At 40.3% G+C, this 1,153,433-nt stretch overlaps 11 protein-coding genes and 1 non-coding gene across 24 annotated transcripts; 6 read left to right on the forward strand and 6 right to left on the reverse strand.

Annotated features, from left to right (window-relative positions):
• Positions 1–945: 945 nt before the first annotated feature.
• On the reverse strand, positions 946–14,819 carry hoatz (HOATZ cilia and flagella associated protein). The gene is made up of 2 exons (XM_057860910.1): positions 14,191–14,819; positions 946–1,675 (listed from the first exon to the last, which is right to left on the reverse strand). Exon 1 carries the CDS (start codon positions 14,651–14,653, stop codon positions 14,201–14,203), a length of 453 nt encoding a protein of 150 aa, XP_057716893.1. The 5' UTR covers positions 14,654–14,819; the 3' UTR covers positions 946–1,675; positions 14,191–14,200.
• On the forward strand, positions 14,660–39,748 carry LOC130931809 (myosin-11-like). 3 transcript variants are annotated; one of them, XM_057860904.1, is made up of 44 exons: positions 14,660–14,806; positions 17,306–17,423; positions 18,587–18,827; positions 18,892–19,062; positions 21,743–21,899; positions 22,002–22,029; positions 24,455–24,554; positions 24,660–24,707; positions 24,793–24,885; positions 24,985–25,048; positions 25,162–25,260; positions 25,374–25,517; positions 26,203–26,298; positions 26,396–26,514; positions 26,605–26,757; positions 26,905–27,078; positions 27,159–27,332; positions 27,437–27,551; positions 27,647–27,840; positions 27,919–28,040; positions 28,134–28,203; positions 28,435–28,595; positions 28,678–28,786; positions 28,885–29,016; positions 29,089–29,295; positions 29,374–29,511; positions 29,569–29,692; positions 29,763–29,934; positions 30,029–30,241; positions 30,311–30,455; positions 30,535–30,741; positions 30,842–30,946; positions 31,246–31,398; positions 31,486–31,734; positions 31,887–32,099; positions 32,170–32,382; positions 32,459–32,620; positions 32,703–32,831; positions 32,902–32,990; positions 33,193–33,316; positions 34,355–34,563; positions 36,133–36,241; positions 36,309–36,481; positions 38,132–39,748. In XM_057860904.1, exons 3-44 carry the CDS (start codon positions 18,663–18,665, stop codon positions 38,385–38,387), a joined length of 6,078 nt encoding a protein of 2,025 aa, XP_057716887.1. In that variant the 5' UTR covers positions 14,660–14,806; positions 17,306–17,423; positions 18,587–18,662; the 3' UTR covers positions 38,388–39,748. The 3 variants fall into 3 exon arrangements, with proteins under 3 accessions (XP_057716887.1, XP_057716886.1, XP_057716888.1); XM_057860903.1 differs by lacking the exons at positions 14,660–14,806; positions 17,306–17,423 and adding an exon at positions 17,800–17,923; XM_057860905.1 differs by lacking the exons at positions 14,660–14,806; positions 17,306–17,423; positions 18,587–18,827; ... (3 more) ...; positions 24,455–24,554; positions 24,660–24,707 and having other exon boundaries at positions 24,819–24,904.
• Positions 39,749–39,758: 10 nt separating this feature from the next.
• Positions 39,759–60,156, reverse strand: LOC130931810 (nuclear distribution protein nudE homolog 1-A-like). Of its 4 annotated transcripts, none has more exons than XM_057860909.1 (8): positions 59,784–59,900; positions 57,214–57,346; positions 52,730–52,883; positions 45,477–45,625; positions 41,651–41,787; positions 41,369–41,572; positions 40,574–40,665; positions 39,759–40,466 (listed from the first exon to the last, which is right to left on the reverse strand). In XM_057860909.1, the coding sequence occupies exons 2-8, from the start codon at positions 57,297–57,299 to the stop codon at positions 40,356–40,358; spliced, it is 933 nt and encodes a 310-aa protein (XP_057716892.1). In that variant the 5' UTR covers positions 57,300–57,346; positions 59,784–59,900; the 3' UTR covers positions 39,759–40,355. The 4 variants fall into 4 exon arrangements, with proteins under 4 accessions (XP_057716892.1, XP_057716891.1, XP_057716890.1 ...); XM_057860908.1 differs by having other exon boundaries at positions 39,760–40,466; positions 57,214–57,370; positions 59,784–59,893; XM_057860907.1 differs by lacking the exon at positions 59,784–59,900 and adding an exon at positions 59,991–60,155 and having other exon boundaries at positions 39,762–40,466; positions 57,214–57,370.
• A 1,628-nt stretch (positions 60,157–61,784) lies between these two features.
• On the reverse strand, positions 61,785–74,445 carry LOC130931691 (mpv17-like protein). Its single transcript, XM_057860656.1, has 4 exons — positions 73,990–74,445; positions 63,951–64,021; positions 63,848–63,877; positions 61,785–63,523 (listed from the first exon to the last, which is right to left on the reverse strand). The coding sequence occupies exons 1-4, from the start codon at positions 74,294–74,296 to the stop codon at positions 63,305–63,307; spliced, it is 627 nt and encodes a 208-aa protein (XP_057716639.1). The 5' UTR covers positions 74,297–74,445; the 3' UTR covers positions 61,785–63,304.
• A 9,945-nt stretch (positions 74,446–84,390) lies between these two features.
• On the forward strand, positions 84,391–101,721 carry crlf3 (cytokine receptor-like factor 3). The gene is made up of 9 exons (XM_057817176.1): positions 84,391–84,512; positions 88,223–88,348; positions 91,292–91,499; positions 93,361–93,448; positions 93,591–93,768; positions 93,835–94,063; positions 97,025–97,163; positions 97,230–97,342; positions 100,247–101,721. Exons 2-9 carry the CDS (start codon positions 88,232–88,234, stop codon positions 100,522–100,524), a joined length of 1,350 nt encoding a protein of 449 aa, XP_057673159.1. The 5' UTR covers positions 84,391–84,512; positions 88,223–88,231; the 3' UTR covers positions 100,525–101,721.
• Positions 101,721–116,764, reverse strand: LOC130904427 (polycomb protein suz12-B-like). The gene is made up of 15 exons (XM_057817175.1): positions 115,928–116,764; positions 115,370–115,416; positions 115,224–115,288; positions 114,577–114,645; positions 114,439–114,488; positions 114,280–114,365; positions 113,069–113,385; positions 110,739–110,847; positions 110,492–110,666; positions 110,327–110,421; positions 106,946–107,089; positions 106,707–106,864; positions 103,828–104,026; positions 103,668–103,747; positions 101,721–103,582 (listed from the first exon to the last, which is right to left on the reverse strand). The coding sequence occupies exons 1-15, from the start codon at positions 116,097–116,099 to the stop codon at positions 103,258–103,260; spliced, it is 2,091 nt and encodes a 696-aa protein (XP_057673158.1). The 5' UTR covers positions 116,100–116,764; the 3' UTR covers positions 101,721–103,257.
• Positions 116,765–118,614: 1,850 nt separating this feature from the next.
• tsen54 (TSEN54 tRNA splicing endonuclease subunit) lies at positions 118,615–127,247 on the forward strand. Of its 3 annotated transcripts, none has more exons than XM_057860496.1 (12): positions 118,615–118,889; positions 120,437–120,595; positions 120,666–120,729; positions 120,811–120,894; positions 120,962–121,060; positions 121,132–121,184; positions 121,257–121,358; positions 121,440–121,857; positions 121,925–122,060; positions 124,095–124,155; positions 124,225–124,338; positions 126,470–127,247. In XM_057860496.1, exons 1-12 carry the CDS (start codon positions 118,630–118,632, stop codon positions 126,618–126,620), a joined length of 1,701 nt encoding a protein of 566 aa, XP_057716479.1. In that variant the 5' UTR covers positions 118,615–118,629; the 3' UTR covers positions 126,621–127,247. The 3 variants fall into 3 exon arrangements, with proteins under 3 accessions (XP_057716479.1, XP_057716481.1, XP_057716480.1); XM_057860498.1 differs by lacking the exon at positions 118,615–118,889 and adding an exon at positions 118,896–119,913 and having other exon boundaries at positions 120,457–120,595; positions 126,470–127,234; XM_057860497.1 differs by lacking the exon at positions 118,615–118,889 and adding an exon at positions 118,896–119,913 and having other exon boundaries at positions 126,470–127,231.
• On the forward strand, positions 119,147–119,218 carry trnat-cgu (transfer RNA threonine (anticodon CGU)). Its single transcript has one exon. It is a non-coding gene; the product is annotated as a tRNA-Thr (tRNA).
• A 257-nt stretch (positions 127,248–127,504) lies between the features above and the next one.
• Positions 127,505–132,234, forward strand: LOC130904673 (5-hydroxytryptamine receptor 3A-like). Its single transcript, XM_057817595.1, has 9 exons — positions 127,505–127,658; positions 127,723–127,883; positions 129,339–129,383; positions 129,467–129,576; positions 130,234–130,406; positions 130,477–130,637; positions 130,735–130,945; positions 131,204–131,356; positions 131,412–132,234. Exons 1-9 carry the CDS (start codon positions 127,610–127,612, stop codon positions 131,669–131,671), a joined length of 1,323 nt encoding a protein of 440 aa, XP_057673578.1. The 5' UTR covers positions 127,505–127,609; the 3' UTR covers positions 131,672–132,234.
• Positions 132,235–132,320: 86 nt separating this feature from the next.
• Positions 132,321–176,522, forward strand: tmem104 (transmembrane protein 104). 2 transcript variants are annotated; one of them, XM_057817518.1, is made up of 10 exons: positions 132,321–132,571; positions 133,179–133,235; positions 138,557–138,678; positions 140,844–140,925; positions 140,994–141,087; positions 141,200–141,283; positions 147,619–147,718; positions 150,110–150,206; positions 168,303–168,396; positions 175,114–176,522. In XM_057817518.1, exons 2-10 carry the CDS (start codon positions 133,191–133,193, stop codon positions 175,875–175,877), a joined length of 1,482 nt encoding a protein of 493 aa, XP_057673501.1. In that variant the 5' UTR covers positions 132,321–132,571; positions 133,179–133,190; the 3' UTR covers positions 175,878–176,522. The 2 variants fall into 2 exon arrangements, with proteins under 2 accessions (XP_057673501.1, XP_057673502.1); XM_057817519.1 differs by lacking the exon at positions 132,321–132,571 and adding an exon at positions 132,656–132,930.
• A 28,702-nt stretch (positions 176,523–205,224) lies between these two features.
• Positions 205,225–346,369, reverse strand: grin2ca (glutamate receptor, ionotropic, N-methyl D-aspartate 2Ca). 2 transcript variants are annotated; one of them, XM_057861547.1, is made up of 13 exons: positions 346,269–346,369; positions 298,394–298,823; positions 269,739–270,340; positions 259,609–259,723; positions 239,675–239,886; positions 229,591–229,759; positions 226,037–226,190; positions 223,529–223,654; positions 220,868–221,097; positions 214,754–214,914; positions 214,499–214,686; positions 212,119–212,351; positions 205,225–207,621 (listed from the first exon to the last, which is right to left on the reverse strand). In XM_057861547.1, exons 2-13 carry the CDS (start codon positions 298,805–298,807, stop codon positions 206,041–206,043), a joined length of 4,185 nt encoding a protein of 1,394 aa, XP_057717530.1. In that variant the 5' UTR covers positions 298,808–298,823; positions 346,269–346,369; the 3' UTR covers positions 205,225–206,040. The 2 variants fall into 2 exon arrangements, with proteins under 2 accessions (XP_057717530.1, XP_057717531.1); XM_057861548.1 differs by lacking the exon at positions 346,269–346,369 and adding an exon at positions 316,445–316,708.
• Positions 346,370–402,105: 55,736 nt separating this feature from the next.
• Positions 402,106–908,289, reverse strand: LOC130932009 (RNA binding protein fox-1 homolog 3-like). 4 transcript variants are annotated; one of them, XM_057861342.1, is made up of 14 exons: positions 907,987–908,280; positions 788,857–788,959; positions 685,724–685,833; positions 499,961–500,266; positions 471,398–471,526; positions 451,169–451,222; positions 442,925–443,017; positions 440,483–440,543; positions 438,407–438,460; positions 421,875–422,007; positions 421,661–421,700; positions 416,263–416,321; positions 407,544–407,622; positions 402,106–402,566 (listed from the first exon to the last, which is right to left on the reverse strand). In XM_057861342.1, the coding sequence occupies exons 1-14, from the start codon at positions 908,125–908,127 to the stop codon at positions 402,522–402,524; spliced, it is 1,407 nt and encodes a 468-aa protein (XP_057717325.1). In that variant the 5' UTR covers positions 908,128–908,280; the 3' UTR covers positions 402,106–402,521. The 4 variants fall into 4 exon arrangements, with proteins under 4 accessions (XP_057717325.1, XP_057717326.1, XP_057717327.1 ...); XM_057861343.1 differs by having other exon boundaries at positions 500,012–500,266; positions 907,987–908,278; XM_057861344.1 differs by lacking the exon at positions 442,925–443,017 and having other exon boundaries at positions 907,987–908,289.
• Between the last annotated feature and the right edge of the window lie 245,144 nt (positions 908,290–1,153,433).

Here is a 1,153,433-nt window from a genome sequence, read left to right on the forward strand (position 1 = left end):
GCTGTGAATGGCCACAGCCAGACTTTTTGGGGATTTTATGGCTGAAACATGGTAATACAATAAGGGTCGCAATGCAGAAATTGCAGACATCAAGGAATGGTCGAGATTTCTTTTTCAAATATGTATCCTTTTAAATGTTTTTTTTTTTCAGTTTTTCTCCAATTTTTCTTTGTTTGGATCCATTACCATCTAAAATGTCAGGGAAAATGCGACAGTAACAACAACAAAAAATAACATAAGCGATAGTTGTGAGGTAGCTATCCGTGACCTATTTACAAACATTATTTTTTTCACTGTGACGTAATTTGTTTAGAAGTTTAATAAAATTATTCACTCACATATTTTTTTTTTTTAACTAAATATTAGACATTAATTAATGATTCTAAACTAAAAATGATAGACATTTTGAATACTATAAATAATTACTTACCTTCTTTTTATGACTGGGTTAAAACAAAAGCGGTTGCCCGATGTCTGTAAACGGGCTGTCCGGGGTAAAACAGACAAATTAAAAATATTTTGGGGGCTCAATGCGCCATGAAACTGCTATGGCAGCATATAGACATATTGTTCTATCAAACACAACAGTTCTTTTGGCTTAAAATACGGCAGTTTAATTTAAAGATAGGCGCAAGAGCAGAAACTGCTTTTTCAGCCTTGTCTGTGTTTTTCGCCATATATATAAACCTTTTAAATTTTAAAATGAAATCACCATGTTCAAGTTGATGTTCAAAAAAGCGTATGTTGACATTTATGATTTATGATTTTTTAGAGCGTCACAATTCTTGGGCTCAAAGATGACATGGACGCTGCAAACAGAGTGGAAAAGCACACTAAAAGGATGAATAACACTCCCCTCACACCTTTAAAATGAACTGACTCAAAGTCAACACCAATCAATGAGAAGGAAGAGAAAAAAGTGAACAACGTGTGTGTGAGAGTGTGTGAGTTTTAGTGGGTTACATAACGCTGGCAGATTGTAAACAGGCGGGATTAAATTGGCTCAGAGATTTCGGCAGGCTTTATTAATCTCCAAACAACTTTGAAAGCCTGCATGTTGTCACTTTTTTTGAATGGCAATCCTCTACAAACATTAGAAAATTATTTTATTTGACATAATATAGACATGAAATGTTCTCTTTTAAACCATATGCTGCCATTAACAGCGATAGACATTCAATCATTTGGACTGGGAAAGATAATTTTGCCTTGTTTTTATTTTTAATAAATAAATAAACTTTTATTTTTTCTTAATTGGATATTTTGTGCAGATTTTTTGAGGCCATTGAGCAATCCATTTTGGAAGAATAAGGCAACACAAGGGAAGGATTTCTGATGCACCGTTGGTAGTTTAGCCCCTCACAGTTGAGATGGATTAGACGTCTATCGTTGTTAATGGCACTGAAGCCCTCCCAGGAGCGAGCGAGTTAAAAAGCACTTCCATTCTGTCAATCAGTTTTGCTGTGTGTGGAGGTCTCCCATGAAAAGTAGTCATCAGTTAAGTCTTTCAAGTGAAGTGACACATCATCTCTAAAACAAATTTTGAGTGGACTCAACTTTTTCTTCTTCCTCCTTTTTTTTTTTGGTTGCGTTTCCCGCGGGCTCTCAGCTCTGTCCCGGTGCTCCCATGGCGATGATGCAAGTGGCGGCAAGCGCTTTACCACTCCAATCAAGACTGCAACAAACGAAACAGAGAAAACTCTCAGCTCGAAAGTAGCACACCATCACACCAATTGCGTCCACTTCTATTATGGAAAGTTAGCAAAAATGGCACCTGACATTCGACCCACGGATTCACACCAATTTGGATGGACATGAAAAATTGATTCAGTTGTAGTCCTAGAAACTTAGGCCTTGACAACATGTAGCAGGGTATCATGGTATAATGATGAAATGAATATTTTTCCACGATTTGGCCTGTCATCAACACGCAAACACCAAATTAAGAATGATGCTTTTTAATTCAGTAGAGGGCAATGAAAGACCATTTTATATGAAAAAAAAAAACAGTTTGATAAAATTATCTAAAAAACAAACCAAAAAAAAAAACATTCAAAAATCACTTTTTCAATTCTGTATTCTATTATCGATATATATATAATGACACCCAACTATTAAAAACAGATACAAGTCATAATTAACTCATTGGCTAACATTGATGGCAATGAATGATGTTTTATTTAATGCAGTGCTTCTCAATTATTTTCTGTTTCTCTGCGGCCATTGTAAATTGGATATATCATAGACTTCATGATGTATTGACATGGCATATTCCCCATTGACTGCGTCACACCTTCCCGAAGGGAGCCGTCCCACACTCTGCTTCATTTATTAGCAGTCGGTCACATGCAGTGATGTAACGCCTGATTTAGGTTGAAAACGTACGAAAGCTGTACTGCATACCAACAGGAAGGATTGTCTCAGGAGTGATTTGTTTGAGGATTCAAGGTAATTATTATACTTTTCGTGGCATGCATGCATTTTGAAATGTTGTGAAAAAATCAATGGGAGAAATTAGCCGCTACAGCACTGGCATTATACTTTGTAATATTGACGTAAAATATATGATACCTACACTTTTTTTTTTTTTTGCTTTTAACCAAGAATCGAGACTGTTTTACGTCCATATCTATAAAGAATTCAGGGATTTAAGCATTTATTCACATGAATTTTCAACGGAAAAAGCTCTTTGTTTACATATGGCGGCCGCTAGTTTCCTTACTGACTTGCCTCATAGTTCGCAATATTTATGTAAAATAAATGCTACCTGCACGTTTTTTTTTTTCTTCTTTTAACCAAGAATCCAGACTGTTTTACGTCCATATCTATGAAGAATTCGGGGATTTAAGCATTTATTCACAAGAATTTTCACCGGAAAAGCTCTGTTTACATATGGCGGCCGCCACATTGACTGACAGACTAGCATCGTACTTTGATATATTTACGTGAAATAAATGCTACCTGCACATTTTTTTTCTTGCTTTTTAACCAAGAATCGAGACTGTTTTACGTCCATATCTGTAAAGAATTCAGGGATCATAAGAATTTTCAACGGAATATGAATCGGGTGTTGCGCAAGCATATTTATTTTTTATTTTTTTAAATTATTAAAAGTAAAGAAATTATAAAATTATTATAATTACACCTCTGCATAGCATTGTCCTTGTTCACATAAAAAAGTAATACATATCAACTTACAATAAAGGTACTCTTAAACATGTGTGTAACACCACATACGCTTCATCATATTTCCTTGTCTTAGCTCTTCAAATTAGCTCCTGCTGTTTGCTGTGTGCTCTTGTTTGGTTCAAAAATACTGCGCACACGCTGAAAATGAGAGCGCCACAGCCATCCACTGAGTGGATGTGCAATTTCACTTTATTCTAGTACGGGAAAAAATATGTTCCCCGAGGTCACATGCGCCCCCCCTGGAGTGGCCCACCCCACTACTTGGGAAGGACTGGTTTAATGACACCCAACAAATAAAAACAGATACAAGTCATAATTAACTCATTGGCTTCCATTGACGGCAGAAGACACCAATGAATGATGTTTATTTATTAGATGCTGTATTGTACGTATAAAAAAAACAAAATTATAGATAAAAAACCCATTTTAACTTTCACAAATCACTTTCAAATCTGTAGTATTCTATTAATTAATGTTTTAATTAGACCCAACAATAACACCATATATGAGTCATTATTAATACACTGGTTGCCATTGACAGCAGTAGACGGCAATGACTGAACATGTTTATATTAGGGCTGTCAAACGATTAGAATTTTTTTTTAATGGAGTTAATCACAGCTTAAAAATTAATTAATCGTAATTAATCGCAATTCAAACCATCTATAAAATATGCCATAGTTTTCTGAAAATTATTGTTGTAATGGAAAGATAAGACACAAGACGGATATATACATTCAACATGCTGTGCATAAGTACTGTATTTGTTTATTATAACAATAAATCAACAAGATGGCATTAACATTACTAACATTCTGTTAAAGCGATCCATGGATAGAAAGACTTGTAGTTCTTAAAAGATAAATGTTAGTACAAGTTATAGAAATTTTGTATTAAAACCCCTCTTAATGTTTTTGTTTTAATAAAATTTGTAAAATTTTCAATCAAAAAATAAACTATTAGCTCGCCATTGTTGATGTCAATAATAACACAATGCTCAGGCGCTGAAATCCATAAAATCAGTCGCACCCAAGCGCCAGCAGAGGGAGACAAAAAGCACAAGTAACAAGTGGACATTACACTGCTGTCATTTTAATCTGTTTGAGCGGGGCATGTGCGTTAATTGCATCAAATATTTTAACGTGATTAATTTAAAAAATTAATTACCGCCCGATAACGCGATCATTTTGACAGTCCTAGTTTATATAGTATATTTAATACATAAAAATCTTTTTTTTTTTTAAATAACCTCAAAAAGTCACTTTGTCAATTCTGTAGCATTCTTTTATCTATTAAAAAATATATTATACATATCTAATAAACTGAAAACAATTAAAAAATGATAAAACCTATCACTGTCATTGACAGTGATAGGTTTCCAATCAATTTCAACTGTGATCGCTGGAATTGAATGATCATGTTTCACTGCCAGTGACGACGATAGACGTCCAATCCAATTTGACTGGGCGGCTGGCAGCGATCAAACGATCTCTTTATCAGGGTCAATGGCAGCCAATGAGTTAAAAACATCCAAACAAAGTTATGATTTGCAAATTCTCTATTGATTTCAAGCAGACATCGTTTTTCGATCATCGAAATTTGCTCTCATTACATCGGAATCGATACATCCATTGGTGAAGCAACCAGTTTCCCCCAATCCCCTTGAAATTTGTTGAACATGCCAATCATAACAGGACACAGGAAAAAAGTCTTATAAACATGTGCCAGAAATTAAAATCAGCCATTTTGGGGGCACATTTTTCAAACTCTGTCATGATGGAAAGCGATTGTTGACTATTTTGGATACAAAGGTGGGTTCAAAGTCGCTAACATCATTTTCCAAGGCCGCCGCCACAAGCAGCATGCTGTAAAACTACTCAGCGTGTTACTTTTACTGCGGTTGCTCGGGTATTTTCTGTCTAGAGTCCCGCTGATTTGTGGAGACACGTTTTACGACCGCTCCGTGCCGTTTTTCACGCAAGACCAATGCATTCACACCAGCTGACCAGGCCCATCGGCACGTGTGTTGAGATGGAGCAGTGCCCTAGAGTCCAAAACCTAAAGCAAACCCAAATCTGCAACACTTACCCTCAGAACCGTCTGCATGTCTTAACAAAGTTCAGAAAATCATGAGCTACTAAAAGTGTCATCACATTTGGAGCCCTCCAGAACTTTTTTGGGCTATTTTACTATTGCTGACATGTTGCATCATCATTTCTACTAATTAGCCTCACATGAGCATTTGCAATGATTGAAATGTTCAGCAATCAAACTCAAGACAGATGAAAATGTTAAATATCATATGACCATCAAATTGTCAGGGTATAGAATTTATTTAAACAAGAGTGAATACCTTCCTCTTAATTTACTAGCCGAGAATCTTCCTCAGTCTCTCTTTCCCTTAAAGAACACGAACAGTGAGCAGAAGTATCTTGGTATAGTTATGACAAAATCTTTGTCTAACTTTTCTCCAAAAACTTTCAACCTCTTTTTGACCGTTTTAAATTAGATTTAATTAAGTGGTCCACATTCCGTTTGTCATTACTGAGTCGGGTTAACCTCATTAAAATGACGATACTACCTCGCTTTCTTTACATATTCGAACATGTTCCTTGAGTAGTCCGCAAATCTTTTTTCACTACACATGATCAGATGATTAACTCTTTCCTTTTTTTTTTTTTTTTTTTTTTGGGGGGGGGGGGGGGGGGGTAAACAAGCTCGCATGAAAAAAGATCCACTCTTCAGCTCCCTAAATCTCTCGGAGGTCTGGCTCTGCCCGACTTCCGAAGGTACTACTGGGCTAGTAATATACCAAACAGTCGAGCTCTCTGGGCGAGTTTTCTCACTGTGGTCGGTGGTTTGTGCCAAGGGCGTAGGTTTGGTCTCATCATTGGTGCGGACGATATAACAGCGCGTAGACTCCATAATGTATTGACAGGACACGGGGCGCGGGGCCGATAAATAGGGGGCCTGCATTGTTGGCGAGGCCGTCAAAGCTGTCCGAGTGGAATCACAGACAGTTTTTTTCTTTGAAAATTCTTGTGAATAAATGCTTAAATCCCCGAATTCTTTATAGATATGGACATAAAACAGTCTCAACTCTTGGTTAAAAGAAAAAAAAAAACAACAAAAAAAAAACAATGCAGTTAGAATTTATTTTACGTAACTATGTCGAAGTACAATACTAGTCTGTTGGTGAATGTAGTTAGCTGCCGCCTTATGTAAACAGAGGTTTTCTGGTGAAAATTCCTGTGGAAAAAATGCTTAAATCCCTGAATTCTTTATAGACATGGACATAAAACAGTCTCGATTCTGGTTCAAAGCAAAAAAAAAAACGCCAATTCAGTTAGCATTTATTTTTAGTAACTATCTCGAAGTACAATGCTAGTCTGTTAGTGAATGTAGCTAGTTGCCGCCTTATGTAAACAGATTGCCTAGCACGGCCAGACTGTTCTCCCTGTATTTTTCAAACACTGTGAAAATAGTCTGGGACCCAGCCCATTAACGGCCTCTCGAGCAAGCACAAAATCAACCGTCCAATCAGATTCTTTTATTTGCGTGACGTGTTCTTAATGAGTAACGTCACTCTTCCGCGTCGGAAGTCGTCTCAACAACACAGATGGCGAACAGGAGCGCCGAGAATATGTTCCAATCCACGGTAAAATCAGTTTTAAATTACCAAAAACACATCGACACAAGTCACTGACAACAGTCTGTCTCACACTAGCCATGTTGAATAAACTCCGCTCTCCTCGTATGTTCAATTCCGCTTGCAAGTCCCTCGTCGCTTTACTAACGTCACGTTCGCCCGTCGCTGATTGGTCCACTCCGCTGTCTGTTTGCTGTGGCTTGCTACGCCCTGGAAATTTTATCCGCTGAATGGTGGCCAGACTCAATAGCTGCAACAGCGGTGAGTCTGGTGTACCAGGCTAGTAAACAGAGCTTTTCCAGTAAAATTGATTGTGAATAAATGCTTAAATCCCCGAATTCTTTAACGATATGGACGTAACACAATCTTGATTATTGGTTAAAAGCAAAAAAAAAAACAGAAAACAATGCAGTTGGCATTCATTTTACATAACTATGTCGAAGTACAATGCTAGTCTGTTGGTGAATGTAGCTAGTTGCCGCCTAATGTAAACAGAGCTTTTCCAGTGAAAATTATTGTGAATAAATGCTTAAATCCCCGAATTCTTTATAGATATGGACAAAAAACAATCTTGATTCTTGGTTAAAAGCAAAAAAAACAAACAAACAAAAAAAACCTGCAGTTAGCATTTATTTTACATAAAATGTCGAAGTACAACGCTAGTCTGTTAATGAATGTAACTAGCGGCCGCCTTATGTAAACAGAGCTTTTCCGGAAAAAAATATTGTGAAGAAATGCTTAAATCCCCAAATTCTTTATAGATATGGACTTAAAACTGTCTCGATTGTTGGTTAAAAACATAAAAAGAAACAATGCAGTTAGCATTTATTTTACATAACTATCTCGAAGTACAATGCTAGTCTGTTAGTGAATGTAGCTAGTTGCCGCCTTACGTAAACAGAGCTTTTCCAGTGAAAATAATTGTCAATAAATGCTTAAATCCCCAAATTCTTTATAGATATGGACGTAAAACAGTCTCGATTCTTGGTTAAAAGCAAAAAACAACAACAATGCAGTTAGCATTTATTTTACGTAAGTATGTCGAAGTGCGAGTCTGTTGGTGAATGTAGCTAGCTGCCACCTTACGTAAACAGAGCTTTTCCTGTGAAAATTCCTGTGAATAAACGCTTAAATCCCCGAATTCTTTATCGATATGGACGTAAAACAGTCTTGATTCTTAGTTAAAAGCAAAAAAAAAACAAAAAAAATGCAGTTAGCATTTATTTAACGTAAACATGTCAAAGTACAACTCTAGTCTGTTAGTGAATGTAGTTAGCAGGCGACTTATGTAAAAAGAGCTTTTACAGTGAAAATTCTTGTGAATAAATGCTTAAGCCCCCAAATTCTTTATAGATAAGGACCTAAAACAGTCTCGATTTTTGGTTAAAAGCAAAAAAACGTGCAGTTAGCATTTATTTTACGTAAATATGTCGAAGTACAATGCTCGTCTGTTAGTGAATGTAGCTAGCAGCCGCATTATCAAAACAGAGCTTTTCAGAGAGAAGGTTACTTTGTGTCTCAAAACTTTATTATTCACTTGTCTCTATGGCTGCTGTGTTTGCCTGTACCCATCCCATTAATGTGTGAAAATTCAATTTAAAAAAGTTGAGAAAAAAAATATTATATGAACATCAAAAAGAACATTTTCTAGTTGTCATGTGCTTTTTTTTTTTTTTTAAACCCATATAAGAAGTAATGTACATTGATAAATGCTGTTGATCCTGCTGTGTGTAGAAGTACTACCACCTGATGGTAAACATGCAACATTACAACAGCTTCAATTATGACCTCCGCTCCTGGCTTTAAACTGCCAACTGGAGTCTAATAGATTCATTTATTTTAAATCTAATTATTTTGATCGTCAATGACTTCTTTAGAGACATTTTGGACCAAAAAAAGGTCCAAATCCACTTTTTTTTAGCCTCCTAAAATGTAAATCTCTTTTTTTCATTGGTTGAAGGCCTGTCAAGACACCACTCAAGTAGTTGTTGTTCTTCTTCTTGTGGACACTAACTTGGAAGTCCTACTCCTGTGTCATTTATGAACCAATAGCCTTGAAACTCGGTAATCATGTAGCATGGGTCAGCATCTATCGATCTGTGGAGTTCGATTTACTTTTTTTTTTTTAATTTTTTTTATCAGGGCTGATTAATTAATTGCGGACTTACTGGTGTCTGTGTTGGCTGGCTGTAGGTTACGAGTTAACCACTAGAGCAGTGGTTCTTAACCTGGGTTCGCTCGAACCCCAGAGGTTTGGTGAGTAAGTTTAATGGGTTCGGCGAAGGTTCAGAAACGCAGAGCCCTATTTTCATACGCAGATTAAATCTACAAAAAGTGGCTTTTTAGACCAGGTTTTGGACTGGTTTGCTACTAATTTACAGCCTTAATCCATTTCTTTTAACTGCTAGTCCTCGATCTGATGGGAGGAGGAACTGGTTTGCTCAGTGGAAGGTTGATCCACACTTTTTATGAGGGAATACAGCAGACCAATGGGCTGCGTGGTCTCAAATTTTGACCTGTTTATAAAACATGCTGTCAAAGTGAGAAGAATTTTGAACGGGAATTTGCAAAAATATTAGCTTGCTAGCTTAGATATATCAGTTTTGAATTTGAAAAAAAAAAATGCTTTATTATCTAATTCCGAGGGGTTCGGTGAATCCACATGTGAAACTTGTGGGGTTCAGTACCTTTGGCAAGGTAAAGAACCACTGCACTAGAGGGCATGCAAGCACAGCTTTCAACCTGTAGTGTGTTGTGGCACACTAGTGCTTGTTCATTTTACTTTTTTAAAGGAAAATTATTAATTTTTTGAAAAATTAAACAAACAAACAAAAAAAAAAACGACATACTTTATTTTGAAAAAATATATTATATATGTATATATTTTAAATACCAAAAAACTAAATATTCCAATTTTGTCTTTATATTTAGTTTTGAATTTAAAAAAATAAATAATAATTATTATTATTCTGATTTCTGTATTCCACAATGAAAGCAGGTAATTAACCATACACATGCTCCATGATATTGCTACTCCATCATTTTTTAGCACATCGGTTTTGATACCAATATGTTTTCATCTAAAACGTAAGGCCTAAAGTCAGATGATAAATAACACGTATGATCCGCTCATTCCGCTGATATGAGCCAACATGAACCTAATGAGAATACAAGTCGACTCATCAAAAAAAAGAAAAAATCGATGATTAATCGACTTGCAAAATATAGTACCGTAATTTCCGCAATATAAGGCTCACCTGACTATAAGCCGCCACCCACCAAATTTGACACCAAAACCACATTTGTTCATATATAAGCCGTACTGGACTATAAGCCGCAGCTGTCCTCACTGTATTGTGGGATATTTACACCAAAATATATTAAACAGCAACACTTTATTTGACAGCAGCGTCATAAGACTGTCATAAGACCAAATGAACCACCATAAAGCTTTAAACCAATTGGCTGCAAACACTGTTGTTGTCCAACATGCCTCTTAGCATGCATTGCAGCGCTACAGATGTAAATAACAATCAAAATTCATGTTCTGTGCCAGTCAGTTACTGTTCCAGATGTTTCCTTAATTGCTAGTTATGGTATTTGATAACACTTTGACAGTGGCGTCATTAGACAATCATAGTTATGACACGACACTGTCATGAGCATTAATGAATGCTTATAACAGATGTCATTTTGTGTCATCCAGCAAATTATCACACTTTAGAATGGATGTAATAGATCCAAGCTGGACATAAATGGAGTTAGCGACATAATTTGCCAGATGACGCTGGATGACATCTGTCATAAGCATTCAGTAATGCCTATAATAGGGTCATGTCATATTTTTGACCGTCTTTTGACAGTCTTATGATGCCACTGTCAAATAAAGTGTTACCGATTAACCCAGAAAAAAATCAACTGCCACACTGGACTATAAGCCGCAGGATTCAAAATTAAGGAAAAAAGTAGCGGTTTATAGTCCGAAAATTACGGTAATCATTTCTGACAGCCCTAACTGCCATTGAAGCCAAAAGGCATCCAATCCAATTTGACTGGGAGGGTTGGCAACGATCAAAATGGATTGGACGCCTATTTCCGTTAAGGGCACTGAAGCATGATGATTCCCTGCTTTTGAAACTAAAAAAGGAGAAGTGGCAAGTGGACATTGTATATGAAGTCAAATGAGCACTCTGGAGGAATTCAGGGCATATTTGGACTTTTTCCACCCTGCACGGGTCTCCTTATCCGCAGAATCCGGCCGGACTAGGAAAAAGGCTCAAGAGCTTTGTGTCGGAACTTTCGCCTGGCCAACTTTGGGCGGAGGATGAATGAGGAAAGGAGAGTTCAAGTAGGTCGGGAAGTCAACAGTCAATTTGCTCACGCCTTAGCCTAATATGGCAACAAGTTCAAATCGTACAAAACTGGGCCAGTAAGATACAATTACTAAGGTGTTATCCAGGAGTGGAACTAAAATGAGAGGGAACACAATTTTACAATATGAACATTGTGAAGCATTTAAATTATAGGTCTGGACGGGGCATAAATTCAACATGTTGAAGAAAGGGTCAATAATGTTTTTATTAATGACTTTAAAATCTTGGAATCATTCATATATATTTTTTTCAAACCCACTGAAGTAATTTGAAAGGACATTTTTTTATTCGATGATATGACCATGATTAGTTGTTGGCTAGTAAAATGTTTGTACTTCGTAGGACTTACATGATTTTGTCTACACTGTTGGCCAAAAGTATTGGCACCCCTGCAGTTCTGTCAGATAATGCTCAATTTCTCCAAGAAAATGATTGCAATTACAAATGCTTTGGTAGTAATATCTTCAGTTATTTTGCTTGCAATGAAAAAACACAAAAGAGAATGAAAAAAAAAATCATTATCATTTTACACACACAAAAAAATGGGCCGGACAAAAGTATTGGCACCCTCAGCCTAATACCTTGTAGCACAACCTTTAGACAAAATAACTGCGAACAACCGCTTCCGGTATCCATCAATGAGTTTCTTACAATGCTCTGCTGGAACTTTAGACCATTCTTCTTCGGCCAACTGCTCCAGGAGATTTGAAGGGTGCCTTCTCCAAACTGCCATTTTCAGATCCTTCCACAGGTGTTCTATGGGATCCAGGTCTGGACTCATTGCTAGCCACTTTAGAAGTCTCCAGAGCTCTCTCTCAAACCATTTTCTAGTGCTTTTGAAGTATGTTTTTGGGTCATTGTCCTGCTGAAAGACCCATGACCTCTGAGAGAGACCCAGCTTTCTCACACTAGGCCCTGCAAAATTTGTTGGTAGTCTTCAGACTTCATAATACCATGCACACGGTCAAGCAGTCCAGTGCCAGAGGTAGCAAAGCAACCCCAAAACGTCAGGGAACCCCCACTATGTTTTACTGTGCTGATGTTTTTTTTCTTGAAGGCCTCGTTTTTTTCCCCGTAAACTACGTTGATGCCTTTTCCCAAAAAGCTCTACTTTTGTCTCATTTGACAAGAGAATATTCTTCTATAAAGTTTTTGGCTTTCTCAGGTAAGCTTTGGCAAACTCCAGCCTGGCTTTTTTATGTCTCTGGGTCAGAAGTGGGGTTTTCCTGGGTATCCTACCATAGAGTCCCTTTTCATTCAGACGTCGACGGGTAGTACAAGTTGACACTGTTGTCCCCTCGGACTGCAGAACAGCTTGAACTTGTTTGGATGTTAGCCGAAGTTCTGTGTCCACCATCCACAAAATCTTTCGTTGAAATCTCTCATCAATTTTTATTTCCACATCTGGGGAGCTTAGCCACAGTGCCACGGGCTTTACACTTATTGATGAAACTGCGCACGGTAGACACCGTGTGCTTTGGTCAGATGAGACCAAGATTGAGCTTTTTGGCAACAAACACTCTAAGTGGGTCTGGCGTGCCACGAAAGATGCGCATGCTGAAAAGCACCTCATACCCACTGTGAAGTATGGGGGTGGGTCAGTGACGCTGTGGGGCTGTTTCGCTTTCAAAGGCCCCGGGAACCTTGTTAGGGTGCATGGCATCATGAATGCTTTGAAATACCAGGACATTTTAAATCAAATTCTGTTGCCCTCTGTTAGGTTTTGTGTTTGGTTTCTCCTTGTGTGACTTGTCCCTGTGATTACCCATTGCTCTCACCTGTGTGTGTTTTCCCAGTGTATCCTGCAATCTGCATCCACCTGTGTTACCCAGCTGTTCCTCGTCTCGTTACCCCTTGTCTGCGTATATAATGACCCAGTTTCTTGTCACTCCTTGTTGCGTCATTGTCTATGTCAATGTCTGTCTATGCGAACGTCAATTTCAAGTCCGGTCAACGCCCTCGTGTACCAGTCCCTCTGTTTAAGTAAGTTTTGGTTTGAACCTTGCCTTTTGATCCATTGTCTTTTTGTTTGTACTTTGTGATTTTTGTTAGTTATTATTAAAACGTTTTTTAAGTTCACTGCCACCTGCCTCGCTGCCTTTTTCGTTTTCCCTGCATTTGGGTCCACACAACCTGCCTGCCTGCCCGCGTCCCTGACACCCTCTGCCCAAAAGCTGAAGATGGGTCGTCAATAGGTCTTTCAGCAAGAAAATGACCCTAAACATATGGCCAAATCTACACAGAAATTGTTCACCACACACAAAATTAAGCTCCTCCCACAGCCATCTCAGTCCCCAGACCTTGTTTTGTTGGCAAAAGGGGGTTGTACAAAGTATTAACACCAGGGGTGCTAATAATTGTGACACATACTATTTGATGTCAAATAATTATTTCTTTATGTGGGATTTTTTTCCCCACTGAATAAATGCACTTGTATTGAAGGTTGGATTTTTCTCTTTTTTTCCATTAAGGTCACATATTATTTGAATAAAAAAAATTATTAGAAGCTAAAAAACACATCTTAACCAGGGGTGCCAACAATTATGGAGGGCACTGTAGCTAATACCTTAGGACCGGTATGACTGAAAATGTTTGCTGTTTTGAAACCGTGCCGTTTTCATACCGCGGTATACCTTGAAACTGGTTATCGGCACATGCCTAACCTTAATTTTGAATATGAACTCTGTGACGTGTAGGGCTGCCACTGTTAATCGGCGATTAGATTGTCAAATAATTCGTCAACTATTTTGATAGTCGATGATTTCGTCAGAGACATTGTTGATTTAAAAATGGTCCAAAATCTCTTTTGGAGTCCCTCGAAAGTAGTTATTGTTTACATTAATTAAAACAATGAAAACGGGGGAAAAAGTTGTAAAAATAATCTCTGAATAGTTGATTTTTAAAAGGATCTTTTGTGGCTGCCCTAGTGACATGCAGGGGTCGACTGTAGTTTCATTGCGGTGCGTTCAGGGCCTTCACCTTTCGTGGTTCAGTCCAGCTGTCTGACCATCTCCTCCTCCACACTCAACTCGCTCGACTTCTTTTTAGGGATTTTGTTCTCTTTGGGTGCTTTGGGTTTGAAGGCCGCAGAGAGCAACTCCTTTTGGATTCTCTGCTCCCTCTGCCGCCGCAGCAGGGCCAGCGTCTCCTTCCTCTGGGCGGCCATGCCCATGTACTTTTGCCGCTCCTCCTGCCTCTGCTGTGCGGCGAAAAGGTTATGCACGTCGGTGCGAGGTGGTTCCGGTTGAATGATTCGCTCCGGCCGGGAAACCGGCAATCTCTGCGGGATGTCGGCCGACACCAGGCGAGATTCGAGCGGGCTCGGCATGCACAGTGAGCTCCACAGCCGCCGGGCGTGGGACACGTCCTCCGGGGAGGAACCGCTAAACACTGTCAAGGCTTTGTTGGAAGGGTCGTGGTTGTGCTCCGGAGTGGCCGACATGACCACGCCAATTTGAGGAGAACTTGACCGGAAGAGAAGTTGTTTGGAATGGTCGCCATAGATACGACAAAGAGCCCGGAAGAAGACCAAACAAACAACAACAAGCAACTTCCGGGTTGACGAGCGGAAGTCAATTAAAATGTGCAGGCACAGGTGACGTTAAATTCAACAAAGATACACTTTATGTTATACTTTAAATATAAAATCAGCAGGAGCAACAATGCTGTAGAGATTTGTCGCCAATCAATGCAAATAACGTGAAAAAACTACAAACTCGCCTTTTTTGACGTCGCAAGGTAACTTCCGGGTTCACTTGTTTGGGCGGGAATTGGATGACGATAAATGTTTTTTTTTTTTTAAAGCGATTTTTTTTGTTAATTAATTCTTTATTTTAATTTATTTGTAAACAAAAATAAAACAAAATGCAATATTGCAAATCAGATAAAAATATATATGCTAAAATAATTTGTTATTTATATTATATATATATATATATATATATATATATATATATATATATATACATATATACATATATATATATGGCGAAAATCACTCAGGTGACTTGAAGTAGCCCCAACTTGGCCAAATTTCAAAATTGTCCTATATGCATGTGTGATACATCATTGGAAAGCTTAAAAACTCAATTTTCTGGGGGAAGAAAATTTTTGAAAGGGAGGTCTTTTAAAAATAAATAAATAAATAAAAAACCCTTAAACCCTAACTCCAGGTGAGCGCATGACAGAGCATAATTAAAGACAATGGTTTTAACGAGATATTATCACGTACGTACCTTCTATAGATCCAAAAACTCCGTGTTGCATGTTTCAGCGAGTGTCAAGACACAGCTGTGAATGGCCAAAGCCGTATTTTGGGGGGATTTTATGGGTGAAACATGGTAATATAACAAGGTTCGCAATACAGAAATCGCAGACATCAAGGAATGATAGAGATTTTCTTTTTCATATATTTACCCTTTTAAACGTTGTTTTTTTTTCTTCTTCAATTATTCTTTGTTTGGATCGATTATTTATCATTTAAAATATCGGGGAAAATGCAACAGTAACAGAAAAAAATACAATTAAGAAATATTTATGAATAGAGGTGTGCAAAATTTCCGATTCTTAGATTATTCGCGATTCGGCCGTGGAAGATTTGAGAACGATTCACAAACACCCAAATTCCGATTACTGAAATATGCGAAGTAAAGCGGAAGTACACAACACTCAGCGGTCTTCGGGACGGAACGGAGCGAGAGTAGCTAAACATCATGCTTCCCATTACCCGGCCCCTCGGGTAATGCCAATGCTCAACTCACGGCTCTAGCTCAACTCATGCAACGAGATAAAAAAACCACAACAACATACCTGACTGCTGCCGAAAAGCTGCTACAAAAGTACATCCGCAAAATGTTACGGTAGATATCATTTATATAGGACTAGATGCATTATAGATTCGATAACGTTAGCAGCACATCTACAAAAAGCTAGATGCGGGCGTTATAAACGGCCGCCATCTTAAAGCAGTACACTTCCCTGCAAGGCTGTTGTAGCGAACCTTCCAAGCAAACCTAATTAACTTTTTATCTATAATACTCCTAAATCGGTAAAATATTGACTTGAATCTATCTTTAAAATAGTTTTAAAACTTTCACATGTCGAAAGTAGACAAAAGGGAAATTATGGAATAACGGGAGCAATTTTAACAAATTTAATGGTTGATTCACAACATTAAATTAATTGAATGTAGTTTAAAGCTGCTGATACAGAATGGGGACTGGAGTTTTTTATTTAATGTTATTTTTGTATATTTGTTTACTGCTATATGTTAACTTGATACTGAAAAAGTAGTGTGGTGTAGCCTGAGAGTATTTTTGAACAATTTTGGAACTAATGTACAAAACATTAAAAAAAAAAAAAAAGAGAGAAAAAAAAGGAGGGGGGTGCATCAATAATCGTTTTATAATCGAATCGGAGCCTCTGAATCGTAATCGTAATCGAATCGTTAGGTGCCCAAAGATTCCCAGCTCTAGTTATGAAGTAGATATCCGTTACTTATTTACAGACACCATTTTTTTACTGTAAGGTAATTTGTTTAAAAGTTTAAAATATGCAAGTGAATGATTTTTTTGAGTCTTTTAAAAATGAAAAAATAAAAAATAGACACCAATTAATGATTCTAAGCTAAAAATGACAGACATTTCGAATACAAAATGTAATTACTTACCTTCTTTTTATGGCTGGGTTGAAACAAAAGCAGTTGCGTCGTGTCTGAAAACGGGGGTCTCCAGGGTAAAACGAACAAATTAAAAATAGTTTGGGGGCTCAATGCGCCATGAAACTGCCATGGCAGCATATAGACATATTGTTCTATCAAACACAACAGTTCTTTTGGCTTAAAATACAGCAGTTTATTTTTAAAGAGGGGTGCAAGAGCAGAAATGCCTTTTTCAGCCTTGTCTGTGTTTTTCGGTTTTAATCTTACCAATATGTGTTATTTTACATCTTTAAGTTATTATATTCATTTTTAATGATGATTATGTTATTATAGATAATCATTACAGATGAAATGTGGCCCCAATGTTTGCCCACTTGCTTATTGGTTGAAGGACTTTTGTGTTTTTTGCGTTGTTGCCAAATTTGGACAAAATAGGCCGGTCTAGTGGTCCTGTTCTATGCCCGAGTGTCCTCCTCCTCCTCATCAGTGGCATCTACCTGCTGCGAGAGTTTGGTCTTGCTTCATCCTGCACCAAGGAGCCAACCCGAGCACAGTAAGTCTCTTCTTAAAACTACTTAATTTTACAACGAACTCACTCAAAAGGGCTTGAAGCTATATGTTGACATTTAAAATGCAAACTTAGTCTTATGAGTTACTTGTGGATCCATTCATAGAGCGTTATCCATTTGTATTCCTTATGATTCAAATCTTTTAATGAATGAATCGTTTTTCCTGGTATAATGCCACAAAAATGTCAGTGGTATGAGTTGTGAGTCATCCTTGGGTGCACTTTCGTGTCATGTCGGCGTTTTGGTGTAAACGCCAAGCTTGGCTGGACACAAAGGCCACTACCAACCGCGCCTTATAAGGTAGTGCGGTGCCCGTGAGGGGCCCATCGGCCCTTGGCGGGTGACCAGGAGCAAATTGAGGCAGGCCAAACATGGGCTTCCTACCTTGGCAGCTCTGCGTGATTGTCGGCGCCGTCATTGTGGTGGCTTTTTGGCAAATTTGCAACAGGAAGTCAAAACATGGACTGCCTAACAACACAAGGCAGTAAGTAACTTCCTGTGAATGAGCAACTGGACAAAATTCTTTTTTATTGTTATGGTTTTGTTTTGTTTTTAAACTGAAAAATCCTGAAAAAAAAAAAAGACTTGAGATCATTACGTTTTTTTCTTTTCAAAAAGTCAACTAGTTTTGTCAGGAAAATAACTAGCAATTTTCTTTAAAAAAAAAAAAAAAATACTTTTTTTACCACATTTTTTCCAGTAAAAACTGACTTTATTCTCGTAAGATTGGTACTCTTTTATTCACTCAATTTGATCTATGAAAAAATCCTTTTTTTTTTTCTTGGAAAATACTAATCTAAAAAAGATGCACACAGCCCTACCACAAAAAAAATCGAATACATTTTTACAAGATTCCTTATTTTTTCTTTTGAAAAATTATTTTCACCGATAATTTAGACTTTATTCTCATAAGAATATTACTTGTTTTCTGTTATTTTTAAAAATATTTTTTTCAAAAGTTGAATATTCTCTCACTTAAAAATATGACCTTCAAAAAAAATCTTTAAAAACAATTTTTTTAAACTAGATCCCTTTTTTTTCCACGTCAGCACTTTTAATGCAAGGCACTGTAGTCAACATTACGTTTGTAGAATAGGAACTTTGGGAAAAATTTAACCTGAAAAGCAAATTGCTGTCTGTTCCTCAGGCCCAACGAGAAGTCAACTTCACTCCAAGCAGAGCAATCCAATCCATCCTCTAGCGACCAATCGCATCTTTCTGTCATGGCGGATCAGGCGACGGACGATAGCAAGTTCCTATTCTTGCAGAACGACTTCCGAAACAGCGGTGTGGCGCAGGCCGACTGGGCAGCCAAAAAGATGGTGTGGGTGCCGTCAGAGAAGGAAGGCTTCGAGGCCGCCAGCATCAAGGAGGAGAAGGGCGACGAGGTCACCAGCCTAGAAATCCGGCGTCGCAAGATGAGAAATTTGACCCGCGGTGCCCTTTGCGCAGGTGCTGGTGGAGTTGTCCAACGGCCGTAAGGCGACGGTCAACAAGGACGACATCCAAAAGATGAACCCGCCTAAGTTCAGCAAAGTGGAGGACATGGCCGCCCTCACCTTCCTCAACGAGGCCTCCGTCCTGCAGAACCTGAGAGAGAGATACTTCTCCAGCCTCATCTATGTATGTGAGACCCCACAACAAGCATCATTTCAAAATATAAGCAGTTGTCATTTAAACACTTTTGCCAACTTCAAAAAGTTTTGTTCTCAAAAATGTTACTTTAGTTTTGTAAAATGTTCCCTTTTTAAACTTAAAATAACTCAAATTCAGTTGGCAAATACTCAGACTTTTCTCAAAACATTTTAATTTCTTATGGAGTTAATTTTGAGAGAAATAATTTCATACTTTGACAGAATAATCTTTTTTCTTTAATATTCAGTATAATATTTTTATTGTAAATAGTACACGTGTTGTCTCAAACAGGGGTCGCGTTAACCGAATATTTTCCGTCGTTGACCGGTTTTTTAAAACGGTGACGGAAAAAACTGAAGTCCATCCGTCATTTTGACAGGTTGCAATTCACACCCCAGACCACAGGGTGGCGAGTGAGCATATTAATTAGCTATTGTCTCTCTTGATGCATGACGTCGTTGGCCTTACTCGGAAAAATGTCAAGGCAACTGAGTGTTTGCCTGGCACGGCCAGACTGTTCTCCCTGTATTTTTCAAACACTGAGAGAAAAGTCTGGGACACAGCCTCTCGAGTAGGTACAAAATCAATCGACAAATCAGATTTGTTTATTTGCGTGACGTGTTCTTCACGAGCAACGTCACTCTTGCACGCCGAAAGTCGTCTCTACAACAACACGGATGGCGGGAGAGCCGAGAATATGTTCCAATCCGCGGTAAATTCAGTTTTAAATGAGCTAAAACACATCGACACGAGACATTGACAACAGTCTGTCTCGCGCTAGCCATGTTGAATAAACTCCGTTCTCCTCGTATGTTTACTTCCGCGCGCAAGTCCCTCGTCCTGCCCTCGTCGCTTTGCTAACGGCACGTCTGCCCGTCGCTGATTGGTGCACTCCGCTGTCTGTTTGCCTCTTGTTAAGCTTGTTCGGACAGAATATTAATTAAAAATGAATGAAAACTAAATACTATTGAATATGTCATTATTATCATTTTAAAAATGTAAGTGACGGGTAAAAATAGATTATGACCGGATTTTTATGACACTGTCAGTCAAAATGACAGACAACGAAAAAGTCTAGCGCAACCTCTGGTCTCAAAATATAAAATATTTGGACTATTTGAAAACATTTTTTTTTTCACTATTCATAGACTTCATAATGATATTGACAGGACACGGGGCGCGGAGCAGATTAATGAGGGGCCTGCATTCTTGGCGTGGCCGATAAAGCTGACCGAGTGGAGTCACAGACAAAGAGCTTTTTTCGTTGGAAAATTTTTGTGAACAAATGCTTAAATCCCTGAATTCTTTAAAGATATGGACGTAAAAGAGTCTCAATTCTTGGTTAAAAGCAAAAAAAACATGCAGGTAACATTTATTTTACGTAAATATTGTGAACTATGAGGTTAGTCAGTAAGGAAATTAGCAGCCGCCATGTGTAAACAAAGAGCTTTTTCCGGTGAAAATTCTTGTGAATAAATGCTTAAATCCCTGAATTCTTTATAGATAGACACCGAGTCACCGCAGTGACCGCACTAAATGCTAATGCTAACATGCTATGCTCGCGCGAGCGCTTTGCTGACGCCACAACTTAGTTTAGTGTGTGATGATCACTCAGCACAGACCTTTAAAGGCTAAAGCAACTTTGCATAGCCAAGATAAGAAAACAAAACTTACCAAGCAACACCTGACACGTTTCACAAAAGGAGCCTGGAATGGGCATATGCTTAAGCCTGTGTGTGGGGCGACGGGGTGGGGAGCGCGGTGCATGTCACATGACTGACACGACCAAACGCTGCCAAATGCGTTCTAACTACACACACAATAAGAAGATATCACACATTGTGAATTTATGACGGAAACTATGGCGAATTTTCATCTCGTATTCATGTCATCAGACGACAACTGGCACCCATCTCGTTATGTTTTAGTCTTCCAAGACACGTTTTCGGTGCGTCATCGTGATGTCATCATCATTAAAAAAATTGTTCGTTGACGAAATATTTTCGTTATTGTCATTGTTGACGAAAACAACACTGCTCTGATGCAGGTCAGACTTTCAATAGCAAAATCAGTGGTGTTTCCCCCACCTCCACAATGTTGATGTCTTTTTACATTACTTACAGTGGCTGCTGATGGCGGAAAGAAACTTCTAATATCCCTCCTCTTCGATGGGGGCGTTCAAATCATCAAATCAAACGTGCATTTGAGGGAGAAAAAATAAATAAATAAATAAATAAAATAATTAAAAGAAAATGAAATAAAACGATAAAAACAAAATTTAATATAATTAAAAGTGATTAAAAATTGATATATACTCTGGTTATGGCTCCCAATCACACATTTTAAAAAGAAATTTAATTTCCTACTATTTAATTGAGTTCCTTATAAAGGGTTGAATTCTGACCCCTTTTTTCCCCTCAAACTTAATCCATTTCTTTCTTTTTTTATTAAATTTAGTAATGTTATCTTCCGTGAAACCCCAATCCCTTAAGATTGATGGTGTTCCAAAAGGAACAGGCTTATATTTGACCTTTTTCCACTCAATTGCACCAAGTCTAATCAGTAAAATGTCTGAAGATCACACGACACCCCCCACGAGTCCTTATATGAACACTTTGGTGTGTTTACTGGCTTTGAATGGACTCAGTTAGTCTCTTTTGCCCCGCAGACATACTCGGGCCTTTTCTGTGTGGTGGTGAACCCGTACAAGATGTTGCCCATCTACTCGGAGAAGATCATAGAGATGTACAAGGGCAAAAAGCGGCACGAGGTGCCACCTCACATCTACTCTATCACCGACAATGCCTACAGGAACATGATGCAAGGTGAGGTGCCCCCTTTCCACCATCACCTTACATGGAGCCACGTTCATATTTTTAGAGCACTAAGCTCATCTTTGCTCCGTTCTGCTTGATTTCCCTCCACAGACCGCGAGGATCAGTCCATTCTCTGCACGTGAGTCCCACAGAAGAAGCAGATTTGCAATAACACCAAAAAGTCTAATTAAACCTTTGGGAAGAATTAAAACAGTTTTGCAGCCACTGTAGTTCCATGAGTTATATATGCCAATTTAATTTTGATAAAGCAAAACATAGCAGGAAATCAGGGGCGCTGGAAGTCACTCACAGCAGGGGGTGCTGTGGATCTTATTTTGTTTTTCCCATCTAAAAACATCATTCCAAATTTGTCATGCTCAAGCTTTTTCTCCATACGAGGCGTGCAAAATGGCAGTACACACACATGCTGGATAGATTACGTACTACTACTAGGCTACTACAAAGACAGCATTCTATTTCACCTACAGTGTATGTTGGACTTTTCGTATTGGAAATAAAAGCGCCTGTGTATTATAATGCAAATCCCCGCAGCTAGACGGCGCAATGACACACAAACACATTTGAAACCTAAAAATTCCAATTAGCTTCAGTTTAACACCAACTTTTCACCACACTCAAATAAATTTCACACAAATATCCAAGAGCGCTCTGCAAGGCGGCAGCTCAACAGCAACAACAAACAATAATATGGTTACAATGTAAACTATTTGAAGTTCTCCAAGGTCTAAATCAGACCGGTCCTCAAGGACCCCTGTGGGTCCTGGTTTTTGTTCCTCCCGATCAAGCACAGACCGTTTAACCAATGAGGTTTCTGCTAAAACAAGCGGCACCTGACTACAATCAACTGATTACACTTGTAAAACACCAGATTGGTACACATGTGTCGTCCTGTTATGTTGGAAAGAAATCCAGCTCCCACAGCGGCTTGATGTTAAATAGTTTGGGAACCCCTGGTCTAAATCTTTAGCTAACTTTTCCTTGCTGGGCACAATTATAAACTATCATAGTCGTCTTCATTTTCGACCTCGAACTGAATTTTAGAAGAAAAAAAAAAAAAGAAAAAAATCAGTAATTCGTTTTTGGGCCATGTAAATGCCTCCTCTTTCAACAGTTAACTTTTATAGTGCCAATAGTGCATTATCTAACGTGACCTGGTAGCAAGCAAGGTGTCAGATGGTGACCATGTTATTCACAAGAAAAAAAAAAGGAAAAAAAAACCTTTTTCATCATATATACAGTGCCCTCCATAATTATTGGCACCCCTGGTTAAGATGTGTTTTTTAGCTTCTAATATTTTCTTATTCAAATAATATAGGACATTATTGGGAAAAAAAGAGAAAAATCCAACCTTCAATACAAGTGCATTTATTCAGTGGGGAAAAAATCCCACATAAAGAAATAATTATTTGACATCAAATAATGTGTGTCACAATTATTAGCACCCCTGGTGTTAATACTTTGTACAACCCCCTTTTGCCAACAAAACAAGGTCTGGGGACTGAGATGGCCATGGGAGGAGCTTGATTTTGTGTCTGGTGAACCATTTCTGTGTAGATTTGGCCATATGTTTAGGGTTATTGTCTTGCTGAAAGACCCAGTGACGACCCATCTTCAGCTTTCGGGCAGAGGGCAACAGATTTTGATTTAAAATGTCCTGGTATTTCAAAGCATTCATGATGCCATGCACCCTAACAAGGTTCCCAGGGCCTTTGGAAGCGAAACAGCCCCACAGCATCACTGACCCACCCCCATAATTCACAGTGGGTATGAGGTGCTTTTCAGCATGCGCATCTTTCGTGGCACACCAGACCCACTTAGAGTGTTTGGTTCCAAAAAACTCAATCTTGGTCTCATCTGACCAAAGCACACGGTCCCAGTTTAAGCCTGGGACCGTGTGCTTTGGTCAGATGAGACATATGGCCAAATAATGGCATATAAACATATGGCCAAATCTACACAGAAATGGTTCACCAGACACAAAATCAAGTTCCTCCCATGGCCATCTAAGTCCCCAGACCTTGTTTTGTTGGCAAAGGGGGGTTGTACAAAGTATTAACACCAGGGGTGCTAATAATTGTGACACACATTATTTGATGTCAAATAATTATTTCTTTATGTGGGATTTTTCCCCCACTGACTAAATGCACTTGTACTGAAGGATGGATTTTCCTCTTTTTTTCCATTAAGGTCCCATATTATTTGAATAAAAAAATATACATATTAGAAGCTAAAAAACACATCTTAACCAGGGGTGCCAATAATTAGGGAGGGCACTGTATTTAATCCCCAAAGTGTAATACGCTATTGTTTCAATATATTTTTTTATTTATTTAAAAAAAGAGAAAAAAAAAAATCTCCCCAATGCCATGGGGTGCTCCAGCACCCTCAGCACCCCACTTCCTGCGCCACTGTTCACCACCCAGCAACTTTGGCATATTCCAAATTACAACACCCAAATTAAGGAAACACACTATACCTTCGTAGCCATGTTGGACACACACTAACGGCCATTTTAAAACACATATCTCTCTGGTAACACCTAGCGGAGAATCCGGAGCGGGCAAGACAGAAAACACCAAGAAGGTGATCCAGTACCTGGCCCTGGTCGCGTCATCGCACAAAGGCAAAAAGGAAGCAAACCCTGTGAGTTGGACGAATTTTATGGGATCAAGAAGCCAGCCCTGAGGGGCTCCACTTTCTTTTCTTACATGTGACGTGACTGTTTTTTTTTTGTTTGTTTTTTCGCAGCCGGCGCAACAGCAGACACAGCAACAACAAGCCGGATCGTTGGCCTACGTGAGTATAATATTGCTTTTTTTATGATAGTGCTCGGTTTTCTTTTCTGCGGCAACACTAACTATTTTTTTTCATGGACCCGCAGGGGGAGCTGGAGAAGCAGCTGCTGCAGGCGAACCCCATTCTGGAGGCATTCGGCAACGCCAAGACCATCAAGAACGACAACTCGTCACGATTTGTAAATTGTCAATCAGTTCGTAAGTTGACACTCGCCACCATTTTGACCGGGGGTTCCCTCAGTAATTAAAGGTGTCGTGTGACCCACCTGTGTCTGCAGGGAAAGTTCATCAAGCTCAACTTCGATGTCACCGGATACCTAGTCGGCGCAAACATTGACACGTGTATCCTTGTCAAATCGACACAAACAATCAAATTTTAGGCTAAAAAAAAAAACATTCTCTTGCGGCCGTAATATTCCTTCCTACGTTACTAAACTTCTTAGTGAACTAATCAGACCTTCTGGAAAAATCTCGCTGTATTCGTCAGGCTAACACCGAACGAGCTTTCCATATCTTCTACTACATGGTGGCCGGAGCTAAAGACAAAATGAAAGGTGAGCCGGGATCAAGTCAAACAGAGTCTTTTTCTGTCTCTAGAAGGTCAGCAAACAACGGGTTGAACCTCAGAATTGAAGGTGGATTTTATCGGTATTTGGTGGTGTTTCAGAGGAGCTTCTTCTGGAGGACTTTAGCAGCTATCGTTTCCTGATGGCGGGACACGTGGAGGTTTCCGGGGTCGAGGATGATGAGCTGTTTGTGGAGACCCTGGAAGCTATGGAGATTATGGGCTTCTCTGAGGAAGAGAGAATAGGTGCGCCCGCTCACAATCCAGATGCTCCATGTAGACATCTATCGCTACATTTTTTGCTGTCCAGTTCTAGATATTCATGAGTTCAGTAGTTATTTTCCAATGAATGATCCCAGTATTGAGAATTGCCAGTCAAACTACAGTATATAATTGGTGGAAAGTTTTGTAAGACCTGGGTATGCCTATATTTTTAGTTTTACCAAGGTCCCATTGAGCAAAACAAAGACCCCTAACTCTGAGTAAAAATACAGTACTCAAGGGTTCTTCTCTAAAATCAGCATGTTAATATTTTGGTTGGTCCTTGGTGATTTAGAAACACAAGCATAAGTGGATTTTAAGGGGGGGGTACTGCCCCTGGTGGCCGAAAAGTGTCATTGCATAAAATTGACTTTTGCCCCAAGAGTCAAACTCCGCCTATGAACACAAGCCTTGGTTCTGACACCCGATGGTTTAAAATGTTTTCAGGAAAAGTCAATGTAAGATTGGTATCTTTGTTGTTCTGGACCAAGAATATTTTCAAGACAATAATAAGGAAGGAAGTGATGCACCAAAACCTAAAGCCAATTGAATTTTTCGGTCAGTCCTTTGTGACTTAGAAGTCTTGGTTCCGACGTCGCGATGGTGTTAAATATTCTCTGTGATATATTCAATTCACTATTGTGTGTGTGTTTTTTGGCTGCTTCCTCAGGGATGTTAAAGGTAGTCTCCACGGTTCTCCAACTGGGAAACATCAAGTTTGAGAAGGAACGAAACACCGAGCAAGCCACCATGCCGGATAACACAGGTACTCCAAAAGCACCTCAGGCTCTTCGTCAGATTCTCATGATGACAAGGGTTAGTGCTTTGGTTAATGCTTTCTTGTCTTTTCTTTTTGGTGCTAGCTGCCCAGAAAGTGTGCCACCTGCAGGGTATCAACGTGACTGACTTCACCAGGGCCTTCCTGACACCTAGGATCAAAGTGGGCCGGGAAGTGGTTCAGAAGGCTCAGACCAAGCAGCAGGTGCGGTAGTCCAGCAAAAACAGATCCTCATTTACGGTATTTGTCCTCTTAATTTTAAGAATTCACCTGCCACCTTTTCTGTCCCACCAGGCGGACTTTGCGGTTGAGGCTTTGGCCAAAGCCATGTACGAGCGTCTCTTCCGCTGGATCCTGGCCCGTGTAAACAAGACTCTCGATAAGAGCAAGAGGCAGTCTTCGTCCTTCCTTGGGATCTTGGACATCGCTGGATTTGAGATTTTCGAGGTGATTAATCATCACTAAATATAATGTTCCAAGTAACAATAAGCAATTAGATATTTTATGATTACGAGGTGGGTAAACGTTCTGTAGTTATGATAGCAGTTGACCTCCTCCCAAACGGTTTATTTCTTTGTGACATTCCTGCGGCAGGACAACTCATTCGAGCAGCTGTGCATTAACTACACCAACGAGCGTCTGCAGCAGCTCTTCAACCACACCATGTTCATCCTGGAGCAGGAGGAGTACAAGCGTGAGGGCATCGAGTGGAACTTCATCGACTTCGGCTTGGACCTACAGCCCTGCATCGAGCTCATCGAGAGAGGGGTCGGAACCAGCATTCGTTTTGTTTTTTTGTGAGCATTAATGTGAGATTCTCTACTTGATAGTGTACATTGCTGTTCTAGAACAATCCACCGGGCATCCTGGCACTGTTGGATGAAGAGTGCTGGTTCCCCAAAGCCACAGATAATTCCTTTGTGGAGAAACTGTTAAGCACGCATGCCAGTCACGTCAAATTCTCCAAACCCAAACAGCACAAAGAGAAGCTGATGTTCACCGTTGCACACTATGCCGGAAAGGTGAGCATCATCTAGATGACTTTTGGACAAAAAAACAAGTATCATCTATTAACCAATAATCTTCCAAACATATCAGTTGACACATGTTGTCTTTTGTCTCCCAGGTGGACTACAATGCCACCAGCTGGCTGACCAAGAACATGGACCCTCTGAATGATAATGTGACCTCCCTACTTAGCAACTCATCCAGCAACTTCATCCAAGACTTGTGGAAAGACGGTCGGTCTTGCTTGAATCTTCCCCCATCTGAGCTTTTGGATTACCAATTTCATTGTACCTTGTGTCTGCCCCCCCCCCCCCCCCCTACACATCAGTGGATCGAGTGGTGGGCCTGGAGACCATGACCAAGATGTCTGAAAGCTCCATGCCCACCTCCACCAAGTCCAAGAAGGGGATGTTTCGTACCGTGGGCCAGCTGTATAAGGAATCCCTGGGGAAGCTGATGACAACATTGCACAATACACAACCTAACTTTGTGCGCTGCATCATCCCCAACCATGAGAAGAGGGTAAAGCTATATGCCCTTACGTTTAACTGTAAAGCTATAAACTGAGTGCTGATTGTTTGTTTGTGTTGTCTGCCACAGGCGGGTAAAATGGACGCCAACCTGGTTCTTGAGCAGTTAAGGTGCAATGGTGTATTGGAGGGTATCCGGATCTGCAGGCAGGGATTCCCAAACCGTATTGTATTTCAGGAGTTCAGGCAGAGGTACAAACAACTTTTTGTGTTCGGTCTGTGCTCTTTTCTTAATCATCAAGATATTGTACATTCAAGTATGAGATTTTTCCCGCATATATGCAGGTACGAGATCCTGGCCGCCAATGCCATTCCCAAGGGCTTCATGGACGGGAAGCAGGCGTGCTGCTTGATGGTAAGATGAAGAATCAACCAAAAACAGCTTTTACACTTAACATCAAGAACATCAGGAATTCCTGGAATCCGCTCACTCTGGTACTTCATTTGAAGCTAACAAATTTTCAGGGCAATTTATTCCATATTGATATATCTCATGCTGGACAGAAAGCTAGGAAAAGTCCAGTAGTGCAAAAGGGGTTCTTGGTGTACCAAGTGTTTTATGTGCTCCTTAATTTATGATGACCAGGTGAAACATTTGGACCTGGATCCCAACCTTTATCGCATTGGACAGAGTAAGATGTTCTTCAGGACTGGTGTGTTGGCTCAACTGGAGGAAGAGAGAGACCTCAAGCTCACTGTGATCATCATTTCCTTTCAGGCGCAGGGTCGAGGCTTCCTGGCACGCAAGTACGACACACACGAGTACTAGTAGGTTTTCTCAAAGGCTTTTTGGCATACCAAACGAAGCGTGTCTATTTTTGTCTCTTAGGGCCTTTAGCAAACGCCAGCAACAGCTTAGTGCCATGAAAGTGATCCAGAGGAACTGCGCTTGTTACCTCAAACTCAAGAATTGGCAGTGGTGGAGGCTCTTCACCAAGGTATGAGGATGTCAAACAAGGAAATAATTCTAAATCAAGATGCTAAGCTAAAATAGCTAACACGTTACATCTGGCTTAACTATGGTGGTCTTTTTCAGGTGAAACCCCTGCTGCAGGTGACCCGCCAAGAGGAGGAAATGGGTCAGAAGGATGAGGAACTCAAGGCAGCCAAGGAAGTGGCAGCCAAGAAAGAGGCGGAACTAAAGGACATCACCCAGAAACACACACAGGTATGATCCTTTGTAGAAGTTCTTTAAAAAAAAAAGTGTTGGTGTGAGCACGTGCGCTTTTTTTGTGCGTAGCTGGTGGAAGAACGTGCCCAGCTGGAGAGCAAACTTCAAGCTGAGACGGAGCTCTACGCCGAGGCCGAGGAGATGAGGGTTCGGCTGGAGGCCAAGAAGCAGGAACTGGAGGAGGTCCTACACGAGATGGAGGCCCGGCTGGAGGAGGAGGAAGAGCGCAGCGCCCAAGTACAGCAGGAGAGGAAGGAGATGGAACAGCAGCTACAGGTTGTTAATTGCACACGTGCTGAAATAGCACACCAGCCTTTGAGGCAGTTAAAATTGAAACTTTTTGAAACATTTCAGAACATGGAAGCCCACTTGTTGGAAGAAGAAGACGCTCGTCAAAAGCTCCAACTGGAAAAGGTTGCCGTGGAGGGAAAAGTGAAGAAACTTGAGGAGGATGTTCTGCTCATGGAGGACCAGAACAACAAAATGCAAAAGGTATTATTATTCATTATTCTTTAAACTGTCGTGTTTTTAAAAACTGAGTCTTTCTAGGAGCGTAAGCTTCTGGAGGAGAGGATGGCAGATTTAAACTCCAACCTGGCCGAGGAGGAGGAAAAGTCCAAGAACTTAACCAAGCTGAAGGCGAAGCACGAGTCCATGATCTCTGACTTGGAGGGTCAGTCAACAGAGCTGAAGTTTCTTCTCCATCGCCTGTGTGGCAACACGTCATTTCCTCTTATGTCTAGTGCGTTACAAGAAAGAGGAGAAGGGTCGCCTGGACATGGAGAAGGCCAAGAGGAAATTGGAGGCTGAGCTGGCAGAACTCCACGAGCAGCTGGCTGACCTTCAGGCCCAACTGGCTGAGCTTCGAGCTCAGCTGGCCGCCAAGGAAGATGAGCTACAGGCCACGCAGGCACGGTAAGTTGCTGCTTCTCAAACGGGGATATGCCAACCATAGTTTGAAGTTTGGACTCAAAATATTCCGATCCGAACCAAATGTGGTCGTTGACAGTTTGGACGAGGAGAGCAACCAGCGTGGCCTGGCGGTGAAGAAAGTTCGAGAGCTGGAGACCATGCTGTCAGAGTTGCGGGAGGACATGGAGGCTGAGAGGGGTGCCAGGGCCAAAGTGGAGGCGGCGAGCAGGGCCCTTGGGGAAGAACTCAATGCCCTGCGCTCAGAACTGGAGGACAGTTTGGATACCACCGCGGCGCAACAGGAGCTACGGTTAGTCTCTGGCCCATTGTGTAAAATTGCTGGCGAGATTGCGTGACTTCCATTTGTGTTTAATAATAGTGCAAAGCGTGAGCAGGAGGTGGCCATGCTAAAGAAAGCAATGGAGGAAGAGGGCCGCAGTCACGAGGCCCAAGTCCAAGACCTGAGGCAAAAGCACAGCCAGGCGGTTGAGGAACTCTCCGAACAGCTGGAGCAGGCCAAGAGAGTAAACACTTGCAACCATAGTTCAGACCAAAATGAATCTTTTAACACATTTTTAACTATATGAGATGATTTGACTTCAGGTCCGGGCAGGTCTGGAGAAAACTAAGCAAGCTCTGGAGAAGGAGTCTTCTGACCTGACTGCCGACTTGCGCTCCATGGCCGCTGCCAAGCAGGACGTTGAGCACAAGAAGAAGAAAGTTGACGCTCAACTCAACGATGTCAATAATCGCCTCAACGAGAGTGAGAGACAGAGGAACGAACTCGGAGAGAAAGTCTCCAAGATGACTGTACGTTGTGGGGTTAGGGGACAAGTCCCACATAAAAAGTTTAGAAATGCCTATACCAATGATTTAAAGTCTTGACTCTTCTTATGTTTTTTTCTTTAAGGTGGAGCTGGACAACTTGGCCAGTCTTCTGAATGAAGCTGAAGGAAAGAACATCAAGCTGAGTAAAGATGTTTCCGGGCTGTCCTCGCAACTCCAAGACACTCAGGTGAACAATGTTTCAGAACACAACAGTTAGAATACCCTCTAACTTTTTTAGAGAGGATGGCGGTGGAAATTGACATATTTATTGAATCTCTAAAACTGACTATAAATGCTCAATAATGTTGAGGTCTGGGGATTATGCTCAACTTCATCAGAATATTCCTCATGCCATTCTCTAACAGTGATGTTCAATGATTATGATGGCAAAATGTTAGGTGTTTCCATTATTTTGTCCAACCCCTTTAGTTTATACTTGGTCCAGGGAAACAGCTTTTTTGTCTAACATGGTCGCGATCCCAACAGGAACTTCTTTCTGAAGAGACCCGACAGAAGCTGAACGTGTCCGGGCGTCTGCGGCAGATGGAGGAAGATCGGATTTGTTTGACAGAGCAGCTAGAGGAGGAAAACGAGGCTAAGCGGGTCTTGGAGAGGCAGGTCTCCAGTCTCAACATGCAGGTGGGGTACCTTACTCGTAAAAGGGAGTTGGGACTTTCTTGAAACTCGAGCATTAAGGCTTGAAGCTCATCTGCCATCTACTGTCAGCTGTCCGACTGCAAGAAGAAGCTGGACGAGTCCTTGGGCTCGGTAGAACTGCTGGAGGAAGGCAAGAAGCGTCTCTTGCGGGACCTGGAGGCAGCCAACAATGACTATGAGGAGAAGGCGGCAGCCTACGACAAGCTGGATAAGAGCCGCAGCCGAATGCAGCAGGAGCTGGAGGACGTCCTCATGGATTTGGATGGCCAGAGGCAGCTTGTTGTCAACCTGGAAAAGAAGCAGAAGAAGTTTGACCAGGTAAACATTGTAGGTTTGAGGATCAAGCAGAGCCTTCTAAACTAAAAGTTCAACACTCCAAGAGTCATCCTGACGATCCCCCATACCTTTACCCTCATTCGTGGCTATGTTCCATCCTGTATTATTTATCTCCTCTTGCCAATGTTCTTCAGATGCTGGCTGAGGAGAGAGCCGTATCAAGCAAGATTGCTGAGGAGCGAGATCGTGCCGAGGCAGAAGCAAGGGAGAAGGAGACCAGAGTCTTGGCTCTGTCCAGAGCTCTGGAAGAGAACCGCGAGGCTCTGGAGGAGGCAGACAAGACCAACAAAAGCCTCCGAATTGAGATGGAGGACCTTGTCAGCTCCAAGGACGATGTGGGACGCAGCGTAAGTCACCGCAGGGTCTTAATATTCCAGAGCGACAATTTTTTTAGTGATGCTATAAATCTGTCTTTAGGTCCACGACTTGGAGAAGGCCAAGCGTGCTCTGGAGGCCTTGGTGGAGGAGATGAAGGCCCACACGGAGGAGCTGGAGGATGAGCTCCAAGTGGCCGAGGACACAAAGTTGCGTATGGAGGTCAATGGTCAGGCCCTTAAATCCCAGCACGAGAGAGAACTGCAGGCCCGCGAAGAAGCCGGCGAGGAGAAGAGGAAGCAGCTTCTCAAGCAGGTAAATCTTTTCATTTCGGTCTTCTGGTAAGGATATTTATCGGGATAAAAGGTCATGAGTCCCTCTTGTGTGTCAGGTTCGTGAGCTGGAGTCCGAATTGGATGAGGAGAAGAAGCAGCGTGCTCAAGCATCAGCCGGCAAGAAGAAGCTGGAAGGTGAACTCAAGGACATGGAAGAGCAGCTGGAGACCACCAACAGGGCACGCGATGAGGCGCTCAAGCAGCTGCGCAAGATCCAGGCCAGTCCACCCGACATTCCTGTCAGCTTCCTCGCATTGATCCCCCTTCTGCTGACCGTCTCTATCTTCGGTCCACCTTTAGGGCCAGGTGAAGGATCTCCAACGGGAGGTGGAGGACTCTCGCGCCGCCCAAAAGGAAGTCCTGAGCTCAGCCAGGGAGGCCGAGCGTAAATCCAAAGTCGCGGAGGCCGATGTGGTGCAGCTTCATGAGGTACGGCAGATGCAACCTTACATCTGCATAAATCTACTCGCGATTTCTGACTTAAGTCAATGTTTTTTAGATGCTGGCGGCAGCCGAACGAGCTCGAAAGCAGGCGGAAGCTGAGAGAGATGAGCTGGCCGAGGAGCTTGCCAGTAACTCCTCTGGGAAGTGAGCACACTTATTTGTCTTGACAAGTAATTTTTAGTGGATATTGGCTAAATATTTTGAGGTACACTGATCACAAAACCTTTAGGGGTACAATTTTTGGGTGGGCTTGAAGTGTTCATGGCAGGTTGCGACATTGAAATTGGAACTTTTGGTGAGAGGTTTATGTTCATGAAAGCACTGTCTCTGCCGACGCCCATTCCAGGACCATGCTGTCTGATGAGAAGCGCCGTCTGGATGCTAAGATCAGCCATCTGGAGGAGGAACTGGAGGAGGAACAGACTAACATTATGAATCTCAACGAGCGTCTGAGGAAGAGCCAGCAGCAGGTATTTTCGAGTGAAGGGTTTTGCTCAGTTTTGTCTGTATCTCTGCATTATTCAGAAAAAGGGTGTCCCACAGGGTTCAATTTGAAGTCCACCTTTCTTCTTTTTTATTAGTTGTTCCAACACCATTTTTTGGCCTCCGATTCCAATATACGACTGTGCGATATCGGCTGATACTGTACAGACATGAAAAAATGTTAGGGCTCGGCAATAGTTACCCATTTTAATCTTGTGTGATAATCACATTCTGTACAAAAATGAATAGCAGCAATTTTAGATGTACTGTCATATTAACTAATTCATTACCATTGACAGCGATAGACATAACATCCATTTGATATGGGATGACTGGCATTGAGCGATCATGTTTTATTGCCATTGACGGCAATGGACGTCCAATCCAATTTGACTGGCGGGCCAGCAGCAATGTTCGATCGCTGCTTGTCTTCTCAGTCAAAATTGATTCGTATTAGTACAACACTTGTTATACAGTATATACTGTATATAACATTTGTCTTCCATTAAATCACTCCCAGTATCATTTGTAAACAGTAATTTTGTAGATACTACAGACCCTACTCACCAGCGTCACAGAATGACGTGCCGCTGCATCCGGCCGCCATATTGTCCGTCTATGTTTACCCGTATTCTCAATGGTTTCAATTTGTCGTGCAATTTATAGTGCAATTCATGGAAGCCCCGGTGCTTTCAGACGCTGTAAACTCATTGGATGCGTTGCATAAAAGGCGTTATGTGGAAAAGCTTCAGTCTATCCATTCGCCAGATCCATATTTGATGCCTAAATCGATATTTTTTGACCCGCTGTCTTCGCCCTCTCTGCCTGACAGGGTTTTCAGTGTATTGTACTCCTTTGGTCCAGCCTCTCTCTCCTGAAGCAACTGTTTCAATTTTATTTTAGCGAATGGGTACTTCTCGTTTTTTGTTCCAATGGCTCAATAGAGCTGGTTTTGACCCAACTTTTCTGTGGACAAAATTCAGGAAAACAAAAGTCTTCCCTCAGTGTACCTGGCGTGTTTGCAGGTGGAGCAGCTCAGTGGCGAACTGACATCGGAGAGAGCGTCATCGCAGGCCAAGGAGGCGGCCAGGCAGCAGCTGGACAAGCAGAACCGAGAGCTGAAGGCCAAAGTTCAGGAGATGGAAGGCCAGGGACGCTCCAAGCTGAAATCCTCCGTCGGTGCTATGGAGAACAAACTGAGAGAGTTAGAGGAACAGTTGGAGGTGGAGAGCAGGTAAAAAAAAAAAGTTACATGCCCTATAATTACGATATATTTTGTAGTGCTGCAATGATTAATCGATTAATTTGAGTAATTCAATTAGAAAAAAAGCTTTGAAACAAATTTTGCTTCTTCGAGTATTCGTATAACTAGAGTGGCGTTGTAATTAGAGATGTCCCGATCGATCGGGATGATCATGTCATTTTCAAAGTATCGGAATCGGCAAAAAAATATCGCCCATGTCTTTTTTTAATATATATATTTTAACTTAAGGTAGGGTTATCAAATTTATCCCGATATCGGCGGTAAATAATTTTAAAAAAAATGTATCACGATAAAATATTTAACGCAATTAATGCATGCGCTGCACGACCCGCTCACGCATTGTCGCGCTCAATTTGTAATGGCGTCGTTTTACCTATATAGAGAGATAAAAGGCAGCGTAAAATGAGTAGAGTGAATTTTGGCAGCCTTTGGAACCTTTTTTTAATTGGCTAAAGCCTTACAATCCCTCTCCCTACTATTAGAAATACCATGGGAAGCAATGTGGGGAAGCAAGGTAGCAATTGATCTTTTTCTTAACCCCTTATGTTATTTCCCAACGCAGAGAAGATATATCAATTGGTAGCACTACGCACAGTCATGGTTCCACTTCCCATCATGCAGTTGGGCATGGCTACAGTATCATTTACTGAAAGCTCAACAAATACACTACATGGCAATATTTAGTCCCAATATACAAAGTCACAAGTCTTTCTATCCGTGGATCCCTCTCACAGAAAGAATGTTAATAATATAAATGCCATCTTGAGGATTTATTGTCATAATAAACAAATACAGTACCTATGTACTGTATGTTGAATGTATATATATTCGTCCGAGTTTTATTCATTTTTTTCTTAATGCATTGCCAAAATGTATATGATCGGGAATGATTGGAATTGAATCGGGAGCAAAAAAAAGCAATCAGATCGGGAAATATCGGGATCGGCAGATACTCAAACTAAAACGATCGGGATCGGATCGGGAGAAAAAAAAACATGATCGGAACAACCCTAGTTGTAATGGTTTGTTTTGGAAGTGTTTGCATTCAGTTTTGATTTGGGTGGATACAGTGGCCACTGGTGGCAACAGTGAATGAGATAACTAATTTATCTTGGCTGAATCCAGCTGCTTCCTGTTAACACCAACATACATTTTTGTTTGAGCTAATGTTTTTTTATGCATTCGTAATTTAGTTTATAGGTGTCTAGAGTTGATCTTTGTGTTAATATGTGTTTTAGCGATTTGTTAAGACTAAGAGCATTGTTAGAAAAAAAATATATATATAAATAAATAAAAGTTTTATAGCATTTAAGCTAGCAGCTAAGATTGTGTATTTAAATTTATTTTTGAATGAAAGTGCAGTTCTGCATAGTTTGAAAAGATGCTCAGGAATTTTATTTTGTAGTTGCATTTAATGCTCTTTTGAAAGTGCAATCTTAGCAAGCCTTTGTTTTTCATCTCCTAAAATTTATTCTGCAACACATTAAATGTTCTTAATCCAATTACTAATATTTTGACATCATTTGATGACAATCGTAGGGAGCGTCAGGCCGCCACCAAGAACCTGCGCCAGAAGGAGAAAAAGCTGAAGGACTTAAGTGTGCAGATGGAGGATGAGAGGAAGAAGGCGCAGCAGTACAAGGATCAGGTGACACCTTGATGCGAATCTAGTTGAGGCCCTCCACTTCTTGATGGCAAAATGTTTGTCGAGCCAGGCCGAGAAGAGCAACGTGCGCGTGAAGCAGCTGAAGCATCAGCTGGAGGAGGCGGAGGAGGAAGCGCAGCGCGTGGCCGCTGCCCGAAGGAAGCTGCAGAGGGAGCTGGATGAGGCCACTGAGGCCAACGACGGCCTAAGCAGGGAGGTTGCTGCTCTGAAGAGCAAACTCAGGTGGGGGAAACTTGCATTATTATACTCTCCTGGCCAAAAGTATTGGCACCCCTGCAATTCTGTCAGATAATGCTCAATTTCTCCCAGAAAATGATTGCAATTACAAATGCTTTGGTAGTAATATCTTCATTTATTTTGCTTGCAATGAAAAAATCCCAAAAGAGAATTAAAAAAAAAAAAAGATCATGACCATTTTACACAAAAATTAGCACCCTTAGCCTAATACTTGGTAGCCCAACCTTTAGACAAAATAACTGCAAAGAACCATTTCCGGTATCCATCAGTGAGTTTCTTACAATGCTCTGCTGGAGTTTTAAACCATTCTTCTTTGGCCAACTGCTCCAGGTGTCTGAGATTTGAAGGGTTCCTTCTCCAAACTGCCATTTTAAGATCTCTCCACAGGTGTTCTGTGGGATTCAGGTCTGGACACATTGCTGGCCATCCTAGAAGTCTCCAGTGCTTTCTCTCAAACTATTTTCTAGTGCTTTTTGAAGTGTGTTTTGGGTCATTGTCCTGCTGGAAGACCCATGACCTCTGAGGGAGACACAACTTTCTTACACTGGGCCCTACATTATGCTGCAAGATTTGTTTTGCATTTTCAGACTTTATAATGCCATGCACACCGTCAAGCAGTCCAGTGCCAGAAGAAGCAAAGCAACCCCAAAACGTCAGGGAACCTCCGCCATGTTTGACTGTGGGGACAGTATTCTTTGAAAGCCTCGTTTTTTTCCTGTAAACTCTATGCTGATGACTTTTCCTAAAAAGCTCTACTTTTGTGTCATCTGACCAGAGAACATTCATCCAAAACGTTTTTGGCTTTCTCAAATAAGTTTTGGTAAACGCCAGCCTTGCTTTTTTTATGTCTGTGGGTCAGAAGTTTGGTCTTCCTGGTTATCGTACCATAGATTCCCTTTTCATTCAGATGCCGACGGATAGAAGGAGTTGACACTGTTGTACCCTCAGACAGCAGGACAGCTTGAACTTGTTTGGATGTTAGTGGAGGTTCTTTATCCACCATTGGCACAATCTTTTGTTGAAAACGCTAATTAATTTTCCTTTTCAGTCCACGTCTACGGAGGTTAGCCACAGTGCCATGGGCTTTACAGTTATTGATGACACTGCGCACGGTAGACACAGGAACATTCATGTCTTTGGAGATGGACTTGTAGCTTTAGATTGCCCGTGCTTCCTCACAATTTTGCTTCTCAAGTCCTCAGACAGTTCTTTGGTCTTCTTCCTTTCTCCATGCTCAATGTGGTACACACAAGGACCAGGACAGAGGTTGAGTCAATTTTAATCCATTTTAACTGGCTGCAAGTGATTGTTATTGCCACCACCTGTTGTGTGCCACAGGCAAGTACAGGTGCTATTAATTACACAAATTAGAGAAGCATCACATGATTTTTGGCCCAATTTTTGGAGTTCTGTGTAAAATGATGATTCATTTTTTTTCCTATTCTCTTTTTTCATTGCAGGCAAAATAAATGAAGATATTACTACCAAAGCATTTGTAATTGCAATCATGTTCTGGGAGAAATTGAGCATTATCTGACAGAATTCCTGGGGTACCAATACTTCTGGCCAGCAGCATATCTCAAAAGTCATTGATTTTGACTCAACTTTGAAACTTTTTTTTTTTGTCTGTTGCAGGCGTGGCGGCGAGCCAGGTTTCAGTGGCTCCAGCCCTCGTAGCGGCAGCATCCTCAGCCTTGGCGGAGGTTCGGCGAGGAGCTCGGCTGGTCTGACAGGAGGGAGCACAGCCCGGAGCAGGAGCACCATCCTGGAGAGCTCAGCTGGAATTCCTGAGGAAGACGAAGGGGTGGAGGAAAAAGCTCACTCGCCTTCTCCACCTACACGAAGCCCCCTGCCTGAGGAGGAGCTCCATGAGACCCCGCCGGATGAATAAACACCAAAATCTACAGTTCCACCTGCTGTTTTGGCCTGCACTTAATAGAACAAAATGTCATTACTATATATTGTAGGTTCTCATAGATTTAGCAACAAAATTGCAATATAATACAATAATTCTAGACCTTGCTCTAAAAATATACATTGTCACCCCCCAAAAAATGCTACAAAATTAGATTTTGGCTACTACAGTGCCATATAAACGCTAAAGTTCACCCTAAATGTTGGCATTCAAGTGAATTACTTGATACTAAAAACTGAAGGTACTGACAAAATGTGTATATTGTCGTACCCTTGACCATAAAAAGTTGAGAATGAGCACCAAAACTCAATACTTTTCAACACTTCATGTTGTTTAAAAAAGTATATATATAAAAAATAACAATTTGGATGCTTAAATTCAGGAACAAAAGTGCATTTTTATGTGCACAAAAAAAAGCCCACAAAAAGTTGGGAATATTAATGATATCACTAGCACTGCAACTCACATTTCAATTTTCAATTAATTAGTTTTTAAGACATTTAGAAATTTTCAGAACAGGACATTATTTCAACTTGACAATGCATAAAATGCAAAAATATACTGAATTACACATGCCAACATTTTTTCCATTTCCCTTTCATGTTCTTTAACTAATTCAATGTAATTGTTGGTCACAGATTTCAAATCTGTCATCTGTGTGCAATCAGGATTTTTGATATATAATTGCTGTTTAATGGCTTATACACATTTATTTTCACCCACTAACTTTCCAGTCCTTTGCATAGTTAAATATATACATTTTCTGAAACATTGTTAACATTAGCTTGTCATAGTTGACGGATTTCCACATATTGGAGCCCTTTACAGCAAGTCACATTCTCCCGATTGTTGGTTTCCTGTGTCTGCACTTGTCATGGCATCACAGGTATCATTGTTTTTGGGCTTTGCAATTTTGCATTTTACACAAAATTTAAATCTTGATTAGCAAAAAACCTCGAGCCTACAGAAAAGTCAGATTTGCATTCAGCACCCCAAAATTATTTAAAATCGAGTGTTTGCATGATTCTTTTTGTTAACCAGTGTTATGATTCATTTACTGGTTTGGTCTGTGAATGTCAGAAATGCTCAATTGATGAACTGATGATCATAAATAGCTTTTGATGAATTAATCCACCTATATCACATTCATATTTAGACACAAAGGTGCAATGTTTGTGCTAGAAAGTGTCCCAAAAAACACAAGTTTTGTCACGAACAAAAAATTTCTGGTTGAAGACCACGTTTGTTGTATGTGTTTCCATGTTGAGAATTGTGCACTTGAACACCTACTTGTTGGGAAAAAAATATATATTTAACACCATTAAAGTATATTTGATCAGTTCTCTACTTGCATCTTGCCTCCTTACTCTTATTTTTTAACCGCTCGAAAACTGACAACTTAGAAAGCAAAGTAGAAAAAACAAAGAATTCTTTATTGCAAATACATCAAGGCCCAGCTGGTAAAGCAAAGCGACACATTTAAAAGGGGCTCAACATTTCAGTCACGCTTCCGTGAAAACATTTTGTCGGCAAGCTTGTACGAGAGGCGGTTCAAAGTGCAGTACCGCAAATGGCCACACGGTGTTAGTAGGCAATCGGACTGGGAAAAAAGTGCTATATTTTCAAGTTTTTAACGTTCAAAGAAGAAGTAACATTAGCGCCACAAGATGATCAAATTGCAACATTAGTGCCACAAGATGATCAAATTTTTCTGTCGGGGAAAGAAAGTTGTAAATTGTTCTTCCATTCAGTGGCTCTAATCCTCATTTACAAAGCGATTTGAAACATGACGTCAACAAAATTTGACTTTTCTTATGGAAACTTGTTCTGCTACAGCAGAACAAACAGTGTCGCACTCAAAACAAAAAACAATAACAAAAAAAATCAGTGAGTATTCAAGTGCAAGCACAGACGGACATTTTGATCTGGTTTCAAATCGACAGTTTAGCTCCACCTCTTGACGAGTCCGTTGGCGGGCGAGGCGTTTGGCGGTCTGCGTCCGGCGGGGTGCTCGTTGACATACTCGCGGCAGGACGCCAGCTTGGATTCCAAATTCTGGCAGTGAATGATTGTTTTAGTCCCATTGATGGACATAGACGTCCAATCTATTTGAAGGGGCAAGCAGTGACTGATCGCTAGCAAAAAAGTGCTAAAATTCTCACCCCAACTTTCCTGAGCAGCTCGCCGACGATATTGAGCGCCGAAATCCTGGCCGAAGTCGTCAGAGGAATCGCCGCCGCGCCGCCATTTGCATCTTCAAGGAATTGAAACTGAGTTTCAGTTAAATGTAAAAATGAAGTGTGTTATAATTATATATATAGTTATATCATTTATCGCAGCTTGAAATCGTACCAATTCCTTTAGTAAACGGCTGAAATTATTAGAAAACATTTTAAAATTGTTTAATTCATGTTTTCATGATGTTTAGGCCCTGAAAATATTTCAGTATTGGTTCAAAAAAAATGTATGAAATTTGAAATTATCCATTTATCATCAGAGTTAAAATAAGATTTCATTAGATTCAATACAGATTTTAACTATTGTCAGTCAACAATTAGGGTGTCATTAACTTCAATTATAACAAACTGAAAATGTTTTAAGTAACATTTAACAATCAACATTATATATTTTTTTTAAAATAACATTTCATATTTACATTTTAATTACTAATGGTGTCAGTAATTCAAGTTTTAAAATGTTTTCATGTATAAAACGCATGAACATATTCAAATGAATGTACATTTTTAGTTAAATTCAAATCAAAACTAATTTATGTTTTTATTGAACTGTTAAAAGTCATTCTTTTATATTTAAGTTTTTAAATCTTTTTGTATATGAAGCATAACATTTAAAGTATTGTCAGATTTGAATTGAAAGTTTTGTTGATTTTAATTTTATCATTACACTAATTTTATTTAACATTTTGTTAACGTGTAATCAACAAATTTTGGGCAGACCTTTGTTAACGGCAGGCGTTCGGGGTGTCCTGGCGGACATTTTGTCTTGCGTCCGTTTATCTGGAGGTGTCAGGGGCGGCGTGGGGAGGGGTGCCGTGGTCGATGATGATGATGACGACAATGGCGGTGGTGGTGAAGGCTCGGCGATGTTAGTGCTAGCGTGTGTTTGCTGCTTCTGCTGCACGGCCAGTTCTTGCCGCAGATCTGGAAAAAAAAAAAACTGAAAATCACCAACCTAGAAGGAAGTAGGCACGCACGCAGCACGAGTTGGTGAACTCAGACCTCTGGCCTCGTCCTTGAGCCTCTGCACAGACTCCAGAAGGTTCTCCTTGTCGTCCAGCTCGCTTTCCAGGAAGGCGTTCCTCTCGATGGCCTGGTTCATCCGCAGCTCAAAGTCTTCCAGGGACATGATGGTCGCCCTGGACACCACAAAAACAAACTTGCATACCTGCTGCAACAAGTTCATGCTCCCTAAATGTCTCATCAGCCCAGAGACATAAGCACACCCAAAGAGCGCGCATGCTCTCTACTGGCCAACTCGGAACCTACAGAACAATAAAAAGACCTCAATTATATCCATTTAATCAGCCCTGAGACAAAAAAATTAAAAATCGGGCTCCGAGGATCGATGCATATACATTCCTAGAAAATACCTGAAAAACGGAGTATTAGTCATTTTCGCTAGTGTCCTCACCAAGAATAACACAGATCTGGAGCCCTCGCTCCTGGTGGTCTGAAATACTAGGACTATCTAATACATTCTAGGCCTGAACGATATTGGAAAAAACTATTGTTGCGATTTTTTTGAGGTGTGCAATACATTGCGATATTATATTGCGATAGTAAAAAAAAAAAAATATATATATATATATATATATGTATATACAATTTTTTTTTTTTTTAAAGAAATTTTCACTAGATGACTTGAATAGCTGTTTGGAAATACTTTGCATGACACACCGTGACCACAGTGTATTCATATAATACCGTTTCATTTGTGAATGATTAAGATTGCTGTATTATTATGAAGGGATCCAGGAAGCAATGTCTGCACAAAATAGATAATTTATTGAACACAATATTTGACACTTCAACAGCAGCAAATACATTAAATGACAAATAAAAGAGCAGGTGCATTCGTCCCCTAAGTTTTTGACAAAATATAACAATAAATAAAAACTTCTGTAAAATAACAACAAAGTTGTAAACATAGTTGAACAAAAATATTAAATATGACAAATAAGAGTTGTTCACAAACTATAACAATAAATAAAAACCTCAGTAAAACAATAAAGTTGTCAACATATTTGAACTTAAATATTAAATCTGTCAAATAAAAGTGCAAGTGCATTAGTCCCCTGAGTTGTTTACACAAAATATAACAATATAAAACTGCAAAACTGCAACAAAGTTGTAAAAATATTTAAAAAATATTAAGTATCAAAACTTTATGTGCAGCTGTACTATAGTTATTTGAAAAATACGATTTACAATTAATTTAAATATAAAAGAAACAGAAACTCAATTGAACTTGTAAATAATTGAACTGAATAACAGCAAATAACTGATGAATAACAGAACCATTTTAACTCCCAAATTTCCTGCCTTCCTGATAGCTGTCACATGAATAAAAAGAAAAGACATTCCTGCAGCTGTGTTATGTATTTGTCTGCATATCGTCCACCTTCCTTGCTCAGCAATTCTCAACTGGGTCTCATAGGTTTTTGGCCAAGACTACTAGTTTATCCACCATTGCAGGCTTGAGACAACAACGTTGGCACGTAACAATGTTCCCACCTGTACTAAAAAGCCTCTGATGGGAAGCTCGTAGCAGGAATGCATAGATACCTGCGTTTTAAATGGTCCCACATGTTCGACGGATTACTTCTTGTTGAGGCAACCATGGCGAGGCACTGTCAACAGGGCTGTTTTTTGTTCCTTATATTCTTGTCGATAGCCAAAATACTTCCAAAACTCCTTTTGGAGACAGTCTTCCCTAGTCAACGTGTTGCTTGCTTTCACTTTGAAAACGGCCCCTCCTCCCTCCGCTCTGCTGTTCGGCCCCTCCTCCCTCCACTCCGCTGTAGCAGGGGAGGGGGAGGAGCCGATGACTGCGAGTTGGAGGGAATGAGATGAGAGGCTGTGCGCTCTCCTTCGCGCTCCTTCCTCAAAACAAACGTTTGTGGATTTTAAAAAATGAAATTAAAAAACTATCGCACGTCCTTGCGATGGGACTATTGCGCATGCGCACATCGCGATGGCGATGTTTAAACGATATATCGTTCAGGCCTAATACATTCCCACCATTGCTTAGGCGAAAACAACTCTGTCTTTAATGTGCCTGTGACACGAAAAAGCATGTTTATTTCACAATACACGCTGTATTTTATGCTCTTGAATGAAATGGACCACTTGGATGTGTAAAGAAGCGATCGATTTATTTATTAAAATTTTTTTAATCCCGCGCTACGAAAATGACAGACTTCCGGCTTCGGTCTCGCATTGAGGAAGAGGGCGCTGTGACGTGTACGGGAGAAGGAGTCCTCTTCACTATACAGCCGTACTGTTGTATGAGAAGGACTAAGGATTCAGCTGATTTTGCGGATTAATTCGTTTATTCTTTGCATCACGCCAGTCAAACGGCTGCAGAAAAATCTTGCTGTATGAGGGAGAGGCGTGTGCGCATTTTTGGGGTTTTAAAAAGTTCCCATTCACTGGTGGGTATTGGCCAAAACAAGCCCTACGACTGTAGGACCATGGGACTTACGAGGAAGTGAGTAAACATCGTGTTTTGTATTATGTCAAATACTGGGATCATTTTAATATGTAGGTGGCTTGCATTTTGTGGCTGACATGCTCCTTGTCCCCTCGGCCGACGACCGGCGGCTTGTCGCGCATCCCCCCGCCGGGAGAGCACTATATCTGCTTATTGCCCTCTTCATGTGCCTGGTGTTCTGTCAAATTTTCCAACCGATCAGAAATTGCAACTTTTAAAATAGCCACGAATAAAGCGATTACAAAGTAAACACTACAAGCTTTCTTTAAATAAAGGACTACTTACGTTTGATTATGGATGGGCATATAAAAAGCTCTCCTCATACACATACTGTCATGTTAGCTGCATAACAACTGCAGCCGCCTTCCTATGAGTTTCTCGCTGTTTACGACTTTGCTGTGTAGTAAAGCATTATTTTGCCATATTTGTGTTAACCATTTGGCAGCTACACGCTCCTCCAATGTCGGCCGGTTTGTCCAACGATCATTGTCCAGCTGCTTCCCCGCAAACGAGCCCTCTGCCCTCAGCAGGGGAACGGCGAGCTCAAAGTCGTTCGCCACCGGGCGGGTTGCCAATCGGCGAAGACAATCGACAACCCAGTCATCAAGTAAAATGATCCGGGCTAGTTATGTGTGATTTTCTGCTTCGAAGACTTTGAAACTTAGGGTTAGAATGTTGGCTAGCTGTCACGCCTCTTGGTTTGTTTACATTCTCCTACGCCTGGGAAGGGAAATGACATAAGCCCGACTTAGGTGGCATAAAATATCGTTCGGGAGGTGCGACAGGAAAAGTGAAGTCAACAGTTTTGACCATTATTGAGTAATTTTGCCATGTCGTCCTGAATAAATGCATTTTTATTATTTCATATTCCATTTAGCACAAGACTGTTATTTGTCATGACCATGCCATTTATTTAGCTATTGGGGAAAAATACTTTGATAAAAAGAATATCCCGTAAAAATATTGGGGTAGAGAGACTGAAACAATTACATTTTGCGGTTCTCTTAGTCGCGTTTTCTTGGTTCTGAATAATTCCCCCTCAATGGGCTGCATACTAAATCAGATGAAATCATTACTCTGCTGACGTCATCCACCTGTTGGGAATGCTAGAGCCCTATAATAGTAGGCGTGGCTAACCGGCAGATTAAAAGACTAATTTCTCGTCATCTGTGCTTTGCTAAATTGTTGTATATAGTCGAATAGTCTCAAAATATGATTCTAAGTCACATAACAATGCTATTGAGGACTTTTTTTCTCCTGTCGTACGCACTTTAAAGTAACACAATTCTCAGATTCATTCCGCGCCGACAACTGTAACGCCAGCTCGCTTACCTTTTGGCTCTCTCCAGGTCGTCGTTAGCCTGCTCCAACTCCCTGATGTACTTTTGCAGGTGGTCCCGAATGGACGTGGCCTCTGCTAGCTCGTCCTCCAATACGGACATTTGACGACACGCCTCAGAGTGCTGCGTGCCGTACTTCTCCTGCCGGAAAGACAGCATGAAATGCCAAACGAGTTCTACACTTTTGATGTCAACGGCAGGGAATGAGTTAAGTGCGTAATTGTGTGAGTGTAAACAGCCATGAAAGCCAATTTGGATCAGCTGATGATCGGGGAAGAATCTGTTCTTTCCACGTGTTTTCAGAGGGTCCTTTTAATATCCCCTTAATGGTCCAGAACCACAAACTCTTTAGACAAGTCAATCTTATGAAAATATTTCCCGCCTGAAGCGTAAAAAGATAAGACACTCCAAGTTACGTAACATTATATGTGGTTCCTCAGGGCAGCGAATGAAGGATTCTGGTCGTTTTAAAAGATGATTGGCAACGTGGTGTGAGCATGAGTGACCCGATTCTGAAGGGCCGTTTGTCATTTTTTCCGGCAATATTTACAAAATGTATTTAAAAAAAAAAAAAAAAAAAAAAAAAACGATAATGATACAGAACCCGACAAAAATACCCTGTGGGAAATTCCAAGCAATTATTACACACATCTAAAATTACTTGACTTAAAAAAATAAACAAATAAATATTTTTAATTGACATTAATTGCCATCCGTCTGGTTTGGGGATTTTTCTTTCGGTAATACAAAATGTTATACCGTACTTTTTGGACTATAAGCCGCTACTTTTTTCCCTCATTTTGAATCCTGTGGCTTATAGTCCAGTGCGGCTTATTTGTTGATTTATTTGTGTTAATAGGTAACACTTGCTTTGACAGCAGACCATCATAATTATGACATGACACAATCATGGACATTATTGATATTATGAGTTCTATCACTAACTCCATTTATGTCCAGCTCAGATATTTACATCCCATTCAGAAGGGAGATAATTTGCCAGATGACACAAAATGACATCTGTCATAAGCTCATGGCAGTGTCATTTCATAATTTTGATGGTCTTATGACTTGGTCTTATGGCACCACTGTCAAATAAAGTGTTCCCAAACATCATAACTAGCAATTATTGAAACAAATGGAACAGTAACTGAAGATATAATTAGCACAGAACATGATTTTTGATTGTTATTTACATTAGTAGCGCTGCAATTCATGTTAGGAGGCATGTTAGACGACAACAGTCTTGACAGCATGTGCCAGCAGAGGTTGACCGTCTCCCCCAAGAGAGCAGTGATGGCCAAATAAAGCTTCTTGAAGCAATAAATCTTTGCAGCTAATTGGTTCAAAGCTTCATGGTGGTTCATTTGATCTTATGACAGTCTTATGATGCCGCTGTCAAATATAGTGTTCCCGGTTAATATCTTTTGGTGTAAATATCCCATTATATAGTGAGGACAGCTGCGGCTTATGGTCCAGAGCTGCTTATCTATGATCAAATGTCGTTTTCGTGTCAAATTTGGTGGGTTGCGGCTTATAGTCAGGTGCGCCTTATAGTCCGAAAATTACAGTAACTAAAATAAATACATAAAAGTGTCTTTAAGCAAATTCCACATTATTTCCTCTAGAATGACGTAAAACAAATGCATAAAGTTAAAAGAGATTTATAAATATATATATATATTTATTTTGTTAATGTCTTAAAAATTGATCTGTTTTGGGTCTATTTTTTACAAAATGTTGTTTAATTTTTAGTTAGTCAATTTAAGATGACGTTTAACACTTCCTTCTCTTACCCTGCCACACCTGTGCACATCATCTCACCGTTGCCACCAACGTCGTGGGCTGTGTGTGGGCATAAAACCTTAGGTTATGAAGTCTATGCGTCTCGCCTGTGCACGTTATCACATTGCGAAGCCCCAAATTAGAACATCAGCAATAGGCCAATAAGAGTTACTGAGCATCATGGGAAAAATTCTGACCAAAAAGGAAATATAATCATTATACTAATACAGTGGTACTTCGACATACGATCACTGCGAATCACGATCTTGCGTAAAATTTGACCTGCCATTTGTTTCTACATCCGGCGACATGCTCGAAATACGTTGATTTATGACAGCACCGTAGTTTCTTTGATGTCCCGAAAGACGGACGTACAGCTTATTTTCTTGTGAGACAAATTAACATGGGTTCTAAGAAGGTTAGTGCAGGTGGTGAAAAAAGGAAAAAGGTGACGCTTACCATTGAAATGAAGATGGAAAAATATGAGCGCGGAGTGCGCGTCTGTGAATTGGCTCGACAATACAGCCGTAGAATGTCTACGATCTAGACCAGGAGCCGGAAACCCAAAATGTTGAAAGAGCCATATTAAGCCAAAATAACAAAAAAACAAATATGTCTGGAGCCGCAAAAAGTTAAAAGCCTTATGTAAGCATTATAATGAAGGCAACACATGTTGTATGTATCTATATTGGCTATAATGTATTAACCTACTATCAAAATAACTAAGTTGGCTATAAATTAAGGGAGTTCCAAAAAAATCGCTTATTAGATGCATGCGATTCGACACGTGACGATTCATTAAGGTTCAAAAACCATGATTTTCCCTAATAACTTTATGACAGCCGCCGGCAGGACACCTTTAACAGACGCACGCACAACGTTATGATGGATGCTGCCAGTTACTGAGCGAGAGATTTACTCCTTTTCAAAAGACTGGAAAATAAATTTGTGTATGAGACAAGCAGGGATCCAGCTGCTGCGCTTCTGTGTACAAGTTATTTTTTAGAGCAAAAGGGGAAGAGATAGAGTTCTTTGCTCCTTGTCTTTCGGTTGTCCAACAGTAGTTTCTAGTCATGTCAATTGAAAAATGTCCTGAGTGTGTTGCTAAGACCTGTGAGCGTCCATAAGAGGTGAGTACACGAACCCTCTTGTACTGTTTAGCCTTTATTGTTGTTGTTTTTAAGCTGTGTATTTTATATGTAGAACTTGTAAAACCATGATTAAGTACAGCGGTAAAACTATAAAAATGCGTAATAGTACAGAAATCTGTGAAAACAAAGTGTATTGGTTAAAAGAAGTCTTATTTCTATAGACACTTTGTTCCCAGAAAATTTGGTATTCATTCCACCTGTGTAAATGTTATCGTATTGAGAGAAATAAGTACAGCCTTTAAAATGGTTAATGTTTTTGCACTTTTTTGTATAAAAAAAAACAACAACAAAAAAAACAAAAAACAAAAAAAACAACAACAAAAAACCCAACAGTTTAAGGGCAGCTTTTTGTTGTATCAGCATGTTTCCATTGTTCCTATTGGATTATTAGGATATTTTAAATAAATAATGGACATAAATTTTGGTAAAGTTTGGCTACTTTATTAATTAGTAATAAATAATTAATTAGTAATTAATAAAGTAGCTCAGTGGTAGAGTAGTTGTCACCCAACCCAGAGGTTGTGGATTCAATTCTCTGCCCTGATGAACTCGCCTAAGTATCCTTGAGCAACATACTGAACCCCACATTGCTCCTGGTGCTGCGTCACCAGTAAGTAGGTAGATGGCGATGTAGTGTAAAGCGCTTTGAGCGCCTTGAAAGGTGGAAAAGCGCTATATAAGTATAACACCATTTAATGTATGATCGATAATCGTGATAACAGTGATCATCGTCAATACCGTGATCATTGTTCAATAATCGAATCGTAGCACCCTGAATTGTAATCAAATCGAATCGTGGGGTGCCTAAGATCGCACACCCCTACCATATATACATAATGAGCCTTCATGATTAAATGTTTATTTTCCTTGCTGTGCATTCTATAGAGAATGACGCACCACGTGACTACTTGTTGTTGTCCGATAGTGCCTCAAGTTTAACTTCATTACAATACTCTATTAACGAATTAAGTTTAATTGCTTTGATAAAATTAAAGAAATGCAATAAAGAAATCAAAATTTTGATGTCATTTGTATTATGAAGATTCGAAAAAAAACAACAAAATAGAATGTGCATAACGTGCTCCTTATCTGGGCAACAGACATTGTGCAACAAAACACAGCCTGCATTTTTTTTAAAAATAAAAGAGCACCCTTTTGAAAAGGTCAAGTATATAATCGGAGTTGACGTACCTGCATAAAAGCGATGGGTGTTCGATATCGATCACATCCCATGACTCATCACAGAGTATGCCGCAGCTGAATTAATGTCCTTGTTTTTCTGATCTGTGAAGTTGCCTACCATTTTTATGGCCCTTACCGTCTTTGTGCGAGAGGCATGTATTTGATTTTCTGTATCATTTCTATTTTGTTTTTGAAGTCTGCAAATAGGTGTTCTGATATGTTGATAAAGGACTTCTTCCTTTACCAGTCACCATCTGAACGATTTTCCACGCTTTATTTATCCTGTGTTGCAACAAACTCGCAGCAGGAGTGGAGTTTGGAGATAAAATCCACTTTTCAAATCCATTTTTGCACTCCTCTTATTTTGTCCGGAAGTAATGCAATTGCACCTACTGGGTACTCGACATTTACAAGGAAGGCATTTTACTTTTGCAGCCTTTTTTATCGTTTTACAAAAGGCTTTTAAATGAACCAAGCGATTAACTCAAACTAATTACATGATGAGGTTAACACGCTCAAAATCTCCCTACACAAATCTGTGTGCCTAATGTTTTGGCCAATGACTGCTTCATAAATGACTTTTATTTTCTCCTCGAGTTGAAGAGATGACCAACAAAAGAGTTATTCAGGCCCAGTTTCTCTTCTTTGCATAATGCCACAAGTCACAGAATGTTCCGTTTGGGTCTCGTGGCATTCCCGCCTGGAGGACGTGTGTAAAAAACATGTTCAGTAAATAAATATATTGCTTCTCCTTGTGAAAGCTTAGCACCTATGCTAATTTCTGCAGCGTGTTGATGGGATTTCACAATATCAGTTAGCATTAGGCTAGCTGAGTTATGTTCTGAGATGGATTGGAAGACATTTTTTTGTTCAAATCGTTTTTTTTCTCTTCAGTTTTAGTAACAATTTTACTATAAGTGAAAAGAGGCGCTTAAAGAGAATTATAATACTAAGGGGCTGTGAGATATCAATAGAAACGTTATGTGGCAAGATAACAAATATTAATAAAGTTAACAAAAAAATAAATCACATTCATGAGCAATTATCGAAAATAGATAGGAAATTACGAACATTTCCGAAAGTATTCCGGAAACAGCCGAATGGGGCTTTGACGTCACAGCCAGGAAACAAAAGATCGTGGCATGTGCCATCGTTGTTTATCGACGAGAGAGTTGCGTTCGTGTTTTATCCCAAAAAAAACAAAAAAAATCGCTAAAATGGTTCAAACCTGTCATGCTATGTGGTGTACAAATAGCCATTTGTCACAATGTAGTACCCGTGAGTTCCCGAACGCGAGAAAAAGAGCTGGACTACGCAGACAATGAGTAAATTTGGTCCGTGCAAAGAGGGCTAATTATGCAGACCCAGCCTCCGGCACGGTTTTGTGTGGTGCGCATTTTACACCTGAAAGCTATTCGAACTATGGACAAATGAAATGAGGTTTTCTAATTGCTGCTGAAAGCAGATGCGGTGCCCACCATACACGCGCAGCCCCCTATATGTCCCGAGATATCAAGAAAGAGGACGATGACTGGCACTGATGAGACCACCCCACCACCCCAGGCCAAGCAAAGGAGGGGAGCAGCCAAGCTCGAAATGGCCAGAGTGAGTACTCTTTTATAATAAAAAACATACCACGCATTGGATATACAGGGTGACCCAAAAAAACAGTTTACACTCAGTTGACTGCTTGTTTAAAAGCCATTGAAACATATCTAAATAGGTTGTCATGCTTAAGTGATTCATTAAGGTCACTCAATGCAGCTGGTAATCTCTCGTCTCTACAATTCCTGTGCTTCTGCTGAAAATGAAGAAAACTTTAGCTGGACCTGAATTGCTGCGTGCAGGTCTGACACCTACTGAGATTGCAGCAAATCTGAGAATATCCAGATGTGCAGTCTACAAAATTAAAAAGAAGCTGAAAGATAATGGAACAGCCTCACGAAAACCTGGGTCTGGAAGTGCCGATCTGTGCGGACCAAAAAGTTGATTGACAAGGTGATATGTGGCCACCCCAGAGTCCAGATCTCAATCCCCTGGATTATAGCATATGGGCAACTGTGGAGGACAGTGCCTGTAAGAAACCACAAACTTCTGTGGCAGCCTTGGAGAGGTCCATTGTTAGATCTTGGGAAAAGATGACAGCATCCTACATAAAGAAGACCTGTCAAGCGTTCCGCAGGCGCCTGGAGGCTGTTGTGACACTTAAGGGAGGACACATTGAAAAATAGAGTGTACTGTACATGTTCTTTACAATAATGTATAATTTGTGATTAAATTCTAATTCTAAGCTGAATAAACATGGCATTTAAGTTGTATTATGGCAGTGTAAACTTTTTTTGGGGTCACCCTGTAGGACTGGACACATGTATAAATTATCGCTCGTAAAATATATACAACAAATCCTCTAATCCCATTCATATTTGTGTCTGTTGGCATAGCAAAAACCTATGATAGCACAATAAATGATAATTATTCTATACATTATTTTGCGGTCACGGTGTATCAGCTTCACAAAAAGAAATGCAAAACAAACCATTCGGTGTCTCCCACATGATCTGTTGCCGGTGTTTCATCAGTGTGATTGCTCCCCTCAATGATTCTTTCATTAGGCTGCATTGGCTTTCGTTTGGGCTAAAATTGATAACCCAAAACACCAAAGAAAAGGTTTGTAACTCTCCTCGTCACCATTAGAAGAACCTTCGTTATGTCGGATTCGTCGCTGCAACTAGAAACAAAATTGTCCGCCATCATCGCCGCCATTCAGTACGAAGCACTGGGTGTTTCCTAGTTGTGACGTCACGCACACAATATGCGAGATTTCCGGGATCTCGGGCGCCGGTCGTTTTAGCTTGACAATCAATCCAAATTTGTATCATTTTCTTGGTGTTGCGATGTGTGTAATTACACGAAGTGGTATGATATGAATCCAAAAGGCATGCGTTTATGGATAAATGATGGAATATTAGAATTTCCCCAGGTGTTGTAATACTCTTTAAGGCATTGGGTGCCATTGATGGTGATAGACGTACAATACATTTGGATTGAGAGAGGCTGGCAGGGATTGAATTATCATTCCAAATGGATTGGACGTAAATATTTTAGCAATAAAAAAAATCCTGATTACCTTGTAGTTTTCCAGATCCGTTCTTAGGCGGTTGTTAGCAGCTAGCAGCTCGCGATTGCGCATTTCGTACGCTTTGAGTTCAGCTTCCAACTCGGCTTCATAGTCACGACTCATTTGCTGGAACTCCTGCAGCTCCTCGCGGGCCTCATTTTCACTGAAAACACATAAACACAAAAGATATTACTCATTAAAATGAGCGCAAGCTTAAGAAACACAATCATTGAGGAATCCAAAATTGATGTCCATCTGAGTAATGCTTATTTTCTGTGAATTCCACAGATTCTCTATCAATCTTGTGGCAACAAGCAAGTGACATTGCACAAGAGATCTTTTTTTTCCATCTGGTGTGACAAGCAAAAACAAGTAAACGTCCTATATCTGGTCTGATCATTTGGATAAAAGCCAAAGAATTTGGAGGGGACCATGTGAGAATGCTTTCATTGTCCTAAAATCAATTCATATTTGGAATTTAAGATAACACTGCGAGATATTTCTTTCCACAGTGTCAACAACTTCAAATTTTTTAATGTAACCTTGGACTTCAAGACTTGTAGGCTCTAATAAGCCGCACTTCTCTTTTACTAAAATTTTATTAGAAACACATAAAATACTGCAATTGATTTAAAAATCTATAATATTAAGTACATGTTTTGACCTACGTAGGGCGCCATGTTTTAAGCGCGCAATGGACGCTCGGGGTTATGACAGATTGTCACTGTCAACGAACACTACTCCAATTCCTTCTACGCGGCGAGACGTCCAACACATCCGTTAAAAGCGGCGAGTACTTACTATTTGTGTTTTTATTGAGTCTTATTAACTTTTCATTGCCTCAAAATACTTTCTGCAGGTGTTTCCCTCTCATACTTTTAACTATTGTGTTTACTTGTGGTAGCTTTAATGCAGATTGTTGATCTGTTGACCACATTAGTCACGTAGCGTATATAAACCACCCTTATTTCATATTACTACGTTTAAGTATTTTCTTAAGGCATCTTTACCAGTGTTGTCACAGATTACTTGAAAAAGTAATTTAATTACTGATTACGCCTCAAAAAAGTAATCTAGTTACTTTACTGATTACTTCATTAACAAAGTAACTAGGTTACTTTAAAAGTAATCTCTCAGTTACTTTTTACCCATTTTTCTCCCTTTGCCGCCTAAACATAAGAATGACAACAGAAAAATGTCATCACATGTAATTGACTTTCCGATGACTGAATTTAAAGGGGAATATCAGAATTTCGCGCTAGCTTAATAGCCACTCCGGAGCCCTGAAACTAACAAATATCTGACAAACTGCTTGGAATTTGTTGAAATCAACTCCACCGACCAATTAAACCCCGCTAACTTTAAGATTAAGCCTAATGTCAAAACTTCTGAATTTCGGGTTATGGTTAACAGCATATCAGTGCCAATGTAAAACAATGCAAACTGACGGCACAATAATCAACAACACACAAGTGGAATGTACAGTACAATAAACACAAAGGTGGTGGCGAGCGCGGATGCGCGTGCAGCCGTGCACATTAACCACCCGGAAGTACTCCTCTCAACATAAAACGCGGTCAATTTGGCCACAAAACGTGACGGCAACTAAGCACTTTACACTCAATCGGACTTACAACATATCCCGCAGATGCTAAACGAACACATCACCTCACGGCATAAATGTGCAACACGCATATGATGTAAACAAAGCTTGCCAAGTTGGAGCGATGACTGCCCGTCGTTGCTACGGCAAAGCTACGAAACGGCCGCGCATGTAGGGGGTCCAACCTTTTGCTGATACCCTCCAGAATGAAGGAAAAATACTCACCTTCATTCATGGACATCCACAGATCAACATTCTCTCGCAACGTCTCAACACTTGCCGCGAATGTTCACCCGCCTCAGTCCCACAACACGTGACGCGAGTCCAAAACAGGAAATAGCTAAGAGGTTGTCATGGAAACACATACCGGGAACCTTTTATTTTAGCATTTTCTATTCAAAATGCTCTTCGTACATGACTACAATATTCTTCATTCTACATACGTTATGAGGCAATGAAAAAATAGTAACGCAGAGACACTTAGGAAACTAACTTTAATCAGATTACTGGTGTAGAAAAATGAACGCGTTAGATTACTCGTTACTGAAAAAAGTAATCAGATTACAGTAACGCGTTACTAACTAACGCGTTACTGACAACACTGATCTTTACTATGTTTTGTCTGTATGCATCTAAACAAAACAAGCTGAAAGCGCACGATAGTACTTTGGGTGTCAAATTCGCCTCTTGTATGACATTTCGTCGGTGTAGCACATTTTGGCAGAACACCGTTTTTTTCCCCCTTAATCTCGTGTCGTCTCATCCCGTCTTTCCTGTTCATTTTGTTTTTGCTGCTCGTTCTATGAAATATCGACAGTGCTGTGTCATGTTCATTAATGTTCCTCTCAGGTTCACATTGAAAGAGTTGAACAGATGACATGTTTATGTCGCTAGAGTCATACTCTGGAAGCCCAGCAGTGTAACCATGTGACGTCACCACGCTGCAACGTCAACAACAATGGTGACCTACAAGTTCAACTAATTTTACAAATTGTATAAAAGCGAAAACATCAAGATGGGTTTCAATATCAAATTATTTTAACTCATAATAACGTTTATCTTTTAAAGCGGATGTTCAGGATTTTTTACATTAGGCTTAATCTTCGTGTTAACGGGGGTTTTGTTAGTTGGTGGAGTTGATTTTAGTGCTGCAACGATTAAACGATTAACTCGAGTATTCGATTAGAAAAAATATTCGAATTCAATTTTGTTGCTTCGAGTATTCGTTTAATTAAAGTGGCATTGTACTGGTTTATTTTGAAAGTGTTTGCATTTTGTTTGATTGATTAGGGTGGATACACTGCCCTCTGGTCTGCCTCTTTTCACATGGCTGAATCCAACTGCTCCCTGTTAAGACCAACGTAAGTTTTTGTTTGAGCTAATGTTTTTAATGTGGTCATAATTTAATTCATAGGTATATTTAGCCATTTTTTGTGAGAATATGTGTCTGAACCATTTGTTAATAGCATTGTAAAAAAAAAAAAAAAACTGTAGCATGTTATAGCATCTAAGCTAGGGGACTTTTTCTATGTAAGTTAGCCAATTGTTCTTATGTTGTACATAGATCCTCATTAAAAAAAAAAAAATTAATACCGTTTGAGGCTCAGCTCAGGTATTTTAATTTTTCATGTACCTTATCCGATTACTCGATTATTCGAACTAACTAGTCCATCGATTAATCGACTACTAAAATATTCATTAGCTGCAGCCCTATTTGATTTCAACGAATTCCACTTCGTTTGAAAGTTATTTGTTAGTTTCAGGGGTCCGGAACGGCTAACCTAGCGCGAGTCAATGGCACTAGTATAGCATGCCAATAAAAAACAACATATACACACATGAAAATCTTCGATAACCCATGCAATCAATGGTGTTGGCTATGTTTTCAGGATAAAGTTATTAAAACTTACCATTGCATGTCAATAATTGCAGTATGAACAGCAACATTTGTTATCCAGAAGCTCTGCAGAGGAGCAGGGCGGAGTGATATCACATCGGGGGGTTTTTTCACCGCTGATTTTTTTATGTCGGAGCCAGCAGCAAGTGACCAGTTTATATTTTTCCTCATTCTTCATAGCGAATTTGTGGAAACTTTCCTTTGCCCGTTTCTCCTATATGTTTCCACAGCCTCTAAATGCACATTTTGCCATGTTGCCGGCTATCAGTTAACTCAGCAGACTAATGCTGCATTCGAGGAAGGGTGAGAAGTCAGATTTTCCAACCTCTGATCTGGAAAAATATCATTAGTTCGCCTCCACTATTTGATTGCTTATGAGATGTCAGGTTTGCTGAAGGTCGAACTGTATTTTGAAGGCCAAAATAAAAAAAAACTGGTGGCGAACAGCCATCTTTGCTGTTTACATTCGCTTGGAATGCTTTAGTTCGCAACTGGTACCCTCCGAGCGGGATAAGTCCGACTTCCCTCCTTCCTCGAATGCAGCGCGAGAATGAGTGACCAAAGCACTCCTCTTTATTGGGGTCGTATTACGCATTTAAAAAAAAAAATATATAGTCCTACAGAATGAAATCAATAACAGCAGTTTGGTGTGACATTGTTTTGGCCGCATGGGTGTTTTGAAACAATGATCTGTGTTTTGAATTTATTTGACTATGTTGGATCTGTTCGTAGATCTGTATCGTTTTTTTTTTGTTTTTTTTTAATTAGCATGCTATAATGGTGGCATTGACTCACGCTAGCTTAGCCACTCCGGAGCCCTGAAACTAAAAAATAACTTGCAAACGAAACAGAATTTGTTGAAATCAACTCCACCAACTAACTAAACCCCTGCTAAATCAAGGTTTAGGCCGAATGTCAAAAATCCTTAACTTCCGCTTCTTTTAAGAACTACAAGTCTTTCTATCCTTGGATCCCTTTAAGATGGAAACAAACCTCTGTTGGTGCTTGGCAGCTTGCTCCTTCCAGTAGTGAACTTCCTCCTTCAAGGATCCAAACTCAGGAGTGTCCGGATCCTCCATCTCCAGCACCAGCCTGGCTGAGAACAGCCTCAGTTGCTCAGATGGGCCTGGTGCAAACAAACAGTTTAGACCTGAAGAAAAGCCCAATTGGAAGCAGTGAATTTGAGTGTTCAAAATCAACTTGTGACATGTATGAATGTATCAGTTTGGAAAATGGCCAAATTTTAGTTTCATCTACATTTTAAATCAAAAGTGGTGTATTTTGTTTGGAAAGGGAAAAGAGTAAAGGCCATTTATGATTTTCTATCATATTCAGTCAAATATTTTTCATTCTGATTGTGCGCATTATCCCTTTCATGCACAACTTATGATTTATTTTTCTTAAATGTTTTTATTACGTTCAAATAAGACTGAGGTCTCAAAACTGCGACCCACAAAACAATATTCTGTGCCCCCCATTTGACATCCAATTTTAGTATTGGTGTTGCCTGCATGTATTTTGTGACGGGCATTGAAAAAAATATATACAGTGCTGGCCAAAAGTATTGGCCACCCCACAATTCTGTCAAATAATGCTCAATTTCTCCCAGAAAATGATTGCAATTACAAATGCTTTCGTAGTAATATCTTCAGTGATTTTGCTTGCAATGAAAAAACACAAACGAGAATGAAAAAAAACAAAAAAAAAACATTTTACACAAAACTCCAAAAATGTGCCAGACAAAAGTACTGGCACCCTTTGAAAAATCATGTGATGCTTCTCTAATTTGACGCACCTGTTACTTACCTGTGGCACATAACAGGTGGTGGCAATAACTAAATCACACTTGCAGCCAGTTAAAATGGATTAAAGTTGACTCCACCTCTGTCCTGTGTCCTTGTGTGTACCACATTGAGAAAGGGAAAAAAGAACTGTGAGGACTTGAGAAGCAAAATTGTGAGGAAGCATGGGCAATCTCAAGGCTACAAGTCCATCTCCAAAGACCTAAATGTTCCTTTGTCTGCCGTGCGCATTGTCATCAATAAGTGTAAAGCCCATGGCACCGTTGCCAACCTCCCTAGATGTGGGTTGAAAATTAAAATTGACAAGATTTCAACGAAAGATTGTGCGGATGGTGGATAAAGAACCTCGACTAACATCCAAACAAGTTCAAGCCGTCCTGCAGTCCGAGGGTACAACAGTGTTAACCCGTACTATCCGTCAACGTCTGAATGAAAAGGGACTCTAAGGTAGGATACCCAGGAAGACCCAACTTCTGACCCAGAGACATAAAAAAAAAAAACAGGCTGGAGTTTGCCAAAACTTACCTGAAAAGCCAAAAACGTTTTGGAAGAATGTTCTCTGGTCAGATGAGACAAAAGTATAGCTTTTTGGGAAAAGGCATCAACATAGAGTTTACAAGGGAAAAAACGAGGCCTTCAAAGAAAAGAATACAGTCCCCACAGTAAACATGGCGGAGGTTCCCTGATGTTTTGGGGTTGCTTTGCTTCCTCTGGCACTGGACTGCTTGACCGTGTGCATGGCATTATGAAGTCTGAAGACTACCAACAAATTCTGCCGCATAATGTAGGGCCCAGTGTGAGAAAGCTGTGTGCATCAGAAGTCATGGGTCGTCGAGCAGGACAATGACCCAAAACACACTTCAAAAAGCACTGGAAAATGGTTTGAGAAAAAGCCCTGGAGACTTTTAAAGTGGCCAGCAATGAGTCCAGACCTGAACCCCATAGAACACCTGTGGAGAAATCTGAAAATGGCAGTTTGGAGAAGGCACCCTTCAAATATCAGAGACCTGGAGCAGTTGGCCAAAGAAGAATGGTCTAAAATTCCAGCAGAGCATTTTAAGAATCTCATTGATGGTTACCGGAAGCGGTTGTTCGCAGTTATTTTCTCTAAAGGTTGTGCTACCAAGTGTTAGAATGAGGGTGCCAATACTTTTGTCCGGTCCATTTTTGGAGTTTTGTTTGAAATGATAATGACCCCCCCCCCCCCCCCCAAATTCTCTTTTGTGTTTTTTTTCCATTGCAAGCAAAATAAATGAAGATATTACTACCAAAGCATTTGTAATTGCAGTCATTTTCTGGAATGTTTTTGTTGTTGTTCGTTTTGAGACCTCACACATCTTAAATCTTTGGCTGGCATTGACGGCAACAGACGTCCAATCAATTTAAACTGGGAAAGGTTGGAAGTCCTCAAAACTTTTAAGAAAATCCCTGGTCTCGTGTACAAAATAGCCAATTCCACACTCTTTTGAACCTTTAAATATACAAGTCTATTTTGCAAGTATAAAACAGACAAATTACTCTTCAGGATTCGCTCTAACATTTGTTCAACTTTTACACTCAATTTACCGATGTTTATTATTGTAGAGATAACTGCAAACGTTATTCGACACCAAAATAAAAAAATTCTACCGTCAAATAACAATTAAAAAATTTTAATTCAATGTTTGAACATGTTAAACCATGTCTAATCCTGCTCGGAAAAAAAACATGCTCCAAAATCATGTAATTATTTCGAAAAAAATATATATCATAATTACTTACTTCTCAAGGTTTTATGCAGCTCCAATTTAGCAAGCCAATGAACAAGAGAGTGAATGGAATCTCCTCACGGCTTTTTAAATGCAAATAAGTTAGCTGGTCGTGCTAAGGGGAGTTAACCATTTAAACCCCAGCTGACATAAACACACTGCAGCTCTCCAGGGAGAAAGTATCGTCAAAAACTGACAAAACACCGAAAATTTCACTCACCGTCGATTGAATTTCTCTAAGACGACCAGTCTTTCTGGGTAGATGTTATTTCCAGAAATTTAGAAAACACTTTGCCCGGAGTTGGGAGTCACAAAGTTACAGCCGCTCCGGGACGAGGACGTCGAACAATAAACGCTACCATTCATATTGTCCGGAACCGTCCACCAATCACAAGTTACGTGTCCGGTCACTTCTGCCACTCCTATTGGTCGTTAAAGCAGCCAGTGAAACTAGCTAGCCAATCAGAGAAGCTATTCCGAAATGGGGCGTATATGCGAATCTCCCCAAATCCAGACGTTTTAATGGATTAGTTGGGGACCGTGATGCCTTCGATTACTGTCGGAAATCTAAAACATCACCCAATCATCGATTAATATGATTGATTTTGGGTTGCAAATTAATCAAAATGGCGTCTCTTGTTGCAAAGAGTATGTACATAAAATAAGTAAAGTTATTATTAGCTCAGTTTAAAGTGGGGACCGAGATGCCATGCCCGTTTGAAGCACCTGATGGCTTCCTGGCCTCTGATTGGGCAATTCCGCTCCCGGTTAGCGGGGGTCACAGGTCACCACGGGTCAAATGTGTCTTTTTCAGAGGGATTAAGGCGACCCATGTGATCCTGGTTAATCCACACGCATGCACCATCGCCACACATAAAGCTACTTCAAACACCGTCTCTGTCCTTTCTAAATTCATTCATTCAGTTACTCATCCTCTCAATGTTTATTTCACTTCCTGGGTGGCATCCTATAACAGTCTGTTGGGCATTTGAGTGAAGATGTTGGAGAAATAAAAACAAAACACAAAGTTAACATTGTTTTGATCCCTGCTGTATTTTATTTAAGTTTCTTTTTTGAACATAGAAACAAACAAAAATGTCTTAGTCTTCTGTAATTCTGAGCCAACCTTGACATTTCACTGAAAAAAAGACTGGTCTTTATCATTTACTTGCCGATATGTTACCTTAATAACCATATTAAAAAACAGACATAAGTGTGTATTGAGTTCCAAAACAATACATAAGGGTCCCTTGTTTGATGCAGCAACTAATTATATCCATTTAAGATTTAAGGATTTCAAGTAGGATAGGATGAACATGTGATTTCAATAGTTTTGTACCAAGAATCCCTGTTTTGTTATTGCCAAAACAAAAGCCGCAAACCTGTCTCGTCCACACGCATCAGCCAAGCTGACGGGCATGCGTTTGTGTTTCGAGGTAGTAAAGACAAACTGAATGACATGATAACAAACACAGCAATGTGGCGACATGCAAAGGCACAAAACGGTGTCAAGTAAAATGAGCGACGAGCGCTTAAGATGAGTTTCAGGAGCTGCTGTTGGGCTCAAGTGGACCGTCAAATCTGCATCTGATAATGAAACTAAACAAAAAGGTATTATAATAAATAAATAAATAAATAAGTACATAAATAGATAAATAATAACGGTTTAATCTTTTCTTGTACTATGTTAATAACAACACAGAGGTGTGTAAACTTTTTATGTTTTGGGCCTCATTTGGTTTTGAAAAGGACAGTTAGAAAAATGTAATGTAATGTAAATATTTTAAAAAATGAAATGTATTCAAATTTTTCACTTGATTTTTTTGGAATTATAATTAGCAAAATATCTAATACAAACATATATTTTATATATATATATATATATATATATATATATATATATATATATATATATATATATATATATATATATATATATATATATAAATTGGTTATATAAACTTTATAACCTTAATAAATTTTATAAATAGCTATTAGTATTTAGTGAGATTAAATCATTAGAAAAATACAACTGAAAAAAAGTTATCTAATCACTTACTGGGAAAATCTGCCAATATTAATGCAACAATTATTGATATATGCCTGAACTAATTTTACAGGTTGGTTCATTAATTTTTTTTTTGCTTCCATTCATCACAATAAATATTTAGAAAATATATAGCAAACTACACAAATGTCACTAAAATACATTTAAATACATATTTAAAGTGTTAATCAATCAATTATACTTGAAACGTTACTCTCCATTTTTGTCACATTACCTAAAAATAAATTGGGCCATCTTTCCATTTTAGAATTAATATCCTAGCAAACCCCCTAAAGGTGTTCACGTCTCCTCGAATGTTATACAATAATAATAAATTTCCGGTTTGATAATTCACGGACGTACAGATATAGTTATAGACAGGGGTGCACATAAGTGGTCCGCATGCGCGCATGCGTACTGGACGTAGACAAACGCGCTGGCCCTCAACGGTTTCCATACGCTTTTGCGTACCGATGGCTGACCACTGTATTTGCGGCGGACACGAGAAAATAACTTCTCAAAATGTCGAAGAGGCAGGCCACACTGAGTAATTACTTCCGTGTTCCCCCACCCCCGTCAAAGACAGACAGACGACAGACGTCACCGGAGCTACCGGAAAAAAGGACTTTTGCTGAAAAGTGGCTACAGGAGGTACCATGGCTAGAAGCAAATGATGCTCGCACGGAAATGCGGTACAAAATGTGCCGTGAGAATCCCAATGTCGCCGATAAGAGCAGCGCATTTTATGTAGGGTCAAAGAATTTCAGCCATCCAAACTTTGAAAAGCACGAAAAAAACAGAGAGCATGACGCAATTAAACAAACTATCGATGTCAAACAGGACCCCACTCGTCCTATGGACAAGTGGCTGAATAGGGCGGAATAAAGGTAATGAACAGCGACATGCACTGACAAACGTGTTTTTGCTCGCATTTTACAAAGCTAAACATGCACGTTCAATGAGGTCTTATGAGGAGGACATCCCACTTTTAAAAAGGCTTGTAGTTAATGTGGGAGCCACATAATGCCCTTTATTTTGAATTGGTGCTTTTTATTTCTTTACATTTCACTTCAAAGTAATGGCAATTTTGTTGTGCCAGTTGATGTTAATCAAGCATTAATTGTTAATATAATTAATTAAAGTTAATTGGCTCTAAGTAAAGCTTGTCATAAATTTATCGCATCAGGCGGGTCGTCTCTCAAGCTCAATGAGGACCAAGTCACATCTCCAGGTCCTCCTCTGAGAACCTGGGCAAAAAAATTATGTGCACCCCTGGTTATAGAAGTTAAATACATTCAATTTATAGGCACATATATGCATGCTAACCTCTTAGCATGTTAGCAGGAGGCCTTTTCTGCAACTTTTTCTGATTGGCTACAGCACCACCTGTTGCTATGGGATGCATTTCTAAAAATACACGTCTGGCGACGCTGTACTTGGCCATGATCTCGGACCGAGCCGGCACTTTTGATGGTTCTGGAACGAGACTATTTGTCCTTATGGGTCCCTCGGTCACGTTTCCTGGCCAGGCGGGCCTGTCGCATCTCCTCTAGAGTCTTGCGGGGGTCCATGACGAAGGCCAGTGCCACACCAGCTGTGCCGTCGCCATCTTGCCGGGAGAAACAGAGAAAAGTGGCCCAAAGGAAAGCGCAGCAGCCCATGAAGGCCGTGCGCATGTGCAGAGGCAGCAAGGCGAAATTCAGCAGCTGTGAATGCGCACATATAGTATTTTTCGTTATCACTAGGGCTACCACAAACATTGGTCAACGATTATTTTTGTCATTAATCGACTAATTGAAATGGATCGGGTGTCTAACGCCGTCAATGGTACTGAAACATGACCGTTCAATTCTCGTCACGTTTCAATGCACGTGATGAGCAAGTCAGACGTGGATGTGACCGCTGCTGAGGTCATTTATAAATAAATATGCACACATTCTTTGCGGGCACCTTCTTGCTGTTACAAACAGAAAATGGGAAGTGAGTTGTGCAAATAGACAGAATGGAATATGAAAAATGAAAAAGCCTACCTGCATGAAAGGCCAGTACATGAGTCCAGTCTGCAAAAGGGGAAACAGCAAGACTATCATACTCAAGGCAAATACTTCTCTAATATCAAGGACATTCGCTGACCTTCCATGTGTTGAAGAACTTTTCCCGCCAGTCTTCAAAAATGTCCTCTTTGCCCTCTAGGAAGCTCACACCTGAAAAGACAAAAACAGAAACTCACGTTGACAGCACACAAGACGACTTTTGGAGCTGGGAATAGTTTCTTGAGAGTTTTTGTGTATTTAATGTTGCTTAATTAAACTGGCTAATTATGCTGGATTTTCAAGAAGTTTCGTGTTTTTCTGGCAGGTCATCAAATGTTTAGTAACAATGTCAGATTTCCTTTGCCTTATAGGAAATGGCTTCTTGAGACTTTTTTGTGCGTCTATTCTTGAAAGACATGTCTATCAAATTTCGTTTTGCTGGGTTAACCTAGCTATAGGGGCTTAATTTTCACAAATTTATGGTTTACGTTATTTGGAGATTTCTGTTCTACAGCGAGTCATCAAACTTGAAAGCTAAAGGTCAAATTTCTTATGCCTTTCCAAACAGCCTCTTGAGTTTTCTGGTTCTTCAACTTATAATAGATGTGATCATCAAATTTCATGTAGCTAAGTAAAACTAGCAAATGGGGCTGGATTTTCTAAACATCATAAATAAGGTTAGTTGAAGCTTTTATATATATATATATATATATATATATATATACTGTATATATATATACACAGGGGTGCACATAAGTGGTCCGCATGCGCGCATGTGTACTGGACGTAGACAAACGCGCGGGCACTCAACGGATTCCATACGCTTTTGCGTACCAATGGCTGACCACTGTATTTGCGGCGGACACGAGAAAATCACTTCTCAAAATGTCAAAGAGGCAGGCCCCACTGAGTACCGGTAATTATTTCCGTGTTCCCCCACCCCCGTCAAAAGACAGACAGACGAGAGAGACGTCACCGGAGCTACCGAAAAAAAGGACATTTGCTGAAAAGTGGCTGCAGGAGGTAGGTACCATGGCTAGAAGCAAATGATGCTTGCACGGAAATGTGGTACAAAATTTGCTGTGAGAATTCCAATGTCGCTAATAAAAGCAGCGCATTTTATGTAGTAGGGTCAAAGAATTTCAGCCATCCAAACGTTGAAAAGCACGAAAAAAACAGAGCATGTGGCACTTAAGCAAACTATCGATGTCAGACAGCACCCCACTCGCCCTGCACAGCGCTATGCACTGACAAACGTGTTTTTGCTCGCATTTCACAAAGCTAAACATGTACGTTCAATGAGCTCTTATGAGGAGGAGGGCATCCCACTTTTACAAAGGCTTGGAGTTAATGTGGGAGCCGCATAATGCCCTTTATTTTGAATTGGTGCTTTTATGTTTATTTCTTTACATTTCACTTCGAAGTAATGGCAATTTTGTTGTGCCAGTTGATGTTAATCGAGCATTAATTGTTAATATAATTAATTAAAGGTAATTGGCTCTAAGTAAAGCTTGTCATAATTTTATCGCATCAGGCGGGTCGGCTTTCAAGCTCAATGAGGACCAAGTCACATCTCCAGGTCCTCCTCTGAGAACCTGGGTAAAAAAATTATGTGCACGCCTGTATATATATATATAAATATATATATAAATATATATATATATATATATATATATATATATATATATATATATATTTTTTTTTTTTTAATTTATTTATTTATTTATACACACACACACAGTGGGGCAAATAAGTATTTAGTCAACCACCAATTGTGCAAGTTCTCCTACTTGAAAAGATTAGAGAGGCCTGTAATTGTCAACATGGGTAAACCTCAACCATGAGACAGAATGTGGAAAAAAAACTGAAAATCACATTGTTTGATTTTTAAAGAATTTATTTCCAAATTACAGTGGAAAATAAGTATTTGGTCACCTACAAACAAGCAAGATTTCTGGTTGTCAAAGAGGTCTAACTTCTTCTAACGAGGATGCAGTCGTTACCTGTATTAATGGCACCTGTTTTAACTCATTATTGGTAGAAAAGACACCTGTCCACACTGTCAGTCACACTCCAAACTCCACTATGGCCAAGACCAAAGAGCTGTCAAAGGACACCAGAGACAAAATTGTAGACCTGCACCAGGCTGGGAAGACTGAATCTGCAATAGGTAAAACGCTTGGTGTAGAGAAATCAACTGTGAGAGCAATTATTAGACAATGGAAGACATACAAGACCACTGATAATCTCCCTCGATCTGGGGCTCCATGCAAGATCTCACCCCGTGGCGTCAAAATGACAACAAGAACAGTGAGCAAAAATCCCAGAACCACACGGGGGGACCTAGTGAATGACCTACAGAGAGCTGGGACCACAGTAACAAAGGCTACTATCAGTAACACAATGCCCCACCAGGGACTCTAATCCTGCACTGCCAGACGTGTCCCCCTGCTGAAGAAAGTACACGTCCAGGCCCATCTGCGGTTCGCTAGAGAGCATTTGGATGATCCAGAAGAGGACTGAGAGAATTTGTTATGGTCAGATGAAACCAAAATAGATTTTTTTGGTAGAAACACAGGTTCTAATGTTTGGAGGAGAAAGAATATTAAAATTCCATCCGAAGAACACCATACCCACTGTGAAGCATGGGGGTGGAGACATCATGCTTTGGGGCTGTTTTTCTGCAAAGGGACCAGGACGACTGATCTGTGAAAAGGAAAGAATGATTGGGACCATATATCGAGAGATTTTGAGTGAAAATCTCTTTCCATCTGCAAGGGCATTGAAGATGAGATGTGGCTGGGTCTTTCAGCATGACAATGATCCCAAACACACAGCCAGGGCAACAAAGGAGTGGCTTCGTAAGAAGCATTTCAAGGTCCTGGAGTGGCCTAGCCAGTCTCCAGATCTCAACCCCATAGAAAATCTGTGGAGGGAGTTGAAAGTCCATGTTGCCCAACAACAGCCCCAAAACATCACTGCTCTAGAGGAGATCTGCATGGAGAAATGGGCCAAAATTTCAGCAACAGTGTGTGAAAAGCTTGTGAAGAGTTACAGACAACGTTTGGCCTCCGTTATTGCCAAAAAAAGGGTACATAACAAAGTATTGAGATGAACTTTTGGTATTGACCAAATACTTATTTTCCACCATGATTTGCAAATAAATTCTTTAAAAATCAAACAATGTGATTTTCTGTTTTTTTTTCCCCCCACATTTTTTCTCTCATGGTTGAGGTTTACCCATGTTGACAATTACAGGCCTCTCTAATAGTTTCAAGTGGGAGAACTTGCACAATTAGTGGTTGACTATATGCCCCAATATATTTGCCCCACTGTATACATGGCAGAAAACACTCAGATGACTTGAAGTTCTGCTCTGAGACCCCCCAATGTATGTATGTGTATATATATATATATATATATATATATATATATATATATATATATATATATATATATATATATATATATATACATACATGTTCTTGGGTAGCATAGGCGTTTAATCATCTATTTTTGTTTTTTGTTGTTGTTGTTTGTTCTTTTCCTCTTCTGTCTACTTCCTTTCTTTCTGTCCCCCCTAAACCCCTTCCTGTTCGCTGCTTTCTAATTATAAATGAAACATAATGAAGAACCACAATCGGAGTACAATGATCCCTCATTACTTTGCACTTCAAACATCGTGCCCTCAGTCCGTGGATATTTTTCAATTAAAAAAAAAAATCCAGGATTTGAGATCTCCCATCCAATCACGTACAGCCTCTCACTCACCCTCCTGAAGCATTTCTTTCTCACCAGGCAGCTGCAGTTTGTTAAAGTAAACCATGAGTGACAAGGGAGCTCCTTTGAAGTGGCCAGATAACATTCATAACATTTCAAAGGCCGCCGCCTCGTTAACTTTTTAAACATTGGCGGAGTCGCTATGTCAACTCATGTGTTGTGTCGTGCGCTGTTCTAATCAGCATGAGTTGATTTGTGAGGACTCAGTTCATAAAGAATTTAATAAAGAATTATACTTTGGGGAAAAATCATGTCTTAAACTGCTGGCCAAAAATATTGGCACTTCTGCAATTCTGTCAGAAAATGCTCTATTTCTCCCAGAAAATGATTCCAATTAAAAATGTTTTGGTAGTAATATCTTCATTTATTTTGCTTGCAATGAAAAACAACACAAAAGAGAATGAATTTTTTTTTAATCATTTTCATTTTACACAACACTCCAAAAATGGGCCGGACAAAAGTATTGTCACCCTCAGCCTAATACTTGGTAGCACAACCTTTAGACAAAATAACTGAACAACTGCTTCCGGTATCCATCAATGAGTTTCTTACAATGCTCTGCTGGAATTTTAAACCATTCTTCTTTGGCCGATTGCTCCTGGTCTCTGAGATTTGAAGGGTGCCTTCTCCAAACTGCCAATTTCAGATCTCTCCAAAGGTGTTCTATGGGATTGAGGTCTGTACTCATTACTGGCCACTTTAGAAGTTCCCAGTGCTTTCTCTCAAACCATTTTCTGGTGCTTTTTGAAGTGTGTTTTGGGTCATTGTCCTGCTCGAAGACCCATGACCTCTGAGGGAGACCCAGCTTTGACACTGGGCCCTACATTAAATTTGTTGGTAGTCTTCAGACTTTATAATTCCATGCACACAGTCAAGCAGTCCAGTGCCAGAGGAAGCAACCCCAAAACTTTAGGGAACCTCCGCCATGTTTGACTGTGGGGACCGTGTTTTCTTTCAAGGCCTTGTTTTTTTCCCTGTAAACTCTATGTTGATGCCTTTTCCCAAAAAGCTCTACTTTTGTCTCATCTGACCAGAGAGCATTCTTCCAAAACGTTTCTGGCTTTCTCAGGTAAGTTTTGGCAAACTCCAGCCTGGCTTTTTTATGTCTCTGGGTCAGAAGTAGGTATCCTACCATAGAGGCCCTTTTCATTCAGACGCCGACCGATAGTACGGGTTGACACTGTTGTACGCTCGGACTGCAGGACAGTTTGAACTTGTTTGGATGTTAGTCGAAGTTCTTTATCCACCGTCCACACAATCTTTCGATTAAATCTCTTGTCAATTTTTCTTTTCCGTCCACATCTAGGGAGGTTAGCCACAGTGCCATGTAGGAGTGGGAACCTCTTGGTACCTCACGATACGATACGATTTGCGATACAAAGCTCACGATAACGATGATCTGACGATATGGCGATACAACGTTAGATACATTAGTCAGGAAATCATTGTAGGATATTCTACAAACAAATAATAAACAGAAAAAAAACAAGCTTCTAGTTTATCACTAGTAGACGTCCAATCCATTTGAACTGGGAGGGTGGCAGCGAATGAACATTCGTTCATTCGCTGCCATCCCTCCCACTTCAAACGGATTGAACGTCTATGGCCGTCAGTGGCAGCCAGTGCAAGGCAATGAGGTAACTTTGGGTTATTTAAGGTCATTTACCTGTTGATTTTCAGTTACTTCCTGTTGATTTTGGGGTATTTTATGGGTCTCTTCCTAATTATTTTGAGGTACAGAACAGGAGATGACCTGAACACCCCAAATGAATAGGCAGTCACTCAAACTCAGCAGAAAATGACCTGTAAATGCCCTGAAAATCGGACAGAAGGACTGTGAATGCTCTGGTTTCGAATGAACCAACGTTCCCCGTCTAAATGGATTCGGCGTCGTGCACCGTCAATGCAGCCTTAGAGTGAACTGAGACACTATTATGGTGGAAGATTTTGGTAGCAACTTTTTGGTTCCTTTTTATTTTTTATTTTTAGACATTGACAGCTTTTTAAAACGATATCTTGATTCTTGACAGGAGCATATCGATAATCTTTTGGGATACAAAGTATCACAATATATCACCATTTCAATATTTTGTCAAACCCCTAGTGTCACTTTACACTTATTGATGACATTGTGCACAGTAGACACATGAACATCCAGGTCTTTGGAGATGGACTTGTAGCCTTGAGATTGCCCATGCTTCCTCAGAATTTTGCTTCTCAAGTCTTCAGTTTTTTGGTCTTCTTTTCTCCATGCTCAATGTGGTACACACAAGGACACAAGACAGAGGTTGAGTCAACTTTAATCCATTTCAACTGGCTGCAAATGCGATTTAGTTATTGCCACCACCTGTTATGTGCCACGGGTAAGTATCAGGTGCTGTTAATTACACAAATTAGAGAAGCATTACATGATTTTACAAAGGCTGCCAATACTTTTGTCCTGCCCATTTTTTTGTGTTTTGTGTAAAACGATACTGACTTAATTTCTTTTCCCATTGTCTTTTGTGTTTTTTTTTTTTTTTCATTTCAAGCACAATAAATGAAGACACTATTACCAAACCATTTGTAATTACAATCATTTTCTGGGAGAAATTGAACATTATCTGACAGAATTGCAGGGGTGTCAATACTTCCAAAATTTGAATACTGTAAATACATTGAACACCACCACCCCCCCCGAAAAAATGTTTTTAAAAAAAAAATGTATATAAGCTCCATCTCTACTTCGCGGATTTTGATTATCGGGCGGGGGGTTTGTGTCTCATTAACCGCAAAAAATGAGGGATCACTGTATCCAGAGGTCACGGAACTGCGGATCTCGGTCTGTTTCCGGATCCCCAAGCCGTCTGGACCGGATCTCAAGCTGTCTGGACTAATACTCGTTGCAACAACAAAAATAATTGTTTTTCTGCGGGTTTGCAGAGCGGAAGGAGGCAAATAACAAAAACCCTAGCGGTGACGCGCGTGAGCCAGCCAATGGGAGTGAAGCATTTGAAAGTTATTTTTACAACAGCCTGTCTCACACTCGCTTTCCAGACTCCGCGGGGTGACAGCCAAAAACTGAGCCGAATGAAGTTGGAGGAAGATGCGAAAAGGTACGGCAAATGGCGTGCTCAAAACTACGCAAGATTGATGCAGAAAACAGAGTGTTTAAGGAGAAGTAGACCAACACATTTTTGTTCATTTTACCTGGCGGCAGCACAAGACCGCTAAGCCTCATCTGTTCAGAGACGGTGTTCTGCCAAAATCTGCTACATCGGCAAAACGTCTCACATTAGTCGAATTTGACACCCAAAGTACTACCGTGCGTACTAAACTTGTTTTGTTTGGATGCATACAGGCAGAACGTACTAAAAATGCCTTAAGAAAATACTTAAATGCAGTTATACCAAATAAGGACGGTTTAAATACGCTACATGACTAATGTGGTCAACTGCTTCAAAGCTAAGACAAAAAAACACAATGCTTAAAAGTATGAGAGGGTAATACATGCAAAACGTATTTTTGAGGCAATGAAAAGGTTCTAAAAAAACTAAATAAAAACAAAAATAGTGAGCACTCGCCGCTTCTGACCGATGTGCGCATGCGTGCGGATGCTTGCGCAAGCGCGCTGAGCGTTGTGTAGACGTTTCGCCGCGTAGTAAGGAATGGCCGAACAACGTTAGCGCTTGTAAAAAGCAGCAATTTGAAAAGGCACTATGAGACGAAGCACGCAGCTTTTTTGCAAAGTTTCCCCATGAACTCAGCCATCCGTTCTCAAAAAATAGCAGAATTAAGGGCTCAATATGATCGCTTTATTATCTATTACTAATTAATTATTATTAAATATCATTTATTACTTAGTATAAATTTATTTTTTATGTTTTATTTACATTTTTTATTGTTGTAATTATCAGCATGGCCACGTAAAGATACGTTTGTAATTTTTTTTTTTTTTTTTTTTAAACCTGTCCTGTTCAGCTGTTTGACACAGAGAATGGAAGTCTAAGTGCCCGGATTCTGAACAGTTTTAATGTTTCACATGGAGAGTCTGACATACTCCCATTGTGATCATTCAAAATACCTTTTTATTATGACAAAGCAGCGAACAGGAAGGGATTATGGGGGGACAGAAGAAAAGAAATACAAGAGAAGAAAGAAAAGAAACACATACACAAACAACAACAAGAAATACATTGAACATCTAAACTAGTTACTAATATGCTGGTGCTATCGTCAGCGAGATGTATTTCCGGTTTACACCATGTGGGGGCCAATTGGCCAGTGAAAGAGGAGAATGGGGGTGGGGGTGTCTATAAGACTATAAGCTAAGTGATTGAAAGGGGTAGAGTGTACACAAATCAGTTCTGTGATCTAGAACCCAGTAATCGTGTGAATCTCTTATGAGTGTAAGCCCGTTGGCGACCAACCCTACGCCGCCGCATCGCCAATCCCGGCACCGGAACCCCCAACCCGAGCATGCCCTACCACATCCAGCAGCACGCAAGCCCCACCGGGCGCGCGACAGCCATGCAGACGGGCGGAGAGACCGCGCGGGCGCCAACCCAGGGCCACGGCCCCCACCCAGCCAGCCCGGGGAGGGAGGGCGGGCCGGGGGGTGGGGGGGCCATGCGCAGCCCATCCCTCCTCCCGCCGCCCAGCAAAGGAGCCACCGTCCCCCCCCCCGGGACCCAGGGTGGTCCCCCGGGCCACCCGCGCGCCCATCAACCGGCCTTCAGGGATGGCAGGAGGGGACGCATCACCAACCCCACGCCTACACCCACCCCCGCCCGCCCACCCGGGCCACGAGCCACAGCCACAGCCCCCCAACCGGCACGGCACGCCACGGGACCCCCAGCGGCCCACCAAGCCCCAGGCAAGGCAGGGTCCCCCGCCGGTGCAGGCGACAGCCCGCTGATACACCGGCGCCCAGCCAGCGACCCGCGACGGAGCACAGGGCGGATGCCCAGCCAGAGAAGAGAGGGGAACGCGGAGGCAGGAGAACGCCCAGGAACTCCCACGGGGCGATGCAAGATTGGAGACCCGACCCCCCAACCCACTCCCGCGGCCGGCAGCCGAGGCAGAGGGGAGGCCACACCCCAGGATCCACGCCATATAGAAAAAGTGTGGGACTCACCTACCACCCTATTACTGTGGCTGCCAGGTTCCCGACTGGCAGCCATCACCCAGCACCGTGATGGGGGTGTGAGGGGAGGGTAGTGCAATGTATGCATTAAAATAGGAGAGCTTGGCTTGGGGCAGTGGGACCGCAGCATGGAGTTTCTGTCCAGCCGCCCGTCCCACCGCCCTTTGCCGGAGCTCTCCTGTGGAGTATGATGTGTGTGGTGCATTTAAAAAAGGTGCAGGGATGGCGGGGCCTGTGGTGAGGAGGCAGCCGTGAGGCCCCCCCCCCCCCCCCAACAGGTCCCAACCATCCCACAGCCTTGGTGTGTGGTGCATTAAAAACAGGGGGGAGTGACTGTAAAGCCCCGTCCCAACTCTCCCCGGAGAAATGTATGAGCATGTAAGTGCCAGGGTGAAAAATATTTACAGTGCCGAAGTGAGAAGTGCGTGAGTTAAGAGGCAGGCTCCCGCGGGCGTGGCCCCGTCCACCAGAACCACCGGCCCCAGGGCGGAAGAAGCGTCAGGGCCCCGATCAATCCCCGCCCCAGACCACCCACGGCGCCTCCGCGACCGTCCACCCCCCTCCCACCCACCGAGCACCCACCCCGCACCCCGAGCAGGCGCCACACCAAGCGCCGGCGACCAGGGGGCGTTCACCCCACCGGCAAGGGACAGCGAGCCTCACCCTAGGCCCCGCGGGCCCCAAGAGGCCCCGCCAATGACCCCACTGGCAATAATTTTTTTTTTAAAAAAAGAAGCATTAAAAATATTTCCGGACCCGAGATTGTTGTAATTTTTTAATTTCGGACCCAGAGGATTTTTAATTCATGACCCCTGCTGTATACCAAAATCCATTTGATACAAAAGCAGCAGTACGGGATAGGTTAGTAGTAAGTACCTTCCTTCCTTTTGTCTTTCATGAACCATGTTTGTCTTTGTTGTAAAGCACTTTGAGGGCAGGTCGGGTTTTTGTAAAGGGCTAATTGAATTGATTGAAAATATCAGAATATTTTCAGGCATGGTCTCTTGAGACTTATTCGTGCGTCTGCTCGTGATAAACATGCCCTCCAAATTTCATATTGCAGAGTGAAGCTGGCCAAAGGGGCTGAACTTTAAACGTTTTGTAAATTAAGTTATTTGGAGTTGCAAGTTAATTGGAGTTGCGATTAAACCATTTGGTTTAATTGCCTTAGATATTTGAGAAAAACAACTTATTATGCTCCCTGATTTTGACAGGATTCTTGTTTTTCACTCACCCGTGTAAAAGACACTGGTTGCCAACGGCGAGGCGAAGCTCTGGTCCAGAAGCAGCTTTCGGAAGAGCATCCCAGCCGACTTCCCGGGAAAGCGTCGCTCCAGCGCCCTCATCCAGAAGTAGTTGAAGTTACCGTGGAAGGTGACCGCCACCACGGCCACGTTGCGCGTATGCGTCCAGTCTAGGCGCTCCTTGTGCGCCAGCAGCTGGTGCACCAGGTCGCCTCCGGCGAACAGGCCGCCGTAAAGCGTCACGTTAGCCAGCCAGGGGAAGCGCTTGGCGGCTTCCCGCAGCACGAACCCCCGCATGGCAATGCTGGAAGTTGTTTCTCAAACGCATGGGGATTACGCCACACGTAGTAGTTTCTTGCGCATCCTGGAAATCATGCTGCTAGAAGTGTGACGTCACTCATCAGCTGAGAGGAATACCGAGCTGTCAAAGTGGAAGAGTCCGACAGAGTCTGCGCACAATGGACGTCCTCAGTCAAGTGGCCAATCCTGCTATAATCCCCTGCGTGCGTGCGTGCGTGCATGTGTGTGTTACTTGAGTGCAACAGCTGTGCCCTTTTTGCACGAGACACACACAAAGGAGTTTCCAAAAGCATCAAGGTCAACGTCACTACACCAGTCCCGTCGTCAGACGTCTTACGGGGGGCACATAAAAATAAATTGGGTTTGGAATCACAATAATTATTGCCCTCCCTATATTTTGAATAATCCAACACTAAACTGCCTTCACTCATTTTGTAATCCTCATGTTAAAAATAACCAAACGAAACCACCGAAAATTTAAAAGAATAATATTTAATAATATTGAATATTTTTTAGCAATACACAGAACATAAAAACTGTTATATCCATACAACATTTGCTCAGCCATGGGTAAAATCATGCTTAATCACCAAAAATATGCTTAATCACCAAAAATATGCCAGCTCAATTTCAGATTTGCTTCATATTTTGATGGCTCTTGTTGTTACTGATAAATAAATAAATGAATAAAACTTATTTATTTATTTATTTGTTGAGATACTATGCTTACAAAAGTGGGACTCATCCCATATTTTAAGTATTACAATAAAGCATCCATAATTTGAAGACGAATAACTGATTATATAAAGAGAAGGAGAGATTTGCATGGTACAGTATTTGCAGGTTCATGCCTTGCCACACCTGACTTTTTGGGAAGCGCATTTGTCCACAGTAGCCCTTTTGGTTCTGTGAAGATTTAATTACTCTAAATGCCTGATTCTTTTTAATATATAACAAGTTTAAAACTGAGTAAAACGTGTCTGTAATGGGCCTATATTTTCTCACCTACATGCCTGTGAAACAAGCAGTGTTGTTAATTTTACTTTAAAAAAGTAATTAATTAGTTACAAATTACTTCTCCCAAAAAGCAATTGCGTTAGTAACTCAGTTACCTGAATGTAAGAGTAATTAGTTACTTGGCAGAGTAACTAGTGATAATTTTCATGTTTCCCCCCCCCCCAAAAAACCCCCAACAACAACAACAAAAAAACCACAATGTGAAGTTTAAAGGGTTTTGGGGACAACTGCCCCTAGCCCAATTCTTTACCCTCCACTTAACTAGACACAAGGGTATTGCGATAACTATGGAGGTAGAATTTTGATTGAAGCAACTTTTTTTTTGATTGAATAATAAAGACACAAATCTACCTCCATAGATAACTAGATAGTAACCTTTGCTATGTGTGGAAGTCATTTAAAGTTTTGAATCAACCGTTAAAGTTGTTAAAATTACTCTCATTATTGCATTAGTTCCCATCTGTCTACTTTCAACATGTGTAAGTTTTAAAACGGTTTCATCATTTAAAGATAGATTTAAGTCAAGATTTTGCCGATTTAGGAGCATTTTAGATTAAAAAAAAAAAAAAAAAAAAAGTTACTTAGGTTCGCTAGGAAGGATCTCTGCATCAGAGCCTTCCTGAGAGGTCTACTGCTTTAAGATGGCGGCTGTTTACTAACGCATGTCGTCCTTAAAACATGTTGCCAATGCAGCCGTGTCTGTCATTTGCATCTAGTTCTATAATATGATATACCTACCGTATCATGTGGGCGTAGTTTGTAGGCCATGGCATTACAGTCAGGTATTATTGGAGCCACCTAGCATCGCGTTTGCAACGGCGTCTTCCCCACTCCTGCTCTGCTCTTTCGTCTCCGTGAGTCAGTCTCTCTCAGACTTTTTTTATTCAACCAACTTAGTAACGCATAGTAACGCACGCCTTTCCCGCCTCAGTAACGGTAACGGCGTTGCCAAGATGAGAAAATTAATTAATTAGATTACTCATTACTGAAAAAAATAACGCCATTAGTAATGCCGTTATATTCCAACGCCGTTATTAACAACACTGGAAACAAGGGCGTAGATTTGCATAGGGACGGTACGGACGTAACACTTGTTAACATTTCAGGATGCTGAAATTGTCCCACCAACTTTTAAACAACCTTATTTGCATTATATAATGAGTTCAGTTATATAGGAAATGTAGATTGTCTTCCCATGTTGTAAGGATAGAAATGACCCTTTACCATTATTAAGTGAATTATTTTCAGACTTTCATTTACCCCTTCTCACTTGCTGAATGTGCCGGTCCATTTTTTCCCCCTCAAACGCACATTTGATTGGCTGAGAACTTGCTGTTAGGGCAGGCTAGGCGAAGGCGATGCGGACCAAAGTGCGACCCGGAAGCTGAAGTAGAGTGAAATGGTATTTATTAAAGACATGCAAGGTGTGGAGTGGCTGGAAGGGTTGATGATCCAGGTTGTGACTGTGGCAGGCGGCGTTGTTCTGTCAGGAGGCCTGGCTGGGTGAGTGTCCTGAAGGCAAAAGATAAAATCAATGAAGCTTTCAAAAACAAGAGTCAAAAGACCACAGACTTGAGTTGGCCGATGTACCAATGGTGACTGGCAGAATCATCTGGCACCTGCTTGCTGCCCGGGCCGCTCCTTATAAGCAGTGTTGATTAATGATGAGCTGCAGGTGCACTCCGAGGTGAGCCAGGTTAAAGCTGATACCATTATTCAAAACAGGAAGTGTCATAACAATAAAAGCCAGCAGAGGGGAGTGTGGGCAAGGACCACCACAGTACCCCCCTCTCAACGGACGCCACCGGGCGGCCTGCCCGGTTTCCCAGGGTTGGCAGCGTAGAAATCCCGCAAGAGGGACGGGTCCAGAATTAGAGTACGGGAGATCCACGACCTCTCCTCAGGGCCATAGCCCACCCAGTCCACCAGAAACTGGAACCCACGACCCCGAGGACGGACATCCAGAATCTTTGAGACTGCAAACGCGGGGTGGCCATCAATGAGAAGGGGCGGGGGAGGTGCAACGGCAGGAGGACACAGGTCACTGGAGCTAACAGGCTTGAGAAGGGAAACGTGAAAGGTGGGGTGTACATTCATGGATGCCGGGAGGTCCAACCGAACGGCAGATGGGTTGATGATCTTGGTTATTTTGTAGGGGCCCACGAAGCGGGGGGGCAAGTTTGCGTGACTCCACCTGCAGGGGGAGGTCCCGGGCGGACAACCAGACCTCCTGTCCCACCTTGTATTCTGGAGCTGGCGAACGATGGAGATCAGCCAGTCTCTTGTTTTTCTCGGCAGTGCGACCGAGGGCAGCCCTCACAGACTTCCAGATGTCCCTAATTCTGCCGACATGGTCCTTCACAGCAGGAACAGCTATTTCCTTTTCCTGCTCCGGCAACAATGGAGGCTCAAAACCATTACACGCCATGAAAGGGGACATACCAGTGGCCGAGCAGATGAGCGAATTATGTGCATACTCAACCCATGGGAGGAAAGTGCTCCAGGAGACAGGATGGTGGGCGGTGACACAACGCAGAGCAGCCTCTAGGTCCTGGTTGGCCCTTTCCGTCTGGCCGTTGGTCTGGGGATGGTATCCCGAAGAGAGACTAGCTGTCGCTCCCACTGCCTTGCAGAACTCTTTCCATACCACCGAGGAGAACTGGGGACCACGGTCGGAAACGATGTCTAAAGGGAGGCCATGAAGCCTGAAAACATGCTTGACCAAGAGATTGGCGGTTTCAAGAGCAGAGGGTAGTTTGGGAAGGGGAATATAGTGAACAGACTTGGAAAAACGATCGATAATGGTAAGGATAACTGTATTACCTTCAGAAGGAGGCAGACCGGTTACAAAATCCACAGCAATGTGGGACCAAGGTCTACTGGGAACAGGGAGGGGGCATAACAGACCAGCAGGCGGCTGATGAGAGGCCTTCCCTCGAGCACAGATCGCGCAGGCTTTGACAAAGTCACGAGCATCTTTGGCCATGCCTGGCCACCAGAATGATCGGCGAAGGAAACTGAGGGTCCTATGAACACCAGGGTGGCAGGTTAGCTTGGACGAGTGGCCCCATTCTAGGACTTGAGATCGTGCAACAGAAGGGACATATAAGCGATTCGGGGGACCGTTTCCTGGATCTGGATCAGCCTTCTGAGCTTCCCTGACCAATGATGTAATTTCCCATCTTGCAGCGCCAACCATGCAGGACGAGGGAAGAATGGGTTCAGGGTCACCTGAGCTTTGACATGGTGAATGCAGCCGTGAAAGTGCATCAGCCTTTCCATTACGTGAACCGGGGCGGTATGACAATGAAAAATTAAACCTGGCAAGGAACAGTGACCAGCGTGCTTGTCGGGGGTTGAGTCGTTGTGCGGATTGGATGTAGGAGAGGTTTTTGTGATCTGTCCAGATAAGGAATGGGATCTTACCACCTTCCAGCCAGTGACGCCATTCCTGCAGGGCCAGAACAATCGCCAGCAGTTCCCGGTTTCCAACATCATAGTTCCTCTCAGCAGGGCTGAGCCGCCGGGAGAAAAAGGCACATGGATGCAGCTTCTGGGTGGTGGGATCTCGCTGGGACAAGATGGCCCCAACACCGGTGTCAGACGCATCCACCTCCACCACAAATTGGCGTGAGGTGTCTGGGTGTTTGAGGATAGGGGCAGAGGTGAAGAGTGACTTTAGCTGGGAAAACGCCTTACCAGCAGCTTCAGGCCAGGCAAAGGGGTGTTTGGTGGAGGTGAGCTGAGTCAGCGGGAGAGCCACTTTGCTGTAGTCCCGGATGAAGCGACGATAGAAATTTGCGAAGCCCAAGAATCTCTGAAGGTCCTTACGGGTATTGGGAGTAGGCCAATCAACGACTGCCTTTATCTTTATTGGGTCTGGTTTGAGTTGCCCCTGGGCGATTATGTAACCCAAAAAGCTAACCGAGGACACATGGAATTCACACTTTACCGGTTTAACAAAAAGCCTGTTCTCCAGGAGCCTCTGCAAGACCATCCTGACATGATGCCGATGTTCCTCTAACGATCGTGAAAACACAAGTATGTCATCTAGGTAGATAAACACAAAACGGTTAAGAATATCACGAAAGATATCATTCATGAGTCGTTGGAAAACAGCAGGAGCATTTGTGAGACCAAAGGGCATTACTAAATATTCAAAATGACCAAGGGGAGTGTTGAATGCCGTCTTCCACTCATCCCCCTCACGGATTCGGACGAGATGATATGCAGTTCGGAGATCCAGCTTTGTGAACAACCTGGCGTGACTGAAGGGCTCAAAAGAAGGGTCAATTAGAGGCAAAGGGTACTTATCTTTTATTGTTATCTGGTTTAGGCTGTGGTAATCAATGCATGGCCGCAGGCCGCCATCCTTCTTGCCCACGAAGAAGAAACCTGCGCCGACAGGGGAGGAAGAGGGACGGATGATACCAGAAGCCAAGGAGTCTGATGTAGTCTTCCATAGCAGTCCTCTCGGGACCGGATATGTTGTAAAGTCTGCTTGTCGGAAGGGGAGCCCCCGGTAGGAGATTAATGGCACAATCATAGGGGCGATGGGGAGGCAGAGTGTGGGCGAGGTCCTCACTGAACACTGTTGCCAAGTCATGGTACTCAGGGGGCACATTGGAGAGGTCAGGAGGCTCTGGAGGATGGGCCGGCTCTTTGGCCGCTCCGCCAAATGCGTTTGCTGAGCCAAGGCATTCCTGGTGGCAGCGATTGCTCCACCCCACAATCTTCCCTGCTGTCCAGTTAATGTTAGGGTTGTGAAGTTTGAGCCAGGGGAGACCAAGGATGACATGTGCTACTGGAGAGGAGATAATAAACAATTGTATTGACTCATGATGATTTCCCGAAACCTTGAGCATGAGAGGAATGGTGCGATGAGTTACAGAAAACAGTTTTCTACCATCCACTGCTTCTACTACTTTGGGGGTCTTGAGGGGTTCGAGAGGGATTTTAGCTTGATTTGCAAAACCTTCATCCATAAAACTGTCATCAGCACCAGAATCAATAAATACCTGAAGTGGCCTAGAGTCCAGACCATGAGAGATACTAGCAGGGAGTATGAGTCGCGACTGCGGGCAGGATTCGGAGGAGGTTTGGCTCACCAGGGTACTCCGTTTTATCCGGTGAGCCCGGTCTTTTGGCTGTGCAGGGCAGGTGATTGTAGGGTGTCCGATTTGCCCAAGTTCCATGGGTTCTTCCAACTGAAGAGGGGTTGTTGGTTGCCGAGTGTCACTGGGGGATGGTTTGATGTTATCGGCAGAGGGTGACAGGAGTGGTGGAAACAGACGTGACTTGACAGCTTTCTCCCTCTTACGTTCTCTGATGCGATTATCTATCTTTATTGCTAAGGAAATTAGCTCCTCCAGAGTGGAAGGCTCATCCCGTGTGGCCAGTTCATCCTTTATTTCATCTGCTAAATTACGCAAAAAGACAGATATCAAAGCCAGCTCACCCCAGCCACTTTCTGCAGCGAGAATACGAAAAGCAATAGAGAAATCCGCCACTGATTTGGAACCCTGCTGGAGGGAAAACAGGCGGTTTCTGGCTTCTCTCCCACGGACAGGGTGATCAAATACCTTGCGTAGTTCTCCAGAAAATGCGTCGAAAGAGCTCAGCACCGGAGAATTCCTCTCCCAAAGTGCGGTTGCCCATTGACCAGCCTTCCCTCTCAGCAGGTTAATACAAAAAGCAACCTTAGCAGCATCAGAGGCATAACTAGAAGGCTGTAAATCAAACACGAGGTTGCAATTAAGCAAAAAACGACCACATGAACCCAACTCCCCAGTATAACACTCAGGAGTCGGTATAAATACGTCTGGCTGAAGTGGGGGTGATGGCCCACCATTAAATTTACTCACGGGCACGTTAGGTCCGGCCCTGGGAGGCTGCGAGAGTTGCGTCTTGACCTGCTGCAGGTCCATAGAAATTGTCCGCAGCGTCTCTGCAAAGCTATGTAGCATCTGTTCATGATTACCCAGCATGTGCCCTTGGTGTCCAAGGGCCTCCTGAAAGCCATTGGCGGTCGCTTGGTCCATTTTGTATGGCCAGATGATTATGTTAGGGCAGGCTAGGCGAAGGCGATGCGGACCAAAGTGCGACCCGGAAGCTGAAGTAGAGTGAAATGGTATTTATTAAAGACATGCAAGGTGTGGAGTGGCTGGAAGGGTTGATGATCCAGGTTGTGACTGTGGCAGGCGGCGTTGTTCTGTCAGGAGGCCTGGCTGGGTGAGTGTCCTGAAGGCAAAAGATAAAATCAATGAAGCTTTCAAAAACAAGAGTCAAAAGACCACAGACTTGAGTTGGCCGATGTACCAATGGTGACTGGCAGAATCATCTGGCACCTGCTTGCTGCCCGGGCCGCTCCTTATAAGCAGTGTTGATTAATGATGAGCTGCAGGTGCACTCCGAGGTGAGCCAGGTTAAAGCTGATACCATTATTCAAAACAGGAAGTGTCATAACAATAAAAGCCAGCAGAGGGGAGTGTGGGCAAGGACCACCACACTTGCATTTATTGAAAAATTAGGAATATTTTTGCACCCTAGTCCGAGTCACCTGATTTAGAGAATCTGCCGATAACGAGTCGTGATCCGATACCGGAAAAAAAAAAAAAAGACATTTTTTTTCTTTAACAAAAGTTCCATACATGTTACAGTACTGTACTGTTTACAGTACTTCCTCTCCCATTTTTTCCGGGAGTATAAAACATATATTTTTGTTTCTTTTGACAATGCCATAGTATTTCTGGATTATTTTGTTACATTTTAGCCCATTAAAAAAAAAAACATATATATACACATATATATATATATATATACATATATATATATATATATATAACCTGATCCTTTTCACTTATTCCGACCCTCTGAAAAATGGCCCGATTTCTGATTACGTGACCGGATTGGGGACATCCCTATTAATAATATTTTTATTTGCAGCCTATGCAGACATTTTTTTCAGATAATCATTCATTAATCATAAATAATTCAAGTCATAAATTGTCATTTTTTTGTTGAGTTTGGCTGTGCTTGTGGACAAAAGCAGTCGTGTTTTACCTGAAGGAAGGCTCCATTTTTATTTATTTTTGTTGTACACTCACACGTTTTTTCAGTTATATCTAATTTATTTATTTAGACAATGTTGAGTGGTCTTAAAACAAATGTTTGTTTTTTTATTTAGAGATTATTAACAAGTTTGCATTTATTGTGTATGTTAATATGATTTATGTTCAAATATTGCAATTGCAAGTTTTCATAAATGTGTCTTTAGTAGTTGTTGAAAACAAAGATTTGACTCAAACAGTGTATCGCCAGAACCAATAGACATGAAAGTTAGTATAAGTCAATACAGATTTTTTTTGCATTGATCATTTAGCCTATCAATTAATTAGGTTGATATTCGAGAGAAATGTAGCCCTGACCCCCATTAAATAATCTGTTTGGTCTTTTTAATGTCCCGTCCCCAGCAAAAAGTGTACATGCAAGTTATGCTGTTATATCGTCCCTACCAATGTTGACCAAACCTAAGCCCTTGCTGTGAAATAAAGATAATTCAAAACAATGTTGAGTCTGTACTTTGACTGTTTATAGCAAATATTGACATGTCCACCGGAAAACAAATTATATCAGTGAAAAGAACTATAGGTCGAATTGATTTATAAACTAATTATGAAGTCCATGCTGTGAAGAAAACAATTTTATTCCAGCTGTCGAAAAAAAGAAGCTTTGGAATGACTGATTCATCTGCGGTGAGCGTAGAAGTGCAGCTGTTGGTAGAGGTTCTCCATCATGTTCTTGAGTCGACCATTAATAATAAAAAGAAACAATAAATTAAATGGCAATTTTTTTCATAGTTAATTTAATGCTAGACCTAGGACAAGGTTTTTGGGACAATGGGGGGCGGGCATGGCCCCCTATGTTCCACCCATAAAGACGGGTATACTAACCACCTTCTAGACCGGTGGTCAGCAACCCACGGCTGTAGAACCGCATGTGGCTCTTTAGTGCTTCCCCAGTGGCTCCCTGGAGCGTTTAAAATGTCAAATATATATTGTTTTAATGTTTTAATATGCTTTCTGGATAGGAGGACAAATATCACACAAACATTTGTAATTCATTAATATTGTAATGAAGTTAAACTTGAGGCGACAACAGAGTAGTCACGTGGTGAGTCATTCTCTATATCTATTGGATGCACTGCAGGGAAAATAAACAATAAATGATGAAGACTCATTATTTTGTAGCCAACTTAGTCATTTTGATAGTAGGCGAATAAAGCTAATATAGATACATAAAGTATGTGTTGCCTTCCTAATAAGGCCTGTATAAGGCCGGCTACAGACATTTCATTTTTTTTTTTTTTTTTTTAGTCCAATATGGCTCTTTCAACATTTTGGGGTGCCGACCCGTCCTAGGCGAAACTTTCCAGCGTGGGATATACAATTGCTCCTCACAGACTGACGTCACTGAATAATAATAAAAATAAAAAGGGTTATAAATAAAATAAAATAAAAGCATAAAAGTTCTCTCTTTAAAAGCAGGTTTTCGCAATTCAGTAAGTGCAATAATTATTGATAACCGCTAGATGGCGTTAAACGTCCACATTGCTGTTCATCTTCGCCAACCAAAAAGTAAAACGGCTCGATTAAAAAAAAAAGATATCAAGGTAAAATGTTTATAACCAAATCATATGCACTATTTCAACATCTGTATTAAATATTTTATAAAACCCCGCTACAAATCGAATTTGGAGGAAGTCTGGTCTCGTTATATGACGTAAATTCGCAAGCGTTTACACGTACGGATACGAATTCATTAATCAACTTACAAGTGTTGCGATTTCGTTCGTTTGCTCAGCCACGCTGAATGTAGGTCATTTTATTGAAGGGCTGTGAAAGTCTCAAAGCATATATTACGCTATCATTGGACACGCTGACTGACTCATACTCGTACATAAACAGCGTCAAATGAGCAGGGCCTAGTACTTCTTCCCATTGGTTGAGTAACCTGTCAATCACCGGGAGACAGTCACCGATTGGCCCGCTCTGCTTAAAGCCACACACAAGTGTCATTCGTGTACTTGCGTTCAAGTTGAAGTCCGAACTAAGCGAGAGTCTCGCTGTGGGCAACCGACGTTGCTCTCAATCTGGACATTGTCGACGAAATGAAGGCGAGAAAACATTGATTAAAGGTACATTTGACGTATGAGGAATAAGTTTGACGATGTTTTATCTGCTGCCCCTTCCGTGTGACGGATGTCGAGTGTTATTTGTCGCTAATGACCCGAGTTTCATTGTCTTTTTGGCCACTAGCTAACATAGCTGCAACTTTCTTGCCGTCTAGTTGGTGTTTCTCAATGAGAATCTCAGCTAAAATGTAATTTATGTACTGTAGTAATTTCTCAATAACAACTACGATTATTCCCGAGCCGTTAAAAACTCTCCATTGTTTCCATACGGTAACTTTTTTCTGGCTACTCTCTTGTTATTGACTTAGAGAGAAAAAACTGTAGGTTATTTAGAAACGATTACTTTTCTTTTGTGTAACTTATTTTGGTGTTTTTACACAGGGACAAAGTTTAAAAATGTGTAATAGTGCAGTAGAATCAGGCTTTTGGGTGTCATAGCTGTTTATTTCTTGCGATAACGTATAACCGATATAAACCGACAGTCTATAATCATGCAATTCTATATACATATATTTAGACATATCTTAATGTTTGCCTAATAGTGCACGTTTTGAATATGTTAGATTTTGCAGTCGAGTCTCGCTTCTCCTGTCTATAAATGAAATATTAACTCACTGCCTACACTTGATTGACAATGATAGACGTCCAATTCATTTGAATTGGGAGGACTGGCTGTGACTGCTCTTATTTCCAATCCCTTTTGACAGGGAGGGCTGGCAGGTACAGCCCTCTCAGTCAAAATGGATTGGACGTCTAGCGCTGCCAATGGCAGCCAATGGGTTAATCTTTGATATTTTTGTCTTGCATTCTATGGTATCCAATGATGACAAAACCTGATTTATATTTAGAAAAGTATAACTTCACATCTGTATGATGAATCTTTTTTTTTTTTTTTTTTTGCCAATGCAGCATCTTGTATAAAATATGATTCATGCAACTAAGTCGGGCTACTTGTCATCAAAAGTGATAGGAAGTAGCTATAAATATGTATCGTGTGCATGGTGGAAGCCTTGTAATTGGATGACAAGTACAAAAAATACGGAAGATGTTGCAACAAGTGGCGACATGTCTTCTGGTTGATGATAATTATGTGGTTTTGCTGCTGGAGTGCCTACCATAACTTTGCTCTTTGTCAGAGCATGTTAACGCTGAAATGCAAAACCATCCCATCTCCAAATATAATATCTATTTTAATGCTCTCACATTTTAGCGTCCCGATGGTGAAACTGTCTTATGACACTGCACAGTCATATTCTCATGCACGCTGACCTAAATACTACCCCATGAAAAGAGGCACTTTAACCTCAAATTAAATCTGACATGGAGTTTTGTTGCAACTGCACACGTGTAGTAAGACCAAGCTTTTTTCCCCCCTTTTTTTTTAATCTTCCAGCTGCGCGTTTTCTTCCCCAAAAAGAAAGATGACACACATGAGAATTAATAACTCCAGGCCTCTTATTTGCTGGGCGAAACCAAAAGAAAAAAATCATAATAAAAGGCTGGATAGTCATGGAACATGAGAGGCGTGAGACAGTGCGGAACTATTGTCCCTCCCTTGCATGCCTGCATAATTAAAATGCACATTAATGGGCAGCCCATGAGCACCATTGTTTAGGTCGTCCATGTTTATTCGTTTTCTTTATAATCATTGGATATTTTTTGTGACTGAAAGTGTATTTCACTTGCAGTTCTGTGTAAAGCACCAAAGCCTTTTTGAGAGACTTCCTCTTTCAGTATGGCCGAGGAAACGCGCTCGACCGCAATTTAGCGAAGACACAAAGACATCTCACAAAAACACACCGGAAATAAACCATAACAATCAGGTTTTAACATTTGAATATCACAAACTGGCTGGCAAGCGGAAGACATTATCAATCGGGACATGTAAAACATTCAATGCCGTGGAGGTTTCTACTCGTAAACTGGAATCAACTATTAATTTGCCAATGACCGATGTACGTAGTTTTTGACCGAGGGTTTCGTCACATCGCTTTGGATTTGAAATCAGCACAGCTTTTGAGTAGAAGATACACACAAGATGGTGAATCTCAGATTCTCACATTTATAGCAAGGGAGAAAATGCCAACACGTCAGAAGTAGGGACTCCCAAAAATGATGTTTAGTTGTGAAAAAGGGACTTTGTGAAGTTTGTGCAAGCTGATGTGGTCTAGGCATGTGCCCGTATGATTTTCTGACGGTATGATAACCTTAAGCCAAAATATCAATGTATCACGGTATTGCAATTAGAGCTCTAAAATTTGTTACTTTCAGATATCTGGGTTAAAACTGCCTACTGCCCATAGGTGGCTGGGATAGGCTCCAGCACCTCCGCGACCCTCGTGAGGAAAAAGCGGCATGGAAAATGAATGAATGAATGAAAAAAAATCAATTGAACAGGATATTTTTTTTTCAAAACATATTAGCAAATTGGAACATAAGTATAATGTTTAAAGAAAAAAAAAAATCTAAAATAAATGCAGTCCTTTAGGTTAGCCTAAACCAACAGCCACAGCTCAATATTATTACCATCAGAACAAAAATAATTATTTTCCATATAAAGCACATGCGTATGACTCGTATCACGTTTACGTTATACACACACTCGCTTTCTCAACACAGACAGTTGCCAGAGAGAAAAATACCGTATTGGCCCTAATATAAGACTGCCCTGATTATGAGATGACCCCCTCTTTTTCAAGACTCAAGTTTGAAAAAAGACTTTGAACACCAAATTAATTTTTATGCAGAAAAAAATGACATGATTGTAACAATGTATTTGAGAGAAAAAACATGTTATTTTGCCTCATTCAAATCTTAATATCTGAACATTTAAATATGTAAACTAAAGTGCAATCACATTCATAAATGAATGGCTTCTGGTTTTTGAAATGTAAATTACCAATCTATTGTGATAAAACAACAAAATTGCAATAATTGCAATAACCATCAAAGTGAGGTCTAACTATAACTGTAGTCTTGAAACAAATCTTAATAAGGAAAAACCTTGCAATAAAAAATGCAAACTGGCTAAACTTGCGAGTAGCTGAGATCTGTCATGACAGAACATCGCTTCAATGATACCTGGCGCCACCTAGCGTCGTGAATGGGTATAATGTCTAGACCGCGAATATAAGACAACCCCCACTTTTTCAGTCTTATTTCAATGCAAAAAACACCGTCTTATATTCGGGCCAATACGGTAACACCACATGTTTTATCACCGCTAGACACATTAAACACGCTAGAGTTAACTCTCGTAGCTTATGGGAAACGTTTATGACGGTGTTTACTAACTTTTAATTTTGTATAAATGTGAAATCATATTGGAGGTACTGCCTCCTCGGTAGCCACCCTCCGCAAACATGTGTTACATGTCGGTTGTCCGTCCTCCTCTAAGCCATGGCCAACTGTAACTTTTCTGCAGCCGAAGTATTTTTTTTCGATGGGGGGGGGGGGGGAGTTCAGGAGTTTCACCTTCTCCAGCCAATGTGTAGAAAAGCTGACTCCTGACACTGAGCAACAACCAGTGGGGGAGGATTGAGCCTTACAGCTGCAAGCAAGGGATTTCTGCATGCATTTTTGGGACATAAAAAAAATAGCTAGTACCTTGGGGACGGTATGACGGAAAATTTTTGCAGTTTTGAAATCTTGACGTTTTCATACCACGCACATGTCTAATGTGGTCTAACTTCTGATTTGTTTGCACACTACAGCGAGCCAGGATGTCGTCGGAGGTTGATGTGCTGCTGCAGGAGGCCAAGGAGAACATCGAGGCGGCGCAGAACTTTCGCAGCGAGCTGCAGCAGAGACTCAACGGTCTCAACCAGGCGCGTAAACAGGTGCGCTGCAGGCACTTGGTGACATCATCTCTTGTTGTACAAGACAAGATGAAAACACGTAACTCTGAAATTCTACAAAAATCATCAGAATTCAAAAAGAAATGCTATACACCACAGCACCCAAATTACCACCAAAGTTACCGAGAAAAAAAAAATCAACCACCCTTGACTAGTTAACTTGCAGTTGACGGAGTCTTTTTGAAATCCTTGAAGTAATTTGGAGCTAACGGCTGTCAGCGCTAGCCCTAGCATGAAGCTTGTTCAGAGCGAACAGTGGATGTAGATGCTTTTGAAGTCTGCTTTGTGTTCTTCGGTAATGGGACCAAGCATCGAACAAAGCCTTCCAGTGATTGAATCCCGATAGTGTTTTAGGAACTGGCTATGGGCATGCTAGCATAGCAGCCTTGTAGTCGCAGATTGTCAAAGAGCCCATGGAGGAAGCCGGCGTGATGTCACGATGACGTCACCTCGCTTAGCAATGTGTCGCCATTTTGTGGAGGGGGTACGCACAGCTAAACATTCCATAGACAAATGTCTGAAATTCATATATTTCAGGTGTGTTTTGCGTCTTTTTTCATAAAAACGTCTTAGACATGGCTTACTATTATCACGAGTCACTGCCGACAGACGTGAGGAGACGATACGATTTAAAATGATCGTTTATTGGCTTACAAAGCTGCCCATACAAAGTCGCAGCTGATAGCTGGATAAACAAAGGAATGGCCTGCAGTGGAGTTCGGAAACATCTACAACTACCTCATAAAGTCACCCAGTAAGTTGACCTTTATCAATTAAGTGGAATATGTACTGTGTGGAACTGAGAAAATTGGTAGTAATATATGAAAGTGATTATTTCTGCCGTAACCGGTAATTCGCCTCCAAGCGTTATTTAGCTGTGAACACGTCACGGCAAAATAACCAATTCCCACCAGGCCAATAATATACCGATTGACTGATCAGAGCAGTTCACGGCAAAAGAAAAATAACGCTTTGCGAGTTGCTGGTTCCGGTAATAATAACCACTGCCTAGTCTATTGAATCCTAGCAGCTAATTGGGGCAAAAATTAAAGTTTACTCTCCAATAATAAAATGTCGACTGCAAAACGTAAATGTGCTTGGATTTAGGTTCCCATAGGCGAGAATAGTCCACGGAACCGTCTTCTTTTACTGTTCCTCGATTAATTGCTTTCAGCCATTTGTTTCTCTTCCTCTCACGAGGAAGAATAAAGAACTTCAAATGCGGCTCCGAACTCTTCCTTGTGTGACAACCCTGTCCCAAAATTTGTATGGGACAGAGATCGTGAGTTTTTAACCCTGAAAAATAACCCACTACAATGGCACGACATGCTGGAGATGTTGTTTCCACGAAACACAGTCCACTTAAACATGAACATGTGGATCAGTTGATCTTCCACAAGAAAAATCTGCCCTTCAAAAAAGATATGGACAGTGATGAGGAATAAAAATGTGGAAGCACAGGCATAAGTGAATGACTTTGCTGTGTATAAGGTTAGAATAATGATTATTGACCTGTCTGGCTGAAATGCCATGTTTTTATTCCCCTAATTATACCAGCATATAATTTTAGTTTGTAAGATCTTTACGATGAAAGGTTACACTTAAATTACCTATCTCTTGTGTTCAAAACACCAGGAAATACAGAGATTGAATTACTGCACTTTATTGTTGTCTGTCACTGGAGTTTTATTTTGTTATCAGTCCCATCCAACAAAATGATGGGCATCTACTGTAGTTGGCTTTATTTTTTTTTTCATGTCTCAAAAATAAACATACATTGGTATGAACTTTTGTTGTCTAATTTTGCTTGTACAAATTTGGTCTTTTTATCCGTTTAAAATACTGAAAGAACAAACAACAAATGTTTACTATCCTATCGTTTTCACACTGTATCGAACCGTATCGTTCTTAAACGATATCGAATCGCTCTGTCTTAAAAATGTATCATTTTTTAATCGAATCGTAACCTGTGTATCTAGATACATATCGAATCGGCTTCATGCCAGAGATGCCCAACCCTATCAGATACTCAGTGTTGTTGCATAATGGAAGACTAGTAATGCAGCTAATGTGGACAGGGGTACCATGACGCTCCAGGCCGCTAAGCAAAATGAGTGAAACAAATAAGCATAATGCTTGTTGGTTCATGAAAATTTCTAATTCTAATTATTAGTCTGAAAAATCTTATACTTGGAAGCCTCAACCCTGATTTCAAATTCAGAAGAACCCTACTTTGTTAGTGCAATACTGTTGAAACTCTGCCAGAGGAACTCCCAGAGGAATGTTTTCGTTTCTCTCCCTAGCGGTGGCATCTCTTCCTTCCTGTTATGGTTTTCAGTGATGCAAGCAGCAGCAGCATTTAGTAAACAATGTCTCTACTTCCTTTCTCTGCTTGCTCAAAAATATTCTTGCTGTCGGCAAACACTTTTTATCACTGTTCATTTTAATTGGCCAACCACTTCAACGCATCGCCGACAGCAGGCTCGTCGGATATTGTTGGGGAGCTCGTCATCCGTCCGCGTGGCGCCGGTCGTCGTCAGGAAGCGGCAGCGACATTGTCTCCGCTCGTCTATTGTGTCGCTGGGGCTTTATCGTGGCGTGCCGCTCACTTCCTGGTGTCTCCGTCACTTTCCCCGCACACACACACACGCTATCAACGTGTGGAGGTGTTGCAAAGAGGAACAAGAACTTGAATTCAAGCCAGTTAGCTGTAGCATCTAGTGAGTAATGAAAGTGGGAGAAAACAGAAGTGGTCAAAGGACGAAACCCTGAGGGACCCCTGACATGGAATGAGTGCTGATTGACATCCAATCTAAATGGTTTGGACTTCTATCGTCATCAGTTGCAGCCAGTGAGCTAAATACCTCACTGATAACATGACAACACTGATAGCTGTAATGTGTTCTGTTTCTTGGTGTCTGTCAGGTGCGAGGCAGCTCCGGCCAGGCTCGCGAGGCCCTCCGCAAGCACTTTGGTGAACTGCAGGCAGCCGCCACCCGGTTCCTTTCAGAGCGCCTGAACGCCCTTCTCACAGAAGTGGACGTCATCGAGGCTGACAGCGTGAGGCCTCTGGACGACTGTCAGAGTCTGGTGGAGTTCAGCATGGGTCAGGCCGACGAGCTCCTCAGAGAAGGTAAGTGGGAACGAAATGGCGGCCCACCAGCATAGGCGGATCTACTATTAAGGCGAAGTAGGAAATTGCCTTAGGCCCCCAACCAGTAGGGGGCCCCCAACCAGCTGCCCTTGCCCCAACGAGCAAGGGCTTGGGCCACCGAGCCAGCAGCACCCCCAACTATTCGTCATGTATAACTATGTCAGCATACCAAACAAACAAATAATAAAACAAAAAAGAAAGCCATTTGAATGCTGCATTTATATTCTCTCCCCCCCACACACGCCCTACAATGGACTGTTCCACGACGACGGACTGAGTATCAGTCGCTTAGCTTCATTTAGCGCTGTTTAGCTTCGTTTAGCTCCGTTTAGCATCGCTTAGCTCCGCTTAGCTGTTCGTTAGCTTCCCTTAGCTCTCCCGCGTTTTTCACACCACTAAGCTCGCTATTTATACAGCTCACGGGCTACTTTGCACGTCAGCTATCGTTTATTTCGAACACACGAGCCAACGTGCTCTCCATGAGAGCCAAAGTGCAGTGAGGGAGAAGTTGAGAACAGGTCGCTAATGCCTCTTTTAACTTTCTTCTTTTTCTTCTTCACACCGAACATAAAATATATGACAGCACACCCTGTGGCGAAACAATGCAGTACAGTTCCAACATACAATAACACTCAACAGCTGGTTAAACCTTTCTTGCCAAATGTATCACATTTGATACACTTAGAATTTCATGATTTTGAGACTAATTCAGAATTTTGAAATATCTTTCCTCAATTAAAAAAAAATGGATGCAAGTCCAATCATGCATCTGCAGGTTCCATGAGAAAAAAAACAGGATTTAGCAAGGGTTATAGATATTAAAGCGCTTATTACACCATTTTAATTTTTTTTTTTTTTTTTTTACAAATTTGAAAAAAAAGGTTTCATTAAGACCTTATTTTTCTAATTTTTTTGATTCTCTGACAATTGCTTCATATTGCAGGCATTAAGGGGTTAACAGCATTTGCTAACAAAAAAATTAAATCTATTAGTGACACCACAAGCAATGATGAAGAGTGTTTTTTTTTTTACAGAGTGTAAAGTTTTCGGTTAGCGGTTTAGCGAACGTACCTCTGGTGAACATTTCAAAATAAAAGCACGCCATGTTCGTCATATAAATAACGATTTCTGGAGTTAATCCCACATACTTCAGAATTAATATTATAATATGTTGAGTAAATACTACAGAATACACATTCTACATTAAGAATAGCTTTCAAATGACACTCTTAATGACAAATATGATTGGCAATGAATAATTATTATAATTATTATACTACTATTTTTTATAGTAGTGTACTATTATATATAATACTATTATATATAGTAGTATACTATATGAATAGTTTTTCTAAGTATTGTTTTGAATAATGTCGGAAAGGCAAAGTCAGTGTTCTGAATCTGTTTACTTTCCATTCTTTTGCACTAGTAAATGCTATCAGCATTTAACCTCATTGTTTATTTGTGATTAATTATTGTTATCTACATGATTATTTGTACTTTAATAAAGAATTTAAGTCTTCCAAAATTGTTTTGTGAATTAATAAACGTCAACAAAAATTTAATTGCTAAATTAGTAAAAAAAAAAATTTAAAAAAAAAGAAAGAAAGAAAATTGTTAGATTAGTCGACTAATCATAAAACTAGTCGGCTGACTAATCAGGAGAAAATTTGTCATTTAGGACAGCACTAGTGTACCGGAACATATTTCCTCCACACCCTTCTCACCTTTTTAACCCCTGACCCATGAAGAGGGCCCCTGGATATGTTCGCCTTAGGCCCCAAAATTGCCAAGTCCGCCAATGCCCACCAGGCACCACTTAACACTGATGTCCCGCCAGGTGAAGCGGCGCTGCGGTGCGGTCTCGGTGAGAAAGAAGACAAACTGGGAAGCTTCACCAAGAAGGCAATGCACATCCACTTGGACAGGTAAACAGTCACCAGTTCCCTATTTGAGATTTCTGACAAAACTCTGTCGCTCGTTGCCATCACCGCAATAACGTGCTGTACCCTGGTCCCCCATTTTTAGAAGGTGACTGTTTCCTTGCTTTTTACTTTTGCGATCGCGCAGCCTGCCGGAGGTCCCGGCACTGGCGGATGTCCCATGCGTATCGGCCCAATTGGACGACTCGCTGGCGGTTCTGCTTCGTGATCGCGTGTGCTGTCATGGCTCGGTAGCGTCGCACCCGCCCGTGCTGATTGAGGAGCTGCAGGAGCGACCCGGCAGCATCCTGGTGCGCTGGGGAAAGGTTAGCTACTTTAAAATATTAGCGAAATATCCAAATCTCCGTCTGAATTGCGGGTTGTGTCGGAAGGTGGACGAAGACTTTGTGGCCGCCGATTACCGCCTGCAGTACAGGCGCTCGGGCGGCAGCGGGGGACAGTATGAGGACGCCTACGTGGGACGCGACACCGACTTCCTGGCGCTGGGCCTGGAGCCCAACATTGACTATGTCTTCAGGGTGTGCGCCCGTGGTGAGGGCCGCACCGAGTGGAGCCCCTGGAGCGTAGCGCAGACCGCCTACACCACCATGGAGCCGCACGGTGTGTTTTTAGTCATACGCCCAGGTCGGAGTGGTCTTTTGCATGGATAAGTCTGTGCTTGTTGTTGGTTATGATTGCTGTTAGCTGTGTTTGTGTTAGTGTTTTTAGGGTACGGTTGTGTGTTCGTTGTATGTTGGCATATTTGTGTTTTGTGTAGGGCTGTCAAACGATTAAAATTTTTAATCGAGTTAATCACAGCTTAAAAATTAATTAATCGTAATTAATCACAATTCAAACCATCTCTAAAATATGCCATATTTTTCTGTAAATTATTGTTGGAATGGAAAGACAAGACGGATATATACATTCAACATACTGTACATAAGTACTGTATTTGTTTGTTTAAACGATAAAACCACAAGATGGCATTAACATTATTAACATTCTGTTAAACGGATCCATGGATAGAAAGACTTGTAGTTCTTAAAAGATAAATGTGAGTAAAAGTTATAGTAATTTTATATTAAAACCCATCTTAATGTTTTCTTTTTAATAACATTTGTAAAATTTTCAATCAAAAAATACATAGCTCGCCATTGTTGACATCGGCGAGCGGTGACGTCACATGGGCTCCCTGCCGTTCTTCCACAGTGTCTTTAACTATGTAAGGTAGTGAGTGAAATAAATCACAAGGTGTCAATGGCGAGTTTTGAATTAATTAGAGATCTAGCCAAGGCAAAGTTTGAGTAAGTTTATGTGTATTTTGCATAGCTATTTTGATTGGGAATGCCAGTTCTCTTTGCATTGAGCGCTTTTCTTTTTGTGAACATTTTTTTTTGGAGCGATAGGAATATTATTTTTGTTGTGCTTTCACTAAATGATACTGTAGCGACTTAACTGTTACACCCAAATGCATGATGGGAAGTTGGGCAACCATGACTGTCAGCGGTGGCTGGAAATGGTATATGTTCTGCGTTGTGTTCCATAAATCGTATTAAGAAAAAGATCATTTCCTGTTATTCTTCCCCACGTTGTTCGCCACAATAATTATGTATTTTGTGAAAGAGTTGCCAAAGCTTATGCCAAAAAACGCCGTGGTCCAATGCACGTGTGTGTCCACTCACATTTCTCTGCCTCTTAGCTCTCAATGGGCAAAAAAACGGTGTCATTGTAATCTGTTTGAGGCAATGCATGGGCGGGCCATTCCGCGGATGCGTTAAATGCGTCAAATATTTTAACGTGATTAATTTAAAAAAAATTAATTACTGTCCGTTAACGCGATAAATTGGACAGCACTAGTTTAGTGTGTACACATGTCCAGATATTGTGGGTGTAGGTCAGACATGTCCAAAGTCCGGCCCGGGGGCCGCATTTGGCCCCCGGGCCAATATGCGGCAGCAGTACTGCAACCAGCATATGAAGTAGTTTCCACACGAAATGCTGCTCCTCATTTACCCACTAAAAGTCAGCAGCACTTTAACCCTTTATTGCTAAATGTATCACATTTGATACACTTAAAATTTCATGATTTTCAGACTAATTTAGAATTTTGACAGCAGTACTGCAACCAGTACAGTGTGGAAGTAGTTTCCACACGAAATGCTGCTCCTCATTTACCCACTAAAAGTCAGCAGCACTTTAACCCTTTATTGCTAAATGTATCACATTTGATACACTTAAAATTTCATGATTTTCAGACTAATTTAGAATTTTGACATTTCTTTTTGGAAAAAAAAAATGATGGATGCAAGTCAACACATGCATCTGCAGCTTCCATGAGAAAAAAAAAAACATGATTTAGCATGGGTTATAGATATTAGAGCGCTTGTTACACATATTCATTTTGACTTTTCTTTTCACAAATTTGAAAAAAAGTTTTCATTAGGACCTTATTTTTCAAATCTTGGGATTCTCTGATAATTGCTCCATGTTGCAGTTATTTAAGGGCTAAGCAACATTACTCCGTGTGACCCTCTACTTCCAATTTTCTAAAATGGTGACAATCAACAACAAAAAAAAGTTGACTGTGACGGCCGACGCTTCAAGGATAGGTGGAAATTGGACTATTTCTTCACTAAAATACGCAACAACTGAGTCTTGCCTCATTTGCAAAGAGACAGTCACTGTTTTTAAAGATTTCAATGTGAGGCGATATTACCAAACAACATGTACGACAAGATTACAGAGAAGATATGCAGCGAGAAATTGAAGCAACTTGAAGCTAGTTTAATTTCACAGAAGTTGTATTTCGCAAGAGCCCGAGAGTCGAAAGAGAATGCCGCAAAGGCTAGTTGCGAGATTGTTGAAATTATTCATTAAAAAAAAATAATAAAGCAAATGTGACACACTGAATGGCTTGCTAAATTTTGCTTAAATATATTATTCTACGTAAAGGACGTCAGCCAAGGTCGGCCCCCCACATTTTTACCACGCCAAATCTGGCCCCCTTTGCAAAAAGTTTAGACACCCCAGGTGTAGGTGGTTGTGTGTATTTTTGTCAATAGTAGTTTTTTAGTTGTGTGTATTTTTGTGTTTTTATTTCTGCTATTATTCGGTACCATGTGTGTGAGGTTATGTGTACACCCGTGGTCATACATTGAGACTTTTCATCATTCAGTTGAATGAGAAAAGTCTCAAAACTTTTGACCATGGGTGTATTTTTGTCAATATTTTTTTGTTGCATTTTTTTGTATTCTATGTGTTGTGTATGTGTTAATTGTAATTTTCATATTTATGGTTATTTTTTTTGCATGTTTTTATGTTCACTGTGCAGTTGTTGTGTTTCGTGTTTGTATTGGTGCATTTTTTGTGTCTTCACTATGTGTGTTGGTTGCGTGTCTATTTTTTTTAAGTGTTTTGGTGTATCATTATGTGTAGTAGTGTTTGAGTTGTAGCACTGTGTGCGCTGCATGTTTTGTTTTTTTGTATTGTATGTGTGTCTATTTCTGTGTTAGAATGACCGGACTGTGTATTGCGTTAGTTGTTTGTTCAATATGTGTGAATGGTATTTGTTCTGTTTAGAGTGGCGGGGGGGAATGGAGGGTTACGTTGTGAGCAGCCGACGCAACATCGCCCTGCGGAACGACTCGTCGCCGTCTGGCTGCCCCGTCCTCTACTCCAGCTCTCCGTCCTACTTCTGCGGCCTCACGCTTAACTTCAAGTAAGCACTCACTGATGCAAATTGCACATGGGCGCACGCTGGCGTCTGAGAGTTTCTCTGTACAAGGATTACGGCCAGCGGGCAGCCAGATCGCCGGGACAGTCTGGGAATTTGCGTGGATGCGGAAAATGGACAGCGTTCACTGCAACGAGATCAGGCTGTCTGCATCTCTACCAACGGTACAATAAACTTCACCTTCAGTTTGTGGCTGCTGAGATTATAGAGGCCTACCAGTGTCCAAGTAAAATCAATATTGAAATATACACTGCAGGCCAAAAAGTATTGGCACCCCTCCAATTCTGTCAGATAATGCTCAATTTCTCCCAGAAAATTATTGCAAATGCTTTGGTAGTAATATCTAAATTTATTATGCTTGCAATGAAAATGGGAGAAAAAAAAAAAAATTTACGCAAAACTCCACGAATGGGCCGGACTAAAGTATTGGCACTAGGGTTGTTCCGATGTTTTTTTGCTCCCGATCCGATCCCGATCGTTTTAGTTTGAGTATCTGCCGAACCCGATATTTCCCGATCCGATTGCTTTTTTTTGCTCCCGATTCAATTCCAATCATTCCTGATAATTTTTCCCGATCATATACATTTTGGCAATGCATTAAGAAAAAAAATGGATAAAACTCGGACGAATATATACATTCAACATACAGTACATAAGATTTACTGTATTTGTTTATTATGACAATAAATCCTCAAGATGGCATTTACGTTAATAACATTCTTTCTGTGAGAGGGATCCACGGATAGAAAGACTTGTGATTTTGTATATTGTGACTAAATATTGCCATCTAGTGTATTTGTTGAGCTTTCAGTAAATGATACCGTAGCCATGGCCAAATGCATGATGGGAAGTGGAACCATGACTGTGCGTAGTGCTACCAATTCATATATCTTCTCTGCGTTGGCGAATAACATATGGTGTTAAGAAAAAGATCAAGTGCTACCTTGCTTCCCCACATTGCTTCCCATGATATTTCTAATCGTAGGGAGAGGGATTGTAAGGCTTTAGCCAATTAAAAAAATGGCTCCAAAGGCTTCCAAATTTCACTCTACTCATTTTATGCTGCCTTTTATCTGTCTGTATAGGTAAAACGGCGCCATTACAGATTGAGAGCGACAATGCGTGAGTGGGTCGTGCAGCGCATGCATTAATTGCGTTAAATATTTTGACGTAATACATTTTTTAAAAAATTAATTACTGCCGTTATTGGGATAAAATTGATAACCCTACCTTAAGCCTAAACTAAAGGCTCTGGGTGAGTGTAACATATTATGTCTGTAACGTTAAATACAATTAGAAAACGGTTTAATAAAAAAAAAAATATATATATATATATATATATATTTAAAAAGACATGGCCGATATTTTTTTGCCGACTCCGATACTTTGAAAATGACATGATCGGACCCTATCCCGATCGATCGGGACATCTCTAATTGGCACCCTTTGAAAAATCATGTGATGGTTCTTTAATTTGTGTAATTAACAGCACCTGTTACTTACCTGTGGCACATGTGGTGGCAATAATTAAATCACACTTGCGGCCAGTTAAAATGGATTAAAGTCGACTCAACCTCTGTCCTGTGTCATTGTGTGTACCACATTGAGCATGGAGGAAAGAAAGAAGACCAAAGAACTGTCTGAGGACTTGAGAAGCAAAATTGTGAGGAAGCATGGGCAAGCTCAAGGCTACAAGTCCATCTCCAAAGACCGGAATGTTCCTGTGTCTATCGTGTGCAGTGTCATCAATAAGTGTAAAGCCCATGGCATTGTGGCTAACCTCCCTAGATGTGGACGGAAAAGAAAAATTGATGAGATTTCAACGAAAGATCGTGCGGATGGTGGATAAAGAACCTCGACTAACATTCAAACAAGTTCAAGCTGTCCTGTAGTCCGAGGGTACGACAGTGTCAACCCGTACTATCTGTCGGCGTCTGAATGAAAAGGGACTCAATGGTAGGATACCCAGGAAGACCCCACTTCTGAGCCAGAGACATAAAAAAAGCCAGGCTGGAGTTCGCCAAAATGTACCTGAGAAAGCCAAAAACGTTCTGGAAGAATGTTCTCTTGTCAGATGAGACAAAAGTAGAATTTTTGGGGGAAAGGCATCAACAGAGTTTACAGGGGGAAAAAAATGAGGCCTTCAAAGAAAAGAACACTGTCCCCGCAGTCAAACATGGCGCAGGTTCCCTGATGTTTTGGGGTTGCTTTGCCGCCTCTGGCACTGGACTGCTTGACTGTGTGCATGGCATTATGAACACTGAAGACTACCAACAATTTTTGCAGCATGAGTTAGGGCCCAGTGTGAGAAAGCTGGGTCTCCCTCAGAGGTGATGGGTCTTCCAGCAGGACAATGACCCAAAGCACACTTCAAAAAGCACGACAAAATGGTTTGAGAGAAAGCACTGGAGACTTCTAAAGTGGCCAGCAATAAGTCCAGACCTGAATCCCATAGAACACCTGTGGAGAGATCTGAAAATGGCAGTTTGGAGAAGGCACCCTTCAAATCTCAGAGACCTGGAGCAGTTGGACAAAGAAGAATGGTTTAAAATTCCAGCAGAGCATTGTAAGAAACTCATTGATGGATACCGGAAGCGGTTGTTCGCAGTTATTTTGTGTAAAGGTTGTGCTACCAAGTATTAGGCTGAGGGTGTCAATACTTTTGTTCGGCCTATTTGTGGAGTTTTGTGTAAAATGATAATGATTTAATTTTTCATTGCAAGCAAAAAAAAGAAGAAGCAAAGCATTTGTAATGGCAGTCCTTTTCTGTGGGAAATTGAGCATTATCTGACAGAATTGCAGGTGTTCCAATACTTTTGGCCAGCAGTGTATAAGAAATGTAATATGTAAAGCAATATTGAAAAACAAATTAAATGCTGAGTTTTACACTACTTAAATGTAGAGTTTATATTGGCACCAATATTGTTCCATAACTGACAGTGATGGACGTGCAATCCATGTGAATAATCGCTGCCAACCCTCCTAGTTGAAATGTATAAGACATCTGTCGCCATCAATGGCAGCCAATAAATTAGAATATTCTTCGAGGTACCCTTTTGTGTTTCCAGGGGCCGTGTATGTGAATGGCAAGGAAATGACCAATCAGCTCCCACCGATCACGGTGGGTTCGGCAGTAACATTTGACGCAGAGGTGGTGGGCACCCTGCCGGTTCACACTGATAACCGGGTGGGCCGCAACGGCGACGCTGGCGGCCTGAAGCTGCGCGTCACCATCGGCTCGGGCAGTCGTGAGGTGGTTTTCGATTGGTTGCTGGAAACTGCGCCAGACGGCCTCTTCTTCGGATGCGCCTTCGCTCACGCTGGCTGGAAAGTGCTCGTCTTTTGAAAGGACAAAAGCTGCACATTTCAGACTTGGACACAACTTTGTTCCTTCCTGTTACTCACATTGCGGACCTCACCCCACAGTTCCTGGATCTTCCAGAAATACCATCGCAAAAGTCCAGGAACGTTTGGCAATTTGTGCTTTTAATTTTGAGAATTAAAAGCTTTAATTTTAGATAAATTCAGCGCTGCAGTCCTTTAAAGGTTCTTGGAGCTCTAAAATAGACTAACAGGATCTTGTTGTGAACCTTAAAAAGTTAGCCCTAGAAATCACAATTCCAGTAAGGTTCTTAGATGTCATCACCTAATGTTTGTAGATGCTAAAAATGTACTAGCACCCTGAGAATTCTTGGATAGTGAGCCTGTTTTGACCTCAACAGCCTTCAAAAGCCATATTGTGTTGGTGAAAAGTTTTTGTTTACAATCACATCTATTCAAATGGCATCTTCATTATGACCCTCCTTCACCCCACAAATGACAATCACTTCTCTTTTAGGATTTTTTTTTTCATGAAAATATGAAATTTGGGGGGCAACTTTGGTCACACAGCCGATCATCTATTGCAGTGTTCACTAAATCCTGACCTCGGTGCCACTTTTCCTGTCATGTTTTCCATGTCTCCCTCCTCCAACACACCTGAATCAAAATAATCAGGATCATTATCAGGCTTCTGGAGAGGTTGCTGATGACATAATCATTTGGTTCAGGTGTGTTAGGGGAGAGAGACGTGGAAAACACGACAGGAAAAGTGGCACTGAGGTCCAGATTTAGTGAACCCTGATCTATTGTGACCTGAATGTGGAAGGTGCCAATTGATGGAGAGAACTAAATTCATGCTGGGACTCACATTGTAGATGGAAAACCGTGCCGTAACCATGGAGAGCAACATCCGTTTTTCTGAGTCATTCCTGCGTTCTGCTCGTGAGAAGAAAATGTGACGTTTAGCTAACTTGCGTGTGTTCAGACTTCAGGTACAAAGTTCTACAGAAGCTCACCTTGTGTGTTGTAATGTGGATTTAATTAATCATGATTTTGGATGACTGGAGTTTGTTACCAAAAGGAGTTAATGTGTCCTTTTTTTACACATGTGAATAACCATATGAGTGTTTTTGGTGTTGTTTGATGTGGAGCCGGTCTTTTTTTTGTTTTGTTTTACATACATGCTTTAGGTCTGCATCGCTAAATAAATACTTCACAATGACTTCCTGATTATTTTATTAACTCACTCAAGCTGTTTCTTTTACTAAAATTTTTGTTCCAAAAAGTCAACTGTACAAATGTGCCCCTTTTAATAGAAAACAAAGTTCATATCAGGCCACTTGTACATTTTTGTGCAAAAAACACTGGTGCTGCTGGGGTGTCGGGGAAAAAAAAAAAAAAACAACTCAAATTAGCCAATGCTAAGCTAACAAGCACACTGTGAAAGGAGCTTTTGGTTTAATCAAAGCACACCTGTTTTTTTTCCTTCATGAAAACAGATTGCTAATTTCAAAACTTTTCCTGCTGGGTTAAGGAAGAAAGCAAAGTAAAGGCACTTGCGCTCTGCTGGCTTCATATTTGATTTTTGACCCTTATTTTTCCAAGCGACGGCAACCGGTGTCCGATCCTGCAAGCCCTCCAAAGGGATGGACGTCCATTGTCTTCACTGGGAGCCAACGGGTTCATTTTTGGCAAAAAGGCAATGTCGACTCTGAGGTAACAAAGATTCTGGATCATATATTGAAAGGAGGAGGTTAGCACTGATGAGGGAAATAAGCAAAAATGCATGTGATATATTTAAAATCGCATAGGCCTCTTCAGTGCATCCAAGTGTTGAGGTGTCAGGAACATTTGATAGAATTCGTTAACACCCAAAAGTCCATTTGAACCGAGTCCTCATGAGTTAAGCATCCAGAAAAAGCTTTGTGGAACTGAAAGGTTACCTGGTAATATGCACAAAATAACCGAGATTTCTTATTTAAAAAAACAAAAAAAAAAACCTGGTGATCTTGATCCAGATTCAGCCAAACAATCCAGTAAAGGTTTCTGGGCAATCTACTGTCATTGTTCAGTCAGGAAGCTGGATAAAGTCCATGTTTTCAGACAAAAAAAATGATTTTTTTGGTTATTGCCATGATCCAGAATTTTTCAGCTTTGAAATTTGTAAAGTTTAAAAAATATCCTGACTCCAAAATAATTGTGGAATTTCTATGAACACACAAGAGGTTTGCAGAGAAAACGGAGAGTAAATGTAATATAACGTTCCGATCTCCATTCAGAATCTTTGAGTGCTAAACGTTGGCTTATACCTCCAAACAAATAACCTGGTTTAGAGTATCTGGTAAACCCAAGTCATTGGTCAGTTATACTGTCACCCAACAACTGGAGCATGGGAAATGTCATCAAATTTTTGGATATTGGAAAAAAACAACTGCTTTATCCAGATGTCTGTGTGATCCAGAGTTTTTCAGTCTTCAAGACCTCAAAGTCCCAACAAATGGTTAAAGGTTCCAAACGAATAAGTTCAGCTTTTGGGGTCTACAAACAAAGTTCTGTGGAAAACCTGAGGTTCTGGCGTTTCCATGATCCTTCAGTCTTGATCAACTCAAAGACACAGATGTTCACTTCTACTGACTTCCAAAATGTCTCATGTGTCACGATCGTAAAGAAGTTAGTGTGTCTGCGCACTAGAATTCAAAAGCTTTAACTTTCAAAATCACTGTTGAAGTTTCCAACCTAAAGTTCTGTTCAGTTCCAGTCAGTTAAAAACAGTGGTCTGACTCTGCTGCCCAATGCTGGTGTCCTGATGCTGTAGCAGGTCGAGTTCCGTCTCGGTTAGAGACTCCACAGCCGTCTCCCATTCGTCGTCGTCGTCTTCTTGTTGCGGTTGTTCATCCCCGTGGGCGGCGGCCTGTAGTCTAGCCATCGCCAGGTCAATGGTTCTGGTGGTGACCAGGTTGAAATCGTGCATGCTGACCAGGTGCAGCAGGAAGTTGCGGCGCAGATTCTTGCGGACAAGGTGATCACAGTGCAGCTCAGTGAAGAGCAGGCACGCTTCGTTCATTTGGTGATCGGCGATGAAGCTGCAAGGAGAATAAAAAAAAAACCTGACAAATTGTTGCTAGCGCTTGAGTGATATAACAAGGTAATGCTAAATTGGAGACAAACCCGTGCTTCATGACGTGTAGGTTCCAGAGCTTCATGATCTCCTTCTCGCCCTCGTTCACGTCGGTGAAATCTTCAATTTGCTGAGGAAGACAAAAAAATCGTAAATACAACATCGCCGGAGAATTTACTAGACTCAGTAAATGTGTGTTTAGTTGTCAACCTTGACAGTCTTCTCCTTCAGCCAATCGGGGTCCCTCTCGTCCTCGCTGTCTACATCCATCTCCTGCGGCGGACGGGGCACGCAGCTGTCGCTGCGGAAGTATAGTCTGTTGTGTCCGCTCACGTACGAGTTGGGACGCTCGCGCTCGCCGTCCTCGCACTCCAGGAATTCGGACAAGCTCGGCTTGCTGCGCTTGGGCCTGCACGTTCGGGAGAAGAACATTTAGTCGTCGAATGACGAGTCTTAAAGCGGAAGTTCTGGATTTTTTACATTAGGCTTAAACTTCGAGTTATAATGGATTTAGTTAGTTGGTGGAGTTGAATTCAACAAATATAGTTCCGTTTGGAAGTTATTTGTTATATTCAGGGCTCCGGAGTGGCTAAGCTAGCGTGAGTCAATGGCACCATTATAGCATGCCAATAAAAAACGATACAAATGTACGTACTGATCCAACATAGTCAGATAAATTTAAAACACAGATCACCGTCTCAAAACACCCTGGCGGCCAAAACAATATCACACCAAACTGCCGTAATATGACCCCATCAAAGAGGAGCGCTTCGGTCACTCGTTCTCACGCTGCATTCGAGGAACGTGGGAAGTCGGACTTATTCTGGTCGGAGGGTACCAGTTGAGACTTTGAAGCATTCCAAGCGAATGTAAACAAGTTGATTTTTATTTTGGACTTCAAAAGACATTGACCTCCAGCAAACCTGACTTCTCATAAGCGATCAAATAGTGGAGGCGTACTAATGATATTTTTCCAGATCAGAGGTTGTAGACTGACTTCCCACCTTCCTTGAATGCAGCATCAGTCTGCTGAGTTAACTGACGGCCTGCAACATGGCAAAATGTGCATTTTACATTACACCAGACTCACCGATGTTCCAGTTACTGAGTCTGGCCACCATTCAGTGGATACAATTTCCAGGGCGGAGCAAGCCACAGAAAACAGACAGCGGAGTGGACCAATCAGCGACGGGCAGACATGACGTTAGTAAAACGACGAGGGCAGGACGAGGGACTTGCGCGCGAAAGGAAACATACGAAGAGAGCGGAGTTTATTTAACAGGGCTAGCGCGAGACAGACTGTTATCAATGACTCGTGTCGATGTGTTTTTGGTAATTTAAAACTGATTTTACCGTGGATTGGAACATATTCTCGGCTCTCCTGTTCACCATCTGTGTTGTTGTGGAGACGACTTCCAACGCGCAAGAGTGACATTGCTCTTTAAGAACACATCACGCAAATAAACGAATCTGATTTGTCGATTGATTTTGTACCTGCTCGAGAGGCCGTTAATGGGCTGGGTCCCAGACTTTTCTCTCAGTGTTTGAAAAATACAGGGAGAACAGTCTGGCCGTGCCAGGCAACATTTAGACGAGAGGATGTGGAAAAATACAGAAGAAACGGGCAAATGAAAGTTTCCACAAATTCCCTATGAAGAACGAGGAAAAATATAAACCGGTCACTTGCTGCTGGTTACGACTAGGGCTGTCCCAAACGACTAATTTTCTCCCGATTAGTCAGCCGACTATTTTTACGATTAGTCGACTAATCTAATACTTTTTTATTTTTTTTTTACTAATTTAGCAATGAAATTTTTGTTGACGCTTATCAATTCACAAAAAATATATTGGAACACTCAAATAATTTATTAAAGTACAAATAAACACGTAAATAACAATAATAAATCACAAATAAACAATGAGTCCGAATGCTGATAGAATTAACTAGTGTAGCATCCCGATTGAAAAGATGGTCTCTTAAACTGATGGTTTACAACTTTTATTCCATCCTTGATGTAAACACGCTGTAAGAGCTACGGTGCACACAAATAAAGCAACACAATTAGAAATTAACTGAAACTTTTCACCTTTTTCCTTTAAAACCTTATTTATATATCAATGAATTGCCTATATGAATTGCCTTTACCTTATTACCTTATCATTGACAATCTCTCCCTTGAGTGCAATCACTGTATATACTGTATATATTTATGACCTTTTAACCTTATATAATTTTCTATACCATAACATGAAATAAACCTTTCAATTAGCATTAACAACAATACTAATAGCACTTATAGGCCCATTGTCAATGAAACATTATTATTTAGTAAGGCGACAGCACCCTCTGGTGTACAAAAAATGAAAAAAAAAAAAAAAAAAAATTACAAACTGCGTGATGGCGCTTAAGGTGTTTATTCACGGCCGACGTGCAGCCAAGCTTGGCACTGAAGAGACAGGACAGAAGAGTGTACTCTCCTTTGTTTCTTTGAAATAGGTCAATGTTTTGGACACTCTGGTGCGCTTTTTTTGGCTTTGTGGCGCTTTCCCCGCTTGCAAACAGAGCATCCGACATTCTAACTTTCCACGCATATATTTTTTTAACCCTTCATTAACCGTCGACGGGATGTTGTGCTCGTCGACGGATTTACGTCATCGATCATCGATGACGTCGACTAGTCGGGACAGCTCTAGTTACGACATAAAAAAAATCGGTGAAAAAAAAAAAACAACGATGTGATATCACTCCGCCCAGCTCCTCTGCAGAGCTTCTTGATTACAAATGTCGCTGTTCATACTGCAATTATTGACATGCAATTGTAAGTTTTAATAGCCAAAACTATTGATTGCATGGCTCATGGATGATTTTAACGTGTGCATATGTTTTTTTATTGGCTATAATAGTGCCATTGAATCGCGCTAGCTTAGCCACTCCGGAACCCTGAAACTAACAAATAACTTGCAAACGAAACGGAATTTGTTGTAATCAACTCCACCAACTAACTAAACCTCCGCTTACTCGAAGATTAAGCCTAATGTCAAAAATCCTGACCTTCCGCTTTAAGAGAGCGAGGCGCCTAGAGTAGTACCTGCAGACCAGGATGTGCGTGACGGCGGCCCTCTTGACAGGCCCGTTGCGGCTGAAGGCGAAGCCTGGCTGGCCGTGGACGTCCTGAGGGTTCCCCGTGTACGAGCCGTCGTAGCTCTTGTTGATGGACACCTGGATAGTGGCTCCTTTGGGGTGAGGCTGTGCAACAACGCCATGGGCTACCAGTTAACCACTTGCACCTTTGTTATAAACAGCGGTAGGCGTGTGGTGTCCACTGACCATGTAGTTGAAGACGAAACGCGAGTGCGACAGTTTGAGATGCTTGAGCAGACTGTATAGCTTCCTACAGTTCAGAGTGCACCAAGGACAGTGAAGGTCATCTCGAGCCTCCGTCTGCTGACGACTGTTGTTGTTGTACTGGAACTATGCGCAACGCACACCAGGTAGATATAGGATACTTATTGTTTACGCAGTTATGAGCAGGGTAGGGGTGTCCAAACTACAGCCCTTTGACCAGTTTTTATTGCCCCGCAGCATTCATTCATTCATTCATTTTCCATGCCGCTTTTTCCTCACGAGGGTCGCGGAGGTGCTGGAGCCTATCCCAGCTAACTATGGGCAGTAGGCAGGGGACACCCTGAACTGGTTGCCAGCCAATCACAGGGCACAAGGAGACATACAACCATTCACGCACACACTCATACCCACGGACAATTTAGAGTGTTCAATCAGCCTACCATGCATGTTTTTGGGATGTGGGAGGAAACCGGAGTCCCCGGAGGAAACCCACGCAGGCACGGGGAGAACATGCAAACTCCACACAGGATGGCCGAAGCCCGGGATTGAACCCTTGATCTCAGAACTGTGAGGCAGACGTGCCTTGCCCCGCAGCAAATTACGAAAATATTGAATATGGCCCGCACAAGAAGCTTGAATATAGGAAGGATAGGACCTTCTCGGTAATGATTGGGGAATTTTCCTCGCAAAATTCTCCGTCTTGGCGGGGTGCCACAAGGCTCTATTTTAGGGCCTGTTCTATTTGCACTTTATCTCCTACCTTTAGGATCAATTACAAAAAAACATAATATCTCTTTTCATTTTTATGCTGACGACCTACAGCCGTATCTGTCCTTGAGACCCTACGAACAAACTGCTCTCACTAAATTGATGGAGTGCATATCCAATGTGAAGCAGTGGCTAGCACGAAACTTCTTACATCTTAGCGAGAGCAAAACTGAATATATTACTTTCGGCACACCTTCCATGATGAAGGCCTTTGAGCCAAACAGCACCGCCCTGGCTCCCTTTTTTAAGACACACGTTAAAAATCTCGGAGTAATATTCGATAACAGGCTCAACTTTGGAAAAACAAATTAGTTCTGTTGTAAGAGCAATTTTTTTCCAGCTCCATCTCTTGGCCAAAGTGAAGCCTTTTCTTAGTCGCCATGACCTTGAAAAAGGATTCACGGTTTTACAAACTCAAGGCTCTTCGTTCTACCGGCCAGCTTTTTTTTTTTTTTTTTGCAAGTTCCGAGGTCAAGACTAAAACAATGGGGGGACCGATCTTTGGCGGTTGCCGCCCCCAGGTTGTGGACTAGCCTACCCTCTGAAATCTGCACTATTACCAATCTAGGCCTTTTTAAATCTGTTAAAGACGCACTTTTTTAGACTCGCTTTTTTCCCATGACTAGGGTAGCCTGGTTTTATTTCTTAAGGGTTTTAACGTTTTCGGATTTTATCGGTTCTATTTGCTGTTTTGACTTTTATCGTGATGTGCTGTTGTGTTTTTCTTAATGTCACAGTATAGTACCGTATTGGCCCGAATATAAGACTGTGTTTTTTTGCATTGAAATAAGACTGAAAAACAGGTGGTCGTCTTATATTCGCGGTCTAGACATTATACACATTCACGACGCTAGATGGCGCCAGATATCATTGAAGCGATGTTCTGTCATGACAGATCTCAGGTACTCTCAAGTTTAACCAGTTTGCATTATTTTATTGCAATGTTTTTCCTTATTCAGATTTGTTTCAAGACTACAGTTAGTTAGACTTCACTTTGATGGTTAATGCAGTTATTGCAATTTTGTTGTTTTATCACAATAGATTGGTTTATTTACATTTCAAAAACCTGAAGCCATTAACGAATGTGATTGCACTTTAGTTTACATATTTAAATGTTCAGATATTAGGAATTGAATGAGGCAAAAATAACATGCTTTTTCTCTCAAATATATTGTTATAATCATTTGTTTCAAATGTACTGTAATTATTTTCTGGATAAAAAATTAATTTGGTGTTCTAAAAGTCTTTTTTTCAAACTTGAGTCTTGAAAAAGAGGGGGTCGTCTTATAATCAGGGCTGTCTTATATTCTGGCCAATACGGTACTTTCCTTCCTTTTATCTATCATGAACCATGTTTGTCTTTGTTGTAAAGCACTTTGTGGGCCTTTCAGGTTTTTGTAAAGGGCTAGAGACAGGGCCGGCCCAGGCCATTTGGGGGCCCTAAGCAAAATAATGCAAAGGGGCCCATATTTTTGGCCCACCACTTTGTCACAGTGTACTGTGAAACCCATACATGCAATCCAACCCATACGTCCATATTTTGTATATTAATCAGATTTTGTTGTACTGCATACTTCAAACTTCTCACCCCAAATGATTGTCAGTACTTACAGTAGATAGCGCCAAACCTTTTTCTAAAAGAGGAAAGAAAGAAGTTAAGGAAGAACTTTTATTTTTTTAAGCTTGTAATCAAGTCTCAAAACTCACAAAATTAAAGCAAACTGTAGTATACAAAATAGAATACAAATTAAACAATTGCCAGATTGGGGGCCCCCTAGTGGTCAGGGGCCCTAAGCAGCTGCATAGTCTGCGTATAGGCTGGGCCGGCCCTGGCTAGAGAAATAAATTTGCTTGATTGGCCTACTGCCCGTAGTTAGCTGGGTTGGCTCCAGCACCTCCGCGACCCTCGTGAGGAAAAGTGGCACGGAAAATGAATGAATGAATGAATGATCGATACAGCCTACATTCTGTTGCAACGCTCAGCTTTGACACTAGATGGAGCAAGCCACTTGAACTGTGCTTCTCCATTGCCTTAGGTATCAAAACCTTACTTGCCGAATTCAATGGAGGAAACTGTAGAATTTCAGTATTTTGTTTTACATAATGAAAATGATAGAAAAAACTAATCCAATTTGATAAATTGAGATATCTTATTTTTTTACTTTTTCTTTTGTTGCTGGACATGAATTATTATTATTATCATCACCCTTTTTATTTTTTTGCTGTTCACCCTTAACTCGTTCACTGCCATTGACAGTTATAGACATATCCATTCCAAATTGGAAGGATGGCATTGACTAGTCATGTTTCATTGCTGCTAAGGGTGATAGGCGTCCAGTCCAATTTAACTGGGGGGTTAGTCATAATGGATTGGATGTCTGTCATGTCAACAACAGCCGATGAGTTAAAGCTTAGAAATAAATACATTGTGAACATTGCTAACTTTTTTTTGTCTGATTCTGAACCTACGTTTAATATATAACAGTGGAAAGATTTCAAATTGGCCCTTGAATCCTTTGATTTTTCTAAAAGCGGCCCTCGGGGAAAAAGGTTTGGACACCCCAGATTTAGTGATAATGATTAATAGCATTTTACTTGGTAGAAGATGCGTAGTTTGGGTCGAGGTTCCGCCGGGACGTGTTCTCTGGTTCTTGTGTGGACTTTGTCAGCGTTGATGCTATCTTTTACAGCTGTATACAAACAAATGCCGTCAGTAGGTTCGTAAGCTTCTCAAAGTTTCTCTCGTCTCGGTCATCTAACCTTGCGCTGGGTTTTTTGGCGCGTTGGCACCTTTGCTCTCTTGGTTGGTGTCCGAGTTGCGTGTAGCCAGAGGTTTGGCCACGGGCGCCGTAGAACCGTCCCGCGTGTTGTCGGTCCAACGGAGAGCGAAGTGAAGAGTCGGGCCGTCGCTAAAGGTCTCTAAAGGAGGTAAGTGCTACACGTACAAACACAACAAAAATGTTAGTGGAATCCAATCTACACATGTCTGTCACACACCTGCTTTCACCTTAGTGTCCAGTATGGTTTCCCACGTGGCAGTCACGTTGTTGAGAAGGCTTTGCTGTGTCGCGTCTTGCATCGAAACTTCGTAGTCGCCATCAAGCAGCTGCAGGCGTCTGCAAATGCGCAACAAACATCACATTCTTTGAACCCTGTTGCTTTAAGAACAAAGTCCTTGTTTCCATCAGTCATTTTGCTTAATTTCCCTCAGCATCTTTCCCACTTTGGGTGTGTTTAATCTCTAGGAACACTCGCCTGTGATCCATTATCCAAGAACACAGATTCTGAGGTTAGCAGCGTGCACTCTGTGTGCATCGTTCTAGGCACCTTTAGTGATAGTATTGCTGAGGCCGTGTTTGTAAGAAGGCGCATTATTTCCATGTATATGTAAAGGTGGACAAGTTAAGGCTAGCCGTAAATGATATGATCGATTTCAAAAGAACGGGCATCCACAGTGTGTTAGCACCAAGCTGCTATGCTAGGGCTAGCGTTTGACAGCTTTTAACAGTATGGGGATTTGAAGAGGACTTGATTTCAAGCTAAAAAGTTAACGCCAAGTGGATTTCATTTTTCTTCTTTGTATTTGTAGCAAGTTTTTTTTCTTAATTCAAGTGGTTTTGCATAGACTTCATAATATATTGACAGGACATGGGGCCGATTAATAGGGGGCCTATCTCCGCCAAAGCTGACCGAGTGGAAACGCAGACAAAGACCTTTTTACGTTGAAAATCCTTCAGAATAAATGCTTAAATCCCTGAATTCTTTATAGATATGAATGTAAAACAGTCTCGATTCTTGGTTAAAGGCAAAAAAAAAAAAAGGGCAGCCAGGTAGCATTCATTTTACGTAAATATATCGAATGTGCTGCTAGTCTTTAAGCCACTGTGGCGCCACCTTATCACCACAAAGAGCTTTTTACGTTGAAAATTCTTGTGAATACTTAAATCCCTGAATTCTTTATAGATATGAACGTAAAACAGTCTCGATTCTTGGTTAAAAGCAAAAAACGGGCAGTCAGCATTCATTTTACGTAAGTATGTTGAAGTGTAATGCTAGCCTGTCAGTCAATGTGCCGGCCGCCATATGTTAACAGAGCTTTTCCAGTGAAATTTCTTGTGAATAAATGCTTAAATCCCTGAATTCTTTATACATATGGACGTAAAACAGTCTGGATTCTTGGTTAAAAGCAAAAAAAAAAAAAAAAAAAAAAAAAAAAAAAAAAAAGAAAAGAAAAAAATAACTGCAGTTAGCATTTATTTTACGTAAATATGTCAAAGTACGATGCTAGTCTGTCAGTCAATGTGGCCCTGCCATTTGTAAACACAGCTTTTCTGGTGAAAATTCCTGTGAATGAATGCTTAAATCCCTGAATTCTTAATAGATATGGACGTAAAACAGTCTCAAATCTTGGTTGAAAGCAAAAAAAAGTGCAGGTAGCATTTATTTTGCGAAGTATAATGCCAATGCCGTAGCGGTTAACTTCTCCCATTGATTTATTTTACAATGTTTCAAAATGCAGGCATGGTACGAAAAATATAATAATTACCTTGAATCCTCGAACAAATCACTCCTGAGACAAGCCTTCCTGTTTGTATGCAATACAGCTTTCGTCCTTTTCCACCCTAAATCCGGTGTTGGATCGCTGCATGTGTGTGCGAATAACTGCGACTGACTTCGACTGACTGAAGCGGAGCGTGGGACAAAGGCACCCTATTTGAAGGTGTGGTGCAGTGTCTAGCGATTGTGTCCCGTCAACACCATTACAAAGTCTATGGGTTTTGTGTAGGGATGCCCCCAATTCGATCACATAATTTAAAAGAAGATAGGAATTGGGTGGAATTTTTTTTTTTTTTAATGGCTACAAAGCAACAAAATAAATCAAGATGAGCAAGTATATGGTTAAAAGAAACAAATGTTTTGTAACAAATTATTAATTAAACTGATAAATTGCAGATGTATCGGATCGGCACAGCCTCAAAATCAGGTGACTCGGACTCTGGTGCAAAAAATATGTGATCGGGACAACTCTAGTTTTGTGGTTTCAGACTGTCTGTTAACACACCAGTGTGGCTTGTGAAAATATTTGGCTGCATATGATGAGGACAAAACTGGGCATCTCGAAGTTTATATTGTTAATAGAGATTTCTGATCCATCCAAACGTCTGTTTAACATCTTCTTAAGTAGATAACCCATATTAAAACATGGAGACCTACAGCTTATAGTCAAGTGCGGCTCGTCTTCTTTTCCCTTTAGATTTGATTTCATTTCATTTGGGTAGTGTGGCTCAATCATTCTGAATTGACGGTACAGAAACTTGTAGAGTGTTATCACATTACCTGTTTTTATCAAAGACTGTCATCTGAGCCACCAGTGTGTTTTGTCCGTCCTCCTTGAGGGGGGAGCTCCGCCTCTTCCTGTCCAGCACTTCGCCGTTAAACGTCGGCACGTGTTCGTATCCTGGTCGGGACACTCGGAAAAGCAGCGAGTAGGACTTGACCATGTGCGAGTTGCTGGCTTGGAATTCGCTGCTCGGCAGCAGCAGACTTGGAAAGCTTCCAGAATGCACCGAACTGCCGGCGGTGGAATTCAAGTCTGGGTTGAGAGGAACCTGTTTCTTCCCTGCCGGAACCTGCTTCACCGGACAGCTTACATCCTGCAGGGAAGGGACCACCCTTGTGTCAGTTTGGCTGCCATGGATGGCGACAGACATCCAATCCATTTGAACTGAAAGGACGTTTATAGGGAACCTCTGACTTATGACTTATAGGCTCTAATAAGCCACAGTTGCTCTTTTTTAATAAAATATGTTATCAGAAACACATAAAATATTGCCATCGATTTAAAAATATGCAATATTTAGCATGTTTTGACCTTTCATTACCTTTCCATTGCCTCAAAATACATTTTGCATGCGTTTCCCTGTCATACTTCTAAGCATTGTTTTTTTTTTTTGTGGTAGCGTTAAAGCAGATTGTTGATCTGTTGACCACATTACTCACGTAACATATTTAAACCACTCTTATTTGATATTACTACGTGTAAGTATTTTCTTAAGGGATCTGTAGTATGTTCTGTCTGTCTGTATGTATCTAAACAAAACAAGCTGAAAGCGCACGGTAGTACTTTGGGCCTCATTCGCTGCTTGTAAGACATTTCGCCAGTGAAGCACATTTTGGCAGAACACCGTTTTTTTCCACTCTACTAGTCTTTCCTGTTCATTTAGCTTTTTCTGCTCGTTTTGTGAAATATTGACCATGCTGTCATACTCATTAATTTTCCTCTCCGGTTCAAATTGAAAGGGTTGAACAAATGACATGTTTATGTCGCTAGTGTCATACTCTGGAAGCCTGATAGCGTAACCATGTGACAACACCGCCCTGGGACGTCAACAACAATGGCGACCTACTAGTTAAACTAATTTTACAAATTGTATAAAAAGAAGAAACAGCAAGATGGGTTTCAATATCAAATTATTTTAACTCATAACAATGTTTATCTTTTAAGAACTACACGTCTTTCTATTTGTGGATCCCTTTAAGACTCTCACCTTCCTCTTCTTGTGACAAACTTTGACTAGGAGTACTTCCAAACACACAGTCGCCTGCTCGTTCTCAGAGTCTTGAGAGGGTTGCCCTGCCGACATGGCAAATAGAAAGTCGACCGATGAATTTGCGGGAAACGGGATCAGGCGGGGGAAAAAACTCACCCGATTTGTGGAAGAAGCCAGTGAAGGTGAGCTGAAGATTGGATGCCAAGCTAGTGAGAGAATGGCATTGAGTTGCTCATACTTGCATTAAATCCAAAAATGAACAAAAAACAAGTCTTATCGGAGGTCTCTCCTTACCCACATGTCTCCCTTTCATCTCGCATCTTTTCCACTTGGAAGAGCAAGTTATCCACTTTGGAGCTTTTCCTGGTCAAACGCATTTAAGACATTCACTTTGGTTTTCTTTCCGGCAATGACACGTGTGTTTACTAAGGCCGAGTTTGAAAAATATGTGTTTTATGTGTGCAGCTGTCTCCAGGGGCTATTGTTGGGATTATTTTTAAAATGCTTTCAAGCTCTTGATTTGTGTGCTAGGAAAAGGCGGCCTGCAGAGTTAAGTGAAAACACCTGTGAGAACATTAAGAGAACTTCTTTGGCAACTTGTAGAGTTCAACGTATCTGAAAAAAATTTTTTGATTGACTTTTCTTCTTTAGTGTTTTGAAATATATTTTCTTAATAAAAAAAAAAAAAAAAAAAAAAAAAAAAAAAAAAACAGAGCTATACTTTATGTGCCTTTTGTTCAAGCATTCATCGGCATCTAAAAGCATGCGGCAGGAAGTGAAAGTGAACCGCTGCAGTCTCACTAATATGAAAAAACTACAAACGTGAACACTCATTTTTTAGCTCATTTCTCAGAAGATGAAAACTATGTGTGCTTGATGATGAAGTCAAATAATAAGAACAACAGTCACAAAAAAACAAAAGTTATTATTCCCATCATTACCTCTTTGTGTTCTTCCTTGAGTTCCTGTGCGACATATAGGTGAGACTCCTGTGTAAGAATATGGGCTAAAATTGGAAGGGAAAAAGTATCGTTATTGTAATAATATGTCAATATGTTTTGAAAAAAGTAATGTGAGGAGAACTCACGGCTATCAAGTTTCTGGTGCGCAGAAAGCGGTAGATTTGGGTAGGTTCTGAAACAAGGAAAATTGCATTCTTATGGTCCATAATAAACAGTTTTTGTATTTTTCTTTTATTTTTTTTTTTAAGGAATGTCCCCGATCCGATCACGAGATCGTAAATTGGAACCAACCACGTCATTTTCAGAGGCTCAGAATCGGGCAAAAAAACAAAACAAAAAAACATCAGCTTTTTAAAATGAATTTTTTCATGGAAAATATAAACTTATTGGCGGCCAATGCATTTTGACTAGCAGGGCTGGCAGCGATCATTACATAATCGTGAAAAACATTAAAGCTTATCTGAAAGTTGCATAAAATGAGAGGACACACAATGTTTTTTCCCCCCCAGAAGATATCATGGTGGAAGTAGTGAAAAACTGTTTTCTCTCCCATAAAAAGTGGGTGACTAAAATAATTTTTAATAAAGCGTTCAGTGATGTAATCAACACCACAAAACCAATACCAAAACTGTTTAATGAATTGATTAACTAAATGAGATGGAATTTGAGCAATAGGAACTCACTCTCGAAGGCCTGAAGGAACAACTCGTGGTCGGCTTGGATGAGCTGCATGTTGGGCTTCTTGGCTTCGGATGAAGACGAAGAAGCAGGGTGCAGTCCGTTTGCCCTCGTCCCGCCGCCAGAAGAGGTCACCGGGTGGCCTCCGGCCGAGGAGCTGTGCTTGTGTGGAGCCATCCGTCGGAACTGTGAGAGCTTTTTGCCTATTGCGTCTCGAGAAAGAAACTCAACACTGCTTTCTTTGTCAAAAATTAGAAGAAGGAGCAGAATCTCGTCAAGGAAGTGGACACAGCTGGGGAAGAATTCTAATTTTTTGCATTTCCAAGCGGAGCTCCAAAAATGAGTTTCGGCGTAGTAGAGTTAGACAGGGCGGCGGAAAGGCTGAGAATGCGGGAGATGAGAGCAAGCTGACGCCGCCGCTCGGCGGCTAACTGTTTGGCTAACTTCCTTAGCACGAATTTAACGAGCGCGGTGCGACTATCCGCCTTCGTCAATAGGAAAATACAAAAAAAGACAATAAATTAAAAAGCATACACATATCTAACATAAAAACAAGGGGGTTCAAGTCCACGATTTCCAACAAATAAGCCGAAATTGTAAATGAGCGCCTTTTGCCATCCTAAATTAGCGGCATCAACAATATAAGGCAAAACATCCCTTATCCGGTTAATAGTTTCAAAACAAATGTAACGAGTAGTATCAAAACCCTATATTGTGTGATTTTATGCAATACATATTTATATGTGTGTGATTACATAATTACTGATACAGACATACAACCTGAAATGTAGGTACAAATATGAAATTACGCCGTTATATGACAACTTGTTGGTGCTATTTTGTTGACTAAAATGTCAGTCCCCACATATCCGGCTGAATGACAAAAACTTGACCGAAGTAGGTTGGGACGCGATTACTTTTTATATTCATTGAAAGATCCCGCCTTTCGAGAGCTTCGGCCAATGGCCGCGCTTGTTTGTGGTAGGCGGCTGTGTGATTGGCTGGCGGATTTGCCTTTTCACTGGATGAAACCAGTTTCACACGAAATTTTCTTTTAAACACGCAGTAATTGTAATCTAATCATTTTCTATAGACCTCAGAGGCGTCGCGGGGGTGCTGGAGCCTATCAAAACTAACTATGAACACCGTAAATGAAGAATTTTAAATCAGCGTTCCATGAATGTTTTGGGACGTTGGTGGAAGCCAGAGTACCCATAGAAAATCCACGCAGACACTGACGCAAACTGCCAAATTCTACACAACGTTCAGCTATTAATAGCAATTAGTCAATGTATTTTTTGAAGTTGTATTCATTTCAAATGCGTTGAAAAGAGTTTAAAAGTGTCAGTTTTTTATGTTAAAAAAATTATGATTCTTTTCGTATTAGCTTTTATTATTCGAACACATTCCCTTTCAAAGTGGCCATACATGTTAGTAGTTTGTCAGAGAAACAATACACTTATGCACAATACACAGATCAATTGAACAGTAAAACAAACAGACAAACAAACAAAAAAACAACAGGGAAAAAAACTAGGCAATAGGTTGCAGTTTGACATGTTAGTCATACGTGTGGCAAATTGCATTTCTGAAGCATGATAAAATCTTCAAAATGACTCAACATTTCTCTTATCTTGTCTGGAAGATGGTCAGATATGACAACATAGCAGCATGTAAATTAGCTCCTTCCAGTCTCAGGCAGCAAGTGGTGAGTAACAGGTGCAGAAAAACAACATTTAACACCCAAAATAACAACTTTGGTCCATTTTGGAAGTGGTCAGTGGCCATCCTCTTCAGCGCTTCCTCCACAGGATGTACGTCATGAGCAGGATTAGTCCGGCCGACAGGCCCGCGATGACAAACTGGTGTATGGACAGCACGTTTTCTAGCGTGTGGATCCTCTTCTCCATGGCACTGGTGTGGAAGTAGTCGTAGATCCCCGCCGTTATGCTCCAGAGCGCCCAAACGGCGTCCAGCACCAGCGGCATCGCGGACAGATTCGGCAGTTAGGCGGCTCCTCTGGACCAAAACAAATAGTTACATTTCAACCTCAGTTGCGAGCAACAGAACAGTAGTTTTTGAAAAAATTTAAAAGGTTTTGAGCCATCATTTTTTACCATTGATTGAATGTGACCAGGGTTATTATCTTTTGCAAATTTTTTTAGAGTTCATTTTTCAATTTGTTTTTACTTTACTTAGTTTCCAAATTTGGATAGTTCTAACTCATTGGCTGTGACATTGACAGCAACCTATCATAATGTCAGATAATTAGTTTTAGAGTAGGCTTTCTAGTTTTTATACATTTTTCTTTTAAATGTGGTTATCAATAATTCAATTCTTTTGTTTTAGTTATTTGTCGAACGCAAAACTGAAAAGATCCAGACAGCTACACGTCACTTCTCGGCGACACAAACTACAATTCCCAAACAACTATTCCTCCATTTTGCTAGATGTTGCGTTATTTACAAGCTAATTTAAGGATTAAAAAAGATATTATATGTTGCATTTTACTTACCCTCTCTACTCTACAGCTAGAAGGTTATGAATCCATTAATAAGGCTTCTAACACGTAGATGAGCCATCACGTTCTCTTCTACAAAGCTAGCACGTCTCAAAACAAACAAATGTTGCTCACTGCATCCGCCGACTCGAATTGTGATCTTCCCAGAGGTGAGCCGCAGCTTCTCCGCCAGCCGATAGGACGAACATGCGGTGTTCAAGACATCACAACCGACCCGGCGAGGAGGACATTTTTCCTCTCCATTTTTCTGGAGGAGGCGGACATCGCTTCCTGGTCCCGAGCCGCTCCTACCTCGCGCCACTTCCGGTTGCGTCAGATGACGTCACGTTCTCCTCCTCCAATAGTGAGGCGCTAGCTAGAGAGCTCGTTTACATGCTAACAACGATCGAGGCGTCATCCTTTTTCGCACAAAGAACCAGAAAAAGTCATTTCTTATCTGTCGGCTGGTGAGACTTTATAGAAGTAATTTATCGACTTATATTCTTCAGTGGCACTTAGTTTGAGGCATTTTTTTGGTAGTCGCCTGCATAAAATCCATGGAGGAGTTAACGACACAAGTCCAAGTACCTGAATTGTCAACATTGCGTTTTCAATTAATTAGGTCACAAATGGTAATTTTGCGCAAACTTGTAGAAATATCTAATTTTGCCGAGGTGTCAAGTTCACCTCTAAAAATCGTAAAACGAGCGGAACTGCAATCCCAGGCGCGGTGGCCAAGTGGTAAGGCGTCGGTCTCGTAAACCGAAGATCGCGGGTTCGAACCCCGTCCGTGCCTTGGACGAATCGGAACGTCGAAGGCGTTTTTTTAAATGGTAGGTGCTATTTCGTTGCTAAGTGACAGAATGTTTTCAGAATCTATTCATAGAGTTAAACGCATTATGTTTAAATGTAAATCTTTTGCTTCAAGATTAAAGAACTAGTGGTTGTTCTGTTGCATTGTTTGAAAAGCAGTGACTCATAAACAGGCAACATGTTTTTCAAATAACGTCAATCATGAGCCCCAAATTTTGTCAAAAAGCCCAAATTTGATCAACCCGCCCATTGCACGTTTCTCCCAACCCGCGTTTGGAATTGGCATTCGTGTTGTGGCAATTTACATTTGTGTTTTTTTTTCAAAGCGTTTATTTAGACTTTGAATTTCGCCTGAAACTTCTCGGCCACCGTACCGAGTTTAACTAAAATTATTGGGCACAAGGACCCAGAAAGGGAAGCTCACAAATGTAATACCGTGTACCTTGAAGGGGTAACATTTTTCAAAGGTTGTAAGGTATTATATAGTTAATTTTGAGACGTTAAAAATCGTTTAGAAACTATTTCATTTACTCGAAATTGGGCTGTGTGTTAGTCGAAAAAGATTCGGCGAATTGAGTGAATCTAGGACCCTGAGCAGAAGGAAACCAAAGACTTTACCAAGATGGCGGACCAAAACATGGACGTTGTCAAGCCAAAGTTTTGCAGCGAATTATTAAGGTACACTTTCGTTTACACTGGCAAGTGAATGATAGTGGTAATTATCGATACTTTAATTGTTTATAGGTCATTTAATATTAATGAATTTAGGCTAATTCATTTACGCTTGCGATACAAGTAGAAAACATTAAATGTAAAACCACCAAATACACCAATAATTAACCTTGTTATTCCTGTATTTAATAAGAAATAACACGCTTTCCCATTCAAGTGGCGAAGCATCACTATCGCTCCTTTTGGTTTTGCTTTTGAATCCACAGAAACGAAACTTAACTTGCCAAATGAAAAGTAAAGGCTTTTTGTCGCCCTCCACTGTTTGCACTGATGAAAACATCAAGGCACCTGCTGTTTCATATTGTAAAACTAAGAATAGGCGATTGATTTCGAGTTTATTGCTCAGTCCCATTAAATATTTTGTTTCAGGATCTAATGTAATCCCAAACATGGCTGCATCGTAGGCGCACGTGTTTGAAACGTTGAAGGATTTTCTTCAAATGTAGTCATGTTGTTATTTGTCTTTCAGCCCTTCTGACCTGTTTTCAGCTCGAACTCGGAGTCACAAGATCCCGGCTGTTGGTCAGAAAGACTTCTACCCGGATGACTCCGAAGAGCAGCGCCAACGTCTGGAGCAAAGTCTGAGCGAGCACTGGAGCCTTGTGTCAGAGGAGCGAGTTGAGAGGCTGTGAGCGGGCGACCAGTCGTGGTGATGCTTTGAGGTGTAGATCAACTGTAACGCTTCCTTTCCTTGGCAGAGGTAACCTGGTGAAAGCTGTGTGGATTCCCGATGAGAAGGTTGTGGAGCTTGAGTCTCCAGCGGTGAGTGCCCATCCTTTGTCTTTTTGTTCTGTAATGATAGCATTAGTTTAGAATTTAGTTTTCATCTGTCTGGTTTCTCAGGGCAAGTTCTGGCAGACGATGGGATTCTCTGCCAATGGCAAGCAGTACCTTCTTCTAGAAGAGGCGCTCTACCTCATGGAGTGTGTGAGTGACAGCTGAATTTCCGTGCACCCCTTTTCCGCCGTCTGCTGACATTGCTGTTCTGGGCCAGGGCAACGTGCAGGTCTTCTACCAGGACCTTCCTCTCTCCATTCAAGACGGCTTTGAATGGTTTCTGTCTTCCAATACAATCAGCCTGCAGCAGTATCAGGTAAAGATGACCACTTGCGGCTAATAGTCAGTTGCGTATCATACTGTAACTTTTCTTGTTTGCTTTCCAAGGTGTTTGGGCATCTGAAGAGGCTCGGCTACGTGGTACATAGGTTCGACGCCAGGTAACGAGGACCCAACGGATGTTTCAGGTGTGACACGTCGCCAAATCAGCGTGATCTTGTTTTCTTTCTCAGTTCGGAGACGTCACCGTACGCCAGGCAGCTTAACCTGCCGTTGTCAAAAGGCCAGAATACGCTGAAGAGGAAGCGCAGCGACAGCCCTGTCGCAACTTGCAGGTGGCACAAATTACAAACTTTCACAAATTATTTCCGCTGTGGGAAATTTGGTCTGATTTTTATTTTTTTGTCCTAATAAAGTAAATCGCAGCAGGAGTGTTCTGTGAAGAAAAAACAACTAGAACAAGGTCCATCGCTTCCTGAGTCGAAGCCGACGGCTGAGCCCCCAGCCGAGCCCCCTGCTGGTATGAGTGTAGGCCGGCCGTGGTGGATAACCAACCCGCTGGCTGCTAACGAGACCAAGAAACCTACCCGTGGCCGCACTTCCCGCTGGGACGGCTCCATCGTTTTTCCCGATGTGGCTTTGGCACGCAATTCCCCTGGCAGCTTTCCATCTCCGGACCCCTCCTTGCTGCCTGACGCACTGACGGTGGGCTCTTGCAACATCAAGCTGTGGACGAGGAAGCTCAACCAGAGGAAGGTGCAGATGTCTGCTAAGGATAGAGAGAGAGAGCGAAGGAATAAAAAATGGAACTGGAATGTCAAAGCAAACAAACAGGTCTGGAAGTGACTCAAAATCATACTTTTAAATTTTGTAAAACCCTAATTAATCCTTTAATTTTAAGGTGCAACAGTGCCGAACCTGGGCCGAGTATGATCAAGTAATGTCGAAGCGGCAAGAGAAATGCGGCAGGCGACCGCAACACTTATGGAAGAAGAAAGTCACTCCTTTACACGACCACACCCAACCTATATCTACCGGTATCAGGAGATGGCATTGACGGCAATTAGGGCCGCTACAATGAATCGACTAATCAATGAATTATCAAATTACTTAGCAATTATTTGGATAGACGATACATTATTTAGACACGTTGTTGGCCTGAAAATGTTCCAAATCCTCTTTTTTGAGTGTATTAAATGTAAGGTAAATAATATTATCTCTTTTTTTGTTTTATTTTTGTATATTTTTTAGACATAACACAAAATGTAAAAAACGCCTATTTTTATTTTCATATTTTAAATAAAACCAGTAGATATATTTTTTAATTGTTTATTATATTTTTTTTTTATTAAAAAAAAAAAGAAAAGAAAGGAAAAAACATTTTAATTTGTTTAGTCCTCGATGAAAGCAGATGATTCACTTTGTAACGGATTAAATATTTGGAAATATCTGAATATCTGACATTTTAATTTTATATTAAAACCCCTCTTAATGTTTTCGTTTTAATAAAATTTGTAAAATTTTCAATAAAAAAATTAACTAGTAGCCCGCCATTGTTAATGTCAATAATGGCGTACCGCACGCAGGCTATTTTTAGACCGTGACGTCGCATCGTAAAGCGGAAGTAAAGCCGAAGTGGGACATTATAGACCCGCCCTCGCATAGACCCAACGCAAAAAGTGCTACTTTTCTCCGGTAATCTTTCAAAAACGAACATGCCGATCACGCATTGCTTTTTTTGGAACTTGTAGAAACGACTCTTGACATTACGACACATGAAGGATGTTTTCTTCATACGTTTCCGGAACCAAAAACTCGGGAGGAAAAAATGTGAAGACCGAATCAACTTGCGCGGACTGTAACACCAGCTCGGCGAATCCATTCGCGTTTCATATGCAGTAAACATTATGTTGGGTCATGGTCTTTCAGAGGACAAAGAGGTAAGCCATTTTTATATTTTTAACTTTTTGTTTTAGCGTAACGTTGTGCCGTTCTGCTTCTGTCTGACAATGAATGACCTGAAAAGAATTACAATGGTATCTAACTGCCACTGTTACCGTTTCTGTTATATATATATAAAAAAACAACTTTAGTAAGGGGGGAGTGTAAATAAATTATAGGATTAAGATGTGTTATATCAATGAAAAAATTTAAAGTGTTCGTTGGCTGTCACTGAGTAGCATTTGCGATCGCTACACAAAGCTAACTAAATTACCCCCAAGAACGGTAAGAGACGTAGGACAACCAGAGGATATTTAAGAAAGACAGGGCTGATGGTAAAGGATAGCTTGTTGAAACAGGAGAATGTCATTGTCAGTCGCGTCGATAAAAAAGCTAAAGCTATGCTTAGGTCGGCTCGTTTTTTTCGTCTTTTTCAGCCTTCGACACTAAAGCCATCTCTTTAACTGAACATTTTTATGTTCTTCCACATCTTTGCCAGTCAATTTGGCACCAGGCACATCATTTTCGGAGAGAATTGGTAGGTTTAGTGCTGTAAACATCTCCTTCGTAAACGATTTCCATTCATTTCCTATTAGGGACAAACGGTGGCTTGTCCCTACTTAGCAACAGTAGCTAATGTCATGAATATTAATGAGCGGAAGTGACGTGTTGCTTGCGGTACGCCATTACTTACACAATGCTCATGGCTGCTGAAGCCTATAAAATCAGTCGCACCCAAGCGCCAGCAGAGGGCGGCAAAACTCCATAAAACACAATTAACAAGTGGGCATTTCACTGTACTGTCATTTAAATCTGTCTGAGCGGGGCATGTGCGTTAATTGCGTCAAATATTTTAACGTGATTAATTAAAAAAATAAATTGACGCCCGTTAACGCGATAATTTTGACAGCCCTAATTCATAGTCCAACTTTTCTAATCACATAATTTGTGGTTTCAATGCACATTTTCAGCCAAAATACTGCGCGCAGAGTAAAATAACAGTAAACAACTTGATCTTTATAGGAGCTGATTAGTCGAGTCATGCAAAAATAATTATTTGTGAATGGATTGGATGTCTATTGCTGCCAGTGGTAAACCATGATTTAAACACCACAATTATTTTCTTTCAGGTGAACTACTAAACAAAATCAGCGTAACCAAATCCACAAATTTGCTTGAGGGAGCGTCAAGGTATAATCAGCACTTTTGACCATTTTGTTTATCTGCTAAAACAAAATGGACGCCACCTGCCTCTTTCAGCTTGGAACCATCACAGGAGTGGAAGATTTGTTTTAATGTTTACCAGCCTGACACGGTGGCCACTTTTAAAAAGAGCAAACCGGGGAAGCCCTATGCCCGCATGTGCGTGTGCAGGTGAGTTGACTTTAGGGTGCTCGTATGTTTGCCAACCTTTGTCCTTGTGAATAGACTCAATTGGTGTGCAGCAATCAGCGTGTTTGTGCTCATGTTACAGACAAAAGTCATGAAACAAACCTCTTTGACAAATATGTCTACCAAAATCGATCTTCTTGTGTAGGTGCCCCATCACTTTGTGATTAAAAAAAAACAACAACATAATTTGGTGGCTTTTTAGTTATTTAACATCTAAATTCTAAGATCGATAAGTCAACGAAAAGCAAATATAATAGAGGGAAAACTACAAATGTGTTGGAAAAATTCTAGAATGCTACAATAACTAAACAACTAAAATCAATTAATGGACAATGAAAATACACTCCTGGCCAAAAGTATTGGCACCCCTGCAATTCTGTCATATAATGCCCAATTTCTCCCAGAAAATGATTGCAATTACAAATGTGTTGGTAGTAATATCTTCATTTATTTTGCTTGCAGTGAAAAAACACAAACGAGAATGAAAAAAAAAAAAAAAAAAAAAAAAAAGATCATTTTACACAGAACTCAAAAAATGGGCCGGACAAAAGTATTGGCACCCTCAGCCTAATACTTGGTAGCACAACCTTTAGACAAAATAACTGCGAACAACCGCTTCCGGTACCAATCATTGAGTTTCTTACAATGCTGTGCTGGAATTTTAGACCATTTTTCTTTGGCCAAGATTTCTCCACAGGTGTTCTATGGGATTCAGGTCTGGACTCATTGCTGGCCACTTTAGAAGTCTCTAGTGCTTTCTCTCAAACCATTTCCTAGTGCTTTTTGAAATGTGCTTTGAGTCATTGTCTTGCTGGAAGACCCATGACCTCTGAGGGAGACCCAGCTTTCTCTCACTGGGCCCGACATTACGCTGCAAAATTTGTTGATAGTCTTCAGACTTCATAATACCATGCACACGGTCAATTAGTCCAGTGCCAGTGGGAGCAAAGCAACACAAAACATCAGGGAACCTCCGCCATGTTTGACTGTGGGGACAGTGTTCTTTTCTTTGAAGGCCTCGTTTTTTCCCTGTAAACTCTATGTTGATGCCTTTTCCCAAAAAGCTCTACTTTTGTCTCATCTGACAAGAGAACATTCTTTCTCAGGTAAGTTTTGGCAATGTCCAGCCTGGCTTTTGTATGTCTGTGGTTCAGAAGTGGGGTGTTCTTGGGTATCCTTCCATAGAGTCCCTTTTTCATTCAGAAACCGACGGATAGTACGGGTTGACACTGTTGTACCCTCGGATTGCAGGACAGCTTGAACTTGTTTGGATGTTAGTCAAGGTTATTTATCCAACATCCGCACAATCTTTCATTGAAATCTCTCGTCAATTTTTCCTTTCCGTCCACATCTAGGGAGGTTAGCCACAGTGCCATGGGCTTTACACTTATTGATGAGACTGCGCAAAGTAGACACAGGAGCATTCAGGTCTTTGGAGATTGACATGGAGCCTTGAGATTGCCCATGCTTCCTCAAAATTTTGCTTCTCAAGTCCTCAGACAGTTCTTTGGTCTTCTCTCTTTTCTCCATGCTCAATGTGGTACACACAAGGACACAGGACAGGGGTTGAGTCAACTTTAATCCATTTTAACTGGCTGCAAGTGTGATTTACTTATTGCCACCACCTGTAATGTGCCACAGGTAAGTAACAGGTGCTGTTGATTACACAAATTCGAAAAGCATCACATTTTTCAAAGGGCACTTAGACTTTTGTCCGGACCATTTTTGGAGTTTTGCGCGAAATGAATAACGATAGATTTTTTTTCCCATTCTCTTTTGTGTTTTTTCATTGCAAGCAAAATAAATGAAGATATTACTATCAAAGCATTTGTAATTGCTATCATTTTCTGGGAGAAATTGAGCACTATCTGACAGAATTGCAGAGATGCCAATACTTTTGGCCAGCAGTGTAGACAATACGATAAATGGGATTCAATTTTGGATATTTTCGCATTCTTTTTTTCTTCACTTTTTCCCATATGCCACGAAACTTAAAAAATGCCCACATATTATGAAAAATGATAAGCAAAAATAAAATACAGAGATTATGAAGAAAAATAAATTCAAAATATTAAATATAATACATTTGACCGGCACTGCTTCTTGGTTGCAGCTTCAGCGGGCCCGTTCCTGACTTGGCGGCCATTAAACAGCTGAACTTCCAGAGCGGCGATGTCCAGGTGGTCTTTGCTGTTGTGGATGCCGGCGACATCTCCTTTTACACCTTCAAAGACTTCCAACTGCCCACTGACGTGTACCCATGATACCTCCCTGTATGTCTCGCAACCAATTTCCATTTTGAACTCTTTGGCTGCCATCGTTGGCGATGGACACCCAATCAGTTTGGACTAGGAGGGCTGTCACCGATCCCCTCCAAGTCCAAATAGATTGGATGTCTATCGGCATCAAAAGGAGTTTATTTAAAAAGTGGTACAGAAAAATAAAAAGAAATGGGTGAAAAAAACAGTGAATCATTTTGGGAAGCAAAGGTGTCAATTACGTAAGTTCTAACGTTAGGCAAAAATTTTAATGGGGTATTTTGTATATTGACTTAGTATATTTTATAGTTAACTTGCTTTTAACTCATTCACTAATAAAGACATAAACATATTTGTTTCTGATGTTCCGTTGTCAGCTTCTAATAACGAAAAATAAAGATTTTATGACAAAAGTTCGGAATCTAATCTTTGTTTTGTAAATTCTGTGTTCATGCAGCCATAGAAAACAATATTGTGTGGCGCATCAAAGAAGTAGATGTCTTGTGACATAATGTTTGGTAGTGAATGAGTTCATTATTTTTAGCGATAAATAAGCACATAAATTGCAGTGAAGAATCGCAGTAATCAAGGCTAGCACTGTTGTACGTGGAAAAAAAGTTGAGATAAAATCAATTTTTTTTACATGATTTTCAATTATTACAAGTTTCAGATTTTCTTTTTGGTTTTATAGATCTAATTTATTGGTAGCTTCTTAGTAGTAGCGTTTAAATGATTTTTGTTGGGTTTTGTAGTTTTTAATTTATGTTTTTATACAACAGAACTGCACTTAACAAATGTTTGATCGGTGTGTGACAACATTTGAGATCAATTTCAAATGTTTTCTGCAGCTGTTGTTTTGTTGACTTAATTAATCACGTTGGATACAACAAACGCACGAGCGATGCGGTGCGTTCACTGTCTATTGTCCAGACGTTGACGCAAGCACCCAGCTGCCTTTTTATAAATCCTGCTTGGAGTGGCTGAGGCAAACAACAATGTGGACCTGGCCGACTCTGGTTCTCCTGCTTTTCCTGACTTTGACCGGTGAGTTGTTGTGAGTTACTTAGCTCTTGTTATTGATAGAAATAAAAATCTTACATTTTGTTAGTTTCGCGTAGCAGGGCGTCTAACTGCTCCTATTCGGCACTGCTGGGCCACTTGAAGCTTAACTCGTCCAATGACTTCTTGGCCACTGTCAGGCCTGTTAAGGATTGGAAACAGGTCACAGTCGTAGAGCTGGACATGCTGCTTTATGGCATCTTACAGGTGGTAAGTAACAAGCTGGTTGCCGAGATACTGTCTTGCAGCATCTGCCGTACCAAGTGTTTTCGGGGTGTATTTTCATGGTACTACATAAAAGTCTGTCTTTTTGTGTGTGTGTGTATATAAAGTGAGGAGCAGAAGTATTTGCACCCCTTCAGATTTTGCAAGTTAACGCACTTAAAAAATAGGTTGAGGTCTGAAATTTCAATCATAGATGCATTTCCACTTATAGAGACATAATCTAAAAAAAAAAATAGAAAAAATACGGAACTCACATTGTATGATTTTTCAGTAATTATTTTGTAATTTATTCGGGTTCATAAGTATTTGTAACCCTGAGAAAATCAGTCTAATATTTAGTGCAGAAGCCTTTGTTTTCAATTACAGAAGTCAGACGCGTTCTGTTGTTCTTCACCAGGTTTTCACAGCTGGAAACAGGGATTTTGGCCCATTCCACCACACAAATCTTCTCCAGATTTGTCAGGTTTCAGGGCTGTTGTTGAGAAACACGAAGTTTCAGCTCCATCCAAAGATTTTCTATTGGATTGAGGTTTGGAGACTGGCTAGGCCACTCCAGAACCTTGATATGCTTTTTACGCTGTCACTCCTTGGTCAGCTTGGCTGTGTGCTTCGGATCATTGTCATGTTGGAAGATCCAGCACAGACTCATCTTCACGTCTCTGACTGAGAGAAGGAGGTTGCGGCTCAAAATCTGACGATACATTTCACCATTCATCCTCTGCTTTATACAGTACAGTCGTCCTGTCCGCTTTACTGAAAAAACAGCCCCAAAGCATGAGGTTTCCACCCCCATACTTCACAGTAGGGATGGTGTTCTTGGGATTGTACTCATCCTTCTTTTTCCTCCACGCATGACGAGTAAAGTTTGCACCAAAAAGTTCTACTTTGGTCTCATCTGACCACTTGACTTTCTGAAAATACTTCTGCTCCTCACTGTATATACAGAATATATACTGTATGGATGTGTGTATATGTCTATGTGTATGTGGTATAAGTAGATGTATTTAAAAAGATACTTTTTTCCTACTTTTGTGGTTTATATAAAATATTTTTCTCTATATATTTTTCAGTCTTCGAGAAAAAATCTAGTTATGATATGTGTGTGTGCGCGTGTATTTGTGTCATATATTCTATTTTCTAATAGTTTTCTTTTTCTGTTTTCTGGCAAATATTTGCATTTTTTTGGTCATTTTTAAAATGTTTCTTCTGTTTATGTATTTTGGAATTTAAATATTTGTCTTTTCCTAATTTAATTGTGTGAAACGTGTTAGTATTTATGAGTGTTTACCTAGAGCTCAGTTGAGAATGGCGTATTTGTAAATCAATATTTTAGTATTATTGATTAATATTGACTGACCGATAACTTTAATTAAAGAGTTTTCTATCACAGTTTATCTGAGTAATTCTAATTTGTGTACTTTTTTTGTCCTTAATGTAAAGGATGAGAAACTTCAAACATTCACCAGCCACATATGGATCCAAACAGTAAGAAGGCGCGCCACTGTAGCTGAAAACGTCATTGTCATGCATGTTCCTATAGTGTTTTCTTATCTTTTCTGTGTTGACAGGTGTGGAAAAATGATTTCCTCATATGGAAGCCGTCAAATTTTTGCGGCATCAACCAGTTCTCCGTTCCCAGGTCAAAGTTATGGATACCGGACATAAACATCCAAGAGGAGTAAGTTGAGTGAGAGATTACTGATAACACATGGGCAGGTGGTGGTACGCATTCACCTCAACATAAGACTATTATGTCATCATTTGGTGTTGCATGTCATAATCATGTGTAATCAGAGAGCACAATGAGGGATATAAATTGCCACTCGTGTGTGTTTGCACAGTTAATGGACACACAGAAGCTTTGTACCTCATTATTTAGCCGCATGAGTTGAATTAAAGATGATAAAGTGATACATTTCACATTTTTGAACAAGCTAATCTAGTCACAGATAAAGCCCCATTAATAATTGAATCACAATACAAAATAAGAAACCTAATTTAAAAAAGAAAACAAACACATAACTACTTTGGTGTCCAGCCCATTTTTAAAAAATAGAAATAGTATTTCAGCCCCTCAAGCCAGTTTCGATCAGCAACAATAAATCAGGCACGTCCGTCATGAGTGGACTCACAAAAACAATCTCAAAAAGCTTAGCCTTGAAAGATTAATCAATTCTGCCATTTTGGGTTAAATAACGGCCATTTTCACTTCCAAGATCCCTCGTTTTTTTTTCTTTTTCTTTTTTTATCAACTCCTTAATTCGTCTACTAGAATACAACACATTGTTTTACCATATTATCCTTTAGTAAACTGAATGTTTTGTTGTTGTCACAGCACTTCCGATAGTGGCAGCATCAAGAAGAGTTCCTTTGTGACGGTTTACTCCAACGGGAATCTACAGATAACGGCGCGTCAGCGGCTGACTTCCACGTGCACCCTGAACCTGTTCAATTTCCCCTTTGACCGACAGAACTGCGTCATCACCTTCAGCCCCATGAACACTGACGGTAAGAGCGAACGCCAGGCAAACAGAAAAATGAATATTTCTTCAACTGGTGTGATACGATCCCCAATCAGTCCAGTCGATGCAACTCCAGACCCTCAGTGGCGATGAATTTATCAGCAACATCTCAGAGCAGGCCATGGTGACTCGTGGGGAGTGGAGTCTCAAAAGATTGGAAATCATCACAAATGAGACCGGCCATGGTAGCCCCAGAATGAGTAAACTCATTTACCAGGTGAGCCTGGAGCCAAATCATGTTCTCAGATACTTTTCACTCATACCCTATAATGTTGTCATTGTCTATGGCGTTGTTCGGCTTTTTGGTGTCTTAGGTGAAGCTGGAGCGCAAACCCATGTTGTATGTAATCAACTTCATCATTCCGCTTTTGTACCTGCTGGTGCTGGACGTGGCGTCCTTCTTCATCGGTGAAGGACGCGGGGAGAAATTGAGCTTCAAGATCACTATCCTACTCGCCATCTCAGTCCTGTTACTCATTCTCCAGGACATGCTGCCATCCACCGAGGACAGCCTGCCCCTCATTGGTGAGCGGTGACCAAACAGCTGCAAAATCCCAAAAAAAGCTAAATGCACCATAGAAGAAGAAAAATACCAATGACACGAACATGTCAAAAACAAAATCCTTTTTTTTTTTTAAAGAAGAAGAAAATGATAGAAAAAAATAGGAAACAAAAGATAGTACACATTTTTCTTTAAGTAGTTCAAAATATTTCACAATAATACTTCATATATACAGTGTACCAAAAAAGAAATGTCCCAAAAAGCGCTCTCTTGATTTTTAGCCAACTTCTGTGTGGGTGTGTTCGCCCTGGTGGGCATCAGTGTGCTTGAGGCCATGGTGGTGAGCTTCATCATTGACCTCGATGATAAATTTGTTGGGAAGCCGCATCCGAAGACCGACCGGGATGTTTGCTCAGACAAACAAGAGATGAAAGGTCGGTGAAAAGTATAATTTCTTCTTGCTTGAGATAACCAAAGATGTTCCTTCAGATGTGGCGAAGGAGAACGCGGAAGGAGTACCTGTTCAAAACACAGCTCCGTCGGAGCATGAGCAGCTGAAAGTGTTCCTGCAGGAGGTTCGCGCAGCTCAGCAGGAAGCTGCAAGTGCCGGCGACTTTCCCCGGCGTAAACGCTTCCGCCGGATCGCTGAAATCCTCGACCTGGTCTTCTTCATTGTTTATACTATAACTGTTTTGGTTTTCATGGCGGTTATGTATCACAAATGGATTCCGGCTGACTTTTTCACCTAAAATCTTTCCAAATAATTGATTTGTTTTGAAAGCTGATTTGTTCCATAAACCATTTAGTCCAACAATTGACATTTTTGTGATTTTCTGTAATAACCAGACACTGATCGCAACAATACCAAGAAAACTAGATTGTAATTAACTCATTGGCTGCCACTGACGGTGATATATGAACAAGCTCTGCTTAAAAAATCTTTTTTGCTATTTTTACATTGGCTACACAGTAACGTTGGTATTATTACCACTTACAACATAGAAACTAGGGAAAAATATCTTCTACTTTACTATTCCTTCCAGTCAAAATGGATTGGATGTCTATCGCCGTCAATGGAACCCACTCCACTTCAATTAGATTTGACGTCTATCACTGTCATTTGTTGTCAACGAGTTAAACTTGGTATTCTGTAATTCATTAAAATGTTACAATTCATTTTTAAATTGTATTTAATGTATTTAATGTGCATATTTAATCACTCCTATGTGCAAAGTCCACGTGTCATATGACATACTCGTGGCACGATATGACAGCAGATGATATGTTGGTTTTGCAAGAACAACAAACACAATGTCGCTTACTCTTAACAATAAACGTAACGCCGTTGAAAGCATGGTGCGCTCGTCTTATTTTGAAAACCCAAAGCGGAAAAGCTCTTCATGACCCATTTGTCACTTCACTGGCGGCTTCCGTACTACGGGCATAGGAAAAATGTCACGGTTTGCGACTATTCCTTTTACATGAAGTGAATAAACAGCTCATGTTGCAACTCGGGAGCCAAGTTACGCTTTCGCGTGGAGCTCGCGGGCCGCTTGGTGTGGCTTTTATCTGGCTGACGACTCGCAGGGTCCTGTTAGCCTGTTAGCAGCTACCCGTCACTAGCAAAAGATACACGGCAGGGACGACAGGTGAGTTCAGGTGTTTACTTTTGACATTAGGCACAAACTGCGTTTTTGCCATTTGACATCGTTTTGGGAATATAGATATTGGGTGTGCCAAGTCGGGTGTGTCCTTTTTTCCCCTTTACAGACTACAGGACATGATAGGACAGGACAGGTACCTTAAATGAAAATGACTCATTTGAGGAATGGAGATGACGAGGAAGGAAGGAAGGAAGGGAGAGAGGAAGGTGAAGAAACAGTATGGGGACATGTAGGAATAAAGAGAATGTAAGCAAGATTATTAGTTATGAAGAAAAGGAGAAAAAAAGTATTGGGTACCAGTACCGGGTGGACCGATGCTACAGATAACATGGAACTAAGAAACGGTGAGTGAATGAAGGACAATAGGTGAAAAAGTGGGTCTGATGGAAGACATGCACTTTCTTAAAAATTGTGATCCTGATCATATATTTGTTTTACAATCAGGTGAACTGTTTTACTTTACACGAATTATGTATTTGAATCTGCATTGGTAGTGCTTTACTTGGAAGATGATGCTTTTACTGCCAAATATTAGCGGCCTCAACTAAACGTCGTCTTCCTATGTTGTTTTCTTATGCTTGTTTTTCTCCAGCGAGGTGAGGCTATGGCGGGTGGAATCACAGACACGGGGGAGCCCTACTCTGCTTTTGTGAGTACACCTCCATGGAGCATTTATTCCATTTTTATTGTTCTCTCAAAGTGTTTTTATGATATTGAACCGCACGCTTCTTGTGAGTCGAGATTACTCAATGAGACAATGAAGAGGAAGCTAAAGTGCTGAGGTGGATTGTCTCGCTTTCCATTTGCTCATTGCACCGGAGTTTTGAGTGATTGAAAAGATCGCTCATAGCTGATAGGATCCTTCCTTAGTGCTTGCTTACTCTCAGGTTGAGTGTATGTCTCTAAAAAAACCCAAATACAATAAACAAAATATATGGCTTACTGTGGCGTAGACTTCATAATACAGTGTATCACCAAAGTGAGTACACCCCTCGCATTTCTGCAGATATTTAAGTATTTCTTTTCATGGGACAACACTGACAAAATGACACTTTGACACAATGAAAGGTAGTCTGTGTGCAGCTTATATACTAAAGTTAATTTATTTTCCCCTCAAAATAACTCAATATAGCCATTAATATCCAAACGCCTGGCAGCAATAGTGAGTACACCGCATGGGAACCACATACATCCCTTAATGTCCAAATTGAGTACTGCTTGTCATTTTCCTTCCAAAATGTCATGTGACTAGTTACAGGAATGCTGTCAGCATTGCTGCAGAGATTGAAGAGGTGGGGGGTCAGCCTGTTAGTGCTCAGACCATACGCCAGGGGTGGGCAAACCGGTCCTCGAGGGCCGCAGTGGGTCCTGGTCTTTGTTCCAGCTGACCCAGCACAGATCGTTCAACCAATGCGGTTTCAGCAGAAATGATAAGCACCTGACTGCAATCGACTGATTGCACTTGTAAAACAGCAGATTGGTGAAAAGGTGTCTTCTTAATGGGTTGCAACAAAAATCCGCACCCACTGCGGCCCTTTGTGGAATAGTTTGCCCACCCCTGCCATACGCCGTACTCTACATCAAATTGGTGTGCATGGCTGTCACCCAAGGAGGAAGCCTCTTCTGAAGACTGTACACAAAAAAGCCCGCAAACAGTTTGCTGAAGACATGTCAACAAAGCACATGGATTACGGGAACCAAGTCCTATGGTCTGATGAGACGAAGATTAATTTAGTTGGTTCCGATGGTCTCAAGCATGTGTGGCGGCGACCAGGTAAGGAGTACAAAGATGAGTGTGTCAAGCCTACAGTCAAGCATGGTGGTGGGAATGCCCCCCCCCCCCTCCAAACACACCTCTTCAATCTCTGCAGCAATGCTGACAGCACTCCTGTAAAGAGTCACATGATATTTTAGAGGGAAAATGACGAGCAGTACTCAATTTGGACATTAAGGATGTACGTAGTTCCCATGTGGTGTACTCACTTTTGTTGCCAGGGGTTTAGATATTAATGGCTATATTTTGAGTTATTTTGAGGGGAAAATAAATGAACTCTATTATATAAGCTGCACACAGACTAGTTTTCATTGTGTTAAAGTGTCATTTTGTCAGTGTTGTCCCATGAAAAGATATACTTAAATATCTGCAGAAATGCGAGGGGTGTACTCACTTTTGTGATACATTGTATATTGACATGACACAGGACGCAGGGCCGAGCTGTCGGGGGCCTATTTTAGAAAAACTTCAAATTCAAATATTTTCAAAACCAAAGCCGCTAACGACCAAAAACCAAAACAGGCACCGACCATAGGGATATATGCATCTCCATGAGCAGCAGCATAAAAAAATTCAAAGTCGTTCCCTAATAAAATTCAGATTATTATTATTTTTTTTATATTAGTATAGCAAAACTTAAAATGGCTATAAAATTCTCAGATTTTACACTAGATGCATAAAAATCACCAAATGCAGAGATAATCATCTATATTTTCAGGATCAATAGCAATATTTAACATATAATATAAGTTTTTGCCCAAAATAGCAACTTAACATTTTTTTATATTAACTGCTATTAAGTACTGTTTTCAACAGCTAATAAATCACTCAGTTTTCACATCATAAATTTAATACTTGAGGAAAACTTGCAGAATCAATTCTAGATAATATATAGAGTATTAATAAATTCTATATACAATCACAACTTATTATAGAATAGAGTAGAAGAGAATAGCCCTTTATTGTGGTTATATAGTTGTTAGGGGTGTAACGGTACACAAAAATCTCGGTTCGGTACGTACCTCGGTTGTGAGGTCACGGTTCGGTTCATTTTCGGTACAGTAAAAAAACAAAATGCAAAATATAAATGTTCTAGTTGTTTATTACACACTTTTGCGCTTTCAGCAATAGGAACATTAGCCTATACAAAGCTAGAATTCTGCTCAAAAAGTAGCGGGTATTTAAAGATAATCCAACAACAATTTGCCTTTCAGACCCTGCGTATTGGTCACCTTTCTTTCTGAAAGAAAGAAAGGAGAATAAAGAAGTCCTGTGCTAAAGAGAAAAGCAATCCCAATGACAAAGATTTTAACATGTATTTTACAAATGAAATGCCTCAATGAAACTTTTTTTTTTTCTTATGAACAGTTTTCAAAAGCTTTATTGGTGGATTTTCTCAAGTTAAGCGCCACACAGAAATTAATAAATTTTATTGTGTAAGCAGGATCTGTGTATTATTCTGATTATTTAATTACAGGTGTTTTATCTCATTTCAATTTATTTTATTTAAATGGGCCATTATTCCTTTTATTATGTGTTTATATTTTACAAATGTGATTAATATTGTATATTTTATGTTGTATAACTTCAGTTCCTATGTGAATATTAGTTCCTACTTGTTTTGTTGTGGTAGGAGGGCTTTGTATTGAACACTGGGCCGTGTTGGTTATTATTATAGCAGAGAAGACAGCCGTAAATCAACAAAGACAAGTCAACTGTGCCCCGATATACCACTCAAGAGATCTGATGGACTCAAAAAGTAGGTTACGATTGCATATTAGTTTGAAAATCGACCGGATCCACCGTATTATTACACGAGTGACTTCCGGCCCGATCCTAGCTAGTAGTATTGACGCAGGAGGGCCGCGTCTCGCATCAAATAATAAACTCTGCTGTTCTTTTCGCGTGCGTCGGGTTGAGCCGCTTCTGGGACGCATCTAACACACGGCTGCACTGCGACTGGTGTGCACTGGCTGATTGACGCCCGCGTTTCACAGAGTTCTCGCGGCGGCCACGTTGCCGCGCCGCTGACGTTTCTGGACTGTCCTACCGTGTTGGTCCTCATTATAATAGAGAAGATGCAGTAAATATAATCTACACAAAGAAACTGTAACCCGATCGACTCACAGCCTCGAAAAGTAAGGGCTATATTACGTCAGAAACTCGTTCGGTACGCATCCGTTCCGAACCGACTACCACGTACCGAAACGGTTCAATACTATTACATGTACCGTTACACCCTTAATAGTTGTACAATGAAATTGTGGAGCAGCTCCCTTTACAGTGCAGGATAAGATGAATTAAAATCTCAAAAGTGACTTGCAAGTATAAAGTATGAAATCTAAATAAACATAAATATAAAATGCACATGAGATAGTTCTATAATTCAGGCAGTGCAAATAATCGATATGGTGTTACCAGGATGTGAGCCTCGTCTTTCAACAATCACATAGCCTCTTTCTATGTCTTGCGTTTTCTGGTCAGCTTCCTCGACTTCCTCCCCGTCTCCTTTCTGACATCCTCGACTCTGCTACTCTTCCTGCCGGTCCGCCACTCCAAGACCTTGTTCTTCCTTGCTTCTGAAGTCTCATCCTTGGAAAGTTCGCACCAAAACAGTTGAAGAAGGACCGCCAGAAGCCATCACTGTTGTGCATGGCAAGGGAGAGGAACCTATCCTTCTTGCGCTTGCTGCACATCAGGGAGTCCCACAGCGACATTCCGAAGGACACCATGTGGGCCATGGGGAGAGATGGCCTTTTGAGGACCGCCTGGCCCGTCTCCAGCTCTCCCTTGTCCTCTGGAACATCTCCAGGATGTCGGCCATGTCCCTGTGTTCCTGCTTGCCCATGGACATTGCGAGAAGCCTTAGCCCGGCGACTGTGTTAGGGTTGACGACCGCCATGATGAGCCCGACGCTCTGCTTCTCGATCGAAGAGCGTGCCAGCACCTTCTGGATCAACTTGTAGCCGGCCTTGACAGACTTGTAGTTCTCCCACCTGGCCAGCACCTTAAGGCTCGAGAATCGGGCTGTCTTCTTCCTCTCAGGCTCCTAAAAAAAACAAGTTTTTTTCAGAAAAATAGGTGTTTTGATTAATCTTTTTTATAAAGTGAATAATTAGCGGCCGCCATATGTCAACAAAGAGCTTTTTCCGTTGAAATTTCTCGTGAATAAATGCTTAAATCCCTGGATTCTTTATAGATATGGACTTAAAACCGTCTCTATTCTTGGTGAAAAGCAAAAAAAAACCCCCAAAAAACAGGAGGTTAGAATTCATTTTACGTAAATATGTCTTTTTAAGTCTCGGCTAAAAACACACCTTTTTAGACTCGCCTTTTACACAGATTAGGATAGCCTGGTTTTATTTGCTTAAGGTTTTTTTTTTTTTTTTTTATTGCTGGACTTTTATCGCGATGCGCTGTCTTTGTTTTATTTTTTGTTTTATTTTTTAATGTCATTGTATAATATTTTCCTGCCTTTTATTTATCTTGAGCCATGTTTTGTTGTAAAACACTTTGAGGGCCTTTAGGGTTTTGTAAAGGGCTATATAAATAAATTTAATTGATTGATTGATGTAGAATGTGCTGCTAGTTACCGGTAAGTCACTGTTGGGCCCTCCTTAGTACAACAAAGAGATTTTTGCGTTGAAAATTCTTGTGAATAAATGCTTAAATCCCTGAATTCTTTGTAGATATGGACGTAAAACAGTCTCGATTCTTGATTAAAAGCAAAAAACCGGACAATTAGCAGTTATTTATGTAAAAATTGCGAAGTATAATGCCAATGCTGTAGCGGCTAGTTTCTTCCATTGATTTTTTTCACAACGTTTCGAAATGCATGCATGGTACGAAAAATATAATAATTACCTTGAATCCTTGAACAAATCACTCCTGAGACAATCCTTCCTTTTTGTATGCAGTACAGCTTTCGTACTTTTTCCAATGTACAGTGGGGAGAACAAGTATTTGATACACTGCCAATTATTTGATACACTGCCAATGGGTTTTCCCATTGACAGTGTATCAAATACTTGTTCTCCCCACTGTAAATCCGGCGTTACATTGCTGCATGTTACTGACTGCTATCAAATGAAGCGGAGTCTTCAGGGCGGCCCCCTTCGGGAAGGCGTGATGCATTGAATGGCAAAAGTGTCAGGTCAATCATTAGGAAGTCTATGACTGTGGTTTCATGTTTGCAGGTGGGGCTGGTGTACATGTTCAACCTGATAGTGGGTACGGGAGCGCTCACTATGCCCAGAGCCTTTGCCAACGCCGGCTGGGTGGTCAGCTTGACACTCATCTGCTTCCTGGCGTTTATGAGGTGAGTCTCGCACCCTCGCTTTTGTCCAAACTCCACATTTTTCTGCTATCCCAAAATTTGAGCCAACACTCCACTTTTTTTTGGCTTTAGTTGTTAGAAATTCTTTTTTTAGGTGTCCTCAAACATTTTTTCAAATGTCACTTTTTTTTTTTTTTTTTAGGTATCTCAAATTTCTTTGTCAAAACTTTTTCTAGTTGTTCCAAATTTTTTAGCAAGGCTCCACATTTTTTAGGTGTCACAACTTATTGAGTAAAGCTTTTTTTTTTTTTTTTTTGTATAAAATCTTTGTCCGAACACATTTCGTGGGTCTCCCAAAATTTTGAGCAAAAACCTATTTGTCAACGTCTCAGAACATACAGTGCCTTGCAAAAGTATTCGGCCCCCTTGAATCTTGCAACCTTTCGCCACATTTCAGGCTTCAAACATAAAGATATGAAATTTAATTTTTTTGTCAAGAATCAACAACAAGTGGGACACAATCGTGAAGTGGAACAACATTTATTGGATAATTTAAACTTTTTTACCAAATATAAAACTGAAAAGTGGGGCGTGCAATATTATTCGGCCCCTTTACTTTCAGTGCAGCAAACTCACTCCAGAAGTTCAGTGAGGATCTCTGAATGATCCAATGTTGTCCTAAATGACCGATGATGATAAATAGAATCCACCTGTGTGTAATCAAGTCTCCGTATAAATGCACCTGCTCTGTGATAGTCTCAGGGTTCTGTTTAAAGTGCAGGGAGCATTATGAAAACCAAGGAACACACCAGGCAGGTCCGAGATACTGTTGTGGAGAAGTTTTGAAGCCGGATTTGGATACAAAAAGATTTCCCAAGCTTTAAACATCTCAAGGAGCACTGTGCAAGCCATCATATTGAAATGGAAGGAGCATCAGACCACTGCAAATCTACCAAGACCCGGCCGTCCTTCCAAACTTTCTTCTCAAACAAGGAGAAAACTGATCAGAGATGCAGCCAAGAGGCCCATGATCACTCTGGATGAACTGCAGAGATCTACAGCTGAGGTGGGAGAGTCTGTCCATAGGACAACAATCAGTCGTACACTGCACAAATCTGGCCTTTATGGAAGAGTGGCAAGAAGAAAGCCATTTCTCAAAGATATCCATAAAAAGTCTTGTTTAAAGTTTGCCACAAGCCACCTGGGAGACACACCAAACATGTGGAAGAAGGTGCTCTGGTCAGATGAAACCAAAATTGAACTTTTTGGCCACAATGCAAAACGATATGTTTGGCGTAAAAGCAACACAGCTCATCACCCTGAACACACCATCCCCACTGTCAAACATGGTGGTGGCAGCATCATGGTTTGGGCCTGCTTTTCTTCAGCAGGGACAGGGAAGATGGTTAAAATTGACGGGAAGATGGATGCAGCCAAATATAGGAACATTCTGGAAGAAAACCTGTTGGTATCTGCACGAGACATGAGACTGGGACGGAGATTTATCTTCCAACAGGACAATGATCCAAAACATAAAGCCAAATCTACAATGGAATGGTTAAAAAATAAACGTATCCAGGCGTTAGAATGGCCAAGTCAAAGTCCAGACCTGAATCCAATCGAGAATCTGTGGAAAGAGCTGAAGACTGCTGTTCACAAACCCTCTCCATCCAACCTCACTGAGCTCAAGCTGTTTTGCAAGGAAGAATGGGCAAGAATGTCAGTCTCTCGATGTGCAAAACTGATAGAAACATACCCCAAGCAACTTGCAGCTGTAATTGGAGCAAAAGGTGGCGCTACAAAGTATTAACGCAAGGGGGCCGAATAATATTGCACGCCCCACTTTTCAGTTTTTTATTTGTTAAAAAAGTTTAAATTATCCAATAAATTTTGTTCCACTTCACGATTGTGTCCCACTTGTTGTTGATTCTTGACAAAAAATTTAAATTTTATATCTTTATGTTTGAAGCCTGAAATGTGGCGAAAGGTTGCAAGGTTCAAGGGGGCCGAATACTTTTGCAAGGCACTGTATGTCCACATCCACATTTTTCGCTTAATATCCTCATATGTTTTTCCAGAAGTCCACATTTCCGCCACTTTTCACTTCCTGTATGTGTCGTGCAACATTTGTTACATGTAAATGCACAGTTTGAGTATTGGTTGTAGTGAGATGGCGTACCTAATGAAGTTTCCCGGCCTGTCTGCAGTTACATGACGACCACTTTCGTGATCGAGGCGATGGCAGCAGCCAATGCTCAGCTGCGATGGAAGAGGAGAGAGCAGGACGAGGTAATATTTTTCTATATAATATTTGATTATTAATATCTCATTATTCATATTTTTTATAATGAATGAAGATCAATGACAACAACTCCAACTCCGACTACTCAGACGATGACAGCCCCGTGAGAGGGCGGGCTGAACCCGAGACCAAGCCCATTTTGTCAATCCGTAAGTCAATTCGGATTTGTCCATTCACCATTGGACTCATTGGGTGCCAATGACGGTGTGAAACAGCATATTCAATTTCTTAATAAATACTGAAGATTTGCCCCTTCCTCAGAGCGTTCTGCAGGTCCTGTGGACCACTTTGAAATCGCCGAGCGAGTGGAGATGGGCCAGATGGCGTCTATGTTCTTCAACAAAGGTAAACGATGTCCCTGCTGGTCGTGCGACCGTCCCATCATTACAAAGGTGATGGGGAAATTCCATGAAAAGGTCGTCTTGTTTTCACATTCAGCAAGACGAGCGGTGTCATTCGGAAAGCCGGCTCGCCTCAGGTGGTAATTACCATTGTCGGGCAGTCTGGCCTTATAATACCTGCGCGGGCAATATTTGCATGAGAGAGGGAGAAAGAGAGCGATACGCTCAGTAGCCAGCAGGTGGAGCTCTCATTACACTTGCATGGCTATAGGTGTCTTGTGTGGTGTTGAGAAATTATTGAATAGTTACAGTGGGGCAAATAAGTATTTACCATGGTCAACCACTAATTGTGCAAGTTCTACCAATTGAAAGTATTAGAGAGGCCTGTAATTGTCAACATGGGTAAACCTCAACCATGAGAGACAGAATGTGAAAAAAGAAAACAGAAAATCACATGGTTTGATTTTTAAAGAATTTATTTGCAAATCATGGTGGAAAATAAGTATTTGGTCAATACCAAAAGTCTATCTCAATACTTTGTTATGTACCCTTTGTTGGCAATAACGGAGGCCAAACGTTTTCTGTAACTCTTCACAAGCTTTTCCACACACTGTTGCTGGTATTTTGACCCATTCCTCTATGCAGATCTCCTCTAGAGCAGTGATGTTTTGGGGTGTCGTTGGGCAACACAGACATTTTCAACTCCCTCCACAGATTTTCTATGGGGTTGAGATCTGGAGACTGGCTAGGCCACTGCATGACCTTGAAATGCTTTTTACGAAGCCACTCCTTTGTTGCCCTGGCTGTGTGTTTGGGATCATTGTCATGCTGAAAGACCCAGCCACGTCTCATCTTCAATGCCCTTGCTGCTGGAAGGAGATTTTCACTCAAAATCTCTCGATACATGGCCCCATACATTCTTTCCTTTACACAGATCAGTCGTCCTGGTCCCTTTGCAGAAAAACAGCCCCAAAGCATGATGTTTCCACCCCCATGCTTCATAGTGGGTATGGTGTAATTCAGTATTCTTTTTCCTCCAAACACGAGAACTTGTGTTTCTCCCAAAAAGTTTTATTTTGGTTTCATCTGACCATAACACATTATCCCAGTCCTCTTCTGGATCATCCAAATGCTCTCTAGCGAACCGCAGACGGGCCTGGACGTGTACTTTCTTCAGCAGGGGGACACGTCTGGCAGTGCAGGCTTTGAGTCCCTGGCGGCGCATTGTGTTACTGATAGTAAGTAGCCTTTGTTACTGTGGTCCCAGCTCTCTTTAGGTCATTCACTAGTTGCCCCCGTGTCGTTCTGGGAGTTTTGCTCACCGTTCATGTTATCATTTTGACGCCACGGGGTGAGGAGGGAGTTGAAAGTCCGTGTTGCCCAACGACAACCCCAAAACATCACTGCTCTAGAGGAGATCTGCATGGGGGAATGGGTCAAAATACCAGCAACAGTGTGTGAAAAGCTTGTGAAGAGTTACAGAAAACGTTTGGCCTCCGTTAGTGCCAACAAAGGATACATAACAAAGTATTGAGATGAACTTTGGTATTGACCGAATACTTATTTTCCACCATGATTTGCAAATAAATTCTTTACAAATCAAACAATGTGATTTTCTGCCCCCCCCCCCCCCCCCCCCACACACACACACACATTCTGTCTCTCATGGTTGAGGTTTACCCATGTTGACAATTACAGGCCTCTCTAATATTTTCAAGTGGGAGAACTTGCACAGTTTGTGGTTGACTAAATACTTATTTACCCCACTGTATATTTTATATATATACAGTGGGAGAACAAGTATTTGATACACTGCCAATGGGTTTTTCCATTGGCAGTGTATCAAATACTTGTTCTCCCCACTGTGTATATATATATATAATATATATGAACTTCATTTCATTAACAAGTTATTCAATAAAATAAAAAAGTAAACGTTTAATGTCAGGATTCTTGATTTTCATTGTTTCATTGATGTGTTACTGGTTTTCTGGATAAAAATAGTCATTGATATTTGTGGAAAAAAACTTGCATTTAAATATATGTAATATTTCTATTACTTTTTAATTTCATTATTTCCAATCAAGCAATGCCCAATTTAATTAGGTTAGTTTTTTTTTAATGAATGAATATTTTTGATTAACAAATCTTAGGGGGGCAAAATTAAGTAAATATAACAAATATGGCAGGACTCGATATAATTGTGTTCGATAGTGCTGTTGATAAAGGCGTATAACAGGCAACTTTCAAGTTGTAATAAAGCGATATATGGGTCATTTTGGAGCACGTGGCTTTCAAGAGAAGCGTGTTAGTCAAGTGACGCTTTAATCCACAAGGAGTTCTACAAAAATCCAAATTGCAACGGATTATGGGAGTGTGGGCACAGATGTTAGCTCTGATGAGCGACTGCTTCTTGGGAAGAGAGTCAGAAAGAGGCAAAAGCTTGTTTCATTTTGCATCACGAAGCAAGTGGGGCAGTGCCCCACTGGATCCACTAGATGGAGCTCAAGGAAAAAGAAGTCAGGAAAATAAATGCCATTCGGACACTTACAGTAAGTGAAAAGCATAGGACAACTCAACTTTCTGGACGAAAGTAGACATGTACTGGAAGTGAAAAGGATGAAAAATGCAGATTTTTATTAAAAGTATTTGGAAAACAAGAAATGTAGCATTTCCACTAACATATTGGGACATCTACAGGTGGTTAATGATGAAGAAAAAAACAATCCTTGGGGACAAAATGTGTTGGTGTGCCTACAGGAAGAAAAAGGAGGGAAAATGAACATGTTGTGACATTGACTTCCTTGTATCATTTTGTGTTGACAAGGTCAACCACCATCATGTTTCCGTGCTGCAGCGTTCTATTTGTGGGTATTTAGGGACAAAGAGTGGCCGCTGCCTCAGGGCCGGAACCCATTTAGATTTCATTTTGAGAATCTTCATCAAACTTTCCCTCGGATCTTTTCCCAGCAGACGCGTCACACTCTGAGAATGAAGATGAAGGTTAATGAGGGCAAACACTTAACACCGGTCAAATGTGGCCATGCATTTCAACTCATTGGCTGCCACTGACGGCCCTGGGTGACTAGGTGCCCTACGCGGAAGTGTAGCCAGTAGCCCCCTCCTTCCAAAAAAGACAATACTATACGTATATATATTTTTAAATGTTGTATAACTTGTATTTGGATTGTATTTGTAAATGATCCTTATAGCACTTGTTGAATTTTGTTCATATAGTAACACAAGCACATTCATCTATTTTTTTTAACAACTAGCCATAGAATTCTCAACACTCTTGGGCTTCAAGACAACTTGAGACAATATGATCCATAGACTTCATAACATATTGTCATGACACTGGGCGCACTGCAGATCCGTAGGGGGAATATTCTCAAAAATTTCAAATTCAAATATTTTCAAAACCAAAGCTGCTACCGACCAAAAACCAAAACAGGCACCTACCTTAGGCATATATGAGTCTCCATGAGCAGCAGCATAAAAAAAATTCAAAGCTGTTCCCTTATAAAATTCCGATTAATTATTTTTGCATAACAAAACTTAAAATTGCTATAAAATTCTCAAATTTTACACTGCATGCCAAAGATCTGCTTGTTGGGGTCAGCGTAGGACCAAGTGTCCTCGGGGATCTTAAGGCTGGCATAGTAGTCAGCACTGTTGGCGTGGCCGTCAAAGCTGAACAAGTGGAAACCCAAACAAAGAGGTTTTTCTGCTGAAAATTCTTGTGAAAAAATGCTTAAATCCCTGAATTCCTTATAGATATTGACGTAAAACAGTCTCGATTCTTGGTTAAAAGCAAACAAAACCGGGCAGTGTTTTTACGTAAATATGTCGAAGTAGGTCTCCAATGCTGTAGCCCCGGTTTTCTCCAATTCATTTTTTTCACAATGTTTCAAAATGCATGCATGGCACGAAAAATATAATAATTACCTTGAATCCTCGAACAAATCACTCCATAGACAATCCTTCCGGTTTGTATGCGTTACAGATTTCATACTTTTTAAAAAATTCAAGCTTGGGCTCGCAGGGTGTTGTCTTCGACTATTACTAAATAAAGCGGACTTTAGTACAGCTCCCTATGGTAAGGCATGACGCAAAGAATGACGAAGTGTCAGGTCAATAGATTTTTGAAGTCTATGTATGACCCATCATGAAGCCTTGGGGGGAAAAAATGGCTGCAAAGCTTTATTGCTTCATTTGGACATCACTGCTCATTGTAATCGCTCACGTCCCTTTGGAAAGACAGACAAGCTCTGCTGTCATCACTGATGTCGCACAACATATTGCCCCTTCTGCCTTATGCCTCCCGGCGTACAATGCGGCGCTGTGAATATCGTTCAAAATTCATGTTCTGTGCAAATTATTTCTTCAATTATTGTTCCAGTTGTTTCATTAATTGCCAGTTATCCTATTTGGTTTGTTATGTGATCATTTTATTTCGTTCTGAAACCATGAGTTTGAACGACCTTGGATTTAAACACTTTCCATTATTTGCCATTGTATATGAAGTAGATCTGCTTATATACTGTAAGCATGTTGTGTTCACCCCTGCCTCGTAAGTGCCACACAAAAGCAGGTGGCTAATCCAAACCAGTTCGGAAACTGTAAATTATTTTCGTAGTAAAATGTTCGGTAAGCATACCTTTAGAATTACATCCTCCCCCAAACAATGTGGCTCCCCCTCCACTAGATGGTGCCCTAGGTAACCGCCTAGCTCGCCTATGCCCAGGGCCGGCCCTGCTGACGGCCATAGGCATCAAATTAATTCGATTGCTGCCAGCCCCTCTCGATCCAAATGGATCGGATGTCTATCGTTGTGAATGAGCTCATTTGATTACTTTGGTGTCTGTGGCTGGGCGAAATGGAGCGCCCCCCCGTGTTGGGAACTTAATTAAAAAACAGCTTTTGTCGCTGTGAGATTCTCTCAGCGGCTGTCAGTCAATTGGGTCACCACTCACGACAACGCGGGGTGTTATGCGTCAACATGTGCGGCGCATGCTAATTGTGAAATGTTAGTGACATTGAGAGAAAGGGGCCAGAAAATTGCACAACATGCCCACTATTGCACATGAGTGCTTTTCGGACACAGTGAAAGGATTTTTTTCAACAAAGTCCTGGTTGGTGTCTTTCACACACAACAGTAAACCAGGAGAAAGACTGGACATTTCTTTTGGAAATCAACTTGAGCTTGACTGAGAAGGTTTTGGATTATAGGGAAAAAAATATATTGATAATAAACATTTTTGAGCCTTTTAAGATTGAATATTTTTTTTACCTTTAAAACTATTACTTTTTATTTTTTGGTATTTTTTGTTATTTAATACTCAAAAGGAAAAAAGTAAATATTGCCTGATTTCTGTAGTCCTTGAAAGCATGCAAGTCAAAAAGAGATCTTGGCAAACATCTACTTTTGCTTTGGAAAACGAGTTACATAGTTGTATAGTGTACATAGTATTCATATTTCCAGCCAAAATATTTTGCCTGGGTAAGATAACAGTAAAATACCATGTGATTTCCATATGAGCTGATGATTCAACACATCACAAAAATAATCAATGATTAATCAACTATCCATATAATAATTTGTGGCAGCGGTATATTGTAGATTTCACTCCATCTTGCAACATCAATACCTTCCACGCAAGTCATCAAGTTTGCGCCCAAAAAAAAGTCAAATTCCCACCTTTGTAGGCAGCACGAAAAGGCTTATTGACTGAATTTCCAGCCCGTTAACTTGACGAATGTTTGTTTACTCGGTCGTTTCATTTTTACTGTTCGATTCCTCGACGCAGTTTTTTGATGGAAGAACGCGTTCGGGGTTTGATGCTGTAAACCTGCCATTTTTTACTCCCTCTCACAGGACCCGGCTTGATTTTCGTCGGCTCTAATCAATTAGCTGCCCATTGACATCGACGGTGATGAATGAAGGGGTCATGCCGATTATCATCGCGGCGTGATGATAACTAGGAAGCGGGGGGTAACAAGAGGGGCAGATGGCGAGGAATAAAAGTTTGCCTGTGCCTTTATTTAATTTCATATTTGAACCGATGAGACTGAGGACTGAGTGCGCATATTAAAAAGGAGCGACGCTGTTTGTCCGCTAACAAATTTCTCGATGAGCTGTTTGCTCCGATGATGGAGACGACAACGCTTTATTAATAATGTCCACAAACTCTGCCTATTGTACACAACTAGTGTTGATGTGATTTATGCACGTGCGGTTGTCAATATTGCTGTTTTCCTGATTAACTTTGCTGCTGTCAAATGGGAATTTCTTGCTCATAAGACAAATAAGATTATTTCGCCTCTGTTGTTTTGTAGTCGGTGTCAACATGTTCTACATCTGCATCATCGTGTACCTGTACGGCGACCTGGCCATCTACGCAGCAGCTGTGCCCATTTCCCTCATGGAGGTGGCCTGGTGAGTCTTTTACTATTAGACATCGCTGCCAACCCATTCCAGTTCAAATGGATTGGACAGCCATCACCGTCAATGGCACTGAAACACGTTCATTCACTGTGTATTGGCGTCAATGAGTTAATTTGATAGAGACAATAAGAATGGGCTGACTGCGTCTGCCCCTGCCACCGCTGCTGGTGTCCATTGGCTTCCAGACACATTTTTATTGCCAGCATGCCTTATTGTGAAGGCAAGGCACATTGTGTTGTTTCAGAGGTGTGGTGGGAGCGAGTGACAATGCTGCTTTCTTGTTTTTATCATTCGAAAAACAGACCATATTAAAAAAAAACATAAAAGTCAACATGTTAAATTTGTAATGATCATTTAATAAACTGAGACACTTGATTGAGTACATATACACATGTCTATTAACTCAAAATGAAACAAATGAGCCTTTTGCAATAGCAGAGATTATTAACGCACTGGTGGCCATTGACGATGAATAATGTAAATGTTATTGGAAATATAAAAAGGAATGTAAAATATACGTAAAAACTGTTAAAATCTTTACCTCATTCATTCCCAGCTATTTTCACCGGAGCAAGGCCCTTCGCTCCTGGCCGTTTTACTGGATTTTGACTGATTTTGAAAGGCCCACAGAAAATTCTGTTCTATTGCTATATAAACATAGAACCCACCAAAAGAAAGATTAGACTCTCTTCTTTCAGCAGAAAAAAAACTTAGTTCATATTTTTTTCCATTCTTTAGAAATCAGCATTAGAAAATAGCTTAGTTTGAGCAATTTTCCAATTTCTGATGAAAAAAACTGGGAAATTGAGCTTTTTGTAAAAGCATACATTTCAAACAAAACTTTGATTTATACACAGCTATTTTTTGCTTTAGTTACATCCCAAACATCTGAATAATGTTTTCCTTTTACAAAATAAGATAAACAACAAGACAAATATAGCTTTTGATAGCAAAATAACAATTTATTAACACATAACTAACTGAAAGTTGACGCTGTTCTGGCCGCGATAGCCGGTTAAACTTTTCCCTCATCGCTGTCTGTCTCATAAAGATGAATTTTTTTGAGTCTCTGCGGGCTCTGGTCGCGAGCAGCATGGACTCAAAGGCATATCCGCTGCACTAGGGGTCCCGGTCGTTCTGCTCGGTCGTCCAGCGCCTGGCATCCCGGGCGTCCTACTGGTTGTCCTGCTCGGTCGTCCCCCGCCTGGCATCCATTCGGTCATCTTCCGCCGGCGCCCGGCTGTGCGGCTTGGCCTTTCGTTGCCGTTGAATCGGGTTGCGGGTCTTACCAAATGCGCTACTGCCCTCCAGTGGCCAGTTTTAATGCTTTAAAATGGATTTTCAGCTTTGTGCTTTGGAGCTAAATTGAATCATGACCCAAAAATGTCTTTTTTGGGGGCAAAAAAATGTAAAAGACTTATAGATACGTCTTTGGGACAATGAAACAATTAAAAATAGAAGGTATTTATACGTTTTTGGGAGCAAATGAGTTAAATAGTTAAAATATTTTTTTTTATTTAGTAAAATTTGGTTTTATTTCATTCTTTTATAATTTTATTTTATATTTTTGTATTTTTATTATTATTATTAGTTTTTAAACCTGTCCTGTTCAGCTATTTAGACACGGAGAATAGGAATCTGAGTGTCCATATGGTCTGAACAGTTTTAATGTCTCATATGGGAGTTTAATATACTCCCATTGTGGTTGTTCATTATGTTTTATTTATTAGCAGCGAATAGATAAGGGATATGGGGGGACAGAAAGTAAAAAAAACAAGCAGACAGAAGAGGAGAAAAACAACTAAAAGAAATGCATTATTACACTCCTATGCTACACATGAACACAGTAGTTCTATCGTTAGCTATTTTCATTTACCTGTGGACATTGTGGGGGCTACATTTTTTAAATTTCAATACTACTAATAAATTGTAAAATGCTATATTTCATTTTTAATTTCTTGTTTAATAATTTTAAATATTTGATTTTTCTTAATTATTTTGTTTTACTTTTTGTTTGGAATACGATTTTTCAATTGTGAAATCCTTTATTTCATTTTCTACTGTATTTTTTACCTTTTAACATTTTGAATGTTGCCTTTTTTATTGTTAATATAAATTATTCATTCATTTTCCGTATTGCTTATCTTCACAAAGGTGGCTGGGATGCTGGAGCCTCTCCCAGCTAACTCTGGGCAGGAGAATTTGTATTGTATTTTTGACACTTGACTTTTTAAAATTTCATTCAATAATTTTAACCACAGAGCGCAACAAACCGACTCATTTATATCAATGTGGTTATAATGAAAGCTGTGGCTAATGCAGACCAGGTCTTGAATCGAGTTATTGGCGCACGCTGAAACATGATTGTGTTGATTTGTTCAGTGGAAACCATTCATGCAGCGCGGGAGCCGTAAAGTACAATGACACGGACGCATGCTGGGGCTCGGTGACCAGGAAAGATGCCTACAGAGTCTTTCTGGTGAGTGGTCACTGCTACCTAACCTAAAATGTGTTGTGAATCCTGGAATGCGGAGCAGTGTAGATGTTTTTTCCCCCTGAATACTCCAGAAATTGCATTCATTTTTCATAGTTTCGTTCCTAGTGGTGGTCAGTTCTCATCCATTAAATCTGGGTTTTTATCCAACTTGACCTTTAAATTCAATAATGAATCACACTGAGCTTTGTTGAAACATCCTGTTAGCGAGGCAAATACTGACTTTCTTGTCTACCTTGCCGTCAAAAGATCCTAGCCCGAAGAGACTCACCAGACTGTCCAATGACCAGTTTAAATAATTGACTACTCATTTTCGGTGAGGAGACAAGTGGGGAGGGGGAAATCCAGGCGCCCCATTCGAGCAGACTCTTCGGAATCCCCGCTGCGTTCTACAAGGTCGCGATGAACTCCATTCTTCAAAGGGGGCCAAAAGTTGGAAAGTCAGTGGTCAAGCTATGGTTTTACTTAGTCATTGGTGTCGCAGACTGACTAACTGAAGCCTTTCTGATGAAAGAAAAAATAAAGCTGCAAATCTGTCTTCGAAGGATCCCTGGAAATCTCCCTAAAAACGGCCACTTCAAAGCCAAATAGCATGCTTGCTTTGTTTTTTTCAGTCATGGCTTTTTGAGAAGGTTTATGCTACTAAATAAGACTGAATTCAGGGGCTGAATTTTTAAAGACAAATCAGGTTTGGTATTATTGAGCCAACTAAGTAACAGGTAGAATGTGCATTTGAAAACTTTGGCTTGGTTCAGACCCTTCAGACAGTCTTAAAGTGGAAGTTCTGGATTTTTGACATTAGGCTTAATCTTCAAGTTAGCGGGGGTTTATAATTTTAAAAAAACGAGGCACTCAAGATGTACAAAAATAATTCAGTCATGGCTTTGTTCAAATTAAAAAATGACATGTTTCGGCCATGTAGGCCTTCATCAGTGGGGGTTTAGTTAGTTGGTGGAGTTGATTTCAACAAATTCTGTTTTGTTTGCAAATTATTTGTTAGTTTCAGGGCTCCGGATTGGCTAAGGTAGCGCGAGTCAATGGCACTATTATAGCATGCCAATAAAAAAACAACACATGCACACATGAAAAATCATCGATTACCCATGCAATCCATAGTGTTGGCTATGTTTTCAGGATAAAGTTATTAAAATTGCATGTTAATAATTGCAATATAAACAGCAACATTTGTAATCCAGAACCTCTGCAGAGGAGCAGGGCAGAGTGATATCGCATCGTTTTTTTTTTTCTCCATCATTGATTTTTTTTATGTCGTAGCCAGCAGCAAGTGACCAGTTTATATTTTTCCTCGTTTTTCATAGGGAATTTGTGGGAAACTTTCCTTTGCCCATTTCTTTGCTATGTTTCCAAGGCCTCTAAATGCACATTTTGCTATGTTGCTGGCCGTCAGTTAAATTCACCAGACTGATGCTACATTCAAGGAAGTTGGGAAGTAAGAATTTCCAACCTCTGATTTGGAAATATATCATTAGTATGCCTCAAGTATTTGATTGCTTATGTGATGTCAGATTTGCTGAATGTCGAACTGTCTTTTTAAAGGCCAAAATAAAAAAACAACTTGCTGTTTGCATTCCCTTGGAATGCTTTAAGGTCGCAACTGGTACCCTCCAAACTTCCCACCTTCCTCGAATGCAGCGTGAGAACGAGTGACCGAAGCAGTACTCTTTATTGGGGTCGTATTGCGCATCTAAAAAAATAGTCCTGCAGAATGACTACGGCAGTTTGGTGTGACATGGTTTTGGCCGCATGGTTGTTTTGAAACAATGATCTGTGTTTTGAATTTATTTGACTATGTTGGATCTGTTCGTAGATCTGTATCGTTTTTTTTTTTATTTGCATTCTATAATGGTGCCATTGACTCGCGCTAGCTTAGCCACTCCGGAGCCCTAAAACTTACAAATAACTTGTAAACTGCACGGAATTTGTTGACATCAACTCCACCAACTAACTAAACCCCTGCTAAATCGAAAATATTAAGCATAATGTCAAAAATCCTGAACTTCCGCTTTAATGCACGAATCCGATATTTTGGTGATTTTTGGACTTGAGTGAGACATTAACTTCATGGTCTGAATGGGACAAGTCACATAGAATTGGACCATTTCAAATCCGATCTGGGTCACTTTCCTATGTGGTTTAAGTCCGATCTGGACCACAATTTCCCAGAATCTGGCTGGCGGTCTGAACTGTCAAGTCTCCCAAATCGAAATTCAGGCAGCAATTACGTCAGCAAAGAGCCAGAGCGGCAGGCAGGACGCAGCGATGTCGCTGTGCATTAGCGTTAGTGCCTAGCTCAAACTCTGCTTGTACGCAGCAAGCGGGCTTGAGCACACTCATAAAGAAATAAAATGAAGAAAAGGATAAGCCTGATAATGCTCGGTTTTCTTTCTGTGCACCGAATTAGCAATAATCAGTATTGCTTAATGCTTACATGACCGAGTTGGGGCAAACCGACACACATGGCTTGCATGGGATCAATCCATATAAACTTTGAATTTAAGATTAATTGGGGATTATTTATGTCTATTATTTGTGTCCTCTTTTTGGAAGTCAAAATATGATCACCCTGGAATGACGTACAGCCAGCATTTTTATGCTAATGCTTCCGGTCTAGGTCACTTTCACATGTGGTTTTAAATCTGATCTGGGCCACATTATTCCAGAATGTGGCTGTGACTCTCAAGTCTCCCAAATCGGAACTCAAGCGACCTCTGGATTACATTACTTTGTTAGCAATGGGTGAATTCATGTGATGAAGTAGCGGTTTAAAGAAAAACAAACATGGAGGGCGAAATGGATGGTGGTGTGCAGTCCATTGTTCAAGAGTTTCAACATACAGTGGGGAGAAAAAGTATTTGATACACTGCCAATGGGTTTTCCCATTGGCAGTGTATCAAATACTTGTTCTCCCCACTGTAGATCTATGGACGGCGACATTACAGACCTCCATGTCAATTATGCTACCATATGTTGGCGCTTCTTTCTTGTAAAGCATTACTCTACAATTTTATGCCCCGCAATTTTGTGACGTGTATTGATCTTTTACACATGCAAAATGCTCTTTTTGGTCCGCGATTGAAAATGGTAGTCTGAACGGGCATGAAAAGTAGACTATGTTGAACTGAATTCAGGAGCTGACAATTTTTAATAAATGTATTGAATTGGGCACAGCTGAACTAAGCTACCTTAGAATGTCCGCTTCGAAACAAGATAACCAGACTTACTGGTTTTTGAGGCATGACTTCTTGACTCTTTTATGAGTCTTCTCAGATAGACATGTCCACCAAATTTATTGTTACTAAGTTGAATGTGCTGTTTTTTACCCGAATTGCAGAGGGCGCCAACACGCGAGATATTTCAGTATCTGTGCGACCCGTAAAAGTGGTTGTAATTCCTGCTAATCTCTTATGCCCCCTCCGAATGAGTCCGTGGCTGATTTATGGTTTATTAGATGAGAAATATGGCGGTGGCGTTGAAGGGGATACAAAACGGCGGGAATAAATCATAAGTCAAACGACAGTCGTTGGTGGAATGTAAATGAGCCTTCTGCTGCTGCTGCCGTTAATGTTTAACAATCAGAGCGTGAACGCGGGCCGTCGACGAATGCGGGGAACATAAAAGCATCCTGCTTTATTAAGGAGTAGAATCAAACGACATGTCGGGGCCATAAATCTTGGTCTTCTTAAAGGATGCTTAATGTTGTCAGTCGTCATCTTGCCGCTTTGTTTAACCCAGGTTTGATTTTGTTCAACAAGTGTGCGCTTTGTTCCCCAACAGCGGTGAGTTATCTTCTCGCCGTTCATAAAAAGTCACTTTGCCAAAGGTTTAGACAACCAATCGGTGCTCGTTATTCATCCAAATTGCTCATTTTTTAAATAAGTTAATAGACACTTTGATGTCTTTGGGCTTATTTTAGTACTGTACCACCTTTTACTGTACATAGATGGCGTCAATACTAGAGCTGGGAATCTTTGGGCACCTAACGATTCGATTACGATTACGATTCAGAGGCTCCGATTCGATTATAAAACGATTATTGATGCACCCCCCTCCTTTTTTTAAAATTTATTTATTTATTTATTTTTTTAAATGTTTTGTTCAAAAATACTTTCAGGCTAAACAAAACTACTATTTCAGTATCAAGTTAACATATAGCAGTAAACAAATATACAAAAATAACAGTAAATAAAAAACTCCAGTCCCCATTCTGTATCAGCAGCTTTAAACTACATTCAATGAATTTAATGTTGTGAATCAACCGTTAAAGTTGTTAAAATTGCTCCCGTTATTTCATAAATTCCCTTTTGTCTACTTTCGACATGTGAAAGTTTTAAAACTATTTTAAAGATAGATTCAAGTCAATATTTTACCGATTTAGGAGTATTTTAGATAAAAAGTTAATTAGGTTTGCTTGGAAGGTTCGCTACAACAGCCTTGCAGGGACGTCTACTGCTTTAAGATGGTGGCCATTTACTAACGCCAACATCTAGCTTTTTGTAGGTGTGCTGCTAACGCTACCGAATCAATAATGCATCTAGTCTTATATAAATGATATCTACCATAACATTATGCTACTTTGTAGCAGCTTTTCGGCAGCAGTCAGGTATGTTGTTGTGTTTTTTTATCTCGTGGCATGAGTTGAGCTAGAGCCGTGAGTTGAGCATTGGCATTACCCGAGGGGCCGGGTAATGAGAAGCATGATGTTTAGCTACTCTCGCTCCGTTCCTCATTGACCGCGCGGCGCACTGAGTGTGTTGTACTTCCGCTTTACTTGGCATATTTCAATAATCGGAATTTGGATGTTTGTGAATCGTTCTCGAATCTTCCACAGCCGAATCGTGAATAATCTAAGAATCGGAAATTTTGCACACCTCTAGTCAATACAGTTCCACGGATATGATATATTGCGATATTTGGTCAGCAGATTTCCATTGACATGTTACTGTTGGTATTTTCTTTTGCCAATACTTTGCTGTTCTCTGGCTTCTTTGTAACAATTTTCAGATGATTGGATTTTTCTCGCATCTTGTTAAATTTCCATTTCATACAGATTTGTGACGCAAAGGGACATGCGGACTAATTAGCGTAGCGCCATCAGCTAGCAGTTTCTATTTCACGCGGCACAACAGATATCGGCCGAGCTGCGCCAAAGCTGCTAAGAGGATCAATTGGCTGTGATTTTTCTGTGCTGATTGATTCCACGGAGGCGGCGGGTGGCGGTTGCGTAACTCCGCCGTTGATCTAGGCCTCTTTAGTGCCACTATGATTGAAAAGATTAAGACGCGTATTTTGGGGGGTTCGCCCTAAGACTCCAATTAAACCCTGGCACGTCCTTGATTGTCCCCTGCTTCGGCCGCGTTAAGCTCGCCAAACGGCGGGCGGCGTGCTCCGCTTCGCCCCATTTTACCGTCTGATTTATGGCCCCCCGTGCGGAAAAAAAAATCAATGCGCTATATGCACTTTATGCTTACGCCGCATTGTTGGCAGCTTATCACCATGTAGATGTTTCCATTCCGTTGTGTGGCGTGTTAGAGTGAAGTTAATTTAAAGCACCCCAACCTGTGCACACGGCACTGCTGATTGATGAAGTCGCTGCTAAATGTTTAATTCCGAGGAGCCTCATTGACCTTCATTTTTTATGGGAGACGCCATTTTGGGTCTTCGACACACATTTGCAGCATTTGTCCTGTTGATGGTTTATGTCTGTGCGTATGTTAATCATTGGACAAGGATGTATAAATATGCTATCCTCAACTGCCTTTTTAAGGATTTCATCTTCCTGCACTGTTAAAATTCTGTTCAGTCTTCTTTGTTAATGAAGCGGCAGAATTATTCATCGTTGTGGTCTGACGGAACTGTGCCGACCTTGCAACCCTGAACCGGCTCGTCTTTCGACTGCATTTCTGTCATGCGGTTTAAATGGCTCGACAAGTGGGATTCCCCCCCCCCCCCCCCCCCCACTAAATTAAGGAAAATGATGTGATATTTGGATAATGTTTTGATAATGGGATCATTTGGGAGACATCACATGTAAAGCACATCTTGATGAATAAAACTGTGATTAAATGCTACTTAGGTATTAAAATTGAATATATTAAATATAATATATATATAATATAATATACTGCATAATATATATATATTAAAAATCATTTTTTTTGTTTTAATGAAGAACTTTCTGGTGATTAAAACATTTTTTAATGCTGAAGCACTATTTGAACTCTTTAGCTTTAAAATTGCAACCTATTCTTCATAATATTGTAGCATATACATTACATACAGTGTAATACACAATTAGCAATAATATTATGACTTTCCTTCCTGATATGCATTTATTTTTTAAACTTGTCAAGAATTCCAATCATCCCAAATAATAAATTATTATCAAAAATGAAACGCATGCATATTAAACCCCTTCACTGGCTGCTCATATGCACAGAACTGTACGTACAGTATTTCATAACTGGAGTTTTTATGATTGTTTATGCAGCTAAATGAGGGATGAAAAATCCTCTTTGTTTTTTGTAACCTTCATCCGGTTGACAAGGTGTGATCAGCGATGAAGGTGACATCATCAGCATCAGTGTGCTAAATGAGATGTTTCTCCTCTGTGATCAACAACACCTGCTCACATACGCGGAGCTCGGCTAGTTAGCGTACATAATAGACGTGGAGCCATGTGTGACAGACAGACCATGGCTTCCATTTTCTTTTGTCCACTGCATAAACAGGACAAAAAACAGACGGGTGAAAACATCTGAGTGGCAGCTCCATTAACTCCACTTTCCAGACAGTCCACAAAAGTATTGTGACGACTTGCAGGACAGGAAAGAAAATGTGCAGCTGTGACATTTCGCATCTTTCTTGAAAATAATCATCGATGCTACATACTGTGCATCAGGGCTGTTATGATGTCAATTGACGAATCGATAATCAAGATGTGCGTTGTTTTTTTTTGTTTTTTTTCTTCAGTACTAAGATGAGTCATTCAAGGACATTATTGACCAAAAAAATGGTCATAATACTCTCCTTGAGTAGTAAATATTCTCTTTAAAAAAAAAAAAAAATTTTTTTTTGAATTTTAATTATTTTTAAATTCTTTTTTTTTAAAAAGGAATAAAAATACTTAACATTATAAAGTTTTAATTTTTTTATTTTTTGCAATCAAAAAAGGGGGAAAGAGAATATAAAATTTGTGTAGTCCTGGATGAAAGCAGACTAATGTGGTAACCAATCAAAATTATATACTATATATATATATGTATGTATGTATGGACAGTGGGGCAAATAAGTATTTAGTCAACCACCAATTGTGCAAGTTCTCCTACTTGAAAAGATATAATTGTCAACATGGGTAAACCTCAACCATGAGAGACAGAATGTGGAAAAAAAAACATATAATCACATTGTTTGATTTTTAAAGAATTTATTTCCAAATTAGAGTGGAAAATAAGTATTTGGTCACCTACAAACGAGCAAGATTTCTGGCTGTCAAAGAGGTCTAACTTCTTCTAACGAGAATCCACTCGTTACCTGTATTAATGGCACCTGTTTTAACTCATTATTGGTATAAAAGACACCGTTCCACAATCTCAGTCAGTCATACTCCAAACTCCACTATGGCCAAGACCAAAGAGCTGTCGAAGGACACCAGAGACAAAATTGTAGCCCTGCACCAGGCTGGGAAGACTGAGTCTGCAATAGGTAAAACGCTTGGTGTAAAGAAATCAACTGTGGGAGCAATTATTAGAAAATGGAAGACATACAAGACCACTGATAATCTCCCTCGTTCTGGCGCTCCATGGAAGATCTCACCCCGTTGCGTCAAAATGATAACAAGAACGGTGAGCAAAAATCCCAGAACCTCATGGGGGGACCTAGTGAATGACCTACAGAAAGCTGGGACCGCAGTAACAAAGCCTATTATCAGTAACACAATGTGCCGCCAGGGACTCAAATCCTGCACTACCAGCCGTGTCCCCTTGCTGAAGAAAGTACACATCCAGGCCCGTCTGCAGTTCGCTAGAGAGCATGTGGATGATCCAGAAGAGGACTGGGAGAATGTGTTATGGTCAGATGAAACCAAAATAGAAATTTTTGGTAGAAACACAGGTTCTTGTGTTTGGAGGAGAAAGAATAGTGAATTGCATCCGAAGAACACCATACCCACAGTAAAGCATGGGGGTGGAAACATCATACTTTGGGGCTGTTTTTCTGCAAAGTGACCAGGACGACTGATCTGTGTAAAGGAAAGAATGAATAGGGCCATGTATCGAGAGATTTGAGTGAAACTCTCCTTCCATCAGCAAGGGCATTGAAGATGAGACGTGGCTGGGTCTTTCAGCATGACAATGATCCCAAACACACAGCCAGGGCAACAAAGGAATGGCTTCTTAAGAAGCATTTCAAGGTCCTGGAGTGGCCTAGCCAGTCTCCAGATCTCAACCCCATAGAAAATCTGTGGAGGTAGTTGAAAATCCGTGTTGCCCAACTATAGCCCCAAAACATCACTGCTCTGGAGGAGATCTGCATGGAGGAATGGGCCAAAAGACCAGCAACAGTGTGTGAAAAGCTTGTGAAGAGTTACAGAAAACCTTTGGCCTCCGTTATTGCTAACAAAGGGTACATAACAAAGTATTGAGATGAACTTTTGGTATTGACCAAATACTTATTTTCCACCATGATTTGCAAATTCTTTAAAAATCAAACTGTGATTTTCTGTTTTTTTTCCACATTCTGTCTCTCATGGTTGAGGTTTACCCATGTTGACAATTACAGGCCTCTCTAATATTTTCAAGTGGGAGAACTTGCACAATTAGTGGTTGACTAAATACTTACAGTATTTGCCCCACTGTATGTATGTACACTGCTGGCCAAAAGTATTGGCACCCCTGCAATTCTGTCAGATAATGCTCGATTTCTCCCCGAAAATGATTGCAAATACAAATGCTTTGGTAATAATCTCTTCATTTATCTGGCTTGCAATGAAGAAACACAAAGTAGAATGAAAATAATTAAATCATTATCATTTTACGCAAAACTCCAAAAATGGGCCGGACAAAGGTATTGGCACCCTCAGCCCAATACTTGGTAGCACAGCCTTCGACAAAATAATTGCAAACAACCGTTTCCGGTATCCATCAATGAGTTTCTTACAATGCTCTGCTGGAATTTTAGACATTTCTCTTTTGGCCAACTGCCCCAGGTCTGTGAGATTTGAAGAGTGCCTTCCTTCTCCAAACTGCCATTTTCAGATCTCTCCGCAGGTGTGTTATGGGATTCAGGTGTGGACTCATTGCTGTCCACTTTAGAAGTCTCCAGTGCTTTCTCTCAAACCATTTTATAGTACTTTTTGAAGTGTATTTTGGGTCATTGTCCTGCTGGAAGACCCATGACCTCTGAGGGAGACCCAGCTCTCTCACACTGGGCCCTACATTATGCTGCAAAATTTGTTGGTAGTCTTCAGACTTCATAATGCCATGCACATGGTTAAGCAATCCAGTGCCAGAGGAAGCAAAGCAACCTCAAAATATCAGGGAACCTCCGCCATGTTTGACTGTGGGGACCATGTTGTTTTCTTTGAAGGCCTCGTTTTTTCCCTGTAAACTCTATGTTGATGCCTTTTGCCAAAAAGCTCTACTTTTGTCTCATCTGACCAGAGAACATTCTTCCAAAACATTTTTGGCTTTCTCAGGTAAGTTTTGGCAATGTCCAGCCTGGCTTTTTTATGTCTGTCAGAAGTGGGGTTTTCCTGGGTATCCTACCATAGAGTCCCTTTTCATCCAGACGCCGACTGATAGTACGGGTTGACACTGTTGTACCGTCGTACTGCAGGACAGCTTGAACTTGTTTGGATGTTAGTCGAGGTCCTTTATCCACCATCCACACAATCTTTCGTTAAAATCTCTAGTCAATTTTTATTTTCCGTCCACATCTATGGAGGTTAGCCACAGTGCCATGAGCTTTACACTTATTAATGGCACTGCGCACGGTAGACACAGCAAACTAAAATGTAAAGCTCACAGTCATCTAACAATAATATGTGATATACATGAGCCGATAAGTCGACTCATGGTAAAAATAGTCGGTGATTAATTGACTCTGGCAGCTCTGTTTTCTAATTATGAATTTGATTAGAAACCTATTTGAAAAATATAACCCCAAATCCTTTGAAGCAAAGAATTTAATTTTCATATTTGGTCGTGCTCGGCCGCAAAGGTTTGGGTCCATGACGGACTGGCCCTCCTCATCTTCCTCCTCCACTTACTCGTTCTCCTCTTCAGCGCTGTCTCGGTCTCACTCGGCTCGTTTTGCCCATTAAGATGGCGGTGGGCCCGCCTGCCGGCCGTTTATGACCCACTTTACACTCTCGCTCTCTTCTTTGTCTTCTTTTCTCTCTCTTAGTTTGCTTCTTTTGTCTGCTTTACTCACCACGTTTCCTTCATCCAGTACAATAACCCACGCTTATTGTGTTTGCTGTCATTTTAAACAAGTACTCAACTCCTCGGCTGGATGTCTATCGCCGTTACTGTCCAATCCAGCCCACTGGATTGGATATCAATCAATCAGTTTCTATCAATCAATAATCAATAATATCAACAATATATAATCAATCAATTTCAAAATTTCTATAGTGCTTTACAAAAGCACAAAAGGCCCTCAAAGTGCTTTAAAAAAAAAAAAAAACATGGTTCATGATAAATAAAAGGAAGGAAAGTACTATACTATAACATTAAGAAAAAAACAAAAACAACGCATCACAATAAAAGACAAAACTGCAAACAAAACAACAAAACAGATAAAATCAAAACATCAAAACCCTCAAGAAATAAAACCAGGCTACACTCGTCAGGGGAAAAAGCGAGTCTAAAAAAGTGTGCCTTTAACCGAGATTTAAAAAGGCCTAGATTGGTAATGGTGCAGATTTCTGGGGGTAGGCTATTCTTTCCTGGTACACCAGACTCACCGCTGTTCCAGCTATTGAGTCTGGCCACCATTCAGCGGATGCAATTTCCAGGGCGGAGCAAGCCCAAGCAAACAGACAGCGGAGTGGACCAATCAGCGACGGGCAGACGTGACGTTAATAAAACGACGAGGGCAGGACGAGGGACTTGCGCGCGGAAGTAAACATACGAGGAGAGCGGAGTTTATTCAACATGGCTAGTGCGAGACAAACTGTTGTCAATGACTCGTGTCGATGTGTTTTTGGTAATTTAAAACTGATTTTAGCGTGGATTGGAACGTATTCTCAGCTCTCCTGTTCACCATCTGTGTTGTTGTGGAGACGACTTCCGACGTGCAAGAGCGACGTTGCTCGTTAAAGAACACGTCACGCAAATACACGAATCTGATTTGTTGATTGATTTTGTACCTGCTCGAGAAGCCGTTAATGGGCTGGTTCCCAGACTTTTCTCTCAGTGTTTGAAAAATACAGGGAGAACAGTCTGGCCGTGCCAGGCAAAGGCTATTCCACAACCTGGGGGCAGCAATTGCAAAACATCTGTTGCCCCACTGTTTAAGTCTCGACCTCGGAACTTGCAAAAGAAGCTGGCCGGTAGAACGGAGAGCCCTGCCAGTAGGCTTGCCACCCGTCCCTTGAAATACGGAACCGTTCCGTAATTGGGAATTAAAAGTTGTGTTCCGTATTGAACCAATACCAAATGCAGTTTATTCCGTATTTCACAATTGTCCCATGGGGCGACCCCCCCGCGGCCCACGGCTCCGGCGGCAGCGAGGGGCGGGCGGCAGTGCGACCAGCCATGCACGTCTGTAACACACTAACACACACCTGGCTGTGCTCATGAGTGACCACTGAGCCAACAATAATGAACAAAAAGGGCAGGAGATATTAAAGACACCAAGATAAGTTATCTGCCTGCCCGATGCTGTCTGCCCTGCACTGCGCTCCACTTCCGGGTTCGTTGATTAGTTACCTCGCTCGCTCGGACACCCTACCTCATCCTCAAAAGGGGAAACATCTTCAAAAAATAGACTGGAGCGGAAAGAGGGTAACTCGTGGCTCGATAGAGTCACTGATGATGATTATAAAGTGAACTGCAAGGCAGGCAGGAAAGTTTTTGCAGTGTCTCACGGAGGTGTAAAACGGCATGCAGGGGACCTACACAAACTGAATATAAGATCCCAGAAGAGTCGTCACAATTCTTTGTACCTGAAACATCCCCTGAGCTTGATTTGGTATGTTATTATGCTCTTGTATATGGATAACATATAGGCTATATTTATATTTACCTTCATACATCTTGCAGTAATAGGAGCATGGCTAGGCTATTTCAGTTGCTACTATGGTTGATTAGTTTCAGGAATGTTGATTTTTTGTTTTGTTTTTTGAAACGTGCATTTATTCTCAATCAATATGGAATGAATTTATGTACCCATAAAGAACATCTTATTTTGTAATGCTAACTAATGCTCCTCATTTGGAATTATTCCTAATAGATTAACAGCAAATAAACACTAAATAAATAGTCCTTCTGCGAATATATACTTTGATTGGTTAATAGTGATACCAAAATTAAAGCAATAATTTGACATCATCCCACTCCTACCCATTAAATTACTGCAGCTGAGGTGACACAGGTATACCACACAGTAAAACGTGGCCAGCCAGAGCTACAATAGTGCTGACTGTGGATAAAGGCTCAATCAGAAGATTTTTATGTGATTCCAAAACAGTGAAGAAAATGACTTTGGGGAGAACAAAGCAAGAGGCACTGTTGAAACAAGTCTTGGGTCCAAAGGCAGTGGGTGATGTGCTCAAGATCTTAACGTCACCTATCCCATTCTCCATACAGACCGATGCCTCGAATAAATTGAGCAGGAAGATGTTTTCCCTTGCTGTCCAGTACTTCAGTCCAGAGTCTGGGCTCACCAACAAAATGCTTGACTTTATAGAGAATGCAAACGAGTCAGCTGCTGGAATTGTAGCTCTCCTGGAACATTCCCTTAAGAAATTTGGCTTGTCAATGGATCACATGACCGGATTCAGTGTCGACAACACAAATGTTAAATACAATATTGACAACTTTGTTTTCACTAACCTGCAGAAAAAAACAAAACAATCTGCTGCAAGGAAACTGCCTTGCCCACATAGTGAACAATACAGTTTTCTCATCTAAAAAGATACATTTCTATGCAATTTAGGAGTTTTGGGGATGCCCCTTTTTTTCGCCAGTAAGGCTTTGGGCGCCAGTGGGGCATCCCTTATTTCTATTTCTGAAAGGTGGCAACCCTACCTGCCAGAGTTACGGAGGGTTAAAATTTCTGATAAATAAGAAGGCGTCTGGCCGTTAATAGAATTAAAAACAAACAGTAAAAGTAGGAAATAAATTCTAAAATGGACTGGAAGCCAGTGGAGCGATGATAGCTCAGGGGTAATATGTTCATGTCTAGGTGTCCCATTTATCTATTGCTGTCAATGGGCATGAATTACTTAATTGTATTCTGGTTTCTTTTGGTGTGACTTTAGCTCGTTTTCCTTTGATTTGCTGTGTGGCCTGGGGCGAGCGACCTTTTTACGGGAAGCTAATAGGACAAATCCCTGAGCTTGTATCCATCAGCGCCTTGGTCACCTTTGCAGTTTCTCATGCCTGACTCAGCGCATATCGCTTCTCGTCCGGTGACGTGGGAGGCTTCACATGCTAATAGAAATATCTGAGTTTTTGAAAATTCAACCTCCAATGTCTTTATTGTGTAGGCTAGAGGTGCCCTAGTCCGGTCCTCGAGACCTCCTATCTAGCTTGTTTTCCATGTCTTTTTCTTTCAACACACCTGAATCAAATAATAAGGATCGTTATCAGGCTCCTGCAGAGCTTGCCGATGAGCTGATCATTTGATTCAGTTGTTTTAAAGGAGGTATACGTGGAAAACAAGCTGGATAGGGGCTCTCGAGGAGCGGACTTGGGCACCCCTGTTGTAGGTCAACAGAAAGTCTCAAAAAGACATGTCTCAAAATAATGTGAATTCCACACTATAGAGTAGGCCTGGGCGATTTGGCTGCCCGCCCTAATCATAATTTTTTTTCCAAAATGTCCTTTTTAATATTATTTATTTTTTTAAGTTTTTCTGTTTTTTTTAACAGGTACTTTTAATATGTAATAAAAAATATGACACTACAGAATAATTATTTGATTTACATATTAAGGAAATAATTTCATTGCATATTAGCATTAAGCTAATGAGCGAAAAACGGATTTTATATATTAGTGCACAATATTTGTAATTATTTTTATGTGCGTTTAGATTTACAGTTGACCTCACCTGGACTGAAAGAATCCACTTGAAAACATTGCAGCATAATTCTAGTTGGTCTTTAAAAATCCAAAATTTAGCCACTTTTGGCTTGCCCGTTCAGACTGCCTTGCAGACTGCCTTGCTTCTGCATGCGCTGACGCATCCTAACAAATGACTACACATGCTGGCTGGACGTCATTCCAGGGTGATCATATTTTGATTTCCAGAAAGACACACAAATAACAGACATTAATAATCCCAGTTTAGTCTTATATTTAAAGTTAATATGGATTGATAGAACATATGCACACACTGTGCGTGCATGATGCGCACACATAAACCTTCTGTGTGTGCTTCACTTTGCCCTGACTGGGCCATGTAAGGAAACTGAAATAATGCTCATTTTCTGCACTGAAAGAAAACATAGCATCATCAGGTTTATCATTTTCTTCATTTTATTTTTTTTTTTATGATTGTGGTCAAGCCCGCCTCCTGTGTAAAAGCTAAGTTTCAGCTAGGCGCTAACTCTAATGCACAGCTACATCACTGCCGTCATGCCTGCCGCTCTCGCTCTTTGCTGACGTAATTGCTGCATGAATTCCGATTCGGGAGACTTGACAGTTCGGACTGCCGCTACATTCGGGAAAAATGTGGCTCGGATTTTACCCACCAACAAAAATGACCCAGATCGGATTTGAAATGGTCCACTTATACAGTGCTGGCCAAAAGTTTTGGCACCCCTGCAATTCTTTCAGATAATGCTCAATTTCTCTCAGAAAATAATTGGAATTACAAATGCTTTGGTAGTAGTAGCTTCATTTATTTAGCTTGCAATGAAAAAACACAAAAGAGAATGGGGAAAAAAATTAAATCATTATCATTTTACACAAAACTCCAAAAATGGGCCGGACAAAAGTATTGGAATCCTTTGAAAAATCATGTGATGCTATTCTAATTTGTGTTATTAACAGCACCTGTTTCTTACCTGTGGCACATAACAGGCAGTGGCAATAACTAAATCCCACTTCCCGCCAGATAAAATGGATTAAAGTTGACTCAACCTCTGTCCTGTGTACTTTTGTGTACCACATTGAGCATGGAGAAAAGAAAGAAGACCAAAGAACTGTCTGAGGACTTGAGAAGCAAAATTGTGAGGAAGGATGGGCAATCTCAAGGCTACAAGTCCTTCTCCAAAGAACTGAATGTTCGTGTGTCTAACGTGCGCATTGTCATCAATAAGTGTAAAGCCATGGCACTGTGGCTAACCTCCCTAGATGTGGACGGAAAAGAAAAATTGACAAGAGATTTCAACGAAAGATTGTGCGGATGATCGATAAAGAACCCCGACTAACGTCCAAACAAGTTCAAGCTGTGCCGCAGTCCGAGGGTATGACAGTGTCAACCTGTACTCTCTGTCCTATTTTAAAGGGACTCTATGATAGGATACCCAGGAAGACCCCACTTCTGACCCAGAGACATAAAAAGCCAGGCTGGGCATTGCCAAAACTTACTTGAGAAAGCCAAAAACATTTTGGAAGAATGTTCTCTGGTCGGATGCGACAAAAGTAGAGCTTCTTGGGAAAATGCATCAACATAGAGTTGGCCTTCAAAAACGAGGCCTTCAAAGAAAAGAACACGGTCCCCACAGTCAAACATGGCGGAGGTTCCCTAATGTTTTGGGGTTGCTTTGCTGCCTCTGGCACTGGACTGCTTGACTGTGTTCATGGCATTATGAAGTCCGAAGACTACCAACAAATTTTGCAGCATAATCTAGGGCCCAGTTGTGCGAAAGCTGTGTGTCACTCAAGAGTTCATGGGCCTTCCAGCAGGACAAGACCCAAAACACACCTCAAAACGCACTACAAAAGGGTTTGAGAGAAAGCACTGGGGACTTCTAAAGTGGCCAACAGTGAGTCCAGACCTGAATCCCATAGAACACCCGTGGAGAGATTTGAAAATGGCAGTTTGGAGAAGGCATCCTTCAAATCTCAGAAACCTGGAGCTTTTGGCCAAAGACGAATAGTCTAAAATTCCAGCAGAGCATTGTAAGAAACTCACTGATGGATACCGGAAGCAGTTGTTCGCGTTCATTTTGTCTAAAGGTCGTGCTACCAAGTATTAGGCTGAGTGTGCCAATACTTTGTCCGGCCCATTTTTGGAATTTTGTGTAAAATGATAATGATTTATTTTTTTCCATTCTCTTTGGTGTTTTTTCATTGCAAGCAAAATAAATATAGATATTACCGTAATTTCCCAAATATAAGGCGAACCCGTGTATAATGCACACCCCAAATTTACTTGTAAAATCTAGGGGAAATTATTGTACCTGTTTATAACGCGCACCTTAATTTTAGCACCAATAAATAGAAGAATACAAGAAAACAGCTCGTGTACAGATACAGAAATGTCATTTTACTGAATGAGAATGAAACACAGCACAAGCATAGCACATTGGTAATTCAAAACATTACCATAAACTGACAATATTTACGGTAATAATATGATTTGACAACTTCTCCAACTTACCAGAATCTAGGAGAAAACAAAACATGTGACTTTTCTTTTAAAGGCTGCTGTATAACTTGCTCGTTTCATCATGATGAATAAATGTTTCTTCCAAGGATTGATACGGTCAAATCAAAGTGAGAACCTAAGTCGGAAATCCGTGAGAGCTCATCGCTGTCAACGCGACAGTAACAATAGGAACTATTGTTATTTGGGTTTGAGTTTCCCGAGGGACAGATATAGTTGACGGACACAGGAAGTCTGTGTGCTTACGTTTGTTATGGTCCGAGTTGCGGAGCTGCAATAAACGTTGACTCAAATGAGTTCAAGAAACTAAATTCTGTGCTTTATGAAGAGTGAAAAAAAGCAGAATTTAACGCAGACGAAATCATTCGGCCGATTAGAGTGAAGTATTACCGAAACAAAATGGTGACGTCACGTACCATAATGGTCGGCAACGGGTCGACGTATACGTTTCTTCAACACAACGTGGCCGTGTCAATTAAAAAAAAAATTGGTTTATATGTATATATATATATATATTTCTGTCTCCATCCATGCACCTGTTTATAATGCGCACCATGATTTTACAAGTTGTTTTTGGGGAAGAAAAGTGCGTGTTATATTCGGGAAATTACGGTAATACTAAAGCATTTGTAATTGCAATCATTTTCTGGGAGAAATTGAGCATTATCTGACCAAATTGCAGAGGTGCCAGTACTTTTGGCCAGCACTGTATATGACTTGTCCCGTTCAGACCGTCAAGTTTCAGATTTGTGCATTAAGACCTGCGATCTGAACCTAGCCTTAGCTATTAAAGCCGCAATCTCAAAGGGAGAGGAAAAAATGAGTGTATTACAGTCCGAAAATGTTTCACTGAGCATTTTCTCTTTCCTGTTCTCTAAGCTTTTTCCTGCTTTTTTTTCCCATACTGTGACATGTACTTTGCGAGCCGTGAATCCAGTAAAGGATCCCCTTTGACGGTTTTACAAGTTGTAACCTATTAGTCTCACGCATGGTTGTAGACCTAACATGAGTTCTGGCCGTGTTCCCAGGTACAGAGTCGTTTAGCTGTCATTTTGCGTGGCCACTTAATGTTGTTTTTTAGCCGTCTTGGATGGTTAGGTAGTCAGCCGCTGTGAATCTTAGTCATCATCATAATCATCATCATGGTTCTTAATGATGCCAACAGGTAATCGTCTGTTTGGCAAAATGGAAGCTTAGAACGCAAAATGACATTTTCTATAACTCATTGGCTGCCATTGATGGCTTCATGTCTTTTTGTTTTTTTTTGTGTGTGTCTTGCAGAGCGTTTTCACTGTTCTTTTGGGACCGTTCACCTTTTTCAATGCCCAGAAGACGAAATACCTTCAAATCCTCACGTCACTCATGCGCTGGATTGGTAAAAATTTCTCACTTCATTTCTGTTCTTTTTAAAATATTAATTTTTAGAATCTCCAAAAAGTATTAGCATGAAAACATGCAGGAAGTCTGTCATTTTGGATTGAAATGACCAAGTGTCAAACCGCCTCCACAGAATAAAATATTTTAAAAAGCAGTTTGTGTTTAGCGAAATTTAAGAATTCGTGAAAATTTACTTACCTGAAATAGATCCTTGAAAAAGTCACAAGTGTCATGACAAAAATAGACATAGGAAATCTGTTGCTAAGGTTTAAAGTCACTGTTTTAGGTTCAGACTACAGAGTTTAAAAAAAACAAAACAAAACAAAGAACTTCCCATAAAACTGATTATATAACATAATAACTTGAAACTCAGTGGATGTATTTATCACAGGTAGGTCCACAAAAAGTCTCAAAGAGAAATATTGTTAGTTCACCTTAAAGCATCCATGTTCATGGAGCTTAGCCAGGTTTGTTCCGGTGAAAAAGGAGAAGAAATAAATAAACAGTGAGGTATTGTGAGACCATTGACTTTATTAAATCCTGCAGTGGCACTCTTGGCCACTTCAATGCTACCTCTTTCCGGGAATCGTTCCTTGCCCTCCACATCCCATATCTCCCTCCCCCTGGTGTCGAGGTGCGTCCATCAAAGGTCCGGTCCCCTGCCGCGTCTTGGCTTCCCATCTCGCCGCTCATTCGTCACTCTGACAAGCTTGACGGGCCGTCCCACCCTTGATTGGACTGTCACTCAAGGAAAATAAAGTGCCCGTCCATGGGGGCTGCGCGGGAACCCCCGACTAGCTCGAAAACACTCCATGGCGTCGGCACACCAACTAAAGTGAACAGGAGTGTGTTGTTTGCTGGATCTTTCACTCTTTGTCCGCCTTGATCCACACCTACCTTCCTTCCTTCTTTTCTTCCTTCTTTTCTTTCTTTCTTCCTTCCTTCGGACTGCTTAATACCGACAACTAATGTTGTCCCAATTAATGTTGGTAATCTTACTTTTAAAAAGTAATTACAGTTACAGTAACGTCTCCTAAAAAGTAATGAATTTAGTAACTCCGTTACCTCATTGTAAGAGTAATTAGTTGCTCAGCAAAGTAACTGATGTTACTTTTCATTTTCTACACATTATTACATCAAGAGCGTAGGTTTGGTCTCAACATTGGTAGGGACAATATAACAGCATAACCTGCATGTACACTTTTTGCTGGGTACGGGAATTTTATAAGACCAAATAGATTATTGAACAGGGGTCAGGGCTACATTTCTCATGAATATGAACCTAATTATTTGATAGGCTAAATGATCAATGAAAAAGAAATCTGTATTGACTTATAATAACTTTAAATTGTATTGGTTCAGGTCATACACCATGCGATTCAAACCTTTGATTTCAAAAATTACTAAAGAAATATTTTGAAAAGTTCCAGAATATATGTCTGGACTTTATTAACAAATTTAAATTGCAATATTTGAACATAAATTATATTAACACCTACAATGAATTCAAACTTGTCAACTCATTCACTCTCAGCCATTTTCACCAGAGCAAGGCCCTTCGCTCCCGGCCGTTTTTCTGGATTTTGACTGATTTTGCAAGGCCCACAGAAAATTCTGTTCTATTGCGATATAAATTTGGAACCCACCAAAAGAAAGATTAGACTCTCTTCTTTCAGCAGAAAAAAGAAAGTTCATATCTTTTTTTCATTCTTTGAAATCAGCATTAGAAAATAGCTTAGTTTGAGCAAGTTTCCATTTTCTGATGAAAAAACGGAGAAAATTAGCTTTTTGTAAACGCATACATTTCAAACATAACTTTGACTTTAACACAGCTATTTTTTGCATTAGTTACATCCCAAACATCTGAATGTTTTCCTTTTACAAAATATCATAATGAACAAGACAAATCGAGCTTTTGATAGCAAAGTAACAATTTGTTTACACATGACTAATGAGAGATGACGCCGTTGTCGCCACGTCTGCCGTGTAAACAAAGATGGATTATTTTTTAATCTCCGCGGGGTCTGCTTGGCGAGCCCGCTGCACGGTGGTCTCAGACGTTATGTTCCGTCGTCCAGCGCCTGGCATTCCAGGTGTCCTCTCGGTTGTTTTGTTCGGTCGTCCGCCACCTGGCATACTGCCGCCAGCACTTCGACCGTGCTGCCCGGCTTTTCATTGCTGTTGAATCGGGTTGCTGGTCTTTACAAAATGCGCTACTTCCCTCTAGTGGCCAGTTTTATTGCTTTAAAATTGGTTTGCAGCCTTGTTTTTTGTTTCTCAGATCGCAAGCTATAGATTCTTCTTGTAAAAAAAAAAAATGCAAAAGACGTATAAATACGTTTTTGGGACATTGAAGCATTTAAAAATAGAACGTATTTATACGTTTCTGGGAGAAAATGAGTTAATTAGCGCTTAACTATCCAGGAATACAAAAAACTAAATGTTTGTTTTAAGACCACTCAACATTGTCTGAATAAATAAATATAACTGAAAAACCTTCTTAGTCAAGGAATAACAAAAATAAATAAAAATCGAGCCTTCCTTCAGATAGACGACTACTGCTTTTGTCCACAAGCACAGACAAACTTAACAAAAAATGAAAGCTCTTTTGGGCTACTTTAAGACCACATAAATAAAAAATAAAAAATGAAAATTGTCGAGAAGGGGGTAAATCTCGGTTTACTATATTTGTCACAGTTTAATTAACCTTAGCAGTAGAGAACACATAAAGCGGACACTTCTCTCCAAGCAGCTTCCTACTCGAGTTTTGCCGGTTAGCAAGTTCTCAGTTTAATGTTAAGCTAACGCTGATGCAGGTCGGACTTTCAGTAGCAAAATTAGTGGTGTGTTTGCCACCTCCACAACACTGACGTCTTTTTATATTGCTTACAGTAGTCGCTGCTGCTGACTGAAACAAACATCTAATATCCCTTCTCTTTGAAGGGGGCAGAGGAGGCGGCATGGTGTGTGCGTGTGGTGGTGGTGGTGGTGGGGGGGGGGGGGGGGTCAAGTATTCAGCCAATCAAACGTGCATTTAAGGGGTGGGGAAATGGACCGCTACATTCAGCAAGTGAAAAGGGGTAAATGTAAGTCTGAACATAATGAAAATAATTCACTTAATAATGATAGGGTCAATCTATCCTTACAACATATGGGAAGACAATCTAACAGTCTAAATTACCTATATAACTGAACTCATTATATAATGCAAATGAGGTTGCTTAAAAGTTGGTGGGGACAATTTGAGCATCCTGAAAAGTTGCTAGTGTTGTGTCCGTACCGTCCCAATGGAAACCTACGCCCTTGTATTCCATTAGACATTCTATAACATCTTTACATCAAAGATGTTTGGATCAAATATATTTGTCTGTTAAGAAAACACAAATGTAAACTTACAATTGACCAGTGCAAATCTCCGAAACTGTATGTTAGGCCATAGACTTCATAATGGTATTGGCTCCGTTAAAGCTGAGACAACGGCATTTTTATGTTGAAAATTCTTGTGAATAAATGCGTAAATTCCTCAATTCTTTATAGATATGGACGTAAAACAGTCTCGATTCTTGGTTAAAAGCAAAAAAAAACTGCAGGTAGAATTTAAGTAAATATGTCAAATGTGATGCTCGTCTTCAAGTCACACTATGGTGCCGCCTTACCACAACAAAGAGCTTTTTACTGTTAAATTCTTGTGAATAAATGCTTAAATCCCTCAATTCTTTATAGATATGGACATAAAACAGTCTCAATTCTTGGTTAAAACAAAAAAAAAAAAAAAGTGCGTCCTGTTGGTATGCGGTAGAGCTTTCTTACTTTTTCATCTAAATCCGACGTTACATTTGCTGCGTGCGTGTGTTTGTGAATAGCTCCTCTTGATATGGGCGGCCCCCTGCATGAAGGTGAGGCGCAGTATGTGCCCGATGTGACCTGCCAATACCATTATCAAGTCTACAGTATGGTTAGGCCTACTGCACATTATGCCCGTCGCAATTATTGCTGTTTTGTCGTGTCTGCCAGAGCGTGCAGTGAAGCACCTAGCCAATCATCGTCACGTTTGCAACGGCGTCACCACCCTGTATTTTGCCGATACCGATAGCTAATCTTGAACAATATCAGATCGGAAGATCTCTACTGAAAATTTACTTTTGGCCATTCTCTTGTGCTTCTTCTCCTCCTCCGGCCAATGACATCGTCTCCAGCATGTGCATCACATGTGTTTGTTTGTCGGGCAGACGGTCCTCAGAGGGTCGTTAGGTTGAAGCGTCAAGGTCGTTGGTGGGCCTGAGCCGCAAAGATAAATCGCGCTGGCTGCTGCTGGCATCCCAAGCATGCTCAATTGACACAATTGTCCCAGCTGGTGTGCGTGTGCGAGTGATGGCTTCATCCTGACAGACGTCCGACCGCTGCTGTCTGAATGAGAGCTCTTGATGGAAGAGCCAGTCGCGATCATTCACTGCCAGCCTCGCCGGTTCAATTGGGTACAAAACAATGTTAGTTGTCATTATCGTCGTCGAATTTGGCGGTACGGCACCAGATTGAGTTTTTACGTTTTCTATCTAATAATTTGTTCCCTGCAAGTGGCGTCGTGGTTTCAAATTGGCATATAAAACGTTGTAAATGAAGATTGTTTTTTCCTCAATCAGGCTGCTGCAGTTCATGCTGTATTTAACGTGTTGTATTTTTTTGGGTGGTTAAAAACCATTTACTGCATTTCCAATGCGAGCACACCTCTTTATGGAGCCCAGTCAAATAAAAGCTCAAGTAGCACAATACAGTAATAACGCCACATGAATGGCCAATAATACTTCAGTATGGCGCTGCCAGTCGAGTGGAAGTCGTCATCTGCTCAGCAGTTGGTTGCTTTATTGGCTTTCAGGAAAGCAAATTGAATATTCCCAAGACCTTTTTTCAACTTATCACTTATCCCACATCTATTTTTCTTTTGTGTAACATCTATTGAAAAGTCACAACATCAAAACTTGGCTCAAAATACAAAGTCTTGGTGAGTGCTTTTCATAAGTTTTTTCAATGTGGTATGATATGATGACATAATTACTAAAACATACACTGTTGGCCAAAAGTATTGGCACCCCTGCAATTCTGTCAGATAATGCTCAATTTCTCCCAAAAATGATTGCAATTACAAATGTTTTGGTAGTAATATCCACATTTATTTTGCTTGCAATGGAAAAAACACAAAAGAGAATGGGGAAAAAAAAATCATTATCATGTTACACAAAACTTCAAAAATGGGCCGGACAAAAATATTGGCACCATCAGCCTAATTCTTGGTAGCACAACCCTTAGATGAAATGACTACAAACAACCACTTCCGGTATCCATCAATGAGTTTCTTGCAATGCTCTGCTGGAATTCAAGACCATTCTTCTTTGGCCAACTGCTCCAGGTCTCTGAGATTTGAAGGGTGCCTTCTCCAAACTGCCATTTTCAGATCTCACCACAGGTGTTCTATGGGATTCAGGTCTGGACTCATTACTGGCCACTTTAGGAGTCTCCAGTGCTTTTCCTTCAAACTGTTTTCTAGTGCTTTTTGAAGTGCGTTTTGGGTCATTGTCCTGCTGGAAGACCCAGCTTTCTCACACTGGGCCCTACATTATGCTGCAAAATTTGTTGGTAGTCTTCAGACTCCATAATGCCATGCACACGGCCATAGGTAGCAAAGCAACCCCAAAACATCAGGGAACCTCCGCCATGTTTGACTGTGGGAAACATGTTATTTTCTTTGAAGGTCCCATTTTTGAAGGCCAGCTATGTTGATGCCTTTTCCCAAAAAGCTTTACTTTTGTCTCATCTGACCAGAGAACATTCTTCCAAAACGTTTTTGGCTTTCTCATGTAAGTTCTGGCAAATTCCAGCCTTGCTTTTCTATTTCTCTGGGTCAGAATTGGGGTCTTCCTGGGTATCCTACCATAGAATCCCTTTTCATTCAGACGCTGACGGATAGTACGGGTTGACACTGTTGTACCCTCGGACTGCAGGACAGCTTGAACTTGTTTGGATGTTAGTCGAGGTTCTTTATCCACCAGCCGCACAATCTTTTGTTTAAAATCTCTCGTTAATTTTTCTTTTCAGTCCACATCTAGGGAGATTAGGCACAGTTCCACGGGCTTTACACTTATTGATGACACTGCGCACGGTAGACATAGGAACATTCAGGTCTTTGGAGATGGACTTGTAGCCTTGAGATTGCCCATGCTTCCTCTTCCTTACAATTTTGCTTCTCAAGTCCTCAGAGAGTTCTTTGGTCTTCTTTCTTTTCTCCATGCTCAATGTGGTACACACAAGGACACATGACAAAGGTGGAGTCAACTTTAATCCATTTCAGCTGGCTGCACGTGTGATTTAGTTAGGGTGCCAATACTTTTGTTCTACTCTATTTTTGTACTTTTGTGTAAAATGAGAATGATTTTTTTTTTTCCCCATTCTCTTTTGTGTTTTTTCATTGCAAGCAAAATAAATGAACATATTACTACCAAAGAATTTGTAATTGCAATCATTTTTTGGGAGAAATTGATTATTATCTGACAGAAATGCAGAGGTGCCAATACTTCTGGCCAGCAGTGTAACTATTGATGAATCCATTTAATCTAAAATTTTTTGTACCTGCGAAGTGTCCAAATAGATTGGGAGTCCATTGCTGTCAATGGCAGCCAATAAACTAATATATTGTGTGTGTGTGTGTTTTGTTGTGGGTCAGCGTTCACCATGATGATCATCCTGGCGCTGATGCGCATCGGGTCGGGCGCAGGTGAGGGCCGCCCCCCGGCCGCCTCGCTAGCTGGCGTCCCCAACCTGTTTGGCGTGTGCGTCTACTCCTTCATGTGCCAGCACTCTCTGCCGTCGCTGGTGACACCCATTTCGGACAAGAAGCGAGTGGGCTGCTTCGTCCTGGCCGACTACGTGCTGATCCTTGGCTTCTATGTGCTGCTGTCTTTTACCGCCATCTTCTGCTTCGATAGCGCGCTCATCCACGACATGTACACGCTCAACTTCACGGACAACTGCCGCGTTCTGGATGTGCCCGTGCTGCGGTATTTCCTGGGCCTCTTCCCAGTCTTCACCATTAGCACCAATTTTCCCATCATTGCCGTCACGCTTCGCAACAACTGGAAGACATTGTTCCACCGGGATGGAGGCACGTACCCATGGGTGGTGGACAGAGTGGTGTTCCCGCTGATCACGCTGGTGCCGCCCGTGCTGGTGGCCTTCTGCACACACAATCTGGAGTCGCTGGTGGGCATCACAGGGGCCTATGCCGGCACGGGCATCCAGTACGTGGTGCCCGCCCTGCTGGTCCACCACGCTCGGCGCCATGTGGAGCCGGTCACAGCGCGCCATGCCGTCAACCAACACCGCTCGCCCTTTCGCCACGCCGCCTGGGTCTGGTTCGTGGTACTGTGGGCCGTTTTCTGCCTCATGTTTGTTACCGCCAACATCATCCTGACCGATGTCAAAAAGTGATGTGGGAACTGTGCCTTTTTTGGGATGGAATTCTGCCTCATTTATTAAGAAAGGACCAAATAAACGTCTAATTTTCGTAACAGTTTATCCTCATTAGGGTCGAGGGTGAACTGGGTGCTTTCGCAGCTGATATGAGGCAGGGTATACTCTGGAGTGGTCGCCAGCCAATGGCAAGCACCATGATATGAAAAGAGAATTGGAATGTGGACATAAATGTTTCTAAGTTCTAATTCTGTAAACAAAATAAGTATTACTGGTGGAAATTACTCATTTACGGCCACAACATACTAATTTAGCCACAAACTACCATTTAATACTTGTCTGGCATATCATGGGGTGGGGATGACAACACCACCGTGTAATAACAATAACCATTTAATCGTCATATTCTTTTTTTTAAATAATCGGCTGACATTGACAGCGATTGATATCCAATCCATTTTGGACTTTAGCTGTCAGTGGCAGTGAAACATCATGGGTGTGTGGCCATGGCTAAAGTGGTGCCTTTGGATCGGATCCTCATTCCGTTTTCATGACCTGACAATCTACCGAAGCGTGTTTGTGTCACGTTAGTGGAAGTGAACATTTTTTTTATATACATTGTAATTTGAATGAATCACAAAATAAAGTTATTAGTCCTTTTCATTCTCGCACCATCTTCTCATCAATAATTCAGTGAACTCAATGAAATTACAAGTGCCAACACAGTGTGACAATAAATATGATGGATTTGACCTTTATTCAACAAATTGCATACAATTTTTTTACTGTTATATTTATAAGGGTAACCAAATCTATATTGCAGTCAATGGAAGCCACAAGTTAAATTATTTTAACTTGTTACAATGTTATAAAATAGTTATTACACCAGTTTTGGGCAAATTCTCTTGGTGTCTGCCACTGTTATAAGCAAACTAACACAACCAATTAGAATCCTGGAGTCAACTGAGGTAAAGGACCGGCACGTTTGTTATTGTCGTTCAGCGTGATGGATACAAAGGTAATCTGCTGTCGTCAATGTCAATGTGCTGCTTAACTACGAGATGTTTGGTCGCCATCAAGCCATAAGCAATAGCCATAGTTTTTAAAAAATGAATAGTTTCCTCTCACAGCTTCTGTGTGTTGGGAGGTTACACTCTGCCGATATTTGAAGACCGAAGTCGACTGAGGTTTTCTGGTGCCCAGTCCGTCAAATCGTGTGAATTTTGACCCTGGCCGACCTTTTAGTGTCGTATCACAGCGTGGATTGATGAGCAATGAAGGTGGAAAGCCTTGACGAGTCCTTGCTTGGTGGCTCAGCCAAGGTTGAGCGTGTAGGTGGCACATCAATCAGTGTTGGTGATGTGCACACCACATGTGGATGCAAACTTCATCATGCAAATAACCTCATCTAACGTCAACGTTGTGACCTGCCAGGGACATATTCAATAAATGTGTGCATGTTCATTGTGATCATGTTGTAAAAAAGTTCTTCTATACAATGCCTGCGATAGACATCCAATGGCAACAACAGAGTGTAATAATTGTTTTGTATAACTAAGGGATAAATGTGATGATAGTTTAATGGTGAAATAACTGTTATAACATGTTGTAACATTGTAATAACAGTTGAAATACATTATTGGCTCCCATTGATTTGGTCCAATCTTTTTTTCACTCGGAGAGCTGGCAGTGAATAACCTGACCATGATTAGTGAGGCATTAAAAATGACCATGGGTAGTCAAGTGTTTAAAAAAATGTCTATGTATAGTAAAACATAAAAAAATATATATGGCGGAAAACACGGACAAAACTGAAAAAGCAGTTTCTGCTCTTGCACTCCTCTTTAAAAGAAACTGCTGTATTTGAAGCCAAAACAACTGTTGTGTTTGATAGAACAATATGTCTATATGCTGCCATAGCAGTCCGTTTTACCCCGAGAACCCCCATTTACAGATGTCGCGCAACCGCTTGTTTCAACCCAGCCATAAAACGAAGGTAATTAATTATACTTATTATTCCAAATGTCTGTCGCTTTTTTGCTTGGAATCATTAATTGATGTCTAATCTTTCGTTTAAAAAAAAAAAAAAAACTTTAAAGAAAAATTGGGAAAAATATGTTTAAAAAGGTAAATATTAGGGCTGTCAAAATTAACGCGTTAACGGGCGGTAATTAATTTTTTAAATTAATCACGTTAAAATATTTAAGGCAATTAACACATGCGCTGAACGACCCACTCAAGCATTACCGCGAACCGACTACAATGGCGCCGTTTGAAGTATATTGAGAGCTAAGGGCAGAGACAAGCAGGTGGAGTGGACGCAGGTGTTACCGGCACCCGCCAAGGGGGCCGCTGTTATTTCCAGTGTGACCGGCGTAATCAGATTGAGCAGTGAGGAAGAAAGTGGTCGAGCGAGAGAGGGAGCGAGAGAGTAGAGACAGTGCGCAGTAAGCACAAGCTCAAGTGCTGCGTCCCCCACATGCTTTTGTTTTGTTCATAAAAGTACCCACAAAAAGTCATCCAACGCCTCTCGGTGTTTGTATGTACGCCACCGTCTTCCTCAGGAGGAAATCGGATGAACCAAGCCAACCGACGACAACGAGCCAAAATGAATCGCCGGTCCATAGTACCGCCAATTACCAAGAAGGGCGAAGTGGTAACGCAGGCATTTATTGGAGCCGCGCTATTTAATGGAATAAGCGGTGGCATTTCTTCCACAACTGTTATAACCATTGTTGCAAGTGACATGGACAAGCAAGAACAACTAGAGATGATCTTTTCTTAACACCATGTATTGTACTCAACGCGGAGAAGATATACCATTTGCAGCAACCTCTGTCACTCATGGTTGCTCAAATTCCCATCATGCATTTGGGCAGTTAAGAACATTTAAGTCGCTACAGTATGATTTCGTGAAAGCACAGCAAAAATAATATTCCTATCTCTGTAAAATAATGTTAACAAAAAAGCGCTCAATGCAAAGAGATCTGGCATTCCCAATCAAAATAGCTATGCAAAATAATCAAATATTAAGTTTAGCTCAACAAATACACTAGATGGCAATATTTAGTCACAATAAACAAACTATCAAAATTACTATAACTTGTACTCACATTTATCTTTTAAGAATTACAAGTCTTTCTATCCGTGGACCCCTTTCGCAGAAAGAATGTTAATGTTAATGCCGTCTTGTGGATTTATTGTTATAATAAACAAATACAGTACTTATGTACAGTATGTTGAATGTATATACCCGTCTTATCTTTTCATTCAAACAATAATTTACAGAAAAATATGGCATATTTTAGAGATGGTTTGAATTGCCATTAATTGTGATTCATTACGATTAATTAATTTTTAAGCTGTGATTAACTCGATTAAAAATTTTAATCGTTTAACAGCCCTAGTAAATATATGGAAAAAAAAAAATCTCGACCACTCCTTGATGTCTGCAATTTCTGCATCGCGACCCTTGTTATATTACTATGTTTCACCCATAAAATCCCCAAAGAATCCAGCTGTGGCCATTCACAGCTGTGTCTTGACACAGTGATACATGTTACATGTAGGTTTTGGGTCAAAACAAGGTAAGTACGCGATAATATCTCGTTAAAGTCATGGCGTCTGTAATTCGGCTCTCGCGTGCTGTCGCCTCCAGATAGGGTTTTGCTGTTTTAAAAAAAAAAAATTTTTTTAAATGCCCTCCTGTTCAAAATTTTTCTTCCCCCAGGAAATTGAGATTTTATGCTCTCCAATGATGTATCACACGTGCATATCGGACAATTTTGAAAGTTGGCTAAATTCGGGGTCTCAGAGCGGAACTTCAATTCACCTGAGTGTTTTCCGCCATATGTATAGTGAGTATATTTGCACGAGCGTGCTCCAGCACACAATAGGCTGAAGGCTGTGTGTGCATGCACTCCACTGGCTAAGACGTAACACACAGGTAACAGGCACCTATGTGTACGCAATTAATCAGCCTTGATACAAAAAAATTGAGCTCTGGAGTTCGATAGATACTGGCCCAAATTTCAAGACGATCGCTTCATGAATGACTACTTCAAAATTAGATTCCACAAGGAGGAAAAGAGGATGAAGAACAACTATTTGAGTGGTGCCTTGACATGCCCTGAGCCTATGAATAGTACCTTGTATAGTAGGTACAGGTGGGACTTTTAACGCATTCATTACGAATAAATAATTACAACAAATTTTACGGGTTAAAAAGTTGACACATTTTTTGGAAATGACCAAAAAACGGACCCTTTGTCTGTGCACAATTTTCTGTTACACACAATAAATTCATATACACATCAGCTCAGCTAACTGCTACCAAAATGGAGGAATCCATTTGACATAACCACTTTTTTTTTCTCTTTTTTTTTTTTTAAAGATGTAGGTTTGTTCAAAAATACAGTATAATTATATATTTTTTTGACTCTTCTACCAGAAGAAGAAAGATGTGCAGTTTTTTCATCTTCTTTTGAACATTCGAAGAAACACTTGGTATCTTTTCAGTTTTGATCAATTTTAGTGACGCTGGTGGTCAAAAGAGGTTATATTTTGCCTTAAAGTACGTACGACAGGATAAAAAAAAGTCATAAATAGCATTATTATGAGAATTAGAATTATATTTTGAGAGGATTCGACTATATACAACAATTTGGCAAAGCGCAGATGACGAGAAATTAGTTTTTTAATCTGCCGTTTAGCCACGCCTGCCATTATAGGGCTCTAGCGTCCCCAACCGGAGGATGACAATGGCAGTGGCATGGTTTCATCATATTTAGAATTCAGCCCATTGAGGGAATTATTCAGAACGAGGAAAATGCGACGAAGAGAGACGCAAAATATCATTGTTTTAGTCTCTGTATTACAATATTTTTCCAGGATATTTTTTAATCAAAGTATTTTTTCCCCACTTGCTAAATAAATGGTATGGTCGTGACAAATAACTGTCTTGTGCTAAATGGAATATGAAATAATAAAAATGCATTTATTCAGTACGACAAGACAAAATTACTCTATAATGGTCAAAACTGTCGACTTCACCTTTACTGTCGCACCTCCCGAACGATATATTATGGCACCGTAGTTAGTCCGGCTTTTGTCATTTCCCTGGCCAGGGCTTCAGAGCTAGCTGACATGCTAACCCAAACTGAGTGACGTCACAAGTCTTATTTTCGCTTTTCGAAGAGAAAAATCACACAAAACTAGCCCGGATCATGTCACATGGCAGCGGGGTTGTCGATTGTCTTCGCTGATCGGCAACCTGCCTGGCGGCGAGCAAGTTACAGCTCATTCCCCTGCTGCGGACAGGAGTGCTCGCTGGGGAAGCAGCTGGAGAGTACCGCCGGACAAACCGTCCGACGTCGGAGGAGCACGTAGCTGCCACATGAATATGGCGTAAAATAATGCTTTACTACACGGCGAAGATGTAAACAGTGAGAGAGCGGCGTGCAGTTGTTGTGCAGCTAACATGGCAGGATGTGTCTGAGGAGAACTTAAGTAATGTAAATAGTCCTTTATTTAAAGAAAGTTTGTAGTGTTTACTTTGTAATCGCTGTACTCGCGGCCATTTTTAATACAAAGTTTCAATTTCAAATGGGGATGAAAATCTGACAGAACACCGGGCACACGAAGAGGTAATAAGCCGAGTATAGAGTGGGGTGTGCAAACAAGTCGTCGATGTCGACAATCAGCCACAAAATGCAAGCCACCTCTGTATTAAAACGTGTGCCATGATCCTAATATTTGATATAATACAAAATACGATGTTTACTCACTTCCTTGTAAGTCAGATGGTCCCACACTAGTAGGGCTTGTTTTGGCTAATATCCACAGTGAACGGGAACCTTTTGAAACCCAAAAAGGCTCACACGCCTCTCCCTGGTGCAGCAACAATTTTCTGCAGCTGTTTGGCTGGCGTGATGCGAAAAATAAACAAATTAATCTGCAAAAGGGTTTTCTAACCACAGTCCGTCTGCATGCTATAAAGCAATGCTGTATTGTGAGATGCTGACCCGGGTGACGTCACATTCATATTCGTCCTAAACCCAAGACTGAAGCCGAAAGTCACTCATTTTCATGGCGCGGGATTCAAAAATTGAATATATAAAACGATCGCTTCCACACACATCCAAGCGGTCCATTCAGGAGCATAAAACACTGCGTGAAATATGAAATAAACACGCTTTTTGGTGTTATATGCACTTTAAGGAAGACTGCGTTTCCCATGAGGACCAGCGCACCCCCGCAGTGTCGTAAAATCATCAATCAAAAATCAATCTCGCTGTTGCTTGCAGATGGATTAAACATTTCTGTTTCCAGCGGCTGTGTGAAAGATGAATAGTAATAAGGTAATGAATGCAATTGTGCGTAAACAATAGCATATGACAGTTCCAACCGTGTAGCTTAATGTAGCTAATCCCCCACCCCACCCGAACTCGTCAGCGCTGATGCCAGCAAGTGAAAGCCGGGCTGTTTATTCTGTATATCCTGGCAGCCTGGCTTTTTCTTCCTCCTCAGATCAAACATTTTGACTCTTGTTGCTCTGCCATCTTTGCAGAATTTGTGAGAAAGTGTTGTATGCAGTAAAATTTGTAGATTTTTTTGTGGCAGGGTTCCTGCCACCCTCCTTGAAGTTAATTAGTGCCGGTGAAAGCGATACAGACACTCTCAAGATATAAAAGAGGTGTCATTCAACTAGTTTTCAGTCGACATATTACCACAAATGTTATGAAAATATTTTATAAAGGTTGAAAAGTTCCCAAATGTTGCTTTGATTGTTAAATTGTTCATTAAGATAACTGTTTTTCCACAGTTTTGATTAAAAAATGACAGTTACTTGCATTTTCCCAGAATATATTTAATTCATTCAGTAACTACAATTCTTCCATTTAAAAAATGCGGCGAAGATATCTGACTAAAATGAGATTAATCAAGATGAATTCATTACAAAGCCTCAAATTTTTAAAGTTTATTAATCTAGTCCCACCCCTAATAGTTAGACCATGTATAGTAAGGCATTAAATAAAAGAAGAGCAATGTATAGTAAGGCGTTTTAAAAAATGAGCATTGCGTCGTATAAAAACTTTTCCTATTAAACGTCATGTCCGAATAACATCTTCAAAAATTTCCATCTTCTGCTGCTGGACTTTCTCACACACACACGCATTGTATATAATAAAATCTTACTAAAACATACGCTTGGGAATCTGATGCAAACACGCTGACGGCGATGATGAAACTCAGAGTAAAAGTTGTCTACGTAGGGAAAGCGAGTGCGTGTGTGTGTGTGTGTGAGTGCATGCAGACATGCATGCCGGACGCGCCAATCAAAATGTGCAAAAGTCAATTCTCGTTTCCGTTTGGACGCCAGCGAGTTAATTAGCCAGCCGACTTCTCATGGATTCAGAAGGATGCGATTGGTTGACTGCGTGCGTGAAAGGGAAGAAGATGAAGACGAAACCTTCACCTTTTCTTCTAGACAGACAGTGAGCTCACACATCATTAAGAAAGTTGGACTTGTTGTCAGGTGACATCATTAAGCAATAATTTGGACTATTATAACAAAGTCATAACATGGTTGTTACACCACTGTGACCGCTATAGTGTTATACAGCTAGTTACTTTAAACAACTGGACGTCTGTCGTCTACAATGATTAACATCAGCTAAGCTTTTTTCACATTATCTAGAACATCATTGTGCTGACCGACATCATTGCGGTCATCATGATTGTCGTCATGGAAAAGATCAATAATCATCTGCAAACTTTCTAGCCACCTGTTACTCTATTATAAATTGTATGTGTGGCGTGTTTTCTCCCCGAAGGTATTCATTTGGCAAAGGCAGATGCTCGGCAGGGTGCAAACCTACAGCACTTTGCAGCAGCTGGCCTGTGTGTGGGTGTGCGTGTGTGTTTGTGTGCGAGCGACCATCTTTTTGTAGTTCGCGAGTACCATAATTTTCGGACTATAAGCCGCTTTTTTTCCCCTCATTTTGAATCCATATAGTCCAGCGCGGCTTATTTGTCGATTTATTGTGGTTAATAGGTAATACTTTATTTGACAGCGGCGTCATAAGACTGCCATAAGACAGTCATAATTATGACATGACATTATCATGGACATTAATGAATGCTTTTGACAGGTGTTATTAAGTGTCATCCGGCAAATTATGTGACTCCATTTATATCCAGCTTGGATCTTTTACATCCATTCAAAAGGGAGATAATTTGCCAGATGACACAAAATGACATCTGTCATAAACATTTATTAACGCTCAGGGCATTGTCATGTCATAATTATGATGGTCCTATGCAGTGCTTAATTTGTAAATCATAAGGTGCCGGAACACAAAGTACATATGACAGCGCAGGGATTACGAGACGGGCACATGTCCCGGAACATACACAGAAAATGGTGCTGAAAACAAATTGCAAATGACCACTAGCCATGCTGTGAGACTTACAAGCCTCAATTTCACATAATATCATGGTATATATGTTATGACAACAATTTACAATTAGTTAGGCTATCCTCTGCACAGCACGGGCAATTGCCCACATGACCACAGGTGGGACTTACAGTACACAGTCAGCAATTAGTTTCTCAACAGGTCTAACTTGTAAAACATTAAAAAACCCATTCTTTTACGAGTTTCATCCCCCCCGTCTTCTCTGGCCCCAAAGTTCCCACAGTCTTATAAATTGTGCAGCCCAAACCCGAATTTCCCATAAAGGTACTGGCCTGTTGCTCCGACTGTTGATGGTCCACCTGGCTGACGCTGCTGGGTGGTGCTGAACCTGACCAGCTGCTGCCACGGTAGCAGCCTCCTGCCCCTGCTTGGCTGGCTGTCCGTGAACCTGGCTAGCTGCTGCGGCACTAGCCTCCGGCTGCACCCGTTAGCATGATTGCTGCAGCTTCGCTCATCGCCGGAAGAACCAGACGTAGGAGTGATGACAAACGAGCCACGGAAATCGCCGGCCCACATATTATTATTATTTTCTATGGGTCTGCTCAAATAAGTCCCGAAACACAGGGAGGCAAAAATCAAGAGGTGCCGGATCTTGTTCCGGCAGAATCCGGCACAAATTAACCCCATAACTAGGAATTAATGAAACAACTAGAGCAGTAACTGAAGAAATAATTAGCACAGAACATGACTTTGATTGTTATTTACATCTATAGTGTTGCAATGCATGCTAGTACCATGTTGGAGGACAACAGTGTTGACAGCAGGTGGCAGCAGAGGTTGACTGTCCCCCCCAAGAGAACAGTGTTGGTCAAATGAAGCTTCTTGAAGCAATTGTGGTTGGTGTGGTTTAGTCTTATGCAGGGGTGAAAGTGGCTAGAATTTCTTGCCGATACTCCCAGATGTGAAGGTCGCCAGAAATTTTATTTTACTTTTATTTACTGTATCTATTTTTTTTTTCCATCAAACCTCTTAAACTACCAAAATGCAAAGAAAACTTTTTAGCACAGTTATTTCTATAACACATACAAAAACAGATTTTCATTCAAAATTGTATTTTTTCAATGATTTGCAAAATAAAAGTTTACAAAAACAGCAACTACCCCAACCTCCATCTCCTATTTTTTTTAAATTTTCCCTCATTTCCTCACATACTAAACGCCAAATCTCACTTTTTACTACTTAAGAACATAGGATATATATTAAAATTGAAGTTAATGTAAACATTTACTTTTTTAATAATAAATATATGAGTAACATACATTCAGAAAAATTTAAGTACAAATTACTTATATTATGCAGAGTGAAATGGAATATATTTTTGAAGATTGCGCAAACATTGACCTTTTTAAATCATAAACATAAATGAACAAATATAAGTCCAAAGTGCACATTGACAGCTAAGATGTTCTGAACCTCCCCATCAGAGTAAATAAAACTAAATATGATAAATAAGCCTCCTCAACTCTTTGGTTGCTCTTAAAGATTTGATTCAATTTATGTTACTTTGCCCTTTTTTTGTGGCATCAATTCAACAAGCTCTTTTTTTTTTTTTTTTTTTTTTGCGGTTCCAGAAAACATGCACATTTGAACCAATCAGACCTAACCATCTCTGCTGATCACATGTCTGTCACATGTATGTCAGCCAATTGAACGGCTAAATGAGTCCAGGCGTTTTGCTTTGCATTCGCACATTGACGTGACTCATAATCGTCAGACTCAGATAACAGCAGCAGCTGGGGAAACCTCCATGCCGTCCGTGGAATAAAATCAATAATAAATATTGGTGGAAACGGATTACGCTACACAAGCACTTTATTATGCTTGTTGTTAACACTTGTCTATGTAAACCTGATGTTGGTAGATTGTTTTCTTCTTGGAACTGAAATGCATGTGTGGCAGCTTAGCTTTTGACAGTTGCTGTCATATTTTCGGAATCAAAGAACCGTGTACCGTAACAGCATTACAGCCCTGAATCTTATACCGGAACTGCGTTCTGGCCCTGAATCTTATACCGGAACTGCGTTCCTGACCGTTCTGGCCCACTTTCACCCCTGGTCTTATGACAGTCTTGTGACGCCGCTGTCAAATAAAGTGTTACTGGTTAATATCTTTTGTTGTTAATATCCCATAATACAGTGAGGACAGCTGCGGCTTATAGTCCAGTGTGGCTTATCTATGAAGAAATGCCGTTTTCGTGTCAAATTTGGTGGGTGGCGGCTTATAGTCAGGTGGGCCTTATAGTGCGAAAATTACGGTACATACAGTATGTTTAGTGTGTTCATGGGTTTACATGTGTGTGTTGTGTGCATGCATGTGAGTGTGTGTCTGTAGGCATAAGTGTGTATATGTGTCTGTTTTTATGTCAGTACAGAGTGCAAGTACAAGTATGTAGCCAGTGTTTATGTGTTTTTGATGCCTGATTGAAATTATGTTACTTTCCTATTTCTACACAATAGCTAAAATTTTCCAAATGGATCGTTTTTGCCAATGAGCCAAGCGCGGACGCCACCTGACAGATGGCCGCCACCTTGGCAGACGTTCAACAAAAGACTTGATGAAGAGTAATGGGCGAAAAAGAACAAGTTCATCATCCAAGAGTCAAACGGGAACAAAAAGGGAGGCCATTAGACGCCTTTAATGTTGGACAAGCGCGCTGAACATCCATCAACGCAAAGCGCTAACATCAATATCAAATCTGCTTAATGTTAGGAGAAACATTACAGACTCGTTCATTGGATTCAGGGATAATGGACAAACTCTTTAGGAGTTAATTTTAGGTATAGCTTCTTGAGGCTTTTTTGGTCGTTTACTCATTTTAGATATGTCCACCAAATTGTATGTTAGGTTAACCCTTTGTAGGGAAAGTAACTATTTTTGCTGATTTAAAAAATAAAACGTAAGCTTATGAAGACCAGGCATCCCCATGGAGATCACCTTTTGTCCATTTGCTGTGGTTTAGTACAATAATTTTATAGCACGACCACTTCCTTTTTTTGTCACATTTTTTCCCGCGACTTCCACACCCCCTCTGCCAGTTGCCGTTTAATCCGGCCGGGAGTGGCTTCGCTCAGCTTTGTCGCCTCTAGGACTCGGCCCACTCGCCTGGCTCTCGATGGATTCCACTTGTTACACAAGGAAACAGTGAATCTTGTTTTAAGGAGTGTGAGAGATTGTAATAGTCTTGTAAAGAGACTTTAATAGTTTCGGCGGGAACGGAATAGTTTTTGTTGTTGTTGTGAACTACAATTCTACACAAATGTACATCGAGATTTCGTTTAGTTTAGCAACTGGAGCGTGAGACCCATTTTTCAAGTGTCCCAAACTTCCGAGAAAGCGCATTTGTCAAGGTTTCTTGAGCTGTGACGTCCTCCGAACAGAATGCTACAACAACGCCGGCACCTCTGCAATAGGACGCGTTCAGAGTTTGCCACAAAATGCTCACTGTCGCCGGGAACTCACCCGCCCAAGAGTTTTCAGAATTTGCACCTTTTTAACAAAATTTCTCGAGCCTCTGTGCGACCCCAGAGGCTCGAGAAACGTTTTGGAAGATGTTTGCGTACTTGTGAGAAAGGACCATATTTTATTTATGCCTGATGGTTAAAAAAAGGCCATGGCAGAGGGCATTAATCCGTAAATAATGAAATTAAATGATAATTAAAAAAAAGAAAAAATGATTTGTATACATGTGTATTTTTCACCTTTCGGTTTTTTGGCTGTTATGTTTGTGTGCGTTCTCAGTTCCTTTTTTTCATTCAGCACCTTGTCAGCATCAGTCTTGCTCTGTAAATTGCTTCCGTAATAAGAAGGCGTCATGTATCTCTTATGCCCGATATTCTGCTTGTTTTCCTTAAAGTGCGTATGACACCAAAAAGCATGTTTATTTCATATTTCACGTTGTGTTTTATGCTCCTGAATGAAATGGACCGCTTGGATGTGTGTGGGAGCGATCGTTTAATATATTCCATTTTTTAATCCAGCGCCATGAAAATGAGTGACTTCTGGCTTCAGTGGTTTAGGACAAATGCGAATGTGACGTCACCTGAGTGAGCATCTCACAATACATCATTGCTTTATAGCATGCAGATGGATTGTGAATTCAGCTGATTTTGCGGATTAATTCATTTATTTTTCGCATCACGCCAGCCAAACGGCTGCAGAAAATTGTTGCTGCACCAGGGAGAGTTGTGTGAGCCTTTTTGGTTTTCAAAAGGTTCCCGTTCACTGTGGATATTGGCCAAAACAACCCCTACTACTGTGGGAACATTGGACTTACGAGGAAGTGAGTAAACATCGTATTTTGTACAATGTCAAATACTGGAATCATGGCACATGTTTTATTACAAAGGTGGCTTAGATTTTGTAGCTGACTGTCCACCGAAAATGCCACTCGGCCGACGACCAACGGCTTGTCGCACCACCCCGCCCGCGGGGAGAGCGCTATACTCGGCTTAATGCTCTCTCCGTGTGCCCGGTGTTCTGTCAAATTTTCAACCCCCATCAGAAATTGCAATTTTGTGTTAAAAATTGCTGTGAATACAGCGTTTACAAAGTAAACACCACAAACTTTCTATAAATAAAGCACTATTTACTTACGTTTGATCGTGGACTGACATGTAGAGAAGTTCTGTTCAGACATATCCTGCCATGTTAGCTGCAAAGCAACTGCAAGCCGCTCTCTGTTTACGTCTTCGCCGTGTAGTAAAGCATTATTTTACGCCATATTCGTGTTGACCATGTGGCAGCCACTCACTCCTCCGATGTCGGCCGATTTGTCCGGCGGTACTCTCCAGCTGCTTCCCTGGCGAGCTCTCATGTCCGTATCAGGGGAACGAGCTGTAACTCGCTCGTCGCCGGGCGGGTTGCTAATCAGCAAAGACAATAGACAACCCAGCCGCCGTGTGATATGATCCGGGGTTGTTTTGTGTGATTTTTCGCTTCGAAAAGCGAAAATAAGACTTTGTGACGTCACTCTATTCGGGTTAGCATGTCGGCTAGCTGTCACGCCTTTTGGTTTGTTTACATTCTCCGAAGCCGGGGCAGGGACATGTAAAAAGCCTGACTAACTGCGGTGGCATAAAATATCCTTCGGAAGGTGTGACAGTAAAGGTGAAGTCGACAGTTTTGACCATCATGGAGTAAATTTGCCATGTCGTATTAAATAAATGCATTTTTATTATTTCATATTCCATTTAGCACAAGACTGTTATTAGTCATGACCGTACCATTTATTTAGCAATTGATAAAAAGAATATCCTGTAAAAATATTGGAGTAGAGAGACTGAAAAAAATGACATTTTGCGGCTCTCTTCGTCGCATTTTCCTTGTTTTGAAAAATCCCCCCACAATGGGTTGAATTGTAAATCAGATGAAACCATTGCCCTGCCAACGTCATCCTCCTGTTGGGGACGCTAGAGCCCTATAATGGTATGTGTGGCTAAACGGCAGATTAAAAGACTAATTTCTCATCATCTGCGCTTTGCTAAATTGTTTTATATAGTCGAATCCTCTCGAAATATGATTGTAATTCAAATAATAATGCTATTTAAGACTTTTTTATCCTGTTGTAAGCACTTTAAATGGTGCCTACGAGAAAAGGTACTATCTCCTTCAGCTTCCATGAACTGGCTCAACAATACAGTCGTAGAATGACAACAATCTTGACGGTCCTCCTCCGACCTTCGTTCGCCAGTCTTTATAAGTTAAGTTGGCAATTATTAACGTGGTAACATCACCAAAAAATCGCCAGCTCCGTCAGGTTTTTAATCATTTATTTCAGAACTTGTGCAACACCACATGCCTACGGTCCACCGCAGCTTAACAAAGTCAAGTAAAATGTCCTTTCTTACTCTGTCAAGTCAGCCACGCCGTGTGTTCAGGTACACCATACAAAACATGTCCGCGACATTAGAACCTGATTCATTACATTACTACAGGTTTTATTATTAGCATTATATTATTCGGATTTTTATTTATAATTCATTTGTTTTGCTCTGTGTAATTGCTATTTGCAATAGTACCAACAGCATTTATGAAGGATTTAGTGTAAGTTTTCGGGCTGTGGAACGAATTAATGTAATTATAATGTATTCTTATGGGAAAATCCTGCTCAACATAGGACCATTTCAACTTACAAACAAGGTCCTGGAACGAATTGACTTCGTATGTAGAGGTACCGCGGTATTCTTTGCAGAGATATGTAAAAATCCATTTCGCAACTGCTTAGAGAAGCAGCTGACAGGCTGGATGGGTCACCTCACCCAACTATCCCACCACTAAGACAGTCAAATTTGATGCCGTCGATAACTAACCCTTTTCTGTTCCACTCCTTTCGGTAAAAGCAAAGGCAAAATCAAAGGCAAAGACAATGAAAACCTAAATAGAAACAGCAAAGGCAAGAAAAAAATTGCCATTGTTTTTTCTGTTTGTGTTGGTCAGTGACAAAAAGTAAAAGTCGACGACAAAAATTGCCATTGTTTTCTTCGTTTGTGTTTTTCAATGGAAAAAAGTAAAAGTGAATGACAAAAATTGCCGGTTTTTTTCCATTTGTGATTTTCAATGACAAAAAGTAAAAGTCAATGACAAAAGATACCTTTATAATTTCATTTAATGATTTATTCATTCATTTACTTCTGTTTATTTTAATTTATTTATTAATTCATATGTTTTTAAAATAAAGATTTTTGGCACTCCTGTGATTCCATAGAAAACGACAAAAATTACACAAAAATGGACAATTTTAACCAAAATGCCAGATTTCTTTTCAGTATGGCTTTTTGAGACTTATTTTGTACGTCTACTCTTGATAGACTTGCCTACCAAAGAGTCTTCAGGGGTTGAATTTTTCAAAGCGGCAATTCATTTGGCCTCCGATTAATGACGCAAAAATGAAGCAATTTCCCAAAAGGAGGAGCGGTTGCGTTTTCCTTAACCTTGGCTTGTCCAGTGTCTCATTAGCGGGAGAGCGGGACTATCGGCGCGTAATGACGGGGGCGTCCTCCTCCGGTGGCGCGGAGGGTGATGAGATGGAGGAGGAAGGGGCGAGCCCATTAAAACTCTCGCTGCCCTTGTGGACGCTCGCAAGGAAAAGGGAGATTAAGGACATGATGACAGGAAGTGCGTAGATGGGAGAAGAAGAAGATGACAAACTAGTGATGAAGGTCAACAAAAACCGACATTTCAGCGTTATTGTATTATTTAATCAAACTGAATATGATTTGCTATTGAAGAAATCAACTTGGACATCTTAACTCAATGAAAACATCAGATGAACCGGAGTTTTTTTTTTTTTGTTTGTTTTTAACATTGACCACAAAGTAACTTTGTCAAATTACCACTTAGGATGCTCAAAGTAAGGAAACAGAACAACAACCTTCCTACTTTTCTAAAACTACTTGGCTGAGTTCAAATAGATTTAATGTCTTTTGCTGTTAATGGCAGTGAATGAGTTTAAATTGGACATTCAAAATTTTCACATCAATTTTGACTATAGAAAAACATTTGTTTACTAACAGTTAAAAGTTGAAAGAAAATTTAAACATTTAAAAAGTTGTCATTTAAAGAATTTAAAGTTATTTGAGCAGAATTTAAATATATGTTTTTAAATCAGAAGTTGTTATTTAAGGATTAATGAGTACAAATGTACTTTTTTAAGTCACAACTTAAAGGGAATGAACCGAATTCGTCACTTTTTTTTCTTGCGACTACCACCTCTGACCTAAAACGTAACTGCAGCCTGTGTTAAACTCGTGCTTGGCGTGCATGGTTGTACAAGCACGAAGATAAGGCAACGAGCGTTTGGCCCATCAGATTAGCATCAGAAACAAAAAAACAACAACAAATGTGATTGTTTAGTAGCAAGTCTTTGGCTACGTCTACACTAAGACGGATATTTTTTTGCCTTGTAATTCGTACAATATTTTATAATTGTCCGCACTACGTTTAAGGTGGGTTTATGAACACCCCTGCGTGGGATACCAGCATCATCCACGCAGGACACCTCTGAACCGGAAGGTTATCATTTTACGGTGTTGTTCGATGTCTTATCATACATATACAGTGGGGAGAACAAGTATTTGATACACTGCCAATGGGTTTTCCCACTCAAGCGTAAGATTTACAAGCAATTTCAGTTGTAAAAAGTGTAGCAGGAAAGCGGCGTCTGTACCATTCACCTCCATTGTTTACGACGCCATAATGCCACACAAAAATGGTGATGGCACACTCCATGACGTCACTTCTTTTGTATCCGATGATTATACAGTTACCACGGCTATACTAGGAGGTGGGTCTGTAGTTTATGAGGTTACACAGGTCCTTACCCCGTGTGATAAAATCTCCAGACAAGAAGTAAATTAGTGTAGCCGACTTGCCGCATCGTCTAATTGTACGTTTAAGGCCATTATCCGTCCTAGTGTAGACGTACAGTGGTATGAAAAAGTATCGGAACCTTTTGTAATTTCTCACATTATTAAATAAAACCAGCATCAAATGTGATCTGATCTTTGTCAAAATCACACTGATGAAAAAACAGTGTCTGCTTTAACTAAAACCACCCAAACATTTGTAGATTTTCATATTTTAATGGGGATAGTATGCAAACAATGATAGAAAGGGGAAAAATAAGTAAGTGAACCATCACATTTAATATTTTGTGGCACCCTCTTTGGCAGCAATAACTTCAACAAGACGCTTCCTGTAGCTGTAGATCAGTCTGGCACATGGATCAGGACTAATCTTGGCCCATTCTTCTCTACAAAACTGCTGTAGTTCAGTCGGATTCCTGGGATGTATGGCATGAATCACTGACTTTAGGTCATGCCACAGCAACCGCTGACTTTAGGTCATGCTACAGCATCTCAATGGGGTTCAAGTCTGGACTTTGACTCCACTCCAGAACGTTTATTTTGTTCTTCTGAAACCATTCTGAAGTTGATTTACTTCTGCGTTTTAGATCATTGTCTTGTTGCAGCATCCATCCTCTTTTTAGCTTCAACTGTCTGACAGACGGCCTCAGGTTTTCCTGCAAATTCATTCTTCCATTAATGATTGCAAGTTGTACAGGCCCTGAAGCAGTAAAACAGCCCCAAATCACGATGCTCCCCCCACCATGCTTCACGGTGGAGATGAGGTGTTGATGTTGGTGAGCTGTTCCATTTTTCCTCCACACATTACGTTGTGTGTTACTCCCAAACAATTTAACTTTGGTTTCATCAGTCCACAAAGTATTTTGCCAAAACATCTGTGGAGTGTCCAAGTGCCTTTTTTTGCGAACATTAAACGTGCAACAATTTTTTTTAAGACAGCAGTGGCTTCTTCCGTGGAGTCCTCCCATGAACTTGGCCATAGTTTTACGTATGGTTGATGTGTGCACAGAGATATTGGACTTTAGCAGACAGACTAGGATTCTTTTTTACCTCTCTGAGTATTCTGCGCTGAACTCTTTGCATCATCTTTGGTGGACGGCCACTCCTTGGGAGAGAAGCAACAGTGCCAAACCTTCTCCATTTGTAGACAACTTCTCTGACTGTTGATTGATGACTTTTAGAGATGGTTTTGTATCCTTTCCCAGCTTTATACATATTAACAACCCCTGATCGGAGGTCTTCAGACAGCTCTTTTGACCGAGCCATGATACACATCAGACAATGCTTCTTATTAAGACAATTCGTACCAGGTGTGTGTTTTAAAGTGGGCAGGGCAGCTTTAAACCACTCATCAGTGATTGGGCACAAACCTGACCGAAATTGTTTTGTAAAAATTGGTTTCAATTGCTCCTCAGGCAGAGGTTTCACATACTTATTTTTCCCCCTTCTGTCATTGTTTGCATGCTTCCCTAATTGAAATATGAAAACCTATAAATGTTTGGGGGGTTTTAGTTAAAGCAGACACTGTTTTTACATCTGTGTTATTTTGACAAAGATCAAATCACATTTGATGGTGATTTTATGCAGAAATGTGAGAAATTCCGAAAGGTTCAGATACTTTTTCATATCACTGTTGCCTTAAGTGGGTTAGAAAAGTCTTTTTCCCAGGCAGAGACTCGGCGGAGGCTCAGTGACGTGTGTGCATGCACTTTGAAACGTGAAAAAAATACATGGTAAAAATTAGCGTAACTTTCGCTTAAAATATTTATGTAAAATGAATGATAACTGCCTGGTTTTTTGCTTTTGACGAAGAATCTAGACAAGGGGTGTCCAAACGTTTTGCAAAGGGGGCCAGATTTGATGTGGTAAAAATGTGGGGGGCTGACCTTGGCTGACGTCCTTTACGTAGAATGATATATTAAAGCAAATTTTAGCAAGACATTCTGTGTGTCACATTTGCTTTATTTTTTTTTTTTTTTAATCAATCATTTCAACAATCTAGCAACTAGCCTTTGTGGCGTTCTCTTTTGACTCTCGGGCTCTTGCAAAATACTGCTGCTGTGAAGTTAAACTACCTTCAAGTTGCTTCAATTTCTCGCTACGTATATTCCCTGTAATCTTGTCGTACATTTCAGCGTGTCTTGTTTGTTAATATCGCCTCACATTGAACTCTTTAAAAACAGCGACTGTCTCTTTGCAAATAAGGCAGACATAGTTGTTGCGTATTTTAGTGAAGAACTAGTCCAATTTCTACCTATCCTTGAAGCGTCGGCCGTCGCTGTCAACTTTCTTTTTTTTTGTTGATTGTCGCCATTTTAGAAAATTGGGAGTAAAGGGCCACACGGGGTAATGTTGCTTAGAGTGCTGCTGCTGCCTTTTAGTGGGTAAATGAGGAGCAGCATTTAGTGTGCATTTATTAAGTCTGTATGCGGGCCAGATGTTATTGATTTTATGACAGAAGCTGGGGGCCGGATGAAATTTGACCACGGGCCGCATTTGGCCCCCGGGCCAGACTTTGGACATGCATGATTTAGACTGTTCTATGTTCATATCTATAAAAAAATCCGGTGATGTATGCATTTATTTACAAGAATTTTCAACTTATAAAGCTCTTTGTTTTGTGATGGCTGCCACGTTGGATTTACATAATGGCGTCATTTTAGCTTGAAATATTTACGTAAAATGAATGATAACTGCCCGTTTTTGTGCTTTTAACCAAGAACCTAGACTGTTCTATGTTCACATCTATAAAAAAAAAAAGAATTTACTTAAAAAGATCTTTGTTTTTTGATGGCCGCCAAGTTGTATCCATACACATTAGCGTAAGTTTACATTCAAATGATCAGGTAATTTTCGGCCAACTGCCCGTTTTTTGGCAAAAAAAGTAGTAAATTAGACATTTCTGCGTCCATTTACAAAAATATTTGCCTTTTACGTGTTTTATTTTATGTCATAGACTTTATAATGATATTGATGGGGCACGGGGCGCTGGGCCGATTAATAGGGGGCCTGCATTGTTGACGTAGCCTTCAAAGCTGACCAAGTGGAATCACAGACAAAGAGCTTTTTTTGTTGAAAATTCTTATAAATAAATCTTAAATCCTCCCTGAATTCTTTATAGAATGGACATAAAAAAGTCTCGATTCTTGCTTAAAAGCAACAAAAAAAAAAACCCAGTGCAGTTAGCATTTATATTACGTAAATATGTCGAAGTGCGATGCTAATCTGTCATTTTGGCGGCCGCCATACGTAAACATAGCGTTTCCAGTGAAAATTCTTGTGAATAAATGCTTAAATCCCTGAATGCTTTATAGATATGGGCGTAAAACAGTCTCGATTCTTAGTTAAAAGCAAAAAAACGTGCAGTTGGCATTCATTTTGCCTAAATATGTTAAAGTACGATGCTAGTCTGTCAGTCAATGTTGCGGCCGCCATATATAAACAGAGCTTTTCCGGTAAAAATTCTTGTGACTAAATGCTTAAATCCCTGAATTCTTTATAGATATGGACGTGTTCATCTAGCATAAAATTTGAGAATTTTACAGCCATTTTAATTAGGGTTGTTCCAATCATGTTTTTTTTGCTCCCGATCCAATCCTGATCGTTTTAGTTTGAGTATCTGCCGATCCCGATATTTCCCGATCTGATTGCTTTTTTTTTTGCTCCCGATTCAATTCCAATCATTCCCGATAATTTTTCCCGATCATATACATTTTGGCAATGCATTAAGAAAAAAATGAATAAAGCTCGGACGAGTATATACATTCAACATACAGTACATACTGTAAGTACTGTATTTGTTTATTATGACAATAAATCCTCAAGATGGCATTTACATTATTAACATTCTTTCTGTGAGAGGGATCCACGGATAGAAAGACTTGTGACTTTGTATATTGTGACTAAATATTGCCATCTAGTGTATTTGTTGAGCTTTCAGTAAATGATACTGAAGGCCATGCCCAATGCATGATGGGAAGTGGAACCATGACAAGTGAAACCACGACTGTGCGTAGTTCTACCAATTCATATATCTTCTCTGCAATGGGACATAATTCGAGGTGTTAAGTAATAGATCAATTGCTACCTTGCTTCCCCACATTGCTTCCCATGATATTTCTAATTGTAGGGAGAGGGATTGTAAGGCGTTAGCCAATTGGAAAAGGGATCCAAAGGCTGCCAAAATTCACTCTACTCATTTTATGCTGCCTTTTAGCTCTATATATAGTTAAAACGGCACCATTACAGATTGCATGCAGCAATGCGTGAGTGGGTCGTGCAGCGCATACGTTAATTGCGTTAAATATTTTAACGTGATACATTTTTTAAAAAATTAATTACCGAAGTTATTGGGATAAATTTGAAAACCCTACCTTATGCCTAAACTAAAGACTCTGGATAAGTGTAACATATTATGTCTGTAACGTTAAATACAATTAGAAAACGATTTAATTTAAAAAAAAAAAAATATATATATATATATATATATTAAAAAAAGTCATGGCCGATATTTTTTTGCCAATCCTGATACTTTGAAAATGACGTGATCGGACCCGATCTTTAAGTTTTATTGTACTAAAAAAAAAAATTGGCATTATTTTAGGGAACGACTTTGAATTTTTTTATGTGCCTATGGGAGGTGCCTGTTTTGGTTTTAGGTCGCTAGCGGCTTTGGTTTTGAAAATATTTGAATTGTAAGTTTTTGAAAATAGGCCCCCTACGTATCGGCCCCGAGTCCCGTCAACTGATATTTATGTCTGTGATAGTACTTTATGCAGTATCAGCACAAGTAGCACTCTCTGAGTGAGCCTAAAAAAAGCAAAACGTTTTCTTGTTCTGTGTTAATAAATATGGGAATTAACTCCGAGTAAGGTAGTTAACTTGGTCAGCCTTATTAAAAAAAAAAAAAAAAAAAATCAAAATCTCACAAAGAAAAAATTACCATACTATTATTATTATAATGAAAAAAAAAAAAGCAAATATGACCAGAAAAAGTAATCATTATATCAGATAGTTTGGGTAGGGCAAAAATATTGTCCATGAAAACTTATTTGTGGTGGTCAAGATGGGAAAAAAGCAGACCTAAAATGCGGACATTTTCAGAAAAGTTCAAGGATCAGTCAAATCGACTCAGTAGGGGTCCACACATCACCACTGCACAGCTAATAAGGGGTCACACTCAGTGTGTGTGTGTGTACGTACGTGGAAATGTGGAAGTGAGCCAACATGGAGCCAAGCAGGTGTTTTGATTAAACACATGACTAACACCTTGTCTGCGGGAAAGCACACACGGGAGACAAAGTTCAGGAAAACTTTTCATTCTTAAAAGTCCATCCATCCTTGCTTTTTTTCTATTCCTCATTACAGGTGTGCTGGCGCCAAGCCCAGCTGACTCTGGGTGAGAAGGAAAATTGCAGAGCCTGTTAAAAAGGCCAACTCGAGAGAAAAATTGCAACTTTTCTGTGTCTTCATAGGCCTTTGAGACTTCTTAGTGGGTCAACGCATAATAGACATGTCCACTAGATTGTATAGTATATTGCCACGTGAAATTGGCTTTGGAGGCTGAGTTTCTGAAAACTTTCAAGGACACTCGGAAAAGGACGAAAATCATACCTTACACTACTACTAAAATGGCTACTACAAACCAGAGTGAAAGTGTATTTTTGAGCACTGATTCTTGAGACTTTACATGAGTCTACTCATGATAGATATGCCTACCATTGTTGGACATTGTTTAACACTAGAAAACCCAGCAGAGGCCGACTTGGACTTTCCCAAGACAAACACTCCTAATATTCCCTAGCAATGGCCGATTTGGCCTCTCCTCCGTGACTCGTGATAGTTTGTGTCAGTTCAAGCCAAGCTACATTTATTTATGAAGTTTGACACGTTTTACACATTTTTGACTTAACTTCTCCTATACTCCACACATAACGACAGAAAGAATGGCCCAAATGTGTACATTGTTTTGAAGAAGAAAAAAAAGATTTTTAGAACTGCAATTTGAGTGTAAAGTAGGAATTGTGTCTATAGTTTAGAAGGACTGAATCGGGGCCATGGAGTATGGATTGTGGTCATTGTGTCTGAAGTTAATGTATGTCTAGTGGTTGCATTTCCATATGAACGGCTGTTGTCTGTCCGTCAAGGACTTGCCAATTCAAAAGCACTTGGGTCATTTTTTGCCACCTCTGGGTTTTCCGGGGGAGAGGCCATATCGGCCATTATTTGGGACTAGTAGGAGTACCAGAATTCTCTGGGACTTCTAGTGTTAAGAATCACTGCACTAGAGCAGTTTATAGTATGTATGTTTCTACGTGTATAATAGACCTATGGAGGTAGATAGGGCCCAAAAAATGAACTTTGGAAATTTGCTGCTCCACAAGGTTTCTTTCCTAGACAATAATAATTACACGAAATTTCACGTTCGTAGTCCTTTATTAAGTGTCTGCGTCCAAGTCCTCAAGTTGTCCACTAGTGACCGCTCTCTATGTGTTGCCCCCAGGGTGAGGGATAACTTATAAACTCCCAACTAAATAACGCAAAATGAAAACAGAAATACGCTGCTGGATGACCTACAAACACACAAAGAAATGTGAAGTTTATTCATTTCGGATCACTTTGTCGATTCATTGTGGGAAACCAATTAGGAAAAACCATGGCGCGGACAGTAATTGCATACCGAATGGCACCAAACTTCACACAGATGTCTTGTACCTAAAGATGGACAAAAATAGCCTTGTGGAGGTGAAATTCAAAACCTTTGAAAAATAACCATTATGCGAAGGACCGGTCTAGTGTACATGAGTGTACTTGTACTTCAGTGGTATGAAAAAGTAAGTGAACCTTTTGAAATTTCTCACATTTCTGCATAAAATCACCATCAAATGTAATCTGATCTTTGTCGAAATCACACAGATGTAAACACAGTGTCTGCGTTAACTAAAGCCATCCAAACATTTATAGGTTTTCACATTTTAATTAGGGTAGCATGCAAACAATGACAGAAGGGGGAAAAATAAGTATGTGAACCCTCTGCCTAAGGAGACTTAAAGAGCAATTGAAACCAATTTTTGCCAAACAATTTAAGTAAAATATGTGCCCAATCACTGATGAGTGGTTAAAAGCTGCCCAGCCCACTATAAACCACACACCTGTTAAGAATTGACTTGATGAGAAGCATTGTCTGATGTGCATCATGGCTTGGTCAAAAGAGCTGTCTGAAGACTTGCGATCAAGGATTGTTGATTTGTATAAAGCTGGCAAAGGATACAAAACCATCCCTAAAAGGCTGGATGTTCATCAATCGACAGTCAGAGAAGTTGTCTACAAATGGAGACAGTTTGGCACTGTTGCTTCTCTACCAAGGAGTGGCCGTCCACCAAAGATGATGCCAAGAGTTCAGCGCAGAATACTCAGAGAGGTAAGAAAGAACCCTAGAGTGTCTGCTAAAGACTTACAGGAATCACTGGCACAGTCCAATTATCTCTGTGCACACATAAACTATATGTAAAACTATGGCCAAGAATGGTGTTCATGGGAGGACTCCATGGAGGAAGCCACTGCTGTCTAAAAAAACCCTTGTTGTTTGTTTAATGTTTGCAAATAGGCACTTGGACAGTCCACAGAAGTTTTGGCAAAATATTTTGTGGACTGATGAAACCAAAGTTGAATTGTTTGGGGGTAACACACAACGTCATGTGTGGAGGAAAAATGGAACAGCTCTCCAAAATCAACACCTCATCCCCACCGTGAAGCATGGTAGAGGGGCATGATTTGGCGGCTGTTTTGCCGCCTCAGGGCCTGGACATCTTACAATCATTAATGGAAGAATGATTTCAAAACTTTATCAGGATGTTTTTCAGGAAAGCCTGAGGCTTCCCGTCAGACAATTGAAGCTAAAAAGAGGATGGATGCTGCAACAAGAATGATTCAAAACACAGAAGTAAATAGACTTCAGAATGGTTTCAGAAGAACAAAATACACGTTCTGGAGTGGCCAAGTCAAAGTCCAGGCTTGAACCCCATTTAGATGCTGTGGCATGACCTAAAGACAGCGATTCATGCTAGACATCCCAGGAATCTGACTGAACTACAGCAGTTTTGAAGAGAAGAATGGGCCAAGATTAGTCCGGATTAGGGTTGCCACCTTTCAGAAAAAGAAAAAAGGGAGGCCCCCCCCCCGCGCCCAAAGCCTTACGGGCGAAAAAAAGGGGCATCCCCAAAACTCCTAAAATGCATAGAAATGTATGTATTTTTAGATGAGAAAACTGTATTGTGCACTTTGCTGGCATGGCAGTTTCCTTGCAGCAGATTGTTTTGTTTTTTTTCTGCAGGTTAGTGAAAACGAAGTTGTGAATATCGTAATTAACATTTGGGTTGTCGGCACTGAATCTGGTCACGTGATGCATTGATAAGCCAAATTTCTTAAGGGAATGTTCCAGGATAGCTACAATTCCAGCAGCTGACTCGTCTGCATTCTCTATGCCAAGTCCAGCATTTTGTTGGTGAGCCCAGACTCTGGACTGAAGTACTGGACAGCAAGGGGAACATCTTCCTGCTCAATTTATTCGAGGCATCGGTCTGTATGGAGAATGGGATGGGTGACGTTAAGATCTTAAGCACATCACCCACTGCCTTTGGACCCAGGACTTGTTTCAACAGTGCCTCTTGCTTGTTCTCCCCAAAGTCATTTTCTTCACCATTTTGGAATCACATAAAGATCTTCTGATTGAGCCTGTGTCCACAGTCAGCACTATTGTAGCTCTGGCTGGCTACGTTTTACTGTGTGGTTTACCTGTGTCACCTCAGCTGCAGTAATTTAGAGCAGGTCCGTGGCGCATTTGCGACCGGGCCGCAAAGAAAAAAAAAAAAAAATAACGACCGCATTCTGGCCGAATTAACCCTGTGCCCCTGCTTAACAAACCAATATCCGTCTACTCTAGATATAATACTACGGGATAGATTACAATGTTGTCATAGAAGTCCATTGATTGGACTGCTAGCAGTACATCTTTTTGTGTATATAATATATCTATGTGCGCTTGTCCTCGATAATAGCGTATTACTAGGCCGCGGCGCAGCACATTTGTTCCCGGAAATAATTAGCCCCCACACGAGCGAAGATAACAGGAAAACAGACGTCTTTGGAAATGTTTTTACGGCGAAAAGGATATTTTTACGGCGAAAAGGGTACCTGACGAGCCTACAACCTCGAAGACCCACAAACTGCGAAGGAGTGGATTCGTGACCCGTTTGTGAATAAACAGAGAGATCGCAAATGACGGCGACCTTATTAAACGTACATTTGAGACAACAACTCTACCGAGGTTCTGGATTAAAGTCATCCTGGAATATCCTGACATCGCGACAAGAGCGTTGAAAACCTTGCTACAATTTCCAACATCGTATCTTTGTGAAGCGGGCTTCTTAAGTAATGTTTAACGACAAGGCGAAGTCGCTAATGGTGAGCGCGGTGTGCAGCTGTTGTGTGAAGCTTACATGGGAGGATGAATCTGAGGAGAACTTTTCTACAAGTCCTTCCATGATCAAACGTAAGTTAATATTCCTTTCTTTCAAGAAAGTTTGTAGTGTTTACTTTGGAATCGCTGCATTTGCGCATTTTGCGGCTATGTTTAACGTTACGCGCATGTGCAGAACCGCATCATTGCAATTTTTGATGGGTTGCAAAATTTGTCAGAACACCGGTCCGTGAAAAAAAAGACACAAATAACACCGGTCCGTGGTGCAAAAAAGGTTGGGGACCCCTGATTTAGAGGGTAGGAGTGGGATGATGTCAAATTCACTATTAATCAATCAATAGATAGCATATATTTGCAGTAGGACTATTTATTCAGTGTCTATTTGCTGTTAATCTATTAGGAATAATTCCAAATGAGTAGCATTAGTTAGCGTAACAAAATAACATGTTCTTTATGGGGACATAAATTCATTCCATATTGATTGATAATAAATGCATGTTTCAAAAAAAAAAAAAAAAAAAAATCAACATTCCTAAAAATAATCAACCATAGTAGCAACTGGAACAGCCTAGCTATGCTCCTATCAATGCAAGATGTATGAAGGTAAATATAAATATAGCCTACATGTTATACAGTGCTGCTCATAAGTTTGTGAACCCCCTCAACATTTTGGAATTTTCTATTATTTCAACCTGATTTCCTAATCAATCAATTCAGTAGTTTTTTTTTGTTTTTTTAACAGTTGTGTTGTCGAGACTAAATTAAAAAGAGTTTTCATCAACTGATGTAGGTGCAAAATTGAACTGTTTGGTCACAACCAAAACCGCCATGTCTGGCGAAAAGTCAACACTGCATACCACCAAAAGAACCTTCTCCCAACAGTGAAGCATGGAGGTGGGAATGTCAAGATCTGGGCTTGCTTTTCATCCTCAGGACCTGGACAACTCCACATAGTCCAGGGAATCATGAATTCTGAGGAATATTGTCAAATCCTAGAACATAACCTGACGCCATCTGTTTTGAAGTTAAAGCTTGGCAGAAGGTGGATCATGCAACATGATAATGATCCAAAGCATTCCAGCAATACAACCAAGGAATGGCTGAAAAAGAAGAAGATTCGTGTTCTGGACTGGCCCAGTCAAAGTCCTGACCTAAATCCCATTGAAATGCTGTGGCGGGACCTGAAGCGAGCAGTTCATGCCAGACGCCCATCAAACCTCTCTCAACTGACTGCGTTCTGCAAGGAAGAATGGGCAAAAATCCCCCAAAGTAGATGTGAGAGGCTGATTAGTCACTACAGAAACCGTTTGGTTGAGGTAATCTCTGCAAAAGGAGGCGCAATATCCTATTAACTGAAGGGGTTCACATACTTTTGCACACATGATATCTGAGTTTTTCTTAAATCAACCACTTTTGTTAAATAAAGAATGACAATATAACTATTTCTTTTGTTTCAGTCCATTATTTGGAATGTCAGTATTGTGGATTTGGGTATAACTTAACATTTAATAAGGTTATTTTAGTTTTTTTTACAAAAAATCTGACCATCGCTGTGGGGTTCACAAACTTTCGAGCAGCACTGTACATACACAAGAGCATAATAACATACCAAATCAAGCTCAGGAGATGTTTCCAGTACAAAGAATTGTTACGAAGGCTCTTCTGGGATCTTCTATTTTGTTTGTGGAGGTCCGCTGCAGCATGCTGTTTTACACTTCCATGAGACACTGCAAAAACTTTCCTGCCTGCCTTGCAGTTCGCGTTATAATCATCATCAGTGACTCTATCGAGCCACTCCAATCTATTTTTTGGAGACGTTTCCCCTTTTGAGGATGACGTGGGGTGTCCTGAACTTCTAATTTTGAAGAGACATGTTAGTTTTGAAAACGCGCGGGGCGGTGCACTGAGCAGAGAGAGCGAGGTAACTAGGCAATGAACCCGGAAGTGGAGCGCAGTGCAGGGCAGACAGCAGCGGGCAGGCAGATAACTATCTTGCCGTCTTTAATATCTCCTGCCCTTTTTGTCCATTATTGTTGGCTCAGTGGTCACTCATGAGCGCAGGTGTGTGTTTGTGTGTGACAGACGTGCATGGGCTGGGCGCACCGCCGCCCGCCACGCAGGAGCCGCGGGTCGCGCGGGCTCGACCCATGGGACAATTGTAAAATATGGAGTAAACCGCGTTCCGTATTGGTTCAATACAGAACGGAACTTTTAATTCCCAATTACGGAACGATTCCGTATTTCAAGGGACGGGTGGCAAGCCTAGTCCTGATCAATTTGCCAGACTGATCTGCAGCTACAGGAAGCATCTGGTTGAAGTTATTGCAGCCAAAGGGTGGGGTGGGGGGCTCAGGGGCACAAAATGTTAAATGTGATGGTTCACTTACTTATTTTTTCCCTTTTTTCATTTTTTGCTTACTACTCTCATTAAAATATAAAAACCTATAAATGTTTGGGTGCTTTTAGTTAAAGCAGACACTATTTTTTTTCATCTGTGTGATTTTGACAAAGATCAGATCACATTTGATGGTGATTTTATGCAGAAATGTGAGAAATTCCAAAAGGTTCAGGTAGTTTTTCATACCACTGTACATGTGTGTACTTGCACTACATGTACTTCCACTTCTGTTGTTACTTCTAATACATTTACTTATATTTATTGCTTGTCTGTATCTACACTACTTCTACTAGTAGTACTTATATTTCAACTAAAAGTACTTGTACATGTACCTAGGTGTACTTCTACTCATATTTCTACTTCTAGTACAAGTACTTCTCCTTGTCCTACTCCAAGAACTACAAGAACTGTAATCGTGCAGTGTTCGTATACTTCTATGACACACACTTGAGTTTCTACTTATGTACGTGTACGTCTACCATAAGTGTTGTGCTACAAGTGCTTATAATACTTTATGTGCCCCACAGCTGTCAGCCCATCACCTTCCCCACTGGGCTGTCAAATTTTAACGCATCATACGGCAGTGCCAACCCACAGTTTCAGGATAGTGGTTGCGGTTGCCAATCTGGAATGGACATAGCAGCCATAATAATACGGTGGATGGTGGGTCCCAAAGGTTATATGGCTCAGCTCTAGCAGCAGGGGATCTCTCTCCCCTGATGGAGGGACACTTTTTTGAAATAATCCAGAAAATCATTGGCAAAAATTAAATTTTTAGGCTGTAATATGACAGAAAACACTCAGCTAAATTTAAACAAAAGAAGAAAAAAGCTTACATGATGTAAAGTCATCATTTGGACACTGAGGCAGAGCCATGACCTTGTTGTTTATTAAAGGGTAGTGTAACATTGGAAATACACATTACACATTTTGATATACGTTCGCCATGTGAGCGGAAGACTGATCGCTATAATAGTGATGGCAAAAAAAAAAAAAGAAACGTCAAATCATTTTAGAAAAGTAAAAGATAAACAAATGTTAAGTTATATATTTATATCTATATACCAATATATGTACTGTATATACAGAGGTACCCTGACTTATGAGTCTAACTGAAGTCATTACATAATTTACCCATACATTAAATAACTTTTCCCCACTGATTAAAAGAATCTGTTTTAGACCCCACCGACAATTTTGTTTTTAAAAAAACAGTTGTGGTTTGCAGCAGGTCTTCACAAAAAAAAAAAAAAAACAAGTGATGGCTCATAACCTCGTAAGTCAAGGTACAACTGCAATAGCATTTAAAAAAGACAGAGAGGTTAACTTGTTAAATGCTTTATAAGAGTTTCTTCCTGGTTTGTCCCAGTAGTTAGTCAGTGTCTTGTGTTTTTATTGCACTGAGAACTGAGAGGCGACCTCTCAAAATACACTGTCGGTGGTCACTTTTTTTTTTGCTTCTTCACACCTCCGACTCCAGGCTGGAGACCCTTCCCCAAGGTTTTGGCACAAACGGACTGTTCACCCGGCGCGCCACCAACACCTGCCGGCGTTCCCTGCCCCCCGAAATGGGCTCATCACGCTCGGCCCCAAACATGCTGTTCTGGTAGGCCACGGGCCTGGCAGCAGGATGGTCTGGGCAGTGGGTGGCGCACGGGAACAGGTGGCACATGTTTTTGGGACTGTCGTAGAACTGGGATGGGGGCGGTGCCACGTAGACCGGCATGTCCGAGTAGGAGTTCAGGTAGGTGGAGTAGTGTCTGTGCACCAACGTGGACGAAGACCGGCGTAGGGCGGCGGGGTTCTGCAGGATGGCCTCCCGGTACGACGGTAGCCGGGTGGGGTCGGTATACTTGAGTTTCTGCTTGTAAGGGTACGAACCCATGTGGGCCGGGTCCAAGTAGGCAGGCTCAGCAGCCAGAGAGTGGCAGGTAAGATTGTGGCCCAGGCTGCCATAAAGCTTGTGAGACTTGGCGTTAGCCGGCACCACTACTCGCGGGAACAGGTCAGGCATATCGGCCCGGGGCGAGGTGGAGGTGGACGGTTTGGTCTCGTCTACCTGCCGGATGCGCTCGTTGCCCCAAGTAGCTTTGAGGAAAGAGGCTCTGCGGTTGAGTTTATCCTTTCCCAGTAGGGGTACGTCGTCCATCTCGGGTTCAAGGTAAGACTTCATGCAAGAGTTGCAGCTGGCTGCAGCACTCGGGTAGTGTCCCGGTGTGGTGCAAGGGTAGTGTCCTGGGACAGTGTCCGGGGAGTGGTTTTTCATTAGCTGGTTGGCCCTGAGTTCAGCCAGGCAGGATCGCGGCTCATCATAGTCAGCTCTTGATCTTGGGTCGGGGACGTCAAACACATAGCTGCGCCTCCTGCGCCCCCCACAGTCAGGGGGGTAGCTCAGCTTCCTTCTCAGGGGGGCTTTATGCTCCACGTAGACATTGGGCACGTGGATTTCCCGGTAGGTGATGAACGGGGATGCCGGATGCCGCACTGGGTTCTCCACATAGAGCCGGCCAGAATGGTGAGGCTGGGTGGTGGCGGTGGGCGACACATCTGGCATGGCGAGGTGGGGGCTGCTAAGGCTGGAAATGGGTAGCGTCCTCTCCAAGAGGTTGTTGCGGGCCGGCAGTGTGTAACGCATGGGTGTGGGCCGGGTGACCACTCGCGGTTTGTCTAGGAGCGGTTGAGCGGCACCGTCCCCGTAGTGGATGGGAAAAGTAGGTGTTCGGCTCCTAACCGGGTACGGCGAGTGGTTGTCAGTGATGCTGGCGATGTAAGGGAGGCGGCAGTGTGCCACATCTGCACCAGTGGACACACGTGCCGGAAGGCCGGCGCGGGCGTTGTCGGCTGCCCCTCGCCGGCTCCAGCTCTCCAGGGTCTTGGTGGCGCTGTCCAAGGAGTTCTCCACCCGGGCGGAGGACACCATGTCCTTGGCGGTTTTAAGCATCTTTAGCATGTTAGCCTGCGAGTAGTTGGTGGTGACGTCGGGACTCTGGATGCTGCCATTACGATCTGTCTGCTCCACCCCGTTGAAGCAGCTGTATATACCCTGCGGACATGCAAAATCATAGTTTTAACAACATTTTAGTTTGACAACCGAAACTGGACAGTGCAGGGTAAGACTGCTTTCGGAAATAGATGCAACACAGATGTCTTCTCCCGTCAAGTCCCCTCATCGATCCTGTTCCCTAGTCCTTTCCTTTTTTAATCCAGTCATTTCCAGTTTTGTCCTGTCCTCTCCAACGTCCTCATGCAGGGTCCCCCCAGGATTGATAAATCTAAATTTAAGACTTCTAAGACCTTTTTTAATGCCATTTCAACTGAAAATTAATACTTTTCTCACACCCATTATTTAGATCATATTGAATCATATTAAATAAAGCACTGAACATCAAATTTAACCTCAATTACTAAGTGTGTTTGACAAAAGAATGCACATATATTGAAGATACAATTAAAACAAATTTAAAGTAACATTATAAAGTCTGTCAGAATTTTTTAAAACACACACACGCACACAATAATTATGGACAAAAAGAGGAGGAGGACAGGACTCAGACCAGCCATCTTCTGTAACAGGCTAGCCGCTAGTGCACCTGCCAAGACCCCAGTGAACATGGCTAACTCTCGAGTTAAAACGGCGAAATTCACATTCATTCGAAAGGCAAACCGAAATGTTTAAGCAGGTCCACTGCCTTCGCATGACCCATAAACTGCAACCTAAAGTATCTGGATGTAACTTGAGCCCCTATCACATACTCCAAAACAACGGGAATATCGCGGGACTTAACCGTGCAGCAGTTGTGTGTGAAAACAATTTCCCGTGTCGACTGACATGGGAAGCAGTGTGCGTGAAAGCAGTCGTTAAATTCCCGGGTCACAGCAGATGTCTGATGCCTTAAATATTATAGCGGCGGCCGATGTAACTTCCTCCCTCTTCGCAGTAATAGGAAAAGCGGTAAACAAACATCGCAATTATAAACAAAGCAAGATGGAAACGGCTAAATTAAACTGATAACATGACCAAAATTAAAATGTCAATTATTACGTCGGGCTGGGCCAGGGTTCTTTCTCGCTAACTTTTTGAAATAACTACATATTAACGATGTATGAATGATAAACTAAGGAATACTTGTTATAAAATAAATAATTTGGATTAAAAAAGAAGGCACTGTATGGTCATTGCAGAGCCAGACCGTGCCTATGCGCCCTTTCTAATCTTCCCCTCTGCGAGTCCGCAAAACCGCATATTTATATTTAACAAACTTTTCCAGCGTTATTTCATTGTGTAAATAAATTTATAATGATCATAAAAATATGTAGTCTATTTAAACATTAAGAAAATGTGTGTTTTTTTTTCTGCCAACTGAGAATTCGTTATAAAAGACAGGCTTTTATGCAGACATCGTCACAAATGTTATCACACAAAACGCGGGTCGGGCTTTAATACCCGCGGACCAGTTCGGGTCGGGCTGGACTTTTTAGGCCCGATTTTACCTCTATCTTAAAGTCTTGATGAGCTTAAATTGGCTGCAGTTACTAAGTCGGGAATGCTCCCTCCGGAAAAAAACACGATTTGAGCAACATTATGTTTAACAAACTTTTCCAGCGTTATTTCATTGTGTAAATGCATTTATAATGGTCATAAAAATATGTAAACTATTTAAACAGTAAGAAAATGTGCGTTTTTTTTCTGCCAACTGAAAATTCGTTACAAAAGACAGTTAAGACATCGGGAACGCTCCCTCTGGAACAAAACGCAATACGACCAACATTGTGACAGCCGATGCCGACCAAAAATGACGTGATATCCAAAACAGATCACCAATGGACTCATTTGAAGTATATGAATGGTGGTCTGTTTTGGTGTTCAGAATCTACAATACTTCTGCCTGCAGGGTTTTCGTTCCACCGACAAACGGATGCATTCCCGATGCAGAGGTGGCTGGATTCTCCGTTTTGCCGGTTGTGGTGGTTTGTCACGCACGAGTTGCATTTCGATTTGTTGTGCAGTGCATCGTAAAAATTCTATGCGTCACCTTCGTTATGGATTTAAAAAAACAAAACAAACTTCGTCACGGATATAATTTAGGTTGCACTGTGATGTTCTTGAAAATTAAGACCACGGTGAAAAAATTCCAGACTTACAACAGCTAATTTAATACTTTTAATACCTTTAATAATGGAAAATTAAATTCAATGCTCTTTTAAATACTTTTAATAACCCGCGGGTACCCTGTCATGCAGGGGCGGACTGGTAATCTGTGGGTTCTGGAGGATCACAGAACGGCCGGTGCCGTGGACGGCCGGCGGCCGCCATTCATTATACATCACTGTTTTTATCCCCTCTATCCTCTGATTATCTACAGTTCACATCCAATCCGACAGGTGGCAGCAATGCGCCTGGCTGTTGACTGCCAATCTGATAGACTAGGAACGAAGAAAGCACAGAGTAGCCTTCATTGGTTCCTTCCTTGTGGAAGCAAAATAGCGACGAGCGTTAATGCACAATATGGATGGTGGTGGCAAAAAACAGAAAAGAGCAGGATGGCGCGGAGAAGGTTAGGGAGAAAAAAATTAAACTGGAGAGTGAAGCATTAAAATGTCATAAGTCGACAAATATTTTCGCAAGCAGCAGTCTGGCTGCAACGGCCACGTCGGATAACAACAGCCCAGCTCCCGGCAATGGTGAGAGGGAGCGGCAGCCGCTCTGACGTGCAGCCGGTGCAGGGAGAGAGAAAAGAAGAAGGAAGTAAGCTGGAGGAAGTTCCCCAGACAAGCGCAGAGCAAGTAAATTGGGATGAAGAGGGTTACTTGCTCGGTATACTGGCAATTGTTATCCACCAGGTAGCTACATTTTAAATGAAATAAATGACAATTAAAGGGTTAGTGCCAGCTAATCGATGTACCCGTTTGCAATCGTGTCAAGTTACAGTATGCTCGTCCTACTATCCCACTCTTAAGAAAAAATATTTTAGCCGTAAAACAATGTATGCACACGCAGCATAGCAATATTAATTCAGAAGAAATATAACACAATATTAATAAAATGAATAGTTTTACTTTAAAGTTTAGGTAGTTAAACTGATATGATATACAATATATTTTTAATCATTTATATATCGTTTTGTTGTCTGGTTAATACTTTCCAATGAAGGTTATGTATACAGGATTTGTCTTGAAATGTTTATTGTATTTTCATTGAAATTGATTATTTGTATGGCAGGTGTCTCCAAACCGGTCCTCAATGGCCGCTGTGGGGCCTGGGTTTTGTTTCAACCGATCGAGTACCGACAGTTTAACCAATGACGTTTCTGCTAAAACAAGCAGCACCTGACTGCAATCAACTGATTCCACTTGTAAGACACCAGATCGGTGCAGAGGTGTTGTCTTGTTTTGTTAGAATGAAATAGAATGAAATCCTGTGCCCGCCGCAGCCCTATGTGGAATAGTTTGGAGACCACTGAATTATGGCATAAACAATGAAGTCATTTTATAGACAGAGATATATAGAGATATATTATAATCAATTGGATACCTAAAACTTGCTTTGAAAAATAAATTCTTTGTTTATTCAGGTTGATCATAGAGCTAGTACAGAAAATGAATCCAACTCCAGTTCAGACTTGCAGTACTTTGAGCGCCCCAAGTCAGACAGTCACAGTCTAGACACATTTTCTTAATTTTTCTCTGAAAGTGCACGAAATTGATGCATTTTACAATAAAATGTAAAAAAAAAAAAAAAAAAATTCTCCCCGGGGGGACATGCTCCCGGACCCCCCTAGGGGTTCTGTGTTTCCTTTCGTAAAGCGATTCTTGTGGGCTGGGCTGAGTCAAAGTCCAGGGCTGCTTTTTAGTCCCAGTCCGCCCCTGCTGTCATGTCTAGTCCTTCCTTAGTCCATTTCACTTCAGTTTTGTCCTACGTATGCCGTTATGCCCTTTCTTTTCCTGGCTGACCAGTACATTGAATTGCTCACATCCTAGCGTGACTTGACTGCCACTTGTGTGAGTTTAACTATGAAACAATTCCAGTATCCGACACAGCGAGACATTTGACATCTCCGACGTGGTGTAAAAAGTAGCCGTACTGAGCCATGAAAACAAGCCAAACGCTTCCGTGAAAGTGACACAGAAAATGACAAAACCGTCGCCGTCAAATGCTGATGGTTGCACTTCCTCATATGAGCTCCTCGCCGCCTCGCGCATAAACTCATTCACGTACACAAGCGTATGTCTGTTAATAGGGCAATTTAAATGCAGGTGCTGCCGGATCACAAGCACCCGCAATATTTCAGTTCAAGTTATTTTATTGCTTTCATCTGGCTTTATTCCACCTTGTTTTGTTTTTTTGTAGCTTGTTTGGCCTGCTATCAACTGCACTGCGACGCTTCCAAAGCTCATCTGCGTTCATCACACATTTCATTTTGCACAGTAAAGGGGACAGACCAAGAGATTTTTTAGTGCCTCTTATACAAATAGATGCATATCTTGAATGCTTTTCTACACTTCTTAGTATTACACCATGGAGACGGTGGGTAAAACGTACCCTGCTGATGGCCAGGAGGAAGTCGAGGCGGTCCGACTTTCGCACTGAATGTCGCAGCTTCCAGTAGAGCAGATGCTCCCAGGCAAACACCAGCAGACTGAGGCCCATGGCCACCAACAGCATGTAGAAGACACCTGCCATGTTGTCGATGTCCAGCTTACTGCTCATCACCTCCTTCTTTTCGTTTCGGCAGATGCCCGTTAGCCACACCGTCTGCAGCTTCTGAGTGTCGCCTGACACAAAAGACAAAATCATGAATGTCAAAATTGGTTGAGTATGGAGTAAATTTTGCAGGATCTCCATTTGAATGAAGGCACGGCGACGAGAGGTGTGCATCGGCACTGCCCTCACGATTCGATTCGATTACGATTCGGAGGGCCACGATTCGATTCGATTCAGAGGGTCACGATTCGATTCGGTTCGATTCGGCAATGCACCGCGATGCATTAAAGCCTGGGATGCCTTAAAATTCTAAAGCAAAGCATATTTTTCGTGAATCATGAGGCAACACAAGCGGTCAGATATTAAACAACTTTTTATTGGCTCTTGTGTCACTCATGGTTGAAGTCAAATGAAAATACTTTCATATATATATATATATATATATATATATATATGTATATATATATATATAAAAACATCACAGCATTTAATTAGTGCTTTGAATGAGACCAGGGCTTTCTTTTTTTTACACACAGTAGCAGCCTTTCACACAGTGCAACATCTGAACTCCTGTGCAAAATCAGTAATAACAGTCACTGTATTTTAGTCACAACGACCCATCAATAAGAGTAAATATTAAAGAAAACGACAAAGAAAATATTGTAGTGCAGCAGCATCTTTATCGCAATATCAATCCAGGGATTAGTTCAGTTGCAAACAAAACATCAACTTAAATTGCGATGTAGAACAAAAGTAAATGTAGGCCTAGCCCACTATATATGTACAATAGAGGTTAGATCGGGCCTAAAAAATACAGCGTGACCCGACACGGCCCGCTGGTATTGAAGCCCGACCCGGCCCGAGCCCAATCAATCAACTAGATTTGCAGGCCCAGCCCGAAAAACCCGAAAAAAAATTTTTTTTGTTTGTTTTTTTTTTGTTGTTGTTGGAGTGACGCGAAAGAAGAGAAAAAAACGCAGCAGCAGCAATTTATTTTAATTTCTCCGAGTTGGCAGAAAAAACGCACGTTTTCTTAATGTTTAAATAGTCTACATATTTTTATGATCATTATAAAAGCATTTACACAACGAAATAACGCTGGGAAAGTTTAATATAAAAAAAAAAAAAAAAAAAACCTTGGGTTTTGCAGACACACAGAGGAGAAGATTCAAAAGGATCCCATTTCTGTTGCCTTTGTGTGCATAAATAAAAGTGTCCTTCGTAACGAATTCTCAGTTGGCAGAAAAAAAACGCAAGTTTTCTTAATGTTTAAATAGTCTACATATTTTTATGATCATTATAAAAGCATTTACACAACGAAATAACGCCGGGAAAGTTTAATATTAAAAAAACAACAACAAAAAACATGCGGTTTTGCAGACACACAGAGGAGAAGATTCAAAAGGATCACATTTGTGTTGCCTTTGTGTGCATAAATAAAAGTGTCTTTCATAACGAATTCTCAGTTGGCAGAAAAAAAACGCAAGTTTTCTTAATGTTTAAATAGTCTACATATTTTTATGATCATTATAAAAACATTTACACAACGAAATAACGCTGGGAAAGTTTAATACTAAAAAAAAAAAAAAAACATGCACGCCACGGCGTTCATGTGCGTGCACAAGCAAATGCACAATACAAAGAGCCTGCTCTCGGTTTTATCCCTTTTTTTTTTTTTTTTTTTTTTTTTAAATTTATTAGTCCGGTGCGGCGGCCCAACCCGACCCGACCCGAACGTGAATGCTTAACATTTTGGGCCCGACCCGAAATTCTGGTTGGGTCGGGCCCAAAATGTTAATCGGGTTCGGGCACAAGATCTAACCTCTAAGAGACATAAAATAGGGACATAAAATAACAATGGCTGAAGCGGAGAAAGAGGGAGCAAGAAAGATTATTGATGCACCTTAAACATTGAAAGCAGACATCTGGAGACATTTTGGCTTCTACGAGGTTGGTGGGAAACCAGAGTTATGTGGTGTGTAAAAAATGAAACACGAGAATAATAATACAAATGGGGAAACCAAATCCGTTACATCACCGGAATTGCGCAGGGAAGATTTTTGAACGTACTTATATATTTTAAAATGCGCTAAATCGATTCGGCTTGTTGCTCGTATCGAATTGAATCGTCCATGCCCTGCTTCGGGATGCATCGCCGCATCAATTATTGTTGACACCACTAACGGTGACCATCCTTTCTTCAGTTACTCCATCTTACCATCAGCCAGGAACTGAAGCAGGGCGAGGTCAATGGGTCTTTTCCATCGGGAGTCCTTCTGCAGTGCGATGCCGTATCCGGTAGTTGCGAAGACTTTGCCGCTGCCAATGGTCACCAGTTTACAGCCCTCGTCCTTTCCCGCCATATAGTTGAGCACGGCAGCATCATAGATGAAGGCGTCCAGCTTTCTGAAATGAAAAAAACAGACACGCATTGACAGCGGTGTTCAGGTTCCGTGGAGGTTCTGAAACCTACCCGGTCTTGAGGCTGTTGAGGGCGTCCTCGACCCCTTTTTGGTTGTACTTGACCATATGCGAGTGCATCTCCGGGTAGTTGCTGCGGATGTTTCGTTCCGTGCTGCCGTTGGGCACTGTACCGAAGCGGAATGGCGGGTACTGCTCCTGAGGCTTCTGGAACTACAAGGCAGAATAAGTTGGAAACACCAGTTCTTAACAAGATTGGGGTTTTAACTAGGGCTGTCAAACGATTAAAATTTTTAATCGAGTTAATCACAGCTTGAAAATTATTTAATCGTAATTAGTAATCGCAATTAATCGCAATTCAAACCATCTCTAAAATATGCCATATTTTTCTGTAAATTATTCTTGGAATGGAAAGATAAGACAAGACGGATATATACATTAAACATACTGTACTAAGTACTGTATTTGTTTATTATAACAATAAATCCACAAGGCGGCATTAACATTAACATTCTGTGAAAGGGATGCACGGATAGAAAGACTTGTAATTCTTAAATGTGAATACAAGTTATAGTAATTTTGATAGTTTGTATATTGTGACTAAATATTGCCATCTAGTGTATTTGTTGAGCTAAACTTAATATTTGAATAGAGTATTATTTTGCATAGCTATTTTAATTGGGAATGCCAGATCTCTTTGCATTGAGCGCTTTTCTTTTTGTGAACATTATTTTATTTTTGAGGGATAGGAATATTATTTTTGTTGTGCTTTCACTAAATGATACTGTAGCGACTTAAATGTTCTTAACTGCCCAAATGCATGATGGGAATTTGAGCAACCATGAGTCACAGTGGTTGCTGCAAATGGTATATCTTCTCTGCGTTAAGTACAATACATGGTGTTAAGAAAAGATCATCAGTTATTCTTCCCCATATCGCTTGCCACAATAATGATAACAGTTGTGGAAGACATGCCACCGCTTATTCCGTTAAATAGCGCGGCTCCAATAAATGCCTGCGTTACCTGTTCGCCCTTCTTGGTAATTGGCGGTGCTATGAACAGGCGATTTATGTTGACTCATTGTCGTCGGTTGGCTCGGTTCGTCCGATTTCCTCCTGAGGAAGACGGCGGCGTACATATACACACCGAGAGACGTTGGATGGCTTTTTGTGGGTACTTTTATTAACAAAACAAAAGCACGTGGGGGACGCAGCACTAAACCTGCGCTAACTGCGCACTTTCTCTACTCTCTCGCTCGACCACTTTCTTCCTCACTGCTCAATCTGACAAAGCCGGTCACATTGAAAATAACAGCGGCCCCCTTGGCGGGTGCCGATAACACCTGCGTCCACTCCACTTGCTTGTCTCTGCCCTTGGCTCTCAATATAATTCAAACGGCGCCATTTTAGTCTGTTCGCGGCAATGCTTGAGTGGGTCGTTCCGTGCATGCGTTAATTGCGTTAAATATTTTAACGTGATTAATTTAAAATATAAATCTTTTAAAAAAATTAATCACGTTAAAATATTTGACGCAATTAACGCATGCACAGAATGATCCGCTCACCCATTGCCTCAAACAGATTACAAGGACGCCATTTAGGCACATTGAAGAGAATTCCACTGGCCGCTTGGGGGCAGCGCCGTTCCATACTAATGTTATTCCTCCTACTAGTGGGAGAATTAGTAGTTGTGAGACGTTTATGCTGTTGCATTATGCTATTTGTGCTCCACACATATTTATGTAAGTTTACTTTCTTTTAGTGGCAATTATGTGTCTCTTGTTGTATTTTGGGTAAGATATGTACAGAGATATGTATGTTATAAAGGCGAGTGGACACCGGCGTTCATTGGACCGCGCCGTTTATTGGCATAAACTTTGGCAACTCCTTCACAACAGACATAAGTATCATTTAGTGAAAGCGCAACAAAAATAATATTCCTATCTTTCTCAAAAAAAAAAAAAAAATGTTCACAAAAAGAAAAGCACTTCAATCTGTATTAATGAGGCCCTATTCTCACACAGTTAACTCTTTCACTCCCAGCTATTTTCACCAGAGCAAGGCCCTTCGCTCCCAGCCGTTTTTTCTGGATTTTGACTGGTTTACAAGGCCCACAGAAAATTGTGTTCTTTTGCTATATAAACTTTGAACCCACCAAAAGAAAAATTAGACTCTCTTTTTTCAGCAGAAAAAAAGTAAATTCGTTATCTTTTTCCATTCTTTAGAAATCAGCATTAGAAAATAGCTTAGTTTGAGCAATTTTCCAATTTCTGATGAAAAAACGGAGGAAATTAGCTTTTTGTAAACGCATACATTTCAAACATAACTTTGACTTTAACAAAGCTATTTTTTGCATTAGTTACATCCCAAACATCTGAATAATGTTTTCCTTTTACAAAATATCATAATGAACAAGACAAATAGAGCTTTTGATAGCAAAGTAACAATTTGTTTACACATGACTAATAAGAGATGACGCCGTTGTCGCTGCGTCTGCCGTGTAAACAAAGATGGATTATTTTTTAATCTCTGCGGGATCTGCTTGGCGAGCCCGCTGCACGGTGGTCTCAGTCGTTATGCTCTGTCGTCCAGCACCTGGCATCCCACGCGTCCTCTCGTTGTTTTGTCCGGTCGGAGCGCCGCCTGGGCTCAATCCGCCAGCGCTCTGACAATGCTGGTCGGCCGTTCACTGCTGTTGAATCGGCTTGCCTGGTCTTCCAAAATGCGCTACTGCCCTCCAGTGGCCAGTTTTACTGCTTTAAAATTGGTTTGGAGCGTTGTTCTTTGTTTCTCAGATACAGCGGAAGCTATATATGCTTCTTATTAAAAAAAAAAAAAAAACGCAAAAAACATATAAATACGTTTGTGGGACAGTTGAGCATTTAAAAATAGAACGTATTTATACGGTTCTGGGAGCAAATGAGTTAAACAACTATGCAAAGAGAACTGGAATCGCAATCAAAATAGCTATGCAAAATACACATAAAACTTACTCAGACTCATTCTATTCTTATTATTGTTATTTTTATTCTTATTATTATATTAACTCTACTTTTGATTGAAAATTTTACAAATTTTATTAAAATGAAAAAATTAAGAGGGGTATTAATATAGAATTACTATAACTTGTTACTATAACATTTATCTTTTAAGAACTACAAGTCTTTCTATCAGTGGATCCCTTTAACAGAAAGAACGCTAATAGTGTTAATGCCATCTTGTGGATTTAGTGTTATAATAATTCATTCACTGCTTAGCCTTCAACGCGTACTGACGCACTCTCTTATCTTAACCGATAAGCGCTCAGGGCCAGCAAGCTCGACTCCCAGTATGGCTCCAAAGAATCTGAAACCTGGAGACTTGGATGAAATAAAATCCTCCATACAGAAGTTGGAGGTCTCCTTGACTGGCTTGATTCAAAACCAGAATCAAGAAATCATCAGAGAGCTCCAGTTACTTCGCGCTGAAAACGAGAAACTCAAGCAGGCGGTCGAGGAGAGAGATGTTCGCATCAAGAGGCTGGAAATTTTGGCTGACGATCTCGACCAGTGCCGACGCGCAGATGAGCTCATCATTTCTGGATTACAACTGACGCCTAGCCCAGGGGACACAGTGGCGCAACTGGCAATTGCTAAACTGAAAGAGTATGGAATAAACATGGAACCGCTGGACATCGTCGCTGTCGTCTGCTCCCATGTGGGGGGAGAGGACCGGCGACGGTGCTCATGAAGCTGGCAGACCACAAGACCAGCACCGCCATCTGAAATGGTCGAAGATTTTTTTGAATGACAACTTGACTCGCCGAAATGCCGAAATTGCAAGAAAAGCACGTCAACTCAAGAAAGCTGGGAAAATAGCCAACACCTAGGTCTCGGATTGCAGGATCCTTGTCAAGACGCAAGATACGAAGATAAAAGCTATCACGAGTCTTGACCAGCTAACTATAATAGCTAGATAACTGTAAACACCACACAGTGGACCAGTATAACAACTCGTGGATGTGGACGGTAAGATGAAACCTATCAACGGCAGGAGTCTCTACAAGAATCTCGAACACACTAAGGATTATCTACTAAAGATAACAAAGGCTGACTTTAATTTGCACGGACATAACATGACACGAATGGGTCGGGCATTTATGGGGAAAGGGAGTGTTGCAATTATGATTGACAATCTCCTTGAATGTATTGCAAATGAGCTCCTAATCCCAAATTGTAAAAACATAATTATCTGCTGTGTCTACCGAGCTCCTGATTCAAATGTCTAGTATATGGAAAAGATACTGTATAAAACGAATAATAAGCATGTTTTCATTGTGGAGACATTAATCTTGGGATAAAATATGTACAGCATGTTTGATTTTATACATACATATCTGATGAAACTGTTACAGGGACCTTTGTGTGCTCCAATTGTTGCCGCTACTCACACCAGCTGTGATAACACATAATCACTTTTGCCACACACATAGCCACAACAAAATGTTCCACAGCAAACAGATGCAAAAATGTGACATAACTAAGCCATAACCTTGTACGCCCTGAAATTAATTGAACTGCTTAACTGGACGCTAGGTTACTAAACTCAGATTGTTGATTGTGTTATTGTACAGTTTTGATGTATGTTCCATGCCTGAATGTGCGTCTTTAGTTGTATGGGGGACGGGAAACTGATAAGCATATGCTTCATCTCGTCCGCCTTTGTCTTCTTCTTCGGTTCCTTCGGGCAAATCATATCACATTTTGTAATTGTCAATGATTGTCAATGATACCGATGATGATGACAATAAAATTCCATTCCATTCCATTCCATAAACAAATACAGTACTTATGTACAGTATGTTGTATGTATATATCCGTCTTGTGTCTTATCTTTCCATTCCAACAATAATTTGCAGAAAAATATGGCATATTTTAGAGATGGTTTGAATTGCGATTAACTACGATTAATTAATTTTTAAGCTGTGATTAACTCGATTAAAAATTTTAATCGTTTGACAGCCCTAGTTTTAACGCAGGGTTTCAAAGTAGGGTTCTAAGACTAGACTAAGATTTTAAGCAAGAGGTGGTTTGAAACCCATGGATTAGTGTTTTAGGTCAGGGTTATGGATTACAGTTAAGGTAGTTTTTTGGGTAGTCAAAAATTTTTTAGCATTTTACGAAATGGTTTTGGGAAGTTAGGGCTGAATGTCAGGGCTGAATGTCAGGGTTAGAGTATAAATTAGGGTTTAAAAATCTCCATTATGGTTTATAAACAGGTTATCCAGGGTTTGGGTCTCAAATCAGTTTTTCAAAGTCATCAGTACTGGTGCATCAATAGCATGTCTGTCCTGGGAGTGGATCTCTCCTGATTGTGGTTCTCCCCAAGGTTTCTCTTTTTTTCCCATGTTTTTTTTTTTTTTTTTTTTTTAGTTTTTCCTTGCTGCCATGGAGGGTCTAAGGATGGGGGATGCCCAGGACATGGACTCATCTCAGTCATCTACTGTATCTGACTGTGTATCAAAATGACTCTGTAAAGCACTCTGAGACAAACCTGTTGTGATATAGGGCTATACAAATAAAATTGAATTGAATTGAATTCAAAGTCCTGGGTCAAGATGATGTTAAGGTTTCAAATTAGGCTTTTAGTAAACGTTTGGGTTCAAAATAAAGGGTTTAAAGCCTGGAGTAGCATTTTAATCAAGGGTTAGGGTTAAAAAATTAGGTTTTAAAACCAGAATGATCATGTCAAGGTAGTGTTTTCAAGCCTGGGGTACGGGTTAGTCTTCTTAGATAATGAAAGTCACCAGAATGAGGATTTTTTTCTTGGCCAATACAGTAAAAAAGGCCTTATGACAAAGCAGTTTGATATAAAATGACCCGAAAAAGTCAGTGTTTGTTATTCCCCCGAGGGGTTCTTTCTTTCTATTGTCACACAAAGTGACTCTATGAATATTTCTATGATAGTTTATGTATTACTGTGTCTTTGCTCCTTAGGGAGCAACTCATCATGAGCACAATCCGATACAAGGTCACATTTGCATAGTTTACACCTGCACATGCAGAGTTAAGGGGGAGAGCGCAGTGCCGGAGGGGGAGTTACATCTGGACAAACAGACGCTCATCTCATATCCAGACGTCGAAGATAACTTTTTGGGAATGCTAATGAGCGGCGGTGTAACGGCTACCTTCTTGTCGCTCAGTCCAGAAACGGTGTCGATGTACTGCTCCTGGATCATGAAAGCGGCCAAGTTGGCCGTGTAGGATGCCAGAAAGATGACGGCGAAGAAAGCCCACACCAGCACCATGATCTTACTGGTGGTTCCTTTGGGGTTCTCGATGGGCACCGAGTTGTTGAACACGATTCCCCATAGGAGCCACACCGACTTGCCGATGGTGAATGTTGGACCCCCGGGGTCTGCGGACGAGACGGTTGCATTTTAACAACAGACAAATAACCTGAAAAAAGGTTAAGGCAGCGTGATAGGTGCACTCCCTGTAGTCAATATCAAATATTAGAAGAATGACAATAATACATTATCAACCGAAGACAAAAATATGATGGGAGAAAAAATTATGGTCTTAACAAGTTTGCGAGTACAATTCAGTTGTATTTGACTACAATCCTATGTTTTGATTGTAAAAAATATATATATGTATATGGTGGAAAACACTTAGGTGACTTGGAAGTTCGCTCTGAGACCCCCAATTTGGCCAACTTTCAAAATTGTCCAATATGCATGTGTGATACATCATCGGAAAGCTTAAAATCTCAGTTTTCTGGAGGAACAAAAATTTTGAACAGGAGGGCATTTAAAAAAAATTAAACAGCAAAACCCAATCTGGAGGTGAGAGCACGTGAGAGCAGAATTACAGGACGCCATGACTTTAATGAGATATTATCGCATACTTACCTTGTTTCGATCCAAAAACTCAATGCAGCATGCATCACTGAGTGTCGAGACACAGCTGTGAATGGCCACAGCTGGATTTTTTGAGGATTTTATGGGTGAAACATGGTAATATAACAAGGGTCGCAATGCAGAAATCGCAGACATCAAGGATTGGTCGACTTTTTCTTTTTCATATGGCGGAAAACACTCAGGTGACTTGAAGTTCTGCTCTGAGACCACCAATTTGGCCAAACTCAAAATTGTCCTGTATACATGTGTGATACATCATTGGAAAGCTTAAAATCTCAATTTTCTGGGGGTATAAAACTTTTGAACAGGAGGGCATATTAAAAAAAAAAAAAAAAAAACAGCAAAACCCTATCTGGAGGTAAGAGCATGCGAGAGCAGAATTACAGGCGCCATGACTTTAACGAGATGTTATCGCGTACTTACCTTGTTTCAATCCAAAAACTCCATGTAGCATGTATCACTGAGTGTCAAGACAAGCTGTGAATGGCCACAGCTGGATTTATTTGGGATTTTATGGGTTAAACATGGTAATATAACAAGGGTCGCGATGCAGAAATCGCAGACATCAAGGAGTGATCAAGGTTTTCTTTTTCATATATTTGTCCTTTAAAATTTTTTTTTTTTTTTTTTTTTGGACCCATTATTTATCATCTAACATATCAGAGAAAATGCGACAGTAACAAAAAAATACAATTGAGCAATAGTTATGAGATAGATATCGTGACTTTTTTACAGACACCATTTTTTTTATTGTGAAGTAATTTGTTTAAAAGTTTAAAATATGCGAGTGAATAGTCTTTTAAAGTCCTTTTTTTTTTTTAATATGAAATATTAGACATCAATTAATTATTCTAAGCTAAAAATGACAGACATTTTGTATAATAAATATAAGTAATTACCTTCGTTTTATGGCTGGGTTGAAACAAAAGTGGTTGTGCGACATCTGTAAACTGGGGTTTCCAGGGTAAAACAGACAAATTAAAAATAGTTCCGGGGCTTAATGCGCCATGAATCTGCTATGGCAGCATATAGACCAACAAAAAAATACAATTAAGCGATAGTTATGAGGTACATATCAGTGACTTTTTTACGGACACCATTTTTTTTTTTTTATACGACATAATTTGTTTAAAAGTTTAAAATATGCGAGTGAATGATTTTTTAAAGTCGTTTTTTTTTTGTTTTGTTTTTTTAATACGAAATATTAGACATCAATTAATGATTCTAAGCTAAAAATGACAGACATTTTGAATAATAAATATAATTAATTACCTTCGTTTTTTGGCTGGGTTGAAACAAAAGCGGTTGCGCGACGTCTGCAAACTAGGGTTTCCAGGGTAAAATGGACCAATTAAAAATCGTTCGGGGGCTTAATGCGCCATCAATCTGCTATGGCAGCATATAGACAAATTGTTCTATCAAACACAAGAGTTTTTTTGGCTTAAAATACAGCAGTTTCTTTTAAAGAGGAGTGAAAGAGCAGAAACTGCTTTTTCAGTCTTGTCTGTGTTTTTCGCCATATGTATTTATGCATCCAGAGATTTAGAGTTACAGTTGTATTTAACTCATTTTGTACCATTAATGGCAATGTACATCCAATCCATTCCATTTCCAAATGTTCATTCAAACGCCACTAACCCCTTAAAGTGTATTGGACGTCCATCGCTGTCACAGGTAGCAAATTAGTTAATAATATCAAACAAAATCTTTAGAAATAAAACTTTTGCCTCCATTTTGATGAACACATAAATCCATTATCCTACAGTATTTCAAATTGGGTCATTCCACTTGCAGCGAAGCCATTTTTGAGGTGATGGGAAACACTGTTTGAGGACATTCAGCACTGACATGAAAGTCCATTTCTTATCTATTGATTTCTTACGTGAGCTTGATGACTTGAGGAGGAAGATGAGAAGGACGCCTCACCTTTCGCCGTCACCAGGCTGCGGTTGTAGCCCACCGGACTGCAGTATTCGAAGACAAACACGGTAATGGCGACCACGGTCAGACACATGACGAACATCATCACCCACACAGCGGGACTGTACGGCTCTGTAAGCATGAATAAAAAGCATTGTAGCGATGCTGTTATTGCACGTTAGCTTGGGCAAAGATTTGTGGATAATGTAATATTTATCATACCAAACGCATTTGATGGGGGGACCGTTAACTCATTGCATGACACTGACAACGATAGACATCAAATTCATTTAAACTGGTTGTGAATTCGCATTTTACAGTGCCACTGAGGCCGCTAGGCATCCAATCCATTTTGACGGGGAGGGTTGGCAGCGATGTGATGCCATCATGCCAATATCAAAATGTGTTATCATATTTTATAATATGTAAATTGAGAATTTTCACTGTTAGTATTACTCAAATACAGTGACCCCTTCAAACTTTGCGCCCTCAGTCCATCGAGGATATTTTTTTCAATTAAAAATATATTCATACTAGGGCTGTCAAACGATTACAAATTTTAATCATGTTAATCACAGCTTAAAAATTAAATAATCGTAATTAAGCGCAATTCAAACCATCTATAAAATATGCCATATTTTTCTGTTAATTATTGTTGGAATGGAAATATAAGACATAAGACAGATATATACATTCAACATACTGTACATAAGTATTGTTTATTTTATTAATAAATCAACAAGATGGCATTTCCATTATTAACATTCTGTTAAAGCGATCCATGGATAGAAAGACTTGTAGTTCTTACAAGATAAATGTTAGTACAAGTTATAGAAATTTTATATTAAAACCCCTCTTAATGTTTTTGTTTTAATGAAATTTGTAAAATTTTCAAACAAAAAATAAACTAGTAGCTCGCCATTGTTGATGTCAATAATTACACAATGCTCATGGATGGTGCTGAAACCCATAAAATCAGTCGCACCCAAGCGCCAGCAGAGGGTGACAAAACACAAAAAAACACAAGTAACAAATGGACATAACACTGTCATTTTAATCTGTTTGAGCGGGGCATGTGCGTTAATTGCGTCAAATATTTTAACGTGATTAATTTAAAAAAATTAATTACCGCCCGTTAACGCGATAATTTTGCCCTAATTCATACAGATGGGCCGTCCCGAGCTGATCACATAGTTTCACTTTCCCTCCTGCTGCTCTTTGTTGGTCAGCACTGGAGTTGCTTATTAATGTTAACAATGTTTGACAGACGTTTAATATTTGATCTTGTCACAGATGCTTGGAAGCCGAAGATTCAAAGAACCGCATGTGTCAATCATCGTTTAACTTATTTAACAGTTGCTGTGGCAACTCATTGTAAGTGAGCAGCTTGAGCGAATTTCAGTGGACTCACTCAGTGAAGCATTTATTAAAGACAAACATTTTCTACTTTATTCTTGTTTAAAAATAATTCGGTGGGACAGTAATGTTTAAAATTTATCATAATTATTACATTGGAAGTGGTTATAACCATTAAAATATACACATTAGGGCTGTCAAAGTTATCGCGTTAACGGGCGGTAATTAATTTTTTAAATTAATCACGTTAAAATATTTGACGCAATTAACACACATGCCCCGCTCAAACAAATTAAGATGACAGCACAGTGACATGTGCACTTGTTACGTGTTTTTTTTGTGTTTTGTCGCCCTCTGCTGGCACTTGGGTGTGACTGATTTTGTAATTTTTGACATCAACAATGGCGAGCTACAAGTTTATTTTTTGATTGAAAATTTTACAAATTTTATTAAAATGAAAACATAAGGGGGGCTTTAATATAAAATTTCTATAACTTGTACTAACATTTATCTTTTAAGAACTACAAGTATTTCTATCCATGGATCACTTTAACAGAATGTTAATGTTAATGCCATCTTGTTGATTTATTGTTATAATAAACAAATACAGTACTTATGTACAGTATGTTGAATGTATATATCAGTCTTGTGTCTTTCCATTCCAACAATAATTTACAGAAAAATATGGCATTTTTATAGATGGTTTGAATTGCGATTAATTACGATTAATTAATTTTTAAGCTGTGATTTGTGATTAACTCGATTAAAAATTTTAATCGTTTGACAGCCCTAATATACACATATAAAAGTTTTTTTTTTTTTTTTTTTAATTATACTTTGGGGAAAAAAATGAAAAAACATGTCTTATATGTATCCCTTTCCAATGCTAAATCTGAATAAATGCATTGAATACACACACACACACAAAATATTTTGGGAGCGGCGGTATTTCGTGGTTTTCACTCGTTGGGTTGTGGTCCGCATTAACCGCGGAAAAAACGAGTGATCACTGTATATTCTTTAAAACAACTCCAAAGATTTAAATTTCAATCGAAAAAAGTGAAAAAACATAAATATATGGAACTGACGCATCATGTGAAAATACTAAATTATGCAGGAACACAACTCAAAATATCCAAACACGGGATATTTCCTGACCTAAGAAGGCAGACGGTGAGACTGTGCCGTTACTCCTGGCCACCATGACGCTGATGCCCGTCTCCACAAATGGCACCGAGAAGTCGATAATCTCAGAACGTTCTTCGTTTATGGTCAGTGAGCCGATGGCCATGTCTGCACGCTTGTAGAACACCTGGGGGGAATAAACCCACAAGACCATCCTGTTGACATGAATTATGTCATTTCATGGCCCTGACTGTCCCTGAGGTCCTGTCCGTCCTCTCAGTTTTACCTTTTAACCTCTGCATTGTAAAGCAGCACTTAATCCTTAATCCATGCAGAGGTTTTACAGGATATAGCATAAGGTCCCTTTGTCTCGCTTATGTAAAGTGTCTGCCTGGCAAAAGTTATGCACAGTAGAGAGTAATCATCGCTCATGTACGATGGCAATGACGCTGTGAAAATAAATACAACCCCTTTGTCAAAGAATGTGTACCAAACACAAATCTTAACTCATTGGCTGTCATTGATGGTAAAAGGCATCCAACCCGGTAGTTCTGTTTTTGGCAGCCTTTTTAATTTTCGTCTTAGTCTTCTGGACAAAATTACTTATTAGTCTTAGTCATATTTTAGCCATTTCAAAATGTGTTTGTCTTCGTCTAGTTTTAGTCAATGAAAACTCAAATTTCGTCAAGTTTTGGTCGACAATTCTCAAAATGTTTTCGTTCCTAAACTAAAAAATAAATGAATAAGAGGTTTACAACAATTTCGAATGAACATTGACAGATGAACACATAATTGTAGAGTCTACAAGGACATCACCATCTTCATGATGATAATACACACTCCGCAGGAAAACAGCACATTATTTGCAATTAAATAAACTCACCTGGATGCCATGAACTGTATGTAAAGTTTTCCAAGTGCCTATGACACCAAAATGCATGTTTATTTCATATTTCACGTGGTATTTTATGCTCCTGAATGAAATAGACGGCTTGGATGTGTGTGGAAGCGATCGTTTTATTCATTCAATTTTTGAATCCCGCGCTATGAAAATGAGGCTACGTTCATACTACAGGTCTTAATGCACAAATCCGATTTTTTGTCATATCTGTTTTTTTTTTGAGTGCCCGTTCAGACTGCCTTTGTCCATTAAGACCATTCAAGTATTACGCATGCGCACTAATTCGCAGTCCGACCCGCATGCGCAGAAGCATCAAAACAAATGACCACACATGCTGGCTGTCATCCGTCATTCCAGGGATATCATATTTTGCTTTTTAAAAAGAGGAAGAAATAACAGACATAAACAATCCCAGTTTAGGTTTATATTCAAAGTATATGGATCGATAGCATGCACGCCCTGTCCGTGCATGTCACACACACATACGGGCATTTTGCCCCGACTCTCGGCCGTGTGAGCGTTGTTGAAATATTGCTTATATGGAGCAGACAGAAAACCGATCATTCTCAGGTTTATCCTCAACCCACTTTTATTTTTTATGACTGTTTTCAAGTCCGACCCTTCCTAAAAAGCCGCGTTCAAGGCAAGCTAGGCGCTAATAACGCACAGCTGCACCGCTACCGTAGCGTCTCTCTCGCTTTTTAAAGACGTAATTGCTGCATGAATTCCGATTTGAGAGACTGGACAGTACAGACCGCCGCGACAGTCTGGAAAAATGTGGCCCAGATCGGATTTGAACAACATACGAAAGGCTACGTTCATACTACAGGTCTTAATGCATGAATCTGATTTTTAGTCATATCTGTTTTTTTTTTGGCGTGCCCGTTTAGACTGCCTTTGTCCATTGAGACCATTCAAGTATTACGCATGCACACTAATTCGCAGTCCGACAAGCGCTGAGCAAGACGACCCGCATGCGCAGAAGCATCAAAACAAATGACCACACATGCTGGCTGTCATCCGTCATTCCAGGGATATCATATTTTGCTTTTTAAAAAGCACAGCTGCACCGCTACCGTGGCGACTCTCTCGCTTTTTGATGACGTAATTGCTGCATGAATTCCGATTTGCGAGACTGGACAGTACAAACCGCCGCGACAGTCTGGAAAAATGTGGCCCAGATCGGATTTGAAACACATACGAAAGTGACCCAGATCGGATTTGAAATGGTCCAGTTCTATGCGACTTGTCACGTTCGGACCGTCAAGTTAATGTCTCACTCGAGTCGGAAAAACACGAAAAAATCGGATTCGTGCATTAAGACCTGTAGTATGAACGTAGCCAAAGTGACCCAGATCGGATTTGAAATGGTCCAGTTCTATGCGATTTGTCACGTTCAGACCGTCAAGTTAATGCCTCACTCGAGTCGAAAAAACACGAAAAAATCGGATTCGTGCATTAAGACCTGTAGTATGAACGTAGCCTGAGTGACTTCCGGCTCCAGTCTCAGGTTGAGGACGAATGCGAATGTGACGTCACCAGGGTCAGCATCTCACAATACAGCATTGCATTATAGCATTCAGATGGACTGCGGATTCAGCTGATTAATATTTTTATTTTTGGCATCACGCCATTCAAATGAGCTACAGGGATTTATTGCTGCACCATTGAGAGGCGTGTGAGTCTTTTAGGGATTCAAAAAGTTCCCGTTCACCCTCGGAGAATGGCCAAAACAAGTCCGACAGCTGTGGGACCATTGGACTTACGAGGAAGTGAGTAAACATCGTATTTTGTATTATGTCAAATACTGGGATCATGGCACACGTTTTAATACAGAGGTGGCTTGCATATTGTGGCTGACAATGCTCCTTGTCCACCGAGAATGCCACTCGGCCGACGACCGGCGGCTTGTCGCACACCCCCCTCGGTCCTTTGCGTGCCTGCCCGGAGGGCGCTATACTCGGCTTATTGCCCTCTTCGTGTGCCCGGTGTTCTGTCAAATTTTCCTTAATATGTCAGAATCCTGAACTCAGGGGTGTGCAGACTTTTTATACTGAGGGCATTTTTAAGATTTTTTTTTTGTGTGGAAACTACTGTAATTTTCGGACTATATGACGCACATAACCATAAAACGCACCCTCAAATTTGACAAGAAACCATATTTGTTCATATATAACCCACAGGTGTCCATATTGTATTATGTGATATTTATAAAATAAGACATGAAGTTCATCAGCGTGTAAAATGGCACAAATAAGATGACGGGTTCAAAATGGGAGAAAAAACAGAGGCTTAGTAGTCCGAAAATTACTGTCTGAAAAATGTTCTTGCGTTTTTATGCTTAGGCCAAAGCAAGAAAAGTGCAAAATTACTGCCATTTTTGGTATCTTTGTACTTTGTATGTTCAAGAGAATTGAGGAGCTTCAATTTGCTAAAAAAGTGCTTCAATGGCATCTTGGCAACTGAGGAGCATCATTCAATAACTGTAGTTCTTAGCTTCCATTTTGTTGCAGCTACTGGAAATGGCAAAATTCATGATTTTTTATTACTGTACAGTATTTCATTTTCTGCCCCAAAAACTAATTGTCAACATTTAACTTTGACAGCTTTAACTTGAAAACTTTTGCAGTACTACCATACTGCCAAATATGGCGGGAAAGTCAAAACAAGTTGACGAGTGTCTTACCTCGCCGATCATGCCGTTCCAGATGCCGCGTACCAGCTTGCCATGCTTGCCGTTGGTGACGAGGTAGAGGTCGTAGGAGAACTTGATGTTGCGTGACAGCTTCTTGAGGATGTCAATGCAGAAGCCCTTGCAGCACAGTTTGGTGTACGGCTCCGTGTGGCCCACAATGCTGCGGCATAACGGAATCAAAGCTGCGTCAGTCCCGATGAATGACACTCGTCCCCAACGGCGCAAATTGTTACTCTCCGATCAATTGATCGCGGCACGTGTGACTGCTTTGCATTATCGACCTCTGCTGGTCCTGCATCTGTCTTTTATCACATTCAAGACAACGCGATTAACCGATGCAGCTGACAAATACACATGTTGAGATTCGGGCCATGTGTACACGTAGCAGGATAGATGGCAAAAACAAGAACTTTTTCTACGGTTTGGCCTATCATCCACACACACATTTAAACAAAGGTATTGATTTAGGGTTGGGAATCTCTGGCATGAAGCCGATTCGATATGTATCTAGATACACAGGTTACAATTCGATTAAAAAAACGATACATTTTTAAGGCAGAGCGATTTGATACGATTCGATACAGTTTAAGAACGACACGGTTCGATACAGAGTGAAAACGATACGATAGTAAACATTTGTTGTGTGTGTTCATACAGTATTTTAACATATAAAAAAAGATTAGATTAAACAACAAAATTTCATACCAATGTTATGTTTTATTTTTTTTAATTACAAAAAAAAAATAAAGCTTACTATATGACCATCATTTTGTTGGTATAACTGGGGGGGGGGCATGGCATTTTAAACAGAGAGGTCTATAATCATTACTTTAACCTTATACACAGCAAAGTCATTCACTTATGCCTGTGATTCCACTTTTTTTTTTTTTATTCCTCATCACTGTCTATATCTTTTTTGAAGGGCAGATTTTTGTTGAGGAAGATCAACTGAGACACATGTTCATGTTTAAGTAGACTGTGTTTCGTGGAAACAATATGCCACCAATATGCTTTCCACCATTGTAGTGGGTTATTTTTCAAGGTTAAGAACTCACAATCTCTGTACCACCTAACACTTCACACTAGCTCTGTCCCATGCGAACAGATCTGGCTGCCTTTGTCACTTCAAAGTCCGACTTTTGTTTTCCGGGGTGCGTTGAAAATCAATTGCTCCACGTCGCTGGCGTGGTGCGCAAACTTTCCATTGTTTTAGCATGTTGCTTCGTTGCCACTGCTTGTTTCGTTTTGGGCTCTGAAGAAAACGCTACGGAGCGTGCGTTACAGTGGTTTTGTTAACTCTCGCGTTGTTATGACACGCCCATGACGATCGGGTAATGACGGCGACTACTAGCGGTTCTGCCGAAATTCATGGGAAGTTGAGGCAACCACGACGGCGGTCACAATCTAAGTGCGCTGTGTGGTGAATGACACAAGCGCAGCATGTGAGGTAAAAGCTATATTATTATCATATTAAGCAATGCATTAAACTAGGCATTAGAAGCTGATTCTTGTGCTCGTGATAGCCGAATTCTATCTCTACTATCGGTTCATTGTATATTTAATGGCTAATTACTGTCGAATGGTAACTTTACTATCGATACAGCTGTATCTCTCACCTGTAAAACCGAATGTCCAGTCGTATTGGTTTATCGTTCGCAAGCTTAATTGAAATCTGCGCCCAGAGTGAAGGTGCGTGAATTTTGCATTTGTGGCGCCATCATGTGGACACTGACTGCAACAAACTTTGTCCATACGTCACACATGAGACCAATGTTTACATTCGGAGTAAATAAGACATGTGTATTCTTGCTTCCACTTATATATTTACAAACTCTTGCAGTGCTTCATAATGAAGAACACATGTGAAGGATCGGGGTATTATGAACAATAATTTTTCGCCCATTGTGATGACTATTTAAAAATGAATGAATGCGGTTGGCTGTGCAAGCTTTTTTCCCTCCTACAAACGTGCTGGTGTGGACGTAATTACCGACGTTTTAGGGCAGGATCCTCGGTTTAAAAAAAAAAAAAAAAAACGTGCTTAAAAAAAAAAAACCTACATGGCTTCAGTGCTTTATCACTTACAAACCTTTGATTTTACAGTCCTCGACAAATATGATTTTACTTAGTAACATGGTATTCATAGTTCAACTTTTCTCAACACTTTTTGGATTCTAATGCACATTTAAAGCTATAATAAGTGCTAAAACAATAAATATAATTTACGCTGATCCCTCGCTACTTCGCGCTTCGAACTTTGTGCCCTCAGTCCATCACAGATTTTTTTTTTCAATTTAAAAAAAATAAAAATACAGATGAGCTGTCCCCAGCCAATCGCCCAGTCTCACTTTCCCTTGCTCTACATGCTCTTTGTTCGTCAGGCAATGCACTCGAGTTCCTTCTTAAATTTAACGATGATTGACAGACTTTTAATGTTTGATCTTGCCACAGATGCCTGGAACCCGAAGCTTCAAAGCGCCACATGCGTCACTCATCCTTTAACTTGTTAAATAGTTGCTGTATCAACTTATTGTGTGTAAGTCAGCAGCTTGAGTGGATTTGAGTGGACTCACTCAATAAGCATTTAAATAAGACAGGCACTTTTCTACTTAATTCTTGTTAAAAAATAATTTGGTGGGACAGTAACATGTTTAAAACTTATGATTATTATATTTGAAGTGCTTAAAAACCATTTACCGTAAATTCCCGAATATAAGGCGCACCCGTGTATAATGCGCACCCCAAATTTACTTGTAAAATACAGGGGAAATTATTGTACCCGTTTATAACGCGCACCCTAATTTTAGCACCAATAAATAGAAGAATACAAGAAAACAGAGCTTGTGTACAGGTACACAAATGTCATTTTACTGACTGGTGAAACACAGCACAAGCATAGCACATTGGTAGTTCAAAACATTACCGTAAACTGACAATATTTACGGTAATAATATGATTTGACAACTTCTCCAACTTACCAGAATCTAGGAGAAAACAAAACAAATGTGACTTTTCTTTTAAAGGCTGCTGTATAACTTGCTCGTTTCATCATGATGAATAAATGTTTCTTCCATGGATTGATACGGTAAAATGAAAGTGAGAACGTAAGTTGGAAATCCGTGAGAGCTCATCGCTGTCAACACGACAGTAACAATAAGAACTATTGTTATTTGGGTTTGAGTTTCCCGAGGGATAGATATAGTTGACGGACACAGGAAGTCTGTGTGCTTACGTTTGTTATGGTCCGAGTTGTGGAGCTGCAATAAACGTAGACTCAAATGAGTTCAAGAAACTAAATTCTGTGCTTTATGAAGAGTGAAAAAAGCTGAATTTAACACGGACAAAATCATTCAGCCGATTAGAGTGAAGTGTTACCGAAACAAAATGGTGACATCACGTACCGTAATGGTCGGCAACGGGTCGCCGCATACGTTTCTTCAACACAACGTGGTCGTGTCAAAAAAAAAAACAAAACAAAAAAAAAAAACGGTTTTTATATATATGTAATATATATATATATATATATATATATATTTCTGTCTCCATCCATGTACCCGTTTATAATACGCACCATGATTTTATAAGTTGATTTTGGGGAAAAAAAGTGCACGTTATATTCGGGAGATTACGGTATTAGAAAAATATATATTTATTTATTTGATTTTTTTTCAAATTATACTGTGGGAAAAAAGTGAAAGAACATGCCTTATACAGTGGTGCAAATAAGTATTAGTAATAGTTAACCACTAATTGTGCAAGTTCTCCTACTTGAAAAGCTTAGAGAGGCTTGTAATTGTCATGGGTAAACCTCAACCATGAGAGACAGAATGTGGAAACAAAAACAGAAAATCACATTGTTTGATTTTTAAAGAATTTATTTCCAAATTAGAGTGGAAAATAAGTATTTGGTCACCTACAAACAAGCAAGATTTCTGGCTGTCAAATAGATCTAACTTCTTCTAACGAGGTGTAACGAGGCTCCACTCATTACCTGTATTAATGGCACCTGTTTTAACTCATTGTAGGAATAAAAGACACTTGTCCACAATTTCAGTCAGTCACACTACAAATTCCACTATGGCCAAGACCAAATAGCTGTCGAAGGACAACAGAGACAAAATTGTAGACCTGAACCAGGCTGGGGAGACTGAATCTACAATAGGTAAAACGCTTGGTGTAAAGAAATCAAATGTGGGAGCAATTATTTGAAAATGCCATACAAGACCACTGATAATCTCCCTCGATCTGGGGCTCCATGCAAGATCTCACCCTGTGGCGTCAAAATGATAACAAGAACGGTGAGCAAATATCCCAGAACCACACGGGGGGACTTGGGGAATGACCTACAGAGAGCTGCGACCACAGTAACAAAGGCTACTATCAGTAACGCAATGCGCCGCCAGGGACTCAAATCCTGCACTACCAGACGTGTCCCCCTGCTGAAGCCAGTACATGTCCAGGCCCGTCTGCGGTTCGCTAGAGAGCATTTGGATAATCCAGAAGAGGACTGGGAGAATGTGTTATGGTCATACGAAACCAAAATAGAACTTTTTGGTAGAAACACAGGTTCTCGTGTTTGGAGGAGAAAGAATACTGAATTGCATCTGAAGAACACCATACCTACTGTGAAGCACGGGGGTGGAAACATCATGCTTTGGGGCTGTTTTTCTGCAAAGGGACCCGGACGATTGATCTGTGTTAAGGAAAGAATGAATGGGGCTATGTATCGAGAGATTTTGAGTGAAAATCTCCCTCCACCAGCAAGGGCATTGAAGATGAGACGTGGCTGGGTCATTCAGCATGACAATGATCCCAAACACACAGCCAGGGCAACATAGGAGTGGCTTTCGTAAGAAGCATTTCAAAGTCCTGGAGTGGCCAAGCCAGTCTCCAGATCTCAACCCCACAGAAAATCTGCGGAGGGAGTTGAAAGTCCGTGTTGCCCAACGACAGCCCCAACAACATCACTGCTCTAGAGGAGATCTGCATGGAGTAATGGGTCAAAATACCAGCAACAGAGTGTGAAAAGCTTGTGAAGAGTTACATAAAATGTTTGGCCTCTGTTCTTGCCAACAAAGGGTACATAACAAAGTACTGAGATGAACTTTGACTATGAACCTTTGGTATTGACCAAATACTTATTTTCCATCATGATTTGCAAATAAATTCTTTAAAAAATCAAACAATGTGATTTTCTGTTTCTTTTTCCACATTCTGTCTCCCATGGTTGAGGTTTACCCATGTTGACAATTACAGGCCTCTCTAATATTTTCAAGTGGGAGAACTTGCACAATTAGTGGTTGACTAAATACTTATTTGAAAAAGAAAAAAAAAGAAAATTCTACTTCGATGTTTTTCACTTATCGGGGAGGTTCTGGTCCACATTAACCCCCCAAAAAAACACTATCACTGTATATACTGTAGAACATAAGCCGATGAGTCGATTCACCACAAAAATAATCTTATAATTAGTCAACTATCAAAATCATTGTTTGTGGCAGCCTTGAACCTAACAAGTTCCTTTAAAAAACCTGTGTCTGAATCCCTTCAAAACTCTTTTCCAAAATCCTTAACCCAGGTTTGAAACCATAATCTAGATATGAAACTTAAACCACTTATGTAAGGTGCTAGAAAAGCTAGAATTTCATAGGGCTCTTGAATCCTTTTTTCTGGGGTGTTTGTATGAGCCCGACGTCTTGGCCCCAAAAACTGCGGGCGCCCTCCCGCTTGGCGCCAGTCCCTCCGGAAAGCCATTTCAGCGCTCAGACCTTCTCCTTTTCAAACGCAAACAAGTACCTCGCTCCACTGACTCGTTTCCACCCCGCGGGCTTGTCAGACACCGTGTCAGTATTTCGACCTGACGAGCGCCTTCCGTAACAGTCAAGGAACGCGATCCTGTTAACGGATAACACGCTAACGTTAATGAACGTTCGATCCAGGATGCTCCGCTCTCGGCCGGCACGTGAGTAATATGACGCCAACTGCAGGGGAAGATGCTCTTCATCTCCCACCTAATGACACCTTCACGTATGATAAGAAATCCATTAAGACGGACATTTTAAACGCGCCGAGTGCTTGCGGGGACCAGACGGTGATGGCAAGCGCTGGTCTCATTTGGACTCTTAATTAGCTGACTGCGAATCTCCAAAGGCTGTTCGTCATCATGGCGTTCCCTGTTGGGGTTTTTGTCATCCGTTCGAGGATGTTTATCAGCAAGTTGTTCTGTAATTATTAAGAAATGTATTCCCCAGTGATTCGGTTTCTTTGAGCGGGGGTATTATGCGGATGAACTCTGGGACTGCGTCAGGAAGAGCATCCGGCATGAAAACAGGCTCTTTTTGTGAACTAGGATTATTATTATTATAAGAAATTAGATTCAAATCAAACGCTAAGTATGTACCGTAATTTACGGACTATCCGTTGCACTTTTTTTCAAAGTTTGGCTGGACCTGCGACTTATACTCAAGTGCTACTTATTTATGTTTTTTTGTGTTTTTTTCTTATAAGTGGGTATCCCGCTGTAGGTGTGCCCTCTCCTTCTGCAGTTGGAAAAATTGATTAGAAGTGAAACTGAAGATTTTTTTCAGATTTGGTAGTAATTTGGAGCGAGATCGAGGCTTTGGTTAACAAGTTATGTTGTGTATAGGCGATAGCAGAAAATTGCACGAGTAATTGTGATCAGAGTCACAAGTAAGTCCCGAGTCTTACCTGTTGTGGGCAAATCGAGTTGAGTCTCGAGGACATGTCGAGTTGAGCCGAGTCACAAGGTTCTAAAGACGAGTAGGCAGGGGTGAAAGTGGCTAGAATTTCTTGCCGGAACTCCCTGACGCGAAGGTTGACACGGACCCAGAAATTTTATGTATTTATTTATTTATTTTCTTTCATTTTTGTGTGTGTGTGTGTGTGTGTGGGGGGGGGGGGGGGGTCAAACCTCTTAAACTACTGAAATGCAAAGAAAACTGTTTAGCACAGTTATTTCTATAACACATACAGAAAATGATTTTCTCTGTTGTATTTTTTCAATGATTTGCAAAATAAAAGTTAACAAAAACGATAATAACCCCAAACTCCACCTCCTAATTTTTATTTTCCCTCTTTTCCTCACATACTAAATGCCAAATCTAAATTTTAACTACTTGAGAACATAGGATGTATATTAAAATTGAAGTTAATGTAAACATTTACTTTTTTTTTTTTAATATTAAAGAAATAAGTAACATATATTCAGAAAAATAAGTACAAATGACTTATATTATGCAGAGTGAAATGGAATATATTTTGAAGATGGCGCAAACATAGCCTTTTTTTTAAAAAAAATCATAAGGAAATGAATAAGTAGCCTAACATAAATGAACAAATATAAGTCCAAAGTGCACATTGACAGCTAAGATGTTCTGAACCTCCCCATCAGAGGAAATAAAACTAAATATGATAAATAAGCCTCCTTACCTCTTTCTTTGCTCTTAAAGATTTGATCGATTTAATGTTGCATTGCCCTTTTTTTGGCCGCATTAATTCAACGAGTCCAGGCGTTTTGCTTTGCTGCGTGCATTCGCACATTGACGTGACTCATATCGACAGACTCAGATAACTGCAGCAGCTGGGGAAACCTCCATGCCGTCCGTGGAATAAAATAAATAATAAATATCGGTGGAAACGGATTACGCTACACAAGCACTTTATTATGCTTGTTGTTAACACTTGTGTATGTAAATCTGATGTTGGTAGATTGTTTTCTTCCTAGAGATGAAATGCGTGAGTGGCAGCTTAGCATTAAAAAAAAAAAGTTTTTTACATAGCATTTTGACATTTGCCGTCATATTTTCGGAATCAAATCACCGTATACCGGAACAGCATTTCAGCCCTGAATCTTATACCGGAACTGCGTTCTGGCCCTGAATCTTATACTGGAACTGCGTTCCTGACCGTTCTGGCCCACTTTCACCCCTGTGAGTAGGCAAGTCAAAGGTTGTGAAGACGAGTTGTATCAAGTCAAAAGGTTGTTGAGTTGAGTCACGTCGAGTCGAGTCACAGGTTAGTCAAGGCCTTTACCATTATTTCCCAACCCACCCATAAGACACTCAGGTTTATCTTTGAGGGAAACCTTATCGTCAATGTAAGTCAATGTAAAAAACAAACAAACTACACAGTGTCTTCTTCAGGGAATTTGATTGAGTTTTGATTGCCATGACGTTCCGTGAGGGCGTGGCAAGAGTTGCCAAGGCGACCAAGCGGATCATTAGCAGGTGCGAACCAATGTACGATTGTTTTTTGAGTCAGCTTGTTGAGTCTTGAGTTATGGTCTCACGATTCGAGACGAATCTTGAGTTATTGCCTCACAAGTCGAGTCCAGTCTAGAGTCTCGGGCCCTCCTGGCTCAAGCGAGTGAAGTCCGAGTCTTCATTTTTTTTCCAAGTCGAGTTGCGAGTCATCAAATTTCGAGTCCAAGTCCCTGTGACTAGAGTCCAATTTTCTGGGCTATAGTTATCAGAATAACTGTTAATGTGTTAAGTTAACAGAATTCTATTTAGCCTGTTTTTCTCCACGTTTGTTCTTGGTCTTTGATGAAAATAAAATCCTCCCGCAAAATACGAATAATACTCCTGTGCGATTTAAATATATGCACATCACATTTTTTTTCCTAGTACGACTTGCATATCCGAACAATATGTTACTCAAAGATCAAGGGTTCAATCCTGGGCTCTGGCCTTCCTGTGTAGAGTTTGCAAGTTCTCCCTGTGCCTGCGTGGGTTTTCTCCGGGTACTCTGGTTTCTCCCCACATCTCAAAAACATGCATGGTAGGCTGATCGAACACTCTACAATGTCCCTAGATATAAGTGCGTGCGCAGCCCCCCAACCGGCATGGCACGCTGCAGGACCCCTAACGCCCCACCAAGCCCAGGACAGGACACGGTCCCTCAACAAAAACTGTTCCTGATTTTATACTGTACCGGCTGCTAATCTGGACTGGGTTTTACAAGTTGTTTTTTTGTTTGTTTGTTTGTTTGTTTGATATTCTGCACAAGGTTATCCCATTAGTGGGAGCTCAATAACATGTAAAAATGTCTGCAGCATAAGACACTCTAAAACATAGGCAAAAGAATATGTGTAAATGTTTTCTCCGTGAGCTTTTGAAAAATAAACATCTTTGTGGAAGTGCACTCCTGTGGAAAGAAACTTCAGCATATTCAAATTCAAAGACTGACATTTATATACAAGTTAAAAAATAGCCCTGTGAGAAATTCATAGTTAACTGCAAGTTCATATAAATTTAAAAAAATAATTGAGAAGTTAAGAAATTAATACAAAAGAAATGAATATAAACTACGACGTGGAATCGGAACCATTCAAATTCAAAAGATGCCCAACCCTAATCAGGAAAAGGAGGCGGGAGTTATGCTACAGACGTGACCAGGAAGCATCTAGTTGAACACAATGTCGCAATGCAAAGAGGTTCTAATACAACGGTCAATTTCTGAAGTTTTGCCAGAAATATCCTTAATTTCCTCATTAAAAGAAATGCAAAGAACGTCACGAAAAGCTGTTTTTGAGAGGAAACGAGCTTTTTTTCCCCCCTTCCACTAACCAATAGATAACACTGTGGCTTAATGTGGATTGGCGGCCTTCTGGTGGCGAGCCAATTGTGGGAAAGATGTGGGAGCTTCAGACGTGACCAGGAAAAAACTATCTGCTTAAATGCTGTGGTTCTTGTAGATAGGTCAGTTTCCCAGGTTTTTTCCCCCTGAAATACACTTAATTTCCTCATTAAACAAAGAGCAAAAAGAAGAACATCACTAAAAGCTTTTTTGACAAGAAACCACGTTTTGGTGAGTGTGACGAGAACAGCCATCGGAAAATCAGCAGCTGGCATCAAGAGCCATCGTCTAATCAGCAGCCGTGTATTTTTTTTTTTTTCAAGGTTCCTCCCATGAAACGGGCCTCGATTGGATCGTTCCCAGATTGATATGTGCAATATATTCGTAGCGGATATATGGAAAAATCAATCTGCCTTGCCAGGATACGGTTGAGCAAATAAAAATCCCAGGTGACAATATTGCAGGTCGGTCAACTCACGCCTCAGTCTTGTTGGACTGTCGTCGGCACGGCACAGTGTTGCTGACGCAGGTTCCAGTTTCAGGGTCCACGGCCTCCACGATAACAAAAGGACGCTCCTCCAGCGTGGCCACCGTCAGGTGCCGATAGTCGGACACGGGCTCCAGGTAAGAGCCGTAGCGAGGCCACACCGGGTACCTCATCTGCAGGATGCTCATCTCGTACGTCCCCACCTGAGGCGACACATGTGCAGAAACCTCAAAGTGATGTCTCTTTGGAGCCGGGCCACATTTAAACATCCTTTCTACGCCACCTTTTAAAGCACTAATAAAAATCGAGACACATGTGAGCAATGAGGCTTTTTTTCAGCCAGAATGCTTGAGATGAAAGTGCTGAGGATGCGCCTTTCCCGCATAACGCTATTTTATCACAATCTCCCATCTTAATACCCCCGTTCCCAATTTTGCCGCTCTCACCGCCGTTATCGCTCATCCTCGCAAGGTCTGCGCGTTAGGACTCGGCCTCCGTTTGCGGACACTTGAGAGGAAATTGATTTTCGGGTCGAGCTGGAGAGAGACTTGCAATTTTATGCGCCGCGCGACAACCGGTTAGCTAATTCTAATTGCTAGCAGTGGGGGAATTGAGCTGAATACGTAATTAAGGAGCAGAATTGACAGCTGTGCCGAGCCGGGGAGACATTTTTCCAGGGTCCCTCCTATAATGTTCATGCTAGTAAAACATAACAACTACTATATACTGACCCTCTTCCAAAAATAAATCCAAAATGATATTTATTTCCATGAAAAATATACTGTACATTTAACCATTTCAAAGACCGTGGACACAACAGTGGACAACTATTCAAATGCTGAAATGAAATGAGTTTAAATGAAAAATGAATAAAAAAAAAAAACACAAAAAACTATCGTGTTTCGCCAGGGATAAATTCATTAAGTCACTACCGTTTTTAAATTGTCAGCTTTTTCACCCTCGCACACACTCATCTGTATTTGTGAGTATTGGTAGACGACCGGCTTTCATGTGCTTATTAGCTTGATTCTTTAAGCTTTAAACTCATGAAGAGTACCAAGTCAATGCATGTCAACCTGTATCCTTTACACCAAAATGCCTCACATTATTATATTTTAGAGATCAGTATGGATTGAAAAGTGATGTCAACAAATAATAGTTTTTTATTATGAATTTGCGTCTAATTTAATTTATATATTTTTTTAGGTTACATTTTCATGATCCAAATCATGTGCTGCTGGTGGTGCCTGCTGATGGTGACTGCTGGCTGTGGGCACTAAGCCCATTTTTAAATAGTAACAAACAAACATAAAAGCCTTTTACTTCATGTTTTGACGACTGACCATTGCCATCCAATTTTTCTGCTGCTCTTGGTCCTTGAGGAAACCATGCTGCACAACCAACCATCACAAACCACTGATCTATAAAATGTTAGGTGTAAACAATGAACTATGACACCAATTTCACCAATTGTTCAATAAATAATGTTGGCAATAACGGAGGCCAAACGTTTTCTGTAACTCTTCGCAAGATTTTCACACACTGTTGCTGGTATTTTGGCCCATTTCCCCATGCAGATCCCCTCTAGAGCAGTGATGTTTTGGGGCTGTCGTTGGGCAACACGGACTTTCAACTCCCTCCTCACCCCGTGGCGTCAAAATGATAAGAACGGTGAGCAAAAATCCCAGAACCACACGGGGGGACCTAGTGAATGACCTGCAGAGAGCTGGGACCACAGTAACAAAGGCTACTATCAGTAACACAATGCGCCGCCAGGGACTCAAATCCTACACTGCCAGACGTGTCCCCCTGCTGAAGAAAGTACATGTCCAGGCCCGTCTGCGGTTCGCGAGAGAGCATTTGGATGATCCAGAAGAGGACTGGGAGAATGTGTTATGGTCAGATGAAACCAAAATAGAACTTTTTGGTAGAAACACAGGTTCTCGTGTTTGGAGGAAAAAGAATACTGAATTTCACCACACCCACTGTGAAGCATGGGGGTGGAAACATCATGCTTTGGGGCTGTTTTTCTGCATAGGGACCAGGACGCCTGATCTGTGTAAAGGAAAGAATGAATGGGGCCATGTATCGAGAGATTTTGAGTGAAAATCTCCTTCCATCAGCAAGGGCATTGAAGATGAGACGTGGCTGGGTCTTTCAGCATGACAATGATCCCAAACACACAGCCAGGGCAACAAAGGAGTGGCTTTGTAAGAAGCATTTCAAGGTCCTGGAGTGGCCTAGCCAGTCTCCAGATCTCAACCCCATCGAAAATCTGTGGAGGGAGTTGAAAGTCCGCGTTGCCCAACGACAGCCCCAAAACATCACTGCTCTAGAGGAGATCTGCATGGAGGAATGGGTCAACATACCAGCAACAGTGTGTAAAAAGTTTGTGAAGAGTTACAAAAAACGTTTGGCCTCCGTTATTGCCAACAAAGGGTACATAACAAAGTATTGAGATGAACTTTTGGTATTGACCAAATACTTATTTTCCACCATGATTTGTAAATAAATTCTTTAAAAATCAAACAATGTGATTATCAGTTTTTTTTTCTCCACATTCTGTCTCTCATAGTTGAGGTTTACCCATGTTGACAATTACAGGCCTCTCTAATATTTTCAAGTGGGAGAACTTGCACAATTAGTGGTTGACTAAATACTTATTTTCCCCACTGTATATATAAGCAACAGTAAAGAAAAGTGGAAAATAGAATTTAAAAGTCTTGACCACGAACCCAAACTTTTTGGGAAACAGAAGTGTTTTTATATGTCAATGCGACAAAACAAACTTGGAACTACCACTTAGAACTTGGGAACAAAATATGTTATACATGGCGTTATGTTAAATATATTACCACAGGTAGGTGAATCAAGGAAAGCTAGACATTCTCTGGAAAAACAGTATTCTAGTTGTGAAAAAAGAAAGACCTAAATCATCTTGCATTTCAATGTAAAAGTCGATTTCCCATGCTCATGCAAATAAAAACATGATACGTTCACTCCACAACATGGGAAAGTTCCCTTCTGAGTTTATTCAGTTTTCAGTTGTCGCCTGACCACTCCAAATGTAAAACTAGCACTTACATATATGTCATAATGTAATGACATAATCAAACAAGTACTTAGATACGTGATTTTATCAATTTTTCCATAAATGTCACAGTTATCGCTGTCAGTTCCATTGCAAACCACTATAGCGCTGCTTGTGCTTGGAACTACTGGTGCCCTACATGAACCACGTGACCACCCACGGTGAGAACATAGAGTGTCGTAACCCTCTTTCCATGGCCCTTCCCCCAGTCAAAGAGGCGCACGATCAGTTATTTTCCATGACATTTCTGCCTGTCAAAACTGTCACCACTTCCAGGATCGCCAGTGTTATGCACAAGCACTCCTGGTTGCGGCTTCCAGGAAATATATGTGGCGCCACACCACATGCTTGTATTTGTTATTTTCCAAGTGGTGAGAGCTGAGCATCGATTGTAACATCCAAAGTAACGATGTCAGGCTTATTTCAATCATAACTCGGTGACTGTTTATAAAAGCTGAGCGAGCTCTCCCTTCACTCTCGCTCCTACGTGATGCGTTCAATTGCGTTCACGAAAAAAAACAGTGATGACAAAATAATGACAGTGTAGATTAGAGATGTCCTGATCCGATATTTGGATCGGATGCCGATATGGGCAAAAAAATACGCATCAGTATGGGATCGGCCGACACGGAAAAATTCCGATCCAGACTTCCGATCCAGTTTCTTTTTAAACTCCGGTCTGGGTTTTCCAGCGCACCGATTTACATAATCCATTCCAGTTTTTGCTTCGGTTTCCCTAAAATCCGGTCCGTATTTTTAACACACTACATTACCGTCTCCCAATTTACCGAGAGACTTTATCAAGAGTCATTGCCGAAGAATTCATTCTGGATGACGAGCCATTATCTCTCGTGAGTAAAGACGCACCATCCAACACTTAGAACCACGGTACAACATGCCCAGCCGTCATTACATCCTTGAGCGATTCGGCCGTGGAAGATTCGAGAACGATTCACAAACATCCATATTCCGATTTTAAAGCGGAACAAATACACAGCGCAGTCTTCGGGACGCAATGAGAAACGGACCGCATTGCGTCCCGAGAGTAAACATCATGCTTGTCATAGACCCGGGTAATGCCAATGCTCAACACACGGCTTGAGCTCAACTCATGCCGTTGGATAAAAAAACACAAGAATACCTGACTGCTGCTGACAGCCGCTACAAACTACGTCAACATCATTTTACTGTAGATAATAGATATCATATGTATATAGAACTAGATGCAAAATGACAGACTCGATGGCATTAGCAACATTGAAGTATGGAAAACTAGATGCGTTAGTAAACGCCCGCCATCTTAAAGCAGGAGACTTCCCTAGTAGGCTGTTGTGAACCTCCAAAGCGAACCTAATTAACTTTTTATCTAAAATACTCCTAAATCGGCGAAATCTTGACTTGAATCTATATTCAAAACAGTTTTAAAACTTTCACATGTCGAAAGCAGACAGAAGGGAAATTATGGAAGAACGGGAGCAATTTTAACAACTTTAACAGTTGATTCGCAAAATTAAATGAATGTAGTTTAAAGCTGCTGCTACAGAATTGGGACTTGAGTATTTTATTTACTGTTTTAAAATGTTAACTTGATACTGAAATAGTCGTTTATATAGTCGTAACTAATGTACGAAACATTAAAAGTATCTAAAAGCTTGGGGGGGTTTGTGGGATTTTCCACTGAGTTTGTTTGTGTGTTTTGCTTTTTTAAGACAGTTTTCAATATTATTTGCACATTTACTGACTGACTATGTCATTTCTGTTAGTTATTTATAATGTTTTGTGTTTGTCATTGAATAAACAGGTCAGTTTCTTGTTACCAACCGTTGTGTGTTATTCAAACTCACCTAATTCAGCGGGCTAGTTGTTATCAAGTGTACTAAAACTCTTTTCAACATGAGTCTGACAACTAAATAAGGAGGCTAAATAACTTTAAACTTTAACACATGCTCAGATAGGCCGGTATCGGTATCGGCCGGTATCGGTATCGGAAGTGCAAAACAATATCAGTATCGGATCGGAAGTGCAAAAACCTGGATCGGGACATCCCTAGTCTAGAGGGTGTAGTAATATGCGAAATTTGTGGCGAGTAATGAGTTTTCGGTTCAGCGGTAAGCCGCATGGGCGATGATGTAACATATGAGGTTGCTCTTTTCTGCGCATGGGTAGTATGCGCAAATGCAGTCGTGCCTTGCAGAAGCGGGGGCTTAAACGCACCTTAAACGTAAGTGTGGACAGGTATAAAAATAGTCAGCATAATACCCTGGAGAGAATTATCTGTCCTAGGACGGATAATAGTCTTAAACGGATCCTCGATCTCAAAGACAAGTAATTCTTAAAAGATAAATGCTAGTATGAGTTATTATAATTTGATATTGAAAACCCTCTTCATGTTTTCATTTTATTAAAATTTGTAAAATTATTTTAACTGATAGGTCGCCATTCTTGTTGACTCAATGACAATGGAGCAAGAGAGTGTATGCTGTTGAGAACTCCGGTTTTTGTTAGCAGATCTTCAAGGTGAGCTACTGCGTGATCAAACTTATTCCAACATAATTATGTAGACTGTTAGCATCCAGAGCTGGTGTGTGCTTTACATAAAGTACAGGCCAAAAGTTTGAACACACCTCGTCATTCGTGCATTTTTATTTTCATGACTATTGACATTATAAACTCACTGAAGGTAATAAAACTATGAATGCACACGTGTGATAGTCAAGATCGGAGTCGTGTCGCGGCTGACTGTCCTCGTTAAATTTGTCATCTGACGGGAAAAAATCCTGGGATCGACCGGATGAACTGACAGTACAGGTGAATTATTGGCTTCCTCTGTGACTAGCGATACGCCCGAAGGTTCGCCTACCTAACGACAGGAGCGGCTTGCCTGCTTAAGAGAGCGGCCAGGAGTTTCTTGTCTTTGGTGGTGTTGAGGCTTCTTGTGAGGGAAAATAGTTGCAACATCATTTGATTTTAGTCTCCATTTATATCCAGCCGCTACGGTTAGCTCTTTCATAAGCTGTCGTCAACTAAAAGCCTCGAACGCGGTAGGAGAAAAATGGCGAGAACAAAGCCTTTGGTCTTTGGGAAGTTTTGTCAGTCTACAGGCATTTTCCCAAACCTTTCTCCTCTTCTTGTCAGTAGGAAATCTGTGAAGACTGACATCACTCCCCTTGTTTCCATTTGACTGGAAATTGCATCCAAAAGCAGCACAACGTGGCTGGCATTTTACTTAGCGAATTTAAGCAGCAATACACAATTGTTTTACACTGGAAACATCCCAATTACGTCATCACTCCGAGTCGGCAAAACATGGCGCCAACAATCGGTCAAAATATGTACTAACTATTATAAAACATTGCCATTGATTTAACATTTTATGTGTTTCTAACAACATATTTTAGTACAAGGGAACACTTGTGGTTTATTAGAGCCGACATGTCTTTAAGATCGAGGATCCCTTTAAACGTGGAATTAGTTAGACCATACGGCTAGTGTCGGCTTCACAAATATACCTCTTGTCCGGATTAGTTGTTACATGAATAATGTAGGAGTAATATTACCCACCGCTTAGTATGGACTGCTGTCTCCGTACAACAATCGAGTACTAAGGAAGTGAGGTCATGAAGCGTGCAATCGCCATTTTTAGTGCGGTACGCCGGCATTGTAAACAATGGAGGCGGACGATCAAGACGCGGCATGAGCTGATCATGCATAAACACAGTTATATTGAACCTTCAAACGTGCGTCGCAATAATATGCTTCAATTCAGTTGTTGGTCCTCCCATCACGGATTACACGGAGATGAGCGTTTTATTACAGTTCATTTCGAAATTTCTCGCCGGCGAGTAATGAGAGTCCGGTTCAGAGGTAAACCGCGCTGGCGATGACGTAACACATGAGGTTGCGCCTTTCTAAGCATGCGTAGTTTGCGCAAATACAGGGGTACCTTGCAGAAGCGGGGAGCCCTTAAACGCATCTTAAACGTAAGTGTGGACAGGTATAAAAATAGTCGGCAAAATACCCTGGAGAAAATTATCTGTCCGAGTGTAGACGTAGCCTAAGGGGCCTGGTTTGCGTGCGGAAAGGTGGCGTGGTTGGGCAAGGGCAGTGTTGTCAGTTACGCATATCTGATTACTTTCTTTCAGTAACGAGCAATCTAACGCGCTCATTTTTCCAAGCCAGTAATCTGATTAGTTTCCTCGGTGCCTGTGCGTTACTATTTTGTTGTTGCTGCCTCATACTGTATGTAGAATAAAGAATATTGTAGTCATGTATGAAAAGCATTTGAAAATACTGCGCTTGAGTTTGGGAGTGACATCACATCTCACGTTTTCTCATCGGGGGGAAAAAAACGGGTCACGTGTATTACCATCCTGCCTGTGGGCGCGCCGTCTCCCACGGCGGTCAACAACATAGCCTGGCTAGTGGCTACCTATCAGGATGCTAACAGTAAAAGAGCCGGAGAGATACAACAAACGGCTGCATTTGTTCACTGGAGATACAGCCATTACTTCACATATCCGTCCAGTAAAGAGGACAAAAATATCTCCGTGCGTTGCAAACTCTGCGCAGGCTCAGAAAGACTGTCAGCCGCTAAAAACTCGACATCCAATTTAACAAGGAAGCACTTGGAATTACAGCACAATGCGAAAAAACTCGATTCAAAGCCGACAGGTAACGAGACAGCCGGCACTTCTACAGTTTGTAACCAGCCTTTATAATATGTGTAATCATGTACATTTTATACTTAAAGATTGTAATCATAGGCGAAGTTTTACATTTGTGGGACTGAGGGAAAACCATGTGGAAGACTGAAACAAAAGTCAAAAGTTTGGACACACTTCATGATTTTTGCGTTTTATATATTTTCACTACTATTGTAAATTCTCACTGAAGACATCAAAACTATGAACGAACATGTGGAATGGCAAAAAAAGTGAAATAACTAAACAGGTTTTGTGTTCTACATTCTTCAAAGTATCCACCTTTGAGGTGTCTCCAAACTTTTGGCCAATACTGTACATATATGTATATACTAGAGCTGGGAATCTTTGGGCACCTAACGATTCGATTATGATTACGATTCAGAGGCTCCGATTCGATTATAAAACGATTATTGATGCACCCCCTCCTTTTTTTTTTTTTTTTTTTTTGGTACATTAGTCCCAAAATTGTTCAAAAATACTCTCAGGCTAAACCAAACTACTATTTCAGTATCAAGTTAACATATAGCAGTAAACAAATATACAAAAATAACATTAAATAAAAAAACTCCAGTCCCCATTCTGTATCAGCAGCTTTAAACTACATTCAATTAATTTAATGTTGTGAATCAACCGTTAAAGTTGTTAAAATTGCTCCCGTTATTCCATAATTTCCCAATAGTTTTAAAACTATTTTAAAGATAGATTCAAGTCAATATTTTACTGATTTAGGAGTATTTTAGATAAAAAGTCAATTAGGTTTGCTTGGAAGGTTCACTACAACAGCCTTGCAGGGAAGTGTACTGCTTTAAGATGGCGGCCGTTTACTAACGCCCGCATCTAGCTTTTTGTAGATGTGCTGTTAACACTACCCAATCTATAACGCATCTAGTCTTATATAAATGATATCTACCGTAACATTATGTGGCTGTACTTTGTAGCAGCTTTTCGGCAGCAGTCAGGTATGTTGTTGTGTTTTTTTTATCTCGTGGCATGAGTTGAGCTAGAGCCGTGAGTTGAGCATTGGCATTACCCGAGGGGCCGGGTAATGAGAAGCATGATGTTTAGCTACTCTCGCTCCATTTCGTCCTGAAGACCGCGCGGCGCGCTGAGTGTGTTGTACTTCCGCTTTACTTGGCATATTTCAATAATCGGAATTTGGATGTTTGTGAATCGTTCTCGAATCTTCCACGGCCGAATCGCGAATAATCTAAGAATCGGAAATTTTGCACACCTTTAGTATATACACATCTTGATACTGTTCGAGTTAAATCAACTGTTCAAGTTGTTGTTGGCAGCGTTTGAAAGCTTAGGTTTAAAGAAATTCTAAATATCCATCTTGCCTCCTCTGGCAACTTTACGTTGTAGGATTTTTGTTCATTTCATTAATTTTTATTGTTTGTTTTATTGCTTTACAACTTTTGGAGACATTTTAACGGTTAGGTCTTTATTTCAAAGGGGAAGTTCAGAATTTTTTACATTAGGCTTAATCTTGGAGTTAGCGGGGGTTTAATTAGTCGTTGGAGTTGATTTAAACAAATTTTGTGCAATTTGTCAGTTATTTGTTAGTTTTAGGGCTCCGGAATGGCTAAGCTAGGGCGAGTCAATGGCTGGTCGACTAATTAAACCCCCGCTAACTCAAAGATTAAGCCTTATGTGAAAAACTCAATTACACGCGATGACATTTTTCAGTTATATTTATGTTGAGGCAGCAAAAGGAAAAAAAAATTGGTAAAAAGTAACTGATAAGTTACTTTTAAAGTAACTTAGTTACTTTGATAATAAAGTAATCAGTAAAGTAACTAGATTACTTTTTAAGGTGTGATCAGTAATTAGATTACTTTTTAAAGTAATCCGTGACAACACTGGGCAAGGGGAAGGTCAAACAGAAAGGTAATATGATGCGCGGAGCTGTAATATAGTGTTTAAGTGTTAAAATATACACCCATACACTCACATACACCAGGACTCCTAGGGGGCTCGGTTTGCGGGCTAAAATGGGGCGTAGTTGGGCAAGTGGAGGGTCAAACAGAAAGGTAAACTGGAGCTGGAATATAATGTTTAAGTGTTAAAATATCTATTAATCCACTAAAACCCCCATCCTCTGGACTTACACCTCAGGGGGCCCGTTTATTCTCAACGCACCCGTGCCCTGTTCACATTTGTTCCGCCACTGGTTTACCATCTTATTTGTGGTTAAATTATAATACATAATTCATTCCATATCATTTCATCGGCCTGCTGGCTCAAGTTTGAGAACCACTGCACCGGAGCAGTCCTTGCCAGGCACCAAACTCCGTCACGTTTGTTTCGTGCTGAATAAGATGTCAGCATGATGAATGTCGTCATCTTAACTTGACCGTCTAATTACTTTTTTTTTCTCAACAAAGAATGTACCGTACTACAACGACAACTCTCAATGAAGATAAATCATTTGCAGGAAAAGGGCAAGCAAACACACAATTCTCTCTGGATGTTTGAGGCCGGTCAGCACCGCTGTTTACCTCGGAGCCTCTAAATCGAGTCCAGCTGAATTTCAAAGGCTGCAAAATACACTGAGATGAAAATGGTGTCGTCCCTGCGGTTTTGCTCGCGGTAAATGCATCCTTGAAAGACAAACCAACTGATGCGATAAGCTTGAGTGACAGTGAGACCACAAAGTCATTAGGTTTCTCCACTTTTATGAAATTGCTTTACACATTTAGACAATTAGATGCATTGTGACAACAACATCTGCTTTCCCTTTTCCTGCTTTGATTCTGATCCTGGATGGGAAGCAGACAGCTTTTCAGGTAGTTTTCGGAATTAAGGAAAACCTGGCTTGAGGACCTAATTTGAAAACTTCACATTTTTTAGACTTGAAAATTTAATTTGAAACACGAAATCATGGTTACTAAAACTCCTGGTCAGATATAATTACCCTAAGATCCTAAAAATACAATGCATTTGTTTTTATCAGTCATTCAAAGACAGGGTACCCATTGAACTCAAAGGTTCATTGTTAAAGGACCTCCAATTATTTTAAACCAGGAGAACAGGCTGTGAATACTCATGTTTTAGTGCCATTGAAGGCGCAAAATGTCCAATACATTTTAACTGGAAGGAGGCGAATGGACTAACGTTGATGCTCAAAGTTTGTCCTCCTGTGAGTGCTTTATGACGGAGGGGCAGCTAAGTGGCACCCGCTGTTCGGTAGGGAAAGAAACTAGAGTTCCAAGAGCAAGATTGACGCACCAACTCTCGCAATCAGTTCTCCCGGACGGTCAAAAACAAATGGCGGGACGCTCTGACCCAACACAAGTAGCACCAGAGAACGCCCGATATCCAACTGATAACACGACTGACAAGACTCCGAGAGCCCTTTTGACGCTGAGGTGACAAAATCCAAACCCTCGTTGCCCAGACAACAGTAACTCCCGAATCCTCTTGTCCAATCCACAAACAGACAATAATTCCAAACACACCCTTCTTCCTGCCCATGGCCAACCCCGCGAGAGCCTTCAAAAGACTGAATTTTTATCCCTTTAACACCTAAGCCTATTTTGGCTGAATTTGCATGCCTTTGAGGTTGCCTTTATATTTCAAAGAAAAAATTGTTCACACTGGCCAGGTTGGGTCCCTTTTTTTTCAGGACACCATAACCTCCATGTCCAATCTGTTCTTTTCTTCACTGACCAATTATAATCAACATTTTGGACCCAAAAAGACAAAAAAATCCCAAAATCTTTTTTCAAAATTTGTCATGTTGATGTCCCACTGACAACCAAACATGCTCGACCAACCGTTTTGAAGCTTGATAATATTTATTCAACTTGTTAGCATAAACATTCAATAGAGAAAGATAAGACTGAATAATTTTGTTTGACAATTCAACACAAACAGCAGGTATGGTCATAGGCGTTTTTGGCCTTTACACAAACTGGTCAAAACAGGTTATATAGTATATACGGTGCAAAATAGTGAGAATTAAAAAAAAAAAAAAAATCTATATAAATATATATATATATATACATTTTATATATATATAAATATATATATATATATATATATATTAGGGCTGTCAAAATTATAGCTTTAACGGGCGTTAATTAATTTTTTAAATTAATCACGTTAAATATTTGACGCAATTAACGCATGCACTAAATGACCTGCTCGCCGATTGCCTTAAACAGATTACACTGAGGCCGTTTATGGACATTAAGAGTGAAGAGAATGCCACCGGCCGCTTGGGGGCATCGCGTTCCATACTCATACTGTTATTTCTTCTAAACGTGGGAGAATTAGTAGTTGTGAGACGTTTATGCTGTATTCACAATGCAATGCAAATTGCTATTTGTGCTCCACACATATTTCGGTAAGTTTTCTTTCTTTTAGTGGCAATTATTTGTCTCTTGTTGTATTTTGGGTAAGATATGTACAGATATATGTTATACAGTAAAGGCGAGTGGACACAGGCGTTCTTTGGACCGCGCCGTTTATTGGCATAAGCTTCTCCTTCACAACAAACATAAGTATCGTCTAGTGAAAGCACAACAAAAATAATATTCCTATCTCTCCCCCCCAAAAAAAATAATAATAATAATTTAATTTAATTTAAATTTTGTGAGTTCACAAAAAGAAAAGCACTTCAGTCTATAGTAATGAGGCCCTATTCTGACACACAGTTAAACAACAATGCAAAATGAACTGGCATTCCATATCAAAATAGCTATGCAAAATACACGTAAAAATTATTATTATATTAACTCTACTTTTGATTGAAAATTTTACAAATTTTATTAAAACAAAAAAAATGAACAGGGGTTTTAATATAAAATTACTATAACTTGTAACTATAACAATTATCTTTTAAGAACTACAAGTCTTTCTATCCGTGGATCACTTTAACAGAAAGAATGTTAACAATGGCATTTGTGGATTTATTGTTACAATAAACAAATACAGTACTTATGTGCAGTATGTTGTATGTATATATCCGTCGTGTGTCTCATCTTTCCATTCCAACAATAATTGACAGAAAAATATGGCATTTTGCGATTAATTGCGATTAATTACGATTAATTAATTTTTAAGCTGTAATTAACTCAATTAAAAATCTTAATTGTTTGACAGCCCTAATATATATATATATACATATACACACAGTGGGGAGAACAAGTATTTGATACACTGCCAATGGGAAAACCCATTGACAGTGTATCAAATACTTGTTCTCCCCACTGTACATACATCATCTAACACAAAAAGGGTTTAGAGGATATCTCTTTGTGAGGTTAGGTATTGTACCCATCACCTTATCAAAAGTATATACATGCAATCAAGCTTCTCGAACACAAACATCTATATACAAATTGAAAAGATTGATAATGAAGAAAAAAAATCAAATATAACCTTGAAAAAAAGTATTTAAAAAAATAATGACAAGTATTTCAGTTCAATTTTTTCAGGCAAGCGACTCAATAAAAAAATATTATTTTTTTTTTCCAACTCAATAGTTTCCTCTTGAACACACATCGCACAGCCCACTCTTCCGCTGTTTGTGCGCTGTCACTTCTACTCGCCGAGACGCCTACTGATCCGAGGAAAACAACGACAAAAACGTCTCATCCTCTTCCTTGAGTTAATGAAATAATGCATTAGCTTGTGCTGAATTTAGTTTTCGATACATTCCGCATGTTTCAAAGTCGCTCGCTCAGTCCAACCGGCCGGTGATCGCTTTGCATGTCTCCCTTTCCTTAGGTGGCGCCTCGCTCGGCAATTCATTAAAAATGTTCACATTAGGTTTGTCCTACTTGACCTCACAAGGGCTCTTGGGATATGTAGTCTTTCGTGCTGCTTTCGGTTTTGAAAAAGGACAAGAAATGATGGAAATATGGAGATAAACACATGGGCCATGCAGCGTTTTAATGCTTATTAATGAATGCAATAAAACTATAAAACTCAAATGACATTATCTCCCGTTTTACTTGGTCGACTCCAAATAAAAACTGGTGTGGACATCAACTTCTGCACTTTCAAATGAGAACCACCAGCGGCACGTGGGTGACGTAATTACAGTGTGACGAGGCTTCAAAGATGATATGCGTAAACACGTCGCCGCCAACACGTTCGGTGTTAAAGTGTTAACTAAGCGTTGTCATTTTCTCTTGGGAACCTTTTGTTGACTTCTGACATGGTGACATTGGAACGAGTTTGCCTCCTCGCCTGAGTCTGTTTCTCCCTTTCTGAGCCTTCTTCAAACCTTTCAAAACGGAGTCAGTACAAAGGGTTAGGACTAAGGTGAACGCACGGAGTTTGGCCTTCTGGCCGGATTGCTGGGTTCCCGCCGGTCTGGGCCATTGGAGCTGCGCCAGCGCGGGTCCGGCGGTTCGGCTGGTGCGATTCCGGCGTTCTGGCTACAACGGGGTGGGCAAACTATTCCACAAAGGGCCGCAGTGGGTTTTTGTTGCAACCCATTAAGGGGATACCTTTTCACCAATCTGCTGTTTTACAAGTGCAATCAGTCAATTGCAGTCAGGTGTTTCTCATTTCTGCTGAAACCGCATTGGTTAAACTATCTGTGCTTGGTCTGTTGGAACAAAGACCAGGACCCACTGCGGCCCTCGAGGTCCGGTTTGCCCACCCCTGGGCTAGAAGATCAGATTCCTTCAATCTATGTATATAATACTATAATGATAAACAATTTATAAACAATGTAATAATAATAATTGCTAATATCTAAGTTTATTTAAATGACCAAAAATAGTCACTTGCTTTATCAAGGGTCAAAAGGTCTTAAGCGTCAACTGGCTGTCCACATAGTGACCACTGTCCCTGTACGGGTTAAAATAGTCATAAACGCCATACTAAGGACAAAATGGAAGAAGGAGGACTCCAACTTGTCCTGGTCTTCCTCCTGCGGGGCTTCTAGATCCCCTCTTGTGCTTTCTCGTCCATCTTCGAGACTTTCTTCGACACCTGCTGAACGATGAGCACTCTAACGAGGACATTCCGCTGATTTAAGGTTCATTAAAAGACGCTGAAGTGTCCAACTCGAGGTGCATCACTTTAAATTGTCTCAGCACCAGAGGGGGAACTCGACAACACCACCAAGCCTTGAGTGTAATCGCTCACATCATTCAAGGAAAGGTGATCAGTAGGCACCATCATGAAAATAAGTTCTGATCAGGAGGTGAAATCCGATGTGAGGATAAAGAATGTTGTTGAACAAAGAACGCCTGAAGCGTGACAGATAAGCTTAGCGGCACCGTTGCTTGTACGAGTGCCAAATGTCGGTGAATGTGGCACTGAGTTTTGTTAAGAATCTGCTTGAAATCTTTTGCTGAGGTTGATGTAAAGTTCATCATTGTGCGGCGCGGGGTTGAGCTTTTGCAACCCGGCTTGCGAAAATGCTAGCTTGATGCAGCACTGCTGCTGACAGCGTTTGATTTTAGGTGGCCCTAAACTTGCTCGTAAACGTCGGGTAATTAATGCTGCAATCAACACGCAAATGTTGACTGTTGCTCAAGCGTTAAGGAGCAGAATGAGCCGTAGATGGATTGATACTTGATTCATCCGCAGCTAATGTGTGGTAAGTTTGTTTAGAGTAATAAACTCTGATTCATTGTGATTCATTATTGCTGTCGTGTACTCATTGTATCTGAAACTCTTGCTTGAAAACTTGAAACTAGGGATGTCTCTGATCCGAACATGTGAGCGGATTCCAGCCGGACTATGTCATTTTTAGAAGATTAAATCGGGTGAAAAAAGTAAAGTTTTTAAAATGTATTTAGTGTATTTTTTAAGTATGAAATCATTGGCTGCCATTGACGTCCAATCAATTTTGACTGTTGAAGGAAAAGTCGATTTTTTTCTTTTTACATGTTCTGTTATTCTCTTAAGTATCAGGAGATGACGACACACAATTCAGGAACAAAAAGAAAGCAATAATCACTTAAAATATATACATTTATTAAGGAAAGATTAATAAAAAGCCGGCCGGCCGGGATGAATCCCCCGGAAGCACCACATGGTGCTGCTGAGTCGATCTGCCCAGACCTTAAAGTTCAAAAGGTTTATACAGTATTTGCTGTCTACACAAACAGTGGAAAAAAAGCCCGCAGTCTAGTGCCGGTCCCTACCTAGATAAAACAATGGAAGAAAAAAATCCTTGTACGCAAGCAGTACTGTTACCAGATGCTCATAGATAAACACACAATTACACTGCTGGCCAAAAGTATTGGCACCCCTGCAATTCTGTCAGATATGCTCAATTTCCCCCCCAAAAATGATTGCATTTGTTTTGATAGGAATATCTTCATTTATTTTGCTTCCAAGGAAAAAACACAAAAGAGAATGGAAAAAAAAATCAAAACATTATCATTTTACACAAAACTCCAAAAATGGACCGGACAAAAGTATTGGCACCCTTTGAAAAATCATATGATGCTTCTCTAATTTGTGTAATTAACAGCACCTTTTACTTACCTGTGGCAATAATTAAATCACACTTGCAGCAGGTTAAAATGGATTAAAGTTGACTCAACCTCTGTCCTGTGTCCTTATGTGTATCACATTGAGCATGGAGAAAAGAAAGAAGACAAAAGAACTGTCTGAGGACTTTTAAGAAGGAAAAATGTAAGGGAGCATGTGCAATCTCAAGGCTACAAGTCGATCTCCAAAGACCTGAATGTTCCTGTGTGTACCGTGCGCAGTGTCATCGACAAGTGTAAAGCCCATGGCACTGTGGCTAACATTCCCTAGATGTGGACGGAAAAGAAAAAATGACGAGAGATTTCAACGAAAGATTGTGCGGATGGTGGCTGAAGATCCTCGACTAACATCCAAACAAGTTCAAGCTGTCCTGCAGTCCGAGGGTACAACAGTGTCAACCCGTACTATCCGTAGGCGTCTGAATGAAAAGGGACTCTACAGTAGGATACCCAGGAAGGCCCCACTTCTGACCCGGACATATAAAAAAGCCAGACTGGAGTTTTCCAAAATTTACCTGAGAAAGCCAAAAACGTTTTGGAAGAATATTCTCTGGTCAGATGAGACAAAAGTAGAGCTTTTGGGAAAAGGCATCAACATAGAGTTTACAGGAAAAAAAATTAGCCCTTCAAAGAAAAGAGCACGGTCCCCACAGTCAAACATGGTGGCGGTTCCCTGATGTTTTTGGGTTGCTTTGCTACCTCTGGCACTGGACTGCTTGACCGTGTGCATGGCATCATAAAGTCTGAAGACTACCAACAAATTTTGCAGCATAATGTAGGGTCCAGTGTGAGAAAGCTGGGTCTCCCTCAGAGGTCATGAGTCTTCTAGCAGGACAATGACCCAAAACACACTTAAAAAAGAATATGAGAAAATGATTTGAGAGAAAGCACTGGAGACTACTAAAGTGGCCAGCAATGAGTCCACACCAGAATCCTATAGAACACCTGTAGAGAGATCTGACAGTTTGGAGAAGGCACCCTTTAAATCTCAGAGCTTTCATGCTTTCTCAAAATTTTCATTCTCAAGTCCTCAGACAGTTCTTTGGTCTTCTTTCTTTTCTCCATGCTCAATGTGGTACACACAAGAACGTAGGACAGAGGTTGAGTCAACTTTAATCCATTTTAACTGATTGCAAGTGTGATTTCGTTATTGCCAACACCTGTTATGTGCCACAGGTAAGTAACAAGTGCTTTTAATTACACAAATAAGAGAAACATCACATGATTTTATAAAGGGTGCTAATACTTTTGTCCAGCCCGTTTTTGGAGTTTTGTGTAAAATGATAATAATTTAATTTTTTCCCCCCATTGTCTTTTGTGTATTTTCATTGCTAGCAAAATAAATGAAGATATTACTACCAAAGCATTTGTAATTGCTATTATTTTCTGGGAAAAAAGGAGCATTATCTGACAGAACTGCAGTGGTGCCAATACTTTTGGCCAGCACTGCATACTAGACGATTTGGTGCGAGTTCAGTACAACAGGAGAAACTTTTTTTCTCACAGAATTTGAACGTTAAAATTTGTATACCATTACACTCTTATATTCGTAGGTGAAATTAAACAAAAAATGTAAAAGGGGTTGACTGTTTTTTTTAATGAAAAAATCAATTCAGTCAGCTATTATACACATATTTGATGTAAAAGACGTTATAAAATGGATCATGTATTACGGTGTAGAACATGGTCAGTTACTTTGCCGAGTAACTAATTACTCTTACGTTGAGGCAACTGTGTTACTAACTTGGAGAAGTAATTTGTAGCTGTAACTACCGTCATTTTCGGACTATAAGCGCTACTTTTTTTTTTTACTCTTTTTGAATCCTGCGGCTTATAGTCCAGTGCGGCTTATTTGTTGATTAATTGGATTAATAGGTTACATTTTATTTGACAGAGGTGTCATAAAACTGTCATAAGACCGTCATAGTTATGACATGGCACTATCATGGGCATTAATGGATGCATATGACAGATGTCATTAAGTGTCACCTGGCAAATTATGTCATTAACTCCATTTTAGAGCTGCAACGATTAATCGATTAACTCGAGTATTCGATTAGAAAAAAATATTCGAATTAAATTTTGCTGCTTCGAGTAATCGTTTAATTAAAGTGACGTTGTAATGGTTTATTTTGAAAGTGTTTGCATTTAGTTTTATTGATTTGGGTGGATACACTGCCTTCTATTCAGCCTCAATTCACATGGCTGAATTCAGGTGCTCCCTGTTAAGACCAACATAAGCTAAATTTTGTTTGAGCTAATTTTTTTTTTAATGCATTCGTAATTTAGTTTATAGGTATATTTAGCCTATTTTTGTGGGAATATGTGTCTGAACCTTTTGTTAAAAGCATTATAAAAAAAGTTAGCATTTTATAGCATTTAAACTAGCGGACTTTTGCAATGTAAGTTAGCCAATTGTTCTTTTGTTGTACATAGATCCTCATTTATTTATTTTTTTATACCGTTTGAGGCTCAGCTCAGGTAATTTAATTTTTCATGTTCCTTATCCGATTACTCGATCATTCGAACTAATGGTTTATCGATTAATCGACTACTAAAATAATCGATAGTTGCAGCCCTACTCCATTTATGTCCAGCTCAGATCTTTTACATCAATTCAAAAGTGAGATTATTTTGCCAGATGACATAAAATGATACCTGCCATAAGCATTGATTAATGCTCATGACAGTATCATGTCATAATTATGATGGTCTTATGATAGTCTTATGGTCCACTGTCAAATAAAGTGTTACCAAATGCTATAAATAGAAATTAATGAAACAACTAGAACAGTATCTGGAAAAATAATGAGGTCAGAACATGAATTTTGATTGTTATTTACATCTGAAATGATGCAATGCATACTAGGAGGCATGTTGGACAACAACAGTGTTGACAGCAGGTGGTAGCAAAGGTTGAATGTCTCCCTTGCTGTCAACAGCAGCATATCAACTTGTATTAAGAGTCAATCCCTAAAGGGATCAGCGATGGCTAAATGAAGCTTCTTAAAGCAATGAAGCTTTGCAGCCAATTGGTTCAAAGCTTCATGGTGGTTTATTTGGTCTTATGACAGTCTTATTATCCCGCTATCAAATTAAATGTTTCCGGTTAATATATTTTGGTGTAAATATCCCATAATACAGTAAGGACAGCTGCAGCTTATTGTCAAGTGCGTTTTATCTATGAACAAATGCCGTTTTTGTGTCAAATTTGGTGGGTGTGCCTTATAGTACGAAAATTACGGCAATTACTTTTTTATAGTGAGATTATCAACACTGCCTATACAGTAAGTGCTTTCAAAGACCACTGAATGATATAAATTTGGATTTAGGGAATGCCCCCCCAAAAAAGAGAAAAACAATAACCGACTCAACAAATACTGTATGTAATCTGACTTCATCTATAGTATTAGCAAGAAACCTAAAATGACTGCTAAGCTGCGTGATTTATGCACACCTCTAAAAATCAACTCGCTCAAGTGTGTGGACTGGACAGACAGAGTTGAATAGTGCCAGAGACGATCCTTCATTAATTGCTTCAATGGTGTGAGCGCAGCCTCTAACTGGCCTCAATAACGAGTTCACTGACGGAGGAAATTAGCCGCCGCCGCTCAAACACCAAGTCTACTTGTTCTGAACTTTTGGGCTGCAGGCGTTCATTACCTTGTCCCACTGCCTCTCTCGATCCAAAGTGATGATGTTCATCGCCGGCTTCACCAGATAGCCGTTAGCGTTGAAGGAAAAGTCGTTGTGCTCCCAGGTTACATTCAGCATGTGCCTGCCAAAAGACAGAAGAAAGCCCACAGGGGGAAGACAAGTCAGTGAACCAATAACAAAAAAGTGATGTTAGCTGCTTCCTGTTTAGTATGTGGGAGGTAGACCAGGTGCGCGTCTTTATTAAAAAAATTCTTTTAAATGGTATCTGACTGCCACTGTTGTTACCTTTTTTGTTGTAAAAAAACATAAAACAACTTTAGTAAGGAGGAGGTGTAAATAAATTATAGAAATAAAATTTCTTATTAATGAAAGAATTAAAAGTGTTTGTTGGCTGAGTAGCATTTGCGATCGCTACACAAAAATAGCAATATAAATGACCCCCAAGAATGGTCAGAGATGTACGACAACCAGAGGATATAATATATAAAGAAGACAGGGCATATGGTGGTAAAGGATAGCTTGTTGAAACAAGAGAATGTCATTGTCCGTGGCGTAAGGCAATACTGGTGTCAACAATAATCGATGCGGCGATGCATCCCGATGCAGGCCATGGACGATGCGATTCGATGCGGGCAACAAGCCGAATCGATTCAGCACATATTAAAATATATAAGTCCGTTCAAAAATCTTCCAGTGATGCAATGGATTTGGTTTTCCCATTTGTATTATTATTCTCATGTTTACCTGTAGAGGGAGCTACTGTACAAGAAATGCAGGGGGGACGAGGAACCCAAATCTGCTTCCTCACGGGAGTAACGTCACAGACATGCGCAATTGCGCAGTGCCAATTGAGAAAGCAGAGAGATAAGACATAACAACAATGGCTGAAGCGGAGAAAGAGGGAGCGCGAAAGATTATTGACGCACCAAAGACATTGAAAGCAGGCATATGGAGACATTTTGGCTTCTATGAGGTTGGTGGGAAACTTGACCAAACTTATGCGGTGTGTAAAAAATGAAAGGATGCTACTGTGTGTAAAAAAAAAAAAAAAAAAGCCCTGGTCTCATTCAAAGCACTAATTAAATGCTGTGATGTTTTTATTTTTATTTTTATATATATTACTATTTTCATTTGACTACAACCAGGAATGACACAAGAGCCTACAAAAAGTTGTTTAATGTCTGACCGCTTGTGTTGCCTCATGATTCACAAAAAATATGCTTTGCTTTAGCATTTTAATGCATCCCAGGCTTTAATGCATCGTGATGCATTGCCGAATCGAACCGAATCATAGCCCTCTGAATCGAATCGTGAGGGCAGTGCCGATGCACACCTCTATAAGGCAATGCACATAAGAAAAAGGTGTCGATAAAAAAGCTACCTCTGGATCAGGTCGGCTCTTTTTCCCGTCTTTTTCAGCCAAGCCATCTCTTTAACTGAACATTTGTATGTTGCTCCACATCTTTACCAGTGAATTTGGCACCAGGACATAATTTTCTGACCGAATTGGTAGGTTTAGCTCAGTAAACATCTCGTTCGTACACTATTTACATGCATCTAGCATGAGGGACAAACGCAAGCTTGACCCCCCCTAGCAACAGTTGCTAACGTCATGAATATTAATGAGCAAAGGTGACGTGTTACGTGCGGTACGCTATTGTGCGTACCGCACGTAATATATTTATTAACTCTTTGAGTATCAATTTAAAAAAAAAATAGAATCTACAACTACAATCCAAACGCTGACCTCCAATACTGCCACAATCAATTTGTGGTTATTGTTGTGAATTTTAATGATTTCTATGGTCAAACATGGTCATTGAGTTTTTCCAAATTCGAATGCTAAAATTTTAAATTTGGGAAATTTTAAGTACTGAGATTTAAATGTGTGAGCTCACTGTCAGGGCATTACTTACATTACTGACATTCCAGAGATGATCTTTTGCAGTGTACTACCATGAACAGGCTAAAAGTCAACCTAGATTAGCCATATAATCAAAAATATGCTCAATTATATTGTCTATGCTTTTGGGAACATACTGAAGGACTAATAGTATCAAATAATGTGCTGTCAATGTCAATATCACCAATGTAAGCACCTTTCACATACAGCCAGGGGTGAAAGTGGGCAGGAACGGTCAGGAACGCAGTTCCGGTATAAGATTCAGGGCCGGAACTGCGTTCCGGTATACGGTGCTTTGATTCCGAAAATATGATGGCAACTGTCAAAACGCTATGTAAAAAAAACAAAACAACGAAAAGTACAAAGCTGCCACCAGTGTTGTTATTCTTACTTTGAAAAAGTAATTCATTACAGTTACAAATTACTTATCCCAAAACGTAATTGCGTTAGTAACAAAGTTACCTGAATGTAAGACTAATTAGTCATTTGGCAAAGTAACTGGTGATAATTTTCATGTTTTGTTTTGTTTTTTTTCCTAAAAAAAAAAAAAAAAAAAAAACAGCTCACACTATGTGAAGTTTAAAAGGTTTTTGGATAAAGGGATAATTGGCTCTAGCCCAATTCTCTACCCTAATTTACCCTTTACCCTGAATCAACCGTTAAAAGTTGTTAAAATTGCTCCATTTATTGCATTAGTTCCCTTTTGTCTACTTTTGACATGTGGGGGTTTTAAAACTGTTTCATTATTTAAAGATAGATTCAAATCAAGATTTTGACGATTTAGGAGTATTTTAGATAAAAAGTTACTTAGGTTCGCAAGGAAGGTTCTCTGCAACAGAGTCTTCCTAAGAAGTCTACTGCTTTAAGATGGTGGCTGTTTACTAACGCATCTAGTTCCTATACTGTACACGTTGTTAATGCCAATGTCCTTTCGCATCTAGTTCTCTATCTATGTGACGTCTAACATATCTACCATATCATGTGGGTGTAGTTTGTAGGCTATCGTCTACAGTCAGGTATTATTGGAGCCACCTCGCATCGCGTTTGCTCGGCGTCACAACTTTTTTGCCTCCTCCCCACTCCTGCTCTGCATGTCGTCTCTGTGAGAGAACTTTCTCACGTCATTCACCCAATATAGTAAAGCACGCCTATCCATTCTCAGTAACGGTAACGGCGTTGCCAAGATGAGAAAAGTAATTAATTAGATTACTCACTACCAGGGGTCGCGTTAACCGGATATTTTCCGTCGTTGACCGGTTTTTTAAAACGGTGACGGAAAAAACTGACGTCCGTCCGTCATTTTGACAGGTTGCAATTCACACCCCAGACCACAGGGTGGCGAGTTAGCATATTAATTAGCTATTGTCTCCCTTAATGCATGACGTCGTTGGCTCTTCTGTCAGAATATTGTAGCGTCACCGGGGTCTGGCGGTGGCACCGTGATTGACACATCAACGCAAGGTTCTTATTGGTGCACCCGGTGTGCCAGCGCGTCATCCAATTGATGGACAAGATTGCCGCCCAATCACATGACGCCACAACTCTGCCCCCCTGACTGGAGCCGCCATATTGTGTGTCAGCTGTTCATGTTTACACATGACCGTGACGTACATGCCTCCTATTACGGCGTGTTTTTCTGCTCCTTAATATTAATAATCAAAATGGTGAAGGCGTGTGTGGCGGTTGGTTGCTGTAACAGAAAAGATAGACGGAGAAACTTGAAGTTCTACCGTATTCTGAGAGACCCGGGAGGATGAGAGCGAGATGGAATGCTGTAATTCGACAAGAAATCTGGGCACCAAACGATCATCACAGACTATGTAGTAGTCATTTTATATCTGGTAAGATGCATTTAATATATATTTAGAAGATTTTGAGCTGACAACCACAATTAAGATCATTGTGTGACGTTGGTGATTGGGGTCTATATTGTTGCCTCTTTTTCTTTGGGGGCGGAGTTGTTGGCGGTAAGCAGAGTAAAAAGGGAGAAAAATACCACGACTCCCGTGTCTAATTTTTCGCCGCCAAGCAAGCGTTACAATATTAATTAAAAATGAATGAAAACTAAATACTATTGAATATGTCATCATTATCATTTTAAAAATTTAAGTGACCGGTAAAAATAGACTATGACCGGATTTTTATGACCCTGTCAGTCAAAATGACAGACAACGAAAATGTCTAGCGCAACCTCTGCTCACTACTGAAAAAAATAACGCCGTTAGTAACGCCGTTATATTGTAACGCCGTTATTAACAACACTGGCTGCCACACATGTATTTCATCTCCAAGAAGAAAACAATCTACCAACATCAGATTTACATACACAAGTGTGAACAACAAGCATAATAAAGTGCTCGTGTAGCGTAATCCTTTCCACCAATTTTTATTATTTTTTTTATTCCACGGATGGCATGGAGGTTTCCCCAGCTGCTGCAGTTATCCAAGTCTGACGATGATGAGTCATGTCAATGTGCGAATGCATGCAGCAAAGCAAAAGGCCTGGACTCATTTATACGTTCAATTGGCTGAAATACTGACATGTGATCACCAGAAATAGTTTACTCTGATTGGTTCAAATGTGCATGTTTTCTGAAACAGCAACAAAAAATAAGGGCAATGCAACAGAAAATGGATCAAATCTTCAAGAGCAAGGAAAGAGTTAAGGAGGCTTATTTATCATATTTAGTTTCATTTGCTCTGATGGGGAGGTTCAGAACATCTTAGCTGTCAATGTGAACTTTGGACTTATGTTAGGCTACTTACTTATTTCCTTATGATTTAAAAAAAAAGTCAATGTTTGCACGATCTTCAAAATATATTCCATTTCACTCTGCATAATATAAGTCTTTTGTACTTATTTTTCTGAATGTATGTTATTTATATCTTTGTTATTAAAAAACAACAAAAAGTAACTGTTTACATACATTATCTTCAATTTTAATATACATCCTATGTTCTTAAGTAGTTAAAATTGAGATTTGGCATTTAGTATGTGAGGAAATGAGGGAAAATAAAAATTAGGAGATGGATAGCTTTTTTTGTTAACTTTTATTTTGCAAATCATTGAAAAATACAATTTTGAATGAAAATCAGTTTTTGTATGTTATAGAAATAACTGACCAAAAGTTTTCTTTGCACTTCAGTAGTTTTGACCGCCCCCCCCCCACACAAAAAAAAAGAAAAACAAAGAAAAAGAAAACAAAATAAAAATTTCTGGCTCCCTGGCGACCTTCACGTCGGGGAGTTCTGGCAAGAAATTCTAACCACTTTCACCCCTGCATACACCTGAACACCGTTTAAATCCTGGGATTTAAATGGGCAGTCCTTATATGTGAAAGCAATTTCTCTGATCGACTGACACAGAGATTTCGTGTAAGACATTTACTGAGTCGCGTCTTGATATAATGTCCGGGACTTTCCCGGGAAGTGGTGTGTGTGAAAGCAGCCGTTAAATTCACGGGTCACAGCACGATGGCTGATGATGTAACTATCATGGCGGGCCGATCGTCACTTCCTCTTTCTTCGCAGTACGACGAAAAGCGGTAAACAAACATCGCAATCATCAACATACAGTATCTCTCCATGCGTGAAAGCAATGACACGAGTAAATCCCGCGTCACCTTACACGGGAATTTACTGGGATATATGTGTTAAAGGGGCTTGAGTAACTTCAATAAGTGCTAGCTACCATGTACTGAACAAAGTAAGACGTTCAGAATTGGTAGAATTTGGAAGAAAGTGGTGGACCAAGGTCAGATGACAAATAATTCTTCACCATTCAATTTCTGATGCAAGGCTGTCAAAGTTATTTCCGTCTGGAATTTGAAACAATGTTGTATTTAGAACAAGAGTCCCTCTCTTTCATATGATACTTTGATCGCTAGTTTTCATCACTTCCACACCCGTTTAATCAGACCCGCGGTGCCGCTCTCGCACCTCCGCTGGAGTGATGGCGGAGGTGATGAAAGTGCTCGTTTTCCGCTGAAAAGCCCCTTCTGTTGGGTAATCTATGATAATCCAATTGACAGGTTAACAGATTCATTATCCAGACAGGAATGAAGCGAGACACCTTAGGGGTTGTTAATGTTTGATGTGCAAGAATGTAAGACAGTAAAGCCAATCGGAAAAGCTTTGTTCTGTATGCTTGACCTTCAATACGCAGCTGCTCAAATCGTGCCCGCTGGGTTATTTCGAGAGGGATCGGCACGGAATCAAAGCGCGGGATAATGTGCCGTCGTTTCCACTTTTTTTTTTCATCAATGGTTTGGCCTCACACAAAGCCAAGTTGTCTCCCCTACGGAGATGACACCAGACAAGTGTCCCATTAGCAACGTCACCACTGCCGGTGTCCCTGAATAACCTTGTTTTGAATACAAAATCATCTTTTCTGACAATCATTTTGTTCAAGCTGAAGAGAAACCATTCCCACGTCAAAACATTTGAATCATTGAGGACAGATTTAGGCAAGATAACAAAATAAAAGCTCAATCGATTTTAAATCCTTCTAGTCTTTTTTATTTTTTAAAGATTTCTTAGGACAGGCCACACCTGTCTGTCACCACCGACTCCCCCTACACTCTATTCCCCCTCCGTCTCAGAGGTATAAAGGCGTGATGAGATCGATGGCAGCGGGTGAGGACACAGTTTAGGGGACTGACAGTGACTATAAATCAACAGCCGCACCAAACACGCGAGAAAACGTCCCGGATGAATAAATGACCGTTGCGTCTTGAGATGCGAAATGCTCTTTCAGGAAGTGTAAGATGTATTTATGTTTTCACCATGTCAAGCACAGTTGACTGATCCTTAAAATTCCCAAATCAGATTTTGGTGCAGTGTTGTCTGTTTCTAAGTAGTAATCAATTAGTTGCTTTCTTGTAAAAAAAAAATAGTCACTTGAGGGGGATAAAAACAACTTTTGTTGTTCCCTGGCGTCACGACAGCTGAGCAGATAAATGATAGACCAGCAAAATCAACTTAAGTAGGTTTATCTCCCGAAATGTATTAACAGCATGTCTGGGCAAATATCATTTCAGACGAGAAAGTCATGTTTTCCTGGTGGAGTCGATCAATTCACTCAGTCCCTTCGTGACCCTTTCTCGGCCCCGCTCGCTTTCCCATAAACCAATTGGATGCGACTCCATCTCTCGCTCGCTGTGTGTGTGTGTGCATGCAGACTGATTCAATCCAAACATGCATATGAATGAGCCCTTCCCTGAGAGCATTCCTGAACAGAACCTCACTCTCAAATTCATGAATGAGTCGCCACATAAATAAACATTTCACTGCAAATTTATGATTCGGAGTTTGAAGCCATTCACATTAGGGGTTTACCTCAGTCTAGCAGTTTGTATGCAGCTGCACACTGACAGTCAAAAGAACAGACGAGAGTGGTTCAGATTGTTTCCCTAAACGGATCTTCATTGCCGAAGCTGTTGATTTTATCAAGGCCTTTGCCGGAGAGTTAAGTGCGATAGCGGAATCTGAATTACGGTGTCAGGCAGTCGGGAGAGACGAAGCTGCGCAGCCAGCGGGGAGCAGATGTCTTCGGGGGGAACCTGAACAGCTAATACTTTATCCCAGGGAGTGCTAGCGATATCCTTCCAAGGAACTGTTTTTACAACAAACTGTTAGGTGAAGACTAAGGGTGCCATTGCAGCAAACCACACGATAAATTACTGTGATTGTGAGGTTGTTTATCTGGATTCTTCCTTGAAGTCTCCGTTTGTGTTGTTAGATTGTAAATTTTTCCTCACTAGCATTTTTTAAAAACCCAAACAAGGCAAAGAGGACCAAATGAAGTATGTTCTAGTAGGCTGTTTTTCTTCATCTCCAATTTTCAAATAGTAATCAGTGCAACTGTAACAGGTTTCATCCGTGCTGTCAACGCGATCCGCCACCTTCGACTGGGTCAAGACTTGAAACAGTGCAGCCAGCGCGACAGACTTCACTATCAGTTGACAGGACATGGTGCTTGGGAACGATCGGGAGGAGGGCTATTTTCAAAACCAAAGCCGCTAGTGATCTAAAACCAAAACAGGCACATCCCTTAGGCATATATGAGTCTCCATGAGCAGCGACATAAAAAAATTCAAAGTATTTCCCCAATAAAATCCCGATTAATTATTTTTAATAAAAGTATAACAAAACTTAAAATGGCGATAAAATTATCAAATTTTACGCTAGATGCACAAAAATCACCAAATGCAGAGATAATCACCTATATTTTCAGGATCAATAGCAATATTTAACATATCATATAAGTTTTCGCCCAAAATAGCAACTTATTATTATTATTTTTTTAGTTTTCAACAGCTAATAAATCACTCAATTTTCACATCAGAAACATAATACTTGAGGAAAGCATGCAGAATCATCTTATTATTACTCAACTATACAAAATTAGCATTTTTCTACATACAATCACAACTTATTTAGGTTAAATTCTGCTATTGTGTAGAGATACAAAATCCAACACGGCGGCCGACACAAAACGAAGACCTTTTTAAGTTGAAAATTCCTGTAAATAAAAATGCTTAAATCACGGAATTTCTATAGATATGAACATAAAACAGTCTAGAGTATTGGTTAACTCATTCACTCCCAGCCATTTTCACCAGAGCAAGGCCCTTAGCTCCCGGCCGTTTTTCTGGATTTTGACTGATTTTGCAAGGCCCAAAGAAAATTCTGTTCTATTGCTATATAAACATGGAACCCACCAAAAGAAAGATTAGACTCTCTTCTTTCAGCAGACAAAAAAAGTAAGTTCATATCTTTTCCCATTCTTTAGAAATAAGCAATAGAAAATAGCTTATTTTGAGCAATTTTAAAATGAACCTTTTGTAAACGCATGCATTTCAAACATAACTTTGACTTTAACATAGCTATTTTTTGCATTAGTTACATCCCAAACATCTGAATAATGTTTTCCTTTTACAAAATACCATAATGAACAAGACAAATAGAGCTTTTGATAGCAAAGTAACAATTTGTTTACACATGACTACTGAGGGATGACGCCTGTTGTTGCCGAGATGACGTCGTTGTCACCGCGTCTGCCGTGTAAACTTTTCACTCATCGTTGTCTCTCTCACAAAGATGGATTATTTTTGAATCCCTGCGGGGTCTGCTTGGCGAGCACGCTGCAAGGTGGTCTCAGTCGTTTTGCTCAGTCGTCCAGCGGCTGGCATTCCAGGCGTCCTCTCGGTTGTTTTGTTCGGTCGTCCGCCGCCTGGCATACTGCCACCAGCGCTCCGACCGTAACAAAATGCGCTACTGCCCTCCAGTGGCCAGTTTAATTGCTTTAAAATGGGTTTGGAGCCTTGTTTTTTGTTTCTCAGATAGATTGCAAGCTATAGATTCTTCGTGTAAAAAAAAAAAAAAAAAAAAACTGCAAAAGACGTATAAATATGTTTTTGGGACAAAGAAGCATTTAAAAATAGAACATATTTATACGTTTCTGGGAGCAAATGAGTTAAAAGCAAAAATTGGGCAGTTATCGTTCATTTTGCCTAAAATTTTCAAGCCAAAGTTACGGTGTTGTGGAATCCAACATGGTGGCCGTCACAAAACAAAGAGCTTTTTAAGTTGAATACTGTTGTAAATAAATGATTAAATCGCGGAATTTCTATAGATATGAATGTAAAACAGTCTTGATTTTTGGTTAAAAGCAAAAAACGGGCAGTTATCGTTCATTTTCCGTGAATATTTCAGGCCAAAGTTACACTAATTTTATCCATTGATTTTTTTTCACAATGTTTCAAAGTGCATGCACTGTGCTATTTATTATAATAATTACCTTGAATCCTCGACCAAATCACTCTTGAAACATTCCTGCCTGCTTGTATGCAGTAAAACCTCCGTCCTATTTCCACCTAAATCCAGCGTTAAGAACGCAGCGTGTGTTTGGGTTTATCACAGTAAAAGCCAACTCAACGTTCCACCTGTGTCGGCCCCCTACGAGAAGGCGTGGCGCAATGTCTGTGGGAGCTGTCTTGTCAACTGATGGTGGAGTCTATGCATTAAGCTAAAAGCCCAAGCTAGCAGCTCTAGTCGCTAGTGCGCTCTCTTGAAGGCATCAGGAGAGAGGTTTCCTCAACATACGATGCAACTGCATGCACCCGTTACACAACCACAAAAACTGAAAATTGAGTTCTCTTGGGTTTGGCTGCATCTCCCGGCATATGGCAACGTTTTCTGGTAAATCCGGACATTTAAAAGACGTACTTACCTGAACAGCGTGTCGTTGGTAGCCACGGTCTTGACGGGGTTGTGGCAGTCATTGTGACCCTCCGGCAAGAAGCCCCTCTGCTTGCGGTAGCTCTGCACACCCTTCACCACAATGGCCACACCATCTCGCACCCTCTTTCTCAAGCTCATCCTCCAGCGGTCGGTGATGATGCTGATGAGCCCTACGGGGAAGCTGTCGGGCGGCGGCATGTCCGGGTTACCCACCGCCAGGCTGGGGATAATCCAGATGTAGCCGGGCCCCACCAATCCGGCCTCGGCGGCCATGGTGAAGAGATACTGGGCCTCCTCGTGGGAGCAATAAATCAGGAGCACCTGGGCGTCGATCTGCTGTAGGAGCCGTCGCGCCCGGAGGTCATTGGTGCTGTCCGCGGACATGTCAAACGTCAGCACGTCCTGGAGCTCCCACATGAAATAGCTGGTATCGATGTAGGCCTTGACGTAATCCACGTAGGCCTCGTAGCCCGGGTAGAGGCTGGTGATGACCACGAAATTGTCCCAGTTGTACTCTTCCATCACCTTGAACATGCCATTGATTTGCTGCTCGATGGACGAGCCCAGCTGCAGGAAGTTGGAGCCCTCGCCCTGTGGGAAGAGGCAAAAGTACATTATAAGGATGTTGCTATTTACCGACGACTTTGGAAGATATTGTGAAGAAAGGATGAAGTTGTTTGAGGGGAGTAGGTAAGGTTAGTTAGTCATGAAAGATGGATAAATGCTCAAAGACAAAAAAGTACCTGAAAATTCACTTAAGTACGTCAGGATGTACTGAATATCTACTTTGTAGTTAATGTAGTTGGCGTTCATCAACAAGCCAAATAAACACTTAATTTCTTCTCTAATGTTTAGCGAGAACCTCTCTGTCATCTTGTAAGTGACTCTTGGCCATCCAGACGTGCCTAAGTGCTCCTGGAGCTCCAGACTCATTCATCACCTAAAGCATGTGTCTCACTTTCCCCAGCCAAACAAGGCAGCGTCCATATATTTGCAAATATGAGAGATGCCACAATCTGCGTGGCAGGCCTCACTTTTTCATCTGTAACCCTGGGCAGGATTATTATATTACATTTTATCTGACAGTGGTATGACAAAAAAACTTTAGGACTGAATCAAAACCTTTGGAGGAGGCAGAGTTTTTGTCTTCCCATGCTGAAATTATTGAAAACTTGCATGTTGTTGTTTTTAAAAACAATCCTTGAAAAGTAATACTCTGTGGACCTCACTTCATGATTCTTCCCCAATGAGTTTTCCTGTGCACTGCGCTTCTTTGCATTTTGGTAGTTTGCCAGTTTTTTTTCTGCACAGATGGTGCATTACCTTGAAAAAGTTAAATTCTAGCCTTCAGTAGATCATGAATACCAGGTCAAAGCCAAGTAAGTCTCAAGTCTAAGAACTACTCTAGCAACTACAAACAAATCCAGAACAACTTCATGAAGAAAGAACATGAAGTTGGCGACACACCGCATCTCCTGTCCTAAATGAAGTTGACGGGTGTGATTAATTTACTACGAAGTCAAACAGCCCGACGTGCAAATTCTAGGGGACTGGAGTTGAGGAACTCAGCATCATCCCTGTTTAAATATAGATTGTGTATTTCTTAATTCACAAGCACATTTAGGAAAAAGATTTCAGGGCAAAGGAATAACCTTAACAATACAACTAAGTATAAGGCATTTTCATTTCATTTTAATACAATGCAGACCACAAAAAGTATGAAAATAACTTTTAATCTTCATGCTTGCATTTAGGGATGGGAATTGATATGATTTTTCCGATTCCAATATTGATATTGCTTAACGATTCGATTCTTTATCGATTCTCTTATCGATTCTAATTTGGGGAAAAAGAAGAACAAACGTTTTGATTGGCATCGAGTTTGTTTAATCAGAAGTCACAACCTTTCAAACTCCCAACGAGGTCAAAAGAGGCCTAAAGCCTCAATGTTAACTGTGGTAATAAGTGACAAATGCACAAGAATGTGTAACATTTTACTGAAACATTTTTCTAATAGAAATAAAAAATATTGGTATATATTGGCATATAGACCCTACCCACCTACGTCACAAAACCACGTGCTCGCTGTATGGTTCCGCCCACTTGTCCGTCATTTTGACTCTGTATTAGCATTGTTTTCAATTGATGGCGGAATTTAAAATGCATTTCAAGGAAGACCCGGTGCTTTCTGATGCCGCAAACTCACTGGATCTGTTGCATAAAAGGCGTTATGAGGAAAAGCTTCGTTCTATACAGTCGCCAGATCCATATTTGATGCCCAAATCGATGTTTTTCGACCCACTGTCTTCGCCCTGTCTGCCTGACATCTGCTACGCAGATATTTACAATTATCTTGTCCACACTAAATCAGCCTATTCTCACGAAAATATGAAAAACTTCAAGAGCTTGGAGGCTTATAAATACTTCGTTGCTGGTTGGGTGAAACAGGTCCTCGTACACGAAAATTCAGCAGGAATCTATCTTGTGCTTGGAAAGGTGAGTTACGAAATTTTCAATTCAAAATCTTTTGTTATTGCTAACATCCACTGTCAAGTCTAATGTATTTCATGTCGTTTGTCAATGGAGTTAAGGCTTTTAATGTTTATATGGTTTAGCGATAGCACTCTCACTACATACATACGTGTATGTTGTCGGGGATTAGCCTAGCAATGATCTTAATTGTGGTTATTTGTCAGCCCCGTAGACGAGGCCAGTTTCTTTCACTTGGTACCAGCTAAATATTATTCAAAAAATAACGATGGTGGAAGAAAGGGAAGTCACAAACATCTTGAATTTGAAACTATGTCGTACTACGTCGTATGTTGTCGGCGATTAGCCTCGCAATGATGTTAATTGTGGTTATTTGTCAGCCCCGTAGACGAGGCCAGTTTCTTTCACTTGGTACCAGCTAAATATTATTCAAAAAATAACGATGGTGGAAGAAAGGGAAGTCACAAACATCTTGAATTTGAAACTATGTCGTACTACGTCGTATGTTGTCGGCGATTAGCCTCGCAATGATCTTAATTGTGGTTATTTGTCAGCCCAAAACCCTCTAAGTATATCTTAAATGCATCTTACCGGATATAAAATGACTACTACATAGTCTGTGGTGATTTTTTGGTGCCCAGTTTTCACGTCGAATTGCAGCCGTCCATTTCGCTCTCTTTGGATCCCTCGGAATACGGTAAAACTTCAAGTCTCTCCTTCCATCTTCTCTGTTAGTGCAACCAACAGCCACACACGCCTTCACCATTTTGATTATTAATGTTAAGGAGCAGAAAAACACGCCGTAAATAGGAGAAATGTACGTAGCCGTAACAGGTTAACACTATGTTTTGACGGACAAGTGGGCGGTACCATTCAGGAGAGCGGAGTTGTGACGTCACGTGGGTAGGGTCTATAGGTCGTTGTTCTGCCTTTGGCAATATGTGTTAAAGCAGGGGTCCCCATGCCTTTTCCTGTGAGGGCCACATAACTTTTCCCTTCTCTGATGAGGGGCCGGGGTCAGTTTGTAACAGAAAAAGTGTGACGATTGCAGGAGTGCCTAAATGTAAAAAAATATTGTTTTTCAGAAAACCACAATCAAATAACCCTCTCTGGATTCTTCACGGAACAATAGTAAATAAAAAGAAATTTTAAAAAATTCAAAATGCTCTCTAGTATTGTTCAGGGGGCCGGACCAAATGTGGAGGCGGGCCTTAGTTTGGGGACCCCTTTAACAGTTAAAGTGAATTATCTGAAACTGTCAATGATTTTGATGATGATGACAATGACAATAAATTCATTCATTTATTTACCATTATACTGAAATGCATGCCTTTTAGGTTTTATGGTGCTTTCACGCTCAGGTGGGGGCGCCCCTGCGCTTCCTCATGTGAAGAAGAGGGCGCTTATATGCGAAGAAGTGCCGCATCGAAGCGAGTGATATCTACAGAGGCAACGCCTGTATGTATCATCTTTTGTGTTGTTGTTTCCACTCGCGATCGGACACCTAAATCCAGTTGTGTAGTGGTTCGAACGATATGCTAATGCTAGCGAACGCATGCTAACCATTTGTGTTATTACTGTATTAGCAGCTAATCGTCACGGATTTACGTTGATGCAAACCCGTTTGTTATTGGGAACGAAATTGATTTGTTTCATTTCTATTTTTAGTTTCACTCGTCAAGTGATGGTTGAATAAAGTCAGCAAAGTATACCAATGTCTTCTGCATCGTCATCAGGGAGTTTAGCTAGCTGTACAGCCATGACTGAGCTTAGCGTCTCGGTGAGGACAGCGCAGTCGTATTCCCTCTCGATGCAGTTATCTCCACGTTGCAATGACTGCCAGTCGCTTTGTTGTAATTTTTCCTCGTGAAGTGAAGACACACTTTCGAGCGTTTGAACCTACGTGCTGTCATTGTTATGTTTATGGCTGCAATGCTCGTGCTAAACCATCGTAACCTTTCATTTTCACCCTCTTTCCTAGTGAAGTGTAGCCAAACTTTGGAGCGAGTGGTTCTTGGCGCCATGCGAGTTTGATGCATCTGGACAACAAGACACGTCACGACTAGTGGTGCAACGGTTTGCGGTTCAAAGCTGAACCGTACGGTTCGCCCTGTACAGTTGAATACACCTTTATGAACCGCGCCTTTTCGGTTTTGCAGTTAACGTATTCCGAATGCTTGTGGAATGAATTGATCGAGCTTTGTGTGCCTGTGTGTGACGAGAAGCACCGCTGTGGAGAAATTCCCGCCCCGCAAGTAAATGTCGGATCGCTGTCAAGCACCTGTGTAATAGAAGCCGAGTAACGCCCTCTCTCGCTTATGAGCGAAGTGAAAGTGAAACAAGAAAGAAAACTAATAGCTATGGCGAGCGGAGGAGTGGAGAGACCGAATTTTGAGGAAGCACCGGCTTCTTTCAAATCAACATTTTGGTTTCCCCGTGGACTACAATGCGGAGGGAGAGAAAATATTGGAAAAAAAAATTGCAAGCAGTGCTCAGCGCTTGTTCCCCATGCTAATGGCAACACTTTTATAACATGACTCCGGCACCTCAGCCGGCATCACCAACAGATATCACTTTCTCAGGGCAGGACAACCTCAAAGATGACACCAGTGAAAACACACGGCGGGCTTTGTTAATTTATTTGCAACGCTTGACCCGCGTTACATTGTTCCTTCGTGGACATATTTCCCCAACAACTTAATCCAGACATTTATGAAATGGCACGCAAAGCCATCGAAGATGATTTCGTTAAAGCAGATAGTTTCGCCCTGACCACTGATAGTTGGACGTCCCGTGCTACAGAGTGCTACTACCTAACTGTGACGGTCCACTATAATTCATACCTGTCAAGTTGTACGGTCTCGTCGTAATTTGTACAAGTGAGCACTGATTTTTAAATGTGTACGCCGTACGTTACGTTCAAAATCTGCACGTTTTTCGTGCATTACGTTTTTTTTTTCCTTCCGTTCGGATTTGGTCACCGCTTCTGCAACGAGACAATGTTCGTTAATACGTTGATTGAATGACGCGAGAAAAGTCAGACACGGAGAGGGAAGAGTGTTTGTAAAGACGCTGTAGCAAACGCGATGCTAGGCTAGGTGGCTCCTATATTTCCTGACTGTAGCCGACAGCCTACAATCTACGCCTAGATATCTCATGCATATAGAACTACGTGCGAAATGACAGACTCGGTAGCGTTAGTAAACAACCGCCATTTTAGAGCAGTAAACTTCTCAGAAAGGCTCTATTGTAGTAAACCTTCCGAGCGAACCTAAGCAACTTTTTATCTAAAATACTCCTAAATCGGCAAAATCTTGACTTGAGTCTGTCTTTAAACGATGAAACAGTTTTAAAATTTTCACATGTTGAAAGTAGAAGGGAACTAATGCAAAAACGGGAGCAATTTTATCAACTTTAATGGTTGATTCACACCACTAAATGACCTCCAAACATAGCAAAGGTTACTATGTTTTTGGGTTTGTTTTATTTTTTTTTAATGAAAAAAAAACAAGAAAGGTATTACCAGTTACTTTGCCAAGTAACTTTTTTACTACTACACTAGCCAAAGAGGTAAGAGGCATTTTAACAGTCGAAAATGTTTACATTTTAAGTGTTTATTTCATTTTTTAAAAAGCAAAATAAAGGCAGTTTAAAAAAAAAACAAAAAACAAAAAAAAAACGCAAACCGAAACTGAACAGAAACTGTGATCCCAAAACCAAGGTTCAAACCGAACCGTGGGCTAACGGAACCGTTGCACCCCTAGTCACGATGCAATATGCGTCTTTAGGAATCGTTAAAGGGATCGTTAAGGCTTTTTCATTGTGATGTCGAGGGCTCGAAACACTAGGAACCGGTTCGGAATTGGAATCGGATTTCGATTCCCATCCCGAACTGCTTGGAAAGCTGTACAAATCCAACCGGACTGCTAAGTGCTACAGACAACTTACTGAATGTATGTATTAATGCATGAATAAACTCTCACCTCAGAAACTTTCACTGTGAATTTCTATCACTAGTAGACATCCAGTTTATTTGAACATCAAATGTATTGGACATTCATGGCAGTCAATGGCAGTCAAAGAGGTTAATAACCCAACTATTAACAGATTTGAAAAGACAATTACTGTGAGTAATAACCATAATAGCAATGGCTCCTTTTTCACTAATTAGAGTAAATGCAACTTGTTTTTTCTGTGGTTTAGACCAGTGTTTTTCAAATGGTGTGCCACGGCACACTAGTGTGCAATGAGAGATCGTGAGGTGTGCCGCAAGGAATTATCCAATATCTTACATACCGTATTGGCTCGAATATAAGACTGTGTTTTTTGCATTGAGATAAGACTGAAAAAGTGGGGGTCGTCTTATATTCGCGGTCTAGACGTTATACCCATTCATGACGCTAGATGGCACCAGACATCATTGAAGCGATGTTCCGTCATGACAGATCTCAGCTACTCTCAAGTTTAACCAGTTTGCATTATTTTATTGCAGTGTTTTTCCTTATTCAGATTTGTTTCAAGACTACAGTTTGTTTCAGATGTACTGTAATTATTTTCTGGATAAAAATTAATTTGGTGTTCAAAAAGTCTTTTTTCAAACTTGAGTCTTGAAAAAGAGGGGGTCGTCTTATAATCAGGGCCGTCTTATATTCGGGCCAATACGGTATATAATAGGAACGAAGTAGTAGTTAGAAAGTTTTTCAGTCATGTGCAAATGAGCGAGGTATTGCTCGTGTTTTTTCCAATGTAAAAATGTGCCGTGACTCAGAAAAGCTTGAAAAACACTGGTTTAGACTTTCACCAAAGCGCAAATGTTGGTTTTAGTTCTCAACTCATTAACTTTGTCAATGTTTCCATTCGTTTATTAGGACCAATTCCTTTACTGCCACTGACAAGTACAAGGATGGACTCCAAGCACATTCTTTCAACTTTGGTCCGGGACTTCCCTCGCGCCTCTTGAACGGTTGTGTTATAAAAGCTGCCGGCTGGTCTTGACCTTCTCCTCTCCAGAGGCATAAAAGTATTCTAGCAAGCGGGGGTCCTCACAACTCGGGCAAGAGTGGGGTCAAGTACCCCGAGACTGCGATCGGGTCTGTGATCTTGTTCCGCATGGCTCCTCAGTGTCCTTGAGAGGCCGCGCGGTGATGTATGAGCATCTTATGAGTCCCGACGTCACAGTTAAATCCACCCACTTTCTCTACTCTGCTCGACCCCAGGAAAAGCCATCTTATTTTTCCCTCTTGCTCCCTTTCAAGCACCGTGAGAGAGATTTGCACAGATGAATCTCTTCCAAGTCTATAGAGTGCTACCTTGACTTGCAAGTTTGATTTGATCTGTTACCGAGCTTGAGTTTTCTTGTATTTTAAATGAAGTTTCCAGATTGGAATGACTTTAAATGCCGTCTATCCATTCTTTTTCACAACCGGTCCCTGTAATTTGATTCCTTGGAAGGACGATTCGGCTTAAAATGACCGCAGTTTGGAAAGCAGGAATATTATCTCTGCTTTAATTCATCTTCTCTTAATTAAAACTGCTGTATTTATATCTTTCAGGCGTGCCAGTACAGTAAATTAATTTAACTTATCAGTTAAACGGTTGAGTGTAAGGGAGTTGCCACCAGAGGCTGACTGGTGTACATCCGTGCGTATCTGCCAGAAAGCACAATGCACTTTATTACCCTCGCGGGTCAGAACACGACTCTTTGTCAGAGCCCAGCTTTTCACACAGCCAGTCAGAGTCGGTTAACAGTCATTTGACTGATAGCACGCTACAAGACAGCCCCGGGGCATCGCTGCAGGCCACCAAATATGCTTTGAATGTGAGCAGGGATCTGCCACTGGGCCATTTTATTCATTAGAGTCTACTTTATTGTCAGGACATGACATGTTTCAACATGATTGTTTTCTTTTTGCGTGGAGGCTGGAAGGTGTTAACTAGAAGGGTTGGCTGGCAAAAATCATATTTCAGTGCCACTGACACTGATAGATAATCAATCCATTTTTAATCCGAGTTAAAATGGATTTGCTGTCTATCTGATTTAACGATTAATCGAGAAAATAATGGAAAGATGAATTGATTGTCAAAATAATCTTTAGTTGCGGTTCAAGTATGAAGTTGCGTGTTCTGCTCGAGACTACACCAAAGACCAAGGCCAGGACTTTGCAAGACCATGAAAAGTTCTACACTTTTGGGTGTTGCAAGACTAAGGCTAGGTTCAAACCGCAGGTCTTAATGCACAAATCTAAAGTATTTTTTTCCAACTTGAGTGAGGCATTAACTTGACGGTCTGAACGGGACAAGTTTCATAGAAGTGGACCATTTCAAATCCGATCTAGGTCACTTTCTTATGTGGTTTTAAATCTGATTTGGGCTGCATTTTTCAAAATGTGGCGGTGGTTTGACCTCTCAAGTCTCCACAATCTGAATTCATGCTGCAATTAGCTCAGCAAAGCACGAGAAAGTCAGGAAGGATGGCAGCGATGGATCTGTGCATTACCGTTAGTGCCTAGCTTGAGATCAGTATCTTGGCAGGAGGTGGGCTTGACCGCAGTCATTAAAAAAAAAAAAAAAAAAAAAAAAAAAAAAAAAAAAAAAGCCTGGCAATGCTCTGTTTTCTTTCAGTGTGCCAAACTAGCAATACAGTGATCCTTCAAACTTCGCACTCTCAGTCCATCGCGGATTTTTTTTCAATTAAAAAAAACACAAAAAAAAAACAGATGAGCTGTCCCGATCTGATCATGTAGTCTCACTATCCCTCACGCTGCTTTTCTTGCTCAGGCAGTGCACTGGAGTTGCTTATTAAAGTTAACAATGATTGACGTTAAGGTTTGATTTAGTCAGAATTGCTTGAAAGTCAAAACTTCAAAGCGCCATATGCGTCAATCATCGCTTAACTTGTGAACACTGGAAGTCTCTGGGGGTTTTTTTGCTATAAAAAAAGACTAGAAAGGCGTCAAATGACCCCGATACCAAACTGACTACTTGGCTTTGTCAAACAATAGACCACTCAAACAAGCAATCAATCAGACAACCCCCCTACACACTCCTGTTGAGTCGCTGCCTAGGTGTGAAGGGGTAGGGGGGGTTCACCCTGGATAGCTGCGATTAGCATCTTGAATATTTGCAAATCCAGGGCTCCCTTGGCTTTGTCAAACACGGAGGAACGCGGAGATGGCCAGTCGCCGTGTTCTACAATATGATTGACATGGCAGCATATGTGTTGTATCAGGAATGCACCTGAAGGCAAGAGAGAAGGGTGGACTTCTTGGTGGGTCTTGCAAAGGAATTGCCTCACTGTCATGTGGGCGCAAAGATGGCGCAGAAGGAAAAATTGCTTCGGCAACAACCTCCAACACCTAGCCCCGGAAAAAGGGTGAAGTGACATATGTCACTACATAAAAAAAGAATTTGTTTTTTATTACACCGTCACTTGTGGTATATAGTTTCTTTTGTTGTCTTTACATACACATTAAAAAAAGATTGGGTGGGGCACGCTACTTTGCAGTTTTTCACTTATTGCAGTGGGCTGTGGTCCCCACTAACCGCAAAAAAAGAGGGATCGCTGTATTTCAATATTGCTTACATGGCCGAGGGTCGGGGCAAACTGACAGTTTGTGTGTGCGTCATACACACAGTGCATGCATGAGCTCTATCAATATATACAAACTTTGACTATAAGAGTATTATTTATGTCTGTTATTTGTGTGCTCTTTTTGGAGTTCAAAATATGGTCACCCTAGATAAAACATGACAGCATGTGTAGTCATTTGTCTTGATGCTTCTGTGCATGCACGTCAGTTTGCTCAGCACGTGTTGGTTGCGAGTTAGTGCATATGAGTAACACTTGAACAGGCTCAATGAACAAGGGCAGTCTGAATGGGCACGCCAAAAAAAAACAGATATGGCAAAAATCGGAATTGCGCAAAATGGGGTCTTCAAAGACCAGTCTTGAAAGTTACAACACTTGTGACCATGGGCAGAGTTTGACTTTTGGGGCGGGGGGGGCACAACATATATATATATATTTTTTTGTTTCCCACCATTCTTGAGGGGAATTCTAAATCAGGCTGCTTAGGACAGCATTACTTTTCGCCAAGATCGTCATCCATTGAATAGGGTACGCCCGCCGGTGTAGTGCCAATGTAGTTACCCCCGTCAATCGTATCCCCTGGGTGGAGTCACTGCGCTGCTTGCTTGATTTCTGTGTTTTGGTGATGTATTTTTCTATGGGGATTTTAAAACATGGCCCATCCATTAAAAAAAAAAAAAAAAAAAAAAAATTGACGTATAAAATAACATACATACTGAACGTATAAAAAGGCAATGTTTTACTGTTTTATTAGTAGGATATCCTATAACATATATTTAATAATAGTAGTAATAACAGTTTTAACTAACTTATAAATAACCTTTTAGGCTTTAATTGTTTAAGTCGACATAAGTAATAACTAATGTGTGTGTGCGCTCCATGGCCAGGGGATACCATTTTTGATGGGGGGTAACTACATTGGCAAGACACTGTCTTTTGTGAGGCAAATTGAAACCCGCTAACCATTTTGGTGGTGCTGTCTGCCGTTTCATGGTCCACATGTTCAATCCTTGGTTCTTGCTCAGTAGTTGCTTTTGAAATCTTAGGTTTGAAAAAAATTAAGTATAACCAACTTGCCTCTTCGGTCCTTGGATGGTTTTGGCTAAGCAAAGCAAATGAACGTCTAAGGTGCTAGTCACACGATCTGTTCGAAAAATAATTTTGACCCATTATAAAAATATCTTTTTTTGTTGATTTCATTCATTTTTGTTTTTTGTTTGATTGCTTTAAAACTTTTATAGACAATATTTCACCGGAAAACTCAATTTTAAAATCATGTATAGAAAAGTCAATTACATACAATGACACTTTTCGGCCACCAGGCCCTTAAACTCCGCTTATGCTTGTGACCTGCTCACGTCTCAATATCTGGATGCATGTACCTGCAATAGCTGCAAGAAACACACACTATTGACCCAGTTCGGTGTAAAAGTAAACAAACTCTTCCTCCTCTGAGGCAGTGAGAAAGGGGCTACCAATGAGAGTCAAATTTGACTATAATCAAAGATACTAGTATCCCCCTCATAGTCTGCGTAGAATATGATAGATTATGAGTATAATTCCATAGTCCTGTTCAGCGAGATGCATTTCCACAGAAGCTCACAGTAACAGTGGACAGTTCTAAAGAAGATTAAAGCCATTGAGTGGAGAGATTTTCTTCCCCCCATTCAGATTACATTCACAGTGGCAAAAATGTTCACAAGAACTCGTCTCACCCTGCAAATAAACGCTTTCCTATGCTATGCTATGTTTAGCAAAACGACTACGTTTGGAAAACATTGGTTCGCTGAACGCAGTGAAGCGGCGATTTTCTGCAAACAGCTGTTTGCGGGACAACGCGCTTCAAAGTTTTAACAGGGGCCATATGGAGTCCCTACCTGCACTGAAACACTTTAATTTGGCTGAAGGTGACTGGAATGACTCAGGTTGCTCTATTAATAGACTCGGGACTGCTTCCAAAAAAGCACAAGGAAAGCGGAGATTGATATCAGTTGGCTTGGAGAGCCTTCCAAGCATAATGAAAAAAAAAAAAAAGGAATCCAGCTATAAAAAAACAGACGTGTAACATGACTGAAGCGCCGCCATCTCTGCCTTGTGTTGTGTGACTTGTGGCGCCGCGACATATGGACCGACACTAGCGCCCTGCCTGGCCGACGTCACCCAGATCCCGCCCGGCAACCGGGGGCAGACACACCACTCCCTGATAGCTTGCCATGGCTGGAGCCGACCCAGATGACCAGAGCGCAGAATGAAATGGACTACGACCAGATCCGACATAGTAACATAAAATTTGAGCTTCAATAAGTATTTGAATGTATTCACAAAAAAAATCTACCCCGCGGTCATTTTCTTGAACACACACTTCCCTGTCTAATAATGTCATTAAAATTGATGTATTATTCACTGATAAATTAAGAAAAAAAGGGTGCAGAATTGCCCGTTTTGCAAGGTTAATAAAAGCCTTAAAAAACTTGGATCTGCATCAAAATTTAATGGCTTTTCCTTGGCCCGTGCCCCACCCAGCACAACCTTCTTGGAGAATCTAAAGTGAGTAAAAACATGGCCTACGTGCTGGAAGTAACAATGTTACAAAGTGTGACAATAAAGAAAGGAGACTGGCAGACACGCTGGTGACTCGATGCCAGTTCTGCGACATCTCATCACCATTCTGCTGTAAACGCTGCTTCCTTTTTTCAGATTTCTGCATGGGGTAATTTGAATTGATCAGAATATAGAGAAAGGCGTAAAAGTCTTTCAAACTTGATGCCAGGCACAGTTTTAAGTGGAAAAAAAGGTTTCAATGATGTAGAAAATGAGCTGGAGATGTTATATTTAATTTACATTACTTTGGCTTAACCAGTGTTGTTAATTTTACTTTAAAAAAGTAATTAATTACAGTTACAAATTACTTCTCCCAAAAAGTAATTGCGTTAGTAACTCAGTTACCTGAATGTAAGAGTAATTAGTTACTTGGCAAAGTAACTAGTGATATATATATTTTTTTTTTTCTCAAAAAAAAAAACAAAAAAAAAAACACAGGTCATACAATGTGAAGCTTAAAGGGTTTGGGGGACAATTGGCCCTAACCCAATTCTTTACCCTCCGCTTAACTAGACACAAGGGTATTGCGATAACTAGCTAGTAACTTTTGCTATGTGTGGAAGTCATTTAAAGTTGTGAATCAATCGTTAAAGTTGTTAAAATTTCTCCCATTATTGCAGTAGTTCCCTTCTGTCTACTTTAAACATGTGTAAGTTTTAAAACTGTTTCATCATTTAAAGATAGATTTAAGTTAAGATTTTGCCGATTTAGGAGCATTTTAGATTAAAAAAAATTACTTAGGTTCGCTAGGAAGGATCTCTACATCAGGGCCTTCCTGAGAGGTCTACTGCTTTAAGATGGCGGCTGTTTACAAACGCATGTAGTCTTTAAAACATGTTGGCAATGCAGCAGTGTCTGTCATTTGCATCTAGTTCTATAATATGATATCTACCGTGTCATGTGGGCGTAGTTTGTCGGCTATGGCTGCAGTCAGGTATTATTGGAGCCATCTAGCATCGCGGTTGCAACGGCGTCTTCCCCACTCCTGCTCAGCTCTCGTCCCCGTGAGTCCGTTTCTCTCAGACTTTTTTTTTATTCAACAAACTTAGTAACGCGTAGTAACGCACGCCTTTCCCGCCTCAGTAACGGTAACGGCGTTGCCAAGATGAGAAAAGTAATTAATTAAATTACTCATTACTGAAAAAAATAACGCCGTTAGTAACGCCGTTATATTGTAACGCCGTTATTAACAACACTGGGCTTAACCCTTTACCCTTTATTTACCCTTTACTCATTTAACTCATTGGCTGCCATTGATGGTGCTAGATGTTTAATCCATTTTTATTGGGAGGAGGCAAATGAGTTCATTTGCGCACTATTACATATTAATGGCACTGAAAGACGAGCATTCACAGTCAGTTCTTCCAGTTTAAATTAATTGGACCTCTATAATTGTCCATGGCATGCAATGAGTTAAATGCTACTAAAAAAAAAAAAAAAAACATATATCAATTTTCGAGTGTAAACAGTAGGTGTGTGACATAATATCGAAATGGTGATATATTGTGATACTTTGTATCCCAAAAGGTTATCGATATGCTCCTGCCAAGAATCGAGATATCGTTTTGAAAAGGTGTCAATGTCTTAAAAAAAAAAAAAAAAAATAAATAAATAAAAATGAACCAACAAGTTGCTACCAAAAATTTCCACCATAATAGTCTCTCAGTTAAGTCTCAGGCTGCATTGATGGTGCTCGACGCCCAATTAGACTGGGAACATTCGTTCATTCGAAACCAGAGCATTCACAGTCATTCTGTCAGATTTTCAGGGCATTTACAGGTCGCTCGCTGTTCATATTAGGGCATTTACAGGTCATTTTCTGTTGTGTTTGAGTCACTGCCTATTCATTTGGGTCATTCCTAGGTCATTTCCTGTTCTGTAACTCAAAATAAACATGAAGAGACCCATAAAATACCCCAAAATCAACAGGAAGTAACTGAAAATGAACAGGTAAATGACCGTAAATGGCTCTAAATTACCTCATTGCCTGGCTTTGGCTGCCATTACTGGCCATAGACGTTCAATCCATTTGAAGTGGGAGGGATGGCGGCGAATGAACAAATGTTCATTCGCTGCCACCCTCCCAGTTCAAATGGATTGGACGTCTACTAATGATAAACTCATTCAAATTCACAGCAGAAGCTTGCTTTTCTGTTTATTAGCTGTTTGTAGAATATCCTAGAATGATTTCCTGACCAATGTATGGATAATCGTTGCATCGTCAGATAATCGTTATCGTAAGCTTTGTATCGCAAATCGTATCATATCTTGAGGTACCAAGAGGTTTCCACTCCTAGTAACCAGAGTATATTTCGGTTTTTCTTAATTTTAATTAAATTAATAATCATTATCATCACTGTATTGATTTTTAGAAGTATTTATATTTTGATAAAAATGATATAAAATGTTCAATCATGATTAATGATCAAAATATAAAAAACAACATAGCTTAATAATATAATTTCTTTCAGTGTCCATGCTAGGCTATTAATTAGTATTAAATATCCTCTTATCTACTGTATTTACTGTATAAAATGTTTAAACTTTTTCACATTTAAACATAAAAAACAACATTAAATACAGTGGTATGAAAAAGTATCTGATTTTTTTGGAATCTCTCACATATCTGCATAAAATCACCTTCAAATGTGATCTGATCTTTGTTGAAATCCCCACAGGTGAAAAAACAGTGTCTGCTTTAACTAAAACCACCCAAACATTTATAGGTATTTAAATGAGAACAGTGTCAGGAATACGCGGACAGGCAGCTGGTTGTGAAAAAATGTTTTGATAATAACTAACAAAAACAAAAAGTACAACCAAAAGTACTGGGTATCAAAAAGGCAAGGTTCAAACAAAACTTACTTTATCGGAGGGTTTAGTACACGAGGGCTTGGACAGGACCTTGACTTTGACACAGACAATGACGCAACAAGGAGTGAAAAGAAACTGTGAGCTTATATACACACAGAGACGAGGGGTAATGAGACACAGAAGGATGCAGGGTGGTGATACACTAGGAGCAGGCAGAACAGGTGAAATCAATGAGCAATCACATGAACACACTAGGAGGGAACCAACACAAAACCTAACAAACAGTATGCAAACGATGACAGAAGGGGGAAAAATTATTAAGTGAAGCATTGGTCCATTCTTTTCTACAAAACTGCTGTAGTTCAGTCCTGGCCTGTCTGGCATGAATCGCCATCTTTAGGTCATGCCACAGCATCTCAATGGCGTTCAAGTCTGGACTTCGACTTGGCCATTCCAGAACGTGTATTTTATTATTCTGAAACCTTTCTGAAGTTGATTTACTTCTGTGTTTTGGATCATTGTCTTGTTGCAGCAACCATCCTCTTTTTAGCTTCAACTGTCTCAGACGGCCTCAGGTTTTCCTGCAAAACATCCTGATAAACTTTTGAATTCTTTCTTCCATAAGGATCGCAAGTTGTCCAGACTCTGAGGCAGCAAAACATCTCCAAATCATGATGCTCCCTCCACCATGCTTCACGGTGGGGATGAGGTGTTGATGTTGGTGACCTGTTTCATTTTTGCTCCACAATTGACGCTGTGTGTTACTCCCAAACAATTCAACTTTGGTTTCATCAGTCCACAAAATATTTTGCCAAAACTTCTGTGGAGTCACCAAGTGCCTTTTTGCGAACATTAAACAAGCAACAATGTTTTTTTTTTTTTAGACAGCAGTGGCTTCCTCCGTAGATTCATCCCATGAACACCATTCTTGGCCATAGTTTTACATATAGTTGATGTGTGCACAGAGATATTGGACTGTTCCAGTGATTTCTGTAAGTCTAGCAGACACACTAGGGTCCTTTTTTTTTTTTTTACCTCTCTGAGAATTCTGCGCTGAACTCCTGGCGTCATCTTTGGTGGACGGCCACTCCTTGAAAGAGAAGCAACAGTGCCAAAATCTCTCCATTTGTAGAGAACTTCTCTGACTGTCAATTAATGAGCATCAAGACTTTTAGAGATGGTTTTGTATCCTTTCCCAGATTCATAGAAATCAACAATCCTTGATCGGAAGTCTTCAGACAGCTCTTTTGACCGAGCCATTATGCACATCAGACAATGCTTCTCATCAAGATAATTCTTACCAGGTGTGTGTTTTGTAGTGGGCAGGGCAGCTTTAAACCACTCATCAGTGAGTAGGCACACACCTGACTTAAATTGTTTGGTAAAAATTGGTTTCAATTGCTCTTTAAGTCTCCTCAGGCAGAGGGTTCACTTATTTTCCCCCCTTCTGTCATTGTTTGCATGCTATCCTCATTAGAATATGAAAACCTATAAATGTTTGGGTGGTTTTAGTTAAAGCAGACACTGTATTTTCATCACATCACATATCACAGATCACATTTGATGATGATTTAATACCTGTCAACCCGAGGCCGTTGGCAATCTTACAAAGAGTGACGTACGCTCTTACAAAATGGTGACTAATCTTACGTTTTATATAGCGTGCAATATAAAACAAAAATAAAACTAAATTTGAAAAATAATATGAATTTATTTGTAATATTGTCACATAGAACGTGGTGCAATCAAAGAACAATATCTTCAGCTACATCATGATTACTAAAATTTAACAGTGACTTTTGTTATAATTGTATGTAGCACTTTTGGCAATTTCTCTCATGTCTTTTGATGGCTGCACTTCAGCTCGCAATTCAGTTTGACTTGAAAGTAGTTTGTTAGTGTGTCCAATTAGAGATTAAAAAGGTCAGTTGATAAAATTAACTTACCGATGCAATCTTTGAGTCAGGGAACATTTCTTTTGCTAATTCTGAGAAGTGATCAGCAATAGTTGCAGGCAAATTGTGTTCGGCAGAATAAAATCTCCACTTTCGTCACTTTTCATTCTGCAGACTGCGTCTTTATGACCAGTGTTGTTAAGCTTACTTAAAAAAAGTAATTAATTACAGTTACAAATTACTTCTCCCAAAAAGATATTGAGTTAGTAACTCGGTTACCTGAATGTAAGAGTAATTAGTTACTTGGCAAAGTAACTGGTGTTACATTTCATGTTTTTTTTTTTTTTTTTTTTTTTCTCCATTTAAAAAAAAAAAGAAAAAGAAAAAAAACATAGTAACCTTTGCTATTTTTGGAAGTCATTTAATGTTGTGAATCAACCATTAAAGTTGTCAAAATTGCTCCCATTTTTGCATTAGTTCCCTTCTGTCTACTTTCGACTGTTTCATCATTTAAAGATAGATTCAAGTCAAGATTTTGCCGATTTAGGAGTATTTTAAATAAAAGGTTATTTAGGTTCGCTAGGAAGGTTCACTACAACAGAGCCTTTCTGAGAAGTCTACTGCTTTAAGATGGTTAAGTGTGCTTTAAGTGTATCATTTCGCATCTAGTTCATATAAATGTGATATCTAGCGTAGCATCATGTGGGCGTAGTTTGTAGGCTGTCGGCTACAGTAAGGTATTATTGGAGCCACCTAGCCTAGCATTGGGTTTACAACGGCATCACAACTCCCTCTTTCCCTCTCCAGCGCTTCTCTCTCCGTGTCTCTGACTTTTCTCGCGTCATTCAACCAACGTAGTAACGCATAGTAAAGCACATTGTCTCGTTGCCTAAACGGTGGCAAAATCCGAACGGAGAAAAAAAACGTAATGCACGAAAAACGTACAGATTTTGAACGTACGGCGTACACATTTAAAAATCAGTGCTCACTTGTACAAATTACGCTGAAACCGTACAACTTGACAGGTATATCATTTAATGTAGAAATGTGAGAAATTCCAAAAGGTTCAGATACTTTTTCATACCACTGTATTTTCCTATTTATATATTTCCGTAATGGGCGAATTTAAAACTTTGTATGTAGAGGTACCACTGTATAATTCATTCCTATGGGGAAATCCGTCTTGACATATGACCATTTCAACAGACAAAACAGGTCCTGGAATGAATGAAATTCGTATGTCGAGGTACCACTGTCTAGTGAAAATGAAAGGAAATAAATACTTTGGTAAGATTTCTAGCATATGCCCATAGGCGGATTGACTATTCAGGCGAAGTAGACGATCGCCTTAGGCCCCCAACCAGTAGGGGGCCCCCAACCAGCTGCCTTTGCCCCAACGAGCAACGGCTTGGGCCACAGGAGCCAGCAGCACCCCCAACTATTCGTCATGTATAATTATGTCAGCATCCCAAACAAACAAATAACAAATCAAAAAAGAAATCAGTCATACAATAACACGCAACAGCTGGTGAACAGCAAAAGCACGTCAAGTTCGTCATATAAATAATGATTTCTGGAGTTAATCCCACATACTTCACAATTAATATAATAATATGTTGAGTAAATACTACATAATACAGATTCTACACTAAGAATAGCTTTCAAAAGACACTCTTCATGACAAATATGATTGGCAATGAATAATTATTATAATTATTATACTACTATTATATATAGTAGTATACCTTGAAAAATGGAAAAGTGCTATATAAGTATAACACCAACACCAACTATAATAATATTGCTAGAATTTTTTTAAAGAATTTTTTTGAATAATGTTGGAAAGGCAAAGTCAGTGTTCTGAATCTGTTTACTTTCCATTCTTTTGCACTAGTAAATGCTATCAGCATTTAACCTCATTGTTTATTTGTGATTAATTATAGTTATTTACATGATTATGTGTACTTTAATAAAGAATTTAAGTGTTCCAAAATAGTTTTGTGAATTAATAAGCGTCAATAAAAATTTCATTGCTAAATTAGTAAAAAAAAAAGAAAATTATTAGATTAGTCGATTAATCGTAAAACTAGTCGGCTGACTAATCAGGAGAAAATATGTCATTTAGGACAGCCCTAGTGTACCGGAACATATTTCCTCCACACCCTTCTCACCTTTTTAACCCCTGACCCATGAAGAGGGCCCCTGGATATGTTCGCCTTAGGCCCCAAAATTGCCAAGTCCGCCACTGCATATGCCCCCAAAACCTCAAGCTAGGGGCCAAAAAGTCTGCCTCTGTAAAAGGAGCCCGGACCCCAAAAAGTTTTTCAGTGGTTTATCAATTCATTATAGAGTTGAGCAACAGAAATAAATAGGGTTTTTCTATTGGCCAGTATTTGAATTTATTGAGCTGCACCTGTACAACGGCGAGATGTCGCACATGACCGGCTGCCGCAGTCTCGTCTCATTATTGTCGCACCTGCTTCAGGATTAGCCGGGACAAAGATGACACCTGCGCTCGCACTCTGTTAGGAGCTTTTAACATCTCACCACATGATGTATACGCCCGCAGTCGGCGTCGCTCTCTGGCTAATTACTGCCGAGCGCTCCTATATCATCTTTACGGTTGCCTTTGTCGCAGCGCGCCGATTTCTTAATACGCCAGTTTGTACGCTAATGTATTCCGACCGGGTCACACCTAGAGGAGAGGCGTTAAGAACGGAGGTGAGGGATGGGAGGCATTAGAGGCTGAGAGGCATCACACCCCATGAGGCCAGCGCCAGGACAAGGTCAAAGCAATGTCAAATGGATTCAGCGTTCCATTCCATGCAAAATAGAGCAGCCAAGTGCTAATAGTATTTTTCTAGTGAGGGTCTCAATCGCCCTCACTGTGAAAATGAGGTATTCTTGTTGAACGGCGGTATCCAAATGTGCATGTCGGGGTCCAGCAGGGGTGAAGCAAATGTGAGCGAATCCAATCAGGACAATTGGATTCCTGCAAAATGAGCAGACGCCGAGGTCTCCAGCCGTGTTTCGCTCTTCATTATTCACGAGATCGTTTGCTGCTCGAGTGGTAAACATGACGTGCCTCGATAACGTGACAAATAATGACTCGCCAGAAGCTCACTTCAGTTAAACGAAAGCGTTTATAAAGCACGCTCGGAAAATGAAGAATGGAAAAAAAACGACAATGCGACTGCTCGTGTTTTGAAAAACTTCAGGTAAGTTGCGGCACATTGGAAATGTCGGCCACGCGGAAGCCATTTTGAAAGGATTACATGTGGAGTCTGGAGTTGAGCCGCCTTACTTTTTCTAGTTTAACTTCTATGATTGCCGGACTACTCTTGCAATCAACTTTACAGATGCCACCTCAGCTTATGTTTGTTGGTCAAAAAGCTGAGGTTCTCAAACTTTTTGGGTCCAGGGACATTTTATCCATCATAAATGTCATAGGAATAGGCATGTGGCGGTACGATATTCTGACGGTATGATAACCTTAAGCCAAATTATCACAGTATTACGGTTTCAAGGCATGGTGGTATTGCAATTACAGCTTAAATTGTTGTTACTTTGAGATACCTGGGTTAAAAAAAAACTTATTTTCCATTGAACATGATTTTTAATGTTCAAAACACATGAGCAAATTGGAACATAAGTATAATGTTAAGTTAAAAGGCTGGAGTTAACTCTCGTAGTTGGTGGGAAACGTTCATGACAGTGTTTACTAACCTTTAATTTTGTGTAAATGCGCAATCATATTGGAGGTATTGCCTCCTCGGCAGCCACCCTCCGCAATCATGTTTTACATGTCGGTTGGCCCACTCAGTGTAAGCCGCAGCCGTCTGTAAATTTTGTGTTGCCGAAAAATTCCCATACCAGCAATTTTGTTTTCTTCGATGGGGGAAAAAGTTTCACCGCCTCCAGCCATCGTGTAGCACAGCTGACCCACTGACACTGAGCAACAACTGGTGGGGGATGGTTGAGCCATACAGTTGCAAGCGAGGGATTCTCCATGAATTTTTGGGACAAAAAATAGCTAATACCTTAGGGACGGTATGATGGAAAATTTTTGCGGTTTTGAAACCTTGACGTCATACCACGGTATACCTTGAAACCGGTATTCGGCATATGTCTAGTTAGGAATTAAAAATGTTGCTTTTGAAGGAAACTGACCTTTTAGCCATATTGCCGGAATCACGCCAGCCAAACCGTCGGACTGGCGCAGCTCCAACGATCCGGGCTGGTGAAACCCGACAATTCGACCAAAAGGCCAAACTCCGCGCATTCACTCACTTCATTTTGAAAGCTGGAAGAAGGCTTCGAAACACAAGTTGACAATTTATTCCAAGTCGGCAGCAATCATACAGCACAGAGAGACCCAGGCGAGGAGGCAAACTGGATCCAGAGTCAACATATCACAAGTCAACAAAAGGTTCCCGAGAAAAAATGACAACGATTAGTTAAACATTCAGTGTTTTTGAAGGTTCTCGCGGGCGGGCCGTGGGGAAGGAACAGGGGTGTGTTTGGGTTTTCTTCTGTTGCGGATTTGGGCGGTCAAGTTTGTGTGTCACAGTTGCTGGGTCATGGTTAATGAGGCAACTTAGGTGGGAGCTTCGGCGCGCATCACCGTCTGAGAGGCGCCAAACTATCAAAATTAGAGTTGCTTTTGTTATGGGGTGTTGTGGTAGTACATGATGTTCCACCATTTGTTGGACTGTCCTGAAGAGCTGATTGCGGGATTTGGTGTTGCAGATGTGGGCTTGTACATATCTTGCCCATCACCTGGTAGTCAGCATCAATCTTACTCAGTCAGCTGCATGACGCACGCGTTGGGCTTCCGTGGTCAGAAGGCGTGATGTATCACTTATGCCATATGTCAAACACACGGGCGGTAATTAATTTTTTAAATTAATCACGTTAAAATATTTAATGCATTTAACACATGCACGGAACGATCCACTCATGCATTGCTGCAAACAGACTACAATGGCGCTGTTTTATGTACAGTATATTGACAGCTAAGAGGCAGAGTGGACAAAAGGCATTCATTGGGGCCTCGCTATTTATTGGCATAAGTTTTGGCATCTCTTTCAAAATTATAACTATTGCGACGTGGAGAAGAATGACAGGAGACAATCTTTTTCTTAACACCCTGTATTGAACACAACACAGAATACCATTTGCAGCCACCACTGACAGTCATGGTTGCCAAACTTCCCATCATGCATTTGGGCGGAACAGCTAAATTGCTACAGAATCATTTACTGAAAGCACAACAAAAATAATATTCCTATCGCTCAAAAAAATTAATGTTCACAAAAAGAAAGTGCTCAATGCAAAAAGAACTGGCATTCCCAATCAAAATAGCTATTTAAAATATTACTCAGACTTTGGTCAAACTCTATTAAAACATTTCGATTAGCTCAACAAATACACTAGATGGCAATATTTAGTCACAATATACAAACTATCAGAGGTCTCGTATGTTGTGAGGTCAACACTCAAATGAACGTAAGGTACAATGAACCCGGAAACTACGGCGTCAGTCGAGGGGCAAAACGCACTAGAAAAACTTTGCTAGATCTCTAATCAATTTAAAACTCGCCCTTGACACCTTGTGTATTTCAATCCACAATGGCAAGCTATTTTTTGATTAAAAATTTTACAAATTTTATTAAAGCAAAAACATACAAAGGGGTTTTAATATAAAATTACTATAACTTGTACTCACATTTATCTTTTAAGTATGACAAGTCTTTCTATCCGTGGATCCCTTTCACAGAAAGAATGTTAATAATGTTAATGCCATCTTGGGGATTTTTTGTTATAATAAACAAATACAGTACTTATTTACAGTATGTTGAATGTATATATCCTTGTCTTATCTTTCCATTCCAACAATAATTTATAGAAAAATATGGCATATTTTAGAGATGGTTTGAATTGCGATTAATTACAATTAGGGCTGTCAAACGATTAAAATTTTTAATCGAGTTAATTACAGCTTAAAAATTAATTAATCATAATTAATCGCAATTAATCGCAATTCAAACCATCTATAAAATATGCCATATTTTTCTGTAACTTATATATATTCTGTAAAATAAATTGTTGGAATGGAAAGATAAGACACAAGATGGATATATACAGTGGGGAGAACAAGTATTTGATACACTGCCAATGGGAAAATCCATTGGCTGTGTATCAAATACTTGTTCTCCCCACTGTACATTCAACATACGGTACATAAGGACTGTAGTGGGCATTTCACTCTACTGTCATTTAAATCTGTTTATGCTGTCCTCACTCCGAAGCGTCTACTTTTTCCAAAGCTAGACAGCTAGTGAACGACGCCTTAATAATCAGACTTCTTCCTTTTTCATCTGATTTATTAATAAAATAGCCTCAAACCGTTGTCCTCTTTAGACTGTCATAAAACTACAAAAAAAAAAGTACACAAGCATTGCATTAGCAACAACGTTAGCTTAGCACGCTATACAGGTTCACTAAACATAAACAAAAAGCGTCTCACACAAAAAATAGAACATTTCGCTTACTAACATAATATGTACATTCTTTACAACAACCATACTTACGGACAAATCTTGTCCAAGGATCATATAAGCACAACATTACAACGCAGGCTTCAGCCCGAGACGTCGTGCAGCCATATGAACTGGCAAGAAGAAAAAAAAAACATGTTGCAAAGCGACCACAAGAGTTCGCTGTTGTGCTGCAGCACAAAAAGCCTTGCTGTAAAACTTACCAAAAGGCAGAATACTGTCTGAGCGGGACATGTGCGTTAATTGCGTCAAATATTTTAACGTGATTAATTTAAAAAATTAATTACCGCGCGTTAACGCGGTAATTTTGACAGCCCTAATTACAATTAATTAATTTTTAAGCTGTGATTAACTCAATTAAAAATTGTAATCGTTTCACAGCCCTAATATATATATATATATATATATATATATATATAGGGATGGGAATCGAAATCCGATTCCAATTCGGAACCGGTTCCGAGTGTTTCGAGGCCTCGACATCACAATGAAAAAGCCTTAACGATCCCTTTAACGATTCCAAAAGACGCGTATTGCGTCGTGACGTGTCTTGTTGTCCAGACGCATCAAACTAGCATGGCGCCAAGAACCACTCGCTCCAAAGTTTGACTACACTTCACCAGGAAAGAGTGTGAAAATGAAAGGTTACGAAGGGTAAGCACGAGCATTGCAGCCATAAACATAACAATGACAGCACGTAGGTTCAAACGCTCGAAAGAGTGTCTTCACTTCACGAGGAAAAATTGCAACAAAGCGACTTGCAGTCATTGCAAGGTGGAGATTTGCTGACTTTATTCAACCATCACTTGAAGAGTGAAACTAAGAATAGAAATGAAACAAATCAATTTCGTCCCCAATAACAAACAGGTTTGCATCAACGTAAATCAGCGATGATGAGCTGCTAATAACAGTATGGTTAGCATTCGTTCGCTAGCATTAGCACATCGTTCAAACCACTACACAACTGGATTTAAGTGTACGATCGCGAGTGGAAACACAACAACAACAACACAAAAGATGATACATACAGGCGTTGCCTCTGTAGATATTAACATTAACAAAGAACGTTGGCTGTAGAAGTGTTTCCCTCTCTCACTAAGTCTCGCCCACTCACTTGGATGCGGCATTTCTTCTTTGGGTGTAAGCGCGCTCTTCTTCACGTGAGCGTGTTCTTCTTCAAGTGAGGAAGCGCAAGGGCGCCCCCACTTGAGCGTGTAAGCGCCACAAAAACTAAAAGGCATGCAATTCAATGTAATGGTAAAATAATACACGTTAACCCAGCAGTCCCCAAACTGCGGCCCGCGGCCCAAATACGGCCCGCCTCCACATTTGGTCCGGCCATTTTGAATTTTTTTTTCTCAATCGTATTATTTATTTTCTGGCCTTTTCCTTGAAGAATTCAGAGAGGGTTATTTGGTTATTATCTATTTAATTAATAGTGTTTTTATTATTAATTATTATTATTATTATTATAAAGAGTCCAGAAAGGGTTATTTGATTGTGGCTTTCTGAAAAACAATAATTTTTTACATTTATGCACTTCTGCAATCGTCACACTTTTTCAGTTACAAACTGACCCCGGCCCCTCATCAAAGAAGGGAAAAGTTATGTGGCCCTCACAGGAAAACGTTTGGGGACCCCTGCTTTAACACATATTGCCAAAGGCAGAACAAAAACCTGTCTGCCAAAATATACCAATATTTTTTATTTCTATTAGATAAATGTTTCAGTAAAATGTTACACATTCTTGTGTATTTGCCACTTATTGCCACAGTTAACATTGAGGCTTTGGGCCTCTTTTGATCTCGTTGTGAGTTTGTAAGGTTGTGACTTCTGATTAAACAAACTCGATGCCAATCAAAACGTTTGTTCTTCTTTTTCCCCAAATTAGAACCGATAAGAGAATCGATAAAGAATCGAATCGTTAAGCAATATCGATAATGGAATCGGAATCGTAAAAATCCTATCAATTCCCATCCCTATATATATATATATATATATATATATATATATATATATATATATGCTTGTTTTCCTTAAACTATGATCTATGACTAATCTATGTTATATTGGGTACGTTAGAGTAATACAAACAGTCAAACATTAAATACGAGAAGAGACTACTACATGATTGATTATATTAAGTGTGTTAGAGTAATACAAACGGCAAATGGTAAATACGAGAAAATATATTATTCCTTATACTTTGAATTAAAATGATAATACATTGAGACACTTGGGACCCCAGTTCTCGAATCACTGTCATGAAGCAGTTGTTAAATCTGAGAAAATGACAAAATGGTGATTTATTTGGAGCATTTTGACCCCGGGAAGTTCTCGGATTGGACCCAAAGTCATGCAAAGATGACTGATTGTTTCTGTCTAATGTCCATTTTGACTGAGCTAATTAACACTCAAAGCGCTGGACTTGAGATAATGAGCTGTTATTTTAAAGTTGTAATTATCCTTGACTGAGTTGAAGGAATTCGAAAGTTTTTTTTTTTTTTTTTGCGGTAAAAATATCTACTTGAGACCCGTAACTTTGCCGTATAAACAAATGTCACCGATTGAACCATGTCGAAGTAATCTAACTTGACCGAAAGATTAATAGAAGTCAGGTCTCTACTGACAAAACAAAGGTCAGAAGAACCTCAGCAAGCTCTTTCAGAGAAAATAAACAGATCAACGATCCGCTGTTGTGTGTCATAATGCGTCAGTCAAGTTGAGGTCTGCTTGGCTTTTGGACAGAAAGGTCATTAAATGACAGCATCAGTATTTGGGTTGAATTTGAGCCTTGGACCTAACGTGACATAATCATTGAGCTTCTACATGGACTAGTGTTAATTTGATATCCCTAAAACCATACTTCATATTGGCATTTTCAGTTAAAGTTCTCAGAGGACAGCATTTGGATTTGGCTTCAATTCTGGGAGTGGACTGAACTGGATGCAGTCAGAAGTTTTTTCCTAGTGTTAGTTTCCCCTGGTCATCTCCTGAGATGAACTTTCTATGTTTCTACTTTCTTAGCAAACACTGGGTTCAAAATGTGCCCCGGAACCAACAAGACACAATCAAACATCTTTTGCTAGTGTTAGTCATCCCCAAACTTCCTTTGAGATGGACTGTCTTTTTACCCTTGGCAATTTGGTGACAGCGATCAAGAGCAGCATTAGGTTTTTGGACCAAATCAGCCTCAGGCATTTTCCTCTGGAGCTCGTGTTAGCTTGACCCTTCCTGTGTATACTTTGTACTTGTTAACTTTGTTGCATTTTATGCCATCGTGGTTTACTCGGTTTGAGTGTTGGACCCAACTTTGTGGTAACCCATAGCAAAGCAAAATTGAACGTGCAGATCTTGTTCATGTCTAATTTATATCTCTTAGAAGTGAATCAGCAACAGTCGAGACCAGAATGTTTTTGTCAGTTTTCTCAAATTTGTCTCGTGAGAAGTCTCACAGTGAGCATTGAATGACAAGGTCTTGAGAAATAGTTGTACTTGCACTATTTCTTAATAAAGTCTCAGAGTTGTCTCCTTTTAAGATCTCACCATGAAACAACTACTGTATAAGATCTTGTGTTGATCTCAGATGCGTCTCTATTTAATCCCCTTACTTGGACTCACTATCTCAGTCAGGTCTCAGTGAAAGATATAGATGAGCAAAGTATTCTTTCGCAAAGCGGCCTCTTTTCCTGATCTCGCCAAGCAACCCAATATTGTGCCAGTTAGAAATATTTCTCAATTTGATCTCCTTCCAGTCATTTTGGGTTATCAAGATTCTTTCATTGTAAGAAAGAGCAGTGGCTGTGCTGACATGTCCAATCACATCTTTAATGTATCTTTTGTTAAAATCTGAGAAAATAAAATAATCGGACAACTAATTCAACAGCATATCTGGTTGATTTGGTTCATCTGGTTCAATGTAAAAATTAGAGATGTGGCCGAAAACTATCGGCCGAAAATAGCTACAAATGCATTATCGGTTTTCGGTTTTGAAGACTGAAAGTTTACCACCAAATAGTGTGAAGAACCTTAGTCTTCTTGTGATGACGTAATCAAAACACGGCAAGAAGCAACACGCTAGCTGACGGTGTCTTGCTAAAACTACTGGCTCACAGCCAACATGTCTGCTATTTTGAAGTAGCAAAGAAATATACACAAAAATAAATGTAGGAAAATGAAATGAATTCATTCATTGCTTTATAGCTGCTACACGCTCGTTCTGAAGTGGCTTTCTATTGATGAACTGTGTCACATCGAGTACAGTGCATCTAAGTCGTGCGTGGCTCAGTGGTAGAGTAGTCGTCCCCCAACCCACTGGTTGGGAGTTTGATTCTCTGTCCTGATGAACTCATCTAAGCATCCTTGAACAAGACACTGAACCCCATGTTGTTGTGTCAACAGTAGGAAGATGAGGATATAGTGTCAAAGTGCTTTGAGTGCCGGAAAGGTGCTATATAAGTATAACTCCATTTTCATTAATGAGAATTTCTCTTTCTCAAAGATTGCGCAAACCAGGTTTTCTCAAATTAATCTCCTTTGTCTCAATGATGTCTTCGCTCATTTTGACTCATCCCTTGCTCCTGAGGGTACGCTTAGGAGCACAAACTCAGAAACAAATAAGCAGACAATGAGATAATCAAATTCTTCTCACGAGACGAGAAATTTTTGCAATGGGTAGTAGCTGGGTAGTACTGACCTTGTACGGCAAAACAACGGCTGATCCTCCACTGATCCCCACGATGGGCACGCCGGTCTGAGTGGAAATGAAATCCAAGATCTGTGCCACGGCCTCGGAACCCACGTTGTCCTCGAACACCACGCCGTGGACGCGGTTGGTGGAGAGTGTGTCGCAGATGCGAGTGAGCAGCGCTCTAGGGTTGGTGTTGTTCACCAGCACAGTGATGGGGTTGACTTCTAGAGGCAGGTCCATGAAGTTCTCACGACTCAACCTCCCCTTGATTTCGGCTTGGTAGGCTGAGCCGCTGAAGACCACCGCCACGTTGACGGCGGGCGCCGGGATCCCGAAAGGCCGGGCCGAGCAGCCGGAGGCGGCGCTGTAGAGTAGCAGCAGCAGCAGCCACCATGAGGAGGCGCTCAAACCAACGCCCATCTCACTCAGCTACTGCCTGTGGAAAGACCATAGCGGTGGAGATCGACATTAGCAACCAGTCAGAAGTTTCTTTCACTCCATTATTGTTTTAAATCAACAAGATGATGGTCCGCCCCCCCCCCCCCCCCCCCACTGGATATTGACCTGTGAACTCTGAAGTCAGCTGAACAGTAAAGCAGTGCTTTTTCTGTTGTGTTGTGTAAATACGCAGTAATCCACAGCACTTGCCCGTTGTCTTATTTTAGCGTCCCGTCACTGCTCGTTGCGCCATAGCCGAGAGGCCATTAACGGGAGCTCAGAGCGTATTTTTAGAGCCTCGGTCGGCGTGCGGCCCGAGGCCGATGACCGGGGCTCTTAGGGCGGCATCTGCCGCCTCGCTGCTGTTGCGTTACGCGCTCCAACACAACAGATGGCGGCCAGTGTTTAATGCAACAAATGGAGAACAAGAGGATTTGTCAACCACCCCCATGCCACCCCCCGACTCTCTCTCGTGACATTACGCTGGAGGCTGTTGCTTAATTTTTCAGACTTAATCTGCCAACGGTCTACTTGGCGCTTGTCATGAAATGACATCATTATTAGCGGTTCTCAAAGTTTTTGGGATCAAGGTGACATTTTTCCATTTAGTCCGAATAAACTAAACCAAATTTAAATCCCTTGTGTACTGCTAAAAATTCTTGTATTCTTTTATTTTTAAAGAAATTTTGGTCTGGATTAATAATCTCAATTTTTTCCAATGAACATAGGAATTAAAGTTCTCAATTTTTTTATTACAAATTTTTAATTTGGTAATTTGTTTGAAAACACACTTTTCTTGGTGTGCAAATCAGTGTTGTTTTCGTCACTGATGACAATACCGAAAATGTTTAGTCAACGAACACTTTTTTCCTATGACGATGACGAGACCATAACGAGCTAAAACGTGTTTTGGGAGACTAAAACATAACAAGACTAATGCTAGTTTTCATCTGACGAGACGAGACGAAAATGCGCGATAGTTTCCGTCATATGTTCACAAGTATGACATTTATGTGTAGTTAACCTGCATCGTAGCAGTGTCCGGTTGTGTCACACGTGACGTGCTGCACCCCCTCCTTCCCGACTCAGCAGTGTGTCATCGCCAGTCTCTATGCATGCTTGCCCACACGGTAAGATTTGTTTTCTTGGCCATAGAGAATATGCAATGTTGCTCTAGCCTTTAAAGGTTTGTGCTAAGTGCTCATCACACACTAAATGTAACTCGTAGTGTTAGTGTAGCATTCGTGTTCGGGTTAGCCTTAGGCTAATGCTAACGGCGAACATAAACTCTTCGGGCAACTTTTTTTACTTAGTCCGTGGCGTCCATGTGAGTATAATTAATTGAAAATAATGTACCGTTTTCATGCTGCATGTGTATTATCACCAAGTAAGCGCTGCCCTTGTAAATAGACGCTACAATATGTGGTAGTCTGTCAATGTTCATTCGAAATAGTTGGAAAGCTTTATTTATTTATTTTTCGAGTACAATTGTTTAAATTTTACAGACGAAAAACTTTTTGGTAAACGTTGACTAAATTAGACGAAATTAGTCTTAAGTTTTCGTTCACAAAACTAGACGGAGACAAACACATTTTATGATGACTAAAATATGACTAAGACCAGTAAGTATTATCGTCCAAAAGACTATGACTAAGACGAAAATTAAAAGGTCTGCTAAAAACAACACTGGTGCAAATTTATGTAAATACTGTACCATAGACTTAATAATGATACTGACGGGTCAGATTTAACCTTCAGTGCGCCACGCCTTCAAGTAGGGGGTCATCCCACAATCCGCTTCAGTTATTCGCAGTCAAGTCGCAGCAACACATGCAGCAATCCAACGCCGGATTTATGTTGAAAAAGTACAAAAACTGTACCGTATAGAAACAGGAAGGATAGTCTCAGGAGTGATGTGTTCGAGGATTCAAGGTAATTATTATATTTTTCGTTTTTTCACAAGAATTTTCAAGGTAAAAAGCTCTTTGTTGTAAGGCTGCCACCACTTTGTCAGACTAGTATCAATCTTCGACATTTTTACGTAAAATAAATGCTAACTGCACGTTTTTTTTTCTGCTTTTCACCAAGAATCGAGACTTTTCTACGTCCATATCTATAAAGAATTCAAGGATTTAAGCATTTATTCACAAGAATTTTTTACCGGAAAAGCTCTGTTTACATATGGTGGCTGCCACATTGACTAACAGACTAGCATCGTACTTCGACATATTTACGTAAAATAAATGCTAACTGCACTTTTTTTGTGTGCTTTTAATCAAGAATCGAGACTAAGTCCATATCTATAAAGAATTCAGGTATTTAAGCATTTATTCACAAGAATTTTCACCAGAAAAGCTCTGTTTACAGATGGCGGCCGCCAAATTGACTGACAGACGAGCATCGTACTTCGACATATTTACGTAAAATAAATGCTAACTGCACGTTTTTGTTTTTTTTTTGCTTTTAACCTAGAATCGAGACTGATTTACTTCCATATCTATAAAAATTCAGGGATTTAAGCATTTATTCACAAGAATATTCACCGGAAAAGCTCTGTTTACATATGGCGGCTGCCACATTGATTGAAAGGCTAGCATCGTACTCCGACATATTAACGTAAAATAAATGCTAACTGCACGTTTTTGGTTTTTTTTTTGCTTTTAACCAAGAATCAAGACTGTTTTACGTCCATATCTATAAAGAATTCAGTGATTTAAGCATTTATTCACAAGAATTTTCACCGGAAAATCTCTGTTTACATATGGCGGCTGCCACATTGACTGACAGACTAGCATCGCACTTCGTCATTCATTCATTCATTTTCCATGCCGCTTTTCCTCATATTAATGTAAAATAAATGGTATCTGCACTTTTTTTTTTTGCTTTTAACCAAGAATCGACACGGTTTTAGTCCATATCTATAAACAATTCAGGGATTTAAGCATTTAATCACAAGAACTTTCAATGAAAAAAGCTATTTGTCTCTGATTCCACTCAGTCAGCTTTGAGGGCCACGCCAACAATGCAGGCCCCCTATTAATTTGCCCCGTGCCCTGTGTCCCGTCAATATCATTATGAAGTCTATGACTGTACATTTTTTTACGAGTAAATTAATGTAAAAATGAAAAGTCTCGATGAGAGGCACATGTATAGGAAAAGAAATAATATTTTTTGCTTGCATTTGCTTTTTTTGTGCAAATATTTCCCCCCCCCCAGTACAAATCTTATGAAGATCAAATTAATACATTAGGGAGATTCATGGGTAACAAAAGAGGAAAGCCTAACTTTAAGATGAGATTTTTCCATAATTGAAATCTTACTTTTTATCCTAGAAACATAGCTTTATCATCCTTCAAAATAGGATTATCATTCTTTAAAAAAGTATTACTTTTATTCCAGGAAAAAAAGTACTGAAAAACTTGAGAAGCACTGAATCACTGCCATCAAGCGTTTGTTTCTTTCCACGCTGGTGGCTTTAATTTTTAATTACTACCCCGAAACGGCCAAGTTGGCCTCACAGCTAATCCGAGCTCTTTGTGCGACCTCGCTAATGGACTGGATTTTCTAGCGCTAACTCAATTCACTGCTTCCAAAACTCTGATTGCTTTGCTCTCCGACCTCTGGAAGGTACCAGAGACGACCATGAAAAAGTTTAATTCCGACATCATTGCTTTGTCGGGTGTGTCAAAATGGCATCGGGCGCACACGGGGAGCGTTGCGCGCCAGTTCTCCTGTCAGAAAGATCTGATCCAGCACGTGATGGAGTCCCAGAGGGGCGAATATATTGTAATCCTTCGTTAATCCCCGGCAGGCGTCACATTCCCTATGGCTTGATTGTAGAGTATAAACTTATCAGGAGATTTGGCGAGCGCACTAGGCCGCATGGAGGACGTGTGGTGGAGCACCGCGTCGCACCATGAAGCGTTTCCCTTGCGCTAGAAGAACTACATTCCTCACCATCACACCCGCAGAAAAATGTCCGTCAAAGTCAAGTGTAATTATTTGTCAGTGCGTGCGTGGCGACGATGAGCTCTTGTCACCGGGTTATTGATGACTCATTGCCTGTTTGGTTTAATTCCGCATCCTCAGTCGTGTTCGACCTTCACGCATCTGCCTCAGCTGTTTGGCCGTCTTGATTGAGCGCGTGCAAGGTCGGGAGCCTTTTAAGCATTTGGACCACGTACTACGCTCGCCCGTCAAAGGCATTAACCCCCAAACTATTCTGGTGCTGTCGCAGCTGAAACATGGATAATGTCATTGCATGGAGATTTCTTGTTTCCTCACGTGTCCGTCACATCAAAACTCTGCTTTGCAAATGAAGCTGAAAGTATCAAGATATCATGTTTCAAAACAGTGCTCCATTCATCTAATAATTTTTATACGCATCACCTATGAAAATCGCTCAAAGACAGGTGACTTTGCAACAAATTGATAGGCATGCCCATCATGAGTAGACCAATTAAAAAATCTGCAGTTTTACATTGAAATCTTAAATTTAGTAGGAGTATTTATTAGGGTTGTTCCGATCATGTTTTTTTGCTCCCGATCCGATCGTTTTAGTTTGAGTATCTGCCGATCCCGATATTTCCCGATCCGATTGCTTTTTTTTGCTCCCGATTAAATTCCAATCATTCCCGATAATTTTTCCCGATCATATACATTTTGGCAATGCATTAAGAAAAAAATGAATAAAACTCGGACGAATATATACATTCAACATACAGTACATAAGTACTGTATTTGTTTATTATGACAATAAATCCTCAAGATGGCATTTACATTATTAACATTCTTTTTATGAGAGGGATCCACGGATAGAAAGACTTGTGACTTTGTATATTGTGACTAAATATTGCCATCTAGTGTATTTGTTGAGCTTTCAGTAAATGATACTGAAGGCCATGCCCAAATGCATGATGGGTGGATGTAACACACCTTTAGCAACCATGACTGTGCGTAGTGCTACCAATTTATATATCTTCTCTGCGTTGGGAAATAACATAAGGTGTTAAGAAAAAGATCAATTGCTACCTTGCTTCCCCACATTGCTTCCCATGATATTTCTAATCGTAGGGAGGGGGATTGTAAGGCTTTAGCCAATTAAAAAAAGGCTCAAAAGGCTGCCAAAATTCACTCTACTCATTTTACGCTGCCTTTTATCTCTCTATATAGGTAAAACAGCGCCATTACAGATTGAGCGCGACATTGCGTATGTGGGTCGTGCAGCGCATGCATTAATTGCGTTAAATATTTTATCGTGATACATTTTTTAAAAAATTAATTACCCCCGTTATTTGGATAAATTTGATAACCCTACCTTAAGCCTAAACTAAAGACTCTGGATAAGTGTAACATATTATGTCTGTAACTTTAAATACAATTAGAAAATGATTTAATTAAAAAAAAACATATATTAAAAAAAGGCATGGCCGATATTTTTTTGCCGATTCCGATACTTTGAAAATGACGTGATCGGAACCGATCGATCGGCATCACAATCGATCGGGACATCTTTAGTATTTATCATTATCACACCAAGCAAAAACAGATCATATCATTGGTCTTAAAACTCTGACCAACTCGTGAATCTATGACAATAACTAAGTATCTACTTTTCATGATTATGTTCTAGTGTCTTCCCAAGCCATTTCACACCAGGCAAGGTTATGTCTATTTGAGTATTTTGACCACGTAGGTGGGCTTTTTTCTCAGCTCCTACCAAAGGCATTAACACCAAACTGTTCCAGCTCTGTCGCAGCTGAAACAAGGGCTAATGTCTTTGTGCTCGCTCCCTCACGGTGACGACTAATCAGGTTAGCGGATGAGATATGAGGCTACCTAGAGAATCACGTGCAAAACGTCCGTGGTGTGGACACTATCACACTCTATGCGGATTTGAGCATGGACATGACTGCAAAGGTAAAGATAGGAATTCTTGACACAGCATGTGTCCCACTAGTAAATTTTGGTCAATGTCCTGTGTTCTCAAAAATAATTCCCGATTTAATGATGATACAGTGGTACCTCTACATTAGGGTTGGGCATCGAGCATCGATGGGAACCGGTTCTAACACTCCAATGCTCCCGGAATCGTTCGAATTTTAAAATTTCGATTCCATGTTTAGATGCCCTGACCGCCGAGCGGGAAAAAAATGCTCGAATTCAAAGACTGATATTTATATACAAGTTAAAATTAGCCCTGTGAGAAGTTTACGTATATAATTTAAAAAATCATCCAGAAATGAAGACTTGACTATAAACCATGCTATTTTTTTGCCCCTACGTTTTTTCTTTTTTGACCCTGCCTCTTAAAAGAATCGGAACCGAGAATCGTTTGGAACCGGAATTGAAACGTGGAATCAGAATCGTTTAATTTTAAACGATGCCCAACCCTACTCTACATACGAAGTTATTTTGTTCCAGGACCTTGTTTGTAAGTCAAAATGGTCGTATGTCTTGCAGTATTTTCCCATAAGAATACATTATACAATTCCATTAATTCGTTCCACAGCCCAAAAACCTACACTAAATCCTTAATAAATACTACTGGTACTATTTCATATAGAAATTACACAGATCAAAACAAATAAATTATGAATAAAAATAGGAATAATAATTAGGGATGTCAAACGATGAAAATTTTTAATCGCGTTAAACACAGCTTAAAAATTAATTAATCGTAATTAATCGCAATTCAAACCATCTATAAAATATGCCATATTTTTCTGTAAATTTCTGTTGGAATGGAAAGATAAGACACATGACGGATATATACATTCAACATACTGTACATAAGTACTGTATTTCTTTATTATAACAATAAATCAGCAAGATGGCATTAACATTAACATTTTGTTAAAGCGATCCATGGATAGAAAGACTTGTACCGTAGTTCTTAAAAGATAAATGTTAGTACAAGTTATAGAAATTTTATATTAAACCCCTCTTAATGTTTTCGTTTTATTAAAATTTGTAAAATTTTCAATCAAAAAATAAACTAGTAGCCAGTAGTAGTAGTATGTCAAAAATTACACAGTGCTCATTGTGCTGAAACCCATAAAATCAGTCGCACCCAAGCGCCGGCAGAGGGCGACAAAACACAAAAAAACTCAAGTAACAAGTAGACATGACACTGCTGTCATTTTAATCTGTTTGAGCGGGGCATGTGCGTTAATTGCGTCAAATATTTTAACGTGATTAATTAAAAAAATTAATTACCGCCCGTTAACGCAATAATTTTGACAGCCCTAATAATAATATAATAATAGTAGTAATAATTAGAGGTGGGAATCTTTGGGCACCTAACGATTCGATTACGATTCAGAGGCTCCGATTCGATTATAACTTGATTATTGATGCACCCCCCTCCCTCACCCCACTTTTAATGTTTTGTACATTAGTTCCAAAATTGTTCAAAAATCCTCTCAGGCTAAAGCAAACTACTATTTTAGTATTGAGTTAACAGTTAAAAACCGTAAATAAAATACTGAATAAAGCGCAAGTTGTCTAACTTGTCTGATTTTGTCCCACATCCACCTGCCTGCGTGGAGGGGGGAGGAGGGATGGGGGTGATATCACCGTTGCAAACGCAAGGATTTACTAGGTCAGGGTTCACTAAATCCGGACCTCGGTGCCACTTTTCCTGTCGTGTTTTCCACGTCTCTCTCCCCTAACACACCTGAATCAAATGATTATGTCATAAGCAACCTCTCCAGAAGCCTGATAATGATCCTGATCATTTTGATTTAGGTGTGTTGGAGGAGGGAGACATGGAAAACACCACAGGAAAAGTGGCACCGAGGTCCGGATTTAGTGAACCCTGTACTAGGTGGTTCGGCGCGTTAGCATAGCATTCGCGTTTATGTTAGCATTAGCAATTAGCGTGGCAACCGTCATCTTAAACTTGTTTTTTTTTTTACATTCAGTTCGTGGCATCCAGGGTACAATTAATTGAAAATAATGTACTGTTTTCCTGTTGAGTGTGCATTATCATCATCAAGTTGGCGTTGTCCTTGTAGATGCGACAATAGAATAACCTATTTTTTTTTTTTTTTTATAATTTCCAAAAATAGTCACTTGCCCTAAACTTATCTTGAGTCACGTATCCATGAACCTTTTTTCTGTAGTGAGTAATCTAATTCATTATTTTTCCCATCTTTGCAACGCAGTTACCGTTACTGAGGATGTGAAGGGACACGCGACTACAATTTGGTTGAATAAAGCGCAAGTTGTCTGATTTTGTCACACATTCACTTGCCTGTGTGGAGGGGGGAGGCGGGTCGGGGGTGATGACACTGTTGCAAACGCAAGGATTTACTAGGTGGCTCGGAGCGTTAGCATAGCATTCACGTTTATGTTAGCATTAGCAATTAGCGTGGCGACCGTCATCTTAAACCTGTTTTTTTTTTTTTTACATTCAGTTCATGGCATCCAGGGTACAATTAATTGAAAATAATGTACTGTTTTCCTGTTGAGTGTGCATTATCATCATCAAGTTGGCGTTGTCCTTGTAGACGCTACAATAGAATAACCTTTTTTTTTTTTTTAATTTCCAAAAATAGTCACTTGCCCTAAACTTGTCTTGAGTCACGAATCCATGAACCTTTTTTCTGTAGTGAGTAATCTAATTCATTATTTTTCCCATCTTTGCAAGGCAGTTACCGTTACTGAGTGAAGGGGCACGTGAATACAATTTGGTTGAATAAAGCGCAAGTTGTCTGATTTTCTCACACATCCACTTGCCTGCGTGGAGGGGTGATGAGGGTCAGGGGTGATGACATCGTTGCAAACGCAAGGATTTACTAGGTGGCTCGGCGCGTTAGTATAGCATTCACGTTTATGTTAGCATTAGCGATTAGCGTGGCAACCATCATCTAAAACTTTTTTTTTTTTTTTTGACATTCAGTTCGTAGCATCCGGGGTACAATTAATTGAAAATAATGTACTGTTGTCCTGTTGAGTGTGCATTATCATCATCAAGTTGACGTCCTTGTAGACACTACAATATAATAATCTATTTTTTTGAAATTTCCAAAAATAGTCACTTGTCCTAAACTTATCTTGAGTTACGTATCCATGAACCCTGTGTGATTTTTTTTTTTTCAATTAAAACAACTAGATGAAAGACAGGAAAGGCAGGAGATTAAGAGCCTTACCTGATTATTGAAAATTTATCCATATATATATTTGGAGTGTGACTATACATGCTTTTTTCACATTATTAGCCCAAAGAAAAAAGATTGCTATTTTTTTTGGCTGAACTGAAGACCAATTACAATGGAAACGAAGCTTAACATCATAAACAGAACTGGAAAAAAAAGAGAGACAATCACGCACATCGGTAAAGATATGCTGCGTTCAGACCATCCCGCCAAAACACCTTGCAGTTTTTTGTTCACACAGACCTTATGTCGCAAACATTCGAAGTCAAGCAACTTGAAAATTTAGGACATATAAGGTTGCATGTATGCTTCAGGTTGGAATGTTGATTTGTTGAGCTCTGTGTTTTCTGAGCTGTCCCTAAATGCACCATGTGTCTGACTGGAGGGAGAGTAGGAGAGGCGGATGAGTTGGCTGTTTTGGTTTCATTTTCAATAGACAAGTTTCCGAGGTACTTCTGCTTTACTTCCTTATGTTTGCCTACCATTTTCATTTCCAATTTTCTTACCATTGACTTCAATGGCGCTGGAGTGGCATCACTCACTAAAAACCCTGAAAAACCACAGATTGGAAATACTGCATCCTTCTGCCATCTCGAAATGGGAAGACAACATAAAGAAGTGGCCAAGGGTGACCACAAGTAAAATATCATATTTTATTGACTCTCTCGATACATGGCACCATTCATTCTTTCCTTTACACAGATCAGTCGTCCTGGTCCCTTTGCAGAAAAACAGCCCCAAAGCATGATGTGTCCACGCCCATGCTTCACAGTGGGTATGGTTTTCTTTGAATGCAATTCAGTATTCTTTCTCCTCCAAACACGAGAACCTGTGTTTCTACCAAAAAGTTCTATTTTTGTTTCATCTGACCATAACACATTCTCCCAGTCCTCTTCTGAATCATCCAAATGCTCTCTAGCGAACCGCAGACGGGCCTGGACGTGTACTTTCTTCAGCAGGGGGACACGTCTGACAGTGCAGGATTTGCGTCCCTGGCGGCGCATTGTGTTACTGATAGTAGCCTTTGTTACTGCGGTCCCAGCTCTCTGTAGGTCATTCACTAGGTCCTCCCGTGTGGTTCTGGGATTTTTGCCACCGTTCTTGTTATCATTTTGACGCCACTGGGTGTGATCTTGCATGGAGACCCAGATTGAGGGAGATTATCAGTGGTCTTGTATCTCTTCCATTTTCTAATAATTGCACAATTGGTGATTGACTAAATATTTATTTGTCCCACTGTATGTGATTGGAGTTGGAATTACTGAAGACAGTGGGATATAGTCCGTCTGGATGCCGCCGAGGGTCTCCGTGATGTTGCGTGAAAGTTTGGAGAAGCTCCCTTAAGCTTTGCTGTCTGATAACACATTCCTCGTATGCTCAACCTTCGTTAATATTTTTCTAATAATTTTATAAATTGAGATTTATTGACCTGTTTTGCACATGCACCTATTGTTTTGAATAAAACAAGAAATGGAATCATGTCCAAATGTTTTATTGCGATCAATGTCTGCAATAAAAAAGAATGACATACTATTTTTGTTTATATGATATGTACATACCTTGTAGTATTTCCTTGTAACAACAAAATCCGTGTCAGCTCTTATGCATTCGGCAAATGTAATATAATTTGTAATTTCACCTCATTTTGGTCACTCAAGTGGCCGGCGTATCAATCTGTACCTCACGTCAACACAGGCTGACAGGTTGTTATAATTCTGTCCAGAAATGATCAACAAAGTGATAAGAACAATCATCCAATCTCATCTATGTCTCATCTAGGTTGTGCTGAATCAGTTTTTGACGATTCCGTGGGTTCCTCTGGCTGTATTTCGCAGTTTTAACGTCGTCAACACACTAACTTCTACCGCAACGCATAATGTTTTTTCGAGGCAGACATTGTCCAAGATGGCGCCACCCATATTTCACTCAGGAAACTTGTCTATAGTCGTGTTCGGTGTTTTCAGTTGCAAATAAATCATTGAAAATCCTAACTCTCCATCCATCTCTCAGCAGTGTGTAAGTATGTACACAATCTTATTTTACTGTATATTTTTTTTTTTTTAGTATTTTGACTCAACTTTTGACTTTAACAGGGAAATCCGATCCACATGGAAATTCGGGTTATGTTGCCAGCGCAGGAACATAACTCGGTAATAACCCGCAGACTGCCTGTAATCCCTTTATTCATTCTTGAGTTATCTTGAACACAAACATACAGTCAAACATATAGACAGACTAATAGACATACAGAACTGAATACATAAGCTCTCTGTTTCATAGGTTTCAGCTACTGGCGGAGGTAGGGATTTTACTGACCCTCAAGAAATGTCTCTCAGCAGCCCAACTTTGAGAACCACTGCCCTAAAAAACATTCACGAAGCCTGACAACGGGATCAAAAGACAGCCGGGACATCCCTTTTGAAAAGCGGAGATGCCTGACGACTGGCGGGCTGGCGCGCCGCGGACTCGCTATTTTGTCGAGCGTGAACTCGGGACGGAAATAGATGGAAGCGGTCGCTCCATCGTGCTTTCATCTCGCTGACCCGCCGCGCAAATTTCATGCTTTGACAGCGAGCGACACTTGATGAAAGTCAGCGTCGTTAAACTTACAAATTGAAAAAAAGAGATTGAGGGTGTGCTGTTAGGGTGAGGAAACATATTTCCTATTTATTTGTGTATTAAAGAGATATTGGCATGGACGCCGAGTTCTGAAAACCAACAGGCTTGTATCGCTTTAATATTGACAAAAATAGAAAGGGCAAAAGTTGATTTCCGTGAAGAAATGGAATCACTTGGAAGTTTCCTGTCACTTTCTTGACACAAATGCAAATTTTTGTTCTATTTTTTTTTTTTTTTTTTTTACACTGATCTAATCCTTCTTGCTTGTAATTATATTTGGCTTATTTGATGATGATCCAATCTGTCCTAGAGGCAAAGTTAAATTAAGCGACAAGGGGACAAAGCAGACTTTTAGAAAAACAGCATTTCAAGTTGTTTATATTTGGATGTCTTTTTACAGCTCATCCTTTTCCATTTTGGCCAAGTCCAACTCAATGTCAAAATGGTGTCCATTCTCCATGTTCAATACACAAAGTTTTTCAGGTGTAGAGGCGTGTCAATATATCGATATGGTGATGTATGGCAATATTTATCGATATTCCCGCCGAGAATCGATATACACTGCTGGCCAAAAGTATTGGCACCCCTGCAATTCTGTCAGATCATGCTTAATTTCTCCCAGATAATTATTGCAATTCAAATGCTTTGGTACTATTATCTTTATTTATTTTGCTTGCAATGAAAAAAACACAAAAGAGAATGAAAAAAAAAAAAGATGATCATTTTACACAAAACTCAAAAAAACGGGCCGGACAAAAGTATTGGCACCCTCAGCCTAATACTTGGTAGCATAACCTCTAGACAAAATAATTGCGAACAACCGCGTCTGGTATCCATCAATGAGTTTCTTACAATGCTCTGCAGGAATTTTAGACCATTCTTCTTTGGCCAACTGCTCCAGGTCTCTGAGGTTTGAAGGGTGTCTTCTCCAAACTGCCATTTTCAGGTGTTCAATGGGATTCAGGTCTGGACTCATTGCTGGCCACTTTAGAAGTCTCCAGCAATTTCTCTCAAAACATTTTGTAGTGCTTTTTGAAGTGTGTTTTAGGTCATTGTCCTGCTGAAAGACCCATGAACTCTGAGGGAGACCCAGCTTTCTCACACTGGGCCCTACATTATGCTGTAAAATTTGTTGGTAGTCTTCAGACTTCATAATGCGATGCACACGGTCAAGCAGTCTAGTGCCAGAGGCAGCAAAGCAACCCCAAAACATCGGGGAACCTCCGCCATTTTTGACTGTGGGGACCGTGTTCTTCCTTTGAAAGCCTCGTTTTTTTCCTTCCTGTAAACTCTATGTTGATGCCTTTTCCCAAAACGCTCCACTTTTGTCTCATCTGACCAGAGAACATTCTTCCAAAAATGTTTTTGGCTTTCTCAGGTAAGTTTTGGCAAACTCCAGACTGGCTTTTTTATGTCTCTGGGTAAGAAGTGGGGTCTTCCTGGGTATTGTGCCATAGAGTCCCTTTTCATTCAGACACCGACAGATAGTACTGGTTGACATTGTTGTACCATCGGACTGCAGGACAGCTTGAACTTGTTTGGATGTTAGTCGAGGTTCTTTATCCACCATCTGCACAATCTTTCGTTGAAATCTCTCGTCAATTTTTCTATTCTGTCCAAATCAAGGTAGGTTAGCCACATGCCACAGGGTTTACACTTATTGATGACATTGTGCACATTTGACACAGGAACATTCAGGTCTTTGGAGATGGACTTGTAGCCTTGAGATTGCACATTATGCCTCACAGTTTTGCTTCTCAGGTCCTCATATAGTTCTCTGGTCTTCTTTCTTTTCCCCAATGCTCAATGTGGTACACACAAGGACACAGGACAGAGGTTGAGTCAACTTTAATCCATTTTAATTGGCTGCAAGTGTGATCTAGTTATTGCCACCACCTATTATGTGCCACAGGCAAGTAACAAGTGCTGTTAATTACACAAATTAGAGAAGCATCACATGATTTTTCAAAGGGTGCCAATACTTTTGTCTGGCCCATTTTTGGAGTTTTGTGTAAAATCATAATGATTTTTTTCCCCATTCTCTTTTGTGTTTTTCCATTGCAAGCAGAATAAATGAAGATATTACTACCAAAGCATTTGTAATTGCAATCTGGGAGAAATTGAGCATTATCCGACAGAATTGCAAGGGTTACTTATTTTTTAGCAGGGCGTTTTGCCGTGCTGCTTCTGTCTGACAATGAATGACCTGAAAAAATTAAAATGAGATCTGACCGCCACTTTTACCTTTTCTGTTGTAAAAACAAAACAACTTTAATAAGGGGGAAGAGTAAATAAATTATAGAATTAAGATTTGTTATTTATGAAAAAATTAAAAGTGTTCGTTGGCTGTCACTGAGTAGCATTTGCAATCGCTACACAAAAATAGCAATTTGCAAATTGCCCCCAAGAACGGTCAGAGATGTAAGACAACCAGAGGATATGATACGTATCTAAGAGAGACAAAGCATATGGTGGTAAAGGATATATAGCTGCCATTACGGCAGAATAAAGAAATAAATAATTGACTCTTTGATCTGGTGGTGTAATGTTAAGCATTTAGTTTCTTTGATATGGGGTGGGAACTAAAGTTCACTGTCGCGAGTTGGCAGGGGCACTATTAAGCGTTACATCGGCTTATTATCTGATGAAAACTATTAGAGTACAGACAACTTTTCAGTACCTATGATTAAGATCAACAAGGAAACATCTCAAGTGCATAGCACATCGAAGAATTGAAGCTGAACTAATTTCCTCTGGAGTAAAGCGGCCAATGAGGTAATTTAGTTTGTGTTATTTGTTAGTTTGCGTTAATTGACTTGGTTTCTGTTAGTGTAGTTATAGTTATGTATTCATGTTGTTTTATGTTTCTGTGTGAATATAATTTGACTTCATGTATATATTTATCTGTACTGTATGAAAATGATCTGACTTAATGTATATATTTGTCTGAACTGACTTTATGTATATTTTTATCTGTATTGTTCAGTTCTCACGGCATTGTTAAGGCAAATCAAGGCATTGTCAAGGAAAATCAAGGCATTGTCAAGGAAAATCAAGATCTGTGATTAAAACCCGTAAAAGAGGAACAGCTTGGTTCGTGATTTCGACTCGAGAGGGAATTACAGGATAGATTGTTGAAACAGGAGAGAATGTCATTAGCCACGTTTACATGCCGACTTTTATTCATACCGATTCAAATCATTCCGATTGGAAATTTCAGATCAGCTGTTTACATGTCACTTCATCTATTCCGATCCAGCGTTTACATGTGACTGCCTTTATTCCGAAAGGACGTTTGACAACTGCCGTCTGACATGCGCAGATTAATCAAAACAAAGCGTCACGTTGCAAAACATGGAGATCGATCGTCGGAGTGCTGCTGTTTTAACTTTAACCCACTTATTGTGTTTGTGGGGTCGTATCCGCTTCTGCTGTTTTGCTCTTTTGCCTTGTAGTAGCCGGTTTTCCACCGGTTTCTAATCTGGCCAACGCTCCGGTCTATTCCGGCTTCGTGTAACCTCTCGTGAACTTTTTAAAATAGTTCACTGTTCCTCGTTTTACGCCCGTCTAAGTGAGCAATTATATTCAATTCTTTTAAAGTTTGAATTAAATACAATCTTTCCGCCGGACTCCAATTAGGTGCGCTGTGCTTGGAAGCCATGTTGCAAGTGATGTTACTTACGTCACAAAGTGACGTCACCACGTCAGTACGGAGCATGTGCAGAAAGAACGCAACCAGACACCATTCCGCCTCCCTGTTTACATGATATAATTTTACTTCTAATCGGTTTGGGAAAAGGAATATTCCACCCCTGTGAATCGGAATGAAATTCCATTCTGTTTGGGCCTGTTCATTCTGAATGAGGTGTTTATATGGAACACATTTATTCGGTTTGAACAAATATTCCGATTGTAATTGGAATATTTGGCTCCATGTAAACGTGGCAACTGTCAGTGGCGTAAGGCAATGCACACAAGAAAAAAGTGTCGATAAAAAGCTAACTCTGGATCAATTTGGCTCTCTTTCCAGTCTTTTTCAGAACCTCGACACACAAGCCATCTCTTTAACTGAACATTTGTATGTTCTTCCACATCTTTACCAGTGAATTTGGCACCAGGGACATCATTTTCGGACAGAATTGGTAGGTTTAGCTCAGTAAACATCTTGTTTGTACACTATTTTAACGCATTTACAATTAGGGAGATTGACCCGCCTAGCAACAATTGCTGACCTCATGAATATTAATGAGCAAAAGTGATGTGTTGCTTACGGTACGCCATTCGACGTCTATCCGTGTCAATAGCAGGTAATGAGTTAAGAAAGACACTCATTTGTTTACAGTTTATATTGTTGCTCTACTCATTTACAGAAATTTTGCACTGAAATATTCTTAGAGTGTCCACGACAGTGCAAAAAAAATAACACTGTTTATTTCTCCATTCAGGAATTGTATTGATCATTGTTGTATCACCATTTTGTGAGAGAATCGATATCAAAAATAGTCTTGTAAAGGCAGGTACACACAGTGTATTGCATGAATACGTTTGTTCATATTTTGGGTGAATGTGAATTGAACTCATCATATTTCTTTTTCATGACCGTTACTGTGAACGCAGTCATTCTAGCGGTTGTGAGCGGCGTTCATAAACTTGTTCATGAGTTCAGAATTAGAGCCTTTCTGACAAGACCGCAGATAAAACCATAGACTAAAAACACTATTTAAAAAAAATAAAAAAACAATAAAAATAAAAAAGCCTTAATGGCAGAAAACCATCCAACCTGGTAACCCAAGCTGCTTGTCACGTCTGTGTTGTTGTTGCAAATACGGCAGCATGGACACAGGAGACGTAACCCTGTGTTCTGTCAGATTTTCCTACCGAAGCGAATAAGCATTGTTTTACATTCAGTTGGACTCTCCATGTTATCCAAAGGTGCTAAATAAGAAAAAAATTACACCATAAACATACATGTCCAACATAATTATGGCGTGAATAAATGCTCAACGGCACGGAGAAGATGTTATAGGTGAGAGCGGTGTGCAGTTGAGTTTAGCATAGCCACATGGTGTGTGAGTAGCATTGCTTCGTGTGTGTCCATGACCAAGCGTGAGTATATATTCCTTGCTTTATAGGTTTTTGGTGTTTAAGTTGGCTACAAATATAGTGCTGCAATGATTGATCAATTAAGTTAAGTAATTTGATTAGAAAAAAAGCTTTGAATCAAGTTTTGTTGGTTCGAGGATTCGTTTAATTAGAGTGGCATTGTAAAGGTTTGTTTTGAAAGTGTTTTGCATGTAGTTTTATTGATTTGGGTGGATAAACTGCCCTCTAGTGGCAACAGTTAATATGACAACGGTGTTAGACTATAACAGCATTACTAGCGGCGTTATTTTCTTCAGTAGTGAGTAATCTAATTAATTACTTTTCTCATCTTGGCAACGCCGTTACCGTTACTGAGGCGGGAAAGGCGTGCGTTTCTATGCACTACGATGGTGGTTGACTGACGTGAGAAAAGTCTGAAAAAGACGGAGTCACAGAGATGAGAGAGCAGAGCAGGAGTGGGGAGGAGGCAAGGGAGTGTGACGCCGTTGCAAACGCGATGGTACTTGGCTTGGTGGCTCCAATAATACCTGACTATAGCCGATAGCCTACAAACTACGCCTACATGTGTCAAGGAACGCGGGCAGGCAGGTTGTCTGGACCCAAATGCAGGGAAACAAAAAATGCAGCGAGGCAGGTGGCAGTGAACTCAAAAAAACCTTTTAATGATAACTAACAAAATCACAAAGTACAAACAAAAGGGCTAGGGCTCAAAAGGCAATGTTCAAACAAAACTTACTTAAGCGAAGGGACGGGTACACGAGGACTTGGACGGGGCTTGACTTGAACGTTGATGTAGACACGGACATTGACATAGACAATGACGCAACAAGGAGTGACAAGAAACTGGGTCATTATATACGCAGACAAGGGGTAACGAGACGAGGAACAGCTGGGTAACACAGGTGGATGCAGATTGCAGGATACACTGGGAAAACACACACAGGTGAGAGCAATGGGTAATCACAGGGACAAGTCACACTAGGAGAAACCAACACAAAACCTAACAACATGATGCTTTGGTAGATATCACAAATATACAGAATTAGATGCAAATGACAGACACGGCGGCATTAGCAACATGTACAATAAAGAACTAGATGCGTTAGTAAACAGCCGCCATCTTAAAGCAGTAGAGTTCTCAGGAAGGCTCTGTTGTAGAGAACCTTTCTAGTGAACCTAAGTAACTTTTTATCTAAAATGCTCCTAAATCGGCAAAACTTAATTTAAATCTACCTTTAAATGATGAAACAGTTTTAAAACTTACACATGTCGAAAATAGAAGGGAACTAATGCAATAACGGGAGCAATTTATCAACTTTAACGGTTGATTCACAACATTAAATGACTTCCACATATAGCAAAGGTTTCTATCTAGTTATCGCAATATCCGCAATATCCCTGTGTCCAGTTAAGTTTAGGGTAAAGAATTGGCCAATTGTCCCAAAAACCCTTTAAACTTCATACTGTGTCACCTGTTTTTTTTTTTTTTTTTGAGGAAAAAAAACATGAAAATTATCACCAGTTACTTTGTCAAGTAACTAATTACTCTTACATTCAGGTAACTGAGTTACTAACTCAATTACTTTTTGGGAGAAGTAATTTGTAACTGTAATTAATTACTTTTTTAAAGTAAGATTAACAACACTGGACAAAACTCATCTAACATGGCTGGATCCGGCTTTTCCCCGTTAAGACCAACATAAGGTTGTAAGTTTTTGTTTGAGCTAATATGATTGTTTATGCATTCATAATTTAGTTCAGAAGTATATTTCACAGTTTTTTTGTGGAAATATGTGTTTGAACAATTTGTTAAGAGCATAGTTAAAAAAAAAATAGCATTTTGTAGTTTTAAGCTAGCGGACCTTTGCAGCAAGCCAACTGTTCTTTTGTTGTACTTCGATTCTCATTACTTTTTAATGTTTGCGGCTAAGGTATTTTATTTTATTATTTTTTTAATGCATTTATTGGTCTTGTGAAATGAACATGCAATTCTGCACAGTTTGAAAAAAAAAAAACACTCGGGAATTTTATTTTGTATGAAAGAGCAAATTTTAGCTGGCCTTTATTTTACAATTCTTAAAATTGATTCTGCAACGCATCAAATGTCCCCAATCCGATTACTCGAACTAACTGATAGATTAATCCATTACATAAATAATTGATAACTGCAGCTCTATAAAAATACATAATGAGCCTCCATGATTAAATGTTTATTTTCCCTGCAGTACATCCTACAGAGAATGACACACCACGTGATTACTTAATTACATTACTAATTAATTAGAAGAACGGTTGTGCCATGTTTGTCATTCAACAGAAACCATTTAAAACAAAAAATATATTTCCCTCCCTCATATTTTTCCATTTTCATACATTTTTGAAAAAGCTCCAGAGAGCCACTTGGGCAGCACTAAAGAGCCGCATGCTAGTTCCAGCATCATCACCTTGTCAAGAGTCAAGAATCTGCATTGGACAAGGTGTCAATAATCAAGAATCTGCATTGGACAGGGTGATGATGCTGGAACTTTTGTTTGGTGGTGTTCCAGTGACATTTACAAGGATGACTCCCTGAAGAAGACATCAAAATTCCCTCAGTCCTTGATGATATGCGGCTGCATGTCAGGCAAAGACACGGGGTTAAAGCTTCAATAAATGCATAAGTTTACATTGACATTTTAGACAGCTTTCTTATCCTTTCAATTGAAAATATGTTTTTCATTTTCCAAGATGACAATGCATCATGCCATAGAGCTAAAACTGTTTAAGCAATTCTTGGAGAAATACTCATTCAATCAATGTCATGACCTGCAAATAGCCCAGATCTTAACCCTATTGATAACCTGTGGTGGAAATTGAAAAAAATGGTCCACAGCAGGCACCGACCTGCAAGGGTGATCTGGCAACTACAATCAAAGAGAGTTGGCACCAAATTGATGAAGAATACTCATCGAGCCCATGTCACAGACTGCAAGCTATCATAAAAGCCAAAGGTGGTGCTACTAAATACTAGAGATGTGTTTTGATTGTTATTTCTTTGTTTGTTTCTCATGATTCCATATTTTTTCCCTCAGAATGGAGTGATTCCATATATTTTTTTCCTGCACTTGCTCTATAAAATTAACATTTACTGGCCTACAATATGTTTTTTATTCATTTCTTTTAGAGTTTCTGAATTCTAAAGAGTTGCACTTTTGAACTAATTAATAATTTTTTTTCAAGCTGAGTTTGTTCTACATGATATAATGTCTGCGTGAGTGCTCGTCCGAGACAGGTGATTCCATACTTTTTGCTAGGAGTTTGTTTTACAAAGTACAACATTGTGCCTCCTGGAATGTCAACCATTTAGTTTGAAGCATCTATTATGGGCAGATTATTTGAGTCGTACTTCATGCAAAGTTAGAAAAGTAAAAATCATCAATTCCAGTGATGGACGAAAACTGAGTGGACATTTCTATTACAACCTGACACACGGAAACTTCTTCTGCCTAAAAATGGACAAGAATTCTGCAATTTTGGTTGAATTCCTTCTGACTAGTTAAGAAAAAAAAAGCCCCAGGCAATGGTTTCACAAACATCTTAAGGTCTTGTGTAGGAAATTGAATGGGAAGCCAGCAATCTGGTTTTGAAGTAGCGTTTTCCTTCTTGGTATTTTACTGAGATGAATAGCATTCTCCTCGACAGATGGGTGATGCTAAATTGCAAAGCCAATTTGACTACAATTTCAAAGATCGGCCAAGAACAAGAGTATCTGAAGGGCCGTTGATCGCTTGTCTTTTGTTTGGCAGCGTGGTACATCAGTACTACTTGATATTCCGCTGTTTCCCCACAAAGCTGAGCCATCTATTATTGTGACCCACTCCATTCAGCTTGTCTATTTCTTTATCTGATGGCGGCTACAAAACACAAGTGCCGCCAGTCGATGAGTCGCGGCTACGATGTCAAGTCCCGATCCAGATTGTTAATGTGACGCTGCGGCGGAAAGAAGGCTTTCTCGCCGAGAGCCCATGTGTCATCGGCGCGTTGCGCGTTTAATGGCGTCTTTTATATTCCGGGCATCAGGCCCATGCCGCAGTTGTTTTAACAATGCGCACCTGTCGGCCCTTCTGCTACTTGATCAATACGCCCAAGCGTAGATCGGCAGCTGGCGGGGTCGCGCGTCATCGATATCTCATTGCACTTTAATGAAAACAACAACAACAAAAAAACATCCTTACAAGAATTACACAAAAGTGCCACTGTTACTTTCTCATCCATTTGGAAGTATAGCGAAAGGCTGTTTGGTTCAGAATAGGTAGAAGCGTAAATTAATAATGTTTGACGGAAATCAGTAGTTGTGGTATAGATTTCTACCCATTTTTTGTTTAAGGCAAAAAACATTTGCTCCTATGCCCCTTTTGAAATCTGAAATTTAATAGCTACTAGCGGTATGGCCAATAATGAAGTAATAGTAAAAGGCAACGTTGTTAATAACGGCGTTAGAGTATAACGGCATTTCTAATTTTTCTTCAGTTGTGAGCAGTGTTGTTAATCTTACTTTGTAAAAGTAATTAATTATGGTTACAAATTACTTCTCCCAAAAACTAATTGCGTTAGTAACTCAATTACCAAAATGTAAGAGTAATTAGTTACTCGGCAAAGTAACGTGATAATTTTCATGTTTTGTTTTTTCCTCAAAAAAGAAAAAAAAAAAAAAAAAAAAAACATAGGTCACACTATGTGAAGTTTAAAAGGTTTTTGGGACAATTGGCCCTAGCCCAATCCTTTACCCTAATTTACCCTTTACCCTGAATCAAACGTTAAAAGTTGTTAAAATTGCTCCCATTATTGCTTTAGTTCCCTTCTGTCTACTTTTGACGTGGAAGTTTTAAAACTGTTTCATCATTTAATTATAGATTCAAGTCTAGATTTTGCGGATTTAGGAGTATTTTCGATAAAAAGTTACTTAGGTTCGCTAGGAAGGTTCTCTACAACAGAGCCTTCCTAAGAAGTCTACTGCTTTAAGATGGCAGCTGTTTACTAACACATCTAGTTCCTATACTGTACATGTTGCTAACGCTGCCATGTCATTCACATCTAATTCTATATACTGTATATATACATATACAGTATATGTGATATCTCCCATGTCTACCATATCATGTGGGTGTAGTTTGTAGGCTGTCGGCTACAGTCAGGTATTATTGGATCCACCTAGCATCGCGTTTGCTCGGCGTCACAACTTTTTTGCCTCCTCCCCACTCCTGCTCTGCTCTGTTGTCTCGGTGAGTCTGTCTCCCCAAGACTTTTCTCGCGACATTCAAGTAAGTAACGCATAGTAACGCATGCCTTTCCATCCTCAGTAACAGTAACGGCATTGCCAAGATGAGAAAAGTAATTTATTAGATTACTCACTACTGAAAAAAATAACGCTGTTAGTCAGCCCGTTATATTCTAACGCCGTTATTAACAACACTGGTTGTGAGTAATCTAATTCATTACTTTTCCCATCTTTGCAACGCTGTTACCGTTACTGAGGATGTGAAGGGGCGTGTTACTACAGTTTGGTTAAATGAAGCGCAAGTTGTCGGATTTTGTCACACATATGCCTGCCTGCCTGCCCTGGAGACTGCAGAGTGGGAGGGAGGAGGATGGATGGGGGCGGTGGTGACGCTGTTTTAAATGCGATGATGATGATGGGCTAAGTGGCTCGGAGCGTTAGCAGAGTATTCGCATTCTCGTTAGCATTAGCAATTAGCTTGGCATATTAAACTCTCGGGCAACTTTTTTTTTTTTTTTTACATACAGTTCGTGGCGTCCAGGTGGGTACAATTAATTGAAAATAATGCACTGTTTTCCTGCTGAGTGTGTATTATCGTCACTAAGTTGGGGTTGTCCTTGTAGATGCTATAATATAACAATAATTTTATTTTATTTTTTATATTACCCAAATAACTATAGCAAAGACAGGAGAGGCTGAAGATTCAGAGCCTCACCTGAAAATTGCAAAATATATCTATTTATATTACGGGTGTGATGATACACACAAGTCACGGTTGAGTACGTACCCCGGTACGGGGGTCACGGTTTGGTGCGGGTTCAGTACAAAAGAAAAAAACAAAAAGGCTTTTATTTTCATAGCATTTGAAAGTTCAAGTTTGTATAGCGTTAAGAAGAGTGTTCTACGTTTTTTTTTTTTTTTTATGAAAAAAATTCAGTTCAATTCAATCAGTTAATATAAACATCTTTTATGTGAAAGATGTTATAGAATGTATGATGCAATAACGTAAAAGATGAAAAAAAGTTACTTTGCTGAGTAACCAATTACTCTTACAATGAGGTAACTGAGTAACTGCTTTTCCATCACTGTGTACATTATAATTATCCAGCTGAAATAAATCCCTGAGTAATATTCCGGAAAATTGTTGTGGAGTACTCGCAGCACATTTAAATTTGTTTATGAAACTGTAAAGTTTGAAAGTCAACTGTGACACTGCAATCGCAAGAGGCGCATCTTTTGGCCAGAAGACGGCACTTTCACCTCCACAGCCAGGGATTTTTTAATGCTAATGATTGGTGTTTCAAATTAATTTCCCGCACTAAATGGAGGCCTAAAGAGATTAAACCCATCTAAGAACACTCCCAGAAACATGAAATACAACTGTGTAAAATTTCGTTAAAATCCACCCAGCTATTTCGGAGTCGATAGGCAACGAACACAAACACAAAGTTCCAGTCCATCGTTGGTTTCAACCTCCGGCTAAGGAGTAACGCAACGTGTGCTCTGCAGAACGCGTGTGGAACCTGACGCTGTTGTGGACATAACCGTCTATCTCATCAAGATAGATTTTTTTGAATCCTTTGACGATGGTTTCGTTTTCTTTTCAAAACACTCCTCCAGTGTCGTTTGCCTTTTTTTCCCCGATCGTTCTCCACTTTTTTCTCAAATTCTCACGCGTCTTCACAAGTTCCCTCAAACTTCCGTTTCCTGACTATTTTTCTTCACTTCCTTTCTTGGTCTGAGATGAGTTCTTACCAAATGCGCTACTGACCTCCAGTGGCCAGTTTTATTGCTTTAAAATGGGTTTTGAGCTTTGTCCATTATATTTTAGATAGATCGGAACCTATAGATGCCTCTTGTAAAAAAAAAAAAAAAAAAAGCAATAGACGTATAAACACGTTTTTGGGACACTGAAACAATTAAAAATAGAACGTATTCATACGTTTTTGGGTGCAAATGAGCTCACCTCCTTGAGTGGTGTTCCTCATAACATCCACCATGCGGTAGCGCTGCTTTGTTTACATTGAATATATTCTTCTTCTGTTGCTGCTTACTTTTAAGTTGGAGTTCGTCTGGGAACGCGTCTGTGCGTACCGCTGAGCTCCCAAGTGACGAGTGGTCAAAGTAGATTTATTTATTTTTATTAATAAATGTGCATAAGTGGCAGCTTGTCCCCTTTTTGTTACTTTTATGCACGCATCCTACTTACCACGAATCAGCCCTGCGCCCTGTGTCCCTTCAATATCATTATGAAGTCATTCTTGTTCCAGCCTTCACCGTGTACAGACGCACTCTCTGAGCTCCTGAAGCACTCTCTCATCTTAACCGAAAAGCGCTCAGGGCCAGCAAGCTCGACTCCCAGTACCGCTCCAAAGAATTTGAAACCTGGAGACTTGGATGAAATAAAATCCTCCATACAGAAGTTGGAGGTCTCCTTGACTGGCTTGATTCAAAACCAGAATCAAGAAATCATCAGAGAGCTCCAGTTAATTCGCGCTGAAAACGAGAAACTCCAGCATGTGGTCGAGGAGAGAGATGTTTGCATCAAGAGGCTGGAAATTTTGGCTGACGATCTCGACCAGTGCCGATGCGCAAATGAGCTCATCATTTCTGGATTACAACTGACGCCTACCCCAGGTGACACAGTGGCGCAACTGGCAATTGCTAAGCTGAAAGAGTATGGAATAAACATGGAACCGCTGGACATCCATCGCTGCTTTCTGCTCCCATCTGGGGGGAGAGGACCGGCGACGGTGCTCATGAAGCTGGCAGACCACAAGACCAAGACTGCACTGCTTAACCAGCGCCGCCACCTGAAAGGGTCGAAGATTTTTTTTTAATGACAACTTGACTCGCCGAAACGCCGAAATTGCAAGAAAAGCACGTCAACTCAAGAAAGCTGGGAAAATAGCCAACACCTGGGTCTCGGATTGCAGGATCCTTGTCAAGATGCAAGATATGAAGATTAAAGCTATTATGAGTCTTGACCAGCTGACGAACATTAATGATGACATCTGAAACCACACTTCTGGACCACAACTTCTACAACAGCTGGATAACTGTAAATACTACACAGCGGACCAGTATAACAACTGTGGATGTGGGCGGTTAGCTAAAACTTATCAACGGCAGGAGTCTCTACAAGAATCTTGAACACATTAAGGATTATCTACTAAAGATAACAAAGGCTCTGACTTTAATTTGCACGTATAAAACACGACACGTAAAAACATAATTATCTGCTGTGTCTACTGAGCTCCTAATTCAAATGTCTAGTTTACTGAGTATATGGAAAAGATACTGTATAAAACAAATAATAGGCATGTTTTTCGCTGTGGAGACGTTAATCCTCAAACATTCATGTCTGATGAAATTGTTACAGTGATCTTTGTGTGCGCCAATTGTTGCCACCACGTACACCTTAGCAAAGTTTCCTTTTAAGAGACTTATAAGAAAAGCATTTTGAGTCGCTACTCACACCAGCTGTGATAACACATAATCACTTTTGCCACACACATAGCCACAACAAAATGTTCCCACAGCAAACAGATGCAAAAATGTCAGGGACATGACAAAGCCATAACCTTGTACGCCCTGAAATTAATCGAGCTGCTTGACTGGACACTGTGTTACTAAACCCAGATTGTCGATTGTGTTATTGTACAGTTTTGTGGCCATCTGATGTATGTACCATGTCTGAATATGCGTCTTTAGTTGTATGGGGGACTAGAAACTGATGAGCATATGCTTCCTCCCGTCTGCCTTTGTCTTCTTCTTCGGTTCCTTCGGGCAAATCATATCACATTTTGTAATTGTCAATGATTGTCAATTATACCAATGATAATGACAATAAAATTATTCAAAAAAAAAAAAGTCTTTGCGAAAAAGCTAGGAACAAATGTTTTGTCAAATTTCTGGCAAAAGAGTGTTAAGTCCATTGGTAGTATCTGCATTCATATTGTCACAGAACCTAATATTTTGTGGCTCTTGGAAGATCAGTCAAAGTGCGCTAGAACAGATGGCATATGGCAGAATGAGTTAATTGCTCTTTTTCTTCCTACTTTACTGCCGAGTCGTTGTACCACTGTAGTTCCAACCGGGTCATTAAGCAGCTCCTACAAACTCCACTTACGCATGATGGCAATCAAGTGTCCTTCAACCAGTCTGTGTTTACATGTTTAACTTTGCTCCTAATCTGCCTCAATACGGAGATAATTAACTCATCTGCGCAGCGTCTTGACAACACGAGTGTGCGTTGGTGCAGCTGTATCTTTTCTGCCAGTGGAAAAGTAGTGGTGCAGACTTCCCGCCATGTTGCCATTAACCGGGAGGGTCAACCCACTTTACAATCTGAAGAACACAAAAGTCCTGTTTGGTTCACCCCCACATATTTCTCACTATGCTAATCATGGCCATCTTATCTTATGTGTTCTTAATTCATTACAACACAGCCTAACAGCAGCGAGGGGCCACTTGGCGCTTTTAATCAAACACATTAAGACGTCAGCAGGGGTGCTTCTGCCGTGACACGGAAACGAGGACGTTTATTCGCCGTGCCTCTTCATTAACGAGACAAGACGCGATTTAGTGTTATTGGATGAAAGCCTGCCCTGGCGGAAATATCGCAAAATATGATCTTTACGAGCGCCACTAAAGGCTCATGATGTGTGCACGTGCGACAGTGGGGGTTTGCTCCTGTAAATACTCATTTCGGCCCTTTTGCGGGGCTCTGCAGTGTGTGGATTTTTCTTTCATTAGTTACTGAAAGTAACCACTTGAAAAATAGGTTTCATAGTATTCTTTGGCTATTTTCTAAAAGTGGTTTTAACACCTCTTCAGCCAGCCATTCCTGTAAAACACGATTGTTTGGAGTATTTTATCTTGCGTAAACTGTAAACATTGATTTCATAGCTTTAAGAAACAAGCAGTTAGTCGTGAGGCAACGAGTCGAGTGCTTAAACATACAAATGTGTTTTCTAAAGTTAGCAAGGTGTGCAGGTGACTTTGGAAAAAAAAAATCAAACAAGGGTACTGAGGTGCGAGATAAAAATAATCACAAATATCAAGTGTAAAGAAACCTGAGAAACTAAGAGAACAAAGAACACTAGGGACACATCCACCGGTACAGACAACAATCAACATGACACAAGATGGGAAAAAGGACAATGACCAGAGACAGTTCCACACAAGAGGAAAGCAAATCTAACAGGACACGGGGGCACATCTGGACAAGACGCAAGTGGATGGGGAGATGTTCAGGAGACCAGGTGGAGACAATAATAATAATAAACAGGCAGAACACTGATTGGGACGGACCAGGACATTTCAAATTTCACGCTGTCAACTGAACTTCTTGGTTTATTGACATTTATTCTATTCACACATACAAATTCTCTCAGCTATGTTCATCCAGCAATCACTTGCAACACCCACCATATCTTAAAGGGAAACTTGGACTTAAAGACTTGTAGGCTATAATAAGCCACAATTGTTCTCCTATACTAATATATGTTATTAGAAACACATAAAATATTGCCATTGATGTAGATTGTCACTGTCACTCGACGAATACTACTGGGTCACTGCTATCCCTTCTACATGGTGAGACGTCCAACACATGCGCACATCGGTTAAAAGCAGCGAGTACTTACTATTTGTGCTTTTATTGGTCTTTTATTACCTTTTCATTGCCTCTAAATACTTTTTACATGTGTTTCCCTCTCATTGTGTTTTCTTGTGGTAGCTTTAAAGCACATTGTTGATCTGTTGACCACATTAGTCATGTAGCATATTTAAACCACCCATATTTGATATTACTACGTTTAAGTATTTTTTAAAGGCATCTTTTGTATGTTTTGTCTGTATGCATCTAAGCAAACTATAACTAAACAAGCTGAAAGCACACGGTGTTCGGCATTTCCTTGGTACGCGGCGAGACGTCCTACACAAAGCTCAGTACGCTTACGCAAGCATCCGCACGCATACGCACATCGATTAAAAGCGGCAAGTACTCACTATTTGTTTTTATTGAGTTTTTTTTTTTTCCTTTTACCTTTACATTGCCTCAAAAGTGCATTTTGCATGTATTTCCCTCTCATACTTTTAACCATGTGTTTTCTTGTCAGCATTGTTTATCTATTGACTAAATTAGTCACGTAGCGTATTTAAACCGGCCTTATTTGTTATAACTACATTTAAGTATTTTCATAAGGCCTTTTTTAGTACGTTCTGCCTGTCGTCTAAACAAAACAAGTTGAAAGCGCACGGTAGTACCGTATTGGCCCGAATATTAGACGGCCCTGATTATAAGACGACCCCCTCTTTTTCAAGACTCAAGTTTGAAAAAAAGACTTTTTGAACACCAAATTAATTTTTATACAGAAAATAATTACAGTACGTCTGAGACAAATGATTATAACAACACATTTGAGAGAAAAAGCATGTTATTTTGCCTCATTCAAATCTTAATATCTGAACATTAACTGCATTAACCATCAAAGTGAAGTCTAACTGTAAGTGTAGTCTTGACACGAATCTGAACAAGGAAAAACATTGCAAAAGAATAATGCAAACTGGTTAAACTTGAGAGTTGCAGAGATCTATCATGAAAGAACATCGCATCAATGATATCTGGCGCCACCTAGCGTTGCGAATGGGTATAATGTCTAGACTGCGAATATAAGACGACCCCCACTTTTTCAGTCTTATTTCAATGCAAAAAACGAATCTTATATTCAGGCCAATACGGTACTTTGGGTGTCAAATTCGCCTCGTGTAGGACATTTTGCCAGTGTAGCCCATTTTGGCAGAACACCGTTTTATTCCTACTCTCGTCTTGTCCCGTCTTTCCTGTTCATTTTGCTTTTGCTGCTTTTTTATTTTTATGGTTTTTCATGCTCATTAATGTTCCTCCCGGGTTCAAATTGAAAGGGTGACATATTTATGTCGCTAGAGTGATACTCTGGTAGCCCAGCAGCGTAACCATGTGACGGCACAACCCTGCGACGTCAACAACAATGGAGACTTACTAGTTAAACTAATTTTACAAATTGTATAAAAAGAAAAACATCAAGAGGGGTTTCGATATCAAATTATTTTAACTCAGAATAACGTTTATCTTTTAAGAACTACAAGTCTTTCTATCCGTGGATCCCTTTAACTCTGCTTATTGTGCATATACCCCAACCAGCACTCAGTTCAGTTCAGTTATTAGCTCACAGTTTTTAAAGATTTTTAATGTTCACATGGATCTATGTACGTTGTATGCCAACCCAAATTTTGATCAATATAAAAAAATTCCTGAATTCTGATCATAAATATCGATTTAACAGTGTATAACAGACATAAAATGCCTCCACTATCCAGGAGGTGAAGTGAACTGTGGGAATTCATCAAGATTTTTAACTACACCTAATAGATACTCGGTTGTTTGTCAACAGTTCGGCATCACAAATAATAATCTGTGAGTAGCTTTACCTGGATAAAGAAAGGAAAAGGCTTTGAACATGTATAAGGGTAGTAGGAGATGTTAAGCAACGATTCGGAGCTGCAGACTAGACAGAATCAGCATGGCAGTTAGAGGACTGTCCTTCTGCTTTTATTGCCATTCTGTCTCTGGAATGCCATACCATCACATTACACGTCTCAGTGCCGTTGGCTTGGTCACCAGTTGAAGAGATTTCTGACGTGTTTGTCGGCTGGGGCGGATTACCACAGTCAGTGTAATCCATTTTTCCCACAGCGCATCGGTTGGATGTTTACCTGAAGCTCAGATCGCCTGACATGAATATTCCCACTTTGACCTGCCCGCCGGACCAGACAGGCAGGTGATTGGCGGGCAGGCGGCCTCGGACCGTTCCGCTGTCAGGCATATTCTGTATGTGGAGCAGGGATAAGTGTAAAGGCTGTGGTTAATCTGATGTGGTGGCTGCCTGTGCGGAACCAGACCGCCAGAGCGACCCGCCATCCCTCCACCCCCCGTTGCCAGTCCAGCTGTCACCGTGGACTGGACGGTTGCCCACACACATGCGGCTGACCCCTGACACGCACACATGCATACACGGCCTGTAATCCACATATGAGCAGACCACTTTGGTCCTAATCTGTCTTGGAAGTGGGGGTGTAGTATTTTTTTTTTTTTAACAACATTTCCCTACAGCTTGCGGTCAAACAGCAGCCAGTGAAAATTGAGTTTAATACGTAGCTCCCGTCTGAGGGATTTCCTCTCAAAATTTCAAAGCCGATTTCAACCTAACTTGGTGCAGTTGAATTTATTTTGGGACGGATCTGGTTGACGTCACACCTCTTAAATACATGCGCTTCTCAACAATGAGCTATAATTTATTTTAAAGGACTTGTAAGGACATTTATTTGGTGACTGATGTGTTTCTCATCAAAAAAAGGAGGTAAAAAAATCCCTTCTCAAATTTGGCACGTAAAACCCAGATTGACCCTAAAACGTCCGCTTCAAACCAACATGACAAACTTTTGTTTTTAGTAGGGTTCAGTGTAACCTGATTAGTTTCTTTCAGTAACGAGTAATCTAACACGTTCATTTTTCCAAACCACTACTCTGATTAAAGTTCCTTAGTTTCTGTGCGTTACTATTTTGTTTTTGCCTTATAATGTATGCAGAATGAAGAATATTGTAGTCATGAACGAAGAGCATTTCGAATAGAAAATGCTAGAAAGTAGGGTTGTTCCGATCATGTTTTTTTGCTCCCGATCCGATCCCGATCGTTTAAGTTTGAGTATCTGCCGATTTCGATATTTCCCGATCCGATTGTTTTTTTTTTCTTCTCCCGATTCAATTCCAATCATTCCCGGTAATTTTTCCCGATCATATACATTTTGGCAATGCATTAAGAAAAAAATGAATAAAACTCGGACGAATATATACATTCAACATACAGTGCATAAGTACTGCATTTGTTTATTTTGACAATAAATCCTCAAGATGGCATTTACATTATTAACATTCTTTCTGTGAGAGGGATCCACGGATAGAAAGACTTGTGACTTTGTATATTGTGACTAAATATTGACATCTAGTGTATTTGTTGAGCTTTCAGTAAATGATACTGCAGCCATGCCCAAATGCATGATTGGTGGATGTAACACGCCTTTAGCAACCATGACTGTGCGTAGTGCTACCAATTGATATATCTTCTCTGCGTTGAGAAATAACATAGGGTGTTAAGAAAAAGATTAATTGCTACTTTGCTTCCCCACATTGCTTCCCACGATTCTTCTAATTGTCGGGAGAGGGATTGTAAGGCTTTAACCAATTAAAAAAAGGCTCCTAAGGCTGGCAAAATTCACTCTACTCATTTTACGCTGCCTTTTAGCTCTCTCTATAGGTAAAACAGCGCCATAAGAGATTGAGCGCGACAATGCGTGAGTGGGTCGTGCAGCGCATGCTTTAATTGCATTAAATATTTTAACGTGATACATTTAAAAAAAAATTAATAACCGCCATTATCGGGATAAATTTGATAACCCTACCTGAAGCCTAAACTAAAGACTCTGGATGAGTGTAACATATTATGTCTGTAACGTTAAATACAATTAGAAAACTATTGAATTAAAAAAAAAAAAAAAAAAAAAAAATATATATATATATATATATATATATATATATATATATATATTAAAAAAAGGCATGTCCGATATTTTTTTGCCGATTCCGATACTTTGAAAATGACGTGATCGGACCCAATCGATCGGGGGACATCTCTACTAGAAAGGTTCCCGTATGTCTTCGTTTCCATGGTAACCGCTCACAGCTACTTCCTGTTTATGTCTTGAGTCACACTCGCTGAGTGTTTTGGGAAAGGCGTGAGCCAGGCTGCCAGCGCGGGTGCACATTCGAGCCGAGTGTTGTGATGTGCGAGGGAATTTCGATGTGTGTGCATCCATGAATGAACGTGAGTATTTTTCCTTCATTCTGGAGGGTATCAGCGATAGCTTGGACCCCCTACATGCGCGACTTTGCCATTAGAACGACGGGCAGTCATATGTTCAAGTTGGCAAGCATTGTTTACATCATATTCGTGTTGCACATTTATGCCGTGAGGTGACGTGTTCGTTTAGCATCTTTGGGAAGTGATCTAAGTCCGACTGAGTGTAAAGTGCTTAGTTGCCACCACGTTTTGTGGCCAAATTGACTGCGTGTGTGTACTTCTGGGTTGTGCGCGCGCATCCGCACCCGCCCTCACCTTTGTGTTTATTTCACTGTGCAATTCGTGTGTTGTTGATTATTGTGCAATCAATTTGCATTGTTTTACATTGTCACTGATATGCTGTTAACCCTAACCCGAAATTCAGAATTTTTGACATTAGGTTTAATCTTCAAGTTACCGGGGTTTTTATTAGTCGGTACAGTGGATTTCAACAAATTCAATGCAGTTTGTCAGTTATTTGTTAGTCTCAGGGCTAAGCTAGCACGAGTCAATGGTGGTTGAAATCAACTCAATCGACTAATTAAATCTCTGCTAACTCGAAGATTAAGCCTTACGTGAAAAATCCTGAACCTCCCCTATAAATTAAATTATCGCAAAATCAATTAGGTGCGATGACATTTTTCTGTTGTCATTCTTATGTTGAGGCAGCAAAGGGAGAAAAATTGGTAAAAAGTAACTGATAAATTACTTTTAAAGTAACTTAGTTACTTTGAAAATAAAGTAATCAGTAAAGTAACTAGATTACTTTTTTGAGTCAAAATCAATAATCATACATTAAATTAGTTTTCCCAAGTAATCTGTGACAACACTGGGAGTGTTGCACTGACACTGATACTTAGTACTGATGCGCTGGGAGGAAAAGTGGCTGGAATTTTATGCCGGAACTCCCTGACATATAAATCGCTACGGAGGCAGAATTGTTTTTTTTTCTCTGGGCCTCAAACCTCCGAAAACCACAGAAATGCAAAAAAATCTGTGTTTGGCAGTTAGACATATAAGACGAAATAAAACACAACAGGTTTTGCACATGCATTAGGCTACTGCATTATACTTACTGTAACAAGGCATACTGTACGTGAAAAACTGATTTTCATTCAAAATTGTATTTTTTTCAATGATGTGCAAAAAAAAAAAAAAAAAAAAAAAAAAAAAACCCATCCATGAACAAAAATAAATACAAATGACTAACGTTATGCACAGTGAAATGGAATATATTTTGAAGAAAACACAATCATTTGCTTTTTTATTGATAAGGGAATAAATAAGTAGCCTAACACAGGTTAATGAACAAAGAAAAAAAAACTGAGGTCTACATCAACTGTATTGCCAAATGTATCAAATTTGAGACAAGCATTGCTGGACTTCATTGAATTAAGAAAAAAAAAAGTAAAACCTTATTATGTTTAATCTCACTTTAGTTATATTTGTTTTTACCATGAGAACTGAATGTAATGCTTAATGTATCATTTATGATACAAATGAGAGAACATATATATATATGGCGGAAAACAGAGACAAGACAGAAAAAGCAGTTTCTGCTCTTGCACCCCTCTTTAAAATAAACTGCTATATTTTAAGCCAAAAGAACTGCTGTGTTTGATAGAACAATATGTCTATATGCTGCCATAGCAGATTCATGGCGCACTAAGCCCCCGAACTATTTTTAATGTGTCCGTTTTGCCCTGGAAACCCCCGTTTACAGACGTCACGCAACTGCTTTTGTTTCAACCCAGCCATAAAAACAAGTAATTATATTAATTATTCAAAATGTCTGTCATTTTTAGCTTTGAATCATTAATAGATGTCTAATATTTCGTTTAAAAAAATAAAAAAACGATTGACAAAAAATCACTCAAATATTTTAAACTTTTAAACAAATTATGTCACAATGAAAAAAAAATGGCGTCTGTAAAAAAAGACAGACCTCATAACTATCGCTTAATTGTATTTTTTTCGTTGCTGTCTCATTATCCTCAATATTTTAGATGATAATAATCGATCTAAACAAAGACAATTTGGAAAAAAAAAAAAAAAAAAAAAACGTTTAAAAGGGTAAATAATGAAAAAGAACATCTCGACCACTCCTTGATTTCTGCGAATTCGGCATCGCGTCCCTTGTTATATTACTATGTTTCACCCATAAAATCCACCCAAAATCTAGCTATGGCCATTCAAATTTGTGTCGTGACACTCGTTGATACATGCTACATGGAGTTTTTGGATCGAAACAATGTAAGTACGCGATAATATCTCGTTAAAATCGTGGCGTCTTTTGCTCTCACGTGTTCTCATCTCCAGTTAGGGTTTTGCTGTTTATTTTTTTTTTTTAAGTGCTCTCTTGTTAAAAATGTTTCTTCCCCCAGAAAAATTGAGATTTTAAGCTTTTCAATGATGTATCACACATGCATATCGGACAATTTTGAAATTAGGCCACATTGGGGGTCTCAGAGCAGAACTTCAAGTCACCTGAGTGTTTTCAACCATATACAAATTAATTTTAAAAATATTCAAAATGTTTTATTATGTTTGAGGACCACATAAATCTTTTAAATTGAAAAATTTTGAATATCTGTTCATTTTTTCTGGGGTCGGGCATTATAGGGTTAACATGGTCTGAACCTTCTTGAGAAAATAAGTCTCTTCAACTCTTTCCTTTCTTTTAAACAACTGATCAATTTTCCGTTACATTGCCCTTTTTTTATTGCATTAAATTAACAAGTTTGTTCTTTTTTCTTTTTAGCTGTCCCAGAAAACATGTGTATTTGAACCAATCAGATCTAACTATTCATGCAGATCACATGTCAGTATGTAATGCTGAGGCAGTGCAATATGTAATATCCGAGATCTGGTTTCCAACATTTGGTCTCCCTACCCAAGATGGCCGCCACCTACACACACCACCATAAATAAGCACTTGTTACCAGTGTTGTTAATCTTACTGAAAAAAAGTAATTAATTATAGTTACAAATTACTTCTCCCAAAAAGTAATTGCGTTAGTAACTCAATTACCTGAATGTAAGAGTAATTAGTTACTTGGCAAAGTAATTGGTGATAATTACTTTTTTTTTTTTTCCCCTCAAAAAAAAAAAAAAAAAAAAAACATTGGCCACACTATGTGAAGTTTTTTGTGAAGGTTTTTGGTACAATTGGCCCGAGCCCAATTCTTTACCCTAATTTACCCTTTACCCTGGATCAACTGTTAAAAGTTGTTAAAATTGCTCCCATTATTGCATTTCTTCCCTTCTCTCGACTTTCGACATATGAAAGTTTTAAAACTGTTTCATCATTTAAAGATAGATTCAAGTCAAGATTTTGCCGATTTAGAAGTATTTTAGATAAAAAGTTACTTAGGTTCGCTAGGAAGGTTCTCTACAACAGAGCCGTCCTAAAAAGTCTACTGCTTTAAGATGGCGGCTGTCTACTAACGCATTTAGTGCCATGAAGTGTTGTTAATTTTACTTAAAAAAAGTAATTAATTACAGTTACAAATTACTTCTCCCAAAAAGTAATTGCGTTAGTAACTCAGTTACCTGAATGTAAGAGTAATTAGTTACTTGGCAAAGTAACTAGTGATATTTTTTTTTTCCTCAAAAACAAACAAACAAAAAAAACACAGGTCACACAATGTGAAGCTTAAAGTGTTTGGGGGACAATTGGCCCTAGCCCAATTCTTTACCCTCCACTTAACTAGACACAAGGGTATGGCGATAACTAGCTAGTAACCTTTGCTATGTGTGGAAGTCATTTAAAGTTGTGAATCAATCGTTAAAGTTGTTAAAATTTCTCCCGTTATTGCATTAGTTGCCTTCTGTCTACTTTAAACATGTGTAAGTTTTAAAACTGTTTCATCATTTAAAGATAGATTTAAGTTAAGATTTTGCCGATTTAGGAGCATTTTAGATTTTAAAAAATTACTTAGGTTCGCTAGGAAGGATCTCTACATCAGGGCCTTCCTGAGAGGTCTACTGCTTTAAGATGGCGGCTGTTTACAAACGCATGTAGTCCTTAAAACATGTTGGCAGTGCAGCAGTGTCTGTCATATGCATCTAGTTCTATAATATGATATCTACCGTGTCATGTGGGCGTAGTTTGTCGGCTATGGCTGCAGTCAGGTATTATTGGAGCCACCTAGCATCGCGGTTGGAACGGCGTCTTCCCCACTCCTGCTCTGCTCTCGTCCCCGTGAGTCCGTTTCTCTCAGACTTTTTTTTATTCAACCAACTTAGTAACGCATAGTAACGCACGCCTTTCCCGCCTCAGTAACGGTAACGGCGTTGCCAAGATGAGAAAAGTAATTAATTAGATTACTCATTACTGAAAAAAATAACGCCGTTATATTGTAACGCCGTTATTAACAACACTGCTTGTTACCCTTCCCAAGATGATGATAGATGTCCAATTCATTTAAATTGGGAGGGCTTGCAGGAATGATACTCAATTCCAACCTTCTGCTTCAAAGCGTGGTCAATGGCATCCACCAAGGTAAAAAAAATACCATTTTGGACGAACGTTGGTTTCTCCAAGTATTCCAAGGGGTGCCCGCTTCTGAGTGTTAATGGTTCGATGAACCTTTAATTCCAATTTGAAGTCAAACTGTCAGACTAAGTCAAACTGGCTTCTTACATTAAGATAATAGCCATTTACAGGTGAGGAAACAAACTCAAGCTTTAATTAATCCAAACTATAGTGGTATGAAAAAGTATCTGAACCTTTTGGAATTTCTCACATTTCTGCATAAAATCACCATCAAATGTGATCTGATCTGTCAAAATAACCCAGATGAAAAAACAGTGTCTGCATGAACGAAAACCACCCAAACATTTATAGGTTTTCATATTTTAATGAGGATAGTATGCAAACAATGACAGGAGGGGGGAAAATAAATAAGTGAACCATCACATTTAATATTTTGTGGTTCCCTCTTTAGCAGCAATAACTTCAACCAGACGCTTACTGTAGCTTTCCTGCAAAATATCCTGATACACTTTTGAATTCATTCTTCCACTATTGATTGCAAGTTGTCCAGGCCTTGAGTTTGCAAAACAGCCCCAAATCATTATGCTCCCTCCACCATGCTACAAGGTGGGGATGAGGTGTTGATGTTGGTGAGCTGTTTCATTTTTTCTCCACACATGATGTTGTGTGTTACCCCCCAACAATTCAACTTTGGTTTCATCAGCCAACAAAATATTTTGCCAAAACTTCTGTGAAGTGTCCAAGTACCTTTTTGCAAACATTAACCGAGCAACAAGGTGTTTACTTCGTGGAGTCCTCCCATGAACACCATTCTTGGCCATAGTTCTACATATAGTTGATGCGTGCACAGAGATGTTGGAATGTGACAATGATTTCTGTAAATCTTTAGCAGACATTCTAGGGTTCTTTTTTGCCTCTCTGAGTATTCTGCGCTGAAATCTTGGCATCTTTTTTGGTGTACGGCCACTCCTTGGGAGAGAAGTAACAGTGCCAAATTATCTCCATTTGTAAACAACTTCTCTGACTGTCAATTGATGAACATCCAGACTTTTTGAGATGGTTTTGCATCGAGCTTTATACAAATCAATAATCCTTGATTGCAGGTCTTCAGACAGCTCGTTTGACCGAGACATGATGCATATCAGACAATACTTCTCATCAAGACAATTGTTACCAGGTGTGTTTTTTATAGTGGGCAGGGCAGCTTTAAACCACTCATCAGTGATTGTGCACACACCTGACTTAAATTGTTGGGTAAAAATTGATTTCAATTGCTCTTTAAGTCTCCTTAAGCAGAGGATTCACCTACTTATTTTCCCCTTTCTGTCACTGTTTGCATGCTATCCTCATTAAAATATGAAAACCTATAAATGTCTGGTTTTAGTTAAAACACTGTTTTTACATCTGTGTGATTTTGACAAAGATCAGATCACATTTGATGGGGATTTTATGCATTAATGTGAGAAATTCCAAAAGGTTCAGATACTTTTTCGTACCACCGTACATTGCCATTTCACTTTCCGTTTCTCAAAGAACTTCTCTTAACCACAAAATGTTCCTGCGGGTTCTTGTTCCAAGTGGCTTTAGGGCTACATGTGAAACATCCAAGCTCTACACGTTTCACAGCAATTAAGCTTGTCCGTTCTCCCCAATTCCAAACCTCACAGGGATCGAGGCGCGCCACACGTGCACACATGCTTGGCGTCCAGAACAATGACAAGGATGGAGATGCCTGCTACCCCTCTCCTCCCACGTCCTCCTTAGCCTGCAGCATGTCAGTTTTCCTTCTCAGCGGGGACGTTTCGTTAGCGGGGTGGTGGGGGAGAGCGATGGCGCGCTATGAATTTAAATGGGTTGGGAACTCTGGCGTGCCCGTGAGCGCAGCCATAAACTCTGGAGAGGGAGGTGCGAGAATGCTCGGCCCGACACCTCACAACGCGACTTCTAGTGCCCCCCGATTGGTGATCCCATCAGCCTCCTCAACCTGCTACACTATAGCGGAATCCCAAAATGGCCGTGTAATCTTATGCTGTCAGGTGTCCATAAATTGTGAGAATACCCTTCACGTGGCCATGTTTGGTGATTTAGCATCCCCGTGCCCCTCTGACCTTGGAGAGATTGCGTCGATATTCTGGCTTCCGTCCTCCTACGCTGCCGTAAATGTTTACTGTCCCGCTTATTTGTGACTGGCTGTCGGTTGTCCTAGTGTCCAATTGAAACGGCGTATTCAGGCGCGCCTACGTTTTTTTATGTCTTCCCTCCTATGTTTTTCTCTCTGGTCTGCAGTTTGCCGTGTTATCGTGAATGTTTGATGGAGCACATGCACTCAAGGTGTCATCTGGACAGAAGTGATACAAACCCAAACACACGATGTACGCTACACTGAATGATTTGCATGCAACAGTGCATACCTGTTAAGTTTTACGGTTTCGGCGTAATTTGTACAAGTCAGCACTGATTTTTAAATGTGTACGCCGTACGTTCAAAATCCGTACGTTGTTCGCGCATTACGTTTTTTTTTTTCTCCGTTCGGATTTTGTCACCGTTTCGGCAACGAGACAATGTGCTTTACGATACTACGTTGGCTGAATGGCGCGAGAAAAGTCAGACACTGAGAGAGAACAGTGTTGTGACGCAGTAGCAAACGCGATGCTAGGCTAGGTGGCTCCAATATTTCCTGACTGTAGCCGACAGCCTACAATCTACGCAAAGATATCAAATGCTTATAGAACTACATGCGAAATGACTGATGGGGGCGTTAATAAACAGCCGCCATTTTGAAGCAGTAGACTTCTCAGAAAGGCTCTGTTGTTGTGAACCTTCCTAGCGAACATAAGTAACTTTTTATCTAAAATACACCTAAATCGGCAATATCCTGACTTGAATCTATCTTTAAATGATGAAACGGTTTTAAAACTTTAACATGTCGAAAGTAGACAGAAGGGAACTAATTCTGATTGAACAGTTGATTCACAACATTAAACGATTTCCAAACATAGCAAAGGTTACCATGTTTGTTTGTTTTTTTGTTTGATTTTTTTAAAATGAAAAAACAAAAACATGAACGGTAACACCAGTTACTTTGCCAAGTAACTAATTACTCTTTCCTTCAGGTAACTCAGTTACCAACTCAATTACTTTTTGGGAGAAGTAGTTTGTAACTAATTAATTACTTAATGAAAAGTGACGAAAGCGAAGATTTCATTCTGCCAATTTGTTGCCGAACACAATTTGCCTGCAACTATTGCTGATCACTTCTCAGAATTAGCAAAAGAAATGTTCCCTGACTAAAAAATTGCATCAGTAAGTTAATTTTATCAATTGACCTTTTTAATTTATAACTGGACACACTAACAAACTACCTTCAAGTCAAACTGAATTGTGAGCTGAAGTGCCATGAATTGCAGCCATCAAGACATAATAGAAATTGCCAAAAGTGCTACATACAATTATAACAAAAGTCACTGTTAAATTTTATTAATCATGATGTAGCTGAAGATAGTGATTGTTCTTTGATTGCACCAGGTAATTTGTTACAATATTACCAATAAATTCATATTATTTTAAAAATGGAGTTTTTCATTTTTGTTTCATGTTGCACGCTATATAGAACATTGTAAGATTAGAACAATATATATATATATATATATATATATATATTTATAGAACAATTTGTGAGGGCATATGTCACTATTTGTACGATTGCCAACGGCCTCGGGTTGACAGGTATGCAACAGAGAGTCAGAACTCACGTTTGATAACAAAATCCACAATTATTTCTGCTCCACTACCGGGATTTCAGATTTAGTCTAGAAAACAGATTTAGTTGTTGATCATGAAACTCTAATTTACCCATGTCCAAAAGGAAAATCTTGTTAATCATTTTAAAATTCTCTCTAAAGCAACATCATCGCCATTAGTCTTTCTATAAAACTGACACCCTAACCACTCCCACCAAGTTCAGCGACTGCAGCAAAAATTTGTTGATTGCTAAACTTCTCTACACTCGCGGAAATGCTACCTGATACAGGCAACTACGCAACATAAAGCTGATCGGGAAAGTTGCCTGTTAACAAAAGACAAAAACGAAATGCAGAGAAACAAAAAAAAATCTTTATGAACACGACATTGTCCTTTGACTTTCTATTTTGTTTCAAAAACTTTTTATTTCTGCAGGTAATGGGCGCAACTGCTGATCGTTGAATACCAGAGGGTTTCCAATAGCGACAACTTTATAAGATAAATGTGTCATGATTTGTCATTTCCTTCTTTTGACAAGATCCGAGTTTATTACGATATGAAAATATGTACGCATACATTGGTTGCAATATGTGTATGGTGTTCATAAAATTGTCCATCAACACTGTTGGTATGGCCTTGTAAAAAATGTGTTTGTTTGTGTTTGCACATCCACATTGTACTACATCTAATTACTCAAACGGCGACATGGTTGAAGTAGCGTAATGAAGAGCCATTCGTCACCTGCCGGACCGCCGTGCCACTGTTTACACGCCCCCTTCATACTCAGGTGAAACAAGTCATATTTTATACCCGTTTCATTATGGTGGTGTCATTTGAGAGTTAGTGTTTTAGCAGCGTCCTTCTCGCTCCCGATGTTCTGCTTTTATTTTCACTTTCGCCCCTTTTCCACAGAGGCCAGGGCAAATTCAGCTCATAATCCATGCGGATTCCGACAGGTCAGTGATGTCAGGATTGAATAAAGGACGGCAAATTATTTCATGAAGAGAAAATAGGAAGGAAAAGGCTGCTGGCATGATTTATTTTCCTCCTCACGTTTCTCAAAGCTTTGGGGGCATTGACCCCATTGCCGTCCTTTAAAAATGTGTCTGTATTGAATTATGTGATTAAAGTGTCTGGTGTCATACTTGCAAACTACATTAAAAATTCCACAATGATGACTCAAATCCTATAATAACCGAAACACCTGGAAGAGGTTTGCTGTGGGAGGTGTTTGCATAGGCGGACTTTGACTTTTGGGGCAGGGGGGGCACAACTTTTTGATGACCCCAAAACGCATGGTCAGCAATAAGATTAACAAGAATATTTAAAATAATAAGTTGACAATGAGCGTTTTTTGTTTCCCATCATTCTTGAGGGGAATTCTAAATCAGGCAGCTTAGGCAACACTTTTCGCCAAGATCGTCATCCATTGAATTTGGTACGCCCGCCGGTGTCGTGCCAATGTAGTTACCCCAGTCAAAAATTGTATCCCCTGGGCGGAGCCATTTGAAGGTAGATTTGGGTCTTTATTATTCAATTTTAAAAAAAGTTGCTCAATCAAAATATATATTTTCAACCAAAAAAAAGTCGCTTCAATCAAAAAAAAATGTGTTTTGAATGCTAAAATAAATTTGAAACTTAAAAAAACAAAAAGAAAAATGCACGTAAAAGCTATTTTTCTTTGATTAATTTTATTTATTTATTTTTTTTTTTATGGAAGCAACTTTTTGATTGAAGTAATGTTGATTTGTGTTTGGGCCACATTTTGGCTAGAACATTTTCTCTTTATTATTCAATCAAAAAATAACTTGCTTCAAAACAAATATAGATTTTCAACAAGAAAATCACTTCAATCAAAAAAAGAAAATTCAATCATAGAAAAAAGTTTTTGAATGGGAAAAATATTTGAGATTGAAAAATTTGCATTTGAGCACTTAATTTTTCATTGAAAAAGTTTTCTTTGTTTCAAGCAATCCTTTTTGTCTTTGGGACATTTGTGTCTAAATCATTCAATCCCCAAAAAGTTGCTTCAGTCAAAAAAACAAAACAAAACAAACAAACAAACAAACAAAAAAAAATATATATATATATATATATTTTTTCAATCAAAGAAAAAAATCATTTTTAAAATTGTGTTTTCTATATAAATGTATATTTTAAATTATATGCAAAGCAAATGACTGTCTAAGGTGCTCGAAAAATAATTTCGACCCGTTATAAAAATGTTTTTTTGTTCATTTCATTCATTTTTGTTGCAGTTTTATTGCTTTACAACTTATATTTATATATATATGTATGTATGTACAGTGTTTCCCCTAGAATTTTTTGAAGCTGTGGTGGTGGGCTGCATCGGAGTCGGACAGCCTCACCATGTCGTGCCACTGCGAAATTTTTTTTTTCATTATTTTTTTCCCCCAATAAGAACCATAACAAAGATATATTTGAAATATTTCATTATCTAGGCTAATGTCGTAGCTCTCAGCTACGGTACATGTACGTAAAATGCGTAGCTGATTACAGCTACGTTACCTTTCGTAATAATACGACTTTTTTTCCACGTAGCAATAGTACGACTTACATCTCGTAGTGACTCAGGGGTCGGCAACACAAAATGTTGAAAGAGCCATATTTGACCAAAAAATAAAAAACTGATACAGTATGTCTGGAGCCGCAAAAACATTAAAAGCTTTGTATAAGCCTTATAATGATAGCAACACTGGCTGTATGTATCGAATCTAGCTATATTAGCCTACTATCGAAATGACTAAGCTGGCTAGAAATACATAATTAGCCTTCATGAGTAAATGTTTATTTTCCCTGCAGTGGATCCTATAGAGAATGACGCACCACGTGACTACTCTGTTGTATGATGCCACTTCAAGTTTTTCATTACAATATTAATGAATTGAAAGAATGTTTGTGTCATGTTTGTCCTCCTAGAAATCCTATTAAAACAATAAGTATATTTCCCTCTCCCATCTTTCCATTTTCGGAAAAAAAAAAAAAAAAGCAGAGCAGCGCTAAAGAGCCGCACGTGTCCCTAGAGCCACGGGTTGCAGACCACCGTCGTAGTCCTTCTTTTTCCTTTTATTTGGCCCTTATAAGTACTACATTACCACAACAATAACAGTCCTTCTGCCAACGGAACCATTTCAAGGGGTTGGGGGATTCTAATAGTCGTGTAAAGTTTTACTAGATTCGGTGAGAAGGTGAGTAGTTTTTTTTCGTTGTTCGTGAACTAAATTTCCACACAAACGCACATCGAGGTACCATTAACTTAGCAAGGAGAGGTATGAGAGTCATTTTTCGAGTGTCCCAGAGCTCGCGAAACTTGGATAAAAAGCGCATTTATCAAAGTTTCGTCAACTGCAATTGCTTATATCCGTCAGCCGAAACAGGACAGATAAAGTACAGCTGCCCCTCATTGTCGAAGTTGGCGCGCCGGTGTTGTGCCGAAAAATAACCACTCCGCGTGAAATGTCCCCCCTGACGGGAGCGCCCACATGTCACTCGTACAAACAGCTTTTTCTTACCAATCGATGGACACAGAAACGACTTTCTTGTACCGTGAATATGTATCAATTTACTCTGCTTAAACTAATAAATATTGTACTGTGACCGGCGTTTTGAAAATACAGCAAGGCTTTATTTTGGGCCCCGCCTCTCCGCGCAAATTCAGTCAAACTTTGCTTTCCGTCCAAGACGGCCGTCCGACGCTCACTTTCGCCGAAAAGTCCGATCCAAACTATTGTAATGACCCGGATATGGGGAAGAAGGAGAGAAGTCTGTATTGGCTTACCCACTTTATTGTGGTAACAATAATAAAGAAAAACAATAACAAAATAACAGCGGGCTGCCACCACATGCGACCGCTATCTCGCTCGTTCTCCCATTCTTCCGACTCGTTCCCCTTGCGTCACAGCTCCCCAGTCCGATCGTCTCTTAAGGTGGCCCCGCATAGGTACGAACATTACAATACACAATGAATAGGTTTCTGCAAAGCATCTCATTTGCAAGGCGTGGCGGCTTTTATTTTGGTGTGGCGGTGCGCCACAATCTGTTGAATGTACGGGAATCCCTGATGTATAGGAAAGGCAATTACATATAATGACACTTTTCGGCCACCGGGGGGGGGGCTGACCTCCCCTTAAAATCCACCTATGGGTGTTTGAGTCCTTGAGTTGTGCTTTCTGGTTGCAAAATTTACTAATTTTTAGGATATGGCTTGCTTTTGATTGATTAGCACAGGAGGTAATCAGTTCTTGTAATTAGCAACTATTTTATTTTTTACAAGCTATTTGACTCTTTTACAGGAATTTCTTAGAAACCATTGCTTCTACTTTCTTTGTTGCGTCGAACGACACATTTTACAAATTTTTTTCAAAATTAAGCAGGTCATGTATTAAGGTTTGGAGTCTGATGTCAGGGGTTGTGTGTTACAGTATGTACATACTTAGTGTGTTCAATGGAGTCTGATGACAGGGGTTGTGTGTTATGTACATACTTAGTGTGTTCAATGGAAAAGAGTTATTTACCCAATACTATCAAAATAATACATTTTAGAGTTATAATTTCAATCCCAGAGAGCAGTGGTAAATTTGTGCATGGTTGTCATACAGTATGTCAGCTTGCTTATCGCAAAGCTGTCACACGACTGTCTGATTTAGTCACTAAGACAGTTGTCCTAACTTTATCTTTTAATGTGAGCTGTTTCCATGTGTTATGTTTCGTACCTCAATGCAAGAAGCACTTTCCTTTATTGGCACTGCTTTTAGCCAAGGGGTTAGGTTTCCATAGGGATGGTAGGGACATAACACAACTTTTCAGGATGCTCAAATTGTCACCAACAACTTTCAAGCACCCATATATGCCTCATATAATAAGTTCAGTTATATATTAGTCAATTAGATTGTCTTCCCATATGTTGTAAGGATAAGAATTGACCCTCCCATTATTAAGTGAACTATTTCAATGTTCAAACTTACTTTTACCCCTTTTCACGTGCTGAATGTGCTGGTCCATTTTCCCCCACAAACGTACGTTTCGTTGGCTGATGACTTGACCCACCCCCGACACACACACGCACGCTTCCACTCTCACAGCCCCAACAGAAATACATGTCAAAAAACATGCTGCCTCCTCTACCCCCTTCGAAAACGAGGGAAATTAGGGCGTTCAGCCAATGTTGTCAATGCATATGGCCGTTGGCCGTCACCAACGAGTACTGTGGCTGAAGCGGCCAATGGCGGCCTTGCATTGGGATGGGAGGCGGACTTTGAGGATGAGGAGGGATATTTTTTTTCGACCAGCAGCAGCCACTGTAAGTCATTTAAAAAGATGCCAATGTTGTGGAGGTGGGGAACACACCACTAATTTTGCTACTGAAAGTCCACCTGCATTAGAGTTACTATAACATTAAAATAGTAACTCTGATGCAGGTGTGAAATGTGTGAACTTGCTAACCTGCAAGACTCGAGTACGAAGCTGCTTAGAGAGAAGTGCCCTTCTCAATGCATTTTCTACTGTTAGTGTTAATTAAACTGTGAGAAATGTGAACTCTGCTGGAAACTATATAGAACTACAAAAACATATCAGCTGCTCAGAGAGAGAGAGGGGTACTGCATAACTTCATATGTTGCTCACACGACACATACATAATCATAATTAACTATGTACATGAGCTACCCACACTAGCGTTGCGATTAGTGATGCACGATAACACATTTTTCAACCGATATCGATAACGGATAATTTTCTGCCCCTTCCAGCCGATAACCGATAATGTCACGCCGATAATTCTATTCAAATATGTATGTAAAATTTTAAAGTATACAAAGATCAATTGTTACTGAGCAAAAATGTAATCTAGTGCTATTTTTTTCCACATCAAATGTGAACAAGTAGTAAATTCCAACATCTAAACAATGGCAATGACATTGTGTAATGGTAAGCTTTTGGCAACAATTACTTAGAGAGTAAACACCCGAGTTGCACAAAAATGCCTTTAAAAGTAAGCCATTCAGAACATATATCACATTACTACACTGCAAAAACACCTCCTTAAAACTAACAGAATTGGACAAAACTGTTGACTGAGCACATTTGGAGGCTAAATCAAGTATATAACTATTGGATTGCATTATCGGTTGAATTTCGTTTTATCTGGAATATCTGTGTGACGTCATAATTGCCATTGTCGGCCGATAATTATCGGTGACCGATATTATCGTGCATCTCTAGTTGTGATTGACTGGTCGATCGTGATCGGCGTAATGAGTACCCCTGATTTAGCATATCAATTAATTAGGTTTATATTCGTGAGAAATGTACCCCTGACACCAGTTCACCCAATCAGTTTGGTCTTATTATTGTCCCATACCGAGCAAAAAGTGTGCTGCTATATCGAGCCTACCAATGTTGAGACCAAACCTACGCCCTTGCTTTTAGCCATATTATTCCCAGTCCAACAACTACAGAAATGTTGTTTATTTTGTCGGCAACAGTCTTCTATACGCACTACTGACTAAAATGCAATGTAAACAGTCAACTTTTCTCTTTGAGTTCTCTTGTGGAATGTGAAACCTCGTTACTCGGGTGATTTACTTGTAAAATCTTAAGAGTATGTGCCCAGCTTTAGGAAGTCACCAATTTAGGTCAGTCAATGCAACTTTTTTTCCACCTCAACCAAGCCCTCTGTGCTCACATCGATCAGTCTGGTGAGCAGCAGCGCCACTTTGATATAGATTGCTGCTGCTGTGTGCTTGTCAGCAGCTACAAGTGCTGGAGCGGACCCTTCAGGGTCCACGGGAAGCTATCGCATCCTGACAAAGTGCCTCCTGGCGGCAGGTGTGTGGCCATCGACGTGTTGCTCTGACTGTTTACAATGACTCATTGATCTACTGACCCTCTGGCATTTCCACAACTGGCCCCGCCGCCGACCCCCTGTTGGGTTTAAGCAACACTTGGCGCACACCTATCGACACACTCAGCTGGATGTCTGATTCTCTGCTGGGGACCTGAATTCCATTGCCAAGTGTTCGACGCAGAAAACTCGACATTTTCCACGTGGTTACACTGCTACTTTGTAAAGTGCGGAGTACAAAACAAATCACAAAATTCTTACCTGTGTCGGCGATCCACACCCAGCCCGGAACTGTCAGCGCTCATTCCTGTCCTTGATCCTCCTCTTACCCCCCTCTCTTCTTCCCAGTTTCTGTCTCCCCCCTTTCTCTTCCCTTTCCTCCCCCTGCACTTGTTTGAGTCTATTTCAGTAGCAGCAACAGAGGAGCCCACTGTGTCGGCAGCATGGTTTCCAGCACTTTGGCAGAAGGTCACATTATCACTAGCTGGCGAGGAGGAGAGAAGGAGGTGGTAGAGCAGGAGGTGGGGGGGTTGACTATGCGGCGTGATGGAGCGATATTACAGCGGGCAAATTAACACATGGTGGCTTTTCACACTCACTTTTGGCTAAATGTTCCAGTTGGGAAGTTGAGACGTTTGGCTCAGGGAAGGGATTTCAGGTACAACGTCCCAGGGTGCTTTGAGAGCCTTTTTTTTTTTTTTTTTTTCAAAGATGTTTGGCCACCTCTGGGAGAATAATAATTCCAATCTTGGCTCGGTATCGATGCTTGGAAGGGAAATAAACCTCCAAAGAGCTGCCAGAAACTTAGCAAAACAAATCCCCCTCCAAGTGGTACTCCATCTTTCAATGGGGACACCTGTCTCTCTGAGGCTGATCCTTCAGGGTGACCCTAGTCTTCTTCGTCCCCCAGCCTCCCCTCCTCACCCTCGCCTGGCGCTCCTGCTCCATCAAAGCAAGAGAGAGCCGGACAGATGGCGACGGCGCGGGGGACAGATGTGAGCAAGACTGCCGTCGGAGTTGGGAAAATTCCTCTCGGTCTTGATGTTTCACTTGATGTCCCGTGTTTGCTCTCTGCCCCCCCGTCCCACCTGTGCCCCGCCGTCCAACATCAGCGGGGCTCTCGCTAGCCGCTCGTAATCCCGACTGCAACACGGTGTGTCACAGAAAGAGCTTGTGAGCTCTAATGATTATGTAGTAAGGATTTATTCTTTGCCCTCCCTCCTCTACGCTTGCCTCCCTCTTCCGCGTGCATCAAACCGCCCTCCCTCTCGGACGCTCTGCAACTCAACAGACACTTCTTTTCTCCCCCCAAATCACCCTCCCGTCGCCGTCTAATGCGTCATCACAATCTCTTAGTGGCGTTCTGCTACAGGTCTCGCTGTAGCTCACTTCAACAGGTTTGCCCTTGACTTGCTCTCCCTGGGACTCTCTGGGAATTGTTCTCTCGGTGTGTGATCCATCAAGGTTGAACAGAAGGTAACTGGACTTATTCTGTCTGGTCGATTCCACCCGCCTGGCTAAGAATCCCAGATTTTGACCCTCAAGGTGGGTGTGGTGCTTATATAGTATCTGATGATTGGCTATGCAGTCGTTGATTGGCTAGGACTAATGACTGGAAACAAAAGGCTCGCGACAGATCATGTAAATCAAAAATAGAATCCCTTTAACGGAGAGGTTTAGAGGCATGAGAATAGACGGGTGCCCTTAGATATTATTTGATGTAAAAGGGAACAGGGGTGTTAAAACGTCACGCTGGTGACACAGCCTACCTCTATCAGCTTGCACACAGGTGGTGTCCTTCCTGTCAGGCCTCTAACACCAGAAAAAAATGACTGACGGACAGCGAGAAGGGGGATGTAAACCAGTCATCCTCAGTATTGCTAGCCTGTAAGGACTTTGCTTAAGCATTTAGTTTCAAATGAATGAAAGGGAAGACCCGGAAGAGCAGACAACTCACTATGGCTCGAAATCTGGACAATTGGGACCAAAAGTGAACTGGTCGATTTTAGTTCTAAACAATTCCCATAGCAAAAACGAGACGAGTTTGATCAACTCAAATTTATCTCATTCTCTGCTTATTTGTTTATGAGTTTGTGCTCCTAAGGGTGCCCTTAGGAGCAAGTGATGAGACAAAATGAGCAAAGACATCATTGAGACAAAGGAGATTGATTTGAGAAATATTTGAGAAGAGAAATTCTCTTCATTAAAAATGGAGTTCCACTTGTACAGCAGCTTTCAGGCACTCAAAGCACTTTGACACTATATCCTCATCTACAGTACCTGCTTGTGACACAACAACGTGGGGTTCAGTGTCTTGCTCAAGGATACTTAGATGAATTCATCAGGACAGAGAGTTGAACTCACACCGTCTGAGTTGGGGAACGACTTCTCTACCACTGAGCCACGCACTGGCTCACATGCACTTTGCTCGATGTGACGCGGCATATCATTGGAAAGCAACTTCAGAAGGTGCGTGTAGCAGCGATGGAGAAAATGTATTATATTTTGGTTCATTTAATAGTATAAACTAGTACATATTTCTTTGATATTAAAAAAAAAAAAAAAAAAAAAAAAAAACCTTCCAAATCGCAGACATGTTGCCTGTGAGCTAGTAGTTTTAGCGAGACATCGTCAGCTAGCGTGTTGCCCGTTTTACGTCATCAAACAAGAGGACTAAGGTTCATCACACTATTTTGTGGTAAACTTTCGGTCTTCGAAATCAAAAACCGATAATGCATTTGTAGCGGCCGATAGTTTTCGGCGCCAAATTTTCGGTCACATCTCTCATTTTTACATTGAACAAGATGAACCAAATGAACCAGATGTTATTTAATTGACCAATTATAATATTTTCTTGGATTTTGGCATGAGATAAATTAAGATGTGATTGAACATGTCAGAGCAGACACTACTATTTCTTACAATGAAAGATTCTTGAAAACCCAAAATGAGCAATTGCAAACTGGAAGGAGGTCAAATTGAGAAATATTTGTGGCGGGCAAAATATAAGGTTTCTCCACGAGATCAGTAAAAGAGGCAGCTTTGAGGCAAGTTGAAGAAATAAAATACTTTGCTCATCCATATCTTTTACCGAGACATTACTGAGATCGTGACTCCAAGTAAGGAGATAAAATTGAGACACATTTGAGATCGACACAAGTACTCATAGTTGTTTCTTGGTGAGATCTTGAAAGGAGACAACTGTGAGACTTTATTGAAAAATTGTGCCAGCAGAACTATTCTCAAGACCTTCTCATGTAATGCTCACTATGAGACTTACTTCTCATGAGACAAATTTGAGAAAATTGAGAAAACCACTCTGGTCTCGATTATTGCTGATTCATTTCTCAGAGATGTAAATGAGACATGATCAAGATCTCATCTTCAATTTTGCTTTGCTATGGGTTCTGACCCATACTTTACCCAAACTTAAATTGACAGGAACGATTCATTCTGACTGTAAAACTTAAAAAAAAAAAAAAAAAAAAGTAACGTACATATCACTCCGAAATACTTGTACAGTATATGTAATTTCAAATAAAATTTTCCTTTACACTCTAATTTCAACAGATGGCTTTCTTCACTCCTCTCGCAAACAATCTTACTTCTCAAAATTCAAAGACTACAGAGGCATGACTGACACAAATAACTTTTGTTCTCGTCTGTCGCTTACCTTTTTTTAGCGTTTCAGTCCAAGGCTTTGCGACATTTTTCATCAAAGTCTCGACTGGTCAATTGACTTGCTTAACAACATTGAACCCTCAGGCTATTTTTTGATTTCTCGTTAGAAGCTGCAGTCTTCCGGCTTGAATACTCTAAACCAGTTTATCAATTTTTGTTCCACCGAACAAAGTGAATGGAACAGCTGCCTATTGAGTTTCGGTCATCAAGTTAAGAGTCAAGTCCTTGAGGAAAGTTGTTTGATAGGAAGATCTGAGGTTGGTTTTAGATTTCACTTGTTCTGACAACTCTGTCTTTGTCCTAGCAAATGAAATCCAAAACCAAGAAATATCAGAATTCTGATTGTAAAAGTACTGTAGGTCAATGCTTATGATAGCTTCCACTCAATGTACCTCACGTGATGCGAGACACATCTTTCTTCTCTCTGCCAAGGTGCCAATCTGGGGTTTTCCATTTAAGAATAAAAACAAACAGCAACTAAGTGATTCTCTCCTCGTTTCCACAAGGACTCGTTCAGTCTCCAAATGTCGTTAAGCCGCTTGTCTTCATAAGTGCAGGCGTTGGCAGCGTTCCAGCCATTGGCCATCTTTGACAAAAATGATGACTAAAGGGAATTTCATCATCATCAAAACAGAAGAGGACACTTACAGTAGTCCTGTTTTAAACTCTCCTTATCCTCTTTTACATGTATTGAGATTGAAAATTGTGCCGATTACCGGTTTCAAGGTATACCGTGGTATGAAAACGTCAAGGTTTCAAATCCGCAAACATTTTCCTTCCTTAAGGTGTTAGTTATTTTTTATGTCCCAAAAATGCATGGAAAATCCCTTGCTTGTAGCTGCAAGCCTCAACCCTCCCACACCGGTTGTTACTCAGTTTCAGTGAGTCAGCTGTGCTACACGATGGCTGGAGGAGGTGGAACTCCTGAACCTTTTCCCCCATCGAAGAAAAAGAAATTGCTAGTATGGGAATACTTCAGCTAGAGAAGAGTTAGACGTCCGCGGCTTAGAGGAAGAGGGCCAACCGACATGTTAAACATGTTTGAAGAGGGTGGCTGCCGAGGAGGCAATACCGCCAATATGATTTCGCATTTATACAAAATTAAAGGTTAGTAAACACTGTCATGAACGTTTCCAACCAGCTACGAGAGTTAACTCCAGTGTTTATCGCGTGTCTAGCAGTGGTAAACCTGGTGTTTTTTCTCTCTGGCAACTGTCTGTGTTGAGAAAGAGAGTGTGTGTATAATGTAAACATGATACGAGTCATACACATATGCTTTTTATGGAAAATCAATTATTTTTGTTCTGATGGTAATGTTGAGCTGTGGCTGTGGATTTAAGCTCACCTAATGGACTGCATTTACTTTAAATATATATATATATATTAGTTTTTTTGTTTTTTTTAACTTAACATTGTTTTTGTTTTGAAAAATTAAAATCCTGTTCATTGGAAAAAAGTTTATTTATTTATTCATTCATTCATTCATTATGTATTTTAACCCAGATATCTCAAAGTAACACATTTTAGAGCTGTAATTGCAATACCGTGATACTGTAAAACCATTATATTTTTGCTTAAGGTTATCATACAGTAAGAATCTCATAGCGGCACATGTCTAATTCAGATGGTAAGTTAAGAAACAGGTGCAAACGAATTGAGGGGTAGTTAACAAATTTACTGACAATGACAACAATTGACGTCCAGTTCATTTGAACAATGATAGCTTGCATTGAATGATCGTGTTTTAGTACCATTGATGGCTTTAGACGTCCAGTCCTTTAGGCCCTCCCAGTCCAATAGGATTAGACGTTTATCGCCGTCAATGGTAGTTAGTGACTGTCATGAAATAACAGTGACAGGGTGTTGATGTATTTGTTTTGTTTGAGTGTTGAAAGTGGTAATATACCAAAGTGTTGTCAATTCAAAAACAGTTCATTTTTAAAGCAACTCCGGTTCGTTTATCACTGTCAATGGCAGGAAATTAATCAGAAAATCTATTTGAGTTCAATCTGTTAGACCATGACGGTGAAAGACTTCTTTCGGCTCTCCATTTCTTGACGAGAAGAACCCTAACCCTAAGGAATACTTTAAAAGTTTGTATATGAGTCTATAGCATGTAGAAATCTTATGACAATAAAAAAATGATACATGGTCTTTATTGTAGATTTTCACTTACAGTAGCTTACCCGTATGGTTAATGGGAGTTGACTGTAATCCTTCTCCATGCTTGCAATTCCTTACCTCCCTTGGACGGGATCAACAAAAACAGCAAAGAGCTGACTGGGAAATGTGATGGTAATCCCTCTGACATTTTCTACCTGGTAATTGTCATTGTGCCATTCTTTCCTGTGCACCCAGAGCATCAATCCTCATTTCTGGACTCACCTTCAGCGACCTTGCGGCACTTGTAGTTTGGACTCAGCAAAATGTTTCAAGCAGAAGCGTAGCGAAAGGTCGCACAGGTATTTTCAGGCAATCTGCCGGTGACTCTTCTTAGATTTCTTTTCCTCAGAGGACCAATCCATTGGCCAGGTAGGTCATAGCTTCAGCCCCCTCTACAGTTTGTCAGTAGAAATACATCTGCTACTCTGAACATTCAAGTATTCTCAGTAGGGTACGTACAGGGGTTGGGAATCTTTTTGGCTGAAAGAGGCATGAACACCACATATTTTTAAATGTAATTCTCTGAGAGCCATACAATATGTTTAAAACTAAAAGTACAAGTAATGTGTGCATTTTATGTAATTTCAACACTTATAAAGTACAGTAAATCTGAATTATTTTTAATAAAATTGTCATGCTGTTACTAATCAATGATGAGTATTTCTTACCATTAATGTGAGTTCTGGTGCTGCTTGGTTTTGCTGATGGCTTTGTAGTCTGGTTGATACTTGGTGGGGTTAAGCTTCATGCAGGCGTTGAGAAACGTAGGATGCGTCTCTTTTCATGTTCACGAAGCGTCACGAATCCTGTTTTTCCCCACCATGCAAAGAGCACCATCAGTGCACAAGTTTATCCATGGGTAAATTTTTTTCTTTAGCAAACTCAGTGAAGGACTTGAATAAATACTCCCCTCTTGTTGTACCTTTAATAGTCAAAACCTTGCAATCACGCTGAATTGGGATAAATTTCTTATGTCTGTTGACTCATCCAAAGCGAGAGAAAAAAACAGCGGCATTTATGTGCTTCACTTGCGCTGCCTCAATTTGATTTGACATCGTGATGGCACGATCGTCAACAGTTCATGCCGACCGAGGTGTGTCTTTTATCCGTTTAATTATCTTGTCTTCATCTGAAAAGTCGTCAGACAGTTCATTGGCAACATGAAGTGTGAATGCTTTGGTATACTCGCCATCTGTGAATGGCTTTCCATTTCTCACAATTGCTAAAGCGCCATCAAAGCAAGCCGAATTCCAGTCACTTTGTTGGGTCCCAGCACGGAGTTGCTGCTGACTAGCTTGCACTCTTCATAGTAGCTCTTGACATGCTTTCTTCCTGTTGTCCCCCGCAGGATATTTTGATGCAAATGTAGTATGGCGGGTGTCGAAGTGCTGCTTTATATTTGACCTTTTCGGAGATGCAATTTTATCATTGCATATTAGACACACCGCAGAACCTGCTCTCTCCACAAAGGCAAATTCTTCTGTACATTCCTGCTGAAAAGTACGATACTCCTCGTCTTTTTTTCTTTTTGCCATCTTCTCAAAAGGTTTTCTAAAATTAGCTGACAAACTCGGAAAACGAAACTAAAAACGAGGGAAGTTTATTTCATGCACATGCGCACATCGGCCGCTATTTTCGACCTACTTGAACAGTGTCTCTGCCTCATTTGCGTTGCTAGATAGATAAATAGATAGACACAACGACATGTATGTTTGCCACTTTCCCACTAAAATTACTGCGAACCGGCTTCCTAGTCGCCGGTGACCGTCGCCGTTTCGCGCAATGTGCAAAGTAGTATAACAAAACTTTTTTTTCCCTTTTTAATAATTAAAGATTTGTCTGCGAGCCAGATGCAGCCGTCAAAAGAGCCAGATGTGGCTCACGAGCCATAGGTTCCCGACCCCTACTTTAGTAGAAGCACAGATACCGGTGGGGAAAAATATAGACTCATTTGAGGTAAATAGAAGGGAAAATTCAACCTGGTTTCAGAAACTGAGGGTGTCTTTTACCATTTTGTAATTTCTCTGACTTGTGACGCACAAAATGAGCTAGCGGGTCGGTTTCTGCACGTCCTTCTTACGTTGATGCATGCCATAATGTCAAAACCGAAAGACAATTTCAAACTGTAGCAGAGCACGAAAAGCCATTAATCTTGATTTTGGCTCTGCAGATGAATCTTGGGGTGGGGTTGGAGAGAGTGAGGCCCTTGTGGAAAAGGCGGGAGGACATTGGGGTCCTCTGTGGACGTACCATGTGACCCACATTGATCGTGTGGCGTAATAAATGCCCACAAAAGCCCAGCGTCTGATCAACGTCTTGCTGAGCTCCTCGGTCTGAGAGCTGATCAATGAAGCAAACAAATGGAGATTTGAAAAGGGAAGATTGTGTATCGGCTTGCGGTTACGAAGGACGTCTGCCTCTTCTGGCTTCTTAATGTAATTCTTGTTCGGTTTTGTAAGAAAAAAAGGCTATACATCATATTGACTCTTTTTGGGGTTTGTGGATTAGTTAATCCATAGAATCTTGACTCCGTAACATATCGCTCACAATTCAAGAATTGACGTTTGCATTCCTACATAGAAGTTGGGGGATGCAATGGATGAGTGTGAAGGTAAACGAAGCAGATTTATTGCATCTATAAATTTCTGCCAGTAGGAGGAACCAATGATTCTTTTTAGGACAGGACCTTCATCACACACCAGACTCTTGGTCAAGATCATTCTGAGCTAGGGGTGCTGACGTATTAGACTTTCATGGTTTTTAAGGAGTCATCAGACTTTACTGCCACGCTCCACCCACACACACAACATGAAAAATATTTGTCTCACCCGTTTTATAATTTCAGAAGGACCAGTGGTCTTTTTTCCTACCTGCCCTTGACTAATCTATGCACTTTTTTCACGGACCGGTGTTCTGTCAAAATTTTTCACCCTTATAAAATTTTGCTCCCAAAGCTTTTGTGGCGGTGAAAAAAGCCCTCTTTTATATTCAGTTGGACTCTCAATGTTATCCAACGGTGCTAAAAAACTATCTATATCATAAACATACATGTGCAACACGAAAATGGCGTAAATTAATGCTTAACGACATGGCGAAGTTGTGAAGTAAGAGAGCTGCGTGCAGTTGTTGTGTGCAGCTAACATGGCAAACGTAAGTGAATATTCCTTTCTTGAAGAAAGTAGTTGTAGTGTGTACATTGGAATCGCTGCATTTGCGGTCATTTTTAACATTACGCGCATGCCAAATTTGTCAGAACACCGGCAATGTGTGGCAGATAAATACTGCAAATATAAAATAACATTTGTTTTTAGCCCCGCCGTGTTAAGTGCAGGGAAAATACAACACACCCGCTGAATCAGTGGGAGGCCTGAGCTTGTTTCGTTTGTTTCAGTGCTCTCCTAGCGATATCAGGATATTCCGAAATGACTAATCAAGAACTTCGGTAGAGTTGTTGTCTCAAATGTACGTTTAAGGTCGCCATGATTTGCGATCTCTACAAGCTGATATTCCTGTTGCACAGACATGCTCGAATCACTCGGTTTATTCACATATGGGTCACGAATCCACTCCTTTGCAGTTTGTGGGTCTTTAGTGATTGGGAAGTAGCATAGATTTTGTTTTCTCATCTTCTGGCTCGTGAGGTTCCCTTTTCCCCGTAAAAAATCTGTCCAAAGACATCTGTCTTTCAGTCATTCTAGTGTGGGGGCTAGTTATTTCCGGGAACAAATGTGATGACCTACGTCATACGTTATTATCGAGGCCAAGCGCACATAGATGTACAAAACAAGATGTACTGTTAACAGTCCAATCAATGCATTTCTATGACGACCTCCCATTCTGTAGTTGTATATCTAGGGTAGACAGGGATATTATTGGTGTTAAGCCTGTCGCAATATGCAATTATTCCATTTATCGCACGATAAATAAAAATGAAGGAGGTAATTTTTCCGCTGCGATTTATCGCCTCGCGTGCAGCTGCGTGCATGCGTGCGGCACACATGCTGTTATAAGTTCAGATTCCTTCTAACCAACTGCGCAAAATGCATCTTCGTTCCAGGTCCGGCAAAAAATAGCGCCGTTGTTCAACGTATACCGGCCGCGTTAGTGCTCTGGATTGACTGCGGACCATCTCCGGCGTGCCGGTGTTGTTGACGTGTGGGCGCTCCCGTCAGGGGTGACATTTCACGCGGGGCGGCTATTTTTCGGCACAACACCGGATATTTGAGTGGCAAATTAAGAGCGCTGTGCTTCAAACTCATCCTGTTTATGAAAGTCGATTGTCATATGCTGGTGTTGTGCAGTAATGAGCAGACGTGACTTCTGTGGCGTTTGCTAACTTTTTTAATGCGCGCACACACTAGACATCATGAAACTAGATGTGCTACGTCCCATGCCATTGGCTATGTGAGCCCAGAATGATTATGGGACACGTAGTCCATATACTACATCGATGAATTATAAACCGCCATGACTGAATGGAAGTTCAGAAGGCCAAATCAATCCATACCAGTGACTATGGATAATGCTGCAAATATTGTTAATTCAGTACGTGACACAGATGGATTGTGACCACAAATAGGATGTCTTGCTCATGTAGTAAACCTAGCTGCTGAGAGAGCTGTAGCAATCAAGTGTGTCCCCGCCTCACTTTACAAACAGTAAAGATTGTTCACAGCACTTTTATACTAAATTTCTTCAGATCAGTAAGAAGTAAGCACAGAGATATTATGCACTAAAATGCATGTTTATATGATGGCAATTTAATTTTTGCTTGTTTGCAAAAAAAAAAAAAAAAACGAAACAAAAAATAGTTTTTTTTTTTTTCAGAGCATTAAATGTATTGAATCAGATCGAAAATCGTGTCCCCTGTATCGAAAATCGAACCGAACTGTGACTTAACTGTATCGTTGCATCCCTATGGAACACCATTGCTGAAGCTATGAGAGGGAAAGTTTTCATTTGCCTAAGTGCTTAAGTTATTAACTGCAATTGTATTTTTTTTCTTGAAAAACCCATTTTATTTATTCTGTGTTTCTGTGCGGTATTAATATTATTGTCTTTTACTTAAGAGGCATTGTCTATTGTTTTTATTTGTGATTTCTTATCGCGTTTAAATGGGTGTACTTGATCTATTAAAATATACTGTATTCTCACTATTATTGTAAATTGGTTTTAAAATTGGGGGGGGGGGGGGGGGGTGGTGCAATAATATCGCATATAGGCATGTGCCGGTATGAGATTTTCACGGTACGATAACCGTGAGCAAAAATACCGCGGTTTCACGGTATCACGGTATTGCAATTATAGCTCCAAAATTTTGAGATGTATGGGTTAAAAAAAAAAAAAAAATCCATTGAACAGGATTTTTTCAAAACATATTTGCAAATTGGAACATGAATATAATGTGAAAATCAATAAATTAACAAAAAATAACAAATATTATATAAAATTAAAATAAATAGAACCTAGACTATACCCACAGCCACAGCTCAAGTTGCTCAATATTAGAGTAAGAACAAAATAATTGCTATAAAAAGTAAAAACACTTCTAAATAAAATTAAAAATATATACTCTGTGACTTTTTTTTGAGGGGGGAAGCTCAAGTGAAGTTTCTCCATTTTCAGCCACTGTGTCAACTCTAGTCTACATGATGCCATGCCTTTGTTAAAAAGAACAAAGAATTCATAAGTTAATAAGTTAGTTAAAAATGTATAAGTTAGTTTTATAAATTAGTTAAAATGTAAATATTGTTGAGGAAAGGTTTCATCTAAAAAAAAAAATAAAAAAATAAAAAAATAAATAAATAAAAAAAAGTGAGGACTGAGACCTCCTCTCTCAATTAGCGATCTTTGACGCGATTCTTTTTCTTTCCCCCCTTCATTCAAGCTTTTCTCTCACTCAGCGGCTGTGAGACATAAAAGAAGCTGCTCTCCCAGTTTAGCCTAGGCTAACATTCGTCTTTGTAAGTTTTAGTTAGTTTGATTGAATTTGAAAGGAAAATGTGTGTTTTGTTTTTGGCGAACTTTTTAATGGTGCTACTGCTATCCTGTTGAACCTAATCACACGTGGAAAAATACAATTGTACAACGTTTTAAATGTATTTATTTGTATATTTCACCACGATTTGAGAGCTCAATAAATTGAAGAAAAGTACGCCTTGTGTTTGGAGGATTTGTTTTTGGGTTTGCTGGCTGTTTAGTGACACTCACGGCAACAAACGGGAAGGGGTGAGCGGTGCCGCACCAAGCCACTTCGGCTGCATTTTGGCACATGAAAAATAGCGAATACCGTACTAAGGTATGACGGAAAATTTTAGTGGTTTTGAAACCGCGACGTTTTCACACCACGGTAAACCGTGAAACCGGTAACCGGCACATGTCTAATCGCATATCGTAATAATTTATTAGATAAATTATCGCACACTAAAATTTGTTATCGTGACAGGCCTAATTGGTGTGTTAAGCGGCACAGGCCAAAGTCAATCGGCTAGAATGCAGTCATTAAAGAATTTCTGCGCGGCCCGGTACCAAATGCGCCGCGGAACGGTACCGGTCCACAGCCCGGTCGTTAGAGACCCCTGCATTACAAAATCCAAGCAATTCTGCTCCCAATCTACAGTATCAAACACTGGTAATATGCAAGACATATATCACGTCTGCTGCGCAGTTGGCATTGATCATAATCTGCAAGAGTTGAGTCTGCACAGGTGGGCTGATGGGGGAGGAAGTAACACATGTGAGTAGCGGTGGCAGAAGGAAAGGCAAAAGATGGGCATATGCTCTCCCCTCTGTGGCGTGGCCTTCCTGTTGCCTCACAGGACAATATGGCAGAGGTGGGAAAAAGGGAAAAAAACAGACCCGGAATGAAACCTTCTGCGTCGTGGTGGCCTTTACCAATACCATCGCTCCTTTTTATCTGGGTTTGCCTCGAGCTATTTTAAGAGGCGGTCTTATGACTGAAAGGAAAAAAAATGTAAAAGGACAAAATTGGCCGTCATACGTGCCTTGAGGGAGGATGAATGTATCCAGGTTGTCGAGCTATCACAGTGCTACTGGAAAACGTGCTGCTTGTTGAGATTTTCAGGTGCACAGACATTGAATTTAGTGCAATGCAATCTGATTGAAAAAATATTTTATATCAGGATCAAAACTCTTCGTTGGCATTGCTTTTAGCCAAGGGCGTAGGTTTGCATAGGGATGGTAGGGACATAACACTACCAACTTTTCAGGATGCTCAAATTGTCTCCACCAACTTTTAAGCAACCTTAATTGCATTATAAAATGACTTCAGTTATATAGGTCATTTAGATTGTCTTCCCATATGTTGTAAGTAAAGATGTCCTGATCAATTGTGCCGATCGATCAGGACATCTTTATCATCTTTATATCATCATCTTTATCATTTTCAAGGTATCGGAAAATATCGGACATGCCTTTTTTTAATATATATATATATATTTTTTAATTAAATCGTTTTCTAATTGTATTTCACGTTACAGACAAAATGTCTTACACTCATCCAGAGTCTTTAGTTTTGGCTTAAAGTAGAACTGTCAAATTTATCGCGTTAATGGCGGTAATTAATTTTTTAAAAAATTAATCACGTTAAAATATTTAATGCAATTAACGCATGCGCTGCACGACCCACTCACGCATTGTCGCGTTCAATCTATAAAGGCGCCGTTTTACCTATATATAGAGCTAAAAGGCAGTGTAAAATGAGTACAGTGAATTTAGGCAGTCTTTGGAGCCTTAGTTAATTGGCTAAAGCCTTAAAATCCCCCTCTCAACAATTAAAATTATTGTGGGAAGCAATGTGGGGAAGAAAGGTGTTATTTCTCAACGCAGAGAAGATATATCAATTGGTGTCACCACGCACAGTCATGGTTGCACTTCCCATCATGCATTTGGGCAGAACAGTTAAATGGCTACAGTATCATTTACTGAAAGCTCAACAAATACACTAGATGGCAATATTTAGTCACATTATACAAAGTCACATTTATCCTTTAAGAATTACAAGTCTCTATCTGTGGATCCCTCTCACAGAAAGAAAGTTAATAATGTAAATGCCATCTTGAGGATTTATTGTCATAATAAACAAATACAGTACTTATGTACTGTATGTTGAATGTATATATTCGTCCGAGTTTTATTCATTTTTTTCTTAATGCATTGCCAAAATGTATATAATCGGGAAAAATTATTGGGAATGATTGGAATTGAATCGGGAGCAAAAAAAATGCAAATGGATCGGGAAATATCGGGATCGGCGAGTTACTCAAAGTAAAACGATCGGGATCGGATCGGGAGCAAAAAAACATGATCGGAACAACCCTAGTTGTACGGATAGAAACGACCCGACCTTTATTAAGTGAATAACAGTACTGTACTTTCATTATGGTCAAATTTACATTGACCCCTTTTCACTTGCTGAATGTGCTAGGCCACTTAATTTTTTTCTCCTCAAACGCACGTTTGATTGGCTAATGACTTGGGGACCCCCCCCCCCTCCCCCCACAAACACACACACAGTTAGCGTAACATTAATCTGCGTGAATTTCTCGAACTCAAGAAGAGAGCCGCATTGAGAGAAATATCCTCCTGTATGTTTTCTACTGTTAACGTGAATTAAACTGTAAGAAATGTAGTGAAGTAAGGATTACCCCCATATACTTGTAGATACTAAATTGATGATTCACAAGTTTGTATTTCTTGTGTATGTTAAAATAATTTGTGTTCAAATATTGCAATTTAAACTTGCTAATAAAATTCAGACATTCATTCTGGAAAATGTTTCTTTAGTAGTTTTTTAAAACAAAGGTTTGAATCGAACAGTGTATCACCTGAACAAATACACCTGAAAGTTAGTATAAGTCAATACAGATTTATTTTGCATTGATCATTTAGCCTATCAATTAATTAGGTTCATGTTGGTGAGAAAGCCCTGACCTCCGTTCACCTAGTCTGTTTGGTCTTCTGAATGTCCTGTCACTAGCAAAAATTGTACATGCAGGTTATGCCGTAATATCGTCCCTACCAATGCTGAGACCAAACCTTCGCCCTTGGGTCAGCCTTTTCATATTTTTTTTTTTCTGGATAAAATTGTGAACACAAGACATGAATAGAGGAGAACAAAAACACAATGAGATAGAACTCTTAGCTAGTCATCAACCATCACTCCAGATTGGGTTTTAAAATCAAAATGACACAATACAGCAAGGGCATAGATCTGCATAGGGACGGTAGGGACATGACACTACCAACTTTTCAGGATGCTCAAATTACCCCACCAACTTTTAAGCAACCATATTTGCATTATATAATTACTTCAGTTAAATAGGTAATTTAGATTGTCTTTCCATATGTTGTAAGGATAGAATTGACCCTACCATTATTAAGTGAATTACTTTCATTACGTTCAGGCTGACATTACCCCTTTTGACTTGCTGAATGTGCCAGTCCATTTTTTCCCCTCAAACACACGTTTGATTGGCTGATGACATAACACCCCCCCACACACACACCTACAGCCCAGACAAAAATACAACATGTCGACAACATGCCGCCTCCTCCGCCCCTTCGAAGACGAGGGATATTAGTACTTTTTTTTGGGCCAGCAGCAGAAGCAACCACTGTAAGTAATGTGAAAAGATGTCAATGTTGTGGAGGTGGGGAACACACCACTAATTATGTTACTTAAAGTCCGACCTGCATAACAATAAACTGTATGAATTTCCTAACCTGTAAAACTTGAGTAGGAAGCTGCTTAGAGACAAGCGGCCTTCAGTATGTTTTCTACTGTTAACGTTAATTAAACTATGAGAAATGTAGTGAAGTGAGGCTTACCCCCTTCTCCCCAATTTTCATTTTTATTTTATTGATGTGGTCTTAAAGCAGCCCAAAGGAGCTTTAATTTTTTTTATTTGTTGAGTATGGTTGTGTTTGTGGACAAAAGCAGTTGTGTTTTACCTGAAGGAAGGTTCCATTTTTATTTATTTTTGGTATTCCCGAAGACGTTTTTTTTTTCAGTTGTATTTAATTTCTTTATTTAGACAGACAATGTTTAGCGGTCTTAAGACAATTGTTTATTTTTTGCATTTTTTTCCTGGATAGTAATGAGATTATTGTGTATGTTAATATAATTTAAATTCTGTTCAAATGTTGCAATTTAAATTTGCTAAACAAAACAAACAAAAAAATCCAGACATTTATTCTTGAAGTTTTCAAAAGGTTTCGTTAGTAGTTTTTGAAAACAAAGGGTTGAATCGAATGATGTATCACTTGAACTAATATTATATGAAAGTTAGTAAAAGTCAATACAGATTTATTTTGCACTGATCATTTAGCCTATCAATTAATTAGGTTCATATTTGTGAGAAATTTAGCCCTGACCCCCGTTCACATAATTTCTTTGGCCTTATTAATGTCCCGGTCCCAGCAAAAAGTGTAGATTCAGGTTATGCTGTTATCGTATCTACCAAGAGCGTAGGTTTGCATAGGGACGGTAGGGACATAACACTAGCAACTTTTCGGGATGCTCAAATTGTCCCCACCAATTTTTAAGCAACTTTATATGCAATATTTAATGAGTTTAGTTATATATACAGTAGCTCATGTAGATTGTCTTCCCATATGTTGTAAGGATAGAACTGACTACCATTATTAAGGGATTTTTTTCCCATTATGTTCAAACTTACATTTACCCCATTTCACTTGCTGAATGTGCCGGTCCATCCCCCCCAAACGCGTGTTTGATTGGCTGATGACTTGACCCACCCCCAAAATACACACACGCACACAGCCCCGACAGAAATACATGTCGACAACTTACTGCCGCCTCCGCCCCTTTCGAAGAAAGGGATGTTAGAAGTTTTTTTTCGGCCAGCAGTAGCCACTGTTAGTAATTTAAAAAATCTGCCAATGTTGTGGCGGTGAGAAAAACACCACTGATTTTGCTACTGAAAGGTCGACCAGCATTAGTTAGCATAACATTAAACTGTGAACTTGCTAACCTGCAAAACCTGAGTAGTAAGCTGCTTAGAGAGAAGTGTCCTTCTGTTTGCGTTTTCAACTGTTAACGTGAATTAAACTATGAGAAATGTAGTGAACTCTCCTGGAAACTATAGAACTAGAAAAACGTGTGCAAGAAGCTGTTTAGAGAGAGGGGGGTGCTGCATAACCTAACTTGTTGCTCAAACAACATTATCATAATTAGCTATAGACATAAAAAATGTTTTTTTTTTTTTGGATGTCGCGAGCTACCTACACTAGCGTTGTGATCGACTGGTCGATCGTGATCGATGTAATGAGCACCTCTGATTCATTGTATTAATTAATCAGGTTCATGTTTGTGAGAAATGTAGCCCTGACCCTCGTTCATCCAATCTGTTGAGTCTTATTAATGTCCCATCCCCAGCAAAAAGTGTACATGCAGGTTATGCTGTTACATTGTCCCTACCAATTTTGAGACCAAACCTACGCCCTTAGTCAGCTACAGCTACTCAAATGGCCAAAGGAGGAAGCTCACCACAAGCATGTAGAGGGCGTCCTCTACAGGCCACACGCTGCCAAAGCTTGGGCCTTTTGGCCGACAAAAGACAAGTGCAGATTGAAAGCCTGCCTAGGTATCACCAATGATGCACTCTCACATTCAGTCATTTATTTTGGCTTTTATCCCAATGCGGCAGCCCGGACGGCTTTATAATCCTCAGGGTGAACAAAAAATGGATTTGGTTGGCATAAACAACACTTGGTAAGCTGCCTTAAACCAACATGCGGGATTGTCCACCGCACAGTCTCTCGGGCCAGCATACAAGCATGCAAACATACAGTTTAAATCTCTCGTCATGCAAACAAAAGGCAGCAGAAGCTCTTGGTCGACAGTGAGGTCGGCACTTAAAACTCAGTGGCATCATCTGGCTCGAAAAGCTCACGTTCTTTTGGCAAGTACGCATTACTCTATTGTGGTGCAAATCAGACAAAATCTTGAGGACAGGTTCACTTTTAGGGTAAACCTGGAAATGACCCTGAAATGGTCGCTGACAAATTTTTTGGTGTCTTTACAAGTAAGAATTAATTACTTTTTTGTGTGTTGAGTCATGAGACATGCCAAGCAAATTTTATGCTACTATGTGAAACTTGCCTCAAGAACTGAATTTTGAGGGTGAAAAAAAAAACTATCTGTGTAGTTAATGCTTCTTATTTAATTAATGGCAAATCATCAAACTTTGCCGCCATTTTCCACCCACACGCATTGATAAAAAAACTCAATTCTGGGCTGTCTGTCAGGTTCCAATTTAAGATGCTGTTGGGCTAAATCTTTAGGACAGGTTGGCTAAAATTGTCTAAAATGAGAGTAAAATGACCATTTCAAACTGCAATGGTTAACTTTAATTATTCTTGATGGACATATCCACCAAATTTCACATTACTAAGTGAAACGGGCATCAGGAGCAAATCTTTGCTATTTGTGCAAACAAAGGCAGCAGAAGCTCGTGGTCAGCATCGCTAACATCATTTAGCCGTGTCACCCGGCTCAAAAGGGTCACATTTTCCTCACCCGCAAATTTTCATAGGCTGCCGGAATGTTTCCTGGCATGAGCCGGTCCTGTCCCAACCCCTGTTGCGTCTCCAGAGGCTCCGGACAACAGACGGGTCGCAGCGAAGCCACATTTCAAATCCGGTGTGCAGATGGACACCAGCGGCGGTGCTGCTAAATCCTGCGCCACTTGGCAACGTGGCAGCAGCAGGCCGAGGGCAGCTATGTGTCATCATCATCATCCCTATGGTGGGCCTTTATGATTCCCATATCGGAGGGTTAGCTTGACTGGCTGACCGCATACATGGTGGTTTAGTCTACTTAACAAAAGTGCTTAAAAATTTTAACGTTAGTAAGTGGTAAGTCAAAAGATTGGTTGAATACGGGCCAAGGGTTATTTTAGGATGAGTGCTTAAAAGTTGCAAAGGGGTTTTTGGAGTTGGGGATCGGTAAAGAGACTGTCTCAATATAACCAGGTTGCTGGATACCAGAATACACCAAAGTCATACATATAAATACTGTAGATGCACTTGGTGCTTTCCAAATACAGCATGTTTGGTCTTGTATGCGATACTAGAATATGACAGGACAGAGAAATGAGACCGGAGCACCATGATCATTTTGTCTTCACATGACGTTGTAATGAACGGAATACATTTTATAAGTGCAGAGTACCGTAATTTTCGGACTATGCGCCGCTACTCTTTTCCCTCATTTTGAACTGAGTCCAGTGCGGCTTATATGTTGATTTATTTGGGTTAATAGCTAACACTTTATTTGACAGCGACTTCATAAGACTGCCAGAAGACAGCCATAATTATGACAGGACACTATTATGAGCATCAATGAATGCTTATGACAGATGTCACTAAATGTCATCCAGCAAATTATATCACCACCTCTATGTCCAGCTCGGATCTTTTACATGCAGTCAAAAAGGAGATAATTTGACATCTCTCATAAGCATTCATTAATGCTCATGGCAGTGTCATGTCATAATTATGATGGTCTTATGACAGTCTTATAGCGCCACAGTCAAATAAAGTAGCTAACTAGCAATTAATGAAACAACTGGAACAGTAACTGAAGAAATTATTAGCACAGAACATGAATTTTGAATGTTATTTACATCTGTAGAGCTGCAATGCATGCTAGGAGGCATGTTGGATGACAACAGTGTTGACAGCAGGTGGCAGCAGAGGTTCACTGTCTCCCCCATGCGGGAAGGGATGGCAAAATGACGCTTCTTGAATTAATGAAGCTTTGCAGCCAATTTGTTCAAGCTTTGCAGCCAATTGGTTCAAAGCTTCATAATGATTCATTTGGTTTTATGACAGTCTTATGATGCCGCTGTCAAAAAAACTGTTACCGGTTAATATCTTTTGATGTAAATATCCCATAATACAGTGAGCACAGCTGTGGCTTATATTCCAGTGCAGCTTATCTATGAACAAATGCCTTTTTTGTGTCAAATTTGGTGGGTGGCGGCTTATAGTCAGGTGCGCCTTATAGTCCAGAAAGTATGGGGAATAATTTTCCAATAGTTGTGATGTTCTGTCTTATGGGTTAATGTAAAATTTATGCTTGGGGCTAGGGTTTTGGATTTAATGTAGGGTCAAGGTTGGGAAAGAATTGAGTGTCATGGGTTACGATTCAAACATTAAAGTGTGTTTTTTAATTTTGGGGCGTAGAGTGGGATTTCATTAGAGGGTTTGTTTTTGGATAAGGGTGGAGTTAAATTAAGATTAAAAAATAGTACCAGCAAAGGATGCTGACAGTGGCATGGGGATAGGTTTAAGGCTTAAAATGGGGTTAATGCTGTGTTTAAAGGTTAATGCATCAGGTTGAGGGTTGGGTTAGTGAGTGAATACCCTATTTTTTTCCTTCTCCATGCATGAGCGCTTTCTCCCCCTTCCAATGCCACGGGAGGCCCCTTGCGTGCTTTCCTCACCTCACGCTGCCCTTGCGTTCGCCTCAGAGTGACGCCCGTAAATGGGAGCTCACCTCATTGGGTAAATGGCGATTCGACCATTCTGCCCGCTCAGCACTTTAGCTTCTATTCTTAGCTCCTCTCTCGGCTCCTTATCATTATTTTACCCGATGGCCTGGTGACAGCGGGGAGGTGAGCGTGGGGCCGGCCGGCTTCGAACTCCATTCACATCGCGCCTACACGTGACATGCTTTGGCCTTGGGGTAGGTCTTGCTAGAAGACAATAATTGGAAGGTGTTTTAGTCAAGACCCTTATAACACATGAAATACAGTGGCATGAAAAAGTATCTGAACCTTTTGGAATTTCTCACATTTCTGCATAAAATCCCCATCAAATATGATCTGGTCTTTGTCAAAATCACACAGATGTAAAAACAGTGTCTGTTTTAACTAATCACACCCAAACATTTATAGGTTTTCATATTTTTAATGAGGACAGAATGCAAACAATGACAGAAGGGGGAAAAATAAGTAAGTGAACCGTCTGCATAAGAAGACTTAAAAAGCAATCGAAACCAATTTTTACCAAACAACAATTCAAGTCATGTGTGTGCCCAAGAATTGTTTTGATGAGAAGCATTGTCTGATGTGCATCATGGCTCGGTCAAAAGAGCTGTCTGACGACCTGCGATGAAGGATTGTTGATTTGTGTAAAGCTGGTAAGGATAAAAAAAAACATGTCTAAAAGTGTTCATCAATCGGCAGTCAGAGAAGTTGTCTACAAATGGAGAGTTTGGCACTGTTGCTTCTCCCCCAAGGAGTGGCGGTCCACCAAAGATGATGCTGAGAGTTCAGCGTGGAATAATCAGAGAGGTCAAAAAGGATCCTAGATTGTCTGCTAAAGACACATCACATTAACTATATCTAAAACTATGGCCAAGAATGGTGTTCATAGGAGGACTCCACGGAGCAAGCCACTGCTGTCTAAAAAAACATTGTTGCTCGTTTAATGTTTGCAAAAAGGCACTTCGACACTCCACAGAGGTTTTCGCAAAATATTTTTTGGACAGATGAAACCAAAGTTTAATTGTTTGGGAGTAACACACAACGTCATGTGTGGACGAAAAATGGAACAGATTACCAACATCAACACCAGCATCATGATTTGGGGCTGTTTTGTTGCTTAAGGGCCTGGACAACTTGCAATCATTATTGAAAGAATGAATTCAAACGTTTATCAGGATGTTTTGCAGGAAAACCTGAGGCTGTCTGTCAGACAGTTGAAGCTAAAAAGAGGACGGATGCTGCAACAAGACAATGATCTAAAACACATAAGTAAATCAGCTTTAGAATAATTTCAGAAGAAAAAAATACAAGTTCTGGAGTGGCCAGAACAAAGTCCGCACTTGAACCCCATTGAGATGCTGTGGCATGACCTAAAGACAGCGATTCATGCCAGACATTCCATGAATTTGACTGAACTACAGCAGTTTCGTAGAGAAGAATGGACCAAGATTAGTTCTGATCGATGTACCAGACTGATCTGGTTCACTTACTAATTTTTCTCCCCTCTGTCATTGTTTGCATACTATACTCATTAAAATATGAAAAGTTATGAATGTTTGGGTGGTTTTAGTTAAAGCAGACACTGTTTTTTTTAACTGTGTAATTTTGACAAAGATCAGATCACATTTGATGGTGATTTTACGCAGAAATGTGAGAAATTCCAAAAGGTTCAGATTCTTTTTCATACCACTGTACAACGATTTACACAGTGCTAGCCTCGGTTTTGCATTGATAACGTGATTAGCAGATGGTTCTGGGTTTTAAATCTGGGGTCATCATTGTCTGTTTGTCTAAAGAGGTAGTCCCTGGGTTCAGTGGCGGACTTGGCAATTTTGGGGCCTAAGGCGAAAATATCCAGGGGCCGTCTTCATGGGTCAGGGGTTAAAAAGGTGGGAAGGGTGTGGAGGACATATGTTCCGGTACACTAGGGCTGTCCTAAACGACAAATTTTCACCTGATTAGTCAGCCTTTTTTTTTTTTTTTAAACTAATTAAGCAATGAAACTTTTGTTGACGCTTATTAATTCACTAAACCATTTTGGAACACTTAAATTCTTTTTTAAAGTACAAATAATCATGTAAATAACAATAATTAATCATAAATAAACAATGAGGTTAAATGCAGATAGCGTTTACTAGGGCAAAAGCATGGAAAGTAAACAGATTCAGAACACTGACTTTGCCTTTCCAACATTATTCAAAACAGTTGTTTAAAAAATTCTAGCATTATATTATAGTATACTACTATATTTAATAGTAGTATTATACAGTAATTATAATAATTAGTCATTGCCAATCACATTTGTCATAAAGAGTGTCATTTAAAAGCTATTCTTAGTGTAGAATCTGTATTCTGCAGTATTTACTCAACATATTCTAACATTAATTCTGAAGTATGTGGGATTAACTCCAAAAATTGTTATTTATATGACGAACATGATGTGCTTTTATTTTGAAATGTTCACCGGAGGTACGTTCGCTAAACCGCTAACCGAAAGCTTTACACTCCGTAAAAAAACATTCTTCGTCATTGCTTGTGGTGTCACTAATAGATTTAATTGTTTTTTCGTTAGCAAATGCTGTTAACCAGCTGTTGAGTGTTATTGTATGACTGATTGGAACTGTACTGCATTATTTTGCCACAGGGTGTGCTGTGGTGTATTTTATGTTCGGTGTGAAGAAGAAGAAGAAAGTTAAAAGAGGCATTAGCGGCCTGTTTTCAACTTCTCCCTCACTGCACTTTGGCTCTCATGGAGAGCACGATCGCTCATGTGTATGAAATAAACGATAGCCGACGTGCAATGTAGCAAGAGAGCTGTAAAAATAGCGAGCTTAGTGGTGTGAAAAACGCGGGAGAGTAAGTGAAGCTAACGAACAGCTAAGCGGAGCTAAGCGATGCTAAACGGAGCTAAGCGAAGCTAAACGGTGCTGAATGAAGCTAAGCGACTGATACTTAGTCCGTCGTGGAACAGTCCATTGTAGTGCATGTGTGGGGGGGAGAGCTAATATAAATGCAGCATTCAAATGGCTTTCTTTTTAGGGCCCGAGCACTGAGCGTGCGAAGGCCCTATTGTTTTGCAAAGGATTATTATTATTATTATTATTATTATTATTATTATTATTATTATTATTATTATTCTTCTTTTTTCAGGGCAAATGAAAATGGCCAATTTGGAGGCCTGAACATGCACGAAAAGTCACCAAAATTTGCACATACGTGCGGCTTTGCGTAAATTTCGATAATCTTGTGTCGTTTTGAAAAAATGTCAAAAAATGGCTCAGTGGCGCCCCCTTGACCCTTAAAATTTTCAAAAAGGCCTCTCCTCTCAGGTTTTCAACGTAGAGCAATGAAATTTGGGGAGTAGATACCTTATGCCTAACTGTTCAAAAAAGCCTCTTGCACCCATATTCCAAATCCAACAGGAAATCGGATATTTTGGATCAAATGTGAAATTTTTATCGGTTCACAGTTGGAGTTTACATTTGGAGGCCTGAACATGCACGAAAACTCACCAAAATTTGCACATACATGCAACTTTGCGTAAATTTTGATAATCTACAAAAAAATTTAACAAAATGGCTCAGTGGCGCCCCCTTGAAATTTTCAAAAAGGCCTTTCCTATTTGGTTTTTTCAACGTAGAACGATGAAATTTGGCGAGTCGATACATTGTGCAAAACTGCTCCAAAAAGTCTCTTGCACCCATATTCCAAACCCAACAGGAAGCCGGAAATTTTGGATCAAATGTGAAATTTTATCGATTTACATTTGAGACCTTGTCGCTGAAGAAAATAGTTGGATCGTCTTCAAAATTGGTCAGACTATTCAGGAGACATATGAGATCTTAAGTTTTCAAAATGGGGAGTTTTCACTCAAGGGTCTGACCTGGGCGTGGTCCCAAAGTCGGCCATTTTTGGGCAAAATACCAAATTCAGAAAATGATTAAAAACTCCGTGATACAACGTTCAATCTTTTTCATTTCTAGCATGTATATGAGATATCCCAGCCTGAACACGACTGCATTGAAATATTACCCATTAGACCTGGCGCCCCCTAGTGGGAACAGGAAATGGCCTTCTTTACGAGACAGGCTGCTCCTCCAAGGGAAAAAAATCTATTGACCTCAAACCTGTTTCAGGGGAGCCTCAAGACATGTGTTCAGGTCCCTGATGAAAAATATTGAGGTTTCGTTGAAGCGGAGAGGTCCAAACTGGAAGTGAAAATGACCGTCAACAATTTGTCTCGCCAAAAATTTTGAACAGTCATAACTCGGCAGATATGCAACATATCTGCGCCAAACTTTCCGTGTTTGTTGAGAGTCATACCCTGAAGGTTCTTGTAGGGGTCATTTGCATCAACTCTACAGTGCCAACTAGTGGCGACAGAAAGAAGTTTTAAAAAAGGCCTTTCCTATTGGGTTTTTTCAACATAGAGCAAGGAAATTTGGGGAGTAGATACCTTATGCAAAACTGCTCCAAAAAGTCTCTTGCACCCATATTCCAAATCCAACAGGAAATCGGGTATTTTGGATCGAATGTGAAATTTTCATGGGTTCACAGTAAGAGTTTACATTTGGAGGCTTGAATATGCATAAAAACTCACCAAAATTTGCACATACATGCGGCTTTGGATAACGTTCGATAATCTTGCAACGTTACGAAACAATTTAACAAAATGGCTCAGTGGCGCCCCCTTGAAATTTTCAAAAAGGCCTCTCCATTTAGGTTTTTCTAACATAGAGTGATGAAATTTGGAGAGTCAAAACTTTGTGCAAAACTGCTCCAAAAAGTCTCTTGCACACACATTCCAAATCCTACAGGAAATCGGGTATTTTGGATTGAATGTGAACTTTTTATCGATTTACAGTGTGCACATTTTACACCTTGGCACCTAGGGAATTAGTTTGATCATTCTCAAAATTGGTGAGACTGTTCATGAGGCATATGAAATCTTAAGTTATAAAAATGGTGTGTTTTCATTCACGGGCCTGACCTGGGCGGGGCGCCAAATTCTTCCATTTTTTCGCCAAAACACCGAATTCGGAAAATGACTGATAACTCCCTCATACAATGTTCAATCTATTTTAAATCTGCCATGTGTGTGAGGTATACCAGCCTGAGCAGGACTGGATAGAAAATTTACCATTTGTGCCTGGCGCCTCCTAGTGGGAACAGGAAATGCCCTTTTTTACGGGACACACTCCTCCTCTAAATGGAAAAAATCAATCTACCTCAAACCTGCATAAGGGAAACCTTAAGACCTGTCTTCAGGTGCCTGATGACAAAAATTGAAGTTTTGTTGAAGCGGAGGGGTCCAAACAGTAAAGTGAAAATGACTGTCAACAATTTTTCTCTCCAAAAACTTTGAACAGTCATAACTCGGCAGATATACAAGATATCTGCGCCAAACTTCCCGTGCTTGTTGAGAGTCATACCCTGAAGGGCCTTGTAGGGGTCATTTGCATCAACCCTACAGCGCCAACTAGTGGCGATAGAAAGTCACTCGTTTTTCCAAAACATGTCCAGTTCTTTTCATGTTGGTCATTGTAGTTTCAAGACCTATTAAAATACTTTTTTACGGCCCATGTCCACGTGTCTCTGTCTGTTGCCGTGACGACCCTTTGTTCGCCATTTAAAGGAAATTTTTTTTTTCAGAGACTCAGGGAGCTTATAGAGCCACAATAGTTGGCACACTTGGTCGAATTGGCCCAGTTAGAAGATTAATTTTGGTTTTGAATAAGGGCTTGGCTGCACAGCTCAGTAGTGGCTCCTTTTTTGTAGTACTCTCTCCAATAGGGGTTTTTATCTCTTGGGTGTGGGAATGTAAATAGGCGACTTTCGAGCATGTTAGGTTCTAATGAGATGATTAGAGAGGAGGATCTCCCACCACCCTGACCTGCACACAGTCCGAGTTGCGTGACGTCCGAGTTGCGCTAGATTGCGAGGGCCCGTTCAGTCCTGCTTGCAGGCCTAGTTTTGTTTTGTTATTTGTTTGGTATGCTGACATAATTATACATGACGAATAGTTGGGGGTGCTGCTGGCTCCGGTGGCCCAAGCTCTTGCTCGTTGGGGCAAGGGCAACTGGTTGGGGGCCTAAGGCGATCGCCTACTTCGCCTGAATAGTAGATCCGCCTATGCCTGGGTTACGACGTACTCGACTAACGCAATTTCGACTTTACGATGCCGGAGTCTCATCCGCCATTTTGTCTCCAGTGTATTTTTTATTTAGTCACACAAACAGTACCTAATTGTACCTGTATTGTTTTGGAAGGTGCACTTCTTTCCTGGACTTGGTGGGCTTGGACTTGGTGCTGATGTGGATAGGTTCGCTGTAAAAGATGGTCCAGGAATTACAGAGGTAGAAGGAAAATATTTCAGAAGAGCATCTACAAAGAGAAAAAAGTAGAATGTTACATTATATTAGTCAAATAGCTGTGGACTGTGAAACCAGCATGACATAACTGTCATAGCGCCTAAATTCTTGCAGCCTACTGTACCTGTCTATTGCCACTATCTTTGATTTTGATGGGCGTATTTAAAAGAAAATAAATTCTTGAAGCACGGCAACTACACAGGACTATCCAATAATAATGAATTCAATAATATATGATAGCAAAAAAAAAAAAAAGTAAATAAATTGAACACGTTTTTACATGAACGTGATCGCCATTTTAATGAATTAATGACACATTTAATCACAAATGTTTGCATTTAAATCCGTCGCACTTTTAGTCCCCCATACCACAGAACTTTGAAATTATTAATTCCATATCTAATGGTGTATTTATTTAATTAACCTTGGCACTTTTAGGCAAGGCAAGCAGTGGCGGACCGTGCATTTCACAACTAGGCCTTCAGTAGTGCTCCGTCTGAATCAATCCAACCCTCAATATCTATTTTACGGCTTCTACTTCTACTGCAGGTACAGCCACGACACACATAAAACGCATAAAAAATAACCAGATAAAACTGCATATTATTTAAGAAAAGAGCAACATTTTACTCACCAAAAATCCAGATTATTTGTACACAAAGTCCATCCTCCTTTCTTTTCCTTAAGAAGATCATCAATAGCAGCAATCAGGTCATTTTGTATTTTGCCCGACGTCCCACTAAAGACTATTAGTGGACTGGTGGTAGTGTTGATCCGTGTTGCTCTCAGCAATGAGAGACATAAGCTCCACATTATTTCCTCTGTTTTTTTTATCCAGCGCTTTCATCGTGCCCCCGAAATGAAAGTTCCTGCTTGCCCAAAAAAAAAATGACAGTCTATCTGTCTTTTCAAAATTTCCCTATTTTTCTTCAACTTTTTGTTGTGGTACTCCGTTTCCATATGCACCTGCTCGCTCAGCTGTAGATCCCCTGTAGTTTCCAGAAAAGTTTTGGAAAGCACCGTTGCTCGCAAGTGTCCCGGTGTTCTGTCAAAATTTGCTCCACCTGTCCTCGGAGTCTGTGAGCCAGGAGTACCACTCGTAATTAGTGGACTGGAAGTGGCGGACAAATCGTTTTCCCGGTTGTGACAGGCTTGCTAGCTTCGGAGTTGCCCGACCTTGCTTAACAATGTCCCGCTTTTCTTGAAAAGTCCGTCTTGAAAATGCCTTTCACAGTAAATCTGCGACTAAATCCATTTGTTCTCCTCCTTCAGCCATTGCGGGTTGACAAAACAGCTATTAAATGATTAAATTTATCGTGCAGCTCGCTACAGATGCAGTTTGCTAGCTCTGGCTAGTACAGTCTCTGACTAGCCAATCAAAGCGTGGGAATACGCTGACGTTTCCGTACGCCCGCTAGGAGGCCTTGGTGTCGCCAACTCAAAATCTGATTGGTTAAAGCAACAGTTTGATCGCATTTTATTTTATGCTGCATGGGCCGCAGAACTGATTGCAACCCCCCCAGGCATATTACTATGACCCTGCCTGGTAACAAATAGTGGCTGAATTTGATTGGTTAAATGCTTAAATATGAAAATACAAGTCTGGATGCAATGCAACCAGGGGGATAGCAATGAAAGGAATCAGGCAGACCATTTGGAATGATTGAATACATATTCATGGACAAAAATATATAAATAACATCAGTCAGTGATTCAGATTTTTTTAGGCCAGCAGAGAAGGCTTTGCAGGCTTTGACGTCCCACCACTGAATTTAACACAAGGTAAAAGTGGTTCACATCACATGAAAATAAGCAAGACAATTTTAGTCTCCCATATACTTTGTCCAAATTTCTCTAAAACTGGAGGGGGAGTAAATTTAACTGAAACTAATCCACAGTTGGCTGAATACTGAAAATATCTCTATAACAACAGCCTGGCTAATGATACAGTATAATTTTGCTTTAGCACTAAGTCATATAAGCTCTATGTAAATAACCGCTAGCTTGCAGTTGTGCTAAGTCTACGTGCTTATGCTGTTGAAAAAAAATCATCACAACAAACCTCATTTTCTTCACGTCTTTGCTCTCTTCTTTCTTTTTCTTCTGATCCGGAGGGCTTTTGTTTTTTTTCATAAAGTTGACTTGTCACCGTAACATCGCTCAATTGCGGAGGCTAAAAATAGCACCTGCAGGTAGCTCGCTGGTCTGCTGGGTGGTGAGTGAGACTAGGGTCTGTAGTGAAATTATCGCATCACAGGAAAAAGTGAAACCGGCAGAAGGCACTGTAGAAAAATGATTTCACTATTATTTAAAGACTCATTACGAACGGTTTTGTTGTTCTTTTGTTTTATTGTTTTGTATAATTTTTTGAATACTGCTATCATCAAATATTATTTGAATATTTTTCTTGACGCCTTTTTGGACGCTGGTGCGCCCTTAGGCGGTTGCTTAAATTGCCATATGGGCTGCACGGGTCTGCTTCCTAGCTACTTTTTATCTATAATACTCCTAAATCGGCAAAATCTTGACTTGAATCTATCTTTAAATGATGAAACAGTTTTAAAACTTTCATGTGTTCAAAAGTAGACAGAAGGGTATTAATGCAAAAACGGGAGCAATTTTAACATCTTTAACAGCTGATTCACAGCATTAAATGACTTCCAAACATAGCAAAGGTTACTATGTTGTTGTTTTTTTAAATGAGAAGAAAAAAAAAAGGTTACTTTACTTTGTCAAGTAACTGATTACTATTACATTAAGGTAACTGAGTTACTAACTCTGTTACTTTTTGGGAGAAGTAATTTGTAACTGTAATTAATCACTTTTTTAAAGCCAGATTGACAACACTGGTCATAAAGATGAAGTCTTTATAATTGGACACACTAACGAACTACCTTCAAGTCAAACTGAATTGCGAGCTGAAGTGCAGTCATCAAAAGACATGATAGAAATTGCCAAAAGTGCTACGTACAATTATAACAAAAGTCACTGTTAAATTTTAGTAATCATGATGGAGCTGAAGATATTAATTGTTCTTTGATTGCACCAGGTTATATGTTACAATATTACCAATATATTCATATTATTTTAAAAATTGAGTTTTATTTTTGTTTCCTATTGCACGCTACAGTATATAAAACGTAAGATTAGTCAAGAGGATTAGTCACCAATTTGTAAGGGCATACGTCACTATTTGTAAGATTGCCAATGGCCTCAGGTTGACAGGTATGTAGTTTACCTATATAAAGTATGTGACAATATTAGAAATAATTTTTTTTTTTTTTTTTTTTAATTGACTTTTATTTTTGTTTCATGTTGTACGCTAAATAAAACGTAAGATTAGTCGAGTGGATTAGTCAACAATTTCTAAAGGCATACGTCACTATTTGTAAGACTGCCAACGGCTGCAGGTTGACAGGTATGTAGTTTACCTATAAAACTGAACTCATTATATAATGTAAATAAGGTTGCTTAAAAGTTGGTGGGGACAGTTTGAGCATCCTGAAAAGTTGGTAGTCTTTTTCTCTACAGTCCCTATGCAAACCTACGCTCTTGGTATCAGCGCAATACCTGTTATCCTGCCAAAGAAAATCGATTGCTAATTCTTTGTTTTTTGTTGGTGTTTGTCACCCTCTGTTGGTCAATCAGGGTAATAAAGCCTCTAAAATTGAACCAGCAGTGTATCATGTCCAGTATAAATGCCAACGCAGTCATTAATCCGCACAGTCTGAGGCCATTGATTAACATATCAAATACCTACCTTGAGAAGTTTTTATTCTCATTGCATTGAGTTTTTTTCCTAAACAAGCGATAAAATCAGGAGCGTGTTAACAAGTGTTGTACACAGTAAAAGAGAAAAATCCTTATTTCAAGTAAAAGTTCTCCGTGTTGTGATGTCGGGAGGAAAGTGGGCTGCAGATGGCGCTGAGAGGGGCTGAGCCGGCCGGCCGGGCGGGCCGCTGCCGCAGTGGAGCTGGCAGATGGTGGAGCGGCTCACTGATGGATGTTCTGTCGAAAGCAGTCGACGAGGAACCTGCTGCTCACGAACGCACACACACGCGCTATGATGGATACCATGTAGGATGATTTATCAGGCATGTATTTTTCTTCTCCATATTTTTCAGTTTGTACTGAGGGGGAGAAGAAAAAATCTAATCATCGTTTCATCAATCAAGAGAACGTTCATCAATTAAAGAGTCGGCTTAATCAAACTATAACTTGCTGACTCCCGCACTTACGTCCTGGCTAATTAATCAAGTTTCATCCAAAACTCGAGCAGAGTTATAGTGCAGATAAAAAAGTGCTAGAAAGTGGTGCTTCAGATGAAAAAAAAGAAAAGAACCAGACTTCAGGGGTGTCTGGGTCAACATGTGTCCGATTTAGGCTCTTGACGGGTGGGCAACTCTCCCAGCAGCAAGGCCGGCCCAGCCTATACGCAGACTATGCAGCTGCTTAGGGCCCCTAACCACTAGGGGGCCCCCAATCTGGCAACCTCATTTTATACATTGTTAATAGAGCATCGTGAATAATGTAGCGCGCATTGCCGTTTGTCTATGCAAAGATCCATTTTCTTGTCATTACAATCTGGCAACCTGGGTAGTGACGTTGAACTTGCTTTGCAATGATTGGTGCTCAAACTTGCTTGGAAAATAGATGCACAAATTTATCGAAGAGAATTTGTCGTTCTGGAGCAGAGAAAAGAAAGAAGAAGAAAATCGGAGAAGAAAAGAAACAACAGGATTAGAGTAATAGAGCATGTTGTTGATGTTGTTCTTGTTGCGCAAGACACTCCGACTTGAATGTTGTTGTCAGCTGAGCTTGTCAATATGTCGTACTGGTTATTGCCATTAGCTGCAGGGCGAAGGTCCGGAGCGAATCAAGTAAAGCCGGGCAAGTTGTCACCTGTCGGCAACGGCAAATGTACGGCTTCCGCTGATTGTAGTAAAACGAAATATTGTCATAATATGCATTTGGACTGGAGAGCGTAGATATAGTCATTTCATTTCTATCGGACATTAGTATGCCAATCAGAAAAAGGTTTGGCGCCATCTGCTGTAAGTACTGACAATCATTTGCATTTGGGGTGAGAAGTTTGAAGTATGCAGTCAATAAAATCTGATTAATATATAAAATATGGACGTATGGGTTGGATTACATGTATGGGTTTCACAGTAAACTGTGACATAATGGTGGGCCAAAAATATGGGCCCCTTGGCATTATTTTGCTTAGGGCCCCCAAATGGCCTGGGCCAATCCTGCCCAGCAGGCCTGGGCTCATCCTCTGGAGATTCCTCCCGTCATGCAGGATTTGAGCGTTTGACCCTCACCTTCTGTTTCTATAAAAAAAAAGGGGGAAAAAAACGATGATACGATGAATGAAAACAACCCATCAAGTCATGAAAATATCAATTCAGCGTTGCGCAGTGGCACTGATGAAGTGCAGCCTGTTATGTAAGCGAGATTGTTATACACATTTTTGCCACCAGAGGCCACTGTCTCTCGCTCCTAAACTGGAAATCAATCAACACTCATCTAATTTTTTTCGTGGCTTTTTACAGGCTCTCATTTTGTGACAATTAATCCAATTAGTACAATTCTTACCAGTTGTCAATAGAGACAGAAAGATAATAAGCATTAGCCATTTTCCTCCCTTCTGTTTCTATTCCTTCTTCTTCTCATGACTGGTAAGCCTGGCCTTTTGATAACGCCCGCTAAGCATTTTTTTCCTCGGCAGTGGCGGCTGAGATTAATTACGCTCGTATAAATACTTGAGTGAACTGACAAGCAAACTGGGTTGTAACCGGGTCGGATCTGCTCGTAATTTGCCTCATGAATCATCCGCCGTCGTTTTATCCGCTGCCAAAAAAAGACCGAAGGGATGCTGCAATATTTGTGTCGCCGTGGTTGCCTGTCGTGGCAAATTTTGTAGGATTGTGATGTCATCATGTCTGGTTGGTAGTACAGTGATTCCCATACCAAGTCACCGATGGCTTTTATTCAGTTGCAAACCAGATAAGTAAATAGAATGATTCGTTCTGTTAATGCAAAAAGAAATTGTCTGTTTTGACCACATAAGCCCGAGGATGACACATTGACATTTGTATGCTATGTTCTGTCGTCTTGTTTTGTTTGCAGAGGCAGTGAGTCAACACGTGGGATCATCATTTTCTTTCTTTTCTCATTATTTACTTTGTGATTTTGTCTTTTGCTTTCCATCTGCCACTTTATACAGATAGCAGCTGACGCAAAAGACAAGACAGCCGCCTTTCGTCCCAACAGCCAAGAGGCCGTCTGGCTTTTTAAAACACTAGGGGGCACTACTGATGCAAATACTTGTGGTACTACTACCCGAGGGAACTTTCCCAATTGTATTTCATCCCACTTCAGTCTAATATTTACTGATATATTCATACCAATGTTTTCAATTTGGGACAAGAGGCCAGTTTGTTCGAGCACCCCCCGCCCCCCAACTCACTGGTGGCACTGTGAAGTGAAATCATCCTACATTAAATGGGCACTTCAGCTCAAAATGGCCAACTTCCTGTTCAATTTAGATCGTTTTGTTGTTGTTACACATCCTTTAGTCCAGTGTTTTCCCTCCTTTTTTTATTTTATTTTTTTAAAAAATAAAAATAAAAAAATCCCAAGGCTCACCACCAGCAAAAAAGGTGAAAATGTATTCCTGTAGACTACATTAATAATATGTAGTCATGTATCTAATAGGAATCAAATAAACACAAGAAAAGCACATTTTAAAATAATATTTTCACCTACTCAATGTGACACCTGGGCTTCAGTATTGGAATAAGTATCACTGCATCCCCATTGTAAATTAATCCCGCTATGCTCAGTTCTTCTTTACAGTCTAGTGTAAATCCCAATGAAGGATAGTTTTTGCTTATTGCCTGAGACCAGAGAGGAAACAGTCTTTGATACCTTTTGACCGTCATTCAATGAATTTGTCCAGTTCTGAGTTAGCATCTCTCCTTTTAAAAAAACAACAACAACAAAAAAACCTTTTCCATCGATGTTGCCGTTATAGTTTTGCTAGCTAGCTGCTATTGCTAGCTCCAATCAGTGTTGCCAACTCTCCAGTAAGGAAAGTAGCTATTGGCTGTCCTTGAAGTCGCTAAAAGTCACAAGATGACATAATGACCTGATTTGCAGAATTGGCCATTTGCATCTAATTGTAATAGATGCTGTAGGAGAGAGGAATAACGTTGTATGAGAAGCAAAAAGTGAGTTAAAAAAAACGCCAGAAAAAATCGCTAGATTTGTCTCTAGTCGCTTTTGACAAAAAAAGTCACCAAGAGGCGTTGGAAACTCACCAGATTTAGCGAGAAAGTCGGCAACACTGGTTTCAATGCCACCTCTTCCCAATCACTTAACAGAGTAATTAGCTACCTATTGACACGTACCTATATGATACATACCTGTCAAGTTGTTCGGTTTCGGCGTAATTTGTACAAGTGAGCACTGATTTTTAAATGTGTACGCCGTACGTTCAAAATCTGTACATTTTTCGTGCATTACGTTTTTTTTTTTTCTCCGTTCGGATAAGAGTGTTTGTTGTGCCGCTGTAGCAAACGTGATGCTAGGCCAGGTGGCTCCAATATTTCCTGACTGTAGCCGACAGCCTACACTCGTCGCCTAGATATCACATGCATAACATGTGATACGACAACCTCGGCGGCGTTTGTAAACAGCCGCCATTTTAAAGCAGTAGACGTCTCAGAAAGGCTCTGTTGTAGTGAACCTAAGTAACTTTTTATCTAAAATACTCCTAAATCGGCAAAATCTTGACTTGAATCTATCTTTAAATGATGAAAGTTTTAAAAATTTCACATGTTGAAAGTAGACAGAAGGGAACTAATGCAAAAACGGGAGCAATTTTAACAACTTTAACAGTTGATTCACAACATTAATTGACTTCCAAACAAAGCAAAGGTCACTATGTTTTTTTTTTTTTTTTTTTTTTTTTGGTAACACTAGTTACTTTGCCAAGTAACTAATTACTCTTACATTCAGGTAACTCTAGTTAGTAACTCAATTCCTTTTTGGAGAAGTAATTTGAAAATGTGATTAATTACTTTTTTAAAGTCAGATTAGCAACACTGGTCATAAAGATGAAGTCTGCAGAATAAAGTGACGAAAGTGGAGATTTTATTCTGCCAATTTGTTGCCGAACACAATTTGCCTGCAACTATTGCTGATCACTTCTCAGAATTAGCAAAAGAAGTATTCCCTGACTCGAAGATTGCATCGGTAAGTTAATTTTATCAATTGACCTTTTTAATTTATAATCGGACACACTAACGAACTAGCTTCAAGTCAAACTGAATTGCGAGCTGAAGTCCCATGAAGTGCAGCCATCAAAAGACATGATAGAAATTGCCAAAAGTGCTAAATAGTATTATAACAAAAATCACTGTTAAATTTTGTAATCATGATGTAGCTGATTGTTCTTTGATTGCTCCAGGTTATATCTTACAATATTACCAATAAATTCATATTATTTTAAAAATTGAGTTTTATTTTTGTTTCATATTGCACGCTATATACAACGTTGTAAGGGCATAGTCACCAATTTGTAAGGGCATACGTCACTGTTTGTATGATTGCCAACGTTCTTGGGTTGACAGGTATGATGATATGCATGATTACCAACCATTGGAAAGCACAGTCACCAGATTTTGTGCATATAAGGATTTCATTTTCAAAAAACATTTTTACATCAATTAGGTGAAAGTGGATGGTTTCCCACAGCACACCATATATTACACCACCAAGCGGCGGGTAGCTACTCCTTCAAATTACTTTCTGCATGTGTTTCCCTCTCATACTTTTAAAAATTGTGTTGTGGTAGCTTTAAAACAGATTGTTGATCTGTTGACCACATTATTCACGTAGCATATTTAAACCACCTTTATTTGATAGTACTACATTTAAGTATTTTCATGAGGCATCTTTGTATGTTCTGTCTGTATGCATCTAAACAAAACAAGCTGAAAGCTCACAGTAATACAATGGGTGTCAAATTCACCAGTGTAGCACAATTTGGCAGAACACCGTTTTTTTTTTCTCCTTTACTTGTGTCACGTCTCATCCCGTCTTTCCTGTTCATTTTGCTTTTGCTGCTTGTTTTGCGAAATATCGACCGTGCTTCTTATTCATTAATGTTCCTCTCTGGTTCAAGTTGAAACCGTTGAACAGATGACATGTTTATGTCGCTAGGGTCATACTCTGGAAGTCCTGCAGCATAACCATGTGGCAGTGACGTCAACAACAATGGCGACTACTAATTTTACAAATTGTATAAAAACGAAAACTTCAAGAGGGATTTGAATATCAAATCATTTTAACTCATTGTAAGGTTTATCTTTTAAGAACTACAAGTCTTTCTATCCGTGGATCCCTTGAAAAACACTGCTTTAGTCAGAGACTTTCCAAAGAAAATTCATGTCAATTGGTAAAACTGGTTTTCTAACTTGCCGTTGTCACTAAATTTTAACAAAAATGGCTGCTTCAAACAAAAGAATAGCTGTCTTCGTGTCCCGTTTTTGGTGCGTCCAATCATGTTGGACATGTCCACCAAATTTCAAAAATTTTTTCCAAAATTTCTACCAATTTATGAAATTGGTGTCAGGGTGTTATTTCTTATTTCTTCACAATTTTAAAAGAATTTATTGGGTTTGGTGTTAGCTCATTTTTGAACTCCATCAACTTACTTCATTTTCAGCAGAACATGCCTGAACATGTGAATGTAGAGTTAGCAATCTTTGCTTTCGCTAAAGCGCTACATGACAGACAGCAGCAGACGCCGCCTTGAAGTAGACAAGTTTATTCATGGTCATAATGAATGATGATGATATTAATAATTGGTCATAATTATAATTGTAACGTTAATGTCATAATAAATAGAACTCTTCATCTGAAGCACGGAAAGAGAAGCATACAGAAAGAGAAAGAAACATAAACACAAGAAGAATTTACGAGGGCAAGAAGGGGAGACATTTTTTTTTCAACCTTTCAATATAACCATTTAACATTTTTAAAACGTCATTTTTTTACCTTGAACATTTACAAAACGCAGAAAGAGATAAAGTCTTTAAAAAATCCTTATAAATAAATTTGCTGTTTTTTGAACAAAATACACATTTTTTTGGGGGGGGGGAAGTCTTTTTTTTCGTGATGGGATGAAGTAGGGAGGGAAGGAGTCTAATGTACAGAACAGAAGGAGTACAAAAAGGGGAGGGACACACATACTGGGCGGTGGCTCGGGAGCGGAGGGGCTGGATGTTGGTCACTTTGGAAGGGGCCCCCAATTGGCACAGAGATGAACAAGCGCCCGCTTGGTCGTTGCGCGTGGAAAATGTTGCAAGCTCGCTCACGTGGCTACAAAAGGAGTGGAAGACCAGTCTGTATTATTTACAAGCGTCACCATGGAAACAAATGGCGGGGTTGCTTTAAAGCATCAAGAAAAGTTAAGTCCTACCCTCTTAAGCCCTGGAACGGGATCTTCCATTCTGTACCGGTCAAAAGCTAACCAACGAAAACACACCAATCGATCGTAATAATGGTGATTAGTGAGTGATAAACATGAATGATACTTCACTGCAGATTAGCTATGCTAATGAATAACAGTTGAATTTTGCTACGAAATTGTAAAAAAAACAAAAAACAATTAAAGCTGCTTTACCACCTTAAAATATGTACAACAGTATGAAAGCCAGCACATCTTCTATATGTGTAATAAAAAAGATTATATTATGAAAACAAACTGATATTTACAGATTTTTAGATACTATTAGTTTTAATGCTCATGGTTAAGATGTGATATTCAGGGCTCAAGGGGGTGATGGAAGTGATGAAAAAAAAAATTAAAGCTGCTTTACCGCATTCAATTATATATATATACAGTCGTCAAAGGCTAACTCATGAAAGCAGAAGAATAGATGTTTTTTTTCCATAAAAGTGCACCTATAAACTCTTAATACTCGACAGTAATAGTCATTTACATCTATGTAAAAACACTCGAATTTACAAAGTAAACATCTGAACTAGAGCTTCAACAATGAAACGATTAGTCAAAAACTGCTCAATCATTAAAGTTAAACGATTAAAGCTGTTTTACCGCCTCAACCCAAAAGCAATATAACACTTGAAGCCATGCATCGGCTTTAATCTTCCCGTCTATGCCAGTCAAAGGCTAACCAATGAAAACACTCAGATTTTCTGCTAGGAAACGTTTCAACGCTAAAACAGTACGATACTAATAATCATCTGTAAAAACACCAACATTTACACACTGAAATAGACACTTTTTTGTATTTAATAAATCTGCTACGTAAACAACTGGCCTAGCCTTACAAACGCCAATTTTCTTATGATTTCACCAAACGTCAATCGTTTTTATTTTTTCTTAAAAATCAACAACTAAGTTCGATTTTGTATGGTTGCTAACAGTCTTGCTGAAATGTGCGCATGAGTGACATCATGTGGTGGTTGAGGGTACTGCATAGTTCATCAGCGGCGGAGGACCCGCGCAACGACGACGAGGACGTGGCGGTTGTTCGTCTCTGCCCTCCGTCACACCGTCGGACGGCGCACAGGAAGTCTTTTTACTGTACAGGAAGCGTCAAAGGGGGAGGAGCCCTGATTTGTTTGGCCAAAGGAAATCAATCAGGAAGAATGGCGGGAAGTTGAGCACTCGGCCTCTGGAAGAAATCATAACTATGACATACTCACACCAGGGCATTCTGTTTATTCACTCAGTGGATTATTTTTCGGGCACAATTTTTTTTCCCGCCAGATTAGCACTTGCATTAATTGTGATGTACTGTATACATTGCACAGATTGGATTATTTCTAGTACTTGTGATTTTAGAAGCAGGCGCTTAAATGTAATTAGTTTTGATAAGTTCCAGCACTTTCTGCTGACGTAATCATATGTCGGCGCAAGCTCATTGCGAATAGAGAGAGCTAAATGGCTGAGCTAACGTCTCCAGCCAGTGCACCATAGCAGTTCTTGCCATCTCACCATGTTGTTTTGTGCCTTGTAGCTTGTAAGTTATATTCATGAGCGTTGCGTAGTATATTGGAGATGGGTTTATTTCATTTTGTTCGCATTTGTGGTAAAATGCGATTACATTATTTCATTGCTTGCAAGTTGTACTACCAGTTGCTATTCAAATTGACACTTCGTGTGTATACTTTATTTTGAGACTATTTCATATTATTGACAGAATTTTTTTTTCATTTTTATAAAAACTTATCAGTGCCCTTTTCAAGAAAAAGTAAAGCCAATTCAGTTTTACTCAAGCTGACTTTTCTTTAGAGCCTGATTAGTTCACCATCTATCGATTTGTGTACCCACACACACATTGAGGACTGAATAAATGCCACTTTTGCACTTGATCCAACTGATCTTTGGACTATTTTGATTTGAACAACAAATATACAGGTGTAATTGAGGCATTTTTTCACAACTTCAGTTGAAGTTATTTTCCCAGAAGGTTTATTTGGAAAACCCTGAGGTTGTTACATTTATCATTAGTAAAGCATCCAGTGGAGTATCAAAATACAACTAGGCCTGCAAGCAGGACTGAACGGGCCCTCGCAATCTAGCGCAACTCGGACGTCACGCAACTCGGACTGTGTGCAGGTCAGGCTGGTGGCAGATCCTCCTCTTTAATCATCTCATTAGAACCTAACATGCTCGAAAGTCGCCTATTTACATTCCCACACCCAAGAGATAAAAACCCCTATTGGAGAGAGTACTACAAAAAAGGAGCCACTACTGAGCTGTGCAGCCAAGCCCTTATTCAAAACCCAAAATTAATCTTCTAACTCGGCCAATTCGACCAAGTGTGCCAAATACTGTGGCTCTGTAAGCTGCCTGAGTCTCTGAAAAAAAATATTTCCTTTAAATGGCGAACAAAGGGTCGTCACGGCAACAGACAGAGACACGTGGACATGGGCCGTAAAAAAGTATTTTAATAGGTCTTGAAACTACAATGACCAACCTGAAAAGAACTGAACATGTATTGGAAAAACGAGTGACTTTCTATTGCCACTAGTTGGCGCTGTAGGTTTGATGCAAATGACCCCTACAAGGCCCTTCAGGGTATGACTCTCAACAAGCACGGGAAGTTTGCCGCAGATATGTTGTATATCTGCCGAGTTATGACTGTTCAAAATTTTTGGAGAGAAAAATTATTGACAGTCATTTTCACTTTCCTGTTTGGACCCCTCCGCTTCAACGAAACTTCAATATTTTTCATCAGGCACCTGAAGACAGGTCTTAAGGCTTCCCTTATGCAGGTTTGAGGTCGATTAATTTTTTCCCTTGGAGGAGGAGTGTGTCACCGTAAAAAAGGGCATTTCCTGTTCCCACTAGGGGGCGCCAGGCACAAATGGTAAATTTTCAATCCAGTCGTGCTCAGGCTGGTATACCTCACACACATGGCAGATTTAAAATAGATTGAACGTTGTATGAGGGAGTTATCAGTCATTTTCCGAATTCGGTGTTTTGGCGAAAAAATGGCCGACTTTGGCACCCCGCCCAGGTCAGGCCCGTGAATGAAAACACACCATTTTGATAACTTAAGATTTCATATGCCTCATGAACAGTCTCGCCAATTTTGAGAATGATCAAACTAATTCCCTAGGTGCCAAGGTGTAAAATGTGCACACTGTAAATCGATAAAAAATTCACATTCAATCCAAAATACCCGATTTCCTGTTGGGTTTGGAATACGCATGCAAGAGACTTTTTGGAGCAGTTTTGTACAAGGTATTGACTCTCCGAATTTCATCCATCTACGTTGAAAAAACCTAAATGGAGAGGCCTTTTTGAAAATTTCAAGGGGGCGCCACTGAGCCATTTTGTTACATTTTTTCGTAACGTTGCAAGATTATTGAACGTTATGCAAAGCCGCATGTATGTCGAAATTTTTGTGAGTTTTCGTGCATGTTCAAGCCTCCAAATGTAAACTCCTACTGTTAACCGATAAAAATTTCACATTTGATCCAAAATACCCGATTTCCTGTTGGATTTGGAAAATGGGTGCAAGAGACTTTTTGGAGCAGTTTTGCACAAGGTATCAACTCCCCAAATTTCCTCACTCTATGTTGGAAAACCCAATAGGAAAGGCCTTTTTTAAAACTTCTTTCTGTCGCCACTAGTTGGCACTGTAGAGTTGATGCAAATGACCCCTACACGAACCTTCAGGGTATGACTCTCAACAAACACGGGAAGTTTGGCGCAGATATGTTGTATATCTGCCGAGTTATGACTGTTCAAAGTTTTTGGCGAGACAAATTGTTGACGGTCATTTTCACTTCCAGTTTGTACCTCTCCGCTTCTACAAAACCTCAATATTTTTCATTAGGCACCTGAACACATGTCTTGAGGCTCCCCTGAAACAGGTTTGAGGTCAATAGATTTTTTTCCCTTGGAGGAGGAGCCTGTCTCGTAAAGAAGGCCATTTCCTGTTTCCACTAGGGGCGCCAGGCCTAATGGGTAATATTTCAATGCAGTCGTGTTCAGGCTGGGATATCTCATAAACATGCTAAAAATGAAAAAGATTGAACGTTGGATCACGGAGTTTTTAATCATTTTCTGAATTTGGTATTTTGCCTAAAAATGGCCGACTTTGGGACCACGCCCAGGCCAGACCCTTGAATGAAAACACACCATTTTGAAAACTTAAGATCTCATAGGTCTCCTGAATAGTCTGACCAATTTTGAAGACGATCCAACTTTATCCTTCAGCGACAAGGTCTCAAATGTAAATCGATAAAATTTCGCATTTGACCCAAAATTTCCAGCTTCCTGTTGGGTTTGGAATATGGGTGCAAGAGACTTTTTGGAGCAGTTTTGTACAATGTATCGACTCACTAAATTTCATTGTTCTACGTTGAAAAAACCTAATAGGAGAGGCCTTTTTGAAAATTTCAAGGGGGCGCCACTGAGCCATTTTGTTAAATTTTTTTGTAGATTATCAAAATTTACGCAAAGTTGAATGTATGTGCAAATTTTGGTGAGTTTTCGTGCATGTTCAAGCCTCCAAACGTAAACTCCAACTGTGAACCGAAAAAATTTCACATTCGATCCAAAATACCCGATTTCCTGTTGGATTTGGAATATGGGTGCAAGAGGCTTTTTTGAACAGTTAGGCATAAGGTATCTACTCCCCAAATTTCATTGCTCTACGTTGAAAACCTGAGAGGAGAGGCCTTTTTGAAAATTTTAAGGGTCAAGGGGGCGCCACTGAGCCATTTTTTGACATTTTTTCAAAACGACGCAAGATTATCGAAATTTACGCGAATCTGCACGTATGTGCAAATTTTGGTGACTTTTCGTGCATGTTCAGGCCTCCAAATTGGCCATTTTCATTTGCCATGAAGAAAGAAGAATAATAATAATAACTAGCGCAACTCGGACGTCACGCAACTCGGACTGTGTGCAGGTCATGGTGGTGGCAGATCCTCCTCTCTAATCATCTCATTAGAACCTAACATGCTCGAAAGTCGCCTATTTACATTCCCACACCCAAGAGATAAAAACCCCTATTGGAGAGAGTACTACAAAAAAGGAGCCATTACTGAGCTGTGCAGCCAAGCCCTTATTCAAAACCAAAATTAATCTTCGAACTGGGCCAATTCGACCAAGTGTGCCAACTATTGTGGCTCTATAAGCTCCCTGAGTCTCTGAAAAAAAATATTTCCTTTAAATGGCGAACAAAGGGTCGTCACGGCAACAGACAGAGACACGTGGACATGGGCCGTAAAAAAGTATTTTAATAGGTCTTGAAACTACAATGACCAACATGAAAAGAACTGGACATGTTTTGGAAAAACGAGTGACTTTCTATCGCCACTAGTTGGCGCTGTAGGGTTGATGCAAATGACCCCTACAAGGCCCTTCAGGGTATGACTCTCAACAAGCACGGGAAGTTTGGCGCAGATATCTTGTATATCTGCCGAGTTATGACTGTTCAAAGTTTTTGGAGAGAAAAATTGTTGACAGTCATTTTCACTTTCCTGTTTGGACCCCTCCGCTTCAACGAAACTTCAGTATTTTTCATCAGGCACCTGAAGACAGGTCTTAAGGTTTCCCTTATGCAGGTTTGAGGTAGATTGATTTTTTCCCTTTAGAGGAGGAGTGTGTCCCGTAAAAAAGGGCATTTCCTGTTCCCACTAGGAGGCGCCAGGCACAAATGGTAAATTTTCAATCCAGTCCTGCTCAGGCTGGTATACCTCACACACATGCCAGATTTAAAATAGATTGAACGTTGTATGAGGGAGTTATCAGTCATTTTCCGAATTCGGTGTTTTGGCGAAAAAATGGAAGAATTTGGCGCCCCGCCCAGGTCAGGCCCGTGAATGAAAACACACCATTTTTATAACTTAAGATTTCATATGTCTCATGAACAGTCTCACCAATTTTGAGAATGATCAAACTAATTCCCTAGGTGCCAAGGTGTAAAATGTGCACACTGTAAATCGATAAAAAGTTCACATTCAATCCAAAATACCCGATTTCCTGTAGGATTTGGAATGTGTGTGCAAGAGACTTTTTGGAGCAGTTTTGCACAAAGTTTTGACTCTCCAAATTTCATCACTCTATGTTAGAAAAACCTAAATGGAGAGGCCTTTTTGAAAATTTCAAGGGGGCGCCACTGAGCCATTTTGTTACATGTTTTCATAACGTTGCAAGATTATCGAACGTTATCCAAAGCCGCATGTATGTGCAAATTTTGGTGAGTTTTTATGCATATTCAAGCCTCCAAATGTAAACTCTTACTGTGAACCCATGAAAATTTCACATTCGATCCAAAATACCCGATTTCCTGTTGGATTTGGAATATGGGTGCAAGAGACTTTTTGGAGCAGTTTTGCATAAGGTATCTACTCCCCAAATTGCCTTGCTCTATGTTGAAAAAACCCAATAGGAAAGGCCTTTTTTAAAACTTCTTTCTGTCGCCACTAGTTGGCACTGTAGAGTTGATGCAAATGACCCCTACAAGAACCTTCAGGGTATGACTCTCAACAAACACGGAAAGTTTGGCGCAGATATGTTGCATATCTGCCGAGTTATGACTGTTCAAAATTTTTGGCGAGACAAATTGTTGACGGTCATTTTCACTTGCAGTTTGGACCTCTCCGCTTCAACGAAACCTCAATATTTTTCATCAGGGACCTGAACACATGTCTTGAGGCTCCCCTGAAACAGGTTTGAGGTCAATAGATTTTTTTCCCTTGGAGGAGGAGCCTGTCTCGTAAAGAAGGCCATTTCCTGTTCCCACTAGGGGGCGCCAGGCCTAATAGGTAATATTTCAATGCAGTCGTGTTCAGGCTGGGATATCTCATATACATGCTAGAAATGAAAAAGATTGAACGTTGTATCACGGAGTTTTTAATCATTTTCTGAATTTGGTATTTTGCCCAAAAATGGCCGACTTTGGGACCACGCCCAGGCCAGACCCTTGAATGAAAACACACCATTTTGAAAACTTAAGATCTCATAGGTCTCCTGAATAGTCTGACCAATTTTGAAGACGATCCAACTTTATCCTTCAGCGACAAGGTCTCAAATGTAAATCGATAAAATTTCGCATTTGACCCAAAATTTCCGGCTTCCTGTTGGGTTTGGAATATGGGTGCAAGAGACTTTTTGGAGCAGTTTTGCACAATGTATCGACTCGCCAAATTTCATCGTTCTACGTTGAAAAAACCTAATAGGAAAGGCCTTTTTGAAAATTTCAAGGGGGCGCCACTGAGCCATTTTGTTAAATTTTTTTGTAGATTATCAAAATTTACGCAAAGTTGCATGTATGTGCAAATTTTTGTGAGTTTTCGTGCATGTTCAGGCCTCCAAATGTAAACTCCAACTGTGAACCGATAAAAATTTCACATTTGATCCAAAATATCCGATTTCCTGTTGGATTTGGAATATGGGTGCAAGAGGCTTTTTTGAACAGTTAGGCATAAGGTATCTACTCCCCAAATTTCATTGCTCTACGTTGAAAACCTGAGAGGAGAGGCCTTTTTGAAAATTTTAAGGGTCAAGGGGGCGCCACTGAGCCATTTTTTGACATTTTTTCAAAACGACACAAGATTATCGAATTTTACGCAAAGCCGCACGTATGTGCAAATTTTGGTGACTTTTCGTGCATGTTCAGGCCTCCAAATTGGCCATTTTCATTTGCCCTGAAAAAAGAAGAATAATAATAATAATAATAATAATAATAATAATAATAATAATAATAATAATAATCCTTTGCAAAACAATAGGGCCTTCGCACGTCTAGTGCTCGGGCCCTAATTAGTCATTATATGTTAAGTCCACAACCGCATATATCGGTATCGGTTTGATACTGGTATTGGATTTTTGGAGTTGGACAATATTGGGATATCGGTTATTGGTTAAAAAGTCATTATCGGACAACTCTAGTTGATTTCCATTGTGCAAGATGGCAGCGTGTATGTTATGACGTATTGATGATAAGACTGTGGTTTCATTAACTGATTGACGGTGCTAGAAATCGAAACAATTTTGACTGGGAGGGTGCGAATGAATGAATGTCTAGTGCCGTCAATGACACTGAAATGTAAGGATTCCTAAGCAGTCCTCCCAGTCTAAATGAATTGGACATCTATAGTTTTCTATGGCAGGCAATGAGTTAAAAAAATGAGGGGATTAAAGCTGGGTAGTGCATTAGTCACTACCAGGCAAACAGATCTGTCCTTTTCGATAAATTCTATTGTGCAAGGTTATTATCATGAAAAACGTTATAGATATGTATACTTTTTACACACGGTTTTAAATATTTCTATAATTTCTATTTCTTTTACGCAAGGTGATGATTCTCATGTGCATTTCTGTTGCTGAAAGAGGCGGTTAACATTAACAACCATGAAATGGACTTGTTGCATTAGTCATGAGGGCCTGTGATGATTTACTGTATTTGTGGTCAATTCCGTTGAATTGTATGAATTGTGCAAGCTACAGTGAATAATTATCAAGGAAGGCTGTGCGTTTTGGTCCTCAATTAGCTTGAAGCACATTTGGAAGCGTCTGGTGCTAGTCTGCCCTCCAGCCCCTATCTGTAAAAAGCCCGTGGACTAGCATTAGCATTAGCGAGCGCTTCCTCCCGCCGGCTGCTGATCAAAGCGCTCGGAGGCCGCGTGTTCAAAATCCCACAAAGGCCGGAAGCCGCAAATTGGATGTCATTAATTCCAAAAGGAAGCCAAGTCGAGGATGGGGGAAGGAGATGGAAAGGAGGTTCAGTAAGGGCGGCGGGGGGAATCACACAATCACCATCACACGTTCAATCATATAACACATGATCACATGTTACAGTTAATATCAGGGGCATATTCAGTGGAGGGGGCTTGGGAAGGGGAGGGACTGAAATCTAAAGGGGGGCTCGTGTGGCCGCCCCCTCTACTCCCTGACATCAGCACAGCCCATAGAATAGATATGTCTATATATTTATGTACAGCAACAAAAAAAAACAACCCAAAAAGGAATACACGCAGAGAAGAGTACATTCAAAGAACGCAACCGACATTCTCCTCTTTCTTTCCACAAAGCTGAGCCTCTGACCAAAAGTCCCAGGTTTCCTCCCCTAAAAACTCAGCTGAGACCCCCCGAAAAACACAAAAACTAGCACGCTCAACGGCGGACAGGCCGAGTCCACACGTACGCCCATGAGGTTTGTAGGAAAAAAATTAAAAATTGAGGAAAAATTGTATATCTTACAGTAGTTTTAAAAAAAATACTATTTTAATCGTACATTTAAAATTATTGTTATATCTTTTTTGAAATTGCAGTATTTTGTAGAGTAGATACTGGTGAAAACGTGTCACCAGTTAACATTTTCTGTGTATTAGGTCGACATTTTTTGTTTGTGTTCATATTTTATTTCCAGAAAATTTTTGAGAAAAAAAAAAAATCATTTTTATAGGTTGCAATGAAAAACAATGTTAAGGGAAAATATTTTAAAAAATTGGGGGAAAAAAGCAAAAGAAACCTATCTATATTCTTGTAAGACCCATTTTTTTTTGCAAACCAAATCAATGAATTGAAATGAGAAAAAAAACTAAGTAAACCCCCGCTAACTCGAAGATTAAGCCTAATGTCAAAAATCAAAAGCGGGGACAAGTTCATGAAAAAAAAAAATCCTCTCCCGTCATAATTTTCTCAAACAAATGCATATTGTAAGATTGCGACTGAAGTGGCACTTTTCTAGAAAGTTCCATTTTTCCGGCTAAGAAAAGAACGTTGCATTTTGGTTTTGCGTACGTGTGGACGCAGCGCGAGACCGCGCCAGAGTCGAAGCCGTCGACATTAGCCGACGGCCGACTTTGCGCCCCTCGGCCGTGGGTGGGGCGCTGTAAACCAGAGGGGAGGGCTGCTGCCAGCAGGAAGTGACATCACGACAGCGTCCGTGGGGAGGAAGGAAGTAGAGCAGAAGGAGGAGGAAGAGGAGGCGCGGGCTCTACCTCCTCCGCTGCATCCGGCCGCCCACCTGTTCGGAATTCCCCCGAAAACATAAAAAGACAAATTTGTACATATATATATTTATACGCCTTTATACACACACGTGACAAAAGTATAGAAAAATAAAATGTTTTCTAATAACGGGACGCCTTTCATCCTTTTTCTTTTCTTTCTGTCCTTTTTACTGGCCGCCCCCAAAATGACGGTCGGTCCCTGGCGGGGGCGGGGCGGGGGGGGCGGCTGTCCACGGCGCCGTTTTGTACGGCCTCCACCCGTCTCGCGCTAAAGTTGCTCCGCCTCCTCTCGTCCGTGCCGAGCGCTGCTTCCTCTCGCCGACATTTGGTATTTACTGCAAACCACACAAAACCACAAGAGATCAATTATCATTATCTTGCAAAATGGTTAATATTTATTTTCTGATTTCATAAATATAGTGGACATCTGCACAATTACCGTATTTTTCGGACTATAAGTCGCAGTTTTTTTCATAGTTTGGCTGAGGGTGCAACTTATACTCAGGAGCGACTTATGTGTGAAATTATTAACACATTATGATATCATTTCACATGTTATTTTGGTGTTTTGGAGTGACATTAATGGTTTGGTAAACTTGCATGTTCTTTATGCTATAGTTACCTGAATAACTCTTAATAGCTATGGCCACGTTCGCGTTCTGCCTTTGGCAATGTGTGTATTATTGACTTTTTCATATTGAAATGCATGCTTTTAGTTTGTGGCGCTTTCACGCCCAAGTGGGGGCGCACTCTCACTTGTTAACGCGAAGAAGCGCGCTCACACGCCAGAAGAAGACGGACAGCTACGCAGCTCGCCCACTCGCTCGAGAGAGAGACACGGTTGCAAACCTACGTGCATTGTTTCTCTACAGGGGCAACGCCTGTGTGTCATCTTTTCTGTTGTTGTTGTGTGTTTTCCACCCGCGATCGGACACTTAGAGCCAGTTGTGTGGTTGTTTGAACGATGTGCTAATGCTAGCGAACGCATGCTAACCATTTGTGTCATTGCTGTAATAGCAGCTAATTATCAATTATTTACGTTGATGCGACCCTGTTTGGTATCGAGGACGAAATTCATTCAGCAAATTATACGGATGTCTAGCATCGACATTTGGGAGTTTAGCTCGCTGTATAGCCAGGACCGAGCCGTAGCGTCCTGGTTAGGACACTATATTTGCATTTCGTTGTTCATGCATCATGTAACATCATACTGTACACTTATTCAGCATGTTGTTCTCTATTGTATTTTTATATTAAATTGCCTTTCAAGATTACATATTTGTTCTATGTGTTGGAGTTTATTAAACTTCCCCCGAAAATGCGACTTATACTCCGGTGCGACTTATACATGTTTTGTTCCTCTTCGTTGGGCATTTTATGGCTGGTGCGACTTATACTCCGGTGCGACTTATAGTCCAAAAATACGGTAATCGTTATTTTATTTTATTTTTTTTAAATATTTCCTTATCCTTTTGCCTTTTTGGGTTAACCCATTTACTAATAATTCTAATATGTATACACAAAAATATTTCAAAATACATTCCTTTTTTTTTTCTTTTTTAAAAGAATACTTTAAAAAAAAAATACAAAATTTTGAAGAAAACAAGCAGTTTTTCAAAAATATTTTTTGTTGCTTGTAGAAAGAAAAAATATTGTGTTAATACAGGTAGTCCCCGGTTGTGACGGATAATACATGTTTTTGGATAGTTATTTTGAGATTTGGGTTTTTTTTAGGGGTACTTAAATGGTTAATTCAGATTAATGTGGAAACGGGTTACGTCGGCAGCGTAGGAAGGGAACTCGTTCGTAACCTGGGGACTGCCTGATATTTAGAATCTTAAAAATAGTACATGTGTTATACAGTTTGTATCAATGAAAATGTCGGGGTTTTTTTTGTATTTTTTCCCCCATTTGGATCATTTAAATATTAATGATTTTTGTATGAAGAAATGTTTGAAAAATGTCTTATTAAAATGTTTAATTTTTTTAAATTAAAAAAATACTATTTTAGGAGAAAAATCAACAATTTCAGTGCCAGTGAAAGACATCCAACCCTTATATTTCTCTTTCATCCTTAGTTTATCACTCAATAGACGTTATCTGAACTGGGAAGGGTAGCAACTCAGTTCAAATGGATTGGACGTCTATTGCCGTCAAAGGCTTGCAAAATGCTTTTTGTAGTTTTTTTTTTTTTAACGCTCCATGTAAGCTTTCCACCCCCACCCGCGAGAGTTCCCATCAGCTTTTTACGCATGTCGTCAGGCCGGCCCACTTTGCAAGTTTTTGTGCGCGCAAAGTGAAAAGTCTGGCACGCGGTATCCCGGGACCGTCGTCACGGCAGACGCCGGTTAATCGGCAGCGACGGCGAGCCATCCCGGTGCGCCTCCGTCTGTAAATAAATCAAGCCCGCCAGTTCGCCGCCGCTTTGTAGTGCCGACATTCCGCCCCCCCAAACTCTCGACCCGGAGACGATGTGACGCCTTCAATCAACGTCGGGTGCCGTGCGCATCTGCCTCCCGACGGCTGAACCCACTTAAACGTGGAAAATCATGTTAGATGTATTCTATTTTTCAGGGAAATATTCTGTACTTATGAGATTTTTTTGGTTAAAATTTTTTTTGGGGGGTGGGAGTGGGGGATTGGTTCTTACATTTGTTAGAGGTTTTCTTGTATTTTTTGAGTATCGTAAGTTTTCATATTCATATTCCAATGTTTTAATTAAAAATAAAATATGTTATATATATGAAACACATAAAATATAACCATAGAATTAAAAATCAATAATATTTATTACATGTTTTGACCTATGGAGGGCGCCATGTTTTAAGCGTACAATGGAAGCTCAGGGTGATAAGGTAGATTGTCACTGTCACTCGACAAATACTGCAATTCCTTCTACACGACAAGACGTCAAACACATGCGCTCATCGGCTAAAAGTGGCGAGTACTTACTATTTGTGTTTTTAGTGAGTCTTTTATTACCTTTTCATTGCCTTAAAATACTTTTTGCATGTGTTTCCCTCTTATACTTTTAAGCATTGTGTTTTCTTGCTGTAGCTTTAAAGCAGTTTGTTGATCTGTTGAACACATTAGTCACGTAACAGATTTAAACCACCCTTATTTGATATTACTACGTTTAAGTATTTTCTAAAGGCATCTTTCAGTATGTTCTTTTTGTATGGATTTAAACAAAATAAGCTGAAAGCGCGCGGTAGTCCTTTCGGTGTCAAATTCGCCTCTTGTAGGACTTTTCGCCGTTGAAGCACATTTTGACAGAACACCGTTTTTTTCCCCCCTGCTCTCTTTCCTGGTCATTTTGCTTTTGCTGCTCGTTTTGTGAAATATCGACAGTGCTGTCATGCTCATTAATGTTCCTCTGGGGTTCAAATTGAAAGGGTTGAACAGATGACATGCTTATGTCGCTAGAGTCATACTCTGGAAGCCCGGCAGCGTAACCATGTGACGTCACCAACAATGGCGACCTACTAGTTTAACTAATTTAACAAATTTTTGTATAAAAACGAAAACATCAAGAGGGGTTTAAATATCAAGTTGTTTTAACTCATAATAACGTTTATCTTTTAAGAACTACAAGTCTTTCTGTCTGTGGATCCCTTTAAGTAGAAGTCTTTTAATTAAAAGTTGCATTTGGGTTTATTTTTTTGATTTGTAAATATTCAAAACTATTTTTGGAAAAAAATGACATTTAAAAAAAATATTTCTGCGGAGAAAAATTAGATTTTCAATTTAAAAAAAAAAAAAGATTTTGAAATTTTCTTTGTTTTTGTGCATTATAAGGTTTAAATCAAATTCAAAATCAATTATTATTAACAGTTAAGTACAGTATTTAAGAAGCAAGTCGTAATTTTCCTGAGATAAGTTGTTTTGTTCAACCGACTTTTGCCTTCTAAGTTAACTTCTCATTGAAAACAATGCCATTTATTTAGGTAATTTATGAAATTCATTAAACCTTGAAGTTTAACAATTTTTTGTCGAGACAGAGCGAAATTTGTGGAAAAAATTCACAGCAAAAGTACAACATTGACACGTTGACATTCCCGTTAGCCATTATCATCAATTTACAACAAGTCATTTTGAAAAACAACAATGAAAATGTAAAAAAAAAAAAAAAAGAACATGTTTTAACACCCCCAAAATGAAGCTCTTATAAGTTCTTTATTCTAACGCACATTAAGTCACTTTGTCAAATATCCACCACAAAATATGAACAAGTCAACACAAAACACTCGTCCGTTTTTTTAACCTCCAAAATAAAAGACGAACAATATCTTTTTCTTGATGTACTGTATATACATTATACTATAAACACACATCATATAGGAATACATATAGAAAACACGTGTGTATATGTGTATACATTGAAATGTTTTTCTGTACAATTCTAGCTACATTGTAGTATATTGCAGCTTTTTTGCATGTTATATTTTGAATAAATAGAAATATTTAAGGTGGCTTTGTACATGTTACCAGCTTATCAGGGCTGTGGAATACTGCTCAGAAAAAAAAGCGCAACTGAGAGCGACAGTGGGCTAAATCCGATTTTGTCATTTCTATAAATACTGGTATCAAAAATACCAAAGTTGACAAATCGCCCCACATTACCCTCGGCACCGTTCATGACTGGGTGCAATGCTGGACTAATTTCTGTTTACAAGATGCCCGTAAAACGAGGTTTGTAGTCAAAAATCAGTAGAGAAAGAAATTACACGGGTATGTAGGACGGAAGTTTGTACTTGGACCACCACTATTGCATCAAGAATTTTTTTCTCCATTTTCATGTCAGGCAACCCAGGCAGTATTGTTTTTCATTTGTAGGTTTAATAAAATCCAAATAAAGTAAAGTAATCAAAAAAGGGATTTTTATTTTCGAAAATTAATGCCATTCTGTTTCATTAGGTTTTGAAAAATTAAATCAGTCAAATGGGATTCGTTATTATCCACACACTGTCGAAGGCGTTCACGAAAGTCGTCTATAACTCGGTGGGTCATCTCATGTGGAATTGCAGTAATTCCTTGATGAGTTGTTGTTTGACTTGTTCAATAGATCGAGGGCGATCACTATTCCTTTGACTTGAGGTATCCCCAGAGAAAAAAATAGCACTGATTTAAATCAGGTGAACAGGCGGGCCAACCGAAGTCACCACGCAATGAGATCAAATGGCCAGGGAACATCTCCCTCAAAATCCTAATCGCACATCGAGAAATTTGGGCATCCTGTTGAAACCAAACACTGTCCATATCGTGGCGCATATTCACTTTTGGTCTGAGAAAAGTCTCTAACCACAGACTTCATAATGATAGTGACGGGTCAGATTTGACCTTTACTGCGCCACGCCTTCAAGTAGGGGGCCATCCCACAATCCGCTTCAGTTATTTGCAGTCGGTCGCAGCAACACATGCAGCGATCCAACGCCGGATTTATGTTGAAAAAGTATGAAAGCTGTACCGCACACAAACAGGAAGGATTTGTTCGAGGATTCAAGGTAATTATTATATTTTTCATTTTTTCACAAGAATTTTCAACGTAAAAAGCTCTTTGTTGTAAGAATGCCAGAGTAGCATCATTCTTTGACATATTTACGTAAAATGAATGCTGACTGCACTTTTTTTGTTGTTGCTTTTAACCACGAATCGAGACTGTTTTACTTCCATACCTATAAAAAAAAATCAACGATTTAAGCATTGAGTCACAAGAATTTTCACCGGAAAAGCTCGGTTTACATATGGCGGCTGCAAAATTGTCTGACAGACTAGCATCGTACTTCGACATATTTACGTATAATAAATGCTACCTTCACAGTTTTTTGCCTTTAACCAAGAGTCGAGGCTGTTTTACATCCATATCTATAAACAATTCAGGGATTTAAGCATTCATTCAAAAGAATTTTCACCGGAAAAACTCTGTTTACATATGGCGGCCGCCACAATGACTGACAGACTAACATTGTGCTTCGACATATTTACGTAAAATAAATGCTAACCGCATTTTTTTTTTTTTTTGCCTTTCACAGAGAATCGAGACCGCGACGGAACACTGTAGCGCCCTGTCTTTCTCGCACGAATGCCGATTTGGGAGACTTGTCAGTCCAGATCGTCGCGAAATTTGGAAAAATGTGGCCCAGATCGGATTTAAACCACATCCGGAAGTGACCCAGATCGGATTTGAAATGGTCCACTTCTATGTGAGTTGTCCCGTTCAGACCGTCATGTTAATGCCTCACTCGAGTCGGGAAAAACACAAAAAAATTGGTTTTGTGCATTAAGACTTGCAGTATGAACCTTGCCTTAGTGCGGTACTTAATACGGTAATATTTGAACGGGCTACTCAAAAAAAAAACAAACAAAAAAAAACAAAAAAACAGATATGACAAAAAATCGGAATTGTGAATTAAGACCTGTGGTATGAACCTAGACTTTTTTTTTTTTTTAACGTACAGTTCATGGCTTGTAGTCTGGGTTTAATTGAAGATAATGTACTGCTTTTCCTGCTAAGTGTGTATTATCATCACGAATTTGGCGTTGTGATGAAGAAGGAGCTGAGTCAATACCAGCCAATCTACGTTCCTACTCTCACCTATGGTCACGAGCTATGGGTTGTGACTGAAAGAACAAGATACCGGATACAAGTCTCCTCCCCAGGGTGTCAGGGCTCTCTGTTCGGTGATCCAGGAGGGACTCAGGGTTGAGAGGAGCCAGCTAACGTGGCTCGGGCATCTGTTTTAGATGCCTCCTGGAGAAGTGTTCCGGTCATGTCCCACCAGCAGAAAGCCCCGGGGACGACCCAGGACCCCCTGGAGAGACTATTTTCGTGGCCGGCCTGGGAACGCCTTGGGATCCCGCCGGAGGAGGAGGTTGAAGTGGCTGGGGAGAGGGAAGTCTGGGCTTTTCTTCTAAAGCTGCTGCCCCCGCGACCCGACCCCGGATTAAGCGGTAGATAATGCATGGATGTTGGCATTGTCCTTGGAGACTCTACAATATGTGTTCGTCTGCCAGTGCTCACTTGAAATGGTTGGAAACCTTTAGTTTTGGACTAAAACTTTTGAATTTTACAGGCGAAAACATTTTGAGTAACTGTCGACTAAAAACTAGACGAAGACATTTTGAAATGACTAAAATATGACGAAGACCAGTAAGTATTTTCGTTCAAAAGACTAAGACAAATATTAAAAGGCCTGCCAAAAACAACACTGAACCCAGGTAATATTAATGGGGATCCAACATGAAATTTTCTTCAGTGTAAACACAACATAACAAGATATAAAACCCACATACAGTGGGGCAAATAAGTATTTAGTCAACCACCAATTGTGCAAGTTCTCCTACTTGAAAAGATTAGAGAGGCCAGTAATTGTCAACATTAGTAAACCTCAACCATGAGAGACAGAATGTGGAAAAAAACAGAAAATCACACTGTTTGATTTTTAAAGAATTTATTTTCAAATTACAGTGGAAAATAAGTATTTGGTCACCTACAAACAAGCAAGATTTCAGGCTGTCAAAGAGGTCTAACTTCTTCAAACGAGGTTTAACGAGGTTCCACTCGTTACCTGTATTAATGGCACCTGTTTTAACTCATTATCGGAGTAGTCACACTCCAAACTCCACTATGGCCAAGACCAAAGAGCTGTCGAAGGACACCAGACACAAAATTGTAGACCTGCACCAGGCTGGGAAGACGGAATCTGCAATAGGTAAAACGCTTGGTGTAAAGAAATTAACTGTGGGAGCAATTATTAGAAAATGGAAGACCTACAAGACCACTGATATTCTCCCTCGATCTGGGGCTCCATGCAAGATCTCACCCCGTGGTGTCAAAATGAAAACAAGAATGGTGAGCAAAAATCCCAGAACCACACGGGGGGACCTAGTGAATGACCTACAGAGAGCTGGGACCACAGTAACAAAGGTTACTATCAGTAACACAATGCGCCACAATGCCATACGTGTCCCCCTGCTGAAGTCAGTGCACGTCCAGGCCCGTCTGCGGTTCGCTAGAGAGCATTTGGATGATCCAGAAGAGGACTGGGAGAATGTGTTATAGTCAAATGAAACCAAAATAGAACTTTTTGGTAGAAACACAGGTTCTCGTGTTTGGAGAAGAAAGAATACTCAATTGCATCCGAAGAACACCATACCCACTGTGAAGCATGGGGGTGGAAACATCATGCCTTGGGGCTGTTTTTCTGCAAAGGGACCAGGACGACTGATCTGTGTAAAGGAAAGAATGAATGGGGCCATGTATCGAGAGATTTTTAGTGAAAATCTCCTTCCATCAGCAAGGGCATTGAAGATGAGACGTGGCTGGGTCTTTCAGCATGACAATGATCCCAAACACACAGCCAGGGCAACAAAGGAGTGGCTTCGTAAGAAGCATTCAAGGTCCTGGAGTGGCCTAGCCAGTCTCCAGATCTCAACCCCATAGAATATCTGTGGAGGGAGTTGAAAGTCCGTGTTGCCCAACGACAGCCCCAAAACATCACTGCTCTAGAGGAGATCCGCATGGTGGAATGGGCCAAAACACCAGCAACAGTGTGTGAAAAGCTTGTGAAGAGTTACAGAAAATGTTTGTTCTCTGTTCTTGCCAACAAAGGGTACATAACGAAGTATTGAGATGAACTTTTGGTTTTGACCAAATGCTTATTTTCCACCATGATTTGCAAATAAATTCTTTAAAAATCAAACAATGTGATTTTCTGTTTTTTTTTTCCACATTCTGTCTCTCATGGTTGAGGTTTACCCATGTTGACAATTACAGGCCTCTCTAATATTTTCAAGTGGGAGAACTTGCAGAATTAGTGGTTGACTAAATACTTATTTACCCCACTGTATTTTGTTGCGATCGCATAGTGACCCAACTGGACTTAGCCCACTCTTGTTCTCAGTGGCTCAAGTTTGCATATTATTGATTAACTGTAAATTAAGACAAAACATATTGGTTTCATCATATTTTTTTTCATATAGCATAGTAAAAATGTCCAACATTTATGTACAAGCTTAACATGACAATAAAAGCATTGAAAAACAACAACCAAAAGAGACAAACAAGAAAAACGGACAAAAAGGAAAATGGGGCTTAAAAAGGCGGTGCTAGAAAAGTCATCTGGAGGCGGCGCTGCTTGTTAAGGTTTGTCTCTTCAAAGAGGGGATGGGGCTTCTTGGTTTTTTGGGGGGGTTATTTTTTGTAAAGAGGTCTTTGTGTGTGTTCTTTGGTTGTTTTAGTAGGGCGTGAAGCGAGCGTAGCCTCCTCTGTAAAGGCTAGCCTGCAACATCAAAGATGAAAAAGGACCAATCAGCATTCACGGCAGCACTATGTCAATTTGGACGCCGGGCTGACGACAGACGGGCCGACGGCTCTCTTTGTCCTCAAATTTCCTTCCAGTCAGTCAAGATGGCGAGTGCGCGCCCAAAATCTTTGGTACATCCAATTCAGGCCCCTCAAAATTTGCCGGGAAAAGCATAACCCGTTGCTTAATTTTCTATTAAATCGCGCCATTGAAGCCTGTTTTGTCCTCTCCAGTCTTTTTATTTTCTCTTCATTCCTATTCTGTGTTTTGACGTTTCCTCTCCTTCTTATTGTTTCTTTGTCATTTCCTATTTTACCTTTTTTACTTTTCTTTTTTTTTTTTGCTTCTTTTCTTTTACATCCCTTTGTCGATCTCTCTCACTTCTCTTGTCCTTTCCCATTTTATTTCTTTTTCATCATTCTCCCATCTATTAATCCATCTCTTTTGTTGTTTCTTTGTGTCGTTTAATTCATTTAATATTTTTACTTCTTTTCATATCTTCCCTTCTGTTTCATTGTTTCAATCACTTTCTCTCTTACGGTCTCTCATTTCTTTTTGTTTCTTCCCTAAAAGCTCTTTTTCTTGTCTACTTTTCACATCCCACCTTTTTCCTGTCTGTCTTCTACTTTGTTTCACTTGGTTTCTTTCTTTGTCTTTTCCCCCCTCTCTTTCTTTCTGTCATTGTTTCCTTCTTTTTTCCGGGACAGGAAGAAGCAAGACGTCTGCGGAGTTTTAACGGCAGACGCCTTTCATGTGGAAAGGAAGCGGCGGAATCTTCCAGGAGCGCCGCGGGACCTCAGCCCCGAGTCAGGCTCACATTATCTAGGACACACGCGCACACGCACCAAGTAGTCCTGCTGCAATTAGGAATCCAAAGCCAATGTCTTCAAAGGCTCATTTTAAAAAGTCCGACTTGCGCGCAAAACCTTTTTCCAACTTCAGATCAACTTATTATTTTTATTGTATTTTCATCCCAAAAACAGTCGGCATTTATCTCGTGTGATTAAAGATCAAGGCCCCTTTATTGCAACCACGCGCGCACACACAATCGGCTAACATGCACACGCGCACACACACTGGCGCCGATATTTTTAGTGGGGATTAAAGCGTCATGGAAGGAAATTTGAGGAAAAAGGGGAAAAAAAAGCAGCATATAAGCAGCACATCTTTAATGAAGTCAAAGAAGAGAAAAAAAATTATAATTAATGAAAGCTTTTAGCTAGCAGCTGCACCGGGGGAACCCGGCGCTTTTTCACGTTGGGGTAAAGCATGTGCGCATGCCGCCGAAAAAAAAAGCTCCTCCCCCTTTCCCTCCCTGGCCGGCTTTTTTTCCGTCCCTGGGCGCACTGGGTTTGAAGAGCTCGCCATCCAAAAACTGAAAGTTGTTCGAATGAAAGGAAGAATTTGGTTTTATTTTTTTGGGGGGACTTTTCATCTTTGATGTTTGAGGTTGGCTGCAAACGCTAGCTAAAAACAGACATTAACGCTACAACTTTGCTTCACACGCCTTCAAAATAAAAACAAAAAAGTTGCCCACACACAGCCCCCATAAACACCAACACGGTCTTTATTGGCGACTGTGTGTGTGTGTCTGTGTGCACATGTGTGTTTATTTGACTGTTGTGTGTTGATACCAGTGTTGTTTTCGTCAATGATGACGATAACGAAGATATTTTGTTAACCAACACTTTTTTCATGACCATGACGAGACGATAACGAGCTAAAAATGTGTTCTGGGAGACTAAAACATAACGAGATGAATGCCAGTTTCCGTCACAAGTTCACAATGTGTGACATTTTATGTGTAGTTAGCCTGCATTGTAGCAGTGTCTGTTTGTGTCACTCGAGTCATGTGACATACTGCACCCTCACGACTCACCAGTGTAACGTTTCCAGTTCGCGTTAGCATTAGACGCATGCTAAGGCCGCGCGTCCTCTTAAGCTCTCAGACTACTTTTTTTTTTTTTTTTTTTTACAAACAGTTCGTGGTGTCTAGGTGGGTACAATTAATTAAAAATAATGTACTGTTTTACTGCTGAGTGTGTTTTATCACCAAGTTGGCATGGTCTACATAGACGCTACAATACAGCATGTGCTCGCCTGTCAATGTTCATTCTAAGTACAGTGGTACCTCTGCATACAACGTTAATTCGTTCCAGAACCTTGTTTGTAAATCGAAACAGTCGTATGTCGAGCAGGATTTTCCCGAAAGAATACATTATAATTCCATTAATTCGTTCCCCAGCCCGAAAACCTACTCTTAATCCTTAATAAATACTGCTGGTATTATTGCAAATAGCAATTACACAGAGCAAAACAAATTATTACTAAAAATCGGAATAGTAATATAGTAATACCACTACTACTACTACTACTAATAATACCTGTAATAATGTAACGAATCAGATTCTAATGTGGCGGATGTGTTTTGCGTGGTGTACCTGAACGCACCGTGTGTCTGACGTACCAGAGTGAGAGATGATTTTTTTAAATTATCACTTTATTCAGCTGCGGCAGACAGTAGGTATGTTGCGTTGCACAAGTTCTGAAATAAAGGATTAAAAACCTGACGAACCTGCGATTTTTTTGGGCGATGTTACAATTATAGTAATTGTCACCTTATAAAGGCTGGCGAACGGAGGTCGGAGGGGAACCGTCGAGTTCTACGGCCATATTGTCAAGCAGTTCACGGACGGGCAAACCATGCTCATATTTTTCTATCATTTCCATCTTCATTTTAATGGTAAGCTTCACCTTTTTTTTCCCACCTGCTTTAACATTCTTGTTGATTTCATGTTGATTTCTCTCACAAGAAAATCTGCCATGCATCCTTCTTGCAGGAAAACAATGAAATTGCGACGCTGTCACGAATTGTCGTATTCCGATAATTTCGTCGGATGTAGAAACAAATGGCGAGTCAAATTTTACGTCGGATGTCGAATGGATCAATTGTCGATGCAATTGTATGTTGAGGTACCACTGTAGCTGGAAACTTTTATGTAGTTATTTTTGGAGTTTCTTCTTTATTCTACATATTATATCCATTTATTTATCATTTTTTGCTAGCGATGCTATTGCCAAGAGAAGGACTACTAATTTCACCAATAAGACATCGCAACAATAATCACATGACTCCATTACACCAATCAGACGCATGCTTGCCATTCTATGATCGCGCCAGCCTGTTCAATCACATAACATTCTTGGAACCCCTGTTGATTTTATCTCACAAGAAAATCCGCCATGTGTCCTTCTTACAGGAAAACAATGAAATTGCGACGCTGTCACAAATTGTCGTATTTCGAGAATTTCGCCGGATGTAAAAACAAATGGCGAGTCAAATTTTACGTCGGATGTTGAATGGATCAATTGTCGATTCGATCGTATGTTGAGGTACCACTGTAGTTGGAAACTTTTATGTGGTTATTTTTGGAGTTTTTGTCTTTATATTAGATCCATTTATTTATTTATTTATTTATTTTTTGCTAGCGATGCTATTGCTAAGAGAAACACTATTGATTTCACTAATAAGACGTCGCAACAATAATCACATGACTCCATTACACCAATCAGACGCATGCTTGCCATTCTACGATCACGCCAGCCTGTTTAATCACATGGCGTCTTTAAAGTACCGTGACAAATGAAGTATTTGACATTGAGCGCTGCCCTCAACATGAATCGAAAGCGCGGATTTAAAACTATCTCCCAGTTTTTATATGGCAACGACTGAGCGCGGGAAACCGAATATATGATCCTTTTAATTTCATAATAGTAACTATGGAGGAACTACAGTATTCACTAATAGAACTAGGAACTATTTTCTCCACTAGAGGGCAGGGCACTCATGCTCTTTGGACGAATAATGCTTCATTACCGTTTTTTTTCTCTCTTAAATTTAATGATTTTCTTTTTTTTTCTTTTTTTTTTTTTTGGGCTTAATGTGGTTATGTAATGGGTTTTTGTAAAGTATCATTATAACAACATTTCATATAGATAAGTTTATGCTGACAGAAAAAAATACCATTGGTTAAAAAAAAAAAACCAAACAAAAATAAGCAGTTACTCAAAATGTACTCATTACTTGAATATTATTTTCAATGGATACTTTTTTACTTCTACATGAGTACATTTTTTGGATGACTACTTTTACTTGAGTAATATTGTTTTGAAGTAACGCTACTCTTACTTGAGTAAAATTTTTGGTTCCTCTACCCACCTCTGCTAAAATATGACTAAGACGAATAAGTATTAACGTCCAAAAGACTAAGACCAAGACGAAAATTAAAAGGTCTGCCAAAAACAACACTGGTCGATACACATTTGTGTGTCTAAATGACTTATGTGTGTCTATATATCATGTGACTCTGTATGTTTAAAACTTGCATATGTACTCTATGTGTGTGTGTGTGTGTGTGTGACTACTTGTGAGTATGTTTATATCTGTTTTATGAGATTGTATGTATGTGCTTGTATAGGTGTGCATTTTTGTTTGTCGTTCTGTACATGTCGATTTTGTAATTTTGTGTGTCCCTGTGTGTACGTGCATGAGTGTGTCGATATTGAATGTTTGTGTGTAAAAGTAAAACAAACAAATACTTTAAAGGTAGAAGGAAAAAAAACAGTTTTGATTGTGTGTTTCTGGGGAAAATGAACAAAAATAGAGAGTATAAAGAAGTGGATGAAACTTTCAAGGGTCATACAATGACTATCCTCATTGATTGTCATTTGGGCACATATTTAATTTAGTTAACGCATTGGCTGCCATTGACAGTACTAAATAACCTATTCATTTTGATATGGGGCTTATGTTTCAATACCATTGACGCCAAAATACGTCAATCCATTTGAACGGTGAGGGCTGGAAGTGATCTTTCTTTGGCAGCCAATTTTCTTTCATCCACTTCTTCAACGTGTTTTCCAAAGCTAAAGAAGTGAAGGCAAAGGACTCACCATAGTTCCCACGCTGTAGGTGGCGGCGGGGCCGATCGTGTGGTGGTAGGGGTCGGCCGTTGCATAGACTCTGCCGTAGCTGTAATGAGCACAAAGTCAACAACTGGATATCTATCGTTCAGCACACTTACAAAGACAGCGCAAGACAAAAGATGGCGGTGGACAAAACACGGTCACGCCTGGAGAGCCTCGTCGTTCGAACATACGCCCCGCCTCCCATGGCTTTTCATCGTCGTCGGTTCGGAACTAATCCGTACGTTTTTTCCTGCAGGCGGGACAAGGCGCGTTTTTATTTATTTACTTCACGTGTTTCCTCTTCCCGGTCTGTGGCCAGAAGATAAGGCGGCAAATCAAGCACAACAAAATGGAGGGAGTCATCCTCAAGGAGACGACTTCAACGTGCCTTTTAGAGCCCCGCGGGTGAAGGTCGGCGAGGCTATCGCCAGGTCCGCTATGCACTCTTATCTCCAGATTGAACCCGAAGCTACTAAAGTGTATCTAGCAGAGAAGCGGGTGACACCCGGCAGGGAGTCCCTCGCAATGTCACCTGACCCTTAAACTCGAAAGTCTCCATACTCATGCATTCTGATAGATTGTGTTTCCCAATTCTGGCGATTCAATCGCTACGAACAAAAAATTTTTCGATTTAATATTTTTAGGTTTGAATCACTCAAATACCGTATTGGCCCGAATATAAGACGGCCATGATTATAAGACGACTCCCTCTTTTTCAAGACTCAAGTTTGAAAAAAAGACTTTGAATAACAAATTAATTTTTATACAGAAAATAATTACAGTACATCCGAAACAAATGATTTTAACAATATATTTGCGACAAAAAGCATGTTATTTTGCCTCATTCAAATCTTAATATCTGAACATTTAAATATGTAAACTAAAGTGCAATCACATTCGTAAATGAATGGCTTCTGGTTTTTGAAATGTGAATAAACCAATAAATAAAGACAAATAATAAACCAATAAAACAACAAAATTGCAATAACTGCATTAACCAACAAAGTGACGTCTAACTGTAACTGTAGTCTTGAAACAAATCTGAATAAGGAAAACCATTGCAATAAAATAATTCAAACTGGTTAAACGAGAGTAGCTGTGATCTGTCATGACAGAACATCGCTTCAATGATATCTGGCGCCATCTAGCGTCGTGAATGGGTATAACATCTAGACCGCAAATATAAGACGACCCCCTCTTTTTCAGTCTTATTTCAATGTAAAAAACACCGTCTTATATTCTGGCCAATACGGTAATTTACATGAAGGAAGTAAGCGTGTAAATATAAAAAATTAACGTGAAATATAATTAATTTTGCGATGAAAATTTTGGGGAATTTCTGGATGTTCAATTTACTTATCTTGTTTATTTGTCTTAAAAATATTGAAAAATTTAGAAAATTTAAAATTGTGTGGCAATGGAAACACGTTAAAAAACTTTTTCGCAGGATTCCGCATTCGGTTCTAGGTGGTCTATAAAGGTCTTTAAAAGTTTTAAATTTCACAAGTTGAAACCTGAAGGAACCCTGTTGTTACACTGCCCAGAAGGAGGTCTCAAGTTGTTGCTTACTTTGTTCTTGTTGCTGTTCTTTCGGCGAGGAATAGGAAATGAAATTTGATGGAGATATAGGCTGTATATGCATCGATCTTCAGAGTCACATTTTTTGTGATTAACTCATTGCTCCCAAAAACGTATAAATACGTTCTATTTTTAATTGTTTCAGTGTCCCAAAGACGTCTTTTCCTTTTTTTTTTTTTTCTTCTCTAAAAAAGACATCTCTGGGTTCCGATTCAATTTAGCTCCAAAGCACAAAGCTGAAAATCCATTTTAAAGCAATAAAACTGGCCACTGGAGGGCAGTAGCCCATTTGGTAAGACCCGCAACCCGATTCAATGGCAACGAACGGACAAGCCGCACAGCCGGGCGCCGGCGGAAGACGACCGAATGGATGCCAGGCGCTGGACGACCGAGCAGAACGACCGGGACCTCTAGTGCAGCGGACGATGCCTTTGAGTCTGTACTGCTCGCGAGCAGAGCCCGCAGAGACTCAAGAAAATTGATATTTATGAGACAGACGGTGATGAAGTTAAAGTTCAACCGGCTATTGCGGCCGGAACAGCGTCATCTTTCAGTTAGTTATGTGTAAATAAATTGTTACTTTACTATCAAAAGCTCTATTTGTCTTGTAGTTTATCTTATTTTGTAAAAGGAAAAATTATTCAGTCTTGTTGTTTATCTTATTTTGTAAAAGGAAAACATTCAGATGTTTGGGATGTAACTAAAGCAAAAAATAGCTGTGTATAAGTCGATGTTTGAAATGTATGCTTTCACAAAAAGCTCAATTTCTCCGTTTTTTCATCAGAAATTGGAAAATTGCTCAAACTAAGCTATTTTCTAATGCTGATTTCTAAAGAATGGAAAAAGATATGAACTAACTTTTTTTCTGCTGAAAGAAAAGAGTCTAACCTTTCTTTTGGTGGGTTCCATGTTTAATATAGCAATGGAACAGAATTCTCTGTGGGTCTTGCAAAATCAGTCAAAATCCAGTAAAACGGCCGGGAGCCAATGGCCTTGCTCCTTGGAAAACGGCTGAGAGTGAATGAGTTAATAACATTAATTAATTGCAGCCTTATTGTTTCCTGTAAGTTCCGAGTTAACCAAAAAACGGCGTGTTCTCTCCTTGGTTGTGCTTTTTATGTTTCTGGGCTGATGTTTAAAGGGCAAGCCCGGTGGTTGTAGTTCATTTCTAACTTGTGTTTCACATTTCAGGTGTTTGAATAACCCCGCACACAAATATTTTCAAGATGAAAATCTCGGGAAAAAAATGTACATGGAGAATGTAAATGTGTAAATATGGTAAATCGGAGAATGTTTAGGATTTGACGAAAAGTCACGAAAATGTCCTTTACGTAGCAAACTTTTTCAAGTTAGAATGCTTTGAATCTGTCAAGAAAGATGGAACAATGGCACAAATGTGTCAAATTACATCTAAATTTGAGAGAATAAGAAAATTTAAGAGTTGTTGGTTGATAAAAACATTTTTAAAATGATATCGGAAAATATCGACACTGCTTTTTCATAATCGATTTTGGGCCAATATGCATGTTGCCTTCAAAGTAAATGTAGAAGACTTCTGCCTTTGCCTTTGTACAAGGGGTGGTCACAGTTTAGATGCCTGGGATTTGTTATGTGAGCAGACAATTTGCCTTCATGGTGCAAAAATTAAATAACCATTAAAATGATTGAAAAATAATGAATATAAACTCATGAATTAGCCAAAATGTTAACATATGTTCTTTTGGTGAGGAATGTCTAAAACCACATATATCAATATTGGATTTTGGGACTCGGACAATATCGGGATATCGGTTAAAAAGTAATTATCAGAAAACATTTCGAAAATCAAGTCAAAGTGAATCTCTTTTATGGTGTGAATCTGTTTTATGGTGTGTTTGTGCACTGTCATTTCTCTTCTCAACCTAAAAATGCAGGAGACTAATTATGATTATATTTCGGTCTATTTAACGCACTCCCTTTGTGGTCATTTCCATTTCTCTGCCGATTTCCCATCGGACGCAAGTCAAACAGAATATGACAAACAAACCAAGTTGAGAGAAACAATTACAAGAAATCTGCAGGAAAAGTCGTGGAGAAAAAAAAGCAGCAGTTTGTGATTTGAGCTTCCCCGCCTGATAAATGTTGACATTGTGGATATGATCTTCATCCTCTCAGGTGCAAACACGCGCGCGCACCTTATCAGCAAACACGCTCAATCCTTCGGCGGGCGGGCGCATTCCTAACTTCAGCCTCCATCAACATCGGCTCTAGTCCAACAAGGTTACTTTTTATTCCCTAACTCCAATGTCAGAAAAGTGTAGAGACCAAGTTGACATCATCGCCATCATCACGTTCATCCACCGCTATCTCCTGCCAACTCCCACGCGGGCCAACGCGCATTGGCAATTTTTTCCGCCGCAAGGCGAATTGAGTGGTTTTTTGCAAGCGACCAAAAAAAAAAAAAAAAAAAAAAAAAAAAGTCCAAACAAACTGTGGTTCTTACTTGCAACGTGCAATAAGTTTCACGTTTTGACTCGATTTTAAAAACAGTTTGGGATTACCTCAGACTGCGGAAGGTTGTGTCAAATGACGTGTTAGGGGTTCAAAATATGGTTTAAAAAGCGAGTTTTTGGTTGCATCAAAATTTCGGATTAAAAAGACGATGATAGACATCTGATTATTTTCTTTTCATCCTTCTGTTGTAATTTTTAAATGGGTTTATCACTAGAAGACGGCCAATCCATTTGACCTGGGAGGGTGGCAGCGAATGGTTATGAGGGTTAAAAGAAAGACAACACCCAGTATTTAATGCAACACAAGATAACCTTTCAGTTTTGGTCGATTTAAGCGATGCAGGTGAACAAAAGCTATGTTTTGCCTTAAGGAAGACTGCATTTTCCATGAGGACCAGCGCACAGTGTAGTAATATCCTGATCTGCCGCGCGCCTGCAGATGGATTAAACGACATTTCTGTTTCCATCGGCTGTGTGAAGAATGAATAGTAATGAGGTAATGAATCCAGTTGTGGCTAAATCATAGACTTCATAATGATATTAACGGGACACAGTCCCCAGACGCTGCACCACGCCTTCAAGTAGGGGGCAGTCCCACACTCCGATTCAGTCCTTCGAAGTCGGTCGCAGTTATTCTCAAACACGTGCAGCGATCCAACGCCGGATTTAGGTTGAAAACGTACAAAAACTGTACCGCATACAAACAGGAAAGATTGTCTCCAGAGTCATTTGTTCAAGAATTTAAGGTAATTATTCTATTTTTCATACCATGCATGCATTTTGAAACGTAAAAAAAAATCAATGGGAGAAATTGACTGCTACGGCATTGGCGTCATAATTCGCAATATTTACGTAAAATAAATGCTAACTGCTCAGTTCTCTGCTTTTATACAAAGACTTGAGAATGTTTTACGTCCATATCTATAAAGAATTCAGGGATTTAAGCATTTATCTACAAGAATTTGTAACGTAAAAAGCTCTTTGCGGTGATAAGGCGGCGCCACAGTGGCTTAAAGACTAGCAGCACATTTGACATATTTACGTAAATAAATGCTAACTGCTCAGTTTTTTGCTTTTAACCAGGAATTGAGACTGTTTCACGTGCTTATCAATAAAGAATTCAGGGATTTAAGCATTTATTCACAAGAATTTTCAACGTAAAAAGCTCTTTGTGGTGATAAGGCAGCATCACAGTGGCTTAAAGACTAGCAGCACATTCGACATATTTACGTAAAATAAAAGCTAACTGCTCGTTTTTTTGCTTTTAACCAAGAATCGAGACTGCTTTACATCCATATCTATTAAAAAAATCAAGGATTTAAGCATTTATCCACAAGAATTTTCAATGTAAAAAGCTCTTTGTGGTGATAAGGCAGCGCCACAGTGGCTTAAAGACTAGCAGCACATTCGACATATTTATGTAAATAAATGCTACCTGCTCGGCTTTCTGCTTTTAACCAAGAATCGAGACTGTTTTACGTCCATATCTATAAAGAATTCAGGAATTAAAGCATTTATTCACAAGAATTTTCAACGGAAAAAGCTCTTTGTGGTGATAAGGCGGTGCCACAGTGGCTTAAAGACTAGCAGCACATTCGACATATTTATGTATAATAAATGCTAACTGCCCGTTTTTTGCTTTTAACCAAAAATCAAGACTGTTTTACGTCCATATTTATAAAGAATTCAGGGATTTTAGCATTTATTCACAAGGAATTTCAACGTAAAAAGCTCTTTGTCTGTGTTTCCACTCGGTCAGCTTCGACAGAGATAGACCCCCTGTTAATCAGCTCCGCGTCCTGTCATATAATGAAGTCTGTTGCTAAACAATACCATATGACGATGTTGAAAATAGAAAAGTTTGATTTTGTACCGTATTCCCCCACCGGCCCTCCGACTCCCCCACCCGAACTCATCAGTCGGTGGATTAGGGGCAGAGGTGTGTAGTAACGCCTTACATGTACTCCGTTACATTTACTTGAGTAACTTTTTGAGAAAAACGTACTTTTTACTTTTACTTGAGTAGATTAGTTATGAAAAACATGCTACTCTTACTCCACTACTTTGGGCTACACAAGAGATTTTTCCTCCATGTTCTACATATTAGATTTATTATTTCGGCATCTTTAAAGAACCGTAACAAATGAAGTATTTGACATAGAGCGCTGCCCTCAACATGAATCAAAAGCACATATTTAAAACTCTGTCCCAGTTTTTATTTGACACCGAATGACAACGGAAACCGGAGATTTGATGCTTTTAATTTTATAATAGGAACTATTCACTATTCAACCTAGGGACTATTTTGTCCACCAGAGGGCACTCAGGCTCTTCGGACGAATAATGCTTCATTTCTGTCTTTTTGTTTCCTCTCCCGGAATTCAATGTTTTTTTTTTTTTTTTTTTAATATATGTATATATTTCTTTGGCTTAATGTGGGTATGTAATGGGTTATTGTAAAGTATTATTATTATAACAGTTCATAAAGATAAGTTTGTGCTGAGAGAAAAAAAAAAACATTGTTTAAAAAAAAAAAAAATCCAACAAAAATAAGCAGTTACTCAAAACGTTACTCATTTCTTGAGTATTCTTTTCAATGGATACTTTATCACTTGTACTTGAGTAAATATTTTGGATGACTACTTTTACTCTTACTGGAGCAATATTATTTTGAAGTAACGCAACTCTTACTTGAGTAAAATTTTTGGCTACTCTACCAACCTCTGTTTGGGGGTCACACCAGCGAGTGTAAGCCAGGCCAATGTTTATTCTTGAGTGTTTTTTTTTTTTTTTTTAAATCTTGGTAGCCTCCCTTTTTCTTTTTGTCTCCTCGGACAAAACTTTTTGTCACTTTTGTTGCTCTGCAATCTTTGCAGAATTCACGCGAAAGTGAAACGAATGGGGAAAAGGGGAAAGTGACGTATGCTGTAAAGCAGACAACACATTTGCACTTTTTTAGTGTGGCAGAGTTCCTGCCACCTTCCTCAAAGTTAATTAGTGCCGCTGGAAGCGATACAGACCCCCTCAACATATGAAAGAGGTGTCATTCAACTAGTTGTCAGTGGACATACACTATCATCACAAATGTTATGAAAATATTTTATAAAGGTTGAAAAGTTACCTAGTGTTGCTTTATGTGTGCAAATTGTGAATTCCTTTCATTTCTGATCATAGGAAAAATAATGTTTGAATACAAATAATGACATCGCTTATGGCTGTAACTAGAGATGTCCCGATCGATGCGATCGGGTCCGATCACATCATTTTCAAAGTATCGGAATTGGCAAAAAAATATCGGCCATGCCTTTTTTTAATATGTATATATTTTTTAATTAAATCGTTTTCTAATTGTATTTAACGTTACAGACATAATATGTTACACTTATCCAGAGTCTTTAGTTTAGGCTTAAGGTAGGGTTATCAAATTTATCCCAATAACGGCGGAAATTAATTTTTAAAAACATGTATCACGTTAAAATATTTAACGCAATTAATGCATGCGCTGCACGACCCGCTCACGCATTGTCGCGCTCCATCTGTCATGGCGCCGTGTTTTCTATATAGAAAGCTAAAAGGCAGCGTAAAATGAGAATAATGAATTTTGGCAGCCTTTGGATCCTTATTTTCATTGGCTAAAGCCTTACAATCCCTCTCCCTTCGATTAGAAATATCATGGGAAGCAATGTGGGGAAGCAAGGTAGCAATTGATCTTTTTCTTAACACCTTATGTTATTTCCCAACGCAGAGAAGATATATAAATTGGTAGCACTACGCACAGTCTTGGTTCCACTTCCCATCATGCATTTGGGCATGGCCTTCAGTATCATTTACTGAAAGCTCAACAAATACACTAGATGGCAATATTTAGTCACAATATACAAAGTCACAAGTCTTTCTATCCGTGGATCCCTCTCACAGAATTAATGTTAATAATGTAAATGCCATCTTGAGGATTTATTGTCATAATTAACAAATACAGTACTTATGTACTGTATGTTGAATGTATATATTCGTCTGAGTTTTATTCATTTTTTTCTTCAGCATTGCCAAAATGTATATGATCGGGAAAAATTATAGGGAATGATTGGAATTGAATTGGGAGCAAAAAAAAAGCAATCGGATCGGCAAATACTCAAACTAAGACGATCGGGATCGGATCGGGAGCAAAAAAACATGATCGGAACAACCCTAGCTGTAACCATTTTGTGATGTCAGCTATGCCCGCACATATACACACGGATAGACTTGAGCCCATGGTACATGTTATAATGGCCATTAATGATGTAATAATTTAAAATATCTGATTGGCTAAAACAGTACCAGCAATTTTAAAAATGTCTGCTCCCATGTTGGGCGGAAACTTCCTGAAAATGCTGGCTATCATTTACGTTTTTCTCCACTATTACATATCAGAAAAACGAAATTCCCATTTTTTTTCAAAGTACTAAGATTTTTTCATTTGTGAAGAACATGATACAAATGTTGTCTTTCCCTTTAAAGTTGGTTTTAAGCAGGAATTAAGATTTGAAAGTAGGAATACAAGCCATGTTTTTATTTCAAATGAAGGTTAGCTGTCAGCATAAAGCTGTCAAGGCAAATTATTTGCTGATGCCGATGAAGACGGAGGCACTCACCTGTCGCTGTAGGCGGCGGTGGTGGCGGGCTGCGCGAATCTGTATGCTGCGTATCCTCCCTGAAACAGACCAACACATTCATCATTTCTGACACTAGAGGGCGCTGTTCAACATCAGCTTCATGACCAAGACGGAGTCATCAATCACCAGTGGGTGAAGATGATATCGGGGCTGAAGTCATGACAACATACACCGAACACCGCCAATGCATAACTGTGATTGAACCCAAATTGAGTGCAATTTGAGAGCTAAAAGGCACATGCTGCATTACTTATCGGCTGCCATATGCTGTGATTTTTGTCCAATCCATTTGGACTGGGAAGCTGGCAGCAACGTCCATAACTGTAAAGGCAGTCAATGGATTCTACTGACTTTTTCTAACATCGAAATGCTGCTGGCCAACTGGCCAATGAAGTCAGAAGGAGGCGTGGCTGCAGTGGCGGAACAGTCTTCAATTTGCCAAAGTGCACAAGGAATTAAGGAGCTCATTGTTGGGATGCCGCTTTAACGCCGCACATGAAAAATGGAGCTGCCCAACTTGTTTTCCTATTAGCGGCTGCGCATCTGAGCCGTTTCATAATGCGGCCGGAGGGAGAATTCAGGTCACAGGGCCACACAGACCCGTCCCCGCCATCGCTTTAGGTTGGTTTGTTTTTCCGCAGGGGACAGGAAGTGGCGGGCGCAAGACTTCCTGCGGGACGGCCACGCCTCGGGACTGATTACAACTGCGACGGCCACAAACGCGGGGGCCATAAATCAGCGCCGCCTGCGTTGTCAAATCCTGCTCGCGACAGCGCGGCACATTTGTTATTGTGTCTCGGCGGGCGTGCGCGAGCTGCGCACACATTAGCATACGGCACACATGTGGCGGATGTTTGGGCTAATTTGTTAGCGGGTCAGCAAAGGGAGACGGTGAGTGGAGATGATGCAACACTGCAACGGGTCGGTGTTGTCGGTCAAAGTGATACCGATTTTAACTCATTCGCTACTGTAGAATTTTCATTTAGTGGAGTGGAATCGATGCTGTTTGCTGTGTACAACGACCACTAAATCTGTCAATTACAGTTACGGAAGAGGGTCTCATTGAGCTCATGTGTGAACATTATCTTTGTTAAAACAAAGCGAGTAGAGAGCAACATAGCATCGATTCGGATTTGAGATCAGCATGGTTTTTGAGTGGAAGACAAACATTAGGTGGTGAATATCAAATTGCCCGTCAATTTTGAGGTAGAAAACATGTTTAAAAAAAAACAAACATATTTTTTAGGTAAAGAACAATGGTGTACCGCACGCAGGCTATTTTTAGACCGTGACGTCGCATCGTAAAGCGGAAGTAAAGCCGAAGTGGGACATTATAGACCCGCCCTCGCATAGACCCAACGTAAAAAGTGCTACTTTTCTCCGGTAATCTTTCAAAAACGAACATGCCGATCACGCATTGCTTTTTTGGAACTTGTAGAGACGACTCTAGACATTACGACACATGAAGATGTTTTCTTCATACATTTCCGGAAACCAAAAACTAGAGAGGAAAAAATGTGAAGACCGAATCAACTTGCGCAGACTTTAACACCAGCTCGGTGAATCCATTCACGTTTCATATGCAGTAAACATTATGTTGGGTTGGCATGGTCTTTCAGAGGACAAAGAGGTAAGCCATTTTTATATTTTTAACTCATTTTTTTAGCGAAACGTTGTGCCGTACTACTTCTGTCGGACAATTAAAGACCTGAGAAGAATTACAATGGTATCTGACTGCCACTGTTACCGTTTCTGTTTTATATATATATATATATATAAAAACAACATTAGTAAGGGGGAAGTGTAAATGAATCATAGGATTAGGATCTGTTATCATGAAAAAATTAAAAGTGTTCGTTAGCTGTCACTGAGTAGCATTTGCGATCGCTACACAAAGCTAACTAAATTACCCCCAAGAACGGTAAGAGACGTAGGACAACCAGAGGATATATAAGAAAGACAGGGCTGATGGTAAATGATAGCTTGTTGAAACAGGAGAATGTCATTGTCAGTCGCGTCGATAAAAAAGCTAAAGCTATGCTTAGGTCGGCTCGTTTTTTTCCGTCTTTTTCAGCCTTCGACACTAAAGCCATCTCTTTAAATGAACATTTTTATGTTCTTCCACATCTTTGCCAGTGAATTTGGCACCAGGCACATCATTTTCGGGAGAATTGGTGGATTTAGCTCTGTAAACATCTCCTTCGTACACGATTTCCATTCATTTCCTATTGGGGACAAACGGTGGCCTGTCCTTATTTAGCAACAGTAGCTAATGTCATGAATATTAATGAGCGTAAGTGACGCGTTGCTTGCGGTACGCCATTATAAATATACATGACAAAACAAGACATTTCATCTAATATTGAACCATTTTCAGTCAATCAATGTCTTTATTTTCGATGTACATTGTTGAAAACAGCCAACAATTGCCTCAGATGGGACTAGAATAAAAAAAAAGACCAATTCACTGCTTTCACTCCAAAAACTTTTAGATCTTATTAAAAAAAAAAAATTCTTACCTAAAAATGCCATTACCGCTTGATAACACACATCACTTAAAAGTTAGGTGTTTTTCCCACGTGTTTCAATTGAATTTCCATTTGTGTCAAGCCATTTTTAAGTTCTAGTTAAGTTTTAAGTTAGTCTAAACTGTAAGTCCTGATAGGATTTTGAGTTTTTGCAGTGTTCAAAATAAATGTATTGTAACATATCAGGTTATAATATGGCGGGGATATTTGCATGCGTTCCTGAATGCACCGCGTGACGTGCGGGGGTGCGGCAGAGCGAGAGACGTACCTTCCTGTTGTTGTTGTCTTCCACAAAAATAAATAATTGCAACCTAACAAAGCGGGTGACTCTTTGTCAACGTTACAGTATGATACCTGCTGTATTGGAGCACATTAGGGACCAGTGCTACTTGGTGTTTTATCCAGCAATGACTACTGAGCTAAAATTGACAGTTAGCTTTATCATATTTTCATTTTACAACCTCATCACTCTACAGCGCTATGTTTTCACAGATTAAATAAAGCCTGTATGTAAGACACGTTAGCCACGCATCGACAGTGGTCATAACTAATAGAAACCTAGCCCTCCACAGGGCTAATGTTACGTGAGCGAGTGACAGTAACGTTAATCTTACTTATTAGCGCTGAGAAGTGTACTGCTTTAAGATGGCGGCTGTTTACTAACACCGCTGACTCTCTCATTTCACATCTAGTTCAACATACATGTGATATCTACGAGACGCATCAGATGCTACCTGCTACCACCGTAGCATCATGCGGGCTAGTTTTTAGCAACGTCGGCGTAGATTGCAGCGGCTGTCGGCTGCAGAAAGGTTTTTAAAATATTTTTTTATTGCTTCTTCCTCTACGCACGTGACATCAGTGCGTTGTCCCGCATTAAAAGTAGTCCGGGCAAAACGTGATGCTTAGAGCTGGTAAAATTAAACGATTCCTCGAGGTGAATAAAATTACTCGGATCAGATTTTAAACTCGAGTTGCTCGAGTATTCCTTTCAGCTCTAATTGATTTATTAGTTTTTAATGGCAAATTTCCTTAAATTCAGTACTAATGTGCCGTTGTAGTTAAATCTTCATTTTTGGGGTCATCCTTTCTACAATTCATTCTAAAATGTCACATTTGAGTACAAAATGATTTTAGCTGATAAATTTCTGAAAATTAAGCACGAAATTCAAGTACGGTCTCATTATTAAAACTTCTTTGAACCAACACATTTCTCAAATTTTATGTCAAAATCTGAGCATTTAAAATTTATCACTTTACTATTCATTTTTTAACCAATAGGGTTTTTAAATTAACGATGAAATATGAGTTTAAACCTGAATTTTTACACAATTTTAACTCATTTCTGAAATTCAGTGTAATACCTTAACCATTTAAAAAAAAATCAATACTGAGGGGCAGTTTACATGGCGACTCTGCGACACGAAGACGCATCGACTGTGTTGCGGAGTGGCCTCTTGTGCATAAGGTGTCGGCGAAGACGGAAGGCAAAGATGAAAAATTTTGAATCCTACCTCCAAAGTGGAAGAATTCGATTGTGGGGGATTGAAGGGGGCTTGCTCCAAATGCATTTCAAAGGCTCCCGTAGTGCTAGACCGCGCCGATAACGTCAGCACTCGTACACGTCACATTGGGCGTGCGCAACAGTGCTACTAAACATTTAAAAATAGCAAATATGGCGGAATGTCGGCTTTAATTTACTGTTTTAATAATATTTTTAAATTAAATATGTTGAATGTTTCCATTTTTGTGCCTTTTTGAACAAAAAAAAATGCCATTGCTTCGAATGGGCGGGCATATTTTTTTCCGGGCTGAGGAGCTTTGGTGGGGTCAAAGTGCATCATTCGCTGTCACCTTGTAAATATGCACTGCCCCCTAGGGCCTGGCATGAATACTACATTGTTTTCATGCGGAATTGCGACATTGCTCGAATGGAGACGGGCCCATATAAATGCAAATTTGAAATTTTTCGTATTCTCGGAGAGTCACCATGTAAACGGCCCCCGACATTCAACATCAATTAGGAAGCTTAAAACCCTTTTTCTATCTCGTGCGCCATTTGTTTTCGAATGCAATATGTTGAAGACATTTATATGCTGAATAAAAAGTTTGCGTAAAAGAGTTTAATAATGTCCGGTTTGCAATCGTTGCGTGTCAGAGGCCGAAAGAAGTTGGACAAACAAAAAGCGTCACGCGCGGTGGGCATCCACAATAAACAGCAGTGACATCTCAGCTGTGGGTGGCGTATGCGGGCAGGGGAATAGGGGTCATCATATCTTTGGCTCTTTTCTATCAGACGCTTCCAGCATGAAAGCAAGAGTCGACTGTGCCATCTCACTATCTTGGCGGTGGCGCTGGGGGGTGCACCTCAGCCCCCTCCCTTTAAACTGGGGCATGGCACTCATTTGAATATCACCCCCTCCGCCCCCATCAAGGGCAGTGTGCACCCCTGAAGCCACCCCGCCCGTGGGGACAGCTAATCCCCTTATCTGCCGCCTCCCCTCTTATCTCCGGCACCGTGTCGGCTGGGCTCCACTTGGGCCTGCACGAGACCCCCCCCGCCCAATCCCCAACTTGCCAATCGCATAGATTGGACTAGGATACCCCACCCAGGACATAAGGAATACCCAAAATGGGAGAAGGCGGGACAGGAAGTCTGGGCGTTTGGAGCTGAGGGGGTCTTAAGTGTTCTTGTCAGGTTTCTTGGCAGAAGCCACGTCGGGCTAATCGACGCCGACTTGGCAGTCAGAGTGGGATGCTGCCAAACACTGTGGGGGGATCACGTTGTTCCCTCAGGCCCCCCCCCCCACTATCCCTCCCAACCCACACCACCCTCTGAGTGTACTCACATAGATCTCAGCACCATAGAAGCCATCTTGGTACACCACCCTGCCAGGGACAAAACAAGATTAAAAGCAATTTCCAAAATTTTAATTTGAACTCATTGACTGCCATCGACAGCCATGGCCGTCCATTCCATTTGAAGTGGAAGGGTATGCCATCGTTGTCGATGGCAGTTCGAAACAAGAGCAGGTCAAGAAAAGAGTAAGAAGAGACACTCACGCTCCGTAAGCAGGGATAGGCGGCGGCGGAGGGGCCGTGCGGAACGTATTGTAGACTGCCCGCCCCCGACCTCGCAAGTGGGCGCCCCTGTAAGCCACGGCGGTGCCCGTGGCGGGGTATGGGAAGCCCGTTACTACGGAGACATATACAAAGAAAAATACAGTGAGAGTATTGCTTTGCTTACCTACCAGCAGATTGTGTAAAAGGTATGCTGGGGCGCAACAATACATATACTGTTTGACCTTCAGTTTCCCACTTTGAAAGCTAAGGTACAATTTGCACTCCATGGCCATCTGCTAGCAGACAACAGCAGTTTGTTTTTTTATTGAGTTTTTGAGTTTGGTTTGTACTTTGTAGTTTGGTTTTGTTACATTTTCGGTCATTTTAACTGTATTCTATAGCAAGTTACTGTATTATCTCGGGTTTTATATTATATTTTATTGAATTTGAGTTGGTTTGGTTGTTTTTCATCTCTTTGGGTTATATTCTAACTCATTGCATTATGTTAATTGAAAAAAAATATATTTTATTGTATTTTTAGTTTTACTGAGCTTGATTGTATTTTTTTTTGGTATTCATACCTGTCAACCCGAGGCCGTTGGCAATCTTACAAATAGTGACGTATGCCCTTGTATATAGCATGGAATATGAAACAAAAATAAAACTCAATTTTTAAAATAAAATGAATTTATTGGTAATATTGTAACATATAATCTGGTGCAATCAAAAAACAATCAATATCTTCGCCTACATCATGATTACTAAAATTTAATTATTATTATTATTTCATTAAAAAAACAAAAAAACAAACAAACAAAAAAAAACATAGTAACCTTTGCTATGTTTGGAAATCATTTAATGTGAATCAACTGTTAAAGTTGTTAAAATTGTTACCGTTTTTGCATTAGTTCTAGAGGTGAGAATCTTTGGGCACCTAACGATTCGATTACGATTACGATTCAGAGACTCCGATTCGAGTATAAATCGATTATTGATGCCCCCCTCCCCCATTTAAAAAAAAAAAAAAGTTTTGTATATTTGTTCCAAAATTGTTCAAAAATCCTCTCAGGCTAAATAAACCAAACTACTATTTTAGTAAAAACAGTAAATAAAATACTCAAGTCCCCATTCTGTATCAGCAGCTTTAAACTACATTCAATTAATTTAATTTTGTGAATCAACCGTTAAAGTTGTTAAAATTGCGCCCGTTATTCCATAATTTCCCTGATGTCTAGTTTCGACATGTGAAAGTTTTAAAACTGTTTCATCATTTAAAGATAAATTCAAGTCAAGATTTTGCCGATTTGGGAGTATTTTAGATAAAAAGTAATTAGGTTCTCTACAACAGAGCCTTCTAGAGAAGTCTACTGCTTTAATATGGCGCCTGTTTACTAGCGCAGGAAAGTCTATCATTTCACATCTAGTCTAGATATATGTGATATCTACCATAGCCGTATGTTGCCGTATGTTTGTAGCAACTACCAACTGGGCGCTGTTTGTAGCGGCTGACGGCCGCAGTCAGGTATTATTGTTTTTTTTTTTACCTAGCGGCATTAGCTGCACATGATATTTACTCTCGGTCCATTCCTCATTGCGTCCCAAAGACCGCGCTGACTGCGCTATACCTGGTATAATTCAATAATTGGAATTTGGATGTTTGTGAATCGTTCTCGAATCTTCCACGGCCGAATTGCGAATAACCTAAGAATCGGAAATTTTGCACGCCTCTAATTAGTTCCCTTCTGTCTACTTTCGACAAGTTAAACTTTTAAAACTGTTTCATTATTTAAAGATAGGTTAAAGTCAAGATTTTGCCAATCTAGGAGTATTTTAGATAAAAAGTTCCTTAAATTCGCTAGGAAGGTTCACTACAACAGAGCCTTTCTGAGAAATCTACTGCTTCAAAATGGTGGCTGTTTATTAATGCCGCCGTCTTGTCATTTCGCATGTAGTTCTATAAGCATGTGATATCTAGGCATAGAATGTAGGCTGTCGGCTACAGTCAGGAAATATTGGAGCCGCCTAGCCTAGCATCGCGTTTGGTACAGCGTCACAACAGACACTTTTCTCTCTCAGTGTCTCTGACTTTTCTCGCGTGATTCAACCAACGTAGTAACGCACATTGTCTCTTTGCCGAAACAGTGACAAAATCCGAACAGAGAAAAAAAAACGTAATGCACGAAAAACATAGATTTGGAACGTACGGCGTACACATTTAAAAATCAGTGCTCACTTGTAAAAATTACGCCGAAATCGTACAACTTGACAGGTATTTGTATTGTTAAGTTGTTAGGGTCTATTTTATTGCTATTTCTGGACTGTTTGTAAGGTGAAAGGCAGAGGTTATGTAGTCGGTTCCGTTTTTCTGTCTCATATTTCTATTCAAGATAACTCAAGAATGAATGAAGAGATTATCATCAAACTTGCAAAGGTCGTTGAAATGATGAGCAGGGTCAAAGGTCACAGAGGGCTGAAATATGCTTTGAATTTGGGTGCTTAGGCATTCTTAGAGTCTTGCTGTAGTTTTTCAATGATATTCATTGCAAACGATTGTATTTTGGTGTTTGTGAACAAAATATAATGGAAGACAATAAGGTAGAATACTACCTTATTGTCTTCCATTATATTTTGTTCTTGCTAAAATGATTGGCTTTATTGTGTTTGTTGTTGATGATGATGAAGCTTTTCTTATTTTGAGCATATTTCACTGTATTCCTGATGGGGCTGTCTTGTATTCATTTTCTCTTGTTTTACTGAGTCTTTTTGACTCTTTCATTATTTTGATGTGTCTTTTAACTCTGTGCTCGACAAATTTTTTGTGACCGAACACGTGGCGCATTGGTGGAGGTCGGCATCTTCTCAGGTAAAGGATGCGACAACGCCACCGAGCTGGAAAAAGGGTGAAGGTGACGAGATGTTCACAAGCTCCCCGCGGGAAAATGAAACAGATGGGCCGGGACGGCCGAGGCCCCCCCCCGACCTCGCCGTGACCCCCGTATCTGGGCCATCTGGGAGCGCTCGGACCAATGGCGAGCGGCTGGCGCTTGGGGTGAAGGACGAGGGAGGGTTACGCTTCATGTTTGGCTTTAACCCTTCGAGCGGGGAGCACTTCAATTGCTACAAAAATGGGATTGCAGTTTGTCTCTGTACTTCATCTTTATCAAATATTAGCATGTTTTCTCTTTTTAAAAGAAAATTGAACTTAAACTTGATTCCATTATTTTAGTCAGGTTTATTTCTAAAGCCCTAAATCATCCGAAGATCCTTTCATAGACACACGATTAATATGCAAATATTACATTATTATATTTATATTTATTCTTATTAATACTATATATGTCATAAATACCAGTACATGAGTAATATATATATATTATTATTATACAGTGGTACCTCTATATACAAATTTAATTCGTTCCAGGACCTGGTTTGTAAGTCGACATGGTCGTATGTCGAGCGGGATTTTCCCATTAAAATACATGATAATTTTATTAATTCGTTCCAAAGCCCAAAAACCTAAGCTAAATCCTTGATAAATACTGCTGGAACAATTACCAATAGCAATTACACATAGCAAAACAAATAAATTATAAATACAAATCAGAATAATAATGATAAATAATAATGTAACAAATCGGGTTCTAATGTGGCGGTTTTCTTTTGCATGCTGTTCCTCAGGCATGTGCGGGGGGGTGTAGGGTTTTATGTCGGATGTAACTATGTTCGTATGTTGAGGTGCCACTGTATAATTACAGTGTATCAAATCAGTGAGTACACCCCTCCCATTTCTGCAGATATATATCTAAACTCCTGGCAACAAAAGTGAGTACACCTCTTTGAAAAAAACGTACATTCCTAAATGTCCAAATTGAGTATTGCTTGTCATTTTCCCTCCAAAATATCATGTGACTCGTTATAGGAGTGCTGTCAGCATTGCTGCTTAGATTGAAGAGGTGGGGGTCAGCCTGTTTGTGCTCAGACCATACGCCGCACTCTCCATCCAAATTGGTGTGCATGGCTGTCACCCCAGGAGGAAGCCTCTTCTTTTTTTGACACGGAGAATGGAAGTCTAAGTGTCCGGTTAGTCTGAACAGTTTTAATGTTTCACATTGAGAGTATGACATACTCCCATTGTGATCATTCAACATACCTCGTTTATTATGACAAAGCAGCGAACAGGAAGGTGTTAACAGGCGGGAACGGAAGAAAAGAAACACAAGAGAAGAGAGAAAAGAAACACAAACAACAACAAGAAATACATTGAACGCCTACACTATTAATATGTTGGTGCTACCGTCAGCTAGATGCATTCCCGGTTGACACCATGTGGGGTGCCTGTTGACCAGGGAAAGAAGGGGACGGGGGTGGGGGAGTCTATAAGCTAAGTGATTGAAAAGGGTAGAATGCACACAAATCAGCTTTGTGATCTACAACCCAGTAATCGTGTTAATCCCTTGTGAGTGTAAGCTTGTTGGCGACCGACCCTACGCTGCCCCATCGGCAATCCCGGCACCTGGACCCCCCCAACCTAGGGCGCCCAATCATATCCAGTCGCACGCGAGCCCCACCAGGCACGCGACAGCCATGCAGACGAGTGGGCGCCAACCCGGGGGGTTGTCAGCGCAGCCCATCCCTCCTCCCGCAGCCCAGCAAAGGAGCCATCGTCCCCCCCCGGGATCCAGGGTGGTCCCCCTGGCCACCCGCACACACATCAACCGGCTTTCAGGGATGGCAAGAGGGGACGCACCACCAACCCCACGCCCACCCCCAGGAGGAAACCTTTTCAGAAGAAGGTACACAAGAAAGCCCGCCCGTCTCATCAGACCATAGGACATGGTTCCAGTAATCCATGTGCTTTGTTGACATGTCTTCAGCATAGGCTTCCTCCTGGGGTGACAGCCATGCACACCAAGTGATGTAGAGTGCGTCGTATGGTCTGATTACTAATGGGCTGACCCCCCACCTCTTCAATCTCTGCAGCAATGCTGACAGCACTCCTGTAACGAGTCACATGACATTTTGGAGGGAAAATGACAAGCAGTACTCAATTTGGACATTTAGAGATGTATTTATTTCCTAATGGGTGTACTCACTTTTGTTGCCAGGGGTTTAGATATTCATGGCTAAATTTTGAGTTATTTTGAGGGGAAAATAAATGAACTCTATTATATAAGCTGCACACAGACTACTTTTCATTGTGTCAAAGTGTCATTTTGTCAGTGTTGTCCCATGAAACAATTTACTTAAATATCTGCAGAAAATGTGAGGGGTGTACTCATTTTAGTTATACACTGTATGACATCTCTTGATCTAGATCCCATCATTAAGCAGGGAAAAAACAAGCGATTGAAAATTTTTGTATAATTTCTCAAATTAAATATTACATTTTTATTTCACAGTAAAAAAAACATGGCATGTATATTTGACTTTTTTGACCCAATTACATTTCACATCCTGTGTTACCATGTTCATCTAAACTGCCTTCAGCTGCCGGTTCATCGTACAGTTCGGATCAGCGCTACTTTTAACTCACTGGCTGCCACTGACGGCGATAGATGGATTGGACGGTTATGACCGTCAAGTTGAAAAGCAAAAGGGCATTGTGAGTCCTCCCTCGATGATTTATTCCGACACTGCATCGGCCTAGTTAGCATTTGTAAGCACGGCCCAAACAGTCTGTTGTTCTTTTATGTATTTGTTGACATCGGTATGCGACGCGTGCGTACTGATGTATGCCGAGGTAAACTCATAACGAGGCGGCGATAGGCTACGCCGCCTCAATAATAAGCCATAAATCACGCCGCTGTCGCACCTCGCTAGGCAACAACGGCCAGCGTGGACGCCAAAGCCAAACAAAAAGAAAAAAGCCAGGAGGAAAATATGTAACGGGTAAAACTTTGCAATTGTTACCTCTTCACAACATTTTTTCCATACTCTACTGGAATTTTATACAGGCAGCAAAGTCATTATTATTATAGTTTACATTTAATTATCATTACGCCATGAATATGATTTAAATGACCCTTTAACAGAAATGTCTAATTTTGTTCATGACAAAAATTCACAATTTTAAGAGATTAAAAAAATAAAAGATTTGTTTCACGTTTATAATTTTTACATTCTCGCATTTCTACTTTGACGTAGATTAAATCAGATCATTATTATTTTTACAGCATTTGTATTGTAACATAAAAAGCTTTGTTTTGAGTCTTTAAAAAAAAAAAAAATTCTAACACTTTATCAATTAAACATACATGGCTCACTGATTTATGTATTTGAAAAATTCCTTAATATTTTCAAACAATTGTTTTAAATATTTGCAAAAAATCCAAATGTATTGATCCTTACCTATTTCTGAACATTTTAAACATAATTTATATATTTTTTGCATTGTAGCCTCTGATAAACATTTTCCTCCTTTATTTTTCCAATTCCTTACCTGATTCGCTGAGGCTAATCACATAGTTGCACTGCCTAGTAATGCACAGCCTGTGGTTCCTATTTTCATATCAGTTTCAATTCATGGCTGTCTATTAGTGTAAAATCAGCAAAACCTGGTTATTTGGGGGTGTGAACTTACCCCATATACAAGTACGAGTCTGTGAAAGTTGACTATGTGTTTTATTGGGCCATAAGCGGCGGCTGGCGATGTTTCAGCGGCTAACACGAGCGTTTAATCCGCGCCGGGGACCCCAAACAGCTTTATCTCATCAAGAGTTTGACGCTTAATTAGCCCCCAAACGTACACGCCGACAAAGAGAGGATCTGTCCGCATTTATTAAGTCGGCAATTAGCCTTCCCTTTTCTCCATTTCACCAGTCCTCCGGATTAAAAAAAAAAGGAGCTCCCCTCGCCACCTCTTTTGTTCGCCAGCCCTGAGGGAAAGGCGGCGGCGGTTCATTGCAACAGTTCTGCACGGTAGCTGTCCATGGTTCTGAAACAACAGGACCATGGATAGAGTTCCTTTTGCAAACACTGAAATACTTTCAATGCTCCGTGTAAAGTGGACGCTAACATAAAGCGTTCTGGTACAAGTGAGGCAGATTTGTCTCACTGAAGCGGAACAATTTGTTGTAAAGTTGGCGTTGGTTATACACACGACATGGCACAAAAGCCGTCTAAGTTGTCATTTTTTTGACATGCCAAAATGGCTGACCTGCTGCTCAGTTTGGGGCATGGCATCCTTGGCGTTTGAGGTTAGCGCACACCACGCTAATATTTCTCTATCATTTTCATCTTCATTTCAATGGTAATCCTGACCTTTTATCACCACCTGCACTAACAATGTTGGAACCCATGTTGATTTCTCTCACAGGAAAATCCGCCGTGCGGGAAAAGAAAGAAACTGCGGCACCGTCATAAATCGTGGTATTTCGAGCATGTCGTCGGATGTAACAAAGGAAAGGTGACAAAGTAACATGGACACACGGCATGCGCGGAAAAGTGCATTTCATAGGGCAACCAGAGACATCTCGAATTAAACACGGTACATAATAATTTAACATATACAAGTCTAAATCTCTCATCCTGAAATCAGAACATATAAGACGCATTAAGTAGCAAATTATACAAAATCTAAATTATAAAATATACAGTATGTCGCCATTTGCATTAAGGAGAGAACAGCTGTACAGCATAAAATCTGAATTTACAGGTACAGTATAAATTCCATTCACTTAACTATTATGTGATATAGATAGATAGATAGATAGATAGATAGATAGATAGATAGATAGATAGATAGATAGATAGATAGATAGATAGATAGATAGATAGAATAAAAAAATTACAAGTCTTCAAAAGCATTAACTGTAGTGATCATAACTTTATTTACATTCAACCAAAGCAATTAGTCCCATGGTCCTCAACTCCGATTGATAGGGCATCATACTGGATAAACAGTACGAACAGCGCGGGAATGGGGGTACTTTAAAATGCGACATGTAGCGGAGCTCTCCGGTTTGATAAACTCTCGGTGGCTAAACAAATGAAACGACCTCCACAACAAGGCAAAACTCTTCCTGTAATTATCGGAGAGTATAGAGGGGCCTTAAACAACTTGTTTTCAAAAATAACTGGTGACCATTCAGAACTTTACTAACGAAGCCCTGAACATGACTAGTTCATCACTCTAGTTATCTCATTGCTCATGATTTATTTATTTATTTATTTTTTTAAATTGTTAACAAGCGCTTTACAAAGGGGCCTTAAATAACTTGTCACAAGGCCAACTGGCGACAGTTCAGATCCCAACTGACGTTTGCTAACTTTACTAGCAAAGCCCTGTGTGAAAGGTGCTAGTTAGCCCCTCCGCAGTTAGCGCTACCTCGAGTAACTGCGTTCTACGAGGCGGTGAAATATCGAGGACTATATGAAGTCAGTTATCAAGAAATTAAGCGAATACTTGTGTTATAGACACCATTACAAGCGTAGGAATTGATCGAACGACACGATTGAATGATTTATGAAGAATATTATACAGTAGGACATCACTCAAACTTTTAGCTTTAAGAAGTTAACAATTTTTGACGTTAATCCCTTACCTTGCCGCAATTTCCAACGGGTCCGGGCGAGAAACTGGGATGGAGAGGGGTTCAGCCTCCTCATTGCTGATTGGTGATAATTGTGCTCCCGTCTCTCACTATTGTCAGTCATTTGTTGTCACGAGAAGAGAGTGGCGGTGATAGGTCTAGGTAATCGGACTAGAGTGTAGTTTTGAGGATGGACTACGGTTTTGAAGTTAACGGTTTCACTCGCTCGTTGACAGCCATTTTTTCCTCCTCGGATCTACGTGATTCAGAAGAATGACCCATTTTGATTTCAAAACGGCGAAATTTGGAATGTCGAAAAGATTATGTGTCGAAGCGATCATATGTCGACTATTTTTTTCTATGAATGAATAAAATTATAAACTGACAAAATGTTAACAAAATAGAAACATCAAATTAAAATGCACTCTCGTGGTGGTCCCCAACAACTCTTTTAAATTTCATAGAATTTAAAGTGCCTGTGACACGAAAAAGCATGTTTATTTCATAATACACGCGGTATTTTATGCTCCCGAATGAAATGGACCACTTGGATGTGTGAAGAAGCGATTGATTATATTTATTCCATTTTTGAAATCCCGCGCTACGAAAATGACAGACTTACTTACGGCTTCGGTCTTGCATTGAGGAAGAGGGCGCTGTGACGTGTATGGGAGAAGGAGTCCTCTTCACGATAGACCCCAATCACGTGACGTCACAAATCCGCCCCCCTGACTGGTGCCGCCATATTGTCCGTCAGCTCATCGTGTTTACATATTACCGCTACGTACATTCCTCCTATTACTGCGTGTTTTTCTGCTTGTCTAAGGAATCACCACCTAGTAAACGAACCCAAAAACCTTCCTGACAATCGTTAACATTGATTAATCAAAATGGTGAAGGCATGTGTGGTGCTTGGTTGCAGTAACAGAGAAAATAAACGGTCATTATAGTAGTTGCTGTGTGCCCATTGTTAAAAATGCAAATCTCTAAAGCAGCACGGTTTGTTTATCTCGGTCTATGATGCGTTTGTGTCGACAGCCGTCAGACAGCGGCGAAAACATCAATATGATGCCAACACGATCGCAGACATCATCAGACGGAGACTACGAAGCTCGTCGCCACGGTCGCGCAGCAAGAAGGTGAGAGCAACAACAGGTGTTGTGCCGAAAAATAGCTGCCCTGCGTGAAATGTCCCCCCTGACGGGAGCGCCCACACGGAAACGGCTTTCTTGTACCGTGAATATGTATTATTTTACTCTGCTTGAACTAATAAATGTCATACCTGTGTGATTGTCATTGGGATATGGTCGTGAAAACCTGTAGACTAATACATTTCTGTTCAAAGATGGTTATGTGGCCTAGTCCACGATTTGTTACTAAAATACAGTACTAATATTTTGTGTAATTTACTTATTTAAAACTGATCTTACAGTCGTAAATCCATTACTGTAATGTATCCATGAAAACATTTGATGTTTTCACGTCAATAAAGCGTTATAAATAAGCGCTCCCGTCAGGGGGGACGTTTCACGCGTGGCAGCTATTTTTCAGCACACACATGCCCGTTGTCGATCAAGTTTCATTTTACAATCGTGACAACGGTGACGGTCAGCTGACCAAATGTCGGTTTATATTCGGCCGGTGCCGATTTTGGGTACCCGACTCCTCATCGTGACATAAACTGGAGTATGATTGGAAATTTTGTGGTCTCAGGACGAGCTCTGACGGACGGGACGGGACCGGACGGGAGGAAACATCGGTTTGGGCATCAAATATGGATCTGGCGACTGGATCGACCGAAGCTTTTCCAAATAAGGGCTTTTATGCAACTCATCCAATGAGTTTACAGCGTCTGAAAACACCGGGGCTTCCATGATTTGCAAGTGAATCCACCTTTAGAAACTACGATCTTTGAAAATACGGACACACAATGACGGACAGTATGGCGGCACATTACAGCGATCACGTGATTGTGTGACGTTGGTGTTTGGGGTCTATACAACTGTACTGTTGTGTGAGAAGGACTAAGGATTCAGCTGATTTTGCGGATTAAATTGTTTATTTTTCGCATCACGCCAGCCAAACGGCTGCAGAAAAATCTTGCTTTACGAGGGAGAGGCGTGTGCGCCTTTTTGGGGTTTCAAAAGGTTCCCATTCAACAGTGGATATTGGCTAAAACAAGCCCTACTACTGTGGGACCATGGGACTTACGAGGAAGTGAGGAAACATCGTGTTTTGTATTATGTCAAATACTGGGATCATTTTAATACAGTATGTAGGTGGCTTGCATTTTGTGGCTGACATGCTCCTTGTCCCCTCGGCCAACGACCGGCGGCTTGTCGCACATCCCCCCGCCGGGAGAGCACCATACTCGGCTTATTGCCCTCTTCATGTGCCTGGTGTTCTGTCAAATTTTCCAAACGATCAGAAATTGCAACTTCGTGTTAAAAATAGCTGCAAATACAGCGATTACAGAGTAAACACTACAAACTTTCTTTAAATAAAGCACTACTTACGTTTGATCATGAATGGTCATGTAAAAAGCTCTCTTCATACACATTCTGTAATGTTAGCTGCAAAACAACTGCTGCCGCACTTCTATATGAGTTTCTCGCCGTTTACGACTTCGCCGTGTAGTAAAGCATTATTTTGCCATATTCGTGTTAACCATTTGGCAGCTACACGCTCCTCCGACATCGGCCGGTTTGTCCGGCAGTCATTGTCCAGCTGCTTCCCCGCAAACGAGCCCTCTGCCCTCAGCAGGGGAACGACAACCTCAAACTTGTTCGCTGCCGGGCCGGTTGCTGATCGGCGAAGACAATCGACAACCCAGTCGTCATGTGAAATGATCCGGGCTAGTTTTGTGTGATTTTCCGCTTCGTAGACTTTGGAACATCACTCGGTTCAGGTTAGCATGTCGGCAAACTGTCAGGCCTCTTGTTTTGTTTACATTTTCCGAAGCCGGGGAGGGTGAATGACATAAGCCTGACTTAGGTGGCATAAAATATCGTTTGGGAGGTGCGACAGTAAAGGTGAAGTCGACAGTTTTGACCATTATGGAGTAATTTTGCCATGTCGTCGTGAATAAATGGATTTTTATTATTTCATATTCTATTTAGCACATGACCATGCCATTTATTTCACTATTAGGGAAAAATACTCGGATATAAAGAATATCCTGTGAAAATATTGGAGTAGAGAGACTGAAACAATGACATTTTGCGGCTCTCTTCGTCGCGTTTTCCTCGGTCTTAATAATTCCCCCCATGGGCTAAAGAGTAAAACCGATGAGCCCATTCTCCCGCTGACGTCATCCACCTGTTGGGGATGCTAGAGCCCTATAATGGTGGGCGTGGCTAACCGGCAGATTAAAAGACTAATTTCTCGTCATCTGTGCTTTGCTAAATTGTTGTATATAGTCGAATCGTCTTAAAATATGATTCTAATTCACATAATATTGCTATTTTAGACTTTTCTTCTCCTGTCCTACGCACTTTAACTCATTGCCTGCTATTGACGATAAACGCATAATTCATGCAAACTGGGAGGGTTGGCTGTGAATGCTTATTTGTCAGTGCCATTGATGCTGCGAGAAGTCCAATCCAATTTGACTGGGAGTCAAAATTGATTAAATGGCAGCTTATTAGTAAAATGAGTGCCCTATGAACATTTAAACAAAATGGCTGACTCTTCTATTTCAGACACGGTTACTCGAAAAAAATTTTCACGTGTCTAGTCATGATAGACAGGTCTTTCAAATCCTGAGTCCATTGAGAACTGGTGTGGCGGGGCAAATTTTTAAAAACTTTCCAGGGGGCTCAAGTGAAGACTATTTGTGGCGAGCGTGAGCGGTCGCCACGCTCTCATCTGTCATTCTCCAGAATGGCTTTTGAGGACAATAAACCTGTAGCTCCGGCGTGGCCACGGAATGGAGACGAAGTGCGCTGTCAGCCAACCGCGATTTATGGTCCCCAATTTGGGTGATCTCCCGCACGGAAATGAGCGCTGATAAAGCGTGATTAATCGCCATCGCCGCCCCCGCAGACGCGGCCCAAAACTGCATCCGACGCGCGTTTATTTTTATTTTTGGGGGGGGGGGGGGCGGATTCCAACGGCGGTGCTTTCACTTGCTCCTCGTAAAAAGCGGCTTCTTCTTTTTACGCCGAGACCACTTGAAAAATGAGCTGCCGATAAATCAGATGGCCCCGCCCGGAAGGGGTGGGGAGCGCACTCTCGCTGATTTATAACATCGTTTGTACGTGTGCGCATGTGTGTGGAACTGGGAGGAGTGGCAGAGAGTGATCATGTTGCAGCGCAGTTGACGGCGATAGACGTCCAATCTATTTGAACTGGGAAGGGCAATCGAATGATCAGTTCAAATGGATTGGAGGTCTATCGTTATCAATAGCAGATAGTATAAAAGGCATATCTATTGCTGTCATTGGCAGTGAATAAGTTGTGTTTTTGTTTTCAAGCAGATATTAATAAATCATGAAAAAGAAAATGTTAATAAGATTAATTTGATGTATGGTGAAAATTAGCAGCAGGTATCAATGGGGAAAAAACATTGAGACTGCTTTGATCTGGACTGTCACTAATTCACGGCAATAGGCATCAAGGGGTTAATATTGTATCAGAACGTTTGAAGATATTTTGCAATAAAAAAAGTCCATGATTTTTTTTTTCATAGCACAAGGAAATATTTGCAGATCATTTTTGGATTCTGCAACCATAAACAATATTTATGAATTCTTTTTTAAAATAATTTTTTAATCTGAAGAAAATAAACATTTTGAAAAAGAAGTACTTATATGGTGGAAAACACAGACAAGACAGAAAAAGCAGTTTCTGTTCTTGCAGTCCTCTTTTAAATAAACTGCTGTATTTTAGGCCAAAAGAACTGTTGTGTTTGATAGAACAATATGTCTATATGCTGCAATAGCAGAATCATGGCGCATTAAGCCTCCGAACTATTTTTAATTTGTCTGTTTTACCCTGGAAACCCCGTTTACAGACATCGCGCAACCACTTTTGTTTCAACCCAGCCATAAAAAGAAGGTAAGTAACTAGATTTATTATTCAAAATGTCTGTCATTTTTAGCTAAGAATCATTAATTGATGTCTAATATTTAGTTTAAAAAAAAGGAAAAAAACTTTTAAAAATTATTCACTTGCATTGAAACCTTTAAACAAATGACGCAACAATGAAAAAAAAGGCGTCTGTAAAAAAGTCACACATATCTACCTCATAACTATCGCTTAATTGTATTTTTTTCATTATTGTCGCATTTTCTCCGATATGTTAGATGATAAATAATCGATCCAAACAAATAAAAATTGGAAAAAAAAAAAAAAAAATCGTTTAAAAGGGTAAATATATGAAAAAGAAAATCTCAACCACTCCTTGATGTCTGCGACTTCTGCATCGCGACCCTTGTTATATAATATCGTTTCACCCATAAAATCCCCCCAAAATCCAGCTGTGGCTATTCACAGCTGTGTCTTGACACTCAGTGATACATGCTACATGGAGTTTTTTGGATCGAAACAAGGTAAGTAGGCGATAATATCTCGTTAAAGTCATGGCGTCTCTAATTCTGCTCTCGCGCGCTCTCACCTCCTGATAGGGTTTTGCTGTTTAAAAAACATTTTTTTAAAAAATGCCCTCCTGTTCCAAATTTTTCTTCCCCCACAAAATTGAGATTTTAAGATTTCCAATGATGTATCACACATGCATATCAGAGAATTTTGAAATTTGGCCAAATTGGAAGACCCAGAGCGGAACTTCAAGTCATCTGAGTGTTTTCCGCCATATTTATTTTCCTCTGTTTTTTTGTAATGTATGTATGTAATGTAACAAAATTAAAATAAATACTTTAAAATAATATGGTATTTACGGTTTTTCCGCACTGTTTTTCAGTGCTAAAATGTCAATATATTTTTTACAGGGCCAATCCATTCACTGCTTTAGTCACGACTGCCACTTCCGGCCTTAAGTGTAACATAGACTTCATAATGATATTGACGTGTCAGATTCGACCTTCACTGCGCCACTTCAAGTATGGGGCGATCCCACAATCTGCTTCAGTTATTCGCAGTCAGTTGCAGCGACACATGCAGCGATCCAACGCTGGATTTATGTTGAAAAAGTATGAAAGCTGTACCGCATACAAACAGGAAGGATTGTCTCAGGAGTGATTTGTTCGAGGATTTAAGGTAATTATTATATTTTTCGTTTTTCACAAGAATTATTAACGTAAAAAGCTTTGCCGCCACATCATTCTTCCACATATTTACGTAAAATAAATGCTAACTGCACGTTTTTTTTTTTTTTTCTGCTTTTAACCAAGAATCGAGACTGTTTTACATTCATATCTATAAAGGGATTTAAGCATTTATTCACAAGAATTTTAACCGGAAAAGCTCTGTTTACATATGGCGGCCGTCACATTGACTGACAGACTAGCATCAGTCTTCGACATATTTACGTAAAATAAATGCTAACTGCACGTTTTTTTTTTTTTTTTTTTTTTGCTTCTTACTAAGGATCTAGACTGTTTTACGTCAACAAAGAATTCAATGATTTAAGCATTTACTCACAAGAATTTTCACCGGAAAAGCTCTGTTAACATATGGCGGCCGCCACATTGACCAACAGACTAGCACCGTACTTTGACATACTGTATTTATGTAAAATAAATGCTAACTGCACGTTTTGTGTTTTTGTTTTTAACCAATAATCAAAACTGTTTTACGTCGATATCTATGAAGAATTCAGGTATTTAAGCATTAATTCACAAGAATTTTCAACCGAAAAGCTGTTTGTCTGTGAATCCACTTGGTCAGCTTTGACGACCACACCAACAATGCAGGCCCCCTATTAATCGGTCCCGCGTCCCGTCAATACCATTATGAATTCTATGAGTGTAACTACAACCCGTATTAAGCTGTGTGTATGGCGCGCATGTTTGTACAAGTAAAACATAAAGCAATGAACGGTTGGCCCATCAAATTTGCACCAGAAACGTAAAAACAGCAAATGTGATTGTTTTCTACTAATTCCAAGTCCTAAGTGGTTTAGAAAAGTGGGTTGGAAACGTGTTTTTGCCAAGTGGAAACAGCGCTGCTGCCGCGGGGTTTCACGTGGATGTGCACAGGCGCATGTTCGCATAGAGTGTTTAACTCGAAGTCTCTCTAAGGTAAGAAAAAGGGCTTTTTGGGGCAGTCTCAGTAAAAATGTCAAGGCTCTGTAGTACATAGGGCATTGATGGAGCATGCATGAAGGAGAAAAGTATTTTAATAACTTTGAAAAAAAAAAAAAAACTTGTATAGTCCCTTTATTGAAAAAAAAGACAACCCGCCTCCAACAAAAAATTAAGATACCGTACTTACTATCAAGAGGCTAAAGAAGAGCTCTCCAACAATTTTGTGGTCAACAATGTATCTATATGAAGAAGAGACTATAAAAAATATTTGTCAATTCGTTAACAAAAATGAACCCAACTATCATGCGACACAGTACCTACTAAAGCGACCAGCGTTTGTGTGCAGGGGCGGGGTCAGGTGTACTCCACGGGGATGTTAAAGTTTTGTATAAAAGCACATGTAAAGTTATGTACGTACTTAGTGCCCGTGCATAAAACGGCAGCGTGAACGAACGATTGCCATAGATTGAGCAAAAAAAGGAAGAAAAGTGCCGCCGTGTGCTCAGCATGTCCTCTGAATCAAACGGCGGCAGTCGGTACTCATTAAAGTGCAAAGGCGTCTTATAACACACGCTCATAAAGATGGTGGCGGGGCTAGACGGGGAAACCCCACTGAGCGCTTCTTCGGTAAATGCGGCGATGACGACTTTTACCAACACGGCGCTCGCTATGTTGAAAAGCTACGTTTAATCTGTTGTCTTGGCCTGACCATGTCAAATTGTCATCGGGGATTGTCAGAGTGCCACTTATCATCCATTTCCAATGTTAAGCTAGCCGTCCGTGCCGACGGACTTACCGGCGTACAGCTCGGGACCGTAGACAGCGCCCACCACTGGGTTTAACTTCCAGCCTGAAGGAACAAATTCAACATAAAAGACACTTACATTCCAACAATGATTTCTGTTCACAGTCACAATGTCAAAATTAATGGATTTGGATTTAAAAAAAGAGGAAGGCAGAGTGAAGGCACATCTCATTCCAATCAGATTTTTAGGGCTGACTGTTCACACTATTTTTATCAAGTGTCCAAATCAGATCTGGGCCTGTTCAGAAGCCACATTATTAAAATACCTGACAGGTTGCTGTGGCAACCAGTGTTGTTTTTGGCAGCCATTTTACTTTTCGTCTTAGTCTTCGTCTTTTGGACGAAAATACTTATTAGTCTTAGTCATATTTTAGTGTTAATCTTCGTCTAGTTTTAGTCAACGAAAAATCAGACATACTTCGTCTATTTTTAGTCGACAATTCTCAAAATGTTTTCGTATATAAACTTCAAAAGTTTTAGTCCATAAATAAATAAAGGTTTCCAACAATTTCGAATGAACAAGTCAGACGAGCACATTACTGTAGCGTCTACAAGGACATCACCGTTTTCACAATGATAATACATTGGACGCTATGAACTGAATGTAAAACGTTTTCCAAGAGTTTAAGAAGACACCGAGTACAGGAGTTCCAAAAAAATCAATTATTACATGCATCGCAAGTCAACACGTGACGATTCGATTACGATTCATAAAGGTTAAAAAACGATGACTTTCCCACATAACTTTATGACAGCCGCTCGTAGCTGAACGAAATTCAAGACATGTCTGCCGCCCGGACAACTTTAACGGACGCATGCATGTTATAATTGATGCTGCCTGTAACTGAGTGAGATTTACTCCTTTTCAAAAGATTGGAAAATAAATTTGTGTATGAGACAGTTAGGGAAAAAAGCAGAAACCAGCGGTTGCGCTTCTGTGCGACCGCACAGTAATTTTTTAGAGCTGTAGTTTCAAGTCATGTCAATTGAAAAATGTCCTGAGTGTGTTGCTAAGACCCGTGTGCGTCTATAAGAGGTGAGTACACGAACCCTCTTATACTGTTTAGCCTTTACTGTTGTTGTTTTTGAGGTGTTAATAGTTAACGCCGAGCGCAAAGCTAATTAGCTAATTCGCTAACGTGTATTTCATAGGCAGAACGTGTAAAAATCATGATTAAGTACAGTGGTAACACGTAGTACAGAAATATGTGAAAACAAAGTATATTGGTTAAAAGAAGTCTTATTTTTAATGACACTTTGTTTCCGGAAAATGTGGAATTCATTCCACCAGTGTAAATTTTATTGTACTCTTGAGAGAAATAAGTACTCCCTTTAAAATGGTTAATGTTTTTGCACTTTCTTGTAAAAATAAATAAATAAATAAGCAGCTTAAGGGCAGCTTTTTGTTATATGGGCATGTTTCCATCGTTCCTGTTGAATCATTAGGATATTTTAAATAAATAATGGACAAAAAATTGTTTGTCTACTTTATTAATTAGTAATGTACGATGCATCGACACACGTGATAATCGTGATAACCTTGATCATCGTCAATATCGTGAATCGTGAATCTTGAATCGTAATCGAATCGAATCGTGGTGTGTCTAAGATGGCACACCCCTAACACTGAGTCACCGCGCTAAATGCTAATGCGAACGCTAAGCTAACGCTACAACAGACTGAGTTACAGTTACAAACTGAGAAGCATCTTGTCCAAACCTGATATGAAACTACCTACAGTATGTGGTTTAAATCCATCTCGCAAAAATCAGATAACAAAAGAGCCATCCGGTTTGAATCAGGATTGGTTGAAAATCAGAATTTGCCTGCCAGTCTGAACAAGGCCTAAAACTTGGATACAGCTTCACATCAGATTTTTAGGAATTGCACGACGAGAAGAAAAGTGGCTGGTCTGAACGCAGCATGATGTTTCTTGATAATGGTTTTAAGACTGTCAGGCCTTTAAGAAGAAAAAGCTAAGTTTGAAAGTGGGGGTGGGGCATGGTGGGGTTAAGGCGTAGATGTTATGTTTGAAGCATGTGTTGAGGTGCTGGGGTTGCGACTCACCATTGGTGTAGGGGTTGGCCACTTTCTTGTTTGTCATGACTCGTGCTGTGGCGTTGTTCACCTGAATGACATCAACAAGCTTCAGCACACATGGAAAAACCCTAAAACGTGCCGAAAAGTCTGCTGGGATGCACAAACCACGGCAAGAGACGCTTGCATGCAGCAAGCAGCGAGAAGGAACAAAAAAAACCCAACGCAAGCAAAAACTGGATCAGGGTTGAGAAAAACAAAGAAAATACGCATCATATAACTGATTATAGGTAGTCCCCGGATTACGACGGACCCGACTTACGCGATTTCGACATTACGACGCTTGCGTCTCATCGTTTTTATTTATTTTTTATTTTTAATGTGACATTTGTGTTGTGATGCATGCTTTTTGTTTTGGCGCATGAAGCGTAGAACAGGAAACAAGCGCTTGTACAGATGCCCCCGCCCACCCTACACATACACAGACAGAGCAGCCGTGACAGAGGCGACAGCCTGCGCGCACATTTGTTGCTTGTGAAGCATCCAGAAGTGACTGCTGTATATAACCCCATTTTGTACTGTATTGTGCGTTTTCAATTGTGGTCTAATACTTGGGGCAAATTTGTGTGATTGTTTTTGATCATGTGCGGACGCTAACTGATACATGCTAATCGTTTGTTATTGCTGTATGCAAATTTGAATTGCTGTTATAAAAGATGAGACTGATTTAGTTTCATTTTATTTTAGTTTCCTTCTGCAAGTGTTGATGTCATGAGCGGCTGAATAAAGTCAGTAAACCACACGGACGTCTGACATCGTCATTTCGGAGCTTAGCTCAGTTTCTAGCTAGGACTTAGCTCCGATGTTTTGACGAGGACAGTACAACGACGTATAATACATGTTTTTGGATATATATTTTTTTAATTTAGAGGGTTTTTTGAGGGATTTAAGGGGTTAATTCTGATTTACGTGGAAATCCGGGTTAGATTGCAAGCTCAGGAACGGAAGTCGTTCGTAAAACGGGGACTACCTGTAATATAATTTAAAAAAAGAGTTGGAAATATTTTCATATCAAAAGAAAATGTAATCGTAATTAATAAATAAATCTGTTGGTTAAAATTACTAATCACATTTAAAAATGTTTTGTTAAATAATGGGTCAAATTGAGTCAATATTATGTCATGAGAAATTCATATGGAATACTAGTATAATAGTATACCCAGAGGTGTAGCAATGGTCCCCGGGGGCCCCAGGCAATAAGCAACACGGAGCCCTTCGCGCGTGTGCAAGTAAGGGGGACAGTTGGACTTGGAGCAAGAGCATATTTAATAAAACTATAATAAAACCTCGGTCTCATAGAGCACTTTTTAGGACACTCAAAGTGCCCGGCTTCTACTACATTAGGACATAAAACTACAGTAACATAATACACTTACCGCTGTCTTGCTTCCTTTTCTCCTCTTCGTTTTTTTTTTTCTTTTGTAGCTTCCAGAAGGATAACTTATCTTCATTTTGGATATACACCAATTAAAAAAAGCCAAATCGCCGCTCACTCTCACGCTGAGTCACATGGGGGGGGGTTGTAGAGCAGGTGAAGGCTTTCACTGCACCGATAAGTGCGACAGTGCAGTAAAGCTGCGTGTGCTAAATCTATTGGCCCCCTGGGGGCCCCTGCTGGCTGGGGGCCCTAGGCAATTGCCTGGTTTGCCTAATGGGACGCGACGCCTCTGAGTATACCGTATAAAAAAGGGAAATAAAAAAAACTGATGCATTTACTTTTTTTTTTTTTTCTTTTTAAATTAAATCATAGTAAAATAAAAATACAATAAAATATATTTGCAAATTAATGTGTTCATATTGACAATATTTTCTAAAATTATTCGGTCAAAATCATTTTATTTTACTGTAGACAATGAAATTATACATATTTGGTGACACCAATATGAATTTAGTTTTTAATTGAATGCATTATAATAAATACAATGCATGTCATTTTTTTAATCAATAGACACTTATTTTTTTTAAAATAAAATATAATTTCATTAGTTGTAATGTTGTACCGTGAAATTACTTATCACATCAGTCTCATTTACTCATTGGCTGTCATTGACTGCGATCGACGTCCAATCCATTTGATTTGGGACCCTCTCAGTTCAAATGGATGGACGTCCACCAGTGATAATCTAACGTAAAGAGCCACACGATTGGACGTCTATCACAATCACCAGCAGCCGATGAGTTCGAAAAAGTTTTCCCAACCCTGAGTCGGATGCACAAAAAACAGAACAAGTCAAAACGTGCTTCGATCGACGACGGCTTTTCCCGCTCGAACCGAAGACGCCAACAGACTGGCGTCTGACGGCCGAACGCATGCACTCATGCACCGCCGTCATCATCATCCTCATCCTCCTCATCATCATTGGGATGCCGTCGTGCTGCGGGAAACAAGACGTGAAGAAAAAGAGAAAGCACCTCGATCTTGCGTCCCTCTACGATTGTACCGTTTAGTTTCTCCCGTGCGCGGTCGGCGTCTGTGCTCGTTTCAAAAGTTACAAAGCCAAAGCCCTGACGGCAGCGACGGCGGCGGCGGAGGCAAAGAAGAAGAAGAAGAAGAAAAGACACACAAAAAAAGAGAAGGTGAGCAGCGAAGGACGGAGGCCAGTCGCCCGATTAATTAGCAAAGCGCAAAATGCGGGCAAAAGACCACCCGGCTGACAAAGCGGGTCCGGCTCGGCCCAATTAAAAAGGCGGAATGTCAGGAAAACAAGCGCTGAGCTCGGGTAATTAACGACAGCGAGTAGAACGCAAAGAAGATGTCTGGCGGCGTTTAGGTGTAAACATTGTGCTCGTGGAGGTGTTGCGCTAATTAACGTCGCTTTCAAGTCAGCGAGGTGATGTTTGCGTCGCGTGTTCCCCAATCGGTTTGACGCTCGGACTTTGGGGGAACGCCAACAAACTTTGAGAAGGATAACTGGAAACGCTCACAGTTTTGTGTCGAAAACATCTCTCGAATGTGCTAACAAGGTTAAAAAAAAAAGAAAAACTCCATTGAGCACAGGCATTGCCGGAAAAACCTCATTTTTGCCAATTTACGCTTGTCCGGTTCACAAGTTTACGTGCTTCAGAGTTGCTAGAGATCCGAAAAAAACTCAAAGACAACTTCATCTTTGAAAGGAATACCCCGTGACTTTTTTGTTGGTATACTCTTGATAAACATATCGACTAAATTTGATGTTGGTGATTGAAACTGGCTTTGGAGGCTCAAATTTTTAAAAAATATTTCAGTGTGTCTTTGAAGGAGCCTTGCAAATGGACTTTTTAGACTAAAATAGGTGATTTGTAAGCATGGCTTCCTACACTAAGACGTCATGGTTTAAAATCATGCAAAGTTTGCCAATGACCATTTGGTTGATCCAGATTTGTCATGGGAGAAAGTCATGTGGTCACATGAGATCAAAATGGAACTTTTTGCTTTTTGCTTTCCACTCATAGTGTTTGCAGGAAGAAAAATGATGAGTACCATCTCAAGAACACCGTCTCTACTCTGAAGCATGGGGGTAGTAGCATCATACTTTGTGGGTGTTTTTCTGCATATAGGACTAGATGACTGCATTTTATTAACGAGAAGATGACTGCACTGTATTAACGAGAAGATGACCAGGGCCACGTATTGTGAGATTTTGGGGAATAACCTTCCCTCAGTTAGAGCATTAAAAATGGGTCGTGACTGGGTCTTCCAACATGACAATGGCCTGACACAGACAGCCAGAATAACCAAGGATCGGCACCGTAAAAAGCATATCAAGGTTCTGGAATGGCCTAGCCAGTCTCTAGACCTCAGTCCAATGGAAAATCTTTGGATGGAGCTGAAACTTCGTGTTTCTCAACGAAAGCCCCTAAATCTGACAGACCTGGAGAAGATTTGTATGGAGGATTGGGCCAAAGTCCCTGTTTCCATATGTGGAAACATGTGGAAACATGGTGAAGAACTACTGAAGCGTCTGACCTATGGAATTGCAAATAAAGTCTTCTGCACTAAATATTAGCACAGATTTTCTCAGGGGTACAAATACTTATGAACCCCAATAAATTAAAAAAAATATTGTTTAAAAATCATACAATGTGAGTTCTGGATTTCTTGTTTAGATTGTGTCTCAATAAGTGAAAATGCATCTATGATTGAAATTTCAGACTTCTGACGATGTTCAAAGTGGGTGAACTTGCAAAATCACAAGGGGTGCAAATACGTCCGCTCCTCACTGTAGATTCAATTTTATAAAATTCGAAATGAAAAAGAAGAAAACAGGGATTATGATCTTTTTTTTTAATTATTATTCTTTTATTTTATTTTTTAGAAAAAATACTGTATTGGCCCGAATATAAGACAGTGTTTTTCGCATTGAAATAAGACTGAAAAAGAGGGGGTCGTATTATATTCGCGGTCTAGACGTTATACCCATTCACGACGGTAGATGGCACCAGATATCGTTGAAGCGATGTTCTATCATGACACATCTCAGCTACTCTCCCCATTCACGACGCTAGATGGCGCCAGATATCACTGAAGCGATGTTCCGTCATGACAGATCTCAGCTCCTAGTTTAACCAGTTTGCATTATTTCATTGCAATGTTTTTCCTTATTCAGATTTGTTTCAAGACCACAGTTACAGTAAGACTTCACTTTGACTTCCCTCTGGTTAACGCAGTTATTGCAATTTTGTTGTTTTGTTGGTTTATTTACATTTCAAAAACCAGGAGCCATTCATCTACGAATGTGATTGCACTTTAGTATACATATTTAAATGTTCAGATATTAAGATTTGAATGAGGCAAAATAACATGCTTTTTCTCTCAAATATATTGCTATAATCATTTGTTTCGGATGTACTGTAATTATTTTCTGTATAAAAATTAGTTTGGTGTTCAAAAAGTCTTTTTTCAAACTTGAGTCTTGAAAAAGAGGGGGTCGTCTTATAATCAGGGCCGTCTTAAATTCGGGCCAATACGGTACTTAAAAAATAGGAAACAATCAGTAAGTATCCTGTTTCTGTCATCCTGGCTCAAAGCAAATGATTATCTTTGTAATGAATCCAAGGGAGACTTGCATATCTGCTTTTGCAATGCAAAACAATCATACACTTCCATAACATCCAACTTTTCTAAGCACATCGTTGAGAGTTCCAATGCATATTTCTAGCTAAATTTTTAAGCCCAGAATAATGGAACATTAAATGACGTTTTACATATGAACCAATGAGTCGACTCATCATAAACATAATTGTCCATGGTTAATTGATTACCAAAATAATCGTTTGTGGCAGCCCTACAGTGAACCTTCTAACATTCAAAGTATATACCCTCTATATAGTACCCCAACATATGCTGTACTGTCAGATCTCCACTTTTGTGTTGCCTGAGAAATTCTGGCCAACGTAATACATGTGAGAAACGGTGTGATAGCAGTTGGCCAGATCTATCATCAGCCCCATCGTGCATTTATAACGCGGGCTTCTCTACTTGTGGGGGGATAGAGATAAAGAAATAAATTCAAAAAAGGAATTGAGGGCAGAATTAATCCTTTGGACATCCACCCGACCGCTGTTATCCCCTCCATCTTTTTTCCCCCCTCGCACACACACAAAGGAATAATTAGCTTACAAGAGGCCCGAGCCTGGCGTCCATTTTTCAAGGCAGACAAACATATTGAATGCAAATGGCTTCATAGGAAATAGATTGTTTATTAATGTCCCGCTCGCTGGGTTATATAAGTCCGCGAGCGAGGCATGCTGGGTAATGCGCTTTGTAGGGCAGCGCTCATAAAAAAAAAGGGGGGGGGGGGGGGATAAAGTGCGTGATGACAGGTTGATGCTTGCGTTCTGTCTTTCCAACAGGACTGGATTGAGGAAACCAGATTTGAAAGATAGACATTCCATTTGAACTGGGAGGGCTAGATGTTTCCGTGCCACTGACGGCGACTGGATGTCTAGCGCCGTGAATGGAAGTGAAGGAGTTAAATATTGTGTGAAACTCCATTGGTCCCTCGTTTTTCGCAGTTAATAGGGATCAGAACCCGCCGCGATAAGTGAAAAACCGCAAAGCCGCTAAAAAAAATATATATATATATATATATATATATATATATATATACCAACCACCAATTGTGCAAGTTCTCCTACTTGAAAAGATTAGAGAGGCCTGTAATTGTCAACATGGGTAAACCTGAACCATGAGAGACAGAATGTGAAAAAAAACCAGAAAATCACATTGTTTGATTTTTAAAGAATTTATTTCCAAATTAGAGTGGAAAATAATTATTTGATCACCGACAAACAAGCAAGATTTCTGGCTGTCAAAGAGGTCTAACTTCTTCTAACAAGGTCTAACGAGGCTCCACGCACTACCTGTATTAATGGCACCTGTTTTAACTCATTATTGGTATAAAAGACACCTGTACACAACCTCAGTCAGTCACACTCCAAAACTCCACTATGGCCAAGACCAAAGAGCTGTCGAAGGACACCAGAGACAAAATTGTAGACCTGGACCAGGCTGGGAAGACTGAATCTGCAATAGGTAAAACGCTTGGTGTAAAGCGCTTTGGGCATGGTAACCATGCAGATAAATGCGCTATAAAGTACAGTCCATTTACCATTAAAAAAAACAACTGTGGGAGCAATTATTAGAAAATGGAAGATATACAAGACCACTGATAATCTCCCTCGATCTGGGGCTCCATGCAAGATCTCATCCTGTGGCGTCAAAATGATAACAAGAACGGTGAGCAAAAATCCCAGAACCACACGGGGGGACCTAGAGAATGACCTACAGAGAGCTGGGACCACAGTAACAAAGGCTACTATCAGTAACACAATGCGCCGCCAGGGACTCAAATCCTGCACTGCCAGACGTGTCCCGCTGCTGAAGAAAGTACACGTCCAGGCCCGTCTGCGGTTCGCTAGAGAGCATTTGGATGATCCAGAAGAGGACTGGGAGAATGTGTTATGGTCAGATGAAACCAAAATAGAACTTTTTGGTGGAAACGCTGGTTCTCGTGTTTGGAGGAGAAAGAATACTGAATTGCATCCGAAGAACACCATACCCACTGTGAAGCATGGGGGTGGAAACATCATGCTTTGGGCCGTTTTTCTGCAAAGAGACCAGGACGACTGATCTGTGTAAACGAAACAATGAATGGGGCCATGTATTGAGAGATTTTGAGTGAAAATCTCCTTCCATCAACAAGGGCATTGAAGATGAGACATGGCTGGGTCTTTCAGCATGACAATGATTCCAAACACACAGCGAGGGCAACAAAGGAGTGGCTTAGTAAGAAACATTTCAAGGTCCTGGAGTGGGCTAGCCAGTCTCCAGATCTCAACCCCATAGAAAATCTGTGGAGGGAGTTGAAAGTCCACGTTGCCCAACGACAGCCCCAAAACATCACTGCTCTAGAGGAGATCTGCATGGAGGAATGGGCCAAAATACCAGCAACAGTGTGTGAACAGCTTGTGAAGAGTTACAGAAAACGTTTGGCCTCCGTTATTTCCAACAAAGGGTACATAGCAAAGTATTGAGATGAACTTTTGGTATTGACCAAATACTTATTTTCCACCATGATTTGCAAATAAACTCTTTAAAAATTAAACAATGTGATTTTCTGTTTTTTTTTTCCACATTCTGTCTCTCATGGTTGAGATAGACCCATGTTGACAATTACAGGCCTCTGTAATATTTTCAAGTGGGAAAACTTGCACAATTAGTGGTTGACTAAATACTTATTTGCCCCACTGTATGTGTATGTATATACAGTATATATATACTGTATATATATATTATTTTCGTGTTCAATGTATTTATTCATATTTAGCATTGGAAAGAGATACATGTTTCACTTTACCCCCAAAAGTACAATTAAAAAAATAACAAAAAACATGTTACTGTCCCACCGAATTATTTCTAAACAAGAATAAAGTAGAAAAATGCTTGTCTTTATTAAATGCTTCATTAAGTGAGTCCACTGAAATCCACTCAAGCTGCTCATTTACACACAATGAGTTGCCACAGCAAATGTTTAACAAGCTAAACGATGATTGACGCATGCAGTACTTTTAAATTTAAATTTAACAAGCAACTCCAGCGCACTGCTTGACCAAGAAAAGCAGCAGGAGGGTGAGTGAGACCAGATGATCGTATTGTGACTAGGGGTGTAACGGTACACAATAATCTCGGTTCGGTACGTACCTCGGTTATGAGGTCACGGTTCGGTTCATTTTCGGTACAGTAAGAAAACAAAATGCAAAATATAAATGTGCTAGTTGTTTATTACACACTTTGTGCTTTCAACAATAGGAACAGTAGCCGATACAAAGCTAGAATTCTGCTCAAAAAGTAGCAGGTATTTAAAGATAATAATCCAGCAACAATTTGCCTTTTAGACCCCGCGTATTGGTCAGCTTTCTTTCTGAAAGAAAGAAGAAAAAAAAGTCCTGTGCTAAAGAGAAAAACAATCCCAAAGACAAAGATTTTAACATGTATTTTACAAATGAAATGCCTCAATGAATTTATTTTTTCTTATGAACGGTTTTCAAAAGCTTTATTGGTGGATTTTCTCAAGTTAAAGTGCCACACAGAAATGAAAAATTTTTAATTGTGTAAGCAGGATCTGTGTATTATCCTTATTATTTAATTACAGGTGTTTTAGCTCATTTCAATTTATTTTATTTAAATGGGCTATTATTTATTTTATAATGTGTTTGTATTTTACAAATGTGAGGTAGTATTCATTTATATTGTATATTTTAAGTTGTATAACTTTAGTTCCTATGAGAATATTAGTTCCTACTTGTTTTGTTGTGGTAGGAGGGTTTTGTATTGAACACGGGGCCGTGTTGGTTATTATTATAGCAGAGAAGACAGCTGTAATTCAACAAAGACAAGTCAACTGTGCCCCGATCTACCACTCAAGAGATCTGATGGACTCAAAAAGTGGGTTACGATTGCATATTAGTTTGAAAATCGACTGGATTACACGAGTGACTTCCGGCCCGATCCTAGCTACCGGTAGTAGTATTGACACAGGAGGGCCGCGTCTCGCGTCAAATAATAAACTCTGCCGTTCTTTTCACGTGCATCGCGTTGAGCCACTTCTGGGACACGTCTAACATGCGGCCGCAGTGCGACTGGTGTGCATTGGCTGATTGACTTTAATGGCCCCGTTTCACTGCGTTCTCGCGTCGGCCACGTTGTAGTGCCGTTGAAGTTTCTTTATATCCTACCGTGTTGGTCCTCATTATAGTAGAGAAGACGGAGTAAATGTGATCTACGCAAAGAATCTGTAACCCGATCGACTCACAGCCTCGAAAAGTAAGAGTTACATTACGTCAGAAACTCGTTCGGTACGCCTCCATTCCGAACCGAGCACCAAGTACCGAAACGGTTCAATACGAATACATCTACCGTTACACCCTTAATTGTGACAGCTTATCTTTATTTATTTTAATTTTTAATTGAAAAAAAAAATCCTTGATGGACTGAGCGATCACTGTATTGCATTTGGAAATCACATGACATAACTACATTTTGACAGCATAATGTAACCTTGTTGTAAGCAAATATACTGCTGTATAATTTCAGGAGAAAATTAGCACTTAATTCTTGTAACAAAATCCAATTTATGAAGCCTTTTTGTGATGGCATTCACAATCATCTGGCCTTTTTGTCAGTTTTTAACCACACAATAAATTATTGTGTTCAACCATGAACTATTTCTGAACTTATATACAGTAATCAGTTGCTACTTCGCACGGCAACTTTCAGGCCATCAGTGCATTAAATTAAATTAAAAATTTAGAAAATATGGTGCGAAATTTGCCCGTGCGCTAGCAGAAGGCAGGGAGACAGGGTCCGAGAATATTCAATGTGATGGTTCACTTGCTTATATTTTCCTCTTCTGTCATTGTTTGCATAATAACCTCATTAAAATATGAAAACTTATAAATGTTTGGGCGGTTATAGTTATAGCAGACAGTTTTTTCATCTGTGATTTTGACAAAAATCAGATCACATTTGATGGGGATTTTATGCAGAAATGTGAGAAAATAGAGATACTTTTTCATACCACTGTATATAGACACAAAAAATGTATGTTAAAAATGGGGAAAGTGACACTACTTCGCAGTTTTTCACTTTACACAGTCGGTTTCTTGTAGGAGGTAATGTATACGGAACAAATGTTTGTCTTCAAGATAACATAAGAACGAATAACAGGATTATTATCTAACTTGCATGATATATTTTTAATACAAACGGGAAGAGGTGATTAAAATTTGGGGTAATGAGGTCAAAGGTCTGCATGCTAGGTGGCTTTGTTTCATACTTAAAGGGAATTCCACTCTACCGTATATGGTATTTGGTTTAATATGTCAGTCTGTCTGTATGTTTGTGTTCCAGATAACCTAAGAACGAATGAAGGGATTTATATTAAGCTTCCAGGAACAAGTTTACAATGTGTTGACAATCATGGGCAATGTATAGCATTTTGTGTCATTTGTCATTTAGCACTATACCCTCAGAATTTTGCCTTTAGAACAGAAAATGTAGGTTTTCCAAGCCATAAATGTGATATTTTTTCGGACGACTCTATTGCCTTTTTTTTTCTTCGGTGAAGTAGTTGGCTGAGTGGGTAGAGATGCAACAGCGGCGTTAGGTGGATTTACCTTGGATCCTCGCTCGTTAAAGATAATCTCCACGTCTAGGATCTTTCCAAATTGCTGCGGAAGAGAAAAAGGAAAGGCGTGAGGAGGGAAATTGTCAATGGTCCACTTAGCAGCCAGTCAAAACCTTCAGGTTTCTACACGAAAGAAAGAAAAAATGTCAGGAAAAGCCTATTAGAACAGCTGAACTTGAAGTGCGCACGTGGGAGCTCTTGTAAGCTTTGTGCAGCCACACCAGGAAGATACCAGATGGTTCATTTGTCGTTTGCTGTGCTGCATTTTGGATGTTTTGTGCTCCTTTGCTTTTCCTGGTTTGCTCTGAAATGTGTTTTTGTGTTTATTTTGCAGCGTATAATACAGTATAAAGAAGCAATGAGTGCAAATGTAAATGAAGGTTTTAACATTGCAAATTCCCCTTGTTATTTGGACTCGATTCCTATTGTGTGTGTGGAGTGTTTAGCCTGCACTGCAGCATTTTCACTTGTTGACTGAAGACCAAGAAGAGAAGAGGATGCAAGTGTTCTTTTTATTCTGGCGAGCCTGCGGGCCACCCCTGACTTGTGAAGCGGCCGCTAGCTTTGCTCTGCTATCATGTCACTCCCCCACAGCTTTACATCCTCTTTGTTTGGGCACTGGCACAGTCAACAGGACCCAGGGCGGCCCCCTCGGGAGGGCTCGTTCGGTTCTCAGATGCTTGGAGAGGGGGCAGCTCAAAGCCAAAGCCAGAGTTGTGCTAATGAGCCCAATGAAAGGGACTTTTAATCGCTGTCAAAGATTTATGTGCTTAATTACACACCTCAGATGACTGTCATTACACAGGTTACAACTCGTGGACATTTCAGATCAGAGGTTTAAAAAGGATTCATGTACTGATAAAAAGGCAGATGTCATAAGACACTATTCATACGTTTGAATTTAATTCGAGAACTTTTTCACTGTCTTCAAAAACAGCAAAATATAATGAGATTAAATTTATTTTAGGCGACATAACAACAACACTAACAACATAAAATTACCGTAATTTTCAGATTATAAATCGCTCTTTTTTGCTCTCTGAACACAGCGGTTTTTATCATGAAGCAGTTATTTATGGATTTATTTAGAATTTAGAAAAAAAATAAAAATTTCCTTTCCTTTTCTATTTCGCTGTGAGGCCCAGCGCATCAAAAGCCCCTTTCATACATACCTGAACACTATTAAAATCCCGGAATTTAAACGGGTAGCCCTTGTGTGTGAAAGGAATTTCCAAGCTCAACTGGCACAAAGATCATGCGGACATTTAACAGGTCGTGGTGTCTTATGTCCGGGACTTTCCCGGGACGAGGCATGTGTGAAAGCACGCGTTTGATTCCCGGTTTACAGCACGAAGACTGTTGAAGTAAATATCATGGCGGGCCGATCGTCATTTCCTCTTTCTTCGCAGTAAAACGAAAAGCGGGAAACAAACATAACAATTATCAACATGGCAAACAAACATAACGAAATTAAACTGCTACTGAATCGTATAGCCAAAGAAGAGAGTCCATCGTCCATCTTTGGAAATGTGTGGTTTATTCTGTTGCCTATGTTACGGTCCGCAAATGCGGAAACAAGGTTGGGACGGACGGACGCGTTCAAGGGTTTATTAAATACAGTGCCTTGCAAAAGTATTCGGCCCCCTTGAACCTTGCAACCTTTCGCCACATTTCAGGCTTCCAACATAAAGATATAAAATTTTAATTTTTTGTCAAGAATCAACAACAAGTGGGACACAATCGTGAAGTGGAACAAAATTTATTGGATAATTTAAACTTTTTTAACAAATAAAAAACTGAAAAGTGGGGCGTGCAATATTATTCGGCCCCCTTGCGTTAATACTTTGTAGCGCCACCTTTTGCTCCAATTACAGCTGCAAGTCGCATGGGGTATGTTTCTATCAGTTTTGCACATCGAGAGATTGACATTCTTGCCCATTCTTCCTTGCAAAACAGCTCGAGCTCAGTGAGGTTGGATGGAGAGTGTTTGTGAACAGCAGTCTTCAGCTCTTTCCACAGATTCTCGATTGGATTCAGGTCTGGACTTTGACTTGGCCATTCTAACACCTGGATAAATTTATTTTTGAACCATTCCATTGTAGATTTGGCTTTATGTTTTGGATCATTGTCCTGTTGGAAGATAAATCTCCGTCCCAGTCTCAGGTCTTGTGCAGATACCAACAGGTTTTCTTCCAGAATGTTCCCGTATTTGGTTGCATCCATCTTCCCGTCAATTTTAACCATCTTCCCTGTCCCTGCTGAAGAAAAGCAGGCCCAAACCATGATGCTGCCACCACCATGTTTGACAGTGGGGATGGTGTGTTCAGGGTGATGAGCTGTGTTGCTTTTACGCCAAACATATCGTTTTGCATTGTGGCCAAAAAGTTCAATTTTGGTTTCATCTGACCAGAGCACCTTCATCCACATGTTTGGTGTGTCTCCCAGGTGGCTTGTGGCAAACTTTAAACGAGACTTTTTATGGATATCTTTGAGAAATGGCTTTCTTCTTGCCACTCTTCCATAAAGGCCAGATTTGTGCAGTGTACGACTGATTGTTGTCCTATGGACAGACTCTCCCACCTCAGCTGTAGATCTCTGCAGTTCATCCAGAGTGATCATGGGCCTCTTGGCTGCATCTCTGATCAGTTTTCTCCTTGTTTGAGAAGAAAGTTTGGAAGGACGGCCGGGTCTTGGTAGATTTGCAGTGGTCTGATGCTCCTTCCATTTCAATATGATGGCTTGCACAGTGCTCCTTGAGATGTTTAAGGCTTGGGAAATCTTTTTGTATCCAAATCCGGCTTTAAACTTCTCCACAACAGTATCTCGGACCTGCCTGGTGTGTTCCTTGGTTTTCATAATGCTCTCTGCACTTTAAACAGAACCCTGAGACTATCACAGAGCAGGTGCATTTATACGGAGACTTGATTACACACAGGTGGATTCTATTTATCATCATCGGTCATTTAGGACAACATTGGATCATTCAGAGATCCTCACTGAACTTCTGGAGTAAGTTTGCTGCACTGAAAGTAAAGGGGCCGAATAATATTGCACGCCCCACTTTTCAGTTTTTTATTTGTTAAAAAAGTTTAAATTATCCAATAAATGTTGTTCCACTTCACGATTGTGTCCCACTTGTTGTTGATTCTTGACAAAAAAAATAAATTTCATATCTTTATGTTTGAAGCCTGAAATGTGGCGAAAGGTTGCAAGATTCAAGGGGGCCGAATACTTTTGCAAGGCACTGTACAAACAAAAATACACGCGATCGTGGAAAAGGGAGAATAACACTATGGGTCCGTGACAGTTGGTCTACAGCAGGGGTCCCCAACCTTTTTTGCACCACGGACCAGTGTGATTTGGGTCTTTTTTTCACGGACCGGTGTTCTGTCAAATTTTGCACCCTTATAAAATTTTGCTCCCATCGCTTTTGGCGGTGGAAAAAAGCCCTCTTTTATATTCAGTTGGACTCTCAATGTTATCCAACGGTGCTAAAAAAAATATTTACATCATAAACATACATGTGCAACACGAAAATGGCGTAAATTAATGCTGAACGACATGGCGAGGTCGTTAAGTGAGAGAGCTGCAAGCAGTTGTGTGCAGTTAACATGGCAAATGTAAGTTAATATTCCTTTCTTTAAAGTTTGTAGCGTGCACTTTGGAATTGCTGCAGTCGCGGTCATTTTGAACGTTACGCGCATGTCAAATTTGTCAGAACACCGGCAATGTGCGGCAGAAAAATACAGCAAATATAAAATAACATTTGTTTTTAGCCCCGTTGTATTAAGTGCAGGGAAGATACAACTCACCCGCTGAATCAGTGGGAGGCCTGAGCTTGTTTCGTTGTGACGAGATGGTCCCGGGATGGGAGAGTGAGAGAAGCTAGCTTCACAAAGATACGATGTTGGAAATTGTAGCACAGTTTTTAGTGCGCTCCTAGCGATGTCAGAATATTCTGAAATGACTTTAATCCAGAACGTCGGTAGAGTTGTTGTCTCAAATGTACGTTTAAGGTCGCCGTGATTTGCGATCTCTACAAGCTGATATTCCTGTTGCACAGATATGCTTGAATCTAGAGCTGTCCCGAGTAGTCGACATAGTCGACGTCATCGATGACGTAAATCCGTCGACGAGCACAACATCCCGTCGACGGTTAATGAAGGGTTAAAAAAATATATGCGTGGAAAGTTATAATGTCGGATGCTCTGTTTGCAAGCGGGGAAAGCGGCACAAAGCCAAAAAAAAGCGCACCAGAGTGTCCAAAACATTGCCTTATTTCAAAGAAACAAAGGAGAGTACACTCTTCTGTCCTGTCTCTTCAATGCCAAGCTTGGCTGCACGTCGGCCGTGAATAAACACCTCAAGCGCCTTCACGCAGTTTAAAATTTTTTTTTCATTTTTTGTACACCAGAGGGTGCTGTCGCCTTACTAAATAATAATGTTTCATTGACAATGGGCCTATTAGTATTGTTCTTAATGCTAATTGAAAGGTTTATTTCATGTTATGGTTTATTTTATGGTATAGAAAATTATATAAGGTTAAAAGGTCATAAATATATACAGTATACACAGTGATTGCACTCAAGGGAGAGATTGTCAATGATAAGGTAATAAATTAAGGTAAAGGCAATTCATATAGGCAATTCATTGATATATAAATAAGGTTTAAAAGGAAAAAGGTGAAAAGTTCTTGTTAATTTCTAATTGTGTTGCTTTATTTGTGTGCACCGTAGCTCTTACAGTGTGTTTACATCAAGGATGGAATAAAAGTTGTAAACCATCAGTTTAAGAGACCATCTTTTCAATCGGGATGCTACCCTAACTAATTCTATCAGCATTTGAACTCATTGTTTATTTGTGATTTATTATTGTTATTTACGTGTTTATTTGTACTTTAATAAATAATTTGAGTGTTCCAATATGTTTTTTGTGAATTGATAAGTGTCAACAAAAATTTCATTGCTAAATTAATAATAATAAAATTTAAAAAATTATTATTAGATTAGTCGACTAATCGTAAAAATAGTCGGCTGACTAATCGGGAGAAAATTAGTCGTTTGGGACAGCCCTACTTGAATCACTCGGTTTATTCAAATACGGGTCACAAATCCACTCCTTCACAGTTCGTGGGTTTTTAGCGATTGGGAAGTAGCATGGATTTTGTTTTCTCCGAGGTTGCAGGCTCATCTTCTGGCCCGTCAGGTTCCCCTTTCCCCGTAAAAATTATGTCCAAAGACTTCTGTTTTTCAGTCATTCTAGTGCGGGGGCTAATTATTTGTGCCCGCCCTACGTCATACGTTATTATCGAGGCCAAGCGCACATAGATATACGTAACAAGATGTACTGCTAAAAGTCCAATCAATGTATTTCTATGACTCCTATCCTGTAGTTGTATATCTAGAGTAGACAGGGATATTGGTGTGTTAAGTGGCACAGGCCAAAGTCAATCCGCCAGAATACAGTCGTTAATAAATTATTTATTATTTCTGCGCAGCCCGGTAACAAATGCGCCACGGACCGATAACGGTCCGCGGCCCGGTCGTTGGGGACCCCTGGTCTACAGGGATTAATAATACTGACCTATGCGGTAGGCATAGAGCAGATAAGACAACAAAATAAATACACCCAAATACCAGCACAATGTAGAGGATTTCAAAACAACGGCCGCAGACGAACAAGCTAGCAAATGCACGAAAGATGAGAGTACAAGGTGCCGAATGGCGCCCACCAAGTTAATACAGTATCTTGGCACCGTTCTCTATGATCGCCTGGGCTTAAATACAGTCTTGATGAGCTTGAATTGGCTGCATATACAACGTCGCGAACGCTCCCACAACCGGCTCTGTAACAAAACACAATCTGACCAACAGAATGCGACAGCCGATGTTGAACAAAAATCACGTACAGTGGGGAGAACAAGTATTTGATACACTGCCGATTTTGCTGGTTTTCCCACTTGCAAAGCATGTAGAGGTCTGTAATTTGTATCATAAGTTCTCTTCAACTGTGAGGGACGGAATCTAATACAAAAAAAAAAAAACAAAATCACGTTGTATGATTTTTAAATAATAAATTTGCATTTAATTGCATGAAATAAGTATTTGATACATCACAAAAATCGAACTTAATATTTGGTACAGAAACCTTTGTTTGCTATTACAGATACCAAACGTTTCCTGTAGTCCTTGACAAGGTTTGCACACACTGCAGCAGGGACTTTGGCCCACTCCTCCATGCAGATCTTCTCCAGAGCCTTCAGGTTTCGGGGCTGCTTCTGGGCAACACGGACTTTCAGCTCCCTCCATAGATTTTCTATCGGGTTCAGAGCTGGTGACTGGATAGTCCAGGACCTTAAGATGCTTCTTACGGAGCCACTCTTTAGTTGCCTTGGCTGTGTGCTTTGGGTCGTTGTCATGCTGGAAGACCCAGCCACGACCCATCTTCAGGGCTCTCACTGAAGAGAGGGGGTTGTTAGCCAAGATCTGGCGATACATAGCCCCATCCATCCTCCCCTCAACACGGTGCAGTCGTCCTGTACCCTTGGCAGAGAAGCAGCCCCAAAAAATGATGTTTCCTCCTCCATGTTTCACGGTTGGGATGGTGTTCGATGAGCCGAGTTTAGACCAAAAAGTTCAATTTTGGTCTCATCTGACCACATGACCTTCTCCCATTGCTCCTCTGGATCATCCAGATGGTCAGTGGCAAACTTCAGACGTGTCTGGACATGCACTGGCTTCAGCAGCGCGACCTTGCGTGCGCTGTAGGATTTTAATCCATGACGGCGTAATGTGTTTTCGATGGTTTTCTTCGAGACTGTGGTTCCAGCTCTCTTCAGGTCATTGACCAGGTCCTGCCGTGTAGTTCTGGGCTGATCCCTCACCTTCCTCATGATCAGTGATGCTCCAACAGTTGTTACCTTCTCACCAAGCTGCTTGCTTATTTTCCTGTAGCCCATCCCAGCCTTGTGCAGGTCTGTTATTTTATCCCTGATGTCCTTACACAGCTCTTTGGTCTTGGCCATTGTGGAGAGGTTGGAGTTTGTTTGTTTGAGCATGTGAACAGGTGTCTTTTATACAGGTAAGAAGTTCAAACAGGTGCAGTTACTTCCGGTAATGAGTCGAGAACAGGAGGGGTTCTTAAAAAAGAACTAAGAGCCGAAGTATTTACTAGTTGGTAATGTATCAAATACTTATTTCATGCAGTTAAATACAAATTTATTATTTAAAAATTATACAATGTGATTTTCTGGATTTTTGTATTAGATTCCGTCCTTGACAGTTGAGGAGAATTTATGATACAAATTACAGACCTCTACATGGCTTGCAAGTGGGAAAACCAGCAAAATCGGCAGTGTATCAAATACTTGTTCTCCCCACTGTAATGTCCAGTTACAAAATCACGCCAGCCGCCCTCCCCGCACAGAAACTGCCGAAACGCCAACCCGGGATAAATCAAGCCACCTTCACACATACAACTCGGTTTATTCCCAGGACACATTCACATGTGTGAAAGCCATGACACAGCTAAAACCCACGTACCCTTACGCGGGAATTTAATTTACCACCCCGGTAAATACACAGGAATTTACCACCCCGGTACATTCCCGTGTAAACCCGATGTAAAAACAATGTCAATCCGAAAGGGGCTATAGTGACGTAGTCACTTGGGACACATTCAAAGTCTCCAACGACAGGCGCAAGTGTTCCATGACAACAAGACTCTTGAGTTCCTGTGTGTGTCTGCGCACGCTCAGTCTCTAACGCACCCCCAGAATTGATTTTCCTAGTCTCGTGCTTAATTTACGGCAGCATTCGGAAAACTCTGTTTGTGAGAGACGATTTTTTTCCATGTAAAAGGTGGCTATTTGTCAAGAAGGGGGAAAAAACAAGACTTCATTCATTTCATTCATGTGATTCTGAATTCCCCGGCTCTCACAACCCCGCCCCGCTGGCCGGCCATGGGGCGGAGGGGTCGCGGCCCTTAACGAGGCATTGAACGAAGGCCTCGTTAGGAGGCCCTTCATTAGTGACGAAAGTGAGAAGTCTTCATGTTAACGAGTGAGCGTCTCACTGGAGGCTTTTTTGTTCTCCTTACCTCCTGCCGTGACCTATGCAAGCCTGCAATTAAGTCATTATTGCACACTTTAGGGTGTTAACATTGTGCAGTGAGAGCATATGCTGCTTTGACAAGAGGAAACCCTGATCCTCTTCATCTTCTTTTGAACATTCTTCTCAAATAATAATGAACAAGATAAGATCTGACCAAAAAAAGCACACCAAGAGTCTAAAATAGAACATTACTTTTAACCATCATTCTTCAGGAAAAGGTTCTGTTTAACGTAAGAGAAACAGTGTATTTTGCCAGACAAAAAATTGGTCACAAAAACACATTTGACAACAAAGCGTAAGGTTCGATGTGATAGGTCTGACCAGAAAAAGTTAATATTGTTATAAAAACAGAATACAATGGTACTTTCATTATTTTAGGACAGTGGTTGCTCTACTTACGAACATCTCTACATATGGAATTTTCAGGTTATAACTAGAGATGTCTCAATCGATCGGCATCCCGATCGATCGGGTCCGATCAAGTCATTTTCAAAGTATCGGAATCGGCAAAAAAATATCAGCCATGCATTTTTTAAATATATATATATATATATATATATATATATATATATATATATATATATATTTTTTTTTTTAAATTAAATTGTTTTCTAATTGTATTTAACGTTACAGACATAATAAGTTACACGCATCCAGAGTCTTTAGGCTTAAGGTAGGGTTATCAAATTTATCCCGATAACGGCGGTAATTAATTTTTAAAAAAATGTATCACGTTATAATATTTAACGCAATTAATGCCTGCGCTGCACGACCCACTCACGCATTGTCGCGCTAATTCTGTAATGGCGCCGTTTTACCTATATAGAGAGATAAAAGGCAGCGTAAAATGAGTAGAGTGAATTTTGGCAGCCTTTGGAGCCTTTTTTTTTTTTTTTTTTTTTAATAGGCTAAAGCCTTACAATCCCTCTCCCTACGATTAGAAATATCATGGGACGTAATGTGGGGAAGCAAGGTGGCAATTGATCTTTTTCTTAACACCTTTAGTTATTTCCCAACGCAGAGAAGATATATCAATTGGTAGCACTACGCACAGTCATGGTTCCACTTCCCATGATGCATTTGGGCATGGCTACAGTATCATTTACTGAAAGCTCAACAAATACTCTAGATGGGAATATTTAGTCACAATATATAAAGTCACAAGTCTTTCTATCCGTGGATCCCTCTCACAGAAAGTGTCATATCTGTATGCCTTCTCAGTTCTTTTTTCATTCCAGCATCTGATTGAGCTGGATGGGCGGGGCCGTTGCAACACACCTGTGGCGCATTTGGAGCGCTCATTATTTAAGGACTCCGGCCACAGTCTGCGAGTGTCGGACTATTGCTTGTTTGCTTGCTACTTGCCTTGCTTACCGCCTGTGTGTTCATCGTCAGCCTTCGAGTTTCCCGACGTTCTACGGTCGTATTTTGGTTTGGTCATCTTTACACTAGTGCTCTTTTGGGCTTGGTAGTTAGATTCTTGTACTGTTATATTCATGCATTTTTCGCGTGCTCCCTTTGTTGTACTGTATTATTATACTCGCGTTTATTGGCGTGCTCTCTCAGTTTGTTATATCCGCATTTTTCGCGTGCTCCCTTTGTTGTACTTTATTATTACACTCGCGTTTATTGGCGTGCTCTCTCAGTTTGTTAAACCCGCATTTTTGGCGTGCTCCTTTTGTTGTACTTATTAAATACAAACGTTCTCTATTTCTGTTTCTTGGTCTGTGATTTGGATCCGCCTCAACGGCTTGCCGTTCACAACAGAATAGTCCGACCATATGGATCCCGCAGACTCGGAAAGTATTCGACATGTGCTCGCGGAACACGGGCATATGATCAGCAGGAATGATCAGTCATTGCGTGCATTAGTGAATGTGATCGGCTCGCTAACTACAAGAATTGAGAATATGACGTCACCTGTACAGCCCGTTGACGCTGCCGCGGCGCCCGATCTATCCACCCCGTCTCCAGTGGGCTCGCCGGCGGCTTTTCGGGAGCCGTTGTTGCCACACCCCCATCGTTATGAGGGAGAGGCAGGTGCTTGCCAACTATTTTTGCACCAGTGCTCCCTTGTGTTCGACCAACAACCTCAAACGTTTGCGAGTGATAGACCCCGTGTAGCGTATGCAATGAGCCTCCTTGCCGGTAAAGCTGCAACATGGGCCATGGCGGTAAGCAACTCAAGACCCGCGATCCGTCATTCATTTGAAACTTTTAAGACTGAGCTCGTGAGAGTTTTCGATCATCCGGTTAAAGGCAAGGAGGCAGCCAGCCGCCTGCTGGATTTTTCCCAAGGCGATCTGACCGTAGCGGATTACTCTATTCAGTTTCGCATTTTGGCCGCGGAGTGCGGTTTTGAGGAAGCAGCGCTGTGTGGTATTTTTCGGCGCGGGCTGTCTTCGGCGGTTAAAGACGAGTTGGCGGCCCGGGATGACTCATCGAATCTGCAGGAGCTGATTGAGTTGTCCGTAAATTTGGGTCATCGTCTAAAAGAGCGTGAGAGAGAGAGAGCTGCGGAGCATCGGGAACGTCGCGGGTCAACGCCGCATAGCAGCCCGACGGCGGCCGGTCCGGACGGCTTCATCAAACCACCGTTGGTCTCTACGTCGACACGTAGGCCGGTACCGACGGGGAAGGAGCCAATGCAACTCGGCGGCGGACATCTTTCTGCGGCGGAGCGACGAAGACGGATGATGGCAGGCTTGTGTCTGTTTTGTGGCTTGCCGGGGCACCGTGTCGCCGCTTGTGACGCCGCCCCTTCGCATCGACTGGAATCTTCGTTGCCTGGGGCTCCCCTCGCCCGAGGGGGTACTGGTACGAGGTTCGTACAAGACAGCAATCCCTCAAGTGAGTTGCCTTTGGACGAGTTGAAGGAACAAAGAGACTCCCAAGGTGTGGTGAGACTGCAATTGCCGGGAGAAGTGTCGCACGGTGGGGTTCACTTTAGTTTTACTGCTCTAATTGATTCAGGGGCAGATGACTGTTTTATAGACCAGAGTGTTGTTGACGCGCTTAAATGTCCTTTAATAAGACTCGCTAGGCCCAAAAGGGTTTTAGACCTCAATGGGCGCCCTCTGGCGGACGTGAAGTTTATTACGCCCCCGCTCAAATTAAAGTTGTCTGGGAATCATTTTGAGGCCCGTAGCTTCTGGGTTATGCCATGCAAATCGGCTCCGGTCGTGCTGGGACTCTCCTGGTTGAAAGTGCATAATCCTAATATTGACTGGGCGAAGACTCAAATAGTTGCTTGGAGTACGTTCTGTTATGCGCACTGTTTACGTTCGGCGTGTCTACTTCCCGGTCAAGAAAAAACGGCTACCGAGCCTGCTAATTTGAAAAATGTTCCCGCCGAGTATCATGATCTCCAGCGTGTATTCAGTAAAGAGCAGGCTGGTACCCTGCCCCCGCACCGTCCTTACGACTGTGCCATTGATCTGCTGCCCAATGCACCGTTGCCCAGTTCGCGATTATACAAGGTCTCTAGACCGGAGCAGGAAGCTATGAGGGAATACATCTCCTCTTCCTTGGCTTCGGGCCTTATTCGCCCTTCGTCCTCTCCTTTGGGGGCGGGGTTTTTCTTCATTGGCAAAAAAGATGGGGGACTTAGACCGTGCATCGACTACCGGGGTCTCAACGAGATTACTGTTAAAAATAAATACCCGTTACCGTTGTTGGATTCGGCTTTCGCGCCGCTAAAATCTGCCACCATTTTCACCAAATTAGACTTGCGCAGCGCTTACCACTTAGTCAGGATTCGTGAAGGAGACGAGTGGAAAACCGCATTTAAAACCCCGCTTGGGCATTTTGAATACTTGGTCATGCCTTTCGGTCTGACAAATGCGCCCGCAGTGTTTCAGAGCCTCATTAATGACGTATTGCGGGACATGCTAAATGTGTTCTGTTTTGTTTATTTGGATGACATCTTAATTTTCTCCAGAAGCTTGCAAGAACATCGCCAACATGTCCGGATAGTTCTGCGAAGACTGTTGGAAAACCGGTTGTTTGTTAAGGCCGAGAAGTGTGAGTTTCACCGTGAGTCAATGCAGTTTCTCGGTTTTGTTGTGGAAAAAGGGCAGCTAAGGCCTGATCCAGCAAAAATTCAGGCGGTGGCAGAGTGGCCCACCCCCACCTCACGTAAACAATTACAACGTTTCCTCGGGTTTGCTAACTTTTACAGGCGTTTTATCCGCAATTATAGTATGAGGGCCGAGCCCCTTACCAGGTTGACCTCTAACAAGCGACCATTTGTGTGGTCCTCTGTGGCAGAGGCCGCATTTGTAAGCCTTAAACGAGCGTTCACAAACTCACCTGTCCTTGTTCATGCTGACTCAGATCTCCCTTTTGTGGTCGAGGTTGACGCATCGAGTTCCGGAGTGGGGGCCATCCTTTCCCAGAGGTCTGCAGTCGACCAGAGGCTGCACCCCTGTGCATTCTACTCCCGCCGCCTCAGCCCGGCCGAGGCGAATTATGATGTTGGCAACAGGGAGCTGCTCGCTATAGTCCAGGCATTGCAGGAATGGAGACACTGGTTGGAGGGCACTGAGGTACCGTTCCAGATATACACAGACCATAAGAACTTGGAATACCTTCGTGCAGCCAAGCGCCTCAACTCTCGCCAGGCCCGCTGGGCATTGTTCCTGACCCGTTTCAACTTCCAGATTACCTACCGTCCAGGGTCAAGGAACGGGAAGCCCGATGCGCTGTCAAGGCTCCATGAGGCAGCGGAGGAGGGGTCTTCAGAGGAGTCTATTGTTCCCGAGAATCTGATCGTTGGCGCCCTACGTTGGGAAGTAGAGCGTCTTGTGGAAGAAGCCTTACGAGGGGTTAGGGTACCTGGGGGCTGCCCTGCCGGCAAGTTGTTCGTCCCAGTTGCTCAGCGCGCAGGAGTGCTGAAGTGGGGCCACTCCTCGAAGTTTGCCTGCCACCCGGGTGTGTCCCGCACATTCTTCCTCGTTTCCCAGCGGTTTTGGTGGCCAGGCATGCGCAAGGACGTCACTGACTATGTCTCTGCTTGTTCCGTCTGTGCTCGGGGCAAGCCAGTCCATCGTGCTCCAGCGGGCTTACTCCATCCGTTACCTGTTCCAACTCGCCCCTGGTCACATGTTGCGCTCGATTTCGTCACTGGTCTTCCACGATCCAGGGGTTGTTCGGTCATCTTGACGGTGGTGGACCGGTTTTCCAAGATGGCGCATTTCGTCGCACTTCCCAAGTTGCCTTCAGCCCTGGAGACCGCTGACCTGCTGGTGACACATGTTTTTCGGGCTCATGGCATCCCGTGCGACCTAGTCTCTGATAGAGGGCCCCAGTTTGTCTCACAGGTCTGGGGAGCGTTCTGCAAGGCTTTGGGGGCCACCTCAAGCAAATCTTCGGGTTACCACCCACAATCCAATGGGCAGACGGAACGGGTCAACCAGGAGCTAGAGGCCGCCCTCCGTTGTGTTTGTGAACTGCATCCGGCCTCCTGGTCATCGCACCTCCCATGGGTGGAGTATGCGCGCAACACCCTTGTTTCCTCTGCTACTGGGAGGTCACCTTTCATGACCGCATATGGGTACCAGCCTCCACTGTTTCCTTCCCAAGAAGCCGAAGTCATCGTGCCATCTGTCCAGGTGCACCTGCGGAGGGCCCATAGGGTCTGGAGGGACGCAAGGGCTGCACTAGTCCGCACGGCGGCCCGCAACCGGCAGATAGCTGATCGCCACCGACGGCCCGCTCCAGTCTATCGCCCAGGCCAGATGGTCTGGCTGTCAACGCGGGATTTACACCTGGCTGGGACTTCTAAGAAACTGGGCCCTCGGTTCGTGGGTCCTTTTGCTGTTGATGCTGTGGTGAACCCTGTGACTGTAAGGCTGAAGCTTCCCAGCTCGATGAAGGTTCACCCAGTTTTCCACGTCTCTCTGCTCAAGCCAGTCTCCACCTGTCCCCTGAACCCTCCGCCAGTGCCTCCTCCTGCTCCTCGCGTAATCGACGGTGGGCCGGTGTACACGGTACGTGCCATTCTCGACTCAAGGAGGAGGGGTAGGGGGGTGCAGTACCTGGTCGACTGGGAAGGTTATGGCCCTGAGGAACGCCAATGGGTCCCCCGCTCCTGGATCCTCGATCCGTCGCTGCTGCGGGATTTCCACTCTCGTCATCCCACGAAACCAGGTGGTCCGCCAGGGGGCGTCCGTTGAGGGGGGGGTTCTGTCATATCTGTATGCCTTCTCAGTTCTTTTTTCATTCCAGCATCTGATTGAGCTGGATGGGCGGGGCCGTTGCAACACACCTGTGGCGCATTTGGAGCGCTCATTATTTAAGGACTCCGGCCACAGTCTGCGAGTGTCGGACTATTGCTTGTTTGCTTGCTACTTGCCTTGCTTACCGCCTGTGTGTTCATCGTCAGCCTTCGAGTTTCCCGACGTTCTACGGTCGTATTTTGGTTTGGTCATCTTTACACTAGTGCTCTTTTGGGCTTGGTAGTTAGATTCTTGTACTGTTATATTCATGCATTTTTTGCGTGCTCCCTTTGTTGTACTGTATTATTATACTCGCGTTTATTGGCGTGCTCTCTCAGTTTGTTATATCCGCATTTTTCGCGTGCTCCCTTTGTTGTACTTTATTATTACACTCGCGTTTATTGGCGTGCTCTCTCAGTTTGTTAAACCCGCATTTTTGGCGTGCTCCTTTTGTTGTACTTATTAAATACAAACGTTCTCTATTTCTGTTTCTTGGTCTGTGATTTGGATCCGCCTCAACGGCTTGCCGTTCACAACAGAAAGAATGTTAATAATGTAAATACCATTTTGAGGATTTATTGTCATAATAAACAAATACAGTACTTATGTACTGTATATTGAATGTATATATTCGTCTGAGTTTTATTCATTTTTTTCTTAATGCATTGCCAAAATGTATATGATCGGGAAAAATTCTCGGGAATGGTTGGAATTGAATCGGGAGCAAAAAAAAAAGCAATCGGATCGGGAAATATCGGGATTGGCAGATACTCAAACTAAAACGATCGGGATCTGATCGGGAGCAAAAAAACATGATCGGAACAACCCTAGTTATAACACAGCTCAATGGGAAAGTATTGCCTCTTTAGACGAAAGAAATTTGAGGATACGAAAGGCAAAAATTCAGTTTGGGCTGCTCCTCGCAGCTCCCAGAGTTGACCGAATGTAACATACTTATAGCCACTCAGCCATTGGCTATTGCCTTGCATCTGCCTGGCATCCAACTGGCTAAGAGGGACTTCTACTGTACAGTATGTGTATTTTTGTATCTTAGTGTCCCGTTCATTCGCCCATCGGGCCATGAGGTGTTCTGACAGCTTTACGCGACTGTACTGACTTCTATTCTTTACTGTATTCTTAGTTTTTTTTTTTTACATTATTCACAACTCTCATTTTATGTTTATTGTGCAAAAATCTTAATTGTAACTTGTATTTGTTACATGTTTTGATGCATTTTTTTTTATATAAAAGATTTATGTGTCGGGATTTAAATTTGGGCTTCTTAGAATCAGAGGCGTCGCGTCCCATTAGGCAAACCAGGCAATTGCCTAGGGCCCCCAGCCAGCAGGGGCCCCCAGAGTGCCAACAGATTTAGCACACGCAGCTTTACTGCACTGTCGCAGCGACAAGTGCAGGGAGTGTTTCAACACCATGGAATCCTTTAGCAGTAGGTCTGTCGCAATAAAAAATTTTAGTGTGCGATAATTTATCTCATAAATTATTGCGATATGCGATATTATTGCACCCCCAAATTTTGTTTTTTAAACCAATTTACAATAACACAGTGAGAATACAGTATATATTAATAGATCAAGCACACCCATTTAAACGCGATATTTACTCTTAAATTCAAAAATACTTTTTAAGAAATCACAACTAAAAACAATAGACCATGCCTCTTAAGTAAAAGACAACTATATTAATACCGCACAGGAACACAGAATAAATGTGTTTTTCAAGCAAAAAAAAATAAAATTGCACTTAATAATAAACATTTAGGCAAATGAAAACTTTTCCCCTCATAGCTTCTGCTATGGCATTCCATAGGGATACAACGATACAACGAATACTCTATAAGAAAAATATAACATAAATGCATCTAAAATAATCCTACACAATTTTATTAGCAATTTCAATACTCCTTTTAGCAAGGTTCCTTGGGTATGCGTACGTTCCCATAGCAACCAGTCCTGTTATACTTCACAAGCGCTGCGTATTCTGGGAGCGAGAATAGGCGTAAGGTACGCATTTCGAGCAGAGGACGGCCACCTGTTAAAATGTCATGTACGAGTTTAAGTACATCCATATGAGTCAGTGTAAACAGCTTAGTTTTCGCCACTTCTATGGCAAAGATGACCGCACGTCCACGCAGCGCGCACTCGCACCCCCCCACCCTTGTGTTCATTATGTGCGAGTATGTATCTGTGCCACGTGATTCAGGGTGAGAGTGGGCGTCGATTTGGCCTTTTATTAATTGGCAAAATGAAGAGAAGTTATCCTTCTGGAAGCGAAAAAAAAAGAAAAAAAAAGCAGAAGAGAAGAAAAGGAAGCAAGACAGCAGTGAGTGTACTATGTAACTGTAGTTTTATGTCGTAATGTAGTAGAAGCACTGCAGACTAATAGTAGTAGTAGTATTTTATGTCCTAAACCAATTAACTGCCTTGACTTGTTGTAACTGGCTTGTTAGCGTTTGCTAACAGCATTGCAGCATGCTAGCGTTAGTAGACTTTTATTAAATATGCTATTGCTTTAAGTCCAACTCTCCCCCTTACTTGCACATGCTCGAAGGGCCCCATGTTGCTTGTTGCCTGGAGCCCCCGGGGGACCCTTGCTCCGCCTCTGCTTAGAATAAATTAGGGCATTTACATGGAAAACTCGTCTCTACCTACAGAATTTTCAGTTTACGAAAATTATTCCAGAACCAAATTAATTGGTAAGTAGATGTACCACTGTACAGTATTTTTATATCAAAAGGTGGGTTTGGTGCAAAAAAAAAAAAAAAATGTTGAGAACGTCCTAATTTATTGTTGTTTTGCCAATCTGGTAACGAGGGAGAGACTTCACATAAAAGCCTTTTGTGGTCATGAGGCGTGCCTCACTGGGGACTATCAATCTGGGGACCGAGAGGAAGTGGGGCCACATGTGGTTGGCCAGGTGGGCAGGCAGCCATCAATTGTGCTACAAAAAGTCTCCCAGCTAATTACGGGGGCTGTTTGGATTTGAGAGATGACAAGCAAGAGAGCTGTTGTGTCCTCGACTAATTAGATCAACAAATACTTTTCAAGACAAAATATGTTTTTGAAACCATATAAACATCAAACTTTCAAGGCAAAATAAGTGATTTTTTTCGTGTCCGTGCCTTTTGAGGTGAATTGTGTTTTTGGTAATTTAACACTTTCACTGCCATTAGCCACGTTTACATGCTGACTTTTATTCATACCGATTCAAATCATTCCGAATGGAAATTTCACATCAGCTGTTTACATGTCACTTCATCTATTCCGATCCAGCGTTTACATGTGACTGCCTTTATTCCGAAAGGACGTTTGACAACTGCCGTCTGACATGCGCAGATTGATCAAAACAAAGCGTCACGTTGCAAAACATGGAGATCGATCGTCAGATCAGCTGCTGTTTTAACTTTTCAAGTGGAAACAAAATTCAGAATGATACGCCGTTCATTTAAAAAGTTGTGTGGGTGCGCTGTGCGTGTGCTTGGAAGCCATGTTGCAAGTGACGTTACTTACGTCATCAAGTGACGTCACCACGTCAGTACGGAGCATGCGCAGAAAGAAGGCAACCAGACACCATTCCACTTCCCTGTTTACATGATATAATTTTACTTCTAATCGGTTTGGGAAAAGGAATATTCCATCCCTGTGAATCGGAATGAAATTCCGTTCAGTTTGGGCCTGTTCATTCCGAATGAGGTGTTTATATGGAACACATTTATTCGGTTTGAACAAATATTCCGCGTGTAATTGGAATATTTGGCTCCATGTAAACGTGGCAACTGACAGCGAAATACCAAGTCCGTTTCATGTTTTAATGACCAAGCATTTGTGCCTTTCAAGGTGAAATGTGTGTGGGGTGAAAACAAAACAAAAACATAACCTTAGGATGCACAACAGAGCTTTTTTGGTGTGAAAATGCACCATTCATGGGCGGAACATAGCAGGGGACTGGCAGTGCGGCTGTACTCGGGCCCAGGCCTCTAGAGGGCCTTGTTTTCAAATGAACAGAGGGCACGAGTAGACAAGCGCAGGTTTTCAAAATAATGTATGATGATGCGTGATGCTATAATGAAGCGTATAGAGTGCCCATTTGGACGATCATCTTGGGGGCCCCACAAAAGTGTGGAGGAGCCCGGGGAATATTTTCTACTAGCACCCCACCACCACCGTCGGATGGTCCACTAGAGAGACTCGTTGATAATCACTGCAAAGTGACTAGTAGTCAGTAGCTCACTGGTAAAATTCCTTTCTTTTTTTAGTGGCGTGTCTTCGGAACGCCACACAGCCCAAACCGTTTGACCGACCAGCAACGTTCGGATATCAAAATGACCGGAATTTTCATGTGACGCAGGGAATTTTTCACCCCCCCCCCCCCCCCCCCCCAAATTTTCCATTCGCCAGTCAAAAAAATTCAAACTATATCTAGTCCTACAATTTTGACCCAATCGCATCATTTAAACATAAAAAATTCCAGGACGGTAAGGAGCATTAAAGTTGTATAGAGAATTTGCCCAAAACTTGCCAGAAACTTTCCCATTCATTTCTAATGGGATGCCCTTGACAGGCATGCACGTCTGAATTTCCCATTCATTTCCAATGGCAGGAAGACATAGGTCCTTGTGATTTATGACCGTTTACCATGACAGTCCATTGATATTCAACTGGCGCCCAAGTAAGTCGATGCCACTGACAGCCATGCACGTCCATGCCATTGACGGCCATGTTCGTCCAAATTTTCCATTCATTTTCAATGGCAGAAAAAACTGTGTGGTTCTGATTTATGACCAAAAACTTACCATTACAGCCCATTAACATTCAACTGACACCCAAGTAAGTGGATGCCACTGATTGCCATTAAATCGGACATGTCTCAGAAATGTCCCCAAATAAACAGGAAATTATCTGATATCAACAGGAAGTGTCCCCGTAATGTCCCCAAATCAACCGGAAGTGACCTGATAACTGGTAACTCCCACATCAAAGCCCCATTGTAATTTCTCCAGAAATGTCAGTTTCTAGTTTATTTTTTTATTGTTTAGTTGATGAAGTAAAACAGGATCTACTTCTTTGGGTGGCATATTGAAGTATAGACTTTTAACAGAGAATATTTTTAGGTAGGTTCAGGTAACCTATTGGTGACCAAATTTAGCAATTTTGGATTATTTGTACCCATCCCACCCCCTAAAAAAACAACTGAACATTAAATCTGGCTTTTATTTTTTTCTTTGAATGTAACTTTTTAGTGATCAAAAACCTTTTTAAGGCAAACCTTTTTAGTGGACTAACTTTCTGGCCTTTTAACTCTTTGACGTCAATAGACATTTAATCTACTGTAACTGACAGCCATCATTCAGTTTTTGTACATACGTAAAATGCCCAAATCATTTGTGTAAGAACATCTTTAAAGCTGAATGCAGCATTTTGAGAGTTGGACAGTGCTGCATTGAGCAGCAAAAACCTAATTACAGAGCCCATTCCTCAATTGGGAAACAATAATGGCGAAAGAGCGGCCAGGTTGTCGACCATTTACGGCCCGACCAGCGGACGGATCCTCAGCCTGCGTCTGGCAGCTAAAAGTCCAATTAATTCTCGGCGCTTAAATGTCCATTTTTGGCTGAGTTTGGAGCAGTCAGATGTTGCCCTTTCTATTCTTACCATGGCGTTTATCCAAGCGTGAGACGCTTTGCCTCATTACCGGTCGGACGGGCGGGCGTGGAGCTACTTGGATGTGAAACCCAAACTGTTCCATGAATGAACATCTTTCAGTGCCATTGACGGCAATAGATGTCACATTCAATTTTTACTTTGAGGTGTGTCAGGTGTAATCCGATCATTGGCAGTCAATACGTTCAATAAATTTGGGTGCGGTACTCACCCCAAACATTTGCCTCAGGTCAGGGTCTCGGAAGCGGAAGGGAATGTTGGACACGTGTAACCGTTTGGGCTGCTGCTTCTCCGACGAGTCCGAGTGCTGCGAGGCGTCCGTTTGCGTCACGTCATCCGTCTGCAGGTGGAAATCAAACACAGTAAAATACGCTCTTTAGAGTTTGTGAGCCACTTTGCAAACCCAGGTTATTTTCAAGGACTATCTCATATATTCCTAATGCCATTAAAACTAATGCCAAATGTAATGACAGATTTAAATGACAGAGAAATGCAAAAAAATGAATGACTGAAAAAACGTAACATTGCTGTAAATGAATTCTTATTTATTCATTTACCATAGTTTTTACCTACGGTATACAGTAATAAAATTTAGTTGTATCAATTCAAGGAAAAAGTCATAATCTTGAAAAAAACGGATGGATGGAATTTAATTTTTGCTAAAAAGTAATTTTACAAATTCTTTTTTTTTTTCTAAAGAGAAAAAAAAAACTTTGTATCATATGCCATATATAAATACAATCCTTGCAAATAAAACATTTTTGCAGTATGAAACAAAAATGAAAATGACTTTACAATCACAAATTTATGATTAAAAAAAAATATGTAATGTTATGTGAATATTCATATTTTTTGAGAAACAAAAAGCAATAATCTTAACAACAAAGATATTCTTAGAGAAAAAGATGGTAAAGTTGTGATACACAATAAAGTCCGATTTGATTAAGGGAATGTCAAAGCGAAAAATGAGCATAAAGTCAAATTAAAAAAAACAAAAAACAAAACGTAATGTAAATCTGTAATGTTAGGTGAATATTCGTATTTTTTGAGAAACAAAAAGCAATAATCTTAACAACAAAGATATTCTTAGAGAAAAAGATCGTGAAGTTGTGATACACAATAAAGTCCGATTTGATTAAGGGAATGTCAAAGTGAAAAATGAGCATAAAGTCAAATTAAAAAAAAAGAAGAAAAAAACGTAATGTAAATATGTAATGTTAGGTGAATATTCATATTTTTTTTGAGAAACAAAAAGCAATAATCTTAACAACAAAGATATTCTTAGAAAAAAAGATCGTAAAGTTGTGATACACAATAAAGTCCGATTTGATTAAGGGAATGTCAAAGCGAAAAATGAGCATAAAGTCAAATTAAAAAAAAAAAAGAAAAAAAAAAAGAAAAGAAAAAAAAAACATTTAAAATAATTATTCTGGAAAAAAATACATTTTATTAAAAAAAAAAAAAAAAAAAATTCAATGAGCGGAAATAACCGTCTTTGAGTTTGGCAATGAACGAAAACACACAATTGACACCCTTTCTACTATTTCTGTCTATTTAATTGTTCGTAGCTTAAATATAGCACCAGTCACGATGGCAAAACCATTGAATACCAAGACAAGACACGTGTCACAGACCTCAAGGGGACTGCGCACCCCAGTTTGAGAAGCAGCGCTTTCCAGTGTCAGTCATTTTTCAATTCAACGAGAAAGCCGTGCCGATAAACAGCCGATGAGTTATAATGTCACTGCTGTGCTCGTGCGTCACAAATCCGCGTATTAATCTCTCGCACTTAGCTCTTGAGATTGAAGGCGCTGACAAAAAGGCACGCGTATAGATCCCACGGCACGGCGAGACCGGAGACGCATTAGTTGGCACGCGAGGGGACCCCGAGCCCCGAGCGTTGTTGTTTCCATCATTATGCGAATGCCGCACTGACATTTTGATATAAACGAGGTGTCGGCCGGGGCTGACAAATCCACTCGTTCCCTGCCGTGACACCGCTGATGGATGGCGGCCAGCGTTCAGGTGGTCCCGCTTTAACGGGATTTTACGCTTGGGTTTTTCTGGGACGAAATTCACTGGTCAAAAGCTTTGCAAATGTACAGTGTTGCAATGAAGGACCGATTGGCATCTTTAAAAAACATTGACACCTTTTTGTGAACAAATTTGCAGAAAAGCTGAACGCACCCTATCATGTGTTCAATGTGTTCAAGTCTGGAGTTTGACTTGGCCACTCCAGAACGTGTATTTTGTTCTTCTGAAACCATTCTGAAGTTGATTTACTTCTGTGTTTTGGATCATTGTCTTGTTGCAGCATCCATCCTCTTTTTAGCTTCAACTGTCTGACAGACTGCCTCAGGTTTTCCTGCAAAACATCCTTATAAACGTTTGAATTCATTTTTTGTATAATGATTGCAAGTTGTCCAGGCCCCGAGGTAGCAAAACAGCCCCAAATCATGATGCTCCCTCCACCATGCTTCACGGTGGGGATGATGTGTTGATGTTGGTGAGCTGTCCCATTTTTCCTCCACACATGACGTTGTGTGTTACTCCCAAACAATTGAACTTTAGTTTCATCAGTCCACAAAATATTTTGCCAAAACATCCGTGGAGTGTCCAAGAGCTTTTTTGCGGACATTAAACGAGCAACAATGTTTTTTTAGACATCAGTGGCTTCCTCTGTGGAGTCCTCCCATGAACACCATTCTTGGCTACAGTTTTACATACAGTTGATGTGTGCACAGAGATATTGGACTGTGCCAGTGATTTCTGTAAGACTTTAGAAGACACTTTAAAGTTCTTTTTTGTATTCTGCGCTGAACTCATGGCGTCATCATGGGTGGACGGCCACTCCTTGGGAGAGAAGCAACAGTGCCAAATTCTCCAGTTGTAGACAACTTCTCTGACTGTCGATTGATGTCAGAGACATCCAGACTTTTAGAGATCTTTGTATACGGGGCTGATCCGTAGGAGGCCTATTTTAAAAAACTTCAGATATTTTCAAAACCAAAGCTGCTAGCGGCCTAAAACCAAAACAGGCACCTCCCTTAGGCATATATGAGTCTCCATGAGCTGCGACATCAAAAAATTCAAAGTCGTTCCCTGATAAAATCCCGATTAAAAAAAAAATTTTTTTTATACAAATATACCAAAACTTGGCTATAAAATGGCTATAAAATTCTCAAATTTTGTACTAGATGCACAAAAATCACCAAATGCAAAGATAATCACCTATATTTTCAGGATCAATAGCAATATTTAAAATATCATATAAGTTTTTCCTGAAAATAGCAACTTAATTTTTTAATTTAGTGCACATTTCCAGCAGCTAATAAATGACTCAATTTTCACTTAATACTTAATACTTGAGGAAAGCATCCAGAATCATCTTAATTTAACTCAACAAAAGCTAAATTTGCATTTTTCTATATCCAATCACACCTTTTTCAGGTTGAATTCTGCTATTGTGTAGAGCTACAAAATCCAACATGGCGGTCGTCACAAAACAAAGAGTTTTTAAGGGTGAAAATTCTTGTAATTAAATATTTAAATCGTGGAATTTCTATAGATATGAATGTAAAACGGTCTAAATTATTGGTTAAAAGCAAAAAACTGGCAGTTATCTTACATTTTAGGTATATATTTCAAGCCAAAGTAACACTAATTTTATCCATTGTTTTTTTTTTTTCACATTACAAAGTGCATGCATGGTGCCACTTAATATAATAATTACCTTTAATCCTCGACCAAATCACTCTTGAGACACTCCTGCCTGCTTGTATGCAATAAAACCTTCATCTTATTTCCACTTAATCTGGCGCTAGAACGCAGCATGTGTTTGAGTTTATCACAACGAAAGCCAACTCAACGTTCTGCCTGGGTCGGCCCCCTACGGGAAGGCGCGCCGCAATGTCTGTGGGATTTGTCATGTCAACTGATAGTGGAGTCTATGGGTCCTGTTTCTTCTAAAACAGGTATTAGTAACAAAAAATTCTTGTCACATCTGACGTTTTTAGAAGTGACAAAACTGACTCGTCTACAAGTTGATGAACCACGAACTGCAAAAACAAAACAAAACAAAACAAACAAACAAAAAAAAACTAGTGACAAATTTGGGGGAACAAAAATAAATGTGCCCTTCCATCAAACCAAGACATTGCAGCTCCCTTTTGACAACTTTTGTCAACTAACCTCTTTTGTACCCTTCAACATGTCCTAAATACCCCACTAAGAGAGTAATTTGCCCCCTGTCGGCAACTTACGTTGCGTCCTTTTGACTTTCCGCTTCTAGCTTTGCATACTAAAGTTTCAGTGTGTCAAACTAAGTTACACTGAAATTATGTTACAGTCTTCCATAACTACATCTGCCCTCATGACTCGTTTTAACTTCACGTCAAGATCTTCCTCTATTGTGGGCGGTGTGAGGAGGGCAAAGGTGCACACCTAATGAGCTTGTGAAGCTCCCCTTTGGAAAAAAAAAAACAAAAGAAAAACAACAACACAGTCTGATAATGAGCAGAGTGTCGGTAATTATAGCGTTTAGGTGACTAAATGAGGCTGCGAGCACTGACTCACTTTTCACACTCGCTCGTTGGTACACAATCAACATCCTGGCTGGCTCTTTGTTCTCCGGAGGTGTCTTGTGGGGCAGCAAACTGGCAACTTTAAGATGGCCACTCAAGCGCCAGCTAGGCTTCCAGAGAGGCGGCAATTACTGATGTGTAGACCCAAGCTGTTGATGTTGTTGAAATAGGGCCCGCAAGCCCTTCACTTGGGGCTAGGCATATGCCGGTATGAGATTCTGACGGTATGATAACCTTAAGCCAAAATATAACTGTTTCACAGTATTGCAATTACAGCTCTAAAATGTATTACTTTGAGATAACTGGGTTAAAAAACAACTTTTTTTTCCATTGAACACAATTTTTATTTTTCCAACACATTAGCAAATTGGAACATAAGTATAATATTAAATTAAAATGTAAAAAAATGAAATAAATTAAATATTCTAAATAAAATAAAAAATAAATGCAGTCCTTCAAGTGAGACTAAACCCACAGCCACAGCTCAACAATATTACCATCAGAGCAAAAATATTTTGAATTATTTTCCATAAAAAGCACGTGTGTATGACTCGTATAATGCTTACATTATACATACACTCTCTTTCACAGACAAAACATTACGTATTACCACCGCTAGACACACTAAACACGCTGGAGTAACTGGTGGGAAACATTCATGAAAGTTTTACTAACCTTTAATTTGTATAAATGCAAAATCATATTGGCGGTATGGCCTCCTCGGCAGCCACTCTCCGCATGTTTTACATGTCGGTTGGCCCTCCTCCTCTAAGCCACGGCCGTCTGTAACTTTTCTGTAGCCGAAGTACTCCCATATCAGCAACTTAGTTTTCTTCCAACAACTCCAACAACTTCAATTCCAGCCATCGTGTAGCACAGCTGACTCACTGACACTGAGCAACAACCGGTGGGGGAGGGTTGAGCCTTGCAGCTGCAAGCGAGATATTGTCCCTGCATTTTTGGGACATAAAAAATAGCTAATACCATAGGGACGGTATGACGAAAAATTTTTGCGGTTTTGAAACCGTGACGTTTTCATACCATGGAATACCTTGAAACTGGTAATCGGCACAAGTCTACTTGGGGGTACTCAAAGGACTACCTTGCCTGACATAAATCGAAATTCAAAACAATATCTTATATCTGCTGCGCTGTATCATTGTGAAACGCCTACAAAATACATACTGGTTTGAAAAATTTTAAAAAAAATCATTTTCCATTTAAACAATATCCATTTTTTTTATCGTCATGTTAATTATTTCCCAAAAAATATTTTTAATTCATTTCCCATTCAGTGATACACATGGTACATTTATTTGTCGATATTATTATGCGAAGTCTATTGAAAACTTCAAATTTTTAATCACCCTTTTGGGTGTTAATCAGGAACAATCTGGAGCTAGCTGTGTCATATACTGATGCCCAACAGAAAAGCCCGCCCCCCCGCATGAAATGTAAGTGACACACTGCGGCCCTGTCAGTGATCTATTTCTGAGCATCGCGGAAATGTGCATAGCGATGTATTCATTCAAATTCATCTAAGTAGTGTCATCATTATCACGCTGATGATCTCCTTTATTATTCTCATTATCATAATCACAATCTCCACACCGATGGCTGTCATTTATTTGCCGTTTATAGCCTATTTCCAGTCCAGGCCGACATCCGTTGTGAACATTGACAGCGCTTTGATTCAAGGTCCCACTCTGTTACACCCCATCTCCCCCCACCCCACCGACGAGAAGGTAGGACGCCCGGCGGGCTGGCGTGAGCATGCCGAACAAAGGATACCGCCGGGGCCAGAGTGGATTTGTGAGCCAGAGATCCGGCCGGTGGGGGTCTTAACTCTGCCGTGGAGGTTAATAGCCCGCGTGGCCGTGTTGGGCTCGAGGGTGACACATTGCAGACAGATGTCGGCGAGAAACCGGAGCGGCCCCCGTTCCCCTAACACCGGCGCGCCGCAGGTCAATCTGCTTCATCGCTCACACGAGACACCGCCGACCTTTAGCGGAGCGCCGCGTGAACGGCGCTCTACCGGGTCTGTTTGATCACGCCGTGGCAGTGTGTTTGCAAACATCCAGATTAACTTACAGGCTCTGTCGCAACTTGTCAGGCAGATCGCCAACAATGAGGATACGTAGAGAACAACGACTGCATTAAAGACTACAGAATTTTCAGGTCCCTTCCTGAATAGTCCTTAATTATATTTACTTTCCTTTCATGCAATTGAACTAGTCGCCATCCTCTACCTACCCAATCTGTCTTACTTTACTGTTGATATGATGTTCATAATAACTCACCAACTTACCAGCTTCTCTCCTAGTTGCACGATCCCTGTCTGATGGCCTCCCTCACGATGCATTTAGCTTCCAGGTTACCTATCAATTCATCGATTGATTTCCTGGTCGCCAAGCTCCCTGACTCCTCCACCTGTTTGCTCGAAATCTTCTATGCTAAGTTGCTAGCTGGAAACTTATCGGGCTGCTGACTTACAAATGTACCCTCCTTGTGGGTTGTCCTGCTTTCTAAACACTTACCATCCCGATTTTCTACTCATCTGACTTCCTTGGCCATGTGGTTTTGCAGTGGTCGTTCCTGAGCTTACCTCCTCCCTGAGTTCCTTACCGGTTTGGTTGCTATTTTCCTAACTTACCTACCCTAAAGGTTAGCAACTCTCCCAAATCCCTTGCCCGTTTAGTTATCATTCTCACCGATATTGCCATTACATGATCGTTTATCGGCCAACCTCCCTACTTGCTTACGAATTGACTTGCTCATCATCCTCCCTGCTTACCTACCAGATGGCCTTCCTGATTTCCTACCTTCCTGACTTCCTTACCTGTTTGGTCACCATCCTTCCCACTCGCCCGCCCGTTGACCGGACATCCATCGGCCCGCCTACCTCATCATTTTCTTACCTCTCTTCCTTCCCTACCTGTTTGTTCGCAATCCTCCCTACCCGCCTTGCGTACCTTCACGCTTAGCCATCCACATCCCCGCCGTTGCTGACTGACTACATACCTACTTGCCTCCCTGCCATCCTGCTTGAGAAATGGTGTCGTCGCAGAGGAAACTAATGACCTGCGTAGCTCCGCCATGGGAGGCCACCATCAGCGCCACTTTGCTGTCCCGACAGCTGCTGTCAGAGGGAAGCGGTAGGAAGAGGAGGAGGCGGCGGGATGCGGAACGCGGCGTCCGTGCCAACGCGAGCTGTCATCTCCGGCGGCTCGCTGGCTTCCTGTTCCGCCACTTCTCTCAAAAGACTCCCTTCGCTGTTATTTGCAAATCGCCTGCAAAGTGCAGGCCTCAGCACTTTTGCTTACTCCGCGCAGAGTGGCATTACAAGAGCATAATTGAAACTATCTGATTGGAACGCAGCCAGGCAGGTACAGTAGATTACATCTGATTAAAGAGTGTCCGCGCAGAGAGGGAGCTTTAATTTATTCTTTGGGGCTTACTGCTGCTTTGCTTGTTTGTTTGCTCTTTCTAAAGAAGTCGTCGCTCCCGAGTGAATGTGTCAGGTGCGAATGGCAAAAGGGGAAGAGCATCATGGAAACTCACATGCGCTGTAACTAGAGATGTCATCCCGATCGATCGGGTCCGATCACGTCATTTTCAAAGTATCGTAATCGGCAAAAAAATATCGGCCATGCCTTTAAAAAAAAATATATATATATACATAAATTAAATCATTTTCTAATTGTATTTAATGTTATAGACATAATATGTTACACTCATCCAGAGTCTTTAGTTTAGGCTTAAGATAGGGTTATCAAATTTATCCCGAAAACGGTGGTAATTAATTTTTTCAAAAATGTATCACATTAAAATGTTTAACACAATTAATGCATGCGCTGCATGACCCACTCATGCATTGTTGCGCTCGATCTGTAATGGCGCCGTTTTACCTATATAGAGAGATAAAAGGCAGCGTAAAATGAGTAGAGCGAATTTTGGCAGCCTTTGGAGCCTATTTTTAATTGGCTAAAGCCTTACAATCCCTCTCCCTACGATTAGAAATATCATGGGAAGCAATGTGGGAAAGCAAGGTAGCAATTGATGTTTTTCTTAACACCTTATGTTGTTTCCCAATGCAGAGAAGATATATCAATTGGTAGCACTACGCACAGTCATGGTTCCACTTCCCATCATGCATTTGGGTTGAATGGCTACAGTATCATTTACTGAAAGCTCAACAAATACACTAGATGGCAATATTTAGTCACAATATACAAAGTCACAAGTCTTTCTATCCGTGGATCCCTCTCACAGAAAGAATGTTAATAATGTAAATGCCATCTTGAGGATTTATTGTCATAATAAACAAATACAGTACTTATGTACTGTATGTTGAATGTATATATTCATCCGAGTTTTATTCATTTTTTTCTTAATGCATTGCCAAAATGTATATGATCGGGAAAAATTATTGGGAATGATTGGAATTGAATCGGGAGCAAAAAAAAAGCAATGGGATCGGGAAATATAGGGATCGGCAGATACTCAAACTAAAACGATCGGGATCGGATCGGGAGCAAAAAAACATGATCGGAACAACCCTAGCTATAACCTCTGAGATTCAACGATAAAGACTAACTAGGATATGGAAGAACACTTTCAAATGTAAAAGTTACTTTTCAATGAACAGCCATACAATTTCTTTACTTCTTGAGCCTATGTTAGCATACTTTTTGTTCGAAGGGCAGCGCACAACTGGCCACCCACCATTCTCAGGGCATATAAAACTCACATTCACACCTCTTTAAAGGGAACGACGGACTTGATGACTTTTAGGCTCTAATAAGCCACAATTGTTCTCTTTTACAAAAAAATATGTTACCATTGATTTAAAAATCTATAATATTTAGTGAATGTTTTGACCTACGGAGGGCGCCATGTTTTATGCGTGCAATGGACGCTCGGGGTAATGATGTAGTTTGTCACTGTAACTAGACAAACACTACTGTTCTGCAATTCCTTCTACGCAGCGAGACGTCCAACATATGCGTACATCGGTTAAAAGCGACAAGTACTGACTATTTGTGTTTTTATTTAGTCTTTTATTACCTTTTCATTGCCTCAAATACTTTTTGCATGTGTTTCCCTATCATACTTTTAAGCATTGTGTTCTCTTGCGGTAGTTTTAAAGCCGATTATTGATCTATTGACCACATTAGTCAGCGAATTGAAACCACCCTTATTTGATATTACTACGTTTAGGTATTTTCTTAAGGCATCTTTAGTATGTTCTGTCTGTGTGCATCTAAACAAAACAAGCTCAAAGCGCACGGTAGTACTTTGGGTGTCAAATTCGCCTCTTGTAGGACGTTTCGCATATTTTGCAGAACACCGGTTTTGTCCCACTTTCGTCTAATCTCATCCCGTCTTTCCCATTAATTTTGCTTTTGCTGCTCGTTTTGTGAAATATCGACGGTGCTGTCATGCTCATTAATGTTCCTCTCAGGTTCAAATTTAAAGGGCTCAACAGATGAAGATAATGCTTATGTCGCTACAGTCATACTCTGGAAGCCCGGCAGCATAACCCAGTGACGTTGCAGCCCTGCGACGCCATGGCGACCTACTAGTTGAAGTAATTTTAAAAATTGTATGAAAACGACAACAACAAGAGGGGGTTTTAATATCAAATTATTTTAACTCTTAATAACGTTTATCTTTTAAGCACTATAATAATAATAATAATAATACATTTTATTTGTAGAGCGCTTTTACCAATGCTCAAAGACGCTTTACAGTAGGAACAGAAACAGCAAACAACGTGAACAGAACAAAACAAAGAAAATAATTAAAAGTTAAAAGCTAGTTTAAAAAGTTTGAGTTTTTAACAGTTTTTTTGAATGTGGGAAGGTCTGAACAGGTACGAATGGGTTTTGGGAGTGAGTTCCAAAGGGAGGGGGCAGCAGCGGAGAAGGCTCTGTCCCCCCTAGTTCGGTGTGTTCTTTGTTTGGGCGGTGCGAGGATGTTTCCATTAGAAGAGCGGAGGTGACGGGAAGGGGTGTGGGGACAGAGAAGGTCTGTGAGGTAGGGCGGGGCCAAGTTATTGAGTGCTTTGTAAGTCAGAAGGATGATTTTGAACTGAATTAAACCTTTAAGTATATCGGTGGATCCCATTAACAAAGTAAAGATGGGTTTAACATGAAGGAGATGCAACCTTGGCGATACATGCTAAATATTTGGCTACTGTGCAGCCACTTTTTTAACAAAAGGTTGTACAGGCCAATATCCTACACTGCTGGCCAAAAGTATTGGCACCCCTGCAATTCTGTCAGATAATGCTCAATTTCTCCCAGAAAATTATTGCAATTATAAATGCTTTGGTACTAATCTCTTCATTTATTTTTCTTGCAATTAAAAAACAAAAAAAGAGAATGGGGTAAAAAAAAAAAAAAAAAAAAAAATTATCATTTTACACAAAACTCCCAAAATGGGCCGGGCAAAAGTATTGGCACCCTTTTAAAAATCATGTGATGTTTCTTAATTTGTGTAATTAACAGAACCTGTTACTTACCTGTGGCAAATAACAGGTGGTGGCAAAAACTAAATCACACTTGCAGCCAGTTAAAATGGATTAAAGTTGACGCGACCTCTGTCCTGTGTCCTTGTGTGTACCACATTTAGCATGGAGAAAAAGAAGACCAGAGAGCTGTCTGAGGACTTGAGAAGCAAAATTGTGAGGAAGCATGCATCTTAAGGCTACAAGTCCATATCCAAAGACCTGAATGTTCCTACCGTGTGCAGTGTCATCAATAAGTGTAAAGCCCATGGCACTGTGGCTAACCTCCCTAGATGTGGACGAAAAAGGAAAATTGACGAGGGATTTCATCGAAATATTGTACAGATGGCAGTCCGAGGGTACAAAAGTGTCAACCCGTACTATCAGTCAGCGTCTGAATGAAAAGGGACTCTATTGTAGGATACCCAGGAAGACCCCATTTCTGACCCAGAGGCATAAAAAAGCCTGGCTGGAGTTTGTCAAAACTTACCTGAGAAAGCCAAAAACGTTTTGGAAGAATGTTCTCTGGTCAGAGGAGACAAAAGTAGAGCTTTTTGGGAAAAGGCATCAACATAGAGTTTACAGGGGGAAAAAAACGAGGCCTTCAAAGAAAAGAACATGGTTCTCACAGTCAAACATGGCGGAGGTTCCCTGATGTTTTGGGGTTGCTTTGCTACCTCTGGCACTGGACTGCTTGGCTGTGTGCATGGCATTATGAAGTCTGAAGACGACCAACAAATTTTGCTGCATAATGTTGTGCCCAGTGTGAGAAAGCTGGGTCTCCATCTTTCGTGGCACGCCAGACCCACTTAGAGTGTTTGTTGCCAAAAAGCTCAATCTTGGTCTCATCTGACCAAAGCACACGGTCCCAGTTGAAGCCTGGGACCGTGTGTATTTTTGTGTGAGACCAAGATTGAGCTTTTTGGCAACAAACACTCTAAGTGGGTCTGGCGTGACACGAAAGATGCACATGCTGAAAAGCACCTCACTGTGAAGTTTGGGGGTGGGTCAGTGATGCTGTGGGGCCAGTTTCGCTTCCAAAGGCCCTGGGAACCTTGTTAAGGTGCATGGCATCATGAATGCTTTGAAATACCAGGACATTTTAAATCAAAAGCTGTTGCCCTCTGCCTGAAAGCTGAAGATGGGTCGTCACTGGGTCTTTCAGCAAGACAATGACCCTAAACATATGGCCAAATCTACACAGAATGGTTCACCAGACACAAAATAAAGCTCCTCCCATGGCCATCTCAGTCCCCAGACCTTGTTTTGTTGGCAAAAGGGGGTTGTACAAAGTATTAACACCAGGGGTGCTAATATTTGTGACACACATTATTTGATGTCAAATATTTTTTTTCTTTATGTGGGATTTTTTCCCCACTGAATGAATGCACTTGTATTGAAGGTTGGATTTTTCTCTTTTTTCCCATTAAGGTCCCATATTATTTGAATTAAAAAATACATATATTAGAAGCTAAAAAACACATATTTTTCAGGGGTGCCAATAATTATGGAGGGCACTGTATTAGGTAAGCAGAAAAGCAGAGCTTGACCAGTGCTGCTTCCACAAATGAAAGTCTAACAAACCACCAAAAGTCAGTGGAATTCTTCCTATTCAATCTTTCCCCTGAGAAAATAGTCAAATGTCATACAAGATGCAAAACACAGCGACAGAGACTTTGAGTTGAGCATAGCTTGCATATATGTAATTTATTCCTTAATGTGTGGTGGGGGTCGATGTCACAATAACAATCTTATGTATTTTATGAAAAATATAGTCTGATTATTTGCGGGGTAAAAAGATTCTGCTTAAACGATGACTAAAATTGTATTTTCCGTCGCAATAGTTTATGTTTTTGCATTATTTGAAACCTGAGTGGTTCAAAACAGTGTGACAAGTGTGCTGTCTTTTTTTTTAAGGAAGAGTGTCAGAGAAAGTCAAAATCTTTTTAAAAAAATGAGGACTATGTCTCCTTGAAGATAACTCCTCTCTCGATTTCTAAAGTTAATACTCATCTCTCCTTTTCACCCAAGAATCCATCTCCTTTATCACATCCTTCGTATCATCGGCTCATTATTTTTGTAGTCCGGTGACTCGTCCCCGGTCGTTCTCTTTCAAGCATTCTGGGCCCGTTGTTCCGTCATGTCACAACAAGAAGGTCAGATCAGAGGCTAAATGGTCCTTTTCAGTCGCTCTTCTTCAGACTTTCAAGGATTTCTCCGTTCGTTTCATAAAGAAATTAGAATCGATGAACTATCAGCGCATTCTTTACAAATGTCCACATCGAGCGTCCTTGGCGGTGCAGACGGCGAGATTGACTTTGCGCGACACGGGAGCCTGCGTTCGCAACGGAAAGCGGCGAATGACACAAACAAAGAGGCGAGGGAGTGCGTCGGCTGGGATGTCGCTGCATTTTTTCTTCTTTTTTTTTGTGTTATCGCAGTCACCCAGAATCCCCTTTGGAGAGTCTTCTCGCAGCGGAAAAATGTGGAATTGAGTGCTGCCCTCACGCCGGCCGCCTTAATTTGTTATCTGAACGCTGAGTGATTACTCATGAAATTCACGCCGACCTCGGACTATTTGAAGCTGGCCAGATAACGAGGCCGCCGCCGCTCCCCTGGCAGTCCCCCCTCTTGTCGCGAGCCCCCTCCGTCCCTTCATCGGTGCAGTACTTCCTGACCTTTATTGAGCCGAGGCAGACGTTTAACCTTAGAAAAACAAAAAGTGGCACAAAAGTACAGTGCTACCTTGACTCACAAGTTGCAGTCGCACGTTGACCTGTTCAATTTGCAACTGCAATACACTTCATTGAATGTTTTGTTTTACGGCTTTAAAGCATAGGCGGAGTTTGACTTTTGGGGCGGGGGGGGGGGGGGCACAACATATTGATGACCTCGGAACGCAGTGTCAGCCATAATATTAACTTACAAGAATATTTATAATAATAAGTTGACAATGAGTTTTTTTTTTTGTGTTTCCCATCATTCTTGAGGGGAATTCTAAATCAGGCTGCTTAGGACAGCTATACTTTCGCCAAGATCGTCATCCATTGAATATGGTACGCCCGACGGTGTCGTTCCAATGTAGTTACCCCAGTCAAAAATTGTATCCCCTGGGCAGAGCCATATGGAGGTAGTTTTGTGTCTTTATTATTTAATCAAAAAAAAAAAAAAGTTGCTTCAATAAAAAGAAAAGTTGCTTCAATCAAAATACAGTATATATTTTCAATAAAAAAAAGTCACTTCAATTTAAAAAAAAATGTTTAAATTGAATTGTTTTTTTTTATTTAAGCAACTTTTTTGATTGAAGTAATGTTGATTTGTGTTTGGGCCACATTTTGGCTAAGACGTTTTTGTCTTTGTTATTCAATCAAAAAATAAGTTGCTTCATACAAAAAATATATATTTTCAAAAGAAAAATCACTTCAATCAAAAAAAGAAAAAAAAATCAATCATAGAAAACGTTGTTCAAGGAGAAAAAAATATTTGAGATTGAAAGAGTTGCAGTTCAACACTTAATTTTTCATTGAAAACGTTTTCTTTGATTGAAGCAATCCTTTTTTGTGTTTGGGCCATATTATGGGTAGGACATTTGGGTATAAATCATTCAATCCCCCCAAAAAGTTGCTTCAATCAAAAAAAACAACAACAACAACAACAACAAAAAAAAACATTTTCAATCAAAGAAAACACTCATTTGAAAAATAAAATTGCCTTCCCCTATTGTATTTTTAAAAAAAAATTTTTATGCAAAGCAAATGACCGTCTAAAGTCACATTATCTGTTCGAAAAATAATTTGGACCCATTATAAGAATATATTTTTTTGTTCATTTCATTCTTTTTTGTTGCAGTTTTATTGCTTTACAACTTTTATGTATATAGGAAAGTCAATTTCATGTATTGACACTTTTCAGCCACCAGGGGAAGCCCGCCCCCCCTTAAAATCTGCTTATGCTTTAAATTAGCTTTTTTTTTTTTTTTTAATTCTATTTTTAAGATTTACACACACAAAAACAACAATAAAAATCCTTGGAATCTGAGCGGAATAAGACCTTTTACATAATCACACAAAAAAAGATGCTCGCTGCACCTGCTGCCATTGTCTAATCCATTTAGAGTGGTAGAGGAGGATCATTCAATTGCTGGAAGCTGAATGCAAAATGTGTGGACGTCTATCAACGTCAATGACAGCCAACAAGTTAAGAGCTTGCGAATATTATCTGTCTACATGAGTTGCTGCATGTCTGTGTTCAAGTATCGGTTAGTTTGTCTCACAAAAAGAGTCTTAAACTGGGTCACACAATGTACACTGTCTGCAGCAAACTAGTGTTGTATTAAAGACCAAGACTCGCTCTAGACCAGAACTCATCGAGAACGAGAGAAAAACAAGACTTTTGGGAGGCAGAATGAGAATGTTAGTAACCCCAAAATTAAATGTATTTGGGTGTTTTTGTACCAAATTTCCTTCAAATCACATGAGTCATAGACTTCACTATCAGTTGATAAAACAGCTTCCACAAACGTTGCGCCACGTTTTCTTGTTGGGGGCCGACCCAGGCGGAGCTGAGTTGGGTTTCACTGTGATAAACTCAAATACACGCTGCGTTCAAACGCCGGATTTAGGTGGAAACAGGACAAATGTTTTACTGCGTTAAAGCAGGCAGGATTGTCTCTTGTGTGATTTGGTCAAGAATTCAAAGTAATTATTATATAAAAGAGCCCCATGCATGCACAATAGCGTAATTTTAGCTCAAAATATTTACAGAAAATGAATACTAACTGCCCGTTTTTTTGCTTTTAACTAAGAATCTAGACTGTTCTATGTTCATATCTATAGAAATTCTGGTGATGAACGCATTTATTTACAAGAATTTTCAACTTAAAAAGCTCTTTGTTTTGTGATGCCCGCCATGTTGTATCCATACATAGTAGCGTACGTTTACATTCAGATGATTAGGTATTTTTTCGGCCAAATGCCCGTTTTTTGCAAAAAAGTAGTAATTTAGACATTTCTGCGTCCATACACACACAAAAAAATCGCCTTTTATGTGTTTTATTTTATGTAACATTTCAATCAAAAAACAACAAGGGCCAGATAGCTGGCAAGAGGTGCCTCCGTCCTGAGGCAATAGTAACATCGGAATTCAACCTAAATAAAGTTTGATTCTATATAGAAAAATGCAAATTTTGCTTTTGTTGAGTAAAATTAAGATGACTATGCATGCTTTCTTCAAGTATTACGTTTCTACTATGAAAACTGAGTGATTTACTAGCTGTTGAAAACAGCACTAAAAAAAAAAAAAAAAAAAATGAAGTTGCTATTTTGGGCAAAAACTTATGATATATTAAATATTGCTGTTGATCCTGAAACTATAGGTTATTATCTCTGCATTGGGTGATTTTTGAGCATGTAGCATAAAATTTGAGAATTTTAAAGCCATTTTAAGTTTTGTTATACAGTGGTACCTCTACATACGAAGTTAATTCGTTCAAAGACCTTGTTTGTAAGTCAAAATGTTCATATATCGAGCAGGATTTTTCCCATAAGAATACATTATAATTCCATTAATTCGTTCCACAGCCCAAAAACCTACACTAAATCTGTTAAAAAAGCCAGGTTGTTTGCATGTTACGTGTTTTCTATCCCACCGGTGGCGAGTTGCAATTTGTTGTTTTTATCCTCAGGCATATTTTGGCCACCTAAAGAAAGCTAAGACCTACGTTCTCATAGAAAGAAAATAAAAAGGCAACGCGTTGAGAGCAAGAGCAAAACAAATACATCATGTATTTTGCGTAGTGCACCTGAACGCATCGTGGGGCTGACGGCAGAGTGAGAGAGTGCAGTTGACTTTCTCTTTGCACGTCCTGTTGTTGCTATCAGTTGGCGACGCGTGTTTTGTTGCACAAGTTCTGAATTAAATGATTAAAAACCTGACGAAGCTGGTGATGTCTTGGGCGATGGTACCAGAATAATAATTGTCACATTAACGTATAAAGAGTGGAGAACAGAGGTCGTCGGAGTATTGTCAGGCAGTTCATGGACATGCACCCCACGCTCACATTTTTCAATCATTCCATCTTCATTTCAATGGTAAGCCTCACTTTTTTTTTCTTTTTTCATCACCTGCTTTAACATTCTTGGAACCCATGTTGATTTCTCTCACAAGAAAATCCGCCCTGCGTCAGTCTTGCGGGAAAACAATGAAATTTCGACGCTGTCATGAATCGTCGTATTTCGAGCATTTTGTCGGATGTAGAAACAAATTTCTTTTTTCATCACTTGCTTTAACATTCTTGGAACCCATGTTGATTTCTCTCACAAGAAAATCCGCCGTGCGTCAGTCTTGCAGGAAAACAATGAAATTTCGACTCTGTCCTGAATCGTCGTATTTCGAGCATTTCGTCGGATGTAGAAACAAATGGCGAGTCAAATTTTATGTTGGATGTCGAAAAGATAGTGTGTTGAAGCGATCGTATGTCAAGGTACTACTGTACTTGTATAAAAAAAAAATAATCGGGATTTTATTCGGGAACGACTTTGGAATTTTTTTTTTTTTTTTATATACATCTTTTTATTTGAATTTTTTAATGCAGTACATCTCAGCCAGAACAAAAATAACAGATCTATTAATCTTAGCATGGTCATTTGGTATACGAACAAAAAGTGAGCGTTTAGACTGACACAATTCCAGAGTTGTGATTGGCTGTTTTGTGAGCAGGTTCTTCATCTATTTTACACAGACCATGCATACATCACTAACAAAACAAAATACGGCGGAATTTTTTTTTAATGTCGCTGCTCATGGAGACTCATATATGCCAAAGGGAGGTGCCTGTTTTGGTTTTAGGTCACTAGTGGCTTTGGTTTTGAAAATATTTAAATTTTAGGTTTTTTGAAAATAGGCAACCTACGGATCGGCCCCAGTCCCCGTGCTCGTCAACTGATAGTGAAGTCTATGCAAGAGTCAAGCAAAAAATCTGGTCTTGACGGAAAATAGAGTCTGCCACACCTAGAAGTACCAGACTGAAACAAGACAAAAACAGGACCAAGACACTCACAGCAATGAATAAAGATACTAGAGCTGAAACGAATACTCGAGCAACTCGAGGAACTCGAGTTTAAAAATTGATCCGAGTAATTCTATTCACCTCGAGTAATTGTTTAATTGGCGGCATAATGGCTGAGTGGTTACACGTCTGCCTCACAGTTCTGAAATCAAGGGTCCCGGGCTTCGGCCTTCCTGTGTGGAGTTTGCATGTTCTTCCCGTGCCTGCGTGGGTTTCCTCCGGGAACTCCGGTTTCCTCCCACATCCCAAAAACATGCATGGTAGGCTGATTGAACACGCTAAACTGTCCGTAGGTATGAGTGTGTGCGTGAATGGTTGTATGTCTGCTTGTGCCCTGCGATTGGCTGGCAACCAGTTCAGGGTGTCCCCTGCCTACTGCCCGTAGTTAGCTGGGATAGGCTCCAGCACCTCCGCGACCCTCGTGAGGAAAAGCGGCATGGAAATTGAATGAATGAATAATTGCTTAATTTTGACAGCTCCAAGCATCACGTTTTGCTTGGACTACTTTTAATGCGGGACAACGCGTTGATGTCACGTGCGTAGTGGAAGAAGCAAAAAAACAAAAAACAAAAAAAACAAAAAACAAACAAACAAAAAACACTTACTGCAGCCGACAGCCGCTACAAACGACGCCGACATTGCTAAAAACTACCCTGCATGATGCTACGGTAGTAGCAGGTAGCGTCTGATGCGTCTCATGGAGATCACATGTATGTTGAATTAGATGCGAAATGGCAGAGTCAGCGGCGTTAATAAACAGCCGCCATCTTAAAGCAGTAGACTTCTAAGCGCAATAAATAAGTTTAATGTTACTGTCACTCGCTCATGTAACGTTAGCCCTGTGGAGGGCTAGGGCACTGTCGATGCGTGGCTAACGTGTCTTACAGACAGGCTTTATTTACCGGTAATCTTTGAAAACATAGCGCTGTAGAGTGATGAGGGTGTAAAATACAAACTTAATAATGCTAACTGTCAATTTTAGCCCAGTAGTCATTGCTGGATAAAACACCAGGTAACACTGGTCCTTAATGTGCTCCAATACAGCAGGTATCATACATTTATTTTGAACACTGCAAAAACTCAAAATCCTATCAGGACTTACAGTTTAGACTAACTTAAAACTGAACTAGAACTTAAAAATTGCTTGACACAAGTAGAAATTCAATTGAAAGACGTGGGAAAAACACCTAACTTTTAAGTGATGTGTGTTATCTAGCGTAATGGCATTTTTAGGTAAGAAATATATATATATTTTTATAAGATCTAAAAGTTTTTGGAGTGAAAGCAGTGAATTAGTCTTTTTTTAAAATTCTAGTTACATCTGAGATGCAATTGTTGGCTGTTGTTCAACAATGTAAATCGAAAATAAAGACATTGACTGAAAATGGTTAAATATTAGATTAAATGTCTTGTTTTCTCATGTATATTTATTATTGCTCTTCACCTAAGAATATATATGTTTTATCTGATTACTCGATTAATCGATAGAATTTTCAGTCGATTACTCAATTACTAAAATATTCAATAGCTGCAGCCCTAATAGATACAATTTCCTGCTGGAAACAAGTGCCCTAGTGGTCCGTTTTTAAATTACGGCACTTCCTGGGGCCAGATAAGGACACGCTGGTGGCCGGTGAGCCAGCCAGGGAGGGACAGAGGACTCGTTAAAACAAACGTCACAGAACCTTCTCCCTTCTTTTTAAGTCTTTAAGTCAGAGAACTGTGCAGAGTAAAGTGGCGTCAAGGGAGCAGCGAAGAGGGGAGAGGGTCGGGGGGCGTTTGTGAGGTGCGGAGCTCCGTTGAGAATCTGCCCCTTCAATCTGTGCTTCGGCAATCAAAAGACACTTGGGCTGGTGCGGTGGAGGCACCAGAAGCAAACGGGCTGCTTGTGCCATTAAAGCTGGTGCAACTCAGCGGTGGGCAACACCACGCCACTGGGCCCTGAGGATTAGACTCTCTGTTTACACCCCGATAATCTCACCCCCCACCACCTCTTATGTGGGTGGATGTGTGAAGGCTAGAAGAGGAAGGCCACCACCTCCAGGCTCTTTTCCCGGCAGGGGCGCACATGAATCGCTTCGAGATGGCGAAGGCAAGGAATGGGAGCGGCGGCTGGGGTAGGGGGTTGGGGGTAGCTGCTGCTGGCTTTCAACTCGCTGCTGTAAATCAAACCGCGCAGACATCGTTAGCCTTAAAGTGCATGCAAAGATAGTTGACGAATCGGTCTGTCAGTCTTGTTTCTGGCTGCCATTGACGGCGATAGATGTTCAATTCATTTTGACTGGGAGAGCCTAGCTGTGAATGATCGTTGCATTCTGCATTTGTTGAAAGAAAATAAAACAGAATACTGTGTTGCACTTTCTTAAAAAGAAAGTATTTTTAACTGTTTTTAGAGTGTCAAGGCGTGTTATAGTATTACCGTATTGGCCCAAATATAAGACGGTGTTTTTTGCATTGAAATAAGACTGAAAAAGTGGGGGCCGTCTTATATTCGCGGTCTAGACATTATACCCATTCACGACGCTAGATGGCGCCAGATATCATTGAAGCGATGTATTGTCATGACAGATCTCAGCTACTCTCAAGTTTTAACCAGTTTGCATTATTTTATTGCAATGTTTTTCCTTATTCAGATTTGTTTCAAGACTGCAGTTAGTTAGACTTCACTTTGATGGTTAATGCAGTTATTGCAATTTTGTTGTTTTATCACAATAGATTGGTTTATTTACATTTCAAAAACCAGAAGCCATTCATTTACGAATGTGATTGCACTTTAGTTTATATATTTAAATGTTCAGATATTTTGAATGAGGTAAAATAACATGCTTTTCCTCTCAAATATATTGTTATAATCAGGGGTGCACATAAGTGGTCCGCATGCGTGCATGCGTACTGGACGTATACAAACGCGCTGGTCCTCAACGGCTTCCATACGCTTTTGCGTACCGATGGCTGACCACTGTATTTGCGGTGGACACGAGATAATCACTTCTCAAAATGCCGGAGGCAGGCCCCACAGAGTAATTATTTCCGTGTTCCCCCACCCCCGTCAAAGGACAGACAGACGACAGAGACGTCACCGGAGCTAACGAAAAAAGAACTTTTGCTGAAAAGTGGCTGCAGGAGGTACCATGGCTAGAAGCAAATGATGCTCGCACGGATATGTGGTACAAAATTTGCCATGAGAATCCCAATGTCGCTGATAAGAGCAGCGCATTTTAAGTAGGGTCAAAGAATTTCAGCCATCCAAACTTTGAAAAGCACAAAAAAAACAGAGCATGTGGCAATTAAGCAAACTATCGATGTCAGGCAGCACCCCACTCGCCCTATGGACAAGTGGCGGAATAAAGTTAATGAAGAGCAGCGCCATGCACTGACAAACGTGTTTTTGCTCGCATTTCACAAAGCTAAACATGCACGTTCAATGAGCTCTTATGAGGAGGAGGACATCCCACTTTTACAAAGGCTTGGAGTTAATTTGGGAGCCGCATAATGCCCTTTATTTTGAATTAGTACTGCTTTTATGTTTATTTCTTTACATTTCACTTCAAAGTAATGGCATTTTTGTTGTGCCAGTTGATGTTAATCAGGCATTAATTGTTAATATAATTAATTAAAGGTATTTGGCTCTAACTAAAGCTTGTCATAATTTTATTGCATCAGGCGGGTCGGCTCTCAAGCTCAATGAGGACCAAGTCACATCTCCAGGTCCTCCTCTGAGAACCTGGGCAAGAAAAATATGTGCACCCCTGGTTATAATCATTTGTTCCAGATAGGGTTGTTCCGATCATGTTTTTTTTGCTCCCGATCCGATCCTGATCGTTTTAGTATCTGCCGATCCCGATATTTCCCGATCCGATTGCTTTTTTTTTTTTTGCTCCCGATTCAATTCCAATCATTCCCAATAATTTTTCCCGATCATATACATTTTGGCAATGCATTAAGAAAAAAATGAATAAAACTCGGACGAATATATACATTCAACATACAGTACATAAGTACTGTATTTGTTTATTATGACAGTAAATCCTCAAGATGGCATTTACATTATTAACATTCTTTCTGTGAGAGGGATCCACAGATAGAAAGACTTGTAATTCTTAAAGGATAAATGTGACTTTGTAAATTGTGACTAAATATTGCCATCTAGTGTATTTGTTGAGCTTTCAGTAAATGATACTGTAGCCATTTAACTGTTCTGCCCAAATGCATGATGGGAAGTGCAACCATGACTGTGCGTAGTGGCACCAATTGATATATCTTCTCTGCGTTGGGAAATAACATAGGGTGTTAAGAAGATAAAGATCAACTACTACCTTTTTTCCCCAAGTTGCTTCTCACGATATTTCTAATAGTTGAGAGAGGGATTGTAAGGCCTTTTAGTTCTAAATATAGGTAAAACGGTGCCATTATAGATTGAACGCGATAATGTGTGAGTGGGTCGTGCAGCGCATGCGTTAATTGCGTTAAATATTTTAATGTGATTAATTTTTTAAAAAATTAATTACCGCCGTTAACGCGATAAATTTGATAGCCCTACTTTAAGCCAAAACTAAAGACTCTGGTTGAGTGTATGACATTTTGTCTGAAACGTTAAATACAACTAGAAAACGATTTAATTAAAAAATATATATATATATAGATATATATATTTAAAAAAGGCTTGTCCGACATTTTTTTGCAGATTCCGATACTTTGAAAATGACATGATCGGACCCGATCGATCAGCATCCCGATCGATCGGGACATCTTTAGTTTCAGATGTACTGTAATTATTTTCTGTATAAAAATTAATTTGGTGTTCAAAAAGTCTTTTTTCAAACTTGAGTCTTGAAAAAGAGGGGGTCGTCTTATAATCAGGGCCGTCTTATATTCGGGCCAATACGGTAATAATGTTTTGGAAGGTTTTTTTTTTTTTTTCCTTCAAAGAAGAAACTATTTTGGTGTTGAAAGTATAGAATCAGCTTTAGCGCCCCACACATCTTGATGTTAATTGCAATTTTGAGAGAGGGCAGCTAATAGCTAACAGTTCGTAGCTCGTGTGTATGTTTTTGTGAGCCAGATGAGGCAGCAGCCGGGCGCTGACCTCTCCCGGCAGGTGTTTTCCTGCCGTCAGAGAGACGAGAGAGGCCCGGAGGTCTTAAGAAGGTCTTAAGGTTCTCATCTTTATCGGCGTGACTCGTCTTTGCGGACGCGTTGCTGAGATTTAGCCGCACCAAACCTCTCTGCTTTTATCTCCATCTTCTCCATCTCGTTGCCGTCGAGGGTGAGCTCAGGGTCAAAAATATTTCCAGTGGCGAGAATGGAAGCGGAGAATTGAAACCAAGAAAGGCTGCTTCGTGGAAAGCCCGGGGTTCGGTCAGATGCGTGCTTTAATCCAGCCCGCCCGGCGTTTATGTTAAATAACTACATTTTACATACACATATTTTTCATGCTCAACGTGTAAATTTTGCAGCGCCAATGAGTCGGATATTCCGATAACGTCAGCTCTCAGGATGTTTGATGAATGTTTGCATCCACTCGCAGAAGGAGACCCCCGCTTCCCCCTTGTGACTAGAGAGATCAGGACGCCCCTAAATCATTGATGCGGACTGCAACACCCCCGATAACAGCGCTCAGCTCTCTGGCGTAACTTATATTAATGCACATTTCTGCTTCTCATGCAAAAATAAGCAGAAAATTACACACTTTGAGTCATGTGACCGTTGCAAGTACTCAAGTATGAATGCATAAAAGCGTGTTTGTCTTGCATATATTCAGCACTATGAGGGTTCACGTCCAATGCAATGATATATATATATATATATAAATCTTTAGTTTATTTATGAGTGTTTTCAATTGAAATTTTAATGAGCCAAAGGTTATAGTCTATATTTCATAAGATGGCTATATCAAAGAGTCAGAGTTTAAAGAAAAAGGGCTTGCAATAACAGTAGTACCTCGACGTACGATAGCTTCGATACACGATCTTTTAGACATCTGACGTAAAATTTGACTCGTCATTTGTTTCTACGTCCGACGACATGCTCGAAATACGACGATTTATAACAGCGCCGCAGTTTCATTGTTTTCCCGCAAGACGGACGCACGGCCGATTTTCTTGTGAGACAAATCAACATGGGTTCCAAGAATGTTAGTGCATGTGGTGAAAAACAGGACAAAGGTGGGGCTTACCATTGAAATGAAGATGGAAACGTAGTGTGTGCGTCCGTGAACTGGCTCGACAATATGGCCGTAGAATGTCTACGATCTCGACAGTCCTCCTCCGAAATGGTTATGTAAATTTATCAATATTTATTATTTATTTATGGCCGGGATTGTGGGGGTACTGGGGACACTTTATCTTTATCTTGCTCTGCACCAAGCACTTATAATGGGACTAACTTGTAGTATTGTTGGAACTCCAATCTGAATTTCGTTGTTATCTTGACAATGACAAATAACCTCTGAATCTGACTTCTGTTCGGCAGTATTTATAACTTATGGTGACAATTATTATGCTTGTAACACTACCAAAAATATCGCCAGCTTTGTCAGGTTTTTAATCATTCATTCCAGAACTTGTGCAACACAACATGCCAACCGTCCAACGCAGCTGAACATGAAAAGTGAAAGTAAAAAGTCCTCATTCACATCCGCCACATTAAAACCTGATTCGTTACATTATTATAGGTATTATTAGTATTATTTCGGGGTGTCAAACAATTAAATTTTTTAATCGAGTTAATTAAAACTTCAGATTTAATCAATCGCAATTAATCGCAATTCAAACCATCTATAAAATATGCCATATTTTTCTGTAAATTAATGTTGGAATAGAAAGATAAGACACAAGATGGATATATACATTCAACATACGGTACATAAGTAATGTATTTGTTTATTATAAAAATAAATCAACAAGATGGCATTACCATTATTAACATTCTGTTAAAGCGATCCATGAATAGAAAGACTTGTAGTTCTTAAAAGGTAAATGTTAGTACAAATTATAGAAATTTTATATTAAAACCCCTCTTAATGTTTTCATTTTAATAAAAATTGTAAAATTTTCAATCAAAAAATAAACTAGTAGCCCGCCATTGTTGACGTCAATAATTACTTACACAATGCTCATGGGTGCTGAAGCCTATAAAATCAGTCACACCCAAGCGCCAGCAGAGGGCGACAAAACTCCGTAAAACACAACAAGTACACATTTCACTGTCCTGTCATTTTAATCTGTTTGAGAGGGGCATTTGTGCGTTAATTGTGTCAAATATTTTAACGTGATTAATTACAAAAAATTAATTACCGCCCGTTAACGCGATAATTTTGACAGCCCTAGTATTATTATATTATTATTCCGATTTGTATTCATAATTTATTTGTATTTATAATTTTTTTTTTTTCTCTGTTTAATTGCTATTTGCAATCGTAACAGCAGTATTTATTAAGGATTTAGTTGATTTAGGTTTTCGGGCTGTGCAACGAATTAATGGAATTATAATGTATTCTTATGGGAAAATCCTGCTCGACATATGATCTTTTCGACTTACAAACAATGTCCTGGAACGAATTAACTTCGTATGTAGAGGTACCCCTGTACAGTGATAATATTTAAACAATATTGAAAGAGGCGGGATCTAGCGATTCATGGAAAACAAATCAACGAGCCCATAGTTGTCAAATTGATGGTACAGGGGCCAGATCTGGCCCTCTACATTATTTTGTTTGGCTTCCGAAAACAAATCATTCGCAGAAAATTCATGTTCCACACAATTTTTGTAACTCTTGTGATTATTTTCAGTTTTTTTCCTTTTTTGAACATTTAAAATGAATAAAAACACATAAAAAACGACAATATGAACTGTTTTATCCTTTTTGTTAAAAAAAAAAAGAAAGTAACAAGTTTACTATTTTGCCCTTTTTGTTTTGTATTAAAAATAGATATCAATACAAATAAAACATGAAAAATAAGATATTTACAATTGGAAGCTCAAAAAAAAAGTTCGGACAATTGTGAGGTAAACAATGGATCTAAATTATTCATTGACCAGTTGGCGATTCATTTGAGAACCAATTAGTTGTCGATTAGTCAATTAATCGTGGCAGCACTAATTTCACTGTAATGACGCTGCTCACGCCACCCAGTCAAAATGGGTTGGACGTCTAATCAGTGGCAGCTTTGAGGTAAATGTTTCTTATGCTTTGGCTGACATAATAATTCGAGGAAACCATAGCGACACTGTGGCCTGCAACAAGGATAAGTTTGACACCCCTGATCTAGCCTATGAATCATAAAGTTATCATTTAAAAATGAAGAAGTAAAGCAGTTCTCAGAAATGATGCCTATAACCTGTAAAGATCTTGAAGATTTTGCTTTCTTGTCTATCATTGAACTATGTAGCAAATTAATGTTTCAAGTCGGAGTGGGAACCTCTTGGTACCTCACGATACGATACGATTTGCGATACAAAGCTCACGATAACGATGATCTGACAATATGGCGATACAACGATTATCGATACATTGGTCAGGAAATAATTCTACGATTTTCTACAAACAACTGACAAACAGAAAAACAAGTTTCTGCTATGAATTGGAATGACTTTATCACTAGTAGACGTCCAATCCGTTTGAACTGGGAGGGTGGCAGCGAATGAACATTCGTTCATTCGCTGCCATCCCTCCCACTTCAAACGGATTGAACGTCTATGGCCGTCAGTGGCAGCCAATGCCAGGCAATGAGGTCATTTTGGGCCATTTAAGATCATTTACCTGTTGATTTTCAGTTACTTCCTGTTGATTTTGGGGTATTTTATGGGTCACTTCCTGTTTATTTTGAGTTACAGAACAGGACGTGACTTGGGAATCACCCAAATGAATAGACCCTACTCACGTGACGTCACAGCCACGCCCCTGCGCCATGTTGTCCGTATACTCGTCATGTTAATGCATTAGCGCTTCGTAAATTCCTCCTATTATGGCATGTTTTTCTGCTCGTTAACATTAATAATCAAAATGGTGAAGTCGTGTGTGGCGGTCGGTTGCAAAAACAGAGAAGATAGACGGAGAGACTTGAAGTTTTCCGTATTCCGAGAGACCCGGAGAGGAGACTGAGATTGACTGCTGCAATTTAACGAGAAAACTGGGCTCCAAACGACTACCACAGATTATGTAGTAGTCATTTTATATCTGGTCAGATGCATTTAATATATATTTAGAGGGTTTTGGGCTGACAACCACAATTAAGATCATTGCTAGGCTAATCGCCGACAACATACACTCAGACGTTGTGAATGAACTACCTGAAAATATATAATTATAAGGGGATAATCAGACAGTTGTCATACAGTTAATTTACAATTTCACTATTGAGGTCAAAAGCCAAAAAATAAATTCAACTAGGGACAATCTGGAGTAGTGCTATCGCACTTCGTATTTATTACGTATTATATATGTATGTAGTGAGAGTGCTATCGCTAAACCATATAAACATTAAAAGCCCTAGCTCCATTGACAAATGACATGAAATACATTAGACTTGACAGTGGATGTTAGCAAGAACAAAAGACTTTGAATTGAAAATTTCGTAACTCACCTTCCCGAGCACACGATAGATTCCTGCCGAATTTTCGTGGACGAGGACCTGTTTCACCCAACCAGCAACGAAGTATTTATAAGCCTCCAAGCTCTTAAAGTTTTTCAAACTTTCGTGACAATAGGCTGATTTTGTGTGGACAAGATAGTTGTAAATATCAGGATAGCTAGCAGATGTCAGGCAAAGACGGCGAAGACAGCGGGTCGAAAAACATCGATTTAGGCATCAAATATGGATCTGGCGAATGGATAAACTGAAGCTTTTCCACATACCGCCTTTTATGCAACGCATCCAATGAGTGTACAGCGTCAGATAACACCGGGGCTTCCATGAATTGCTCTATAACTTGCACGACTAATTGAAAACAATGAGAATAAGTCTAAAAAATACGGACAATATGGCGGCCGGATACAGCGACACGTCATTTTGTGACGTGGGTGAGTAGGGTCTATAGGCAGTGACTAAACTCAACAGGAAATGACCTGTAAATGCACTAAAATGAACAGCAAGTGACCTGTAAATGCCCCGAAAATCGGACCGAATGACTGTGAATGCTCTAGCTTTCAATGAACGAACGTTCCCAGTCTAAATGGATTGGGAGTCGAGCAGCGTCAATAGCAGCCTTAGAGTTAACTGAGACACTATTATGGTGGAAGATTTTGGTAGCAGCTTGATGGTTTCATTGACAACTTCTTAAAACGATATCTCATTTCTTGACAGGAGCATATCGATAACCTTTTGGGATACAAAGTATCATGATAAATCACCATTTCGATATTTTGTCACACCCCTACTTTCAAGTGTGTCAAGTGTCAGTGGTAAAGTAGCTAGATTTTTTTCAAAACTCAAACAACTCGTAATTCAAATTCTGCCTCACAACTTTCAGCAAAAAACCCCCAATAAAGAACCAAATTAAGGCATAATTCTTTGAATTACCACCACCTTTAAGTAAAACAAACTGTAAGGAAATAAGCAAGTGTTAAGAAGGATGTGGTTTTGAGGTTGAGAAAGAAGAGTGAAAGTTGTTTACTTGCTGGCGGCCTGTGGAGAAGAGTGTTTGCAGGTGCTGAGCGACACTGACCGGTGCGGACGCGGGGGCGGCGATGGCGGGCGTGCTGCTATCGGTGACCGGCGCCGGTTCGCCGTGCGTGGGCGTCGGCGTGTAGAGCGTCATGGCGTGCTCGGCCACACGGCTCTGCCCGCTGTAGTCGGGCGTGGGTAGCGGGTGCGGTGCCGCAAACTCGGCGGGGATGCCGTTCTGTGGGGGCGGGGGGTACTGGGCCGCGGTGTAGGGCTGGGTCATGGCGTCCGGGGGGTTGGGGGCCTCTTGGTTACCCTAGTGGAATAAAAACACAAAAACATTGAAGCGGTCTTTCAATCAATCTCACTGAGAACAAAGATGCATTATTTGGAGAAAATAAATAATAATTTTCCAAGCAATTAGGTGATATTGGATCATTCCACACAGTGATTTTGAATCACTGAGTTAAAGGAGATCAAAGTGGTCGCCATTAGAGACATGCCAACACGACCATGGGGCATCACGGGGGCGCCGCCCCGCTCACTGACGCAGCGGCAGCCGTCATGGTGCATGAGTCCCGCCGTTAGCGAGCTCCTTGATCAGCGCTAATGAACACGGAGGATGTTGTAGATCACACAGTCCCCAAAGGACCCCCCCACACTCCTTTCCAAAGGGATCGTTACAATGCGCCAGAAAAAGAAGATCAATTCATTGATCGGCGTCTGATAATTACAAACTTTGACCTCAAAGCCACGGCTGATTCTTCTCTCGGTGACGCTTTACTACCTGGAAAATGTCACTTACTGATTGAAAGTCGACAAACCGATTGCAGACTTAGTTTATACACAGAAAGTGGAAGATTATCAAGTAGAGACATCCCTCGCCCTATCGCGGCTCACTTTTCATGGTCGGAGAGCATGGACACTTTTGAAATGATTCATTTTCATAGACCATAAGATATTCCAGTGATGATTTTTCTATGCGACAGAAAATTTGCAGTAGGTTATACTCTGAACGGCAATTTCAGCTCAGAAGCATTAAATTACATTAGCTTGGCGTCAACTCTAGGGTGACCAAACGTCCTCTTTTGCCTCGACATGTCTACTTTTTACATCCTGTCCGTGGCGTCTGGCGGGGTTTTATAAATGATTGAAAATGTCCGTTTTTTTGAATGACGATTTGCACAGAACAGTCGGTACTTTCGGGCCTATGACGTGTTCCCAAAGAGCCTGCTCAGGTGTTAAGACTTGTGTTCAATACATATATAATCAAATGCTCATGTACATAAAACTCTAATTTAGTCAAAATGACCTTTATTCTACTTTGAATACAAATTTGTGCATGCGTGCACAGTCACAGACTGGCTTTTCCATGGCGTCAACTGTCAATTCTCATTTACAAACCTTCATGAGTCGTGACTACAAGAGCTCACGGGCTATCGGTATGTACACCTGCTAAACTTACCTTTCGGCAACTGCTTACTTCTGTCGGAGCTTTGTACTGGTGTCATTTGTAAAATTCGGTTTGGTGTCGCATCATTACACTGCTGATAATTGTAAACTTTTATAGCAATGTTTGATTTTTGCCTCAGGCTACTGGTGCTAGCTGTCAGTGAGGTGCGCCGCGCTAGGCATTATGGGATATGTAGTTTTAAAGTGCTGCGTTTGGAAACATGCTGGTTGAATTGTTCGTCAGTTTATTCTGTTTATTTGGTTGCGTGCAATCTAGAACATTGAATGAGAATCATAATTGAGTGGGAATAACAATTTGTGACCGACAATTGTAGTGATGGTCTTGAGGCTATGGTTTAATTTATATTATTTCAGTGGAATGAGAAATGTTTTTTCATTTTTTCAGATTATTTATTTGTACAGAAAGAATTGAAAAGACGGCTATTATTTTGTTCAAAGATTCAAGTATTCGCCAATACATACGAGGTTTTTTTTTTTTTTTTTTAAATCACTAATTAAGCCAGTGTTTTTTAGTCGTTATTATTTTAGGAATAACAAAGCCTCTAATGGGCAGTTTACATGGCGACTGCGACACGAAGACGCAATGACTGAGTAGCGGAATTGCCTCGCTTGCATATGGAGTCGGCGAATGGTAAATGGTGTTATACTTATATAAAGCGAACAATTCTGAATCCTGCCTCCAAAGTGGAAGAATTCGATTGCGGGGGCTTGAGGGGGGCTGGCTCCGCATGAATATCAAAAGCCCCTCCTCCTGCCGGACCCGCGCCGATTACGTGAGCACTCGTACACGTGACATTGGGCGTGCGCAGCGGTGCTATTAAACATTAAAAACAGCTAATGTCAGAACGCCAGCTTTAATATACTGTAATAATTAGGGCTGTCAAAATTATTGCGTTAACGGGTGGTAATTAATCTTTTAAATTAATCACGTTAAAATATTTGACGCAATTAACGCACATGCCCCGCTCAGATTAAAATGACAGCAGTGTAATGTCCGCTTGTTACTTGTTTTTTGTTGTTTGGCGCCCTCTGCTGGCGCTTGGGTCCAAATGATTTTTTGGGGGAGTGAGCATGGTGTAATGACATGAACAATGGTGAGCTACTAGTTCATTTTTTTGATTGAAAATTTTACAAATTTTAATAAAACGAAGACATTAAGAGGGGTTTTAATATAAAATTTCTATAACTTGTACTAACATTTATATTTTAAGAACTACAAGTTTTTCTACCCATGGATCGCTTTAAGAGAATATTAATAATGCTAATGCCATCTTGTTGATTTATTGTTATAATAAACAAATACAGTACTTATGTACCGTATGTTGAATGTATATATCCGTCTCGTGTGCTATCTTTTCATTCCAACAATAATTTACAGAAAAATATGGCATATTTTATAGATGGTTTGAACTGCGATTAATTACGATTGATTAATTTTTAAGCTGTAATTAACTCGATTAAAAATTTTAATCGTTTGACAGCCCTAGTAATAATATTTTTAAATTAAAATATGTTGAATGTTTCCATTTTTGTGCTTTTTTGAACAAAAGAAAATGCCATTGCTTGGAGAGAGCGGGCATGTTGTCTTCCGGGCTGAGGAGGTCAAAGTGCATCATTCGCTGTCGCCTTGTAAATCTGCACTGCCCTCTAGGGCTTGGCATGAATACTACATCGTTTTCATGCGGAATTGCGACATTGTTCGAATGGAGATGGAACCATATAAACGCAAATTCGAAATTTTACGGCTTCTCGATGAGTCACCATGTAAACTGCCCCTTAGCTAACCTCTGCGAATTTGAGTTTTTGACTATATAGCTATAAAAAATTTTTTTTCATTTTGGATAAAACTGATTTTTTTCTATCCAGATGCTTTAGATATATTAAAGTGGCCCGCTTTTAAATATATTAAAGTGATAAGGCATCTTTGAATGAACTTCAAGTAAAATTTACGTATCTCGAGGCCGGGCTAAGTGTACTCTTTTTTGGGAATTAGTTTTAGTTTAGTTTATTCACACATCATATCATGGTACACACAGGAACATGGTCATATGTGCAAGCAGTTCATCTGATCAGATGCATGAAGGGGACACTCCGAATAAGCTATTTAAAGCTTTTAGTAGGGGCCCAGTCAAACAGCACACACATACACACACCCATACACATACATACAATTGACAATGGAAAATTTTAACATTCTGATTACATCGGATTTGACATGTGATACCGTAGTAGTGTTAGTCAAAGACTCAGCATATTAAGTATACATTGCAAGGAGGTGAGCTTTCAGTTTTTTCTTAAAAATGGAGATGGAGTGTAACATTTTCAGTGTTTCGTCCAGTTCATTCCAGATCTGTGGTCCTCTGCATACAATGCCAAAGCTTGTAGACTTTAGACTTCTGCTTTTTCCAGTGATGTGATTTTTTCTTCTGGTAGTATATGTGTGCTGAGGAGTACTGATTGGGATGAGATCACTTAAAAAAATCAAATCAAAATATGGTAACCCTATTTAACTCCACGCAACAGAATTTTCCCAGAAAAATGTTCATAAGATGACAAATGCCCGTGTATCAATAACTACAATTTAGTTTCAGAAGCACTACGTCACATCTGTATGAAATGTATATGACGCCACATTTAACAACACTACATTTAATACACCCAATCGTTCATGGGACTTAATTCCTTTTGAAATAAACGACTTTCCTAGTGCTGTTCTGTAGACAGCGAGCATTGTCATGTAAGTATAAGGGAAGCTACTAGGGAAACAAACACTATCCTATTTGGCACTACATTCTGGAGTGCCTCGCCTCAAATTGGGGGGCATCTTGTAGCTTTTAAAGTCAATAGTGTTCCGGCTCTGACAGATTGCAGCAGATGGACCTCGGCGGAGTTTTGCGAGCGTGCCTTTAAGAGCTGACAAACAAGCAGACTCCAGACGAACATCATCTGCAAACACGCAGCCCGGCTCCCCGGTGCAACGGCATGATGAGCCGCGCCGCTAATGCACTCGCACGCCGCTTAACTGTTAGCGGGTGTGCCGTTGTAGCCGTTAGTGAGCGTGCTAACGAGCTGCCGGAGCGGACTTCCAACTGTGCGAAGGTGGAACAATAACGGCAGATTCCAATAACAAGCAGACGCAATTTAAAGAAAGGCGCACTGGACGTAACTCTTTGGGCTAAGAGAGAAAAAGGCAGTCGAGCAGCTTTATGACGGCAGGGAAACAATAACGGGAGAAGTTGGCCTGCTTTACAACGCGAGCGGGGATGGCGAGGCGGGAGATAAACGTGTTTTATTCTTCGCTGCAGCTCGACCAGTCGGGGAAGGTGCGTTAGCTTTAATGAGCGCGTGGAGGAACGCTGCGCTGTAAATGTAGTGGAAATAATTTCACGCAGACGTGTCGGCAAACAAAAGCCAGTTGGAAAAAAAGCCACATTCGGCCAATTAAGGCGATGCTCTATTATGGAAATGAAAGGAGGGAAGCCTTGAGAGGTTGAAGCTAGCATGCAGCCTGACCCCCTCTTCACATCACCCTTCCTACCCCCCTCTCTTTATGCAGGAACTTTTTTTTAATCTACCCCTGCGCTCTACTTTGCCGCTCCCTCCAGTCATGGCGTTATATAACACGCCTTCCTCATTTAAAGGAAGCTCTTGATGTCGGCAAATTTCCCGACGTGTTCTTTTCTTCAAGCGCAAACGTGGTCGGAAAAAAGGCCATCCGGCTCCGCTGGTCTGACAGCTGCTGGATTTTAAAAGCAACCCCATCATGATCATCATCAACAACAATAACGAGGCCCGGGAAACAAAACGCTCCGAAGCACAGAAAACAAGAAAACATCAAATGCTCGAGTGGTGTGGTCTACACGCTGGATAATGGATAAGGCAAGAATTGCATGGTCACACAAAACCACCCAACGGAAGGGCGAATGGAATCAAAGTGATACAATTTGTGTTCCATGTTGACATCTCAAGTACTATTGAAGCCACGCGTAAGTTGAGCATAATCTGAATTCAATTGAGACCTGTGTACCGTGGAGAAGAAATCTTTGGGGTGCTGGACATGGCGCAAGGACGACTATAAATCTGTTGTATCCCTTGATGGGGGAAAATGCTTGTCAAGGTCTCAGACATGCTGAAAGGACCATTTCTCATAGTTAGGCCGATGGAAGTAGAGGAAGTTCAGAAACTAGGGAGTCTAGGCTTTCCTCACAAACTGGTTCCGAAGACAGTGGTACCTCTACATACGAATTTAATTCGTTCCAGGACCTTGTTTGTAAGTCAAAATGGTCATATGTCGAGCAGGATTTTCCCATAAGAATACATTATAATTCCAATAATTCATTCCGCAGCCCGAAAACCTTCTCTAAATTCTTAATAAATGCTGCTGGTACTATTGCAAATAGCAATTACGAAGAGCAAAACCAATAAATTAGCAATAAAAATTGGAATAATAATATGATAATAGTATTATTAATACCTGTAATAATGTAACGAATCGGGTTCTAATGTGGTGGATGTGTTTTGCGTGGTGTACCTGAACGCACCGCGTGGCTGACTTGACAGCGTGAGAGAGGACATTTTACTTTCATTTTGTTCAGCTGCGGCGGACAGTAGACATGTTGCGTTGCACAAGTTCTGAAAGAAATGATTAAAAACCTGACGAAGGTGGCGATTTTTTGGCGATGTTATTACATTAATAATTGTCACCTTAACTGATAAAGACTGGCGAACGGAGGTCGGAGGAGGATCGTCGAGATCGTAGACATTCTACTGCCGTATTGTCGAGCCAGTTCACGGACGTGCACACCACGCTCATATTTTTCTATCATTTCCATCTTCATTTCAATGGTAAGACTCACCTTTTTCCTTTTTTTTCACCACCTGCACTAACATTCTCAGATTTCTCTCACAAGAAAATCCGCCATGCGTCCGTCTTGCAGGAAAACAAAGAAATTGCGACGCTGTCATAAATCGCCGTATTTCGAGCATGTCGTCGGATGGTGATGGGGGAAAATATTACATTATGCCTTTGTGATGTATGATTGCTTCTGTGACATAGATTGTAACAACATCTATTGTTTTTCACCTTGTTCCCATAGTTAGGAGACGCGCTTGAGTAGGGAATCTCACGAGATAACTTGTTTTGCACCATAGTACGCACCTGAGTTCCATAGCTAAGAGGGAATCTCACGAGATAACTTGTTTTGCACCCATAATATTTACCATTTGTTGCATCTGTAGCAGCACAGCTCATTTGTCCCATGTGAAAAGTCCTTTTTCAAGGGGGCTGAACCAAAAGTAGCTTTAATGTTTGTCATTGGACGGGCCGCGCCGCTCATGGGCGGAAGTTGGCCTCTCCGCCTCCGAGGGGTGCGTCCTTACAAAGCGGACGTTTCCGGGCGACCCGTGAAGCCCGCTGGTGGATTAAGCGTACGGATCGCCCAGCTTTGTCCTTTTGCCGCTTTACTGGAGTGTTGCTGGCTTCCCACTCATTTTGTCATGGTAAGCGATTTTCATTGCTAAGGGACAACATAGTTGTGCTGTAACGATAACGCGGGGATTCTGGGATTGACAAACTCAAATCTAGCGTCACGTTACCATTGTTTTTGCTTGTTTTTGATACTTGTTGCTTGCTCTTGTGGGATTGTAATCAATAAATCTCATTTATTCTGCATTTTCTAATCAATAAACATCGTCTATTGAGCAAAAGTGTACCTGTTACGGATTCACCTCGAACCTGGAAATTTCGGAAAACAGACGGAGAAACAAACGGCGAGTCAAATTTGACATCGGATGTCGAAGACATTGTGTGTCAAAGCGATCGTATGCCGAGGTACCTCTGTACACAGTTGTACTATAAGAGGCTGTGGATGTGTCTCAGCAACCCCACTTTGTCTGCTGTTATCATTATCCCCTTCACACCTTGATGCCTTATCCACAGATATATAATGTTACTATACAACTCCTGCTTCCTTCACACTTTTGCTTAGCTTGTATCACATCTGATTGCCATGTGAAAGGAAATTGCTAAATGTTTAAACACTAGATACTCATTTCCTTGTGTTGAAAGCAATTATCCTGATTTCATATGTCACAGCAGACAACGGCACCGATGTCATCTAATTATCTGAATACGGGAATCCGTATCGACTATGTGAAAAGGGGCTCCGAGCCGATTACGTACTGCTACGCTGGTTTCTTTGTGAAAGTCAGGCAGGTAATAATGTGACTATTTTACAGAGACCCCCTATATTTGTAATTTGCATTGAGTTAATAAAAAAAAAAAAAAAAAAAAAAAAATCGACCATTAAAGCAGTTCCAACAGTAGAAAGGTTGTTGAGCTATTTCCTTAGTTTCAGTGTTCTAAGTGGTAATATGCCAAAGTTCATTTTTAGAGCAGATCTGGTTTGTCTATCACTGTCAATGGCAGCCAATAAGTTAAACGTTTTCATGATTGTATTTGAGCGAAGGTACAGTGGTCCACTTTACCAAGCACAGAAAATTCAGGGCTGAACCTTATGAAAGATGCAACTTGACTTTGACTTGAACTTCATGACTTGACAAGTCTAGCCTTTGACATTGTTTACAAGATGGTGTGACACCTGGTTTTGGAATGCTTATTTTTTCAGGCGTGCAGTAAAAATGGGGTAAGAGAGAAGGAATGGCAAAAAGTTTTCAATTCAAAGGTAAGAGAAAAAAGAGCGACTTTTGACTTCTTGCATATAAAACCCACAAAGTAGAAATTTAGCAGTCAATCCTCTCGAAATTTGCTTACGACTTGCACATACACACTGTGACTTCGCTGACCTTCGCTATTTCATCGTTAATGGACATCAGTTTAGTGTGTTCCACCAAACCAGAGACTTGTGTGAGATAGGGACTGAAAATAAACATGTGCGTTGACAGAGTGGCCTTTGGCAGCAGCTTTCTTTTGAACCGGGCCCTCAAGTGAAAACAACACTTGGAGGAAGAGGAGGAATGCCACTCAAGCAACTCGGCAGCAAATCTTTAAGAGGGCAGCGAGGCGAACGTGGCGAAGAGGAAAAAAGGGGCGCAGGGCTCGTTAGCGAAACACAAAGTAGGCGCAAGCTCTCGTGTGATCTTGGCTGTCCTCTGATGTACGTGACAAACGAGTCATCCGACTGAAAAAAGGAAAAGGAGGCGGGGAGACTGTAGCGGGGAGGGAGTTGCGCTCAACCTCGCAGTTGTTGAGATAATCGAGCTCACTCAAAACAATAACTGGCGCAACTCATTCCCCTGGATTGCTGCTCGGAATGCCACAACATGGCAGAACTGGACAATTGCAAACAAATTACATTTGACCTTTGACGCTCGCACGTCGACTTTCACACTCATTGAAAAACAAAACAAAACATAAATACACCAATTATGATCCCCAATGCGCATTGGTATTCACCGCGATTGTTAAGTTCAGTCACATTTGGCAATTGCCTTAACAAAAAGTAGTTGCAGACGATTAGCAACTCATGAAAACTACCGTATTGGCCCAAATATAAGACAGCCCTGATTATAAGACGACAAGACTCAAGACTCAAAAAAAGACTTTCTAAACACGAAATTCATTTTTATACAGAAAATAACTACAGTACATCTGAAACAAATGATTATTTGAGAGAAAAACATGTTATTTTGCCTCATTCAAATCTAAATATCTTAATAAATACGAGGGGCATTCAAAAAGCAATGCACTCAAGTGCATTGCTCGTACAGGATTTTACCAATCTTGTTTATATTTGGCACAAACATGATAGGACACACCTTTTTGCGATTGTTATATGTGTTTTTCTTATTTTCAGATTTTTAAAGCTTAAACTAGCTTCCAAAATGGCTGCCCCTCTTGAAGCTCGTCAGAAACAAAGAGCTGTAATTGAATTCCTTGTTGCAGAGGGAGAAACCCCTCTGAGGATTCACAACCGGCTGGAAAATGTCTACAAGGATGATATTATAGACCAGGGTTCACTAAATCCGGACCTTGGTGCCACTTTTCCTGTCGTGTTTTCCATGTCTCCCTCCTCCAACACACCTGAATCAAAATAATCAAGATTATTATCAGACCTCTGGAGAGGTTGCTGATGAGATAATCATTTGATTCAGGTGTGTTAAGGGAGAGAGACGTGGAAAACATGACAGGAAAAGTGGCACTAAGGTCCGGATTTAGTGAACCCTGTCATAGACTATAGTACTGTAAAAAGATGGGTAGAGTGATTTAAAAACAGTACTGAAGACCATGAGGAGGTGGGTAAAGCCAGCATACCCGATAAACCCCGTAGTGGTCGCCCATCCACCTCATATAAGCTTCAAGAGGGGCAGCCATTTTGGAAGCTAGTTTAAGCTTTAAACTAGGGCTGTCAAAATTATCGTGTTAACGAGCGGTAATTAATTTTTTAAATTAATCCCGTTAAAATATTTGACGCAATTAACTCACAAATGCCCCGCTCAAACAGATTAAAATGACAGCACAGTGAAAGGTGTACTTGTTGTGTTTTTCGGAGTTTTGCCGCCCTCTGCTGGCGCTTGGGTGTGACTGATTTTATAGGCGTCAGCACCCATGAGCATTGTGTAAGTAATTATTGACATCAACAATGGCGGGCTACTAGTTTATTTTTTGATTGAAAATTTTACAAATTTTATTAAAACGAAAACATGAAGAGGGGTTTTAATATAAAATTTCTATAACTTGTACTAAAATTCATCTTTTAAGAACTACAAGTCTTTCAATCCATGGATCGTTTTAACAGAATGTTAATGGTAATGCCATCTTGTTGATTTATTGTTATGATAAAGAAATACAGTACTTATGTACCGTATGTTGAATGTATATATCCATCTTGTGTCTTATCTTTCCATTCCAACAATCATTTATAGAAAAATATGGCATATTTTATAGATGGTTTGAATTGCGATTAATTACGATTAATTAATTTTTAAGCTGGAATTAACTCGATTAAGATTTTAATCGTTTGACACCCCTACTTTAAACATCTGAAAATAAGAAAAACACATATTACAATCGCAAAAAGTTGTGTCCTATCATGTTTGTGCCAAATACAAACAAGATTGGTAAAATCCTGTACGAGCAATGCACTTGACTGCATTACTTTTTGAATGCCCCTCGTATGTAAACAAAAGCGCAATCACATTCGTAAATGAATGGCTTCTGGTTTTTGAAATGTAAATAAATCAATCTATTGTGATAAAACAACAAAATTGCAATAACTGCATTACCCATCAAAGTGAAGTCTAACTGTAACTGAAGTCTTGAAACAAATCTGAATAAGGAAAAACATTGCAATAAAATAATGCAAACTGGTTAAACTTGAGAGTAACAGATCTGTCATGACAGAACATCGCTTCAATGATATCTGGCACCATCTACCGTCGTGAATGGGTATAATGTCTAGACCCTGAATATAAGACGACCCCCACTTTTTCAGTCTTATTTCAATGCAAAAAAACACTGTCTTATACTCGGGCCAATACGGTAGTTGTAGAACCACACAAACCACGTGACTAAGTTGCTTAATGGTGTTTGGCCTGTGAAACAAACTTAAAAGCTGCCAACCCCACCATTCCAACATGGCCTCCAATATGAGCAAGCGTAGCTTTTATCGATTTTTGGACAAGGATCCGCACCGTCCGGCGTCTCCTCGGGACACGGCCGGTGTCAAATTGAATTGGGAAGTGTCACTTAAGGAGATCACTTCCCGAGTGGACTTTTTGTTCTTAGTAAGAGCTAGCACACAGGTCAGGCGGGCCCCTGAGAACGACTGACGGCGAGACTTCGCCGGCCACTAACCCCCAGGTGTCTGCGCTAAAGGCTCGTCTATCGCTGCAGGTGCGAGCGCTTGGCCGCCTGCCAGCCATCGGTGATCCTTTTTAGCGGCGTCGGGAGGCCAAGAGGAGACGGGCGGCACAAATAGAGAAGCTCTTAGGAGGAACTCATATCGGCAGAGTGCTGCTCTGACTCATGCGTGCGGCGGGTCAGCGGCGAGGCGAAATACAGCGGGCGACTAATTGCGCCGCTTTGGATCCGGAGGGAAATCACTCAAATGGGAGCGCGCTGATCAATCTGCGCTGCTGCGGCAGGCGGGAGGGCGGTAGGGAGGGAGGGTGGCTGCTGATGGAGTGGGCAGCTTTATGGCTCCAGCGCCGCATTTCTCAGCAGAGCTTCTTTTGCCTGGTGTGCAGGAAGTGCTGCCGCAGATCGCATCTAATTCACGCAGATCTTTCTTAACAGGCAAGCCGATGTGCATCGCTTCAAGTCTTACTTGAGTAAGAAGTCAAGCTTTATAGAAGCTTGGATTTTATTATACGACGTACAGTGGGGCAAATAAGTATTTAGTCATCCACCAATTGTGCAAGTTTTCCTACTTGAAAAGATTAGAGAGGCCTGTAATTGTCAACATGGGTAAACCTCAACGATGAGAGACAGAATGTGGGAACAAAAAAACAGAAAATCACTTTGTTTGATTTTTAAAGAATTTATTTCCAAACTAGAGTGGAAAATAAGTATTTGGTCACCTACAAACAAGCAAGATTTCTGGCTGTCAAAGAGGTCTAACTTCTTCTAACGAGGTCTAACGAGACTCCACTCGTTACCTGTATTAATGGCACCTGTTTTAGCTCATTATCGGTATAAAAGACACCTGTCCACAACTTCAGTCAGTCACACTCCAAACTCCACTATGGCCAAGACCAAAGAGCTGTCGAAGGACACCAGAGACAAAATTGCAGAACTGCACCAGGCTGGGAAGACTGAATCTGCAATAGGTAAAATGCTTGGTGTAAAGAAATCAACTGTGGGAGCCATTATTAGAAAAAGGAAGAAATACAAGACCACTGGTAATCTCCCTCAATCTGGGGCTCCATGCAAGATCTCACCCCGTGGCGTCAAAATGATAACAAGAACTGTGAGCAAAAATCCCAGAACCACATGGGGGGACCTAATGAATGACCCACAGAGAGCTGGGACCACAGTAACAAAGGCTACTATCAGTAACACAATGCACCGCCAGGGACTCAAATCCTGCACTGCCAGACGTGTCCCCCTGCTAAAGCCAGTACACGTCCAGGTCCATCTGCGGTTCGCTAGAGAGCATTTGGATGATCCAGACGAGGACTGGGAGAATGTGTTATGGTCAGATGAAACAAAAATAGAACTTTTTGGTAGAAACACAGGTTCTCGTGTTTGGAGGTTAAAGAATACTGAATTGCATCCGAAGAATACCATACCCACTGTGAAGCATGGGTGTGGAAACATCATGCTTTGGGGCTGTTTTTCTGCAAAGGGACCAGGACGACTGATCTGTGTAAAGGAAAGAATGAATGGGGCCATGTATTGAGAGATTTTGAGTGAAAATCTCCATCAGCAAGGGCATTGAAGATGAGACGTTGCTGGGTCTTTCAGCATGACAATGATCCCAAACACACAGCCAGGGCAACAAAGGAGTGGCTTCGTAAGAAGCATTTCGAGGTCCTTGAGTGGCCTAGCCAGTCTCCAGATCTCAACCCCATAGAAAATCTGTGGAGGGAGTTGAAAGTCAGTGTTGCCGAACAACAGCCCCAAAACATCATTGCTCTCGAGGAGATCTGCATGGAGGAATGGGCCAAAATACCAGCAACAGTGTGTGAAAAGCTTGTGAAGAGTTACAGAAAACGCTTGGCCTCTGTTATTGCCAACAAAAACTACATAACAAAGTATTGAGATGAACTTTTGGTATTGACCAAATATTTATTTTCCACCATGATTTGAAAATAAATTCTCTAAAAATCAAACAATGTGATTTTCTGTTGTTTTTTTTTTCCACATTCTGTCTCTCATGGTTGAGGTTTACCCATGTTGACAATTACAGGCCTCTCTAATATTTTCAAGTGGGAGAACTTGCACAATTAGTGGTTGACTAAATACTTATTTGCCCCACTGTATGGTTAGAATAAGTTGACGAGGAGGATTTAATCAGTTTTCCTACTTGTGCACTCGGCTATGGGTTTTTTCAGGAAGTGGTCAATGGAGTGGGTATTTAATCTTAGGTGCAGTCTGTAAGTTGCTCCCACTGGCTCCATTGTTACGGATCCATGGTTGTTCCATTAGAGAACTTTTTGAATACAGGCTGTGAATGGTGGGCCCTGTAAAATTTTCGATGTGGTGGCTGTGTGGTTGATTGTTCAACCCAAAGTTGTTGTATTTAACCTCTTGGGTTTAATGGTCCGCCGTTACATTTTTTTAATCGGATGTAATGTTCACTGAAATTTTGTGGCAGGTCTGTATTGCGGTGAACAGAAGATTGATTGTTCGGCACAAAGTTGTCGACAGGGTGGATATTTAATCTCTTTATGGGGGACTGGGTGTGGTCTGTAGGAAATCTCACTGGCTCCAACGTAATCCGAACCCTGATTGTTGGCCTCCGAAGTGTTGTCTCCAAACCGGCTGGTGCAAAAAGTACAGTGCAGTGAAATCGGACAGTTTTCCGCCTCATGTATTTTCTTGACGGCCAGGGGTTTGGCCTGAGGTTTCATCAGATGTGGTCAGAATTGGTGGATGTTGTGAAATGGCTGCGATCGATTGTGCTATGATTTCTTTTTTTTTAATGCAGGGCAATAGGCAAATCTTTCAGATGGTGTTTGTTGTGACCCAAAGTATTATGGGTACATTATACATTTCAGTGCATGCATAAAATGTTTGATGGTTAAAGGTAGGATTCCTGATACCTGAATCTGACAACTGAGTATGCTCCAAAAGGTACACTATGAAGGGTTTCTCAGGTGGCCACCTTGGTTGTTTTCTTCTTAAGTTTTTCCTTTCTAAGTCCAAACCTGTCAGACCGAGTTGACGCAACACGAGTGCAAGCCGAAGCGGTGCGAAAGCAGCTTTTTGTTTTGCGTGGCTAATTGTTGCAGTGAGGAGTCTGTGGCTGATTTCCACAGGCAAGCGGCATTCATTTCGTTTCAAATAAAGAAGCTGTGGCCTGTTGTAATTAGGCGGGCTGCGTGATCCACCCGCAACTCTCCCCCTGATAGCCACCAGAGGCGGTGGCTAATTATGAAAGCCGCCGTTCCAAGGTGAGCCGGGACTCGAGTGGTAGTAAACAACAACACAACACCTCAGGCGGGCGCTCTCCTCCCCCTCGCCCGCCAATTACAGCCCGACGGGAAAGGGAGAAGCGCAGAAAAACCCAATTTGATGCAAATTCACAGCGGCGATGAAGGCGCCAGGCTTCCGGCGAGCGTTCACGCTCAGAGGAGGAGCCCGTTATTGTTTGGTCTCGCGTTTCCTGCCTTCAAAAAAAAGTCCCGTCTTTCCATTTTCCACCTCATTTGTGTAGAAATCAATTCACGAGAAGAAATGCCGCCTGTCTATTCAGTCAATTTAGGGCGCCGCCGCCTGCCCGACCGCCGCCCTTCTCCGCAGGGCTTAATCGTTTTCACGTGTCACACACGCTCCATCCCCTCTAACCTGATTTGTCCTCGTTATGGCGAGCACTTATTTGCGCGCCAGCCTCGGACCGAGAGGTATTAGAAAGAGAGTTCATTTTCTCCCGTCCCTTGCTGATTTCTTCATTACATGGCTCGCACAGAGACGCGAGAAACGCTCTTAGCGACGGGGCCTCAGCGCTTAATAAAGACCGGATCACTTTGAACCCGTGTGACACACGTAATGAAGGCCCGGTGCATCACAGGGGACAAAAAAAAAGCGGCGCATAATGAAATGAAACAAATACGCAAATAAGGCTGCCGACCTTGTGAGGAAGCCATCAGTTCCACACCATCAGACCGCTGCGGCCCGAAGAGCCGATAATTGTCTCTTTTGTTGCGTAGCGCATATTTACATCTGGGACTAATTAGCGCAGAGTCGGTATGAACGTCTGAGCCAACACGCGGCTTGTTGTTTTTATTATTATTATTAGACACAATGCAGCCTGCTGTCACGCTAAAAATCTTCTATTTACTTTTTGCAAAAATCAACTTCTGCACTTGTGGGAAAACAGCTCGGCAGAAGAAGAGACAGAGATAATTTCTTCTCTTTAAGCTAGACATTTTAGCTTTGAAATCATTAGCAAACTTTTAGATCGCAAAAAGCTTTAGAATTTTGTGTCGCCCATGTCCAGGTTGACTGTGTTGACTAGGGATGGGAATTGATAGGATTTTTACGATTCCGATTCCATTATCGATATTGCTTAACGATTCGATTCTTTAATGATTCTCTTATCGATTCTAATTTGGGGAAAAAGAAGAACAAACGTTTTGATTGGCATAGAGTTTGTTTAAAGGGTATTAAAACACTAAGGGGCCGTAAGCTATCAATAGAACTGTTATGTGGCAAGATAACAAATATTAATAAAGTTAACAAAAAAATAAATCGCATTCATGAGCAATTATCGAATGTAGATCGAAAATTACGAACATTTCCGAAAGTATTCCGGAAACAGCCGAATGGGGCGGAGACGTCATAACAAGGAAACGAAAGGTCGAGGCAGGTTCGTGTTATATCAAAAAAATGCTAAAATGGTTCAAACCTGTCATGCTATGTGGTCTACAAATAGCCATTTGTCGCAATGTAGTACACCCATGACTTCCCGAACGGGAGAAAAAGAGCTGGACTACGCAGACAATGAGAAAAGTTCGTCCGTGCTAAGAGGGCTAATTTTGCAGACCCAGCCTCCGGCAGGGTTTTGTGTGGTACGCATTTTACACCTGAAAGCTATTCGAACTATGGACAAATGAAATCAGGTTTTGCTAAGAAATTGCTGATGAAAGCAGCCACCATACACGCGCAGCCACCTAAATGTCCCGAGATATCAAGAAAGAGGACGACTGGTGAGACCACCCCAGGCTAACCAAAGGAGCGGAGCAGCCAAGCTCGAAATGGCCAGAGTGAGTACTCTTTTATAATAAAAACATATCACGCTTTGGATATAGGACTGGACACATGTATAAATTATCACTCGTAAAATATATAGAAAAATCCTCGAATCCCATTCATATTTGTGTCTGTTGGCAGAGCGAAAACCTATGATAGCACAATAAATGATAATTATTCTATACATTACATTATTTTGCGGTCACGGTGTATCAGCTTCACAAAAATAAATGCACAACAAACCATTCGGTGTTTCCCACACGATGTTGCCGGTGTTTCATCAGTGTGATTGCTCCTCTCAATGATCCTTTCATTAGGCTGCATTGGCTTTCGTTTGGGCTCAAATTGAGAACCCAAAACACCAAAGAAAGGTTCATAACTCTCCTCGTCACCATTAGAAGAATGTTCATTACGTCGGATTCGTCGCTGCAACTAGAAACAAAATTGTCCGCTATCATCGCCGCCATTCAGTACTAAGCACTGAGCCGGTTGTTTCCTTGTAGTGACATCACGCACACAATATGCTAGATTTCCGGGATCTCGTGGGCAGGTCGTTTTAGCTTGACAATCGATCCAAATTTCTATCATTTTCTTGGTGTTGCGATGTGTGTAATTACACGAAGTGGCATGATATGAAGCCAAAAGGCATGCGTTTATGGATAAATGATGGAATATTAGCATTTCCCCAGGTGTTGTCTTACCCTTTAATCAGAAGTCACAACCTTACAAACTCACAACGAGGTCAAAAGAGGCCCAAAGCCTAAAGGTTAACTGTGGCAATATGTGGCAAATACACAAGAATGTGTAACATTTTACTAAAACATTTTTCTAATAGAAATAAAAAATATTGGTATATATTGGCATATTGGTCGTATTCCCTACCGACGCATTTATCTCGACTTTGCAATGACCAGGCATGAAAATGGGTCAGGGGTTATAAAGGTGACAAGGGTGTGGAGGAAATATGTTCCGGTAGGGCTGTCCCAAACGACTAATTTTCTCCCGATTAGTCAGCCAACTATTTTTACAATACTAACGACTAATAAAAAAAAAAAAATTAGATCCATTTTTTTTGTTACTAATTTAGCAATTAAATTTTTGTTGACACTTATTAATTCACAAAAACATTTTGGAACACTTAAATTATTTATTGAAGTACAAATAAACATGTAAATAACAATAATTAATCACACGTAAACAATGAGGTTAAATGGTGATAGCATTAACTAGTGCATACGAATGGAATGTAAACAGATTCAGAACACTGACTTAGCCTTTCCAACATTATTTAAAACAATTCTTAAAAAAAATATAGCATTATTATAGTATACTACTATATATAATAGTATTATGATAATTATAATATTCATTGCCAATCATATTTTTCAAAAAGGGTGTCATTTTAAAGCTATTCTTAGTGTAGAATCTGAATTCTGTAGTATTATAGTATTTACATATTATAGTATTAATTCTGAACTATGTGGGATTAACTCCAGAAATCGTTATTTATATGAACGTGGCGTGCTTTTATTTTGAAATGTACACCGGAAGTACATTCACTAAACTGCTAAAAGCTTCACACTCCGCATAAAATCACTTTTCGTCATTGCTTGTGGTGTCACTGTCACTCATAGTTTTTTGTTTTTTTTCTCAATTTTTTCATTTGCAAATGATGTTAACCAGCGATTTTTCATGTTTGAAGTGTCACTTTTTAAACCGCAAGATGGGGTTTTGGAAAAGACTGCCATGTTTTATAGCAGGCTAAAGTAGGTTGTCTTTTTTTCCCCCATTAGTCTCAATGTAGCAATTCTAACGCTTACAGTGTTTAATGTACATGTGTTTCCTTCTTATTTTGTATGTCTGAACTGTAATTCTACGGCGTTTTGATTACTAATAAAAATCTGCGAAATAAACTGGAGTTTAATAGTTGTCTATACGCATACACAAATGTTTGCATACACGCACGCGTTGATAAAACGCAGCCATGAAAATTCTCGTTATTTTTATTTATCTTTTTTATTTATTTATTTTTTATGGAATTTTATTGTCATCATTATCGGTATCATTGACAATTACAAAATGTGATATGATTTGCCCGAAGGAACCGAAGAAGACGACAAAGGCGGACGAGATGAAGCATATGCGACAAATGGACTCATTTCATATCGCGACAGGCTTAGCAATTTTAATAAAACATCTTTAGTTGGTTAGATGGAATTACGACCCCCCCCTCTTAAAAATGTTCTCTTCAGATCTACACAATTCAAGTATGTCACCGTCTTTGACTTCAAAATGGCGAATTTAGCTGGAAGGTGAGTGATTTTCATGCCTGAATGACTGCAAGTCGCTTTGTTGTTATTTTTCCTCGTGAAGTGAAGACACACTTTCGAGCGTTTGAACCTACGTGTTGTCATTGTTATGTTTACGGCTGCAATGCTCGTGCTAAACCATCATAACCTTTCATTTTCACCCTCTTTCCTGGTGAAGTGTAGCCAAACTTTGGAGCAGTGGTTCTTGGCTCCATGCTAGTTTGATGCATCCAGGATGCGTCTGGACAACAAGACGCGTCACGTCACGTGATGATGCAGTACGCGTCTTTAGGAATCGTTAAGGCTTTTTAATTGTGATGTCAAGGCCTCGAAACACTAGGAAACGGTTCGGAATTGGAATCAGGTTTCGATTCCCATCCCTAGTTAAATTTGGGGATGGGTTCTTGACTTTTTTTTGCGCATTCATGTCATGACAGACATCAGTCCATCCATCTATCATTTACTGCTTAATTCGGGGTCGGGTGTGCTGTATTCGATCAGGAACCAAACGCTTGCGGATCTGACATTTGCTTCAATGTCTGAGGAAAGGATGCTGATTGAGTTTGCTAAAACTGAGGAGTTTCATTGACAAATTCCACACTTTTCAGAAAACTTATGGTAACAAATCACTTCTCAAGTTGATCGAAATCTAAACTTGCCAACCAAAAAATGACAACACGGTTCTTGTTGTTAACATTATTTCTTCGGCATTAAACATTAGTGTTGTGACATTCTCTGACCGCTGTGACAATAATCATTTGCAAATGAGGGCGACGCCCCTGTCCCACCCAGCCACCCGTCAACAAGTAGGCATCGGCGAAAGAGAACAGGTGCAAGGATTCGTCATCGCCGACTGTTGCGAGATGGGCGGATATTTTTTTTCTTCCCGCCGCGCCATCCGAAGCGCATCTAATCAGATCTTAATTCCACTTATGAAGATCGGGGAGATAACTTTTGATTCATCACGATGGTTTAATCACCGTCACCGCGCTCTCTCCCTCCCGTCTTCGTCTTGTTTCCACCTCCAAGCCGGGAGATGGACGGGAAAGACGGGGAGAAGATATTAACAATATTAATGACCCGTGGTCCTCGTCTCCTTAATGAGAAGGGTTATTAACCGTGATTATCCGTGATGGAGCGCCGGTAATTCCCTGAAAGCTCGGGGAAAACTGGCCCGTAAATCGCACCGTCTTGACGATCTGACGGCGCGGGGAGAGTGGAAAAAGACGGCGGGAGGATGTGGAGGAGGAAGAAACTGGCGCGTCAACCTAACTCTAGCGGCTAACGAGCGAGCTAACGAATTGACACTAGTGGAATGCTGAGGCGGCACTCCTGCACGCCCACTCGCCGACGCTGCAATTACCGGAAGGAGGAGTGGGATGGTTGAGTCCGAGTAGTGGAGAGGTGCGGGTTGTCTGCTTAATCCGAGCCTTGTCCTGTCATTTGCCACTCACGCACAGCAGTACTGCTTGGCTCAATACTCCACTTCTGTCCTGTCCCATTTTTTCCTCATCACACACTGGTAGCACCGTATAGCTGACTACTACAGTCCTGTCCAATCCAGTCCTGTCTTGAGCCGTCCCATTTGTTACTTGTTGTGTCCCTTCCTCTAAAGGTTTAACAGTCCATTATTTACTACTTCTGTCTTGTCCTATTTGCTATTTGTCACATCCCTACCACTAAGAAGTAGAACTTCCTGGCTTACTGCTATGCCTTTGTACAGTGCTGACCAGTTTGTTCCTGGCTTGTCCTATTTGGTTGTGTCCGTACCTCATAAGGTGTAGCACAGACTTACTACCACTGTCCAGTCCAATGGACCTATCTCTAAGCCACGCCCTTTTGGAGAGCTCCGACAACCCAAATCTCTGTCAAATTCTCTCAGTGAGAGTGACGAAATGAACGAATGACTTATGGATGATGGCGGGCGTTCAAATTTCTTTGGAAATAGACCTGTTTTTTTTTTTTTTAAATGATTTCGTCTCGAAGCAGACAGAGAGGATTGCAGTATGCAGTGGAGCGGTATATCCAATGGTATTAAACTTTACAGAGAGGAGAACATTATTATAATCGAGGCGAAATGCTACCACTCGCATCTTAAAAATTAGAAACCGCACAGGCCGAATATCTACCTACTATAACATTAGTTACATAGGCTAGGTTCATACTACAGCTTTTACTGCACGAATCCGATTTTTTCGTGTTTTTTTTCGACTTGAGTCAAGCATGAACTTGACCGTCTGAACGGGACGAGTCGCATAGAAGTGGACCATTTCAAATCCGATCTGAGTCACTTTCGTATGTGGTTCAAATCTGATCTGGGCCACATTTTTTCAGAACGTAACTGGCGGTCTGAACTGTCAAGACTCATAAATCGAAATTCATGCAGCAATGATGTCAGCAAAGAGCAAGAGGCATGGAGGACGGCAGCCATGTAGGCATTAGTGCCTAGCTTGAACTCGGCTTTTAAGCATGAACCAGGCTTGACCACTGTCATGAAAAAATAAAATGAAGAAAAGAATAAGCTTTACAATTTTCGATTTTCATTCTGTGCCCTTGGATGGGGAAAATATTATGTGACCCGAAGTGAATTAGCACATTATGCCTTATGATAAATTCAATCCGGGTCAAAGGGCGGAATGAAGGGAGAAAATATTATGTGATGCCTTAACATTAGCACATTATGCCTTTGTGATGTTTGATTGCCTCTGTGACCTAGATTGTAACAACTTGTTATTGTTTTTCATCTTGGGTTCCATAGTTAGGAGGGAAACTCACGAGATAACTTGTTTTGCACCATAGTACGCGCTAAAGTTCCATAGTTAGGAGGGAATCTCACGAGATAACTTAAATAAACATTCTACTTTAACCGCTGGGAGCCTCAACTGGGGGGGAATACCTTTGGGGGGGGGGGTCTCACGAGTTCGGGTGGTGCGTTTTCGTGGGGGCGAGGCGTGGCCACCTGCGACAGACGTGCCTATAAGAGTCGGGAGATTCCCCAACCCCCCGAAGTCTGCCAGAGGATTACGTACGGGTCGCTTGGTTTTGTTCCTTTGCCGCTTTGCCGGAGCGTTGGCTCCCCGCTCATTTGTCAACGGTGAGCAATTTTCATTGTTAAGGAACATTTTGTTGTGCTGTAACGGTAATGTGGGGATTCTGGGATTGACAAACTAGATCTAACGTCATCTTTACCACTTGTTATGCTTGTTCTTGATACTTGTTGCTTGGTCTTGTAGGATTGTAATCAATAAATCTCATTTATTCTGCATTTTCTAATCAATAAACATCGTCACAGCAAAAGTGTGCTGGTTGCTGACTCACCGTGAACCCGGAAATTTCGGAAAACAGCCCCGAATGAGCAATATTTCATTATTGCACACATGGCCGAGTTGGGGCAAACTGACACACCCACGTCATTTCACGCACACACGTCAAGGCTCGTGTGTGCGTGTATGCCTTCTATTAGTCCATATAAATTTTGAATATAAGACTAAACGGGGATTAATAATGTCTGTTATTTGTGTCCTATTTTTGGAAATCAAAATATGATCACTCTTAGTAACGTTATGGCATGTGTTCTGTCAGATTATTCTCCCGAAGCATTTGCGGTGATGAATAAGCAGTCTTTCACATTCAGTCGGATTCGTAATATAATCCAGAGGCGCTAAATAAACAACTTACATCACAAACATTCGTGCCCTCCATAATTATTGGCACCCCTGAAAAAGATGTGTTTTTTAACTTCTAATATTTTTTTTAATTCAAATAATATGGGACCTTAATGGAAAAAAAGAGAAAAATCCAACCTTCAATACAAGTGCATTCATTCAGTGGGGAAAAAATCCCACATAAAGAGAAAAATATTTGACATCAAATAATGTGTGTCCCAATTATTATCACCCCTGGTGTTAATACTTTGTACAACCCCCTTTTGCCAACAAAACAAGGTCTGGGGACTGAGATGGCCATGGGAGGAGCTTGATTTTGTGTCTGGTGAACCATTTCTGTGTAGATTTGGCCATATGTTTAGGGTCATTGTCTTGCTGAAAGACCCAGTGACGACCCATCTTCAGCTTTCGGGAAGAGGGCAACAGATTTTGATTTAAAATGTCCTGTTATTTCAAAGCATTCATGATGCCATGCACCCTAACAAGGTTCCCAGGGCCTTTGGAAGCGAAACAGCCCCACAGCATAACTGACCCACCCCCATACTTCACAGTGGGTATGAGGTGCTTTTCAGCATGCGCATCTTTCATGGCATGCCAGACCCAATTAGTGTTTGTTGCCAAAAAGCTCAATCTTGGACTCATCTGACCAAAGCAACGGTCCCAGTTGAAGCCTGGGACCGTGTGTATTTTTGTGTGGCTGTGCATTATCTGACATAATTGCAGGGGTGCCAATACTTTTGACCGGCACTGTATGGTTTCACTAGCCAATGCCGTTTGGTCCTGTTTGCTATTTTACACCTTACATGGTATAGCACTACCTTGATCATAACCCCTGCCCTGCCCTGTTTTTTGTTGTCATTATTTTCCACATCCTGCTTATGCCGTTTCCAAGGAAGCAGAAAACATGAAGGAGGTGTGTAAAAGTCAGGCCCAGTAAGACGAATGACTCCTGACTGCAAGTCCCGACAGCGATGATGCTAACGGTCCCATTTTCTCGTTAGACGCTGGCCTTAAAAGCATCTTTGGGAGTTTGAGCACCTCCCGCCTTCTCTTATGTACTTTTTTTTTTTTTCCTTCCAAAAAATTATTATTATTATTATTTTTTTTGTGATGACACTGTATCACGGCAACACCTGCCGGGCCCATTCCAGATAATAATCCCGTTCCGACATGCCGCTGCAGCGCTCACAGCGGCCAAATTGGATTGTTTGCATTAGCGGCCCGCTGAGCGCCGCTCGCTGGCTTTTTTGCCGTCTCTCTCTCACTCGCTCTCACTCGCTCCGCTGCTTTCTGGCTCTCACGCCTTGGGGGCTTTATTAGATTCAAGCGCTCCTTCATAAACAAGCGCTCCTTGTGGCAAAAAAGGTAAACAAGAAAAGAGGAATCAGCTAAATGCGGACAGGCCGGCGCTTTGTGGACACACTCCATTTATTTCCTCCAATCAAAGGCCTTTAATTGGATGGAGGGCCGGCACCTGCTTTACACACCGTCGAGCGCGCCATTGATGTGTGTGCAACGGAAGGGGGAGGGGTTAAGAGTTTTCCACGCAACGCCTCCATTTTTTTTTTTTTTTTTTTTACTGTGATCAATTTCAGATCAATAAAAGGATTTGTCAGCCCCCCTGCGGAGTTTCAAATGAATATTTTACACTTTAAGCTGTTTTTCCTTAAATCTGCTGTTCAAAAGGTCTTTAAAAACACAGATGCAATAAACAAGCTTGTTAGATTTTCTTTGGAAAACCGCAATCACTATAAAATGTTTTATAAGCATTTTATAGAGTGTAGTATACATAAAATATGGCAACATTTAGTGGTGGGATTCCGTGAAGCAGAGGTCTTAAATTGGAGAAGAAAAGTGGTGGTCTTAAAAATGCACTCAAAAACCTGGAATATGGCTTCCTGAACTGCACACAATGACTTGGAAAAATTCTCATTTGCAGAAGAGAGGGAATCTTACTCGATATTTTATAATTGATTGAGGATTAAAGTATAACCAAGAAACAAAAAAAAAGAAAACATTCTGCAATAATTTATTCCCATTTTTTTGTGTTTTGAATTTCACTTTAATAAAATACAATACACTTTATATTTTCTAAACGGCAAATAGAATATTTTGCATAACATTACCTTGGCACAATGTTTTTTATTCTTGTTTTTTTCTGTTTAAATAAAAACCTTGAATAAAATAGCAAACATTGAGCAAGCTCATGTCAGCATGCGTTTCAATATTTAAATAACCTTGCAGATAATGTAGACTACTTTGCACAAAACAACTAATATTTTAAATGTGATTACAAAACATTAGACAAGCTGAAGTGTTCTGCACAAACTATGATAAAACTTATTTTTCTATTAGTTAGATTTTTTTTTGGGATTAATTCAGTCAGTTTTTCCATCGGTTTTTCAATGAATAATGTTTTTTTCTCGTCTGAACTGCATTTACTGTTTATTTTGCTTGCTTTAATATAAATATCACGAGTTGTTGTACAGTAACAATCTGATACTGCTTTTGTTTTCCATCACTTGTGCGGTGAGCACGAACTCGAGTCCACTCCAGAATACAAATGCCCAGCAGTCGGATAAAAAAAACAAAAAAAAAAAAAAAACAATATGTCGCACGGCCAACACACGCGGAAGCGCAGGCGGCGATACAAATGCGGGAGATGCATCACGGTGCCGCTCGACAGCACCTTTAGGATAGCGGGGAGGCGGAAGGGGGGGCAGGGAGGCCTCACACAGTAAATAAAAATACAATTTCCTCCAGTGACACGGCCATTCTGCTGTGAGCCGCGCTCTAATTATTCGCGGCACTTTGAGCGATGGCTCCGCATCGGCTTCACGTGATACGCGCGCCTGATGCGCTTTTAACGAGCTGCCGGAGCCGGTCCTCGCCCAAACGTCGCCATGGCGACCACATCCACATTAGCCAACGTTCCGGAACACTCGCAAACTGCTGCTGGAGGGTGCTTGCGGTGAATTACGACGTTTCAGTACCACTGACAGCAAGAGACGTCGAATACATTTCGGCCGGCAGCAATCATTCGATTGTCTCTCGCCAACAGTGGCAGCCAGCCAGTAAAAATGTTTTCCGTTTTGGTCGAGTGCTAAGGTCAATATCTGCTTGCAATGTTAAAGACGGCAGCCTTTAAAAGACTAAGCCTAAGATGAAATAACCAGTGAAAAGCAAAGCCAAGAACCATGTCTAAAACAACGAATGACTAAGTGTCGAGAACCAGTCAAAAGTAGGCATTTGACAGTACGAGATTCTGATGGTATGATAACATAAAGCCAAAATATCACGGTTTCATGGGATTTCATTTACAGCTCTTAAATGTTTTTCATAAAAAGCACGTGTGTATGACTCGTATCATGTTTTTCTTTTCTCAACACAGACAGTTGCCAGAGAGAAAAAACGCTGGAGTTAGCACTCGTAGCTGGTGGAAAATGACAGTGTTTGCTAACCTTTCATTTTGTATAAATGCGAAATCATATTGGAGGTATTGCCTCCTCGGCAGCCAAACTCCACACACGTTTTACATGTCGGTTGGCCCTCCTCCTCTAAGTCGCGGCTGTCTGTAACTTTTCTGTAGCTGAAGTATTCACATACTAGCGATTTCGTTTTCTTCAATACGGGAAAAAGTTCAAGAGTTTCACCTCCTTTAGCCATCGTGTAGCACAGCTGACTCACTAACACTGAGCAACAACCAGTGGGGTAGGGTTGAGCCTTGCAGCTGCAAGCGAGGGATTTCTGCCTGCATTTTTGGGACATAAAAAATAGCTACTACCATAGGGTGGGTATGACGGAAAATTTTTGCGGTATGGAAACCGTGACGTTTTCATACCACTGTATACCTTGAAACCGGTAATCGGCATATGTCTAGTCAAAAGTTGGCTGAAGTACCAAGAACCAGGTCAGGAATGAGGAAATAGAAAATGATCTAAAAAAAAAAAATAAATAAAACTAAACAAAACAACGTAAAACAGTCAAGTCTATAAAATCCAATAATCAGTTAAAAACATGAAAGAAACAGACAAAACTCTTGTAAAAGTCAATAACCTGTAAATATCTGGTCAAAACACACAAGAACTTGGTCTTTGACAGCAATAGTCTAGAATCATGTAGAAATAAAACAAAACGTTTAAAAAAAAAAAAAAAAATTGAGAATAAAGTTTTTGGAACAAGGTGAAGAATCATGTCAAAAACAATGAATTACTAAGTGAACAACCAGTCAAGATTCAGTTTGAAAGCTGAGACAAACATTTGTCCAATCCAAAAGGCCAGGTCGTTTAATTCGGTCTAAAAAAATGACACATACACACACAAAAAAATAAAAATAAAATCAAGATCAGAATCATTCAAACCACATTGACAAATGGGCCTAGAAAGAAACTGTAAAAAGCAGAAAAAAAGTGTTACAAGTAGTGATGCACGATAATACATTTTTCAACCGATATCGGTAACCGATAATTTCCTGCCCCTTCCACCCGATAACCGATAATGTCACGCCGATAATTCTATACAAATATGTATGTAAAATTTTAAAGTATACAAAGATCTAATGCTACTGTGCAAAAATGTAATTTAGTGCTATTTTTTTCCACATCAAATGTGAACAAGTAGTAAATTCCAACATCTAAACAATGGCAATGACAATGACTGGCAACAATTACTTAGAGAGTAAACACCCAAGTTGCACAAAAATGCCTTTAAAAGTAAGCCATTCCTAACACATATCACATTACTACACTGCAAAAACACCTCCTTAAAACTAGCAGAATGGCGTACCGCAAGCAACACGTCAATTCCGTTCATTAATATTCATGGCATTAGCTACTGTTGCTAAAGCAAGGACAAGCCACCATTTGTCCCTAATAGGAAATGAATGGAAATCGTGTACGAAGGAGATGTTTACAGCGCTAAACCTACCAATTCTCTCCGAAAATGATGTGCCTGGTGCCAAATTGACTGGCATAGATGTGGAAGAACATAAAAATGTCCAGTTAAAAAGATGGCTTTAGTGTCGAAGGCTAAAAAAGACGAAAAAAACGAGCCGACCTAAGCATAGCTTTAGCTTTTTTTTATCGACGCGACTGACAATGACATTCTCCGGTTTCAACAAGCTATCCTTTACCATCAGCCCTGTCTTTCTTCTATATCCTCTGGTTGTCCTACATCTCTTACCGTTCCTGGAGGTAATTTAGTTAGCTTTTTGTAGCGATCGCAAATGCTACTCAGTGACAGCCAACGAACACTTTTAATGTTTTCATTGATAACACATCTTAATCCTATAATTTATTTACACTTCCCCCTTACTAAAGTTGTTTATATACATATATATATATATTTATATATATATATATATATAACAGAAACGGTAACAGTGGCAGTCAGATACCATTGTAATTTTTTTCAGGTCATTAATTGACAGACAGAAGCAGTACAGCACAACGTTACGCTAAAAAAATATCGTAAAAATATAAAAATGGCTTACCTCTTTGTCCTCTGAAAGACCATGCCAACCCAACATAATGTTTACTGCATATGAAACGTGAATGGATTCGCCGAGCTGGTGTTAAAGTCCGCGCAAGTTGATTCGGTTTTCACATTTTTTACCTCCCGAGTTTTTGGTTTCCGGGAACGTATGAAGAAAACATCCTTCATGGTCGTAATGTCTAGAGTCGTTTCTACAAGTTCCAAAAAAGCAATGCGTGATCGGCATGTTCGTTTTTGAAAGATTACCGGCGAAAAGTAGCACTTTTTACGTTGAGTCTATGCGAGGGCGGGTCTATAATGTCCCACTTCGGCTTTACTTACGCTTTACGATGCGACGTCGCGGTCTAAAAATAGCCTGCGTGCGGTACGCCATTGGACAAAACTGTTGATTGCGCACATTTGGAGGCTAAATCAAGTATATAATTATTGGATTGCATTATCGGTTGAATTTCGTTTTATCTGGATTATCTGTGTGACGTCATAATTGCCATTATCGGCCGATAATTATCGGTGACCGATATTATCGTGCATCTCTAGTTACAAGTATTAAAAAGAAACTGAAGAACCATTCAAGAACCAAGTGTAAATTAAGAATCATGCAAAGTCAGGATTTCAAGTCTTTAACTATAAGATGAACACAACGCAAACCTAAATTTGAAAAGGAGGCTTTCTGATTGCAGACCCACTTCAAAAGAAATCTTTAGCTTGTCACGAGAGTCTCACTGCGCTCATAGCTCATTTGGGAATCTAGACGGTTGAAAATCAATCAGTCAATCAATTAATCGATGTCCGTATGGTGGAGGCCATCTTGGCTGGGGTGCGAATGAGCTTTTAATGGAACAGAATTGATGCGTTGTGCTTTTTGCATGTTGACACGAGTTCCTTCCATGTGTAACGTTAACACATTGGCTGCTCTTAGACACAGAATCCATTCGAAATGGGAAGTTGGACAGTGAATGATCATGTTTCACTGGGAGTCAAAATGGATCGTACGTCCATCACCATCGATGGCAAACAATGAGTTAAGGCACAGCAGGGAACCTTTTTAGTGGAACACACATACAGTGATCCCTTGCTACTTCGTGGCTCAACTTTCACGCACTCAGTGCATCACGGATTTCTAAAGAATATTACATAATTATCAGAGGTGGGTAGTCAAGGTTCTTTATCCACCATTCGCACAATCTTTCGTTGAAATCTCTTGTCAATTTTTCTTTTCTGTCCACATGTAGGGAGGTTAGCCACAGTGCCATGGGCTTTACGCTAATTGATGACACTGCGCACGTTAGACACAGGAACATTCGGGTCTTTGGAAATGGACTTGTAGCCTTGAGATTGCCCATGCTTTCCCGCAATTTTGAGTCTGAAGCCCTCAGACAGTTTTTTGGTCTTTCTTTCTTTTCTCCATGCTCAATGTGGTACACACAAGGACACAGGACAGAGGTTGAGTCAACTTTAATCCATTTTACCTGGCTACAAGTGTGATTTAGTTATTGCCACCAGCTGTTATGCGCCACAGGTAACAGGTGCTGTTACATACACATATTAGAGAAGCATCACATGATTTTTCAAAAGGTGCCAATTAGAGATGTCCCGATCGATCGGCATGATCGGGTCCGATCACGTCATTTTCAAAGTATCGGAATCGGGAAAAAAATATCGGCCATGCCTTTTTTTAATATATATATATTTTTTAATTAAATCGTTTTCTAATTGTATTTAACGTTACAGTCATAATATGTTACACTTATCCAGAGTCTTTAGTTTAGACTTAAGGTAGGGTTATCAATTTTATCCCAATACCGGCGGTAAATATTTTTTTTAAAAAATGTATCACGTTAAAATATTTAATGCAATTAATGCATGCGCTGCACAACCCCCTAACGCATTGTCGCGCTCCATCTGTAATGGCGCCGTTTTGCCAAAATAGAGAGCTAAAGGGCAGCGTAAAATGAGTAGAGTGAATTTTGGCAGCCTTTGGAGCCTTATTTTAATTGACTAAAGCCTTACAATCCCTCTCCCTACAATTAGAAACATCATGGGAAGTAATGTGGGGAAGCAAAGCAATTGATTTTTTTCTAAACACCTTGAATTATATCACATTGCAGAGAAGACATATGAATTGGTAGCACTACGCACAGACGTGGTTTCACTTGTCATGGTTCCACTTCCCATCATGCATTGGGCATGGCCTTGAGTATCATTTACTGAAAGCTCAACAAATACACTAGATGGCAATATTTAGTCACAATATACAAAGTCACAAGTCTTTCTATCCGTGGATCCCTCTCACAGAAAGAATGTTAATAATGTAAATGCCATCTTGAGGATTTATTGTCATTATAAACAAATACAGTACTTATGTACTGTATGTTGAATGTATATATTCGTCCGAGTTTTATACATTTTTTTCTTAATGCATTGCCAAAATGTATATGATCGGGAAAAATTATCGGGAATGATTCGAATTGAATCGGGAGCAAAAAAAAGCAATCGGATCAGGAAATATCGAGATCGGCAGATACTCAAACTAAAACGATCGGGATCGGATCGGGAGCAAAAAAACATGATCGGAACAACCCTAGTGCCAATACTTTTGTCCGGCCCATTTTTGGAGTTTTGTATAAAATTATCATGATTTAATTTTTTTCCTTTTTTTTTTTTTTTTTTTTTTTTTTTGGGTGTTTTTTCATTGCGAGCAAAATAAATGAAGATATTACTACCAAAGCACACTTTACAATAAGGGTCCAAAAAACATTCAGAAATGGTTAATCAAAGTTAAGTAATACTTGGTATGTTCACGTGAAATAACACGATACTTAAGGTTAGGTTATAATATACAATATATATGTATATAATACATTACTTAACATTAATTCACATATACATTAGTGCATTAATAAATAGTTAATAATGTATACTGGTACTCGTAAGAATTTATGTTATTTTAAAATGAGAAACATTGCTCTGAGTGTCCTTGGGTGCTGCTAACCTAACCTTAAGTATGGTATTATTTCATGAGAACATAACTCATAAGTATTACTTAACCTTAATTAACCATTACTGAATATTTTTGGACCCTTATTGTAAAGTGTAGCACGTGTGTCCCTTAACTAAGAAATTATAAATGCTTAAGTTCTGCCCCCTTAACCTTTATTAACCATTACTTGAATGCTTTTTGGACCCTTATTGTAAAGTGTAGCACATATGTCCCTTAACTAAGAAATTATAAATGCTTATGTTAACAAACCCTAACCCTATATAGGCCTATATATGTTTTTAATTTTACCTAACCATTGGTTACTGTCTGGTTATGCATAAACTAATGCATTAACTAATGCTTTAACTTATGTTAATTAATATATTAATAAATGTTAGCTAAGCAATTATATTAATTATTGTAATGTTACTTAAACATTAGTTATTGTCTAAAAATGCGTTAACTAATGTTAATCAAGGGACCCTTATTGTAAAGTGTTACCCAAGAAGCAAGTAAAAACCATGTGAAAAACCGCCAGAAAAGAACCAAGTCGACAACTGAGTGAAGACAGATCGACACAGCGCAAAAAGGCCTTTAAGGTAATATTATTCGCGTCGACATAAATTGTAATGTTGACGCACAGCAGGAACCCTGTTTACAGCAAATATCAGCGCACGCTTACGCTCGCAGTCATCAAGGGACAGCGTGCTGCTTGCGTTCCGCTGGCATTGATCCAAATTCCAAACCACATCAAAACAGCATTGAAAGGCAAACATACTCCCCCAAAGTGGCGGAAATCAAAACAGGATGAGACCGGGCCTCACTTCCTGTATAATTAACCACATGACCAATTGGATGCAACATGGCAGAAAAAACCCTTTTGTCACTATTTATCTTTTGTGTAATAACTCAATATTTCACATGAACTCCAACACCGTTTGTATGGAAGTCCAGGAGGGCTGAATTTAAACAAATAAATAGATAAATTACTAAAACGTGTCACTCAATGTTAATTCATCTTTTATTCATTTCAGGTTTTATGGATTCATTTCAATTTGATGGATTTAGTTTAAAATGTATTATAATTTTTATTGATTTATTTGAAGGATTCATTTAAATCTTCATTTATTTCAGTGTTTAATCATTCGTTTCAATTTGTATTCATTTATTTTAGCATTTATTGATTTCCCTTCGTATTTCTATCAGTTCGGCACTCTATACGTTTGAAAGGACTCCATGACAAGAGTCACCACGCGGGCTGCGCACATCCGTCACTCCTGACGGGAAAATCTTGAAAGGTCAGTCTGGACCAGTCGTAAAGAAAGCAGAGCCTTGCCAAACTTTCCCCAAGGGGGGCTTATTAATCACCTGGCCGCAAATCTAAACCGATCACATGAAACGGTAATGAACCACACCAAGACTCATTTAGGGCAGGGGTGTCAAACTCAGTTTGGTTCGCGGGCCACATTCATGGCAATCAGATCTCATGGGGGCCGGACTAGTTTATTTTTTTCCAAATAGCTCTCTGGCTGCCATTGACGGCACTAGATGTCCAATCCATTTTGACTGAGAGGGGCAAATCGCCCCTCCCAAACAAAATGGATTGTCTGTCTAGCTCCGTCAAGTGGCACTGAAAGATAAGCATCCATTGGCAGTCCTCCCAGTTTTGCTGCATTGGATCTCTGTCATTCTCAATGGCAGGGAATTTGTTAATTTTGAGTTACATCCTTGTAATTTTAGGGTACTTACTGGTCACTTCCTTTAAATTTTGGGTAATTTTCTACTGATTTTTGTGATTATTTTAATTGATTTTTTTTTTCTGTTGATTTTGTGGCATTTCCATGTTACTTCCAGTTGATTTTGTGTCACTTTCTGTTGGTTTTGGGGCGTTTTTGGGTCACTTCTTTGTTAACTCGTTGACTGCTATTAGCAGCATTTTGACTATGGGGGTGAATGATTGTCCCTCCCAGTCAAAATGGATTGGAGGTCTAGCTCTATCGGTGGCACTGAAAGATGAGCATCCGTAGTCATCCTCAATATTTAAGTGAATTGGACCGCTATCGTTGTCAATGGCAGGGAATTAGTTAATCTTGTGTTACATCCTTGTAATTTTACAGTACTTACGGGTGACTTCCTTTAAATTTTGGATCATTTCCTATTGATTTTTGGTAATTTCTGGGCTGCTTCCTGTTCATTGGTTGCTTCCTGTTAATTTCAGGGCACTTCCTGGTTACTTCCAGTGGATTTTATGGCTCATCCTTTTAGAGCTGAAATGAATACTCGAGTAACTTGAGTTTAAAAATTGATCAGAGTAATTTTATTGGCCTTGAGGAATCGTTTAATTTTCCCAGCTCTAAGCATCACGTTTTGCTCGGACTACTTTTAATGCGGGACAAAGCGCTGACATCATGTCTGTACAGGAAGAAGCAATAATACCTGATTGCAGCCGATAGCCGCTACAAACTACGCCAATGTTTCTACAAACTACACCTGCATGATGCTACGGTGGTAGCAGGTAGCGTCTGACGCGTCTCATAGATATCACATTTTTATGGAACTAGATGTGATATGACGGACTCGGCAGCGTTAGCAGATGTACTAGTCCTTCTCAAAAAATTAGCATATTGTGATAAAGTTCATAATTTTCTGTAATGTACTGATTAACATTAGACTTTCATATATTTTAAATTCATTACACACAACTGAAGTAGTTCAAGCCTTTTATTATTTTAATATTGATGATTTTGGCAAAAAGTCAAGAAAAACCAAAAATCCCTATCTCAAAAAATTAGCATAATTAATCCGAGCAAAAAGTTTTTTTTATTAAAATACCAAAATAGTCAACCTTCAATTAATCATATCAGCTGTGCAATCAATATTTGGTCGGGAATCCTTTTGCAGAAATGACTGCTTCAATGCGGCGTGGCATGGAGGCAATCAGCCTGTGGCACTGCTGAGGTGTTATAGAGGCCCAGGATGCTTCGATAGCTACCTTAAGCTCATCCACAGTGTTGGGTCTGGTGTCTCTCAACTTCCTCTTCACAATATCCCACAGATTCTCTATGGGGTTCAGGTCAGGAGAGTTGGCAGATTAATTGAGCACAGTAATGCCATGGTCAGTAAACCATTTACCAGTGGTTTTGGCACTGTGAGCAGGTGCCAGGTCGTGCTGAAAAATGAAATCTTCATCTCCATAAAGCTTTTCAGCAGATGGAAGCATGAAGTGCTCCAAAATCTCCTGATAGCTAGCTGCATTGACTCTGCCCTTGATAAAACACAGTAGACCAACACCAGCAGCTGACATGGCACCCCAGACCAGCACTGACTGTGGGTACTTGACACTGGACATTTTGGCATTTCCTTCTCCCCAGTCTTCCTCCAAACTCTAGCACCTTGATTTCCGAATGACATGCAAAATTTGCTTTCATCTGAAAAAAGTACTTTGGACCACTGACTAACAGTCCAGTGCTGCTTCTCCGTAGCCCAGGTCAGGCGCTACTGCCGCTGTTTCAGGTTCAAAAGTGGCTTGACCTGGGGAATGTGGCACCTGTAGCCTATTTCCAGCACACGCCTGTGCACAGTCGCTCTGGATGTTTCTACTCCAGACTCAGTCCACTATTTCTGCAGGTCCCCCAAGGTCCACAATCTTTCTCAGGGTGCGGTCACCTCTTCTGGTTGTGCAGCGTTTCAGGCCACACTTTTTCCTTCCCACAGACTGCCCACTGAGGTGCCTTGATACAGCACTCTGGGAACAGCCTATTCGCTCAGAAATTTCTTTGTGTGTCTTAGCCTCTTGCTTGAGGGTGTCAATGATGGCCGTCTGGACAGCAGTCAGGTCGGCAGTCTTGCCCATGATGGCGGTTTTGAGAAATGAACCAGGCTGGGAGTTTTTAAAAGCCTCAGGAATCTTTCGCAGGGGTTTTGAGTTAATTCGTTGATTCAGATGATTAGGTTAGTAGCTTCTTTAGAGTACCTTTTCATGATATGCTAATTTTTTGAGATAGGGATTTTTGGGTTTTCTTGACTTTTTTGCCAAAATCATCAATATTAAAACAATAAAAGGCTTGAACTACTTCAGTTGTGTGTAACGATTCTAAAATATATAAAAGTAATGTTTATCAGTACTAGTACATTACAGAAAATACTGAACTTTATCACAATATGCTAATTTTCTTGAGAAAGACCAGTATATACACATATATACAAATTTCAAACAAAGTGGTATCGGTTAATATTGCACAGCCAGGTATCGGTATCGGGCCCAAAAATGGTATCGGTGCAACACTAGTAAATATCCCATAATACAGTGAGGTCAGCTATGGCTTATAGTCCGGTGCGGCTTATCTATGAACATGGTGGGTGGCGGCTTATATTCAGGTGTTTCTTATAGTCCGAAAATTACGGTACTTACCAGTTTCTGGTTTTGTAGCGCTGATGTCAAAATAAAAGCATGTGATTAATTATGTACAGTGTGAATGAGCTTCAAGGTGCCTGTCAGGCAGAACAACTGGATTTGACCCCTGTTTGACAAGTTAACTCACTGGCTGCCATTGACGGCAATAGGTGTCTAATCCATTTGATCCAGTCCATGTAGATGTATTATTCTTAAGGTTGTAAAAAAAAGTTAAGTGCGACGGTATTCTCTTTGGGCTCGGCGTGACATTGGTGGGACGCAGTGGAGCGGCAGAAAGAGAAGACGAGCAAAGTGAGAGAAAATCAATCCCCCGGCGAGTCTGATTGATGGGCGGAGTTTTGGACAATTTCACGCGGAGAGCGACCTAAGCAGAGATGACAGCGGCCGTATTACCCGCAACAGATTGATACCTGCATTCCAAGCACCAAGCCGGATCCAGGCGCCCGCCTGCCGCAGTAAATACTCCGCCGTGACCGCTTAATGCCGCGCAAAGCCAGGCCCGACGCACTTTTTACCCGACCGGACGGGATAATTGAGTCAATTAGGAGGGCCGTAATCCGCGGCTAGGATCTTCAATCGAGGTTTGGGCCGGGGTCTTAAGAATGGAAAGTAAAAGAAGCCGGAGTTCGGTGCTGTTTATCCCACCGCGGCGGGAAAAAGAACGGCGGGATTAGCCGGGATCTTACTGACGTTACGGCCCGACAATATTAACTTGACGCTCCACTTTTAGTCACGCAACAAACAAAACAGTCAGAATTGAAAAGGAAGAAAAGTGGAGAAAGTTAGTTGTTGTTTTGTTCTGTTTTCACAACTCTTTCTTAAAAGAGTCAGGGACTGCGGAAATGAGATGAAGGCTAGCTGTACATCTGGTGTCTGCGTATGATTACTGTGTGAAGGAAGCCACCTGTCAATTGCAAAAAACAAGTAAAAAAGATAATGAAAAGAATGATTGATATCGGCGGTACAGTGGCAGAGTTAGCACGTCCGCCTCACAGTTCTGAGACCAAGAGTTCAATCCCAGGCTCCGGCCTTCCTGTGTGGAGTTTGCATGTTCACCCCGTGCCTGCATAGGTTTTCTCCGGGTACTTCCCCCCGCATCCCAAAAACATGCATGGTAGGGTGATCGAATACTCTAAATTGTCCCTAGGTATGAGTGTGTGCGTGAATAGTTGTTTGTCTCCTTGTGCCCTGCGATTGGCTGGCAACTGATTCAGGGTGTACCCCGCCTCCTGCCCATAGTTAGCTGGGATTGGCTCCAGCACTCCCGTGATCCTCATAGGATAAGCGGGTCGGAAAATGAATGCCTGAATGATTGGATACCAACAAAGAGTCCAAAACAAAATCAAGAACCATATCAAAATAAAGACAAGCGACAGTCAATAAAATGTCAAAAAACAGGCCAAGAACCATTTCAAAAGGGGAAAGAACCAATCAAACACCCAGAACCAGGCATGTTAAAAATATAAAGAAAGTTTAAAAAAAAAAAAAAAAAAAAAAAAAAAAACTAGATAATAATAATAAATAATAAAACAAAGAACCAAATACAAGTAAAAAACAACCGCTTGAAAAAAGCTCAACAAACACAAGTCAAAACCCACTTTCAGAACGAAACAAATATTATGACCTTAACAAATTCAGTCCGACACCAGTCAAATGCAAGACATGAAATTAGTGAAGAAAAAAAAAAAGTCAGGAACCAAATATGAGAAAGTTGGAACAGCATCAATATAATTTGAGCACAAGTCAAAGGCAACGCAAAAAGCAAGTGACATATCAATCAAAAACTTGGCCAGAAACTGGTCAGTTAAGAACCATTCAAGGGATCCACGGATAGAAAAACTTGTAGTACTTAAAAATAAACACTATTATTGTTGACGTCACAAGGGCAGTGACGTCACATGGTTACTCTGCTGGCCTTTCAGAGTATGATTCTAGCGACAAAAACATGTCATCTGTTCCACCCTTTCAATTTGAACCCGAGAGGAACATTAATAAGCATGACAGCACTGTCAATATTTCACAAAACGAGCAGCAAAAGCAAAATGAACAGGAAAGACGGGGTGAGACGTGACGAGAGCAGGAAATAAAGTGTTCTGCCAAATTGTGCTACACTGGCAAAACATCTACAAGAGGCGAATTTGACACCCAAAGTACTACCGTGCACTTTCAGCTGGTTTTGTTTAGATGCATACATGCCAACCGACCAAACTAAAGATGCCTCAAGAAAATACTGAAGCATAATAATATCAAATAAGGGTGGTTTAAATATGCTACGTGACTAATGTGGTCAACAGATCAACAATCTGCTTTAAAGCTACCACAAGAAAACACTGTGCTTAAAAGTATGAGAGGGAAACACATACAAAAGTATTTTGAGGCAATGAAAAAGTAATAAAAGACTAAATAAATACACAAATAGTAAGTAATTGCCGCTTTTAACCCAGTGCTTCTCAATTATTTTCTGTTACGCCCCCCCCTGGAAGAGGTAAACGTTCCGCACCCCCCCAACTCTCTGCCGCCACTGTAAATTAACTGTAGTATTATTTGTCTATAAAATTCTTATTATTTTAAGTACACCTCTGCATAATATTGTGTCCTTTTTAATAATAAAGCTGGAAAAAAAAAGTTAAAAAAAAATAAAACAAAACACATCCATACTGTTAAAATAGACTCAAGACTCATTTTTTGACCGTTCAATACTCCCCCAAATTTTTTTTAATCAATAAAATGAATAATTCATTTTAAATTCAAATTGATTAGCAACATTAACTCGAGAGGACAATATGCCAAACAATTAGACTGAAAAAAACAAAAATGAATAGAACAAAAACAACAGTGTCATTGGACAGAGAGACAGTTTTTATTTTTGCTGCAGGCAGTATCAGCTCCTTGGCTGTGGTGTTGGGTTATTTTGCATTGATCAACTTGGTATGCCACCTTATGTGATGCTGACAGTGCTCGCTGCTTTACTGATGTAACACTGACAAAGCTGGATGATTGTTGGCAATATTCAGCACGTTTTCGCTGAAAAAAAAAAAAAAATCCTGCTGTTCGCTGCGAACATTTTTAGACAAAGTAAATAGATTGGTCTTTCCTCGTCTCCCACTGTACTAGAGGTCTAAGCCAAATGCTACATATGTTCGTCATATTTCTTCGTCTTCGCTTTTCATATCTCCTGTGCTCTTTGCTGTGTGCTCTTGTTTGGTTAAAAAATACTGCGCACATGCTGAAAAGGAGAGCGCCACTGCCACCCACTCAGTGGATGTGCAATTAAACTTTATTCTAGTACGGCAAAAAAGTATGTTCCCCAAGGTCACATGCGCCACTCCCAGCATCGTTCTGCGTCCCCCTGGGGAGGCCCGCCCCACTATTTGAGAAGTACTGTTTTAACCGATGAGCGCATGGGTTGGACATCTCGCCGCGTAGATGGAATTGCAGTCGCCCGGTAGTATTCGTCGAGTGACACTGACAATTTTCGTCATCACCCCAGGCGTCCATAAAACATGGTGCCCTGTACATGTACTAAATATTAAAGATTTTTAAATAAATGACAATATTTTATGTGTTTCTAATAACATGTTATAGTGAAAGAGAACAATTGTGGCTTATTAGAGCCTACAAGTCTTTAAGTCCGAGGTTCCCATTAAAAAGTAAACAGAACCATGTACCAATGACGTGCGAAAAAAGAGCAAGTCAAAACAGAGCGAAAAACCACAATCTAAGTATCATCATTTGGCAAAAGTCGATGCAACATCAAGAACAAGTTAAAGAATCCAGCTAATTTGTTGCGTTAAAATTACAATTCACTCCAATCACATTAGATCGATCCAGTTGATTAGCTCGTACCAAACGATTCCAATTTGACCATGATTGGTCCCTTTTGTTTGACAGACACCTCCACAATATCACAACACCTATGAAGGGGTGATGGGGCCGTTGTGTTTTGAATTGGGCAGATCATATTGGTATTGTTTGTTATTGTTGTCATGGCGACAAGTCCGTCAGCTTCGGCGAGGTTATGCGTGTTTGCCGCAGATAGAAAGAGACTACGCCCTCAGAGTAGCAGCGCCGTGTTATCGAGTCGCGCCAGACGGCAGCCCAGAGGATGTTCGTAGACTGAATATTGTACCGGCGCCCCCTTTTCTTTCCTCTTCTGCACCTTCTTCGTCGTGCAACTTGTCTTTAATCAAAAACATAAATGGCTAAATCGAATTCAGGACCTTAAGATGCATAAAAAAAAAATATATGTATACCGTAATTCTCGGACTATAAGCCGCCACTTTTTTCCCTCATTTTAAATCCTGCAGCTGAAAGTGCAGTGGGGCTTATTTCTAGATTTTTTTTTGAGTTAATAGGTAACACTTTATTTGGCGCGGCGTCACAAGACTGCCATAAGACCGTCATAATTATGACATGACACTATCATAAGCATTAATGAACGCTTATGACGGATGTCATTAAGTATCATCCGGCAAATTATGTCACGAACTCTATGACTCCAATATTTTACATCCATTCAAAAGTGAGATAATTTTCTAGATGACACAAAATGACATCTGTCATAAGCATTCATTAATGCTCATGGCAGTGTCATGTCATAAGTATGATTATCTTATGACAGTTTTATGGCACCACTGGCAAATAAAGTGTTACCGAATACCATAGCTAGCAATTAATGAAACAATTCGAGCAGTAACTCAAGAAATAATAAGTACAGAACATGAGTTTTGTTATTTATATTTGTAGCGCTGGAATGCATGCTAGGAGGCATGTTGGATGATAGCAGTGATGACAGCAGGTGGCAGCAGAGGTTGACCGTCTCCCCCAAGGGAGCAGTGAGGCTAAATAAAGCTTCTTGAAGCAATGAAGCTTTGCAGCCAATTGGTTCAAAGTTTAATGGTGGTTCATTTGGTCGAAGACCTCTATGTCTCCGATATTTTACATCCATTCAAAAGTGAGATAATTTTCTAGATGACACAAAATGACATCTGTCATAAGCATTCATTAATGCTCATGGCAGTGTCATGACATAAGTATGACAGTTTTATGGCGCCACTGTCAAATGAAGTGTTAACGGTTAATGTTTTACATCATACAGTGAGGTCAGGTGCGGCTTATAGTACAGTCCGGCTTATCTATGAACAAATGCCATTTTCATGTCAAACTTGGTGGGTGGCGGCTTATAGTCAAGTGCGCCTTATAGTCAGAAAATTATGTTATATACAGTCCCTGACAAAAGTCTTGTCGCTTATCAATTTTGTAGAAAAAAATGCTAATAACCTGACTTTAAAAAATTCAATTCAAGGTTTCAGAAATGGCTCATATGAAAGCTAAGACCCTCCTTATTTATCTCTCAGGGTGCAGACAATTAAAAAACCGTGTGGCATTTGCCAAGGCATGGACGCTGGAAAAGTGGCAAAAGGTGGATTTTTCAGATGAATCTTCCATTGAATTACACCACAGTCGCTGCAAATATTGCAGAAGACCTACTGGAGCCCGCATGGATCTGAGATTCACTCAGAAAACAGTGGTTTGGTGGTGGCAAAATCACGGTCTGGGGTTACAGTATGGGGGTGTGCGAGAGATCTGCAGGGTGGAAGGCAACATAAATAGTCTGAAATATCAACAAATCTTAGCTGCCTTTTACTTTCCTAACCATAAAAAGGGACAAATTCTGCAGCAGGATGGTGCTCCATCGCATACTTCAATCTCTACCTCAAAGTTCCTCAAGGCAAAGAAGATCAAGATCCTCCAGGACTGGCCAGCCCAGTCACCAGACATGAACATCATTGAGCATGTCTGGGGTACGATGAAAGAGGACGCATGGAAGATGAAACCCAAGAATTTTGATGAACTCTGGGAGGCATGCAAGACTGCTTTCTTTGATGTTCCTGATGACTTCATCAATAAATTGTATGAATCCTTGCCGAAGCCCATGGAAGTCATACAAAATATTAAATTTTGGATTTCACAGCACCACTACTTAATTCGCTTATGTTATGTAACATATTTTTGTATTTGAAGTACATTTTTTGTTCCAATTTTCACACTACTTCCTGTAGGCGACAAAACTCTTGTCTTGCCAAAATTTGACCTTCATCTGTTTATTAAATGATAAATCCTTTTTCAGTGAAACAAATATATTTCTGTACATTCAACATCATTTGGAAGGGTCTTAGCTTTCATATGAGCCATTTCTGAAACCAATTGAACAATTAAAAGTCAGGTTATTAGCAATTGTTTCTACAAAATGGATAAGCGACAAGACTTTTGTCAGGGACTGTATACATATAAATATATACGTATATATATCGGGGCTGTCAAAATTATCGCGTTACGGGCGAAAATTATTTTAAAAAATTAATCACGTTAAAATATTTGACGCATTTAACGCACATGCCCCGCTCAAACAGATTAAAATGACAGCACAGTGTAATGTCCACTTGTTACTTGTGTTTATCAGTGTTTTGTCGCCCTCTGCTGGCACTTGGGTGCGACTGATTTTATGGGTTTCAGCACCACATGAGCATTGTGTAATTATTGACATCAACAATGGCGAGCTACTAGTTTATTTTTTGATTGAAAATTTTACAAATTTTCTTAAAACGAAAACATTAAGAGGGGTTTAAATATAAAATTTCTATAACTTGTACTAACATTTATTTTTTAAGAACTACAAGTCTTTCTATCCGTGGATCGCTTTAACAGAATGTTAAGAATGTTAATGCCATCTTGTTGATTTCTTGTTATAATAAACAAATACAGTACTTATGTAACGTATGCTGAATGTATATATCCGTCTTGTGTCTTATCTTTACATTCCAACAATAACTTGCAGAAAAATATGGCATATTTTATAGATGGTTTGAATTGCGATTAATTACGATTAATTAATCTTTAAGCTGTAATTAACTCGATTAAAAATTTTAATCGTTTGACAGCCCTAATTTATATATATACATATGTGTATGTTTTAGTTGTAGCAATAAGCTGTTTTTTGTTTTGTTTTAATAATCAGATTTTACAAGTTATGTAAATACATGATACACAAATAAAAAGTTTTAAGTTATAACTAACAGATGAGACATATTTCTGTTAACAGACTGGTACGTGGCGATATTGCCAGAATAAAATGTATTGTAATTGGCGTCAAGATGAACTAAAAGCTTATCTGTGAAATGCTGAAATATTCCCATCTTAATGTGAACTGACTGCACCAACATGAAAAGTCAAAAGGTAGCGTTTGACCCAATTCTCCGCACAATCGACTGGTGCGCAAATCCCGCCAGCAAACATTTTGCTTATTTGTTGCTGTCCGCCATGCAAACGAGCATTGACTCTCCTCATTCAACATTTTTGTGGCTTTTCGCGCTCGCCTCTAATCGCCTGTGTCAACGCAAAGCGAGCGGGGAAAGCAGGCAAAGCGGCTTTTTGGGGAAGTGCACTTTCCCGAATAGCCGGCGGCAGCTTGAGTGCGTCTTTGTTAGCTGCTGCCACCACCGTCGCTGCAACAAAACACTTGTTCTTAGCGGCCCCGTTTGATTCCAGTTCACAGGATTACAGGCGCAATACACACAATCAAATGCAGGATTTGTCGCGATGCACAAAGGTCGGGGCAATTAAGGGGGGCCTTGTTTCACACGGCACAGCATCAGAGTTCATTAAATTGCAATTTCCCCAAAAAACACATTTCAGTTTGAATCCAGATTTTTGAACATAAAATTTGACCTTTTACAATTAAGAAAAATCATTAATGTCATGAAAAATTAATTACCGGAGGAATTGAGTGGGGATGCTTTTACTTTCAAGGTCAGTAAACTTGCTGTAGATTTTGGGACATTTACAGGTCACTTTTTCTATTGAGTTAGAGGCATTTGCGGGTCACTTCCTGTTGATTTGGGGGCATCTCAGGGTCACTTCCTGTTGATATCGAGATATATAATCGATTATGTTATGAGGGCATTTCCATGTCGCTTCCTGTTGATATCGTGTTTAATCTATTTTTTTTTAAACAAATATTCCATTTGTCACGATTCATCGAGTTTTCAATTTTTTTCCCATGATTGTTCATTTTCTGCGATTTTTGACGGTCATTCGAGTTTTTGCAATTAATCAAATTTTTACTTGGTTTTATTTAACCTGTCTTGTTCAGCTGCCTTGACATGGAGAATGGGAATCTGAATGTCCTTATGTTCTGAATAGTTTTAATTAGAGATGTCCGATCACGTCATTTTCAAAGTATCGGAATCGGCAAAAAAGTATCAGACATGCTTTTTTTAATATAAATATATTTTTAATTAAATCGTTTTCTAATTGTATTTAACGTTACAGACATAATATGATACACTCATCCAGAGTCTTTATAGTTTAGGCTTAAGGTAGGGTTTTCAAATTTATCCCGATAACGGTGGTAATTATTTTTTTAAAAACTGTATCACGTTAAAATATTTAACGCAATGCACTCACACATTGTCGTGCCCAATCTGTAATGGCGCCGTTTTACCTATATAGAGAGCTAAAAGGCTGCGTAAAATGAGTAGAGTGAATTTTGGCAGCCCTTGGAGCATTTTTTAATTGGTTAAAGCCTTACAATCCCTCTCCCTACGATTAGAAATATCGTGGGAAGCAATGTGGGGAAACAAGGTAGTAATTGATCTATTTCTTAACACCCTAGGTTATTTCCCAACGCAGAGAAGATATATCAATTGGTAGCACCACGCAAAGTCATGGTTGAACTTCCCATCATGCATTTGGGCATGGCTACAGTATCATTTACTGAAAGCTAAAAAAATACACTAGATGGCAATATTTAGTCCCAATATACAAAGTCACAGTTATCCTTTAAGAATTACAAGTCTTTCTATCCGTGGATCCCTCTCACAGAAAGAATGTTAATAATGTAAATGCCATCTTGAGGATTTATTGTCATAATTAACAAATACAGTACTTATGGAATGTATGTTGAATGTATATATTCGTCCGAGTTTTATTCATTTTTTTCTTAATGCATTGCCAAAATGTATATGATCGGGAAAAATTATCGGGAATGATTGGAATTAAATCGGGAGCAAAAAGAAGCAATCGGATCGGGAAATATCGTGATCGGCAGATACTCAAACTAAAACGATCGGCATTGGATCGGGAGCAAAAAACATGATCGGAACAACCCTAGTTTGAATGTATCACATGGGAGTATGATATACTCCCGTTATGATTATTCATCATGTTTCGTTTATTAGGAGAAAGCAGCGAGCAGGAAGGGGTTATGGTGGGGACAGAAAGAGGAGAAGAACAAACAAAAACAAGAAATACGTACATAAAATACCTTCAACACCTATGAATATATTGCTATAGCTATTGTTAGCTAATTGTATTTCCAGTGGACACCATGTGGGGGGGCCAAAGAGAAGGGGAGGGGTCAAAAACAGATGTGATTAGGCGGGGTGGAGCGTACACAAATCAACAATGTGAGGTGTAGAACTCAGTAATATTTGAACACTTGTATGTGTGGATATGTTGACATCCTATTCTATTCTGCCCGATCGCTAATCCTGGCACCGACATTCTTTCTACTTGAGTGTGTCTAATTGCACTAAGTCATGCTCGAATCCCATCAGACATGTGATAGCCCTGCAGAAAAGTGAAAATGCTGCGTAGGGGTCGCCCCAGAGCCACGGCCACTCCCCAGCCAATCAGAGGGACAGAGTTAGCACAGCCCCAGCCCTCCTCCCGCAGCTCCAGCAAGGGGGCCACTGCCATCCCACTGGGACCCAAGGTGGTTCCCTGGACCATCCGCGGCCCCATTAACCGGCCTGCAGGAAATAGATGAAGGGACGCGCCACCGCCTCAAGCCTGTCCACCCGGTCCACCAACCAGCGCCACAAACCACAACCAACATGCCACGCCACAGGACACCCACGGCCAACTTGGTCCAGGGTGGGAGAGGATCCCCACCCGAAGTGGGCGACACCCCACCGATCACGTTTCATCGATTCACGATTAAGCTTTTGCCTTCAGTCAATCTTTTCGCAATTGTTGGAGTATTTACAATCAATCATTTTTCGCTTAGACTTGATTTTTACATGCTGCATCAATTTTTCTTTTTTCTAATTTGATTTTCCACAAGGTACTTTTAGTGATGATTCCATTTCCACCAATAATTGAGAATTTTTTTTTTTTTTTTTTTTACAATTATTCGATTTTTCTTACGATTATTTTAGGTTTTTGCATTGACTTCATAATGACATTGACGGGGCGCGGGGCCAATTATTAGGTGGCCTGCATAGAGTTGGCGTGGCCGTCAAAGCTGACCGAGTGGAATCACAGACAAAGAGCTTTTTTCTTTGAAAATTCTTGTGAATAAATGCTTAAATCCCTGAATTCTTTATAGATATGGACGTATAACAGTCTTGATTCTTGGTTAAAAGAAAAAAAAAAACTGCAGTTAGCATGTGTTTTACGTAAATATGTCGAAGTACGATGCTAGTCTATCAGTCAATGTGGTGGCTGCCATACGTAAACAGAGCTTTTCCGTTGAAAATTCTTGTGAATAAAAGCTTAAATCCCTAAATTCTTTATATATATGGACGTAAAACAGTCTCGATTCTTGGTTAAAAGCAAAAAAACAAAACAACAACAACAAAAAGTACAGTTGGCATTGATTTTATGTAAATATGTCGAAGTACAATGCCAGTGTCAGTCAATGTGGTGGCCGCCATATGTAAACAGAGCTTTCCTGGTGAAAATTTTTGTGAATAAATGCTTAAATCCTAGAATTTTTTATAGATATGGATTTAAAACAATCTTTATTCTTGGTTAAAAGCAAAAAAAACTGCAGTTAGCATTTATTTTACGTAAATATGTCGAAGTACGATGCTAGTCCGTCCATGTTAAAATTAGATTATTGTACAATAAACATAAAAAAAAAAAAAAATAAATAAAAATAAATAAAAAAAGAGTTCTGCATAATGTAAAAACTAAGAGAAAAGAATGAAGTTAACACACTGACATAGACATAATAATATTGACAGGGCGCGGGGCCAATTAATAGGGGGCCTGTGTTGTTGGCGTGCCCGTCAAAGCAGACCAAGTGAAATCACAGACAAAGAGCTTTTTTTGTTGAAAATTCTTCTAAATACATGCTTAAACCTGTGAATTCTTTATAGATATGGATGTAAAACACTCGATTCTTGGTTAAAAGCAAAAAAAAAAAAAAAAAAAAAAACTGCAGTTAGCATTTATTTCAAGTAAATATGTCGAAGAATGATGCTAGACTCTGTTAGACAATGTGGCGGCAGCCTTTCAACAAAGAGCTTTTTACGCTGAAAATTCTTGTGAAAAAAGCGAAAAATTTAATAATTACCTTGAATCCTCGAACAAATCCCTCCTGAGACAATCTTTCATGTTTGTATGAGGTACAGCTTTCATACATTTTCAACAGCGTTGGATCGCTGCATGCGTCGCTGCGACAGACTGCGAATAACTGAAGCGGATTGTGGGATGGCCCCTGACTTGAAGGCGTGGCGCAATGAAGGTCGAATCTGACCCGTCAATATCATTATAAAGTCTATGGTTTTTGTTTGTTTCGCTTTATCGTGATTTACCAATTTTTCGCGAAACCCCTTTTTTGGAACCATACAGTAATCAGAACCCTAACCCTATTTTTTAATCCTAATTTGAAATTTAACCGTAGTTTGAAACCCTAATTTAAAACCGTAAAACTAGTTAGAAACCTAATTTTAAACCCTAATCTTTGTTTAAAACTCTAAATTGGACCTCAAGCCCGACTTAGAAACCCTTTTTTAAAGACCCTAACCCGAGGTGAAAAAAAGGGAAAAGTTCTATACTATATTTATGGCGGAAAATAGGGCTGGGCGATATGGCCTTAAACATGTATCACGATAAATTGAGCAGATTTATCTCGATAACGATAAATGCCGATAAATTCGCCCAAGCGGACTGTTATATAATTTGAAAATCTGAATCAATGCATGAAATACAGATGAACTATTTCTTGTTGATTTATTTACCAGCATTCAATTTGATATACTGTATTTAACAATTGTACATGCAGTCTAAACATTAAGTTTATAAAAATGTATTGTAAGCAATAAGAATTCAAGTATGAACATTTATAACAGCGTGTATGACTTGAACAATGTACATTGTCAAAATCAATATGCCTGTGCAAACATGTAATTGTAACACAAATGACTTGCAGCTTGAACAGTACACTTCAAAAAGACAACTTATTGTTAATGGCTGCTGTGACATAATTATTAAATACAAGTGTTTACTTTATGGTTTAAGGGTCCCCCCCCCAGTGCATTTTTTAATAAATGCACGCACAATAAAAATAGCTGGGGCCATTTCTCGGTCATTATAAGTTTTGCCGTTGGATTCTACTTTATGCTGAATGCTTTACCATCACAAAAGCTATCAGAGGAATCACACACAGACAGATACAAAATAACGCCACATAGTAATTGCTAGATGCAGTCCGTGCCCAATCCACTCATTAAGTTCAGCCGTTTCGACAATGTTAGAGCCGCTATCCGACTCCATAACGTTCATTTGTAGCGTTAGCCGCTAGCTAGCGTTAGCCTCGCTACCAGTAGAAAGCACTGAAAGCACCATCTCCGGAAATCGTGAGAACAAAGGAGGACAGCGGGTGAAAGCCCGTCTGGATGCCACCAAGAGTCTACTAAATGTCGGTTGAAAGTTTGGTGAACCTCCCTTAAGTCACACTCCATCACGTTTTGCTTGTAGCGTTAGCTGCTAGCGTTAGCTTACCGGGCTTTTGTTTGATTGGCTTCCTGATGATCACGTGACTCCCTACGTAAGCACATTCACTGCTTTCTTAAAGGGGAATGAACATAGACGAACAACACAGAATCAAAGTGGGATGAAAAGACTATATTTTCTTGTTTTATTAATTTACCGAATTTACCGACATGGTCAAAATTACGTCGGTCATCGTTAAGAATTTCGGTGACGGTAAATTTTCGGTTTACCGCCCTGCTCTAGCGGAAAACACATTTCTGCTCTTGCACGCCTCTTTAAAAGAAACTGCTGTATTTTAAGCCAAAACAACTGTTGTGTTTGATTGAACAATATGTCTATATGCTGCCATAGCACTGGTGCACTAAGCCTCCGAACTATTTTTAGTTTGTCCGTTTTACCCTGAAAACCCCAGTTTACAGACGTCGCGCAACCGCTTTTGTTTCAACCAAGCCATAAAAAGAAAGTAATTATATTTGTTATTCAAAATGTCTGTCATTTTTAGCTTAGAATCATTAATTGATGTCTAATATTTAGTTTGAATAAAAAAAAAAGTGTATAAAAAATTATTCACTCGCGTATTTTAAACAAATTATGTCACAATGAAAAATTTGGCGTCTGTAAAAAAGTCACGGATATCTACCTCATAACTATCGCTTAATTGTATTTTTTTGTTAGTCGCATTTACCCCAATATGTATGATGATAAATAATCGATCCAAACAAAGAAAAACTGAAAAATAACGTTTAAAAGGGTAACTATATGAAAAAGAAAATCTCAACCACTCCTTGTTGTCTGCGAATTCTGCATCGCGACCCTTGTTATATCACCATGTTTCACCCATAAAATAAATAAAAAAATCCGGCTGTGGCCATTCACAGCTGTGTCTTGACACTCGGTGATACATGCAACATTGAGTTTTTGGATCGAAACAAGGTAAGTAGTCGATAATATCTCGTTAAAATCGTGGCGTCTTTAATTCTGCTCTCGCTTACTCTCGCCTCGGTTTTGCTGTTTAAATTTTTTTTTTTTAAAATGCCCTCCTGTTCAAAATGTTTTTTCGCCCCAGAAAATTGAGATTTTAAGTTTTCCGATGATGTATCACACATGCAGATAGGTCAATTTTGAAATTTGGTCAAAGTGGGGGTCTCAGAGGGGAACTTCAAGTCACCTTAGTGTATTCCGCCTTATATAAATGTTTTTCATTTGTTCATTTTAATTCATCAAAGGTTTCATTTGTTTATGAGAAAGTTTTGAAACGGTTGGCAATAACGATTGGTGACACATTAGCGAAGGGAAACAGGAAGTGGTTGTCATGATTGCAGTGTGAATAAACACAAGAAAAAAAAAAGAGGATGCGTATAGAGGAAGCCAAGGGGGTGTCTAATGACACGGCGGCTGACGGTGTGAGCCGCCACTTAACTGATGAGGAAACGCAAGAGTCGCTCGGGAAGGCCAAGGACAAACGCACGCAATCACGGAGGATAAGAGCCTTGCGGGCCTTGTACCATTTTCCCCTCGGAGGGCAGCCAGTCAGCGGTAAGGTTTTCATGCCATTGACGATGATGGACGTCTCATCCATTTGAAGTGGGGCTCCCAGTTCAAAAGAATGTGACGTCCATTGCTGTCAGTCAACATCTCAAGAAAGGCACAGAGTTCTCCCGATCCCGCTGCGTAAACAAGATGAAGAGACGAGTTGGGCGTGCTCCAGCTTCACGTCCGGCACATTTTCACTGACCAAAGCTATTTTTTTTAGCCGATTCAGCCACAAATATCGATTGGGCAGAAGAAGACTGACAGAAGTAACAGAATGCCCACCAAATGAGAGCAAAAAGAAATGAAAAGAGGAGTTTGGAATGCGGTGAGGATGTTGAATTGGCAAAAATGTTGGGACATCTATGTGGTGGACAAAATACAAAATGTGGGAGGTGGTCAAAAGTATTGGGGCAAATAAAGGACGTGGAATGTTGAAAAAATAGGAAAAGTATTGAAAAACCGAAATGAAGTAAAATATTGAGGGAATGCAAATTTGGACAAATCTACTGGAACATTGACCTGGAAGTAAGATTGTGGAAATTTGGATAAAATTCTTTGATTTTCTTATTTTCAGTGTGCGTGGGAGTCTGAGGGGTACAGTGATCAGTTTGAAAAGGGGTGTGTGTTATAAAATGTGAAATGCTACTCTTGCTATTGATCCCCTAATTTCCTTATTACTGCACTGTAATACTTTTGCCGCTAGTTTACACGGTTGGCTCTTTCTCTCTTATGGCTTCATGCAAAGTGGCTTCAGCGTCGTCATCAGATCATTAGCCAAAAGTTCAGTGACCTCACCGGGAAGCCAAACGACCCCTGAGCCAAAGGCGGCGCATTAGGAAGCTTTCGGATGAGCGCGCCCGGAGCCGCAATTGCGAGACGTGTCACTCTCAGAAGACTCGGGAAGAGACGCCATTGCCGAATTGGAGCGAGGAGCGGACGGGAGATGAACTCTGATCAAGCGGGACGATTCGTAGATTTCGGGCGATGCCAGGATCACAGCGTTTGAGAGCCATTTGTATTTAAATATGTAAAATACGATCATAAAATACATGTAACAGCTATACAAATTATTATCTTAAATATTATATCGTTACATTATGATTGTTTCACATTTGTTGAATCAATATCAAATTGAAAATCATTATTTAGATTTTTTAAATTGTAGTAGTGCAATCATTTTGATTATATTATCATAACCCAAACAATACATCCCAAAATTTTTTGAAAAATTACAACATTGTCAAGTGCATGTTTGAAAATATTTAACTGTATAAGAAAATGTACAATGATCCCTTGTTTTTCGCAGTTAATGGGAATTGCCTTCCGACCGAAGTGGCTTCGAAGCTTATTTATATAAAAAAAAAAAAAATATATATATATATATATATATATATATATATATATATATATATATGGCGGAAAACACAGACAAGACTGAAAAAGCAGTTTATGCTCTTGCACCGCTCTTTAAAATAAACTGCTGTAGTTTAAGCCAAAACAACTGTTGTGTTTGATAGAACAACATGTCCATATGCTGCCATAGCAGATTCATGGCGCACTAAGCCTCTGAACTATTTTTAGTTTGTCCTTTTTACCCTGAAAAACCCCCGTTTACAGATGTCGCGCAACCGCTTTTGTTTCAACCTAGCCATAAAAAGAAGGTGAGTAATTATATTTTTTATTCAAAATGTCAGTCATTTTTAGCTTAGAATCATTAATTGATGTCTAAATTTTAGTTTAAACAAAAAACGACTTAAAAAAATTATTCACTCGCATATTTTAAACTTTTAAACGAATAACGTCACAATGAAAAATTTGGCGTCTGTAAAAAAGGCACGGATACCTATCTCATAACTATCGCTTAATTGTATTTTTTTGTTACTGTCGCATTTTCCCCAATATCTTAGATGATAAATAATCGTTCCAAACAACAACAAAATTTTTTTTTAAATATCTTAAAAAGGTTAACTATATGAAAAAGAAAATCTCAACCACTCCTTGTTGTCTGCGATTTCTGCATCCTGACCCTTGTTATATAACCATGTTTCACCCATAAAATAAAATAAAAATCCAGCTGTGGCCATTCACAGCTGTGTCTTGACACTCGGTGATACATGCTACATGGAGTTTTTGGATCGAAACAAAGTAAGTAAGCGATAATATCACGTTAAAATAGTGGCGTCTATAGTTCTGCTCTCGCCTCCAATTAGGGTTTTGCTGTTCCAAAAAAAAATTTTTTTTTTTTTTTTAAATGCCTTCCTGTTCAAAATTTTTGTTCCTCCAGAAAATTGAGATTTTAAGCTTTCCAATGATATATCACACATGCATATATATATATATATATATATAAAAAAAAATATATATATATATATATATATGTATATATGACGGAAAACACAGACAAGACTAAAAAAGCAGTTTCTGCTCTTGCACCCCTCTTTAAAATAAACTGCTGTATTTTAAGCCAAAAGAACTGTTGTGTTTCATAGAACAATATGTCTATATTCTGCCATAGCAGATTCATGGCGCACTAAGCCTCCGAACTATTTTTAATTTGTCCGTTTTACCCTGGAAACCCCCGTTTACAGACATCGCGCAACCGCTTTTGTTTCAACCTAGCCATAAAAAGAAGGTAAATAATTACATTTATTATTCAAAACGTCTGTCATTTTTAGCTCAGAATCATTAATTGATGTCTAATATTTAGTTAAAAAAAAAAAAAAAAAAACGACAAAAAATTATTCACTCGCATATTTGAAACTTTCAAACCAATCGTCAAAATGAAAAATTTGGCGTCTGTAAATAAGTCACAGATATCTACCTCATAACTATCGCTTAATTGTTTTTTTTTTGTTACTGTCGCATTTTCCCAGATATGTTAGATGATAAATACCCGATCCACATAAAGAAAAAATGAAAACGTTTAAAAGGGTAAATATATGAAAAAGAAAATCTCGACCAGTCCTTGTTGTCTGCGATTTCTGCATCGCAACCCTTGTTATATTACCATGTTTCACCCATAAAATCCCCCCAAAATCCGGCTGTGGTCATTCACAGCTGTGTCTTGACACTCGGTGATACATGCTACATTGAGTTTTCGAATCGAAACAAGGTAAGTATGCCATAACATCTCGTTAAAGTCATGGCATCTGTAATTCTGCTCTCGCGTGTTCTCACCTCCAGTTAGGGTTTTGCTGTTTAAAAAAAATTTTTTTTTTTTTAAATGCCTTCCTTTTCAAAAATTTTCTTCCCCCAGAAAATTGAGATTTTCAGTTTTCCAATGATGTATCACACATGCATGTAGGACAATTTTGAAATTTGGCCAAATTGGGGGTCTCAGAGCGGAACTTCAAGTCACCTTAGGGTTTTTCCGCCATATATTTAATTTTTTAGGTGTGTTCAATGTATTTATTCAGATTCAACAGCAATGGAAAAAGACACATATAAGACATGTTTATTAGCTTTTTTCCCCACAAAGTATAATTTAAAAAAAATCCCTTATATGTATATTTTGTAAATTATGATAAAATGACACATATAAACAATGATTTGCACATGTGTACATGCATAGATCTTCGCATTTTAAAATAAAATGTTGTATTTGTTTTTTTCATTGAAAAAAAAATCCCGATGGACTGAGGGCGCAAAGTTCGAAGCGCGAAGTAGCGGGGGATCACTGTATAACCAAAAAAATAAAGAACAAATTATTTGATAAAATACAAAAAATATAAAATGTCAGGAACATTTCTTATTTGACTCATTTTGTTTACCTTAAAACAATCAACCTCTTTTAAAATTAATATTTCATTGTGGCTAAATTCAAGTAAAAATGATGAATACTAGAGTTGTCCAATAATGACTTTTTAACCGAAAACCGATATCCCGATATTGTCCAACTCCAAAAATCTGATATTGATATATGCAGTCGTGGACTCAAAATATTATGGCTATTTGTATTGTGACGCACCACTGGATGCTTGACAAATGATAATGCTCACATAACAATTCCCAAGCATCTTAATTTGGCGATAACAAATGGTCAATGAGCATAACTGCTGTGCTAAGCTGTGACCAGCCCTTGTACAAAGGCAGCACACAGGTTTCTCCATTCACTTTGAAGGCAACATGCATATTGACCCAAGAAACGATCATGAAAACCTGATGTCGATATTATCCTATATACCATAATTTTCTGACTATAAGCTGCTACTTTTTTCCTTCAATTTGAATACTGCGGCTTATAGTAGAGTGCTGTTTATTTGTTGACTTAATGGGTTAATAGGTAACACTTTGTTTGACAGCAGCGTCATAGGACCGTCGTAATTATGACATGACACTATCATTGGCATTTCTGAATGCTTATGACAGATGAAAAAAAATATGTCACTAACTCCATTTATGTCCAGCTCCAATCTTTTTCATCCTTTCAAAAGTGAGATAATTTGATAACACTAAATGACATCAGCTATAAGCATTCATTAACGCTCATGACAGTGTCAAGTCATAATTATGATTGTCTAATGACAGTCTTATGACGCCACTGTCAAATAGTGTTACCATAACTAGCAATTAATGAAACAACTGGAACAGTAACTGAAGAAATAATCAGCACAGTACATGACTTAATCATTATATACATCTGTAGCGCTGCAAAGCATGCGAGGAGGCATGTTGGACACCAACAGTGTTGACAGCAGGTGGCAGCAAAGGTTGACTGTCTCCCCTAAGGGAGCAGTGATGGCCAAATGAAGCTTCTTGAAGCAATGATGGTGGTTCATTTGGTCTTATGACAGTCGTATGATGCCGCTGTCAAAAAAAGTGTTACCGGTTTATAGATTTTGGTATAAATACCCCATAATACAGTGAGGAAAGCTGCGATTTATCGGCAAGTGCTGCTCATCTGTGAACACTGTCGTTTTCGTGTCAAATTTGGTGGGTGGCGGCTTATAGTCAGGTGCGCCTTATAGTGCGAAAATTACAGTAATTTGAAATGCTTTCATTGACTGATATTATCCCGATAATATCGGACAACTCCAGTTAATACAAGTTTCCAGGACTCTTGTTACTGTTAATGCTGATTTAGTTGCATTAAAGCCCGCGGGTCAAACTTTGCCCACCACTGGTTTACAAGCTATAAAATATTCATCTGCTAAGTGGTGCAGCCGTTTGCCTTTTGAGAGCTTCATGCATTGTTTAGGCTGAACGGATGAGGAGGAAAAGAAAAAAGTGGTAAAGAAGGATGAGGAGCAAAAGGACAAGGTGGGGTGATAAGGCGTGGGAAGACTAGGAGAAGGGATGATAGCAATGAAGAGGAGAAGACTCCAATGAGCATGTGGAGGAACGCGAGGGAGGAGGAAGATGAGATGCAAGATGGGTAAAAAGGTAGTGGTAAAGGGAGGAAGAAGAAGAGGGGGAAGAAAACCAGAAGAGTCCAGACCGTCAACAACGAGTCAGCCCAACTTTACCTGCTCGCTCTTCTTCTTCTGCTCTTTTTTTGGTAGTGTTTTAATTGCAAGCTGTCAATGAAGCGGAAGCCACTTCTGGAATGTTCCTGCGGGAGGCGGCGCCGCTTTTAGCCCACGCGGCAGATGGCGAGCGTAATGCGAGACCTCCTTCGGGGGATCGGCCCGCGACAAGTGTACACTTTTAAGCAGACGGACGCCCTACTGTACGCACTGCAAAGTGACGAATGGCAAACCTCGACCTTGTTTTCTTTCATCTTCACTGTTGGGTGCAAAACGCTCGCATCTGGCAAACTACGACTTGACTTGTTTTAGTGCTATGCAGGCGGGAAAAACTTTGTAGATTGGAAAAGGATGTTGGCCTGTTGGTAATTATTTTTAATCCACAGAATGCTAACATCCACCAAATTACATATAAACTCGTTCCACTAACTTAAAGAAACACACATTTCAGTGTGATCAAATAAGTGTTTAAAGGTTTTTATTTTTCAGCTCTCAGCTGTTTTTACCTAATTTCGTAATTACATCTCTCAAAATGCTAATATCCATCCAACTACAGTGACCCCTAATTTTTGGCGGTTAATGGGGACCAGAACCCACCTTGATAAGTAAAAACTGCGAAGTAGCCCCCCCACCCCCTTTTTTTTGTGTGGTTTCAATGTATTTATTCAGATTTTGCATTGGACAGACATACATATAAGATATGTTTTTTTCACTTTTTCCCCATAGTATAACAAAAAAAAAAAAAAAACCTTTCATGTATATATTAGGGCTGTCAAACGATTACAATTTTTAATCGAGTTAATTACAGCTTAAAAATTAATGAATCGTAATTAATCGCGATTCAAACCATTTCTAAAATATGCAATATTTTTCTCTAAATTATTGTTGGAATGGAAAGATAATACACATGACCGATTTATACATTCAACATACTGTACATAAGTACTGTGTTTTTTTATTATAACAATAAATCAACAAGATGGCATTAACATTAACATTCTGTTAAAGTGATCCATGGATAAAAAGACTAGTATTTCTTAAAAGATAAATGTTTGTACAAGTTATAGAAATATTGTATTTAAAACCCCTCTTAATATTTTCGTTTTAATAAAATTGGTAAAATTTTCAATCAAAAAATAAACAGCTCGCCATTGTTGATGTCAATAATTACACAATGCTTAAACCCATGAAATCAGTCGCACCCAAGCACCAGCATAGGGCGACAAAACTCCATAAAACACAAGTAACAAGTGGCCATGGCACTATGCTGTCATTTTAATCTGTTTGTGCAGGGCATGTGCGCTAATTGCGTCAAATATTTTAACGTGACTAATTAAAAAAATTAATTACCGCCCCTTACCGCGATAATTTTGACAGCCCTAATTTAAACATGTTACAGTGCCACTGAATTATTTTTTAAGAAGGATAAAGTAGAAAAATGCTTGTCTTTATTAAATGCTTCATTCAGTGAGTGCACTCAAATCCGCTCAAGCTGCTCACTTACACACAATGAGTTGCCACAGCAACTGTTTAACAAGTTAAACGATGATTGACGCATGCGGCACTTTGAAGCTTCGGCTTCCAAGCATCTGTGGCAAGATCAAACATTTAACGTCTGTCAATCGTTAACTTTAATAAGAAACTCCAGTGCACTGCCTGACCAACAATGAGCAGCAGGGGGGAGAGTGAGTCTACGTGATCGGCTTGGGTGTTTATTTATTTATTTTAATTGAAGAAAAAAAAAATCTGCGATGGACTGAGGGCGCGAATTTTGAAGCACTAAGTAGCAAGGTAGTACTAAATTTGACTTCAAGTAGAGATAGAGACATCTATTGCTTTCAATGGCAGCCAAAATGACTTTTCATAAAAAACAATAGGTACACCAATATGAAATCTGTCAATTCTCCATTTCTTGAAAGGTTTCTGAACCGCGGTTGTTTTTCTTTGACCTCTTTACCGCACGCATGATATCGCTTTGCGTGGATGGGGGCGTGCCCGGTCCGCATGCATAATGTATGAAACCTATATTACTGCAGCCATTATCAATGTATGAGCTTTAAGAAACACAAGGTCTGCCCTTCTACTTTTTTCTTCTTAGCTGTCCACGGCCACGCCCGGACCTGTCTGCCTCACTCTCGTCGCGTTTTGAAACTTTAATCACGCAAGGTAAATGTATGGATCTTATACAATACATGTATGTTATATGTCATTTTAGTTCAAGAGAAAGATCAGTTACAAGTCCAACTCAATGTTCTTCATATGGTTTCCACTTTTACTTGAGAGGCACCTCTTTCAAACATATCGGGAAACTTCACGCCCCAGTGATTAGGAAATTTTGCATCTTCAAATATCAAGAAGCAGTGTGAGAAATATTGTATACTCAACACTTTTCTTGGTTCAAGATGGACTGAGACGTTATTGCTGTAACTCGAGTGATATGCGAGTTAAATCGAAAGCTGGATAAGATTCTTGAACTCCTTCTCGAAAGGAAAGGTTAACAGCTTGGCCTGGCAGGAATCGCCTACCAAATTTTTGATTATAGGGCCTCGTTTCATGAATGTTATCCAGTCAAATTCTCAACATGGCTCCTCTTTCCCCTTCCTGTTAGTTATATAATTACTGGAAGGATAGGGGTGCCGAGATTAAACAAATACATAATTAAATGTGCAATTAAATATACAGTGGTACCTCTACTTACGAACTTCTCTACAAATGGAATTTTCAGGTTACGACAAGCCTCAATGGGAAAATATTGCCTCTTGTTACAAAAGAAATTTCAGGATACGAACGGCAAAAATACAGTTTGGGCTGCTACTCACAGCTCTAAGAGTTTACTGAATGTAACATACTTATAGCTGGTTTGCCATTGGCTATTGCCTAGCATTTTCCTGGCATCCAATTGGCTAAGACTGATCTCTACTTTACGTGTATGCGCCATCCACCATATTCATTAGCCCCTCAGCCATGAGGTGTTCCGAAAGCTTTACGTCAGTGTCATAGACTTCATAATTATATTGACTGGTCAGCTTCGACCTTCAGTGTGCCACGCCTTCAAGCGAGGGGCCATCCCACAATCCGCTTCAGTTATTCGCAGTCGTTCGCAGCGATAAATGCAGCGATCCAATGCCGGATTTATGTTGAAAACGAAAGCTGTACCACATACAAACAAGAAGGATTGTCTCAGGAGTGATTTGTTTCAGGATTCAAGGTAATTATTATATTTTTCATACCATGCATGCATTTTGAAACGTTGTGAAAAAAATTCAATGGGAGAAATTAGCCGCTACAGCATTGGCATTATACTTCGCAATATTTACGTAAAATAAATACTACCTGCACGTTTTTTTTTCTTTTCACCAAGAATCAAGACTCTTTTATGTCCATATCTATATAGAATTCAGGGATTTACGCATTTATTCACAAGAATTTTTAACGGAAAAAGCTCTTTGTTTACATATGGCGGCCGCCAATTTCCTTACTGACTAGCCTTATAGTTCGCAATATTTACGTAAAATAAATGCTACCTGCATGCTTTTTTTTTTTTTTCCTTTTAACCAATAATTGAGACTGTTTTACGTCCATGTCTATAGAGAATTCAGGGATTTAAGCATTTATTCACAAGAACTTTTACCGGAAAAGCTCTGTTACCATATGGCGGTCGCCACACTGACTGACAGACTAGCATCGTACTTCGACATATTTACGTAAAATAAATGCTAATTGCACGTTTTTTGTTTTTTTTTTGCTTTTAACCAAGAATCGAGACTGTTTTACATCCATATCTATAAACAATTCAGGGGTTTAAGCATTTGTTCACAAGAATTTTCACCGAAAAAGCTCTGTTTTAAATGGTGGCCACCGCAATGTCTGACAAACTAGCATCGTATTTTGGCATATTTACTGTAAGTAAAATAAATGCTCACTGCACGGGTTTTTTTTTGCTCTTAACCATGAATCGGGACTGTTTTACGTCCATATCTGTAAAAAAAAATCAGGGATTTAAGCATTTATTCACAAGAATTTTCAACAAAAAAAGCTCTTTGTCTGTGATTCCACTCGGTCACCTTTGACGGCAACACCAACAATGCAGGCCCCCTATTAATCGGCCCCACGCCCCATCAATATCATAATGAAGTCTATGTCAGTGTATTAACTTCATTCTTTATTCTTAGTTTTTTTTACATTATGCAGAACTCTCATTTTATGTTTATTGCGCAAATATCTAATTTTAACATGTATTTGTGAAATGTTTAGATGCATTTTTATGCTTAATAAAAGATTTATGTCAGAATTTTGGGAGGCTTGGGCGGATTAGGGCGTTTAAATGGAAACCACGACTCCACTTAAGGAAATTTTCAGGTTACGAGACTTCCAAAACCAATTAATTTCGGAAGTAAAGGTTCCACTGTATTATTATTTCACTTCTAAATTAATATTTCTACATTTATTTAAATATTCATTGATTTCATTTTGTATTCATTGATCTTTTTTTACTTTTACTGAAATTTTAATTTCAATTGTTCAAATCATTTATTTTAGTTTTTGTTTATTTATTTTTTGTATTAAATGATTTCATTAATTTTAGCTCTCCTGATCTTCCATAGAAGTCCACCGCACTCGCAAACGCGACCCTCGAAATCCACTCAAGCTGTGGAGTGCTTGATCGGTGTTCAAAGGAAATGAACACAGCCTCGGTCCGGAAGCGTTCACCGTGGGGGGGCGCTGTAAGAGGAGCCGGAAATCAATGGCGGGCCGATCCTAACGCGGAGAATTAGGGTCCCCCGTTGTAGTATCAGGTTGGCGAACGGCGAGGAAGAGGAGCCTCCGAAAGCTGAAATGTGAGGCAACTCATAGCGTTTGATAAGGAAATTGGCCAAATGCGTTATTGTTGACGGCTCGTGTTCTTCCCTCCCAAAGCGAGTCAAATGCTCGCAGGCGGCAGGAGAAGAAAGGGGAGGGCGGCAAGCTCCATTATGCCGTCTCCTCTCAAGCATCTTAAGTGAAAAACGCTGCGCCCGCACTCGGATTTCACTCTCACACCAAGATTTGGCTCTAATGAACAGTCGACATCGGGCGAATCAAACCATTCTACGCAAAGTAGAACCTCCAAAAATGCTTTGTGCTACTCTTCAAAGTTTATTTAATAATGTTCTAAGCAACGGTAACAATAATGCATTGGCTGCTGTTGAGATGTCTAATCAAATATGGCAAGTAGTCCCTCAAAAAGAGTTTGACAATCCAGTTGAGCTAACTTAACTGTTAACCAAAATACACAAAATGACAAACTGTGTATTAAAACACAAATAACAGTTGGCATTCCTTTGTTCCCAGAAAAACTGATAGCTGAAGCTAATATACAATGGCAGAAGCCATTGGCGTGCTAATGAAAATAAGCATGGCAAGATTTACATTCAGTGTAAATAATAATTAGTTCTGCTAATTTTAATTTTATTTGATATGTGAACAAAAGTTCAACTACGCTTTGTTTTTGTGTTTTAATTGCAGATTCCTTTAACAACAACAACAAAAACTGGTAATAAAAACTAGACAAATTAATTTAAAAAAAAATCATGAAAATAACAGATTGAAAATACTGCTGAAAAAAAGTGAAAATACATTACCGTAATTTCCCAAATATAAGGCGCACCCGTGTATAACGCGCACCCCAAATTTACTTGTAAAATCTAGGGAAAATTATTGTACCCCTGTATAACGCGCACCCTAATTTTAGCACCAATAAATAGAAGAATACAAGAAAACAGAGCTCGTGGACAGATACAGAAATGCCATTTTACTGACTGGTGAAACACAGCACATGCATAGCACATTGGTAGTTCAAAACATTACTGTAAACTGACAATATGTACGGTAATAATATAATCTGATAACTACTTGAATTTACCAGAATCCAGGAGAAAACAAAACAGATGTGACTTTTTTTTAAAGGCTGCTTTATAACTTGCTCGTTTCATTATGATGAATAAATGTTTCCTCCATGGATTGATACGGTAAAATGAAAGTGAGAACGTAAGTTGGAAATCCGAGAAAGCTCATCGCTGTCGACACGACAGTAACAATAGGAACTAATGTTATTTGGGTTTGAGTTTCCCAAGGGACAGATATAGTTGACGGACACAGGAAGTCTGTGTTGTTACGTTTGTTATGGTCCGAGTTGCGGAGCTGCAATAAACGTTGACTCATATGAGTTCGAAAAACTAAATTCTGTGCTTTATGAAGAATGAAAAAAGCAGAATTTAACACAAAAGAAATCATTCGGCCGATCAGAGTGAAGTATTACTGAAACAAAATGGTGACGTCACGTACCGTAATGGTCGGCAACGCATCGCCGCATAAGTTTCTTCAACAAAACGTGGCCGTGTCAAAAAAAAAAAAAAAAAAAAAACGGTTTATATATTTATATATATATATATATATATATATATATATATATATATATATATATATTTATATATTAGGGCTGTCAAAATTATTGCGATAACGGGAGGTAATTAATTTTTTTAATTAATCACGTTAAAATATTTGACGTAATTAACGCACATGCCCCGCTCAAACAGATTAAAATGACAGTACAGTGTAATGTGCACTTGTTACTTGTGGTTTTTGGAGTTTTGTTGCCCTCTGCTGGCGCTTGGGTACGACTGATTTTCTGGGCTTCAGCACCATGAGAATTGTGTAATTATTGACATCAACAATGGCGAGCTACTAGTTTATTTTTTGAATGAAAATTTATAAATTTTATTAAAACAAAAACATTAAAAGGGGTTTTAATACAAAATTTCTATAACTTGTACTAACATTTATCTTTTAAGATAAATGTTAGTACGTTAGTGTTATGTTAGTAAGTCTTTCTATCCATGGATTGCTTTAACAGATTTTTAATGTTAATGCCATCTTGTTAATTTATTGTTATAATATACATATACAGTACTTATGTACAGTATGTTGAATGTACGTATATATCCGTCTTGTGTCTTATCTTTCCATTCCAACAATAATTTACAGAAAAATATGGCATATTTTATAGATGGTTTGAATTGCGATTAATTACGATTAACTAATTTTTAAGCTGTGATTAACTCGATTAAAAATTTTAATCGTTTGACAGCCCTAATATATATAATATATATACGTTTCCGTCTACATCCATGTACCCATTTATAATGTGCACCATGATTTTACAAGTTGATTTTGGGGGAAAAAAAGTGCGCGTTATATTCGGGAAATTACGGTAGTTTAAACGAATATGCAAAAAAAAAAAAAAAAAAATGGTGAAAAGAATATGATTGGTAGCCAGTTCGCCAAACCTTAAAAGTTGAGAAATGAGTTAACAAATCAGCAAAATGGTAACATTATGCACACACACACTGCAAAGTGTTACTATCATATCTCCCAGTGAGATTTCTCTCTAGAGAACATTAAACTTCACACACACACAAAAGCAATGGCTTCTCATCCAATCACAGCGAAGCTGCGGTGTAGAAGATGGCGTCGACCCTGCTCGGTCGGGCCTGAACACGCCGCCGCTGAGCGCACAGCTGCGTACCGCAACTTCCATTCGGATTAAATGGGAACAGAAGAGCCCATTAAAGTCATTTACATACATTTCGGGTGCGCGGGGGGGTAGCGAGAGCTTATGCGCTAGCGCATGTGGTGCATACATTAGCACTTGAAAGCGCACATCCCGCCGCAGCGCGGGTATATGTGATGATATATTATTAATCAGAAGCATATCAAAAAGGAGACTTTGTATGACGACGTAACGCTGGAAGCAGGAAGTCCAACAACTTCCTCCCCAGCGACTTAGTTGCCGCCCCGCTTCGTTTAGTTGTACAAAAACAACAAATTGCGTGTTTAAAAAAGTAGTGCAACACATTTGCGGGCTGTCCTGCTCATGCCGAAGCAACAAGGGGCGCTCGGGTGCTTCAATTCATTGCTGTTGCTTTTTTAACTTATCAATAGTAAATGCTGTAGTGCACGGTTAATCAAAATGCTAAGATTTTTGTCCCTGAAATCTCGCACAGTATAGTTGCAAGTCCCTCCCATTTCACATGGATTGGATGTCTATTGCTGTAAATAGCACTGAAAAATGATCGCGTATACACTGCTGGCCAAAAGTATTAGAACCCCTGCAATTCTGTTAGATCAATCTCAATTTCTCCCAACAAATGATTGCAATAACAAATACTTTGGTAGTAATATCTTCATTTATTTTGCTTGTAATGAAAAAACACAAAAGAGAAAGGAAGAAAAACCATTATAATTTAACACAAAACTCTAAAAATGGGCCAGACAAAAGAATTGGCACCCTTTGAAAAATCATGTGATGCTTCTCTAATTTGTGTAATTAACAGCACCTGTTACTTACCTGTGGCACATAACAGGTGGTGGCAATAACTAAATCCCACTTGCAGACAGTTAAAATGCATTAAAGTTGACTCAACTTCTGTCCTGTGTTCTTGCGTGTACCACATTAAGCATGTAGAAAAGAAAGAAGACCAAAGGACTGTCTGAGGACTTGAGAAGCAAAATTGTGAGGAAGGATGGGCAATCTCAAGGCTACAAGTCCATCTCCAAAGACCTGAATGTTCTTGTGGCTACCGTGCACAGTGTCATCAATAAGTGCACTTAAGCTGCACGGCACTGTGGCTAACCTCCCTAGATGTGGACGGAAAAGAAAAATTGACGAGAGATTTCAACGAAAGACTGTGCGGATGGTGGATAAAGAACATCAGCTAACATCCAAACAAGTTCAAGCTGTCCCGTGCTATCCGTCGGCATGTAAATGAAAATGGCTTTTATATAAGGATACCCAGGAAGACCCCACTTCTGACCCAGAGACATAAGAAAGCCAGGCTGGAGTTTGCCAAAACTTCCCTGAGAAAGCCAAAAACGTTTTGGAAGAATGTTCTCCGGTCAGATGAGGAAAAAGGCATCAACATAGAGTTTACAGGGGAAAAAAATGAGGCCTTCAAAGAAAAGAACACGGTCCCCACAGTCAAACATGGCGGAGGTTTACTGATGTTTTGGGGTTGCTTTGCTTCCTCTGGCACTGGACTGCTTGATCGTGTGCATGGCATTATCTAAAAACTACCAACACATTTTGCAGCATAATGTAGGACCCAGTGGGAGAAAGCTGGGTCTCCCTCAGAGGTCATGGCTATTCCAGCTGGACTATGACCCAAAACACACTTCAAAAAGCACTAGAAAATTGTTTGAGAGAAAGCACTGGAAACTTCTAAAGTGGCCAGCAATGAGTCCAGACCTGAATCCCGTAGAACACATGTGGAGAGATCTGAAAATGGCAGTTTGGAGAAGGCACCCTTCAAATCTCAGACCTAGAGCAGTTGGCAAAAGAAGAATTGTCTAAAATTCCAGCATAGCATTGTAAGAAACTCATTAATGGATACCGGAAGCGGTTGTTCGCAGTTATTTTGTCTAAAGGTTGTGCTACCAAGTATTAGGCTGAGGGTGCCAATACTTTTGTCCGAGTGTTTTGGAAAATGATTATAGTTTAATCTTTTTTTTCATTCTCTTTTGAGTTTTTTTCATTGCAAGCAAAACAAATGAAGACATTACTACCAAAGCATTTGTAATTGTATCATTTTCTTGGAGAAATTGATGATTATCTGACAGAACTGCAGGGGTGCCAATACTTTTGGCCAGCAGTGTAATTTGCTTCCACCAGTGAAAATAAATCTCAGCCGAACTAGTTTTATTTTAAACTCATCATGGTCACAAAATGTTTTCTCAGTATTAACTCTGTGAGAAAAGGGAGGGCGTGAGCAGTGGTTCACCTGCATGAGAAACACGAGTCACTCAAAACAGGCTAATTTCATCAAAACAAAAACATGTCACTGTAAGTGAGAAACTGAAATGTTTTCAAATGTGATGGGAAAAAAATGTGGAAAGTCTTTTTGAAGATTACAAACGAGAGAAAAAAAAAACGTTTGTGAGGGAAGCAAGATGAAGACATTGCCTCTTCATCCTCTCACTTGGGAGTCGGCGTGTCAGTGGGAAAGCGAGACGTGATATTCCCCCGCTAGGCGTGCAGGTCGCGCACCCTGCTGTGCGCGCGCGCCTGTGCTTCAGAGTGTGTATAAGAAGGTTTTGTCACCGCTGATCCCCGCGGACATTTTGGGGTGTTTGATAAATCCCCGATGTTTTAATCGCGCGCTGACCTTGATGAAAGCAGCCGCCGCTGTCGTTTATCAATTAGGTGGGACGACAGGGGACGGAGAGCCTCTGAGGCCCAGTGGATCCAGCCATTTTGATTTTTATTTCCACCTTCCGGAATCTCTTGGAAAATAATCCCTTCGGTTCTCCGCTTGGCAAATCCAATCCCCGACATTTGCTACGTGACAAGTGTACCCTTATGTCGCTCTGGATGGTGTTCTCCCCTTTTATCGCAGATTTTGAAGCAATCATATTTTTAAGGTTTACGGTATATACTACAATTTTCTACACTCTGGAGTTGCACACTTTCAGTGTAGTACCAAATACTGACTGCCACAATATGCAGGGCAGCACTGAGCTCTACTTTTAGATGTGGCAAAAAGGAGATGACAATACATGCCTGCGAGTGTTGCTAGGATGCAAAATTCTTTATGAAAAAATCTGTAAGACTATGATGTCCAACTATTGTGTAGTTGGTAACGTGTTAGATGTACTCCGTTACATTTACTTGAGTAACTTTTTGATAAGGGTGTAACGGTACATGTATTTGTATTGAACCGTTTCGGTACGTGGTGCTCGGTTCGGAACGGAGGCGTACCGAACGAGTTTCTGACGTAATCTAACCCTTACTTTTCAAGGCTGTGAGTCGATCGGGTGACAGTTTCTTTGTGTAGATTATATTTACTCCGCCTTCTCTACTATAATGAGGACAAACACGGTAGGACAGTATAACCCAGAAACGTCAACGGCGCGACAACGTGGCTGACGCGAGAACGCAGTGAAACGCGGGCGTTAAAGTCAATCAGCCAATGCACACCAGTCGCAGTGTGGCCGTGTGTTAGACGCGTCCCAGAAGTGGCTCAAAACAACGCACGCAAAAAGAACGGCAGTTTATTATTTGACGCGAGACGCGACCCTCCTGCGTCAATACTACTACCGGTAGCTAGGATGGGGCAGACCGGAAGTCACTCGTGTAAAAATACGGTGGATCCGGTCAATTTTCAAACTAATATGCAATTGTAACCCACTTTTTGAGTCCATCAGATCTCTTGAGAGGTAGATCGGGGCACAGTTGACTTATCTTTGTTGATTTACTGCTGTCTTCTCTGCTATATTAATAACCAACACGGCCCTGTGTTCAATACAAAACCCTCCTACAACAACAAAACAAGTAGGAACTTTTAATATTCACATAGGAACTAAAGTTATACAACATAAAATATACAATATAAATGAATACTACATCACATTTGTAAAATATAAACAGATAATACATAATAGCTCATTTAAATAAAATAAATTTAAATGAGCTAAAACACCTGTAATTAAATGATAAGAATAATACACAGATCCTGCTAACACAATTAAATTTATTTCTGTGTGGCGCTTAACTTGAGAAAATCCACCAATAAAGCTTTTGAAAACCGTTCATAAGAAAAAAAAAAATGATTAATTGAGGCATTTCATTTGTAAAATACATGTTAAAATCTTTGTCATTGGGATTGCTTTTCTCTTTAGCACAGGACTTCTTTTTTCTTCTTTCTTTCAGAAAAAAAGCTGACCAATACGCGGGGTCTGAAAGGCAAATTGTTGTTGGATTATCTTTAAATACCCGCTACTTTTTGAGCAGAATTCTAGCTTTGCATAGGCTAATGTTCCTATTGTTGAAAGCACAAAGGTGTGTAATAAACAACTAGCACATTTATATTTTGCATTTTGTTTTCTTACTGTACATAAAATGAACTGAACCGTGACCTCAAAACCGAGGTATGTACCGAATCGAGATTTTTGTGTTCCGTTACATCCCTACTTTTTGAGAAAAATTACTTCGAGCCGTACTTTCTACTTGAGTATATTTATGAAGAAAAAAATGCTACTCTTACTTCGCTACTTCGGACTCCACAAGAGTCATTACATTTTTCCTCTTTATTCTACTGACTAGATTTTTTTTTTTTTGCCAGCGATGACAAGAGTAGCGCTACTAATTTCAGCAATGAGACGTCGCAACAATAATCACATTATACCATTATACCAATCAGACGTAAACTTGCCATTCTATGATCATGCCAGCCTGTTCAATCACACGGAGTCTTTAAAGCAACGTAAAAAATGAAGTATTTGACATTCAGCGCTGCCCTCAACATGACTCGAAAGCACGGATTTTAACCTCTCACCCAGATTTTATTTGGCACGGACTGACAATGGAAAACCAGAGACACGATCCTTTTAATTTCATAATAGTAACTACGAAAGAACTATTCACTATTCAAACTAGGAACTATTTTATCCACGAGAGGGCACTCATGCTCTTTGGGCAAATAATGCTTCACTGCTGTCATTTTTTTTCTCTCGTCGGTAATTTCTTTTGTTTTTCTTTGGTTTAATGTGATTTTGTAATGGACTATTGTACAGTATAATTGTAACAACAGTTCATATAAATTACTTTTTGCTGAGAAAAAAAATACCATTAAAAAAAATGTAAGCAGTTACTCACAATGTTACCCATTACTTGAGTATTACTTTTAAGGCTGCAGCTATCGATTATTTTAGTAGTCAATTAATCGATGAACTAGTTAGTTCGAATAATCAAGTAATTGGATAAGGAACATGAAGAATTAAAATACCTTCTAAAAAAAATAAATAAATAAATGAGAATCCATGTACAACAAAAAAATTGGCTAACTTACATAGCAAAAGTCTGCTAGCTTGAAAGCTATAAAATGCTAACTTTTTCTTTTTAACAATGGTCTTAACAAATGGTTCAGACACATATTACCACAAAAAACGGCTAAATATACCTATAAACTGAATTACGAATGCATTAAAAAAACATCTGCTCAAACAAAAACTTAGCTAATGTTGGTCTTAACAGGGAGCAGTTGGATTCAGCCATGTGAAAGGAGGCAGACCAGAGGGCAGTGTATCCACCCTAATCAATAAAATGAATGAAATGCAAACACTTTCAAAATAAACCATGACAACACCACTTTAATTAAACGAATACTCGAAGCAACAAAATTTAATTCGAATATTTTTTTCTAATCGAATACTTGAGTTAATCGATTAATCGTTGCAGCACAAATTACTTTCATTGGATACTTTCTAACTTGTATTTGAGTACATTTTTTGGATGACTACTTTGACTTTAGTAACATTATTTTGAAGTAACGGTACTCTTACTTGAGTAAAATTTGTGGCTACTCTACCCACCTCTGATTGTGATCTATGTAAATTTAATGAATATATTTTCTGTAAAATCAAATTTATTCTATGCCATTCCAAAACAGTGTTAACTAATGACGGCTAATTTTGCAAATGAAGGAAGTTGTATCTCAAATTTTGCTCATCTCTTAAGAGGGAAAAAACAGACAACAGACAGCTTTATCTCAGAGAGTCGAGGAACTAATTATTTATAAGTCAAGCGTAACAAAACAACAAACAAACAAAAAAATTGGTCAAACGACTGCTGGCTGCTCGATAAACTTGCAAGTTACGGCACTCATATCTCAAGTTTTGCGCATATCCATAGACAAGAAAACAAAAACAACACCAGACAGGTATCTCAGAGAAACTCACAAGTCAAATAACTCCCATCTAAAATTTAGCTTGTATCTCAAGAGAAACAAAAAAATTATCAAATGTCAACTAGTTGCTTAAAAAACATTCATATCTCAAGTATGTCAAGTGTGGACTGATCACAGAAAAACTCGAAAATAGTCAAAGACCTCACATCACATTTTGTTTACATTTCAAGAGAAACAACCTTCAAAGGAAGGTTATTTGCTTGAAAAATGGACAAAACAAGGCACTCGTGTACCAAGGTGTCACTGTATTTCAAACAACCGCAACCTGGCACAGGCATTACATCAACACATCCAAAGAACAAATAGTCAAAACTAGGGTTGTTCCGATCATGTTTTTTTGCTCCCGATCCCATCCCGATCGTTTTAGTTTGAGTATCTGCCGATCCCAATATTTCCCGATCCGATTGCTTTTTTTTGCTCCCGATTCAATTCCAATCATTCCCGATAATTTTTCCCGATCATATACATTTTGGCAATGCATTAAGAAAAAAAAATGAATAAAACTCGGACGAATATATACATTCAACATACAGTACATAATCACTGTATTTGTTTATTATGACAATAAATCCTCAAGATGGCATTTACATTATTAACATTCTTTCTGTGAGAGGGATCCACGGATAGAAAGACTTGTGACTTTGTATATTGTGACTACATATTGCCATCTAGTATATTTGTTGAGCTTTCAGTAAATGATACTGCAGCCATTCCACCCAAATGCATGATGGGAAGTAGACCCATGACTGTGCGTAGTGCTACCAACTGATATATCTTCTCTGCGTTGGGAAATAAGATTGTAAGGCTTTAGCCTATTAAAAAAGGCTCCAAAGGTTGCCAAAATTCAATCTCCTCATTTTACGCTGCCTTTTTTCTCTCTAAATGGGTAAAACGGCGCCATTACAGATTGAGCGTGACAATGCGTGAGTGGGTCGTGCAACGCATGCATTAATTGCATTAAATATGTAACGTGATACATTTTTTAAAAATTAATTACCGCCGTTATCGGTACCTTAAGCCTAAACTAAAGACTCTGGATGAGTGTAACATATTATGTCTGTAACGTTAAATACATTTAGAAAACAATTTAAAAATATATATATATTTAAAAAAGCCATGTCCGATATTTTTTTGCCGATTCCCATACTTTGAAAATGACGTGATCGGAGATGCCGATCGATCGGGACATCTCTAGTCAAAACCATTAAAAAATAATTGCATTCAAATCTACAATTGAATGATAAAGAGCAACATATCGGAGGTCCAACATATTTGTAACTCAACAACACCCCAAAAAGTGGGTAGCAGGAGGATCTGAGGACGAAGGTGGATTTTGCCATCTTTACACCGCCCAACCAAAAAAAAATTCATTCCATATAGAAACTAATCCCTCCTTTGCTCGGCTTGCCAAGCCAAACATTCCAAAGGGAGCATAAACAAGTGTCTGACCGCTAATCTGCACGTGGGCGTCGCGTGTTTTGCTGTCGCATCTCGGGAGAATACAGCCGCCACCGCGCCACGCCGCGTCGGGGGATTTGGGCTCGGCGGAACAGATTTATGCACGGCCTATTGTCAGCTGGGAGTGGATCTTAAAGGCGTTTCTTCATGTTTTACACAGCCAGGCTCCGCTCAGAAAAAGACGTAGCCGAGTGAGAGGCGGCGAGCACGACAATAGCCGCTCAAGCTAAAGAAAAAGCACGGGATGCTAGCATTTCGAGAAAACAAAAGAGGAACTCATTGGTTGCCGTTGATGGCGATGGGCATCAAATCCCAGTTTAAATGGATTGGATGTCTAATATAAAATAAACGAATCTAAGGGGCCGTTTACATGGTGACTCTCTGAGAATACGAAAAATTTCAAATTTGCATTTACATGGGCCCGTCTCCATTCGAACAATGTCGCAATTCCGCATGAAAACGATGTAGTATTCATGCCAGGCCTTGGGGGCAGTGCAGATTTACAAGGCGACAGCGAATGATGCACTTTGACCCCACCAAAGTTCCTCAGCCCGGAAAAAAATATGCCCACCCACTCGAAGCAACGGCATTTTTCTTTTGTTCAAAAAGGCACAAAAATGGAAACATTCAACATATATTTAAAAATATTATTATACCTAGGGTTGTTCCGATCATGTTTTTTTACTCCCGATCCGATCCCGATCGTTTTAGTTTGAGTATCTGCCGATCCCGATATTTCCCGATCCGATTGCTTTTTTTGCTCCAGATTGAAGTCCAATCATTCCCGATAATTTTTCCCGATCATATACATTTTGGCAATGCATTAAGAAAAAAATGAATAAAACTCCGACGAATATATACGTTCAACATACAGTACATAAGTACTGTATTTGTTTATTATGACAATAAATCCTCAAGATGGCATTTACATTATTAACATTCTTTCTGTGAGAGGGATCCACTGATAGAAAGACTTGTAATTCTTAAAGGATAAATGTAACTTTGTATATTGTGACTAAATATTGCCATCTTAGTGTATTTGTTGAGCTTTCAGTAAATGATACTGTAGCCATGCCCAAATGCATGATGGGAAGTGGAACCATGACTGTGCGTAGTGCTACCAATTGATATATCTTCTCTGCGTTGGGAAATAACATAAGGTGTTAAGAAAAAGATCAGTTGCTACCTTGCTTCCCCACATTGCTTCCCATGATATTTGTAATCGTGGGAAGAGGGATTGTAAGGCTTTAGGCAATTAAAAATGGTTCCAAAGGCTGCCAAAATTCACTCTACTCATTTTACGCTGCCTTTTATCTCTATATAGGTAAAACGGCGCTACTACAGATTGAGCACGACAATGCATTAATTGCGTTAAATATTTAAACGTGATACATTTTTTAAAAAATTAATTACCGCCGTTATCGGGATAAATTTGATAACCCTACCTTAAGCCTAAACTAAAGACTCTGGATGAGTGTAACATATGTCTGTAACGTTAAATACAATTAGAAAACGATTTAATAAAAAAAGAATATATATATATATATTAAAAAAAGGCATGTCCGATATTTTTTTGCCGATTCCGCTATGAGATGTCCCGATCGGCATCGATCGATCGGGACATCTCTAATTATAACAGTAAATTAGAGCTGACATTCCGCCATATTTGCTGTTTTTAATATTTAGTAGCACCGCTGCGCACGCCCAATGTGACGTGTACGAGTGCTGACGTCTTGTGCCGCGGGAGCCTTTGATATGCATGTGGAGCAAGCCCCCCTCAATCCCCCGCAATCGAATTCTTCCACTTTGGAGGCAGGATTCAGAATTTTTCGTCTTCGCCGACACCATATGCACGCGAGGCCACTCCGCAACAAAGTCATTGAGTCGCCATGTAAACTGCCCCTAAACTTTTTCCTCCCCGCGTTGGCCCGGCGCCGACCTTTCGGAACGGCGCTCCTCAAATACTGGACCATAGATTGACTTCGCCATCAGCGAAATGACAGAACGACCGCTCATGTGTGAAAGCCACCCACCGCCTTCACTGTGGGGGGCCTCATCAGACCCCGCCCCCATCCCTGCAGCATTTTACAGTCTGTTTAACTTCAAAAATCACCATGTCCCACTTTTTCCGGGCCTGTGTAAAAGAGCGCTCCGACGTTGTTCGTGGATCTCATTGGGCCCCTGGCAATGCAACCAGCTTCATAAGGCACAGCTGGGTAAAGTGCTCAAGCTCTGTAGATACTGTAAGTACGGATACTTGTGTAAAAAAATGCTGGTGAACGTAGACATACAGTCAACTTTCGCAAAGTCACGGAATCTGTGTCATGAAAAGAGTGCAATCCATTTTCAACGCATTTGATTGGTCAATTTGTAAAAATAACAGCCCCCTATGGGCGCTGACCTATGGCATCAATCTATATGACGTAAAGTATCTAACGTTGCTTTAAAACCAAGACATTCGGTAGATGTTTGGTTGAATTTGACTAAAGTAAACTTTAAAGAAGGTAATTTTACTTGATTACTGTCAATAGGCATGGTGTGAATGCTCATCTTGGGGCGGCTGGTCGCGCTTGAAGAAACCGATCAAGCGTTTCATTCCGATGACGTGAGTCTAATCTGTGATCTGCGGGGCTGTGACTCGGCCGCGATTATTTACAGCACGCTTTCAAAAGGTTCTGCTGATCTCACTCGGGTCTTATCGGAATGCGGAGACAACAAAAAGTGACTTTGGGAGCACCGAGAGCCAAAAAGATGGGCAGATTAGATGCCATCCGAGTCGGAGGCACACCGGTCCGACTTGCCCCGAGGAAAGCCGCCGCACAAGCGTCGCAGCCCTCTCGCTGGCCGACCCCCGCCCGCCGCTTGGTACTGCAAATGTGACTGGCCTCAAAGTGCTGACTGGCTCACAGTCCATTGAGTTTGTGCTCCTTATCAAATTACAGCCACCTCAATAACCCGCGAGCTGCAGCACGCCGCCAGAAATGAGGTTTTCTCCACAGCCGCCCCCCCTTCTTTCTTTCTACTCGCATTTTCAGAAAAAAAAAAAAAAGAAAAATCAAGCCGGGGAGGGTTTGCGGATGTGAACGTTTTGTAATTTTGAGCAGTAGAAAGGCAGCCGGGCAGGGAGGATGGTGGTAAGGTACTGAAGCAAGGAACTGAGAGTGTGTTTTGCCGGACACGGCATACGATCAGATGGAAATCACTGCATGTGTAATAGAGGATGGACGATTGAGCTAGTGTTGTACACTTGAGACCAGTCGTGGTTCAAGACATATTTTAAAGATCTTAGACTGGTGTTTGACTCAGTCTTAATCTTGACTTATTCTCAATTGATTCTTGATTCATGAAAAGTTATGTTAGGGTCTCGGTCATGGTCTTGAGCACAACAATAGTCGGTGTGTGGAGTCAAGTCACTTACGTATATCGAAAGCAATTGTCACAGTCAAAAATTTCAGTATGTAAAATGACGCAGCGCCCATTTAGAAGAGTATATTTATTACAAAATTTGTAGAATGATATTTTTAGTTTCTTTAGAAGAAAAAGTTAAAGGGATCCACGGATAGAAAGACTTGTAGTTCTTAAAAGATAAACATCATTATGAGTTAAAATAATTTGATATTGAAACCCTGATTGATGTTTTTGTGTTTATTTTAGAGCTGTCAAACAATTAAAATTATTAATTGAGTAAATTACAGCTTAAAAATTAATTAATTGCAATTCAAACCATCCATAAAATATGCCATATTTTTCTGTAAATTATTGTTGGAATGGAAAGATAAGACACAAGACGGATATATACATTCAACATACGGTACATAAGTACTGTATTTGTTTATTATAACAATAAATCAACAAGATGGCATTAAAATTATTAACATTCTGTTAAAGCGATCCATGGATAGAAAGACTTGTAGTTCTTAAAAGATAAATGTTAGTACAAGTTATAGAAATTTTATATTAAAACCCCTCTTAATGTTTTTGTTTTATTAAAATTTGTAAAATTTTCAATCAAAAAATAAACTAGTAGCTCGCCATTGTTGATGTCAATAATTACACAATGCTCATGTGGTGCTGAAACCCATAAAATCAGTCCCACCCAAGCGCCCGCAGAGGGCGACAAAACACCAAAAAACACAAGTAACAAGGGGACATTACACTGCGCTGTCATTTTAATCTGTTTGAGCGGGGCATGTGCGTTAAATGCGTCAAATATTTTAACGTGATTAATTAAAAAAATTAATTGCCGCCCGTTAACGCGATAATTTTGACAGCCCTAGTTTATTTTAAAAATTAGTTTAACTAGTAGGTCGCCATTGTTGTTGACGTTGGAGGGCGGTGACGTCACATGGTTATGCTGCCGGGCTTCCAAAATATGACTCTAGTGACATAAACATGTCTTCTGTTCAACCCCTTCAATTTGAACCCGAGAGGAATATTAATGAGCATGAAAGCACTATGATATTTCACAAAATGAGCAGCAACACAAAATGAACAGGAAAGAAGCTATGAGACGAGACGAGAGTAGGGAAAAAAAAAAAAAACGGTGTTCTGCCAAATGTGCTTTCAGCTTGTTTTGTTTAAAGATGCATACAGACAGAAAATACTAAAGATGCCTTAAGAAAATACTTAAACGTAGTACAGCGGTACCTCGACATACGATCGCTTCGACACACGGTTTTTTCGACATCCGATGTAAAATTTTACTTGCCATTTGTTTCTACATCTGACGACATGCTCAAAATATGATGACTTTTGACAGCGCCGCAGTTTCTTAATCTTTGTTTTCCCGCAAGACAGGCGCATGGCGATTTTCTTGTCAGAGAAATCAACATGGGTTCCAAAAATGTTAGTGCAGGTGGTGAAAAAAGGAAAAAGGCGGGGCTTATCATGGAAATGAAGATAGAAATTATACAAAAATATGAGTGTGGTGTGCGCATCTGGGAACTGGCTTGACAATACGGCCGTAAAATGTCTACGATCTCGACGGTCCTCCTAAGTTACGGTGACAATTATTATGATTGTAAATCACCAAAAAATGGTCAGCTTCGTCAGGTTTTTAATCATTTAATTTAAGAACTTGTGCAACACAACATGCCTACTGTTCGCCGCAGCTGTACATGAAATGTAAAAGTAAAAAGTTCTCTCTCACTCTGTCACGTCAGCCACGCGGTGCGTTCAGGTACACCACGCAAAACATATTCGCCTCATTAGAACTCAATTTGTTACATTATTACAGGTATTATTATTCTCTCTTTTTATTCATAATTTATTTGTTTTTTTCTCTATGTAATTGCTATTTGCAATAGTAACCGCAGGATTTATTAAGAATTAGTGTAGGTTTTCGGGCTGTGGAACGAATTAATGGAATTATAATGTATCTTTATGGGAAAATCCTGATCAACATACGCCCATTTTGACTTCCAAACAAGGTCCTGGAACGAATTAATTTTGTATGTAGAGGTACCACTCTAATATCAAGTAAGGGTGGTTAATATATCCTACTTGACTAATGTGGTCAGCAGATCAACAATCGCTTTAAAGCTACCACAAGAAAACACAATGCTTAAAAGTATGAGAGGGAAACACGTGCAAAGTATTTTGAGGCAATGAAAAGGTAATAAAAGACTAAATAAAAACACAAATCTTAAGTAGCCGCTGCTTTTAACCGTTAAGCGCATGTGTTGGACGTCTCGCCGCATAGAAGGAATTGCAGTAAGCCGGTAGTATTCGTCGAGTGACAGTGACAATCTACATCATCACGCCAAGCGTCCATTGCGCGCTTAAAACATGGCACCCTCCATAGGTCAAAACACTAAATATTATAGATTTTTAAATCAATGGCAATATTTTATGTGTTTCTAATAACATATTTTAGTAAAAGAGAACAAATGTGGCTTATTACAGCCTACGAGTCTTTAAGTCCGAGGTTCCCTTTATATTGAGTAAAGTTAAAGAAAATATTTGTAATGCTGCATCACGAAACTTCAGAACAATCATTTTACAGGAAAAACACCTTTAGAATAATGTGTTTTTGTAAATTATATTGTTGAAGAACATCCTAACTGGGGAAATTTGTCGTAATACAATCAGCAAGTTTTTATCCATCTGTGTTGATTTGTCTATGTGCTTCCCATGATTGATTGGCGACAAGTCCAGAGTGTACTGTACTTTTGCAGGCCAAATTCATCCAGTTCTGACTGCATCCTTCTTGACCCTCACGAGGACGAGTGCAACGGAAAACATTTGGCAGTCGGGGGTTGCGCATTCCCATTTTGCCGTCCAGATGGCCTTTGCCTTCCGGGAGCATTTTTTCTTTTACTTCCAGTCCAACAACTGCTCAGCCACCCGAGTCCACCTGGACTAGAGTCCACCCTGAGTCGCTGTCAAAGAAAATGACACTGCCCCCCAACGTCCGTCCCCGCCCACCAGTCACCTGCGAAGGCCCCCCATGCTTGGAGGCGACCGCGCTGGGTCATCCGTCTCATTTTGCTGCTGTTATTACAGAGTCCGAACGAAAAGTCTCATTGCGAGTCATCCGGCCAGACAGCTGATGGATGTCACCTCACCCCACCGGCGAACACGCGCTGCTTCAGGCTCCAGAGTAAATATGACCCCCCCTCACATCCAAGTAATCCATCTCCTCCCGGCAGGTGAGGTTTCCGCCCTTTTGACGACCAACTGATTTCGTTTCTAACTTGTAATTGTGCCGCAGTTAAAGCCCAGAATACAAAAGCTGGAATGATCACGTTTCAGTGCCATTGTTGGCAATAGAAGTCTGATTGAATTGGAATCGACATCTGTTGGCAATAGTGGCAGCCAAACAGTTACGTAAATATCGAATCGCAACCTTAAGAATCCTAGTCGGCTCAACTCATGGCGTTTTAAAAGTAGTTTTGAACACTTGAGATTTATCTTAGTTCTAGACAAATTTTAAGGGTCTTGGAATGGTCTCTTGTCTTTGTTTTGACTTACATAAGTCTCAATCTTGACTTTATCTTAGCATTTCTTTGTCCCGAACTCAGAATGGCCTGATTCTGAAAAGTATTGACCCGTATTTTATCTTTGAGATTCTTGGTCTTGGTCGCAAGTCTATTTTAGTGTCATAGACTTCTGAATGATATTGACAGGACACGGGGCGCGGGGACGATTAATAGGGGGCCTATCGCTGTCAAAGCTGACCGAATGGAAACACAGACAAAGAGCTTTTTACGTTGAAAATTTTTGTGAATAAATGCGTAAATCCCTCAATTCTTTATAGATATGGCCGTAAAACCGTCTCGATTCTTTGTTAAAAGGGCAAAGAACTGGGCAGTTAGCATTTATTTTACGTAAATATGTAAATGTGCTGCTAGTCTTTGAGCCACTGTAGCGCCGCCTTGTGAAAATAAAGAGCTTTTTCCGTTGAAAATTTTTGTGAATAAATGCTTAAATCCCTGAATTCTTTATAGATATGGAGGTAAAACAGTCTCGATTCTTAGTTGAAAGCAAAAAACAAACATGCAGGTAGCATTTATTTTACGTAAATATTGCAAACGCCAGTGCCGTAGCGGCTGATTTCTCCCATTGACTTTTTGCACGTTTCAAAATGCATGCATGGTACGAAAAATATAATAATTACCTTGAATCCTCAAACAAATCACTCCTGAGACAATTATTCCTGTTTGTATGCGGTACAGCTTTCGTACTTTTTCAACCTAAATCCGGTGTTAGATCGCTGCGTGCATGAGATTGAGAATAACTCCTTTTGAAGTGAGCAGGCCCCCTACTTGAAGGCGAGGCACAGTGAATGACGGGTGTGACCCATCAGTATCATCATGAAGTCCATGTTATGGTCTTGGTTTTGACTACCAAACATCCTGAACTTGACATTATCTCACTGATTCTTGGACTTGGTCCCAGTCTTGGTCTTGTTTAAGTCTTGGTCTCGAGTCACAAAAGTCTTTAGGCTAGGTTCCCACCGCAGGTCTTAATGCACGATTCTGATTTTTGTGTCATATCTGTTTTTTTTTTTTGGCGTGCCGGTTCGGGCTGCCTTTGTCCATTAAGCCCGTTCAAGTATCACGCATGGGCACTAATTCGCAGTCTGAGATGCGCTGAGCAAACTGACCTGCATGCGCAGGAGCATCAAAACATAACTACACATGCTGGCTCAACATCATTCAAGGGTGATCATGTTTTGATTTCCAAAAAGAAAACACAAATAATAGACATAAAAAAATCCCTGTTTTGTCTTATATTCAAAGTTTATATGGATTGACAGCATGACGCACACACACACATACATACAGTTTTCCCCAACTCTTGGCCGTGTAAGCAATCTTGAAATATTGCTCATTAGGAGCACAGAGAGAAAACAGAGCATTTTCACCCCCCCCATTTTATTTTATTTTTTTATGACTGTTGTCAAACTTTTCTCTAAAAGCTGCGTTCAAGCTAGGCGCTAACGGTAATGCACAGCTCCATCTCTACCGTAGCGCCCTATCCCTATCTCTAATTACTGACGTAATTGCTGCGTGAATTCTGATTTGAGGGACTTTACAGTTCAGACCGCAGCCACATTCTGGAAAAATGGGGCCAAGATCGGATATTAACAGCATACGAAAGTGACCTAGATCGGATTTGAAATGGTCCAATTTTATATGACTTTCGCCATTCAGACCGTCAAGTTAATGCCTCACTTGAGTAAGAAAAACACGAAAAAATCTGATTCGTGCATTAAGACCTGTGGTATAAACCTAGCCTTAATCTCAGAGATTCTTGATTTTGGGCAAATATTTATTTAAAAGTTTGACACAAATTTGTTAGCAGTAACAAAAGGTAAAACATACCACCTCAGTATTCTCTGACTTGTTAATAAAAAATAACACACCAATGTTACTTTCTACCGGTTACCATTTAGTGAAAACTATAACATGAAAGAAAAAAAATATTATTGTGAATTTTAGATATGTGAACAGTAAAAAAAATGTTCCACTAATGCGGTGTTAAGAAGAGTAAGTTAGCACTGTTAGCATTTTCCCCAGGTAAACATTCATTCAGTCATTCATTTTCTGAGCCGCTATCCTCACAAGTGTCACAGGTTAACATATTCGAAGCAAAAAGGCAACTTCATCCCCAACTCGATCTGCCTTCATTGCTCCCAACGTAACTTTCAGCCCTTTCGAAAAGTAATTGATTCATTTTGCCGCTTGTAATTGCGCCACCATTAATGCATGCTAATGGTGACTCGGGATGCATTTACGGAACTAGTACAAACAACCTCCTCTCACCTCCACCTCTCGCACTCTTCCCCCCGTTGCCACCTCGTGTGAATTAACATCAATATTTTTCTTACTTCTATTATCCAAATCCTGCTTCATTCGCATGTTAATTTTCGCAATTAGCATTATACATGGGGAAGCAAGCCGCCACTGAGCACTTAGGTGGGGCACGAAGGGTTACGGTACGCAATGCATTGTCGTCAACACCAATGCGTGATACTACAAAACAACAAGGACATTGATCACAAATACAAAAACATTTAATGTATCATTGTTTGTACCCATTTCAAATGGAAACTAAAAGTCAACAAACAACAGCATGCTCTTCACACCATTAGCTTGGTTTATTAAAGAGTCAAATTAAATATAAAAATCTAATCAAGAAAATGAAAAACTTCCAAGTAATAAATAAATAAACTACTGAAACTGGAAAGTGAAAAACAAATCAAAAAATTAAAAAAGGCTATATATTTATATGGTAGAAAACACTCAGGTGACTTGAAGTTTCGCTCTGAGACCCCCAATTTGGCCAACTTTCAAAATTGTCCGATATGCATGTGCGATACATAATTGGAAAGTTTAAAATCTCAATTTTCTGGGGTAAGAAAAATTTTGAACAGGAGGGCATTTAAAAAAAAAAAAAAAAAAAAAAAAAAGTACAGACGCCATGACTTTAAAGAGATATTATTGCGTACTTGTTTCGATCCAAAAACTCCATGTCGCATGTATCACTTGGTGTCAAGACACAGCTGTGAATGGCCACAGCTGGATTCTTTTGGTATTTTATGGGTGAAACATGGTAATATAACAAGGGTCGCGATGCAGAAATCGCAGACATCAAGGAGTGGTTGAGATTTTCTTTTTCATATACTAACCCTTTTAAACGTGTTTTTTTTTCTCCATTTTTCTTTGTATTGATTATTTATCATCTAACATCGGAGAAAATGCGGCAGTAACAAAAAAAAAAAAAAAAAAAAAAAACAATTAAGCGATAGTTATGAGGTAGATATCCATGACTTTTTTACAGACGCCATTTTTTTCATTGTGACATAATTTGTTTAAAAGTTTAAAGTATGTGAGTGAATATATTTTTAAAGTCATCAATTAATGATTCTAAGCTAAAAACAACAGACATTTTGAATAATAAATATGATTAATTACCTTCGTTTTATGGCTGGGTTGAAACAAAAGCGGTTGCACGACGTCTTTAAACGTGGGTTTTCAGGGTAAAACGGAAAAATTTAAAATAGCTCGGGGGCTTGATGTGCCATGAATCTTCTATGGCAGCATATAGACATATTGTTCTATCAAACACAACAGTTGTTTTGGCTTAAAATAAAGCAGTTGCTTTTAAAGAAGCGTGCAAGAGCAGAAACTGCTTTTTCAGTCTTGTCTGTGTTTTCCGCCATACAAACACACACACACACATCTCATTACTTTGTCAAATTTTTTTATGATTTCATTTTTTCAATCAAGAAGTTTGTATAAATGTATTACATTATATAGTAATGACTGCATGTAGATTTGTAATATTTTACATCTTTTGTCAAACAGTTATAATCAAAACTTTAACATGCTTTAATAATTCCCTCAAGCCATCAATCAAACATCAAACTCCTCCCCTTGGACTCCCTCTCCTATTTGATTGGCCATCTTGCTTCTGTATTGTTTTTGCTTGTCGGTGGAAGTCCTGAAACCCCAAATCTCTTGTGATTGCAAGACGGTACATTTTTCTCATAAAGCATCCGGTACACTATGTCCTGCTTCTTTTTTTGGTCCTTTTATGTTGGGAGGAATATGGAAAATTAACAAAGCAGAAGAGGAATGGTGATTCCAATAGAGATTTAAGAAGGATGGAAATGCTCCAAGGGGGAAGACAAAATACTATACTGCTTCGAATTGTCGTATGGTTCATTGTAATAATATCATCAAGTCATTCACTGCCATTGACGACATTAGGCCCTCAATCATTTAAAGTTGGCTAGTCATTCCAGTTTGAATGTGTCTATTGCCACCAATGGCAGCCAATGCTTAATAAAAATCTGAAAAATAATTAAAGCCAGTGTTTTGTAATGTTGTTGCAAGAGAATTTTTGTTTGTGTTAAATAATCAGCATATGTTAATTAGTGTTTCCTAATTAGCAGGAGCGTGTGTTAATTAAAGAATGAATGACAAGGTGAGTTCATTCAACAGTGTGTACTTAGTGTGAAGGTGTGGGTGTGTTGTTGTCATCCCCGTTGAAATTTCGACTATTTCTTCAGCGTTACACACACGTGGGTCAAAACACACATTCCGCTAATCATTTTCTTCATTGAAATGAAATGCCATTAATTCATTTCAGGATAAATAAGATTTTTTTAATTAGTGATATTTATTATACAGTGGTACCTCAAAATACGATTGCTTCGACACACGATCTCATGAACATCCCACGTAAAATTTGATTTGCCATTAGTTTCTACATCCGACGACATGCTCGAAATACAACGATTAATGACAGCGCCGCAGTTTTTTTTCCAGCAATCCGAATCAGATTTTCTTGAGAGAGAAATCAACACGGGTTCCAAGAATGTTAGTGCAATTGGTGAAAAAAGGAAAAAGGTGAGGCTAATCATTGAAATAAAGATGCAAATGATAGAAAATATGAGCGTGGTGTGCGCGTTCGTGAACCGGCTCGACAATACAGCCGTACAATGTCCACTATCTCGACGGTCTTCTACGACCTCTGTTCGCTGGTCTTTATAAGTTAAGGTGACAATTATTATGATTGTAACATCACCAAAAAATCGCCAGCCTCGTCAGGTTTTTCATCATTTATTTCTAGTTCAACAAAACATGCCTACTGTCCGCCGCAGCTGAACATGAAAAGTGAAAGTAAAAAGGCCTCTCTCACTTGTCACGTCAGCCACGCGGTGTGTTCAGGTCACCACGCAAAACACATCGGCCACATTAGAACCCGATTCGTTACATTATTACAGGTATTGTCATTGATGATGATGACAATGACAATAAATTCATTCAGTCATTGTCATTATTTTTACTACTATTATTATATTATTATTCCAATTTGTATTCATAATGTATTTGTTTTGCTCTGTGTAAATGCTATTTCCAATAGAACCAGCAGTATTTATTAAGGATTTAGTGTAGGTTTTCAGGCTGTGAAACCAATGAATGGAATTATAATATATTCTTATGGGAAAATCCTGCTCGATCGACATACGACCATTTCGACATACAAACAAGGTCCTGGAATGAATTAACTTCATATGTAGAGGTACCACTGTACTTACCATTTACAACATATATGATTGGATAACAATTCTTTTAACAGTCACACAATATTTGCCTATATTGCAGTTTCGAACATGATTCAATTGAAAGTAGAGTTGTCCCGATCGATCGGCATCCGATCACGTCATTTTCAAAGTATCGGAATCGGCAAAAAAAATATCGGCCATGCCTTTTTTCAATATATGTATATTTTTAAATTAAATCGTTTTCTAATTGTATTTAACGTTACAGACATAATATGTTACACTTATCCAGAGTCTTTAGTTTAGGCTTAAGGTAGGGTTATCAAATTTATCCCAATAACGGCGGTAATTAATAAAAAAAAAAAAGTATCACGTTAAAATATTTAACGCAATTAATGCATGCACTGCACGACCCACTCACGCAATGTCGCGCTCAATCTGTAATGGCGCCGTTTTACCTATATAGAGGGATAAAAGGCAGCGTAAAATGAGTAGAGCGAATTTTGGCAGCCTTTGGAGCCTTTTTTTAATTGGCTAAAGCCTTACAATCCCTCTCCCTACGATTAGAAATATCATGGGAAGCAATGTGGGGAAGCAAGGTAGCAATTGATCTTTTTCCTAACACCTTATGTTATTTCCCAACGCAGAGAAGATATATCAATTGGTAGCACTACGCACAGTCATGGTTTCACTTCCCATCATGCATTTGGGCCTGGCCTTCAGTATCATTAACTGAAAGCTCAACAAATACACTAGATGGCAATATTTAGTCACAATATACAAAGTCATAAGTCTTTCTATCCGTGGATCCCTCTCACAGAAAGAATGTTAATAATGTAAATGCCATTTTGAGGATTTATTGTCATAATAAACAAATACAGTACTTATGTACTGTATGTTGAATGGATATATTCGTCCGAGTTTTATTCATTTTTTTCTTAATGCATTGCCAAAATGTATATGATCGGGAAAAATTATCGGGAATAATTGGAATTGAATCGGGAGCAAAAAAAAAGCAATCGGATCGGGAAATGGCTGGATCGGCAGATACTCAAACTAAAACGATCGGGATCGGAACAACCCTAATTGAAAGGCCTTCCGTCGATTAAAAAGGATATGACATTTTTGACAATTAAGTTGCTGAAACATCTGTCATTTGAATGGAAACCTTTTAAAACAAAACAACTTGTGTAAAAGATTTCATCGATGTTTTGCGTTTTAATCAATTTCGAGTCAATCTTTGCTTAACCAACGATATATTGATCCAGAATGATGTATCGTTAGACCCTTTTGTAATGATAAACACTTTAGTTCAGGGGTGTAAATTCTTGAAAATGTATACTTTAGCTCCGAGGCTTTGAGCTGATGTACGGTAACAGGCAGGCCACAGCGCTAGCTGATGACTGCTATTAGCACACAAACGAACAAACAAAAAAATTCAAGTCATTGATGTGCTTTAAGGACACCCTCTATCCTCCGCCTTCCTGATGAGCGTCGATCTCTTGAAGGACGACCAAGCCACATTCCAAACGTAATCATCACAGCTGCGCTGGCCGAGTAATAATTGGTCTCACGCTGTTCACGCCGCGCGTTATCGACGTTAGCCGCCCGTTCCACGAAATAGAAAACCTCAGGACGCGTCGTACAAAAAAATAAGCGTGAGGTTTCACTGTAAGTGTGAGAGCTCTTGTCGTCACGGTGTCGCCGATCCCGTCCCTCGCTACCTCGCCAGGGGCTCACGAGATGCATTCAAGCACGGTGAGGAAGAGGAGGAAGAGGAAGAAGAGGACGTCCCCTGAGCTGCGTGAAATGAGCCGTAGGGGGGAAACAAATAAAATGAAAGCTGCAAGCGGCCATCCACGAGCCCTCCACGCGCTGCCTTTTCACGGCCAATCGGCTGACTCTGACCTCCTGCCTCCCCTGCAATTAATGTCATAGTAAAAAAAATCCATCATAATTTAGGGTCACCCATCTGTCTGGGATACCTCCTACCATTTGGATGAATTTTCTAGTTGGAACCTGCCAGAACAGAACAGAGTTGAATCGAAACAAAATGTCAGACTTTCTATTCAATTTCAGGCAAGAGTCCTTTCATGCATCCAAAACAAAGCAAAATGACCGACTTCCTGTTCAAATTTAAGCAACACTCCTTGCGAATTTTTCCCGCGTCCTGTCATGACCGGCATGTCCCTCAAATTTGCTGTTGCTCACACCCAGGAATGGGTCTCATTATGAACAAGTCCCCCAAATGTATGTGAAACTGGTGTCGACGGCTATTTTATAACCAAACTCACCACATCGGTGAGTTTTCGCTAATATCGAGGCAGAAAAACAATCCTTAAAAAAAGAATAGAAATGCGACTAGATGTCAACAATCACGCGGTTTCTTCCGCTACTCCAAGAAGCCTTTTGTTGTCCGAAAAGCTCGTTAACGACTCCGCGCCATCGCTGAATAAACAGCGAGGCGTTTGCTGCTAATTGCCGCGTGACGTGCACCGGTTTAGCAGGCGTGCTAATTAAAACCTGCACTGCCGGAGAAGAAGATGGGAAAAAAAAAACAAGTCATTATGGGCGGAGGTGAGGACATTTGCAGGAGTGGAAGCGTATTAGCGTGGCGCATGCTAATTGAGGCGGCGGCAGGCAGTTGGTACGGCGCTCCGGGGGCTATTGCGCAGCAGAGATGTTTAGCATTATCGGCTAAGTGGAGATATGCACGCGTCGATGCGCTGAATTGAGCCGCCGCGCTGATGGAATGCAAAGAATCGGCCTGCGTTTTGGCCAGCATTATCCAAAGTCTGAACGTCGCACATGTAGTTGATGGACACACGCGCAGCATATTATGACCATAAAAATAACACGTTGAGTGTCAAACAATTTGAAAGCAAGCCATTCTTGTTGTATCAAGCCATTCATGCCTGATTCCCCAAATAAGTATGGACGGGCATTCGAAGATGTACAATACCATAAACTTCATAATGGTATTGACGGGTCATATTCATCAGCCACTGCGCAAGTAGGGGGCCGTTCAACAGTCCGCTTCAGTTATTCGCAGTCGGTCGCAGTTAGTCAACACATGCAGGGATCCAACGCCGGATTTAGGTTGAAAATGTACGAAAGCTGTACCGCACACAAAAACAGGAAGGATTGTCTCAGGAGTGATCTGTCCAAGGATTCAAGGCAAGTATTATATTTTTCCTACCATGCATGCATTTTGAAAGCCGCTACAGAATTGGTATTATACTTCGCAATATTTACGTAAAATAAATGCTAATTGCACTTTTTTGATTTTGTTTATCTTTTAACCAAGAATTGAGACATTTTTACGTTTATATCTATAAAGAATTCAGGCATTTAAGCATTATTAATAAGAATTTTCAACGGAAAAAGCTCTTTGTTGACATTTGGCGGTCGCTAATTTCCTTACTGACTAGCCTCATAGTTCGCAATATTTACGTAAAATAAAGTAAATGCTATCTGCACGTTTCTTTTTGCTTTTAACGAAGGATCAAGACAGTTTTAAATCCATATCTATGAAGAATTCAGGGTTTTAAGCATTTATTCACAAGAATTTTCAATGGATAAAGCTCTTTGTTTACATATGGCGGCTGCTTATTTCCTTACTGACTAGCCTCATAGTTCGCAATATTTACCTAAAATAAATGCTACCTGCACGGTTGTTTTGCTTTTAACCAAGAATCGAGATTGTTTTACGTCCATATCTATAGAGAATTCAGGGATTTAAGCATTATTCACACGAATTTTCAACGTAAAAAGCTCTGTGTTTCCACTCGGTCAGCTTTGGCGGAGTTAGGCTCCCTATGAATCGGCCCTGCGCCCCATCAATACATAATGAAGTCTATGACAATACATATATAAAAAATTTAAAATATTATAATAGTAAGAAGAAAAATATATGAAAAAACACAACATTTGAGAGTGTGCTCCAAAATAGTACACATTACTTTTTGGAGTATTATTGTGTTAGTCAAATAGTTTTAATAATGTAAACTTGACAGTCTCTTTCCCATTATTATTCATATATGATTCATTTACTTATTTAGTATTATTTGAAAATGTATTTTACATGATTGCACTAAAATTGTTGAAGACAGTCACAGGATCAACATGGACCTTTTGTAGTTTGCATTTTTCAAATGTAAAAAGTTAAAATTGTTCGTTTTTCATCGCAAAATAATCTTACGCAGTTTTTAAATAAAAACTTTTGATAAACGTGGCTTAAGTTAAGCTATAACAGGACAGCATGTCATAATATTGATAAATTTTTTTGAATCGTCAAGAAATATTGAATGCACTTTTTTGTTAAAATTGTTTGTACACTTTAGATGATTTTACTAGAATTTCACAATTTTCGATTGAAATAATTCTTTCATTTTGCTTATGCGCTAACAACACATTGAGATTAATATTGAGTGGTACCTCTATTTACGAACATCTCTACATACAGAATTTTCAGGTTAAGACACACCTTACAATTCACTATCAGTTGACGGGACAGCTTCTACAATCATTGCGCCAAGTTTTCCCTTGGGGGCCAGGCCAGGCTGAGCGTCGTGGCAACTTTCACTGCGATAAACTCAAACATGCTTCGTTCTAACGCCGGATTTAGGTGGAAACAGGAAAAAGGTTTTAGTGCATACAAGCTGGCAGGAGTGTCTCAAGAGTGAGTTGGTCGAGGATTCAAGGTAATTATTATATAAAATAGCACCATGCATGCACTTTGAAACGCTGTGAAAAAAATGAAATGAATAGAAAAAAATTATAGAAATATTTACCTAAAATGAATGATAACTGCCCGGTTTGTTGTTTTTGACCAAGAATCTAGACGGTTTCACGTTCATATCAATAGAAATTCCGGGATTTATGCATGCATACAAGAATTTTCGACTTAAAAAGCTCTTTGTTTTGTGATGGGTGCCATGCTGGATTTTGTATCCATACACAATAGAGTAACTTTACATTCAAATAATCGGTCATTTTCGGCCAACTGCTCGTTTTTTGGCAAAAAAAAACAACAACAACAACAAAAAAATAGACATTTAGACATTTCTGCGTTTATACAAAAAAAAAAAAAAAAAAAAAATTGGCTTATACGTGTTTTATTTTATTTACCATTTCAATGTAACAACGATGAGGGCCACATAGCTGGCAAGACGTGCTGAGGCAATAGTGACATCGGAATTCAACCTAAATAAGCTGTGATTGTATAGTATATAGAAAAATTGCAAAATTTGCTTTGTTGAGTAAAATTAAGATGATTCTGCATTCTTTCTTCAAGTACTAAGTTTTTGATGTGAAAATTGAAAATGTATTTATTAGCTGCTGAAAACATGTCAAAATTGCACAAAAAAAGTCGCTATTTTGGGCAAAAACTTATATGATACATTAAATATTGCCATTGATCCTGAAAATATACGTGATTATCTCTGCATTTTGTGATTTTTGTGCATCTAGCATAAAATCTGAGAATTTTATAGGTATTTTAAGTTTTGTTATACTTAAATAAAAATAATTAATCGGGATTTTATTAAGGGAACGACTTTGAATTTTTTTATTTTATTTTATGCCACTGCTCTTGGAGACCCATACAGTATATGCCAAAGGGGAGGTGACTGTTTTGGTTTTAGGTCGCTAGTGGCTTTGGTTTTGTAAATATTTGAATTTTTAGTTTTTGAAAATAGGCCCCCTACGGAGCACCCCTGCGCCCTGTTTCCCGTCAACTGATAGTGAAGTCTATGGACACACCTCAACAGGAAAATATTGTCTCGTTTCAAAGAAATTTCGTGATACAAATGGCAAAAACACAGTATGGCTGTTTTCGCAGCTCTCAGAGTTTACTGAACGTAACAGCTGCTCTGCCATTGGCTACTGCCTAGCATTCCTGGTCTTCAATTGGTTAAGAGAGACCTCTACTGTATGTGTATGCGTGTATCCCAGTGTCCTCTTCAATTCGCCTCTCGTGTTCCGACAGCTTTACATGAGTGTATTAACTTTCTTCTTCTTCTTCATTCTTCTTTATTTTTTTTTATTTATTTATTTTTTGATTATGCACAACTCCGATTTTATTTTGATTGTTATTTTAATAATATTTTATGTATTTGTTACATGTTTTGATGCATTTTTAGCATCATAAAAGATTTATGTCTGAATTTTGGGGGCTTGAAACGGATTAGGGCATTTACATGGAAAACGCGTCTCTACTTACAGAATTTATTAGGTTAGGAAACTACTTCCAGAACAGATTAATTTTGTAAGTAGAGGTACCAAAGTATTTTTTCACTTTAAATATGTCAAACCGCTTGGCATATGTTAACCTATAGCATATTGTACTGTATTGTTTGCAGCTTGTTTTCTAGACACCAGGTGAAGGGGGCCTCCATTCTTTTTTTTGTAGTTTTGATATCCCTGTACACAGCCACCCTCACACATATAAATGTGTTTGTGGCATTGTCGTGCACTGGCAACAAATGTAATTCTGTTCAATTTGTAAAGGTCTAGTGGGGTAAGACGGTGGTGGCGGCGGAAGAGGTGGTGGGTAGCCTTCGGGGAAAAAAAAAAGGAACTCCACTCACTCGCTCACACACCAAATGAAATTTCCAAATCCAAACGACTGAGCTGTGATTTACAATTCTCCCTCCGGGGCGGCGACAAGCGAGAAAACATTTCAATCAGGCACGCCGCCACTGCCGCTGCCGCAGCTGTGGCCGTCGTGAATCAGCTGTTTAAGAGGACCAAGCGAGTCAACATGGTCAAATTTAGTCTGGAAACGCAGCAGTAATATTTTCATATGAGCTTTTCAAAGGACATGAAAGTAAAAGGTAGACCCATTTTTTTTGAAGCAGTGTGCTTTTATCAGCAACGGAAGTATATTAATGAGTGCTATCGCGTTGACTGTATTCAGCGTTTATTACGCTGCAATGTAAAACTTATAACTTATAATTCATTCATTGCTATTGACAGCGAGAGACGTCCAATATATTTGATCACGTTTAGCCCACCCAGTGCACGTTTATCGTTGTCAATGACAGCTGATTAGTTAATTTGCTAAACAACATTAAAGCAGTTGGGAAAGTTGTTGTTGTATATCCGTTTCATTGTTTTAAGTAGAAATAATCCATAGTTAGCCGTTTTTTCTATCACCGTCAAACAAGGGCGTAGGTTTGGTCTCAACATTGGTAGGGACGCTGTAACAGAATAACCTGCATGTACACTTTTTGCTGGGGACGGGACATTAGTGTCGGCATCCCGATCGATCGGGTCCGATCACGTCATTTTCAAAGTACCGGAATCGGCAAAAAAATATCGGACATGCTTTTTTTTTATATATATATATCTTTTTTAATTAAATCATTTTCTAATTGTATTTAACGTTACAGACATAATATGTTACACTCATCCAGAGTCTTTAGTTTCGGCTTAAGGTAGGGTTATCGAATTTATCCCGTTAACGGCGGTAATAATTAAAAAAAAAAAAATTTATCACGTTAAAATATTAAACGCAATTAACGCATGTGCTGCACGACCGACTCATGCATTGTCGCGTTCAATCTGTAATGGCACTGTTTTACCTATATATAGAGCTAAAAGGCAGCGTAAAATGAGTAGAGTGAATTTTGGCAGCCTTTGGAGCCTTTTTCTAATTGGCTAAAGCCTTACAGTTCCTCTCCCTACGATTAGAATTATCGTGGGAAGCAATGTGGGGAAGATAGGTAGTAGTTGATGTTTTTCTTAACACCCTATGTTTTTTTCCCAACGCAGAGAAGATATATCAATTGGTACCACTACGCACAGTCATGGTTGCACTTCCCATCATGCATTTGGGCAGAACAGTTAATTGGCTACAGTATCATTTACTGAAAGCTCAACAAATACACTAGATGGCAATATTTAGTCACAATACACAAAATCACATTTATCCTTTAAGAATTACAAGTCGTCACAATATACAAAGTCACATTTATCCTTTAAGAATTACAAGTCTTTCTATCCGTGGATCCCTCTCACAGAAAGAATGTTAATCATGTAAATGCCATCTTGAGGATTTACTGTCATAATAAACAAATACAGTACTTCTGTACTGTATGTTGAATGTATATATTCGTCCGAGTTTTATTCATTTTTTTCTTAATGCATTGCGAAAATGTATATGATCGGGAAAAATTATCGGGAATGATTGGAATTGAATCGGGAGAAAAAAAAAAAGCAATCGATATCGGGAAATATCGGGATTGGCAGATACTCAAACTATAACGATCGGGATCGGATCGGGAGCAAAAAAACATGATCGGAACAACCCTAAATGAGACCCAACATATTGGGTACATTTTTCAAATATAGCTGAAATATATTCCAACGTAAAAATGAAAAAAGTTACAATAAAATTATTTTCTTGGGAGAAAGTCATTTTTCAAAATGCTTGCTTCATATAAAGGAAATTTACAGTGGTTGCGTTTTTTTTTTTTTTTTTTTTTTTTTTTTGGGGGGGGGGGTTAAAAAATGCGCATTGGCTGCAAATAAAAATATTTTTTAATGATACGAGATAGAAAATTCAAAGACTTTAATTAGGGAATAAATGCACAAAATGCACAGTTGGATTCACGTTAACTGTAAAAAAAAAAGTCTAGGAAGACACGTCTCTAAGCAGCTTTCTACTCGAGTTTTACAGGTTAGCAAGTTCACAAAGTTTAATGTTATGCTAACTCTGATGCAGGTCTGACTTTCAGTTGCAAAATTAGTGGTGTGTTCCCCATCTTCACAACATTGACATCTTTTTACATTACTTAAAGTGGTTGCTGCTTGCCGAAAAAACCTTCTAATATCCTTCCTCTTCAAAGGGGGTGGAGGAGGAGGCATGTCGACATGTATTTCTGTCGGGATTGTGTGAATGTGGGGGTTCTAGTCATCAGCCAATCAAACGTGCGTTTGAAGGGGAAAAAAATGGACCAGCACATTCAGCAAGTGAAAAGGGGTAAATGTAAATCCGAACATAATGTGGGGTCAATTCTATCCTTAAAACTTATGGGAAGACAATGTAAATTACCTATATAACTGAACTCATTATATAATGCAAACAAGGTTGCTTAAAAGTTGGTGGGGACAATCTGAAGATCCTTATAAGTTGGTGGTGTTATGTCCCTACCGTCCCTATGCAAACCTACGCCCTTGCCGTCAAAGGCAGCTAGAGTTAAAAACAATGAGAGTACTGCTGCATATTTCCCGCGTAAAAAATTTGACCCACAGTCACCTTTGAAGCTAATGTTATTAGCCACCTAGGCGTGCTTTCACAGTAAGATTCTAAAGAGCTCCATTTAAAAAAAATCCATCTAATTGTAATGCAAAAGGACGTTTGCAGCGGCTCGCTAAAGTGACGTTCCCGCACCGCTGTATAGCTATTTTCAGAGGCGAGAGTCGTGTGCGGGGAGGTTTGAGTTAAGGGCGGGTGTGGGCCTTTATTTGACACACGGCCCTTTTGTTCAATAAGTAAAGTGTGCCACGTCTCGACCGAGAATTGGACTCTCTGGCGGTAGATTGAAACAGAATCAACTGCAATGCGTTAACCCTTTTCCCAGGGGGTCGGGCGGGCGGTGGCGGCGGGGGGGAACCGAGGCTAGGGCTCATTCCTCAAACTCATCTCCAGCGCGGCCGGGTGGCGCTAACGAGAGCCCGCGTAGTGACAAAAACCCATTAGGCCACCCCCGGACGCCGTCGCCATTTACAGCTGTCAATAGCACGCCCGGGCTGCAGTAATTACCCCCCAGGAAAGAAGAGATGCTGCGCTTAGCATCGGCGCGGCCTCGCGAGACCGCCGACTCCTTCGCTATTCGAAGTCGCTTTGGTTCTCCGAAGGGGGAGGGGGATCAAGGCCTGAAGTGAGACGAGGAGGGGGGGATTGTGTCAAGAGTATTCCCGGCGTTCCGGCTCGCCTTGAACCAGCAGTACGGGAGAAAAAGGGAAACAGTGGGGGGTTGGATGCAGAGATGAAAATACTCCAATGGAAAAATGGCAGAATATTCATTCAAAAGTAGGTGGCAGAGAAATCCAACCAAATCAATAGAAGCAAGGATACAAAATGGCAAAGGGACAATTTGCAAGGGTTGACAGGCAGAGTTACCGATAACCAATAATGCTTAGCATTATACTGGTGACGAATACTATAGTCGAAATGTTACACATCCTTGACTGGTGCAGGATGACAACATATTTCCGTGTTGTAGTTGAAGGCACCGGATGTTTGACGCAACTGTTAAAGATGAAGGATATTACAGATATTACACATGAAACACTTGTGTCTAACACCTACAGACCGACCAGTTTAATTCCCTCAATATGAGAAGGGTGATCAAATTTCTGTGTCATGCTTTGTTACATCACTTGATGTCCTTCGGGATGCATTACAGATTTCTGACAATACTGATTAAGGACTTCACGGATTACGGATTTTACCAATACTGGCGAAAGACGAAATAGTTTCACGTCCTCAGCTTTCCCAGAATGGCGTCACTTTTCCGTGTATGATTTGTTTTGGCACCAGATGCGGGGTGTATTTATAATTACAGTATACAAAATAGGAGTTATGGGCGCTATAGTTTTTGAATTATTAATGTGTGTATGGACAGTTCCAGAATGAGGTTTATCCCAGCACCTGAATAAGAACAAGGAGTACTACGGACAAGGGGCATAGGTTTGCATAGGGACGGTAGGGACATAACACTAACAACTTTTCAGGATGCTCAAATTGTTCCCACCAACTCTAAAGCCTCCTTATTTGCATTATATAATGAGTTTAGTTACAGTATATAGGTCATTTAGATTGTCTTCCCATGTGTTGTAAGGATAGAATTGACCCTACCATTATTAAGTGAATTATTTTCATTATGTTCGGACTTACATTTACCCCTTTTCACTTGCTGAATGTGCCGGTCCATTTTTTCCCCTCAAAAGCACGTTTCATTGGTTGATGACTTGCATTGCATACATTCTGTTTAAAAAGTTTATTTATTTTCTACATTATTTACACACTTTTTCAGATAATCATACATTAGTCATAATCAATGTTCCCTCTAATTTTTCATGTGTCTGAGCAGACACACAAGCTCCCTGAGCACACTGTGGACCACGGTGAGCAACATCAGATGTGTACACCGGTGTGTGTGTGTGTGTGTGTGTGTGTGTGTGTGTACTGGCCACACACCAGTATCACACCTATTTAAAACCTTGGATCATTGCAAGTTACATGGCTTATTAACTCATTTGCTCCCAAAAATGTATAAATACGTTCTATTTTTAATTGTTTCAGTGTCCCAAAGATGTATTTATATATTTTTACGTTTTTTTTTTTTTCATAAGAGACATCTCTGGGTTCTGATTCAACTGAGCGGCAAAGCAAAAATGTGAAAATCCATTTTAAAGCAATAAAACTGGCCACTGGAGGGCAGTAGCGCATTTGGTAAGACCCGCAACCTGATTCAACGGCAACGAACGGCGGGCCACATGGCCGGGGCGCCGGCAGAAGGATGCCAAGCGGCGGACGACCAAGCAGAACAACCGAGAGGATGCCCGGGATGCCAGGCGCTGGACGACCGAGCAGAACGACCAGGACCACCATTGCAGCGGACGATGTCGTTGAGTCCGTGCTGCTCACCGAGCAGACCCCGCTCAGACTAAAAAAAATCCATCTTTATGAGACAGGTGGCGATGAGGGAAAAGTTAACCCGGCTGTCGCGGCCACAACAGCGTCATCTCAGTTAGTTATGTGTAAATAAATTGTTACTTTGCTGTCAAAAGCTATATTTGTGTTGTTGTTGGGATGTAACTAAAGCAAAAAATAGCTGTGTTAAAGTCAAAGTTATGTTTGAAATGTATGCTTTCACAAAAAGCTCAATTTCTCAGTTTTTTTCATCAGAAATTGGAAAATTGCTCAATCTAAGCTATTTTTAATGGTGATTTTTAAAGAATGGAAAAAGATACGAACTTACTTTTTTTCCTGCTAAAAGAAGAGATTCTAATCTTTCTTTTGGTGGTTTCCATGTTTATACAGCAATAGAACAGAATTTTCTGTGGGCCTCGCAAAATCCAGTAAAACGGCCGGGAGCGAAGGGCCTTGCTCCGGTGAAGATGGCTGGGAGTGAATGGGTTAAAAGAATGAAATTACAGCAGCAATTTTCATTAGGTCAATACAGTATAGTTGATTTGGGCCACTTAAAATGAAAAACAAAATCTTGTTCATGAGATGTGTACTATGTTATATGTGAGAGTCCCGCTTTAACCATCGGAGAGTCATGCTTTGGCCTGGGTAAGGTCCAATTGTGGCATGGGTGAGTTAATAAATAACACATAATGAACAACCACAATGTATCACACTATATCACTCCCACATCAAAACTTTTCAGACAATAAGGACACTCAAGATTCCTATTCTCTGTGTCTAAGCAGCTACACTGAAAAAACACACCTCCTTAAAACAAGTTACATTCCCTCGTTTTCAGTGTAAATCTACAAGAAATATGTGAAATGATCTGCCAGTGCTTCAAGTACAATTTTACTCAGATTTCTTGAAATAAGAAAAATAGCTAGCGGAAAATTAACTTAGAAGACATATTTTAAGCAATAAATTAGTATATTTAAGCTTTAAACGGCTTTGAAAGGTCAGAATAGACATTGTTCAAAACATTATTTGAGAGCATTTTTCTAGACACCTGACGCTCATTGAGTTACGTTGCAAAATGGTACAGAAAACTATTTTGTTGGTCTAATTAACTACCGTAATTAACTAGATTAGTTCTAAAATTAGATATTATTTAATACCGTAGTGCTTGCAAAGATCGGCAGCGGAATGTTGCTTCAGTAAATCAGCAGTGGAGTCAAACTCACTTTTCTCCACCAATGGGAGTGTCGCGTTGCCGTATCGAATGCACCAATAGGAGTGTCGCCCTGACACATCATTGCGGCGCTATCCTATTGGCGCTACAATACGTTTCTGTTGAATTTTATTTTCCTGCACTTCATAGATTTTCTAGTATTGAGTGTGTGCAAGCAGTGCGTGATTGCGCACGCGCGCAGCTTAGAAGGAACATCGGTCATAATCGAGGTAGAACGTTTTTTGTTGAGTTTAGCTGTGCTTGTGGACAAAACCAGTCGTGTTTTACCTAAAGGAAGGTTCTATTTTTATTTTCGTTATACCCAGACTAAGGTTTTTTTTCCCAGTTATATTTAATGTAACGTAATTTCCCGAATATAACGCACACTTTTTTTCCCCCAAAATCAACTTGTAAAATCATGGTGTGCATTATACATGGGTACATCGATGAAGACAGAAATATATATATATATATATATATATATATATATATATATATTATATATAAAAAACATTTTTTTATTGACACGGCCATGTTGCGTTGAAGAAACGTATGCGGCGATCCGTTGCCGACCATTACGGTACGTGACGTCACCATTTTGTTTCGGTAATACTTCACTCTGATCGGCCGAATGATTTCGTCTGTGTTAAATTCAGCTTTTTTCACTCTTCATAAAGCACAGAATTTAGTTTCTTGAACTCATTTGGGTCAACATTTATTGCAGCTCCGCAACTCGGACAATAACAAACGTAACACAGCACAGACTTCCTGTGTCCGTCAACTATATCTGTCCCTCGGGAAACTCAAACCCAAAATAACAATAGTTCCTATTGTTACTGTCGTGTCGACAGCGATGAGCTCTCTCGGATTTCCAACTTATGTTCTCACTTTCATTTTATTGTATGAATCCATGGAGTAAACATTTATTCATCATGATGAAACGAGCAAGTTATACAGCAGCCTTTAAAAGAAAAGTCACATCTGTTTTGTTTTCTCCTGGATTCTGGTAAATTGAAGAAGTTATCAGATCATATTATTACCGTACATATTGTCAGTTTACGGTAATGTTTTGAACTACCAATGTGCTATGCTTGTGCTGTGTTTCACCAGTCAGTAAAATGACATTTCTGTATCTGTACACGAGCTGTTTTCTTGTATTCTTCTATTGGTGCTAAAATTAGGGTGCGCGTTATAACGGGTAAAATAATTTCCCCTAGATTTTACAAGTAAATTTGGGCTGCGCGTTATACACGGGTGCGCCTTATATTCGGGAAATTACAGTATTTATTAAGACAGGCAATGTTGAGTGGTCTTAAGACAAATGTTTATTTTATGCATTCCTGGATAATTAAAAGATTATTAACAAGTTTGTATTTGTTCTCTATGTTAATATAAGTTATGTTCAAATATAGCAATTTAAATTTTCTAATAAAATCCCGAAATTTATTCTGGAAGTTTTCAAAATGATTCTTTTGTAGTTTTTTTGGGGGAAAAAAAAGGGCTTAATTTAACGGTTTGTCACCTGAATCAATACACATGAAAGTGAGTAAAGTCAAGACAGATTTATTTTGCATTGATCATTTAGCTCATCAATTAATTAGGTTCATATTCGTGTAAAATGTAGCCCTGAGCCCCGTTTACCCATTTCGTTTGGTCTTATTAATTGGTCTTGTGGTTACGTTGTTATATCGTTCATACCAATGTTGAGACCAATTCTACGCCCTTGATTACGGATTAATGCAACAGATGACGAATTGTTTAGTTATTGATTACAGAAGTTACAGATAACAATGTTAACTCAAAAGATGAAAGATGGAAATGCTCTAATGGGAAAACATCATAATATACTGCTTTCAATTGTCATATACGTTATTGTAATAAAAGCCTTAACTTTCAGTGCCATTGACGATAGAAATCAAATGGATTGGATTTCTATGTCACGTGAAGCAAGTTACAGTTTCCAAAAATTACAGAACACCAGATGTAACAGATTACGATGCCAGTGGCAAACATAACAAACGTGCTTGAAGGAATTAGAACCCCCCCTCCCCTTCCCGCCGAGAGATAATAGAGTTAGCTTTACGATTGTCGCCATATGCAGGCCCTTTAGCCGTTAAACAGCAAATGTCGTCTTTTTACGACCGCACAGACCAACTCGACGCTGCAGAACCCCAGCGCAGCTCGCCATCACAAAAAAAGCCTGCGAGACAATATCACCACGGTTCCGCACATGAACACATGGGACATCTTTCGCCGTAATCTCCATTCCTTGTGAAAATCTTTCACACATAACGCAGCAAGGCGGTGTCTTACTGTAATTGACATGACATTCTTTGTTTTTATTTCTTCACACATTTTTGTGTCAATAACTTTTACACAAACCAAACCTCCCTTTTTGTGTTGATACCTTTAACACAGAACAGCTACTGCCTGTGCAAAAATGCAACTGATTTCAAGCATCCATTTCACATTAGTACCCATTCACATAGACAGCAAGACCGGACAAAAGTCAGGTAAAAGGCTACTTTGACAAACAGTGTGAAAAAAAATCTTATATTGTAGAGTATTATACACCTTCAAAGGTAGTTAGTTATCATCCACTGATTTTGTGGCGGTACCTTTCACGCAGCAAGGAACATCAAAATTGATGAGATGTAGACTAATAGTAATAATAAGGCAAATGATAAGCAAGTTTACACAAGGCGTCATTTGGAATGCAAACAAAGTGCGACGCAGCCTGGCTAGATAACGACACCGCCCCCCTTCCTACTGTACATTCTCCACGGATTCACTCCGTCGCATCGAGCGAGCGAGCGAGGGGGATGGAAGGAACGAAGGATGGAGGGAGGGAGGAAAGGAGGGAGGTGGAGTGGGGCGGTCGCACAGCAGACGGCATCCCAGGAATGAAAAGCGCCGAGCGTGGGGAGCGGTCGGGGAACGCCGAGTGTGACTCACAGGGACGTTTCCCGTTTTGCGGCACAGCGAGGAGTCTCCGCCAGAAAAAAAAAAAAAAACAACAACAACAACGAGACGCTGCCAAAGAAGATGACTCACAGGAAGTTGAAGCTTCTTGCCTTCTTAGAGGAGGGAAAAAAAAAACATTTGGGATGAGGATGTCAAAGAATTTCGTTGGCTTGCGTATTCACTAATACTTTTGGAAAGATTTCATCAATAGAGAAAACAAACGGGTGCAAAATGATGGTGCAACTCCTTACAATGTCGCCTTTGGGAATCTGCTTGTTATGCAAAAGGATGAAGAAGAATATTGCAATGGTGGTAGAGGAGGAATCCAAATGACAAAACAACAATGCACACCATGTAGTAGCCAACAAATCAAATGCAACAAACTCCTTGCTATGCCACCTTTGGGAATCTCCTGGTTACGTAATAAATAAATTAGGCAGTACATAAAGGAAAATTCCAAATGAGGACAACTTAGCATACAGTCAAAAGCCAAAAAATGAAATGAAACCCACAAAACTCATTATTTCACCTTCTCTGTTATGCCAAACTAAAAGAAATTAAAAATTTACATGATCTCCGGGTGGGGGGGACATAAAACTGAAAGACTAGATCGGAAATCCAGAACAGAAATGGGGCATTGACAGCGGAAGTGGATTCCAAAAGGATGAATAACCAATGAAAAAAAAACACATTAGACACACAATAGCTCTTGACATGCCACTATTTTGCGGAAAAATGAGGATAATGAAGAGTAAGAGGATGACAAATATTTAATGATGCAGCAGCAACGCAAACTGTCAACCAATTAAAGACAGTTCCGTGTTATGCCACCTGGTTACACAAAACCAAAATATTCGGAGAGAAATTAGGCACAGCGGGGGAGGATTCTGCCATGGTTACACAAAACAAACAAAGGAAAAAGATTAGGCAGGGTAACTGAAAATCAAAACACGAGGGAAAAAGCTCTCGTCTCTAGGAAGGAATGCAACAAACGCACATAACTTCCTGCAATGCCCCCTTTGAGAATCTCCAGGTTGCACAAAATGAGAAGAAATTAAAAAGGCTAAAGCAGTGGAAGATGGAGAATTCCAAATGGGGGAGTAACAATGCATGGCGCCGACAAAAAACTCACCAAACTCCTTGTTATGCCACCATTGGGAATCTCCTGGTTATGCAATCTAAAAGACTAGGTGGGGTATAAGGAGGGATGAATAGATATGCAACACACACTATACACAAGGCAATCAATGGGACACTAAACTCCCTGTTATGCCACCTTAAGGAATCTTGCAGGACAATAAGAAACGATTAAAACATGCAAGATGCACAAAACAATAACAAATGATGAAGCAGCACCTAACTTCTTGTTATGCCACCTTGTGGAAATTGAGGGCCAACTGCTGTAGTTGTAGAAGAGGAGTGGGAGAATAGAATGACGAAGCAGTAAGGTGCAACAAACAATACTTCTCGTTGTGCCCCATCATGTGCAAAACTCAAAGGTTATGTTTTAAATTAAAAACCAAAACGAGAGAAAAAACAAAACAGCCACAACTCCTTGTTGTGTCAGTTTAGGGAATCTATGTCACACAAACCTAAAATTAATAAGTATGAATGACTGTGAGCGGAAAATTTAAAACCATCATCTTTAGTATGCGCCAAACTCCTTGTTATGCTACCTTTTGGCCATTAGCCTGGAAATGAAGACCCTCATAAGGCTTGTAACTCAAATGTTGATTATTTTTTGGTCAGTTTGCCAAGTGCTAATGTGAGAAAAAGATTTTTGCAGTGTGAAAGTCGTTTTGCCGTCGCGACACCGAATGGATGAGGTGAGAGCCGAGAGAGTTTTATCACCGCTGCGGCGGCCACTTGTAATTTAGCACAAGTGACGGGACCCTTGCTCGTAAATCCCTCGGAGGAGGCGGGTCACGGGAGGTAACTTGCCGCTGAAAAAAATGCCCACCTCACTCTAAACAAGTTGTGCAAAAGTCTCCTGTTAGGATGGCTTTTGTGATGGATGAACAGTAACGAGTCCCCCCGTCCCGGGACAAAAGCAAAGAAGGGTTTGGAGAAGGGGTCTTACCTCGGGCAGGTAGAGGAAAGCGGGGGGACACTGTAGCGAGTGCGGTAGCATCCCGGAGCCAGAGAGCAGCAGACAGCCGGAGTTGGCCATGGAGCTCAACGTGGGGTAACGGGACGCTTTGCGCATTTACACGGGGGGATCCTCGGCTCTGGATCTGGCTGGCTGTCCTCAGATCGCACGCTCGCCGCCTTTGTCACTTTCCCTTCCCTGGCTGTGTGCACCGGAGCAGGACGACAACGTGCGCTGCGTTCCGCCTTGATCGGGATCTCTGCCTTGCTCTTTCTCAGTGTGTCTCTTGAGCTGGCTCTCTCGCTCTAGTCCGCGCCGCCACTCTGTTTACTTTGAGCGGCATAAAAGGCAACAAAAGCGTCGAGACACAGAATGGGAGGTTCCGGCGAGGAGGAGGGGTTGCCGTGCCGACAGGAGGTTGGCTCGTTTTGGAGGGGGGTGAGGAACGGCGGGGGTAGTCTTACTGATGAAGTCCCCGGTGGATTCCGACATCAAACGGTCCGGGAATGGGGATGACATTAGAACAGCTGATCCGAGGCATTAGCAGCTCGCGGGACACCGCACGCTGCTTTTTAATTGCAGCCCCCGAAAACCCTCCCCCACGATCGCCCCCAAAATACACGCCTCTCAGAGGATGCTCCAGCGCTCAAGGACACGCTGATGCGGCTTGGAACACATGTAGTAAAATGTAAGCGTTATGCCACAGCTGCCCTCATGGACAACCTTTTAATGCTTCAGACTCACATATGCACAAGAGCTTCAAAACCTACTTCTGAAAGCATTGATAGCAGTCATTTCTTAATAACATTAGATGTGGAATTTTTATGGAAAAACATTTAAGTTATTAATTACTTGGGCTCCAATAAAGTAAAAGAAAATGCAATAATTGTTTGTTCTGGATTGTCCCGTCTTTTTGAGGAATAAATGACAATATTCAGGGATTTTTCATTTTTAATTTAAAAAAAAATTACTGAAAAAAGAAAATTTCAAAGCAAGTAAAAAAGGAATTAGAAATAAAAATGAATAAGCAACCATAATCAGCTTTACTTAGCAACATGGAATTTGCTTGACTTATATATATGGCGGAAAACACTTAGGTGACTTCAAGTTCCGCTCTGAGACCCTCAATTTGGCCAACTTTCAAAATTGTCCGAAATGCATGTGTGATACATCATTGGAAAGCTTAAAATCTCAATTTTCTGGGGGAACAAAAATTTTGAACAGGAAGGCATTTAAAAAAAAAAAATTAAACAGCAAAACCTTAATTGGAGGCGAGAGCACGTGAGAGCAGAATTAAAGACGCCACCATTTTAACGAGATATTATTGAGTACTTACCTCTTTTCGGTCCAAAAATCCATGTAGCATGTATCACCGAGTGTCAAGACATCGCTGTGAATGGCCACAGCCGGATTTTTTATTTTATTTTATGGGTGAAACATGGTGATATAACAAGGGTCGCAATGCAGAAATCGCAGACAACAAGGAGTGGTTGAGATTTTCTTTTTCATATAGTTACCCTTTTAAACTTTTTATATTTTTCTTTGCTTGAAATGATTATTTATCATCTAACATATCGAAGAAAATGCGACAGTAACAAAAAAAAACATACAATTAAGCGATAGTTATGAGGTAGATATCCGTGACTTTTTACAGACGCCAATTTTTTCATTGTTATGTAATTCGTTTAAAAGTTTAAAATATGCGAGTGAATAATTTTTTCAAGTGTTTTTTTTTTTTTTTTTTTTTTTTTTAAACTAAAATTTAAATATCAATTAATGATTCTAACATTCTGAATAATAAATATAATTACTTACCTTCTTTTTATGGCTCGGTTGAAACATAAGCCGTTGCGCGACGTCTGTAAACGGGGGTTTTCAGGGTAAAACGGACAGATTAAAAGTAGTTCGGAGGCTTAGTGCGCAATGAATCTGCTATGGCAGCTTATAGAAATATTGTTCTATCAAACACAACAGTTCTTTTGGCTTAAAATACAGCAGTTTATTTTAAAGAGGGGTGCAAGAGCAGAAACTGCTTTTTCAGCCTTGTCTGTTTTCCGCCATATACAGACGTAGGTGAAGTAGCCAAAAATGTATTCACGTAAGAGTAGTGTTAATTCAAAATAATATTACTCAAATAATATTAAGTAAAAACTGCTATCCAAAGAATGCACTCAATTACAAGTGAAAAAAAGTATTTGGTAAAAAGCATACTAAAAAATGACTAACATTGCGAGTAACTGCTTACAATGTTTTACATGTTTTTCTCAGTACAAAGTTATCAATATGACCTGTAATTATTATAACGTACTATAGCCAATTACACAACCACACTAAGCCAAAGAAATACAAAAAAAAAAAATTGAAATCCAGCGAGAGAAAAAAAATCTACAGAAATGAAGCATCATTCGTCCAAAGAGCAAAATTTCCCTCTAGTGTGGAAAACATATTACCTATTATGAAATTAAAAGGATCACATCGCCGGTTTTCCATGGTCAATTGCTTTCAACCAAGAATCGAGGCTGTTTTACGTCCATGTCTATAAAGAATTCCGGGAATTAAGAATTTATTCTAGGGCTGTCAAACGATTAAAATTTTTAATCGAGTTAATTACAACTTAAAAATTAATTAATCGTAATTAATCGCAAATCAAACCATCTATAAAATATGCCATATTTTTCTGTAAATTATTGTTGGAATGGAAAGATAAGACACAAGATGGATATATACATTCAAAATACAGTACATAAGGACTATTTGTTTATTATAACAATAAATCAACAAGATGGCATTAACATTATTAACATTCTGCTAAAGTGATCCATGGATAGAAGGACTTGTAGTTCTTAAAAGAAAAATGTTAGTACAAGTTATATTAAAACCCCTCTTCATGTTTTCGTTTGAATAAAATTTGTAAAATTTTTAATCAAAAAATAAACAAGTAGCCCGCCATTGTTGATGTCAATAATTACTTACACAATGCTCATGGGTGCTGAAGCCTATAAAATCAGTCGCCCCCAAGCGCCAGCAGAGGGTGGCAAAACTCCATAAAACACAATTAACAAGCAGTTCACTGTACTGGCATTTAAATCTGTCTGAGTGGGGGGAGATGCGTTGATTGCGTCAAATTTTTTAACGTGATTAATTAAAAAAAAATTAATTAACGCCCGTTAACGCGATAATTTTGACAGCCCTAATTTATTCACAAGAATTTTCAACGAAAAAAGCTCTTTGTGATTCCACTCAGTCAGCTTTGACGGGCTCGCCAACAATACAGGCCTCATATTTATTGGCCCCGCGCCCCGTGTCCCGTCAATACATTATGAAGTCTATGGTTTTGAAAATTAAAAACTACCTTAAATTGGGTTTAAGAATGTGTATTCTGTTTGAAGAGTCCACTGAAATCAAGAACATTGGCATTAAAGCACATAACAATGCTGGATTATTCCTGATGACAGTTGGTTGACTAAATGTGCTCTTCAGCGAACATCCAGGCCATCCATCCAACAGGAAGCCGTCGCAGGAACAAAACAAAAATTCCGCCTGCGCTCGCACTCGTGCTGAGCGGAGCGCGCGGCACCGCCAAAACCCGCTGGCGGCTTCCTTTGAGTGTGTCTCTTTCCTCATTCATTCCGTTTGATAGCGCTTTAAAGGCGGCGCGCAGACAAAGAGAATGTACAAAGAGACGCGCTTACATCACACTTTTATGACCTCCAACGTTGCATGCCGATGACAACTTGGACTTGATTACGTCCACGGGTCGCTGACCATCGCGGACGGGAAGCGTTTGGAGGAATGAGCCAAGATCAAGACTGGGTCAGATTAAAGCAGGCCGGGATAGTCTTTAATAAAAATGAATAAAAGAGCAAAAAGCCTTCTTGCCTTGTCATATCCTTCTTTGGGTTCTGGATTACAACTCATTGGCTGCCATTGCCATTTGTTTTCCCTTTTAATATTTTGAATATTCCTACCACAAATCAAGTTTCATGAATATGGAATTTGATAGGTCTTAAGAGTCTCATGGAAGCATGCTCAAAACATACAAGTCTGCCATTTTCATTTTGTCAATGTTCAGGTTTTTCTTTGCTTTTAAAATTCAACTCTCCAAGCAAGATCCACTTGTCAACATAAAATTTGGAAGACATATCTATCATCAGCAGACGCACTATAAAATTTCTCAAACCAAGCCAACGAACAACCCATCTATGACAAGCGTGTGGCTGGCAGGCACCGTAACCACGGTGATGCATTCCGTGTGCCATAAACGTGAGATCGATGCATCGTAAAACGTAGCCGGCAGTAAAACGTGGCACGGCAGTGTGTACTCAGTGGCCACACCGGGCCTTTGAGAGCCTCAACGAAACAACATAATAGTGGTTATAATGACTTGGAGAACTAGATTAGTGTACGTTTAGTTGCAAATACAAAATGGTAGTTACAGGTTTTTCAAATTACCAGCCATCGCCTGGTAAGGAAAACTTGGCGTAGTGAATTCCAAGCACTGCTAAATTCAAATATCTGCGAACCAATGCAAGAAATAAACTATAAAATACAAATGGGAGGCCGTCGGATCGTCCGCTACGTCTCTCCTCTGGCAGCCATCTTGTGGCCTGCCCCGCCTTTACTGTCTAGCCACCTCGGCTGCTTTTCCCACTTTTTTGGGTCTCATCGACGCAGTTAATAATTCAAATGAGCACAGCGAGATCGCGCGCTTCAAAGCGGGCTGCCGGCGTGTTCTCCACGCTGCCATTTTTTTCCTCTTTTTGTCATGTGAAATCAAAGCCCTCACGCACGCACACACGCTGGTGCGTCGCCAATTAAAAAAACCCATCAACGACCGCCGGGCTTATCGGCACAACAAGTCCTGGCGGTGATCGCCATGGCAACGCGGTGGTGATCGGCGTATGACTCCGACGTTGATTGCTTTATGACGATGGGTACGCAAACTGGCGTGTTGTTGACTGCCATTGACGGCGATAGCCGTCCAATCCGTTTTGAATGGGAGGTGCTAGCAGAGATAGCAATAGTAGACCAAGAATTAACATCACAACCTTGTGATCTTTGACTTTACTGTTTATCGGGTTTCAATTGTGCTGCCAAATGCGTTACGATTAGGGCTACCACAATGAATTCTATTTCAAAACCAAATAAATCGAAAACTATTTTCATCGTTAATAATTGCTCATCTAAAAATTGACCATATCTTCTCTTTTGGGCTTCTAAATAGTTTTCCTTCATATAGTTTTCTATATTAAAATGGAAAAAAGTAAATGAAAAATGAAAAAGAAATAAAAGGATACGAACAGATACTCTGATTACTATAGTCTTTGATGTAATCTGATTATCTTTGTAATGAATCAAAATGTGATATTTTAAACATCTTCTTTTGCTTTAGAAAACAGTATCAGGTGAAATGCAAAGTCCAAACACTTTGCAAAATGACAAAAAAACACAAATGCAAACCACCACAACACAAACACCAAATTCAAACACTTTGCAAATTAGAAAAAAAAATGAATGCAAACTGCCACAACATGGCCACCAATTGCCAAAGCACGACTGCAAATTAACAAAAGCACAAACCCCAATTTCTACAACACAAATGCAAGTGGCTCACAACATGAATGCAAAATAAAAACGCACAAATGCAAACTGCCACAACACAATCCCCAACTGCCAAAGCCCGAACCCCAATAGCGTACCGCACGAATGCTATTTTTAGACCGTGACATCGCCATAGTAACCCGGCAGTGGGTCAACATGAACACGCCCTCGCATACAACTCATGTTATTACTACTTGTTTTCTGTCGGTAATCTTTCAAAAAAAGAACATGCCGAGTAAACACTGCTGCTATGGAACTTTTAGAAACGACTTTAGACAATACGACATATGAAAGCTGTTTTCTTCTGCCAAAAAAAGAGGAAAAAATGTGAACAATGGATCAACTTGTAAGGACGTCCAAAAGACCAGTTTAACGAAGGTGAAACCCATCACCTTCATATGCAGTCAACATTTTGTTGGGGGCAATGGTCCTAATGAGGTCGAAGAGGTAAGCCATTTTTATATTTTTTAGTGTGGCGTTTTGCCATGCTTCTGTCTGACAATGAATGACCTTAAAAAAAAAATTAAAATGGTATCTGACTGCCACTGTTGTTACCTTTTCTGTTGTAAAAAAACAAATGTAGGAAGGGGGAAGTGTAAATAAATTATAGAATTAAGATTTCTTATTAATGAAAAAATTAAAAGTGTTCGTTGCCTGTCACTGAGGTACATTTGCGATCGCTACACAAAAATAGCAATGTAAATTACCTCCAATAACATTCAGAGACGTAAGACAACCATTGGATATAATATATAAGAAAGACAGGGCATATGGTGGTAAAGGATAGATTGTTGAAACAGGAGAAAGCCATTGTCAGTAGTGTAATGCAGGGTACACAAGAAAAAGGTATCGATAAAAAGCTACCTCTGGATCAGGTTGGCTCTTTTTCCCGTCTTTTTCAGCCTTCGACACTGAAGCCATCTCTTGAATTGACCATTTGTATGTTCTTCCACATCTTTACCAGTGAATTTGGTACAAGGGACATCATTTTCGGACAGGATTGGTAGGTTTAGCTCAGTAAACATCTTGTTCGTACACTATTTACATGCATTTAGCATTTGGACAAACGCGAGCTTGACCCGCCAAGCAACAATTGCTAACGTCATGAATATAAATGAGCAAAAGTGACTGTTGCGTGCGTTACACCATTGCCACAACACGAATGCAAATGGCTCACAACACAACTGCAAATGGGTCGCAATACGATTACAAGAAGCCACAGGCTTTTCAAATTTCACGTAGACCTGGTGACTACAACTCCTGCTGTCGCGTAACCATAAGTTACTATGTCACATTCCCACATGTGTAGAGCTTGAAAACTTAAGTTACAGAAATTTTCTCACAAATTCACATTTTGGTGTACAGTCATTCCTCACTACTCTGTGCTTCAAACTTCGCGCCCTCAGTCCATCGTGGATTTTTATTCATTAAAAAAAAAAAAAAAAAAAAAACACAGATGAGCTGTCCCCAGTTGATTGTGTATTCTCTCTCTCGCTTACTCCCTTACTCTCCCTGTTCTTTGTTTGTCAGCCCGTGCACTGAAGTTGCTTATTAAAGTTAACGATATTGACAAATGTTTGGGTTTGATCCTGCCAGAGCTGCGGACTTCAAAGTGCCGCATGTGTCAGTCATCGTTCAACTTGTTAAACAGTTGGTGTGGCAACTCATTGTTTGAGTGGACTCACTCGATGAAGCATTTAATAAAGTCAAGCATTTTCCCACTACAGTAGTTTATTCTTATTTTTAAAAAATCGGTGGGACAGTAACATGTTTAAAACTTATCATATTTATTACATTTGAAGTGCTTAAAACCATTTATTAAAATATAAAGAGTACCACAAAAGTGAGTACACCCCTCATATTTCTGCAGATATTTCAGTATATCTTTTCATGGGACAACACTGACAAAATGACACTTTGACACAATGAAAAGTAGTCTGTGTGCAGTTTATATAATAGAGTTAAAAATTTCCCCCTCAAAATAACTAAAAAAAAAAAAATTGCCATTAATATCTAAACCCCTGGCAACAAAACTGAGTACACCCCATAGAAACTAAGTACATCCCTAAATGTTCAAATTGAGTACTGCTTGTCATTTTCCCTCCAAAATGTCATGTGACTCGTTACAGGAGTGCTGTCAGCATTGCTGCAGAGATTGAAGAGGTGGGGGTCAGCCTGTTATTGCTAAGACCATAAGCCGCACTCTACATCAAATTGGTGTGCATGGCTGTTATCCCAGGAGGAAGCCACTTCTGAAGACGGTATACAAGAAAGATCGCAAACAGTTTGCTTAAGACATGTCAACAAAGCACATGGATTACTGGGACCATGTCCTATGGTCTGATGAGACGGCAATTTGCATTCTAGCATTTCTCCCTTTGCATTTCGCCTGACACTTCTCAACCACTGTAGTTTTAGGTTTCAATGCACATTTCTAGTTAAAATGTAAAGTCGAGTACTTAAAAAAAATAACGTATTTCATATATGAGCCAATTAATCACATATCTACAGATAACCCTAGACAAATCGCGCTTCGAAATTAGCGGTTTCAGTTATTCGCGGATTTTTCAGGAACAGTATAAGGCTCCCTTGACACCTGTACATTGTGTCCTCTTCATCATCTTCACCGAAGTGCACTTGGACTATCAAAATAAGCCTTCGTGACAGCCTGAGTTACGATACTACTTTTTCAATCCAATCATCAGAAATTAATATCTGAACAATAATCCAAGTGACCCTGACGACTAGTGGCATATTTCTGTAAACAATCGACATGGTTCTACCTATCACATGTGACAATTCTTCAATGTATTCTGAAACAATGCACGTGAGATCAGAGGAAAAAAAACATTCGCACTACATTCATTTCCTAATTAGTACGACGGCCTTGCGTTCAATGTCTTAACACGAGTTTTGCGTTTATGAGTCGTGGAATCTATACCGTGCAATTTATTTTTAATAAAGACCTGATTGTACATATGGTTCCAAAGAGACTTCTGGCCTAAATAATATTAAATATAATAACTAAGCATGGCTGAGCACAACAAAAAAACAACCAACTTCAGCAGTTTAAATTTTTTTTTGTTTTGTGTTTTTTTTAGGTCTCTCCAAAGCATTGAAGTTAGTAGTTAAAGTCATTTAATGTTCTGGTTTCTTATTGACTTATCCGTATATGCTGCAAGATGCAATAAGATACACTCATGGCCCACTTAATTAGGTATGCAAGATAATGAGATCCAATGCAAGATGCAATCAGACCTCCTGCTTTTAACAAAACAATATTATTGCTCTTTTTATTCTTACTATCTATTATTGCGATTGCTGTTTGGACTCTAAAACTTCACTTTGTAATACTGAGAACTGCTTTCTAACACATACGACAAAAACAACAACAAAAAAACACTTTATTAGATTAGATTTTTTTCACCTGTCATCTTCAGCTGCTTGTTCATGTAGAATGTTAAATCTGACTTTTTTTTTTTTTTTTCTAATCGTTTTTTAAATCACTGCCACTCAGTTATGTGTATAGTATTCAGAGTATAGTGGTACCTCTACATATGAAGTTAATTTTTTCCAGGACCTTGTTTTTAAATCAAAACGGTCGCGTGTTGAGCAGGATTTTCCCATGAGAATACATTATAATTCCATTAAAGTGCCTATGACAGGATTAAAAAAAAGTCCTAAGTAGCATTATTATGTGAATTACAATCATATTTTGAGACAATTCGACTATATACAACAATTTGGAAAAGTGCAGGTGATGCCGTTTAACCCCTGCCTGTCATTATCGTGCTCTAGCGTCCCCAACAGCAGGATGACGTCGGCAGGGTCATGGTTTCATCTGATTTTGAATTCAGCCCATTGAGGTGGAATTATTCAAAACGAGGAAAATGCGATGAAGAGAGCCGCAAAATGTGATTGTTTCAATCTCTCTACTCCAATATTTTTACAGGATATTTTTTTTATCTCAGTATTTTCCCCAAATTGCTGAATAAATGGTATGTTCACGACAAATAACAGTGTTGTGCTAAATGGAATATGAAATATTAAAAATGCATTTATTCATTATGACATGGCAAAATTACTCCATTATGGTCTAAACTGTCTACTTCTGGCACGTTTCCGAATGATGTTTTATTCCACCGGAGTTAGTCTGGCTTTTGTCATTTCCCCGCCCCGGCTTCGGAGAGCATAAACAAACCGGGAGTCGTGACAGCTAGCCGACAAGCTAACCCGAACCGAGTGATGTTTCAAAGTCTTCGAAGCAAAAAATAATACAAAAGTACCCCGGATCACATCACACGGCGGCGGGGTTGTCGGCTGTCTTTGCTGATTGGCAACCCGCTGGGCAGCGAGCAAGTTACAGCTCGTGGTTCCCTCTTGCGGGCAGGAGAGCTCTTTTTCTGGGGAAGCAGCTGGAGAATGACCACCTGACAAACCAGCCGACGTCAGAGGAGCGCGTAGTTGCCACAAAGTCAACACGAATATGGCGTAAATTAATGCAAATTACGCGGTGAAGACGTAAACATTGAGAGAGCGGTGTGCAGTTGTTGTGAAGCTAACATGGCAGGATGTGTCCGAGGAGAACTTTTCTACATGTCCGTCCATGATCAAACGTAAGTGTTTATTTTGTAATCGTTGTATTTGCAGCCATTTTTAACACAAAGTTGCAATTTCTGGTGGAAAATTTGACAGAGCACCGGGCACATGAAGAGTGCAATAAGCCGAGTATAGTGCTGTCCCGTCGGGCATGGGAAGTACCGAGGGGGGTGTGCGATAAGCCGCCGGTCGTTGGCTGAGTGGCATTCTCGGTGAACAAGAAGCATTGTCAGCCACAAAATGCAAGCCACCTCCGTATTAAAACATGTGCCATGATCCCAGTATTTGGCATAATACAAAATACGATGTTTACTCACTACCTCGTAAGTCCAATGGTCCCACAGTTGTCGGCCTTGTTTTAGCCATTCTCCGAGGGTGAACGGGAACTTTTTGAAACCCAAAAAGGCTCACATGCATCTCCCTTGTGTAGCAACAAATCCCTGCAGCACATTTGGCTGGCGTGATGCGAAAAATTAACGAATTAATCCGTAAAATCAGCTGAAGCTGCAGTCCTTCTGCATGCTATAAAGCAATGCTGTATTGTGGGACGCTGACCCAGGTGACGTCACATTCGCATTCCTCCTCAAAACAGGAAGTTATTCATTTTAATGGCGCATGATTAAAAAGATTTAATGAATAAAACGTTCGCTTACACACACATCCAAGCGGTCCATTTCATTCAGGAGCATAAAATACCATGTGAAATATAAACCAAACATGCTTTTTGGTGTCATAGGCACTTTAATTTGTTCCACAGCCCGAAAACCTACACTAAATCCTGAAAAAGGCTGCTGGTACTCTTGCAAATAGCAATTACATAGAGTAAAACTAATAAATTATGAATAAAAATTTTGAATTATAATTATTGTTATTTAATAATAGTAATAATATTAATAATAATACCTGTTATAATGTAACAAATCGGGTTCTAATGTGGCGCATGTGTTTTGCGAGGTGTACCTGAACACACCGCGTGGCTGACTTGACAGAGTGAGTTACTTTTACTTTGCTCAGCTTAGGCAGACAGTAGGCATGTTGTGTTGCACAACTTCTGAAATAAATTAAAAACCTGACAAAGCTGGAGATTTCTTTGGCGATGCTACCACAATAATATTTGTCACCTTAACTTATAACGACTGGCGAACGGAGGTCGGAGGAGGACTGTCGAGATCGTAGACGTAGACATTCTATGGCCGTATTGTCGAGTCATTCACGGTCGCGCGCACCACGCTCATATTAAAGTTCATTTTAATGGGAAGTGGCACCTTTTACCTTTTTTCACCAACTGCACTAACATTCTTGGAACCCATATTGATTTCTCTCCCCAAGAAAATCCGCCCTGCGTCCGTCTTGCGCAAAATTAAAGAAATTGCGGCTCTGTCTTAAAACGCGTACTCCGAGCATGTCGTCGGGTGTAGAAAAAAATGGCGAGTCAAATTTCACGCCCGATGTTGAAAAGACCGTGTGTCGAAAATATGGTACGTCGAAGTACAACTATATGTTTTGTTGTATTTCGTAAAATCTATATTTAAAAAAGTAAATAAATTTATTTAAAAAAGCATTACTGGCGATAAACGTTCGATCCATTTTCAATGGCAGTCATCATTCACTGATAGCCATGCAGTCAAAACGGACTGGACGTCTATTGCTGTCCATGGCACACGAATTAATGTTTTAAGAAAACATTCTGTAGCCATGCCTACCCGCTAAATATGAGTCTGACCATGGCTTTAAAATGGCTCTGAATTTTTTCTGAACTTAGCTGCCATGTCATTGATAGATAATTTCAGTTATTATGTAAATTAGCCAAAACCAAAATCAGTCAAATTAAGAAGGCCTCGCTTACAGACACGTTTGCAGAATTAGGCAGCTAATTAAAGATTTACTTGCTTGTTTAATTTCACACTGGATGGTTTGGCAGGCACTCCAGACAGACAATGATTTGTATACAAGACATTAATAAGTCAATTTTCCATAATATGTCCCTTTGTATGATGCTTTTTCAATACGCTGTCTTTTAGATGATAAAATGTGCGTGGATTTCCAAAGGAAAGCGCTTTGATTTTTTCCAAAGTTTTCCCCGGAATCCCAAGACGTTAAAGTAGAAGAAGACAACGGCGGGCTGACTGAGGAGCGGCGTTCGAGTCGCCCCACATCCCCCCAACCTGACAAGCTTGCTCATTATCTGGCATTTCGGCAGTGCCAAGCGGGGCCACGAGGATGCCCAAGGGTAGGGTGGGGGTACGTTTGAAAAGGGGAGGTTACGTTCTCTTTAAAGGTCCACTGATGAGGTGTCATGGCGGCCCGCTAATTAAAGCTTGTGTCGTATTTCTTACAGATAACTAAGCTACACATGCGGGGGGACCGAAGTGGGGGGGTCGGGCTTTTTGCATGTAGCTTGACACGTTGCAAGATGGGGGCCTGCGACCCTGAGGAGGACGTGAGGCACCAGGGATGTTTGTCACAAGGAATAATAATTAAAGCTCTCCTTCATGATTTCTACACTTTGAGATCACCCAGGGAATTGGGAGGCCGCAAAATGGGAGAAGGCGGGTACCCTCATGGTAGCACAAAAGAAAGCAAACCATGGATATATTTAGGCTTGAAGTTTAACAGTTGTATCATTTAGTTGTGTAAATCACCAATTTCATGACGATACGATATTGATTCTTTGGACATCAAAGCAATGCTGATTTGATTTAAGGTGTTTTGTTTGAATTATAATACAATATTAAATACATATTAAAGCAACACTTAATAAGGGTGTAACGGTACATGTATTTGGATTGTACCGTTTCGGTACGTGGTGCTCTTTTCGGAACGGAGGCGTACCGAACGAGTTTCTGACGTAATGTAACCCTTACTTTTCGAGGCTGTGAGTCGATCGGGTTACAGTTTCTTTGTGTAGATTATATTTACTCTGTCTTCTCTACTATAATGAGGACCAACACGGTAGGACAGTATAACCCAGAAACGTCAACGGCGCGACAATGTGGCCGCCGCGAAAACGCAGCGAAACGCGGGCGTAAAAGTCAATCAGCCAATGCACACCAGTCGCAGTGCAGCCGCGTGTTAGACGCGTCCCAGAAGCGGCTCAACGTGACGCATACGAAAAGAACGGCAGAGTTTATTATTTGACGTGAGACGCGACCCCCCCCGCGTTAATACTAGTACCGGTAGCTAGGATCAGGCAGACCGGAAGTCACTCGTGTAAAAATACGGTGGATCCGGTAGATTTTCAAACTAATATGCAATCGTAACCCACTTTTTGAGTCCATCAGATCTCTTCAGTGGTAGATCGGGGCACAGTTGACTTGTCTTTGTTGATTTACTGCTGTCTTCTCTGCTATGATAATAACCAACACGGCCCCGTGTTCAATACAAAACCCTCCCTCCTACCACAATAAAACAAGTAGGAACTAATATTCACATAGGAACTAAAGATATACAACATAAAATATACACTATAAATGAATACTACATCACATTTGTAAAATATAAACATATAATAAAATAAATAATAGCCCAATAAAATACATTGAAATGAGCTAAAACACCTGTAATTAAATAATAAGAATAATACACAGATCCTGCTTATACAATTAAATTTATAAATTTCTGTGTGGCGCTTTAACTTGAAAAAATCCACCAATATAGCTTTGCAAAACGGCTCATAAGAAAAAAAAAAGATTCATTGAGGCATTTTATTTGTAAAAAACATGTTAAAATCTTTGTCATTGGGAGTGCTTTTCTCTTTAGCAGAGGACTTCTTTTTCCTTCTTTCTTTCAGAAAGAAAGCTGACCAGTACGGGGGGTTTGAAAGGCAAATTGTTGCAGGATTATCTTTAAATACCCGCTACTTTTTGAGCAGAATTCTAGCTTTGTATAGGCTAATGTTCCTATTGTTGAAAGCACAAAGGTGTGTAATAAACAACTAGCACATTTATATTTTGCATTTTGTTTTCTTACTGTACCGAAAATGAACTGTGACCTCAAAACTGAGGTACGTAGCGAACCGAGATTTTTGTGTACCGTTTCACCGCTACTAGCTAACCTTTCAGTTTTAGTCGATTTTAGCGACGCAGGTGGACAAAAGGTGGTCGTGGTTTGTGTTTCCTATGAGGACCAGCGCACAGTGTCGTAAAATCCTGACCTACCGGTCGCCTGCAGATTGATTAAAGGACATTTCTTTTTCCAGTTGTTGTGGTTAAAAAATAGCATATGACGATGTTGAAAATAGAAACGTTTGATTTTGTACTGTATTCCCCCACCGGGCCTCTGACCCCCCCCACCCGAACTCATCAGCACCAACTAGTACAGTTGGGGGGGGGGGGGGGGGGGGGGGTCATGCCAGCGAGTGAAAGCCGGGCCAACGTTTATTCTTGAGTGTCCTTTTATTTTGATGCCCCCCCCCCCCCGCCCCCCCGGGTTTAGACAAAACTATTTGTCTCTTTTGTTGCTCTACCATCAGGATTTGCACGAAAGCGTTCGCAACGACTTCCGTCTTTTTAAAGAATAGGGAAAGGGGGAAGTGATGCATGCCATAAAGCAGTCAGCACATTTGTAGTATTTTTCAGACACCCTCCTCAAAGTTAATTAGTGGCGGTGAAAGCGATACAGACCTACTCAAGATTAAAAAGAGGTGCCACTCACCTAGTTGTTATTCGACATTTTGCAAATGTTATGAAAATATATTTATAAAGGTTGAAAGTTACTTTAAACAGTTGCTTTAAACAGAATCAATTGCATTTCATCTAAATTAAAAAAAAAAAAAAAAAAAAGATGTTTTGTGGACTGGGGGTATTGGCAGCAATCGTCGTCAATGGCACTGAATTGTGCTCAGTATCTAGGAGTTAAAAAGTGTTGAACGTCTATTGCTGTCGGTGTGTTAATGTGCTTATTTTAGTGTCCTGAGTGTTTGATATTGCATCTGAAAGTTGACATCTTGAACGATGTGTACATAAAATGGCGGCTGCATGGTACATTCATCTGCTTTCACAAACAGGAGGCGGCGAGCTCCGGTATCGACTGCGCCATTGATTAAAAAATGTTGATTAAATGGACAGCAGCGGCAGGAAGTACGAGTGTTCGCCGGGATCCATTCCTCAATTGCACTGCGTTCGTACCAGCCGGGCCTCTTTCTTTCTTTCTCAGTACGTGTCGGTGTCTCTCGCCCCGCCGGTAATGGCTTTGGAAACAGAGCGTGGCTTTTATGTGGCGTCATTCATCCTCATATGTTTGGTCCCGCCCCCGTCCCGCAATGGCGGCTCCCTTTTATGGCCGACTAATGCGCCCGCTGCTGGGATCAGCAGCTCGGTCGCAGCCATCGCTCAAAGCCACCAACGTATTAGGACGTTTTCAAACACTCGCAGCCTGACGCTCATACATCAACGTGCCGCTGAGCTAAGCTAGTGCCTTATGGGTTGGCCTGAACCAGAGGGAGCTGTGTGACGATAGCTTAAAGTGGTTAGCTTTTTAGCATAGGACCAGAATTATCTAATTGCAGATTTTCTGGAACAGTGAATTTTCCTCAGGGATGATTGTTAGGCAATCAATCCAATGGATCCAACTAAACAACATATTGAAGACTGGCCACAGAGGGTGTGGTAAGCACAATGCAAAAAAAACAACAATCTTGAAAATAAAGCATTATGTTTCTGTTAACATCCAACTAAGTTTTCAGTCAATCAAATGAATGGTAAAGAAAAAAATCAACCCTGTCATCTTTTAGGTCAGCCATTTTGTTCAGAAAATGTTTCAAATGTCTAAAATGTTTCAGCAATAAAATGACCAAAAACTATGTTTTTCCAAGCACAAGATGAAATGATTGTGTTAAATGTGTATGTAATATCATTAAATCCATTGAAGGCCCTGGAAAATCCAAATCAAATTGTGGCAAATTTGGTAACATCGGAAAATATTGTATTGTTATCCAAAAAGTTGGTATTGCATCATCATGAAATTAGTGATTCACAGCCATACCTCACAGTGTTTCTACAAAAGAAAATCTATCCCGTTTTGTCAATCCTCTTCTGGCTAATGGATATACCCATAGACTTCATAATGTATTGACAGGACACGGGGCGCGGGCGATAAATAGGGAGCCGGCATTGTTGGCTAGACCTTCAAAGCTGACCGAGTAGAATCACAGACAGAGAGCTTTTTTCGTTGAAAATTCTTGTGAATAAATGCTTAAATCCCTGAATTCTTTATAGATATGGACGTAAAACAGGTCTGGATTCCTTGTTAAAAGCAAAAAAAAAAAAAAAAAACTGTGCAGTTAGCATTTATTTCACGTAAATGTGTCGAAATACAATGCTAGTCTGTTAGTGAACGTAGCTAGCGCCTGCCTTATGTAAACAGAGCTTTTCAGGTAAAAATTCTTGTGAATAAATGCTTAAATCCCCTAATTCTTGATAGATATAGACGTAAAACAGTAAAAAAAAAAAAAAAGTGCAGTTAGCATTTATTTTACGTAAATATGTTGAAGTACAATGCTAGTCTGTTAGTGAATGTAGTTAGCGGCCGCCTTATGTAAACAGAGCTTCACCGGTGAAAATTCTTGTGAATAAATGCTTATATCCCCAAATTCTTTTTAGATATGGACGTACAACAGTCTCTATTCTTGGTTGATGGCAAAAAAATCCCTGCAGTTAGCATTTATTTTACGTATATATATGTCGAAATACAATGCTAGTCTGTTAGTGAACGTGGCTAGCGGCCGCCTTATGTAAACAGAGCTTCTCCGGTGAAAATTCTTGTGAATAAATGCTTATATCCCCAAATTCTTTATAGATATGGACGTAAAGCAGTCTCGATTCTTGGTTAAAAGCAAAAAAAAAAAATATTTATAGGGCTGTCAAAATTAACGCGTTAACGGGCGGTAATTAATTTTTTAAACTAATCACGTTAAAATATTTGACGCAATTAACACACATGCCCGGCACAGGGTCATATGCACTTGCTACTTGTGTTTTTTGGGGTTTTGTCGCCCTCTGCTGGCACTTGGGTGCGACTGGTTTTCTGGGCTTCAGCACCGGGAGAATTGTGTAATTATTGACGTCAACAATGGCGAGCTACTAGTTTATTTTTTGATTGAAAATTTTACAAATTTTAATAAAACGAAAACATTAAAGAGGGGTTTTAATATAAAATTTCTATAACTTGTACTAACATTTATCTTTTAAGAACTACGAATAGAAGTTTTATAGAAGTTTTTCTATCCATGGATCGCTTTAAGAGAATGTTAATAATGTTAATGCCATCTTGTTGATTTATTGTTATAATAAACAAATACAGTACTTATGTACTGTATGTTGAATGTATATATCCGTCATGTGTCTTATCTTTTCATTCCAACAATAATGTACAGAAAAATATGGCTTATAGATGGTTTGAATTGTGATTAATTACGATTAATTAATTTTTAAGCTGTAATTAACTCGATTAAAAATTTTAATCGTTTGATAGCCCTAATTTTATGTAAATATTGCGAACTATGATGCCAATGCAGTAATGGTTAATTTCTCCCAAATTTTTTTTTTCACATTTTAAAACACATGCATGTTACGAAAAACATAATAATTACCTTCAATCCTCGAACAAATCACTCCTGAGACAATCTTTCCGTTTTGTTGATTAAAAGTGGTTCAGTGTTCTCACTGGCCTAGAGACTAATTGGTGACTTAATGGCAATTTGAGTCTTGGTTGCAGTAAACTCAAAGAGACATTTTGGAGACCTTATCAATCTACAGTCTGAAACGATGTAAGACTAGTTCTGCCTGCGACTGGGGAGACGTCGTCACGAGGTCTGCACAACATTTGGAGATTGTGGAGATGTCGGCGAGAAGCTTACGTGACAACCCTTTACCCACTATAGCTCTCAGTTGAGCCCCCGTTGGCCTGGTTTAATAATCGTCACAGTGCCTGCTATGAGATGATCATGACATGCTGATGAGCTGGTGAGAGTGCAAGTTGTCAATCCACCACAGGTTCCTTCTACTTGGCGAGGGCAAACATTGCCTCCACTCTGGTCAGAGCCATAGCGTTCCGGCACCTGACAGAACGTTCCGGTTAACGAGCACATGTCATGCTTGTTCTTTACGGCCAAACTGCCCCACAATTCAAATCTATTGGCAGCAATCACCCTTCCATTCTAGCTGCCGTGTGCATTTTACATTTGGGTGACATTCTACTTAAAAAAAAAAAAAAAAAAAAAAAAAAACTTTAATCACGATGGCTGCAGCAGACGCCGCGAGGAAAGTCTGCCGCCCCTGATGGTCGCTGCTGACATAAAGTATATTCCATTTGGGAGCAGATTGGTCCTGGCCAGTAATGTTCCCTCGCAGCGGCCCCCGCGTTCCACTATTACTCCAAATAGCAGACGGGTGGAGAAGGGAGGGTACCATAGAGCCTCAAACTCGTACCCACACGGTAGGGCCGTCCCTAGAGGGGTTGCGAGTTCAAGCCGCGGACGTTAGGTGAGGAACGGACAGTCGATTACAGGCGAGCAAGGCAGGCAGGTGTCAACCCGTGAGCGAGCCAAGGTGATGGCGGAGTTACGCCAACTAGACTCTTGGGAGTCGGCCAAAGTGCAGCTGAGAACGTGAGAAGATGGACCGCGGTCTCAGGAGGGAAACGCTTAGCGGCAAGACAAGACAAATAAGAGCCACGGAGCACCATGCGTCCAAACGCTTCGAATACAAGATAGAAGAGGTGCAAATGCAGTATTTGGTGCATTCAGTTTTGTAGCAACGTATGATGCAATAATAAAAATAATAATAAGAAATTGACTGAAATGTGTTAATTTGAAAAGGGCTGATATCAGCAGATTATTCGGTCGGACCCTTGTCACTCTCTAGTTTATAATGAAAATGCTGAGAAGGTGCTTGTTTCACTTACAATATATGAATACTAAGGGTGTAACGGTAAATGTACAGTATTTGTATTGAACCGTTTCGGTACGTGGTGCTCGGTTCGGAACGGAGGCGTACCGAACGAGTTTCTGACGTAATGTAACCCTTACTTTTCGAGGCTGTGAGTCGATCGGGTTACAGTTTCTTTGTGTAGATTATATTTACTCCGTCTTCTCTCCTATAATGAGGACCAACGCGGTAGGACAGTATAACCCAGAAACGTCAACGGCGCGACAACGTGGCCGCCACGAGAACGCTGTGAAACGCGGGCGTCAATCAGCCAATGCACACCAGTCGCAGTGCGGCCGCGTGTTAGACGCGTCCCAGAAGCGGCTCAACACGACGCACGCGAAAAGAATGGCAGTTTATTATTTGACGCGAGATGCGACCCTCCTGCGTCAATACTACTACCGGTAGCTAGGATCGGGCAGACTGGAAGTCACTCGTGTAAAAATACGGTGGATCCGGTTGATTTTCAAACTAATATGCAATCGTAACCCACTTTTTGAGTCCATCAGATCTCTTGAGTGGTAGATCGGGGCACAGTTGACTTGTCTTTGTTGATTTACTGCTGTCTTCGCTGCTATAATAACCAACACGGCCCCGTGTTCAATACAAAACCCTCCTACCACAACAAAACAAGTAGGAACTAATATTCACATAGGAACTAAAGTTATACAACATAAAATATACAATATAAATGAATACTACATCACATTTGTAAAATATATAACAAATAATAAAATAAATAAGAGCCCATTTAAATAAATTGAAATGAGCTAAAACACCTGTAATTAAATAATAAGAATAATACACAGATCCTGCTTACAAAATTAAATTTATTAATTTCTGTGTGGTGCTTTAACTTGAGAAAATCCACCAATAAAGCTTTTGAAAACCGTTCATAAGAAAAAAAAAATGATTCATTGAGGCATTTCATTTGTAAAATACATGTTAAAATCTTTGTCATTGGGATTGCTTTTGTCTTTAGCACAGGACTTCTTTTTTCTTCTTTCTTTCAGAAAGCAAGCTGACCAATACGCGGGGTCTGAAAGGCAAATTGTTGTTGGATTATCTTTAAATAATCCTGACACCTGCTACCCTGATATCTACAACTATCTTGTCCACACAAAATCAGCCTATTCTCACAAAAGTTTGAAAAACTTTAAGAGCAGCACTCTAAGCAACATTATCTTGTGTGATTTCTAAAAAGGCGACAATCAAAAAAAAAAAAAAAAAAAAAAGTTGACTGCGATGGCCGACGCTTCAAGGATAGGTGGATATTGGAATATTTCTTCAATAAAACACGCAACAACTGTGTCTGCCTCATTTGCAAAGAGACAGTCGCTGTTTTCAAAGAGTTCGATGTGACGCGATAATATTACCGAACAAGACACGCTGACATGTACGACAACATTATTGGGAAGATACGCAGCGAGAAATTATAGCAACTAGAAGCTAGTTTAATTTCACAGCAGCAGTATTTCGCAAGAGCCCGAGTGTCGAAAGAGAACGCCACAAAGGCGAGATTGTTGAAATTATGAATTAATGAAAAAAAATAATAAAGTAAATGTGAGACACAGAAGGGCTTGCTAAATTTTTTAAAAAATATATTGTTCTATGTAAATCAGCCAAGGTAGCCCCCCGCATTTTTACCACACCAAATCTGGCCCCCTTTGCAAAAGGTTTGGACACACCTGTTTAACTGATGATCCATAGACGAGGCCAGCTTCTTTCACTTGGTACCAGCTAAATATTAGAAGAAATAAGCATCTTGAATTTGAAACTGTATGTTGTCGACGATTAGCCTCGCAATGATCTTAATTGTGGTTGTCAGCCCCAAACCCTCTAAATATATATTAAATGCATCTTACCAGATATAAAATGACTATTACATAATCCGTGGTAATCGTTTGGAGACCAGTTTTCTCGTCGAATTGCAGCAGTCCATCTCGCTCTCCTCTCCGGGTCTCTCGGAATACGGTAAAACTTCAAGTCTCTCCGTCTATAGCTTCTCTGTTACTGCAAACAACCGCCACACACGCCTTCACCATTATGATTATTAATGTTAACGAGCAGAAAAACACGCCATAATAGGAGGAATTTACGTAGAAGTAACGCTAAAATCTGACGAGTAGACGGACAACATGGCGCGGAGGCGTGGTTGTGACGTCATGTGAGTAGGGTCTATAGGCTAATGTTCCTATTGTTGAAAGCACAAAGGTGTGTAATAAACAACTAGCACATTTATATTTTGCATTGTTTTCTTACTGTACCGAAAATGAACCGAACCGTGACCTCAAAACCGAGATACGTACCGAACCGGGATTTTTGTGTACCGTTACACCCCTAATGAATACACTAAATGGGGAAACTGTTTTCAGCCTGTGACATAAAAAATGAATATTCAATTTTTTCTCCTGATTTGCATGGTAAAGTGTCATTTCGAGAGCCCACTCACACAAAAGTGTCTTGTTTCTTCGCTTTTTCTCAACATAAAGTTTGTCGGCGCCGGCGGTTAGTGCCAGCGTTAGCTAAGCTATGACCCCAACCCTGTTACCCTGGCCCCCGCGGCAAGTAACAGCCACCTCGCGCCACCACTTTCCATTCCGCGCGCCATCAAACCGTCGCCCCCAGGTCCACAGGCACTGCGATACACGCTCCACATTTTCCACGGACATCTGCCCCCGGTACGACGACAACGGCAGCGGCGGCTTTGAGCGATTCCGCGCCAAAGGTGGGAGAAGAAATGTGAGAGTAATATCGCAGTGTGGGAGTCATGAATGGAAAATGATGCGCTCAATATTTTAGAGGACGTCTGCTTTTAACGCCGGCGTGTGCTTAAGGGAGGGTTGCGGATGTTGCACAAGTTCCACGAAGACACACATGGAGAAATATGTCATGGCTTGGAACGTTACCATAAATTAGCTAATGTTAATGAAAGTAATATTGTACATTATGATAAGTACGCACAGTGGTACCTCTACATATGAAGTTAATTTGTTCCAGGACCTTGTTTGTAAGTCGAAATGGTCGTATGTTGAGCAAGATTTTCCCATAAGAATACATTATAATTCCATTAATTCGTTCCACAGCCCGAAAACCTACACTAAATCCTTAATAAATACTGCTCTAAGTATTGCAAATAGCAATTACACATAGCAAAACAAATAAATTATGAATAAAAAAAGGAATAATTACCGTATTGGCCCGAATATATGACAGCGTTTTTTGCATTTAAATAAGACTGAAAAAGCAGGGGTTGTCTTATATTCGCGGTCTAGACATTATATCCATTCATGACGCTAGATGGCGCCAGATATCATTGAAGCGATGTTCTGTCATGACAGATCTCAGCTACTCTCAAGTTTAACCAGTTTGTATTATATTATTGCAATGGTTTTCCTTATTCAGATTTGTTTCAAGACTACAGTTACAGTTAGACTTCACTTTGATGGTTAATGCAGTTATTGCAATTTTGTTGTTTTATCACGATAGATTGGTTTATTTACATTTCAAAAACCAGAAGCCATTCATTTACGCATGTAATGGCACTTTAGTTTACATATTGAAATGTTCAGATATTAAGATTTGAATGAGGCAAAGTAACATGCTTTTTCTCTCAAATATATTGTTATAATCATTTGTTTCAGATGTACTGTAATTATTTTTTGTATAAAAATTAATTTGGTGTTCAAAAAGTCTTTTTTCAAACTTGAGTCTTGAAAAAGAGGGGGTCGTCTTATAATCAGGGCCGTCTTATATTCGGGCCAATACGGTATATGATAATGGTAATAATAATAACAATAATAATAATACCTGTAATAATGCAACAAATCGAGTTCTAATGTGGCAAATGTGCTTTGCGTGGTGTACCTGAACGCACCGCGTGGCTGACGTGACAGAGTGAGAGTGGACTTTTTACTTTCACTTTTCATGTTCAGCTGCGGCGGACAGTAGGCATGTTGTGTTGCACAAGTTCTGAAATAAAAGATTACAAACCTGACGAAGCTGGCGTTTTTTTGGACGATTTTACAATCATAATAATTGTCACCTTAACTTCTAAACACTGGCGAACAGAGGTCGGAGGAGGACCGTCGAGATTGTAGACATTCAACGGCCGTATTGTCGAGCCAGTTCAAGGATGCGCACACTACTCATATTTTTGTATCATTTCCATCTTCATTTCAATGGTAAGCCTCACCTTTTTCCTTTTTTCACCACCTTTACTAACATTCTTGGAACCCATGTTGATTTCTCTCACAACAAAATCCACCGTGCATCAGTCTTTCGGGAAAACATTGAAATTGCGATGCCGTCATAAATGGTCGTATTTCGAGCATGTCGTCGGATGTTGAAACAAATGGCGAGTCAAATTTTAAGTCGGATGTTGAAAAGATTGTGTGTCGAAACGATCGTATGTCAAGGTAACACTGTATATGTAAAGGGACATGACAATAGTTATAATTTCAGTAATGATTACAATTAATTGAATACGCTATGCACTATAAGGTGCACCTGGCTATAAGCCTCAACCTTCAAATTTGGCACGAAAATGGCAATTTTTCATAGATAAGCCGCACTGGAATATAAACCGCAGCTGTCCTTGCTGTATTATGGGATATGTACACCAAAAGATATTAACCGGTAACAGCGGCATCATACAACTGTCATAAGACCAAATGAACCACCATGATGCTTTGAACCGAGTGGCTTCAAAGCTTCATTGCTTCAAGAAACTTCATTTATTCATCACTGCTCTCTTGGGGGAGACAGTCAACCTCTGCTGCCACCTGCTGTCAAAACTGCTGTCGTCCAACATGCCTCCTAGCATGCATTGAAGCGCTAAAGATGTAAATAATAATCAAAATTCTTGTTCTGTGCTAATTATTTCCTCAGTTACTGTTCCAGTTGTTTCATTAATTGCTAGTTAAGGTATTTGGTAACACTTTGACAGTGGTGCCATAAGACTGTCATTAGACAATCATAATTATGACATGACACTGTCATGATCATTAATGAATGCTTATAACAGATGTCATTTATTGTTATCGGGCAAATTATCTCACTTTTAAATGGACGTAAAAGATCCAAGATGCACATAAATCGAGTTAGTGACATAATTTGCTGGATGACACTTTATGACATCTGTCATAAGCATTCAGTAATGCCCATGACAGTGTCATGCCATAATTATGTCGAAGTGTTACCTATTAACCCAAATAAATCAACAAATAAACCGCACTGGATTATAAACAGCAGGATTCAAAATGAAAGAAAAAAGTAGCGTCTTATAGTCTGAAAATTACGGTAACGATCATGTATCCTTTTCCAACATTGTATGTTGGAATGTGTGTTGTATGTGTTACTTTAATGCAGTATATGTAGTAGTATATTACATTATGATTTTTTTAATGATGATATTATATTATTTTCTGATAACAATCAGAAATCAGCATTGCTTATGAAGCATTACATTACATAACAGTATGTTGGGCGATAATGTTGTCAAAAGTCAATTGATAAATAAGTTAATTTCAGTAGCAATGGGTGGTACATTGCCACAATGTTACAAGAAAAAAACATTACTGTAAGTCAGAGGTTGCGCTAGACTTTTTCGTTGTCTGTCATTTTGACTGACAGTGTCATAAAAATCCGGTCATAATCTATTTTTACCCGTCACTTACATTTTTAAAATGATAATAATGACATATTCAATAGTATTTAGTTTTCATTCATTTTTAATTAATATTCTGTCCGAACAAGCTTAACAAGAGGCAAACAGACAGCGGAGTGCACCAATCAGCGACGGGCAGACGTGCCGTTAGCAAAGCGACGAGGGCAGGACGAGGGACTTGCGCGCGGAAGTAAACATACGAGGAAAACGGAGTTTATTCAACATGGCTAGCGCAAGACAGACTGTTGTCAATGTCTCGTGTCGATGTGATTTAGCTCATTTAAAACTGTATTTACCGCGGATTGTAACATATTCTCGGTTCTCCCGTTCGCCATCCGTGTTGTTGTAGAGACGACTTTCGGCGCGCAAGAGTGACGTTGCTCGTGAAGAACACGTCACACAAATAAACAAATCTGATTTGTCGATTGATTTTGTACCTACTCGAGAGGCTGTGTCCCAGACTTTTCTCTCAGTGCTTGAAAAATACAGGGAGAACGGTCTGGCCGTGCCAGGCAAACACTCAGTTACCTTGACATTTTGGCCAACGACGTCATGCATCAAGAGAGACAATAGCTAATTAATATGCTCACTCGCCACCCTGTGGTCTGGGGTGTGAATTGCAACCTGTCAAAATGACGGATGGACTTCAGTTTTTTCCGTCACCGTTTTAAAAAACCGGTCAACGACGGAAAATATTCGGTTAACGCGACCCCTGCTGTAAGTTATGTAGCAGTATTCTTCCCTTTTTTGCTTTGTTCACTTATTCACTGCTATAGACAGGGCTGGACGTTCAATCAAATTTGACTAAGAGGGGCTAGAAGCAGTAAAAAAAAAAAAAAAAAAAAAAAAAAAGGAATGTTATATGAATGTGCAGAAATGTTCCATCATTTATTCCATTGACAGTATACTTGTAAATTCGGACAAATACTGTCACACTTAGTAGTGAGTTATTTTCCATTAATAGGTTTTACCTAAAATATGTAATACAACCATGTGTAAGGTCAGAGTTGGTAACAAAATTCCAGCATTGCCCATAGCGTCGGCGGCCATCGGTCATGCATACGTGTTACCTCTTCTGACGTCGGGCCACGTTAATGCATGGGCTTGGAGCGACCCGTTAAAACGGCAGCATGAAGGCTCATCTGTTGACTTCCTCATTAAAGCCGAAACCCCGGCGAGCACCGTCACCTTTCACAGAGACAGGTGAGGGGGATCGGGGGCGGACGGGGAGTTTTATTCACCCGGAGCCAGCACCTTCGTCTACTTGACACAGGCCCATTACTGCCTCCTTAATTTGTTGCAGCAGCGTGACAAGTTGCAGTCAAAGAAGCGCTTACAAGAAGGAGTGAACAAAAGCTGCATTGCATTATGGGGGAGGCAGCAGAGGGGGGCATGCTATACAGCCATATTGGATCATCAGCACACATCATCTGGAGGCGGGCTCTTGTTTTTGCTCCATGTGATTGAAGGCCACTGGAGGAGGGGGCCAGAATAAAAATTATTCTGTCACTTGTGGTATGTTGTGTCAACCTAATGTGTGTAATAGTACATTGGTATATTACAGTAAGCAAGCCCAAAACAAGATTAGTCAGTTGTGTGACTAAAACATTCACTGATTGCAATGGAGTAACCCTATGTTTACTTGCAGGAAGTGAGTTCACATAGCCCCATTTAGCACACCATGCACTATAAGAAGCAAAGGCGCACCACGACATATCAGCACGCATACAGTCCATGTCCATTGTCCATTGCACCTACAACAATCTAATTCCTGCGGCTACGTTTCTGAGACGGCGACAATCCTTTGACGTTCGCATCACGACGCGTTGACGTGACGTGAAGTCAGGGTTTTTTGGAGGCGCATGTCAGGCTAAGGCATAGGGTCCAAAATCGGGGTCTGCGTTAACGGTGTAGGTCTGCCATCACCGCAGCGCAGAAGCATGAATCAGCTTTAAGAAATCCAGGTAAAATGGATCTTGTCGTGGTTTTCAAAACAAAGTGATTTTGTGATGTAGACAAGATGTGAGGATTATCATCCAGTACTGCACTTATGTTGTAGTTTGTGCAACCATGCTGGGAGAATACACTTGGCATATTTAAAAGCGGTAATCTAGATGCAATGGCATGTGGTTTAACATAAGATCAGAGTAATTAAATAAGTTTATTCCTCGTTTATTCATCCGGACATTAAACTGACATCAACCCATTGACGCCTCTCTAATTTGTGGCGGCACCGAGATAAGTCGCATTAAACGAAGGAGGAGGAGGCCATTGCTGGATCATGAGCGCCGATCATGCGGAGGCGGGCCACCGCTCTTGTTTTTCCCCCACTTGATTGACAGCTATTGGAGGAGGGGGCAGTAAAAGCGCGGGTTGTGAGAGGGTTGTCTGGCCGTCCTTCCGTCATCAGCGACCGGAGGGCATTTCTCACAAATTTGACACCGCCGTCCGAGAGGAGCGGCAAATGATTTGACGTGATTGCGGCGGACAGAAAAGGTTCGAGTCGCTCTGACCTCGTATCATTCCCGAGACAATTTCAGAGGAACCACGGGGTCTTCAGGAATTTGGCCATGTCTGTCACTCCCGTTACGAACCCAGAGATTCGCCGGCAAACTTGCCAAAACAATACCGTTAACTCATTGGCCGCCATTTACAGTGATGTACTCTCAATCTAATTGAACTGGGAGCAAATGATTACTGCCACCCTCACCCAGTCAAATTGATTGAACGTCTATTGCCGTTAATGGTAGCAAATCTTTTAAGTAGGGTGTAAATACGGAGGTGAAAAACAATGAAATAATGTACAGTAATAAAAATAGTAATATAGTAATCCTATTACAATAAATATTCTGTTTAATTGTTTACTTCTGTGCTGATGCTTGAGTGCAATTTGGTGGTTGTTTCATGTGACATATTGGCTTTGTGTACCTTCAAATGTAGGAAGGAATAAACATCGGATAAAGGCATTAAATGGAAAATGTGCATGTTGAAGTGCAGTGTAAATCCAACTTAAAAAGAGTTTTTTTATGCACCATGTCATGTTTTGTTAGCGCATGATCTTAGCCTCCCACTAAAATTGAAACACAAAAGGAAGCTTCTCGGCATGAAGAGCATTACTTGCCATTAATAAGTCGGCAAGTCAACACTGATATTATCAGAGCGAGTAAAAAAGTCGGTGTTGATTAGCTCACAACAGAAGAAAATCACATTTATTCCCCACTTAGGTTGCCGCCTGCTTGAATATGCGCAAAGAGAGAAAAGAAAGAACAGGTTTCTTCTTCTTTGTTTGATCAAAGCGGCGCCGCAGAAGCGACTAAATGGCAGCGGGCGGTGAGCGGCGCCGTCAAAATGGCTGATAATGAGCACGGCGGACGTGCGGGCTGACTTGACGACAAACCTGACACTAAATCCGCTTGAATAAACCCGCAGCGACTGATAAAAAAAAAAGAAAAAAGAAAAAAAAAAAAGCTTGTGCTTCAATTCCTTTGTTGATTTCGGCGGTGTGACATGTCTCATTCAAAACAGAAAGACTTAGGTTTTAAAGCGGTTGTCCATCAAAAAATTGGGATAGTGGGAAATGTTGGACCATTGACAATTCAGATGTCTTTAGGGTGGAGGCTCTAAGCGTTATGTGAAAAAAACGACATTAAATATCCTCAGATCACAGAAGAGATTTACAGATTCATTGCTGGTGATTAAAACATTTGGTGACTCATAAAAAATCTAGGCTTTGACAAAAAAAAGAAATAACACCAGTAAGCACAAAACAATCTTTGATATAACAGTAAAAATTGAGTGAAATTTTGAATACACGAAACAAATTGAATGTCCACGAGTACAAATCAGCATAAGCACACATTTGGATACGATCCGTGTATCTTTCGACCATTTGTTTCTCCTTCTAATTTTGGAAAGCAAAAAACAAAAAACAAGCCTAATTCCAAATTTTTTGTTTTCATTTGTGTTAACAAAAAAAACCAGGAATGAATCAGCTTCCATTTCCCGATTAAAAACTGGCAATTCAATTACGGAAAACAACCCTAATCCGTTTTTCCAATATTAGTTTATTGAACAGAAGTTGAAAAACAATATATGCCCAATATTTGTTTTCCACTAAGTTCGCTTTTAAAATGAGCTATGACCCGGAAGACGCTGTTCTTCTTCTTCTTATAAATAGACAATAAATAAATTATAAATAAATAAATATAAATAGACCCAGCTGCAGCAAACTGACCCGCATGCGCGGAAGTATCAAAACAAATAAGTACATACTGTGCGTGCCCCGACTCGGCCATGTAAGCAATACTGAAATATTGTTCATTTGACACACAGTAAGAAACAGAGCATTAACAGGCTTATCCTTTTCTTCATTGCATTTTTTAATGACTGGTCAAGCCAGCCTCCTGAGTAGTGAAAGCAGAGTTCAAGCTAGGCGTTAATGCTAATGAACAGCTACATTGTAAGCTTGAGAACGATAAACCGATACGACCGGATATCCGGTTTTACAGGTGAGAGATACAGCTGTATCGATAGTAAAGTTACCATTCGACAGTAATTAGCCATTAAATATTCAATGAACCGATAGTAGAGATAGAATTCGTCTATCGCGAGCACAATAATCGGCTTCTAATGCTTAGTTCAATGCATTGCTAAATATGACAATAATTTAGCTTTTACTTCACACGCTGCGCTTGTGTCATTCACCACACAGCGCACTTAGATTGACACCGCACGCATATAATACAGACAAACACCACTCACAGTCGTTGTTGCCTCAACTTCCCGTGCATTTCGGCAGAACCGCTACTAGTCGCCGTCATTACCCGATCGTCATAGGCGTGTCGTCACAACGCGAGAGCTAACAAAACCACTATAACGCACGCTTCGTAGTGTTTTCTTCACAGGCCAAAACGAAACTAGTAGTGGCAACGAAGCAACATGCTAAAACAATGGAGAGTTTGAGCACCGCCGCCAGCGACGTGCAGCGATTGAATTTCAACGGACCCAGCGAAACAAAAGTCGGACTTTGAAGTGATGAAGGGAGCCAGATCTGTTCGCATGGGACAGAGCTAGTGTGGAGTGGTATAGAGATCGTGAGTTTTTAACCCTGAAAAATAACCCACTGCAATGGTTGAAAGGGCAGCGCGACCCTCTGAAGATTCTGTTTCCACGAAACGCAGTCTACTTAAACATGAACATGTGGATTATTTGACCTTCGTCAATAAAATGCCATGTTTTTATTCCCCCCATTTATACCAGTGGTAAAGCATAATTTATTTATTTATGATAACACTAGCAGATTTAATTCTTTTTTTTCTAGAGCTGCTGCATATAAATAATATTTTTTGTTTGTAAGATGATTACGTTGAAAGTTTGCACTTAAATAACTTCCCTCTTTTGTTCATAACACCAGGAAATACAGTAATTGAATTTCTGCACTTTATTGTCTGTCAATGGAGTATTATTATCAATCCCATCCAACATAATGACGGTCGAATAGTAAGCCTTATTTTTTTTTTCATAAAAAACATAACATTGGTATGAAATTTTGTTGTTTAATTTTGCTATTAGAAATATGGTCTTTTTTTATATGTTTAAAATACTGTACGAACACACACAACAAATGTTTACTATCGTATCGTTTTCACTCTATCGAACTGTATCGTTCTTAAACTGTATCGAATCGCTCTGCCTTAAAAATGTATTGTTTTTTTTTATCGAATCGTAACCTGTGTATCTAGATACATATCGAATCGGCTTCATGCCAGAGATTCCCAACGCTACTACATTGATGCCGTCTTGCGTGATGCTCTCGCTCTTTGCTGACGTAATAGCTGCATGAATTCCAATTTGGGAGACTTGACAGTTCAGACCGCCGCCACATTCGGAAAAATCTGGCCCAGATCGGATTTAAACCACATACGAAATTGACCCAGAATGGATTTAAATGGTTCACTTCTATGCGACTCGTCACGTTCAGACGGTCAAGTTAATGCCTCACTCGAGTCGGAAAAAAAAACATGAAAAAAAGCGTTTTGGTACATTAAGACCTATGGTATGAACCTAGCCTCAGTAATATCAAATTCCAAATTTAACACTGGACGACATGTTCACGCTCGTTTTAAGGAAAAAACTACATAAAAAGTCATGCGTAATGTGGTTATCAAGTAGGGGTACAACTAACGATTATTTTCATAATCAATTAATCGGACGAATAATTGAGCAATTAATTGATTAAACGGGTAAATGTCACTTTTTTCAATTACCTCCATAATACAGGACTGTCTCAGATAATTAGAATATTGTGATAAAGTTCTTTACTTTCTGTAATGCAATTAAAAAAACAAAAATGTCATACATTCTGGATTCATTACACATCAACTGAACTATTTCAAGCCTTTTATTATTTTAATATTGCTGAATTTGGCTTACAGCTTAAGAAAACTCAAAAATCCTATCTCAAAATATTAGAATATCATGAAAAAGTATACAAGTAGGCTATTCAACTAATCACCTGAATCATCTAATTAACTCGAAACACCTGCGAGGGTTTCCTGAGCCTTAAAAACACTCAGCTTGGTTCAGTAAACTAAATCACAAGTATGGGGAAGACTGCTGATCTGACTGCTGTCCAGAGGACCATCATTGATACCCTCCATCAGGAGGGTAAGACACAAAAAGAAATTTCTCAAAGAGCAGGCTGTTCACAGAGTGCAGTTTCAAAGCATATCCACAAAAAGTCTGTTGGAAGGGAAAAATGTGGCCGGAAACGCTGCACAACCAAGAGAGATGACCGCAGCCTTAACAAAATTGTGAAGAAGAGCCGCTTCCAGAATTTGGGGGAGCTTCAAAGACAGTGGGCTGAAGCTGGAGTCCAGGTATCAAAAGCCACAGTTCACAGACGTGTCCGGGAAATGGGCTACAATAGCCGTATTCCCATGGTCAAGCCACTTCTGAACTCAAGACAACGGAAGAAGCGTCTGACTTGGGCTATGGAGAAGAAGCACTGGACAGTTGCAGAGTGGTCCAAAGTCCTCTTTTCAGACGAAAGCAAGTTTTGCATTTCATTTGGAAGTCAAGGCGCCAGAGTCTGGAGAAAGGCTGGAGAGGAGCAAAATCCAAGTTGCTTGAAATCCAGTGTGAAGTTCCCACAGTCAGCAATGGTTTGGGGAGCCATGTCAGCTGCTGGTGTTGGTCCACTGTGTTTCATCAAGTCCAGAGTAAATGCAACTGTGTACCAAGAGATTTTAGAGCACTACATGCTTCCATCTGCTGAAAAGCTCTATGGAGATGAGGATTTCATTTTCCAGCATGATCTGGCACCTGCCCACAGTGCCAAAACCACCAGTAACTGGTGCACTGACCATGGCATCACTGTCCTTGATTGGCCTGCTAATTCCCCTGACCTGAACCCCATCGAGAATTTGTGGGGTATAGTTAAGAAGAAGATGAAAGACACCAGACCTACAAATGCAAATGAGCTGAAGGCCGCTATCGAAGCATCCTGGGCATCAATAACACCTCAGCAATGCCACAGGCTGATTGCCTCCATGCCACGCCGGATTGATGCAGTAATCCGTGCAAAAGGATTCCCAACCAAGTACTGAGTGCATCAATGGACATTTTCAAATGTTTGATTTAGTTTTGCTGTTATAAAATTATTTTTTTTACTTGGTCTGAGGAAGTATTCTAATTTTTTGATATAGGATTTTTGAGGTTTCTTAAGCTGTAAGCCAAAATCAGCAATATTCAAATAATAAAAGGCTTGAAATAGTTCAGTTGATGTGTAATGAATCCAGAATGTATGACATTTTTGTTTTTTTAATTGCATTACAGAGAGTAAAGAACTTTATCACAATATTCTAATTTCTTGAGACAGTCCTGTATACCTTGGAGTTGTTTTAGGCATGTTTTAAGTAACAATGAAGACAAGACGAAATGGATGACTATTTCCTTCAAAAATAATATTTTATTACAGCTTCCTAACTTAACTGTAGTCTAGACTTAACTGTAGTCTACAGCTGTATCGATTATCAAATTCGTTGGCAGTTAATTCATTCATCGATTACTCGTTGCAGCCTTATTAAGAAGCTATCTTAGACAGTAAGATATCCGAAAACTGGCAAAAATTGTTGTTTTCCAAAGTAAAAGCAGATTTTTGTTCATGTCCTACTCTGACTTAACAAAAATATAATGAAGAAATCTGAAGTTTGCAACTCAGAAGTTATATGAATGTTACAATTTCAAGAATTTAGACAAGTTTAAGGTGAAAAATGTCCTTAACGATTAATTGGTTATTAAAATAGATGTCGATTAATTTGCTAATAGATTAGCTGTCGATTAATCGATTCATTTTTGTACCTCTATTATGAAGTGTTCACAGGTCACACTCTGATATCCAGACACCACCCAAATTGGAATTAAGCACTTGTTTCTGCAGCGTCAAATGGTGTTTAGAGTGGAAGGAGTTTTACGTTTTGAAAAAATACCATAACAAAATGCTAAGTGGCAATTTCAAATGTTCAGTCTGTCGAAAAAAATAAAATAAAAAATGAAATGAATGAATCCGTCAATGCAAGTGCTTTTAAAATAGAAACTGGCTTTCACATGTCATAAAAATTTCCAAATAAAATAAGAATAAAAAAAATCTCTATAACAGATTAAATATTAACAACCATGTGCTTATTAAATGTATTCAGTTTGATGTAAAAAATACAAAAATAACATATGAACAGTGCTTCTTTCAGTAACGAGCAATCTAACACGTTCATTTTTCCAAACCAGTAATCTGATTAAAGTTAGTTTCCTTAGTGTCCGTGCATTACTATTTTGTTATTGCCTCATAATATATGTCGACGGAAGAATGTGTAGTCATGTATGAAGAGCATTTTGAATAGAATATGTTAGAAAGGTTTCCACTACGCATTCATTTCCATGATAACCACTCATAGTTACTTCCTGTTTTGGTTTCGAGTCACACACACTAAGGGTTTTGGGACTGAGAAAGACGTGGGGAGCGAGGATGCACTTTCGGGCCACCTGTGGAGATGTGCGAAGGAATGTTCATCTGTGTGTGTCCATGAATGAACATAAGTATTTTCCCTTCATTCTGGAGGGTTCCAGCGATAGGTTGGAGCCAGTACATACGCGGCCGTTTCGTAACTTTGCCGTTGCAAAGGCGGGTAGTCGCTAAGCATTGTTTACATCATATTCATGTTGCACATTTATGCCACGAGGTGACATATTCATTTAGCATCTTTGTGATGTGTTTAAGTTCAATTGAGTGTAAAGTGCTTAGTTGCGTCCACGTTTTGTGGCCAAATTGACCGCGTGTGTGTACAGCGTTGTTCCGGGTTGTGCGTGAGTATTCTCGCCCGCCCCCACCTTTGTGTTTACTGCACTGTGGAATTCATTGGCACTGATATGCTGTTAACCCAAACCCCTAAACCTTAATCCGAAGTTCAGAATTTTTTACATTAGGCTTAATCTATGAGTTAGCGGGGGTTCAATTAGTCGGTGGAGTTGATTTCAACAAATTCCATGCGGTTTGTCAGTTATTTTTAACTTCCAGGGCTCCGGAGTGGCTAAGCTAGTGCGAGTCGATGGTGGTTGAAATCAACCCCATCGACTAATTAAACCCCCGCTAACTCGAAGATATAGCCTTATGTGAAAAATTCTGATCTTTCCCTTTAAATTCAATTATCGAAAAGTCAATTCCATGCGATGACATTTTTCTGTTGTCATTCTTATGTTCAGGCAGCAAAAGGTGAAAAATGGTAAAAAGTAACCGATAAATTACTTTCAAAGTAACTTAGTTACTTTGCTAATCAAGTATATGGAAAAGTGACTAGATTACTTTCTTGAGGTGTAATCAGTAATTAAATTTTTTTTTCAAGTAATCTTTGACAACACTGCATATAGAGAGAAAAAAAACCTGAATAAAACGCTAAATTGGAATTAGGCACTTTGTTGTTCCTGGCAGAGTCATGCAAGTCATTTGGAATGGAAATAGTTTCAAACTTTTAAAGTGGTTGCCAAAAAATGCATAATTCACATACCCTCAGATTGCTATCGGAAATGAATCAGAGTTGAATGAAATATCCATGTAAATGAAAATATTGCAATCGATAATGTATAAACATTTGCGATGAACAATCCACAAACAAACACCAACTCAATACTGTTGTTGACGTATGCATTTTGTCGTTAATGCTTGTTGTTCACATGTACAGTATTTGGAGTTGTTTTGAGTGTTCAATAAATGATAAATCTTTGTCATTTTTAAGTGACTGTCCTTAATAGGCGACTGCATTTTTAGAAGAGGTGTCGATTGTTTGCAATTTTTCCATCCTCAAGCGTTCAAGTGTCATTCCGATATTCGGAATCTTCCATGTCTCCACGTTGGCCCCCCTGTCGTTTTTAACGGCGTTCGCCTCTCTGACAGGCTCATGAACATGCATGAGCGCCATCGGATCGATACGGACGCTTTAATCCATCTACAGCTCCCACGCGTTCTTCCCGTGGCCTCCGCCGTCAGGGTCAGAGTTGGGCGCGAGAGATCAGCCGCCGCCTGGATGGTCATCGACTAGATGGTGACCACGCCCACTGAGACCCCGGGAGGACTCAATGCTGTCAGTGCCAACTGGATCACAGAACAAAATCATTTCCCTGTGGTAAGGGAAATAGTCAGGAAATATTTTTGTAAAAATATACGGCATCAACGCGATAAACAGGTCACAAATTGTGAAAGTAAGGTAACCTTAGCTAGTTTCTTATTTTATGGTGTGTTTTTTAGTGATTTATTTTACATTTTGCTTTGAAAACGTTGTTTAGCATCCTTTGGATCAAATACATTGTAATGCAATTGCTTTTCATGGCCTCGCTGTTTTGCTGCTTTTTAATGCAATTTTACATTGACCACACAGTAACTACATATCGTATTTTTCGAGCTATAAAATGCGATTTAACCCCCCCCCAAATTGAAAGTGCGCCTATAATCCAGTGCACATTATGTATGAATTCTGGCTGTACTTAATGGCCTCAAGCCTAGCAGCATTATACTGCTCGAGTAAGGTGCTCAACACATTCAACATTCATCAAACCCATACAAAAAAACAAAAACAAAACAAGAAATAATAAATAAAACAATCACAGTGTTAAAAGATGAACAAATGGCAAATGAATTGCTCTAATGTTCCATTATCAGTATCTAAACCTTTTGGAATTTCTCACATTTCTGCATAAAATCCCAATCAAATGTGATCAGATGTTTGTCAAAATCCCACAGATGGAAAAACAGTGTCTGCTTTAACTAAAACCACCAAAACCAAAGTATGCAGCAATAACTTGAACCAGATGCTTCCTGTAGCTGTAGATCAGTCTGCCACATCGATCAGGACTAATCTTCTAATCAGGCCAATTCTTCTCTACAAAACTGCTGTAGTTCAGGTATGCCACAGCATCTCAATGGGTTCAACTCAGGACTTTGACTTCGCCTGGCCACTCCAGAAGGTGTATGTTGTTTTTCTGAAAACATCCGAAGTCAATTTACTTCTGTGTTTTGGATCATTGTCTTGTTGCAGAATCCATCCTCTTTTTAGCTTCAACTGTCTGACCTACGACCCTAGGTTTTCCTGCAAAACATCCTGATAAACTTTTGAATTCATTCTGCCATTAATAATTGCAAGTTGTCCAGGCCCTGAGGCAGCAAACAGCCCCAAATCATGATGGTCCCTCCACCATGCTTCCCAGTGGGGATGAGGTGTTGATGTTGGTGAGCTGCTCCATTTTTCCTCCACACGTGGTGTTGTGTTTTACTCTCAAACAATTCAACTTTGGTTTCATCAGTAAAATATTTTGCCAAAACTTCTGTGGAATGTCCACAGTGCCTTTTTGCGAGCATTAAATGAGCAACAAGGGTTTTTTTTTGGACAGCAGTGGCTTCCTCCGTGAAGTCTTCCCATGAACACCATTCTTGGCCATAGTTTTAGTTCATGTGTTCACAGAGATATTGGACTGTGCCAGTCATTTCTGTAAGTCTTTAGTAGACACTCTAGGTTTTTTTTTTCTACCTTTCTAAGTATTCTGCACTGAACTCTTGGCATTATCTTTGGTGGACGGCCACTCCTTGGGAGAGAAGCGACAGTGCAAAACTCTCTCCATTTGTAGACAGCTTCTCTGACAGTCGATTGATGAACATCCAGACTTTTAGAGATGTTTTGCATCCTTTCCCAGCGCTATACAAATAAAAATCCTTGATCGCAGGTCTTCTGACAGCTCTTTGACCGAGCCATGATGCACATCAGACAATGCTTCTCATCAAGACATTTCTTACCAGGTGTGTGTTTTATAGTGGGCAGGGCAGCTTTAAACCACTCATCAGTGATTGGGCACACACATGACTTAAATTGTTAGGTAAAAATTGGTTTCAATTCTCTTTTAAGTTTCCTGAAGCAGAGGGTTCACTTACTTCTTTTTCCCCCTTCTTTCATTGTTTGCATGCTATTCGCATTAAAATTCAAAAACCTATAAATGTTTGGGTGGTTTAGTTAAAGCAGACACTGTTTTTACATGTGTGTAATTTTGACAAAGATCAGATCACATTTGATGTTGATTTTATGCAAAAATGTGAGAAATTCCAAAAGGTTCAGATACTTTTTCATTCCACTGTACATGTGAAAAAAAAAACATTCATTGACAGTGTACCTTCAAATTTGAAAAATAGGGTATAATCACTCAAAACACTGAAACTACTTAAGTTTTCTCCCAGCAAGCTAACTGAGGTAAGGTACCACTGCGGGAGAGTTGACCTGCGGATTTAGAGGATGCCAATGTTCTGTCAGAGGCGCATTGCTGCACTGAAAATTTGGATGAGTGTGAATTGTATTTTTTTCAGTTAATAGTTTTCGTAATGTTCAAGCTCCTCGCGAATAGGCAGGGGTTGAACTGTAATCCGGCTTTTCTACCTGCGATCCTCTGCGGACTGTCAAGCGCGCCTCCATGTTGGTGCTGACGGTGAAGTGGAAATGTGCAAAAACAAGAAGAAGGCGGGAGAATGTCTAATGGCGGCAGCAGGAGAATTCCCAAGCAGCGCGTGAATTATTTAGCGCGTGTGGTGAGAGTGCAGAGCATGAAGCCACGCCGTTCGCCCAGCGCCAGACAGACTGGATGAGGAGAGGATTGGTCGCACAACAAACACTCAAAGTGTGTCAAAGGGCGAGCCCGACTGGTGCTTCGCTTCCTTGTCGGTGCGAACTTTGCCTCACTTCCAGAATTAAAAAAGTTTTCTGCCACGGCTCTTGCGAGAAAAGCACTGTTGGAAGGATATCTGTGTTTTAATTCTGACGTTTCACGCCACCACTATAACCAAAATTTTAGGCAAGCGTGTCATTGGAAGTCTATGTTAGGTAAATTTACAGTAAGTTACCTTTGCGCAAGTTATGTAAAAGGGAATTCGGTTTGATATTACACTATTTTAACAACATCAATGCATGTTTTGTTAGACACAGGCAGTGATGGAAACGTTAATAGACCCCATTCACGTAACGTAATAACACCGCCCCCTTGACTTGTGCCGCCATATTGTCCGTCAGCTCATCGTGTTTACATATTACCGTCACGTACATTCCGCCTATTATTGCATGTTTTTCTGCTTGTCTAAGGAATCACCGCCTAGTAAACGAACCCAAAAACCTTCCTGACAATCGTTAACATTAAATGGTGAAGGCATGTGTGGCGGTTGGTTGCAGGAACAGAAAAGATAAACGGTCACTTTAGTAGTTACTGTATGCCCATTGTTAAAAGGGCAAATCTCTAAAGCAGCATGGTTTGTTTATCTCGGTTCATGATGCGTTTGTGTTGACAGTCGTCAGACAGCGGCAAAAACATCAATAGTCGTGATGCCAACACGATCGCTGACATCATCAGATGGAGACTACGAAGTTCGTCGCCACGGTCGCGCAGCAAGAAGGTGAGGGCAACAACAGTTGTTGTGCCGAAAAAATAGCCGCCCCGCGTGAAATGTCCCCCCTGACGGGAGCGCCCACACGGAAACGACTTTCTTGCACCGTGAATATGTATTATTTTACTCTGCTTGAACTAATAAATCTTGTACTGTGGATATTTATTATTTTACTCTGTTCAAATTAATAAATGTCATACCTGCGTGATTGTCATAGGGATATGGCCGTGAAAACCTGTAGACCATGGGTGTCAGAGGTTGCGCTAGACTTTTTCGTTGTCTGTCATTTTGACTGACAGTGTCATAAAAATCCGGTCATTATCTATTTTTACCCGTCACTTACATTTTTAAAATGATAGTAATGACATATTCAATAGTATTTAGTTTTTGTTCATTTTTAATTAATATTCTGTCCGAACAAGCTTAACAAGAGGCAAACAGACAGCGGAGTGCACCAATCAGCGACGGGCAGACGTGCCGTTAGCGACTAGGGCAGGACGAGGGACTTGCGCGCGGAAGTAAACATACGAGGAGAACGGAGTTTATTCAACATGGCTAGCGAGAGACAGACTGTTGTCAATGTCTCGTGTCGATGTGTTTTAGCTCATTTAAAACTGAATTTACCGTGGATTGGAACATATTGTCGGCTCTCCCGCCATCCGTGTTGTTGTAGAGACGACTTTCGGCGCGCAAGAGTGACGTTGCTCGTGAAGAACACGTCACGCAAATAAAGAAATCTGATTTGTCGATTGATTTTGTACCTACTCGAGAGGCTGTGTCCCAGACTTTTCTCTCAGTGTTTGAAAAATACAGGGAGAACAGTCTGGCCGTGCCAGGCAAACACTCAGTTGCCTTGACATTTTTCCGAGTAAGGCCAACGACGTCATGCATCAAGAGAGACAATAGCTAATTAATATGCTCACTCGCCCCCCTGTGGTCTGGGGTGTGAATTGCAACCTGTCAAAATGACGGATGGACTTCAGTTTTTTCCGTCACCGTTTTAAAAAACCGGTCAACGACGGAAAATATTCGGTTAACGTGACCCCTGATGGGTGTCCATACTTTTTGCAAAGGGGGCCAGATTTGGCGTGGTAAAAATGTGGGGGTGATCTTGGCTCACATCCTTTTTACGTAGAACAATATATTTAAGCAAAATTTAGCAAGCCATTCAGTGTGTCACATTTGTTTTATTATTTTTTTAATGAATAATTTCAACAATCTCGCAACTAGCCTTTGTGGCGTTCTCTTTCGACTCTCAGGCTCTTGCGAAATACTGCTGCTGTGAAATTAAACTAGCTGCTAGTTGCTTTAATTTCTCGCTGCGTATCTTCCCTGTAATCTTGTCGTACATGTCAGCGTGTCTTTTTTGGTAATATCGCCTCTTTGCAAATGAGGCAAGACACAGTTGTTGCGTATTTTAGTGAAGAAATAGTCCAATTTCCACCTATCCTTAAAGCGTCGGCCGTCAGTCAATTTTCTTTTTTTTTTTTGTTGACTGTCGCCATTTTAGAAAATGGAAGTAATGGGTCACACGGAGTAATGTTGCTTAGCCCTTAAACACCTGCAACATGAAGCAATTATCAGAGAATCCCAAAATTTGAAAAATAAGGTCCTAATGAAACCTATTTTTCAAATTTGTAATAACAGAAGTCAAAAAGAATATGTGTAATAAGCGCTCTAATATGTATAACCCATGCTAAATCATGTTTTTTTTTTTTTCATGGAACCTGCAGATGCATGTGTTGACTTGCATCCATCATTTTTTTTTGTCAAGAAGAAATGTCAAAATTCTAAATTAGTCTCAAAATCATGAAATTTTAGGTGTATCAAATGTGATACATTTGGCAATAAAGGGTTAAAGTGCTGCTGCCTTTTAGTGGGTAAATGAGGTGCAGCATTTCGTGTGTAAGCTACTTCATATGCTGGTTGCAGTACTGCTGACCAATTTATTAAGTCTGTGTGCGGGCCAGACATTACTGATTTTATGACAGGGGCTGGGGGCCGGATGAAATTTGACCACGGGCCGCATTTGGCCCCCATGCCGGACTTTGGACATGTCTGCTGTAGACTAATACATTTCTGTTCAAAGATGGTTATGTGGCCCAGTTCACGATTTGTTACTTTAATACAGTACTAATATTTTGTGTAATTTAATTATTTAAAACTGATTTTACAGTCGTAAATCCATTACTGTAATGCGTCCATGAAAACATTTGATGTTTTCACTTCAATAAAGCGTTATAAATAAGCGCTCCCGTCAAGGGGGACAGTTCACGCTTGGCGGCTATTTTTCGGCACACACCGGCCCGTTGTCGAACCGCCGATCAAGTTTCATTTTACAATCGTGACAACGGTGACGCTCAGCTGCCCAAATGTCGGTTTATATTCGGGCCGGGGCCGATTTTGGGTACCCGACTCCTCATCGTGACATAAACTGGAGTATGATTGGAAATTTTATGGTCTCAGGATGAGCTCTGACGCACGGGACGGGACTGGACTGAAGGAAACATCGAATTGGGCATCAAAAATGGATCTGGCGACTGGATCAACCAAAGCTTTTCCAAATAACGGCTTTTATGCAACTCATCCAATGAGTTTACAGCGTCTGAAAGCACCGGGGCTTCAATAATTAGCAAGTGAATCCACCTTTACAAACTATGATCACTGACAATACGGACACACAATGATGGACAATATGGCAGCACAATACAGCGGTCACGTGATTGTGCGACGTTGGTGATTGGGGTCTATACTGTATTCTACATGAAGTAGTTAATTGAAAATTTGAAACTAAATTCATTGTTCCAAATATGTATAATTTCCTTCTTTTTCAACCAAAGAAATAAAAACCTTTTAGGACTTTGGTCACAAAGGTACACTGTTAGCATGTTAGATTAGATTAGAAAATAAAACCACAAAAACATTAAGTGTGAGTCCAAAGCCATTGAGAATGCAAATACTTTTCCTCCGGGGAGTAAAAAGTCTGAAAGCCAATTTGTGAATATTCCACGTTTTGCTTTAATACACTAAACAAAGCTACGCTAAACAAAACAATGAACTAAGCTAAGCTAAAACAAGCTAAGCTAAATTGGTTGATGAATGTCATTTCATTGTAAATAAAAACAGTAATGATTAACAGTGAACATGTTTATTTACAATACAGTGGTACCTCAACATATGATCGACACGACACATGCCACATCTTTTCGACATCCGACGTAAAATTTGACTCGCCATTTGTTTCTACATCCGACCACATGCTCGAAATACGACGATTTATGACAGTGCCGCAGTTTGTTTTACCACAAGACTGACGCGCAGCGGATTTTCTTGTGAGAGAAATCAACATAGGTTCCAAGAATGTTTGGGCAGGTGGTGAAAAAAGGAAAAAGGTGACACTTACCATTCAAATGAAGATGGAAATGATAGAAAAATATGAGCGTGGTGTGCGCGTCCGTGAACTGGCTTGACAATACAGCTGTCGAATGTCTACGATCTCGACGGTCCTCCTCCGACCTCCGTTCGCCAGTCTTTATAAGTTAAGGTGACAATTATTATTGTGGTAACATCTCCAAAGAAATCGCCAGCATCATCAGGTTTTTGATCATTTATTTCAGAACTTGTGCAACACAACACACCTACTGTCCACTGCAGTTGACACCATAAACAACAGAAAATTAAAAGAGAAAGTAAAATCTCTAGCACACCTTTCTCACTGTCACGTCAGCCACGCGCAGCGTTCAGGTGCAGCATGCAAAACACATCCGCCAAATTAGAACCCGATTCGTTACATTATTACAAGATTTATTATTATACTGTATTATTCCGATTTTAATTGATATTTATTTTGCCATGTGTAATTGCCATTTGTGATAGAACCATAGACAGGCTTGTAGTTCTTAAAAGAGCATGACAGCATTGTCGATATTTCACAAAGCGAGCAGCAGAAGCAAAATGAACAGGAAAGACGGGATGAGATGAGACGAAAGTAGGAAAAAAAGAATGGTGTTCTGGCGAAATGTGCTACACCTGCGAAACGTCTACAAGAGGCGAATCTGACACCCAAAGTACTACTGTTCGCTTTCAGCTTGTTTTGTTTAGATGCATATAGTATTTATGTCTGAGGTTCCCTTTAAGGATTTAGCGTAGGTTTTCAGGCTGTGGAGCAAATTAATGGTATTATAATGAACTCTTATGGGGAAATCCTGCTCGACATACGACCATTTCGACTTACAGACAAGGTGCTGGAATGAATTACCTTCATATGTAGAGGTACCACTGTATTTAGAATTACATGATTGTCACGTTACATAACAACTGCAGTAACACAACTAACCATAGAGTGCCAACGTGACTTTGTAATCTAAAAAGTCTCAAGGCATTTAGCTAAAACAGAAGTGGTAAATTTAGTTTTGAGAAAGTCTGTTTTGTTTAATTCTTTTTTTTAAGATACTCCAGAGGTTAAGTTACCCAAACAATAAGTTTAACTACAAGGGCTGCTAATCATGCTGTTCAAAAGTACAATAATGCGCTTTTCCCCTCATATATGTACTGGTGTTTTTCCATCTATACTTTAAAGGGAACCTCGGACTTAAAGACTTGTAGGCTCTAATAAGCCACAATTGTTCTCTTTTACTAAAATATGTTATTACAAACATAAAATTTTGCCATTGATTTAAAAATCTATAATATTTAGTACTTGTTTGACCTGCGAAGGGCGTCATGTTTTACACGCACAATACATGCTGGTTCGGCTGAACTGTGAGAATAGCTGTGGTAGCTAGCAAGCGAAGCTATTAAGACGACTGATATGATTTTGTCATATTCTGCTGCTAGTCAGATTGTTTTGTTACAGAACTGTGGGATGAGTTCCCAATGTCGTACCGTCGTCCAATTCCAGCTCATCAGCAGTGTCTTTAAACCAGACATGTCCAAAGTCCGGCCCGGGGGCCAAATGCAGCCCGTGGTCAAATTTCATCCGGCCCCCAGCCTCTGTCATAAAATCAATAACGTCCGGCCCACACACAGACTTAATAAATTGGTCAGCAGTACTGCAACCAGCACATGAAGTAGCTTATACACGAAATGCTGCTCCTCATTCACCCACTCAACGGCAGCAGCACTTTAACCCTTTGTTGCCAAATGTATCACATTTTAAAAACCTAAAATTTCATGATTTTGAGACTAATTTAGAATTTTGACATTTTGGAGAAAAAAAAATGATGGATGCAAGTCAACACATTAATCTGCAGGTTCCATGAGAAAAAAAACATGATTTAGCATGGGTTATTGATATTAGAGCGCTTATTACACATATTCATTTTGACACTCTTTTTACAAATTTGAAAAAAAGGTTTCATTAGGACCTTATTTTTTAAAATTTTGTGATTCTCTGATAATTGCTTCATGTTGCAGGTATTTAAGGGCAAAGCAACATTACCCCGTGTGACCCATTCCATTTTCTAAAATGGCGACAATCAACAAAAAAAAGAAAGTTGACTGTGACGGCCGACGCTTCAAGGATAGGTGGAAATTGGACTATTTCTTCACTAAAATACGCAACAACTGTGTCTGCTTCATTTGCAAAGAGACAGTCGCTGTTTTTAAAGATTTCAATGTGAGGCGATATTACCAAACAAGACACGCTGACATGTACGACAAGATTAGAGAGAAGATACGCAGCAAGAAAATGAAGCAACTTGAAGCTAGTTTAATTTCACAGCAGAAGTATTTCGCAAGAGCCCGAGAGTCAAAAGAGAACGCCACAAAGGCTAGTTGCGAGATTATTGAAATTATTCATTAAAAAAAAATAATAAAGAAAATGTGACATACTGAATGGCTTGCTAAAATTTGCATAAATATATTGTTTTTAAATGTAGTGTAAAGGACCTCAGCCAAGGTCGGCCCCCCACATTTTTACCACACCAAATCTGGCCCCCTTTGCAAAAAGTTTGGACACCCCTGCTTTAAACCAATCCTAGGCGGCTTGCCAAGATATTGACTTGCTGCTGTTATACAGTTTGTATACTTTACTCCTTCGTTGCGAGTTGCATCTCTGCCTTGGTTTTTACGTTCAGCTGCCTCTCATCATGGTTTTCACTGATTTTATTTTTTATTAATGGATCCAGACCTACTGTCACGGACCCTTTTTGTGTTTCCCTTTTCGCAATCAAGTGTTGTGTTTTTTTGTGTATGCTCCATAAATCCTTCTACGCAATCCCTATATTATTGTTGTCTGCTTGCTTCCACATTCTGGAACTTAACAGATTTGTTGGTTTTCATCTGAGGACTTGCTACTGATTGCAGCTAATAGATCGATAAACAATATATATCATGAGTGTCCAAACCTGTCCTCAAGGGCCACTGTGGGTCCTGGTTTTTGTTCCAACCAATCGAGCACAGACAGTTTAGCCAATGGAGTTTGTGCGAAAACAAGCAGCACCTGACTGCAATCAACTGATTACACTTGTGAGACACCAGATTGGTGAAAAGGTGTCATTTTGTTGTGTAGGAATGAAATCCAGCACACACTGTGGCCCTATGTGGAATAGTTTGGACACCACTGATATATATACTATCGAAGTAAAAAAAAAATAACATGGTCCTTGTGATATTAGTTAATATTACTAAACAGAGTTGTCTTGAATGCTGTCACTTTCACTAGACACTATGGTCAAATGAGCCGCCTTTTCCAATTCCGTGGTCATTGTTGATTGTGAAATATCAAAAGTGCTGTCCTGTTCATCACTTTTCCGCTCGGGTTCGAACTGAAAGAGCAGAACCGGCGACATTTTACAAATCTTATTAAAACAAAACAATTAAGAGGGGTTTTAATATAAAATTAAGACTTTTTTCTCTCATGTCGTATGCTCTTTAAGGCTTGTTTGCAGTGTGCTGTCTAATCAAGCTGGCACTCTTGAATGACATTGAACTGCTGTCCAAAATCTACTAACTGGTACCAGAATATTTTCGTTCAGGAAGACAAAATACACCAAGTCCTGTTCCCTTTGTCCAAAAATATCAAATAATTCATGAACTTTGATTCGTTGAACTCCTTCGGGTACAACACAGCAATTATGTAACATGTTGCGATACCTTACGTCAACGTCAGACAAAGGCCAAATCTGTATCGTATCATGTTGTTGTTCTGATCAATAATAATAGAGTAACGCATACTGTAATAAATGATTATTATAGCCCAGCTTGATACAGCCTTCAACATTTGACAAACAGTCAACAAAGAGAAAGTCAAGAAAAAGTCGACGACTAACTCGTCAGTGTTGACAAATGTGTTGAAATGACAGTATTGATATTGAAGCGTGAGTCACTGCGTATAGACGGCGGGGTAGTGCGTACGTGGCGTATTGTAAAGAAGAAAACAGCATTTAAGTATTCCTGTACACAAGCTTGATCTCGTTAATCTCCAAATGGCTTGCAGTTATTAAAGCGCTAATTCAGCGGATTAAAGGATCCATGAGAACACAATCCCCTTTTCCTTCCTCTGCCGGACACGCTGAAGGTGGCGGAAATATTCATTAAGCACGTGTTGTGCGTATAGACACGCGTATACGCGGCCGCCCTCCATCTCGCTTCAGTGTCCCCCCGGCGTCCCGGGGTGACATCCGTTCACTTTGTACGGCATCTCATTCCCCATTCACGACAACACCTTGCGGGTAAACAAACATGGAAAAAACACAACATTTCCATTTTTCCCGAGGAATAACAACGCTCGCCAGGTTTGGACGAGATTCCTGCCGTCTCTTTTTTAATCGACCGTGTTTGTCTTTTCATTTCCAGCGTGTTGCGCTCGACGCATCCTGCATTTTCCATACAACATTAAACCCGCCGCTAATAACACTGGAGGCCGCGCAAACTGCTGATGGCGGGAGTTTGTCGCCGCGTCCTGCGCGCAATGAAAAGTTAAACGATGAAGTCTTCCATTCTCCATTTTTAATAACATCCGGCTGCATTTTAAGGGTTTTAAAGAGGAAGGAGCCATTAGGAAAATGAAACTCTGCGATGAAGACGCGAGAGGTTGACATTGAGCATCACGGGCCATCAAACGCAAACAGTCATAGGTCCAAAAGGCATGTAATCTTACAAAAATGTTCTCCCTGTAAGTTATGTTGTCATACCATAATGTAAGTATTAGTACATTATGGTAAGTGAGGTCACAGTATGATATTTTTTAATGTTATGTTATCCTAAGTCATGTAATTTGTCCAATTGTACAGACTGTTACTGTAAATGATCATATGGCTACTGTAATAAACGTAACAGTGCATTATAGAAAAAAGTGTCTTTTTAGAACAGGCTGTGGTATAGTTATACCTTAATTATTGTTACGCTGGTGTGATGACGTGACCATAATTTATGTACCATATAAGCCGCTACTTTTTCTCCTCATTTTGAATCCTGCGTCTTATAGTCCAGTGCAGCTTATTTCTTGATTTATTTAGCCTAATAGGTAAAAATAACTACCAATTAATGAAACGACTGGTACAATAACTGAAGAAATAATTAGCACAGAACATGAATTTTGTTTGAAGCGCCACAATGCATGCAAGGAGGCTTGTTCAGTAGTCCAGAAATTACGGTAATAATGGCTCACTAAAGCAAATGACATGCTACTTTATAGTTTGGACAACAAATTTTTTATTAGTAGTAGTATTTTTGTAAATTATGTACATTTTGTTATCATTGTATATGAAGTCGTAAATCACACACAAAAACAATGTTATGCTAGTAAATGCTGTACTGTAATGTTATTGTTATGTTTCGATGTATTATGCTGCAGATACATAAGTATTGTTCAAGAAACGGTCACTATACCACATCACAGGGAAAAAAATTATAATGCAACAATATCTTGGGTTACACTGAATTTGACGTACTGTAAGCGTAAATCGTGTTATGAATTTAAAATAATAATGCACATTTTTGTAATATATATCACAAAATGTGATATATATCATATAGTGAAAGTCAATCACAAGTTACACACTTACAAAAAAAAAAAAAGGTACTTTTTTACAAAATGTGTTTGACCGTGAAAAAAAAAAAAAAAATTAAGAAAAGCTATATTAACATGATTTATGGAACAGTATACCATGTTACATTAAATATGTTAGGTACTGTAAATTATGACACGTTAATTCCTCCCATTTGGTGATGCTACAGCATATGTAAGGATTACAATAAATCATGATGCGACGTACAGTTACAAAAACCCAAAAATTGTATACACTTGTTATTAAGGGTGTAACGGTACATGTATTTGTATTGAACCGTTTCGGTACGTGGTCCTCTGTTCGGAATGGAGGCGTACCGAACGAGTTTCTGACGTAACGTAACCCTTACTTTTCAAGGCTGGGAGTCGATCGAGTTACAGTTTCTTAGTGTAGATTATATTTACTCCGTCTTCTCGACTATAATGAGGACCAACACGGTAGGACAGTATAACCCAGAAACGTCAACGGCGCGACAACGTGGCCGCCGTGAGAACGCAGTGAAACGCGGGCGTTAAAGTCAATCAGCCAACGCACACCAGTCGCAGTAAGGCCGCGTGTTATATGCGTCCTATAAGCGGCTCAACACGACCCGTGAGAAAAGAACGGCAGAGTTTATTATTTGATGCGAAATGCGACCCTCCTGCGTCAATTCTACTACCGGTAGCTAGAATCGGGCCGACCGGAAGTCACTCGTGTAAAAATACTGTGGATCCGCTCGATTTTTAAACTAATATGCAATCGTAACCCACTTTTTGAGTCCATCAGATCTCTTGAGTGGTAGATCGGGGCACAGTTGACTTGTCTTTGTTGATTTACTGCTGTCTTCTCTGCTATAATAATAACCAACCCCTGTTCAATCCAAAACCCTCCGACCACAACAAAACAAGTAAGAACTAATATTCACATAGGAACTTAAGTTATACAACATAAAATATACAATATAAATGAATACTACATCACATTTGTAATATACAAATGTGAATGTGAATATACAAAATATATAAACACATAATAAAATAAATAATAGCCCATTTAAATAAACTAAATTGAAATGAGCTAAAACACCTCTAATTAAATAATAAGAATAATACAAAGATCATGCTTACACAATTAAATTTATTAATTTCTGTGTGGTGCTTTAACTTGAGAAAATACACCAATAAAGCTTTTGAAAACCGTTCATAAGAAAAAAAAAAGATTCATTAAGGCATTTCATTTGTAAAATACATTTTAAAATCTTTGTCATTGGGATTGCTTTTCTCTTTCGCACAGGACTTCTTTTTTCTTCTTTCAGAAAGAAAGCTGACCAATACGCGGGGTCTGAAAGGCAAATTGTTGTTGGATTATCTTTAAATACCCGCTACTTTTTGAGCAGAATTCTAGCTTTGTATAGGCTATGTTCCTATTGTTGAAAGCACAAAGGTGTGTAATAAACAACTAGCACATTTATATTTTGCATTTGGTTTTCTTACTGTACCGAAAATGAACCGAACCGTGACCTCAAAACCAAGGTACGTACCGAACCGAGATTTTTGTGTACCGTTACACCCCTACTTGTTATGCCATTTTGTTTTGGGAAAATTTAGTAAACAATGTCATTGTACACTGTTGAAACAGATTTAAAAAAAAAAAAAAAAAAAAGCTACATTTACATCAGTTATGAAACAGTATGTCACATTACATGAAATTTTGCTCCTGTAAACGCCGCTACAGAACGTAGAAAATGTGGAAAATGCAGATGGGCAATTCTGAAATAAATGAATTGATTTTGTCTCTGGTTTTAAAAACAATATAGTAATAATGTCCTTCCATACTGATAGCCTTTTCGTGCCTCGTGATTGGCCAGAATGCTCCGGCGAGAGGGGAGGGGCGCCATGAAGCCATTTGAGCGCTGACAAGTGTCGCAGGATTACAATTTAATTCCTGATAGCTTCTCTGGTAACGCTTTAATTCACTACCTGCACCGCATCGCTTCCATTCTAATCTCATTACCCCGTGATGCTGGATGCCGTCCTCTAATTGAGCAATACCTCGCATTCATTATTGTGCCCATTATTAAATTAATGAACTTAATGGACTTGGTTGGCAAATTGCAAAAGACCCCCGGCAACCACCTTTTTACAGATGAAGAAAGGAAAAAAAATCAAGAGGAAGCGCGTGGCCAATTAAGACGACCGCTGTGACGCTTCATCAACTTGTCGTCGTCTTCCTCTGAAAATATATGTAGCAAATCCAAGATGGAATATTCAAAAGAAAATTGCCATAAACAAGCTGAAAGGAATTTAGGTGGTCATGTTTTAGTGCCATTGACAGCAATAAACGTCCAATCCGTTTGGACTGTGACTAGATCGCTGCCAGCCAATCACATTTCAAATGGGTTGGGCCATCAATGGTAATGAATGAGTTAAATGTCATTTGACTGATGAGAAAATATCACCATATTTTTCCGGTACGTAATAACAACTACTAGAGTTAAAAGACATACTGTATGTATCCATATACTACAGTATGTTAAAGTGAACCTCAGACTTAGGCTAGGTTCATATTGCAGGTCTTAATGCAAAATCAGATTTTTTGTCATATCTGTTTTTGTGGTGTGCCCATTCAGACTGCTTTTGTCCATTGAGCCATTCAAGTATTACGCATGCGCTTTAATTCGGAGTCCGACACTCACTGAGGAAACTGACCCGCATGCGCAGAACCATCAAGACAAATAACGACGCACTGTCCGTGCATGGCGCACACATAAGCCTTATGTGTGTGCGTCAGTTTGCCCCGACTCGGCCATGTAAGCAATACTGAAATATTGTTCGTTCGGCTCACAGTAAGAAACCAAGCATTATCAGGCTTATTCTTTTCTTCATTTTATTATTGTGGTCAAGCCCGCCTCCTGCGTAGAAAAAGAGTTCATGCTAGGCGCTAATGCTAATGAACAGCTACATTGCTGCCATCTTGTGTGCCGCTCTCGCTCTTTGATCTTCGGCATAATTGCTGCATGAATTCCGATTTGGGAGACTTGACAGTTCAGACCGCTGCCACATTCTGAAAAATGTGGCGCAGATCGGATTTAAACGACATACGAAAGTGACCCAGATTGGATTTGAGATGGTCCACTCGCGACTTGTCCCATTCAGAACGTCAAGTTGATGGCTCACTCGAGTGGGAAAAAATGAAAAAATCGGATCTGTGATTTAAGAACTGCAGTATGAGCCTAGCCTTAGAGTTGTAGGCTCTAATAAGCTGCAATTGCTCTATATGTTACATTACTAAATATGTTATTAGCAACACATAAAATATTGCCATTGATTTAAAAATCCATTATATTTAGGACATGTTTTGACCTGCGGAGGGCGCCATGTTTTCGGTGCGCAACGGACGCTCAGGTTGATGACGTAGATTGTCACTGTCACTCGACGAATACTACCGGCTTACAGCAATTCCTTCTACGCGGCAAGACGTCGAACACGTGGTCATCGTTAAAAGCGGCGAGAACTTACTATTTGTGGTTTTATTGAGTATTACCTTTTCGTTGCCTCAAAGTACTTATTGCATGTGTTTCCCTCTCATAATTTTAAGCATTGTGTTTTCTTGTGGTAGCTTTAAAGCAGATTGTTGATCTGTTGACCACATTAGTCATGTAGCATATTTAAACCAACCTTATTTAAAATTACTACATTTAAGTATTTCCTCAAGGCATCTTTAGTATGTTCTGTCTATATTAGGGCTGTCAAAATTAACACGTTAACGGGTAGTAATTAATTTTTTAAATTAATCACGTTTAAATATTTAACGCAATTAACGCATGCGCGGAACGACCCACTCAAGCATTGCCGCGAACAGACTACAATGGAGCCGTTTGAAGTATATTGAGAGCTAAGGGCAGAGACAAGCAAGTGGAGTAGACGCAAGTGTTACCGGCCCCTGCCAAGGGGGCTGCTGTTATTTTCAATGTAACCAGCATTGTCAGATTGAGCAGTAAGGAAGAAAGTGGTCGAGCGAGAGAGGGAGCGAGAGACTAGAGAAAGTGCGCAGTTAGCGCAGGCTTAAGTGCTGCGTCCCCACATGCTTTTGTTTTGTTAATAAAAGTACCCACAAAAAGCCATCCATGCCTCTTGGTGTTTATATGTACGCCGCCGTCTTCCTCGGGAGGAAATCAGACGAACCGAGCCAACCGACGACAACGAGCCAACATGAATTGCCGGTCCATAGCACCGCCAATTACCAAGCAGGGTGAATTGGTAACGCAGGCATTTATTGGAGCCGCGCTATTGAATGGAATAAGCGGTGGCACCTCTTTCACAGCTGTTATAACTATTGTGGCAAGCGACATGGGGAAGAATAACTGGAGATGATCTTTTTCTTAACACCATGTAATATACTCAACGCATAAAAGATATACCATTTGCAGCAACCACTGTGACTCATGGTTGCTCAAATTCCCATCATGCATTTGGGCAGTTAAGAACATTTAAGTCGCTACAGTATCATTTAGTGAAAGCACAACAAAAATAAAATAAAGCGCTCAATGCAAAGAGATCTGGCATTCCCAATCAAAATAGCTATGCAAAATGATACTCTATTCAAAAATTAAGTTTAGCTCAACAAATACACTAGATGGGAATATTTAGTCACAATATACAAACTATCAAAATTACTATAACTTGTACTCACATTTATTTTTTTAAGAAGTCTTTCTATCCGTGGATGCCTTTCACAGAAAGAATGTAATATTAATGCCGTCTTGTGGATTTATTGTTATAATTAACAAATACAGTACTTATATACAGTATGTTGAATGTATATATTCGTCTTATCTTTCCATTCCAACAATAACAGAAAAAAAAAAAAGGCATATTTTAGAGATGGTTTGAATTGCGATTAATTGCGATTAATTAATTTTTAAGCTGTTATTAACTCGATAAAATTTTTTAATCGTCTTACAGCCCTAGTCTATATGCATCTAAACAAAACAAGCTGAAAGCGAACGGTAGTACTTAGGGTGTCAAATTCGCCTTTTGTAGGATGTATCGCCGGTGTGGCAAAACACTTATTTTTTTTCCTACTCTCATCTCGTCTCATCCTGTCCTTCCTGTTCATTTTGCTTTTGCTGCTCGTTTTGTAAAATATCGACAGTGCTGTCATGCTCATTATTGTTCCTCTCGGGTTCAAAATGAAAGGGTTGAACAGATGACGTTTATGTCACTAGAGTCATACTCTGAAAGCCCGGCAGTATAACCATGTGACATCACCGCCCTGCGACATCAACAACAATGGCGACCTACTAGTTAAACAATTTTACAAACATCAAGCGGGGTTTCAAAATCAAATTAATTTAACTCACAATAACGCTTATCTTTTAAGAACTACAAGTCTTTCTATACCTTTAAGAGTGTTACTTCCTGTTTTCAGCGCCATTTTTGTCGCCTTGCTTCCAAAAGAAACTAAAGGCTCCCATTTGAATGTGAAGTGAGCGCAGGCTGAATAATATATGACATAGATTTGGTGAAAGCAGATCTTTGGCGCTCGCAGATGAAAGCGCGGCATCTGCATAAGCGAGCCAGCGAGCGATCGATACGTCTCCCGGCTCAAATGGCCGGCCCTGATAAGGCTATTGAGTTTGCTTTTAATTAAAAAGCACACGAGCGCGCGCGCCGTCAAATAGCGGGAGCCCACTGACAACCGAGAGGACCACGCCACGGTGCCGTCTTTTTTAAATTTTAAATTTTTTTTTTATTTTTGCGGCGCTGTGGCAGAAAACGCCCGGCATCAATCAGCCGCGCGCGACATTTACTTTCTTGTTGGGAGGCTTCTGGCTTTTTTGCTTTGCGTATAAAACCTGTAATTACGCGTCGTTAATCAGCTATAAAACTATCAGAAGCACCCGAGCGAGCGCATGAATATTTGATGGGCATCAATAAACAATGAGTTTGTTTTGCAAACTAACTTTCAACCTGACGTTTAGCCACCGCGCATTTGACGGCGGCGGGAAAAGTGGGGGGAAGCGCAAGAAAAGTCGTCCCCTCAGGAGACAACGCCAGAGAACGCATTGACGTAGCGGCGGCGAGACAGGAGAGAGAAACTCTTTGGTTTCTGCAAGTGAACGACAGAAGGCACAACTTAAAAACCCTACTCTGAATCCTAAAACTTCAATTTGAAACCCCAACACTGGTTTAAAACCCTACTTTAAAAGCCTTGATTTGATTTGATTTGAAATCCTAACATGGGCTTGAAACTCAAATTTGCAACCTTAACCCAGGCTTCCATCCGTTCTTTGAAACCCTAATAAAGACCTTGCTGGAATCTATAATAATAATATATAGTCTTCAAACCATACTTTAGACTTGGTCTCTCCAATATGAAACCTGATGGCTTGTTTCAAAATCTTAGTTCAAAACCATATTCTCAAAATCTAACCTATTTTTTAAATTCAGGATTTCAAATACAAATAAAGAAATGAGACATTATCTCAGTGGTGGGATGAAGAGGCCCCTCTGGGCGCCCTCCATCCCACGGGTCAATCATAGGCGGGCATTGTACTCGTCGTGCGAGCGGCGCAGGTTTGTTATTGGGAGCGCGGTGTTTGCTCTCATGCATGTTTCATGGCCAACCTGCCGCATGTTTGCCGGCGACCGGTGGGTCCGAGGGTCCGCTTGAAAGAGAAATATTCATTACAGGACCACTGAGGTCTGCTGTTAAATAATTCCCAGTGAAAAGGATATGGAATGTCACTCGCTTGTCATTTCATACTCAAATAGAAAAAAAAAAGAGAAAGAGCAAAAAAGATTGGGCTCTTTCAACCAAACACATTTTTTGTTGCTTTTGGCAAATCCAATTAACAATTTATTCAATCTTCACTTTTAAGAAGTCGAATCAACTCCTCTAAATTGAAGGCAACCTAGAAACTACCGTTTAAAATTCGATCTTAAAACACGAATCCTACTTGCAGTTGAATATTTTATTCGGCACACTTCAGCTGTCTTCAAAACCTGACCTTGTCTTGGAGCTCCAACCAACCAACTAATCAACCAGTTATTATATCGTTAAGTCTGTATGTCTGTCTGTATGTCCATTGTCCGTTCAGTCAGACAGCCAGTCAATCTGACAATCAGTCAGTAGAGTGCTGGCAAAAAGTATTGGCACCCCAGCAATTCTGTCAGATAATGCGGAATTTCTCCCAGGAAATGATTGTAATTACAAATGCTTTGGTAGTAATATCTTCATATATTTTGCTTGCAATGAAAACACAAAAAAGAGAATGGGGGAAAAAAAACAAATACATCATTATCATTTTACAAAAAAAACCCAAAAATGGGCCAGACAAAAGTATTGACACCCTTTGAAAAACAAGTTAATGCTTCTCTAATTTGTGCAATTAACAGAACCTGTTACTTACTTGTGGCACATAATATGTGGTGGCAATAACTAAATCATACTTGGAGCCAGTTAAAATGGATGAAAGTTGACTCAACCACTGTCCTGTGTCCTTGTGTGTACCACAAAGAGCATGGAGAAAAGAAAGAAGAGAAGCAAAGAACTGTCTGAGGACTTGAGAAGCAAGATTGTGATGAAGCATGGGCAATCTCAAGGCTACAAGTCCATCTCCAAAGACCTGAATGTTCCTGTGTGTACCGTGTGCAGTGTCATCAATAAGTGTAAAGCCCATGGCACTGTGGCTAACCTCCCTAGATGTGGACGGAAAAGAAAAATTGACGAGAGATTTCAACGAAAGATTGCACGGATGGTGGATAGAGAACATCAGCTAACATCCAAACAAGTTCAAGCTGTCCTGCAGTCCGAGGGTACAACAGTGTAAACCCGTACTATTCGTTGGCGTCAATGAAAAGTGACTATGGTAGGATACCCAGGAAGACTCCACTTCTGACCCAGAGACATAAAAAAGCCAGGCTGGAGTTTGCCAAAACTTAACTGAGAAAACAAAAAACGTTTTGGAAGAATGTTCTCGTGTCAGATGAGACAAAAGTAGAGCTTTTTGGCAAAAGGCATCAACATGGAGTTTACAGGGAAAAAAACGAGGCATTCAAAGAAAAGAACACAGTCCCAACGCCAAACTCGGCAGAGGTTTCCTGATGTTTTGGGGTTGCTTTGCTTCCTCTGGCACTGGACTGCTTGACAGTGTGCATGGCATTATGAGGTCTGAAGACCACCAACAAATTTTGTAGTATAATGTAGGGCCCAGTGTGAGAAAGCTGGATGTCCATCAGAGGTCATGGGTCTTCCACCAGGACAATGACCCAAAACACACAAGAAAAACACCAGAAAATAGTTTGAGAGAAAGCATTGGAGACTTCTAAAGTGTTCAGCAGTGAGTCCAGAAGTGAATCCCATAGAACACCTGTGGAAAGATCTGAAAATGGCAGTTTGGAGAAGGTCCTCTTCAAATCTCAGAGACCTGGAGCAGTTGACCAAGGAAGAATGGTCTAAAATTCCCGCAGAGCATTTTAATAAACTCATTGATGGATACCGGAAGCGGTTGTTCGCAGTTATTTTGTCTAAAGGTTGTGCTAACAAGTATTAGGGTGTGGGTGCCAATACTTTTGTCCGGCCTATTCGTGAAGTTTTGTGTAAAATTATAATGATTAAAACATTTTTTTTCATTCTCTTTTGTGTTTTTTTTCCTTGCAAGCAAAATCAATGAAGATATTACTTATTTGTCATTGCAATCATTTTCTGGGAGAAATTGAGCATTATCTGATAGAATTGCCGGGGTGCCAATACTTTTGGCCAGCAGCATGTCCATCTGTCAGTCAGTCAATAATTTAAGTTCACCAGCCCATCAATAAATAAATCAGTGAGAAAATCAGTCATTCTTCCAATCAATCATTAACTAGACACACAGTCAGTCAATAAATCAATCAATCATTGGGTTAGTTCATAAGGCTATAGTAGCAATAAATCAATCAGACAGTCAGTCAGACAATCAGTCATTTTGGCAATCAATCAACGAACCAATTAGTTAGGAAATTGGTCAGTTGGTCAGTCATTCAGTCAGTCCATTCCTAATAGGTATCCTGCGAAAGGCCCCTGTCAAGAGATGAAATTATAGGGAGCGTCCTTCTGGAATGTTCCTTGGCGTCGATGTTGTTGTGGTTCCTGACGGAGCCGTCAAAAAAAGAAGCAGGTCGAAGCGCCCCACGCTCCTTCCGTAAAGCTTGCCTCTCATTCGGCGCCATCCCGTTTCGCCCATCTGATCCCAGGTTTCGCCATCAAAGGCCGCGCTCCCGTTCCGTCGTTCTGATCTTCCCTCTGCGTCAGGACGTTCGACTCAAGTTGGGTTGGGACGGGAAGCGCGTGAGAAGAGCAAGAGCTGAGGCCAGCTGCCACCTCGTCTTGCGTCAGCTCATCACCACCAAAAGAAGACGACGCAGACTGAGGACATTTTCAGGCCAGCACGGCGCCTCAATTACAAACAAAACTAAAAACGTGTTTTCCTGCACCACGACAAAAACACAACAACAACAAAAAGCTGATTGTTTGTAGCTCTCAAAGGCTTATTTTTGGAAGCCACGCATCAGGAATTTGGGGACAAAAACATCCTCCTGCTCCACTTCAGAAGAAAGACGGGGAGAAAAAAGACTGACAGGCAGAAAGAAAGAAATAAAAAAAAGGCCGCTGATAATAACAATAGGATGGCTAACAGCTGGCTTATAAACCTAACTGAAAACTCATGTTTGAACCCCTTACATGCTTATTTGAAAACCCCATCGTTGGAATTCAAACCCAAGTGGAAACCCAGACTTGAAACCCTAATTTGAAATTGTATAAAAATAAACTTAATAATCACACTCATGTGTGAATATATCAATTGAAACCCTAACCCTTGCAAGAAATGTTAATCCTGGTTTAAGGCAATAATCCAGGCTTGAAACCCTAACCCTCACGCAAAATACCAAACCAGACGTAAAACCATAAAACTTGTTTGAAAGCCCAATGTATGCGCTCCTTACACATCACGGTGCTTAGCAGCCTTTTATTTCCGCACGGCATCAACTTTTCTCAATGCGGCAAAACGTTTAGCAGCTTTCCCGCGCGGGTTTGTTCAAAGCTTACCCGGGTAAACGTTTAACATGAAACAATTAAAGATCAAAGCAACAAAAACTTCAAAGATTTACAAGCGCCGCGTCCGCATTATGTAACCCCACCAGTTTGTTTTGGAAAGAGAAAATATTGATAGTGGAAAACTTCAAGCGTTAATATTTTACGACTGCTTTATATTTGATTTTTTTCATCAGCTTTGCACAATGTGAAATATTAGAAAAAACTAAACAAGAAAAGAAAAGACTTTACATGATGCAAAAACAGCAAATGGACGAAAATTAAATGAAATCAAAACAGGAGTTGCTAGTAAGCGCCTCTTAGCCATGGTTGCTGTGGTAACAAGGGCCCACATTACGCCTGAGGGGAGTCGCCGTTAATGCACCAGTTTCTCCATTTTCTTATTACACAAGGTAAGACAACCCAAATCCTGGTCTGAAACCTTGAACTGGCTTTCTAAATAGAAACCCCAACCAGAACCATGTTGTACAAACTAACTTGAAAATAAACCTTTGTTTTAAATTCTTATACTAGCTTAAAACCCTAATCGTGACTACAAACTGGAATTTGGAATCCTAATAACTAATTCTAGTCTTTCTAAAAAAAAATTAGCATATTGTGATAAAGTTCATTATTTCCTGTAAGATACTGATAAACATTACACTTTAATATATTTTAAAGTCATTACACACAACTGAAGTAGTTCAAGCCTTTTATTGTTTAAATATTGATGATTTTGGCAAAAAAGAAAAACCAAAAATCCCTATCTCAAAAAATTAGCATATCATGAAAAGGCACTCTAAAGAAGCTACTAACCTAATCATCTTAATCAACAAATTCACTCAAAACCTCTGCGAAAGATTCCTGAGGCTTTTAAAAACTCCCAGCCTGGTTCATTACTCAAAACCGCAATCATGGGCAAGACTATCGACCTGACTGCTGTCCAGAAGGCCATAATTGACACCGTCAAGCAAGATGCTAAGACACAAAGAAATTTCTGAGCGAATAAGTGTTCCCAGAGTGCTGTATCAAGGTACCTCAGTGGGAAGTCTGTGGGAAGGAAAAAGCGTGATAGGAAACGCTGCACAACCAGAAGAGGTGACCACACCCTGAGAAACACTGTGGAGAAGGGCCGATTCCAGACCTTGGGGGACCTGCAGAAACAGTGGACTGAGTCTGGAGTAGAAACATCCAGAGCCACCGTGCACAGGCGTGTGCTGTAAATGGGCTACAGATGCCATATTACCCAGGTCAAGCCACTTTTGAACCTGAAACAGCGGCAGAAGCGCCTGACCTGGGCTACAGAGAAGCAGCACTGGACTGTTGCTCAGTGGTCCAAAGTACTTTTTTCAGAAAAAAGCAAATTTGCATGTCATTCGGAAATCAAGGTGCCAGAGTTTGGAGGAAGACTGGGGAGAAGGAAATGCCAAAATGCCTGAAGTCCAGTGTCTAGTACCCACAGTCAGTGATGGTCTGGGGTGCCATGTCAGCTGCTGGTGTTGGTCTATTGTGTTTTATCAAGGACAGGGTCAATGCAGCTAGCTATCAGGAAATTTTGGAACACCTTATGCTTCCATCTGCTGAAAAGCTTTATGGAGATGAAGATTTCATTTTTCAGCACGACCTGGCACCTGCTCACAGTGCCAAAACCACTGGTAAATGGTTTACTGACCATGAAATTACTGTGCTCAATTGGCCTGCCAACTCTCCTGACCTGAACCCCATAGAGAATCCGTGGGATATTGTAAAGAGGAAGTTGAGAGACACCAGACCCAACACTGTGGATGAGCTTAAGGCCGCTATCGAAGCATCCTGGGCCTCCATAACACCTCAGCAGTGCCGCAGGCTGATTGCCTCCATGCCACACCGCATTGAAGCAGTCTTTTCTGCAAAAGGATTCCCGACCAAGTATTGAGTGCATAAACTGATATAATTAATTGAAGGTTGACTTTTTTTGTATTAAAAAACACTTTTTTGTATTGGTCGGATGATATATGCTCATTTTTTTGAGATGGGGATTTTTGTTTTTTCTTGACTTTTTTGCCAAATCATTTATATTAAAAAAATAAAAGGCTTGCACTACTTCAGTTGTGTGTAATGAATCGAAAATATATGAAAGTCTAACGTTTATCAATACATTACAGATAATAATGAACTTTATCACAATATGTTAATTTTTTTGAGAAGGACTAGGATGAACACCTTAATACTTCATTGAAACCTGAAACCCAATCTGTAACCATCATCCTGGTATCGAAGTCTGATCTGCAATTAAAACCCAAACACAAACGACTAATGTGTTGTTGAATAATCACTGATTACTTTTGTGAGTAACTGACTAATACTAACCTAAATCACTAAAGAACATTACTCACATGCTATTTAGTGTTATACTAGTATTAGTCTGGACGAAACATTTTATCTCGAATGTGCATTTATGCCAAAGTATGCACTGAGAAATCGACTATGAATGTTATGTAACCATGTAACTGTATACTTGCTTTCAGTGAAGATGGCAGATGATTGCAATCTCATTTAATTAATTTACAGATATCAGTCTGGTTCTGTCGAGGACTACAGAAATAAGAGAATATTTAAACTTTTTTTTTCTCCTTTTGTAATATAAAAATTTCAAACATGAAGAAAAAATATTTACTGTTTTTTCCTTTATTTCAAAACAATAAACAAAAGTTTGTGAATTTGAATATTTCCGGTTTCATTAAAAATAATACATTATTTACTATTAAAGTGCGTATGACACCAAAAAGCATGTTTATTTCATATTTCACGCGGTGTTTTATGCTCCTGAATGAAATGGACCGCTTGGATGTGTGTGGAAGCGATCGTTTTATATATTCAATTTTTGAATCCCGCGCCATGAAAACGAGTGACTTCCGGCTTCAGTCTCGGTTTGAGGAAGAATGCGAATGTGACGTCACCCGGGTCAGCATCTCACAATACAGCAATGCTTTATAGCATGGAGATGGACTGCGGATTCATCTGATTTTGCAGATTAATTTGTTTATTTTTCGCATCACGCCAGCCAAACAGCTGCAGAAAATTGTTGCTGCACCAGGGAGAGGCCTGTGAGCCTTTTTGGGTTTCAAAAGGTTCCTGTTCACTGCGGATATTGGCCAAAACAAGCCCTACTACTGTGGGACCATAGGATTTACGAGGAAGTGAGTAAACATTGTATTTTGTATTATGTCAAATACTGGGATCATGGCACACGTTTTAATACGGAGGTGGCTTGCATTTTGTGGCTGATTGTCCACTCGGCCGACGACCGGAGGCTTGTTTGCACACGCCCCTCTATACTCAGCTTATTGCCCTCTTCGTGTGCCCGGTGTTCTGTCAAATTTTCAACCCCATTAGAAATTGCAACTTTGTGTTAAAAATGGCCGCGAATACATCGATTACAAAGTAAACACTACAAACTTTCTTTAAATAAAGGACGATTTACTTAGGTTTTTACTTACGTTTGATCATGGACAGACATGTAGAAAAGTCCTCCTCAGACACATCCTGCCATATTAGCTGCACAACATCTGCATGCTGCTCTCTCACTGTTTACATCTACGCCGTGTAGTAAAGCATTATTTTACGCCATATTGGTGTTGACAATGTGGAAGCTACGCGCTCCTCCGACGTCGGCCGGTTTGTCCGGCGGTACTCTCCAGCTGCTTCCCCGGCGAGCTCTCATGTGTCCTCTCTAACTTGCTTGCCGCCGGGCGGGTTGACTATCGGCGAAGACAACCCCGCCGCCCTGTGATATGATCCGGGCTTGTTTTGAGAGACTTTTTGCTTCGAAAAGCGAAAATAAGACTTTGAGACGTCACTTGTTTCGGGTTAGCATGTCGGCTAGCTGTCACGCCTCTTAGTTTGTTTACATTCTCTAAAGCCCGGAGCAGGGAAATGACATAACTACGATGGCATAAAAATATCGTTCGGGAGGTGCGACAGTAAAGTAAAGGTGAAGTCTACAGTTTTGACCATTCTGGAGTAATTTTGCCATGTCGTACTGAAGAAATGCCTTTTTATTATATCATATTCAATTTAGCACAAGACTTATTTGTCATGACCCTACAATTTATTTAGCAATTGGGGAAAAATACTTCGATTAAAAAGAATATCCTGTAAAAATATTGGAGTAGAGAGACAATCAATGACATTTTGCGGCTTTCTTCGTCGCATTTCCCTCGTTCTGAATAATTCCCCTCAATGGGCTGCATTCTAAATCAGATTAAACCATGACCCTGCCGACGTCATCCTCCTGTTGGGGACGCTAGAGCCCTATAATGGTAGGCGTGGCTAAACGGCGGATTAAAAGAATAATTTCTCGTCATCTGCGCTTTGCCAAATTGTTGTATATAGTCGAATTGTCTCAAAATATGATTCTAATTCACATAATAATGCTATTTAAGACTTTTCATCCTGTTGCACGCACTTTGAAGCGGAAGTTCAGGATTTTTGACACTAAGCTTAATCTTAGAGTTAACAGGGGTTTACTAAGTTGCTGGAGTTGATTTTAACAAATTCCGTTTCGTTTATTTATTGGTTAGATTCAGAGCTCCGGAGTGGCTAAGCTAGCGCGAGTCAATGGCACCATTGTAGCATGCCAATGAAAAACAACATATGCACACATGAAAATCATCGACGACCCGTGCAATCAATAGTGTTGGCTATGTTTTCAGGATAAAGTTATTAACTTTATCCGTTATAACTTACCATTGCATGCCAATAATTACAGTATGAAAAGCAACATTTGTAATCCAGAAGCTCTGCAGAAGAGCAGGGCAGAGTGATATCACATCTGGTTTTTTTCACCTCTGATTTTTTTAAGTCGTAGCCAGCAGCAAGTGACCAGTTTATATTTTTCCTCGTTCTTCACCGGGAATATGTGGAAACTTTCCTTTGCCCGTTTCTTCTGTATGTTTCAACAGCCTCTATATCAGGGGTTCCCAAACTATTCCACATCGGGCCTCTGTTGGTGCTGGATTTATTTCCAACAAAACAGGACGACACATGTGTGCCAATCTGGTGTTTTACAAGTGTAATCAGTTGATTGTAGTCAGGTCCTGCTTGTTTTAGCAGAAACCTAATTGGTTAAACGGCCTGTGCTGGATCGGTAGGAACAAAAACCAGGACCCACAGGGGTCCTTGAGGACCGGTTTGGGAACCACTGCTCTATATGCAAATTTCACCATGTTGCCGGCCGTCAGTTAACTCAGCAGACTGATGTTGCATTCGAGGAAGGTGGGAAGTCAAAGTTTCCAAACTCTGATCTGGAAAAATATCTTTAGTATGCCTGCACTATTTGATCACTTATGAGAAGTCAGGTTGGCTGGAGGTCAAAAGGTCTTTTGAAGGCCAAAATCAAAAACACCTTGTGGCGATCAGCCACCTTTGCTGTTTACATTCATTTGGAATGCTTAAGGTCGCAACTGGTACCGTCCGTGTGGGATAAGTCCGACTTCCCACCTTCCTCGAATGTAGCGTGAGAACGAGTGACCGAAGCACTCCTCTTTATTGGGGTCGTATTACGCATCTAAAAAAAAAACAGTCCTGCAGAATAAAGTGAATTACGGCAGTTTGATGTAACATTGTTTTGGCCGCATGGATGATTTGAAACAATGATCAGTGTTTTGAACTTATTTGACTATGTTGGATCTGTTTGTAGATTTGTATCATTTTTTTTCTTAGCATGCTATAATGGTTCCATTGATTCGCGCTAGCTTAGCCACTCTGAGCCCTGAAACTAACAAATAACTTCCAAACGAAACGGAATTTGTTGAAATCAACTCCTCCAACTAACTAAACCCCCTGCTAACTCGAGTATTAACCCTAATGTTAAAAATCCTGAACTTCCGCTTTAAGGGACGCACAAGGTGAGGATGGCGGCAGCGGAAATTACTGAGTGAGAGATTTACTCCTGTACAAAAGACTCAAAAATAAATTTGTGTATTATACAGACAAGCTCCGAGTGGTTGCGCTTTGGGTCCTCTTCTGTGCGCAAGTTATTTTTTACCTTCCTCGAATGCAGCGTGAGAACGAGTGACCGAAGCACTCCTCTTTATTGGAGTCGTATTACGAATCTAAAAAACAGTCCTGCAGAATAAAGTGAATTATGGCAGTTTGATGTAACATTGTTTTGGCCGCATGGGTGTTTTGAAACAATGATCTGAGTTTTGAATTTATTTGACTGTGTTGGATCTGTTCATAGATCTGTATCGTTTTTTTTATTGGCACACTATAATGGTGCCATTGACCGTTAGCTTAGCCACTCTGGAGCCTTGAAACTAACAAAAAACTTGCAAACGATACGGAATTTGTTGAAATCAACTCCACCAACTAACTAAACCCCTGCTAACTCAAAGATTAAGCCTAAAGTAAAAAATCCTTAACTTCTGCTTTAAGAGCTACAAAAAAAAGGTCAACAGTTCTTCTAAAGATTCATGGACCATAAAAATATTTGTCAATCAATAATCGATCATTAATTAGATGCTAATTAATCACCACCCCATTTGAAACCCTAAGCTGGCTGCCACTGGTGGCGATATACATTTGGTCAATTTGGTGTTTGAATGATCCCAGCTCATTGGATTTGAAACTTGTTCACTCACTGCCTTCCCTTCCAGTTCAAACAAATTGGCCATCTATCTCCATTAAGGAGTTTGCAAACTGCTCATCTAGAATATTCCACAACTGGCGCACTCAAAGGGAAGTGGCCCTTACTGTTGGAGAAGGTCTGCTGGTTTACGTTTTTTCCGCAACGCAACATTAACGCGGGTTCAAAGCACTCCACGCCAGCGGCCGCCCCGGGCACCCCGGCCATAAAAATGCCGCTTTGCGCCAAGCCGCATGCATCCCACCGCATGCTTCCCGCCGCATGCATCCCGGCTCTCCATTATCCGCTCCTCCGTTGCACCGTCTGTACCGGGTGCTGTTCAATTATTCATGACGGCGAGGACACTCCACTCGAAGCCTCTTCTTCCTCTGCAGCAGTGATGATCTACGCGGACACGCCGCCTGCACTTCCGACAATTACCGCAAGTCCGCCCGGGTCGCCGGGGCCCTGGGGGGAGGGCGGCGGCCCGGGTGAGTAACCTGGGATGTCTTAGAAAGTGCATCCATCTCCATCAGCCGGCAACGGGGACTTGTAAGCTAAAACTAATGGCCCCGCGGAAGAACATCTGTCCGCTGAATAAATATTCTAATTAGGTACAGGTGATGCTTTCCACCTGCAGAAGGCACTCATAAACTCATTTTAGCACCAATACGCATTAAGGCTCATGTAGATACAACTGAACTTCCTGTAGTTTCAGATTTTGTCCTGGCTGGCAACCATAGGTTTGTCATTAGCCCGTTGATGCTAACTAACTGCAAATGTTTTATTTTGTAAAATGAATGGAAAATAATGAAATTATGTTCACGCTTGCCCGATTTGCTTCCCTGCATTCCCCTGAAAGTTCACTAGTGTACAGGATTCATTAGCGTGTCGGATTGAGCAAAACCCAATTTCCACAACTGAGAAAGGCATCTATGAAATAATTCATTCCTGATCTAATTAGAGATCAGACCTTTGCACATGCGTCAAAGTTCCATCGGTACAACACCTTCTATGAGAGCTATTTAAAAATTTTGCCTGTAAAAACTTCACAATGTGAGAAACTGCAAACAGTGACTTGACAGCAGCATGAAATGACGGACTTTTAACTTTTTAACATCATTACAGGCAAAATTCTCCTTGTCAACAAACATGACATCTCCAAGTCTTCAAGTCTGACCCAGATTAAGAGTTGTGCTCTGGTGGAGGCTTCAAAGTACAGCTAGTGGCTCATATCTTAAGGAACATCACCAGAGAGGTTGCCTATCCAAAGTATTGCCTGTAGAAAACCTTACACTGCAGGAAGATGCAAACGGTATCAAGGGTGAAGATAATTAATTTTGGTGATGAAGTGTATTGATAAATGGTTTGGTTTGGATCCAAATGAAGAATAGTTTTCCTTTGTCGAGGCCTCAAAGTACAGCCACTGGGCACTTCTTTAGCTACACAAGCTGATACGAAAGCGATGTCCCAAAGTTAGCTTGCCGAAGTGTATTGATGAGAAAATGTTAGTTATGTTTTGAATGAAAGGTTTTATATTTTGGTAGGAGCATGAAACAGCTCCCACCTGCCCACTTTTTTTGTTAGAGCATCTGAAAACAGCAATATCCAAAGTTGTCATTATCAACCTTTCAAGTGCAGTAAACGACAAATTGTAACTTTGAAGGTGTACAAAAAATGTCTTCAGTTTTTGTTACAATCGCAAAGAGTATCAATAAATTCCAAATGGAGACTGTTGTGCCCTGGTTGATGTCTGAAACCAGAAGGCATAACATCAGAACTGTATCAAAAATACTGCCCGCTCAAACCATCAGACTGGGGGAAACTGTTGATAGTTTATTCGGGCGAGGGTCCACCTGGCAACTTCACAGTTAAACAACTTCTTAGACACAAATTTCATCAAGTTAAATCACTCACTCCCAAAATGGTGCTGCCGCCCTCCCTTCGGGGTCACCGTAAACGACGACTGCCGCAGTCAGAAAACATTTGAGCTCAGCAACGGCGCAAAACATTGGCTTGAAAACCAATTAAGAACAAATTAAAGACAGCGAATCACTGAAATTAGATTTCACCCTCGTCATCATCAGACTCTATACCGTACGCCAAAATAGCCGACAATCAGTAGGTGAGGGGCGACGAGGGGTCCGCCGTCACACACAAACTGCATGCCGGGAAAGTTTTGGGCGTCATTGCGAGGCCTTATCACTCACCCAAAAGTACATCATGATGGCGGGGCAGGATAGTGAACGCAGGCGAGCGAGGGCCAAGCGGAGGGACCGGTCGGTGCGGCCGGCGCGGCGCTCGGTTTTTGACTGGCGCTGATTCGCTGAGGGAGCGCTCCCTCTCCCCGGCTCGGGGGGGCTTGACTCCAGCTGCCCCCCTCCTCCTCCTACTACCACCACCAGCACCTTACTCTTCTCCCACTGTCTCTCTCACTGCTTCTTTACTTTTTAAGCCCCCCTCCTCACTGGCAGCCTCTTCTGAGGAGAAGCCCTTTTTTCTTTTGACGCTCCCCCCAACGCTACCGCACCCCCGCCGCTACTACCCCCTCCTGGGCCGTCTCTTATTGAGGCTCAACCGGAGCAGCCGCCTGACAGCTGCCTGAGAGCGTTCCTCTGCCGCCCGCCGCCGAGGGTGCCCGACGAACCAGGAGACGGCGCTGTGAAATTTAACGTCCCGGCAAGGATTGAGAACGGTGGGTTTAAGGGACGGGCGGGGGCTCTCTACGGGGGGGAAGGTATGTGTTGATGTTGGAGGATTAAGTTGAAGGAAAGAAGACAGCGACGAAGAAAGAACGCCGCAGGGCCCCGCCCGGTTGCCACAATCAGAACCCGACAAAGTGTTTGGGTACGCCACGATACCACCGTCTTTTCCATCTGCTGAGGAATGGGTTGGAGGAGGGAGGGGGTGCTTCTCTTCCTCTTCCTCTCGGCTGTAACAATACGCCTGCCTCAGCGATTCTACAAACGTATCATCAATACACTACTGCGATGGGGGCGGGGGCGACGGAGCATTAACCCCGCGGCGAGCTCCGGTGCTTTCCGCGGCATCCTTCCCACATGGCCCCCCCTCCCGTATTCGTTCTTACCCCATCCTCCAATCAGAGGCCTCCTGCGGGATGAGCTCATTTTATCCCGGGAGGACGCCCCAACAACATTTGGCTGCCTTCGGAAAGAATGCGATGCCAGCGCCGCGCTAATTTCCGCGGCAGAAGCAAAGTGCCGTGAAAATGCATTGGGGTGGGCGTTCGGTTTCGGGGGCTGGGCTACTTTGCTGTTTGGTGGTGGCGGGGTGGGGGGTTGCAAGTGTCATCGGTGATGTTTTTCCAAGGGGTGGGCAAAGTACGGTCGGAGGACCACATATGCAGAGCGCCATTCTTCGAGATTCCTGATTTTTATGTATTTATTTTCTGAAAAAAATTTAATTTAAATGTATACATTGATTTTTTTTTCTTTTTCTTGGATATATATATATATATATACAAATGGTATATTATGCAAAATACAATTTGTAGTTACATTTAAATTTGAATCCAATTTATGCTTTGAGTATTTTCAAAAATAATGCAAATAATAAATACATTTAACATGTACTGTATATTTCTTAAATATGTAATAAGTATAATCATTTATCATAAGTTATATAAAATGTATCTATTAGGGCTGCAGCTATCAAATATTTTAAGAATCGAGTAACCGACTGAAAATTCTATCGAGTAATCGGATAAAACATTTTTTTTTTTTTTAAGTAAAGAGCAATTATAAATATACATGAGAAAAAAATACATTTAATCCAATATTGAACCATTGTCAGTCAATTAATGTCTTTATTTCCGATGTACATTGTTGAAAAGACCCAACAATTGCATCTCAGGTGTTACTAGAAAAAAAAAAAAAAAAAAACACACCGCTTTCACTTCAAAAACCTCTAGATCTTATAATAAAAAAAACATATTTCTTACCTAAAAATGTATTACGCTTGATAACACACATCACTTGAAAGCTATGTGTTTTTCCTACGTGTTTCAATTGAATTTCTATTTGTGTCAAGATATTTTTAAGTTCTAGTTAAGTTTTAAGTTAGTCTAAACTGTAAGTACTGATAGGATTTTGAGTTTTTGCAGTGTTCAAAATAAATGTATAATACCTGCTGTATTGGAGCACATTAGAGACCAGTGCTACTTGGTGTTTTATTCAGCAATGACTACTGAGCTAAAACTGACAGTTAGCTTTATTATGTTTTAATTTTACACCTTCATTACTCTACAGCGCTGTGTTTTTACAGATGAAATAAAGCCTGTACGTAAGACACGTTAGCCACGCATTGACAGTGGTCATAATCAATAGAAACCTAGCCCTCCGAAGGGCTAACGTTACGTGAGCGAGTGACAGTAACCGTATACAGTATTTATTAGCGCTGTGAAGTGTACTGCTTAAAGATGGCGGCTGTTTACTAACGCTGCCCAGACGCGGCCGAGTCTGTCGTTTCGCATCTAGTTCTAAATGCGTGCGTTATCTATGAGACGCATCGGACACTACCTCCTACTAGGGTTGTTCCGATCATGTTTTTTTGCTCCCGATCCGATCGTTTTAGTTTGAGTATCTGCCGATCCCAATATTTCCCGATCCGATTGCTTTTTTTTGCTCCCGATTCAATTCCAATCATTCCCGATAATTTTTCCCGAATATATACATTTTGGCAATGCATTAAGAAAAAAATGAATAAAACTCGGACGAATATATACATTCAACATACACTACTTAAGTACTGTATTTGTTTATCATGACATTAAATCCTCAAGATGGCATTTACATTATTAACATTCTTTCTGTGAGAGGGATCCACGGATAGAAAGACATGTAATTCTGAAAGGATAAATGTGACTTTGTATATTGTAACTAAATATTGCCATCTAGTGTATTTGTTGAGCTTTCAGTAAATAATACTGCAGCCATTTAACTTCTGCCCAAATGCATGATGGGAAGTGCAACCATGACTGTGCGTAGGGCTACCAATTGATATATCTTCTCTGCGTTGGGAAAGAACATAGGGTGTTAAGAAAATGATCAACTACTACCTTTCTTCCCCACATTCCCACGTTATATTTAACTGCTGAGAGAGGTATTGTTAGGCTTTAGCCACATAAAAATGGCTCGAAAGGCTGTCAAAATTCTCTCTATTCCTTATACGCTGCCTTGTAGCGCAATCTATAGGTAAAACGGCGTCTTTATAAATTAAACGCGACAATGCGTGAGTGGGTCGTGCAGCGCATGTGTTATTTACTTAACGTGATTGATTAAAAAATATTAATTACCGCCGTTAACGCAATAAATTTGATAGCCCTACTTTAAGCCAAAACTACTCTGAATGAGTGTAAGACATTTTGTCTGTAACGTTAAATACAATTAGAAAACGATTTAAATAAAAAAAAAATATATATATATATATTAAAAAAAGGTATGTCCGATATTTTTTTGCCGATTCCGATACTTTGAAAATGACGTGATCGGACCCGATCGATCGCCATCCCGATCGATTGGGACATTTTTACCTCCTACCACACTAGCATCATGAGGGCATAGTTTTTAGCAACGTCGCCGTAATTTGTAGGCTGTCGGATGCAGTAGTTTTTTTTTTTTTTTTTTTTAATATTGCTTCTTCCTCTACGCACGTGACGTCAGGGCATTGTGCCGCGTTAAAAGTAGTCCGGGCAAAACGTGATGCTTACAGCTGGCAAAATTAAACGATTCCTCGAGGTGAATAAAATTACTCGGATCAGTTTTTAAACTCGAGTTACTCGAGTTGCTCCAGTATTCATTTCAGCTCTAGTATCTATTAGTATTTGCTTAGTTTTATATTTATATGTACAGTGCATTTAATATTCTTAGAGTTGTCTAGTTGATAATAATTTGTAATTTTATTTGCTAAAAGTACAATAAAAATGAGACAGAAAATTATAGTACTTTTGATTATTTTTACCTCCCCTAAACATGACTGTCCTCTTATAAACTCAGATATAGCCCTTGAGCACTTAAGTGCGGCCACCGATGTTTTAGCCCCTTAAAACCTGAGCCATTTTGTTCCAAAATGATGTCTCCAAAAGAAATCAATTCCACAGCAACCCACAAGGTCTACATCGATGATCTCAGCGGTTCCCGTCAATGCGAAAATCAAAGCTAACATTTGGATCCCGGGGTTTACGAGGATATGCAACACCACAACAATCCCACAAAAGGAAGCGGGAGCGAGATGACATAACTCTCCTTAGCGCGTCACAATGCGGCTTTCCCATTTCATCCACAAAACACACACACATTGTGGTGCGAGTCCAGCCTGGATTTACATGAGCAATCAGCGAGTGGGAAGAGGCGGCGGGCGGCTGCGCTCCACCATCAATCTCTGATGGGAAATAAAAATGAAATGCACTTCTCGGGCACGCCAGATTAAGGTTGGCGCTTTTATCAAACACTGAAGTCTATTTCAAGTCGCACTCATAAATAAGTGAGGCCGCCAAAGGGTGGGTTTTGAAAGGGAAGAAAAGAAAAACACGACGAGGTGTCGACACCGAGGACACTTGGTGCGGTGGGATTAGGAGAAAAAAAAAATGTGAGCGTCATCTAATCCGCCGGTCTCCGGGAATCTCCCTCAAATAAAGGAATTCCTATTCAATGTTAGAGTAGACCATTTGGACTAACCAGCGTGGTCTCGACTTCCCCTTGAGAGCGGTGCATCCATTATGAAGATAAAGCTTTCAAGCAGGAAGTGAACTCTTCCCGACTAAAATGTCCGACTCTCCCATGGGGGGCCCACGTCGGATCGTTTTTTTCCTCGGTATTTCACCACAATCCTGGCTTTACTATGAAACAAGCCACACATTTGGGAAGTGGCTTCCTACTTCCGCCCTTGGACTCCCACTTTTGAGTTGAAGCCCAAAGAACACTTTTGAGTATGGCTTTAAAGAGCATACGACAGGAGAAAAAAAGTCTTAAATAGCATTATTATGTGAATTAGAATCATATTTTGAGACAATTCGACAATATACAACAACTTAGCAAAGCGCAGATGAGAAATGTGTCTTTTAATCTGCCGGTTAGCCACGCCTACCATTATAGGGCTCAAGCGTCCCCAACAGGTGGATGACGTCAGCGGGAGACTGTGCTCATCGGTTTTACTATACAGCCCATTGAGGGGGAATTATTCAGAACGAGGAAAACGCAACGCAGAGAGCCGCAAAATGTCATTGTTTCAGTCTCTCAACTCCAATATCTTTACAGGATATTCTTTTTATCCAAGTATTTTTCTCCAATAGCTAAATGGCTTGAGAAGAACCAGTCAGCCCGTCGAGGGGGAACTATTCACAATGAGGAAAACGCGACAAAGAGATCTGCAAAATGTCATTGTTTCTGTCTCTTTACTTCAATATTTTTACAGGATATTCTTTTTATCCAAGCATTTTCCCCAACTGCTAAAAAAATGGCATGGTCATGACAAATAACAGTCTTGTGCTAAATAGAATATGAAATAATAAAAATGCACTTATTCAGGACGACATGGCAAAATTACTCCATAATGGTCAAAACTGTCGACTTCACCTTTACCGTCGCACCTCCCGAACGATATTTTATGACACCTAAAACGGACATATGTCATTTCCCTTCCCCGGCTTCGGAGAATGTAAACAAACCAAAAGGCGTGACAGCTAGCCGACATGCTAACCCGAACAGAGTGATGTTTCAAAGTCTTCGAAGAGGAAAATCACACATAACTAGCCCGGATTATGTGACATGACGACTGGGTTGTCGATTGTCTTTGTGGATCGGCAAACCGCCCGGCGGAGAGCAATTTACAGCTCGTTCCCCGGAGGAGGGCGGCTGCAGTTGTTGTGCAGCTAACATGCAGCTCATGTGCATGAGGAGAGCTTTTTACATGCCTATCAATGATCAGACGTAAGTAGTCCTTTATTTAAAGAAAGTTTGTAGTGTTTACTTTGTAATCTCTGTATTCGTATTTGACATAATACAAAACAAGATGTTTACTCACTTCCTCGTAAGTCCAATGGTCCCGCAGTAGTAGGGCTTGTTTAGGCCAATATCCACGGTGAATGGGAACCTTTTGAAACTCCAAAAAGGCGCACACGCCTCTCCCCCATACAGCAAGATTTTTCTGCAGCCGTTTGGCTGGCGTGATGCGAAAAATAAACGTATTAATCCGAAAAATCAGCTGAATCCTTAGTCCTCATACACAACAGTACGGCTGTAGTGAAGAGGACGCTTTCACCCGTAGACGTCACAGCGCCCTCCTCCTCAATGCAAGACCGAAGCCGGAAGTCACTCATTTTCATGGCGCGGGATTGAAAAAACTAAATAAATATAGCGATCGCTTCCACAAACATCCAAGCGGTCCATATCATTCAGGAGCATAAAATACCGCGTGTATTATGAAATAAACATGCTTTTTCGTGTCACATGCACTTTAACATAAACTATTAGGGCCCATATCTTATTCAGGAGAGGGTGAAAAACAAATTCCTGAGAGTAGTAATCTGGGATCTAAGTCATTCCTGATATTAGGGTTGTTCAGTCCAATGTCAGAGGCTGGAACATCTTCACAAAATAGGTGAAACATACCCCAATGCGAATTTGGAACAATTTCTCTTGGTGCACCAGATGAAAATCCTATCCCCTAATAGTCATCAGACCTTGATTTTGTCCAGGATAATCCTGAACTACTTCTCAGTGACCGTTCTTAAAGACCAAATGTGAAGTAAGGTTGGCCAACCATGTTTTTGAATAATATCAATGACTAAACAATTATAAGCATTTTTTGTTTGTTTGTTTGTTTTTCACGCAACCTTTCCAGATTCTTTGTTTAACCCATAGCAACGCCCTTGACAACGAAAAATGATTTTCTTCGACAATCTTTGGAAATGACGTCACACAGAGAACTGTGAGGGAAGTCCGCCATAGAACAGTATTGTTGCATTGCTTCTCGGTAAGATGCCACAGCGGTGTGTGGCGATGTATTGTTCTCAATCTAAAGAAAAGTTGTATGAGTGGCCAAAGGATAGCAGGGCACGTAAATGGACATCTTTCGTTCGCACGAAGCGAATGAATTTCACGCCATCAACGAGTAGTGTTCTCTGCTACAAACACTTCAAAGATTCCTGCTTCCTCAACCGGTCTGCTTATGATCAAGGATTTGCAAAAAATTAAGTGTGATTTTTGGATAGATGACTGATGACTTTGTCAAGGCAGAGCTGCCAACAGTTGTGGAATGAACAGTACAAGGTAGCTACGTTAGCCGAAAGGTAACTCGAGGCAAAACCCCGATCGTGTTGTGGAATGAACAGTAGAAGCTAGCGACGTTAGCCGAAAGCTAACTCGTGGCAATCCCCTATCATAGTTGTATTGAGTTCATTTTGCCTACACTTATAAATACGTCAAAACTTGTCTTTTATCCCAGGCAATAGTAGGTGGTTATTCACCTGACATGTTTCGGCGAACACTTCCACCTTTGTCAGAGGGTCCGAAAGCGGAAATGTTCACCGAAACATGTCAGGTAAAAAAAGCTAACGTCGCTAGCTTCTACTGTTCATTCCACAACATGATCGAGGATTCGTCAAAACCTTTCTTTTATCCCAGGCAATAGTAGGTGGTCATTTACCTGACATGTTTCGGCGAACACTTCCGCCTTCGTCAGAGGGTCCAAAAGCGGAAGTGTTCGCCGAAACATCAGGTAAATAAAAGCTAACGTCGCTAGCTTCTACTGTTCATTCCACAACATGATCGGGGATTCGTCAAAACGTTTCTTTTATCCCAGGCAACAGTAGGTGGTTTATTTACCTGACATGCTTCAAATCATAAAAATAATAACAGCCTATATCTTACCAATCTTGGAATCTCGATGGGTCTTGTCTCCATTCCATGTCAGGTAGTCTGGGCACATTGTTTGCATCCTGATTAGCGTCTGACTAATACATGTACGGTCCAACATAAAATTCCAACCTCCTCCTCTTCCTCCAACTCTTCAAAAACTTGGATCTCCTCACTTGCGCTCGATCCATCGCTTATATCGCTGTTTGAATCATTGTTTGAAGGGCTTTGTATGGCGGCCGTATGGAGCGCTGCCATCGCTGTTCTCGGTGTGATGTATCACTTCCGGGTTCGTCCCCTTTCGGGCTCGAACTTCGGAAATGCGATTATTTTGTCAAATATACAACATATAAATTATTTTTTCATGCTTTATTTGTTGGACAATGTTTAATTACTTTAATTGTGACCCTATTTGGCATTTTATGAAATTACTTCACATTTGGTCTTTAAAGTGCCTGTGACACGAAAAAGCATGTTTATTTCATAATATGCGCGGTATTTTATGCCCCTGAATGATATGGGCCGCTTGGATGTGTGTGGAAGCGATCGCTATTTTTATGTAGTTTTTTGAATCCCGCGCCATGAAAATGAGTGACTTCCGGCTTCGGTCTTGCATTGAGGAGGAGGGCGCTGTGACGTGTACGGTAGAAGACGTCCTCTTCACGCTACAGTGTACTGTTGTGTATGAGGACAAAGGATTCAGCTGATTTTGCGGATTAATACGTTTATTTTTCGCATCACGCCAGCCAAACGGCTGCAGAAAAATCATTCTGTATGAGGGAGAGGCGTATGCGCCTTTTTGGAGTTTCAAAAGGTTCCCATTCACCGTGGATATTTACTGTGGGACCATTGGACTGACGAGGAAGTGAGTAAACGTCTTGTTTTGTATTATGTCAAATACGAATACAGCGATTACAAAGTAAACACTACAAACTTCCTTTAAATGAAGGACTACTTACGTTTGATCATTGATAGGCATGTAAAAAGCTCTCCTAATGGTCATTAGCAGCAGCACGTTAGCTGCGCAACAAATCCAGCCACCCTCCTCCGGGGAACGAACTGTAAATTGCTCTCCGCCGGGCGGTTTGCCGATCCACTAAGACAATTGACAACCGGGTCGTCATGTCAAATAATCCAGGATAGTTATGTGTGCTTTTCCACTTCGAAGACTTTGAAACATCACTCGGTTCGGGTTAGCATGTCGGCTAGCTGTCACGGCTTCTGGTTTGTTTACATTCTCCGAAGCCAGGGAAGGGAAATGACATATGTCCGATTTAGGTGTCATAAAATATCGTTCGGGAGGTGCGACAGTAAAGGTGAAGTGGACAGTTTTGACCATTATGGAGTAATTTTGCCATGTCGTTCTGAATAAATGCATTTTTATTATTTCATATTCCATTCAGCACAAGACTGTTATTTGTCATGAACATGCCATTTATTTAGCAATTAGGGAAAATACTTCGATAAAAAGAATATCCTGTAAAAATATTGAAGTAAAGAGACAGAAACAATGACATTTTGCCGCTCTCTTCGTCGCGTTTTCCTCGTTGTGAATAGTTCCCCCTCGACGGGCTGACTGGTCCTTCTCAAGCCATTGATATAGCTATTGGGGAAAATACTTGGATAAAAAGAATATCCTGTAAAAATATTGAAGTAAAGAGACAGAAACAATGACATTTTGCCGCTCTCTTCGTCGCGTTTTCCTCGTTGTGAATAGTTCCCCCTCGACAGGCTGACTGGTCCTTCCCAAGCCATTTATATGGCTATTGGGGAAAAATACTTGGATAAAAAGAATATCCTGTAAAAATATTTGAGTAGAGAGACTGAAACAATGACATTTTGCGGCTCTCTTCGTCGCGTTTTCCTCGTTCTGAATAATTCCCCCTCAATGCGCTGAATAGTAAAACCGATGAGCCCAGTCTACCGCTGACGTCATCCACCTGTTGGGGACGCTAAAGCCCTATAATGGTAGGCGTGGCTAACCGGCAGATTAAAAGACTAATTTCTCGTCATCTGTGCTTTTCTAAATTGTTGTATATAGTCGAATCGTCTCAAAATATGATTCTAATTCACATAATAATGCCATTTAAGACTTTTTTTCTCATGTCATATGCTCTTTAAGGCTTGGAACAGCCAGTGGAGTTGTAAGAGGAATACGTGAACTTGTTGACCAGCCCCCAAAGTCCTGAAGAAGTTGTATGCTGGTAACATCATAGGAGTACTTTAAAGATACAGTCGTACCTGGGTAGAAATTCCATGCAGCGGTCCCACTTCCCCAAGCTGAGCTCTCCTTTTTTAATGCATACATTCCACTCCCCTCCCTACACAATCCCATCACGGTGCTGGGTAATGGCTGCCAGCCGGGGACCTGGCAGCCACAGTAATAGGGTGGTAGGTGGGTCCCAACCATTTTCTCTATGGCGTAGCTCCCGGGGCCAACAACATGCTTGAAATACGACAATTTATGACAGCGCACCAGTTTCTTTGTTTTCCCGCAAGACGGACCCACGGCGGATTTTCTTATGAGAGTAATCAACATGGGTTCCAAGAATGTAAGTGCAGGTGGTGAAAAAAAATAAAGAAAAAGGTGAGGCTTACCATTGAAATGAAGATGGAAATGATGATAGATAAATATGAGCGTGGCGACGCGTCCGTGAACTGGCTCGAAAATACGAATGTAAAATGTCTACGATCTCCGTTCACCAGTCTTCATAAGGTGACAATTATTATGAATGGAGCATCGCCCAAAAAATCGCCAGCTCCGTCACGTTTTTAATCATTTATTTTAGAACTTGTGAAACACAACATGCCTACCTACTGTCTGCCGCAGTTGAACATGAAAAGGGAAAGTAAAAAGTACTCTCTCTCACGTCAGCTACGTGGTGCATTCAGGTACACTAAGCAAAACACATCCGCCACATTAGAACCCGATTCGTTACATTATTACATGTATTATTATCACTGTTATTATATTATTTTCTAGTATATGGAAAAGACACTGTATAAAATGAATAATAAGCATGTTTTCGTTGCGGAGACATTAATCTTGGAATAAAATATGTACAGCATGTTGTTTGATTTTATACATACATGTCTGATGAAACTGTTACAGTGACCTTTGTGTGCGCCAATTGTTTCCACTACTCGCACCAGCTGTGATAACACATAATCACTTTTGCCACACACATAGCCACAACAAAATGTTCCACACAAACAGATGCAAAAATGTCAGGGACAATGACTAAGCCATAACCTTGTACGCCCTGAAATTAATTGAGCTGCTTGACTGGACGCTAGGTTACTAAACTCAGATTGTTGATTGTGTTACTGTACAGTTTTGATGTATGTTCCATGCCTGAATGTGCGTCTTTAGTTGTATGGGGACGGGAAACTGATAAGCATATGCTTCATCTCGTCCGCCTTTGTCTTCTTCTTCGGTTCCTTCGGGCAAATCATATCACATTTTGTAATTGATAATGATTGCCAATGATACTGACGATGATGACAATAAAATTCCATTCCATTCCATTATTTTTCCTATTTTTTTTCATAATTTGTTTTGCTCTGTGTAATTGCTATTTGCAATAGTAACGGCAGTATTTATTAAGGATTTAGTGTAGGTTTTCGGGCTGTGGAACGAATTAATGGAATTATAATGAATTTTTAAGGGAAAATCCCGCTCAACATACGACCATTTCTATTTACAAACAAGGTCCTGGAACAAAAAAAAAATCCTATGTAGTACCACTGAACAGGTCTATAGATCGGGATAAGATGCTTTTGGGTTGACAGATACAGTAAAATCTATGTACCAGATTCAGTATTCCAAATTGACCTTAAATGAGCAAATCCCTAGTTTCTGAGAGTCCTACTCCCTCAAATGTCCGAATCGGTCATAATTAACTCATTTTCTCCCAAAAACGTATAAATACATTCTATTTTAAATTGCTTCAGTGTCCCAAAAACGTAGTTATACGTCTTTTGCATTTTTTTTTTTGACATGAGGCATCTATAGGTTCCGATCTATCTAAAATGTAATGCACAAAGCTCAAAACCCATTTTAAAGCAATAAAAATGGCCACTGGAGGTCAGTAGCGAGCTTGGTAAGAACTCATCTCGGGCCAAGAAAGGAAGTGAAGAAAAAGTCAGGAAATGGAAGTTGGAGGGATCTTGTGAAGACGCGTGAGAATTTGAGAAAAATGTGGACAACGATCAGGAAAAAAAACAAAAACGACACTGGAGGAGTGTTTTGAAAATAAAACGATACCATCGTTAAGGAAGGATTAAAAAAATATATATCTTGAAGAGACAGACGGTGACGTCCACAACAGCGTCAGGTTACACACGCGTTCTGCGGAGCTCACGTTGTGTTACTCCTTAGCCCGAGGTTGAAACCAACGATGAAGATGATGAAAAAATTGAGACCGATCTTGATCCGGATTAGCCACGGGAGCGGCTGAGAGCGTTCCCCGTTGTTATGTGTGCAAATAGTTCAACAGTTCAATAGTTTAGTTACAGTATGTGTAAATAAATTGTTTGTGATCAAAAGCTCTATTTGTCTTGTTGTGTATCTTATTTTGTAAAACGAAAACATTATTCAGATGTTTGGGATGTAAGTAAAGCAAAAAATAGCTGTGTATAAGTCAAAGTTATGTTTGAAATGTATGCCTTCACAAAAAGCTCAATTTCTCCCTTTTTTCATCAGAAATTGGAAAATTGCTCAAAGCTATTTTCTCACGCTGATTTCTAAAGAATGGAAAAAGATATGGACTAACTTTTTTTTCTGCTGAAAGAAGAGAGTCTAATCTTTCTTTTGGTGAGTTCCATGTTTATATAGCAATAGAACAGAATTTTCTGTGGGCCTTGCAAAATCAGTCAAAATCCAGTAAAACGGCGAGGAGCGAAGGGCCTTGCTCCGTAGAAATTGGCTGGGAGTGAATGAGTTAATCAATTTGCATAACCCTAACCCTCATGACTGACAGGTGAATGCCATAGACGTCATACACATAATCAAACCACCTTTGCCTCAATTTTAACCAGGAGAAGACCTTGAGTCAGATCCATTGGGACAAGCCATATTAGCACCCAAGCTAACTACAGTCAGCCCAGACTATAAACTGTAAAGACTGTAAAGTGTTGGCAAAAAAATCCAGCAAAATGTGTTGCATGTAAACTACAGTAAAAATATAACATACTGCCCTGCAAGACACGATTAAATGTCGTTTGTAAGCATATCGCTAAGCTATATGCAGCAAATAGTCCATCTGCCGATTTTTTTGTGGGGCGACGCATAAATGTAGCGTATGGCTAAATGCTGTGTGTGTGTTACGCTCTCGCATGCACGCATATGAGCAGTTAATAATGCAGGGTTTACATCTGGGCTATCTGAGGACCCGGCACGTGCTGCCCCGCCCCCTCGGGTACCGACATGATGGGGTTGCACTGTAATTAGCGGGCTGGGCTGCAACCGCGATACCGCCGGAGGGCCACACTAACACGAGGACTCAGATTCGTCGCGGCGGGGGCAGTGTGCTTTAAGGGGCTCTTGCTTGTCTCGCGCTTTGCTGAGTAACTTCATAGCACTACAAAGGTGAATACTACCTTTTCCCGTGAGCTTTGACTGGTCATGACTCTGATTTGTCTTTCGTTCAGACAGCATGTGCCGCTTTTTGTGATATAAATTCTGAAAGTATGACCACGGGCGCCAAAAGTTGAAGAATTTGGTAGAAGTCAGGCTTGGGGTTTTGGTTCACACTCTATCAACAGTGATAGACACTAAAGATCATCACATCAGTAAATGATCGTATTTCATTGCCAGTGACAAGGAAGGACGTCCAGTCTATTTTGACGGTGAGCGATTTGAAATGGTCATTCGATCGATGCCAGCCTCTTCCCATCAAAATGGATTGTCGATGGTAGTTACGGCAATTATTGTCAATGGGAGTGAATGATTGCCTCTCGACGTAATCTCAAACAGAATAGTTAGCTTTTTGACACACATTTTATGAAAGTATAGCAAAAACTATAATATAGAGTTGAAATTTTCATCCATTTCAAAGTATCAACGATCAGCGAGATGTCATAACACCTTACAAGACTTCATCACAATTTGATAACAAAGGCTTCAAAGTTGTGCAACATTACAACGTTACGGTCAACCTTAAATTTTCCTTTAAGGACCCTATATTAACTCTTAAAAGTCATGGGCATGTCCAGCGCGCATGTCATCTTTGAAGCTTCGTCACGTTGTAATTACGTCACTCAAGTGCCGGTGGTTTGTCTCGTTTGAAATTGCCGAAGTTGAGGTTCACTCCTGTTTTTAATTGAAGTCAATCGACCAAGTAACAAGGGAAATAATGTCATTTGAGTTTTATAGTTTTATTGCCCTCATTAATAAACATTAAAACGCTGCACGAACCGCGTGTTTATCGCCATATTTCCATCATTTCTTGTCCTTTTTCAAAACCGAAAGCACTACGAAAAACTGCATATCCCAGGAGCTATTGAACGCATCTCTATTTTTTATATTGTGTTAATGAATCAGATATGTTATTGAGTTATTTGACCAATTTTATTATTTTCTCAGATTTTGGCACAAGATGTGATTGAACATGTCATAGCAGACACTACTCTTTTCTTACAATGAAAGAATCTTGAGAACCCAAAATGAGCAGACTGAAAGGTAACCAAAATGAGAAATATTTGTAACTGACACAATATAGGGATGCTGGAGCAATTTATTGGACTCTCTTCCATTCTGGAGTTGCCCACGGTGAGAGGCGCCGAGCAGGTGTGGGCATACTTATTGCCCCCCGGCTTGGTGCCTGTACGTTGGGGTTTACCCCTGTAGATGAGAGGGTAGCCTCCCTCCGCCTTCGGGTGGGGGCACGGGCTCTGACTGTTGTTTGCGCTTATGCACCGAACAGAATACCTACCCTTTTTGGAGTCCTTGGAGGGTGTGCTGGAGAGCGCCCCCTCTGGGGACTCCCTCGTTCTACTGGGGGACTTCAACGCTCACGTGGGCAATGACAGTGAGACCTGGAGGGGCGTGATTGGGAGGAACGGCCCCCCCGATCAGCTCCCCGAGTGGTGTTCTGTTATTGGACTTCTGTGCTCGCCACGGTTTGTCCATAATGAACACCATGTTCAAACATAGGGGTGTCCACATGCGCACTTGGCACCAGGACACCCTAGGCCGCAGTTCAATGATCGACTTTGTAATCGTGTCATCGGACTTGCGGCCACATGTTTTGGACACTCGGGTGAAGAGAGGGGCGGAGCTGTCAACTGATCACCACCTGGTGGTGTGTTGGCTCCGATGGCGGGGGAAGTTGCTGGCCAGACCTGGCAGGCCCAAACGTATTGTGAGGGTCTGCTGGTAACGTCTGGCAGAATCCCCTGTCAGAAAGAGTTTCAACACCCACCTCCGGCAGAACTTCTCCCTTGTCCCGGGGGAGGTGAGGGACATTGAGTCCAAGTGGGCCATGTTCCGCACCTCCATTGTTGAGGCGGCCGATCGGAGCTGTGGCCGTAAGGTGGTTGGTGCCTGTTGTGGTGGCAATCCCCGAACCCGCTGGTGGACACCAGCGGTAAGGGATGCCGTCAAGCTGAAGAAGGAGGCCTATCAGGCCTTTTTGGCCTGTGGGACTCCGGAGGCAGCTGACAGGTACCGGCTGGCCAAGCGGACTGCGGCTTCGGCGGTCGCCGAGGCAAAAACTCGGACATGGGAGGAGTTCGGCGAGGCCATGGAAAACGACTTCCGGACGGCTTCGAGGAAATTCTGGTCCACCATCCGGCGTCTGAGGAGAGGAAAGCAGTGCACCATTAACACTGTGTATAGTGAAGATGGTGTACTGCTGACCTCGACTCAGGACGTCGTGAGTAGGTGGGGAGAATACTTCGAAGCCCTCCTCAATTCCACCGACACGCCTTCCTCTGAGGGAGCAGAGTCTGGGGACTCTGAGGTGGGCTCTTCGATCTCTGGGGTTGAAGTCACTGAGGCGGTTGGTAAGCTCCTTGGTGGCAAGGCCCCAGGGGTAGATGAGTTCCGCCCGGAGTTCCTAAAGGCTCTGAATGTTGTAGGGCTGTCATGGCTGACACGCCTCTACAACATTGCGTGGACATCGGAGACAGTGCCTCTGGATTGGCAGACTGGGGTGGTGGTCCCTCTTTTTTAAAAGGGGGACCGGAGGGTGTGTTCCAATTACAGAGGGATCACACTCCTCAGCCTCCCCAGTAAAGTCTATTCAAGGGTGCTGGAGAGGAGGGTCCATCGGGAAGTCGAATCTCGGATTCAGGAGGAGCAGTGTGGTTTTCGTCCCGGCCGTGGAACAGTGGACCAGCTCTACACCTTCGGCAGGGTCCTCGAGGGTGCATGGGAGTTCGCCCAACCAGTCCACATGCGTTTTGTGGATTTGGAGAAGGCGTTCGACCGTGTGTCTAGGGGAGTCCTGTGGAGGGTGCTCCGGGAGTACGGGGTACCGAGCCCTTTGGTAAGGGCTGTTCGGTCCCTGTACGACCGGTGTCAGAGTCTGGTCCGCATTTTCCGGCAGTAAGTTGAATTCGTTCCCAGTGAGGATTGGACTCCGCCAAGGCTGCCCTTTGTCACCGATTCTGTTCATAATTTTTATGGACAGAATTTCTAGGCGCAGCCGAAGCGTTGAGGGTGTCCGGTTTGGTGGCCTCAGCATTGCATCTCTGCTTTTTGCAGATGATGTGGTGCTGTTGGCTTCATCAAGCTGTGACCTCCAACTCTCACTGGGGCGGTTCGCGGCCGAGTGTGAAGCGGTTGGGATGAAGATCAGCACCTCCAAATCCGAGACCATGGTCCTCAGCCGGAAAAGGGTGGAGTGCCCTCTCCGGGTCGGGGATGAGATCCTGCCCCAAGTGGAGAAGTTCAAGTATCTTGGGGTCTTGTTCACGAATGACGGTGGGAGGGAGCGGGAGATTGACAGGCGGATCGGTGCAGCGTCTGCAGTGATGCGGACTCTACACCGGTCCGTTGTGGTGAAGAAGGAGCTGAGCCAAAAGGCGAAGCTCTCGATTTACCGGTCGATCTACGTTCCTACCCTCACCTATGGTCACGAGCTGTGGGTCGTGACCGAAAGAACAAGATCCCGGATACAAGCGGCCGAAATGAGTTTCCTCTGCAGGGTGTCCGGGCTCTCCCTTAGAGATAGGGTGAGAATCTCGGTCATCCGGGAGGGGCTTGGTGTCGAGCCGCTACTCCTCCGCGTTGAGAGGAGCCAGTTGAGGTGGTTCGGGCATCTGGTTCGGATGCCTCCTGGACGCCGCCCTGGAGAGGTGTTCCGGGCATGTCCCACCGGCAGGAGGCCCCGGGGTCGACCCAGGACACGCTGGAGAGACTATGTTGCTCGGCTGGCCTGGGAACGCCTTGGAATCCCGCCGGAGGAGCTGGCTGAAGTGGCTGGGCAGAGGGAAGTCTGGGCTTCTCTGCTAAAGCTTCTGCCCCCGCGACCCGACCCCGGACTAAGCGGAAGATGATGGATGGACAATATAGGGTTGCTTGGCAAGATCAGGAAGAGATGCAGCTTTGAGGAAAGCAGAAATAAAAAACTTTGCTCATCCATATCTTTTACTGAGACATGACCGAGATAGTGACGCCAAGTAAGGAGATCAAATTGAGACGCATTTGAGATCAACACAAAATCTCATAGTTGTCTTTTGGTGAGATCTTGAAAGGCGACAGCTGTGAGACATCCTGCCAGTAGAACTATCTCTCAAGACTTTCTCATGTCATGATCACTGTGAGACTTACTTCTCACTAGACAAATTTGATAAAACTGAGAAAACAAATCTGGTCTCTATTGTTGCTGATTCACTTCTCAGAGATGTAAATAAGACATGAACAAAATCTCATCTTCAATTTTGCTTTGCTATGGGATTACATATTTTGACAAAAATGTGGGGAATTTTTTTGTCATTTTTGGTCTAACATGTTGATTATAATTTGGCTGGCGAAGAAAACAACAGTTTGAACATAAAGGTTATGGTGTCCTGAAAAAAATGGACCCAACCAGACCATTGTAAAAAACTTTGCTTTGAATATAAAGGGAACATCAAAGGCACGCAAAATCAGACAAAATACACCCGGACCTTAAATTGTTAAGGATTTTCACCCAATTTAACCTGAAAACATGGCATTGTTGATGAAGAGAACCCCTTTGGAAGCCCCCCAAAAACATGTAAAATGGTCTAACAATGTTGTTTGGCCCTTTTTTCCAAAAACAGAGGTTAAAACGAGCGATTTCGAACTTCCGTAATTTTTCTACGTCCCAAAGCTTCAGAACTTGTGTGACCCTGCTTGTGTCTGTCTATGTATAGGCGTTGAAGACATTGTCAGCCTCTGACATGAAGTTGTCATCAAACAAGGGCTTCTCATTGGACATTTATGCAATCATGGGAATGATCTGTTTAACGTAACCCAATTAGCTGCGACCCCGGTGCACCAATCAGTGCTAATTCCCGCCTCGTAAACGTTCAAATCAATCGTAAACATTGATGCAAACTAGCGAGAGAAAGAGAGAGGAGGGGGCACAATTAACAGCTCTAGAAGCCATCCTGATCCGGAACCTTCTCTGCCACCGGAGCATTATTTCTTCCAGTTCTTAATTAGAACCTTGTCATCTTTTCCAGTGCTAAGCAACATTTAAATGTCAGCAATTATTGAGTCCCAACCACCGTGACGGCGTTACGTGAACTTCCGAAAGCATAGCATTCTCCGAAAGGGACCAATTGGAACTCCAGCCCCTGGGGGGGCCACACTACCGAAAGGAAGGCGACTCACCAGTCTTGTGAAGAGTGGCACTCCCAGATGCCACAGGTGCTCGTTGAGCAGTCCGCTGTACACAACGTTCCCGAAGACGCCGATGCTTCCCGACTTGCACAACGCGTTACCTGGCCACACAAACACACACAGGATGGTGTCACTCGCTTGTCGTAGCTATATTGAGTGTTTTAATTTCCACCAGATGCCAGTTGTTTGTTTCTGATCGTCATTTTATTTAAGAAAAATAAATATATTAAAGGTGTCACCGGCTGGGCATGGCTACACTACAGATGAAAATCACCCATTTCTTTACAATAAAATTTCATACACAAACATTTCAGACATTTGAACCCAAAGCATTCTTTTGAAAAGATATCCATGTTTATCTGTAGTTCATGTCTATTTCTGTAGTCTTCATTGAAAGCTGACTGATTTAATATGTAATTAATTGAGATACATTATTAGCAAAAACATCTGCTTTTGCCTTGGACAACAATTATACTAGGGCAGTCAAAATTATCACGTTAACAGGCGTTGATTAATTTTTAAAATTAATCACGTTAAAATATTTGACACATTTAAAACACATGCCCCGCTCAAACGGATTAAAATGACAGCAGTGTAATGTCCATTTGTTACTTGTTTTTTGCCGCCCTCTGCTGGCGCTTGGGTGCGACTGATTTAATGGGTTTTTCAGCACCCTGAGCCTTGTGTAATTATTGACATCAACAATGGCGAGCGACTAGTATATTTTTTGTTTGAAAATTTTACAAATTTTATGAAAACGAAAACATGAAGAGGGGTTTTAATGTAAAATTTCTATAACTTGTACTAACATTTATCTTTTAACTGAAATATTTCTAGACTGCCAACATTTTCCTTTCATAATTTGTTTTACATATGAAAAAGGTACCCTGGCATTGTTTAAAAGCAGCTATTGGCCCACTCTCATTGGTCCGGAGCAGGCCATTAGCGATAGCTGCTTGGCATGCAAAGTGATCACGTGTCATCACACAACAGAGAGTGTAACGAGTGTCAGAAGGAAAAAAAGGCTGCGGTCAAGTGTTATAATTCTGGAACGGTAAATGGTAAATGGCCCTCTTTGTTGGAACTCGCCGATACCGCCATTTCGGGCCGGATCGCCCCCCCTGCTGATACTGGGATCAGTGCATCTTTAAATCATTTGCTCCCAAAAACATATACAGTAGGGAGAACAAGTATTTGATACACTGCCAATGGGAAAACCCATTGGCAGTGTATCAAATACTTGTTCTTCCCACTGTAATTACGTTCTATTTTTAATTGTTTCAGTGTCCCAAAGACGTATTTATACGTTTTTTACGTTTTTTTTTTTCCACAAGAGACTTATCTGGGTTCTGATTCAACTTAGCTCCAAAGCACAACGCTGAAAATCCATTTCACAGCAATAAAACTGGCCACAGGAGAGCAGTAGCGCATTTGGTAAGACCCGCAACCCGATTCAATGGAACGAATGGCCGGGCAGCATGGCCGGGGCGCCGGCGGAAGACGACCGAATGCACATCCAGGATGCCAGGCGGCGGACGACCGAGCAGAACAACCTGGAGGACGCCCGGGATGCCAGGTGGTGGACGACCGAGCAGAACGACAGGGACCACCAGTGCAGCGGACGATGCCGTTGAGTCCGTGCTGCTCGCCGAGCAGAGCCCGCGCCGCCGTGCTCAGCCGGTCGCATCCCCCGCACCCTCCAGTGTCCGCACGGAAACGTGCACGGCCAAGCCAGTTCCCCCCCAGGAAGACAAATTCCCTAGGCGAACTCTGCCACGAGGAATTGGTCACCACAAGAGACAGACTCAAAAAAATCCATCTTTATGAGACAGGCGGCGATGAGGGAAAGTTTACCCCGGCTGTCTCAGCCACGACAGCGTCATCTCTCAGTTAGTTATGTGTAAATAAACTGTTACTTTACAAAAGCTCTGTTTGTCCTGTTGTTTATGCTATTTTGTAAAAGGAAAACATTATTCAGATGTTTGGGATGTAACTAAAGCAAAAAATAGCTGTGTTAAAGTCGAAATTATGTTTGAAATGTATGCTTTCACAAAAAGCTCAATTTCTCAGTTTTTTATCAGAAATTGGAAAATTGCTCAAACTAAGCTATTTTCTAATGCTGATTTCTAAAGAATGGTAAACGATATGAACTAACTTCTTTTCCTGCTGTAAGAAGAGAGTCTAATATTTCTTTTGGTGGGTTGATGTTTATATAGCAATGGAACAGAATTTTCTGTGGGCCTTGCAAAATCAGTCAAAATCCAGTAAAACGGCTGAGAGCGAAGGGGGTTGCACCGGTGAAAATGGCTGGGAGTGAATGAGTTAATATATACACGAGCTGACAAATCGACTTATCGCAAAAATAATCGGCGATTCGTTAAGTATCACAATAAGGAGTTGTGGGAGCCCAAACAGATATACACACAGTTATAGACACACACAAACTCACACGCACAGTTTTTTGCGCACATGCACTCGCAGAGACTCAGAGGGCAGAGGGAGGCACTCGTGTGATGTAGTGAGCAGTGCAGCAGTAGAGACAAGGTGTTGTAATTTGTGCACAAAAGCACACGGAGGGGGGAGGAGCCAACAAGCAGCACATGCATTATTTACAAAGAAGAAGAAGAAAAAACTGAAAGAGAGAGAGAGAGAGAGAAATCCACCATTAAAATGTCAGCAGTGCTCCGGGCAGAGCAGCCGAGGAGGCGGAGCAGGCCGGAGTGTGCCCGTTATTAATGGGCCAGACGGGCGCAACCCAGACGTGCGTTTAAAAAAAAAAATAAAAAATAAAAATAAAAAATACGGGAGCCGGCGCCCCCTACTGGAAAGAAGACAGACGCCTGGCGAGAAAGAAACGGTGAGAGCGAGAAGAAAAACACACAAATTATGCAACATACAAGTCGGCTTTCAAGCTTTCAAACAAGGATTGCATCATAAAAGTTGGCAAATTGGGGTTTCAAACCTGCATTGGGCTTCCAAGAAAGTGCTTTAGGTTTCATATCGTGCTTTTAAGCAGTTTAGTATTTCAAATGATTATACTAAACAAGGCTTAAGGTTCCAAATAAGTGCATCTCGCGAGGATTAGGGCTTCAATTTAGGGTTTCGATCCTGTTGGTGTGTTTCAAGTAAAAGCAAGGTTATGGTTTAAAATTAGCATTCAAGCCTGAGTTAAGGTTTCAAATAGGTGTTTTGGGGCAAGGGCGAGGGTTTTAATCCTGGTTTAGTCTTTCAAAGTAGGGTTTAATACTAGATTTAAAATGTGCATTTCAGTCTTTGGTTAAGGTTTTATGAGAGGACTTCACTTTAGTACTAATTTCAAATTAAGGTTCCAAGCTTATGTTAATGCTACTTTTGTTAGCGAGAGTTTCAAGCCTGTTTTAGGGTTCTAAATGACTGTAGTGTGTTTTCCTTTTATTTGTATTTAACCTAAGCTAGTGTTAGGCTTTTAATGTCATGTTTTAAGCCTGGGTTAAGATTTCAAACAAGGGTTAGGCTTCTGAGCCTCAGTGTTGATTTTCAACAAGGTTTAGGATTTTAAAATAGGGTTTCTCCTCATCGTTAGCGTTTTAAAGTAGGGTTTCAAGTTGAGGTTAAGGTTTAAGAGCTTTTCTCAGCTGTTGGCTTTCTCGTCTGCAAACTTGACAGCAGCCAGGAGTTCAGAACATTCATTATTCATTGTGTGATTAAAGTGTGTGCAGTTGTGGAAGAATGCAGTAGCTTGCTCTCCATTTGGCGTGATCTGCAACTTCTTCGAGCTGTTGACTGGTCAAACCAGCTCTCAATCAAATTTAAAATGATATCTATTGTTGGGTCTCAAAATCGAGAGTTTGCCGGTATGAAAAATACGGTTTCTATCATGTGTTTTGCTGTGATTTCTGGTGGAAGCATAACGTACTTTGCTGCAATGCAATCAGAAAAACAACACTTTGAATTATTCAGATGCTCGGAGAACGGACGTTGCTGTGCCTGCACCAATAGGTTAAAGTTGTATTGCGATGAAAACAATGATGGGCTCTGATTGGTTCACACACAATCAGATGACATTACATAAAAATTCACCGAAGCGGATAATATGGTAAGTAACAGGTCAAGGGTGGCAAATTAAAAACTAAATGGCTGTGTCTTTGTGAGCATAGCTTCTTCGTAATTTTTTTGTGAGGTTACACAAAATAGACATGTTCACCACAATTTTTCTCGTTGAAATGAGATTTGGGGCTGAATTAAAAGCAAAACATCCAGGACCATACTGGAAATGATGACAAATAGCTCTAAAACTGTTGTTTTAAATCAAAATGGCAAAATTGCACTGTTGTTTTGGTGACAGCTTCCTGAGAGCTTTTCGTAGAGTTACTCACAGTATGCATGTTTACCTAAATTCGTTTTGCACGGTTAAATGAACTTTGGGGGCTGAGTTAGGACAGCAAAAAAAATCCTGAAAATCCCCATCTTCACACGAAATGATGAAAATGCCTCAAAATTTTGTCACTTAAAACCAACATGGCCTCTTGGTAAGTCATTTTGGGCATGGGAACTCAGGTCTTTTCTAGAGGTGGGAATCTTAGGGCACCTAACGATTCGATTACGATTCAGAGGCTATGATTCTATTATAAATCAATTATCTGAATAAGGAAAAACATTGCAATACAATAATACAAACTGGTTAAACTTGAGAGTAGCTGACATCTGTCATGACAGAACATTAGTCCTCAAGTTCAGCATTCGCTTCAATGATATCTGGCGCCATCTAGCGTCGTGAATGGGTATAATGTTTAGACCCTGAATATAAGACGACTCCCACTTTTTCAGTCTTATTTCAGTGCAAAAAATATTGTCTTACAGTGCCTTGCAAAAGTATTCGGCCCCCTTGAATCTTGCAACCTTTCGCCACATTTCAGGCTTCAAACATAAAGATATTAAATTTTTTTGTCAAGAATCAACAACAAGTGGGACACAATCGTGAAGTGGAACAACATTTATTGGATAATTTAAACTTTTTTAACAAATAAAAAACTGAAAAGTGGGGCGTGCAATATTATTCAGCCCCTTTACTTTCAGTGCAGCAAACTCACTCCAGAAGTTCAGTGAGGATCTCTGAATGATCCAATGTTGTCCTAAATGACCGATGATGATAAAAAGAATCCACCTGTGTGTAATCAAGTCTCCGTATAAATGCACCTGCTCTGTGATAGTCTCAGGGTTCTGTTTAAAGTGCAGAGAGCATTATGAAAACCAAGGAACACACCAGGCAGGTCCGAGATACTGTTGTGGAGAAGTTTAAAGCCGGATTTGGATACAAAAAGATTTCCCAAGCTTTAAACATCTCAAGGAGCACTGTGCAAGCCATCATATTGAAATGGAAGGAGCATCAGACCACTGCAAATCTACCAAGACCCGGCCGTCCTTCCAAACTTTCTTCTCAAACAAGGAGAAAACTGATCAGAGATGCAGCCAAGAGGCCCATGATCACTCTGGATGAACTGCAGAGATCTACAGCTGAGGTGGGAGAGTCTGTCCATAAGACAACAATCAGTCGTACACTGCACAAATCTGGCCTTTATGGAAGAGTGGCAAGAAGAAAGCCATTTCTCAAAGATATCCTTAAAAAGTCTCATTTAAAGTTTGCCACAAGCCACCTGGGAGACGCACCAAACATGTGGAAGAAGGTGCTCTGGTCAGATGAAACCAAAATTGAACTTTTTGGCCACAATGCAAAACGATATGTTTGGCGTAAACGCAACACAGCTCATCACCCTGAACACACCATCCCCACTGTCAAACATGGTGGTGGCAGCATCATGGTTTGGGCCTGCTTTTCTTCAGCAGGGACAGGGAAGATGGTTAAAATTGACGGGAAGATGGATGCAGCCAAATACAGGAACATTCTGGAAGAAAACCTGCTGGTATCTGCACAAGACCTGAGACTGGGACGGAGATTTATCTTCCAACAGGACAATGATCCAAAACATAAAGCCAAATCTACAATGGAATGGTTCAAAAATAAACGTATCCAGGTGTTAGAATGGCCAAGTCAAAGTCCAGACCTGAATCCAATCGAGAATCTGTGGAAAGAGCTGAAGACTGCTGTTCACAAACACTCTCCATCCAACCTCACTGAGCTCGAGCTGTTTTGCAAGGAAGAATGGGCAAGAATATCAGTCTCTCGATGTGCAAAACTGGTACAAACATACCCCAAGCGACTTGCAGCTGTAAATGGAGCAAAAGGTGGCGCTACAAAGTATTAACGCAACGGGGCCGAATAATATTGCACGCCCCACTTTTCAGTTTGTTATTTGTTAAAAAAGTTTAAATTATCCAATAAATTTTGTTCCACTTCACGATTGTGTCCCACTTGTTGTTGATTCTTGACAAAAAATTAAAATTTTATATCTTTATGTTTGAAGCCTGAAATGTGGCGAAAGGTTGCAAGGTTCAAGGGGGCCGAATACTTTTGCAAGGCACTGTATATTCGCACAAATACAGTAATTTAATGTTGTGAATCAGCCGTTGTTAAAATTGCTCCCGTTATTCCATAATTTCCCTTCCGTCTACTTTCGACATGTAAAAGTTTTTAAACTGTTTCATCATTTAACGATGGATTCAAGTCAAGATTTTGCCGATTAAGGAGTATCTTAGATAAAAAGTTAATTAGGTTCGCTCGGACGCTTTGCTACAACAGCCTTCCAGAGAAGTCTACTGCTGTAAGATGGTGGCTGTTTACTAACGCCGGCGAGTCTGTCATTTCGCATCTAGTTTTCTATACATGTGCTGCTAATGCCACCGAATCTGTCATTTCGCATCTAGTTCTATACATGTGATATCTACCGTAGCATTATGTGGGCATTATTTGTAGCGGCTGTCAGGTATTATATATTTTTTAATCTAGTGGCATGAGTTGAGCCAGAGTTTTGGGTTGAGCGTGTTTACTCTCGGTCCATTCCTTATTGCGTCCCGAAGACCGTGCTGACTGTGTTTTAGTTCCGCTTTACTTGGCATATTTAAATAATCGTAATTTGGATGTGTGTGAATAGTTCTCGAATCTTCCATGGCCGAATCGCGAATAATCAACGAATTGGAAATTTCGCATACCTCTAGCCTTTTTAATGACAGACTAGCCAACCAAATATCATGTTTCTAAAAATAACTTTTCCAGGGCTAAATTTCCACTAATTGTCAAAGTATTCTTTAAGTTGCAATACTAGAGCATGATGCTAAGTTGCTTCTCTTTTCAAGGGGTTGGGCAATGTCGCCACTGAGCCCGCAGGCCGATTAGAAGCAATTTCTCCGTGGCGAGCGTCGGCGCCGCGGCGATACACAGCGGAGCGTTTCCCACTCTCGGCGGTCTTCGCTTTCTAATAACGCCGCAGCGCTTTAATGGATCGCTCGGCGGATTTAACGTGAACACAAAGTGTATTTCTCGGCGCTAACAATATGAAAGGATAAAAATAGAGGGTGGGGGTAATGATACTTGTGCGGCAAGGTGGAATCTTTTTTTTTTTTTTACTTCTGTTTTCATGGCTTTTTTAATAATAAAAACTCATAAAAGAAATCAAAACGGTTTGGGTGCTGCGAGGTAAGATGTCAAAGCAAATGAATGAGCCCGCCCACAATGCAGACAGGACCAAGGTGAGCTCATCACAGTGATAATGTCGCCGGTGGGTAGTCAAACTAAAACTTTGCATCTTATCGTTGGCATCTCTTCATTACAGTTATCAACGCTCCAATCAGTTGCAGCGATGTTATATGCTAATTGCGAGTGGCCTTCTTCAGTCAACAATTGCATGCAAATTAGAAAAAAAACAACTCAACATTATTTGTCTTAACACCCTCACAGACAATAATTTTCCATAATATATGTATCGACGGCAAAAGATTTCTGATTTAGTTAGACTGAGATGACTCCCAGTGATTGGTTTAAATGAAACCCCTGGACTCACTTGAATAGCTTTACCAAAACCTTGCAAGATGGAGGTACATTGGTATGAAAAAGTATCTGAACCTTTTGGAATTTCTCACATTTCTGCCTTAAATCACCATCAAATGTGATCTTATCTTTGTCAAAATCACACAGATTAAAAAAAAAAAAAAAAAAAAAAAAACAGCGTCTGCTTTAACTAAAACCACCCAAATATTTATAGGTTTTCATATTTTAACACTAGTCCCAGAGAATTCTTGTACTCCTAATAGTCCTAAGCAATGGCCGATTTGGCCTCTACCCCGGAAAACCCCAGAGGTGGCCAAAATGATCCAAGTGCTTTTGAATTGGCAAGTCGTCGTCCGACAGAGAAGAGCCATTCATATATCGTAATATTAGGAGTATTTGTCTTGGGGAAAGGCCGATTCGTGTTTGGGGATAGTATGCATAAAATGACAGAAGGGGAAAAATAAGTAAGTGAACCATCATATTTAATATTTTGTGGCTCCTCTTGTGGCAGCACTAACTTCAACCAGATGCTTCCTGTAGCTGCAGATCAGTCTGGTATATTGTCAGGACTAATCTTGGCTCATTCTTCTCTACAAAACTGCTGTAGTTCAGTCAGATTCCTGGCCTGTCTGGGATGAATCGCTGTCCTTAGGTCATGCCAGAGCATCTCAATGGCGTTCAAGTCTGGACATTGACTTGGCCACTCCAGAAAATATACGTATTTTGTTCTTCTGAAACCATTCTGAAGTTAATTTACTTCAGTGTCTTGGAACACTTTCTTGATTCAGCATCCATCCTCTTTTTAACTTTAACTGTTTGACAGACAGCCTCAGGTTTTCCTGCGAAACATCCTGATAAACTTTTGAATTCCTTCCTCCATTAATGATTGCAAGCTGTCCAGGCCCTGAGGTAGCAAAACAGCCCCAAATCATGATGTTCCCTCCACCATGCTTCACGGTGGGGATGAGGTGTTGATGTTGGTGAGATGTTCCATTTTTCCTCCACAAATGACGTCGTTTGTTACTCCCAAACAATTCAACTTTGGTTTCATCAGTCCACAAAATATTTTGCCAAAACTTCTGTAGCGTGTCCAAGTGCCTTTTTGCGAACATTAAACGGGCAACAAAGTATTTTTTTAGACAGCAGTGGCTTCCTCCGTGGAGTCCTCCCATTAATACTATTCTTGGCCATAGTTTTACATATAGTTGACGTGCACGATGATTAGCAGATCGATAATTATCGGTCCGATAACAGGAATTATGACGTCATCCCAATAAATCCAATAACATTATTAATAGGCCCAATAATATATAATATTTTTGGCACGGTGTCGGTGGATTGGGATGTGTGCATTTGTTTCCACTCCTGTTTTGCCAGTATGCGAAGTTTTGTTACTGCCGCATTTTTCCATCACTGAGTTATAAACCTTACAATGGCAATTAGCAAATGTTTGCATTTTACAGTGTTATGTTTCGTTATGTTATGTGTTAAGTTCTTGAGAGGCCTTTTGGTTATTGATAGGCTTGCTGTCCTATAATTGGCAGGTTAAGAAAGTTGTTTCATGGACCATTACCACAAAAGTCTCCTCTCTTGTTTCACCAATTTTTTTTATCTGCCGACAAAGCACAATACCTGTTGGGTTTATGTTTGTTTTAGTTCAGTGATCATTGTTCAGGGGAACACATTGTCAATGATATTGACTGATTGATTGTGATTGATGACTCAAATTGTATTTATTTGAAAAAATGAATATGGGCACTTTATTAGAAGTCAAAACTGTTCTTTGTTTTGTTCATTATAATAATGTTCATGTCATCATGAAAATTCTAGTTAGGTCAAAGGCAAATCTATGCTGAATCCACCACTAGTATTTTTTACCTACAGGTATTCAAACACTCAGGTGAATATACATTGAAAAATTACACATATATTATCGGTTATCGTATCGGTATCAGCCTTGAGGAGCAGGAAGTTATCGATATCGGTTTCAAAAAATGGATCGTGCACTAGGTTGTTCCGATCATGTTTTTTTGCTCCCGATCCGATCATTTTAGCTTGAGTATCTGCCGATCCCGATATTTCACGATCCGATTGCTTTTTTTTTTGTGCTCCCGATTCAATTCCAATCATTCCCGATAATTTTTCCCGATCATATACATTTTGGCAATGCATTAAGAAAAAAATGAATAAAACTCGGACGAATATATACATTCAACATACAGTACATAAGTACTGTATTTGTTTATTATGACAATAAATCCTCAAGATGGCATTTACATTATTAACATTCTTTCTGTGAGAGGGATCCGCGGATAGAAAGACTTGTAATTCTTAAAGGATAAATGTGACTTTGTATATTGTGACTAAATATTGCCATCTAGTGTATTTGTTATTATATTTACTATATATATGATATTGTAGCCATTTAACTGTTCTGCCCAAATGCATGATGGGAAGTGCAACCATGACTGTGCGTAGTGGTACCAACTGATATATCCTCTCTGCGTTGGGAAATAACATAGGGTGGTAAGAAAAAGATCAATTACTACCTTTCTTCCCCACATTGTGGGTCGTGCAGCGCATGCGTTAATTGCGTTATTTTAACGTGATAAATTAAAAATTAATTACCGCCGTTAACGGGATAAATTTGATAACCCTACCTTAAGCCTAAACTAAAGACTCTGGATGAATGTAACATATTATGTCTGTAACGTTAAATACAATTAGAAAACGATTTAATTAAAAAAAAAAATATATATATATATATATATATATTAGGGCTGTCAAAATTATCGCGTTAACGCGCGGTAATTAATTTTTTTAATTAATCACGTTAAAATATTTGACGCAATTAACGCACATGTCCCGCTCAGAAAGTATTCTGCCTTTTGGTAAGTTTTACAGCAAGGCTTTTTGCGCTGTCCAACAGCGAACTCTTGTGGTCGCTTTGCGACATGGTTTATTATTTTCTTCTTTTCTTCATTATGGCTGCACGACGTCTCGGGCTGATAATGTTGTGCTTATATGATCCTTGGACAAGATTTGTCCGTAAGTATGGTTGTTGTAAAGAATGTACATATTATGTTTGTAAGCGAAATGTTATATTTTTTGTATGAGACGCTTTTTGTTTATGTTTAGTGAACCTGTATAGCGTGCTAAGCTAACGTTGTTGCTAATGCAATGCTGTGTACTTTTTTGTTGTTGTTTCACTACGGTCTAAAGAGGACAGTGGTTTGAGGCCATTTTATTAATAAATCAGATGAAAAAGGAAGAAGTCTGATTATTAAGGCGTCGTTCACTAGCTGTCTAGCTTTGGAAAAAGTAGACGCTTCGGAGTGAGGACAGCATAGACAGATTTAAATGACAGTAGAGTGAAATGCCCACTACAGTCCTTAGGTACCGTATGTTGAATGTATATATCCATCTTGTGTCTTATCTTTCCATTCCAACAATTTATTTTACAGAATATATATATAATTTACTGAAAAATATGGCATATTTTATAGATGGTTTGAATTGCGATTAATTACGATTAATTAATTTTTAAGCTGTAATTAACGCGATTAAAAATTTTAATCGTTTGACAGCTCTAATATATATTAAAAAAGGCATGTCCGATATATTTTTGCCGATTCCGATACTTTGAATATGACGTGATCGTACCCGATCGATCGGGATGCCGGTCGATCGGGACATCTCTATTGTGCACCCCCTAGTTGATGCACAGAGATATTGGACTCTGCCAGTGATCTCTGTAAGTCTTTAGCAAACACTCTAGAGTTCTTTTGACCTCGCTGAGTATTCTGCGCTGAACTTTTGGAGTCATCTTTGGTGCACGGCCACTCCTTGGGAGAGAAGCAACAGTGTCAAACTCTCTCCATTTGTAGACAACTTCTCTGACTGTCAATTGATGAATATCCAGACTTTTAGAGATGGTTTTGTATCCATAAAATATGAAAACTATGAATAGTTGGGTGGTTTTAGTAAAAGCAGACATTGTTTTTTAATCTGTGTGATTTTGACAAAGTTCAGATAACATATGATGGTGATTTTAAGCAGAAATGTGAGAAATTCCAAAAGGCTCAGATACTTTTTCATACCATTGTATAAAACTACTTTTGACAGCTGGAACTCCTCAATTGACTCACTTTACTCAATACTATGATGATATCACAATATCAAATCTTTGGACAACTATCCAATTATTTGCTGACATTGCAAAGTCTGTCATGATTCAACTTAAGGGGGTTCGATGAATTTAAACAAAATGGAATATCTAAAAAAGACTATTTTGATTGATGTTTGGAATTTCCATCAATTTGATTGGATAATTGTTTTACCAATAGACCCTACCCACGTGACGTCACAACTCCTTCCTCCTGACTGGTGCCGCCCAATTGTCCGTCAACACATCATGTTTACCTGTTACGGCTACGTACATTCCTCCTATTTACGACGTGTTTTTCTGCTCGTTAACATTAATAATCAAAATGGTGAAGGCGTGTGTGGCGGTCGGTTGCAATAACAGAGAAGATTGACGGAGAGACTTGAAGTTCTACCGGATTCCGAGAGACCCGGAGAGAAGAGAGCGAGATGGGCTGCTGCAATTCGACGAGAAAACTGGGCTCCAAACGATTACCACAGATTATGTAGTAGTCATTTTATATCTGGTAAGATGCATTTAATATATATTTAGAGGGTTTGGGGCTGACAACCACAATTACGATCATTGCTAGGCTAATCGCCGACAACATACACGTATGTATGTAGTGAGAGTGCTATCGCTAAACCATATAAACATTAAAAGCCCTAACTCCATTGACAAACGACATGAAATACATTAGACTTGACAGTGGATGTTAGCAATAACAAAAGATTTTGAATTGAAAATTTCGTAACTCACCTTTCCAAGCACAAGATAGATTCCTGCCGAATTTTCGTGGACGAGGACCTGTTTCACCCAACCAGCAACAAAGTATTTATAAGCCTCCAAGCTCTTAAAGTTTTTCAAACTTTCGTGAGAATAGGCTGATTTTGTTTGGACAAGATAGTTGTACATATCAGGGTAGCTAGCAGATGTCAGGCAAATACGGCGGAGACAGCGGGTCGAAAAACATCGATTTAGGCATCAAATATGGATCTGGCGAATGGATAAACTGAAGCTTTTCCACATAACGCCTTTTATGCAACGCATCAAGTGAGTTTACAGCATCCGAAAGCACCGGGTCTTCCATGAAATGCATTATAAATTGCTCAATCAATTGAGACCATTGATAATACAGACACAAAATGACGGACAAGGGGGCGGAACCACACAGCGAGCACGTGATTTTGTGACGTCGGTGGGTAGGGTCTATAGATGTATCCAACCGTATCGATGTATCTTTATACCCGTACTCATCACAACACTGTGCTGGCCGAGCACTAAAGCAGGGATGTAAGGTAGGTTAAGCTGTTATGTACATGAAGGCAAGTTATGATAACATAAAATATTTGATTGGGCATAATTAAGGTTGAGAAACACGTCCATAGCGTGTTTACTTATGGGTGATGGGGGGGCGTGGTCCAGGCTGGTGAGATTTCATCAGGAAGGAAGCAAAAGTGGCCCAGTAGACTTGACATCCCATTAAAAGTGTGCGTACGTGCGCTCGGCGTGTTTGTTTGCGCATCCATCAGCGAGCGAGCGATCAATCGATATCCAACACAAAAGCTCATTGATGACAGACAGCTCTTGACAAACATACAGCATTTTTTTCTGTCGAGCTTAGCAATAATCTCCAAGGTCACCGCCGGTCGCTCCGCCTCCTCCTCATTCCTCAACACTCTGCTTGTTTTGTTTTGTTATTCCTTCACAAAAGGTCCCATGCATTTTAAAGCAGCACGTGTATTGTTACTTGCAAAAGTATGGCAGGAGAAGGGGAAAACGTTGACCAATTGACAGCCGGACGCCCCTCTCGTGGCCCCTCGCCACACGTTGTCTCGCGCGACTAACGTCTTGCCAAGAAACTTCACAGTTTCAATGCATAGTGGGCGATCCAGCCCGTGAAATGATCACATTTTTGCTCATATCGTGGAATCTCGATTTTTCTTTTTTTTTTCTTTTTTTTTCTTTTTTTAACTTGATTATTTTTTAAATGAGTATTTTAAATAATCTATAAGGAAAGCATTATAAACTAGAGAGTAGTTCAACTTTTGATCCATATATAAAGTCGATAATATCAAATTAGCCTGCCTCTTGAATGCGACACGGTCAATATTTGAAAACAGCACACCCACAATTAAAAAACACACAAAGTCAATAATGTATAAAAAAACAAATATAGAAATGCACACAATGGAATTAATGTATCAAAATAACAATGGCTTACAAATGAAGCTCAGTTTTGGAGGCACAAAAATACATCGAGAAAAAAAAAATGGAAAAACTGCACCTTCGTGGATAATAATGTTATATGCGTTGTCAAAATGTTTCATTTTGACCACTTGGATGCAGTTGCACATCAAAAAGAAGCACTGACAGTTACATACAATAATAGCAGAGAGTAATAAAAGTGGTCCTTGTCAGAGTTTTTTTTTTTTTTTTTATATTTAATTTATTTAGACAGACAATTTTGAGTGGTATTAAGACAAATGTTATTTTTTTTTTTGCATTCCTGGATACCTAAGAGATGATTAACAAGTTTGTATTGCTTGTGTATGTTAATATTAGTGCTGCAACGACTAATTGATTAACTCGAGTATTCGATTTCGATAGTATTCGATAGGAAAAAAAAAATCTAATTAAATTTTGCTGCTTCGAGTATTCGTTTAATTAAAGTGGCGTTGTAATGGTTTATTTTGAAAGTGTTTGCATTTAGTTTTATTGATTTGGGTGGATACTCTGTCCCCTGGTCTGCGTCATTTCAAATGGCTGAATCAAACTGCTCTTTGTTAAGACCAACATAAGCTAAGTTTTTGTTTGAGCGTATGTTTTTTTTTTTTTTTTTTAAATGCAATCATAATTTAGTTTATCGGTATATTTAGCCGTTCTTTGTGGGAATATGTGTCTGAACCATTCGTGAAGAGCATTGTAAAAAAACGTTAGCATTTTATAGCATTTAAGCTGGCAAACGTTTGCTATGTAAGTTAGCCAATTGTTCATTTGTTGTACGTAGATCCTCAATTATTTATTTTTTTCATACCGTTTGAGGCTTAGCTTCGGTATTTTAATTTTTCATGTTCCTTATCCGATTACTCGATTATTCGAACTAACTAGTTCATCGATTAATCGACTACTAAAATAATCGATAGCTGCAGCCCTAGTTAATATAATTTGTGTTCAAATAATGCAATTTAAATTTGCTAATAAAATCCAGACATTTATTCTGGAAGTTTTCAAAATGTTTCTTTAGTATTTTTTTAAAACAAAGGTTTTAATCGAATGGTGTATCACCTGAACCAATACGTATGCACCGCAAAAACCCACCTCTTTAAAACTGAGAAAAAATAAATAAATAAATTAAATAAATAAATTCTCTCGCCTTGTTTTCAGTGTAAATCTACTAGAAATAAGTGAAATTATCTGCCAGTGCTAATAAACAAATACAGTACTTATGTACTGTATGTTGAATGTATATATTTGTCCAAGTTTTATTAATCTTTTTCTTAATGCATTGCCAAAATGTATATGATCAGGAAAAATTATCGGGAATGATTGGAATTGAATCGGGAGCAAAAAAAAAAGCAATCGGATCGGGAAATATCAGGATCGGCAGATACTCAAACTAAAACGATCGGGATTGAATCGGGAGCAAAAAAACATGATCGGAACAACCCTAATTACAACGCTACTTTAATTAAATGGATACTCGAAGCGAAAAAAAGTAATTTGAATATCTTCTCCTAATCGAATACTCGAGTTAATCGATTAATCGTTGTAGCACTACTATTAATTAATTTGGTTCTTATTAGTGAGAAATGTAGCCCTGACCACCGTTCACCCAATCTGTTTGTCCTAATAATATCCCCCAGCAAAAAGTGTATATGCAGGTTATGCTGTTACATCGTCCCTACCAATATTGAGACCAAACCTACGCTCTCAGAGTTAAATATGGCAATGATAATTTGCATTAGCACGCCAAAGACGTCTTCCGTTGAGTATCAGCATTAAGGAGTGTAATCAGCATCAACATTGGAGTGTTCTGAAGGTACTGTTTGCTATCTGTAAGAATGCATTTCCATGACGAATGATTCATTCAGTGAGTCAAGCCAGATCACAGAAATCCTCTTCAAATTATTCTCAAACGATGATTTCGATCATAAAACCACCCGGGTTGACCAGATAGTAAACAAATAATGTTAGTGGTGTACTAGTAATGACATGAATTAACTGACAGGTCAGGAAAATTGCACTAACCCGTTGTTGTATGATGAATGCCATATGGCCTTGTGTGAGTACCCCCTCAGTGAAGGGATGACTACAGGTGTGAGTGAGTTATGAAGGTTGTGGGGGGCTCCAATCCCACCCCCACCCCCCCATACTAGGTCCCCAACCGTCCCGTCTCACTCCGCCCGGGGGGCGGCGCTGCCAGCTGGCAGCGTGAGTGATGCTCCATTAGGGAAGTGCTGCTGGTGAGTGCGGCTCGCTCAGGTAATTAAAGGCAAAGCAAAGCAGGCAGACCAGGCGGGCGGGCGGCCGCTGCGGGTGGGGGTGTCGGTCGGGCGGGAGTGCGCCCAGATTTATGGGGCTGAGTAATGCACACACCGAAGCCATTTTGCCTTCCAGAGGCCTTGCTGGCTTCCAAATAGTCTCAGGAGGCGACGGCTTCCTCTCCACTCGGATGCATCCTATTACCCGCCCTCCCTCGCTTTCACTTCTTCTTCCTCCATTTTTTTTTTTTTTTTTTTTTTTTTTTTTTTACTTATACCCTGCAGCATCACAACATAAATCAAGCATATTAGCATATGGATGAAGAGCTGCACTCTGATTGGTCCTCCAGGCTCCATGAGAGACACTTCGAGGAACACTAGAGCGGGACAAAAACACCAGCCAACCATTTTCCAATGCTTATTCTGCTTAAGGCCGTAGGCTACGGGATTGTTGGGGGGGCAGCTGAAGTGGACTGCAGCTGAATTTGATAAAATTCTGTTCTTGGAGAAATAGCAAAACAGATTCCTACTTTTCCAACATGGGAAAATATGGACCAAGATTAAAATCGTGAGACGGTAGTTGTACAAACTCGAAATGTGCAAATTTATCTTTGAAAATTTCAAGTCAGCCCCAAAATATAACATGTAACAATGGCTACATGTTAGCATATCTTGCGTGGTCAGCCAGAATATTTTAGATAAGGGGTGGGGAAAAAATCATAATTAAGTGATGGCCAACGCAGATTATTTCTGCTTAATTACAACCCAAGTGTGTGATGCTTAACTTTTAAATGAAGGAAAATGTCAAAGTGTAGGAAAGCCCTTAGGCCACCTCTTTAATTAAAAAACACTCATGTTACTATTTGAACATTATGGGAGGGTTGGCAGTGAATGATCATGTTTCAGTGCCATTGACGATGATAGACACCAATGGTAGCCAATGATTAAAAAGTAAAGGTCATTTGGTGTCATTATAACTTCCTCGTACTTCCTCCTTTCGATTTTTATTAACGTCAATTTTAGCAATATATGTTTGTCATTCATCTTTAAATCTTATGTAGTTTTAGTGTTTTTCCTTTGTGAATATCAACAATGGCTAATTTTCTTCTCACCCTCATTGGAAGATTAGAGTGTAAACATAAATGCTGCTGTTAATGTCACTTATTAGTAGATCAATTTTTGTTGCGTTGAATTTTCTGCTTTATGATTAAAAGTGGGAAACGCTTCTCTTGAGTATCCCTTGAAAATGGTTAGAATAATAATAATTATACATGTATTTCATATATGCTGTCAGGTTTCAAAGACGAGGTGGACCCAATCACAGGGAAAATAAAAGGCAAAGCAAGGCAAGGAAGGGGGTGTGGGAACTCAAAATGCTTTAAAGCAGGGGTGTCCAAAGTTTTTGCAAAGGGGGCCAGATTTGGTGTTGTAAAAATGTGGGGGGCCGACCTTTGCTGACGTCCTTTACCTAGACCAATATGTTTAAGCAAATTTTAGCAAGTCATTCTGTGTGTCACATTCGCTTTATAATTTTTTTAAAATTAATAATTTCAACAATATCGCAACTAGCCTTTGTGGCGTTCTCTTTCTACTCTCGGGTCTTGCAAAATAGTGCTGCTGTGAAATTAAACTAGCTTCAAGTTGCTTCAATTTCTCGCTGCGTATCTTCCCTGTAATCTTGTCGTACATTTCAGTGTGTCTTGTTTGGTAATATCGACTCACATTGAACTCTCTAAAAACAGCGACTGTCTCTTTGCAAATGAGGCAGACACAAATGTTGCGCATTTTAGTGAAAAAATAGTCCAATTTCCACCTATCCTTGAAGCGTTGGCCGTCGCAGTCAACTTTCTTTTTTGTTGTTGTTGATTGTCGCTATTTTAGAAAATTGGAAGTCATGGGTCACACGGGGTAATGTTGCTTAGAGTACCGCTGCCTTTTAGTGGGTAAATGAGGAGCAGCATTTAGTGTGTAAGCGATATCATTTTCTGGTAGCAGTACTGCTGACCAATTTATTAAGTCTGTGTGCGGGCCAGACGTTATTGATCTCATGACAGAGGCTGGGGGCCGGATGAAATTTGACCATGGGCCGCATTTGGCCCCCGGGCCACACTTTGGACATGTCTGCTTTAAAGGGAACCACGGATAGAAAGACTCGTAGTTCTTTAAAGAAACGTTATTATGAGTTAAAATAATTTGATATTAAAACTCCTGTTGATAGTTTTTATACAATTTGTAAAATTAGTTTAACTAGTAGGTCACCATTGTTGTTGACGTCCCAGGATGGTGATGTCACTGGGTTACGCGACCAGGCTTTCAGTGTATGACTCTAGCGACATAAACATGTCATATGTTTAGCCCTTTCAATTTGAACCCGAGTGGAACATTAATGAGCATGACAGCACCGTCGATATTTCACAAAACGAGCAGCGAAAGCAAAATGAACAAGAAGGACGGGATGAGACGAGACGAGAGTAGGAACAAAATAGCTGTGTTTTGCCAAAATGTGTCACACCAGCGAAACGTCCTACAAGAGGCGAATTTGACACCCAAAGTAGTACCGCGCGCTTTCAGCTTGTTTGTTTCGATGCATACAGACAGAACATACTAAAGATGCCTTAAGAAAATACTTAAACGTAGTAATATCAAATAAGGGTGTTTTAAATACGCTACGTGACAAATGTGGTCAACAGATCAACAATCTACTTTAAAGCTACCAAAAGAAACAATATAATGCTTAAAGGTATGAGAGGGGAACACATGCAAAAACTATTTTGAGGCAATGAAAAGGTAATAAAAGACTCAATAAAACACAAATAGTAAGTCTCGCCACTTCTAACAGAATTGCAGAACACCGGTAGTGTTCGTCTAGTGACAGCAACAAATTACGTCATCACCTCGAGCGTCCATTGCGTGGCCTAAAACATGGCGCCCTCTGTAGGTCAAAATATGTACTAAATATTACAGCTAGATTCATAGACTTCATAGCTATATTGACAGGACACGGGACGAGCGGCCGATTAATAGGGGGTCTGCATTGCTGGCGTGGCCGTCAAAGCTGACCGAGTGAAATCACAGACAAAGAGCTTTTTTTTGTTGAAAATTCTTGTGACAAAATGCTTAAATCCCTGAATTCTTTATAGATAGCGACGTAAAACAGTCTCGGATCTTGGTTAAAAGCAAAAAAAACAAAAAAACTTGCAGTTAGCATTTATTTTATGTAAATATGGCGAACTACAATGCTAGTCTGTCAGTCAATGTGCGGCCACCATATGTAAACAGAACTTTCCAGTGAAGATTCTTGTAAATAAATGCTTAAATCCCTGAATTCTTTACAGATATGGACGTAAAACAGTCTCGATTCTTGGTTGAAAGCAAAAAAAAAAAAAAAAAAAAAAACGTGCAGTTAGCATTTATTTTATGTAAATATGTCGAAGAATGAGAGAAATAATGATACGTGGATTTTATGAATGTATCTGTGCACAAGAATAACAAGAGTTCTAAAGTGGCATGTTCGCCATACATATGAAATACGATATTTTTCGGACTATAAGTCGCACCTGGGTATAAATCACACAGTCGAATTTTGGGGGGGAAATTGATCAAATCCAACACATAGAACAGATATGTAATCTTGAAAGGCATTTTAAAATAACAATACAATATAGGACAACATGCTGAATAAGTATACAGTATGATAATGTTACATGATGCATGAACAACGAAATGCGAATATACTAGGGCTGCAGCTATCAAATATTTTAGTAGTCGATTAATCGATGGACTACTTAGTTCGAATAATCGAGTAATCGGATAAGGAACATGAAAAATTAAAATAACTGAGCTGAGCCTCAAACGGGATTTAAAAAAAAAAAAAAAAAAAAAGAGCATCTCTGTACAACAAAAGAACAATTGGCTAACTGACATAGAAAAAGTCCGCTAGCTTAAATGCTATAAAATGCTTGTTTTTTTTTTTTTTTTTTACAATGCTCTTAACAAAAGGTTGAGAAAAAATTCCCTCAAAAATTTACTCAATATACCTATAAACTAAATTATGAATGCATAAAAAACATTAGCTCAAACAAAAACTTACGTTGGTCTTAACAGGGAGCAGTTGGATTCAGCCATATGAAAAGAGGCAGACCAGAGGGCAGTGTATCCACCCTAATCAATAAAACTAAACCATTTCGATGCCACTTTAATTAAACAAATACTCGAAGCAGCAAAATTTAATTTTCCAATCGAATACTCGAGTTAATTGATTAATCGTTGCAGCACTAGAATATACTGTCCTCACCAGGACGCTACGGCTCGGTCCTGGCTATGCAGCTAGCTAAACTCCCAAATGATGATGCTGGATGTCCGTATAATTTGATGACTTTATTTTGGCCGTCGTTATGACACCATCATTTGAAGAGTGAAACTAAAAATAGAAAAACAAATCAATTTCGTTCTCGATACCAAACAGGTTCGCATCAACGTAAATAAATAATAATTAGCTGCTATCATAGCAATGACACAAACGGTTAGCATGCGTTCGCTAGCATTAGCACATTGCTCAAACAACCACACAACTGGCTTTAAGTGTCCGATCGCGGGTGGAAAACACACAACAACAACAGAAAAGATGAGACACACAAGCGTTGCCTCTGTAGAGATATTTTACAAGCATAAACAATGAACGTAGGTTCGCAGCCGTGTTTTTCTCTCTCTCGCTAACTCGCCCAATCGCTCAAAGCTGCGTAGCTGTCCGTCTTCTTCTGGCGTCTGAGCACTCTTCTTCGCGTAAACAAGTGCGAGTGCGCCCCCACTTGGGCGTGAAAGCGCCACAAACTAAAAGCATGCATTTCAATATAAAAAAGCCTATAATACAATTGAACACACATTGCCAAAGGCAGAACGCGAACGTGGCCGGTATGTTAACGTAACATAGCTATTAGGAGTTATTAAGATAACTATAACATAAAGAATATGCTAACAAGTTTACTAAACCATCAGTGTCACTACAAAACACCAAAATAACATGTGAAATGATATAATAATGTGTTAGTAATTTCATACACAAGTTTTTCCTGAGTATAAGTCGCACCCCCAGCCAAACTATGAAAAAAAAATGTGACATAGTCAGAAAAATACGGTATACAAAATAAAATGAAACATTAAAGAATAATAAGAATGAATCCTAAAATGATGTGTTTCAAATCATACAGAAAAACAAAAATTGATGCAGTAATACATTTGAAATTTAAAAATAAGTTAAACTTTAAACACAAAAAAAGAAAATAAATTCAATAACTGTATAACTTTTGAAGTTATATGTATTATATAAACAATGTTATGTTCAGTATATATTTTTCTTATTTGCCATGGTGGAAAAAAGGCTTGTAACAGTATCTATCGTCCAGCTGTTGCATTAGTGATGAATTTAAGTGGCCATTTCCTACTTCCTGTTTGATAAACCGCGAGCCGAAGCAGTGGCTTGGTCATCTCTATCAAGATGAGCCCGCGGTCCGGCTCGCCCGCTCGGCTCTGGCCGAGATAAATGTGCTTGGGAAATCGGAGAAGGGAAGAAGCAACAAAAAAAGAGGAAGAAGAAGAAGATGATCAAGGTCGGCGGCCGCCTTATCGCTCGCCTCATTATGAGAAAACGCCATCGTCAGCAAGCCGCGATCTTCCAGCGTGGAGGGAGGAAATGAGGAACGAGGAAGAGGAGGATGGGGAGGAAGAGGCCAACTCAAATAGCTGCTGGTAATTGAGCTCAATTAGCGAGAGGAAGATACTAGTGAAGAGATGCCAACGTCTGAATGTATAAAAACCCATGAAAACCACACATTCTTACACCTTAACCAGTGTTACCTTAAATCCAATTACCGTAATTTTCAGATGATAAAACCGCTACTTTTTTCCTTCATTTTGAATCCTGCGTCTAATAGTCCAGTGCAGCTTATTTGTTGATTTATTTGGGTTAATAGGTAACGCTTTATTTGACAGCAGCGTCATAAGACCATTATGACATAACACTATCATGGGAATTTCTAAATGCTTTTGACAGATGTCATTAAGTGTCATCGGGCAAATTATGTTAACTCCATATATGTCCAGCTCGGATCTTTTAAAACCATTCAAAAGTGAAATAATTTGCCAGATAACACTAAATGACATTTGTTATATGCATTCATTAATGCTCATGACAGTGTCATGTCATAATTATGATTGTCTAATGACAGTCTTAAGGCGCCACTGTCAGATAAAGTGTTACCAAACACCATAACTAGCAATTAATGAAACAACTGGAACACTAACTGAAGAAATAATCAGCACAGAACAATAAATTTGTATTGTTATTAACATTTGTAGCGCTGCAATGCATGCTAGGAGGCATGTTGGACAACAACAGAGTTGACAGCCGGTGGCAGCAGAGGTTAAATGTCTCCCCCAGGGGAGCAGTGATGGCCAAATGAAGCTTCTTGAAGCAATGAAGCTTTGCAGCTAATTGATGGTTCATTTTGTCTCATGACAAATGCCGCTGTCAAATGAAGTGTTACCGGTTAACATCTTTTGGTGTAAATAGCCCATAATACAGTGAGGACAGCCGCGGCTTATAGTCCAGTGCGGCTTATCTATGAACAAATGTCGTTTTCAATTCAAATTTGGTGGGTGGCGGCTTATAGTCTGGTGCGCCTTATAGTGCAAAAATTACGGTAATCTGTTTACTCATTGGCTGCCATTGACGGCGAAAGACATTCAGTCCATTTTGACTGGGACTTATTAATGAAATATTAATGTCTGTTAAGTAAAACGTTTTATTGTACTTATTTTATTTTTTATTTCTTTATTACTGTCATGCCCAAAGGAGGTTTTAGATCAGGGGATTTAATCAATAATGCATCAATTTCTATACAAAATAATCCTAATAATTATTATTCCTTTACTTGATGATTTTATAGTTATAATTACTGCTTCACTGTATTTAACATGTTAATAGTTTTTTAAATTTTTATTTAATTCCTTTATTTCTTCGTCATTTTATTGTATGATTAGTTTAGTACCGTAGGGGGTTGGAAGAGTGGATGTATTTATCCTTAAAAAAACTAGTTGTACATATTCACAATATTTCATATTTGAATATCAGAGTTGGGTCTATGGAGCCATTTGGTATCTTGGGATCTTTCCTGTTATTTCATGAAGTAATACACTTTTAAAAAAAAAAAAGTTTTTTGTATGTTTCCATGAGCCTGAACTCATTGGGAAACATGATTTGAGCGAGAAGTTTTTAGAAATATGAGACACATTGAAACGCGCAAAAAGCCGCGTGGCTGGCCCACTTCCGCACGGCGTTCGATAACGACCCCGAGGGCGGGCGGAGTCATCACGGCGGCACGTTTCACACCAAAAGCGCCACTGTCGTTAAATCAATAAGTCATTAGCTTTAATGGGATAAGCACTTTGAAAACTAATTGAAAACAGCTCCATTGACTCCCGCCTCGCGCCCCAATAAAAACTCCTGCGCCGACTGCACCGTGTTGCTGCTTGTTCCAGGGAAAACCATAACAACAGCGTCAGTCTGTGTTGTCCCACCAGACAAAAGAAGACTGTGTTTCAGTGCCACTGAAGTCACTGGATGTCCAAACATTTGGATTGAGAGGAACTGGCAGCAATCGAACAACAAAAATGGTTTGGACGTCTGTTACTGTGACTTGCTAACTTCCTGTTAGTTTTATATTTTACAGATGGACAGTTTTGTACATATTGAACTGCATATACCCTTTGTTTCATGACTTCCTTCTAGCCCTGCACGCTAACCACAGTCAAGCCGCAGGCAAAACATAAAACAACACAGCATCATTTTTACCAAACGTACAATCAGGAAGTCTGGTGCTATGGAGCCGCAGTAGCAAAATCAGTTATGCAGGAAGTCCATCTTATTGTTTTTTTTATCCTAGGTTATCTTTTAGCCAAGCCTGCTATCGCGTTGAGTTGAAGACAAGCAAATACAAAAAAAAATAAAATAAAATAAAATAAAATAGCAACATCGACACCAAGCAGCCAATCAGAGGGTGCTACATAAAGGAGCCTCAGTAGCCACAATGCTAACACAGAAGGTCCATGTTGTATCAGTGGCGCCTCCAGAAATTTTTCGTAGGGGTGGCCAGATGGGGCCACTTAAAATCTTGGGGTGGCCAAAACTAAAAGCCATAATTTCAGGTTTTCATTATATTATTGCAGTAGAAAGGTCAGGGGAACACTATCAGAAAGACTTAAGGACACGACTACTGATATACTTTGGTGTATTGTGTAATATTTGATGTTACTAATGATTTAATGTGCATAGTCCATAGCTGTCCAGTCAACATTTTGAGTTCCACAAAAATTCTGTTTTATTGTGTTATGTATATATTAGGCATAAGGTGTACATTTAACTAGGGCTACATTCAAACCATCTCTAAAATATGCCATATTTTTCTGTAAATTATTGTTGGAATGGAAAGATAAGACAGATATATACATTCAACATACTGTACATAAGTACTGTATTTGTTTATTACAACAACAAAAATCAACAAGATGGCATTAACATTATTAACATTCTTTCTGTGAAAGGGATCCACGGTTAGAAAGACTTGTAATTCTTTAAGGATAAATGTCAGTTTGTATATTGTGACTAAATATTGCCATCTAGTGTATTTGTTGAGTTTCAGTAAATGATACTGTAGCGACTTAACTTTTCTGCCCAAATGCATGATGGGAAGTGGTGCAACCCTGACTGTGCGTGGTGGCTGCAAATGCTATATCTTCTCTGTGTTGGGTACACTACAGGGTGTTAAGAAAAAGATCAACTCCTGCCATTCTTCCCCACGTCCCTTCCCACAATATTTATAGTTGCTGTGGGAGATATGACAAAGCTTTTGCCAATTAAAAGCACGGCCCCAATGAATGCTTTTATCTACTCCACTCACTTGACACTGCCTCCTATCTCTATATATAAGTAAAACGGCGCCATTGTAGGCTGTTTGTGGCAATGCGTGAATGAGTCGTACCGCGAATGCGTTAATTGAAATAAATATTTTCACGTGATTAATTACAAAAAATTAATTACCGCCCGTTAACGGGATAAATTTGACAGCCCTATATTTAACAAAACAAAATAAATGCATTAATTTGGGATGAAATCCGTAACTGATGCTACAACAATCTAACGATATACTGGCAAGCGGGGTGGCCAGTGGGGTGGCCAACCAATTTAGTGGTGGCGCCACTGTGTTGTATATTTATTATTACATTTTTTAGCTTGTTTTTGTAGTCCTATTTGGTTCAGAATAACATCAGCTAGTTTTTACAAGAACCATTTGTTGCGGTAATATTTCACCTCAGTCACATTGTGGGCAAAAGCTACGAGCTGATTGGCGGCGGGAAAAAGTTGAAGTTTTCCGAGGCGACGTCCCCAACGTGAGCCTCAGGTGAGGCGGCAAGGTGCTTCCCGTCAAGCGCGCCACTTCCCGCCCGTCTGTCTGCGACGCTAATTTGATTAGCGACTGATTAAAGCTTCCCTAATGCAGTCAGCGCCACGGCACGCTAATGTAATAGAATCACTTACAGCTAAAACAGGTTAGCTTAATTGGCGGGAGGCACGATGCTGGGATTTGCATTAAATTATTTATTTGCCACGCGGGGCAACTCGCAATTCCATTACGCGCATTAGACATTCGCGTAGACAATTTAGCCACCACGCATCATTCAAGGATACCAAAACAAGTCACACATATTTTCGTTTCATCATAGCTTGAAAACAACGCACTTGTAAAATATTGAGAAACGTTTGCTACGAAAAAGTCACGTCGGAAATGCCAGAGAAAATGCCAATGTTTGACAACTGTTACTTTCCGAGTACCAATAGTTTTGTGGCCTTAAAGTAGCTGGTAAAAGTGTGCTTATCTGACACACTGAAGTCTCACAGCAAAAGCTTAACATTAACATTTTTTCACCAACGTTATCGTACAACAATATCAGGCAACACGATCATACAAATAAGATCAATATCATACATCTGCCAAAGCTGTCAAGGGCTGTGCGCTTTCCAGAGAGCAGCGCAAGAGCTACCCACCATACACACACACAAATTCAAGTTAAATAAAAAAAACAAAAAAAAAACAATACTAGTTGGAGTGATGTATAAAAATATTGGAAAAAATATCTAATAAGTACAAAAAATTTTTTAAAACATGTGAGTTTGGAGTATTTCCCAATAATTTTAGAAAAATGGCAACGATTAATCGCTTAACCTGAGTAATTCTATTAGACAAAAAGATTCAAATTAAATTTTGCTGCTTCGAGTATTCGTTTAAATAAAATGGTGCTGTAATGGTTTGTTTAAAAGTGTTTGCAATTAGTTTTATTGACTTGGGTGGATACAGTGCCCTCTAGTGATAACAGTGAATATGAAATATCTCATTTTACATGTCTGAATCCAGCTGCTCTCAATATAGACCAATATTAGCTAAATTTTTGTTTGATCTAATGTTTTTTAATGCATTTGTAATTTAGTTTATAGGTATATTTAGCCATTTCTTGTGGGAATTTGTGTTGGAACCATTTGTTAAGAGCATTGTAAAAAAAAAAAAAAAAAAAAAAAAGTTAGCATTTTATAGCATTTAAGCTTGGGGACTTTTGCAATGTAAGTTAGCCAGTTGTTCTTTGTTTTACTTACATCCCGTTTCATTTATGTTTTTGTACTGTTTGAACGCCAAGCTTGCAATTGCATACCACGAAGGTGTCGGCCGTAAATGAACACCTAAAGTACTGTCACCCAGTTGTAGTTTTGGAAAACAACAGGAGACAACAAGCTGGCAGATCGTAAGTCCATATAACTAACTACTGATATTTTGTCATTGACGTTGCCTTTATGTGCGTTGTACCACGGAGTATTAGGGGCTAATGCCAGACTAATGTAGTTGAATAAGCAGCTACGTAAAGCACATTGAAAGCATCTTGTGTTTTAGAATCGGTTTAACAAATTAGGAGGTCCTATTAATTTGCTTCATCTACATCAAATTATAATTAACAGAAGAATTTATGCTAATGCTTCGTCGTAGCTTCCAGCTAAGGTACATGTAGGTAAAGTGCGTAGCAGCAACATTACCCCTCTGTAATAATGAGACTTATTTTTTTCTCGTAGCAATAGTACGTAGTGATTTTTTTCCCCCACGTACTTCAGTGATACGTGAAATTTATTTATCTACTCTGCTGGTGCTCACTTTAATGCTGGGAACAATATAGACATACCACAAAAAGAGAAAGTAACAATTATTTTGAATCATGTTGGAAAGGTGAAGTCACAGTGTTCTGATTCTGTTTACATTCCATTCTTTTGTGTTAGTTAATGCTATCAGCATTTGACCTCATTGTTAATTTGTGATTTTTATTATTGTTATTTATGTGTTTATATGTACTTTAACTCATTTGCTCCCAAAAACGTATATAAATACCTTCTATTTTTAATTGTTTCAGTGTCCCAAAGACGTATTTATACGTCTTTTACATTTGTTTTTTTTTTTTCCCCAAAAAAGACATCTCTGGGTCGTGATTCAATTTAGCTCCAAAGCACAAAGCTGAAAATCCACTTTAAAGCAATAAAAATGGCCACTGGAGGGCAGTAGCCTATTTGGTAAGACCCGCAACATGATTCAAAGGCAATGAACGGCCAAGCCGCAAGGCCGGGCACCGGCGGAAGACGACCGAATGGATGCCAGGTGGCGGACGACCCAGCAGAACAACCGGTAGGACCTCCGGAGTGCCAGGCGCTGGACGACCGAGCAGAACGACCGGGACCACTAGTGCAGTGGACATGGCTTTGAGTCAGTGCTGCTCGCGAGCAGAGCCCGCAGTGACTAAAAAAAAAATCATCTTTATGAGACAGACGGCGATGAGGCAAAAGTTTAACCGGCTGTCGCGGCCAGAACAGTGTCATCTTTCAGTTAGTTATGTGTAAATAAATTGTTACTTTGCTATCAAAAGTTCTATTTGTCTTGTTGTTTATCTTATTTTGTAAAAGAAAAACATTATTCAGGTGTTTGGGATGTAACTAAAGCAAAAAATAGCTGCGTTAAAGTCAAAGTTATGTTTGAAATGTATGCTTTCACAAAAAGCTCAATTTCTCCGTTTTTTCATCAGAAATCGGAAAATTGCTCAAACTAAGCTATTTTCTAATGCTGATTTCTAAAGAATGGAAAAAGATATGAGCTAAGTTTTTTTTCTGCTGAAAGAAGAGAGTTTAATCTTTCTTTTGGTGGGTTCCATGTTTATATAGCAACAGAAAATAATTTTCTGTGGGCCTTGCAAAATCGGTCAAAATCCAGTAAAACGGCCGGGAGCGAAAGGCCTTGCTCCGGTAAAAATGGCTGGGAGTGAATGAGTTAATAAAAACATGTACGTGTTCCAAAATGTTTTTGTGAATTAATAAGCGTCAACAAAACTTTAATGGCTGGATTAAAAAAAAAAAAAAAAAATTTAGTAAAAAAATTATTAGACTAGTCGACAAATCATTAAAAAAGTCTGCTGAGTAATCGGGAGAAAAATAGTCGTTTGGGTCAGCCGTAACACAAATATATGTTTTTTTGTGCCTTTAGCAACTCATGTATTTATTGCAGTGTTATTGTCTGATTCATTCATTCATTAGTAGTGCTAACACCGCATGTTGGCTAATTGTCTTCAGCGTCCTGTCAGCACATGTAAGCTAACGGCTAACCTTGTTATATGAATCCACTGACACGCATCGACACGTTCATTAATTAATTTCGCTCGGTGGATACAAGTTGAATAGTTTGTACCATAAATATGTGGAGTGGTCGCCTATGAGTGAGTGAGTGAGTGAGTGAGTGAGTGAGTGAGTGAGTGAGTGAGTGAGTGAGTGAGTGAGTGAGTGAGTGAGTGAGTAAGTTAAAGATTGGCTAATTGGAAGCAAGGATTCTACAAACTACGAGTCTAGCATTAGTGATTTTACAATTTTTTGAATCTTCATGCAGTAATTTTCCTGCTTCGGATTCTGTTCCTACCAATGTTTCCTCACAGCTGCGCGCGTGCACAATCGTGCACTGCTTGCACACACTCAGCGCACAAGAAAATCTATGAAGCGCAGAAAAATAAAATTCAACAGAAACGCATTGTAGCACCAATAGGACTACTGTCTGTTAGCGCCGCAATGATATATCAGCGCGACAATCCTATTGGTGCGTTCGATACGGCAACGTGACGCTCCCATTGGTGCGTTCGATACGGCAACGCGACGTTCGCATTGGTGGAGAAAAGTGAGTTTGACTCCTCTGCTGATTTACTGAAGCAACAATCCGCTGCCGATCTTTGCAAGCGCTACAGTATTAATTGATATCTAATTTTAGAACTAATCTAGTTAATTAGTTAATTAGACAAAACTGTGAACAGTTGGTAGCTTGAGTTGTCCTGGGACCGAAGGGTCAGCGGTTCGATTCTCGGCTATGACTGCCCACTGTCGAAGTGCCCTTGGGCAAGGCACTGAACCCTAACTTGCCCCCAATGGATTGGCAGCATCTTGCATGGCAGCAGCACCATTGCGGTGTGAATGTGTGCGTGAAAGGGTAAATGTGTGCTAATGTAAAGCGCTTTGGGCATTGAAAAATGTAGGTAAAGCGCGATTATATGTACACTCCATTTACAAAGATCTATTCTTGAATTAAGAATGTTTCTGACCTTTCAAATCTTTTTCCAGATAAAATATATCCATTTATTGCTTAAAGTATGTCTTTTAAGCTAATTTCCCGCTAGCTATTTTTCTTATTTCAAGAAATCTGAGTAAAAATTTACTTGAAGCACTGGCAGATACTTTCACTTTTTTTTGTAGATTTACACTGAAAACGAGGGAACTAATTTTAAGGAGGTGTGTTTTGGCAGTGTAGCTGCTCAGATACAGAGAAAAGGAATCTTGAGTGTCCTTATTGTCTGAACAGTTTTAATGGAGTGATATAGTGTGATACATTGTGGTTGTTCGTTATGTTTTATTTATTAACTCACCCATGCCACAATTGGAAAGCAAGACTCTCCTATGGTTAAAACAGGACTCTCACATATAACATAGTACACGTCTCATGAACAACGAGAGCTTGGTCTTTTTCATTTTAAGTGGGCCAAATCAATTATACTGTATTAAACTAATGGAAATTGCTGCTGTAATTTCATTCTTTTAATAAGCCATCTAACTTGCTATGATCCAAGGTTTTGAATGGGGGTGATACTGGTGTGTGGCCTCTGTGTACACATCTGATGTTGCTCACTGTGGTCCCCAGTGTGCTCAGAGAGCTTGTGTGTCTGCTCAGACACATGAAAAATTAGAGGGAACATTGGTTCCTATCATTTCCGTTTCTACTGTTTGCATTTGTTCAGGTCCCGCCTGTCATCTTATTGAACTCCCAAAACGGATGGCGGCCGCGATAGCGATTTCCCATCGCGCAAGGAAAGCGAGCGATGCTGGGCAAATCAAAAATTCCCAACGATGTACTGGGAACGAGGGAGAAAAATATCTACCAGCAAGGGAACTGAATTTCCGCTGTGCTCTGATGTCGCCGCCAATCATCCGTTTATTTACGTACGCCTCCTAAAGATTAACCTTCATCTTCATCAATTCAGGAAATTAATTCATCGCTCAAGCTCATGCACATCAATGGAGATCAAAAATGTACACCATCAACGTATATCAGGGCTGCATATCCTGCAGCTGCGCTTCTGCTTTTCTAATAAATATTTACATTTTTTTCCACGGTTTATCTGAATGATCAAACAAAATTTACATTCATGTCACTTTGAGGCTGAATTATTAATGACTTCATTGATTGCGTCCATAAACACGCCACCGCCACGCCGTAAAAAACATCTCATATACGTCAGGAATTTTGCCTGCGGAAACTGCACAAGTCTCAGAATAAAATGTAGTAACACCTTGACGCAAAAATAAACAAAAAGTAGAAAAATACAAATAAAATCTACGTGAAACGGCAAAAGCGAAGCAGGCCGGCGCCCGCGTCCCCGCTTGGCTGCGTCTCCCCGAGCCAGAGTGCATAAATCCGCCCCTCTTGACACTTGCAATCAACAAGGGCCGAAGTGAAGCGTGCGTAATGGCCGCTTAAGACGGGGGCGCGGGGGTGCGCCACGATTTACGGCAACAATTATAGCCCCCGCGCAAAGAGATGCCCCGAGGCGGCCGGGGGTGATCGGGAAATGGGGGGGTGCGGCGTACCTATGCTGCTACTTCCATAAATTCCAGACGGGAAAATTCAAGGGATGAGTAACACACCACCTTTTAACTCAATGCGATCAAATGATAGCTGCCAGGTCATTCTGACCAAATGGATCGAACGTGTATTGCCGTCAATGGCAGCCAATGAGTTAATAATCACCAAGAAAATATGTCCCTGCTTTGCTGATGAATATTTACATTTTCTTCCGTGAATGATCAAACCCCATTTCTATTAATGACACTCGGAGGCTGACTTTTTTTAATGACATCATTGATTGTGCGCACCACATTGAGCTTGACTTCCATAAACGCCATCAAAACACATTTAATAGACATCAGCCATTTGCCAACAGGGGTGGAACTACTCAAAATATAATGATGTGCTTCACCATTTTACCAGAAGTGAAGCAGGAAAAGGAAAAAAATAAACATAAAAAGAAAAAATACGAATATATTCGAGAAAGGCTTTGAAAATCAGAATATTAGGAGAATTGTACTATAGCATCAATTACTCACAATTGGGAGTGGCACGAGTCAAAATATGAACACTTCCAGACTAATGAGAGCCAGAGCAAAATAAATGATCAAAACCTGTATACTATTTAAATATTTAATGAGAAATGCAAAATTAGATGGGAAAATGGGGGGAAAAAACTACCACCATATTGTCTAATAATGAATAGCCAAATAGTAGGAATGTTCACAATATTCCACAAAAATAAAGTACGAAAAAGACACACACAAAAAAAAAAAAAAAAAACACACACAAAAGTGAGGATGAAAAATAGAAACTGCAATCCGCAACCTGAGAGAGTAGATCGCCCCACAAGCAGCAAAATTCAAAGCATCAACCTCCACTGCTGGCCATAAGCATTGGCACCCCTGGAATTCTGTCAGATAATGCTCAATTTCTCCCAGAAAATGATTGTAATTACAAATGCTTTGGTAGTAACATCTTCATTTAGTTTCGCTTGCAATGAAAAAACACAAAAGAGAATGGAAAAAAACTTAAATCATTATTATTTTACAGAAAACTCCAAAAATTGGCCGGACAAAGGTCTTGGCACCCTTTAAAAAAATCATGTGATGCTTTTCTAATTTGTGTAATTAAGAGCACCTGTTACTTACCTGTGGCACATCACAGGTGATGACAAAAACCAAATCACACTTGCAGCCAGTTAAAATGGAATAAAGTTGACTCAACCTCAGTCCTGTGTCCTTGTGTGTATCACATTAAGCATGGAGAAAAGAAAGAAGACCAAACTGCCTGAGGACTTAAGACACAAAATTGTGAGGAAGCATGGGCAATCTCAAGGCTACAAGTCCATCTCCAAAGACCTGAATGTTCCTGTGTCTACTGTGTGCAGTGTCATCAGTAAGTGTATAGCCCATGGCACTGTGGCTAACCTCCCTAGAAATGGACGGAAAAGAAAAATCGACATGAGATTTCCACGAAAGATTGTGCGGGTGGTGAATAACGGTGAAGGAAGTCCCCGCTTCTGACCCAGAGACAAAAAAGCCAGGCTGGAGTTTGCAAAAACTTACTTGAGAAAGCCAAAACCGTTTTGGAACAATGTCCGCCCAAGGACCATCAACAGGGACAAGGGGGCATACGTGCTCTCTACGACCTGGACCAGCATCCTGGAAGAGTGAATGGTCAGCAGAGGGCGTGACTTTTGCCTGTCAATCTGACAGGTGAGTCACGCCTTCATCCATCAGCTGATAAAGACGCATCACACCAACACCAGTGACCCTCTGACGAAGGCGGAAGTGTTCGCCGAAACATGTCAGGTAATTAAATCATCTACTATTGTCTGGGATGAAAGAAAAAATTAGACTAAGGTAAAAATATAGTTATTCAACACTAATATATTGCTACCACTGTCGTATTTGAATTAAAGAGAATTATAATACTAAGGGGCTGTGAGATAAATAGAACCGTTATGTGGCAAGATAACAAATATTAATAAAGTTAACAAAAAAAATAGATCACATTCATGAGCAATTATCGAAAATAGAAAATTACGAACATTTCCGAATGTAGCCCGGAAACAGCCGAATGGGGCTGTGACGTCACAGCCAGGAAACAAAAGGTCGAGGCAGGTGCCATCGTTGTTTATCGACCAGAGAGTTGCGTTCGTGTTTTCTCAAAAAAATTGCTAAAATGGTTCAAACCTGTCGTGCTGTGTGGTGTGCAAATAGCCATTTGTACCCATGAGTTCCCGAACGCGAGAAAAAGTGCTGGACTACGCAGACAATGAGTAAAGTTCGTCTGTGCAAAGAGGGCTAATTTTGCAGAGCCAGCCTCCAGCACGGTTTTGTGTGGTGCGCATTTGACACCTGAAAACTATTCGAACTATGGACAAATGAAATCAGGTTTTGCTAAGAAATTGCTGCTGAAAGCAGATGCGGTGCCCACCATATACGTGCAGCCACCTAAATGTCCCGAGATATCAAGAAAGAGGACGATGACTGGCACTGATGAGACCACCCTACCACCCCAGGCAAAGCAAAGGAGGGGAGCAGCCAATCTCGAAATGGCCAGAGTGAGTACTCTTTTGTATAATAAAAAACATATCACGCATTGGATATAGGACTGAACACTAAGCCTGTCGCAATATACAATAATTCCATTTATCGCGCGATAAATAAAAATGAAGGCGGTAATTTTTCCGCTGCGATTTAACAGCTGCAATTTAACAGCACGTCTGCCGCACGCACGCACACACGTGCACACGTGCGGCAGAAGTGCTGTTAAAAGTTCGGATTCCTCGTTACCAACTGCGCAAAATGCATCTTCGTTCCAGGTCTGGCAAAAACTAGCGCCGGAGCCAATCGTTCCCATTATATCCTATTGTTCAACGTTTTCCGGCCGCGTCAGTGCTCCGGAGTGACTGTGGACCATCTATGGCGCGCCGGTGTTGTTGAGGTGTGGGCGCTCCCATCAGCAGTGACATTTCACATGGGGCGGCTATTTTTCAGCACAACGCCGGATATTTACAACGAAGTCCGCCAAAACGTTATCGACTTGGCTGCTACGAACAACCTCGCTTTGACAACGAAGGGCTGGATTAAATTAAGAGTGCTGTGCTTCAGACTCGTCCTGTTTATGAAAGTCGATTGTCATATGCTGGTGTTGTGCAGTAATGAGCAGACGTGACTTCAGCGGCGCTTGCTAACTTTTTTAATGCGTGCACACACTAGATATCATGAAATGGCAAACTAGATGTGCTACTTCCCATGCCCAGAGTGATTATGGGACACGTAGGCCATATACTCCATCGATGAATTCTAAACTGTCATGACTGAATGGAAGTTAAGAAGGCCAAATCAATCCATACCAGTGACTATAGATAATGTTGCAAATATTGTTAATTCAGTACGTGACACAGATGGATTCGGACCACAAACAGGATGTCTTGCTCATGTAGTAATCCTAGCTGCTAAGAGAGCTGTAGCAATCAACAGTGTGCCCTGCCTCACTTAACAAACAGTAAAGGTTGTTCTCAGCACTTTCATACATTTTTTCAGATCAGTAAGAAGAAATCACATAAATATTATGCACTAAAATGCATGTTTATATGATGGCAATTTAATTTTTGCTTGTTAGCAAAAAAAAAAAAAAAAAAAAAAAAACGAAACAAAAAATATAATTGTTATCATTTTTAAAGAGCATTAAATGTATTGAATCGGATCGAAAATTGTGTCCCCCATATCAAAAATCGTACTGAACCATGTCTTAACTGTATCGCTGCATCCCTATGGAACACCATTGCAGAAGCTATGACGGGAAAAGTTTTCATTTGCCTAAATGCTTAAGTTATTAAGTGCAATTTTTTTTTTTTTTTAAACATTTTATTTATACTGTGTTTCTGTGCAGTATCAATATTTTTGTTTTTTACGTAAGAGGCATGGTGTATTGTTTTTAGTTGTGATTTGTTAAAAAGTATTGAATTTAAGAGTTAATATTTATCGCGTTTAAATGGGTGTGCTTGATCTATTAATATATACTGTATTCTCACTGTGTTATTGTAAATTGGTTAAAATAAAATTGGGGGGGTGCAATAATATCGCATATCGCAATAATTTATGAGAATAATTATCGCACACTAAAATTTGTTATCACGACAGGCCTACTGAACACACGTATAAATTATCACTCGTAAAATATATACAACAAATCCTTTAATCCCATTCATATTTGTGTCTGTCTGCAGGGCGAAAACCTAAGATATCACAATAAATGATAATTATTCGATCCATTATTTTGCGGTCACGGTGTATCAGCTTCACAAAGCGAAATGCAAGACAAACCATTCTGTGTTTCCCACACGATCTGTTGCCGGTGTTTCATCAGTGTGATTGCTCCCCTCAATGATTGTTTCATTAGGCTGCATTGGCTTTCGTTTGGGCTCAAATTGATAACCCAAAACACCAAAGAAAGGTTCATAACTCTCCTCGTCACTATTAGAAGAACGTTCGTTACGTCGGATTCGTCGCTGCAACTAGAAACAAAATTGTCAGCCATCATCGCCGCCACTCAGTACTTTGTCAGGACCCAAGCACTGTTTCCTCGTTGTGACGTCACGCACACAATATGCTAGTTTCCGGGATCTCGGATGCCAGTCGTTTTAGCTTGACAATCGATCCAAATTTCTATCATTTTCTTGGTGTTGCAATGTGTGTAATTACATGAAGTGGCATGATACTGTATGAATCCAAAAGGCATGCGTTTATTGATGAATGATGGAATATTAGCATTTCCCCAGGTGTTGTAATACTCTTTAAAAAGCCTTAAAACATTCGACAAAAGAATAATAAAAAACAGAAACAGAAAAATATTCCTTTTTCAAAAACACAAAATATTCCTAGGAGTATAGTGTAAGTATTGAAGAATAGCTAACAAGCTAGCAAAAATAGTTAAAAATACTCAAATACAGTATCTTTTGTTTTTTTGAAAAGACAATAGAATTCTGGGATTTCTGTCATTTTATTTAAAATAAATATTCACAAAAATGCTTAGCAGTGCATTGTAGCCGAGAGATCATATCTGGAAAGCATAAAATATATGGTATTTTAAAACACTATTTGACAAAATAATATAACATTTCCCTTCATTCTACACTTTTGAGATTTAAAATATCCGATTTGGCCAATCAAATGTTTCCACCATCTAACCCATGAAACTCTCTCTGAAATGATAGCATCTCTTATTTAGCCCCAATAATAATCAGTGAACTTCCTTCCAGTGAAGGTCTGATGTGCAATTTGCCGCAAAGTGAAATCAAATCGCTACCAATTAGCATTTCAATGAGCAAATTCATTTAGTGTCGACGAGAGCAAAAACAATATCACGGCGCACTTTCAAACCTCACCATTTTTTTTTCAATTGCCCAATGCCCCAAATTGAATTAGTTGACTGAAAGGTACGCTTGCAGAGTCAGCCATTAGCTCTTTCATCAGGATTCACCAAAAACAAAGTTAAGAAAACTTTACAGCGGCGAAGGGAAAGTCTAATTAGACATGAAAAATATTCCCAATAATCAAATCGCATTTTGTACGCCGGGCTTTGAAATGATATGAATTCAGTTCATATTCTCTCTCTCGCTCCCTCTTTGGTGTGTGTTGCCGGAACACGCGTCCCCCCAGAGAGTGGATAGGAATCTAATTAAGTAAGATCAATACCAGTGTGAATTTTCTCTGTCTTTTGCAGCACTGCGGCGACTCCCGCCTCATTTGTCTGACTCTCCAAATCTCTGCAAATGTTTCTCTTAGAAGGTCGCTCGCTCGGCTAAATACGCTCGGAAAAAGAAAAATACACACGGCGGGTATGACGAGACCCCGCTTGAAGGCATTGCGGCTAATTAATGTAAACATACTTTGGCTGTTAATGTTTAACGCGCTGTGAACTTCCAAGTCGTCAGTTTGCCAGCTAATGTATTTAGTAATGTGTAGCGTTCATATCAAGATATTAACATTCAACATATAGGAAATAGTTAAAAGATTACAAGACTAGTTTTCTTGCAAGTTTTTTTTCACGATATCCCCATGCGCGTACAGTGTATGCATACTGGAATGATGCTGAATTGCCGAAAAAGCGGCTGACATATCCAAACTCTGAATGGCATTTTGCTTTTCGTTCATCATTTAGCATCATCCATCTGTCCGGAAAAGCTGCTTTCCAGAAATTTCTTCGTCAAACAAACCCTGAAGTTCGTACAAAATGGACAATTTCCTGTTCAATTCTGGGAATGGATTCTTGAGTCTGATGATACATATCTTGGTGTTGATTGGTGAAACTAGTAGTGGTGGCTGATCACCACCCCACAACTTTCCAGATACAGTGGTACCTCTACATACGAAGTTAATCCGTTCCAGGAGCTTGTTTGTAAGTCGAAATGGTCGTATGTCGAGCAGGATTTTCCCATAGGAATACATTATAATTCCATTAATTCGTTCCACAGCCCAAAATCCTGCACTAAATCCTTAAAAAATACTGCTGGTACTATTACAAATGGCAATTACATATAGCAAAACAAATAAATAATAAATAAAAATCGGATTAATAATATAATAATAATAATAATTCCTGTAATAGTGTAACGAAACGGGTTCTAATAAGGCGGACGTTTTTTTCTGTACCTGAAGGCACCGCGGCGCTGACGTGACAAAGAGGGAGGGGAGCGGGTGAAAGTTTACTTTCGCTTTCAATGCTTTCTTGAGAACATCGTCAATTGCGGCAGACAGCAGGCGTTTTGTGTTGAATAAGTTGTGAAAGAAATGATGAAAACGTGGCGAAGCTGGCGATTTCTCTGGAGATGTTACCACAATAAGAATTGTCAGCTTAACTTATAAAGACTGGCGAATGATGGTCGGAGGAGGACCGTGGAGATGTATTGTTGAGCCATTTCACGGATGCCCACCCTACGCTCATATTTTTCTGTCATTTGCATCTTCATTTAGAAGGTAAGCGTCAACTTTTTCCTTGTTTCACCACCTTTACCAACCTTTTCTGAAACCTGTGTTGATTTGTCACACAAGAAAATCCGCCATGCATTCGTCTGCGGCGCTGCCATTGTCGTCGTATTTCGAGCATGTCGTCGGATGTAGAATCAAATGGCAAGTCAAATTTTACGTCGGATGTCGAAAAGTTCGTGTGTCGAAGCGATCGTATGTAGAGGTTCCACTGTAGCAGTAATGAGTAAATTCACCCAAAATGGAATACTTTAAGCCAACTTCCTTTTCAATTATGGGCTTGGGTTCTTGAGAATTGTCTTTTTATGATACACGTCCACCTATAGACCCCATTCACGTGACGTCACAACTAGTGTTGCACCGATACCATTTTTTGGCCCCCGATACGGATACCTGGCTGTGCAGTATCGGTCGATACCATACCGATACCACCCCGATTATATATATATTTTTTTTTCTTAATTTTTTCTTTTTTTTTCCAAAGAGCTACATAATTGGATGTGAAATCATTGCTATCAAGGCTTTGTCAGGCTGTTGCTTACCTTTGCAAAATAGGAAAAAGTACACTAAACCCTAGTAGACAATAGTTGAATAAATCTTCCGCTCTCAAAGGCCAAAATAGTGCTAAATTTGTGAAATTAATAAAACATGTATAATACTAGCCCAACAGTAAGAAAGTAAAAATAAATTCATAATAATAAACTCTGAATGAACTGAATAAACTTTTTAAAACCTCTCAAAGTCCAAACAGTGCAACTTTCATGAAATTATTGTCACATTCTGCTGCTGGTTAGATTGTGTTTTGTTGCTGGGCGTGGGGGCGTGGCACTTGAATCCAATGCAGGCTCATCAACGCAGCATTTAAGCACGGGTGATCTCAGAGAAGGCTGCCGAGATATTTGCCTTGCTGATCGCTATTTGACATCTGGCACAATAACATTTGCTTGTTATGCCCCTGCATTGGGTTTTTCTGTTAGTGTGCTGCTCTCGTTTGTAACCGCTGCCTATCGTCTTAGTTTGTCCGTCGACCTGCTGTCACGGACTCCTTTTGTTATTTCTACTGTCCCGCGATCGCGTGTTATTTTTTGTTTGCAATCATTAAACCCTTTTATGTATCCCCCGCTTGTTGTCTGCTTCGAGGTTCAACCTTGTTTCCGCATTTGCGGACGCTAACAATTATAAGTAATAATAATTGACCACAGCATCCCGTCTCTCCTTTTTTTCGGGAGGTGGGAGTCCCTTATTTCTATTTCTGAAAGGTGGCAACAATACTTTGGAAACACTTCCCAAATTACTGCGGCATTTCTTTCAGTAAAAGACAATAAAAGTAAAGTAGACGAAGTGAACTGACCAGAGATTGTTGCTCCGGTCCAGCGGCCTTCTTCCTCTGGATAGCAGTCCTGCTCTTGCAGGCTCAAACTCGTTGTGTTCGTTCACGTTTCGTCTTCAAATGTTTCATCAAGTTCGAGGTATTGAAACTGGCCGATTTAACTCCACATCTCCAAACTTTCAGGCCGCAAATCTTGCGTGAAGCCATTGATTTTAATCGACGGGATTTCTATTTGGAAATATTTCCCGACCGCCGCGGCGCCGCCATATTTCCTGGTTTGTTTTTCGTCCATATGAAAAAGCCCCCTTTTGATTGGTCAGGAGTGGCTATTGGCCCGCTCTCATTGGTCTGGAGCAGGCCAATAGCGATAGCTGCTTGGTGTTCACGTGTCATCACACAACACAGAGACAGAGTGTAGTGAGCGCCAGGAGGAGAAAAAGGCTGTGGTCAAATGTTATAATAATGGACCGGTAAATGGTATCGGCGCCGTCTTTGTTGGTACTCGCCGATACCGATACCACCATTTCGGGCCGGATCGGCGCCCCCTGCCGATACTAGTATCGGTATCGGTGCATCTTTCGTCACAACACTGCCCCCCTGACTTGTGCCCCTCCTGACAATCGTTAACATAAATTAATCAAAATGGTGAAGGTATGTGTGGCGGTTGGTTGCAGTAACAGAGAAGATAAACGGTCATTTTAGTAGTTACTGTGTGCCCATTGTTAAAAGGGCAAATCTCTAAAGCAGCACGGTTTGTTTATCTCGGTCCATGATGCGTTTGTGTCGACAGCCGTCAGACAGCGGCGAAAACCTCAATAGTCATGATGCCAACACGATCACAGACATCTTCAGACGGAGACTACGAAGCTCGTCGCCACGGTCGCGCACCAAAAAGGTCAGCACAACAACAGGTGTTGTGCCGAAAAATAGCCGCCCCGCGTGAAATGTCCCCCCTGACGGGAGCGCCCACACGGCAACGACTTTCTTGTACCGTGAATATGTATTATTTTACTCTGCTTGAACTAATAAATCTTGTACTGTAAATATGTATTATTTTACTCTGCTTGAACTAATAAATGTCATACCTGTGTGACTGTAATTGGGATATGGTCGTGAAAACCTGTAGACTAATACAGTTCTGTTCAAAGATGGTTGCAGTTGTGGTCAAAAGTTTACATACACTTGTGAAGAACATAATGTCATGGCTCGCTTGAGTTTCCAGTTATTTCTACAACTCTGATTTTTCTCCGATAGAGTAATTGGAACAGATACTTCTTTGTCACAAAAAACATTCATGAAGTTTGGTTCTTTTATGACTTTATTATGGGTTAACAGAAAAAGTGATCAAATCTGCTGGGTCAAAAATATACATACAGCAACACGAATTAGTAATTTCTTGTGAGTGATTATTGACTTGAACGATCATTGACTTGAACAAGTCAGGAAAGTCACTTGGAGCCATTTCAAAGCAGCTGCAGGTCCCAAGAGCAACAGTGCAAACAATTGTTTGTAAGTATAAAGTGAATGGCACTGTTTTGTCACTGCCGCGATCAGGAAGAAAACGCAAGCTATCACCTGCTGCTGAGAGAAAATTGGTCAGGAGGGTGAAGATTCAACCGAGAATCACCAAAAAGCAGATCTTTTCTATTTCTATCCTGAAATATTTCCAGACCGCCGACATTTCTCCTGGTTTGTTTTTCCTCCATATGAAAAATCTGCCCCGGCATTGACTATGAGAGGCTATTGGCCTGTTCTCATTGGTCTGGAGCAGGCTAATAGCGACAACTGCTTGGCATACAAAGTGATCACGTGTCATTAGACAACACAGAGTGCAGTGAGCGTCAGGAGGAAAGAAGGCTGCGGTCAAGCGTTGTAATAGTGGACCGGTAAATGGTATCGGCGCCCTATTTGTTGATACTCGCCGATACCACCATTTCGTGCCGGATCGCCCCCCCTGCCGATACTGGTATCGGTATCAGTGCATCAATTGTTACAACTTCATTTTATGTCAATGCATATATTGTGATGGGAATGTCGCGTCAACCAAAATGGCTGCATTTTGGTATGGGAAGTAAAAGGTCTTTTCATGCTACCGCCATGAATGTAAATGACTATAACAAGTAGATATCCAATCCATGTATCGCTGTCAATGGCAACCAATGAGTTAACGAGTATTTGCTTAGAAATTAAATTAAATTGTACATTTTTCAAACCTAGTTCTATATTTGAAGATGATTGTACTGTTCTAATACAAACAATGACTAAACCATTTGGCCCCCAACAGTCAAACTATGGATGACTTTTTTTTTTTTTTAATGTTCATTACATCTTAGATGTCAAAGGGCTTTTGTGGCTCCTTATTTTCTGGTGGGAGATGCTCAAAACAGCTCTTTGAGTATCAAAATTTTCAAACCCCTGACTTATTCTATATTGATTGGTGAAGCCGGTGGCAGAGGCCCCTTACAACTTTCCAGATGGCCCTGATGAGTGATTTTGTAGTTCAAATTGACTGATGTCAATGGCAACCAATGAGTTCATCTTCAGGCCTTTGCTAGAAGATATGTCGTGCTGTATTTTGAATGGATGATGTCATCCAATCAGAAACAGAAAGTAACAACGCTACCAATAATCGACGACATTCCGCGGATGGGAAAAGCTGACTCTGCAAGTGCGATGAAGATGAGCCAAATGATTCCACTTTTTCCCGCCACCAAGCTTTCCGTTAATTAGCATCGTCGCGGCTCGTAAATCTGGCCGGACTTTAAAATAATGTAGTAAAATCATATTTGGCGTGTGAGTTAAAAGGATTCCTTTGATGAAGTGACCTGTCGTGTGAGGAGAGAGTGAAACAGGGACAACGCTCGTAAATTCCACCGGGCCCGAAGGCAGCGCTGGCGTCCATCAGCTCGACTCGTTCGGGTCCCTGACACAAATCCTGGCTGTCGTAAATTTGCGCCGAGAAATGGGGTGGGACCACCCTTCCATTGAGAGTCTGTAACTGCCGCCCCCTCCGGGAGGAACTCTGCGGCTCATATTCGCCGCCGCCCACCTTTGGGTCCTCACCAGTTTCACTTGGGGATTTTGACGCTGACACTTTATTGACGGGAGGCGCCTCTCCAACTAAATTACAGCCGGCCCAAAGTCCCCCAACATATATGTTGTTTTAATTCCGTATGTGCATGTGCGCCTCATTTTGGGATAGTGAGGTCGCCCACCCGGTTCGTATGGCTCTCGCCTGACACTAAATATGGGCAGTTCTTACGGCCACCACACGTACTCCCTTTGCAAATGTTGATATCATTCCAGTAGGGGCAGCTTTGTAACTATTCCCACCTATATAATTGACATCAAAGCATGTTAAAGTTTTTTTTTTCCCCACCAAAATCTTAAAATACACCTTTTGATCTCAAAATGTTTTCCAATTACCGTACTGGCCCGAATAAAAAAACGTTGTTTTTTGCATTGAAATAAGAATGAAAAAGAGGAAGTCGTCTTATATTCGCGGTCCAGACATTATACCCATTCACGACGGTGCCAGAGATCATTGAAACAATGTTCTGTCATGACAGATCTCAGCTACTCTCCCCATTCACAACGCTAGATGGCGCCAGATATCATTGAAGCAATGTTCTGTCATGACAGATCTCAGCTTCTCTCAAGTTTAACCAGTTTGCATTATTTTATTGCAATGTTTTTCCTTATTCAGACTTGTTTCAAGACTACAGTTACAGTTAGACTTCACTTTGATGGTTAATGCAGTTATTTCAATTTTGTTGTTTTATCACAATAGATTGGTTTACTTACATTTCAAAAACCAGAAGCCATTCATTTACGAATGTGATTGCACTTTAGTTTAAATTTTTCAATGTTCAGATATTAAGATTTGAATGAGGCAAAATGACATGCTTTTCTCTCAAATATATTGTTATAATCATTTGTTTCGGATGTACTGTGATTATTTTCTGTATAAAAATTTGGTGTTCAGAAAGTCTTTTTTCAAACTTGAAACTTGAAAAAGAGGGGGTTGTCTTATAATCGGGACCGTCTTACATTCGGGCCAAGACGTATGTATAATAATAATGCATTAGATTTATATAGCACTTTTCAGGACTCAAAGACATTTACATTGCATTATTGTTTTACTTCACACTAGATGGTGGTAAGCTGCTCTTGTAGCGACAGCCACCCTGGGGCAGTCTGACAGAGGCGAAGTAACCAATTTGCCCTGTCAACCCTTCTGACCACGATCAACCACTCGTTCTCACACTGCTTACATACAGGCTACTAGAGGTGGGAATCTTTGGGCACCTAACGATTCGATTACGATTCAGAGACTCCGATTCGATTATAAATCGATTATTGATGCCCCCCCCCATTTTTTTTTTTTTTATGTTTTGTATATTTGTTCCAAAATTGTTCAAAAATCCTCTCAGGCTAAATAAACCAAACTACTATTTTAGTATCAAGTTACCGGTTAAAAACAGTAAATAAAATACTCAAGTCCCCATTCTGTATCAGCAGCTTTAAACTACATTCAATTAATTTAATGTTGTGAATCAACCGTTAGAGTTGTTAAAATTGCGCCCGTTACTCCATAATTTCCCTCATGTCTACTTTCGACATAGTTTTAAAACTGTTTCATCATTTAAAGATAGATTCAAGTCAAGATTTTGCCGATTTAGGGGTATTTTAGATAAGAAGTAATTAGGTTCTCTACAACAGAGCCTTCTAGTGAATGAAGTCTACTGCTTTAAGATGGCGCCTGTTTACTAGCGCAGGGAAGTCTGTCAATTCACATCTAGTCTAGATATATGTGATATCTACCATAGCCGTATGTTGCCATATGTTTGTAGCAACTAGCAACTGGGCGCTGTTTGTAGCAGCTGACGGCCGCAGTCAGGTATTATTGTTTTTTTTATTTTACCTAGCGGCATTAGCTGCACATGATATTTATTCTCAGTCCGTTCCTCATTGCGTCCCGAAGACAGCGCTGACTGCGTTTTATTTGCGCTTTACCTGGTATAATTCAATAATCGGAATTTGGATGTTTGTGAATCGTTCTCGAATCTTCCACGGCCAAATCGCGAATAATCTAAGAATCGGAAATTTTGCACGCCTCTACAGGCTACTATGGTAAAGTATCGTGTCTAAGGATACAACAACAGTTGGCACGAGTGAGAGCTCGAGTTGAACCCCTGAACAGTCAGTCAAAGACTCAACCATCTACAGTATACCACCATTGCTTTTCTGAAGTTTCAATTATATGATTAGGGGTGTGCCATCTAAGGCACCCCACAATTTGATTTGATTATGATTCAGGGTGCTACGATTCGATTATTGAACGATTATCTTCACAGTATTAAAGATGATCACGATTTTCGATGCATCTTTCCCCCCTACCTTTCAAGATTTCTTTTTTCTTACTTTGTGGCTACTTCATACTTTTAAGCAAGGTATATTTGCCTGTATTCCTTAATTAAAGCAGCCAAACAAATTTATGTCCATTATGTTTTATTTCCAATCACCTAATGATCCAGTAGGAACAATGGGAACATGCCTATACAAAACAAAGCTGACCTTAAGCTGCTCTTTTTCACCAGAAGGTGCCAAAACATTAGTGTTTCAAAGGCAGTACGTATTTCTCTCAACAATACAATAAAATTTACACTGGTGAAATGAGTTCCACATTTTCTGGAAAAAAAACACAAAAAAAACATTGTGCTTTTAGAAATGATTTCTTTAAACCAATATACTTTGTTTTCACAGATTTCTGTACTATTTCACATGTTTGTAGTCTTACCGCTGTGCTTAATCCTGGTTTTACACATTCTGCATATAGATTAACTTTTGTCCACCAACAAACAACGCACAAATGGACATGGAAATAAATGTTACAGAATTCGCTACTTAGCTTAGCACTTGGTGCTAACTGTTAACATCTCAAAAACAACCACTCTAAAAGCTGAACAGTACAAGAGGGTTTGTGTACTCACCTCTTATAGACGCACACAGGACTTAGCAACACACTCAGGACATTTTTCAGTTAACAGAACTTGAAACTACTGCTGGACAACTGAAAAGCAAGAAGCAGTGATCTATCTCTCTTCCTCTCTCGCTGTAAAAAATAACTTGCGCACAGAAGAGGACCCAAAGCGCGACCACCTGGAGCTTGCCTTTCTCATACACAAATGTATTTTCGAGTCCTTTGTACAGGAGTAAATCTATCACTCCGTAATTTCCGCTGCCCCAATCCTCACCTTGTGCGTCCCTTAAAGCGGAAGTTCAGGATTTTTGACATTAGGGTCAATCCTCGAGTTAGCAGGCATTTAGTTAGTTTGGAGGAGTTGATTTCAAAAAAGTTTGGAAGTTATTTGTTAACTTCAGGGCTCAGAGTGGCCAAGCTAGCGCGAGTCAATGGCACCATTATAGCATGCTAATAAAAAAAACTTGCTGCTCGCTATGACATAAAAAAATCAGCAGTGAAAAAAAAAACGATGATATGAAATTGGTGATATCACTCTACGCTGCTCCTCTGCAGAGCTTCTGGATTACAAATGTTGCTGTTCATACTGCAAATATTGACATGCATGCATGTACGTTTTAATAACTTTATCCTGAAAACATAGCCAACACTATTGATTGCATGGATCATCAATGATTTTCATGTGTGCATATGTTGTTTTTTATTGGCATGCTATAATGGTGCCGTTGACTCGGGCTACCTTAGCCACTCCGGAGCCCTGAAACTAACAAATAACTTGCAAACAAAACAATGTGTTTAAATCAACTCCACCAACTAACTAAAGATTAAGCCCAAGTGTCAAAAATCCTGAACTTCCACTTTAAGGTGGCAGCAGACGTGTCTTGAGTTTTGTTTCTCTTGCAGTGGCTTTCATTAAGTTATTAGGGAAACTCATCGTTTTTGAACATTTATGAATCGCAATCGAATCATCACGTGTCGAATCTCGATGAATCTAATAATCGATGTATTGGCACAGGGCTATATATACTCTATATCATTATACAAATACAATAACGTTCAAATGTGTATTCAACTAATCTATATCATTTGCCACACAAACATAAGTTACTATACACTGATCATGTTAAAAATCCCATTCACCACAAAAAATTACAGTGGGGCAAATAAGTATTTAGTCAACCACCAATTGTGCAAGTTCTCCAACTTTAAAATATTAGAGAGGCCTGTAATTGTCAACATGGGTGAACCTCAACCATGAGAGACAGAATGTGGAGGAAAAAAAACAGAAAATAACATTGTTTGATTTTTTAAAAAATTATTTGCTAATCATGGTGGAAAATAGGTATTTGGTCAATACCAAAAGTTCATCTCAATACTTTGTTATGTACCCTTTGTTGGCAATAACAGCGGCCAAACGTTTTCTGTAACTCTTCACTCTTCGCTCGGTGTAAAGAAATCAACTGTGGGAGCAATTATTAGAAAATGGAAGACATACAAGACCACTGATAAACTCCCTCGATCTGGGGCTCCATGCAAGATCTCACCCCGTGGCGTCAAAATGATAACAAGAACGGTGAGCAAAAATCCCAGAACCACACGGGGGACCTAGTGAATGACCTACAGAGAGCTGGGACCACAGTAAATAAGGCTACTATAAGTAACACAATGCGCCGCCAGGGACTCAAATCCTGCACTGCCAGACGTGTCCCCCTCCTGAAGAAAGTACACGTCCAGGCCCGTCTGCGGTTCGCTAGAGAGCATTTGGATGATCCAGAAGAGGATTGGGAGAATGTGTTATGGTCAGATGAAACCAAAACAGAACTTTTTGGAAGAAACACAGGTTCTCGTGTTTGGAGGAGAAAGAATACTGAATTGCATCTGAAGAACACCATACCCACTGTGAAGCATGGGGGCGGAAACATCATGCTTTGGGGCTGTTTTTCTGCAAAGGGACCAGGACCACTGATCTGTGTAAAGGAAAGAATGAATGGGGCCATGTATCAAGAGATTTTGAGTGAAAATCTCCTTCCATCAGCAAGGGCATTGAAGATGAAACGTGGCTGGGTCTTTCAGCATGACAATGATCCCAAACACACAGCCAGGGCAACAAAGGAGTGGCTTCGTAAGAAGCATTTGAAGGTCCTGGAGTGGCCAAGCCAGTCTCCAGATCTCAACCCCATTGAAAATCTGTGGAGGGAGTTGAAAGTCCGTGTTGCCCAACGACAGCCCCAAAACATCACTGCTCTAGAGGAGATCTGCATGGGGGAATGGGCCAAAATACCAGCAACAGTGTGTGAAAAGCTTGTGAAGAGTTACAGAAAACGTTTGGCCTCCGTGATTGCCAACAAAGGGTACATAACAAAGCATTGTGATCAACTTTTGGTATTGACCAAATACTGATTTTCCACCATGATTTGCAAAGAAATTCTTTAAAAATCAAACAATGCGATTTTCTGGGGTTTTTTTTCTTCACATTCTGTCTCTCATGGTAAGGTTTACCCATGTTGAAAATTACAGGCCTCACTAATATTTTCAAGTGGGAGAACTTGCACAATTAGTGGTTGACTAAACACTTATTTGCCCTACTGATCTCACAACTTAGTCCAGACCTTCAACTTATTATTTCATTATCTATGCACTTTTAAGGGATGCACTTCCAATTTTCTTGTGCTTGTACAATGACAATAAAGACTTCCATTCTATGCATCCAATTTCATTGTACTTGTACAATGACAATAAATTCTATTCTCCATTCTATTCTACCAATATTATCATTGTGCTTTGCTAAGCTTTCAAAGGAGTCTTTCCTTCAGCAGTAATTTTTACCACATCAACATAAAGCTTTAGTAGCACTCAAGCTCATCCGTCAAGTGTCTACCAACAAAATGACCAAACTATCAGTGGAACCTTTTCAATAATCCCCCCCTTGCCGCTAGCTACCACGCCTCCCCCTTTTCACCATCCATCGGCGTGGACGACTGTCCCCATCGCCATTAAGAGCCTCTTGAGCGAGCGCTTGTGTGCATTCAGCACATTTGGGGCCGGATGGATATTGGAAATGTCAGGACATTTACTCTTGCTTATACGCAATGCCACTGAGCCTCTATAGCATCGCAGCTTGTGTACCACCACATGTATTATTCATAGCGGGTGTACGCGGCTTACTCTGTGCGGGCGGCGTACCGTAAACACGTGTTAAATTGTAAAGGCGTGCGTTGCTGTGAACGCCCACTCCCCCAAATTTTTCCACAATGTTAGCCAATCGACGTCAATTTCCGCATGTATGCATCACTTAAGTACGCACGACATGTACAAATGCTCACAAATGATTACGTATTTTCTTACTTCCGTTTACATGATCAACCTTACATACATGATCGGACCAACTTTCCCACAAGTTTGGCCAATTGCTGTTACATTATTTTCTTAGCTAAAGTTTCATCCACTAGCACTTAAACATCAGCTGTCTAAACGCTATCAAATGATAACATCTCTAATTTACCAACAAAAATGGCTTGTTCCTTCGCAGAATACGTCTGTGTATATTATTCATGGTACGCGTTAAATTATGTAGGTGCTTGTCACCGCGATGTACCGTCGGGCTGGAAGGGGCAGCGGGCGGTGGGCGGCTAAGTCAGCAGCACTGGTAAAGATGCACAAAAAGGCCACGCACTGCCACCCACCACATGGACTCCCGCTAGGAAGAACACCTGCCAAGTGTCCTATCACCTGTCTGAGGGGCAGTTTACATGGCGACTCTGCGACACTAAGACGCAATGACTGAGTCGCGGACTCGCCTCGCATGCATATGGTGTCGGCGAAGACGAAAAATTCTGAATCCTGCCTCCAAAGTGGAAGAATCCGATTGCCGGGGATTGAGAGGGGCTTCCTCGGCATGCATATCAAAGGCTCCTGCGGCGCGAGACCGTGCCGTTAACGTCAGCATTCGTACACGTCATATTGCGTGTGCGCAGCGGTGCTACTAAACATTAAAAACAGCAAGTATGGCGGAATGTCGGCTTTAATTTACTGTTTTAATAATGTTTTTAAATTGTATTGTATTGAATGTTTCAATTTTTGTGCCCTTTTGAGCAAAATAAAAATGCCATTGCTTCGAGTGGGCGGGCATATTTTTTTCCGGGCTGAGGGAGCTTGGTGGGGTCAAAGTGCATCATTCTCTGTCACCCTGTAAATCTGCACCATCCACTAGGGCTGGGCATGAATACTACATCGTTTTCATGCGGAATTGCGACATTGTTCAAATGAAGACGCAAATGCAAATGCAAATTTGAAATTTTTCGTATTCTCGGAGAGTCACCATATAAACGGCCCCTGAGATGGCACTGTGTCGCAGTTTGGGTTGTTTTGAGAAAGACACCCAGGCCCCATAATGTAATTATTGCTACAGTTCTCTTCATACTAGCCACTGAGTAAGAATTTTTAGGGGTTGATGATGGGGGCATTTGGGTGATAAGGGTAAGGTCAGGGCAAGAATTTGAGCATTGGAGGTAACGGTTATTAGTTTCGTTAGCAATAGCATATGGGTATTAGTGTTAGGTTTTGATGGTTAAGAATAGGAGTGGGAACCTCAGGGGACCTCACGATACGATACGATTCGCGATACAAGGCTCACGATAACGATTATATCACGATACAGCGATTATCGATATATTGGTCAGAAATTGGAAACATGACATTCTACGATACAACTGTTGAAACGATATTTTTTTTTTTTTTAAATTAGAAAAAATACTGTTTAAGTCATTTATTAAACAGTGACACCTTTTCTGTGCAACATTGCTGTAAAATATAAATCTACTGCAAATTGTGCCCCTGCACATATAGAGGAAACAAACCACGACCACTGATATCACTTTGAGAGATCATGATGAAGGGCACCCTTAATTTCTTTAAAGTTTTAAATCTTTTAAAAAAAAATAAATAATAAAAAATGCCGTAGGTGTCAGCAGTTGAGCTTGGAGTGGGGCAATGATAAAATTGGTGGGTCTTTTCTTTGTATATGACCTTTGTTGCTTGGTTTGAGCACTTCCGCCATCTGCTTCAGCATTTAAGATGTCAGACTTGCTCAGTCACAGTCTTCCTCACCTTAAAAACAACAAAATAAAACAAAAAATATTAGCTACTTCATAGTGTTCGAGTTGAAATCCTGATTTTTTTTGTGTTGGAAGTATTGAATTTAAAAAAATATGAATTGAATGTATAGAAATTAAAAATTCAATAAATACCTACTTTTAATATGTAGGCTACATTAATTATCATGCACATCACTTTATATATCTTGGAACCTATTCAAACCATTTTTATAGCTTATTGCTTCAAAATGACAGTAATAACAGTTTGTGTAGTAAACTAGATGGAAAGTGGTTCTGAAATAATATCAAATAAATCGGTAAATTAATGTGGGCTTGTTCGATATTCATTTTCATCCAGTTTAGGGTCCTGGTTTATTTTATATCATTCAACATCAAATGTCATCAAAATAATACATGTAAATTAAAAAGTCAATTACATTGCAAAGCTTTCTTACCTCAAGTGATGAAAATGAAGCTCACAAACTCCGGTGTCCACTACGTCACCAGCTCCCAGTGAAACTTATTTTTCTTTGACAATTCTTGCATACAGCAAAGTCCTTGTTCACCTTACTTCCTTTCTTGTTGGTGTAAAATCTAAAATGTGTCCCCATGTGTGATTTGTAGCAATATTTTTCTCATTTTTTCCTCCACCGTTATCACGGGGCTTTTTTATTTTTTCAACCCACTTGGAGGCTGGAGCTACTTCTCCTTCTCTAGACAACTTGTGCGCACTTTACCCTCACCGCCACTCCTGAGCGCCCCTAGTGGACCGCCAAGGAATTGCTCAACAAACATTGAGCAGTTTACAGCATCCATACTCCATTGTATGGCCAATATGTTAAATAAAAGTATCGATACTTGGCGGGAGCATATCGATAACCCATCGGGTTGCAAAATATAACGATATATATCGCTGTATCGAGATATTGTCACACTCCTAGTTAAGAAGTTATTATTTGAGCGTTTATTTAGGGTTTATGTTTAAGAGATTAGGGCTAGTGAGTTAGGGTTACACCGTGAAAGGGGATTGCAGTTGTCTGATTGTGTTGACTGTGTGGACGAGCACTGTTACTGTAATGTCACCTTAGTGGTTTCTGCACAAAAAGGAAGTAAAAGCTCAAAATGGTATGTACACGTCCTCTTCATGTCAGAGTCAAGCGCCTCTAGCTGTGATCTTCAAGGAGTACGCCCCCTTTCACCCTCTTAATGGCCCACGGCAGCAGCCTTGCAGGAATTGAGAGGACAAGACCAAGACAATGAGGAAAGCATCTTTTCACCCACATAGCCAACTCCAAACAAAACACTTCAGAGAGTTACCGAAGAAGCGTTGAAGAGGCCGAAATGTTGAAAGACAGCAAACCTGAATATTATGGGAGGGGCTGGCCATGAGTGATCATGTTTCAGTGCAATTGACAGCTTGGGGCGCCCTTTACTTGCTCATCATGTTTTTTTTTAGGGCTGTCAAACGATGAAAATTTTTAATCGAGTTAATCACAGCTTAAAAATTAATTAATCGTAATTAATCACAATTCAAAACATCTATAAAATATGCCATATTTTTCTGTAAATTATTGTTGGAATGGATAGATAAGACACAAGACGGATATATACATTCAACATACTGAACATAACTACTGTATTTGTTTATTATAACAATAAATCAACAAGATGGCATTAACATTAACATTCTGTTAAAGCGATCCATGGATAGAAAGACTTTTAGATCTTAAAAGATAAATGTTAGTACAAGTTATAGAAATTTTGTATTAAAACCCCTCTTAATGTTTTCGTTTTAATAAAATTTGTAAAATTTTCAATCAAAAAATAAACTAGTAGCTCACCATTGTTGATGTCAATAATTACACGATTCTCATGGTGCTTAAACCCATAACATCAGTCGCACCAAAGCGCCAGCAGAGGGAGACAAGTAACAAGTGGCCATTAAACTGTGCTGTCATTTTAATCTGTTTGAGCGGGGCATGTGCGTTAATTGCGTCAAATATTTTAACGTGATTAATTTAAAAAATTAATTACCGCCCGTTAACGTGATAATTTTGACAGCCCTAGTTTTTTTTATTTTTTATTTCAAATTATTATTTATAGGTTATTTACCATAACATTAATTATGTTTACGAAGGTACCCTTTACATGCCCCCCAAAAACTCTGATTAAGTCACACACAGCCTGGACCGAGCACACGGGACTTTAATATCCCTCACATAAACTTTATATACCATATGTAACATCACCTTGACATATGCCACCAATAAGCTCACCTATCTAATACGACAACCCCAAGTTGAATATGCCCCACTTGGCCTTGACAGGCCACGGATAACCTTACTACGGCAGTCGTAATCTGGGCCGATCTGCGGAGCAACGGCGTTTCCTAATCGCGGTGCCGCTCGTCACTTTAATGGAGAAATGTGATGAACAGCACCCATTCCGGCGGGATTCCGTCGAGTCAGGACTCGGAGATGAGGAACGGGGGCGGAGACGCTTGAGGTCAATGCGTTAACAAATGTCTCCTCATCACAATTAAAAACCTCCATGATGATTTCATTAGTGCCGAATGGCGACGTCGCACTTTTCATCACATTTTTTGGGGGCGGAACAGGAGGATTGTTGGATTTTTGGCTTGCCAGTGTACACTTGTTTGACTTTTGATGAAGAGCACAAATTCACAAGCGCTAATTCAACGACGTGCCTTTGACTGGCACTTGATGAATAATCTCACTGGTAGGACATTTGTACTGACATTTATTAATAAGCCTCATTCTTACATGACCTCATCCAAGGAAAGTCATTTAGCAAAACACTCTCAGTGAATAAACCGAAACTCTACCTTGAAACCCAAACTTTGGTTCTAAAACCAAACCTGGAACGCAAATTAAGACAAAATCCATATTACGTCAACCCCTGACATACAATCTTGTCTTCAAAACCTTGCCTGAAACCAAAATGCCGACTACAAAACCTAATCTAAACTCCAAATACTGGTTTAAGATCCTGAAATGAAACCGTAACCCTAGTTTAAAATCTCAATTGACACCCTAATCTGACCTAAAACCTTCATTGAAAAGGTTAGGGCGCAATTTCAAAATATAGGTAGTCCCCGGGTTATGACGTACCCGATTTACGTGATTTCGACTTTACGACGCCGGCGTCTCGTCATTTAATTCATTTATTTATTAGACCTAGCTAATCTAAATGGTCTCTAATTGCTATGAATATCTGGTATTTTATTATACTATATGTATGCATGTGCCGGTATGAGATTCTGATGGTATAATAACCTTAAACCAAAATGTCACAGTTTCACGGTACCACGGTATTGCAATTAAAGCTCTAAAATGTCTTACTTGGAGGGAAAAAAAACAAACTTTTTTCCATTGAACAGGATTTTCAAAACATATTAGCAAATTGGAACATAAGTATAATGTTAAGTTAAAATAAAAAAATAAAATAAAATAAATAAAAACTTAAATATTCTAAATCAAATTAAAATAAATGCGGATCTTCAGTTGAGCCTAAACCGCAACCACAGCTCAACATTATTACCATCAGAACAAAAATAATTCAATTATTTTACATAAAAAGCACGTGTGTATGACTCATATCATGTTTACATTATACACACACTCTCTCGCTAGACACACTAAACACACTGGAGTTCACTCTCATAGCTGGTGGGAAAAGTTCAGTGTTTACTAACCTTAAATTTTGTATAAATGCCAAATGATATTGGATGTATGGCCTCCTCGGCAGCCACCCTCCGCAAACATGTTTTATGGCCCACCTCTAAGCTGCTCTAAGCCACCTCTGTAACTATTCTGTAGTCCAAGTATTTCAATACCAGCGAATTCGTTTTCTTCAATGAGGGAAAAAGTTCAGGAATTTCACCTCCTCCAACCATCGTGTAGCACAGGTGACTCACTAACACTGAGCAACAACCGGTGGAGGAGTGTTGAGCCTTACAGATGCAAGCGAGAGATTTCTCCATGCATTTCTAGGACATAAAAAATAGCTAATGCCTTAGGGACGGTATGACAGAAAATTTGACGTTTTCATACCACGGTATACCTTGAAACCGGTAATCGCCACATGCCTAACTATATGTAAACGTCCTGGTTGGGAAGGAGGACAGGCAGGCCAGTGCTACAACACGCTGGGCAGTTGTGGCCCACTTTTATATAACAAAAACAAAATGTATCAATCCAACATTCGAAGAAACAAAACAAAACTTCCTTCATTGGGGATCACGGGCACGCCGTGGAATGCCTCTCCAGTCCTTGCTCAGGGTAGCTCCTGTGACTCAGACTCCTTCCAAGTCTCTCCCCTTTTATATTTTGGGGAGAGAGCCTTGATTTCAATTGCCTCATCAGGTGTTATCTGACACAGGTGTGGTGGAACCTCCCGAGGGGCAGGGGCGGACTGGTAATCTGTGGGTTCTGGAGGATCACAGAACGGCCGGTGCCCTGGACGGCCGGCGGCCGCCATTCATTATACATCACTGTTTTTATCCCCTCTAGCCTCTCATTATCTACAGTTCGCATCCAATCCGACAGGTGGCAGCAATGCGCTTGGCTGTTCATCGCCAGTCTGATAGAAGAACGAAGAAAACACAAAGTACCCTTCATTGGTTCTTTGTGGAAGCAAACTAGCGACGAGCATTAATGCACAATATGGATGGTGGTGGCAAAAAAAAGGGTGGCGCGGAGAGGGTGGCGCGGAGAAGGTTAGGGAGAAAAAAAATTAAAGAAACAGGAGAGCAAAGCATTAAAATGTCTTAAGTTGAGAAATATTTTCGCAAGCAGCAGTCTGGCTGCAACGGCCACGTCGGGTAAGCAGCCTAGCCCCCGGCAATGGTGAGAGGGGTAGCGGGAGCCGCTCTGACGTGCAGCCGGTGCAGGGAGAAGAAAAGAAGAGGAAGGGTGTAATGATAAGCTGGTGGAAGTTCCCCAGACAAGCGCAGGGCAAGTAAAAAGGGATGAAGAGGGTCACTTGCTCGGTATACCGGCAATTGTTATCCACCAGGTAGCTACATTTTAAATGACAATCAAAGGGTTAGTGCCAGCTAGTCCGTTTGCAATCGTGTCAAGTTACAGTATGCTAGTCCTCCTATCACTCTCCTAAAGAAAAATATTTTAGCTGTAAAACAATGTATGCACACGCAGCAGCAATATTAATTCATAAGAAATATAACAAAATATTAATAAAATGAATGGTTTTACTTTTAAAGTTTAGTAAGATAAATTGATATATTTTTTTAACCATGTATATATCGTTTTGTTTTCTGGTTAATACTTTCCAATGAAGGTTATGTATCCAGGATTTGTCTTGAAATGTTCATTGGTATTTTCATTGAAATTTATTATTTGTATGGCAAGATTAATTATGGCAGGGGTCTCCAAACCGGTCCTCAAGGGCCGCTGTGGGGCCTGGTTTTTGTTTCAACCGATCGAGTGCCGATAGTTTAACCAATGAAGTTTCTGCTAAAACAAGCAGCACCTGACTGCACTTGTAAAACACCAGATTGGTGCATAGGTGTTGTCTTGTTTTGTTGGAATGAAATCCTGCGCCCGCTGCGGCCCTATGTGGAATAGTTTAGAGACCACTGAATTATGGCATTAACAATGAAATCATTTTATAGACATAGATATATAGAGATATATTATAATAAATTAGATACATAAAACTTGCTTTGAAAAATAAATTCTTTCATTTGTTTTTTCAGGTTGATCATAGAGCTAGTACAGAAAATGAACCCAACTCCAGTTCAGCCTTGCAGTACTTTGAGTGCCCCAAGTCAGACAGTCACAGTCTAGACACATTTTCCTCATTTTCTCTCAAAGTGCACGAAATTGATACATTTTACAGTAAAATGTAAAAAAAAAAAAAAAAAAGTCTTCCCGGGGGTGGGGTGGGTGTGTGGGGGGGGATGCCCCCCATACCCCCGGACCCCTAGGGGGTCTGTGTTTCCCTTCGTATAGCGATTCTTGTGGGCTGGGCTGAGTCAAAGTCCAGGGCTGCTTTTTAGTCCCAGTCCGCCCCTGCCGAGGGGTGTCACCGTCCATTAGAAGAGTTCCAAAAAATCGATTACAACATGCATCGCGATTCGACACATGACGATTCGATTACGATTCATAAAGGCTCAAAAACGATGATTTTTCCCTCATAACTTCATGACAGCCACTCGTAGCGGAATGAATTTCAAGACACGTCTGCTGCCCGGACACCGTTAACGGACGCACGCACGTTATGATGGATGCTCCTGGGTACTGGGAGAGAGATTTATTCCTTTTTAAAAGACTGAAAAATAAATTTGTGTATGAGACAGGCAGAAACAGAAGCGCGACCCGGCGCGCTTCTGTGCGCACATTATTTTTTAGAGCCAGAGGGGAAGAGAGATAGTTCGTTGCTCCTCGTCTTTCAGATGTCCAGCTGTGGTTTCAATGTCAATTGAAAAATGTCCTGAGTGTGCTACTAAGACCCGTGTGCGTCTATAAGAGGTGAGTACATGAACCCTCTTTTACTGTTTAGCCTTTATTGTTGTTGTTTTTGAGGTGTTAATAGTTAGCGCCGAGCGCTAAGCTAATTAGCTAATTCGCTAATATGTATTTCATATGCAGAACGTGTAAAACCATAATTAAGTACAGCGGTAACACATGCAAAATAGTACAGAAACAGTACAGAAATCTGTGAGAACAAAGTATATTGGTTCAAAGAAGGCTTATGTATTTCTAAAGACACTTTGCTTCCAGAAAATGTGGAATTCATTCACCTGTGTAAATTTTATTGTACTGTTGAGTGAAATAAGTACTCCCTTTAAAATATTAATGTTTTTGCACTTTGCTGTAAAAATAAATGAATAACAAAACAGTTTAAGGGCAGCTTTTTGTTGTATAGGCATGTTTCTATCGTTCCCGTTGAATCATTAGGATATTTTAAATAAATAATAGACAAAAATTTGTTTGTCTACTTTATTAATTAGTAATGTGCGATGCATCGATAATCGTGATAATCGTGATCATCATCAACACCATGATCATCATTCAAGAATCGAATCGTAGCACCCTGAATCGTAATCGAATCGAATCGTGGGTTGCCTAAGATAGCACACCCCTACAGTCCATGGTCCTGAACCCCTGTGGTGAGTCCTGTGGCACTGAGACGCCACAAATGTGCGGTCAGCTACCTTTTTTGCCATCAGACTTGTTTAATGTCACGCCAGCGCTACTTAATGCTAGTTTCGAGCTTTGCTTTCACGTTGGGAAGCGGAGGTGAAGGCCAGTTAACTTTTCAAGAAGGCTGACAAAACGGTAAACGGCGCAGGCTTGGCGATGCACCGCCTGTTAGCTCGCTATTAGCTTATTGTGAAGCATTCGCTTTCACCGCTGGACCGGTGTCACTAATAGCTGCCGTTTTCCTTGTTGAATTGCCCAAGATTTGGACCATATTTCCCTCGGTATTATAACGCAGCTATTGAGGTCCGTTTTTGCAAGCAAACATTTCTCTTTTGACGTAGCCTACTTCATATTATTATTGCACACTATTTTTCATTATTGTAATTTATTTTATAACTGTGTGCTCATAATTTGAAGGTGACAAATTAATAAATGCCAGTTGTAAAAAGAACTAAGGTGCGATCAATGTTACCAGAGGGAAGTAATATCTATCGGTCTTATTTTCTACTTTAATTAATATGACATGAAACATGTTTTTGGATAATTATTTTGAGATTTAGGGGCTATTTGGGGGTACTTAAAGGGTTAAAATTCCAATTTACCCGTAAATTTGGGTTATATTGCGAGTGTAGGAACGGAACTCGATCGTAATTCGGGGACTACTTGTAATTGCTGATTTAAATTTTTAATTTAAAGTCCTGCCCCAATTCTGAAACCCTTAACCCAAATCCAAACCACCTCCTTAGCTTAAAAACCTGACTTAATAACATAACAGTCTGGAAACCCTGATATAATATCCCAACTGAAAGTTTAACCCAGTCCTCGTTTGAAATACTATCTGACTAAAAACCCTCTGACACGATCACAAGAAAAAGTGTCGCACTAAGGAGCGTGAAACCTTCCTGTACACGGATTGCACGTTTTGTTTTTGACAACACTGCATTACAATCTTGATGAAGTCATCTGAAGTCAGCAGCCCCCCATCGCCAGCACCCCGTCCTCCCCTCACCCGCATGTCGGTGGTCCCGCGGGCGACCCCGACGGCACTTTGAAGCGCGTAATCGCTAAGCGAGGTTGACACACCGGGAGATGAAAGTCTTGTCATTCATTTGCTTCCGACAATCTGCGTATGCTAATGTCCGAGCGCTTTTAGCTCAATTTGGGGGTGTGGGGACGTGATCGCAGACCCCCAGGGGCCATTTAGCAGATCGCTCCAGGGCCCCAAAGGTATCCCGAATAATCCCGCTATCTCCGGGCTGGCCTTCAATGCTAATGCTCAATATTGAGCCAAATAGGAAGCACCTGAATATGGTAGTGCCTTAATACGCCAAGCCCCAAAAGTGCTAGTATTTGGCATTTAAACTTAATAAGCCACACGTGACTTTAATATGCCACATGTAATCTTAATATGCCTCATACTGCATATGCTGCATATAACCTTATTATGCTACATATAGCATTAATATGCTGCATGTAACCTTAATATGCCACCTGAAAGTTTGGTCTTCAAACCTTAGTAAAAGAGCACTTAACCCGCAGTCATTGGATGCCGTTGACGGCGATAGACATCCAAACTTGGAGGGCTTCCAATGAAAGATCATGTTTCAGTGCTGTTGACGGGTATACACATCCAATCCATTTAAAGTGAGAGTGCCTGGTGTCAATAATATATATATGTATATATTAGGGGTGTCAAATGATTAAACTTTTTAATCGAGTTAATTACAGCTCAAAAATTAATTAATCGTAATTAATCGCAATTAATCGCAATTCAAACCATCTATAAAATATGCCATATTTTTCTGTAAATTATTGTTGGAATGGAAAGATAAGACCGAGATGGATATATACATTTAACATACGGTACATAAGTACTGTATTTCTTTATTATAACAATAAATCAACAAGATGGCATTACCATTATTAACATTCTGTTAAAGCGATCCATGGATAGAAAGACTTGTAGGTCTTAAAAGATAAATAAAAATAATAAATAAAATATATAAATATATAAATAAATAACATATTAATATTTATAAACATTTATAGAAAATAAATAAAAGATAATAACGAGTACAAGCTATAGAAACTTTATATTAAAACCCCTCTTCATGTTTTCGTTTTAATAAAATTTGTAAAATTTTCAATCAAAAAATAAACAAGTAGCCCGCCATTGTTGATGTCAATAATTACTTACACAATGCTCATGGATGCTGAAGCCTATAAAATCAGTCGCACCCAAGCGCCAGCAGAGGGCGGCAAATCTCCGAAAAACACAACGAGTACACCTTTCACTTTGCTGTCCTTTTAATATGTTTGAACGGGACATTTTTGCGTTAATTGCGTCAAATATTTTAACGGGATTACATTAAAAAAATAAGTACCGCTCGTTAACTCGTTAATTTTGACAGCCCTAATATATGTTTTTTTTTTTTTTTTTTTTTTTTAAACCTTGACCTTAAGTTATCCATGCCTCAAAAGTGGTACAGTTTTACTTTAAAACCTTAATATGCAACACGTAATATACAATAAGCCACACCTATGAAGTACTATTTGATGTTCAAACCTAAATAAGACACATGTAACTCCATGTGCCACATGACCTTGATGTGGCACATGACATTAATACGCCACTTCAAACATGGTTTCGTTTTTCATTTAAACCGTAATAAGCCAAAAACAGAAACACAATATTTCACACTTAACCTTATTATGCCACGTGTGACTTAAATATGTCACACATACCCTTAATACGCCACACGTAACTTTTAATATGTCGCACATAACTTTAATATGCCTGCCCCCATATGAGCTACCGTTTGTTCTTCAAACCTGAAAAAGCTACATGTAACCTTAATAAAACTCTTTATGGTAGACATAGCATTAATATGCCACCCCAAAAGAAGCCACAGGAGAGATTGGACTTCTAAATGAAGATACCTGAAATTTTTACAAGCATTTACAATCTATGTCACTTCATAAAAAAATCAATTGAAATCATAAAACAGATAGAAAATGTTTTAAGTTTTGTAGTGACTGCATACGTGTGTCTTTAAGAGGTGCGGCCTAGCAGTTTTGCATGGGAGATGTGGCCGACGGTAGCTCATGTTTGACCAATTTTGACTCTTCTTTCAAACATTGGAGGCCAAGTGACATCCTTTTAAACACTACCAGTCCCTCCCAGTTCAAATTGATTGTACGCCTCTCGCCGCCAATGTCAGTGTGTTCAAATTTTACTTTACTGTGCTAATTCCTTGCTCTTGTTGAAAAAGTGTCACTCCACTTTGTGAACGTTTTGTGACGGCGAATAAACTTAGCGTTGGGGTCGCGCACGTCAGCGGCGGCGAGCATTGAATGGCGCCGCCAAGGTCGAGAGTCCGTCACCTGGCAACCGAGCGGCGCGTCGGAAACCCTTCAAAGGAGGTGCGTCGATAGAATCCGCTTTTGAGCACACAGTGAGTTTCTCAAGTATTCAGCCAGGCTATTTAGAGAACAATAATTGCTTGCTATGGATTCGCCTTCGATGGATTTCACCCTGGTGACCGATACATTCAATAGCGGACGCGTTTGTAGATCAATGCCGACTCCATCCAGCATTTGGCTTATTGCTTCTTGTTTTCCAGCGAAAATGGACACAAAAGATGGAAAAACATTTGCTTGACCACAATGACTCCAAGCGGCAGTAACCTCAACACGAATCAGAAAAATGAAACAAAACAAGGTGATGAAAAAGCGTATGGTGGCAAAAAGCTGGCAAAGTGATTAAGACAGACTGCACACAAAGTAATTAAAAAATTACAGAAAAATACTGTAAAATGGAAATGGTAGAATACAGTCAAAATGTTCTTTGACTGTGTTAGCATGAGACCTCGTAGTCCACCGACTTTCCACAATGTAGACCATTTAATACAAGTGGAGAACAGTAAATAATAATGAGAATAACAATGAAAACTATCAGGCAATCAGAGCGGAAAAAAATGGGCCCGGAGTCCCTAGCAGTACATCTTTCGGCATCCTGAGAAATGATGACCTCTTACGGAAGTCTAGGAAATGGAGGCAGATCTGAGGGGCTGTTGGGGTGGTGCCCAGGCGCGTCGCCAGTCTTGGATTGGACAAAAGATTTCATGACCACTGTTGTCGGGGCGACACTGATCATCATCTGTCGGCGTCAGTCTTACGTGGGCTGACTCAATGCATGACGCAAGCTTAGAACTGTCTGTCTGTTATCATCAACTATGTTCTGGTTGTATTACTTAAGGCTGATTTATGCATCTGTGTTGCTGTGACGACAGACCTACGCAGTTAACACAGACCCGATTTAGACCCTACGCCATCGCCTGATGAACGCCTCCATAAAATCCTGACCGACCAACACGTCAAGGGACTGTGATTGGTCTGCCCAGAACGTTGTTTCCGGTTCAGCACAACAATACTGCCATTAACAAACATTGAAACACCTCCGCAAACATCTTCAGTGTCGCATATGCATCAACGTTTGTATTAACAACATTTGTTATTCAATATTGATTAGCTACAGTTCCAAATACATGTGTCTATGACTGGAGGAAACCGAAAGGAATTTGACAAGAGCCCCCCAAAACTGTACAAAGACAAAGCCACAACCCTCTAGTTGCTTGGCGGTGAAATACAGAGCAACATGTTCCCTTGACGCAGAACTTCGAATGCTTAATGACGACGTAGCATCTACTCCGCCGTGGACGGAACGCAGAAGCATAAATCAGCCCCTATTCCACTGTTTGTCATTTATTTTCTGTTACCCCATCCCCATCCCCCCCCCCCCCACACCACCACCCCACGAAGACGTACTGTATTTTTCGGACTATAAGTGGCACCTGAGTATAAGTCGCACCAGCCCAAAAATGCACAATGAAGAGAAAAAAAAAACATAAGTCGCACCGTAGTATAAGTTGCATTTTTGGGGTAAATTTACTTGATAAAATCTAACACATAGAACAGATATTTCATCTTGAAAGGCAATTTAAAATAAAAATTTCAATAGAGAACAACATGTTGAATAAGAGTACAGTATGAAAATGTTACATGATGCATGAACAACGAAATGCGAACGTGGCCGGTATGTTAACGTAACATAGCTCTATTAAGAGTTATTCAGATAACTATAGCATAAATAACATGCTAACAAGTTTACCAAACCATCAGTGTCACTCCAAAATGCCAAAATAGAATGTGAAATGATATAATAATGTGTTAATAATTTCACACATAAGTCGCTCCAGAGTATAAGTCGCATCCCAGCCAAACTATGAAAAAAAAACTGCGACTTATACTCTGAAAAATTTGGTAACCATTTCGCGCCCCCCCAACCATCATAAGTACACCTCTGCATAAGATTGTGTCCTTGTTAACATTAAAGTAAGAAAGTAATATAGATCGACTTAAAATAAAGTACAACTTTATTAACATTGTTTTTTTATTTGTAACAGAATAGACTTAAAGCACACCAAGTTACCTGAATTTTAAAAAATGGCAAAGATGTAATGCAAAGAGGCAAATCCGAACTGTAAACATACACTCAAGGTACATTTTTTGACGATTTTTTTTTACTGAAGAATGAAATAAAATAATATCAATAAACGATAATAATTAGCAACATTAACTCAGAACAAAAATTAATAAAATATAAAACAGCAGTGTCATTAGACAGGGACAGTTATTTGATTTTGCTGCAAGTAGTATCAGCTCCTTTGCCATGGTGTGGCTTTTTTTCCCCCTTTTTTTGCACTAAGCAACTTGTACACTATGATGCAAACAGTGCTCGCTGGTTTACTGATGTAAAACGAACAAAGCGGGACGACTGTTAGGCAATATTCGGCACATTTTGTCAGAAAACAATCAAGCAGCCTATCAATGTGCTTGGGGCCTCATGTCTTTAGGCGACGTCTTAATTGATTTGGCTTCATGTTGTCAGTTTCCAACATTTTTAGACACAGTAAACATACAGGTCTTTCTTTGTCTCCCACTCTATTAAAAACAAAGCCAAACGCTTCATCATTCCTTGTCTTAGCTTTTGGGAGACATCTCCAACATCCCTGTGAAATATTTTTTCTCAGTGTCGCTGAAGGAACTGATGGACTCCATGTCTCCTGCTCTTTGCTGTGTGTTTTTGTTTGGTTAAAAAATACTGCAAATGCTCTGAAAATGAGAGCGCCACTGCCACCCACTGAGTGGATTTGCAATCACACTTAATTATAGTACGGCAAAAACGTATGCTCCCCGAGGTCACATGCGTTGGGTGCACCCCGCTTTTTGTGAAGGACTGCCTTAGTCATTCATTTCATGCATAAAGGGTCCACACAAACATTTTTTCTCATGCACTCATATTTCATATGTATTTTATTGTTGGTTATCTTACAGGCCTGTCTACGATTATTGATTAGCATGTTAGCAAAAAATACTATTTTCCTTCAACTGTATTAAATATGTTGACTAACAGTACAAGGTGGGAATGTAATTAATAATAAGTATAGTATATACAGTGGTAAGAAAAAGTATCTGAACCTTTTGGAATTTCTCAAATTTCTCCATAAAATCACCATCAAATGTGATCTGATCTTTGTGAAAATCACACAGATGTAAAAACAGTGTCTGCTTCAACCAAAACCACCCAAACATTTATAGGTTTTCATATTTTAATGTGCATAGCATGCAAACAATGACAGAAGTGGGAAAAATAAGTAAGTAAACCCTCTGCCTAAGGAGCCTTAAAGAGCAATTGAAACCAGCTTTTACCAAACAATTTAGGTCAGATGTGTGCCCAATCACTGATGAGTGGATTAAAGCTGCCCTGCTCACTATAAAACACACACCTGGTAAGAATTGTCTTGATGATAAGCATTGTCTGATGTGAATCATGGCTCGGTCAAAAGAGCTGTCTGACGACCTGCGATCAAGGATTGTTGATTTCTATAAAGCTGGGAAAGGATACAAAACCATCTCTAAAAGTCTGGATGTTCATCAATCGAGAGTCAGAAAGGTTGTCTACAAATGGAGAGAGTTTGGCACTGTTGCTTCTCCCCCAAGGAGTGGCCGTCCACCAAAGATGACGCCAAGAGTTCAGCGCAGAATACTCAGAAAGGTAAAAAAGAACCCAAGAATGTCTACCAAAGACTTACAGAAATCAAGCCAATGTGTGATTTTGACAAAGATCAGATCACATTTGATGATGATTTTATACAGAAATGTGAGAAATTCTAAAAGGTTCAGATTTTTCATACTATTTTATGTGTATATATATATATATATATATATATATATATATATATATATATATATACATATATATATATACACACACACATATATACATATATGTATATATATGATTAATGAAAACATTCTTGGCGAATGCTTTCGCTCTCGCCCGTGCTCAACCATGCAAGTGCTTCCATGTTGCGGATTACATTTTTGTTTAGGAATAATTTAAATAATATATATATATACACACAGTACATATGTACTGTATATAAATATATATACATGAAAAACTTCAATTTTACGGTATTATTTGGGCAAAAATTATTGTTTGTTCACAGCAAATTTTAAAGTCTAGATCTATTGAATGTGGGCCATTTTTCCACTGAAGGAATGGACCAATCAACACGCATTACCATCTCCACTGTGAAAGAAAACATGGCACCTCACGTTTTAGTGTTTGACATGACATTTGTATCAATGCCACCGTATACGACCCCCGACATGTTGGCGTTGCCTCACTACTTTGGCCCCGGTGAGGAATTGGCAGCCATTTTGCGCTTGATCCCTTCGCAGATGTTGGTGTGCGCTGGCGAATGAGCTGGCGTGGATGTCGGGCTTCGCTGAGTGCCAGATAACAAAGTTGAGCATGACGGACAGATGCCTTGCCGTTAAAATGCTTCCAAAAAACCTTGAACGCCACACGGACACGTTTAATAGATGCCGGGGCAGATTGACCTCACACCCAATGAAACTTTTTGGTGAGATAGATGTCCAATTCCTGGGAAGGGGTGCCAGCGAATGGTCACGTTTCAATGCCATTGACAACAATAGACGTTTAATCCATTTTGAATGACGGGCTGGAAGCGTTTAGGTGATGGCAAAAAAAAAAAAAAAGGAAAATTCCCCAAAGCTGGAGGGAAAATGTTGTAATAATGTTGGGAAAATGGAGGAAACAATGGTGGAACGATATTGAAATAACGGCCAGTAGAATAGTGTAAGTATAGCGGAACTATGGTTAAAAAATGACTACAATAGGGTGGTAAATTACAGAAAGAATTGCAAAAAAATGGTGGGTTGCTGTTGGTAAATTGGTGGAAAATTGTGCAATTATTGAGGAAATATGGTAAAAAAATGATCAAAAAATGGCAGAAAAATGCTGAAATAATTGGTTGAAGGATGTTGGAAAAAAGGAAAAAAAAAAGATGGAATTATGCTGGAAATATGATACGGGCCAACTGATGGTGCCAAGATGTTGGCAATTTTAGAATGTAAGACTATGGCAGACAGTTCATGGAAAATAGTGAGAAAAAATTTCAAAGCGATTGATAAAAATGCTAAAAAGTTGGATGTTGTTGCACTCGCGTTGCAACGAGGGTATTTGACGGCGTGACAGCCCCTCCCCGCTGCCCTTTAAAACATTGACCCTCTCCGCACTACTGCCGCCCCTTCTGATTAATACCAGCAGACGGTTATTGGCACGTGCGACACTTTCACCGATAGGTCACCTGCTTGACCCCCTCACAACACACACACACACACCTCAGGATCGAAGAAGCCCTGTGGAAAGGAAGTGTCAAAGGAACACGGGGCTATCTATGTTTGTTTGTTTAGTTTATCTTTTTATTTATTTTTTTATTTTTATTTTTTTACATATAAATACTTTGTTGCAATTGGTGCAACACTGGGCCAACTCAGATTCCATTCTACACAGTGAAGTTTAGAGGTTGATAAAAATGTTAATCCTATTTCATGTCATACTGTATTTTTAGATTTGACATGTTTGGGCTTGAAACACTTCTGCACTTAAACCCCGCAAATTATTATTATTTTTAATCTTGTTTTAGTCTAAATTGTCACGTATTAATGTTTCAGCCATTAATGTTTCATCATCTTGCATGTGTAATGTTTCAGCTAGTAATGTTTCATCATATTGCTTCACACTCATGCATCACAAAGCCCTTTATTATGTCATAAAGAATAACTGAGAACACTATATAAGCCTCGAGCAGACAACATCCAGTGTCAGGTCGTCAGCGATTCAACATAGGTCTGCATGTCAACTTGCCATTATCGCTTGACCTGATAGTTTTCCCTTGTCTGTCAACATCAATAAAATCCTGTGTCTGCGATACGCAACTGGGTCCTCCGTCTCGTACATGACAGTACGACCTGACCAGAATGGAACCAGCGTATCAACCCTCTGACCTGGACCGTCTTCACCATACGGAAGAGGAGGTCTCCCGGATGTCTGGTGACATCGCATCGTTAATCCAGATCGGCAACAAACACCAGCAACAACTCCAGCGACAGCAAGATCAAATGACTCAGGTGATCCAAACTCTGACCAAACTTGCAACTCCATCGTCACCACAATCCAATGGTCTGGTTCCAGAAGCCCTAGTTCCGGTGAGCCCAGCCTTGGCTATTGACGCTCCCGAGCCCAAGATTGGAAACCCCGAACGATTTAACGGCGATCCAACCCAGGTACGAGCCTTTCTGACAAGTTGCAAAATCCAATTTTCCCTGCAACCCCGGACCTTTTCAACCGAAGGGGCCAAAGTGGGATACGCCATCACCCACTTGACTGGTCAGGCTCGGGTTTGGGGGACAGCGGAATTTGAGAGGCAAACCCCAGCTTGTAATAACTTCAATGCCTTTGCCGATGAAATGATCAAAGTGTTCGTCCCGGGCTTTTCTAACTCCGAGACATCCCGCGCCCTTATAACCATACGTCAAGGCAATCAGTCAGTGTCGGAGTATTCGATTGAATTCCGAACTCTGGTGAGACGCAGCGACTGGAACATGAAAGCCGTGATCGACGCATTCTATCACAGCCTGGCAGACTACATCAAAGATGAGCTCGTCTCCTATGATCTACCCAGCACCCTTGATGAAGCCATTGCCCTTGTAACCCGCATTGACCGTCGGATTCAGACCCGACGGCGAGAGAGGGGACGTCGGAACGGACCCTCTACCTCCCAGCCTTTCCCCGTTGTTCATCGCAACCTGCCCAGCAAAAGCCAGAGCTCACCAGACGTCGGGGATATTCGGGTGAGCTCAACGTGTCTTCAGTCTCCCCCCATTCGTAAACCCTTGCTCCTAATTCGCCTCCTGCTGACTGACACCATCCATACCTTGACCGCTCTCATCGACTCTGGAGCGAAGGCCAACATCTTGGATGTGGATCTGGCCCAGCAGCTCGACATTCGGCGTCACCAACTTTCCCCACTTGTTCCTGCACAAGCTCTGGATGGACATCTACTCGGCACAGTGACCCACATCTCAGCCCCGGTGACCATGCTTCTGTCCGGAAACCACCACGAGTCCATTCAGTTCCATCTGCTTCGCTCACCAGGTCATTCTCTCATCCTTGGTTATCCGTGGCTGCGCCAGCACAACCCTAACATAGATTGGGAAACTGGAGTGGTACGTGAATGGGGCAGGGGATGCCACCAGACCTGCCTGAAGGAGGCGGTCATACCCACCAACCCTGAACCTATCGGTCCTGTTAACACTGAACCTGTCAGTTCTGCTTCAGATATCCCCAATGTGCCCGCCTGCTATCATGGACTCCGTGAGGTCTTTAACAAGACCAAGGCCACTTCGCTACCCCCGCACCGACCGTATGACTGCGCCATAGACCTCCTGCCCGGCACGGTGCCACCAAAGAGCCGTCTGTATTCCTTATCTGCACCAGAAAGAAGCGCCATGGAGAAGTACATTAATGAATCACTAGCTGCCGGGTTAATCCGTCCATTGTCCTTGCCTGCTGGAGCTGGATTCTTCTTTGTACCGAAGAAGGATGGCTCTCTCCGCCCATGCATAGATTACCGTGGACTCAATGACATAACCATCAAGAACCGCTACCCCCTGCCACTCATGTCATCTGCTTTTGAACTTCTCCAAGGTGCCACTAAACTGGATCTGAGGAGCGCTTATCATCTGGTTCGAATGAAAGAAGGCAATGAGTGGAAGACGGCATTCAACACGCCCTCAGGACACTATGAGTACCTAGTCATGCCCTTTGGCTTAACCAATGCCCCTGCATTATTTCAGGCCCTGGTAAATGATATCCTGCGAGACATGCTCAATATATTTGTGTTTGTGCATTTAGATGACATACTGATATTTGCCAAAACCATGTCTGACCATATTAATCACGTCCAGCAGGTTCTGCGCCGCCTCCTGGAAAACTCCCTGTTTGTCAAAGCAGAGAAATGTGAATTCCACGCCAGATCGGTATCATTTCTGGGGCAGATAGTGGCAGAGGGAAGGCTTCAGATGGACCCTGCAAAAGTGACGGCAGTTACATCCTGGCCTGTACCGGAGAACCGCAAGAAGCTGCAGCAATTCCTGGGCTTTGCCAACTTCTACAGACGATTCATCCGGAATTACAGCACAGTGGCATCTCCCCTCACTTCGCTTACCAGCACAAAGGTTCCGTTCAAATGGACTCCGGCAGCTGACAAGGCCTTCGAGACGCTTAAGGCACGCTTCACTTCTGCCCCGATCCTCCAAATGCCCGACCCAGAGCAACAATTTGTGGTAGAGGTGGATGCATCCGACATGGGGGTCGGGGCAGTGCTTTCACAGCGCGCAGCATCGGACGGCAAGTTACATCCGTGCGCCTTGACTCTCGCCGACTGTCCCCGGCAGAGCGGAATTATGACATTGGGAATCGCGAGCTGCTGGCTGTAAAACTCGCTCTGGAAGAATGGCGACATTGGCTGGAAGGATCAGCCGTGCCGTTTCTGGTGTGGACCGACCACAAGAACCTTGAATACATAAGAACAGCTCGGCGGTTGAACTCGCGGCAGGCCCGGTGGTCCCTATTCTTCACACGTTTCAATTTCACCCTCTCTTACCGCCCTGGTTCGCGGAATGCAAAGCCCGATGCCCTCTCTCGAGTATTCCAGAAGGATGAAGCACTAGTGGAGGATTTTGAGTCCATTCTCCCGAATTCCTGCCTCAAACTACCCAGGTCTATGAAGGTTCACCCAACCTTCCATGTCTCCAAACTAAAGCCAGTCCATGAAAGTCCCCTGGTCCCCAATGCAGCACCACCTCCCCCTCCTCGCCTGGTGGACGGGGGTCCTGTCTACACAGTTCGCCGCCTACACAAGTCACGCCGCCGGGGCAGGGGCCTCCAATATCTGGTGGACTGGGAAGGATATGGTCCTGAGGAGAGGATGTGGGTTCCAGCTGGGCAGATTGTAGATCGGACCCTCATATCAGACTTCCACCGCCTCCATCTGGACCAACCGTCCATGCGGCGGGGTCGACCTAGAGCGACTTGCTCTCAGCCCATGCCTACATCTGACTCTGAACCCAACCCTGTGCCATCGGTACTTGATTCCTCCACTGGCGAGGAGGAGATAGAGCCAATGCCCTCGGAAGATGAGGCCATGGACTCTGATTAGTAGCCCTCAGTGGGCTCAATCCTTGGGAGCCGTCCCTTGAGAGGGGGGTTCTGTCACGTATTAATGTTTCAGCCATTAATGTTTCATCATCTTGCATGTGTAATATTTCAGCTAGTAATGTTTCATCATATTGCTTCACACTCATGCATCACAAAGCCCTTTATTATGTCATAAAGAATAACTGAGAACACTATATAAGCCTCGAGCAGACAACATCCAGTGTCAGGTCGTCAGCGATTCTACATAGGTCTGCATGTCAACTTGCCATTATCCCTTGACCTGATAGTTTTCCCTTGTCTGTCAACATCAATAAAATCCTGTGTCTGCGATACGCAACTGGGTCCTCCGTCTTGTACATGACATAAATATTGTGAGGTTTGGCACATTCGGACTTAGATCACTATAACATATTTCTCCTAATTAAAGATTTTTTTTTAAATCGCTTCTTTCAGATGATCCTGATCACAATCCAGTATATGAAACTAAAGCTCACTACAGTTCAAATTAGAGCAGGGCGGTAAACCAAAAATTTACCATTACCGAAATTCTTCGCGATGACCGACGTAATTTTGACCATGTCGGTAAATTTGGTAATTTAATAAAACAAGAAAATAGTCTTTTCATCCCGCTTTGACTCTGTGTTGTTCGGCTATGTTCATTCCACTTTAAGAAAGCAGTCAGTGTGCTTACGTATGAAGTCACCTGGTTATCAGGAAGCCAAACAAACAGAAACCCGGTAGGCTAACGCTAGCGGCTAACGCTACAAGCAAACGTGATGGAGTGTGGCTTAAGGGAGGTTCGCCAAACTTTCACCCGACATTAAGTAGACTCTTGGCGGCATCCAGACGGGCTTTCACCTGCTGTCTTCCCTTGTTCTTACGATTTACAGAGAGGGTGCTTTCAGTGATTTCTACTGGTAGCCAGGCCACAAGCTAACGCTAGCTGCTAATGCTAGCGGTTAACGCTACAAATGAATGTGACGGAGTCGGATAGCGGCTCTAATGTTGTCGAAACGTCTGAACTTAATGAGTGGATTGGGCACGGACTGCAATTAGTAATTAGTATGTCGCATTATTTTGTATCTCTGTGTGTGATTTCTCTGATAGCTTTTGTGATGGTAAAGCATTCAGCATAAAGTACAATCCAACAGTGAAAATTATAACATGACCGTTTAATGGCCCCAGCTATTTTTCTGTATGTGCTTAATTCTGTCATTACTGCCATCATAAAATCTCAAATGTTTCATTGGCAGAAGATCAATATAGCTTTAATGTGTGTGTGTGTCTGTGTTGGGGGTTCAGGTGTGCTTGCATGTATTAAAAAATGCACTGCGGAAAAAAAACCTGAAACCTAGAAGTAAACACTTGTGTTGAGTAATTATGTCACAGCAGCCATTAACAATAAGTTGTCTTTTTGACTGTACTGTTCAAGCTGCAAGTCATTTGTGTTACAATGATGTTTGCACAGGCATATTGATTTTGACAGTGTACATTGTTCAAGCCATACAAGCTGTTATAAATGTTCAAACTTGAATTCTTAATATTTACAATAAATTTGTATACATTTAATGTTTAGACTGCATGTACAATTGTTAAATATATTAAATTGAAAGCTGGTAAATAAATCAACGAGAAACGGTTAATCTGTATTTCATGCATTGATTCAGATTTTCAAATTATAGAACAGTCCGCTTGGCCGTATTTATCGTCATTTATCCGTATCGAGGTAAATCTGCTCAATTTACCGTGATGCGTGCTTAAGGCCATATCCCAGCCCTAGTTCAAATACATGATATTTGGGCAACATGCTCAACCCTGAGAAAACAACAAAACAACTAATTTTCGCTATGAAAAAAGTATTCGGTAGAAATGGATCGCTGCTATATAAATCACCAAGAAATTCTATCTACTGCAATATGACAACATGGAACTGACCTACTGTTGTTCTTCGTGTCTTAATAACAGGACTGAAAAATATCATGTCATCTGTGACTTGTTGACAACATGGCATTGATCAAACTAGCTCATTGAGTGGCAATGAATGGTCATGATTGAATGATCACTGCCAGTCCTCCCTGTCCAAATGCATTGAACGTCCAGCCAAGTTAGTGTTAACATTAAACGATCTGAATTTATATATATTTGCGTTTGTATACACACACACATAGTATAAATCCAGAAGTCCATGGTGTAGATCACATTTCCCAAGAGCCACCCACACAACACACACAGCCCAGGGCACAAAAGGCCACTCCACAAACAAAGTCATTTGTAACCTGCCATGACACACACCCACACATGTGTGAGGGTAACACAACCCCCGCATGTTGATCACAGTCTCCCCGGGAGAAGCATCATAATGTCAGGCGTGAAGCACACTCCGATCCATACACGGTCTCATTCCAATATCTATCGATGCCATTTAGCGTCCGTATTAGCTGCGGTGGCGGCACAGGTAAATGTCAAGAGTCGCGGGGCGGTGTTTCCGCGCAGTAATTGGACTCAGAGGTGTCGGCTCACTATCGGACACCAGAAGCAGAGTTTAGTCAAATGGTCAAACGCCGGTCCCAACACGACCACACTTCGGAATACACTGCCATCTTCTGTCGTGGATGTGCAATTAAACTTTCTTCTAGTACGCCACCTAACTGCTCGAGAAGAGTTGCTCCAACACCAAATTACAAGCTTGGCTTTAATAGCACACATGCACACAGATTCCTTTGCGTAGTTTGCGAGGCGAGGAAGCGCTGACTGCGACATTTTTCAAGCTGCTCAAAAAAGTAGCCGCTGTCAGGATAACAAATGAGTGGAGCTCACGTACGTTGGCGCTGGACTGCGTGGCGAACGTCGTGATGTGACGACATGTCAGTACGCTTAATACCCCTTTGCAACTTAGCAAAAAGTTAGTCGCACGCTAGTGATATGCAACAGTAAAGTGCCTATGACAGGATAAAAAAAAAATTAAAAAAAGTCAAATAGCATTATTATGTGAAACAGAATCATATTTTGAGACAATTGGACTATATACAACAATTTGGCAACGCGCAGATGACGAGAAATTAGTCCTGCCATTTAGCCCTTGCCTGTCATTATAGCACTCTAGCGTCTCCAGCTGGAAGATGACGTCCGCAGGGTCACGATTTCATCTTATTGAGGATTCAGCCCATTGAAGGGGAATTATTCAGAACGAGGAAAATGCGACGAAGAGAGCCGCAAAATGTTATTGTTTCAATTTCTCTACTATAAAAGTATAGTATTTTTTACAGGATATTATTTGTATCTAAGTATTTTTCCCAAGTTGCTAAATAAAGGGTATGGTCATGACAAATAACAGTCTTATGCTAAATAGAATATGAAACATTAAAAAAGCATTTATTCAGTACAACGTGCCAAAATTATATTAAAAATATTTTATAATTATATAATTATAAAAAAATATATTTTATTTATATAAAAAATTATAAAAATGGTCAAAACCGTCGACTTCTCGCACCTTCCGAACGATATTTCATGCCACCGGAGTCAGTCCGGCTTTTGTCATTTCCCTGCCCCAGCTTCCGAGAGCATAAACAAACCAGGAGGCGTGACAGCTGGCCGACATGCTAACCCGAACCAAGCGGCATTTCAAAGTCTTATTCTCACCTTTCGAAGCAAAAAAAAAAAAAAATCACACAAAACTAGCCCGGCCCATATCACACGGCAGCGGGGTTGTCAATTGTCTTCGCCGATCGGCAACCCCCCTGGCGGCGAGCAAGTGGCAGCTCATCATTCTCCTGCTGCGGGTAGGAGACACTTTAAATCGTCAGACGTCATTAGCAGTCTTCAGGTATGAGCGATTTTATTTATTTTTTTGCTGAAACAACTGTTTGGTGAATGATCTAACTCGATTTTGGATGTACAGTAGGCCTGTAAATATATTTTAGACATGCAGACCATTTTGGAAATATGGAACTTTTTCCGATATGCAATGCTTTTTGCGAGGACAAGCGAATTATTTTCAGAAATATGTTTTTGGGAAGTGCTGCAATGATTCATTGATTAAACTGAGTAATTCGATTAGAAAAAAGCTTCGAATCAAATTTTGCTGCTTCGAATATTGGTTTAGTTAGAGTGGCATTGTAATGGTTTGTTTTGAAAGTGTTAAGATTTAGTTTTATTGAATTGGGTGGATACACTGCCCTCTAGTGAGAACAGTGAATATGACATAACTGATTTAATATGGCTGAATCCAGCTGCTCCCTGTCAAGACCAACATAAGGTAAGTTTTTGTTTGAGCAAGCCAATGTTTTTTATGCATTCGTAATGTAGTTTATAGGCACATTTAACTGTTTTTGGGGGGAATATATGTTTGAACAATAAAACTTGTTGAAAGATTAATCGATTACTAAAATAATCGATAGCTGCAGCCCTACTTTTGGGTATACAGTCATTGCAAAAAAATCCAAATAAAATAATGACTTTAGTTGTTTTTGTCATATTTTGCAACTTCATTTAATTGTCCTATTCGTCACACATTTGTTTCATATTTAACGTGTTATTTAAAAGTGTACAACAACTCAGTTAATACAAGCGTGACCTGGCAACCAGAATGCATTTTTTTAATTTGTCCTTGGCTTCCTCACTTTCTTTTCCTCTTTGTTGCTGTTGAAGCTTTTGTTGAGTTTTGCTTACAGTGACAAACTCTCACAAGCGTCTTGCAGATAAAGAGTGGCAAGAGGCGCGTCAGAGTCCGTCGAATTTACTGCGAAGTGGGATCAATTACAACGCAATCACGACGGAACACAAATGCAAGCCCAGCCAGCTTCTGTCGGCACCGATCCCGAAAGATAAGACAGTGAGGGATTGTCCCCAAGAACTTGATGGGGTGGGGCAACAGCATCTGAAAGACCACTTTGTGGGCGGTAAAAAGAACCAATCACCTGCTGGGATTGGAAACGACAACAAGGGGATGGAGGAAGCCTGATAAAAGTTAGTAGCATGCTAACCTCGCACTAAAACCTTTGTTTGAAACCCAAATTTTGACGCAGACACTTAAATTGAGACTCCATCCTGATCTTAAAAGACTTAGTGGAAACCCTAATGCTTGTTTTAAAGCCTAATTTGACATATAAACTGAAATTTGAGTGATACCCTAATCATGAAACCCTTCTTTGAAATCCTACCACTTGTTTGAAACCCTACTCTCCTAATCCATGACTGAAACTAACGACGCAAGAAGAAAACAAAGAGCGGTGCTTTGCTAGCTCTGCGGAGAAGCCATCGACTGCTGTCAGTTAGCAGCATGCTAAAGAGTGTATTAAGGATTAGAGGGGATTAGCGCTATCAGATCACTGGAGGGTTATCAGCGGTCGCGGCAACATGGAGCTGGCTCGCCCCCACACCTCTACAGCGCCCGCCCGCCAACCAACTCCCCAAAGTCCCGGTTCGAGGCTGCTTATTAACCCATTAAGCCGCACGATTTACGAGTTTGGAGAAACAATTAAGGGCTGTGATTTTTATTAGCAGCATGATGGAGTGCCTCCTCCCTCTCTCCCTCAACGCCAGCAAAGTTAGCCCCCGTCCCCACCAAAAGGCTGCCCCGCTCGGAATATTACCGTGATTTAGGATGCAAAAGCGGAGCGCATTAAAACAGCTCGCAGCTTTTATTCCAAGCGCGCTCCGACACAAAACCAATTTAGCCGCCATTGATCGCTTTTCAAGCAATTAGATTTCCATTGATGGAAAAAAGTACAAGCCCGCATCTATGAGGGTCCTAGACGGGAGCTGGGGTCTCGCCGCTGTGTTTTGCACCTTTATACAAGATGGCTGACCGCCCGTAACCCCAGACACAGCGCCCTCCCAACTCATCATTCAGCCGGCGTGACAAAGCGGTAAAATATCGCATGAAATAGCTGTCCTTATTTGCAATATCTTTGTTTCTGCACTGGCGGCTGATTCTCTGGATTGCGAAATATCGAGTGCGTTGGGAGGCTGCTGAGTGAGGAGGAGGCTTTTATCCAAGCACCGTTCAGGTCTATTTTAATGGAACTCTGGTTGTGTTGCTCATCTAGACAACAGGTGAATCGGCTGTGGTGCTACCTAATGCAGCGGCAGATCTTGGTACCAATCTGGACTGTGATGTGGTTTACATGTGAACTAAAAATCCAAACGTCGCCCCACAAACAGGCTCATAATACTGTAAGCCTATCTGTAATTTGACCTCAAAGCTGGAAATCTTGAGCCTAATTTGTTTATCATGGTGAGGTAATCAAAAGACTTTTTCAGGAATATATAGTACAGACTTTTTTTCAGAACTACCGTATTGGCCCGAATTAAGACAGCCCTGATTATAAGACGACCCCCTCTTTTTCAAGACTTAAGTTTGAAAAAAGACTTTTTGAACACCACATTAATTTTTATACAGAAAATAATTACAATACATCCGAAACAAATGATTATAACAATATATTTGAGAGAAAAATGTTATTTTGCCTCATTCAAATCTTAATATCTGAACGTTTAAATATGTAAACTAAAGTGCAATCACATTCGTAAATGAATGACTTCTGGTTTTTGAAATGTAAATAACAAATCTATTGTGATAAAACAACAAAATTGCAATAACTGCATTAACCATCAAAGTGAAGTGTAACGTCTTAAAACAAATCTGAATTAGGAAAAACATTGCAATAAAATAATGCAAACTGATTAGACTTGAGAGTAGCTGAGATCTGTCATGACAGAACATCGCTTCAATGATATCTGGCGCCATCAAGCGTCGTGAATGGGGAGAGTAGCTGAGATCTATCATGACAACATTGCTTCAATGATATCTGGCGCCATCTCGCGTCGTGAATGGGTATAATGTCTTGACCGCGAATATAAGACGACCCCCTCTTTTTCAGTCTTATTTCAATGCAAAAAACACCTTCTTCTATTCTGGCCAATACGGTATTTAAAATCTCCCTATAGACCCCAATCACATGACGTCACAACTCCGCCCCCCTGACTGGAGTCGCCATATTGTCAGTCAGCTCGTCATGTTTACACATTACCGTACATGCCTCCTATTACGGCGGGCTTTTCTGCTCGTTAACATTAATAATCAAAATGGTAAAGGCGTGTGTGGCGTTTGGTTGCAGTAACAGAAGATAGATGGAGAGACTTGAAGTTTTACCGTATTCCGAGAGACCCGAAGAGGAGAGCGATATGGACTGCTGCAATTCGACGAGAAAACTGGGCACTAAGCAATCACCAAAGACTATGTAGTAGTCATTTCATATCTAGTAAGATGCATTTAATATATATTTAGAGGGTTTTGGGCTGACAACCACAATTAAGATCATTGCGAGGCTAATCACCGACACCACACAGTTTCAAATTCAAGATGTTTATTTCTTCCACCATCATTATTTTTTTAATAATATTTAGCTGGTACCAAGTGAAAGAAGCTGGCCTCTTTACGGATCATCAGTTAAACAGGTGTGTCAAAACTTTTTGCAAAGGGGGCCAGATTTGGTGTGGTAAAAATGTGGGGGGCTACCTTGGCTGATTTACGTAGAACAATATATTTAAACAAATTTTAGCAAGCCCTTCTGTGTGTCACATTTCCTTTATTATTATTTTTTCATATTTTTTCATTCATAATTTCAACAATCCCGCCTTTGTGGCATTCTCTTTCGACCCTCGGGCTCTTGCGAAATACTGCTGCTGTGAAATTAAACTAGCTTCAAGTTGCTTTAATTTCTCGCTGCGTATCTTCCTGTAATGTTGTCGTACATGTCAGTGTGTCTTGTTTGTTAATATTGCGTCACATCGAACTCTTTGAAAACAGCGACTGTCTCTTTGCAAATGAGGCAGACAGAGTTGTTGCGTATTTTATTGAAGAAATAGTCCAATAAACACGTATCCTTGAAGCGTCGGCCATCGCAGTCAACTTTTTTTTTTTAATTGATTGTCGCCATTTTAGAAAATTGGAACTAAAGGGTCACACGGGGTAATGTTGCTTAGAGTGCTGCTCTTAAAAGTTTTTCAAACTTTTTCAAACTTTTGTGAGAATAGGCTGAGTTTCTGTGGACAAGATAGTTGTAGATATCAGGGTAGCAGATGTCAGGCAGAGACGGCGAAGACAGCGGGTCGAAAAATATCGATTTAGGCATCTAATATGGATCTAGCGAATGGATTGATCGAAGCTTTTCCACATAACGCCTTTTATGCAACACATCCAATGAGTTTACAGCGTCTGAAAGCACCGGGGCTTCCATGAATTGCACTATAAATTGCACGATAAATTGAGACCATTGAGAATACGGACACACAATGACGGACAATATGGCGGCACATACAGCGACACGTCATTGTGTGACGTTGGTGATTGGGGTCTATGTAAAAGGGACTTTACGGTGTTTGTCACTTTTTTACGAGTGACTGCCACCTCTGGCCTGAAGTGTAACTGCAGCCCGTGCATGGCACAGATGCTTGTACGAACACGAACATAAAGCTACAAGCGGTTGGCCGATCAAATCAGCACCAGAATAGTAAAACCAGCTAGTGGAAAGTCTGAAGCGGGTTAGAAAAGAGTTTGGTAAAACATCTCTGCTGCTGAGGGGATGTGCACAGGTGCGCACTCGGCCCGAACCCTCTCTATTTCTTAGGTTTCAAGGATGAGGTAGGTGAGATAATGGTGTCCTGAAGAAAGGGACCCAAAGAGGCCATTGTGAACATTTTTTTTCTTTGTACCATATTTTTTGGACTATAAGTCGCATTTTTTTTTTTCATAGTTTGGCTGGGGGTGCGACTTATACTCAGGAGCGACTTATGTGTGAAATTACATTATCACATTATGATCTCATTTCACATGTTATTTTGGTGTTTTGGAGTGACACTGATGGTTTGTTAAACTTGCTAGCATGTTCTTTATGCTATAGTTATCTGAATAACTCCTAATAGCTATGGCCACGTTCGCGTTCTGCCTTTGGCAATGTGTGTTCAATGGTATTATTGACTTTTTTATATTGAAATGCATGCTTTTAGTTTGTGGCGCTTCCACGCCCACGTGAGGGCGCACTCGCACTTGTTTACGTGAAGAAGACTGCTCACACGCCAGAAGAGGACGAACAGCTACGCAGCTTGAGTGAGTGAGCGAGTTAGCGAGAGAGAAACACGGCTGTGAACCTACGTTCATTGTTTATGCTTGTAAAATATCTCGACAGAGGCATCGCCTCTGTGTATCATCTTTTCTGTTGTTGTTGTGTGTTTTCCACCCGCGATCAGACACTTAAAGCCAGTTGTGTGGTTGTTTGAACGATGTGCTAGTGCTAGCAAACGCATAACCGTTTGTGTCATTGCTGTAACAGCACCTACCGTAATTTCCCGAACATAACGCAAATGTAAAATCATGGTGCGCATTATAAACGGGTACATGGATGGGAGACAGAAATATATATATATATATGAACAGATTTTTTTTATTGACACGGCCACGTTGTGTTGAAGAAATGTACGCGGCGACCCGTTGCCGACCATTAAGGTAAGTGACGTGACCATTTTATTTCGGTAATACTTCACTCGAATCGGCCGAATGATTTCGTCCGTGTTAAATTCTGCTTTTTTCACTCTTCATAAAGCACAGAATTTTGTTTCTGGAACTCATTTGAGGCAAAGTTTATTGGAGCTCCGCCACTTAGACCATAACAAACGTAACAACAGACTTCCTGTGTGTGTCCGTCAACCATATCTGTCCCTCGGGAAACTCAAACCCAAATAACAATAGTTCCTATTGTTACCGTCGTGTTGACAGCGATGAGCTCTCACAGATTTCAGAGTTACGTTCTCACTTTCATTTTATAATGTCAGTTTATGGTAATGTTTTGAACTACCAATGTGCTATGCTTGTGCTGTGTTTCACCAGTCAGTGAAATGACATTTCTGTATCTGTACACGAGCTCTGTTTTCTTGTATTCTTCTATTTATTGGTGCCAAAATTAGGGTGCGCATTATAAACGGGTACAATAATTTTCCCTAGATTTTACAAGTAAATGTGGGGTGCGCATTATACACGGGTGCGCCTTATATTCGGGAAATTACGGTAATTATCATTTACGTTGATGCGAACCTGTTTGGTATTGAGGACGAAATTGATTCCGCAAAATTATACGGACGTAAAGCATCGTCATGTGGGAGTTTAGCTCGCTGTATAGCCAGGACCGAGCCGTAGCATCCTGGTGAGGACAGTATATTCGCATTTCGTTGTTCATGCACTGTACACTTATTCAGCATGTTGTTCTCTATTGTATTTTTATATCAAATTGCCTTTCAAGATGTCAGATCTGTTCTATGTGTTGGATTTTATCAAGTAAATGTCCCCCAAAATGTGACTTATACTCCGGTACGACTTATGTATGTTATTTTTTCTCTTCGTTGGGCATTTTATGGCTGGTGCGACTTATACTCAGGTGCGACTTGTAGTCTGAAAAGTACGGTAATATAAAGGCAACATCAAGGGCATGCAAAATCGGACAAAATAGGCGCAGCCCAGGCCTAAATGGGATAATGGCATTATTCAAGATTTTTGAAAAAATAAGTCAAACTTTTTATTAGAAATATGCAAAGGTATTATATAATAAAAGTAAAGTATCGATTTAACAAACATTTCTTGCATTCACCAAATATAGGTACGAAAGTGCCCTTTGGCCCCAAGGTTCCCGTACCAGAACTGAGTCGTCAGCCAGCCCTGCTCCTTTTTTGAACCCCCCCCCCCTTCCCATTTCTCCTATTTGATTATTCTGAGTACGCAGTGCGGGTGAAAGGGCAGCAAGCGGATTCAAGGCATAAAAGGGGAACACAGAATACCATTAATGGCAAAGTAGGGAGTAATTCCCGCCGCGCTCCCGGAGGAAATCCAGCGCGCGCCCAAAGCCGGAGGATTTTGACAAATGCCTTCCTCAACAGCGGCAAAGGAGACAAATGTTACATTTAAAGAGAAATACTTAATTTCCGCTTTTGGTGACTCAGAGCAGATATCATTAATCAGTGATGGGGTGTGCGAGGGTGCGCGGGTGGGGTGGAAAAGTATGCTCAGTGAGCCCGCTAAGCGCCAGATGATCGCCTCCTTCCACTCAATCCATCAAGTGTGATTGGAGAAAGAAAAGGTTCAAAGAAAGAGTCATTACTCGCTCGTCGAGGTGTTCCCAGAACAAGCTGAACCCCGTTTATTACACGTGACTTGAGGCGCCTCACCCCCGCGAGCACTAGCCAATTATGTCATGGCCGATGCAAACTTGTCATGAGTGTTTTGCACTCGCAGATATTATTAACGGTGCCACCCTTAAAAAAGTGAGCGTGGGAGAGGGAGGGGCCACCGTTCAAGTTGATGTATGATCCCCGTTGGCCGAAGCGTGGCGGGTGATTGGAAAGCGACGCCTCTTTAAACGGCGTAATGAGCCGGAGAGGACGCCGCACCGTTGAAAAAAAACGCCACGGCGGGAGGCGTCAAGGGACTCCATTGTCGTTATTTTGTTCAACGGTTCTAAGATGAAGGTGGCAAAATCATGCATAAAGGCATGTACAGTAGTGTGCAAAACTTCATTAGGGCTGAAAGTAACAAGCGGAATGACGAAATGAAAAAGTGATTGCTGGGACTAGGGCTGTCGTAAACTATTTTCATAGTTTATGAATTAGTCAATTAATTACCAATTATTTTTGTGAAGAGTTGACTCATCAGCTCATATTTAAAATCACAGGTTGTTAAGTGTTATAAAAAAAAAAAACCTTAGCTGGAAATGTGAATTAGAACCAAAAAGTATGAACAGAGTAAAGTTGGATAAGGAAAATTAAGGAGCTATGCAGGGGTCGCGTTAATCGAATATTTTCCGTCGTTGACCGATTTTTTAAAACGGTGACGGAAAAAACTGAAGTCCATCCGTCATTTTGACCGGTTGCCATTCACACCCCAGACCACAGGGTGGCGAGTGAGCATATTAATTAGCTATTGTCTCTCTTGATGCATGACGTCGTTGGCCTTACTCTGAAAAATGTCAAGGCTACTGAGTGTCCGAAGTTTCTTCAAAAAGCCCCAAAACGACGATGGTGTTGATAAAAGAGGTGAAAAAACATGGACTGCACAAGCGGGCACGCAATTCAAGTCCATGCGCACCAGGAGGAAAGTGTGAGACTACGTTCAGGCCACAGCAGGTGAACTGTTAATTTCATTGTTCCATATGCTACATATGGTAGGCTACCTAACTACTGGGGCCACAGTCAGCTGTTCTTGTCACTGCGGAGAAAAAGTTACATATTCATCTGCTTGATGTGTGATGGCACGGTGTGGATTCTCTGTTAAATTAATATTCTGTCCGAACAAGCTTAAAATGAATGAAAACTAAATACTATTGAATATGTTGAAGCGGTATGCAATGTTAAGAGTCTTGTTAGCTGTAGGTGCACTATCCTAGACCCCTCACTATCCACTCGCGGGGGCCTGCGCTTGTCAGTGACGTTCCTTATTCTCGCTATATAATTATACAACTTTAACATTTGTTAATAATACGCTCTGTGTGTAGTATCATCCATCGCTTTTCCTTTTTAAATGGGCATTTATAAGCGAACGCAAGAAGTAACAACGGGAACATTTTTAAACAGGCATTTCACAGGAGAGCATTTCGACTCTTTGGCCAATCATATAGCGAGAGTGAGTGGATAGTGAGGGGACCGCGCGCGGCTCTTAAGTGTCTCTGTAACGTGACTGTCGTAGCCGGTAACGCGCTCGGCCAAATGGACACACAAGTACGGAAGGTGAATTATGCCAAACAAAGGGTCACCACAATGTCATTATCATCATTTTTAAAATTTAAGTGACGGGTAAAAATAGATTATGACCGGATTTTTATGATCCTGTCAGTCAAAATGACAGACAACGAAAAAGTCTAGCGCAACCTCTGGAGCTATGTACTGTAACTTTATGATTATTTTTCAAATCAAAATCAAATGCTTTTATCGAGTACTTTAGAAATCAGAATATTAACAGTTTTTCTTTCTTTTATTTAATGATTAAAGAACAAGGGAAAAGTTCTTTTTCTCCTATTTTTTATTGGGTGGCTCTGTTGTGAATTTGAACTCATTGGCTACCATTTAAACATGATCAGTGACTGCCAAGCTTAGCAATTCAAATTAATGTCTATCACAGTTAAAGCGGAAGTTCAGGATTTTTGACATAAGGCTTAATCTTCCAGTTAGCAGGGGTTTAGTTAGTAAATGGAGTTGATTTCAACAAATTCTGTTTCGCTTGCAAAGTTAATATAAGTACGTATATAACACAACTAAAAATGGCTATAAAATTCTGAGATTTCACACTAGATGCAAAAAAAATCACCAAATTCAGAGATAATCACCTATTTTTTCAGGATCAATAGCAATATTTAACATATCATATAAGTGTTTGACCAAAATAGCAACTTATTTTTTTTATTTAGTTTTCAACAGCTAATAAATCACTCAATTTAACATCAGAAACTTCATACTCGAGGAAAACATGCAGAATCAATCATGAATAATATGATCATTAATAAATTCTATATACAATAACAACTTATTATAGAATAGACTATCCCTTTATTATCATTATACACTATATACTGTTAGCGAATGAGGCTAGCGGCCGCCTGGCATAAAAGGAGCTTTTCTGACGAAAATTCTTGCGAATAAATGTGTAACTCCCCGAATTGTTCATAGATATGGATGTAAAACAGCCGCGATTCTTGGTTAAAAGTAGAGAAACCGTACAGTTAGCATTTATTTTGCGTATACTGACGAAGTAGCATGCTACTATGTTAGCGAATGAGGCTAGCGGCCACCTGGCGTAAAAGGAGCTTTTATGGCAAAAATTCTTGTGAATAAATGCTTAAATCCCTGAATTCTTCATAGTTATGGATGTAAAAGAGTCTCGATTCTTGGTTAAAAGCAAAGAAACCGTACAGTTAGGGTTTATTTTACGTATACTGACGAAGTACCATGCTACTATGTTAGCGAATGAGGCTAGCAGTCGCCTGATATAGCTTTTCTGGCAAAAATTCATGTGAATAAATGCTTAAATCCCTGAATTCTTCATAGATATGGACGTAAAACAGTCTCGAATAAATGCTACAATCACTCATGCATGGTACGAAAAATATATTTACCTTGACTCCTCGAACAAATAACTCCTAAGACAATCCTTCCTGTTTGTATGCGGTACAACTTTCGTAGTTAAATCTAATCGTCAGTAAATCCAAGCTTAAATCCGACATGAGCGTGTGCCATCTTCGGCTATTACTAAATGAAGCTCGGCCCTCTTCCTTTGCCCATTTCTTCTGTATGGCCGTCAGTTAACTCAGCAGACTGATGCGGTATTTGAGGAAGGTGGGAAGTCAGACTTTCCAACCTCTGATCTGGAAAAATCTCATTAGTACGCCTCCACTATTTGATCGCTGATGAGAAGTCAGGTTTGCAGGAGGTCAAAATGTCTTTTGATGGCCAAAATAAAAAAACAAATTGTGGCGATCAGCCATCTTTGCTGTTTACATTCGCTCGGAATGCTTTAAGGTCGCAACAGGTATCCTCCAAGCCGGATAAGTCCGACTTCCTACCTTCCTCGAATGCAGCGTGAGAACGAGTGACCGAAGCACTCCTTTTTATTGGGGTCGTATCATGCATCTAAAAAAATAGTCCTGCAGAATAAAGTGAATTAAGGCAGTTTGGTGTGACATTGTTTCGGCCGCATGGGTGTTTTGAAACAAAGATCTGTGTTTTGAATTTGAGTATGTTGGATCCGTTCGTAGATCTGTATCATTTTTTATTGGCATGCTATAATGGTGTGATGAACCGCAAGCCGTTTAGGTGGATCTCAATCACAGACTCAGAGAACAGAAATGGCAAATAAGTTTGTATTTAATAAAAAAAATAAAAGAAGCATGCCAAACAGTACACGAATTTAACAAAGTCCAATAGAAAACAGAGCACAAAAACCGAAACTAATCAAAGTAGGATACAACCAGAGATGCATGAAGATGAGGGCACACACCGTCCGACAAAGCTGAGACGCACGAGCGTCCTTAAATACAGACCGCATACTCCTTAATGCATCATAAATATTTGAGAATACATGCATCATAAAGAACTGAGAATGCAAACATGTCATAAAGAACAACTGAAAACAAACACATGACAAATGGTGCCATTGACTCACGCTAGCTTAGCCACTCTGAAGTCCTGAATATACAAAACACTTCCAACCAAAACGGAATTTGTTGAAATCAACTCCACCAACTAACTAAACCCCTGCTAACTCGAAGATTAAGCTTAACGTCAAAAATCCTCAACTTCCGCTTTAAGGCCAAATTATACCTGTTGCGTGTGCGGTACGGATCCGCCAAGATATAGCTGCGGAGCCAATCCGTTTCCATTCTATCTTTTTGTTCACATTATACCGGCTGCATATGCGCTACAGATTGACTGTGGACAAGCCTTGACGTGCCAGAGCCGCCCGATCCATTTGGGCGGAGCCAGGCCTGGATTCAACAGGCCAGGTGCTTATTCACGGTTTAAACACCAGCGAACATGGAGAATGAATGATTCATTATGGAGAGAGGTGGGTAAAGCAGCCAAAAATTTTACTCAAGTACGCGTAGCGTTACTTCAAAACAATATTACTCAAGTAAAAGGAGTCATCCGAAAAATGTACTCAAGTACAAGTAAAAAAAAGTATCTAGTGAAAAGAATATTTAAGTAATGAGTAACATTTTGAGTAACTGCTCATTTTGTTAGATTTTTTTTTTTTAATTATATTTTTTTCTCTCTCAGCATAAAGTTATCTATATAAACTGTTGTTATAATGATACTGTACGATAACCTATGACTTGGTTATTACATAACCACATTAAGCCAAAGGGAAAAAAAATCATTAAAGAGGGGGGAAAAAAACAGTAATGAAGCAGTATTCGTCCAAAAAGCATGAGGGCTCTGCCCTCTAGTGGAGAAAATAGCTCCTAGTTCCTAGAGTAGTGATAGTTACTATTTTGAAATAAAAAGGATCATATCTCCAGTTTTCCGTAGTCAATCGGTGCCAAATAAAAATTGGGAGAGAGTTTTAAATCCGCGCTTTCAATTCATGTTGAGGGCAGCACTCTATGTCAAATACTTCATTTGCTACGGTGCTTTAAAGACAGGTGATTGAACAGGCTTGCGTGATCATAGAACGGCAAGCTTGCATCTGAGTGGTGTAATGGAGTCATGTGATTATTGTTGCGACGTCTCATTGGTGAAATTATTAGCGCTACTCTTGGCAATAGCATCACTAGCAAAAAAAACAAAAAAAAAAAATCTAAAATTTATAATAAAGGCCGAGTTATGCTTCTGCGGCAGTCCTGCGCCGTCAAGGCAGACCCGATTTACGACCCTCCGCCATAGCCTGTCGTCCATTTCAAGAAAATCTTGACTTGTGCAGCGTCAATGCATGGTGATATGGCATGGTTCAGCACGAAATCACCGTCATTTTCAAACGCCGACGAAAGTATCAACAAAGAGCAATTACGACAACTTCTACAATGTCTTGTCAAGACATAATAAAGATTGCCAAATGGCAAGGAATTCGTGGGAGGACATTGCTGAAAATACGGGGCTGGGGGTCCGCCAGCGATTACATAAAAAGAATGGAAGAACCACCGAGACAAGTATCTGTGTGTTCGGAAGCAAATGGCCACACCAAGCGGTGACTCAGTCGGCCAAAAACAGATTTTTATCACGTTGTCTTATTTTTGGTTGGAGCACTTCATCATTTATTGTGAACATATGTTTGCTGTGAGCCTGTGACCTAATGTATTTATATGTAACATTTCAATTATATCAAGAATAAAGCACAGGTTTGGTGTCAAAAGAGTCGTTTTGATGCTTGATACATCATCAGTGATTGAGAGTGCCTCGGTGCTTTTATGATAACGTGTTTACCATTAAGGCTTCCAACGCAGTTTGGGAAGTTTCATAGCTGCCAGAAATCTGCTATGGCTTCCCACTGGCTGTTTGTAGGACATGGCAAAAAAATCGGGCTGGAGGACTGTCAACAATTCTTTGCAGACCTCAGACAAAACGCTGGACACCGTGCTCTACGCCAGTTTGAAGCTCACCGTCACAGCTTGCCGGCTTCCACTCGAGGCTAGAAGTCTATGTGCGGCATCAACAGTCAGACAGACCACCTCCAAAACCGTCGTCTGCGTTGTCTGCACCTCAACATTTGTTGCTCAGTGTTGATGAACTGAAGATCCACATTCAAGCATTCCGTCTCCATTGGCATTATCCGTTGGCATTGTTGTGTAACCGTTAGAAAACTAGAGGAAGCCAACAAGAGTGCCCCAAAACCCTACAAACACAACGCCACACCCCTCTAGTGGCTTGGCGGTGAATGGCGTACCGCAAGCAACACGTCACTTCCGCTCATTAATATTCATGACATTAGCTACTGTTGCTAAGTAGGGACAAGCCACCGTTTGTCCCTAATAGGAAATGAATGGAAATCGTGTACGAAGGAGATGTTTACAGAGTTAAACCTACCAATTCTCTCCGAAAATTATGTGCCTGGTGCCAAATTGACTGGCAAAGATGTGGAAGAACATAAAAATGTTCAGTTAAAGAGATGGCTTTAGTGTCGAAGGCTGAAAAAGACGAAAAAAAAACGAGCCGACCTAAGCATAGCTTTAGCTTTTTTTATCGACGCAACTGACAATGACATTCTCCTGTTTCAACAAGCTATCCTTTACCATCAGCCCTGTCTTTCTTATATATCCTCTGGTTGTCCTACGTCTCTTACCGTTCTTGGAGGTAATTTACTTAGCTTTGTGAAGCGATCGCAAATGCTACTCAGTGACAGCCAACGAACACTTTTAATTTTTCCATTGATAACACATCTTAATCCTATAATTTATTTACACTTCCACCTTACTAAAGTTGTTTATATACATATATAACGGAAACGGTAACAGTGGCAGTCAGATACCATTGTAATTCTTTTCAGGTCATTCATTGTCAGACAGAAGCAGTACGGCACAACGTTACGCTAAAAAAATAAGTTAAAAATATAAAAATGTCTTACCTCTTTGTCCTCTGAAAGACCATGCAAACCCAATATAATGTTTACTGCATATGAAACGTGAATGGATTCACCGAGCTGGTGTTAAAGTTCGCGCAAGTTGATTCGGTCTTCACATTTTTTCCTCCCGTGTTTTTGATTTCCGGCGACGTATGAAGAAAACATCCTCATGTGTCATAATGTCTAGAGTCGTTTATACAAGTTCCAAAAAAGCAATGCTTGATCGTCATGTTCGTTTTTGAAAGATTACCGGAGAAAAGTAGCACTAATTACGTTGGGTCTATGCGAGGGCGGGTCTATAATGTCCCACTTCCGCTTTACGATGCGACATCACGGTCTAAAAATAGCCTGCGTGCGGTACGCCATTGAAGAGCAACACGTTCCCCTGCCGCAGAACTATCGAATGCTCATTGACGCCGTAGTTACCTTGCCGTCACCGCAACCCAGAAGCATAACTCAGTTCTAAAGAGGAAAAATGTAGCGAATCTTGTGTGGCCCAAAGTAGCAGAGGAAGAGTTGTGTTTTTTCTTTACAAATCTACTCAAGTAAAATTAAAAAGTATGGCTTGGTAAAACAAATTTTAGAATTACATTTTTCTCAAAAAGTTACTCAAGTAAATGTAACAAAGTACATGTAACGCGTTACTACCCACCTCTGATTATGGAGATGGAAAGTCACAAAGTGATTACGAAACAGCAGATTCTTTTTATAAGGCCGACTTTAAAAAGGAATCTGCATGGAACGCCATAGCAGAAGCAATGAGGATGGATGGTGAGTTATCCAAGTAATGTAATTTAAAACAGTAATTAAATAGTAGAGAACAGGTTGTTGACGTGGTCGGGGTGTCACAAACCCATGGTAAAAGCAAATAATTTTTTGAAAAATATGTTCAGTCAAATCAAGTCCACCTCCCTCTCTCAGCTTCTGTGTTGAGCACAGACTCCATGTGTTTGCCGTTGTTTTTAATGCCACATTATCACGCGAGAGCTCACGGCGAGACAAAGCTGCCGGACAGCAGTTGTGCGCAGCCGGTATGTTTAGTCCTATTTTGGACGTACTGCGGAGCACACAGTCAACACGGAGCTTAGCGGATCCGTACCGCACACACGTCCAGTATAATTTGGCCTTTAATGGCAACCAATGACTTTATTTCAAGGGGAAGTACTTGGTAAAACAACAAATATATTCTAGTAGCTTATTAGATTATGCAACCTAATAAATTTTTTAAAAAATGACAAATAAAAGTTCCAGACTCTGTTTTGGCTTGTCTCAGTCTTGGTCTGAACAATCTTTTTCTTGTCTTGCTTGGTGAGTTGCGGTCAAATCTTGGTCTTCAGCACAACACTAGTCTTGAGTGTACCCAATGTCTGGCAAAAAGTTAACAATCACCAAACTAAATGACGAAAAATCATGTATCTACTTTATCTATTCTTTGTTAAACCTTTAAGACAATTGTGAACTTTTTCTCATTTATGATGCTGACCCAGAGGCAATTTAGGGTTGAGTGTTTTACCTGAGGACTCTCTACAGCGGCCGCTCCCATTGAACTGTAACTACTGTATATACAACAGATACTTGATATCTGAAGTAGTCACATAATGAATGGTGCTCCTCCAAGCTATGTCTGTATTTGAGAGCAAAGACTGCACGGTCTTTGATATTTTGGACGTTAAATCAAAGGCGAGGGGTCGCCCAGGGGCGACCGCCATGTCGGTGACACGTTGGAGTGCAGCGTTGTCGCCGGCGTGCTTCCGGCAAGGAGAGCCAGACAATTAAATAGCGGCCGGCTGGCTCTCTCTCTCGCTTTCTTTCTTCTCGCCGGCGTTTAAAATCAATTCATTCTAGCGGACTGCTGACACAGCCCGGCCCGGAGAGCCCAGGATTTATGGCTCCCTCTAATGGGCGCGCTCCCAAGCAAACACATGCCGTCAGCACTTTCCCGCCGGCGCGGGCGGCCGGCGAGCGAGCGGGCGACCCGTCGTCCGCCTCGCTCCTTCGCCTCCCTTAAAGGCGCAGGCGCTCATAGACGTCCGTTGGGGAAGATTGTCGACATGCTACATCAGGGAAAATATGAGGATGCGGGAATGTGCGGACTCTCAATAAATCATTGGCTGCCAATGACTGTGATGGACAGCCAATCATTTGATCGCTGCCAGCCCATCCTAATCAAAGTGGATTGGATATCTATCACTCTCAATGGCAGGCAATGAGTTAACTGAAGCAAAAATATTCTTATTAAAAGTATTAAACAATTTGTTAATCTTTTTGTGAGGCGTCACTGAAAATTGGGGCTGCAGCTATCGAATATTTTAGTAGTCGATTAATTGATGGACTAGTTAGTTCGATTAATCGAGTAATCGGATAAGGAACATGAACATTTAAAATACCTGAGCTGAGCCTCAAACAATAATATATATATATTTTTAAATGAGGATGTATGTGCAACAAAAGAACAATTGGCTAACTTACACAGAAAAAGTCCGCTAGCTTAAATGCTAGTTTTTTTTTTTGTTTTTTTTTTTTTAACAATGCTCTTAAGAAATGGTTCGGACACATATTCCCACAAAAACCGGCTAAATATACCTATAAACTAAATTAAGAATATATTAAAAAACATTAGCTCAAATAAAAACTTAGCTTACATTGGTCTTAACAGGGAGCAGTTGGATTCAGCCATGTGAAAAGAGGCAGACCAGAGGGCAGTGTATCCACCCTCATCAATAAAACTAAATGCAAACACTTTCAAAACAAACCATTACAACGCCACTTTAATTAAACGAATACTCGAAGCAAAAAATTTAATTCGAATATTTTTTTCTAATCGAATACTCGAGTTAATCGATTAATTGTTGCAGCACTACTGAAAATTAATGTGATGACTTCCAATCAGTGCCCAGAAAAAAACTTTCTATTCACTCTAATTTGATGGATTGGTTGTTTGAAACTTGAAATTTTTTGAAGGCTTTAACAGACGTTTTTAAGATCATTTTGCCTGGTGGGGCAAATTTCAAGTACATAAGACAGAACATACTAACATAATTCTTTTCCAAGCTTATTTTATGCTGTACAACTGATGTACAAAAAAAGGATTAGCATATTTCATTACTTGATTTAAAGGAAAAGATAAGACTTGTAGTATAAATGAGCTTCATGTTAAACAGTGTTGTTTTCATAAATGATGATAACAAAAATATTTTGTCAACGAACAATTTTTTCATGACGATTACATTGCGATGACGTGCTGAATACGTGTCTTGGGAGACTAAAACATATCGAGATGGATGCCAGTTGTCATCTGACGACACAAGAACGAGATAAAAATTCACCATAGTTTGTCATAAATCCACAAAGTCTAATATTGTCTTAATGTATGTGTAGTTAGCACGCATTTAGCAGTGTTTGGTCGTATCACTTGTGACATGCTGCGCCTCCCCCCGCCCCACACACATGCTTACTCACCAGCTGGTGAGTAAGACTGTGCCCATTCCAGGCTCCTTACGTGAAACATATGTGTCAGGTGCTGCTTGGTAAGTTTTGCTTTCTTATCTTGGCTAGATATTCCATGTGGCTTTAGCCTTTAAAGGTCTGTGGTGAGTGATCATCACACACTAAACTAACTTGTAGCATTAGCATAGAATTCATGTTAGCATTAGCATTTAGCGCGGTGACTCAGTGTCTTCCAGTGACGGGATCTGTCATTCACTTGAGTAAACGAATCCATTCCGGTTCGTTCAGTAAAAAGATTTGTTCAAACGAATCGTTCAACGAATCGTTTGCCCCCTTCATCTCCCTCCCCGCCCAAATGAATCGTTCGGTTAGTGAACGGGAAGTGACGTTGCCGAACGAATCACCAAAGACCGCTTCGCAGTATAACTGAACGGGAAGTGACATTGCTTGGTCCCTCCCTCTCTTGCACATTGACCACTCGTCGTAGTTTCAGAAATGAGTGACAGGCAATATCATTCTGCTTTCACAGACAGCCTCGTCTCCCTCCCGCTGCTGCAAAAGCGAGGGAGAACTTCCGCGTCGTCTGTCCTAGTTCTATGGGCTCAAAGTCATGGCTCGTGCTTGCATTTCGATGTAGGACACGGTTAAACATTTTCCTTTTGAGGGGGAAGTGGGGGTTTTGGGTCGGGGGCGCACGGACTTTCTTTAGCATGATCTTGCTCACATATACAATGCTGCTGCTGCCAGCCAACGCGGCATGCTTGCTGTCACGAAAATAAAAATAAATCGAAAGTTTAATTTCTAAATATGGAACGACCAACACATCATATTTACCCTCCCTCTGTTGTATTTTTGTTTTTTATTATTAAGATGATCGTATTGAATTTTTGCACTGGTATTAATTAATAAAATAATCCGGTCAGCTCCCCTGTCGTCCCCGCATCTCAGATCGTCAAATGCCGACGAGAAATAATTGTTTGCTCTTTATGATGTCGCCTTTCTACTCTCATTAGTCTGTTAAAAAAAAAATGTAGACATATTGCGACATCTCCCGTGTCCGCGCGCTTTGTTTTTGGGCGCTTGAGTAGCACATGATGGACGGATTGACATAATTTGTCAAACCAACCGACACCCTCTGACACGGGAAAAAAAATAAAACACTCGGAAAAAATTGACATGTATATACAGTTTCATTGCAAATCAGTATTATGGTGATCATACTAAATATTTTTTTTCTGTGCACATATGAGGTAAATATCGCTGCCATGAAGCCTCCATATAGTGACAGTTCTCTGCCCGCTTCACTGCCGTCACGCGACCACAGCTCAGCTTTTGCTTGCCTCGTAGCTACGCGTGTTTTAAATTACTGTAAATTTGATAGTATATCGTCATAGGTACAGTCCCGAGTCTGTTGAGAAAAGTAGAACACTAAACCATGCTCGCTAGATTTGTGTGGTGTTTTTGTCTGTTTGAGCAGCATTTGATAGGCTCCACGTTAACAAATATGTGACAAAGTCATTTCCTTTCATTTTATGACTCGTTCACCGCATAGTCATTACTGGAAAGTCAAGTCAGCAGCAAGCTAGGTCAGGAACCGGAGGACCGAATCACTGAACGGGAAGTGACAAAACTCAGTCTTTCCCCCCTGCCTGCACGCTGGCTGCTTATTGGCCACACGTGGAAATGAGTGACAGACGCCTTGATTCTGTTTCCGCTCCCTCCCCTGCCCGCGATGAGGCTGGCGTCTGATTGTTCGTGTGCGATGTCAGAAGACGCTGCCGCTTGCTCAACGCCCTCCCACGCAGCGAACAAGCGCCACCAACTTCATAGAACGAATCAGTGCAGATGGTGATTAGTTCGGTCTCGTTCACCCAAACAATTCGTTCAAAAAGAACGAATCGTTCGCGACCGATACAACACTAGTGTCTTCTCAAACTCTTGGAAAACATTTAAAATATAGTTTTAGGCGGTAATTGCAAATAATGTGCGGTTTTCCTGCAGCGTGTGTATTATTATCATGAAAATGTTGATGTCCTTGTAGACTCTAGAGCAGGGGTCTCCAACCCAGTCCTCAAGGCCCACTGTGGGTCCTGGATTTTGTTACAGCCGATCCAGCAGAGACAGTTGAACCAATGAGGCTTCTGCTAAAACAAGACACACCTGACTGCAGTCAACTGATTGCACTTGTAAAACACCAGATTGGGGAAAAAGTGTCGTCATCTTGTTTGGTAGGAATGAAATCCTGCACCCACAGTGGGCCTTTGTGGAATAGGATGGGGACCCCTGCTCTACAGTTATGTGCTTATTTGTCATGTTCATTCGAAATTGTTGGAAACCTTTTATTTGTTTACTTATTCCTAGACTAAAACTTTTGAAGTTAATAAACTAAAAAAAATTGAGAACTGTCGAGTAAAACTAGACGAAGACGATTTTGAAATGACTAAAATATGACTTACACTAATAAGTAATTTCATTAAAAAGACTAAGACGAAAATTAAAATGGCTGCCAAAAACAACACAGATGTGAAATGTGAACAAATGTAAAAATGCAAATCACAAAATTATAAATTTAATAAAAGAGAAATGATTTTTTAGACACAGAAAAAGATGCCCCTTGCGAGTGTAGCCATTGTGTGACAAACGTGACATAAAAGAAGCCAGTAGTAGGGGGGGATGGTAATTGGCGCAAAAACAGAAATTTTAGAATATGCAAACCACCACTTACACAGCAAAACTACATCAAAAATGGGACAGAATCACACCAAAGAATGGGTTCTACTATTAAAAAAAACTTCTGCACCCTGCAACTGAAGTTTATGCTGCATATACCACAATAATGCTTATGTCCACACTCAATACAATGATGTCAACCAGGGTTTCGGTGCTGCAGGAGATGTACGACCTGGAAAGGCCGGCAGGGCAGCTCTTCTGCAGCAGCCACACCACCCTGGGAATGGCCTCAGCCATGAATAAGGTCATGAGGGTGCTGGAGGCAGAAATGGGCGTTGACAAGGTGATCCAGAGCTTCATGGTTGATCTGGACAGCAAGAACAGCAGCGTAGCAGGGCAGGCCCTTGACATGTGCTTGAAGTTGGTGGCCCCAGAGTACAGTGCCAAGCCCTGGAACAAGAACAAGGAGTTCATGATGTTCTTGGAGGAGAGGGGCGCCAAGGCTGTCCTATTCAGCTACAAAGACAGCAGGTTCGGCTGCCTCTCCAGGGCTGCTGCAGTGCTGCTTTACCACTGGCCCCACCTGTGCGAGTTTCTCGCCCTAAACCCCAGCATCAACAACCGCCTTGCCTGTCTGGTGAGAGAGGTGATGGGACTCACCTACCTGAAGCCGGTGCTAGCAGTGTTCGCCTGCCTCGGTGTACACCTGGTGGAACCGTTCTTCGCCCACACCATCAGCCCCAGGGCCACCCACAGCAAACTCAAGCTCTTCTACACCAGCCTGTACAGAAGTATGGACGTCAAGGAGGTGCCTGAAGACTTCTACTCCTTCAACAAGCCGGTGTTTGATGGGGTGGAGGATGATCTGTTGGAGGGCGTGAAGCTAAGCTACAAAGAGGAGGTTGTGGAGGCCGTCACGAAGGTGGCCAGGGAGCATGTGGAGGAAGTGACGAAGCTGGCCAGTGTGATGCTGCCGCACATGAGAACTGTGCTGGCCAGGCAGCGGCGGGACTACAGCATCGATGATGAGCGGTTCCCCGCTCAGTACCCAGTGGAGGAGCAAGCTGCGAACGTCGACGAAACCCCTGTGACAAACCTTGCGGCAGAGAGGGCTTGTGGTAAAGTCGACTACAGGCTTCACAAAACCCACAGCCTCCAGGCTGTCAGCAGGCAGATGATTCTGCAAAGGTGCAAGGAGCTGAGGGAAGACCAAACCCCCAGCTTTAGGGGCTATAGGGAAGCGGCCATGGCAAAGAGGGAGCTGGAGCTCACCTGGACGAGCTCCATGAAGGAGAGGATGCAGAAGGGGTCTGATGAGAGGAGGGAGGCTTCACTGCAACACGAAAGGAAGAAACTGGAGTCCCTGGAGAAGCTGAAGGAGAGCGGTGGGCCCTTCACTTCGGCAGAGGAGGTGGACACCTTCCTGGCCGACATGACCGCTAACAACATGAAGGAGAAGCAGGAGAGGATGAAGACAGAGATGCAGTACGCGAGAGACACAAGCACGCTCCTTCCCAAGACAGATCCACTCTTCAAGATCAGAAAGACAGATATAAATGGGAAACAGAGAGACAAGACAGCTCAGGAGTTTGGGAAGGCTCTCAAGGTCTTCTTGGGGAGGAAGGGGGATGGGAAGGTGATGGACTACAACACCTTTAAAGAATATCTCAGCAAGCTCGTGACAGGCTCCTAAAGCCGTTCTGTGAGACATGCGCAGTCTGTTGTTGTGCCTGACTTGAAATACATCGGTTGCCATGCTGTAATAATTCATTGCCTATACCTACCTATGTGTGCATATGCATGCCCATGTTGCAAAAATATACAATGTCAGGGTGCAGAAGTTTTTTTTAATCGCATGATCATTCCAAAGGTACCAATCATCATTATTTTAGGTGCGGAACACGTGATTGAGTGGCAATTTGCATCGGTTGAAGTTGACATTTATCATCCCCCCCTACCAGTAGCTAAGAAAATAGGCACACAATCTTTCAAGTTTCTGTACCTGTGCAATCGCTGACGGTCTTTTTCAATTCTCCGTCTGAGACTCAGACAAAGCCTGCTTCACTTCCTGGGTTCAATAAAGCTCGTTCTTCCAATAGCCGTGCATACTACAATAGCAGTTCATGCGTGACCAGCAGTGTTGTTAATAACGGCGTTAGACTATAACGGCGTTACTAACGGCGTTATTTTTTGCAGTACTGAGTAATCTAATTAATTACTTTTCTCATCTTTGCAACACTGTTATAGTTACTGAGGATGTAAAGGTGTGCGTTACAATGCATTATGCATTACTATGTTGGTTGAATGACGCGAGAAAAGACACAGACTCACGGAGACGAGAGGGCACAGCGGGAGTGGGGAGGAGGGAAGGGAGTTGTGACACAGTCGCAAACGCGATGCCAGGTGGCTCCGATAATACCCGATAGCCTACAAATTACGCCCACGTGATGCTACGGTAGATATCACATGAATATAGAACTAGATGCAAAATGACAGACACGGCGGCATTAGTAAACAGCAGCCATCTTAAAGCAGTAAACTTCTCAGGAAGGCTCTGTTGTAGAGAACCTTCCTAGCGAACCTAAATAACTTTTTATGTAAAATACTCCTATACCTGCAAAATATTGACTTGAATTTATCTTTAAATGATGAAACAGTTTTAAAACTTTCACATGTCGAAAGTAGACAGAAGGGAACTAATGCAATAATGGGAGCAATTTTAACAACTTTAACGGTTGATTCACAACATTAAATGACTTCCAAACAGAGCAAAAGTTACTATCTACAGTAGTTATCGCAATATCCGCAATACCCCTGTGTCTACGTTTAGGGTGAATTGGGCTAGGGCCAATTGTCCCAAAAACCTTTTGAACTTCACATAGTGTCACCTATGCTTTTGATCAGGTATGTTGTTTTCCTTTTATTTTATTCTGGTTTATGTTGTGCTTGACCTGTATTTTTCCTTTGCAGTTATTTTTCCTTTCCTTTGTAGTTTCTTCATGTGTGATCAGAGAGGGCCTCCATAACTGAAACCACTTCATCAATCAATTAATCATCTGTCTTTCCTTCTGCTATATAAGTTGAATTGTTGGCTTTGTTCACGGTAGGTGGTGGAAGCTCTCCATTTTGTTGTGTTGACACCTTGACTTAGGTTACTTTGAAGTTTGCTTTCTGCCATTGATTTTTAATGCTATCTTTTTGCCTTTTTTTTTCCCTTTAGGTGAGCGCATAGCACAGGGGTATACTTTGGGTATACACCTGCAGGTACAGTGCTGCTCAAAAGTTTGTGAACCCCCTCAACATTTTGGAATTTTCTATTATTTCAACCTGATTTCCTAATCAATCAATTCAGTAGTTTTTTTTTGTTTTTTTAACAGTTGTGTTGTCGAGACTAAATTAAAAAGAGTTTTCATCAACTGATGTAGGTGCAAAATTGAACTGTTTGGTCACAACCAAAACCGCCATGTCTGGCGAAAAGTCAACACTGCATACCACCAAAAGAACCTTCTCCCAACAGTGAAGCATGGAGGTGGGAATGTCAAGATCTGGGCTTGCTTTTCATCCTCAGGACCTGGATAACTCCACATAGTCCAGGGAATCATGAATTCTGAGGAATATTGTCAAATCCTAGAACATAACCTGACGCCATCTGTTTTGAAGTTAAAGCTTGGCAGAAGGTGGATCATGCAACATGATAATGATCCAAAGCATTCCAGCAATACAACCAAGGAATGGCTGAAAAAGAAGAAGATTCGTGTTCTGGACTGGCCCAGTCAAAGTCCTGACCTAAATCCCATTGAAATGCTGTGGCGGGACCTGAAGCGAGCAGTTCATGCCAGACGCCCATCAAACCTCTCTCAACTGACTGCGTTCTGCAAGGAAGAATGGGCAAAAATCCCCCAAAGTAGATGTGAGAGGCTGATTAGTCACTACAGAAACCGTTTGGTTGAGGTAATCTCTGCAAAAGGAGGCGCAATATCCTATTAACTGAAGGGGTTCACATACTTTTGCACACATGATATCTGAGTTTTTCTTAAATCAACCACTTTTGTTAAATAAAGAATGACAATATAACTATTTCTTTTGTTTCAGTCCATTATTTGGAATGTCAGTATTGTGGATTTGGGTATAACTTAACATTTAATAAGGTTATTTTAGTTTTTTTTACAAAAAATCTGACCATCGCTGTGGGGTTCACAAACTTTCGAGCAGCACTGTATACACTGTGTCTCCCACCTTACATAGGTATCTGTATTAGTTCACTAGATAGTAGTGATGGGTCCGTGAGACCTCATGAAGCGTGTCGACTAGAGATGCACGATAATATCGCTCACCGATAATTATCGGCCGATAATGGCAATTATGACATCACAGAGATAATCCAGATAAAACAAAATTCAACCGATAATGCAAGCCGATAATTATATACTTGATTTAGCCTCCAAATGTGCGCAATCAACAGTTTTGTCCAATTCTGCTAGTTTTAAGGAAGTGTTTTTGCAGTGTAGTAATGTGATATATGTTAGGAATGGCTTACTTTTAAAGGCATTTTTGTGCAACTTGGTTGTTTACTCTCTAAGTAATTGTTGCCAAAAGCGTACCATTACACAATGTCATTGCCATTGATTAGATGTTGGAATTTACTACTTGTTCACATTTGATGTGGGAAAAAAATAGCACCAAATTACATTTTTGCACAGTAACATTTGATCTTTGTATACTTTAAAATTTTACATACATATTTGAATAGAATTATCGGCGTGACGTTATCGGTTATCAGGTGGAAGGGGCAGGAAATTATCGGTTATCGATATCGGTTGAAAAATGTATTATCGTGCATCACTAGTGTCGACACAGTGACACACTGTGTTGACACAGTGTGGATACTGTGTCATTGAATACTGACACCTGCCGGACATCCCTATAGGCAACCCACTTGACAGACTGACACCGAATTGACGACATAGTAAAAATCAAATCATTTAAGTCTTTGCATTCATATTGCATTATTCCATATCTTTATATTATGTGAACATATATTGTAATGTGAAAATGTAAGTAATAATGAATGGGTGAATGAGGATGCTTGTGGACTTTTTGTTCTGATAAAATTTTATTCAAAAACAGTTTTTTTATGTTTAAAATTTAATTGGTTCCTTTTTAGCAATCATTATTTTTTTTAAACAAGCAATTTCACCTGCTGTGGACAACACACACTCGCATGGAACCAACGATGCCAGCATGCACAAGAATTTCTTAGCCAGTTGAAAGAGGTATGGATAATACTGTATGTCCATTGGCTCCTCCAGTATTGAAGAAAATCTGCATTGTGTGCCATGTTCGGCTCAGCCATTCATCGTTGCACTTTTGCAATTTCATCTACAGTTGCATTGCCACCTTGACTCCCCACTTCGTCATCTAAGTGCTACCATAGTCCATCAGAAAAAAAAATTGAAGGGGACGATAAATAAATTATAGCTTAATTACCGATTTCTAATAAATTCCCAAAAAAGCTACTGTGGGAAAGTAAAGGAATGGCTCTATACCTGTGTTTATTTTGGGATGATCAGAAACATCATTTTCATGCTTGGCCCAATAATGCTTCAGGATTGAGGAGGTGGCTACTGTTTGTATATGACAGGTTGAAAGTACAAATGCGACATTTCACCTTCAAAAAAAATAACGCTAATAAAATATCCAGTGTTGTTAGAGCCGCGGGAAGCGATTGGTTCAACATGTTCAGACCAGGACTCATACCTGCGCGTACGACGTGACGAGGAAGAAAGGCGAATGCTCTGACCACTATACTAGCAGATTAAATGCCTTCAAGGTTTCTTGAAGGCATCACAACGGATATTTCCACGCACCGCAAATGACAGACCCGCGTGTAACAGTCACACGAATTAAAATTGTATTTTGAATGGAAGATGACAAGTCCATTTTCCCTGTGTTACGTCCATTTCCACAGCATGTACACAACGAGGAAGTAACCGTGAGATGTGGATTGTTTCAGCAGCTCCATCGCGTTGACAGACGTTCTTCCTTTTGAAGCAGTTTGCCGCGTCATGACTGTGTCGACACAGTTCAATGAGTTCATGCATCGGTCACGTGATTTCCTTGTAGCGATACGCGCACCGACGCAGGGGTTGCTCCGTGAGCTCAGCGCGCGCGCCGGCGCATTAGTGTCGCTGGACCTATCACTACTAGATAGCGCAGCAACACCAACCCATGAATTTTGGGGCACTACGAGTTCCTGTCACCCTGGGGATTAGTTTGGGGGTTGTTTTGGGTGCTAGCTTTAGTTAGGGATTTTTGGGACTATTAATTTAGTGTTTGCTGCATAGTTCAGGGAGTTGAGGTACATGTTTGTGTGGTCTTTGTCCATTGCCTAAAGTTTTGGGGTGGTTTTTTGGCGGGTGGGGGGGGGGGGTAAATAAAATCTTAAATTTTCACTTTTGATTGTCACTGCCTCCTCCATTCACACCTGCCATCTCATGTTACGCTTGTGGCTTCTGACCACCAGGGGTAAACGTAACTTTTGGGGGGCTCGTCCGGGATCTTTGTGGTTCTGCGGAGGCGGAAAAGAGCATGGGTGTTTGTGTGTGGTGGCAGTCGAATTGCGATTTTTTTCGGGGAGGGGGTTGTAGTTCCTGAGGCGCCCTGGTAGACAATGGCCACAGATTTTAGTTTTGAGGATTTCTTTGCTGGTCCCACAGTGGGGCAATTAAGACCAATGTAGAAAGGTGGATTTTTGTGCGGTCAGTGCACATTTTGGGTTAGAGCTCCCAATGTCTAAAGCTTGAGTTCATTTGAAGGTGTCAGTCATTGACCTGCTAGTCTGCCAAATTCCAGGAAATATTTTTTATATCTAGAAAACTATCGTTGATGTTTTTTCCACTATTATAAATCGGAAAAATGAAATTCTGTCTTTTGACTTTATTAAATAAGATTCTTTCCTCTGGGGATGCACTTGATCAAGGTCTTGTCTTGTGCTTTGTGCTGCTTGTCTAACCCTTTCATATGGTTATCTTGTTCGGTGAGTTTTGCTCAAATTAAAAAGACAAACATTGGGCTGTATTTTTTTGTTTCACAATTAGGCTCCCACTGATGGTGATAGACAAACTAGAGATGCTCTAACAATTAGCTATTTTTATATTTCCCATATAGTAACTTTGTTAAATTGCCACCTATAACAAGGAAGGAACCAGATCAACAAACATCCTACTGTGCCAACGGCTTTCATAAATTAAGTTATTGGGTTGTCAGAAAGATTGACCCATGATCATTCAATGCTAGTCAATGACACTGAATGAGTTGCTGAGATATCAGCAGATCCTCAAAATTAGGTGACAGACCTATATCCTATATTTATCCGGCACCAAAATCCACTCACAAATTTCACCTCCACAGTTGACTGCTAGAAACAACTCCTGAAAAGTCCAACTCCTAAACATCTGTGCATTGTCATCTTACTGCGACCCAGCAGCTACACACCGCGGCGTTCCGTCATTACGCCGGCAATAACAGATAATTAGACTGCCTTAAAACGGCCATTCTGACCCGCTCCCGAGGAAGCGGCCTCAGGCCCGTCGAAGCTCGCCGCCACCTGCTCCACGACTCCGGCGAGGCCGGCGTCGCTCCCTCGCCTCGCCGCACCGCTCGCGGGTGCTCTCCGCACATTAGCCACAATATGGCTGCACGTGGGGGTGGCGAGGCGAAGACTTTACGAGACCGCGGGCGTGGAATGTGTGATGCCGCGACAAAATACTGCAGCAAATGGAGAGATACATTGGGATTTGTGACGATTGTGATTTCCCACTACAGGAATTCCTTGCAGTTGTAAAGCTCAGCAGGAAGCTTTGTGGGTTTCAGTTGGGGGTCCTCCTACCTGCCCAGCTGGGGGTCTCCATGTACGGGTAAAGATGGTTGTGCTGAAGCTGCGTCACTGGACTCTCTGCCGATGCTTCAGCCTCACAATGGAATGAAGAAGCCTGAAAAGATGAAGAACAGCAGTTGAGTTAGGGTAGCCTTTCATGCATTCACTGCAATTGACGCCGATTGATGTCCATTTTATTTAGACTCGGAGGGGCTGTAAATTGCAGGCAAGGAGTAAACTCTTCTGAGTTGTATGGTGATTGTATAAAGCTGGGCAAAAATTGACTTAAAATGTCATCCCCGATTTTATAGTTTTTCTTGTCAACGATGTAATGCTGAAAATTATTTTACGATGGTTAGGTGTTCTGTTGCGTTCATACGACGGAGGATCAGGGCCAAATAATGGAGAAAGAAAAAAAAAAAGGACTACGAGATTAAAGTCGTACTAGTACTACAAGAAAAAAAAATATTATTACATGGGGTAAAACGCTATGTACTTTATGTACATGTACCTTCTTAGCTGGGAGCTACGACGAAGCATCAATATAAAACCATCTATTGACTATAATTTGATGTAGATGAGCCAAAAGATAAAGGATTTCCTTATTTATGAAGCAGATTATAAAATATATACTCAGGAAATGCACAATATTATTCCAATTTGCTATTGCGTCACTTACGTCGTAAAGCTGCTACGTAGCTGGGAGCTACGACGAAGTGTTGGTAGCCCTCTAAATCATTCTATTGATAATGTTTTAATATACATGAGCCAAAATATGAAGGATTTCCTTTTTCCTTATTCGTAAAAACTAGGGCTGTCAAACGATTAAAAATTTTAATCGAATTAATTACAGCTTAAAAATTAATTAATCGTAATTGAGCGCAATTAATCGCAATTCAAACCATCTATAAAATATGCCATATTTTTCTGTAAATTATTGTTGGACTGGAAAGATAAGACAAGATGGATATATACATTCAACATACGGTACATAGGGACTGTATTTGTTTATTATAACAATAAATCAACAAGATGGTATTAACATTATTAACATTCTGTTAAAGCGATCCATGGATAGAAAGACTTGTAGTTTTTAAAAGATAAATGTTAGTACAAGTTTTAGAAATTTTATATTAAAACCCCTCTTAATGTTTTCGTTTTAATAAAATTTGTAAAATTTTCAATCAAAAAATAAACTAGTAGCCCGCCATTGTTGATGTCAATAATTACTTACACAATGCTCATGGGTGCTGAATCCTATAAAATATGTCGCACCCAAGCACCAGCAGAGGGCGGCAAAACTCCGAAAAAAACAAGTACACCTTTGACTGCTGTCATTTTAATCTGTTTGAGCGGGGCATTTGTGCGTTAATTGCGTCAAATATTTTAACAGGATTTTAAAAATTAATTACCGCTCGTTAACACGATAATTTTGACAGCCCTTGTAAAAACCAATTCTAAAACACAAGATGCTTTCATTATTGTGGATTTTAACAGAGGCGAAGCACTACGTAAAGTGAGTAGCAATTTCTTCAGCTAGTGGTAGTAATAGTACAACTTTTTTCCTCGTATGATTACTACGAAAATAAAAGTATTATTTCGCTGGGCTAATGTAGCTGAATAAACTGCAACATACTTTACGTAGCGCTCCACCTCTGTTAAAATACACAATATTGAAAGCATCTTGTGTTTTAGAATCTGCACTCCTTCCACATTGTATTTTGGGATATTTAAACCAAAATGGCATTCAACTTATTAACTTGTAAAACTCCATAAACATGAAGCATTGGACTACAAGACAGAGGGTTCAAAGTAGTATCGGCCTACAGTATAAAAATTAAGGTAATTAAAATGAAAAAGTATATTAAAAAATGTTTCAAATTAATGAAATTAACAATTTATTGGATTTAAATGCAGTGTGAGCATCACTCAAAAATTGGTGATAAAAAACTAATTTTTGGTAAGCCAAAGCTTGTTTTTTGCACGTGTTAGCCCACACGTGCATTTTGCTGCTGGCGTGTTTTTGTTTTTTTTTTCTGCTGACTGGTGGATGTCGGCAGTCCGCAGCCTGGCTCTAGCCCAGAAATCCGGCTGCTGAACCACGACTAAAAGAACGAGCAAGCGAGCATCGATTTCATCTCGGCGAAACTCTACGCCCCTTCTCCCCCCAAAAAACTGTCCTGCCTGCTCCAAAGCAATTTGTCATTTATCAAAAGTAATTAAAAGCAATTCCTTTCCCTCTGCTTGATGGGGATTGACTAATTGTGGCGCGAGGGCAATAAATAAAAGAGGGCTAGGATGAATTTTGCAGGAGGAGAAGCTAACCGGTGTAAAAAGGAGGGGCCAGACATCTGCCTCGACATGATTAGCAAGCACGTGCGCATACGCCGACCCACAGGCGCTAAATAATATATTAACGCTAGCATATTGACCGCCGCGCTTAAAAGGCTGCGTCAACAACAGAGCGGGAGGAAACGTCGGGAGCACCGGATGCAAGCTCCAAAAAGGGATCTCCAATCGCAAGGCCACAAGTGGCAAAGTTTGCGCCGATGGAAGCCGGTAGGACGCTAACAACCTCTACTCTGTTGGCTTCCATAAGGCATTGTTAGGATTGATACTGAGCTGGCAAGGGTTGAGTTGCTTCATTTGCTCTCGCTCGATTGTTGGAGGTGAAAAAAGCAAAATGAAGGGAGCTAATGTGAGACTCGACTGACACTAGTGGGCCAGATCTCACATTTTAGACGAGTTAAAGACCAGTTATCCATGCCCAAACTATTGTGAATTCCACTCTTAAATCCAATCCGAATTAATGGAGACACAAAACATGGATCAACATCGTAATCAATTAGATAAGCTGATTTATTCAAAAGAATGTTTTTCATTCAAAATTCGGAAATGTTCATAACCGTCAAAATTGCTCTGCATTTATTATTGCCTCGGGCAATGTACCCTCTAATTTTTCATGTGTCTGAGCAGACACACAAGCTCTCCGACCACACTGCGGACCACGGTGAGCAACATCAGATCTGTACACGGAGGCCACACACCGGTATCACGCCTATTCAAAACCTTGGATCATAGTAAGTTACATGCCTTATTAAAAGAACGAAATTACAGCAGCAATTTTCATTAGATTACTTCTAATACAGTATAATGTATTTGGCCCACTTAAAATGAAAAACAAGATCTTGTTGTTCATGAGGTATGTACTATGTTATATGTGATAGTCCTGCTTTAACCATAGTAGAGTCCTGCTTTCCAATTGTGGCATGGGTGAGTTAATAAATGAAACATAATGAGCAACCACAATGTATCACACTATACCACTCCCACATTAAAATTGTTCAGACAATAAGGACACTCAAGATTCCTATTCTCTGTGTCTGAGCAGCTACACTGCAAAAAACACACCGCCTTAAAACTAGTTAAATTTCCTCGAATTCAGTGTAAATCTACAAGAAATAAGTGAAATGATCTGCCAGTGCTTCAAGTAAATTTTTACTCAGATTTCTTGAAATACGAAAACTATCTAGCGGAAAATTAGCTTAAAAGACATGTTTTAAGCAATAAATTAGTATATTTAAATTTTTAAAAAGCTTTGAAAGGTCAGAAACGTTCTTAATTCAAGAATATTGTTCAAAACATTTGAAAGCATTTTTCTAGACACCTGTCGCTCATTGAGTTACGTAGCAAAATAGTACAGAAAACAATTTTCTTGGTCTAATTAACCAGATTAGTTCTAAAATTAGTTATTAATTATTACTGTAGCGCTTGCAAAGATTCACAGCAGAATGTTGCTTCAGTAAATCAGCAGAGGAGTCAAAGTCACTTTTCTCCACCATTGGGAGCGTCGTGTTGCCGTATCGAAAGCACCAATGGGAGCGTCGCATTGCCGTATCGAACGCGCCAATAGGAGAGCTATAATATGTTTGTGTTGAATTTTATTTTTCTGTGCTCCATAGATTTTCTTGTGCGCTGAGTGTGTGCAAGCAGTGCGATTGTGCACACGCGCAGCTTAGAGTTAACATTGGCCTCAGGTGAAATGCTACCGATTTTGTGAAATGTGTGTATGATAACATTGTAAATCAATGAAGACCCTTGAATCGACTTTTTCCATTTTGGTAAATTTATAGTATTGTATCGTCGTGAAATTAGTCAGTTACTCGCATTAGGCCAACTGGATACAGAGCGAAAGCATTCAAATTTTTAAAAAAACCATTGACTGGTTTTAGTCCAATAAAAAATGACAAATTTTGCATTCTGATGTCACCTGGAATTGCTAATCTAATTTTCCTTTAAATCCCATCAAAACCTCCAAAGTCCTTTTCCCAATACAGACCTGGTTTTGTAAACATTTCATTTTCAAAGCTACAAAGTAAAAGGCTTCCGGTGGAATTTGGCGCGCTGCTTCTGAATGGCCCAAGGACGAATGGCTTAACTGGATCCAAATCATCAAACAGCAAATTTAATCGACATCCTTTCAAAACACGTGAAAAAATGTCCTTGTAGCAACAATCAACGAGCCAAGGATGAACGGATTAACTTTTGATCAAGATCAGCTAACAAGAAATTTCATTGACATTCCTCCCAAAGTTTTGCTCCGATGACCTTCTTACAAAAATATACTACTTTATAATAATCTATAATTCCAACAGTTACGGAATATGAAAAGATTCCGAAGAAATGTCGGAACCACTCAAGGACAGACGCATTAACTTTTGACCGCCAAGCAATTTCTTACACATTCCTTCAAAACATATTAAATGATGTCTTGGTTATACAAAATGTTATCGCATTTTTACTTGACAGTGACTTTAAACTCGCTGCCTGCCATTGATGGTGATAGACGTCCAATCAGAGCAGAGAAAATCCCTTATTGTGGAGGCGACAAAAGATGCGTCTCTTGCGATTCCAATGTCGCAGTTGGCTTTCAAACTTTACGGTTTCATGTACATATTTAAATGTGCTGTGATGATATGCTCTAGCTTTGAGTACTCCACAATAAAACGCTGGAAAAAAAAAAAAGTACAATTTTCCGAAGTATTACTAAGTAGAAGTATTACTACTACTATATTCATACTGTACACAGTGATGGAAAAGTGATTGCGCATTAACCCCTTAATGGTGTCCTTTTACTATTAGAGGTAGTCATCAGGTTACGAATAAATTCCGTTCCTAAGCTGGTGATGTAACCCGAATTTCCGTCGTTTAAGTCAGAATTAACCCTTTGAGTACCTCTAAATACAAAATAACTGTCCAAAAGCATGCATTATACATCATATTATTAGATCAAGTAAAAATAAGATACTGTGAGGTACGTTGTGTTAAATGCCGTTAAATTGAATAACTATTCGGGCTTTAAAAAAACAAATCTGGCTTTACTTCGAGTGAGTCACTTTGCTGAGAGAAAAGGGCGCTGTCGAAAGAGTAGGGAGGCGAGAGAGGGGGGATATCATGGATGCTCAGGTCGCCTCTCTTAATGCGAGACCGCTGTCCGAACTTAAAAAAAAAAAAAAAAAAGTCAGCGCCAGGGGAGAAGCAACAGCTTGAGAACAAGGGAGTGGGAAGTCCGAAAAAGGCCCATTGTCGACGGCTAGGGAAGAAGCGGAGGTTGGGGCGGGCGTCATGACTCGCAAGCCGAAAAGGGCACTTTTCGGGCGGACACATGAGAACCGGATATGTCAGCGGGTGGTTGCTTGAGCCCAGTTCGAAAAAGACGCTTTGTCGGCGGTCAGAGAATAACTGGAGGTTGGGGCGGGCGTCATGACACTACCAAGCTGTAAAGGGCGCTTCTCAGGTGGACACATGCGAACCAGAGATGACAGCGGATCGGACCTAACGCCGTCAGGAACAGCAGGACGGCGGCAACACTGCTGGGGGAGGAGGCACGGCAAGAACTAGATACTGTTTACACAACTTTAATTTAACAAAAAAAAAAACAAAAACAGCTGGAGACAGAATGTCGCAAAACTTCAGCATCACAAAGTCGAAATCGCGCAAGTCAGGTACATTGTAACGTGAGGACTACATGTACTACATAACAGCTGCATCTCAAAGGAAAGTTTTATCTGCCATTCGGTTGTATTGCATTCACCTTACACAAACCTGAGCAACGCCAGGCCATACTGCTAGTGCGGAAAATATTCTAAGCGGATATACTGCATGGAACAATCAATAGGGCATTCCAGGTTAATGAATGTCACTTAATAGGATTTTCACATTTTAAACTAATACGTTTCATGTCATCATGTTTCACAATTTCAGTTCGAATATATTGACCGTCTACCGCCTTATGGCAGTTTCAGTAAAAAATATCAAGCAAATTTTAACTGTAACATTTGACTAAAAACCTGATCGTGCTAGAAAAAAAGAATCAATGTTCCCGACATTTTAAGAGCCTTTTCTAAGGCCTCTCCATCAAATTTAAGAGCAGCCTTTCAATAAAGTTCTATTTACCAGCACTCGAAGTGAGCATTTTTATCGTGATGGTCGATTAATGACCTTCCTTCCCAAGTTTTCCCAAAGAAAATGGAAAAATGTTTATTGCGTGTGTGGCGTTTTTAAGAGTTTTCAACAACAGATTTAAGGATTAGGCGTCACTGTTAAGTTTCGGGGAAACGCTAATTAAAACTTTGGAAGAATCAGTGCTGCTCGAAACTATTGACCTGGTTTGGTAACAAAAAAATACATAAAGTTTGTTGATACTGTCAAAGAAGATTTATTTTACTTCAGTTAGCGTATTAACACTTTTATGCGCGAATTCTGAGGTTGTTGTTTTTTTTTTACCTTTACAGGGCACTCGTTTAACTCATTAGCTGCCATTGACAGCACTAGATGCCCAATCTATTTTTTGTCAAAATAGATTGGACGTCTACCGTCATCAATGACCGTGAAAGATGAGCACTCACAGGCATTCCTCCCAGTTAAAATGAATTTGACGTCTATCGCCATCAATGGCATGCAATGAGTTAAATGGAATCTCGGACTTAAAACTAATAACCGACAATTATTCTCTTTTACTAAAATATGTGATTACAAACACATAAAATGTTGACATTGATTTAAAAATCTATAATATTTATTACATGTTTTGACCTACGGAGGGCGCCAAGTTTCAAGGATGCAATAGACACTCGGGGTGATGAGATAGATTGTCACTGTCACTCGAGGAATACTACCGGGTTACTGCAATTCCTTCTACGCGGCGAGACGTCTAACACATGCGCTCATCGGTTAAAAGCAGCGAGTACTTACTCTCTATTTACTACTTGTGTTTTTAGTGAGTCTTTTATTACCTTTTCATTGCCTCAAAATATTTTTTGCATGTGTTTCCCTCTCATACTTTTAAACATTGTGTTTCCTTGTGGTAGCTATAAAGCCAATTTTTGATCTGTTGAGCACATTAGTCACGTAGCGAATTTAAACCACCCTTATTTGATATTACTACATTTAAGTATTTTCTTGAGGCATCTTTAGTATGTTCTGTCTGTATGCTTCTAAATGAAACAAGCTGAAAGCGCATGGTAGTACTTTGGGTGTCAAATTCATCTCTTGTAGAACGTTTTGACAGTGTAGCACATTATGGCAGAGCACCGTTTTTTTGTTTTTTTGTTGCTACTCTCGTCGTCTCATTCCGTCTTTCCTGTTCATTTTGTTTTTGCTGCTCGTTTTGTGAAATATCGACAGTGCTGTCATGCTCAAATTTTCCTCTCGGGTTCTTTCGAGTTGGAACAGATTACATGTTTATGTCGCTAAAGTTATACTCTGGAAGCCGGATAGTGTAATCCAGTGACATCACCGCCCTGCGATGTCAACGGCAATGGCGACCTACTAGTTAAATTTTACAAATTGTTTAAAAATGAAAACTTGATATTGAAACCCTTCTTGATGTTATTTTAACTAATTATAACATACTACAAGTCTTCCTATCCGTGGATCCGTTTAAATACTATGAAAAAAAATCGTTTTATGGCTGGAACCCGAGTGCATTTCTGTTATTATTCATTTTAATTTAAATAATTTAGTTTTTATTAAATTTGTATTCATTATTATATAAAAAAATAATGTAAAAATAATAATAATAATAATGGTTAATAATTTAAAATAATAATATAATAATAATTGCTAATAATTTACGTTTTTTTAAATGATCATAACAACCAAACATACTCACTTGCCCTATACATTGCTGGCCAAAAGTATTGGCACCCCTGCAATTCTGTCAGATAATGCTCAATATCTCCCAGAAAATGATTGCAATTACAAATGATTTGGTAGTACTATCTTTGTTTATTTTGCTTCCAATGAAAAAACACAAAAAATTAAATCATTATCATTTTACACAAAACTCTAAATATGGGCCGTACTAAAGTATTGGCGCCCTTTGAAAAATCATGTGATGCTTCTCTAATTTGTGTAATTAACAGCACCTGTTACTTACCTGTGGCACATAACAGGTGGTGGCAATAACTAAATCACACTTGCAGCCATTTAAAATGGATTGAAGTTGACTCAACCTCTGTCCCGTGTCCTTGTGTGTACCACATTGAGCATGGAGAAAAGAAAGAAGACCAAAGACATGTCTGAGAACTTGAGAAGCAAAATTGTGAGGAAGCATGGGTAATCTCAAGAATACAAGTCCATCTCCAAAGACCTAAATGTACCTGTGTCTACCGTGCGCAGTGTCATCAATAAGTGTAAAGCTCATGGCACTGTGGCTAACCTCCCTAGATGTGGGCGGAAAAGAAAAGCTGACGAGAGATTCCAACGAAAGATTGTGGGGATGGTGGATGAGGAACCTCGATTAACATCTAAACAAGTTCAAGCTGTCCTGCAATCCGAGGGTACAAAAGTCTCAACCCGTACTATCTGTCAACATCTGAATGAAAAGGTTCTGTATGGTAGGATACCCAGGAAGACCCCACTTCTGACCCAGAGACATAAAAAAGCCAGGCTGGAGTTTGCCAAAACTTACTAAGAAAGCCAAAAATGTTTTGGAAGAATGTTCTTTGGTCAGATGAGACAAAAGTAGAGCTTTTTGGGAAAAGGCATCAACATAGAACTTACAGGGGGAAAAAAGAGGCCTTCAAAGAAAAGAACACTTTCCCCACAGTCAAGCATGGCGGAGGTTCCCTGATGTTTCGGGGTTGCTTTGCTTCCTCTGGCACTGGACTGCTTGATCGTGTGCATGGCTTTATGAAGTGTGAAGGCTACCAATAAATTTTGCTCAATATGAGAAAGATGGGTCTCCCTCAGAGTTCATGGCTCTTCCAGCAGGACAATGACCCAAAACACACTTCAAAAAGCACTAGAAAATGGTTTGAGAGAAAGTACTGGAGACTTCTAAAGTGGCCAACAATGAGTCCAGACCTGAATCCAATAGAACACCTGTGGAGAGATCTGAAAATGGCAGTTTGTCGAAGGCACCCTTCAAATCTCAGAGACCTGGAACAGTTGGCCAAAGAAGAATGGTGTAAAATTCCAGCAGAGCATTGTAAGAAACTCATTGATGGATACCGGAAGAGGTTGTCTTCAGGTTGTGCTACCCAGTATTAGGCTAAGGGTGCCAATACTTTTGTCTGACCCATTTTTGGAGTTTTGTGTAAAATGATAAGGATTTTTTTTTTAAATAAATTTTGTGGTTTTTCATTGCAAGCAAAATAAATGACGATTTTACTACCAACACATTTGTAATTGCAATCATTTTCTGGGAAATTCAGCATTATCTGACAGAATTGCAGGGTTAGGGCTACCCTAAAAGGGTTAATGTCATATTTGAACTTTTTAATTCTGTTTTCTACACATTATTATTATGAAATGAAATCTGGTTAGAAATGCTTTACCTGTGCTGATAAATGATTCATTATTTGTCATGTTTTATTGCTGCCATTCAGCTCTATTGCTGCTTATTAAATCATATTAAATCAGTTTTTCATAATAAGGCTTGAATTCACCTTGCGATAATTGTGCTCATTTATGGCTTTAATTCATTTTAATAATGTTAAATTGTGCTACCCAACAATGCTGATCGCAAAGAATGAATGCTTTAATCCAATGGCTGCCATTGATAGAGATAGATGTCCAATCCTTTTGAACATGGATGGCTGGCAGTGAATGAACCAATGTTGGAATGTTCATTTGCTGCAAGTCTCCCATTTCAAATGGGTTGTACCAATATGAGTGACAGCCCATAATTTAAATTCACACCAAAAGGATGAAAAAAGCCACATGATTGGAAATCTATCATCGTCAATTACACTGAAAGAGTTAATTCAGTTTAAATTGTGCTTATTAATATTACATTCTTAATAGTGGAATTCAAGTTAGTAATTCTTCAGCTGAGCTTCCTAATGCTTTACCTGTGCTTATTAATGAGTTCATTCTGCTTATCGATGATTTAATTCAACCAATTAGCATTTTTTTCCTGCCGATTAAAGCTGTAATTAATATCAATGCCGTAGCCTGCGATTATTGTTGCGTTCATTTATCTGCTGAATGCTTGAATTCTGCTTTGACGGACTTTAATTGCACTTATAAATGCTTATTAACGCTTTCAATTGTGCTTATTGACATTTTCATTGCAGTTTCATAAGAGAGCCTGAACGACCCCCTGAAAAGCGCGCGTCCCCTTCCCCAAACATTTAGGGAGCCTCCCTCAGCGATCTGGCGATACCTTGGAATCTTTAATGCCGGAAATGAATCATCCCATTTATTATTTTAATAGCTGTCATTTTTGGCCACCGCCTCCCCGCGAAGTGCTGATTTACGGCGGCGACACCGAGCGGTGAGCGGAGGGGATTTATCGTAATGTTTGCAGCAGGTAGCCCACCGTCGTATTTCAGCCTTTCACTGACGCGCCATTAAAACGCGCCGCTGATTAAACAACGACTTCGCCGGAGGCCAAAGAACTGGCACCGTGTGTGTGCGTGTACAGGTATGTGTGTGTTAATGAATGGACACATTCAAGTGTTGTTTTTCACTGGTCCGAATCAATTTTTCAGTTTTTACTACTGGTTTCAGTTTTTGTTCAAAGTCCAAACAGACCAAAACAGGTCACTCTTCTCCTATTCGCCACCTGAATGTAAACAGGATGTACAGTGCTGGCCAAAAGTATTGGCACTCCTGCAATTCTGGCAGATGATGCTCAATTTCTCCCAGAAAATGATTGCAATTACAAATGCTTTGGTAGTAATAGCTTCATTTGTTTTGCTAGGAATAAAAAAAAAAACACAAGAGAAAATGAGAATTTTTTTTAAAAATCATTATTATTTTACACAAAACTGAAAAAATTGGCCGGACAAAAGTATTGGCACCCTCAGCCTAATACTTGGTAGCACAACCTTTAGACAAAAATAACTGCGAACAACCGCTTCCGGTATCCACCAATGAGTTTAATGCACTCATTGCTGGCCCCTTTAGAAGTTTCCAGTGCATTCTCTCAAACCATTTTCTAGTGTTTTTTGAAGTGTGTTTTGGGTCATTGTCCTGCTGGAAGACACATGACCTCTAAGCTTTCTCACACTGTGCCCTACATTATGCTGCAAAATTTGTTGGTAGTCTTCAGACTTCATAATGCCATGCACACGGTCAAGCAGCCCAGTGCCAGAGGCAGCAAAGCAACCCAAAAACATCAGGGAACCTTCGCCATGTTTGACTGTGGGGACCGTGTTCTTTTCTCCGAAGGCCTTGTTTTTTTTCCTGTAAACTCTATATTGAAGCCTTTTCCCAAAAACCTCTACTTTTGTCTCATCTGACCAGAGAATATTCTTCCAAAACGTTTTTGGCTTTCTCAGTAAGTTTTGGCAAACTCCAGCCTGGCTTTTTTATGTATCTGGGTCAAAAGTGGTGTCTTCCTGGGTATCCTACCATAGAGTCCCTTTTCATTCAGACGCTGACTGATAGTATGGGTTGACACTTTTGTACCCTCGGACTGCAGGACAGCTTGAACTTGTTTGGATGTTAGTCGAGGTTATTTATCCACCATCCGTACAATCTTTCTTTGAAATCTCTCATCAATTTTTCTTTTCCCTCCACATCTAGGGAGGTTAGCCACAGTGCCATGGGCTTTACACTTATTGATGACACTGCGCACGGTAGACACAGGAACATTCAGGTCTTTGGAGATGGACTATTAGCTTTGAGATTGTCCATGCTTCCTCACAATTTTGCTTCTGAAGTCCTCAGACAGTTCCTTGGTCTTCTTTCCTTTCTCCATGCTCAATGTGGTACACACAAGGACACGGGACAGAGGTTGAGTCAACTTTAATCCATTTTAACTGGCTGCATGTGTGATTTACTTATTGCCACCACCTGTTATGTGCCACAGGTAAGTAACAGGTGCTGTTAATTAAACAAATTATAGAAGCATCATGACTTTTGTGATACACTGTATAAGCTGTGTCATTTTTTTTTGTGTCTAAACATTATTTTCTTCATTATCAGCAGTCTAAGAAATTCACAACTTGCATCCTTATAGTTTAGGCAACTTGTCTTTTACATGAATGTCATCTGTACTTGGTGTTGTCTTGCTTAAAAAAAAAAAAAAAAAGCTGAATATTCTTCATTATCAGCAGTCTAAGAAATTCACAACTTGCATCCTTATAGTTTAGGCAACTTGTCTTTTACATGAATGTCATCTGTACTTGGTGTTGTCTTGCTAAAAAAAAAAGCTGAACATTATTAAATCATAATTAAAGCTCACGACAGTGTGTACTCACACGTAAATTTTCTCCACTTTAATCCAAACAAAACATTTTGGCGCAAAAATCTTATCGTGAATCGTTAATTTTCCCCAGAATCCATCAGTTGTGTGTTACCGTCTCGAGAAACATCTTGATAAGAGTCCACTTTGCGAGGGAAAGCTTTAAAAAGTTCATCAAAGAGAGTCCAATGAAAGTCTGACGATTTTGGCAGCCGTCATTTAGCATCCAGCTGCACGTCTGGATGCTAAACGGCGCTGCCGCTTGTAATTCACACTTTTGCTTCTCTTTTTTTTTTTGGCAAGTTTTCACATCCATGGCATGGCGACGTATTAAATCCCAGCTGGTCTTTGGACGCTCGCCTATTGACGGGAAAATCAAACAACCCACTACTGCTAATTAAATACACGTGTGTGCCCTATGGTGGTTCACTCTTTCACCGACATTGACGGCGATAGACGTCTGATCCATTTGGACTGGGAGCGAATAACCACTGCCAATACTTCAGCCCAAATGATCAGACGTCTGTCGTGGTCAATGGCAACCAGTAACTTAAATAGGATTTTTCTCAATCGCATGACATATAATTTCATCTCATTATGCACGTATGTCATTTCTACTGTTCCAAAGTCAGATGTAACAACATATTATTTGCTTCGCGAATGGATTTGTTCCAAAACTGGTGAAAAGCAAGAAACACGCATTAATCCATCTCATCAAAATGAATAAAAACAGATTCTCAGTGTCTCTAATGATGATCCCGAGGTGCAAAATGTGTGATGCTATATAACAAGCTCAGTATACTATACCCCGCTTTACGGATATAGACCAAATGTTGCAGTAGCACTGCCAAAGATTGGCCGCCACGTTTCAGCGAGTTAGTACGAAATCCACGGAGACGGCGAGCTACGAAGAGCACGCTGGAATTGAAACTCGCCAGATGACTAATTGCGGCGTTTTGAAACAAAGTCTCTGGCAGCGGCAGAGACGATCGGTCGCCTCGCTCACCGAGCTCAGCGGGGACCGGCGGCCTCGCTGTTTCGCCACGCGGTGATTGGCCGCCGGCTTCGCTCACCGCTAATTGAGATGTTTTATGAGACCGCGTGCGATTGGACGAGCCGGCGTCAGTCGGCGCATCAACCTCTGCCGCGCTTACGACCATTACGCTCGCATTTAATTGCTCGTGCTGCTAACAGTTGGCGGTCAGGAAGCTCGCAGCAGCTGCTGCGCAGCTCTTGAAGGCGGAAAATTACTCGGCTTTCTCCTTGGTCTGGTGGGAAATGCATTTTCACTGCCTGTAGGGGGCTTTGAGGAATACCTTCAGGGCGACAATTTCATTACACAACGTTCCTGACCTTGTTGAGCCGTTGTTCTGCTACATATCTGCGAAAAACTTAAACCATTGCCACTTCAAAATCAAAATGGTTGACTTTTGTGTCCTTTCAGACATGGTTTCTTAGGAATTTTGTGTGGCTTTTTTTCAAGATGGGCATGTCTGCCTAATTTTGTGTTATCAAGTCAAAACTGGTGTCTGGGGCTGATTTTGACAAAAAATATTCAAATGAGCCCAGGAAACAACTAAATTAAAGATGAGCCACTTCGAATCAAAATGGCTGACTTCCTATGTTTTTTCAGATATTGCCTATTGAGACTTTTATGCAGCTTTACTCGTGATGGATATTAAGTATCTGTCAAATTTTATATTCCGAGGTCAAACAGGTGTTGGGACCTGAATTTTACTTTAAAAAAATCAATTGACCCTGAGAAAAACTATGAGGATATTTGGCCACTTCAATTTAAAATGGCTGACTTCCTGTGAGTTTTCAGACATGGTAATTGAAACTTTTTTGTGGCTCTACTCAGTGTTGTGCATGAATGCATTCAATGAACAATCGTTCATGAACACGATCATATTTTGGGGGAATGAATTGAACACATCATATTTCTCATTAATTTTACTGTGAACATGCTCATTCTAGTGATTCTGAGTGGCATTCATAACCTCGTTCGTGAGTTCAGAATTAGAGCTTTTTCCGATAAAACTGCAGATAAAGCCACAGCCTAAAAACACACTACAAAAAAACAAACCTTAAAGGGGAAGTTCCAAATTTTGTCATTCAGCTTAATTTTGGAGTTAGCACGGGGCTTTAATTAGCCGGTGGAGTTGGTTTTAGGGCTGCAACTATCAATTATTTTAGTACTCGATTAATCGATGATAGTTTGAATAATCGAGTAATCTGATAAGGAACATAAAAAATTTAAAAAACCTGAGCTGAGACTTAAACGGTATAAAAATAAATGAGGATCTAAGTACAACAAAAGAACAATTGGCTAACATAGCAAAAGACTGCTAGCTTAAATGCTATAAAATGCTAACTTTTTTTTAACAATGCTCTTAACAAATGGTTCAAACACATATTCCCACAAAAAAAAAACCAAAACTAAACTAAATTACGAATGCATAAAAAAGCATTAGCTCAAGTAAAAAAGCATTAGTTCAAAACGTATCTTGGTCTTAACAAGGAGCAGCTGGATTACGCCATGTGAAAAGAACAGTACAGTGCGTGGGGTGATTGATTTGGGAGATGGGGAGTCCCACTCGTTCCCAATAAAAGAATCTGCGGTGAAAAAAACGATGTGACGTCACTCCATCCTGCTTGCCTAGACAGCCTGTTCCCTGCAGATTTGCTGGATTACAAATGTTGCTGTTCATACTAAATTACTGACATGCAATGTTAAGTTTTAATAACTTTATCCTGAAAACATAGCCAACACTATTGATTGCATTGGTCATCAGTGATTTTCATGCGTGCATATTAGAGATGTGCCGATCCTCCAGATCGATCGGGTCCGATCACGTCATTTTCAAAGTATCGGAATCAGCAAAAAAATATCGGACACTCCTTTTTTTAATATATATATATATTTTAATTAAATTGTTTTCTAATTGTATTTAACGTTACAGACATAATGTGTTACACTCTTCCAGAGTCAGGGTTATCAAATTTATCGTGTTAACGGCGAGAATTATTTTTTACATTTATCACGTTACAATATTTAACGCAATTAACGCATGCGCTGCACGACCCACTCACGCATTGTCACGTTCACTCTATAATGGCACCGTTTTACCCATACAGTACATAGAGCTAAAAGGCAGCGTAAAATGAGTAGAGTGAATTTTGACAGCCTTTGGAGCCTTCTTTTAAATGGCTAAAGCCTTACAATCCCTCTCCCAACGATTAGAATAATCGTGGGAAGCAATGTGGGGAAGATAGGCAGTAGTTGATCTTTTTCTTAACAACCTATGTTATTTCTCAACGCAGAGAAGATATATCAATTGGTACCACGACGCACAGTCATGGTTGCACTTCCCATCATGCATTTGGGCAGAAGTTAAATGGCTACAGTATCATTTACTGAAAGCTCAACAAATACACTAGATGGCAATATTTAGTCACCATATACAAGTCACATTTATCCTTTAAGAATTACAAGTCTTTCTATCCATGGATCCCTCTCACAGAAAGAATGTTAATAATGTAAATGCCATTTTGAGGATTTATTGTCATAATAAATACAGTACTTATGTACTGTATGTTGAATGTATATATTTGTCCGAGTTTTATTCATTTTTTTCTTAATGCATTGCCAAAATGTATATGATCGGGAAAAATTATCAGGAATGATTGGAATTGAATCGGGAGCACAAAAAAAAAAAAAAAAAAAAAAAAAAAAGCAATCGGATCGGGAAATATCGGGATCGGCAGATACTCAAGCTAAAACGATCGGATCGGGAGCAAAAAAACATGATCGGAACAACCCTAGTGCATACGTTGTTTTTTTATTGGCATGTTACCAAACCCCATTGACTCGCGCTAGCTTAGTCACTCCAGAGCCCTGAAAATAACAAATAACTAACAAACTGCATGGAATTTGTTGAAACCAGCTCCACTAATTAAACCCCCGCTAACTTGAAGATTAAGCCAGATGTAAAAAATTCTGAACCTCCCTTTTATTAGCGGAAACCTATCCAACCTGGCAACCCAAGCTGCCTGTCACGGCTGTGTTGTTTTAGCAAATACGGCAGCTTTTGCTCCTGAAGCTTTTATGGCTACGAATAAGCATTCTTTTACATTCAGTTAGGACTCTCAATATTATCCAAAGTTGCTAAATAAACAAGTTGCATCATAAACATACATGTGTCCCATGAATATGGCATAAACAACGCACAGGGCAGACGTTAACTGTGAGAGAGCAGGATGCAGTTGAGTTGAGCACAGCCAAATGGTAGGATGTGTGTGAGGAGAACTTTCCTTTGTGTGCGTCCATGACCAAACCTAAGTACATATTCTTTGTAGAAAATTTTGGTATTTACTTTGGAATTGCTGAATTCATGGCCATTTGTAACGTTATGCGCAGAAGTTCAGTACCGACACAGATTTGAAATCAAATATGAAGATGAATCTGGCACAGTTTCAGTGTTAAAGTGGATAACATAATTGCTGTCTGTTTCTATATCAACTCCTTCAATAATAGCTTGCAGCAATTAATGGGGAGAACAAAGAACAGACCTACAAAAGTTTTTTTTGAACCATGAACATTTGTTCAGAATTTTGAATTCTGAACTATGAAGTATAAACTGGACAGTTCATTTTCAGATTTGTGAACTGCAATTTGAACTAGTTCATGTAGAAAATGAACTTTCCCAACACTGGCATTACTCATTATAAACATGTCTTCCAAATTTCTTGTTGCCGAGTTAAACTGACTTCATGAGTTCTGTTTTTTTTTTAATTATTGTTTGTTTGTTTTTTTTAAATACAGTTCCCATTTTTTTCATGTGCAGTGGCAAGTATATCATATTTTTTACCTTTGTCAGTAGGTGAAACCTATGGAAGAAGGTGTTTTGTTTTTTTAAATTATTGTTTGTTTGTTTTTTTTTTTAAATAAAGTTCCCATTTTTTTCCATGTGCAATGGCAAGTATATCATATTTTTTACCTTTGTCAGTAGGTGAAACCTATGGAAGAAGGTTATGTATTTGGTTCCAGATGTCTGTTTGTTTGTTTGTTTATTTGTTTGTTTGTTTAAAATAACTCAAGAACGAATATAGGGATTATTATAAAACTTGCAGGATATTTTTGTAATTTGAACCAGAAGTGGCAAAATTTGGGGGTCATAAGGTCAAAAGTTACAGAGGTTAGAAAAAACTTACTAACTTGCAATAACTACCAAATATGTAGATGATTTTAATCTGGCTGATTAGGCTGAAATGTGCTCTTTCTGAGCGTTATTCTAGTTATTTTTTTATATAATAATAAAATTAATTTACAGTATATTCATTAGGAAGAATTTCTAAAGAAAAGTACAGGAAATAAACTTCAATCCAATTTACTTGGCTCTCTCATCCACATGTGTACGTGGATGTTGTAAATTCGCAGTAAATAAAAATGATGGCGCACTGAAGCCGCTGTGCATCAACATGAAATATTTTCATGTCGTTTGCTTGCGGGGGGGCGGGGGGCAGAGAACATCAAGAGCGGCATCCGGCGAGCCGACGGTCGTCAAGAGCGATGGCGTTCCGACCGACATCGATACGGAAAGTCGGGCGTGAAAAAGTCTTCCATCAATGGGAATCATATTAACATGATAAAGGGCGGATGGTGAAGCCCGGCGCATTGATCCCACTGACGCCTTCTACATGTTTAGCAATCGTGCAGCTTGTCCTCCAAACACCAATCTAAATGGATGTATCTTAAGTAGATGCACTTTTTCTCCCTTTAATGTTGTATTTTTTTAGGAAAAAAAGAAAGGAGAAGTGGAAATCGGTTAACATTAGCGGTTTAGTTTTTCGGGAGTTCATTGTTTGGAACAAACATTGCTTTTGTTTACTTTCTCAGTACTAAAATGGGTATTTGAAGTTAGTGCTTCCACAATTAATTGACTACGCAAGAACTAAACAATTATGAAATAATTAAAAGATAACCAGTTAATTATTAAGAGACATACTTTGATTTAAACTGTCTAAATTATCTTTTTGAGTCTAAATGCGGAAAAGATTCCCAGATAAGAGACCTACGTTGAATAAACCTTGATTTTCCATCAAAATCATCAGTATGGTTGACATTGAAATTTTCGACTATCAATTATGTTGAATCAACATTGCAAATACCGATGACACCTGACAGTGACGTTGAAATAACATTGTTCTATGGTGTGTCAGGCGATGGTTGGGTTAACATTGTTTTATAGTTGATGAAATAATGTTGACAAATAGTTGATTTTTGATTGACCAGGAAATATGATTGAAAACTCATCAAATTATGGATGAGCGGGAGTTATAGTCAAAAAATAGTTGGGTTCGTGTTTGAGTGGGAAGACAGCGTATCACCTCAAACGAACTCCACTGGAAACGCCTCATTTAAGGATATTTAAAGGTAAGATTGTTGCTTTTCTTCTGAGCCTTTATCAGCATAGATGTCTTAAGGTAGAATAAACCACATTTGTCATCAAAGTTGTGCATAAAACGGTTTGCCTGACACAACGTGACAAATTTGCCGAAATTGTAAGAAACGGTGTATTTGCTATGATTGGCATACAAGCGAAAACCTACTTAGCCTGGATGTTAGCTAAGTAGAACTCAGTTCAGGCAAACATAATTATTTTTTTCCCCAATTAAACGGCTAAAATTTACTAGATATGACACAATCGAGCCTTGTCTAAATCAATTTTTTGAACTCAAAGACAGTGCGGTCATTTTTTCATCGTAGCTAGCTAACTGGCTTGCTCCGTTCCCATATGTAGCCCTAATTTGGTTTGGGATTGGTTGAGAAACTAGTATGTTAAACTTACAAATGACATCTTCTTGAATTCCTTGATATGAATTAACTGTGAATGCCATTTTGTTTGTATTTCTCAGATTCACTGGAGAGGCAGATAAGGGTGGCCGTGTCCCAATATGCATTTGCTGCTGTTGTGTAGAAGTGGCTAAGTTATGTCCCAGACAACATTGGTGGCAAAGTTCGCAGCAAATTTGGTCAGACTGAGGAGGAGGCGGAGTTGGAAATAACTTAGTACTGAGAGTTAATGAAGTTTTCTATTGTTGTGATTAAATTAAAAATAATTTTGAAATCTAGCCAAGTTTTCATTTCATTATTTATTCATTTTTAAATTATTCGATTTTTTTTTTTTTTTTTTTTTAAATTCATGTATATTTTATTAGTCAGCCTAGCTGTTTCTTCTGTCTGTAAATAAAGCAGGACCTCTAAATATGGGTATATTTGAAACCATTAATGGCATCATGGTTGAAAATGAAGGAAAACATAACATTGATTCAGCGTTGTTCCGATATGATTCATAATCGAAATGACGTTTAGGTTTCGTATGGATTTTAACGTTGGAACAACATTAATCGAGGGTGCAAAAGTGATGACAAATCAACGTTGGGTGTCAACGTTGATTCAACGATATAAAATTGACATTGAAATGTTGATTCAGCATTGTTTCATCGTCTGTCTGCTATCTGAGTTATTACTCCTCAACAAGAATTTGTACTAGTATATTATATTCGTATAGACAAAAAAATTCTGGGTAAAGTGATTTAAAAAAAACAAAAAATAATAATACAGGCATGAAAATGGGTCAGGGGTTAAAAAGGTGAGAAGGGTGTGGAGGAAATATATTCCAGTACACTGTATTGTATACCCCAACAAAATATTGAGCTCTGTCGACCCACACTGTGTTTCAGCAGGGCCATGCAGAGACCGGTGGAGGGGTGGGTGCTCGTAGATCAAAAGGGGCACATGAACAAGTATTTAATACACCTTAAAACAACATAACTTCAATTTTAACCAGCTTTAGATAATAATTGGCTGCGACTGTGACATACTTTAATTGGGAGGGGGCAACAGTGAATAGAAATCAAAACTGTCATCCACACTTTCTGGCTGTGACTCAGTCAGTCTGCCTCTTTTCTTCCTTCAACCTCTGCATCAAAACTTCCTTCCTCAACTTGTTCATCTGAGAACAAACCACATCAGATGGTCACTGAGCCACCAACAGCACAGTTTTCTTAAAACTATTATTTCATTATTATCCATACTTAACAACTCTAGCACCTAATGATTAATAAAGTAATGACATAAAAATCTTATAGAAAAATAACATTGTAATTGTGTTTATAATTGGATTTAATACCCGACTATCCTTGCAAACTTGTTCTTACCAGGTCTGCTATTCACCCAGCTGATGAGGTATCCACTGCCTTTAGCAGCCTCATCTAACTCCTTTTTTTTTATCCCTCAATCTCCCTTCCCTACGACGCATGTCTATGTAATGAAATATAAATATTTAAAAAAACAAACAAACTCCCCGGTGGCTTTTAGTTTTAAAGCTTTCTTAATTTCTTTCTCACTCAATAACGATGGAGTTAGATTTGTGTTTTTATTATTCAATCAAAAAACAAAGTTACTTCTATCAAAAACAAAGTTGCTTCAATCAAAATACAGTATATACTTTTAATCCCAAAAAGTAGCTTCAATTAAAAAAAAGTTTTTGATTGCAATAATAAATTTGAGACAAAAAAAGCATTTGAAAACTATTTTTCTTGATTGAAACAAATGTTTCCATTTAAGTAATGTTTTGCGTTTGGGCCACATTTTGGCTAGGACATTTGTGTCTTTATTATTCAATCAAATAAGTTGCTTCAAACAAAAAAATATATATAAAAAGAAAAACTTTGCACATGTGCCAATCACCGTTTACCAAAGCCTGAGAGGGTTTGAGTAGACTCACGATGAAGCTTTTAATAAAGCCAAGCATTTTCTAACTACTTTATTCTTGTTTAAAAATAATTCGGTGGGGCAGTAACATGTTTAAAACTTATCATAATTCTTACATTTTGAAGTGCTTGAAAACCATTTATCAATGATACTTTGGTGAAAAAACTGAAAAAACATGTCTTATATATATGTATCTTTTTTCCAATGTAAAATCTGAATAAATGCATTGAACACGCACAAAAAAATGGGGGGGGGGATGGCGCTACTTCGCGGTTTTCACTTATTGCGGCGGGTTCTGGTCCCCATTAACCGCGAAAAACGAGGGATCCCTGTATTTCTGAAAAGCTTTAAGAAGCAGGACTCATTCCCACCACTCGTCGGGCCGCTGTTGTGCCGACACCGGCCGTCAGCTCAAATCCAAGCCGAAAATAACGCGTCTCCGGCGGACGACGGGAGCGATGTGAGGCGCCCCCTCCATCCGAGAGAATGCCGCTTAATTTGACTCAACAGTGTGTTTCTTCGTTTATATTACCGTTAAATACACAAGCTTGACGCCAATTTAACGGGAGCTATTTTTTTTTCATGGGAGATTTGGCTAGCTATGGCAGTGTTCAACGCAAGCTGCAACGAATGGCAGTAACTTTTTTATATCGCAAAACGTGAAAACGATTGAAACCATTACTCACCAAATTCAATCTGCTGGCAAATACAGGCAAGTGTGTATGCTGCGCTCTGGTCTGCCCCGATGTGGATAAGGCCTGTTTTTTAGCTTTGCAATGCAACCGAAGGCTCTCCGAGCACTCCTTGTACACGCGTAAGGAGTGCGCGCGTTTGGAATAATGGAACGCAGCTTGGGCCGATGATTGGTTCTCGTCAGCGAAGCATCTAGAAGGATTTGCTGACTGTGTTCTTAAGTGCTCAGTTTACGTAATAAGTTAATCACATGATGATAATAATAATAATTAAATAAAACCTCCCGACCCCCCCCACCCTTCCAAAAAGAATTTCTCCTCGGATCTACGCAATTCACGTAGGTCGCCCTTTTTGACTTCAAAACGGCGAATTTCGCCGAAAGGTGAGAGATTTTCATGCCTGATAATAGTATTCCAAAAACAAATATATATAAAAAATATATCATGTTCCTAGAAATAAGTGATATGCTGTCCAACAGTGGTTCTCAACTGGGGTTTCGTGCGAACCCCAGGGGTTTGGTGAGTAAGCTTCAGATGTTTCATAAAGGTTAAGAAATTCTGAGCCTTATTTTGTGCACTGACTAAATCTAGGCAAAGTAGAGATTTAGACCAGGATTTGGACTGATCTGCCCTCAATTTACAGGCTTTATTCCATTTCTTTCAACTGCTAGCCCTCTATCTAATGGGAGGAGAAATCAGTTTGCTCAGTGGAAGGTTGACTGGCACTTTTAAAGACAGACCAACAGACAGCGTGAACTGCGTAGATAATTTTTTGGAAAAATTGCTTCATTTTACGCCATGAAAATAGTATGTGATTTAAGGACGCAACGATAAAATCAGAATATAGACATGAAAACAAAAAAAGTAAAAGTGTTAAATGAAATTAGTTTAATTTCACTTACCAACTTACAAAATTTGAGTGTTAAATGTTGTAATGAAATGTTAGCTTGCCAAGTTTTGAATTTGTAAAAAAAAAAAAAAAAAAAAGGCTTTATTATGAAATTCCGAAAGGGTTCGGTGAATGCACCTGTGAAACTTGTGGGGTTTGTTACCTTTAGCAAGGTTAAATCACTACTGGTCTAACAGAACCAAACTAAGTATTCCAGTTTCACTTTTTTGTAAAAATATTGAATTTATATTGCGGACAATGAACATTTTGGGAGGGTTTTTTTTTTTCCTTAAACATCTTTTCTTTCTGCAAAAATATGTTCTGATTTATGTAGTTAATGAAAGCTAACATTTTTTTAATTATTCAAGATATATATATATATATATATATATTTTTTTTTTTTTACAATAATACAGTTCCATAGTATTCCTAGTCCAACAGTTTACGTGTAGTTTTTGGCAACAGCTCCCGTGTATAGTTTTGATTTTAATTTCCAGCTAAAATGTGAAGCAGTGTTGTTTAAGTCAACGATGACGATAACGAAAATATTTCGTCGACGAACAATTTTTTCATGAAGGTGACGTGACGATGACTAGCTAAAAATGTGTCTTGAGAGACTGAAACATAACGATACTAATGCTAGTTTTCATCTGTCGAGACGAGTATGAGATAGTTTCCGTCATAAGTTCACAATGTGACATTTTCTTTGCGTATGTGTAGTTAGTATTGCTGCAATGATTAATCGATTAACTCGAGTAATTCGATTAGAACGAAATGTTGTGGAGTGGCATTGTAATGGTTTGTCTTGAAGGTGTTTGTATTTAGTTTTTATTGATTTGGGTGGATAAACTGCCCTCTAGTGGCAACAGTGAGTATGACATAACTCATTTAACATGGCTGAATCCAGCTGCTTCCTGTTAAGACCAAGATAAAGTAAGTTATTGTTTGAGCTAATATGCTTTTTTATGCATTCGTAATTTATTTAGTTTATAGGTGTATTTAGCCATATTTTGTGGGAATATATGTATATATACATATATATATGTATATTGTTAAGAGCATTGTAAAAAAAGAAAAAGTCAGGATTTTATAGCATTTAAGCTAGCGGCTAAGATCAGGTATTTTTATTTATTTTTAAATGAAAGTGCAATTCTCCATAGCTTGAAGAAACACTCGGGAATTTTATTTTGTATTGGCATTTAATGCTCTTTTGAAAGTGCAATCTTAGCAAGCCTTTGTTTTACATCTCCTAAAATTCTACCTTGCATTAAATCCTAATCCAATAACTCGATTATTCGAACTCACAAATTGATGGAATAATCAACTACTAAAATAATCGATAGCTGCAGCCCAAGGGGTGGTGTGGCTCAGTGGTAGAGTAATTGTCCCCCAGCCCAGAGGTTGTGGATTCGATTCTCCGCCCTGATGAACTCGTCTAAGTGTCCATGAGCAAGACACTGAACCCCACGTTGCTCCTGGTGCTGCGTCACCAGTAGGTGGATGGTGAGATAGTGTAAAGCGCTTTGAGCGCCTTGAAAGGTGGAAAAGCGCTATATAAGTGTAACACCATTTACCATTTAGTAGTTAGCATGCAACGTAGCAGTGTTTGGTCATATCATTCATGTGACGTTCTCCGCCATACGCACACGCTTAGTCAATGGTTTACGCTCCAGACTTGCCTTTTTTGGAACACATGTCAGGTGCTGCTTGGTAAGTTTTGTTTTCTTATCTTGGCCAGATATTCCATGTTGCTTTAGCCTTTAAAGGTCTGTGCTGAATGATCATCACACACTAAATGTAACTTGTAGCGTTAGCGTAGTGTTTACATTAGCATTTAGCGTGTTAAGTGTCATCTTAAACTCTTGGAAAACTTTTTGGGCAAGATATGCCATGTTACTTTAGCCTTTTAGGGTCTGTGCTGAATGATCAGCACACACTAAATGTAACTTCTAGCCTTAGCATAGCATTTGCGTGAGCATTTAGCGTGGTGAGTGTTGTCTTAAACTGTTGGAAAACTTTTTACATACAGTTCGTGGCGTCCAGGTGAGTTTAATTAATTGAAAACGATGTACTGTTTTCCTGCTGAGTGTGTATTATCATCACAAAGATGGTAATGTCCTTGTAAATTACAGTGATGTGCTCGTTTGTTAATGTTCATTCAAAATTGTTGGAAACTATTTATTTATTTATTCATGGAATAAATCTCTTGACGTTTACAGACGAAAACATCTTGAGGAATGGTCGACTAAAACTAGACGAACACATTTTAAAACGACTGAAATATGACAAAGACTAATAAGTATGTTCGTCCAAAAGACTAAGACGAAAATTAAAAGAGCTACCAAAAAAACTAGTACAGAGTGATACAATAGTTAATACATGATTTACATTACAGTAGATGAGTTGACTTGTTGACTCAGCACAGAAATCAGTCAACTATCAAAATAATCATTATGTAAGTAGTAGCAATGTGTTGCTACTGTATGTAAGTTAAACGAAATATGTTCACTTGCTCTTTCACTAAAAGAAATAGTAATGCAAAACTAGAAACAGCCATGTTGTAATATCGCGACTAATCACCTTGAAATTGCAGTGAGTTGTATTATTTGAGATATTTTTGAGGTGTAACAGAACATTTTTATTAAAAAAAAAAAAAACGCACTGGAGAGTGGCGCAGCGCACCTTGCTTAAATATGAACTAATTAAGTGGCCAAATGAAAGCGTTTCATCTTCATTAGCGTCCGACAAGCGTCCGACGAGGGAACATAATTGAGAGGAGCTGCGAGCTAATAGAAGGAACACGCGTCGCTCGCTATTCAAACGTGAAAACGTCGTTTAGCCGAAAGAAAGCGCCTGATTAGACTTAATAGAAGAGCCCGGCGCTTGGTCGATGCTGGCGCTCGTTGCGACGCCGGCCCTGACTCGACCGCGTTGCCCGACATCGATTACGACGGGACCAAACCATTTTTCACAACGGGACGTTTTACTCATAAATGCAAACAGCAGAACTAATGCGTATACAATGTCAAATACAGCAAAACCAATCACTGCATCAAACTCATAGTTCAATTATCCATTTTATCTTGCAGTGCAAGCCCTGCACCACCCATCATGCACCTCCGCTAATGGCATCAAAATAATCATTGACTACCAGCCTTCCCAATTAGAACCAACTGGACGTCCGTCATCGTCCACGACAACCAATGACATCACTGTAATAGATGGATTAGAAAGAAAAAGTATATACAGTATAAAAAGAATAAGAAATAAGAGAACGTGAATGTGTTAGAATAGGTAGCAAAGTCAATCTGAATATATACAGTACACCCAAATGCTACACACTGTCGATTCAAGTAAACAGTTTGTGTACAAATCACGTGACTACAAAATGAATAGTCTAATAAAAGCAATCAAGTGAATACACGATAAGGACTTTTATATGGATTGACTTTTACAAGCGGGACTTTGAGGGCAAGTGTAATGTGAGTGCAGAACGGTGCACACTGACAACTTTCTATAACCCCAAATAAAGCACATCCGCATTTTCTTCTTGTTGATGCCAGCATGTGCTTGTTTTGACTGCGTTTGACACACCTGCACTGCTTCATTTGCAACTTGGACATTTTTGACTTTTGACTGCAAAAACAGCTGAAAAACAGCTGATTTGCTGACAAAAGTGTTGCTAACAGCGACAACTTGTGCCACTCAGCAGCCGTCTTCAGGGAGCACCGCAGGGTACCTTATTAAGTCCCGATAACATCAACAAAAACAACAACAACATCAGCCTTTTACACACACGCGATTTGAGAGTTGAGAGAGAGATTCCGGAACTATCTGGCTCATGATTCAATCCACACTGGGAGTCAGGAATTACACACACACAGCTGAATCAGATGACTCACTTGACATACTCCAGACTTGAGTGCACTGTGGTTTGGTTCACTGACTTAAGTTAATAGATTCATAGGAATTGCAGCAGATTTCTCTTGATTTACTGACTTGAGATTGATTGAAAGTTTGTCAACCCGTCGAAAACATTTTTCTCCCAACCCAAATTTTTGAAAATTGACCAGTTGGACGATGAGCCCCCGCTAATCCTGGCAACACTGTCCCATCTTCCATGCTCTAGAGCAGAAGGGTTACACGCAGAAATCCAATTTTGGTGGTGCTGCAACCTACACACTGAGCATGCATGCTACATCAGCAAACTGCAAGTTTCATGAAATTTTCTCCACACAAAAACGTAACACCAAAACGCCACATTTGCGTTTTTACTTTAGACTGTTTCGGTCTAAAAGTGGTCTTAAGGCTGATTTATACTTCTGTGTAGCGGTGATTGCGGACCTACGCCATCAACTCAGACCAAATTTACGATTCTACGCCAGAGCTTGAAATGCACTTCCACAAAATCCACGACTCTCCATCAGATCAACGCATGGTGACGTGAGCGTCAACAGACTGTTGGTCCGGTCAGAACGCCGTTTCCGGTTTAGCGCGAAATCACCGCCATTTACAAACATTCTTGCACTACACGCAAAAATGGACCAAGCCAACGCCTCAACATTTGTACAATCAACATTTGTTGTTCAATGTTGATGAGCTGAAGATCCACATCCAACTGTCCCATCTACGTTGCCATTGTTGTCTAACCGGAAGAGAACTAAAGGAATTCGACAGGTCCGCAAAACCGTACAAACACAACGCCACACCCCTCTAGTGGCTTGACGGTGTTTTACAGAGCAACGCGTTCCCTTGACGCAAAACTTCGGATGCTCATTGACAACGTATGGTCTACGCAGTCACCGCAACACAGAAGCATAAATTAGACTTAAGTTGAATTGGTTCACGGGTTCCAAAAATTTAGCAGACTCATCAGCAGCACCTCAAATTCAGATGATTCTAATGAATCACTTCATTCACTGAATTGAGAAAACAATGTAAAAACAGCAAATTCTGTTACTTTGATTCTATAATATGATTCGTTTAACTCAGCACACACATGGTGGACTTAACCATTTTTGATTCACAGTATTGGGTTCACATATGACTCAATGACTTGAATGAGCAGACCAGGACTTTCGTTCACAGAGTTAGGCGACAGATACAAAACGGCTAAACTCAGATTATAGAATGATTCATTTCAATGCCTAATTTGCTGTTAGCAAACTCCCGAGTGACTCACTCTCAGGTTACTAAATTGACTTGATTGAGTGGACTAGCTCACCAGATACATCAAATATTTGGAATACTGGGTTGAATCATCTCATTTTATCGAGAGCTGTCCCGACTAGTCGACGTCATCCATGACGTAAATGCGTCAATGAGCACACCATCCCGTCAAAGGATAATGAAGGGTTGAAAAAATATATGCGTGAAAATTTTAGAATGGCGGACGCTCGGTATGCAAGCGGGGAAAGTGGCACAAAGACAAAAAAGCGCACCAGAGTGGCCAAAGCATAGACCTATTTCAATGAAACAAAGGAGGATACACGTGTTGCGTACGGTCTCTTCAATGCTAAGCTTGCATACCACGCCAGTACGTCGGCCATTAATGAACACCTGAGGCGTCGTCACCCAGTTGTAACTTTGGAATACGACAGGAGACAACAAGCTGGCAGATCGTAACTCAATATAACCAGTGTGGTTAATAATGGCGTTAGAGTATAACAGCGTTATTTTTGTCAGTAGTGAGTAATCTAATTAATTACTTTTCCCATTTTTCCCAACTGCAATTTGGTTGAATGACGCGAGAGATGTGAGAGAGGCACGGAGAGAGCAGAGCAAGAGGGGGAGGAGGGAAGGGGGTTGTGAGGCCGTTGTAAACGTGATGCTAGGTGGTTCGGATCTTGGAGTGTTAGCATAGCATTCGCTTTCTCGCTAGCATAAGCATTTAGCGTGGCGAGCGTCATCTTAAACTCTTGGGCAACTTTTTTTTTTTTTTTTTTTTTTTTAAGACATACTGTACACTTCATGCCGTTCAGGTGGGTACCATTAATTAAAAATAATGCGCTGTTTTCCTGTTGAGTATACATTATCATCACCAAGTAGGCGTTGTCCTTGTAGATGCTACATAATCTTTTTTTTTTTTTTTATTACCAAAAATTGTCACTTGCCCTAAACTCTTCTTGAATAAGTATTTTAGTAGTATTTTTAAAAAAAACGGAAACACTGGCCTGCTTACTATAGTCAATGACTCTTACTTACTAGGGTTTTGTTTTTTTGCTCCCGATCCGATCCCGATCGTTTTAGTTTGAGTATCTGCCGATCCCGATATTTCCCGATCCGATTGCTTTTTTTTTTTTTTTTTTTTTGCTCCCGATTCAATTCCAATCATTCCCGATAATTTTTCCCGATCATATACGTTTTGGCAATGCATTAAGAAAAAAATTAATAAAACTCGGACGAATAAATACATTCAACATACAGTACATAAGTACTGTATTTGTTTATTATTACAATAAATCCTCAAGATGGCATTTACATTATTAACATTCTTTCTGTAAGAGGGATCCACGGATAGAAAGACTTGTAATTCGTAAAGGATAAATGTGACTTTGTATATTGTGACTAAATATTGCCATCTAGTGTATTTGTTGAGCTTTCAGTAAATGATACTGTAGCCATGCCTAAATGCATGATGGGAAGTGGAACCATGACTGTGCGTAGTGCTACCAATTGATATATCTTCTCTGCGTTGGGAAATAACATAAGGTGTTAAGAAAAAGATAATTTGCTACCTTGCTTCCCCACATTGCTTCCCATGATATTTGTAACCATGGGAAGAGGGATTGTAAGGCTTTAGGCAATGAAAAATGGTTCCAAAGGCTGCCAAAATTCACTCTACTCATTTTACGCTGCCTTTTATCTCTCTACATAGGTAAAACGGCACCAGTACAGATTGAGCGTGACAATGCGTGAGTGGGTCGTGCAGCGCATGCATTAATTGCGTTAAATATTTTAACATGAGTGGCGGCACGGTGGCTGAGTGGTTAGCACGTCTGCCTCACAGTTCTGAGATCAAGGGTTCAATCCCGGGCTTCGGCCTTCCTGTGTGGAGTTTGCATGTTCTCCCCGTGCCTGCGTGGGTTTCCTCCGGGAACTCCGGTTTCCTCCCACATCCCAAAAACATGCATGGTAGGCTGATTGAACACTCTAAATTGTCCGTAGGTGTGAGTGTGTGCGTGAATGGTTGTGTGTCTCCTTGTGCCCTGCGATTGGCTGGCAACCAATTCAGGGTGTCCCCTGCCTACTGCCCGAAGTTAGCTGGGATAGGCTCCAGCACCTCCGCGACCCTCGTGAGGAATAAGCGGCATGGAAAATGAATGAATGAATGAATTTTAACGTGATACATTTTTAATAAAATTAATTACCGCCGTTATCGGGATAAATTTGATAACCCTACCTTAAGCCTAAACTAAGGACTCTGGATGAGTGCAACATATTATGTCTGTAACGTTAAATACAATTAGAAAACGATTTAATTTAAAAAATTATATATATGTTATAAAAAGGCATGGCCGATATTTTTTTGCCGATTCCGATACTTTGAAAATGACGTGATCGGACCCAATCGATCGGACTTTATATTATAACGTATTAAGTATATACATTAGAGCTGAAACGAGTACTCGAGCAACTCGAGTAACTCGAGTTTAAAAACTGATCCGAGTAATTTTATTCACCTCGAGTAATCGTTTATTTTGACAGCTCAAAGCATCACGTTTTGCTCTGACTACTTTTAATGCGGGACAACGCGCTGTCACGTGAGGAGAGGAAGAAGGGGGGGAAAAAAAACTTACTGCTGCCGACAGCCGCCACAAACAACGCCGACGTTGCTAAATACTAGCCCGTACGATGCTACGTTGGTACAGGTAGCGTCTCATGCGTCTCATAGAGATCACATGTATGTTGAACTAGATGCTAAATGACAGACTCGGCCGCGTCTGGGCAGCTTTAGTAAACAGCCGCCATCTTAAAGCAGTAGAGCGCTAAGCGCTAATAAAGAGCGCTAAGCGCTAATAAATAAGATTAACGTTCCTGTTCTGAAGTCACGTTAGCCCTGCGGAGGGCTAGGTTTCTATTAATTATGACCACTGTCGATGCTTGGCTAACGTGTCTTACATACAGGCTTTAACATAACATAGCATTGTGGAGTGATGAGGGTGTAAAATAAAAACTTAACCATGCTAACTATCAATTTTAGCTCAGTAGTCATTGCTGGATAAAACACCAAGTAGCACTGGTGCTAATGTGCTCCAATACAGCTTGTATCATACATTTATTTTGAACACTGCAAAAACTCAAAATCCTATCAGGACTTACAGTTTAGACTAACTTAAAACTTAACTAGAACTTAAAAATGGCTTGACACAAAGAGAAATTCAATTGAAAGACGTGGGAAAAAATCCAAACTTTTAAGTGATGTGTGTTATCAAGCGTAACGACATTTTTAGGTAAGATATATATATATATTTTTTTGTAATAAGATCTAAAGTTTTTTGAGTGAAAGCAGTGAATGTCTTTTTTTTTTTTTTTTTAAATTCTAGTTACATCTGAGATGCAATTGTTGGCTGTTTTCAACAATATACATCGAAAATAAAGACATTGATTGACTGAAAATGGTTCAAAATTAGATGAAATGTCTTGTTTTCTCATGTATATTTATAATTGCTCTTCACCTAAAAATATATTTGTTTTATCCGATTACTCGATTAATCGATAGAATTTTCAGTCGATTACTCGATTACTAAAATATTCGATAGCTGCAGCCCTAATATACATGTACAAGCAAACTATAATATTAAAGCTACATATTAAAAATATGTAGCTTTTTATATTATATTAAAAAAATAAAAAAGGAAAACATTATTAGAAGAGTCCACTAATCGTTAAAAAATTCTGCTGACTAATCGGGAGAAAAATAGTTGTTTTGGACAGCTCTGATTTTATAACTCAGTAAAGTGGAATGACTGACCAGCAACAATTCGGACTTTGGATTCTGTTGAATCGTTTTATTTACTGACTCAAATCAAATTAGCAGACTCAAGAGTAACACCTTGATGTCAATTTATTTTTTTGAATCGATTTAGTAGGCTGGTTCACCAGATACACCAACTACTTGGATGATTTTGTTGAATCAGTTCGCTGACATGAAGGACTCGGATGATTCTGTTGAATTGATTTACCCAATGACTCAATTTAGTAGCAGAAACACCGTGCACTCACATGATTCAGATAAATCCATTAAATCACGGAGAGTTAGACATTAAAGATTAACACTGATTCAAAAGATCCTATAGTCAGCCATCCTACTTTAGGGAGTGACTCAAAGTAAGCTATAAAATGAATTTAGAAGCCCTATTCAAGAGTTGACTTGCCTTTACCCTGCGTACACACAATCCGTGGCAAGCGCTTCACAAACGACGCTCGCACCTTTTCAAGGCATCGGACGAAAAGCAACACCCACAAAAACATCCCTTTTGCCCTGTCGTTTACATCTCACGAATGCTGGAAGCCAAAGAATTTCAAGCACAAAAGCAGCACCAGAGATTTTTTTTGAAAGGCACTTTTCAAGCTTCAAAGGCCGACGAGCCCAGAGGCCACGCGGCCAAAACTCAGAAAAAAACGGTCGACACTCTCGCAACACACATACTGTAAGCGCTACTTTACATATTTAACGCTTGACTTTTTTGGGGAAACGCTACATTATGCAGCCTCGGTCGCTACGCTATTGAGGAATCCATCACAAGCTCCACACTCAGGAAATGACATCAAAGACATAAAGCGTTCAAGGCTTTATTGTTTGTTTGCCATCTGCTATACATTATACATACACATTTTACGTGGCAATATGTCACCTCGGAATGAAAGTGTGTTTTTTGTTTTTTTTTTTTATTAAGAAAAGTGAAAATACTGTGGTGAGATATGATGTAACTACAGTCATGTTTCAGTTCCATTGAGTTTACTTGTTTTGCATTCTTTCGTGACATCCCTCCCATTTACTTAACTAAGCTAATGGTCGAGTCAAAATAATAAGCCCCCCTTAGAAAAAAAAAAAAAAGTCAAAAGCTAATGAAAGTCAAGAACAGTGTTGTTATCATCAACTATGACGATAATTAAAGTATTTCGTCAACAAACAATTTTTTCATAACAATGACCTCGCTTTGAAAACGTGTCTTAGGAAACTAAAACATAACGAAATGGGTGCCAGTTGTCGTCTGACGACACGAGAACGATGTCAAAATTTGCCTAGTTTCCGGCATAAATTCCAAATGGGTGATATTTTCTTATTGTACACTGCTGGCCAAAACTATTGGCACCCGTGCAATTCTGTCAGATAATGCTCAATTTCTCCCAGAATATGATTGCAATTACAAACAATTTGGTGGTAATATATTCATTTATTTTGCTTGCAAGGAAAAACACTGAAGAGAATGAGAAAAAAACATTAAGTCATGATCATTTTACACAAAACTTAAAAAATGGGCCAGACAAAAGTATTGGCACCCTCAGCCTAAGACTTGGTAGCACAACCTTTAGACCAGGGATGCCCAATCCCGGTCCTCAAGAGCCCCTATCCAGGTTGTTTTCAGTGTCTCCCTCCTTTAACACACCTGAATCAAATGATCAGCTCATCAGCAAGCTCTGCAGCAGCCTGATAACGATCCTGATTAGTTGATTCAGGTGTGTTAGAGGAGGGAGACATGGAAAACAAGCTGGATAGGGGCTCTCGAGGACCGGGATTGGGCAACCCTGCTTTAGACAAAGTAACTGCGAACAACCGCTTCCGGTATCCATCAATGAGTTTAATGGACTCATTGCTGGGCCCTTTAGAAGTCTCCGGTGCTTTCTCTCAAACCATTTTGTAGTGCTTTTTGAAGTGTGTTTTGGGTCATTGTCCTGCTGGAAGACCCATGACCTCTGAGGGAGACCCAGCTTTCACACACTGGGCCCTACATTATGCTGCAAAATTTGTTGGTAGTCTTCAGACTTCAAAATGCCATGCACACGGTCAAGCAGTCCAGTGCCAGAGGCAGCAAAGCAACCCCAAAACATCAGGGAACCTTCACCATGTTTGACTGTGGGGACCGTGTTTTCTTTGAAGGCCTCGTTTTTTTCCTGTAAAACTATGTCGATGCCTTTTCCCAAAAGCCTCTACATTTGTCTCATCTGACCAAAGAACATTCTTCCGAAATGTTTTGGCTTTCTCAGGTAAGTTTCAAACTCCAGCCTGGCTTTTTTATGTCCCTGGGTGAGAAGTAGGTCTTCCTGGGTATTCTACCATAGAGTCCCTTCATATTCAGACGCCGCCAAATTTTTTCTCCCATCCTCTTTTGTGTTTTTTCATTGCAAGAAAAATAAATGAAGATATTACAACCAAAGCATTTTTAATTGCAATCATTTGAGGAGAAATTGAGCATTATCTGACAGAATTGCAGTATACGTGTTGTTCGAACACATTTAACTCATTCACTCCCAGCCATTTTCACCGGAGCAAGGCCCTTCGCTCCCGGCCATTTTACTGGATCTTGACTGATTTTGCAAGGCCCACAAAAAATTCTGTTCTATTGCTATATAAACATGGAACCCACCAAAAGAAAGATTAGACTCTCTTCTTTCAGCAGAAAAAAAAAGTAAGTTCATATCTTTTTCCATTCTTTAGAAATCAGCATTAGAAAATAGCTTAGTTTGAGCAATTTTCCAATTTCTGATGAAAAAACGGAGAAAATGAGCTTTTTGTAAACGCAAAAATTTTAAACATAACTGACTTTAACACGGCTATTTTTTGCTTCAGTGACATCCCAAACATCTGAATAATGTTTTCCTTTTACAAAATAACATGAACAACCAGCCAAATAGAGCTTTTGATAGCAAAGTAACAATTTATTCACACTTACCTAACTGAGAGATGACGTTTGGTGGCTGCGACAGCGGTTAAACTTTTCCCTCATTGCCGACTGTCTCGTAAAGATGGATTTTTTTTTTTTTGTCTTTTTTTTGTGGTGACCACTGTCTCGTTCGCCTGGGGAACTTATGTTCCTGGGGGGGAACTGGTTTGGCCGTGCGCGTTTCCGTGCAGGACACTCAAGCGTGCGGTGGACCTGAGCAGCAAGCTGCGGAGGGGCTCTGCTAACTTCCCTAATAAAGTTGTACTGTTTGAATTGGTTTGTGGGGTCTTAACAAATGTGCTACTGCCCTCCAGTGGCCAGTTTTACTGCTTTAAAATTGGTTTTGAGGCTTGTTTTTTGTTTCGGCGATAGATCGGAAGCTCTAGATGCTTCTTGTACAAAAAAAAACGCAAAAGACGTATAAATACGTTTGTGGAACAGTTAAGCATTTAAAAATAGAACGTCTTTATACGTTTCTGGGAGCAAATGAGTTAACAGTGTTTGGTCGTGTCACTCATGTGACGTGCTGCACCCCCCACCTCCCCTCGCACCACACACAGGCTTAAGTGTGTGCCCATTTCAGGCTCCTTTTTGTGAAACGTGTCAGCTGCTGCTTGGTAAGTTTTGTTTTCTTATCTTGCCAAAGCCATGTTGATTTAGCCTTTAAAGGTCTGTGCTGAGTGATCATCACACACAAAACTAACTTGTAGCGTTAGCATAACGTTCGCATTAGCATTACCATTTAGCGCAGTGACTCGGTGTCTTCTTAAACTCTTGGGAAAAATTTTACATACAGTTTGTGGCATCCAGGTAAGTTTAATTAATTGCAAGTAATGTGCTGTTTTCCTGCTGAGTGTGTTATATCATCATGAAAATGGTGATTGTATTGGTCCTTGTAGACTCTAGAGTTATGTGCTCGTCTGTCATGTTCATTCGAAATTGTTGGAAACATTTATTTATTTAATCATGGACCAAAACTTTAGAAGTGTAGGCTATAGACGAAAACATTTTGAGACTTGTCGACTAAAACTAGACAAAATCTGTCTGAGTTTTCGTTGACTAAAAATAGACAAAGAGGAACACATTTTGTATTTTCGTATTTTCGTCCAAAAGACTAAGACTAAAACGAAAATTTTAAAAAATGGCTGCCTAAAACAACACTGGTCAAGAACGATGTTCCAACCCCCCAAAAAAAATCTCAAATGTGATGGAATGTATTTGTACTCGATACAATAATAATTGAAGCCCTCCTGAAAAATAAATACAATCAGTGCAACGTGGTGCTGTCAGTGTCAGTGTCACAATTAATATCTAAATATGGTAGCCGCACTAACAGCAATAAGAAATAAGGGCTTATTTTACCCTGAATTGATTTTTTTTTTATAGATAATATCAAATGAAAACAAAAGATGAGTGACTCCAAAAAGAATCGATATTTTTAGTCCATAAAAAAGAGAGACAAATTCACTAATAAAAGGGTGTCCAGTAGGAGGCGCCCTTAACGAGCATCTTTATCATGTGTCTCCGCCACCTGCAAACCCCCCAGCCCTCCACTGTCCCCCCACCAGGCTACCTTCTCCAAACCATTAATGACACGTATGATGGCCTGGGCCGCCATCGTTCGGGCCGCATTAGCGGGACAAACAATCGTTGGCGGTGTCACTTGATAATGGCCCCACGACAAAAGAAAAAAAAAAATGGCGGACCTTGCAGACCCTTCGCTCTGGGCCGGGGTAATTAATCGGCGGCGCTCTGCCCCAAAGATTTCCAATGGCGGCGCGGACGATGGCCGTGGAAGCCCTACGACACTATCGATCGCTCGCAAAGTGAGAAATGCATCTGGGTCCAGCTCCACATCTTAATGGCGGCGCTATTGATGCTACCTGCCAAAACAGCTGCGTATTGATGCCGGTGCACATCCACAATGAGCTCCGCGGGGGATAGCGACCGCACCGCGCCGTAAATAACCAGAGCCGCCAGCCGGGGTGGACGAAGGCCTGCGAGTCGGGGTCAGATCCATATTCCTCAGGGCCGGAGCATGCGGCAATTACGATAGGCGATTAGCTAAACGGGCCTGATTGGAGAAATTAGATTAAGCGTTGATGAAAAGCAGAACGGGCGAGGCCGCCGACCAGACCGGCATCAGCGTTCATTTAAGCAATCAATCCGAAGACCCTTACTTTCACACTACAACGAACTAGGAATTATATGCGGATAAAACTAATCGATGCCAAACTGCTCCTCCTAAACCGTAAAGGATCAAACGACACTACGCAAAATATGATGTTAAGCAAAAAATAGCATAATGGAGTAAAATAATCGAAGTTCCAAACAAAAAAATATTTATTTACAAGCCTAATATAAGAAATAAAGCAAAAAGGTAAAAGTATGATGGCATTTGTGCTCATTAAACCAATAAATCTTGCGACTCTCACTTTCCCGTCCTCAACAAACTGAATTAGTCGTACATCAACCTGGCCAGGTTTCCCTTCCCGATGGAGCAGGAAGCGTAGAGCCACCCCCCCCTTCCAGCCACCCACCCACAGCCAACAATCACCCCCCTCCCCCGCCACAACGTTAGCAATAAACGAACGATCTCCGGGCCGGGCGGCGACGGCCGTGGACAAGACAAATGCTCCGACGCGAAAGGAGCCGAGCGCACCAATAAAGCGATCGATGCTAACCCCATCCTGGCGGCCTCGCAGGCGCTGGCTGGCCCTCTCTTGGGTCTGCAATGAAGAGGAGAAGGAGAAGAGGAGGAGGCTGCCAGGCGTAAATAAATAAACCTCAAAGCCGCCAGGATGGACGACGCGCACCGCAGACTACAAAACAGAAAATTTGGTTAAGGGTGAGTCATCTCGGGAGAGACGCTACCTGACACGGCAAGGGTGATGATTTTTGACGGAGGAAGTTGGGAAGGCCAAAACTGTTGCACCAAAAAGTGGTTGGTCAACACCTGTGTGTGAATTTACAGGGATATCTACCTACTCCTCAGAAAAATCAACTCGCTGAATGGCAGCAATAGCCTGTCTCCTGTAATTACTAGCATTGATGTTTTAGTCATTTTAAGCTGTCAAACAATTTTGATTAAACAGTGCATACAAAGGTTATATTTCCACTAAAAGCCACTAAAATGTCAACAATTGCAAAGTCTCTATTCCAAGCAGGGATTCAGAAAACCAGGAAAAAGGGTAACAGTACCAGGGGAACAGACACCAAAAATGACACACGCCTTGTTGTCAACAAAGACTGCACTATCTGCTACCAAAGAGTAAAACTCGAACTGACGCAAAATGAACCAATTTGCTGTCATAACAATTTCACTAATAATCAAGGGAGAAAGCGGCTAGAATTTCTTGCCGGAACTCCCTCTCTCCCTTTTTAAATTTTTGGGGTGGGTTAAACCTGCTAAAACTACTTTTGGCACAGTTATAAATAGAACATACAATAGTTTTCACACACACAGTGGTTAGTAGAGGCGTGCGAAATTTCCGATTCTTAGATTATTCGCGATTCGGCCATGGAAGATTCGAGAACGATTCACAAACATCCAAATTCCGATTATTGAATTATACCAGGTAAAGCGGAAATAAAACACAGTCAGCGCGGTCTTCAGGACGCAATGAGGAACAGACCGGGAGTAAATATCATGTTCAACTCATGCCGCGAGATAAAAAAAAATAAAAAAAATAATAATACATGACTGCGGCCGTCTGCCGCTACAAACAGTGCCCAGTTGCTAGTTGTTACAAACATACGGCTCTGGTAGATATCGGATATATCTAGAACTAGATGTGAAATGACAGGCGACGTCCGTGTTAGATCATATACCGAGAACTAGATGCGAGATGAGACTTTCCCGCGCTAGTAAACAGGCGCCATCTTAAAGCAGTAGACTTCTCTCGGAGGCTCTGTTGTAGCGAACCTAATTACTTTTTATCTAAAAAAAAATAAATTAATTATTTTATTTATTTATTTATTTTTTTTAATCAGCAAAATCTTGACTTGAATCTATCTTTAAATTATGAAACAGTTTTAAAACTTTCACGTCGAAAGTAGACAGAAGGGAAATTATGGAATAACGGGAGCAATTTTAACAACTTTAACGGTTGATTCACAACATTAAATTAATTGAATGTAGTTTAAGGCTGCCAATACAGAATGGGGACTTGAGTATTTTATTTACTGTTTTTAACGGTTAACTTGATACTGAAGTAGTAGTTTGTTTAGCCCAGTGCTTCTCAATTATTTTCTGTCACGCCCCCCCAAGGAAGACGTAAATGTTTCGCGCCCCCCCAAACTCTCTGCCGCCACTGTAAATAGTATCATTTGTCTATAAAATTACTATTATAAATACGCATCTGCCTAACATTGTGTCCTTTTTTTCTAATAAAGAAAAAAAGTAACATAGATCAACTTATAATAAAGTATAACTTTATTATAAACATTGTTTTGTTTGTAACAGAGAAGACTTGATGTGCATCAATTTGCCAGAATAAAAAGAAAAAAAATCACATCCAAACTAAAAAATACACTCAAGGTACATTTTTGACCATTTGATACAGAAAAATAAAATGTAATAAAATCAGTAAATAATACCAAATTAAAATTGATTAGAAACATTCACTCATGAGGACAATGTGCCAAAAAATTTGACCGAAAAAACAAATCTGAATAAAAGGGGGGGGGAAGTGTCCTTGGACAGTACAGTTTTTATTTTTGCTGCTCACAGTATTTACCTCCTTTGCAATGATGTGGAGTTATTTTGCAATTAGCATGCTAACAATGCTCACTGGCTTACTGATATAACACTGACAAAGCAGGACGATTGTTGACAATATTCGGCACGTTTTCACTGAAAAAATCAAGCGGCTTAACAATGAGATTGGGGTCTAATGTCTTTAAGTGGCGTCTTAATTGATTTGGCTTCTTGCTGTCTGCTATAATTATTTTTAGACACAGTAAACAGTGGTCTTTCATCATCACCCACTGTATTAAAAGTCAAAGCTAAAAGGCAAACGGCACGAAAAAAGCGCATTCACGGCGGCCGAGGTAGAACCGTAGGTGAGGGCAGTCGTCGTGACGATCCCAAGCCGAAAATGGCACTTCTCGGGCGGCGACGTGAGAACCGGTGTAGGTTCACTATCCTCTTCCCCTCTAGACCTACACCGGACAAGACAGTGGGTCGCTGCGTGAGTGAGCCCGGTCGGAAAACGGCTTTCGAAAACGGCGGTGGCACACTGCTCTTCATATCTGTTGTCTGTGTGTGCTGAGTGCTCTTCCTTAGTTCAAAAATACTGCGCGCACTCTGAAAATGAGAGCGCCACTGCCACCTACTGAGTGGATGTGCAAGTACACTTTATTCCAGTACGGCCAAAAAAAAAAAAAACCCACATAAAACATGTTCCCCGAGGTCACATGCGCCCCCCCTGGCATTGCTCTGCGCCCCCCCCAGGGGGGCGCGCCCCACTATTTGAGAAGTACTGGTTTAGCCCGAGAGGATTTTTAAACAATTTTGGAACTAGTGTACAAAAAATTAAAAGCGGGGGGGTGGGGGGCTTTTGTGGTGCGTCAATAATCGATTTATAATCGAATCGGAGCCTCTGAATCGTAATCGAATTGTTAGGTGTCCAAAGATTCCCACCTCTAGTGGTTAGCACGTTCCCCTCACAGTTCTGGGATCAAGGGGTTCAATCCCGGGCTCCGGCCTTCCTGCGTGGAGTTTGCATGTTCTCCGCGTGCCTGCGTGGGTTTTCTCAGGGTACTCCGGTTCCCCCCCCCACATCCCAAAAACATGCATGGTAGGCTGATCGAACACTGTTAATGGCGTACCGCACGCATGCTATTTTTAGACTGTGACGTCGCATCGTAAAGCGGAAGTAAAGCAAGAGTGGGGCATTATAGACCCGCCTTCGCAAAGAAACCGTGTTAATTCTGCTACTTTTGTCTGGTAATCTTTCAAAAGCGAACATGCCAATCACACATTGCTTTTTTGGAACTTGTAAAAACGACTCTAGACATCACAACATATGAAGGATGTTTTCTTCATAAGTTTCCCGAAACCAAAAACTCGGAAGGAAAAAAGGTGAAAAATGAATCAACTTGCGCGGACTTTTAACACCAGCTCGGTGAATCCATTCACATTTTATATGCAGTAAACATTTTGTTGTGTTGGCATGGTCTTTCAGAGGACAAAGAGGGAAGCCATTTTGATATTTTTAACTTATTCTTTGGCGTGACGTTGTGCCGTGCTGCTTCGGTCTGACAATGAACCTGACCTGAAAAGAATTAAAATGGTATCAGACTGCCACTGTTACCTTTTCTGTTGTTAAAAAAACATTAGTAAGGGGGAAGTTTAAATAAATTATAGAATTAAGATTTGTTATCAATGAAAAAATTAAAAGTGTTCGCTGGCTGTCACTGAGTAGCATTTGTGATCGCTTAACAAAATATAAATTACCCCCAAGAGACGTAGGACAACCAGAAGATATAATATATAGGAAAGACAGGACTGGTGGTAAAGGATAGTTTGTTGAAACAAGAGAATGTCATTGTCAGTCGCGTAAGAAAAAGGTGTCGATAAAAAAGCTAAGGCTATGCTATGGTCGGCTTGGTTTTTGTGTGTGTCTTTTTTAGCCCTCGACACTCAAGCCATCTCTTTAACTGAACATTTTTATGTACTTCCAAATCTTTGCAAGTGAATTTTGCAGCAGGGATATCATTTTCGGAGAGAATTGGTAGGTTTAGCTCTGTAAACATCTCCTTCGTACGCAATTTCCATTCATTTCCTATTGGGGACAAACGGTGGCCTGTCCTCCCTTAGCAACAATAGCTAACATCATAAATATTAATGAGCGGAAGTGACATGTTGCTTGCGGTACGCCATTGTCCCTAGGTATTAATGTGTGCCCGAATGGTTGTGCGTCTCCTTGTGCCCTGCGATTGGCTGGCAAGTAATTCAGAGTGTATCCCGCATACTGCCCATAGTCAGCTGGGATTGGCTCCGGCGCCCCCGTGACCCTAGTGAGGATGCGGCACAGAAAATTAATGAATGAGTGTAAGGTGTCACACTTGCATTAGGCTGCTACATTACACTGGAACAAGGCATACTGTAGAAAAAATTTTTTCATTGATTTACAAAACTCCATCTATAACTCCATCTAATTTTTATTTTCCCTCATTTCCTCAAATCTAAAAGAAAAACCTCAATTGTAACTATTCAAGAACATAGGATGTACGTTAAAATTGAAGATATTGTAAACATTTACTTTTTGTTGAAATAATAGATATACTGTACGTAACATTAACAAAAAATAAGTTCAAATGACTTACATTATTCACAATGAAATGGAATATATTATGAAGACAAAGCAAACATTGACTTTGTTTTTATTATAAGGAAATAAACAAGTAGCCTTAAATAAATGAACAAAAATAAGTCCAAAGTGCACATTAACATGAACGATGTTCTAAACCTCCCAAATAAAATAAAACAAAATAAACTTCATCAACTTTTTCCTTTCGCTTAAAGATCTGACCAATTTTCGGTTGCATTGGCCCTTTAATTCAACAAGCCTGTTTTTTCTCCCCTTTATTTGTTGTTTAAAAAAACAAAAACAAAAAAAAACGTACATTTGAACCAATCGGAGCTAACTATCCATGCTGATCACATGTCAGTACATCAGCCAATTGAACGGACAGCAGAGTCCAGTTGTTGTTGTTTTTTTTTGCTGCCTGAATGTGCAGGGCAACTTATCAGATACAGAGAAACGCTAGGAAGAACTACATAGAATAAATGAATGAATAATAAATATTGGTGAAAACAGATTACGCTACACAAGCTCTTTATTAGGCTTGTTGTTAAGACTTGTGTATGTGAATCTGACATAAGTAGATTGTTCTTATTGGAGATTTGTGTGTGACAGTGCGGCAGGTTTTTTTTTTTTAAACATGAGATTTTGACAGGTGCAGTCATAATTTTGGGTGTAGTCATAATTTTGGGATCAAAGCATCATATGCCGGAACGGTGTTCCGGCCCCAAATCTCATGCCAGATCCACGTTCAGGCCCACTTTCACCCTTGCTAATAATCACATCTGAGACATTTTAATCTCTTGTCTGAATTCCACACAACTGGTTAGGGGTCTTGCCTGGTCAATGCCAACAGAGAAAAATGAGAGCAACAACACCCATCTCATTGTCAGCATTTGAGATGTCCTTATCCTCATAGGAGTTCCTTAAACCAGGCAATTGGTCAGGAAACCAGGGGCGCTCACACTAACTAGGTGCACTTGTAAAGACTAAGTCTGTAACCTGAGTACAAGCCTGACTCAGGACTAAAGACAAGTTTAGTTGCACACTGTACCGTACAGTGGTATGAAAAAGTATCTGAACCTTCTGGAATTTCTCAAATTTCTGCATAAAATCCCCATCAAATGTGATCTGAGCTTTGTCAAAAATGACACATATGAAAATACAGTGTCTGCTTTAACTAAAACCACCCAAACATGTGTAGCCTTTCATATTTTAATGAGGATAGCATGCAAAAAATGACAGAAGGGGGTAAAATAAGTAAGTGAACCCTCTGTCTATGGAGACTTAAAATGTTAAAAATTGGGTTCAATTGCTCTTTAAGTTAGATGTGTGCCAAATCACGGATGAGTGGTTTAGAGCTGCCCTGCCCAATATAAAACACACACCTGGTAAGAAATGTCTTGATGAGACGCATTGCCTGATGTGATTCCTGGCTCAGTCAAAAGAGCTGTCTGAAAACCTGCGATCAAGGATTGTTGATTTGTATAAAGCTGGGAAAGGATACAAAACCATCTCTAAAAGTCTGGATGTTCATCACTCAACAATCAGAGATGTTGTCGACAACTGGAGAGAGTTTGGCACAGTTGGTTCTCTCCCACGGAGTGGTCAAGAATTTTATGTTCATGGCAGGACTCCACAGAGGAAGCCAATGGTATCTAAAAAAAAACATTTTGCTTGTTTAATGTTTGCAAAAAGGAACTTGGGCACTCCACGGAAGTTTTGGCAAAATATTCAGTTTCAGAATTGTTAACACACAACGTCATGTGTGGAGGAAAAATGGAACAGCTTACCAACGTCAACACCTCATTCCCACCGTGAAGCATGGTGGAGGGAGCATCATGATTTGGTGCTGTTTTGCTTCCTCGGGGCTTGGACAACTTGCAATCATTAATGGAAGAATGAATTCAAAAGTTTATCAGGTTGTTTTGCAGGAAAACCTGAGGCTGTCTGTCAGACATTTGAAGCTCAAAAGAGGATGGATGCTGCAGCAAGACAATGATCCAAGACACAGAAGTAAATCAACTTCAGAACGTTTTCAGAAGAACAAAATACATGTTCTGGAGTCCAGACTTGAACACCATTGAGATTCATGCCAGACGTCACAGGAATCTGACTGAACTACAGCAGTTCTGTCGAGAGGATTAGGCCAAGATTAGTCCTGATCGATGTGCCAGACTGATCTGCAGGTGCAGGAAGCGTCTGGTTGAAGTTATTGCTGCCAAAGGGGGGGGGGGGGGGCGGGGGGCACAAAATAAGAAATTAAATGTGATGGTGCACTTACTTATTTTTCCCCGTTCTGTTATTGTTTTGTAACTATCCTCATTAAAAAATGAAAACCTATATATTTTTGGGTGGTTTTAGTTAAGCAGACAGTTTTTTTATCCGTGTGATTTTGACAAAGATCAGATCACATTTGATGATGATTTTATGAACATATGTGATAAATTCCAAAAGGTTCATATCTTTTTATATACAACTGTATGTTCCACCTAACGCTAGACTACCATGGTTTGAATTCCACTTATACTCGCTTAAATGTCAACAAGTGAGTGATATGACACCAAAAAAAGGGGACACCCAAGTGTTCAAAGCACCAACACTCAAGAAGAACTAAATGCTACACCACCATGTTTTGTAAATTTATATATATTTTCCTCTTTTCTGAATACACTTTAAATGTTTCAAGTAAACGCTGGTTACGAGCAAAAACAGTAACGTATGCCCACTCCATGAGTGTCTCATTGTCGACTGCAAGTCTAAGTGCGTCACACTTTGAACCTGCACTTGGACTTTCGATGATTGCAGCGTCTTACTCTTTTGTATTATTGATGATTTACTGCCCTAGCATAGATGAGGCAGGGGTGGCAAATGGGTGGCTGGGGGGTACGAATAATAGCTCAACCCGCCTCTAAAATCACTCAGATGTAGCAATCGCCTGGCCGCCATCGACTATGGCGGTCGCAATTCCATGAATACGTTGTTTAAATGTCAATGATTGCTAGATCTTAATCTCTGGTATGAAATTCGGTGCCGGCACGTCTAACCGAAAGGAAGGAGTGCCGCATGCCGAGGAATAAATTACGTTTGACGAATCTCTGGCTCGGCTGGATAGGGCTGAACTTTCCATCCTCCTTGAACATGTCACGTGACATGCTGCCATTTTGAACGCCTCACCGTGCCAACCCGCCCTCCCGCCAGCCTAAATGGCTTACAGGAAACTGAAATAAATAAAGCACACCCCCTTCCTCCCTGGAGGGAACCCAAATTCCACTCAGCGGTACAACCTCGCCGGCGGGAAGAAGCGACGCGCGGAAAAGTGCTGCATTTGGACTTTTTTGTGTCCCCCGTTCAAACTTGATGACACATTGGGCTCGCTCTGCCTGCTCAATGGTCGTCACTGTCAAGAACTTTTGGGTCGAACACAACTGCAGCGCTCAGCGGGACCCAAAAGTTACTAGCAGAAACTTTCTGACGGAATGTGGACTGCTGTGCGTCCACACCTTGTAGTCACTTTGACCTCAGCGTGTGCCCTTGAAGACCTTGGGACCATACCATCAGGCCACATGGGGCAAGAACCTTGGAAGATGGTTCAAAAGGGGACCAAACCTCTTGAACTACTGGACATCTTGCTCTGAATCCGTTTCTGATAATAATCAAAGGCAAAAAAACCAGCATGTCATTCTACAACTGAATATATGAAGTGACTCCATTTTTGGTATGGATGTTTTTCAGATTTCTCAGCCATTTGATGCCATGTACTTTAGACTCATTGTACGTCTGTTTCTTCGACATATCTGCCAAATTTCATTTTCATTGATGAAACTGTTATCAACAGTAACACTAAAGATTCTAGGGCTGCAGCTATCAATTATTTTAGTCGATTTAGTCGATTTTTTAGCCGATTAATCGATGAACTATTTAGTTCGAATAATCGAGTAATCGGATAAGGAACATGAAAAATTAAAATACCTGAGCTGAGCCTCAAACGGTATAAAAAATTAAAGAAAAGAGGATCTATGTACAACAAAAGAACAATTGGCTAACTTACACAGCAAAAGTACGTTAGCTTAAATGCTATAAAATGCTAACTTTTTTTTTTTTACAACGCTCTTAACAAATGGTTCAGACACATATTCCCACAAAAAAACGCTAAATATACCTATAAACTAAAATACGAATGCATTAAAACACATTAGCGCAAACAAAAACTTAGCTTACTTTGGTCTTAACAGGGAGCAGTTGGATTCAGCCATGTGAAATGAGGCAAACCAGAGGGCAGTGTATCCACCCTAATCAATGAAATGAAATGCAAACACTTTCAAAATAAACCATTACAACGCCACTTTAATTAAACGAATACTCGAAGCAACAAAATTTAATTCGAATATTTTTTTCTAATCGAATACTTGAGTTAATCGATTAATCATTGCAGTAGTAAAGGATTCTTGATCAAAATTCCCAATTAAACCCAAAATGGATGACTTCCTGTCCATTTTAGGCATGAGTTATGTATCTTTTCTCGTATTTACTGTTCGACTGTTTGTATTACTCTGACACACTGAACATAATCAATCAGGGAATAGTATCTTTTCTCGTATTTACTGTCTGACTGTATTACTCTTACCCACCCAATATAAAATAAACTATGATATAAATGATATTTAAGAGAAAGAAGCAGAATATATTTTATATTATGAACAGTTTGACTTGGAACGAAAAAAAAATTTCAGCGCCAAGAAAACGGGCAGATAAGGACAGAAAGATACAGGACGACTTCAGACCACGGAAGCCCAACGCGTGCGTCATGTAGTTGACAACCAGGTGATAGGCAAGACATCTACAAGCCCACGTCTGCACTACTAAATCCCATAATCAGCTCTTCCGGACAGTCCAGAACAAATGGCGGGACACCTTGTCTTGCCACAAGGAACATCTGACACGGAGAGGTCCACGACCGAGAAGTGAACACTCAGCACTCACGTGGCGCTAAGGATGGCAAAATCCTCAACTCAAGTTGCCCTGACAACAGTAACGCACGAAATTCTCCTTCCCAACACACAACAGAGAATAATACTAAACAACGCCCAAACACACCCTTCTTCCAGACCACAGCACGCCTCACCAGAGCATTTAAAAGACTGAATGTTTAACCACCGTATTGGCCCGAATATAAGACGGCCCTGATTATAAGACGACCCCCTCTTTTTCAAGACTCAAAAAAACTTTTTGAACACCAAATTAATTTTTATACAGAAAATAATTACAGTACATCTGTAACAAATAATTATAACAATATATTTGAGAGAAAAAGCATGTTATTTTGCCTCATTCAAACCTTAATATCTGAACTTTTAAATATGTAAACTAAAGTGCAATCACATTCGTAAATGAATGTCTTCTAGTTTTTGAAATGTAAATAAACCAATCTATTTTGATAAAACAACAAAATTGCAATAACTGCATTAACCATCAAAGTGAGGTCTGACTGTAACTTTAGTCTTGAAACAAATCTGAATTAGGAAAAACATTCCAATAAAATAATGCAAACTGGTTAAACTTGAGAGTAGCTGAGATCTGTCATGACAGAACATTACTCCTCAAGTTCATCATTCGCTTCAATGATATCGGGCGCCTTCTAGCGTCGTGAATGGGTATAATTTTTAGACCCCAAATATAAGACGGCTCCCACTTTTTCATTCTTATTTCAATGCAAAAATCAGTCTTATATTCGGGCCAATACGGTAATTGTTGTCATTTTTCTCGGGAACATTTTGTTGACTTGTGATACTGTGACCCTGGATCCAGTTTGCCTCCTTGTCTGGGTCTCTCTGTTCTGTATGATTGCTGCCGACTTGGAATAAATTGTCAACTTGTGTTTCGAAGCCTTTTTCCAGCTTTGAAAATGGAGTCAGTACAAGGGGTTAAGACTAAGGTGAACACGCGGAATGTGGCCTTTTGGCTGGGTTGTCGGTATTTCGCCGGCCCGGGTCGTTGGACTTGCGCTAGCACGGTTCTGGCAGTTCCATTGGCGTGATTCTGGAAATCTGGCTAAAAAGTGAGATTCCTTCAGTTACTTTGTGTGTCAGGTTATGATAGATACAGGCATGAAAATGGGTCAGGGGTTAAAAAGGTGAGAAGGGTGAGGAGGAAATATGTTCCGGCGTTCTGCCAAAATGTCCTCCGTCGTCGAAAAATGAGGCGAATTTGACAATTTAAATTTTTCACATAAGGCTTAATATTCAAATTAGCAGGGGTTTAATTAGTTGAAGGAGTTGATTTCAACCACCATTGACTCGCGCTCTCACTCCGAAGCCCTGAAACTATCAAATAACTGGCAAACTGCACAGAATTTGTTCAAATCAACTCCAGCGACTAATTGAACCCAGGCTAACTCAAAGATTAAGCCTAATGTAAAAAATTCTGAACTTCCCCTTTAAAGTATAGACCATTGAATATGACCATTAAAATGTTGTCTATAAAATTTTAGAGCAATAAAACAACAAAAATGAATGAAATGAGTAAGAATCCTTCAAAGGATTTCATAATGGGTCCAAATTATTTTTCGAACAGATCCTGTGACTATAGCACCTGAGAGACAGCCGTTTGCTTTGCTTAGCCAAAACTACAGCTGAGGAGGCAAGATGGATATTTAGAATTTCTTTAAACCTAAGCTTTCAAAACCCTCAACAACAACTGAGCTTGAACAGAGGATTGAGCACGAGCAGTATCAAAAAGTCCTGGCTGTCTTGTTACCTGTTGTGCTGTAATTCCAGGTGGTGCTTGAATTGGATGCTTTAGCGGTCAACAGTCTTTTAGAGCCAGCGCAAGGAGATATTTTTGTCATCTTTACTGGACAAAAATGTGAAGTAATGGCTGTGTTTCCAGTTTGCAAATGCAGCCGTTTGTAGTATATCTCCTACCTATTTAATTGCATCCTGGCGAGATAGCAAGGCTATGTTGTTTTGACCGCAAATTCCCAGCGCTCACGGCTCACGCATCATGGTAAAACATGTCACCGTTTTTTTTTTTCCATACCCGATTAGAAAATGTGACACGTGCTGTCACTCCCATGACTACAGTATTCTTCATTATACATACATTATGGGGCAATAACAAAATAGTAACGCACAGGCATCAAGGAAAGTAACTTTAATCAGATTACGGATTTAGAAAAATGAACGCGTTAGATTGCTCTTTACTGAAAGAAAGTAATCAGATTACTGTTACGCATTACTCACATAACGCGTTACTGACAACACTGCTTTTGTATTACCATTAAATACACAAGCTTGACGCTAACTTAACGGGAGCTATTTTTTTCACCAGAGATTTGGCTAGCTCTGGCAGTATTCAATGCAAGCTAGAACGAACGGCAGTAACTTGTCATAACGCAAAATATGAAAACGATTGAAACCATTACTCACCAAATTCAATATGCTGGCAAATGCATTCATCTAAAAAAAAATTGGGAGTGAGACCTCTCCTCTTCCAGCGAACGTGATTTTGTACTTAGAACAAGATGATCTGTCGCAATTAACGATCTTTGACGCTCTTTTCTCCCCCCCGCATTCAAACTTGTTTCTCGATCAGCGGCTGTGATTAACCTCAATGAAGTTGCTCTCCTTGCTGAGCCTTGCCTATGATTCTGCTTTGTAAGTTTTTAGTAACTTTGTGTATTGAATTTGAAAGGAAAATGTGTGGGGGGTTTTTTGGCGAACTTTTTCATGAAGCTAAACTGTTGAAGCTACTCACACTTGGAAAAATACGATTGTACAATGTTTTAAATGTATTCATTTGGTATATTTCAGTTGCCACGATGTGAGAGATCAATAAATTGCAGAGAAGTACGCCTTGCGTTTAGAGTGCTTGTTTTTGGGTTTGCTGGAATAGCGTCACTGGCACACGCAGCATCAAACAGGGGAAAGGGTAAGCGCTGCCGCGCCAAGCCACTTCTGGCTGCATTTTTGACACATGAAAAATAACGATTACGTACTACTGTATGACGAAAAATTTTAGTGGTTTTGTAACCGCGACGTTTTAATAGCATGATAAACCGTGAAGGTAACCGGCACATGCCTACACCCCCCCCCCCTTAAAAATTTTCTCCTCGGATCTACACGATTCACGTAGGTCATCCTTTTTTACTTCAAAACGGCGAATTTCGCCGAAAGGTGAGAGATTTTCATGCCTGTAGATATGTCCGCCCAATTTCATGCCAAGTTGTCCGGGGCTAAACGTAATTTCTCAAGTGGACCGAATGAGTGAAAATGCCCGAAACAGCTGCTTCAAAACAAAACAGATAACTTCCTGTTCATTTTTGGGCCTGGGTCATTGAGACTTTTTTGCGCATCATGTTATGTTAGATGTATCCTCCAAATTTCATGCCAAAATGTGAAACTGGTTATTTTTTTAATGCACATTTTAGTGAAGTTATTAAATAGTCCCACCTTTTTTAACTGTCAATCAAGCTGATAATGACTTTCTAAAAAGGTGTTTTTCTTCTCCAGATAAAATAACTCACAAGCAGGGTTCATTGACGGCCATTGTCCCCTCTTGTCTTCAACTAGAGTGTTAATAGGAACCACTTCACAAGTCCATTTTGTGTCTTTGATGAGGGAACAAACTGAGCGATTGCTCGGTCAAATCAAATTAGCCTCTGCTGAGTCCGTTTTTTTTTTCCTAGAGGAAGAGAGTCCAGCAGAACACTTTTCTCTCACAATGAGGCTAATACGATTTAAAGACACGCAGACAAAGGGCTGGCAGTGAATGATCATGTTTGGACATCTATTTGCCAATGACGGCAATAGATGTCCAATCAATGTGAAGTTGGAGGGCAGTTTAAATGGATTAGAAGTCTATTGCAATAATATCTGAAAAAGAAACATTTCAGTGTATAAACGTGCTTTTCACTGACAGTTTAACTGGAGTGCTCCCAATGTTGTTGTGCCTTCTACACAAAAACACACAAACACGCCTCGGCTCGACAATTTGCATTCAAATCAGATTTGGTCGCTCGTCGAGAGGAAGCGGGCGAAAGGTTTTGTGAGTAAAAATGGGAGTAAATAAACGCTCATTGAAGAGGCAAAAAAGCCCTTAGTAGGGAGAAGGAGTGTCACCGGGAAAAAAAAAAAGAAAAGCATCAATTGTCGCGTTTGCAGCAAGCAAGCAGTGGGAGAAGCGATAATTAACCGGTAATTAATTTGCTGCTCTTTATCTGAGAGAAATGTGTTGCGCCGCAAAAGATTAGCGCAGCTTTTTAATAAGCGCCGGCAATTGCGGACGGGTTTGATTTTTCCCGTTTCCGCCAGACACCAGACGGCTTGTTTACTCCACCAAAGCAGTAATTCATTAGAAGCCAAATCAATTACAATTTTCTGGGATTTTAAAAGCTCACCAAAATTGGTGTTCATCCAACATTTACATTTTGGGTGGGCTCACAAGCACGTTTTTTAAAAGAAAATTTGGACGTCAAAACTATTTCAACTTTGCCAAATGAAATTTGGTGTACACGTTCATCAGTGGTAGACCCACAAAAGTAAAAAAAAAAAAAAAAAAAAGCAAAGCCTGAAAAAACATAGAAAGTCAGCTGTTTTGGTTTGAAAAGACGTTTCAGAGTATAAAACATGAGAAACTTGGAATAATGAATTCTTTCTTTAAAATTTCAGCCCCGAAGCTAGAGAAGCTTTCTTTGAAACTACACAGGAAGTCAGCCATTTTCAGTTCATTAGTACACCCCCAAAAACCTCAAGAAGCCATGCCTTAAGACACATTTAAGGCTGTTTCACACAAGCGGCAGCCCGGTATGAAAGGGTACATGGCAACTCGTTCATTGTGTATTTGGGAAGCGAAAGTGAGCGTTGGCGGCCGTTTTGGACGGAGCAGCGACTCTTGAGTGAATTTTTGCCTGGAGGACAAAACCCAAGATAGAAACTTGTTCTATTTTCACAGCGTTCACAACTGAGGTAAACATTGTATAGCAGAGGGGCAGGCGTATTGTCATCCGTGCTATCAGGTTGCTTTGGCAGACGGAAACACATAAGTCAGGGCCGATGGAACCTTGATAATGTGCTTTTTTTGTGTGTTGGCTATTTTTAACTTTTGCAAGCTCTGGGACAATCGAAAAATGGCTCTCACACCTACCCTTGCTAAGCTAACTGATATCTCAATGCGCATTTGTGTGGAACTGTAGTTCACGAATAACAAAAACACGATTCATCATCTCACCAAAACTAATAAAACTATCCATGGCTAATGTAAACTTCCCTACTCCTTCAAATAGGAAAATTCGCTGTGTTCTTGTGCGACAATGAAAACTAAAGGCATCGGTGCTTGGGACTACAGTAAAAAAGCTTGTTTGAGCACCCCACTCTCCACTTCCTGGTAGCGTCTATGTACTTAAGCCATCGTGTTGCGCTTTGCTGCGGGCCGCTTTTCACATTGGGCTGCCGCTAGTGTGAAACAGCCTTAAGTCTACTTTAGTGGTTTGAAGCGATCATTCAAGGCACATTTCAGTTCTTGCCTTAAACTCGTCCTAATGATTTTGTGTAATGACTTTCTAATTTTAAAAAAACACTTAGACAAAACAAATTTTAGACATAACTCCAAAAATGGTCCGGACAAAAGTATTGGCACCCTCAGCCGCATACTTGGTAGCACAACCTTTAGACAAAATGACTGCAAATAACCACTTCCGGTATCCATCAATAAGTTTCTTACAATGCTCTGCTGGAATTTCAGACGATTCTTCTTTGGCCAACTGCTCCAGGTCTCTGAGATTTGAACGGTGCCTTCTCCAAACTGCCTTTTCCACAGGTGTTCTATGGGATTCAGGTCTGGACTCATTGCTGGCCACTTTAGAAGTCTCCAGTGCTTTTGTCTCAAACCATTTTCTAGTGCTTTTTGAAGTGTATTTTGTGTCATTGTCCAGCTGAAAGACCCATGACCTCTGAAAGAGACCCAGCTTTCTCACACTGGGCCCTACATTGTGCTGCAAAATTTGTTGGTAATCTTCAGACTTCATAATGCCATGCACACAGTCAAGCAGTCCAGTGCCAGAGGCAGCAAAGCAACCCCAAAACACCAGGAATCCTCTGACATGTTTGACTGTGGGGACCGTGTTCTTTTCTTTGAAGGCCTCGTTTTTTTCCCCTGTACAATCTATGTTGACACATTTTCCCAAAAAGCGCTAGTTTTGTCTCATTTGACCAGAGAACATTCTTCAAATACGTTTTTGGCTTTCTCAGGTAAGTTTTGGCAAACTCCAGCTTGGCTTTTTATGGCTCTGGGTCAGAAGTGGGGTCTTCCTGGGTATCCTACCATAGAGGCCCTTTTCATTCAGACGCCGACAGTAAGTAAGGGTAACACTGTTGTACCCTCGGACTGCAGGACAGCTTGAACTTGTTTGGATGTTAGTCGAGGTTCTTTATCCACCATCCGCACAATCTTTTGTTGAAATCTCTCGTCAATTTTTCTTTTTCGTCCACATCTAGGGAGGTTAGCCACAGTGCTATGGGCTTTACACTTATTGATGACACTGCGCACGGTAGACACAGGAACATTCAGGTCTTTGGAGATGGACTTGTAGCCTTGAGATTGCCCATGCCTTCTCAAAAGTTTGCTTCTCAAGTCCTCAGACAGTTCTTTGGTCTTCTTTCTTTTCTCCATGCTCAATGTGGTACACACAAGGACACGGGACAGAGGTTGAGTCAACTTTAATCCATTTTAACTGGCTGCAAGTAGGATTTAGTTATTGGCACCACCTGTTCTGTGCTACAAGTAAGTAACAGGTGCTGTTAATTACACAAATTATAGAAGTATCACATGATTTTTCAAAGGGTGCCAATACTTTTGTCCGGCCTATTTTTGGAGTTTTGTATAAAATGATAATGATTTTAAAAATTGCCCCCCCCCCTGTTCTCTTTTGTGTTTTTAGATTGCAAGCAAAATTATTGACGATATTACTACCAAAGCATTTGTAATTGCAATCATTTTCTGGGAGAACCTGAGCATTATCTGACAGAATTGAGGTGTGCCAATACTTTTGGCCAACACTGCATGTTTCATCTGGAACTTGAATGCAAAGCATGTGACACACAAACCACAGATAAGATCCTTAGTAAATGTGTACAATATGAAACTTGTATATTTTGGGAACTTAAAACAACAATATGACAGGAATTGCACATACAATATCCTTAGAAGATACGTGTAAAATGGAAAATATAATTTGTCACGTGTTTTCAATATCCTGTATACTACATACATAATTTTTAGTTCATATTCAAACCCTTTAACTATTTTATATGAAAACAATGCAAAAGTGGCCATTTTCAAGAGTGAATCATGGCATGACACTTATAAAGATGTATTACACATTCTTATCTTTTTTGTATTTCTTTTCCATATGGGAGGATAAGGATTAAGCTTAACATCTCAGTATTCTGTAATATGTAGGTATTAATGTGGGATTCATCCGATATCAATATTCCCATTACAAATCGGTTAAAGTAAAAAACACTGTGCCATTGTTTCCTCATCACTTTCAAATATCGACCTTCAGTTGTATTCTGGTGCATTTCAAAGATTCTAAGTGTCTTTTATAATCAAATTAGTAAGTTTCCTAACAAATAAAGATGCTGACTTGTGAGCCAGACTCATTTCCTGGACTGTAAATCCTTTTGGCTGTCCACTCTGATTAATAAGAGAGGATGTGATCCTCTCAAAAAGAGTGTGACTTCCTTCCTGAAATTATCTCACTCAAATGGAATGAACTATAAAATCCCAACACTTTCCAGCACACAAAAAAAGATGTCATTAAACCGAAATGGTTGCCTTCCTGTTTGTTTTACTGCGTGGTTTTTTGTTCGTCCACCCATGATCAATACGCGTGTCGGATTTGGTCGCGATCGAACCTATGTTTTTTTTTTTTTTTTTTGCAACTCCCCAGGGTGTGCTAATTTCAGGTGCGTTAAAATGCAAGAAATGTTGAAGTCCTTATGAAGCAGCACTTAATTCCCCCCACACACGTCTTGCAGTAAAAATAATCCAGATCACTGCTCCCACCTTGTGGCCACCGATGAAAGCACAACATGAAAAGGAAGCTAAAAATCACAGATGATTTAATGTTTTTGGTCACGTCAAATATTACGTTGACGGAGGACACATTTTTTAGATATTTATCATTGAGGAGTTTCAAGGAATTGACCATAAATAGAAGAATTATAGTGTTTGAAGAAATTTTGCAATATTAGAAGTTGTGTTGTTATTGCAGCATGTGGGTAGCACTGGTAGAATCTCGCAAATGTTACATATAATTAATATTAATAAAATTGATATTAATTAATATTAATTAATTGATATAAGATTTTTACAAATTACAAATAAAGTTGTTGTTAGATTAGTTGGATCATTTAAAACAAAAATCCGAACAGACTATAAAAAATTAAAACTAGTAAAGCTTTGCTTTTTTAATCCACTGAGCATTTATAAGATCAACAATCATGTCATTTACCATTTTCTCTTTATTATTGGGTCATTAAAGTTTTAATGATAGTTTTAATCTGATTAATCAAGTAATTATCTTTTTGGAATGAAATACTAAAGTAAAAAAATATTATTTTAGAATTTTGTCTATATCACGTTTTTGATTTTAGACAATTGAAAATAAGACAATGAAGTTTTTTTTTTTTTTTTTTTTACTGAAACAGCAAATATATATTTAAAAAATATATATCGAACTAGTACTAAAATTAACGTTTTTTACTAAGTCAAAATAAAAAAAATAAACACAGGAAAAAAAATTGTTTAATTGATTTTAAAAAAAATACTGAAATTAACCATTTGTGTAAATATTCATCTACTGGTATATTTTAATGGTTCACAACAATGAAACTATTTCATCAAAAACAACCCATTTACGTTTTTTTTCTAGAGTTAAATCTGTGCCACTACTCAACATAGGTTGGGAGACAAATGTGGAGCTGTTTGTTTCCATATGCAGTTGCCCTTATGTCCGCTAGATGTCACTGCGCAGAAAGAAATAGCACTGGTCCTTCTTGTCCTCGGCCGACCCTTTTCTGACAGCCAACCTCCTACACAAGCGCAAACATACACACAGGCATCAGGCATCACCACGTCGTCATCATCATCATCAGCAGCAGCAGCAGCAGGAGCAATTTGGCCAAAGGGAACCCAGCGCATGACCGCCCCCTGGTGGGGACATGTACAACATACAGTGGACAACTCGCATATGAGATGACAGCAATTTTTACCAAGTTTTGTGACAGATATGTTTTACTCATTGGCTGCCAGTGACGGTGATAGACATCCAATATATTTGGAGTGGGAGGCTGAGCACTGATCGAAAGGCAGCTGTCAATCATTTCCTGACATTTAGGGGTGTGTATTAATATGTTCAAAATTGAGCAATGTTTAGCAATTTTGTTGTCTTCAGTGATATTTAGATACAGTAAAGTTTAGCAACATTTCACAATGTTCACCGAGTTTAGTGGTGATGTTTATTATTACCAAACGTATTTAAGTTTTATGATGTTTATCGTCATTTTATGATATTTACTGGTATTTTGTCAAATTTTAGCTATGATAGGCTTATCGCTATTCGGCGAAGTTTGGTAGAATTTTCTCGCTTTGTAGGTTTTAGTGATATTTAGTGACGGTGGCGTTCAGCAAATTTATTAACGCTTAATGAAATTTACAAAGCTTAAGTTGAGTTTAATAACTTTGCGATGTTTAACTAAGTTTGGTCAGATTTGTTTTCATTTTGTTAAGTGACATCAGCAACATTATAACATATATTGGGGTTGGTCAGTGTTTGTCAAATTTATGATTCAAGATAATCGTTGTTTGCTTACGTTTGGCCAAAATTGCTGACATTTGTTACCGTTTAGCGATATTCAGTGAGGATGGCATTCAGTTGGATATTGACGCTTACAGAGGTGGGTACTAACGCGTTACATGTACTCCGTTAGATTTACTTGACTAACTTTTTGAGAGAAATTTACTCCTAAGAGTAGATTTACTAAGCTATACTTTTTACTTGAGTAGATTTGTGAGGAAAAAAACGCAACTCTTACTCCGCTGCTTTGGGCTACACAAGAGTCGTTACATTTTCCCCCTTTATGCTACATATTAGATTTTTTTTTTTTTTTTTTTTTTTTTTTTTGACAGCGATACCAACAGTAAAGACGTGCCTGCTGTATTACCGGGGTAGCTTCACCAATTTCACCAATGAGACGTCGCAACAATAATCACGACTCCATTATACCAATCAGACGCAAGCTTGCCGTTCTAGCTTTTCGCCAGCCTGTTCAATCATGTGATGTCTTTACGCACCGAAAAAAATGAAATTTTTCATATACAGCGCTGGCCTCAACATTTCTTGAAAGCACAGATTTTAGCCTCTCTCTCAGTTTTTTATTTGTCACCGATTGACCACGGAAAACCGGAGATATGATCCTTTTAATTTCAAAACCGTAATAATGAAGGAACGCTTCACTATTAAAACTCGGAACTACTTTCTCCACCAAAGTAAACACTACAAACTTTCTTGAAAGAAAGGAATATTAACTTAAGTTTGATCATGGAAGGACTTGTAGAAAAGTTCTCCACAGATACACCCTGCCATGTTAGCTGCACACAACAACTGAACACCGCTCTCACCAATAACGACTTCGCATTGTCGTTAAGCATTAATTAAGAAGCCCGCTTCACAAAGACACAATGTTGGAAATTGTAGCAAGGTTTTCAATGCTGTCGTAGCAATGTCAGGATATTCCGGAATGACTTTAATCCAGAACCTCGGTACAGTTGTTGTCTGAAATGTACGTTTAATAAGGTCGCCGTCATTTGCGATCTGTACAAGTTGATCCTCCTGTTGCACAGACATGCTCGAATCACTCGGTTTATTTACAAACGGGTCACGAATCCACTCCTTCGCAGTTCGTGGGTCTTCGAGGTTGTAGGCTCGTCAGGTGCCCTTTTAGCCATAAAAATATCTCCAAAGACGTCTGTTTTCCAGTCATCTTCGCTCGTGTGGGGGCTAATTATTTCCGGGAACAAATGTGCTGAGCCCGCGGCCTAGTAATACGTTATTATCAAGGACAAGCGCACATGATCAAGCGCACATAGATATATTATATAACCAAACAAGATGTACTGCTAGCAGTCCAATCAATGGATTTCTATGGCGCGATTCTAATCTATCCCGTAGTATATATCCAAAGTAGACAGGGATATTGCTGTGTTGAGCAGGGGCACAGGGTTAATTCGGCCAGAATGCGGTCGTTATTAAATTATCATTTCCATGCGGCCCGGAAGCAAATGTGCCACGGACCGGCAGATGGGGACCCCTGCTTTAGCGGAATAATGCTTCATCGATTTCAATATTTTTATTTTTTTGTATTTCTTTCTGGCTTAATGTGGTTATGTAATGGGTTATTGTACAGTATCATTATAACAATAGTCGATATAGATAACTCTGTGCAAAGAAAAAATGGCATTGTTTAAAAAAAAAAAAAAAAAAAAAAAAAAAAGAATTCTTAAGCAGTTACTCAAAATGTTACTCATTACTTGAGTATTCTTTTCACTGGATACTTTTTTACTTATACTTGAGTACATTATTTGGACGATTACTTTTACTTGAGTCATATTATTTTGAAGTAACGCTACTCTTACTTGAGTAAAGATTTTGGCTCCTCTACCCACCTCTGGATGCTTAACAATAATAAACCTGGTGATTTTTGTTAACGTTTAGCCAGATTTATTTATATTCGTTGTTTAGTGACATTTGGCAACGTTTAGTGACATTTGGTGACATTGAATAGTGTTTTTCAATTTAGCACCATTAACTTCATTGCTGTTTGTATGTTTAGTGACATTTATTGTTGTTTATTGACATTTAGCGGCGCTCTGTGACATCGCAATAACTACGCGTCATTCGTCAACAACCCTGGAGCTCCCCCTAGCTGCGTGAAATGGAACACCGCTGGCAAAAATGTCACGCTGCGTCCTTCACACGCTGACCTACATCCATTGTCAGGCCTCACCGTGGGGGTGACGGCGCCCCCTACTGGAGCCTGACCTTAACAAAACGCGTCCAAAAAAAAAACAAAAGAGAAAACGGCCACATGCCCGCTGAATAATGAATTGATGTGTTCAACAATAAGGGCCCCCAAGGCCCCTGTGCAGCTGTTCATACTGCTCCCAGCAAGCAAGTCGCTCCTCCCGGGCAGGCGCCACTCGCCGTTTTATTCGCACATACACACCTGCTGCCCCGTGGCTACAGCACCACACACACAGCCAATAAAAGAAATATGAGCAGGATGCAGTGGGAGGCGCACACACACATGCACGCACGCGCAGCCCCCACTTGCACTGTGAAGAACGAGGATGTCCTCGCGTACAAAATCCAACTATTTGTCTATTGTCACACACAAGCACACAGTTCTTTGTGCCACACGACAAAAGAAAGAGGCACACTTTTCGTATTGTGTAAAGCAGCCAAAGTATCAACAAAATTGAAAGGCATGAGGTCAAGGTTTAGGAAGTGAAAATGTGGAGAGGCAAGAATGCAGCAAAGCCAAAAGATGCCAAACAGATAATACGAGAAAAAAAAACAGCAAACACACAGGTGATGGAAAAATAACGAAAAGGAATTGTTTCAATATACCTTTCCAATGAAGAAGTGTTGCAACTTATTTGTCTTAAATGTTATGTTACATGGAATTCATCACATTAATGTGAGAAATTGAAGGTTTCACATATTTGAGTGAAATTTGCTACGTTAAAATGTGGACTTTATCTTAAGCATGATAACTTCAGGATGAAAAATGATCATACTAGAATATGAAACTTACCATGAATATGAACGTCATCACATCACAATGTAAAATTGATCAAGCTAATGTGGAATCTATCATATTAAAACCTGATCATGAAAACACACTAATAAAGTTAACGTCATCAGCAGAGGTGGGTAGAGTAGCTAAAATTTCGCTTTACTTCAAAATAATATTATTCAAGTAAAAGTAGTCATCCAAAAAATGTACTTAAGTACAAGTAAAAAAGTATTTGGTGAAAATAATATTCAAATAGTGAGTAACATTGTAAGTAACTGCTTACGATGTTTGATTTTTTTTTTTTTTTAAACAATGACATTTTTTTATTCTCAGCACCAAGTTATCTATACAGTGGTACCTCTACATATGAACTTAATTAATTCCAGGACCTTCTTTATAAGTCGAAATGGTCGTATGTCGAGCAGGATTTTCCCATAAGAATACATTATACAGTGGTACCTCGACATACGATCGCTTGACACACGATCTTTTCGACATACGACATAAAATTTGACTCGCCATTTGTTTCTACATCTGACGACATGCTCGAAATACGACGACATGACAGCACCGCAGACGAACGCACAGCAGTTTTTCTTGTGAGAGAAATCAACAGAAGTCTGAAAAAGGTTGCTACGGCCGGCACACCACACTCATATTTTTCTATCATTTTCATCTTTATTTCAATGGTAAGCCTCACTTTTTCCTTTTTTCACCACCTGCACTAAGCCTGCACATTAAGCCGAATAAAAATACAAAAAAAAATATATCACTGAATTCCGACGAGTGAAAGAAATCCACTGAAATAAAGCATCATTCGTCCAAAGAGCATGAGTGCCCTCTAGTGGAGAAAAAATATTTCCTATAAAGAAATTAAAAGGATAATATCGCAAGTGTTACATGGTCAATCAGTGCCAAATAAAAACTAAGTGAGAGGTTAAATTCCGCACTTTCGAGTCATGTTGACGGCAGCGCGCTACGTCAAATGCTTTAATTTTTACGTTGCTTTACAGGCACCACGTGATTGAACAGGCAAACGTGATCATAGAAGGCAAGCTGAAGTCTCATTGGTATAATGGAATCATGTGATTATTTTTGCGACATCGCATTGGTCAAACTGGTAGAGCCTCTGTTGGCATCTCTGGTAAAAAAAAAAAAAGTATCTAATCTAAATAGTAAATCTAATACTGTACTTAGAATAAAGAGGAAAAATGACTAGTGTAACCCAAAGTAGTGGAGTAAGAGGAGCATTTCTTCTTCACAGATCTACTCAAGTATTAAGTATGACTTAGTAAAACTACTGTTATAGGTATATTTTTCTCAAAAAGTTACTCACATTTACTCCGTTACATTTACGTAACGCGTTATTACCCACCTCTGGTCATAAGGTGATATGATTTTATTTCTCCCAGTTGTCAACAAAACACTTGTACTGGTAATAGTTGAGCACGTAAGTTTATTGAGTGGTTAGTGACAGAGCCATGTAGAAAGAGAGTTACGACACTCTCTGATCTCGCCGCGGGGGGTCATGTAGTTCATATAGGCCTGAATAGTTCCAAGCACAAGCAGCGCTGTAATGGTTTTCCATGGAACTGACAGCGGCGATTGCGACATTTATGGTAAAAATTGATAAAAATCACACATCTAAGTACTTGTTTGATTATCTCATTGGGGTCGTCGCAGCGATGTTTGGAACCATTCCAGTAGCCGGAAGCACGGCTGTCAACAGACTTGCACGGGCCCGGGGACAGGAGACCACTATAGGGCCCCTACACCCCACCGCACCCCATCCCTGCCACCGGCTTGTCACGACAACATACGCAGTACTTTTAACGCTTTGTAAGCAACGACAGCATAAATTTTCAAATTATTTAATTTGAGATGGACAGTTAAATCTAACAGACCGTAATGTGATGTGACACAATATAAACAAACAATTTCCATCTATTGTCCCATATAGGCTACAATACAATACAACTGAGAGTGCTATGCCTGCTTGCTAAGCAACAAAACAGTTTTCTCTGGCTTCTTGTCCCCCTTTTAAAAACTTCATAGTTTTTTCTCGTTGACCTCTATGATCTTCACCTTTTTTTTTCTTTTCTTTTCAGCGCACCCGATTTATGACGACTCTCCATGTTTAGAGTTTGCGTTGTACAAAATAAGGAAAAAATATATATTTGAAATATTTAATGTTAAAGTTTTTAAGTATATATCGAGTAGAACATAATATTTAATCAGAACATGATTTAAATAAAAAATAAATATGTGAATGTAAAGTAAAATAAATTAAGGGTCATTCAGGGGCCCCTATGGTCCTGAGGCCCGGGATAACATACCTGGTTGCCCCCCCCCTGTCGACGGGCTGTACTGTATAATGGATCCCTATGAGAGTGTCACAACTCTCTACATGGCTCTGGTTCGTGGTATTAACGCAAATGCCACAAAAAAATTGCGAATTGGAAGAAAGTAAGTGCGATCTCAGGTGCAGTGTCAAGTGGAACCAAGGCCTAAGCTCAGCATTCCGGATGTTCTTTAGAAAAATCCTGGCAACCCGCAGCTTATTCCGATTGTGGTTGCGCTTGTTTTCCGGAAAATACCCCAAAGAAAAAAAGCCCCAAGCAGGGCACCTCTCCACGGAAAAGATCTTTGTGGTGTGCTGCCACTTTCTGGCGAACGCGTCTCTGCGCTCGAATCGGGCGTGAAAAGGAACAGAAGGTCCGCAGGCATCATGCTGATCCAGCTCGCCGCGGGCCGGAACTATTTCTTTTTTTTTCTCCCCACCGATTCTACAGAAAGTCCTTTGAGTATTTCTTCAATATCAATTTAAGGTCTGTGAACTAGTCGTGCACTTTTTGTCCTTACTAGAAAGGAAACTAGTATTTTAGCATATTAGCAACGTTTCTTCAACTAGTAGTGATATAACTATTGTGCTAGACTAGTAACATTACTATTACAATACTAGTACACTATTTACTTGACTAGGAAGATAATTCAGCACAGTAATAGATCAGCCTGCATTAATATAATCAGTATTTTAATCACATACTGTATCTTTTCACTACTAACTCAAAATGAACCCTCACAAGTAAACAAACATTCGCTACTAATAAGTACCTTCTGAACTAATTGGTTGTTGATGATGGTAAAAGAAATCTATTCATTTTGACTGGGACAGGGTTTAGGTTTTTAAATATGGGTTTCCGAGCCTGGGTTAAGTTTAGGAACTGGGTTTTAACCTAGATAAGGGTTTCAAAAAAGATTTTGACTTGCATTCAAAGCCTAGGTTAGGGTTTAAAACCATGTTAAAAGTTGTAAACAAGGATTTGCAGCAAGAAAAGCCTATAGTGTTTGAAAGAGTTTTAAACAAGGACTAGTGTTTTAAACTAGAGTTGTCTATTAAGGTTTCAGGTAGATTTGTCCGATATTATTGGGTGGCCAATAATATCAGCCGATTAAAGTGTTTTAAAATGATATTTGATATTGACATCGGTTTTTCATTATCGGTTTTGGACTAATATGCATGTTGACTTCAAAGTGAATGTTGAATCCTTCTGCTTTTGTACATGGGCTGGTCAATTCATGTTAGTCATTTGCTGATGTCATTTGCTACTTGTTTGTTATCTGAACTGACCAACTGCATTCACGGTGCAGAAATTATATGAACAATAAATGATTGAAAAATAATGAATATGTTAAGTCCACGTTCGCATACATCGGTTTCGGTTAGATATCAGTATCGGACTGTTGGAGTTGGACAATTTCGAGATATCGGTAATCAGTTAGGAAGTCATCATCGGACAACTGTAGTTTTTAAGTTCAGTTTCAGGTTTTGATTCCTTTTTTTGAGTTTCGGTCAAGGGGTTGGGCTTTAAAGTTGGGCTTTAAAGCAACACTAGGTAACTTTTCAAACTTTTTTCATGACATCTGTGAGGATATGTCGACTGACAGCTAGTTGAATGACACCTCTTTTATATTTTGAGGGTGTCTGTCTCGCTTTCACCAGCACTAATTAACGTTGAGGAGGAAGGCAGGAACCCTGCCACACACAAAAAAAAAATACAAATGTGCTGACTGCTTTACAGCATACGTCACTTCCCCCTTTACCCATTCATTATAAAGACGGAAGTCGAGGCAAATGTTTTCGCGCGAATTCTGAAAAGATGGCAGAGCAACAAGAGACAAAAAGTTTTGTCTGAGGAGGAAAAAAAGGAAGCTACCATGATAATCAAAAATAAACATTGCCCCCCCCCACCCCCACCGAACTCGTCAAATGGGTTAGCCACATTAAGCCACCAGCTGTTAACCGTCATATGCTATTGTTTAGCCACAACTGGATTCATTCATTACCATTTTACTATTCATCCTTCACACAGTCACTAGAAATGTCGTTGAATCCATTTGCAGGCAACACAGGGTTTCCCCAAGGATTTTTTGAAGCTGCGGTGGTGGGCTGCATCGGAGTCGGACCGCCTCACCATGGCGTGCCACGGCAAAATTGCATCATATGATGACATTTTTTTTTTTCACATTTTGTTACCCAAGAAGAACCATCACAAAGATCTATTTGAAATATTTCATCAGCCAGGCTAATGTCGTAGCTCTCAGCTACGGTACATGTACGTAAAATGCGTAGCTGATTACAGCTACATTACCCTACGAAATCCTTTTTTTTCTCGTAGCAATAGTACTACTTACATCTAGTAGTCCTTAATGTATTACATTAACACAACAATACTAGTCCTTCTGTTAATGGACCAATGGCGTAAGTTTGCATAGGGACGTTAGGAACATAACACTAGGAACTTTTCAGGATGCTCAAATTGTCCCCACCAACTTTTAGGCAACCTTATTTGCATTATATAATGAGTTCAGTTATAGAGGTCATTTAGATTGTCTTCACATATTTTGTAAGGATAGAATTGACCCCACCATTATTAAGTGAATTACCGTAATTTCCCGAATATAAGGCGCACCCGTGTATAATGCACACCCCAAGTTTACTTGTAAAATCTAGGGAAAATTATTGTACCCGTTTATAACGCGCACCCTAATTTTAGCACCAATAAATAGAAGAATACAAGTAAACAGAGCTCGTGTACAGATACAGAAATGTCATTTCACTGACTGGTGAAACACAGCACAAGCATAGCACATTGGTAGTTCAAAACATACCATAAACTGACAATATTTACGGCAATAATATGATTTGACAACTTCTCCAACTTACCAGAATCTAGGAGAAAACAAAACAGATGTGACTTTTCTTTTAAAGGCTGCTGTATAACTTGCTCATTTCATCATGATGAATAAATGTTTCTTCCATGGATTGATACGGTAAAATGTAAGTGAGAACGTTTAAGTCGGAAATCCGTGAAAGCTCATCGCTGTCAACATGAGTAACAATAGGAACTATTGTTATTTGGGTTTGAGTTTCCCGACGGACAGATATAGTTGACGGACACACACAGGAAGTGTGTTGTTACGTTTGTTATGGTCTGAGTTGCGGAGCTGCAATAAACGTTGACTCAAATGAGTTCAAGAAACTAAATTCTGTGCTTTATGAAGAGTGAAAAAAGCAGAATTTAACACAGAGGAAATCATTCGGCCGATTAAAGTGAAGTATTACCGAAACAAAATGGTGACGTCACGCACCGTAATGGTCGGCAACAGGTCGCCGCATACGTTTCTTTAACAAAACGTGGCCGTGTCAATTAAAAAAAATCGGTTTATATATATATATATATATATATATATATATATATATATATATATATGCAATATATATATATATATATATATATGCAATATATATATATATATTTCTGTCTCCATCCATGTACCCGTTTATAATGCTCACCATGATTTTGCAAGTTGATTTTGGGGGGAAAAAGTGTGCGTTATATTCAGGAAATTACGGTATTTTCATTATGTTTAGGCTTACATTGACCCCCCCCCCCCCCCCCCCAAACGCACGTTTGATTGGCTGATGACTAGTTAAATCCCCTTGTTTTCAGTGTAAAGCTACTAGAAATAAGTAAAATGATCTGCCAGTGCTTCAAGTAAATTTTACTCATTTTATTGAAATAAAAAAACAGCTATCTGAAAATATCTTAACTCTTATTTTAGGCAAAAGTGAGTATATTTAATCTTTTAAAAAAAAAAAATAAAAAAAAAATAAAAAAACTTTTTTTCGTCAGAAATGTTCTTTAGAGAAGTGATATTGCTCAAAACATTATTTGAAAACATTTTCCCCCTTGATTTGGGTAAAAAATGACCAACCTTTATATGTATGGGCTTAATAAGAACAAATGGTAATATTTACCTAAAGTAAATTAAATAATCTGACCCATTAATCTGTTAACTAGTCTTTAACTCTCAAAACAAGATGGAGAAAATTATTCGAATACATTTCAGAAAAATCATCGTATTAAAACGTTCTAAATTTGCAGTGTGAAAGTTAGTACAAGTCAATACAGATTTATTTTTGCATTGATCATTTAGCCTATAAATTAATTAGGTTCATATTGGTGAGAAATTTAAGCCCTGACCCCCGTTCTCCTAATCAGTTTGGTTTTATTAATATCGTGTTCCCAGCCAAAAGTGTACATGCAGGTTATGCTGTTATAGCGTCCCCACCAATATGGCCAAACCTAAGTCCTTGTAATGGAGCTATTTCAAGGTGTAGGGGGAAATTCTAACTGCCGTGTAAAGAGTTTTACAAGTTTCGGTGAAAATAGTTTTTGTTGTTGTTGTTGTTCGTGAACTACTTTTCCACACAAACGCACATCGAGGTACCATTTAGCTTACCAAGGAGAGGTATGAGAGACATTTTTCGAGTGTCCCAGAGCTCGTGAAACGGGGGGAAAAAAGCGCATTTATCAAGGTTTCATCAGCCGTGATTGCATATATCCGTCCGCTGTAACAGCCCTGCATTTTCTGCTATTGAATGCATTGTTGACACATTAGCGCGGCGGCACTCTGACCCGCCGCTCGGCGCAAATTCATTCAAACTAGCCTTTCCGTCCAAGACGGCCGTCCACCGCTCACTTTCGCCGAAAAGTCCGATCCAAAATACAGTAATGCCCCGGATGGGGGGAAGAAGGACAGGAGTCTGTATTGGCTTAGCCACTTTATTGTGGCAACAATAATAAAGAAAAAGAATAACAAAATAATGGCGGACTTCAGCGACATGCGACCGCTATCTCCTTCTCGCTTCCCTCTACGTCACAGCTTCCCATCCGATCGTCACTTTTTCAGGTGGCTCCGTATATTTACGGCCATTACAATACACAATGAATAGGTTGCCGCTGAACCCTTCACATTAGGCTGCCGTTAGTTTGAAACTGCCTTAAAAAAAATATAATAATAAATAAATAAATAAAACATCTCTTTTGCACGGCGTGGCGGCTTTTATTTTGTTGTGGCGGTGCGCCACAATACTTAATACGTAGGGGAAACCCGGCAACAGGGAGATTGATTTTTGATTGATTGATGATTTTACGACACTATGCATGTGTGCGCTGGTCCTTATGGGAAACACATTCTTCCTTAAAGGGATCCACAGATAGGAAGGCTTGTAGTTATTAAAAGATAAAAGGTATTATGAGTTAAAATAATTTGATATTGAAACCCCTCTTGATGTTTTCGTTTTTTTAAACAATTTGTAAAATTAGTTTAACTAGTAGGTTGCCATTGTTGTTGACGTCGCGGGGCGGTGACGTCACATGGTTACGCTATCGCGCTTCCAGAGTATAGCGACATAAGAGACTCTAGCGACATAAATATGTCATCTGTTTAACCCTTTCAATTTGAACCCGGGAGGAACATTAATGATCATGACAGCACTGTCGATATTTCACAAAACGAGCAGTAAAAACAAAATGAACATGTGAACATGAAAGACAGGATGAGACGAAACGAGGGAAGCAAAGAAAAACGGTGTTCTTCCCAAAATATGCTACACCGGCGAAACGTCTACATGAGGCAAATTTGACACCCAAAGTACCACCAGGCGCTTTCAGCTTGTTTTGTTTAGATGCATACAGACAGAATATACTAAAGATGACTTTAAAAAAAAATACTTAAAGGGTGTTTTGAATATGCAACGTGACTAATGTGCTTATCAGATCAACAATCTTCGCTACTTCGCTGTTTTTCCACTTATCGCGGCGGGTTCTGGGCCCTATTAACTAGCAGTGCAACGGTTTGCGGTTCAAAACCGAACCGTACGGTTCACCCTTTACGGGCCTTTATGAACCGCGCCTTTTTGGTTTTGCAATTACAGTAATTTATTCCGAACGCTTGTGGAATGAATTGGTCAAACTCTGTGTGCCTGTGTGTGACGTGAAGCACAGCTGTGGAGAAATTCCCGCCCCGCGAGTAAATGTCCAATCGCTGTCAAGCACCTGTGTAATAGGAGCCGAGTAACGCCCTCTCTCGCTTACGAGCGAGGTGAAAGTGAAACAAGAAAGAAAACAAAAAAAGTTATGGAGAGCGGAGGAGTCGACAGACCGATTTTTGAGGAGGCACCGGCTTCTTTCAAATCTGCGGTGTGGCAACATTTCAGTTTCCCCGTGAACTACAATGCAGACGGAGAGAAAATATTGAAAAAAAAACCAAACAATTTGCAAGCATTGCTTAGCGCTTGTTCCCTATGCTAACGGCAACACTTCTAACATGACTTGGGCACCTCAGCCGGCATCACCCACAGACATCGCTTTCTCAGAGCAGGACAACCCCGAAGATGACACCAGTGAAAACACACGGGTCTATAGAAGAGGCGTTCCAAAAGCCTTACAATATCAGGTCAGAAAAACACAAGAAAATAACCCACGCAGTGGGGATGTGCATTGCAAAAGACATGCAACAATATTCCGTGGTTGAAGATTAGTTAATTAGTTAATTAGTAGTTAATTTAATTGCAACGCTTGACCTGCGTTATATTGTTCCCTCGCGGACATATTTCGCCAACAACATAATCCCCGACATTTATGAAATGGCACGCAAAACCATCGAAGATGATTTCGCGAAAGCACATAGTTTCGCCCTGACCGCTGATAGCTGGACGTCCCGTGGTACAGAGTGCTACTACCTAACTGTGACGGTCCACTATAATTCATACCTGTCAAGTTGTACGGCCTCGGCGTTATTTGTACAAGTGAGCACTGATTTTTAAATATGTACGCCGTATGTTACGTTCAAAATCTGCACGTTTTTCGTGCATTGCTTTTTTTTTTTTCATCCGTTTGGATGTGGTCACGCGTTTGGTTTGTAGCAAAAAAGCAAAACGCAAACCGAAACCAAACCGAAACCGTGATCCCAAAACCGAGGTTCAAACCGAACCGTGGGCCAACTGAACCGCTGCACCCCTACTATTAATCCCCAAAAACGATGGAATACTGTACACTGTGGTCATGGTGTGTCATCCAAACTCTTTCCAAACAGCTATTCAAGTCATCTAGTGATTTTTTTTTTTTTTTTTTAAATATCGCAATATAGTATCGCAATATATCGCAAACCCCCCAAAAATCGCAGCAATAGTTTTTTTAGCCTACAAAACACTGACGCTTTTGTCCACCGGCATTGCTAAAATTGACCAAAACTGAAAAGTTACAAAGTGTTGCTTTAAGTCAGAGTCAATTGATAGCATTTTACAGTAGTACTTGTGTTGTCATTGTCGTGCACCGAATTGTCTAGCTGGTGAACTGAAAAAGCGAACTAGCAAATGGATCTGAAGGTCTTTCATTCAAATTTCTCGCCGTCAATTCGGTGACCTTGCGCCTTGTCAGGGTAGCGCGCCCGTCCTGGTGGGCAAGCGGCGTGGGCGAGGGGGCGGAGACAGAAGCGGCAAGGAAGAGGAAGAGCAGAGGACATTCCTCGGAATGCACACTGAGAGCGGGAATGTTGGCGCACGCTGAGAGGCAAGCTGCGCCCGCTGGTGTATGTGGACACCATAGAAATATGCTATATATGCACACAAACACGCAAGTGGGTGTTGGTACCATTTAGTCACATTGCAGGTCAAAGTAATTTTGCTAGGACCTGTGCGGTGACAATGTCAGCTTCACAACAACTTTCCCTCTCAAAAATGGAAGTGGTGTTTATACTTTATGAAACAAATCAAGAGTGAAGCCAGCACTCACAGAGTTTTTTTTCTTCATGCCTTCCTGGACGGCTGCTGTTGACGGAAGCCAGTGAATTATTCAGCGTTGCGGCAGAGACGTGCTGTACATTCGCTTCGGGGCGCCCACAAGAAGTTGGACGAGGCGGACAGCGAACTCCAACACAAACTTGCACCGTATTGATTCTTTTAACACCCGGAGCAGTATTATTATTTTTTGTTTTAATAATTTGAGCAGCAAAACCAGATGAATAATTAACTAACTGTCTGCCATTTATCGGCGACAGGAGTCGAATCCAATCGGACCGGGAGGGCTGACACCAAGGGCGTAGGTTTTGCATAGGGACGGTAGGGACATAACACGACATACTTTTCAGAATGCTCAAATTGTCCCCACCAACTTTTAAGCAGCCTTATTTGCATAATATAATGACTCCAGTTATATAGGTAATTTAGATTGCCTTTTAATTTGCTGAATATGCCAGTCCATTTTTCCCTCAAACACACGTTTGATTGGCTGATGACTTGACCCCCACCCCACACCCACACAAGCATTCACACCCCCAAACCCCGACAGAAATGCAACATGCCGCCACCTTCGAAGACAAGGGATATTAGAAGTCTTTTTTCCGCCAGCAGCTGCCACTGTAAGTAATATTGTGTAGGTGGGGAACACACCACTAATTTTGCTACTGAAAGTCCGACCTGCATCAGAGTTAACATATCAATCTGTGTGAATTTCCCGAACTCGAGGAGGAAGCTGCTTCGAGAGAAATATCCTCCTGAATGTTTTCTACTGTTAATGTTAATTCAAAAGTAAGAAATGTAGTGAACCAAAGTTTATTCCCTTTTCCCCAGTTTTCATTTTTATTTTATTTATATGGTCTTAAAGCAGCCCAAAGGAGTTTTTGTTAAGTTTGGCTGTACTTGTGGACAAAAGCGTGTTTTGCCTTCAGGCTCCATTTCTCTTTATTTTTGTTATTCCCTGACAAGTTCTTTTGTGATATTTATTTAAACATATTTTTTTAGACAGAATTTTGAGGGGTATTAAGACGAATGTTTACGTTTTTGTATTCCTGGATACTAATGAGATGATGAACAAGTTTGTATTTCTTGTGTATGTTAATGCTAGAGGTGGGAATCTTTGGGCACCTAACGATTCGTTTACGATTACGATTCAAAGGCTCCGATTCGATTATAAATTGATTATTGATGAACCACAAACACCCCCCCACCCCCGATTTTAATTTTCTGTACACTACTTCCAAAATCCTCTCAGGCTAAACAAACTACTATTTCAGTATCAAGTTAACCGTTGAAAACAGTTAATAAAATACTCAAGTCCCCATTCTGTATCGGCAGCTTTAAACTACATTCAATTAATTTAATGTTGTGAATCAACCGTTAAAGTTGTTAAAATTGCTCCCGTTATTCCATAATTTCCCTTCTGTCTACTTTCGACGTGAAAGTTTTAAAACTGTTTCTTCATTTAAAGATAGATTCAAGTCAAGATTTTGCTGATTTGTTTTTTTTTGTTTTTTTGGGGGATAAAAAGTAATTAGGTTTGCTTCAACAGAGCCTTCTAGAGAAGTCTACTGCTTTAAAATGGCGCCTGTTTACTAGCGCGGCAAAGTCAGTCATTTCGCATCCAGTTCTTGGCATATGATCTAAAAAACGGCTGTCGTCCGTCATTTCACATCTAGTTCTAGAGATATTTGATATCTACCATAGCCGTATGTTGCCGTATGTTTGTAGCAACAAGCAACTGGGCGCTGTTTGTAGCGGCTGACGGCCGCAGTCAGGTATTATTGATTTTTTTATTTATCTAACGGCATGAGTTGAACATGATATTTACTCTCGGTCTGTTCCTCATTGCATCCTGAAGACCGCACTGACTGTGTTTTATTTCCGCTTTACCTGGTATAATTCAATAATCGGAATTTGGATGTTTGTGAATCGTTCTCGAATCTTCCACGGTCAAATCGCGAATAATCTAAGAATCAGAAATTCCGCACGCCTCTAATTAATGCAATTTAAAATTTGCCAATAAAATCCAGACATTTATTCTGGAAATTTTTTAATTTTTCTTTTGTAGTTTTGGGGGAAAAAGGTTTGAATCAAACGGTTCTTCTGAACCAATGCATGTACTGCAAAAAACAACTTCCTTAAAACTGAAAAAAAAAACAACAACCTTAAATTCCCTTGTTTTCAATGTAAATCTACTAGAAATAAGTGAAATTATCTGTCAGTGCTTCAAGTAAATTTTAGTCAGATTTACTGAGTAAGAAAAATAGCTAGATGAAAATAAGCTTAACAGACTTATTTTAGGCAAAACGTTCTTAAAAAAAATCTTTTTAAAAATTGTCAGAAATGTTTCTAATTCAAGAATAGATATTGTCAAAACATTATTTGAACATTATTTTTTTTCTTGATTTAGGTGTATGGGTTTAATAAGAACAAATAGTAATATTTACAAAAAGTGGAAGAATCTGACGCATTAATCTGTTAAGTAGCCTTTAACACTCAAAACAAGGAGAAAGTTATTTGAGTAGATTTAAGAAAAAATATCAGATTAAGACATTATACTGTAAATTTGCAGTGTGAAAGTATATATGTAGATGTATGTTAAAGTATAAGTCAATCCAGATTTATTTTGCATTAATCATTTAGCCTATCAATTAATTAGGTTCTTATTGGTGAGAAATGTAGCCCTGACCCCCATTCACCTAATCTGTTTGGTCTTATTAATGTCCCGTCCCCAGCAAAAAGTGTACATGCAGGTTATGCTGTTATATCGTCCCTACCAATATTGAGACCAAACATACGCCCTTTACTGACACTGATCATTCTCAGTTCAAATTAACTGGTCTATCCACGTCAATAGCAGTCAGTAAGTTAAATAAAGTGACACAATGCATTCTCTTTTTACCGTCACGACTTTGTGGAATATTTTTTTTCCCCGGCCAAAAACAAAAAGCGCCGACGGCTGAGGAAGTTCCGGGCCAACAGCTGGAGAGTGCCGGCGTCAATGAAGCTCGCAAAAGCGTCTTCAGACGATTAAGTCGACCGTGCTGCGCTTTGTTTCCGTTTGAATTCACGTCTGTGTGCGAACAGACAGATTGTGCGGGTTAGGAATAGGGAGGGGAAAAAAATACACCCCCAAAAAAATGAAATAGCACAAATCCGCTCATTTTAATTAAAGCTTTAAGGTCTGCGGGAGCGTGCTGAGGCTTTATCCCGGGACAAAGTAGCACACAATGACATGCTGGTGTTCATTATGAGTACAGTCTAATTATCTCAGCAACGCAAAAAAAGGACACTTTTTCAGTTAGTCAGTGGCGAATATTTTGTAAAAGTGGCTCATTTTGGACATCGTCATGGTTTATTTGACTGCGAAAAATGTAAAGCTTTGGAAAATGTAGCCAATTCCACAGGTTCTTTAAAGATTAAATAGTCGTAGATATTTGGTAAAATACTTGACCTTTGAATGTGAGACGGATGAGTGGTGCAAAATTGGGAAAATATATACTTTTCATCATTGCTTACTTTTCTGACTTACTAGAAAAACAAATTTAGAGAAATGCTTGTAAATTCAGCCCCCGCTGACTGGCATGAACCGTGGTAGACATGTTTATGAAGAGTAAAGTCTCAAGAAGCCATGCCTTGAAAGACATAGGAAGTCTGCCATTTAGCTTTAACCCTTTAACACCGAACGTGTCGCCAGCGACGCGTTTACGCATGTTTGAAGCTTCGTCATGCTGTAATTACGTCACCCACGTGCCGCTGGTTGGTCTCATTTGAAAGTGCGGAAGTTGATGTCCACACCAGTTTTTATTTGAAGCCAATCTACCAAGAAAAACGGGAGATAATGTCATTTCAGTTTTATAGTCTCTATAGTTATCTGCATATTTCCTTCATTTCTTGTCCTTTTTCAAAACCGAAAGCAGCACAAAAGACTACATATCCCAAGAGCCGTTGTGATGTCAAGAATGACGAACCTAATGTGAACATTTTTATTAAATTGCCGAGCTAGGCGCCAACTAAGGATAAGGAGGCATGAACACCGGTTGAAACGTGCAGAATGAATCGAAAACTAAATTTAGCGCAAGCTAATGCATTTTTTCATCAACTCAAGGAATACGATGAGCTGTATTTGTCGTTGCTTTCCTCGGATTAGTCGGCAACTCGGCGAGTAGAAGTGACAGCAGCGCTCAAACGGCAGAAGAGTAGGCTGTGTGACGTTGCATGTGATGCAGCTCAGTGACCTGTTCAGAAACAAACTTGATTGAGTGCGCAAACAAAACAAAAAAAAAATAAAAATTATCGGGTCACATGCCTGAAAAAGTTGAATTGAACTGAACTACTTGTCAATATTTTTGAAAATACTTTTTTTTCAATGTTATATATTTTTCTTCTTCACTATTAATCTTTTCAATTTTTATATAGATGTGTGTTCAAGAAGCTTAATTGCATGTACGTATACTTTAGATAAGGTGATGGGTATAATACCTGACTTCACAAAGAGATATCCTCCAAACCCTTTTTGTGTTAGATGATATAATTTTTTTTCCTCACTATTTTGCACTGTATATAACCTGTTTTGACCATTGTATGTGTAAAGGCCAAAAACGCCTATGGCCATACCCGCTGTTTGTGTTGAATAGTCAAACAAAACTATTCAATCTTATTTTTTTCTATTGAATGTTTATCCTAAAAAGTTGAATAAATATTATCAAGCTTCAAAACGGTTGGTCGAGCATGTCTGGTTGTCAATGGGACACCAACATTACAAATTTTGAAAAAATATTGTGGGATTCTTTTGTCTTGTTGGGTCCAAAATGTGGATTATAATTGGTCAGTGAAGAAAACAACAGTTTGGATATGAAGTTCAAGGTGTCCTGAAAAAAAGGGACCCAACTTGGCCATTGTGAACATTTTTTTCCTTGAAATATAAAGGCAACATCAAATGCATGCAAATTCGGCCAAAATAGGCTTAGGTGTGAAAGGGTTAAAGTCCACATCGATGACTTGTTGTAAAACACAAAAGTCTATTGAAAATATTTTTAAAAATCAGCTCGTGGAGACGGTTTCACTTATCAAAATTAATTCTGATAAACTGGTGAACTATGAGCAAACCACTCAAGAGAACATGCTTAAAAACACAGGAGGTCAACCATTTTAATTTGAATCTGCTATTTCCAAGAAGCAGTTTCCTGGAATATTTTTAAAGTCCAGTCACTGAAGTCAATTTCACCTACCAAATGAATTTTGTTAGACATGTGTATCACAAATAAGCATATATATAAAAGAAACAAACAAACAAACAAAAACTAATGTCCGAAAAAAACAGGAAGTCTAAAATTTTGGTTTGAAGCAGGCATTTCCAAAGGTTTTTTTACACCAGGTTCTCATTAACTATTTTGAAAATCCATCCCGTGGAGCCAAGCTGCCCTACCAACATGAAGTTCAAAAGTAAGGTTGGTAATCTCGCATCGATGGGATCCGGGACTAACACTCCGGTTCTCCCGGAACCGTTGAATTTTTTTTATTTCGATTCCAAGTTTTGATGCCCTCACCGCCGACCGTAAAAAATAGCTGCCGAACACCACGAATAAACCGCATGAAGACTAGCTTGTTATGAGCAAATCATATGAAGTGGCTAATTTAACTTAGCACAAACGTGCTGCTTTGCTTCACATAAATGACAACAAAGTAACAGAATAAACACACCGAAATGATATGAGACCCTGTGTTAAAATGTGCAAACTTACAGATTTTGTTTTATCTAGGGGTCCCAACGATGTGTAGTGTAGAGGAGGTGTGTAGCGTCTGTACAACTCAAGGATTCTTCTCCAACTAAAGTTATGTACTTTTTGTCTGCTCGTCCACTAAGTCACCACTAGGGGAAGCCAAGCGCACATAGCAAAACCAAAGAAAAACCGTCCGGAGTTACAATAGTGACATCATGTGGACGGATGAACAATATATCATTTTAGAAAGAACTGAAATCAACTTAAGATCAAGGGACAAAACACTCCTCCCCCCCCCCCCCCCCCCCGACATCTGTAAGATGTCAGCCAAAAAACTAACTTTACAAATACCACCTAAAACAAAGGATGCAATAAAATAAATGCAGCATAAGACACTCTAAAATATAGGCAAAAAATATGTGTAAATATTTTCTTCGTGAGCCTTTGAAAAATAAACATCTATGTGAAAGTACACTCCCTTGAGGAATGAAACTTCATCATATTCAAGTTTAAAGACTGATATTTTAAAATAGCCCTGTGAGAAATTTATCGCAAAGTTAATTGAAAGTACATATAATTTTAAAAAGTATCAGGAAGTTAAGAAATTAATTACAACTATGCAATTTTTTTTCGACTTTCCAAAGCGACTAGCAACAAATCAATCGACTTTTTCTCGTGATTTTTTAATCACTTTTTGCTTCTCCCACGATGTTATTCCTCTCTCCCACAGTGTCCATTACAATTACATGCAAATTGCCAATTATGCAAATTAGGTGATGACATCATCATCTAGCAACTTTTAGGACAGCCAATAGCTACTTTCCTTACTGGGGAGTTGGCAACACTGGGTGGACGTCCCGCTTCAGTAAACCCACAAAAAGGTCTCAAGACGCCATTCCAGAAAAACAAAGGAATTCCGCCATTTTGAAGACTTTATTTAAAGAGGAAGTTCAGAATTTTGGACATTAGGCTTAATCTTCGAGTTAGCGGGGGTTCAATTAGTCGGTGGAGTTGATTTTAACAAATTCCGTGCAGTTTGTTAGTTATATATTAATTTCAGGGCTCCGGAGTGGTTAACCTAGCGCGAGTCAATGGTCCTATCCTTGCATGCCAATAAAAAAAAAAAAAAAAAAAAAAAAAAAAAACGATATTAACAGATCTAACATAATCAAATCCCGGATAATTCAAAATGCAGATTGCCTTGCGGCCAAAACAATGTAACATCAAACTGCCATAATTCATTTATTTCTGCGGGACTATTTTTTTTTAGATGCGCAATGCGACCACCATAGAGAGAAGTGCTTCTGCCACTCTTACTCATGCTGCATTCGAGGAAAGCTGGAAGTCAGACTTATCCCGATCGGATGGTACCAGTTGCGACGTCAAAGCATTTCAAGCATTATTTTGGCCATCAAAAGACTTGTTGACCTCCAGCAAACCTGCCTTCTTGTAAGCGATCAAATAGTGGAGTAAAAACGACAGCTTTGGTGAATAGACACATTGTAAGCTGCCTTCTTTAGTTTTACTATTGACGGTCTGCTTTTCGATGGGCAGCGTATTTTGTCGAGGGACGTCTGATTGAAGCAACTCGTGAAGTCCGGGTACTTTTTTTTCTGAATTCGCGACAAGGGCCTCCCAGTTTGAGTGGCATTCCACTGTTTTTTTTTTCCTGATTGGAGGTTGGAAACTCCAACTTCCTACCTTCCTCGAATGCTGCATCAGTCTACCGAGTCTTGTCTGAAGAACAGCAACATAGTGAAACATGCATTTAGAGGTTGTGGAAGCAGACCGAAGAAATGGGCAAATGAGAGTTTCCACAATTTCCCTGTGAAGAACAAGGAACAATACAAACTGTGGATACTTGCTGCTGGCTACGACATAAACACACCGGTGGAAGAAATATCACTCCGCTCTGGAGCCTGTTACCTACAGAGTATTACAAATGTTGCTGTTCATACTACAGTTATTGACATGCAATGTGGTTTTAATAAATTCATCCTGAAAACATAGGTAACACTATTGATTGCATGGGTCATTGGTGATTTTTATTTGTGCATATGTTGTTTTTTATTGGCATGCTAGGATGGGCCCATTGACTTGCGCTAGCTTAGCTACTCCAGAGCTCTGAAACTAATTAATACCTAACTAACTGAACGGAATTTGTTGAGATCAACTCCACCTGACTAACCTCTGCTAACTCAAATATTAAGCCTAATGTCAAAAATTCTGAACTTCCCCTTTAAGCATCACTTTGTTCATTTCCAGGGATTACATACATGTTTAGAAAATTCCTAACTGGAAACCAGTTTAACATAGCAACACACAGTTTGGTAAAAATTACTGTCATTAAAAGGACCACGAAGAAGTCTGAAGAATCTATCCCAGAAAAGACACGGAAAGTCTGCTATTTGACTTTGAATGACCTTTTTCAGCGTTATTTCGTCCACCAGTGAAAAACAGAAAATGAAATGGCATAAATCCGTTCTTTTTAATTAAAGCTTTAAAGTCTGGAGCATGCCGAGGAGAAAGTAAAGCCAAATGACATGGTAGTGCTTATTACGAGCACTGCCTAATTGTCTCGGCAATACAGCAAAATACACACTGTCAGTTAGCCTGCTGGTGAACATTTTGAAAAAGTGCATCCGGGTGGATTAGCGAGGCCAACTCTCAAACTCCCTCCAAGAGAGTTGGAGCACGTCTTTGTGAATTTAAGGAGATTTGCTATCGGGACTTCTCCTTTTTTATTGACCCGGCGGCCTGCCCGAAGGATTTAACCTGGCCGCCAGGAAAATCCAATATTTCTCCACATTAACGTCCAATCAAAGCAGCTCGTCCGTGCATGTGCCCGCGTGCACGGTGATACTTGCATGACCTGAAGCCACTTTGAACACGATGATTCCTTTTTTAAATCACTAACATGTTTGACGTGATGCACTTGATGTATTTGAGCGCTTAGATCTGGAATATAACAAGCGCCAAGGCAGTTGGTTGCCATGGTTACTGTAACCAACTCTGGAAATAAACAGCCCATTTCTGCACACAGCATTTTTTTTCCCAAGTTCATTCGCTGCCATTGAAAGCCAATCAGTTTGAAATGGGAAGGTCAATCAATCAATCACCAATGGGTATAGTTTTTTACGGCAGCAGTTTGACACTACAATAGAAATTATGCGAAGCAAAAACAAAGGCTTAACTTTTTATTTGGCTTCTAGCCCTCTTCAAATCAGATATATTTTTACTTTTTTTTTTTTTTTTTTAAATTCAGATCAGCACAGTATAACTTACAGCAGGGATAATAAAAATGATTATTTAAAAATGCCCCCTGCATAAAAATACATAAAATCTGCTTATTTTTGGTTGGTTTTTGGCCCTGTAATAAGATTGTTAAAGGATATAGTATTGTGATACAATCATAAATTCTGCCTTAAATTAATATTTTCATTGTTGCAAGTGTTTTGTGACAAACAAACAAAAAAAGTAGTTTTAATCATTTTTAATTTTTAGAGGTTCTAAGATAAAACTTTATTGATCCTCCATATGGGAAATTAAGGTATTGCGGCATCATCAAAAAATGTATAGTCAAAAGTATAAAATACAGAAAAAAACGAAAACTATATGAAAAGTATAGTCTGCCATCAGACCACTTCAGATCTGTTTTTGACTTTTTTTTATTTTTTTTTTTAAAGTAGACATAAAGTCTTTCAATGCCATTCATGATGATAAGACGTCCAACCCTGCAGCTCAATTCATCCTGCTGTGAAATTCAAATTAGTTTGTCACTAGTAGACGTCCAATCCATTTGAACGGAAATGGATTGGAGACCTATTGCCGTGAAAGGCACCCAATAAGATGACACGTAACAAACATGAAACAAAGAATGACCAAAAAATAACAACCCTTCTTAAACAAAAAAATGCTATTTTAAGTCTCATGGGACCACAAAAGAAGCTATCTTAGAATTGCATTATTATATTTTTATTGTGTCACTAGAACAAAAACAAAAGTTACTTTAATCACCACTTTATTCACCACATAATCTAATCTGCATAATATCGTAAGCAGCATGTCAGTCTGACAACAGCCTTGAATTACCACTTTAGTTAGAAAGTAATAAAATTATACTGGAAAATATATACAGGGTGTCCCAAAAAATATATAAACTCTTTGACTTTAAATAGCTATTATTTTTTTTCTAGTTCAGATTTGATTTTGGAGTAAGAATGGTAGACATTGGGCTTACGTTCGAGCAAAAAAAAAAAAAAAAAAAAAAATTGTTCTGAAAGCATTCGGGAAATGTGAAAATAAAGCGGAAGTGGCAAGATGCTTTACGTGTGAGTTCCACAGAGATGCCCCAACACGAGTCACCATTTCACCAATCGTAGGTAAGTTTGAGAATCATGGGACCATCCAGTGGATGAGAAATAAACATTCAGGACGAAAAAGAAAATCGACAAGCCCGAATAAAGAGCAAGATGTTATTGTTAATGTTCAGAATTCCCCACCAAAATCTGTTCATCAACTGTCACGTGAAACAGGCATCCCAAAATCAAGCGTCCATCGAATTTTCAAACGTGCGCCATGGAAAATTTTTATTCCTGTGCTAGTTCATGCTTTCAACAAAGATGATCTTGATCGAAGGATTGAATTCTGCGAGTGGTACCGACCACGATGGGCAAAAGATAACACATTTTCACTGAAAATTATGTGGAGTGACAAAGCCACATTTAAATTGAATGGTTCGATAAATTGCCATAACTGCTGATCTTTTTTTTTTTTTTCAACATTCTCAAATTGCCCATGTATCCTTACTTTTTCACTGTGGACTGTCAGAATCTTTAAATATGCATTTTTTCTCTCCTGTGAATCTGTTTTCCACGTTAGTATCAATAAATTGAACAAGTTGTAACAATTCAAAGACTGTACGCATTGTTTTGGGACACCCTGTATTTATTATTAGAGTTGTCCAATGTTACCGGATAATATCGGCCGATAAAAGCATTTTAAAATGACATCGGATAATATAGACATCGGTTTTTCACTATCTGTTTTGGGCCAATATGCATATGAAAGTGCTGTCATGTCCACTTATTGCCTGCCTGTTTTTCTGGTGTTTTGACGGCCCCTGCTGGTGCTACAGTGGTATGAAAAAGTATCTGAACCTTTTGGAATTTCTCACATTTCTGCATAAAATCCCCATCAAATGTGATCTGGTCTTTGTCAAAATCACACAGATGAAAAAACAGCGTCTGCCTGAACTAAAATCACCCAAACATTTATAGGTTTTCCTATTTTAATGAGGATATTATGCAAACAATGACAGAAGGGGGAATAATAAGTAACACATTTAATATTTTGTGGCACCCCTTTGGCAGCAATAACTTTAACCAGATGCTTCCTGTAGCAGCAGATCAGTCCGGCACATCGATTAGGGCTTATCTTGGCCCATTCTTATCTACAAAACTGCTGTAATTCAGTCAGATTCCAGGGATGTCTGGTATGAATCGCTGTCTTTGCCACAGCATCTCTATGGGGTTCAATACTGGACTTTGACTTGGCCACTCCAGAACGTGTATTTTGTTCTTCTGAAACCATTCAGAAGTTTACTTCTGTGTTTTGGATCATTGTCTTTGGAGCATACATCCTCTTTTTAGCTTCAACTGTCTGACAGACGGCCTCAGGTTTTCCTGCAAAACATCCTGATAAACCTTTGAATTCATGATTCATGATTGCAAGTTGTCCAGGCTCTGAGGCAACAAAACAGCCCCAAATTATGATGCTCCCTCCACCATGCTTCACAGTGGGAATGAGGTGTTGATGTTTGTGAGCTGTTCCATTTTTCCTCCACACATGACATTGTGTGTTAGTCCCAAACAATTCAACTTTGGTTTCATCAGTCCACAAAATATTTTGCCAAAATGAAGCTTTCTGAGTATTCTGCGCTGAACTCTTGGCGTCATCTTTGGTGAATGGCCACTTCTTGGAAGAGAAGCAACAGTGCCAAACTCTCTCCATTTGGAGACAACTTCTCTGACTGTCGATTGGTGAACATCCAGACTTTTAGAGATGGTTTTGTATACTTTCTCAGCTTTATACAAATCAACAAACAATGATCGCAGGTCTTCAGACTGCTCTTTTTTCCGAGCCATGAGCCACATCAGACAATGCTTATCATCAAGACATTTCTTACCCAGTGTATGTTTTATAGTGGGCAGGGCAACTTTAAACCACTCATCAGTGATTGGGCACATACCTGACTTAAATTGCTTGGTTAAAATTGGTTTTTAATTGCTCTATAAGTCTCCATAGACAGAGGGTTCACTTACTTAATATCCCCCCCTTCTATCATTGTTTGCATGCTATCCTCATTAAAATATGAAAACACAGTTTTTACATCTGTGTGATTTTGATTCTGTGTGCTACCATTTGCGATTCAAAAGTGACACGTACTTTATACTTTGCTTTATTTGTGACTTTTTTTCATATTATTGACACAATGCTTTGTTGTTTTTAGTTTTACAAAAAAGTATCAGTACTCTTGTCAAGAGAAAGATGACACCAGTAAAGCCAATTCAACGTTACTCCAGCATCTGACTTCTCTTTAGAGGCCGATTTGTTCGCTATATGTCGATTTGTGTACCCACACACACTTTGAGTCTAAAATAAGTGCCTTATTGGCACTTTTCACTTGATTCAAAATCTTTTGATTTCAACAATAAATATAGTAGTGCAATATTAGCACTTTTTCCATAACTTAAGTTGAAGATGTTCTCTTATTTTCCTTTCTTTTCTTTTTTTTAATTTGGAAAACATTGTTTTGACATTATTAAAGCATCCAGTGGGGCATCACAATACAATTAGCCAAAATGTGTCCACATCTGCATATATCGGTATAGGTTCGATATCGGTATCGGATGTTTGGAGTTGGACAATATCGCGACATCAGTTATCAGCAGTGTTGTTAATAACGGTGTTAGAGTATAATGACGTTACTAACAGCGTTATTTCTGTCAGTAGTGAGTAATCTAATGAATTACTTTTCCCATCTTTGCAACGCCGTTACAGTTACTGAGGATGTGAAGGCGTGCGTTACTACAATTTGGTTGAATGACAAGAGATGTCTGAGAGACAGAGAGAGCAGAGCGGGAGAGGAGAGGAGGGAAGGGGGTTGTGACGCCATTGCAAACGCGATGCCAGGTGGCTCGGAGTGTTAGCATAGCATTCGCGTTCTCGCTAGCATTAACATTTTAATTATTTATTTATTTTTTAATTTTTTAAAATACAGTTCGTGGCATTCAGGGGGGTACTACCGTAATTTCCCGAATAAAACGCACACTTTTTTTCCCCCAAAAATCAACTTGTAAAATCATGGTGCGCATTATAAACGCGTACATGGATGGAGACAGAAATATATATATATAAAACCAGATTTTTTTTTTATTGACACGGCCACGTTGTGTTGAAGAATGTATGCGCCGATCCGTTGTCAACCATTACGGTACCTGACATCACCATTTTGTTTCGGTAATACTTCACTCTGATCGGCCGAATGATTTCGTCTGTGTTAACTCTGCTTTTTTCACTCTTCATAAAGCACAGAATTTAGTTTCTTGAACTCATTTGAGTCAACGTTTATTGAAGCTCCGCAATTCGGACCATAACAAACGTAAAAGCAAAGACTTCCTGTGTGTGTCCGTCAACTAACCCAAATAACAATAGTTCCTATTGTTACTGTCGTGTCTGTTTTATCTTGTCTTGAAAAAAACTAGAATACTTCGAGTGCCATGTTCAACGTTTTATTTCTTGCTTTCAATGAACTTAAATGGCGACAGTCCGGCTATAATGTGCCGCTCTTTTGTCTAGCCTCAGCGGCCCTCTGGCTCATAGACAATCACAACATAGATATGACAATACAGCAGCAGTGCCACAACATAGAACAACATTACATAGAATACCAATATGTCACAGTGTCGACAGCGATGAGCTCTCTCGGATTTCCGACTTACATTCTCACTTTCATTTTACCGTATCACTCCATGGAAGAAACATTTATTCATCATGATGAAACGAGCAAGTTATACAGCAGCCTTTAAAAGTTGAGTTTTTTCCTAGATTAAGGTAAATTGGAGAAGTTGTCAAATCATATTATTACCGTAAATATTGTCAGTTTATGGTAATGTTTTGAACTACCAATGTGCTATGCTTGTGCTGTGTTTCACCAGTCAGTAAAATGACATTTCTGTATCTGTACACGAGCCCTGTTTTCTTGTATTCTTTTACTTATTAGTGCTGAAATTAGGGTGCGCGTAATAAACGGGTACAATAATTTTCCCTAGATTTTACAAGTAAATTTGGGGTGCGCATTATACACGGGTGTGCCTTATATTCGGGAAATTACGGTATTAAATGAAAATAATAGACTGTTTTCCTGTTCAGTATGCATGATCATCACCAAGTGGGCGTTGTCCTTGTAGATGCCACGATATAATAATCATTTGATTTTTTATTACCAAAAATAGTCACTTGCCCTAAACCTCTCTTGAATGGTGTATCCATAAACCTTGTTTGGTGTTTTTTTTATTCAAAACAACTCAAGCAAAGATTGAAGAGGGATGAGATTCAAAGCCTCACGTGCATAAAAAAATATATATATCTATATATATATGAGGTGTGACGTACACACACAAAAAAATTAAAAAGGGTGACTGAAAAAGATAGTTCAATTCAATCAGTATGAAAATATTTGATGTGAAAGACATTATAGATTGGATCATGTAATAACGTGTAGAACATGAAAAGTAACGTCAGTTACTTTGCCGAGTAACTAATTACTCTTACGTTGAGGTAAATGAGTTACTAACTCAATTACTTTTTGGGAGAAGTAATTCGTAACTGTAAGTATATTTTTTTTAAAGAAACATTAAAACATACTGGTTATCGGTTAAAAATTTCATTATCGGACAACTCTATTTATTATCGTTGCTGGAGTGTTGACATTTCCACTTCATAAACAGCTTGAAGTCAATTCATTGTTGAAAGACAGTGTTGGTTTTTACAACACAGACCTCTCACATGGAACAAACATGGAAATCATTTACAAAAAAAAAAAAAAAAATTACGTTCCCGTTAAAAATACAGTATATGAACAAACATATCAGCATTTCCCGTCGGGAACGTTGCGGCACTCCTGATGACAAACACGCAACGGTTTCCACTTCCAAATGGAGCCACGTGCTGCTTCACCAAGCCAAGCCATTATCTGATCACATGTAGTCGCCTCTCGGGAGCTGAGCGCGGTGGCGGAAGATGAGGAAATTTAATTTCCACTGACGACAGTTTGGGATTAAAGGCGTCTTTTCATTCCCGAGTGCTTCGATCTTTATCGCTGCCGCGTTACGATGTTCCTCGCGTGTGCATATACGCCGACGTGTTCCCGCCTGCCCGAGGCCACTGAGCATCAAAGCGGCATCGGCGCCTGCAGTCACTCTGTGAGCGCAGACGCAAATTTTGTGGGTGACGGGGTCATGGCCGGGTTAGGTTTTGTGAGAGTGACTCGTGTGTTGTGTAAAAATGTTTTTTTAAAAAGTGGCTATTTTGGTAGCGCTCTGAGCAGCATCAAGGAGATTGTCTCATCAAGTCAGTGGGGGATGTTATTAGCATTGCAGGTTATGTTTGCATTCAAATTCCTACACAACAACTACAGCTGAACTAAACGGCTTGATAAGTCATTCGAACGCTTTCAGGCCTCGTAGTTCAATTGGACGTCTTTCACCGTCTATGACAAAGAATGAGTTAAAAATACTTCAGTATAATCCCTGCGTTGGTGTTTTGGTCCAAGAAAGGACTTGTTTATTTGTGTGAATTTTATTGGAAATTTTGGTCGGATGCATTTTGCACGGACAAGAACAATTCCTCTGTTTTTTTTTTTTTTTTTTTTTTTCTTTTTAAAATAATAATCCTGCAGAATTTATCAGCTTCTTGTTTTGGGAAAAAAATGTCACCCCCCCCCCCAAAAAAAATGTGCAAATTTTTGCTCTGTGCTTTGGTCAGTCATCATTTTTGATTGTTTTAAATTGAAAGTGAGGGAAATATGGAGGTTTTCACATATGAGAAAGATCATTTGTTTGTTTTTTATGACTGGGTTTAAGATTGCGACTGAAAAATCTGAATGATGTGATCTCCGGGGCATTATAGAAGTTTTAAACCCAAAGAAGAAAAAACAACAACAACAAAGATATGAAACTCAGAGATGTTTATAGAAAAACAAAGTCTACCAGTTTTTATGGGAGTAAAACTCCATGATTCCATTGCAGTTTAACACCTGACACTGACTTTCCCACCCGCAGTTACACGGTGCCCCCTTTGTCCGCCTGCCTCATGTTTAACATTCACGCTAATAAAAAGCTTCCACATGCAACCCTCCCTCCCGCCTTTCTACCCCTTTTTCTACACACTCCCCTAATGAGGTAAATTAGCGGCTTGCAACAGATGCATGGAATATACACTAATGGCCGCCATCTGTCACTCAAGTCGGCGCTGAATGGCGATGGCGAGCCCCCAACAGAGCCTCGGAAGACAAACAACAACGGTGTAAAGTTGTGAGCGATGGTAACAAGTGCACAAATATCTTTATTTACTATGTTGAATATGTCTAAAAGAAGTCTGCTTTTATTGACAAATGTGATTTTGAGTGAAACGTCAAATCTGATCAATGCGGAAAAATTGAAGTGACACTACTGTTGCCTTTCAATCATTTTTTTAACGACGTTGACATAAAAGGGTCTTTATATGAGATTGGATTGAAGATGAAATAAAATGCAACTCATCTGTTACTCAATATTTAGGAATAAATTTGGACTTAGTCGATTTAAAGCCAAGTGACAGACTGTCTCTTTATGAGTATAGCTTATCGAGGTTTTTATGGGTCTCCTTACGAAAGAAAAGGCTACCAAAATTCATATTGTTAAAACAGTCGCTGATGGCCTTCGGAGCAAGTGGCATGAGATCAATTCCCAATCAGTGGCGGTTTGATTGTGGGTGCAAATGGTTGTCTGTGTTTGTGTCCACCAACTGGCTGGCAATCGTTTTAGGGTGTGATTTGAGCTTGGCTGTGATCAGCTCCAGCACCCCATGATACTAAGAAGGATAAGCAGTATTGAGGATGGATGGATGGATGGATGGATGGATGGATGGATGGATGGATGGATGGATGGATGGATGGATGGATGGATGGATGGATGGATGGATGGATGGATGGATGGATGGATGGAAACTAGCAAAAGGGACTGAATTTTCAAATAAAACTGGAATTTACCTTGAATGTCTGACTAGACATGTGCCGATTACCAGGGGTGAAAGTGGGCCAGAACGGTCAGGAACGCAGTTCCGGTATAAGATACAGGGCCAGAACGCAGTTCCGGTATAAGATTCAGGGCCGGAATGCTGTTCCGGTACACGGTGCTTTGATTCCGAAAATATGACGGCAACTGTCAAAACACTATGTTAAAAAAAAAAAAAAAATGCTAAGCTGCCACACATACATTTCATCTCCAAGAAGAAAACGATCTACCAACATCAGATGTACATAAAAAAGTGTTAATAACAAGCATAATAAAGTGCTTGTGTAGCGTAATCCGTTTCCACCAATATTTATTATTTATTTTATTCCACAAACGGCATGGAGGTTTCCCCAGCTGCTGCAGTTTTCTGAGTCTGACGATGATGAGTCATGTCAATGTGCAAATACACGCAGCAAAGCAAAACGCCTGGACTCATTTATCCGTTCAATTGGCTGTCATACTGACATGTGATCAGCAGAGATAGTTAGCTGTGAATGTGCATGTTTTCTGGAGCAGCAAAAAAAAAAAAAAAAAAGGTTGAATTGATGCGACAAAAAAGGTCAACGCAACATAAAATGGATCAAATCTTTAAGAGCAACGAAAGACATGAGGAGGCTTACTTATCATATTTAGTTGTATTTGCTTTGATGGGGAGGTTCAGAACATCTGAGCTGTCGATGTGCACTTTGGCCTTAAATTTGTTCATTTATGTTAGACTATTTATTGATTTCCTTATGATTTAAAAAAAAAAAAAGTCAATGTTTGCGCGATCTTCAAAATATATTCCATGTCACTCTGCTTAATATGTAATTTGTACTTACTTTTCTGAATGTATGTTGCTCATATCTTTGTTATTAAAAAAACAACCAATAAGTAAATGTTTACATTAACTTCAACTTTAATATACATCCTATGTTCTTAAGTAGTTAAAACTGAGATTTGGCATTATGGCATTTGGCAGTATGTGAGGAAATAAGGGAAAATAAAAATTAGGAGCTGGAGGTTGGGGTTATTGCTGTTTTGTTGGGAAAAAAAAAAAAAATACAATTTTGGATGAAAATTGTTTTTTGAATGTGTTATAGAAATAACTGTGCTGAAACAGTTTTCTTTGCATTTCAGTAGTGTAGGAGGTTTGACCCCCCCCCCCCCCATCCCCCCCAAAAAAGAAAGAAAAAATACAAATAAATAAAATTTCTGCCTCCGTAGCAACCTTCGCGTCGGGGAGTTCCCGCAAGAAATTATAGCCACTTTCACCCCTGCCGATTACGGGTTTCAAGGTATACCCGTGTTATGAAAATGTCAAGGTTTCAAAACTGCAAAAATTTTCTGTCATACCGTCTCCAAGGTATTAACTATTTTTTATGTCCCCAAAATGCATGGAGAAATTCCTCGCTTGCAGCTGCAAGGCTCAACCTTCCCCCAGTGTCAGTGAGTCAGCTGTGCTACACGTTGGCTGGAAGAGATGGAACTCCTGAACTTTTCCCCCATCGAAGAAAATGAAATCGCGGGTATGGGAATACTTCGGCTACAGAAAAGTGACAGACGGCCGCAGCTTAGACGAGGTGGGCCATCCGACATGTAAAACATGTTTGCGGAGGGTGGCTGCCGAGGAGGCATATCTTCAATATGATTTCGCATTTATACAAAATTAAAGGTTAGTAAACACTGTCGTGAACGTTTCCCACAAGCTAAGGAGTTAACTCCAGCGTGTTTAGTGTGTCTAGTGGTGGTAAAACAGTTTTTTTTTTCTGTCTGGCAATTGTCTATGTTGAGAAAGTGTGTAAAATGTAAACATGATACGAGTCATACACACGTTTTTAAGGAAAATAATTCAATTATTTTTATTCTGATGGTAATAATGTTGTGTCGTGGCCAGGGGTCGCGTTAACCGAATATTTTCCGTCGTTGACCGATTTTTTAAAACGGTGAAGGAAAAAACTAAAGTCCATCCGTCATTTTGACCGGTTGCAATTCACACCCCAGACCACAGGGTGGCGAGTGAGCATATTAATTAGCTATTGTCTCTCTTGATGCATGACGTCGTTGACCTTATTCTGAAAAAATGTCAAGGCAACCGAGTGTCCGAAGTTTCTTCAAAAAGCCCCAAAACGACGATGGTGTTGATAAAAGAGGTGAAAAAACAGGGACTGCACAAGCGGGCACGCAATTCAAGTCCATGCGCACCAGGAGGAAAGTGTGAGACTACGTTCAGGCCACAGCAGGTGAACTGTTAATTTCATTGTTCCATATGCTACATATGGTAGGCTACCTACCTACCGTACTGGGGCCACAGTCAGCTGTTTTTGTCACGGCGGAGAAAAAGTTACATATTCATCTGCTTGATGTGTGATGGCAGGGTGTGGATTCTCTGTTAAGCTTGTTCGGACAGAATATTAATTTAAAATGAATGAAAACTAAATACTATTGAATATGTTGAAGCGGTATGCAATGTTAAGAGTCTTGTTAGCTGTAGGCGCACTATCCTATTCCCCTCACTATCCACTCGCGGGGGCCTGCGCTTGTCAGTGACGTTTCTTATTCTCGCTATATGATTATACAACTTTAACATTTGTTAATAATACGTTCTGTGTGTAGTATCGTCCATCGCTTTTCCTTTTTAAATGGGCACTTATGAGCGAACGCAAGAAGTAACAACGGGAACATTTTTAAACAGGCATTTCACGGGAGAGCATTTCGACTCTTCGGCCAATCATATAGCGAGAGCGAGTGGATAGTGAGGGGAAGAGGATAGTGAACCTACACCGGTAACGTGCTCGGCCAAATGGACACACAAGTACGGAAGGTGAATTATGCCAAACAAAGGGTCACCACAATGTCATTATCATCATTTTAAAAATTGAGACCTTTTCTTAGGTGTCCAGATTTTAAACATGATTACAAATTTTCATGTTATCAAGTCATACTAGCATAGGGGGATGATTTTTCAAACATGTCATGAGCTATTACTTGAATTGCTGGTCGTATGGCGAGTCATTAAGCTGAAGCAATCGGCTGCGTCAACAGGCAATTGCAAAAAGTCAAAGTACTGTATCAGGAAGTAAGTAACTGGAAATATATATTTTTAAATAGCCTTAAAATCAAGCCCACTTACAAGAGAATGGGCCGACTCCCCAGGTCATTTTAGCCACGTACTCCTCCAGACTTTTATTGCTCTCCTGCCATTTGTGCGGCGACTGGTCCCAAATTGCGACGTGTGGGCGGGGCCGGAAGGGACCCGGCGCGTGGGCCGGCCGCGGCGACATGAATCAGCCGGGCAGAACTTCCATTAGAACAAATGGAGCGCGGCCAGCCGCAATTCATCATTATTTGCATCCAGATGAGCCATAATTCTTCTTAACGGCTTGGGCTAATGACAAGCGGCGCAAATTAATCACTTCGGGAGAGCCGCCGCCGACAACGATAACTCACAACACAACAGCCTCAGCCCGCTAAGGAACCCGCAAAAATGTGACCCATCCCATATGAGGCAAAAATAACCCTTCAACATGGCACGTGTACTCATTAAAAACAATGGAGCGCTGTATCATAAAGCTAAATACAACTGAAATTAAGTCCAACTACTCCCTTATTAACTGACTCCCAGATTGTTGGCGAGCTTCCGTGCTCATTTCCCTGCTAATAGTACGCTTTCAGCTACATGCTATTTATGTTAGCATCTGCTTGGAACAATCAATTTGTGTATTTAATTAATTGAAGTACTTGTGGATTTGTCACACAGCCAGAATTGGATGCCAGCATAAGGTAGCACTTCTTGGTTCTTGGTATTTGTAGTTCCTGGAAATAAAGGTCTCTGGTCAAATCCATATCTATACTAATACTGTATATAAATGAAACTTTGTGTAGGTGTGTGGGCGTGTGAATGTTTGTTTCCTATAGATTCCGAAACGGCTGGGCGGATTTTGATGAAATTTCACACAGTTCTACTTGATCTCTGTAGGCCTCTATTCAGTGTCTTGTGTGTGAACAATCAATTTGTGTATTTAATTAATTGAAGTACTTGTGAATTTGTCACACAGCCAGATTTGGATTCCAGAATAAGTTAGCACTTATTGTTTCTTGGTATTTGTAGTTCCTGGAAATAAAAATCTCTGGTCAAATCCATATCTATACTAATACTGTATATAAATGGAACTTTGTGTGTGTGTGTGTGTGTGTGTGTGTGTGTGTGTGTGTGTGTGTGTGTGTGTGTGTGTGTGTGTGTGTGTGTGTGTGTGTGTGTGTACGTTCGTTCCCTATAGACGCCGAAATGGCTGGGCGGATTTTGATGAAATTTTACACAGTTCTACTTTATGTGTCCGGGAGTGTTCTTAGATGAGTTCGATCTCTGTAGGCCTCCATTCAGTGTGGATAATTAATTTGAAGCTCAAAAAATTTGCATAGAAAATGCCAATTTTCACTTTTTTACCCAAGCAACGCCGAGCCATTGATAAATCCATCCAGCACACATTAAAAAAAAATTAAAAATCATGGGGAAGCCCTGATTTCGAGGTTTCTTATGTGTTCATTTAACAAACCTTGGTCCCAAAAATCCAGCAACGCCAGGTCATACTGCTAGTACTTTATATTCAAAGGGCAAGACTGCACCCCAAAGGGTAGGTATACCAAATTTTCAAACTCAAATAGTTTTTAAAAATTACATTACCAAAAAGGGCTCAAACAAGTCTATACAATGACACCAAAACTGAAATTGCCTGAATCGGCTATTTTTTGTGTTTGAATGTGAGCGTGAGTGACACTGATTCCCCCCCCCCCCCCACAAAATTACCTCTAACTTCCTTCATAATCAAGATAATGTAACAAGAGTGTTCATTGGAACATAATGAATTAACAATAATTTACTATGGGATTTATTAATATAAATATTTCAGTTATGTAAACATTAATTAAAGTCATACCAGGTAAATGAATGAAACCGGCAAGCTGTTGTTGACATTTGATGTGTATTTACTCCGATTAGCGTCTTAAAAAATGGCTTAGCAACATGGGATTAATTGAAAACTTGCTAGATTATTCCTTGAAAACATGTATTTTAGGACTGTTTACCTTTGAGTTACAAACAATAAAATAAACTGGACCAATGTTAAAATATAGCTTACTTTGACTTGCACCTAACTGAGTTTCTATTGACAGCGATAGATGTAAAATCCATTTGAACTGCAAAGGCTGGCATTGAATCAATGGCGTAGGTTTGCATTGTGACGGTAGGGACATAACACTAACAACTTTTCAGGATTCTCAAATTGTCCTCACCAACTTTTAAGCAACCATATACAGTGTTCATTATATAATGAGTTTAGTTATATAGGTCATTTAGATTGTCTTCCCATACTGTATGTTATGATATTTAAGGATAGAATTGACCCGACCATTATTAAGTGAATTATTTTCATTATGATCAAACTTACACTTACCCCTTTTCACTTACTGAGTGTGTCGGTCCATTTTTTCCCCCTCATTTGCATGTTTGATTGGCTAATGACTTGACTCACCCCAGACACACACACGCACGCTCACACTCACACAGCTCTGACAGAAATACATGTCGACAACATGCTGCCTCCTCCACCCCCTACGAAGAAGGGGATATTAAGGTTTTTTTTCGGCCAGCAGCAGCCACTGTAAGTAATTTAAAAAGATGCCAATGTTGTGGAGGTGAGAAACACACGACTAATTTTGCTACTGAAAGTTCGACCTGCATCAGAGTTAGCATAACTTAAACTGTGTGAACTTGCTAACCTCCAAACCTTAAGTAGGAAGCTGCTTAGAGAGAATTGTCCTTCTGCTTGTGTTTTCTACTTGAAGGAATCTGACCTTCTGCCAGACTGCCGGAATCGCGCCAGCCAAACCACCGGACCCGTGCTGGCGCAGCTCCAACGGCCCGGGCCGGCGGGACTCAGCAAGCCACCCAGAAGGCCAAGCTCACCTTGGTCTCGTTCACCTTGGCCTTAACACTTTGTACTGACTCCATTTTGAAAGGTTTAAAGAAGGTTCACCGAGAACAAGTTGACAATTTATTCGGGTCGACAGCAATCAAAACGGCAAAGCGAAACAAACACTCAGGCGAGGAGGCAAACTTGTTCCAAGGTCACCATATCAGAAGTCAACAAAAGGTTCCCGAGAAAAATGACAACACTTAGTTAAACATTCACTAGGCAGGAAGAAAGGTGTCCTTGGGATTATTGTCTCTTTGTGGATTGGACAGGAGGATTTGGAAGTTACTGTTGTCCAGGCAACGAGAGTTGTGGATTTTGCCACTTCAGCGTCAAAGGGGTTCTTGGAGTCTTGTCAGTCGTGTTATCAGTTGGATATTGGGCATCCCTTCATTTGTTCTGGACTTTCCGGGAGAAACTGATTGCGAGAGTTGGTGCGTCAGTTGCATGACACACGCGCTGGGCTTCCATGATAAGAAGGCAATGTTTATCTCTTATGCCCTATATAATGCTTGTTTTCCTTAAACTATTGTATAAGTGCTATTTATTTTATATTGGGTGTGTTAGAGTAATACAAACAGTCAAACAGTAAATACGGGAAACGATGCTATTCCCTGATTGATTATATTAAGTGTGTTAGAGTAATGCAAACAGTTAGACGGTGCCTACGAGAATGTACTTTCTCCTTCATACTGTAAACGTTAATTAAACTGTGAGAAATGTAGTGAACTCTACCGGAAACAATAGAACTAGAAAAACGTGAGCAAGAAGCTGTTTAGAGAGAGAGAGGTGTGCTGCATAACCTCATGTGTTGCTCACACAACACAACATACACACAACATAATCATAATTAACTATGTACATTAAAAAATAAAAAATGGGGGGGTGCCGAGAGCTACCCACACTACCCACTTGTGATCGACTGGTCGATCATGATCGACGTAATGAGCACCGCTGATTTAGCATATTAGGTTAATTAGGTTAATATTTGTATGAAAAATGTAGCCCTGACCCCCGTTCACCCAATCTGTTTGGTCTTATTAATGTCCCATCCCAAGCAAAAAGTGTACATGCATGTTATCCTGTAATATCGTCCCTACCAATGTTGAGACCAAATCTACGCCCTTGCATTGAATGATCTTGTTTCAGTGCCATTGACGGCAATAGATACTTCATTTTGACTGGGAAGTACAGTTCACATTACTATATTCTTATGAAATAGGGACTTCCACAATGCCCAGTGCTAGATTTTTAGTCCCTCTTGTTAAACATAAGTGACTCCAGCTATCTTCACTACTAACAGCATAACAGTAGACGCGCAGGACGGCTGCATTTGGATGCGTCCGGCGTGTTTGCATGCAGACGACATTGCCACCGAACACCGTCTGGTCCTCCGGCAACGGTCAGCGCGGCAAAAACTCGGCCGTAGTGTCAGCCGCTAACTCAGAGGCCAGCTGTCCTAGCACGGCCGCAGGCCCCGAGGACGCCGTCGCCGCTTTAACTGAGAGGTGATGCCACCCTTACACGCGCGCTAACACGCCGACGCACGCTGCCGGCATGTCTGAAAACGCGGACGAAGAAAGAAAAAAGATTCACGACAACTGATAACAAAGGCCGCCGGTTGGAAAGTTTCTCGCAGGTGAAGACCTTCAAACTTGTTTTACTCTCAATCATTCGATCGCTGTCACCCCCTGCAGTTCAAATGGATGGAACCTGAAAATTTGTGTTCTTGTCCCCGTCTTGGCATACCATCTTTAAACAAATTTTCAACTAAAACTCCCAAAAAACCAGATCAGCTCTAAACACATTGACTCACGCATTGACACACTGATCTTTCATACTGACCACACAGCAACTTTGGCATTGTACAATTACAACAATGAAACTAACCAAACATCTCAAAAACCTTCCTACTGTTCTAACTGCTTTAATGTTTTTTCATAAATTAAGAATGAAAATGGCTCAACTTATTTCCTGTTTTAATTCCCGGTAGTTGCAGAAGGAAAACAAAAGGCCAGCGAGTGCAAAGAGCTGCGTGCCGGACGTGGGCGGAAGGATGTGCAGCACTGGCGTAGCATCGGCCGGTTGTCATGGCAACGCTTTGCCAGGGCAGCCATGTTGTCCTATCGTCGTTTTGTCGAAACCTTAACCGCATACTGAAACGCCAAACATTTTTCTGTCTAACTTCTTGCTTACGCTAATGAAAGCACGCGCTCATTAGCATGTTAGCCACATCAGCGTAATCACAAGCTGCTGTCAGACTCCATCGGTCGATCAATACGGCGTTTGCGTTGAGATGTTCATCAGCAAATGAGCTGTGAGGCTTGTTGACAGCGACCCAGCGCTTGGCGGGAATGTTGATGCACAATCAACGCTGGTTTTCCCACACCGGACGGACAGCTGATGAATTGGCAGCAAGTTAATAACATACATGTGATTATAAGAGTTAAAGCTGCATAGGCACCTCATTGGTCTTTTACGGACATCAGGACAGGGAGCCTAATGCACAATGTTTAAACTAAGGTGACCATATTTTGACGTCCAAAAGAGAGGACACTCGGCCCAGCCTCGAGATACTTGAATTTTACTTGAAGATCACTCATAGATGCCTATATCACCCACTTTTTTTTACTAAACTGGTTACTCAACAGGCTTTATTCTTCCCCCCCAAAATAATTGAATAGTATTAAAACAAACAAACAAACAAAAACAAAAAAACGAATACTGATTTAAAAAATTAATAAAATGCAGACCCACGGAAATGTAGTCCAATGAATACACACACATAGTAGGCTATGTGCTCAACTCAACATTATTTTAAATTACTATCGCGACAATTGTCGTTGATAAATTGTTATTTCCACTCAATGTTCTAGTTTAGGGGTGGCCAATCCCGGTCCTCGAGAGCCCCTATCCAGTTTGTTTTCCGTGTCTTTCTCCTTTAACACACCTGAATCAAATGATCAGCTCATCAGCAAGCTCTGCAGCAGCTTGATAACGATCCTGATTAGTTGATTTAGGTGTGTTAGAGGAGGGAGACCTGGAAAACAAGCTGGATAGGGGCTCTCGAGGACCGGGTTTGGGCACCCCTGTTCTAGATTGTACGCAAACAATAACCGAAATAAACTGACAAGTTATTCAACCAGCCTGTTTCCAAACGCAGCAGTTCAAAACTACATTCTCCATAATGCTTAGCGTGGCTGAGCTCACTGATTGCTACCCTATTAGCGACTATGGGAACCGTTGCAATATCCGACTTTGCTATAAAAGTTTACAATCATCGGCAGCGGAAAGATGCGACACCAAACGGGATTTTCCAGATTACACCAGTACAAATCTCCGACAGAAGTCAACAGTTGCCATTATATACGTATTTATCGTAAAAAAAAAAAAAAAAACATAAGAAAGACAGCTATTTAGAAAATAATACTAGCATTCAACCAAATAAACTAACACAGATCAATTACAAGACTCATACAATATACTGCATCTCTGTGTACACATATAACCCTATATACAACAGAAGACACGTGATTGACATTAACAGGAGATAAACTGACAGAAAGGTGTGTAGAGCCACGTCTTTTAAAACTCCTTATTGAACTCCTTACTGTAGTCTGATCTCTCTACAAACCGTCAGTAGATGGTGGTAATTCCCCATGAAACCAAGGGTAAACTGCCAACAAAAAAGAAGAAGATATACTCCTTCTCCCACCCCTACTAGTAGGAGCCATGTCAACGCAGGCAGGCGCTGCCCCCTAGCGGCCAGAAGAATTCTCTTCAAATCTGTCCCGTGAAAATTAATAAAAATCGGACATTTTTATGAATTTATGAAACCCGGCCGGACGCTCCGGAGGGCACATAATAAGAGAACGTGTCTGGGCAAAAGACAACGTTTGGTCACCCTATTTAAACCCATATTGCATTCTTCCTGTGTCTTTTAAGGCAGAACGTCTTGAGACTTTTTTGTTGTACAACTCAGGATAGACTGCCGACAAAAAATTTATGTTACCAAGTGAAACAAGATATGAGGGCTGAATTTTGATTCGCGCTGGACGCTTGGTGCCCCAAACAGAATAATACTGTGATGACAATTCGCATGCGTGAAACAGCCTCACTGCGCGCTAATAAAAGGAGCACAAATCATCCGTGGCCGCTCGCGAGTTGGAAAAAAAAAATGCAAAGGATTTAGCGTCTCAGGGGGAACATGTCTGGAAAATGAGGACAACATCTGCCAGACGCAAACGGCATCAAAGCAGGCGAGCGGCCTGGAAGTCGCAGGGCGCCATGTGAAAAAGGCAACCCGTCTGCTGCGCAACTACAACGATGAGTTTCACGCTGCTATCACAAACCTTTTTGTTTACAAACTACACCGACAGTCAATGTGCAGGATGCATTAATAATGCCACAATATCATGAATCTAATACAAAGGTAAGCTAGATGAGACATTCAACATTTATCCATGTCTTGAACTCAACAAAGCAACAAAACTGTGCTGCTCGTGTTGCACACGGATCCATGAAAAATCCTGTATCCAACTGTCTTTGTCTACCAGATGAAAACGTTTGTTTCTAGACTTTTCGAACAAAGGTTGGATTCACCAAAAATACTGTTTCTCACCAAAAACGCAAAAAAAAAAAAAAAAAAAAATAATAATAAAAAATAAGAAAATACAACAACATGGCATTCCAAAACACAGTGTGATTTTGACTTAGGAAGGCTATCGTCATTAGTGTCAAGTATGCTGCCCCCTTGAGGATTTCGAGGACGGGGCAATGAGAACAACATCTGGAAGCCGCTTCTAAAACGTCTTCGTCAGCCAAAAGGCGTCCGGGACAGTCACCTGGAACGTCAACGATGAGAACAATTTACAAGAGAGGTCGCACGAAAGCAACATATGCGCTACTGAGCTGCGAGAAAAGCAATTAAATCAGCGGCACACCAGCGCACAACTCCGTTGCTCGCAAGCTGTTATGTGAAAATATCATTTTTGTTTGACAACATTTGTCAGCTTTTATGTTGCAAATTTGAAGCCAAATGCTCACATTGTTAAAATCTAATGTATAAAACATACAAAATGAAATAAAAAATTATAATGAATGAATTTTCTAATGAAGAGGAATAATTTTTATTCATGTATTTTTAATATCTGTACTGGAATTAAATGGAACTTAATACATTTTGATGAGGAAACATTTTTACGAATGTATCTTTTAATATATGTACTGGAAATAAATGGAAGTTAATGAATTTGAATGAGGAAAATGTTTCCCCTATACATGAAAGATTGTGGCCCACCGCCACACTAAAATAAAAGATGCCATGCCCTAAAAATGAGATTTTTTTTTTTAAAGATACATTGTAGTTTATACTTTATAATTTAATAAATATGTCTAAATTAATATCTATAGCTCATTATTTACGCAATATTTGCTAAAAGTTGTCTGAAATAGCATGTCAAATACAAATTGTTTCTTTACATGCTTCATTTTGAAAATCGCATCGGTTCTCCGGTTGCAAGCGTGAGTCTGACAATGTTGTCGCGGAGTTGGGAGACAAATCCACGGAATTCTGGTTTAAACCTGTGAAAACGACCTTAAAATTGACATTGACATGGCGTTAAATTTTTTTTGGTGTCTGTTTTACCCGAATCGTCGCGTCCTAGCACAGCATTTGTCCGTTGCTGATGTCACTGGAAGTAATTTCAGATGAGTATTTTGAAGTATTTAGAAAACATTTAAGTTGTCAATGGACAAGACTCCGTTAACAGAAGGACTATTATTGTTGTGGTAATGTAGTGCATATTAGGGCCAAATAAAGAAAAAGAAAAGAGATGGAAGTCATACTATTGCTATGAGGAAAAACAGCTGTATTATTAAGTAAGGGTAATGTAGCTTTATTCAGCTATGCATTTTACGTAAATGCGCCGTAGCTAAGAGCTACGACAAAGCATTAGTATAAATCCTTCTATTGATTAAATTTGATGTACCGTATTTTTCGGAATATAAGTCGCAGTTTCTTTCATAGTTTGGCAGAGGGTGCTTCTTGTACTCTGAAACGACTTATGTGTGATTATTTACGGTCGAGTCGGGCCGAACTTGTCTCTCGCTATTGTTTTTTAAAATAAATATGTATATTAATAGGAAAACGATGTATGAATGTTAAATAAAATGAATAATTTGGATAAAACAGAGAAGGCGCTGTGCATGCCTGTGCACGTGAACGCCGTGGCCCTGCTCTCTTTTCGATCTTCCCCTACCGCCCTGGCGCCCTCCGCAAGTCCGTTCTGGTATTTCCTTTTCGATATGCAGCAGCCAGGAGTGAAAAACAAACTAAAGACAGGGGAATTGAGAAGCAAAAAACTGCGGTTGGAGTGGGGTATGGAAAGGATTCAAATTGTTGAAGATGCTGTACAGAAACCTGTGTCGGCTTCGCTGAATGTAAACGAATGTGGCGCTTTGGTCTCATACGAGAAATACTGTATATTTAACAAACTTTTCCAGCGTTATTTTGTTGTGTAAATGCATTTATAGTGATCATACAAATATGTAGACCATTTAAACATTGAGAAAACTTTTTTCTTTCTGCCAACTCGAAGAGATTAAAATAAATGCCAATAAATGCTTGACTATTCAAGGAACTATTTTCTCCACTCGAAGGCACTCATGCTGTTTGGATGAATAAGACTTCACTTCTGTCATTTTTTTCTCTCGCCGGAATTTTGATTGATTTTTTTGGGGGTGTATTTATTTGGCTTAATGTGGTTATCTATTAGGTTATTGTACAATATCATTGTAACATGAGTTCATATACTGTAGATATTTAACAAATTTGTAAGCAGTTACACACAATGTTACTCATTACTTGAATACATTTTTTTGATGACTACTTTTACTTAAGTAATATTATTTTGAAATAATGCTACTCTTACTTGAGTCCAATTTTTGGTTTCGTTAGCTACCTCTGGTAATACTACTGTTGTTCCCTTCGTAGCAAACCTCGCAGTCATTTTATTTATTTATTTTTTTAAATTTGGCCCAAAAACTTCATCGTAAATGTGGACCGTCACATTTCGAAATATTTCAAATAGATCTTTGTTATGGTTCTTGGAAAAAAAATAAATGTTGTTAAAACAATTCTCATTAGTTTTCAAAGTTTTTATGAAGCAATTTTGACGCGGCACAACATGTGGGGTTGTCCGAGCCCACCACCACCACAGCTTCAACAATCCTAGGGGAAAGCCTGTATGTGCATCGTTTTGAAATTAATAAATATTGGCTGCCTTTGACTGTGAGAGACATCCAGTCTGTTTGACTGGGTGGAGTTGGCAGTGATCCCAGCCAAAATTGATTGGACGTCTATTGCTGTCAATGGCAAGGAAACATGATCATTCACTACGAGCACTCCCAGTTTTTGGAGTTGGTCCAATTTTACCAGGGGTGAAAGTGGCTAGAATTTCTTGCCGGAACTCCCCGACATGAAGGTCGGCACGGAGCCAGAAATTTTATGTATTTATTAATTTTTTTTCTTTCATTTTTGTGTGTGTGTGGGGTGGTCAAACCTCTTAAACTACTGAAATGCAAAGAAAACGGTTTTAGCACAGTTATTTCTATAACACATACAAAAACTGATTTTCATTCAAAATTGTATTTGTTTCAATGATTTGCAAAATAAAAGTTAACAAAAACAGCAATAACCCCAACCTCCGTCTCCTAATTTTTATTTTCCCTCATTTCCTCACATACTAAACGCCAAATCTCAATTTTAAGTACTCATGAACATAGGATGAATATTAAAATTGAAGTTAATGTAAACATTTACTTTTTTTTTTAAATAACAAAGATATAAGTAACATACATTCAGAAAAATAAGTACAAATGCAGAGTGAAATGGAATATATTTTAAAGATCGAGCAAACATTGACTTTTTAAATCATAAGGAAATAAATAAATATCCTAACATAAATGAACAAATCTAAGTCCAAAGTGCACATTGACAGCTAAGACGTTCTGAACCTCCCCATCAGAAGAAAATAAAACTAAATATGATGAATAAGCCTCCTCAACTCTTTCGTTGCTCTTAAAGATTTGATCCATTTTATGTTGCATTGCCCTTTTTTGTCACATCAATTCAACTTTTTTTTTTTTTGCTGTTCCAGAAAACATGCACATTTGAACCAATCAGAGCTAACTATCTCTGCTGATCACATGTCAGTATGACAGCCAATTGAACGGATAAATGAGTTCAGGCGTTTTGCATTGCTGCGCGTATTGACCTGACTCATCATCGTCAGACTCAGATCACTGCAGCAGCTGGGGAAACCTCCATGCCGTCCATGGAATAAAATACATAATAAATATTGGTGGAAACGGATTATACTACACAAGCACTTTATAATGCTTGCTGTTAACATTTGTGTATGTAAATCTGATGTTGGTAGATTGTTTTCTTTTTGGAGATGAAATGCATTAGTGGCAGCTTAGCATTTTTTTTTTTACGTAGTGTTTTGACAGTTGGCGTCATATTTTCGGAATCAAAGCACCGTGTACCGGAACAGCATTCCTGCCCTGAATCTTATACCGGAACTGCGTTCCTGACTGTTCTGGCCCACTTTCACCCCTGAATTTTACGCTGATGAATCAGAAAAAGGGCTGAGTGCAATAAGTTTCCTGACCCTTATTTGTTAAAATTGAGAATAATATAAACACTGCTTCAGACCTAACGTAAAAATGAGCCCATTTTTGCTCTAAGCAGCTGTATTCATTTGAATATGCATATTTACAAACGAATGCACTGTTTTCTATGAATCGCAGAAAGTCACTTTCCAGGATTTCAGGAGTTCCGTTGGACTGGACGTCTATCACCATCAATGCCACTGGAAAATGATCATTCACTTGACATTTACTACCTATTAAAACAAGGACGAGCATGCTCCCCATGTGTTAAAACACAAACGAGCAGACTCCAAATGTCTGAATCTCAAACATCTGCTTGTCTGAACCGAAACGATCGTCAACAAAATCCTTCCTCAACTAAACGTAACCTTGGTGTTACACTTGCACACATTTCACGTTAATCCCATAAATTCCCATTAATTCTTGCTGGCAGGTTCCCATGGAAACTTGCCAACATTTCCCCATAACACAACAGCCTGCTAATCGTCAACACACAACAGCTTGCCGGAACGTTCCACCAAAACGGAGAGCAAAAGAGTGGCTGCAAAGCTTTGAAGGAGACGAAAATACATCAAGTTCATCAAAAAGACTGGAAAGCCAACTGCTAATTCCACTTTTCAATATACCATACAGCAGCTCACATCATCCTAAAAGACTGGAAGGAACTGGAAGTGGGGTTGCGAAGACGTACCAAATGCACTTAAGACACCAATTGCTGACAATACCGCAGAATTATGTCAGCCATTGACAAAAAAATAAATAAATTTAATCACTCCCCTGTCGTCTGTACGTTTTGTTTTCCCCAAACAGCGTGGTCAAGGCAGCAGGTACAGGACTCAAGTAAAAATGAAAGAAAGCATAGGTGAAATGAGAAGAAAATGTTGGAATTGGTGTTACAGTGGGGCAAATAAGTGTTTAGTCAACCACAGGCCTGTACGCAGACTATGCAGCTGCTAAGGGCCCCTGACCACTAGGGGGCCCCAATCTGGCAATTGTTTAATTTGTGTTCTATTTTGTTTACTACAGTTTGCTTTATTTGATTTTTGTGAGTTTTGAGACTTGATTACAAGCTTTAAAAAATTAAATTTCTTCCTTAACTTCTTTCTTTCCTCTTTTAGAAAAAGGTTTGGCGCTATCTACTGTAAGTACTGACAATCATTTGGGGCGAGAAGTTTGAAGTATGGCAACAAAATCTGATTAATATACAAAATATGGATGTATGGGTTGGATTGCATGTATGGGTTTCACAGTACACTGTGACGGAATGGTGGGCCAAAAATATGGGCCCCTTTGCATTATTTTGCTTAGGGCCCCCAAATGGCCTGGGCCGGCCCTGGTCAACCACCAATAGTGCAAGCCAACTTGAAAAGATTAGAGAGGCCTGTAATTGTCAACATGGGTAAACCTCAGCCATGAGAGACAGAATGTGGGAAAAAAAAAGAAAATCACATTGTTTGGTTTTTAAAGAATTTTATTTGCAAATATGGTGGAAAATAAATATTTGGTCAATAGCAAAAGTTCATCTCAATACTTTGTTATGTACCCTTTGTTGGCAATGACGCAGGCCAAACGTTTTCTGTAACTCTTCTCTCTTCGCTTGGTGTAAAGAAATCAACTGTGGGAGCAATTATTAGAAAATGGAAGACATACAAGACCACTGATAATCTCCCTCGATCTGGGGCTCCATGCAAGATGATAAAAGGAACGGTGAGCAAAAATCCCAGAACCACATGGGGGGACCTGGTGAATGACCTACAGAGAGCTGGGACCACAGTAACAAAGGCTACTATCAGTAACACAATGCGTCGCCAGGGACTCAAATCCTGCACCACCAGACGTGCCCCCCTGCTGAAGCCAGTACACGTCCAGGCCCGTCTGGGCAAGAGAGCATTTGTATATTCCAGAAGAGGACTGGGAGAATGTGTTATGTGTTATGGTCGGATGAAACCAAAATAGAACTTTTTGGTAGAAACGCAGGTTTTCGTGTTTGGAGGAGAAAGAATATTGAGTTGCATCCGAAGAACATCATACCCACCGTGAAGCATGGGGGTGGAAACATCATTCTTTGGGGCTGTTTTTCTGCAAAGGGACCAGTACGTCTGATCTGTGTAAAGGAAAGAATGAATGGGCCATGTATCGAGAGATTTTGAGTGAAAATCTCCTTCCATCAGCAAGGGCATTAAAGATGAGACGTGGCTTGGTCTTTCAGCATGACAATGATCCCAAACACAGAGCCAGGGCAACAAAGGAGTGGCTTCATAAGAAGCATTTCAAGGTCCTGGAGTGGCCTAGCCAGTCTCCAGATCTCAACCCTATAGAAAATCTGTGGAGGGAGTTGAAAGTCCGTGTTGCCCAACGACAGCCCCAAAACATCACTGCTCTAGAGGAGATCTGCATGGAGGAATGGGCCAAAACAGCAACAGTGTGTGAAAAGCTTGTGAAGAGTTACAGAAAATATTTGGCCTCCGTTATTGCCAACAAAGGGTACATAACAAAATATTGAGATGAACTTTTGGTATTGACCAAATACTTATTTTCCACCATGATTTGCAAATTAATTCTTTAAAAATCAAACAATGTGATTTTCTGGGTTTTTTTCCCACATTCTGTCTCTGATGGTTGAGGTTTACCCATGTTGACAATTACAGGGCTCTCTAATATTTTCAAGTGGGAGAACTTGCACAATTAGTGTTTGACTAAATACTTATTTGCCCCACTGTACATGGACTTTACCACTTAAACGTGAAAATTGCTCACTTTTGCCCTAAATAACTTCTTTTGTGATTGATCGTAGACCAACCAGTTCAAATGGGTTGGTTGTCGGACACCGTCAATGGCATCATCCAATGTGTTACAAAGGACAAAAATGGACTCAGCCCAGTTTTGCACTCAGGGGCTCATGTAATCCCACCTTCAATTTAATGAGAAGAAAGGTGTCCCAATACTTTTGTGGAGCTTCCTGCCAAGCAAGGACGGCGTGTCCTTGCAGAGGATTTGCTTCCATCAAGTGAAGAATGACGGCGGCAACTTTTGACTTTCCGTTTTCAGCCGAGCACGGTTGAGGTCATTGGTACAACATCATTCTTTTTTACCTCCCCCTCTTTCTCTATTTCTCTCATTTCGCTTTTCACAGGTAAGAAGGATTCTTTTCAAAGCACACCAATATTCTCGCAACCTCTGATGACCCGCCAGCCGCGGCCTTCCGCCGCCCAATCAAAACATTTTGCATGTGCGCTTGTTCTTGACATTTAAAAGCCGGCTCGGATGAAAACGGCGGCCAATTAGAGGACGAGGAAGACGAGGAAAATGAGGAGCACAAGACCTCCCCGGGTTCTGGGAGTTAGTACTGCATTGGATGATCAAATTGACCCTTGGCGATGCGCAGTGAGCTCGCCTCGCTCAAGTGTTGTACAAAACGTCAACGGGCGAATATAATGCGAAGAACAGAGGGCACTTGTATGCATCTGTTCAAGACTCCAATTTAGGTTTTAAACCACGATTTGAAAATCAAAACTTTAACGAGCCCTTGTTTAAAGCCTCACTTGAAGCCGTACTTCCTATATTGTGTGCTTCCGCTGCTTATGCGACCGCTCTTAGTCAGCACTGAGTCAGAAGAAGTCGGCGCGGTCGCCGCCACAACGGCGGCCGGGCCGTGCCGGGCGCTCCCCCGCCTGTCAATCAAGACTGGCGACCTTTGCTCCGCTGTTGAAAGCAGCGCTTCCCATCAGGTCACCTCCATTTAAATATAGCACGCCATGACAGAAGGCAGGGCCAGCGCTCAACGGGCACCCAATACCTGATGCGCACCTGCATGCTAGTCACCGAAACAAATTTATTCATTGTCTCATTTTTAACTCATTGGCTGTCAATGACGGCATTTTGAAATGGGAGAATTGGCAACAAATGCTCTGATGTTTTGTGTGTTGGATTGCAAAGGGAAAACTCAATTGAATTCACTTGGAAATTTGTCCAGTCACCATCAAAATGAGGATGAGGTAATGCTCGGTGAATCCTTTCAGTGGGTTTCTCCTCCATTGGCTCGAGTGCGTCGATGAGGTCTGTCTGATGCAAGCGAGTCTCCTCACCTGCGAATTTTTCATGAAATGACTTGCGGACATTAGTCCAGGGAAAAGTACCGTAAATTTTGCCCTATAAGGCGCGGCTGACTATAAGCTGCCACCCACCAAATTTGGCATGAAAACGGCATTTGTTCATAGATAAGCCGCATTGGACTATAAACTGCAGCTGTCCTTACTGTATTATGGGATACTTACACCAAAGGATTTTAACCGGAAGCACTTTATTTGACAGTGGCATCATACAACTGTTATTAAGACCAAATAAATCACCATGAAGGTTTGAACCAATTGGCTGCAAAGCTTCATTGCTATAGGAAGCTTCATTAGGCCATCATAGCTCTCTTGGGGGAGACAGTCAACTTCTGCTGCCACATGATGTCTGCACTGTTGTCGTCCAACATGCCTCCTAGCATGTATTGCGGCACTACACATGTAAATAAAAAATCAAAATTCATGTTCTATGTTATTTATTTCTTCAGTTACTGTTCCAGAAAAGTTCCCAATCTCGGCGGATAATGGCCAAAACAAGTCCGACAACTGTGGGACCATTGTGAGGTGAGTAAGCTACGTGTTTCATATTATGTCAAATTCTGGGATCGTGGCACACGTTTTAATAACGAGGTGGATTGCATTTTGCAAATTTGTCCAGTCACCATCAAAATGAGGATGAGGTAATGCTCGGTGAATCCTTTCAGTGGGTTTCTCCTCCATTGGCTCGAGCGCGACAATGAGGTCTGTCTGATGCAAGCGAGTCTCCTCACCTGCGAATTTTTCATGAAATGACTTGCGGACATTAGTCCAGAGAAAACTAGCGTAATTTTCGCATTATTAAGGTGCGCCTGACTATAAGCCGCTACCCACCAAATTTGGCATGAAAACGGCATTTGTTCATAGAAAAGCCGCACTGGACTATAAGCTGCAGCTGTCCTTACTATATTATGGGATATTTACATCAAAAGATTTTAACTGGGAGCACTTTATTTGACAGCATCATCATACGACTGTCATAAGACCAAATGAATCACCATGAAGATTTGAACCAATTGGCTGCAAAGTTTCATTTGGCCATAACTGCTCCCTTGGTGGAGACAGTCAACCTCTGCTGCCATCTGCTGTCAACACTTTTTGTTGTCCAACATGCCTCTTAGCATGCATTTCAGCGCTACAGATGTAAATAACAATCAAAATTCATGTTCTGTGCTAATTATTTCTTCAGTTGCTGTTCCAGTTGTTTCATTAATTGCAAGTTATGGTGTTTGGCAACACTTAATTTGACAGTGGTGCCATAAGACTGTCATTAGATCAATATTGTGATATGACACGGTCATGAGCATCAATGAATACTTATAACAGATGTCATTTAGTGTTATCCGGCAAATTATCTCTTTTAACCCCTTAATGCCTGCAATATGAAATAATTGTCAGAGAATCACAAAATTTGAAAAATAAAGTCTTAATGAAATCTTTTTTCAAATTTGTAAAAAAAGAGAAAAAAAAAAGTGTAATAAGCACTCTAAAATCTAATCCTGTTTTTTTTTCTCATGAAACTTGCAGATGCATGAGTTGACTTGCATCCATTATTTTTTTGGAAGGAAAGATATTTCAAAATTCTGAATTTGTCTCAAAATCATGAAATTTTGAGTGTATCAAATGTGATACATTTGGCAAGAAGAGGATGAATGTAAAAGATCCGAGCTGGACATAAATGGAGTTAGTGACATAATTTGCCAAATGACACTTAATCACATCTGTCATTAGCATTCAGTAATGCCCATGATTGTGTCATGTCAAATAAAGAGTTAGCTATTTACCCCCCAAAATCAACAAACAAGCCGCACTGGACTATAAACCTCAGGATTCAAAATGAAGGAATAAGTAGCATCTTATAGTCCGAAAATTACGGTTCATTGGCACCTTTTTTAATGCTCTAATTTTGGCTTGAAACCATCACCCTAGCCTCAGTGCGACTTCAAAACGTAATCGTAAAATTATCATCTTAAACCGTATTTTACTTAGTGTTAACGTTTACCACTTTGAAAATCAAATACACCGAGGCAGTCACCTACAGTGGGGAGAACAAGTATTTGATACACTGCCGATTTTGCTGGTTTTCCCACTTGCAAGCCATATAGAGGTCTGTAATTTGTATCATAAGTTCTCTTTAACTGTGAGGGACGGAATCTAATACAAAATATCCAGAAAATCACATTGTATAATTTTAAATAATAAATTTGTATTTAACTGCATGAAATAAGTATTTGATACATTACCAACTAGTAAATATTTCGGCTCTCAGTTCTTTTTTAAGAACCCCTCCTGTTCTCCACTCATTACCGGAAGTAACTGCACCTGTTTGAACTTGTTACCTGTATTAAAAACACCTGTTCACATGCTCAAACAAACAAACTCCAACCTCTCCACAATGGCCAAGACCAAAGAGCTGTGTAAGGACATCAGGGATAAAATAATAGACCTGCACAAGGCTGGGATGAGCTACAGGAAAATAAGCAAGCAGCTTGGTGAGAAGGTAACAACTGTTGGAGCGATTATTAGAAAATGGAAGAAGTTCAAGTTGATGGCCAATCTGCCTCGTTCTGGGGCTCCATGCAAGATCTCACCTCGTGGGGCATCACTGATCATGAGGAAGGTGAGGGATCAGCCCAGAACTACACGGCAGGACCTGGTCAATGACCTGAAGAGAGCTGGAACCACAGTCTTGAAGAAAACCATCGGAAACACATTACGCCGTCATGGATTAAAATCCTACAGCGCACGCAAGGTCCCGCTGCTGAAGCCAGTGCATGTCCAGAGACGTCTGAAGTTTGCCACTGACCATCTGGATGATCCAGAGGAGCAATGGGAGAAGGTCATGTGGTCGGATGAGACCAAAATTGAACTTTTTGGTCTAAACTCGGCTCGTCGTGTTTGGAAGAAAAAGAAGGATGAGTACAACCCCAAGAACACCATCCCAACTGTGAAACATGGAGGAGGAAACATCATTTTTTGGGGCTGCTTCTCTGCCAAGGGTATAGGACGACTGCACCGTATTGAGGGGAGGATGGATGGGGCTATGTATCGCCAGATCTTGGCTGACAACCTCCTTGGGTCATGACAACGACCCAAAGCACACAGCCAAGGCAACTAAAGAGTGGCTCCGTAAGAAGCATCTTAAGTTCCTGGAGTGGCCTAGCCAGTCACCAGATCTGAACCCGATAGAAAATCTATGGAGGGAGCTGAAAGTCCGTGTTGCCCGGCAGCAGCCCCGAAACCTGAAGGCTCTGGAGAAGATCTGCATGGAGGAGTGGGCCAAAATCCCTGCTGCAGTGTGTGCAAACCTTGTCAGGGACTACAGGAAACGTTTGGTATCTGTAATAGCAAACAAAGGTTTCTGTACCAAATATTAAGTTCGATTTTTGTGATGTATCAAATACTTATTTCATGCAATTAAATGCAAATTTATTATTTTGAAATCATACAACGTGATTTCCTGGATTTTTGTATTAGATTCCGTCCCTCACAGTTGAAGAGAACTTATGATACAAATTACAGACCTCTACATGATTTGCAAGTGGGAAAACCAGCAAAATCGGCAGTGTATCAAATACTTGTTCTCCCCACTGTATATTGAAATCTTACTCTTGAACAGTGTTGTTTTCGTCAATAGTGGCGATAACGAAAATATTTTGTCAACGGGCAATTTTTTTCATGAGGTTGGCAAGACGATAACGAGCTTAAAACGTGTCTAAAAACATAACGAGACAAATGCCAGTTTTTGTCTGATGAGACGAGAACAAGACGAAAATGCTTTCCATGACGTGTGCAACATTTTTATATGTGATTAGCCTGTATCGTAGCAGTGTCTGGTTGTGTCATTCATATTATGTGATGTGCTGCGCCCCCCACAACTCACCACTGTCCTCTCCAAGCATGCTTTGAAACACACATGGTAGGATTTGTATTCTGATTTTGGCAAGAGAATATGGAATGTTGCTTTAGCCTTTAAAGGTCTATGCTGAGTGTTCAGCATAGCATTCACATTCGCGTTAGCATTAGCCTTATGCTAACAGCGAGCGTTCGTGGCGCCCAGGTGGGAATAATTAAATGAAAATAATGCACTGTTTTCCTTCTGAGTGTGGATTAGGGGTGTGCCATCTAAGGCACGCCACGATTCGTTTCTGTTATAATTCAGGGTGCGACGATACGATTATCACGATTTTTGATGCGTCTTCCTCCCCACCAATTAGGATTTTTTTTTTTTTTTTTTTTTACTTTGTGGCTTCTTCATATGTTCCTTCATACAAGGAAGGCATATTTGTCAGTATTCAATAATTAAAGTAGTCAACTTTCTTAACGTATAATGTAAGTGCAACATGTAGGCAAAAATCATTTCATCATCATCTCACAGTCTTCTCTATCACCATTGCTGTCATCAGTCTCAGGACATAAATCCTTAATGATAAAGGTTGTGATGAATGATGAGATTAATTTTGCCCTTTCAGAGCTGTGAGGGAAGTTTTGACAGTCCTTCTTCTATTGTTTGCTGGTTAGGAGCAACATTCAGTGGATTCTCCTCCAGACATTAGCCACGTTTACATGCTGACTTTTATTCATACCGATTCAAATCATTCCGAATGGAAATTTCAGATCAGCTGTTTACATGTCACTTCATCTATTCTACTACCTTTATTCCGAAAGGACGTTTGACAACTGCCGTCTGACATGCGCAGATGAATCAAAACAAAGCGTCACGTTGCAAAACATGGAGATCGAACATCTGAGTGCTGCTGTTTTAACTTTAACCCACTTGTTGTGTTTGTGGGGTCGTATCCGCTTCTGCTGTTTTGCTCTTTTGCCTTGTAGTAGCCGGTTTTCCACCGGTTTCTAATCTGGTCAACGCTCCGGTCTATTCCGGCTTCGTGTAACCTCTCGTGAACTTTTTTAAATAGTTCACTGTTCCTCGTTTTACGCCCGTCTAAGCGAGCAATTATATTCAATTCTTTTAAAGTTTGAATGAAATACAATCTTTCCGCCGGACTCCAATTAGGTGCGCTGTGCTTGGAAGCCATGTTGCAAGTGACGTTACTCACGTCAGTACGGAGCATGTGCAGAAAGAACGCAACCAGACACCATTCCGCTTCCCTGTTTACATGATATAATTTTACTTCTAATCGGTTTGGGAAAAGGAATATTCCACCCCTGTGAATCGGAATGAAATTCCATTCGGTTTGGGCCTGTTCATTCCCAATGAGGTGTTTATATGGAACACATTTATTCGGTTTGAAAAAATATTCCGATTGTAATTGGAATATTTGGCTCCATGTAAACGTGGCAATTGGTTGAAACGCGAGAGGTGCTGTTGCATGTTTGTAGAGTTACCGCTGTACTTAATCCTGGTTTTACACGTTCTACATACACTGCTGGCCAAAAGTTTTGGCACCCCTGCAATTCTGTCAGATAATGCTCAATTTCTCCCAGAAAATGATTGCAATTACAAATGCTTTGGTAGTAATATCTACATTTATTTGCTTGCAATGAATAAACACAAATGAGGATGGAAAAATTATTTAAATCATTATCATTTTACACAAAACTCCAAAAATGGGAGGACAAAAGGATTGGCACCCTTTGAAAAAACAAAATCATGTGCTTCTCTAATTTGTGTAATTAACAGCACCTGTTACCTGTGGCACATAACAGGTGTGGCAATAACTAAATCAAAATGGATTAAAGTTGACTCAACCTCTGTCCTGTGTCCTTGTGTGTACAACATTAAGCATGGCGAAAAGAAAAAGACCAAAGAACTATCTGAGGACTTGAGAAACAAAATTGTGAGGAAGTATGGGCAATCTTAATGCTACAAGTCCATCTCCATCTCCTGAATGTTTCTATGTCTACCGTGCGCAGTGCCATCAATAAGTGTTAAGCCCATGGCACTGTGGCTAACCTCCCTAGATGTGGACGGAAAGGAAAAATTGATGAGAGATTTCAACAAAAGATTGTGCGGATGGTGGGTAAAGAACCTCGACTAACATCCAAACAAGTTCAAGCTGTTCTGCAGTCCGAGGGTACAACAGTGTCACCTAGTACTATCCGTCGACGTCTGAATGAAAAGGGACTCTATAGTAGGATACCAAGGAAGACCCCACTTCTGACCCTGACACATACAAAAGCCAGGTTGGAGTATGCCAAAACTTACCTGAGAAAGCCAAAAACGTTTTGGAAGAATGTTCTCTGGTCAGATGAGACAAAAGTACAGCTTTAGAGGCATCAACACAGAGTTTACAGGAAAAAAACGAGGCCTTCAAAGAAAAGAACACGGTCCCCACAGTCAAACATGGCAGAGGTTGCCTGATGTTTTCGGGTTGCTTGCTACCTCTGGCACTGGACTGCAGATATATGGACTTTTTTCCAACATTGGGCGATTGGCCGACTAACAAAAAAATTAAGCCGATTAAACAAAACCAACGAATTTTGATCAGGCATCTTCTGTGAGCAACTTTGGCTGCCGCTGACTGACGGTAGCACCCGGGAAGGACCCTGCAGCAGCTTGAAAGCAAGCTGCGACAGGAAGCTTCAGGTTAGCCTGTTTTGTAAATATTGTAAGATATTTTTTTATCTTCCATGAGAGAATATAGAATGTTGCTTTAGCCTTTTAAGGTGTTTACTGAGTGAACTTACACTCTATATGTAACTTGTAGCATTAGCGTACTATTTGCTTTAGCATTTGCTTGAGCATGGCGAGCATCCTCTTCAACTCTCACTTGTTTACATCTCGTTGTGAGGTCCTGGTGGGTTTATTGTACTGTTCTTGCTGAGTATGTATAATCATAAAAAGAAGTTCTGCGTTCGTTGGTTTGGCTGCACTCGATTGAATTGGCAATCAGCTGGAATTTTTTTAGATATCGGTATTGGTAATCCTATCCTATGAAAATCCTATATCGGTCAACCTCTAGTTTCAAGTCAAACTGGACAAATGGAGCATTTTTAATTATGGCAGTTATTCCAGTGCTGCACTGCCGAATCAGTAAAAGTGATAAGTGCAATAAAGGGATAGGCCCCTAATTGTCAAAATTGGACTGCTTAAAACTTAAAATTGACAACGGCAGTGTTAGCCCACTCTTGTTCTAAGCAACTTATTTTACTATCTATATTCACGTACAGATGCACTGTCTCCTATGAAACTAGGAAAGTCACTTTCCAGGATTTTTGGGAGATCAGTGGCGTTAGCCCACTGTAGTTCTCAGCGGCTCCTGTCAAGTGGCCTGGCATCTACGTGGCGCCTTGGCCAATTAGCGCACAATTAGTGATTAGCGTCGTCGCCACTGATGCGAGTGCTTCTACGGGCCGGAGGAGAAATGAAAGGAGTTTGTGGAGACGGACCGCGCGCTAATTAGTTGGGCTGCTACAGAGGGGGTGCGCTCGCAGCCTTTAACGCACTTCAAGAAGAAGAAGATGAAGAAGGAGCGTCTTTCTGGGGCGAGCGCACACAGAAAAAAAAAAAAAAAAAGACGTTTAGCTATTTTTAGCGTGCGTTTCCTCGTTGTTGCCTGGACTGCTTTGGTTCCTTCATTCGTTAAAAAAATAAAAATAAACACACAAGCGTGATTAACTCATACACTGCCATTGACGTCAGTTGGATTGAATGTCTACTGCCATCAACCAGTTAAAATGTAAGAAGTGAATGGCAATTTAATTCAGGTTGTAACCCACCTACTGCCCAAGTCAGCAAGAATGCCACGATTAATCAGCAAATCGACAACTATTTTGATAGTCGATCATTTGTTCAGACACAAAGTTGACATAAATATTGTCCACAGCCTCTTTGTTTCAGCCTTTGACTAGTAATTACAGTGGGGCAAATAAATATTTAGTCAACCACTAATTGAATTAAAAAGTTCTCCCACTTGAAAATGTTAGAGAGGCCTGTAATTGTCAAAATGGGCAAACCTCAACCATGAGAGACAGAATGTGGAAAAAAAAAAAAAACGAAAATCACATTAATAGAATTTTAAAGCATTTATTTGCAAATCATGGTGGAAAATCAGTATTTGGTCAATACCAAAAGTGCATCTCAATACTTTGTTATTTACCCTTTGTTGGCAATAACGGAGGCCAAACGTTTTCTTTAACTCTTCACAAGCTTTTCACACACTGTTGCTGGTATTTTGGCCCATTCCTCCATGCAGATCTCCGCTAGAACAGTGATGTTTTGGGGCTGTCGTTTGGCAACACGGACTTTCAACTCCCTCCACAGATTTTCTATGGGGTTGAGATCTGGATACTGGCTAGGCCACTCCAGGACCTTAAAATGCTTCTTACGAAGCCACTCCTTTGTTGCCCTGGCTGTGTGTTTGGGATCATTGTCATGCTAAAAGACCCAACCACGTCTCATCTTGAATGCCCTTGCTGATGGAAGGAGATTCTCACTCAAAATCTCTCGATGCATGGCCCTATTCATTCTTTCCTTTAAACAGATCAGTCGTCCTGGTCCCTTTGCAGAAAAACAGCCCCAAAGCATGATGTTTCCACCCCTATGCTTCACAGTGGGTATGGTGTTCTTCGGATGCAATTGAGTATTCTTTCTCCTCCAAAGACAAGAACCTGTGTTTCTACCAAAAAGTTCTCTTTTGGTTTCATCTGACCATAACACATTCTCCCAGTCCTCTTCTGGATCATCCAAATGTTCTCTAGCGAACCGCAGACGGGCCTGGACGTGTACTGGCTTCAGCAGGGGGACATGTCTGGCAGTGCAGGATTTGAGTCCCTGGCAGCGCATTGTGTTACTGATAGTAGCCTTTGTTACTGTGGTCCTAGCTCTCTGTAGGTCATTCACTAGGCCCCCCTGTGTGGTTCTGGGATTTTTGCTCACAGTTCTTGTTATCATTTTGACGCAACAAGATGAGATCTTGCATGGAGCCCCAGATCGAGGGAGATTATCAATGGTCTTGTATGTCTTCCATTTTCTAATAATTGCTCCCACAGTTGATTTCTTTACACCAAGCGTTGTACCTATTGCAGATTCAGTCTTCCCAGCCTGGTGCAGGTCTACAATTTTGTCTGTGGTGTCCTTCGACAACTCTTTGGTCTTGGCCATAGTGGAGTTTGGAGTGTGACTGACTGAGTTTGTGGACATGTCTCTTTTACACCGATAATGAGTTAAAACAGGTGCCATTAACACAGGTAACCAGTGAAGCCTCGTTAGACATCTTAGAAGAAGTTAGATCTCTTTGACAGCCAAGAATCTTGCTTGTTTGTCTGTGACCAAATACTTATTTTCCACTCTAATTTGGAAATAAATTCTTTAAAAATCAAACAATGTGATTTTCTGTTTTTTTCCACATTCTGTCTCTCATGGCTGAGGTTTACCCGTGTTGACAATTTCAAGCCTCTCTAATCTTTTCAAGTAGGAGAACTTGCACAATTGGTGGTTGACTAAATACTTATTTGCCCCACTTTATTACACACGGTATTTCATGCTCCTGAATGAAATTGACCGCTTGGATTTGTATGGAACCGATGGATATATTTATTAATTTTTTAAATTCTGCACCATGAAAATGACTGACTTCCTAGATTTATGAATAATGCGAATGTGACATCAGAGGGATAACCATCTTCCGTATACAGCCAATACTGCAGTATGTAGAACGACTGCGGATTCAGCTGATTTTGTGGATTATTTCGTGTATTTTTCGCATCACGCTAGCCCAATGTGCTGCAGGCATGTGAGCCTTTTTAGGTTTCAAAAAGTTCCTGTTTTCCGTGGATAATGGCCAAAACAAGTCCGACAACTGCGGGACCATTGTGAGGTGAGCAAGCTACGTGTTTTATATTAGAAGGGGGAACCTCTTGGAACCTCACGATACGATATGATTTGCAATACAAAGCTCACAATAACGATCTGACGATATGGCGATACAACGATTATCGATACATTGGTCGGAAAATCATTCTAGGATATTCTACAAACAACTAATAAATTGAAAAAAAAGAGCTTCTGCTGTGAATTGGATTGATTTTATCACTAGTAGACGTCCAATCCATTTGAACTGGGAGGGTGGCAGCAAATGAATTCACTGCCACCCCCCCCACATTCGTTAATTTGCTGCTATCCCTCCCGCTTCAAACGGATTGAACGTCTTTGGCCGGTAGTGGCAGCAAATGCCAGCCAATGAGGTAATTTTGGGCCATTTAAGGTCATTTACCTGTTAATTTTATGGGTCACTTCCTGTTTATTTTGAGTTACAGAACAGGAAGTCTAAAATGAACAACAAGTGACCTGTAAATGCCCTGAAAATCAGACAGAATGACTGTGAATGCTCTGATTTCGAAAGAACGAACATTCCCAGTCTAAATGGATTGGGCGTCGAGCACCGTCGAGCTCATTCACATACAAATTGCGGTGTCTAGCGGTTGCATTGACAATCGTGAATGCTTTCTGTTACGTTTCCGCCTCGGAAATATATGTCTGTGAGTATTTTGTATTTACTATAACATATGGATGTGCAACATATGTTTACTTCTGTGGTGAAGGGTCATATGTACGGAACTTAATAAGTTGTTGTGTTATAGAAGCCAACCAATGCTTTAATAGCTCAAGTTAGTGTGCTATGCTATACATATAATAGTTGTGTATATAAGTGTATTGGACAGTTTGTTGTATATTGAGTATTGAATATGTGTATTTTTTGTTGTACTTTCACAATATTAAGACGAGTGTCTTCCCATAAAAGCAAGAAAGGACCAAGCCTTGTGGTTTATGGAAGTGCATTCATTTTTAGCTGAGTGTCAGGCAGTGCAGAAGTGAAACGCACTGTTTTGTTCATGTCAATATGAAAAATCTGGTGATATCAAAGGCAAATCTATGTTGAATCCACCACTAGTTTTTTTAATATATTTTTTCTTTTTTTTTTTTGAAACCTCCAGGTGTTCAAAAACCCAGGTTATACATTTAAAAAATTATATATTTATTCTCGGTTATCGATAACCTTATCGGTTTTGAGGAGCAGGAAGTTATCGATATCAGTTTCAAAAAATGGATATTGTGCGCCCCTAATTTTCAATATTTCATATTCCATTTAGCGTAAGACTTATTTATCATGATCATATTATTTATTTAGCAATTGGAGAAAAATACTTAAATAAAAAGAATATCCTGTAAAAATATTGGAGTAGAGAGATTGAAACATTCATGACATTTTGTTTCTATTGTATTTTCCTCATTCTGAATCCCCCCCCCCCCTCAATGGGCTGAATGCAAAATCAGATGAAACTGTGACCCTGCCGACGTCATCATCCAGCTGGGGATGCTTGAGCGCTATGATGACAGGCGGGTGTAAACGGCAGATTAAAAGACTAATTTCTCGTCATCTGCGATTTGCCAAATTGTTGTATATAGTCGAATCGTCTCAAAATACGATTCTAATTTACATAATAATGCTATTTAAGATTTTTTATGCTCTCACAGGCACTTCAAAAAACTAAATGTTCCAAATGTATTCATTAGTTTCAGTTTAATTTACTTTTACATGGAAAAAAACTATTGTAAAATCTTTCTTCATGTATTACTCAATGAAAGCAGATGATTATCTTTGTAAAGAATCAAACCAAGATTGTTTATTATATCTGCTCCCCCTCCACCCCCAAAAAAGACGTGATTTCTCTGAGGCAATTAGTTGCAATGGCCTAAATAATTGGTCATTAATTGACCGTCAAAAGAATCCTTTGTGGCACCCCAAAAGGATAAGCTCCAGCACCCCCCACAAAAACCCTTGTCATGATCTGATGTAGTGTGTGCGGGAAGTGTGGCTTCCTGATGGGAGAGGATTCATGTTTTGGCAACTGGGGGCGAAGAGAGCAAGAGAGGTTGCGGTCAGGTTGACATATCAACACCTCGCTGTGCCCAAACATGCACGCATGTCGTGGGCGGGATAAACGGAGCCCTTTGACGGGGTCGCCGCGTGGGTCCTCGATGGCTGCCGAGTGAAAACACGCACACAAACGTGCATGCTCCAATGTCATTTCAAATACACACACAAGCGCACGTTTATGTCAAAAGAAGGCACGTTGAAAAAGTTTCTAAAAAGTAAACAAAATTAACCTTATTCATGAGGCCAATCTCATCTCACCCGAATGACCTGGACATTTTTATCACTCTTTTTTCTGGTGTTACTGCTTTTAAAATTTCATTAAATCAACTTCTAAGAGAAAATAATGCTGCTCTGCCTTAGACTTTGACATTATAGTGGTGCCTTGAGATACAAGCAAAAATTAAGATAAGCGCACTTCATACCCCCACCACTAGATGGCCACAGCATCAATTCACACTGGTTCTTGCAGTGTAAGTGGAAGGACTATATGTTTTGTGTTTTATTGAGATAATGTTTGTCATATTTTATACAGTACCACACTTATAAGTACGCTTTTGTGTGTGTGTGTGGAAAACAACGTTCAAATGACACCGTCAATGCCAGTCAATTAGTGAAAGGTAACTCCAGGGTAATTCCAACAAAAGACAAGATCATAATTCAGAAGCAAAATAAAGTTAAACAATTAAAAGGAAATAAATCTCCATGCATGTAAACTTCATTGGAAAAGTGATAGATGGCATAAGGGCGGGGTCATGCAAATTACCTGCCTGCAACATCACAGCAGGGCCAAAACATTTTGTATCTTTCCAGCACAAACACCCACTTCTCATTTTTGTGAAATGCAAATATGATGACGCGAGGATGGCATGAAGGCAAAATTATGCAAATGATCACCACAGTGACATCACAACAAGGGCAACACTCCAACAACTCATTCTGTCATTATTTTTCTGACCCAAAAGTCACTTTTTCCACTAAAACTCCCCCGTAGTCAGGAAGTGAAAAATCTAAGCAAGTGTGAAAAGTGGCGGATGAATGAACAGGAAGTTGTTCCACACACGCAGCACTTGTCAACACAAGCGCGCTCGTCACGGCGGCGCAACTACTCACGCAACGCCCCCTTCATCCCCGCAGCAGCCGGAACAACAACCCCAAAATCCTCCTCTCATGATTCCTCTTTTTTTGTCTTCCGCGAGCCGCCGCATCCGAGAATGTTGCGGTACAATCGGCGTGAGAATACTCACAGTGTCGGACGGTCGCGGAGCCGACGCCGAGACGAGATGCCGCACGCCCGATGGGAAGACCGGAGCCAAAAAAAGGGAAAGTCGACAGAGAGAGAGTGAGAGAGAAGAGAGGAGGAGAGAAGGAAGAGGAGGAGGTAGCATCCAAAGCAGCGCAAATGAAGAAATGAAGGAATCCTCCAGGAATGTGTGTGTGTGCGTGAAGGCAGGAAAGGAGGGAGGGAGGGGGTTCAGCGCGCACACGCATGCAGGGTTGCACTTACAATCACTGCTGACAGCTCTGATGCGCAGTGCACCTGCCTCATCATCACACACACACGCGCGCGCATGCACCCCCACCTGCCTATAAGATGCACTCTTTTCGCCTGTTATATACACACATACATATACGCAAGTCTATAACATACACACATACATACATATTGTATTACAAAGATTCTGATACACACTCACATACAGACACACAGTGTGTCTTTATGACTTCTTGAATACCGCAAATATCTATCACACACACAGTGGCTCTTTTTATATCAGTTACAATATATACATATACACACATAGGCATGTGCCACTATGATATTCTGACGGTATGATAACCTTAAACAAAAATACCACTGCTTCATGGTATCATGGTATTGCAATTATCGCTCTAAAATGTGTTAGTTTGAGATATAGTGGTACCTTTACATTTGAAGTTAATTTGTTCCAGGACCTTGTTTGTAAGTCGTATGTCGTGCAGGATTTTCCCATAAGAATACATTATAATTCCATTGAATCGTTCCATAGCTCGAAAACCTATACTAAATCCTTAATGAATGCTGCTGGTACTATTGCAAATAGCATAGCAAATAGTAATAATAACTAGCCCTGCAAGCAGGACTGAACGGGCCCTCGCACATCGCACTCTGACGTCACGCAAACTCAGACGGCATGCAGGTCGGGCTGGTAGCAGGTTGTCCCGCTCTAATCATCTAATGAGAACCTAACCATAATACCATAAAAATGCCTGACTTTGGTACCCCGCCCAGGTCAGGCCCGTGAGTGACAACTCACCCTTTTGACAGCTGAACATCTTATATGTCTGATGAACAGTCTCACCAATTTTGAGGAGGATCCAACTAACTGCCTGGGCGCAATGGTCTCAAAGGAACACACTGTTTATCGACTAAAATTGCACGTTTTTTAAACATTTAATCCAAAATACCCGATTTCCAGTTGGGTTTGGAACATGTGTGCAATGTGTGTGCAATGAGAATTTTTGAGCATTTTTGACTCCCCAAATTTCATCGCTCTACTCTGAAAAAAATGTTTTGTTAAATTTTTTCGCAGCGTTGCAAAATTATCGAAATTTACGCGAAACCGCATGTATGTGCAAATTTTGGTGAGTTTTCGAGCATGTTCAGGCCTTTAAATTGGCCATTTTCATTTGCCAAGAAGAAGGAATAATATAAGCATTATAATTGTAATATCATAATAATCCTTTGCAAAACAATAGGGCCTGGCGCCTGTTTGTGCTTGGGCCCTAATAATAATAATACCTGTAATGATGCAATGAATCGGGTTCTAATCTGGTGGATGTGTTTTACGTGGTGTACCTGAACGCACAGCATTGTTGACTTGACATAGTGAGAGAGGGACTTTCACGTTGTTCAGCTGCGCCAGTGTTGTTAGTCTTACTTTAAAAAAATAGTTAATTACAGTTACAAATTACTTCTCCCAAAAAGTATGAGTTAGTAACTCACTTACCTGAATGAAAGTGTAATTAGTTACTTGGCAAAGTACCTGGTGTTACTGTTCATGTTTTTTTTTTTTCATTAAAAAAAAACATAGTAACACACGCCTTTATATCCTCAGTAACGATAACGGCGTTGCCAAGATGACAAAAGTAATTTATTAGATTACTCACTACTTTAAAAAAAAAATTTGCCGTTATACTCTAACGCCGTTATTAACAACACTGGCTGCAGCGGATAGTCGGCATTTTGTGTTGCACAAGTTCTGAAATAAATGATTAAAAACCTGACGAAGTTGGCGATTTTCGGGCAATGTTACCACAATAATAATTGATACCTTAACTTAAACATACTGGAGAACAGAGGTCGGAGGGTGACCGTCGAGATCGTAGACATTTGGCTGTATTGTCGAGCCAGTTCACTGACGCACACACCTCGCTCTTATTTTTTCCATCATTTCCATCATCATTTCAATGGTAAGCCTCAGTTTTCCTTTTTTCACCACCTGCACTAACAGTCTTGAACCCATGTTGATTTCTCTCACAAGAAAACCCGCCGCGCGTCTGCCTTGTGGGAAAACAAAGAAAGTGCGGCACGGTCATAAGTTGTCGTATTTCGAGTCTGTCGTCGGGTGCAAAAACGAATGGCGAGTTAAAATTTACATCAAATGTGGAAAAGATCGTGTATTGAAGCGATCATATGTCGAGGTATCACTGTATCTGGGTTTAAAAAGAAAAAAAAAAAACTTCTTTCCATTGAAGAGCATTTTCATTTTTGAAAACGTATTAGCAAATTGGAACATAAAGTATACAAATAATTATATAAATAACAAAATATTCTAAATAAAATTAAAATAAATGCAGTCCTTTAGGTGAGCCTAAACCTACGGCTCAACATTTTTAGCATCAGAACAAAAGTCATTGAATTATTTTCCATAAAAAGCACGTGTGTATGACTCGTATCATGTTTTTACATAATACACACACTCTCTATCTCAACACAGACAGTTGCCAGAAAGAAAAAAAACCACCACATTTTACCACTGCTAGACACACTAAACACGCTAGAGTAACTGGTGGGAAACATTCATGACAGTGTTTACTAACCTTTAATTTTTGTATGAATGCAAAATCATATTGGAGGCATTTCCTACTCGGCAGCCACCCTCCGCAAATATGTTTTACATGTCGGGTTGGCCCTCCTCCTCTAAGCCGAAGTATTCCCATGCCAGATTTTGTTTTCTTTGATGGGGGAAAAAGTTCAGGAGTTTCACCTCCTCCAGCCATCGTGTAACACAGCTGACTCACTGAGACTGAGCAACAACCGGTGGGGGAGGGTTTTGCCTTACAGCTGCAGGAGAGGGATTGCCCCATGCATTTTTGGGGATAAAAAAGTACCTAATACCTTAGGGACGGTATGACAGAAAATTTGTGCGGTTTTGAAACCTTGACGTTTTCATACCACGGAGGGAACCTTGAAACCTGTAATCGGCACATGTCTACACACACAAAATATATAATAATTATAATAATTTGATATTTGAAACCCATCTTGAAGTTTTCGTTTTTATACAATTTGTAAAATTAGTCTAACTAGTAGGTCGCCGTTGTTGACGTCACAGGGCGGTGATGTCACATGGTTACGCTGCTGGACTTCCAGAGTACGACTCCACCGACATAAAGATGTTGTCTGTTCAACCCTTTCAATTTGAAACCGAGAGAAATATTAATAAGCATGACAGCACTGTCGATATTTCACGAAACGAGAAGCAAAAGCAAAATGAACAGGAAAGACACGATGAAACGTGACGAGAGTAGGAAAAAAAAAAACTCTGTGCTGCCAAAATGTGCTACAAGAGTCGAATTTGACACCCTCAGTACTACCGTGCACTTTTAGCTTGTTTTGTTTAGATGCATAACCTAACCCGGTAGTATTTGTCAAGTGACAGTGACAATCCACGTCAAACATACGTATGGATTTTATTATAGATTTTTAAATCAATGGGAATATTTTATGTGTTTCTAATAAAATGTTTTAGTAAAAGAGAACAATTGTGGCTTATTAGAGCCTTCAAGTCTAAGTCCGAGGTTACCTTTAACATATATACACATGCACCTATAATACACACACACACACGCACACGCACACGCACACGCACACGCACACACACACACACACACCGATATGCATCTGCATGTACACTGCTTTGCGTTCTCATTACCTGGGCAAGCACACACACACACACACACACACACACACTTCACATATACATCAAACAGACTCACAAACACTTAGAGTATTGATATCAATAGATATGAATAGATGGTAAATCATACGCAATGTGTTGTGTGTGGTGTTGTGCATGAGTTTCACACGGCTGACAGATTCCGCCGCCGCAGGGTAGCGATCGCCCTACGAGTAACAAGGAGGAGGGTGTGTTCACACTTGGTGTGCGCGCGCGCGTATTCACTGACGGATCTCCCGTCCGCCCACGCCGACGCCCCCCTCTCGTCTCCTCACACCCTCACCCTCCCCTCCTCTCCCCCATCCCGGCTTTCACTCCAGTGTAGCGAGAAAGAGCGAGCGAGAAGGTTAGAATTGAATGAAATAAGAAATCCCACAAGCATTCAAGCAATTACACAAGCTGCTCAAACTCTTCTTTTTTTTCACCCGTCTTGCACTCGTCTACCGCTCCCCCAACAACCCCCGCGCCCCTTGAACCATTACACAGCCCATCCCCTCCCCACCACCTCAGCATACGCCAAAATTCATGCAGCGTCCGTTCACGTGATGCTGCCGAACCTTCCTCGGTATTCTCGACACGATGCGGTGACCTTCCTTCGAGTAAAGACGTTTGAAAATGAATTACACAGGTACAGATTGGGCGTGAGAACTAAAATTGAGCAGGAAGACTTGTCGCAACAAGAGTTTTTCTCGTGCTTAGAAATGTGTTTGACCAAAAAACCCTGGTTTCAGTCACTGAAATCGGCAGTTTTCCCCGCACAGAAAGATTTGGGTGATTAAAGATTTAAGCTTGCCAGCCGCATTTGGGACCCAATTATTTTGTGAGGTAATCTTATAGAACACAACAATCTGGTGTTAGTCGTCCTTGGTCGGAAACGTGCAAAATTGTGACATGTTAGCCCACTTTTCATTGTACGTAACCGTAGGACTTCATCCAACTCCAAGACTTTGTTCCTGAAAATAAGTTTATCTCTTCCTTGTATAACGTGTGCTTTACTTGAAACGACAAACTCAGGTGTGAATTAAGGACAACGTGGAAGTTCCTCACTCAACTTTTCAATGTCAAACCACACAAGTGACTTACAGGAAGAGAAAAAAAACCATAAAAAAATCCTTTGGTGTGTTTCATCTTCATCTTGAAGACAGTTGTATTTGATGCATACATTCAAGTACTTTCTGGAACGGCAAATTTTTCTGGTGTCACGACGCGTAGACCACCTCCACTATACGGCCCCCCACTAGAGCCTTTTACCTCGCCTTAATTGACATCTTCTGTGTGTCATTACCAGTGTTGTCACAGATTATTTGAAAAAGTAATATAATTACTGATTACCCCTCTCTAGTTACTTTAGTGATTACTTTAAAGTGCCTATCACACCAAAATGCATGTTTATTTCATATTTCACGTGGTATTTTATGCTCTTGAATAAAATGGACCGCTTGGATGTTTGTCGAAGCGATCGTTTTGTTTTGGGTTTTTTTCAATTTTTGAATCCCGACCTATGAAAATGAGGGACCTCCGGCTCCAGTCCCGGGTTGGGGACGAATGCGAATGTGATGTAACCAGGGTCAGCATCTCACAACACAGGATTGCTTTATAGCATGCAGATGGACTGCGGATTCATCTGATTTTGCAGATTAATTCATTGATTTTTTTCGCATCACGCCAGCCAAATGTGCTGCAGGGATTTGTTGCTGCACCAGGGAGAGGTGTGTGAGCCTTTTTGAGTTTCAAAAAGTTCCCATTCTCCCTCTGAGAATGGCCAAAACAAGTCCGACAACTGTGGGATAATTGGTCTTTTGAGGAAGTGAGTAAATATCGTGTTTTGTGTTATGTCAATTACTGGGATCATGGCACATGTTTGAATACGGCGGTGGCTTGCATATTGTGGCTGACAATGCTCCTTGTCTACTGAGAATGTCACTCGGCCGACGACCGGCTGTTTGTCGCACACCCCCCTCGGTCCTTTGCGTGCCCGCCGAAAGAGCACTATACTCGGCTTATTGCTCTTTTCGTGTGCCCGGTGTTCTGTCAAATTTTTGACCCCATCACAAATTTCAACCTTGTGTTAAAATGGCCGCGAATACAGCGGTTACAAAGTAAACACTACAAACTTTCTTTAAATGAAGGACTATTTTGAACATGGACGGACATGTAGAAAAGTTCTCCTCAGACACAACCTGCCATGTTAGCTGCATAAGAACTGCACGCCGCTCTCTCACTGTTTACATCTTCGCCGTGTAGTTAAGCATTAATTTACATCATATTTGTGTTGACCATATGGCAGCTACGTGCTCCTCCGACTTCGGCCGGTTTGTCCGGCGGTCATTATCCAGCTGCTTCCCTGGCAAACGAGCTCTCCTGCCAGCAGCAGTGGAACGACAGCTGTAACTAACTTGCCGCCGGGCGGGTAGCCGATCGGCGAAGACAATCGACAACCCCGCCACCGTTTGATATGATCCGGGATAATTTTGTGTGATTTTTTGCTTCAAAAGGTGAGAATAAGACTTTGAAACATCACTCGGTTTGGGTTAGCATGTCGGCTCTCCTGGATTGTTTACACTCTCCGAAACCGTAGCAGGGAAATGACAAAAGTCGGACTAACTCTAGTGGCATAAAATATCGTTCGAGAGTTGCAAAAAGTCGACAGTTTTGACCATTATGGAGAATTTTTTTTTTTTTGTCGCACGGAATGCATTTTTATTATTTCATATTCCATTGAGCACAAGACTGTTATTTTTCATTACCATACCATTTATTTAGCAACTGGGGTAAAATTACTACAATAAAAAGAATATCCTGTAAAAATATTGGAGTAGAGAGATTGAAACAATGAAATTTTGCGACTCTCTTCGTGGCATTTTCCTCGTTCTGAATGATTCCCCTTCGATGGGCTGAATTCTAAATCAGATGAAACCAAGACCCTGCCGACGTCATTCTCCTGTTGGGGAAGCTAGAGCGCTATGATGACAGGCAATGGCTAAACGGCAGATTAAAAGACTAATTTCTCGTCATCTGCACTATGCCAAATTGTTGTATGTAGTCGAATTGTCTCAAAATACGATTCTAATTCACATAATCAGGCTATTAAAGACTTTTTCATCCTGTCATAAGCACTTTAATATAAAAGTAACTTTAAAAGTAATTTAACGGTGACTTTTTTCCCCCTTTGTTGCCTCAACATAAGAATGACGACAGAAAAATGTCATCGCATGTAACTGACTTTCCGATAATTGAATTTAAAGGGGAAGATCAGAATTTTTCCATAGGGCTTCATCTTCGAGGTAGCGGGACTTTAATTAGTCGATGGAGTTGATTTCAAACACCATTGACTCACGCTAGCTTAGCTACTCCAAAGCCACTGACACTAACAATTAACTGACAAACCGCATTGAATTTGTTTAAATCAACTCCACTGACAAGTTAAACCTCGGTAACTTGAAAATTAAGCCTCATGTCAAAAATTCTGAATTTCCGTTTAGGGTTTAGGGGTTGGTCTTAAGAGCATCAGTGCCGATATAAAACAATGCAATTTGACTGCACAATAATCAACAACACACAAATGAATTGCACAGTGCAATAAACACAAAAGTCAGGGAGGGCGCCGATGCGCGCGCACAACTCGGAAGTACGGCGTACAATTTGGCCACAAAACGTGGCGGTAACTAAGCACTTTACACTCAATCGGACTTACAACACATCGCAAGGATGCTAAACGAACATGTCACCTCACGGCATAAATGTGCAACATGTATATGATGTAAAAAAAAATGGTCGCTGACTTCCTGATGACGAGCGGGAGCGACGACTACCCGCCGTTGCGACGGCAAAGCTACGAAACGCTGGCGCATGTACCAGGTCTAACCTATCGCCGGAACCCTCCAGAATGATGGAAAAATACGTTTATTCATGTACGCACGAAGATCAACATTCACTTGAACATCTGAACAGGTGGCTGCACTTGGCTTGAATGTGCACCCGCACTAGCACACGTCAGTCCTAAAACACTAAGCGGGTGTGACTCGAGACCAAAACAGAAAGAGCTATGAGCGGTTACCATGGAAACGAACACGGAGCAGGGACCTTTCTAACAGTTTCTATTCAAAATGCTCTACGTACATCACTACAATATTCTTCACTCTACATACAGTGTGAGGCAATAACAAAATAGTAACACAAAGACACTAAGTAAACTAACTTTAATCAGATTACTGGTTTGTAAAAATGAACGCGTTTGATTACTCGTTACTGAAAGAAAATAATCAGATTAAAGTAACGCTATACGGATGACAAAAATGGTCATTGCATTCCACAACACTCGCTTCAATCTCTGTTTTGTGTTGAACGCAGCGGTCGCTATCTCACATCCATTGCCTGAGATGTCATCCAATGCGTAAACGCACACAACAACACTGTGTGAAAACATAAGTGAATAATAGCCTGAACCATTTTTCAGAGATTGCAAAACAGCCTGAACTCTTGTTACGAAAGGAGATAGAGGTGCCATCGATCGTAATGTGCAAATCCAAATTGGTCGTGTAAATTCCGTGAGATGCAACAATAGCAACTTTACTGTTGTATTGAAATCAATGGGTCTGTTTTTTAGCATCTTAGCATTTTAAGGTTTAGTTTAGTTCTCAGTTACATGAAGATCAAACATGCCTTAGTTTTATTTTGACAGGTGGTAGTCGTTTTAAACAGATGAGGTCTCAAAAATATTTCACCTGCACGTTTTGATGATTATAATGTAGGCCTTGCGTCAACATTATCGCTAGAAACAACGCCCATGAGCCACGACTAATTAATGCCAATAACTGGTACGACTGGAGGACAATGTGGAGGTTTCTCACTTGACTTCAATGACAAGTAATGGAAGTGACTTTCAGACTCAAAACCAACAAAAAAAAACTTTCCGTGCACTTCATCTTGGTCTGCTCATCCGTCGTGTTTGACAGTACTTTCTAACTCGGCGGCAGATTTATCAGCCGTTGTGACGGCGAGATTGAAGCCAAACACCACCTCTAATCAGGTAGTCCCCCCTCGGCCGCCGCCGCCGCCCCTCCAGCCACCGCCGCCCTTTATCTCCCCTCAATTAACATCTACCTCGGCACCTTCTATTATCTTAAGCGCGCAGTGCACGGGGGCCTGGGAGGGGCGGGAGATCTGCGGACCGCCTGCGCGCAGCCCCCTTCAAGCCGACACCCTAATTAAAGCCCACGCCTGACGTGACAAACGCCGTGGCGGGGGAAAGCGTCCGCCAACGTGCGAGGCGGGTGCCCTGAAGGATCGTCTTTGTGCCGGATTATCTGGCGGAAAACAGCCGCCCCGGCGTCACCCGGATGTCGTCTAAATCTCTCTCGCTCGCAGCTTTTATCTGCCGACGCGTCCGCTATGACGGCGTCCTCACGGAGGAGGGGCGGAGATACAACCTCAGCGCGGCGATAAAGTATTGGCGTTCCGATGCTTATTTATAGATCATTCCTGCATTTAATGCCTCCTGTGCCGGGTTTCATCTGTTTGCTTGCCCCCGCCGGCTTCGCACTCGCCCCGAGAAGCCATCAAAGCGGCCATTAAGTCATCCGCACGCCCTCTTTGTCCTTGCTTCCTGTTTGACAACAACAGCATTCCGACACGCGGCTACGCAACCACTTGACACGCGTGCTTGGGTAATCATTTCCATGTCGCAAAGCTTTTAAATTACATGTACGGTGCAAGTAATTATCAGCAATGACACTAAGCTTTATTAGCAAACCTATTTACAGACATTGGCCATGTTTACATGCAGGCAATATTCGTATCTAATCTGCAGAGTGGGCTATCTCCATATTTGTCATTTTCATTGAATATCCTATTGGCTGCCATTGACGCCTAAGATGTCCAATCTTATTGAGTTGGGAAAGCTGCCAGTGTTCATTCATAAATTCATCTACTGGGAGCAAGAGTGGGCTAATTTCAATGATGGCTTCCACCCCCTCCCGATCAGTGTTGTTTTTGGCAGCCATACAAAAATACTTATTAGTCTTAGTCATATTTAAGTCACTTCAAAATGTGTTCGTCTTCATCTAGTTTTGGTCAACAATTCTCAAAATTATTTCGTCAATAAACTTCAGAAGTTTTAATCCATGAATAAATAAATAAATAAACAAAAGGTTTCCAACAATTTCGAATGAACATGACAGACGAGCACATAACTGCAGAGTCTACAAGGACATCAACATTTTCATGATGAAAAATACACACAAAGCAGGAAAACAGCACATTATGTGCAATTAATTAAACTCAGCTGAACATTTTCCAAGAGTTTAAGAAGACACCGAGTCACCGCGTGAAATCCTAATGCTAACGCGAACGCTATGCTAACGTGAATGCTATGCTAATGCCACATGTTAGTTTAGTGTGTGATGATCATCAGCACCTGACAAATGTGTTTCACAAAAGGAGCCTGGAATGGGCAGAGGCTTAACTCATTTGCTCCCAAAAACGTATAAATACGTTCTAATTTTAATTGTTTCAGTGTCCCAAAGATGTATTTATACGTCTTTTATGTTTTTTTTTTTTCATAAGAGACATCTCTGGTCTCATTCAACTGAGCTCTTTTAAAGCAATAAAACTGGCCACTGGAGGGCAGTAGCGCATCTGATAAGACCCACAACCCGATTAAATGGCAACGAACGGCCGGGCAGCACGGCCTGGGCGCCGGCGGAAGGATGCCAGGCGGCGGATGACCGGGCAGAACAACCGAGAGGACGCCTTGGATGCCAGGCGCTGGACAACCGAGCAGAACGACCGGGACCACCAGTGCAGTAGACGATGTCGTTGAGTCTGTGCTGCTCGCCAAGCAGACCCCGCAGAGACTCAAAAAAATCCATCTTTATGAGACAGGCGGCGATGAGGGAAAAGTTAACCCGGCAGTCGCGGCCAAAACAGCGTCATCTCAGTTAGTTATGTGTAAATAAATTGTTACTTTGCTATCAAAAGCTCTATTTGTCTTGTTGTTTACGTTATTTTGTATAAGGAAAACATTATTCAGATGTTTGGGATGTAACTAAAGCAAAAAATAGCTGTGTATAAGTCAAAGTTATGTTTGAAATGTATGCTTTCACAAAAAGCTCAGTTTCTCTGTTTTTCCATCAGAAATTAGAAAATTGCTCTAACTAAGCTATTTTCTAATGCTGATTTCTAAAGAATGGAAAATGATATGAACTAACTTTTTTTCTGAAGAAAGAAGATAGTCTAATCTTTCTTTTGATGAGTTCCATTTTTATATAGCAATAGAACAGAATTTTGTGTGGGCCTTGCAAAATCAGTCAAAATCCAGTAAAACGGCCGGGAGCGAAGGGCCTTGCTCCGGTGAAAATGGCTGGGAGTCAATGAGTTAATCAACAAGCATGTGTGTGGGGAAGGGGGAGGCGTAGCACGTCACATGAGCGACACAACCAAACACTGCTAAATGCATGCGAACAACACATACGATAAGAACATATCACACATTGTGAATTTATGACGGAAACTATTGGGAATTTTCATCTCGTTCTCGTGTCGTCAGACGACAACTGGCATCCATCCCGTTATATTTCAGTCTCCCAAGACACGTTTTCAGCGTGTCATCGTGACGTCATCATCATGAAAAAAATTGTTCGTTGACGAAATATTTTCGGTAACGTCATCGTTGATGAAAACAACACTGCTCCCAAATCAAATTGATAGAACATTTCTTACTGTCAAAGGCAGTCAATGAGTTAAAATGGTAATACTGCCCCCCTGCCATATGTATTGATGATATGTTTTGGCTAATGGATTGCAATGTAAAAGTGAACACTCTGTACGGTAAACTAGTCATGTTCTGTCGGCGCTTCCTCCTAGCAGCAAACAGGAGATCCGTCAAGGGAGGAGCGCAATTAAGCGCCTAATTTGATTAGGAGATAACGTGAGTGGCACTTAATGGGAAGGACAAGGACTTCACAACGCCGGCAGATTAGTTTGCTGGACGCCTGATTATTAATTAAGACATTCTCCGCAGCGCTCACAGGAAGTCACGCGCGGCTTTAGCCCGTAAAAACGATCATATTCATGTACGTAGAATATCACGAGGGTGCATTCTGGGAAAAGTGTACATTTTGAAGAAGACGTGGGTGTGAAATCCAAAAATTGGGTCAGGAGCACCCTTGGAATTATTGGAGAAAATTCAGCCCCTGAAGGCAGTTTCACTTAGCCACATGAAAAGTGGTAGATGTATCTATCACAAGGAGACACACAAAAAAGTATTAAGAAGCCATGCCTGAAAAGACACAGGAAGTCAGCTTTTTTGCTTCAAATTGGTGATATCTGGGTCATTTTGGACATTTCAAGAAGTCCTTCAAAGGCCAGATTTTGTCCTGTTTCTAACAGATTTGAAATAAAACAGGTGGACTACAACAAATGTTGGGTTAATATGTTGCTTGTGGGAAAAAGCATAGATATTTAAAAAAAAAAAAAACATAGTTGCTGAGTTTTTCAAGGAAACCACGGCTAAAAAAATACCTGTAGTTCTTAAAATAATAAATGCTGTATGAGTTATAATACTTTGATATTAAAACCAGTCGATGTTTTGCGTTTTTATAAAATTTGCAAAATTAGTTTAACTAGTAGGTCGCCACTGTTGTTGACGCTGCAATGCACATGGGCGGTGCTGCCAAACATTCCGAGTATGACTCTAGCGACATAAACACGTCATCCGTTCAGCCCTTTCAATTTGAACCCGAGAGGAACATTAATGAGCAGGCCCGCACTGTCGATATTTCACACAACGAGCAACAAAAGAAAAATAAACAGGAAAAACGGGATGAGACGAGAGTAGACAAAACCGGTGTTCTGCCAAAATGTGCTACACCGGCGAAACGTCCTACAAGAAGCGAATTTGACATCCAAAGTACTACCGAGCGCTTTCAGCTTGTTTTGTTCAGATGAATACAAGCAGAGCGTACTAACAACGCCTTTAGAAAATACTTAACTGTCTGTACTGTCTCTGCTTGCTTGTACTGTTCAAGAACACACTGTTTGGTAACATTAACGAACACCAAAAGAACAATGTTATTTTTTCTACATCGATATTATGTGTATTTTTTATCAATCTATTACCTCCAATCAGCAACAAGTCCTCAGATAAAAACCAACAAATCTGTTACGGTCCGCAAATGCGGAAGCAAGCAGACAATAACAGAAGGATTGCGTATAAGGGTTAACTGAAACACGAAAAAACACGCGATCGCGAAACTGGAGACAAAAAAGGGTCAGTGATAGTGGGTTGGGATCAATAAAAAAACATTAAAAAAAAACCTGAGGGAAAACCGCCGTGTGAGGCAAACGAATGAAAAAACCAAGGCAATAATGTAACTCATTACGAAGGGGTCAAGAATACAAACTGTTAAATGGCAGCAAGTCAGTATCTCGGCAAGTTGCCTAGGATCGGTTTAAAGACACTGCTGATGAGCTGGAATTGGATGCAGGTACGACGTCGGGACGTCATCTCATAGCTATGTAACAAACAATCTGACCAGCAGCAGAATGTGACAAAATGACGCCAGTCATCATACTAGTTTCGCTTGCAGAGACCACAGCCATTCTCATAGTCGAGCCAAACCACGTCATCACCCCCTGCATGTATTGCGCGTGTAAAACAAGGCGCCCTCTATAGGTCAAAATCTGTAGTAAATATTATAGATTTTCAAATCAATGGCAATAATATATGTGTTTCTAATAACATATTTTAGTAAAAGAAAACAATTGTGGCTTATTAAAGCCTACAAGTCTCTAAGTCCGCGGTTCCCTTTAAAGAAAGTAAGGCCCTGAAGCCTGTGCCAGATACAACATGAAGTTTAGTGGATGTCTAAGATGTTATCTATGAAAAGATGTTTTTTTTTTTTTTTTTTTTTTTGTATAACCTGTCCTGTTCAGCTGCTTGACACGGAAAATGGAGATCTGAGTGTCCGATTGTTCTGAACAGTTTTAATATTTATCACATGGGAGTATGACATACATCCACTATGATCATTCAACGTACCTCATTTAATTGGAAAAAGCAGCGAACAGGAAAGGGTTATGGGGGAATAGAAGAAAAGAGGGAGAGAGAAACAGAAAAAAACAAAAACAACAACAAAAAATACATTAAACGCCTACCCTAACTAACTATGAATATGTTGGTGCTATCGTTAGCTAGTCGTATTTCCGGTTGACACCATGTTGGGGGCCTGATAACCAAGGAAAGGGGGGGGGGCTGAGAGATAAATGATTGGGAGGGGTGAAGTGTACATAAATCAGCCATGTGGTCTAAATCCCAGTATTTGTGTGAATCCCTTGTGAGTGTGAGGATGTTGGCATTCTATTCTATGCTGTCTCATCGCTAATCCTGACACCGAGGTTTTCTACTTGAGTGTGTCTAGTGTGTTTAATTTCATCTAGTCATGCGTGAGTCCCATTTAACATGTGATTGTCCCGCAGACGAGTGGGTGGCGCCCCAGGGCCATGGCCCTTGCCCTGCCAAAATGTGTGGGTGTGGGTGGGTGGTGGGGTTAGTATGGGTTTGCCCAGCAAAGGGGCCTTCGTCACCCTCCAGGGATCCAGTGTGGTCCCCCAGGCCACCCGTGCCCCCATCAACCGGCCTTCAGGGATGGGATAAGGGGACGCATCACCACCCCCCACGCCCACCCGACCCACAAGCCACAGCTGCAGCCCCCCAACCAGCACGGCACATCACGGGACCCCAACGGCCCACCAAGCCCACGGCAGGGCAAGATCCCACACCGGAGTAGGCGATACCCAGCAAACCCAAAAAAGATTTTTGTTTCACTAGGTTAAAAACAAATCCTGCCCCCAAACCAGTATCATCAAGCAAAAAGAAATCAGTGTAGTATGTCTATCACTAGTAACACTACAAAAAAGTCATAAGAAGCAATGCCAAAACAAGCACATGAAATCTGCTATTTTGGTTATAAGGCATCCATTTTACATATCGTCCATTGTCAGGGGTCCTTCAAAGAAGAACTTGCCCTTGATATTAATGAAAAGACGAATAAAATTTAGATTTTTGTCATGTGTGACCAGAGCATGTCAGCATAATTTGATGACTCCCCTTCAAATTGTATCCTCACGTTGATCCATCTAGTATGCTAAATTTAAAATCCCCCCCCACGGCACGGAGGTGCAAGGGAGCGTTTCTCCCACCAGGCAGCTTTTATCTCTATTTGTTTGTGTTTGTTAGCCACTGGAGAAGCAATCAAATTTTGCTAGCCATCTTTGAATTCTGGCTGGCATCGTCATTCCGCCCAGGCTCCCCTAAACGCTCTCTATTTACGACGGGCCCGGCTCAGAGCGCGAAGGGTACATAATCTCCCAGCGGCATTTCGGGTGGCGCATCCGCTGCTCTCGTGCGCGCATACCAATTGCAACCTCACCTCTAGCGAAGGAGTTGTGATCTTTAAAAGGGAAAAAAAGAAGCCGGCGGCTAATCCGCCAAGAGGTTGGCAGGGAAAAGCCCCTCAGAAGCGAGACGGCAAGTCACACGGCAACATCCACAGTGCACGCTTGCCAAATTTTCTGGGGAGGCGCCGCTTGGATGGCAACGGCTTAATCGCATGCACACGCCTGGACTCCATTCGCCATCAGGTGCAGGCCCGAAAGCCGCCTTGATGTCTCTTTGCCACGTTGACGTTCCCCTCACACGCCACTTTGCACCTTTGAAAGGCACACCAGATGATGCGGCTCAGACGAGCCCTGGCCGGGAAAGATTAGGCCGACTGGATTCGCTACGAAGAGTCAAAACGTTGAGGGCCGAAGCTTACTTTGACTCTCAAATCAGAAGACACACTGGAAAGATCAGCAGTCAACCAGAGCTGAGATTTAAACCTGGAATCTCTAAATTGTGAGGCAAACATAGTCTCCCTATTCTCCTGTTATGTAACTATAAACAATATTGAATATAGTTATATTTAAAAATGCATTTTTTGTATGGGAAAAAAAACAATATTAATCTGATCGAGGCGAGATCTGTGTGTGGTTCTCTTGTAAATTTGTGACCGTTCTTGGCACAGGTCTTGGTCTGGTCTGGCATCTGATTCCCAAATGATTCAGTTTTGGTCTCAATCGTCTTTCGTCATTAACAGTGTTGGGCACGTTACTTTAAAATATTAATTAGTTATAGTTACTCACTACTTCTTCCAAAAAGTAACTGAGTTAGTAACTGACTTACTCTATAGTAAAAGTAACTAGTTACCAGGGAAAGTAACTATTTCCGTTACTTTAAAAAGAAGTTGTTGTATGTCAAAGAATTTGAAATTTTCTGAGCAGTATTCGAGTCAGTTGAATAGAGAAGAACAGACAGGTAGTTGTGTTATAGAACCTTGTAATATTTATTGCACCTCACCAGCAACAGATTTATCCTACACTTGAAGTGCAACAAAAATAAACAGATTTGAACTGCTTACCATGTCGACAAAAGCTTTGCCCTGGGACATAAATTACACTTTACATGCACGTTCTTTCCTTTAATTTCGACCACCTTGAAATAGTGTTTATATCTCCACCTCGTAAATAATTTTTCCTCTGAATGCTCTGCCATCATATCCCTTTGCATCTGTTTTGCGTGTTTGTGTTTGCCACATGTGCTGTTCTGGTTTGTGTGTGAAAACACCGGCTCTGAAGTAGGTGCGCTATCAGGCTCGAGCGTTTACGTCACAGAATGGGGGATCACGTGAGATTTGACAACAACGCAGCCATATGGGAAGCAGGTCTGGCTCGCGGGACATTAAACTTTAACTTGCCAGTTCGACAAAGAGACAAACTCGTTACTAAGGCGAAGAATAGACATGTGATCAAACTTAAGGATGTGAACAATGTTGACCCTTACGAGCAAGCCGAAGACAAATGGAGTAAAGATGTCGACGGGCTTCCACAATTACGCGAAATTGACATTCTGCTGTATTTATTGTTTGGTGTATGTTACTAAACTCATCAGCGATTCCGAAATTACAAATCGCTACAAAGCTACGAACAGTTTTGCAGCGGATGGGTGCAGGACCTGCACATTATGACCGTATCAAACGGCAACTCCATGGTTCTAGCAAAGGTAGGCTATGTGTGTTTACTGTTTTCATGAACCTGAACGCACTGCAAGTCTTGGATGACAAATAAACAGAGCAGACTCGCTACGGCTGGTAGTTTCTTCAATTTATTCAAAGAAAGTAACGCACCGCTTTTGACCGTCAGTAATGGTAACGGCGTTGTAACGGTGGAAACAATAATTAATTAGATTACCCCGTTACTGAAAAAATAACAACGTTATGTCACGGCGTTATTCCCAACACACTCAAAAAACTGATCCAAGCCCTTCTTTGATGTAACACATTAAATTTTTGTTTGATTTGCTAAAACAAATCTAATAAATACGAAATATATGTACATTTCATAGTGCCAACGTAATAATTTCATTTTCACATTCAGAACTCAAAATGAATGAGTTTCATTTGAATTGGAACCGCCCAATGCGCATGTGCAAACCTATGCGCGCTCAGCCTCTGTTCATCCCTGTCTGGACTTGCTATTTCACCGACAATTTCTTTCGGCACTGCGGCGGGGTTATACTTTACAGAGACGCTCAAAGGTGCTGTAATCCCACTCATTGGTGAGTATGCAGTTATGTAATATTTTTAAAAGCTTGATGTGAAAATACCGTGAGACAAATTTCACCATTAGTGAAGTCAGACATTGTGGGCTTGCTAGCTAGCTAAACTACACGAGGAAGAGTTTATATAACTTGTGGAATGCGACAAATGGCATCGGCACTCTTGCACCTTGCATAATCTATTATATCGTGAGGCTAAATGTAACTGTGCATTTATATTTTGTATATGATTTTCTGTTTGTTGTTTAGCGTTTTACTTAAATTTGTTTTCTGTGTTCAGTCATCTGCTGCTGAGGATGCAGAAAGGGACATCGCCACCACAGTCATGGGGATTTACACAATCAGAAGAGATGGACATGAGGAGCCAGAGGACGTGCGAATTGTGATTGAGGGCATAATGATAGGCTGACTGGACTCAAATTTAAATGTTATTCAGGTTCTGTTTTGTACTTCTACATGTGTGTTGTACATATATATTTAACATGTGTTTGCAGGCGTTACATATTGCACTTTATGGTAAGGTTTCATGTGTAATTGGAGCTGGTTACACCATGCCTTAGCCTTTTGTACTTATTGTTGTACTAGTACTTGTGCTACTTTGTTTGAACCACCTTTGAAGTCAGCAGATTACTTTTCTAAATGTGATAGGTCATGTACTGTCTTCATCACAGAGGAAAAAAACTTAAGAGAATGTTTTTCATCATTTTGATGAGTTCCATGTTGACGATAGGTATACTGTAAATTGGGGTGCGTTTTTATTTGTTTTAAATAAAAACCAACCAGATTTTGTGTTCTGTCTGATATGGGGGTCAAATGAAGTATGAAAAAAATATTTTAGACTATATGAATTTGAGTTAAACAAATGTAAATAAGTTGAGGCCAGTCAAAGTACTACCGTAATTTTATTAAGGCTGTATTTGATAAAAATGAGTTTGACGAACTCAATTTTATCATATTACAAGGAGGTACTTAGTTTGAGTTGGAGCTACATAAATTTAATGGATGGAAATCCTGCCCAAAATGTATTTGTGTTCATCCAATTAGTTATTTTTTTCACTGTGGTCATTAACATGCCATTTTTAATGAAAACTAGGATTCAATTATTGATTAAACTGTTTTCTAATGGGAGTTTATAATCACATATAAAGAATATCCATTGGGATATTTCCATTTCTGCTACATTTGAATCATGAAACCAGGTCGAACAGACACAGAATCACAATATTTCGATGTGCAGGAGGGTTAACCAAGCCATTAACGGAGGGCAAGTGTCTCCAGAAAAGGTGTCAGCACCCCCCTGAAAGCATGTCATTGGTACGTGCCACTGGACCGGCACATTAGCCATTCTGTGCAGCGCCGCCGCCAGGAAGACGCGCTATGGAGGGGGGCCTGGTTCTGTCAGCGGGGGTGGGAGGGGGGGCTCCCAGATCATTTAGCGCCTCATGCAGATCAGCGCGAGTAGCAAGTCGGCCCCGCGGGGCCCCGGCGGGATTAATGTAGCAAGCCAGGGAAGGAGTGATTTATGGGGATACCGGCGGCTGATGAGCCGCGATCCCTGACGGAAGCCAAGCGGACGAGGGTGACACCAAAAGTGTCAGCGCTTATTTATTTTAGCCGCCCTCCTCGCGGGGCTAGCTATTAAAGCCATCCCCGCCTCCGCGCTCGGCCTTGTCCGACAAGCGCAAAACCCCGTTAAGCGTCTGAAAGGCGGCTGATTGTGTTTGCCACCCGCCTGCCTCTATCTCTCCCGGACAGGCGGGATTAGAGGAGGGCAGAGTGGGCGCAACGACCCTCTGGGGGCGACGAAGGGACATAAAAAAAGCTCCCGGCAAATGCCGAAGCACCACAACAAGCTGCGGTTACCGTCTCCCCAAGACTTATTTACAAATGTACACTTGCTTGTTGTTACGAAGCGTTTCTGCATAGCTGCTTTACATAAGAGAGAAGGTGTAGTGTTGCTTTACACAAGGAAAATGGAGGTACTTTGCATTGAGTCATAACAAGCATTAAATGGAATGGTTGCTTTATGCCAGAGGTGTCAAACTAGTCTTTGTTGCTGGCCACGTGGTAGTTAGGGTTTACTTCAGAGGGCCATTATGTCTGCAAACCCACATAAGTGTATGATGGTCTCAAAGGCTCGTACTTTTACATATACAGAGCAAATTTAATGATAGCGACGCTACAGCACCTAACCTGAAAAGGGCAGTAAGTATAAAATGTGTTCATCAACTCACTAAGTAAATATTCACATTTCCGCTCATTTTCATGATATAACCAGTGTTATTTTGGCAGCACTTTAAATTTTCGTCTCAGTCTTTTGGACAAAAATACGTATTAGTCATATTTTAATCATTTCAAAATGTGTTCGTCTTCAACCAGTTTTTGTTGACGAAAACTCGACGATTACTCAAAATGTTCCCGTCTGAAGAATTAAAAAGTTGTAGTCCCAAATAAAATAAATGAATGAAGGTTCCCAACAATTTCGAATCAGTGTTGTTTTCGTCAACGAACACTATAATGAAAATATTTCGTCGACGAATAATTTTTTCATGACGATGACCAGACGATAACAACCTACAAATATTTATTGGGAGACTGAAACATGACGACATAAATGCCAGTTTTTGTCTGACGAGATGAAAATGCGCCATAGTTTTTGTCACATTTGTCACACACAATGTGTGTCTGGTTGTGTCACTAATGTGCCGTGCCCAACCCCCCCCCTCCCCCGCCAATTCACCCGCTAGTGTCCTCTCCAGTCATCCTTTTGCCTGTTTTGACATAAACATGCTAAGATTAGTCTTCTTATCTTGGCAAGAGGAAAGAATATGAAATGTTGCTTTAGCCTTTAAAGGTCTGTGCTACGTGATCATCACACACTAAATGTAACTTGTAGTGTTAGCATAGCATTCATGTGTGCATTAGCATCAGGCTATTGCTAACGGCGTGCGTCTTCTTAAACTCTGTGCTGAATGATCATCGCACACTAAATGTAACGTGTAGCGTTAGCACAGAATTCACATTCAGGTTAGCATCAGCCTATTGTAACGGCGAGCATCCTCTTCAAGTCTTAGACAACTTTTTTTACATACAGTTCGTGGCGTCCTGGTAGGTATAATTCATTTATTTTTTTCATGTTACAGACAAAAACATTTTAATTGAACGTTGACTAAAACCAGACGAAATTAGTCTTGAGTTTTCATCAACAAAAACTAGACGTAGACAAACACATTTTGAGATGACTAAAATATCACTAAGACGAATAAGTATTCTCGTCCAAAAGACTAAGACTGAGACGAACATTAAAAGGGCTGCCAAAAACAACACTGTTTCAAATTCATTGACAGACCAGCAAATACTGTAGCGTATACAAGGGCAACGCCAACTTGGTGATGATAATACCCACTCAGCATGAAAACTGTACATTATTTACAATTCATTATAACCACCTGGACGCCAAGGAATGTATGCCAAAAAAAATTGTCCGAGAGTTTAAGAGGACACTCGGCACGGTAACGTTTATCCCAATGCTAATGTTAACACGAATGCTATGCTAACGCTACGAGTTACATTTCGTGTTTGATGGTCACCTTTAAAGGCTAAAGCAGCATTGCATATTCTCTCTTGCCGAGATAAGAAATGAAATTTTACAATGTGTTTCAAAACAAGCAAGCCTGGAGTCTGGAGACGGCTCGGCGAGTGAATGCGTGTGTGTGTGTGTGGGGGGGCAGCATGTCAAATGAGTGACACAAGAAAACCAAAGACAATTTTTTTTACCCTTTTTTGAACCATCGACATGACTTGCTGTCTACAAGCAAACAATGAAAAAAGTAGCATCTTTCTGGCGTAGTACTTAAAAGCATAATGATAAATTCTGTGTTAACTTTTACCTATTGGTTTCACCTTAATCATGACTTGTGTGTACCACCATTGACCGACCAGCAAGTACTGTAGCGTCTATAAGGGCAACGCCAACTTGGTGATGATAATACCCACTCAGCATGAAAACAGTACATTATTTACAATTCATTATAACCACCTGGACGCCAAGGAACGTATGAAAAAAAAATTGTCCGAGAGTTTAAGAGGATGCTCGGTACGGTAACGTTTATCCCAATGCTAATGTTAACACGAATGCTATGCTAATGCTACGAGTTACATTTCGTGTGTGATGGTATATCAGCACAGACCTTTAAAGGCTAAAGCAGCATTGCATATTCTCTCTTGCCGAGATAAATAAAATTTTACAATGTGTTTCAAAACAAGCAAGCCTGGAGTCTGGAGACGGCTCGGAGAGTGAATGCGTGTGTGTGTGGGGGGGGCAGCATGTCAAATGAGTGACACAAGAAAACCAAACCAAATTTTTTTTTTACCCTTTTTTGAACCATCGACATGACTTGCTGTCTACAAGCAAACAATGAAAAAGTAGCATCTTTCTGGCGTAGTACTTAAAAAATAATGATAAATTCTGTGTTAACTTTTACCTAATGGTTTCATCTTAATCATGACTTGTGTGTACCACGCTGAATGCCAAACAAAGGCAAGAGATCTGTCTCTGTGTTGTCTGTGTTGATAGTCTGTGTTGTCACAGGGCTTAAGACTGAAACCAAAAGTACTGAAACATTGAACCTAAGGACATGTGAATTGAAAAGTTTAGAAAATTAAGTTGACGTGGTTATGGTACGTTAAAATTTCACGCAGAAGCTGTAAATCGCCACTTGTGGATGGAAAAACTTCCTGGCTGGAGACTAATGACGCGTGCCTGTCTTTGTTTCTTGCCCGCCACACCCGAAGTAGAGAACAAGCAGCTTTGATGATGGCGGCTGACACATAAAAAGATGCCCCGGCCCCCGCCACCCCCCTTCCCCAATCCCTCCATCCCCCGCGAGATGTTACCCATTTCTGCTACTACATAGTTATGTTATCACCATGGCAACCCGTTGTTATCTCATTTCTATCTGTGCCGACCGAGTTCAAACTAAAGGCAGCCGACAGACACGCGCGCACACATCCTGACACTATGTGCTGAGGGAAAAAAAGTGCGCTAATAATAAAGCACATAATTCAAAACCCTAATCTTGGTTTAAAACCCTAACCCGAGTTTGAATCCCTGGTGTCACACCTACCTTTCATTTCTAAAACTTACCGACTGTGCCTTGAAGACCTTTTTAAAAAACCCAAACCTATACTTGGAACCTGAATCTGGAACCCTAAACCTACTTTGGAATCCAAATTTAACATCTAAACCTTACCTCTATTACTTTAAACACTAGAGATCAATCGGCATCATCGATCGGGTCCGATAACGTCATTTTCAAAGTATCGGAATCGGCAAATAATATCGGACATGCCTTTTTTTAATATACTGAATATATTTTTTAATTAAATCTTTTTCTAATTGTGTTTAACGTTACGGACATAATATGTTACACTCATCCAGAGTCTTTAGTTTAGAGTTAAGGTAGGGTTATCAAATTTATCCCGATAACGGCGGTAATTATTTTTTTTACAAATGTATCACGTTTAAATGTTTAATGCAATTAATGCATGCGCTGCATGACCCACTCAGGCATTGTCGCGCTCAATCTGTAATGGCGCCGTTTTACCTATATAGAGAGCTAAAAGGCAGCGTAAAATGAGTAGAGTGAATTTTGGCAGCCTTTGAAGCCTTTTTTTTAATTGGTTAAAGCCTTACAATCTCTCTCCCTACAATTAGAAATATCGTGGGAAGCAATGTGGGGAAGCAAGGTAGTAATTGATCTTTTTCTTAACACCCTAGGTTATATCCCAACGCAGAGAAAATTTCTCAATTGGTAGCACTACGCACAGTCATGGTTGCACTTCCCATCATGCATTTGGGCATGGCTACAGTATCATTTACTGAAAGCTCAACAAATACACTAGATGGCAATATTTAGTCACAATATACAAAGTCACAAGTCTTTCTACCCGTGGATCCCTCTCACAGACAGAATGTTAATAATGTAAATGTCATCTTGAGGATTTATTGTCATAATTCATTTTTTTCTTAATGCATTGCCAAAAGGTATATGATCGGGAAAAATTATCGGGAATGATTGGAATTGAATCGGGAGCAAAAAAAGCAATCGGATCGGGAAATATCGGGATCGGCAGATACTTAAACTAAAACGATCGGGATCGGATCGGGAGCAAAAAACATGATCGGAACAACCCTATTAAGCACCATAACCCATGTTTAGAACTGCAAATTGGCACTGTAGACGATGCTTGAAACCATACTTTCACACCTTAACCCCGTTTTAAAGCTCTTCCAACCAACCAACCAACCAACTCCAATTTAGAATCAAGCTTGCAACAATAACTCAAAATCCAAACTGTAATTTGAAACCCCTTCTTTTGAAACCTTAATTTGAAAGCCAGAGCCATTCTAGAAACTTTAAAATCTTTTGTCTTGTAACTCACTTTTAAACACGAACTAATCTAATCTAAAACCTTAATCCATACTTTCAACCCTAATTTGGAAGCCCAAATCCCGAAACATCTTTGTGCATTTTCATTTTCTTCCTTTCATTTTTTTCCCTTCGTCATCAGCTCAGCGTATTTGCGAAGGCTGAGAACGGTGCCGTGCTTGTAATGTAATGTAAGCCACTCTGGATAAGAGTCTTAGCTAAACGTCTCAGATGGAAATGTATGGAAATGGGCAAATTGCTCCCGTCTGGCGGCGCATTAACTCCACTCAGGAGCTTCCATTTGTGCCATACTAAAAAAAAAAGAAAGAAAGAAAAAAAAAATTAATCAAATAACCTGCTAGCTTCTTATGTTATCCAGAATATTACTGAAAGCAAATTTTCATTTATGGCTTTGTGGAAAGCAATTCAATACCTTACTGGTTGTTATAGGTTCCCAATTCATTCACAAATTGAGCATTCACAAATTGAGCTCCTTAACACGATAGTAGGCAAATGGCTTGGACGTCTATAGCTGTCAATGGGACTGAAATGTGGTCATTTTAAAGTGCGTACGACACGGGAAAAAAGGTCTTAAATGTGATTATTATGTGAATTAGAATCATATTTTGAGATGATTCGACTATACTGTATACAACAATTTAGCAAAGCGTAGATGACGAGAAATTAGTCTTTTAATCTGCCGATTAGCCACGCCTACCATTATAGGGCTCTAGCGTCCCCAACAGGTGGATGACGTCAACGGAGTCACGATTTAATCTCATTTAGAATGCAGCCAATTGAGGGGGAATTATTCACAATGAGGAAAACACGACGAAGAGAGCCGCAAAATGTCATTGTTTCAATCTCTCTACTCCAATATTTTTACAGGATATTCTTTTTATCCAAGTATTTTCCCCAATAGCTAAATAAACGGCTTGAGAAGGACCAGTCAGCCCGTTGAGGGGAAATTATTCAGAATGAGGAAAACGTGACAAAGAGAGCCGCAAAATGTCATTGTTTCAGTCTCTCTACTCCAATATTTTTACAGGATATTATTTTTTATCCAAGTATTTTTCCCCAATAGCTAAATAAATGGCATGGTCATGACAAATAACTGTCTTGTGCTAAATGGAATATGATATAAAAATGCATTTATTCAAGACGACATGGCAAAATTATTCCATAATGGTCAAAACTGTCGACTTCACCTTTAATGTCGCACCTCCCGAATGATATTTTATGCCACCTAAATTGGGTTTATGTCATTACCCTTCCCCGGCTTCGGAGAATGTAACCAAACCAAGAGGCGTGACAGCTAGCCGACATGCTAACCCGAACCGAGTGATGTTTCAAAGTCTTCGAAGCGGAAAATCACACATAACTAGCCCAGATGATTTCACATGACAACTGGGTTGTCGATTGTCTTCGTCGATCAGCAAACCGCCCGGCGGAGAGCAATTTACAGCTCGTTCCCCTACTACGGACAGCAGAGCTCGCCGGAGACGCAGCTGGACAATGTTGCTAATGTGTATGAGGAGAGCTTTTTACATGCCCATTCATGATCAAATGTAAGTAGTCCTTTATTTAAAGAAAGTTTGTAGTGTTTACTACTGGTGTCATCAATAATCGATGCGGCGATGCATCCCGATGCGGGGCATGGATGATTCGATTCGATGCGGGCAACAAGCCAAATCGATTCAGCGCATTTTAAAATATATAAGACTAATAGCCTAGATCTTGAGCCCGAACCCGACCCAACCTGACCCGAATTTCGCGCCCAAAATGTCAATGATTTACATTCGGGTCGGGTCGGGTCGGACTTTTTGCTGGCTTTTTTTTTTTTTTTTAATAAATATACATTCATATACTAAAACGATGTATGGATGTTAAACTAAGGAATATTAGTTATAAAAATAAATAAATTGGATAAAACAGAGAGAAGGGGCTTTGGTAATCCCAAACATGAGCTGCAGCAGAGCCAGTGCATATGAGCCTACAAATAAAACGTAAAAGGGTTTTTTTCGGGCTCGGGCATACAAATAAAAAATGAAATTTCGGGTTTTTTCGGGCTTGGGCCTGCAAGGTAAGTTAATTGCTCGGGCCGGGTCGGGCTTTAATACGCGCGGGCCGGGTCGGGTCGGATTTTTTAGGCCTGAACTATGCTTTAATACAAGTACGTTAAAAAATCTTCCCTGTGCAATTCCGGTGATACAACGGATTTGGTTTCCCCATTTGTATTATTATTCTCATGTTTACCTGTAGAGGAAGCTACTTTACATTCAAAGTAGGGCTGTCAAACGATTAAAATTTTTAATCGAGTTGATTACAGCTTAAAAATTAATTAATCATAATTAATCGCAATTAATCGCACTTCTAACCATTTATAAAATATGCCATATTTTTCTGTAAATTATATATATATTCTGTAAAATAAATTGTTGGAATGGAAAGATAAGACACAAGATGGATATATACATTCAACATACGGTACACAAGGACTGTAGTGGGCATTTCACTCTACTGTCATTTAAATCTGTCTATGCTGTCCTCACTCCGAAGTGTCTACTTTTTCCAAAGCTAGACAGCTAGTGAACGACGCCATAATAATCAGACTTCTTTCTTTTTCATCTGATTTATTAATAAAATGGCCTCAAACAATTGTCCTCTTTAGACCGTCGTAAAACTACAAAAAAAAAAAAAAGCACACAAGCATTGCATTAGCAACAACGTTAGCTTAGCACGCTATACAGGTTCACAAAACATAAACAAAAAGCGTCTCATACAAAAAATATAACATTTCCCTTACTAACATAATATGTGCATTATTTACAACAACCATACTTACGGACAAATCTTGTCCAAGGATCATATAAGCACAACATTACAACGTAGGCGTCAGCCCGAGACGTCCTGCAGCCATATTGAACTGGCAAGACAACAATAAACCATGTCGCAAAGCGACCACAAGAGTTCGCTGTATGACAGCACAAAAAGCCTTGCTGTAAAACTTACCAAAAGGAAGAATACTGTCTGAGCGGGACATGTGCGTTAATTGCGTCAAATATTTTAACGTGATTAATTTAAAAAATTAATTACCGCGCGTTAATGCGATAATTTTGACAGCCCTAATTCAAAGCAATGCAGGGGGGGACGAGGAACCCAAATCCGCTTCCTCACCGGAGTAACGTCACAGACATGCGCAGTTGCAATCGAGAGAGCAGAGAGATAGGACATAACATAACAATGGATGAAGCGGAGAAAAAGGGAGTGCTACTGTGTGTAAAAAAAAAAAGAGAAAGCCCTGCTCTCATTCAAAGCACAAATTAAATGCTGTGATGTTTTCTTTTTTTTTTTTTAATATTTATATCTGAAAGTATACTATTTTCATTTGACTTCAACCAGGAGTGACACAAGAGCCAATAAAAAGTTGTAATGTCTGACCGCATGTGTTGCCTCACGATTCACGAAAAATATGCTTTGCCTTAGAATTTTAATGCATCCCAGGCTTTAATGCATCGCGATGCATTGCCGAATCGAACCGAATCGTGACCCTCTGAATCGAATCGAATCGTGGCCCTCCAAATCGTAATCGAATCGAGTCGTGAGGGCAGTGCCGATGCACACCTCTAGTGTTTACTTTGTAATCGCTGTATTTGCGGCTATTTTTAACACAAAACTGCAATTTCTGATTGGGTGGAAAATTTGACAAAACACCGGGACCACCAAGAGGGCACAAGCCGAGTATAGTGCTCGCCTGGTCAGGGAATGTGCGACAAGCCGCCAGTCGTCGGCGGAGTGGACAAAAAGACTGTCAACCACAAAATGCAAGCCATCTCCGTATTAAAATGATCCCAGTATTTGACATAATACAAAACACGATGTTTACTCACTTCCTCGTAAGTCCCATGGTCCTACAGTAGTAGGGCTTGTTTTGGCCACTATCCACCGGTGAATGGGAACCTTTTGAAACCCCAAAAAGGCACACACGCCTCTCCCTCATACAGCAAGATTTTTCTGCAGCTGTTTGGCTGGTGTGATTCGAAAAATAAACGTATTAATCTGCAAAATCAGCTGAATCCTTAGTACTTCTTATACAACAGTACAGCTGTCGAGAGAAGAGGACTCCTTCCTCCATACACGTCACAGCGCCCTCTTTCTCAACTCGAGACTCTTGCCGGAAGTCACTCATTTTCATGGCGTGGGATTAAAAAAACTAAATACATACAGCGATCGCTTCCACACACACCCAAGCGGTCCATTTCATTCAGGACCATAAAATACCGCGTGTATTATGAAATAAACATGCTTTTTCGTGTCACAGGCACTTTAATGTCAGTCACCCCAGTTCAAAAAAAGTGTTAAACCATAACAAACAGTAGTGTGTGAAGATCAAAGTCTTTCCGTGAAAACTGACAAATCAGTTTCGTCAATCTACTTTTTTGACATCCAATTCCACAGCAGTAGGCTACTTCCTGTTGTCACTTATAAAACGGTACTAAATATGGGCAACGCGTGAAAGCTTCTTAAGACTCATAAAGATGTCGGAATCCAGACTCGCTTGCTTTGGCCTTCACACACCACAGCAGACGCTCGAACGCACCGCCGTGGCGTTGATACATGACTGCGTGCGTTGCTGTGTGTGGATATGTCGTAAACAGGCCATCTATCTTATCATGCAGTGAGAGCCTTGCACAGAAAGCACGGGTGTGTCGTTGGGTTTCTTTTAGCGCTCTGGAGGCAGCCGCGGGCTCAACGTTTGATGGCTGAGCGGTAATCAAGCTAGAGAGCGCCACCTGTCTGTGTGATGGATAACCAGCTTCGGGCGCAAACAACTTATGTATGATCGCCAACACTCGAAGAAACCGGTCTGGTTTTCTAGTTTCATTCACATCAAAGGAGCCATGAGCAAGAATAAAAATCAGAATTTCCAGGGAGGAATCGGGATTCCTGAATTAAATTTGGTTTTCAAGACCAATTCGGGGTTCCCGATAGGGTTAAAAATAAGCCAAAGTTTGGTTTTCAAAGTACGGTTTGGAGATGGGATAGAGCAAGTTGACAAAGTAGACTTTTGAGAAAATGTTATAGTTGTAATTGCGTTTCCGCCACGGCTTACGATTTTATAATAGGATGCCAAGATAGCGTTCAGGAGTCAAGTTAGGGTTTCAATTTAAGGATTTCAGTCACAGTGGTATGAAAACGTATCTGAACCTTTTGGAATTTCTCACATTTCTGCATAAAATCACCATCAAATGTGATTCGATCTTTGTCAAAATCACACAGATGTAAAAACAGTGTCTGCTTTAACCAAAACCACCCAAACATTTAAAGGTAATGCAAACAATGACAGAAGGGGGAAAATAAGTACATGAACCCTCTGCCTAAGGAGACTTAAAGAGCAATTGAAACCAAATTTTACCAGACAATTTAAGTCAGGTGTGTGCCCAATCACTGATGAGTGTTTTAAAGCATCCCTGACCACTATAAAACACACACCTGGTAAGAATTGTCTTGATGAGAAGCACTGTCTGATGTGCATCATGGCTCGGTCAAAAGAGCTGTCTGAAGACCTGTGATCAAGGATTGTTGATTTGTATAAAGCTGGGAAAGGATACAAAACCATCTCTAAAAGTCTGGATGTTCATCAATCAACGGTCAGAGAAGTTGTCTACAAATGGAGAGAGTTTGGCGTTGTTGCTTCTTTCCAAAGGAGTGGCCGTCAACCAAAAATGACGCGAAGAGTTCAGCGCAGAATACTCAGAGGGGTAAAAAAGAACCCTAGAGTGTCTGCTTAAGGCTTACAGAAATCACTGCCATAGTCCAATACCTCTGTGCACACATCAACTATATGTAAAACTATGGCCAAGAATGGTGTTCATGGGAGGACTCCACGGAGGAAGCCACTGCTGTCCCCCCCCCCCAAAATGTTGCTCGTTTAATGTTCGTAAAAAGGCAGTTGGAAACTGCACAGGAGTTTTGACAAAATATTTTGTGGACTGATTAAACCTAACTTGAATTGTTTGGGAGAAGCACAAAACGTCAAGTGAGGAGGAAAAATGAAACAGCTCACCAATATCAGCACCTCATCCCCACCGTGAACCATGATGGAGGGAGCATGATTATTTGGGGCTGTTTTGCTTCCTCAGAGCCTGGACAACTTGCAATCATTAATGGAAGAATGAATTCAAAAGTGTATCAGGATGTTTTGCAGGAAAACCTGAGCCCGTCTGTCAGACAGTTGAAGCTAAAAAGAGGATGGATGCTGCAACAAGACAATGATCCAAAAGACAGAAGTAAATCAACTTCAGAATGGTTTCAGAAGAATAAAATACACGTTCTGGAGTGGCCAAGTCAAAGTCCAGACTTGAACCTCATTGAGATGCTGTGGCATGACCTAAAGACAGCAATTCATACCTGACATCCCAGGAATCTAACTAAACTACAGCAGTTTTGTAGAGAATAATGGGCCAAGATTCGTCCTGATCGATGTGCCAGACTAATCTGCAGTTACAGTAAGCGTCTGAAATTATTGCTGCCAAAGAGGGTGTGCCAAAAAATATTAAATGTGGTGGTTCAGTTACTTATTTTCCCCCCTTCTGTCATTTATTTTGCATACTATCCTCATTAAAATATGCAAACCTATAAATGTTAGGGTGGTTTTAGTTAAGGCAGACACGTTTTTTTCATCTGTGTGATTTTAAAAAAGATCACCACATTTGATGGCGATTTAATGCAGAAATTAATGCAGAAAAATTCCAAAAGGTTCAGATACTTTTCATACCACCGTAGGCTTTCAAGTTAGAGTTCATCTTTTCATTCTATGTATAAGATACATGGCATAATAAAGCGCGAGCTCATTGCTTAGTTTGTCATCAGAGTTGATTTTTGTGTTTTGATTGATTCGGCAAGAGCTTGTTTGAATGAAATATGAAAGTTTTTACCGAGGCCATCATCTTGATGAGAAAACACAACTTCAAGATGCACTTTTGGACCAATTATCCTTCACCGGCTCTCATCTTAAAAAAGTGATTGGTGAGCACGCACACACGCGCACAACTTGTTAGCAGGATGAAGTGAGTGTTGACTGCGGCCTCAGTGGGGGATTTATTTACGAAGCATGATCCTTTAAAGCTGCACTATGCGTGTGTGCGCCGTCACCTCATTAATTCCAAAGCAGGAAATGAGGCAGAAACAAAAACCTGCTCGCCTCCTAATTGCGAGGCAGCAGCGAGTGCCCGACACCCCAAACGAGCAGCTTACCAAGTCTCAAAGTGTTGGCCAAATCGCAAGATCCCGCGTTCACACACCAATCTTGGTTTCGGAAAATTGCAAAGCAAACGAAGTGCCAACATCAAGATATTTATAATTACTGCTTATGATTTAACATAAAGCTACTTGGGATGTTGGAAGTATTCATTTAATTAAGAGTTGCGTTGTGATGGTTTGTTTTGAAAGTGTTTGCATTTAGTTTAATTGATTTGGGTGGATACACAGCTCTCTAGTGGCAACACTGAATATGACATAACTCATTTAACATGGCTGAATCTAGCAGCTCCCTGTTAAGACCAACATAAGCTAAGTTTTTGTTTGCGCTAATATGTTTTTAATTTAGTTTATAGGTATATTTCACCGTTTTTGGGGGGGAATATGTGTTTGAATGATTTGGTAAGGGGATAGTAAAAAACAGCATTTTTTAGTAGAGATGTTCCGATCGATCGGGTCCGATCACGTCATTTTCAAAGTATCGGAATCGGCAAAAAAATATCGGCCATGCCTTTTTTTAATATATATATATATATATTTTTTTAATTAAATCGTTTTCTAATTGTATTTAACGTTACAAACATAATATGTTACACTCATCCAGAGTCTTTAGTTTAGGCTTAAGGTAGGGTTATCAAATTTATCCCAATCATGGCGGTGATTAATTTTTTAAAAAAATGTATCACGTTAAAATACTTAATGCAATTAATGCACGCGTTGCACGACCCACTCACGCATTGTCGCGCTCGATCTGTAATGGCGCCGTTTTACCTATATAGAGAGATAAAAGGCAGCGTTAAATGAGTGGAGTGAATTTTGGCAGCCTTTGAAGCCTTTTTTAAAATTGGCTAAAGCCTTACAATCCCTCTCCCTACGATTAGAAATATCATGGGAAGCAATGTGGGCAAGCAAGGTAGCAATTGATCTTTTTCTTAACACCTTATGTTATTTCCCAATGCAGAGAAGATATATCAATTCGCAGCACTACGCACAGTCATGGTGCCACTTCCCATCATGCATTTGGGCATGACTACAGTATCCTTTACTGAAAGCTCAATAAATACACTATATGGCAATATTTAGTCACAATATACAAAGTCACAAGTCTTTCTATCCGTGGATCCCTCTCACAGAAAGAATGTTAATAATGTAAATGCCATCTTGAGGATTTATTGTCATACAAAACAAATACAGTACTTATGTACTGTATGTTGAATGTATATAGTCGTCCGAGTTTTATTCATTTTTTTCTTAATGCATTGCCAAAATGTATATGATTGGGAAAAATTATCGGGAATGATTGGAATTGAATCGGGAGCAAAAAAAAAAAAAAGCATTCGGATCGGGAAATATCGGGATCGGCAGATACTCAGACTAAAACGATCGGGATCGGATCGGGAGCAAAAAAAAACATGATCGGAACAACCCTATTTTTTAGCATTAAAGTTAGCGGACTTTCGCTATGCAAGTTCGCCAGTTGCTATTTTGTTATACTTAGATCCTCATTTTTTAAATTGTTTTATTCTGTTTGAGGCTAAGCGCAGGTATTTTAATTTATTTTAAAAGAAAGTGCAAGTCTGCATACTTTGAAGAAACACTAGGGCATTTTATTTTGTATGAGCATATAATGCTTTTTTTTGAAAGTGCAATCTTAGCAAGCCTTTGTTTTACATCTTCTAAAATGTATTCTGCAGCGCATTGAATGTGGATTATTCGATTATTCAAACTAACTAGTTAATCGATTAATCGACTACTAAAACAATCGCTAGCTGCGGCCCTACAGTCACTGTTTCTGATTTTCAGGACATTTACAGGTCACTTTCTGTTCATTTTAGGGCATTTACTGTACAGGTCAGTTCGTTGAGTTTAAGTCACTGCTTATTCATTCCCGGGGCACTCCCTGTTCTGTAACCTAAAATCAACAGGAAGTGACCCATAAAATGCCCCAAAATCGACAGGAAGTGACTGGAAAACCACAGGAACATCAACCTGAATCGCCCAAAATTACTCTGTTACCTGTCATTGGCTGCCACTGACGGCCATTGAAGTGGGAGGGGCACATTTAAAATGGGAGGGGTTCATTTGCTGCCACCCTCCCAGGTCAAATGGATTGGATATCTACTAGAGATAAACATACAGCAGAAGGATGAAGATAGGTTGTTTTTCTGTTTATTAGTTGTTTTGTAGAATATCCTTGAATGATTTCCTGACCAATGTATCGATAATCGTTGTATCGCCATATCATGAGATCATCGTTATCGTGAGCTTTGTATCGCAAATCGTATCGTATCGTGAGGTATCAAGAGGTTCCCACCCCTGGTTCAAATGGATTAGACGTCTATCTCTGTCAGTGGCAGCCAACATAACAGCTACAGTTGCTTAAGACTAAACATAAAGCAATTTAAAACCTTGGAAAGATGGGGGGTTGGAAATAGAGGAGCAGGAATAAGGATGATGAAGAAGAGGAGGAGGAAGGAGGGAAACGGCCAGTGGGACGGTGAAGGATGAGGCGGCGCTGCGCGAGTCGACGCTAGACCTTAATGAGCATTCTCCTCAAACCCTGGAGACGCTCTGCACTCCTCGCCGTCAACATGGACCACTCATAGCACACCACGTAAAGCAACAACCGCTTCTTGTTATGCTACAGAAAGCAACTTTACACAGTCCTGCCTATAAAGATGAAAAGGTCATTTAAAATGTACTGCTAGTTGTGGCATTATGTAAAGCAAACCTGCACGTTCCTGCTTTACCATATGTAAATTTGCTATTAGAGATGTCCGATGCCGATCGATCGGGTCCGATCACGTCATTTTCAAAGTATCGGAATCGGCAAAAAAATATCGGCCATGCCTTTTTTTAATGTATATATTTTTTAATTAAATTGTTTTCTAATTGTATTTAACGTTACAAACATAATATGTTACACTCATCCAGAGTCTTTAGTTTAGGCTTAAGGTAGGGTTATCAAATTTATCCCGTTAACGGCGGTAATTAATTTTTTAAAAAATGTATCCCGTTAAAATATTTAACGCAATTAATGCATGCGCTGCACGACCCACTCAAGCATTGTCGCGCTCAATCTGTAATGGCGCCGTTTTACCTATATAGAGAGATAAAAGGCAGCGTATAATGAGGAGAGTGAATTATGGCAGCCTTTGGAGCCTTTTTTTAATTGGCTAAAGCCTTACAATCCCTCTCCCTACGATTAGAAATATCATGGGAAGCAATGTGGGGAAGCAAGGTAGCAATTGATCTTTTTCTTAACACTTTATGTCAGGGGTCTTCAACCCAGTCCTTAAGGCCCATTGTGGGTCCCGGTTTTTGTTCCAGCCGATCCAGCACAGACAGTTGAACCAATGAGGCTTCTGCTAAAACAAGCCCCACCTGACTGCAATCAACTGATTGCATTTGTAAAACACCAGATTGGTGAAAAGGTGTCATCATCTTGTTTGGTTGGAATAAAATCCTGCAACCACAGCGGGCCTTTGTGGAATAGGATGGGGACCCCTGCCTTATGTTAGTTCCCAACGCAGAGAAGATATATCAATTGGTAGCACTACGCACAGTCATGGTTCCACTTCCCATCATGCATTTGGCCATGGCTACAGTATCATTTACTGAAAGCTCAACAAATACACTAGATGGCAATATTTAGTCACAATATACAAAGTTACAAGTCTTTCTACCCGTGGATCCCTCTCACAGATAGAATGTTAATAATGTACAGTGCCTTGCAAAAGTATTCGGCCCCCTTGAACCTTGCAACCTTTCGCCACATTTCAGGCTTCAAACATAAAGATATAAAATTTTAATTTTTTTCTCAAGAATCAACAACAAGTGGGACACAATCGTGAAGTGGAACAAAATTTATTGGATAATTTAAACTTTTTTAACAAATAAAAAACTGAAAAGTGGGGCGTGCAATATTATTTGGCCCCCTTGCGTTAATACTTTGTAGCGCCACCTTTTGCTCCAATTACAGCTGCAAGTCGCTTGGGGTATGTTTCTATCAGTTTTGCACATCGAGAGACTGACATTCTTGCCCATTCTTCCTTGCAAAACAGCTCGAGCTCAGTGAGGTTGGATGGAGAGTGTTTGTGAACAGCAGTCTTCAGCTCTTTCCACAGATTCTCGATTGGATTTAGGTCTGGACTTTGACTTGGCCATTCTAACACCTGGATACGTTTATTTTTGAACCATTCCATTGTAGATTTGGCTTTATGTTTTGGATCATTGTCCTGTTGGAAGATAAATCTTCGTCCCAGTCTCAGGTCTTGTGCAGATACCAACAGGTTTTCTTCCAGAATGTTCCTGTATTTGGCTGCATCCATCTTCCCGTCAATTTTAACCATCTTCCCTGTCCCTGCTGAAGAAAAGCAGGCCCAAACCATGATGCTGCCACCACCATGTTTGACAGTGGGGATGGTGTGTTCAGGGTGATGAGCTGTGTTGCTTTTACGCCAAACATATCGTTTTGCATTGTGGCCAAAAAGTTCAATTATGGTTTCATCTGACCAGAGCACCTTCTTCCACATGTTTGGTGTGTCTCCCAGGTGGCTTGTGGCAAACTTTAAACGAGACTTTTTATGGATATCTTTGAGAAATGGCTTTCTTCTTGCCACTCTTCCATAAAGGCCAGATTTGTGCAGTGTACGACTGATTGTTGTCCTATGGACAGACTCTCCCACCTCAGCTGTAGATCTCTGCAGTTCATCCAGAGTGATCATGGGCCTCTTGGCTGCATCTCTGATCAGTTTTCTCCTTGTTTGAGAAGAAAGTTTGGAAGGACGGCCGGGTCTTGGTAGATTTGCAGTGGTCTGATGCTCCTTCCATTTCAATATGATGGCTTGCACAGTGCTCCTTGAGATGTTTAAAGCTTGGGAAATCTTTTTGTATCCAAATCCGGCTTTAAACTTCTCCACAACAGTATCTCGGACCTGCCTGGTGTGTTCCTTGGTTTTCATAATGCTCTCTGCACTTTAAACAGAACCCTGAGACTATCACAGAGCAGGTGCATTTATACGGAGACTTGATTACACACAGGTGGATTCTATTTATCATCATTTGTCATTTAGGACAACATTGGATCATTCAGAGATCCTCACTGAACTTCTGGAGTGAGTTTGCTGCACTGAAAGTAAAGGGGCCGAATAATATTGCACGCCCCACTTTTCAGTTTTTTATTTGTTAAAAAAGTTTAAATTATCCAATAAATGTTGTTCCACTTCACGATTGTGTCCCACTTGTTGTTGATTCTTGACAAAAAAATTAAATTTCATATCTTTATGTTTGAAGCCTGAAATGTGGCGAAAGGTTGCAAGATTCAAGGGGGCCGAATACTTTTGCAAGGCACTGTGAATGCCATCTTGAGGATTTATTGTCATAATAAACAAATACAGTACTTATGTACTGTATGTTGAATGTATATATTCCTCCGAGTTTTATTCATTTTTTTCTTAATGCATTGCCAAAATGTATATGATCGGGAAAAATTATCGGGAATGATTGGAATTGAATCAGGAGCAAAAAAAAGCAATTGGAACGGGAAATATCGGGATCGGCAGATACTCAAACTAAAACGATCAGGATCGGATCGGGAGCAAAAAAACATGATCGGAACAACCCTATTTGCTATGCATTCTAATTTACAGCTCACTATAAAGTAACTATGCATAGACTTCATAATATATTGACGGGACATGGGGCACGGGGCCGAATAATAGGGGCCCTATCTCAGTCAAAGCTGACCGAGTGGAAACTCAAAGAGCTTTTTACGTTGAAAATTCTTGTGAATAAATGATTCAATCCCTGAATTCTTTACAGATATGGACGTAAAACAGTCTTGATTCTTGGTTAAAAGCAAAAAAAAAACGGGCAGTTAGCATTTATTTTAAGTACCGTAATTTCCCAAATATAACGCGCACTTTTTCCCCCCAAATTTACTCATAAAAACATGGGTGCGCGTTATTCACGGGTACAGGGACGGAGACAGAAAAAAATCATCATGATTCATGTTCCATTGTAAGCATGGACCAGCACAATTTTACCTTATCCGAACGACAGTGATATAATCAGGGGTGCACATAAGTGGTCCGCATGCGCGCATGCGTACTGGAGGTAGACAAATGCGCTGGGCCTCAACGGTTTCCATACGCTTTTGCGTACCGATGGCTGACCACTGTATTTGCGGCGGACACGAGAAAATCACTTCTCGAAATGTCAAAGAGGCAGGCCCCATGAGTAATTACTTCTGTGTTTCCCCACCCCCGTCGTTTAAATTCTTGTGAATAAATGCTTAAATCCCTGAATTCTTTATATACAGTTGTGGTCAAAAGTTTACATACACTTGTGAAGAACATAATGTCATGGCTCTCTTGAGTTTCCAGTTATTTCTACAACTCTGATTTTTCTCCAATAGAGTGATTGGAACACATACTTCTTTGTCACAAAAAACATTCATGAAGTTTGGTTCTTTTATGACTTTATTATGGGTTAACAGAAAAAGTGATCAAATCGGCTGGGTCAAAAATATACATACATGGATCTGAAAAAGTGAATCATTGACTTGAAGAAGTCAGGAATGTCACTTGGAGCCATTTCAAAGCAGCTGCAGGTGCCAAGAGCAACAGTGCAAACAATTGTTTGTAAGTATAAAGTACATGGCACTGTTTTGTCACTGCCACGATCAGGAAGAAAACGCAAGCTATCACCTGCTGCTGAGAGAAAATTGGTCAGGAGGGTGAAGATTCAACCGAGAATCACCAAAAAGCAGATCTGCCAAGAATTAGAAGCTGCTGGAACACAGGTATCGGTGTCCACAGTCAAGTGTGTTTTGCATCTCCATGGACTGAGAGGCTGCCGTGCAAGAAGGAAGCCCTTGCTCCAAAAGCGGCACCTTAAGGCTCGACTGAAGTTTGCTGCTGATCACATGGACAAAGATAAGACCTTCTGGAGGAAAGTTCTGTGGTCAGACGAAACAAAAATCGAGCTGTTTGGCCACAATGCCCAGCAATGTGTTGGAGGAGAACAGGTGAGGCCTTTAAACCCAAGTACACCATGCCTACCGTCAAGCACGGTGGTGGTAGTATTATGCTGTGGGGCTGTTTTGCTACCAATGGAACTGGTGCTTTACAGAGAGTAAATGGGATAATGAAGAAGGACGATTACCTTCAAATTCTTCAAGATAACCTAACGTCATCAGCCAGAAGATTGGGTCTTGGGCGCAGTTGGGTGTTCCAACAGGACAATGACCCCAAACACACATCAAAAGTGGTAATGGAATGGCTAAATCAGGCTAGAATTAAGGTTTTCGAATGGCCTTCCCAAAGTCCTGACTTAAACCCCATTGAGAACTTGTGGACAATGCTGAAGAAACAAGTCCATGTCAGAAAGCCATCAAATTTAACTGAACTGCACCAATTCGGTCAAGAGGAATGGTCAAAGATTCAACCAGAAGCTTGCCAGAAGCTTGTGGATGGCTACCAAAAGCGCCTAATTGAAGTGAAAATGGCCAAGGGACATGTTACCAAATATTAGCGCTGCTGTATGTATATTTTTGACCCAGCAGATTTGATCACTTTTTTCTGTTCACCCATAATAAAGTCATAAAAGAACCAAACTTCATGAATGTTTTTGTGACAAAGAAGTATCTGTTCCAGTTTATCAGAGAAAAATCAGAGTTGTAGAAATAACTGGAAACTCAAGAGAGCCATGACATTAAGTTCTTCACATTAAGTTCTTCACAAGTGTATGTAAACTTTTGACCACAACTGTACATATATGAACATAAAACAGTCTCGATTCCTGGTTATAAGCAAAAAACCAACGTCAATGCCGTAGCGGTTAATTTCTCCCACTGATTTTTTTTTCACGTTTCAAAATGCATGCATGGTACGAAATATATAATAATTACCTTGAATCCCCAAACAAATCTCTCATGAGACAATCCTTCCTGTTTGTATGCGGTACAGCTTTTGTACTTTTTCAAGCATGGCTGTCACCCCAGGAGGAAGCCTCTTCTGAAGACGATACACAAGAAAGCACGCAAACAGTTTGCTGAAGACATGTCAACAAAGCACATGGATTACTGCAGTGGTTCCCAAACCGGTCCTCAAGGACCCCTGTGTGTCCTGGTTTTTGTTCCTACCGATCGAGCACAGATTGTTTAACCAATGAGGTTTCTGTTAAAACAAGTAGTACCTGACGACAATCAACTGATTACACTTATAAAAAACCAGATTGGTACACATGTGTCGTCCTGTTTTGTTGGAAAGAAATCCAGCACCCAAAGCGGCCTGATGTGGAATAGCTTGGGAACCCCTGGATTACTGGAACCATTGTCCTATGGTCTGATTAGATGGGCGGGCTTTCTTGTGTACTGTCTTCAGAAGAGGCTTCCTCCTGGGCGTGACAGCCATGCAGACCAATTTGATGTAGAGTGCGGCGTATAGTCTGAGCACTAACAGGCTGACCCCCTCACCTCTTCAATCTCTGCAGCAATGCTAACAGCACTCCTGTAACGAGTCTAGGGCTGCAGTTATTGAATATTTTAGTAATTGAGTATTCGACTGAAAACTCTATCGATTAATCGAGTAATCGGATAAAACATTTTTTTTAAGGTAAGGAGCAATTATAAATATACATCAGAAAACGACATTTCATCTAATATTGAACCATTTTCAGTCGATTAATGTCTTTATTTTCGCTGTACATTGTTGAAAACAGTCAACAATTGCATCTCAGAAGTGACTAGAAAAAAACAAAAAACAAACTTTTTTACTGTTTTCACTCAAAAACTTCTAGATCTTATAAAAATCTTTTATTTCTTACCTAAAAATTTTAATACGCTTGATAACACACTAGGGCTGCAGCTATCGATTATTTTACTAGTCGATTAATCAATGAACTAGTTAGTTCAACTAATTGAGTAATCGGATAAACATGAAAACATTAAAATACCTGAGCTGGGCCTCAAACGGTATTAAAAAAATGAATAAATAAGGATCTACATATGTACAACAAAAGAACAATTGGCTAACTTACAAAGCAAACTTCCACTAGCTTAAATGCTATAAAATACTAACTTTTTTTTTTTTTTTTTACAATGCTCTTAACAAATGGCTCAGACACATATTCCCACAAAAATTGGCTAAATATACCTTTAAACTAGTTTACGAATGTATTAAAAACATGATCTCAAACAAAAACCTAGCTTATGTTGGTCTTAACAGGGAGCAGCTGGATTTGGCCATGGAAAATGAGGCAGACTAGAGGGCAGTGTATCCACCCAAATCAAAAAAACTAAATGCAAACACTTTCAAAAACAAACCATCACAACGCCACTTTAATTAAACGAATACTCGAAGCAGCAAAATTTAATTCGAATCTTTTTTTCTAATCGAATACTCGAGTTAATCGATTAATCGTTGCAGCACTAAATGTGTCACATGACATTTTGGAGGGAAAATGACAAGCAGTACTCAATTTGGACATTTAGGGATGTACGTAGTTTCTAAGGAGTGTACTCACTTTTGTTGCCAGGGGTTTAGATATTAATGGCTATATTTTCAGTTATTTTGAGGGGAAAATAAATTAACTGTATTATATAAGCTGCACACAGACTACTTTTCATTGTATCAAAGTGTCATTTTGTCAGTGTTGTCTCATGAAAAGATATACTTAAATATCTGCAGAAATGCGAGGGGTGTACTCACTTTTGTGATACACTCTATTTGAGAATAATTGCGACCAACTTCGACTGACTGAAGCGAAGTGTGGGAATGCCCCCTACTTGAAGACGTGGCGTATTGTCTTGGAAAGGTGCACCGTCAATATCATTATGAGGTCTATGAACTACATTACAAACCTTACTGCTTAACGTATGAAATAAAGCAGTACCAACAGTTGGAAGGTTGTTGATCTGTTTCCTTAGTTTGAGTATTGGAAGTGGTAATATGCCAAAGTTAATGAGAGCTCAATGTAAAACCAGTTCATTTTTAGACCAGTTCTGGTTCTTCTGTCACCGTCAATCAAGGGCGTAGGTTTGGTCTCAATATTGGTAGGGAGGATATAACGGTATAACCTCCATGTACACTTGTTGCTGAGGACAGGACATTAATAAGACCAAACAGATTGGGTGAACGGGGGTCAGGGCTACATTTCTCACCAATAAGAACCTTATTAATTGATAGGCTAAATGATTAATGCAAATAAATCTGCATTGACTTTTACTTTTACATACATATACATATATACCTTCACATTGCAAATTTAAAGTATAACATCTTAATCCGATATTTTTTCTTAAATCTAGTCGAATAATTTTCTCCATCTTGTTGTGAGTGTTAAAGCCTAGTTAACGGATTAATGCGTCAGATTCTTCCACTTACTTTTAGTAAATTTGTCCTATTTGTCCTTATTAAGCCCATACATCTAAAAGTCGGTCATTTTTCACCTAAATCAAGAAAATAATGCTTTCAAAAAATGTTTAGAACAATATCTATTTTTAAATTAAAAACATTTATGACAATTAAAAAAAAAATTAATATACAAATTTAAGATTGAATATACAAACTTTTTGCTTTAAATAAGTGTTAAGCTTATTTTCAGCTAGCTATTTTTCTTATTCAAGAAATCTGAGTAAAATTTACTTGGAGCACTGGCAGATAATTTCACTTATTTCTGGTAGATTTACACTGAAAACAAGAGAATTAATTTTTTTTTTCCCCCCACTTTTAAGGAAGTGTTTTTTTGCAGTGCATATGTGTTGGTTCAGAAACTGTTCAATTCAAACCTTTAAAAAAAAAAAAAAAATACTAAAGAAACATTTTGAAAATTTCCAGAATAAATGTATGGATTTTATCGGCAAATTTAAATTGCATTATTTGTACACAAATTATATTAACATACACAAGAAATTCAAAGTTGTTCATCATCTCTTAAGTATCCAGAAAAAAAAAAATTGTCTTAATAGCACTCAAAATTCTATGTGTAAATAAAAAACTTGTTAGTCAGGGAATAACAAAAATAAATAAACATGGAGCCTTCCTACAGGTAAAACACTACTGCTTTTGTCCACAGGCACAGCCAAACTTAACAAAAAATGAAAGCTCCTTTGGGCTGCTTTAAGACCATATCAATAAAATACAAATGAAAACTGAGGAGAAGGGGATGAACCTTGGTTCACTACATTTCTTACTTTTGTATTAACGTTAACAGTAGAAAACATCCAGGAGGATATGTCTCTTAAAGCAGCTTCCTCCTCGAGTCCGAGAAATTCACACAGATTGATATCCTAACTCTGATGCAGGTCGGACTTTCAGTAGCAAAATTAGTGGTGTGTTCCCCACTTACACAACATTACTTAGAGTGGCTGCTGCTGGCGGAAAAAAACTTCTAATATCCCTTGTCTTCGAAGGTGGACATGTTGTATTTCTGTCGGGGTTGGGGGGGGGGGGTGAATGTGTGTGTGTGTGTGTGTGGAGGAGGGTCAAGTCATCAGCCAATCAAACGTGTGTTTGAGGGGAAAAAATAGACTGGCACATTCAGCAAGTAAAAAGGCAATCTAACTTACCTATATAACTGGAGTCATTATATAATGCAAATAAGGTTGCTTAAAAGTTGGTGGGGACAATTTGAGCATTCTGAAAAGTTGGTCGTGTTATGTCCCTACAGTCCCTATGCAAACCTACGCCCTTGCTGTCAATGGCAAGTAGCTACGCATCATACTGTGTGCTGTGATTCAACATGATACTGCGCTTATCACTGAGATGGTATCGTGAATTACCGTACGTCTCCCACCCCCGGTGATAATGACCTGCTACTGCAGGTCATTTTTCCCGCTCCGTGCCCTTGATTCCTGTGTATCACCCGCCTTGGACAAGGTGGGGGGGTTCGTTTGTGTGGAAACGCCTCCAGATACCCCTCCTGGTATCCCCTCAAGAAGAAACAGGCCCTTTATTTGTCATCCCGGAGGGGGACGGCCGCACGACAAGGTGTCCTGAGTTATGGCCGCGAGTGCGCAGGCCTGAAAAATTGAAAAATGATGAACAACAGGACAAAAAAAATCAAATCTGGGGAAGCGAGTCTCGACTGTAAATCTGCCGGTAGGACTGCGCGTGCAGGAGATGAGTGTGCGTCGGCGCCGGATTGTTTGCACAGCTTGTGTCCGCCACCACCAGAGGTTATATAGCGTAAAACTCAGTAGGGCGGCTATGAATTTGGTACCTAGTTTTTTAGGACTGGAATCCGAAATTTGACTACCACTGCTATAACGTGAAAATGAATAAATACTAACAGTTTTGCTGTGACGCACCTAAATCAGGGGTCAGAAAAATGGCCAACGTTTTAGTCCTGTGAAGACAAATTTGAAATCTGATTGGTTCAAGAAGCACTTCAAAACGAGGGAAAGGGTTGGGGCACTCATATGTGAAAGTAACAGTGAATGAACAGATGGAGAATTCCATTGGCTTACATGATATACTTGTGTACTCACTATTGGTCTGATTATTAATTTCTAGTAAACTTTGTACTCCATTCAATGACAGCAGTCAAATGAAAAGACAACAATCACAAAAACAGGGGAAACCAAATTCATGATTCGGTGGCAGGAGTTCATTAAGCCAAGGATCATGTTATGTAACATTATATTTATGCGTGCTTATACAGTGGGGCAAATAAGTATTTAGTCAACCACCAATTGTGCAGGTTCTCCTACTTGAAAAGATAGAGAGGCCTGTAATTGTCAATATGGGTAAACCTCAACCATGAGAGACAGAATGTGGAAAAAAACAGAACATCACATTGTTTGATTTTTAAAGAATTTATTTGCAAATCATGGTGGAAAATACGTTTTTGGTCAATACCAAAAGTTCATCTCAATACTTTGTTATGTACCCTTTGTTGGCAATAACGGGGGCCGCCCGTCTGCGGTTCGCTAGAGAGCATTTAGATGATCCAGAAGAGGACTGGGAGAATGTGTTATGGTCAGATGAAACCAAAATAGAACTTTTTGGGAGAAACACAGGTTCTCGTGTTTGGAGGAGAAAGGATACATCCGAAGAACACCATACCCACTGTGAAGCATGGGGGTGGAAACATCATGTTTTGGGGCTGTTTTTTCTGCAAAGGGACCAGGACGACTGATCTGTGTAAAGGAAAGAATGAATGGGGCCATGTATCGAGAGATTTTGAGTGAAAATCTCCTTCCATCAGCAAGGGCATTGAAGATAAGACGTGGCTAGGTCTTTCAGCATGACAATTATCCCAAACACACAGCCAGGGCAACAAAGGAGTGGCTTCGTAAGAAGCATTTCAAGGTCTTGGAGTGGCCTAGCCAGTCTCCCGATCTCAACCCCATAGAAAATCTGTGGAGGGAGTTGAAAGTCCGTGTTGCCCAACAACAGCCCCAAAACATCACTGCTCTAGAGGAGATCTGCATGGAGGAATGGGCCAAAATCCCAGCAACAGTGTGTGAAAAGCTTGTGAAGAGTTACAGAAAGCATTTGGCCTCCATTATTGCCAACAAAGGGTACATAACACAGTATTGATATTAAGTTTTGGTATTGACCAAATACTTATTTTCCACCATGATTTGCAAATTAATTCTTTAAAAATTAAACAATGTGATTTTCAGGGTGTTTTTTTTCCACATTCTGTCTCTCATGGCTGAGGTTTACCCATGTTGACAATTACAGTCCTCTCTAATAGTGGGAGAACTTGCACAATTAGTGGTTGACTAAATACTTATTTGCCCCACTGTAGCAGTTAACTTTTCATTCATCTTACTGCTGTTGTAAAGAGAGTATGAAACTAATTTCATGATCTTAAGTACCTGATACAAGTAGTTATTGGCTGCCAACCAAACCCACCGGACGTCGGCATCCGATTAGCCAGTCGCTTTTGGACTCTCCCACTAGCTTTTTTTCCCTTTCCTACCAAAATGAAATCTCAAAACAGCAAAGTACTGCCTCTTTATCCAGAAGCACGTTAGGAGTGCAGCAAAGTGTGGACAGGAAGCGTCCCCCGCGACCGCCATTATCCGGTTCTGCTTGGGCGCCCCCCGGAGCAGTAGAAGTCTCTCTAATGACCAGTCGTCGACCTGATCGGGCCCGTAGGAGGCGACGGTGAAGCGGTAGAGAAGTCGTGCTGCTCCCTCCTACTCGCCGAGTCAACTTGTGGAGGAACGCCACCACGCACTCCTCTCAGTAGCTCTTGTGTAACGCTGCGTTCAGCTTCGCTTGGGTGGGATGCTTTGCGGGGAAAAGCGTGTCCATGGATGGGAACTTTAGACCTGAACAATCTTGTCGCCATGGCAATGAGGGAGGACCTTATTGTTTGGAATATCCCTATGCTTTTGCAGGCTCGCTTAGGAAACTCCCGCAGTCCAAAAATAAAACCAATGTTTTACTAAAGGTTAAAAATTGTATTTAATGGTATTAAGGAGGGAGGAGTCATGCAAAGAAATATTACATGGCAAGTGTTGGCATCAGACAGGAAGCCATTGCAAGGGGCATCTGCCATCCAAGCTTTTGGGCGGGAATGAAAATGTTCCGCAGCTGTTTGGCCCAGCTTCCTACCTTGACTAATGAGTTGCAGAGCGGCCCGACATCCCGACACTCGCCGCGACCGCTCGTCCGTCGTTTCAAAATGTTCTCCCGCTCAGCGAGCAGCTGCGGCGTTCAGCTGTCGCTACACGCGCTAGCGACATGTGGAGCGCGCTGTGCAATTATTCTTCACATACCTGCCAACTGATGTGGCCTCGGAACATTTTTTACAAAATTTGTTCAAATGTGTAAAATTAACTCAACGAGTGACAAACTGAGGGAGTTTTTGTTTTTTTCAGTTTAGGCAGAACTCCAGGGGGACATCTTTGGTTGCAAAAACACACGCTGTTCCACCTGAATGTTTTTCTGGCATTGATGATGATGATGTTTGTGAATGAATTAAGGTTGTGTGCTACACAGGCGATCAGTCTGTGTGAAGGATGAAAAAAATCCAATAAAGACGAACAATTGGAAGACGAACAATTGGCATTGAAATATTAAATGCTATTGTCATATTATTGAATAGTCTTAAAGGGAAGCAAATGTTAGTCTGAGTAATTTTAACTAGTAGGTCACCATTGTTGACAACGCAATGCACTCTGGGCGGTGATGTCACTGGACAGCGCTGCCCTACTTTCACAGTGTCACTAGTAGAGGCGTGCGAAATTACCAATTCTTAGATTATTCGCGATTCGGCCGTGGAAGATTTGAGAACGATCCACAAATATCCAAATTCCGATTATTGAATTATACCAGGTAAAGCGGAAGTAAAACACAGTCAGCGCGGTCTTTGGGACGCAATGAGGAACGGACAGAGAGTAAATATCATGTTCAACTCATGCCGCTAGATAAAAAAACAATCATACCTGACTGCGGCTGACAGCTGCTACAAACAACACCGAGTTGCTAGTTGTTACAAACATACGGCTACAGTAGATATTATATATATGTAGAACTAGAAGCAAAATGACAGACGACGTCGGAGTTAGAACATGTATTATTGAACAGAGATGCGAAATGACAGACTTTCCGGCGTAAGTAAACAGCCGCCATCTTAAAGCAGTAGACCTCTCTAGAAGGCTCTGTTGTAGCGAACCTAATTAACTTTTTATCTAAAATACTCCTAAATCGGCAGAATCTTGTCTTGAATCTATCTTTAAATGATGAAATAGTGTTAAAACTTTGACAAAAGTAGACAGAAGGGAAATTAGGGAATAAGGGGAGCAATTTTAACAACTGTAACAGTTGATTCACAACATTAAATTAATTGAATGTAGTTTAAAGCTGCTGATACAGAATGGGGACTGGAGTTTTTTATTTACTGTTATTTTTGTCTATTTGTTTACTGTTGTATGTTAACTTGATACTGAAATAGTAGTTTGGTTTAGCCTGAGAGGATTTTTGAACAATTTTGGAACTAAAGTACAAAACATTAAAAAAAAACAAAATAAAATAAAAAGGAGGGGGGTGCATCAATAATTGTTTTATAATCGAATCGGAGCCTCTGAATCGTAATCGAATCGTTAGGTGCCCAAAGATTCCGAGCTCTAGTCGCTAGTTAGCTACATAAACATGTTGTCGGTTTAGCCCTTCCAATTTGAACCCAAGCAGAAAAGTGATGAGCAGGACAGGCACAGCACTGTCGAAAATTTACAAAACAAGCAGCAAAAACAATTAATTGAAGGCCTCTAGCGTGATTCGAACCCGCGTTTCCCGTAGGACAGAGGAGCGCGTAGACCACAGGACTATATTTCCACGTGATCTTAGCATCATGATTTTCCTTATGAAGCAGTTGCAACCCACATGCATTGTCTGTGCGATAAAACGGGAAACACAACTGAAAAGAAAGTGCAGCTGGCTTGACCACGGAATTAGAAAACACTGCTCACTTCAGACAGCAAGCAGGAAACAATAACAGATTGCTTAAAAGGGTTTATTGAACACACACACAAAAAAACACTCAATCACAAAAAGGGAGACACAAAAAGAGTCCGTGACAGTAGGTCGGATCAATTAAAAAACAGGCAAAACCACGGTGAGAAGCAGACAAACGAAAAAAAAAAACAAGGTAATGAGGGATATACTGTACAAACTGTCAGTCAATATCTCGGCAAGCCGCCTAGGATCGGTTTAAAGACACTGCTGATGAGCTGAGATTGGATGCAGGTATGACACTGGGAACTCATCCCACAGCTCTGTAACAAAACAATGTGACCAGCAGCAGAATGTGGAAAAAATCATGCCAGTCGTCATACTAGCTTCGCTTGTTAGCTAGCACAGCTATTCTCCCAGTCCATCCCAATCGCGTCATCACCCCATTGTATTGTCCGCGTAAAAAAATGGCGCCTTCCGGATGTCAAAACCTGTACTAAATATTACAGACTTTTAAATCGATGGCAATAATATATGTGTTTCTAATAACATATTTTAGTAAAAGAGAACAATTGTGGCTTATTAGAGCCGACAAGTCTTTAAAAAGATCCACAGATAGGAAGACTTGTAGTTCTTAAAAGATAAACGTTATTATGAGTTGAAATGATTTGATATTGAAACCCCTCTTAATGTTTTTGTTTTTATACAATATGTAAAATTAGTTTAACTAGTCGGTCGCCATTTTTGTTGACGTTGCAGGGCGGTGACGTCACATGATTAAGCTGCCGGGCTTCCAGAGTATGACTCTAGCAACATAAACATGTCATCTGTTCACCCTTTCAATTTGAACCCGAGAGGAACATTAATGAGCATGACAGTACTGTCGATATTTCACAAAATGGGCAGCAAAAGCAAAATGAACAGGAAAGATGGGATGAGACTAGACGAGAGTAGGAAAAAGAGTGTTCTACCAAAACAAGAGGCGAACTTGACACCCGAAGTACTACTGTGCGCTTTCAACTTGTTTTGTTTAGATGCAAACAGACAGAACATACTAAAGAAAATACCTAAACATAGTCATATCAAATAAGAGTTTAAATTTAAGTTTTCGTTTTAATACGCTACGTGACGAATGTGGTCAACAGATCAACAATCAAAAACACAATGCTTCAAAGTATGAGAGGGAAACATAGCAAAAATTATTTTAAGGCAATGAAAATGTAATAAAAGACTCAATAAAAACACAAGTAGTAATTACTCGCTGCTTTTAACCGATGAGCGCATGTGTTGGACGTCTCGCCGCGAAGAAGGAATTGCAGTAACCCGGTAATATTCGTTGAGTGTGAGTGACAATCTACGACATCACCCTGAGCGGCCATTTCGCGCTCAAAACATGGCGCCCTCCATAGGACAAAACATGTACTAAACATTATAAATTTTTAATTCAATGGCAAAATTTTATGTAATTAGAATAAAATATTTTAGTAAAAGAGAACAATTGTGGCTTATTAGTTGCCTGGTACACCAGACTCACCGCTGTTCCAGCCATTGAGTCTGGCCACCATTCCCGCGGATACAATTTCCAGGGCAGAGCAAGCCACAGCAAACAGACAGCGGAGTGGACCAATCAGCGACGGGCAGATGTGACGTTAGTAAAATGACGAGGGCAGGACGAGGGACTTGCGCGCGGAAGTAGACATACGAAGAGAGCGGAGTTTATTCAACATGGCTAGCGCGAGACAGACTGTTGTCAATGACTCGTGTCGATGTGTTTTTGGTAATTTAAAACTGATTTTACCGTGGATTGGAACATATTCTCGGCTCTCCCGTTCACCATCTGTGTCGTTGTGGAGACGACTTTCGACGCGCAAGAGTGATGTTGCTTGTTAAGAACACGTCACGGAAATAAACAAATCTGATTTGTCGATTGATTTTGTACCTGCTCGAGAGGCCGTTAATGGGCTGGTTCCCAGACCTTTCTCTCAGTGTTTGAAAAATACAGGGAGAACAGTCTGGCAGAGCCAGGCAAGCTTATTAGAGCCTAAAAGTCTTTAAGTCTGAGGTTTCCTTTAGAATTAATAAAAAATAAGAAACAGTATAAATCTGTAAAATAAAGTATAACAATTATAGTCCTAAATATTAAAAATGAAAATTAATGATTAATAATGATATCTCCTTATCTAAACCCCAACACAAAATCCTGGGAAAAAAATTGTTACTTTTTTCAATGACTAATTATATGATTGTTAAAAAAAAAAAAAAAAGTACCTTATTTTTCGGACTATAGGTCGCACCCAAGTATCAGTCGCACCAGTCATAAAATACCCAACGAAGAGGAAAAAAACATATAAGTCGCACCTGAGTATAAGTCGCATTTTTGGTGGAAATTTACTTGATAAAATCCAACACATAGAACAGATATGTCATCTTGAATGCTAATTTGAAATAAAAATACAATAGAGAAAACATGCTGAATAAGTGTACAGTATGATAATGTTACATGATGCATGAACAACGAAATGAGAACGTGGCCGGTATATTAACGTAACATTGCTATTAAGAGTTATTCAGATAACTACAGTATTGCAAAAAAAAAAAACAATAATAATAATAGATAAATTAAAAAATATATATATATATACAGTATAGCATAAAAAACATGCTAACAAGTTTACCAAACCATCAGTGTCACTCCAAAACAGCAAAATAACATGTGAACTGATATAATAATATGTTAATAATTTGACACATAAGTCGCTCTGGAGCCAAACAATGAAAAAAACGTGACTTATAGTCCGAAAAATACGGTCTGATTAATCGATGAGTGTTTTAATGCATTTAGATTTTACTTCATGATTGTGGCGAAAATAAATGACTTCCTAATAAAGAAATGAAAACAACCTATTAGCCAACTCAGTCATTCCATCAGACAGAACTTAAATTTGTTAGCTTTGTATCACTTTCTTATGTTCACAAGATAGGATCTCCTTAGCCTTGGCGGAGGTCTGCACCCAACATTTTTTTCATTTTATTAGCGTTTGGCTGGACACTGAATGAACAGCAGACACAAACAAACCCCAAAAGGACAGCGTTGATTGTCAGCTCCAGTCTCACACCTGTCCAATTAAAGGCAAGCGTCCGGAAGACCTTTTTGTCTGACAGTCGAATATGCTTGCCGGTGCCAGACGACATCTTGACGCCACTTTGACAGGCTCGGTTGACACCCATGGTTGGCATGCATCAACACGTTTGCAAGTACACTGTCATACCTGAAAATTTGGTTCCTACACACATCCTCTATACTTTTGCTACAAACCAAAAGAAATGTTTGTTATAAATAACATACCGTACATGTTAGTATTGACGATAGCACCAAGTGTTTTTTTTCTGTTATTTAATATAGTGTGTCGGTGTCTCCTGTGTATATGATTGATGCCTTGTGGATAAAAAATGAAAGCGCACCAGTGATGGATTGTCTTAATATCGTCTTTGAACACACACAGACACACGTTCTGGCATGCAGCGTAAGTAGCATTCATCATGACATTTTTCAAAATAAGATATATTTTTACCTCCCCGCTCTTCCGTGCCGTAATCTGATTACCGGGAGATTTCTTTTATAACTTTCATATTTCCTAAAATTGTCTTCCCGTGATGCCTGTCACACAAGTGGCGGCAGCATGCGGATGTTGTCATGGTGACCAAGGCGGCCACGCTGCTTTTTTCACAAGCCGGCTTGAGGGATGCTGACAAATAGTGTAGGCGATTTATAGTTTTTAACAAAACAATAGAGAAGAAGATAGTCTTGAAATAACCCAAGTCATATTTAAAGTACATACGACAGGAGAAAAAAAGTCTTAAACAGCATTCTTATGTAATTACAATCATATTTTGAGACGATTCAACTATATAAAACAATTTAGCAAAGCGCAGCTGACGTGAAATTAGTCTTTTAATCTGCCGGTTAGCCACGCCTACCATTATGGGGCTCTAGCGTCCCCAGCAGGTGGATGACATCAGCGGGAGAATGGGCTCATTAGTTTTACTATTCAGCCCATTGAGGTGGAATTATTCAGAACGAGGAAAACGCGAGGAAGAGAGCCGCAAAATGTCATTGGTTCAGTCTCTCTACTCCAATATTTTTACAAGATATTCTTTTTATCCAAGTACTTTTCTCTAATAGCTAAATAAATGGCATGGTCATGACAAATAACAGTCTTGTGCTAAATGGAATATGAAATAATAAAAATGCATTTATTCAGGACGACATTACAAAATTACTCCATAATGGTCAAAACTGTCGACTTCCCCTTGACTGTCGTACCACCCGATATTTTATGCCACCTAAGTAGGGCTTATGTCATTTCCCTTCCCCGGCTTCGGAGAATGTAAACAAACCAAGAGGTGTGACAGCTAGCCGACAATGCTAACCCAAACCGAGTAATGTTTCAAAGTCTTCGAAGCGGAAAATCACACATAACTAGCCCGGATCATTTCACATGACAACTGGGTTGTCGATTGTCTTCGCCGATCGGCAACCCGCTCAGCGGCGAACAAGTTAGAGCTCGTCGTTCCCCTGCTGAGGGCAGAGGGCTCGTTTGCGGGGAAACAGCTGGACAATGACCGCCGGACTAACTGGCCGACGTCGGAGGAGTGTGTAGCTGCCAAATGGTTAACACGAATATGGCAAAATAATGATTTACAACACGGCAAATTCGTAAACAGCAAGAGACTCATAGGAGGGCGGCTGCAGTTATTATGCAGCTAACATGACAATATGTGTATGAGGACAGCTTTTTACATGCCCATCTATGATCAAACGTAAATTGTCCTTATTTAAAGAAAGTTTGTAGTGTTTACTTTGTAATCGCTGTATTCGCGGCTATTTTTAACACAAAGTTGCAATTTCTGATCGGTTGGAAAATTTGACAGAACATCAGGCACATGAAGAGGGCAATAAGCCGAGTATAGTGCTCTCCCAGCAGGGGGATGTGCGACAAGCCGCCGGTCGTCGGCCGAGGGGATAAGGAGCATGCCAGCCACAAAATGCAAGCCACCTACATATTAAAATGATCCCAGGATTTGACATAATACAAAACACGATGTTTACTCACTTCCTCGTAAGTCCCATGGTCCCACAGTAGTAGGGCTTGTTTTGGCCAATATCCACCGGTGAATGGGAAACTTTTAACACCCCAAAAAGGCTCACACGCCTCTCCCATACAGCAAGATGTTTCTGCAGCTGTTTGGCTGGCGTGATGTGAAAAATAAACGAATTCATCTGCAAAATCAGCTGAATCCTTAGTCCTTCTCATACAACAGTCCGGCTGGATGGTGAAGAGGACTCCTTCTCCCGTACACGTCACAGCGCCCTCTTCCTCAATGCAAGACCGAAGCCGGAAGTCTGTCATTTTCGTAGCGTGGGATTCAAAAAATTGAATAAATATATCGATCGTTTACTCACACATCCAAGTGGTCCATTTCATTTAGAAGCATAAAATACCCCGTGTATTATGAAATAAAACATGCTTTTTCGTGTCACAGGCACTTTAAAGGGGGGAGCTCTCCCAAGTACAGTGGTACCTCTACATACGAAGTTAATTCGTTTCAGGACCTTATTTGTAAGTCAAAATTGTCGTATGTCGAGCAGGATTTTCCCATAAGAATACATTTTTAATTGCATTAGATTGTTCCACAGCCCGAAAACCTACAAACCGTTTACAGACACCGCGCAACTGCTTTTGTTTTAAACCAGCCATAAAAAGAAGGTAATTATATTTATTATTCGAAATGTATATAATTTTAACTCAGAATCATTAATTGATGTCTAATATTTCGTTAAAAAAAAGAACGACAAAAAAATTCACTCGCATATTTTAAATTTTTAAATAAATTACGTCACAATGAAGAAAATAGTGTCTGTAAATAGGTCACCGATTACCTCATAAATATCGCTTAATTGTTTTTTTTTCTATTAATGTTGCATTTTCCCCGATATTTTAGATGATAAATAATCGATCCAATCAGAGAAAAATTGAAAAATTTAAGTTTAAAAGTGTAGATATTTGAAAAAGAAAATCTTGACCACTCCTTGATGTCTGCGATTTCGGAATTGCGGCCCTTGTTATATTACCGTGTTTCACCCATAAAATCCCCAAAAAGTCCGGTTGTGGCCATTCGCAATTGTGTCTTGACACTCAGGGAGATATGCTACACTGAGTTTTTGGATCGAAACAAGGCAAGTACATGATAATATCTCGTTAAAATCATGGTGACTTTAATTATGCTCTCTTATGCTCTCACCTCAGATTACTGTAGGGTTAAGATTTTTTTTTTAAATTGTTTTCTTTCTTTTTTTTTTTTTTTAATCTTTTTTAAATACCCTCCTATTCAAATTTTTTCTTCCCACAGAATATTGAGATTTTAAGCTTTCCAATGATGTGTCACACATGCAAATAGGACAATTTTGAAATATTGCCAAATTGGGGGTTTCAGCATAACTTCAAGTCACCTGAGTGTTTTACGCCATCTATATACATATATAAATTTCAAACAAAGTGGTATCGGTATGGTATCAGTATTGGCCGATACTGCACAGCTGGGTACTGGTATCGGGGCCAAAAAATGGTATCGGTACAACACTATTAAAAACCTGACAAAGTGGGCAATTTCTTTGGCGATGTTACAATAATAATAATTGTCACGTTAAGTTATAAAGACAGGCGAACGGACGTCGTAGGAGGACCGTCAAGATCGTACATTCTACGGCCGTATAGTGAAGCTTGTTTACGGACACGTGCATTACTCTCATATTTTTCTACCATTTCCATCTTCATTTCAATGGTAAGCGTCATCTTTTTTTTCCCTTTTTTCACCACACGCATTAACATTCTTGGAACCTATGTTGATTTTTCTCACTAGAAAATCAGCCGTGCGTCCGTCTCGCAGGCAAACAAAGAAACTGCGGCGCTGTCATAAATCGTCGTATTTCGAGCATGTCGTCGGATGTAGAAACAAATGGCGAGTCAAATTTTACGTCAGATGTCGAAAAGATCGTGAGTCGAAGCGATCGTATGTCAAGGTACCACTGTACTCGTTGTCTCCTTCTATCATGTCGGAAAATTAAGTCCAGATTCAAGATTTTTTGATAAAATGATAAGGCAGGAAGTCAGTTTTAAGCAGAATGTCATGCACAGATTCTAGGATTTAGTATTTTAACAGTATCATGGAAATGCTAGAGCCAAAATTTTAGCTATTCCACGGATCATTCATTACCTTTTAGACAAACTTTTGTCAGGAAAGTTATCTGTAAATTAACTTGGCGTTGATCCTCAAATTCCATGGGTTAGCTTATCAAGTGTACCACCGTAGGCTGTCGACCTTTATACTGTTAGGATTATAAGAAAAAATAGAGGGCCATAGTCAGGGGAAAACGCAAGGCTTAATTTTCCTTCTCCCACAACATTTTTCAGCGTGATATCGTCAGTGGTACTTCCCACATCTTTGTACTACAATGGGAAATGTCTGACCTATCATCTGGGCCATTTAGGTATCCCATTGATTCTTACAATTGAAAATAACCTTTGAATGGAGCAACATATGATTAATAGAACTTCTACGCCAACATTTTCAAGGGTAATCGTTCCCATGGTACAACCCACATCCCTTCAATATAGAAGAGGCTCGGGGAAAACCTTTACAGAGCACAGGCTGTTTTTTTCCTTACAGGAAGAGCAATCCAACTATAACTCAAAAAAAAAAAAAAAAAAAAAAAAAAAAAAATCCTGCATATCTTTAGAAAGTTCACTCCCAAGAATGTGCAGCTACAAATTTAACCCGCACATTCACAATCGTAGACATGAGCTTTCTAATAATATCCTTTTACAAAGTCAAAAAGTGTCCAAGATTTTAAGGATTTGGTCCATTTTGGCATTATACAGATTGTTCCGTTTTGAAATAATGACCAGGGCTAACGAAGGGGTTTGTTTTGGCCAGCCTCCCGTCTTTTCTCTATTTGCATGGGGCCCGAACCCGGCAAATTAAAGCTGGTGTGAACTTTGAACGTAATCATGCCCGCCGCGTCGGCATTCGGCAGTGTCACTCTGGCCCTAATGAGGCCCCGGCCTGAGCAGCGGCCATTAGCGGGGCTCAGCGGTGCCGGGATCTGAGCCGGGAGCTGCCTCCGCGCAACCTAATCCCCGGGCGCTCCCTGCGGACCCGCTGCCATGAAGTTGCTTGTAAAAGCTCCAGCTGTGCCGAACACGGAGAACATTTGAAAACAGACAGCGTCGGGATGAAAATGTGTCATTTAAACGAGCAGCAGGTGCTGCCACCGCGTTTTCATTCACGCGCGTAGACAGAAACCTAGTAATTACATGGGGGAATACATATAGTGTGCTCAAAATAGACTAAATTATTCCCACTTAACACCAAGTTTTAATACTAGTACTAATTTGTTTTCACAAATTGACTAAACTGTGAACGCAAATTACAAAATGGTGGCAACAAACATTTTATTGAACTACAAATGCTTGGTCATAATTTTGGTAAAACATGCACATAGAATACTAATTTGTGGTTGAGAACTGGGTATAAACTTCACACGATACAAGTGTCTTTACTTTTTGTTTTCAAACTTCTGACTTGTATAACAATTTTATAAGGCAGGGCAATGTGGACTAGAACTCACTTAAACTTAAATGACAAAAATGTAGTTAGCCCACTGTCACTCAGCGCTAGCCGTTTCAGTCAATATAATTGGACATCTATTCCCTTCAGTGGCAACCAATGAGTTAAAAATTACTAAAATTGCGTGAGCCCCGTCTCGCTCTCAGTAGCTCAATTTTTGAGTCATGACCGACAGCCCTCCCAATCAATGTGGATTGGACTTCTATCTTCATCAGTGGCAGTCAACGAAATAAAAGAAATGATAAAAACGACGTTGGCCTACTCATATCGTGAATACAGTGATCCCTCGTTTTTCGCTGTTTCGTGTGTTCAACGAATTTATTCAGATTCAGCAATGGAAAGTATACACTCACCGGCCACTTTATTAGGTACGCCTGTCCAACTGCTCATTAACACTTAATTTCTAATCAGCCAATCACATGGCGGCAACTCAGTGCATTTAGGCATGTAGACAAACCATCTCCTGCAGTTCAAACTGAGCATCAGTATGGGGAAGAAAGGTGATTTGAGTGACTTTGAACGTGGCATGGTTGTTGGTGCCAGAAGGGCTGGTCTGAGTATTTCAGAAACTGCTGATCTACTGGGATTTTCACGCACAACCATCTCTAGGGTTTACAGAGAATGGTCCGAAAAAGAAAAAATATCCAGTGAGCGGCAGTTCTGTGGGCGGAAATGCCTTGTTGATGCCAGACGTCAGAGGAGAATGGCCAGACTGGTTCGAGCTGATAGAAAGGCAACAGTGACTCAAATAACCACCCGTTACAACCAAGGTAGGCAGAAGAGCATCTCTGAACACACAGTAAGTCAAACTTTGAGGCAGATGGGTTACAGCAGCAGAAGACCACGCCGTGTGCCACTCCTTTCAGCTAAGAACAGGAAACTGAGGCTACAATTTGGAATTGGCTCATCGAAATTGGACAATAGAAGATTGGAAAAATGTTGCCTGGTCTGATGAGTCTCGATTTCTGCTGCAACATTCGGACGGTAGGGTCAGAATTTGGCGTCAACAACATGAAAGCATGGATCCATCCTGCCTTGTATCAATGGTTCAGGCTGGTGGTGGTGGTGGTGGTGTAATGGTGTGGGGAATATTTTCTTGGCGCTCTTTGGGCCCCTTGGTACCAATTGAGCATCGTTGGAACGCCACAGCCTACCTGAGTATTGTTGCTGACCATGTCCATCCCTTTATGACCACAATGTACCCAACTTCTGATGGCTACTTTCAGCAGGATAATGCACCATGGAATCATCTCAGACTGGTTTCTTGAACATGACAATGAGTTCACTGTACTCAAATGGCCTCCACAGTCACCAGATCTCAATCCAATAGAGCATCTTTGGGATGTGGTGGAACGGGAGATTCGCATCATGGATCTGCAGCCGACAAATCTGCACTAACTGTCTGATGCCATCATGTCAATATGGACCAAACTATCTGAGGAATGCTTCCAGCACCTTGTTGAATCTATGCCACGAAGAATTGAGGCAGTTCTGAAGACAAAAGGGGGTCCAACCCGTTACTAGCATGGTGTAATTAAGTGGCCGGTGAGTGTGTGTATTTATATATATATACTGCTGACGAAAAGTATTGGCACCCCTGCAATTCTGTCAGATAATGCTCAATTTTGCAATTACAAATGCTTTGGTTGTAATATCTTCATTTATTTTGCTTGCAATGAAAAAACACAAAAAAGATGGGTGGGGGGATTAAATCATTAGCGTTTTGCACAAAACTCTAAAAATGGGCCGGACAAAAGTATTGGCACCATTTGAAAAATCATGTGATGCTTCTCTAATTTGTGTAATTAACAGCACCTGTTACTTACCTGTGGCACATAACAGGTGGTGGCAATAACTAAAATCACACTTGCAGCCAGTTAAAATGGATTAAAGTTGACTTGACCTCTCTCCTATGTCCTTGTGTGTACCACATTGAGCATGGAGAAAAGAAAGAAGACCAAAAAACAGTCTGAGGACTTGAGAAGCAAAATTGTGAGGAAGAATGGGCAATCTCAAGGCTACAAATCCATCTCCAAAGACATGAATGTTCCTGTGTCTACCGTGCGCAGTGTCATCAATAAGTGTAAAGCACATGGCACTGTGGCTAACCTCCGTAAATGTGGACGGAAAAGCAAAATTGACGAGAGATTTCAACGAAAGATTATGCAGATGGTGGATAAAGAACCTCGACTAACATCCAGACAATTTCAAGCTGTCCTGCAGTCCGAGGGTTCAACAGTGTCAAACCATACTAACCGTCGGCGTCAGAATGAAAAGGGACTCCATGGTAGGATACCCAGGAAGACCCCACTTCTGACCCAGAGACATAAAAAAGCCAGGCTGGAGTTTGCCAAAACTTACCTGAGAAAGGCAAAAACCTTTTGGAAGAATGTTCTCTTATCAGATGAGACAAAAGTAGAGCTTTTTGGGGAAAAGGCATCAATATAAGTTTACAGGAAAAAATGAGGCCTTCAGAGAAAAGAACAAGGTCACCACAGTCAAACATGGTAAAGGTTCCCTGATGTTTTGGGGTTGCTTTGCTGCCTCTGGCAATGGACTTCTTGACCGTGTGCATGGCATTATGAAGTCTGAAGACTACCAACAAATTTTGCAGCATAATGTAGGGCCCAGTGTGAGAAAGATAGGTCTCCCTCAGAGGTCATGGGTCTTCTGACAGGACAATGGCCCAAAACACACTTCAAAAAGCACTAGAAAAGGGTTTGAGAGAAAGAAATGGAGATATTAAAAGCATTTCTAAAAGCAAAGCCAAAGCATTTCTAATTGCAATCATTTTCTGGGAGAAATTTATTGAGCATTATCTGACAGAATTGCAGGGGGGGACAATACTTTTGGCCAGCACTGTATATATAATACATGTTTTTTCACTTTTTGTCCCAAATTAAAAAAAGGAAAGAAAAAAAAAACTTATGTATATATACAGTACATACAGTAAATACGTGAGTCCACTCAAATCCGCTCAAACTGCTTTTCCACAGCAGCTGTTTAACAATTTAAATGATGATTGACGCATGCGGCACTTTGAAGTTCATTTCTCTGGCAAGTTTATACTGTAAAGGTCTGCCAATCATCGTTAACTTTAATAGCAATTCAAGTGCACTCACTGCCTGACCAACAAAGAGCAGGGAGAGGGAGGGAGAGTGAGACTACGCGATCGGCTCCTGACAGCTTATTTGTATTATTTTATTTTTATTTTTTTAATTAAAAAAAAAAAACACGATGGACTGAGAGCCAAAGTTTGAAGCGCAAAGTAGATCACTGTAATCACGGTCAAACCTCCTAGTCAATATGGATTGAACTTCCATCGACACCACCAGCAGCCAATGAGTTAAAAATGGCCGAAATTGAGTTAGCCCACCCTCACTCTAAGCCAGGGATGGGCAAACTGCTCCTTTGTTCCAGCTGATTCAGCAAAGACAGTTGAACCAATGAGGTTTCAGCAGAAACAAGAAGCACCTGACTGCAATCAACTGATTGCACTTGTAAGACACCAGATTAGTGAAAGGCGGTCCTCATGATGGGTTGGAACAAAATCCCGCACCCACTGCGGCCTTTGTGGAATAGATTGCCCACCCCTGCTCTAAGCAGTGTTGTTTATAGCAGCCCTTTTAATTTTTATCTTAGTCTTAGATTTTTGGACAAAAAGACTTCATTTTTCATTTTTCAGTCATATTTTAGTCATTTCAAAATGTGTTTGTCTTCGTCTAGTTTTCGTTGACGAAAAGTCAGACTAATTTTGTGTAATTTTAGTCGACGTTTACTTAAAATGTTTACGTCTTTAAAAGTTTTGGTCCAAAAATAAAGGTTTCCAATTATTTCGAATAAACATTGCGAGACAAGCACATGTTTTGGTGTATACGATGACAAGGCCAACTTCCTGTTGATAATAAACACTCAGCAGCAAAACACTACATTATTTTCAATGAATGCATTTTTTACATTTAGTGTGTGATGATCACTCAGCACGGACCTTTAAAGGAAACCTTAGAATAAAAGACATGTAGGCTCTAATATGCCACAATTGTTCTTTTTTATTAAAATATGTTATTAGAAACACATAAAATATTGTCATTGATTTAAAAATCTATAATATTTAGTACATGCTTTTACCTACGGAGGGCGCCATGTTTTAAGCGCGCAATGGACACTCAGAGTGATGACGTAGATTGTCACTGTCACTCGATGAATACTACTGGGTTACTGCAATTCTTGCTATGCGGCGAGATTTCCAACACATGCGCTCATCGGTTAAAAGCGGCGAGTACTTACTATGTGTGTTTTTATTGAGTCTTTTATTACCTTTTCTCAAAATACCTCAAAAAACTTTTTGCATGTGTTTCCTTCTCATACTTTTAAGCATTATGTTGTCTTATGGTAGCTTTAAAGCAGATTGTTGATCTGTTGAGCACATTGGCCACATAGTATATTTAAACAACCCTTATTTGATATTACTACGTTTAAGTATTTTCTCAAGGCATCTTTGGTATGTTCTGTCTGTATGATTCTAAACAAAACAAGTTGAAAGCACACAGTAGTACTTTGGGTGTCAAATTTGCCTCTTATAGTACGTTTCGCCGGTGTTGCACATTTTGGCAAAACACCGTTTTTTTTTCCTACTCTCGTCTCGTCTCATCCCATCCTTTCTGTTCATTTTGTATTTGCTGCTCATTTTGTGAAATATCGACAGAACTGTCATGCTCATTAATGTTCCTCTCGGGTTCACATTGAAAGATTCAACAGATGACATGTTTATGTCGCTAGAGTCATACTCTGGAAGCCCAGCAGAGTAACCATGTGTCGTAACTGCCCTGTGACGTCAACAACAATGGCGACCTAATAGTTAAACTAATTTTGCAAATTATATGAAAACAAAAACATCAAGAGTGGTTTTAATATTAAATTATTTTAACTCATAATAATGTTTATCTTTTAAGAAATACAAGTCTTTCTACCTGTGGATCCCTTTAAAGGCTAAAGCAACATTGCATATTATGTCTTGCCAAGATAAGAAAACAAGTCTTACTGTGTGTTGCAAAACAAACAAGCCTGGAGAGGAGACATCACTGGTGAGTTGGGGATTTGGAGGGGGTTCACTGCTATGATGGCAGCTTACTACTAGTGTTGCACCGATACCATTTTTTGGGCCCGATACCGATACAGATACCTGGCTGTGCAGTATCGGCCAATACTGATACCATTCCGATACCACTCTGTTAGCAAAAAAAAAAAAAAAAAAAAACACACACATATACAGTACATATATATATATATATATATATATATATATATATATATATATATGTGTGTGTGTGTGTGTGTGTGTGTGTGTGTGTGTATATGTACGTATAAGGGATGCAACAATACAGTTAAGTCATGGTTCGGTACGATTTTCGATACAATTCAATACATTTAATGCTCTGAAACAGAAAATACAACTGTTATTATTATTATTATTATTGTTATTTGCTAACAAGCCAAAATAACATCATATAAACAAGCATTTTAGTGCATAATATTTATGTGCTTACTTCTTACTGGTCTGAAGAAATTTTGTATATAAGTGCTGGGAACAATCTTTACTGTTTGTAAAGTGGTGCACACTGTTGATTGCTGCAGCTCTCTTAGCAGCTATATTTACCATATAAGCAAAACATCCTATTTGTGGTCCGAGTCCATCTGTACATGTACTGAACTAACAGTATTTGCAGCATTATCAATAGTCAGTGGCATGGATTGATTTGGCCTGCTTAACTTCCATTCAGTCATGGCGGTTTCTAATTCATCAATGTAGTATATGGACTCGCTCTGGGCTCACGCAGCTAATGGCATGGGGTCTAATGTAGCACATCTAGGTTGCTATTTGATGATATCTAGTGTGTGCGCGCGAGAGTTGGCATGGGATCTAACATAGGACATCTAGGCTGCTATTTGATGATATCTAGTGTGCGCGCTGTGCCGCTTGAGTGTTTTCTGGCCACAGAAGTCACTTCTGCTCATTACTGCACAAAACATATGACAATTGACTTTCATAAACAGGACGAGTTTGAAGTACGGCGCTCTTAATTTGCCACTCATTGTTCATCATGAAACCATGAGTTTGCCTAGTCTCTTACGGGTTTAACCTTTCTGATCCCAACGGCGTTATAATAACAGGTATTAGTTTACGCATGCTAATCGTTTGTGAATGCCATTTTAGATGACCAGCGTAACATAGCGGATATGCGTTGTACTTTACACTCTTAAAAGTGAGGACGAAGGAGTTCATTTCGTTTGGTAATTTCAAGACAAAGACATACAGATGTTATGCATCGGGATCTGGGAAGTTAGCTCACGTGTGGGAGACAGTACATTTGCGTTCAAGTGATGCCAGTAGATGGTATCGGCGCCCTAAATGTTGGAACTAGTCGATACCGATACCACCAATTCGGCCCGGATCGGCGCCCCTTGCCGATACTGGTATCGGTATCGGTGCAACTTTACTTACTACACATAAAAATGTCACACATTGAGAACATGGGACGGAATCTATTGCGCATTTTCGTCTCGTTTTCATCATTGTCATGAAAAATTTGTTTGTCGTGATAAACAAAAACAACACAGACTCGAAGTAGCTCAATTTTTTAATAACCACTACCAGACCATCCAATAGCGTACAGCACGAATGCTATTTTTAGACCATGACGTCGCCATCATAACTCGGAAGTGGGACATTACTGCCACGCCCTTGCATACAATCCATGTTATTTTTGTTTGTTTTCTCCGGTGATCTTTCAAAAAAGAACATGCCGATCAAACGCTGCTTCCATGGGAACTTGTAGAAATGACTATACATTACGACATATGAAGGATGTTTTCTTCATATGGTTTCCGAAACCAAAAACCGTGACTGAAAATATGTGAAGAACTTGCGTGGACGTCAAAAAGACCAGTTTAACCCCAGCAGAGTGAAGTCATTCACATTTCATATGCAATAAACATTTTGTTGGGGGCCATGGTACTACAGAGGATGAAGAGGTAAGCCATTTTGATATTTTTACTTATCTTTAAGTGTGGCGTTTTGCCCTGCTGATAAAAAATATAAATAAAAAAAATTAAAAGGTATCTGTCTGCCACTGTTACCTTTTCTGTTTTAAAAAACAACTTTAGTAAGGGGGAAGCATAAATAAATCATAGAATTAAGATTTGTTATTAATGAAAAGATTAAAAGTATTCGTTGGCTGCCACTGAGTGGCATTTGCGATCGCTACACAAAAATAGCTATGTAAATTGCCAAGAACTGTCAGAAACATAAGACAACCAAAGGATATAAGAAAGACAGGGCATATAGTGGTAAAGGATAGATTGTTGAAACAGGAGAATTTTATTGTCAGTGGCATAAGAAAATGGTGTCGATAAAAAAGCTAAGGCTAGGCTAAGCTTAGGTCGGCTCAGCTCTTTTTCAGCCCTCAACACTCAAGCCATCTCTTTAACTGAACATTTGTATGTTCTTCCACATCTTTACCAGTGAATTTGGCACCAGGGACATCATTTTTGGACAAATTTGGTAGGTTTAGCTCAGTAAACATCTCGTCCGTACACTATTTCCATTCATTTACCATTAGGGACAAATGGGATGTTGTCCCGCCTAGCGACAATTGCTAACATCGTGAATATTAATGAGCAAAAGTGACGTGTTGCTTGCGGTACGCCATTAATGTGGATTAGACTTATGTCAGTGGCAGCCAACAAGTTAAAAGATGACAAAAACTGAGTTAGTCCACTTTCGCTCTAAGTTGCTCACTTTGGGAACTGCAAGGGCCAGAAGAAAATGGCCATCTTTCAGCACCATTAATAATGATCGCTAAACCCATTTGAACTGGGCAGGGCTTGCAACAGCAAACAGACTGTTCGCAAGTCAAACTGCGAAGTGCAGTCACACTGTCCGTCCCCTTTTGCACTTGGTTATCTTTTCAAATTCCGAGGGAATTAAAGGCGGTGTCTTTTTTTCTCCTCATTTCCAGTTTCAAGTGCTTTGAATTCCACTCTGCGTCATCAGCGCACTCCGCGCCTGAATAATTCATAACAATATTTATTAGCACTCCGAGGTACAATTAGATGAATTGGGATTAGGAATTGAATGTGAAAAAAAAACATTATCAAAATAAAGAAGCCAAGTGGCTTAATTCCCTTTTTGCTGCCTCCTTTTAAAAAGAACGCACTTAATATTCCATCTGCGCCACTAAATTGCCGATGACAAGTTAAAATGGAGGCTGAGCGCGAGGTCTCACGCTTTAGCACACAAATCGGCTGCTTTTGCTTTTTTATATATATATATATATATTCCTCGCTCCCTAAAGTACAAAATGGATCTTTTCATTCCCGACAGAACCTTCACTTTTGTTGACCTGCTGCCCTCTCAAAACTGATGAATAACAAACACATTTTTTTTCTTTTTTGCTCACATTTCCACTTAGGTTTTCTTTTTTTTTTCTTTTTTTTTCAAGAAAAAGGCTCCACAGGCACAGAAAGTGCCAAAAGTCTCCACGTTCAAATTGTGCAACAGTCACGACAATGGACGCCTGAAAAAAAGTCCTCAAAACAAACTGAAAACTGATACACATCAACCACTATGAGTGTCAACACTGCGACCCTATTAGTTATGCATTCTCGGTGAAAATACATACATTCATTAATAGTGAGCAACAAACTGTTTTTACATTGACCACACAGTAACTTTGGCAAATTACCACGTACAACTAAGAAAACGCGTGATCAACCTTCCAAATGTTCCACCGCCACTGATGATAATGTCTATTGCCGTCAATGGCAGACACATGATGATCCCAGTTCAAATGAATTTGACATAAATCACTGTAAATGGAAGTAAATGATTTAAAATCTATATATTAGGTGTCATAATACTAATCATAAAATCGAGAGATGAATTAACAAATACAAATTTTAATTAATAAATGATTAATCGGACAATTAATGAAATGATCAATCGGTTAATTGGATAAATGTGATTATATCAATCAAAAATACATATGGCGGAAACACTCAGGTGACTTCAAGCTCCACTCTGAGACCCCCCAATTTGGCCAAATTTCAAAATTGTCCGAAATGCATGTGTGATTCATCATTGGAAAGCTTAAAATCTCAATTTTCTGGGGGAAGAAAATTTTTGAACAGAAGGGCATCTTAAAAAAAAAAAAAAAAAAAAAGTTTTTTAAACAGCAAAACCCTATCTGGAGGTGAGAACACGCGAGAGCAGAATTACAGACGCCATGACTTTAGTATTGCGTACGTACTAAGGGTGTAACGGTACATGTATTTGTATTGAACCCTTTCGGTACGTGGTGCTCGGTTCGGAACGGAGGCGCACCGAATGAGTTTCTGACGTAATGTAACCCTTACTTTTCAAGGCTGTGAGTCGATCGGGTTACAGTTTCTTTGTGTAAATTATATTTACTCCGTCTTCTCTACTATAATGAGGACCAACACGGTAGGACAGTATAACCCAGAAACGTCAACGGCGCGACAACGTGGCCGCCGCTAGAACGCAGTGAAACGCGGGCGTTAAAGTCAATCAGCCAATGCACACCAGTCGCAGTGCGGCCGTGTGTTAGACGCATCCCAGAAGCGGCTCAACATGACATACGCGGAAAGAAGGGCAGAGTTTATTATTTGACGCGAGACGCGACCCTCCTCCGTCAATACTACTACCGGTAGCTAGGATCGGGCAGACCAGAAGTCACTCGTGTAAAAATACGGTGGATCCGGTCGATTTTCTTTTTTTTTTTTTTAAACCTGTCCTGTTCAGCTGTTTGACACAGAGAATGGAAGTCTAAGTGCCCGGATTCTGAACAGTTTTAATGTTTCACATGGAGAGTCTGACATACTCCCATTGTGATCCTTCAAAATACATTTTTATTATGACAAAGCAGCGAACAGGAAGGGATTATGGGGGGACAGAAGAAAAGAAATACAAGAGAAGAAAGAAAAGAAACACATACACAAACAACAACAAGAAATACATTGAACATCTAAACTAGTTACTAATATGCTGGTGCTATCGTCAGCGAGATGTATTTCCGGTTTACACCATGTGGGGGCCAATTGGCCAGTGAAAGAGGAGAATGGGGGTGGGGGTGTCTATAAGACTATAAGCTAAGTGATTGAAAGGGGTAGAGTGTACACAAATCAGTTCTGTGATCTAGAACCCAGTAATCGTGTGAATCTCTTATGAGTGTAAGCCCGTTGGCGACCAACCCTACGCCGCCGCATCGCCAATCCCGGCACCGGAACCCCCGACCCGAGCATGCCCTACCACATCCAGCAGCACGCAAGCCCCACCGGGCGCGCGACAGCCACGCAGACGGGCGGAGAAACCGCGTGGGCGCCAACCCAGGGCCACGGCCCCCAGCCAGCCAGCCCGGGGAGGGAGGGCAGGCTCCATGCGCAGCCCATCCCTCCTCCCGCCGCCCAGCAAAGGAGCCACCGTCCCCCCCCCGGGACCCAGGGTGGTCCCCCGGGCCACCCGCGCGCCCATCAACCGGCCTTCAGGAATGGCAGGAGGGGACGCATCACCAACCCCACGCCTACACTCACCCCCGCCCGCCCACCCGGGCCACGAGCCACAGCCCCCCAACCAGCACGGCACGCCACGGGACCCCCAGCGGCCCACCAAGCCCCAGGCAAGGCAGGGTCCCCCGCCGGTGCAGGCGACACCCCGCTGATACACCGGCGCCCAGCCAGCGACCCGCGACGGAGCGCAGGGCGGATGCCCAGCCAGAGAAGAGAGGGGAAGGCGGAGGCAGGAGAACGCCCAGGAACTGCCACGGGGCGATGCAAGATCGGAGACCCGACCCCCCAACCCACTCCCGCGGCCGGCAGCCGAGGCAGAGGGGAGGCCACACCCCGGGAGCCACGCCATCCGGTCGATTTTCAAACTAATATGCAATCGTAACCCACTTTTTGAGTCCAACAGATCTCTTGAGTGGTACATCGGGGCACAGTTGACTTTTCTTTGTTGATTTACTGCTGTCTTCTCTGCTATAATAATAACCAACACGGCCCCGTGTTCAATGCAAAACCCTCCTACCACAACAAAACAAGTAGGAACTAATATTCACATAGGAACTAAAGTTATACAACATAAAATATACAATATATATGAATACTACATCACATTTGTAAAATATAAACACATAATTAAAATAAATAATAGCCAATTTAAATAAATTGAAAAGAGCTAAATAATACACACATCCTGCTTACAAATTTAAATGTATTAATTTCTGTGTGGTGCTTTAATTTGAGAAAATCCACCAATAAAGGTTTTGAAAACCGTTCATAAGAAAAGAAAAAAAAAGTTTCATTGAGGCATTTCATTTGTAAAATACATGTTATAATCTTTGTCATTGGGCTTGCTTTTCTCTTTAGCACAGGACTTCTTTCTTTCTTTCAGAAAGAAACTGACCAATGCGCGGGGTGTGAAAGGCAAATTGTTGTTGGATTATTTTTAAATACCCGCTACTTTTTGAGCAGAATTCTAGCTTTGTATAGGCTAATGTTCCTATTGTTGAAAGCACAAAAGTGTGTAATAAACAACTAGCACATTTATATTTTTCATTTTGTTTTTTTTTACTGTATCGAAAATGAACCGAACTTTGACCTCAAAACCGAGATATGTACCGAACAGACATTTTTGAGTACCGTTACACCTAGAGATGTCCCGATCGATCGGCATCCCGATCACGTAATTTTTAAAGTATCGGAATCGGCAAAAAAAATATCGGACATGCGTTTTTTTTTTTTTTAAATATATATATATTTTTTTTTAATTAAATCGTTTTCTAATTGTATTTAACGTTACAGACATAATATGTTACACTCATCCAGAGTCTTTAGTTTAGGCTTAAGGTAGGGTTATCAAATTTATCACGTTAACGGCAGTAATTAATTTTTTAAAAAATGTATCACGTTAAAATATTTAACGCAATTAACGCATGCGCTGCACGACCCACTCAAGCATTGTCGCGTTCAATCTGTAATGGCACCGTTTTACCTATATATAGAGCTAAAAGGCAGCGTAAAATGAGTAGAGTGAATTTTGGCAGCCTTTTACACATTTCTTAATTGGCTAGAGGCTTACAATCCCTCTCGCTACGATTAGAAATATCGTGGGAAGCAATGTAGGGAAGAAAGGTAGTGACTGATCTTTTACTTAACACCCTATGTTATTTCCCAACACAGAGAAGATATACAGTATATATATATTTTATTAGGGCTGTCAAACGATTAAAATTTTTAATAGAGTTAAGTACAGCTTAAAAATTAATTAATCGTAATTAATCGCAATTCAAACCATGTATAATATATGCCATATTTTTCTGTAAATTATTGTTGGAATGGAAAGCTAAGACACAAGACTGATATCTACATTCAACATACGGTACATAAGTACTGTATTTGTTTATTATAACAACAAATCAACAAGATGGCATTAACATTATTAACATTCTCTTAAAGCGATCCATTGATAAGAAGACTTGTAGTTCTTAAAAGATAAATGTTAGTACAAGTTATAGAAATTTTAATTAAAACCCCTCTTAATGTTTTCGTTTTATCAAAATTTTAAAGTGCCAGCAGAGGGCAGCATACACCAAGAAACAAGTAACAACCGGACATTACATTGTACTGTCATTTTAATCTGTTTGAGCGGGGCATGTGCGTTAATTGTGTCACATATTTTAACGTGATTAATTAAAAAAATTAATTTGCGCTCGTTAACGCGATCATTCTGACAGCCCTAATTTATATATATATATATATATATATATATATATATAATATTTTAAAAATAAATAAAATGTTTTTAAATGTTAAAAAAGAATCTTGAATAGGTGCCCACTGTAAACACTGATGCATTAGCTTGTCCCTTTCAAACAGAGTAAGAATCGCTAAGATAGTTTAAAAATAGAGAAAAACAATTCTATTTAAAAAATCAAAAGGACCAAAACAAAAGGATTTTCATTTTGTTTTAATTATTAAAGACTTATGACTGTAAATGCAATTTGTCCCACCCAAATTTGTCCATAACTAACCACAGTGCTATGCCTCATGGTCAAAGAAAAGAGCTTCGGAATTGCTGTCCAGTCGAGTGACTGATGACCATCCGAGTATCAATTGTCCCTTGCTCCATCTTTTTCCTCACCTCGTTATCTCGCCGCCAGGGATTCGGGCTTTCTCCCATGAAAAATGCCCAGCTCATCACACTAACCCCCCACCTTCGCCCGGCACCCCCACAACAGCCCCGACTCGCCCAATTAAGGCGCTCCTGTCGGGCCGTCTCAGTAGCGGGTGAAGCTAGCCGGCTGGCCAGCACTTCTTGAAGCGGCCGTTAATTAAACATAAGCGCGCGTCTGAAGAGGAAGTTGCGGCTGCGCACGTCCCCTGAGTTGGCTCGTCGTCTTGGCAACTTTAACAACCAAAAACACTTTTTTGGTTGAATGTACAACACGTGTGAAGCTCAAACGGAAGCCACAGGGATGAGCTTAAACTATCTTGTACAATTTTCACAGCAGATCTTTACTAGTTCGGCTATTGCAGGTTCAGTGCATTGTGGATTTTTCCTTATCATATTTATAGGGACAGGTGGGTATAGGACAAAATGGTAGTCAAGTAGGAGTTAACCCTGTTACATTACAAAAATATGACTCAAGTAAAATATAGTCTGCATTAGAGATGCACGATAATTATCGGTCCAATAATAGGAATTATGATGTTATCCCAATAAATCCGATAACAATATATATTATCGGTCCTAATAATATTATTTTTGGCACGGTGTCGGATTGGGATGTGTGCGTTTGTTTCATCTCCTGTTTTGCCAATATGCAAAGTTTTCTTACTGTTTTAGAGGCCGTATTTTTCCTTCACTAAGTTAGAAACCTTACTATGCCAATTAGCAAATGTTTGCATTTTACAGTGTTACGTTTGTAAGTTCCTGAGAGGTCTTTTGGTTATTGATAGGCTTGCTGTTCTATAATTTCCATGTTTAGAAAGTTGTTTCATGGACCAAGACGACAAAAGTCTCCTCTCCTGTTGCACCAAATGTTTTATCTGATGACAAAGCACAATACCTGTTGGGTTTATGTTTGTTTTAGATCTGTGCTCATTGTTCAGGGGAACACATCGTCAATAATATTATCTGATTTATTGTGATTAACTCAAATTATATTTATTTGAAAAAAATAATATGGGCACTTTATTTGAACTCAAAACTGTTCTTGTGTTTGTTTTGGTTATTATAACAATGTTCATGTCATCATGAAATTCTGGTTCGGTCAAAGTCTATGCTGAATCAACCATTTGTATTTTTGACTTACAGGTGTTCAAAAACTCAGGTGAATATACATTGAAAAATTATATATTTTATGTATATTATCGGTTATCGTATCGGTATCGGCCTTGAGGAGCAGGAAGTTATCGATATCGGTTTCAAAAAAATTGATATCGTGCACCCCTAGTCTGCATTCAATGGTAAACATGTACTCATAGATAAATAAAACTTCAGCATTTTAAAGGGATTTTTAAAATAGACTTCTAAATTCTGTGACCTTTAACCCTGTCTCTTTTTATCATATGACCTAGCAAAGTTTGAGTTGAATAGACTTCTCCATCCTTTTGTGACCTCTGTGGCCTTTGTACTAATTACCTCAAAATTTACTCACCTCTTCTGTTTCATATTACAAACATATCCTGCAAGTTTGATAATAATCCCTTCATTTGTACTTGAGCTGGTAAGACTTTATTTGACAGTGGCGTCATAAGACTGACATAAGACCATCAGAATTATGACATGACACTGTCTTGAGCATTAATGAATGCTTATGACTTATGTCATTAAGTGTCATTAAGCAAATATCACTTTTGAACGGATATAAAAATGCAGGATGACACTTCATGTCATAAGCAGTGTTGTTTTTGCCAGCCATTTTAATTTTCGTCTCAGTCTTTTGGACGGAAATACCTATTAGTCATCTTATATAGTCTTATATTTTAGTCATTTCAAAATGTGTTCGTATTTGTCTGGTTTTAGGCAACGAAAACTCAAAGACAAACTAGACAAACAAATTTTGTCTACTTTTAGTCGACAATTCTCAAAATGTTTTCGGCTATAAACTTCACACGTTTTAGGCCATCAATAAATAGATAAAAAGTTCCCAACAATTTCAAATGAACATGACAGACAAGTACGTAACTGTTGAGTCTACAAGGATATCACCATTTTCATGATAATACACACTCCGCAGGAAAAGAGCACATTATTACAATTAATTAAACCTACCTGAACACTAACTGTATGTAAAATGTTTTCCAAGAGTTTAAGACACCACCGAGTACTCGCGCTAAATGCTAATACCAACGCGTATACTATGCTAACGCTACAAGTTAGTTTAGTGTGTGATGATCACTCAGCAAAGACCTTTAAAAGCTAAATCAACATGGCATATCTGACAAGGATTCACTAAGGACCCAAATGCACGACTGTTCCGTTTAAAAAAAAAAAGGTTTATTATTCAGTCCAGAAAGAGACAACGAAAAATCACAGCAATTACTGGATACCAAAAAACTGAGCAAAGTCAACAAAGTAACAAAAAGGCATTTGTTCCAAACATAAATTTTGGTCAAGAAAAGGCTTACATGAGGTGGTGACATAGAACGTGGCAGGATACAAGACGAACCGACACAGGGCAAGATTAGATGCAGACTATATATACAAAGGATCACAGGTGGATACGATCAGCCTGATTGGGAAAAGTAGGAAGTAAAGTTGAAACAAGGCAGAACGCCACTACCAACATAAAAGTAGGAAATCCTGCACGGGGGGGCGTAGGGTTGGGTGGAGGCGCAGCACGTCACGTGAGTGGCATGACCAAACACTGCTAAATGTGTGCTAGCTACACGTACAGAAAATTTCACACATTGTGAATTTATGACGAAAACTATGACGAATTTTCATCTCGTTTTCGTGTCGTCAGATGACAATTGGCATCCATCTCGTTATGTTTTAGTCTCCCAAGACATGTTTTCAGCGTCATGAAAAACTTGTTCGTTAACGAAATATTTTCTTTATCGTCATTGCTGACGAAAACAACACTAGTCATAAACATTCATTAATTCCCATGATAGTGTCATGTCATAAATATGATAGTCTTACGATGCCACTGTCAAAGCGTTACCATTATCTTGAACACAAACATACAAACTATATTCGGAACCGAGTACAAAGCCTCTCTGCTTTAGAGGTGTGACAATATATCGAAATGGTGATATATCCTAATACTTTGTATCCCAAAAGGTTATCGATATGCTCCAGCCAAAAATCGAGATATCGTTTTAAAAAGGTGTCAATGTTTAAAAAAAATAAAATTAAAAAAAGGGACCAACAAGTTGCTACCAAAATCTTCCACCGTAATAGTGTCTCAGGTAACTAAGGCTGCCATTGACAGTGCTCGATGCCCAATCCATTTAGACTGGGAACGTTCGTTCATTTGAAATAGTGCTGCAGCTATCAATTATTTTAGTACTCGATTAATCGACGAACTATTTGGTTCGAATATTTGAGTAATCGGATAAGGAACATAAAAAACTTCACCTTAGCTGAGCCTCACACAGTATATTATATATATAGATATATATAAAAGAGGACAAATGTACAACAAAAAAACAATTGGTTAACTTAGATAGCAAAAGTCCGCTAGCTGAAATGCTATAAAATGCTCACGCTTTTTTACAATGCTCATAACAAATAGCTCAGACACATAATCCCACAAAAAATTGGCTAAATATACCTTTAAACTAAATTATGAATGCATTCAAAAAAATCATTAGCTCAAACAAAAACTTAGCTTATGTTGGTCTTAACAGGGAGCAGATGGATTCAGCCATGTGAAATGAGGTTGACTAGAGGGCCGTGTATCCACTCAAATCAATAAAAATAAATGCAAACATTTTCAAAACAAACCATTACAACGCCACTTTAATTAAACGAATACTCGAAGCAGCAAAATTTAATTTTAATATTTTTTTCTAATCGAATACTCGAGTTAATCGATTAATTGTTGCAGCACTAATTCGAAACCAGAGCATTCACAGTCATTCTGTCCGATTTTCGGGGCATTTACAGGTCACTTGCTGTTCATTTACAGCTCATTTCCTGTTGAGTTTGAGTCACTGCCTAATCATTTGGGTGATTCGCAGGTCCAGGTAAATGACCTAAAATAGCTCAAAATTACCTCATATCCTGGCATTGGCTGCCAATGACGGCCATAGACGTTCAATCCGTTTGAAGTGGGAGGGATGGCAGCGAATGAACGAACGTTCATTCGCTGCCACCCTCCCATTTCAAACGGATTGGACGTCTACTAGTGATAAACTCATTCCAAATCGCAGCAGAAGCTTGTTTTCTGTTTATTAGTTGTTTGTAGAAAATCTTAGAATGATTTCCTGACCAATGTATTGATAATCGTTGTATCGCCATATCGTCAGATCATCGTTATCATGAGCTTTGAATCGCAAATCGTATCGTGAGGTAACAAGAGGTTCCCACTCCTACTCTGCCTGCCCTGTTAGTTACTTCCAACTAGCGGAGCTAATAAGAGCATTTTTGTACCGTAGTAAATTAAGCAACGAGATGTACTTTAACAAAATAGTTATTCCCCACGAATGCTAATCAAATACTGTAACTGAGGCGAAGTTTGGGGGTCACTCATCAACCCAGGCGTACGCCCTACGCGCTCTAATGAGAGGCAAAAACAATCATCCGCTGTTGTCGCGGTCGACACAATGAACTCCTTTTGATGGCTTTGTACGGATGCTGTCGACAGCCGGCCTTGAAGACACGAGAGATCTTTGGCTCAGTGAAAGTCGTCACAAGGGATGCCGCTTTTGTTCGCCCAAACAATCAACGGCGAATCGGTTGAGACACCGGCACAACAAAGAGCACAAAAGAAGTCACGTTCACCGGTAGTAAATGCAGAAGAGCGTTCTTTCACGTCGTAAACTTTGATACTGCAATGTGCCGCGGTAACCTTGAGAGGGGAAACCTGTTTAACTGATTGGCTGCCATTGACGGCGACAGACGTCCCATCCATTGACTGGCAGCGATCGAATGAGGATTCAAACTCAATCCCTGAAACTAGTTTCATTTAGCAACGTGCAATTTGGTCGAAATACAGTGGGGCAAATAAGTATTTAGTCAACCACTAATTGTGTAAGTACTCCCACTTGAAAATATTAGAGAGGCCTGTAATTGTAAACATTGGTAAACCTCAACCATGAGAGACAGAAAGTGGAGGGGAAAAAAACTGAAAATCACATTGTTTGATTTTTAAAGAATTTATTTCCAAATCATGGTGGAAAATAAGTATTTGGTCAAGACCAAAAGTTAATCTCAATAGGATGTTATGTACCCTTTGTTGGCAATAACGGAGGCCAAACTTTTTCTGTAACTCTTCTCAAGCTTTTCACGCAGTGTTGCTGGTATTTTGGCCCATTCCTCCATGCAGATCTCCTCTAGAGCAGTGATGTTTTGGGGCTGTCGTTGGGCAACACAGACTTTCAACTCCCTCCACAGATTTTCTATGGGGTTGACATCTGGAGACTGGCAGGCCACTCCAGGACCTTGAAATGCTTCTTACGAAGCCACTCATTTGTTGCCCTGGCCGTGTGTTTGGGATCATTGTCATGCTGAAAGACCCAGCCACGTCTCATCTTCAATGCCCTTGCTGATGGAAGATTTTCACTCAAAATCTCACGATACATGGCCCCATTCATTCTTTCCTTTACACAGATCAGTTGTCCTGGTCTCTTTGCAGAAAAACAGCCCCAAAGCATGATGTTTCCACCCCCATGCTTCACAGTGGGTATGGTGTTCTTCGGATGCAATTGAGTATTCTTTCTCCTCCAAACCCAATACCAAAATGTTCTATTTTGGTTTCACCTGACCATAACACATTCTTAACCAATCCTCTTCTGGATCATCCAAATGCTCCCTAGCGAACCACAGATGGGCCTGGATGTGTACTGACTTCAGCGGGGGACACGCAGGATTTGAGTCCTTGGCGGCGCATTGTGTTACTGATAATAGCCTTTGTTACTGTAGGTCATTCACTAGGTCCCGCCGTGTGGTTCTGGGATGTTTGCTTACCGTTCTTGTTATCATTTTGACACCACGGGGTTGGATCTTGCATGGAGCCCCAGATCGAGGGAGATTATCAGTGGTCTTGTATGTCTTCCATTTTTGAATAAGTGCTCCTAAGGTTGATTTCTTTACACCAAGCGTTTTACCTATTGCAGATTCAGTCTTCCCAGACTGGTGCAGGTCTACAATTTTGTCTCTGGTGTCCTTGGACAGCTCTTTGGTCTTGGCCATAGTGGAGTTTGGAGTGTGACTGAGATTTTGGACAGGTGTCTTTTATACCGATAATGAGTTAAAACAGGTGCCATTAATACAGGTAACGGGTGGAGCCTTGTTAGACCTCGTTAGAAGAAGTTAGACCTCTTTGACAGCCGGAAATCCTGCTTGTTTGCAGGTGAGCAAATATTTATTTTCCACTCTAATTTGGAAATAAATTCTTTAAAATTCAAACACTGTGATTTTCAGTTTTTTTTCACATTCTGTCTCTCATGGTTGAGGTTTACCCATGTTGACAATTACAGGCCTCTCTAATATTTTCAAGTAAGAGAACTTGCACAACTGGCGGTTGACTAAATACTTATTTGCACCACTGTATCACTCATGACTCAAGCCACAAAAAGTCCCAAGAGGCCATGTCCGAAAAGACACAGCAAGTCTACCGTTTTGGCCTGAAGTGGCTGTTATTTTTGTTAGAAACGGCAGTTTTTGCCCAGTAATGTTTTTGAGATGAGTTTGACATGAGTAGACCAGCAAAAAGTGTCAAGAAGTCATGCCTGAAAGGTCCATGTGATTTCCATGGTTTTAAAGACAAACACGGTCTCTCCAAACACGACCAAATTTGAAGCCGGGTTCCTCAACAATTGGCTTATGCTTTGTTAGTTACCCTCCATAATTGTCTGTGGGTTGAGCACGGCAGCAAAATTTGATACCAGGTGCAAACCTCAGCGCTTACCACGTTGCCACGGAGACACACGTTCCCTCCCTACATGGCTCCCATGGTGCTCTGGCACTCAGCGGCGCTTTACAGCTAGAATTCATCAGAGCTCCGTGACGAATGAAAACAATGACAAACAGGGACTTTTAATCGGCCAAACAATCGGGGATAGGTCACCTCTCTGATTTGGGACTCATTTTCGCACTTTTTCAATCTGCCCTGCATGGGACGGCCCCTAGCCACCACCCTAGGGGAAAATGTAATTCCATCTCCACATCGGGTCAGGAGATTCTTGATCGGGAGAGGATGAGGCTGCCACGCTGATCAGGTGATCGGATAGGCACGGTGAGAGCATGCGGGTAGTGTGAGGCAAGCATCAAACGACATCCGTAGCCCCGCCTCGGACCTCGATAACCAGGCAGGTGGGCTCTGCCGTGCGTGATGGAGAAGGCAGGTTAAGGAACAGGAAGCCCTCGCTGTCCATTACTCACACACGTCCCGGTGTTTCCAATCGTCCTCAGCAATGGGGAGTCGCCAGGATCACACACCGCAACAGTCGGGGCGCACATACAACTGATTATAGCATGCCGCCAGGGGGGCGCGCCAGTAGCAGGGGGCCACGCAGCATCCCAGTAACCTTTCAAGGCGCAGCTTCCTGCCTGCCAGTTCAAAATACACCACAACCTCAGAGGTAGAACACAATAGGTTCCCTTGGTTCAGAAACAAAGGCAAGAAATTTCATCAACGTAGCATCAGACTGAAAAAGCAGTCGATAGGGAACCACATGCTGACAATTATTCTCTGACTGTCAGACAAATATTGACCAAACAGCATTTAACAAATATAAACAAAGTACATAATTGTTCAGGATTGTCGACTTAATGGATTGTATATACAGTGCCCTCCATAATTATTGGCACCCCTGAAAAAGATTCGTTTTTTAGCTTCTAATAATTTTTTTAGTCAAATAATATGGGACCTTGATGGAAAAAAAAGAGAAAAATCCAACCTTCAATACAAGTGCATTCATTCAGTGGGGAAAAATCCCATATAAAGAAAAAATTATTGACATCAAATAATGTGTGTCACAATTATTAGCACCCCTGGTGTTAATACTTTGTACAACCCCCTTTTGCCAACAAAACGAGGTCTGGGGACTGAGATGGCCATGAGAGGAGCTTGATTTTGTGTCTGGTGAACCATTTCTGTGTAGATTTGGCCATATGTTTAGGGTAATTGTCTTGCTGAAAGACCCAGTGACGACCGATCTTCAGCTTTTGGGCAGAGGGCAACAGATTCTGATTTAAAATGTCCTGGTATTTCAAAGCATTCATGATGCAATGCACCCTAACAAGGTTCCCAGGGCCTTTGGAAGCGAAACAGCATCACTGACCCACCCCAATACTTCACAGTGGGTATGAGGTGCTTTTCAGCATTCGCATCTTTCGTGGCACGCCAGACCCACTTGGAGTGTTTGTTGCCAAAAAGCTCAATCTTGTTCCCACACAAAAACACACATGGTCCCAGGCTTCAACTGGGACAGTGTGCTTTGATCAGATGAGACCAAGATTGAGCTTTTTGAGCTGAAGATGGGTCGTCACTGGGTCTTTCAGCAAGACAATGACCCTAAACATATGGCCAAATCTACACAGAAATGGTTCACCAGACAAAATCAAGCTCCTCCCATGCGGCCATCTCAGTCCCCAGACCTTGTTTTGTTGGCAAAAGGGGGTTGTACAAAGTATTAACACCAGGGGTGCTAATAATTGGGACACACATTATTGATGTCAAATATTTTTTTCTTTATGTGGGATTTTTTCCCCACTGAATGAATGCACTTGTATTGAAGGTTGGATTTTTCTCTTTCTTTCCATTAAGGTCCCATATTATTTGAATTAAAAAAAATATATATTAGAAGCTAAAAAAAAACATTTTTCAGGGGTGCCAATAATTATGGAGGGCACTGTATGTTTAAATATGTTTGATATTTAAATTTAATATGTTTGACATATGTTGGACTTTAAAGTGCTTGTGACAGCATTAAAAAATCTTAAATAGCATTATTATGTGAATTAGAATCATATTTTGAGACGATTCGAGTATATACAACAATTTGGCAAAGCGCAGATGATGAGAAATTAGCCTTTTAATCTGCCGTTAGCCCCTGCCTGTCACTTTAGCGCTCTAGCGTCCCCACCTGGAGGATGACGTCGGCAGGGTCACGATTTCTTCTGATTTAGAATTCAGTCCACTGAAGGAGAATCATTCAGAACGAGGAAAATTGTTTTAATCTGTCTACTCCAAGATTTTTACAGGATATTCTTTTTATCAAAGTATTTTTCCCCAATTGCTAAATAAATGGTATGGTCATGACAAATAACAATCTTGTGCTAAATGGAATATGAAATATTAAAAATTCATTTATTCAGTACAACATGGCAAAATTACTCCATAATGGTCAAAACTGTCGACTTCTTGCACCTCCCGAACGATATTTTACGCCACCGGAGTTAGTCCGGCTTTTGTCATTTCCCTGCCCCGGCTTTGGAGAGCATAAAAAAACCAGGAGGTGTGACAGCTAGCCAACATGCTAACCCGAACCGAGCAGCGTTTCCAAGTCTTTTTCTCGCCTTTCGAAGCAAAAAAATCACACAAAGCTGCCTCGGATCATGTCACACTGCAGCATGGTTGTCGATTGTCTTCACTGACCCCCCCCGGCGGCGAGGAAGTTACAGCTGGTTGTTCCCCTGCTTCGGACCGGAGAGCTCGTTTGCCGGGGAAGCAGCTGGAGAATGACCGCCGGACAAACCGGCCGACATCGGAGGAACGCGTAGCTGCCCAGGCCCAACCCGTGGATAGCGGTCTAGTGCCGGGCACATGAAGAAGGCAGAGGGGGCTGGAAGTCTGGACGATATGGAGAACCGCACGAGCATAAGCAGAGTATAGTGCTCTCCCAGCGGGCAAGCGACAAGGACCAAGGGGGGTGTGGAATAAGCCGCCGGTCGTCGGCCAAGTGGCCGTCTCGGTGGACAAGGAGCACTGTCAGCCACAAAATGCAAGCCACCTCCGTACTAAAACATGTGTACTGTGATCCCAGTATTTGACATAATACAAAACACAATGTTTACTCACTTCCTCATAAGTCCAATGGTCCCACAGTTGTCGGACTTGTTTTGGCCAATCTTGGGGTGAACGGGAACTTTTTGAAACCCAAAAAGGCTCACACGCCTCTCACTGGTGCAGCAACAAAACCCTGCAGCACATTTGGGTGGCGTGATGCAAAAAATAAACAAATTATCCGCAAAATCAGCTGAATCCGCAGTCCATCTGCATGATATAAAACAATGCTGTATTGTGAGATGCTGATCTGGCTGACGTCACATTCGCATTCGTCCTCAACCTGAGGCTGGAGCCAGAAGTCACTCATTTTCATGGCGCGGGATTAAAAAAATTGAATAAATGAAACGATCGCTTCCACACACATCCAAGCTGTCCATTTCATTCAGGAGCATAAAATACTGCGTGAAATATGAAATAAACATGCTTTTTGCTCTCATAGGCACTTTATTTGCAAGGGATTAAAATGCCCAATTTTGGCCTCTATATCATTATGTGTGTAGGTGTCCCTAAATAAAAATTTCACATTTACGATTGTTGGCAAGATGGTCCTGGAGGAAAAATGACACCTAATATGTCACACCATAGAACAATCCCTCATGACTTTTGTTCGATGCATCCCATAATCGAGCTTTGGCTAAATTAAAGCACTAGTGAAGGAAAATTTTCAACCTCAGCCCATTCAGTTTCAAAATGTCCACTACATCAACCAAATTTGAGCAACAATAAAAAAGCAGTTTTGCACATCACATCGCAATTGGATAGCGCACTCCGAACATAATTGGTGCAATAGCGAGAATCTGCCCTCCATACCTAGCGTTTAAAGAGCAGGTGAAGACTTCAATTCATGAGCGTATTACTCCATAAAATTGTATTGAATGCATCATTCACTGTTTCAAAACCCACATTAACCCAAAAAGTTTTTAATTGACCGCGTAGTTTTTGAGTTACTGCCATAGCAACACCTTAGCAACGAGGGGCGTGCCTCGCTGCCGGCCGCTACCTGATGACGTCAATTCCCGAAGACCTCACCTGCACTCCAATACACCACGCATACCACCACGCTATCCTCGCCATATGTATATTGCAGACATTTTCTGGGTTTTACTCGCGAGATTCATCATTACATCCCGATGCGTAGCGATGAATTGCTCACACGAAGGCTCGAGACTCTGAGTGGCCCAAAAAACCTTCTTCTGTAAAGATATGAACATCTTTTGTGAGAGTCAAGCCGAAGAACTTCTCCCCAGTTCCTCGATTGCGTCTTTGTTTTCAACCTTTCAGAGACGGCAGCTTTCAAAGCCTAGGAGGATACAACCTTGGTTTTTCAAAGACGTAAGTAGACCCTCATTGGCTTTTCTAATTTTTAAAAATTTGATGCAATTCTGTTGAAATAGGAGGGCAAAACCAAATGCCTGTTTGTTTTAGTGCGACCTGTTTTTTTTGTTTTGTTGCTTGCCTGTCGTAAGACAGCCGACAGGTTGTTTTTATTCATGTCAATTTGATACGTTTATTACTTGATCGCGATTCGTTTTTTTTTTTTTTTTTGCTGTTGCTTGTCTGTCATAAGACAGCTGGCAGGTTGTTTATTCATGTCAATTTGATACATTTATTAATAGATCTATATAACTACTCGTTTGTTTTTGCAATTACTGATAATTATATCAAAGAATGACAGGGGAAAGAAAGGTTCAGAGAGATCACGATGGTATACATAGGCCTACCACTCTTCCTTTCGTGAAGTGTCGAGCTGCCAACTGGCGTCATCACCAATGTCTCCTGTGCCCAGTAAATAGTCGTCATCTGAGGTTTAAACATGTAGGGATTAATTGTAGCTTCTTTCCTGGAAGCCTTTGCCATCGTTAGCGTAACGAAAGAGCGATGCTGAAGGGTTACTTTTGGTGGAAATATCACTGATATCGTTTCTGATGCCATACTCGCTGTGGATAGTCTTCTGTTGTGTTCGGAAATGTATGCCACACTTACGGATTTGGAAAGGGACTATTAACGGAGTGAAAAAAATTCTAAAAAGAAAAAAAAAAAAAAACGCAAAGTATCCTCGCAGTTACGCGTTAAAAATGACATGGTTGTTTTGACAAACTCGTCCAAAGTTTGTATTCATAACATTGCACCTAAATCCAAAAAGCTCTTTTAAGGTCATCGTGCGTCACCCAGAGCAATCCCCGCATGATATAGAGAGCCATTAAAGCAGTCATAAAATTGCAACTCCTTCCCCTCCAATGTTTTCTCGACGCTCAGAATGGGTGATCTGATCCCCAGATGCACGTTCCTCCGTCCAATTCCCCGCCCGCCGCCCCACCGCGTCTCCAGAACACTCAGCCGGATCAGTCTTTTTCAATTACGGTGCTTGAGTAAAATGATCTGCCTCTCTCGGTGCCTGCAGAGAAAGGAGGACTTTTAGCTAGCATTCAAATTTATCGCCGCCCCCCATTAAGGCAAAATCTGCCGTATTAATCGACCGGGGCTGTCATAGGAATCTCAACTGACACTTGCGGGGAACAACATGCTGAAGACTTTGTGTACGGTTGGCCAAAATGATATTATTGTGGGTTTTTCAACTAGTTTTGTTGTTACAATTACTTTTACTCTTTGGCGTAAGTGTAGTGTTATTTGATCCTGAGAGTAGACATGTTCTGATTACTGGTTTCAAGGTATACCGTGGTATGAAAACTTCACGGTTTCAAAACCAAAAACAAAAATTTTTTTTAATGCAGGGAGAAACCCCTCGCTTGCAGCTACAAGGCTCAACCCTCCCCTACTGGTTATTGCTTAGTGTCTATGAGTCAGCTGTGCTACACAATGGCTGGAGGAGCTGAAACTGCATTTATTTGAATTTTATTTATGATATTTCAGTTTTTTTTTATTATTATTTTTTTTTTAATGTATTTTAACGTAATATTATGCTCATGTTCCAATTTGCTAATGTTTTGAAGAATAAAAATCCTGTTCAATGGAAAAAAAAGTTTTGTTTTGTTTTGTAAATCATTTTAGAGACGTAATTGCAATACCACGATACAGTGGTACCTCTACATACGAAGTTAGTTCGTTCCAGTAGCTTGTTTCTAAATCGAAATGGTCGTATGTAGAGCAGGATTTTCCTACAAGAATAACATTATAATTCCATTAATTCGTTCCACAGCCCAAAAACCTACACTAAATCCTTAATAAATACTGCCAGTACTATTGCAAATGGCAATTAAAAAGAGCAAAACAAATCAATTATGAATAAAAATCAGAATAACAATAATATAATAATAGCAATAATAATGTAATAATGTAACGAATCAGGTTCTAATGTGGCGGACTTTTTTTGCTGTACCTGAACGCTGACGTGACGGTGAGCAACAGAGCACTATTTTACTTTCTGTTTCGATCCTGGCGTCAACAGCAGCGGACACTATGCGAGTTGATGGAATAAATGATTAGAAACCTGACGAAGCTGATTTCTTTGGCGCTGTTACCACAATAAGTATTGTCACCTTAACTTATAAAGACTGGCGAAGGAGGACCGAAGGCCAAGATCAACATCCTCCGACCCTACTGTCGACCCAGTTCATGCATGCACACACCATGCTATCATCATTTCTATCAATCGCATCTGCATTTGAATGGTAAGCGTCACCTTTTCCGTTTTTTTCTCCACCTTTTTGGATCCAGTGTTGATTTCTCTCACAAGAAAATCAGCAGTGCGTCCCGTCTTCTGGCAAAACAAAGAAACTGCAGCGCTGTCAAAAATCGTCATAGTTCGAGCATGTCATCGGATGTAGAAACAAAGGAGAGTCAAATTTTACGTTGGATGTCGAAAACATAGTGTGTCGAAGCGATTGTATGTGGAGATACTACTGTACTGTGAAACCGTGAGATTTTGGCTTGAGTTTATCATACCGTCAGAATCTCACAACGGTGTTGTGCCGAAACATGTAGCCCCCCGCGTGAAACGTCCCCCCCTGACCGGAGTGCATATTTATGACGCTTTATTGAGGTGAAAACATCAAATGTTTTCATGGAAACATTACAGTAATGGATTTACGACTGTAAAATCAGTTTTAAATAAATAAATTACACAAAATACGAGTACTGTATTTTGGTAACAAATCGTGGACTGGGCCACATAACCATTTTTGAACAGAAATGTATTAGTCTACAGGTTTTCACGACCATATCCCAATGAGAATCACACGGGCATGACATTAGTTCAAGCAGAGTAAAATAATACATATTCACAGTACAAGATTTATTAGTTCAAGCAGAGTAAAATAATACATATTCATAGTACAAGATTTTTTTAGTTCAAGCAGAGTAAAATAATACATATTCGCAGTACAAGAAAGTCATTTCCGTGTCCATCGATTGGTAGGAAAAAGCTGTACGAGTGACGTGTGGGCGCTCCCATTAGGGGGGACATTTCACGCGGGGGGGGGGGGGGGGGGGGGCATTTTTCGGCACAACACCAGCACATGCCTACCTGAGAGTCTCATTAGCTTCTGATAAGCAGTGAAATACATGTGGACAACATGTTCGAACTACATGTTGTTACATGTGGTACAAGCAAAGGCCCGTAAGCCAGAAAAAAAACATTCTATTACTTTACTCTGTGAAGCTAAACTATGAACAAAAAGGTGTTGTGTATATATATATATATATATATATACAGTACTGTGCAAAAGTCTTAGGCAGGACACCTGCCTAAAACTTTTGCACAGTACTGTATATTTTTATTATATTATGTATATACAGGATATACTGTATGTATATATTTTCCCCAAGTGGAAGCTTCCATGATCCTAATAAATTTAATAATTAAAAAAATATATATACAGTACTGTGCAAAAGTTATAGGCAGGTGTCCTGCCTAAGACTTTTGCACAGTACTGTATATATATTGTAAAGCAATAAAACTGCAACAAAAATGAAATTAACAAAAAAAAAAAAAAAATTTTTTTTATAATGGGCCGAAATTATTTTTCGAGCACCTTAGACAATCATTTGCTTCGCATGTAATTAAAAATAAATATATATATATATGTTAGAGAACAACATTTTTTTAAATGATTTTTTTCTTTGATTGAAAATATATATATATTTTTTTTTGATTGAAGCAACTTTTGGGGGGATTGAATGATTTAGACACAAATGTCCTAATCATAATATGGCCCAAACACAACAAGGATTGCTTCAATCAAAGAAAACTTTTTCAATGAAAAATTAAGTGTTCAAATGCAAATTTCTCAATCTCAAATATTTTTTCGCATTCAAAAACTTTTTTTCTATGATTTCTTTTTTTGATTGAAGTGATTTTCTTTATGAAAATCTATATTTTTTTAAGCACATTATTTTTTGATTGAATAATAGAGAAAAATATCCTAGCCAAAATGTGACCCAAACACAAATCAACATTACGTCAATCAAAAAATTGCTTCAATCAAACAAAAACTTAACTTAAATAAATAAAAAAATAAAATAGAAATTAATAAAAAGAAAAATAGCTTTCACATGCATTTTTTTTTCAAATTTATTTTTGAATTCAAACACTTTTTTTTTTTTTTTTGATTGAAGCAACTTTTTTTGGTTGAAAATATACATTTTAATTCAAGCAACTTTTTTAAAAAATTGAATAATAAAGACAAATCTACCTCCATATGGCTCCGCCCAGGGGATACAATTTTTGACTGGGGTAACTACATTGGCATGACACCGGCGGGCGTACCAAATTCAATGGATGATGATCTTGGCGAAAAGTATTGGCAGCCTGATTTAGAATTCCCCTAAAGAGTGATGGGAAACAAAAAACGCTAATTGTCAACTTATTACTATAAATATTCTTGGAAGTTAATTTTATTGCTGACACTGCGTTTTGGGGTCATCAACATTTTGTGCCCCCCCCTGCCCCAAAAGTCAAACTCCGCCTATGGACACAAAATGATGTTAGAGCCAAAAGTTAATTGACGCTGAAGTGTTATAAGATGCACAGAATAGCCTTTAGTTTCTGATTAGCTGCACATTTCCAAAGTGACTATCAAACTGGTAGCCCTTGGCATTCATCAGTATCCAGGAAGTGGCTCTCGCTCTCCAAAAGGTTGCTGACCCTGCCGCAAATGTTCTCCGCTGTTGTTTCACATGCAGGCCGGCGACCAAACGCCGAGTGAATAATTAAACGCAGGGATTTGTCGCCTGATTAGCATGTTCCAGCCTGCCGCCTGGGCCTAAGGAAGCCACGTTCCCGACACGCAGTGGCAGATGAAAGAGTTAAAAAAGCAAACGACCTCATTTCCAAAGGAGATTTGCTGCGGCGGAAGCGAGCGCAGCGACGCCGCTCGGAGTCGTTCAAAGTGTCATCCATCTTTTATGGAGCCCACACTGAGATTTGTTTTGTTGACGGGCCGTCCTTCCTCGTATCCTCTCGCTCTCCCGTCCCACCGAGAAGCTGATCTCTTTCATCCGCACTTGATCTTTTTTCCTTTTATCACCACATCCCCGCTGTTTTTTTCCCCGCTACCCTTCTGACATCCCTCATGCTTTCGGTCGGCTGCTTGTCGAGATTCTTCTCCTTTTCTTTTCTTCTTCCTCTCCAAAAGAAGGCTTCCCACTTAAAAGGCGGACGTGTTGTTTGGTCATTTCGCCAAGTAACGATTTCCCTTTTCTCACTGGCGGAGCAACACTCCTGAGAAGTTGGAGTCACAGATACAATATAAGATTGTGGATTCCTTACTTATCAGTTGCAAACCAACTGGGATGGGCTAAACTCAGACTGCATTGGGCTAAAAGCCGACTGTAACGGGCCATGAACTGCCAAAAAATGTTATTGGGGCAAACAAAAATTGGAATAGCTTGCTTAATTGGGTGCCAATGACAGCTAGAGACGCTTCAATGCATTTTAATGGGGGATAAATCTGGGGATATCGATAACAGAACAAAAAATCTGAATGTGACCAGACAAATCTGTGAATCTGGCATAAAGAACCAAACAAAGTAATATGATGAGGCAATATCCGACTGTGTAGAGCCCAAAACTGCCTCAAGGCAAATTTCCTGCCAACATGAACGTTGACGTTTGTGGTTAGACCAAACTAATTATAAGCTGCTTTGTGACATTCTGTCAAAATGTCATGCATTGCCACTTTAATGTTTAACAATAGTCCGGTCAGGCTCCGCCTCGAGAGACCTGAAGTCTGACAACGCCAGTTTGCGGTGGGTTCTCCTGTCAGGCTCGCTGGTCAAATAACATTATTGCAGTATATGAACAAGAGTATTGACACAGACAGCTGTGTTCCTCTAGCGACGTCTTTGTTGGCTTTGGCTGTCTGCTTCTTTTGACGGCGCAAAGCGTACTTTGCAAGGTTTATGTTGACCTCGACAACCTCATGGCCATAGAAACAATGCATTTGTTCGAACGCTATTTCAGTGGTCTTGTAACTACCGAGATGAATGTGCTGTAACCAAACTCATTTGCTGCCTTTGGCAGTGATAGAAGGACCAGATCAGCTCTAAAAATAAACTAGTTTTATTTTGAACATGCAGAACCTTAGGCAGAATACTACATACAGTGAAACTAAGGAAACAGATTAGCCCTTTAACATCTGGGCCTACTTTGTCCGAATCTGCACGCCTCTGATATTGCCTTTATATTTCAAAGAAAAAAATGTTGGGTTGCCTCACTGTTTTTTCAGGACAACAGAACCTTCATGTCTGAACTGTTGTTTTCTTCACTTAGCAATTATAATCAACATTTTGGACCCAAAAATACAAAAAAATCTCAAATCTTTTTGTGAAAATTTGTAATACTGATGTCCCATTGTCATTGACAATCAAACACCCTCAACTGCATGTTGTGAAGCTTGATAATATGTATTTAACTTGTTAGGATAAACATTCAACAGAGACCGAACAGTTTTATATTTGATAATTCAACAGAAATAGCAGGTATGGTCATCGGCGTTTTTGTTCTTTTTACATACTATTGTAAAATTAGGTTAAATACAGGAGACCAACAGTGTAAAATAGTGTCCATATACATCTTACACAAAAAGGCGCCCATCACCTTATTAAAAGTATATACATACAATCAAGCTTCTCGAACACGCACATCTTTTTTCAAATTGAAAAGATTGTGAGTGAAAAAAAAAAAAAATCAAAGACAGTGGTATGAAAAAGTATCTGAACCTTTTGGAATTTTTCATATTTCAGCATAAAATCACCATCAAACGATCTGATCTTTGTCAAAATCACACCTATGAAAAAACTGTCTCCTTTAACAAATACCACCTAACATTTATAGGTTTTCATATTTTAATGAGGATAGTATGCAAACTAGGGGTGTGACAAAATAGCGAAATGGTGATATATCGTGATACTTTGTATCCCAAAAGGTTATCGATATGCTCCTGCCAAGAATCGAGTTATCGTTTTAAAAAGGTGTCAATGTCTAAAGAAAAAAATAAAGAGGAACCAACAAGTTGCTACCAAAATCTTCCACCATAATAGTGTCTCAGTTAACTCTAAGGCTGCATTGACGGTGCACGACGCCCAATCCATTTAAACTAGGAATGTTCGTTCATTCGAAACCAGAGCATTCACAGTCATTATGTCTGATTTTCAGGGCATTTACAGGTCATTTCCTGTTGAGTTTGAGTCACTGCCTATTCATTTGGGTGATTCCCAGGTCACTTCCTGTTCTGTAACTCAAATAAACAGGAAGTAACCCATGAAATACCCCAAATATCAACAGGGAGTAACTCAAAATCAACAGGTAAATGACCTTAAATGGCCCAAAATTTCCTAATTGCCTGGCATTGGCTGCCACTGACGGCTATAGACGTTCAATCCGTTTGAAGTGGGAGGGATAGCCACACTCCCAGTTCAAATGGATTGGACGTCTACTAGTGATAAACTCATTCCAATTCACAGCAGAAGCTTTTTTTTTTCTGTTCATTAGTTGTTTGTTGAATATCTACAATGATTTCCTGACCAATGTATCGATAATCGTTGTATCGCCATATTGTCAGATCATCGTTATCCTAAGCTTTATATCACAAATCGTACCGTATCGTGAGGTACCAAGAGGTTCCCACTCTTAATGCAAACAATGACAGAAGGGGGAAAAATAAGTAAGTGAACCATCACATTTAATATTTTTTACCCCCCCAACCCCCCACCCTGGCAGCAGTAACTTCAACCAGACGCTACCTGTAGCTGCAGATTAGGCTGGCACATCGATCAGTACAAATCTTGGCCCATTCTTCTCTACAAAACTGCTGTAGTTCGGTCAGACTCCTGGGATGTCTGGCATGATTCGCTGTCTTAAGCTCATGCCACAGCATCTCAATGGGGTTCAAGTCTGGCCTTTGGCTTGGCCACTCCAGAACGTGTATTTTGTTCTTCTGAAACCATTCTGAAGTTGATTTACTCCTGTCTTTTTGGATCATTGTGACGGCCTCAGGTTTTCCTGCAAAACATCATGATAAACTTTTGAATTCATTTTTCTATTAATGATTGCAAGTTGTCCAGGCCCTGAGGTAGCAAAACGGCCCCAAATCAAGATTCTCCCTCCACCATGCTTCAAGGTGGGGATGAGGTGTTGATGTTGGTGAGCAGTTCAATTTTTCCTCCACACATGACGTTCTGTGTTACTCCCAAACAATTCCACTTGTTTTATTTAGACAGCAGTGGCTTCCTCCGGGGAGTCTTCCCATTAACACCATTCTTGGCCATAGTTTTACAGATGGTTGATATGTGCACAGAGGTATTGGACTGTGCCATAGATTTCTGTAAGCCTTTAGCAGACAATCTAGGGTTCTTTTTTACCTCTCTGAGTATTCTGCGCTGAACTTCTGAACTGAATGTCATCTTTGGTGGACGGCCACTCCTTGGGAAAGAAGCAACAGTGCCGACCTCTCTCCATTTGTAGACAACTTCTCTGACTGTCGATTGATGATTATCCAGACTTTGAGAGATGGTTTTGTATCCTTTACCAGCTTTATACAAATCAACAATCATTGGTCTTCAGACAGCTCTTTCGACCGAGCCATGATGTACATCAGACAATGCTTCTCATCAAGACAATTCTCACCAGGTGTGTGTGTTTTATAGTGGGCACGACAGCTTTAAACCACTCATCAGTGATTGGGCACACACGTGACTTAAATTGTTTTGGCAAAAATTTGTTTCAATTGCTCTTTAAGTCTCCTTAGACCCAGGGGTCTTCAAACTTTTTGCAAAGGGGGCCAGATTTTGTGTGGTAAAAATGTGAGGGGCCGATCTTGACTGACGTCCTTTACGTAGAACAATATATTTAAGCAAATTTTTGCAAGCCATTCTGTGTGTCACATTTGCTTTATTATTTTTTTAAATTAATAATTTCAACAATCTCGCAACTAGCCTTTGTGGCGTTCTTTTTCATCTCTCGGGCTCTTGCGAAATAGTGCTGCTGTAAAATTAAACTAACTTCAAGTTGCTACAATTTCTCGCTATATAATGTATCGTCCCTGTAATCTTGTCGTACATGTCAGCGTGCCTTGTTTGGTAATATCGCCTCACATTGAATTCGTTAAAAACAGCTACTGTCTCTTTGCAAATGAGGCAGACACAGTTGTTGCGTATTTTAGTGAAGAAATAGTCCAATTTCCACCTATCCTTGAAGTGTCGGCCGTCGCAGTCAACTTTTTTTTTTGTTGATTGTCGCAATTTTAGAAAATTGGGAGTAAAGGGTCACACGGGATAATGTTGCTTAGAGTACTGCTGCCTTTTAGTGGGTAAATGACGAGCAGCATTTAGTGTACAAGCTACTTCATATGCTGGTGGCAGTACTGCTGACCAATTTATTAGGTCTATGTGTGTGCCAGACGTTATTGATTTTATGACAGAGGTTGTAGGCCAGATGAAATTTGACCACAGGCCGCATTTGGCCCTTAGACAGAGGGTTCACTTATTTTTCCCCGTTCTGTCATTGTTTCCATGCAATCCTCATTAAAATATGAAAACCTATCAATGTTTGGGTGGTTTTAGTTAAAGGAGACACTATTTTTACATCTGTGTGATTTTGACAAAGATCAGCTCACATTTGATGGTGATTTTATGCAGGAATGTGAAAAATTCAAAAAGGTTCAGATACTTTTGCATATCACTGTATACCATTGAAAAAAGTCTTCAAAAATATTGACAATAAACTAGTTGTTAATTTTTTTTCAGGCATGCCACTCAGTTACCCCTTTAAAAGGACACAGGGCTACGTCACACAGCCCACTCTTCCGCAATTTGCGCACTGCTGTCACTTCTCACTCGCCAACTCATCGGAAGAAAACAACGAAAAATCTAGCCTATCCTCCTCCGAGGTTTGATGAAATAAGGCATTAGCTTGACTAAATTTAGTTTGCGATTAATTCCGCACCTTTCATAGTCACTCGCTCAATCTAACCGGCCATCACTTACAACCTCACCTCCCTCTCCTTAGGTAGCGCCTCGCTCGGCAATTTATTAAAAATATTTACATTACGTCCGTCCTTCGTGACCTCACAATGGCTCCTGGGATATGTAGTTTTTCATGGTGCTTTCGGTTTTGAAAAAGGATAGGAAATGATGGAAATATGGACATAAACACATGGTCCATGCAGTGCTTTAATGTTTATTTATGAGGGCAATAAAACTATAAAACTCAAATGACATTATCTCCTGTTTTACTTGGTTGATTGACTTAAAGTAAAAACGGGCATTTCAACTTCCGCACTTTCAAATGAGACCAACCAGCGGCACGTGGGTGACGTAATTACAGCGTGACTAGCAGGGGTGAAAGTGGTTAAGAATTTCTTGCCGGAACTCCCCGAAATTGTATTCATTTATTTATTTATTTATTTTCTGGGGGGGTGAGGGTGGGGGGGGGGGGGTTATTCAAAACTACTGAAATGCAAAGAAAACAGTTTTGGTCAATCATTTCTATAATACATACAAAAACTGATTTTCATTCAAAATTGTATTTTTCCAATCATTTGCAAAATAAAAGTACAAAAACAGCAATAACCCCAACCTCCATCTCCTAATTTTTCTCCCGTCATTTCCTCACATACGAAATGCCAAATTTTAACTACTTAAGAACATAAGATGTATATTAAAATTGAAGTTAATGTAAACATTTACTTTTTGTTGTTTTTAATAATAAAGATATAAGTAACATACATTCAGAAAAATAAGTACAAATGACATATTATGCAGAGTGAAATGGAATATTTTTTGAAGATCGCGCAAACATTGACTTTTTTTTAAATCATAAGGAAATTAATAAGTAGCCTAACATAAAAATAAGTCCAAAGTGCACATTGACAGGTAAGATGTTCTGAACCTCCCTATCCGAGCAAATAAAACTAAATATGATAAATAAGCCTCCTTAACGCTTGCCTTGCTCTTAAAGATTTGATCCATTTTCTGTTGCATTGCCCTTTTTTTGTTGCATAAATTCAACAAACTTTTTTTTTTTTTTTTGCTGTTTCAGAAAACATGCACATTTGAACCAATCAGAGCTAACTATTTCTGTTGATCACATTTCAGTATGTCAGCCAATTGAATGGATAAATGAGTCCAGGCGTTTTGCTTTGCTGCGTGCATTCGCATATTGACATGACAATTCATCGTCAGACTTAGCTAACTGCAGCAGCTGGGGAAACCTCCATGCTATCCGTGGAATAAAATAAATAATAAATATCGGTGGAAACGGATTACGCTACACTTGTGTATGTAAATCGGATGTTGGTAGATTGTTTTCTTCTTGGAGATAAAATGTGGCATCTTATTTTTTTTTACATAGCGTTTTGACAGTTGACGTCATATTTTCGGAATCAAAGCACTGTATACCGGAACTGTGTTCCGGCCCTGAATCTTATACCAGAACTGCGTTCCTGACCGTTCTGGCCCACTTTCACCACTGGTGACTAGGCTTCAAAGATGATATGCGTAAACGTGTCGCCCCCGACACATCTGGTGTTAAAGTTAACAACCCTCGACCATTGTAACTACTTTAATGTCAGTTCATTTATTAATTCACTAATGGTGCTGGATGTCTAATCCATTCTGACAGGGAGGGGCTGACAGCATTCAAAGTTCAAGTGGATTTGACATCTATCACTGTCAATGGCAATGAATTAGTTCATTTAAATTGGCACTATGGATACACCCAAATAACAACAGTCGCCAAGATCCCAACTCAAAGCAAAAAATGGTCTGTTATTTTAATGACACATGGATTTATCGTATCTAACAACACATGAAGTTGTAAGTTCTAAGGCTCTCTGCCAGTGGCGTTGGTGCGCGACTTTGGCAGCATGTCAGCGTTGACACGCGTACTCACAATCTGTCTGAGAGCCCCGGGAGATCATTACAGAGAATGCCGTGCCGTGCGTTTAGCGCGTGTGTCAGAAAAGGAGAAAGGACTCACATGGCAATTTAACACTAAGAGACTCTTTGGACTGTGTTCTAGCCACAATACAGTGCCCTCCATAATTATTGGCACCCCTGAAAAAGATGTGTTTTTTAGCTTCTAATATATATATATATTTTTTTTATTATTCAAATAATATGGGACCTTAATGGAAAAAAAGAAAAACCCAACCTTCAATACAAGTGCATTCATTCAGTGGGGAAAAAATCCCACATAAAGAAAAAATTATTTGACATCAAATAATTTGTGTCACAATTATTAGCACCCCTGGTGTTAATACTTTGTACAACCCCCTTTTGCCAACAAAAAGAGGTCTGGGGACTGAGATGGCCATGGGAGGAGCATAATTTTGTGTCTGGTGAACCATTTCTGTGTAGATTTGGCCATATGTTTAGGGTCATTGTCTTGCTGAAAGACCCAGTGACGACCCATCTTCAGCTTTCGGGCAGAGGGCAACAGATTTTGATTTAAAATGTCCTGATATTTCAAAGCATTCATGATGCCATGCACCCTAACAAGGTTCCCAGGGCCTTTGGAAGCGAAACAGCCCCACAGCATCACTGACCCACCCCCATACTTCACAGTGGGTATGAGGTGCTTTTCAGCATGCGCATCTTTCGTGGCACGCCAGACCCACTTAGAGTGTTTGTTGCCAAAAAGCTCAATCTTGGTCTCATCTGACCAAAGCACACGGTCCCAGTTGAAGCCTGGGACCGTGTGTATTTTTTTGTGTATTTTTGTGTGAGGGGCTGTTTCACTTGTTAGGGAACATGGCATCATGAATGCTTTGAAATACCAGGACATTTTAAATCAAAATCTGTTGCCCTCTGCCCGAAAGCTGAAGATGGGTCGTCACTGGGTCTTTCAGCAAGACAATGACCCTAAACATATGGCCAAATCTTCACAGAAATGGTTCACCAGACACAAAATTATGCTCCTCCCACGGCCATCTCAGTCCCCAGACCTCGTTTTGTTGGCAAAAGGGGGTTGTACAAAGTATTAACACCAGGGGTGCTAATAATTGTGACACAAATTATTTGATATCAAATAATTTTTTCTTTATGTGGGATTTGTTCCCCACTGAATGAATGCACTTGTATTGAAGGTTGGATTTTTCTCTTTTTTTCCATTAAGGTCTCATTTTATTTGAATTTTTAAAAAATTATTAGAAGCTAAAAAACACATCTTTTTCAGGGGTGCCAATAATTATGGAGGGCACTGTATACTGCTATCGCCTATAAGCATTTCCCAATGAAATAAATGGAGCTTAGATTATTTGTTTACTACTTATTCTTATGTAGTAGTGGTACTATAGGTTTATCGCCAATGAACTCCATCCCGCAGTGAGAGAAGCCATTTTTAAAAGATATAAATAACCTCAATGAGCAAAGAGAAGTATTGATAATAAATGTTAAATGAGCTCTAGGGACAAACAAATCAATGACTAATTTCCTGTATGCAATTACCCTTATTATTAGCCCCCCAGTAACAATTTCAATGATTTACACTTTTGAGAGTAACCAAAACATGTATGGGATCAATAATGCCTCGATGTTGAAGAATTGTGTAATTGAACAATTTTGAAATATTAAACTAAGTTTGTGCAGTGGTGGAGTGCATGTCGTCATGGAAACTAAGATTATTAGCATTAATGATGTCTAGTTGGAACACATGTTTTGTCACGGTCCAATTTAGCACAATATTGCCACACCTTAGAGGGGAAAAAAACACTAATGTGCCAATGTACAAAAAAATCTTCAGTATATACACAAGATATTATAACAATGCCATGATGATTTTTTGACTTTCCATCCAATCGGATTTTTTCAAGATGTTTTGATATGATGAACCGGTATATATTTTATATATACGATACTATTAATGGATAAAAGTTCTTTATACATTAATATACACACACAAAGTATGTATGTATATCCTAGTACAACATACAGTATATCAAAACAGGATCAAAGAGTTAGAAGCTGAAAAAAAAATGACACATTTTCTGTCAAGCAGTTTGACAAAAAGAAAGTTGCCAGGTTGCCACGGTTACAAAGTAACAGTGAGCGGACATGATCAGAAGATTCGGCGACCGCTCCCCGCTTAGTCGACACCGCTTCGCATTTGCCGATTGATCATCGCCTGCGTCACGTGACAATGCCGAGCATCTTATTTCCATGCTGTGGCTTACCTCATTTTGGGGAAAAAAAAGTGCCAGGATGCATTTTTTCCACCTTTCCTACCGCCTTCATCATTCATGCTGTTTACAGCGTAAATATTTTAGCGAGGCGCGATGACCCCACCGTGCGCTAAACGGCCATTAATAATCATAAAGAACGGAAAGGTGCCACGGCTGTGATTAATTGCTGGTGTTTTGCATGAAGTTTTTGTTTTTCAGGGTTGAACTTGAAGCGAGTGAGCATGCCGAGCTACCAATCACATGATTGAATGCTAAGTGTTTAGGTTTCAGTGCCACTGATGCAGATATATGTCCTATCCATTTGAAATGTGAGGGGCTGGATGTGATCCTGTGATCGCTACCAGCTTTCCTAGTCTGTGGAAGTCTATCACTGTCAATGGCAGCCAGTGGGTTAAAAACAAACAATATTGTGGTTGCCTTGCCATTGGAGTTCTACTGATGTAAATAACAATCAAAATTCCTGTTCTATGCTAATTATGTCTTCAGTTCCTGTACCAGTTGTTTCATTAATTGCTGGTTATGGTATTTGGTAACACTTTATTTGACAGTGGCGCAATCATAATTATTACATGAACCTGTCATGAGCATTAATGAATGCTTATAACAGATGTCATTTAGTTTCATCCGGCAGATTATCTCACGTTTGAATGGATGTAAAAAATCCAAACTGGACATAAATGGAGTTAGTGACATAATTGGCCGGATTACACTTAATAACATCTGTCATGAGCATTCATTAATGCCCATGATTGTGTCATGTCATATTTCTGATGGTCTTATGACAGTCTTATGAAGCCGCTGTCAAATAAAGTGTTACCTATTAAGCCTAATAAATCAACAAATAAGCCGCACTGGACTATAAACCGCAGAATTCAAAATGAAGGAAAAAGGTATTGTTTTTATCATTTATCCTTGTATTCTTACTTTTTTCTATATTTTATATTTTTTAAACTCTTTATCATTCATTCATTTTCCATGCCGCTTTTCCTCACGAGGGTCGCGGAGGTGCTGGAGCCTATCCCAGCTAACTCGGGGCAGTAGGCAGGTGACACCCTGAACTGGTTGCCAGCCAACTCTTTATCATATTCTTCATTATAACTTCTTCATCTTAGTTTCTGTATTTTTTCTATTGTTGCATTATAAAGGTGCTTCAATTTAATTAAATTGTATTTATGTTTGTTATATTTAATTGTATTGTTTTTATATCTACTGTATTTATCTATATACTAGTATAGTATATAATATATATATATGATATATTTTATATGAAAGTGCAAAAAAAAATGCAAAATTCCAAACCGTGACATATGATCGTATTCATATAATACTGTTTAATCCAGGCTAACAGGGTTTATCAGTGAATGATGAAGATTGCTGTATATAAAAGGGATATATACTAGTATATATATATATATATATATATATATACACAGTGTATCACAAAAGTGAGTACACCCCTCGCATTTCTGCAGATATTTAAGTATATCTATTCATGGGACAACACTGACAAAATGACACTTTGACACAATGAAAAGTAGTCTGTGTGCAGCTTATATAATACAGATCATTTATTTTCCCCTCAAAATAACTCAAAATATAGCCATTAGTATCTAAACCCTGGCTACAAAAGTGAGTACATCCCTTAGAAACTACATCCCTAAATGTCCAAATTGAGTACTGCTTGTCCTTTTCCCTCAAAAAAGTGTCATGTGACCCGTTAGTGTGACTAGGTCCAGGTGTGCATAGGGAGCAGGTGCGTTCAAATTTGTAATGCAGCTCTCACACGCTCTCATACTGGTCACTGAAAGTTCCAACATGGCACCACATGGCAAAGAACTCTCTGAGGATCTTAAAAGACGTATTGTTGTGCTACATGAAGATGGCCAAGGCTACAAGAAGATTGCCAACACCCTGAAACTAAGCTGCAGCACAGTGGCTCATCGCGTTTTAAAAGAGCAGGGTCAGAACAGGTCTCGGGTTGGTCGTCCATAGAAGCTGAGCACACGTGCTGAGCGTCACATCGAAATGCTTTCTTTGAAAGATCGTCGCAGGAGTGCTGTCAGCATTGTTGCAGAGATTGAAGAGGTGGGGGGTCAGCCTGTTAGGGCTCAAACCATACGCTGCACTCTACATCAAATTGGTGTGCATGGCTGCCACCCCAGGACGAAGCCTCTTCTGAAGACGGTACACAAGAAAGCCCACAATCAGTTTGCTGAAGACATGTCAACAAAGCACATGGATTACTGGAATCATGTCCTATGGTCTGTTGAGACGAAGATTAATTTGTTTGGTTCCGATGGTCATGTGTGGCGGCGACCAGGTGAGGAGTACAAAGATAATTGTGTCATGCCGACAGTCAGGCATGGTGGTGGGAATGTCATGGTCTGGGGCTGCATGAGTGCTGCAGCTGTTGGAGAGTTACATTCCATTGAGGGAAACATGAACTCCAACATGTACTGTGAAATACTGCAATAGAGCATGATCCCCCCCCTCCAGAAACTGGCTCGAAGGGCAGTGTTCCAGCATGACAATGACCCCAAACACACCTCCAAGATGACCACTGTTTTACTGAAGAGGCTGAGGGTAAAGGTGATGGACTGGCCAAGCATGTCTCCAGACTTGAACCCAATAGGACATCTTTGGGGGATCCTCAAGCGGAAGGTGGAGGTGCGCAAAGTCTCAAATATGCGGCAGCTCCGCAATGTCGTCATGGAGGAGTGGAAGAGTATTCCAGTGGCAACCTGTGAAGCTCTGGTCAACTCCATGCCCACGAGAGTAAAGGCAGTTCTGGATAATAGTGGTGGCCACAAAAAATATTTACAGTTGACATGTTGTATGTTAATATTGACAGTTTCACTAAGGGGTGTACTCACTTTTATTGCCGGGGTTTAGATATTAATGGCTCTGTTTTGAGTTATTTTGAGGTAAAATAAATTAACTATATTATATAAGCTGCACACAGACTACTTTTCATTGTGTCAAAATGTCATTTTGTCAGTGTTGTCCCATGAAAAGATTTACTTAAATATCTGCAGAAATGCGAGGGGTGTACTCACTTTTGTGATACACTCTATGTATATACATACTGTATATACCTTAATTTTCGGACTATAAGGCGTACCTGACTATAAGCCGCCACCCACCAAATTTGACACAAAAACGGCATTTGTTCATAGATAAGCCGCGCTGGACTATAAGCCACAGCTGTCCTCACTGTATTATGGGATATTTACACCAAAAGATATTAACCGGTAACACTTTATCTGACACCGGCATCATAAGACTGTCATAAGACCAAATGAACCACCATAAAGCTTTGAACCAATTTGTTGCAAAGCTTTATTGCTTCAAGAAACTTCATTTGGCCATCATTGCTCCCTTGAAGAAGACAGCCAACCTCTGTTGCCCCCTGCTGTCAACACTGTTGTTGTCCAACATGCCTCCTAGCATGAATTGCAGCGCTACAGATGTAAATAACAATCAAAATTCATGTTCTGAGCTAATTATTTTTTCAGTTACTGTTCCAGTTGTTTCATTAATAGCTACTCATTTTGTGTCATCCGGCAAATTATCTCACTTTAGAATGGATGTAAAAGATCCGAGGTGGACCTAGATGGAGTTAGTGACCTGATTTGCCCGATGACACTAAATGGCATCTGTCATATGCTTTCCTTAATGCCCATGATAGTGTCATGTCATAATTATGACGGTCTTATGGCAGTCTTATTACGCCTGAGTCAAAGAAAGTTTTACCTGTTAACCCAATAAATCATCAAATAGGCCGCACTGGACTATAAACCACAGGCTTCAAAATGAGGGAAAAAAGTAGCGGCTTACAATCCGAAAATGAGGGTATAATATGCTTTTGTGACTGGACTTCCATGATCTCCTGTTTTAAAAGTAACGGCCAAAATAATCCCGATTGTTACGCAAATATTCCACTTCTTGCATCTCATGATGAAAGCCAGGAAATCTTTTTTTAAAAATTGTCACGATCTGCTCTTTGAGAAACAAAATGGAGGAAAACAGTTCCTGGAAGCTTTTGGCAGGAAGTGAGCATGTGCATATGCTAACTGCGACTATTTGACTGCATCCAAAAATGAAAGAATGAAAGATGTTTTTCAAAAACGGAAATCATTCCCCTGTGTTGTTTTACTGTGAATTCTTTTTGAAGGTGAGTAAATGCTGCTGTTCCGTCTCCTCCGACAGCGACAAACCTTTTGGGACAGAGTGAAAAAGAGTGTCCACCGCCTGTTGTCCGCCCGTCTTGCCAAGCTGGCACTCGGCATGCCAGGCCCCACGCGGGCGAACAGGCCGGCCGGAAAAGACGGAGTTCTTGGAAGAGTAAGGCTCGGTCGGAGCCAAGGCGGCGGCGGTGCCACGCGGGTGGCGGATGGAGGTGGTATTGGGGGTGAGGCGGGGTTATCCCTGCCTAGATAGAGGACAAGATTAAAATTTGCTGACTAATGACACCCTGGACTAGTCAACAATCAGTCTCAAGGGTACAAATCGAGAACCCAGCTTGGGTGGATGCGAGTGACACAGTTCGACGGCGGCATCTGTTGACAGAATCTTCGACGATGTGGGCGTACGTAAATTTGCATAACGGGGGAGGGGAGCTACGCACTCGCCAACTGCTGTCTGGCTTTTTACGAAGCAGGTGCGCGCGGCCCCTTAAACGTCGTTTTGTTTGTTTGCGTAACGTCGTCGGTAGCAGGTGGGACGCGACTCAGGTGCGCTCGCCAAGTCAAATGTGGTTTATGAGCACATCTGTAGCGGCAATCTCAATATTCTGGTGATGTCAGGAGACGTTTCGCCGGGAGACAGATGCTTGTTTTTATGCTTTTTAGTTATTCATTTTAAATGACTACAACCACCCATAGGACCAGCTCCTTTCACATGGCTTTTCCCTTCGATACCTGTACTGTGTATAAGGTACTGTCATGGGAAATTTCCGATTGTCTCACTCATTTCTGTGAATTGTTGCACCTTCAGTAGTAATCGCAACACTAGGGACTAATTAGATTACTCGAAAGACTGAAAACGACCAACGTGTAGGTACGAAACTGATTGACCCAATTCACACAAACAGGGTAAAGTCCTACTTTGACAGGTTCTCAGGTGATTAAAATATCAGAATTAGTGGACGGCGGAGAATCAACACAGACAACAGGTTACTGCTACATCTTTCATATGGAAACTGTGTGTATGAAAGTTTGTGTTGAAGGGGCTTTGTAGGAATATGCCAAAATTGCAACCGGACGCTTTAGTCGAATGCTGTAGGAATACGAATACAGTACAAGCAAAAACAGGTAAAATTTGGCTATTATTGTTTAGCTGTTTTCTTAACGCTAAGGATTGTTCTGCTTAATAAATGCACCCTCAAAGAAACTTTAGTATGCAAACTTTAACATGAAGGTTTCTTAGGTGATAGTGTATTTATTGATAATTTAAGAAATATCACAAAAATACATTTGGGACATCATATATACATTGCCTCCAAAGGGAATTATAATCCTGTTTTGACACTGAGTGAGGACAGCCTGATTTTGGTGGAACCACTTACAAAGGTGAATGAATCCACTCAAGAGACAGAAGCATAGGCAGATCTACTATTCAGGCGAAGTAGGCGATCGCCTTAGGCCCCCAACCAGTAGGGGGCCCCCAACCAGTTGCCCTTGCCCCAACGAGCAAGGGCTTGGGCTACCGGAGCCAGCAGCACCCCCAACTATTCCTCATGTATAATTATGTCAGCATACCAAACAAACAAATAACAAAAACAAAAAAGAAAGCCATTTGAATGCTGCATTTATATTATCTCCCCCCCACACACACGCACTACAATGGACTGTTCCACGATGACGGACTGAGTATCAGTCGCTTAGCTTCATTTAGCGCCGTTTAGCTTCGCTTAACTCCGTTTAGCATCGCTTAGCTCCGCTTAACTGTTCGTTTGCGTCACTTAGCTCTCCCGCGTTTTTCACGGCACTAAGCTCGCTATTTTTACAGCTCACTTGCTACTTTGCATGTCGGCTATCGTTTATTTCGAACACATGAGCGAACGTGCTCTCCATGAGAGCCAAAGTGCAGTGAGGGAGAAGCTGAGAACAGGCCACTAATGCCTCTTTGAACTTTCTTCTTCACACTGAACATAAAATACACGACAGCACACCCTGCGGCGAAACAATGCAGTACAGTTCCAATCAGTCATACAGTAACACTCAACAGCTGGTTAACAGCATTTTCTCACGAAAAAAAAGATTACATCGATTAGTGACACAAGCAATGACGAAGAATGTTTTTTTACGGAGTGTAAAGCTTTCGGTTAGCGGTTTAGCGAACGTACCTCCGGTGAACATTTAAAAATAAAAGCACGTCATGTTCGTCATATAAATAACGATTTCTGGAGTTAATCCCACATACTTCAGAATTAATATTATGTAGAGTAAATACTACAGAATACAGATTCTACACTAAGAATAGCTTTCAAATGACACTATTTATGACAAATATGATTGGCAATGAATAATCATTATAATTATTATACTGCTATTATATACAGTAAAATACTATAATAATAATGCTAGAATTTTTTTTTTAAAGAATTGTTTTGTATAATGTTGGAAAGGCAAATTCAGTGTTCCGAATCTGTTTACTTTAAATTCTTTTGCACTAGTAAATGCTATCAGCATTTAACCTCATTGTTTATTTGTGGTTAATTATTGTTATTTACATGAATATTTGTAATTTAATAAAGAATTTAAGTGTTCCAAAGTGGTTTTGTGAATTAATAAGCGTCAACAAAAATTTCATTGCTAAATTAGTAAAAAAAAACAAAATTATTAGATAAGTCGACTAATCAGGAGAAAATTTCGTCGTTTAGGACAGCCCTAGTGTACCGGAACATGTTTCCTCCACACCCTTCTCACCTTTTAAACCCCTGACCCATGAAGAGGGCCCTTGTATATGTTCGCCTTAGGCCCCAAAATTGCCAAGTCCGCCACTGGACAGAAGCCCAACTTTTTTGAATGTATTTCAACAGAAAGAGCTTTGAAATCAGTGTTGACTGATGCTGATGTCGGGGAAAAACACTGAAGTCGAAACGTGCGAAATGAGATTTTCCTCCTCCACCATCAAGATGAACGGTCTTCATTTCCATCTCGCTAAAGGCACCGGCTATTAGCATTAGCCCCTCCCTCCAGAGACATGAAGCTAATACCACCGTTCATTAGCATGCACAGTCAACAACAACACGACGCCGATATTTACAGTCGCACGCCGGGGGAGCGAATAAACGGTGTGATTAACAAGTTTTCGTGACGCCCGGCGCGCGCCGAACACCAGGCACCACCTCGCCGACTTAATGGCTCTTAATGGCTTCTTAACGACTTCTTAACGACTTCATCAGGAAGATCCTGCAACAGCACATTCTGACACGCGGGGGCCGCCCCCTCTGCAGGGGGGCGAACCTTCGCGGCACAAAAAAAAAATTAAAAAATTACTCACGGAAATCCACAAAAAGACAAGCACAATAAAAGAGACGGCTAATGTGTGAAGGGAAAATTAGCAAAACAACCACCTATAGCAACATCAGTATTCTGCAAGACATAAAAGCGCAAGAAAGAATTGTCAGTTGTTACACTTTCTCAGCACTCTGTAATTCCTGATTAATGTCGCCTAAGACAATACAAAAACGAATGGCTGTGTGACATAGTGAAGTCAATGAAGGAACAGGTGAAGAAATGCCAGATCTACATACAGTACCTGTCAACCCGAGGCCTTTGGCAATCTTACAACTATTAACTCATGCCCTTACAAATTGTTGACTAATCTTATGTTTTATATAGCGTGCAATATGAAAGAAAAATGAAACTCAATTTTTAAAATAATATGAATTTATTGGTAATATTGTCACATATAACCTGGTGCAATCAAAGAACAATCAATATCTTCAGCTACGTCATGATTACTAAAATTTAACAGTGACTTTTGTTATAATTGTATGTAGCACTTTTGGCAATTTCTATCATGCCTTTTGATGGCTGTACTTCATGGCACTTCAGCTCGCAATTCAGTTTGACTTGAAGGTAGTTCGTTAGTGTGTCCAATTATAAATTAAAAAGGTCAATTGATAAAATTAACTTACCAATGCAATCTTTGAGCCAAGGAATATTACTTTTGCTAATTCTGAGAAGTGATTAGGCAAATTGTGTTCGGCAACAAATTGGCAGAATAAAATCTCTGCTTTCGTCACAGCATAGCTTTTCATTCTGCAGACTGCATCTTTATGACCAGTGTTGTTAATCTTACTTTAAAGAAGTAATTAATTACAGTTACCAATGACTTCTCCCAAAAAGTGATTCAGTTAGTAACTCAGTTACCTGAATATAAGAGTAATTATTTACTTGGCAAAGTAACTGGTGTTACCTTTCATGTTTTTTTTTTCCCATTCAAAAAAAAAAAAAAAAAAAAAAAAAAAAGTAACCTTTGCTATGTTTGGAAGTCATTTAATGTTGTGAATCAACCGTTAAAGTTGTTAAAATTGCTCCCGTTTTTGCATTAGTTCCCGCCTGTCTCCTTTCGACATGTGAAAGTTTTAAAACTGTTTCATCATTTAAAGATAGATTCAAGTCAAGATTTTGGCGATTTAGGAGTATTTAGATAAAAAATAGGTTCGCTAGGAAGGTTCACTACAACAGAGCCTTTCTGAGAGGTCTACTGCTTTAAGATGGCGGCTCTTTACTAACGCCGCCAAGTCTGTCGTTTCGCATCTAATTCAAAATGCATGTGATATCTAGTGTAGCATCAAGTGGGCGTAAATTGTAGGCTGTCGGCTACAGTCAGTAAATATGGGAGCCACCTAGCCTAGCATCGCGTTTGCAACAACGTCACAACACTCTTCCCTCCTTCCCACTCCTGTTCTTCTCTCTCCGCCTATGTCTTTTCTCGCGTCACTCAACCAACTTAGTAATGCATAGTAACGCACATTGTCTTGTTACCGAAACGGTGACAAAATCCGAACGGAGAAAAAAAACGTAATGCGCGAAAAACGTGCAGATTTTGAACGTTCGGCGTACACATTTAAAAATCAGTGCTCACTTGTACAAATTATGTTGAAACCGTACAACTTGACAGGTATGGATCTACTGTAATGCCAACATGTGAAAACAGAACTTGAATCATCTTCTGTTGCCCAATTCATAATTGTCAAGTAAAAAACTTGCTCTGTTGTTCCATTATGAATTGAACACAAGTCAGTAAATAAAATATGAACTCTAATTGTGTATGATATTGCTAGTGTGTTAACTTTAAATTGTAGCACTGGCTAATATTACCCTACTGCGGTAGCCAAAGAAAAAGCAGTAGAAAAAGACTATATTCTGGGTCACGGCAAATGTAACTTAAAGCGGTATTTCAGAATTTTTGACATTAGGCTTAATGTTGGAGTTAGCAGGGGTTGAATTAGTTGGTGGAATTGATTTCAATTAACTCCGTGCAGTTTGCTAGTTATTTGTTAGTTTCAGGGCTCCGGAGTGGCTAAGCTAGCGCGAGTCAATGGGGCCAACTTAGCATGCCAATAAAGAAATGATACAGATCTACGAACAGATCAGACATAGTCAAATAAATTCAAAACACAAATCATTGTTCCAATACACCCATACAGCCAAAACAATATCACACCAAACTGCCGTAATTCCTTTCATTCTGCAGGACTATTTTTTTTTAAGCGTAATACGACCACAATAGAGACGAGTGCTTCGGCCATTCGTGCTCACGCTGCATTCGAGGAAGGTGGGAAGTCGAACATATCCCGCTCGGAGGGTACCAGTTGCGACCTCAAACCATTCCAAGCGAATGTTAACAGCAAAGATGGCTGATCGCGACAATTTGTTTTTTATTTTAGCCATCAAAAGACATTTCGACTGCCAGCAAACCTGCCTTCTCATTAGCGATCAAATAATGGAGGAGTTCCAATAATAATTTTCCAGATCAGAGGTTGGAAATTCCGACTTCCCACCTTTCTCAAATGCAGCATTACTCTGTTGAGTCAACTGACAGCCAGCAACATGGCGAAATGTGCATTTAGAGGCTGTGGAAACAGACAGAAGAAAGTTTCCACAAATTCCCAATGAATAACGAGGAAAAATATAAACTGGTTACTTGCAGCTGGCTACGACGTAAAAAATCAGCAGTGAAAAAAAAACTGATGTGATATCATTCCTCCCTACTCCTCTGCAGAGCTCTTGGATTACAAATGTAGCTGTTCATACTGCAATTATTGACATGCAATGGTAAGTAAAGATGTCCCGATGCCGATCGATCGGGTCCGATCACGTCATTTTCAAAGTATCGGAGTCGGCAAAAAAATATCGGACATGCCTTTTTTTATTATATATATATTTTTTAATTGAATCGTTTTCTAATTGTATTTAACGTTACAGACAAAATGTCTTACACTCATCCAGAGTCTTTAGTTTTGGCTTAAAGTAGGGCTATCAAATTTATCGCGTTAACGGCGGTAATTCATTTTTTAAAAATTAATCACGTTACAATATTTAACGCAATTAACGCATGCGCTGCACGACCCACTCACGCATTGTCGCGTTCAATCTATAATGGCGCCGATTTACCTATATATAGAGCTAAAAGGCAGCATAAAATGAGTAGAGTGAATTTTGGCAGTCTTTGGAGCCTTTTTTTGATTGGCTAAAGCCTTAAAATCCCTCTCTCAACAATTAGAAATATCGTGGGAAAGCAATGTGGGGAAGAAAGGTAGTAGTTGATCTTTTTCTGTACACCCTATGTTATTTCCCAACGCAGAAGGATATATCAATTGGTGCCACTACGCACAGTCATGGTTGCACTTCCCATCATGCATTTGAGCAGAACAGTTAAATGGCTACAGTATCATTTACTGAAAGATCAACAAATACACTAGATGGCAATATTTAGTCACAATATACAAAATCACATTTATCCTTTAAGAATTACAAGTCTTTCTATCCGTGGTTCCCTCTCACAGAAAGAATGTTAATAATGTAATTGCCATCTTGAGGATTTATTGTCATTATAAACAAATAGAGTACTTATGTACTGTATGTTGAATGTATATATTCGTCCGAGTTTTATTCATTTTTTCTAAATGCATTGCCAAAATGAATATGATCGGGAAAAATTATCGGGAATGATTGGAAATGAATCGGGAGCAAAAAAAAAAAAAGCAATCGGATCGGGACATATTGGGATCGGCAGATACTCAAACTAAAACGATCGGGATCGGATCGGGAGCAAAAAAACATGATCGGAACAACCCTCATGGTAAGTTTTACTAACGTTTTCCTGAAACGTAGCCAACACTATTGATTGCATGGGTCATCGATGATTTTCATGTGTGCATATGTTGTTTTTTATTGGCATGCTAAGATGGACCAATTGACTCGCGTTAGCTTAGCCGCTCCGGAGCCCTGAAACTAACAAATAACTAACAAACTACAGATTGAGAAGTTGTGAAATCCTCTCAAATTATGAGATTGCTCTCGCACTGTAAAAATGGATTGTAAATTTAAGGGTAATAATTTATGGAAGGCTTTAAATAAGAATATAGATGTGTAACATTTTACAAGATCATTGAATTTTAACAGTTTGGATTGAGTAAATAAATTATGGGTGTGAGCTAAAAATCCCACTTTATGTATGATCCGGATTGCTCGTCTCTGTAATATGACTAACGGATTTAATGCACTTTGGTAGGCGTTTCCCCATACCTCAACACAATATGAAAAGTATGGGAGTACCAAAGTGCAGTATAGTGTACGAAGTGCAATTACATCAAGGTAATGTTTTGCTTTGTTTATGATTGACAGACACTTAGAGATTTTGTTTTTTGTGTATTTAATATGGGGTTTCCATGACAATTTGTTATATATTATAATACCCAGAAATTTTACTTCATTTACTTTTTCAATTGTTACGCCTTCAATAGTTATTTGCAACTCTGAATTTGCTATTACATTGCCAGTTTGCTATTACGTTGCCAAAGGCAATCTTGAAAGGCAATTTAATATAAAATACAATAAAGAACAACATGCTTAATAAGTGTACAGTGCATGGACAACGAAATGCGAATATACTGTCCTCACCAGGATGCTATGGCTCGGTCCTGGCTATACAGCTAGCTAAACTCCCAAATGACGATGCTTGATGTCCGTATAATTTGCGGAATCATTTTCGTCCTCAATACCAGACAGGTTCGCATCAACGTAAATAAATGTTAATTAGGTGCTGTCACAGAAATGACATAAACTGTTAGCATGCGTTCGCTAGCATTAGCACATCGTTCAAACAACCACACAACTGGCTTTAAGTGTCCGATCGCGGGTGGAAAACACACAACAACAACAGAAAAGATGATACACACAGGCGTTGCCTCTGTAGAGATATTTTACAAGCATAAACAATGAACGTAGGTTCGCAGCCGTGTTTCTCTCTCGCTAACTTGCCCTCTCACTCAAGCTGTCCGTCTTCTGGCTTGTGAGCGGTCTTCTTCACGTAAACAAGTACAAGTGCGCCCTCATGTGGGCGTGAAAGCGCCATAAACTAAAAGCATGAATTTCACTATAAAAAAGTCAATAATACAATTGAACACACATCGCCAAAGGCAGAACGCAAACGTGGCCATAGCTATTAAGTTATTCAGATAACTATAGAATAAAGAACATGCTAACAAGTTTACCAAACCATCAGTGTCACCCCAAAACACCAAAATAACATGTGAAATTATATCATAATGTGTTAATAATTTCACACATAAGTCGCTCCCGAGTATAAGGTGTACCCCCGGCCAAACTATGAAAAATACTGCGACTTATAGTCCGAAAAATACGGTAATTACATTCTGTGTAAAAATTGATTTGGTGTTCAAAAAGTCTTTTTTCAAACTTGAGTCTTGAAAAGGAGGGGGCCGTCCTATAATCTGAGTCGTCTTATATTCGGGGCAATACGGTATAAATTGGGAAATGGAAGACAATTTATTCCTTGTTTTATTTTTTGACACACACAAAACAGAATACAGAAGTGGGCTCGTCCGTTTGCTCTCTTCTAAAATTAGAAGGGGAAAAAAACAAAAAAGGCCAAAAGAAACATGGATCTTTCCTGGATTTGTGGTTGGGTGTAATAACAGATATTTATTCACCTATCATGTGGCAAAAAATTGCGAATTTTGTACTGTCACGTTAATAGTTTATGCTCCACAACGGATGCTAATAGGCGTGACTGAGAAGTGCTTTCGAATAGCTGACCACTTCGCAACACAATCTGTGCGTGAAAGGCTGTACTATGTACAACAGCACATTCTGACATGAGTGGGCTGCCCCACTGGAGGGGGTCGCTGTCACGCCACAAAAATCTTCTCATCTGACATGGAAATCCACGGCGGGGAAGGTACAAAAAAAACATCAGCAGGCGCGTTAAAAACCGCCACCGCTCGATGTCGGGCCAACGCAGCGGCGTCACACGCCGGTGGGAACATCGGAATGACACCGCGGTGGCGTTGCATAACCGGAATGAGCAAGCGAGCTTGGAGGAAAACCCACTCGAAGCTGACGCAAGCGGGGAAGCACGCCGACTTCAGCGGCTTATTACGGACCTTTCTGCAGCCGCCAAACCGAGCGGAACCTTCCGGGTCATCTGCGTGTCACAGACGGTGTCGGGTTCAGCCGGTCACAAACAATCTCAGTGTCTGTGCTGGTCCAAAAGCTTTTTTCATCTCTCCCTCGCCCGGATTATTAGGAAGCGCTTTGAAGACGTTTCTTAATTATTTGGATGAACAAAAAAAAGTTGATTAGGCAGACAGACGAGTCACTAGACTAAAAATAACAATTCTGAAGAGAAAATGGAGCAAAGAGAGGAAAGGTTTGTTTATCAGCTAACACACACGTCTGTGGGTGGAGGTCTCCTTCAAGGCCTGGAGAAGTAACCGGCATGATCCACCGAGATTCACTTAAAACCAACCCTGACCTCAACCGACCTCACCCAAACCTTCAGTTAAATCCCTCCAGCACTGATCTGATGCAGAAAACCCTTATTCTTGCCATTTTTAACAGATTATTCCATCCTAATCATTAGCGGTGTGCTAAAAAAAATAGATTATTAGAAGCATTGAGATTCGACACGTGACGATTCCATTACGATTAACAAATGCTCAAAAACGATGATTTCCCCTAATAACTTTATGACAGCTGCTCATAGCGGAACGAAATTCAAGGCATGTCTGCCGCCTGGACACCTTTAACGGACACACGCACAACTGTTCAAAAGACTCAAAAATAAATTTGTGTATGAGACAGGCAGAGACCCAGCAGTCGTGCTTTGGGTCCTCTTCTGTGTGCAAGTTATTTTTTAGAGCGAGAAGGGAAGAGAGACAGTTCGCGGCTCCTTGACTTTCAGTTGTCCAACAGTAGGTTCGAGTCGTGTTAATTGGAAAAAAGTCCCTAGTGTTTTGCTAAGTCACCTGTCCGTGTATCAGAGGTGAGTACACGAACCTTCTTGTGCTGTTTAGCTTTTATTGTTGTCGTTTTTGAGATGTTACAAGTTAGCGCCAAGCGCTATGCTAATTAGCAACTTCGCTAACATGTATTTCCATGTGAATTTTTGCGTTGTTTGGTGGTGTACAAAAGTTACTCCAGATGTAGAACGTTTGAAACCAGGGTTAAGTACAGCGGTGACACTACAAACATGCAAAATAGTACACAAAATATGTGAAAACAAAGTATATTGGTTAAAGGAAGTCTTGTTTCTAAAGACACTTTGTTTGTTTCCAGAAAATGTGGAATGCCTTCCACCAGTGTAAATTTTATTGTATTGTTGACATAAACAAGCACTGCCTTTGAAAAAGCTAATGTTTTTGCACCTTCTTGTGAAAAAGAGCATCTCAAGGTCAGCTGTGTGTTGTATAGGCATGTTGAGAAATAAGTACTGCCTTTAAAATGGTTAGTTTTTTCACTCTATTGTATAGACCCTACTCACGTGACGTCATAGCCACGCCCCCGCGCCATGTTGTCCGTATACTCGTCATGTTAATGCATTAGCGCTTCGTAAATTCCTCCTATTATGGCGTGTTTTTCTGCTCGTTAACATTAATAATCAAAATGGTGAAGTCGTGTGTGGCGGTCCGTTGCAAAAACAGAGAAGATAGACAGAGAGACTGGAAGTTTTACCGTAGTCTGAGAGACCCGGAGAGGAGAGCGAGATTGACTGCTGCAATTCGACGAGAAAACTGGGCTCCAAACGACTACCACAGATTATGTAGTAGTCATTTTATATCTGGTAAAATGCATTTAATATATGTTTAGAGGGTTTGGGGCTGACAACCACAATTAAGATCTTTGCTAGGCTAATCGCCGACAACATACACTCAGACGTGAATGAACTACCTGAAAATATATAATTATAAGGATAATAAGACAGTTGTCATACAATTAATTTACAATTTCACTATTGAGGTCAAAAGCCAAAAAATAAATTCAACTAGGGACAATCTGGAGTAGTGCTATCGCACTTCATATTTATTACATATTATATATGTATGTAGTGAGAGTGCTATCGCTAAACCATATAAACATTAAAAGCCCTAGCTCCATTGACAAATGGCATGAAATACATTAGACTTGACAGTGGATGTTAGCAAGAACAAAAGATTTTGAATTGAAAATTTCGTAACTCACCTTCCCGAGCACAAGATTCCTGCCGAATTTTCGTGTACGAGGACCTGTTTCACCCAACCAGCAACGTAGCATTTATAAGCCTCCAAGCTCTTAAAGTTTTTCAAACTTTCGTGAGAATCGGCTGATTTTGTGTGGACAAGATAGTTGTAAATATCAGGGTCAGGCAAAGACGGCAAAGACAGCGGGTCGAAAAACATCGATTTAGGCATCAAATATGGATCTGGCAAATGGATAAACTGAAGCTTTTCCACATAACGCCTTTTATGCAACGCATCCAATGAGTTTACGGTGTCAGATAACACCGGGGCTTCCATGAATTGCTCTATAACTTGCACGACTAATTGAAAACAATGAGAATAGGTCTAAAAAATACGGACAATATGGCGGCCGGATACAGCGACACGTCATTTTGTGACGTAGGTGAGTAGGGTCTATAAAAAAAAAAAGGGCAGCTTTCTGTTTTATGGGCATGTTTTCATGTTGAATCATTAGGATATTTTAGGCAAGGCAAGGTAAATTTATTTATATAGCACAATTCAACACAAGGCAATTTAAAGTGCTTTACATCACATTAAGGTCATAAAAATCACATTTAAATCAATACAACGTAAAAACCAAGACTATCAAAATAGGAAATAAAACTTTACATAAAAATCGCATTTAATCACAAACAGAATAAAATAAATAAATAAAACAAAAACTACTACTACTAATAATAATTGAAACCAGCAATGGAGATTGAAATATATAGACAGTTATGGATATGCGGTGCTAAACAGAAGCGTTTTTAGCCCTGATTTAAAGGAACTAACAGTTTGAGCATACTTCAGACGTTCAGGTAACTTGTTCCAGAGGTGAGGAGCATAATAACTAAATGCTGCCTCACCCTGCTTGGTTCTTGTTCTTGGAACATGCAGGAGACCGGTTCCAGATGACCTTAGGGGTTTAGATGTCTCATAGGAATCTAACAAATCAAGCATGTACAGTGGTACCTCTACATACGAAGTTAATCCGTTCCAGGACCTTGTTTGTAAATCGAAATGGTCGTATGTGGAGCAGGATTTTCCCATAGGAATACATTATAATTCCATTAATTCGTTCCACAACCCAAAAACCTGCACTAAATCCTTAAAAAATACTGCTGGTACTATTACAAATGGCAATTACATATAGCAAAACAAATAAATAATAAATAAAAATCAGATTGATAATATAATAATAATAATAATTCCTGTAATAGTGTAACGAAACGGGTTCTAATAAGGCGGACGTTTTTTTCTGTACCTGAAGGCACCGCGGGGCTGACGTGACAAAGAGGGAGGGGAGCGGATGAGAGCTTACTTTCGCTTTCAATGCTTTCTTGAGAACATCGTCAATTGCGGCAGACAGCAGGCGTTTTGTGTTGAATAAGTTGTGAAAGAAATGATGAAAACGTGGCGAAGCTGGCGATTTCTCTGGAGATGTTACCACAATAAGAATTGTCAGCTTAACTTATAAAGACTGGCGAACGATGGTCGGAGGAGGACCGTGGAGATGTATTGTTGAGCCATTTCACCCCACGCTCATATTTTTCTGTCATTTGCATCTTCATTTAGAAGGTAAGCGTAAACTTTTCCCTTGTTTCACCACCTGTACCAACCTTTTCTGAAACCTGTGTTGATTTGTCACACAAGAAAATCCGCCGTGCATTCGTCTGCGGTGCTGCCATTGTCGTCGTATTTCGAGCATGTCGTCGGATGTAGAAACAAATGGCGAGTCAAATTTTACGTCGGATGTCGAAAAGTTCGTGTGTCGAAGCGATCGTATGTAGAGGTAACACTGTATTTTGATCCAAGGCCATTAAGTGTTTTGTAGACAAGTAGTAGTATTTTATAGTCTATCCTTTGACTCACTGGAAGCCAGTGTAGCTATTTCATAACCGGTGTAATGTGGTCCAGCTTCCTTGTACTTGTGAGGACTCTGGCTGCAGTATTCTGTACGAGCTGCAGCTTCCTGACTGATTTTTTATCAAGACCCGTAAATATACCGTTGCAATAGTCCAATCTGCTGAAAATGAAAAAGATCACAGTGCTTTTGTCTCTCTCTTCTATGGTATTGTAGTATGACATTAGAGACAAAAGGTGTTGATGATTCTGGTCATGTTTGTATTTCTTAACTCATTGTTTGCCTTTTAATGTAAATCATGGATCGCCATCTAATAGGGGTGTAACAGTACACAAAAATCTCGGTTTGGTACGTACCTCGGTTTTGAGGTCACGGTTCGGTTCATTTTCGTTACAGTAAGAAAACAAAATGCAAAACATAAACATGCAAGTTGTTTATTACACACCTTTGTGCTTTCAACAATAGGAACATTAGCCTATACAAAGCTAGAATTCTGCTCAAAAATTAGCGGGTATTTAAAGATAATCCAACAACAATTTGCCTTTCAGACCCCGCGTATTAGTCAGCTTTCTTTCTGAAAGAAAGAAGAAAAAAGAAGTCCTGCACTAAAGAGAAAAGCAATCCCAATGACAAAGATTTAAACATGTATTTTAAAAATGAAATGGCTCAATGAATCATTTTTTCCCTCATGAACGGTTTTCAAAAGCTTTATTGGTGGGTTTTCTCAAGTTAAAGCGCCACACAGAAATGAATAAATTTGATAGTGTAAGCAGGATCTGTGTATTATTCTTATTATTTAATTACAGGTGTTTTAGCTTATTTCAATTTATTTTATTTAAATGGGCTATTATTTATTTTATCATGTGCTTATATTTTACAAATGTGATGTAGTATTCATTTATATTGTATATTTTATGTTGTATAACTTGAGTTCCTATGTGAATATTAGTTCCTACTTGTTTTGTTGTTGTAGGAGGGTTTTGTATTGAACATGGGGCCGTGTTGGTTATTATTATGGCAGAGAAGACAGCAGTAAATCAACAAAGACAAGTCAACTGTCTCACTCAAGAGATCTGATGGACTCAAAAAAATGGGTCACGATTGCATATTAGCTTGAAAATCGACCGGATCCACCGTATTTTTACACGAGTGACTTCCGGCCTGATCCTAGCTACCGGTAGTAGTACTGACGCAGGAGGGCCGCGTCTCGCGTCAAATAATAAACTCTGTCGTTGTTTTCGCGTGCGTCGCGTTGAGCCGCTTCTGGGACGCATCTAACACTCGGCTGCACTGCGACTGGTGTGCATTGGCTGATTGACTTTAACGCCCACGTTTCACTGCATTCTCGCGGCAGCCACGTTGTCGCGCCATTGACGTTTCTGGGTTATACTGTCCTACCATGTTGGTCCTCATTATAGTAGAGAAGACGGAGTAAATATAATTTACAAAAATAAACTGTAACCCAATCGACTCACAACCTTGAAAAGTAAGGGTTGAAGCGGGATGCTTTGCTAAGAGTCTTTATTGCTCGCTGTGAACTCTCATACACTCTCTCTAATGAGCCGGAACGCGCGCGGCTCTTTATAAGGTCTGTCACGTGACTGACGCAGCCGGTAACGCGCTCGGCCAATCAGACACACAATTACGGTGGGTGAATTATGTCCAACAAAGAGTCACCACAGGGTTACATTACATCAGAAACTTGTTCGGTACGCTTCCGTTCCGAACTGAGCACCACGTACCAAGACGGTTCGATGCAAATACATGTACCGTTACACCCTTACCATCTAATCCATTTGACCTGGGATGGTGTTCGAAGGGTCAAGCAACAGTTGACGCTAATAAAAGTCTTCAATGGCGTAGGTTTTGGAATGTGGGAGGAAACCACAGTATACAAAGATAACTTGCAAACTAATGAGTAAGGCAGAAGCTGAGATAAAATTATGACTCTCAGAACTTTAAAGCAGATTTGCAGGCCACTAGTCAACCTTGCTGCCCTTTTGGATAAAAATGGGATGAAAAACAAACAAAGAAGTTTTGCCATAGATGACGAAAGAAGCTTTCAATGGAAGATTTCCTCCAAACTGTCCGATGATATTGGGTGTAAGATTGATGGGCAAACTGTAGAAGAAAACATAACACGTCAAATAAAATAGATTCAGGGAACAGATTGTGCGGTAGCTGTGCCGCAATTGCTGCAGTCCCGACTTTCCTTGAAGTGCAAATGAAATCTCCCCGAGCGGGACAATTATGGGATTTGTGACCCAAACACTTGTGCTAAATTTAGCTCCCCCGGGCGGCCGTGTTTGACTTGCTATGTTGCGGACGGCTTTGCTTTTGCTTTGTGTGTATCGGTCGTGTGCGCTTACATAACGGCCAGGCTTCCAGGCTTCCGCTGCGAGCGTGGGCTTGTGGGAAAAAGTGCCGGTGGGAGCCAACGGAAGAACTACAGAGGAAGACAAAGCAAGCCCCCAACCCCTCCCCGAAACGCCGCCCCCCTGCTCATTAGCTTAAGCGTGGTGTGCATCCTGCATGATAACATTTGAAGTAAAAAGAAAAAAAAAAAGCAAAGCTCCGCGCTTACTTTCCCGCCATCTGTTCCACTTGGAGAAGAGCTCGCCATTTCAACAAGCGACCCCCCCTCCTGAAGCGGCACATTTCCCGCCTCCTCATTCCGGAGTGCACCTTCTTCTCCTGGATGCGGGTGCTTAGCATATCTAAATCCGGAGCGCAAAACACAATGTGACACGCCACAATTTGAGGTCAGTATGGATCGAAGAAAAAAAAAGCGGCATTACAGTGGCACTGATTGTGCCGCGACGTGGCGGTAATCATTTCCCCGCAGGAGCGCCGGCGGAAAGCGCTCGCAACTTGACCGCCGTCATTATCTCGTCCCTGGCTAAACAATGCGGAGTAAAGAAAGAAATAAAAGCCTGAAGACGATGGCAACAAGTAAATCCGAGCTTGACAAAATTGCCTTTATTGACAGTGACAAAACGTGCGACAGGCGTTCATTCACAACTGCAGAAAACACAACAGGGTCCACTTATGACTTGCGTGTATTATGATTCTCCTTCAAATAGGGGTGTAACGGTACACAAAAATCTCGGTTCGGTATGTCCCTCGGTTTTGAGGTCACGGTTCGGTTCATTTTCGGTACAGTAAGAAAACAAAATGCAAACTATAAATGTGCTAGTTGTTTATTACACACCTTCGTGCGTTCAACAATAGGAACATCAGCCTATACAAAGCCAGAATTCTGCTCAAAAAGTAGCGGGTGTTTAAACATAATCCTACAACAATTTGCCTTTCAGACCCCATGTATTGGTCAGCTTTCTTTCTGAAAGAAGAAAAAAGAAGTCCTGTGCTAAAGAGAAAAGCAATCCCAATGAAAAACATTTTTAACATGTATTTTACAAATGAAATGCCTCAATGAATCTTTTTTTTCTTCTTATGAACGGTTTTCAAAAGCTTTATTGGTGGATTTTCTCAAGTTAAAGCGCCACACAGAAATTAATCAATTTAATTGTGTAAGCAGGATCTGTGTATTATTCTTATTATTTAATTACAGGTGTTTTAGCTCATTTCAATTTATTTTATTTAAATGGGCTATTATTTATTTTATTATGTGTTTATATTTTACAAATGTGATGTAGTATTCATATATATTGTATATTTTATGTTGTATAACTTTAGTTCCTATGTGAATATTAGTTCCTACTTGTTTTGTTGTGGTAGGAGGTTTTTTGTATTGAACACGGGGCCGTGTTGGTTATTAATATAGCAGAGAAGACAGCAGTAAATCAACAAAGACAAGTCAACTGTGCCCCGATCTACCACTCAAGAGATCTGATGGACTCAAAAAGTGGGTTACGATTGCATATTACTTTGAAAATCGACCGGATCCACCGTATTTTTACATGAGTGACTTCCGGTCTGCCCAATCCTAGCTACCGGTAGTAGTATTGACGCAGGAGGGTCGCGTCTCACGTCAAATAATAAACTCTGCCGTTCTTTTCGCGTGCATCGCGTTGAGCCGCTTCTGGGACGCGTAACACGTGGCCGCACTGCGACTGGTGTACATTGGCTGATTGACTTTAACGCCCGCGTTTCACTGCGTTCTCGCGACAGCCACGTTGTCGCGCCGTTGACGTTTCTGGGTTATACCGTCCTACCGTGTTGGTTCTCATTATAGTAGAGAAGACGGAGTAAATATAATCTACACAAAAAAACTGTAACCCGATCGACTCACAGCCTTAAAAAGTAAGGGTTACATTACGTCAGAAACTCGTTCGGTACGCCTCCGTTCCGAACCGGGCACCACATACCGAAACGGTTCAATGTACCGTTACACCCTTAGTGTATTATGATTCTCCTTCAAACATTGTCAGAACTTTAGGGAAAACATCAATGTTAAAATTCCTTTATTCAAATCACAACTCCCAAAATGCTGTCCTTAATCCTGGTACAAAAAAACTGCTTCAGACCCAGAGGTTGCGCTAGACTTTTTCGTTGTCTGTCATTTTGACTGACAGGGTCATAAAAATCCGGTCATAATCTATTTTTACCCGTCACTTAAATTTTTAAAATGATAATAATGACATATTCAATAGTATTTAGTTTTCATTCATTTTTAATTAATATTGTAATGCTTGCTTGGCGGCGAAAAATTAGACACGGAAGTCGTGGTATTTTTTACCCTTTTTTTACTCTGCTTACCGCCAGCAACACCAACAAAACAACAACTTCGCCCCCAAAGAAAAAGAGGCAAATACATACACAGGCGGCAATCTAGTCCACCAATTGGATGACGCGCTGGCACACCGGGTGCACCAATAAGAACCTCGTGATGATGTGTCAATCACGGTGCCGCCGCCAGACCCCGGTGACGCTACAATATTCTGTCCGAACAAGCTTAACAGAATCCACACCGTGCCATCAAGCATATGAATATGTAACTTTTTCTCCGCAGTGACAAAAACAGCTGACTGTGGCCCCAGTAGGTAGGCTACATATGGAACAATGAAATTAACAGTTCACCTGCTGTGGCCTGAACGCAGTCTTCCTCCTGGTGTGCATGGACTTGAATTGCGTACCCGCTTGTGCATAATTAAATGTCTCAAGTGGGATTCCTTCAGAGGCTATTGTCATGAGGTTTTGGACTTCTGCCTCGGACAGACGACTTAGTTCGGACACTCAGTTGCCTTGACATTTTTCCGAGTAAGGCCAACGACGTCATGCATTAAGAGAGGCAATAGCTAATTAAAATGCTCACTCGCCACCCTGTGGTCTGGGGTGTGAATTGCAACCTGTCAAAATGACAGATGGACTTCAGTTTTTTCCATCACCGTTTTAAAAAACCGGTCAACGACAGAAAATATTCGGTTAACGCGACCCCTGTTCAGACCCCTAAAACTTAATTCAGTTCATGTCAATCCTCAACCTTGACCTAAACTGCCCAAAGCTAGAGCCTGACCATAATGCACTAACCCTTTGATACCCAACCAAAACTATAACCCCTCATCTCCACCTCAAAGTCCAACACCCTCACCTAAATTCAACCACTGGAAAACAGGCTGGATAGGCGCCTTCGAGGACCGAAATTTGGGACCCTCGGATCGGAGTAACGCCGGCCCTTTACTGCATCCCCTGCTAACCACAAGCCTAAGTGAAACACCAATTGCTTTTAAACCTCCTAACATAGCCCTCATTCCTAATTCTAAACACCTGATACTCACTTAATGCAGTCTTAAAGCTTCAACTGCAATATCCTCAACGGAGCTATCTTTCCTTCCAAAGCTGAAGTCCTTACAGACCGAGCTACTTAAACTCTCCACATTGTTGTTTACTGCAGACCCAGCAGCTCCCCTAAAGCGGGGTGGCCGAGCTGACCCGTGTGCGCGCCCAGCGAGCGTCACAAATGGAAGTGTCTCCCGGAGTCATTATTTATGCGGGAACGCCCTTGGGGAGTCTTTGCACTTGTTTGCCGAGTCTGCGAGTAAATGAGCCGCTTGCTTCCAATTTGTCCTGGACCAGCAAGCCACCCTGCCACCTTGTGCACGAGTGTGTGGGTGGCTGTTTGTTTAGAGGAAAGCTAGGAACCGACCCGGAACCGCAGAAGCAGAGGTCCCTCAGGGCGTTCGGAGGCCGAGGCACAAAGGCGAGGACGAGGACAAAGTTACCTCTAGGCAACTTCACGACCGATGACGGATAGCACTGACGTCCGCTGAAGAAAAACCCTTATTGTGCATTTCTACTGCAGGAATTTTATTAGGAACTTTTAGAGAAACACTGTATTTCTAAGGCAAGAACTCAAGAGTCATTTATCAGGGCAGATTGTTAATGTCGACATGGCTTTGGTTTCACCAACTACACATAACACAGGTTAGTATTAGCAGTGTGTTGTGTAGTCCTAAATTTAGGTGGAAGACTTTTGTAGGGCAACGAATGATGGAAGAAAAAAGGGAAGGCTTGCGATTAGGAGGCAAAAAGCGACGGGATCCTCTAACGAGCTCTCCCACGGAAGCACTCCAACACCTACGGGGCTTAATTGCCGGTAGGGAACATTATCCCGTCTGGCTCGGTGCCGAGATTGGCCGGGCGCACCTGCCGGATGGATGCGCTCGCTCACTCTCCTTCTATATTGATCTGTGTAATCCCCTCGGGCCCGCCTCCCGCGGAGAATCCGGTCCTTCATCTTCTCTGGGAACGTCTCCCGCTCGTCAGGGGTGCGCCCCGCAAATCCTCCGACTGGAGACTGGGGTCCAATCAGAACGAGATAGCGCCAGCGAGGGTAGAATGGAAAGATTTAATGGCCTACTTTCTGGAGGGGCTCCCCCAGAGGAGGCCTTTAGTTTCTCAAGTGCTGAGTCATCATAACAACAACTCATTCCTTCTCAATTTGTATTCACGAAACTCATTACATCATCGTTGGCGTCACAATCGGCATCAGTTGCGTCATAATCATTACGGTCAGGCACATCGTTTTAATTCAGTGTCAGTTGTCGTTTTATATTTTAATAAATTAATTGCACTAAATATATATTTTTAATTAATTCCAAAAATACCTCTGGTGATTATAATCTTTATCGTCATCACCATCACAATTATTGTTACAGTCCTCACCATTATCATCACAATCCTCATTATTTATCGGCATAACCATCTTCGTCATCTGTATAATCGTCACTTTCATCGTTATTTTCATCAACATCGGCATTATCTATGATTATCTCTAACACCCATCATTATCCTGATCGCCATAGTCCTCAATTGCAGTCGTCATTGTAATTTTTGTAATTGTCATTCATAAACTTCATAATCGAATTGACGTGTCAAATCGGTCATGCACTGCACCTCGCATTTAAGTAGGGGGCCGCTCACATCAAAAGGAGCTATTCACAAACACGCACGTAGTGATCTGACGCCGGATTTCTGTTAAAAAAGCACGAAAGCTGTACCGCATACAAACAGGAAGGATTGTCTGAAGGAGTGATTGTTCGAGGATTCAAGGAAATTCTTATATTTTTCGTACCATGCATGCATTTTGAAACGTTGTGAAAAATATCAATGGGAGAAATAAGCTGCTACTGCATTTGCATCATAGTTCGCAATATTTACGTACAATAAATGCTAACTGCACGTTTTTTTCTTTTAACTCATTTGCTCCCAAAAACGTATAAATACGTTCTATTTTTAATTGATTCAGTGTCCCAAAGACGTATTTATTCGTCTTTTACATTTTTTTCATACGAGACATCTCTGGGTTCTGATTCAACTGAGCTCCAAAGCACAAAGCTGAAAGTCCATTTTAAAGCAATAAAACTGGCCACTGGAGGGCAGTAGCGCATTTGGTAAGACCCACAACCCGACTTAACGCAAACGAACGGCCAGGTCGCACGGTTGGAGCGCCGGAGAAAGAATGCCAGGTGGCGGCGACCGAGCAGAACAACCGAGAGGACGCCTGGGATGCCAGGCGCTGGACCACCGAGCAGAACAACCGGGAACATCAGTGCAGCGGAAGATGCTGTTGAGTCTGTGCTAGTCGCCGAGCAGACACCACAAAGACTAAAAAAAATCCATCTTTATGAGACAGGCAGCGATGAGGGGATATTTTACCCGGCTGTTGCGGCAACATCAGCGTCATTTTGGCGACAACAGCATCATCTCTCAGTTAGTTATGTGTAAGTAAATTGTTACTTTGCTACAAAAGCTCTATTTTTCTTGTTGTTTATGTTATTTTGCAAAAGGAAAATATTATCCAGATGTTTGGTATGTAATTAAAGCAAAAAATAACTGTGTTAAAGTCAAAGTTATGTTTGAAATGTATGCTTTCACAAACAGCTCAATTTCTCTGTTTTTTCATCAGAAATTGGAAAATTGCTCAAACTAAGCTATTTTCTAATGCTGATTTCCAGAGAATGGAAAAACATATGTACTTACGTTTTTTCCTGCTGAAAGAAGAGAGTCTAATCTTTCTTTTGTTGGGTTCTATGTTTATATAGCAATAGAACAGAATTTTCTGTGGGCCTTGCAAAATCTGTCAAAATCCAGTAAAACGGCCGGGAGCAAATGGCCTTGCTCCGGTGAAAATGGCCAAGAATCAAGACTGTTTTAGGTCCATATCTATAAAGAATTCAGGGTTTTAAGCATTTATTCACAAGAATTTTCACCGGAAAAGCTCTGTTTACATAAGGCGGCCGCTAGCTACATTCATTAACAGACTGGCATTGTACTTCGACATATTTACGTAAAATAAATGCTAACTGCACGGCTGTTTTGCTTTTTTCCAACACTCGAGAATGTTTTACGTCCATATCTATAAAGAATTTAGGGATTTAAGCATTTATTCACAAGAATTTTCAATGTAAAAAGCTCTTTGTCTGTGAGTCCACTCGGTCAGCTTTGACGGCCTCCCAAAAATGCAGGCCCTTTATTTATTGGTCCCGTGTCCCATTTCCCTTCAATACATTATGAAGTCTATGAGTCATTACTATTGCCGCCAACCATCATTTTCATTATCATAGTTTTTGGCATTGTAGTCAACAAGATCACCTACTTTATAATAACCATTGTCCTTATCCTTGTCACTCTCTTTGTTGTCGCTATATTTTTACCATTGCCATAGATCTGATCATTAGCATTTTTGTAATCATCTTTATTGTTGTCATCCCCATAATTGTCGTCATTGTCCTCATCTTAACCATAGTCGACATCATCGTCTCCATCGTTCTCATTGTAAGCATTGTCATCTTGATTAACACTGTCGATATCGTCATTGTCGTGCTGATCCTTGTCATTCTGAATATTCATTAGTCATCATCATTTTGTCAACAATTACCATTGTCCTACACAGTTGTCTTCATCTTGTTTATCGTCAACATCATCGTAATCATCATCAACATCATCCACTTTCATTTTCGGCACCGCAATCGCTCGTTTAAACACTTTGGCTTCCTACCTTTGTGACGTCGTCCTCTCAAAGTCCACACAGGAAGCAGGATGACCACTGCCGATCTGCCTGCGAAGCACCAGAAAAACAGACGACGGAATTGGTTTACAAGAAACATCCAACAAATGACATTTATTGATCTTTGACCTCAGATATCACAAGCATCTCAAGCATAATAGTTCAAATCAATAGTATCCTCTGCAATAATAGCTCCTGAAACTTCATCATCACTTGAGAATTAGACGAGCAGTGAATGATCACGTTTCAGTGCAATTGACGGCGATAGACAGTGATCAAATTTATCAACTTGTATTTTGATAGTAGATTAATCGTTTGAACTAAAAATTGAGCAAATTCTGTTTCTTGAGCCTTTTTATTTTTAATATAATGTATGACATTCTGAAAAAAAATGAAATACAGTAGTTATACCTACAGTCTCTTTTTATTCTGACAAAAAAAAAAAAAACAAGAAATGACACCTATTCAAATTTTGAGCCTGTTTTGCACCCAAATTCACGTATAAGCCAATAAGTTGACTAATCGCAAAAATAATTGGTGATTACGCGACTGTCACAATCATTCTTTGTGGCAAGAGGGTAAAACAAATCCTTATATTTTTGTTGCCTTGAGGCTTTTCAAGGTCACATTAGACCATTACAACCGCCCTGAAAACAAGACGAGCTGCACTTCAGCTTGTAAAGATGGTCAATAACCAATGTGTGTGTGTGTGCGCAAGACAGAGGTTGAGTGCAAACATGGCGCACAGACGCCTCGTAAAACTCATCCTGAGTGTGACTTAACGACCTTAACATGAGCAGGTACACGAAGCGAGGGCAGTGAGGTTACAAACACACATTGCGACACACAAACACTTCAGACAGCAGGAGGACAAACAGGAAATGTATGTAAGCGCTCATTTTATTGAGTGCTGTGCACACTCAATGCACATACAAACAGATGTAAAGACACACAAATGTTCTAACACACAAATGTATGCCCATAAGCACAAAAAATGCAGACAAACTTGGATAAATGTCCATCTTTAGAAGAAGGATTTAGACACACCACACATGCTCTGTAGGTCAAAACATGTACTAAATATATATAAAAAGTTATGCGCGCAATGGACGCTCGGGGTGATGACTAGTTTGTCACTGTAACTTGATGAACACTATCAGTGTTCTGCAATTTCTTCCTACGTGGCGAGACTTCCAACACATGCGCACATTGCTTAAAGAGGCGAGTACTCACTATTTGTGTTTTTATTGAGTACTTTGTGCATATGTTTCTCTCTCATACTTTTAAACATTGTGTTTTTTTGTGGTAGCTTTAACACTAGAAAACCCAACATTTTTTTAGCCTACTGGAAAGCCCAGAAGGGGATCAGATGATCCCCACAACTCTGGGTATCCACAATTAGCATCTGTATATGTGCAAATGAGTGTGTCATTGTCTCTCAAATAGGCCACTCAAGCACACAAGCAAACAACCTTACTCTAACCCACAAGGGTTGGTCAGTTTACACTGACTCTTGCCATGATAGTTTCAGTTATTATTTCAGAGTTTTATTTTTGAATATGGTTTTATTTTATTCATTCACTGCTCTGCCCATTTTTTCTTCTTCTCCTATAGCACACAAAGGCAACTTTATGTATAAATTACTGCAATGAAATAAACACACGCACAGACCATTGCAACGTGTATAAAGTTATAATGAATGAAATAATCAATACATTTGTGACGACAAAAAAATCTCAAATGTTTTGGTCTCACAACCCAACCCAAGTGTGATCAGCTCTGCCATGTGGCTTTCTGAATGCAAAGTGCTAACTACGTCAAGGGGCGGGGGATGTGCTTATCTTGATGACCGAGCTCGTGTGAGCGAACGACAGTCGACTGGCGGGGTGGATTTGAACAGGAGCAGGAAATTATGGTGGCTGAGAGGTGTCAGGCGAAATGCAAAGTCAACACTTTGCAAATAAAAAAAAGCATGAACCCCAATTGCAAACGCTTTGCAAAAGAAAAAAAGCATGAGGGCAAACCGCCACAACACGATCCCCAGTTCCTAAAGCGCGATTGCAAATTGGCAAAAGCACGAACCCTAATTGCCACAACACAACAGCAAATGGTTCGCAGCACGAATGGCTCAGAAGGCAAATGCAAAGACACAGCAGCAAAAATCCCGCAACAGAACAGCAAAATCCCACAACACGACGGCAAGAGGAGGACCTGGAAGTACAAAAAAATTAAGATTAAAAAAAAAAAAAAAAAAAAAGGACGACATATTGTATATTGCTGTATGTGCTATCTGACCATCTCTACAGACCTCTGTGAAGTTGGCCCCCTCCCCCCCATCAGACATATTTATATAAAAATGATGTCAATCGTTTGTACTGTAAAAGCTTTGTTAGTGCTGCTTTCGTTCTAGAGATATTTACAATTCTTTTTGGGTAAATCTGAGGTCAGCTAGCCCCCCATTTCAATTCAGAATTGTGTCTGTCATTTGTGCTAGTTTGTGCTGCAACGGTTTTGTAGATCAGTATTATGCTTTTATTGAGATATTAATTTTAAGTGGTGACATCACTCGTAGCTTTTCCGTAGCTTAGCTCCCGTGGCTAATAGAGCATGCCAACTCTCTCAATAACAGAGGTGTGTCCTAACAACTAACACGAACATAGCACAAACGAATGGCAGCACTTCAGGACCATTTTGCAGTAAATGGGGGGCTTAGAGTGACGTCATCACTCAAAATTAATATCTAAAGCCCCCCAATTTACTGCGAAACGGACCCGAATTTGTTTGTGTTATGATCGTGCTTGTTAGGTAGGTAGCTAGGACACCCCTCTGTTATTGGGAGTTGGTATGCTGCATTAGCCGCGGGAGCTAAGCTAAGGAAAAGCTACGAGTGACGTAACCACTCGAAATTAATATCTGAATAAAAGCATAATACTGATCTACAAAACCATTGCAGCACAAATGATTGACACAATTGTTAATTGAAATGGGGGGCTAGCTGACCTCAAATTTACCTATATAAGAATTGTAAGTATCTCTACAACGAAAGCAGCTCAAACAAAACTTTTACAGCACAAACGATTGACATCATTTCTATATAAATTTGCGTCTGATGGGGGGGGGGGGGGGGGGGACTTCACAGAGGTCCGTACAGATAGTCACAAAGCACATATAGCAATATAAAAAGTGTCGTCCTTTTTTTTTTTTTTTTAACTTCCGGTCATCCTTTTGCCGAGTCCTTGCTGAGTGAGGCTGCTTTCTCTTTCGCTACTACTACTAGTCAGGCTACTTTCAGACACTTTATTTCTTACTTGCCTACTGTAGGTTGATAAATTTGTAGGTAGATTTGTTTATTTCTTGGTCAAGCCAAAAAAAAGTTCTTTCAATCAAAATATATATTTTCAATCGAGAAAAAAAAGTCACTTGAATGAAAGCAAAATGTGTTTGAACAAGTCAGGCTGCTGTTTCTTTACTTGCAACCAGCCCTTAGCTGTGGAAGGGGGTTGGGCGTCAGGCTACTCTCAGACACTTTTTACTTGACAATAAACTGCTAAACTTCTGAGGATATTTTGACAGTATTTTAATACTTCTAATTTATTCGGATGTATTTGTTTGAATACCCTCTACATGTTAAAAAACAATTTTGAAAAGATCAGTTAACAATTTACTGTGGATATACATTGATATACATAGATATTCAGAAATACTACAACAAAGCACACCAAGCAACAGTGGTAACAAGAAAAACACCTAACATGAAATGGCTGGAAAAAAATATGCAAAACTAGTACATACCACTCTTGGTTCAGAAACAAGCTATCATTCAGGCAACTTTTGCATTCAAACACAGTTTGCTTTCATTCAAGTGACTTATTTTCTATTGAAAATATATATTTTGATTGAAAGAACTTTTTTTGGCTTGACCAAGAAATAAACAAATCTACCTACAAATTTATCAACCTACAGTAGGCAAGTAAGAAATAAGTGTCTGAAAGTAGCCTGACTAGTAGTAGTAGCGAAAGAGAAAGCAGCCTCACTCAGCAAGGTTTCGCCCTACCCCCCCTCAGGTAAAGTAGCCTGACTGAGCCTGTTTCGCCCATCCCCCTCCTCAGCTAAAGTAGCCTGACTGAGCCTGTTTCGCCCCAACCCCCTCTTCAGCTAAAATAGCCTGACTATCAGACACTTATTTCTTACTTGACACTAAACTGCTAAACTTCTGAGAATATTTTGATAACAGTATTTTAATAATTCTAATTCATTCGGATGTATTTGTTTGAATACCCTCTACATGTTAAAAAAAACATTTTTGAAAAGATCAGTTATCAATTTACTGTGGATATACATTTATATTCATAGATATTTAGAAATACTACAACTAAGCACACCAAGCAACAGTGGTAACAAGAAAAACACCTCACATGAAATGGCTGGGAAAAAAATATGCAAAACTAGTAAATACCACTCTTGGTTCAGAAACAAGCTATCATTCAGGCAACTTTTGCATTCAAACACATTTTGCTTTCATTCAAGTGACTTTTATTTTCTATTGAAAATATATACTTTGATTGAAGGAACCTTTTTTGGGGATTAACTAAGACATACACAAATCTACCTACAAATTTATCAACCTGCAGTAGGCAAGTAAGAAGTGTCTGACAGTAGCCTGACTAATGGTAGTAGCGAAAGAGAAAGCAGCCTCACTCAGCAAGGTTTTGCCCAACCCCCCCTCAGGTAAAGTAGCCTGACTGAGCCTGTTTCGCCCCAACCCCCTCTTCAGCTAAAGTAGCCTATCAGACACTTATTTCTTACTTGACACTAAACTGCTAAACTTCTGAGAATATTTTGATAAAAGTATTTTAATAATTCTAATTCATTCGGATGTATTTGTTTGAATACCCTCTACATGTTAAAAAAACATTTTTGAAAAGATTAGTTAACAATTTGCTGTGGATATACATTGATATACATAGATATTCAGAAATACTACAACTAAGCACACCAAGCAACAGTGGTAACAAGAAAAGCACCTCACATGAAATGGCTGGGAAGAAAATATGCAAGACTAGTAAATACCACTCTTGGTTCAGAAACAAACTATCATTCAGGTTTCATACAATGGTGTAAATATTACATTGAATTTGAAACCATATTTGAATTTGAAACAAAACTAAATTAAACTGAACTAGTGCTCCACATCTGTGTGCATGTGTTGTGGACCCTTCCGTTTGTTACAAGTGTTTGTGTTGTTTGCTTTGCTTAAATTCAGTGAAACAAGCTTGATACATCCAAATAATACTCTAACAGCTGATGACCAGTATTATCTACTCTCAATGTGTTTTCTTCAGTCAGAAAAGTGATAGTTAAAAAAAATTAATCACGATAAAAAGTGCACTATTTAGGGGTGTACTAAATAAAAAATCGACACCACTTATTGTAATGCTTGTTCATTGTGTTTCTTCATTTGTAATGTTTGTTTTGTTTTTCAGTTTTGCTAAACGCACAAGTGCACTTAGTGCACTTTTTATCGTCGCTTTTGGTTACGTAACAACTGTTCGAACGGACTTATGATGTACGCGAGTGTAAAGAGGTGTCCCAATTCTTAGGGTGATGTTTCAAGCCCTACACCTTACCCCTACTCCTTACCCCTACCCCTTATTGCTTCGTTTGAAGGGCCAAGGGGTGGGCCGAGGGGTAGAAATGAGATGGGCTCGGCTTGGGGGCGGATCCCAGGGTGTCCCATTTTGGGACACCCTTGGTAGTTTTAGGAAGCACCAAAACCCCTGGTGGTTCTAGTGTAAAGCAACATAGGATAACAATGACAAAACAAACCAAATTTAATTTCTGAAAGATTTATTTGTTCCCATGACACACAGTCCACCAGCAAAAACGAGGCGCTGCCAAATAAAGAAGTGTACGGGGAGAAAAAAATGTCTCATGTCTGTCAGAAATGTGGCCGATTGACTTGTGGCTCATGCTGTACGCCTTACCCAGTGATGTGTCAGGATTGTATACAGTTTTTTGTTTTGCTCTAAATAAATCTTTCAGAGATTGAAATTCGGTTATTTTGTCTTTGTTATCCTACATTGGTTTAGGCTTAGAGTCTACATTATAAGCCTGCTGGAAATGGATTCAAGATGAAAAAAAAAAAAAAAAAAAAAAGGATTGCTAAAATATAGTTCAATATACTATGAAAGTCAACCTGTTCAGCTACACATCCACATTAGGTCTGTGGCATATTTACTGTAGCTAAATGCTTCATTCCCACATACATACACATTTGCTTTTTTTTTCTTTCTCTTTCTCTATGTAGAGATAGAAAAACACTCCGGTTTCCTCCCACATTCCTAAGACGTGCATGCTAGGCTGATTGATCATTCCAAATTGTCCTTAGGCGTGAGTACCAACGACCACCATCAACGACCACAATAGATGTGCAAATTAGGATCAGATGATCCCTCTCTGGGCACAAAAGGTATATTCATCAACTGATCCCTCCTTGGGTTTTCTAGTGTTAAAGCAGATTGTTGATCTGTTGAAAACATTAGTCACGTAGCATATTTAAACTAAGCTTGAGAACGATAAACCGATACGACCGGATATCCGGTTTTACAGGTAAGAGATACAGCTGTATCGATAGTAAAGTTACCATTTGACAGTAATTAACCATTAAATATTCAATAAACCGATAGTAGAGATAGAATTCGGCTATCGCGAGCACAAGAATCTGCTTCTAATGCCTAGTTCAATGCATTGCTTAATATGATAATAATTTAGCTTTTACCTCACATGCTGCGCTTGTGTCATTCACCACACAGCGCACTTAGATTGTGATCGCCGTCGTGGTTGCCTCAACTTCCCATTCATTTCGGCAGAAGCGCTAGTAGTCGCCGTCATTACCTGATCGTCACGGGCGTGTCATAACAATGCGAGAGCCACCGTAACGCACGCTCCGTAGCGTTTTCTTCACAGCCCAAAATGAAACTAGTAGTGGCAACGAAGCAACATGCTAAAACATTAGACAGTTTGCGCACCATGCCAGCGACGTGCAGCGATTGATTTTCAACGCACCCCGGAAAACAAAAGTCGGACTTTGAAGCGACGAAGGCAGCCAGATCTGTTCGAGCTAGTGTCAAGTGGTACAGAGATCGAGAGTTTTTAACCCTGAAAAATAACCCACTACAATGGTGAAAAGGGCAGCACGACCCTTTGGAGATTTTGTTTTCACGAAACGCAATCTACTTAAACATGAACATGTGGATCAGGTGATCTTCCTCGAGAAAAATCTGCCCTTCAAAAAAAGATACAGTGAAGAGGAATAAAAAAAAATGGAAGCACAGGCATAAGTGAATGACTTTGCTGTGTATAAGGCTAAAGTAATGATTATAGACCTGTCTGTCTAAAATGCCATGTTTTTTCCCCCAGATATACCAGTGGTAAAGCATAATTTATTATTTATTTATGATAACATTAGCAGGTTTAATTCTTTTTTTCTAGAGCTCCTCCATATAATTAATATTTTTTGCTTGTAAGATGTTTACATTGAAAGTTTGCACTTAAATTACTTACCTATTGTGTTTAAAACACCAGGAAGTACAGTAATTAAATTACTGCACTTTACTGTTGTCTGTCACTGGAGTTTTATTATGAATCCCATCCAACAAAATGACGGTCATAAAGTAAGCTTTATTTATTTATTTATTTTCATAAAAAAATAAAACATAACATTGGTATGAAATTTTGTTGAAATTTAATCTTTAGTCTTTTTTATATGTTTAAAATACTGTACGAACACACACAACAAAGGTTTACTATCGTATCGTTTTCACTCTGTATCGAACCGTATCGTTCTTAAACTGTATCGAGTCGTATCGAATCGCTCGGCCTTAAAAATGTATCGTTTTTTAATCGAATAGTAACCTGTGTATCTAGATACATATCGAATCGGCTTAATGACAGAGATTCCCAACCACAATTTAAACCACCCTTATTTGATATTACTACGTTTAATTCAGGGGTCGGCAACCCAAAATGTTAGATGAGCCATATTAGGGCAAAATAACAAAAAAACAAATATCTGGAGCCGCAAAAAAATGAAAAACCTTATATAAGCATGATAATGAAGGCAACAACTGTTGTATGTATCTATATTAGCTATATTAGCCAACTATCAAAATGACTAAGTTGCTATAAATACATAATGAGCCTTCATGATTAAATGTTTATTTTCCTTGCAGTGCATTCTATAGAGAATGACACACCACGTGATTACTTGTTGTCCGATACTACCTCAAATTTGACTTCATTACAATATTATTGAATGATGTTTAATTGTTTTCATGAAATTAAAGAAATGCAATAAACAAATCCGAATTTTGATGCCATTTGTATTTTGAAGACTCGAAAAAACAACAACAAAATAGAATGTACATAACGTGCCTCTTATCTGGGCAACAAACATAGTGCAACAAAACGCAGCCTGCATTTATAAAAAAATAAATAAATAAAACGGCACCCTTTTGAAAAAGTATGTACTGTATTGGCCCGAATATAAGACGGTGTTCTTTGGGGAATCGTCATATTCGGGATCTAGACATTATACCCATTCACGACGCTAGATGGCGCCAGATATCATTGAAGTGAATGCTGAACTTGAGGAGTAATGTTCTGTCATGACAGATCTCAACTACTCTCAAGTTTAACCAGTTTACATTATTTCATTGCAATGTTTTTCCTTATTCAGATTTGTTTCAAGACTACAGTTACAGTTAGACCTCACTTTGATGGTTAATGCAGTTATTGCAATTTTCTTGTTTTATCACAATAGATTGGTTTATTTACATTTCAAAAACCAGAAGCCAATCATTTACGAATGTGATTGCACTTTAGTTTACATATTTAAATGTTCAAATATTAAGATTTGAATGAGGCAAAATAACATGCTTTTTCTCTCAAATATATTATTATAATCATTTGTTTCAGATGTACTGTAATTATTTTCTGTACAAAAATTCATTTGGTGTTCAAAAAGTCTTTTCAAACTGGAGTCTTGAAAAAAAGGGGGTCGTCTTATAATCAGGGCCGTCTTATATTTGGGCCAATACGGTAATCGTAGTTCACGTACCTGCATAAAAACGATGGGTGTTCAATATTGATCACATCACACGACTCATTACAGAGTATCCTGCTGCTGAATTAATGTCCTTGATTTGCTGATTGGTGAAGTTGCCTGCCATTTTTATGGTCCTTTCCTTCACTGTCTTAATGCAAGAGCCCTGTATTTGATTTTCTGTATTATCTCAGTTTTGTTTTTGAAGTCTGCAAATAAGTTTTCTGATATGTTGATGAATGACTCCTTCATTTACCAGTCACCATCTGTGAATGGTTTTCCACGCTTTGTTTATCCCGTGTTGCAACAAAACTCGCAGCAGTAGTGGAGTTTGGCGATGCAATCCACTTTTTAAATGTATTTTTGCACTCTTCTAATTTCTCCAGAAGTAATGCAATCGCACTTACTGGGTACTCGACTGCAAAAGTAGTATGCCTTCCCTGCAAATGTCTTTCCACATTACTCCTTTTGTCATTTGACAACTTCTCGCTACAGAGCAAACATTCAGAAAATCTTCCCGCATTGGCAATGAATGCAATTAATTTGGCCCAAGAGATATTGAAACCTCTGTTCTCTTCCGTTTTTTTCCTCTTTGGAATCCATGGCCCATCATGTAGCCGACGGTTTGTTTAAAAACAGCCGCCCTGCTGCTAGAAACGTGCGTAGCATGCTATGACGCAAATCTTCGTTGACAGAAATGTTGAAATGTAATAATTATTGGACACATTTTTACAGCATTGGAAAACGTTGAGATTGTTTGTGTCATGTTTGTCCTACGACAGAAGCCATGTTAAAACAAAAAAATATATCTCCCTCTTTCAGGGCTGTCAACAGACAGGGGCCCAGGACAAGAGAGCATTAAATGGCCCCACCCCGCCTCTGCCCCTGCCACGATAACATACGCATTACTTTTAACGCTTTGCAAGCAATGACAATAAATGTATAAATGTAAAGTAAAATAAATTAAGGGTCATTCAGGAGCCCCTGGACAACATACCCGGTTGCCCCCCCCCATTGACGGGCTTGCCCTCCCCCATCTTTTTCCATTTTCAAACATTTTTGAGATGCTCCATGGAGTGCTCCTGGGAGCCACTAGGGTAGCGCTAAAGAGGCGCATGCAGCTCTTAAAACACGGGTTGCCGACCCACGATTTAAGTATTTTCTTAAGGCATCTTTAGTATGTTTTGTCTGTATGCATCTAAACAAAACAAGCTGAAAGCGCACGGTAATACTTTGGGTGTCAAACTAAGGACGTTTTGCCGCTGTAGCACATTTTGGCAGAACATAATTTTTTCCCCCTACTTTGGTTTCGTCTTATCCCGTCTTTCCTGTTCATTTTGCTTTTGCTGCTTGTTTTGTGAAATATTGACAGTGCTGTCATGCTCATTAATGTTCCTCTCGGGTTCAAATTGAAATTCAAATGTTTATGTCACAAGAGTCCTACTCTGGAACCCCGGCAGCGTAATCCAGTGACATCACCGCCATGCGACGTCAACAATAATGGCGACCTACAACTAAAACTAATTTTACAAATTGTATAAAAACGACAACATCAGGAGGTGTTTAAATATCAAATTATTGTAACTGATAATAATGTTTATGTTTTAAGAACTATGGGTCTTTCTATCTTTGGCTCCCTTTAAGTTTGTTTTTTTTTTTTTAATATTATTTTCATTATTTATTCATAACAAATTATAAATGAATAAAAACTGAAATACACTCTACTTATGGCCCCCAATAACAGTATAAAGTTGTTTTTTTTTCATTTTGTTTTGTTTTTAAATTTCAGAGGGTGTAACTAACTGCCAGCTGTTGACGATAGACATCCAATTCATCACTGGCTCCCAATTAGTTATGAATGTCCTTTAAAGGGTTACTCGTTGCAACATTACACCTCCTCAAAAATGCAAACATGCACTTATGCACTAACACACAAAGAAATGTTCAAAAACGCACTGTACATATACAAAAAAATGGACAATCGTAGCAGCAGTTGCACAAACACACCAGAATGTACGCACACACAAAAAATAAACATGTTCAGACATGTCACCAGACACGATAGCTATATTGGCCCCATCGCTATGTTCGGCAGATACTCCCAAACGCTGACCGCTACGTGGCATCGTAACCTCGCGATTATATCCCGGCAAAAACACCTTGGATTTTACTCCATTGTCTCTACTCAGCTGCAGTGTTCCCCTTTCCCCCCCAGCCTCAGTCTCTTCATAAGTAAAACATTTTCCCAAATGTCGAAGTACTTTGTCACCTGCTCAGGTGTGCACAAAAAAACAGCACTTTAATAGCTTCCATAGCGACCGGGCCGCTAATGGAACGCGCCATGATTAGCATAGTGTTTGCGCTTCATCTTGTAGGCGGGCCTTTTATGCAAACGAGCACTTTGAAACGGCAAAGATGTGGGTGTCCGTGTGTGTGTGTTGTAGGATGAAGGCTGAACATGGAAAAATGGCAAAAGTGAGTGTGTGCACGCGTGTACGTGTGAGCATATTAGCAGTATGTACTATCCGTGTCATTAGCATATTGTATGCTAATGAGCGAGAGAGGAATAGTAAATAGATAAACAAGATAAACAAATGCAGACCTTTTGTTGCCTCAATAAGACAAAAGATCAGCAGTACCATGTACACAGTATACTGTATGTCAATGGCAGCCAATTAAGGCTGCCGCGATTAATGGATTACTCAACAATTTATCAATAGGCAATTTATATGTACTATAGCACAATTCAACACTAGGTAATTCAAAGTGCTTTACATCACATGAAAATCAGCAAGAGTTAAGAAAAAGAAATCAAAACCAAATATAAACGATACATAAAAATCAAATTAAAATAGTAAGACTAAAACAAAAACAATGAAAAGAGCAAATACAAATAAAAACAAATAAATGTATGAAACGCAATTGGACATTTAAACAATGGGGACAGATGTGGTTACGCTGTTGTAAACAATCCTGGGTTTAAAGGCCCTAACTGTTTGAGCACACCTTACAGGGTGACCCAAAAAAAAGTTTACACTCAGTTGACTGCTTGTTTAAAAGCCATTGAAACATATCTAAATAGGTTGTCATGCTTAAGTGATTCATTAAGGTCACTCAATGCAGCTGGTAATCTCTCGTCTCTACAATTCCTGTGCTTCTGCTGAAAATGAAGAAAACTTTAGCTGTACCTGAATTGCTGCGTGCCGGTCTGACACCTACTGAGATTGCAGCAAATCTGAGAATATCCAGATGTGCAGTCTACAAAGTTAAAAAGAAGCTGAAAGATACTGGAACAGCCTCACGAAAACCTGGGTCTGGAAGTGCCGATCTGTGCGGACCAAAAAGTTGATTGACAAGGTGATATGTGGCCACCCCAGAATCCAGATCTCAATCCCCTGGATTATAGCATATGGGAAACTGTGGAGGACAGTGCCTGTAAGAAGCCACAAACGTCTGTGGCAGCCTTGGAGAGGTCCATTGTTAGATCTTGGGAAAAGATGACAGCATCCTACATAAAGAAGACATGTCAAGCGTTCCGCAGGCGCCTGGAGGCTGTTGTGACACTTAAGGGAGGACACATTGAAAAATAGAGTGTACTGTACATGTTCTTTACAATAATGTATAATTTGTGATTAAATTCTAATTCTAAGATGAATAAACATGGTATTTAAGTTGTATTATGGCAGTGTAAACTTTCTTTTGGGTCACCCTGTAGATCTTCAGGTAATTTGTTCCATAGGTGAGGAGCATAATAACTGAATGTCACCTAACTCTGCTTGGTTTTTGTTCATGGAACACTCAACAAGCTGCTTTCAGATAACCTAAGAGGTCTAGATGCTTCGTAGGGGGTCAAACAAATCAAGCATCAATTTTAGTCCAAGGCCATTAAGTGTTGTACAGACCAGCAGTAAGAATTTAGGCTATAGTCTATCCTTTTGACTTTTTCAATAATCAAGTAGATCAAAAACTATTTTGATAGATGAATTATTTAGAAACTTTGTTGGCTTAATCTTAAGGTGCCTGTGACAACACAAAAAAAAATCTTAAATTGCATAATTATGTGAATTAGAATCATATTTTGAGACGATTCGACTTTGGCAAAGTGCAGATGACGAGAAATTAGTCGCCTGTCGTTATAGCGCTCTAGCGTCCCCAGCTGCACGATGACGTCGGCAGGGTCACAATTTAATCTAATTTGGAATCCAGCCCATTGAGGGGGAAGATTCAGAACGAGGAAAATACAACAGAGAGCAGCAAAATGTCACGATTGTTTCTATCTCTTTTCCCCAATATTTTTACAGGATATTCTTTTTATCAAAGTATTTTTTTCTCCAATTGCTAAATAAATGGTATGACAGATAACAGTCTTGTGCTAAGTGAAATATGAAATATTTAAAATACATTTATTCAGTACGACAGGGCAAAATTACTGTATAATGGTCAAAACTGTCGACTTCTTCTCCTGAACGGTCTTGTATGCCACTGGAGTCAGTCTGGCTGTGTCATTTCCCTGCCCCGGCTTTCGAGATGGAGGAAAGAGGTCAACAAAACAGGAGGTGTGACAGCTACTCGACATGCTAACCCGAACCCGAACCGAAGTCTTATTCTCACCTTTCAAAAAAGAAAAAAAATCATACAAAACTACCCCGATTAATGTCACACACAGCGGCGGGGTTGATTGTCTTTACCGATCGGCCAACCCCCGGCGGCGGGCAAGTTACGGCTCATCGTTCTGCTGCGGGCACGGCGGGCTGGTAGTGCTTGTCGCCGGGAATGAATGCCGAAAATAGCCCATTCTCGGTGGACTATCCGGCCGACGTGAGAGCGGAGAGCTGCCCATGGCCAAGCCAAAGAAAGCGCATTCTCGGCGGGCACGCAAATAGGACCGAGCGGGCTGGATCAGCCAGCCAAAACGGCCAACGTCGGAGCGGGGGACTGCTCGTGGCCAAGCCGAGGAAAGAGCATTCTCGGTGGGCATGCGAATAGCACTGAGCGGGCTGGATCAGCCAGCCAAACCAGCCAACGTCGGAGCATGGGGCTGCTCGTGGCCATGCCGAGGAAAGTGCATTCTCTGCGGGCATGCGAGTAAGACCGAGGGGGTTGGATCGGCCAGCCAAACCGGCCGACGTCTGAGCGGGGGATTGCTTGTGGCCAAGCCGAGGAAAGCGCATTCTCAGCGGGCAGGCACGTGAATAAGACCGAGGGGGTTGAAGTGACCATAGTGTGTGACAAGCCGTCGGTCGTCAGCCTAGTGGCCTTCTCGGTGGACAAGGAGAATTGTCACCCACAAAATGCAAGCCACCTCCTTATTCAAACGTATCCCGTGATCCCAGTATTTGCCATAATATAAAACACGTAGCTCACCTCCCAATGGTCACACATGTCTTGTTTTGGCCATTATCTGCGGTGAACGGGAACTTTTTGAAACCCAAAAAGGATCACACGCCTGTAGTGCAGCAACAAAAGCCTGCAGCACACTGGGCTGACGTGAAGCGAAAAAAATAAATAAATAATCAGCTGAACCTGCAGTCGTTCTGCATACTGTAGGATTGGCTGTATACTGAAGATGATGATACCGCTTACGTCACATTCGCATTCTTCGTCAATCCAGGAAGTCACTCATTTTCATGGCGCGGGATTCAAAAAATTAAATATATCCATCGCTTCAACACACATAATCACACATCAAAGCAGTCCATTTCATTGAGGAGCATAAAATACCGCATGAAATATGCTTTTTGCATGCTTTAAACATGCTTTTTGCTGCCATAGGCACTTTAAAGCCCTGCAACATGAATTGTCAGAGAATCAAATTTGTAAAAAATAAAAATGAATAAATAAATAAATAAATAAATAAATAAATAAATAAAATGAATATGTGTAATAAGCGCTCTAATATTTTTAACCTCTGCTAAATCCAGATTTTTTTTTCTCATGGAACCTGCAGATGCATGTGTTGACTTGACATTTTTTTTTTTTTTAGCGAAAGAAATTTCAAAAATCATGAAATTCTAAGTGTATCAAATGTTATACAATTTCCAAATCCTCTTTTTGAGTCTCTTAATTATATTCCATTTTTAAATAATTTGAATTAAATATTAAAAACTAAACATTCTTTATTAAATTGTTTATTTTATTTTTGTAACTAAAAAAAGAGAAAAGTAAATATTGATGTATACTTCTTGATGAACGCTTATGGTTATGTTTGTATTGGGAAAAAAAAAAAAAAAAAAAGCAAATGATGTATATTTGCAAACGTTGCTCATTTTGAGAAACAATGATGTGGTTGTAATCCAACTTTTCTCAAAGCAGTGTTTCCAACTATAACGTTTTATGCAGAGTAAAATAATCGACTCATCTGAAAAATAATCGATTATGGCCATGTCTACACATAGCAAGGTATTTGGTGAAAAGAAAAAAATTTTCTACGGTTTGGCCTATCTTCCACATGCACACGCACATTTAAACAAGGGTTCTTACGAACGCCAGGCAAAGTTAAAAAGTGCGATTTCTGCATTTGTGGCGTCATCATGTGGACATTGATAACCGAAGATTTAACTGTGGAAACACTGGCTGCGACAGACTTTGTCCCTACGTCACACATGAGACCAATGTTTACATTTGGAGTTAGACAGGTGCTTTTTTGCTTCTATTTATTTTTTTTTTTTTTTTAACAAACTCTTGCCGTGCTTCATAACGTAGGTCAAGGGTATTATGGTCAATTATTTTTCGCTTATTTAAAAATGAATGAATGCGGTTGGCTGTGAAGGGTTTTTTTTTTTTTTTTCCCTCAAACTCACAGGTGTGGACGTAATCATTTTTACCAACGTATTAGGGCAGGACCCTCAGTTTTGAAAAAAAAACCCTGCAGGGTGTATACATGGCCACTGCCTAAATACTGGTTTGTGACAGCCCAACAAACAATGAGTTAATCTGTTTTTATCTAAACCTCCCTGTTGTAACTTGTTTATCAGTCATTGCCGTGGCAACAAGCACAAAACATCACTTTCATTACCAGGGTGAAAGGTCGCGGTGTGAACAGCAATGAGTAATTTTAGCACTTGTCTATTTGTATGACAAACTCATTACCACTTATTCACAAACACACATACACGATTGTGCCCATCCAGCAATTCTTTTTCATTAGATATTTGGTCGAAACCTTTTGAAAGGTATGCCGTACCAAAGTGTACAAATGGTAGAAACTATGCAAAAGGTTTGTCGCGATGTGTGAGCTGATATCTGTCGTTAGTTCTGAGCGGGCGCTGTTTGTTAGACTTAAATGCTGTCATTACGGTAATTAGTTGTTCTTCCCGTCGATGTAGCGGCGCCCTGAGCGACAAAGCAGTGGCGTAGAAAACGAGACGATTGGATTGGTTGTTAACAGTCTGTCTCCCTGGTGCGCCGCATGACCGTGGAAAAACACTTTTTCACTGGCATCCACACGCTGTTGTGATTGTTTTCAAAACGTTCTGAACTTATTGGCTGCCATGGACGGCTAGAGACCTCCATTCAATTGGGACTGAGAAGGCCGACAGTGATCATTCACATACTTATCATGTTAAAATGTTAAATTTATCACATTTCAATGTGAAATGGATGGCATTTCGGTTTTAGATTCATCAACCTGAAATATATCAGAACACAAATACCAGAACACCAACTTTACTTACAAACACATGCACAAAACACACATACAGTGGGGCAAATAAGTATTTAGTCAACCACCAATTTTGCAAGTTCTCCTACTTGAAAAGATTAGAGAGGCCTGTAGTTATCAAAATGGGTAAACCTCAACCATGAGAGACAATGTGGGAAAAAAAAAAAAATAAAATAACTTTGATTTTTAAATAATTTATTTCAAAATTACAGTGGAGAATAAGTATTTGGTCACCTACAAACAAGCAAGATTTCTGGCTGTCAAAGAGGTCTAACTTCTTCTACCGAGGTCTAACGAGGCACCACTCGTTACCTGTATTAATGGCACCTGTTTTAACTCATTATCGGTATAAAAGACACCTGTCCACAGTCAGTCACACTCCAAACTCCACTATTGCCAAGACCAAAGAGCTGTCGAAGGACACCAGAGACAAAATTGTAGACCTGCACCAGGCTGGGAATCTGCAATATGTAAAAAACTTGGTGTAAAGAAATCAACTGTGGGAGCAATTATTAGAAAATGGAAGACTTACAAGACCACTGATAATCTCCATCGATCTGGGGATCCATGCAAAATCTCACCCCGTGGGGTCAAAATGATAAGAACGGTGAGCAAAAATCCCAGAACCACAAGGGGGGACCTAGTGAATGACCTACAGAGAGCTGGGACCACAGTAACAAAGGCTACTATCAGTAACACAATGCGCCGCCAGGCACTCAAATCCTGCACTGCCAGACGTGTCCCCCTGCTGAAGCCAGTACACGTCCAGGCCCGTCTGCGGTTCGCTAGAGAGCATTTGGATGATCCAGAAGAGGACTGGGAGAATGTGTTATGGTCAGATGAAACCAAAATAGAACTTTTTGGTAGAAACACAGGTTCTCCTGTTTGGAGGAGAAAGAATACTGAATTATATCTTAAGTACACCATACCCACTGTGAAGCTTTGGGGTGGAAACATCATGCTTTGGGGCCGTTTTTCTGCAAAGGGACCAGGACGACTGATCTGTGTAAAGGAAAGAATGAATGGGGCCATGTATCGAGAGATTTTGAGTGAAAATCTCCTTCCATCAGGAAGGGCATTGAAGATGAGACATGGCTGGGTCTTTCAGCATGACAATGATCCCAAACACACAGCCAGGGCAACAAAGGAGTGGCTTTGTAAAAAGCATTTCAAGGTCCTGGGGTGGCCTAGTCAGTCTCCAGATCTCAACCCCATAGAAAATCTGTGGAGGGAGTTGGAAGTCTGTGTTGCCCAACGACAGCCCTAAAACATCACTGCTCTAGAGGAGATCTGCATGGAGGAATGGGCCAAAATAACACCAACAATGTGTGAAAAGCTTGTGAAGAGTTACAGAAAACGTTTGCCCTCCGTTATTGCCAACAAAGGGTACATAACAAAGTATTGGGATGAACTTTTGTTATTGACCAAATACTTATTTTCCACCATGATTTGCAAATAAATTCTTTAAAAATCAAACAATGTGATTTGCTGGTTGTATTTCCACATTGTCTCATGGTTGAGGTTTACCCATGTTGAAAATTACAGGCCTCTCTAATATTTTCAAGTGGGAGAACTTGGTTGGTTGGAAGGTTGCCTAAATACTTATTTTCCCCACTGTATACTATCTATACACAAACATATACAGTACTTGAAATCACCATTATACAAACACCCACACACATCTACTGTATGTAGACAGTATCCACACATGCACACACACAATGCAGAAATGTAATGTAAATGCAAAAAACCCACAAACGTAAACAAAGCCATACACAACTCTCGCCCCCTCAATGCAGTAAGTGTACGTGCGTGTGCTTATTATTGTCTTTGGCCCACTTAAGCGTGGCCGTTACAGAATGAGATGGCGGCAGGCGGCGACCATTCATCACGCTGGCCTTGGCGTCATGCGCCAAGTGATTTCCTGTCTAATGGCTAGTGGGCGGCACCTCAAATAGGGTGACACACGCAGTCCACCCGTGTTACTTGCAAGCAGGTCTCTGCTGCCGATTCAAATAGACTAGAGGTCTCGCGCCATCAGTGGCAGCCAATGAGAACATAGTCATCAGCTGGGAGTATGCAGGCAGTGAGCTAGCGTTAGCATTCGCAGTATTCTGTCAGCTTCCGTCTGTCACTCGTCAGTCTGCCGAGTGACGCGTCGCCGCCGGCAACTACGCTTGATTGACAGCTGTGTCTCGACAGGTATCAACAAAATTCGCGCCTGGGATTATTCCGCCCCCGCCGCGTCACACGCCACAGTCTCCGCGTTGCTGCAGCGCTACTAGTCTCTTGCCTTCCTAGGTCACCTCGTGAACAAATAATGAAAAAAAACATGCTGTCCAATCATTTGTTTATTCTGGGGATCTAACCTTGGACATATTTATTTTATGACCTTTTATATAACTGGCATAGTAAATTTGATAAGGGACTTAATTGATGAATGTTGTACATTATTACATTGGGCAATTTGTACATTGTTTACAATGTTTTAAATGTTTTATATTACATATATTAAGGATATTATTTGACAGTCATATGAGTGTATTTCAGCCACACCACAAATGAAAATTGAATTATTAAAAAAAATCACCTTTTAATGTTTTTGTCACTATCACATTTTGACATGACATTTATCATGTTAAAATGCTAATTTAGCTTGTTTTTACATGAAATTCATCATATCGTGAGATATTTAATAGTAAACCAAGAAACTTCACATAATACTATTAAGTTGATTAGCTTTACTGCGTGAAATGTATCATTAAAAAAAATTTAAACTACTCCATGCAAATTCCAAAATTTAGCACTTTAAAACATGAAATTCATCACATAGTGATATAAGATTGATCACATGAATACGCACATTTTTTCACATTAAAAGATAGTATATTTTTCTGAGGTGATGGATTCTATCACGTGGCGCCGTGTGTTTTCACATTTTATTATGTAATGGACAACAATAACATATATATGTACAGTATATATATAAACAATATATACTGTGAGGAAATTAAGTGTTTGAACACCCTGCGATTTTGCAAGTTCTCCCACATAGAAATCATGGGTGGGTTTGAAATAATCATGGTAGGTGCTTGTCGACTGTGAGAGACAATCTAAAAAAAAAATCCAGAAATCACAGTGTATGATTTTTTTTTTTCACAATTTTTATTTTTTTATGATACTGCTGAACACCTGTCTATTAGCTAGAATTGTGAGCCTCAAAGACCTGTTAGTCACCTTTAAAAAGTCCAACTAATAAGTTAAATGGAGGTAGACTTTTTCATTCTGACTTTTTGACCTGTTGGAGACAGCTGCATATAAACACCTGTCCACCCCATACAATCAGGAAGACTCCAACTACTAACATGGTCATGACTAAAGATATGTGCAAAGACACCAGAGACAGAATTGTCAACCTCTACAAGGTTGGAAAGGGTTACAGGGCAATTGCCATGCAGCTTGGGGATATAAGATCCACCGTTGGAGCAATTATTAGAAAATGGAAGAAGCTAAACATGATTGTCAATCTCCCTCGGACTGGGGCTCCATGCAAGATCTACCTCGTAAGGTCTCAATGATTCTAAGAATAGTGAGGAACCAGCTAAGAACACTGGAGGGGATGGTCAATGACCTGAAAGTAACTGGGACTACAATTCCCAAGGTTACTGTTGCTAATACACTAAGACATCATGGTTTAAAATCATGCATGGAACGGAAGGTTCCCTTGCTTAAACCAACACGTCCTGGCCCGTTTTAAGTTTGCCAATAACCATTTGGATAATCCAGAGGAATCATGGGAGAAAGTCATGTGGTCATATGAGATTAAAATGGAACTTTTTGGTTTTAATTCCGCTTGGAGGAAGAAGAATGATGAGTATGATCCCAAGAACACCATCCCTACTGTGAAGCATGGGTGTGGTAGCATCAAGCTTTGGGGGTGTTTTTCTGTACATGGGACTGGACGACAGCACTGTATTAAGTAGAGGATGACCAGGGCCATGTATTGTGAGATTTTGGGGAATAAACTCCTTCCCTCAGTTAGAACATTGAAAATAAGTCGTGACTAGGTCTTCCAACATGACAGTGACACGAAGCAGACATGCAGAATAACCAAGGAGTGGCTTCGTAAAAAGAATATCAAGGTTCTGGAGGGGCCTAGGGGTCTCCAGACCTAAAACCAGACCAATAGAAAATCTTGGAAGGAAGCTCAGACTCAGTGTTTCTCAGCGACAGCCAAGAAACCTGATTGATCTAGAGAAGATCTGTGTGGAGCAGTTGTGCAAAATCCCTGCCACAGTCTGTGCAAACCTGGTGTAAAGTTACATGAAACGTTTGGCCTATGTAATTGTGATCAAAGGCTCCGGTAGCAAATATTAACATTGATCTTGTCAGGTGTTGAAATACTTATTTGCAGCAGTATAATACAAATAAATTGTTAAAAAATATCATACACTGATTTCGAGATTTTTTTTTTTTTGAGATCATCTCTCACAGTGGACAAGCACCTACCATGAAATTTCAAACCAACGCATCATTTCTAAGTGGGAGAACTTGCAAAGTAGCAGGGAGTTCAAATACTTATTTTCCTCACTGTATAAGACATCATTGACTTTTTAAAATATTTTAAAATATTATATCGAGATTTGGACAGATTTTATCATTTTGGTGATAGTCCCCGGGTTACGACGGACCCCACTTACGCGATTTCGACTTTATGATGCCTTCGTCTTGTCGTGTTTTTTTGTTTTTGTTTTTTTATGAGGACTTTTGTTTTGTGATGCTTTTATTTTGCCGCAGGAAGAGTAGAGCAGGAAGCAAAGGCATATACTGACGCGCCCGCCCACTAGACACACACACAGATCAGCCAAGCGGCACATGTGAAAGCCTGCGCGCACATTTGTTGCTTGTGAAGCATCCAGAGGCGACGGCGGTATATAACCCCTTTTGTACTGTTTATTGCGCATTTTCAATTGTGGTCGAATACTTTGCGCGAGTTTATGTGGTTGTTTTTGATGATATACGGACGCTAAGTGATACATGCTAATCGTTTGTTATTGCCGTATCAGCAGCTACTTGTAAACGCAAAATTGAATTGCTGTTATTGAAGATGAGACTAATTTAATTTCATTTTATTTGAGCTTCGTTCTGCAAGAGTTGATATTATGAGCAACTGAATAAGCAAACCACACTGACATCTGACATTGTCATTTCAGAGCTTAGCTCGCGGTCTAGCTCAGACTTAGCTCAAATGTCTTGGCGAGGACAGAACAATGATGTATAAGAATATAATGTTTCTGGATTTTTTTTTAAGGAAGGAGCGGGAGATCGACAGGCGGATCGGTGCAACGTCTTCAATAATGTGGACTCTGCACTGGTCCGTAGTAGTGAAGAAGGAGCTGAGCCGAAAGGCAAAGCTCTCGATTTACCAGTCAATCTACGTTCCTACCCTAACCTATGGTCAAGAGCTGTGGGTCGTGACCAAAAGAACAAGATCCCGGATACAAGCGGCCGAAATGAGTTTCCTCCGCAGAGTGTCCGGGCTCTCCCTTAGAGAAAGAGTGAGAAGCTCGGTCATCTGGGAGGGACTCGGCGTCGAGCGGCTACTCCTCCGCTTAGAGAGGAGCCAGCTGAGGTGGCTTGGTCATCTGGTTCGGATGCCTCCTGGGCCCCTCCCCGGAGAGGTGTTCCGGGCATGTCCCACCGGCGGGAGGCCCCGGTGACGACCCAGGACACGCTGCAGAGACTATGTCTCTCGGCTGGCCTTGGAACGCCTTGGGATCCCGCTAGAGGAACTGGTTGAAGTGGCTGGGGAGAGGGAAGTCTGGGCTTCCCTGTTAAAGCTGCTGGCCCCGCGACCAGACCCCGGAACAAGCGGAAGATGATGGAAGAATGGATGGAATGTTTTTCTTTTTTAATTATTCAGAGGGTGTTTTGAGGTATTTAAAGGGTTGATTCCGACTTTCCCGGAAATCACCAGTGCAGGAACGGAACTCGCTCATAAACCGGGGACTACCTGTATTAGAAATTTACTGTACACATTCAAATCCAATGTCTATCGATTTGATTTCTTGGCTGTTTTTCCAAACTTGCAAATGGATGTATTTTGATATCAACAGCAGGTAAAAATTTGCCCTGAGCCGCGTCCGACGACGTTCGTTCCGCTGGGATTTACGGTATTTACGGCACGGGGCCGTGAATCTCGGCGTGGCGCCGGCAGCCGAGAAGACGAACGCTTGCGAGGACCCGCGGGGCGCGCTCTCCGTGTGGTTGCCATGGAAACAGATGTGCGAGCTACAGTATTGGTAACTTTAATTCTGTAACTGGCCTGGTACGCAAGGTGCATGGCATCACATTAACAACACTGGAGCCCTTTTAATACAAACGTGATGTGCCAGCTCGAATTGATTGGTTGAAAATGCAGAAGTTGGCAAAGTGATACGACATCAGATACCCCTCAATAAATCCTCTAGACCAACCTGCTCTACCACAAAATATTTCATGTTAGACCATTATACACCACGATCCTCAAATCTATGCATCAGGACATCCTACTAAATTATGGTTCACCACTAGGTAAACCTCAAGCAGAGTTGGTTATCATTTGGGTTTTATCTGATACTGGTTACTACTCGGTACCTTAAAACGATTCAGGTGCTTCAACGGTTCCTGAACCAATACGGGGGGAAAATGCACACAAAATTGGTCTCAAAACATTACTCTTCAATTTACAGTGCCAAATTAAATACAATTTAAGAGTATTTTTTCAAAATTATGAATATGTACAGTGCTGGCCAAAAGTATTGGCACACCTGCAATTCTGTCAGATACTAGTAATGCTCAATTTCTCCCAGAAAATTATTGCAATTACAAATGCTTTGGTAGTAATATCTTCATTTATTTTGCTTGGAATGAAAAAACACAAAAGAGAATGGGAAAAAATTTTATCATTATCATTTTACACAAAGCTCCAAAAAGGGGCCGGACAAAAGTATTAGCACCCTCAGCCTAATACTTGGTAGCACAACCTTTAGACAAAATAACTGCGAACAACCGCTTCCGGTATCCATCAATGAGATTCTTACAATAATCTGCTGGAATTTTAGACCATTCTTCTTTTGCCAACTGCTCCAGGTCTCTGAGATTTGAAGGGTGCCTTCTCCAAACTACCATTTTCAGATCTCTCCACAGGTGTTCTATGGGAGTCAGGTCTGGACTCATTGCTAGCCACTTTAGAAGTCTCCTGTGATTTCCCTCAAACCATTTTCTTATGTTTTTTGAAGTATGTTTTGGGTCATTGACCTGCTGGAAGACCAATGACCTCTGAGGGAGACCCAGCTTTCTCACACTGAGCCGTACATTATGCTGCAAAATTTGTTGGTAGTCTTCAGACTTTATAATGCCATGCACACGGTCCAGTAGTCCAGTGCCAGAGGTAGCGAAGCAACCCCAAAACATCAGGGAACCTGCGCCATGTTTGACTGTGGGGACCGACCGTGTTCTTTTCTTTAAAGGCCTCTTTTTTTTCCTGTAAACTCTATGTTGATGCCTTTACCCAAAAAGCTCTACTTTTGTCTCATCTGACCAGACAACATTCTTCCAAAACATTTTTGGCTTTCACAAGTAAGTTTTGGCAAACTCCAGCCTGGCTTTTTTATGTCTCTGGGTCAGAAGTGGGGTTTTCCTGGGTGTCCTACCATAGAGTCCCTTTTCATTGAGACGCCAACGGGAAGTACAAATTGACACTGTTGTACCCTCGGACTGCTGGACAGCTTGAACTTGTTTGGATGTAAGTCTTCATCCACCATCTGCACAATCTTTCTTTGAAATCTCTCAATTTTTCTTTTCTGTCCACATCTGGGGAGGTTAGCCACAGTGCCGTGGGTTTTACACTTATTGATGACATTGCCCACCGTAGACACAGGAACATTCAGGTATTTGGAGATGGACTTGGAGCCTTGAGATTGCCCATGCTTCCTCCTCTTCTTCCTTGTCTTCATGCTCAATGTGGTACACACAAGGACACAGGTTGAGTCCACTTTAATCCATTTTAACTGGCTGCAAGTGTGATATAGTTATTGCCACCACCTGGTATGTGCTACATTTGCATAACAGGGGCTGTTAATTACACAAATTAGAAAAGTATCACAGCATTTTTCAATGGGTGCCAATACTTTTGTCCGGCCCATTTTTGTAGTTCTGTGTAAAACAATAATGATTTAATTTTTTTGTTCCATTCTCTTTTGTGTTTGTTCATTGCAAGCAAAATAAATGAAGATATTACTACCAAGGCATTTGTAATTGCTATCATTTTCTGGGGGAAATTTAGCATTATCTGACAGAATTGCAGGGGTGCCAATACTTTTGGCCAGCAGTGAACGTCATATTTTTTAATGTGTTGCTTGACTCGTGAATATCGACTGATGTCACGCTTTTTTACAGAATTTTAAAAAAGTAACAGGCACTCAAATGGTTGAGGTTTGTTTTTTTTTTTTACTCCTGTTACAACCACTTGTTTCAGAACCGGTACCAAATTGATACCGGGTCTCAGTACCCAACCATAACCTCGATACTCCACATTTGGATTTTGATTGAGGCAAATGTTGGTTTCTGTGTACCATCACCCGGTACCTTATTAAAATTACAGTAGTGTTAGGAAGAGTAAGACAGGCCAGCAGCGCAAGTGAAACGAGAGCTGCAACTACACCATGAGAAAGTTTCCTGCATCGGCCGTATCGGGAAGACGATGTCTTTCCCGATGAAGACACGGGTTGCTCTTGCTTACCATGATGCAAAACTTACTAGCGTGTGAGGAGCGTGTCATCAGTGATGGCGGATCAGAACAGCGGCGGCGCCTCGGGTACCTGCCGGAATTTTGACACCCTCCCTCCCTCTTCTCACGTCTACGACTTTGGCTCTTTCCCAAGCAACAGATTGGCGCCGTCGCCGGAGTAACGGCTCACAGATGGAGCGGCGCGGCTCGCCGAGGACGCCTGACAGGATCAATCCCGGGGCTCGTTCGCTCGCAGTCAATTAAGCCGTGTTAGTTTTGACAGGAGCCACGGGCCAAATAACAGCCGTCAGCGTAGACGTGCGAAAATATTGTGACCAAACACGGGAAGGAGAAGGTGGGAAAAAGAAAAAAAAAAAAACAGATGCTCCGGTGTAGCGCTTCTGAGGATGAGGAGGGATCTTGATAGGGAGTGACGGGCCAACCTGAGCAAGGCTTTAATTAGGTGAACATAACGCCGCCCCGGGCCGTTTGACGCCAGCCCAAATGAGCTCTAATTACCAACTTCATCGATTGCGAAAGCCCTATTTAGTCCATCTGTAACGAGAGCAGGGGTGCACAAACTTATTAGCTCAAGGGTCAGAATTGGTGTTTAACAGTACTCGAAAGTAGTTCAAAACTCAAGTCAGTTTACTTAGGACATTTTAAGCCATTTTAGTTGAAAGTGTCAACTGTAACTGGACCATTAATCTCTGAAACAAGTATAATTTTGGGGCAAAATATAAACCTGTTTCGGGGAATTCTTAAGACATGTTCAGGTGCCTGATGAAAAATGTTGAGGTTTCATTAAAGCAGAGGGGTCCAACAGGAAAGTGAAAATAAATGTCGCAATTTCGTCTCACCACAAATTCTGAACAGTAGTAACTTGGTAGACCTACAACATATCGTACCCTGAAAGGTCCGGTAGGGGTTATTTGCATCAACCCTACACCGCCAACTAGTGGAAACAGAAAGTCACTCATTTTACTAATACATGTCCAGTTCTTTTCAGGTTGGTCATTGTAATTTCAAGACCTTTTGAAAGACAACAATTTAAGACCCATATCCAAACGTCTCTGTCTGTTGACGTGACGACCCTTTGCTCGCCATTAAAAGGAAGTATATTTTTTCAGGGATTTAGGCAGCTTATAGAGTATAGACCCACAATATTTGGCACACTTGGTTGAATTGGTCCAATGGCATACCGCAAGCAATATATCACTTCCACTCATTAATATACATGACATTAGCTACAGTTGCTAAGGGGGGACACGCCACTGTTTGTCCCTAATAGGAAATGAATGGAAATCGTGTACGAAGGAGATGTTTACAGAGCTAAACCTACCAATTCTCCCCGAAAATGATGTCCATGGTGCCAAATTCACTGGCAAAGATGTGGAACATAAAAATGTTCAGTTAAAGAGATGGCTTGAGTGTCGAAGGCTGAAAAAGAAAATGGCTTACCTCTTTGTCCTCTGAAAGGGCATGCCAACCCAACAAAATGTTTACTGCATATGAAATGTGAATGGCCTCACCTAGCTGGCATTAAAACGTCCGCACAAGTTGATTCATGGTCATGATTCACGTTTTTTCCTACGAGTTTTTGGTTTCGGGAAACGTATGAAGAAAACATCCTTCATATGTCATAATGTCTAGAGTCGTTTCTACAAGTTCCAAAAAAGCAATGTGTGATCAGCATGTTCGTTTTTGAAAGATTACCGGAGAAAAGTAGCAGAATTAGCATTGCTTCTATGCGAGGCCGGGTCTATAATGTCCCATTTCTACTTTACTTCCGCTTTACGATGTGACGTCACGGTCTAAAAATAGCATGCGTACGGTACGCCGTTAGAAGATTCATTTTGGTCTTGAATAAGGGCGTGACTGCACAGCTCAGTAGTGCCTCCTTTTTTGTAGGGCTCTCTTCAATAGGGGCTTTTTCACTTAGGTGTGTGAATGCATTTTTAATCCCCCAAAAAAAGAAGCGAGTTCCGAGCAAGTTAGGTTGTCAGGAGATGATGAGAGGGAGACGATCTGCCAACACCCTGACCTGCGTGCTGTCTGAGTTGCGTGCCGTCCGAGTTGCGCCAAAATGCGAGGGCCTGTTCAGTCCTGCTTGCAGGCCTAGTTTGCCATTTGTAATTTATTAGGTCTAATTAATCTAAATGTTTGATCTCTACAGCAATTACTATGCATAGCAGGTATTTCATTATACTACAGTATAGACAAGTTTCCGAGGTACTTCCACTTCCGCATTTCTGCTCGCGACATCCGTTTTACACTTTCTCTAACCAAAACAACAGTGGAGCTGGAGTGGCATTACTCATCAAAATCCCTCAATAAAGACAATTTGAAATGCCGCATCCATCTTCCACCATCATGACATGGAAAGACAGCATGAAGAAATGGCCCAGAATCACCACAATCAAAATAGTTTTTGTATTTTGTTGATTTAATGGCAGTGGATGGAAACGCAGTCATGGACCTGAAAAGTTCCGAAGCATCCAGTGGAATGTGTCTTTATACATGAATATGGAAATTTTTTGTTCATGAAGGCAGACAAGGCAGGCAAGCCTGATTTTGGTCACTCAAGTGGCCGGCGTATCAATCTTCACCCCATGTTAACACAGGCTGCACATATTGTTAGAATTTTGTCCACAAATGATCAACGAAGTGATAAGAACAAACATGTAATATTTTAGGTGGATCCTTAGGGTTAAAGCTATGAGCCAAATCCTTATCCTGCTGCTGGTTTCGATTTAAGGTGCATGGCGAGGTAGAGCCACACTGGCGCTTGAAGCTGAATGCTGTTCAAAACATTCCCCTTCCAAGCATATATATAGGCGCTTCCAGGAGTTCACACAACCAAGCACAGCACTGAAAGTCCCAGAGTCTCATCTACGTTCTGCTGAATCCATTTTTGGAGATTCCGTGGATTCTTTTGGTTTAATTTGGCAGTTTAAAGCTTTGTCTACTTCACCCGTGGTAAATGGTGTTCTGTCTAAACCACAAGTCCGTAGCAGAAAATTTTCGCTCAGGAAACATGTCTAGATGTGCGGCCCACTTTCCTTTGTTGCACTCAGACGTGTTTGATGTCACGCTAGCGCTATTTTCTGTCAGTTCCGAGCATTGCTATACTGTTGGGAAGCGGGGGAGGGGGGGGGGGGGGGTTAAACACCAGTTAACATTTCAACGTTTCAAGAAGGCAGAGACTCTGAACACCACGGGCTCGGCGATGCCCTCCCCTGTTAGCTCACTATTGGCTCGCTAGCTTATTGAACAGCATTCGTTTTCACCGCTGGACCGGTGCCACTAATACTGCCGTTTTTGCCGTAGTTATTTTGAGAGGTGGTAATTAGGGGTACTAAAAGGGTTAATTCCGATTTACGCAAAAATTCTGGTTACGCCGCTAGCGTAGGAACGGAACTCAATCATAACCCAGGGACTACCTGTACTTAAATGTCGAAACAGAATGAAACAGCATACTAAAATATATCCATGTTGATCCATGCTTAGCGTTTAAATTTGAGATGTGACTGAAAACTCTCAGGCGAAATTGCTAAAAATGCATTATCGGTTATCGCTTTTGAAGGCCAAAATCTTACAACCGAATAGTGGGATAGTCCTCTTATGATGACATAATCAAAACACGGTGAGAAGCAACAAGCGTACTGACGCTGTCTCGCTTATACTACTGGCTCACAGTCAACATGTCCGCGGTTTGGAAGTATTAAAGAAATATATACATTACTAAAGGAAAATAAAATAAAGTTGCTTCATCTTTGCTACACACTCGTTCTTAAGTTGCTTTCCATTGATGTCCAGTGTCACATCGAGCACAGTGCAATTGAGCCCATGCGTGAGTAGTTTAGAGTTTAATCAAGTGAACTATGTACAAATAAAGTAGTATTTAAATGCATACATGTGCGTTTGCTGTGGTTTAGTACAATTAGGCATGTGCCTGTATGGTATACTGACGGTATAATAACCTTAAGCCAAAATATCACAGTATTGCAATTACAGCTCTAAAATGTGTTACTTTGAGATATCTGGGTTTGAAAAAAAAATAAAACATTTTCCATTGAACAGGATTTTTATTTTTCAAAACATTAGCAATTTGGAACATAAGTATAATGTTCAGTTAAAATAAATTAAAAAATGTTTTTTTTTTTTTTTTTAAATAAAATATTCCAAATGAAATTAAAATAAATGCAGTTCTTTAGTTGAGCCAAAACCCACAGCCACCGCTTAACATTATTATCATCAGAACAAAAAAACCAAATTGAATTATTTTAGACAAAAAGCACGTGTGCATTCCTCGTACCATGTTTACATTATACACACACTCTCTCAATACAGACATTTGCCAGAGAGAAAAAAAACACGTTTTATCACCGCTAGACACACTAAACACGCTGGAGTTAACTCTCGTAGCTGGTGGGAAAGTTCATGACAGCGTTTACTGACCTTTAATTTTGTATAAATGCGAAATCTTATTGGAGGTATTGCCTCCTCGGCAGCCACCCTCGGCAAACATGTTTTACATAGTGGTTGGCCCTCCTCCTCTAAGCCGCGGCCGTCTGTAACTTTTTTGTTGCCAAAGTATCCCCATACCAGCGATTTCGTTTTCTTCGATAGGGGAAAAGTTTCACCTCCTCCAGCCATCGTGATGCACAGCCGACTCACTGACACTGAGTAACAACCGGTGGGGGAGGGTTGAGCATTTTTGGGACATAGAAATCAGCTAATACCTTAGGGATGGTATGATGGAAATTTTTTGCGGTTTTGAAACCGTGACGTTTTCATACCATGGTATACCTTGAAAGCGGTAATCCGCGCATGTCTAAGTACAATACTTTTATGGTATGACCACTTCCTCTTTTTGTCACATTTTTTTCCGCGACATCCACACCCCCTCTGCCAGTCGCCATTTCATTCGGCTGGGAGCAACTTTGCTCGGCTTTATCACAGCTAGGACTCGGCCCACACGACTGGCTCTCGAATAGGGCTGTCCCAAACGACTAATTTTCTCCCGATTAGTCAGCCGACTATTTTTATGATTAGTCGACTAATCTAATAATTTAAAAAAATATATTTTTTTTGTTTTTTGTTTTCTAATTTAGCAATGAAATTTTTGTTGACGCTTATCAATTCACAAAAAAACATATTGGAACACTTAAATTATTTATTAAAGTACAAATAAACACGTAAATAACAATAATAAATCACAAATAAACAATGAGTTCAAATGCTGATAGAATTAACTAGTGTAGCATCCCGATTGAAAAGATGGTCTCTTAAACTGATGGTTTACAACTTTTATTTCATCCTTGATGTAATCACACTGTAAAAGCTACGGTGCACACAAATAAAACAACACAATTAGAAATTAACAAAAACTTTTCACCTTTTTCCTTTTAAACCTTATTTATATATCAATGAATTGCCTATATGAATTGCCTTTACCTTAATTTATTACCTTATCATTAACAATCTCTCCCTTAAGTGCAATCACTGTATATACTGTATATATTTATGACCTTTTAACCTTATATAATTTTCTATACCATAAAATAAACCATAACATGAAATAAACCTTTCAGTTAGCATTAAGAACAATACTAATAGCACTTATAGGCCCATTGTCAATGAAACATTATTATTTAGTAAGGCGACAGCACCCTCTGGTGTACAAAAAATGAAAAAAAAAAAAAAAAACTGGGTTACGGCGCTTGAGGTGTTTATCCACGGCCTACGTGCAGCCAAGCTTGGCATTGAAGAGACAGGACGGAAGAGTGTACGCGCCTTTGTTTCTTTGAAATAAGTCAATGTTTTGGACACTCTGGTGCGCTTTTTTGGCTTTGTGCCGCTTTCCCCACTTGCATACAGAGCATCTGACATTCTGAACTTTCCGCGCATATATTTTTTTAACCCTTCATCAACCGTCGACGGGATGTTGTGCTCGTCGACGGATTTACGTCATCGATGACGTCGACTATGTCGACTAGTCGGGACAGCTCTACTCTCGAACATTTTATTTGTTGCACAAGAAAACAGCGAGTCTTATTTTAAGGAGAGATTTTAATAGCCTTGTCAAGAGCTTTAGTAGTTTTGGTGAAAACGAAAAAGTTTTTTGTTGTTGTGAACTAGTTTCGCACAAACGTCCATCGAGATTTCATTTAGGTTAGCAACTGGGGGCATGAAACCCATTTTTCGAGTGTCTCAAACTTCGAAGGAAGTTTGTTTCCTAGGGATAGTGCCAAGGCAAACGGGCATTAATCGGAAAATTTAAAAAAAAATAAATAAAAGAATAATTTCATGAATGAAATTAAAAATTGCCCTGCGATTGGCTGGCAACCGGTTCAGGGTATACCCTGCCTACCGCCTGTAGTTAGCTGGGATAGGCTCCAGCACCTCTGCGACCCTCGTGAGGAAAAGCGGTATGGAAAATGGATGGATGGATGGATGGATGGATGGATGGATGGATGGATGGATGGATGGATGGATGGATGGATGGATGGATGGATGGATGGATGGATGGATGGATGGATGGATGGATGGATGGATGGATGGATGGATGGATGGATGGATGGATGGATGGATGGAAATTAAAAATTGCATACATGTGTATTATTCGGCCCAGTTTTTGGTGAACTGTTTCCAATATTCAGTTTTCGGTTTGGGCCAAGACTTTTGCTTCAGGTACAACCCCTAATATGATTAGAGCGTTGCGCACCAGTCAATGTACTGTTACACCCCTACTTGAAAGTCAAAATGTTCAAAAACAGCCAGCAGTGATTGAATTAAACACACTTGCCAAAAATATTCAGACAATCCTGTTTCATGTTGACTTGAATGTCTCGAATACACGACACAAATGTAAACCGTGTGCAAAAGTGCTCATGACTTTTTTTTACCCTGAACAAAAACATCAAAGTCTGGGTTATAAAAACAGAAGAATCAGGGTTAACGCACTGTAAGCAGGCCTCGCGCACGTTTCTCCCTAATAAGACAAATGACTGTGAAGTGAAGACAATAGAAGCGCGGCGCCACCTACTGAGAGCCGAGCCACTTTGAAGCCTTGGGAAAGACGGCGCAACTCTTTGATTAGGACGCGGAGGTAGGATGCCGTGGGCGACGGGCTGGAAACGCTCGGCATCTGCTGGCAACACGAGCTCACGTGTGTGTGGATGCTTCCACATGCCACATATCCTCCTTTGAAGGGTTATCAAGGCCGCTCATTAATGATGTCCCTGGCTTTCTTAGCGACGAGCGCCTCCACGGGGCGGAATAGAGCCCTTTAATTAGTTTGCAAACAGGCCAATTAAATCTTCCTCCTTCCTGATCGTCCACAGTGGGACAAAAGCTAGCGAGTCCGGGAACCTCTGCCGATGTTAATCGACAAAAATAACGGTAATAAATAATGTTTTTTATTGGCAGCCATGAAAGATGTCATTCGGTATCGCCCCAGTGGAGGTTTTAGAGAAGTTTCAATTAGTGCGTAGAATATACAAAATCTTGTCAGGAGAAAGGCTGTTTGTGACCTTTTTTCTTGAGGGAGATAGAGGTCCAATCAGATTGGAATGTGAGAGCTGCCGTCTTTCACCACCAATGGCAGCCAGTGAGTAAAAGTCAAAATGGCTTCTTGTAATGTCATGACCATCGATTATTATAACATTGATATGATATTTGTAATGTTCAGGAATGAAAATGGGTCAGGGATTTAAAAGATGAGAATGGTGTGGATGAAATACAGTGGGGCAAATATGTATTTGGTCAAACACCAATTGTGCAAGTTCTCCAACTTGAAAAGATTAGAGAAGCCTGTAATTGTCAACATGGGTAAACCTCAACCATGAGAGACAGAATGTGGAAAAAACAAAACATAAAATCACATTGTTTGATTTTTAAAGAATTTCTTTCCAAATTAGAGTGGAAAATAAATATTTGGTCACTTACAAACAAACAAGATTTCTGGCTGTCCAAGAGGTCTAACTTCTTCTAACGAGGCTCCACTCGTTACCTGAATTAATGGCACCTATTTTAACTATCAGTATAAAAGACACCTGTCCACAACTCAGTCAGTCACACTCCAAACTCCACTATGGCTAAGACCAAAGAGCTGTCGAAGGACACCAGAAACTAAATTGTAGACCTGCACCAGGCTGGGAAGACTGAATCTGCAATAGGTAAAACGCTTGGTGAAAAGAAATCAACTGTGGGAGCACTTATTAGAAAATGGAAGACATACAAGACCACTGATAATCTCCGTCGATCTGGGGCTCTCTGCAAGATCTCACCCGTGGCGTCAAAATGATAAGAACGGTGAGCAAAAATCCCAGAACCACACTGGGGGACCTAGTGAATGACCTGCAGAGAGCTTGGACCACAGTGACAAAGGCTACAGTAACACAATGCGCCGTCAGGGACTCAAATCCTGCACTGCTAGACGTGTCCCCCTGCTGAAGCCAGTACACGGCCAGGCCCGTCTGCGGTTCGCTAGAGAGCATTTGGATGATCCAGAAGAGGACTGGGAAAATGTGTTATGGTCAGATGAAACCAAAATAGAACTTTTTGGCAGAAACACATGTTGTCATGTTTGGAGGAGAGAGAATACTGAATTGCATCCGAAGAACACCATACCCACTGTGAAGCATGGGGGTGGAAACATCATGCTTTGGGGCTCTTATTCTGCAAAGGGACCAGGATGACTGATCTGTGTAAAGGAAAGAATGAATGGGGCCATGTATCGAGGGATTTTGAGTGAAAATCTCCTTCCATTAGCAAGGGCATTGAAGATGAGACGTGGCTGGGTCTTTTAGCATGACAATGATCCCAAACACACAGCCAGGGCAACAAAGGAGTGGCTTCGTAAGAAGCATTTAATGGTCCTGGAGTGGCCTAGCCAGTCTCTAGATCTCAACCCCATTGAAAATCTGTGGAGGGAGTTGAAAGTCCGTGTTACATCACTGCTCTAGAGGAGATCTCCATGGAGGAATGGGCCAAAATACCAGCAACAGTGTGTGAAAAGCTTGTGAAGAGTTACAGAAAACGTTTGGCCTCCGTTATTGCCAACAAAAGGTACATAAAGTATTGAGATGAACTTTTGGTATTGACCAAATTCTTATTTCCCACCATGACTTGCAAATAAATTCTTTAAAAATCAAACAGTGTGATTTTCTGTTTTGTTTTGTTTTTTTCACATTCTGTCTCTCATGGTTGAGGTTTACCCATGTTGACAATTACAGGCCGCTCTAATATTTTCAAGTGGGATAACTTGCACAATTAGTGGTTGACTAAATACTTATTTGCCCCACTGTATGTTCCCGTACACTGTACAACTAGGGCTGTCCCAGACGACTAATTTTCTACCGATTAGTCAGCTATTTTTACGATTAGTCGACTAATCGAATAAGTCCCCCCCCCTTTTTTTTTTTTTTTTTTTTTTACTAATTTAGCAATGAAATTTTTGATGACACTTCTTAATTCACAAAAATATTTTGGAACACTTAAATTCTTTATTAATGTACAAATAACAACAATAAATCACAAATAAACAATGAGGTCAAATGCTGGTAGCATTAACTGGTGCAAAAGAATGGAATGGTAACAGATTCAGAACACTGACTTCACCTTTCCAACATGATTCAAAACAATTCTTAAATATATCTCGCGTTAATATTAAAATATACAACTATATATAAGAGTATTATAATAACTATTCATTGCCAATCAAATTTTTTATAGAAATCGTTATTTATATGACCAACATTACGTGCTTTTATTCTTAAATGTTCACCGGAAGTACGTTCGCTAAACCGCTAACCGTAAGCTTTACATTCCACAAAAAAAGCTCTTTTTGTCATTTCATGTGGTGTCAGTAATCATTTTTTTTTTCGTTTGCAAATGCTTTTAACCAGCAATTTTTCTTGTTTGAACTGTCACCTTTTAACTTTTTGAAAGAAGACTGCCAATGTTTTATAAAATGCTAAACTAGGGTCTTTTTCCCCATTAGCCTCAATGTAGCAATGCTAACTTTTGCAGTGTTTAATATAGATGTGTTTCCTTATTTTGTATGTCTGAACTTTAATTCTATGGCGTGTTCGTGACCAATAAACATCTGTTGAAGGAACTGGAGTCTCATGTGCCATCAGCATGCATCCACAAATGTATGTATGCACGCACGCGAGCAAGCATGTCGATAACATGCAGCCGTGAAAATTACCGCCCTCATTTTTATTTACCGTGCAAGTGTAAAGCGCTTTGAGCGCCTTGAAAGGTGGAAAAGTGCTATATAACACCATAACACCATAACAAATGGACTCATAGCATATCGCGACAGGCTGAACAACTTCAATAAAACATGTCGTTAGTTAGTTAGATGGACTTACAATCTGCCAGCTTGTAATTGTCTCCTGTAGTCTTCCAAAATTACAACTGGGTTACGGCGTTTTAGGTGTTCATTCACGGGCGACGTGCAGCCAAGCTTGGCATCGAAGAGACAGCACACAACGGTGTACCCTCTTTTGTTCTGTTGAAATAACTCAATGTTTTGGCCACTCTGGTGCGCTTTTTTGGCGTTGTGCTGCTTTCCCCGCTTGCATACCAAGCGTCCGACATTAAAAAAATCTCCCGAACGCCCCTTACCCCCCTTAAATTTTTCTCCTCGGATCTACACAATTCACGTAGGTCACCCTTTTTGACTTCGAAACAGCAAATTTCGCCGAAAGGTGAGAGATTTTCATGCCAGGATGTTAGAAAGCTTCACCCAGATAGCAGACCGACGTTGAAAATATGTTGAATTAACATTCTGCTGTCGATCTTATATCGTTGAATCAATGTTAACACCCGACATTGATTTTTTTCATCACTTTTGCGCCCTCAAATAATGTTGACCCAACGTTGAAATCCTTACAAAACCTAAACGTAATTTCTATTATTAATAATACTGGAACAATGCTGAATCAGTGTTATGTTTTCCTTCATTTTCAACCTGACGCTATTATTGCTTTCAAATATGCCTATATTTAGCGGTCCTGCTGACAGAAGAAACTGCTGGGCTGACTAATAAAATATTATTAGGTAATATGATAATATGATCAACGAATAAATAGTAAAAATAAACTTAAAAACTTGTCTCGATTTCAAATTATTTTTGTGAACGCTCAATAAACATATTTCAAACTTGAGCCTCCTCTTCAGTCTGACAAGCTTCGCTGCGAACCTTGCCACCAACGCGGTCTGGGGCATAGGGTAGCCACTTTTACACAACAGCAGCAAATGCATATTCTGACATATCCATCCCCATCTGCTTCTTCAGTGAATCTGAAGAATGCAAACAAAACGACATTCACGGTTAATTCATATTGTGAAATTCAAGCAGATATCATGGGTTAGTTTAACATAATTCAGTATTTTGTGGTGAAGTGAGTTTCTCAACCAATCTCAAACCAAATAAGGGCTAACGGAGCTTGCTACGATGGAAATGACCGCACTGTCTTGGTGTTCAATAAATTAATTTAGACTAGGCTTCATTGTGTAATCTCTAGCGATTTAAGCACTTGAATAGGAAAAGGAATTAAGTTTGCCTGAACTTCTACTTAGCCAACTTCCAAGCTAAGTAGGTCTTCGCTTGAATGCCAATCACAGCAAATGCACCGTTTCTTACAATTTTGGCATCGTTGTCACATTGTGTCAGGCAAAGGGTTTTATATACAAGTAATAATGACAAACACGTTTTTTTTCTAACATAAGACATCATTGCTTTTAGAGGCTCTGAAGAAGCGCAGCAGGCTTACCTTTAAATATGGCTATTCTTAAATTAGGCGTGGAGTTCGTTCGAGGTGATTCGCGATCTTCCTGGTCAACCAAAAACACAACTTTTTTGTGACCAAAAGTCCCGCTCATCCATAGTTTGATGATGTTTCAATCATATTTCCCGGTCAATCATAAATAAACTATTAACTTTAGTTCATCAACTATAAAACAATGTTAACACAAGCATCGCCTGACATACCATAGAACAACGTTGCTTTAAAGCAGAGTTTTTATCTGTTGACCACATTGGTCATGTAGTGTATTTAAACCACCCTTATTTGATATTACTACGCTTAGTATTTTCTTGAGGAATTTTTTTAGTATGTTCTATCCTGTATGCATCTAAACAAAACAAGCTGAACGTGCATGGTGGTACTTAGGGTTTTAAATTCACCATTAGTAGGACGTTTCGCCGGTGTAGATATTTTGGCAGAACACCGGTAGCAAGCAAGGTATCAGGAAGTGACTATGTCATTAAAAAAATAAATAATAAATCAACATATTTAATACCCAAAGTTAAATGCAGTACACTATTGTTTCGATGTGTTTTTATACATATTTAACCCCCCCGCCAAAAAAAAAAAAAAAAAAAATCTACCAAAACTTTTTTTCCTCCACAATACCAAAGGGTGCTGCAGCACCCTCATCACCCCACTTCCCACGTCACAGGATATGTCTACTTAATTTGAAACGGCAAAGGAAAAGTGGTTTTGAGGATGAAATTATTTGGAGTATAAAATGGCAGCTTTAAAGAGCCTATGAAAGGATTAAAAAAAAAGTCTTACATAGCATTATTATGTGAATAAGAATCATATTTTGAGATGATTCGACTATATACAAAAATTTGGCTAAGCACAGATGACGAGAAATTCGTCTTTTCATCTGCCGTTTAGCCCCTGCTTGTCATTATAGCACTCTAGCGTCCCCAACAAGAGGATGACATCGGCAGGGTCATGGTTTCATCTGATTTAGAATTCAGCCCATTGAGAGGAAATTATTTAGAATGAGGGAAATGTGACGAAGAGAGCCGCAAAATGTCATTGTTTCAATTTCTCTATTCCAATATTTTTACAAGTATTAAGTATTTTCCCCAATTGCTAAATAAATGGTATGGTCATGACAAATAACAGTGTTGTGCTACATGGAATATGAAATATTAAAAATGTATTTATTCAGTACGACATGGCAAAATTACTCAAAATAGTCAAAACTGTCGACTTCTTGCACATTTTATGCCACTGGCGTTAGTCCAGCTTTTGTCATTTCTCTGCCCCGTCTTCGGACAAACCAGGAGGCGTGACAGCTAGCTGACATGCTAACCCGAACCGAGTGCTGTTTCAAAGTCTTATTCTCGCCTTTCGAAGCGAAAAATTACACAAAACTATCCCGGATCATTTCACACGGCGGTGGGGTTGTCTTCGCCAATCGGCAAACCGCTTGGCGGCAAGCAAGTTACAGCTCTCGTTCTCTAGCTGCGAGCAGGAGAGCTAGCTTGCCGGGGAAGCAGCTGGACAATGACCGCCGGACAAACCGGCTGGCGTCGGAGGAGCGCGTAGCTGCCACATGTTAAACACGAATATGGCGTAAATTAATGCTTAACTACACGGCGAAGACAACAGTGAGAGAGCGCCGTGAAGTTGTTGTGCAGCTAACATGCCAGGATGTGTCTGAGCAGAACTTTTCTACCTGTCCGTCCATGATAAGTAAGTAAATAGTCCTTTATTTAAGTTTGTAGTGTTTACTTTGTAATCGTTGTATTCGTGGCCATTTTTAACACAAAGTTGCAATTTCTGATGGGGTGGAAAACTTGACAGAACATCGGGCACACGAAGAGGGCAATGAGCCGAGTATAGCGCTCTCCCGGCAGGCACGTGAAGGACCGAGAGGGTCGTGCGACAAGCCACCGGTCGTCAACCAAGTGGCATTCTCAGTGGACAAGGAGCATTGTCAGCCACAATATGCAAGCCACCTCCATATTAAAACGTGTGCCATGATCCCAGTATTTGACATTATACAAAATATGATGTTTAGTCACTTCCTCGTAAGTCCAATTATCCCACAGTTGTCGGACTTGTTTTGGCCATTCTCCGAGGGTGAACGGGAACTTTTTGAAACCCAAAAAGGCTCACACGCCTCTCCCTGGTGCAGCAACAGATCCCTGCAGCACAATTGGCTGGCGTGATGCGAAAAATAAATTATTCCGCAAAATCAGCTGAATCCGCAGTCCATCTGCATGCTATAAAGCAGGGGTGTCCAAACTTTTTGCAAAGGGGGCCAGATTTGGTTTGGTAAAAATGTGGGGGTCGACCTTGGCTGACGTCCTTTACGTAGAACAATATATTTAAGCAAATTTTAGCACGCCATTCTGTGTATCACATTTGCTTTATTTATTTTTTTTAATTAATAATTTTAACAGTCTCGCAACTAGCCTTTGTGGCGTTCTTTCGACTCTCTGGCTCTAGCGAAATACTGCAGCTGTGAAATTAAACTGGCTTCAATTTCTCGCTGCGTATCTTCCATGTAATCTTGTCGTACATGTCAGCGTGGCTTGTTTGGTAATATCGCCTTACGTAGAACTCTTGAAAAACAGCGAATGTCTCTTTGCAAATGAGGCAAACACAGTTGTTGCGTATTTTAGTGAAGAAATAGTCCAATTTCCATCTATCCTTGAAGCGCCTGCCATCGCAGTCAACTTTTTTTTTTTGTTGATTGTCGCCATTTTAGAAAATTGCAAGTAAAGGGTCACATGAGGTAATGTTGTTTAGAGTGCTGCTGCCTTTTAGTGGGTAAATGAGGAGCAGCATTTAGTGTGTAAGCTACTTCATATGCTGGTAACAGTACTGCTGACCAATTTATTAAGTCTGTGTGCGGGCCAGACGTTATTGATTTTATGACAGAGACTGGGGGCCGGATGAAATTTGACCACGGGCCGCATTTGGCCCCGGGCCGGACTTTGGACATGTCTGCTATAAAGCGATGCTGTGTTGTGAGATGCTGACCATGGTGACGTCACATTCGCATTCATCCCCAACCCGAGACTGGAGGCGGAAGTCACTCGTTTTAGTGGTGCGGGATTCAAAAATTGAATTGAAAAAAACGATCACTTCCACACACATCCAAGCGATCCATTTCATTCAGGAGCATAAAATACCGCATGAAATATGAAACATGCATTTTGGTGTCATAGGCACTTCAAATAATAATTTAGTTAGTTTAATAAGGATAAACATGTATCAAGTTTTACATGGCTAAGGGAAACTGACTTCAGATATTGAATTTTCCCCAAATTTTATTTGACCCGAAAATGGCTGTCTGTTTTTCGTAAAGCCGCTTTGGACGCGGAATACTCTAAGAACTCAAGTGGCTTCAGACTAATTTGACTTTGTGTCATGAGACATTTTGAGTAAATACTGCTTGTTTGCTAGTGTACTTTAAACTGCATTATTCTTGCCATGATGACACCATAAGCGTCCTTCAAATCAATCCCCCGTTTAGCTCCCTGTTAGCCCGTTGCCGGCAGGCCTGTGCGCGTTGCGACACTTTCCCCGAGCGCAAGAAGTCAATTTGTCATCCAGTGAAGAGGTTGAACCTTTAATTAAAGTGGAGAGCCCCCACCCTCGCTGCAGCCGCCGCCACCATCGGGACCTCGGCTAAATGTCAGCTGATAAATAACCACGGCGGATGTGAAGAGGTGCTCCCTTCGCTCGGGGTTTAAAGGTCACGCACATTAGCGGCGTGAGTGCATATCAATATGTTAAATAGGTTCAATTGTGTACATTGATGAAATGAGCTGATGACGCAGACGAAAACGGGACATCATTGAGTCGCCGTGTGATCGAGTCACACAACGTGGCGAATGCGAAGACAGTGGCTTTTAGCAAAGATGTGCTAACGAGCGAGCTGAAACCTGAACTTGTTCCCTACATTTGACGCCCTTAGATGTTCATTGACCGCCACTTCTTCTCATCTTTCCAGTCTTGCCTTCATTCGCCGCAATTGCCACGACGACGAGCTTGACAAAGGTTTGATTGACAGCCTTTCAAGTGCGCTCAACACAAGGTCGCGAGAGACGCTTTCTTTCATTTTATTTGGATATTTTATGGCGGGTGGAGCTGGTTCTTTGAGGACATACGTTTGGTGGAATTGACGATAAATGGTTGCTGGTCTCGAAGGAGAAGACAAATTTGGGGACATACATGGCCATCAATGTCATGGACGTGCACGGTTGTCAATAGCATCTACTTACTTGGGCGCCATTTGAATGCCAATGGGCTGGAATAGTAAGTTTTTGGTCAAAAAGCAACCACACAGGTTTTCATGCCATTGAAAATGAAAGGGAAATTTGGACGTTCATGGCTGTCAATGGCACTTGCAGTGCTGGCCAAAAGTATTGGCACCCCTGCAATTCTGTCAGATAATGCTCAATTTCTCCTAGAAAATGACTGGAATTACAAATGCTCTGTTAGTAATATCTTAATCACCCTTTAGAAAAATTATGTGATGCTTCTCTAATTTGTGTAATTAACAGCACCTGTTATTTACCTGTGGCCCATCACAGGCGGTGGCAATAACTAAATCACACTTGCAGCAAGTTAAAATGGATTAAAGTAGACTCAAACTCTGTGCTGTGTCCTTGCGTGTACCACATTGAGCATGGAGAAAAGAAAGAAGACCAAAGAACTGTCTGAGGACTTGAGAAGCAAAACTGTGAGGAAGCATGCGTAATCCATCTCCAAAGACTTGAATGTTCCTGTGTCTACCTTGCGCAGTGTCATAAATAAGTGTAAAGCCCATGGCTAACCTCTCTAGATGTGGAAGCAAAAGAAAAATTGACGAGCGATTTCGACTAATATCCAAACACGTTCAAGCTGTCCTGCAGTCAGAGCGTACAACAGTGTCAACCCGTACTATCAGTCTTTGTCTGAAAGAAAACTATGAGACACTATAGTAGGTTACCAGGAAGACCCCCCCCCCCCTTCAGACCCAGAGACATAAAAAAAGCAGTGTTTCCCTTACATATTAAATATTGTGGCGCACCGCCACAACAAAATAAAAGCCGCCACGCCGTGCAAAAGAGATGTTTTATTTTTTTTTTAAGGCCGTTTCAAACTAATGGCAGCCTAATGTGAAGGGTTCAGTGGCAACCTATTCAATGTGTATTGTATTGTCCGTAACTATACGGGGCCACCTTAAAAAGTGACAATCGGCCAGGGACCTGTGACGTAGAGGGAAGCGAGAAGGAGATAGCGGTCTCATGTCACGGAAGCCCGCCGTTATTTTGTTATTCCTTTTCTTTATTATTGTAGTCACAATAAAGTGGCTAAGCCAATACAGACTCCTGTCCTTCTTCCCCTCATCCGGGCATTAATGTATTTTGGGTCGGACTTTTCGGCGAAAGTGAGTGGTGGACGGCCGTCTCGGACGAAGAGGCAAGTTTGAATGAATTTGCGCCGAGCGGCGGGTCAGAGTGCCGCCGTGCTAATGTGTCAACAATGCATTCAATAGCAGAAAATGCAGAGCTGTTACAGCGGACGGATATATGCAATCACGGCTGACGAAACCTTGATGAATGCGCTTTTTCCCCCCAAGTTTCACGAGTTCTGGGACACTCGAAAAATGTCTCTCATACCTCTACTTGCTAAGCTAAATGGTACCTCGATGTGCGTTTGTGTGGAAAAGTAGTTCACGAACAACAACAACAACAAAAAACTATGCACCTTCTCACCAAAACTAGTAAAACTCTTTACACGGCAATTAGAATTTCCCCCTACACCTTGAAATGGCTCCATTACAAGGACGTAGGTTTGGTCTCAATATTGGTGGGACGCTATAACAGCATAACCTGCATGTACACTTTTTGCTGGGAACAGAACAGTAATAAAACCAAACTGATTAGGTGAACGGGGATCAGGGCTTAATTTCTCACCAATATGAACCTAATTAATTGATAGGCTAAATGATCAATGCAAAAATAAATCTGGATTGACTTGTACTAACTTTCACACTGCAAATTTATAACGTTTCAATCTGAGGATTTTTCTTAAATCTATTTGAATATTTTTTTCCATCTTGTTTTGAGTGTTAAAGACTAGTTAACAGATTAATGGGTCAGATTATTCAATTTACTTTTGGTAAATATTACCATTTGTTCTTATTAAGCCCACACATCTAAAGGTTGGTCATTTTTCACCAAAATCAAGGGGGAAAATGATTTCAAATAATGTTTTGTAATGCAGCACACCACCGCAGCTTCAAAAAATCCTAGGGGAAACCCTGAAAAGCTAGGCTGGAGTTTGCCATAACTTACCTGAGAAAGCCAAAAACATTTTGAAAGAATGATCTCTTGTCAGATGAAACAAAAGTAAGTAAAGTAAGTAAGTAAGTATAGTAAGTAGGGTTGTTCCGATCATGTTTTTTTGCTCCCGATCCGATCCCGACCGTTTTAGTTTGAGTATCTGCCGATCCCAATATTTCCCGATCCGATTGCTTTTTTTTTTGTGCTCCCGATTCAATTCCAATCATTCCCGATAATTTTTCCCGATCATATACATTTTGGCAATGCATTAAGAAAAAAATGAATAAAACTCGGACGAATATATACATTCAACATACAGTACATAAGTATTGTATTTGTTTATTATGACAATAAATCCTCAAGATGGCATTTACATCATTAACATTCTTTCTGTGAGAGTGATCCACGGATAGAAAGACTTGTGACTTTGTATAGTGACTAAATATTGCCATCTAGTGTATTTGTTGAGCATTAAGTAAATGATACTGTAGCCATGCCCAAATGCATGATGGGAAGTGGAACCATGACTGTGCGTAGTGCTACCAATTGATATATCTTCTCTGCGTTGGGAAATAACATAAGGTGTTAAGAAAACGATTAATTGCCATCTTGCTTCCCCACATTGCTTCCCATGATATTTCTAAACGTAGGGAGAGGGATTGTAAGGCTTTAGCCAATTAAAAAAAGGCTCCAAAGGCTGCCAAAATTCACTCTACTCATTTTACACTACCTTTTATCTCTCTATATAGGTAAAACGGCGTCATTACAGATTGAGCGCGACAATGTGTGAGTGGGTCGTGCAGCGCATGCATGAATTGCATTAAATATTTTAACCTGACACATTTTTAAAAAAAAATTAATTGCCGCCGTTATCAGGATAAATTTGATAACCCTACCTTAAGCCTAAACTTAAGACTCTGGTTGAGTGTAACATATTATGTCTGTAACGTTAAATACAATTAGAAAACGATTTAATTAAAATATATATATATTAAAAAAAGGCATGGCCGATATTTTTTTTGCCAATTCTGATACTTTGAAAATGACGTGATCTCTCGATCGATCGGGACATCTCTAAAAGTAAGTAAGTAAAGTAAAGTAAGTAAGTACATTAGTTAGTTAGTTAGTTAGTTAGTTAGTAGAAAATGGTTTGAGAGAAAGCAATGGAGACTTCTAAAGTGGCCAGCAATGAGTCCAGACCTGAATCCCATAGAACACCTGTGGAGAGATCTGAAAATGGCAGTTTGGAGAAGGCACCCCGCCCATTTTTGGAGTTTTGTGTAATACGATCATGATTTTTTTTTTTTTTTTTCCCCCATTCTCTTTTGTGTTTTTTCATTGCATGCAAAATAAATGAAGAATCAATTTGTGGGAGAAATTGAGCATTACCTGACAGAATTGCAGGGGGTGCCAATACTTTTGGCCAGCACTGTACATGGGCCCCAGTTGTACGTCAATGGGCTGTAACGGTAAGCAGTCAAAAATCACAACCACCTATGTTTTCCTGCCATTGAAAAAGAAGGGGAAATTTTTGCCAATAGAAAGGAATGGAATGACGTTCTTGGCCGTCAATGGCATCCCCATTAGAAATTAATAGAGATGGGAATTGATACGATTTTTACGATTCCGATTCCATTATCGATATTGCGTAATGATTCGATTCTTTATCGATTCTCTTATGGATTCTAATTTGGGGAAAAAGAAGAACAAACGTTTTGATTGGCATCGAGTTTGTTTTATCAGAAGTCACAACCTTACAAACTCACAACGAGGTCAAAAGAGGCCCAAAGCCTCAATGTTAACTGTGGCAATAAGTGGCAAATACACAAGAATGTGTAACATTTTACTGAAACGTTTTTATAATAGAAATAAAAAAAATATTGGTATATATTGGCAAATGGCATATAGTTCGTTGTCTGCCTTTGGCAATATGTGTTAAAGTGTATTATTTACCATAATATTGAAATGCATGCCTTTTAGTTTTTATGGTGCTTTCACGCTCAAGTGGGGGCGCCCTTGCGCTTCCTCACGCAAAGAAGAATGCGCTCACGTGAAGAAGAGCGCGCTTACACGCGAAGAAGAAGTGTCGTACCAAACCGTCAATCCAGTAGATGGCGGTAATTCCCCACGGTACCAAAGGGGAAACTGCCAATAAACAAAAAAGAAGAAGAAGAAGTGATGTGTAGTGAAGTGAAGTGAAAGATTACAGAGCATCCAAGCGAGTGAGCGAGTTAGTGAGAGAGGGAAACACTGCTACAAGCCTACGTTCTTTGTTAATGTTTGGAAAATATCTACAGAGGCAACGCCTGTATGTATCATCTTTTGTGTTGTTGTTGTGTGTTTCCACTCGCGATCGGACACTTAAATCCAGTTGTGTAGTGGTTTGAACGATGTGCTAATGCTAGCGAAGGCATGCTAAACGTTTGTGTTATTACTGTATTAGCACCTAATCATCGCTGATTTACATTGATGCGAACCTGTTTGACATTGGGACGAAATTTATTTTTTCATTTCTATTTTTAGTTTCACTCTTCAAGTGATGGTTGAATAATGTCAGCAAATTATACCAACGTCTTCTGCATCGTCATTTGGAAGTTTAGCTAGCTGTATAGCCAGGACTGCGGCTTAGCGTCTCGGTGAGGACAGTATAGTTGCATTCCCTCCGATGCAGTTATCTCCACCTTGCAATGACTGCAAGTCGCTTTGTTGTAATTTTTCCTCGTGAAGTGAAGACACACTTTCGAGCGTTTGAACCTATGTGCTGTCATTGTTATGTTTACGGCTGCAATGCTCGTGCTAAACCATCGTAACCTTTCATTTTCATCCTCTTTCCTGGTGAAGTGTAGCCAAACTTTGTAGCGAGTGGTTCTTGGCGCCATGCTAGTTTGATGCGTATGGACAACAAGACATGTCACGTCACGTGATGACACAATACGCGTCTTTAGGAATCCTTAAAGGGATCGTTAAGGCTTTTTCATTGTGATGTCGAGGCCTCGAAACACTAGGAACCTGTTCAGAATTGGAATCGGACTTCGATTCCCATCACTAGAAATGAATGGGCAATTTTGGGGCGAATTTTCTTACCGTCCTGGAATTTTCGATGTGTGAATTATGCAATTTGGTATAAAAAAAATTGTAGAAATAGATACATTTTGAAAAAAAAAATTGGTGGGGGGAGAACGGGGGTCATTTGGGGGGGGGGGGGGGGGGTCATTCAAAAAATTCCCTCCATTGCGTGAAACGGCTTGGGTTGTACAGCGCGCCCAAAAAACGGCATTCAAAAAAGAAAATAAAAATTTTCTAGATGGGCCTTTGCAAGGCAAGGCAAAGGCCCGTATAATGACGTAAATGAATAAATCCTGAAACATTTAATGATACATTCAGTGATTTAATTAAGTATGTACTGTATTTATTAATTTAATTTTGGCACTCTTGGGCCTCCATTTATAAGAAATCATACACTATGTTTTAGAATCATTTACATTTTACTTCAGCTTTTATTGACTGTGAAACATTTTCATCATGTTTTTATATGAATCCGCAAGGTTTTAATCCTGTTTGTTGTGGGATGCCGCTCCATATTCCGCACATATGCCAACGGAGTTTCCAGGAGCTGAAGCCAGCGGGGCGTCACTTTGTCTGCTGAGCGTTTAATCAGCGAGAGCAAACACACAAAGTGGCGAAAAAAGCGTGTCGCCATGGAGACTAATATCCTCACGACTCAAGACGCGGCGAGTGGCATTTGGGAACAAGTCGGGCCCATTGTGGGGGCGCCCGACATAACGAGCCGACGCATAACGAGATTCGCTGTCAACAAGGATGCCGTCAGTTACGGCAACAAGTATTTAAGCTGCCTCACGCGACTCCACGTTGTTGTTGTTGGAAGACGGCGAGGTGTTCAGGCCCGGCAGAGGTGTCAAGAAGAACACAAATTGACTTAATATAGTGCTAAATGCCCAAAAAGTGTGTCTTACTAGACTTTTTCCATGGGCCTACTCATAATAGACATATCTGCCAAATTTTCTGTCACCAAGTCGAACTTCCTGATGCAGCTGATGTTTTAAAATATGGCCAATTCAAAATAAAATGACTGACTTCCTGTATGTTTTGGGGCATAGCTTTTTAGACTTTTTATAAGTCTTTTCGTGATGGACCGGTCTATCAAATTTCATACGGCCATGTAAAACTGGCATCTGGAGCTGAATTTCTGCTGCTGAAAATTGCCCAAATGGCTGCTTCAAACCAAAACGGCTGATGTCCTGTGTCTTTTCAGGTACAGTGGGGCAAATAAGTATTTAGTCAACCACCAATTGTGGAAGTTCTCCCGCTTGAAAATATTAGAGAGGCCTGTAATTGTTAACATGGGTAAACCTCAACCATGAAAGACAGAATGGAAAAAAAAAAACCCAGAAAATCTCGTTGTTTTGACTTTTGAAGAATTTATTCGCAAAACATGATGGACAATAAGTATTTGGTCCACTCCCTCCACAGATTTTCTATGGAGTTGAGATCTGGAGACTGGCTAGGCCACTCCAGGACCGTGAAATGCTTCTTACGAAGCCACTCCTTTGTTGCCCTGGGTATGTGTTTGGGATCAATGTCATGCTGAAAGACCCAGCCACGTCTTATCTTCAGTGCCCTTGCCGATGGAAGGAGATTTTCACTCAAAATCTCTCGATACATGGCCCCATTCATTCTTTCCTTTACACAGATCAGTCGTCCTGGTCCCATTGCAGAAAAACAGCCCCAAAGCATGATGTTTCCACCCCCATGCTTCACAGTGGGTATGGTGTTCTTCGGATGCAATTCAGTATTCTTCCTCCTCCAAACATGAGAACCTGTGTTTCTACCAAAAAGTTCTATTTTGGTTACATCTGACCATAACACATTCTCCCAGTCCTTTTCTGGATCATCCAAATGCTCTCTAGCGACTTGCAGATGGGCCTGGACGTGTACTGGCTTCAACAGGGGGACACGTCTGGCAGTGCAGAATTTGAGTGTTTGCAATGCGGCGCATTGTGTTACTGATAGTAGCCTTTTTTACTGTTGTCCCAGCTCTCTGTAGGTCATTCACTAGGTCCCCCCGTGTGGTTCTGGGATTTTTGCTCACCGTTCTTGTTATCATTTTCACGCCACGGGGTGAGATCTTGCATGGAGCCCCAGATCGAGGGAGATTATCAGTGGTCTTGTATGTCTTCCATTTTCTAATAATTGCTCCCACAGTTGATTTCTTTACACCAAGCGTTTTACCTATTGCAGATTCAGTCTTCCCAGCTTGGTGCAGGTGTACAATTTTGTCTCTGGTGTCCTTTGACAGCTCTTTGGTCTTGGCCATAGTGGAGTTTGGAGTCTGACTGACTGAGATTGTGGACAGGTGTCTTTTTACCGATAATGAGTTAAGACAGGTGCCATTAATTCAGGTAACAGGTGGAGCCTCGTTAGACCTCATTAAACCTCGTTAGAAAAAGTTAGACCTCTTTGACAGCCAGAAATCTTGCTTGTTTGTAGGTGACCAAATACTTATTTTCCACTCTAATTTGGAAAAAAAAATCTTTAAAAATCAAGCAATGTGATTTTCTGTTTTTTTTTTCCACATTCCGTCTCTCATGGTTGAGGTTTACCCTTGTTGACAATTACAGGCCTCTCTAATCTTTTCAAGTAGGAGAACTTGCACAATTGGTGGTTGACTAAATACTTATTTGCCTCACTGTATTTAGCTTCTCGAGGCTTTACCCCTGATAGACATATTTAGGGATGTCTTGTTGCTAAATGAAACTGGCTTCGTTTTTAAAGTTTATGCAGGATCACTAACTGTGCCTTTAATTAACTTGGACTTTTTATGTTCTTGTTGAAAGTTCCTGAGGAGTAGCGGCCGTACTTGAGCAGCCTCCCTTCCGTCCTGCCGGTTGAAGGTGATGAACTTTATGTGACGAGGTTGCTCTGCCATCTGATAATGTGCGGCAGTGAATCTGCAGCGTTGGCCGTAAAAGCGAAATAAAGCCGTAAAGCGGCGCTCAGGGGTGACCTTTTATTTTTGTGGCGCCGCAAATTAGCCAACATCAACACTCGGGGAATTTACGCCCGCCGCCGCGTTCTCCGCTTGGAGGTCAAGCGGCCGCTCGCGCCACCGACAGACACTGGTCGGACTCGATGCGTATCGGGGAGCTGGGCCGCCGCCGTCATTGAACGGTGGGTGACGCCCCTGCGTGCACTCGTCGATGGGATCGAGTGAGTGTTCGTGCTTATCTCCACAACATCGCCCGAGTCACCTTGTTCTTCTACTTTTGTTCTCATCAGGAGTCACCCAAAGCTATCTCAGCATGTCGTGCGGCCAATGAAAGCTCCCATATGTGGAATCATGGCCGGCATGCTAATCAGAATCGGAGCGGCGACTACATTTCGGAAAACATCGCAAAATAATTGGAGTTACAACTGGACAGAGGTGGGTAGAGTAGCCAAAATATTTACTCAAGTAAGAGTAACGTTATTTCAAAAAATATTACTCGAGTAAAAGTAGTCATCCAAAAAAATGTACTCAAGTGCAAGTAAAAAAAGTATCCAGTGAAAAGAATACTTAAGTAATGAGTAACATTTTGAGTAACTGCTTTTTTTTGTTTGATTTTTTTTTTAAACAATTGTTTTTTTCTGTCAGCACAAACTTACCTATATGAACTGTTGTTATGATACTGTACAATAACCCATTACGTAACCACATTAAGCCAAAGAAATAAAAAAATATCATTAAAGAGAGGGAAAAAAACCCAGTAATGAAGCATTATTCGTCCAAAGAGCATGAGTGCCCTGCCCTCTAGTGGAGATAATAGTTCCTAGCTTGAATAGTAAATATTGTAGTTCCTTCATAGTTACAATTATGAAATTCAAAGGATCATATCTCCGGTTTTTCGTGGTCAATCGGTGCCAAATTAAAACTGGGAGAGAGTTTTAAATCTGCGCTGTCGATTCATGTTGAGGGCAGCGCTCTTTGTCAAATATTTCATTCGTTACTTACGCGTGATTGAACAAGCTTACTTGATTATAGAACGGCAACCTTGCATCTGATTGGTATAATGGAGTCATGTGATTATTGTTGCTACTTCTTATTAGTGAGATTAGTAGCGCTACTCTTGGCAATAGCATCGCTATGAAAAAAATTTATAAATCTAATATGTAGAATAAAGAGGAAAAATGTAATGACTATTGTGTAGCCAAAAGTAGCGTAAGAGTAAGAGTAGCGTTTTTCTTCATAAATCTACTCAAGTAAAAAGTATGGCTTAGTAAAACTACTCTTAGAAATACATTTTTTTCTCAAAAATTTACTCAAGTAAACGTAACGGAGTACAAGTAACGCCTTACTACCCACCTCTGCAACTGAAGTAATTCCAATTACAGTGACATATGTGATTAATTGTATCATTATTAGACTGAAGTTGATTTTTTGAAACAAAAATTTAAGAGAATTTCTTCAAAGGCGAAACGGAGTGAAGTGAAATGTAAGTGAAGTGTATCGTGAAAGAATGACGTACCACCAGCAACACGTCACTTTTGCTCATTAATATTCATGACGTTAGCAATTATTGCTAGGCAGGTCAACCTCCCGTTTGTCCCTAATAGTAAATGCATGGAAATCGTGTACGAACGAGATATTTACTATGCTAAACCTACCAATTCGGTCTGAAAATGATGCCCCTGCTACTAAATTCACCGGTAGAGATATGGAACAACATACAAACAAATGTTCAATCAAAGAGATGGCTTGAGTGTCGAGGGCTCAAAAAGACGGGAAAAAGAGCCGACCTGATCCAGAGTTAGCTTTTTTTATCGACGCCTTTTTCTTGTGTGCATTGCCTTACATCACTGACAATGATATTCTCCTGTTTCAACAATCTAACTTTTACCACCATATGCCCTGGCTTTCTTATATGTTATATCGTCTGGAAGTCTTACGTCTCTGACCATTCTTGGCGGCAATTTACATCACTATTTTTGTGTAGCGATCACAAATGCTACTCAGTGACAGCCAACAAACATTTAATTTTTCATTAATAACAAATCTTAATTCTATAATTTGTTTACACTTATCCCTTATATATATATATATATTTTGACAACAGAAAAGGTAACAGTGGAAGTCTTATTTAAAAAATTTTCAGGTCATTCATTGTCAGACAGAAGCAGCACAGCAAAACGCCACAGTAAAAAATAAGTAAAAATATTACCTTACCTCTTCGTCCTCTGTAGGATCATGGCCCCCAACAAAATGTTTACTGCATTTGAAATGTGAGTGGCTTCACCTTGCTGGCGTTAAACTGGTCTTTTGGATGTCCGCGCAAGTTGATCCATTCTTCACATTTTTTCCTCCGAGTTTGTGGTTTCGGGAAAAGTATGAAGAAAACATCCTTCATTTGACGTAATGTCTAGAGTCGTTCCATACCAGCAGTGTTTGATCGGCATGATCTTTTTTGAAAGATTACCAGAGAAAACAAGCAGAAATAACATGGATTGTATGCAAGGGTTTGTCTATAATGACCCCCTTCCGCGTTACGATGGCAACGTCACGGTCTAAAAATAGCATTCGTGCGGTATGCAATTCAGGGAGATTTTTTTTATTTTTTATTGACACTTCTGCCTAGCTGAAATAATTCAGACATTTGAATGAAAGGCATTTTGGCCAAAACGGCACATCTAAAAGATGATGATGTTAACTGATTTCATTACTTTGTTAAACAATTGATTTATCGATCCACACGTATTGTTACAACCCTAATTGTAATCAGACTGAATCGTTTGCTAATTGGATGTTGTTGCAATCCGTAAATAGGGTGTTGTTGTAAATGTTTTCCACTGAATTGAAAGTGAATTGAATCACATGACATTCAAGTGAATCCCACTGTGTAAGGTGATTGACATTCCAGCCCGTATCTGCAGTGTTCTGCTTCGCTGTTTGCTCAGAGAAGACAAATGACGAATGTGGACAGAAGGTAAGAACACAAGCTGGTGGGTGTGTGTTTGCGTGTGTGCGTGCACGTTATCAGTTCAGAGTGAAAAGGTGACGCTATTGACACCGGACTAAGCCACTTGACGCCACGATCGATGGCGGCCGAGAGAGCGGCAGTCCCGCCTGTGTTTCTGCCTGTGCTTTTTTTACAGGTCCAGACGCCCAAGTGGACTTCATTGCAGTTGCTTCAGTCCAAACCGCTCAATAAAATAATAAACACACAACTGCTGACTCAACAAATTGTAAATAAAATGACTCGCTGATCTTTTAGGGCCTCCACAGCAAAACACAGTTTTAGTTTCTTGATAAACATGTGACATTTCCAACTATTTTCCATGTAGACGGAATTCCCGTCGTGCCAGGTTGTGATGCCGTCAGGACGTCCCGTGTGAGCAATGGCGGCCTTTTACGCGTGGACGCTCCCTCTAAAAGCCTTCAGCATCCATCTCGGGATCCATCGTGTCTTCCTTGCGCCACGACCACACATGCAGCCATCGACGCGGGTTCAAGGGCGAAATCAATCAGCCTGAGACGCCTGAGATGTCCCCTTTGGGGGTGATCACATGAACAGCCTGACTCATTACATTAACAGCTGCTTGACAACATGAATCACTACCTTTCATGCATCCATAGTTAACTCATTCGCTGCCTTTGATAGCAGTTCAATCGGATCGGACAGCTATCATCGTCAATGGTATTAGCAAACAAAGCTTACGACAGCTAAAACTACAAGTCAGGGTAATGAATGTGATTGAATGTTCTTTTCGGGAATAAGACTTTTGTGAATTCGCTATACACGCACTCACACACACACGCAATGTCCTGAATCTCAATCTGTCCACTGACCCTGTGACTCGTCTTCTTCTCTTGTCAAATAAAGCAAAAATATAATCCCCCCTCGCTCTTGCTGGCCCCCCAAAAAGCGTCTTAGCTGCAAATGCGTCATGGCTGCGTGTCCTCCATTCTTATGAGTCGCTGTGGCAGCTGCCACTGGATCAGCACAATTTGGAGATTGGCGAAAAGCTGAATATCCTCTCACCCCCGTGACCCGCACCCACGCTGCCCCCACCGCACGGGTACTTTCCCCCAACCAGCCTGCTTCACCACGTTAGGACCAGAGGGCTCTTAAACAACCCAGTGACTTAGGAGAAAATTCCACCTCAACTTTGCACCTTCTCTCAACCAGCATCTTGACCTCAGGCACCTCGGTAAGCCAACTGCACGGGTGGCCAGCACTAGAGGGTTCGTCAAAAATCCAAAATCTCCTCTTACACCTGGGATGCCTTCGCTTAGCCAACCCCCACCAGAGTGGCAAGAAGCACAAAATCTCCAACATTCTCCCCTATGTCCTCCCCTTCAGGCACCTTCCCTTGACCTCCTTTGCTGGCAAGATTTTAGAGCTTCTCAAAACTTGTGGCCCTTTCCCCCCCAAACCCCCTGTGTTCCGTTCACTTCATTTTTAAGAATTTGAAGATTCTTAAAGGAAAATACAGTGATCCCTCGCTACTTCGCGCTTCAAACTTCGCGCCCTCAGTCCATGGCGGACGTTTTTTCAATTAAAAAATATATATATATATTAGGGCTGTCAAAATTAGCGCGTTAACGCGCGGTAATTAATTTTTTAAATTAATCACGTTAAAATATTTGACGCAATTAACGCACATGTCCCGCTCCGCTCAGACAGTATTCTGCCTTTTGGTAAGTTTTACAGCAAGGTTTTTTGTGCTGTCTAACAGCGAACTCTTGTGGTCGCTTTGCGACATGGTTTATTGCTTTCTTGCCAGTTCAATAATGCTGCACGACGTCTCGGGCTGACGCCTACGTTGTAATGTTGTGCTTATATGATCCTTGGACAAGATTTGTCCGTAAGTATAGCTTTTGTAAAGAATGTACATATTATGTTAGTAAGCGAAATGTTATATTTTTTGTATGAGACGCTTTTTGTTTATGTTTAGTGAACCTGTATAGCGTGCAAAGCTAACGTTGTTGCTAATGCAATGCTTGTGTACTTTTTTTTTGTAGTTTCACTACGGTCTAAAGACGACAATGGTTTGAGGCCATTTTATTAATAAATCAGATGAAAAAGGAAGAAGTCTGATTATTAAGGCATCGTTCACTAGCTGTCTAGCTTTGGAAAAAGTAGACGCTTCGGAGTGAGGACAGCATAGACAGATTTAAATGACAGTAGAGTGAAATGCCCACTACAGTCCTTATGTACCGTATGTTGAATGTATATATCCATCTTGTGTCCTATCTTTCCATTCCAACAAATTATTTTACAGAATATATATATAATTTACAGAAAAATAAGGCATATTTTATAGATGGTTTGAATTGCGATTAATTAATTTTTAAGCTGTAATTAACTCGTTTAAAAATGTTAATCGTTTGACAGCCCTAATATATATATATATATATATATATATATATATATATATATATATATATATATATATATATATATATATATATATATACACAGATGAGCTGTACTGAGCCGATCACGTAGTCTCACTCTCGTTCCAGGCACTGCGGCACTGCACTAGTGACGGGATCTGTTGTTCACTTGAGTAAACGAATCCATTCCGGTTCGTTCAGTAAAAAGATTCGTTCAAACAAATCGTTCAACGAATCGTTCGCCCCCCTCATCTCCCTCCCCGCCCAAATGAATCGTTCGGTTAGTGAACGGGAAGTGACGTTGCCGAACGAATCACCAAAGACCGCTTCGCAGTATAACTGAACGAGAAGTGACATTGCTTGGTCCCTCCCTCTCTTGCACACAGGCTCCTCATTGACCACTCGTCGTAGTTTCAGAAATGAGTGACAGGCGATATCATTCTGCTTTCACAGACAGCCTCGTGTCCCTCCCGCTGCTGCAAAAGCAAGGGAGAACTTCCGCATCGTCTGTCCTAGTTCAATGGGATCAAAGTCATGACTCGTGCTTGCATTTCGATTTAGGACTAGGCATGTGCCGGTTACCGGTTTCACAGTTTACCGTGGTGTGAAAACGTCGCGGTTTCAAAACCACTAAAATTTTCCGTCAGACCGTAGGACGGTATTCGCTATTTTTCTTGTGTCAAAAATGCAACCAGAAGCGGCTTGGCGCAGCAGCGCTCACCCCTTCCCGTTTGTTGCTGTGTGTGAGAGTGATGCTATCGGCTACACAGCCAGCTAACCCAAAAACAATTACTCCAAACATAAGGCGTACTGTTCTTCAATTTATTGAGCTCTCAAATCGTGGTAAGTTTAATATACAAAATGAATACATTTATAATGTTGTACAATTAGATTTTTCCATGTGAGTAGCTTCCACAGATTAGCACCATGGGAAAAGTTCGCTAAAAACAAAACACACATTTTCCTTTCAAATTCAATATACAAACTAAGTAAAAGCTTACAAAGATGAATGTTAGCCTAAGCTCAGCTGGGAGAGCAACTTCGTTGAGTGTTACAGCCGCAGAGTGAGAAAACAAGCTTGATTCGCTTGAATGAAGGGGAAAAAGTGATAGCATCAAAGATCGCTAATTGTGAACGATGATCTTGCCCTAAGCACAAATCCACGTTCGCTGGATCAAGGTAAGGTCTCACTCCCAATGTGTTTTTTTTTTTTTGATGAAACCTTACCACAACAATATTGTCATTTTAACTAACTTATACATTTTTACCTAACTTATGAATTCCTTATGTTCTCTTTAACACAAAGGCATGACATCATGTAGACTAGAGTTGACACAGTGGCTGAAAATGGCGAAACTTCACTTAAGTCATGCAGTATAATTTTTAAAAAATTTTATTCAGAAGTGTTTTTACTTTATAGAAATTATTTTGTTCTTGCTGTAATCTTGTGCAAATTGAGCTGTGGCTGTGAGTATAGTCTATAAGTTATATTTATTTTAATTTTATTTCAATTTTTTTTAATTGATTATTTATTTTAACAATATATTCATGTTCCAATTTGCAACTATGGTCTGAAAAAAAAAGTCCTGTTCAATGGAAAAAAGTTTTTTTTTTTTTAACCCATACATCTCAAAATTTTTGGGAGCTATAACTGCAATACCGTGATACCGTGAAACCACGGTATTTTTGCTCACGGTTATCGTACCGTCAAAATCTCATACCGGCACATGCCTATTTAGGACACAGTTAAACATTTTCCTTTTGTGGGGGGAGTGGGTGTTTGGGGTCGGGGGCGCACTGACTTTCTTTAGCATGATCTTGATCACATATAGAATGCTGCTGCTACCAGCCAACGCGGCATGCTTGCTGTCACGAAAATAAAAATAAATCGAAAGTTTAATTTCTAAATATGGAACGACCAACACATCATATTTACCTCTCGCTCTGTTGTATTTTAGTTTTTATGCTTATCACTATTATTTTTGGTCACTATTGGCAAAACTAAAGTGTAAATAGCTAGTTGTCAAATGTGCTGCTCTGAAATAAAAACAATACTACATTTTGATATTTGACAGTTTAATATCAAATCAGTATTAAGATGATCGTATTGAATTTTTGCATTGGTATTAACAAATAAAATAATCCGGTCAGCTCCCCTGTCGTCCCCTCATCTCAGATCGTCAAATGCTGACGAGAAATAATTGTTTGCTCTTTACGATGTTGCCTTTCTACTCTCATTAGTCTGCCGTCACGCGACCGCAGCTCACTTTTGCTTGCCTCGTAGCTACCCATGTTTTAAACTACTGTAAATTTGATAGTATGTCGTCATAGGTAGTCCCGAGTCTGTTGAGAAAAGTAGTACACTAAACCATGCTCGCTAGATTTGTGTAGTGTTTTTGTCTGTTTGAGCAGCATTTGATAGGCTCCACATTAACAAATATGTGACAAAGTCATTTCCTTTCATTTTTTGACTCGTTCACCGCATTACTGGAAAGTCAAGTTAGCAGCAAGCTAGGTCAGGAACCGGAAGACCGAGTCACTGAACGGGAAGTGACATAACTCAGTCTTGCCCCCCTGCCTGCACGCTGGCTGCTTATTGGCTACACGTTGAAGTGAGTGACAGACACCCTGATTCTGTTTCCGCTCCCTCCCGTGCCCGCGATGAGGCTGGCGTCTGATTGGTCGTGTGCGATGTCAGAAGACGCTGCCGCTTGCTCAACGCCCTCCCACGCAGCGAATAAGCCCCAACTTCACAGAACGAATCAGTGCAGATGGTGATTAGTTCGGTCTCGTTCACCCAAACAATTCGTTCAAAAAGAACGAATCATTCGCGACCGATACAACACTACACTGGCGTTGCTTATTAAAGTTAACGATGTTGACAGTGTTTGGTCTTGCCAGAGTCAAGAACTTCAAAAGCGCCGCATGCATCGATCACCGTTTAACTTGTTAAACAGTTATTGTGGCAACTCATTGTATGTAAGTGAGAGGATTTCAGTAGATTTGCTAAATGAAATATATTAAGCCAAGCATTTTTCTACTACAGTTCTTTATTCTTGTTTGAAAATAATTCGGTGGGACAGTAACATGTTTAAAACTTATCATAATTATTACATTTAAAGTGCTTAAAAACCATTTATTAACTCATTTGCTCCCAAAAACATAAAAACACGTTCTATTTTTAATTGTTTCAGTGTCCCAAAGACGTATTTATACTTTTACGTTTTTTTTTTGTTTTTTTTTTTTACAAGAGACATCTCTGGGTTCTGATTCAATTTAGCTCCAAAGCACAAAGCTGAAAATCCATTTTAAAGCAATACAACTGGCCACTGGAGGGGCAGTGGCGCATTTGGGAAGACCCGAAACCCGATTCAACTGCAACGAACGGACGGCCAGGGCGCCGGCGGAAGACGACTGAATGGCATCCAGGATGCCTGGCGGCGGACCGAGCAGAACAACCTAGAGGACGCCCAAGATGCCAGGCGCTGGACGACTGAGCAGAACGACCGGGACCACCAGTGCAGTGGACGATGTCGTTGAGTCCGTGCTGCTCGCTGAGCAGACCCCGCAGAGACAAAAAAAAATTCATTTTTGTGAGACACGCGGTGATGAGGGAAGAGTTTACCCGGCTTTTCGCAGCAACAACAGTGTCATCTCTCAGTTATGTGTAAATAAATTGTTACTTTGCTATCAAAAGCTCTATTTGTCTTGTTGTTTATGTTATTTTGTAAAAGTAAAACATTCAGATGTTTGGGATGTAACTAAAGCAAAAAATAGCTGTGTTAAAGTCAAAGATATGTTTGAAATGTATGCTTTCACAAAAAGCTCAATTTCTCTGTTTTTTTTCCATCAGTTATTGGAAAATTGCTCAAACTAAGCTAATGCTGATTTCTAAAGAATGGAAAAAGATATGAATTTACTTTTTTTCCTGCAGAAAGAAGAGAGTAATCTTTCTTTTGGTGGGTTCCATGTTTATTTAGCAATAGAACAGAATTTTCTGTGGGCCTTGCAAAATCAGTCAAAATCCAGTAAAACGGAAGGGAGCGAAGGGGGTTGCACTGGTGAAAATGGCTGGGAGTGAATGAGTTTTATATATATACATATATATATATATATATATATATATATATATATATATATATATATATATATATATATATATATATATATATATATATATATATATATATATATATATATATATATTAGGGCTGTCAGACGATTAAAATTTTTAATCGAGTTAATTACAGATTAAAAATTAATTAATCGTAATTAATCGCAATTAATCTCAATTCAAACCATCTATAAAATATGCCATATTCATTCATTCATTCATTCATTTTCCATGCCGCTTATTCCTCACGAGGGTCGCGGAGGTGCTGGAGCCTATCCCAGCTAACAACGGGCAGTAGGCAGGGGACACCCTGAACTGGTTGCCAGCCAATCGCAGAAAATATGCCATATTTTTCTGTAAATTATATATATATTCTGTAAAATAAATTGTTGGAATGGAAAGATAAGACACAAGATGGATATATACATTCAACATACGACACATAAGGACTGTAGTGGGCATTTTACTCTACTGTCATTTAAATCTGTCAACGCTGTCCTCACTCTGAAGCGTCTACTTTTTCCAAAGCTAGACAGCAAGTGAACGACGCCTTAATAATCAGACTTCTTCCTTTTTCCTCTGATTTATTAATAAAATGGCCTCAAACCATTGTCCTCTTTAGACCGTCGTAAAATTACAAAAAAAAGTACACAAGCATTGCATTAGCAACAACGTTAGTTTAGCACGCTATACAGGTTCACTAAACATAAACAAAAAGCGTCTCATACAAAAAATATAACATTTCGCTTACTAACATAATATGTACATTCTTTACAACAACCATACTTACGGACAAATCTTGTCCAAGGATCATATAAGCACAACATTACAACGTAGGCGTCAGCCCGAGACGTCATGCAGTAATATTGAACAGGAAAGAAAACAATAAACCCTTTCGCAAAGCGACCACAAGAGTTTGCTGTTAGACAGCACAAAAAGCCTTGCTGTAAAACTTACCAAAAGGCAGAATACTGTCTGAGCGGGACATGTGTGTTAATTGCGTCATATATTTTAACGTGATTAATTTAAAAAATTAATTACCGCGCATTAACGCGATAATTTTGACAGCCCTAATATATATATATTATTATATATATAGTACATTATTTTTTCAACTATACTTTGGTAAAAAAAAAAGTGAAAAAAAAATGTGTTTAATTCAATGTTCCCTCTAAGCTGCGTGCTTGCACAATCGCGTACTGCTTGCACAATCGTGTACTGCTTGAACATACTCCGCGCACAAGACAATCCATGCAGCCCACAAAACAAAATTGCAAATAACGTATTGTAGTGTCACAGTCAGCGCCGCAGTAATGTGTTAGCAAGACACTCCTATTGGTGCGTTCGATACGACGACGCCACACTCCTATTGTTGCGTTCGATATGGCAACGCGACTAGTACAACTGTCGCCGCCGCTGTGATGTGTCAGCACAACACGCCCATTCGTGTGTTAGATACGGCAACGTGACGCTCCTAGTGGAGCGTTCAATACGCCACCACGACGCTCCCATTGGTGGTGAAAAGTGACCTTGACTCCTTTGCTAATTTACTGATTCAACATTCCGATGCCAATATTTGCAAGCACTACAGTATTAAATCATATCTTATTTCAGAACTGATACAATCTACTTAATTAGACCAACAAAATTCTTTTCTGTACCATTTTGCAACTCAATGAACGACAGGTTTCTATCCAATAATACCATACAGTTCACTTCACTTACGCTGCGCAGCCAATCATAACATTGACAGTGTTGTGCATGTTCCCTGCCCATATTCACCGTGCAAGTTAGCTAGCTAACAACAGTGCAGCTGGAATAAGAGCCGCAAATGCTAACCCAATATCATGGCGAAAGGAACGGGAAGCGATATTACATTCATCAAGCCAAAGTAAAAAAGAAATGCAGTTCTTTTAAAATGGAATCGCTGTAAGAATATGTGCATAATCAGATTATTCGTCGGAATTATTCCACTTTAAGTAAATCGATATTAATATTTGTTTTATTAAGTCAAAACATCTAAAAGTTGGTCATTTTTCACCTAAATCAAGAAACATTTGTTTTCAAATAGTGTTTTGAACAATATCTATTCTTGAATTAAGAACATTTCTGGCAAACAAGTTTTATTTTACGATTAAATATACTTTTTGCTCAAAATGAATCTTAAGCTTATTTTCAGATAGCTATTTTTATTTCAAGAAATCTGAGTGAAATTTAGTTAAAGCACATGCAAATAATTTCACTAATTTCTAGTCGATTTACACAAACACATAAACAACGGAATTTTACTTGTTTGGTGTGTTTTTGCAGTGTAGCTTCTCAGACAAGGAAAATAAGAATCTTGAGTGTCCTTATTGTCTGAACAGTTTTAATGTGAGAGTTTGACATACAGTACTGTACTCCCATTGTGGTTGCTCGTTATGTTTTATTTATTAACTCACCCATGCTTCAGCTGGACCTTACCCAGGCCAAAGCAGAACTCTTCTGACGGTTAAAGCAGGACTGTCACATACAACATAGCACACATCTCATGAACAAGATTTGTGTCTTTTTTATTTTATGTCGGCCAAATCAATTACTGTATATTTAAAGTAAACTAATGAAAATTGCTGCTGTAATTTCATTCTTTTAATAAGCTATGTAACTTGCTACTATCCAAGGTTTTGAACAGGCGTGATACTGGTGAGTGACCACAGTGTACACATCTGATGTTACCGTGGTCCACAGTGTGCTCTGGGAGCTTGTTTGTCTGCTCAGACACATGAAAAATTTGAGGGAACACATTTCTTATATATATTATTTCCCATGCTAAATCTGAATAAATAGATTGTTTTGGTGGGGGCGCTACTTCACCGTTTTTCACTTATCGCAGCGGGTTCTGGTCCCCATTAACCGCGAAAAACGAAGGATCACTGTATAACTTTATCATGTGCATACCAGCGGAAAGAATCTTGTTGAATAATATGAAGAAAAAAGTTGACTTTTTCTGATGTGTAATAATGTAGAAAAACAGATAAAGCCATTATTTCCCTTAGTAGGGAGGCAGATATTTTTTGAATGCCGGATCTATTTTAGCCAATTAATTAAATGCAAGTACTGTATTTTTCGGTCTATAAGTCGCAGTTTTATTCATAGTTTGGCTGGGGGTGCGGCTTATACTCAGGAGCGACTTATGTGTGAAATTATTAACACATTATTATATCAATTCACATGTTATTTTGGTGTTTTGGAGTGACACTGATAGTTTGGTCAACTTGTTAGCATGTTCTTTATGCTATAGTTATCTGAATACCTCTTAGTAGCTACAGTGGGGAGAACAAGTATTTGATACACTGTCGATTTTGCTGGTTTTCCCACTTGCAAAGCATGTAGAGGTCTGTAATTTCTATCATAAGTTCTCTTCAACTGTGAGGGACGGAATCTGATACAAAAAAACAGAAAATCACGTTGTATGATTTTGAAATAATAAATTTGCATTTAATTGCATGAAATAAGGATTTGATACATCACAAAAATTGAACTTAATATTTGGTACAGAAACCTTTGTTTGCTATTACAGATACCAAGCGTTTCCTGTTGTCCTTGACAAGGTTTGCACACACTGCAGCAGGAATTTTGGCCCACTCCTCCATGCAGATCTTCTCCAGAGCATTCAGGTTTCGGGGCTGCTGCCGGGCAACACGGACTTTCAGCTCCCTCCATAGATTTTCTATCGGGTTCAGATCTGGTGACTGGCTAGGCCACTCCAGGGCCTTAAGATGCTTCTTACGGAGCCACTCTTTAGTTGCCTTGGCTGTGTGCTTCAGGTCGTCGTCATGCTGGAAGACCCAGCCACGACCCATCTTGAGGGCTCTCACTGAAGGAAGGAGGTTGTCAGCCAAGATCTGGCGATACATAGCCCCATCCATCCTCCCCTCAATACGGTGTAGTCGTCCTGTACCCTTGGCAGAGAAGCAGCCCCAAAAAATGATGTTTCCTCCTCCATGTTTCACGGTTGGGATGGTGTTCTTGGGGTTGTACTCATCCTTCTTTTTCCTCCAAACACGACGAGCCGAGTTTAGACCAAAAAGTTCAATTTTGGTCTCATCCGACCACATGACCTTCTCCCATTGCTCCTCTGGATCATCCAGATGGTCAGTGGCAAACTTCAGACGTGTCTGGACATGCACTGGCTTCAGCAGCGGGACCTTGCGTGCGGTGTAGGATTTTAATCCATGACGGCGTAATGTGTTTCCGATGGTTTTCTTCGAGACTGTGGTTCCAGCTCTCTTCAGGTCATTGACCAGGTCCTGCCGTGTAGTTCTGGGCTGATCCCTCACCTTCCTCATGATCAGTGATGCCCCACGAGACGAGATCTTGCATGGAGCCCCAGAACGAGGCAGATTGACTGTCAACTTGAACTTCTTCCATTTTCTAATAATCGCTCCAACAGTTGTTACCTTCCCACCAAGCTGCTTGCTTATTTTCCTGTAGCCCATCCCAGCCTTGTGCAGGTCTATTATTTTATCCCTGATGTCCTTACACAGCTCTTTGGTCTTGGCCATTGTGGAGAGGTTGGAGTTTGTTTGTTTGAGCATGTGAACAAGTGTCTTTTATACAGGTAACAAGTTCAAACAGGTGCAGTTACTTCCGGTAATGAGTGGAGAACAGGAGGGGTCCTTAAAAAAGAACTGAGAGCCGAAATATTTACTAGTTGGTAATGTATCAAATACTTATTTCATGCAGTTAAATACAAATTTATTATTTGAAAATTATACAATGTGATTTTCTGGATTTTTGTATTAGATTCCGTCCTTCACAGTTGAAAAGGACCTATGATACAAATTACAGACCTCTACATGGCTTGCAAGTGGGAAAACCAGCAAAATCGGCAGTGTATCAAATACTTGTTCTCCCCACTGTATGTTACGTTAACATACCAGCCACGTTCGCATTTGGTTATTCGTGCATCATGTAACATTATCATACTGTACACTTATTCAGCATGTTGTTTTCTATTGTATTTTTATTTTAAATTGCATTTCAAGATGGCCTATCTGTTCTATTTATTGGATTTGATCAATTCCCCCCAAAAATGAGACTTATACTTCGGTGCGACATATATGGCGGAAAACACAGACAAGACTGAAAAAGCAGTTTCTGCTCTTGCACTCCTCTTTAAAAGAAACTGCTGTATTTTAAGCCAACTGTTGTGTTTGATAGAACAATATGTCTATATGCTGTCATAGCAGATTCATGGCGCATTAAGCCCCTGAACTATTTTTAATTTGTCCGTTTCACCCTGGAAACCCCCGTTTACAGACATCGCGCAACCGCTTTTGTTTTAACCCAGCCATAAAAGGAAGGTAATTGATTATATTTATTATTCAAAATGTCTGTCATTTTTAGCTCAGAATCATTTTTTGATGTCTAATATTTCGGGTTTAAAAATAAATAAATAAAATAAAATAAATGACTTTAAAAAACAATTCATTAGTATATTTTAAACAAATGATGTCACAATGGAAAAAAAAAGGTGTCTAAAATAGTCACGGATATCTACCTCATAATAATCGCTTGATTTTCTTTTCTTTTTTTTTTTTTTTTGCTGTCGCATATTCTTCGATATGTTCGATGATAAATAATTGATCCAAACAAAGAAAAATTGAAAAAAAAAAAAAAAACGTTTAAAAGGGTAAATATATGAAAAAGAAAATCACGACCACTCCTTGATGTCTGCGATTTCTGCATCACGACCCTTGTTATATTACAGTGTTTCACCCATAAAATCCCCAAAAAATCCGGCTGTGTCCATTCACAGCTGTGTCTTGACACTCAGTGATGCATGCTACATGGAGTTTTTGAATCAAAACAAGATAAGTACGCGATAATATCTCGTTAAAGTCATGGCGTCTGTAATTCTGCTCTTGCGTGCTATTACCTCCAGATAGGGTTTTGCTGTTTAAAAAACTTTTTTTTTTAAATGCCTTCCTGTTCCAAAATTTTTCTTCCCCCAGAAAATTGAGATTTTAAGCTTTCCAACGATGTATCACACATGCATATCGGCCAATTTTGAAATTTGGCCAAATTGGGGGTCTCAAAGCGGAACTTCCAGTCACCTGAGTGTTTTCCGCCATGTTTTTTTCCTCTTCGTTGGGCATTTTATGGCTTGTGCGACTTATGTGTGTGCCTATTTCATTACTTTAATCCAGTGCTTCCCAATTATTTTGTTACGCCCCCCCAAGCAAGACGTAAATGTTTCGCGCCCCCCCAAACTCTCTGCCGCCACTGTAAATAGTATTATTTGTCTATAAGATTACTATTATAAATACGCATCTGCCTAACATTGTGTCCTTTTTTTCTAATAAAGAAAAAAAGTAACAGATCAACTTATAATAAAGTATAACTTTATTAGCATTGTTTTGTTTGTAACAGAGAAGACTTGACGTGCTAAATTTGCCTGAATTAAAAAAAAAAAGTCACATTCAAACTGTAAAAATACACTCAGGGTACATTTTTGACCATGATACAGAAAAATAAAATGTGATAAAATCCGTAAATAATACATTCAAATTGATTAGAAACATTTACTCATGAGGACAATATGCCAAAAAATTTGTCCGAAAAAACAAAAATGAATAAAGGAAAAAAAAGAGTTGTCTTTGGACAGAAGGACAGTTTTTATTTTTGCTGCTCACACTCAGTATTACCTCCTTTGCAATGGTGTGGAGTCATTTTGCAATGAGCATGCTAACAATGCTCACTGGTTTACTGATATAACACTGACAAAGCAGGACTATTGTTGGCAATATTCGGCACGTTTTCGCTGAAAAACAATAAAGCGGCTTATCAATGAGATTGGGGTCGAATGTCTTTAAGTGGCGTCTTAATTGATTTGGCTTCTGGCAGTCCGCTATAATTATTTTCAGACACAGTAAAGAGTAGTCTTTCCTCATCACCCCACTGTATTAAAAGTCAAAGCTAAAAGGCAAACGGCACGAAAAAAGCGCATTCTCGGCGGCCGAGGTAGAACCGTAGGTGAGGGCGGTCGTCGTGATGATCCCAAGCCGAAAATGGCACTTCTCGGGCGGCGACGTGAGAACCGGACAAGACAGTGGGTCGCTGCGTGAATGAGTCCGGTCGGAAAACGGTGTAGCTGCTTTCGAAAACGGCGGCGGCGCACTGCTCTTCATATCTGTTTTCTGTGTGATGAGAGCTCTTCCTTAGTTCAAAAATACTGCACGCACTCTGAAAATGAGAGCGCCACTGCCACCCACTGAGTGGATGTGCAAGTACACTTTATTCCAGTCCGGCAAAAAAAATAATAATAATAAAAAAAAAAGCAAAAAGCATGTTCCCCAAGGACACATGCGCCCCCCTGGCATTGCTCTGCGGGGGCGCGCCCCACTATTTGAGAAGTACTGCTTTAATCCAACGGTTCTTAACCTTGTTAAAGGTAGTGAACCCCACAAGTTTCACAGGTGCATTCACCAAACCCTTCGGAATTTCATAATAAAGCAAATTTTTTTAAACGAATTCAAAACCTAGAAACCTAAGTGAATTTCTGTTCAAATTTCTTCCAGATTACTAATAATTTTGCCTTTTGCTGTTGATTTTTACATTGTAAAAAAGAAAATGAAACTAATTTCATACTTTTCCTTTTGTTGTGTTCATGTCTACATTCTGATTTTATATTCGCATCCTTGCATCACATAATATTTTTATGGTGTAAAATAATGCAAATTTTTGTTTTTGTTTTTATTCACACAGTTCACACTGTCTGTAAGTCTCTACTTCCTCATACCAATTGCCAGTCAACCTTCCACTGAGCAAACCGATCTCTCCTTCCATTAGATAGAGGGGCAAGCAGTTAAAAGAAATGAAATAAAAACTCTAAATTGAGGGAAAACCAGTTCAAAACTTGGTCTAAAATGCCACATGAAGGGTATTGCAACACCTGGGGAAATGCTAATATTCCATCATTTATCCATAAACGCATGCCTTTTGGATTACTATCATGGCACTTCGTGTAATTACACACATCGCAACACCAAGAAAATGATAGAAATTTGGATCGATTGTGAAGCTAAAAGGACCCGCCCCCGAGATCCCGGAAATCTAGCATATTGTGTGCGTGACGTCACTACAAGGAAACAACTGGCTCAGTGCTTAGTACTGAATGGCGGCCATGATGGCAGACAATTTTGTTTGTAGTTGCAGCGACGAATCCGACGTAACGTTCATTCTTCTAATGGTGACGAGGAGAGTTATGAACCTTTCTTTGGTGTTTTGGGTTCTCAAATTGAGCCCAAACGAAAGCCAATGCAGCCTAATGAAAGGATAATTGAGGTGAGCAATCACACTGATGCAATACCGGCAACATATCGTGTGGGAAACACCGAATTGTTTGTTTTGCATTTCTTTTTGTGAAGCTGACACACCGTGACCGCAAAATAATGTATAGAATAATTATCATTTATTGTGCTATAATAGGTTTTCGCTCTACCAACAGACACAAATATGAATGGGATTAGAGGATTTGTTCTATATATTTTGCGAGCGATAATTTATACATGTGTCCAGTTCTATATCTAATGCGTGATACGGTTTTTATTATAAAATTTTTGAGCATTTTGAGCTTGGCTGCTCCCCTCCTTTGGTTAGTCTGGGGTGGTCTCATCAGAGCCAGTCATCATCCTCTTTCTTGATATCTCGGGACATTTAGGTGACTGCGCGTGTATGGTGGGCAACCCATCTGCTTTCATCAGCAATTTCTCAGCAAAACCTGATTTCATTTGTCCATAGTTTGAATAGCTCTCAGGTGTAAAATGCGCACCACACAAAACCATGCCGGAGGCTGGGTCTGCAAAATTAGCTCTCTTAGCACGGCCAAACTTTACTCATTGTCTGCGTAGTCCAGCTCTTTTTCTCGCGTTCGGGAACTCATGGGTACTACATTGCGAAGAATGGCTATTTGTACACCACATAGCATGACAGGTTTGAACCATTTTAGTCATTTTTTGATAAAACACGAACGCAACTCTCTCGTCGATAAACAACGATGGCACCTGCCTCGACCTTTTGTTTCCTTGTTGTGACGTCTCCGCCCCATTCGGCTGTTTCCGGAATACTTTCGGTAATGTTCGTAATTTAAAGTAAGTAAAGTAATTATTTTCGATAATTGCTCATGAATGTGATTTATTTTTTTGTTAACTTTATTAATATTTGTTTGCTCCATAACGGTTCTATTGATATCTCACAGCCTCATAGTATTATAATACCCTCTAATGCCTAGATTTAGTCAGCGTACAAAATAGGGCTCTGCGTTTTTTAACCTTCAGTGAGGCTCACTCACTGAACCCCTGGGTTCAATCGAACTCCAGTTAAGAACCACTGCTTTAATCATTACCCTTGTGTTCAGTGTTTATTTCCATGGGTATAAGTGACATCACAATAATGACACCAATGGCTGCGCTCATAGGCGCTGTGATTTTTTTTGTTTTTTTTTCTCCATTGTCAGAAGTCGAAGAAATTCATACTTTAGTATAGTTTAAGCTAATTTCATATGAAGGTCATTTAGACTAGTAATCGTCTTTTCACTTTAAATATCGTTTTAATTGGGTTTTCACATAAATAACCTCTGAGCCCCCACATTTTACTCTGGCCGGTTCACTACTCGGCCTGCAACAATTATTGAGATTCTTGAAAAGCTGAATCTCATCTAACCTTCACTATCCAGCCTGCACCTTCCACTCCCACGCCTCAAACCCTCAGGCACCTTCCCTATCCAGCTCCCTCTGCACTGGTACCTCGGGATTCTTTGCCAATCAAGCACGAGAAGGTCAATAAAAGCAAACCACGCTGCATTATTTGACTGACACATCTAAACTTCCTTCAGTGACCACCCCAGCAATTTGGACACGCCCGAGGGGAGCCCCTACCCCCTAATCCCGGCCTTCCAGAGCGAGCTTGATGAAGCTCTGATTAGCAGGGATGAAGTGTAGCGTCTTATCCAATCACCAACATTCCACATTTGATGTCCCACCTGAAACGTTGGTTCCCGTCGACTTGTTTCTTTTTCCCTTTGTCTTTGTGCTGCTGTTGTTTTTGTGAGCTTGGTCCCGCGGGCGTCCGGGAATGAATTAAACATCACTACCTTGGAAGGAAGGAAGGGCACGGTGCCTCCTGTAAGCTTTGAACGCTCCAAAGGAGACCCGGGGGCTTTTTTGCTCTAGTCGAAGGACGAATAATCCAAGAAGCTCTCGGACCGCCGACATCTGATCCACGCAGACTTGTTTGTACGCGCTTCAACTTTAAAACAACTCGAGCTCATCAGAACCTGAAGAAGATTTACGCGAATGCAGCAAGCACAGAATAACGTTACCATCTGGTCTCGGTCGGGAGACAATTTATTAGGGACCCCAACAGAGCGACAACGCTCGCTTATCTACGGCCGTCTCGTTGCAGGATGCCCTTTGGTTCACCCAATCAGGATGAAGGTTGCGCCCGGGCTTACTTTGTCAAAAGTAGACGAGCCGTTACAAACTGACACTATCCATCCCAGGGGCCACCCGCCACCTCGGTCCCGTCGGCTCCCGGAAGCGGTAGGCAGGGGAGGGAGGGTTTGTTATCCCGCTTTGTTATGCCGCCCTCGCTCCATCACAGCTGCCGTTATTTGCCACTTTGATCCATGGAGGGAAAAGCTGCAAAGGCGGCCCAGAAGGAAGGAGCGCACTCCGTCACGCCGGCTTCAAGGCCGCTATCGACTTCAGATCACTCTCATTCCGCCTCGGTGGACCTCTGCAAATCACTGCACCCTACTTGATGAACTACCCGCGACCTTTACGGCACTGGTTCTAAAACTGAATTCCCCGAACTGCAGTGGGGTCTGCAAAGCCTTCACTGGGGACCTAGCCACTATCAGTACCAATATTGATCAAAGTATTAATTAAATCAGTACATCAAATGATCAGTTAAACGACGACAAAAGACATGGTAAGACACGCTAAAATTTCCGTAGATGGCAAAAGAATCTGAACTTAATTTCCACTCACGTTTCAACTAGGGCTGTCAAACGATTAAAATTTTTAATCGAGTTAATTACAGCTTAAAAATTAATTAATCGCAATTCAAACCATCTATAAAATATGCCATATTTTTCTGTAAATTATTGTTGGAATGGAAAGAAGACACAAGATGGATATATACATTCAACATACGGTACACAAGGACTGTATTTGTTTATTATAACAATAAATCAACAAGATGGCATTAACATTATTAACATTCTGTTAAAGCGATCCATGGATAGAAAGACTTGCAGTTCTTAAAAGAAAAATGTTAGTACAAGTTATAGAATTTTTATATTAAAACCCCTCTCAATGTTTTCGTTTTAATAAAATTTGTAAAATTTTCAATCAAAAATTAAACTAGTAGCCCGCCATTGTTGATGTCAATAATTACTTACACAATGCTCATTGGTGCTGAAGCCTATAAAATCAGTCGCACCCAAGCGCCAGCAGAGGGCGGCAAAACTCCAAAAAACACAATTAACAAGTGAGCGTTTCACTGTACCATCATTTAAATCTGTCTGAGCGGGACATCTGCATTAATTGCGTCAAATATTTTAACGTGATAAATTTTTAAAAATTAATTAACGCCCGTTAACGCGATGATTTTGACAGCCCTAGTTTCAACTATTTTTAACAAACTCTTTAACGTAAAGATCCAATGTTCCATATTTTGTTTCCTTGCATCCAAAGAGGTTTTAGGAACATTTCATGACCCTCCTGACATTATCAGACATCTTGACCTGATGACATTTGACGGGGGAATTCATATTGCTGCCATATTTTGTCACGTGGACCCGATCCAGAAGCAAAAACTTTAGGTTCCCCTGTCACAGCTGCTTGAGCAGATAAGATATGACAGAAATTATTTTTGACCAGTAGACAAGATTATGAAATATTCCCCCCCCCCCCATCATGTGCAGCCAAAGACTTCCTTGTCATCTTCAAAGTTTAAACACAAGAACACAACCATGACAGAGAGATCCTTGCTTGGTGGAGGTTACCCTTCGATTTCAAATCGTAATAACAGATTCTGTGGTGAGGCCCTTGTGGTAGAACACAGAGTTCTCAGGACGCAGGTTTCAAATTCTTCCCTGCACGTCATGAGTGCAGATAAGGACGGATATTAGCAGCGAGTCGTTCCCCGGAGATAAAAGTCGGCAACGAGGGAGCATCAAAAAGTCTCTCCGTGTTTATCAGCGACGGGATTTAGAAGCCTTACCTTCACAATTCCATTCTTTTACACCCGTCCTTTATCCACCGTGATTTACTGCGCACGTGTGATGAATGAGCGCTCACGGCGAGGTGTCAGGGCCAGGGCTGCGACGGTGGGAGGCGACCACTCCTTCCCCCCGCCACTGCTTACACTTTCACCACCCCCCGCATTGCATTCTTTACCTTCCTGTCCCTGCGTCACACTGATTTATTCAAGCTATACCAATAGGGAGCTGGCAGCGGAAAGCGGAAATCTTGCTAGGTAGAACATGCCACCAGATTGGATGCTGAGCAGTGGGGATTAAGGGGATGTGTTCATCTTGGATCTTTTGTCCACGTATAAACTGTCCCAATACGAGAAAATGGCAGATGTTGCATCTGATTAGTAGTGTGAATTCATAAAGTGCCAACAACGTCACGATGTCGAAGAAGCTGTGTGATGTAAATTTGCTTAAACAAGCACCCTCTCGCCTCAGAATATATCAGATGTATGTATGTACGTTAAGCATTTTCCTCACTTAACCATGTTGTATTTTTATCCGTAGTGATGAAAAGAAAACACGATGCCCTTTAAAAAAAAAAATTGTAAATCTAAATATTGGGTGCATTGTTCTGATATTTTTGAAGGTGGAAAGAAAACATCCACATACATTTTGGTGATGATCAAGCAAAATTTTCACATGAAGTGTTTTTAACTGAAGATTCTTATATATGATAACAGATGGCAGCCACGGTGCTTTGAGTTTCAGGAAGATGTATTTGTGGTTTCTTTTTATGCAAAAAAAAAAAAAAAAATTCAGCTCATGATGGACAAATTATATTAACCCTTTAACACTGAATGTGTCGGCAGCGACGCGTTTACGCATATCGTCTTTGAAGCTTCGTCACGCTGTAATTACGTCACCCACGTGCCGCTGGTTTGTCTCGTTTGAAAGTGTGGAAGTTGATGTCCACACCAGTTTTTATTTGAAGTCAATCGGCCAAGAAAAACGGGAGATAATGTCATTTGAGTTTTATAGTTTTATTGCACTCATAAATATGCATTAAAACGCTGCATGGATCGTGTATCCATTTCCATATTTCCATCATTTCTTGTCCTTTTTCAAAACCGAAAGCAGCACAAAAGACTACATAGCCCAAGAGCCGTTGGGATGTCAAGAAGGACGAACTGAATGTGATCATTTTTAATAAATTTCCGAGCGAGGCGCCAACTATTGAAAGGGAGGCATGCGAAGCAAGCAACGGCCGATTGGTTTGAGCGAGCGACTTTGAAACGTGCAGAATAAATCTAAAACTACATTTAGCGCAAGCTAATGCATTATTTCATTAACTCAACGAACAAGATGAGCCGTATTTGTCGTTGTTTTCTTTGGATCAGTCGGTGTCTCGGCGAGTAGAAGTGACTGCAGCGCGCAAACGGCGAAAGAGTAGGCTGTGTGACGTTGTGTGTGACGCAGCTCCGTGACCTGTTCAAGAAGAAGCTTTATTGAGTGCGCAAAAAAAAAACAACAAAAAAAAAAACTATTGGGTCGCATGCCTGAAAAATTTGAATTGAACTGAACTACTTGTCAATATTTTTTTTAATACTTTTTTTAAAATGTTATATATATTTTTTTCTTCACTATAATCTTTTCAATTTTTATGTAGATGTGTGTTCGAGAAGCTTGATTGCATGGACGTATATACTTTTGATAAGGTGATGGGTACAACACCCAACTTCACAAAGAGATATCCTCCAAACCCTTTTTGTGTTAGATGATGTATATAATTTTTTTCTCACTATTTTGCACAGTATATAACCTGTTTTGACCATAGTATGTGTAAAGGCCAAAAACGCCTATGACCATACCTGCTGTTTGTGTTGAATAGTTAAACATAAAACTATTCAATCTTCAATTTTTTTCTATTGAATGTTTATCCTAACAAGTTGAATAAATATTATCAAGCTTAAAAACGGTTGGTCAAGCATGTTTGGTTGTCAATGGGACATCAACATTACAAATTTTGAAAAAATATTTTGGGATTTTTTTTTGTCTTTTTGGGTCCAAAATGTGGATTATAATAGGTCAGTGAAGAAAACAACAGTTTAGACATGAAGTTCAAGGTGTCCTGAAAAAAGGCCAACTTGGCCATTGTAAACAATTTTTTCTTTGAAATATAAAGGCAACATCAAATGCATGCAAATTCGGCCAAAATAGGCTTAGGTGTTAAAGGTTAAATAAATTATGCAGAATTTTTATGTATCCTCCCTAAGAGTGTAACGGTACATGTATTTGTATTGAACAGTTTCGGTACGTGGCGCTCGGTTCGGAACGGACGCGTACCGGACGAGTTTCTGACGTAATGTAACCCTTACTTTTCGAGGCTGTGAGTCGATCAGGTTACAGTTTCTTTGTGTAGATTATATTTAGTCCGTCTTCTCTACTATAATTAGGACCAACACGGTAGGACAGTATAACCCAGAAACGTCAATGGCGCGACAACGTGGCCGCTGCGAGAATGCAGTGAAACGCGGCCGTTAAAGTCAATCAGCCAATGCAAGCCAGTCACAGTGCGGCCGCGTGTTAGACGCGTCCCAGAAGCGGCTCAACGCGAAAAGAACGGCAGAGTTTATTATTTGACACGAGACGCGACCCTCCTGCATCAATACTACTACCGGTAGCTAGGATCAGGCAGACCGGAAGTCACTCGTGTAAAAATACGGTGGATCCGGTCGATTTTCAAACTAATATGAAATCGTAACCCACTTTTTGAGTCCATCAGATCTCTTGAGTGGTAGATCGGGGCACAGTTAACTTGTCTTTGTTGATTTACTGCTGTCTTCTCTGCTATAATAATAACCAACACGGCCCCGTGTTCAATACAAAACCCTCCTACCACAACAAAACAAGTAGGGACTAATATTCACATAGGAACTAAAGTTATACAACATAAAATATACAATACAGTATAAATGAATACTACATCACATTTGTAAAATATAAACACATAATAAAATAATAGCCAATTTAAATAAAACAAATTGAAATGAGGTAAAACACCTGTAATTAAATAATAAGAATAATACACAGATCCTGCTTACACAATTAAATTGATTAATTTCTGTGTGGCGCTTTAACTTGAGAAAATCCAGCAGAAAAGCTTTAGAAAACCGTTCATAAGAAAAAAAAAATGATTCATTGAGGCATTTCATTTGTAAAATACATGTTAAAATCTTTGTCATTTGGATTGCTTTTCTCTTTAGCACAGGACTTTTTTCTTCTTTCTTTCAGAAAGAAAGCTGACCAATACGCGGGGTCTGAAAGGCAAATTGTTGTTGGATTATCTTTAAATACCCGCTACTTTTTAAGCAGAATTCTAGCTTTGTATAGGCTAATGTTCCTATTGTTGAAAGGTGTGTATTAAACAACTAGCACATTTATATTTTGCATTTTGTTTTCTTACTGTACCGAAAATGAACCGAACCGTGACCTCAAAACTGAGGTACGTACCGAACCGAGATTTTTGTGTACCGTTACACCCTTAATCGTTCTGATATTTTTCAAGGTGGAAAGAAAACATCCACATACATTTTGGTGATAATCAAGCAAAGTTTTCACATGAAGTGTTTTTAACTGAAGATTCTTATATATGATAACAGATGGCGGCCACGGTGCTTTGAGTTTCAGAGAGATGCATTTGGGCTTTCTTTCCATGCAAAAAAATGCAGCTCATGATGGAGAAATTATATTAAATAAATTATGCAGATTTTTTATGTATCCTCCACCAATCAGATGTTTGAAACGGGAATATTTGATCGGAATTATGCCTGTGGGGCTGCCAACAATAGGAACTGTTTAACAACATCCAACTTTATTTGGGTGTTGAAAAACAGAATTAGCATTTCGTCTTTATTCCAACGAGCGTGACTGAGGGCAGCTGTCAGACTGATTGCGGAAATCGTGTCACACTTTTGCAAAAATGCCGCGACGGGGCCTCAGGGCTGAGACAGAAATCCCACTGTGGGTTTTAGTGGCAAACGAACAGAAAGCCCTTCGAGCATTTATTCCTGTAGGGCACCAGTGGAAATGACGGAGACGATTTTTAGGGCCTGTGCGAAGGACGCGTGAGAAGCGGTGCTGATGGGTCGCGCCTCGCCGCCTCCCCAAGTTTGTCCATTAAGACGAGATCAGTCGTGTGCGAACGCGCGCGAAGGACAAACGCGTCAAGGTCGCCTCTGCTTCACGTTTTCTCTTTTTCAATTAGTTTTTTTTCTTCTTGGCAGTGACAAACCGTCCATTTCAAGTTTGGCTCGAACACTGCGTCGGCGCACGTCAACATCACGCGTTTACCGCTAATGGTGCTTTCGGCGACCGAACCATTAGCTGTTACGGCAACCGGAGCACGAAGAACTGTGAGACGTGTCTGCCATTTAAGTTGATGGCGTGGGTGTGAATGGGCAAATGGGTGTTTACATAATATGAATGTGAATGGCTAGACAGATGTTTACAAGTGCGTGGCAGATATTTTCATTGCTTAATTGTGAAAGAAATGAAAGAAATCTACAAAATGTAAACAGTGTCACGTGAATGGACAGAATGAAGGCAAGTCAGTTGTGCACAGATGAATTGAATGGGTGGATTTATATTGAATTCAATCGTGGATACATAGTGGATCCAAAATTAACTCCAATCAGATTCTAAAGTTGACATTTTTTCCAAATTTGGTTCAAATGAAACAGATTCAAAAGTAAATTCAAATGCTGTTTACGAGGGCCTTTATAAACGGACTCATACTGGATTCCAAAGTGGAAGCAAAGTGGTGAAAACCATGAGTGGGTTAAAAATTGATTCAGATCAAATCCCTAGATTTACAGTCGAATGAAAAAAGTATCTGAACCTTTTGGAATTTCTCACATTTCTGGATAAAATCGCCATCATATGTGATCTGATCTTTGTCAAAATCACACAGATGAAAAGACCGTGTCTGCTTTAACTAAAACCACCCAAATATTTATAGGTTTTCATATTTTAATGAGGATAGTATGCAAATATTTACAGAAGGGGGAAAATAAGTAAGTGAACCCTCACATTTAATATTTTGTGCCCCCCCCCCCCCCCCCCTTTGGCAGCAATGACTTCAACCAGACGCTTCCTGTAGCTGCAGAACAGTCTGGCACATCGATCAGCACTAATCTTGGCCCATTCTTCTCTACAAAACTGCTGCAGTTCAGTCAGATTTCTGGCATGTCTGGAATGAATCGCTGTCTTTAGGTCATGCACAGCATCTCAATGGGGTTCAAGTCCAGACTTTGACTTGGCCACTCCAGCAAGTGTATTTTGTTCTTCTGAAACCATTCTGAAATTGATTTAATTCTGTGTTTTGGATTGTTGTCTTGTTGCAACATCCATCCTCTTTTAAGCTTCAAGTGTCTGACAGATGGCTTCAAGTTTTCCTACAAAACATCCTGATAAACTTTTGAATTAATTCCTCCATTAATGATTGAAAGTTGTCCAGGCCCTGAGGCAGCAAAACAGCCCCAAATCACGATGCTCCCTCCACCATGCTTCACGGTGGGGATGAGGTGTTGATGTTGGTGAGCTGTTCCATTTTTCCTCCACACATGACGTTGTGTGTTACTCCCAAACATTTCAATTTTGGTTCCATCAGTCCGCAAAATATTTTGAAAAAACGTCTGTGGAGTGTCCAAGCGCCTTTTTGCGAACATTAAACATGCAACAATGTTTTTAATAGACAGCAGTGGCTTCCTCCATGGATTTCTCCCATGAACACCATTTTTGGCCATAGTTTTACATATAGTTGATGTGTGCACAGACATAATCGACTGTGCCAGTGATTTCTGTAAGCCTTTAGCAGGCACTCTAGGGTTCTTTTTTTTACCTTTCTGAGTATTCTGCCCTGAACTATTGGCGTCATCTTTGGTGGATGGTCACTCCTTGGAAAAGAAGCAACAGTGCCAAACTCTCTCCATTTGAAGACAACTTTTCTGACTGTGGATTGATGAACATCCAGACTTTTAGAGATGGTTTTGTATTCTTTCCAAGCTTTATACAAATCAGCAATCCTTGATTGCAGGTCTTCACACAGCTCTTTTGATCGAGCCATGATGCACATGAGACAATGTTTCTCTTTCTTACCAGGTGTGTGTTTTATAGTGGGCAGGGCAGCTCACTCATCAGTGGTTGGGCACACACCTTACTTCAAATGTTTGGTAAAAATTGGTTTCATTTGCTGTTTAAGTCTGCTTCGGCAGAGGATTCACTTACTTATTTCACCCCCCTCCTTCTGTCATTGTTTGCATGCTATCCCCATTAAAATATGAAAACCTGTAAATGTTTGGGTGGTTTTAGTTAAAGCAGACACTGTATTTTTCTGTGTGATTTTGATTAAGATCAGATCACATTTGATGATGATTTTATGCAGAAATGCGAGATATTCCAGAAGTTTCAGATGCTTTTTCATTCCACTGTAAAGAGTGAATACAATGTGGATTGAAAGATTCAGAGTTGTTTAAGACTTATATTAAGAATGCATTCCAATGTACTCTAAACAGATTCCAAAGTTGATTCTAAGTTGATGATGAACTAATTCAATGCATCTTGAAAAGGGATTAAGAGGAATTCAGTCGGGAAATCAAACCGATTCACAAGAGGAATGAAAATGGGACACCGGCGTCGTTTAATTTTAATAATCGATGGATCTGTAGAAGGAGTGATCATGCTTCAGTGCCAATCGAATGATCGCTGTCAGACCTTCCCAGTCAAAATAGATTGGACGTCTATCGGCATCAGTGGCATCCAGTGAGTTATGTGACGTAATAAAACCTTGGCATCATCTTTGAATACAATATTGCACACAAAGCTCTAAAGCTAAAGTTAACGGATATGTTAGGAGACAAGCATCCAGTTATGATTTAGGAAAGGCTCATTTGGCACTCGGGGCTTCCTAAACACCCGATGACATTTTGCCGGCTGATTAGAGAAGCAGACACGCAGCGATACGGATTGCTTCATAACCAGAAAGCGGGCCAGCTGACGTGGGCTCGCCAGGTCTTGCCTGGATTGACGGTAATGTGCAAGTAATCAGCCTGTTCTGACCCACCTTGTCCTCTGCTGGGATTTATAGCAGCCAATTACTGATCTCTATTACCCGCCGCGCCCAAGGGGATGGAAATCAGACGCACGCGCCGGCCGTCTGGACGTCTGGCCGTCTGTCTGACGGGCCTTCGGTCTGTCCAGTTGACGGACTGAGTGACGATTTACTCGCGTCGTCCGTCTGCCTGATTGTTCGACTGACAGAATTTTTTTCAGTCAGTCAGACCGTTTTTCCATCTGTCTTCTATCATCATCTTCACTGGTTCTGTCTATCTGACTGTCCATGTCTGCCAGTCGACCAACCGATGAACCATATTGTCAAGTGTTGTCTGTCTGTCCTTCTGTCAGTGCATTCATCAGACTGACTGATCCAATGGTGAGACTGTCCAAGTGTACATGCATCTCTCAATCAGATCAACTGGACAACGGACAATTTAAATGTCGGTCTTTCTGTCCTTCCTTCTGTCAGACCGACCAACAGCCAGGAAAGTAACTGACCATCTTCCAAGCCATCAGTTCAACCACGAGGCAGACATATTTGTCTGTCTCTAAACCAGACAACTGGCAGACCGGATGGACTGTCAGTAAGGGTGTACGGTACATGTATTCGTATTGAACAGTTTCGGTACTTGGTACTCGGTTTGGAACGGAGGCGTACCGAACGAGTTTCTGACGTAATGTAACTCTTACTTTTCAAGGCTGTGAGTCGATCGGGTTAGAGTTTCTTTGTGTAGATTATATTTACTCCGTCTTCTCTATTATAATGAGGACCAATATGGTAGGACACTAAGAAACGTCAACGGCGCGACAACGTGGCCACCGCGAGAACGCAGTCAAACGCGGGCGTTAAAGTCAATCAGCCAATGCACAACAGTCACAGTGCGGCCGCGTGTTAGACGCATCCCAGAAGCGGCTCAACGCGATGCACGCGAAAAGAACAGTTTATTATTTGACGCAAGACGCGGTCCCCCTGCGTCACTCGTGCAAAATACGGTGGATCCGGTCGATTTTCAAAGTAATATGCAATCGTAACCCACTTTTTGAGTCCATCAGATCTCTTGAGTGGTAGATTGGGGCACAGTTGACTTGTCTTTGTTGATTTACAGTTGTCTTCTCTGCTATAATAATAACCAACACGGCCTTGTGTTCAATACAAAACCCTCCTACCACAACAAAACAAGTAGGAACTAATACTCACATAGGAACTAAAGTTATACAACATAAAATATTAGGGCTGTCAAAATTATCGCGTTAACGGGCGGTAATTAATTTTTATATTTAATCACATTAAAAAATTTGACGCAATTAACGCAAACAGATTAAAATGACAGCACAGTGAAACGTGTACTTGTGTTTTTCAGAGTTTTGTCGCCCTCTGCTGGCGCTTGGGTGCGACTGATTTTATAGGCTTTAGCACCCATGAGCATTGTGTAAGTAATTATTGACATCAACAATGGCGGGCTACTAGTTTATTTTTTGATTGAAAATTTTACAAATTTTATTAAAACGAAAACATTAAGAGGGTTTTAATATAACATTTCTATAAATTGTACTAACATTTATCTTTTAAGAACTACAAGTCTTTCTATCCATGGAATGCTTTAACAGAATGTTAATAATGGTAATGCCATCTTGTTGATTTATTATAATAAATATAAACATAAATATAAATATAATAAACAAATACAGTACTTATGTACCATATGTTGAATGTATATAACTATCTTGTGTCTTATCTTTTCATTCCAACAATAATTTACAGAAAAATATGGCATATTTTATAGATGGTTTGAATTGCGATAAATTAATTTTTAAGTCGTAATTAACTCGATTAAAAATTTTAATCGTTTGACACCCCTATAAAATATACAATATGAATAAATATTACATCACATTTGTAAAATACAAACACATAATAAAAGAAATACTAGCCCATTTGTATAAAATAAATTGAAATGAGATAAAACACCTGTAATTAAATAATAAGAATAATACACAGATCCTGCTTACACAATAAAATGTAATAATTTCTATGTGGCGCTTTAACTTGAGAAAATCCACCAAAAAAGATTTTGAAAACCGTTCATAAGAAAATAATTCATTGAGGCATTTCATTTGTAAAATACATGTTAAAATCTTTGTCAATGGGATTGCGTTTCTCTTTAGCACAGGAGTTTTTTCTTCTTTCTTTCCGAAAGAAAGCTGACTAATACACGGGGTCTGAAAGGCAAATTGTTGTTGGATTATTATCTTTAAATACCCGCTACTTTTTGAGTAGAATTCTAGCTTTGAAAAGGCTACTGTTCCTCTTGTTGAAAGCACAAAAGTGTGTAATAAACAACTAGCACATTTATATTTTGCATTTTGTTTTCTTACTGTACCGAAAATGAACCGAACCGTGACCTCAAAACCGAGGTACGTACCGAACCGAGATTTTTGTGTACTGTTACACCCCTAACTGTCAGTCATTTATTTTTATTGTCGGTCTCTTCATCTGTCAGTCGTTCCATCGCATTGAGTTACGGACAGACATTCTGACCAACAAAGTGGGTCAAAAACCTAAAATTTTAAAGTTTAAAGTGGACTAGAATCAACAAAATTGTTTGACAGCAAGTATAAGCATCAGTGTTCACGATAGCCAAGAAATCCAAAGAAAAAAGCTTCCTCGACAAGATGAATTGGTTCTCCTTGAATCAAAGCGCTATCCTCTTGATGTAAGCATCACGTGAGTCACCGCCGCTAATTCCCAGGAAGCGCACATGTTCCATGAAGAACTAAAAATAGCACTGTGATGGATCAGTGGGTTCCTCCAGACAGAGGAGACAAGACGCCACACTCCTCTGAAGCTCGTTTCCTATGTGCCCTCATCGCCCATCAATAATTATTCCCCATCATTTACACTTGGTTTGCTGCATTGGGGTGGGAAGCCTCAAACGAAGCTTTCCAGGGCCAAATGTGACAAAATTGGACCAAAATGCCCTCACAGTGAAGAAGAAAGTAGACAATCATGCTTAAATTGGACTACAATGTTCTGTATGTGGAGGAGAATCACCTCAACCAAAAAACAATATTTTCAAAGTGGGATAAAGTTTTCTCAAAATGGACAACAACACTTCCAAATGTGGAAAAACAATGCTCCCAAGTGAAATGCAATCTTACTAAATTTCAAACTAAGCATTCCCAAAGTGCACAACAATATTTCCTAACTACCTGAATGTTTTAAAGCGGATTACGGCCTTCGCAAAGTGGACCAGAAAGTCAAACAGACTTCTTTCAAGTGGAATATAATGTCCCCTAATTAGAAAACGATGCTATTAAGTTGACTTTAATGTTTCTAATATAGAGTTATGCTGCAATGTGCAATATAACGTTCCTAAAGTGGAACCGAATTCTCTAAATCGGACAGCAATACAGTGATCCCTCATTTTTCGCTGTTAATGGGGATCAGATTCCACCGCGATAAGTGAAAAACCGCCAAGTAGCACCGCCCTATAAAAAAATAATAATAAATATTTTTTAATATGTGTCTTCAATGTATTTATTCAGATTTAGCATCGAAAAGAGATACATATTAGGAGTGTGACAAAATATCGAAATGGTGACATATCGTGATACTTTGTATCCCAAAAGGTTATCGATATGCTCCTGCCAAGAATCGAGACATCGTTTTAAAAGTTGTCAATATCAAAAAATAAAAAGGAACCAACAAGATGCTACCAAAATCTTCCACCATAATAGTGTCTCAATTAACTCTAAGGCTGCATTGACGGTGAACGATGCCCAATCCATTTGGACTGGGGTTTTTTTGGCATTTGCAGGTCACTTGGTGCTCATTTTAGGGCATTCCCTGTTGAGTTTGAGTCACTGCCTATTCACTTGGGTGATTCCCAGGTCACTTCCTGTTCTGTAACTCAAAATCAACAGGAAGTGACCCATAAAATAACCCAATATCAACAGGAAGTAACTGAAACTCGACAGGAAAATGACCTTAAATGGCCCAAAATTACCTCATTGCCTGGCAAGGGCTGCCACTGACGGCCATAGACGTTCAATCCATTTCAAATGGATTGGACGTCTATAAGTGATAAACTCATTCCAGTTCACAGCAGTAGCTTGCTTTTCTGTCTATTATTCGTCAGAAAAATCATTCTAGGATATTCTACAAATGTATTGATAATCGTTGTATCGCCATATCGTCAGATCATCGTTATCGTGAGCTTTGTATCGCAAATCGTATCGTATCGTTGAGGTACCATGAGGTTCCCACTCCTAATACATATAAGACATGTTTTTTTCCCTATTTTTTTACCAAAGTATAATTAAAAAAATATATATGGCAGAAAAAACTCAGGTGACTTGAAGTTCCGCTCTGAGACCCCCAATTTTGCCAATTTTCAAAATTGTCCGGTATGCATGTGTGATACATCATTGGAAAGCTAAAAATCTAAATTTTCTGGGGGGGAGAAATTTTTTGAACAGGAGGGCATTTTAAAAATATATATATATAAATAAAAGCTTTTTTTTTTTTAAACAGCAAAACCTTATCTAAATAAGGTGAGAGCACGCGAGAGCAGAATTACAGACACCATGACTTTAACGAGATATTATCGCGTACTTACCTTGTTTCAATCCAAAAACTCCATAAAGTATGTATCACAGTGTCAAGATACAGCTGTGAATGTCCACAGCTGGATTTTTGGGGGATTTTATGGGTAAAACATTGTAATATAACAAGGGTCGTGATGCAGAAACCGCAGACATCAAGGAGTGGTCGAGATTTTCTTTTTCATATATTTATCCTTCTAGATTTTTTTTTTTCAGTTTTTCTTTGGATCAATTATTTATCATCGAACATATCGGAGAAAATGAGACAGTAACAAAAAAAAAAAAAAAAAAAAAAGGTAGATATCCGTGACTTTTTTACAGACACCATTTTTTTCATTGTGACGTCATTTGTTTGAAAATTTAAAGTGAGTGAATAATTTTTTCAAGTTTTTTTTTTTTTTTTTTTTAACGAAATATTAGACATCAATTAATGATTCTAAGCTAAAAATGACGGACGTTTTGAATAATATAATGACCTTCGTTTTATTGCTGGGTTGAAACAAAAGTGGTTGCGCGACGTCTGTAAACGGGGTTTTCAAAGGTAAAACAGATATGATATTTCGGAGGCTTAGTGCGCCATGTATCTGCTATGGCAGCACAGAGACATTGTTTTATCAAACACAACAGTTGTTTTGGCTTAAAATACAGCAGTTTCTTTTAAAGAGGAGTGCAAGAGCAGAAACTGCTTTTTCAGTCTTGTCTGTGTTTTCCGCCATATATATATATATATATATATATATATATATATATATATATATATATATACATACATATATACATATATACATATATATATATATATATATATACATTAACAAATGTTTTTTAAGCACCTCAAATGTAATAATTATGATAAGTTTTAAACATTTTACTGTCCCACCAATTTTTTTTTTTACAAAAATAAAGTACTGTAGTAGAAAAATGCTTTACTTTATTAAAATTAACTCCCAGCCATTTTTACCGGAGCAAGGCCCTTCGCTCCCGGCCGTTTTACTGGATTTTGACCGATTTTGCAAGGCCCACAGAAAAATCTGTTATATTGCAATATAAACATGGAACCCACCAAAAGAAAGATTACTCTCTTCTTTCAGCAGAAAAAAAGTTCATATATTTTTCCATTCTTTAGAAATAAGCATTAGAAAATAGCTTAGTTTGAGCATTTTTCCAATTTCTGAAAAAAAAAAAAAAACAGAGAAATTGAGCTTTTTGTGAACGTATCCATTTCAAACATAACTGACTTTAACACAGTTATGTTTACTTACGTCCCAAACATCTGAATAATGTTTTCCTTTGATAAAAAAAAACCAAACAACAAGACAAATAGAGCTTTTGATCGCAAAGTAACAATTCATTTAGATATAACTAACTGAAAGATGACGTTGCGTTGGTCGCGACAGCAGGTTAAACTTTTCCCTCATCGCCGCCTGTTTCAAAAAGAATTTAAGTCTCTGCGGGCTCTGCTCGCAAGCAGCACGGACTGTACGGCATCTAGTGGTCCCGGTCGTTCTACTCAGTCATACAGCGCCTGGCAACCCGGGCGTTCTACAGGTTGTTCTGCTCGGTCGTCCACCGCCTGTCATCCAATCGGTCGTCTTCCGCCCTCTCCCTGGCTTTGCGGCCGTTGAATAGGGTTGCAGGTCTTACCAAGTGCGCTACTGCCGTTCAGTGGCCAGTTTTATTGCTTTAAAATCGGTTTTGAGCTTTGTGCATTCTATCTGAGATACATGGGAATCTATAGATGCAGATTGTGAAAAATAACGCAAAAGACGTACAGTGAGGCAAATAAGTACTTAGTCAACGACTAATTGTGCAAGTTCTCCTACTTGAAAATATTAGAGAGGCCTGTAATTGTCAACGGGGTTAACCTCAACCATGAGAGACAATGTGGAAAAAAAAAAAAAAAAAAACAGAAAATCACATTGTTTGATTTTTAAAGAATTTATTTGCAAATCATGGTGGTAAATAAGTATTTGGTCAATACCAAAAATACTTTGTTATGTACCCTTTGTTGGCAATAACGGAGGCCAAACGTTTTCTGTAACTCTTCACAAGCTTTTCACACACTGTTGCTGGTATTTTGGCCCACTCCTCCATGTATATCTCCTCTAGAGCAGTGATGTTTTGGGGCTGTCGTTGGTCAACACGGACTTTCAACTCCCTCCTCACCCCGTGGCGTCAAAATGATAACAAGAACAGTGAGCAAAAATCCCAGAACCACACGGGGGGACCTAGTGAATGACCTACAGAGAGCTGGGACCACAGTAACAAAGGCTACTATCAGTAACACAATGCGCCGCCAGGGACTCAAATCCTGCACTACCAGAAGTGTCCCCCTGCTGAAGAAAGTACACATCCAGGTACGGTCTGCAGTTCGCTAGAGAGCATTTGGATAATCCAGAAGAGGACTGGGAGAATGTGTTAAGGTCAGATGAAACCAAAATAGAACTTTTTGGTAGAAACACAGGTTCTTTGGAGGAAAAAGAATACTGAATTGCACCATACCCACTGTGAAGTATGGGGGTGGAAACATGTTTTGGGGCTGTTTTTCTGCAAAGGGACCAGGACGACTGATCTGTGTAAAGCAGGGGTCCCCAAACTTTTTCCTGTGAGGGCCACATAACTTTTCCCTTCTCTGATGAGGGGCCGGGGTCAGTTTGTAACAGAAAAAGTGTGACGAGTGAGTGCCTAAATGTAAAAACACAATCAAATAACCCTTTCTGGATTCTTCACGGAACAAAAGTAAATAAATAATAACATAATATAATAATAATAATAATAATAATAAATAAAAATAAAACAATTAAATAGATAATAACCAAATAACCCTCTCTGAGTTCTTCACAGAAAAAGGCCAGGAAATAAATAACACTATTGAGAAGAAAAAAAAATCAAAATGCTCTCTGGTATTGTTCAGGGGGCCAAACTAAATGTGGAGGCGGGCCGTATAAAGGAAGAATGAATGGGGTCATGTATCGAGAGATTTTGAGTGAAAATCTCCTTCCATCAGCAAGGGCATTGAAGATGAGACATGGCTGGGTCTTTCAGCATGACAATGATCCCAAACACACAGCCAGGGCAACAAAGGAGTGGCTTCGTAAGAAGCATTTCAAGGTCCTGGAGTGGCCTAGCCAGTCTCCAGATCTCAACCCCATAGAAGAACCGTGGAGGGAGTTGAAAGTCCGTGTTGCCCAACGACAGCCCTAAAACATCACTGCTCTAGAGGAGATCTGCATGGAGGAATGGGCCAAAAAAACAGCAACATTGTGTGAAAAGCTTGTGAAGAGTTACAGAAAACGTTTGGCCTCCGTTATTGCCAACAAAGGGTACATAACAAAGTATTGAGATGAACTTTTGGTATTGACCAAATACTTATTTTCCACCATGATTTGCAAATAAATTCTTTAAAAATCCAACAATGTGATTTTCTGGGGGGTTTTCCACATTCTGTCTCTCATGGTTAAGGTTTACCCATGTTGACAATTACAGGCCTCTCTAATATTTTCAAGTGGGAGAACTTGCACAATTAGTGGTTGACTAAATACTTATTTGCCCCACTGTATAAATACGTTTTTGGGACACTGAAGCAATTAAAAATAGAGCGTATTTATACGTTTTGGGGAGCAAATGAGTTAAATGCTTCTGTTACCTCCCTTGGCTGTGACTGTGGAAATGACAAACTGCTCAGGATTACTTTTAATATATGTCGTTTATTGCCGCGAACACAGCATGTCCGGCTGCCTCTAATGTTGCCACACAAACATTCATTCCAGCGGGCGTGTTCCTTATCCCCTGCCCGCGCAATGTACCGACAGCCTGTCTGTTCCAATGCAGCACTTCATTGAATGAGTCTACTCAAATCCTCTCACTTACACGCAATGAGTTGCCCCAGCAACTGTTTAACAAGTAAACGATGATTGACGCATGTGGCGCTTTTGAAGCCCGTGACACTGGCAAGATTGAACACAAACATCTGTCAACATCATTAACTTTATTAAGCAACTCCAGTGCACGTACACTGCCTGTCTGGGGAAAAAAGATCAGGGAGAGGGGCGGCGGGAGGGAGCGAGAGTGAGACTAACCGATCGGCTCTGGACTGCTCATGTCATTTGTATTTTTTTTTTATTTTTATTTTTTTTTTAATAGAAAAAAATCCACGATGGTCTGAGGGCACAAAGTTTGAAGCACGAAGTAGCGAGGGATTACTGTATTCCCAAAGACTGAATTACACTACACAAACAGAGGAGCTTGTGAACAAAGTGAAAAATATTTTCAGATTACTCACCCAAAATGTCCCAAAGTGGACCAAAATGCATCAAAGTGTAAATGCTCCCCAAATGATGCTAAGTGGATAAATGCTGACACCATTCAACTGTAGAAAACATCAGGTGAACAGATAAAATTCAGTACCATTATTGAATTGAAGAACACAAATGTGCCACAACCCTTCCCAATTCTGCTCCGTCAAGATTCTTTCTACACAGCACGCCATTTTTATTTACGCCCACAGCATCTTTGCCAATTTGCTCCCATCTCCAAAGGAATTGGCGAAGGGGAGTAAACGAGGAGGGGGGCCAATGGGTGGCCTCACTCAGGTTCGGGGCAGGCGGGTCACGCGGGTTCATCGCCGCAATCACAACAGACGGCGGCGGCGCCTCATCGCCACCACATCCCATTCCGACGGCGTTCCGTCTGGACGGGAGAAGCCCCGTCGTGCATATTAGTGCCGAGAGGAAACGTTTGGTGGGGATGCGCCGACAACAGCTGCCCCCAAAACATAACCACCTGCATACAACAAAGGATTATGCATTATTATTCTATTGTAATTTGCTGAAGCTGACGAGCAATATTTCCTGACGCCAAACCATTCATCGATTCTGTGCTCGCAAAATGAACTTCAAAGTGGACCAGAATGTCCCTGAGTGGGACAACATTTGAAAATAATAAATAAAAAGAGGCTGGAATATTCTCACAGTAAAATGGAGGGTTCCTAGAGTGATTAGACTGTCATGATACGGCCTCTTAAATGTACCATTGGTCAGCCAAAATGCCCGAAAATTAGTTCAGAATACTCAAAAGTGGACAACAATGCATAAAAAGTGGAATAGACTGCTCTCTAGTGGATTACAGTGATTTCTGCCTGCCCTTCCAGTCGAATTGGGTTTGACGTCTCTCGCCGTCAGTGGCAGCCATTCAGTTAGCATTATACACTAATGTTTTGACTAATAGGTCACGTACACATAGCCGACTAAATGAGAGCAGATGTGAATGCGATGCACCGTGTCCTGACCTCCATTAGGAGGCGCTACGTGTCGATCGATAGGAGGCGCATCATCAACATGGTCGCCGCACCCCCTACGCTGACAGCTCCAAAAAACAATTTAAGTCGGGAGAGGCACGGACAGAGAGAGAAAGCCGTCCCTCGGACCCAGACAGAGCCCCGCCCATCAGGGAAGAGATGACAAGGGGACTGGCGGGGGTGAGGGTGGGTGGATGGGGTCTTGAATCTAAATGCTAATGGTTTCCACCCAGAGCCTCAACAACCTGAACACTCAGTTGCCAGACAGCAATTCCAACTTAACACAACATTTTATACCCCACAATGACGACCAGGACCCGGAATAATCCTCTATAAAAATATTTATTGTTTTCTATTATGTATTAAAGAAAGGATACTTTGAAAAGGTCTGGCAGACACGTAAAGAGGGAATGAGATAGAATTACAGTGCTTTAACGGACCAATGTGGATGGCCACAGAAAGGCCGAAAATGCCCCTAAAGTGGACTGGAATGTTACAAAAGTGGAGCAAACTACTGTAAAATTAGACTACAATGTTCCTACAACCCTCACAAAATGGTTCAGAATATAATAAAATGGAAACAACCAAACCTCTCCCAACCAAAAAAAAAAGACCAGAATCATCAGTATGTGGTTTAAATTGTTTAAAAATGGAACGGAATGTTACCAATTATTATCCAAATTCACCAAAAGCAGTCATATGTTCCCAAAGAACACCAGAATCCCCTTGCAGAAATTCATATTTCAAAAGTGGACAAGAATAATCACAGAATGGTCTGGAATGTTCCAAATATGGACCAAAGTGCCCATGAAAGTGGGTTAGGATGGTCCTAACATGATCCAGAATCCTCTCAAAAGGGGTCTACATTTTTTGAAGGGATCCAAGGATAGAGACCCCTCTTGATGTTTTCGAGTTCATACAGTTTGTAAAATTGGTAACACTTCATAATAACTATCCGTTTTACTAGTTAATAGATCATTAGTAAACTGTTGATAAATGATTTATTGTTGATTTGCGAAGTATTTGTTAACAGTTTGTTAAGCCTTTACAGGGTGTTCTTAACCTGAAACAGTTTGTGTAGAAACGTTTCAAGTTTTTGTGTGTAACGTTTGGCATTTCTATCTTTTCAGGATAAGAAATGCTGTTCACTTCAAAAGAAAAGGCATTTCGATAAGGCATTTTGCAGGCAGCGCTCATGTTGCACATGTATGAAAATCTGCCATAGAACCAACAAATATTTGTACTTTTCTTTGTATATTTAACCAATAAAACTTATGACCTTCAACATAAAGTGTATATTACTTAGTTTTATTAACATCCATCAACTACCATGGGCATTTAGAACGGGGTCAACCATATTGGAACACCCTGTAAACGCTTAACAAACTTAACAAATACTTCACAAATCAACAATAAATCATTTATCAACAGTTTACTAATGATCTATTAATTAGTAAAACGGATAGTTATTATCAAGTGTTACCGTAAAATTTAACTAGTAGGTCGGCAATGTTTTTGACGTTGCAGGCCGGTGACGACACATGGTTATGCTACCGGGCTTCCAGAGTATGACTCTAGTGCAGTACTTCTCAAATAGTGGGGCGGGCCTCCCCTGGGGGGCGCAGAGCAATGCTGGGGGTGGCGCATGTGATCTTGGGGAACATACTTTTTTACCGTACAAGAATAAAGTGTAATTGCACATCCACTCAGTGGGTGGCAGTGCCGCTCTCATTTTCAATGTGCGCGCAATATTTTTGAACCAAACGAGCACACAGCAAAGAGCAGTCGAGACATGAAAAGCTAAGACAAGGAAATATGACGAAGCGTATGTAGCATTTGGCGTTGACTTTTAGTACAGTGGTGAGAAGGAAAGGCCAGTCTGTTTATTTTGTCTTAAAGTGTTTGCAGCGGACAGCAGGAAAGATTTTTTTTATCCAAAACGTGCCGACTATTGCCAACAATCCTCCCGCTTTGTTAGTGTTACATCACTAAACCAGCGAGCACTGTCACCATCGTATAAGGTGGCATACCAAGTTGCTCAGTGCAAAATAACCCCATACCATAACAAAGGAGCTGATACTGCCTGCAGCAAAAATGAAAACTCGTGAGTTAATGTTGCTAATATTGATATTTTATTACATTTTATTTTTCAGTATCAAACGGTCCAAAAATGTATCCTGAGAGTATTTTTACAGTATGGATGTGGGTTTTTTTTTGTTTTGTTTTTATTTTCAAACACTTTTGTTAGTTGATCTATATTACTTTTTTTTTTTTTTTTTATATTAACAAGAACTCATTGTTATGCAGATGTGTACCTATAGCAATAAAAAAATTATATACAAATCATACTACAGTATATTTACAGTGGCGGCAGAGAGTTGGGGGAGCGCGGAATGTTTACGTCTTCCTGGGGGGGGAGGGGGGGGCATAACAGAAAATAATTGAGAAGCACTGTTCTAGTGACATACCGGTAAACATGTCATCTGTTTAACCCTTTCAATTTGACCCCGAGAGGAACGTTAATGAGCATGACAGCCCTGTCGATATTTCACAAAACGAGCAGCAAAAGCAAAATGAACAGGAAAGACGCGATGAGACAAGATGAGAGTAGGAAAAAAAAAACTTCTGCCAAAATGTGCTACACCGGCAAAACGTCTTACCAGAGGCAAATTTGACCCCCAAAATACTACTGTGCGCTTTCAGCTTGTTTTGTTTCGATGCATACAGACAGAACATACTAAAGATACCTTATGAAAATTCTTAAGTGTAGTAATATCAAATTAGGGAGGTTTAAATATCCTTTGTGGCTAATGTGGTTAAACAGATCAACAATCTGTGTTAAAGCTACCACAAGAAAACACTATGCTTAAAAGTATGAGAGGGAAACACATGCAAAAAGTATTTTGAGGCAATGAAAAGGTAATAAAAGACTCAATAAAAACACAAATAGTAAGTACTCGCCGCTTTTAACCGATAGCCGTATGTATTGGCGTCTCGCTGCGTAGAAGGAATTGCAGCAACCCGGTAGTATTCGTCGAGTGACAATGACAATCTACGTCATCACCCCGAGTGTCCATTAAACACAGCACCCTCTGTAGGTCAAAACGTACTGAATATTACAGATTTTTAAATCAATCGCAATATATAATGTGTTTTTAATAACATATTTTAGTAAAAGAGAACAATTGTGGCTTATTAAAGCCTACAAGTCTTCAAGTCCGAGGTTCCCTTTAAAACTGAACTAAAATGTTGCCCAGGTGGACCGAATTAGACGAGAACAGAGAATTGGACTCGAAGTCACAGGGACTCAGACTTGAGTCGACTCAAGTCGTAAATTTAATGATTCGCAACTCGACTCGGACTTAAAGACAAACAAATGCAGACTCTGACTTGACTTGTGAGACAATGACTCGAGACTCAACAGGCTGACTCAAAAAACTTTGATCGTAGATTGGTTCCAACCTGCCAGTGATCCGCTTGGTCGTCGTGGCAGCTCTCGCCACGCTCTCACAGAACATCATGGCCTTATGAGTTGACACGACTCGTCTTGACAACCTTGTAACTCGACATGACTTCGAGACTCGAGCACAGTAGGTAAGACTCGGGACTTACTTGTGACTCGGATCATAGTGACTAGTGCAACTGTCTGGACTAGAATGTACCCAAAGTAGAGCAAAATGCCATTCTCATGAACTGAAATGTTCCATCGAGTGAACGAAGGCATTGATGCAATTTCTTCTCTCCTTCAGAGTTGGTTTTCAATTCCTTTAGTTCCGACAACAGATTTATTTTCCGGGTGGGAGAGAGAACTTGTCTCATATTTCTGGCAGTTTGGGTCGTCACTCCAGAATGTTGCAAAAGTTGACCACAATGTTCCGAAGGCGCAACGAAATTTCTTAAAGCAGAAGAGAACATCCTCATACAACAGCCTAAAATGTCCTCGGGCAGACCAGAACGTTCCGCCTGGATGTTTCCATAGCAACGGCGACGCAAAGGCAAAGGTCGAACGAGGCGGGCAATCAATAAAAAGTCTAGCGAGAAGGTGAAGAAGGCCACAAAGAAAGATTTTATGCAAAGCAGCCGGAACGTCTTTTGTTGGGCCGTCCGCCACTTTGCCGCTCGGCTGCCTCGTCTTCTTGGCGGCGTCATGGCGGCCGCCTTCTCTGAATGAATAATGATTATTCATCAATAACACGCTTGCCGAGCGCCGTTTCAGCACCGATGCTGACTTTGATTGACTCGCAGAAGAGCGCCGGCCGCAGCCCGAAAGAGACCAATTCTGATTGAAATTTGCCGCACAGCAAAAAGAAATAGAAGCATGCACGCTCAAAATGGAGACAATATGCACTACACTATCACAAGCACCACTTTGTGACACCTGCATTGCAAAGTAGGCCGGAATGTACAAAAAGTGGACTAGGATATTCTAAAATGGGACCAAATTTATAAACAATCTGGTTGATTAGATTGGGAGTCTATAAAGTGGATGTGGTTCTTCAAAAGTAGAACAAAATTTCCTCATGATTAGAAATGCACATGAGTGGACTAAAATTACGTCAAGTCAAAAAGTCAGATGTGTTCACAGAGCCCTTCACCACAAAAGAGTCTCAATATGTACACAAATACAGACAAAAATATTCTCAAAGCTGTACAAATTTCTTGCAAAGTTAATCGAAGTGTCCGAAGTGGACAAGAAAGTTCTTCAAGTGGACAGTGACAGTCTCAAAACATGCAACAATGTCTTGTATTTGGCAAAAATGTTCCTAGGTGAATCAGAAGGTTCTCAAAGTGAACCGAATTGTTCATATACAGTGTTGGCCAAAAGTATTTGCACCCCTGAAATTCTGTCAGATAATGCTCAATTTCTCCCAGAAAATGATTGCAATTGCAAAGGCTTTGATAGTAATATCTTCATTTATTTTGCTTGCAATGAAAAAAAATCACATAGAGAATGGGGGAAAAAATTTAATCGTTATCATTTTACTCAAAACTCCAAAAATGGGACGGACAAAAGTATTGGCACCCTTTGAAAAATCAAGGGATGCTTCTCTAATTTGTGTAATAAACAATAAACAGCACCCGTTACTAACCTGTGGCACATAACGGGTAGTGGCAATAACTAAATCATACATGCAGCCAGTTAAAATGGATTAAAGTTGACAACCTCTGTCCTGTGTCCTTGTGTGTACCACATTGAGCATGGAAAAAAAGAAGATCAAAGAACTGTATGAGGACGTGAGAAGTAAAATTGTGAGGAAGCATGGGCAATCTTAAGGCTACAAGTCCATCTCCAAAGACCTGAATGTTCCTGTGTCTATCGTGCACATTGTCATCAATTAGTGTAAAGCACATGGCACTGTGGCTAACCTCCCTAGATGTGGACGGAAAAGAAAAATTGACGAGAGATTTCAACGAAAGATTGTGCGGATGGTGGATAAAGAACCTCGACTAACATCCAAACAAGTTCAAGCTGTCCTGCAGTCCGAGGGTACAACAGTGTCAACCCGTACTATCCGTCGGCGTCTGAATGAAAAGGGACTCTATGGTAGGATATCCAGGATGACACCACTTCTGACCCAGAGACATAAAAAAGCCAGGCTGGAGTCTGCCAAAACTTACCTCAGAAAGCCAAAAAAACGTTTTGGAAGAATGTTCTCTGGTCAGATGAGACAAAAGTAGAACTTTTTGAGAAAAAGCATCAACATAGCGTTTACAGAAAAAAAAAAAAAAAAACGAGGCCTTCAAAGAAAAGAACACCGTCCCCACAGTCAAACAAGGCAAATGTTCCCTGATGTTTTGGGGTTGCTTTGCTGCCTCTGGCACTGGACTGCTTGACCGTGCACACTGCATTATGAAGTCTGAAGACAACCAACAAATTTTGCAGCATAATGTAGGGCCCAATGTGAGAAAGCTGGGTCTCCATCAGAGGTGACGGGTCTTCCAGCAGGACAACCCAAAACGCATTTCAAAAAGCACTAGAAAATGGTTTGATAGAAAGCACTGGAGACTTCTTAAGTGGCCAGCAATGAGTCCAGACCTGAATCCCATAGAACACATCTGAAAATGGTAGTCTGGAGAAGGCACCCTTCAAATCTCAGATACCTGGAGCAGTTGGCCAAAGAATGGTCTAAAATTCCAGTATAGCATTGTAAGAATCTCATTGATGGATGCCAGAAGCGGTTGTTCACAGTTATTTTGTCTAAAGCAGGGGTCCCCAACGACTGGACCAGTACCGGTCCATGGCGCATTTGGTACCGGGCCACGCAGAAATTTATTAACGACTGCATTCTGGTCAATTGACTTTGGCCTGTGCCGCTTAACACACCAATATCCCTGTCTACTCTAGATATACAACTACAGAAAGGGGGGTCGTCATAGAAATGCATTGATTGGACTGTTAGCAGTACATCTTGTTTTGTATATCTATGTGCACTTGGCCTCGATAATAACGTATGACGTAGGTCATCGCCCATCACATTTGTTCCCGGAAATAATTAGCCCCCACACTAGAATGACTGAAAAACAGACGTCTTTGGACAGATTTTTTTACAGGGAAAAGGGAACCTCACGAGCCAGAAGATGAGCCTACAACCACAAAGAAAACAAAATGTATGCTAGTTCCCAATTACTAAAGACCCACGAACTGCGAAGGAGTGGATTCGTGACACGTATGTGGATAAACAGAGTGATTCGAGCATGTCTGTGCAACAGGAATATCAGCTTGTAGAGATCGCAAATCACAGCGACCTTAAACGTATATTTGAGACAACAACTCTACCGAAGCTCTGGATTTAAGTCATTTCGGAATATCCTGACATCGCTAGGAGAGCACAGAAACAAACGAAACAAGCTCAGGCCTCCCACTGATTCAGCGGGTGAGTTGTATTTTCCATGCACTTAACACGGCGGGGCTAAAAACAAATGTTATTTTATATTTGCTGTATTTTTCTGCCGCACATTGCTGGTGTTCTGACGGATTTGGCATGCGCGTAACGTTCAAAATGACCGCGAATGCAGGGATTCCAAAGTACACACTACAAACTTTCTTTAAAGAAAGGAATATTAACTTACGTTTGCCATGTTAGCTGCACACAACAACTGCACTCGGCGCTCTCACTTAACGACTTCGCTGTGTCGTTAAGCATTCATTTACGCCATTTTCGTGTTGCACATGTATGTTTATGATGTAAATTGTTTTTTAGCACCGTTGGATAACATTGAGAGTCCAACTGAATATAAAAGAGGGCTTTTTTCCCTGCCACAAAAGCTTTGCGAGCAAAATTTTATAAGGGTGCAAAATTTGACAGAACACCGGTCCGTGAAAAAAAGACCTGAATCACAACGGTCCGTGGTGCAAAAAAGGTTGGGGACCCCTGGTCTAAAGGTTGTGCTACCATGTATTAGGCTGAGGGTGCCAATAGACCCTACTCACCTACGTCACAAAATGGGCGTGTCGCTGTTTCCGGCCGCCATATTGTACCTCTTTTTCAGACCTATTCTCATTGTTTTCTATTAGTCGAGCAAGTTATAGAGCAATTCATGGAAGCCCCGGTGTTATCTGACGCTGTAAACTCATTGGATCCGTTGCATAAAAGGCGTTTCGTGGAAAAGCTTCAGTTTATCCATTCGCCAGATCCGTATTTGATGCCTAAATCGATGTTTTTCGACCCGCTGGCTTCGCCTGACATCTGATACCCACACAAAATCAGCCTATTCTCACGAAAGTTTGAAAAACTTTAAGAGCTTGGAGGCTTATAAATGCTACGTTGCTGGTTAGGTGAAACACGTCCTCGTACACGAAAATTCGGCAGGAATCTTGTGCTCGGAAGGTGAGTTACGAAATTTTCAATTGAAAATCTTTTGTTCTTGCTAACATCCACTGTCAAGTCTAATGTATTTCATGTCATTTGTCAATGGAGCTAGGGCTTTTAATGTTTATATGGTTTAGCGATAGCACTAACTACATACATACGTGTATGTTGTCGGCGATTAGCCTAGCAATGATCTTAATTGTGGTTGTCAGCCCGAAACCCTCTAAATATATATTAAATGCATCTTACCAGATATAAAATGACTACTACATAATCTGTGGTAGTCGTTTGGAGCCCAGTTGTCTCGTCGAATTGCAGCAGTCAATCGCGGCCTCCTCTTCGTGTCTCTCGGAATACGGTAAAAATTCAAGTCTCTCCGTCTATCTTCTCTGTTTTTGCAACCGACCGCCACACACGACTTCACCATTTTGAGTATTAATGTTGACGAGCAGTAAAACGTGCAATAATAGGAAGAATTTACGAAGCGCTAATGCATTTCTATGGCGAGTATGCGGACATCATGGCGCGGGGGCGTGGCTGTGACGTCACGTGAGTAGGGTCTATACCTTTGTCGCGCCCAAGTCTGGAGTGGATTTAATTTTTTTTTTCATCATCGTTTGTGTTTTTCATTGCAAGGAAAATTAATGAAGATATTACTACCAAAGCATTTGTAATTGTAATCATTTTCTGGGAGAAATTGTGCATTATCTGACAGAATTGCAGGGGTGCCAATACTTTTGGCCAGCACTGTAGGTGTAAGTGAGGAACAGAGGCCCTCAGATTGGACCAGAATGTTCCAACGTGGCAAAGGTTTCTCTAAGCAAATCAGAATGGACTTCAAATGGACTACAACCCTAACCCTAATACAGAATGATGAAATGAACCACAATATCCTGAAAGTGGACCAAAATGTTCTCAAAGTGAGGGGAAAAAAGTTGGATAGAATTTTTTTTTGTGGAACAGGATGTTCCCAAAGTCGACTAAAATGGATGATTCAAAATAGACAGATACTGATTCCGTAATCAGATTAAATCGTACTCAAAGTAAAACCCAAAACTTTTCCAAAATGGATCTGAATGTTTCCAGAGTCAACTTAAATATTCAAAGTGAATTATCCTGTTCTCACATGTGAAATTGGAGTGGGTTGTCCTCGAAGTTGCTGAAGGACTTCATTGAAGTTGTAAAAATGTTTGAAAGCCGCAGAAGCTATTAATTAACGCAAATATCAGCTGATGAAAAAGGATGGCGTAATTAGACCATAAAACATAAAGTCATTAGACTAAAATGACATGAAACATTAAATTACGGGGGAAGAAAATCGGAAAAAGAATGAAACTGCACTTTTATTGAGAAGGTGAAGGCAGTAAAATCAAAATACGTCGACACTTTTAATCGGAAAACCAAGATGAAAGCGAAATAAAATTAATCCGTTACTGTTGGCGACGATAGACGTCCAATCAAATTGGAAGTCTATCGTTACCATTGGAAGTTAATCATGGATGAGTTGAATGTTCATATTAACTTCCCATCAGAACCCAGAAGGCCCCCTTTGCACCAGGCCCGGCCAATCAGTGACAGGGATCAAACAAAGGACTTTTCAAGGAGAATGAAATGCCCCCATTGATTGGTCGCACCAACACACATCAACACACGTGCGGGGCGTCCAATCGATTGGGGCGAGATAAGCAGCCGTCGCGATGACCGCATGTTCTCACCTGAGCGGCTCCCCAGCTGTCAAGGAAGCAGAGACTCAATAGGAGGAAAGGGAAGAGGATGAAAAAGCACTAGAAGAGGTGGAGGAGACTGAAAAGGAAGAAGAAAGAAATAGGAATGAAAGAGGAAGATGGGAAAATATGTGGAAAATGAAAGGGAAGGTAAAGACAGAGTTAAATGGAATAATGGAGAAAAGGAGGAGATCGAAGAATGAGAAGGAAAGAAAAGTAGCCAAGAAAAAGAGGAACAAGTGAAAGAAAAAGGGGGGAAAGTCCAGAAAAAGGAAAAAAATGTGTACAGTGAACCCTCACATATCGCTGTTAATGGGTACCAAAACCAACCACGTAAAGTGAAAAACCGTGAAGTAGTGCCTCCCTCCCATTTTTAACATACATTTTATTTGTGTATATATAATATCAATAACTGTATATAACGTCCAATAAATGCATACACTGCTGGCCAAAAGTATTGGCACCACTGCAATTCTGTCAGATAATACTCATTTCTCCCAGAAAATGATTGCAATTATAAATGCTTTGGTAGTAATATCTTCATTTATTTAGCTTGCAATGAAAAAACACAAACGAGAATGGGGGAAAAAAATTAAATCATCATCATTTTAAACGAAACTCAACCAATGGCCCGGACAAAACTATTGGAACCCTTATGAAAAATCATGTGATTATCCTCTAATTTGTGTAATTAACAGCACATGTTACTTATCTGTGGCATATATCAGGTGGTGGCAACAACTAAATCACACTTGCAGCCAGTTTAAATGGATTAAAGTTGACTCAATCTCTGTCCTGTCTCCTTGTACCACATTGGGCATCGAGAAGAAAAAAAAAAAAAGACTAAAGAACTGTCAGAGGACTTGAGAAGCAAAATTGTCAGGAAGCATGGGCAATCTCAAGGCTACAAGTCCATCTCCAAAGATCTGAATGTTCCTGTGTCTACCGTGCGCAGTGTCATCAATAAGTGTAAAGCCCATGGCACTGTGGCTAACCTCCCTAGATGTGAACGAAAACAAAAAATTGACGAGAGATTGTCAACCCGTACTATCCGTCGGTGTCTGAATGAAAAGGGACTCTATGGTAGGATACCCAGGAAGACATCTGACCCAAAGACTAAAAAAAGCAAGGCTGGAATTTGCCAAAACTTACCTGAGAAAGCCAAAAACGTTTTGGAAGAATGTTCTCTGGTCAGATGAGACAAAAGAAGAGGTTTTTGGGAAAAGGCATCAACATAGAGTTGACAGGAAAAAAGACGAGGCCTTCAAAGAAAAGAACACGGTCCCCACAGTCAAACTTTGCGGAGGTTCCCTGATGTTTTGGGGTTGCTTTGCTGCCACTAGCACTGAACTGCTTGACTGTGTGAATGGCATTATGAAGTCTGAAGACAACCAACAAATTTTGCAGCATAATGTAGGGCCCAGCGTGAGAAAGCTGGGTCCCCCTCAGAGGTAATGGGTCTTCCAGCAGGACAATGACCTAAAACGCACTTCATAAAGCACTGAAAAATGGTTTGAGAGAAAGCACTGGAGACTTCTAAAGTGGCCAGCAATGAGTCCAGACCTAAATCCCATAGAACACCTGTGTAAAGATCTGAAAATGGCAGTTTGGAGAAGCCTCCTTTCAAATCTCAGAGACCTGGAGCAGTTGGCCAAAGAAGAATGGTCTAAAATTCCAGCAGAGCATTGTAAGAAACTCAGTGATGGATACCGGAAGCGGTTGTTCGCAGGTATTTTGTCTAATGGTTGTGCTACCAAGTACTAGGCTGAGGGTGCCAATACTTTTGTTTGGCCCATTTTGGGAGTTTTGTTCATAATGATAATGATTTCTTTTTATTTTGATTCTCTTATGTGTTTTTTTTTTCATTGCAAGCACAATAAATGAAGATATTACTACCAAAGCATTTGTAATTGTAATCATTTTCTGGGAGAAAATGAGCATTATCTGACAGAATTGCAAGGGTGCCAATTCTTTTGGCCAGCAGTGTATGTTATCATTAGAACATCAAAGAATAGTTTGAAACATATAAATTATATACAATAATAATGCTCCCTCCGTGAGACATCACCTTATCGTGGTGGAGGGCTTTGCGTGTCTCAATGATCCTAGGAGCTATGTTGTCTGGGGCTTTAAGCCTCTGGTAGGGTCCCCCATGACAAACAGGTCCTAGGTGAGGGGCCAGACAAAGTATGGCTCAAAAAGACCCCTTATGATGAGTAATATAAATGAACTCCAGTTTCCCTTGCCCGGACGCGGGCTACTGGGGCCCCCCTCTGGAGCCAGGCCTGGAGGTGGGGCTCAAAGGCAAGCGTCTGGTGCCTGGGCCTGTCCCCATGGGGCCCGGCTGAGCACAGCCCGAAAAGGCAACGTGTGTTCCCCTTCCCATGGGCTCACCACCTGTGGGAGGGGCCAAAGGGGTTGGGTGCGTAGGGAGTTGGGCGGCAGCCAAAGGTGGGGGCCTTGGCGGTCCGACCCCCAGCTGCAGAAGCTAACCGGTGGGAGGCCCCGGGGATGACCCAGGACACGCTGGAGAGACTGTCTCTCGGCTGGCCTGGGAACGCCTTGGCATACCACCGGAGGAGCTGGTTGAAGTGGCTGGGAAGAGGGAAGTTTGGGCTCCCCTGTTAAAGCTGCTGCCCCCGCGACCCGACCCCGGAACAAGCGGAAGATGATGGATGGATGAATAATGCATAAATAAAAATATGTCCCAAACATCCATTCTCTCACTCTCTTTCATATTTTACATACATGTAAGTGTACATACATACGCATATGTTAATAAGGTGTACATAGATATGTTTTTAGAACTCCTATTCTTATAACAAGATACTTATGGACAAGTTTCCTGAGCGATAATTGTGCGGCGCAGTCTTTGACATTTGCTGCTCCGGACTTCCGGTTTAGACAGAACACCATAAATTGTGGTTGAAGTAAACAGTTTTAAACTGCAAATCAAATCAAGGTCATTCCGCGCCAGCTCCGCTGTTGTTTCGAATAGAGAAAATGAAAAACGGAAGTTGCAAGCAGAAATGCGGAAGTAAAGCGGAAGTACCTCAGAAACTTGTCTATAACAAGATCAAAAATCCGCGATGCATTGAGGGCGCGAAAGTTGACCCGCGAAATATCGAGGAATCACTGTACAGTAGGTACCTCTACTTACGAAATTAATTGGTTCTGGAAGTAGTTTCGTAATCTGAAAATTCCGTAAAAAGAGACGCGTTTTCCATATTAAGGCCCTAATCCGTTCCAAGCCCCCAAAATTCAGACATAACTGTTTTGTCATGCATGCAAAAAGGCATCAAAACATGTAACAAATACATGTTACAATTAGATTATTGCACAATAAACCTAAAATCAGTTATGAATAATGTAAAAATACCAAGAGAAAAGTAAAAAATAAAAGTTAATACACTCATGTAAAGCTGTCGGAACACAATGGTTGAATGAAGAGGACGCTGGGATATACACATACAGAAGAGGTTCCTCTGAACCAAATGGATGTCAGGAATGCTGGGCAATAGCCAATGGTAGAGCAGCTATAAGTAAGTTACATTCAGTAAACTCTGGGAGCTGCGAGTACCAGCACTACTGTATTTTTGCCTTTTGTATCCTGAAATGTCTCTCGTAACAAGAGGCAATATTTTCCCGTTGAGGCGTGTCTTAACCTGAAACTTTTGTATGTAGAGACGTTCGTAAATTGAGTTTTCTTATTGCAGGGAAAAGCAAAAAGCAAAAGGGAGTAGAGGGAGGGTGGGAGAGAAAGGCTTTTTATTTTTAGAAAAAGTGGGATAGGCTCCAGCACCTCCGCGACCCTCGTGAGGAAAAGCGGCATGGAAAATGAATGAATGAATGAAAAGATGAAGAGGGAGAAAACAAAAAGGAAGTGGGAGAAGGAAAAATAAAAAGATGAAAAAAGAGGAATAGAAGGAACAAAGAGAAAAAAGGGGTAAGAGTTAAGAAAAGCAGTCAGAAGAAAAACACGAAAAAGGTAAAGAAAAGGAAGATGAGAAGATGGAAAAAAAGAAGTAGAAGATTGGGAGAGAATCAGAAAGGAGTGCAGGTTGGAAGCGCTGCCTCTGGTTGGCTGAGCCTGTGGCCATTCATGAGAGAGCTTACCAAACCGGAGGCTGGCATGGTTGCGTTCAACGTTTTTAGAACAAGAAATTATTAAATGGAGGTGTGGGGGGCGCTTGCGAAGCTAAAAATAAGCCAATTAGCGTGACAAGTGACGCTAGTTAAGACGCGCAAACAGGAGGTACAGCCAGGGAGGTGACAACCAATCACGCTGCGGATAATTGACTTTAATTAAGAGAGTTTCACACTTCAAACAGCTCTTTACCAACTCTTTACATTTCACATTTGACCATTCTGCATCCATAGCCAACCTTTAGTTTTTCTTTCCTCTTGTCAAGAGGAAAATTTGCCCCTTTTGTAAATCCTTAACTAAATCATTAACTCTGCTGCTCAAGGAATCAATGTTCATATAATCATATTCATTCATGGCTGTTCTGTTAAAGTCTTCGGGGTTGTTTGCGAAGTGCTTGTATTCCTTTCTGTAGACATTCGAACTCTCCTCCTCTTAATTGCGATTAGGGAGACATAGGCATTTATTGTTTACAATCTGTACTTTTACATCATGATTCCATGCGTCAGCCTTGAAGGGTGCTCATTTGCCTAAGAACAATATAAAAATCTGCCCTACTTGGCGCTCGAGTCTGTCCTCCCGGAGAGGAAGCTTTTTTTCCTCAAATTCCACCTTTGATTAAGGCCTAGGCTGGTTTACAATTGCACTTTCTTAAATGATTATTTCCTGTCTTTTTGTTGTCATTTAATTTGATACTTTGTTCCATTCTTTATTCTCATTTTAATTTGTTAAAATTGTGTGTCGTCATCTGTTTAAGAGAATTAAAAATTTAAAAAAATAAAAGGAGAACATCGACTTCAACTAGACTTTTCTACTGACTATTTTCACTGCCAATGACATCCAATTCATTTTAAGTGGGGGGCAGTAGGTGTGTTTAAAAAAAAAAAAAAAAAAAAAAAAAAAAAAGATTCTGAGCTATATCATGATATTACATCGCACAATTCTCGTATTGATTCAAAATCCGTCTGTATCGATCCTTACATGTGTGCTTTGGTGGAAATCAACAATTCAGTGGCACTTCTACTTCCATCCAGTAGCTGGCAGCGCGCACCAGCATTGTTTTGCAGTCTGCTGTAAATTACAACAACATTAGACTAATCTGAGTAGAGATTTGTGTACGTGGCCTTCGATTGGTTGTTAGGATTAGTCCTTTTGTAAGTTTGAAATCTGGGCTCCTTTTGGCTTTGACTGCAAAAACTAGGTATGAGGTTTTGCAGGGACTCCACGGAGGAAGCCACTGCTGTCTAAAAAAAAAAAAAAAAAAAAAAATTGCTCGTTAAATGTTCGCAAAAAGGCACTTGGAAACTACACAGATGTTTTGGCAAAATATTTTGTGGGCTGATGAAACCAAAGGTGAATTGTTTGGGAGTAACACACAACATCATGTGTGGAAGAAAAATGGAACAGCTCACCAACATCAACACCTCATCCCCACCGTGAAGCATGGTGGCAGGAGCATCATAATTTGGGGCTGTTTTGCTAACTCAGGGCCTGGACAACTTGCAATCATTAATGGAAAAACGAATTCAAAGGTTTATCAGGATGTTTTGCAGGTCTGTGAGACAGTTGAAGCTAAAAAGAGGATGGATGCTGCAACAAGACAATGATCCAAAGCACAGAAGTAAATCAACTTCAGAATGGTTTCAGAAGAACATAATACAGATTCTGAAGTGGCCAAGTTAAAGTCCAGACTTGAACCCTATAGAGATTCTGTGGCATGACAGACATCCCAGGAATCTGACTGAACTACAGCAGTTTTGTAGAGAAGAATGGGCCAAGATTAGTCCTAATCGATGTGCCAGACTTATCTGCAGGTACAGGAAGCGTCTGGTTGAAGTTATTGCTGCCAAAGGGTCGGCCACAAAATATTAAATGTGATGGTTTACTTAGTTATTCCCCCCCCTTCTATCATTGTTTGCATACTATCCTCATTCAAATAAGAAAACCTATAAATGTTTGGGTGGTTTTAGTGAAAGCAGACAGTTTTTTCATCCCTGTGATTTTGACAAAGGTCATAACACATTTAATGGAGATTTTATGTAGAGGTGTGAGAAATTCGAAAAGGTTCAGATACTTTTTCATACCACTGTAGATATAAAGTAAAATATGCAGGCGCCGCGATAGAGTGTCAGCGTTTTTTCATATTGGTGCGTTTGATGTGCCAACGCGACGCTCCCATTGGTTGGATTCGTAGGCACACTGTGTTAACTGACACCACTGTTTACATTCAATGGGAGCGTCGCGTTGGCACATCGAACATACCAATAGGAAAGTCACGCTGACACACTATCGCGGCACCGGCATATGGTGGAAAACACTCAAGTTACTTGAAGTACCACTTTAAGACCCCCAATTTGGCCTAATTTCAAAATTGTCCTATATGCATGTGTGATACATCATTGGAAAGCTTAAAATCTCAGTTTTCTGGGGGAATAAAAATTTTGAACAGGAGAGCATTTAATTTTTTTTTTTTTTTTAACAGCAAAACCCTTTCTAGAGGTGAAAGATCACGAGAGCAGAATTACAGACGCCATGACATTAATGAGATACTATCGCGTACTTACCTTGTTTCGATCCAAAAACTCCATGTAGCATGTATGAGTGTATGAGTGTCAAGACACAGCTGTGAATAGCCACAGCTGGATTTTTGGTGGGATTTTTTGGGTGAAAGATGGTAATATAACAAGGGTCCCGATGCAGAAATCGCAGACATCAAGGTGTGGTTGAGATTTTCTTCATATATTTACCCTTATAGATGTTTTTTTTCCATTTTTCTTTGTTTGGATCGATTATTTATCATATAACCTATCTGATAAAATGCGACAGTAACAAAAAAATACAATTAAGCGGTAGTTATGAGGTAGATATCCGTGACTTTACAGACACCATTTTTTTCATTGTCACATAATTTGTTTAAAAGTTTAAAATATACGAGTGAATAATTTTTTTAAGTCGTTATTTTTTTAACGAAATATTAGATATCAATTAATGATTCTAAGCTAAAAATGGCAGACATTTTAAATAAAAAAAATATATAATTAATTACCTTCGTTTTATGGCTGGGTTGAAACTAGGGTTGTTCCGATCATTTTTTTTTGCTCCCGATCCGATCCCAATCGTTTTAGTTTGAGTATCTGCCGATCCCGATATTTCCAGATCCGATTGCTTTTTTTTTTGCTCCCGATTCAATTCCAATCATTCCCGATAATTTTTCCCGATCATATACATTTTGGCAATGCATTAAGAAAAAAATGAATAAAACTCGGACGAATATATACATTCAACATACAGTACATAAGCACTGTATTTGTTTATTATGACAATAAAGTCTCAAGATGGCATTTACATTATTAACATTGTTTCTGTGAGAGGGATCCACGGATAGAAAGACTTGTGACTTTGTATACTGTGACTAAATATTGCCATCTCGTGTATTTGTTGAGCTTGCAGTAAATGATACTATGGCCATGCCCAAATGCATGATGGGAAGTGGAACCATGACTGTGCGTAGTGCTACCAATTGATATATCTTCTCTGCGTTGGGAAATAACAAGGTGTTAAGAAAAAGATCAATTGCTACCTTGCTTCCCCACATTGCTTCCCATGATATTTCTAATCGTAGGGAGAGGGATTGTAGGGCTTTAGCCAATTAAAAAAAGGCTCCAAAGGATGCTAAAATTCACTCTACTCATTTTGCGCTGCCTTTTATCTCTCTATATAGGTAAAATTACAGATTGAGCGCGACAATGCGTGAGTGGGTCGTGCAGCGCATGCATTAATTGCGCCAAATATTTTAACGTGATACTTTTTTTTTTTTTTTTAATTACCACCGTTATTGGGATAAATCTGATAACCCTACTTTAAGCCTAAACTAAAGACTCTGGATGAGTGTAACATATTATGTCTGTAACGTTAAATACAATTAGAATACGATTTAATTAAAAATATATATATATATTAAAAAAAAGGCATGGCCGATATTTTTTTGCTGATTCCGATTACTTTGAAAATGACGTGATCGGACCCGATCGGCATCGATCGGGACATCTCTAGTTGAAGCAAAAGCGGTTGCGAGGCGTCTGTAATCGGTGGTTTCCAGGGTAAAACGGACAAATTAAAAATAGTTTGGGGGCTTAATGCGCGATGAATCTGCTATGGCAGCATATAGACATTGTTCTATCAAACACAACAGTTGTTTTGGCTTAACATATCGCAGTTTCTTTTAAAGAGGAGTGCAAGAGCAGAAACTGCTTTTTCAGTCTTGTCTGTGTTTTCCGCCATATTTTACTTCATACTACGTATGTCCCGGATAAAAATATTCAAAGCGGTTGAAGATGCATAGATGGATTTCAATGGTGTATCATCGCAACTTTCCTATCGGTGCGTTCGATGTGCCAACGCAACGCTCACATTGGTTGGATTTGAGTGCACACTGTGTGTTAACTCACACCACTATTTACAGTCCATGAGAGCCTCTTTGGTAATACTCATTTCCAAAAACCACACCAGACGCGGAATAAGTTCCTACTTTATTAGTACTTACTGTTGACGGTAGATTCGAGCAATCAGCAATGAGTGTACTTTTTGACTAGGACCTACCTCTTCCGGTTCCTTAATATAATTTCATTTTTGGATTTGGCGTTGTGTTTTTTTTTTTTTGGTATGTGATTTTGCATTTTCTTTTTTGTTTTTTTTGTTATGTTATTTGCCGTTGTGTTTTTGAATTGGTCGTTGTTTTTCACAGTTCATGGCCACTGTAAAATCCTCATATGTTCATCCTCTCACGTGTAAATATTCTTCGCTTTCCGATTATCTCTGTGTTTCGTCCAGATTGGACATTTGCAAATATTTACGGCTACTCTGGGAAAATATTGGCTGCCAATGACAGCCGTGGAGATACAATCCATTTTGACCACATGACCACTGCCAGCCTCGACCAAATGGATTTGACGTCTATCGTCGTCAATGGGACCGAAACATGACAATTCATTCAGAATTCCTCTATTCTTTCATTTGCCAAGGAATGTGGCACGTTCTTGAGGCCACAAACTTCCCATCAGCGCCATGTGGCTCCCATTTGGTCCTCATTTGCCGCTTCATTTTGTCCCTCAAGTCCATTAGCGCGTTAGCCCGTCCGCCGCTTTTTTCACCGGGCAATAAAAAGGAGCGAGCGCCTCCGCCTGATGTTAGCGCAACTCTTTTTGCACCATTAAAGACGTCCGCCAATACTGCTCGCTTTCACAAAAAAAAAAACATCTATGAGGAGGTTGATGTGAAATGATTGACCGGGTAGCGACCATGCAGGACATCTCATTAGCGGCCATTACGTTCAACACAGGAAATCATTGATCATTGAAGAGCAAAGACGCTCGCTTCCTCTCTTGACAAGTGCTCTTTTTCTAATTTTTGTTCCACATGGGCCAGAAAAAGGGCAAAAACAGAAAATCTATTAGCTAAGTTATTGCGATAGGGACATCTTGGTCTACTTGGCGGGAGGTTTTTTAGTCCACTTTTCAAGATTCTCTTCCACATTTGGGCAATTTTGAGGAAATTAGAGGAGGTTTTCTGAAAGATTCCTGTCCACTAATTATCTTCCAGGATTTACTAATTAGGGCTGCAGCTACCGAATATTTAAGTAATCGAGTATTCTACTGAAAACAATTATAGATATACTAGGGCTGTCAAAATTATCGCGTTAACGGGTGGTAATTAATTTTTTTAATTAATCACGTTAAAATATTTGACGCAATTAACGCACATGCCCCGCTCAAACAGATTAAAATGACAGAACAGTGCAATGTACACTTGCTACTTGTGTTTTTTGGAGTTTTGTCGTCCTCTGCTGGCGCTTGGGTGCGACTGATTTTATGGGCTTCAGGACCCATTAGCGTTGTGTAATTATTGACATCAACAATGGCAGGCTACTAGTTTATTTTTTGATTGAAAATTTTACAAATTTTTTTAAAACGAAGACATTAAGAGGGGTTTTAATATAAAATTTTTATAACTTGTACTAATATTTATCTTTTAAGAACGACAAGTCTTTCGATCCATGGATCGTTATAACAGAATGTTAATAATGTTAATGCCATCTTGTTGATTTATTGTTATAATAAACAAATACATTACTTATGTACCGTATGTTGAATGTACCGTAATTTTCGGACTATAAGCCGCTACTTTTTTCCTTCATTTTGGCTTATAGTCCAGTGCGGCTTATTTGTTGATTTTTTTAGGTAACACTTTATTTTACAGCGGTGTCATAAGACTGTTATAAGATCATCAAATTTATGATATGACACTATCATGGACATTACTGAATGCTTATGTCATTAAGTGTCAATCGGCAAATTATCACAAACTCAATTTTTGTCCATCTTGGATCTTTTGCATTCATTCAAAAGTGAGACCATTTGCCGGATAACACTTAATGACATCTGTTATAAGCATTCATGAATGCTCAGGACAGAGACATGTCATAATTATGATTGTGTAATGACAGTCTTATGGCACCACTGTCAAATAAAGTGTTAGCAAATACCATAACTAGCAATTGATGAAACAATTGGAACAGTAACTGAAGAAATATTTAGCACAGAACATGATTTTTGATTGTTATTTACATCTGTAGCACTGCAATGCATGCTAAGAGGCATGTTGGATAACAACAGTCAACAGCAGGTGGCAGCAGAGGTTGACTGTCTCCCCCAAGGGAGCAGTGATGGCCAAATGAAGCTTCTTGAACCAATAAAGCTTTGCACTAATTGGTTCAAAATTTAATGATGGTTCATTTGGTCTTATGACAGTCGGTCGTATGATGCCGCTGGCAAATAAGGTTGTACCAGTTAATATCTTTTGGTGTAAATATCCCATGATACAGTGAGGACAGCGGCGGCTTATAGTCCAGTGCGGCTTATCTATGAACAAATGCCGTTTTCGTGCCAAATTTGGTGGGCTGCGGCTTATAGTCGGGTGCGCCTTATAGTGCGAAAATTAGGGTATATATTCATCTTGTGTCTTATCTTCCCATTCCAACAATAATTTACAGAAAAATATGGCATATTTTATCAATGGTTTGAATTGCGATTAATTATGATTAATTAATTTTTAAGCTGTGATTAACTCGATTAAAATTTTTATTCGTTTGACAGCCCTAAAACATACACGAGAAAACAACATTTCACCTATTTTTTACCATTTTTAGACAATCAATGTCTTTATTTTAGATGTACATTGTTGAAAACAGCCAACAATTGCATCTCAGATGTGACTAGAAAAAAAATTCACTGCTGTCACTCAAAAAAAAAACAAGAGCTTTAAAAAAAAAAAAAAATCTTATTTCAATACCTAAAAATGTCATTATGCTCGATAACACACATCAATTAAAAGCTAGTTGTTTTTCCCACGTGTTTCAATTGAATTTCCATTTGTGTCAAGCTACTTTTAAGTTCTAGTTAAATTTTAAGTGTAATTCTAAATTGTAAGTCCTGATAGGATTTTGAGTATTTGCAGAGTTCAAACTAAAATTTTGTATTTAGAGGCGAGTTATTAAATCATTCACTCCCAGCCATTTTCACCAGAGCAAGGCCCTTCGCTCCCGGCCGTTTTACTGGATTTTGACTGATTTTGCAAGGCCCACAGAAAATTCTGTTCTATTGCTATATAAACATGGAACCCACCAAAAGAAAGATTAGACTCTCTTTTTTCAGCAGAAATTTTTTTTAGTTCATATATTTTTTCCATTCTATAGAAATCAGCATTAGAAAATAGCTTAGTTTGAGCAATTTTCCAATTTCTGATGAAAACAGAAATTGAGCTTTTTGTAAAAGCATACATTTCAAACATAACTTTGACTTTAAACTTTGGCTATTTTTCGCTTTGACATCTCAAACATCTGAAAAATGTTTTCGTTCTACAAAATAAACAACAAGACAAATACAGCTTTTAAACGCAAAGTAACAATTTATTTACACATAACTAAACCATTGAACTGTTGAACTATTTGCGCACCTAAAGGCTCTCGGCTGCTCCCTGTTGAATGAGGTGGCTCCCAGTAATCTGATGAGTCCGGATCAAGATTGGTCTCACTTTTTTCATCATCTTCATCGTTGGTTTCAACCTCGGGCTCAGGACTAACGCAACGTGAGCTCCGCAGAACGCATGTGGAACCTGACGCTGTTGTGGCCGTCACCGTATGTCTCATCAAGATAGATTTTTTTTTAAATCCTTCTTTGACGATGGTTTCTTTTTCTTTTCAAAACTCTCCTCCAGTGTCGTTTGCCTTTTTTTCCCGATCGTTCGCCACATATTTCTCAAATTCTCACGCGTCTTCACAAAATCCCTCCAACTTCCGTTTCCTGACTATTTTCCTTCACTCCTTTCTTGGCCCTAGATGAGTTCTTACTAGGGGTGTAACGGTACACAAAAATCTCGGTTCGGTACGTACCTCGGTTTTGAGGTCACGGTTCGGTTCATTTTTGGTACAGTAAGAAAACAAAATGCAAAATATAAATGTGCTAGTTGTTTATTACACACCTTTGTGCTTTCAACAATAGGAACATTAGCCTATACAAAGCTAGAATTCTGCTCAAAAAGTAGCGGGTATTTAAGGATAATCCAACAACAATTTGCCTTTCAGACCCCACGTATTGGTCAGCTTTCTTTCTGAAAGAAAGAAGAAAAAAAGAAGTCCTGTGCTAAAGAGAAAAGCAAGCCCAATGACAAAGATTTTAACATGTATTTTACAAATGAAATGCCTCAATGAATCATTTTTTTTTTCTTATGAACTGTTTTCAAAAGCTTTATTGGTGGATTTTCTCAAGTTAAAGCGCCACACAGAAATTAATAAAATTAACTGTGTAAGCAGGATATGTGTATTATTCTTATTATTTAATTTGAGGTGTTTTATCTCATTTCAATGTATTTTATTTAATTGGGGTATTATTTATTTTATTATGTGTTTATATTTTACAAATGTGATGTAGTATTCATTTATGTTGTATATTTTATGTTGTATAACTTTAGTTCCTATGTGAATATTAGTTCCAACTTGTTTTGTTGTGGTAGGAGGGTTTTGTATTGAACACGGGGCTGTGTTGGTTATTATCATAGCAGAGAAGACAGCAGTAAATCAACAAAGAAAAGTCAAATGTGCCCCGATCTACTACTCAAGAGATCTGTTGGACTCAAAAAGCGGGTTACGATTGCATATTAGTTTGAAAATCGACCGGATCCACCGTATTTTTACACGAGTGACTTCCGGGGTGCCTGATCCTAGCTACCGGTAGTAGTATTGACGCAGGAGGGTCGCGTCTCGCGTCAAATGATAAACTCTGCCGTTCTTTTCGCGTGCGTCGTGTTGAGCCGCTTCTGGGACGCGTCTAACACGCGGCCGCACTGCGACTGGTGCGCATTGGCTGATTGACTTTAACGCCCGCGTTTCACTGCGTTCTCGCTGCGGCCACGTTGTCGCGCCGTTGACGTTTGTGGGTTTTACTGTCCTACCGTGCTGGTCCTCATTATAGTCGAGAAGACTGAGTAAATATAATCTACACAAAGAAACTGTAACCCGATCGACTCACAGCCTCGAAAAGGAAGGGTTACATTACATCAGAAACTCGTTCGGTGCGCCTCCGTTCCGAACAGAGCACCATGTACCGAAACGGTTCAATACAAATACATGTACCGTTTCACCTGTAGTTCTTACCAAATGCGCTACTGCCCTCCAGTGCCCATTTTTATTGCTTTAAAATGGGTTTTGAGCATTGTGCGTTGCAACCGAGAAGACGTATGAATACATTTTTGGGACACTGAAACGATTAAAAATAGAACGTATTCATACATACATACATACATACATACATACATCATACACAAGAGCATTTACTGGGTAACTAGCTTAAAACTAACTTAGCTTACCCCAAGTTGGAAAACTGACAAACTCATGAAGTTAACATTGTAGTTCAAGTAGTAGTAACAAATAGTTGACTTAATCTTCAGGTTAATCATTTAATCTGTTTTTAGTTATTTTGTTCGTTTGTTTTTTAATTGAAAAAAACGTTTTCTAATTTCCTTGTGTAGCCAAAAAAAATGTTTTTATCGTCTTTAAATAATAAAACATTTAAGAAATAGTTGCCGTTTCAATTGATAGCTGACTAAATAAAATATCCTCATGCACAAATAACTTTTACTGACTATCATGAATCCAAATTTTTCCACTTTTGCCTTCTCAGGACCTGCGAGAGCTTTTCCTCCTTCATGAACTGAGTGGATATCGACGAGTCCACCATTAAACATTTAGCAGCCGCGCTAGCTCGCGGAAAAAAAAATGATGTGAAGCCGACACCATAGTTGACCTTGCGGAGGGCGTACGGAAGGCGGCGGCTGTAATTGAGCCGGAGGGGACGGCGGCGGCGGCCTCGCCTCGTAAGTCAGTGTATTGATGATCGGCGCCCGTTACCCGCTGCCACCGGATCGATTACGCCGACAAATAACGGGGATTCGGCTCTGCGGTGACGTGGAGAAAAACGCCTAGCGAGAAACTATCGACTTTCCTCCAATTACAACAAAACTAGTGAGATGGTGGAGAAACATGAGGACACATCTGACAGTGGAGTATCATGTTTCAGTTCCATTGACGGTGACAGACGTCCAAGTTGGGGTTGGGGTTCTGCCATTGAAAATTGATAGATTTTTTTCTTCTTTTTGTTCCAATATTGAGTGCTTTTTTGCTAAAGGCAGAGTAACAAGAGTATTACTTTGGCAACATCTGATGTTATCTATCAAAAAAATAATAATACGTTTAAGTGAGTGGAAGAATTCCTGGCTATCACCTTTATCTTCTCGCTCCTATTGATGACACAAAATAAAACTTGGCCAAAAAATATGAAACTTCACAAGATCACACCTGATCATGGCAGAAGATAGCCAAGAAACACTACAAGGCAAGGCAGCATGTTGCTGTAGTGTTGTGCTCAAAACATTGACCGAGACCCAATCAAGACCTGCAGAGATTCAGGAATCACTGGTCAAGGCCTTCGGAACTTGAGACCAAGACAGAGCGGTACCAAATCGTTTGGGAATCGACTCAGACACAACAAAATTTGTCTTTAACCTAAACCGGTTTCGAGTGTACAATCAACATTCAGGTAATGAGACTTGAGCCAAAATGAACACCACGTGGCTCACAATCAGGAAGTGGAAGCGTGCGATCGCTACCAGCCAATCAATGACTAATACAGGATATGTCATTAGGACGTTCTTCATATATTTGCTTTTAGTAATAATATAGCTCTTGACCAAAACTAAATCCCACACTCAAAAAAAAAAATCATTCTGTAAAGCTAAGCATTCACTAAAACACACTTTCACATTTGATTGAATTATGGGAATGTCAGTGTTTAAATATCCACTCGGCTGCTTGATTAAAGCAGTGTTGTAGTGTATGATGTAACAAAATGGACGAACAGCAAAGATCCTAATTCAAGCATGTTTGTAAACAATTTGGACTTCAAGATGCAGCAAAGTCTTTTTGTGTCTGTGTGTGTGTTCTACTCACAGTTTATGCTCGGTAACACTTCTTCTATCGTCCCACGTCTTTCCACCAAGACAAGAAGTCCTCCTCGGACTACACGGTGCAAGAAAGAAGAAGAGAAAGAGGAGGATGACAATCACGGGATGCTTTGGCGGGAGGTGAGCGAGAGAAGCAGTAAGAGAGAGCGCAAAGGAAGAAGTGAGTGAGCGCCGTCCTGTGATTGGTCAGTCAGCGGCGGCGTAAGGGGAGCGTCCGTCCGGGCTCAGTCATTTCATACCGGTCGGATGGTGACCGAGAAATGGACAGAGAAGAGCAGCTCGCATTCCAACGCTCACCCATTGCGAGAGAGGATGAAAGGGGGGGGGGGGCAGCGCGGTCGAGAAATAGAGAGCGAGAGAAGGAGCACAAGGGAGAAATATGGAATGAAAAGGAGGGAAGTCTTCAAAAAATTTAAATCGGGCGCTCAATCCAAAATGGCAGACCTTTTGTGTATTTTTTAGGCATTCTCTCTTTAGACTTTTTATTGAGTCTACTCATGATAAGCATACCTACCACTTTGAGATTTGTTTTCAAATGTAAAGTGCGTTATAAATAAAATGTATTATTATTATTATTATTACCAGATTTCATGGGTTTTAACCAGGGGTGAAAGTGGCTTGAATCTCTTGCCATAACGCCCCGACGTGAAGGTCGCCACAGAGCCAGAAATTTTATGTATTCATTTATTTTTTTTATTTTTTTTGGGGGGGGGTCAAAGCTCTCAAACTAATGAAATGCAAAGAAAACTTTTAGCGGTTATTTCTATAACACATACAAAAACTGATTTTCATTCAAAATTGTATTTTTTTCAATGATTTGCAAAATTAAGGTTAATAACAGCAATAACCCCAACCTCCATCTTCTATTTTTTATTTTCCTTAATTTCCTCACATACTAAATACCAGATCTCGATTTTAACTACTTAAGAACATAGGATTTATATTAAAAATGAAGTTAATGTAAACATTTACTTTTTTTTTTTTTTAATAATAAAGATATAAGTAATACATTAAGATAAATAAGTACAAATGACATATAATGCAGGGTGAAATGGAATATATTTTGAAGATCGCGCAAACATTGACTTTTTTAAATAAGCAAATGAATAAGTAGCCAAACATAAATGAACAAATACACTGTATAAGTCCAAAGTGCACATTGACAGCCAATCAGAGTAAATAAAACTAAATATGATAAATAAGCATCTTCAACTCTTTCGTTGCTCTTAAAGATTTGATCTATTTTATGTTGCATTGCCCTTTTTTTGTCGCTTCAATTCAACAAGCTTTTTTTTTTTTTTTTGCTGTTGCAGAAAACGTGCACATTTGAACCAATCAGAGCTAACCGTCTCTGCTAATCACATGTCAGTATGTCAGCCAATTGAACGGCTAAATGAGTCCAGGCTTTGCTTTGCTGCGTACATTTGCACATTGACGTGACTCATCGTCGTCAGACTCTGATAACTGCAGCAGCTGGGGAAACCTCCATGCCGTCCGTGGAATAAAATCAATAATAAACATTGGTGGAAACGGATTACGCTACACAAGCACTTTATTATGCTTGTTGTTAACACTTGTGTGTGCAAATCTGATGTTGGTAGAGTGTTTTCTTCTTGGAGCTGAAATGCATATATGGCAGCTTAGCATTTTTTTATTTTTTTATTTTTTTACATAGCGTTTTGACAGTTGCTGTCATATTTTCGGAATCAAAGCACCCTGTACCGGAAAGGCATTCCAGCCCTGAATCTTATACCGGAACTGCGTACCGGCCCTGAATCTTATACCGGAACTACGTTCCTGACCGTTCTGGCCCACTTTCACCCCTGGTCTTAATTTTGAAAATATTCAAATTAACAGAAAAATAAGCAAAACAACTCTCGAATTAACAGTGTGAAGGCAAGTGTTAAACAGATTTAGGAATTTTGCAGATGTTCGTATAAACACTGTAAATGACCAAAATGATTCTGAAATGAACACTTCTGTTAGGAATGCGGGCAGGCAGGTGGTGTGGACCCAAATGCAGGGAAACAAAAACGCAGCAAGGCAGGTGGCGTGAACTCAAAAAACTTTTTAATAATAACTGACAAAAACACAAAGTAAAACCAAAAGGACTGGGGATCAAAAAGGCAATGTTGAAAACTTACTTAATCGGAGGGACTGGTACACAACGAAAAAAGCTCTTTGTCTGTGATTCCACTCGACCAGCTTTGACGGCCTCGCCAAAAATGCAGGCCCCCTATTTATCGGCCCCGCGTCCCGTTAATACATTATTAGTCATTTCAAAATGTGTCAGTCTTCGTCTAGTTGTAGTCAACGAAAACTCAAATTTCGTCAATTTTCAGTCGACAATTCTCAAAATGTTTTCTTCTATAAACTTCAAAAGTTTTAGTCCTTGAATAAATAAATATATGTTTCCAAAAATTTCGAATGGACATGACAGACGAGCACATAAATGTAGAGTCTACAAGGACATCACCATTTTCATGATGGAAATACACACTCAGCAGGAAAACAGCACATTATTTGCAATTAATTAAACTCACCTGGACGCCACGAACTGCATGTAAAATGTTTTTCAAGAGTTTAAGAAGACACCGAGTCACCGCGCTAAATGCTAACGCTAACGCTATGCTAACGTCACAACTTAGTTAAGTGTGATGATCACTCAGCACAGACCTTAGAAGAGTAAAGCAACATGGCGTAGCCAAGATAATAAAACACAACTTACCAAGCAGCACCTAACAAGTTTCACAAAAGGAGCCTGGAATGGGAACAAGCTTAAAGTGCGTACGACAGGAGAAAAAAAAGTCTTAAATAGGATTATTATGTGAATTAGAATCATATTTCGAGATGATTCAACTATATACAACAATTTAGCAAAGCGCAGATGACGAGAAATTAGTCTTTTAATCTGCCGGTTAGCCACGCCTAACATTATAGGGCTCTAGCGTCCCCAACAGGTGGATGACGTCAGCGGGGTCATGATTTCATCTGATTTATTATGCAGCCCATTGAAGGGGAATTATTCACGTGAAAAACGCAACGAAGAGAGCCACAAAATGTCATTGTTTCAGTCTCTCTACTACAATATTTTTACAGGATATTCTTTTTATCCACGTATTTTTCCCCAATAGCTAAATAAATGGCTTAAGAAGGACCATTCAGCCTGTTGATGGGGAATTATTCAGAACGAGGAAAACGTGACGAAGAAAGCCGCAAAATGGCATTGTTTCAGTCTCTCTACTCCAATATTTTTACAGGATATTCTTTTTATACAAGTATTTTCCCCAATAGCTAAATAAATGGCTTGAGAAGGACCAGTCAGCCTGTTGAGGGGGAATTATTCAGAACGAGGAAAACGTGACGAAGAGAGCCGCAAAATGTCATTGTTTCAGTCTCTCTCCTCCAATATTTTTACAGGATATTCTTTTTATCCAAGTATTTTTCCCCAATAGCTACATAAATGGCATGGTCATGACAAATAACAGTGTTGTGCTAAATGGAATATGAAATAATAAAAACGCATTTATTCAAGATGACATGGAAAAATTACTCCATAATGGTCAAAACTGTCGACTTCACCTTTACTTTTGCACCTCCCGAATGATATTTTATGCCACCTAAATCGGGCTTTTGTCATTTCCCTTCCCCGGCTTCGGAGAATATAAAAAAACCAAGAGGGGGGACCACTAGCCGACATGCTAACCAGAACCGAGTGATGTTTCAAAGTCTTCGAAGCGGAAAATCACACATAACTAGCCCGGATCCTTTCACATGACGACTGGGTTGTCGACTGTCTTCGCCGATCTGCAAACCGCCCGGCGGAGAGCCAATTACAGCTCGTTCCCCTGCTACTACTGACAGGAGAGCTCGGCGGAGAAGCAGCTGGACAATGACTGCCGAACAAACCGGCCGATGTCGGAGCAGTGTGTAGCTGCCAAATGGTCACATGAATATGGCAAAATAATGCTTTACTACACGGCGAAGTCGTAAACAGCGAGATACTCAGTGGAGGAGGGCGGCTGCAGTTGTTGTGCAGCTAACGTGCAGCTAATGTGTATGAGGAGAGCTTTTTACATGCCTATCCATGATCAAACGTAAGTAGTCCTTTATTTAAAGAAAGTTTGTAGTGTTAACTTTGTAATCGCTGTATTTGCGGCTATTTTTAACACAAAGTTGCGATTTCTGATCGGTCGGAAAATTTGACAGAACAGCGGGCACATGAAGAGGGCTATAAGCCGAGTATAGTGCTCTCCCGGCGGCGGGATGTGCAACAAGCCGCCGGTCGTCGGCCAAGGGGAGAAGGAGCATGTCAGCCACAAAATGCAAGCCACCTACATATTAAAATGATCCCAGTATTTGACATAATACAAAAGACGATGTTTACTCACTTCCTTGTAAGTCCCATGGTCCCACAGTAGTAGGGCTTGTTTTGGCCAATATCCACCGGTGAATGGGAACCTTTTGAAACCCCAAAAAGGCGCACATGCCTCTCCCTCATACAGCAAGATTTCTCTGTAGCTGTTTGGCTGGCATGATGCGAAAAATAAACGTATTAATCCGCAAAATCAGCTGAATCCTTAGTCCTTCTCATACAACAGTACCGCTTTACAGACCCTACTCACCAACGTCACAGAATGACGTGTCACTGTATCCGGCCGCCATATTGTCCGTCATTGTTTATCCGTATTCTCAATGGTTTCAATTTGTCGTGCAATTTATAGTGCAATTCATAGAAGCCTCGGTGCTTTCAGACGCTGTAAACCCATTGGATGCGTTGCATAAAAGGCGTTATGTGGAAAAGCTTCAGTCTATCCATTCGCCAGATCCATATTTGATACCTAAATCGATATTTTTCGACCCGCTGTCTTCGCCCTCTCTGCCTGACATCTACTACCCTGATATCTACAACTATCTTGTCCAACAAAATCAGCCTATTCTCACGAAAGTTTGAAAAACTTTAAGAGCAGCACTCTAAGCAACATTACCCCGTGTGACCCTTCCAATTTTCTAAAATGGCGACAATCAATGAAAAAAAAAGTTGACTGCGATGGCCGACGCTTCAAGGATAGGTGGATATTGGACTATTTCTTCAATAAAACACGCAACAACTGTGTCTGCCTCAAGAGTTCGATGTGACGCGATAATGATATTACCGAACAAGACACGCTGACATGTACGACAATATTACAGGGAAGATACGCAGCGAGAAATTATAGCAACTTGAAGCTAGTTTAAATCCACAGCAGCAGTATTTCGCAAGAGCCCGAGTGTCGAAAGAGAACGCCACAAAGACGAGACTGTTGAAATTATGAATTAAAAAAAATAATAAAGCAAATGTGACACACAGAAGGGCTTGCTAAAATTTGTTTAAATATATTTTTCTATGTAAATCAGCCAAGGTAGCCCCCGCATTTTTACCACACCAAATCTGGCCCCCTTTGCAAAAGGTTTGGACACACCTGTTTAACTGATGATCCGTAGACGAGGCCAGCTTCTTTCACTTGGTACCAGCTAAGTATTATTCAAAATGTAATGATGGTGGAAGAAATAAGCATCTTGAATTTGAAACTGTATGTTGTCGGTGATTAGCCTCGCAATAATCTTAATTGTGGTTGTCAGCCCAAAACCCTCTAAATATATATTAAATGCATCTTACCAGATATAAAATGACTACTACATAATCTGTGGTGATCGTTTGGTGCCCAGTTTTCTCGTCGAATTGCAGCAGTCCATCTCGCTCTCCTCTCCGGGTCTCTCGGAATACGGTAAAACTTCAAGTTTCTCCGTCTATCTTCTCTGTTATTGCAACCAACCGCCACACACGCCTTCACCATTTTGATTATTAATGTTAACGAGCAGAAAAACACGCCACAATAGGAGGAATTTACGTAGCGGTAATGCGTAAACACGACGACCTGACGGACAATATGGCGCGGAGGCGTGGTTGTGACGTCATGTGAGTGGGGTCTATAGTAAAGAAGACTCCTTCCTCTGTACACGTCACAGAGCCTTCTTCCTCAACTCGAGACTGGTGCCGGAAGTCACTCATTTTCATGGCGCAGGATTAAAAAAACTAAATAAATATAGCGATCGCTTCCACACACCTCCAAGCGGTCCATTTCATTCAGGAGCATAAAATACCGCGTGTATTATGAAATAAACATGTTTTTTCATGTCTCAGGCACTTTAAGCCTGTGTGTGGGGCAGGGAGGTGGAGGGGGGGGGTGCAGCACGTCACATGAGTGACACGACCAAACACTGCTTAATGCATTCTAACTACACATACAACAAGAAAATATTATACAGTACATTGTGAATTTATGATGGAAACAATGGCGAATTTTAATTTCTTGTTTATTTTTTTAGTCTCCCAAGACAAGTTTTCAGCGTGTCATCGTGATGTAATCGTCATGAAAAAAATTGTTAGTTGGCGCAATATTTTTGTTATCGTCATTGTTGACGATAACAACACTGTTTTAGAGTAATTAAATATTTGTATTTTGCTATTGCCTAATACTGCATTTCCTCACAATTATCTCGCAGAAATGATGTTTAGTCAAGTCGAGCTTTCCGCCCTCAAAATGTCCTGAGAGGAAGTTTAGTTAGTGTGTGGAGGATGTCAAGTCTTTGCAGACAACACCCAGTGTCATAGTTTCCCCTCATTAACGGACCTGCCCGGTCAACAGCCATACACGCGCGCGCACACAAACACACAAAAGCAGCCCCGCACACACAGTGGCAAGAATCCCATCTCCGTCCTCCTCACTCCAGCAAATTCAATTAAAAAGAGAAATTGGCAATTAGATGAGTGTTATGATGGTGTAACAATCATCTCATCGTTCATTCATTGGCTCGCCTTCCCTCAGGGGGTCTTCAGGGTGAGGGGGGGGGTGTTCTTCTTGACATTGGTCACCAAGTCATGTGACACACGTTAAATATGACAGACACCCTATTTGATGAATGAAGCCAATGCTCTTTGGTTAATGAAGTGTTTGGAGGGGGTGGGGATAAACTGTGAATGACACTTGTCTGGTGAACAGTGAGGTTGGGGGCCGGGGTCATATTGTCCTCAGTAACTGTACTGGCATTAAAGGCAACAGACATGCAATCCATCTTGACTGGGAAATCTGGCAGCAATCATTCAATGATGAAAATGAACCTAAATGTCTGCGTCAAAGCAAAATTCCAAACTTCCTTTCTCTTTTAAGGCATGGTCCTTTGAGACATTTTTCTGTACACATGATAGGCATGCCCTTCAAATTTAATGTGACTAAGTGTCTAGTCTTCGGGTTTGATTTCTTGAGATTTTTTGTGAGTTTATTCATGACAGATAAATGTCATGAGGAACTCAAACTGGCTCCGAAGGCAGAATTTTTTTTTTTTTAAATACATCGATAAACAGCCGTGCTTGTCCAAAATCTGATCCTATTGCGGGAATGATGTAACAAACGCAGTCTCCTAAAAGTATGACATCATTGTTTAGCATCAGGGCACATGCCTCAACCCCCACCCACACACACAGTCGTTTAGCACTTTCGCAGGCAGACGTTCCCCAGAGGGCGGACATCACTTCTTGTTACCATGACAGAAGGACCCAAAATGGCCCACAACCCAAAATGCGGCAGTTTGGACTAAAGTATTGGCACATCTAAAATGGAAGAAAATGTGGTATTTAGACAAACGTTTTGTGGCAACGGAAAGACGAAAAAAATGTGGAATAAGTTAGACAAAAGTATAAGGACACAACACAAAGTAAAATGTGAAAGTATTGTTTGCTCAAAAGTCATTTGTATGATGGCCAAGATAATAAAATGTGAATGTTAAGTGAAAAGTATTGGGACACCCAGCATCGGACTCACCATTTGGAGATTCGGGACATAGGTGTGTGGCCAGCGCCATTAAAAAAATCAATACAATAACTTTTTTTAAGGCTAGTGCTGCTGATGTGCCTAGCCCACTTGCAGTCAATAGCGAAGTTTTGTCTGATTGGAAAGAATTTGGCTTTCATCACCAACTACCCACTCATGTTAACTCAAAGCCGAGCCACGTTCCCAGCCTCCTCTTTGAATGACATTGATGACAGCCAGTCAGATTCGGTTTCTGCACGAACACAAGTTAAGCAAACCACTTTTGAGAATGACTCGTCCCATCTCCCACACACAATGTCATATTTTGGCACTTTCGGACTTTACATTACACTAAATGGCAAACTGTATATGTTGAGTATAGGGCTGTCAAACTGTTAAAATTTTTAATCGAGTTAATTACAGCTTAAAAATTAATTAATCGTAATTAATCGCAATTCAAACCATCTATAAAATATGCCATATTTTTCTGTAAATTATTGTTGGAATGGAAAGATAAGACACAAGATGGATATATACATTCAACATATGGTACATAAGTACTAGAGGTGTGCAAAATTTCCGATTCTTAGATTATTCGCGATTCGGCCGTGGAAGATTCAAGAACGATTCACAAACATCCAAATTCCGATTATTGAAATATGCCAAGTAAAGCGGAAGTGCAACACACCCAGCACGCCGCGCGGTCTTCGGGACGCAATGAGGAACGGAGCGAGAGTAGCTAAACATCATGCTTCTCATTACCCGGCCCCTCGGCTCAACTCACGGCTCTAGCTCAACTCATGCCACGAGATAAAAAAACACAACAACATACCTGAATGCTGCCGAAAAGCTGCTACAAAGTACATCCACATAATGTTACGGTAGATATCATTTATATAGGACTAGATGCAATATAGATTCGGTAGCGTTAGCAGCACATCTACAAAAAGCTAGATGCGGGCGTTAGTAAATGGCCGCCATCTTAAAGCAGTACACTTCCCTGCAAGGCTGTTGTAGCGAACCTTCCAAGCGAACCTAATTAACTTTTTATCCAAAATACTCCTAAATCGGTAAAATATTGACTTGAATCTATCTTTAAAATAGTTTTAAAACTTTCACATGTCGAAAGTAGACAAAAGGGAAATTATGGAATAACGGGAGCAATTTTAACAACTTTAACGGTTGATTCACAACATTAAATTAATTGAATGTAGTTTAAAGCTGCTGATACAGAATGGGGACAAGAGTTTTTTATTTACTGTTATTTTTGTATATTTGTTTACTGTTATATGTTGACTTGATACTGAAATAGTAGTTTGGTTTAGCCTGAGAGTATTTTTGAACAATTTTGGAACTAATGTACAAAACATTAAAAAAAATAAAAATAAAAAAATAAAAAGGAGGGGGGTGCATCAATAATCGTTTTATAATCGAATCGGAGCCTCTGAATCGTAATCGTAATCGAATCGTTAGGTGCCCAAAGATTCCTAGCTCTAATAAGTACTGTATTCAACAAGATGGCATTAACATTATTAACATACTGTTAA

This window comes from Corythoichthys intestinalis, chromosome 16 (assembly GCF_030265065.1).
Source record: "Corythoichthys intestinalis isolate RoL2023-P3 chromosome 16, ASM3026506v1, whole genome shotgun sequence".
Lineage (NCBI taxonomy): Eukaryota > Metazoa > Chordata > Actinopteri > Syngnathiformes > Syngnathidae > Corythoichthys > Corythoichthys intestinalis.

Bases quoted from the DNA above. Each gene is read 5' to 3' on its own strand.
- LOC130931810 (XM_057860909.1), bottom strand. From the start codon at position 57,299: ATGGAGGATCCGGACACTCCTGAGTTTGGATCCTTGAAGGAGGAAGTT. The intron at 40,666-41,368 runs GTCTGCCCAAAA...AATTCCTTGAAG, and splicing joins AACGCCTGCCGTTAACAAAG to ATGCAAATGGCGGCGCGGCG. The intron at 40,467-40,573 runs GTGAGAATTTTA...ATTCACTGCCAG, and splicing joins AGCTGCTCAGGAAAGTTGGG to AATTTGGAATCCAAGCTGGC.
- tmem104 (XM_057817518.1), top strand. From the start codon at position 133,191: ATGGCGGGTGGAATCACAGACACGGGGGAGCCCTACTCTGCTTTT. The intron at 141,284-147,618 runs GTAAACGATGTC...GTTGTTTTGTAG, and splicing joins GTCTATGTTCTTCAACAAAG to TCGGTGTCAACATGTTCTAC. The intron at 168,397-175,113 runs GTAAAAATTTCT...GTTGTGGGTCAG, and splicing joins GTCACTCATGCGCTGGATTG to CGTTCACCATGATGATCATC.
- LOC130932009 (XM_057861342.1), bottom strand. From the start codon at position 908,127: ATGCTACCTCCTCCTCTTCCTTCTCTCCTCCTCTCTTCTCTCTCACTC. The intron at 685,834-788,856 runs GTAGGAGGACCC...TTGTGTGGCCAG, and splicing joins GGAGACCCCCAGCTGGGCAG to GTAACGCGTTGTGCAAGTCG. The intron at 471,527-499,960 runs GTAAACAACTTT...TTCCACCTGCAG, and splicing joins TCTCCACAGGCCGCCAGCAA to ACGGATGACGTGACGCAAAC.
- tsen54 (XM_057860496.1), top strand. From the start codon at position 118,630: ATGCGGTGTTCAAGACATCACAACCGACCCGGCGAGGAGGACATTTTT. The intron at 120,895-120,961 runs GTGAGTGACAGC...GTTCTGGGCCAG, and splicing joins CGCTCTACCTCATGGAGTGT to GGCAACGTGCAGGTCTTCTA. The intron at 121,061-121,131 runs GTAAAGATGACC...TTGCTTTCCAAG, and splicing joins TCAGCCTGCAGCAGTATCAG to GTGTTTGGGCATCTGAAGAG.
- LOC130904427 (XM_057817175.1), bottom strand. From the start codon at position 116,099: ATGGCTCCACACAAGCACAGCTCCTCGGCCGGAGGCCACCCGGTGACC. The intron at 115,289-115,369 runs GTGAGTTCTCCT...TTCCAATTTTAG, and splicing joins GCACCAGAAACTTGATAGCC to CCCATATTCTTACACAGGAG. The intron at 103,748-103,827 runs GTTGACAACTAA...TGTCTTCCTCAG, and splicing joins TGAAGGAGAAGACTGTCAAG to CAAATTGAAGATTTCACCGA.
- LOC130931691 (XM_057860656.1), bottom strand. From the start codon at position 74,296: ATGCGGGGGTTCGTGCTGCGGGAAGCCGCCAAGCGCTTCCCCTGGCTG. The intron at 64,022-73,989 runs GTGAGTGAAAAA...TTGTCTTTTCAG, and splicing joins AACCAGTGTCTTTTACACGG to GTGTGAGCTTCCTAGAGGGC. The intron at 63,878-63,950 runs GTCAGCGAATGT...CCCCTTTTGCAG, and splicing joins AGTTCTTCAACACATGGAAG to ACTGGACTCATGTACTGGCC.
- LOC130931809 (XM_057860903.1), top strand. From the start codon at position 17,811: ATGGGCTTCCTACCTTGGCAGCTCTGCGTGATTGTCGGCGCCGTCATT. The intron at 27,079-27,158 runs GTCGGAACCAGC...TTGCTGTTCTAG, and splicing joins TCGAGCTCATCGAGAGAGGG to AACAATCCACCGGGCATCCT. The intron at 31,399-31,485 runs GTGGGGTACCTT...ATCTACTGTCAG, and splicing joins TCTCCAGTCTCAACATGCAG to CTGTCCGACTGCAAGAAGAA.
- grin2ca (XM_057861547.1), bottom strand. From the start codon at position 298,807: ATGGGCGTTGGTTTGAGCGCCTCCTCATGGTGGCTGCTGCTGCTGCTA. The intron at 259,724-269,738 runs GTAAGTACGTCT...GTCTTTTGGCAG, and splicing joins ACCAACGACACGCTGTTCAG to GCACATGCTGAATGTAACCT. The intron at 223,655-226,036 runs GTCAGGAAATAT...TCATGCTTACAG, and splicing joins CTCACCGTCTGCCTTCTTAG to AGCCGTACAGTCCCGCTGTG.
- crlf3 (XM_057817176.1), top strand. From the start codon at position 88,232: ATGTCGTCGGAGGTTGATGTGCTGCTGCAGGAGGCCAAGGAGAACATC. The intron at 91,500-93,360 runs GTAAGTGGGAAC...ATGTCCCGCCAG, and splicing joins CGACGAGCTCCTCAGAGAAG to GTGAAGCGGCGCTGCGGTGC. The intron at 93,769-93,834 runs GTTAGCTACTTT...TTGTGTCGGAAG, and splicing joins TCCTGGTGCGCTGGGGAAAG to GTGGACGAAGACTTTGTGGC.
- hoatz (XM_057860910.1), bottom strand. From the start codon at position 14,653: ATGTCGGCCACTCCGGAGCACAACCACGACCCTTCCAACAAAGCCTTG.
- LOC130904673 (XM_057817595.1), top strand. From the start codon at position 127,610: ATGTGGACCTGGCCGACTCTGGTTCTCCTGCTTTTCCTGACTTTGACC. The intron at 127,659-127,722 runs GTGAGTTGTTGT...ACATTTTGTTAG, and splicing joins GCTTTTCCTGACTTTGACCG to TTTCGCGTAGCAGGGCGTCT. The intron at 129,577-130,233 runs GTAAGTTGAGTG...TTGTTGTCACAG, and splicing joins GACATAAACATCCAAGAGGA to CACTTCCGATAGTGGCAGCA.